The 892,925-nt window shown below is 42.0% G+C and overlaps 2 protein-coding genes and 1 pseudogene across 10 annotated transcripts; all 3 read right to left on the bottom strand.

Annotated features, from left to right (window-relative positions):
* Positions 1 to 7,467: 7,467 nt before the first annotated feature.
* On the bottom strand, positions 7,468 to 241,960 carry RIN2 (Ras and Rab interactor 2). Of its 7 annotated transcripts, none has more exons than XM_033094664.1 (13): positions 241,833 to 241,960; positions 203,199 to 203,324; positions 191,675 to 191,813; positions 128,405 to 128,497; positions 49,255 to 49,447; positions 45,891 to 46,002; positions 42,941 to 43,013; positions 36,480 to 36,571; positions 32,166 to 33,308; positions 18,210 to 18,515; positions 16,268 to 16,399; positions 12,173 to 12,336; positions 7,468 to 9,322 (listed from the first exon to the last, which is right to left on the bottom strand). In XM_033094664.1, exons 3-13 carry the CDS (start codon positions 191,692 to 191,694, stop codon positions 8,999 to 9,001), a joined length of 2,652 nt encoding a protein of 883 aa, XP_032950555.1. In that variant the 5' UTR covers positions 191,695 to 191,813; positions 203,199 to 203,324; positions 241,833 to 241,960; the 3' UTR covers positions 7,468 to 8,998. The 7 variants fall into 7 exon arrangements, with proteins under 7 accessions (XP_032950555.1, XP_032950551.1, XP_032950554.1 ...); XM_033094660.1 differs by lacking the exon at positions 191,675 to 191,813 and adding an exon at positions 69,802 to 69,902; XM_033094663.1 differs by lacking the exons at positions 203,199 to 203,324; positions 241,833 to 241,960 and adding an exon at positions 69,802 to 69,902 and having other exon boundaries at positions 191,675 to 191,794.
* A 31,645-nt stretch (positions 241,961 to 273,605) lies between these two features.
* On the bottom strand, positions 273,606 to 767,950 carry SLC24A3 (solute carrier family 24 member 3). Of its 3 annotated transcripts, none has more exons than XM_033094853.1 (17): positions 767,478 to 767,949; positions 700,869 to 700,997; positions 492,127 to 492,203; positions 418,735 to 418,809; positions 415,370 to 415,454; positions 414,976 to 415,079; positions 334,183 to 334,257; positions 323,250 to 323,275; positions 319,506 to 319,559; positions 313,171 to 313,304; positions 310,875 to 311,035; positions 309,836 to 310,106; positions 301,373 to 301,539; positions 298,410 to 298,524; positions 297,141 to 297,253; positions 279,086 to 279,155; positions 273,606 to 273,664 (listed from the first exon to the last, which is right to left on the bottom strand). In XM_033094853.1, exons 1-17 carry the CDS (start codon positions 767,926 to 767,928, stop codon positions 273,621 to 273,623), a joined length of 2,151 nt encoding a protein of 716 aa, XP_032950744.1. In that variant the 5' UTR covers positions 767,929 to 767,949; the 3' UTR covers positions 273,606 to 273,620. The 3 variants fall into 3 exon arrangements, with proteins under 3 accessions (XP_032950744.1, XP_032950743.1, XP_032950742.1); XM_033094852.1 differs by lacking the exon at positions 273,606 to 273,664 and adding an exon at positions 273,683 to 275,569 and having other exon boundaries at positions 279,090 to 279,155; positions 767,478 to 767,948; XM_033094851.1 differs by lacking the exon at positions 273,606 to 273,664 and adding an exon at positions 273,696 to 275,569 and having other exon boundaries at positions 767,478 to 767,950.
* A 67,334-nt stretch (positions 767,951 to 835,284) lies between these two features.
* LOC117015801 (mothers against decapentaplegic homolog 2-like) lies at positions 835,285 to 836,239 on the bottom strand (annotated as a pseudogene).
* Between the last annotated feature and the right edge of the window lie 56,686 nt (positions 836,240 to 892,925).

Below are 892,925 nucleotides of genomic sequence, written 5' to 3'. Positions count from 1 at the left end.
TTATTATTGGTTAAAAATGAATTCTTGGAAATTGAAAGTATGTTATTATAAATAAAAAATTCAATAATTCAAGCAATGTCCCCCAAAAGTATAAGAAATAAAGACAAAGGAACAGGAAGTAGGAATTAAAGCTCAAAAGAAAAAAAGGAGCTCAATTTAGTAGGTCCAATATTCAAATAATAGGAATTACAAAAAGAGAAAACAAAAACAACAACAAAAATAGAGTGGAAAAATTGATCATTTTGAATGGTGACCAGATTCTAAAAATTTCTGGAAAATGATGACCAAGGAGTGAATTGATTAAGACATATTTGGAAAAGTGAGCTCCTTTGGACTCACTGACTGGTGACTGTGAAGGGAAAAGATGGTGGGTATTGCAGAATACTTCCATTTCTCCAGGTGATAATCTTGACCAGTCCCGAAGCCTTCTGTGCTGCTTTTCTGCATGACTTTTGGTACATTCACAGGATTTTGCCCTATTTTTTTGGGGGGGGGGCGGTATGTTGCCTTACAGCTACCGAACCATCTGTTCCCCGCGCCTTCCCCATGACATCACAAGGAAGTGTCTCAGAAAGCTGAGACCTGATGGAATAATGTCGGTAAAGCTTCCTTGGGGGAGTGTCCCGGAAAGCTGGGAACCGAGGGAATAACGTCGGTCAGGCTCTCTTCTCTGATGGTTTCAGTACAGTGGTTCCATCCCCTGAGGTTATGCGTGTGTGTGAAGGCACAGGACGTATTGGAGCACGATGGGGGCTTTCGGAAAGAACAGCCAGTCAGGCACGTGACTTGTGGACCGTGGAAAAATCAAACTTTACTTCCTTGTATGATTACTAATAAAAGCCACGCGTTGACCCGATTCGGGGATCAGTCCTTGAGGCTTGAGTCCCTTGGCCCTGCTTGCACACTACTCTTCTCTACTGTCTTTCTTAACCTTGCGCCACCCTTCTCATTTCCCACTGCTCTTGTTGTGCTGGATGCGACAGGGGTAGAAGGGAGGCTTTATTATTTTTTTTAATAAACACAATACATAGTTTACCAAGTCAGATATCCACAGGTGTGTAATGAAGCAGCAGATTCTGCTCCTCATCCCATCCCATTTCTGATGCCTCCTTCCCTTACATATACCCTGCATAGTTGTCATAAGGGCCTTAGAAAATCATCACTTCTTGTGTACCATTGGATAGTCTCCTTCCAACTTGACTATGGGCCCAGACATGTGACTTACTTTGGTAAAAAGGACAATAGCATACATGATGCAAGTGGAGGTTTGAAAGTGCTTGTGCATTGGGCTGGCTCTCTCCTGCTGCTGATAACCCTTCCATCATCCTTGTGAAAAAATGCAAACTAGTTTCTTAGAAGGTAAGAAATTGTGTGGAGAAGTCCCAGCCATCCCAGGAAGTCTCAGGTATGTCAATGAGGCTGTCTTAGACAGTACAACTGTCATGCATCCAGCTCAGACCCGAAGAACTACCCAACCAACCAACAAATTGTTTTAAGTCACTAAGTTTGGGTGATACATAGCAAAAGCTAAATGATACATCTTCCATTTTCCAGAAACTTTTAGAATCTTCTCTTAACCCCGCTGTTTTCAGTGACGTGTCTTAATGTGGATTCTTTTTCATCAATTGTATTGAAGAGTCAGTGGTCTCTCTCACTCTGGAGACTCATATTCTTTAATTCTGCGAACATTTCTTATATTTTTTAAATGATCATTTCTTCCTCTTCATTTTGTTGTTTTCTCTTTTTGGAATTCCTATTATTTGAATATTGGACCTACTAGATTGAGCTCCTTTTCTTTTTTTTCTTTTTTTAGCTTTAATTCCTACTTCTTTTCTCTTTGTCTTTATTTCTTATACACTGGGGGCATTGCTTCAATTATTGAATTTTTATTTATAATAACATATTTGCAATTTCCAAGAATGTTTTTGTCTCTGAACACATTTTGTTCCTTTTTTTCCCCCTTTGGATGCAATATCGTCTTATCTCTCTGTGGATATTAGTTATAGTATGATTTGTTTATTTTTATTTTCTGTTTTCATTCCAGTTCTATTTTTCTGTTACATTGTTTTGATCTCTGTCTTTTGGGTTAGAGGCTCTACTCAAATGTTCAGTGACTTTTAACTATTGATAATTAAATGTAAAGCATCACAAAGCTTATTGGAAGCTGTATATATACATTTATTTAAATATATCTTCTATGTTTCTCAAAATTGATGACTAAAATGGCCCTATAATTAATATATCCTCAGGAATGAAATTTCTTTAAAAAGAAGTTGGCTCTCCTTTCAAAAAATAAAGAGGCTCATAAACTTCCTACATCACATGCAGACAATGTGACTATCCAGATTGCATGATATTCCTGCACACACACACACACACACACACACACACACACACACGTGCAAGCAGCTGGCCTAGACAGAAAGAACCTTCCTATTTAGTGTCTACTATAACAGCAGCACACCTACCTTTGTTTAATTGTATCAGCTGCACAAATGTCATTGACCCCAATATGCCTGAACTAATACTTCTCAATCACACTGTAATGTGCATGTGGATTGTCTGGGGATTTTGTTAAAATGTAGATTCTGATTCAGTAGATCCTGGTCTTGGGGGGCCTGAATACTAATCAGCCCCCAGGAGGTATGGTGCTTGGTCCATGGACTGTGTTTTCAGCAGCAAATCTACTGATAAGAAATTTGAAATTTGCTATTATTATATTTCCATGTGCTCATAAAGAACAGAAGCTACCCAATAGTTAGTTCACTTATATATTTACTTTTGATGGTTAGAGTCTTTGGTAGTTTATTGTTTTTTTGCAGTTTTTCTTTTAGTTCACAGTAGATGCCTAAGTCTGTTCTGCATGCAATCGTACATCAATAGACTGCCGAGAAAAAAAAAGAGTGCGAAAGATAATATTGAATGAAACTGCAAATTGATAAATGAGTCCACTCTCTCATAATTGTAGAATTGGCAAAAATTGGAAACAAGGACATCAGAGATAAAGAAAATCACATTGAACACCTTATTGTTTTTGGTAAAGCAAATGCTTTAAGAGTAATCCTATTAAATGGTATACATGTATGGTAAATATCTAAATCAATAAGCGAATATAATAAATAAAATAAAAAGAAGAAGAGGCATCGGAATTATCACTGACAATAGTTACACTTTTACTTAAGTGATAATTCCTTTCTGGAAAATGCTACTGTCGACTGTCTCAAAGGCAAAGATAGTTCCTCTCAGATTTCACTCTGGCCATGAAGGGAAGCAGACAAAGCTTGTCTTCGCAACCTTCCTTCCTCCCTTTCCTTTTTATGGCAAGAGTCACCACTGGCTAGGGGTCCTGATGATGCTCTTGGCCAGTAGAGAATATTGGGCAAATACTCCCAAGTTAGACACACACCACCATCATCACCACCACCATCCTCATCAACAACAACAAAGTTAATGGATAGCATTCACTTTATTTTAATCCTCCTACGCTGGCCATCCCACCCCAGTGCATTTTTCTTAAATCTCTGATACTTGTTAAACTTGCCAGCAGATAATAATATGGGTGGGGAAATAGAAATCAGCAGCAGTGGGAAAATGTGGAGAAGTTGGTTATCTAAATGATAATGGTAACTAATATTTAATGAGCTTGTGGTGTGCTAGGTAGTGTTCTAAGACTTCACACGGATTAATTCATGCTGGCTTTGTAGCACTTTGATGAGCCAAGATGCTGTCATTACCTCAGCAAGTAAGGTGTACATGTTTGACAGTGTGCATGTGTGTGTTTTTCTGGATGTAAGCTGTAGATGAGATTTTTATTTATACATATGAGGTCTGACAATTAAGTTCACAAACTTGTTGCTAACCTTTTTTGATATCAGAGGGATTATTCATTATGAATTTGTATCAACTGGACAAATAGTTAACCAAGTTTACTATTTAGAAGTGCTGAAACGCTGCGTGAAAAAGTTAGATGACCTGAATTTTTCGCCAACAATTCATGGCTCTTGCATCACGACAATGCACCAGCTCACACGGCCCTGTCTGTGAGGGAGTCTTTAGCCAGTAAACAAATAACTGTACTGGAACACCCACCCTACTCACCTGATCTGGCCTCCAATGACTTCTTTCTTTACCTAAAGATAAAAGAAATATGGAAAGGAAGACATTTTGATGACATTCAGGACATCAAGGGTAATACGATGACAGCTCTGATGGCCATTCTAGAAAAAGAGTTCCCAAATTGCTTTGAAGGGTGGACTAGGTGCTGGCATCAGTGCATATCTTCCCAAGGGGAGTACTTCAAAGGTGACCGTAGTGATATTCAGCAACGAGGGATGTAGCACTTTTTCTAGAATGAGTTTGCGCGCTTAACTGTTAGGCCTCGTATAGTTTAATATGTTTTAGTTTTTTAAATCATTCCTAGTTAATACGCTAGAACTGCACTATCCAATATGGTAGCCACTAGCTACATGTGGCTACTGAGCATTTCAGGTACGGCTTGTGTGAAATGAGATGTGCTATAAGTGCAAAATACACACAAGATTTTGAAAACAATGTAAAAAAATAAAATAATGTAAAATACCTGTTTAATATTTTAGATTATTGAAATATTATATTTGGGATATCATGAGTTAAATAAAATAGACTATTAATATATTACTAAAATAAATTATTAGTAACATAGTGAAATATTACTGTTGATTTTACCTGCTTTTCTTTTTTTTAATGTGGCTACTAGAACGTTTTATTTTACCTAGGCAGCTGGCTTCATATTTCTATAGAACAGTGCCATGCTGGAAGTACATGGGACACAGTCTGCTGCCAGCTGAATAAGATTGAGAACCTACACTTGGTTTGGTGTAGTGGCCATAGAAAGACAGGTCACACATCTCCCAGTTGTGTTTCTATCTTAAGACCTGTGTCTTCTTCTAAAATGGTGGTACTTAGCACTAATTTCGCAGTAGAAACACCTTGGACATTTTAGTAAATATGGCAGCCTGGGGCCCAGCTGCAGAGATGTTGATGGCCTGGGCAGTGTGGGTGTCAGGAGTTCTAAAAGTCCTCAGGTGATTTGAAGAAGTGGCCAACACTGAGAATGGGATCCAAATAGGAACATTGTACTCAGTCCTGGTGACGGGCGGGGTGCGTAGACAGTGTTTGCAGTGGGGTCTGGCTCAAGCTTTTGAGTCTCTGGTTGAAACTAAAGAAACAAGTTGTGAAAAGGACGTGGCAAGTCAGAGCCTGCCTTTCGGCAAGGAGCCTTGTAATAACTCATTTAAAACTACTGTGTGAGGGAAAATCTGCCTTCCAGAGTCGAGAGGGAGAAATGACAGAAAGGGAAGGAATGGAGCTAAATGAGGAGGGAAGAGAAACCCCTGCTGAAAAATGCCTATTATGTGAGGTGCTATTTCTCCCAGGATGTCAAGGGCGGTTACAGAGATACAGGCCCTCCTGTCTGCTCCACCGCTGTAGGAGCTGAGAGACGCAGACCCGGAGGAAAACCACAATCTTGAGCTGAATTTGGCCTTGGCCTCCCTGGGTCTGTGGGCTCTGGGCCACCTCCCCATTTCCAGGTTGAGCAGCAAAAGGGCTGGCTGCAGTTTCAATGTGTTTAATCAAAGGAAATATTCATATTCATTTTATATAATAATATTCTAAATGTCTACTATGTAGAGAGCCTCGGAATTCAGGCAAATTATAGTTTGGAATGTTAGAGTTTATTGGAATCAAGATAAGAAGCTGCTCCTGTTTCTCCAACTGCCTCAACTTCAATCAAAGCTTCCTCACAGAGGTTTTCCTGTGGCTCTGGGGTCTCAGGCAGAACGTGGTTACCACTTTATTAAAACTACTGGCCCAGACTTCTCTGAATAATTTTAACTTCCCATCCTTTCCTGGCAAAGTCAGTGGGAAAAGTTTGTGCCAAATGCCAACCATCCTTTGATGCTGGATAAAAATAGATCTTTCTCAAATAAGAACCTCTTCTCTGAGACAAAACACCATTTTCCTTCTCCCTCCTTCCATCTCTTCTTTTCTTATCATGTTTTTGGTTCTGCAATGTTATATGGATTTTTTCGTATATCCAACTCGTTCAGGATGAACTAAATGACCAACACTTTTGGTCTCAAATTCACCATCATTGAGAATGTTCTGAAAAATAATGATTTTTAGGATTTTACTATCAGATACTGCCAAATGATTAAAATACCTGTGTCTCATGTACTGCACCATTTCTCTCAGACTTTGAAGGAGTACACAGGCAGTGCTAGTAATAATCAAAATGCTCTCTCAGTTCAAGTCTCTTAAAGTAGCTGAAGGTAAGAGCTGCCCAATGCAGCCACATTTATGAATGAAAGTATTCATGGTTGGGCTACCCGCCTTTTGTGTTTTCTTACAGATCTCAAGTTGTAACTTTCACATGATATAAACTACTTTAACAGTTTCTATTTCTATTCTGTGTCCCTGGGGGGAATATTTGGCAGTGAGTGCACACAATACTAAAAACAAACAAAAAAAAATCCTTTCCTCTGGCTGGCATCTAACTTTTATAACATATTTTTAGATCCGGAAATACATTTTCTCCTCCCTCCATTGCATATATATTTTTACTCTCTCTTATTCCTTCCAAACTGAACCGAAATCTGTTTCCTGATAATTTGAGAACTGAGAAATGTCTGCGTAGGGGAAAAAAGTGAAGACACATGTTATGTTGTAATTTTAGCAGGGAAACATTGCCCAATGACAAAACCAGGGACTATCTTGTGATGTTTTCTTCTGCTCACACTAACTTTTCCTATTTTGATCTGACCGTCGCCTCTCTGAAGGCTGCTGAGGCTGCCTCCCATCCAGGCCCGCTGTAAATCAGCGTAGTGCTGATCTCTAAGGACAAGGAGAGCATGATGACCTTAATTTGGAGAGTGGGGAGAACAGCTATGTGGGTTGGTTGTAATTTTTAACTCACTGTAAATATAAAAAGCAGGTGGTCTGTTCAGCTGTCTTTCTGATCTTGAATATCCATCCTACTGATTAGTTAGAAAGTTCGTTCAGAAAACAGGGCTCATCAAGCATTTGCTATCTGCCAGGCACAGCTCCTACCATCAGGAATACGGGAGCAGAGAAGATCCAGCCTCTGCCTTGCTGATTTTGGAAGAGCACTGAACTCTCAGCCAGGGCAACTTCTGAAGTTGCATAAGAATGGGGCAGGTTGTCTGCAGGGCCCTTCTGACTAACTGATTTACTATACGTTCCACTGAGCCAAGTACTGTCCTAGGTAACATGGTTAAGCTTTTCAGATTAGAACACTATCTTTTCCTTCTGCTCCTTGAATTTTGCCTCATATCACTACATGAGCTGCTGAAAAAATGTAAACTTTTCTGTTTCCTCTCTACAGATTTACCACAAAATTTCAGGTTTACACCACATTGTGTGGTGCACAATTATATTCTGCTTCTCAAAGAAAAAAAGACAACTGAAGAATATTTCAAAAATTATTTTCACACATGATTATCATACAATATTACAATGCATTATGTGCAAAATTCCATTTAAAAATCATTTACAAAAGGAAGCACAACACAGTAGGTGCTGAGGGTTCTAGATGTATCACAAAAGCTAACAAAGGAAAAAGGTACAAAGCCAACCAAATTAGATGACTAGGCATCTTTACACAGTACAACATAACATATTTTAACTACCTGTGTTAAATTAACACAAGATCCTCACACTTTGTGCACTCCCCAAAAGGTTTCACAAAACATAAATTTAACTTCACCATTCTTATAATGCAGATGGCCTTTTTGGTTCAAACTTTTTTTCCAAACAGCATCTTATTTAACTCAGTGAAAGTTACATTACACATTACTTAATTTCTGCCCCAAATAATTTGATGCTGTTAGTTTTGACTTACGTGGGGAAGGAAAATAAAATTATCGTCCTTATTTTTTTTCTTTGTTGGGTTTTCAAAATTGTTTCCAAAAGCAAATAACAGGGATAGATTCTGCTAAATCTCATTGCATATTTACAGTATTCTCCGCATAGATGGTTCCTTCAATCTCCTTTTCCTTCAAGGAGTCTGAACCAGCAGACTACACTCCTCAGTCCTTTGTTAGAGTCTATATTTCTCTCTCAACCTCTCTCTACATTCATTTCTTTCCTGGTCCTCAGCATCACTTGGTTAAAACACAAAACAACATAATACCACTGAGCATCAATAAGGTGACAGTACATCAGATTTCCAAAGGCATTCTGTGGCCAGTGTCAGTAATACATCACTTTAAGAAATCCAGCAGTCTCTCAGCACAAAGTTGCTGAAACATCCAGTTACAGAAGAGAGACTTTTAAAATGCAATACTCTCAAATCCAGCAAGAGATTTCTTTTTGAATATTAAATGTTAAAATCACATGCATAATTATAGAATATTTTCAAGTTACAAAAATATTTTAAAAACCAATCCTGACAGTTTACCTGCAACTGCTATAAAAATTTCTATGAAATATATAAAAACACAAAGGCTCTTTGTAAAAAAAGAAAGAAACAAACAAACAAAGAAAGAAGGAAAGAAAGAGAAAGGAAAAAGAAAGGAATGAAAGGATGGAGCCATCCACAGAACTGAGAAGTGCCTGACGCACTGCATCGGCCAGTCTTGTGAAACGCTTGCTGTTGAATTCAATAGAAGAGCTTGAATGTTTATTCAGTACATATACATACATGTGAGCCCACCTAGAACCTGGCTGCGGAAGGTAACAAGCAATCTCAGGACACTCGAACCATCAAATGCAACTCTCCCTCTCTGAAGGAGAATCCTACTGTTTCCTGAACCTCAGCTACCTTGCTCGGGCAATGTAGCTAAAGATGCCCTTGGCCAAGTTGGCCTGTGGATGGCTTAGTCACTAAACCAAGGGGTCCCCAAGGAGGTGACGGCTTTTCAAGCACAAGCATGTAGAAGCCACAAGGCAAGTTCCTAATCCCCCTTTGAATGCACCACTTCAAAGTCCTGTGTATCTTCTACGAGGTGGTGAGATCCTCTTCCCCATTCTGGAAAATGACGCCATAAGGATCATTCTTGATGCGCTTGTAGACAAAGTGGAAGATGTGGGGTTGTGGCCGGCTGTGCAGCTCAGCTTTGATTTTTTGAGGGTAAGTGTCCTCTGCCAGCTGCTGCCACGTTTCATCAACAAAGAGGAAGAGACTGTACTCCTCAGGGTCCCCCACCTTAAACTTCTCGGCACAGAGCTGACACACATCCTCGGTGGTGACATAAGGTCTCACAAGGAGGGTCTTCCCCGTGCAGCCACTGTTGACCTCCTGGAATGCAACTCGGAGGTAATTCTGCAGGTGGAAAGAGAGATGTCGGGAACAAAGTGAGAAAAGGAAGCGAGACGGAGCATTACATGAGCAGGGTGAGATGCAAGAGAGAGGTCTCACTTGTGAGCCACTCCAAGTTCTGGTTTGTCAGGATGCCTAACGTCAGGGCACCGGGCCTCAAAGTGCAAGGAAAGAGGCCAGTAGGAATATGGACAGTAGGGAGAAGAACCACATGGATTGAGTGGCTGTATTTTAATTCATTGCAAATACAAGAAGCAGAAGTCCATTCATCCCTGTTCTGATCTTTCCGCGTCCTTCATAAACCCTGGTTAAGAAATCCTGGTGAAGAGTGTGAACAAAACCCGATGCTCAGTTTATTCTCAGCTTGGAAAACAAACCAAACAGAAGAGCCTGAAGGAAGGGTCAGCAGGAAGAGACATTTAAAATATGTAGACACAGAAGCAAACATTGTACTCACTCTGGACTACTTTTCATGAAACGTAAGAAAGGTTAATAATGTTAGGTAAGACCACAACATACTGCCAATAGTTGACCATTTTCACCAACTCTAATGGCAATTTCATTTGGTTCAACCGAATATAAGGCTGTAAGTGGCTCCGAGTGCAATGTGGAAAAAGTCGGCAGGAGGAAAATGTTGATTCTGCCAAAAGGCTTTGGAGATGGAGCTGATTAAATGCAAAGTGGTGCTGAAGGGAAATAAAAGGAGATGTCTGCAGGCTTGGCACTATGAACCACGCCAGGTATACGCCATCACGAAATACAACAAGCCTGCGATTTCACACACAAAGCCCAGAGGAGGTAAAAAGAATCCTACACCCATACTAGGCTCTCAGAGATTCTGTGACCCTGGATAACTTCTTCAGTTTTCTCTTCCTCAAGAGTGTGGTTACCAAATAAAAGAGAACACCCAGTTAAATTTTATTTTCTTACATAAAACGGATACATTCTTCTTTTCTAAATCTGGCAACTCTACTCAGGAGTGAAGAGAAGTGGTGCTCTCTATCCAGGGTCCCAAATGGCTACCATGAAAGTTTATTGGAATGATGGAAGGGAAAGCTCCATCAAAGAAAGGGGAAAACAGTGCACTCTCCACTGGTAAGATAACTCTTACATGCTTGACTCAGGATATCTTAGCAAACACATGCTCCATTTTACCAACCCCCTCCACTCCCATCCCAACCCCCAACACTTGGCCCACACAATTGGTATGCATTTACTCATTGACTCCTGAAGAGAACTTTGTGAAAGAAGCCTACATTTTTTTTTGTTTGGCATTTGAATAGTGAAGAAACTGAGGCACAGAGAGGCTAAGCAATTCACTCAAAGCCACACAGCTAGTGAGTGGCAGAGCCAGCCTTCAAGCATGTGTGTGTGATGCCTCTACAATGAGAGGAGACTTGTGTGTGCATCTGTGACCCCTGATTTAGGAGCTCCAAGTAAAATTTGTGTCTGAGTTTTTATTTTTACACCCAAACGGAGTGTTGACAATTCCCCTCTTGGCTTATATTCTAAGGTGTGTATCTCCTGGGTGAGCAAGGCCAGTGGGCAGGGATGTGAAGAAGGCAGGGGCACTGTGGCACGTGGGGATCTTTAGGCCAGAAGCTCCATATGGAGAGAGGGAACAAGAGGAAGGGGCTCGTGGCAAGAGGGGAGATGAATAAATTTTCTCACTTCCTATGTTCTTCACCTCAGAGGGTGTACAACCTTGGGAGTCCCCTCCTGGGACAGGCAATCACAGTATCCCAAGGGCCTGCATATGCAAAATTTCTTAACACATGGACAACTCTTCATCAGCCCAAGGGGGCAGGGGAGCACACAGAATGCATTCTTGCTTTTTAGGTTTAGGTACCTGGGAAGGAATTTCTGAGACTACTGCTGTCTTAGGGAAGAACTTGTTGATTTTGCCTTTCCATAAAGGACTGACTTTGAACCAAATGTACCTTTTGAGTATTTTCAGAGCACTGAGAGGCAGAAAAAGCAAGAAAGGTGTATCTGGACAAACCTGTCTTGCTTGGAAATTCACCATGTGGCACATGGAAACATAAAACAGTCTGGTTTTATAATTTGATTTAAAAATATTATTCAAAGGCATTTGCAGACTTACTCATAATTTCATAGGCTATGAGCAAATCGGGGACTGTTGTGCTGGGTAAAGATTTCCATAGCCCTAACCTGCCTCTCCTCTCAAAGAAGCAAGCTCTTTGGGAATCCCACATTCCCAGGCCCCAGCTTATGGTCATGGAAAATTCCCGACGGGGATTCAGGCAGGACTTGGCTCAGGTGCTCACTCTTAAATTCTGGCCCTGCCAGAGCTGATGTTGCTGATGAGATTCTGCGGTCTTCTGTTTTGAGAGGATGAAGAGAGAAAAGGGGAGGATGAGGAGAGAAGAGGGAAGGGGAGGAGGGAAGACATCACGCACCCCTCCCCCGTCTCAGAGACCACGTCCACTGCAATGCCTAACACTGCTGCTTCCATTCAGTCTCCTGATGAAATAAAACACCCGCCGCTTGTGCCAAGAACTTCCTCCTTGACTTCCTCTCTGCTCAGGTGCTCAGCATCCATGCTGAACATTCTGGGAGAAATCCTGCCTTAATTTGACTTTGTTTTCTTAAGGGCAGCAAAACTTGAGTCAAACCCACATATATTTTTTTAATATAAGCAGAACAGAGAAGTGAAACAACAAGGTCAGAAGGTAGTTTAAAATATCTCTTCCGCCGGATGATTCGACAAAGCGGGGACCTGGGGCGCCCTGAGCTGTGTGTGCCCTGTGAGTCAGCTCTGCCTTCCTGGAGGACAGAGGAAGCAGTGTGCCTCCCCCACGTCCCACCTCATCACCAATGCCGCCCACATACCTGAAAGTCATCCACTGAGGGGATGGACCGGTTGGTGGTTCTCCGCTTGTGCCACTGCCGCAGGGTGTCTCTGGTCTCTGAGCTGAGCAGTCTGGCAGCTTGCTCTTCTTGGAAATTCTTTATCAGAGAAAGTGCCCCATAGGCACTTGTCAAGTAATAGCCTCCTAGAAAGGACAGAAAGAGTGAGTCTCCATGAGTTTCATACTCTGGCGATGAGTTACGGGAGAGAATAAAGTTAGAAGTTATTCTTTGTATTTTCTCCATTTCCGGCACACGCATTTCCTGTGGGGCCACAAAGCACACATTTAGGAGCACATCCTTCAAGCCTCCACCTGTCCATTCATGCATTCATCCCCATGGATGTACTGGCTGTCCCTGGCCTGAGCCAGGACACCACCAGGCCTGCCTGACAATGCCCTATTTTCACTGATAGGATTCCCGTTCCAATGGGCGAGACATACAAAATCTCTAAATTATTTAAGTGCAATTGTGAAAGTGCTTTGCCAGAAAAGTTCAGGCCTTTTTGTCGACGCCTGACAGAGGTGGGGAGTCATGTGAGGGTGCTGGGGTCGGCTGTTTCGAGGCCAGAATCATGTACTTTAGCAACAGGAGTCCACATATCTCCTGGCAATATTTTCTCTGGAGCTGTTCTTTTGAAATTAATCTTTTCTAAATGCTAAGGAAAGTACATGCTTTGAAAGAACTGCACAATATACAAGTGTGTTCATGATAATATGGGTTCTTCAAAATAACTTCTCCCTTTTGGGGACTAATGTAACACCTTTAGGAAAGAAAAAATTTACAAGGAAAACAAGTAATGTCCCATTGATGGTGCATTTAGGAATGATTTCTCATGCCTGGGGGAGTGTTCAAAGACTACAACATCGTGAGATACAGAAAAACGTGTTCATAGTTTTGTCCTAAACTGACTGAAATTTTGAGCCTTCCGGGGAGTTGGCAAGCACAGTGCTAGAGAACCACTAGGAGGCGCCCCGAATGTTTATTAAAAAGTCCCTAATTGGGCACAGCATTTTAAATTAAGAGACATTCTTTGGCAAAACACCTATTGAATCTCTACTGTGAGCCCAAGACAGGTACAGAGCAGGGGCTGGGTTTGTAAGAAGTAAAATCCGAGTCCCTGCAGAAGTTTATAAATTTATTTAAAAAAACAGACACTAGTGGTTTATTCATGCAGGGACCAGAAATTAGTTGTAGTTAAATGAGTTTTGTGCAGAAGTATCACTTTCATGGCCAAAGTCTTTAGCTGCTAATGCAAGACCCTGAAGAACTCTCTCTCTGGTCAACAAGTGACAACACTCAAAATGGCAACTGGTCCACGATCTGAAAAATGAGCAGAGACCCCTGCGAATCACAGTGGACATGTAACTTAAGAAATAAACACACCTTTGTGGTTTTCAGGTCCCGGATGGAGATTTGGGGGTTATTTTTTATGGCAGCCTCATCTAGGCCACTCTGCGCAACACACTTTCCATGCACACATTCACACGCCAGGCTTTTTGATGAGAGTTATTTGAATAGTCTAACAGCCCCACAGCTGGGTGTAACTTCCCTGTGGCAGCCCCAAAAGCTAGTACAGAATTTGGAGTCGCTGATTTGTCCCTACTAAACAAATCAGTAAGTGACTGAGTGTGAAACTCAGTAGTACGTTTAAATGCTACACAGGATTTCAGGAGAAATCAATTTGGACTTAAGTATTCAAGAAAGAGGTGTCAGTATTAGAGCTGGGACTTGGACAGACTGTTACAATTGAGTTTGGGAGGGAGGGTGTTTCCTTTGGACATCAACTTTTAGACTCCATAGCTCTGATCTGTTCAGGCCACTAAGGAGAAAACTCAAAATGCTGGAAGCACAAAATTGACCACACTTTGAAAAATGTGGATGCAATTATAGGAAGGTTTAAATTTCAGCAAAACTATAACCCTACCACAAGAGCTGTGCACTTAAGAGAGGTTCTATGATGCCTTTTCCATAATGAAATTACCTGCTTAAACAGCAGAAAAGAGATGTGGGCTGCTGCCCCACAAACCAAAGAGGGCCTTGGGCAGGCCATGTAGGGCTGGGTCGGTGACATAGCTCTCTGCTCTTCTTCTTCCTCCTGCTCTGCATGGCTTCAGTTCCCTGAAGTACAGGCCTGATCTTTAACCACAGCCAACCTGACTGGGCCACCCTGCTCTCTCTCCGAAGGAAAGCGACCAAGAAGCCTGAGACACAGTTAAGTGGAAGCAGACTCTAGTTTAAGCAGGAGCTCAAAGGCTGCTCTATGTGTTCACTACCTGAGTCCATCATTCTCTCATGTGTGATTCCTGAAGGTGCGGACAGCTGCCTGCCCATCTGTCATTAATGCTGTGGCCAAGGAAGGGTCTTGCTCTGGGGAAAGCCTGGTAAAGGTGGTGGGGAGTGGCTGTCTAGATCCTCGGGCCACAAGATGTAAGCATATGTTTGTCCTAAGTACATATTGTCAGCAATGATAATATTCTGAGTGAAACTGGCATGCCCTTTCTCTAAAGCACCAAGAATTTGACATACTTATTACTAAAATTGAACATAATTGAAGCTCAAAAAAACCCAACCTAGATGCACACAAAATTATAGAAATGATGCAATATGTAATAATGCTGCAAAATATGACACTGATGGCCTGGAGACTGACGTGTGCTTCTTCTGGTCCTTGGCAAAACCACATGCCTTTCTCCTCTCCTGTCAAAGTCCAAGGGCAGAGTAGGTGAAGAAAGCTCCAGGCAGGGCCTTGGTGGCTCAGGTTGTACATAATAATAATAATAATAATAATAATAACAATGGCGATAAATGGAGCAGAGGGTAAAGGGACGAAAGAGGCGCATTCATATCTGTCTGCGGTATGGGGACAGGATGAAAAGATCTTCAGTACTAATCCTGAGTCAGCACTAACCTTAGCGGGATGGGAAGGGAGGACCTTAGGAGGACAGACCCTCTGAAAAGAAAGCCAAGTCCTCAGGACTTAGGGGATCACAGTGCACGTTCTGGAGGTGCATTTAAGTTCCCTATAGGGAAAATCCCAATATGACGCATTGTCTGGGGAATCCTAGTAGCGGACTAAAACTCGGTGGAGAAAAGAAAAAAAGTCTATGCAACAATTTAGCACTCAGGGTCTATCTGGGCTCTTATAGGAACACGTGAAAATGGATTAACAGGATTCACAAGGCACAGGCCCTGATTTGTTTGTTCTCCTTTAAAAAGACAAGCTCACGTAAGAGTCCCAGTTATTTCTGCTTTTCCAGGCTCTGCACCATAGTGACAAACATCCAAATTATTTCCATGATAAAATACCTAACTGATATGTAAAGAGAAAGAATTTCTGCTAAAGTATGTTGGAGTCAGGCAGACACAAGAAGGAAACTAAACTGCCAAGATAAATTGAAAGCAAACCGCCCAAGTTTTACTCCCCTGTGGTTTTACAATGAGCAGATCCTACTTTTTAAATAGAAAAGAACATCAATGCTGTTTTCATCTTGAAAACAAAAATTAAAAAAAAAAAATTGATGAAAACAAAAGATAGGCCTTCATCCGTTTCACTGACATAACAGAAGGGTATTCTTCTGACAGTGGAAATATTCTTGAACAAAAGTTTACAACTTCCTCTTGGAATCAAAGAAAGCATTTCTTTTTAAACATTTTTATTCTATTGAATGACATTTTTTATTGTAATTAACCAATCTCGGTGAAGTATTATTATGGCAAGGTTACATTGCTTTGTGTTTTTCTGACTTTTCCAAATATTCTAGGATGAGCATTTATTACTTTTGTAGTCAGAAAAGTCAGCACATTCTTTTAAATTAAAACTAGAATTAACCCTTAAGATTTCAAAAAAGCACACACATAACTGCTTAATGGGTATGGGGTTTTATTTTGAGGTATATTTTTGGAGCTAGACAGAGGTGGCAGATTGCACAACATTGTGAATGTACTAAATGCTACTGAATCGTTCTCTCCAAAAAGTTTGATTTTATGTTATATGACCTTCACCTCCATAACAAAAATGAAAACAAAACCCCCCAGAAGCACCCAGTTCCTCCCCCTTTCTCAAGAGCATGTTACCTTCTCCATGTAACAGCGAAGGGTCTAAGAGCTCCATCATGTACTCGATTTCTGTGTCCAGTTCCAGCATGTCACACTGAGCTATGACATAGGTCAGGACCGGTAGAAAGTCGTCAGCGCCATACATCCTCCCTGCGATTAGGAAGAAAGGCGAAGATGGGAATATTTTTACCAGCGTTTCTTTCTTTCATGTCCCCCTTCCTGCCTTTATTAGATAGCGAGGAGTCATGCTGAGGAAATGTGCTATTTATAAACATCGGTGGGTGGTTCTGGAATCCTGTGTAGCTCACGACCCTCCCTGCTGCTCATGTCTCCAAAGAGCCCTGACTTACAATTTCAGAATGAGCACCTAGGAACACAGGAAAGAGTTTCTCCCCGTTGTCGTCAGTGATATCATTATGCAATAGAATACAGTACTTTTAAATAGTTTAACTTTCAGCAAGTCATATAAAATAATTTATAAATATCTACTTATATTAACACTTTGTATTTTGTTTCCTGTTGTTTTCTGGGCAAATTAATCACAAACATAATGATAGGACCAAACTCAAACCAGGAATAAACATTATTCTCTACTCAACATGACCACACAGTTAATTTATTTAAATGTGCTAATTTAGCATGTGTTGAATCGATAACACATGATTAATATATTACAAAAAAGTTTTAGTCCTTATTGCTATTTTTCACTACAGTGGTGATTCTCAGCCAGGGGTGATTTTGCCCCCCAGGGGAATTTAGCATTATCTAGAGATATTTTTCTTTGTCAGAACTGGAGGGTGGGGGTGCAAATGGCATCTGGGATACTGATGAACTTCCTAGAGGAAGTAGACAGCCCCGCAACAAAGAATTATCCAGTGAGATGTCATTAGTGCTGAAGTGGAGAAACTGTGCTACAGAAGAACATAATCCTTGACAGACACCTTTTGGCATCTTTTATAAATTATTTCCTGAACTATGAAAATATGTTTTCTTTATGTATGTGAACTATGCTGGCAATTTTCAGAGATGTTCGTATGCTATCACTACTAGCCCCAGAGCTCACATGTTAATGTCTTCCTTTAACAATTTGCAAACGCACACACATTTCTATCTACTCTAGCAGTGGTTAACAGAGCCTCTGTTTTCTCTGTGCTACTTCTCCATGAAGCAGTTTCATTCAGAGCAAAAGCGGGTAGTGATCCACAGAATTACAACAGGCTTCCTGAAGACCTGGAACAGTGCAGGGCTCCGTCACTACCCATGAGTCACGATTAGGTTGTTATATGTAAGAAGCAAAACGAGGGAAATCTGAGGGCTTACTTCCCAACTTTGTAACTCTTTTGTGAATTCCCATTACAGTGCTTCAACTTGTAGTAGTAAAGAAGGAAAAGCCAATGAAATGGCTGTAATGAAACTGCATCATTACTGAAGTCTCCACATTTCTGACAGGCTGTAGACCATTGACACAAACCCTCCTTGGCCAAAATGTAGTAATGATTACCACTAATATTTCCACTGCACTTGGGGCTACGCATGCCTTGTCCCATCTAATACCAACCTTACGAAAGATAGGGACATATCCAACAACAGAGGCAGACATCGCATCTCAGAAGGCCAAAGTCCCAGTAAATTTAACTCATTCGCAGAGCTAGAATTTGAACTCAGACTCCAGAGACTGAATTTGTATCCACTACTCTGAACTAAATCTTTAATAAATTGGCATCATACAAAAAATCTTGTTGCCCTCATCTGCTTACTTTTTTTGGTGCTATTTATCTGTTGCATGTGACTAACTTGCCAGACACCGGAGTAACAGTTGTATTTTTGTGAGCCACTTCGTGAAATCAAGTGGTTGAATGGAAGAGAAATTGGGAATCAGAAAGCCTGATATGTCACTGACCCGGTCACTGGCCACATCACTGGCCCTGGTGGGAAGAGCCTGGACTTTGGACAGCCTCACCTGAGTTGTTCTCCATGACAGTGTAAATAAGCTTGCAGACCCTCAACAGCAGCATGACTTTTTTTTCTGGTGAATACATCTTCTGCATAGTCATGAATTTGACTTTGATTTTCTCCACATCCACAATATCAGGTGTTGGGGCGAAGACCCCCAGCTCCTGTGGATTCCTCTGCCTCACGAGCTGCAGGTTCTCCTTGAGTTGTTTCCAGGAGCCATCAGCCATGTGGAAGTCCTTCAGCATGGCCTTCACGTGCCCCTTCAGGGGCTTCAAGATACACTTGTGCATGGCTTTTTCCAACACCACATCTGCCAAAGAAAGCGCAGGTACTGTAACCATTGTCTGAAGGAAGAAGAAACGCACGTCTGCTTTCTTGGAATGGACATCTGCAACTCTACGCATTGGGTATAGAGCAGACAAGTTATAACTTCATACCCACTCACCCAACAAAACTTAGCAGACTATCACTCACACACCAACATTTTCTTCTGGAAAGCCAGGAAAAAGGAATCTTTCCTAATGTATACTTAGTTTATTTTGCATACAATCAATGCAATTAAATATATTTGTTTTAATTATTTTTATACCGGCTCCCCCATAAGCATAGGTAAATATTCTACAAGACATTCTTTTGACCTAGTTCTTCCACTGATTATCGAGTTGGCAGGTAAGTAAATGTTATTTTAAAGGAAGGATTTTCTAATAGTGAGGGTTCAAGATCCCTTAAAATATATTCAGAGGAAATGAAATTCAACTAAATACACATGTTATCTTAGATTGGATTCTGGACCAAAAATTCTTTATGTCATTTGCCATAAAGAACATTAGCAGGACATTAGATGAGACTTGAATAAAGTCCGCAGGTTAGGTAATAATAGTGTTGACACTAAATCAGTGTTAATTTTACTATAGTTTTGTAACAGACTGTCCCTGTTTTTAGGAAATACACATTGAGTAGTTAGGGGTAAAGGGACACAACTAATTCTCAAATGGTTCAAAAAGAAGAAGGTGTGTGTGTGGTGTGCGTGTGTGTAAACAGAGAGAGGAAGGAGGAGAATGAAACAAATGTGGCAAAGTGCTAACATTCAGGGAATCTAGGTATAGGGCATACACGATTTCTTTGTACTATTTTTGCAACTTTTTTTGTAAGCCTGAAATGATTTCAAAATAAAAAGTAAAATTTTTTGAAGTGAGTTTCTGTTCAGAATTAGGACACACTTTTAGGTGTGGGAGGTATTTTTTCCTTCTTCTTTCTTTGAACCGTTGCCCAATGGAGTAGCTTTCTGGGTTGACAGGAAAATGACCATGCCCATGGATCTGGAGATTCAGACTGAAGATGCTTTATATAATAATAATAAACTCTCTGCTTTATCAACATCAGCTTTCCAATCCCAAATATTTGCACATTCTCTTCAAAGATACCTGGGTAGCAACGGCACCTAATATCTGACACTTTAATGTGCTTTCATTTTGGAAGCCCATGGATCTGCTTACTTATAAGACTGGAAATAGTTATATCTCTAGTCTTTGGAATTCCTGACACTGCATCAGATCACACTGAATCCAAATTATTACTTATTATGAGAACGTCAGGGACAAAGAGAAATCTAAGCCAGATGCACAAACACCGAAAACAATTTTCCCGTAAGCCCAAGTTAAAACTGATGCCAAAAGTTAATGCTGATCCCATAATGGTCACCTTTGCCAGCCCAAGGTTTTCTCTGTTCCTCCACCTTCATAGCCTATCCAGGAGACCTCTTTGTTTAAAAATAGAGCTTTATTTAACTATAGAAATTCAGGTTGAAGCAAAAGAGGTTAAAAAGTAAGAAGAAAAACAGAACATTTTCACTTGACATCTGGCATTAAAACAAATTACTTTGGTTTCCATGGTTATGTGGTGCTAATAGTCTTGTCCAACCTCAAGGCACGTAGACTTCAGCTTTTTTCATTGCAATGAGCCGTCAATAATAGCAATTAACATTGAGCGCTCAGGTGGGCTACGCTCTAAGTGCTTTATCTCTTTACCTCACCTACTTCTTACAACATCTGTATTATTTTTGCATAATATTGATATTATGGCCATTTTATAGATGAGGAAACTGAGGCTTGGAGCTGTCTAACGGCTTGCTTGAGGCTGCACAACTATTTTAAAAAACCAATCTTACTTCTTTTCAGAGTAAATGATCTCTTAATTCTTAAGTTCAAGGTGCTTTATCAACATTCACCAGTTTATTCCTCACTATCCAAAGGTTCTGAAAGCTACATTCATGATTATAAGTGACCATTACTCTATTAGAATGAGGTCACCAAGGGTGGTGAAAGTCATGTTAATCATTAATTAGGAATGTAAAAGAATGTTAATAGCAGCATTATTCATAATAGCCCAAAACTGGAAACAGCCCAAAGGCCCATCCCAATGGAATGGATACAAGGATATATTTATACAATGGAATTCAGACAATGGAAGATTCATTCCATGAAAAAGAGCACACTGCTGCTTCAGATGCAACTGGATGAATCTCACAGCTATATTGCTGTGTGGAAGAAGCCGGACATAAAAGAGGATCTCCTTTAGCATTTCATATATACAAAGTTCAAAAGCAGGCAAAACGAATCTATGATGATAGAAGTCAGGATGGCAGTTACCCTTAGGGATAGATGGGGCTGTAGGGGGACCCTCCAGGGAGTGGAGATGTTCTGTATCTGTATCTGGGTGGTGGCTACATGTGTGTGCACACATGTGAAAATTTGTCAAGCTGAACACTTAAGATTTGCATTCTCTATGGATGTAAGTTAAACCTCAATAACCATGTATAAATCAAATAAACAGAGAATAATTGGAGACCAGCCTGGGATTTTCTCTTTAACCAAAGGGCAACTTGTAAGTTCAGAGTGAGCCTGGTCACCTCTGGCCAGAGCATTAACACAAATTGTCTCCAGAAGGTGCTGTGCTATTCCTGGAGGAAGCCTGGCAGAAAACTCATTCCTAACGGCTGAGTGGGTCCCTCGTCCCTCATGCTATAAACTCCACCCTGAGCATGAATGGGGCTGTGGGAATCTGTTAGGAGGGTTGAAAACTAGGACCCATGGCTAAATGCCCATTCTCTTGAAACCCAGAATGAAAAAAAATTGCCAGTGTTAGTTAGATTTCTTTTAGTACATTTTTAAAGGCCATGATTTAGAAATAAGAAAGACAAGTCTCTTTGCATTGTTTTTCAGGACTTTACTCCTAACCTCTCCCAACCCCCAAATCGTTAATAAACATAGAGAATATTAAAAAGAAGTCAAAAAAGTCCAAGGGATCTGGTACCTAGCTGATTTTCTTCAACAAGAAAAAACAGGGCTGTTCATGAACGAACAGGGAAAGGCGATTTGAGGAAACAAAAGGAACAGAAAATCTTTCAGAATGAGAACTAGCTCAGAAAAAAGCAAAAGAACAGATTGGTCACATTTCTTATAAATTATTATCTGTTGTTTTCAATTATTTCTGGTTATTTTAAATCCAAGAAAACAAAATAGTTTAAACTGTCAGAATAATGACATTATTCTAGGCACTTTACATGCAATGACTCTTCAAATCCTCAAACAAATCCCATGGGGGTTCACTTTTTAGATAAGGAAACTGAAACCCAAAAAGACAGATGCCACACAGCTATCAAGAGGGGGAGCCAGAATCTGAACCCAAGAAATCTGGTTATGTTAATTGTATTTATCCACAAACACAAGAAAATACTAGAGAACTGTTTGAGCTACAATATTGTGAATTTTAGATCAAAGTTAGCTGCATGACTAAAACTGGAAACAAATTTTCTGAAAATATTTATAGAGATCCTATCAACGGTCCCCAAAGCTCATACATTAAGGAGGATGTTAAAGCGCCTGGCAGTTGCTTGGATGCTTCTTGTCTTAGGGGACCTGATGTAGTTATTTGTAAAAAGCATTAAATGTATTTCCCTCCCATGCTGTGAGTGCTCACTCCCCTATTAGAAATGGAAGACAGAAGCCTTGCCCTGGTTGCTTCATTCTGACTGACAGCATAGGTTCCAGAGAAGGCCAGGGATCAGACAAGGAACCATCACAAGACTGGAACATGCTTACCCAATGCTGCCTAGGGGGAAGCAAGAGCTCGAGAGGTGAAGGTGAAGTCCAGAGAAGGCGTCTGTCTTAGAAAGAGCACTAGGAGCATGAGACCTGGCAGTTAGCCTGGTTCTATCTTTCTAAGTGACTTTGGCTAAGTCACTTCACCTCTTTCACTGTCATTGCCTTGAACTTCTGAACTGCCATTGGAATCATTGCAAATGGAAGGCAAGACAGAATTAGCAAAACAAAACGAAGTAATCATAAATATTCTCCAGGGGATTCTAACAGAACCCAGAATCTAAACAACATAATATTCAAAAGGACAGGTTGCAACCTAAAGTTACTTGACTAAGATAGAAGATTAGGTTAGGTTATATGGCATCTTGATTTATTAGAGTTCCAGCATTCTGATAATTAGAAACAAATATATATAATAGAAAAAGAAGCTCATGTTTGATGACAAGAGATGGGTCTTTTTCACAGGGAGCTCAAATTGTGAATTTAAATGGTAATAATCATTAATATTTATTGGGCATCTATTTGTGCCGTTCCTAATTCTAAGGGGGCTCTGTATATGATCTCACTATATACTAACCCTCACTCCAGCCCTCTGAAGTAGGAACTAGTACCATCTTCACTTTGCACATGGCATGAGGCTTAGAAGTCAAATGACTTCCCGGGATGGTGAAGACATGCAAGTGTGGTTGTTCCTACTGCAAACGACTCAGGAGATGGCATGACGGGCCTCCCTCTGTACAAGGAGGGCAAAATGAGTTGCTAGTTTCTTTACTCGCTAACACATTTTCCTTTGGCTGTATAATTGGATTAAGGATTAGAACTGACACTGAGTGGTGCTCAGTGAGTTTCGAGCCCTATTACATACTTTACAACCCTTCAACTGAGATGAGCCGACCCTGAGACAAGGAGTTAAATGTGAGTAGTTCATTCAGGCAGTGAGCCCAGGAAGCACTGGTAGTGAACTGGGGAAGTGAGTTAAAAGGGAAGGCAGCCACCATTGCATGCTTTTTATTAAGCCAGTTATTACTGGGGGCAGGTGGAGCTCCATCCTGCTGGGAAGTCCAAGACACAGTGTAAAGCATGCCTCAGAGTTGTCCCACCAGAGGGGAGGTAGTTGGGGCATGTATATACCTGCTCCCTTCCGTCCCTGCTTGAGGGCTGCTCCCAAATGCTGGGGAGGGCATTTCCGTCCACCTTAGACAAGGGCTCTGGTGGCATGAGAAAGTATCGGGTAAAATTTTGCAGGCACTGGCAGTTGGAAATCAAACAGGTAAGTGAGTTTCAGTGGAGCAGCACGATGGTGTCCAGCACAACATGTTACATGTGAAGAAACTGAGGCAGAGAGATGTGAAGACACATGACCAAGCACACATAGCTTATCAGCAGCAAAGCTGGGACTTCCAACCCAGCAGCCCAGCCTCAGCACTTGTTCTGAACCACCACACACTCCTGCCATTCAGCCGAGGAACTGATCCATCCCGTCTCAGCACAGCTGAGATGTGACAGCCAGGCAGCCACAACAGCACTTTGCTAACCCTCTGTACAAGCTACTCATAAAGCAGACCACCTCGTGTCCCAGGGACCCTCAGGTCAGATATGAAGTCCAAATGAGCAGTTTTCTACTCTGTGACCTTGAGGGAAGAAGATGACCTTTCTAGGCTTCAGATTCCTCACCTGTAAAATGGGATCACTCAGAGGTTCCCGATGGGATTGTTGGGAGGGTTGAGGGGAGCTTACACAACGAGCGCTTCGCATGCACCTGACACCTAGTCAGCGGGCAGAAACCATTGATTCCCTCTGTTCCTTCTGCATGTGCAGTACATGCCTTTGTAAAGGGACACCAGGTTTAATGAACGTTTCGTTTTTTGCTGTTAACTGTGGTTTGCTTTGTTTGAAATGGGAACTGAAAGTACTTTGATAAATTAATTGTAAAACCACCTAGTTTCCTGTGCATCTTTGTCTCTCTCATGTTTTCTTACTGTTCCTCAGCTCTTCCCATCCATAGGTACAAAGACAGAAGATGTGGAGTGTGGCCCTCTGGGTTTTTCTGCCCCCAAACTCCCAGTGTTTTATCACAGCCTCATTCTGTCTCTAACAGCTCAAAACCACAGCTGAGCCGATCGTCCTGGGCAGCTGTGTATCTTTCAGAGCGATGGGAATTGAGAGCTCCCAGCCCCATTTCATATGAGGAAGCATGTGGGATAAAGGGTGGGTTCAGTTCACCACTAACTGTTTTTGCTCTACTCACTGGGGAGGGCCTGAGCCCGTGCTCTATGTCTGTCCACTCCAGGCCCTTGGCATCCTGGCTTGTCACACTGGTCCACAGGTGTTTATGGCCAGTGTCTGATTTGATTGGTTGGTATCTGAGCTAGAAATATTGTTAAAAAGTTCCACTGGGGTGATCTTTCTAACATGCTGTCCACTACCTTAAAAACTCAGACATCTCCTGAGGATGCACCCTGGCCTTGCCTTCCATTCCTTCTTCCCAGCATATCCCCCACAAACAGCCCAAGTTCTTGCTGAAGCCAACAGTATTGTGGCCCTGTGTGTCTCTGCGCCTTTCCACATGCTATTCCCTGTGTCTGATGGGCTCCTTGCTTTCCCCGATGTGGATTCCCAGGAGGTCTTGCTTTCCCTCCCCCTTCACATGCCCCTCCCCTCTCCCTGTGAACTCACAGTCTTTGTTGCCTTTGCCATGGCATAGACTTCTAGCGAATTAGACCTCTCTCCGTAAAGGGAAGTCCTCCGAACACAAAACCTGGGGGTCGTGATGAAGGACCACACATAGCATGTACTCCAAAAGTGACTGTTGAATTGAACTATAAATCCTTCCTTTGGGAGGCTATATGAAAATTATGTTTCTTCTCTTTACGCCTGCAGAAAACAGAAAGTGTGACTCTGGTGATGAAGCCACTGCCCAGGTGTTGGGCACCCAGCCCAATTCCCACAGAGTCCTCTGGTGCCCTGCAGGGATGCCCTATACCTGGCTTTGCTGTAAGTAATCAGGATTGCATACCTCCGCCTATACATAACAAATGATAAAGAACACTTCATCATTAAACGAAGATCCCACAAGCCCAGCAGGGATGGCACCAAAATAAAGATAACAAGCACTGGGGTGGTGATTCATTTATATATTATTGTTCATTTTGGTGTGCTTCAAGGAAGGGCATTATGCAAAAGTATAGGTTATATTCATGTAATATTTTATGTATGGAATCTGTCAGACTGATTTCAGTGCCTCCTACTAGAAGGTCAGTAAAAATGAAGGCAGGGGAGAAGAGACCAATCCTCCTTACAGAAGAATTCCCAATAATTTATGTTGATCCCTCATCCTCAGTAGGTGGAGCTTAGCTCTACCTCCATCCTTTGAGTGTGGGCAAACATCCTTAGCTGTTTGTGTCTGAGGAATAGAATATGGGCGTGGGGGGGACATGTAATTTTACCAAGCAGAAGCCTGGCAAACTCAACCTTGGGTTGGTGAGCCAGGGTAACAACATCAACGATAAGGCATGTGGATCTCAGGCCCCTCTGTGGTGTGACTCCACCTCTTCGGTCATCCTCCCTCCTCATAAAACAGACAAGAAAGGCAGTGTAGCTGCTGTGTGAGATGTAGGAAAAGACTGCCACATGAGTCGACTTCAGTCATACTTGCATCCTGGCTTGACCTCACTAAGCTTTTGTTTCCTCATCTATAAAAGTGAGGATAATAAATGGGGCCTCCTAAGGCATTAAGGAGATTTAAGGGGATTCGATGCATAAAAGTGCTTTGTAAACTATCAAGAACCACACAGGGGTCAGGGATTATGGGGGCTTTCACTTGGTTCTATTAAAAATGCAGTATGCATGTAACATATACTCTTCTACTTAACAAGAGGCAGGTTGTGAACTCTGGCTTCTAAAACAAGCCTCTAGGCCCAGACAGTAAGCAAGAACCTCCACAGTGGGCATTGTGTCTGAGGAGAGGGTGAGGGCTGTGCTTGCACCGTGTGGTCTCTGTTGAGAGGCTGGGCCAAGTGAGGCAAGGCTGTAACTGGGACCCCTGGACGGTGAGGGCTCCTTCACTAGGTGCATGCCTCCCCATGACAGCCAATCAGAGCCATCCTTTTGGCAGTAGAGTACTGGGAAACATGTCAAAGCCTTAAAGACTCTCACACTTCCGTTTCAATCAATGTAGCATTTCAAGTGTCCCTTGGCTCATGCTCTCAATACCTACATGAATTCCTCTTTCACCTGCTGATGTATCCTGCCCAGGGAGATGCTTATCTCTCTCTAGAGATGGAAGATTCTACAGTCAGAAAACACTCTAGCACAGATATCTTATTTTGTGATGCCACCCCCAACCCCCACATTGTTAGCAAGGACTCTCTGAATTATTGGGCGAATAGTTCCCTTGTATAGAGTGTCATGGAATCAGGGACCCCTGGGCAGAGATTCTCAACTGGAGCTGTGAAACTTCTTTTAGTTGATAAAGCATAATTAACCCAAGTTTGATGCCCTAAAGTAAAAATAATACAACAAATGATGCCCCATGGGAAAGAGAGGTGTTTCTTTCTGTGGTGTCCTATCTACTTAAACTAATTTTCAAAAATAATACAGGCATTCTTTTTATATGCTGCAAGAGATCAATCCTCCTTTCTCTCTACCCCTTGTTAACTGTACAAGGACGTCCGCTTCTTCTAGATGATATGGTCATGTGTACTAGATCAGAAGTCAGATTCAAGGTTTTAATCTCCACATATTGGCACCAATATGTCTCTCTGATCACATCTCTCAGAATGGCTCTTTATCTAAAAAAGGGCAGATAAATAACTCAAGGGCTTAATCCAAACTGTGAATTAAAAATTAAAAACAAGTCACACTAGACATTGAAGTTTGAGCCAGACTTACATATTCATTTTTTAAAAAGTGATCTGAAGCAGAGTAGTTGTAATTGTTTCTCTCCTAGGGAATCAGTTCAAATCCCCTTTCTTATTCATGCCATGCTGTCTGGTGTCTAACCACATTTCAGTATTTCTCTATTGAAACAAAACACACGTATATGTAAATTGATGTTCTCTTTGAAATAAGTGGGAAATGTTGAGTTTAAGGATACTTTTTCTTCAAATAATTAAAATGCTCTTCAGAGAAAATACACAATTTATTATACAACAATTAAAGAAAGAAAAACAGTACTGTCTTGTTTTTCACTATTGACTTTTATGAATATGAATAGTTGGCTTTTTTGTATCATTGTTGATAGTCTGTAGTGGGCAGTTTGAATGAAATAGAAAATTTGGGATTATCAACATTTTTTGGAGTTGCAGAAATTTTGTTTTACTTGAACAAGACTTGAAAACAGAGGGATTTTCTCAGATTAACAACGAATCAGAAATAAAAATTATTTTGCTTGAATAAAATCAAAACACTAACTACAAAAACGCAACTAGTTCTGCAAAGTGGAGATTTCACTACCAGAAAGTTTGCACTAATTTCTCCCATTGGTTGAAAAAGACTGAAGCAAGAGTGGTATGATGTGAAAACTCACCAAAGAGAAACACATGTTGGAATAATGAGTAATGTCACACCCTGTCTATACTTTACTGGGCAGGACACAACAGTAATGAATACACCTCCCTCTGTTGATGAAGTTACTGATCCTAGGGTTTTTGAGTAGGACCCGAAACTGTACACTTCTTGATAAAGCATTTGTTTGTCCTTCCGTGTACTACTTTGGAGAAGGTGAGGTGAGAGTGGGTGGATAACTGTCCAGAAGGGAAACATAATACGTGGTCCTGGAATGATCAGAGAGCTGGCTCACGTGGGAACTCACCACCTCTTATCTTCATAGGCTTCATTCTCCAACCAGGCGAGGGATGCTGATGACAATCAACTAATATTTATTTTAAAACCTCTAATGGCAGTTTGGGAAGGAAATGCTTCAAAAAGTCGTCTAAACAGACTGAAAATTCTTCATGATAGGACACAACCATTTAGAATGGCAGTTTTTCATTTTTGAGACTATCATTTTATACTCAGCTAGAAAGTGCTGATCTAAAGGGTTGTGACAGGAGCATGTGGGTAAATTGGCAGTGGGTGAGAGCTATTGTTTTTTTCATTGGCTTTTCTCTATGCAGTTAAAGAACCACTCTCTGAAGAAGACAGATTAGCACTATCTCCATATTTTAATGCATACACACATGCATTCATATGGTCATTTTTCATATGAATGATGGCGCTAATTCTACATGGGTTAAACCAGTGAAATGCCTCCTTCAACTTCCTTAATTTCAGGATAGAGATTCTATAAATCTAGGCTTTACATTAAAATTCCCACCTCCTACTTCAGAACTATCTCCTTCAGAAGTTGTGGGAAAGGAGGACAGGAACAGATTTTTTTTTTTTAAGTAGAGAACCCCAAATGGCATTCTTGAAAAGCCTTACGAGCCTTACTAGACACCTGTTCAGAACAAATTTGAGGCTTGGGATTCTGGGGATGGCATTCAAAGTGAATCCATTCAAAGGGAATTACATCCTCCCAGGAAGTGAGATATGGTGGGAATGAGCAAACAGACACAGAGACCTGGTTTCAATCCAGGCTCCCCTGCTTATCAGTAGCATAACCCTCTGCAAGTCATTTTACACATCTTGGCCTTTATTCTTGCATTTGCAAACCATGAACAACATCTACACAAATGTGCCAACCTTGACTTGGTTACAAGGTTCACAGGAGTCACTGTATTAATAAGTCTGTAGTAAACTGGTGAGCCCTTCATTTAGAAATACGTAAAAATAGACAACTAGACTGAGTCCATTTTCTTATCTGTCCTAATCCAGTAACTTGCACATTTAAGGGGATTGATTTTCTAATAATTAGGGTCACTTCTTTTTCTTCAGTTGGGTTCATGATGAGTTTCTCAGATGAAGCTCTGCTCTGGTTCACCTTCCTTTTAATTTCAAAAACTGTATTTTCGAAATCGGATGATGGTTTAGCTGGGGAAGCAATAGATATGATGAAGTGTCCTGCCTCATCTGTGTTGCAAACATACCTGATATTGGGGCTTGTGTCACCTGTTTTCTCTCATCCTTCCTTCTTTTCCCTCTAGTTCTGTGCTGTCCAACAAGAGAGCCAACAGTCAGCCACCTGTGGCTACTGAGCACTTGAAATCCAGCTCATGCAATGGAGAAACTCAGTTTTAAATTTTACTTAATGTCTCTCAATTTAAATGTAAAAACTGATGCTCAATTCAGTTACTGAAAAACTTTTAAGTAGGTTTGGCATTTGGGTATGTGCATCTACCTTTTCAATTGTAAATTTAATGAAATCTAAATATAGATCATGTATTTCTGTGAAAGTTTTAAAAAACAAACCAAACAAACCAATAAAAAATCGTGGCAACAATTAGGTTGGCCAGGCCCACAGCTCCACAAAGAGCTTGAATCTGAGCTGTCTCAGCAAAGAGTTAGCCTACTATTCCAAGTCCCCTGAATTCCTTTCTTTTTCCTTTTTCTTTTTTTTAACTTTTATTTATTTAAGTTGTGTTTTTCCAGGACCCATCAGCTCCAAGTCAAGTAGTTGTTTCAACCTAGTTGTGGAGGGCGCAGCTCACAGTGGCCCATGTGGGGATTGAACTGGCAACCTTGTTAAGAGCACCATACTCCAACTGAGCTAGCTGGCCGCCCCCAGTTTCTTTTTTATAATTTAAATTTTTTCTTAAATTAATTTTTAATTGAGATGTAATTGTCATATAACATTACATTAGTTTTAGTGTACAACATAATTGAAAATTTTTTTCCATTCCCTTTAATTTTTGACAAGAAAATATGAACACAGGCAGCAGCAGAGGGGTGAAGTTCAAAAACCACAGGCTTTGAATCCAATGGAAGTTCAAATGCTGCACTTGCTGGTTACTAGCTGATGTAGTCTTGGGACAAATGGCTCTGCCTGGCAAAGCCCTGCCTTTTTTCCCCCCACAGGGATAATGCCCACGCCCGCTTCACAGGGGTGAGGCAGGACTCACTGAAATCACTTGTACAGGCTGCCTGACTCAAATTAGGGGCTCCATAGCTGTCAGCTTCCCTTCCCTTATTACCTTAGATTTTAAATTAAAAGCTGCATCTTTTTGGAGCAGCAAAATGTATATTTGTTTTTGGAGAAAATGAGGCCTTGTATTCCAAGAGCAAGAGCCATATCTGAACTTTACTTCAAAAGAAGCTAGCAGAAGAACTTCCCAGGACCAGCACTTTGGTTGGTGCTTCCCTCAGCAGGGAAGAAAGCAAAGTCCCCTCACCAGCCTTGTCTCTGTGGGCTGGTTGGTGATGCCCGTCACATAGCCCAGGGCTGACATCAGCGCCTGCTGCATGCTTCCCCTGGGCCCCTTCAGAGAAAGCTTCTCAGGCAGATTCGGGGATCCCTGTTAATACAGCTGAGCTTCCCTTAGAAGTGGGCTCTGGTGGGATGGGGGAAAGAGGTGCCTGTGTGGCTATTTTGATTCTCCTTGAAGCCTTTTTCAGTTCTAAGGCACATTACAAGGGCACATTCCTTAGAGACTCTCTCTTTAGCAACAGCCCAGATCTAACCACGCCTCATGGATCCAAGCTCAGACCACAGAAAAACAAACAAGGCTTTGATTCCGTTGTGAGAAAATCAAAGAACTGCTGAAACTCACTTAAAGGAGAGAGAGACGGAGAGAGAAAGAAGGAGGAGGAGGAGAAGAAAAAAGAAGAGGGGGAGGAGGAGGAGGAGGGAGTGAGGGGAAGGGAGGGCAGAAGGGGGGGGAGAGAGAGAGAGAGAAAGAGAGAAGGAGAGAGAGAGGGAGAACTCTCTACCACACACTGTTTACTACTTTCCACAAACAGACCCAATCAGAAAGAAGGAATTTGTGTTTAGCTTCACGAACTGCCTGGAAATGTTTGGTAGCTCTTTTGGCTGTTGTTGCCCAGTCAATGAGGTCTCTAAAATTATTAGCCTTTTAGAGTCAACCTTCTGAAATTAAACAAATAAATAAATCCCTTCAACACTGTCGCCCTGGAAAAAAAGACTGCTTGCCAAATTCAAATTTTCCTTGGCCAAAGTAACCACTAATTCAGCCCTTCAATGAGGTTATAAAGAAAGTATTTCCTCTTGACTTTGGAGGAAACACCTTTCATGTGACCTCCAAACTGTGTTACTTATTTTAAAGGTACACAAAATACTTATTTTTTTTTTTTTTTTGCTTGCTCCAAAACAGTGCTTCCTACTGAATTCTGTGGGATTTATTAGAAGCCAGCAGGGTGGTTACCCTTTTGGGAGAAGGGTGACAGGGTGAGGGTCCTGGGGGCAGGGGTTGGCGATCTGACGCTGGTCATGTTCTGGTTACTGAGCTGGCTCTTGTCAGTGTGGAAACTCATCCAGCTGCACATGGTCCTCTCTGCAGTCTTCAGAATACATGCTATACCTCAATAAAAAGTCCTTCCCAAGCAAAGCAGAATAAAACACTGCCTCCTGGAAGACAGAAAAATACCTTTCTGTGCATGCACAGCCTGCAGAGAGCCACTTTCAGAAAACACTCAACAGTGGTGTCACACATACAGCACAAAAGCAGGCAGAGAACCAGACCCTCAGAAAGCAAACTTGATCCCTGAACGGAACCATTCTGCAGTTCCCATCAGTCATTCCCCAAAACATTTTCCAGCCTGGCATGTAGCAGCCATGCCAGTTACAACAGTGAGGTTTACTTTAAGAAGCTACATATCCATTCAAACGCAGCGGGTGGAATGTTTTGCTGTTTTGAACTCCGAAGAAAACATCATCCAAGATAACTAACACAGAATGCACTGTCCTAGGAGGTTATCGCATCTTTTATATTTTAAAATAAAAAGAAGGCAAACTGGGTACTTACCTATTTGGTCTTCGGGTATCAGCGACTCAATGGGGGGGTCTAGTTCCGAGCTCTGAGACAAATAGTTCTTCACCTGGGTCATGAACTGCCGGATGGTCTGCAGCATGTCCGTGCTGGACACATGGCACTCCTTGTTCTCCTGCAGAAAGCTCACGTAGTCCTGCACCAGGCAGCCGAAATAGGTGCATTTGTCCCGGGACAGTTCAGCGATCCTGCGGACCATGCGCTTCTCCGGGGTCATGAAAGAGCTGAACACTCCGCTCATCTTACGGAGCTGGGACTTGACAAGCTTGGGCAGCACGAAGGAGCTGCTCCTCTTCTTTTTGGACTTGATCGGGGGCGCCATGGTCTCCTGGTCACTCTCCTCTTCATACTCCTCCAGGCTGCTGTTGGTATCGGCCTCGTAGCCAAACAGGGGCATGCTGCGGTCGAACTCCAGCGAGTCGGAGGAGGAAGTGGAAATGCTCATGTCGCTCAGCCTCTGTCTGCCTCCATGCCACGGGGGCCGTGATTCAGAGCTGGCGGGCTCGGCCCTTGTGCAATTCCCCCGGGCCTCCGCAGGCGGGGCGCCACCTGGGCTGCCAGCTGTGCCGGGCTCCTGCTCAGGCTCCCGCTCTCGGGCCCGGCAAGGCCGGCTGCCGGTCAAGGTCTTTGCGCCGCCTTCTGCCTCGAGAAAAGAAGCCTGCTTCTTCAGCCGGGGTGGAGGGATGGGGGTTGGTTTCGTTCCGAGCAGAGCTATGTTCCCATGTTTGTTATGGTTGACTGTTTCTGGCATCCTCGCCGGGGTTTCAGTCCTGGACAGCTGAGGGCTTGTGTGCAGACTATTAATAGCGGGTGGCGGGGGTCTGGGTGGGGGGGACCGAGGCCTCTCAGTGCCATTCGCGTTGGGGGTCCTTATGCAGGGCCGCTTCAGGCCTCCACTGAGGTCCTGGCTGTGCACTTTCAAGAAAAGAGGATTAATAAAACACAGGGCCCCGTTCGTCTGGCTGCACTCCAGCTCTGAAGGCGTCCTGGTTTTTATAGAATGCACTCCATTTATAAGGCAGAGCTGACGGGAGGCAGGGCAAACACCGTCTGAGGAGAGAGGCCTATGGGGAGGTGGAGGGTTGGGGGGTTTGTTGTCAGCTGGAGAGCTCCAAAAATCTGAAAGTCATTATCAGTGAACACAAGAATGTAAATACAGTACACTTGGGCCAATCCTTCACAAATTAAAAAGAAAGCACACTTGTATGACTACTCTTGTCTTTAGAGGAGGAGGTGCTTCGCTTGATGTTTTTTCTTTCTTTTTTTTTTTTTTTTTTCCTGCTTTAACTGCATTCCCTTACTGGAAAGTGTAGAAATGCTGCCAGGCCCAGCTGTGGGTTCACAGGAATGCTCCAGGGGCTTTCACCTTCAAAGCCCTTGAGAAATGGTTTGGCTAACAAACAAAGCCAGCCCAGTCTTTTCACAGGTGAGGAAAAAAGTACTAGAATTGTTACAGTATAAGCTTGGAAAAGGCCACGGGGCTCCCTGACTTTACAAAAAGCGAAGCAACACCAACCCCTTTTCCAATCTACTTCTGGAGGTGGCCTGCAGAGGGCCCGGCAGTTCCCCTTTAATGGGCAGGACCAGCAGCTGGGCCTGGGGGATGTTACACAATCTGCTTAGGGTTTCACATGTTCAGCATTAAAACCCCCAAAGGAGGAAAAATACACTCATAGGTCCCATCAGCAAAAACAAGGACAGCAAACTTATGCAAATACTAAGCCCAACTTCAACCATTTATCTTTGGGGTTTACTGCCCATCCTCCCAAATCCTACATAACCTCCTCACCGTGGCTATACATATTCAGCACTCTTTGGAACAGTACACATGGCCTATTGCAGCTATACTGCCAGTGTCCCCTTTTACAGATGGGTCTCAGTTTTCCAAGCAAATTAAGGCAGGCAATGGTGGTGATAAATTAAACGCTGTCTGTTGTAATTTCCATTTGGAAGAAATCATTCTCTCTATATAGCTTTTTCTTGCTGTGTTGGCTTAAAATGTGTTTCTTTCCTATGGGCCCAGAATGGCTGGTCAAGGGGAGTTAGAAAGAAGCTAACATTGGGAGACCTTGCCCTGCCTCATCTCTGTTGCACACATGCCTGATACTGGAGCTCGTGTCACCTGCTTTCTCTCCTCCTTCCTTCCTTTCCCTCTAGTTCTGTGCCGTCCAACACGAGAGCCAACAGTGGCTACTGAGCATTTGAAATCTAGCTAGTGCAATGGAGAAACTCAGTTTTAAATTTTATTTAATGTCTCTCAACTTAAATTTAAAAACTGATGCTTAGTTCAGTTACTGGAAAACTTTTAAGTAGGTTTGGCATTTGGGTATGCGCATCTATCTTTTCAACTGTAAATTTAATGAAATCTAAATATACCATGTTTTCCTGAAAATAAGATCTAACTGGAAAATAAGCCTTAGCATGATTTTTCAGGATAACATCCCCTGGAAATAAACCCTAATGTGTCTTTTGGAGCAAAAGTTAATATAAGACCCAGTCGTATTTTCGGGGAAACATGGTAGATCATGTATTTCTGATGAAAATTTAGTGCCTAAACAGAGATGTGCTGTAAATATAAAATACATACCGGATTTCAACATTTAGTATGAAAAAAAAGAATGTAAAATATTTCATTAATACTTTAATATCAACTATATGTTGAAATAACATTTCAGATGTTAAATAAATTATAAAAATTAATTTCATCTGGGTCTTTTTAATTTTCTTTAATGTGGCTACTAGACGATTTAAAATTATACACTGGCTCGCTTTTTATGTATTTCTACTGGCCAGTGTGGGTCTCGGTGGAACTGCTCCCACTGCCTTTGGGTCCTCCTTAGATTTCTACTGGTACCACTGAAAGACTTTATAAGGCGTAATACACTTAGCCCACGTGTGTGTTCCTCCCATATAGACTATAAACCCGAGCGGTGGGGTAGGGAGATAGACACTACGAACTGTTCAACACTTCATGTGCCACAAAGCAGGCTCCTCAGAAATATTTGATGAACGAATAAATAATTGAAATATAGAATTTTAAACTGTGCTGTCTCTTTACAAAATGGATAATGTGTGCCTTGACAATTCGAGTTGAATATATGTTAATTAACTAATGTTAACCTGATTTGCTTCTGCGTAGTGGCCACTAGAACAAGATATTTTTGCGGAAGCACTGTCCATGACACTTCAGTCCTTCAGCCCCGGCACAAAGCATACACTGCATGCTGACACCTGTACCAGGAGTTATGGGGACAGAGGTCACCAGAGAAAACCGAGACCTGGTCTAAGTCTTCAAGGGGCCTACAGTCTAGCTGATTACATCCAGGCTTCTCTATGAATTATGCAGGCTCCCTTGGCAATGGCACCTGCTTCAAAACAAGTTTATATTAAGAGAAAAATATGCCAAAGGAGGAACACATATATCTTTATTTGCTGGGTCAAGTATCATTGTTTCTTAGGGCTTAGGAATCCTGGCACTTGCACCTCAGAATCTCAAACTTCCATTCAAATACTTTGGCCTGGTTTTTTTTATCTGAAGACTGAAGCACTAAAATCTTAAGAAAATTTCCCTTTCTCATTTTGGAGAAAAAATTTTTTTGTAAAAGTTAAACCCACATGGATTCTACAGGGCAGTGGGACAAAGAAGTGAAATTGGGTGAACTGTATGTCCTGATCCATTGTCACCCACTGTCCAGCAGCATGGTGTTGGTTTACGGGCATTGGCAAAGAGGCAAGAGGGGAGCAAGTGCCCAGCTGGCCAGGGCAAGGATGAACAGCAGCGTAAGGGACATGACCCAGAATACCAGGATTGGAACTCAACAACAAGAGAGGAAGTGAGACGGATGTTATTCTAGATGCCTGCACTGTCAAATTCCTCAAAGCACAGCAGTGTCATCAGTGCCCATGTGTTCCACTAGAATAAAACCCATGCATGTGAGAAACACTGTGCTGAATTTCCCTTTCTGTCAAGTACTGCCTTTCCCCGGCAAGGTGCCACAGAAAAGAAAGAAATGACACATTACTGAGGTTAGACATTTTGGGTAGTTCACATCCGCTGGGAGGATGTGAGGGTTACCCAGGCAAACTCAGCACCTGCCTCTGAGCATTGGTTCAACATCTGACTTGCAAAAAGACTCCCAAAAGGTGTGATTCAAGGTTCTCATGGACCTGAAGTTTTGCCATGGAGATGGGGACTTTTTTTGGATGTGACAATGTATCATCAGTCAGCCCAACTTTGATCTGCTACATGGATTCATTTCAAGAGAGACCTGGGCAGGCACCCCCACTTACTTAGTCCCAGCTGGGCTAGTTCTTCAAGCTGAGCCTCCGTCTTGGCTGTTGAAATGGCGTAAGGCAACTTCAAGGTAAATGGCAGAACGTCCCTGATTTTTCAAAAAAGAGAATATTTGTAATTACATGTCATGCTTCTATCTCTTGCTTTCATTTCCATCCAAGAGACATGTTTAGCTTAAACTGTTTAAAATGTCCTAAGTCAATGTCACAGCGTGTCTCACAGAACTTTACTGGTGATAGGACCGTAGGACTACTACTCCTGCACCATATTAACGCAGGCAGAACGGGCTGAGAGACGAGACTGCATGGTTTCAGTATCTGCAGCGAGGACCAGATTTCCTTCCCGGATAGCTAAAATGTACCCAGAGTTCATACTGGAACTGCTGACTATGTTGGTGGATCTATCATAGACATAAAACATTATTATTAATTTGCTAGTTGCTCTGAAAGTTGGACTGCCCAACTCCCTGGGCAGGAATGTGTAATCCTAAACTAACGTTTATCATCCTATTGCCTTACATGTGGCAGATTCTCAATGAATATTGAGGCAAGAACTTTCTCTGGTGTTTTAAGGTATTGCACGTGAACCCCGGCCGTGATGGGGCGGGGGGGTCTTATGATGCTGCATACTCCAACTAAGGAGGTCTGCGTGAGGCCGGAGATTTGGCATTTCTGTCAAGCTCCCAGGAGATGCTGCTGCCCTGGACCACACTTCGAGTAGGAAGGCAAGTCTACAGGACCTCATGCAACAATCCTGCCCCCAAGCAGCATGGCACCATGTGTAAACCAGCAAACACACAACGCGGCATCCCAGACCAAAAGGCCCAACAGGAAGCTGCTGAGCTGGCACCAGGGTGCTTCCATGGCCAGGGCATAGCATTGCCCCAGTAAATGCATAGAGCATGGCCTCTTGCCTTCTCAGAAATGGTAAAGGCAGACTTAATAAATATTTGTTCATTTTAATACACAAGGGTTAGGACCATGCTCTCAGCATTGGTGACAGGGCTCTCAGCTCAACGTCTTGCCTGATAAAAATAGGGTAAAAGTGTGTTTCGAATAAATGGATGAATGAATATTCAATAACAATATATTTTTTTTAGTGGTGGTATTGGTCTTACAATGAATTCACTTATTCATTCAATAAATGTTTATAGTCATCTATGATGTGCTAGACACTGTTCCAGGTACTGGGAACAAAACAGACAAAAGTCTCTGCCTGTAAGAAGCTTCATTTCAGTGGACACCAACAGACAATAAACAATTGCACAATTTATAGACTATATGAGAAGGGGATGTGTGCCATGGAGAAAAATGCAGTGTGAAAGGGGAATACTAGTGTTCAAGGGTGAGAGTTGGCCAGGGATTGCCCCATGAGCAGATCGCACTTGACTAACGATCTAAAGGTGGCCATGGAGTAACACGTGAGGAAAAGGACTTTCCAGGCAGATCGAGCAGCAGGTGGAAAGGCCCTGGGTGGGAGAGGGTCTGACATGTATAAAGAACAGCAAGGAGCTGTGCGGCTGGGGTGGAATGAGGGACAAAACTTGGAGTTTCTGCTTGTGTTTTATCTATACAAGATGCACTGAAAATTTCCATTGAAGAGAATAACTACACCAAATTACTTGTTCACAGTAAGATGAGGGAACATTCTAGGCTGCATCCGATTAAATATGGATGACTGAGAATTTTGGAACCCTTGAAGCTGTTGACAATGAATAACAAATTAGAAAGAGCAAAACCTGAATAAAACGTACTAGTGTCACAGGCCTCTAATATACTGCTCACAAAAATGCCAGCAGTTGGCAGTCAGGAGGCTCCCCTTTCCTGGGGTGTCAAGACTGGGTCACTCCTGCTTCCAGGAGACCCTTTTGCCTGTCCCCCAATGTTGTGAGCACCTCCTTCTACTTGTCATCTCGCATCTGTTCTAGAGGAAGCAGGAGGAACTTCAGGGGATGCTGCCTGACCCCAGAGATGCAGTGACCCTGAGTATAGTCTTAAATGAAGATCAATAGGAACCAGAACTTTGTTAACACCAAAATATCATGCAAATAGGGCGGCCAGATGGCTCAGTTGGTTAGAGCACGAGCTCTCAACAACAAGGTTGAAAACGGGACTGGGCTTGGAGCTGAGCTGCACCCTCCACAACTAGATTGAAGGACACCGACTTGACTTGCAGCTGATGGGCCCTGGAAAAACACACTGTTCCCCAACATTCCCCAATAAAAAGTTAAAAAAAAACTCATACAAATAAATATATGTTTCTATGGCTATACCAACTTAAGTAATATCTACTTTCTTGAGACAATTTTTGGGGAAGGCCACATATAACAAATCCACCCTACATTTATTTTAAGCTTTTACCTTGCCCAGTGCAGTACCGGGAGCCTAAACATCACATGACTGGTTTTGGTTTTTCTTAATGATATATATGACAGGAAACCACACCTGTCATTTGCTAATGGGTGGGTTTAGCCTTTGATCTACTAGAAAATTAGATGTTGTGTATGAGTCCTCTCCCACTGTGCCAGCCAGGGCACACAGCACCTCCTACATGCATGCATGCATGTGCCCACACATGCACTAAAGGGGGCACTTCCTTCTCACCTACACCCTGTTAAGGAAAGGGGCCCTGATTCTAAAACTTGCGTAACAGACAAATAAAGCCACCTTAAGTATAAACATTTCACCCAAGATTTTTAGTACATGCATAATCTAGATTTTTTTTTAAACTTTGCTCTATGTCGTATTTCTAAAGGGGAGGAGACTAATTTTCATGAGCACCTACTATTGCATTGCACCAAGCACCTTAACTCATGTGGGGCCCACATATGCCCCTGGGAGGAAGCTTTGATGTCCCCTATTTCACAGATCAGGAGCATAGGGTAACACAGATGGAGAGGTCCCTGCACCCACTCACAGAGCTAATGTGGGATGAAGTGGAAACTGGAACCCAGGTATGCTGGACCTCGAGCCTGTGGAGCTGTGCTCTCTAGTAGGAAAATATGGGCTTTGGCATCAAGGCAGGTTCAAATCCAATATTGGCTACTTATTAACAGAATATGGGCAAGTCTCTCACTCTCTCCGAGCCACCGTGTCTTCATGATCCTAATTTCAGGGTTGCCATGAGGATTAGAAATAATGTATGTATGGTGCCTAGCACATATAGAGAAAGCCCCTGAAATGATAATGCCAAAAAATGTATATACATTTTAAGAAAAGAAAAATCTATTAAAATTGTAATACTCAATATACACCAAAATGAATACAAGTCACGTTTGACTTCTACAATTACAAGAGGTGCTCAAAGTGGTTACCAGCAGTGCCCAGGCACTTCTGATTACGGACAAGTACTGCTTTAGGATAGGTAATGTCTCTTAAAATGTGTATACATTTTGTTGGCACCCCCTGTATTTAATAATTAATAATGATAATAAAAATTATTATTAATAATTAATTAATTAAATAAATTAATATTAATTGTTGTTAAATAATAATTAATAATTACTTTCTCTAGCCCCTTGCTATTCACAGTGCAGTTGTAGGACCAGCAGATTGGCCTCATCACCTGAGAGCTTGTTGACAATGGAATCTCAGGTGCTGCCCCAGATCCCCTCAGTTGGAATCTGCATTCTAGCAAGATTCCAGATGATTCTAGTAAAGGACTGAAAGGCAATGCTCTACACTACACTGATTACACCAAACTGACAGAGAGCTCCAGAGCTTTGTGGCCAAGGTGTGCATCACGGTTTGTCCTCTCAGCTCTACTTTTCAATGTGCCTTCCTGATGCGATAAATCATGCTTGTTGATCCGTGAATTCTCTAGTCTAGTGCATGTCCGTTCTGTGTGACGACCAGAGCTGAGGGTCCCGTCACTTTCCCTATCTGAATATATTTATGTACTAACAACCAACTAGAACATTTCAAAAATATTTTGGTAAGATGGGGTCAAATCAATTACTGATAACTAAGAACAGAGATTTAAATAAATTAGTAACATACAGTGAAAAGGAGAAACAAAAACATCAAGAATCTTTGCATTTTGAAAAAAATAGGAAAATGAATCTCAGGTCTCCCTAACCACAGAATGTCAATGCTAGGATTTTCCTGTAAGCACCAATTTATATTGGCATCTTGCTTAGAGTTTATAAAAGGCTTTCATGTACTTTATCTCCTTTAATTACCGACCAGCCCTGGACAGCAGTCATTCCAGCCTATTATGAACACTGAGGAGAGAGATGATATCTTTTGTGCACTGCTGCCAAATGCTTTATTATAGGTGCAATGATTCTTCACAACAACAGCACAACCACCAACAAGCAAACTATGAAGAGTAAACACTGGCCGACTTCACTTCTGATCGACATGTTAGTGTTGAAATTCACTCCCAGGGCCTGGCTGGCCTCAAACCAGACCAGGTGTGGTTCCCTGGGGACAGTGGGTGCTCCTGCACTGGCCTCCAGTCTTGGGGCAGCAGATTTCCTCACACAAGCCAAGGGCTACTGCCCATACCCTGGCAGTTGGCATACCCTAGGAGGCACTCACAGGGCTCTGGCCTAATCTTAGGGAAGCCCCTCATTTCTTCCTGTTGGGAAACAGCACAGGAGTTGTAGGGACAGAGTCCCAGAGAGCAGTTTCCAGGCTCTCTACTTCACGTGGAAAGGTGCTGGCTCGGGTAGTAAATGGCCATCAGCTGTAACCAGTTATCCATTGGCCACTGATATAGCTGCCATGGCTGCGCTAGCAGGCGTGCATAGCAGGCGTGCATTGCGGCTAGCAAGTGAGGTTAGAAAGCGGATTGTGGATTGCGGATCATGTTGATCCTACTCCCTGTGTCTCGCCCGGCCGCCAGCAAGACTGGGGTGCAGGAAGACCCCTGATTGTTTGCTTTTGTGTCTTGACCAGGTGCCATTGAGAATATAGTGGTATGAACGCTCTATCCATGGCTCCATTGTTGTTCCTTTTTGGCCTCACCATATCCTGCGTTCTTGTGTGGGGAGCGGGAGCTGAGACCCTGCATTACAGAAGTCCCCTTCTGACCGTGGCTCCCCACCCATTGATTGTGTGACTTCCTTTGGCCCAGGACCTCCAGGAGTAAACTGCTTAGTGTCTTCCCCTGAAGGGCCTAATCCAACAGGTACAAGGAACATCTTACTCAGTGTCATGCAGGGTGTCATGCGGGGTCTCAGCTCCCGCTCCCCACATAAGAATGCAGGACATGGTGAGGCCAAAAAAGAACACCCACGGATCCATAGATAGGGGAGTCATACCACTATATTCTCGCTGGCGGCTGGGTTGGAGACACAGGAAGCAGGAGCCACACTATCCGCAACCTGCCGTCCACTTCTCTTCAATCTGCAACCTGCACTCCACTTCTTGCTAGCTCAGCCACCACCTTCTTGCTAGGCCCCATTTTCTGCTAGCGTAGCCTTGGCAGTTATATTAGTGGCCAATGGCTCACTGGTTACAGCTGACGGCCAACTAGCACAGCTAATGGCCATTTGATCACAGTTGATGGCCATTTACTACCTGAGCCAGCACCTTTCCATGTGAGACCAAGAGCCTGGAAACTGCACTCCTGGCTCTGTCCCCATACTGCTGCTAGGAGCCTGATGAGGGGTAGTGTCCTGCGGGGTGGCATGCGGGGTCTCAGCTCCAGCTCCCCACATAAGAACGCAGGACATGGTGAGGCCAAAAAGGAACACCCACGGAGCCATAGGTAGGGGAGTCATACCACTATAGTCTCGCTGACGGCACTATAGTCTCACTGGAGGCTGGAGCCACACGACCTGCAACCTGCTGTCTGCTTTTCTGCCTGCCAACCGACCGACTCTCCAACCAACGCAGCCGCGGCAGTTATATCAGTGGCCAATTGGCTAACCGGCCACAGCCGATGGCCGACCAGCCACAGCTGATGGCCATCTACCACCGAGCCAGCATCTCTCCACGTGAGACTGAGAGCCTGGAAACTGCTCTCTGGGGCTCTGTCCCCACAACAGTGAGGCACGCTTTGTCGGTTGGTTTAAGGAACCTACATTTCTAGTTCCACATTAAGGAGCTATAGCCCTTGGAAAGTTTTCAGAAAACTATCAGGACCTTGAAATGTGACAGGTTTGCACCATTGTCCCTTTCTGTGTGTGTGTGTGTGTGTGTGTGTGCACATGTATGTGTTTTCCTGCTTGATGGGTCTAAGTGAAAGAAGCCATGAGAGCAGCTTGAGAACATAATCATTTTAATTAAGGAGACGTTACATGTAGCAGGTCCAGGGTAATTATTTTCATCTTAAACCTGGTACAGGGGACTTGGTGACCATTTTATTTCAGTAGCCAATGCTTCCGATGACATCTAATAGGAGGTAAGCCTCCCAGATCCCCCTGCCCTGTTTTAATCAAGAAACCTCAGGGCAATTATATTGCACACCAATCAGGTGATGGAAATCACAAGAGAAGAAGAGGCCTTACCTGCTGATGCAGTAGAAAGCAATGAGTCGGAATAAATCCGCAAAGCTGATTCCTGAGCCTTCCAAGGAAAAGGCTGAAAAGAGAGATTTGGGAAACCAGCTGAGTGTCCCTGAGTGTGTTCTGGAAAAGGAAAGGCCCTCCACTATTGCCTGCTGCATGCAGAGGACCATCTCAGTGCTCTCAAACAACTACTGGGAGGCTTATCAGAACCAGCTGCGAGGAGGATATATGTCAGCCAGAAATAGGCCCGTGAAGAGGGTGGCCTAGAAACTCAGTCCCTGACTCACTCGGAGCACATGCTCTGATGCTGGGTAAACAGACCAGCACACACTCAAATTGCACAACTACTATTTTAAGTTCACAACACAAAGCTGGTCAGGGGTCACGGACCCCGTCTGGCTGGGGCGAGAGGGCATCAATCAGCACATGAGAGGGTTTGGGGAACACCAAGGCCCCACTGCCCCTGACCCTCCTGGGATGGACCTCCCAGGTCACACTCCTCTTTGCCAAACAGGCCACCTCTGATAAAGACACAAGGCAGAAGGAGTGCAGAGCTTGGGGGATAACACAGGTGCCCATAAGGCAGCTTGTGTTTAAATTCAGTATGGAAGACTATAAAACCCATTTACAAAGAAGGCTCCCGCCGCCGACCACCAAATGCACAAGCTTCCTGATGGAGAAGAAATGTTCTGGCAAGGTGGTGTGTGTGCCATTTTACATAACTTCCAAATGGTGGAACAATGCATGGTTTGACTTCAGATATGCATATATTTGCCAATCACTCCTCATATCAGCTCGGCCGAGATGCCACTTATGCAGTCACTTTTCCAAAAACATTCTAAATATCCTCAGCTTTGTGAAGATTTCCTCATTTCCTCAGTCAGATGAGTTTTTCTCCCTTTTGTAATATTCCATATCCTTACTTATTTTGCTTATTATTTGCTTATGTTGTGTTATTTTGCTCATTTAGTATTTCTGTAGCACCCCCAAACACACCTATGTCTTTATACATGTACTGGAAACCTCTACACTATTTCTGACAGAGAGACAGACAGACACACAGAGAAACAGAAACACACACATGTGCACCACAGTTTAGTGAGTTAAGTGGGAGGAAACCGTTTAGGGTAGTTTAATGTCTCTGGAGCCTTGGTTTTCTCATCTGCAAAATGGACAAAAGGAGTGCTTTCCTTGTCTCCCAGAAGGGTAGTAGTGGGAACTGAAATTTTAAAAAATGGAGTAATTTATGTGAAAGCAGTCTATGCAAATATGAGGTGGTACTTCTTATTAAGCCACGTTATCCAAATGTATCTGTTGTTATAGCAAGTCCTTCCTCTTCCAATCCACCTCAATTTGTGGAGAAGACGCCCTGGCCAGGAAGGGGCCATGATGGTGGGACCAAGGACTGTGGTAACTAGTTATGGTTCCCTTAATGCTTTGCTCATACTAGCTCTTTCAACCACTTTAAGTCCCCTGGAAAGGAATAGGGAAGTGAGAGAAGTCTTGACAAAATAGGGAGGAAAAACCCTTATCTGGGAAGGACCTAAGATGAATACCAAGAAAACTTTATAGTACCAACACTAACTGTCTTATGTTAGGAGGGGAAGAAAGGGGCTTCCAGACTAACTTATAATGGTTAACTCTGGATATTAGAACGAATGTAAAAAACAGTTAGGTCCATCACTTCTTGGCTAGCAGACTTTCAAAAGCCAACTTTTATATTTAACTCTTTTTTCATTTTTATATTTTTATATTTTATATAAATATTATTTTATATTTTTATATTTAACTCATTGTCTTTAAAGTGGTAGGTTTGAAATCTATGTTCTGATTACCTCTTAATGTAAATAAACAGTGTGAATCATTCACCAGGTTCAGAGGCTGTGTGTCTGCTTGTGGAAATTTTTCCCTGGCATCAGTCACATTGTGAGACCTGGAGGAAAATCTTTGCAGGACACAGGTGATCACATAGAGGCTGGCAGGTTTCCTTACAGCTGGATATGTCTCCTCCAGACTCAGTTAAGGGCCACTTGCCTAAGTGAGACTACGAACTCCGGGCTGAGTATAATCCCAAATCTGCCCTTAACTTGACCTCAGTACCTTCAGGTTCTTCAAACGCAGGGACTGAGGTTTGCTTAGTCCTTGGTTGAAAAAGAGTGAGACTCCTGGTCTCAGTATTGCTACTGAAACAGTCAACGGGCTTCCAAACTCACCTCTCCCGGCCTTCACACCTCAGCTGGCTACCCTGTGATTTCAAGGAAACCTTCCCCTTTGGGTTGCAGATCCATCTTCTGATCCTTCTTGGAGGCTGGATACCTCAAAACTGTGTTCCCTTTTTTATTTAAAACTTGGCCTTGAGACTTCACATTTCCAACGACCATGGAATAACAGGAAAGAAAACCAGTGCTACTGAACACCACTGTCTCCTCAAAACTTCACTTAATTTTTCCTGAGGGCTGGATCCTGCCTCTGATTAGCTGTATCACAGAAAACTGAGCAGTGATTGCCTGCAGGGAGCACATCTGCTCAAGGACTACTCGTGAAGATGTGCAGATACATGTTGCAGTATCAGATCCCATAAAAAGGCAGCCTGCCCCGCAGCTTAGTCATCAGCAAATCTGGGCACCAAATCCACGCTCTGCTTAGCTGGGAAGGGGGTGAGGAAGCCAACCCACTTCTATTAGGCTTCTGTCATGCGCCAAGCAGTAGGCTGCATACTTTGCACATAGGTTGTTTAACTGAATTGTTAACTCTCTGAGGTTACTATCACCCTATTATACAGATAAGAAAACTGAGGTTCCTAGAGTAGGTTGCCTGCCCAGTCATTCAGTAAACAAGCAACAGTGACAGGACTGAGACCCATATCTGTCTGACTCAAAGTGCAGGTTCTCTCCACTTGCTCAAGAGGCCTGAGGTCCTCACATCAATCAGGACCTAACCAACCACTTACTGTATGTGCTTTCCTTTATGGCAAATTCCTTGAGAGGGGCTCCAAATTCACAGGGCAGGCGAAGTGAAATTACTTTCTTCTGCATTTTGGTGGATTTACGAACCAGGAAGATCTAGGAGAGAAAAGAAAGTCAAGCTTAAGAAACATCTAGAAGGTTAGAACCTGGGCATATAATTTCCTGCACACTCAACATCCATGGATAGAATCCTCTTCGTTGTTGAACTGCAAGGCTCAACGCGGGACAGTCTACTCCCAGAGAAAGAGGTGATCAGCAGTGATCAGCAGTGATGCCACAGAGGTCTATCCTGAGAACTGGCTTCCATAGAATCCTATTTTCCCTTCGACAAAAGCTTTCCTGTGAGGTAAGAGCTCCCTTAGTCTGCAGAAGCATTTTCAGTTTGGTGAATTGTTTTTATGTTACACATTCTTCAGCCTGTCTTACATAGGTATCTTGGTTGATGAAATCTAGATTTTAAACAGGCAACGTGCCAAAACCATGGGTGGTGAATTAGGAGTTCACTGGCTAAAATTTGGCTCATGGGTGTATTTACAACAGAAATTTGAATTTGTTGTTAACAGTGAAAAGTCAGGAGTGTTTTGTTTCTCACATTAAAATATGAATTTCTCGCTTCTCTTGGAAAGTGGGATGATATGGCAAGACCAGGCATGACAACAATCCACTGGAGCCAAAAAATGACTGTTACATTTGAGAGATGTTCTGAAATTCATTACAGCCAACATCAAAGCTGGCAGTCCACTTATTCCTGACTCACTTCACTTTTTGACAACCCCCTCCAGGTCCTAATATTTCCTTCAGACACACAATTACACCAACCCAACTCCCAATACTGATGTCTCAGGACACCTTTCTGGCCTCAGTCACTGCAGAGGCAAGCATGCCACGTACAAGTACTGCTATGCAGGCTACGCACTGCACAATTCCAGGCAGCAGCATTTACCTAGACTACAAATCAAATGGCGCTCCCTGGAGTGTGCAGTGTGGCCGCCTGGCTGAGTCCTGGTTCTCTTCTGTAGTACATGATCCTTTTCCGAGGATCCTATCCTGTCCTCTTTCTTTAATTACTTCTCTTTCCTCTGCATTTGGACACTGCTCTCCGCTCCCCTATCATTCTTTATTTTTTCCATCTAATCTTCACTTTAGTTAGTCTATGTGTCCAGTCAATAGCTCTTAAGAAATGTTTCTTTTTGGGAGGGAAGTGGAGATTATGGGAATTTGGTGTCTGGTAAAGAGTGAGTTCTCTCTTTTTTCGTAGTATCCATGGGAAGGCAGGCATGGAATTCATCTAGCAGCCAGTTTTAGGAGTCAGTGTCTTTGGGACACTGTAAAACTGAAGCAGATATTTCCTAAATACTATCCTGATGGGTAAAAACCCAAAGCACTGCTGGAGGCAGCTGTGGGGTGGTGGAAAAGAAGCTGGTGGTGAACTCTTTGAGCCTTGGGGATCGAGGAGAGTACAACCTCTAGATCTTATTTCCTGAATGTCTACAGCCTTAGATCAGAGGTCAGTGAAGTATGGCCTGCAAACCAAATCCATCCTGCCACCTGGTTTTGTAAATGAAGTTTTACTGAAACACAGCCACGCTCATTCATGTACATATTGTGTACAGCTGTATCTGCACTGTAAGGCAAAGCTGAGTAGTTGTGGATAGAGACACACAAAGCCCAAAATATTTACACTCTGGCCCTGTACAGAAACAGCTTTCTGTCCCCCATCTTAGGTTATAAATTAATCAAGGATGTTGGCACACCAAGTACCCATGCCACCGTGGCTGGTCTTTCAAATCTCCTTTCCTCTCATACCTGCTGTTCCTTCTCTTCAGCATTCTCACTTCTTCTGGTGCAGTTGGCCTATCCTGATCCACTGCTCCTGTCCTTACCCTGCCCTCAGCCTGCCCCATCTTGTCAGGCAGGTCCTATCCAGGGATCAAGTAGGTGACTGGAGAGAACATCCCGCCTGACTTGTTCCCCACAAGGTCTCAGCAGGAATGGATGTGCTTGACACCCAGAGGGGAATTGCTGCCTAGCAACAGGGCCACCTCCCTCTTCAGCATTTTTGGCAGAAATGCAAGAGCAGACAACTCAACCTCCAAAAAGTGGGGGTCTCACAGAAGGAGGTCTTGATCATATAGACCAAAACCAGAGGCCACAACAGAGCGCGTTGGCCAAGGAATTCTCTGCAAAGATGATTACATACTGCACCAGTCACCCTGAGCATGTTCCAACAGAGTTCTTAGTCCTGTCTGTTTCTGTCAGATGAGAAACAAAGACTCACTTATAAATCAAAAAGTAGTAACAGACAGGCTCTGGCTGATAGGAAACTCAATAGCTTATTTTCGTGCCCAATTGTCACAACATTCCTCAGTGAGTTACCGATGGAACTTTCTTCTTCCCTTTCCATCCACTTCTTAATTTCTATCTCTTGCAGTGTATTGTTTCAAATCTTATTTTATCTGGGATTTATTGTAGCTATCCTTTTTTTTTTTTTGGAAGTAGACATTGTATACAAGTGCTGCCCAATAAAGCTCTCTGTGATAATAGAAATGTTCTATATTCTGCATTATCCTGTATGGTAGCCTCCAGCCATCTGTGGCTAGTGAGTACTTAAAATGTGGCCATTGGAACTGAGGAACCAAATTTTTAATTTAATTTAATTTAATTAATGTAAATTTAAATAGCCACATGGGGCAAGTGGCGACCATATTGGACAGCAAAGAATATACCAATCATTGAATAACATTTTTTTGAGGAATTTCTATAGAGTTATAGCATGGTCTTGATCAAGAAGAGACTGGACTTGGGCAGGTAGTAACTGAAGAAACTGAATTGGACTTTGATCCATGTGGACAGCCACTGAGAAAGTCCAGGAAAAATCAGCAGCAGCAATCAGGGCAGACAAGTCTATGACTATAGAACTTCTGAAGGTTGGGTCCCAAGTTGGATGGCTGGGTCCTGGCAGGGTTCCCAGGCTCAGAACGAAAGTAAAACAGCAGGGGCAACTGAAACCGCACAGCCAGGCTCATCCTCAGTGCTGCGTCTCAAAAAGTTAGGCCCAGGATCTCTGGCCAGTGTCCCTCATTACCGAGATACCCCGTTTTCCTGCTGAGTCCTACACTTCCCATATTAACTGAGCAGATGAAGACAGAAAGACAAATCATGAAGGGCTCTGGTCCTGGGAGCTGTCTCCATAGTTTCCAGAATTTCCCTGCATTGCAACCCAGGAACACTCTGGGAACCATGTTCCCTATAGGCTGGAAAGAACTTTCTAGAACTCCAAGTTTTTCTCCTTAAGGACCCAGCGGCCCTGCCTGCCTCAACCTGTTTCCCTGTGATTCTGAGTCTTACCCCTGGAGGCTGGGACTGTAGGACTTCTGCCGCCTCCTCCTCACTCAGAGTCAGCTGCAGCCATATGGGGTGGGTGTGAAGAAGCCGGTCCAAAATGCTGAGCCTGTTGGAGAGGGTGTCATAGCCAGAGTCCCGGGGACAGGTTTTCACATCCTTTTCTTCAGAATAGCCACCGTCCTTGTGTCTTACCATGCTAGGAGAAACAGAATTGGCAGGGGTCAAATGGCTGCGGCACAATTTTCCTAACACAGAGCTGTCCTACAATATCACAGACTAGCCTGTCAAAGCATATACACCATCTTGTCATCACCACCTCATTTGTCCTCCCCTTCAGACTGAAAGTTTTAAGGGGAGACACTATGTTATATTTCACTCTGTATCTCTAATATTAAACAGAGTACTCAAAAACACTCCACAGACCCAACTTTCTACTTCTAACCTGGTTTTGAAAAGGTTCTAAACATCCTAAATCCTGTTTAGTCTGTCTACTGGCATAAAACATTTCTTCCTTTGAGCACAGACCCCTAAGTGCTAAATTCATTATTGGAACCATGAGGTCCTAAAGACTATATCATAAGCATGACCATGGCATGCTCTAAAAGCAAAGACAAAACATTCACACACACACACACACACACACACACACACACACACACACACACTCCTTTTTGTGCCCAAATGAATTGGATTTCATTTCTTTTCATACATGTAGGCATTTTTATTACTAATGTTATTTATAATGAAACCTAACAGTGGTATGGTGCTATGCCATTCATAACATATTCATATTATTCATAATCACCGTAAAATGGAAATAGCCCAAATTTCTATGAACTAATGAATAGATAAATAAGATGTGGTATATCCCTACAATGGTGTTTTATTCAGTCATAATAGTCATTCATCCTTTTTATGAAAGAAGTACCGATCCATGCTACAATGTGGATGTACCTTGAAGACATCATGCTAAGTAAAAAACCCGAGACACTAAAGGACAAATAGTCTATGATTCCACGTATATGAAATACCTAGATAGACAAATATAGACAGACAGAAAGATTAGGGGTTGCCTGGGCCTGGGGAGGGATGTCGGATGGGTAGTGATTGCAAAGGAATGTGCAATTTCTGTTTGAAGTAATGAAAATGTTCTGGAATGAGATGTGCTGATGGTTGTACAACTTTTTGAATATACTGAAAATCACTGAATTGCACACATTAAATTTTGAATCGTAGTATGTTATGTGAATGAACTCTCAAAAAAATGTATCACATTGACTTCCATTGTCGCCTTTGTCTACACTAATCCTGTTATTGAGTATTTAACCATCATTTTATGAAAGAGGAAACTAAGGCCCAAGAAGTTATCGAGCCATCCAGAGTTATAAATAGGCATGAGATGGCAGAACTAGAAATTAAAGTGGCCTGATATTCACCCAACTCTGCAGGTAATGAATAAGATCATGAATACAGACTACGTTGCTTGTATCTATGTGGTGTCTACAGTCGGCCAGGCCCTTTGCAAACATTTTCTCATTTACTCCTCTCAACAAGCCCTGAAAGTAGCTACCAGGATCCCGGTTTAGAAAAGAGAGGACTGGAAGACTCAGACTTATTAAGTAGTCTTGCTCAAGGACATGTCTCTGTTAAGAGAAAGAGGGTAGAAATTCCAATCCAAGGCTGCTTCAGCTCTGGGGTCTCTTTCCCTCTACCACAATCAGAACTCTCACTTTCCCTGGCTCTCCATGAGCTGGTCATCAACACTGGTCCTGGAGCAGACAACGGGACCATCAGACCTGATCATTCATGTCCGAAGGGCCAAGTTCAGGTTGGGGTACACATGGTCTTCAATTGTCTAAACCCCCAAAACCCAAATGCGTGGCTTGGATAAAGTTTTCAACATTTAGAAAGATGGGTGATGGTTCCAAATGTAAGGTGAAAATTGGGGAAGAAGATGACTAATTTCCATGTGGACCCCTCCACGCCTGGGAAGTTGGATTGAATATAGGAGAAGCCAATCTAAGGTGATCATTTGTGGGGATGCAGACCCAATACCCACAATGACAGCCTGTGGGCTGGCCAGCGGCCCCATCCTAACTTCTCCCCCACACATTCTTGACTTTCTACATATTTAAAGAATCTTATGCTTCCATTCAAGATTTACATTTGGTTTCCTCTCAAATATGTGAATGTTTTCCTTTACCTCTGCTACAAGTTTTCAGATGGGGGAATCTGTGCCAAAAAAGGGGCAGTTTCTCATTCTGCAAATACCATTCCAGGGACTCTGGGTATTTTGAAGTGAATCTTTGAAGCTATAAGAACAAACTCTTCAAAATGAAGCTGGTGGTAAAATTCCTTTCACATAAGGTAAAAGAGGCAACTTTAGACCAGTGATTCTCAACCATGGCTGCCTATTCAAATTGCCTCGGGAGCTTAAAAATGTTTTGATGACCAGACTGTACCCAGATCAAATAAATCAGACACATGGTGTAGGATGCAGGCATCAGAATTTTTTAAATTTCCCCAGGCAATCCTGACATGCAGCCAAGTTTACAGCCACTACTTTGGATCAGCCCTTGAACCTACATGAGAATCACCTGGGGTTTGTTAGACCACAGAATCCTGGTTTCAGCCCCAGATATTCTGATTCTGCAGGTCTGGGGTAGGCCTGACTGCATTTCTAGCAAGCTCTGAGTAATGTTGCCAGTCTGAGGAGCGCTTTGAGGAGAATTTGCTTGAGACCTAAGAGTCAAATGTACACTTGAGCTCAGATCCAATTAGGAGGATTTTTTTTGGGGGGAGGGTAATGTGCCATTGAAAGAACTCAGAACCCAAATAAACATTTCATTCCTGGCGATATTTTATCAAGACCAAATTCTACAATCTCTAAAACAACAATCCTGACACTCATGTGTGCTGAGAGTAAATATGTTGACACATCTTCCTGCCTTAGAAGGGTACATCCTGTGACAGCTCAGTTGTTTTCAGAAGCTAAAATGCCTTTGTTCTGACAACTGACTTCAGCCTAGGTGTCTCAACAGGGAGACGGTGAATAAGATCTATGGGGCCTCATAAAGGAGCAACCATAAATTAGACCTTGTCTTTGCAAATGACTAAGCCAATGCTTTTATTCAGCCAGCCATTTGAGGTTTATAGCCTATTATTACGAAACAAATTGGCTTTTATCAACCAACCTGAAGGACAACCTTCAGGAAAGAACTGATGAAGAAAATGTTGAACTGGTGGTGATTGCTCTTGGTGCCCTGCCCAATCCCCCTTTATCAGATCGGGCACCCATGCCCCTGCTACCCCTCTTCCTGAACATACCTGGGAAACTATGCCTTCTCCTGGGAGCATATGCACTGCTAATGACATACTGACACCACATGTATGGGAGCGGTCGCCTGAAGGTGCAACAACTCTGGGGTGCTATTTGTGCTTCAGAGCTCCCTGTGGGATCAGGCTGAGGCTAGACTTCACCTGGCCCCATATCTTTTGCCTGGTTTCCTCCCCATCCCATCCTCTATCCCTCAGTGCTTCACAGGTTCCTCCTGAGAGCCTCTCTCAATAAATCACGGCACAAGAATCCCTGTCAGGGGCGGATGGGTGGCTTAGTTGGTTAGAGTGCGAGCTCTGGGCAACGGGGCTGCCAATTGGATTCCCACATGGGCCAGCGAGCTGGGCCCTCCGCAACTAGAATGAAGTCAAAGAGCTGCTGCTCAGCTCCCGGGTGGCCAGATGGCTCAGTTGGTTGGGGTGCATCCTCTCAACCACAAGGTTGCTGGTTCAACTCCCATAAGGGATGGTGGGCTGCACCCCCTGCAACCAACAACAGCAACTGGACCTGGACCTGGAGCTGGGTTGCGCCCTCCACAACTAAGACTGAAAGGACAACTTGACTTGGAAAAATCCTGTAAAGTACACACTGTTCCCCAATAAAGTCCTGTTCCCCTTCCCCAATAAAATCTTTAAAAAAAGAATCCCTGTCAGGCTCTGCTTTTAGGGAGTACCACCTAAAACAAAAGCTGATGTGATTAACAGAAACTGGTGATTCCTAAGATAGATATCTGCCTGCAAATATTAGGGGGACAAAAAATGAGTGGTTTATAAAAGATAAGCCACTGTGATATAATTGAGGAGACTAGAGGATGACATGGTCATAGTGGGACTGGAAGCACGAGAGACCCCCTCCTTCTTTGAGCTCCATCTTTCTAATCTGAGAGTGGTATCTTCATCATCACGTAGACTGATGCAAGCAAGAATTCATCTAATGTGATGCTCCATGGAGGTGAAACCTAACCTACACATGTAGCCTAGTAGGTAGTCTAGCATAGATTAGCTTTGTTTAAAGTTTATGACTTTGCCTTGATTAACATATAAGTTCACTTAGATCATGCTAAAATTTATACGTGTAATGCTATCTGGTAATTTGCTCAAAGTGTCACAGAAAGACCAAGACTTAGTCAGATTTTATCCAAACCTACGCAATCTCTGACAGTGATTGCCAGAACTATTTTCCAGGAGTAAGCCCAGGATGTTTTTCAGGATCAGGAGGTAAACTGGCTGAAACTGCCTGTACCAGATGGAGCATCCTAAGACAGCCTGAAGGGCCCCCCAGTGACCTCCTCATGAACCTTCCTCATTTTACTCTCATTATAATACAAAAATCTCCACCCAACAGCGGAGACTTTCCACCATTTTTGAACATGCCATGTACGTATAGCCATGTTTTCTGACTGCACGTGAGTGGGAATGTCCCCACCTACACGTGCAATGACAAAGTCTACCTCCATATTTATGCATGATTTCCCCTTGTAAAGATGCATTAGGTACTTTGTTTGGGGACACACTGCTCTGGGAACGATTCCCGGTATGCTCTTGCTTGCTGGCTGGCAATAAGTTCCTTCTCATAAAATCGTCTCAGAGTTGTCTTTTGGCTGCCAACTACTGAGCATTTGGAGCTGGTTTGGTCCAGTAACAAGTGTTATCACCTGGGTAGTCTTCCTGCCCCCAAATGTGTTTAACCTGAATCTACACGAGAGGAAACAACCAGACAAATCCAAATTCAGGGACTTTCTTCGCTGCAAAACTACTGGCCTTAAATCTTCAAAATGACAATATCATTCAATTAAAAAAAAAAAAGGCTGTGGGATTATTATAGCTAAAAGGAGAATAAAGAGACACAATTACTATATTAAGTGCATGGAATTGATTACATATGGTATCAGAATAACAACCAGCCATACAGGATAATTAGGGACATTTGAATAAGGGTGTATATTAGATAATATTATATGTTTAATCTCCTGAGTGTGGTAACTTCACTGTGGTCATGTAGGAAAATATTCTTGCTCTTAAGAGATGCATACTGAAGAATTTAGGCGCAAAGTGTGGAAATGTTGAAAAGTAAGTGTCAAACGCTCAGCCCTTCCCACCCCCCTCAAAAACAATAGAAGAAGGAAAAAGTATAGAGGTGAAGACAACATGACAGAATTTCAACAGTTGGTGAATTTAAGTGAACAGTGTTATTCTTGCAACTTTTCTGTAATGTTTGGAATTTCTCAAAATAACAGGTTGGGGAAAATATCTACCATCCCACTGGGCTTTTATGTATATAAAATTCATTTATTTTTTTCAACTATTACTACTATTTCCAAACGTCTAGGCCTGCTTTCATGGGGAGATGAAGCTCAAGTATGGATTCAGTGAGACCCACACCCACATGTGAAAATACTGGGCCAGCTATTGAATGCCCCACAAATGTAAGGTGCCTCGGGGGACAGAGAACAACAAACACTGGAAAACTCGTGTACTTCATCTGTCCCCATTCCAACCAACCTGGGCCTCATGGCTCTGAAGCATATTACACCCACTTGTGGGGCAGGGCTCCCCAGTACCAGTTACATTCTTGTCACACCCAATTTAAGGCCCTTCAGAGTGTGGGGTGAGAGTGGCTTTTCCACTTACCTGTATTCCCTTCATTCCTAGGGCCAGGTGTTAGTAGCCGAGGCATGTGTAAGAATAAGTGATTGCAGAAAGCGCATTCTAATGTAGCACAGGCAGAAAGACACTAGGCCTAGTTTTATTACATTTCACAGAATCAGATTCATCTCCAAGAAACCAATAACTTGCAGCAGAGTTTCCAAATGATGCTCTTTTTTGTCCTACTCCAGAACTCCCGAGGCGGGCACACTCTATCAGTGCAGCCTCTGGTGATCAGGGCACTCAGAAAGGCTCCCCTGTGCTCCCCAGTACATCACTCCCTCTTGCCAGGCTCCATTCCAAACAACACAGCAAAGGTATAAATTTTGGCTGTACAGTCCAGTCTTTTGTCAAACAAATCATATAACATAGACAATTAATAAAGCTATACGTAACATACATAAAACTTTGATGTGAGGTTGTTTCTGTGGAAAAAATACTGGTGAAGTAAATATAGTCAACAGCCTTCTATATATATATGAATACATGGGCTGGCCCAGTGGCTCAGGTGATTGTAGCGCAGTGCTCCTAACGCAGAGGTCGCCGGTTCAGTTCCCACGTGGGTCAGTAAGCGGCGCCCTCTACAGCTATTGTGAACAACTGTCTCTCTGTGGAGCTGAGCTGCCAAAGGCTGCCGTGGGCTCCCAGGAGAGACAGGTGGCGAGTGGACAGCAGCTTTCCAGAGCTGCTATGAGCAGCCAACCCTCCACCAACTTTCTCAGCCAGGGGAGGGGAGGGGATGGGGGAGCGCAAGGCTCCTAATACCAGCATGGATCAGGGAGCTGTGTCCTCCACAACTATACTGAGAAACAACGGCTTGAAAGGGGGGGAGGGGGGGAAGGGAGAAGGGGAGAAAAAAAAGAATATTATATATATATATATATATGAATCCTATTTTGTTGAATAGCAAAAATTAAGTTTAGTGGGACTAGATATAAGGCCAAACGCCAAGTTATTACTACCAACAAGGTAGGGCACACAACCATTTAGCTAATGACCTCAACACTAGTGCAGTGCTCTGTGTGGCTCTGTCCTCAGTTAGGACATGGGACAAAACAAGTATACACAAAAAACAAAAAGTCCCCCAAATCTTCTCTATGTGTCTTAAAAACACACCTTCATTAAGCTGAACAATTATATATTTTAAATGGACAATATGTATCAACATCTGTGATAAGATGTGCCTGATTATTTTTGAAGGACAAAATCTGTTTCAATTAAGTATCTAAAGTATACTAAGAATTTTCCTTTCTATAGCAGACTGTTAGATCATAGTACAACTGAAAACAATTGGTTTAGTCAATTAACAACTCTGAAAAGTTCTCACAGAACGGATGGCAAGTCCTCTGTGGAATTGAAGCAGGTGGGTGGTGACTCTGCTCAAGTAATATACCCCTAAACCTCACTCCATGGTTCCTGGACTCCCTTCTGTGTGTGCATGTGTGATGCAAGTGCCTTTGCACAAGCATGAACCCATCTGGACTGTGTTACATTTGCAATCTACCTTCAAGGAAAAGCCACCCTTAGTTTATCTAGGTATTCTGTTTTGATTCTACTTACAGAATTAATGGGCTCTGTAAACTAAGTCATCTGGAGAGACAGTTGGCTGACTGAGTCAGCAGGACTGTTTGGAGGACAGATTATCACAACTTCCAAAAAAATACTTGGCTTTTGGCCTTTGTCTCCTTCCTGGCTCCCTAGATCCTGGCCCCACGCACCCATGGTCTCCTATGTCAGGCTTTACAAAAGTGTGGAAGGGAATTCTCTTTTTGGGAGGGGATCCCTGCTTGCTTTGCCTGCTCCTTCCAGGCCAGTCCTGGTGTTAGATGTGGGACTGGGTAATCCACAAGGGCTGCTTTAGATTTGGAATTTTGAAGGGGTGAATGGCAGGCTCCACTCAGGTCTTACTTTCCCAGGTCCTACCTGGATTTCCAGCAATGTGCTCCCTGATAACCCTTAGAAAAGACTCGATGCTCTTCAGCCTTGAGGACTGGTTCCCTGCAGGTCCTCAGTGGACCTTCCAGACTTTTAAGAAAATCAACAGTTTTTCCTTGTTTACATGGTAGGTGCCTAATAAATAGTCATAGAGTGAATCAAGACAAATTGATGGGGCCAATTATTATCAATAGGATGCTAACTGTGTCAAGAAAACAAAACAAACCAAAAATAAACAACCAAAGCAGAGCCTAGAGTTCCAAGTTGCTTTTACCTAGGACCTAATTATGGCTTAAGATAATTAGCCATATCCCTGTGTTCCTAACACAAAGAGCTGCAGTCTTTTTACAAAGTGAGAAAAAAAAAACAACCCTCTGTTTTTTGTGTGGGATAGTGTGGATTAATTCTGATTTTTTATAACATCTCAATGGTTTATTAAAAATTGACAACATTTCTCAAAGAGTGTTGGCTATATCAAGGCAGCATATGGGGGCACCGTTTTAATTTTAATGTCTAGTACTTATTTTAATAGTTAAAATGTATTTAGTAGAGTTCCCAATTATGGGGGAGATACTAAATTTAACTTTTCCCCCAATTTTTTAATTGTGGTAAAATACACACAACATAAACTTTACCATCTTAACCATTTTATAGTTCAGAGGTATCATATTGTTGTACAACCATCACTTCTATTCACATCCAGAACTCTTTTCCTCTTGCAAAACTGAAACTCTATACCTATTAAACAATAATTCCCCTCTTCCCCATCTCTCCATTGCAGGCAACCACCATTCTACTTTCTGTCTCTATGAATTTGATTACTCTTAAGTACCTCATAGAAGTAGAATCATACAGTATTTGTTGTCTTATGACTGGCTTACTAAATTTACTTTTTAAAATAAATGTGAAAGGTGAGTTAAAGAAAAATATTAGCTAAATTAATAGTAAAGATGGTACGTGAATAAAAGAAAAATTGTAGCACAGCAGAAGAAATTTGGGATAAAATAATTTGGATTAGAACATAATATTTTTCCTGTATTAATATTTACAAATCTCACTCCTTGATTCAAGGAGGAAGATCATCCTGAAAAATGCATCTATTTGCAATCGCTCAGCCCTTTCCTTGCCTGTGTCCAAGTTGTTCTTAATTGTCCATGCATAACAGGCTCCTATCCACCTGTCAAAACTGGCCTCAGATTCTGTCTCCTCCCCCTCTCTCCTACAGCTACACAAGTAATTTTAGGCATAGGTAATTTCTTTATTCACTATGTCTATGCCTTGGGGCACTTACTGCATTTTACTCTGCATTATACTTCTCTCTCTCACAAGCCTGGCTTCACCCCTCAGACCATACTCAGGCCCAGCCCAGGGCAGGCATTGATAAAATGCCTGCTCTGGACACGTTGAGGACTGGGTAGGAGGTGATCTGCAGACAATAGGTTTATTCCTTGTGAGCGAGTAAGGGGAGAAGCTCAGTTGGCAATGGGAAACGTGGTGGACACTGGGTCTCTGCCTTAGCTTCTTTCTGGGCCCCCCCACGCATAACCTCAGATTCAGGCCTTTCTTCAACCAGGTTACAACGGAATCTGGCTGCTCAGTTCCAGGACACAAAGGGTTCTTGTCTCTGTGTTTATCAGGAAATGGGTGGCAAAAATCCCGCAGCTACCAAGAGTCCCCTGGCTTTTGGCCATCTTAAGGCCTGCGGCTAGAAAAGCAAGTAGCCTAAATTCTTCCAGAACAATAAATCCAAACTCCTTTAGCAGCTCCTTCCTCATTGCTCATAACTTTCCTTTATGGACAGCCCTCCAACCTCCTCCCATCAGCTGGTAAGGGGTGGCTTTGGGTGTAAAATCAACACTGAGTTTTAGCCTAGAATTGTCACTCTATGCCCACTAACATAGGACATTGGTGATAAGTGTTCCATTCAAGGCTCCCAAATACAGAATGTCTTACTCCAACATTGAGGATGAGATTTAGGTTCCAACAAAAGAGTTTGGTGTACACCAGCTTGATGAGCACAGGAGACGTTTAGGGGTAAACAGTATTGGCAGGAAAGCTGCCTTCGGTTAAGGCAGGTGTACCAAGTGAGGTATGGAAAAACCCAAAGTGGGAACCCCACACCCACACCAAGAGGGGCATTAGCAGTCAGCTATCAACGAGTTCTCATTTACCTGGAGGTAAAACCACCCATTTCCTGCACATCATATTGAATGCATCAATATCAAGTTGCTTACTTTTGTAAAGAATGTCATGGTTTCCATCTAGTCAACCTTGATTCTAGTCTCCCCTCAGTCTCGTAATCTTCAGTGGTTTGGTGGAAAGACTATTTGCAGTCATACTTGAATCAAAGCTAGACTTGACTCTTCCTAACTGTGAGGCCTTGGCCTGCCACTACATTTAGTCTCAGTTTCCCCATCTCTAAGGATGGAAAAAAGGAATCTGATACTAAAACAAAACCTGAAAAGAATTGATTATAAGAGTCTGGAATGCCTTCGGGACTATGTGTAAAGATTCTGTTCAGCAGTTTCCAGAATGTCTCTTTTATTGTCTCCTAATTTTTAGAAATTCAAAAAAAAGAAAACAAGGCAATGTGTTTCCATTCTATGACACAAAGACTATTCTGTAGACAAAATTCTGGAGGTTTTTTTTTGTCAGTTAAATGGGAACCTTTTGGAGAATGGCTCCTGGCTGGTCCTTGTACCTGAACCGGTCTCCATCCATCATTAGGGTCTAGTCCCCTGGACTCTGGTGCTTGCCATCCTCAACTTTTACATGAAAAACAGAAAGGATAAAAGGCTACTTCTCTTGATATTTTTGTACTGAAATTTCCATGCATTTTCTGCCTCTCTGGGGCCTCCCTTTCTAATCTGCTTATGTTAAGCACTTGCCAGCCTAACAAAGCCTTTTCATACAATGTTGTCTCAACCAGCTGCCATGGCAAGAAGGTGCAGCCCAGGACATGGCACTGTGGAGGGCTTCCAGCTACAAGAGGCCAGTGCCAGAGGTGATCTTAAGAACTAACGACCAGACAGAAGTTGGAGTCCTGTGTCCACTATAGCTTTGCTCCTGGAGCAGCAGATACTTGTCTGTGTATCAAGAGGAAAGCAAACATACCCCAAATGCTTAAGCAGTTGCCAACATGCCAGCCATGGTGGGAGATGAACCAAGGGCTTCCTGGAACTGGGGCAAGAGAAGTGATAGGTCTGTGATCAATGGTTTCTGAAAATATGTTACTAGAAGAGGCCTTTTATATGGAAAGACAGAGAAAGCAACAGCCCAAGCAACCCCAAAAGATCCATCTGATAAAAACTTCTGATAAAAACAAGGACCAATTCCAATTTTTTGTTAAACAAATAGGTACACACACAGCAAACAAAAAATTCCCAGAAAACCTCTAATTTAAAAAATACCTAGTCGTTGATATCTTTACATATTTAATCATGAAAACACTTCTTTAAAATTTACGAAGCCGAATTAAAGTCAGGAGAAGAAGGGGGGCCCAAATTCATTTTGTCTACACATGGGGCCCTGGCTAATTTCTCAGTTTATTACTGAGAAATTGCCAGGTGAGCTGAGGAAACTTCCCACCCAAGATGGAAAAAGCGATGGAAAGAGGCCTGGGGAAGGGGATAGTCTTATAAGGTCCATGGCCTGTTTATACCTGAGTTGGGAGGGATATTAGAAATCATCCTGTTTCTCTCCTTTGAGGTTAAAACACTAGAAATTCATAGAACTGAACTTGGGACCAATTCTCTGACTTGTGCAGTTTCCCTACAATACACAAGTTATTTTAATTCCTTGGGGCCTTTTTTGTCCCCTTAAACTCTGAAAGGAAAATAACTAATGTATTTTGTGTTGTGAATTTTACTTCTGTGTGGCTAAAGGCTGCTGCTTTCTGAGGGAGGAGACTTTGACTTTTTCAAAAAGATTTCTGAAAGCATGTTGCAGGAGGATTTTTGTGAAAAACCTTTACGGCCTTTGGTGGTTTTTCAGCTGTATCTACTGAGGACTAGGAGGAGAGAACAACACAGAAATGGGAACAAAAACATGTATCTGCCTCTGGGCAGGAAGCACTGCCATTTTTACAAGAGGAGAAAGATTTGGTGACTTTTTTTGCTTATGAACTGCTTCCTCTCGTGGACTCTTCAGCTACAGATGAAAAGGGCAGATACCAAGCCAATGCTGGCAGGGGCCTTCATTCATTCCTGTAAAACTAAGAAATGGAAACAAAGAACCTGTTGTCCTGGGTACCCTTGGAGCTGAAAACAGGAGGAGAAGGAGCCAGGCGGCTCTAAGTCTTGGCCCGCTGACCTTTGAGCCTGAGCAGTGGCACACACCAGGCTTTACAGAAAGGCAAGCATTTCGTGGATTTGCAGTTCTTGATCTTTAAGTGCTTTGGGTTACTCTGGTGTTATTTCATAGTTAGATTAAATCACAACGACATTCTAACCAAGCAGAGATTTCGTGGCAGAATCAACTACCAACATCACAGAGAAGCAAGGTCTGTAGAGGATAAAATACAGAGGGTGCGAAAAAAATGTGTACACATTTTAAGAAAGGAGAACTATATTAAAATTGTATATTCAATATATACTAATAAAAAAAGATGAATACAAGTCATATTTGACTTCTGCAATTACAAGAGGTGCTCAAAGTGGTTGCCATCAGTGTCCAGACAGTTCTGATTACTGCTTGAGCAACATAGAGCAAAGTGTCCACTTGTATACATAATTTTGGCACCCCGCATATAAAGAGGAAAAAACCAGAAAGCTTTAGAATATGCTATTGTGTGTGCCTAGGGAAGCCAGCCACTCAATTGGAAGGTGCTACTCCTCAATAAAACTGGAATCAATTTCTAGGACACACTGTGCATTTCTAGGATGATCAAAAACATCTTTGTAAGTCAGTGAAATCATGCATGCTCTCCCACTTAAATGCACAGAAAAACACCGGAAAGATACATACTAAAGCGAAGAAGTAAGATACGCAATAAGCAAACAATCAAAAGTGGTTCTATCTCAGGGACTGGGTTCATGGTAATATGTATTTTTTCCATTTTTTGCATTGTTAATTTCCCACCATGTACATGCTCTAAGTTCATAATAAAAAAAAGAAATCGTACATGTTCTTTTAAAAAACCTTACCCAATATAAGAGATACTGTCAAGCAAGACAGACCAAACCGCTGTTTGAGGCATTTTTGAGATTTACCTTATTCTTTAAGGCTAATGTCGAGTCTCATCTTTCCTAAAACCATCTCCTACCTGCAATTACCTGCTTTCTCCCTGAGGTCCCTAGGACATCTGGTATATTCCTCTATTATGTCCTCATTCCGTTATATGATACTTGTTTACAATTTTTTCTTCCTGAGGTCATGTATATTTTCAGACTTCACTGTCTAGGTATTTTGGCAAATAGCACCCACTCAATAAATATTTTTTTAAACCTAATTGTTGCTACATTGGTAACAGTATGAGCAAAGAGTTCGTCAATCTCACAGAATTCCTTGAAACCATATTCCAAACACTGTGGTGCCTTGAAATCAGGAAACACCTTAAGGGATTAGGGGGGAAATTGATCAACGCAGTCATAGCAAAATATCCTCGATGGCATGATAGGAAAATGTCGTCCTGCAAAACTATTTCCGCTACACGACCTCTTCTAATGATGAACAAAGCTATGCCCCCCACCCCACCCCAGCACCCTACCTGGCCTCCTTCCACTGAAGGAAAGAACAGCTGTGTTTATGATATTACTTGAGTGTTTCAGACAAATGGATTTTCAACTATCTTTCAGAACACAATTTCAACCCAAGTGAAAGAGCTTTTCTATCCTGTTTCCCATCAGATGTTCTTTGAGAAAGAATATGAACAGGCAGTACTGACAAATACCCAAGAATTAGTGGAAATGTGCATTTACAGTTCTTAGAACTAGATTATGTGTAAGAGGAAAGCTTAAACTTTGATAACACCAAATACTTTTTCCCTGGGACCTAAGATACTGCCTGATACATCTAATATTCCGTAGCAAATGATTGTGAACATCCCATGTTCTACTGAACCAGACTGGAGCTCACAGGAAAAGAAGAAAACCAACCTTTCCAACAGGTGTGTGACTGTTCTAGGAGAGTGGCCTGCTCTCAGCTGCTGTGGGATCTGAGGATCTGCTCCAAGCCCTGAACCTATGGTGTGTATGCAGGTTTCCAGATATGGCAAAAGAGAAAAATGTGTGTTTTGCTGGCTAACACTGCATGCAACACAGATACTGTGTAAGAAGACAAAATGCAAAATGATTTTTGCATCAATGACTTGAACTTGCTTCCTAATGACCTCATGACTCTTCAAAATCTTCAGAAAAGTAAAAGTGGGTATAAATCAATGAAAAATAATCACTTTGTATCTGAGGTTTCAAGAGGAAAAGATGGAAAAGAAGTGACATTAAATTCTGTGTTTGAAGTCACTGAAGTGGAGGACATACAGTTTTTAAATATGGGAAACCATATTAGATGCCGATGTATTCTGAGTTTAAAAGAATTTAAATTCCAAAAATAGCTGTATCAGATTTAGGTACATACATTTCTTAGCTATGATGTAGTTAATGGCTTTGACCACATCAACTCATAAGATGTTGAATATTTCTATATATGAGTACTGAACAAAGTAAAGCAAAAGAATCTAAGAGATGTAGAGAAATTCACTGCAAGTCTTTTTCTGCTGCGGGTTTATAATCTAAGATTCATAAGTAGAGATATAAATAATAAAAGGTACATATGTATGTATACTTTTCTCATAATTTTTGGCTTACTTTCTCTTTTCATCTCCTCCCTCCAAATAATTCTTTCCGTAACTTCACAGTTTCCATGAATATCACCCAGTGAGCCGGCTGAGAGCTCAGAATTCCCATGACTTTAGCCTTGAACGTAGACGTGTGAAAATTGTAAAATGATGCTCTGTTAAAACTGAAGCGTCCCTACTCCTGAGTCCCACAGCACTGAGATAAGTACTTGAGTCACCACATGGAGGTACCAGTCTTCATCCATCATGGTTTCAGAAACCCTAAACCACACACCCATCCAAATGGCTAAAATGAAAAAACAGCCAATACCAAGTGCAGAATGAGAACAGAGCATTCAGAACTTTCAGACAGTTGGTCGACGTGTAACTGATATAATGACTCTGGAAAACTCTGGGGCACTATTTACTAACATTGACTATATAACCATCCTACAACGCAACAATTCCACTCCTATATCCCTAGCTGAAGCGTGTCATAGTGTTCACCGAAAGACACACACAAGAATGTTCATAGCAGCACTATTCAAAATCATCAACAATAGAATGGATAAATAAATTGTGCTGTATTCACACAATGAAATACAAAACGCTGAATGAAAGAAGTCCGAGTTAAAAGAGCATAGGCTGTATGATTCCAGTTATATAAAGTTCAAAAACTGGCAAAACTAATCTAAAGCAATAGAAGTCAGAAAAGTGGTTACTCTTGGGGTTGCTGAGAATGCTGTTTCTTGATCTGGGTGCTGCTATGTGGTATATTTAATTTTGTGAACATTCATCTAGCTGCATACTTATTTGTGTGCTTTTTCTTAATAATGTTTTACTTCAGTGGAATCCTTTTACAAAGCAGCATTAGTGAGAATGGGTTTTATTCTGAAGGCCATGGAGCAACTAATATGCTCATCGTTTTCCTACTAGAGATGTACTAACGTGGAATGAGGGCAGCTCTTCCCTAGACTGTACGCCCCCATTCTTCTCTCCTAATCTTGTGTTCTAACCTCCAGTCACGTGAAGAAGTGAAGGGGTGTAGCAGGGACTGGCAGCCTGAGCTTTCTGTGGTTTTAATACTGATATTATAGTATAGCTGCTGGGAAGCTGAGAACTTCCTGGGCAACAGACCCTTCCAGAAAAAGCCCATGGTGGTGACCAATGGCTACAATGTTGCATTGGGCAGAGCTGGTCAAGGAATTTTTGAATTCTGTGTGTTTGATTGGGGGGTGGGGTGTGTCAGGACCCTGGGCATCCCCAGGATAAACTGGGCTGCAGTGTACCAGCAAGGTGACAACAGGAATCTAGGAGGTCAGGGAGAGTAAGAGGGTAAATAAAGGTAGCACAGACTTCCATGGCCTATCTGCCAGGATCCTCAGGGAGCCTGCAAACCCAGCCTGAGCCTCATTTCATGAAGCTGTTTTGTTTGACTTAGAGACTTGTTTTAGCCTATGGGTGATGGGTCCAGGTGGTGATGAGGGTGGAGTACTGGCCTACCTCTGGCCTGGGGTGCCTGCCCAAACAGAGACACTCTTCCCCCTACCAGAAATGGACTGTGAGGTCATGGGGAGGGAGGCGAGAGTGAAAAAGCCTTTATTTTCTCATACTCTAGTCTTGGGGTGGGGGTGGAATGGGGAGGAAGAGAAAATAAGAAACAGCATTTAGAGAAAGCACAAGAAATTCTTCATCCTTCTCCTGGTTTCTTAGCTTCTTTTTGGGAAACATTAGCAGAGGGCATGGGGTAGATTTTATCAGCTGCTATTCAGCCGGCAAACTTTACAACAGCCCATAACTCGGAATTGATAGAATAAGCATGGCTGGAATACAGGGAAAAGAAGTTCTGATCCCTCTTCTTTTCTAGGAAGGAAGCTTACAGCCTATCACACGTTTTCAACTTTTTATTTTTTTATGTGCTGGCTGGGGTCCCCTAACTGCTTTACAGGTGATGTCTTATTGGTGCAAGAGGCTTCAGATGCTCAAATACTTTTAGGATCTCCAAACAGCTGGCATCTTTCATTCACCCATTGAACAAATATTTGTTGAGTGGATGTTATACGATAGACACTAGTCTAGGCAATAGAAAAACAGCACTGAACACAGACCGAATCCCTGCTCTCATAGAGCTTACCTTCTAATGCTAGGATGCAGAAAATGCACAATTAAACAAGTGAATACATGTCAGATCTGTACATGTTCTATATTAAAAAAGTAAAGCCAGATAAGGTGACATATGGAAGGGAGGGTCCAAGGGTGAATGCTTCCTGGAGGAAGGACATTCTAGGCAGAGGGAATACACAGTAGGTCCAAAGGTTGGGAGGTAGGAGCCCGCTTGGCATGAAGTCAGTGGGGCTGGAGCAGACTGACAGACTGACAGAGGGGAAGAGATTATAAGATAAGAGATGGTGAAGAGTTGTGAGGAGTCAGATCCCGGGTCTTGAAGGCCATGGTGGTGAATTTGGTTATAAATGAAAAATTATTGAAGGGCTTTGAACACGAGTGACAAGACTTAGATTTAGATTAACTAAAGTCAGGTCATTTTCTGTGCTGCTTAGATAACGGCCCAGAGAATTTGGAAGGATGAAAGCAGAGGCATCAAGCAGGGGTCTACTGCAGTGGTGCTGGTGAGAAGTGGTCTCATCCTTGATCTAATTTAAAGGTAGAGCTGCCAGGATTTAGGGATGGATGGGAGGACAGTTATGAAAGGAGAGGCATCAGGCACGACTGTGAGACCCAAGCACAATCATGGTTACTGGGATGGGGAAGACCAGGAAAGAAGCAGGTTTGTGAAGGGAACCCAAGGGGTTCAGTCTTGGCTTTTTAAGTTTGAGGTACCAAAGGTCAGGCTGAGTGGACAGCTACATGCAAACCTGGATTCAAAGAGAGGACCAACCCAGGGATCTATGTCACCAATACACAAATGTTATCAAAGCCACAAGACTCGATAGGATTACCTGGGAAATTCTCCAGGGATCTTTTAGTAAACAATATCTTGTGTTTACCACGTATCAGCATTGTGTGAAGTCCTTTACAGCTATGTACTCAATCTTCCTAATAACTCTGAGGTAAAGCTCTATTTTCATCCCCATTTTACTGATGTGGACACTGAGGCACAAAGATTTTTAAGTAGCTTGCTCAATGTTAGTGAGAGAAAGAGGAGGGTGTGGGGTCTGTGAAGAGAAGAGGCTCAAGGCCTGAGCTCTGGGTTCTCTAGGGTTACAGGTCAGGGCGACAAGGAGGAACCAGCCAGGAGCCGAGAAGCAGTAGCAGGTGAGGTGAAGAAACCAGGGATCGTGGTGTCCCTGGAGCCAGGCCAAGTAAGTGTCCTAGGAAGGGAGGGTGGGTCACCCATGTCAGACGATGCTGGTGGGCGGGGAAGCGAGAACTGACTATCGGATAGAAAAAGTGACATCTGCACTTTCACTAACCTGGATTTGAAATTCACGTCCTCCTATTTTGAATGCAGGCAACAAAGCTCAGTAGTTCCCTCAGCAGCTGAGACTTTGTCACCAACCAAAACTCTAGATGTGTCCATTATTAGTACATAAGTATTGTTCATGCTTTTCTCTGCTTCCAAATGGCACCAGACGCTTCCTGTTTACTCTGGGTAGGGTGGGTGAGGCCATATCACAATTCACACTCACCAAGGATGAGGCCAGAAGGGAAGGTGACTGTGAGGCATCTGTGCAGCCACCAGAACATGGCCAGCCAAGGTCCTGAGGGGCTGACGGCTGCTTCTCTCTATCGTGGTTTCACTTGAGGCAGCTCTGCTCCTCGCATGCCTGCTCTCCTCTGCCCTCTGGGCTGCTCTGTGCCAGGCTGACCTGCTGTTTCCTTGTGGTCAAAGCTCTGCTCTGCTTTCATTGAGGAAACAAAGCAAAGTCCTCCTTACCCTACCTCTCCATAATCTGGCTCTCCTGACATCATTGAGCAAAATGGAGGAATTAAAAGCAAAGTCACCATTCCATGCTTCTAAAAATCAGGGAGGGACCTCAGCACAGAAGCCACAGACTCATTAGTCAGACTTTTCACCACATCACCTGGGTCCCACACCGGCAGAATGTAGGTCATATTGGAGCTTTACCTCATACGGTAGGGAGGAGATTCAGTAAGTTGGCAGCTGTAATGCACTTAGAACAGTTCCTGGCACATGTTAAACACTATATACACCATTGTTAAATAAAGACAATCTTGCCTTTTCTCTTTCTTTCCTATTTAAAAAAAGTGTCAAGTAAAATGCCTTTGAAATTTCATAAATTCAGTGTTAGCCAACATGGCATTCAAGAATAAGTGATATTAATCTGAAAAAAAAAAAGTTATTGTGCAATGCTGAGTCATTCTTAAATTTGACAGGAAAAAGACTGAAAGAGATGTTAAAGGTTAAATGACAGCCCAGCTCTCCCACAATACCCACTACAGTCAGAGAGCAAGACCTTAACAGTCCGTATCATGGTATCAGTTCTTCAAGCAAACCTAACATCCCCTGTGGTGTATATGCAGGGAGGGGTCGTGTCTGTCTTCTGCAGAGTTTGGGGTACACCTCACAGTGTTGTATTTCATGGATGTGGGTGAAATCAGTGCTACTAAAGTTCTCTTCTTTACTCTTTTGTCATCAACCTGAACTCCCAATTTATTTTTAGCTCAGTAATGCAAAGGGTAAAGAGAACTCCCCCGGCTAAAGTTCCACGGGGTTTGCATCTACTCTGAATGTGAAGTGGAAAGTCTCTAATAAAAAATTATTGTGCATTTGTCTAGTTTATGGGAAAAAATTAACCAATCACATCAAGGTCATAGAACACCTGGTGCTGCTACAAGTAGCTTGGGGAAGATCTGGTCTACCCCTGTCATTTTGTAGAGAAGGAAATGGAAGACACACGATTTCCACAGCTAAGGGAGAATATATTTCCTCCAGAGACATAGGAGTTAAAGCACTGTCTGAATTCCAGCTGCAAAGTGCCTCTTTAGGATTGTCTGCTTTCCCCTCAGTCTGTGGCAAGAAACAAGTCCGGCCGGTTTGAAATTTGCCTGGACAACCAAAACCAGCTGGTTCGCCTGCCTTCTCAGGACTCCTCCTGCCTGTCTCATGACTTACAAGCAAACCCCACTCCGTGAATCTTATCCTCACTCTGCACAGATAGCCTCAACCCCATTTCCTGGGAAAAGAGGCAAGATGACAAATCTGGTGTCCCAGGCACCAAGTGTCCGTGTTGTTTAGTAGTCAGTATATTCTGTTGTCTTTGCAAGTAATGAGTAACGCCATCCAAGAGCTGGATGAGGTTTTGGCAATCTCCTCCAATCTGCCACCCCACCTTGACCTCTGCACCCCAACATGTTATGTTTAACAAGCACAGCAAATTGCCTCCCCTTTTAAAATCATTTACAATCACATTAAATTTCCAATACACTGGGCTACATTTCGAGTTAATGGCTATGGTAAGTGCTGGGGGTTTTCTGACCTGAGAACGCAAAATGAGTCCATCCTCTTAGTGCTTCCCTTTAAACCTTCTGGAGACTGACACAGGCTACATACACTGAGTTCTATTTTGCACACGGAGGATCCTGCTGCGTTATTGTTTCCATCATTGTGAGTAGGTGGATATGGCAGATAGAACTTTAGGTTTCCGGGTTCTGGTGCCAGGAAGAATTGAGAGGGTGCAAAGTTCAAGTGCCTTCAAAGTGATTAAACAAGAAGACAACTGGTTTCTAGGCCACTCCCAACTCCTACAGAGAGCTTCATCTGGAGTGGCCAACACATTTCCAGTTCCCAAAGTTGAGGAGCCACCGAAATGGCAGTCCTCGCTGCTAACATGGTTCACTTAACTCCCATCTCGCACCCGGCGCCTAATCGCCTCTGTCACCTGTGGGCTTCAGTGGGTTCCAGTCCATTTTCCAGGCTGACATCTGTCTGCACCATCTCCTGTTTCAGTTCTCCGATCTCTGAGACGATTGTGTCAATGAGCTATTCAAAGACAAAAATAGTGTGACGTCAGGAAGTGGAAGAGGCGTGCCCAGAGTCTGGGGAGATCCAGCCACTATAATAGGAGCACAGAGATGACTTTTTTTTTTTTTTTTTTAAATCCTGGCTTTGTGAATTTCCTCTACTCAGAGGAAAAAAATAAAGAGGGAGGGAGCAGCTTCTTCTTAGAAAGAGGAAGAACTTAGGTTTCGGTATTGCCTTAAGAAAAATAATATGACACCCAGTTTGGGCTTTCAACATGAATACAAAAAGGAATAAACAAATCCTGGTAAAAATCAGGCCTCAACATTCATACTGTCAAAGTGAAAACGCAAAAGGAATCCTCTGGGTTTAAGTTTATACAATCATGCTGGTTACAGAAATAGCATATTTTAAAGAGATATAAAGCTTGCAAATCAATTTCCAATTATTTTCAATTTATTTCTCATCCTATTCTTTGATTATTTTTTTCTTTTTATAAGAGAAAACTTTTAGGGGAACAGGGTGTGTGGAGCCGGGAGTGAGTGAGAAGGTGGGTGAGCCATTAGGGGAAATGTGGCCTCGTCTGGGTAGGCTGCTGTGGTCTTATGTCCTCTACCCACGTGACGGGAAGGGGCTCCACTTGACCCTGAAGTTTGCTCTAAATTCTTGAGCCCACCTCGCCACTCGTTCAACAGAATCTTTGCTGGTGCTAATTAGGCACTGTGTGTAGAACAGCTGTTCTCAAAGTGTGCCACTGCTCACAAATTTTTAAAAATGTAGTTACTTTTCATACAAATGTCATTTATGTCAACATGTAATAAATTATTGTTTTAAATAAATAAATAAATACCTTAACATTTTCTTCATGAATTTTCTGATACTGACTTACTTATTTTCTGTTCAAATGATCTATCCATAGCTGTCAATGATGTATTTAGGTCCCCTACTGTGGGGACAGTCCCAGAGAGCAGTTTCCAGGCTCTCGGCCTCGCATGGGGAGATGCTAGCTCGGGTGGTGAATGACCATCAATTGTGACTGGTTGGCCATCAGCTGTAACCGGTTAGCCAATTGGCTACTGATGTAACTGCGGGGTTGATTGGTTGGTTGGTTGGCAGGCAGAGAAGTGAATGGCGGACTGCAGATCGTGTGGCTGCTACTGCGTGTGTCTCGCCTGGCTGCCAGAGAGAATATAGTGGTATGACTCCCCTACCTGTGGCTCCGTGGGTGTTCGTTCCTTTTTGGCCTAGCCATGTCCTGCGTACTTATGTGGGGAGCGGGACCAGAGGCCCCTCAGGCCGCCCCACACGACACCTACTATAATTGTGTTTTGGTCAATTTGTATTTTCTAATACAATAAATACCTGTAGACATAATCCACACGAACACAAGCTCTTTGGGGTCCTCCATATTTTTAGCAGTGTAAAGGGGTTCTGAGACTGAAAAGTTTGAGAACTGCTGTTCTAGCTAAAGACAGTGTTGTATTGCCTCAAGCAGCTCTTATCCCACTCAGACTCTGAGAGAAACTTCATTTGACTGTACAGCTGTTCTAAATTGTTGACCCCATCTATTCATTAATTAATTCAACAGAACTTTGTGGCCACCCACTTCACTCTAGACACTACAAGTTAGAGTAAGGTTGACAATTCTCCTGGAGAAGATATTCTGGTGGGGCACAGATCACAGCACTGAGCATTGAGAAGTTCCAGAATGAAAATGATACCGTAGGGAGGAACTATAGCTAGGGTGGGATGGTCAGGACGGGTCTTTAAGGAAGTGGAAAAGCCCTGAATGAAAAGATCAAAGGAAGAGCCCTCCCCACAGAGAAAGTCCCAGACTCTGCGGGTGCATGTGGAAGGAGAGGCAGGCAGGGATCAACCCTCATCGGCCTTCTAGATCACAGTAACTTTGGGTTTGAGTTTCCTAACCTAAGAACCATTGGAGGGCTTTGAGTAGGGCAATGACATTTTATTTGTTTTATGTTATAAAAAGATCACTTTGGCTGCTGGCTAAAGATGGTTTGTAAGGGCAAGATGACAAACAGCAAGACCAGTTAGGAGGCAACTGCAGTGGCCCAGGCATTAGATGATGATGGCTTGGACCAAGGTCAAAGTAGCAGCAGTGGAATTAGAAAGAAGGAAATCCAGGAATAACTTGATACAGAAATTGACAGAATTTGATGGATTGAGTGTGGGGTGGTGGGAAGGGAAAAATCAAGGACAGTGCATAAGTTTTTGTCTTGAACAATTAGATAGAATGGGGAAGGATCAGGCTTGAGGGGAAAATCTAACTGGGCATTGGCAGGTTAAGTTTAAACTGAGTTGCTTATTGGTCATCAATTAAATTGGTTAAGTGGCTTTTGACACTCAAGGTGGAGCTATTTATACATTTAGAAGTCACTGGCTTATGCGTTAGTATTCCAAAGTGCTATCCCAGGGAGAGATTTTCCCAGGGGCAAGTGAAGATGGAGAAAGGGTCCCTGCCAATTGCTTGTACAGTCCCATTACTTAGAGGTCAGAAGAACGGAGGCCTGTCAAGTCTTCCATGCTTGATCCATCCCCTATGTGTATGACTGTGTGCAGGCTAGGGTGGAACTTCTAGAAGCCTTGGGAAAGAAAATGATCAGGAGATCTCATTTTACACATAATCTTAGTGGCAAAAATTTAAAAAGTCTGACAATGCCAAATATTCGAGGACATGGGGAAACAGGAACCCCCAGATGCTGCTGGAAAAGTATTGTTCACAGAGGCACGTTGGACAGCAATTTGCAATATCTTGTAGATACTGACAATACACAGACCTTCTAGATATGCACAGTAGAAAAACTCCTGCACATTCTTTATAAGAATATTTGCTGCACCACTATTTTTAAGAAAACCAAATTATAAGCACCTAATTGTTCATCAATAGGAGAATGAATAAATTGAGGTATCAGATACTACACAGCAGTTAAAATTAATGAACCAGAGTGTTAACGAAACAAAATCCAGCCTTAAAAAAGTCTTATAGGAGTGGCTGGTTAGCTCAGTTGGTTAGAGCGCGGTGCTCCTAACACCAAGGTTGCCGGTTCAATCCCAACATGGGCCACTTTGAGCTGTGCCCTCTTTAAAAAAAAAGAAAGAAAGAAAGAAAGAAAAAAGTCTTGTAAGAGTTTATTTGACCCAAACTGATGATAATTGCTGGGAAGCAAAATTTCAATGGCTTGAGAAAGTGTTCTGGAGAATGGCAATTGCAGCTTTTTTTATATGTTAAAATCAAAGGAGGAGACATAAGGGGGTGGGGGGTTCCATGAAATTCATTGGTGGTAGATTAAGGGGGTGGGAGAAAGCAAAGCAGGGAAATCTCTGGGATTGGATAAAAAGTGAAACAGAGAGACACATGCTTGTTTTACACTGGTGAAAACAAGATAGTTAATAATTAACATTTACAGCACATAAAAATGGTATGTGGGCAACAAGATCACAATGTGGTCTCGTAGTCTAGTGCAGGTGATTGCGCAAGGGGTCTGGAAAAAAAGATTACTCTGACATTTCAAAGGTATGTTATCTTAGGTGCACAAAGACAACAGACAATTTCAAAGTTAAAGACTGACCTTTGTCAAGAAAGCTGCAGGTCTAGGAGGTGACTACCCACCATGACTGGCTTTTAATTAGGAATTTTTACATTCAAACCACCCTGTGTGGTCACTTTGACCTGTAGGTTTGTAAGGCCCACCATGAAGGCCTCCCCTGAGCTTTTCAGGTTTAGTATGTAGCCCCTTTTTCGTCCACAGCAGTTATATGCATCGAGACATATATAAACATAAAAACTCAAAAAGCTTTCATTAAAGAAAAAGACAAGTTGAAAAGGGTTGCATTCAGTGTATGAAGCTTAAAATCATGCAAAATTGTACTATTTAGTGTTTGTAGATATACCCATAAAGACTATTTCAATATGCAATGTGGGGGTTACACTCCTAATCCAAGATAGTGGTGACCTCAGGAGGAGAAATGGATGAAGGTCAAGGGGCTCATCCACCTGTGAGATTTTATTTCTTAAAATGAAATGGCAAACTGATAAGATTTGACAGAGCTAGTGATTGTTTTAATATTACGTGTGATTTTCTGTATGTTTAAAATACTTCAGTATCAAAATTATTAGGAAAGTAAGAAAAAGGGTGAATGTATGAAAGTGGAAGGAGATAGAGAGATTAAGAAAGTGGGAAGAAGTGGGGTGAACTGGGGAAGTCTGAGTGTCTGTGCCAAAACCCCAGCACTTTGGGCTGGGATCCCCTCTCCCCTCTGGGTCATGGCTGTGGTCCCGGAAAGAAGGGACCCTGTCCACCAGGGAGCAGTCTTGCCAATGGAGGGCCAGCCACAGCCTCAGGCAAACATCCACAGGAGTTAAAAGATTCCCCTCCAGCAGGAAGATGAGTCACTGTGTACATTCACCACTCCCCTGTCCGTCACCTTCACATCCACAGTATTCATTTAAACTGAAAATCCCAGTGGCCTTCCCCAGACGTAGCTGATGCCCTACAGCCAGACTGTTTGCTCCCTATACTGTTCATGCTGACATCTTTGGCTGCATGTCCAGGCCTCAAATCCCACATTGCTTCCTTCTCCTATACCTAGGCAAACACAAAGAATCTACGAATTATGGTTCTCATTCAGCAGCACCCAGTGGCAAATGACGGATAACTTATCTGTAATTCAGAAGAGAGGCACAGGGAGGCCAAGACATAAAGGTGGATGAGGACAGAGGTTGTTGCACATGGCTGGATGGCTATCGGACCCTTCCCGGCTGGATGAGGGGTCTTTCAGTTCCCTTTATCTCTCCTCCTTGCAACCCCATTCTACCCCGGCTCACCTACCTGACAGCACTTTACCTGACAAATGGACCAGAGCTTAGCGTTCCCCAGCCAGGTCTGCCTCTCCAAATGATCTGTTTATAAACCCGCCAGGCCCTTCCACCAGCAAGAGCCATACCTGAGGTCTGCTCAGGTGTCTCTGATTGGATTTGAGATGTTCCTCACATTGTCTCCAGATACACTTGTGTTTGTTTTTAATTCCTGTAAATGTTTGATCTCATCCCTTATGCTCTGTGTTCATCCAAATTTCATTCTTTGAGAGCAAATAGAGAGATAAGTTACCGTGTTTCTCCGAAAATAAGACCTAGCCGAACAATCAGCTCTAATGCATCTTTTGGAGCAAAAATTAATATAAGACCTGGTATTATATTATATTATTATATTATATTATATTATATTATATTATATTATATTATATTATATTATATTATATTATATTGTACTACACTACACTATACTATACTATATTATATTAGACCCGGTCTTATAGTAAGACTGGGTCTATGTTAATTTTTTCTCCAAAAGAAGCATTAGAGCTAATTGTCTGGTTAGGTCTTATTTTTGGGGAAACATGGTATCATCCACCAAAGGAGACCAGTTTTAACTTAAACTTTCCCATGTTAAAGCTGTCAACAGAAGGTTGTGGATGCTAATTCAGCACCAACAGGAATGGCCAATTTGGGGTGCAGTGAAGAAGGAAAACTTTATTCAGTGCAAAAAGCTCAATTGTGATATAGCAGGACTGTGCGAACAGCGCGGCTCTGAGGCAGCCCTGGGGCGAGGCCTTTCTCCAGCTAAACAGCTCTGCTCTGCCTGCTCTGCTCTGGTCCAGCGAAGACATGTTTGATGTTTCCTTTTCAGTATTTCAGCTCCAGCCAGGAAAATGAAGTTTTCAGTCTTTGGTGGGAAGGGAAAGCGCATTCTCTGAACTAGAGGGGAACTGACCTAGAGAGAGAGGTCCTGGGCCCTGGTCCTTGATTGGTCCATCCTCATGCAAATGATGACTCCAAATTTTTGAAGTTTGATTGGTCCAAAAAGCACTGTCCTGGTTGGTCAAAATGAAGCTGTTCTGATTAGTCAATGAAGATGTTAATGTGATATAGCTGTACAGCTTTGATTGGACTGAGAAGGTCTCAATCCTGTAGGTTGAAATACAATTCCAGGAACTCTTTTATAAGAGCTGGCTCAGGGGGCAGGAACACAATACAGGTAGGCAGTTGAGTGCAGGAGGCAGGTAGTTGAGTACAGGCTTCTCCCTAAAGTGTGGCTTGCATGAGCCTCAAGGCCCCTGTTTAGAAATGGCTCATAGGCTCTCCCTGCCACACCCCCACCCCCCAATTTGAGCTCAGTTAGCCACCAGAAGTCTTTCTTTGTAGGTATCTTTTTTCTCAGGGTGCACAAAATCAACAGCAGTTTCAGTGTAAGTGCTTTATCAAAGTTGGTGCTACTAACTGAAGTTTCTCCAAAGCCACGTACAAAGCCATAACCTAAGAACCCCAAAACACCCCTGTCCCTATTCAACGTTCCTACAAAAAGGGGAAGGGCTGCCTAAGTGAGTAAGCATTGCTTTTCACAACCTGTTTGTTGGCTTCTTGTCACAAGAACGTTAAAAGATAAATTAAGATCTGTTAATAATTATAGCTTATATTTTATTACAAAAGCCTATGCTTTTGAAGGTTACCAAATATTTTCCTGGATTTTCCAGTGGAAGTGCTAATTGCTTGCTTTTGGTGGTCAGTAAAAATTAAGGTTCTGAAGGTTATGGATTCTAATATGAAAAGTAATGCTAAATATGATTAAATTTAAATATCAAAAGTAAGCTAATCGAGTTGAGTGTTTTCTCTTTCTGCTAAACAGGAAAAATTTGTTAGATTATTGGTCTGCTGCTGATATTATAAGTTTTCTGCCTAAAAATCAAAGATTATATGTGTCATCAAAATAATTTCTATGTTTTATATTGTCCTAATCAGGTCCTTGGTTGCTGAAGAAAACTAAATCTTCACAATAGTAAGAACTAAGTTTTACTAATAATTAGGTAAGCTTCTGTATTCTAGGACTACTGGAATTCATGTGCACCTTATAGTAATTCTGACTCATTGTTACATCTTAATGAAAAGACACAGATCCTAGAGAAGGCCAGGGAATTTGGTACAACATCTTTTACTACTGAGACAGGGAAGATGAGACCAAAGACAGGCCAGATTTTTGGCTACAGTTAATAGACAGGCCAAGTCCAGGGCCATCTCAGGATCACCCCACCAGCCCCAGAAGAAAAAACGCCAGGTAAAGGAGCTGCTCTGGATGTGGAAGCCCAGAGCACTGGAGTAAGGAGTGTCCTAGTCCTCCAAAGCAGCTGTGCCCCCTGTACAAGCTAAAAGGGCACTGGAGGAGGGAGTGCCCCCTGTTCTGAAGAGGGTGGGGACCAACTCTCTCCCTGAAAATGGTTGTAATCACCGTTGGGCCTGAAGCTCCCACAGGCTCCCACTGTGATAAGCTGTTCTCATCACAAAGGCATAGGTGACCCTTGACATGACAGGTAAGCTTATTAATTAGCCATTTAGTTTTCTTGACCGCTCCTCTGAAACCTGCTTGTGATACAGGATAGTTAGCAAGTCCCTAGGTAGACCGCGAGGTGGAATAAACAAAAGACAGCCATATCCTAAAATTCCAGGTTTTGAAATCACTCCTTTGCTCCAGGACAAAACATAACACGGCCTTGAGGTTAATCATAAAATTCCTTTTAGCCTGACAAACAGAGCAGATCTGATAGATAAGAGTGGGTTACTTTACTAATTCCTTCAGGATGGGCAAGCAGAACAAACCTGGTAGACGAATTTCATTAGAAGGCGCCAGTTCCCTTCTTCAAACAGCTCCCCTTCCCCAAGCAGGCAAGGGAAGGTATAAAAATAGGAGCTTTTGCCTCAGTCATGGGGCACCCCCATTCAGGAAACCCTCCCGCTCGGGAGTTCTGACCCTTTGCTTTCAATAAACTCTCCTCTTTTTAAAACTCTTTGCCTCTCCTGGGTCCGTGTTTCCATTCTTCGGTCTCACGAGACACGATCCCAGCCTATACCCAGAAACTGCCAGCAGATCCAACATCATCTACATCATTTGGGTATTCACAGGAAAAATATTCCTCCATCACTTGGTTGTAAAGATAAATAGAGCCCCTTGAAAAGGACTCTGGGAAAGCTTGGTCAGGAGACCTCTAAGCCTTAGCTCTAATTACTGCCCATTGCTTTATGCTTATAGATTCTGACCATAATTCAGTTCAGCAGGCACTCAAGAAATTTAGGGACAATCACCTCCCCCAGGCCGACCCTTCTACACATTGCAGCCCTCTAAAGTCGGGACCAAGTATTGTTAGAAGCTGGTGGTGGTGGTGGGGGGTGGTCCCTGACAGCCCAGTTATCAGGCTTCAGTCAGCAGCTGGGTTTCCTTCCCTGGAATCAAACCTGTTTCATTTAAATGTCCACAGCGCTCCCCCAGAAGGAAGGCTATTGCACCTGTTCCTGAAGACCTTAAGCTCTTCTTCAAACAAGCAAGTCACTCTCCCAGGACTGATAAGTACTAATAACAAACTGCAGACTCCTGGAGCTGCTCTTTATTACTGTTCTCTTAAGAGCTCATGTTTTCCTCTTTACTTGCACCCCACCTGGGATTCCCTATTCACTCTAGTTATGGTCCTTTCTCTCACCTTTACTAGTTCCCCTCCTTATTATTCTTAGGTTACTTCTATCTAGACCATGCCTCTTTAACCTTCTGGTTGTATTTGTCTCTTTCAGAACTGAGTCCATTAAATTGCAGATGGCACTCATGCAAGGCTTCCAGCCTATCCCTGCGGATGATCCTGAAACGGCCCCCAGCCCCCGAGATCAGAGCTCCAACGCCCAGTCTGGAGCCTCCACCTCCATCCAGTTTCTAGGCAGCTGCGGGGATTCTCCGGGGCCCAGGCATTCCACCACCTTTGACCTGCAATCTGTTCATAGGGAGGGGCAGCTCTACGCCCCAGCCGTGCTCTGAAGCCCTTAAGGAGACAGACCCTCATTCCAATTTCCAAAGATTTTTCATTGCCGATCAAAGATGGGGGAATGTTGGGATGGAGGGATTGTGACGGTAGCACTAAGTTTTCTATTTTTGAGATTTGGATCTCTGGTATAATTCAAATTAATAAGTGCAATTTAGCTTGGGACTTTTTGAAAGCTTTCTTTTCTTTGTCTCTTAATGATATTGCTTCCTATACATTTACTACGCAGTTTCATTGTTTCTATTTCCTTAGGCCCAGTGCTAGCCCTGTGACTTGGGAGAGGTTTTGCATCTGTATGGCATCCACTCTCCAGGCTCTAACTTAAATCTACATAACGTATGCATAATCAGCTTTACTGCACTTTTCCCCACCCCCAACTAGAGGAAAACAAAACTGGAGACCAAACAAAGACTCGAGGCAGTAGGTTGCAGCAGACATTGCCCAGCCGACTCTCCCCTTACTGAAATAAATCTTCTATATTTCTATCTGACTCGTGAATTCTTTCATGGCCCGCAAGCGAACAGCCACAACACTGTTGTGGTGCCAAGGCTGTGTGAACACCTAGGAAGGTGGCAACAGAGACAAGCGGCTGTTATTGAGGGCAATCTGAGAGTGAGAAAGACACCAGGTTCCAGGACACTAAGTTGGTGAAGACAGTGGTTCTTGTAGCAAAACACAACATCTGTGTTCTTTCCAGAAAACTCCACAAACAGTGACTACAGCCTCAACCCGAGAGACAGCCACTGACAAGTATGGCACAACAGAGCCGCCATGATAAAGCCAGGGAATAACTGTGTTTGTTACCCACCCCAGCAGGGAAACAAAGGGGTTGTGTGTGTGTATTTGCCTTCGGAAGCAGGGAGAGAGTGCTGCTGGCAGGAAGGGAAATTCTGCAGCTGCCTTCGCCAAGGGGGAAGTGGGAGGGGGTATGGTGACTACAACTGGGCAGAGGAAGACAGGCCTGGGGTTGGGTTTCTGGGTCCTCCCTCATTCTACCCAGAAACCTAGTGCCCTAGGGCTCCCGAAGTGCTCACCTGGGTGATTTCCAAGCAAACTAGCATCCAGGCCAAGGGCAGGAGAATTCCAGAAACCCCAGGTTCTTTCCTGGCCCTTTTGAAACGGTGACCCTATAACTTCTATTTTGAGATTTAAACCTCTGGTGTAATTCGATTTGACAGTGTGGTTTGGCCTGGGACTTTTTGAAAGTTTTTCTTTTTTTTGCTTCCTTCCGCCAAACCTTGCTGACTCTGTTTACTATACATTTACTATGCATACCAGTTGCAGTGGTTCTGTTTACTTTGGGCCAAGTGCCTGCCTGGCCCAGTGGATTGGGAGAGATTTTTGCATCTGTAGGGGATCCATTCCTGTCCCTGAGGCAGGCCAGCCTCTGAGAAGCACTTTTTCAGGAGTTGCCTGACCAGCTTCTTTATTCCTTTGTTCTGCCCCTCCTTGCCTGCCTTTAAAGCCTTTTGGCGATATTAAGAGCTGGAAGGCAGTCTTTGTGACTAGGCGTCCACTGTCTTCCCTTAATGCTGGCATTTTGGAATGAACCTGCTTGTCTTTCCACCAACCTCACCGCTCAAATCTTGACTTTTGTGCTTTTGTGTGGCGAGCACAAAAAGCCGTACCTTTTGCACGGTAACACTTTGAGATCACACCCAGAGCTCAGTCTGGACAAGGCTTGGCCTGCTGCGCTTGTCTGGCACAGGAATCTACACTGATTTGTGCCATTCTGTAATTATTCTGGGTAACTTCCCAGTAGGAGGGAACCTCATCTGAGGGCCACATTTCAAGCAGCAGTCTTGGACAGTTTAGAGGCAGTCACACTTGCAGCAACTAGAAGCAACTGCTCATGCTGGCTTGGCAGCATGAGCTAGCAGTGGCGAGCATACCAGGTTTGGGCTCAAAAGGACCTGCCGTCAAATGCCCTCTGGACCCCAGTTGGGCTGACTTCGGTGGGAGGGGGTATTGGAGGATAAAAAAGGACGATGAGATTAAAACACTTTGAAACAAGCATCTAAATGCTCCCAGATCCTCTTCCTATTTATCTTCTCTCTTCATATTAATGGTGATTGTTATTATGAAGCAGAGAGCTGATAAAGCTAAAAGACATTTAAAAAGGACTCATACACCTCCCAGCCTGTAAAGAGGCAACAGACCCGGACCTACAAAAGACCAGTGTTTGTGGAGTCCAATCTTCTTTTTTGCCTGTCTGCCCAGGAGTCTCTAATCTCCAGATCTGCCCACTAGACGCCAATTTTCCCTGGCTATACTGGGGAGAGAAGTCGCTGTCTGTTGTCCCTGCTTGCATGAAAGGCTGGAGGGAAGGAAGGGGAGGGACTCCAAATTTTGTTTTCTTTCTTTCAGGATTAGATAAAAGGAGGAAAATTCTCTTCAAGGTCAAACAACAATAAGAAAGTACTTATAGAGCAAGTTCTGATACAGCGCTCTTCAAATTCTAAGTTTAACTCAGGAATGTTATCAAAGGTTTGAAAAAAGGTATGTGTTGCTAATAGAGGAAGACTTGGAACCTAGGATGTGGGAAAAGTCAAGTGCTTGGCTCTCAGCTATGGAGTTTCTACTTCCCAAGTGCTACATCAACTAGGTGTTGGGGTATGATGGGGCTTTACAGTCCGATCAGCTCTGTGGGATTATACCTATCTCTAGGTCATGAAAAACCACATGACCCAAACAATTCCCTCTCTTGTCTGGTTCTGCTGAGCTGGAGAAGTCTCATGGACTGGTGGGTATACCCCATATTGAGGTATGTCTAAAGTAGTCTGAAAAATAATGGGTTTCTTGCAAACTTTCAAATGATCTTTGCCTCCAGGAACTATCACCATGGAAACAAAAGTATGGACGTATATTTCCTTCACTGATAGGGGAGTGTCTGGGGAATGATGCTGAAGCATCTCAGAAACACGCCCTTTTGTTTTGTTTTGGTTTGAAATTGTTTCTGTTACATCATCCAAGGGTGTTTGCATTTATAATTTTGAAATTATATTTTTGAAATTTCATCAGAAACATAACACATGAGTACATTCCTACTGAATAACATAGATTACTGTAGTTAAAGCTAATCTCCCTTGACCACTGCCCATAGTCCTTTTCACCTATTCAGAGGTTTTATGTGTATCATTCTTGAATATTATCCTATGCTTTTTTTTTTTTATCAGATGGAATCTTACTGATGTATTGTCCTGTAGCTTGCTTATTACACCCAACGAAATGTTGTGGAATTTATTCACGTTGATAAAGGAAGCCCTAGTTCACTCATTTTAAACGGGAATGGTTTTGAGACAGGTTAGTTAGCACATCATTAGGTAGACAGCAAGGTCCCTGGTGGAATAAACAAAAGGCAGCCATATCCTGAAACTCCAAGTTCTGGAATGTCTCCTTCACTCCAGGACAAAGATATGAGAAGCACCTTAAGGTTAATAAATCGTCTCATAAATCCCTTTTGGCCGGACAAAGGAGCAGACCTGGTAGATAGGAGTGGGTTATTTTGTTAATCCCTTCAGGATGGGCAAACGGGACAAACCTGATAGGTGAATTCCATTAGAAGGCTCCAGCCCCCTTCCCCAAGCAGGCAAGGGAAGGTATAAAAGTAAGAACTTTTGCCTCAGTCACGGGCACCCCCATTCGGGACCCCCTCCCGCTCGGGAGCTCTGACCCTTTGCTTTCACTAAACTCTCCTCTTTCGAAAACTCTTTGCCTCTCCTGGGTCTGTGTTTCCATTCTTCGGTCTCATGAGACACAAACCCTGCACTCACTCACCTAAAAGTCCCCTACATCATTTGGGGACTCACAGAGAAATATTCCTACATTAGTTTTCCACCATAGGGGTATATCACATAGGGATATTCCATATGTCCATAATATTTTGATAAGCACGTAGGTAGTTTTCAATGTTTTGCTGTCACCGGCAGCACTGCGATGAACATCTTGTGTACTGTGTGAAACCTCAGAGAAAATGCTGGGTTCTCTGAACATAAGAGGTTATCAGGTGATATCACATTGCTCTCCAGGTGGCTGTGCTCATCTATACTGCCTCTGCCATCTTTGAAAGCATCTGCCTCACTTGTCAGTGTTTTCACATTACCACACTTAAGTTTTGGCCAATCTGATGAGTACAGTGGTTTTTATTGTCTTAATGTGCTTTGTCCATATTATAATTTTGTCTGTATTTCTTCTTCTGAGGAATTGCCTGTTTATCTGCTGACCATTTTGGAATTTCTTTTTTTAGAGATTTTATTGGGGAAGGGGAACAGGACTTTATTGGGGAACAGTGTGTATTTCCAGGACTTTATTGGGGAACAGTGTGTTTTTCTCAGGACCCATCAGCTCCAGGTCAAGTTGTCCTTTCAATCTTAGTTGTGGAAGGCGCAGCTCAGCTCCAAGTCCAGTTGCGCTTGTTCAATCTTAGTTGCAGGGGGGGTAGCCCACCATCCCATGTGGGAGTAGAACTGGCAACCTTGTGGTTGAGAGCACAAGCTCCAACCAACTGAGCCATCCGGCTGCCCAGGAGCTCAGTGACAGCTCAGTTACAGCTCAGCGGCAGCTCGTTGTCTTCATTCTAGCTGTGGAAGGCACAGCTTGCTGGCCCATGTGGGAACCAAACCGGCAATCCTGTTGCCCAGAGCTCACGCTCTAACCAACTGAGCCACCAGTCTGTCCCTATTTTGGAATTTATTGATTTTTCTTAAGTTATATAAGTTTTGAATATGAACCCATTATCTCAAATATTTAAAAGATTTTTCTCTCATACTGTTTGTGTAGAGTGCCCCTGGAAGCTGTTAGAATGAGTTTTGTGTGAGCAAGAGTGACTCCATATTGAATGAGAAAGAGTAACTCCATTTTGGACATGAGCAGAGAACTTAGCAGACATCCAGAGAGCTTCCTGGTTGCCCTGGTAATTGAGTGTAACCAGCTACACTCTGAAGGTCTGTTATTGAAGATAAGAGGACAGTCAGGGTCGCAAGCTAAGATAAATTGACATCAGAAAGGCACTCAGAACTGCATAAGAACTGAGGACTTTTACAGCTCAGAGAGCTGGTCTCACCCGAGAGTTGACCACGCTGTCACTCTGCTCCGAGAACCCTGCACTCTACTCTGCTCCACTCGGACAGAACCTCTGCTGGTCCGACCTCCCGGACCAGCCACCCTTCCTCACTCCACCAGGACTCTGATTGACTTTGGGACTGGTTCATTAGTCTATTTTACCCAATTATTGTATTACTCTGTGTGCTTTACTGTTTGGTGTATTGATGGTTGATATTTGAGAAAAGAGCATATTGAAAGGCATTTAAGATCTTGTGTGCTCCGTTCTTTGCTCATGTCACGGTTATCGCGGAGGCCACAGTCAGTGCCAGGGGTCTGAGAGTCAGATCCTGGGGTCTGAGAGACTCTCAGGGGTTAGTTCCCCTGACTTGCAGGAAGAGACTGCAGCATGGATGGTGGGCCTAGCAGTCGCTCATGACACCATTTTCTGTCTTTTAAAACTCTTAAAGCTTTTAAGGTTGATAAAATCAAAAATTCATTATGGGTCTTGAAGTGATGTCATAGGAATGGCGGCAGCGGGGCGCACTTTTTGAGTTCTCCTCCGGATCTTATCACAAACGGGACATCTATAACCCATCAAAGGACTCTCTGCTCATCACTCAGAACACCTAAGAGACTCATGCAAGGATTACGTGAAGGTGGGCAAATTGGGCGAGCAGGGGAAGAGGGAAGGGAGCGGAGTGGAGACGCGGCCTGCATCCGCAGTTACAGAGACGCAGGGGATCCCAGGACGGAACAGAGAACACAAAAGCCAGGAGGTGGGCTCTTTCCCTGTGTCCCACAGCTGATCTCTCCCGCCGAGAGGGCAGCATATCCAGCATTTGAGGCAATAACCTCAGCTGAGACCTCTAGTTGGGCCCTAGGCCAGACAAAGGACACAGACTCCATACCTGGGCCCCTCCCCCTGCTCTACCAATCCTACCCCTGCCCTTCCAGAGACTTAAACTGGCCCCTGAACTGACGAGTAGTGTCAGATTACAGGGGAGCCTTAGTGCTCAGGATCTGGGAAGACTGGCGTGCAGCTCTGACCCAGGGAAGAGGCTGGGAAGAGTGTGATTTTTGCTGGGCTAGGAGAGAAGAGACTCCTTCACCCCCAGCCACCACCTTTCCTGGCCTGCGGGAAGAGTGTGACACGGCTGGACTGGGAGAGAGAAGACCCCTCCATCCCCAGCCCCCACACTTTCTGGCCTGCCTAGGGCAGGGCAATTACAACTGCGGAGGCACTCCCAGGGATCAGCAGTAGGCAGCAGACGCAGCTCTGGGGTTTCAGCAGCTTAGAAATCTCCCGCCCGCCACACACACACACACACACACACACACACACACACACACACGGAAGAAGTGCCCTAAGACTCAGGAGAACTGGACACAGGGCGGGTGGTGCTACTCTCAGTGCGCATATGCGCAGGCAAGGGCAGAAATTGCACTGACTTTGTAGAAACTACCATCCAGATCCCTCAGCCCCAAGCATCTAAATCTGCAGTCCCAGCGTCACTCTGGGCACCAGGTGACCGGCTCTGCCTGCACAATACAAAGACTCTGGTACAGCAGAGGACAACCTGGAGATTACTTGGTGGGCTTAAGCCAAGACTGGTGCTGCTTTTTGTTTTTGTTTTGTTTTGTTTTGTTTTGTCTTTATATCTTTGATATCGTTGCCTGTGTTTAGTGTGGGTTGTCGGTTGTTTTTATATGTGAATGTATTTGATTTTTTCTTTGTTGTTGTTGATGTTGTTGTTGTGCTTGGTGATTTGCTTTGTTCTGAAACTGCCCTACACCAGGGCCCAGCTTAAGAGGCACAAGATTCAACACACCCAGAGGCCAACTCCAGACCAAACCAGAGTACTACCGGGTTTGACCTATAAGTGACACATCTAGAGGGAATTCTCTACAGGCACAAGAGCCCATAGAGGCCAAACCTCATTTAAGGGTCAACCCTCACGCAGCAGAACACCCTGCAGTGGGCAGAGCCAAGTATCATAACTAGTCAGCCTAGGAGTTAACCCCACCTACTCACAAGCGAAAAGCAATTAAAGATCTTCTTTAACAGCACAATATACACAACACAAGAGTCACCTTTGGAGCATGCGCAGAGGAGAAGAACGAAGTAGTGCAAGTCAAATATAAAGGACAAATACTACATAAGATAACCCAGCAAGAACTAAGAACTCTAGGGGATCTACCTAACACATAAAAGCAAACACAGAGAGTCAGCCAGAATGGGGAAACAAAGAAACATGTCCTAAATAATAGAACAGAAGAAAGCTCCAGAAATGGAACCAAATGAAACAGAGATAACCAACCTATCAGAGACAGAGTTCAGAACACTGATGATAAGAATGTTTAAGGAGCTTAGAGACGACATAAAGAAGGATAGAGAAATCAAAATGAACAACTAGTTAGAACTAAAGAACACAATTATCGAAATAAAGAACTCACTTGAAAGAATTAACAGCACGTTAATGAAGCAGGTTAGATGAAGCAGAGGATTGAATCAGCGATTTAGAAGACAAGTTAGCAGAGAACACCCAAACAGAACAATAAAAAGAAAAAAGAATAAAAAACCATGAAGATGGTTTAAGAGATCTCTGGGATAACATCAAGTGCAACAACATGCGCATCATAGGAATACCAGAAGGTGAAGAGAGGAAGCAAGGGATTGAGAATATATTTAAAGTAACAATGTCTGAAAACTTCCCTAACCCGATGAAGGAAACCAACATACAAGCCCAGGAAGTGCAGAGAGTTCCAACCAGGATAAATCCAAACAGGTCCACACCAAGACACATTATAGTTAAAATGGCAAAGCTTAAAGACAAAGAGAGAATCCTAAAAGCAGCAAAAGAAAGACAGAGGGTTACATACAAGGGAACTCCCATAAGACTATCAAGTGACTTTTCTACAGAAACATTGAAGGCCAGGAGGGAGTGGCAGGAGATACTCAAAGTGATGGAAAACAAAGGCCTACAACCTAGATTGCTTTATCCCGCAAGGCTATCATTTAAAGTTGATGGAGAGATAAAGAGCTTCCCAGAAAAGAATAAGCTAAAGGAATATATTACTACCAAGCCAGCATTGCAAGAAACACAAAAAGGACTTCTGTAAATAGAAGAAAGATGAAAACATTCTAACTACAAATTTAAAAATGGCAATAACTATGTATCTATCAATAATCACTTTAAATGGATTAAATGCTCCAATCAAGAGACGTAGGGTGGCTGAGTAGATAAGAAAGCAAGACCCTTGTATATGCTGTATACAAGAGACTCATCTCAGATCAAAAGACACACACAGGCTGAAAGTGAAGGGTTGGAGTAAGGTATTTCATGCAAATGGAAATGAGAAAAAAGCTGGAGTTGCAATACTTATATCTGACAAAATAAGACTTTAAAATGAAGAACATATTAAAAGACAAAGATGGGCGCTACATAATAATAAAGGGATCGATCCGACAAGAGGACATAACCCTAGTAAACATCTATGCACCCAACATAGGAGCACCTAAATATATAAAACAGACATTGACTGACATAAAAACAGAGATCAACAGTAACACTATCATAGTAGGGGACTTCAACACACCTCTGACAACAAGGGACAGGTTTTCCACACAGAAAATCAATATGGAAACATCAGCCTTGAATGACACATTGGACCACTTGGATTTAATCGATATTTTCAGAGCATTTCACCCCAAAGCTGCAGAATACACGTTCTTCTCAAGCGTACATGGAACTTTTTCCAAGATAGACCACATGTTAGGCCACAAAACAAGTCTTGATAAATTTAAGAAAATTGAAATCATACCAATTTTCTCTGACCACAGTGTTACAGGAAAAAAACTGGAAGACACACCAATTCATGGAGGCTGAATAACATGTTACTAAATAATGAATGGGTAAACCAGGTGATCAAGGAAGAAATCAAAAGATATCTCGAGACAAACGAAAATGAAAACACGACAACCCAAAATCTATGGGATGCCGCAAAAGCAGTCCTAAGAGGGAAATTCATAGCATTGCAGGCCTACCTAAAGAAACAAGAAACATCACTAATCAACAGTTTATCGTCACACTTAAGGGATCTGGAAAAAGAACAGCAAAATAAGCCCAAAGGCAGTACAAAGAAGGAGATAATAAAGATCAGAGTGGAAGTAAATGAAATAGAAACCCGAAAAAGATACAAAAGATCAATGAATCCAAGAGTTGGTTCTTAGAGAAGATAAACAAAATCGACAAACCTTTAGCCAGACTCATTAAAAAAAAGAGAGAGAGGACCCAAATTAATAAAATCAGAAATGAAAGAGGAGAAGTGACAACAGACACTGCAGAAATACATAAAATTTTAAGAAATTACTATGAGCAGCTATAAGCCAACAAATGTGATAATCTGGAAGAAATGGATAATTTTCTAGAGGCGTACAACCTTCCAAGGCTAACTCAAGAAACAGAAAACCTGAATAGAGTGATTACTACGAGGGAAACTGAATCAGTAATCAACAATCTTCCAACAAACAAAAGCCCTGGACCAGATGGCTTTAGAGGTGAATTTTACAAAACGTTCAAAAAAGAATTATCACCTATTCTCCTCAAGCTCTTCCAAAAAATCCAGAAGGAGGGAAGACTCCCAAACACTTTTTAGGAAGCCACTATCACCCTGATCCCAAAATCAGACAAAGACACCACAAAAAAAGAAAACTACAGGCCGATATCTCTAATGAATATAGATGCAAAAATCCTCAACAAAATATTAGCAAACAGAATTCAGCAATACATTAAAAAGATCATACACCATGATCCAGTGGGATTCATCCCTGGTATGCAAGGGTGGTTCAATATCTGCAAATCAATTAATGTGATTACACCACATTAACAAAATGAAAAATAAAAATCACATGATCATATCAATAGATGCAGAAAAAGCATTTGATAAAATCCAGCAGCCATTTATGATAAAAACCCTTAAGAAAGTGGGAATAGAGGGATCATATCTCAACATAATAAAGGCCATATATAATAAACCCGCAGCTAACATTATATTCAATGGGGAAAAACTAAAACCATTCCCCCTAAGATGAGGAACAAGGCAAGGTTGCCCACTTTCTCCACTTTTATTCAATATAGTGCTGGAAATTCTAGCCACAGCAATCAGACAAGAAAAAGAAATAAAAGGCATCCAAATTGGTAAGGAGGAAGTAAAATTATCATTGTATGCAGATGATATGATACTATATATAGAGAACCCTAAAGACTCCACCAAGAAGCTATTAGAGCTGATAGATGAATGTAGTAAAGTAGCAGGATACAAAATTAATATTCAGAAATCAGTTACATTTGTATATGCCAATAATAAAACATCAGAAGGATAAATTAAAAAGCAATCCCATTTACAATTGCTTCAAAGACTAGAAAATACCTGGGAATAAATTTAACCAAAGAAGTAAAAGATCTGTACTCAGAAAAAAATAAGACACTGAAGAAAGAAATGAAAGAAGATACAAATAGATGGAAACACATATCATGTTCATGGATAGGAAAAATTAATATAGTTAAAATGTCCATACTGCCTAAGGCAATATACATATTCAACGCAATTCCTATCAAACTACCAATGACGTTTCTTCCAGAAATAGAACATATAATCCTAAAGTTTGTATGGGACCATAAAAGACCCCGGATTGCCTCAGCAATCTTGAGAAATAAGAACAAACTAGGAGGTATAACAATACCGGACATCAAATTATACTACAAGTCTACAATAATCAAAACAGCATCCTACTGGCATAAAAACAGACACATAGATCAATGAAACAGAATAGAGAGTCCAGAAATAAATCCATGCCTATTTGGCCATTTAATCTACGACAATGAAGCAAGAATGTACGATGGGGTAAAGACAGTCTATTCAATAAATTGTGCTGGGAAACCTGGACAGACATATGCAAAAAAATGAAGCTGGATCACCGCCTTACACCATATACAAGAATAAATTCAAAATGGCTTAAAGACTTAAATGTAAGATCTGAAACCATAACATTCCTAGAAGAAAATATAGGAAGAAACTTCACAGACATTACCCGGAGTAAGATTTTTACTGATATATCCCCTCACGCGAGGGAAGTAAGAGAAAAAATAAACATGTGGGATTACATCAAACTAAAAATTTTTTTCACAGCAAAGGAAACCATCAATAAAACAAAAAGGGATCATACTGAATGGGAAAAGATATTTGCCAATGATATATCTGATAAGGGGTTAATATCACAAATTTATAAAAAACTCACTCAACTCAACTCCAAAAAAACAAACGACCCAATTAAAAAATGGTCAGAGGACATGAAGAGATGTTTTTCTAAAAAGGATATACAGATGGCAAACAGACATATGAAGAAATACTCAACCTCACTAACCAACAGAGAAATGCAAATAAAAACCACAATGAGATACCACCTCACCCCAGTCAAAATGGCTATCATCAATAAATCAACAAATAAGTGCTGGTGTGGATGTGGAGAAAAGGGAACGCTTGTGCACTGTTGGTGGGATTGCAGATTGGTGCAGCCACTATGGAAAACAGTATGGAGGTATCTCAAAAATCTGAAAATGGAACTACCCTATGATCCAGTAATTCCACTCCTAGGTATGTATCCGGAGAAATCCAAAACTCCAATTCAAAAATCTTTATGCACTTCTATGTTTATTGCAGCACTATACACAATAGCTAAGACATGGAAACAACCGAAATGCCCATCGGTAGATGACTGGATTTAGAAACTGTGGTACATTTATACAATGGAGTATTATGCAGCCATAAAGAAGAAAGAACTCTTACCATTTGCAACAACATGGATGGACCTAGAGAACATTATGTTAAGTGAAATAAGTCAGACAGAGAAAGACAAATACCATATGATTTCACTTATATGTGGAATGTAAAGAAAAGTATAAGTGAATGAACTAATCAGAAACAGTTTTGGAGACAGAGAGGAAAAACTGAGGGTTGCTAGATGGGCGGTGGGGTGGGTATAAGGGGGAAGGTGAGCGGATTAGAAAACAGTCGGTAACCACAAGATGGCCACGGGGTTTTGAAAATTAATTTGGGGAACGTAATCAATAATGTTGTACAGATTTTGTAGGGTATCCGATGGACACGTGTCCCATTTGGGAGACCACCTCAGGGAAGATGTAGATGCCTGATCACTGCATTGTACACCTGAAGCTGAAGCTGAACAATAATGAATGCCAACTATAATTTTATATATGTATATATATGTTTGTATATGGATGTATATACTTACAAGAAGTGGAGCACAGCATTAGGAATAGAGACAGTGGAAATGTAATGGCTGTGTGCGATGTCAGAGGGGTAGTCGATAGGGGGAGGGTGGTTCACACAGTGTGAAGGATATAAATGATAAACGTCTAAGTATTACTTTGTCTTGTGCACCTGAAACTAATAAAAAAAAATTAGACCAGAAAGAAAACCCAAATAAAAATTAAAAGATAAAAATAAAAATTCATTATGGCTCTTGCTTTGTATAGGAAGACATTCCTTATCTCGAAGTAATAAACAGTGTTTTCTATTTTTTGCTAAGACTTATATGTAGTTTTGCTTATTTACATACAATGTATTCATTTATTTGTAGGTCTTTCATCTGGAGTGTGATTTTGAGTGTGGTGTGAAGTCAGGATGAAGAGGTGAGGGATGACCACAATAGTGCTAGAGCTGGGTTCCCCAAATCTCTAAACCCTGCACTCTGGGATGGCTTTATCGGCCCTGAGATGCCTTCTGCAGGCCAAGGTGGTTGCCTTTTTCAAACTTGCCCAAAGGCTGAGTGTGGCCCAGGAGTGTAGAGAGTAAATGAGCTCAACAGTGTTTATGCAATAGTCTGTCTTAGCCCTGATGATTCAAAATGCTCCCTTGATCACAATCAGAACCTTCCTATTTACCAAAAAAACAATATTCACTATATTTTTATTCTACTTTCTCTAGTTTGGAGTTAAAAACACTTCTCTACACTTATATAGAGAAAAAGGTAATGAGCAACGCACCCCTGCACCATCCTCTGAATTAAGTGAAATGAATGGTTTGATGTGAATAACTTTGTTTTTAGCTCAAAGTAGTAAATAGTAGTACTTAGAGGAAACAAACACAAGTGAATAATTTAATATTTAAAAGCAAACTTTTGGCTAAATGCCTAGCTTGGAATTCCTTTGGCTTGCTGCTTCAAGCAGTGTGTCCTTGAGTACACAATCTGACCCCTGAAATTTCTCTGTCTGTGAAGTGAGGATATGCTGAGGCCTGCTGCTTAATAAGAGTTCACTGAGGTGACACAGGCAAAGTCCACAGCAGATGTCCACCTTTAGTATTTCAGTATTTGCTGGTGGTGAGAGAGCTCTTAGCAGTTTACACCACCACGGATGACAAAAAAGTGAGAGGTGTAGTTTAAAGGGTATAAGAAGTGTGGGGCAGGGTGCTAATTGCACCTGTTGGGGGACACAGGTATTGGTGCAATGCCCATGAGGAAGACCGTGACATGCTACGCCCCCACAGGCACTTTGATACCACAAGGCTTGTTAAGGGCTTGATAAGCAGGGATGTACATACAATAAATAGAAATATTTGAAATTAGGGAAGTCCCAGAGGATTCAGGACCTGGTGCCTCGTGTGTGTTGGTACCCCAGGGGGTACCTCAATGTATTGGTGGACCAGGTTTCCATAGCTATTAGCCTCCCGGACCTTCCTCAGATCTGAAAACTCCTGCAAACATCAGGCTGCACTGGGGCTTCCCCCGAAACCAGAGCTTCCACCAGAAGGGGCCCCTAACGCCTCCTGAGAGTGGTCATGAGAAGGCAATCCGGCCCTACACAGCCAGCACCAAGTCCCTTGTCTGAGAATGGCTTTCTGGCAGCTGGAAACAGCTTTGTCTGGTGCATAGAGACCCAGAAGGCCCCCCCCAGAGTCTGTCCTCAACCAATGACTGCTGGGCACTGGGGTATAAATACTCCAGCTCCCTCTTCTCTGGATGAGACCACTCTGAGGTGTCCCCAAGCACCGTTTAAGATGGAGCCAAAGTTGCCATCAAGGGACTGCTTGAAACTGGACCCTTATCTGACCTCCTTCTCTGTCCCACTTCACTATGGGTTTCTCTTGGGAGCATTTCCTGATAAGCCACTTTCATGAAAATCTTTAGCTCTGGGCCTGTTTCTGGGGAAGCTGACCCAAGATAACCCCCAACCTTTCTGCTTGGCCCCTCTCTTTCACCACTGGAGGTTGATGGCCCTGCCTGTGGGTTATTCCTGGAGACAGAGGCTCTCCCAAACCTCCACCTGGATGTAAATTCTGCAGAGCAGGAATGGTGTCTTTTTGCTCCCTGCTGTATCTTCTGAACTCAGAACAGGCCCTGGCATATATGAGTTACTGAATGACTGAGTGCTCTTCCCTCTTCCGCCTTCCTCTTTGTAACTTCCTTGTTTATTTCCTTCTAGACCAGGGGTAAATCAGGACACAGAGGTGTGGAGCTCCAACCAGTCCATTAGAATCTCAGCTGGACATGATGGGAGAGTCAGCTGGCATTCTGGCAGCCACTACAGAGGTACTGCTCGAGATTTTTAAATTATTCACCACCAAAAATCACCAACGTGGTTGCACATCCAGAATGTAGCCACTCTCTCCTGATCCATAGTTCTCATTGAGCAGAAGCCGATGGTTTAAACATGGTCCCCCTAATGATTAAATTGTAAACTACTTCTACCGACATGGAAGAGACCCAACTTGGCTCTCCCTTGGGCAGGCTGTGAAGTGCTGGGTAGATCATGACGACACAGGTGCTACTGATTCAGTGCAACTTCTAAAGACCAGTTTTGTTGTTGTTGTTTTTTTTTTTTTCCCTAAACTATATTTGAAGTTATCCTGTAGAGCAAACCCTCTGATATAACTTTCAATTTAGTGTCTCCTTGGAAAGAAATAAAAATAATTTTTAAAAGATACATAATAGTGTCTATAGTTCAATATATGAACTATGGAAGCAGCTTGTGTGGTATATCTTGAAACAGTCTTTCTGCTGAGGTCCTGATTTACTTTGTCAGTTGTCTGAGGCCATTATTGTGTTAGATATTTTAGTGATCTCAGAAGTCATAGATATCACCATATACTGCTCATGGCTCTGAGTTTTAAGATTAAGTAACAAGCCAAATGAGAGAAGCCCCATGAAGAATGAAGTTCTTCCTAAGAGTTGGCACTAATATTTTCTGTAGGCCAGGTTAGTTTTAGCATTTGTGTTTTAAGTTTGACTTTGCATTTTTTTCTTCATATTTTTAAGAAATGTTTATAAAGTACTTATTACACAGTAAGCTCTAGTTCTATATTGGGAGGAAAAACAAAAACAGAATGTGCTCCATCAAATTTAGGATATGATCAACTATAAGATACACTCTCATTTTATATATCATTAAGAAAAAAAGAGTGCCAATTATAATTATAACATACCACTGACTATAAAATACAAGTGATTCCAGAGATAATAAAATTAGAAAGTCAGTACCTCTAGAATTGACATGTGCTGATCTGTATGTCTTCATGGAGCTCAAATTGAAGAAGCCTTAGGTTGTGTTGGTCAATTGTAGGTGGCTTCTTTTACTGTCACATTAATGACAAACATGCTGTGTGGGGAATTGGTATCCTGGAATTTACAAAATGCGGTGACCAGCAGGCATTTCAGCCTCCTGGGCTCCACCTGGCTCCTTCTCCAGGTTGACAGGGCTTTTGGGAGGCATTCTGCCATGACGGCGGCTAGAAGCCTGGCAAGAGCAGATTCCTGCACAGTGAGCAGGCACCTCTGCCCTAGGCCCCTGGGAAACATGAATTTGGGAGCCTATTCTTATGGGAAATGAAAGCTAAAACCCGAATGTGATGCCCTTTCAATTTTCATTGAGGAACTTCAAGGCCAACACAGTGTGGGTAGGTTCACCATTGAGATCAACCTTGTCCACCCACAGATGGGTTCAGCCACAAAAGGTTCCTACAGTTACGTAAACTATGCAAATCTTGAAGCAAAGAAACGTTCACTTTCAAAGTCATGGTTGGGCACCACCTAACTAGCCTCCCTAAGGGTCACCTGGGATGTCATTTTGTTTGATCCTTCTTTTGATTAAGGCCCTGACTCTGTAAAGTCAGAGGCAGAGCTTGCGGAAGATTGATAAATTGCAAATGGTATGTTTGGTAGAAAAGATAACCCCAAAGGTTTTAGTTTTATTGCCCTGTACATCTTTTGCCAGTTTTGTATTAGGTTGAATCATATGAACTTGCAATGTTGGAAGGTCAAAAAGTTGTTGAATATTGGTAATATCAAGCCTCCAACCACCTTTGCAAAGTTAAATACACAATGCTGGTTAACAACAGATATTAAAGCTGGTTCAGGATGGGATTCTTTTGTCCTCTGGCTGTTTACCAATCTCTGCCATCTGAATTTGGCTTTAACATCCTGTTGATTTTTCTCCTTAACGGTTTAAATCAATCTTTGACATATACAGTGTATTTGTATGAGAATTACATTTTTCACTTTTTGAAAATTATCTCTGAAGTTTAAAGCTACCCATTCTAAGAGGCTTGACAACTGTGAGTCTTTGGTCTTGTGTATGTAGGAATTGGGGGTGGGTTGCTTAACCACTCTGGACTTCAGTTTCTTCAAGCATTAAATAGATTAATGGATTTCTAACACCTCCTCTAGCTCAAACTCTTGGTGATTGCAACTATCCTTCTTTGCCTTTCTGGAACACAGTGGAATGAATGTTATAGTTACATTCACTTCCCTTTACCACCTCCAGCTTCCTACTGAACAGCTGTCTGCACTGGGCTTTCTATAAGCTCTGGAGGAGAAATAATAACACCCTTTCTAGAAATCAATCCGAATGTATATATCAACTATTTAAGTATGGAAACTATTGAATTCAGCATTTCTAATTCTAGGAATTGATCCAAACAAATAATCAGATAATGTACAAAAGAATACTCTTGGCAGCATCATTTATAATAGCGAACATAAAAAAAAGGACTAAATGTTTAACAACAGTGGACTCACCAAAGTGTGGTACAGCAACATACTGGAATACTATACAGCCATCAACATGGTTTCTATTATCTACTGGGGGTGCCAAAAAAATGTACACACATGACTTGTATTCATCTTTTGTTATCAGTATATATTGAGTATTACAATTTTAATACAGTTTTTTCCTTTCTTAAAACGTGTATACATTTTTTTGGCACCCTCTGTATTTATTGATATGCGTAACATATGTCAATATATCAATATAGTGACGTATTAAGTGTTAAGTGTTGCAAGACAGTATGTATTCTCTGAGCCCATTTATGTAATGCATTTATCTATGGATTTATGTAATATTAATAGAATTACAGACAAAGCAAAATTCTGGAAGCATCAGAATTACTCACAAAATTACTCACAGGGGTTATTTCCAGGTGGAGCAGTTAGTAGTGGTACAATATAGGTGATATTCACTTTCTTCTTCACACTTTTTTATTTTTCTGCAATAAGCATATTTTAAAAAGAAAAAAATAGCTATTTTCATTTTGGGAAAAATAGAAGTAAAAGAATAATTTGATGGGTGGATTTCATATAGAGCCTGGAGTTAGCAGCAAAGCAATTAGACAAGTTTTCTTCAGAGCTCCTGGGTTTGGCAATAATACTCTGCCAATAGGGACTTAAATTTGCTAAACGGAAGTGCCAGCAATACTAGTTTTGTACAGGGCTTCATAAAACAAAGGAAACAAGATTTTCTGCCAATTATCATGGCCGACCTATTGAATTATGTTCCTCACTCACTGAGGCGAGGGCCTTGCCATTCAGAGTTGTACCTTACCTATCCAGTCCACCTTTTTGACAAATCTACTCAATTACAGGCCAGGGATTGACTCTATGGATTGAAGTCACTCCTCATTCCAAAACATCTGTTACATATAAGGAAGTTTTCTCCTGTTTTTTAGTTACAAAAAACAGAGTAGACTCTGAGCTGTAATTTCCCTGTCCCCAGATGCTTTCACTCAACCCACTCCAAATGCCTATGGATTTCTAATGCACTGAGAGAGTTGAAGTATGTGTTTCAAGTAGCATTTCTTCAAATGTTTTTCACCCAACATTAGCAGTGTAGGATGTGAACAGGCATGATTTCAATAAAAGGGTTACTGTAAGCTCCAATACCACTGGAAACATCAGATGAAACCAGGTTAAACATTTGATCAAACAAGGTCACTGTGGACTCCTAAGAACGTTTTAAGATGCTGGTGTGCAGTGTGGGTCTCCAGAAAAGAACAGAGTGTGCAGGATTCCACAAACCTTCTAACCTTAGGAGTCTTTGTTAATGACCATTCAGGGGCACAGTGTTCTGCAGAAACTCTTAAAGAAATCCTGACTTAAGGGGATGCTGACATGGCCCCTGGGGATGGTAACTACTGAATTTGTTAATTTCAGTTTTTAATTAAAAGAAAAGAAATGAATGGAGTTACGATTCAAAGGGAAAGGAATCGGAAAGGAAGCCTGAATCTACAACTTGCAACGTTAAAGTAAAAATTTTGAAATAGACCATTAAAAACTTTTTTTCTGTAAATTGAGTATGACAGTGTCCTTTGAACACATATATTTAGTTTAGGGAAGGAAGAAGGCAGAGGGATTATGAAAAGGGAATTAGAATTTTTTTTAATGTAAAGTTTGGTAATTTTCAGTCTTGTGAAGATGATTAGTAATTCTGAGGGGATGAATCACTGAGACTTTGAAACTTACTAAAATGCGGAGGGTTTGTTCCTCATAAGGAATCGGAGCTTTGATGCAGAAGTCTGCTCAGACACCCTTGTCTCAAAATTTCAGATAGGACACATGTAGCAGGTACAGCTAGTGCTCTGCCCGTAACCCTGGGAGGTCACTGCTCCTTACGCTGTGGTGGCTTTTTACTGTGAGCACCTGGAAGTCTCTGCCTAAGGCTTGTGGACACTGCTGCTGGGTGAGCTCAGAGCAGCATGGGACTTGGTGCATAAATACCTCAGTTTCCTCACCCTTGGAGGGAAAACTCTGACACCTGTTACACACTCTCCCAGAGGTCCCCCAGCAGGACTAACCCCCAGCAGCTGCCTTCCCTTCTCGGTTTCATTTCCCTACTCCGTTATCTGAGTTTTCTGTGATCACCTCCCAAATAGACTGGCATTCAAATGCTGTCTCTGAGTCTGTTTTTCTTTTTGCTATAAATACAGAGCAAGACCCCTCAGGCTACATCCTCCACTTTAGGCAGCTAGGTGCCTTCATCATCCATCAGGACCTTTACTTCTCTCTAGAGTTCCTAGGTAATGGGTATATAGGGTGCCTTTGGATTCTTCTTGAATCTCTGCTTAGGTTAAGTGCCCAGAATTGGGCACAGGGTTCTAGGTGCCAGCTTGGCCTCATCTTTGCTCCACACAAAGAACAAGTCTGATACAGAGGTTTGCAACCCTGTTTATCATTGAGATAAAACTAAGAGAATAATATCCACCAAATTAGTATTTCTTGAACTGGAATGTGCACGTGCATCACCTGGGGATCTTGTTAAAATGCAGGTCCTGATTCCTAGGTTTGGAGTAGGGCCCGAGATTCTGCATTTCTAACAAACTTCTCAGCTGACTGACAGCCCAGACATGGGGGCAAGGTTCTAGTGGCCAGATAGAGCCCTGAATACAAGACCAATTCTTTTGCATGTTGGTATATCCAGTGTCATTTCTAATTGGCCGCATGGTGGCCAATTATATTAACCAGTATAATACTTCAATTCACTAATTTAATTCAGCTGCCCAACTGCAAGTAATAGAATAGCTAGTGTTCAGTGCAAACTCGCAAAAAGTCCTTTTGATGGTGGGAGAAAGTACATATTGGGAAACCAAAGATGTCAGCGCACAACATGGGTGAACAGGCAAATTTAGAATGTGAGTCACGGTCAGCTCAAACTTATTGGAGACCTGCTCCTTTTACGGTACTGAGCTAAATGGACATCAAAAGAGGTGTAAGACAGCATTGTTCCTGTCCTGAAAAAGGCTTACAATGTGACTTAGAAGTCAGAAAAAACTAACAAAAACATGTCTGGTTAGTGGTCACAGATGGTAGTAACACTGGCAACTTTAATTTGCTTGACCTAACTCAACTTGACATCTCAATAAAGCCCTCTGGTCACTGACTAGATTGCACTGTTCCTAAAGCCGTTTGCCTTTCCCAGCCAGCAAACACAGGGAGCTGCATTTTACAAGACAGACTCAGGTTTAAGCTCAGTTCTAGCACGCACCCAATATACATTCACATGTGCCTTGTTGGTGATGCACACCTAATCAGAGAACTCTTACTATTCTTATGCAGGGCAAGAGAACTAAGAACATGTTCTTTAAAAACATCATCCAACCTACATTCATAGCAGCATTACTCACAATAGCTAAAAGGTGGAAGCAACCCAAATATCCATCAATGGATGAATGGATAAACAAAATGTAGTATGTACATACAATGGAATATTACTCAGCCTTAAAAAGAAAGGGAATTCTGACACAGGCTACAACACGGATGAACCTTGAGGACATTATGCTGAGTGAAATAAGCCAGTCACAAAAAGACAAAAACTGTATGATTCCTCTTATATGAAGTTCCTAGAATAGACAGGTTCATAGAGACAGAAAGTAGAAGAGTGGTTGCCAGGGGCTGGGAGAGGAAGGAACGGGAAGTTAGTGTTTCTTGTGTACAGAGTTTCAGTTTGAAAAGATGAAAAAGGTCTGGAGATGAAAGATGGTGATGGCTGCGAAACAAAGTAAATGTACTTAATGCCAGAGAATTGTATACTTAAAAAGGGTTAAAATGGTAAATTTTATGTTATGTATGTTTTACCACAATTAAAAACAAACCAGAATCCATAAAAGTCAGAAAACGGTATCAATTTTTTGTTTTGTTTTTTACAGATATATGCTACAGAGACCATCTCCGGAGGATACAATCTACAATGACCCAGCTCCAGCTTGTAAGCCCTGGGCTCCCCTAAGAAGATAACAGTCATCTGAAGCAAAGCTCAAAATGTGAAAGGGGATAACCTCTCAACAGCACTTTCACTGATTCCATATATATGGACTGTGGGCTGACCCTGGGCTGGCAGATTCAGATGGTGCCTGATGGGGATAAAATGCAACCCCTTCAGCCATGCCTTTCCCACATCTTAGCCTCTTCTGTTTCCTGATGACATCACTCAGGATGGAGAAGAAGGGCCTGCTGTTCACACACAAAGAGAATGCTTAGGAATGACCATCCTAGCAAGGGATGTTGGGAATTTTTCTAATGCTGGACGAGCTTCCTGGAATCTCGTGGCTGGGCTGCGATGTCCAAAAGGAAAGACCTGGTCTTACAATAGGAGCCAGAGACCTAAGGTCAGGTCCAGAGCTAGAGAGCTAGATGGAACCCACACATCTTTCTTTTGTGTCCACGAGCAATGCCTAAAATCCCCCACCCTATTTTAGGTCAGAGCACTTTGGTTCAGATGAAAAACGTGTATATAATACAGTTGATGGGAGCTTGGGGAAGACTCCTGCAGTTAAAGCTGGAGTTTCAGTATCTGCTTTTAATATTCAGCTTAATTCAATTATCAAAACACATTAAGTGTTTTTTACTCTAAAATAGAAGTAAGGGGCCACAGGAATCCATAGGGCAAGGAGGTAAAAGCTGACATTCGGTCAAAGCCACAGTCACGCCACATAGCCAGGTCCTAAGGCCATGGCACACTTATACACTGGGTTTATGTCCCAAGAATACTCTATTCTGATAACCACGGGATTGGTGTTTTGATATCATATCCAGGCACCATTTAGAACCAGTATAGCTGTGATGACTTTGTGAGCATTCATTAAGCTGGACACTGATGCAAGCAAGCTCTTTTTGTAGGTATGTTACACTTCAACAAAAAGAAAACATGTAATAAAATAAAATGAATAAAACAGTGCCATTTGGAGACTAAAGAATCATGACACATGAGTGATCCTGGGTTGGACCCAGGATGACGGGAAAAGAAATAGTGTAAGAACATAACTGGGGCAATTATTGAACACTGACCGTGGGCACAGTGTTGTGTCAATGTTTAATTTCTTGGTTTTGATCCCGTAGTGTAATTATGTAAGAGATTGTTCTTGCTCCTAGGAAATACACACCGGAGGATTTAAATGGAAGCGATGTCTCCACTGTATTCTGAAATGGTTCAGAAAATACATTACATACGTAACTAAACAGAGACAAAATCTATACACAGATGGTGCCAAAAAAATGTACACACATTTTAAGAATGGAAAAAACTGTGTTAAAATTGTAATACTCAATATATACTGATAACAAAATATGAATACAAGTCACATTCGACTTCTGCAGTTACAAAAAGTGCTCAAAGTTGTTAGGATCAGCGTAATTTTAATACAAGTTTTTCCCTTTCTTAAAATGTGTATACATTTTTTTTGGCACCCTTGGTATTTATGGGCTATTTACATATTTATACAATTTGTGTGTGTGTGTGTGTGTGTGTGTGTGTGTGTGTATGGGAGGGAGAGAAGGAGGGAGGGAGGGATAGAGAGAAAGAGAGAGAAGGCAAATGGGGCAAAATGTAAACAATTGGTGAATCTGGACCTGCGGTAATGGCATATAGGAGTCCCTTCTATTATTCGTGCAACTTTTATGGAAATTTAAAATGATATAGCACATACATACATGAAAGAATATAATACAAGGAATCCCTTGTCCTATTCTTGTAAGTCTTCTGTAAATTTGAAATTGCATCAATAACAACCACCTCCCCCAATCCCAGGGAGGAAAAACTTAAAACGATGTACACAGGAACGGAAATCAGGCTGCCAGGAACCACTTCCCTAATCCCTCCCAGCACATCTCCAAAGCGCACGCTGCAGATTCTTCTTGTTGGGAAATCCCTCCTTTGGAAAGTTTGGTCAGCTCAGTTCCTCGTCCTCAAAATCTGTGGACATGACGTTGGAACACCAGCCAGAGGAAGCGCACCCTGGGGGGCCACACCTCTTCCTGCATAAAGCTGCTGGGTTCCCTGGCCTGGCCCTGCTGTGGCCCCTGTGCACACTGACCACACCCACCTGAGCCCCTTCACCAGGGCTTCTGCTTAGTGTCCCTGGGGAAGCCAACACTCAGTGGCCACCAGGCAGGCCCGCTGAGCTTACAGATGAGCCCTTGTACCACACAGCCCAGGATGGAAGGCCAGCTTGGGCCCCTGGTACCTGCGTGTCCTGTGGGGCAAGACTAACCTCCCTGAGCTTCAATTTCCTCATGTGTAAAAGGGACAATGTAATTTGGTAGAGGGATGGAAGGAAACTAGCATAAAGAAGGTGCCTGGAACATTGTGGGGACAGAGCCCCAGAGAGCAGCTTCCAGGCTCTCGGCCTCACGTGGGAAGGTGCTGGCTCCGGCAGTAGATGGCCATCAGCTGTGACTGGTTGGCCATCAGCTGTAAACAGCCAGTTAGCCACTGATGTAACTGCCGTGACTCCGTTGGTTGGTTGGTTGGCAGGCAGAGAAGTGGACGGCGGATTGCAGATCATGTGGATCCTACTTCGTGCGTCTCGCCCGGCTGCCAGCGAGACTATAGTGGTATGACTCCCCTATCCATGGCTCCGTAGGTGTTCCTTTTTGGCCTCACCATATCCTGCGTTCTTATGTGGGGAGCGGGACCAGAGACCCCACACATGACACACATCCATGGGCATAAGAGCCCAACCAAAATCAGCCCATGCCAGTGGTGGATGGGGCTACTGAGTGTGCACTGGGGTGCCAACCCTAGGAGCGCACACATGCACAAAAATGGTCATCTTTGATGGACTCACCTAGCACTTGCCTGTCAAGTTTCCAGAAATAAAAGTTTTAATTTTATCATATAGTTAACGTTCGTGTCACTTGGGAAAAATAAAAATTTATTTATTTATTATTATTTTTAAAAAAATTTATTGGGGTGACAATTGTTACTAAAATTACATAGATTTCAGGTGTAAAACTCTGTATTACATCATCTGTAAATCCCATTGTGTGTTCACCACCCGGAGTCAGTTCTCCTTCCATCACCATATATTTGATCCCCCTTACCCTCATCTCCCACCCTCCACCCCCCTTCCCTCTGGTAACCACTAAACCATTGTCTGCGTCTATAAGTTTTTGTTTCTCATTTGTTTGTCTTATTCTTTTGTTGTTCTTGGTTTATATACCACATACCACTGAAATCATATGGTTCTCTGCTTTTTCTGTCTGATTTATTTCGCTTAGCATCATACTCTCAAGATCCATCCATGTTGTCACAAATGTTCCTATATCATCTTTTATTACTGCCAAATAGTATTCCATTGTGTATATATACCACAACTTCTTTATCCATTCATCTATGGAAGGACATTTTGGTTGTTTCCATGTCTTGGCCACCGTAAATAAAGCTGCAATGAACATTGGAGCACACGTGTCTTTATGTATAAATGTTTTCAGGTTTTTGGGTAGATACCCAGGAGAGGGATTGCTGGGACATATGGTAATTCTATTTGTAATTTTTTCAGGAACCTCCACACTGCCTTCCATAGTGGCTGCACCAATCTGCATTCCCAGCGACAGTGTATGAGGGTTCTTTTGTCTCCACAGCCTCTCCGACACTTGTTACTATTTGTCTTGTTGGTGATAGCCATTCTGACTGGGGTGAGGTGATATCTCATTGTGGTTTTTATTTGCATTTCTCTGATGATTAGTGATGTTGAACATTTTTTCATATGTCTATTTGCCTTTTGTATGTCCTCTTTGGAGAAATGTCTCTTCAGGTCCTCTGCCCATTTTTCAATTGGGTTGTTTGTTTTTTTTGGTGTTAAGTTTCATGAGTTCCTTGTATATTTTGGATATTAGCCCCTTGTCGGAGGCACTGTTTGCAAAAATCTTCTCCCATTCAGTTGGTTGCCTCTTTATTTTGTCGATGGTTTCTTTTGCTGTGCAGAAGCATTTAAGTTTCATATAGTCCCATTTGTTTATTTTCGCTTGGAGTCAAATTCATAAAATGCTCTTTGAACCCAAGGTCCATAAGTTTAGTAACTATGTTTTCTTCTGTGCAGTTTATTGTGTCAGGTCTTATGCTTAAGACTTTGATCCATTTTGAATTAATTTTGGTACATGGTGACAGATAGCAGTCCAGTTTCATTCTTTTGCACGTGGCTTTCCAATTCTCCCAGCACCATTTATTGAAGAGGCTGTCTTTTTTCCATTTTATGATCTTTGCTTTTTTGTCAAAAAGTATCTGTCCATATTTATGTGATTTTATTTCTGAGTTCTCAATTCTATTCCATTGGTCTATGTGTCTGTTTTTCTGCCAATACCATCCTGTTTTGATTATTGTTGCCCTGTAGTACAAGCTAAAGTCAGGGAGTGTGATACCTCCAGCATTGTTCTTTTTTCTTCAGATGGCTTTGGCTATTCGGGGTCTTTTGTGGTTCCAAACAAATCTGATGATTTTTTGTTCTATTTCTTTTAAAAATGCCATTGGGATTTTGATGGGGATTGCATTAAATTTGTATATTGCTTTGGGTAATACGGCCATTTTAACTATATTGATTCTTCCAATCCATGAGCACGGAATGTCTTTCCATTTCTTTGTGTCTTTTTCAATTTCTTTTAAAAATGTCTTATAGTTTTCAGCATATAGGTCTTTTACATCCTTGGTTAAGTTTATTCCTAGTTATTTTATTCTTTTTGCTGCAATTGCAAAAGGAATTGTGTTTTTTTCATTTTGTTTCTTTTTCTGAGATCTCATTGTCAGTATGTAGGAATGCAATGGACTTTTGTACATTGATTTTGTAGCTGGCAACTTTACTGTATTCGTTGATTGTTTCTAATAGCTTTTTGGTGGAGTCTTTAAGGTTTCCTATGTATAGCATCATGTCATCTGCAAAGAGTGACAATTTAACTTCTTCATTCCCAATTCGGATGCCTTTTATTTCTTTCTCTTGCCTAATTGCTCTGGCGAGGACTTCCAACACTATGTTGAAAAGCAGAGGTGATAGAGACAGCCCTGTCATGTTCCTGAACACAGAGAAAAGGGCTTCAGTTTTTTACCATTAATTATGAGATTAGCTGAGGGTTTGTCATATATAGCCTTTATTATATTAAGGTATTTTACTTCAATTCCTATTTTATTAAGGTTTAAAACATAAATGGGTGTTGTATCCTGTCAAACGCTTTTCTGCATCAGTTGATACAATCATATGATTTTGTCCTTTATTTTGTTTATGTGATATATCACATTGATGGATTTGCGGATGTTGAACCATCCTTGTGCCCCTGGGATGAACCCCACTTGGTCGTGATGAATAATCTTTTTAATGCATCGTTGTATTCGATTTGTCAGAATTTTGTTTAGGATTTTTGCATCTGTATTCATCAGAGATATTGGTCTGTAGTTTTCTTTTTTTCTGTTGTCCTTACCAGGTTTTGGTATCAGGGTAATGTTGGCCTCATAAAATGAGTTAGGGAATACTGTCTCTTCTTCGATTTTTTGATAGCGTTTGAGCAGGATTGGTATTAGATCCTCTTTGAAGGTTTGGTAGAATTCACTAGTGAGGCAATCTGGTCCTGGACTTTTGCTTTTGGGAAGGTTTTGGATGACTGATTCAATTTCATTACTGGTGATCGCTCTGTTTAGATTTTCCGGTTCTTCATGGTTCAGCCTTGTAAGGCTATATGTTTCTAAGAACTTGTCCATTTCTTCTAGGTTATTGAATTTGGTGGCATATAGTCCTTCATAGTATTCTTGGATGATCCTTTGTATTTCTGTGGTGTCCGTGATAACTTCCCCTTTTTCATTTCTGATTTTGTTAATTAGTGTCTTCTCTATTTTTATCTTAGTGAGTCTAGCCAAGGGTTTGTCAATTTTGTTAATCTTCTCAAAGAACCAGCTCTTTGTCACATTAACTTTTTCTATTGTCTTTTTGTTCTCTATTGCATTTAGTTCTGCTCTGATTTTTGTTATTTCCTTTCTTCTGCTGACTTTGTGTTTCACTTGTTCTTTTTCTAGTTCTTTAAGGTGTAACATGAGGTTATTTATTTGGGATTTTTCTTATTTCTTGAGATAGGCCTGTAATGATATAAACTTCCCTCTTAAAACTGCTTTCGCTGCATCCCAAAAATGTTGGTAGGATGTATTTTCATTGTCATTTGTTTCTATGTATCTTCTGATCTCTCCTCTAATTTCTTCTTTGACCCAGTCGTTCTTTAAAAGTATGTTGTTTAATCTCCATGTATTTGTGTTTTTTTCCTGCTTTCTTTTTGCAGTTGATATCCAATTTCAAAGCCTTGTGATCAGAGAATATGCTTGGTATGATTTCAATCTTCTTAAATTTCCTGAGGCTGATTTTATGTCCCAATATATGGTCTGTCCTTGAGAATGTTCCATGTACACTAGAAAAGAATGTATAGTCTGATATTTTAGGATGAAGTGCTTTATATATGTCAATTATGTCCATTTCATCTAATGTGTCTTTTAGGGCTGCTATTTCGTTATTTATTTTCTGTTTGGATGATCTATCCATAGCTGTCAATGATGTATTTAAGTCCCCTGGTATAATTGTGTTTCGGTCAATTTCTCCCTTTATTTCTGTTAGTAGTTGCTTGGTATATTTCGGTGCTCCCTGATTGGGGGGCATAAATATTGATGACTGTTATGTCTTCTTATTGTATAGTCCCCTTTATCATTATGAAATGTCTATCTTTGTCTCTTTTATCTTTTTCACCCTGAAGTCTATTTCATCTGATATCATTATGGCTACACCTGATTTTCTCTGGGTACCATTTGCTTGGAGTGTCAATTTCCACACTTTCACTTTGAGTCTATGCTTGTCCTTGTAGCTGAGATGTGTCTCTTGGAGACAGCATATGGTTGGGTTTAGTTTTTTGATCCAATCTGGTACTCTGTGCCTTTTTGTTGGTGAGTTCAGTCCATTTACATTTAGAGTGATTATTCATATGTGAGGATTTCCTCTCATTCTATCTTTAGTTTTCTGGTAAGGCTGTGTCTCCATTGTTTCTTTGCCTTTTGTTGTTGTCTATTATTTCTGTGTGGTGGTATTCTATGATGTTTCCCTCTGTTTCTTCTTTTATTACAGTATATATTTCAGTTCTGGATTTTTTTTGAGGGGTTACTCTTAAGTTTATGTAAAAGAAAGTTTGATATTTAGAGTATTCCATTTTCTTCAGCACGCTTACTTTCTTCATTCCCATATTCCGGTTCAGGCCTTTACTCTCCCCCTTTTTGTGTTTTGGTTGCCACAAATTGTCCCTGTTGATGGTGGTCGAATAGCCTCCTTTAGTATTTCTTGTAGTGCACGTCGTGTATTAGAAAATTCCCTCAGCTTCTGTATGTCTGGAAAGGTCTTTATTCCTCTTTCATATCTAAAGGATATCTTTGCTGGATATATTATTCTTGGCTCATAATTTCTCTCTTTCAATAGTTTGAATATTTGGTTCTACTCCCTCCTGGCTTGTAGAGTTTCTGCTGAAAAATCTGATGATAATCTAATGGCCTTTCCTTTGTAGGTTACTATCTTCTTTTCCCTGGCTGCCTTGAGGATTCTTTCTTTGTCGATTTTAGACAGCTTCAATACAATGTGCCTTGGAGAAGTCCTGTTGGGATTGAGGTAATTAGGTGTTCTATTTGCTTCTTGGATTCTAGGATCCAGTTCTGTCCACAAGTTTGGGAAGTTCTCATCAACAATTTGTTTGAATATATTCTCTGTTCCCTTCTCTCTTTCTTCTCCTTCTGGTATGATCATTATTCTTATATTGCTCTTTCTGATGGAGTCAGAAAGCTCTTGTAGAGTTCTTTCATTTCTTTTAAGTCTCAAGTCTCTTTCTTCTTCCATGTGTGTAATTTCCAGGTTTCTATCTTCGACGTCACTGATTCTTTCCTCCACCTTGTCAACTCTACTACCTAAGCTGGTTATTTCATTCTTAATTTCTTCTATTGAGTTCTTAATCTGCAGAAATTCTATTTGGTTCTTTTTCAAAATTTCAATCTCTTTCATAAAATGCTCATGTTGTTCTTTGATTGAGTTCATTAAACCATTCTGTGTTTTCTTGCATCTTCGTTGAGTTTTTTCAGAACTGCAATCTTGAATTCTCTGTCATTTAAGTCACATATTTCCATATCTTTAAATTCCTTTTCTGGAGACTTTTCACTTTCTTTCTGAGCTGTCTTGTTGACTTGGTTATTCATGGCAATTACTGATTTATTATTTCTCTTCCTAGACATCTACAGGAGTGGCTTCTGAAACCGGTTGATAGGAAGAGGTCTTTCTTTTGTTTTCCAGTACGTGTTGGTAGAATGTTTTATTTTCTCTCCAACTGCAGCCTTTTTTTTCTCTCTCACACGGTAGTGCTATGTTTTGTCTGCACTATTCCACCTTCTCACAGTATGGGGGACGGGCTTCTCCTCTGTTAATAGTTCGCCTGGGTCACAGGGCGCAGTGTCTGTATGGGTATGTGGAGAGCTTTTGAAGTTGCAAAGCTCTTCCTGCACCAGATTCAGAGCCCGTATGTTTCAGTAGTTCTGTTTACTCCTGCAGGGATCTGCCCAGATAGGTGGGGCCAGGGGCGGGGTGAGTTGTGAGAGGTGGCCCAGAGCAATGGCGGCGACTACCACCACAGCGAGTCCCGCCTCCACATCTCCTCCCCACTCCCCGACGGAACCAGCTGGGCCGCGAACCTGCGTCCACGGTCCACAGTTGTCAGAACAGCAAACACTCTGTTCCCCTGATCTGACAGTGTCACTGTTCTGCTTCTAGCACCGGGCAGGTGGGAGCAGGGCGAGCTCTGGGAGGGTCGGGACGGGGCAGCTAGTCTCAGTGCCTAAGGCTTCCGTTCTCTGCTCGGCAGTGAGGGCTTAAACTACCGTTTTCAGCCTTCTTCCCTCCATCTTTTCTCCGAGGTCTCTGCCATGAGCGTTGGATTCAGCCGTGTTATATGCTGCCCCCTCAGCCCTGTGGGCCATAAGCGGAGCCCTAGCAGTTCAAGTTCTTCCCTCTCCCGCAGCTGCGGTAGTTCCGGGATGCAGCGAGCTCGCAGCACTGAGCTAGGTCTGCGTCCTGCGCCCGCACAGCTCCGTCTCCGCACTTCTCCCTTCCCTCCTCCCCCCAGCTCGCGCGATTCGCCCACCTTTAGGTGAATTCCGTAGTGGGCCTCTTTGTCTTGCCTGTCTGCTGTGCAGGGAGTCCTTTGTGGAGTTATTGTTGTTCTATTAGTTGTAAATTCCAGGGGAGCATTACAGAGGCTCACCTCGTGCCACCATTTTGATCCCCATATAAATTTATTTTTAATTATGTACCAATGGTGGTGGTGGGTCGAAATTTTTCAGTATTTGGAAACTCAAATGGCATTTAATGTGGTCTTGGGGATAGGGCAGGAAAGGGTTCCTAGTGGTGTTCCTTTTTGGCTTCACCATATCCTGCATTCTTAAGTGGGGAGCAGGACTAGAGTCCCTGCATGACAAGCTGTCAGCCCTGGCTTCCGGTCCAGCCTTCAGGCTGAGCTCAGAGAGGAGGGGTGTGGGTTCCTGGAGAGTCCTAGAGTCTGGAAAATTCATCCTGGGACAGGCAACAGGGCCTTTCCAGAAGTGTACACATCGACCTTTCCAAATTAATACAGCCCAATATTATTTTTAATGTATCAAAGCTGTGTACCCATTGTGAGGCCAAAAAGGAACACCCCATGGAGCCATAGATAGGGGAGTCATACCACTATATTCTTACTGGCGGCTGGGTTGGAGACACAGGAAGCAGGAGCCACACTATCCACAACCTGCCATCCACTTCTGTCTGCCAACCAACCTCACTTGCTAACTGCAATCGCTCTTCATAGCTCAGCCACCATCTTCTCGCTAGTCCCCATTTACTGCTGGCATAGCCATGGCAGTTATATTAGTGGCCAATGGCTCACTGGTTACAGCTGACGGCCAACTAGCCACAGCTGATGGCCATCCAATCACAGTTGATGACCATTTACTACCCGAGCCAGCACCTTTCCATGTGAGGCCGAGAGCCTGGAAACTGCACCCCTGGCTCTGTCCCCACAGGAATCATACCATTATATTCTCCCTGGCAGCTGAGTTGGAGACACAGGGAGCAAACCTCCGCCGGTACCCCAATGAGGGGTCTTCTTGCACCCCAGTCTGGCTGACGGCTGGAGGAGACACACGAAGTAAGAGCCGCACTATCTGCAACCCGCCGTCTGCTTCTCTGCCTGCCAACCAACCAACCAACCAACCAACAGAGGCATGGCAGTTATATCAGTGGTCAATTGACTAACTGGTTACAGCTGATGGCCACCCAGCCACAGCTGATGGCCATCCACTACCCAAGCCAGCACCCTTCCACGTGAGTCCGAGAGCCAGGAAACTGCTCTCTGGGACTCTGTCCCCACAGAGCTGGTATGGAAGTTTTACTGATGAGAGACCAGGAAACTCCCAACTGGCTTATCTAGATCTGCTTTTCACCTGGTTATATACCCACCCTTCCTGAGGAAGGCTCTGACAGTCACTCCAATGTGTATATCATATATCAGAGGTCCCTGGTGGCCTCTGGACACAGTTAGCTTTTTTCCCCTGTTTTGTCCAGTTTGCCTCACATGGGCTTATCCTGTCTTTTGTTTTAAAAGTTTGAACATTTAAACATAAAGAATATTTCATTAAAATTAAAGAGATTAACATAAAAACCCAAGTTCAAGTTTAACAGTTCAAAAGTTTCTAGCTTCTTTAAAATTAGACATGCTGGGCTGTCATGGTGATGTTGCCTGCTTTAGATGGTCTGCTCTTCAGTGTGCTATAGTCCCCCCCATTCCCTATTGTATTCTAATACTTAGCCCAGTGTCAGTTGTCATTTATCAACTTTCACCTGGGTTGGCTTTACTGGTTTACAGTATCCACCTGGCCCCTGTAGGCTTCTGAGCTTGAGACCTCTGGTATATTCATTTAGGTATTTTTGACGAGCCATATAAGGCAGACACTGTGGTTCAGGAAAGAGAGTGGGCCCTGTCCCTAGAGATCAAGCTCTTAATGGATCTGGCACGTGTTCATTTATAAACTGGAGACACTGCTATTCACACTCAAGATTGTCTTTGAGAATTCAGTGAATATATGCAAGTCAGTGGGCAGCACACCTTTTCTGTAGAGGGCCCGAGAGTCAATATTTGAGGCTTTATGTGCAGTACAGTGTGGGGACAGACCCAGGAGTGCAGTTTCCAGGCTCTTGGCCTCATGTGGAAAGGTGCTGGCTCAGGTAGTAAATGGCCATCAACTGTGATTGGATGGCCATCAGCTGTGGCTAGTTGGCCATCAGCTGTAACCAGTGAGCCATTGGGCACTAATATAACTGCCGTGGCTACACTAGCAGCAAATGGGGGCTAGCAAGAAGATGGTGGCTGAGCTAGCAAGCGTGGATTGCGAGAGGCGGATGCCGCCAGCGAGAATATAGTGGTGTGACTCCCCCATCTATGGCTCCGTGGGTGTTCCTTTTTGGCCTCACCATGTCCTGCGTTCTTATGTGGGGAGCGGGACAGGAGACCCTGCGTGACTCCCTGCATGACAACAGTCTCTGTAGCAACTCAACTCCGCAGTTGTGGATTGGAAGCAGCTGTAGTCAATACATAAATAAATGGGTGTGGCTGTGCCAATCACAAAATCAGGTACCCAGACAGATTTTGGCCTGTGGGTCACAGTGTGCTGAGTGTCCTAAGTGATTGTCTCATTCCCTCAGCTCCTCCCCTCTAGTTCATTCCACATATTTCAGGTATGAGAGTTATTTCAAAAAGTATGGGGCATGCCTGAACAATAAGTAAATACAAGAGTGCAATCTTCCTGCCTTCCAAATGGGAGGTCAGCTCTGCCCTAGTGTTTGCTGTGGGGATTCTTAGGAGCAGAGAAGGAAACCATAAAGCTCAAGACTCCAGACAGGCCAGGATGATGTACACAGTGAAGATGAGAAGGTGGGGGCCGAGGCAGAGTAAACCAGAGGTGACCGAGAGACTCAGGGAGGAGAGCGTGGACAGGGACGTTTTTGGAAGGAGTTGCCAGGCTCATGGACAAGGTGCAGAGAAGGATCAGCAAGGCGACTACACATGTGCTGAGTGGGAGGCTGGCTCTGGCATCCTTTGAGAAACAACAGTGAAGATCTGAACTGCACTTTGATTTTCTTGGTTGACGGATTATAGCCACGATGCCAATGCCCAGTGAGCTTTCTGAGGGTTATACATATATTGGATTATGTCACTCTCCTCATCAAAACCTTCCTTCGCTTCCAACTGCAACGGAATCCCAACTCCTCATCCAGACAGCATGACTGCCCCTGCTTTCCTCCTACCCTTACCTCATGCCAGTCCCTGCCCCCACCATCCATTACGCTCCCCACCCTGTTCTTTCAGATTCTTAGGCACTGCGCCCCAGCTTTTGCAAGTGTCTCTCTCTTGCTGGGAATTCTGTTCTCTTGTCTCTCTCCTACATAGTTCTGCTTAAACGCCACCTCCTCAAGAAGCCCTCCTTAATCATCCAAATCAGCAGCCCAACCCCACCCCCATCCTGCAAGCTCTAATTGTTATCTGCTTCCACCATCATGGCACACTCAGTGCCCAGGACAGGCCCTGCTATTAGAGGTGCTGAGTCATTACACATTGAACAAATGAACAACATATGTATAATATACACATATATGCATTACACATTTCTTCATTCAGCATATTTATTGAACACCTGCTATTAAGGCCAGGTACCAAGCTAATCCCGTGATATACATTCAGGACAGCGGGTGCTGAGTACATGCACATACTTTTCTTGCTTTTAGTTCTACTTCTGGAAGGCCTGCACCAGAGATAATTAGAGAGACATTGGAAATGGGTCATTTCCTAACTTCCATCGCAAACCAGGAATTCTCAGCCTCAGTGTAATGGAAATTGCCAGATAATTTGTTGTGGGGGCTGTCTGTGCATTGTAGGAAGCCAGCCAGTTGTACCTCTATCTGAGTTGTGACAACCAAAATTATTTCCAGAGAACCAGAGGCCTAGACTGAATTAACTGGTTGTCCTGGACCAGAACCCCGAGGAACTCACATCTTCAAGACCTCAGCATCTTAGGAGACTGGGGAACAAGCCCCGAATCTGGAAATAGAATAAGGGAGTGAGAAAGGCTCCTGGCATGCTCCTACCCGAACATAAATAATGTGTATAGAATGAAAACACATGATTCAACAAGGCCATTTGGTCTTGGGGACCAGGTCTGAAACAAGGCAGAGCACAGGCCACTCAGACCACAAAAATGACAGAATGGCCCCCAATCTGACATACACTGAGTGTTGGCTATTTCTTTAACACTGATACCTCCAGCTCCCTTTACTCCTCCCACCTTCTAGATAAAAATCATTCAGCTACCCAGTCACAGAATTGTCCTCACTTCCTCATAACACTTAACTCCTCCATCACGGTCACCAGATAAAATACAGGATGCCCAGTTAAATATGAATTTTAGACAAACAATGAATAATTTTTTAGTATAAGTATGTCCTAAATATTGCATAGGATATACTTATGCTACACCTGAAATTAAAATTCAGAAGAGTGTCCTATATTTTTATTTGCTCAATCTGCAACTCTTCCTTCCTTAGAATTACACAGCACAAGCTCAAATCCTGTAATAAGTCCCTCCCAACTCCCTCATACTGTGAGACCCCCACCCCATGGTTCTTCTGGCATGTTCTCCCTGGCTTCAGCAAGCTAGTAAACCTAATTTTGGTGAAGTATGTATTCCTGATGGTCTTTGAGAAGAACCATCCCCACTTTTTGAGGCAGGAAACTCTGAGAAGCAGCCATCTGAAAGGCACAGTTGTGTGTGGCCAGTAGGGCACAGGTTGGGGGTAAGGAGCAGGGAAAGCAAATTAGGCTCACATCTCAATTAACAAGAGTCCAATACAGAAACCATGACATGGAAAGTGGAGGTGGTGGGGCCATATCTCATTTCAGAGTTGGCCGAGGCACAGAATCAGCATTTTAAGGCCCCAAGGGTGCTAGGTCCTATCTCTATGAAATTCCTTCCAAGCCAAAGTACAGCCACCATGGAACCAGCACAGAATTCACAAACTGTGTGACCTTGGGCAAGTTTCATAACCTGTCCATGTCTCAGTTTCCTCATCCATAAATTGGGCATAATGATAGTGTGAACGTTGAATAAGTTAGTGGGTTTATAATGCTTAGGACGATGCCTGGAATAGTGTTTGTGAAATTAAACGTAAAATTTAAAACGGAGTTGAGTAAGGAGAAAGGCTGGGCTGTGCATATGGAGTGACACCAAAATAATGGTTTTCACTGAAATGTCAAGCATTTAGCAAAGGACAGGCTGCTGCTCTTTGTTCTTCTGTTCCTTTAGCAAATGGTGCTGTATACAGACGAGAGAGTTGGAGAGTCATTTCCCCCAGACTTTCTGTGGAAAGGGGAGGAGCCTGCATTTCTGAATCTTAGCACGTGAATATCTGAGCACCTTGTGTGTGGATAAATAGCAATGTCAGGTGTTAGAGCCTCAAAGTGGTGATTTTTGCTTCCGTCTGTTACAAGTGAGTCACCCTGTCTCTGAGGATCTCCACTGGTGTGTCTGTGTGTAGACACTTTTGAGTGAGTGAATAAAACGTGGGGGGTGTAGTGGGAAAGCAGACAGAAGAATAGAACATCTTATCAGACGGTGCCAGTAACATCAAGGCTTAGAGAGAGTGAATTATTGAAATCATCAAAGCACTATGTCTGAACTAATTGGTGCTCACAACCCAGCTGGGAAGGCAGTATTACTCCATTTCCCAGACAGGGATATGAAGCCAGGTCTACAATGAAATTTCTATGCTTTTTGTATCGTCCTGTCTACTCATTCAAATATAGAGTATAGAGCAGTGATTCTTACACTTGAATCACCTGGCAGACTTGTTAAAACACAGATGGCTGGGCCCCACCCTCGCAGTATCTGATTCAGTGGTTCTGGGGTGGTTCCAAGAATCTGCATTTCTAAGAAATTTATAGGTGAAGCTGATGCTGGAAGCTGGCACCACACTTTGAGAACCACTGGTCAAGTTTGCCTTGATAACAAGCTCTGGGCAATGCTGATGCTGCCCAACGAAAGATGATTTAATTTTCTACGGGAAGGTACCTGTGTTTGACTTTGCTTTGTGCTACTCTACTAATGAAGGGCTCAGGTCACCTGTTGATTTCTGTTCAGAAAAAAGATTACCCCAAAGGCTACCATTTTATTCTAAAACTGTAACCAGTTTTTATTTTAACTCAGCAAACATTACAGAATGCATTTCTAAGTTTACTACAAATATAAAATTTGTCAAAGCGTTCTTTGAACCAGCTTTACATTAGTTTCCTAGTTGAATAAAGCTTTGACCGAAGTTTCTAATTTGTATGAGAGTTATGTTTTAACTTTTCGAAAATTACACATATGATACAGTAGTCCAAACCTATATCTCCCTCCTGGGTATCCTCCTAATTGTGAAAACTCAGATTTTCAACTAAGCCCGGAGAAATATGTGGTTGAGGGGAACCGGGGGAACCTATCTCACTCGTGATTTAAGAAAACAAAACAAAGTTTCTTGAAGTAAGTGAGAATGTGTTGAGGCCAGATAGGCAACATGTAATATCAGAAATGGATGGCCAAAAGATGCTGGAAAAACTAATAGTGACACTGTATCTTCTATTTTTGAAATTTAAACCTCTTTTGTAACTGGATTTGACATTGGTTTGGCTTGGAAATTTTTGAAAATTTTTTTCTTTCTTTGCTTGCCTTTCCTCCCACCCAAACTTCATGTCTCTGTTTACTGTACGTTTATTATGTATACCAGTTCCAATGGTTCTGTTTACTTCGGACCAGTGTGCACACATGGCCCAGTAACTTGCGAAGGTGGTTGGTTTCTTTTTTTGCATCTGTATGGGATTCACTCCTGACCCAGAGGCAGATAAGCCTCCGGAAAGCTCTTTTTCCTGAAGTTGCCTGGCCAACTTCTCCTTCCTTTGTTCTGCCCGTCCTCGAGTGTCTATAAAGCCTTTTGGTGGTATTAAGAGTGGGAAGGCAGTCTTTGTGACAGGGAATTGACTGTCTCCCCTTAACACTGGCATTTTGGAATAAAACCTGCTTTTCTTGCCACCAACTTCACCTCTGGAGTTTTGGCTTTCATGTGGCAAGAAGCCGGACTTTTGCACGGTAACGAAACTACCCTATAAAACCATGAAATCCATTACTTTTTGGAAACGTGAACAGGAACTGCCGTCCAATAAGTTCATGGCATTCCTAGAAAGTCATGCCCTGGGGGGCTGATCTGTGTCCCGGAGGTGTTTGGAGCAGATAGTGATAGACACGCATGTGTATCCAAAAAAAAAAAAAAAAAAAGCCAACTTCTCTTCCAGACAGTCACTGTCTCAGTGACTTCTCCAGACGGAGTTTCCTGGGAGATCTCACGGAAAAAGGGGGAAGGAGATCAGAGCGAAACCTTTAGAAAGCCACACCAGGTGGGGATGCCACAGGAGAAAGTCAGGCCAGGTCCGATTCCCATCCCTGCTATAAAGTAACCAGACCTGGCACTTCAGCCTCCTGGGCTTCAGTTTCCACATCTGTAAAAGGAGGAGGTTTAGACTAGATAAAACGTAAGCCTTTGCTGTCCAATACGGAGGCCACCAGCCACATATGGCTACTGAGCACTTGAAATGTGGCTAGTCTGAACTGAGATGTACTCTGTAACATACACACTGAATTTCAAAGGCGTGGTACAAAAGAAAAGGACGTAAAATATCTGGTTAATTTTTTTTTAAAACGTTTTTTTCTGCCCTTCTGCCTCCTCCTTCCCCCACTCCGGTTCAAGCCGTTGTTTCTTAGTCTAGTTGCTGAGGACATAGCTCCCTGGCCTCTGCTGGTGTTATGAGCCTTGCGCTCCCCCTGGCTGAGGCAGTCAGTCGCTGGTGGTCAGTTGGCCGCACACAGCAGCTCACAGCAGTTCTCTCCAGCTGTCAGCCACTCACGGTGGCTGCCAGCCACTCATGGCAGCACACGGTAGCCCATGGTAGCACACAACACCCACAGCAGCTCACGGCAGCTCATGCCAAGCTCCGGCTGCTCACAGTAGCTCAGCTCCAGAGAGAACCGTTGTTCACAATCTTAGCTGTAGAGGGCACAGCTCAACGGCCCATGTGGGAATCGAACCGGCGACCTTGGCATTAGGAGCACGGTGCTCCAATGACCTGAGCCATCGGGCCAGCCATGATTATTTTTATATTCATTACATGTTGACGTAGTATTTTAGATATAGGTTAAAAAAATACCTGGGTGCCAAAACTATGTATACACATTTTAAGAGAAGTTATCTATGTATTACTTTTCGAAGTTGAATTGAATTACAGTAGCAATGTGTATTGTAGTATGACATTCACTCAAAAGATGGCATTAATCAAATGAGTGCTAGCATCACCATGCAACAGGCAGTACAGTCAAAGAAAATGGTGGAAGCACAGTTCTCATTTGAGGAGCGCAAGACCATTTTGAAGTGATATTTGAAATGCATGAACGTTGTGGAAGTACAGTGACAATGGAGGCGTGTGTATGCAGCAGAACCTCCAACATGCCTAACAATTGCACGCATTCGTGATAAGTTTGAGACACATGGTGTTGTGTGTGATGTGCACAAGGGAAGATTCGGGAGGCCTCGCACAGCAAGTAATCCTGCTGCTACTGCTCTGGTATTGGAAGAAGTTTACACGCTTGCCACAGAAGTCTACCAAACAGTGTTCGCCGTAATCAGAAGGGTCTGGGCACTGATGGTAACCACTTTGAACACCTCTTGTAATTGTAAAAGTCAAATGTGACTCGTATTCATCTTTTGTCATTGGCATATATTGAGCATTACAATTTGAAAACAGATTCTTCCTTTCTTAAAATGTGTATACATTTTTTTGCATGCTCTGTATATTATTAAAATAGATTATGTATGTATATTATTAAAATTAATTAAAATCGATTTTACTTTTGTGGCTACTAGAACACATAAAATGACATCTGTGGCTTACTTCTATTATGGTACAGCACTGCTTATGCCTGTCCAGCTGTAAGTGTCTAGGAAGAACTTATTTATGGAAAACAAAAGACACGCTCAAATACTGATGTCAGGTACGCTTTACAACATTATTATGAATAATTATCAATATGTCAATAACTCTAACCAAATCTCTAATTGCTAGTTTGTTTCCACTGAAGGGTGCTTAGTACTGTCCTGGTCGTAGACTGGGACATGGTGCCTCCTGGACGCTTGGCATGGGATATGATGCCTATTCCCTGTTCAGGGGTCGTGCTGGGAAATCAAGGGAGCAACGCTCATATCTATGACTTTTAAGCATCCACAGGTCCATGTAAGGATTTGTTCAATGAAATTATTGACTAAAATGTGATTTTGGTTTTATCCATTATTTTTCAAGCTCCTGCCATCTCTATCGGCTGTCACACAACAGTGAACTGCTGTCCTGGGCTGTGCATGCAGAAAAATGTCTCTCCACACAAAGAACAGTCTGAAAACTCACATGCCAAAATCACTGAGGCCCAAGATGTGTAGTGGTGCCAGTTCTGGATGATTGGAAACTTGCTGCAGGCAGAACTTGTGAGAGCGGAGTAACTTTCAAACGCCGAGGATAAACTGGTAGTTAAAGGAAGTTAGTTGGGGTAAACTGAATCATCACCTGGTTTATCTAGTTTGTAGAGTCAGATTTTAGCAACTAGGTGTTTTCAAAGTGAGTCCTACCTCTATTCTTTATGATGCCAGAGAGCTCTATTTTGGCTTCTCTGCACCATAATCACAGGCTTTCTGTTTCTAAGGACAGACGTCATGCACCTGTTATCCATGCAAATGAACAGATGAGGATTTCTCAAAGTGAGCATCTGCTGCTGAGCTGAGCCCGGGAACACCCCAGCTGGTTGGTGAGCCCAGGCTCAGGGCATCCCCCCACAGAATGAGCAGTTTGAAGGCACAAGAGAGCAGGGGCCCTGTAGTCAAAACACACTGTCTTCCTGGTTAGTTAAGACCAACTGTTACCCTGTCCATGAGGCAAAGGAAGGCAGGAAGTAGGCACTCAGAAAGAGGAAACTGTACCAACTTGCAGGCTGGCAAGGGTAGGCTTGCCCAGGCATTACTGAGAGAAATGAGAATTATTGAGTAGACAATTGGTCCTGGTCCAACTGGTCCTTTCTGGCATTGTTCTCTGCTATGAGAAGTTGCTCCTCGGGGTCAGGAATATGGCAAGAAAAGGACAAAAACCTCCTGACAAAGCTCAAGTTATTAGTTAAAGTTTACTTCCTGGCACTACGCTGAGGCCACAGCTAGGCTTTCATACACATTTCTATCACAATTTTTTCTTCAAACAAAAGTAAAGATAGAAACCAGCTCAGCCCATAGGAGCTCTGCTGTCAGTGGATAAAGTGGGTGTACGCCAGCCTGGAAGGGTAGCTGGGGACCAGATGGGGTGAGGTGGAAGGTGAGGGAGAAGAGGAAGGATAGGCAAAGCCTGGAGTCTAGGCATTGGCAGGTTTGAGCCTCAGGAGCAGACCCACGATGACACAACGGCAGGACTAATAGAGGAAGAGTTCAGGAGAAGGTGGAAGCACAGCCTGAAAGTCCTTGAGTGTCAAAGCAAAGCGTGCAGACCTGGTGCTGGACACAGCATGGAGCCAGTGTCTGCAAGCAGGTAACATGGATGGATGGAATGGTTTGTGAGAAAATAAACAAATGGTGATGCAGATGGATGACGAGCATCATCTGTAGTGCTCACAAATGAAAGCATGAGAACCTAAGTCGGGAGGTGGATGAAACAAAGGGAAGAAGGGCGTAAGTTCTGGAGACTTGAGGGGGATTTACCAGCACTGGGTGCCTGGATGGGGTTAGGGGTGGGGTGGTTTGGAGGAAGCTGTGGAATTCAGGAAAAAAATGGATCAAAGATGACTTTGAGCTTCTCTGCCCCTGTGTAGGACCACTTAGAACTTCACCAGCCTAGACAATGTTTTTCTCACATAATCGCTTTCACATAACACTACCTTGAAATCTGATACCGCGTTTCCCCAAAAATAAGACCTAGCCGGACAATCAGCTCTATCTAATGTGTCTTTTGGAGCAAAAATTAATATAAGACCCGGTCTTATTTTACTATAAATAAGTAGTAAAATAAGACCTGGTCTTATGTAATATAGTAAAATAAGACTGGGTCTTATGTAATAATATAATATAATATAATATAATATAATATAATATAATATAATACTGGGTCTTATATTAATTTTTGCTCCAAAAGACACACTAGAGCTGATTGTCCGGCGAGGTCTTATTTTCGGGGAAACAGGCTAGCAATAGGTGTCCACAGCTGTTACTTAAGGACAAATAACTTTGGCTGCTTTGTCTCGGGTATCACAGGCTTCTCCCATGTGTTTTCACACAGACCTTGTAGCGCAGGAAGATACTATTTCTCACAGGTGGTTGAGTTAATTAACAATGGCTCTGGAAAGGACTTTGGAAAACATGTTTGTCCAGCATAGGATTTCTGTGGCCAGGATTCCAGGATGTGATCCATACGAACCATGGGGCATTCTCAATTACCCCAGAATGCTCAATCAGTGCATTATTCATGACTCTCATGTCCTGCCACTTATCTGAGTCATTTCCCTGAGCCAGAACAGATGTGAAGCCATAAATCAAGGCTTGCTACTAGTAGTTAGCAACTTTGGTTTAAATACACAAACTGGACAGGGGAAGATAACAATGAAAAAGAAGTCCAATGATCGCCTTCAATTATCTATGCTTTACACAAAAATCACATGAGCCCAAATAACCAAGAAAGGTATAATAAGTATTTGAAATTCAGCTATAAGCCAAGAATATAACCAAGAATTTTCATGCTGTATGAAATTGCCCTATCTGGTTATAAAGCACTGCTGGTGATGTGGAGAACAGCATTGTGTAAGAGTCATTCTGAAATTTAGCCTTATCTACCTCCCTAGATAATACGGAGTTAATTTCAGCTCGCAAATCAAAGGCTACTTCCTCAGGAAAGATTTCTCTGGAAACCCACGTTACATCATATATTCTCAAAGCCCCTTTTACTTCTCATGCAAAACTGTATTTTCTCTTATCATTTATTACTATGGGTTTAGTGTGTGATTATTTGATTAATGTCTTTCTTTGCTACCAGACTGAAAACTCCATGAGGTCAGGATGGCTTCTGGTTTTTCTCCCCCCGGTGCCTATTTGATTACAGGTGCTCAATATTTAGGCGCATAGGCTTATAGAAATAAAATCATAAGGAGTAAATGAAGGCCCATTGGGTCCCGGAATGTGCTGAATGACAAGCCATCTCAACAACTGCACACCAGCATTTTTAAAACAAACCTCTAGAGAGTCAGTATTAAATGTTGAGAGGGCAGTTTATGTCATTCTTACAGATACCATGTTTCCCCCAAAATAAGACCTAGCCAGACAATCAGCTTTGGAGCAAAAATTAATATAAGACCCGGTCTTTTAAAAAAATTTTCCCTCCCTTTTTCCACCTCTCCCTTCCCTCCACTCCAGTTCAAGCTGTTGTTTTCTCAGTCTAGTTATGTAGGACACAGCTCTCTGGCCCGTGCTGGTATTAAGGGCCTTGTGCTCCCCACCCTGCTGAGGCAGTCAGTCGCCAGTAGGCTGCTCACAGCAGCTCACGGCAGCTCACGCCGGCTGCCGGCCACTCACACTGGCCACCGGCCGCTCCTGGCAGCACAGCAGCCTGCCACAGCACACAGCACCCTGTGCCAGCTCATGCCAACCTCCGGCTGCTCACAGCAGCCCAGCTCCAGGGAGAGCCGTTGTCCACAATCTTAGCTGTAGAGGGCGCAGCTCACTGGCCCACGTGGGAACGCGTGACCTTGGCGTTAGGAGCACGGCGCTTCAACCACCTGAGCCACGGGGCTGGCCGAGACCCAGTCTTATTATAATATAAGACTATAATATAAGACCAGGTGTTATATTAATTTTTGCTCCAAAAGACGCATTAGAGCTGATTGTCTGGCTATGTCTTATTTTCGGAGAAACATGGTAACTACATGCCTAAATATTGAAATATTTAATAATAATATTTATTTTTTAAATTATGTTAATATTATACCATAATAATAATTATGTATTTCCATAGTAAAGATTAACAATGTCTATAAAGAAGAGGAAAGAAAGATGCACAGTTGACCCTTGACATGGGTTGGGGGCATCGACCCCCAAGCAATCAAAAATCTTTCACATACAAAACAACTATTATTGAGAACCGCCTAAAATCAAGCTGAACTGAAGCCTTTCAACTAAGGACGTGCAGTAGAAGCCACTTCCAGATTGATAGGAAGGTCAGAGACGCGGTGCGGGCTGGTCCCACACCTGGGTGTGACTATTAAAGATCAGGAGGGCTATTTCGGCTATGGAGGGACCCCCTATCCTTTAAAGGAGCAAGAGATACCAGCCCCACCCCAGCCCAGGGTTCCAGTGCTGGGGAGAGAAGTGCCCATAATTTTTGGTTGTGAAAAACAGTGGAGACTGTGACTGAGTGAGACAGTGCGGCTGCACTCACAGGCGCTCCTCTTAAAGGGACTGCACGCAGACTTTCCCACCAACAGAATCACTTGCTCTGAGCTCCAGTGACGGGGCAGCAGCTGGAAAGGAAGTAGGGGTATACGGTGGGGAACTAGGTTGTCTGGCTTGGGACGGAGGCTGGAGAGGCGGCTTCCTCCTGGACAGGGGGAGCTGGCAGAGGCCATTGTTTCTTCCTTGAGTCCTCCCCCTTCCTGGAGCATGAACACAGGCAGTTGCCATTTTTGTGTCTCCGCTGTTTGCTCGCCCTGCCCTGGTGATTTGAGACTTGGCCCCGCCCAACTTTCAGGCATAGCCAGGCTGCATCCAGTGGTTTCTTCATGCAGGCCACCTACATTGGCTCAAGCTGCACTTTCCTAGGATCTCTCAAAGACTCGCGGAACCCAGACAAGCAGCATCTGACTTGAGCGTGTCCTGTACCTCTGGCTGAGCAGCCGTAAGCCGGCACTAGTGGCAGCCAGCTTTGGTTCACATCTTGGCCTCTCAAAGGCGCTTCCAAGCACAGCACAGGCCATCTGCGGATTTCTTTCTGACTTTCCCTAGGTGGCCCCGGGTGGGGCACGGGCTGTGGCCTAAGTAGACCTACAGTGGATCCCCTCCAAGGTGGTCCTGGGACTGGTGCCCCCAGTGGTCAGCTTCAAAATGAGCTGGAGCATCAACTAGCCATCTCCAAGTATGACACACCCAGTGGGCAGATTGGGGAGGCACTAGAGTCCTGCTGAAGCTAATCCTGCTCCATAGGGTCAGCACCTGCACAACAACTCTTCCACTGTAGTCAAGGCCAGTCCTTACAACCAGTGAGCCCAAGTGGTCAGTCCCTCCCATTCATGTGCAGTTATCAACCAAGGCTAAACTACAAGAGGAGGGCACACACAACCCACACAAGGGACACACCTGGAGCATGTGGCTCAGGTGACCAGAAAGACTGTGCCACTGAACCCCACAGCACACCTACTCCATAAGCCCACTCTACTAAGACCAGAAGACATAGCAGCTTTACCTAATACATGAAAACAAACACAGGGAGGCAGCCAAAATGGGGAGACAAAGAAACATATTCCAAATGAAAGTACAGAACAAAGCTCCAAAAAAACCAAACCAAAACAAAACAAAACAACAAAAAAATAAAAAACTAAGCTAAATGGAGGTAAGCAATCTCTCAGACGCAGAGTTCCAAACACTGGCTATAAGAATGCTCAGTGATCTCAGGGAGAACTTCATCAGAGAGATCGGAAGCATAAAAATTGATATGGAAACCACAAAAAAGAACCAGTCAGAAATAAAGGATACAATAATGGAAACTAAGAATATATTATAGGGAATCAACAGTAGATTAGATGAAGCAGAGGATCCAACCAGTGATGTAGAAGATAAGGTAGCAGAAAACACCCAACCAGAATAGCAAAAAGGAAAAAGAATCCAAAAATTTGAGGAGAGTTTAAAGGGCTTCTGGGACAATATCAAGCATACCAACATTCACATTGTAGGGGTACCAGAAGGAGAAGAGAAAGAACAAGGAATTGAAAATCTATTTGAAGAAATAATGACAGAAAACTTCCCTAACCTGGTGAAGGAAATGGACATACAAGCCCAGGAAGCACAGAGAGTCCCAAACAAGATGAACCCAAAGAGGCCCATACCTAGACACATCATAATTAAAATGCCAAAGGTTAAAGACAAAGAGAATCTTAAAAGCAGCAAGAGAAAAGCAGTTAGTTACCTACAAGGGAGCCCCCACAAGACTGTCAGCTGATTTCTCAACAGAAACTTTGAAGGCAAGAAGGGAGTGGCAGGAAATATTCCAAGTGATGAAAAGCACGACATACAACCAAGATTGCTCTACCCAGTAAGGCTGTCATTTAGAATTGAAGGACAGATAAGGAGCTTCCAGACAAGAAAAAACTGAAGGAGTTCATCACCATCAAACCAGTATTACAAAGAATCTTAGAGGGCCTTCTTTAAATGGGAGGGGGGATTAAGGATGGGCAAATGGGGAAGGGATTAAGGAAAACAAATTGGTTGTTATACAGTAGTCATGGGGCTGTATAAGCAATATAGTATAAGTAACAGGGTATAGCATAATATAGTCAATAATATTGTAATAAGTAGGTATGGTGTCATATAGGTACTAGATCTATCAGGGTGATAGATGGGAATGGGGTTGGGTTCAGGGTGAAAAAGGTTAAGGCATTAAGACATATAAATTGATAGTTAATATAGTATGGGGAATATAATCAACAATGTTGTAAAGATCATGTAAGGTGTCAGACGGTTACTGGACTTATTTGGGGATCATGTCATAGACTGTGTAGTTGCCTGACCAATGCACTATACACCTGAAGAGCTGAAGTAGAATAATATTCAATGTCAACTATAACTAAATATACAGGTATATGTAATCACGGGATGTGGAGTACAACATAGGGAAGATAGTCGATGGTATTGTAACAGCTATATAAGATGTCAGAGGGGTAGGAGTTTGGGGGGTGGGTTATCACTTTATGAGGGGTTTAAATGTCTAACTATTATGTTGTTTTGTACACCTGAAACTAATTTAAAAATACATATTTCGTATAACTTTTGACTCTACAGTTGGCCCTTGGCATCCACAGATTCAGCCAACCTCAGATGGAAAACAGTATTTTCGATCCACAGTTGGAAAATCCCTGGATACAAAGGGCTGGCTATATTTAGTGAAAAAAATCCACATATAATTGGACCCATGCAGTTCAAATCATGTTACAAAAGGGTCACTGTATATGGTAACTATATCATTTACACGAACATTTAACTTAAATAAATTTAAGCTCTGTAAAATGAAAACAAGACAGACAATACCAAGTTAAATAGTTAAGGCCACTTTGCCCACATTTTCCTCAAGGGCATTTGACTCAGGAGAGATGGAAAAGTAGAATTTGCCCTCAGCAGTTTTATACAGGCTTCTAAACTCTTGCCTGATTCATTCTTTCATAGGACATAGCCTAGAAATACAAATTAACTACATTTAACCTGCTGTTCAACTGAAAATGAAAAGAAAACAATTTTTTTCCCCAGGTCTGCAGAAAAAACTGGTTCCAACAAGGCCTCTTCCTAAAGGAAATTTCAAAGGCAATTTTGACTATACTCAATGTTCTCCTGTTGCTTTGACTTTAATAGCTAGCTAGTATGTAAGATTCAACCCTGCTGCACTTCCTGAGCATAAGTGGTAATTATGGACTAGCCAGTATTTAGACTGATGTAGGCAGTGCCATGGATTAAGGAAGGGGTTGGCTTCATCCCTTCTACCAGGATGAAATAAATATCTCAGCCTAAGACAGAATCCAGGAACGAGAGATGAGTCAGAAACCTGATGGGTCTAGTGCCTGGTCTGCAGGAGACTGGAGGAGCCCCTTGTCTGCTTCATGACAGAGGATGTTATATAGGTTTGATTCAAATTGAGTAAACTGATTGAGAATTGAGACTTATGTCCACATAGCTTAACTATTAGTACTGAGAATTCAGACCATTGTGTCAACATAACTACTAGGTGTAATCAAACAATAAGGTGAATGTTTAAATAAGAAAAAATAATTTATTACAGTAAAAGACACATTGCCATTAATCTCCCTCAAAATACTCCATCTTGCTTTGAACACTCTTACCCATCGTTCTTGCCACTTTCTGAAGTCCTCTTTAGTGAGTGTTTTTAGTTGCACTGTCATGGCTTGATGTCCTGAATCATTTTGTCTTTAGGGAAGAGCCAGAAGTAGCACGGTGCCAGAACCAATGAATAAGGTGGATAAGGACACACCATAATGTTTTTATTTGACAGAAATCACCATATACCAGAAGCAATGTGTGACACGGAGCATTGTCATGATGAAGAATGATTTATGGCACACTTTAAAACATACCTTCTCTCAACTGTTGCTCACACCGAACAGACTGCATCGAACAAGTTGAAACTTGCCACTCACTGTTACTAAGGTTCAATGCGCCGCTTCCTATATTGAAGATCCCTGCCTTTCTGCTGGATGGCACTCAGCAGCAGCATTCACTGTATTTTTTTATCACAACATAAAGGTTCTATGTCACACATCACTTCTGGTATGGCAATTTCTGTCAAATGAAAACATTACGGTGTGTCCTCATCCACCTTATTCAACAGATCTGGCACGTGCGACTTCTGGCTCTTCCCTAAAGGCAAAGTGACCAGGAAAGGTAAACATTTTGAATCAATTCAGGACATCGAGGCAGCCACGACAGCACAACTAAAGACACTCACGAAAGAGGACTTCCAGAACTGCTTCAGAAAGTGGCAAGAATGATGGGATAAGTGTGTTTGAAGCAAGGGGGAGTATTTTGAGGGGGATTAATGGCAGTGTATCTTTTACCATAATAATTTTTTTTTAAATTTAAACATTCACCTTAGTTTTTGATCACACCTCATATTTCTTCCAGGATATTCTTGCCCAGAAAGTTAAGGCTGTAAACCAATAAGCAACTTGTTTGCTGCAGTTAATTCCTATACAACAATCTGTCCTAAGCGAACAGTTTGTTCACCTGGGAAAACAGGTTGCTTATCAATAATGGTTTACTCACTAAAACTCAAGAACACTTGTCTTGTTGTATCCATCAATCCTGAACTATTATGTCACAAACTTTGCTGAAATCCAATCACTTCTGTGCTTTGAAAAACACAGCTTAAAGGACTTGGACCTAGACCTCTAAACCCTACAGATACTCCTCTCAACCTCCTCTTGCTTAGATAACAACAGGACTGTGTCCTGGCAACGTCCTCACTTACCCAGTCAGCTACTGAACTTAGCTTTCCTTTACGAACAGGCTCTTCTGATGGATTTTTTGGAGTCCATAACTGACACAAAAAATCAGGTTTAGTCTTTTGGAAACAGGAAGCATTTAAATACAAGTTAATACATACTTCCAACCCACCCAGGTAGAGAAATTAGTGAAATTGTCAGTTTTCCTCCTTAATAAAGTAAAGAGGTCTCTATATCATTCCTCCTTTGAGGAATGATTTGGTGTTTGAACATCTGCCTATGACACATTTCAAATGTACACTTTACCTTCATTTTTCTACTCTTTTACATGATTCTGTATTTTCCAAATTTTCTACAATGAGTATGCATTATTTTGAGGGTGGGTGAAAGAACACAGAGCAAAAGTCATAGATGGAAATTATTCCCCAGTGTAAATTGCAAATGATCCCCAAGTCTTAATTTAAGACACACATATATACACACAGTATATAAAATGCCCATTTAGAATCTTAGCTAGTAAGGTAATTTTAGCCCATCAACATCAATATGCATATTGAAAAACTGTACAATTGTAGTGCTGCCTCGGTTCTCTCTTGCCTCATCATAAGAGACTTCTGGGGTGTTTGATAAAATATATCAGCAAATAACATTCGGTTAGTATAGGGTGAGGCCCAGGAATCTGTTTTTTGTTTTGTTTTTTAAATGAGCACTTCCTTCAGTGATTCATACAACTGAGCAAAGTGTAAAACACAGGGCCAACAGCACTGATTCACTGGAATGCAAAGTCCAACTTCCATCGTAAAACCATCCAGCTGGAAAAGGAAGGGCTGAGCCGTTGACAAATAAAGATTGCCTGAACTGTCTTAGGGTGGCATCTCTCTGTGCCTGGGTTCTGGGCCTGTCTGGAAGCACTAACTCACAAAAGCCCCAACCTACTCTCAAACCTGGTAACAGCTCACAGCTGGACTCAGGAAAGCTCCCACAGCCAGAGCTGGCTTAGAGTGCAGGCTTCCCCTGCAGCTCCGGAGCGCCTTCAGCTCCCAATGCAGCCCAGGAAAGGGCTGCCACTTAGTGATCCCAACCAAGCCTTCTTTTTACCTTAAAGAAACTTCCTCGCTTGTCCAGACTGCGTGTACCCATGGTCCAAGCTGACGTTTCCTCCAGTGAGGCTCTACTGCATGCCTGGGACTCCTGAAGGTAGAGACATTTTTAATGGTTAGCCCAGCCTGTAGGAAATTCCTTTCTAAGCCACAGAACACTCACAACAACAGTCCTGCCAAGATCTTTTTCCGTCAACAACACAGTGCCATTTATTTCCCACCAAAGCCCTTCCATCTCCTTTCAGGCTGATTTCCTGCCTCAGACAGCACAGTTCCTAGACTATGCCCCACCTCACTGTCCCACCTCCCGCTTCTCCAGCTGACACAGGTCTCTGATTGCTTTGTGTTTGCTTGACCTCACACTCAAGTCCTAAAGGGACCAATATTAGATATCACCATAATCTGCTCCAAAGGTTATTCAGTTAATGTTGCTGGTCACAGACGGACAGCGGAAGAATGAGGCGATGCATGTCCCAGGAAATCCTGCTGGAATGGGATGAGGTCATCCTTAGCTCTATTAGCCCTCTCCCCCAGGCAAGGTCAACACAAGGGCACTGGGAATTAATCCTTCTCTTTCCTTTTCAGAAATCAAAGATTGGAATGAAATCCTGTGTCGCTGTTTACAGAGGTCAGTTTGTGTAAGAAACAGATGTAAACAGTTTTATGATAACCTGGAGGGAAATTTAAAGGCATGATATGATTCTGAATCATAACCCTAGCTCTTGGAGCTTGGAATTTCCCTCATTCAAGCATCAAAATCCAATACCTTTCCCTCTTGGTCACAAAGCCTTCCATGTAAGTAAAACACATACATACCTAGGCAGCTGGCCATGCCTGGCCAGCATGCACTGAGAAGACTTGGGGAGTGTCCCCAAACCTTCCTTACCCAGTGAGGCTGGACCAGCAGTAATTATAAAACTGCCCTCCCACTCACGATCCCTTCTGCTCACCACAACACAAGATGTAGCTGGTCCTAACTCCAACGCATACAGTGGAAGGACAATAAAGGAAATATTCAATGAAAATATCTCGAGCCACATTAAGGATTATTAAAAGGGGTTCAGCTGCGTGGGTGGAGTGGGGAGACACCGAAGCTACGGAAGCCAGAGCTAGTTTGCTGAGGCTTTTTCATTATTAGCTGGGGGACAGAGCCAGCAGCACCAAAGGGATGGTTCAACAAGTGGAAAAACATAATTATTTTGTTGAGAACTACACATGCGTGAGTGAGCAACTCTTTTTCAAGAGAGACTCATTTCGACTCCAAGATTTGCCTCTCCATTCACATTCATGGTGGGCTGCACAACCTGTGGGATCCCATCTAGGAAAAAATAATAATGCAGCGAACACCTACCCCTCCTTTTGGAACCTTCACCTATTTTAGTCATTTCTCCATCACTCGGTCACTTTAAAGGTTCAGAGTTGTCTTCCCTGAGTTTCTTTCCACTTGTAATCCCTTTGGATGAAGGCCAGTTTCCAAAAACGTCCTCAGTAGACTGGTGAGCTTTGCACTGCAATTCTGCTGACTCCAGAGGTTCAGATTCTCGGGCTCAGCCACTTAATGGAGTCCCAGCTCCACAGCCTTTGAAGTTCATCACTTATTAACAAAACCCACAGATTGGAGCGACTCCAGAAAGAAAACAGTGCTGTGTTCAGAACTAAGTGTGGAATGGGAGCCACTCTGTAACCTCGGGGAGCAAGTGATTAACTGTTTCAACCCAGAAGCACACAAATAAAAAAGTACACTTCTTGAAACCAAGCCTAATGTCTGTAATTCTTTTTCTTTCAGACTTTTTCTCGGCAAGGGATTTGACATCGCACAGCAGTTAAGGAATGGCTCAGCAAGAGCCAAGACTTCATTCCTCATCCAGACCTACGACTCTGTTCTGTTCAGAAATCTGCCGTATACAAACCCTGTCTGATGGGCCACGACAGGCAAGGAATTTTGCCTATAGCAGCAGAGCAGTTAGGATTCCAGCAGTTTACTAGTTCAATTAGCTGCCTGAAAAATGCATACGTGGACCTCAACTTGAGCAGTCCTCAATGAAACATGCAGTTTGGATTCTGCATGGAGCAGACAGATCCATCACATTTCTTCAAAAAGATGCAGGTCGCATCAACTCCTTCTTTAAGAGGCTACTCCAGGATGGAGATGTGAGCAGGTGATATGAACAGGCTGCCAAGTGTCGCAGCAGGTTCTTCCCACAGAAGAAACTCCAAATAGACAGCACATCATAGATTATTCTAGTTTTTAAAACTAAAATTCTTAAGCACACCAAAGAAGTTCTGGATTAGGGTCTTTCTTGTTGTAGCAAGAGTTTCCTTTCCAAACCATAACCTCTAACACCTTGGCTCAATATGAACAGAAATTGAATAGAATTTAAAAATTACCTCTTCCCATTCACGGTTACCACCTCTCCTTCCAGGGGTTACACCAGCAGAATCATCCTAAAACCACCTCAGTAACAGGCCAGGTACCGTAGTTTGAGAGGCTATATAATTCCTCCAGAGTTAAGACGGTGGAAGCTTGCTGCTTTCTGGGTTTCCTTGAAGGGTAAAGCGGATTCTTGAAAAATCAGCCCAGCGTGTTCAGTGGATCTTTCCAGATGCTAGCTAAAAGCTAGCAAAAAAAAAAAAAAAAAAAAAAAAGTCCTAATGGGACTAAAGGACACTGCAAACATTTTGGAGCTGCCAAGCCTCTTCAATAACACCACTGAAGGAATGTAAACGAAGCTGGTTGCTCCAGTCACTGAAGGACAAAGGCAGGAAGTGATTATTCCTCACTCTCCAGAAACACCAGGCTCTGCCACTTTAGACCTAGCTGTGGCTCCCCATGTGGCCCCAAAAGCCACAGCTGGGGTGAATATCTATCCTGAAATTTCAGCACAAAGGACTCCCTGAGTCATCCGGCCAGGCTTCAGGCTGCCTTGACTGCCGTGGAAAAAGACTGTTGAAGGTTGGCTTTCCAGCCCATTCTATAGAGAGCCACTGAGGACAGGCACTGAGGCTCCACTGCCTGGACTTTGGCTGCAGGCTGGCTGACGGGGATAGGAACACCGAGTGCCCAATATCCTGTTCACCGATCAGCGGAGCTGGGTTGAGTCACTGGCGCTCTTCCAGCTTTTGCTCTACCTGGCCATAGGCCAGATCTGGGCAACACAGCGGGTCTGAGATGTGCCATCCTCCTCTCCTCTTCTCCCCGCTCTTCGTCTCCTCTCCCCTTCCTCACCCTCCCCTCTCCGTGTCCACCCTCAATTTATTTAATCAAACCATAGCTTCCTATTTTATTTGCCTGAGATCACAAGTGCAAACCTACAAGAGAAGCAGCAGTAACACTTAAACGTGGGCATCCATCACTCATAAGTGCAATTTAAAAGAAATGTAGCTTATATAAGTCATGTGTTCTCATCTCCAAGCTGCTGTGAGAATTGCTACAAACGCATTCTCATCACTACCTTTTTGTTCTTCTTTCTAGCGAGGCAAACTGAACTTCAGTTCTTAGTAAACAAGATCTCATTACTATAATTACTTTACAGTCAAAGTGACCAAAGTAGGAGAAAGTGACTCACCCCTGGGGACCTGTCAGATCAAGGCCAATCCCAAGAAAGGCACTTCACTTTCTCACCTGAGGATGGCAAGTCCTCTCGCTTTCTGGTTTTTTTTTTTTTTTTTTTTTTGTCTTTAATAAGAGAGGTAGAAGCAAGGGGGGTGGCTCTGTGTCTGGATCCAGGACAGGTCTCTTAATATTTCCGTGATTCTCTTTGTATTACCACAGCTTTTACAAGTTGTACAGAAAACCTCTATTCCAGGCTCTGGCTTGACAATTTGTTATGTGAATTTTAAAATTTTTTTCTTTCTTTAAGCATCGTGAGTCACCATCCAGCACTGATTTTCCCTCTGTCAATAGTCAAACTTTTTTTTTTTAAAGCAGACCATGAAAACTATCCATCCAAAAGAGAAAGCAATTTGTGGGAAGAAATCAGAAGCAAAGACCTGTATTCCCAGCCTCCTCACTCAGTAACTGTGTTTTTAGAAACACTGTTCAGTTTTCCCAAGAATAACCAAGGATAGTAATGATGATGATGATGATGATGATGATGATGATGATGATGATGAAGGTGCTCTGGGGTGAAACTGCATTTCTGCTGCTCACACAATTGGCCTGTAAATGGGGCTAATTCTGGTGGAGGTCCATCCCGTCCCTCTTTGTAAAACTGGTGTCTCAGAAACTCTTGCCTCGTCCACAATGCAGAAGCTCTGCAGGTGCCCACATACTGAAGTGAGGACACTTCCACCAACAGCAATGTGCACCGCCCTGGGCAACAGGTGGGCAGCTCTGCTGCCTAGAAATTCCTCCTTTTTTTTGGATGGGAAACTGCCTCTCTTCTCTTATGTCCCACCCAATTCCCTCATTTTATTCCTTGGTAAAAAGGTGGATCTCTCTTCCACATCCCTGCAGACATGTCGATTCTTCCCTTGAGAGAGAGCTTCTCTTGAAGGTGGTACTGACCTCAGGGTTGGTGCACTCTACCCACCAGGAATAGGGCTGAGAAGGGAGAGGGGGCAGCTACCCCCAAAGTAATTCCCTTTTGGCATTTCAAAAGTGTGTGTCTTTTCAAACCTCCTTTCTTGAAAGCTCCATGTGGTAAGTGGTGACACATCCTGCACACGTGTGCAGTGACTTTGTGCATACAACGAGGAAGCTTCATAAGCCATACTGGCTCTTAACCCGAAGGACGCCATGGACAGAAAGCCACACACTCCAGGTTTTTCTCAGGGTGTACTTGTCAACCTGTGAGCACTTGAGTTTAGAGCTTTCTTTTCCAAGGTATATTCTATTACCCAGTAATAGACCATTATATTTCCAATCTCAATACTCTTCATTCTTCTAATACTTTTTGTTTCGTTAAGTAACAGCTTACTCGTATGTCATAGAGGAGCAAAGAGTAAGGAATATACACGAAATCCAAATTGATGCATAAAAATGTCTTGTTCAAGAGGGAGACCTCATGTTAAGTATTCTTACCACAATAAATAAAATAAAAATGTCCCAGGTTAAAACCACCTCTATGAAGGAAAAACAGAGGGTCATCATCCCTATATAATAAACTAGCCCCTTAGGACATACATTGCCTGGAATTTCATGTACTAATTTGCTACTGTTTTCTTCATTTTGATCCTGCATATGTTTCTCTTTCCAAACTCTCCACTTCACCGTTAGGATATTTACCCTCCCCTTTAAATAATAATGTGCTGAAAAATGTTTTAACAACTGGCTTTCTGGGGAATAAAAGCCCTAATTTTTTAGCATTTGCCTATTTTTTGGTGTAAACACTCCTAATCACGGGCAATTTCAAGTTACCAAGGTGACATCAAGAGGCTTGCAAAATTCATGAAAATTTAACAGTAGGCTCTAGTGAGCAGGAAGAACTGACTCCAGTTCACTGCTGCATTTCATTCACCCATTCTAAACCACAAGGTCTCTGAAGAGCTTGCTTTTATTTGATTCTTCATACACTGAAGTAATAAAAAAATAGCAGAAGTGAGAAACTGGATCTCTAGACTGAAACCAGTTCTTTATCCATGAAACCGCATTATTTGTCCCTACTAAGACATGAAATATTTCTGGCTGTCATCATAATCAAGTTAGATGGTGCCATCAGGAAAACTTGAAGGAAGCTGCATGTTCAGCCTGTAATTTACACTTAGCAGTTCCATTTCTTCAGAAATTGAAGAGAAGATCTTCCATTAGCCAATCAGACATTGGGGATCCTATCTGCCTTATTCAGAGTAGTAGCTTGCACAATACCTTGCACATACGTGCTCAGTAAATATTGGATATGTAAGTGCATGAGATTTCACAGAGAAGTCATCTAGGTTTCAAGGGATGGTTTTTAAAGAATGGCTCCCTCAAAGCATAAGATGACAGGAAGAACCACAGATTCAAGAATGACAAGGTAAGATCAAATGCCAGGAACATACACACCGTTCTGTTGACTTACATAATGTTCTGGAAAAAAAACATTTTTTATACCATTTTGAAACACAAAGATGTTAGTTTAGGGAATCCACATATTCTGTCTGTGGTTGGATTTTTCATTTCCTACAGAGCCTGTGATCTGGAGGCCTTTCCTCTCTATATGACATACAGAGCTGCTCTGTTCTCTACAAGTCCCTAGCCAGTCATGTTTCTCATCTCTTTCATTTTTGCACAGATCAGAATTCTAGAGAGGTTACTAGGTATGTGTCCAAGCCAACACATTTTCATTAGAGATCACAAAACAAAAAAAATTCATCAGAACAGATGCAAAACTCCCAATGAAAGAAAAGTGGCCGAGTAAGTGGACTTCTCAATGTGTTTGCGCATATACTTGTATCTGTATGTTATGAGGATTAGAGACTTACAATTCCCATCCCTGCCCTTAAGAAGTGGGTTGGAAAATAGTTGGGCCCCCTCTGAAAAATGCCCTCCCCTTCTAAACCTGCAGGTTCCATGTGGGACAGTCAGTGGAAGCACATCATCCAATATCAAAACAATAAAATACCACAATACCTTCTATGCATAGTACATGCCCTGTTAACATGTATTAATACCATCTCACGCCCAGAATCCAGAAATTATTAACGGAGATGCATAAAGAAAGAAACAGTTGTTCTCCAAAATTTAATATTTTATGTGTCTACAAGAGTCATGGAAACCCACGTAGCTCAGTGAGACTCTCAGTGATATTTCTGCCATCACCCAAAAGGTGGTTTTTGTGTCCGAAGTTGTGCCTCAGAAATTCAGACATGTTTAAAAGTTTCTCTCGGCTGACCAATGGCATTCACGTCTTTTGCTGGGAGAGACAAGTACATATGATTGGGGTATTTCACAAATCCAGTTTCATATTACTGAAGTTTTGCACAGGCTACAACTACCAGTTTCTTCAAGGCTCTGCATATTCTCTTTGAAGCTTAGGGTTTTTCTCTCAGTGGTCTGCCCCCATCCTATCTTCTGGGGCAGGTGTCTGACCACACTTATGGCAGGGCAGGCAGACGAGGCAGGCATGGTTAGCATGGAGGCCAAGGGGAAGGAGGCAGCAGGATCACCCTTCTTCTATTGGGAGTATTTGAGGGTAAGTACAAACTCACATCTGAGAGAGACTGTTTCATGTCATAATGATAACCTTGAGGTCAGACTTCTGGAAAAAGAAGAGCAAAGGACAGAGGGTCAATGAGCCCATGGATGGTTGGTCTGAATAGACACCGGCTGCAGGGGGCCACTGACCTTGTCTGGGTTCTCCTGCCTCCCAAGAGGATGCTATATTTTCAGGGCCTAGAGCAAGAGAAAAAATGGAGGCTCATAGACTTTATGTCTGAATTTTTTTAAGTTATAAATCAATACTATAAACTATTGACTAAAATGTGGTCTATTCTCCTGCCATGAAAAACGTACCTTTATAAAGACTTAGAAGGCCCAATTTCAATTTAAAAATTTTAGACTCTTCATTGTTCTGTGCTGAACGTGGGGACATGGGGTGATCCTGAACCTGCCCCATGGCTTACCACCTTTCTCTTCTCTCTGACAGCTCTGTGGGCACCCCAGCCTTCCTGTCCAAGCACTATCCATCTCGTATTCCCTTCCAAACCTTCTAGCCTGTGTAGGCAGTGCAAGCAGGCCTGGACATGTGGGCAGGGAGTCCAGAGTGTGTGCATCTGGAGCAAGGGGAGGAGAGGAATGTGGGCTCCAGGTTGACCCAACTCTTGACTAAGGAGTCCTCTCCTTCTATGGGGAGGGGTGAGGCTGAAGTGGGACACAGTGCATGGCCCAAAGCAGAGGCCCCTCGTACACAGGTCTTAGGACACTACTGGGTGGGAAAGTTAGATCATCTTAGGGCCCATGAGAGAACGGACACAGCACTACTGCTTTTGTTCCTCTTCCACCCTCACCCAGTTTTGGTCTGCAGAAGTGTAAGTTTCAGTCGCAAGGGGTCCTGGTTACGCTCTTATGGCACTTGGAGAAAACAGATGGGCTTGGATTCAACAGCGCAAAGCACCCTAATTTCTTGCTAGCTCTTAATTCCAATTTAAGAGGTCATGCTGTCTCCTTAAAAGCACCCCAGCTACTGTGCTCTTTCCTCTGCCTTTCTTCCTTTGGCTATTCTAAAACGCCATATATGAGGTCTGACAATTAAGTTCATGAACTTGTTGCAACACTGTTGCTAACATTTTTTTGGTACCAGAGGGATTATTCATTATGAATTTGTACCAACTGGACAAATTCCAGTTAACCAAGTTTACTATTTGGACGTTCTGAAAAGGCTGTATGAAAAAGTTAGACAGCCTGAACTTTTCGCCAACAATTCATGGCTCTTGCATCACGACAATGCATCAGCTCACACGGCACTGTCTGTGAGGGACAGATTAACAAATAACTGTATTGGAACACCCTCTCTACTCACCTGATCTGGCCCCCAATGACTTCTTTCTTTACCTGAAAATAAAGGAAATATTGAAAGGAAGATATTTTGATGACATTCAGGACATCAAAGGTAATATAACGACAGCTCTGATGGCCATTCCAGAAAAAGAGTTCCAAAATTGCTTTGAAGGGTGGACTAGGCACTAAGCGTGGGTGCATAGCTTCCCAAGGGGTGTACTTTGAAGGTGACTGTAGTGATATTCAGCAATGAGGTATGCAGCACTTTTTCTAGGATGAGTTCATGAACTTAATTGTCCAACCTTTACTAAGGACCTACCATTTTAGACCTCCTCCTCCAATCCTGTCTTAAGCCTAAACCAGCTGCCTTTCTCTTCCCAGAATCCTCATCTTTGGAGGTCAATACACACCCAGTAAGCATTGAACAATACGTCAGCCCTGTGTCTGAGATCAAGCCCCCATATGTACATTACCTTTGGGTCTGGGGATATTTTATGACCCTCTACCATCCACTTCTATTGACCTTGAGGTACTGCAGAAAACAGAAAATGTGCCTGAGAATCACCCCAAGCTGATTACCTTGGTAATACACAGCCTCACTCACTTTGGGTGACTATAATGGGTCTCCAGCAAAGAGGAAGATTAGAGGTTAATGCTTTTATCTTCCTGAAGACCTTACCCTCTTGTTCTCCAGAAGGCTGAAAGTGCTTTTGTTAAGCCAGGAAAGATAGTTTATATCTGCTTCAATGCTGGCCTAAACCAACCTTCTCATAGTCCCCATTGGCCGAACCCAAATTTGGGGGTGGGAGGTGGAATTGGATAGAAGAGAACTAACACCCCACCACTCTGGGGACAATGAGTCAGTTGGCGTCCGGCGTATGTTTGATTTACAAAGGCCTTTTACCCATATAGCCCCATTTTGCCTGCCTGTTATGGCATCGCAGTCTATCTAGCATCTCTGTTTGTAAACAAGAGGCTCCCCCACAGCTGGAAGCTTCTGTTTTAACCAAGGTTTTCTCCACAGACTCTGTCCTCAATTAGGCCTTGGGTATTTCATTTTCCTTCCTGCTCCCTGTTTTTGATTATTTTCTATGCCTTTATTATTTAATCGATGTATACAAAGAGAGTAGACAGAAGTCAAATCATTCAGTTGGCAGGCTTGTGCATTATTTCTGGATTGCAACTATTTATTTTGTCTGGTTCCAATTAAAAAAAAACAAAACACCAGCATTTGTGGCACCCTCTTCCTCCTTTCCTGAACTCAACCTCCTTTTCTGAATTCAGAAATATCTGTCTACAAAAAAGTACAAAAAGAGGCACTCATTTTTTCATTTCTTTCTCTCCAAAATGTAGCTTTGAATGCTGACTTTCCACTTAACATTCCGTTCCTCTGAAGTCCATGCTCCCCTCTGTTAATGACAACACCAGACTTGAAAACTCACAGGGATGGACCTCAGCCCTCTGCACATCAATCACTCGGCGTCTGCATAGTCTTCTGCTCCAAATGTCTCTCATCTTCCTTCCCATTCTCCATGTCCACCCCGGCCTTGGAAGGTTGCAGCCTTAATGGTTTCAGCAGCTCCATAACGTCTGTGCGTCTCCGTGGCCTGTGTCGGCTCCATGCCATCCTGTAGGCCACTCCAAAGGAATGGTCCTTTCCCAGCATTCTGCTGCCCGACTCACAACGCATTTCTTTGAATTTAATATACATATTCTCCGGTCAGGTATTCAGGACCCCTTTAGGATCTGTTTCCAACCAATATTCCAATCTCAGCAGTGATGTGTGTGTGTGTAGGTTGGTTATGCCCCCTCCAGAAGAGAGATCCCACAAACGTGGAGATAGAGAACATTCCTGACTAACACCTACCTGTTGTTGTTGAGTATTTTCACACATGACATTTGCCTGCTGTTGCTCCCAGCCACACTGCCAAACTTAAACCAACAAGTGGTAAGTGTCCTAAGTTGGCAGTGCCATGCCGGTGAGATTCTGAAGCCACATCACGCACTGTGCACTGCTACTCAGGAGCAACAGTGACATGCCTCACCTCGACCCCAGATCGTGCAGCTCTGAGCTGTGTGTTCTTCCAGGGGTCCCCAATAAGATTAGGCTCTAGTCTCTCCAGTGAGGGCTGGCTTGATAACACACCCTTTTTGGGGTGCCTTTTCTTTCTCATTTCTACGCTTTCCTACCAGTACTCCCTTTACACCCCCCACTTCCCCCCCCCAAAAAAAAACACTATTTGCACTTGAATTCTTGCCTCAGAGTCTGTTTTTGGGGGCACTCCAACCCAGACGATCATAGCTAATCATGGACACATGCACGCGCACGCACACACACACTCACACTTGATAATGCACTTTAATTGTTGCTTCTTCTTTCCTGTCTCCAGCCCCATTTTCCTTCTGGTGTCCCCCCGAGACAATGGCCAGTAAATGACCTGGACTTGACTCCTTGTCTCAGAATCTGGTTCACTACTCCTCTTGGAATCCTACTCAACTGGTACTGAATTTATAATTAATAGAAATATTTTTGCCAATGTAAAATCCAGAAAAAAACCCCATATTTTGAATGAAATTTGTCCCTCTAAGTAACCACCATCCTTTGTGAGTATAACTAACACTATCCAGTTAAGAGTGATAAAAAAAAAAAAAAAATTGAAGACTTATGTGCAAATTGTTGCAAATAAGTTAAAAAGTTACGTTACATTATTGTAACTAAAGACAACTCTATTTTGAACAGAAGATTTAATTTTAATTAATACGAAAATCTTTTTTCTTTTTTAGCCCTTACAAGATAAATTTAAAGACTATGAACTGTCACCAAATGATCAGTCCTCTCAGGATACCCATGTACTTTGGTTCAGCTCTGCTCCCATCTGATCACAATTAAAGCTTTTGAAAAACTCCTCCTATTTTTCTCATCATAATCCCTGGCTTATTTCTCCATGGAATCAGCAATTAATCCCACAATATAAATGGGCGCTTGAATCAGTGAGGTGTTGTTATGTTGTAACAGAAAACTGAATTCAAAATGGCTTAAAAATAAAGAGTAATGTCCTTACAGACTGCTTATTAATTGCAAGAGGAATGCCAGTAACTATACAATGGAGGAACTGGACAACACCTCGACCAGGTGATGAAAACTAATATCCCCTGTGAGGGTAGATAGATGCTGTGTTCCTCCAGACATGATTCCCTGAGAATATATCAATTACAGCGTATCCCAACAGGAGGTAGAAACATCACATACACCACAATTGTGGGACATTCTATAAAAGAATTGGCCTGGATTCTACAAAAATATCTATGTCATGGAAGACAAAGAAAGGCTGAGGAATCATTCCAGATTAAAATAAATTAAAGAGAACTGACTCCCCCCCAAAAAAATATGTGATCCTGGACTGGAGAAACATGCTGTAGAGAACAGTATTAGGAAAACTGATAAAAATTGGTATCTGTGATTTGTATAAAAATACCATTATTAATTATTAAGCTCCATTCTTGCACGGTAGGACTGCGAGAATGTAAGAGAATATCCCTGTTCTTAAGCATTGCATGCAGAAGTAGTAGTAAAGGGGCTTGATGTCTGTAACCTGCTTTCAACTGTGTCAGAGAAGGATACAACAAATGGGGCAAAAAGGTTCAAATTGGTGAATCTGCATAAACGGCAAACAGGAGTTCTCTGAACTCCTCTTGCAACTTTCCTGGAAGCTTGAAATTATTTCAAGATAAAAACTTAAAAATCCCTAAGCAGTGAAAGTGACTAAGGGATGTAGTAGAGTCCAATGGTGGGCTCTGTGAGGCATGGACCAAGCCAGCTGCTCCATGGTTTCAACGAGGACCTATGTCCCTCACCTTTTTCTGTCCCTGGTTTTGCCTTCTTGGGGTCAGTGCTGCTTACCCTCAGTGTGGCCACTGGTGAAATGGCTGTGGTGGCTCCAGGCTTCACACCCCCAGGCTTCATACATATCGAGATAACAGTCAGCTCCTTCAGAAGAGGGGGGCATTCCTTCCCAGAAACACTTCCCTCAAGTTTGAGAAATCCTGCTCTAAACAACTCTAATCAAGACGTCCCTGGTACTCAGAACATGAAGTCCAGACACTTTGATGTAGCATATACTACACAGTCTTCCCCAATCTGACTCAAACCTTCATTTCCATTTCTGACTCCTCCCCTGGGCCCACCCTCACCTTTGTATCCCTGTAACAGTTTCTCTGTTAAAATGACCCCAAACTTGGTAAATACTTTCTGTCCCTCAAGACTCAGCTCAAGTATCACCTGCTCTGTGCAACCCTCACTGCCCCCGCCATTAGGTCTTCCCTTTTCATGGCCCCTTCCAACAGTCTCCCATGACATTATAATTCCACCTTTCTATTTATCGCCCACAGGCCATGTGCTTCTGCAGGGCAGGGCCCTGGGTATTGTCTAAAGTTTAGAGTGTGCCCAGAATATCTATAGAATGTGCACGAGTGCATAACATCTGCCCTGCTGACACCACATGCTTCCTGGCTCATAACAATGTGTGAAATTAATTCATGAGTAAATCTGTGATAGTACTTAAAACAGTGCTGGACACTAAATAATTCACTAAAATAAAATGTTATTCAGTAAAATACATCTTAATTAGTTTGGGTATTTTACTCTGAAGGAAAACTACTCTGTTATTCAAGCCATATGGAACCACTGAGAAACTCATAATTTAGCCAATATGTGGAAAGTGCATATGTTCTAATTTCCTGTTTTCCTCTGGGTCAGGCAATGCACGATTTGTGGCCCAGCATTTCAGCAGCCCTGGCTCAGAAGAAAGGCTGTCTTCATTTTATATGGGAAAATGGGGAAACCTCAAAAAACCCACACTGCACAAATATCGTATCACCAAAGCAGGGGACAAGCAAACTCAGCAACCGCCCCAAGGTGTCAGCTCCTGTTGTAGAATTTAGTTGAGCTCTTTGCGCACCAGAGTGCCCCACACCAGACATGTGGACACTAATGGCTTTTGCAACCCCTGCCACAGAGCAGGCTGCTGATGCTGCTCTTTCCGGGCCACAAAAATGCCTCAAAACTCAGAGAGCTGGCTGAGTCACCCAGCAAGATGACATTTTCAGAGCAGTTTTTATAGCCAGCACCAAGAAAGGTCGAAATAATCCCTCTTTGATTCATCCTTCATTTTTCATCAAATCATGTTTCTCAAAAATCTCCTACTGTGGGGTGGCCGGTTAGCTCAGTTGGTTATAGCATGGTGCTGATAACACCAAGGTCGCCGGTTCGATCCCCATATGGGCCACTGTGAGCTGCTCCCTCCAAGAAAGAAAGAAAGAAAAAGAAAGAAAAGAGAGAGAGAGAAAGAGAGAGAGAGAGAGAGAGAGAGAGAGAGAGAGAGAGAGAGAGAGAAGGAAAGAAAATGTTAAGGTGATTCTAGATGATAATTTAAGAAAAATTGTCCAAAATATCCAGACATAATCATGCAGATATAATTTACAAATTACATCTGTCCAGCAGAGAATAACTCCAAAAATTATTGCTTGATCACCCTGTAGGACAATAATCAGTTTTGTATCTAAGTTAGCGAGCATATTTCAGCAGCCCTGCTTTGAACTGATTAAATCAGTATCCTACTTTGAACTAGCTTGGTCATCCTGCTGATGTCTTCCTAATGGGGGGAATAAATCTTTTAAGCCATGCTCATTATATGTCTGTAGGAGAGCTACATTTTAAACTCTTTAACGATCATACTTTGCCAAAGGAAGTGTGGGTTGGAACTAAAGAATTTGGTCCTTTTTTCTTTTTGTTATATTCAGTACTGTCAGCCAGGAGGAGGAGAAGCTTTGGAGAAGTCAGGAAGGAGAGATTCAAAGGACACCGTGTTAGATGAACTGGTCGTCTTGTTCATCAGAGCCAAGCCTCATGGTTCTCAAAATGTAGTCAAGTCTGGTTGTAATAAGAACCAGGAAAATCTTAACCACAAACAGATGAATGTTTTGCCAAAAAGCCTGGTGCCTCGCTAGGCAAACTTAACCAAACAACTTTATGAACGTTCAACTGTTAACGCCCCACTCCAGAAAAGAGGACATGAACCCTGCAAACTAAACAGTGCCACCCAGGATAGTCCAAAGCCAGGATAATGTCAGTAGTAACTTTTCCTGCCTATTATGAACCAGGGAGGTTTTTGTTATTGTTGTTATTGTACCCCTTCCAGGAGCCTTTTAGATATTTTATTCTAACTGGCCCCCCCATTACATTTTAATACCACAGATGTACTCTGTATTTGCTTATATGTCATATGCATCTCTGTAATTTATACACAAAAAGAGTAATACTTTTCGTCCCCCTTGAAAAGCAATTTTTGGCTTCTTGGGGCCACTATGGCCTCCGTTGACAATGCATGTTATAAACTGACCATTATGAACTGGGCTCTCATGGCCTCCTGATGTCTATACAGGGATCTCACCACAGCGTGGAAGTGAGCACAGCGTGGAGAAGACTGCGCTCCCACCCACAGGCATCTTTGCTCTCTACTGATGAACAACATAATAACGGCAGAAACAACAGTCTGAGCACTTGCTAGATGCCAGGCACTGAGCCAAGCTTTTATATACTGTATTTTAGTCCATTGGAGCTACCATAGCAAAATACCGCAGCTATTACAAAGACCAAAGATGTATTGCTCACAGTTCTGGAGGCTGAAAGTCCAAGACCAGGGTGCCAGCACGGTCAGGTGAGGACCCTGTTTCTGATTGCAGGCTCCTTGCTGTGTCCTCACTTGGGGGTTTCGGGAGCTCTCTGAGGTCTGTTTTATAAGGGCACTAATTCCATTTATGAGGTCTCTACGCGCATGATACAAGCACCTCCTAAAGGACCACCTCCTAATACCATCCCCTTGGGCATTAGGATTTCAACATATGATTTTGGGGGGATCTAAACATTCAGACCACAACATACTGTCATAGTTGTAGCAAACCTCAAGACAAAGATTCCAGGGTGAGGCATTTCGAGGTAAGATGATCCCAGGAAATACTGGCAGGGAAATGTGGAATGAGGGAGGAAAGGGAAGGATGGTCTTCAAGTCAGTGGCCACAATGGACAACTGGAGTTTAATCCACAAAGAAAATCTGGCAAACAGTGTCAAACTGGACCTCAGAGCGATCCTAGCTGAATAGGTGAGGGAACAGTGGTATTTGTAAACAAACTCCCATCAGTTGTTGGTTAAGGCCTATTCCTACTCTCTTTTGGCAGAGATGAAAATGCTACGAGCCAGAAGTCAGGTTGGTATGAACTGAAATGATAGGGCCCAAGCGGACGCAGCTGGGCTACACACACAGTCTTATATAATTCTCATAACATCCATAAGAGGTGGGCATCCTAATCAGCCCGAATTGTATAGATATGGAAATGAGGTATAAAGATGTTCAATAGTGTTCCCAAAGTCAACAGTAAGAAGTGGCTTAACATGATGCTATAAATTTATACTGCCCCTCTCCTGGCACATACACGCTGCTCTTCTTGATATATGTATATATATGTTAGTTTCAGGTGTACAAATCAATGGAAGACATTTAAACCCCTCATAAAGTGATAACCCACTCCCCAAGCTACTGCCCCTCCGACATCTTATGTAACTGTTACAATACCATCGACTATCTTCCCTATGTTGTACCCCGCATCCCGTGACTACACATACCTATATATTTAATTATACTTGACAGTCAATATTCTACTTCAGACCTTCAGGTGTATAGCACATTGGTCAGGCAACTACACAGTCTATGACATGATCCCCGAATAAGTCCAGTAACCATCTGACACCTTACATGATCTTTACAACATTGTTGATTATATTCCCCATACTGCATTAATTATCAATTTATATTTCTTAGTGCTTTCACCTTTTTCACCCTGACTCCAACCCCATTCCCATCTATCACCTTGATAGATGTAGTACCTGTCTGGCACCATACCTAGTTATTACAATATTATTGACTATATTCCTTATGCTATACCCTACATCCCCATGACTACTGTACAACAACAAATTTGTTCTCCTTAATCCCTTCCCCTTTCACTCATCCTTAACCTCCCTCCCATCTTAAAGAAGGCCCTCTAAGATTCCTTGTAATACTGGTTTGGTGGTGATGACCTCCTTCAATTTTTTCTTGTCTGGAAGCTCCTTACTGTCCTTTAATTCTAAATGACAGCCTTACTGGGTAGAGCAATCTTGGTTGTACGTCCTTGCTTTAAATATTTTCTGCCAGTCCCTTCTGGCCTGCAAAGTTTCTGTTGAGAAATCAGCTGACAGTCTTATGGGGGCTCCCTTGTAAGTAACTAACTGCTTTTCTCTTGTTGCTTTTAAGATTCTCTTTGTCTTTAACGTTTGGCATTTTAATTATGATGTGTCTAGGTATGGGCCTCTTTGGGTTTATCTTGTTTGGGACTCTCTGTGCTTCATGGGCTTGTATGTCCATTTCCTTCACCAGGTTAGGGAAGTTTTCTGTCATTATTTCTTCAAATAGATTTTCAATTCCTTGTTTTCTCCCTTCTCCTTCTGGTACCCCTATAATGCATATGTTGGTACACTTGATATTGTCCCAGAGGCCCCTTAAACTCTCCTTAAATTTTTGGATTCTTTTTTCTTTTTGCTGTTCTGGTTGGGTGTTTTCTGCTACCTTATCTTCTACATCACTGGTTGGATCCTCTGCTTCATCTAATGTACTGTTGATTCCGTATAATATACTCTTAGTTTCCAATATTGTATCCCTTATTTCTGACTGGTTCTTTGTCATGGTTTCCATCTCAATTTTTATGCTTCCTATCTCTCTATTGAAGTTCTCCCTGAGATCAGTGAGCATTCTTATAACCAGTGTTTGGAACTCTGTGTCTGAGAGATTGCTTATCTCCGTTTAGCTTAGTTCTTTTTCTGGAGCTTTGTTCTGTTCTTTCATTTGGAACATGTTTCTTTGTCTCCCCATTTTGGCTGCCTCCCTGTGTTTGTTTTCATGTATTAGGTAAAGCTGCTATGTCTTCTGGTCTTAGTAGAGTGGGCTTATGGAGTAGGTGTGCTGTGGGGTTCAGTGGCACAGTCTTTCTGGTCAGCTGAGCCACATGTTCCAGGTGTGTCCCTTGTGTGGGTTGTGTGTGCCCTCCTTTTGTAGTTGAGCCTTGGTTGATAACTGCACATCAATGCAAGGGACTGACACTTGGGCTCACTGGTTGTGAGGACTGGCCTTCACTACAGTGGAAGAGCTGTTGTGCAGGGATCTGCCTCAGCAGGACTATGGTGCCTGCCCAATCTTTCCCTTGGTTGTGTTGTACTTGGAGGTGGCTGGGTGATGCTCCAGCTCATTCTGAAGCTGACCACTGGTAGGTCTACTGTAGGTCTACTTCAGCCACAGCCTGTGCCCCACCTGTGGCCACCCAGCCAGAGCCAGAATGAAATCCGCAGATGACTGCTGCCCGTGCTGTGCTTGGAAGTGTCTTGATAAGCCAAGCCATGAACCAAGGCCGGCTGCTGCTAGTGCCGGCCTAGGGCTACTCAGCCAGCAGTTCACGACATGCTCAAGCCAGATGTTGCTTGTCTGGGTTCTGCGAACTTTTGAGAGACCCTATGAAAGTCTGTAGCTTGAGTCAAGGCAGGTGGTCTGCACGAAAAAGCCAATGAAAGCAGCATGGGTGTGCCTGAAAGTTGGGTGGGGCCACGTCTCAAATTGCCAGGGAGTGGAGAACTAACAGTGGAGACTCAGAAATGCAGCCCCCTGTGTTAGCATGCTAGGAAGGGGGAGGGCTCAACAAAGAAACAATGGCCTCTGTCCAGAAGAAAGTCACCTCCCCAGCCCCTGTCCCAAGCCAGACAACTCAATTCTCTACCATTTTTCCCTGCCGACTTTCCAGCCACTGCCCCAGTGCTGGAGCTCAGAGCGAGTGATTCCATTAATGAATAAGTTGGTGTACAGTCCCTTTCAAGAGGAGCGCCTGGGAGTGTAGCCATGCTCTGTCTCACTCTGTCACAATCTCTGCTGGTTTTCACAACCAAAAATTATGGGGACTTCTTTCCCCGGCACTGAAATCCTGGGCTAGGGTTGGGCTGGGATCTCTCACTCCTTTAGGGGATGGGGGAAGACCTCCACAGCTGAAACAGCCCTCCCTATCTTTAATGGTCACACCTGGGTGTGGGACCAGCCTGTTCCGTGTCTCTGACCTTCCTACTAGTTTGGAGGTGGCTTCTTCTGCATGTCCTTAGTTGAAAGGCTCAGTTCAGCTAGATTTTAGGTGATTCTCCATAATGGTTGTTTTGTAGATTAGTTGTCATTTTGATGTGGTTGTGAGAGAAGGTAAACACAGTGTTTACCTACTGTGCCATCTTGGTTGTCTGCTTGATTTTTTCCTATTAGAGTTGATCCAACAAATTGATAAACCTCATGTAATAGTGATCATCTCACGTAAACCCACAAGTTGGCAAGGAGGGGAAGGGTTTATGGAAAAGATAATGAGTTGAATTTTGGAATTTTTGAGTTTGAATTGTCGGTAGAACATCCATGGGGAAAGTTCAGGAGGCCAATCAATGGATCTGACTCTTGAGAGGGGAAAGTGTGCTGGTGATACAGCGTGGGAGTAGTCAACATGTACATGTGTTACGGACTGACTTTTAACTCCCCAAATTTATTTGCTTAAGACTTAACCCCCAGTATCTCAGAATATGACTGGATTTGGAGATAGGGCTTTTAAAGAGGTAACTGAGTTGAAATGAGGCTGTTAGCGTGGACCTAGTCCAATCTTACCACTGTCCTTATAAGAAAAGGAGATTAGGACATACAGGGAAAGACACCAGGGCCATGAAATAGAAAGGCCATATGAAGAGGAAGCAAGAGGGTGGAAATCTGCAAACTAAGGAGAGAGGCCTCAGAAGAATCCAATCCTGCCAGTACTTTGATCTGAAACTTCCAGGTTCAGAACTGACAGAAGTAAATTCATGTTGTTTACGTCACCTAGTTTATGGTATTTTGTTATGCAGCCCTAGCAGACTAATATGACAGGGAAACTTTTGTCATGGAATAGAGGGATTTACATGAGAGCCAAGGGAAGGTTTCATTTCAAGACACTAATTATAAAACGGAGCCAGTGCTGCAAAGTAGGCAAGAAAGACAAAGACTGAAAGCTATCTGTTGGGTGTGGCAACAGAAAGGAAGAGCCAAAGAAATGAAAGGGAAATGGGAAAATTAGCATTTTATATGTACTATCCTATTTGATCCTCTTGTCAATATTAGGATCAAGGAATCATCTTGTCTAGTGTCCTACAATTAGTAAATGGTAGATCCAGGACTAGACCCATGTATGTTTGACTGCCAGGAGCCCTCTCTAGTACACCATCCTCATCTATCCCACTCCTGAGGGTGGAAATCCATGGGCATCTCTGCAGCCTCATCCAGCTCATCTTCTTGGAAATTGAGTGGCTACTCCCACCTTGTTCCTGCAAATTACTATCTCTTAGGAAATTCAGCTCCATTCCTATTGTCTCAACAAACTCTTGGAATGGCAGAGCATGGTGAAATGTTCTCACTATCTAGCTGTTCTGCCTTCCCAGGAAAGCCTCGCAGTCTCACGGCCTCCAGAGCCCATCTCCCAAGCCATGCGTCTCAATTCAGCTGCTCCTACCTAATCTTAATCCAGTTTGGGACATAGGCGTCTGTCCTCCACAGAGTTTCCAGTAGTCCTGCCTTCTTCCTGCATGTCCTGTGCCTCCTGCCAACTCCCACTTGGCTCTGTCCCCACTGTCTGGGCAGTTCCATCCAGGCCCTGCTAAGGGTCTCATTATGAAAAGCAGAGCTCAACATTTACCATGGACTGTAGGAAAACAGATGAGATCATGGCATGATTGAAATTGATCTTTTTAAGGAAAACTTATAGAGAAAGGGGGAGGAGTCAGCAAACTGGGGATGGGTAAATATTATTCCAAGTGAAAGTTTTATTTCCTGAATATGGTAATGAAAACGTTATTAAGATGATGGTTTTTGAGCATTTAGAAGAAAAATTATGGCCACTAGACATTAGCATGATGTCTGTAAAATATGAACATTGCTGACTTTTTAGTGTTTCCACACAGTAGATCAGGAGCTCTGAATATGGAAGAGTTCGATTTTATAAAGGAATTTGACAAGACTCTGAAAATATTCTAGGAGATACAGTGTGAGCTGGATAGCAATATAAGTAATTGTCCAGTCACCCAACCACAAAGCCACTAGAATACATCTTTCCTTTCAGGTCTTTGGACCAAAATCTAATAGTGTTAGGCCTCTTGTTTCAATCTGTTCTGTAAATCTGCAGATTTCACCTTTCTAACTTAACCTCTGGCACATTTCCTGCCTCACTCAGATTGAGCCTGACCTGATTTCCATTCTCTGTACTCAAGAAAACACACTGACTTTGGCATACAGTTGAATTGGCAAGAGAAACAGGTTATTAAGGAAATGAGAGGTAGGCAAAGATTTCCTAAATAGGACATAAAAAGCACAAACGGTCTCAATAAAAAAAAATTCTCAAAGAGATAAATTTGGATTTCATTAAAATTAAAAACTATGTTCAACAAAACGCATTATTAAAAAGTGAATGAACAAGCCAAAGAATGGGAGAAGATATTCTAAATACATACATCTAACAAAAAATTTATGATCACAATTTATTTTAAAAATATGCAAACCTGCTGCTATGGAAGGCAGTGTGGAGGTTCCTCAAAAAATTACGAATAGAAGTACCATATGACCCAGCAATCCCTCTCCTGGGTATCTACCAAAAAAATCTGAAAACATTTATACATAAAGATAAGTGTGCTCCAATGTTCACTGCAGCTTTATTTACGGTGGCCTAGATATGGAAACAACCAAAATGTCCTTCGATAGATCAAGGGATAAAGAAGTTGTGGTATATATACACAATGGAATACTATTCGGCAGTAAGAAAAGATGAAATAGGACCATTTGTGACAACATGGATGGATCTTGAGATTATAATGCTAAGCAAAATAAGTCAGACAGAAAAAGCAGAGAACCACATGAGTTCACTGATATGTGGTATATAAACCAAAAACAACAAAAAAACAAGACAAACAAATGAGAAACAAAAACTCATAGACACAGACAATAGTTTAGTGGTTACCAGAGGGTAAGGGGGCAGAGGGGTGGGAGATGAGGGTAAGGGGGATCAAATATATGGTGCTGGAAGGAGAACTGACTCTGGGTAGTGAACACACTATGGGATTTATAGATGATGTAATACAGAATTGTACACCTGAAATCTATGTAACTTTACTAACAATTGTCACCACAATAAACTTTGATTAAAAAAAAAAAGAACAAATGAAAAATAAAAATAAATAAAGAAAAAAATGCAAACCTGAAAGACAATAAGAACACAACAAAATAAATTTTAAAAATGAGAACTGACTTTAATGGGCCCACCACTAAAGAGAATATCCAAATGTAAAGCATGTGAAAAGGTGTTCAACATCATTACAGTACTCATCAGGAAAAATCGAATTAAAACCACAATAAGATTTACCCATGTAACCAGCTGAATGGATAAAATTTAAAAGACTGACCACATCAAGTGTTGACAAAGATGTGGAGCAACTGGAACTCTCATACACTGCTGGTGGGAGTAAAAATTGGTCCAACCATTTTGGAAAACTAGAATATCTACTAATATCTATCCATGTCAGCCCTGGAACAAGTAATTCTACTTCCAGGTATACATCCAGGATAAATGAGTGCATGTGTCTACAAAAAGACATATGTACAAGAATATTCATAGCAACCTAATTCATAATAGCTGAAACTAGAAAAAAGTTAAATACACATTAACAGGAAATGAATAAACAAATTGTGGTAAATTCATACAATGAATAAGTACCCAACAATTAAAAGGAACAAATTGTTGAGCAAAAAGAGCTAGTCATAAAAATGTACATATTTTATGCCACAGCTCAGGCAAAACCAATCTATGGTGACAGACATTAGAATGGTGGTCACCCTCGTTCGGAGGTGATATTCACAAAGTAACTATCTGAGGTGATGGAGGTGTCCCTTGATCTGAGTGGTGGCTATAGGGGTGTATGCATATAGTTTACTGAGCTGTACAGTGAACTCATTAAGATTTTACTTCTACTGTATAAAAATTATACCTCAATAAAAATAAAACTGTTTAAAATGAGGGCAGATAGAGGCTAAGATAAGATATTCCAGTATATATAAAGGCTTTAAAAAGCCACGCCAAAAAGCAGTCTCTCTTCCTTTTTCTTCATTTTAGCCACTCTGCAAGGTCTGTAATCACTCCACTCATGTTTTTAATGTTTTTAGTTCCATTTTTGATGACCACTCACTAGAATGCCCCAGTGTAGAAATACTAAATGTGACAGCATCTAAGTTACTATTGGTAATAAGAGTACGATTATTATATACACCACCTCATAGGCCAAACATTGCTAATCAAACCATGACACAATGCTTTCTTATCCCTTAGAATTAAACCTTATTGAAAGATCCTTTATAAGGCAGAGGCATATTTAGACGTATAATGCTACCATATATTACAAGGAAAATTTTTTTCACACATTACGAGGCAAATATAAGCCAAGTAAATTGATTAACATAGGCCTAAAACTCCTTCATATACAGAGTCTGACTTTTTGAGAGCATTCCTGTGCAGATCTCTTAAAAGAGTGCCCCACTACTGTCTCTGGGATTTCCTCCCCAGCCTCTGACATCACTGTGCGCTTCTGATGCTGGCATTTTCTTGATTTTACATAAGGAGTCAATGGAAGGTTTTCAGACAACAACCTAAAATCTTATTCCTTCCTCAAATAGTCCTCAAATGCTTTATTGACCTAAACACTGGGGCTACCGGTATCCATTCAGGTCCCCCCAAATAGCAAGCAAGTTCGTACACACACATATGACAACCACCTCATGACAACATGGCCAGCAGGGATTGTAAGATGCTATCAGTTGTAATACCCATTGTGATTTCAGAGCTGTTAATGAACAGGTAAAGCACCTTATCCTGAGGGATATGTAATTGGGTGGCTGGGGAGTCCTACAAATGCCTTAATTATCAATATGATGATCAGCTTATGGTCACAGAGGAATAATTTCAATATTAATTCTAAAGCTATAGTTGAATCACTTACATTGCACCTAAAGAAAGAATGTAGTTTAACAATGATCAGAGAAGAGGTTAGAATTAATTAAAAAAGTAAGTTGGCATTGTCTCCACCTAAAAAGCAGTGGCCTGCCCAGTACCCCTTTGGCAGGTATTTTCTCTTTAGTGGAAATGGAGGCCTCCGGCAAGCAGAACTGGATAACTTAAGCCACGAAGATCAATCAACCAATGCCTCTTGTTCTGTTTTCATGTTCATGAGCACAATTTGAACTATGATTTTGTGCCCTAAGTAGCTTTCGTACAAGGAAAGAATACAATGAGTGGTTGATAAAAATGATCTAGTCTACTATAAGTTTAGGTTTCTTATTGCACATCAACAAGTTGGCATCCAGGCTTATGTATTAGCTGTGTGAGTTTCGTTAGTGGGAGTCTATTCTGAGCATTGATCACAACCTGGAGATGCTGGCAAAATCAACTTGATCCTCTTACCAACCTCCAATTCTTTACCCCAATCTCTATCCACACACTTTGAGACATGACTTTGCAGTTCCCCTCAATAAAGGCAAAGCCTATTTCCCTGCTCCCTTGACGTTGGGCTTGGTTGTATGACATGATTTGGACAACAGAATAAATGGCTTTCAAAGTGCTTATGCAGTTGGGCTTGTGCTCTAGTGCCTCTGCCAGCCCCGTGAGAACACATCCCAGAGAGCTCAGGACGATAAGAGACACACAGAGCAGACATGAACCAACCCATGACCTAAGGTCCAGCCCAGCCGAGCCCCATCCAGATCACCGAACTTCCGCCAACCTGCAGATGTGAGAGCAAGAAAGAGATGCCTCAGAATTTGGGGGTGCTTTGTTAAGCCGCATACTGAGATGACAGCTAACTGATGCACCTTCCCAGCCAGTCTCTGCCTAAAAATGGGTGCCTGCCAGTGCCCACTGACAACATGCAGTCACCCCACCCTAGAACTCTTGGGAGCCCAGGGTTCTTTGTCCTTCTGGATCTCCGGCACCTGGATAGATCTCCCTGGGTAGGTCTCTGAAAGATTTCCAGATCCCCTTCACCTATACCTGGCTCCAAGCTTCACCTGTGTCTAGAGCTCCTGAAACTGCAAATCCTTCCTCCCTCTTGGATTGCATCCTCCAGCCCAATGTCACCTCCGTATCATCTGGGTCCCTTCCCCACCTTCATCTCAACTCCCTCAAGTTTTCTCTTTGTCCCCCTTGCTCTCCTCTCCCACTGTCAGCCATTTCTAACCCCAATGTGCAGCCCATTGAAACTTATTCTTATAACTGGATATACTGCATCAGGGGCCTGTGTTGGGTGATAAAGATTAGGGGGCATTTCTGCTGAATTCAAGGTTCCCCAAACCTCATTTAGTAGCCTGTGCTGTTCTTTACAGCCCCATCCTTCGTAGTGACAGCTACAAACAGAAGGTAAGATAACAGTAGTGGCCAACTGATTTGTGAGAAGTGTAGATTACATTTCCCTTGAACAGATTCCAAAGGTGCTTCTGTCCCCTGTCTAGAATCCAGTGCAAGTCCCCACTGATGTGGGGATACATAGCATTTTTCCTTACAAATGATCACTCTTATGGGAAACAACAGTCTCCACCTAGCCAGAGACTGACTGTTCAAGAAAGTGAAAAAACCTCCCCTACACCCTGCAGGGTCCTCACTCAATTACATGTTGGGCAAAAGGAGGGATGTATAGGTGGGATTAAAAATGGCAAGACCCTGCTCAGAAAAAGAAACGGGCAGTTCTCTTACTGGTAATTTATGGGGAAAGTAATTGATGATGCCGGATTAACCAAATGTTAATGGCCTTTGTCCTCAGGCACATTTTTGCAGAGCATCCAGGCTAAAAAGCTCTTTAAGCACATAGCTGTGAACACAGCACGGGCACTTCCAGAGAACGTTGAAATTCATTCTAATGAGAACAGTCACATGTATAAGACCAAAAATAGAGGTAGGAGGAGGTTCAGGGGAAAGGAACTTATTCCTTTCCGGTAAGTCACAAAGAACACAGAGGGAAAATTTCAAGCTTTAAAACTGCTTTTTCTAGCCTTATATATTAAACTTCACATTTTCTGGAGGCTGCTGTTTTGAGGCATTAAGAGACTTCTATTTTAATATAAAACCCACAAAACCCTTGCTTTTTCTGTGCTGTGCCATTATCTGACTTTTGGCAGACTTAAAATTCTTCCTTTTAAAACTATTTCCTTTTGGAGGTCAGCTGAAAGTCCAGTTCAAGCACCACATTGATAAAACTGAACACAGGACCACTCTTAAAAGCCAGGCATTATGGGTCCCAGTAGAAAAACACTCCGTGGTGCCAGGCTTCCGAGACATCATGCCTCAAACGTGGCTTTGTGTCAACGCAGCTGTATCCACACGCGAAAAGTTAAAAGACTTATTTAAAAATGTTTCCACTTCTGGAAGCCCTCTCTCTGCAACTTCCATGCAGAGCAGGAGCAAAGAGCTAGGGGTAGAAAGACGCTTTCTCAGCTCCCAGGACCTGGCTGAGTATTCAGTTCCCGTACCCAGACTTGGCCCCTGTTTTCCAGGATCTTGCTTTAGATCTAAGCAGGCACGCATATGCAAGTGCCCTGATAATCGGTCAGCATGGAGACCCAGAGGATAAGTCACAGTTTCTCACTGTCTATATTTAAATGACAAAATATTAAAACCCGTTTATTCATTCTGCAGACAGGATGAGCTCATAGGGAACCAGAATTTTTTTTTAATTGGCAAAATTTAGTGGCTTAAGCATACGCAGCTTTAATACAGCTTAAGCTTTTGCTATCCAGTGAAGTCTTTCTCCTTAGAACTCCTCAAAATAGCCAGGAGTTTGACTTTTGTCCCTGTACAATTCTCCCAAAGGTAATGACTATTGCACAAAACAAATGAACAGTAAAACAGAAGTTACAGATCCTTGGGGAAAAACCAAATTATTGTAGTCCCCCCTTATCCACAGGGGATATGTTCCAAGCCCCCAGAGGATGCTTGAAATCACAGAGTGACAAGTAGCATCCACAGCATGGATATGCTGGACAAAGGGATGATTCACATCCCGGTGGGACGGAATAGGACAGCGCAAGATTTCATCACGCTATTCAGAACAGTACTCAACTTAAAACTTATGAATTGTGCTTTTCTGGAATTTTCCATTTAATATTTTTGGACCACAGTTTACTATGGTTAACTGTAACCGTGGATGGGGTGGGGGGATACTACTGTTCTTTCCTTTAGGGGATGGCAGGGGTCTATTAGGTAGAGTACCTAACTAGTGCTGATCAGGCGATTCCTGATAGACTGCTTTAAGATTCTATTTCTGGGAGAGCTGAAACCATAATTAAATTAAGGCTTGGTTTGATATGGGGCTTAGCATAACTGATTCCATTTTGGGGCCTGCTGTCTTGTTTTTAACAGTGGGAAGAGGATTATCACTGACTGACAAGAGCAGATATACATCAGTTTTGTTTATTTTTAAGTCAGCTTTTTACAGAAGTATAATGTACATATGGAAAAACACACAAATCATGTGTAAACAGCATGGTGGATTTTCAAAAAGCTAGTACATCCAGTTACGCAGCACCTAGACTCACAAACAAAAAGCCACCAGCCCCTCAGAAGTGCCCCTGTCCCCTCTGACCACTGGCTTTTATCTTTTCATAAAGCAGGAGTCAGCAAATCTTGCCCCACCTGTTTTTACAAATAAAGTTTTATTAGAACACAAGCACGCCTGTTAATTTACATATTGTCTATGGCTTCTCCTGCACTAGAATGACAAAGTGATTGCAACAAAGACTACAGTGCCTGAGGAACCTAAAATATTTATTATACTATCTGGACCTTTACAGAAAGTTTACAGACCCCTGTTTTAGGGCAGCATTGTGCAGTAGAATATAATAAGAGTCACAGATATAATTTTAAATTTTCTAGTAGCCGGATCAAAAAGTAAAAATAAACGGGTAAAAATATGTTCAATTTTTTTACACAACATGTAAAATATCATTTCAACATATAATCAAGATAAAAGACGAGACATTTTTTCTTTTTTTCCATACTGTTTCAAAATCCAGTGCGTATTTTGCCCTTAGAGCACATCTCAATTCATGTTAGCCACACTCCAAGTGCAGAGTCCCTGTGGCCAGGGACTACTGTGTTGGCCAGCACAGTTCTCGATCACTCTCTGACTCTCGGAAGCTGGAGCTCCAGCCCCGCAGCCCCCACGGCCAGCCGGGGCTCCTCCCCTTCAACAACAGGCGCTCTTCTGCATTAATTAGCTTCCCTAATTCTTTAAAATGTGCATTGAAAAATCATATTCCAAAATCCTACAACTCTTCATTGTAACATATCTCTGGGACAAAAAGAGTGAAAGAACTGCCTGAACTCACAGCTTTACGAGAAAGGACAGGAGGAGTTGGTGGACTTGGATTTTTGTTAGAAGCCTTTGGATTTTTGTTAGGGGAAAAATAATGCTAACAAACAAGCTAAAACAAACAGACTGCAAACAAACGCTAAATGCTTTAGATAAAAGATGAAAGTAAGAGAGCAATTGAGGAGCATCTCTTAAGAATACCTTCAGCAATTCAACCATGCCATTATTCTATTTGGCAATGAAAGAATGTTTAGTCTGCCAAATGTTACAAAAGTAGAAAAAACAAACAAAAGACAAACCGAGTAGTTGTCAAAGTATAAAATTAAGACATGCCACTGAGAAATCTGAATTTCTGGCATCTTTTGAAAAACTGTAAGGACTGGGAACACAGGTCCTATATTCCCATGTGACAGCAGTCAGCTGCATGAAATGGCTGGGGCCCCTCCCCCATAGAAGGAGACCATGGTCTCTAGTTGGCCATAGTCCCCACCACTCCCAGTTGTTCCACACTAGTCATGCACCTACGGTATTTGCATGACTACCTGATGAGTTTGTGCCCCCCAGACACATAACTTTGAGACACCAAGATAACTTCTTGAAATTATGATAGTCTAATGTTGAAAGCAATACAGTCACGTGCTATTGCCAATAGGAAAAATTTCAGAAGTAAAACGTATTTATCAAGTTTATATTCTAGTGGTTTCAGTTCAACCTTGAGGGGCTTTGACCTTTTAGCTAATATCTTGGTAGAATAATTGGTCCCAGGCAAGTGATATTTTTTTATCCTTTAAATATCTGAGACGATGAAGTGTTTAACGGGCAGCTCCCAACAGCACAGGATTACAATTACAGACTGTTTCCAATCTCACCAGCCAAATGGAAAATTACTCCATTGACATGGTTTCTTGCGTTATTTTCTCTTAAATTATTATGGCATTGGAGTTTGACATACTTGAGGATTTAAATATGACTGACAATCAGGAAACTAACACTTTATTCTTTTGGCATCCCTATTTAAGCTGCTGGTACCCTGAATATTGTTAATATACCTAAATGATATTGTATTAAAAGTTATAAATAGCTCATGGGCTATGGCATTGCCTGTTTTATAGGACTATAAAATGTATTCTTTATAAAGGCAACATCTTTTATTTGAAAACTTTTTAAGGACTGAAAATTACTTTGTCGGGATAATTCTGTACTTCTAACAAGATGAGTTATTCTCAAAAGAAAGTGACTCTGTTCTTCAATGTTGCTTGACATTCTATTTTTGAACATGCTGGTAGGTGTAGTAGTATAAAGATTACTAAATCAGACATAAGAGAGGCTGTCTTTGACGAGCTGTACAACGTAGAAGCTCTGACTTTGACTAGTTGTATAATCTAAAAAGGATTATTAAAAGGAGTTGATTCACTCCTCTGAGCCTCAGTTCCCCTGTATTTAACATAGGATGAATAGACTGCATTGCTGGATTCCAACATTTTTTATTTACAGCAGAATTCCTTTCGTTAAATGAAATCCTAGCTGGATGCTCATCAGAAAAGGGCAGAGCTGCCTTTGCTCAAGGGAGTGAGTGTAAAGTCCTCAGTTGGGACACCCCCTCTGTACTCATAGGCAGCCATGACTGGTCTGAAGACAGATGGCTGAGTGACGCACTCATTACTTTTCCCGGTTGCAGAGTTTCTGAAGTGAACATTAAATTTGCTCAAGGCAGAATGGCAGACCTTCCAGGACTATATAGACTCCTGTCACCCTCCTCACAAAATTCTCCACATACATGTACCTCAGTAGCCCTGGACCATCCCTTCTTCCACTAAACCTCACCAGGCAAGAGCTTTCTCAAGCACTGCCCCTCGAAAGCTTTCTCAAATACTTTGTGCTCCTTCCGTCTTGCTTCTTCCCAATGCCCTTCTCTACCACAAAACACTTACATTTCAGGAACCTTATTACAGAATTGACAAGCATCCCTTGCAGGACCCCCATAAGAAGGAGGGACAGAGGGGGTCCTGACTAAACACCAGCTGAGCGCCATGCCTTCCATCATTGGGCCCCCGCCTTCCATGTTGAGTCCAGAACCTTTCCCTGATTTTCGACTGTGGGAGCCTCTTTTGATCTTTGAAAAGGTCACATTCATCACACGACAGTCCCCTTCACAATGAGGTCACCTAGATCATCTTCCAAAATAAATATAAACACTTACTAGTAGAGAAAGACAAGGCTCTGCCTTTATGGTTCAAATAATCATTTCAACAGTGGCCTTTTTATTCCACAATTTGGCAAAGCCTTTGAGGCTGCATTTGTTACTCCAACTGCAGGTGAAGTTATAGATTCAATTTACTTCAGTAGAACCGAAAGAACAAAACTAACTCATGTTCAAGGCAGCAATGCCAAAAAAATCATAAAAGTCCTTTTGAAAAAGTCCTTGCGTGGTATGTATGAAGGATTGAATATGGTCCATATGTTCAAGTACTCCCTAAATAACAGACATCTATTAGGGGAAGAGAGGAGACAAAGAAGAAAAAAGAAAGTGGTGCAAAAGTCCCATGTTGCAGATGATAGGAACTCTCTTGAACTTGACTTGTGTGTCAACTCTCCACAATAAAATAGCTTAACCTTAATGTTTTAAGACTTTAAAACTGTGAGTTCCTGACAAAAAAAATGACGTCTGTTGATCAGTTGTGTTGGGCAACCTCAGGCACAATGAAGCGCCCATGAGAAGACATTGTGAAACCTGCACAGAAAAGGCTCTGTCGGGCCCCAGGGAATAGAATTGTATGTGTTCGAGGCTTCATCACTCATCCCATCCTGGATGGAGACATTCTCCCAGCAATTCAGCATGTGACTGGACATATAAAGACATCTCCTTCATTATCAGAAGTATTTTTGGGTTGGACTGAGGGCATGGTGACTTGGCTCTGAAAGAAGCCTATGAATGGGCTGTCAACAGTTATAAAACATTCCTATAAACTGGGGGCTCTCTATGGAAAGAAAATGATGATGTGTATTTATATAAGAAAAACAAAACAGAGTGTCTCTTTGTTTCAGTTTGTGTCTCCCCAGACATTGCCTGTTTATTGTCACATTGGAGAAACACAGGCACTCAGGAAGGACAAATAATGAGCCTTAAGTTCCTAAATAAGCACTAAGCTTGACCACTCTCTGACCAGGGCTTGGCACCAGCAGCCATGAGACCTGGACTCGGCTAGTTCCACTGGTAATACATCGTGTGACCTTGGACCAGGCATGTTCTCACTGAGTTTTAGTAGCTTTGTTTATGAAATCTGAGGTTGAAATAGTTGGTATTGAAATATTAGCATTTATCATTTTTATTCCCTTGATTATAGAAATATACATGTTCATTGTAATAATACGTGATTCATCCACAGGACGAGCAGGAAAGGGAGGGCCCTGTCGACCACATCACAGAAGAAGTGGAGAGGGCCAAAGGGATGGGGATGCAAAGGCACAAGGAAAGGCCCCGCAGAGAAGCCAGAGGTGGGTGCTAAACTACATCCTCCAGGAGGAGGCTAGGAAGAGAAGAGAACAGGGCTTTCTGTCATCAAACAATTCTCTTCTGACACAGTAGACTCGGAGCAGGTTGAGCAGCCACTGGTAGAGGAAAAGCATTAAGTCAGGAGCCAGGAGATATGTCTGGCTTCATAGTGGAACTGGTTTTGTGAATCTGGGTGGGTGACTGAACCTCCCAAGTTTCCTTCCATTTCCTCACCTGTAAAACGCGGACAACAGTTCCTACGTCAAAGTATGGCTGGGATAGAAAAATGAATCTAACTCATGAAAGCTGTAAGCAAGCTCAAAGCATGTACATATTATTCTCACTGAGACAAAGAAAGGAGGTCTCTCCCCACGTTTGCCTTTATTTTCTTTCTTTTACAAGTATTTAGGCAATTATATGCCACCAAAAGGGACTCTGTGCACAGCAGCTTTTCTCACTGGTTATTTTGTTCCTTCTATGGAAACCACCTGGTGATTAAGCAAAGATTAAAGCAGACCAGAAGATCAGAACAAATGCCAGGGCGCAACAATGAGGCGGTGAGCATAGCCGAGTGCACAGAATTGGACTTAGGCCCTTCCCACTGAGAAAACAAGCTCACCCATCAGTTCCTGCGGGAATCCTTCTCTTAATAAACAGGTTGGCCCACTCATGTACAGACTAAAAGTGATCACAGAGGCCTCACAGGCCCACCTAGCTGACCAGCTTTTGTTGTTAGGCCACTGGATGGGGTTATAGGGACTAGAGGCGGCTTGGTAAGGTTTCTAGGGAGCCAGAGCATGGGTGGGGGTGGCAGCCCTAGCATCGGCCCTGCAGCCAGAGCCACATCCCACACTGGAGAAACAAACACTGGAGTGTGGGTATGCCAAGACCTGCAAGGTTACCCAATACCCCAGGTCACAAATAGTGCCAAACCTGTCTGCAATGGATGTATCCAGGCAATCACTTTAGATTTTACCATGTTTGAATGTCTGGGAGCATGATTTGCCCCAGCCATTGGGGAAAGAGACCTGAATGGAAGATGCCAGCTCCAGGCCCCAGGTGATGGCCAACAGAGAAGGGTGTGGCTACAACCACAGTCCTCTGCAAGTGCTGTGAAATTACCTGGCCCTTCATAACCATCCACTGTCCCAAAGACACCCCACATCTTCATCTCCTTCCAATGCTAAATTGCCCATTAGATGAATTCCTCCCCTAGTGCTTACTTATTCACTTAATAATTTTCCAAAACAGAAATCCTTTTTATCTGCTAATACACAATTGTTGCATTAAATATTTTTTTCCAAACAAGATACACATAAAATTCTCTATCCTGTTTCCCCCTATATTTCTACTTCTCTTACACCCTCACTATTGAAAGTTTAGAATGTATCTTTCCAGAGTAATCTTTCCCTTAATTTTTTGGTTGATGTGAAATATATGCACAGGCCTTAAGTTGACAGCTCTATAAAATGCATGTCTACACCTGGACCAAGATGAAAAATTTCCTGCCTCCCTGATTCCTGACAACCTCACCAAAGAGAACCATTATTCTAATATCTATCCTCATAGTTTAGTTTTACCTGTTTGAACTTTATGTAAATGGAACCATATGGTATGTATTCTTTGGTGCCAACTTTTCTTCTCCTTCCCTTCTCTTCTCTTGCTCTATTCCCCCTCCTTTTCTTTCCTCCCTCCCTCCCTTCCTTCTTAAATACGCTTATTTAAAGAAGTAGACATAACCTTTTATATTAGTTCATCCCTCTTTGCAGGATGCTTAACATATAATTATTCTTCCTCTTCCTCTCCCTCTCGCTCCCCCCGCCCCCTTTTTCTCCTTCTCTCCTCCTCCTCTTCCTCCTCCTCCTCCTCCTCATTCTTCTACTCTCTCTCTCTCTCTCTCTCTCTTTCTCATTTTATCCCTTTTAATTTCCTCCCCCCCAGTAGACCTGCAAGCCCTTCCAGGACTCAGGGCTCCTCCAGGCATCTAAAGTTTCAGAGCAGCCCCAGATTCCTGGAGTTACTATGGAGCTTGCCCCTCCTCTGTGAAAAGTAAGGAAATGGAAACTGAAATGGGCAAATAGCAAGCTCTGCTACCCACTGAATTTCATAATATGTCTTTTGGCCAGAGGTATATGATCTCATCAGAAACTATGCAGGCCAGAAGGCAATGGGATAACATACTCAAAGTGCTGAAAGAAAAAGATTGTCAAACAAAATTTTTATATCTAGCGAAATTATCCTTCAAGAATGAAGGAGAAGACATTTCCAGATAAAGAAAAGCCAAGAGAATTCATTGCTACCAGAGCTGCCCTACAAGAAATACTAAGGGAGTCTTCAGGCTGAAATGAAAGGATACTAAACAGTAACTTGAATCCACAGGAAGAAACAAAGAGCACCAGTAAAGTTAACTACATAGAAAAATATAAAGGACAGCATAAATGTATTTTTTGTTCAAAACACTTTTTTTCCCTCTTATCTGATTTGAAAGACAATTGCAAAAAACAATACAGTTGACTCTTGAGCAACGCATAAGTTAGGGCACTGAACCTCCGCACAGTTGAAATAAAAAAGTTCATTTGTCCCTCAGTATCTGTGGGGGGTTGGTTCCAGGAACAACCCCCACCTCCCAGCCCCACGGATACCAAAATCTACAGGTGCTCAAGTCCCTTGTATAAAATGGTATACAGTCAGCCCTCTGCATCTGCAGATTTTTAAATGTGGATTGAAAATATTGTTTTTGATCTACAGTTGGTTAAATCTAAAGACATAAAACCCAGAGATATAGAGGGCCGATTGTATATTTATTGAAAAAAAATTGCATATAAGTGGACCACGCAGTTCAAACCTGTGGATGTTCAAGTGCCAAATGCAATTATAAAACTCTGTTGATGGGCCGATAGTATATAAAAAATGTAATTTGTATGACAATATTAGCACAAAGGAGAGGAAACAGTTCAATATAGAGGCAAGGTTTTTATACATTATTAAAATTAAGTTGGTATCAATCCAAAGTAGATTGTTAAAAGTTGTTATTTTCATTGTAATCCCTAGGGCAACACTAAGAAAATAACTGAAAAATAGAAACTACAAGGGAATTGAAATGGTACACTAAAAAATACCTAATTAACAAAAAAGAAGGCAGCAATGGAGGAGGCAAGAAACAAAAAGGCATAAACATATAGAAAACCAATAGGAAAATGGAAGGTATAAATCCCACCTTACCAATAATTACATTAAATGTAAATGTACAAAACATACAAATAAGACAGAGACTGGCAGAAGAATTTAAAAATCCAACTATATGTTCTCTGTGATGGTTAATTTTTTATGTAAATTGATTGAGCTAAAGAATGCTCAAAGTGGCAAAACATTATTTCTGAGTGTTTCTATGAGGATGTCTACATATGAGCCAGTAGATTGAGTAAAATCTCCTTCACCAATCTGAGTGGGTATCACCCAATCCACTGAGGGCTTGGCTAGAACAAAAACATTTAAGTTCTATTTAAGTTTTTAGAACAAAAACTGGAGGGAAGGCAAATATCTAGCTACTTGAGTTGAAACATCCATCTTCTCCTGCCCTCAGATAGTGGTGTTCCTGATTCTTAGGCCTTCACACTCAGACTGGGACTTACACCATTGCACACCCTCCTGGACCCCTGATTCTCGGACCTTAGGATTTGGACTAAATTGCACCACTAGTTTTTCTGGTTCTTGAGCTTGCAAACAGCAGATTGTGGGACTTTTCAGGCTCAAAAATCACATGAGCTAATTCTTATAATAAATCCCATCTATATCTACGAGGTGTGATCGAAAAATACGGTGAATAATTAAATTTTTAAAAAATGATTACAGTAAAAGACATATTGTTGTTAATCCCCCTCAAATACTCCCCCTTTCTTTGAACACACTTATCCCATCATTTTTGCCACTTTCTGAAGCAGTTCTGGAAGTCCTCTTTCGTGTCTTTACTTGATCTTCCATCATGACAACTCTCCATGTCACACTTTGCTTCTGGCATGGCAATTTCTGTCAAATAAAAACACTACAGTGTGTTCTCATCCACCCTATTCAATGGATCTGGCACTATGCAACTTCTGACTCTTCCCCAAAGTCAGAATGATTCAGGACATTGAGGCATCCACGACAGCGCAACTAAAGACACTCACAAAAGAAGACCTCCAGAACTGCTTCAGAAAGCGGCAAGAATGATAGAATGAGTGTGTTGGAAGCGAGGGGGAGTATTTGGAGGGGGACTGATGGCAATGTGTCTTTTACTGTAACCATTTAAAAAAAATTTTAAACATTCACCGTAGTGTTTTTATCACACCTTGTATATCTATATCATCTTATCTTATTAGTTTTGTTTCTCTGGAGAACCCTGACTAATACACTCTCTAAGTAAGAGATAGCCTTTAAATTCAAAGACACAAATAGCTTGAAAGTATAAGGATGGAAAAAACTATACCATAGAAACAGTATCCATAAGAGAGCTGGAGGGCCTATACCAATATCAGATGAAGTGGACTTTAAAACAAAAATTGTTAGTAGAGACAAAGAAGAACGTTTTATAATGATAATAAGGCCAATCCAGCAAGAAGACATACAATATAAACATGCACCTAACAACAGAGACCCAAAATACCTACGTAGCAAAAACTTATAGAATTGAAGGGAGAAACAGAAATTCAACAATAAGAATGGTGGATTCCAATATCTATTTTTAATAATGGTCAGAAGAATTAGAGAGAAGATAAAAAAGGACATATAAGACTTAAAGAACACTATGAACCAACCAGACCTAACATCTGTAGGATACTCCACCAAACAATAGAAGCAGAACACACATTCTTCTTCTTCTCCTTCTCCTTCTCCTTCTCCTTCTCCTTCTCCTTCTCCTTCTCCTTCTCCTTCTCCTTCTCCTTCTCCTTCTCCTTCTCCTTCTCCTTCTTCTTTTAAAGATTTTATTGGGGAAGGGAAACAGGACTTTTATTGGGGAACAGTGTGAGGGAGTCAAACCCGCAACCTTGTGGTTGAGAGTCAGTGCTCCAACCAACTGAACCATCTGGCCACCCAGGAGCTGAGCGGCAGCTCATTGACTTCATTCACACACACACACACACACACACACACACACACACACACACACACACCCTGAAATGTTATTCAGGCATGACAGAGAAGGAAATCCTGCCATTTTCAACAACATGGAGGGACACTGGGACCATTAAGCTAAGCAAAATAAACCAGACACAGAAAGACAAATATTGCGTGATATCACTTATATGTGGAAACTGAAAAAATGGTAAAACTCATAGAAACAAAGTTAAAAAGTGCTTGCCAGGGCCCGGGGATTGGGAGAATTATGGAGAGGTTGGTAAAATGGTACGAACTTTCAGCTATAAGATGAGTAAGGTCAGAGAATCTAATGTACAACATGGTGACTATAATTCATAACCCTGAATTATATAATTGAAATTTGCCAAGAGAATAGAACTTAAATGTTCTTACCCCCCTCAAATACAAAAGATAAATATATGAGGCGGTGGATATGTTAATTAAATGTGAGGAATCCTGGCCGGCCCCGTGGCTCAGGCAGTTGGAGCTCCATGCTCCTGACTCTGAGGGCTGCCGGTTCGATTCCCACATGGGCCAGTGGGCTCTCAACCACAAGGTTGCCAGTTCAACCCCTCAAGTCCCGCAAGGGCTGGTGGGCAGCACCCCCTAAAACTAAGATTGAACATGGCACCTTGAGCTGAGCTGCTGCTGAGCTCCCGGATGGCTCAATTGGTTGGAGTGCGTCCTCTCAACCACAAAGTTGCCAGTTCAACTCCCACAAGGGATGGTGGGATGTGGTCCCTGCAAATAACAACTGGCAACTGGACCTGGAGCTGAGCTGCGCCCTCCACAGCTAGGACTGAAAGGACAACAACTTGACTTGGAAAAAATAAAAAAAAGTCCTGGAAGTACACACTGTTCCCCAATAAAATCCTGTTCCCCTTCCCCAATAAAAAATCTTAAAAAAAAAAAGTCTGAGGAATCCTTTCAGAATGTATATGCGTATCCAATCATCATGATACACACTTACTTTAAATATCTTACTATTTCATTTGTCAATTATACCTCAATGAAGTGGAAGAAAACAATCAATGTAATCATACCATATTAATAAAATAAAGGACAAAAACACACGATCATCTTAATAGATGCAGAAAAAATAATTGTTAAAATCCAATCCTTGATAAAAACACTCAACAAACTAGGAATAGAACGGAACTTCCTCAACCCGATAAACAGCATGTTAGAAAAATCTATAATGAACATCATATTTAATGGTGAAAGAAGAAAAATTTTCCCTTAACTTCAAGAACAATACTAGGGTGTACCAGGTCTGACAATTCAATTCACGAACTCATCCTAGAAAAAGTGCTACATACCTCATTGCTGAAAATCATTACGGTCATCTTTGAAGTACTCCCTTTGGGAAGCTATGCACTGATGCCAGAGCCCAGTCCATGCTTCAAAGCAATTTTGGAACTCTTTTTCTGGAATGGCCTTCAGAGCTGTCATTGTATTACCCTTCATGTCCTGAATGTCACCAAAATGTCTTCCTTTCAATATTTCCTTTATCTTCGGGTAAAGGAAGAAGTCATTGGGGGCCAGATCAGGTGAGTAGGGAGGGTGTTCCAATGCAGTTATTTGTTTACTGGCTAAAAACTCCCTCACAGACATTGCTGTGTGAGCTGGTGCATTGTCGTAATGCAAGAGCCATGAATTGTTAGTGAAGAGTTCAGGTCGTCTTTTTTACACAGCCTTTTCAGCACTTCCAAATAGTAAACTTCATTTACTGTTTGTCCAGTTGGTACAAATTCATAATGAATAATCCCTCTGATATCAAAATAGGTTAGAAACATCGTTGTAACAAGTTCACGAACATAATTGTCAGACCTCGTATGCTGTTGCAGTTTCTATTCAACATTGTACCAGAGGTTCTAGCCAGGACAATTAGGAAATAAAAAGAAAGAAAATGTGTACAGATTGGAAAAGAAGATGTTACACTATCTCTATTTACAAATGACATAATCTTGTATACAGAAAATCCTAAGGAATACACAAAACAAATAAGAACCAGTAAAGAAGTTTAGCCAGGTTGTACGATAAAAGATCAATACACAGAAATTAATTACATTTCTATACACTAGCAATTCAAATGAAGTTAAGAAAACTCCATTTACAATAGCACCCAAAAGAATAAAATTCTTAGGAGTAAACTGAAGAAAAGAAGTGTAAGACTTGTACAGTGAAAACTACAAAACATCCTTGAAAGAAATTAGGGAAGATGGAAATAAATGGGAAGACATTCCATATTCATGGATTAGAAGATGATAAAATCACCATACTCTCCAAATTGATCTACATATTCAACACAATCCCTTTCAAACCCGTTTGCAGAAATCACAAGCTGATACTAAAATGCAAGGGATGCTGAATAGCCAAAACAATCTTGAAAAAGAACAAAGTTGGAGGACTCAACTTTGAATTTGAAACTCCCTGGTGTCAAAATTTACTACAAAGCTACAATACAAATTACATATCTGATAACAGACTTGTACACAGAATTTATAAAGAGCTTGCCCAACTCTTACAACAATAAAAAGACAAATAACCCAATTTAAAAATAGGAAGGTCTGAATAACAATTTCTCCAAAGAAGATGTAGAAATGGTTAATTAGCACATGAAAAGATGTTCAATATCATCAGTCATTAGGAAAATGCAAATAAATACCACATGACATACCAGTTCATACACTTTGGGATGGCTATAATCAAAAAGAGGAATGATAACTCGGTAAGTGTAGGTGAAGATATGAAGAAATTTGACCACTTCCACATTTCTGGTGGGATTGTAGAATAGTGCAACTGCTAAACAGTTTGGCAAATCCTCAAAGTTAAATATGGAGTTACCCTATGATACATCAATTTCACTCCTAGTTATATACCCAAGAGAACTGCAAACTCATGTCCACACAAAACCTTGTACATAAATGTTTATACTAGCATTCTTCATAATAGGCAAAAGTGGAAATAACCCAAATGTCCATCATTGATGAGTGGACACACACAATGTAGTATAGACAGATAATGAAATATTATTTAACTATTAAAAAATGAAGTATTGATATATGCTACAACATGGATGAATTTTGAAAACATTATGCAAAGCAAAAGAAGACACAAAAGGTCATATCTTATGTGATCCCATTTACACAAAAATGGTAATTCCATAGAGAAAGATAGTAGATTAGTGGTTGCCAATAGCTGGGAGGAAGGAGGAATGGGGAGTCACTGCTAACGGCGATGGGTTTCTTTTTGGGATGGTGGAAATGTTGGGGTGTAAGGTAGTGGTGATGGTTATAAAAATTTGTGTATGTATATACAGAAAAGCACTGAGGAAGAAAGGGTGCTTTGAAAGGATGAATTTTACAGCATGTGAATTATATCACAATTTTAAAAAAGCAAACAAACAAACAAAAAAACAATGGCCTTATTAAAGTTAAAGTCACTATTAAACTTGATTAAGTAAATCAGTTAAGTAACCACAGCATCTATTCCTCCAGGGAATATCTCTATTCTTAATGACACAGAGCAAATGCACACTCAGCTGATGCTATATTAATCCTATGGAGTGTGATAAGACTAATCTTAGATTGACAATGCAGAATGTAAGTTAAATAAACGTTTAAATATAAGTTAAAAGGTAACAAAAATTACTTCCTATTAAAAGAACAAAATAGCCTCCCAATGAGAGACGACGTGATTTTATTACCAAACCAAAATCTCTGAAGACTTTTACACTAAAAAAACCCAAAATAGAACATTCTCAAGGATAGACCATATATTTGAATATAAAACTAGCATCAGTAAATTTAAGATTGAAATCATACCAAGCATATCCTCTGATGACAAGGCTTTGAAATTGGATATCAACTGCAAAAAGAAAGCAGGAAAAACCACAAATATGTAGAGATTAAATAACATACTTTTAAGGAACAACCAAGTCAAAGAAGAAAAAAGAGGAGAGATCAAAAGATGCATAGAAACAAATGAGAATGAAAATATATCGTACCAAAATTTTGGGGATGCAGCGAAAGCAGTTTGAAGAGGGAAATTTATATCATTACAGGCCTATCTCAAGAAACAAGAAAAATCCCAAATAAATAACCTCACATTACACCTTAAAGATCTAGAAAAAGAAGAACAAATGAAACCGAAGGTCAGCAGAAAAAAGGAAATAATAAAAATCAGAGCAGAACTAAATGAAATAGAGAATAAAAAGACAACAGAAAAAATTAATGTGACAAAGAGCTGTTTCTTTGAAAAGATGAACAAAATTGACAAATCGTTGGCTAGGCTTACTAAGATAAAAAGAGAGAAAACACTAATAAACAAAATCAGAAATGAAAAAAGGGGAAGTTATCATGGATGCCACAGAAATAAAAGGATAAATAAATAAATTTAAGTTATCATGGATCATCCAAGAATACTATAAAGGACTATATGCCACCAAATTCAATAACCTAGAAGAAATGGACAAGTTCTTAGAAACATACAGCCTTCCTACGCTGAACCATGAAGAACTGGAAAATCTAAACAGACCGAACACCAGTAAATAAATTGAATCAGTCATCCAAAACCTTCCCAAAAGCAAAAGTCCAGGACCAGATGGCTTCACTAGTGAATTCTCCCAAACCTGCAAAGAGGTTCTAATACCTGTCCTACTCAAACTCTTCCAAAAAATTGAAGAAGAGCGAGTACTCCCTAACTCATTTTATGAGGCCAACATTACCCTGATACCAAAACCTGCTAAGGATAACAAAAAAAGAAAACCACAGACCAATATCTCTGATGAATACAGATGCAAAAATCCAAAACAAAATTCTAGCAAATTGAATGCAACAATGCATTAGAAAGATTATTCATCACGACGAAGTGGGGTTCATCCCAGGGGCACAAGGATGGTTCAACATGTAAAAATCCATAATGTGATACATCACGTAAACAAAATAAAGGACAAAAATCATATGATTATATCAATTGATGCAGAAGAAGTGTTTGACAAGATACAACATCCATTTATGATTAAAACACTTAATAAAATAGGTATAGAAGGAAAATAACTTAACATAATAAAGGCCATATATGACAAACCCTTAGCTAATCTCATAATTAACGGTGAAAAACTGAAGCCCTATGCTCTACATTCAGGAACACGACAGGGCTGCCTCTGTCACCTCTGCTTTTCAACAAAGTGTTGGAAGTCCTCGCCAGAGCAATCAGGCAAGAGAAAGAAATAAAAGGCATGCGAATTGGGAATGAAGAAGTTAAATTGTCACTCTTTGCAGATGACATGATGCCATATATAGAAAACCCTAAAGACTCCATCCAAAAGCTATTAGAAACAATCAACGAATACAGTAAAGTTGCTAGCTACAAAATCAACGTAAAAAGTCCATTGCATTCCTATATACTAACAATGAAATCTCAGAAAAAGAAAAAAAAAAAAAACAATTCCTTTCGCAATTGCTGCAAAAAGAATAAAATACCTAGGAATAAACTTAACCAAGGATGTGAAAGACCTGTATGCTGAAAGCTATAAGACATTTTTAAAAGAAATTGAAGAAGACACAAAGAAATGGAAAGACATTCCGTGCTCATGGATTGGAAGAATCAACATAGTTAAAATGGTCGTATTACCTAAAGCAACACACAGATTTAATGCAATCCCCATCAAAATCCCAATGGCATTTTTTAAAGAAATAGAACAAAAAAATCATCAGATTTGTATGGAACTACAAAAGACCCTGAATAGCCAAAGTATTCCTAAGAAAAAAGAACAATGCTGGAGGTATCACATTCCCGACTTTAGTTTGTACTACAGGGCAACAATAATCAAAACAGCATTGTATTGCTGTTGGAATAGAATACATAAGCCAATGGAATAGAATTGAGAAATCAGAAATAAACCCAAATAAATGTGGACAGATAATTTCTGACAAAGAAGCAAAAAACATACAATGGAGAAAAAACAGTCTCTTCAATAAACTGTGCTGGCAGAATAGGAAAGCCTCGTGAAAAAGAATGAAACTGGACTGCTATCTGTCACCATGTACCAAAATTAATTCAAAATGAATCAAAGACCTAAGCATAAAATCTGAAACAATAAACTGCATAGAAGAAAACATAGGTACTGAACCTGTGGACCTTGGGTTCAAAGAGCATTTTATGAATTTGACTCCAAAGGCAAGGGAAGTAAAAGCTGAAATAAATGAATGGGACTATATGAAATTTAAAAGCTTCTGCTCAGAAAAAGAAACTATTGACAAAATAAAGAGGCAACGAACTGAATGGGAGAAGATTTTTGCAAACAGTGCCTCTAATAAGGGGCTAATATGCAACACATACAAGGAACTAATGCAACTCAACACCAAAAAAACAAACAACCCAATTGAAAAATGGGCAGAGGAACTGAAGAGACATTTCTCCAAAGAGGACATACAAATGGCAAATAGACATATGAAAAAATGCTCAACATCACTAATCATCAGAGAACTGCAAATAAAAACCACAATGAGATATCACCTCACCCCAGTCAGAATGGCTATCATCAACAGGAGAAATAGTAACAAGTGCTGGAGCGGCTGTGGAGAAAAAGGAACCCTCATACACTGTTGGTGGGAATGCAGACTGGTGCAGCCGTTATGGAAGGCAGTGTGGAGTTTCCTTAAAAAAAAAATGAGCTGAATTACCATATGACCCAGCAATCCCTCTCCTGGGTATCTACTCCAAAATTCTGAAAACATTTATCCACAAAGACACGTGTGCTCCAATGTTCATTGCAGCTTTATTTACGGTGGCCAAGATATGGAAACAACCAAAATGTCCTTCAATAGATGAATGGATAAAGAAGTTGTGGTATATATACACAATGGAATACTATTCGACGGTAAGAAAAGATGAAATAGGACCATTTGTGACAACATGGATGGATCTTGAGATTATAATGCTAAGCGAAACAAGTCAGACAGAAAAAGCAGAGAACCATATGATTTCACTGATATGTGGCATAAACCAAAAACAACAAAAGAAGACAAACAAATGAGAAACAAAAACTCATAGACACACAAAATAGTTTAGTGGTTACCAGAAGGTAAAGGGGGAGGAAGGTGGTAGATGAGGGTAAAAGGGATCAAATATATGGTGATGGAAGGAGAATTGCTGTGAGTGGTGAACACACAATGTGATATATAGATGATGTAATACAGAATTGTACACCTGAAATCTATGTAACTTTACTAACAATTGTCATCCCAATAAACTTTAATTTAAAAAAAAGAAAAAAAAGAAAGAAATGATCAGCTCAATAGGAAACCCACAGAAGTCAGTGAGAGACTTCAAGGAACAGGAATCATGATTAGAATAGGACGAAGGGAGGACATACTTCATATTCTGTTCAAAAGAAATGGATAGAGATTTTTTTTTTATAGCGAGGCAGTAAGCTGTGTCTGTCAGTCATGAACAAATAAATTTATGCATCTGCACACAATGACAAATAATGGAGATGAAAGGAATAAAGTGTTACTGTAACGACAGGATTACCACAGCCACTGTCAAATATGGGAAATGAGTGATTCGTTCTGGTACAGAAATCAAGAAGAAAGATAGAAAACAGAACTGATGGGGAATTCAACTGTCCACGCACATTCTCATAGTATCATTGTGATAAAAACTGTATATGACATAACCTTGATCTAACTCGCTCACAGATTCACCCGTCACAAGATTGAGAAAGCAGTGGGAGGAGCTGCTATTCTTGAATGACTTCCAATTAACAAGGAGGAACTGATGGGAGAAGTGGAAGTGATGAGCACTGTGACAGAACATGCTCATGTCATCTTTATATTCGTGACATCTGGGAATAAGAAACCTAGGCCAGCTGAGAATTTTGTGGATTATGAGCAGAGTTTCAAAAACTTTAAGGTGAGTTCGAGTCTATAAAAACTGACCTCCCTCTCATCAAATGGCATGGCAAGTTCTTCAAAATGGGTTTCTGACACCACAAACACAAGGAAGTAAATAGCTGAGAAAGAAGAATCACAAACTCATGTGTTTGCACAGATAACTTTGCAATGAACTCACATCATTTCTCTCTCAACATTAGTGTAAATCATTGAGCACCTATTGTGACTGGAGGACAACCATCATTAGCAGAGCCATTATCAGTGCTTTACATCAGTATAATACTTGTCCTGTACCATTTCTACTCTGCAAGTCTCCCAGGAAGCTCAGGCATCTGAGCTACTTTGAAATAAAACACAGTTGGGTCTATCTTAAAGGTTGGGACACAGAATGGACTTCGTGGGTGTAAAGAATCTGGAGACCATATTCCTGGGTAGTCTGAAAACATCTTTCAAATGGGAGATGTTTAGGAGAGGAATGAGCCAGTTCTAATCCTGGTTTTCACTTTTCCAGTTCTCCCCTTTCCCAACCTATGCACTAAGGATGGCTGATACTTGGCCACAATTCATTTAACCATTCTTCTATTTAATAAACATGATTGAGCATCTACAATATACCAGGAAATATGAGATAACAGACATATTAAAATACCACCCTCTCCACCCAGACACTGACAAGATGAGTGCTAAAATCGAGATTTGTGACCAGTGCAATAGGAACAGAAGATAGAAAGTGTTAAGTTCTTCTAAGGGACACCAGAAGCTTTACAAAGAAGGCATTCTGAGTTGAGCCTGGAAGGATGAATAGACAGAAGATGGGATTCCAGGCAGAGAAAGAGCATGAGAAATGCCAGACAGAATTGATGGATGAGTAAGTACCTTGGAAAAGCCACAAATCCAATATTGCTCACTCTTGCTAGAGCCCCAAGTATTCTGTGGAAGCGAAATTGAGGCTGGACAGGGGAGATCAGATCGCCTGTAGAACATGCAAACAAATTTAGATGTGACCCTATGGATGATGGCAGGCATCCCTGAACACTTCTGAGTAGGGCATTGACACTGTAGAGGAACAACAGGTGTCGAGGGGTGGGAATTATAGTACGCATCTGAGATGCATACAAAGGGTGGGGCACATATGGGAGATTTATTTAGGGGATACAGGATTTGATGTGTGTAGGAAATGGGAAGAGGAAAAGGTATTTAAGATAACATTCAGGTTTCATCCTTAGGAAACTTGGGTGGAAGATGGTACAAGTCACCAAAATATGGCATCTAGAAAGATAGCAGGTATAGTGGGAGAAACATAAAGTAGCTGAACTTTGGACCAGCTGAGTTTGAGAAGCCTGTGGGCCATCAAAGTAGAGATGACCAAGAGCGAGTTGGACATATGAGTTTGGAGCTCAGGCACACAGGCAGTTGGTGAAGACACAGAGTTAGAGTAGGCAGGATCACCAGTGGATGAGCAGAAGAAAATTCATAGCGTAAAGCCAGAGGACTCCTCTCGAACAAGCAGTATCAGTATCACCTGCAGCAATGGTCAGGTGCCAGCTCATAAGAGCCAATTGTTAAATGCTCAGGCATTTTGAAAGCTGGTTGTTAAACTCTTGGTAGCTTGGTGGGAATATTTATATCACATGGAAACCAGCAAACACTATAAATCAGGCCTGATTTCCTCAGACCCCACTCCCAGAGCTGGCTACCAGCACACATCAAACTTGAGAACTTGTTATACATGCAAATTCTCAGGCCCAACCTTAGATCTATTAAATCAGAAACCATGTGGTAGTTTTCATAAGCCCTGCAGGGGATACAGATGCTCAGGAAAGTTTGAGAATACCCACTCTAGACATATGAAACATAGGGTCCATACTGGCTGAGGAAGACCAGCCTGGCCTGGAATTCAGTGGAAATTGTGTGTGAGGCTAGGGAAAACTCTGGCCTGCTCTTGAGGTGTGTGGTTCCAGACCCAGGACCCAGAAACAGACTGTGGACCATTGGTCAGCATCTCTCTAAAACTTTGATAGGATTAATATGCCTAGTCAGCTCACCCACTCTTTTCATATCTTCAAAAAGTATTTTTCTGTGTATGCTTTGAAGGCATTTGGGGAGGAAAGTGATCATTTGAGAGTCTGTAGTGTACTCCTTTGCTTTTTGGTGCTTAGGGGGAGCAGAGTTTGCCACCCCAAAAATACGCCTTTTGGGAGATATTAATTATCTTAAGCTGGTTATTTTTAAGGAAATACTCAGGAAGAAGCTTTGACCTTTCCTCAAACTCCCTTCCTGCTCAAAGAATGAATATATCATCATAGATAACTATAGTTTAATATGAACAGTATGACAGACAGGTGAGAAACTAGTAAGGCTCTTTTTATCAAAGTCCTCTCTGTGTTTCTTTGTCTCTGCATGGCCCAGCAAACATTTATTTACCAAACATTTGCTTTCCCATCTCCATGTGAATTGCCTACCTTCTCTTTGAAGTCCGAAACCACTACCCTCTTTTTTCTTAGATCAAGATTGCATTTAGGCCTCAACGGTCCCATGTTCTTACAGAACCTTTATATGTACATATGTAATTAAATATGATTTTTTCCCCTGTTAATCTGTCTCATGTCAAATTGATTATTAAACCAGCCAGAAGAACTAAGAGAGAAAAGAGGAGAAAAATTTTCCCTCCTCTACAGGGCCAAGTTAAAATCTTACTAAGAAAGGCTGGACAAGGTCAGTTGAAACTGGCATTCGCTCATTTACCATTAAAATGAACTTACTTAGAATCAGGTTTTGTTTCCAGTTACAACTTACAAATAAATAATCATAACACTGGGAAACTGATCTTATGAATCTTTACTACTCTGTCGTAATACAAGATTAAAACCAATAAAATTAGCAGTGAAAACCAGTGTCAATGTGAAAATGGCAACAAATGGGCTGGAGAACTGAGGGCATATTTTAAGTTGTTTTGGCATTTTGAATTTAATGAGAACCATATAGTGTCACTGTTTCATCTTAAAATTTTTATATGATTAATTTGTAGCATGTTATAAGAAAAAGCACTGGATTAGAAATCTTGAATTTCCATTTGTATTTTCATTTATGTGACCTTGGGAAAGTCACAAAACTTTGACTCCATCAGAAAGAACAACATAAGAATAATGGGTATACCAGAAGGAGAAGAGAGAAGAAGAGAACAAAGAGTATATTCAAACACACAGTCAACGAGAACTTCCCAAACCTGTGGAAAGAACTGGACCTCAAATTCAAGAAGCAAACAAAACACCTAATTACCTCAATCCCAACAGATCTTCTCAAAGGCACATTGTACTGAAGCTGTCAAAAATTAATGACAAAGAAAGAATCTTCAAGAAAGCCAAAGGAAAAAAAGCAATAACTTACAAGGGAAAGCCCATTTGATTATCATCAGACTTTTCAGCAGAAATTCTACAAGCAAGGAGGGAGTGGAATAAAATATTCAAACTATTGAAAGAGAGAAATTATCATCCAAGCATCATGTATCCAGCAAAGTTATCCTTTAGATATGAAGGAGGAATAAAGACATTTCTAGACATATGGAAGCTGAGGGAATTTTCTAACACGTGACCTGCATTACAGGAAATACTGAGGGAGGCTATTTGACCTGGAACAAAAGATCAAAAGAATACAAAACCATGAGCAACACTACTAACAGACAGACAGAAGAAGACAATGGCAACCCCTACACAAAACAGGGCACTATAGACTTAAACATAATATAAAGGGTAAAGAAGATACAAACATCTTTAAAAAAAGGAAAAAGAGAAGAAAAACACAACCTGTACTGCAACTCAGAAATCAACTCACAGCATAAATATGGGTAACTTGTGACAACAGAAACATAAAAGGAAAGAAACTAAAGGTCTGAATCTGCAAAGAGGACTGGAGATAAGATGCATGCTGTAGAAAAAGGACTACTGTATATGTCAAACTTTCTTTGACATAAACTTAATGGTAACTACTCAAGAAAGAAAAATCCAGAACTGAGACATATCACATATAAAAAGAAGAAACAGAGGAAAAAAATCATAGAATACCACCACACTAAAACAACAGACAGCAACAAAAAGGCAAAGAAACAATAGAGACACTGAGCTATCAGAAAACAAAAGATAGAATGGCTATAGGAAATCCTCATATATCAATAATCACCCTAAATGTAAATGGACTGAACTCACCAATAAAAAGGCATAGAGTAGCAGATTGGATCAAAAAACCAAAACCCAACCATACACTGCCTCCAAGAGACACATCTCAGCTACAAGGACAAACATGGATTCAAAGTGAAAGGGTGGAAATCGATACTCCAAACAAATGCTATCCAGAGAAAAGTGGATATAGCCATACTTATATCAGACGAAACAGACTTCAGGATAAAAAAGGTAACAAGAGACAAAGATGGACATTTCATAATGGTAAAGGGGACAGTACAACAAGAAGACATAACACTTATCAATATATGCCCCCAATCAGGGAGCACCGAAATATACCAAGCAACTACTAACAGAACTAAAAGGGAGAAATGAACTAAAACACAATTATAGTAGGGGACCTCAATACCCCATTGACAGCTATGGATAGATCATCCAAACAGAAAATCAGTGAGGAAATATTAGCCTTAAATGACACATTAGACCAAACGGACATAATTGATATTAATGGAGCACTTCATCCTAGAACACCAGACTATACAAGCTTTTCTAGTGTCCATGGAATATTCTCAAGGATAGATCATATATCGAGACGTAAAACAAGCCTCAGCAAATTTAACAAGACTGAAATCATACCAAGCATATTCTCTGATAACAAGGCTTTGAAATTGGATGTCAACTACAAAAAGAAAGTAGGAAAAACCACAAACAGGTGGAAATTAAACAACATACTTTTAAAGAATGACCAGGTCAAAAAAGAAATAAGAGGAGAGATCAAAATATACATAGAAACAAATGACAATGAAAATACATCCCGCCAAAATTTTGGGGTGCAGCAAAAGCAGTTTTAAGAGGAAAATTTATAGCATTACAGGCCTATCTCAAGAAACAAGAAAAATCCCAGTTAAACACCTAACATTACACCTTAAAGAACTAGAAAAAGAACAAATGAAACCCAAAGTCAGCAGAAGGAAGGAAATAATAAAAATCAGAGCAGAACTAAATGAAACAGAGAACAAAAAGACAACAGAAAAAAAAAATCAATGCAACAAACAGCTTGTTCTTTGAAAAGATTAATAATATTGACAAACCCTTGGCTAGACTTACTAAGGTAAAAAAAGAAAAGATACAAACAAAATCAAAAATGAAAGAGGAGACATGACCACGGGTACCAAAGAAATACAAGGGATCATACAAGAATACTATGAGGGGAGAGTGACGTCATAGGAATGGTGGCAGTGGGGCACACTTTTTGAGTTCTCCTCCGGATCTTATCACAAACAGGACATATAACCCATCAAAGGACTCTCTGCTCATCACGCAGAACAGCTAAGTGACTTAAGCAAGTGCTCATCACGCAGAACAGCTAAGTGCAAGGATTACTATCAGGTGGGCAAATTGGGCGAGCAGGGGAAGAGGGAAGGGAGCGGAGTGGAGATGCGGCCGGCACCTGCGGCTGTGGGGACTCGGTCCGCATCTGCAGCGGTGGAAACGCAGCCCGCATCTGCGGCTGGGGAAACGCAGCCGGGAAACGCAGCCGGCATCCGCAGCTGCAGAGATGCAGGAGACACCAGGATGGAACAGAGAACACAAAAGCCAGGAGGTGGGCTCTTTCCCTGTCTCCCACAGCTGATCTCTCCAGCCAAGGGGGCAGCATATCCAGGCAATAACCTCAACTGAGACCTCCAGCTGGGCCCTAGGCCAGAAAAAGGACACAAACTCCATACCTGGACCCCTCCCTCCCGCTCTTCCAATCCTACCCTCACCCTTCCAGAGACTTAAACTGCCCCTGAACTGAGGAATAGTGTCAGATTACAGAGGAGCCTTAGTGTTCAGGCTCTAGGAAGACTGACAGGCAGCCCTGACCCAGGGAAGAGGCTGGGAAGAGTGTGATTTTTTGCTGGGCTAGGAGAGAAGAGACTCTTCTACGCCCAGCCACCACCTTTTCTGGCCTGCGTGTGACATGGCTGGGATGGGAGAGAGAAGACCCCTCCATCCCCAGCCCCCACCCTTTCTGGCCTGCCTAGGGCGGGGCAATTACAACTTTGGAGGCACTCCCAGGGATCAGCAGTAAGCAGCAGATGCATCTCCCGGCTTCAGCAGCTCAGAAATCTCCCGCCCGCCAGACACACACACACACACACACACACACACACACACACACAAACACACACACACGGAAGAAGTGCCCTGAGACTCAGGAGAACTGGACATAGGGCTGGTGGTGCTACTCTCAGTGTGCATATGTGCAGGCAAGGGCAGAAACTGCACTGACTTTGTAGAAACTACCATCCAGATCCCTCAGCCCGAAGCATCTAAATCTGCAGTCCCAACGTCACTCTGGGCACCAGGTGACCGGCTCTGTCTGCACAATACGTAGAGGACTCCTTGGTACAGCAGAGGACAACCGAGAGATTACTTGGTGGGCTTAAGCCAAGACTGGCGCTGCTTTTCTTTGGTTTTGTTTTATTTTTATATCTTCGATGCTTTTGCCTGTGTCGAGTGTGGGTTATCGGTTGTTTTTACATGTGAATGTATTTGGTGTTTTCTTTGTTATTGTTGTTGTTGTTTTGCTTGGTGAGTTGCTTTGCTCTGAAATTGCCCTACCAGGGCCCAGCTTAAGAGGCACAAGATTCAACATATCCAGATGCCAACTCCAGACCAAACCAGAGTGCTACTGGGTTTGATCTACAAGTCACACACCCAGAGGTAATTCTCTACAGGTACAAGAGCCCATAGAGGCCAAACCACATTTAAGGGGTCAACCCTTACACAGCAGAACACCCTGCGGTGGGCAGAGCCACGTCTCACAACTAGTCAGCCTAGGAGTTAACCCCACCTACTCAAAAGTGAAAAGCAATTAAAGATCTTCTTTAACAGGACAATATACACAACACAAGAGTCACCTTTGGAGCACACGCAGAGGAGAAGAGCGAAGTAGTGCAAGTCAAATATAAAGGACACATACTACATAAGATAACCCAGCAAGAACTAAGAATTCTAGAGGATCTACCTAACACATCAAAGCAAACACAGAGAGTCAGCCAGAATGGGGAAACAAAGAAACATGTCCCAAATAAAAGAAAAGAAGAAACCTCCAGAAATGGAACCAAATGAAACAGAGGTAACCAACCTATCAGAGACAGAGTTCAGAACACTGATGATAAGAATGTTTAAGGAGCTTAGAGACGACATAAAGAAGGATGTAGAAATCATAACAAACAACCAGTTAGAACTAAAGAACACAATTACCGAAATAAAGAACTTACTTGAAAGAACTAACAGCACGTTAATGAAGCAGGTTAGATGAAACAGAGGATCGAATCAGCGACTTAGAAGACAAGTTAGCAGAGATCACCCAAACAGAACAACAGAAAGGAAAAAGAATAAAAAACAATGAAGATGGTTTAAGAGACCTCTGGGATAACATCAAGTGCAAAAACATGCACATCATAGGAATACCAGAAGGTGAAGAGACGAAGCAAGGGATTGAGAACATATTTGAAGTAATAATGTCTGAAAACTTCCCCAACCTGATAAAGGAAACCAACATACAAGCCCAGGAAGTGCAGAGAGTTCCAACCAGGATAAACCCAAACAGGTCCACACCAAGACACATTATAGTTAAAATGGCAAAGCTTAAAGACAAAGAGAGAATCCTAAAAGCAGCAAGAGAAAGACAGAGGGTTACATACAAGGGAACTCCCATAAGACTATCAAATGACTTTTCTACAGAAACATTGAAGGCCAGGAGGGAGTGGCAGGAGATACTCAAAGTGATGGAAAACAAAGGCCTACAACCTAGATTGCTTTATCCAGCAAAGCTATCATTTAAAATTGATGGAGAGATACGGAGCTTCCCAGAAAAGAATAATCTAAAGGAATTTACCACCAAGCCAGCATTGCAAGAAATACTAAAAGGACTTTTGTAAATAAAAGAAAGATAAAAACAATCTAACTACAAATTTAAAAATGGCAATAACTATGTACCTATCAATAATCACTTTAAATGTAAACGGATTAAATGCTCCAATCAAGAGACATAGGGTATCTGAGTGGATGAGAAAGCAAAACCCTTGTATATGCTGTGTACAAGAGACTCACCTCAGATCAAAAGACACACACAGGCTGAAAGTGAAGGGTTGGAGTAAGATATTTCATTCAAATGGAAATGAGAAAAAAGCTCGAGTTGCAATACTTATATCTGACAAAGTAGACTTTAAAATGAAGAACATATTAAAAGACAAAGATGGGCACTATATAATAATAAAGGGATCAATCCTAGAAGAGGACATAACCCTAGAAAACATCTATGCACCCAACATAGGAGCACCTAAATATATAAAACAGATATTGACTGACATAAAGACAGAGATCAACAGTAACACTATCATAGTAGGGGACTTCAACACACCTCTGACAACAAGGGACAGGTCTTCAAGACAGAGAATTAATATGGAAACAACAGCCTTAAGTGACAAGTTGGACCACTTGGATTTAATCGATATTTTCAGAGCATTTCACCCCAAAGCTGCAGAATACACGTTCTTCTCATGCACACATGGAACATTTTCCAAGATCGACCATAGGTTAGGCCACAAAAGAAGTCTTGATAAATTTAAGAAAATTGAAATCATACCAATTGTCTTCTCTGACCACAATGCTATGAAATTAGAAATGAACTACAGGAAAAAAACTGGAAGACACACCAATTCATGGAGGCTGAATAACATGTTACTAAATAATGAATGGGTCAACCAGGTGATCAAGGAAGAAATCAAAAGATATCTCGAGACAAACGAAAATGAAAACATGATGACCCAAAATCTATGGGATGCCGCCAAAGCAGTCCTTAGAGGGAAATTCATAACATTGCAGGCCTAAAGAAACAAGAAAAATCACTAATCAACAGTTTGTCTTCCCACTTAAGGGATCTGGAAAAAGAACAGCAAAATAAGCCCAAAGGGAGTACAAGGAATGAGATAATAAAGATCAGAGCGGAAATAAATGAAATAAAAACCAGAAAAACAATACAAAAGATCAATGAATCTAAGAGTTGGTTCTTAGAGAAGATAAACAAAATTGACAAACCTTATCCAGACTCATTAAAAAAAATAGAGAGGACCCAAATTAATAAAATCAGAAATGAAAGAGAAGTGAAAACAGACAACGCAGAAATACAAAAAAATTTTAAGAAAGTACTATGAGCAACTATATGCCAACATTTGACAATCTGGAAGAAATGGACAATTTTCTAGAGGCGTACAACCTTCCAAGGCTAACTCAAGAAGAAACAGAAAACCTGAATAGACTGATTACCACCAGGGAAATTGAATCAGTAATCAACAATCCCCCAACAAGCAAAAGCCCTGGACCAGATGGCTTTACAGGTGAATTTTACAAAATGTTCAAAAAAGAATTATCACCAATTCTCCTCAAGCTCTTCCAAAAAATCCAGAAGGAGGGAAGACTCCCAAACACTTTTTACGAAGCCACTATCACCCTGATCCCAAAATCAGACAAAGACACCAAAAAAAAAAAGAGAACTACAGGCTGATATCACTAATGAACATAGATGCAAAAATCCTCAACAAAATATTAACGAAAAGAATTCAGCAATACATTAAAAAGATCATACACCATGATAAAGTGGGATTCATCCCTGGTATGCAAGGGTGGTTCAACATCCGCAAATCAATTAATGTGATACATCACATTAACAAAATGAAAAATAAAAATCACATGATCATATCAATAGATGCAAAAAAAGCATTTCACAAAATTCAGCAGTCATTTATGATAAAAACCCTTAAGAAAGTGGGAATAGAGGGATCATATCTCAACATAATAAAGGCCATATATGATAAACCCACAGCTAACATCATACTCAATGGGGAAAAGCTAAAACCATTCCCCCTAAGATCAGGAACAAGGCAAGGTTGCCCACTTTCTCCACTTCTATTCAACATAGTGCTGGAAGTTCTAGCCACAGCAACCAGACAAGAAAAAGAAATAAAAGGCATCCAAATCGGTAAGGAGGAAGTAAAATTGTCATTATATGCAGATGATATGATACTATATAGAGAGAACCCTAAAGACTCCACCAAGAAACTATTAGAGCTGATAGATGAATTTAGTAAAGTAGCAGGATACAAAATTAATATTCAGAAATCAGTTGCATTTGTATATACCAATAATAAAACATCAGAAGGAGAAATTAAAAAAAAACAACCCATTTACAATTGCTCCAAAGACTATAAAATACCCAGGAATAAATTTAACCAAAGATGTAAAAGATCTGTACTCAGAAAATTATAAGACACTGAAGAAAGAAATGAAAGAAGATACAAATAGATGGAAACACATATCATGTTCATGGATAGGAAGAATTAATATAGTTAAAATGTCCATACTGCCTAAGGCAATATACATATTCAACGCAATTCCTATCAAACTACCAACGACGTTTTTTACAGAAATAGAACATATAATCCTAAAATTTATGTGGGACCAAAGAAGACCTTGGATAGCCTCAGCAATCTTGAGATATAAGAACAAAGTGGGAGGTATACCTGACATCAAATTATACTACAACCCTACCATAATCAAAACAGCATGGTACTGGCATAAAAATAGACACATAGATCAATGGAACAGAATAGAGTCCAGAAATAAATCGATGCCTATATGGCCATTTAACCTATGACAATGGAACCAAAAATATACGGTGGTGTTAAAGACAGTTTATTCAATAAATGGTAGTGGGAAACCTGGACAGACACATGCAAAAAAATGAAGCTGGACCACCTCCTTACACCATATACAAAAATAAATTCAAAATGGCTTAAAGACTTAAATGTAAGATCTGAAACCATAAAATACCTAGTAGTAAATATAGGAAGAACCTTCACAGACATTACCCAGAGTAAGATTTTTACTGATATATCCCCTCACGCGAGGGAAGTAAGAGAAAAAATAAACATGTGGGATTACATCAAACTAAAAAGTTTTCTCACAGCAAAGGAAACCATCAATAAAACAAAAAGGGATCTTACTGAATGGGAGAAGATATTTGCCAATGATATATCTGATAAGGGGTTAATATCACAAATTTATAAAAAACTCATTCAACTCAACTCCAAAAAAACAAACAACCCAATGAAAAATGGGCAGAGGACATGAAGAGGCAGTTTTCTAAAAAGGACATACAGATGGCAAACAGACATATGAAGAAATGCTCAACCTCACTAACCATCAGAGAAATGCAAATAAAAACCACAAGGAGATACCACCTCACCCCAGTCAAAATGTCTATCATCAATAAATTCACAAACAACAAGTGCTGGCACAGATGTGGAGAAAAGGGAATGCTTGTGCACTGTTGGTGGGATTGCAGATTGGTGCAGCCACTATGAAAAACAGTATGGAGGTATCTCAAAAATCTGAAAACGGAACTACCTTATGATCCAGCAATTCCACTCTTAGGTATCTACCCGGAGAAATCCAAAACTCCAAATCAAAAATCTTTATGCTCTCCTATGTTTATTGCAGCACTATACACAATAGCCACGGCATAGAAACAACCGAAATGCCCATCGGTAGATGACTGGATTAAGAAACTGTGGTACATTTATACAATGGAGTATTACGCAGCCATAAAGAAGAAACAAATCTTACCATTTGCAACAACATGGATGGACCTAGAGAACATTATGTTAAGTGAAATAAGTCAGACAGAGAAAGACAAATACCGTATGATCTCACTTATATGCAGAATCTAAAGAAAAGAATAAGTGAATGAACTAATCAGAAACAGTTTTGGAGACATAGAGGAAAAACAGGGTTGGAGACATAGGGTTGCTAGATGGGCGGGGAGGTCGGGATAAGGGGGAAGTTGAGGGGATTAGAAAACAGTCGTAACCACAAGATGGCCACGGGGTTTTGAAAATTAATTTGGGGAACGTAATCAATAATGTCGTAAAGATTTTGTAGGGTATCCGATGGACACTTGTCTCATTAGGGAGACCACCTAAGGGATGACGTAGATGCCTGATCACTGCACTGTACACCTGAAGCTGAACAATAATGAATGCCAACTATAATTTTATATATGTATATACATGTATGTATATACTTACAAGAAGCGGAGTACAGGATTAGGAATAGAGACAGTGGAAATGTAATGGCTGTGTGCGATGTCAGAGGGATAGTGGATGGGGGAGGCGGGTTCACACAGTGTGAGGGATATAAATGATAAACGTCTAAGTATTACTTTGTCTTGTGCACCTGAAACTAATTATATATATATATATATATAAAAGAAGAATACTATGAAGGACTATATGCCACCAAATTCAATAACCTAGATGAAGTGGACAAGTTCTTAGAAACTTTTAGCCTTCCTAGACTGAACCATGAAGAACTGGAATATCTAAATGGACCAATCAACAGTAAGGAAATTGAATTAGTCATCCAAAACATTCCCAGAAGCAAAAGTCCAGGACCAGATGGCTTCACTAGTGAATTCTACCAAACTTTCACAGAGAATCTAACACCTGTCCTCCTCAAACTCTTCCAAGAAATTGAAAAATAGGTAATAGTTCCTAACTCATTTTATGAGGCCAACATTACCCTGATACCAAAACCTGGTCAGGATGACACAAAAAAAGAAAATTATACACTATTATCTCCGATGAATACAGATACGAAAATCCGAAACAAAATTCTACAAATCAAATACAACAATACATTAAAAAGTGGGGTTCATCCCAGGGTCACAAGGGTGGTTCAACATATGCAGATCAATCAATGTGATACACCACAGAAACAAAATAAAAGATACAAATCATGATTATATCAATAGATGCAGAAAAAGCATTTGATAAGATACAAAATCCATCTATAATTAAAACAGTTAACAAAATGGGTATAGAAGGAAACGACCTTAACCTAATAAAGGCCATATATGACAAACCCTCAGCTAATTTAATAATTAATGGTGAAAAAATGAAGCATTTTGCTTTATGTTCAGTAACAAGACAGGGTTGCCACCATTACCACTGTTATTCAACACAGTATTGGAAGTACTAGCTAGAGAAATCAGGCAAGAGAACGAAATAAAAGGCATCAGAATTGGGAATGAAGAAGTTAAATTGTCCCTTTTTGCAGATGATATGATTCTTTATATAGAATACTTTAAAGACTCCACCAAAAAGTGATTAGAAAAAATAAACGAATACAGCAAAGTTGCTGGCTACAAAATCATTGTACAAAAATCCATTGCATTCCTGCATTCTAACACGGAATTTCAGAAAAAGAAATAAAAAAAACAATTCCGTCTGCAATTGCAACAAAAAGAACAAAACACCAAGGAATGAACTTAAGAAAGGATGTGAAGGACCTAAATACTGAAAATTATAAGACATTTAAAAAAAAATGAAGAAGACACAAAGAAATGGAAAGACATTACATGTTCATGGATTGGAAGAATCAACATAGTCAAAACGGCCATATCCCAAAGCAATATACAGACTTAATGCAATCCCCATCAAAATCCCAATGGCATTTTTTTAAAGAAATGGAACAAAAAAACCATCAGATTTGTATGGAATCAGAAAAGACCCTGAATAACCAAAGCAATCCTAAGAAAAAAGAATAATGTTGGAGGTATCACACTCCCTAACTTCAACTTGTACTACAAAGTGACAATAATCAAAACAGCATGGCATTGCCTGAAAAACAGACATATAGACTGATGGAATGTAATTGAAAACCCAGAAATAAATCCACATATATATGGGCAGATAATTTTCGATAAAGGAGCCAAAAATATACAATGGAGAAAAGAAATCCTCTTCAATAAATGGTACTGGGAAAATTGGAAAGTCACATGCAAAAGAATAAACCTAGACTGGTATCTGTCGCCATGTACCAAAATTAACTCAAAATGAATCAAAGACCTAAACATAGGACCTGAAACAATTAAACTGCATAGAAAAAAACATAGGTACTAAACTTATGGAACTTGGGTTCAAAGAGGATTTTATGAGTTTGACCTCAAAGGCAAGGGAAGTAAAAGCTAAAATAAATTTGTGGGACTATATGAAACTGAAAATCTTCAACACAGCAAAAGAAATCATCGACAAAATAAAGAGACAACCAAGTGAATAGGAGAAGATATTCGCAAACAATGCCTCTGATAAGGGGCTAATATGCAAAATATGTAAAGAACTCATACAACTCAACAACAAAAACACAAACATCCAATTAAAAAATGGGCAGAGGACTGAACAGACATTTCTCCCAAGAAGACATACAAATGACCAACAGATATAAGAAAAAAAGCTCAACTTCACTAGCTGTTAGGGAAATGCAAATTAAAACCATAATGAGATATTACCTCACCACTGTAAGAATGGCTATCATCAACAAGACAAATAATAGCAAGTGTTTGAGAGGCTGTGGAGAAAAAGGAACTTTCATACACTGTTGTTGGGAATGTAAATTAGTATAGCTGCTATGAAAACCAGTATGGAGGTTCCTTAAAAAAAAATTAAGAATAGAATTACCATATGATCCAGCAATCCCTCTCCTGGGTATCTAACCAAAATATCTGAAAACATTTATCCATAAAGATACATGTACCCCGATGTTCACTGCACTTTATTTATGGTGGCCAAGACATAGAAGCAACCAAAGTGTCCTTTAATGAATGAGTGGAAAAAGAAGGTGTGGTGTATATATACACAACGGAATACTATTCTGCCATGAGAAAAGATGAAATACTGTCTTTACAACAACATGGATGGATCTTGAGATTATTATGCTAAGCGAAATAAGTCAGTCAGAAAAAGTTGAGAACCATATCACTTCACTCATATGTGGGATATAAAACTGAAAGCAATAAAGGAACAAGACAAACAAAGAAACAAGAACTCATAGAAACAGACACAGTTTAGTGGTTACTAGAGGCTAAGGGGGGAGGAAGGATAGTAAAAGAGGGTAAACGGGGTCAAATATATGGTGATGGAAGGAGAACTGACTGGGTAGTGAGCACACAATGTTATATATAGATGATGTATTATAGAAATGCGTGACTTGAAACCTAATTTTATTAACCATTGTCTCCCCAATAAATTTAATAACAATAAAAATGAAATTAACCTCATAGGATGGTCTGAACACAAACATTCCTAACTAAAAGCGGGTCATGGCAGGTAGTTATGCCCTAGGCCTATAGCTTACTTGGCAAAGGTCAATCTTTACCTTAAGTCAGCCTGTTTACTGTTTTTTTGCATGTAAGATAACATACCTTTGAAATGTCAGAGTCATCTTTTTTAGGCTCCTTAAGGCACAATCGCTTGCAGCAGGGACCAGAACACGAGACCATGGAACCCCTCATTGTTATCTTGTTTCCCACATACCATCTCTATGTGCTGTAAATGTGAATTATTAACTATCCTGTGCCCACCAATGTAAAAGAAGTATGTGTCTCTCCACTTTGTTTTTTATCCAATCCTAGAGATTTCCCAGCTTTGCTTTCTCCTGCCCCCTCAATCTACCACCAATGAATTTCATGTAAACCTCCATCTCTTCCTTTGATTCTAATGTATAAAATAAACTTTAAAACTGCTAACCTCTGGAGCATTTTCTCAATCCATTGAGATTTTGCTTCCTGGCAACTGTCATCAGTTTGGCTCAAATAATACACGTTTGGATGTTTCTTATGTTCACATCATCATTTCTGGCCACTTGTAGCTATATGATTTTTGCATTCAAAATGAAAATATACTTTTGATCACTAAGTAATAAATATTCTTTGTAAAAATCAAAACTATACAAAAGTATATGAACAAAAAAGTCTCTTTCTATTATAGACTGAATTTTCATTACCCCCCACCAACCTGACCTAAATTCATATGTTGAAGGCCTAACCCCCAATGTGACTGTATTTGGAGAAGGGACCTTTCGGAGGTCATTAGATTTAGATGAGGTCATGAAAGGGGGGCCCTCATGATGGGATCAGTGCCCTTATAAGAAGAGATATGAAAGAAATTGCTTTCTCTCTTTTTCCACCAGGTGAGGACACAGCTGGAAGCAGCATGTCTGCAAGCCAGGAAGAGGGCCTTCACCAGGACCCAAACATGCTGGCACCCTGATCTTGGATTTCCAGCCTCTAGAACTGTGAAAAAATAAATTTCTGTTGTTTAAGCCATCCAGTTGATATTTTAATACCACCCAGTTGGTATTTTATTATGGGAGCCCAGAGTTGAGTAAGATACCTTTTAACCGTTTCCCACCTACAAATTCCATTAACCATTAAGGATGCATCCTTCCAGAATTGTGTGTATGCCCACATGCACATGAACACACACAGTTTTACATAAATGGGTTATTTTACACATACTGTCATGTGATCTGCATTTTATATTTTATAATATAACATGGACATCTTTTCATCTTAACACAAATATATGTACCTCAACCCTTTCACATTCCTTTGAAGGGCACTCCATAATACATTTAATCAAATTGGTTACCATTTAGCTTGCTTTAGATTATTGCTATTTTTGATATTTTAAATAATGTTGCAACCTTTGTTTGAACAGTTTTTACTCTATGTTCAATTACTTCTCTAAATTAAGTTCTATAAAAAGGCTAAAAATATAATAAATGAAAGACTATAGAGAAGAAACATTATTTGAATCCCATTGAAATAAACTCCTCTTCCTCAATGTAACAACCAGGAGTTACAAGATAGTTAAAACTAATCACTCTGACGAGAATGGAAACTGAAACAAAAGACTTTATGAAAATCAGTTTATCAGAGCTTCCCTAAACCGATTATTTGTTGGAGGAGGGGACTAGTGGGATGTCCAGTACCTCTAATTGCAGAACAATCATCCATGGGAAATAGCAACTAAGACCATTCACTTTCTTTCTAATTGAAAGCTCATCAAAGGCACCTTTTGAAGAGGTAGTGTATTTTCTTTGCCCTACCAATTCCAAAGCAACAGGGACTATTCCAGTTTCCCCACCAGGCACGAGCTCCCAGGGTAGATCCACATCCTGGCACCGTGGTTTACAGAGGAGCAGCCGTGAATCCACATAGGACAAACACTCCCCTTGTGGTTGACTGAGTTTCTGGGCCTGTGAAGTTTCTTGGCAATGTTTAGGCTAACTAGTTATCCATGATATTAGCAACAAATATGACCTTCTAGACTTGTCACATATGTCACAACATCTTAGAGTGCAGTTAGCACTGGGAGGAAGCCGAGAGATCACTGAGTGTACAGATGGCAGATACCAGGTACTCCCCCTCTCCCTGACATTGCAGGCAGTGGTAATCAGTTGTGGAACTATTTCCCAATGGGGTGGCTCAAAATCCTTTTCAATACAGCACTCCAGTCCTTCAAGCAGTTGGACCTAATCTTACTTCATCAGGGAAGAAAGTGAGGCCCGAAGGCTAAATTCCCTAACCATGGTCTCGCGGGTAGCCGGAGTCCGAGCCGACTTAGAACGTGGTTCTCCGTGATTTCCCCAACAGCATGCCAACACCTACATCCTAATTCTAAGCGAGAAGGTTACTATGTTTGGTATTTCCCAGAGCTTCCAGATGATCAACAGGACAGGTAGGAGCAGAAATATCCAGATAAGAGCTCTGTTGTCTCAATGAGATAGAGCTGGCAATCCCTTTCACTGCCAAGGTTAAGGAGTTACACTTCCGATATGGTCATCTAATATTTTGTCAGTCCCTTTGTTTCTGGGACCCAGTTCTAAATAAAGGTCAATCATGTCCAACCCTTACCCAGGGTGCACTGTTTTCTGTTTGTATTTCCCCCTTTAACTCCCTATGCTAAAAGATGCATAGGAAACCTAAGGCCTAGTGAGGTAAAAACAGTTTCCCTGTGCCACCCAGGGTTCAGACAAGAACGTGATCTTCTGACACCTAGTTCAGCCAATCTAACTGGTTGACCATTTGTCCCTGCTCTTCAACTGTTCTAGTTCCTTAAACTTGAAGAGGCTTTACTCTGAATAGGAAAATTACAGTTCCCCTGATTGCAGAGGTAACAGCCTTAGCAGCCATAGGTCAGGTGATACCAAATGGAGGTAAGATCAAATCTACTGATCGGCAGCTGGGGATAGTTAGTCACAAGCTGCCAATCAGTGATGCTAAATCAATGTGAAACCTAGTGACAATAATTGATAAGATTAAGGTATGACTTTAGTAATGTCTATGAGTCTGGCCTACGGAAGAAAAAAATCCCTTGGCTTGAAATTTTCTGAAATTAGACTCAAGTGGGTTAGCGTAAAAACACGTTTGAGATACATGAATCTGTACCATGATTTTCAAAACTGGATCAATCTATGAGGATTCACCCCATCCACAATTATTATGCATGTGCCACGGGCAAGCGGCTGTGATCAACTCTTATGTCTCTTTCCTGAGGGCAGGAGTGTGCGTGACAAGCTTCTTAAGCAAATGAGACATTTGTCTTTTTTAATATCCAATTTATCTGTATATTATACTGTAAAGATGAATCATGGACTGCGACAAACCCCTAAACTGAAACCTTGATACTTCCCTAAGCAACTTTGATCTTTCTTCTAAAGACACAGTAGTTGGAGCTGACGCTTACCACGGGCACGCAAGGTGCATTGCTCAGCCATGACTAATAAATCTCCCAGAGGATTCTGTGGTGTAGCAAGCTCCAGAGGAAGTAGACGGCAATGAATCAGAGTGCTCAGGAGTGGAAAATGCAATGTGATTCACATTAACTGAAAGAAAAGATTGAGGGAGAAAATAACAACTAAAAATTAAAACCACACACACAGGCCCTCACATATCAGTAAATATCACACTAGGCATGTCACAGGAACTTGGGCTTTTGCAAAGTCCAAAGAGGAAAAAACAGGCAAAGTCTTCAAAATAAAGTCTAATGACTCGATTTATGGCAAAATTGTACTATAATGCATAATGTAGTTACATAAAAAGAAGTGAATTCTTTTTAGTGAAGTTGGTATTTGTTATAAGAAAAAAGGAGTCAATATATTATTTTTCACTCAATCTCAAATAATCCTTTAGATATCTTCTTTAATTTTTGTTGCACACTATCAAACTTCAAAACGCTAACTCTTGCTTAAAGTACAGTTTATCTTTATAGAGAAATATTTTTGCCTCATCATATGCCTTCTCTCAAGTAGCATCATTTCATTTCTCACTAATGAGTTATCTAGAAAAGCAAGGGAATGAAAGTTGGGCTCCTTAGAATTCAAACAACAAGCAAGTAAAAATTAAACAAGCAAGCAAATAAACAAACAAAAAACAAACCTCAAAACTATTGGGATCAACCATTGTAAACAATGGAAATCACTGGAAACAATGAGTAGAGACATAGAACTTAGACTTAAAGTAAGAGCCAATTAATAATCCATGTGGACACACATTTTGAATTTCTATTAAATGAATAAATATAAATTTGAATTGGTTAGTTACAAGAAAGCATGACCAAATTTACAAAACATCAAATGAAGTTAATATTTGGATAGAATTTGGTTTATTCCAGCACTCAATTGGCCAAGTGGATTTTAAAATCAGTATAGACCAGAAACTGAATGACTTGACAGCGTGGGCCATGGAGGTTTGGGGTAGATGTCTTGGGTGGGGATGTTGTGTCCACTCTAGTTGTTGTGAGCTGTTGTTATACTCAGTGGTTATGTTAGGAAATATATGTCACCTGTTTTTGGAAAGTGGCACTGATCAGTGAAAAGGCAGAGTTAGGTGCCTGGAAGCACTGAGTAGGGGCAAGAACAGAGGGAAGGAAGGTGGGAGTGGGCAATGTGATCACCACCACACATACACATACTACAGACATGTGCGTTGGTTCCAGGGAGCTGAGCCCCAAGGCAAATAGCCTGGGTCAGGCCTTACAATGTGTTATTTTTGTCTGAATTTTCCAATGTGGAGTCTTCTTGGGCCGAGCTAACCCAATGACTGAAATCTCCACTTCATGTTTTGGTATGGGAACTCCTGGACATACATTTGCACTCCCATTTGCCAGTGAGAACCAAGCAAAACAAAACAATGTCAGAAACAGCATTTTGGTCTCAAATCTTTTGGTCCCTGGATCTTGCAGTTAATGCTACCATTTTCTATTCTGACCTACTTAACAAAATTTACAGTTTACCAAGACTTGAAGAGATCAGTCATCATTTCAAATTACCCATCAGAAAGGCATTTTATAAAATTTTAAATAAGTTTTGTATAATTTATTTACCTTATATTTCCAAATATCAAAATCTCTAAAATGTGCAGAAACAAAGGATAATAATCTATTATTCTAGTAATAAACACTACGTATTATTTTCTAGTTGATTTTTGTTTTCAGTATTTTTAGTTACAAAATTATGAATGATACAAGTATATGGACATTCAAAAAGCAATAGAAGTTTGTTATAGAAATATTAGAAAATAAATTAAAATAAATAAATAAGAATTTAAAAACTATAGGTCTATTTGTTAATCCTCCGTAGTACATCCTTCCAGACTTTTTATGAATCCATCTGTCTCTACCTCCTTAATGTGTTTTATTTCATTTTGCAAAGCTTATTATTACCTGACATACATTGTGTATTTATTTTCTTATTTATTGTCTGTTTCTCCCAGTGGGATGGAAGCCTTCCACTTGGGAGAAAATGCTTTTCCACTTTGTTCATTACTAACACCCAGTCTCACACAGTGTCTGATGCATATTAGGAGCTCATAAGATTTAATGAATGGATAAAAGAATGAATAGTTGGTACTCACTAAGTATTTGAAAGATTGTAAGCAAGTACAAGCCAACCTGAGTCAGGGAGATGGCAAGTAGACTGGAACATCTTTCTTTTCCACCTCATTGTTCTTTAGCTAAATTACTCCATTTTCTGTTTAAACTCAGTAAATTTAGTGATAGGCATATATTTGTTTCACTTTCATTGTTTAACATTGTAGAAGAAGTCATGGACTTGGTGGGAAGTGAGAGGTGACTCTGCAAATGGGCCAATCGGGGTCAATGTGGAGTGGGCAAAAGTGGGAAAGGTGGAGCACACGTGTGCCCATGCTTGGGCCGCAAGAGCGGTGACTGAACAGATCTGCTCTTTCCTCTGCTCTCATGGTCTGACCCTGCACTCTCAGGAGGACACGTAGCAATTGCCTCTTGCCCGTACCCAAAGGGAAAAGGCTGAGGAAGCTGAGTAACTTCTGTAGTAAAAGGAGGAAAATATAAGTCCTTTTATGTTTTTCTTTATCCAACATATGGACATTTTTAAATCACCAATTTCCCATTCACAGAGAAAAAGTGGTCAAGGAAGTATGTTTTGATTTAATAAAGACCCATTGTAGCATTACTAGACAATGACTCTTTCTGGCAAAAGATTTAAAATCTGATCTCGCCATTCCCTTTAATTCTTTTAGTGAGGATGTCCACACTATGAAACAATTCCTGAGTGTGCCATTCTGATGGGGTGTCAGGGGAGTGATGAGGGCTAGACTTTCAAAAACTTTCTTTAGAAATAATTTTGAACTTACAGAAAAAAAAATTACTATAGTCCCTTACTAATCAATAAGAATAAGACAAGCAACCCAACACAAAAATGAGAAAAGATTTGAACAGACATTTCATCAAAGAAGACATATGAATGGCAACTAAGCACATGGATAGATGCCGGACATCATTAGTCATTAGGAAATGCTAAACCCACAATAAGATGCCACTACACTTCTATCAGAATGACTAACATCAAAAAGACTGCAGGTGAGGATATGGGGAAATCAGATCACCCGTATGTTATTGGTGTGAACACAGTAAAATGGTACAGTCTCTTTGGAAAATGGTTTGTCAGTTTCTTAAAAGAACTAAACATATACTTACCATATGACCCAGAAACTTCACTCGTAAGTACCTACCCAAGATAAATAAATATATGTCCACATATAGACTTGTAGGTGTATGTTAATAGCAGCATTATTCATAATAATAAAACTAAGAACAGTGCAAATGTCTATCAACTGTAGCATGCATAAACAAAAGGGATATATCCATACAATAAAATTACTATTCCAGTTTAAAAGGAATGAACTATTGACAAATGCTACAACATAGGTGACTTGAAAAATATTATGCTGCATGAAAGTAGTCAGATGCAAAAGATCACATATTGTATGACTCCATGTACATAAAATTTCAGAAAACAATAAATTTACGACAACACTCATATATGTACACTTAAAATGGGTGAATTTTATTAAATGTAAATTATATCCTAAAAAAAGCTGTTTTTATAAATGGGAGCATATTCTAGATATTGTTCTGTACTGTGCTTTCTTTACTCAAAATTATAACTTGAAAAGAGTTGCAGATCAGCATAGTAGCTCTTCCTCTTTGGTTAGTGGTTGTATAATGTGTCATTTTAGGTTGTACCAAAATTTAAATAAATTACATACAAAAAAATGATTTCCTTTCCCCATTTAGTCCAAGGCCTTGGAGATATTTAGCTTCTCCTGTGCTCAGATTTAAAAGTTACAAATTCCCTCCTTCTATTCCTCCAATTCTCTGGAGCACCCTGTTAGCAGATGCTAGTGGTGCCTCAGCCAGGTCCCCTCAGCACCCATCCTCCTCACACTTATCAGTGGTTTCCCACTGCAATCACCCATGGCTCTCTTTCTGAAGACTGGGATGGCAGGAGCATACTTGACTCACTCATGGGTAGACCAGAAGACCAGGGAGTTACTGCCCCTTGGAATGGTGCTCATCAATGATGGATAGGAGTTGGTGGATAAATACCCCAGCATCCTCACTCCTTGAGTGAAGCAACTCTGAGGTGAGGTCAACACCACCTTCCAGAGCTCCCCAGCAGGACTGAGCACCAGGTACCCACAGTGGTGGGCTCATTAACACAATTGCTTTCCCTACCCTGTCTCATTTCTCCACTCCCCCACCATTTTTTTCCTAGAATCACCTACCAAATAAATTACTTGCATCAAAATCCTTGTCTCAGTCTGCTTTGGGGGGGATGTCAAAATAAATTTCGACCAAGAAGTGACACTTATTGATTGGCTCACACATCTAGTACTTTATGCTCAATTCTTATGCATTTATAAAGATGGCAACAAGCCACTAAGTCCACAGGCAATTAACAGTACTCATACGGAATATGAGCTCACTAATGGGGTACTTAGAAGGCTCTACTGGGCCCAATATGGTACCATCATTAAGATGCTAGCATCAAGGTCTGCATTCACTCACTCGCTTGCTTGACCAATGCACGGACACAGTATAAATAACTTACAAGTGTTTGAAAAGATGTTTAATTATTTGAGGCTTAGGTTTCTTCTACAGACCTTCTGTATAGGGCCAAGAACACAATAGTCAGGCCATCCTTAGCATATGTTTTATGACTTATAACTCACAAAAAGTGTAAGAACGACAAGTCTTTTCCATGCTAACTTGGAAAAGTCCTATAAATTTATGGCTGCAAATTCCAACCAACATAAAAGCTTTGCCTCTTCTCCTTCCAGCTAAATTGTAATCATGCCAGATGAGAGTGCCAAGGTACTGAGAGAAGCAAAGAAATGACATTTTTACAGAATTCAAAGCCTTCTCCTAAAATGTAAGAAAAGTATACACATCAATATAATTGACAATTTATTCATCCCACTTGCTGCTCTTATTTCATTTTGATGAGCTTGAGCAATTGGTATGGGCGGATGCCAAGTGTAACCATTTTAGGCAGCTGCCAAGGTGCTAACAAGTTGTCACTATGGAAGAAACAAGCTCAACAATTCCAGACACTACGAGTCCATGGTGAACAAAGCCATGGTATACAATGAGGCGACAAGCCCGCGCTGAGGTTTGAGATAACAAAGAAGTTTTGGGAACATGAGAGTGTGCAGCTTTTAATAACCATGTCATCTCCCATTAACAATAAATCAGAATATCATTAAAAAGTTGGAACTTTGCCCAAAGTGATAACTAAAACTGACATTGGTAAAGGCTTTTAAATTTCATATTATATTTTCCAAATTTGGCAGAAAGTAGATGAAGGATGGCAGAATGCCTTTTTGATCCTAAGCCAAGGCCAATAGTAGAAACTTTCCCAGTAAAGGGAGAATATACTTCTCTGCCTCTTGGCTTGGGTTTTGCCATGTGACGTGCTTTGGTCAATGTAATAATGCAGGAGTGTCAGTTAAGAGGCTTCTTGAATTTCCACCTGCACCCCTGGGCCTCTGTCATGGTCATGAGATGAGAAGAGCTTCCCTTGGGTAGCTACTGCCCACAAGCCTGGACTTAGAATGTTCTCAGGAGGAGCAAGGCTGAACCTAGACCTCGGTGAGAAGCCAAGCCTCGCTGGACCTGTGCAGGAAGCAGTCACCCAGCTGAGCCCAGCCTGAGTCAGCCACACCCCCATGTACATTACCCAACGCAGATCAGACAAACTCCACCCAACCTTTAGTTGTGTGAACTAAACAAATGCTTATTATTAATTTTCCCAGAGTTTGGTGTGTGTTGCACAGTAAGAACTGATGCACAGAACAAAGGAAGCCAAGAGGAATAATGCACAATTGGTTTTCCTGCTTTCTTTCCCTGGATAAATAGGTGTCTAGGATTCAGCTGGGGGAGAAGGAGATGACCACACAGTTAGGGTTAAAAATTACCCACCCTGTCTTGACCATCGTAAATAAAGCTGCAATGAACATTGGAGATTTACAGATAAATGTTTTCAGATTTTTTGGGTAGATACCCAGGAGGGGGATTCCTGGGTCATACGGTAATGCTATTCTTAGTTATTTGAGGAACCTCCACACTGCCTTCCATAGCGGCTGCACCAGTCTGCATTCCCACCAACAGTGTATGAGGGTTCCTTTTTCTCCACAGCCTCTTCAACACTTGTTACTATTTGTCTTGTTGATGATAGCCATTCTAACAGGTGTGAGTTGATAGCTTATTGTGGTTTTTATTTGTATTTCTCTGATGATTAGTGATGTTGAGCATTTTTTCATATGTCTATTGGCCACCTGTATGTCCTCTTTGGAGAAGTGTCCTCCAATAGATGACTGGATAAAGAAGATGTGGTATATATATATACAATGGAATACTATTCTGCCATAAGAAAAGAGGAAATACTAGTGCCATTTGTGACAACATGGATGGATTTTGAGATTATTATGTTAAGTGAAATAAATCAGACAGAAAAAACCGAGAACCATATGATTTCACTGATATGTGGGATATAAAACTGAAAACAACGAAGGAACAAGACAAACAAAGAAACAAATAAAAACTGATAGACACAGACAATAGTTTAGTGGTTACCAGTGGGTAAGGGAGAGGGAGGCGGTGGATGAGGGTAGATGGTGATGGAAGGAGAACTGACTCTGGGTGGTGAACACACAATGTGATATATAGATGATGTAGTACAGAATTGTAGACTTCAAACCTATGTAACTTTACTAACCATTGTCACCCCAATAAACTTTAATCAAAAAAAAATTACCTGCCCTGATTATCCAGGGAAAGTTGGGGACTTCTCAAAAAGAGTTGCTTCTTACTACTAGCTGATGAATTCTCCATGGTGATATTATCCCACTGCCTTACCGTAACATAGTCCTCAGACCTCAGTCCAAACTGCAGCATTAAGGGGGAGGGATTAAAGCCCATTTGCTTTGATTACACCTGGTGGGGCAGCCATTTCTGTCCAACCCACAGGCCACAGTAGTGTGGTGGTTTTCAGCGCAGTGTACTGTGAATCAATCACACAGCCTGGTTTTAAACTCCACTTTTGCCACTGCCCAACTGTGTGATCTATGGCAACTTACTTAACCACTCTGGACTCAGTTTCCTCATCTGTAAAATGGGGATAATGGACCACCCTTGTAGGGCTATTATGATGAAACGAGGCAATGAATGCAATGGTGGTGTCAGGACGCCAAGTGTTTGGAAGTTGAAGTCTTCCTGAAAATCCATGGGAATAAAACAACACAGAAGACAGACCATTTGACATTTCCTCTCTCTTTTTGATAAGCCCTCAACTTTTCCAGCAAACAAAACCCATCAGACAAATCATGTGGAACTTGAAGCTTCAGGGGCAAGAAGTAAGTGGAACTCATGCTATTCCAGGTTTGTCAAATGTGGTGGAAGTCTGATTTAGACGTGGTGGAGGTGGCAGGTTTATGCTTATCCTCTGATCTGTCTGCCACACCCCATGACCTGCCACCCAGTTGACAACGGGAGGGAAATGACAGCAAAAGAAAACAACTCTCTCTTTACTACCCTGTGCTCTGCCACCATCTATACCACTCCCCATTGCAATCCTCCCTTTTATTACATTGGTGCGAAAGTAATTGTGGTTTAAAGATTGAAAATAATTACAAAAACCACAATTACTTTTGCACCAACCTGACACATATTTAAGCGTATGAAGAATGGGGAAAATCACCCATGACTCTTCTATTCTGTGTCCACCTCGGTCTCTGCTTGCTGTCCTCTTCTCAATCCAGTTTCTATTTGCTCATAAGTTATAAACCACACAAATAGTTTCCTTGCCACCAACCCCATTGTAATGTTAATTTCCTCAGTAAAATATTTGCATTTTACTTGGTATCGTAGGTTGCAAAGTTGGCCACAGTTCTTCACCTTCCCTGTATGGGCTGCTCTTTGCAAAATGGCACTGCAACTTCTCCCATCACAGGCTGGGGTCTAATTCTCATCTCTTGAATCTGGACTGGCTTTAAGCCAATAGAATGAGGCAGAAGTGGCATGGTGTCATTTTCAACCCTTAGCCTCAAAAAGCCATGCATGTTCACTCTCTGGGAGCCCTGACCAGCCTGCTGAAAATGAGAGACATGTAGAGAAGAGCAGAGCCATCCTGTTGAGACCATACTTAACCAGTCAACCTGGCAGCTGATTGAGGACTCGCGAGTCAGTCCAGCTAACCGAGCTAGACCAGACGAGCCCAGCCCGAATTGCCAACCTGCAGAATCATGAGCTAAATAAATGGCTATTATTTGAAGCTACAAAGTTTGGGGATGGTTTGTTAGGCAGTAAAAGCAAACTAGTAGATTAGGCAATAAAAATACAATTAAAGAATTAAACGTGACTATTATTTTGCATGCATTTATTTATCCTTCTCAATTAAAAAAAACAAAGCCCCTCGTATTCTGGTCCTGCTGCCGTGCTTGTTATTATTGGAGCTCTATAACTACTAAGTACGGGGTCAAGGATTGGACATTCTGGACAATGTAAAGGTAAGAGTTCTTCAGAGTTCTCAAGTGGCTGCCATGACAGGCACACATATAGCTGAATACAAGGTGAAAGACCCAAGTGCCACCAAGTCTATGGCAGAGGCTGACCAGAATGAATGCAGAAGTTACATAAATCATATTAATATTTCAACATTCATACCAAAGTTAATGCTCCAATTTGCACATCTGAAAATATTTTCCACTTGGATAACAACCTAGTGAGAAATAAGTGTCTCAGAGTCCTGTCAGTTCCTGTTATTGTTTAGTTTACTGTTGCATTTTATTGAAGTTATTTATTTACAAAAGTCAAGCACAAAGATGTTTTATCTCACAGGAAAGACAGAGGAAGTGAAGAAGAAACCTCTGACCTCAAAAGACAAACCTTTAGCTCCAAGATCAGACTCATGCCAGGAATTATGCACTTCCTTATTCTATCATCATCATTCTGAAGAAAATTCACATATGATGCTGTTTGATATTTACTTAACTTGCATTTAATCATTGTCTAATACAGGTTAGAGTCTGTGCTAGAAGAAAGGAGGAAGAGGAGACACAGACCAAGCCCTGGCCTCAAAGAGCTTGAAGTCAAACGAGGAGGAGAAATACTGATGACACAGAAGTATTCGATTTCACAAATGATTATTACTTTACATGATATGAAAAAGTATCTTGTGTAACCTGGGCAGAAACTATGGAATCTAAGCTCTGGGAGAGGAGGCAGACAGCTTCCTGAGAGGAACTATTTGTTTCAGCCAGGACCGCAGCATTTATCTAGGGTTCAAATTAAGAACCCTAATTTGAGGGTGTCGTGTTCAGAGTCACAACACTCTATGTGAAGCTGGTTCTCCAAAGTGATTCTCTCGTCCTCTTATGTTGTCACACAGCGACATGCCCTTCTGTCCCCTCGTACCTACCCCTAAAAAGAAAGAAGAGTCTGTGAGACTATTCCTTTCAGGGACATTGCTTCACCTTTATACCATCTCCGTGTTTGGCCCCAAAGATGGCTGGCTAGCCAAGGACGGTAAGATTCCTCAAGAAAGGAACAACCTAAGACAGGCACAGTCGTGTGGGGACCACCAGGAGAATTCACGGGGTTGATAGAGGTGGGCATAGACCCCCACCGTCCCCCGTCTAAGGAGAACTTCTGCTTCTGTGACTGTATTCCTTTCACAACCTGCTTGGGAAGTGATAACATCAGTTCTCCATCTCAGTAAGTTTCAACATAAAGGTTTTGTCCCCTGGGGAGGTACAAACAATAATTATTTATACATCATGGGACTTTTGGTACCGGCCACTTGCAGGCAAGGGTGATTGGTTTGAACCAGTTTTCTGGTATCATGTACGAGACTCACAGACCCTAGAAAAAACAATGCTACTTCCTTGTATGTGCCTCAATAAAAGCCACAAGGTGGCCCGATTCAGGGCTCTCAGTCCTTTGAGGCTGTGAGACCCTCGGCCCCTGTTTCAAAACTTTCTTGATTTCTGTTTCTTTCTTAACCCTTCGCCGCCCCTTCTCGTTCTCTCACTGCCTGTATGGCGCTGGACACAACACTCTTACTACAAATGAGTTTGCTTTCTCTGAGAGCAGTTGTGTCTGAGAGGCAAAGGCCCCAGCTCCTGGTCCAGAAAAAGCGTGCACCTGGGGCAGGGGTGGATCTCACAAGCTGGGCGTCAGGGAGCCCAGGGTTCAATTCCCAGCTTGTTGTGTGACCTTGGGTGAATCACTTCATTTCACTCCATTTCCATTCTCTTACTTGTAAGTGAGTATAAAAACATCTGCTTTAAGCATTGTTGCAGTGGGTTTAAATGGGATCACTCAAAACAAGGATACTGTTTATTTTGCTCCTGAATCTGCTGTGGGGGTGGGACGTTCATCAGCGACAGCTTGTCCCCATTCCACTCAGCATCAGTGGGGGCAGCTCCACAGTTGGGGCTGAGCCTTCGACAGTCTTATTCACAAATCCTCAAGGCCTTAGGGGGCGCTGTCGGCGGGAACACCTCCACATGGCCTTTTTATGGGACCTGGGCTTCCTCACATTATGGTGGCTGGTCTCAAAGGCAAGAGTCCCGAGAGAAAGGGAGAGCGATGTGGACACCATGTCACTTTTGCTGATGTACTTTGAATTGACTCAGTGTCACTTCTGCCATATCCTCTCTGTCAAGGCAGTCACTGAGTCTCGCCCAGATTCCACCAAGGGGAGGAAAAGTAAACTTCCCTGCTTGAGGGGGTGTGAGACGTTCCTCAAAGAGGAGTAGTATTGCTGTGGACATTTTGGAAAATAAACTCTGCCCGGTGACCTACAGTGACATCCCTTTGATGCTAATTCCCTTTCAATGTGGAGATCTATGGTACTATGGAAAAACATAGATGAAAAGTAGGGATGGAAGGAAAGGTAAGTGGGAAATGTATGAGGAAGGAAGAAAAAAGAGGAAGACTTTTATGTTGAGAAGGGGCTTCACCTTCATGACTGTCCTCTCTCAGTAATCAACCAGGTTCCTTATGACCCCTGGCGTCCCCATGTCTAAGATGGAGGCAACAGCAGTGCCAACTTCACGGTGTTGTTGTGAACATTAAACGAATTAACCCATTAAAGTGCTTAGAGCTGTGCCTGGCACATAGTTAGTGCTCCATAAATACGAGCAGTTGTATTTTGTGCTCTCGGGGCTCCTGAGCTGTCCTGATCTTGGTTTGGCCCTGCAGCCAATGCATCATAAACCGCGTCCCTCAGATACCTGGAAACAGGCAAGCACTTGTCAGAGAGAAGTCACATCCGCACCAACACCACAAAGCTAGAGCACACAATATCCCCATCCCATGGAACAACCTGGAAATGAAAAGCAGTCCATGGGGGCCGGGTACTGGGTTTTATAACGTGGTCACGTACCCTTCATGCCAGCAGCTCTTCTTGTCTCCCACTTCAGTCCAGCCCCAGCTTCCCCAGCATCATAAAGGGCTTGCACATTTTATCTTTTCCAGTAGAAGTTCAGAAGTCTGGATCTCTTGCATCCATCTACAATAGTAGAATCAAATATTTAGGGTTTCTTATGCATTTTAAAAAAATACCATGAACCCCCATACAGAGGATTTGCCTCCTCGCCTGGCTCCAGGAGGAGGAACTGATAGATGGGAGCACAGGGAATGGCCTTGCCTTCCCACTCTGACCCCTCGTCTCCACCTCTGGTCCAGGCACCTGAAGAGGGCACTTTCTTTACCAGAATGTTCTCTAAATCCCTATGCCAATGCTCAGATTTCTAAAACTCCAAATAGTCTTCCACCTAAGAAAATGGAACCAAGTCAGTAATTATGCTGTCTTTCCTATCAATTGACAATTTGATCATTCTTTTACCCCTTGTATAAAATCAGCTCTTACAAATTTAGAGTCTTGCAATTTTCTAGTCTAGGATTTAGAGATGGGACTACCCTGAATATGAAATTCCCAAATTATCCCCCTATTTTTTCTTTTCTTTTTTTAATTAAAGTTTATTGGGGTGACAGTTGTTAGTAACGTTACATAGATTTCAGGTGTACAATTCTGTATTACATCATCTATAAATCACATTTTGTGTTCACCACCCAGCCCCTATTTTTTTTCACATCAACACCCTAACCTTTTCAAAATTATCTAAGTACATGAAAGCCATTATCTTACTTGCAAACAACCAGAAAACAAAACACAAATATTAGATCAAAGCTCAAGATCCCTTTGATCATCACCACTAATACCTGTAGCCTGCATCCTTAGCAGAGGTGGACACTGTTATAATTTGGGATTCTATCTTTCCAGATCTGTGCATACAAATACTCCATTTCTCTCTCAATCTCTCTCCCTCTGTCTCTCTGTCTCTCTCTGTCTCTCTCTGTCTCTCTCTCTCTCTCACATACACTCACACACACGTGTGTGTATTTCTTTTCTAAATAAATTTTATGTCATCCTACACTTTCCGTGTTCCATTCTCAGGATGTCTTATCAGATAAACCCACATCACCATAAGAAGATGATATCAATTTTGAAAACTCTTTCATTAATATTTCAGTCCCAACAGTCCCAACTCCTCCATCAGACAGTATGATTGAATTCTGACTTCACTGGTACGCTCTTTAGCAGGTATCACACACATCCCATTCCTTCCTTCATTCCCTAGATTTGAAGTTCTGGCCTGAAATATCCTCCTTGCTCCTCTCCACATACTTGAGGAGACTCAACTCTCAGGCCTGGAGGCCACATGTTTGGTTTTGAATCGCAGATGAGTCTTTCAGACAAATTACTTAATTTTTCCTTACTTGGGTCCCTTCTGTGGTAAGTGGGCTGACTACAATAGCACCTACCTCCAAGGGTTGTTCTATGGAGCAAGTAAAGTCATCCATGGAAAGCACTGTCCCATTGCAGGGCACTTAATAAATGCCCAATAAATGTTAACTGTATTGTCACCAACATCAGTCGTCATCGTCACCTTTTCCCCCCTAATCATTTAAATGCCATTCTCTTTCTTCAGATTTTCGTCTGAACTTCTACTTCGCATGTAGATACAACTACTAAAAAATAATCCCAGTAAGTGTCAAGCTTCACTTACATTACTTCCCAGTGTCTTCTCATCTTTGCTAACAGGTGGATAAGAAGCTGGGTCACTGTGCTGGCTCACTGTCCTCTGCGTGAGCCACTCAGTCAGCACAGAGCAAAGGAAGGTGATCCTCTCAGGGGACAACAATTCAAAAGCTCCCTCCAGTCTATTGTTTATCGTACAACAGTAAATAAGTGTGTACAAATAAAATAGCTGGGTATAAACACCAATTCTCATAATTTTGTACAATTACACAACCAAGCCCAATAATAGATTACGTAAGAACTAAAATGTTAACAATACAATTAGAAGTAACAAGATTAATTTAATGTAATCAATGATGTTATGCTAAAACTAAGTTACTTCTTGAGAAATGAATATAGTGGAGTTGCATCTTCTGTGAGAATAAGGGCTAACATGAGAGAATAATGCAAGAAGTAACCTAAAGGAAATTTGCTGTATGGAGAGGTTGGCAATAGTGAGAGGCACCCAGGAACAGAAATAGTAGAGTGTGGTGTGTCACATCATCCCGACTCTGGCACATTCACTCACTGAGTGGAAAGGCAGGTGGAATTACTCACAGAATTCAGATTATTCCAATCTCTCTTCCACTCTCTGAATTCTTCCTCCACATATCTCTATGTGAAGTACTGTGAAGCTTTCATTCATTCTCCCCATTAGACTTGGCCTTCCTGGGACAAAGACATCTATGTCCTCAGCTCTCCCTGCTCCTTCCTCTTACCCTGCAACAATTCCAATTTGTGGGATGACTTAGTCTCCAGGTAAATTAAATAAACACAAATCAAAGGGGGGCACTGAAATTATATGGCAGATATTGGCTATGAGGCTCAACTCTTCAGGGGCTCTCCCCCTGCCTGCACACCTGAGAAGTTTTATATAAACCCCATGCCCAGGTCACACCCCAAATTAATTACAGCAGAATTTCTGGGGTGGGAAACACACAGCCCTATTTTTCAAAGCCCATTGGGTGATTCCAGTGTGCAGCGAAAGCTGACGAACAGTGACTTAGGGATTAATGGCTTTCAAACTCTTTTCACCTTTGCCCACAGTAATAAGTACATTTCACATCATGGCCCATAACCATACACACACATACAAAACAGAAACAAACATTTTTTAAAACACTACTTAAGTCTTACTACCAGCTGTACATTCTGATGTTTTCCATTCCACTTTTATTTAAAACAATGCTGGATGTACTCAACTTCACCCATTAATAAATCACCAGTAGGGCGGCATGACCCAAGTTTGAAAAACACTCCCTGAGATCACCCAAATATAGTTACATGAATTGTTGAATATTATCCTTGAAATAAAAAAAAATACTTCAAAAATTCCCAAAGAGAGTATGTGCACCCCTGAGAAAAAGTCCATACGTCCAGGTGCCCATTTTGGAAATCTTTATTATATCCCAAATCTTTCATTTTACAAAACAGGAAAGGTAAAACCCATGTGTACACTCCCTCTTGCGTGCACATATGCCTGTATATGTTGTGCTTTGCCCACTAACCATTATTTTGTATCTATATTATCATGCAACATTTCATCTATTTGAAAAATCCTTACACAATTACATTTTGGACCCCTAAACATAGATCTCTTAGATCTTAACTATGTTGTTTCAATGTGTTGCTCAGTAGGTGCTGGTCTTAATTTTTCCTTTATCCGAGCACCACGAGGTCACACAGTATGCCTCATGTAGTTCGCATTTGTACTAATGCCTGTTGACTAAGTTTAGCATTCTGGCATATATTTCCAATTTGGATTTAACAAAACAGTACACTAGGGAGGCTGACAAACACATCTTGTCTTATAGAGAAGGGGGTCTGCCATCACTAGCAGTCTCTCAATAGTTACCATGCTTCTAATATCAGACTATAGTTTTAGTCTGTGTCCAGAGCTATTACCACATGGGAATATCCAATATCCAATTTTCACTAATATTGCTGCAATCACATCCTTAAATGTTTTAGACAAAGTTTTTTGAGCACTACGGGGGAAAAAACACCAAGCAAAATGCTATTAGTCAACTTCCAAAGGGATTTTGACTTTGAAAAATACAACAAGCCAAACCTAAACCAATCTAAGAAGAGATGCTAAACTGAGCTTACAGTCAACATATATGAAGTTATAAAACCTTACATACAGAAACTAAAACACCAGCACCATAAATAATGTGTCTTTATATAATAAAACTATAACTGTATATTAAAAAGAGAAGCAGACTGACTGAGGCTTCTTGGGAAGCTGTCCCAACCTTGCTGTGTTGGTCTTATAGCGTGTGGACACAAAAAGCATTTCCTCAGCAAAAGGTGTCTGTTTTCAATTTGGTTACTAAATTTTATTAATAACACGGTTGTGTTCCTAAGAGAAATACAAATTCATTTCAAACATATTGGTTTATTAGCAAACTAAAATTTCTCCAGGGTATACTAAAGTGTTTCTAATGTTCATAAGTTATCATAAGTTTTCATTTAATTTCTTTATGAAGGAAAACTAATGTATGGAGGGGTGTCTTGATCACAGCTATTCATTAATTAAACGAATACTAATTGAGCATCTATTAGATGCAATGCACTGTGAGAAACACTGAGTCACTATTCTCATGGGAAGCTCTAAAGCCCCCAAAATAAAACCCTCCAGGTAAAAAGCAGATTGCAGAGAACAGGCTGCCAAACAATGTTACCGATGTTAGTAAGTGTTAAAAGAAAACATTGTTCCATAATCCTAGTACATTGGAAATTGTAGAGTTACAAGGAGTAAAATAGGTTTCCTTGTTGCAAGATTTCTAGAGTCTCTATGTGAATATGATTTAGAAGGATTAAAGTAAGTTATGTTCCATTATTTCCCCAAATTCTTTGACCAAAGTCCTTTTGTTAATGACTATCTCAGGAACAGGCCAACTTTGAAAGACACCTGGAGTATTTTTTCTCCTTCTTTTCCCTTTATTTTTTTTCCCCCTTTAAATTGATTGCATTGAAGAAAGGCATTGCCATCTATCTCTCTAAAGGAGAGGAGAGAGTTACTATTATCAGAGCAAGACAGTCTATCGCTAGAATGTCCAATAGAGCAGCCACTAGTCCTCTACGGCTCCTGATCACTTGAAATGTGGGGAGTCTGAATTCAGATGTGTTGTAAATAGAAAGAACACATCATGTTTTGAAGACTTAGTACAAAAAATGTAAAATACTTCATTAACAATTTTTGACATTGATCATGTATTGAAATGTTTTGATATATTGGATATAATAAAATCTATTATTGAAATTAATATCACCTATCTCTTTTCATTTTTTTTTTTACTGTAACTACTAGAACACTTAAAATAGAACATGTGGCTCACACTATATTTCTATTGGACAGCACTGCTCTATGGACTAGCCCTCAAAGCCTTACTGGTCACTAACACCACGTGGATATCCTCTACTCCTTGCCTGATGTACTTCCTATATTCTGAAACACACACACACACACACACACACACACACACACACACACACACACACACACACACACACCAGGTGCTAAGTCTAAAACAACTTACCCTCTGCTGCCACCTCTTGCTACAATCCTGCCCGTCCTTTAAGATCCATCTTAAACTGTCACAGGAAATTGCTGACATGTGTTAAGAATTGGCTACAGGACAGGCACTATACTAAATGCTTTTCATGTAACTCCCTTAAGGCATCATAGCAGCCTTATGAGGTGGGTGGCATTTGATCCTCATTTTATAGCAGGAAGAGGTGAGGTGACCTGCTTAGCACTGTTGACTAGCTGGTCAGTGGCAAAGCCTAGATTCATCTTTGGCTCATCAGTCACCACTGACCCCACCTTTAACCCTCGTGTGGCTCTTGCGCCACTGCCCAAGTCTGCTCTGAGCTCCCAGCTGCATGTATCTCTCGCTCCTTTGAACCTTCACTACACTTAATTAATATACCTTTACACTGCATGTATTATTGCATTATATTACCACTATTTAGATTTTGTCTGATCCACAAGATTCTCTCTGGAGACCAGGATGAATTCTGCTCTTGTTTAAATTTTCATGGAAAATCAGTCAATATTTGGTTAATGTAAAGCAACTTATAGACTTGAATCTCCTCCGATCACCACCTTTTACAGATGTAGATTTTTGCTATTGAAATTAGAATTGGGGAAATTGGTGTAGATCATGGCTGACAGGTGGCACTTAAAGTGCAATGCAAAGGAGAGTGGCTGGAACCTCATTTCCCTTCTGACAACCTACCAAGGGCAGTTCCTCTGTCTCCAAAGAATAACTTCTCTTTCTTTCACTTCACACTGTCCAGTTGACCCTGTCCACTGCTCTTGCCTTGTCCCTACCTACCTCAATCATAGAAAACTGCCTGCAAAGAACTGGACGGGGAGGAAGGGAAAGAACTATGGAATGCATTAAGGCAGAAATTATAGATAATGCCAAACAGGAATATTTCTGGTAAATTTAGAAGACTCTCCTATTAATAGTTCTAGGACACTTATTTTGAGAAATAATTCATTTTTTGGTAATAGAAATTATAGTGCCTATAAAAAAAAAAAGAACTTAAATTGTCATATTTTGGTTTCCTTTCCATTACACTTTTGTGTAATGAAGAAGATTTTGATTACTTTAGAATAATGGAATTCTTGGTTAACTTTCTTCAATCAATAATATTAATTTTTCTCTCAGAAGCCATGTTGTCATGACTTTATGACTTTTTTCTAACTTCCATGTAATATGTGAGGTGAGGGGCATACCTCCTCTCCTGGTGGATCACCTTTTACTCTGGTATTTTGCTTTCAAAGGACAAGCTAAGAATTTTGTTGAACTTCAACAATCTAAATCTTAGCACTGTATCTCCGAATTAGATTCTTTGACCTTTACTTAAATATGTAAGATTAAATAAGATTCATAGGATTGTTTTTGAAGTCATTTTTCTCTAATGTCATTTTTCTATTTTGGAAATCTCATCTTATCCTCAGAAATGACCAATATTTCTAGGAATACAAATATACCCACAGTAATTTTTCAACATTTCTATTTTGCCAGTTACAGAGAGGGACAAGTCATCCATTTGTTTATTCATTTTAACAAATATTTGCTAGATTTTGTACAAGGTCTAAGCTGGACACTGTAGCGACACAAACAGGGGCTTGTTTTTAAATGTGGGCATCTGAAAAGGATGCATAACATGAATGCAGTTTTGACTGGGGAAGCATGGGGAAAGGCATTTTAGTTTTGAGAAAACCACATGGCCAAAATCAGATGTGCCAAGGTGAAAACATTAGAATCCTGGTTGGTCCTGGGGCAACCGGGGATTAGAGTGGAAAGTTAGGCCAGGTAAGTGCCTGGACTAAGGGGAGGGCTTCCATGGGAGCAAATGAAATGTCTGGGTGGGTGCTGGAGGTCTAGGGACCACTTAGGGCAGATAATGCAGACCTCAACTAGGCAACTGTAGACTTGAACTAGTCAAGAAGGTGCCAGACACAGACCTATTATGGAAGGGGACTGCACTTGACTGTGCTATATATTAGGAAGCAACAAACATGGCCACAGAGAGGATGAGTAAGTCAGGAGAAGGAACTGTTGTGGGCGGATGGATGATTAATACATTTTTAGATAAGTTGAGTCTAATCTGAAAAGTCCAATACTGGTTGAAAAACTAAAAGGAATAAAGAGATAATTCTATATCAGGATAAAAAATCCCCTCCCCCCAAATCCACATACACAAATAGAGAATGAAGAAAGGGTGCTGATTAATAAGGCTAGGGCTTAAAGTTGCTTGTGTGGGAAGCAGGCAACCTGACCTGCTGGCCGTATGGAGACTAGAAAAGTTGCTGGTGTGAGTGGGTGTATGATTGTTTCGTTTTTGGATAAGGTGACTCTGAGGTCCCAGAGGAATTCCAGATTGAGAAATCTCACAGGCAGTTGAAACACTAACAGGGACAAACCCAGAAAACAACATTTACAATGAGGGAGGTGATGGTCTATAGAAGCCAAATCATCCTGAACTCTTCTTTATAATCCTGGGTGTCACAACACTTTGACAGGAACTTGATAAAATTGGAGTCTGTTCAGAAGTGGACAGAAATTAAGTATGTGACCACAGTTTGGGGAAAATGTTTGAACTTATCTTGAATGCTTACCTTGGAGGGGGAGGAAAGCAGGGAAGGCCTCCTCTATCCTCATGTAAAAAAGGAGTTAGACTTGATCAGTGACACAGAAGAGGCAGACCTAGAAACCAAAGGATAGAAAGAAGAGGAAGGCAAATTGCAAGTCAAAGTAGGACTCTCTGGCTAGCACTTTGGGATGGGGGCAATTTCCTCATCATCAAAGAAATTAAAATACAAAGTGGACAGCAACCCTGGAGGATGCTATCCTGGAGGGGACTGAAGCATACAATAGAGTACTAGATAATGGTTACATGTCTCTGTCAGTTCAATGACCCTATGGGAGGAGGCAGATTGGAGCAACAGATGTAACAGTCACCTACAAAAAATAGACAGGTGAGGCCAAAAGTCAGTGAGATGCCCAAGATACAGATTGTAGTGAGAGAAAATAAGTGAACTGCAGAAAGAATCTAGTACAAAATGAGAGAAAGAAGCCATTAGGAATAAAGAAGTCATAAAGGAATAGGAAGAATATTTAAAAATTGCCACAAAACAAGGAAGGGGAAATCTCACTGAGGTATAGCTTACATACAGTAAAGTGCACAAATCTTAAGGGCACAGCTCTATGATTTTTTACACTATTCCAGAAGGTTCTTTCATGCCTTCTATTCAGTACCCCCAAAGGATAATCACTGTTTTGACTTGTGTCGTGTAGATAGGATTTGCCTGCTTTTTAACTTCTCAGAAATGGAAACATGCAATGTGAACTACGTTGTGTCTGATTTCTTTAAGTCAATATTGTATCTGTGAGACTCATTCATGTTGTCATCTGTGTCAACAACTCATTCTTTTTCATCACTACTTAAATCATGGAAGTTTCCAGTCTGGGGTTATTACAAATAAAGCTGTTATAGACAGTGTTGTACTGTGGACATAAGCACCCATTTCTTTGTTTTTTCTTTTCTTAAAAAATTTAATTCTTAAGAAATCATACATTTCCCACCCTTTTTCCACCTCCCCCCCCCCCCACTCCAGTTCAAGCCGTTGTTTCTCAGTCTAATTGTGTAGGACACAGCTCCCTGGCCCATGTGACAATCGAACTGGCAACCCTGGCATTAGGAACATGGCACTCCAACCACTTGAGCCACCGGGCCGGCCCTAAGCACTCATTTCTATTGGGTACACTTCACAGTATAATCTCTGTGTCACAGGGTAAATATATATTCACCTTTAGTAAATACAAACATTTTTTCAAAAAATCTTGTGCCAGTTTATAGTCCCTCCATTAATGTAAGAGAGTTCCAGTTGCTCCATTAATACTTTATGTTAATATTAATTTTAGCCATTCTGGTGGATATGTAATGATATATTACCATGTTTCCCCCAAAATAAGACCTAGCCAGACCATCAGCTCTAATGCGTCTTTTGGAGCAAAAATTAATATAAGACGTAGTCTTATATAATATCATATAATATATGACCAGATATAATATAATATATAATATAATATAATAATGGTTCATAATATAATATAATATAATATAATATAATATAATATAATATAATATAATATAACATAACATAATACCTGGTCTTATATTAACTTTTGCTCCAAGAGACACATTAGAGCTGATGGTCTGGCTAAGTCTTATTTTTGGGGAAACACAGTACTGTGGTGTTAATTTGCATGTCTCTGGTGAGAATATCATTTGGTTAAAATGAGTCCAACTCTGGTTGAACATCATTTTTTCATGTACTTCTTGAATATTTTTATATCCTCCTTTATAAAGTATCTGTCAAGTGTTTTGCCCATTCTTAAGTTGGGTTGTGATATATATATATACACACACACACACACATATATATATATATCTCACACACACACACACACACACACACACACACACACACTTGGATGTCAGTCATTGGTTGGATGCATGTATTGCATACCTTTTCAAAGTTTGTGGCTTGCTTTTTACTCTAAGAGCATCATCTTTTGATGAACAAAAGCTCTTGAATTTAATGAAGTGTAATTTATAAATCTTTTTCTTTTATTATCAGTTATTTTTTAAAAATCTTTGCCTACTCATAGGTCATGAAGATATTCTCTTATATCTTCTTCTAGAATGTTGATAATTTTAGTTTTAACATTTCAGTCTATAATCCATCTGGAAATAATTTTTGTGTATGGTATAGGGGTCAAGCTTTATTTTACTTATGAATATACAACTGACCTAACTGCGGAAAGACTCTCATCTGTGGGAAAGACTCTCCTCTTCCCACTTAACTGCAGTGACTGCAAACAAGGCCTGACAATTAAGTTCTCGAACTTGTTGCAACAATGTTGCTAACCTTTTTTGGTATCAGAGGGATTATTCGTTATGAATTTGTACCTACTGGACAAATAGTTAACCAAGTTTACTACTTGGAAGTGCTGAAAAGGCTGCATGAGAAAGTTAAATGACCTGAACTTTTCACCAACAATTCATGGCTCTTGCATCACGGCAATGCACCAGCTCACACAGCACTATCTGTGAGGGAGTCTTCAGCCAGTAAACAAATAACTGTGTTGGAACATCCTACCTATTCATCTGATCTGGCCCCCAATGACTTCTTTCTTTACCCAAAGATAAAGGAAATATTGAAACGAAGACATTTTGATGATATTCAGGCATCAAGGCTAATATGACGACAGCTCTGATGGCCATTCCAGTAAAAGAGTTTGAAAATTGCTATGAAGGGTGGACTAGGCACTGGCATCGGTGCAGAGCTTCCCAGGAGAGTACTTCAAAGGTGACTGTAGTGATATGTAGCACTTTTTCCAGGATGAGTATGCGAACTTATAATTGTCAGACCTTATATCTGTAGGTCTGTCTCTGAACTCTCATTTCTGTTCCATTGATCTGTTAGTCTATCCTCGTTTCAATGCCACAATCTCAATAAATTAGATTTATTGTAAGTCTGGAAACTGGTGATGTAAAACCTAGAGATCTGTTGTTATTCTTAAACATCACCTGAGATATTATATTAATTACCTTTCACGGCCATCTAAATTTTATAATCAACTTGTGAATTTATATGGGGAAAAAGCCTTACTGGGGTTCTAATTAGAATTTCAATGAATCTGTAGGTTATTTAGGGAAGAACTGACATCTTTAAAATATTGAGTATTCCAATCTGTGTACATGGTACATCCTTCTGTATATTTAGGTCTTCACAAATTTCTCTCATGTTTTGTACTTTTCAATGTGGTGTTCTTTAACAGCTATTCATTTTTTCCTTGGTATTTGAACTTTTTAAGTGGCATTGTAAACCATATTTTTGTTTAATTTTTAAATTGTTGCTAATATATTAATCTCTGAATGACAGTGTTAATTATTATTTTATAATTTTAATAACTTTTATTTCTTTTTTCTTGCCTTATGCCCTGGGAAACAACCAGTACAATGTGGGGTAGAAGTGACAGGGTGACAAGTGACATAAGGTGGGAGGACTATGGGTTGGTAACAGGGCATCCTTGTCTTGCTCCTTACCCCAGTGAAAGCACTCAGGATTTCACTGTTAAATACGGCTTGTAGTTAACATTTATTAGATTAAGGGAGTTACCTTTTAATCCTGGTTTGCTGAAAGCAAACTAGGTATTTTTAATTTAAATGTTAAATTCTACAATGGAACCTTGAAAAGTTATTTGGAAATCTCAGCACGGGAACATACACTGTAAATCAAAGAACTGTCTCCCTCTATTTGGGGAAGACAATCACCTTGGATAGACTAAGCAGGTCTGGAATTGTTTTGTCTACTGCATGGGGCAGTACCATGGTAGTGAGTAAACCATTCACTTGAGTCAAGCAATTTAGTAATCTCTGGACAGTTGTTAGTTCCTGCATTTTATCCTCCGTTTACTAGATCTCGGTCTCTGGATCTGGAGCTTAAAATCCCGAGGGCACTGAGCACTCATTATATACTTGACATTATATTAAGCCATTCATAGCTATTATTTTACTCAATGTGTGTGGCAACCCTTATAACAACAGATGAGGCAACTAAGGTGCCGTGAGATGAGTTACTCAACCGTGGTCCAGCAACAGTACGCTGGAGAGCCAGGATCCAAACCCAGGCAGTCTGACTCGGTGACATAGCCACTATGCCATCAGCAATGACACCTTCTCGCTCCAGTACTCTTGAGGTGACTTCTTTTTAACATGGCCTAGAACACTGAACATGTTTGCTCACCATGTAGCCAATGTGGGAGCTACACAACCTTGAGCTTCATCTGAAAGCCTTGAGAATGGCAGCCATGTTCTTAGTTCTTGCATTTTTAAAGTTTTATGTCATTCAAGGACAAAGTAAACATTTCTCTCCAGCAGTCTGTCCTATCACTTTTGCAAAAAGCAATAGATATTCAGAGCTCTGCAACTATGAAAAGACATCACCTGAAAAAAACTCAGTTCTTTCCCAGTGGGAAGATTATAAGCTAAATCTAGAGAGAAACATAATTCTTCTCAAATGACATGTTCTGGTCTATCAACTTTCTCTTTAAAAATTATCCAAAACAAAATTACGACAAAAGGTATTAGGCATAGTTACTACTCATTCTCTGGAAATAGTCCGTATTCCGTATTCCTCGAGGCTCTGTTCATTCTAGTTATCTATTGCTACATAACAGATCACCACAAACTTAGTGACTTAATAAACAACAATCATTTTATTTCCTCTATGGTTTCTGAGGGTCTGGAATTCAGGAAGGGCTTGGCTGGGTAGTTCTGGCTGAGAGACTTGAATGTGGCTGCAGCCAGATGATAACTGCAGCTGGAACAAAGGGCAGTGGCGAGGGGAGGCACACCTGACACAGTTGGAGCCTGGCAGGGCATCTTTCCCTTACTTCCTATAGTTTTCAGATCACTATGTAGTCTCTTCCCACAGGCTAGTTTGGGCTTCCTCACAGCATGGTGGCCTTGGAATAGTATAACTTCTTATATGGCAGCTCAGAGCTCCAGCAAGAATGTTCCGGAGAGCAAAGTGGAGATTACATCTTCCAACTTATCCTCAGAAATAAGGCAGTATTAGATGGGCAAAATTCTGTTGTTACAAGTGACACACAAATGTATCCAGATACAAGGGGAAGAGATTAGACTTCATCTCTAGATGGGGAGCTGGCTAAGAGAACACCTGGGATGGGTGATGATGTGACCACCTTTAGAAAAACACAATGTGTCCCACAGTTTAAAGTTAGCCACGAACCACAAACAGCACCTCTGAGGAAGCCACTGCCATTCTCATTATTCTGATATGTAAACCAGGCAAAGCATTTCTGTGTTAAGTATGCAGCTCTAAACATAAATATAAAACCTAGCAATTACTTTGTGAACTATAAAATTGGGCATAATTTATTGTGGTCATTCATTGCAATTTGGAAACATCCCTGAGACGTTTATCTATGAAAATCTGCCTGTTACCAAGGTAGGTGAAGCTGTGTACTTAACAAACACCACTCGAATCACCCTAAAACAGTATTTCCTAGAGCCACATTCAGTAGAGAAGTTGGAAAGCAAAAACTCGCACCAAGATTAGCCTGGCCACATGTTTCCCATTATAAGGGGCAGTAGTTTGATCAAGGAGAGCTTGCCTTGGGCTGCAGCTCAAAAAAGAAAGAACTGTGGATGAGAAAGAGCAACACACAGAGGTGCCAGGTTATTGGTCAGTCACTGTCCACTGAGAGGATGGTCCCATGGACAACATTAGCATCTGCAAACTGAATATCCTCATTTCCTCTTCTGAATTCAGCCAACTCTCACTTCATATCTTCCCAGGTTTATGCATTTTAGTTTTAATTTTTGATTCAAGGTTTTAGATACAGTATATAAATGAAAATGCTTGTCTCAGGATAACTAATTAATTAATGTTGCAACACTGTATTGCCGTTGTCATGCAGGGTCTCAGCTCCTGCTCCCCGCACAAGAACGCAGGATATGGTGAGGCCGAAAAGGAACACCAACGGAGCCATGGATAGGGTAATCAAACCACTGTATTCTCGATGGCAGCTGGTCAAGACACAAAAGCAAACATCTGCCGGTACCCCAACAAGGGGTTTTCCTGTACCCCAGTCTCGCTGGCAGCCAGGCACGACACAGGAAGTAGGATCAACACGATCCTCAATGTAATCCGCTTGCTAACCACACTTACTGGCCGCAATCCGCCATCCGCTTCTCTGCCCACCAACCAACCCCCTAGCGTAGCCACCGCAGTTATATTAGTGGCTAATGGCTAACCAGTAACAGGTGATGGCCACCCAACCACAGCGGATGGCCATCTGGTTACAGCTGATGGCCATCTAATAACCGAGCCAGCACCTTTCCATGTGAGGCTGAGAGCCTGGAAAGTCCTCTGGGACTCTGTCCCCACAGCCATTTTCTTCTGCGTTTGTGTGTGTGTGTGTGTGTGTGTGTGTGTGTGTGTGTGTGTGTGTGTAGAGGGGTCAGAACACTCATCCCTTGAAATGTTTTGATTCTCACACTGTTTTCTTCTGATTGCAGCTTTGCTTGCATATTGTCTGCCGCTTTCTGCTCCTTTTATAATAGATTTTCTTCTCCAGAGCAGCAAAGAGGGCTAGGGAGGCTAACTAGGTTTCTTGATTCAATCGCGCCCTCTACTGTCGATATAGTGAAGTGCACTTTCTTTTTTGTATAGTGCCTCTTCTTGGAGAGCGGGAGGAGCATGTCTTCTGATTTTGTGATTCCTTTATCTTTGCGGGACTCTTAATTTTATCCCTCCCGCTCTTCTTCCTTCACATTGCCCAGTCTCCAAGGGGCAAGTGCCTTCCAAGGTTCCCCTTCTGTCTTGAAGCCTCGTCTTTCCCAAGACTGTTGCCCCAGGTCCCACAGGCATTCAAGCATTTCCACTCAGGATAGGACTTGTTTCTCCAGGGGTGATATCTAGGCTTGTCCCCTCAGACTCCTTGGAGTCCTGTCCTTTTCTGCACTTGTTCTCTGTGTTCTCAGCCCAACACTCCCAACACAGGTGGGCTCCGGAGCCAGCCCAGCTGGACCTGGGTGTTTATTCCAATACTTAGAAGTAACCTGAAGTTTGTGGAATTGTCTCCTACTAATACTGTAGGCATGTATAAACAGTGGTTTGAATTTGCTCTACTTTTTCATTTGGATAATTTTTTTGGGGAAGTTATGAGAAGAGATTTGAATCTAAGCAGCTACCATATTTTATTACAACTCAGAGTTCCACATGTTTAGATAATAATACCATTTACTGCAACATTTTCCCAAACCTGTTTACTCTTCACAATACAGGAAGGTCTCAGAGCAGCAGTATATAGAATTTTAAACAAGGAAATATTTGTAATAACTAACACGCATTCTTACACACACAAAACCAATTGTTTAAAATTCTGACAACTTCAAGCATAACCGAAGCTAAATTTTTAATATCATCAGCCATCACTAAAACAGCCAAACCTGCCCTGACTATCAGCAAAGGGCAGAGCACCTGACAGCATCTGCCACCCAGAATGAAATCACAGGTAAAAGATGCCTCTGATTCAAGTTGTCCCAGGATAACAGCCTCTGCCTAAATTCAGAGAATTTGCTGGGTTGGAGCAGAGCTCTCCTGGCCCCGGGGGCCTGCCCAGGTCAGACTCACCGAGCTTTTGAACATTTCTCTGACTGTCGGAGCAGGCTCTTCCCAGGAACCCAACAGGCCTGAAGTACTGAGAATTAATCCCCAGGACCTCTGGGAGCTGGCATTGGAATACCTGGCCCCCTCACCCCCATCCTTCAGGCAGGATGATTTGGCAGGTACACTGAGGCAGGATTAAGCTCTAATCCAGAGAGGTGATTTAATTGGTAACACACACTGGATCAGCTGTCTCCCTTCCCTGACTCTCTCCCCGCCAGTGTTACCTGGGATCATACACTCCCGCTCCCCAAAATGAATACTTACACTTGACTCTTTGCTCAGGATCTGCTTCTCGGGCAACACGGACTAAGACAGCCCTCCTCTAGGCTCCCAGAGCCTCCACCAGGAAGACAGCCTCAAACTGAGTCACCAATATGAACAGGGCAAAGAGGAGTGGGACTTAATGTCCACTGGTCCAAGGAGGCTCGTGAGAAGGTCCAATGGGTATGTGAGGAGCAGTGTCTGCAGTTTTCTCTGTTCCCGGGGCCTCTGGGGTGGCCATGGCCAACAATGTAAAGGGGCAGTGGTGAGGAGGACCTTCTGCCTCCATGACAAAGACCTGTGTACACAGTAACTTCTCTGCAAACACTTGTGGAATGAATGCATGAGAAGGAATTCAGTTTGAGAAAACCACATTAATGTAAACTCTGTTACACAAGAAGGGTTTTTCCAGTTAACACTCTAATAGAATAGAAATATTTGTTGTTTTATGATATGATAGAGAAAGAAGACCACCAGAATGAAATGGAGCTGAATTCTTTACAATTTCTCCCACTGCCAACTTGGTACCTCTAGAAAACCAAACACTGACCCCAGTAGCCTCTGCTGTGAATTCCTGGGTGAAGTGGCATATTGAAGGAGCAGTCATGTATAGAGACGTGGAAATGGTTGATATCACCAGTCCCTCACTTTGCCACAAGGCTATCTGGCATTCCAGGTTTTCCTCTGTTACTGGCAGGAGCTGCCATCCCAGCATCCAGGTGTGCAGTGTGGGTCCTATTAAATACTCACGGAGTGGCCATAAAATAAATAACATCTGTGCACTAGGTAGGGACTTCCTGAATGATTAAGAAAAAGACAATCAACCTGGGTTGATTTTTAGAACCCAGATTTCAAATGTTTTAGAAAAGGCCATGCAAAGCTCACGACTGCTATGAGCAAGAGAGGCACTTAGAGTGCAGGAGAAAAGGTGAACACTTACAGACAGAATCACTGTTTGTTTGTATTTTAATTCCTAGAGAAATCAGTCAAAGCAAGTTATTCTTAAACTTTGTTATTTTACAATGATGACCATTTTTAAATACATATTTTGTTGCAGGCAGCACAGGTTAGCACAGGCAGGCTCCACCTGCACCCTTCCCTCAAGGAGTTTATTGAGAGCCACGCCAATCCTCTGTGGTCAGCTCATTGAACATTTTATCTATACTTCTGTAAATATCTACTTTGATGTGGACATATGGATTCTGGCCACATACAGAGCCCAGAGAAGGAATGGCTAACCATTTAGTCATTAAAATCTCAAAGAATTAAATAGGTTTTTATAGGGCTTTATTTCAAGTATATTCTAAATTGCCCTATCTAAATCATGATACCTTAGTAACCAGCCTTAGTAACCAGTAAACAGCAAGGAGACATGTAACTTTTCTTTGATGATCTGGGTCATCAATAACCTTCAGTGCATATGTTTTGGGCTTTGCATCCTTAGCTGTGAGTTACATTTTAGTGCAAGCACGGTTTAAGGAAGATTGGCCAAGATGTATCCCTGGAAACACCTTCCCTGGAAGAAAACAAAATAAAACAGCACATCGTCTTCCTCTGTAGCCATTTGCCTCTTGTAAAAGCATGGTGAGGGGTATACAGACATAAGATTTCCAAGATGATGCAACATTGCTGCTTTTCTAAACAGATCTCCAAAACCTGGAACACAAGTTTTCCCAACCTCCAGAAAGTCGCCTATTCAAAGTCATGATCAGTGTTCTCTCTCCTGACAATAATATATTAAGTGATTTTCACATCACTACTTATAACATGCAGCCCCTGTAGCGGAGGCCACAGTTGCTCACCAAGCATCCACACACACCTTTTATTTCTGACATTCTTGCATTTGGGAGAGCCTATGTGATTGGGTTTTACCCAGCTAAATATGGGTGGAAAGTGATGTATGCCCACCTCAAACATGACATTTAAAACTATCCCAGGTGTTTCCACACCTGTCTCCCCTTCTGCAGTGAACTTGTGTGTTCCAGATGACATGCTATAAGATGGAAACAGCCTGGGTCCCTAAGTCACCACTTGGAGAAGAGCAGTCCAACACACATTTGCTAGACATCCACCTTTATGTGTTAAACTCCTGAAAGTTTGGGGTTCATTTGCTAGCTTCTCCTAACAAATGCAACCATCTGGCCAGGTTGCAACTGCTCTTCCATCTCTCTATTCCTAGGAGGTCTGCCATAAAATGAACAAAGTCTCCAGTCCCCATTCAGGACATCTGTCATTGTCTTTACTGCATGTGAAAATCACGAGAACAAATGTTGAGTGCATACTACATGCCAATCAAATTTAAGTATTACACATGTAAAACTCACCTTTGTGGCAAATGCTATTCTTATCCCCATTTTACATATGAAGAAATTGAGCCTCAGAGAGGTTAATGAATTTGCCCAGATATCCACAGCTAGTAAGTAGAGGCACCGTAGCTCTTAGTCTCTGCCTCTCCATCTGGCCTTTGGTTCCAGCACCAGCCGTTTTCTGGAGCACTGCATACTTTGACTAACACTGCATCGAGTCTCAGCCATTCACACTGGCTTTGCTCTGCTTTAAGAGAGACTTAGTACTCCCAGAGTTCAGAGGATGGCAGGGCATGTAATGTCTCAGCAGAGAATGAAACACTGTCTCCCTTTGTGACTGTATTTTTAGGGAAGCATTGCTTCTGTAAAACCCTTACACAAATGGCCATGATGGGAAACTGTCCCCACAAACAGCCGTAAGTCATGGCTGCTCCCGTGCCATTTTAATGCTTTCTTTTTAACAGAAGTCTAGGCAGATACAGCCTTAAAATTATATAGCTGCCTGCACACTGGATGACATTTCTGAAGAAATATCTTCTCCGTTAACAGCTCATGCTCCGAAACACATTATTACATTTAGACTCAAGAATTCAATCAATGAGTTTTGGTTATCTGTATTATTGTCTTTGTATTTTTCTGAATTGTTCAAATTGTGTAAGAGTGGATATTACCTTTATAATCAGAACTAAGAGCTATTATCTATTAATGAGGTGCTAGCAGGGAGGAAAAGCACTCACCTATTACAGAAGCTATAACACTACTTCTTTAGGGCAAGCATTCGGACTTCAAGAATTGGGCTGACTTTGCTATGCTTGGGCAGACTTAAAATTTGGCGTATTATTTCCCTAGAGGCACAAAATACGCTGGTACCAATAAAAACCAAATCAATTGCATTCACTCGAGCTCTGTAAGTAGTAGCTGTGATGCTTTTGGAAGTGTGGTGTGGCTGGATTGTTTCACTAGCGAAGGTCTTATTTTAGAAAATCTCTAAGTGTTCGAGTATGTAAAAATACTCATTATTTCTAACGTTTGGATCTGGGGACATGTCTTTGAGGCTCTCTGCTTGACTACAGTTGCATGGCCAAGATGAGTCTGTTTTTCATCCTGGGAGAAAACATGAGTCCTGGAATTTGGAGTCACATTCCTTTTGCAAATTCCAGCTTCCACATTTTCTAATCCTGGGATCCTGAGCAAGTTAATTATTCCTATCTGTGGTTCAGCTCTACAGCCCCAGGAACTATGAACAGTAACACCTTAACCTCAGGAGGTGTTATAAGAAGGAAATGACATGGCATCTGTGGCAAGCCCAGCCTAGGGCCTACTCCAAAGAAGCTTCCCTGTGAATTGCCCACTGATGTCCCTCCTTCCTTCCCACACTGACCAGAGGACAGGCTATGCTCAGAAGTGAGTCTCTGAAATAACAAACCGGAAGTTTCCTTAAACATTGCTCCTCAGCATTGGTTTTTGCCGATTGCTTTCTTTTTTCACATCTATCACAACCCTTCTACTTATTGGCCTGATGATTTAATAATATAATGAGAGCCCTTAGTTCTGTGACTGTTGCATGGCAGCATTCAAAAAATAGTAACTATTGTTATTATTATGAAGATTATTTTTACCTGGGTTTTGAATGCCAGGTCTCACTGACACACAGGATGCAGCATATGTTCTGAAGAATTGACTGGATTGAAGCGAGAATTGAGCCAGAAATCAGGTACCCTCTAACCCTCATTGCAAGGCCCTTCTGAGCTGACACTGCTTCTCTGGACTCAGAATTGCAAAGATTATCATCAAGCCTCTTTTCCTGACTTTGCGGTGATACAAGATGGATGGATCCTCTGAAACAGTCCCATTAACTCCCTCCCTGAATCAGACACTTGGCCCTATTTTCTATTTTAAGTTACTTTTAATTTTCTTATGGGTGTTTCTACCTTCTGCCTTCGTAGTGTTCTCCAATCCAAACTCTATTCTGTGTCAAGATCCATATTCTCCACTGCTGGTCGTTGGCTGTGAGAAAAGGAGAAGGGGAAGCCCTGGAATCATAGAAAAGTTGGGCAGACTGGGACACAATCCCAGATATTAACAAGGCAACTCCTGTGGCTTGTCAGGGCCTCAGTGTCCTTCTTTGCACCCTAAGAGGTCCTATGAGATCCCAGAAGTTTCCCAGAAATCTGAATAGATGCCTTTCCTCCAACTGTCCCCAGCCCAAACACTCCATTGTTTAGTGTGACCCAAGCACTGACAGCTGGGGTTGGGTAATTCCTTTGCCCCTGGTCCCCAAGGGGCACAGGGTTCTACCCATCCAGCATCATCTCTAAGAATCAGAGATGTGGCTTCAGGCCTTTGTATGGGATGTGTCATGGCAAGTCTGCACTGGGCTTTACAATCTGCCACTCCTGGTTTCAAATCTGGGCTCTGGCACCACTTACTAACTTTCTGACTTGTGGAAATTCACTTAACTTCTCAGAGCCTTTGTTTACCCACCTGTAAAATGAGGATCAAGGAAGTTAGTTCACGAGACTGTGTGGGGACCCTAAATAAAGTTCCCAACACAGTGGGAATTATTCTTTTTTTAATCACAGAAGTTTTATTTTATTCCCATCAAAAGAGCTCTATTCAACTTAATTAGACATGTTTTTTATAAATCATATACCAATCTTGGGCATACACATAAAAAAGAAAACTATAAGCAAAATTAATTGCTCAAGGTCTCTAAAACATCTTCATATTCAGAGTTCAATGCTTCTGGATCACACTTCTACTGAGAGTGATTTATGGCCAGGTTTTTTCCATATAACATCGTCCTCTGTGACATCAAGGCATAAAATGCTTAGATGCTGGGATTTTCTTCTTAAATTTTTACTGATTTAATTTGAAAAATTAGAAAATTATCAGTTTGAAATTAGAGCAACTAACACACTGGGGGGGGGGCAACAAACCCCCCCAAAACCCAAATGGCTAAAATGTTATAAAGTACAAGTGTAATTTACAAAATCACATATCTCAGAAAAATAAACAAAAACGCTACACGTCTTTCCTTCTAGATAAGACTGTTTTATCCCCAGAAAGAAAAAAGAAAAATAAGCAACCAATGATTTGAGATTAAAATCAAACATAACTGTTATTCACCCCGGCAACACAAAGCACACAGCTAACAGCATTAAAATGTTAAGTGTGCGAGTTACAAGAACTTGGGTACATAATTTATATTTCTAAGATTCAGTCTCTCCTGCTGTAAAATTAGCTGGTAGGGTTCAATGATTTTTTGAGTCTAATTGTTGTCTCAAGTTCTCTATGTAAACGCTCATGTAAATTTAATTCACTGTCTTGCTTGAACACTGAATACCACACCTTTTTTTTAATAACACCTGGCAGTGAAGCATGTTCATGTAGACAGATTATAAATTTATAAATTCCCAGGGGCAATACCCTTTGCATTTCTAAAGTTATCTCTACTATATCAGGAGACTATTTGTCTTTCCCAAACAAATGAAAATATATAGCTTCTGTAGCATTATTTGCCTTTCTAGGAATTTCATTAGATTTGGATGAAAATCATATCCCATGAGATGAATTGTAGTTCGTGTTGATTGTAATCATAGGTCCTGTCTCCCAACATTTAATTACATTGTTCGTTTCTAAAAGAGTGAAATTTGACTTTAAAAGAAGCAAACTGAAAACCCAGGCATGCCACAAAGCAAGGCTTCACTCCACCTGAGCACTGCATTTTGTTTGTTTTTTCACGGTATTTTTGAATTCATGTGGAATGCAAACTGAACCAGAGAAATAAAAAGTTTCATGTGAATAGGAAATCCCCCTTATTAAAAAAGGTAAATTCTCAGCTGGAAACTTATATAAAGTTAGGGGGAAATATTGGCAAATGTTTCTACTGTGAGTAAAGAAGGCCCCAGTTTACTTGAGAGTTTTGTTTTAAACGGTCATTTCCTGGAATCTCCAGGCTATGTGGGGGTCAGATCTCATCAACAATGTATAAAAGCCTGTTTAATCCCTGTGGTGCAGTTTTATGGTAACTGGGGTGTGGGATTTTAAATTCCTTGTGTTGAGGGGAAAATGCATGAAGAATGCAGACGAAGGTTCTAAAACACCTTTTTCCTATAAAGGAGACAAATAATCTCCTGATATAGTAGAGATAACTTTTAGAAATGCAAAGGGTATTGCCCCTGGGAATTTATAAATTTATAATCTGTCTACATGAACATGCTTCACTGCCAGGTGTTATAAAAAAAAAAGGTGTGGTATTCAGTGTTCAAGCAAGACAGTGAATTAAATTTGCATGAGCGTTTACATAGAGAAATTGAGACAACAATTAGACTCAAAAAATCATTGAACCCTACCAGCTAATTTTACAGCAGGAGAGACTGAATCCTAGAAAGATAAATTATGTACCCAAGTTCTTGGGTAAGTGAGACTGAGGCTGCTGACCCTGGATCTCCACTATGTGGGATACCTGCTCCCTCCTTCAGCCCCTGAGACAAAGACCCCAGGACAGGTGAGCGGGGAACCATATAAGCAGAAGGGACAAGGTTGAGTGGGGAGGGGGTCCTCCTGGCTTAGAGGGGAAGGAGTCATGTGGATGAGGCCACCAGTGGTTAGTGTAAGCCCCACTCCTGGGGACACATTTCCATCCCACGCTTATTCCCCATATCCACGCAGTTCCCCTAGTGCAGCCCCAGGGGCATCAGCTTCCTTCTCTTTCTGCCGCCTGACCACCCCCCACAGCCCATTTTCAGAAAGGACACAGCCTCTGCATTTAAAAAACAGATGAACAAACAAAAAATCCCAAATGCTGTGCCATTAATGATGGGAAAAAGAGGATAAAAAATGTTCCCTCCTGTCATTTAAAACCAGGAAAAAGACAAGGATGCCCACTTTCACCACTTGTATTCAACATTGTACCGTGTTTCCCCGAAAATAAGACCTAATTGGAAAATAAGCCCTAGCATGATTTTTCAGGATGACATCCCCTAAACATAAGCCGTAACGCGTCTTTTGGAGCAAAAATTAATATAAGACCGGTCTTATTTTTGGGGAAACACGGTACAACTGGAAGTCCTAGCCAGAGCAATTAGCCAAGGAAAAGAAATAAAAGGTATTGAAGTTGGAAAGAAGTAAAATTACCTCTGTTCACCGATGACATGACTTTATATGTTAGGTAACCCTAAAGATTCTACCAACAAACTTAGACTAATAAAAGAATTCAGCAAAGTTGCAGAATACAAAATCAACACACAATAATCAGTTGCATTTCTATACACTTACAAGAAATATGAAAAGGAAATTAAGAAAACAATTCCATTTACAATCACATCAAAAAAAAAAAAAGACAGAAAGAAAATACTCAAGAATAAACTTAACCAAAGAGTCAAAAAACTTGTACAATGAAAACTACAAAACATTGCTGAAAGAAATTAAAGACACCAATAACTGGAAAGACATCCAGCATTCATTGATTGGAAGATTTAATATTGTTAAGATGTTAACACCACCCAAAGTGATCTACAGATTTAATGCAATCCTTTTCAAAATACCAAGGACATTTTTTTCCCCAGAAATAAGAAAAATCAATCCTAAAATTCATATGGAATCTCTCTGGACCCAGAGTAGCCAAAACAATCTTAAAAGAAAAAAACGCTTTGCACTTATTACCATCCTGCTCCGTGAGTTAACCCTAGGACACCTTTTCCTTAGGGTAATTTTATCCTCCCCTGGCTCTATATATACTAAAAATGGCTAACTATGTATTTACTAGCCTCCTTGACACCTCCTCTGGGTTCTCACAGGCACTTCAAACTTAACATATACAGAATGGAACTCTTTATTGTCACTCTTTCGTTTCCTCTCAGATTTACCATCTCCTTTAGTGTCACCTCCATTAACCCAAGTGGTCACGTGGAAGCTCAAGGCCATCCTGTATGCCTCTCTCTTCAAACATGTTTGATGCCTCACATCAAACCCTCACTGAGTTCTGCTGAGTCATTCTCTAAATTTTGCCTCTAATTTTCCCTAGAGTCCAGAGCCACTTCCTGAAAGATCAGTCTTCTCCCATCCGATCTCCTTAAGGTCACTCCTGCTCCACTGAAATTCTTCCTATAACTAGCAGTCAGGGTGATCTTTTAAAGATAAAATCCTACTATACCATCCTCCTCATAAGACATGACATGATGGCTTGGATAAGGACGATGGCCATGAAGACTCTAGAAAATACAAAACTGGGTACCCCATCCGTTCAGTGCCTGACACATAGTAGGTACTCAATGGAGCTTGAATGAATGCAAGGGTTTCACTTCCTTTTGCCCTTTTTCTAGAATAGGAATAATTTTCCATAGGCATTTTCAATTCCTTCATGTGCCACTGTGGCAGAAGACAAGGGGTAATCATAGTTTTTCCTGACTAAATATTCCTCTCCCATCTTCTGCAAGCTCTTGCTCTTGATCTCCCCCACCCCTTCTCTAGTTGCAAAAATATCTCTTTTATCACATGCTGCTCCAAGGAAAATACAATGTGCCCAGTCTACATTCCTATCTGACTTTCTTTGGAAACATGAATCACAGTTGGTTCCGATGAGTGCTTTGTGTTATTCCATCCCATCCTCTTAAACAATCCCAAGGGTCTCCTTCCTGCTTCAGTGAACTGCGCTTGGCTGCTGGGGGCAGGTGGGAGAACTGATACTAGAGTCAGTTTTAGATGCATTATGTAATCTGAGTACAGGAGTGTGATCTCTGCCTTTACCAATTTTCTGTGAAGAAAAAAGAGGGAAGCCTGCAAAGACCTCCAAATTCTGCCTGTGCTTGAGAGCAGCCATTCCACGGGCCCGAATGCAAGGGTTAGACCGAATGAATGCCCAAGGAGGTCATGGAGACTGGTGCTGGTCACGGGGAAAGGAAGGGCAGGACCCTGAGTTTTATATAAAGCTAAACTTATTCCTTTAATTTGTATTATATGTATATCATATATTATGATAGTTCTATCATATTATAGAATATATTTTATTATTTTAATACTTCAGGATGTTATTTTTAATAGCAACTGCCATCAGAACTGTATTACTTGGAATTTTGAAGTTCTTACTTATCTCTCAAATATAGTCGTTTGGTCTCTAGCACAGCCTAAGCCAGCCGGAAAGAGAAGCTGTGGTTCATTAAGCGCTGACCTCTCAGGGACCCTGGCAAGATCAGTGAAACCAGTCCTGGTGGTTAAATGGCCACCACATCGCCAAACCAATGGTCAAAGCCACCCCCTTTGCTTGTCTGTCTCTTTAAGCCTTCAGCTCCCATTCTGGCTTTCCCCTACTCCTGAGAGAGTGCTGAGGACCCCTTGCCCCAGCAGAACAAGGTAGGAGAGAGGAGGAGATTCCTATCAGGCCCTCTGACCAAGAAATAACGATTTCCTACTGAGAATGTCTGCCTGGTTTATGACTGTGTGCACACTGGTCACACTTCCTAGACATTTGATCAGTCTCTCATGTTACCTTACACCCTGTTATGGGTTGAATTATGTCCCCCCAAAAAGATATGTTGGAGTCTTAATCCCCAGTACCATAAAGAATGTGCCTTTATTTGGAAATAGGGTCTATGTAGATTTAGTCAAGTTCAGATAAAGTCATTAGACGATCCCTAATCCAATATGACTGACAAGTGTCCTTATAAAAGGGGGAAATTTGGACACAGACATGCATGGAGGGAACATGATGTGAAGACATACAGGAAGAACGCCATGTCAGAATGCAGGATGTGTCCATAAGCCCAGGAACACGTGGTGCTGCCAGAGTCTAGGAGAGAGGCATTGAACAGTCCCTTCCTTAGTGCCTTCAGAGGAACCATGGCCCTGCCAATACCTCTAATTCAGGCTTGAGTCCAAGTGTGGAGCCTGAAAACATGGAAGAATGGAGCACCATTTGCTGAGATGGGGGAAATGATGAGAGGAGGAGAGGAGCAAGTCTGTGCAGGAAGGACAAGGAATTTGTTTTGGACACATTCATTTTTAGAATTCCTACAAGACCACCAAGTGGAGATACCAAAAAGGCCACTGGATTTATCTCGAACAGTGCTGCAGTTTAGGGGAGGAGCCGACTGGCAGACCATCTGCATACAGGTGGTATTTAAAGCAAGGAGACAGGATGAGATCACCTCACACAAGTATTAGTAGGGAAGAGACCAAAGGATTAAGCCCCAAGGCACTCCGATGTTTCAGGATCAAGGAAATGAGGGGGAGCTGGCAAAGGAAGCTGAGAAGGAGTCCCCAGTAAAGTAGGAAGAGCAAGAGAAAGTGTGGTCTTGAAAGCCAAATATTTTTAAGAAGGAAGGGCAGGGACCTGTGCCAGATGGTGCTTGAAGGACATGGGGACCAAAAACTGACCACTGGATTTGGCAACGTGGAGGTCATGATGACCTTGACAAGATCAATTCAGGATATACCATCTTGATGGGAGTGGAAAGAATGGAAGGAGGGGAACTGGAGACAGGGAGCACAGACACCCCTGTGAAGAGCTCTGTTGTAAATCAAAGTTGAGAAGAGGTAGGAGCTGGAGGTAGGTATGGGGTCAGGGAAGTTTCTCTAAAGATGGGTGACACGACAGTATAATTATACCTGGATGGAAATGACCCTGTAGAGAGAGGGAAAACTGGTGATCCAGGACACAGAGGGGAAACTCTGCTGGAATAATGTCCTTAAGTACGTGAGAGAAGTCAGGACTCACTGCACAAGAGGATGGGTTGACCTCACGGAAGAGCACAAGTGTCTTATCCACTGCGGCAGGAGGGGAGGCAGAGCATGTGGGTGTAGGTGCAGGTCTGCTGGTGGTTTTAAGGCGGGAGTGATGAAAGTTCTGATTAATTCTAGTTTCTCAATGAAATAAGAAGTAAGGGCATCAACTGCGAGTGAGGAGGGCGGGAGGATGTGGGAGGTTTGAGAAGGGAGGAATCAGAATGAAATAATAACCCAGGGCATCTTTTTTTCAAAACCCTTTAGTAGGTTGTGAAATCAGTTTCTAAGGTTGCCATCAGCACATTTTAAGTAAATGAAATAAGATAAGATCAGAGGCTAGAGAAAAGGAAATATCAGAGTAATCGGCGTTAGTTCCTAAAACTTTATTTCATTCCTATATGTATGAAAGTAATAATAATAAATGGCTGTCAAAGACTGACCTGAAGAGGAGAGTGGATGGACTAATAAAATAGAGGAGGACCCCTTGAGATGGCCCTGAACCCTTAAAGTGCCCGTGGTTTTCCAGCCATGTCCATCTGCCTGGTGCAAGTACAGACCGGCGACGTGTGCTTTAGCCAGGGTTGGGTTTATTCAGGGGAGATCCCTGAAAGAGACTGGCAAGAGAATTAAGGTTTATGCAAAGGAAGGGTTATAATCCCAAACCATGGAATCTGAAATGAGAAAGAGACAGGTGAGAATGTGACTTGAAAGAGGGACAGTGACCAGGTGGCAGGGTCAATGGATTATAGAGCACGGAGGTGGCTAAGCCAAAGAAACTCTACAAGAAAAACAAAATTTCACAATTCCTCCTCAAGACTGAGGTGAGGGCAAGGCAACTGTGTTCACTCGCCAAAGTTCATGCACAGAAATTTTCTGTGAAATGGTTTATTGGAAAAGTGCTTTATCAGTCAGAGGGCTTTCTCTTTGCTTCTGTACCAGGCTTTTCACGGTGTATAGAAATGGTTGAAGTCAATAGGTGTCATATGTTGGTCAATTTTCCCAGCACTAACCAAAAAGTGTTTTCCACAAAAGCAGTTTTGTTAAATTAAAAAATACTTAATCATATAGTTGTACAGTGCCTTCCATTCAGTCAACATTCCACAACTATTTTGCTATGTTTATTGATTTTTATCTTTGTTTCTGGAATGATATTTATTTTATCAAAGCATCATAATCCTTGAGAACTATGGAATCTTGGTTCTTAGGTCAGGTTCTTTTTCTGTCTGTGGAAGAATTGAGTACATTTTCCCTCAAGCCATCTGTACTTTCACTATATCATCTTCCATGGGACGTACAGAGAATCTCTCAGAACATTAAAGATCAACTAAGACCAAGAAGTTTAAATAGACTCATGGGGAAATAGTAACTATTTCCTTTCCTTTTGTGCTGTTCCTTTTCTTTTATCCTTATTGTTGATAAGTTTTTTTTCTCTTGTAATTATTCTTTTAATGGTTTCTTGATTCTGAAACTAAATGAAAAATATCTTAGAAAAAACTTAAAAAGAGATTGATTTCCACAGTATACCAGTAGTTCAATTTAAACCTTATCATGACATAGCTCTTGAGATCTTGCACCATGTTTAAAATAACATGATCCTGCCATTTTATTCTGGCTTCTCTGTGTCAACCATTATTCCAGCCACAGCACGCTCTGAACAGCAGATGCACGGAATTCTTACTGATAGTATATCACTGACGGGATCTTCATGTTAAATTGCAAGCCCCTGGTAACAATGAGCTTTACATGTGAAGCCTCCTGTGATTGGCTAGTTCGAAACAATCACATATTCCTACCATGTTATGCTTCCACCGGCAGGGCCCGTACAGCCTACCAGACACAGGGCGGGGAGGATGATGACAACTGTGGCACAGAAAGGATGGAGGTGGGAGGTGCACACACACTCAGAGGCTTACATATATTTAGGAGTAAGGCCTTGACAAATGACTGGCTTGGACAGTGAGGACGTATATTGCCATTTCCTAACATGATTAAGAAATTATCTTTCAGATCTTAATGTTCGCTAGTCTCCTAGACCCAGGGTTTTCAATGTTTTCCACTTCACACCTCCTCAGTTACTCTTCAAGAACTGGGAGCCAACAATAATAAACAAAGAGCTAACTATTTCTAAGAAGGATATTTACATATTTACAGACATCCTGTGATTACAGTGAATATTTCCAATAAGGTCTGAGGGCATAAAAATCTGCAGCAGAATTGTGGGAAATAAACTTGGCCAGGTAGCATCAAAGATGGTTTCTGGTGGGCCAGTGTGACCACTAATGGGGCCAATAAGCCGTGCGTGTTATCGCTCACGGCAGAGGGTCAGTAAGAAACCCCTGCTCCTCACACCATCATACGAGGAGGTCACAGAAATGAAGGAGAATGAATTCTTTCTAACTGTGTGATCTGCTGACTTCTGTGACATTGAGAAGCGGTGTCCCAGACCTGGCAGATATGTGATAACTCCTCAGACCCCTTTACCTTTTTCACACACAATTTCACTCCCACACCAGCACCCATGTCTCTCTGTGGGAGGACGGCCTTCAAGCGTATAGGAACTGCTCAGCCTGTATGCAGAGAGAGCTGGAAGTGCTTGGGGCAGCCCTCAGCCAAAGAAAGCCTAACTCAGAGGTATAAGTACTCCAGGAAACTGACCTCTGATCTGCCCACTCTGGTGGGTCCCATACTATCCCCAGAACTTTCCTGTGAAGACCTCCCTTATCTCCTGTTTTTATAAACATAGGAGGCTAAGATTCCACTTAAATCAAAAGTAGGGCACAATCCCCTGCAGGGCCTGAGCATCCGTGACAGGACTGCTATCCAGAGCAGATGATGGGTTTCCCTCCCAGATCTTCCCCATCTCTCCACACTGATCCTTTAGCATATGATACTGTCCTAAATTGTCCTCCACTTGTCCCAGATGTACAAGTCTTTTTTTTTTAACATTTTTTTTTATTAGTTTCAGGTGCACAAAACAATGTAACAGTTAGACATTTATCATTTATGTCCCTCACACAGTGACAACCCCCCTCCCCCATCCACTACCCCTCTGACATCACACACAGCCATTACATTTCCACTGCCTCTATTCCTAATGCTGTACTCCGCTTCTTGTAACTAACTATATATATATATATATATATATATATATATACACACACACACATATATATACACATATATATATATGTACAGATATATATAATTGTAGTTGACATTCATTATTGTTCAGCCTCAGCTTCAGGTGCCAATGTACAACTCTTGCCTCCCTCCTTGGGCTGAAAGATCTCAAAGGGTCTAGACCACATCTTCCTCTCTCTCCACACTTCGTAGAACCCAAGCAGGGAACCGCATGTTCTGCGTGAAGCTGACAGAGTAGGTAGGAAAGGACATGAGCAGAAGAAGAGGAACTAGGAGGCCCCCGCAGGTAACACGGAGCCGTCATCAGCCTCCAATTACAAACCTACTGAAGCGAACGGCCAGCACAAAGACTGGGCTCATGCCAACACACAGCGATGGAGATGTGCAGAACGAGGAGTAAAACGGGAAAAGGGGAGGAGGAGGAGAACTCAACGCACAAGGTATGAGGCCAGGGTCCCAGAGCTGCTGGACTGCGACCGCCCTCGGGTCAGCCCCGCCATGCTCGAAGCCTACTTGCTTTGTGAATAAACATTGCTGTCTGCTGCTGGTTACCTCTGTCTCTTAACTGAATTCTTTCTTTCAAGAAGACAAGAATTGAGAAAAATCATTGTTCAGGATGACAAAGCGATAATAAACAACACGTTCTTTCCTCAAATGCACCACGCTCCTCCTGATTCTCATTCTTTGCACTTGATCCTCCTCCCTGAAATCCATTTGTTGCTAGCTATCTCCAACTAATGCCCCCCCCCAACAGATTCTGCCAGAATCCTTTTCTAACACCAGGTCCGGTTAAAGTGCCCCTTCTATATGCGACCACGTCACCCTTAAACAGGAGGAGGTCACTATGCCCTCTCCTAGCACCCCCTCTTTGAAATGACTCCACCTCCAGTAGGTAGCAGAGTCCTGTGAAGACAGTTTAAGAGGGGGATCACCCAAGCCAACAGTACAATGTAGGAGGTTAGTTGTATTGTTTAGATCATATGCATAGCCTGAGGTCACCCAGTACACTGTTTAGGGAGAGACATTAAATTAAAATATTAGGCACAATTGGGATATGAGATGTGCCCAGAGGAAAATTGTTTGTAATACCCAGTACGAGTGCAGTATGTGTTAAGACAGGAATCCCAGAATACAGATAGAACGGGGGGTGCGGGGACATGGACAGATGGCCAGGAGAGGGCTTCCACCATGGGGGAGGGACACAGAACTGCTGTGTCTCACTGCCGCTTCATACATCAGACCTCACTCTACAAGGGGATAAGAAGCTTTGAAGAAAAAACCATCCTAAATGGAGCACCTTCATGAACCCAGAGGGGAGCCTTCCTGCCTGCTCACTGGTCCCTACTCACTCATTCCCTCCCACCATCCCTTCCTCTGCTGCTTTGCTCAGGAGCCATGAAAGCTTAGGGGCTGGAGGCTCCTTCCTTCACACAAGAGTGTAGCTAAGAGCCAGAGCAGCCTGTGCGGCACCTGTTCCCCTGCCGCCCAATCTCTGTGCTTATATAATAAAGAGATGAGGGATAAATACCTTTTTAAAAAAGACATAAGCCTCTGTCTTTGTTCTCCTTCAGATCCCGAAATTGCTAAGGGGAAAAAGAATTGCAAAGGAAACTAATAAAAAACTTTAATCAGGGGTTTTCAAGTTCAAACTCTGCACAAGTATGTATGTCTCCTGAGTCCAGTAGTAACCACACTGTCCGGGTCCTCGCCAGCGTTTGTAAGTATCCCCTGCTAGGCTGGAGGGCCCTTCCAGCCAGGAATTGCACATGGGCACCTGACAGATCACAAAGGAAACTTGGAGTCCCTGGGAGTCAGCCAGCATCCCACACCCTCCCAGCAGCACTGAAATCAGAAGCCACCCCTTCTCTTTAGAACCAGCCAAGTTACTTCCTGCTTTCCCCAGGGACCTGCTGACAGGTGAATAAGTGTGGTCTGAATATGCACAACCAACAGTTGCAGGCTTTCATTCAATTTGTGGTTTACTAGAAAAAGAGGATCAAAAATCATCAGATCTTCCCAAATCAATGTCTAGGCTTGATATAAGTCCAAACAAACCCCATGGAATAAAATTTCACTGGAAGAATTAATGGAGAACATTGCTAAGAAAATTTTTTTGGGGGGCGGGGAAGATAAAGGGACAGAAAGTGGAGTAGGACCTACCCTGTCAAATCCTGCATGTAGTACAGAGCTGGGAAGAGGTGGGTTTATTCACCAAATGATGCTGGGTCTGGGGGTAAGCCAGTGGGGGGGGGGAGGGAAGAATTAAATAGCATTCTTACTTCAAAAACCACTTTTCAAATGACTCCAAAAGAATTTAAACAGTAATCTGTAAAACTGAAACTATAAAAAGTAGGAGAAAATATAAATGGCTGGTGGTTTGAGGATGCAAGAAAGGCTTTCTGAGCACAGGAGACATTTTAAAAATCCAAAGGAAAAGTACAAACACTTGACTACACAAAACATTAAAGTTTCTGCATGACAAAAAGTCATGAACACTCAGCACTTGGGCAAGCAAAGTCTGGATAGTGAAATTAGGAGTGTTATTTAGATGCCATTTCACATGTTGAAGTCAGACAAACCCTAGACTGGTCTTAGGGGACATGGCTTCTGGTTTTGGGGGGCAGGGAACGTGGCTGATTTCTGGGGACTCAAAGGTTCATGTGCAATCCTACCTGTGAAGAGGCCCTTAGTTTACAATACAGGAGAGACATCTGCCTCAGTTCATTTTTAAAAGTATTCGTGTAATCAAAGCAGAGCTAAATGCAATGGGGCATTACTTATTTGGGGGAAAATAAATCTGTGGTGATTTCTTCAATTAAAAAAAAGTGCTTTATTAAGCCAATGAAGTTCACCTCGCTAACTATTTAAATTAGCTAAATATTTGGAGTTTTGTATTTTGTATGCCTGACTAAACACATAAAATCATATACATGAAAACCAAAATTTACTAGGTTAACCTATTCAATTAAAATAGACTTAATTCATTAAAAATTGTAAAGTACAAGTGTTTCCACCAAATCTGATTTTAAAAATGCTCAAGTTTTCAGAATTTCAGGAGAGAGGGGGATCACATGTTAATACCTGCATCATCTACTATCACGTGACCACACGTCATGCTCAAATAAAACTGAGATATAAGTTCACAGCCATAATTAGAATACCTCTAGAATTTGTTTCTCACTTGGACACTATGAAGCTCAGCCACATCATGTAAATCAATCTTACAGATGGTTTCAAAACACAAATCAGCACACTTTGATAACTTTTCCTACAACTTTTGTGGGTATTCCAAGTTACTGATGGAGTCCTTGCAACCAAAGTTCCTTGAGCAGCATCAAGATGGAATGCCTGTAGCCTCATACCCCACGCCCCCCAAAAATCCCACTTTATTTTCTCAGAGTCTTCTACAAAATGACTGTTTAGACTTTCACAAAACCATTAGCAAGTTTAAAAATAGTTCCTGCTACAACAATACTCTGTAATTTAATCATGCATTCATTCAACATGGGATAATGCTGTTGAGTAGGTTTGCTAGTAGCTGTATTAACTTGTGGGGTTCCATTTACGCTCGCAGCTGACATTCCACACTTCTCAGGGATGATATTAAAATTACTTCACAACCTGGGATAGCCTGGGCCCTGATCAATCATGACAGACGCTGGCCATAAACGAGCAGGCTGAAAGTTCTAGATGGTCTGGCTCATCAGTGCAGGCTCTTCCTCCCCGGCCCTGGTTTCACAATCCCCTTCCTGCCCCTGGATGTGGGCTTGCAGGTGTGACTCCTTTCTGCACTGCCTGTGGCCTCTCCCCGGGTAAGTTCATTAACTTCCCATCTTCGGTGTCCACAGAGCCCAATGACTCCCTGTGTCTCCAGCTGCTTATGGAAAATTTCTATCTGGGTAACATACAAGATTTTTAAACTCAAGTTAAAAATCACACTCGGTATTTCCTCCCCACTCTTTTCCTTGGCTACATATGCAGGAACACATGTACGTACACCACACACACACACACACACACACACACACACACACTTCTGAATACCCACCACACCCCATCTGATAGGTGCATTTTTCTCAAGACATTGCTTTATTTCACTCCTGTGACACAACCCTATTCAATACAGATCTCAGGGGCTACTTACTTTTCATTCTTTGCAAAAACCTATGAAACAAATCTTGAGATAAATTTGCTCAGCTCTGGAGATCTAGAAATATCTGCAGGTGGATAGTAAATTCACCCAGCCACACCTCCCTGATCATGGCATCACTGCCCAAAGCTCCTCTGTTACTCCACAACTCTTCTCTGAATCCTTGAAATAGGAACTCCAGCTTCCCCATTCATCTCCTCACTTCAATTCAAGAAAGCCTGAATAGCCAGGGTTACAGATCTGTTAAAAGTACCTAATAGGAGGCTGAAGGCAAAGTCTCCTTTAAAAACATCCAATTTCAAACAATGGGTGTATAAGAACTGGGGGGCTGCTCCCAGCAGCCCTTTGTTCTAGGTCAGAGGCACCCAGTGACTGTTGCTACCTTTTCATGACCACACATTCCCACCATCCACTCTGCCAGCTCCCCAGAAGAGAGGAAATGAGACAAGTGAAAACTCAGGGTGCATTTTCCCACTCAATGGAGGTGATCAAGCAAAATGTGCCGTCAGTATAAAAACCCCTAAGTTGCCACTCCACACACACTGTTGCATTTGAGGCATCCTCTGGGCAGGTTCAGTGAGATCTGCCAGCTTCTGGGCAGCACGAAGATGGCACTCTGTAGGGCCTGTTTGCATTGTTTACCAGACTCCTGGGGTCCCTCAGATCTGATCAAACCCCACAGAACTGCCTCATTTGAATCAGGCACACAGAAGCTGGCCAACCAAAAATTTACTCTAGATTTACAAGGGAGGATTACTGTGCCTTTTTAATGTTCAGAATATAGTTTTACTATCCTGAGTGCCAGTGTTCCTTAGAAACTGCCTAGATGTCAGAAGGTGAACTAAAAACTAGTTGGGTGAACTAAACATTTCCCTTGGAACACTGGATCTAGAAGATGCTTTATAAGAATGTTCTGTGGCCAAATGAAGTTGGCAAACATTGTATATTATAGTAGCATCCTAAAAAGTCCCAATGCACATTATAATGATAAAGGCACTGAAAAGTCCTGCAGAGGAAAACTAGCTTAACATTAGCATTACTCTAATATATTTCACCTCTGTAACTCTTTAGTATTCTTTAGCAAAGTTGCATCCTAAACACAACTGGGTAAATTCTCCTACTGCATGTGGTATGCCTCTGAACAACAAAATGATTACTGGACCTGGAGCCATGGTTCTAGCTTTGGTGCTTTGACCTCTCCAGGCCTCTGTTTTCTCACCTACCAAATGCAATTAATAGTATTGTTGTGAGAAACAACTGAGATATTATCTGTAAAAGCATTTTATGAAGTGCCACAAGAGTATGATTCTCTGCTAAGGATATACTTTTTCCCCTCTTTCTGCCCCGCCCTTCCCCAAGCCGTTGTTTCTCAGTCTAGTTGTGTAGGACACAGCTCCCTGGTCCATGCAGGTGTTGTGAGCCTTGCACCTCCCCCCACCCCAGGCAGTCGGTAGCCAGTCGTCAGTCGGCTGCTCACAGCAGCTCCCAGCAGCTCTCGCCTGGCTGCCAGCCGTTCACGATGGCTGCCGGCCACTCACGCTGGCCACCAGCCACTCATGGCAGCACACGGTAGCCCACAGCAGCACACAATCTTAGCTGTAGAGGGCGCAGCTCACTGGCCCACATGGGAATCCAATCCACCACCTCTGCGTTAGGAGCATGGCGCTCCAACCACCTGAGCCACCAGGCCGGCCCAGGATATACTTCTTACTGTGTAAGTCCTCAAAATGCATTTACTAAGGGATACTTTTGTTCATTCTTGCAAGACCCATTTTTTGAGTGCTAATCAATAAGAGTTATGACCTGGCTTTTGACCTGAGGAAGTTCACAGACATTGGGCAAGTGGGGTCCTCTGCATCTACTCATAAGTGATACACACACAGGAATTCTGGGGTGCTGAAGGGAGTGCCTTACCAGGAAAATGAGGAGGGAGGTCAGAGAAACCTTCCCAGCTGAAACTATGAGGAAGCTTGCAGGATTCTTAGGAGGGTTGGATGTGCAAGGGGAGTGGAACCTAATGCCAAAATGATATAATGTGGGGAGTCTGTGAAGAACGGACCCAGTTAACATTGACCTAGCAGTGTTGCATGCTTTTTTACAGAGGAGAAATGAGTTATCTGTGTCCTCCAAGCAGAGGAAGAGGATTCAGCTCAGTAAGGAGGTTGCTTCTGGAGAGCGGAACTCCTGTTTGGAGTGGGGTACTGACCCTTGAATTTGAAGAAGGGGAGGGGGGATCTTAGGTGGGGAAAAGAGGGCGGCTGGGCAGTTACTTCTAAATAAGCACATATCATTGCCCTACAGGAAGTCAAGCTCCTGCTACCTACCCCTGCCTGGGGGCACGTGTGGGCTATTTTAGGTCTCCTTCTCTGCTTAGATAATCTGTCTGCAAGAGAATGTCAGCAGACATGGAGGTCCTGGTAGCAGGTTGGTCTTCTCTCATGTCCCCAAACCCCAAAACCACTGTCAACCACCAGCCTTCTTCACCAGCCCCTCATGCAAGGGCCCTTCAGTGTCCAGCCCCCCCCAGCCCCTGGCTCTGAATATCCTCTATGGAGGTGCCAGACCACTGAGAACTCACCAGTATTTTAGAGAGATATTAGAACCTGAGGCAAAAACAAAAATGTGCTCTTCTATGTACATTTATCAAAACATTCTCCCATATTTGAACTGGGTAAAAAATTAATAAAAGTTCTACAGTCAAAAACATGACTATATATAAAACTGGCATTGTCTAATCTGTTGCATGTCATTGTTGATATACAGGACAGTTAGCATGTGCCTAGGTAGACAGGGAAGTCCCTGGTGTAATAAAGAAAAGACAGCCATATCCTAAAACTTGAGGTTTTTCGCTCCAGGACATAATGTAACAAGGCCCTGTGATTAATCATAAAATTCCTTTTGGCCTGACAAATGGAGCTGATCTGATAGGTAAGAGTCGCTTACTTTGCTAATTCCTTTAGGAAGGGCAAGCAGAACAAACCTGGTAGACGAATTTCATTAGAAGGCGCCAGTTCCCTTCTTCAAACAGCTCCCCTTCCCCAAGCAGGCAAGGGAAGGTATAAAAGTAACAGGTTTTGCCTCAGTCATGGGGCACCCTCCATTCAGGACCCCCTCCCCCTCGGGAGCTGCAACCTCTTCTCCTGCCTCTAATAAACTATCCTCTTTCTAAAACTTTTTGCCTCTCCCTGGTCCGTGTGTCCATTCTTCGGCTTCACAAGACAGGATCCTGGCCCACAGTCAGAAACTGCCGGCAGAACATCACCTACATCTTTGTCGACCCTCATAAACCCCCAAGTGGGGACCAGACATACTGAGGGTGCTTGGAAATAACTGTCCTCATTGCACAGGACGCAAGGTCATATCATAACAACAATCCATCTTTACTTAAAATGCTGGTATTTTGTTCATCATGGATTTTTTACATTAAATTAGATTTTTAAAAAATATTGCATTGAAATACTATTTATCTTAATTTCTGAGAACCTCCAAGTGTTTATTTTTCTTGCAATATTTACAAAGTCCTGTTGGTTGAAGACTGCTCTGTGGTTTCCTTGTTGATGACTGCATGTTCCTAAGAAACCCCAGTGTGCCTAAAACCCTCAGGCCTGGAAGAAAGTGTAGTTCCATTGCGTGCGGGGTCAGAGAGTGGCCTCCTCTGCTGAATTCGGAAAGCCCCAAGGATTTGAGAGCTCTAAGAAGAGAGGAGCCTCTTGCGGCCCAGGGGGCCAGTCTTGTCCTGTATTTCTTGGCAACATATTACAGACTTTAAAGCTGAATTTTGCACATCCTGCTGTCCCCGGGCGTCCAGGGGTGCCCTGTGACGGGTGGGTGGACGCTGCACTGGTGGAAGTCGAGGCCAAGGGTGGAGGCCTCAAAGTGGGAAAGTGGCCCCGTCCCTTCCCAGCAGGAACCCTGGGCTCCACCTCTGCCTGCTGTGCCGCCATCAATCACCCAGACAGCCCAGTCTCTCCCCTCACCGACCCTCCTGCTGGGGCTTCTTCCCGGGGGAGGAAATCACCGACCCGAACGTTTGCCGGGTGCACGCGCTGGGCTCGTGAGCCAGGTCTGAGCTGGGCACCCGAGCGGTGAGACGCCCCCGCCACCTCACCCCCCACCCCGCTCAGGCCCACGCGCACTTGACACCTTTCAGACATTTCCGCAGGTAGAACTCGACAAGGGTCTCTACCTCGAGCGCGCGCGCACACACACCCACCCGCACCTCGAGGTTCCGCGCCAGCACCCCCCCTCCCCCCGGGTTACCCCTCACCCCACCCTCGCAGAGGTCAGCCGAGGATACCCCATGGACCGAACTGGACCAGCGGCCGCCTCGCAGCGCCGTAATGTCACCCTGACCCTGCGATGACGTCCACACTCCCTAGTGCCCCTTCCCCCATCGATCCCCACGACTCCTGAGGACACTCGCTAGTCCTCTCCCCCAAGTCCACCCCGGAGCGGTGAAGAGTGTGAGGAGCAGCACTCCGCACCTTGAACCCCGCAGAGCCCCCACCCGCGCCCTGCTGGGTTGCGGGTACGGGGGTGGGGTCTCCGCTGCCGCCGCCCCTTACCTCGTGCAGGCCCTCCCCGCAGGTCCCCGAGGCGGGGGCGACCGGTGGCTTAGCTGACTAGCGTGGGGCTGGGTTTCCCCTCCGGGGAGGAGCTGGAGGAGGAGGAGGAGGAGGAGGAGGAGAAAGGAAGAGGGCAGTGGAGGAGGGGGGAGGGGAGGGAAGGGCTTTGTGTGGGCCTCCGGCCCTCCCTCCACTCCAGCGCTAGCCATCCCCCACCCCCAGCACTCCAACGACCGTGATCCGAGGGGGCGAGGAAGGCGCCTGCGCGACCCGGGGTCCCACCACCCCCTCCCTGGTACCTCCCACCCTTCGCTCCTCGGGATGTGCTGCCTCTGCGCTCAGCCTGGACCTGGATCCCAGGCTACGACGCGGGAGAGCTGGGACCGGAAAGTTTATCTAACTCGCAGCAAACTTGGTCGGACCGGCTCCCAACCCGCCTTGGCGCCGCCACTCGGCCCTTCTGCATTCCCCGGGGAGGACCGGAGCTTTTTGTTCTCGGAGATTCGTCCCGGCCTCCTTTCTTGCCACTCATTGCAGGGCAGCACAAACGCGCGCGCACCGGGTTCCTGGGACAAGCCCGCCGCCCAGCCGCAGACCCCGGGCTCGGTGCGCGGGCAGGAAAGCCGTGGTCGGAGGTCAGCGCTGGCTGGGCCCTTGTCCCGCCTGCGACCTGCATTAGAAGCCTTGGCGGCCGCCGCGTCCCAGCTGCGGGGTATTTTGCTTCGTCCTCGCTGAGAAGGGGGCCCAGCCCCGCCCGCGCCGGGGGGAGCGAGAGTAGCGGGGAGGCGGGATGTGGTTTGGCTCTGCGCTGGGAGACCTTTATTACCCCGAGGGAAGGCGACTGGGACGGCCGGGGAAGCTGGGAGCTGCGGCCGGCTCCCCGCCAGGCACCGTCAGGCCGGACCCTGGTGAGCTGCCTGCCGAATCCTCCCACTTCCTTTGGGGGGAAACTAACAATCAGAGTTACTGAAGTAGCCGGTGTCGCAAAAAAAAAAAAAAAAAAAAAAAAAAAGCCTCAAGGACACCTGTTTTAGATGGAAGCACTAAAAGGAAACAGAAAAAGACCTTATTTTTGTTCTTTTTCTGCTTTAGACCAATAGCAGAAAAAAACCCAAACACTTGCATTTCATTGGTGTTCTTGTAAATGCTGCCTTCTAAAATACCAAGATTTATTTGTCATTTGTAATCAGCTCAGCTGGCAGGAAACAACCCACTGCACTTATGTTTCTGTTCTACCTTATTTTTGTTCTTTTTCTGCTTTAGACCAATAGCAGAAAAAAACCCCAAACACTTGCATTTCATTGGTGTTCTTGTAAATGCTGCCTTCTAAAATACCAAGATTTATTTGTCATTTGTAATCAGCTCAGCTGGCAGGAAACAACCCACTGCACTTATGTTTCTGTTCTACACCCATTCAGTAAATAATTGAGCACCTGCTATGCGCCAGGCACTGCGCTAATGGGATACGCTGGAGAAGAGAAAGATCTCCCTGCCCTTGTGTGGCTGACTTTCTGGCGGGTTTGGGGGCAGGGGCGGGAGACAGAGGGTGAACTGTGAACATCAATAATTATTTGGGATGTTAGGTCACTGATAGGAATGCGGGTGTCCCAGGCAGCATGTAGAATTAAATAGGTGGGGTGGTCAGAGTAGCCTGTTGAGGTGGCATTTGAGCAACGTGGAAGCTTCTGAGGTTTGGATGCAGGGTGATCTGATCTATGTTGCAGAAAGGTCAGTTTGATGACTGTGGAGAGCCTACTGAGGGGCAAAGGTGGAAACAAGTTAGGAGGGCTATTGAAATAACCTAGGCTGGAAGTGAGGGTGGCGCATAGCTGTGATGGTGAAGAGAAAGAGTTGGATTCTTATGTACAGTCATGTAGTAAATAACAACGATACATTCTGATGTTAGGTGACTTCGTGTTGTGCGAACATCATAAACTGCACTTACACAAACCTAGATGGTATAGCCTACTGCACACCCAGGCTGTATGGTGTAGCTCTAGGCTACAAGCCTGTGCAGCATGTTACTATGCTGAATACTCTAGGCAATCGTAACACAACAGTATTTGTGTATCTAAACATAGAAAGGGTGCAGTAAATGCGGTATGAAAGATTAAAATAGTTCACCTGTACAGGGCACTTACCATGAATGGAGCTTGCAGGACTGGAAGTTGCTCTGGGTGAGTCAGTGAATGAGTGGCCAGTGAATGTCAAGACTTAGGATGTTACTGTACACGACTGTAGATTTAGGCTACACTAAGTTTATTTAAAAATAATTTTCTTTCTTCAATATTAAATTAATCTTAGCTTACTATAACATTTTTACTTTATAAACTTTTTAATTTTTTCAACTTTTTGACTCTTGTAATAACAGCGTAAAATACAAGCACATTGTACAGATGTACAAAAATATTTTTTCTTCATATCTTTATTCTGTAAGGTTTTTTTCTATTTTTAAAATGTTTATGTTTTTTACTTAAACTTTTTTGCTAAAAACTAAGCCACAAACACACACATTAGCCATGGCCTACACAGGGTCAGGAGCATCTGTATCACCGTCTTGTCCCACTGGAAGGTCTTCAGGGGCAGTAACGAGCATGGAGCTGTCATCTCCTATGATAACAATAGCTCCTTCTGGAATACTTCCCAAAGGACCTGCCTGAAGCTCTTCTTCAGGGGTTGTCACTCTTTTCAGAAATATGTCCATGATGGTTTGCTTGGTTTGTTTCTTTGTTCATCATAGATTTGCTTGTAAGCAGATAATGCACCATGAACATTCCTCTCTGCTAATGAAAACCTTTTGGTGTTGGGATCTGTGTTTCCAAACTTTTTAAGGGCTTGTTGAGGTCTGCAATTCTTCTGCTAAACCCTTCATTGTGAATTTTCTTGGAGGTTCTTCTTTTTCTTCTGCAGTTTCCTTTTCTCTTGCCTTCTTCAGCTATGCATTCCTGTTCCAGTTGCAGCAATTCCTCATCTGTCAAAACTTCAGGAACCACCTCTAGAAGCTCCTCACTGTCGTCCTAACCACATGCAGGTTAAAGTTGTTTGCCATCTCACCCATAGCCTTGTTGATTTTTGCAACCTTTGCGCTATGACATTTGGACAGCTATGACACCACTAGGCAATAGGAATTTTTCAGCTCCATTATAATCTTATGGGACCACTGTCATAAACATCGTTATGTGACTCATGACTATTTTGAAGGTAGAACTGACAGGAATTCCTAAGAGGTCACTATGGGGCGAAAGGGCATGATGCACAGAGGCAGACCTGGCCTCCCCTCCCTACCTCTTCTGTCCCTTCTTCAGCCCCGGAATGATTCCGTTTCACAGACAGCACCCCAGGTAATTGCTGAAGAAATATGGCCTCTGTTTCTTTCGTCCTGTTCTTTCCCCTTTCTCACTTTCCACTCACCCTCTTAAAAACTTCCTTCATCTTGTGGACATTGCCCCATAGGCTCAATCTGTTCCAGAACTTAGAGCCCATTGGTCCTCTACTTCCCCAGGAAAACATATTTTGTTGGAGAGATGGACTTATTTTGTTGGGCATTATTCATTCAAAACTATTTATTGAGTTGCTATTGTGTACCAAGCATTATTGTAGGCAGTGGGGCTGCAGCAATGAACCAAACAGACCAAATCTGCACTCTCATGGAACTCACATTCTAATGGAGAGAGAGAGGCAGTAAGCCAGACAAACAAGAAAAATAGGTGGCCTGGTTGATGTTAAGTGCTATGGAGAAAAACCCAGGACGAGAAAGAACGGATGCTGTGGAGGCCACAATTTAAAACAGGTGGTCAAAGCAAACTCCAGGGAGAAAAACACAAAAATAACAAACCCTAAACCCTCTCATGGACTTACCTCACTTTTGGCAGGTTTGACATCCCAACCCCAGGGTTCCCAGAGACTGAAGTGGCCACTCCACTTAGCTGCAGAGATCACAAGTGCTCTGGGGGCACTTTTGTCAACTGAGGACCTGCTAGCCAAGAAATGTCATTTCTAATGAAGTTATTTCCCCTCTAAAGTAAACCCAGCAGCACTGGCTCCAGAATGATTGCCCAGAGCTGGCAACTCAGCAACTTCTCTCCTCTCTTGAGGACGGCAAATACAAGTGAGTGTCCTGTGCACATAAAATGACTTGAAAAGAGCTGTTTCGTACTTCAGAGCTGTAGAATAATCATAATAATAATTAATGGAGATTCTTTACTGGTGTGCAGTTGTACTGTGACATTACCTTGCTCAATCTCCATAGCTACCTGGGAGACAGGTAGGGAATATCAGTGGATAGTTAACTAATTCCTAGTAGTAGGACTTATCTAACAGTTAGATGGTGGTTAGAAAGGCCTATCTCCTTCTCTAAAGTGTGGTTCGTGTAGAGAGAGGTGGTTCTTCACAGGACGGGGCATCTGGCATGATTACCTATTTTATTTATTTATTGTTTACTTGTATCTTTGTTTCAAAATCTAAAAGAAAGGAGTCAGTGATTATCTCTGGAGTGTGGGATTATTGGGACTTTAACTTTTCAATTTGTATGTTTATGAACAGTCTGAATATTTCAAACCGTGTATTACTTTTTTAATTAGGAAAAAGCATTAATTTTATATATAAAATTGTATACATAGAGAGAATTAAAAGTACAAGTATAAAAGAGAACTTACATGTAATTACCTAATATTTTGATTTCTTCTTTGACCTTGTTATTTAGAACATTTTAAAATTTCCAAATGTTGAGGTTTGTTGTTCTTTAAATTTTTGTCATTACATAATTTGCAGGTTTATTGCATTGTGGTCAAAGAATGTAGCTTGTATAATATCTGCTTTTTAAAAAAAATTAATTGGGCTTTCTTTGTGACCTAGTCTTTGATCCATTTTGAAAAAGAGTTCTGTATTTATTAGAAAAGATAAACACCCATGTAATTAGCATATAGTAGTTAAAAACTGTTTCTTAATGAACTTGAACACCAATTAATTAAATGTTAATTGATCTTTTATGTTTATTCTAATTCTCTGTGTTATTTATACTATTTTATCTGCCAGTCTCCTAATTTATACCCTACTGCTCTTCCTGAATAAAATGGACTTAGGGTAGATCTGTTAACATCTTCTATTTCAATTGGAGTTCTGACATTTTCCTTTGGATTTCTAACCATCCAGGTTCTAGCATTTTCATGCTGTGTTACACAGTACATAAATATTTACGTGCACTATAGTTTCACCGTGGATTGCATAGTTATCAGTATGATAAATTTTTGCCCCATTCAATGAGTTTGCCTTAATTTACTCCATGACTAAAATTCCTATCATGACCCTTGCTTTTTTTGTGTTTGCATTCATAAATTTTTGTCTATCCTCTATTTTAAACCTTTCTGTATCATTTTATTTTATATGAGTCCTCTTGAAGCAACACATACCACAATTGAATTTTGTTTTTAAACATGACTGGTAAATTTGGTTTAATTTCTGCCATCTTGTTTTATGCTTTTGAGGTTTTATAACACCCTGCCATTTCCTAAGTCCTGTGCTGTTTGGTTAAACCAACTGTACTTTATCTCTTTATATATTCTCCAGTTATTTGAAAAGTATACTTCTTGTTTAAACCATAGTGGTTCATGTATTCCTTTATTCAACACAACACTTGATTATCTGTTGGGTGTCAGGCATTTTTCTAGGCATTGCAGATATTATGATAAAAGAAAATGTTTCTCTCAAGATACTTTCCATCTAATGGCAAAACAGACAATAAACACACAAATACATAAATATGAAGATATACAGGGCATGAAGCCTGCCATGAAAACATGTCAGAATAATGTGAGAGTGGCTGGAGGGCCTACATTACTTGAGTGATTGGAGAAGACCTCCCTGACGAAGTGACATCTAAGCTGAGACAATAACAAGAAGGACCCAGTCAGGCAGATTTCTGGAGAAGAATGTTGTCGTTTAGGCAGAAGGAATAGTTAGAGCCAAGGCCCTAAGGTGGGCCTCTAGGAGTAGGGAAAACAGCACCAATACTAATCCTAAGGGCTGGGGGACAGCTAGGGAGGGTTTGAAGCAGAGAAATGGCCCAATCTGATTTCTATTTTAAAAGTAACCATAAAAGAGGCTGTGGGGAGAACGGATTGTAAGGAGGAGACAGTAGTGAATGAAAGGACACAAGCAAGGTAGTTTTGCAGTCACCAGACAAGGGATGGTGGAAGAGATGCAGATGATGGATTTAGTAAGGGCCAGAGACAGAGAGGTCAGATGGATTCAAAGCCTGCTATTGAAGGGTTTCAGAACACGCTACTCCAGAATATACCTGTTTGACATACTGACTAACTTGAGCTACAGGCCCTTGCTAAATAGGTATAAGAAGGGCATCCTGACCTCCCTGCTTCTTCCTGAAAGCAGGAGCTAAAACTCCCATGTGAAAGCTGACCTCCCTACACCATGAGGAAAAGAACATTCTTTTTTTTTTAATTAAAGTTTATCGGGATGACAATTTTTACTAAAGTTACATAGATTTCAGGTGTACCAGTCTGTATTACATCATCTATAAATCCCATTGTGTGTTCACCACCCAGAGTCAGTTCTCCTTCCATCACCATATATTTGTTCCCCCTTTACCCTCATCTCCCACCCCCCCACCCCCCTTACCCTCTGGTAACCACTAAACTATTGTCTGTGTCTATGAGTTTTTGTTTCTCATTTGTTTGTCTTGTTCTTTTGTTGTTTTTGGTTTATATACCACATATCAATGAAATCATATGGTTCTCTGCTTTTTCTGACTTGTTTAGTTTAGCATTATAATCTCAAGATCCATCCATGTTGTCACAAGTGGTCCTATTTCATCTTTTCTTACCGCCGAATAGTATTCCATTGTGTATATATACCACAACTTCTTTATCCATTCATCTATCGAAGGACATTTTGGTTGTTTCCATGTCTTGGCCACCGTAAACAAAGCTGCAATGAACATTAGAGCACACATGTCTTTATGGATAAATGTTGCTGGGTCATATGGTAATTCTATTCATAAGTTTTTGAGGAACCTCCACACTTCCTTCCATAGTGGATGCTCCAGTCTGCATTCCCACCAACAGTGTATGAGGGTTCCTTTTTCTCCACAACCTGTCCAACACTTGTTACTATTTGTCTTGTTGATGATAGCCATTCTGACTGGGGTGAGGTGGGTTTTATTTGCATTTCTCTGATGATTAGTGATGTTGAGCATTTTTTCATATGTCTATTTGCCATTTGTATGTCCTCTTTGGAGAAATGTCTCTTCAGGTCGTCTGCCCATTTTTCAATTGGGTTGTTTGTTTTTTTGTTGTTGAGTTGCACGAGTTCCTTGTATATTTTAGATATTAGCCCCTTATCAGAGGCACTTTTTGCAAAAATCTTCTCCCATTCAGTTGGTTGCCTCTTTATTTTGTCGATAGTTTCTTTTGCTGTGTAGAAGCTTTTAACTTTGATACAGTCCCAATCATTTGTTTTAGCTTTTCTTCCCTTGCCTTTGGAGTCAAATTCATAAAATGCTCTTTGAACCCAAGGTCCATAAGTTTAGTGCCTATGTTTTATTTTATGCATTTTATTGTTTCAGGTCTTATGCTTAAGTCTTTGATCCATTTTGAATTAATTTTGGTACATGGTGACAGCAGTCCAGTTTCATTCTTTTGCACGTGGCTATCCAATTCTCCCAGCACCATTTATTGAAGAGGCTGTCTTTTTTCCATTGTATGTTCTTTGCTTCTTTGTCAAAAATTATCTGTCCCTATTTATGTGGTTTTATTTCTGGGTTCTCAATTCTATTCCATAGGTCTATATGTCTGTTTTTCTGCCAATACCATGCTGTTTTGATTATTGTTGCCCTGTAGAACAAGCTAAAGTCAGGGAGTGTGATACCTCCAGCATTGTTCTTTTTTCTTAAGATTGCGTTGGCTATTCAGGGTCTTTTGTGGTTCCAAACAAATCTGATGATTTTTTGTTCTATTTCTTTAAAAAATGCCATTGGGATGTTGATGGAGATTGCATTACATCTGTATATTGCTTTGCGTAATATGGCCATTTTAACTATGTTGATTCTTCCAATCCATAAGTACGGAACGTCTTTCCATTTTTTTGTGTCTTCTTCAATTTCTTTTAAAAATGTCTTATAGTTTTCAGCATATAGGTCTTTCACATCCTTGGTTAAGTTTATTCCTAAGTATTTTATTCTTTTTGCTGCAATTGCAAAAGGAATTGTTTTTTTAATTTCTTTTTCTGATACTTCATTGTTAGTATATAGGAACATATATTCCTATATATAGTATATACGTTGTATATAGGATATGTATCCTATATATATTATATTTGTTAGTATATACGTTGATTTTTTAGCCAACAACTTTACTGTATTTGTTGATTGTTTCTAATAGCTTTTTGGTGGAGTCTTTAGGGTCTATATATATATAGCATCTATATATAGCATCATGTCATCTGCAAAGAGTGACAATTTAACTTCTTCATTCCCAATTCGGATGCCTTTTATTTCTCTCTTGCCTGATTGCTCTGGCAAGGACTTCCAACACTGTGTAGAAAAGCAGAGGTGATAGGGGACAGCCCTGTCGTGTTCCTGAATGTAAAGCAAAGGGCTTCAGTTTTTCACCATTAAATACGAGATTAGCTGAGGGTTTGTCATATGTGGAATTATTATGTTCAGGTATTTTCCTTCTATACCTATCTTATTAAGTGTTTTAATCATAAATGGATGTTGCATCTTGTCAAATGCTTTTTCTGTATCAATTGATACAATCATATGATTTTTGTCCTTTATTTTGTTTATGTGATGTATCACATTGATGGATTTGTATATGTTGAACCATCCTTGTGCCCCTGGGATGAACCCCACTTGGTCGTGATGAATAATTTTTTTAATGCATCATTGCGTTCGATTTGCTAGAATTTTGTTTAGGATTTTTGCATCTGTATTCATCAGGCATATTGGTCTGTAGTTTTCTTTTTCTGTGTTGTCCTTACCAGCTTTTGGTGTCAGGGTAATGCTGGCCTCATAAAATGAGTTAGGGAGTGCTACCTCTTCTTCAATTTTTTGGAAGATTTTGAGCAGGATTGGTATTCGATCGTCTTTGAAGGTTTGGTAGAATTCACTAGTGAAGCCATCTGGTCCCGGACTTTTGCTTTGGGGAAGGTTTTGGATGACTGATTCAATTTCATTACTGGTGATCAGTCTGTGTAGATTTTCCAATTCTTCATGGTTCAGCCTAGGAAGGCTATGTGTTTCTAAGAACTTGTCCATTTCTTCTAGATTATTGAATTTTGTCACATATAGTCCATCATAGTATTCTTGGATGATCCTTTGTATTTCTGTGGCATCTGTGATAACTTCCCCTTTTTCATATCTGATTTTGTTTATTAGTGTCTTCTCTCCTTTCATCTTAGTGAGCCTACCCAAGGGTTTGTCAATTTTGTTAATCTTTTCAAAGAACCAGTTCTTTGTCACATTAATTTTTTCTATTGTCTTTTTGTTCTCTATTTCATTTAGTTCTGCTCTGATTTTTGTTATTTCCTTTCTTCTGCTGACCTTGGGTTTCACTTGTTCCCCTTTTTCTAGTTCTTTAAGGTGTAACATGAGGTTATTTATTTGGGATTTTTCTTGTTTCTTGATACGCCTGTAATGATATAAATTTCCCTCTTCAAACTGCTTTCGCTGCATCCCAAAAATTTTGGTAGGATGTATTTTCGTTCTCATTTGTTTCGATGTATCTTTTGATCTCTCCTCTAATTTCTTCTTTGTCCCTGTCATTCTTTAGAAGTATGTTATTTAATCTCCATGTATTTGTGGTTTTTCTTGCTTTCTTTTTGCAGTTGATATCCAATCTCAAAGCCTTGTGATCAGAGAATATACTTGGTATGATTTCAATCTTCTTAAATTTGCTGAGGTTAGTTTTATGTCCCAATATATGGTCTATCCTTGAGAATGTTCCATGTACACTAGAAAAAATGTATAATCTGATGTTTTAGGATGAAGTGCTCTATAAATGTCAATTATGTCCATTTCATCTAATGTATCATTTAGGGCTGCTATTTCATTATTTATATTCTATTTGGATGATCTATCCATAGCTTTCAATGATGTATTTAGGTCCCCTAGTATAATTGTGTTTTGGTCAATTTTTCCCTTTAGTTCTGTTAGTAGTTGCTTGGTATATTTCAGTGCTCCCTGATTGGGGGCATAAATATTGATGACTGTTATGTCTTCTTGTTGTATAGTCCCTTTTACCATTATGAAATGTCCATCTTTGTTGCTTGTTACCTTTTTCACCCTGAAGTCTGTTTCATCTGATATCATTATGTCTACACCTGATTTTCTCTGGATACCATTTGCTTGGAGTGTCAATTTCCACCCTTTCACTTTGAGTCTATGCTTGTCCTTGTAGCTGAGATGTGTCTCTTGGAGACAGCATATGGTTGGGTTTAGTTTTTTGATCCAATCTGTTACTCTGTGCCTTTTTACTGGTGAGTTCAGTCCATTTACATTTAGGGTGATTATTGATATGTGAGGATTTCCTCTCATTCTATCTTTAGTTTTTTGGTAAAAGTGTGTCTCCATTGTTTCTTTGCCTTTTTGTTGTTGTCTATTATTTCTGTGTGGTGGTATTCTATGATGTTTCCCTCTGTTTATTCTTTTATTACAGTATATATATTTCAGTTCTTGGTTTTTTTTTTTTTTTGAGTGGTTACCATTAAGTTTATGTAAAAGAAAGTTTGATATTTAGAGTATTCCATTTTCTTCAGCATGCTTACTTTCTCCATTCCCATATACCAGTTCAGGCCTTTACTCTCCCCCTTTTTATGTTTTGGTTGCCACAAATTGTCCCTGTTGATGGTGGTCGAATAGCCTCCTTTAGTATTTCTTGTAGTGCAGGTCGTGTATTAGAAAATTCCCTCAGCTTCTGTATGTCTGGAAAGGTCTTTATTCCTCTTTCGTATCTAAAGGATGTCTTTGCTGGATATATTATTCTTGGCTTATAATTTCTCTCTTTCAATAGTTTGAATATTTGGTTCCACTCCCTCCTGGCTTGTAGAGTTTCTGCTGAAAAATTGGATGATAATCTAATGGGCTTTCCTTTGTAGGTTACCGTCTTCTTTTCTCTGGCTGCCTTGAGGATTCTTTCTTTGTCGTTGATTTTTGACAGCTTCAATACAATGTGCCTTGGAGAAGGCCTGTCGAGGATCCAGTTCTTTCCACAAGTTTGGGAAGTTCTCATCGACTATTTGTTTGAATATACTCTCTGTTCCCTTCTCTCTTTCTTCTCTTTCTGGTATGCCCATTATTCTTATATTGCTCTTTCTGATGGAGTCAGAAAGTTCTTGTAGAGTTCTTTCATTTCTTTTATGTCTCAAGTCTCTTTCTTCTTCCATCCGTGTCATTTCCAGGTTTCCATCTTCAATGTCACTGAGTGGAAAAGAACATTCTTATTACTAGAGATGGGAAGTTGAGGCCAAGAAGAATCTGTGCAAACATACCTTGTGAAAATAATCCTTATCTTCCTTTGCCTCCTCATATGGTTACTTTCCCACAGTTACTACTTTTTGTTCAACCTAGTATATAAGCACTTAGGCCTAGATGCTTTTTGTGTCATCATTTTCCTGTGAAGACTTCTATGTACATGTAAAAATAAAATTTGTATGCTTTTCCCCTGTTGATTTGTCTTATGTAACCTTAAATCTAGGGTCCAGTGAGAGACTAAGAGGACAGAGGAAAAATGTACCTCCTCTACACTATAAAGGTAGGACCCACTGGGTATGCTTTCTTACATGTACCTCTTATTTTACATTTGGATACAATTTAGATTACACTTTTGTTGAGTTTAGCTATTGATAATTCTTCAGTATACTCCAATCTGCTTTTCTTTGTCCACAGTGAGGCACCCTTTGTACCCATTTCATCTGTAGGCTTTCATCTTTTTTGATTGCCGGAGGAGGTGAATGGTACAGTCGGCCATGTGGGCTAGATGTTTCTCACTGCATTGGGTCATAACACATAAGACGCGCTTAATGAAATAGCCCAGGTGTGGGAACAGCAGCCCCAGTGGGAGGCGCTGGAAGCTCCGGACCGCCAGTTAGAGGAGGTCCTCACTGTGTTGTGTCATAACTCGGAGGAAGCGCTTGCTGAAATAGCCCCAGTGCATGACCAGCAGTCCTGTTGGGAGGCATTGGAAGCTCAGATCTGCCTGTTAGAGGAGGAGCCCCAGAGTGGAGACTCTGAGGCAGAGGCGGATGATGCGAGTGGAAGCGATATAGCTCCCTGACCCCCCAAGCCCGGCCCATCATGCAGCAAAAGGTAAAGCATGAGCAACTTTTGGGCTCCTGGTGGCATTGCTGCCGGCAACCCAACAGTGACTGAGTTCACAACCTACACCCCTTACACTCCCACTGAGTTGCAGGAGCTGGGGACGCGGTGCTGACACCACCCTTGAGAGACAATCTCAGCTTAGTTACTACATTTATGGGATGAGGGGGCAGACAGCATTCTCTGCTCCCCAGGCGAAATGGAAAAGCTAGCCTTCGTGACAGGGCATCCGTCCCTGTGACAAAGGTTACAGAATTGCCATAGGTTGGCCCAAGACCAGGGCAACCACATTCTAATGGAGTGGCTCACTGCTGCGGTACGCACAGTATGGGGACAGGCTGGCGAGCAATCGTGTGCTGAACTTACTCAAATCATCCGTAAAATGGGTATGAGACAAGCTATATTCAACCCTAATATGAGGGGACTGGATGACGAGTGTTTTATAACCAGCATGAGAGATCAGGTTTTGGATACTGCCCCTGCAAGTGCTTTTGGATCCTTGGTTGCCATTCTTACACCCTATGTGCGATGGCAGATCCATGCAGTTACCACAACCATGGCCACCCTCGGGGATGTTGAAAGCCGGTGACAAGGGAAGTTAAGACAGTAGGTCTGAGAAGTTAAGACCTGGAAGCCCAAGTCAAAAGTAAGGGGGCGAGGTCGCGGGCCTCAGAGAGTAACACGCACGCAGATGTGGCGTGATCTCGTGGCAGCAGGGGTTGATCAGGAAAAAATAGACCAACAACCCAACGCACTCTTGTTGGAAATATGGAAACAGCTGGTCCTGAACCGCAATTCCAGCAAAGCCCAGAGGGGAAGTCCGGGAAAATGTGACCCGTGTCCCTCTAGGACTTCATGTGGCCACTTGAGGCCGACTCCTTCCAGTTTGATTGGAGGGCAGGGGCCAAGGTACCTGGTCAGAGGGAACGAGCGGGGATAGAGGCCCCATGTGGAACTGTCCATACATTGGTCCCCTTCTAATGTGCAGAGGGTTTTGGCCCTAGCTGACACGGCGCAGACTGCAGTCTTGTTTATGGGAACCCAGAACTGTTCCCTGGACCAGCAATCTGCATTGATGGCTACGGAGGAAACATTGTGACTGTGAAAGCTGTTTCCTTGCCATTGGGTATAGGAAGGCTTCCCCCTCGTACCTACAAGGTTTATGTCTCCCCCGTTCTGGAGTATATTCTTGGGGTGGACGTGCTACATGGCCTCAGCTTACAGACGTTGGTAGGAGAGTTCTGTCTCCGGATCCAGGTGGTGAAAGCGGTGACACGCAGGCTTGCTCACCACCCTCCTCAAGTGTTGCCACAGCCCCGGTGCGTGGTTACAGTGCGACAGTACCACCTGCCAGGAGGACAGGAGGAGATTGGTCGTACAGTATTGGAATTGGAGAAGGCACATATTGTGAGGCCAACGCACAGTCCCTTTAACTCCCCAGTATGTCCTGTCAAGAAGCCAGATGGGACCTGGCGAATGACTGTGGACTATAGGGAGTTAAATAAGGTGACACCATCCTTGCACGCTGCAGTGCCTTCAATTCACGATTTGATGGATCGTTTGTCCGCCTGGGAACATGTCACTATGTAGTGGACTTGGCCAATGCTTTTTTCTCCATTGACATTGCACCTGAGTGTCAAGAGCAGTTTGCTTTTACTTGGGACGGGCGGCAGTGAACTTTTTAAGTCCTTCCACAGGGATACTTGCACAGCCCCACTATCTGCCACGGGCTCGTAGCACAGGATTTGGCACAGTGGGGTCACCCGTCCTCTGTGGCCTTGTTTCATTATGTCGATGATATTTTATTACCATCTGTTTCTCTTTCGGATTTAGAGCAAGCAGCTCCCTCTCTTCCATCACCTGAAGTCATGTGGCTGGGCGGTGAATGAGGAAAAGGTCCAAGGCCCTGGCTTATCTGTCAAGTTTTTGGGTGTTGTGTGGTCATACCTGAGGTGATTATTGATAAAATACAAACATTTCCCCAGCTGACCAAGGTCTCCCAACTGCAGACGTATTTGGGTCTGCTGGGGTATTGGCGGTTGTTTGTACCCCATTTAGGACAAATGGCAAAGTCCTTGTATAACATGATAAAAAAGGGGGCCTCATGGGATTGGACCAAGGCTATAGAGCAAGTCTTTTTTGCCACAAAACAGGCCTTGCAGCAGGCACAGGCTCTGCAAGTAGTAGACCCTGGCCGCCCATTTGAACTTGATGTTCACGTAACCCAAGAGGGGTAGGGTTGGAGCCTCTGGCAACGGCAGGGGCATCTCCGGTCGCCAGTGGGATTTTGGTCCCAATTGTGGAAAGAAGCGGAAGTCCGCTACTCTCTGATAGAGAAACAACTGGCTGCTGTGTATGCATCTTTAGTGGCCCCAGAAGCCATCACAGGAACGGCACGGGTGTTGGTTCAAACAACCTATCCCGTCCAGAGGTGGGTCTGTACGTGGACCCAAGGACCCAAAACAAGTGGCACAGACCACCACCCTCGCCAAGTGGGGTGCCTACTTGGAGCAACGGAGCACCCTTAGTTCAAGCCCTTTGAGGACAGAGCTACAACAGGTCCTGGGGCCTGTGGAGCTTGTAGCCCAGGCTGAGCCAAGCGCTCTGCCTAGAGGGGAGGACTTGGAGCCCTCACCCTACAGAGAAGGACAGTCCCCAGTACCTGAGGATGACTGGTTTACCGATGGTTCTAGCCGAGGGGCTGTAGCCATTTGGACGGCTATTGGTGTGCAGCCCAAAACAGACACCATTTGGTTTGATACTGGGGTGGGCCAGAGTAGCCAGTGGGCTGAGCTACAGGCTGTGTGGATGGTAATCAGCCACGAGCCTGGGCCCCTAGGTATTTGTACTGACAGCTGGTTGGTGCTCTGGGGCCTAAAGTTGTGGCTCCCCACATGGAAACACCAAAACTGTTGGGTAGGACACCATCTACTGTGGAGAAAAGCCATGTGGCGGGACCTCTGGGACCTAGGGCAGAGAAAGGAGGTGACCCTAATACATGTCACAGGCCACTTCCCCTTAGTGTCCCCAGGTAATGATGAAGCAGATGCCCTAGCACGGGTCCGATGGTTAGAACGGGCTCCTGCCACTGATGTGGCCCATTGGCTGCATAGGAAATTGCAGCACGCTGGAAGCCGAACCATGTGGCAGGTGAGCAGACGCTGGGGTCTGCCTTTGAAATGGCAGGAGATAGTAGATGCCTGCTATGACTGTGCCATCTGTGCCCAGGACAGCCCCCAATGGTGGAGGCTCTCCTGGGAGACACAGCAGATTACGAGAGGGAGGGTGCCCCTCACTCACTGGCAAGTGGATTACATTGGACACCTGCCTAAGGCCCACAATGCGATGTATGCATTCACAGCAGTGGACACTGCTATGCGCTTGATGTTTGCTTGGCCGTGTCCGGTTGTGGATCAGTGACATACAGTGGTCACTCCTACACGGCTGTGCACCCTCAAGTCATTGAAAGTGACAGGGGTACTCATTTTACGGGGCAAGAAGTGCAGCACTGGGCTGCCAGGATGGACGTGCAATGGTTGTTTCATACCCCGTACAATCCACAGGCAGCTGGCATGATTGAACGCTACAACGGCCTTTTGAAGCAAGGTCTCCGGGTGTCAAAACACCCTCTCGCATCTGTGGGTCTTGCATCTGTGGGACCTTTTGAGAATCCTGAATGAGAGACCACGGAAGGGAGGGCCTGCACCAGTAGAAGCTCTGCTACATCGAACGGCCGCTCCCATTCAGTTACAAGTTACCACAAGTGAGACTCTGTTAAAGCCAGGCTATGGCAGGAATGGAAACATTTTGCTACCAGCACCCACATGCTTGAAAGTAGGGGAACGGCAGCAATGGACTTGGCCCTGGCAGGTCAAAAGCTCCCACTGTCGGTGGTTGGACCTGAGAATCCCATGCGGGGCTGGTTTGATCCATGATTTGCAAGTGACACTAGGGGTGGTGGCTGAGTGGCCACCGCAGGTGACTGCGGTATACGGAGGTCCCAATGTCGGGACAATTTTGCGGGGAACCTATGTGCTCTCTGTCATGCGGGGTCTCTTGTCCCACTCCCCACATAAGAACGCAGGATATGGCGAGGCCAAAAAGGAACACCAACAGAGCCATAGATAGGGGAGTCATACCACTATATTCTCGCTGGTGGCTGGGTTGGAGACATAGGCAACAGACATCCGCCAGTACCCCAACAAAGGGTCTTCCTGCACCCCCGTCTTGCTGGCAGCTGGGCGAGACACACACAGGAAGTAGGATCCACACGATCTGCAATCCGCCGTCCACTTCTCTGCCTGTCAACAAACCAACCAACCAACCAATGCAGTCACAGCAGTTATATCGGTGGCTAATTGGCTAACTAGTTACAGCTGATGGCCAACCAATCATAGCTGATGGCCATCTACTACCTGAGCCAGCACCTTCCCACGTGAGGCTGAGAGCCTGGAAACTGCTCTCTGGGACTCTGTCCCCATATCTCGCTATGGCCTATTAAGGGGTCCCCTGTTCTGCTACATGTTGAAACTACACAAGGAACCCCAAGCACTGCTATAAAGGTCTGGTACCACAAACCAAGAAAGGTGCCAGTAGCAGTGATCCTCCTTTCCTAGGACAGAAAGCTAGCATGTATCCTCCCAGATGGAAGGGATTTGCCATTGTTGGTTCCTATGACTATTTCTTTCTGCCCGTAGGTGCCTATGGGCTAATGCGATAGTGGATTGGGCCCACACTTTTACTGGTGCGGCGAATCAGTCATCTTGTCAGATCGGCACGTTGGTACAGCTCCGCGTTGCCGTGGAAGATTCGCCACTTCGAGTGGCAAAAGCTGTATAAGTGGACAATGAGTGACACCCCCTAGGACATTACTTGAACTGGGCTGAAACTTTTTCTCGTGAGCTGGGTTCTTAGCACATGGCCCCTCGCGGAAGACGCTTGTGTAGATTGTGAGGCGAGACCCTGGAGAGGTGGAGAGTAGGGACGGAGTCCCAGAGAGCAGTTTCCAGGCTCTCGACCTCACATGGATAGGGGCTGGCTCGGTTATTAGATGGCCATCGGTTGTAATCAGATGGCCATCCACTGTGGCTGGGTGGCCATCAGCTCTTACCGGTTAGCCACTAGCCACTAATATAACTGCTATGGCTACGCTGGCAAGTTGGTTGGTTGGCAGAGAAGCAGACGTTGGGTTGTACATCATGTGGAACCTACTTCCTGTATCTCCAACCCAGCCTCCAGCGAGAATATAGTGGTGTGAACTCCCTATCCATGGCTCCGTTGGTGTTCCTTTTTGGCCTCACCATGTTCTGTGTTCTTGTGCGGGGAGCCGGACAAGAGACCCCGCATGACACCTCATATTCTCTAACACCTTCATCCAGGCTGTTGTGGCTGATTTCTGTGGGTAAGGGGCTTCTGCTGCTTCCTTTATGTGCAGGGTCTTCCAGCTCCTAGTATGGAGTCTCTCATGTATTCCTCTTTCCCTGTTAGTGCTCTGTTATACACTATGGTAGTGGCTCTCAACCTTGGCTGTATGTTACAATCACCTGGAGAGTTTTATGAAATCTTGATGCCCAAGTCACACCCCAGACCTATTAAATTAGAGTCTCTAGGGTAGGATGCAGACAAAAGCAGCTTTTATAGCTACCAGGTGATTCTAATATGTAGCCAAGGTTCTAAAAGAGTCATTGTCTGAAACTGCAGCCTTTAAATCAGTTCTTAGCTTTGCTGTATGCCAGAGTCATCTGGAAACTTAAAAAACAAACAAACAAACAAACAAAACGTTGATGCCTGGGCCCCAGCTCCAGAGATTCTGATGTAATTGGTCTGGAGGGTGGCCTGGGCATCAGGACTTTTAAAAGTTCCCCAGGTAATGCCAACACGCAGCCCAGCTGAGAACCACTGATTCTATATCTAGGTAGCAAGGTGCTACAGGGAATGGGGCTCGCTCCTTCTCTCTTCTCAGTAAGGAAAAGGGCAGGTGCCCAGTTTAAATGTGATTGATAGAAAGTGTGGCCAGAACATAAGGAAGACTCTGTGTTGCTTTTACTCTGAAACTTGAAATAATCAAGAATATTAATTCAAGGATAGATCAGATTCCCTACTTTTAGGAAAGTTTTCCAAGCCAGCAGTTAAAATTTCCCTTTGCTACCATATTTTGCATGTGTTTTGATTTTTATAAGCAGCATTAAGAGAACGTTCTTCATATCCTCCATCTGGTAAGTCAGTTTGAGTTTGTATAGAGGTTCCCAAATGTACCGTAAGATCAATTTAGGCTGAGGCTGCCAAAAGCACATGGAGTACGGAGAAGTTGAGACGTAAGCTGGAGCCTGAAGGATAAGCTCAGCTAGGCTGTGAGAATGGGAGGGAATGGCAAGGCCAATGATGTGGAGGTGGGACTTTGCAGGGTGTGAACAACTGACAACATAACTCAAAAGATACAGGAGAAGAGAGGTTGTAAAGAGGACAAGCGTTTTCTGACTGCCTCCATGACAAAACTTTTTCCTTCATCATCTTTGTCAGTTACATATTTACTTTTACATGTGAGTTCTGCTCCACAATGATAATGCAGTTTTTTTGGACCCTTTTATAGGTTGATTCTAAAGATTGAACACCAAGAACCCACATTAACTTTATTATAACCAGAGTTCACTGTACAGCCTTGTAATCGGCTAAGATTAATTTTCCTTCTCTATGAATCCAGTATCACTATTCCTGTGACATTTAGAGGAAAATGTTTCTAGAATCAATGTCAGATCAACTCTCTTCTTGCCCCACTTCCATCACTCAACATCACGATCATGCTACATTTCAACTTGCTTCATATTTGAATCTTTATTTTCTTAAACAGTCCCTTCCCTCCTAAGGTTTCTAATTGCCTGTCCCTTCCTTCCCTCCCTCCCTTCATCTCTCTTTTCTCCCTCCCTTCCTTCTTTCCTCCCCTCCTTCCTTCTCCCTGCTCCCTCCCTTCCTTCTTTCCTCCCCTCCTTCCTTTTTTTGAAAAAAATTTTCTTCTTTATGTTGTCAATGGAGGACATTTACCATCACAGATCTTCAGAAATACCTAGCCTTTCAATTACATTAACTGCTGCAGGGAGTCCACTTTCTCTCTGAAAACGTGCTTCCAGAGACTTCTGCATTTCTGCTCCAATCTCAATTGCTTATTTGCTGTATCTGCTGGGCGCTATACTCTCGAAGCTCTTTTTCTCTGTACTTCTGGGATAGATCCATTGTTTTCTAGATTTATCATCTTCTTCTTTTGTATTTTCTCTCATTTTATCTCAGAAAGGCGCCTGGAAGGCTAACTTTCAGAGTCTGTGTGTATCAGAAAACATATTTATTGCCCTCATGCTTGACTGATATTCTGACTAACAGTACACCTAAGGTTTAATACTTTCCCTCTTAATTTGAAGGCATTTCTCCATTGCACTTTATCATCCAGTGCTATTAAAAAGAGGTCTAGTTGATGTTAGCCTGTATCTCCTTTTCCTTATAATTGATTTGATTTCTTTTCCTCTGGAAAACTTTCTTTATCCTCCAAGCTGTAAAATTCACGGAAATATGTCTGGGGCTGGATCTTTCATTCATTGCTTTCTTTTATCCATCAATATCTTTTTATCTGCTTTTGTGTTCATTAAATTTATTGTAGGCTCAAATTTCTGAAGAAAATCATACACATCTTTTTGTTGTTATGGATTTAACTCCTCTTGTACCCCTTTACTTCATTGTAAGGGGATTTGGGGAGGGTAGCGGGTACATGATTAGTCTGCCATTTGGGGCTCTACTTCTACAGACATATTACTGGATTATTAATGGAAAGGGGAACCCCTGAAGACAGAGGACTTGGAGATCCTTGATTTATATCGTGGGGAAACTGTGGCTGTCATAGTGTTTGCTCACTGATGGCCCAAAGAGGTAACATCAGGTGGCCACGTGTTATGTTCTTAAGCAAAATATGACATCACTTTTCCAATGAGTGGACATGATTAGGAATGTTCCAATATCTTTTGGACTATTTCCATTCGGCCCATGTGTATTCAGAGTATTACGTGAACGATGGAAATAATAAAGGCGCCTTACTGTATGATTCCAAGTGTTTGATACTTCTGGAATGTACCTGATGCCAGTCAGTGGATACATATTACAATTCTTATATTCCAGTGCACTTTGTAGTTGGCGCATGAGATGCATCATAAATTTAAAGATGATGTTACTTATCTGAGTATGAAAGAATGAAAAATCAACATATAATGGTTTTGACCAGGAGGAATTATAAATTCCCTATTACATAGGATGAAGATCTGAGAGTAGAAGGGACTTTGCATCTCTTCTCCAGTGAAGTTGCAGACTCTGGAGTCCTCCTTCACTTGACACGATTTGAGATCTGAAGAAATAGCTACCTTGTTTCCCCGAAAATAAGACCTAGCTGGACAATCAGCTCAATGCGTCTTTTGGAGCAAAACTTAATATAAGACCCAGTCTTATTTTACTATAAGACCAGGTCTTTAATGTAATATAATTAATATAATATAATATAATACCAGGTCTTATATAAAGTTTTGCTCCAAAAGACGCATTAAAACTGATTGTCTGGCTAGGTCTTATTTTCAGGGAAACACGGTATGAGGAAATTGAGACATAAGAACGTAAGACAGCTTCATGAATTATCACACACCTCTCAGGGTGGAAGCAGGGACTTGCATGGGCCAATGAAGAAAAGCAGAAAAAGAGAGGGTGTCTCAGTAGATGCTAGAGTGCATATACAGTGCCAACCCGTGGCCAGATGTCTCCCAGGACCTACCTACAAGGCTGCGGACTGGGGCAGTGATGGGAGAGACTTGAGTTGACTAATACTTAGTTTCCTCCACTGATCTCTTATAAAGGCACGTCTGCCATGCTTGTGTTTTGGAGAATCATATCTGTTGGGCTCTTCTTTTGCTGGTCTCCAAATACAACTGAGGACGACAGTGTTCTCAAGCTAGAAGCCCCTTGGGTGGACATTTGTTACATAGCAGAGCGAGAAGGAGCCATTGTACACTCATGCCCTATATCCCTACTGGCCTTCCAAATGTTCTGTGTCCCTACTGGCCTTCTGGATGTCCAAGGTTTGGGACTGTAATTATCCCATACATCTTGAGAATGTCTGCTACTATCCCACTCTGGCCCCAGCCTCAGCCCCTTCCAAAGGAGCTTTGGCTGCTTGTTTCTGTTGGAGCTGATGCTACATAGGGAGAGCCCACCCCTACTCTTCTGCCCTCCCTCTGGCTTGGGCCCTCAGCACCCCATGTAAGAGCAAATAGGAACAGAAGTTGCAGAATTCTGGGTCTCTCTTATATGCCCCAAACTCCCAGTGTCCCCCTCATCCCTAGTTTAAACCTCATCTCACAAACCCATGGCCAACTCCCACCTCTGGCAGAACTGCAGAGGGATCTAGTCCTCCACTAGAGGACTAGCTGCCTCATGGAGGCTTCGGGGTGGGGGTGGGGTTGTGTATAGGTGCTGGGCAGTGGCTTTGTGACTCTGGTATCTCCAGGTGTTGCCTGAAATGGATCACCTATAAAAACACTGTGTCAGAGGTGGTAAACTTGGAATGTCCTGTTTGTTCTGTTTGTACCAATGCCCCACCTGGAAAGGGACACAGGGGGCTAAAGGGTGTGTGCAATTTTCTCATGTTTACCAGTAGTTACATCTCTTTCTTGTAAACAGTTAAGGTTCAATCAAAGAGATCAGGTATGGTGACAAACTTGGTATATTTCATTGTAGCTAACTGAGTCATCATTGAATTAGTTTCCTAGGGCGACCATAAATGTGGTGGCTTAAAACAACAGAAATGTATTCTCTCCCAGTTCTGAAGGCCAGAAGTCCAAAATCAGTCGTGGTTGGTTCCTTCTTGAGGGCTCAAAGAGAATCTGTTCCATGCCTCTCTCTTAGCTTCTTGGTGCTATTGGCAGTCCATGGAGTTCCTTGGCTTGTGGCAGCAGAACTCCAATCTCTGCCTCTGTGGTCATATGGCATTCTCCTTTTGTGTTGGTATCCAAATTCCCCTCCTCTTATGATACCAGTTGTTGGGTTAGAGCCCACAAAAATCCAGTATCATTTCATCTTAATTTGATTATATCTGCCAAGATTCTATTTCCAAATAAGGTTAAATTCACAGGTAGCAGGGAATAGGGCTTGAACGTATTTTTGTTTTTTTGTGAGGGAGACATTTCAATCTACAACAATTTTCAAAGTAAACTAAAAACAATTAGAAAAGTACAATGCGACAAATCTTATTATTCTTTGAATGATAGTTATGAAATTTTCCTAGGTTTACCAAGAGCCATGACTTTCTCAAATACAGAAAATCTGGTTTGTAAATACTTAGATTACTAAAAAATGAAATAATAAATGTTCTTACCTCTCTTAAACAATTAATGCATGCAAGTAGAAAAAGAGTGATAAACACAAGTAGTCCTCTACCATATATGGCAGTACAAATATAGAGAAATCATATTCACACAAGTATGAAAAACTCAATTTATCTCTTTTGAAACAATAACCAAAGTTTGTCTCTTGCTTCATCTTATTTTGAAGTGACAAATCTCATTAAGGGAAAAATAATATTTGCGAATGAACTTCTAACTTAATAATTCTTTAATTTTTTTCCTTTCTTTTTTAAACTGTAGAATTTCCCCCAAATAGAAATTAACACTGTATCACACAAGTATTTCAATTGTACACAGTTTCACGCATGTATTACATTTAGAGAGAGAAGCATCACAGAACTTTAATTCAACTGAAAAATGAAGCAAAAATTTTAATTCAACCCAGCAAAACATTCCTGCTTCATTCTGACCTGTCTGGAGCACATACTCAGCTTAATTGTCCCTGCTGTAATGTTTTGCAGCTTTGAATGAAATGTGGGTACTCTGGAGCAGGAAAAAAGGCACATTTGCAGGTGAAAGGCACCCAGCTACTTGCATTAAGTTCCGTTAAATTAATCTTATACCATATTTGGGGAAACTTCAAAAGAAGACATTTCAGGAAAGGGAAAGGCAATGCTTTTAATAAAAATTCCAGGAAACTAGAAGAATTTCAGGCCTGCTTAGCTGAGTACTTGTGAACATGCATATATAATGAATGATTTCGATTGAAACTAATAGGAGTTTCACATAATTGGAAATAAGGCCAAGAGAGAGTTAGGGTTAGGGTTAGCTTGTCATTTCAGTGTTATACTTTGACATTGTTCAATAGGTCCACTCAAGGATTATTGAGTGATCTAGGGGAATGTATCTCTGTTTGATTTACTATTATTAAGGACTCGGAACGTTAACTTGTGGGTCTTATCTGAGACTGGCAAATAATTTCCTTCAGGTAAAAAAGATGATTATAGGTTGTGGTTTGTTTGCCCCAGAGTTTGTTAACCAGTCTTATACCTAGCTCTCTTCTTTTCACAGTCCATATATACACGTATAACTATAAATTCCTAGATCCTCCAAGTGCTCTTTGAACCAGCTTTGCCATCTTACTGGTTCCCCGTTTTAGTGAGTTAATGAATCTGTATTTATTGCCTGTATTTATTGCCTTATTTTATTTTTTTCATGAGAGTCATTTTGAATATGTACTTTGATGTACTTTGGGCCTTTTTATCTGTATCCTTGTTTGGGCAGTAGAACATAGGAAGTTATTTGTCAAAGTGCCAATAGTCTGTTTTCTTGTGCCAGGTCCTTGTTTATCCTGGGAGGAGGCCATGGATTAAATCCTCTCACTGTTTTTCCTACATGTGGGTAGAATCACTTAAAATGCCAGAATAAAATACTTCATTTGTTTTCATCTTGTGCTTATTTGCAAATGAAATTCTGTAATGATTGCTTTAAAAAATAACTTCTGTATAAGAAGGGCCAAGGAAATGAGATGAATATTAATATCAAATAATTGAATTAGATTTCTAGGGTCCTTGGAATGGCCTGAACAGCTGTGAAAGAGGCATTTAAAACCAAGTCCCCAAACAAACCAATGCTTTGTTTTGTTTTATATTTGGATTGGGGGTGCTAAAAGGGGCAAGGAGTACTGGGACAGAAGTCCCTGAGAAAGGAAAAGTCAGCCCTACAGAAAGTTCAGGACTGTTGGTGCGAAGTGTCCAGAATTTGGCATGCAGAGCGCTGTGATTAAATTACTTCCATGAGCCTCAGAAGAACCGATTTTCATTTTCTCTCACACCAAGATGACTACACTGAGATGATTACACAACAGATGACTCTTGCTGCTCCCCTGGGTGAAGAAATTATCCTGCGGACCCAGTCATCTGCTACTCCAATTCCTGGCTGTGCCTGCTGCTGGCTTCTAACCTTACCACCATCCAGCTGGGTCCCAATTATCATTTCAAATATTACAGCCTAAATGTCCTCCCAATGGGACCCGTCCCCACACTTATTACAAAAATTCCTGTTATATAAACCCTTTTCCTCCTTTTTCTGTTTTCTGCCCCCTTTTGCTAAATGCAATGATTTTCTTGGTTGAGGATTTTGCTTATTTTTCGTAGCCTCGAAGGAGAAGTCTCTCATCTTGTAAGTGTAGGGACTTTAAAGGAATAGAGTAGAATTAGTTCCCACTTCCATGTGGAAAGGATGTCTCCTCTTCAGTTTATCAGTAAAATGTAGGCATTTCCAATATTAGTAAGCTATCTGGCAGCATATCTGATGTGAGACCACATCTAAAGAGTGGGTGAATTTGAAAATTAAGTGAGATACACCCTGAGTTAGATCTTAGCTTTTCATTTGAATTCGCTGTAGTTACTCCTTTACCCTCACCCAACGGAGCTTATTGGAACAAAAATATGACTTTTTTGTCCTCCAAATTCATCAATCCATCTCCAATTTCAAATGTGTTGTTCTCCATAATCTGTGCCTGGCCCTATTTGCAACTCCTGTAACATACACTGAGACCAGTGACAATAGAGTGACCTCTTAGAAAAGGGTTTAAAAATGGCTGCGTGTCCTCTGGAGAGCCGAGCAGATATCTACTTGCAGACATTTTCAAACTTGAATATTTGAACAAATCACCTGTGGACCTTGTTAAAATGCAGGTTCTGATACAGGAGGTTGGGGTGGGGCCCGAGAGCCTCCATTTCTAACCAGCCCCAGCTCATGCTGTCGCTGCTGCTGCTGGTCCGGGGAGCACACTGTGAGCACAGCTGCTCTAAGGCATACCTCCTATTTCAGGGCAGCCAGCCTCATGACCTAGGTCAAACCAGAAAGAGCATGCTTTCTACACTATGGAAGTATAATGCAGGGTCTCGGCTCCCAGCAGGTGAACACAGATATTGAGGCTGAAAAGGAACAACAGGTAGGGGGTTCATACCACTATATTCTCAATGGCGGCTGGTCTAGACACAAGAAGCAAACCTCCGCCAGTACTCCAACAAGGGGTCTTCCTGCACCAGTCTCGCTGGCGGTGGGACGAGACACGGGGAGTAGCATCCACTATTGGCAATCCGAGCGTGCTAACTGCGCCTGCTAGTGTAGCTATGGCAGTTATATACAAAACAATAGTGGCTAACGGCCAGCTGGTTACAGCTGATGGCCATTTAATAACTGAGTCAGCACCTTTCCACGTGAGGTCAAGAGTCTGGAAACTGCTCTCCTGGCCCTGTCCCTACAGGAAGAAACTCTATGATCTTTGTTAGGCTAGCTTGGCACCTTAATATTCTCTACCCAATATTATAGCCACCAATCACATGTGGCTCTTTAAATGTACATTTAAATTAATTACAGTTCAACAAGATTAAAATTTTATTCCTACTTGCTTGAGCCACTTTTCAAGTGTTTGACAGATACTAATGGCTGCTGTGTGGGACAGCACAGATGTAGGACATTTCATTGTTGCAGAAAGTTCTATCTGACAATGCTGTTCTATAGGAATTCCAAACCTCTCTTTTTCTGGTCAAAGCCATTAGCTCGAGGCCCACCTACACATCTGAGCAGCAAAGACCTACAGGGCACACAGCATTCATTTTTGGATCTGTACAATGAAATATCTCAAATGGTCTGATTATACTTCTGTGAGCCATGGTTCTGAGCCACGGATACAGGTAGAGACAGCTGGGCAGCCTGAAACATAACCAGATAATCCAAATCAGAATTATTGGGGGTGTGGCAGCATTTGAGACAGGACATCATTGCTTTCCAGAGTACTGATTCACAACTGGTAATGCTCAGAAGAAACAGATACACGGCATCGATTTCCTTGCTGCAGTGCAGAGGAAAATTTACCACTCATCCTAAAAGACTGTCTTTTTCCAGAATTCATATCTATAAATTATGAAACTTTCTCTGTAGCCAGTCAACCCATTTTAAAGTACTAGAAGGGCATAACTCCTTTCTGAAACAAATACTTAAATAGAGTCTAAAATTTGGAATTGTATTAGATTCATTTTATGAGTAATACAAACAATTCTGTTACTATGTTCATCCAAGGCACATTCAGAACCAACGCTTCCAATTAATTGATTTGTCTCACTTATAACTGATTTGCCTCATTTATAACAGATGAGTGAATTTCTTGGTATGAATCTCATATCTTGAGACTTCTTGTTTTTCTTTGTAAGACTGGTCATTAGTTAACATTTAGGCAACAGATTAAATTCTGCCTACAAGTGTAAAGACACTGCCTCCATCATGAGGAGTCTTAGAAATAGAAGGAAATACCTTGCATTCAATCGTAACATGGTACAGTGGGTCTCACGTTAGCAATGCTACCTGAGAGCATGTTTCTTGATTGGAGATACCACCTCCAGGAAGAGAGTCGTGATATGGCTTCTTATTGCATGGAGAGATTTAGGGATATAGGACATCTCATTGCCTTTGGGCTGACCACCCCTATGCTGGCGTAGGCCAAGTATAAAATGTTTTATTTCTGGAAAGGAAGACTTCCCTTCCTGCATGTCTTCTTCCCTCCCTGCTAGATTATACATACCAAATATTGAATCCCACTTCCTGACTCTAAACAACACTTTTAGTGGATATAAAAATGGGGCTTTTCCCATATTGTTTTGGAGTACATTGTGTTCCCTGAGGGTATTTTGGATAAGCTAAGAATGTAAGCTGGAGTTAGAGTCTAGCCATAGGCACAAACCATGCCCATGCCTGTCTCTCACTTGAGGGTCACAATCATTGTTTATGTGGAAGCTCACCGGGCCACCACCAGTCAATAGAGGTTTCTAAGCCCCAGGCAGAATGCATGGCTAGTGGTGTTCTGCTCTCGTTTCTTGGGCAAGACCATGATGCAGGCATGTGTGATTGTCTGAAGCACTTTGGCTATGATGCTCAACTCAGGTGCAAGCCTTTTATTTCTTTTCTGAGCCATGACATCTTTGTCAGATAGATTGGCATCAAAATAACATTTTTAGATTAGAAGTTAGCTATACATGACAGTCATGTGAAAATATAAGTAGGTATTCATGTGCAGAAAATTTCTCCTATATTCACTGTTACCTTTTCTTATTGTAGTTTAGAACAAAATCTTTTTCACCTTGAATGAAATTGGCTCCCATCTCTACCAAGCTAATATTCCATCCAGAATCTTGGCTTTCCAACATCTTCATCCTAAACCATTTACTTTCATCTGGTTTGGTTTTAATTTAAAAGTTGTTTTTGACTGGGAGCAATTTTAAGAGTTGGTTTTGACATGCAGGAGGATATAGAATGTAGGTTATGAAGAGTTGATAGCGTTTCTTTTCCGACTTTTGGACACTCATAGATCTCAGTGGAAGTAGAGAGAAAAAACAATTTTGAAAGAAATAGTACATCTCTGTGTATATGTGTTTTCCATAAGCTGTAAACCAAAGATATTGGTGGAGGCTGGCAGAGGAAAACTGTGGCTTTATGGGCAAAGAATATTATTCAAACCAGTGGTTCTCAAAGTGGGTCCCAGCCCCAGCAGTGATAGCATCTGGGAATTGGTGAGAAATGCAAATTCTGGCTTTATCCTTAGACCTAATGAGCCAGAAACTCAGGGAGGGATGGGGCCCAGATATCTGTACTTTAACACTTCTCCAGGTAATTCCAATGCATGCATAAATTTGGGAAACTCTTAGAAAATAAACTGAGTAAATCCAGGTAAATGCATTTTAAAAATATATGAATAGTGAATATAATATTTAACTTTTAAGCAACTGGAGGAAACAATTCCATCTGATGTGACAATAAATTTTTAGGTATTCTGGAACTAGTATTTCAGAGATCCGTAACCAGTAGACAAAATAAATTCTCCTAAAAAAAACGCAGTGGGCATTTGTTTCAAACCCATCGGTGGTGAGGGTAATGGTGACTGATCAGAGCACAGGATTACTACCTAGCATTTGAAGAACAAATCATCTTTAATCATGTGAGGGAGATAAGACATCTGACTTATGTATCATAAAGAAAGATATGAAACCAAGTGGACATATTTTTTTTGCGGCAAGAATTTAAAAATATTAGTTTTATGCTAAAAGTACTTTCTCACACGAGAGCATCTCTTTTTTAGCAATGATCTGTAGGCATGACTCAGAAGTATCCAAAAAACAACTGCAAGGATTCTGAGATTCCTTGTCACGTTTCATTCCAGGTTTTATATGCAATTTTCTGGACTCAAGTACTGCATTAATTGTCCCAACAAATCAAAAGATGTGACATCACCGATTTCAGCTTTTGATAAACAGGGTAAGTTGGGAGTTACGTAAAGAAAAAATGTGATTTGTGTATATATGTATGCATTTATGTAAATGAATACAATTTATACTTTTAATGGGATATATTTCGAAACTGTAATCTTAAATCTTCCCTCTCCTCTCACCTGTTGCAAAAACAAACACCAAAAACAAAATAAGTATTAATTATGACTATTCACCATATTGAAAATCTCTAAAAGTAGGGGTGTTTGCTAAATTAAGGTTCAGCAAAAACTTCTTAAGTTAATGGGACTACTGGGTCTACTTTATTAAGGGAATAAGTGTCCTGGGTTCAACAATAAGCCATCTGAAATGTTTTAGTGGCGTTTTATTACTCTGCCCTGTGTTTTGAAACTAAGCATAAAGTTCAATGTGAAATCAATTCTGGGGCATGGCATAATTTAGCTTGTGCATGTTGCTGATCTCTGCCTGTCCATAGCCTCAGTTCCTAACTTTTTCTGGATCTCTACAGACACCCACATCTCTGGGTGATGATGCAATGGACACATGGATTTTTATTTATCAGAGAAAAGTTGGTTGAATTCACCCTATTCCTGCAGATGTATCATAATAGACAGCTGGATATTTGGGAGAATTTCAAAGATCCATTGGACTGTTTTCATACAGAGTTTTGGTGTCAGACAGATGCTGTGTGTTTCTGTGTGTGTGTGTGTGTGTGTGTGTGTGTGCGCGTGTGTGTGTTGAGCAGCCAATGCAGAAAATGACAAAATAAACGAGACTCATTAATTAGTATGAGACTACTCAAAATTCAACATGGAAACGTCCCATCTACCTCAAAATAGTTGATCAAAATGAGTCAACATACTTGGATAATTATCTATTAATGGGATATTTATCCTATTTTGCAAAGGTGAAAATAAATCTCAGAAAGAGCAACATCACCATTACCAATTTCACACTTATACTTTTTCCCAAGAATCTGAATATTTTTATGAACAATTAGGTAAAGTTCTAAGGCTACATTTAATTACATTGATTGCAAGTTGAATGTTATTCCTATCTTATATGCCACAATTGAAAACTGAGCTTTACAATATTATCTCCCCCCAACCACCGTTTTTATTTTCTTTTCACATTTAGGTTTTTCTTTGAAGGCTGGGTACTTGAAATGAGTTTAGATGTGCTGTTTGGGATATACAGAATCTCAAATCCCTAGCATGTAAATTTATGACTGTAAACAATGAGTTCTAAAGCAATGGACGTAGGAAAACATAATGAGCAGCCTTCCAGGTCTTTTTGTAGGTAAATACAAAACATGCACCTATAAATGTGTACTCTCCCTAAAAAGGTAGGTCATCACTTTCCTCTGAGAGGGGGAAAAAGCCATCTGGAAAGTCCCCCTTCTCCTGGCTTCTCTGTGTACCTGAGGCCACCTGAAGGCCATGTGTGTGGACAGGGACCCTTGGCAAGCCCGGGTCAAGTTGAGAACACACTTCCCAGAAAAAGAGGACGTTCTGGTGGTACTTCCTTGTGGGGTCACCTAGGATGTGTCCAGGAGGATGTGCAAGCTCCAGTGTGTACTTCCCTTGTTTAGGGCCACAGAGATGGCCCCCTTGTGCATGAAATCACAACCTGGGGGTTCGCTGAAACCAGCACATCCCAGGAAATTGCTCAGAGCGTTTGACTGGTGATACTGCCGGGTTTGGGATATTGAAAAATAGTTCTTCCCTCAAACCCATCCCAAACCCTCCTGAGTGGAAGCGGTGAAAACAGCAACATCAGCAGGTTTGCATTGCTGGCTGGCCAGCTCACTTACAACCACATTCTCGGTTGACAATTCAAGACACAATCATGCATGGCTGAGATCTGAGTAGAAATAGGCTAAAAGGTTTCAGATAGGAAACCTTTGCAGTTCCCAGGTCGGCAGTCATTGTGCATGAAAATCGGAAACTCTACCTCGTCCCAGAATTTTCTCTCTGAGAAAATGGAACTATGGTTTCTAAAGATTCACAGCAAATGTGTTAAAAAAAAGAAAAATCAAGTTAAGGATCAAATGTCTTTGCTTTAGACTCAGAGTAAAATGAAGATGAGTATAACAAAATATTTTATGTAAAAGGATCTTATGTTTTGTAAGCACCAATTGGCATAATGAAAATTCCATTAGATGTCCAGATTTATAAAACGTACAAATATAGTAGTAAGAAAGTTTTAGATGTAAACCCTCAAAACAAAGCTAAGTACCTAGTATTTTCCCACCACCTGGGAATACATTTTGAAATGTAGTTAAATAAAAGTCGGTGTTATTAATTAGTAGCTATTTTTCTTCTCGTTCCTATAAATAAACTGAGTTTCAGGTGGAAACCTGACTTGCTCACTAATCTTGGTCTACTTTTAGATCTGGGTAATTATTTCTTGAGAGTCACGCAGGAGAAGAATATAGCTTATTGTGACGATGTGTTAACTGTCTTTTTAAAGGAATTGGATTTGGGGAAATCTTAATTTTCAAAACTGAAAACTAGTAAAATCAGACAGGATGATGCCCTTGAGCACTGCTGAAAGTCATCATCAGTACTGGCATATTCCTCTCATGTCTAGCTGAAAGAATCCTAACATAATGTCACATGTATTCTACAGGACGATAGGTCCAAAGTCCCTTCAAGATTTAGAGGGGGACCCATGATTTGCCACCTCATACTTGCAATCCACCTGACATTTACCAGCTTTCCAGATGCGTCGACCCAGAAACAGAAGGGCAAATACCTGGCCCTGTGGTGACTGTAATCTTTTCCCCTTCCATGAATACTTCTTAGTGTTAAGCAGGCAACACTCCAGAATCCAAGGAGAAAGTACCACGCGCTGCTCAAGGGAAGATACAGAACAGAGAAGTTTATTTTACACTATCTGTCCAAGAAAACAATCGCCATAAACCAGTGCAAAATGTGCAACAGAATCAGTAAGTGTGTCTTAGCTCTGAGAGCCCAAATTGGTGATTTCCTCTCCTGGTCCTCCATCAGGCAGGTGCCCCATTGGCCTTGTTTCACACCCTCAACAGAAATATTCAACCAATTTGTATCAGGTTATTTTTATAATTCATACCAGAATGTGTACAAGGAGCAGGGAAAACCGTACCGAATGAATTGTAAGTGATCAGTGCTTAAAGTAAATACAAGGGGAGCACGGGCAAGAATCCACAGTTTCAATAAATACAAGTGTAACAAGCATGGGTGGGTCTCAACTGGTGGAATTAGTCTGCATAATAATTCAGCATCATACAAAATCTAGCAGGGCTGTTGAGCAGTGATTGGCAACAACGTTCACAATAATTTATGCCCTTGAGTGAGTCTGCAATTTAACACATTCTGTGGTTTCAAAGGTGTCAGTTCCGTTTTCTCCTTCTCTTGCCATCCCTCCAGGAGGGGACGGGTGGAGCTGGGGCAGCTTGGCCTCTGCGACCTGGAGGAAGGACGCTGGCCCAAGAGCCAGCTGTCAGGGTCCAGTGTACACAATACCAAGTGGCAAATTGGGACTTTATTGACGATGTCTGTGCAAAGTGCGCTTCTCTCCATTTTCCAAGAAACCAGTGTCTGTAACTCCTGCACAAAAAGCAGTTGCGGTCTCTGGGTCACTCCCTGTCACCCCAAGTGTCAAGCATTGAGAGCACATCTCAGGGACTCACAGGTTGGGAAGCTTCTGCCGCTGACTGCGGCCACCTCATGGATGGATGTTTAACCAGGGCCCCTTGTCAAAGGCTTCAGGCAGGCTAGAACTATTGCTTGAGAAACTAGAAAGAACCTAGTGAGAAAGTGAAGGTCATAATGGACGTGTGGGAAGCTGTCTTCTTCCTCGGAAAACCTTACACACCCTAGGTAAAGCCTACAGGACTATGGGGGGCATCCTTAGGTATGAAATGCCATGCATCTGTACCTGGTGGTGAGCATTAGATCCACTCATGCTCCAATGTGCCTGGGATTTGATTCCAAGACACAGCAAGGACACCCTGTGGATCATCGACTAACCAGAGCCCAGTGAAAGAAGTTGCAAGAGAAGCTCTTGATCTCCAGAAGAAAAGGAGTAAAAGGGGGAACACCCAAAGCAAAACAACCCCCCAAACCTAGTAACCTAGGAATTACCTCAAAGCATAACAAAATCGCAAACACTTCCTATATAATCAATTACCCTCTCTTCGCTATCTCTTCGATAGTCTCAGGTCATAAATTAGATGAGTCTTCCATCCAATAACTTAAAAAAGGAGGAGGGATTGTAGTAAGTTTTGCCTGGCTTGGGCCAGTTAGCAGCCAGTTTTTCTAGAATCTCAGTCACTGTTCCAAATGGAGCTTGAAAATTCACATGGATGTTCAAAGTCTTCATACGGAGGAGGCAGGAAGGGGTGGGCAAGAGGGGCTGGGTGGCAGGTAGGACCCAAGGAGGAGGAGGAGCAAGGAAAGGGGCAGGGAGAGCCTGGGCCACCGAGGCAGGAGCAGAGGCCTGTGAACAGCGTGGGGCAGACAGATAGGATGCCCCGGCTTTGGGGTCCCGAGTGACTCGAGGTGTGGCCGGGTCTTGTATTGCACAGAAAAGAAGGAACTGAGCCTGGGCAGGCTGCCCAGTACATCAGTGCTCCCCACACATGGGCAAGTTCACGAAGGTGAACACGTTGAACTCCGTCATGATGGAGAAGCACAGGAATACGCCGTACAGGAAAAGGCATCCGCACCCGAGCTTCTTGTCGAGCTGCCACTTGTTCAGGTGAACGCCAAACACCTGAAACACACAGAGGGGGTTAGAGGGCAGCAGCCTGAGGGCCCGTGGGCAGGTCACTCATTCTCTCTGGGCCCACGAAGTCCATCTCTCACATTGCAGAAGGTATAAGAACATCAAAATCAAGAAGAATGGAGTGAGAACCTGCTGATCGTGGGAAAACAGAAACATAATGATGGTAGTAATGAACACAATCATAGCGGTCGCCGTTCTTCCCCTGGACTCCAACACTGCAGTGCTCTGTGCTGGCACCACCTCTTCTGACTCTTCACCCTCTTGCCCCAAGCAGATCCTGGCTCTCCCTGAGGATGCCATCCCCACAGCTTCCCCAGGTGGTGGCCACATCTCTACCTGCTCCTGTGCCTGGAGGCCAGGAAGTTGTTCCCCTTGATCCACACTGCTACTTCCATACCGTTTTCCTTCTCTTCTCCCCCAAAGCACTAAAGTCTCTCACTGTCACACTCTACCCTGCTTGCAGTCAACTCTGGGCACTCCTGGCATTCCTAAGAGCCCTAAGTCCCCTCTCATTGCCACTCCTGTTGTTGGCACTCCTGAAATCACTTCTTAATGAGTTTTCTATCCACCAAGAGCACCTTCCCAATATCAGTTCTCTTGAGTCTGTATCCTGTCCCATCTCAGTTCCTCACTCCATGCCACATCCTAGACCTGAGCTAGGATGCCACATGTGGCCATCCAAATTTAAATGTAAATCAAATACAATTAAAAAACTCAGTTCCTCAGTTGCAGTAGCCACATTTCAAGTGCTCGATATCTACACGTGGCCAGTGGCTACTGTCCAGAGCAGATACAGGACATTTCTGCCATTGTGGAAAGGTCTGTTGGACAGCACGGCAGCCTCGATCTTGCTATTACCAGTAACAGAAACAGCTCTGTTATCTCAGTGTCAAACATCCCACTTTCTGGCCGAAATCTCCTGTCTTTCCCGTTCACTTCATCTGGTACCCCAACTCCCAGAACTCTGCAGACCCTACAACCCAGAATTCACTGGAACCAACACCGTTTCACTGAACTTCACCCACCTTGTACTCCATTCCCTCCTCACCTCGCTTAAGTTCCACCACAATTGCTACAGTCACTCCTGGCATCCACTTCCATTTCTTGTCCTCTCTCTAGCCTTGTTGTCTTTGCCAGCTAAGCCACAGCCCTTAGGTTCAAGCCAAGCTTCCCTCTACTGCAAGCTGCTTCCACCCAGCTGACCCAGGCTGGAGGAAAATGCCCAGCCAGGCTGATGGGTCTCACTTTAATTTCAAGACCACAAACCTTCAGGGGGCCATTAATGTTTTATGGCAATCATCCCACATTTCCTAGTCCACCACCTCTCCCCTCCCTAGACGGCTATTTCACTCCACTCCTCTCTCCTCAAACCCCCGACACTCCTTTCTCTACTCTCACTCTCGGCCTGTGACCTTGTTCCCATTTCACAGAGCTCCCGTCGCCACACCTTCCTGCCCACCTTCTTTCCTGTTAGTGAGGACCCACCCTCCATGGCCCTGTCCATGGCCCACTCCTCCATGCGGGCACGAGGTCCCACCTCCCTGTACTGCTTAAGGATATGGTTCCAGCAATCACCCTCTGTCCTCTTCACCTCTCCCCACCCCGGATTATTCTAATTGGCATACACAATGCTGCTTTCTCTCATCTTAAACAACAACTATACTTTTTGTGGATTGCCATTTCTCGCCATTCTTTTCAGCAAGATAACCTGAAAGAGTTGTGAATACCAACTGCCTCCAATTTCTCTCCTTCCAACCTCTGTTAACTTATTCTACTCAACCTTCTGCCCCATCGCTCTGCAAACTACCCTTGTCAAGAGCACAGATGACTCTGCACTTTAACCCTAATAGCCAACATCAGGACTCCTCTTCCTCGACAGAGCAGATAACTCCACTTTGAAGCACCTTCTCCACGTGGCTCGCCACACTCTTCTGGTTTTCTTCTTACCTCTCCAGCTGCTCTTTCTCTGTTTCTTTTGGGTTTTATCTTCATCATCCTGACTCAAATCCTGGGTCTCTTTTCTATTCTGTCTATACTCACTCCTTTGATGAGCTCATCTAACTGCATGGCGTTAAATACCACCTATATTCTGGTGTCTCCAGCTTGGATATTTCTCCTGAACTCGGACTCATCTGTCCAATGACTATCTTGACCTCTTCCCTTAGATGTCAAATAGGCACTGCACACTTAAGATGTTTGAAATTGCTCTTCTTCCCCAGTCTATTTTTGTTCAACCTTTCAACAGTCCCATTCTGACAGCCCAGGTAGTGGTTAGGCCAATCTCCTACAGGTTGTAAAACCATAGCGCAGCATAAGTAGAAGCACTGTTACTATGAGCACGCACTTTGATGTGACACTGCTTGCTCCTCCATTCATGTGGAGTCAACTTCTATAGGCCTCAGTTGTCATCTGTATAATGGGGCTGATGTTTGTGACTACCTCATGGGGGTGTGGGGAGCTCCAAATGGCAAAATATATGCAAAGTATTAAGCATAACGTGTGGTTATTACAAGTATCATAACCCTAAGTCATACCAGGCCCAAAGAACCTCTAAGCTACAAAAGAATACATTATGTAGATTTTCACTTTTATGTAAGGCCATATTTGCTTTGGTGAAACCTTGACATTTGACTCCCATCCTGATCTAATAAATAAATTACCTCTTCTATTTCTTGCCTGCCCTTCTGAATTTCTGTTCTCTAGCATATACAGAGGGTACCAAAAATATGTATACACATTTAAGAAAGGAAAGAACTGTAATACTCAAAAATTGTAATCCTCAATATATACCAATAACAAAAGATGAATACAAGTCATCTGTATACATTTTTTTTGGCATCCCCGGTATATGTTAACATGCTAGGTGTAATTCAATGATTATTTCCATGAAAATTTCAGAAAAAAAAAACGTAGTGTGTCTCAATGTTTATTAATATGAAATTCAACATCATACTTGTATGGTAGTGGATACTTCATGTGGGTCAATCCATGTGTTGGTGCAAATTTGTTTGCACCATCCGTGTCAGTTGAGTTGGGATATTACATCACACAAAGGGATGTAATGGCCAAGACAGTGGCATGGCATAAAAGTGCACTGTCCATAAAATACATTCTTAGTCACCGAGTATTTGTGAAATCCATGGATTTATGGAGATGTTTAGTACACTGGAATGGTCAATTAATTAGAAATTAGCCTTCTGTGGGGACTCTTGCAGAAGAAGTGGGACCTCCCCTTTGTTTCTGATAAAATGATTTGTGTTTGACAGGCTTCTGGGAGAAGCCTGCCTCCTTTCAGAAAGAGAGAAGGATTTCTGGTGGGTTGCTAGGATCCACTTCTAGAAGAAACAGTTACGAAGGCAATGGGACATCTGGAGGTCGATTGTCCTGATCCACCAGGAGGCCAAGCCCATCTGGTGTCCAAACAAACTCTTTAGCCAAAGAACCCCGAGGGGGCGTGGGGGAGGGAGAACATGGGAGCTCAAGAGTAAGGAGAGAGCTGCAAACCTACTGTGACAAAGACAGAGGCCAGGAGCAGGCCCACGGAGTAGATTAGTCCCCTGCTGTTCAGCCGAATCTGTAAGAAAGGATGAAACAGAGTTAGGCTTCCAAAAAGGCATCGGATTAGTGCAGGGCACTCAAGCATCTCTGAGTAGGAGTGAGTCCAAATCTCTAGGATGGAAAACAAAAGGCAGCCTCAGCAGCCATGCTCTGCAGCTTGCAGTAGGTACATGCATTTTCCTAAAACACCCAGAGTACATCCTGGTCTGGTCCACTCGGCCCATTCCATCCTTCCCTCCAGCAGCAATGCCCATGGGACTGCCCCATGGCTACTTGAATTCTCCATGTGTGTTGCTTGATTCTTGTTGCTCACAACTCTTCCCTATAGACCTCACCTCCAGGGAGTTTAATAAATTTTATAACATGGGGGATGGGATCAATATTTTGAAAAATATTACTAAAGTTTTTATCTCTTTTGAATTGAAATGTCTGTGACCTTTTCCCCAACTTGATACGAAAAGGTGGGTGAGGGTTGCTATCCTGAGCAAGCAAAGAGGAAAGAGTTATTCTGTTTCTGATATTTGTAAGAGGATTTTGTTTGCTTTATTTTTCACAGTAATACAATAGGGCTAACAGCCAAGCTTTGAAGAGAAACAATTTTTGGAATTCTTATAGAACACTGTCCCATAGAACTTTCTGCGATAATACAAATGTCCTACATCTGTGATGTCCCATAGAGCAGCCATTTGGAACATGGGGCTGTTGAGCATTTGAAAGGGGCTGGCTCATATGAGAAACAAAATTTTTATTGTTATCTTTAATTAATTTAAATTTACATTTAAAGAGCCACATGTGATTAGTGGCTGCAGTATCGCGCAGAGCAGGTAGAGAATAAGGGACCCACCTGGTCAACAAAGATTTTAAAGTTTCTTCCATAGTGTAGAGAGGATGTCTCTTCTGCTAGGTCATGAGGCTGGCTGCCCTGAGATAGAGCAGCTGTGCTCACAGAGTGCTCCCCACCCCTGCAGACCACCAGCAGCAGTAGCAGGAGCTGGGGGTTGGTTATAAATACAGGATCTCAGGTCCCACCCTGAACTCCTGTATCAGAAACTATGGGGGTAGGGCCCATCAACCTGTGTTTTAATAAACCCTCCAGGGGTTTAAGAACCACTTACTTAGAGAAAGTATTAAGGCTAAATCCACTTCTGATCTCCAAGGGTTCTGGACATGGGTCTTTGACATTCATTTTTCACCTGTTCTTTTAGAAATTGTTATGTGCATCTAGGTTTGGGAACCACAACATCTCCGTCCCCCCCCACACACCCCGTGTACACTATCCTGCTGTGAGTCAAAGGCTCACCTGTGTTCACAGAAAGGACAGCGAGGCAGGTTGATCATATTTTATTAGAGAATGGAGTGGTGATTATTAGAAGGAGTAGTTTGGGGTCCTGTTGACAAAGTTCAAGATACCGCTTGCCATCCTTTCATCAGTTCACCCCCAAGGTGTGTATGGGAACAAGTGAGTGTCTCCATAAAGTGGGTGCTCGGTTCATCTTTTGATGACAGCATACCATATGCCCCAAACAGCCAACCCATTCTGTGTGGACCTTGGAGCATAACGTATCTCTCTAAGCAATGTCCACAAAGGGAATGGACTAGACTCTCCTCTGCCTGCGTGCATAATCTGTGTGAGGCAATCATCTGCTCGGCCCAACCACCAAATGCCTTCCTAAGAATAAAGGATTCAAATCTTATCTCTGTGACACTAGAGCAATGGGTTGACCCAGTGAATTCAGTGTGAAAAAAATAGGAATTGGCCATCTCAGTCCATCTGGTAGCTTAACTTCCTGCAGACCCTCAGCCTGGGTATGGATAGAGTTTCCTCCTTTCATCAGCTATGTTGGAATAAAGAGGCTAATATCCAGGAGTACATCACAAATGCTTGTGCTGAAAGAGTTTCTCTGCCCCCAAAGTATTCTGTCTACACTGACTCTATGACAATCCCCCATGTACCCTGGCCAGTGTGAAAGGGGGAGGGGGGCTCCTTAGAGCAAGATGGCAGCCCCCATGCAGAGTAGGGAAGAGCCTGCTGCGGCTGTCCTCAGTCACATGGTCTTGGGTTGACCCTGAAACTATGAACACACACTCAGAAACCCTTTTGAGCTCTTAATTTTCAACGCTGCATGGATGCTTTCTAAGCATAGGCCAGACTAATGCTCTCCCAGGCCAGCCCACCCTCTGAGCTCCAGGGTCAATCCTTGTCAGCCACAAGAGTTGAGTAAAGAGATTTCCCGCCCTTAAGAAACAGAACCAGTGAGAGCAAAGCTGCAAGCAGGAAAATTCTTTGGCGAAGCCTTTTTAAAATGCAACACATTCAAGCAAAGCCTTTGTACTTTACTTTTCCTACATTCACAGTGTTAAAGAATTGTGCTGCTGAAATTCTAAACATGGCTCTAAATACTAAAGACAACAAACTTTTGTGTGGTTTCTGCATATTTTTCACCTTTTCTCTGCAGCTTCCCTTGGTAATGGACTGCAACACGCTCCCAGGGGTTTATTTTTGTTTGTCATTGTTAGAGACTGGGCTCTTGAAGCCTGTATTGATTCCACACTTTCCCGGGAAGGCAATAATCAGGAATTAGGGTTCCTTCAGTTGCTTCTGGTTCAACTCGAAAGCCTCTCAGCCACTGGAAACTATGGGTGGTTTGGGGCAGGAGTTGGCAAACTATGACCTATCGGTCATATTTAGCCTAGTGCCTGTTTTCGTAAATAAAATTTTATTTGCACTTGGGTCATTCATTTATGTATTATCTACAGCAGCTTTCACACTACAATGGCAGAGTCACAGAGCTGAGTAGTTGTACAGAGACCGTTGGGCCTACAGTACTTAAAATATTTCCTCTCTGGCCCTTTCCGGAAAAAGTCTGTAGGGCATGGGATCCAGTCCCAGCTTCCTGGTTTCTGAATCCCTGCTCATTCACTAGCTGTATTGTCATGGACAAGTGAGGACTTAACTTCCCCAAGCCTCAGTTTTCTGGTGTGTAAAATGGGGATAATACCGTCCCCACCTTATGGTGTGGTTATGAGGATTAACTGAATTAATCCAGGTTAAACTCGAACAAGATCCAGTGTAGGGTTTCTAGGCTGGAATTCCCACCCATTCTCAGGAAATTTTTTTGCTTTCCCATTACTGAATTCCGACAAAAGTTGGTCGGGAAATCGGAAAAATCGGCTCCCTTGAACCCAGGTGGTTGGTAACATCAGCCATCACTTTGTGGAAACGATTCATTATGGAGAACAGAAAACAGTTTATATCTCGGGATTCCGGAACGGGAAAGTGAAAAAAAATTCCTAAGAAAGGGTGGGAATTCCCACCTGGAAACCCTAATCCAGTGTATAGGTTCTCAGTAAGTGTGGGCCCACCCATTCAGGAAGTGCCTGGGCCCACTTCCCTGTCACCCTGGGCTGCTTCTTTTATAAACTCGGCAACTCTGATCAATGCCTCCATGGATGACAAAAAATACTAGGGCGGGGACCACGTCAGACTTTATCCTTTGCCTGGCACAGGGTTGAGCATAGACCACATGATTAATACGTCATCAATGAATGGATAACGAGTACCCTGGAGGTAGCCTTTTGAATGTAGTTTACAAAAGGGCCACTGTTTTTGTGGGGCAGGGTGGACTGGTCAGAGAAAGGCTGACAGAAGACAGACCCTGGGTGCCACTCCTGGATGATGTTCCAGAAACAATGCAATCCCTGTGCAACATTCCTGTCTCCCATCCCCACTTTTTTATGAGCGTGTATAGCTTTTTTTAACCCAAGATTTTATTAAGAAAGTTTTCAAGTATTCAAAAAAGTTGGAAGACACCACCTTATTTTTTAATGAACTGCAACATAAGCTGTAGTACACTTCATCCCTAAACACTTCAGCCAGCATCTGTTAAGTGTTAAATAGAGTTCAGTTATAGTTCATGGGTCTTTTACTTTTAGATGCAATTTCCATATGGTGAAATTCATAAATTATAATTGCACCATTCAATGTGTTATAAGAAATGCATTCACCCGTGTAACCCAAACTGCATCCGTGACTTACAGCACTTCCATCCTCTCAGAAAGTTCTCTTGTGCCCTCCACCTCACCCAGGGGCAATCACTGCTCTAAGCTTCTCTTCCATATGTTGGTTTAGCCAACCCCAGAAACTTCATATAAGTGGAATCATACAGTGGGCACTCTTTTATGCAAGGATTTTCTTAAAGATTCCTTCATGTTTTTCATTGCATCAATAGCTCTTTTTTTTTTTTTTGTAACAGCATAAATATACCACAGTTTAATTATTTTCTACTGTTAGTGGACATCTGGGCTGCTTCTAGTTTTGGGGTATCAGTGTGTATGATTTTATAATTCACAAACAAAATGAAAAGAGATCTACAATGGCTGCTCCTCGCTGCCAGAACTATTAATGAAGAAAATGAAGAGAGCTAGGGCCTCTGCTGAGACCTTAGATGCCACCTGTCACATCCCAGCATCTCCTATCTACAGTCAGGCACGAGGAGCCTCCACAAACTGCAGTAGTTCACCTTTCCCACTTCAGCACACTCCTGTCTCCCTTTTGGGACTTTCTGTCTAGTCGGATGGGACACTCACCTTCCCACCTCTACTCTGCCCATTCCTGCCAAAGTCCTTTTACCTCTTTCAAGTTCACTGGGCCCTTGTTGGCCCTATCCCCCATCTGAAGCTGATCGCGGTGGCATTCTTTGCTAGGTCACTTTCTTACCTTCCCAGCTAGTCCCAGTGCAGAGGGCAGACACCTGGGTCTTAAGTTTTTCCTCCTTTCACACAGCACCTAACATCCCCCCTGGCGCCACAAACTATGTTTAAATGAGAATCTGCAGGTGATGCTGAGCAGGGGTGCGTGTGCGTGTGTGTGTGTGTGTGTGTGTGCACGCACATGCCTTGGAGGCAGTGAGATTGGATGGCAAGGCACAAGAGTGGAGAGCTGGATGGGGAGACTGACCATGGTGAGTGGTGGCTTTCAGCTGATCTTTCAAGCAATAAAGTGAGAAGGCACCAAATTTTTTTTTTAATTGAAGCATAATTTGCATATAGTAAAATGCACAGATGTACATTTTTTATCCGTCAAGTTTTGACAAATGGATGTTTTGACAAATGCATGTACCCATGTAATCCACACCTCAGTGAGAATATAAAACATTTCCATCACCCAATAACTTTCCTTGACGGCAGCAAATCTAACTCAACCCCCTCAAAAACTAGTTTCTTGGGGTGTGCTAAGTCAGACAATAGCACATTTCATCTATGGACTACCTCTGGAAAAGACTTTGAGCTCCAAATATGCACACTGTTGATCTAAACAATTGTTTCCCTGCTTCCTGCCTCACAGATGCAAAGCCCACTAAGTACAAAAGCAGAAAACCTCCATGGCATGGAGGTCATGCCAGGCGCAACTGGACTGAGAGCATGCAAGGCGCAACCAGATTGCTCAGCCCTGACATTTCATATTGTTTTTATTTCTTGCCTTCAAAAATATGCATTTCCACTCTCTAATTCTCCCTTGGCAGGTGTTGCAGAGGAAACAGAAGGCTGGTCAGTTGCAAAGTCACCAGGAATTTAGCCCACGATGTATGTATATTTTCTCGTAGAATACACACACAGAGACCCATTCATACCTAGTTACATGTGTGTATGTGATTTGTAAAACTGAATCCTACAGAGTTTGGGGATCCAAAAGATCCAACCTCAGAGATTCTGACATCCCCATATTATAGCTGAAAATCTCGTTATCGTTTGAGGTCTGCTCCACACAACCAGCAAATTCTTTCAGGAAAAATAAGAAGCCCCTGGATTTTTGCTAATTTATTTATAACTTGGAACACATGTTGCATGTCACTTTGCATTTTCAGATTTGGGTAATTTGAACATTTTTGTGGGCGTAGGTTCCAAATGGATGTGTCTAGCCTTGATTTTATGTTGTAAAATATCACTGGCTGGGACTCTCTTTCCTTGAACAATAAGTGAGGTAAGAAAGTGAACAAGCCTACAGAAAAGAAGCATTTTAATGGCAGCTGGTGCCCAAGTCTTTTCCTTTCCAGAGTGCTCTCACAAACACACAGTTGTGTGAACAAAAGGGAGCAACATAGTAGATACGACAAGCTCAGGGGGCTACGTGGCAGGCCTGACAAGCTCAGTGACCAAAAGTAACCACACAGGGTGGTCTGCTCATAAATGCCTAATGGGGCAGGTCGTGCAGGTAGTCACGTCCCAGGCCTACAGCTTCTTTAGCAAAGGACAGTCTGTACCTTAAGTGAGCCCTGCCCATTGTTCTCATGGATCTAGGATAACAAACCTTTGAAAAGTCAGAGTATATTTCTTTTCCAGACCCATTGAAAGCACAACTGCTGGCACCAGAACACAAGACCACCAGGGCATGAGACCTGGAACCCCCTCATTGTTACCTTGTTCCCCACGCACCATCTCTATGTGCTGTAAATGTTAAATGTCAGTTATCCTGTACCCACCAATGTAAAACAGGTATGTGTTTCTCCATTTTGCTTTTTATCCAAATCCTAGAGATGTCCTCATTTTGCATTTTCCTGCCTTCTTAATTTACCACCAATGAATTTCATGTAACCTTCCTTACATTTTCTCCTTTGATTCTAAATATATAAAATGAGCTGCAAAACTGCCATTCTCTGGAGCATTTTCTTATTTCGTTGAGATATTGCTTCCGGGCACATCCTCAAAATTTTGGCTCAAATAAATTCTTACAAAATTTTTCTATAGATTTGGACCTTCTTTCATCGACAGCTGCATTGAATTCTAGTAACAACTCTGTGAGCTAAGTAAGGTGGGTTTTGTTTTCCCACATGAAGATGACGCAACTGAGGCTCAGAGAGGTTAGCCACTTAGCCAAGGTAAGATTCCAGTCAATTCCAATTTGTGTGTGTGTGTGTGTGTGTGTGTGTGTGGTGGGGGGAGGAGGAGGAGAACTCCCCAAACATCCAAGCAATTCTGTGACACCAGATGGGTGTCCTACAGTTTACTCAATCCTGACACTCTTTGCCTGCTGATAGTGTCAGGTACCACAGGTTAAGGGCTCAGTTCTACAAGACTGTCCCCCACCCCTACTCCCCATTTCAGATGCCAATTGCACGTCCAGGTTGTCACCTGTGCTTCTTATCATCTGGCTTTTGATTGGTGGTTCCAATGACCCTCTCCTTTGGTTTGATTAATTTGCTAGAGTGGCTCACAGAACTCAGAGAAACATTTTACTTACTAGATTACCAGTTTATTACAAAAGAATATCACTCAGTAACAGCCAGATGGAAGAAATGCAGAGGGCAAGGTACAGGAAAGGGCACAGAGCTTCCATGTTCTCTGAGCCACCACTCTTCCTGAATGTCCACCTGTTCAGCAACCCAGAAGCTCTCTGAGCCCTGTCTTTTTGGGTTTTTATGGAGGCTTCATTATACAGGTGTTATGATAAAATCATTGGCTATTGGCAATTGATTCAACCTCCATTTTCTTCTCTCCCTTGAGGTCAGGGATGGGTGGGACTAAAAGTTCAAACCTTTTAATCATAAGATTGGTTCTCCTGACAACCATCCACCATCCTTAGGTGAGGTCTAAAAGTCACCTCATTAACATAACAAAAAACACTTTTTACAGCTCTCATCACTTAGGAAATTCCAAGTGTTTTAGGAGCTCAGTGTTACAAACTGGGATGAAGACCACGTATGTATTTCCTATTATAAATCAGAATGTCACACAAGGCCAGGAGGCTGGTAAGGGGTCAAGTCTGCACTTAGAGTTAGACCCTGGACTGTAAATTCTAGACTCTTACACCCTTCACTCCTTAAGAACCCTCAGAGGTGGCACCTGGGCCTTTCCAGACTATCGTTTCTGTAAGACTCCTCAATGAATTGCGAGAACCACACATGCTAGTGTAGCAGATACCATTGGGAACCCAACTGCACTCAACCCTCCTTACCACTTTGGTGAAGCCAGCTGCCTCCTCAAATCAGTACCGGCATCTGTGACTGAGAGCTTTTTCCTGAACCAGGTAAGTGCCAAGCTGCCCTCCCCCAATGACTCTCTGGGGTATATAAACACCTCAGCTCCCGTGCCCCTCAGGTGGGGTCATTCTGGGACAAGGGTTGCACCATTTCCCAGAACTTTCCCAGGACTCAGCTCTAGTCTCCCATCGCAGTGACAGACTTGCTAACATGCCTGCCCTTGGATGCCTTCCCTTCTTGTCTCACCGCCCCACTCTCCTCCAGGACTTTCCTGCCCCTCCCAAATAAACCCTTCATCCCCAATCCTTATTTTCAGATTGAATGGTTTCTACGGGAGCTACACTTTGACAGACAATGAGATGAATCAGCTTCAGGTAAGCCCTTCCATGGGGGGACCTGTGAAGACCCTGCCTTCCCTCAAATATCACCTCATTTTCCTGACAGAGCACCTGAAATCAAACAGGCAATATTCACTTTAAGGGGACTTGGTGGGCTGTCACTATAGCACCCAGGAGCTCTGTTAGAGCAACTTTGAGAAGAATCATTTATTCAGATGGCACCCAACTATCTCCAAGTTACACGTCTAGGTCCTGTGGGAATACTGTGTATACTGGCCTTGGCAGTGGCATTCCAGCATTCTGCTGATTTCCATGGTGTCAGTACTCCGACCACAGTCAACTGCAAGCTACCAATGTGGCTTCACTGAAGGTGGGGTTAGGAAGAACTGTGCCGTTGTCCCTGGGGGTTGGAGCAGGCATTTTCAGAGAAAAACGAAACAACTGGTCCTGGCAGTTGGAACAGTGTCCTGGTATTAGGAACCTGACTTGGGAATGCTTGCTAAAAAAGGTGAGAAGGAAAGACTTGGAAGGCATGAAGAACCAAATGGTTCATTGATTCATTCCACACAGCCCTCTCCTTGGTGCTGGGGAGCCCTAGCTGAGTAAGATCCAGTTCCTGCCCTCAGTTTGGGCAGACGCGCACGTCAGAGATGACAGTCCCATATGATTCTAGAAGTAGTAAATTTGGCTGGGGGAGGCTTCTTGGAAGAGGCGATTGTTGGTTGTCAGAGCTGGCCTCAGAAGAAGAACCTTGGAAAAAGCCCTATGTGCTTGGCTAATCTGTCGTTTTTGAAAAGTTCTCCTGGCCCCATTTTCTTCCAAATCGCCCCCTTTTTGGCTGACTGCTCCTCAATCTCCTTCACTCGATGGCTTTTTTCCCTACCTGACATCAGGATATGGTTCTTTCTTCTCTATCTACATTTACTTCCTTTATGAGCTTCATGTTTTAAAAAACACATAATGCTATTGACTTCCAAGTTCATACCTGTAGCTCAGACCTCACCTATGAACTTCAGACACATTTATTCGACTGCCTACTTGACATCTCCACCTGGATGACCCTCAGACATGCCAAACTTCATCTGTCCTAAAAGGAACCTTTGACATTTCCTCTTGCTCATAAATATGTTCCCTGCTCCTTATGCTGTCTTCCCCACCTCTATGAATGCCACCATAACACGCTTAGCTGCTCAAGCAAAAAACTAGAAGTTACCTTTGATTTTTCTCTTTATCTTTTCCCCTTCATGCATCTATCACAAAATCTTATCAATTCTTCCTGAAAAATCTTTCCCCCACCCTCAGCACTCCCACCACCTTAGCCCACATCACCAGCATCCCAGCTTGTCACCAGCTCCCAACTTGTCTCCTCTTTTCCTTGCCTCCTTCAAATGTATTTACAAATACTATCAAATATGATCTTAAAATGTAAAGTAAAGCATGCCATTACTTTGCTGAAATCCTCAATGGCAGTTCGTATACAATCCAAACTTTTCACAATGGCCAAGAAACTCTTGTCTTGTCCCAACTCACCTCCCCATTAGTAGATGTTTAGGGGCTGATGTTAAATCCATCACCGAGGTATGCTGATTCTTTTTCTGCAATTTTCTGCTTTGCCAGATTTACTGTTCTCCAGATTTACTGCTATTACCAAGGCAGAGTGAATCACTGGTCTCCGTTCCCCTACCCTGTGTTAGAGTTAGTTATATGTGCACTGCCTGGTGGGCAGCCGTATTTCCCTGCCTCCTGAGTTTTGGTTTGGCCACATACTATGCTTTGGCCAATGAAATATTAGTGGACTAACACAAACATAAGTTTGAAATGTAGTTCCATAGCTGAGGTGGCCTCTTGTGCTCCCGCCTTTCATCATGGGAAGAACATGTCTCAGGAAGTCACTGGTTTAAAGAGGCTGAGAGACCCATGGAGCAGACCCATGTGAAGCTTGGAGCCAACCCTGGATCAGCCAAACACCAGTCAACTCACAGATGCATGAAAAAGAAATATGTGGTAATTAAGATAGGTATGATAATGAGTTTTGGATGGTTTGTTACACAGTATTATGGTAGCAATAGCTAACTGATACAATTATCCTAGTCCAGGTCACTATACTGTCTCGCTCCTGCAAATGCTTCATAACTATTCATGCTGCCATCAGTCTTGTCTGGCTTCAACCCTTTCTCCATGTAGTAGTCAGAATCTTCTTTCTAAAAGGCACCAGTCCCTCTCTAATACCATTCATTCTTTCCGGTTCCATGGTTCACAGTATCCTTTACTGTATGGCATATCTCTGTCTCTAGTTTCATTCCTGTACTCCCCACTGCCCACACGTTATCCCTAGCCACAGGAGCTGGTCTCCTGTGTACACATGAAGCTTTCTTGTATCTTGGTCTTCTAAAGGCTGCTCCTTCTGCTTGGAAAAAATCCTCTCCCTCTTTTTACCTGGCCGGCTCCAATACTCTCAGATGCTCATTAGAAATGCCATTTTCTCACAAGCATTCCAGGGCCCCTAACCCCTGTCACAAAATGCCACACATTGCCACAAATTCTGCATGAGCCCTTGAGAGAGCACACATCATGCTTTGTTTTGGAGTTGCCTGTGTAACTGTCTCCTGCCAGATATTGTAGTTCTGTGAGCATAGAAAGGTGTCTGTCCCGTTCACAGCACCATCCCCAACAACTGTTACCAGCTTAGCACACAGTAAGCATTCAGTTAATGTTTGATCAGAGAAAGAATAAACTGGGCAGACGGTGTGGGGTGAGGACGTTTCTGATCACACCTTCTTTTTACCTCTGTGGTTTCTACAGTCCGGTGAGAAAAAGAAAAAAGACAGAGTCTTTCTCCCCCTGTTACTTCTCAGATTTATTTTGCATTTCTAAGCTCAGCTCAGAAATCTGAGCTCTATCCTGGCTTCCTGGGCCCTGCCTAGTGACTTTCTTAGTTCTATTGAGCATGTGGAACGGAAGCTCATTGCCAAAATGGGACAAGAAGTGCTCATTTTCCAAATTTTGACTTTTAGAAATATATATATTTATTTATTTATTGCAGGCACTTAAATAGCTAGCTGGCTTCTGAGAAGTGTTAAGAAATGTCAAAATCAGTAAATCTGCATTCATTCCTTGCCCTCAAATGCCTGAATCCAATGTCATGCATAAAACAGCTGTCTCGATGGTAATTATCCTAAATAATTATGACTTGGAAATCCCATCTAGTCAAGATGGAAAAATTGTTTCAGAATTGTTAGCAGGTCCCTGGCAAGGGCAGGAGAGGCCATTAAACCCACACAGGTCTCTCAGTTCTGATGTCAGAAATGTAGATAGATGTCAAGGGGTTACAGCCATGCCAGATGGGAGGAGGCCCCTGAACGTCCTTCTGAAAATGAAGCCTCCCTCCTGGGAAAAGCTGGATGCAGAGAAGAGGGAAGACAAAAGTGTTTGTGGCAAATAATCCCCTAAGTTTACTTTTCGATGAACCTGGAACTGTTTTTCCAAGTGACTCTGCATCTTGGCATGAGGTTATAAGTGATACGCCAAAATATGGCTGGGCCTGGGGACTGCCCATTGGAGGGCCGAATGAGAGCCAGGCAGGGACCCAGGGACTGAGTAAACAGGTAATCCTCAGTGAAGAATCCAGAATGGTTCCTCCAACCTTCAATTAGAAATTCACTGTAGACACATCACATACCACAGCCTAAGGCAGCGAGGATTTTAGCTGCCACAGTGTCTGTGGGCTTTTAAGAACAGGATTCTGGGGATCGGAGGTCTCTTCTCTTCCTGGTCCTTCTCTCTTTACATAAAGTAGGCGGCTTAATAAGCAGACCCTGTTTTCTTCTAGCAAAGATTCAAACTCGGATGGTTCCACCCCAGTGATGACCTTCACGCTCCTGGTGCCCCCGCTGTGCATGGCAGCTGCTGTGGCATGATTTCCTTTTGGCAATAGTACCCTTTCTCCCTCTTTGGTCCCTGGGCTTGAGAAGAGAAATCTTACTATCTTTTCTCTGCCTATCTGGATATGTGATTTAACTTCTCTGGGCTTTGGGTTCCTGATCTATACAAGGGGACTTAGAACAACATTGCATTTAATTTGAAAACTGTGACCCCTGCCCACCTCACCCCTACATTTCTGCCACACTGGCCTTCCTTCTATTCTCAGACACAGCCCGCCTCAGTGTCTTCGCACTTGCAGTCCCCTCTGTCTAGAATGCTTCCCCACCCTCCACACACCCAACCCTTTTTTGTCATTCGCTACTCGACACAGAACCTACCTCCTTGTCCAACAAATCTAGAGTGACACATACCCTGCACTCACTATCACATCACCTGTGTCATTGTTTTCATAGGCTTTTTTGTTCTCCTAAGTTAGTGCACTCATCTACTTGTTACTCATGGGTGTTCTGTCTCCTCCAACCTGATATACGCTCTAAGAGAGAAGGTCTAGTCCACCTTGTTCATTCTATATTCCCAGTGCCTCCCTAAGTTCCTGACACACAGTAGGTGCACAATAACCACTGGTTGAAGAAATAATCCTTGCCTTATTTAGCTGCTGTCAAGATTAGATGAGACCATGGTGCCCTTAGAGTGCCTGGCGCATAGTAGGTGCTCAGTGAATGTTAATTTGTTCTTATTGTTGTTTTGTTTGTCCCCTGCTCTTTTCTCAGGTCAGCCTATTCTTTCATTCTGCTCTGTTCACATGTCTTCCTCCCCAGGTGAGGTGATGCTGATGGAAACTTAGGATCCATCCATCCATCCATCCATCCATCCATCCATCCATCCATCCAACCAATAAATATTTGTTGAGCACATTCTAAGCACCAAGCACTGTGCTAGGCACAGAGTAAACAATAAATGCCTAAGATAGACACAGTCCTGCCCTCAGGGAGATCACCTCTCTGGAGAAGACTCAGAAAAAGGGGTAAAGGAAAGCTTTGATGGGAGCTGCTGAAAAACACAGGAGTGACACATGAGCCAAGCTAACCCCTGAAGATTGAGCTGGAGAAAGACAATGGGAGCCCTGGTAGAGGCCCCTTTACCCCCTCTGTGAGGTAGTCTGGTTCCAGAGGGCCATTTTCTGGGACCCCTGGCTTCCAGGAAAACCAAAAGATATAGGTTGGTTGGGCCAAATACTGGGCCACTGGTTTGGTCTAACATTACTAGGCAAAGAGGTAGTCTGTACAAGTAAAATTCTCAGAAGACTGAAGTCCACCTCTCTATATGCCAGCACCTTAATTGTTAGGGATGAAAATATTTCATTCTTAACTTTCTCTTGCTGACTCATAATCACCACCATGAATATAAGTTATTTAACTGGGATGAAATATGGCAAAGCTCTCAGGAGCTACTGACATACGAGGAATTGCTCACCACAATTGAGGAAATTAAATTTATTTTCTATTTAGACAAGTAAAATATCCTGCTATGTGCAAGATGACTACGGGTGCAGTGTAAATGACAAATGTGAAGTGGACGAGGCCTTATACTCAAACTCTAGTAGCAGAGAGATAATGTGGGTAAATAACTGTCGGACAAGGTATGAAGAGAACGGGCTGACAGGGATGTGGGAAAGAGATTACGTGATGAGCAGCAAGAGGGTACGTTTGGGAAAAGTTAGGCACGTGGGCAGGACTCGGGGTGTTGTTCTATTCATGGGATTTCCACCTCGCTGAATGCCCTCTTAATGAAAGACATGAAACTATCATAGTAAAATAAGCAAAAAATAGCATTTTAAAGAATGCCACTACTATCTGGGGGTGGTTTTATAACTCTGTCACCCCCGATTCAACTCACCTGTTAACTTCCCTGTTTCTTGCCTATTTATATTTTAGTTCTGACTCAGTTGGGATGAAAACTTTTCCCGATTTGAAAAGTGAAGATAACCACTATTTAGGAAATACAAGATTCTAGAATACACAACTTTAACTGAAATGTAGTCATGAGCTACCTAACAGTTCCTAAGTTGTGAATATTACTGAAAAAGAAATTAACTACAATTTTTTCCCAGAAGTTTTAAAGTTTAAAATAAACTCTCCTTTTCAACAAATGGTACTGAAACAACTGGATATCCACATACAAAAGAATGGACTCTACCTCACACCATATACAAATGAAATCTCCGTGACTTCCTTGGGCTTCATGAACTGTTTATAGATTATGTTACTGAATTTCTACTTTCAAAAAGAGAGGCCTACACTGGGTGTTTGTATCCCTGGAATAAAATGAAGTCTCTGTGGCACCAGTCACAGAAACAGCAGCATTTGGATTATAACACAATATGACGCAACTTTTTCTAGTCTTTCCAACCAAACGTATCCCCTAAAAGCACTTTCTGTGTGCCATGGCTGTTGATCAGAAACCAGAAGTGGCCTTTTCTTCTGCATTTCCCCCTTCACTTCAAGGATAAAGGCGATCTTCATCCACAGGATTAGATGTGCTCCTTGTATAATTCCAGCAGAATTACCAGAGTGACCCAATTATGTCATTTACAGATGGAAAACATGAATTTGGGCCAAACATCTAATAGGGCTTAAGTTTTTGTCTTCACGTCACCCTGTCACTCGAGTTTGGGACCTGAAAAGGGTATGTTTTCATGACGTGAGTGTTACTGATATGAGAATTTTGTTTAATTTTCTGGTCGCTGAAGAGTGTTGGGAGAAGGTTAGAGAGGAGGAAAGGAGGGTAGACCATTAGGGAATTGTTTATAGCAGACAATGTGCTTGTTCACTTTGGAATTCTAGGCCTGATATCCATGTTCAGTCAGGAAGATTTCAAAGCTGGTTAGAGAAACTGGTTTACTTCCAGGATGAGTTCTGAGTTTTGTTTTTGAAAGTTTTTGATTTTACCTTCCATGATTGCACCCTGTAATACCAGTAAGGAAAAAAAATAAACATACTGGATCTTAGGGACATTGGACGGATTTGCAGCCCCTGCTCCTGCCTGTTTATCCCTCCCTAGAAAGAGTCAGTGTGGTAAAAATCTGTTATTCATGGATTGATTTCCCAGATTATTTAGAGTGTAGTCTCTTTTCACCTTTTTGTTAACTGATTTTAGCCACTAGAAAAGATAATAAGCAGCTGAAATTCACACAGGTCTGAATTTTACTTCTTACATAACTTTGATAAAAGATGAGTGGGAAGGTGAAACAGAGAAATAAACCAGGTAGACTGCTGATGAACTCAACAGATCCATGCCCAGTGCTCTGAGCTGGGCGAAGGGGCAGAGGAGTCAGGCAGAATCTAGGATTCCAATGAAGATGGGCTATAAAGATGGATCAGGAAATGAAATGAGAGACAGAACATTGCATTTAGAAGAGGTAGAGCCCTTGGAAAGCGGGACAAGGCACCGAAGATCAAGTATGACCTCTGATGAAATCTCTTAGAGGTAACTGGGCATGAACCCAAAACATGGTCTTTCTATGCGGATTTCCATTTCATCAGGTCAGGGCCCAGGCAGGCTGCCCCAAGATATCCCACAATGGCATTATTTTGAATTAAAATTACTTAAGAATCTGCCAGTGCAAGCAGAAAACTCTGAACTCCCTGGCCCCCGAAAAGCAGAGATAAATCTCCTATGTGACAGGTGCCCTTACTGTTCCAGAGGGCTGAGAGAAAACTTTATCACAGAGTTAAAAAAAACCCAGAGTCTAAAGCTTGTCTAAACAAATGTAGCAATGCCTTTACTAATTTACTACCCAAGTCCAAACCTTGTTTAGATGCCTCACTAGCTAATACCCACACCTTGCTTAGAGTCCTTTCTTTTTCTTTTGATATTCAATATTATTTTATATTAGTTTCAGGTGTACAGAATAGCGGTTACACATTTATATAATTTATGCAGTGATCGCCACGATTAGTCTAGTACTCACCTGACACTATCCATAGTTGTTGCAACATTATTGACTATATTCTGTATGCTGTACTTTACATCCTGGTAACTATTTTGTAACTACCAATTTGTATTTCTTAATCCCTTCACCTTTTTCACGCAACTCCCCAACACCTCTCCCCTCTGGCAACCATCAGTTTTTTCTCTGTAGCTTAGATATCTTTCTAATGTGTACTGACTGTCCTTGTTCTGTCAGTTTATCACAGATTCATTGTTTCGTTGTCTAAAAAGTATAAAAAGGTGCCTAGATTGATAATTTCTTAGAGTCTCATTCTATGATCTGAGCATCATATTATGATTCTTCTGTGCACAAATATTTTCTTCTTTTTTTTTTGCTTTTGTTTTTCTTCTTTTTTTTGTTTGCTGTGCACACATATTAAATTGTTTTTTTCTCCTATTAACCTAGTCTTGTGTCAATTTTATTATTTTGTTACTAGTCCAGCCATAAAAACTGAAGAAGGATATCCCTCTTCCTCTCCAACAATTGCCACCAGCTGGATATATCTTCCCTAGCTGAAATAGCCATTTGTCTAGAAACTTTGAAGACAACTATTATTTGGTAAAATGAGCTACAATATTCTCTGTAGAATACACAATCACTTACAACATATTGTACAGATAGACTAAAGTCAGGCTCTGCAATACATTTAGAGGAGCACGCAGCACTGGGTTGGGTGTAAAAACTTCAGATGCACAATACTGTTTTCTTCCAGATACAGAAAGAAATCACTAATTGCAATGTCTTTCTCAGTCTTTGGACAATGTTTAGGGCAGAAGTTTCCACTAGCAGAAGGTAAACATTTTGGAAAGTTGGGAAAGAGTATTAAAGTCTACCTGGACCACCTGTGTCATCCACCTGCGTGTTTACCTGAAGTACAGTAGTACCTTGGTTTTCGAATGTAATCCGTTCCGGAAGACCGTTCAAGTTCTGAAATGTTCAAAAACCAAGGCACAGTTTCCCCATAGAAAGTAGTGCAAAATGGATTAATCCGTTCCAAAATGGATTAATCTGTTCCTTTAAAATCAACCCCTAAAGCTACAAATTTAGCATGAATTTTACTGTCTAATGATACCATAGATCCATAAAATTTATGGCGTTTGTAAACCGAAGTGTTCGTCAATGGAGACGTTCGAAAACCGAGGTACCACTGTAATAATCAGCTTCATCTCGAAAGACAGCACAGGAGGGTATGATAGTTGCCAGATCCCTGGCAGAAAGGACATCTTGTATTTTGTGTCCCTTCCTTTACGAATAAAAATATTCTGTATGCAAAACAAATACACTAGAGCAGGCATTGGCAAATTATGGCCCCTGGGCCAAATCTGGCCCACCACCCACTGTTGCATAGCTCATGAGTTAGAACGGTTTTTACATTTTTAAATGGTTGAAAAAAATGAAAGCATCGTAAAGTATCACAACATGTGGAAATTATATAAAAAAAGTTCAAATTTCAGTTTCTATTAATGAAGTTGTACTTAAACAGCCACACTCATTTGCTTCTGTATCGTCTATGGCAGCTCAGGTTACAACAGCAGAGCTGAGTTGGCGTGACACAGGCCGTTTGGCCCACAAAACCTGAAGTATTTACTCTCTGACCAGTTACAGAAAAAGTTTTCCAACTCTGCTCTGAAGTCCTGAATGTCCCTGCAAGCCTGACTTTAGAAGGACTTTGATGGGGAGATCCTGCTTCCCCTTCAACATTAGTATTTCCACATCTCCTTGCCTTGAGACAAAGTCACAGTGGCCAAAGCCACTACAAACAGAGTCCGTGTAGCCCTGGATTTAAAGAGAAGCCATGGAGAAAAACCACTTACGTAGGATCCATAATCCACAGCCAGGGTCTGCAGGGCCCAGGGGAGACCAAGACCGATGAGGATGTCAAACACATTGCTCCCAATGGAGTTGGACACGGCCATGTCTCCCATGCCTGCAATGACAAGGAGTCACTCGAGTGAGGGAGGTGATCCCAGGGGAACGCAGGGGCCCCATGAGTGATTCTCTCAAGCTTTTGGTCTAACAGCAGGAGACCTAGCTGGCAGGTCTGCATGCTCACGGCTTTGGTTCTCTCCCAGACCATTACAATCATTACCAATCGCAAAATACAGAGTCAATAGAATAGAATATGTATTTTCAATAGAGCAGAATAAAATATCCATTCTTTGGACTGTTGACCTTTACTTCAAATGTGATCACTGTTTTGTAAAGCAGCTCCTGATCTCACCCACCCACACATGTTAGTATCATCACCCACCTGCTCTACACTGTATTCAGTTCTTTTGAATAATTGAGCAATATTAAGAAAACTAATGTAACCAGGAGAATTATGTGCGGACTTGTAGAGGACACTGTGCTGTGTTATAGCTACACACTGTGTTTGTTGAAAACAAAGGCCCTCTAGCACAAATCAGGCATATAAATTAGAGTGCGTGCTGGGGAAGGACATGGCCATTGGGAGGCGTACATCTGGGAAGGTGAACTGTGAGCTTGGTTTTGAAGGAGAGAAGGGTCTGTCACACACTAAAGAGTGGCCTCTGGCAACTGCCACTTTGAGGAGTACAGCAGTTGGGTAAACTTTAAGTTATGGCGTCTGTCCTCTTTAAGCTTCAGTTTCCTTACCCATAAAATGAGTGTACGATTGTCCCTCACTTCAGGGACAATATGTCTCAATTCAGACAAGTATGTCAGACAAGTATGTCTTATTTAACTTAAACCACAACTGCTCATAGAGTTGTTTAAGTTAAATAAGGTAATGTGTCTAAATTGCTTCGCTCAATGTGTGGTCATCAGCAAAGGTTAGCTATCATTATATTTATTACTATTTTTAATAATAGAGGAATGGTAACATGAACTCCAAAACGGGGTGTGGGTGCTGCTTAGAAAAGGTCTCTGCCTTTCTCAAGGACCTTCTGGCTTGTTTGTTTCCCTGTTCTGATGCCAAGAAGCCTTCTGCCCAACATGGAACAGAAGTCACGCAGGACTCCTTCCAAGCCAGAATGTGATGGCCTGGGAATAGCCATATGGACCTCCTGACTCCAAAAGGAAGGCCTTCCTTCCTTGTCCCACCCATCCCCCTGGAGCCCTACCTTGTCTGGCCACTATGAGGCTGGCCATGCAGTCTGGCACGCTGGTTCCGGCTGCCAGGAAGGTGATCCCCATGATGACGTCAGGAATCCCCAGCGTGTAACCAATGATCGTGACCTGGAAGAAACAGAAAGAGGTGGTGCGCTGAGGGCTGACACAAGTCCTATGTGCCCATGGATCCTCTAAACACCAAGCAAAAAAGGCTGCAATCTGGGTGGTCTCTCCAGGAAGCAATGTCTGCTCTCTGTACCAAGACAAGAGTGCAAAGAACTTCTAGTGCAGTAGACCGGGGCTGCAGGTCAGGGGACCAGGGTGTACTTATGGAGCCCATGATTTCCCATCAAAGATTGGCCTTTTTTACTTGTTCCTTTCAGGCGAGACTGGAGGCGTGAGAGAGAAAAAACAGTTTCTGGGAAAAGGCAATTTTGGGACAGGATATTTAAACTGAAGATGGTCCTGGGAAACACAAACAAATACATGGCTACCACACTGTGCTGTGAATTTGAGCTTTGAAGATCAGAGCTGCACAATGAGAATGTACAAGGACTGGAAAGGGGCTGAATTCACACCATCCAGTCTTGTAGGAAAAGCTGTAAGTAGTTGATTCCTTTCTTCTCTCCCTTGAAGCTTGCTACCATCATCTTCGTCAACATCATCTTCTGCACCAAATCATGTATGTTTATTTAGTACGTAGGCATTGTGCTCAGTGATGTGCATGGGTTTTAACTTACTTAATTATCACAACAACCCTCTGAAACAGGGGCTATTATTATCTCCATTCTTCAGATAAGGAAACTGAGACACTGCCCAGGGCAAACGTGCTAATAATCACGGGGCACATTAGCACCAGGCAGGCAGGCTGACCTGCACACGCAGTGCCTCTGTCTACACCGGAGGGGTTTAGACAGAGGGTGGAAACATGTGATACCTGAGACATTGCTTTCATTATGTAAATAAGCCCATTCTAGACCCCTAATTTCCAGATGGGAAAACTGAGAGGAAAGCACTTGGTGAGACATCATGACGAGGAGGGGGGCAGTGGCCAAAGAGAGGTGAGGGGAAAGAGACTGATTCCCTATTTGTTGGCGTAAGAAAGGGTAACTTACAGGAGCTGAGATGACCTGGTCATTTTAGGATGCCACTTGACCGCCTCACTTTCTACAGTTACAAGAAATGCAAATCACATGTTGTAAGTAGCACAGTCTCCTGATAGTTCCTCTCAGGCCAGCAACTGAAAGGGACACCCACACAGAACACCCTGACTTCCTCCAGTTGCTCCTTCCACATCCAAAGTTTGGGGGAAGTTAGATCCATTGAGATGCCTGGCTTGTTTCCTTTCAAACCAGAGAATGCACCTTGTATCCATTCAGTGCTGAACTCAACTTGGTTGGGGTGTCCCAAGGGATCTCTGCCTTCTGCTCTCCAGGGAGGAAAGTGAGATGCAGAAACACACATTTCTATTTGAGAAATGGAGCCACAAGCATCCTGGCCAAACCTTGTTTTCCTTTCTAACCCTCAGCTGGGTCCCTGCAGGAATCCGGTTTGGCTCTTTGGGGCCTGGAAAGGAGTTGCTGTTATTACGATGCTTGCGGTTGAGTCTGGAATTTGGGGGAACCGATTCCCTAGTTGGCTGGGCCAGGTCTCATGCTCCCCTTGTTATCTCCCCACTCCTGGCCGTTTCTCAGGACTTTTTAGAACCTCTTCCAGAGCAGATGGAGGCAAACAGAAGGAGGGTGAACCTTAGATCAGTCGTATCAGTGGGTGAGTTTGCATGTTAGTGGACTTGGGAGAAAACCATTAAGCACTTGGAGGTCAGAGACACCAACACTACTAGTCTCCAACCTGAAACAGAGATGGCACCCATTAAATATGTCAAATAAAAATGTTAATGAACACAGGATGAGGGAGAAACCCATGGCTATAAGATTTGGGTTGAAAAAAGTAATTATCTATTTCTCTCTGACGTTAAAGGCAAGGGATAATTATGAGTTAATTGTGTTAAGTTTACAAATTTCTTACTACCTCCCAAGTAATCTTTTCAGAATCTTTTTCAGTTCTTGAGTTTAATTCTCCATAATCCATATATTGCATTTCTGTTTAGCATTCAAGCAAGATTAATGTAGATTTAATTTCTGCCCAACTCCAGTTATAATGAATTAGGTTTGCATCCCAGTTAAAAAGTACAGTCGCACATGGGCAATACATTCTGGATGGCTGCCTTTCCTATAATGGCTTTGGGACAGAGGCTCTTCTGGCCCCATAATCAAGGCCAATCCCTGAATCATTATTTTAGCTTCAGAAAGGAGCACTGAATGGTCACTGGTTCAATGACCTCATTGTCTGGTTGAAGAAACTGAGACTGGAATGGGGAAAGTGACTCTGATAGATGGGATTATCACTCCCCAATTCGTCACACTTTCCTCCATGCCCTTTGACTGGTGACTCTGCTGTTCTGTCCACGGGAGCAGGTGGAGTATATTGCCTCCACTGTATTGATGTCAGGCGTGGTGATGGAATGGAGGTGGAAGTCACAGCCAAGGCCCTAGGAGGCACCTTCTGTTTCCACTTGCCCTTGTGTATTCCAATGATCCACCATGAGAAGTGCATTCCCCAGGCAGCCAGTGGTCCAGGAAAATGGGCAAACACATGGGGGAGACGTAAACTTCCACCTGCTGCCTGAATCAAATGTAACCATGCTGTGGCTCTAAGCAGAGCTGATCAGCCAGAATCTGCTGAGATTAGTCCAATCACAGCCAACATGCAGAGGTGTGAGCAGCCAAATAAATGCTAGTGATTCTAAAAGACCGAGTCTAGGGGTGGTTTATTATGCATCTTATTGCTGCAATAGCCGACTGATACAGTTACTGAGCTGAAACCCCAACCCACGTTCCCCTCAGGCTGAGGGTGTTTTTCTCTCTATAGAGAACTCCCGGTAGCACTGCTCTGGGCTCCTCAATGCACTTACCATCCATACCATCATGTAGGAAAAGGCTGCGATCCACAGCGTGGAAGAAGCAAACGTCACCATGAACCACTTTTCCCAGCGGGGCTTGTTGCAATTGGGTACAGTAAAATATAAGACAAAACTCAGGGGCCAGGTGAACGCCCATTTCACTGTTTCCAGTTTGCCAGCTGGGAAAATAGAAAAGGCAAAAAAAATCAGTTAGCTTCATTTCTCTGCTCTACCAGCCCTGCGTACTTCTTTTCCCAGACATTTGCAGCCTGTGAAATAAAACTTACTATGTTGCTCTTTTCCTAAAATACTAAAGTGGCTTTCCACTACCAACAAAACCTTATGTTCAAAACCAAGCAGAATTAAAAGTTGTCCACTGCCCACCTACCAGTTAGGCCTCCAAAATGACAGAATGAGTCACTTCAGAGAAGTACAAGGCTAGGGGGACATTATGGCAGATGGGGCCAAGTGCAAAGGATGAGCAAGATTCTCAGGACACGAAAGGGTGGGGGTGAGGGGAGGAGAGGTCGGGGAGGGGAGCTAAGAAGACCACCGGTCGGCCTCTATTGTGTTCTCATGGATAAGTCACTACAGCTTTCCAGATTATCAGGCGTCAGTGGTCATAGCGCCATCTAGTGAAATTTCTCAGCATCGTCTGTCAACACACTGCTATCTTGAAAGATGATTTGAAAGCTCAAGGTTGTAATAGTACTGCTTGAATGTTTGTATCTCAGACTGATATGGATTTGCATACTAATAATTGCTTTCTGGTTCTCTAACTACCTGCTGCCATGGATAAGATAATGGATCTGTCAGTGATGACCTGACCTTACCATCTCTGCGTTACCTGATGTTATGATTCAGAGACACCCATAAATGCTTATTTTGGTGACCATATGACCACGAGTTCCTTGTAGCCTCATATTTGAAAAACATATTAGTTCTCCTTTGACCTTTATTACCATCCTGCTTAAGTGCTCACTCACCTCTGGAAAGACATACGCACACACAAAGGTACTCCCTTCTTCAATCAAGATCTCCATCTTTCAGAAAGTTCTCTGTGCCTCTTTCTAGTCACACTCCCACCTGCTACCACCATAGATGAATTTTCCTGTTCTCAAACTTCAAATAAATGAAATCACATAGTATGTTTTTGTGTCTACCTTCTTTTATTCAACATAATATTTTTTGTGTGATTCATTTGTCAGTAATTCATTCCTTTTCATTGTTGCGGAGTGCTCCATCTTGTAAATTCACTGTAGTTGATTTATCCATTCTCCTGTGGATGGGAATTTGGGTTGTTGCCAGTTTTCAGGTATTACAACTAAAGTGTCTATGGACATTCTTGTACAAGTCTTTTGTGGCATGTTTTCCTTTCTCTTGGGCAAAGACTCAGTAGTAGCATTGCTGAGTCATAGGGTGGGGGTTTACTTAACTTTATTAAGAAACTGCCAAGCAGTTTTCTAAAATGATTGTGCCAATTTATATTCCTACTGGAGTTAAAAAGATATATATATATATATATATATATATATATATATATATATATATTTTAATGATTTTATTGGGGAATGGGAACAGGACTTTATTGGGGAATAGTGTGTACTTCCAGGATTTTTTTTCTAAGTCAAGTTGTTGTCCTTCCAGTCTTAGTTGTGGAGGGCGCAACTCAGCTCCAGGTCCAGTTGCTGTTGCTAGTTGCAGGGGGCGCAGCCCACCATCCCTTGCAGGAGTCGAACCGGCAACCTTGTGGTTGAGAGGACATGCTCTAACCAACTGAGCCACCCGGGAGCTCAGTGGCAACTCAACTCATGGTGCCATGTTCAATCTTAGTTGCAGGGAGCACTGCCCACCATCCCTTGTGGGACTCAAGGAATTGAACTGGCAACCTTGTGGTTGAGAGGCCAGTGGGCCATGTGGGAATGGGACCGGCAGCCTTCGGAGTTAGGAGCACGGAGTTCCAACCCCCTGAGCCACCAGGCCGGCCCAAAAAGATATATTTAACAAAATTTATTTCACAATTGCATACCAGTATCCAGCACTTATTTCATTATATCTCTTACCAATCTCCAAATAGTTTCTTAAATCTGCAGAATAAAGTACACAACATCACTTTGGGCTCCCTGGTCTTCCTCAGATAGTAAGGTAGGGTGATCACTAGGAGAGAATGGGGCTTACTCATTAGAAAGCGCTGGGTCCAGTGCCCGCTGTTTGAGTCGAGTGGCTCAGTTACTTAAATTCCCTAAGCCTCAGTTTCCCCATCTGTAAAATGTGGACACAAAACACTGACTTCACAGAGAAGCTGGGAGAATTATATGAGATGTTAGGATGGGCCTGGGCCAATGCAAGTTTGCAAATTGGTGGAGTCAAAATCCTCAGAATCACTCTTGACTTTCCCCATTCTTTCACCCCCCACACCAACTCTGGCAACCTTCCCAGGGCACTCTCAATCCGTCTGCAGCTCACTCCACAGCCTCTCCCTGGGCCAGGTTCTCCATCCTCCATGACCTGGCTGAAGAACTGGCTTATTAAGGGGAATCTCGGCTCCTACATTTGCCCCACCTCCATCTGCTCATCACCAGTAGCCAGAGGGAGAGTCTCAAAAAGCAAGCTGTTGTAGAACCTTCTACTGGTTTCTACTGCCCTCATAATAAAATCACATCTCCCTACTATGGCTGACAAGGCCATAACTGATTTGGCTCCCGCTTGCCACTCTCCCTACTTATGTACTTCCCTGACTGAGCCTTCTTTCTGTCTCAGACACTCTAAGCCTTTTTCTGCCTCAGGGTCTTTCCACTTGTAGCTCCCTCTGCTTGGATCTTCATATGGCTGAGCATGCTCTGTCATGCAATTTAGCCACAGCTCAAGTGTCACCTGACTCCTCAGATCACCTCATCTAAATAAGACTCCCACCTACTCCACTCCTTTCTTCCCCATCACCTGCATTAATTTGCTTCATAGCACATGTTTTCTTTCTGAAATTATCAGGGTTGTTTGTTTCCTCATTAAGTTTCAGTTGCCCCCAAACTAGAATATAAATGCTATATGAATAGTGTTTTCTCTAGCTTGTTCACCACTGTTTTGAATGCCATGGACAGTGCAGGGAATATATATCACATGCTCAATATGTATTAACAATATTAACAGTAATAACACTACTACGAATAATCTAATCACACAGACCAAAGAAAAATTTCTTTCTTTTTTTTTTTTTAGAGTCTAAAGGTATCCCACTTCAGGTGCAGAATAAAGCAAAGAGAACAAATTTTTAAGAAAGGGAAAGTGTCTTTTCCTCTTAGCAGCTACACACCCTGTTAGATTTAAGATATGGAGATGGTAAACTGAATGATGAGGACACTGAGACTGTTTGGCTGGATTACAAAGCAAGAAGACAGAGTTATTTTGTGAGGAGGAAAAATGCTGCAGAATCCAGAATATGGCCAGATCTTTGGATTCCAAATGCAGCTTGGAATCCTGCACATTCCTAAATCCTGCAACGTGATAGTAAGTCACTTATCCAAGTGGGGCTCTCGGCATTCCCTTCCTGGCTGTCCAGTCTTCCAGATGTCCCCATAGGAAGAGAGAGAGAGAGAGAGAGATTTGGTTTGATTTAAGATACACACTCAATCAAAGTTACAAAGAAACACATGAATGAGAAGAGAAATGACTCCAATTTGGCCATTTGTCATTCTTCAGAAAATAAAAAAGAAGAGAAAAAAAGTCAGGATTATGATTCTGCAAGAGCTCAGAAAACACTAATTAGGTAAAGTTGCAAACAGTGTAAGTTAGCACCAAAGAGTTTCAAGTTTTTTGTCTCAGCTGAAAAACTTCTGACTTTGCACTGGGAGAACACTGTATCTTGAAAACACCCTTCATTGTCATTAAAAATGATATAGATGATTTCTTTGAGTTATAGTTCCATTGTAACATCAACAAACAAAATAGAAATTCAATGAGTATCATCTGGAATATATCTTTAAATGTAACATAACAAATATAACTCCTTGAACAAACCAAATGATGTAAAATGTGCTTTTTCAATGATTTTGAGGAGCAGGAGCAGTCAGATAAGGATCGTCTACATTTTAGCTAGTCTAAGTTTCCATTTCTGAATAAAGGAGTGAAAATCGTCTTCTTTCCTCTTTGAGTCGACAGTATGTTTGGACAGTTTTCTATCTTCTGTTCCATTGTCATATGGTCTAAACAGAGCTCCCCTGGAGATAGACTGATTCATTAATTTAACATACTCACTGAATGCCCACAATGCTCTCTGTGCCTGGCACTGTCCCAGGTGCTGAGGACACAGCAGCATGGTAAGAAAACAAAACTCCCCGCATGTGAACCTGATGTATCGGCAATTATGTGATTTCTCAAAAGTCATCCAGCAAATGGGAGCTGAGACAGGGGATGTGAGCCAGGGACTCTGAGCACTACAGTGTCCCTTTGAGTATGACCAGCTCTAAAAAGCAAAGGACTTGTTCCCAAGTTATAGTCCTTATTAAGCATTCTAGGAAGCTTGATTCTATTGGATAGAGAAAAAAATGACTGCTCAGTATTTTACACCTAGAGCTAAATATATAAATTTGTTCTAAATATATAGGCAATAATAAAGCACATTGTTTAAAAATGGAAAAGATAAAGAAAAAAAATAATTCCATCTAGGATAAACATATTTATATTTTGGTGTCTATATTTTATTTTCAGTCTTTTTTCTATGAAAATGTGTTTATCTACATACACATGTAAATGTTTTTCTTTGTCAGTCAACAGTAACACTTACTTCACACAAGAAATGAGAATATATGTACAATTTATATGTATGTATACATATATGTATACATATGTGTATACATATATATGTATAGGTGTATATTATATAACTCAGACATATATAATGTGCACATATAAACAGATATGTTAATATATGTGTGCATATTATATAACATACAGTGTATTAAATATGTATAAAGAATGTATAAATATGTATAAATATATGTATATTTATATACAAAATAATAAATGTATACAATACATATACAAACATTATATGTACACATTATATCAATCATACATGTGCACACACATATATGCACATACATCTATGTTCATGCATACACATATATACACATATCATATATATTCTTATATTTACATACTCCCACATAATTACTTAGCTGTTAATTATACCCACTATAGTCAAATCCTGGAGAGAAGAAAGCCCTGTAGCTGGATGACAGAAACACAGGGAGACCAGGCCCTTGCAAGATTACCATGAGAGGGAAAAGAGTGTCCTCATAGAGTAGACAGACCTTTTTCAGGCCAAGAGAATTTAGCGTGAGAGGGACCCAACCCAGGGCTCAAGTGACTGAGTCCTCCCTGCTCCTCGAGTGCCCTCTGCTGGCCTGAGGCACCCTCTGGCTTACTCCCCTCTCCTAGGAGGCCTGCCCAAGGGAGGGCTTGACTGGGCATTCAGTCCCCCATGGAGAAGTTCCTCAGTCCGGGAATGGGGTTTCTCAGCAGCTGGTGGAGGAGACCAGAGGGTCATAATTGGACAAGCCCATTCTCCGTTTCAGAGGTGGGACCTTGTTCTGACTTAGGATCCCCTAAGTCCCAGAAAAACCGTTAAGATTGCTGGTGTGACTGCAGGTTTCCAGCCCCTCGCCATCCCAGGTCTGGCCCACGGACCAGCAGAATTGGTGTCACCTTGTGGGATTGTGAGAAACGCAGAATCTTGGGGCCTACCTGGATGGACCTCCTGAATCAAAACCTGCATTTTATCAAGGAAGCTCAAGTGAGAAAGGCAGGCGTGGAGGAACTTGAGATTCTGTTTCCTGTCTCAGTAGCTCAGGGCCCTGGGATTAGGGTTTCCAGGTGGGAATTCCTGCCTGTTTTCAGGATTTTTTTTTTGCTTTCCCATTCCCGAATTCCAAGAAAAGTTAGTTGGGAAATCGGGAAAATCGGCTCCTTGAACCCAGGTGGTTGGTGGTATCGGCAGTCACTTTGTGGAAACGATTCATCATGAAGAACAAAAAACAGTTTATGTCTCGGGATTCAGGAACGGGAAAGCGAAAAAATTTCCTGAGAACGGTGGGAATTCCTGCCTGGAAACCCTACCTGGGATGATGCAGAGACCCAACAGGTGGTGGCAGTACTGAGCAGAGTACCACTTCTCTTGGGCCTGTGCTTCTGAAAGATGCAGGGGGCCTGAGGTGGGGTTCCTCAGCCCACACCTATAGCCAGCCAGATCTCGTGAAATATTAGGAGATAAGATGATGTGGCTAGGAGCCCTGGCGCCGCCTCATCTGCACCCTAACCCAGAGATGAGGAGATACTTCGAAAGCTCACAGTCAGGCCTGGCATTTATCTCCTCTAGGTGAAATGTGGAACAAATGACCTGAAGGAGGCCCTTTTGTGTCAATAAGTGATGAGGTCATGTGTGGGAGCCAGACAACGTGTCTTGCTTATACACGTGACTTTAGTTGTCTGCTGGAGGGGTGCACGTGGGGCTTCTGGGTTTCTGGGAGGCTAATACAGCACATTTCTGGAGCATGGTAATGGGCTGTCAGTTGTGGACTCTGAAACAAAGGCTGGGGGAAGCAGAATTCTAGACATGAGCCCCAAGATTCTGTGCCCCAATTCTCAGAACCTGTGAGGAGGGAGAGCTTTCAGTCCTGTGACTGTGCTATGCTCTGTGGCAGAGCTAACCTTCATTTGGGCAGGTAATGATCTATCACAGGAGTCCTCACAAGCAGAAGGGGCAGCCAGGGAGATTAGAAGTGTGACAAGGACCTGACACACCATTGCTGGTTTGAAGATGGAGGGGCCATGAGACGAGAAATGGGGATGGCCTCTAGGAGCAGTGAGCAACCCTTGGTCACAGACAGCAGGAAAACAGGGCTCAGCCATAAAACCACAAGAAACCGACCGCTGCAGCAACCTGAATGTGCTCGGGGATGGTTCTCCCAGGGCCTCGGGGAAGAACTAATTCTCTGCCCACACCTCCGTTATAGCCTGCTAGCCTCTGAAAACCCAGCCAGGCCGTGCCAGACTTCTGACCTACAGAACTGGGAGCTCTTCAACAGGTGTTGTTTTAAGCCACTAAATCTTGGCAATCTGTTGTGCAGAAATAGAAAATGAACACAAGAGTTTACAAGGGAGGAATGGAGTGTCTCGTCATTTAATCCTTAAAATGTTTTTGTCCTGGATGATAGGGAAGAAGGTTGCCAAGAAATACAGTGACAGTGGCAAAATGGAGAAAGAGCTGGTATACTTTTTTCTATCAAGATTACCGACTAACAAGAGATTTAACTCTGTTTGGGCAGTTCGGGAGTTTGGGGTATAGGAATCTGGGTGATGTTTTCTAGTTAGCTTTGGTAAGCACTTGACCAGGTTGAGATTGCAGGAGCTCTGATAAAGTCCAGGAGCAGTTCTGGTTTGAGTTTTACTAGCTACTTCCTGGTCACATAAAGGAGCACAGAAAGACCTTGCATCAGAAAATGAAACACGATCCTGATACTCTGCACCCATGTCCCACCATTAGATGGCTTTTCAAGAGTACCAAGCAACCCTTCCTCAGAATTTACAGTCTTCCTATAAATTCATACTTTCTGGAGAAGTCGCATATATCAATTAAGCCTCACACTTGACAGTGAATGTGAACTAAACCTGTGCACTCTTTCTTGAAACAGCCAGAACCTTCTGGAAGTTCTAGCAAATGGGAAGAATTCTTTCAGTATGGTCTACCTGCTCCACTAATGGGTTGGGGTTGGGCATGAGGTCGCTGGAAAGGACAAGTGTTTATTGGAGGTAGCAGTCAGGAGAGAAGGACACCACCCTGGTGGCTGAGGTCCTGAGAGCTCTTACAAGCCTTGCTCATCCCCTTCGAGGTACCATGGAGATTCCCTTGGCTGCCCTACTGTGTGATATTTGGCTGGGGCCAGAAGGCTTTTTGCGCAGGTCCACATCTCGTTTGGTGCCCACCTTGCAAACCGCAGGTCCTGGGAGAGCAGGGGCCTGAACGGGGATGAGGAGCAGTAAGTGAAAAGAAAAACAAAGGTCAACTGAGAGGACTGCACATGTTACCCAGAGCTGGCCTTGGCAGGACAGTACATGGCCAACTGTAATGGGATGAGTGAAGTACCTATTCCCATGGACGCCAAGCAACCTTGCTGACACGGCGCAGGTGCATTTCCTCCTTAGCACCAAAAGGTCCTGCAGAGCAGCTGACTTTCCTCCACAAAATTATACATTTGGTCAAAGAGCCCACACTTTAACCAATGAACATGTGTTGCCATCTGGGTCATTTCTGTACCCTCTACAGTCTTGCCCATGTAGATGTTAATATAAATATTTTTATGTTCATACAGAAATACTATTTCTTTCAACAGAATGCCAGAGAGATCATCATAGTCAAGGACATCTGCTCAGTGACCTCAAAATAGCTCCCAACCCCAGCCCAGACATAGGACCTCTTACAGGGGGGGTCGAATGGTGTGTACGGTCCTTCATCCTCATCCTCATCTTCCTCTTCCTCCTCGTCATTCTCGTTGTTCTCATTGTCCTCATTCTCATTTTCTGTCTCGTTGCCAACTTCGGCAGCAACATCATCCCTCCGAGTCCCGTTCACGCCCCTGTCTGGGGCACTGCTGGGCCCTGTTCCATTCTCCACGGTGTGTTTAATTGGGATTTTGATGGCCACCTCAGATTCTCCATTGGCATAAGCCCTGCTATTTATCAGTCTTTGTCTCTGGAAAGAGAAAGGCACATTCTTACTACAGTCAGAGGGACTGTAAATCCTTACACCCAGACCACCACCTGTCAGGATCTTTCTCAGGCAGCTGACAAGGAGACGCTTCTAAGAGACTCTGCTGTCACATCTTAAGGGATTCCTCAAAGTAATAACCAACTTGGACAACCTCCTTCTGGGAGAAAGGATTAATATTTTATGGCCTACTGGCACTTGCAAATCCCTTCAGAGGAAAATTCCTAAGTCACAGATGCGTACTTCTTTTCTATCAGGGTTCTCTGTGCACTGTGGTGTTATCTTTCTTCTCAAGATTGTAGGAATCCCTTGGTGCGTATATATGAGAAAGCCACACAAGTGTGTTTGGACTAGGGTATCAAGAAGGATGCCACTCCAGAGAAAGGAATACCCTGGGAAATTCAGGTCAGAGACTCAGCATTACTTTAAACTAAGATAAGCTTGATTTAGCAACTACTGTGCAAGTTCACACCAGAGGGCTTTATTCAAATGGGAGATGAAATAAACAAGGTAGGTAGAAGGGGACAGGAGAGTTTTTCTGTCTAACTGGGACCATGTCTCTCAACACGAGGAGGGAAGAGCAAGGGCCAGGATGCACAGCTGGCCCAGTGAGCAGTGATGTTGGGAAACGGCTGACGGATGCTGTGTTGAATGCTGGGTTCTATGCTTCTACTTTCGGACCAGGAAACTTTCTCCCCTTCCCGAAGTGTCCCCCCTTGTCCAGTGGCAAGTGGACTGTGCTTTCCCGGATACCTCATTGATCAGCATGCGACTGGCCATGGAGAGTCGGGTCTTGGGGGGAAAGTGGCTGGTGATCATGATTCGAAGGCCAGCCTCAGAGAAAGAAAGCTGGTGTGGGTAGGCCGACAGCAGCTCGTCTACCATGATCACGGACGCTTTGCGGTGGAAATTGGCTAGGGGAATTAAAAACAAAAAATAAAGATAACATTGAGGCTAGGAGCAAGAAAGGGATATTCATTCAGTCTTCCTATCCTTCCTTTCTCTTCTTCCCTCCCTTCCTTCTTCCTTCCTATCCTCCCTCCCTCTCCCTTCCCTCCTTCCTTCCTTCCTTCCATCCATACATCTATCCACCCATCCACCCACTCTTCAAACCATCCATCCATCCATCCATCCATCCTCTCTATTCCCTTCTTCCCTTCCTTCCTTCCTTCCTTCCTTCCTTCCTTCCTTCCTTCCTTCCTTCCTTCCTTCCTTCCTTCCGTCCCTTTTTCCTTCCTTCCCTCCGTCCCTCCGTCCCTCCCTCCCTCCCTCCCTCCCTCCTTTCCATCCTTCCATCCTTCCTCCTATCTCCTCATTTATCCATCCATCCACTCACCCCACCCATCCATTCATCCATTAATTCATCCATCCATCCTTTCATCTATCCATCCATCCATCCATCCATCCGTCCGTCCATCCATCCATCCATCTGTCCATCCATCCAGGGAGGGTCATAATGAGCAAAATTTGGGGAAGAGTGAAAAATCTGCTTTCTGTTGGACTCATCAATAGCTCTTTTGAAATGACTTGAAAAAATGTAAGCATCATTCACTGACATGGAAACAATGAGTGATAACATAAGAGAATTCCTCCTTGTCTTCAGAAGATCCTTTTCGCACCACTCAGATCTGGGGCATAGAAAGACCCCAATAAACTTTTGTAACCTTTTATGCCCTTCAAATGTCAACAATGTTCATATTGAGCAGTTAAAAGCTGCAGAATTGACTTTAGTGTCAAGAGGAGGACATAGTTGGGAAAAGCACACATTGTTGCAGCCCCACCTATGAGCAGGATGACAAGGGGCTGGGTGGGTGAGCTGGCCACACTACACAGGCCCAAGATCCAGAGGGCGCTTAGGGCAATCTTGTGTAATGATTCGCAGGCAGGCCTGAACAGAAAGTTTCACCAAAGTCCAATACCCTCTCTATGAATGTGCAACATGAGAACACAGCTCATAGGTACCTGGCCACAGGCCCTCTTAGTGCTCACTCCTGTTTTCCAAGCCACTAAACCGTGAAATGATCTCTGGAAACATTGGCTAATATTAGGTAGCTCTATTTGCTTCCCTAAGAGTATTCCTTTTATGGTTATAAACTACCCAGAAGAAAAGAAACTAAATGAAATCCTTATGTGGGATGGCACTGAACACTCTTAAGTCTTTGTTAAACACGCATATAATTAGAAAAGTATACCAAATAATTGATTTTCAAATTCTAATAATTATCCACAGATTTTAAAGTCAGACATTATTTGAAAATAACCTATACACTTTATAATTTCTTTTTTGTTTTTCCTGCAAAGCAACTATATGGGGCCAAGAAGAAATAAACCCATACATTTCAAGACGAAAGTTAAAAATATTAAATGAAAAGTGAAATACATTCTAGGCAAAAGTAAATGATAATTTTTGTGTTCCTCTAGGAAAGAATATTATTTATTAGAGAGCGCTATATTAGTTCTCTTAGTATATCAACTGTTTAATAAGAATCTACTGAATATAAAAATTACTTTGACTAAAGAAAAGATACTTTTCTATATCATTTAATAGCTTGGAAACTGAGGTAATGTAGCCTGAAAGTGAATTTGGATATAATAACATAGTAATAACAACTATCATTAATGAAGTATTTTACATACTTTATCTCCTTTAGTCATTATAAAAATTATCCCCATTTTGCAGAAGAGAAAATTGAGGCTCACAGCAGTTAAGTAATTGCTTCATTGTCACACAGCCAAAATGTGACAGAATCAATAACTCAAAACCCATGGTCTTCTCTCCTTTACTATCCTGTCCTAATTTTCCTGTAACATTCCCAGCAAATGTTTTACCCAAGAACTCGCATAGGGCTTTCTGAGTTGGCTCAACACGAGGTATGAGACTGCCTCATGGTGTAACCAAAGGGAGGGAGTGAGGACTGGAACCTTCTCTCCCTTAGAGGGGCAGCATCTTCTCCAGACCAGCTGCAGAACCCCATGGGTGGCCAGGAGCGAGGGCAGCCGGGCTGGCTTCTTAGCACTTCCTTCCTGGACACAGGCTCTCCTTGGTTACCTTTCTTGAGTAGCACCACAGTTGCGTCACAGTTGCTGCTGTCATCAATTTCAGCATTGTTGGCCAAGCCGTTGACCATGTTTCCAGCACCTTTTGTCTTCCTTTCAAAGCACTGATGTATGCAAGTGTTATATCTGAGCAAAGGAATGAATGGAGAGAGCCCGTCAGCATTTGCTGTTCCTCCATTCCCCAACTCCCACCGAATGTCCCTGCAGTTCTCTCAGTTTGTGGGGGAATCCCACGCCTCGAGTTATTGTTGTAATTTTGTCACTCCATTTCCCCGCAGCATAGATAAACTGTCCTATTTTCCCATTTAAAGGTACATGGTATGTGAAAATGAAAGCACCATTAAGTACATAGTGACACACTGCTTTGTTTACCACCTCCTCAATGTCAATGGAGGGCCCTCCAGGACGGAGCTCCCTGATCGGAGTCTGTGCATGGAAGGACAGTGGCAAGACTCCGTGGGATGGGCACGGTCTGCCATCTCCAGGGCTTTTGCTGTCAGGGACGTGCGTGGTGGGGAAGGAGAGGGTGTCTCTTCATGCTGCCAGCTGCTGCAGCATGGCCTAGGTGTTACAGGCTGGCTGCCAGTCTAGGTCTCTGTCTGTCTTTGGTTTCCTGAGGTCAGAGGTTGGAAACCTTTGCATCTGTTACTGTTACGTTATACTTCCAGGTCCAATGGGTTCTTGGCTTTGTGATAAAACTGTGGGCTATGATTCTCCAGAATGATTGAGTAAAAACATTGTACAGTGGTGCTTCTTACAAGTGTGTTGGAGAGAAGAAGCTTGCACAAGTTCCTAGGATGTTTTTGGCAGGGAAATATTATGGTACTTTCATCTTTAGTATTAGAATACTCCCATAGAGGAATCCTAGAAAATGCGAGGGCAAAGAGAGCTGGCAGGGTTTCCAGGGCATTGTAGGCCACTGCTGCTTTGCCCGCACTCAAAGATCGAAAGGCCTCAGTGACTTCCGGGCCATGGGACACCCCGCTGAGGTGTCCCACAAGCTTGATCTCTGGTCTCCCATTGGAACAGTAGCCAAACCTAGCAACTTTTAATTGCCAGCTGGCAGGCCACTCAAGCTGCGTTTCACCACATAAGTTTCTCTGCTCATTCCCTTTGTGCTATAGACAAGAGGCTCTCAGGAGTCTCTCCCCACTGTATCCTATGCCTGTTCTTCAGTCAGTGCCGCTCTGGGTGCGTAGTCCTATGGGACATGACAGCCATTTTGGTACAGATAGAGGGGCCCTCTGTGACTTGGACTTCTCTTCCACAAGCACTTCCTGTAGTCTTTGGGAGCATGCAGTTCTTCCTACATTGCATTAGGGAGAACAGAAAACTAGTCAAAAGTGATGATGGAAGCTGTGAAAGGGAAGCAGGTCGGCCAATCCTGGGGGATGCTCAGGGCTTATAAGGGGAAGGAAACAGAATTAGAACGTCACTAGTTTTTAACTCTAAATAAGTAATGGAGTCAGATTTTGAGCATCAGTGGACGCCAACATCACAAACAGAGAGACAGGAGACATGCATGTGCCTGTTGATGGCAGAGTTCACCACCACTCGGGACACAGTCTAACCTGAATCGGATCAATGGCTGACATATAGGAACCAGAGGCCACACTACACCGTGGGATGTAGTCAACAATTCCTGAACTGTGGGGAATTCTGTGGAGCAAACAATCCAACTTTGTGGAAGAATAAATTGAAAGGAAAAAAAAAAAAAAGAGGGGGAATTTATAAATTAAAAGAGATCCAAAAGAGGGCAACCAATTGTAATGAGTGAAATTTATTTGGATTCTGATTTTAAAAGTATTTATGTCATTTATGAGATTAAAATAAAACTGTAAAAAATGACATTTGTGAAACCCTTAAAAATTTGAAAATTGATTGTACATTCAATTACACTGAAGAATTAGCATTCATTTTAATGTGTGAGAAATAATGATCTGGTTATGTTAAAAATGATTCCTTTTAGAGACAAATACTGAGATTTTCATAGATGAATTGGCATGATGTTTGGGGCTTCAAATTATATGGAGGGAGGGAAACGGATAGGGGTGTGAACGCACAATCGTGGGTCGATAGTGGGGAGGGCGGTAATGAGCATGTGGGATTTATCCCACTATTCCGCTGGCTTTTGTATATATTCAACATTCCTTTTAATGAAAAGTCTCCCACTTTCTAGACTCAACAAGAATGTCTTGCCTTATTGATAGAGCTATGCAGGAGGGGCAGTGCTGCTGTCCTGCTGGACTCAGAATCTACTCTCCCCATAGAAATACTGACTTGCATGAGGGTTTGCTTTTAACGTACAACTGTGTGTGTGTTTTGTTGTTGTTGTTTTTAATAAGCTACAGTCTTTATTTGAATTTCAACAGTTTTCCCACTCACATCCCTTTTCTGTTCCAGAATCCAGTCTGGGATCCCACATGGTGTATTGTTTTTTTTCTTTTTATTGTTTTAATTAGTTTCAGGTGCACAAAACAATGTAATAGTTAAACATTTATCATTTATATCCCTCACACAGTGATAACCCCTCTCCCCCATCTACTACCCTCTGACATCGCACACAACTGTGTGTTATACCTTTATTTGGATTTGGATAAGAAGATAATAATACTATATATGGTATGATTATGAGAACTTTCTTGAAACCAGATATTGGTTAATAACTATGCTGTCACATTCTATTCTTACAAAAAACAAAACAAAACAAAAAACAAATAACAAACAAAAAATCTTTGAGGTAGGAAGTATCATTAACCCTGTCTTGTAGAAGAGGAAACTAAGATTCAAAATGACTGAGTAATTTGGCCATGGTCCCACTGCCAGTAAGTGGCGGGGTGGGATGTACAGCCAGGGCTTAATGTGAAGCCCTTGATATTAACCACCAGATCATACTACCTCATCTGGGGACCAAATCCCGAAGAAGCGACCCAGATGTACAGAAATCAGTCCTCACCAAAGCCAGGTGTGCATCATGCTCCCTTAAGGTTTCTGGCCACACTGAAATTGCTTTTTGACCTTCAAACAGAATGTTTAAAGTCATTTTAAAGTCATCTACCCAGGAGGCAGCTGATGATTGTAATGTATGCTGTTTTTAACTGCTGCTGCTCTGTTTTATATTTTTAATTGAATGTTTTAAATTTTGTGCTTGCACCCTGAAGCTATTTTATTATGAAGCATGCAATTTTATAAATCAGATTTTATAAAACCCAATGATTAAAGCCTTTGATTGCAGAGGGGGATGGCTAAAGAGCAGAGATTTCAATTTAGAACTTAGGACCGGAATTTATATAGAAAATTCCACGAGCACAGTAGCTGCCATTCCCTGTTTTATTTGTATCCTGCTGGTTTGAACAGCTGGAAGGTTGGTAAAGCTGAGGCATCAGCAGAAACATCCCTCATTAGCTTTCACACTGGGTATGATTTGGAGGAGAGGAGAGAAATTGTTCACTGTGTTATCTTAACGTTCACATGCCTGCCAATAACTTATGGGCTTTACGAAGGCTCGGTAGAGGGGTGCAGTGATCACAGGATACATACTCGCAAAATCCCTCAACCCACCTTTCCTTTAGAGCAGCTCTGGTTTTGAAGACCTCCTTATTCTGTGAAGCCCCTACTGAATTCAGTATGGGACATGCTTTCATCTAAATTTAGATTCAAAACCCAAGATCAATGCTGGGCATACATAGCAGAAACTCAGTCAGTTCTTCGGAATAATTGACTAATCCACCTTTTTAAATGGGAAGAAAAGGACCCTTGACTCTTTGGGACTCAAACTTAGAGCCTCAGAAAGTCACAAAAAAGGCGAAATAACCAAATAAAAAGCACTGAAGGAAGAAGACATGTATTGTCGAGGCCCTCCCACTGTGACACAGATTCCTATTCTAATAGTTTTGCTATTTGGGAGAAAGAGGAGCAAGATGGCTGTTCCCACCTTTAAAAGCTTTTCCTTTGTAATCTAGAAACATTGGAAAGGCTTTGGGCCAAGTGTGGTTTTTGTGGGAGCTCATTTATATTTTTTTTTAAATTTTTTTTTAATTTATTGGGGTGACAATTGTTAGTAAAATTACATAGATTTCAGGTGTACAATTCTGTATCACATCATCTATAAATCCCATTGTGTGTTCACCACCCAGAGTCAGTTCTCCTTCCATGACCATATATTTGATCCCCCTTACCCTCATCTCCCACCCCCCACCCCCCCTTACCCTCTGGTAACCACTAAACTATTGTCTGTATCTATGAGTTTTTTTGTTTGTTTGTTTGTTTTTCTTTTTCTTAGACGTTTATCATTTCTATCCCTCACACTGTGGACCCCCCGCCCCCCATCCACTATCTCTCTGACATTGCACCGAGCCATCCCATTTCCACTATCTCCACTCCCAATGCTATACTCTGCCTCTTGTAAATGTATACATACCTATATATACATATACATATATATATATAAAATATTATAGTTGGCATTCATTATTGTTTGGCTTCAGGTGTACAGTGCAGTGATCAGGCATCTACATCTTCCCTGAGGTGGTCTCCCAAATGGGACACGTGTCTATCGGATACCCTACAAAATCTTTACAACATTATTGATTACGTTCCCCAGATTAATTTTCAAAACCTCGTGGCCATCTTGTGGTTACTGATTGTTTTCATTTGTATTTTTAAATGGAAGGTGATTAGTGGTAAAAACACCTCATTTCTTCGTGTGTTCTCTCACAGTAACTCCACACCAGGATACTCTAGAAATTCCTTCTTGCAGTAACAAGACCCAGATATTGGATCCACACTGGACCACTGGAGCTCCTGAGTTGAAGGCTGTACTCCATATTGAGTGGATTGGGGGGGGCCCGCGTATAGCCCACCCTGGACATCAGCCAAGCCAGTTCCTGCCCTCAGTGTTCACGTGACCTTTGCCAAAGGCCACACTGATTTCTCTCAACCTGGCTCTCAGCCACTAGTGGCCAGAATTAATGTTTGTCAGGCCTCACAGCAAGGAAAACTTGACATGCAATTCCAGACTGCTACTTGGCATGTCTAACCTGGTCATGTCTGATAGTGTTCTACTTTCTTGCCCACTGAGATGGTAGTCACTCTTACAGTTACATGTGCTGGGGAAAGTATGGGCTAATTTAGAGTAAAAGAAACAGCTCCCATGGGGACTGACAGCTGCAGCATGAAATGTCTCTGCACTATTTATAAGCTCCTCTTCTCAATGGTACTTGGCAAGAAGATGAACCAGCAGATTCACAACCATCGTGCTTACATTTTACGTTCGAGTATGGGAAGCATCTGCAGTATAATTCTTGATACAAAGGTTGTAGTAAGCTGCCCAGACCCCAAGGGGAAAAAGAACATATGATGTGGTGGTTTTAAAATATATCCACAAATTCTTTGACACGCCTCCCTTCAAAAAATGAAGGAGACATCTTGAATGTGGGTTGGACTTAGTGACTCACTTCTAATAAACAGACGATGAAAGAAGTGACAGTGTGTGACTTGTGAGACTAGATTATAAAAGGCACCGCAGGGTCCTTCTTGCTCTGTCTTTTGTATCTCCTGCTCTGGAGGAAGCCAGCTCCCACATAGGGCGACACTCAAGGAGCCCTAAGGAGGGACCCATGTAGTGAGGAACTGAAGCCTCCAGCCAACAGTCAGCATCAACTTGCTAATCATGCAAGCGCGCCATTTTGGAGCACCAGTCAAGTACATGACGGTCACCCTGGCCACCCTGTTATCTGTACTCTCATAAAAGATCCTGAGCTAGGACCCAATAGTTAAGCTGCTTCTGGATGCCTAACTCTCAGAAACCGTATGAGATAATATATGTTTGTGGTTTTAAGTGACTAAGTTTTGGGATCATTTGTTACATAACAATAGGTAACTATATGAATAATGGAAGTCTGCAGATATTTGATCCATGATTTTAGTTATCTCTTAACTAGCTCTGGTCCCATCTTCCCCCACTCTATATAAAAGCATAAATTTTTACCTTCTTTCTTGTTATGAAAGAGAGTGAATAAATAGCCAAAAGCTAGGTTGCCAGGTCTTGAAAAGACCCTTTGCTTGAGAGATTTCTCAAATCAAACACTGAAGCTTTGGTTCAATCTTCACATTTAGGTTGGCAGGATCTTTGCTATTGCTACTAATCACAGCTGTAGTGGTTCTTACATAGCGGGTTGCTGAGGGAGCCAAATGAGTCTGTGGTGGCATGCACCGAAAGCCAGCCAGGTACATCTGCCCTCTCCCCGTTCCCCTTTCCACACGATCTCATACTGTCGAATGTAGGAAATGGTTTTCGAAAAGAAACTGAGAAGGTATTTTACTTACTTCATGATGACAATGTAGATAAGATACATCAGCACGAGGACTAAAGACTCCCACCTGTGTACAAACCAAGGAAAGGCTAGTTAAAGAAATTTGCCACAGGCAGACGTGCAACACACCAGCCTATCTTAAAAAATATATTTGATATGAACAGTATTTTAAAATGCCAACCATGGAGAAGATAAGGCAGATATACAGTCTGGTTATAAATATTTCCTGGTCTATAGACATTTTCTATGCTGCATACAGCTTTCAATGAACTTTCTCTTCCTTCTCTAATTAAAAGGAAATGTTCCTCCCTCTGTTATACATTTACCCAAAATAGTTCTTTAAATACAGCAAGCGTTCCATAACATAGCTGAATATAAGCTTATATATATGTGTGTGTATATATATATATATATATATATGTATGTATGTATGTGTATATATATATATATATATATATATATATATATATATATATATATATATTCCAGCAGCTCCCATTCTCTTGGCAATTTTCTCTAGTCTTAACTCCTACATCCACTGATCCCCTGCAAGTCTTGTCAAGAGCAACTGTGTCATCCATCTACACAATCCCAGGGATGGTTCTCTGTCATCCTATTCAATTTCTCTGCAGCATCTGAGATTGACTAGCTGCCCTCCTTCATAAAACACTCTCTTCTCCTGACTTCTGAGAAGCAACACTCCTACTTTTCCCCGTCCTCCTAACTTAGAAACAGCTGTGGAATTGGACTGACTTTGCATGCAGACTTCTGAAATCACATGGCTTTTCTCCATCTGCCTCTCCTGACCACAGCCCACCCACTATCCTCCTAGGACCCGATCTCGTGGTATGATCTGGGTTTGTTTCTTCCCTTCCTGAAAACTTCTGTATTGAACCATCTTCAGGTGGCCCAGATTCTCCTACCAAAGATTGTTCTTCTGGGCAGAGGGCTAGTCTCTATTCTTGCCTGGAGGGCACGGCTGTGCTTTCCTAACCATGGTCCAGAACAAACGTCTGCAACATGAGGCAGGTGGACAGTCTCCAGGTCATATTCCCAAGCTGTCCTTTTTCTCCCAAAGTAACAACCTGAGGCTCAAAGAAGAAATGAAAACCACACCCTGGATCCTTTAGTTTTCTTGTTAGACTCTCAGACTCACTGAAAGCATAGCCCAAATTCCTTCTGGCAACATCGTGGGCTTTGCTGAACTGTCATTATGGATTCATAGGCCTTGTGCTGCCGGCTGAATATACATCCTAATAGGTGGATCTCTGGTGCTTTCTATTTTAAACATCTTTTCGGGCAAGTACCTAACTAAAATACATCCAACAGACACTCCCCTGTCTTTTGCCTGCAAATAGAATCTCATTATGTTGAGGCAGCAAATGGGGACTCCTCAGTTGCAAGGAGGGTGGGCCCATTACCAGAATAATGATTCATCTAAAGTAGTATTTCTATTCCCCCTGGCCACTTATTGGTCAAGGCAGACCCAGCTGCGACCAAAGAGATGTAAGGTGGAAAGGTGTTGAATAAAACGACATTGCCCAATCTTCCTCCTTCTTGCCTTCAATCTAATCTTGATGGCTGGAATGGCAGCAGCTATCTTAGGACCATTAGGGAAAGACCAATAGAGAAATGCAGAGCCGTTGCACCACCTACATTTGGGGTACTTGTTATGTAACAAAAATAAACCAATATTTCTTTAATCTGCTGTAGCTGGATTTTTCTACTCCCTGCTACTAAAAGCCTTCCGACTGCCACTTGTTGGCTGAATGTGACTTACTGCAGAATGCCATGTCAGGAACAGTAAAGGAATCTAAACTGTTTGACAGAGGTAATTTGTCCTTGTGTATATGTATTTGACAGGCCCATTTTCTCATAAAGAGTACTCTAGTTTCAAAATAAACACACATGAAATTAGTTTCTTTTTGAAGATTTGGGGTAGATTGGTCACCTTCCTTGAAAACTCTAGACATGCTGGAATGTTCTACAACAAGAAATGGATTTCCCTGTTTAAGGTATTTCTGAAATATTACTGTGCTTTAATTGCACAGATTGAAGAATCTGCCTTTAAAGAGAGAAATCAGAGAAATCAATGCCTAGACATACCCTTTCAACAAAATAAATACTTGTGGTTGGCTGGGTAAAAAGGTACGAGATGTAGACAGCAAAAATATCTTAAAGTTCAATATAGTTTGCATTCAAATAAGGAGCTGAAATCCCTGGAAATCCCAAAGCAGTTATGGGCCAGTGGTGCAGACTTTAATCTCTCAGGCTCACTCATGTGAAAAATGTTCTGTCAGCCCATCCACATAATAACAATAATTACGTAACAGGCTGGCAGCTGGGAATGATGTTCGAGTGCCATGAAAGCCTCCTTCTAGTTCTTTCCTGCAGCTATGCCGGTGCATGACTTATGATTCCCACCCACCCCAGGCTGAACAAAACATACTGGGGGGTTTGCAATTTAATGTATCTGTGGCCCTCCCGTCTCCTTACTCCTGTGGGAGCTGGGGTACTCAGGCCGAGGACTCTGATGATCTCAGCGTCTGGACCCCTCTGCCAAGGATTGGGGTTCTAGCCTCTTGACATCATAGGAGGTTTGGCCTTTGGAATGAAGAAGAAATAGACTCTCCTTTTCTTGCTCTATAACATCTGAAATACCCTAAAAGTGTTATGAGGGCAGGGACTGAAATGGGCTTATCATGAACCCTGCCTTCATCTCCTCCTGCCGTGGTTTCTCTGAGCAAAACCAGGAAGACGTAGAAAAGAGAGGTCCCTCAGCCTGACAGACAGTGAACCACCCCTGGATATCCTTGTTAAAGGGTTTCCACACAGAAACAGCAGAAAAATTTCTGAGATCAACTGTAATCATAATTTGTTTGTCTTTATGGTAGTGTGGTTAACGAAGAGCAGCAATACTGAGCAACACATAAGCACCTACTGTTTGCTAAGGCAGAGCAGTGGTTGTGTTAACAGTGCCATTAGTCTGAGTTAAAGTGCTTCTGCAAGTTTTCTTGTGCTGTCCTTAAGGCCCAAGGATGTAGGGGAAATGTCACCACTCCAATGGGAGACCATGTCCAGGTGGATCCCAAGACGTTCTCCCTGACCTCTGACCTCTGATTTGAGGTGTCCTGGGCATCTGGAATTCTTTAGCCTGTTGATGAATGTTACTCAAAGAGGCTCTCCTTTTTTATTTTTTATGGGTGGTTACAGAGATTATGTGTCTTAAAGCAAATTCTCCCAGCGGTCTCCTTACCCCTCCTACACAGAGGAGAGAGAGAGTTGGCAAAAGTATCTTAATTCCCTGGTGTAGTGCATCACATTTACCCTCAATGTGGCGAAGTCCCCACCCAAGTTCTGAAAACCAGAGAGATATCCTACGACACAGAGATGTCACTCTAACAAAGGGTTAACACTGATTTTGCTGAGAGTGAAGATGGGTGGACTCTGCACTTATTATTCTACCTCACTCTTTTTTCTTTTTTTAAATTGGGGAATTTTGGGGAACAGTGTATTTCTCCAGGGCCCATCAGCTCCAAGTCATTGTCCTTCAATCTAGTTGTGGAGGACGCAGCTCAACTCCAAGTCCAGTCGCCGTTTTCAATTTTCGTTGCAGGGGGCGCAGCCCACCATCCCATGCGGGAACTGAACTGGCAACTGTGCCATGCTTTTCTTTCTTAAACTCTGACTCCGGTCTTCGATAATATTTGCTCTGCAACATAACGAGGAACATTGCAAGAGAAAGAGAGGTACTCACCAGGAAACTTGTTCATCGTAAATGAACTGTAAAAACAAAATAAAAAGGATAGATTAGACACACATACGTGCATGCATGCACAAACACACATGCTTTACGATTGCATGTTGTCTGCCCTTGTTGCTAGCTTGATGAGAATCAGGGCTGGGGCTGACCGAGAACATGAAGCACTGTGGGTAAGGTTCTCTCTGTGCTGGTTTAGTCTGTGGCTAGTGTTAGTGGAAGGCGGTGTGATTGGCAGACTGGGGTAGGCATTATATGGAGGGAAGAAGCATTGGGTCAGCCCATGCTTCCTGCAATTTCTATTCAGCAGTGGATTAAGAGGGAAACATAACCCACCTGCTATATAGAGTAAAACTTATTGTAGAATTTTAGGTCTGGAAGGGATTTAGGAGCTTGGTGGGTGCTTCCACACATTAGCCACTATGGCCACCTGTCAGATGTCTGCACGTCTCCGTGCACTGTACAGCACCTTCAAGCTTTTATGCAAGAACCTGGATTTCTCTGTACTCAACATTTTTTCTTTTAGTCAACCTATATTTTGTTTCTTTAAAAGAATTTATTTTTAAAGGAAATTTTAAATCACAATCAGAAGTGGAGAATCAGCATCAGCTGTCACCACGTATAGAGGGTGAAAAATAAATGCAGTAACAACAATTATCGAAAATCCTGGCTGCCCAGGCCCTGGGCCACAGGTCTGCCCTTTTGTTAAATAAGGAAATTAGTAAGGGTCAGAGCAGTAGAAGACACACAAGTGCCAAACAGAGATTTCTCCTGATCAGTTAGGATCCAAAGGGAATATACAACAGGACTGAATTTATGTATATCATCTAAAATCATTTCTCTTTTTTGGGGGAGAAAATTGGTATAAACCACATCCTTTGAAACAGTTGCAGAGAATATGAGAAATTTTCCTGGGATTGCTCAATTTGCTGCAGAGTTTGTTCTAAACTCAGGTCTGGTTCTTAGTGTTCTTTCCATGATATACCTATTTGCCGAGATGGCACATTGTTGAAACTAAATAGGTGCACCTGTATTTTATTCAAGCAGGAGACCAGGGCTGGTTCATAGCTTTCTTTCTACACTCACGGATATGACTGCTTGAGTATGATCATGTCTGAGCGGCTTTTCCTTCAGGGAGAATGGTCCAAATGGAGACTTTAAGGCAGAAACTTGCAGGACAATCTGGGTGTAAAGTGTCATTACTGCAAGGAGGTGACAAACTCAGATAATGGTATGGACATAATTTCAGTCCCCAGCGATTATAATAACCACCAGTGTGAGAGATGCAGAGGAAACCACAAAGACATGCAGGCATATAAAAGGACCTTCCTCCAAGGAACCTGAAGGTGCAAAGGCAGGATGAGGAGAAAGGGGGCACAATTATTTGTAACTCGATCTTCCTAATGAGACATTGACAAAGATGTTGGCTTCATTAGTTTTGTGACTGTTGTCGTTATCGGATTCAACACGTTGACATTTTCATGAAAATCTCAGTCTAGAATGGGAAGAGAATTAAGGAAACACAGCAAGCAATCGCTTAACTCAGGCTGAAAGGTATGGAATCTACTCCCTGGAAGGCATTCACATTAGCTTTAAGAAATTGTGATCACTGCACTGTACACCTGAAGCGGAAGCTGAACAATAATGAATGTCAACTACAAGTTTATATATATACGTATACACTTACAAGAAGCGGAGTACAGCATTAGGAAAGAGACAGTGGAAATGTAATGGCTGTGTGCAATGTCAGAGGGATGGTGGGTGGGGGAAGGGGGGCAGACACAGTGTGAGGAATATAAAAGATAAACGTCTAAGTATTACTTTGTTTTGTGCACCTGAAACTAATAAAAAAATTGTCAAGAAATCATGGAACAGAACAAACGAATTAAGTTGGAAAACATTTTCTATTAATTGAAGTTAATTCAATATCATTCTTGGGCAGTGGGCTGGAATGATCAATTCATAGCCACTTAGGAGAGCATGAAATACTGGTAAAGAGTTTATTAGCACACCAATTTAATTTTCGTCTATCAGGGAAGGCAGGCGATTATAATATGAAAGCAGCTTTTAGAAAGCCCTTACTCTGTGTGATCTGACTGACATGTGGGGGTACAGATCAATACATCCTTAGTTTTGATTATTTCAAAGATCATATCAATGAAAAAAAATCAGAATGGATGGAGGCATCATGAGCCTGAAGTCCAGGTGACAGCTGTGGCCATGGAGTTGGGGGTGGGAATATGGTTCAGGGAGGAGGATAAAGAGAAACGCAGATGATCTGGCTAGAGTACTAACAAACGGTGGTGATCTGGAATCCTCCAAATAACTGATGAAAATATGCCTTCCCCTTGACCACTCGGAGCTAGGAGGCTTTGGCTATCCTGTGGCTAACGAGCAAACATAGTCTGCGTTTTATCCCACTACTTCAAGAGGATTGGGTGAAAAATGAGAGGACTCAAAAAAGAACCATAAAAGGGTCCCATAAAATGTACTAGAAACCAGGACTTTAAGAAAATCTAAATGGAAATTGGCTTGTTAATGGTGAGAAAGGAAGTGGAGGGTGAGTTATGAGCTGCCTCCAAGTGTCTGTTGGTGTAACGTGGAGGAGGCAGACCAGCTGATTGTCACCCTTTCAGAAGATTGCAAATGAGGAAATCGGCACTGTTCACAGAATGTTCCTTCTGGGAATACATCACTGGATCATCCTTAGGGAGTGCTGGAATCACCCTGTTTGAAAACTCTTAAAATGACAAGGACAGAAGACTCTTTCACTTGATGTTGCTGATGGTTCAAGGGGATGGATTCGTTATTCCTTACAGATTTTATTTTATTTTTTAAAAATCTGTTACATATCTCTCTGTATTTTCATGCTCTGTCTGTGAGTAAAAGAAGACAAAACAACTTCCCCCATCCCTTATAGCAGTATTAGTAGAGTAGGAAACAACCTGAAATCATTTGTAGGCCATCTGAAACAAGAAACCGCGCCCCAGTTCCACAGGGCTACCACTAGGTGGCGCTCACGCTCTAATGCTCTGGCCTGTGTGCTCTGCCATGGCAGCAAGATTGAAATGAAATCAGTCCAAGTCCATTTTGCAGCTCCATTTAATCTTCTGAAAGGAGAGCAAGCACCGCAAGGCCGACAGCCTCCTGAAGGAGCCTCCAGCTAACCCACTGTTGTCAGAGGGCAAGGTGACGTTCTGGAGGCAGCTCCTGCCTGGTGTTCTGAGTTAGGGACAGGTGGATCCCTCACCTTATGCCAATACTCAATCCTCACCATGTGTTGCAGTCGAGGGACCTGCTGTGTGGCCTTTGGAACTGACCCACCCTTTTCCACTCGGGTTTTTGAAAACAGGCCTTGGGAAAGCAGCTCTGTTGCTCTGCTGGTTGTGCACGGGGCCTGGCACTGAGTCCGCCCCCAGTGACTACATGTGGATGGTGCTGACCGAGAGCTGGGCCTCAGATTTGCTACTCTCTGACCCACCTGTGGTTCAGCCAAAGTTACATTTGGCTTCACCAAGAGCTGTGTACGTGTTCCATAGACGTACTAAATGGAAACACACAGGAGTGAATTTGAAAAAAAACCTCTTACCCTCCAAGGCTTCAGAAAAACGGTTGGGTACCATGGAAACCAGCTTTTCATTCCCGGTGTCTGCTCTAGAATTCTTCCAATAGGGATGGGCTGACATCAGGCAGGTGGATCCATGGATGTCAGAACATACCATGGAACTGCTAAGGGAGTGGCACATTCAAGATGGAATAGCAGGGGAAAGACGAGCCAGGAATTGGCCAGGTGTGTGGGCAGGAGAGGGGAGGTGAGCTGGGCTCTGTGCAGGAAGGCAGGTGGCTATCCCTGAATTGCACGTTGGTCCCTGAGTTTGCTTACTGTAAACTGTAACCATAGAGCAGGGTGGCCGTACTGCTGAAGCTAAGATTTTGTAGCTTGTACTATGATCACTGGCACCATTAGAATTTTAAGCAGTGAAAATAATCAGAGAAAAGCAACACCATCATTCTCTTTCAAGAGACGGAAACCTTGAAAATCTTCCCTCCCTTGTTGGAAACGGAACCCATCCCCCACAGACTTTCCCTCGACAGCATAGAGACTCCCAGGAGATGTGCGCAAATGGAATCCTGACTTCCTCGGCTTCGGGGATCAGGGTGCAGGTGGTTTAGCCATGGCAATTCCATCTGAGGAGGAACCAGATGGAATACATCTGGAAAGCTGCTGTTATGCACTGATATGGTTTACACTTGAAGGTTAAACAGGAATTGTAATATTAGGATCTCTGGCAGGCCGGCTTGACGGTGGTGGGGGGCGGGCTTCAGGAGGGTAGAAAGGCGATGAGCTGGAGAGGAGTGAAGGACATGACTCTAAGATGTCTTTTCTGCCACAGAGAAGGCAAGATAAGGAGATTTCTGGATCATTTAATATTAATTGTCTTAATGAAAGAATTCCAGCAGAGGAGCGGCAGAAGCTATTCCCTTGAGTCTAAAAACATTAGTTAAGTGCAGCAGACACACCTTTCTAATGGCAGATGCGTGGTGGGTGAGGTAAAATCAAGATTACAAAGACTGAAAGAAGCAGATTTTATTAGAGGGAAAATCTGAATTCTTTGCTGAGGTGGTGTAGATGTACCATCTTAGACACCTGCTCTGGTAAACCTGAGGTATTGCAGCTCCCTGACCGTGGGCAAATCCCTGAATTTCTGGAGCCTTGGTTTTACCATCTGTAAGATGGGGCTTTTATAATAGCTAGCTTATGTAGTTGTGAGTATTGAACCAGAAAATCTTAATTGACAGACCCAACATTCAGTCCGATGTTAAGTATTGAGACTACACTTTTTAAAACTTACAGATGCTATGAGAATGTAGGTCTATTTTGTATGGAAGGATTTGCTCTCTACAACTGTGCTACCCAAACTGCACTAGTCACGCGTGGCTACGTAAATTTAAATTAATTAAAATTTTAGTCCTGTGGTCTCACTAGCTGAATTTTGACAGCTCAGAGCCACATGTGCCAAGTGGCTACTGGATTGGACAGTGCTGCCTAGGACATTTCTGGTGGCTGGATCAGCTGACTCATCCCTCTTTGTTCCCATGAAATCACCTCCAGAGGGGAGACTGTAGTGAGCCCTTCAGAGACAGAGAGGGCAGCGTCACGGTGAATGAGCCTTTCTGCTGTGCCAGTGCTCCAGGTGCCCTGAGGGTCCCCAACAGGTGTCAATGGCTCACCTAGCCTTTCTCCAGGTAGGCAGCACTCCCAAACCTGGATTTGTAGGCCAGTCTAAGTTATCCCGAACTTGTGTGAGGCCTGTCCACTTCCCTGGAGGTTTCCCTTCTCTTAAGGCTCACATCCCAATCTCAAAGCAGAGATGAAGCATAAAAATGAAGCATTCCTTTTAGGGCAGCTGTTACACTGATGATGCAATGAATCATTTGCATTTATGTAAATGACATCATTATGTAAATCACAGTAATAGTTCAATAAAGACTGTGGGGCCTGCTGGAATTTGGGGCAAGGGTAGAACTGGGAGGCCAGAGCTGTTTGTGGTGGAAGTCATTGGGAGTAGGTCATGGGTGTTGGAGAGAAGCAGCAGGAGGGTCTGTAAGGATTCGGAGACTATTTATGAGGTAGATGCACACAAACACATGCTCCAAAGTACCCAGGATGCTCCCAGGTCTAAAAAGGTGACACTTCTCTTCAAGAGAGAGACCAAAGTCATGGGGCAAGACCCCCAGCCATGTCCAGCTTCTCCAGGACGTGTGCCTTCACTACAGAAAATGTCACCAGGGCTAAAGGGGATGTTTGATGGGGGCGGGGAAAGGTGCTGAGACTCACACACTGTATGTTTGTGAAATTGTAACTGCTTTAGACAATAACGTGTTCTTCTTCTGTTTTTCTCCCTAAAAACGACAACAAACACACTAGAAAATAGCACAGAGCAAAGGCCAGACGAAACCCGAACATCTAACTGAACTGAGTCCCTCGTCTCTAAGTTAACTGTTAAACTCTGTTGGTTTCAGAATGTGCGTGCTTGTCTTACTCCTGTGGTCTTCCTTCCTGGCTCAGTCCATCTGCATCAATTTCCATTTCAGCTGTTTCAGAATCCAGGTAATAACGACTCTATTAGCACTTTCCTGGCATAGCAGCCATGAGCATCCCTGAGAAGTTGTGTTTCCTGCTCTTTGGACCACCAGGCCCCATGGATCATCCTCAGGGCTCCTCTGCTGTGTCCGAAGGGCCACTCGCCCAGGATGCATATAGAAGTGGCGTCTGGTCATACTTAGCCTGGCCTTCTCCTCAGGGTAAATGAGCTCTGTATTGTATCACCTTAGGGACTGGCAGTTCTGTCTTCTGACCCTTTCAGAACCATAAAAAGCGGGGAGAGGATTTAAAAAAAAACAACACCCTAATAGTTAAAATAAATGGTTCAGATGGTTGGTAATTATTTGTGGATAGGAGGAAAGCTTTTAAATACAGGATTTTTAAGTGCCCATTGCAGGGTCCTATAGAGAGGCCTGGTATTATAAAAGCTTCCTTTGTGATTTTGTTACCATGACATTAGGGAAAATACAGGAAGAGAATAGGAAACCTTGACAAAAAGTTACAGCATGTGTGAGCAATAGCCTAGCACTGGGGCACGGAATAGATTTGGGGACACCAAGAAAACTCCATTGCTAAGTGCTGCTAAGTGCTAAGTCTTCTGGGTATAAGAGTGTTTTACTTCTCATGCTGGTTTTAATTTTCATGTGAAAATGACCTTGAGCATGAACAGCAGTCAGAAATTCAGACAACCAAGCTACCACCATCCCTTGCTTTTAAGAGTCTTAAAATTTACTTTAGTAATGATCATTGCCATGCAACAGATGGGTAACCGGAGGAAATGGTGTCTAGTAGTATTTTGATGTTGAGTTTCTCAGAGTCTGCTGGCATGAGAATCTCCTAGGGGGTGGGGAAAGTCCAGGGTAAAGTGCAATTTCCTGGGTTCTACCCCAGAACCGACTGAGTTAAAATCTATGGATTGCGTGTTTTAAGTAAGCACCCTGGGCGTTTCCAGTGCACACGGAAGTTGGAGGAACTACAGTTAAAGTTAAAAGAAGCAAGCCCGAGCCCTGAGGACCTCAACTTTATCTTTTCCATTAATTCCTAACAGTGGAGAAATGGAGAAATGTAACTTTTCTCAAAATCACAAAACTCTAGCCTTGACATCATCTGCTCTGTAAAGACAGTCCATCTTCAGGTGTCGGCAAAGAATCACTTGCTTCTGCACTTTGTTCCCATCTGAGGAAATGCAGAGCTGTGGGCTGCCTGCTGTTCTGCCCACCTCAGCTCTGCGATGCACCCGGGCACATGGGCGCGAACCATTGCTTTGCAAGTGAGCAAGCAGCACCTGCAGCCTGAAGGAGCAAAACCACTTTACTTCTTCACACATCATTGACAACAAGTACATTTGTTTCATCTTGGACATATCCAGATGAATTTGACAGAAGACAGCTTCTTTCACACATAGACCAGGAGGTGTTTATGCTGAAAACAGAGAAAGAAGCTGACGCCAGCAAATCTGCTCTTGGGAGTGGACATTGCCATGTCCGTGCTCCTGGGTCGTCTTGTCCTGGGCTATTCTGTCTCATTACCTTGTCTTTCTGGGAGTGGTCATCTCTTCCTGGAATTCAGCAAAAGTAGAGAATTGTGTTCATTTACACCATCCCATAACCATGTCTCTTTGAAAAATAACTTTCAAAAACCATCCCAAAATACACTAAAAGGGCAAGAGCAAAGTGTATGTGATCAGTGTGCACTGTGAGCCAAAGCTTGCTGCAGAGAACGTTTGAGAGGTCCGGGCTCGGCGAACAGAAGAATCCTCTAGATTTGGGGTGACCATACCTTTTCCACAGACAATAACTGAGAACAAGAACAGAGTCAAGTGTGTCCTTAAGTCTACTAACCAGCAAAGGTAGCGCATCTGCAGGTCCAACATGGAGTCTCTGAACCCTCTGCTCCTGGGCACGGTCTCACTCTCCCAATTTTCTTTCTTTCTTTTTTTTTTTTTTCAAGCCAAACTGTATTCAGCTTTATTAAAGATACTTTTCATGGTATTTCAGGCAGGACATGGGCAGACAGTTGTTAACTTTCACACTCCCTTCTTCAATGGACTACCAAAATCAGAAAGCCACTGTAAAACTCAGTGAAGTCTTCATTTGATGCTCTGAACAGGTAAAGTTTAGAGTGAGGGTTGACATTTCGAATTAACTATGTTGTTTAACAACTTTTCACAAGCCGACACTGATTTTCAGGAAATGAAATGAAAAAGGCAGAATTATCTATCTATAGGTCCACAATCTAAAAATGGAACTGCTGCTCTTTTGTGAGATGCCATCTCAATGGTGACATTAAAAAGTCCAGATTAACTGACATACTGGTAACCAACTTTGGGAGGTCAGGTTCCAATAGGTCTCTGGGTTTAAGGGAGTCAAATCGATGCTTAAGGTGGAGAGGAGAGGGAGAAAAGGATATAAAAATGAATTTGAGTTCTTCCACACCACAAGGTGATTGTGCCAATGTGGCAAATGTGTGTCAACATCAAGGAGTCCCTCCTCTCAGGAACCAGGAGGAAGTCTCTCAAAACTAGAAGGGTAAGGTGTTTTTCCCCATGTCAATCTAGCTTTGGTACTATATGTCCTGTTAGTAGTAATACATGTCCTTCCCCAAAACACAACAATGAAGTGTTCTGTGTGCTAACAACATAGCTTAAAAAACAAAGTAAAACAAAATTCTGCATTTTTATAAAACTGGACAAAATAGTATTTAAAACTGTACAGTCACCAGAAGTACAGTTATCAAAAATAGTTTAGTGGTTACCAGAGGGTAAGGGGGGAGGGAGGTGGTAGATGAGGGTAAAGGGGATCAGATATATGGTGATGGAAGGAGAACTGACTCTGGGTGGTGAACACACAATGGGATTTATAGATGATGTAATACAGAATTGTACGCCTGAAATCCATGTAACTTTACTAACAATTGTCACCCCAATAAACTTTAATTAAAAAAAAAAACCACAAAAAAAAATGCACATACTTCCCTTGGCATCTCCAATACCTTCAGCTTTCTGTGACTGGTCTGTTTTGGCATCTCCATTTCCTGCAGGGTTACTCCCATCCTTGCCAGCATCAGCTGTCCTCCTTTTCCCTGTGGGTGCCTTCTCTTCCTTCTTTGCGAAAGCCTTTTTAGGCTTGGGCTCTGGCTTTGGAGGAGCAGGTTTAGCAGACAACTTGTGGATCTTCTCTGTGGTTTGCTTCACCTTGGCTGTACCTCCTTTAGCATCCCCTTTCTCTTGGGCATGACGGTGATGGCAGCGGGGTGTAGACGCTGGGTGTGGCGATGCAGCAACGTGTGGGCTTTAGTTGGTCTGGGGGGCCGATCTCGCCTCTTCTTCCTCATCCTCCCAATTTTCAATGGCCCAAGAATGAGGGGACTGTGGTTGTAACCCAAGATCTTCACTGTTAGGAACTGTTATTGACTGAAGTACCTATCTGGTTTCTTGTGGAAAGTCTTTTTTTTTTTAATTGGGGAATATTGGAGAACAGTGTGTTTCTCCAGGGCCCATCAGCTCCAAGTCATTTCTTTTCAGTCTAGTTGTGGAGGGCGCAGCTCAGCTCCAAGTCCAGTCACCATTTTCAATCTTAGTTGCAGGGGGAGCAGCCCACCATCCCATGTGGGAATTGAACCGGCAACCTTGTTGACAGCTCGCGCTCTAACCAACTGAACCATCCAGCCGCCCCTCCGCCAGCCCAGTGGCAGCTCGTTGTCTTCAGTCTAGTTGTGAAGGGCGCAGCTCACTGGCCCATGTGGGAATCGAACTGGTAACCCTGTTGTTCAGAGCTCATGCTCTAACCAACGGACACATCCGGCCACCCTTGAAAGTCTTATATTAAACATCACTTTCGCTTATTTGTAGAGATTTACAATTAACCTACAGATTAAGTGTTTTGTAATCAGATGAGCAAACCTTCAGTGGATCTATTCCTATTCTGCAGGTAAGAAAACTAAGACCTGGAGAGACTGATTTCTCCAAGGTCACCAGAGCTGGTAAATGGGGACCAGAATTAGAACTGTGTGGCAGTGATGCTACTCATTGCAGCATGGACCTCTGATGGGCTATGTTAGTTTAGACTGGAGATGTAAAAAGCCTCGACTAAAATGGGCTATGTAGGGGCACACTGGGGAGATTTTTGCGAGATGAAGATCCACAGGACAATTAAGTCAAATGGGTATAGTGGCAGTTGAGGAAAAGGTCAGTTTAACATCATTCCCAGGGTTGGTGGGAGGATAGGAACGGGGGCAGAAATATAAAAAAAGGACCAGCCTTGCGAAATCACCCTAAGTTTAGAGACATGTTGAGTTTGGGACATGAAAATGTCTAATAGAGAGTTGCCTGTCCATGACTAGACCTCAGGGAGATGCCACTGCTCAGAGTACAGGGTGGGGGTGTCTGCACAAAGATGGCAATAGCAATGGGTGCGTGGGAAGGGCAGGGCTGTCCTGGGAGAGCATATAGAGTGAGAGGGGGAAGGAGTAAGGTCCAGACCCAAGGACACTGATGCTGAAGGGAATTACAGAGGAGCCCACGAGGAAAGTGAGAACAAATGGTCAGGAAGCTCACAGAAAAACAGCAGGGACTCTCATGGAACCTGATAACCAGAGTGTACACTCTTGCTCTGAGCACCAAACTATCAGGCTGGGGTACTGGGTGATTCAAGTATCTGGAAGAAAGGCCACCTCCACGCATACACATCAATTTGCTCATTCATCACCAGAGACTTTGAACCTGCTCATGCGGAGGAGACTCAAATGCATAACGCTGAGCGGCGGGAAGGGTGACTGGGACTTCAATGGAAGGGAGTTCAGATGAGATGTCCATCACGCACTTACCACGATGAGTGCGACTACAGACAGCGTATAGTATATCGAATCCCTCAGCAGGCACCAGGAGGAAAGAGCCACAACCTGAAGGGAAAGGGGAAAAAACAGTAAGAAACAGGACATCTGACTGTGCGAAGGAGAAAGCATGGCTGCTGGCGGCTCCGGCCAAGGATAAACCCAACACATAACCTACTATTTGTCTCCTGTCCTGGACCAGTCAATCTGGCAGTCGATATGAATTTATTTAGGCATATTAGTCTGGACCTTCTGAAAATCAGATGCCAAGATGGGGTCTGCAATAATTTTATTAGAGGGAGAAGCCCATGAGAGTAAATGGGGAAGGAGTTGGGGAGCTAGGAGTGCCACCCAACATGACTCAGGTCAGGAGAGAGGGAAAGTTGGGTGAATGTGTCCCAAGTTGAAGGTTCAGGAAGACTGAGGGGGACCTTTGGTGCACTGTCACCCGTCACAGGAGGCGTGTCTCCCGGGAACTGGTCAGCCTTAGCAGTCCTAATATCCCATAAGGGGATGGGATGAGCAATCTTACCCTGTGTTCTTGTCAACACTCTAACGTCTGCCACAGCCCATGCTCTTGTGTGGAATGAGCACCCTTCAGAAGGGTCATTGGCAAGCCCGACTGGCAGTCATCATCTAGCCCTCTTCACTCATCTTGATTATACGCCTGGCCTAGTTTGCATTTGACCTTGGTTTGATCAGAATTTTTAAAGATAAGTTTGCATATTGATCTGGAGAAAATATTGTTTTTAGGCAGTTGGGAGGTGTCCCTTTAGAGATATGATGGCTTTGCTGAGCCTATGCTTATAGGTATGTTGCTGGAGGCTATGGCAGCCTTGGCAGCTGGGTCCAGATTTCCTGCCAAAGGAGGCCCCTGGGTGTGACAAAGGAGGGCAAAGGAGCCATGGCAAGGCATTGTGCAGAGGAGAGGATGGGGGAGGGGAGGGAGCCCTGGACGCCAGGGTTAAGACATTTATTCTGGAGGAAGAGTCATTTCTCCTTGCTAAATTCTTCAAAGTCTCATTTTGAGGAACACCTAGTATTTTTTCTCTGCTTTCAACAGTAGATGCATGTTGACAGACCCTCACAAAAAAGCAGGAGAAGTCCACAATGCCATGTCAGAGGTGCTTCCTGGGCTGTCACTCATAGCTCCCTTCTGCCTCCCTAGAAAAGTGTCAACTACTCCATGGCCACAGGACATGTCTGGCTGCTTTGTCCTTAGTCTGGTAAGTGAAAAAGGATAAAGCAAACGCCAACATTCAGGTGGGCCAATGATAGGCACATACTGCACCAAAGACTATAGGAAAAAGGGTTTCCAGGGACAAGGCAACCTTTGGTGACTTTTCTCTCCCTGACTGCTGTGTGAGTCTATAAAGCAAAGATCAGGCAAAGTCAAACCAGAGACAGCTTTCTGGATTCAAATAACATGAAAGATATGACTTAAATAGAACCATAAATGAATAATGAGTCCAGTCTCTTTTCCATTAACACATTCTTCCACTTGTTATATGGACACTTAGGTATTTTCTGTTTCTAATTTTGCCTCATTAGGTTTCATATTTGCAGATCTAAATTACAGATGATGGGGTTATCAAAAAGAAGACTGGGGCTACAAAAATCACTTTAGAACAAATTAAAGTGTTTTTTACCCTTTTACCATTCTCTCCTTTTATCGTCAACGCCTAGAACCATGGTCATCACTCACCAGTTACAGAATAGATTAAACTGGGCTAGATTGTTCATTTTCCAGCAGGTCATAAAAGGTTGTGAATATTTACTCAATTTGTTATAATTAGGTACATGGACTTAAAACACGCAGCAAATATCAATTCTGAATTTCTTTAAAAAGTCAGTTGGGCTTTCAGTTAAAGATGGCAGACTGAATATCTACCCTTACCTTTGCTCTTTTTTTGTTGTACCAAAACAAGATAATAATAAAAGTACTTAAAAAACAAACAAACAAACAAACAAACAAACAAACAAACAAACACAGGACATAAACCCACAAGAAAAAGAGAATAGAAAAGCAGATCAGAGCAACAAGATTTTGGAAGCTGGAAAGCAGAACAAATGGTTATTCAGCTGGCAGTGGGCCAACCCCTAGGAGTGGGGATGAAGGTGGGCCTAAAAACAGGAACTGAAAGACTATTCAAGAATTTAATCCTCAAGCTTTTCCCTCATTCCAAGCAGACTAATGACTGCATACTCTGCATCTTAAAAGAAAACAGGAGACCCGGCTGGCATTTGAAGAAGTTCCAGAAAACAGGGGAGTGGAAATAAACAAATAAATAATTCACGAAAAACTTCCAGATGTTAGGGACATACATTTTCAGAATGAGAGGCCCCTCTTAGTGTCCAGCTTAATGAACAACAACAAAAAAAATGTACACCAAGGCATATCATCATGAATTTTCAGAAGATGGGGACAAAGAAATGGTCCTAGAAAAACTACCAGAGAGAGAGAGAGAAATAGGATTATATACAAAGGATGAAAACCAGGATGACATTTTATTTCTCAACATAAGCACTGGAAGCTAGATGACCTTCACAATTAGAAAGGAAAATGATTTCAACCTGGAATTATATGTCCAACCAAATTATTCACTAAAAGTGAGAGGAAAAAATTAGAAGTTTAATTTTCTCAAAAAATTGACTTCCTATGTACCCCTTCTCAGAAAACTACTGGAAGATGGGCTCTACTAAGATAAGGGAGTAAACCACTTGTGGCATCAAATTATACTACAATAAACCATTACACCACACAATAAGAATCTACACTAATCAGTGAAGAAAATTTCCAGAATGGTGGTAAAGGAGGATTCTAAAACGAGAACAAAGGGAGATTCCAAATATTTGAAACTCTTGGAGCAGGCGTAGAGAACAACCTAACCAGGTTATAGCAGGTCAGAAGACTCAAAAGAAATGATGCCAAAAGGACAAAATTTATGGAATATCTGATAATTTTAAACCCACAGAAAGGAGACTAGAGAGCTCTGGGAACAGAACATGGAAAACTAACCAAACAACAAAAAAGATAATTATAAACCACAGGGAAAACACAGAGTTGTGCAGGAAAGGAAGATGAATTAATTGTTATGTTTTAATGGCTCAGCTATGAACAGGGGTCACAGGGTCATAATACACTAAACATAAACGACTGTCTAACTAAATTTATGATACAACTATTCGGGGAGAATGGAGGAATAGGCAGTACGAATGGGCGAGCTGCAAGAGACCTAAGCCCTCCTCTTCCACACTGTGAGGTCACTGGACGATGCTTGAAACTAAAAGATCAAGTAACTGCCATCTAAGCATGTTATTTAGAGATACTGAGCAAAGAGCAGGAACAACCAAACTAGTGTAAAGCAGTTGTCTCAGAAGAGTGGGAAACTGGTGCTGGTGGGACTGGAAGATGGCTGTCTTTCATAGTACACCTTCTAGAACTGGTTGACTCTTTAATATAAAAATAAAAACAAAAATAAAAAGAAAGTATAATACAAACTATCTACTTAGATTTACTGCTGCCTGAAATAGCACTTCACACTAGGCTAAGGATGTCAAATCTGGATGGATACTGATATATTTTATCTCTTTATAAATAGAATAGTTTTCAATGTCTAGACTGTCATCAAATTTCAGCTCCAGATTCAGAATCAACACTTAGCAAAACCATTATTTTTCTGTAGAAGTGATGAGCTAGAGGACAAGAAGGAGTCAAACTGGAGAATAATTTCTTTCCACAGTCTAAAGGGAATTGAAGCATCATTAATGATTCTGTGCTATCTATAAGTGAGAGCTGTGACCATGATCTCCTATCCACATCTACCTTAACTTTCTGCGACCACCATTCAACATAACAGCAGATATTTCTTGTATTTTCTTATTTCTGGTTATGTCCCTTTCTTTTCTGCATACAGAAGACCCTTTAGCATTTCTTGTAAGGCCTGTTTTGTGATTGTAAACTCCTTTAGTTTTTGCTTGTCTGGGAAACTCTTTCTCTCTCCTTCAATTCTGAATAACATGCTCAGATATAGTGTTTTAGGTTGTAAATGCCTTTCTTTCAGCGCTTTATATATTTCCTGCCATTCCATTCTGCCGTGTAAAGTTGCTTTGGAATAATCTGCTGATGGCCTTATATGTGATTCCCTTGTATGTGACTTGTTTCATTCTTGCTGCCTCAGGAATGTCTTTTTATCCTTCACTTTTGCCATCTTAACTACAATACGTCTTGGTGTGAGTCTCTTCAGGTTCATCTAGATTGGAACTCCCTGTGCTTCCTGGACCTGGATGTCTATCTCCTTTCCCAGGTTAGGAAAGTTTTCAGCCATTATTTCTTCAAATATTCTTTCTATCCCTTTCTCTTTCTCTTCTCCCTCTGGAATCCATATAATGAAAATATTAGGGTGCTTGATGATATCCCATAGATCTCTGTACTATCCTAATTTTTAAAAATTCTCTTTTCATTTTGCTTTTGTGATTGGGCGATTTACATTATTCTGTCTCAGAGGTCACTAATCTGTTCTTCTGTATTAACCAATCTGCTGTCAATTCCTTCTAATATATTCTTCATTTCATTTATTGCATTCTTCTTCTCTGATTGGTTCTTTATTACATTTGCTATCTCTTTGCTGAAGTGCTTTCTGAGACCCTCTATTCTACTCTTAAGTTTGTTGAGCATCTTTATGATGGTTTCTTTGAATTCTTTATCAGGCAAATCACTTATCTCTATTTCATTAAGGTTTTCTCTGCACCTTTTTCTTGTTCCTTCATTTGGGGCATATTCTTCTGTCTCCCCATTTTGTTTGATTTTCTGTGTTTGTTCCTGTGAGTTATATGGAATAGCTATCTCTCCCATTCTTGAAAAAGTGGTCTCTATGTAGACTGTGTGTCAGATAGTTTTGGCAGATCAGTTGTAGTGCACATGCAGTGCCTGGGGTGTCACCTGGCCTGAAGGAATGGGTTCCAGGTGTGTTAGCCTGCTGTGTGCATGCTTCCTTACCCTGCTGACATGGGTGGGGCTGCCTGGTGTGGGCAGGGCTGCTCAGTGTGTGTTGGTGTGCCCTGTTGCTTTAATTGTCTGCTGCCAGAAGAGGGTCTGAGCAGGGTTGGTCTGTGTGCTTGCATCTCTGTGCCCTACTAACTCCACCCTTCCTCCAGGTGGAGCAGCCTTGTCTGTGTGTACAGCCACACTTTTCTAGTTCTGCACCCTCTCTAAGTAGTGTAGCCCTGTACATGGAACAGGGACCCACTCACTCTGCATGGGGCAGCCCTGCATACATGCCCCGTTGCTTTAATTGTCCACAACAGCAAATATTTGTGAGACATTCCTGCAAATAAGGGGATCCAGAAGAGTTATCTCATTCAATCCTACAGCAACCTAATAAGGTGAACACTGTCACTCTCACTGGCCAGCAATATGGACTGGGCCAAGAGAGGCACCTGAGCAATTTCATACAAATGGCAGTAGGAAGGGATTGGGATCTGAACCCAGGAGCCTGAGTCTCAAGCCCCTGTCTCCACACACTGTGCTATAGTGCTTCACTGGAGACAAGGATGAAAAGCAGACACCTATTTGTGATGGCCTCCTGGAGATTTTCTTTTCTCCATGACTTTAAGCCATTAGGCAGGTATGTTAGAGATGGTAGCTACAGGAGGAAAGAGTTGAAGATGAGAGGAAAAAAAAGCAGTGATCACATCTCAATTTAAAAAATATACTGCTTTAAAGAGATTCAGGGCAAGCAATAAAAGTAGAAAGGAGTTATCAGAAGGACCACAGACGTGGATATGGATATGGTAGTGACATATTCTAGGAGACAGTCAGTTAAATGAATCTGAAGCTACTTTGTATAGGTTAGTTTTAAAAAAGAACAACCTAGCACCAATACAACTCATTATTTGGTGATTGAATGTTTTTCTTCCCCACAAACATGAATTCACTGATCCTGGGGTCTAAGTAGTTCCCTTTGCTTCTCAGTGAAAAGTCTTTCATCTTGAGATGGAGGCCAGCAACCATCTGACTCAGACCCTGAACATATATATTGGCAGAAAGGGACATGTTAGCACCCCTGCATCAAAATGGAAAGATCTTTGGCATCTGTTGGCAGGTGTTACTCAATCCAGAGCATGGGAGACATTGATGAGAAGAAGACAGTACTTCTTTAGCACTTTGCAAAATGGCTGCAAGGAAGAAAGGCAGGTCATTCTGGCAAAGAGACCAGAACAGGGATCCTGGGAGAAAACCAACAGTGAGTGATTCTGCCCTTGACCTCATTAATCAATAATACAGATGGTGCAGATTACAAGAGGCCATCTGCTGGCAAACCCTTCCATAAATTAAAGCCAGAGGCTTTATTTTCCCCCGATAGCTCTAGGAATCCCTCCCAGATGGAATTTCATCTTGATATTTCTTTCTATTTCTGGAGTGCATTTTTTCTATTGAATGTTTGGCTTCAGTTTCTGTCTTATGATTTCATTTTGTTTCAGAGTGGCATAATGCAAAAAAAAAATAAACCCCTAAACAAACAAACAAACAAACAAATCCCTACACTTTGAAAACAGAGGAAAACACATTTTCCCTTATTCAAATTTTGAGTGATAATCTTCTGGAATTCTGGCTCCTTCTAGGAGGCTAAAAGTAACTGTTTATGATAAAACTATATGTTTTCTGTACATGGGTTTGTATGGCAAATCTATATACAGCTATATATATATATATCACACATAATATACATGGGGATATATAGTGTATATATATAATACCATATAATATATGATGTTTTTTTTTTTTTTAAAGATTTTATTGGGGAAGGGGAACAGGACTTTATTGGGGAACAGTGTGTACTTCCAGGACTTTTGTTTTCTTTTTCAAGTCAAGTTGTTGTCCTTTCAATCTTAGTTGTGGAGGGTGCCGTTCAGCTTCAAGTTGTTGTCCTTTCAGTCTTACTTGTGGAGGGCGCAGCTCAGCTCCAGGTCCAGTTGCTGTTCCTAGTTGCAGGGGGCGCAGCTCACCATCCCTTGTGGGAGTTGAACCGGCAACCTTGTGGTTGAGAGGACGTGCTCCAACCAACTGAGCCATCCGGGAGCTCAGTGACAGCTCAGCTCAAGGTGCCGTGTTCAATCTTAGTTGCAGGGCCTCTGCCCACCATCCCTTGCGGGACTCGAGGAATCAAACTGGCAGCCTTGTGGTTGAGAACCCACTGGCCTATGAGGGTATCGAACCGGCAGCCTTCGGAGTTAGGAGCATGGAGCTCTAACCGCCTGAGCCACCGGGCCGACCCTATGATGATGTTTCTTGATGAAGAATGGAATTTGACATTGCAGACATACTTTAAAAAACACAAATACCCTAAACTTGTGAGCAGTTTGCCTTTTAAGAAAACTGTTAAAGCTGTAAGAACACTGTAATAGTTACATGACATAAAAGAAAACTGCTGTAGTCTCAGAGAAATGTTATTTCACACAAATTTCATGGAAAAGGGATTTGAAAAATCGTAACACAAGTTTTGCTCCAAGCTTTTGAGCTGACACAATTTCTACAGCAAATTCTATCTCAGAAAAGACAGCCACACAATGTGGAGCAGGTATGGGGTTCTGGGGTATCCTGCATACAACCTAAGACACACAGTGGCACTAGAGTTCAGAACAGTGAGGGCCTGACTTGAGTTTTCCTCCCACAGGGAAGTCTTGGAACTACTGTCTGTTCATTATTCAAGTACATTTTTCTTTTTTAAAAGTCTAATTCTTTAATTTTCTCAAAGGACCATGGTTTTGTTGTCGTGCCTAGAAACATCAGAACTAAAAGGAACACAGATTATTCCTATGTTTTTTTACAGAAAATTTTAAATTTCACATTTTATACTTTGTGATCTATTTGGTGTTCATTCGTATAGACAGTGTGAGGTATATGTCATATTTAATTTTTTTTTAAGTTTCAGATGTACAAAACAATGTAATAACTCCAATGTAATAACTCAATTGTGATAACTCCCAAAGTGATAACTCCCCCAATCCACTGCCCCTCTGACATCAAATATAGTTGTTACAATTCCATTGACTATATTCCCTATGCTGTACTCCACATCCCATGAATTTATATATATTATATACCTATCTATATATCTATATCTATATCTATATCTATATATATATTTATATATGAATTATAGTTGACATTCAATGTTATTCAACTTCAGCTTCAGGTGTACAGCACAGTGGTCAGGCATCTACACAGTCTATGAAGTGATCTCCCTAATAAGTCCAGTGCCTATCTGGCACCTTACATAGTCTTTACAACATTATTGATTATATTCCCCAAAACCGTATTTCATATCCCCATGGCTATATTGTGACCACTAATTTGTACTTTCTAATCCCTTACCTTCTCCCCCATCCTCAACCCCCTCCTGTGTAGCAACCATCGGTTTTTTCCCCCCTATATCTCTGAGTCTATTTCTGTTTAGTTTGTTCATTTATTCTGTTCTTTATATTCCATATATAAGTGAGATCATATGGTATTTGTCTTTCTCCGTCTGACTTATTTCACTCAGCATAATATTTTCCAGGTCCACCCATGTCATTGCAAATGGTAAGATTTCATTCTTCTTTATGGCCGAGTAATACACCATTGGGTAAATGTACCACAGTTCCTTTATCCAATCATCTATCGATGGGCATTTCAGTTGTTTCCATATCTTGGCTATTGTGAATAGTGTTGCAATAAACATAGGGGAGCATACATTTCTTCAAATTAATGTTTTGGATGTTTTTGGATAGATACCCAGGAGTAGAATTGCTGGATCATAAGGTAGTTCCATTTTCAATTTTCTGAAGTACCTCCATACCGTTTTCCGTAGTGGCAACACCAATCTGCAATCCCACCAACAGTGCACTTTTTAAATACTTTGGTCCTGGGAAAAATCACTGAAATACAAATAGCTCCTGCTTCCTCGAAGTCTACTGTCCAAAATGGACAGTAATAATCATGCCACATAAAAAGACAACAATATGCTTTTGCAAATACATTATACGATGAACTTCTTATTAATCGTCACAAACACGAAAATGAATTTATATTTATATATTTTTTTCTAAGAAATCTCATTTTGAGTTCTGGTTTTATGTGAGGTAAAGACATGACAAGTAAACAAGCCACTTCTTGAGAGAGAGTTAAATAAAAACAAGACCACATCAGGACAGTGCAGGCATCAGTAATCTCTTGCATGCTCTTCATTGATCATGCTGAACAATAACCAGGATGCTCGTAATGATCCGGAGTGCCCAGGACACACAGTGCCTTCTCAATCATCCAAAACATTATGTATAATTGTTTTCATGTTAAACATAAATTATTGCCTGCTAGTCTTCAAAATTCGGTAGCTCAGAGTGTTCTCACACGTCAGAATTCACACAGAGTCGGCTCTGCCTTAGGGAAGAAAACGCTAGCCTGTGGCCTGCTGTGTAGTGGAGCCCTTTGCCCACTCACTCTAGGAGTAGAGTCTGCATTCACTGTCAATCATTGTTGTGCCAGCACATAGCAACGCATTGAGCAGTCCTAGGTATGAGTTTGTTGAATAAATGCACGGCATGTCGGGTAATTTCATGTAACCAGATGTGTTAGCTTGCAGTCACTCAGAAACAGAGCCCGATGCAAGGATCCAAGTGCACATAGCTTATTTGGAAGGTGATTCTAGGAAACAGTGTCAGGAGGTGGGGAAAGTGAGGCAGGGGCTGGAAAGAAGATAATATACAAGTTATGTGTATAGAGCATATAAAAGGTATTATATATATTGGATTGAGGTTTGCAAAACAAGTTGTTTACTAGTAGGGACGTGAGCTAGGAATATGGCCATACATGTGTGAGACTGATAAGAGTGAAGTGAAAAACATGTTTTTGTGTGAAACTGAGCATAACAAAATTGAGTGATAAACATATTCACCCAAGCAACTTCTCGTTATCACCTAAGAGGTAAACAAGTCCAAGGAACAGAGGATAAAAGCAGATATCCAGAGCAATGCCATGAGTACTCTAAGTGGGCGCTCCTGCTCAGACGCTCTGCAAGGTGCAAGCACCATACTCCAGGACTCTCCGAAGTTCTCCCCTGCAAGACCAGCTCGCCTCAAACCCGTCGTGGGCCCAGTCGTCTCTCCCAGACCAGGGACCTTCCCCATCTCAATTGACTCTGGGACTTGGTTCATTATTAAATTCTATTCTGTACAACCTTCTGTGCTTACCTGAGCGTTGACCTATGGCGGGACATTGGTTCCCAATTAAAGCTGTGCTGCTCACTCTATCTGAACCTGAGTGCCGGGACTTTGTTCCCCACTCATGTCACAAGTACCACACAGGGACGTAGGGCCCTGCCGAGGGGTTAATGTCCCCTTGGCTTTCAGGAAGACATTGAAATGTTAGCAACTGCCCTTACAGGCACTTGTAACATTACGGTAGGGGCAACTGAGGTGCAATCCTGGTGGGAAGCTCTGGGAGACCATGTAAAACATAACTCTCCCTTTATCTCACCCTATGGGAGGGGAAGCTGGGCTATTTACCCACCCACTCCCATCAGGTATTGGTTGAGGGCTGCACCCAGGAGTGTAATTCCCTGGCATTTCCTGCCCAGGGGCAGTGACAAAGGAGAACCCCCCAGATAGAGAAATGCAGGTTCTGACAGTTGGAGGTCAGGCCAGTGGGAATTGACATGGCAAGGGGTCGCAGATGAGTCACCAGGGCTGTCCGCTGTACCCCAAAACATGGATTTACACAACAGTCCAATACTCAGAGTAAACACACACACACACACACACACACACACACACACACGGAGTTTTCTAAGCTTGAAAACACAACCCAATCCTACTTACATAAAGTTCAAAAGCAGAGCATACTAACTGATGCTGTTTTAAGTCTGGAATAGTGTTCTCCTTGGGCCAGGGGCAGACTGTGGGAGGGCAGAGGGGCTTCTGGAGGTCAGGACTTTTCTCTTTCTTGATCAGGGTCCTGATTTCTGGGTGTGCTCAACTGTGCAAAGCCACTCAGCTGTACTTATGATATGTATACTTTTATGAATGTATGTAGTACTTTAATAAAAATGTTATTCAAACAAAACAAAAATTCAATTACAATGTTAGGTGTTAATGTTACATACTAATTTTAATAGCAACTACTCCATCACAACTTGGAGTTGGCTTATTAGTCAAGTTGCCAGATAAAATACAAGACATGCAGTTAAATTTGAATTTCGGGTGAACAATCAGTAATTTTAAAACAAAGTATAATCTGGGGCGGATGGGTGGCTCAGTTGGTTAGAGCGCGAGCTCTGGGCAACGGGGCTGCCGGTTCGATTCCCACATGGGCCAGTGAGCTGTGCCCTCCACAACTAGAATGAAGTCAATGAGCTGCCGCTCAGCTCCCGGGTGACCAAATGGTTCAGTTGGTTGGAGAACGTCCTCTCAACCACAAGGTTGCCAGTTCGACTCCCGAAGGGATGGTGGGCTGTGCACCCTGCAACTAACAATGCAACTGGACCTGGAGCTGAGCTGCACCCTGCACAACAAAGATCGAAAGGACAGCAACTTGACTTGGAAAAGTCCTGGAAGTACACACTGTTCCCCAATAAAGTCCTGTTCCCCAATTTAAAAAAAACAAATGTATAATCTCAAATATCACCTGGGAAATATATTTGTTGCTTTTCTGAAATTCAATTTTAACTGGGTGTCCTATGTTTTTATTTGCTAAATCCGGTCACCCTACTTATTAGGTTTTGGGTTTCAGGTAACTATTTTGCCTTTCTCTGGATATGCGCAAAATAGGAAGTACAGTGATTCAGGAATAAATATTCTTTTTTTTTAAAATTAAAGTTTATTGGGGTGACAATTGTTAGTAAAGTTACATAGGTTTCAGGTGTACAACTCTGTATCACAACATCTATAAATCCCATTGTGTGTTCACCACCCAGAGTCAGTTCTCCTTCCATCACCATATATTTGATCCCCGTTACCCTCATTTCCCACCCCCCACCCACCTTACCCTCTGGTAATGACTAAACTATTGTCTGTGTCTATGAGTTTTAGTTTCTCATTTGTTTGTCTTATTCTTTTGTTGTTTTTGGTTTATATACCACATATCAGTGAAATCAAATGGTTCTCTGCTTTTTCTGTCTGACTTATTTCGCTTACCATTATACTCTCAAGATCCACCCATGTTGTCACAAATGGTCCTATTTCATCTTTTCTTACCGCCAAATAGTACTCCATTGTGTATATATACCACAACTTCTTTACAGGAATAAATATTCTTAACACAAAGGAAAAGTTGAACCTTTTTTGTATTGTACATGTATCTCATGCTAGAGATTGACCGCTGTTTTATTCTGGTTGTTTGGCCTACTCAGAGTTTCCCCCCAACCCTTTGTTTCTTGTAAACTTCAATAATTGCTAGCATATACATTACCACTTTGGGATTTCCACAACACCAAAACTTCTGGCTTCTCTTGGAAAAACCTGAAGAGCTGGCAAGCTGGGGGTATTTTTGTGTCACTGTGGAGCTGCCAGTGGTGCCCTCTTTAGATAGGACATGTATTCTTCTGCTTGCCACAGTCTCCTCCACTCTATTGCTCCCCAATTCCAAAGGGAAGAGTCATTTGTCATATACCACTTTCTTTCTGATATTTTTTCCCTTGGACCTGACCACTTCACTCATTTATTCTATATACCTGGGCCCTGCAGGAATATGCATTTGTGATCTCTGATCTAAAAGAATTATTTCAATTAGTGTTGACAATACTGAGCACACCCGCTGCCATTTCTTCATAGTCTAACGTTGTGCTTGGGGTTATTAAACATTTTGTGCTATGCACCTCTCCACATTCAACCCCTTTTCAAAATTGCATATTAAAAGGCATAAAATAACAAGGAATTCGATTTATTGAAATCCAGTTATCAAAACATTGAGAAATGCAGATATAGTAATACATGTGTTTCTTTTTTTTAAATTTATTGGGGTGACAATTATTAGTGAAATTATATAGATTTTAGGTGTACAATTCTGTATTACATCATCTATAAATCCCATTGTATGTTATGTGTTTCTTTATTACCAAGAACCAGGAAGTTTCCTTATTATAAGAAGACTTAGTTATTTCAACGTAGTGATGAATGGAGAGAAAGCTGAGATGTCTGCTGTAACTGTCATACACATATAGCACGAAAATATCTTACATTTCTACTGGAGACAAAGTCACAGGTACTGCTAATGTCACCAGGGTCTGTTGCTTCATGAATAATGAAATGAAATGGTAAACGTCAGTGGTTAGTAGAAGTAAAGATGTAATTTTTTTTCTCATCCAAGTTCACAGACCTCCTAATCTAGTTTTTGGAAATGAAAGCCTTGAGGCTCTCGTCCTTCTTAGTTCCTTGCTTTTAGTTATTTAATTAACTGTTCCTCCACCAGAAAGGTGATGGGAGGTAAGTTGGCTCTTAGTCCACCTGGCTATGCCAATAAGAACTTGGATGGAGGAGGTTGAAACTAATGGCAAAAACACTGTTGGGGGCTATCTGTAGCTTTTGATTATGTGAGCTTTCTGTTCCGTCCATTTTCATGGCAACAAACTAGGCTATATTTATACAGTTTTCCAGAAAGAATTAAAGTGGCTCATAATATTCATTCTCCTGTCTCAGCCTGCTAAGTGCAGAATGGGAGTCATTCCGCTGAGGGCTGAAAGACGCTCTCCACAGCCTGCTATTTATCCATGTGGTCCAGGACAGCCTGTTAGAAATGCAAACTCTCAGGCTCCACTCTTGACCTGCTGCATCAGTACCTGCATCTTAACAAGACTGTCCTCCCCAACCACCCCCTCCACCCCGTGACCCAGGTGCAGTATGGGAAGTGTTGGCTTAGAGGACAGAAGTCCCCATTCCAAGTCATTCCTGTGAAATTGAAATATAAAGAGCAGGAGACTGGTGAGGTGGCCTGCAGCCTTCACCCTGGGTATTGGGGTCTAGACACGACGCAGGGAGCATGGGCAGCCACTTAGGATCTTTGCAACTGGGTGTATTTAAGCTGCAGGGGCCAATTAGAAACACTGCTTGTATGGGGGTTCCTACTTCATCAACTGTTGGCACCAACTCTGCTTAAGCTGTCCAATGTATAGAACCATGCCAGAAAATCCCTGCTTTCTTCCAAGCTCTCTATTCTGTCCTCTGAAAGGACAGTATAAAGAAATGCAAACCAGAGTGGTGCTGAATTCATTTTTAAATTTATGCCACTTGGGTTAGTAGCCAGATATATGTAGAAGGCAAATATTTCCTTATTTTATCAATTGGGAAACCTAAAAGGACAATCTCAAGCTTGAGGGATCATTCCAGTGTCCTCCCTATCGGGTCTCCAAAACAGTATGGGGCTTCTTGGCATTTGAAGTGTTGACATATCATGTGAGTTCAGAAATCAGACAGCTAGACCATATATTTGAGTTTAAGCTTCTGAAAGTACCACCTGGCTAAAATCACACACATTATTACATTAGCATTTGGTGTCTATAATATTACCAGATATGGAAACTGATGTTTTCTATGCTGTCAGAAAACTGGCAATGGAATCATGGGAGACAGATGCTCCATTTCCCTCTAGTCTCTCTGAAAATTAAACTGCTGAATACAAAGGGGATAGAAAAATAGGACAACCAGCTATTTTTTCAGTCCACAAGCTTGGTTTGGATTTAGAAGTGTCTGTTTCATACCTGGAAGGATCCACATTTCTCTGGCTTGATAAAGTTAGAGAGGAAATGTCGATTGCAGACTTTTAAAATTAAGATTTCTACCTACTGTTTGATAAAAAATGGGACTTTCGCAAAATCAGGAGCTAACCTGACTTACAATGCAATATGTGTTCAAAGGAAATGTGAAAGGCCACCACCTGTGGGAGCTCTGTGGAAGGGTTGGAAACATCCATCCGCCCCCTCTCAGGTGTAGGTGCAGGGGCATGCAGTGATACTAAAAAATACCAGTTGTTATGTCTCTGTGGCTCATCCAGCCCTAGTTATTCCTTCAGGCAATCTATTTTAAGTAATTTCTGTGACTCAGGGTAGGGAGAGCAGTTCTGCAGCTAGGGCAAATTGAACACAAGCACATTTCTTTAATGTATGCTTGGAAGATATGTCCTCACCCCCACATTAAATAATTGAGAATTAAAGCATGGTAACACATCAGTAATACATCTTGGATTGATTTGTGTTAAACAATACAGCAGAGAGCTGAGGGAATTATGGGCCGAAGGCAGCCAGCAACACCATCCAGCCAACAGAAACCCTCTCCTTGAAGAGCCAAATAGTTTTTAGCCAAAAACATGGGGAGAGGTTATCTTCAAAGTTTTTATGTTATTTTTTACTTTCCAAATGACCATGTAAGCGAAGAGTGGTTAGTACCTTAGCAGTTCATGGGATCAGAAGCATGATCAGAGAGCAATGGGGAAGGTACGCTATCAGGGATACATGCTTATACTGTGCAGACAAAACTGAGAAAAGGGGTGGGAGCTGGCTGACCACCAGGATGGGCACAGGGCCTCTCCCCCTCCATTTGCACCCTCCTCCCCTTCTCTCATTCTCCCCACTTTCCAGAATGAGTGGCCTGGAGACCTGAGCTTTTCCCCAGCTTCACCCTCAGTGTGCTGTGTGATCAAGAGCATGGCCTATGCTCTTCTACATTTCAGTTTTCCACCTGGAACGAAAATATTTACCCACACCAGACCTTCAGCAATATTAAGAATCCATGCATAAATGTCTAAGAAGATCCTACGATTTTGGGGTGAAAGATATGTTGCGCATGTGCACATTTATAAATAGCGCCTTCACCTGGAGCACCTCATCTCATTCCTATGAAAGAAAAACCCTCTCTGACTAATTTGGGTCCTCCAGCCACCTGGTCATAGGCTGTTTCCCAAGAGGTAATGGCCTGTGATGGAGCCCCTCCCTATACCAGCCAATGTCTTAAAATTGGTTCTTATGTGCCAAAAATGGTGCCAAACACTTTATACACCTTTTCCCTTACAATCTTTTAATATTCCCATTTTAGAGATGAGTCACCTAAGGCTTAGTGAGATCATATAACTTGCACAAAGTTCGCAGTTTGAAAATTATTGAGCCACATCTTGAACCAGGTCTGAATATCCACAGAGTCCACCCACATGGTTAATCCCTTTCTGGAGATTAACTCAATTTACCTGATTGTAAGAATGACTTGGGTCTGTTTGATAAATACACATTCCTGGGCCCACCTAAACTCTTTGAATCAAACTCTCTCAGGGAGGCCTGGTTCTCAACCTTGGTTGTCCACTGGAATTACCTGGAAGCTTTATGAAACACTTATGCTTGAGTCCCTCCACTCCATCCTAGAGATGCTGAGTTAGCCGAGCTGGGCTGTGACTTGGTCACTGGGATTTTTCAAAGCTTCCCAGATGATTCTAAAACCCAGCAGGGGTTGAAACCACTGCCCTATCATGCTACGACCTGTTAGGCTGAGGTATATACAGATAATCAGAAACAAGAGACTACCTGGCAACCCCCAGCCCCACACAATGTATAAGGAAACCCTATCAATGTGTACAAAATAACATTAATTTTTGATGCAATTGTAAGTAGGAGTTTTCTTAATTTTTCTTTCTGATAATTCATTATTGGTGTATAGCAATGCAACTAATTTCTGAATATTAATTTTGTATCCTGCTACTTTACTGAATTCATTTATCAGTTCTAACCAGTTTTTGGTGGAATTTTTTGGGTTCTTTGTATATACTATCATGTCATCTGCAAATAATGACAGTTTTACTTCTTTCTTTCCAATTTGGATGCCTTTTTTTTTTCTTTTTCTTGTCTGATTGCTGTGGCTAGGACGTCCAATACTACGTTGAATAAAAGTGGTAAAAGTGGACAGTGGACATCTTTGTCTTGTTCCTGATCTTAAGGAGAATGCTTTCAGCTTTTCTGTTCAGTATAAGATTAGCTGTGTGTTTGTTGTATATAACCTTTATTATGTTGAGATATGTTGCCTCTATGCCCACTTTGCTGAGAGTTTTTATCATAAATGGATGCTAGATTTCATCAAATGCTTTTTCTACCTCTATTGATATAAGCACATGATTTTTATCCTTCATTTTGTTTATTATGTGGTATATCATGTTAATTGATTTGCAGATATTGAACTAATCTTGCACGCCAGAAATAAATCCCACTTGATCATGGTGTGTAATCTTTTTAATGTATTGTTGAATTCAGTTTGCTAATATTTTGTTGAGGATGTTTGCATCTCTGTTCATCAAGAATATAGGCCTATAATTTCATTTTTTTTGTAATGTCTTTAGCTGACTTTAGAATCAGGGTTATAGTGGCCTCATAAAATGAGGTTGGGAGCCTTCTATCCTCTTCAATTTTTTTGAATAGCTTGAGAAGGGTAGGTGTTAATTCTTCTTCAAATGTTTGGTAAAATTCACCTGTGAACCCATTCTGATGCAGGACTTTTGTTTGTGGGGAATTTTTCGATTACCGATTTGATTTCATTAGTAGTAATTGATCTGTTTAGATTTTCTGTTTCTTCTTGATTGACTGTTGGAAGATTGTATGTTTCTAGGAATTCATCCATTTCTTCCAGATTGTTGAATTTATTGGCATATAATTGTTCATAGTATTTCCTTATAATCCTTTGTATTTCTTTTGTGTCAGTTGTCACTTCTCTGCTTTCATTTCTGATTTTATTTATTTGGGTCCTCTCCCTTTTATTCTTAATGAGTCTGGTTAAATTTTATTTATGTTTTCAAAGAACCAGCTCTTGGTTTCATTGATCTGCTATTTTGTGGGGTTTTTTAGACGCTATTTTGTTTATTTCTGCTCTGATATTATTTTCTTCCTTCTATTCACTTTGGGCTTTGTTTGCTCTTCTTTTTCTAGTCCATTTAGGTGTAGGCTTAGATTGTTTATTTGAGATTTTTCTTGTTTTTTGAGGCAGGCTAATATTTCTATGAATTTCCCTCTCAGGATTGCTTTAACTGTGTCCCGTAGATTTCGGGTCATTGTGTTTTCATTTTCATTGAGTCAAGGTAGCTTTTGATTTCTTCCTTGGTCTCATTGTTAACTCACTTATTGTTTAGTCGTATACTATTTAGACACCATGGGGTTGTATATTTTCCATTTTTTTCTTGTTATTGATTTCTAGTTTCATACCATTGTGGTCAGAGAAGATACTTTGTATTATTTCAATCTCCTTAAATTTATTGTGGCTTGTTTTGTGGCCTAACGTGTGGTCTATCTTGGAAAATGTTCCATGTACACTTGAAAAGAATGTACATTCAGCTGCTTTGGGGTGAAATGCTCTAAAAATATCATTTAAATTCATCTGGTCTAGTGTGTCATTTAAAGCCATTGTTTCCTTGTTGATTTTTCTGTCTGGAAGATCTATCCATTGATGTCAGTGGGGTGTTCATGTCCCCTACTATGTATGAGTGTATTATTGTCAATCTCTCCCTTTATCTTGGTCAATATTTGCTTTAGGTATTTAGGTGCTCCTATGTTGGGTACATAAATGTTTACAACGATTATATCCTCTTGTTGGATTGATCCCTTTATCATTACAAAATGTTCTTCTTTGTCTCTTATTATAGTCTTTGTTTTAAAGTCTATTTTGTTTGATTGCTACTCCAGCTTTTTACCTGTTTCCATTCACAGGAGGCATCTTTTCCCACCCCTTTACATTCAGTTTGTGTGTGTCTTTAAATATGAAGTGGGTCTCTTGTAGACAGCATATGTATGGGTCTTATTTTCTTATCCATTCAGCTACACTATGTCTTTTGACTGGAGCATTTAATCCATTTACATTTAAAGTGATTATTATTATTTCTTTATTTTAAACTAATTTTTTTTAATTGGAGAATATTGGGGAACAGTGTGTTTTTCCAGGACCCATCAATCATTGTCCTTCAATCTAGTTGTGGAGGGCACAGTTCACCTCCAAGTCTAGTCATCATTTTCAATCTTACATGCAGGGGGTGCAGCCCACCATCCCATGCAGGACTTGAACCGGCAACCCTGTTGTTAAGAGCTCGCAATTGGACGTCATAGGAATGGCGGCAGCGAGCCGGACTTCTTGAGTTCTCCTCCAGAGCTTACCACAAACTGAACATCTATAACCCAAACTGAACACCTATAACCCATCTATAACCCTTCTCTGCTCATCACACAGAAGAGCTAAGAGACTTGTACGAGGATTACTTGAAGGTGGGCAAATTGGGCGAGCAGGGGAAGAGGGAATGGAGTGGAGTGGAGACACGGCCCGCATCCGGGTAGTGGAGATGCGGCCCACACCTGCAGCAGTGGAAACGCAGGGGATCCCAAGACGGAACAGAGACCACAAAAGCCAAAAGGTGGGCTCTTTCCCTGAGTTCCACAGCTGATCTCTCTCGCTGAGAGAGCAGCATATCCAGCATTTGAGACAGTAACTGCAGCTGAGACCTCCAGCTGGACCCTAGGACATAAATTCCACACCTGGGCCCCTCCCCTCACTCTCCCAATCCTATCCCCACCCTTCCAGAGACTTACGCTGGCCCCTGAATGAGGAGTAGTGTAGGATTACAGAGGAGCCGTAGTGCTCAGGATCTGGAAAGACCGGCGTGCAGCTCTGACCCAGGGAGGAGGCTGGAAAGAGTGTGACACTGCTGGGCTGGGAGAGTGAAGACCCCTCCATCCCCAGCTCCCACCCTTTCTGGCCTGCGTAGGGCAGGGCAATCACAACTGTGGAGACACTCCCAGGGATCAGCAGTAGGCGGCAGACACAGCTCTGGGCTTTCAGCAGCTCAGAAATCTCCCACCCTCCACACACACTCACACACACACACACACACACACACACACACACACGGAAGAAGTGCTATAAGTCTCAGGAGAATGGGGCACAGGGCTGGTCGTGTTACTCTCAGTGTGCATATGTGCAGGCAAGAGCAGACACTGCACTAACTTTGTAGAAACTACCATCCAGACCCCTTAGCCCCACTCATCTAAATCTGCAGTCCCAAGGTCACTCTGGGCACCAGGTGACTGGCTCTGTCTGCACAATATGCAGAGGACTCCTTGGCACAGCAGAGGACCGGTACCGGGAGATTACTTGGTGGGCTTAAGCCAAGACAGGCGCTGCTTTTGTTTTGTTTTGTTTTGTTTTGTTTTTATATCTTCAATATTTTTGCCTGTGTTGAGTGTGGGTTATCAGTTGTTTTTACATGTGAATGTATTTAGTTTTTTCCTTGTTGTTATTGTTATTGTTGTTGTGCTTGGTGAGTTGCTTTGTTCTGAAATTGCCCTACTAGGGCCCAGCTCAAGAGGCACAAGATTCAACATACCCAGAGGCCAACTCCAGACCAAACCAGAGTACTACCGGGTTTGACCTACAAGTGACACACCCAGAGGGAATTCTCTACAGGCACAAGAGCCCATAGAGGCCAAGCCTCATTTAAGCAGTCAACCCTCACGCAGCAGAACATCTTGCTGTGGGCAGAGCCAAGTCTCACAACTAGTCAGCCTAGGAGTCAATCCCACCTACTCACAAGCTAAAAGCAATTAAAGATCAACTTTAACAGGACAATATACACAAGAGTCTCCTTTGGAGCATATGCAGAGGAGAAGAAGGAAGTGGTGCAAGTCAAATATAAAGGATACATACTACATAAGATAACGCAGCAAAAACTAAGAACCCTAGGGGATCTACCTAATACATCGAAGCAAAAACAGAGAGTCAGCCAGAATGGGGAAACAAAGAAACATATCCCAAATAAAAGAACAGAAAAAACCTCCAGAACTGGAACCAAATGAAATACATGTAACCAACCTATCAGAGACAGAGTTCAGAACAGTGATGATAACAATGTGTAAGGAGCTTAGTGACGACATAAAGAAGGATAGAGAAATCATAATGGACAACCAGTTAGAACTAAAGAATACAATAACTGAAATAAAGAACATACTTGAAGGAATTACCAGCAGGTTAGATAAAGCAGAGGATCAAATCAGCAGCTTAGAAGACAAGTTAGCAGAGATCACTCAAGTGGAACAACAAAAAGAAAAAAGAATAAAAAACAATGAAGATGGTTTAAGAGACCTCTGGGATAACATCAAACGCAACAACATGCGCATCATAGGAATACCAGAAGGTGAAGAGAGGAAGCAAGGGATTGAGAACATATTTGAAGTAATAAGGTCCGAAAACTTCCCTAACCTGGTGAAGGAAACCGACATACAAGCACAGGAAGTGCAGAGAGTTCCAACCAGGATAAACCCAAACAGGTCCACACCAAAACACATTATAGTTAAAATGGCAAAGCTTAAAGACAAAGAGAGAATCCTAAAAGCAGCAAGAGGAAGACAGAGGGTTACATACAAGGGAACTCCTATAAGACTATCAAATGACTTTTCTATAGAAACATTGAAGGCCAGGAGGGAGTGGCAGGAGATACTCAAAGTGATGGAAGACAAACGCCTACAACCTAGATTGCTTTATCCAGCAAGGCTATCATTTAAAGTTGATGGAGAGATAAAGAGCTTCCCAGAAAAGAATAAGCTAAAGGAATATATTACCACCAAGCCAGCATTGCAGGAAATATTAAAAAGGCTTCTGTAAACAGAAGAAAGATGAAAACAATCTAAATACAAATTTAAAAAATGGCAATAACTATGTACGTATTAATCACTTTAAATGTAAACGGATTAAATGCTCTAATCAAAAGACATAGGGTGGCTGAGTGGATAAGGATAAGAAAGCAAGACCCTTGTATATGCTGTATACAAGAGACTCACCTCAGATCAAAAGATACACACAGGCTGAAAGTGAAGGGTTGGAGTAAGATATTTCATGCAAATGGAAATGAGAAAAAAGCTGGCATTGCAACACTTATATCTGACAAAATAGACTTTAAAATGAAGAATATATTAAAAGACAAAGATGGGCACTATATAATAATAAAGGGATCAATCTGCCAAGAGGACATATCCCTAGGAAACATCTATGCACCTAACATAGGAGCACCTAAATATATAAAACAGATATTGACTGACATAAAGACAGAAATCAACAGTAACACTATCATAGTAGGGGACTTCAACACTTCTCTGACAACAAAGGACGGGTCTTCCAGACAGAAAATCAATATAGAAACAATGGCCTTAAATGACACATTGGACCACTTGGATTTAATCGATATTTTCAGAGCATTTCACCCTAAAGCTGCAGAATTCATGTTCTCTCAAGTGGACATGGAACATTTTCCAAGGTTAGGCCACAAAACAAGTCTTGATAAATTTAAGAAAATTGAAATCATACCAATTGTCTTCTCTGACCACAGTGCCATGAAATTAGAAATGAGCTACAGGAAAAAACCTGGAAGACACACCAATTCATGGAGGCTGAATAACACTTTAGTAAATAATGAATGGGTCAACCATGAGATCAAGGAAGAAATCAAAAGATGTCTCAAGACAAATGAAAATGAAAACACGACAACCCAAAATCTATGGGATGCCGCAAAAGCAGTCCTAAGAGTGAAATTCATAGCATTGCAGGCCTACCTAAAGAAACAAGAAAAATCACTAATCAACAGTTTATCTTCACACTTAAGGGATCTGGAAAAAGAACAGCAAAATAAGCCCAAACGGAGTACAAGGAAGGAGATAATAAAGATCAGAGCGGAAATAAATGAAATAGAAATAAGAAAAACAAAAGGTCAATGAATCCAAGAGTTGGTTTTTAGAGAAGATAAACAAAATCGACAAACCTTTAGCCAGACTCATGAAAAAAAAGAGAGGACCCAAATTAATAAAATCAGAAATGAAAGAGGAGAAGTGAAAACAGACACCACAGAAATACAAAAAATTTTAAGAAATTACTGTGAGCAACTATATGCCAACAAATTTGACAATCTGGAAGAAATGGACAATTTTCTAGAAGCATACAACCTTCCAAGGCTAACTCAAGAAGAAACAGAAAACCTGAATAGACTGATTACCACCAGGGAAATTGAATCAGTAATCAACAATCTCCCAACAAACAAAAGCCCTGGACCAGACGGCTTTACAGGTGAATTTTACAAAACATTCAAAAAAGAATTAGCACCTATTCTCCTCAAGCTCTTCCAAAATATCCGGAAAGAGGGAAGGCTCCCAAACACTTTTTATGAGGCCACTATCACCGTGATCCCAAAATCAGACAAAGACAGTACAAAAACAAAATAAAAAAAAAGAGAACTACAGGCCGATATCTCTATATGAACATAGATGCAAAAATCCTCAACAAAATATTAGCGAACAGAATTCACCAATATATTAAAAAGATCATACACGATGACAAGTGGGATTCATCCCTGGTATGCAAGGGTGGTTCAACATCCGCAAATCAATTAATGTGATACACCACATTAACAAAATGAAAAATAAAAATCATATGATCATATGATCAGATGATCAGATGCAGAAAAAGCATATGACAAAATCCAGCCACAGTTATGATAAAAACCCTTAAGAAAGTGGGAATAGATGGACCATATCTCAACACAATAAAGGCCATATAAGATAAACCCATAGCTAACATCATATTCAATGGGGAAAAGCTAAAACCATTCCCCTTAAGATCAGGAACAAGGCAAGTTTGCCCACTTTCTCCACTTCTATTCAACATATTTCTGGAAGTTCTACCCACAGCAATCAGACAAGAAAAAGAAATAAAAGGCATCCAAATTGATAAGGAAGAAGTGAAATTGACATTATATGCAGATGACATGATACTACATATAGAGAACCCTAAAGACTCCACCAAGAAACTATTAGAACTGATAAATGAATTTAGTAAAGTAGCAAGATACAAAATTAATATTCAGAAATCAGTTGCATTTGTATATTCCAATAATAAAATTTCAGAAGGAGAAATTAAGAAAACAATCCCATTTACAATTGCTTCAAAAACTATAAAATACCTGGGAATAAATTTAACCAAAGAAGTAAAAGATCTGTACTCAGAAAAATCTGTACTAAGACACTGAAGAAAGAAATGAAAGAAGATACAAATAGATGGAAACACATACCATGTTCATGGATAGGAACAATTAATATAGCTAAAATGTCCATACTGCCTAAGGCAATATACACATTCAACGCAATTCCTAGCAAACTACCAAGGACGTTTTTCACAGAAATAGAACATATAATGCTAAAATTTATATCGATCCATGAAAGACTCCGGAGAGCCTCGGCAATCTTGAGAAATAAGAACAAAGTGAGAGGTATAACAATGCGTGACATCAAATTATACTACAAGTCTACAGTAATCAAAACAGCATGGTACTGGCATAAAAACAGACACACAGATCAATGGAACAGAATAGAGAGCCCAGAAATAAATCCATGCCTATATGGTCGATTAATCTATGACAATGGAAGCAAGAATTTACAGTGGGGTAAAGACAGTCTATTCAATAAATGGTGCTGGGAAACCTGGACAGACACATGCAAAAAAATGAAGCTGGATCACCTCCTTACACCATATGCAAAAATAAATTCAAAATGGCTTAAAGACTTAAATGTAAGATCTGAAACCATAAAATTCCTAGAAGAAAATATAGGAAGAAACTTTACAGACACTACCCGCAGTAAGATTTTTACTGATATATCCTCTTGGGCAAGGGAAGTAAGAATAAAAATAAACATGTGGGATTGCATCAAACTAAAAAGTTTTTTCACAGCAAAGGAAACCATCAATAATACAAAAAGGGATCCTACCAAAGGGGAAAAGATGATATATCCGATAAGGGGTTATATCCCAAATTTATAAAAAACTCACTCAACTCCAAAAAAGCAAACAACCGAATTAAAAAATGGGCAAAGAACATGAAGAGACATTTTTCTAAGAAGGACATACAGATGGCAAACAGACATGCCAAAATGCTCAACCTCACTAACCATCAGAGAAATGCAAATGAAAACCGCAATGAGATACCACCTCACCCTAGTCAAAATGGCTATCATCAATAAATGAACAAACAACAAGTGTTGGCAAGGATGTGGAGGAAAGGGAACCCTCGTGCACTGTTGGTGGGATTGCAGATTGGTGCAGCCACTATGGAAAACAGTATGGAGGTATCTCAAAAATCTGAAAATTGAACTACCTTACGATCCAGCAATTCCACTCCTAGGAATCTATCTGGAGAAATCCAAAACTCTAATTCAAAAAAATTTATGCACCCCTATGTTTATTGCAGCACTATACACAATAGCCAAGACATGGAAACAACCGAAATGCCCATCGGTAGATGACTGGATTAAGAAACTGTGGTACATTTATACAATGGAGTATTATGCAGTCATCAAAAAGAAAGAAATCTTACCATTTGCAACAACATGGATGGACCTAGAGAACATTATGTTAAGTGAAATACATCAGACAGAGAAAGACAGATACCATATGCTCTCACTTATATGTGGAATCTAAAGAAAAGAATAAATGAATGAACTAATGAGAAACAGTTCCAGAGATATAGAGGAAAAATTGAGGGTTGCTAGATAGGGCTGGGCGTGGGGATAAGGGGGAAGGTGAGGGGATTAGAAAGCACACTCAGTAACCACAAGATTGCGACCAGGTTATGAAAGTTAATTTGGGGAATGTAATCAATAGTGTTGTAAAGATTTTGTAGGGTATCCGATGGACACTTGTCTCATTAGGGAGACCACCTCAGGGAAGATGTAGATGCCTGATCACTGCACTGTACACCTGCAACTGAAGCTGAAAATAATGAATGTTAACTACAAGTTTTTATATATATATATATATGTATATATGTGTGTGTGTGTGTGTGTGTGTGTGTGTATAATGTATATAGTTACAAGAAGTGGAGTAAAGCATTAGGAATAGGGACAATGGAAATGTAATGGCTCTGTGCGATGTCAGAGGGATAGTGGATGGGGGAGGGGGTTTGACAGTGTGGGGGATATAAATGATAAATGTCTAACTATTACCTTGTTTTGTGCACCTGAAACTAATAAAAAAAAATTAAGGAATAAAAAAAAAAAAAAAAACGAGCTCGCGCTCTAACCAACTGAGCCATCTGGCTGCCCCTAAAGTGATTATTGATAGGCACACAGTAATTGCCATTTTATAATTTATATTTATGTTCTTCCCCCACCCTTTCTTAAAGAAATCACTTTAATGTTTCTTGTAATACTGGTTTAGTGTTAATGAATTCCTTTAGCTTTTTCTTGTCTGGGAAGCTCTTGATGTGTCCTTCAATTTTAAATGATAGTCTTGCTGGGTAGAGTGGTCTTGGTTATAGGTCTTTGCTTTTCATCACTTTGAATATTTCCTGCTAATCCCTTCTGGTCTGTAAAGTTTCTGTTGAAAAAAAATCAGCTGACAGTCTTATGGGAGCTCTGCTGTAGGTATCAAATTGCCTTTCTCTTGTTGCTTTTAAGATTCTCTTCTTGTCTTTAACCTTTGCCATTTTATTCTGATGTGTCTTGGTGTGGGCCTGTTTGGGTTCATTTTGTTCGGGACTCTCTGCACTTCCTGGACTTGTATGCCTATTTCCTTTGCCAGGTTAGAGAAGTTTTCAGTCATTATTTCTTCAAATAGGTTCTCCATCCCTTGCTCTCTATCTTCTTCTGGTATTCTTATGATGTGAATGTTGTTATGCTTGATGTTGTCCCAGAGGTCCCTTAAACTATCCTCATTTTTAAAAATTATATTTTTTGTTTTGCTGTTCTGATTGGATGTTTTCTGCTACCTAGTCTTCTAAATCACTGATTTGATCCTACGTTTCATCTACTCTGCTGTTGATTCCTTTTCGTGTATTCTTCATTTCAGTCATTGTATCCTTCATTTCTGACTTGTTCTTTTTTCTTGGTTTATATGTCCTTTTTTATGCTTACTATCTCTTTGTTGAAGTTCTTACTAAGTTCCTTAAACTTTTGAAGTCTGTATTGGGTAGGCTGCTTGACTCTGTTTCATTTAGTTATTTTTCTCCTGATCTTTCATTTAGGATATGGTTTCTTGTTTCCTCATTTTTGACTGCGTCTCTGTGTTTGTTTCAATGTATTAGGTAGATCTGCTATGTCTCTTAGTCTAGATAGGGTGTCTTTATGCTGTAGGTTTCCTATGGAGCCTAGTGGCAGTCTCCCTGGTCACCTGAGACAGATGTTCCAAGAGTGTCCTTTGTGTGGGTTGTGTGTGCCTGCCTGTTGTAGTTGAACCTTGATTGCTGTTGGCACATCAGTGGGTGGGACTCACACTCAGGCTTACTGGCTGTGAAGATTGGCCATGACCAGAGTGTAGGAACTGCTGTGTGGGGGTAGACCCCATGGAGCAGGATTCACCCCAAGAGGGCCTGGTGGATCCATTTTTTTGGGTGTGCTGCTTGTGGGGCTACTCGGGTGGTTTACTGTTGTGGTTTGAAGCTGGCTACCAGGTGTGCTGGTTCTAGGGCCTCTTGGGAGGGGCTCCTGTGCAGGCCAAGGTCAGCCACTGCCTGTTAACTAGTATGGGACTACCCGGTATGAGCTAGAAAGTGATCAGTCTTTGGTTGCTACCTGTGCTGGATCTGGAGGCACATGGGAGAGGCCATGCTTGGAACCAAGGATGGCCATCACCAGTATCATGCCTGGGCAGCTCAGGAAAAGGCCCATAGTAACCCAGGCATGCTGCCACCTGTCAGCTGTCCATAAAGAATCAGCTGGTGAAAGAGCTTTGGGTGGTACAGGAGTTGGGTGGGGTACGGTCTCGGGGAGTCACCAGTGTGGGGATGAGTGGTATTCTATGGGTTAATGTAGACTCAGATTTGATGCCAGCTCTGAGCCTGGATCCACTCTGCAAAAGGCTCAGAGCACAATGAGGCTAGGTGCCTCAAAATTGTCCAAGAAAGACTAGTGCAGGCCAACACTGGCTGCCCACAGGTTGTCAAAACAGCTTCTTGCAGTGTGCAAGTTGGGTGGAGTGGGTTCTCAGGAAGTCACCAGTGTGGGGGCAAATGGTGTTCAATAGATTAATCCAGATTCAGATTCGACCCAGTTCTGAACCTGGGTCCACTCTGTAAAAAGTCTCAGAGCACACTGAGGCCAGCTGTCACTTGTCTGGGGGCAACAGATCCCCCACGAGTTGTCCAAGAAAGATTGTAGAGTGGGCCAGCACTGACTGCCTGCCAGCCTTGAGAAAACCTCTGGTCTTATGCAAGTTGGGTGGGGCAGAATTTCCCGGAATCACCAGGATGGAGTGAGTAGAGCTCACCAGGCCAGTTAAAATTCAGATTTTGCCATGTGGGAGGAGAGCTCACTTCAATAAAGACATCATCCACCTGCTGGTTACATGGAAAGAGAACTCAACACATGGACAACAGCAGCTTTCCCTCAGTCTTTGCCCTGAACCACACAACTCAGTGTCTCCCTGTATGAGGTCTGACAATTAAGTAAGAGAACTTGCCACCGTGTGCTTACAATGGCAGCACTGTACAAACAGCTCGGTAAGGTTTCATAACCTTGGTATATCAATGTCTCACACCTGTGTTCATATTGATGTGTGGCAGTGTCTTTTTGAGTGGCGTTCATTATTGTTCTTGCGTGTTTTCGTGTGCCATCACAAGAACATCTGAGCTTGAATTAGAGAAATTAACAAACATTACATTTCTTGCCAAACTTGGCAAGAGTGGAAGTAAAATCAGGGACATGTTAGTCCAAGTGAAGAAAACGGCAGTGTACAAATGGATTAAACATTTTTCTGAGGGGAGAGAATGCATCACTGATGAAGAGAGGTCAGGTGGCCAGTAACGAGTAGAACTTATGAAAACATGGCAAAAATTTGTCAAATTGTGTGCCAAAATTGTCGACTGACTGTGAGAAGCATAGCAGACCAAAATTGATGTTTATTGATTTAGAAACAGTTAGGAAAATCTTAACTGAAAATCTTGGCATGAGAAAGGTGTGTGCAAAAATGGTCCTGAAGGAGCTCACCGATGAACAAAAGGAAAGGAGAGTTGAAGTTTGCCAAGACCTTTTGGAGAGGCAAGACAATGTTTTGGGCCATGTTATCACTAGTGATGAAACATGTGTGTACCAATACTACCCTGAAACAAAGTGTCAAAGTGCACAGTGGAAGTCAGCCAATTCTCCATGATCAAAAAAGTTCCGTCAGTCCAAATCAAGAGTAAAAGCAATGTTGTTAAACTTTTTTGGTATCAGACGGATTATTCATTATGAATTTGTATCAACTGGACAAACAGTTAACCAAGTTTACTTTTTGGAAGTGCTGAAATGGCTGCGTAAAAAAGTTAATGAAAACGACCTGAACTTTTTGCCAACAATTCATGGCTCTTGCATCACAACCATACACACAGCATTGTCTGTGAGGAAGTCAGTAAACAAATAACTGTATTGGAATACCCTCCCTACTCACCTGACCTGGCCTCTAATTACTTTTTCTTTACCTGAAGATAAAGGAAATATTGAAAGGAAGACATTTTGATGACATTCAGGACATCAAGGGTAATATGATGACAACTCTTATGGCCATTCCAGAAAAACAGTTCCAAAATTGCTTTGAAGGATGAACTAGTTGCTGGAGTCAGTGCATAGCTTCCCAAGGGGAGTATTTTGAAAGTGACTGTAGTAATATTTAGCAATGAGGTATGCAGCACTTTTTCTAGGATAAGTTTGCTAACTTAATGGTCAGATGACATATGTCTCTGGCACCTCCCAAGCCTCAGTCCAGACGTTGGAGCACAGGGTGCATGCCTGGGAGTGAGAGAGCCTGTATGTGGGCCCTTTAACAGGACACCTGGGTTTCCAGCTGCCTTCCATTTCACCTGGTCAGATGGAATCCCTGCTAATTCTCACATTGTGCTTCTCTTCTTGGCACTGGTGCTCTGGGCTGGGGGGCCTGGTGTGGAACTGGGACCCCTAGATCTTCATGCGGGACCTCAGCAGCTAAGATATCCCTCCAGATTCTCAAACACCATACATGGGTGTGGGGTCTAGCCTTTTCATGTCTCTGTACCTCCTACCAGTCTCGAGGTGGCTTCTTCTTTATATCCTTAGTTACAGGACTTCTGTTCAGTGAGTGTTTGGATGGTTCTCCATGTTGATTGTTCTATAATTTAGTTGCAATTTTAATGTGGTCATGGGAAGAGGAAAGCATAGTGTTCATCTACTCTGCCCTGGAATACATTCTTAAGTAGCTTTCTAAAAAGCTACTTAAGTGAAAGGTAAAAATCTAAAGCTTTTGTTTGCTGGATAAATTTTTACTTTGTGTCCTATTTGATTCTTAGTTTAGCTAACTATAGAATTGTGGGTCCAAATTCATTATGTTTCCTAACATTCGAAGTATAGTTCCATTGTCTTCTAGCATTCAGTGCTGCCAATTAAAGTCTGAAGGTTGTCCAACTATATTCCTTTGTACACGACCTGTTTCCTTTCTCAAAATTTTAGACTCTTTAGCCTTGATATTTCAGAACTTCATGCAGATGTTTCCAGTGTAGATTTATTTTCAGTCCCTGTGCCTGCCACTGTGTCAACTCTTTCAATACACAGAATCATGTTTTCCTTCTGTTTAGAGGAAATTTCCTACTATTATATATTTATTGACTTACTTTCCTCCAATTTCTGTACTCTCTTCTTCTGGAACTCCAATTAGATTTCATAGTAGGGCCCCTAGATTCCATCTTACTTTTTCCATCATATTTTCCACCACTTTTTCTTTCTGCTCTGAATGCTACTACTCTTCCTATGTCTCTCAAGTCTCTGTTTTGGTCATCACCATAACAATTTTATTGTTTCAGTTCTTTTAATGTATTTACGTTTTGGAAGTCACATTAAAACTTTTTTTAACAATTTCTTTTTAAATTTTATTTATTTATTTATTTATTTATTTATTTATTTATTTATTTATTTAATCCAGTTCTGGGTTTATGGCTTCAATATCTTTGTGAAACTCTTATGGATACTAATTTAAAATTTTTTAAATTTCATTTCTATTAACTCAATTATTTTTTGGTTACTTAGTCAGGAGCTGCTATGTTTATCCATTTTGATCCTCTCTTTGGGAAGGATACTCAAATGCTTGGTAGTCTTTGGAAGCATGCTCATACATATGAACTAGTAGCTGAGTAAGATAGATAGTAGCAAGAGTTTTCTTTGTAGGTGTACAAGACTGCTTCTCCAAATTCCTCTAAATGGTAGAGAGGATTGGTGGCTCTGTGAAGTGTGTGTAGACAGGCAAGTTTCACTTAAGGAAGTGTGGTCAGTGTTGTAGGGTCCCCAAAAGGCAAAATAAAGATGGATATAATATTTGAGTGTGTTGTACTTGACTATTTTCTGGTAGGGTCCCTCTACAATAGTTGACATTGTAAAGACCCAGAGAAAGCTCAGATTTTTCTTCTTCAACCACAGACTCATACAGCAAAAATTACAAGCCTCCCTAGACAGATCTTCACTTGCTTTAAGGACCATTTTTCTGGGTCTGCCTTAGGAAAGTCACTAGCTAGTTTATGGAGATGGAAAAGAACCAATAATTCACTAGGGTAGGGTGGTTTTCAAACATGGTCACAGATTCTTTGACATTCTCCTCATTAAGAATTGGGGATTGTCCCGGAGAAATCCAAAACTTCAATTCAAAAATCTTTATGCACTCCTATGTTTATTGCAGCACTATACACAATAGCTAAGACATGGAAACAACCAAAATGCCCATCGGTAGATGACTGGATTAAGAAACTGTGGTACATTTATACAACGGAGTATTATGCAGCCATAAAGAAGAAAGAAATCTTACCATTTGCAACAACATGGATGGATCTAGAGAACATTATGTTAAGTGAAATAAGTCAGACAGAGAAAGATAAGTACCATATGATCTCACTTATTTGAGGATTCTAAAGAAAAGAATAAGTGAATGAACTAATCAGAAACAGTTTGGGAGACAATGAGGAAAAACTGAGGGTTGCTAGATGGGCGGGAGGGGTGGGGGGTGGGAGGGAGGGCGAGGGGATTGGAAGGCAATTGGTGACCATAGGATGGCCACGGGCTTGAAAATTAATCTGGGGAACGTAATTTGGTGGTTACCAGAAGGTAAAGGGGTTGGGGGGTGGGGGATGAGGGTGAGGGGGATCAAATGTATGGTGATGGAAGGGGAGCTGACTCTGGGTGGTGAACACACAGTGTGATTTATAGATGATGTGATACAGAATTGCACACCTGAAATCTATGTAATTTTACTAACAATTGTCACCCCAATAAATTAAAAATAAACTAAAAAAAAAAAAAAAAAAGAATTGGGGATTGTCATCAAAATGGCGGTGTGAGCTGAGCCTCTGTAATTCTCTGGAATTTACAACTAATGGAACAACTATAACTCCACAAAGGACTCCCTGTCCAACAGGCAGGCAAGACGAAGAGGCCCACTACTGAATTCACCTAAAGGTGGGTGAATTGCATGAACAGGGGAGGAGGGAAAGGAGAAGTGGGGAGACAGGGCCGCGCGGGCGCAGGATGCTGTGGGAGAGGGAAAAACTCGGACTGCTAGGGCTCCGCTTATGGCCCACAGGGATGAGGGGATGTCATATAACACGGCTGAACCCAACACTCACGGCAGAGACCTCGGAGCAAAGACTGAGGGAAGAAGGCTGAAAACGCTGGTTTAAGCCCTCATTGCCACAGAGAACAGAAGTCTTAGGTACTGAGACTAGCTGCCCCCCCCATACCCTCCCAGAGCTCGCCCTGCCCCCACCTGCCCGGTGCTAGAAGCAGAACAGGAGCAGTGTCAGAACAAAAGAACAGAATATTTGCTGTTCTGAGAACTGTGGACCGCAGACACAGATTCATAGCCCAACTAGTTCCAGCAAAGGAGAGGGAGCTGTGGAAGCAGGACCGGCTGTGGTGGTGGTCGCCACCATTGCTCTGGGCCACCTCTCACAACTCACCCCGCCCCTGGCCCCATCTATCTGGGCGGATCCCTGCAGGAGTAAACAGAACTGCTGAAACTCACCGGCTCTGAATCTGGTGCAGGAAGAGCTTTGGAACTTCAAAAGCTCTCCGCATTCCACACGGACACTGCACAATAGTAACACTGTGACCCAGGCGAACTATTAACAGAGGAGAAGCCCGTCTCCCAGGGAATCCCCCCATTGTGTGAGAAGCTGGAATAGTGAAGAGAAAACATAGCACTACCATGTGAGAGAGAAAAAAAGGCTGCAGTCGGAGAGAAAATAAAACATTCTACCAACAAGTACTGGAAAATAAAAGAAAGACCTCTTCCTATTAACCTGTTGCAGAAGCCACTCTTGTAGATGTCTAGGAAGAGAAATAATAAATCAGTAATTGCCATGAATAACCAAGGCAACAAGACAGCTCAGAAAGAAAGTAAAAAGTCTCCGGAAAAGGAACTTAAAGATATGCAAATATGTGACTTAAATGACAGAGAATTCAAGATTGCAGTTCTGAAAAAAACTCAACGAGATGCAAGAAAACACAGACAGGCAGTTTAATGAACTCAGAAACACAATCAAAGAACAACATGAGCATTTTACGAAAGAGATTGAAGTTCTGAAAGAGAACCAAATAGAATTTCTGGAGATTAAGAACTCAATAGAAGAAATTAAGAATGAAATAGCCAGCTTAGGTAGTAGAGTTGACCAGATGGAGGAAAGAATTAGTGACATCGAAGATAGAAACCTGGAAATGACATGGATGGAAGAACAAAGAGACTTGAGACTTAAAAGAAATGAAAGAACTCTACAAGAACTTTCTGACTCCATCAGAAAGAGCAATATAGGAATAATGGGCATACCAGAAGGAGAAGAAAGAGAGAAGGGAACAGAGAATATATTCAAACAAATTGTCTATGAGAACTTCCCAAACTTGTGGACAGAACTGGATCCTCGCATCCAAGAAGCAAATAGAATGCCTAATTACCTCAATCCCAACAGGCCTTCTCCAAGGCACATTGTATTGAAGCTGTCTAAAATCAATGACAAAGAAAGAATCCTCAAGGCAGCCAGGGAAAAGAAGACGGTAACCTACAAAGGAAAGCCCATTAGATTATCATCAGAATTTTCAGCAGAAACTCTACAAGCCAGGAGGGAGTGGAACCAAATATTCAAACTATTGAAAGAGAGAAATTGAGCCAAGAATAATATATCCAGCAAAGATATCCTTTAGATATGAAGGAAGAATAAAGACCTTTCCAGACATACAGAAGCTGAGGGAATTTTCTAATACACGACCTGCACTACAAGAAATACTAAAGGAGGCAATTTGACCACCATCAACAGGGACAATTTGTGGCAACCAAAACATAAAAGGGGGGAAAGTAAAGGCCTGAATCGGAATATGGGAATAGAGAAAGTAAGCGTGCTGAAGAAAATGGAATACTCTAGATATCAAACTTTCTTTTACATAAAGTTAAGGGTAACCACTCAAAAAAAAATCCAGAACTGAAATATATACTGTAATAAAAGAAGAAACAGAGGGAAACATCATAGAATACCACCATACAAAAATAATAGACAACAACAAAAAGGCAAAGAAACAATAGAGATACAGCCTTACCAGAAAACTAAAGATAGAATGAGAAGAAATTCTCACATATCAATAATCACCCTAAATGTAAATGGACTGAACTTACTAATAAAAAGGCACAGAGTAGCAGATTGGATCAAAAAACTAAACCCAACCATATGCTCTCTCCAAGAGACACATCTCAGCTACAAGGACAAGCATAGACACAAAGTGAAAGGGTGGAGATTGACACTCCAAGCAAATGGTATCCGGAGAAAATCAGGTGTACCCATACTGATACAGTGGCCAAGACGTGGAAACAACCAAAATGTCCTTCGATAGATGAATGGATAAAGAAGTTGTGGTATATATACACAATGGAATACTATTCGGCGGTAAGAAAAGATGACATAGGAACATTTGTGACAACATGGATGGATCTTGAGAGTATAATGCTAAGTGAAACAAGTCAGACAGAAAAAGCAGAGAACCATATGATTTCACTGATATGTGGTATATAAACCAAAAACAACAAAAGAACAAGATAAACAAATGAGAAACAAAAACTCAGACACAGACAATAGTTTAGTGGTTACCAGAGGGTAAGGGGGTTAGGGGGTGTGAGATGAGGGTAAAGGGGATCAAATATATGGTGATGGAAGGAGAACTGACTCTGGGTGGTGAACACACAATGGGATTTATAGATGATGTAATACAGAATTGTACACCTGAAATCTATGAAATTTTACTAACGATTGTCACCCCAATAAATTAAAAAAAAAAAAAGAATTGGGGATCTATGTCTCCTCCTCTTGAACCCAGGTGGGCTTGTGGCTTTTTCACCAATAGAGTATGACAGAAGTAGTGTTATATGACTTTGAATGTTAGGTCATAAGAGGTCATGCAATGTCTGCCTTATTTTCTGGAATACTCATCTTAAGAGCCTTGAGGTACCATGAAAATAATATAATACCCTGAGGCTGCCATCATATGAAAAGGTCACACGGAGAGGCCAGAATTTCCAGTGACACTGTATTTCCTGAGTATTTCCTAATATTTCTAGTATTTCCCTAGACACTGTGGAGCATAGATAAGCCATCCCTGCTGTGCTCTGTTCAAATTCCTGGAGCACAGACTAATTAAGCAGAATTAAATGGTTGTTTTTAGACCACTAAATTTGAGGTGGCTAGTTACACAGCAATAGATTACTGAAACACAAAGATAGTCCTTTAATTAATTACCCTAATTATTCCTTTTTCACCAACCTATTCACATACCACACCTCCTGATTACATGTTTGAAGCTCTGAGAGATCCTCAAGGATCCATGACATCCCTCAAGTGGTCTGATACCTACTTTAACCCCTTACTAAATGTGCTCTGGATTGAGGCCCTCCCTGCTATGGATCAATACAATCACATATAATTTCCTGTCCTTTAGAAATTCACGAATATGTCTAGACTACTCTTGGCATGTCTTCCTGGTCTCTGGAAAATGATGACTTCATTCCTTCTGTGTGTCACAACTATTATTTCAATGAGCTTGTAGATAGACAGAGAGTAAATGTCCTTCCATGGAAAACCAACCATGGAATAGTTCAGACAAAGAGACAGATCCTTCGTTTAAATATGGGTACATTCCATAGCCATTAATGAATAAGAAACAGGCTGTGTCTATGAGACAACACATGCACAAATATGAAAAAGGTAGTCAAGTGTCTTTTTTTCCTAAATCACACAGGCTGTGAAATTGATTAGGTTATTTTTATTCTATCTTGGGTGGATGTTCTTTTGTTTACTGATTGATTTTGAATAAAAAAATCAAAGCTTAATTTACAAGCAATAAAATGCATCCATTTTAAACGTCTAGCTTAACGACATTTATACGGGCATAAATAGATTTGTATGCCCATATAACTACCACCCCAGTCAAGATGTAGAACATTTCTATCACCCACGAAAGTGTTCCTCACTCCTCTTCCAGTGGATCATGCCATCTATACCCACCCAGTCAACCACTGATTTGATATCTATCATCATAGATTAGTTTTCTAGAACTTCATTTAAGTGGACTCATACAGTATGTTTACTTTTGCGCCTGCTTTTCTTCACTCAGCATATTTTTTATCTTCATCTATGTTGTTCTGTGTATCAATAATTTGTTCTTTTTGATTGTTGAGCAGTATTCCTTTTGTTTATCCATTTGATGAATACTTGGATTTTGAGGTATTAGTAAAGTTGCTCTGACCATTTTGGTACAAGTCTTTTGATGGATATTGAATGACTATTCTAGATCCACATATTGTAAAACTGTTCCTTTCTTCCTTAGAGGGAGTACAGTCTCCTTGGCAGAGTTCCTGGTGCCAGATGGGTGACTGGGATCTGTAAATGAGAGACTCGTTTTCTCAGTTTTTCTGTGAATGATAAAACTTTGGATCCCATGAGATAGAGGAAATGAGCTAATCAAGTGGTCTGTGGAAATCAAAGGTAGCATTGCTGCACTGAAAAAATGGACTCAGGCCTGCTTTCATAATAAGCATTTCAAAGAGATAAGCAGCCTCCCTTTTAAGAGCATACAAATACCACTACCATAGAGCATAAGACCGAAAATGCATCCCCTTTGACGGGTGATGTCTCAGTATTTAGGAATGGCCATGCCTACAAAAATAAGTGCTGAGTTAGGGAACTTGAAAGGAAACGGAAAGCACAGGAGGCTTTTTCTTTATTTTAAGCATCTGAACTATTTTATAGAAGATATAGAAAGGGGTGGAAGGAGTATTAGCCAACGTCCTTTAAAAACAATAACAGCAGCAACAGTAGAATTTTATTGAATACTTATGAGTACCAGACACTCTCCTAATGACTTTTCTCTATTAATTAATTTAATTATCACACAATACTTTAAGATGGGTGGTTGTTATGGGCTGATTGTGTCCCCCACAAAATTCATATGCTGTAGTCTTAATTCCCAGAATCTCAGAATGCGACTGTATTTGGAGATGGGGTCTTTAAAGAGGTGATTATGTTAAAATGAGGTCACTAAGGTGGGATTTACATGCAATATGACTGGTGTCTCCATAGAAGAGGAGATTAGGACATAGACAACACAGAGATACCATATGAAGACACAGGGAGAAGGTGGCCATCTGCAAACCAAAGGGAGAGGCCCCAGAAGGAACCAGCCTTGTCAACACCTCAATCTCATACTTCTAGCCTCCAAAAGAGGGAGAAAATAAATTTCTATTGTTTTAGTCATCCACTCTATAATGCTTCGTTATGGCAGCCTCAGCTGATTAATATAGTCAGATATGGAAAACTCAGGATCATGGTAACTTGCTAAGCTTTGTATACCCAGTAACAAAGCCAGCTGACTGACTCAAAAGCTCATGCTTGTAGGCATTATACATACACATATATACTATTTTTTTTTTGCAAGTAATAAAAATAAAATGGACAGTGGGTCCCTATCTTATAGGAACTTATAACTCACTGCGAGGACAAACTTCTGCATGGGAAGCAAAGTCTACATGGTCCAGCCATCAAATCCACACAGCCCAAGGAGTTGCAGGACCAGGCTGAACATTTTTCAAAAAACTGTCTGGGACTGTGTACTCAGAGCCTTTGAACATGCCAAAGCTGTTGCCAGAACTGATCTAACCTACAGTACAACTGCTTTGCACTCCTTGAGCTGGGCTCAGTGGTGGCATACAGGGGCTGTTTAATGGTCTTGTGAAAAACCAACAACAAAAAAGAAGCAACCAAGGTTGCTTAGTGTGGCCCTTTGAATAACAGGCCACCAGAGCTGTCTATATCCTAATCCCACAGCTCGGCTGACACTCTAACTTTAGCTTTCTGCCTTCTAGAACTGTAAGAAAATCAATTTGTATTGTCTTAAGCCACTAGTTTGTGGTACTTTGTGATAGTAGCAATAGGAAACAAATATATCTGTGTCCTACTGTGAAACTCCATGCACCAGGTGCCAGGTGCTACCAATCCCACGCCTGGCAAGTGTTCAAATCAGAGAGTATGGTTCAAATTGTTTTCCTCAGATAAAAAAATGTCCTGCTTTCTTAGGCAAACTGGGGCCCCAACGCCCTGCACCTGAGGGGAGTGGGGTATCTTTAATGAGTCTGCCACATGCTCCAACTCTTCAAACAATCCTGTGCAGATGCACAAGTTTACTCCCATTTTACATAGAGACAAATGGAGGCTTTGAACAGTGGAGAGACTTGCCCAATGTCTCATAGATGAGAGTGATGGGGTCAGGTGCAGACTCACATTTACCAGAATCTGAAGCCCACATTGTTTTTTTTAAAACTTCGTTTTATTGTGGTAAAATAGACATACGAGTAAGAATTACCATCTTAACCATTTTTTAAGTATACACTTCAGTGGCAATAAGCACATTCACATTGTTATATAACCATCACCACCATCCATTTTCAGAACTTTTTTGTTTTCCCAAACTGAAACTTTGTACCCATGAATAAATAACTGTCCATCCCTCCCTTCCCTGGCCCCTAGCAACCACCATTCTACTTTCTGTCTCTATGAATTTGACGATTCTAGACACCTTATATAATATAGTATTTCATATAGTATTTGTCCTTTTATGTCTGGTTTACTTCACTCAGCACAATGTCTTCAAGGTTCATCCACGTTTGAAGACCACACTTTTAACCTTTGCATCATTTCCTGCTGACCCACAGGGTGTGGGATGTGTGGGTCATCTCTGTACCCACAGCCCAAATTTACAGAAGCTTGGGACTCATTCTTGGTCCCAAAAATACCGTAACACTGGATTCTGAGCCTAGATTGTAGTCAGAACAGCCCCTGCATTGCCCACAGAGAGTCTTACTAATTACAGAAGAATGAAAGATAATTGCAAAATCCTTTTTTAAGCTCATAATTTCTGCCTACCCACCCTCTACACAAATCCCACTAACACGAAAGTCATACAGAATGATGTTGCCACCACATTTATTTCTTTTGCTCTTTCTGATCATCCAAAATGTGACAGAAGGAGAAGTAAGAGGCATTAACACTCTATACTAAACAAAATAATAAAAGGGAAGAGTTGGAGTTGGTATATTTGGATTTTATGTTAACCATTCCATAATAGATATGTGCTTACATTATTTTGCAAAACAAAACAAAGTTTTGATTGATTATTCACAATATTTTTTATAATAAAATACTTAAAATCCATATTCCATTCAAATACTGACATGGTCATCATGACTACATTCTGCATAACTGCTAATGTAATTAGTTTTTACTTTTAAGCATCTAACTCATTCCATCCACACAACTAGCTCCTGGATGAATGCCTCCCTGGGGAACGCCTCCCTGGCCACCTCTATGTACAAAGTCAGTCCTTTCCCATTGTAGTCTGATTAGATACTTTAAAAATGCTTTGGGTTTAATGGAGTTTGGCTTATGTAATAGATAGGAAAATGAAGTTAAATAAGAAGATGAGGTTAAATATTGCTGCGTCAAATGGAAAAGGTTAACTGCAATCGTGATGTAGGAAAGAATACCGCAGTATCTCGGTTTTCGAATGTTATCTGTTCCGGAAGACCGTTCGAGTTCTGAAACATTTGAAAACTGAGGCACAGTTTACCCATAGAAAGTAATGCAAAACGGATTAATCCATTCCAGACCTTTAAAATCAACCCCCAAAACTGCAAAATTAGCATGAATTTTACTATCTAATGATACCATAGATCCATAAAATTTATGGCGTCTGTAAACCGAAATGTTCATCAATGGAGGCGTTCAAAAACTGAGGTATGACTGTGCCTGTTAGCTAAAGAACACTTCAGGACCGTTATATTTTGTTATTCTCCAGGGATAATGTTCTACAACCAGAATTGGGGTCATTTTCTTTCTCAAATGGTCTCCTTGATCCTAACTTGTTATGTGGTTTTTATTATCGGAAACTCTTTCAAAATAAAGCCAGAGTTACCTACTCAGCATAAGCAGCAAATGACGTGAGGATTCTGGAAACTGACTCAGCAAATTCACGTCGTATCTCATATCAGCCCAGGTCATTCAAATCAAGCATGGAGGGACCTCATAAGTACTTAGGTGGCTTCTTCTTGTCACAAAATTTACTGCTATTAATATTATTACTGAACAGATATCTTCACAGTCACATGCTATCTGCATCTTATTTGACTTTGGCTAATGCTTTAACCTCTGATTATCTTCCTCACTGCCAGCTGTACAACTTTACTCAAAATAGAACCTCTTCTGAGTATAAATCAAAGTGGCTTTCCACAGGGCCTCATGTATATTGAGATTTTGAGATTATTTCTCTTTACTCATCAATAATTTATAGTTATTTTTTTATGCCCATGGCTTTCAAATTCTATACCAGAATTAAAAGTGATTATGCACCAACTTTACAATACTATAGGATTCTACTAGTGGTGCCTAAAAAAAGTACACAAGTGAACACTTTGGTCAACCTTGCTCAAGCAGTAGTTCACCATAATCAGAAGTGTGTGGAGGCCGATGGTAACCACTTTGAGCACCTCTTGTAATTGCAGAAGTCAAACGTGACTTGTATTCATCTTCTGTTATCAGCATATATTGAGTATTACAATTTTAATAGTTTTTTTCTTTCTTAAAATGTGTATACATTTTTTGGCATGCTCTGTATATTTGTATATATATTTACCTTTATCAAAGAGGTTAATATTGTCATGTGCTTTCAAGTTACTATCTAGTATCCTTTTATTTCAACGTGAAGGACTCCCTTTAGCATTTCTTGTAGGGCAGGTTGAGTGATAATGAGCTCCTACAGCTTTTGTTTATCTGGGAGTCTTACTTTCTCTTTCATTTTTAAAAGTTTTGTTAGATTAAAGTATTCTTGGTTGGCCTTTTTTTTTCTCTTTCAGAACTTTGAATATATCATTCCACTTCCTTTAGGCCTTCAAGGTTTCTGTTGAGAAATCTGTGGATAATCTTTGGGGCTTCATTATACATAATGAGTTGCTTTTCTCTTGCAGATTTCAAGGTTGTCTTTGACTTTTGAATTTGATTATAATGTGTCTTTATAAGGTCTCTTTGGGTTAATAATGGTTGGAGTTCTTTAAGTTCTTGAATTTGTATGTCCATTTCTTCCCTCAAATTTGGGAAGTCTTCAGCCATTGTTTCTTCAAGTAGGCCTTCTGCCCCTTTCTCTCTTCTTTTTCTGAGACTTCCATAATGCTTAATATTGATCTGTTTAATGCTGTCCCATAAATCCCTTAAGCTCTCTTCACTTTTCTTAATATTTTTCTTTTATTTTCTTTCTTTTTGTCCTCTGGATCATTTCAAATGATTTGGCTTCAAGTTCACAGATTCTTCTGCTTGATAGTCTATTGTTAACCTCTTCTAGTAAATCTTTTAAATTCGGTTACTGTATTCTTCAGCTTCAGAACTTGTTTTGTTCTTTTTTTATAGGTTCTCTTTGTTTATATACTCATTTTGTTCATACATCATTTACCTGATTTCATCTAGTTGCCTTTTTTTCTTTCTTTTTAAGCTCATTGAGCATCTTTATGATAGTTACTTTGATTTCTGTGCAGATAATTCATAGATCTTCATTTCTTTAGGGTTTGTTTCTGGAGATTTCATTTGATCCTTTGATTTGGCTATGTTTTTTTTTTTTTTGTCTGCCTTTTGATTTATGTTGTTGTTGAAATTTGGGCATTTGAAAAAACCAGCCACTTCTCCCAGTCTTTACATATTATCTTTATATAGGGGGAAATCTTCATCAATCAGCCCAACTAGAGATTCTACAGGTCTCTCAAACCTCTTCTGGGCTTTATCTCTTCTAGGTTTGTACGCGTACTCTCCCAACTGAAGAAATGTGCCTGTTTCTACTCGTGAACTCTCCTTGGTGTTTGTCTATGGTACTGCAATATCTCTGGTGCTGTGACAAGTCAAAGGGCTCACCTTTGTTCTCAGTAGCCCCCAGGCATCCAAAGTATGCTACTGCCTTTTCTGTCAGTGCTCTGAGTCAGGCAAGACAGAAATCAGCCCCCTAAGAAGTACCCTGAAAAGGCAGAACACTGAACATGCATTCTGTCTTTCTTTTCCCACCCAATGGAAAGGCAGTGAGTTAGGAGTTTTCTCCCAATCATGCTGCACTGTGCTGTAAGGGGGATGGAGTATGGCAGGTAAGTGCAATGGACCTTCCTACCTGCTCCAATGCATCCTCTTTCGGCCTTGCAATAATCTGGGGGTGTTGAAACCTTTCAACTGGGTTTTGACATTCTCACAAAGGTAATTATATGGTTCATATATCTGGTCTATATTATTGTTGTTAAATTAATGTCTCCATTGGGGAAGGAGTGCCTGGGGCTTCCTATTCTACCATCATGCTCATCTCACACTAATGCTCTCTCTATTCATCAGTGACATGAACAGTCCCATTTTTGCAGGTATTTTCTTAAGGTATCTTAAGGTATCTGTTTAACTTGGCAGCTGATTAAAATTTTACTTAAAGTTAGTTAAATTTGCTTCTACCTGTGCTGATACATGTCTTCTTATGAAATCCTTGTCATTTATCATCATCCAGTGTTTATACTTGTTCAACAAATGTGACAGCTAAATATTTCGCAAATTATTTAACAGAATATTCTTCTCAAAAGAAGGCACCATAGTGTTTTTTCCTCTGCTAATATAGTGGAATAATTAAAATAATGTTGGTTAGGCATGACTTATTCTTTCCTTACTTGTCTCTTACAGTTTCTTTACCTATTTTATAATAATCCCCCAAAGAATATTTAATATTTTTCATTCTGTGCCTTTTTATCCATCCTCAACCCATCTGCTAAAAGCACAAGAGTCAGGACTCTTTTATGTCCCTAGAAGGTGTAAGTGACCTTGAGGTTTTTAAAAGTAGAATAGTCAAGAATTATGTTAGGCTTATGAATGTTGAAACTAAGTAAAGGAAGTCTCTCTTCTCCAAAAAGCCAAGTCTTGAATGGTAGGGATACTATGGTGCTAGTGAAAGAGACAGTCAAGAAAGTAGAAAATCCAACCAAAATGGAATAACAATGATAATATTTTTACACATAAAAATGGGGAGGTGGTGACTGTGAAGAATGGTTTGTGTGACACTATAATCCTTAAAAGAACACAGACATGTAACTGCATGCTGGTAGTAGACACATTCTTCTATAGAGTGATTCCCAAATGAGTGCCTTCATTTCCTTAGACCTTTCCTAAGTGTCTGTTGCACTCAGACTCTGACTCTGACATGGCTCACCCTTACCTTGAGATTACAAGAGAGTCTGAAGTGCTCTAATGAGCTCCAGTCCTTGTTGATTTGTAGATCTCTAGTAGGTCAGACCTTTCCTGGTTGTATAACCTTGTAGGACAAGTCCTCAATTAGAAGTTGTAGATACACGTTCTTGTCTATGATTTCCCCTAGTATTCAATACGATATTTCCCCAATATTCAACTGGCTTTCCATGACAGTGTATATTCGTTTTGAAAAGGGGATGGGAAAATGATCAAGTAGGCATATTGCTAGTAATTGAAACACCCCAAACCTTCTAATTACTGGGGGGTATAGGCAATTTTCCCCTCCACATCAACATCGTTTATTTTTAATGCTGATGCGTGATGGTTAGAATACTTGTGGGGTGAAGCAAGACTCCCAGAGTAATTTTATGGAAAGTGTTCAGGTTGTAGTGTATACAGAGTGCTGGCTTTGAGGAATAACAGTTTATAAGGAAGCACTAACTACTTAAGCTTAATGTCTATTTTGTTTCCTTGGGAAGACCTACTCAGAACCCAGGAGGACATGACCAAGAAATAATCACTTACTCTTGAAATAAGTTGCTTTGTTACCCTAAAGACAGATTGGATTTTACTCAATTAAACACCCATTTTTGTCACCTACAAAGTACAAAAAGATATTTTTGAGAAAAATATTATAATTTCTTTTTTTTAAATTAAAGTTTATTGGGGTGACAATTGTTAGTAAAATTACATAGATTCCAGGTGTACAAGTCTGTATTATATCATCTATAAATCACATTTTGTGCTCACCACCCAGAGTCAGTTCTCCTTCAATCACCATATATTTGATCCCCTTTACCCTCATCTACCACCCTGCTCCCTCTGACTTACTTTATATATAACTGTGTCACAGCTTTATTTTTTAAAAAGTGACATAAATAATATTTTTGCTTTCCTTCACTCTCATCCTAGAACTTAGACAAGGTGCTTCACTGTTCTGAGCCTCAGCTTTCTCAGCTGAAACACAAAAATAATAATCTACCTTTTTTTAGGACTGACAGGAAGATGAACAGGATAATATCAGGTCTTACTGTGGAGCTTTGATGTAGTTGGTACTCAATAAATGTTAACTTCCCTTTCATTCTGAATTTTGATGGATTTTTTTTTTTTTGGTCTAAGTGACTATTATTAAGATGAGATATTTTATAAATCCAAGTAATATTAAAAAATATCTGTTACTAAAACAAATTCACCAACACCTTGGAAAGCGATGGTGAAGTGGACTAAAGTGAGGGACAATGAACAAACTTTCTCATAAATAGATGGGAAGAAAAATAGAATTCAGCAGAATTGGAGAAAGGGAAATTCAAAAGAAATCTGAACCAGATGAATGGATTAAAAGTTTCTGAAGTAGAAGGGTGCTGTATTAAAACTCTTGGTGGGAGGAAGTGGAAAACTGGTACACTATGGAAAGAATATATAGTTTAAGGGATTACTACTTTCATTCACTTGTGGCCAACTGTTGTGAATAAATATACCCCTGTAGGGATAAATGACACAATATATGTTTGTAGTCACTTTGGCTCCCAGAAAGAATGAAATTGTAGAAGCTTGTGGTTTAGTGTTATTGTTACAGCTGTTGTTGACAGCTGTTATTAGCAGCTGCAATTCCATCCCTTAGAAAAGACCTGACAGGTGGCACTGGCTGAGGATAGACATCCATGGGGATTGTCTTGATAAATTCAGACCCCATGAATTGTTGTTGGTGTGATACAGGATTAATAATAACTGGCTGTTATCATAATATGTCATATAACATCAACATGCTTTTAAACGTTGTCTCATCAAGTAAGACAGTGCATGCAATGATGCCCACTGCATAGGGAGAAATTGAGGAAAGAGACACATCCTTCTCTGAACTCTACCTGCACTTATACTTTTCACTCCTCAGGTTACCTCTATATGGTAAATTTTGGATGAAAACCCAACCTTATATTTTTATTTCTAATAGTGGAATATATATTCTGGATCTATCGAAAAGATTGGAAAAATGACTTAAGATTTTTGAAATTCCTCCCATCAAGAGGTGGCAACCATTCCCTCTTACCTCTCTTAAACCTGGGTTGACTTGTTCTGATGATACAGAAGTGGTGGGGTGCCAGTTCCAAGCCTCAGTCTCTGGAGGCCTTGAGATTGACTCTTAGTGGGAACTCTTCCACCACCACGTGAATAAGCCTGCGCTAGCCTGCTGGAGAATGTAAGGTGCAACCTTCCCTGCCAGAGACATTAAACCCAGTCAAGAGGGGCCCAGATGAGAAGGATCATCTCACTGAACTGAGCTTTAATTGCTGACCGACAGAATTATCAACTATATAAAATGGTTGTTTTAATCCACTAAATTTTGGGGTAGTTTGTTACACAGCAATAGATAACTGATATTCTCCAGAACTCATTGACTGGGTCAGAAGTCAATGAATGTGAGCTGTATGACTGACTGGCTCATTTTTTCTTCCCAAGATCTGGTAAGTGGTTTAGCACAGTATCTCAGATTGAATTATCAGACCTGATTCTTCACTCTGGATCGACGCTCTTATCCACATAATTTTGCAATTCTTCCTATAGAAGGTAGAATGTACTTTTTCACAAAGCTCATGGTGACATGACTTTCTCTGGATACTGGAATGAGAGCAGAAATGATGATTCACTGGTTCTGAGCCCAGAATGAAAAGGTTGGGCATATTTTATTGCCCTATTATATTTCTGCCATCACCATAAAAGACCTTCCCTTGAGAAGCTGCTGCTGCCTCAATCTGGGCTCCAGAATGAACAGATATGTGAGAAATAAATGCTTACTGTTGTGTACAACAGATTAGGGGCTGTGTGTTACACAGCAATAGCTGACTGAAACATACAGCTTTATTTTGGCACAGCCAACACGTCTGAACCTCCTTCCCAGATAAGCGAGTGTCTCAGCGCTATTCTAGGCCTGAGTTCCAGGATTCTGGGTCCAATGCCTGCAGAGCAGGCAACTTTGGAAAAATGACCTTCAGTGACTAAGGCAATACCAAACCAAGCCGAGTCCAACCAAAGCATCAGAGAGAAGGGACTGGGCAGAAGGACAGATGCCAGGTAAAGAGGCTTCAAAACAAGAGCTCAAGGCACCTAAGCTAAACGGGTAAGTTTTTAAAGAAAAGTAATGTGAGGGGAGACTGAAAAGATTTCTTGAGGTCTTGGCTCTTTTGAGGGAGGTCTATGTCCTGAGTCCTGACAAGAGATAGAGTTGTTAGGCTAGTTCAGAAAAAGAGGCTTTTGTGGAGAACACAATATGTTCTTGAACCCCCTCTCTTCCTCTGGAACCACAGGGATGTCACTCAGCCTGCGTGCAGTGATAAAGGTGTGTTCTCTCAGAGACACAAACTTGCTCTTCTTTCCCAGATGTTCTGCTTACATCCTGGCAGGCCCACTTTTCATTCACCATTGGCTATCAAGACAATGTGTGTGCTTAGCTTCTAGAGCAGCTGTCAGACAGCTTTCTGTGATGATGGAAATGGTCTATAATCTGCACTATCCAATATGTTAACTGTTACCCACAGTGGTTATTGAGCCCTTCAAATGTAATTGGAGTGACTGAGAAACTGAATTTTAAATTTCATTTAATTTTTTTGAGGGGTGAAATGTCTAACTATTACGTTGTTTTGTACACCCAAAACTAATACAAAAATTTCATTTAATTTTAATTAATTAAAATTAATTCTAAATGTAGCCAGTGGCTACCACACTGGATAGCACAATTCTAAAGGGCAGTGTGTTGAACAAGCCCACTATATTATGAAACTTTAATAAATATTGCTCACTTAAAATGGAAGCCTATTGCAAAGCTAAGCTTCTGCAAAAATGACCACAGGCTCGCTCTCCCTCTTGCAGCTCCTGCTTCAGAGCTGAGCATGCCGAGTGCTGGCAATCAGCACACAAAGGTATAAAGCTAAATATCTAGTGCCAAAAACCACTCACTTTGAGAAAGATTTTATGACATGAGAGTTGCCACCATCAGAATAAAATGGACAATAACAAAATGAGCCTGTGGTTTTTCAAGCCTCCTGAACAAGTTCTCCAAAGTACAGAGCAGACAACAGCTGTTGATAAGAACCCCTTTTTCGCTCGATTAAAGACTCAGAATGCGAGTCATTGCGTTTGGTAACTTCTCATGTTTAAAAAACAAAACAAAACCAAAAAATCAAAGGACACTTACAATTGAACTCATCTGAACTCATCTTAATGCTCCAGGGTTGGAAAATAATCCAGCATGGCTGGAATGCGAAGTTTGCTTTTAGATACTCCATTCCCCAGTTTAACCAAAAGCGTGGTTCATTGTGAATGGCCTTCTAGAAGTCTACACAGACTTCAAGAATGAGAGTGAAAACATTTCAAACCCTGTCCCCTCAAACAGATTTTTCATTTTTCAGCTCTTTCTGATCAGAAACCCTTCTTCAAAGGGTGTGAATTGTGGCTGCTGGTTTGATAACAAACAGAAAACTATCTTTAAGCACTAGTACTGGCTCATTCAGAGACTCTCTAGACATTACCCAGCCACATTGACTCGGTTTCCCCATTTTGTGTTCTCTTAAACTGGTATTGACTTTCAGCTACCATCAGCTACCATCAGGATAACCTCTAAATGGCCCCATCTCATCCCCCTAACAAGTCTGGTCACCATCTTCCTCCTTCTTGACACATCTTCTCAGCAACCAGCCCCACATCCTGTATCAAGCCCCTCTAACTGCACCTCTCAATTTCGTGAAGGCTTGTGGCACTGGTGCGGTGTGTCCTGCACTTCAGTACTATCCCTGCTTTCTCCTCTGGTTCTATTTCTGGGCCCCTGACTTTGCAGGAGCTCCCTGAGGAGAGTTCTTTGGAACTAACACCTGCCTGCATCTTGCCTGATGTTGGCACAAGGAAGGACCTCAATGGGTGCCTGACAATGGGTGGAGGGGCTGAGGACACTGACAGGTCTGCATCTGTAATTAGGAGATTTGGCATTTCTGGGCTTTAATGACTCATGGTAAGGATCTGCCATGAGCAGAACAGCTCAGAGGAGAGTTTTTGAAGGAAAGGGGGTGGAGCAGGTGGTTCTGAGAAACATGGAAAGAACGGAAGACAGGATATGCCCTACAGCCTTGCTCTTTATTACGGTTTGGGGTATGGCAGCAGCAGCGTCACTTAGGAACTGGTTAGAAGTGCAGAATCTCAGGCCCCACCCTAGACCTTCTGATTCAGAATCTGCATTTTAACTATATCACCAGTGAGCCCCATGCACATTAAAATTTGAGAATTACTGGTCTAGACATAAACAGACATTTGGGACATACCTAAGGAATGTGAGTTTTACTAAAAAGGAACACTTCACTTCATGTTAAGAATTAGATATTATTTCTGAAGGGACCAGGACCATCACACTCTGAGAAAGAATGTCAAAATCCTATGGGGCTGAACAGTATTAACTATCCTTATTAAAAACAAACAAACGAAATGAAACCCTCTACCCATATACACTGCCTGAGGTACTTAGGTCTACGGGCTAAGGGGGCACGTGGGATAAGTATTCAAGGAGTTAAGAGACATAGGCGAAAATGAACCTATTGTGAATCTGTTGTTTTGATAATGACAATCTCTGCAAATCCACGCAAGCATCCCTGCATGACTGCTGCCAGACCATAGGAAGGCACAAGTAGGCACAGATCAATGAAGAGGGATCCTTAAGGACAGGAAGTTTGGTGGAATATCGGGGGGATTGTTAGAAATTATGTTATTTGCCTCCTTTTATTATCTCCAGATGGTGAGGATGAAAAGTTTGGAAAATGAACTAACTCTCAATTGGTCACTAAAGAAAGAGAACAGAAAACCTTAAAGGCACCTTTCAAATTAAACCCACACCAGAAAGAAACTGGTAGCTCTGAAAGTTTTACATTTCAGTGAAGAACCCTGTCAGAGTCAGTGATATTTTCACTGTGGAGGACAGTAAGGTAGGTCACTTGAGAAATGTGCTGGGGCTTTGCCAGCATTTACTCAGTAAATGAACTGAGAGCTGGAAGCCCAACATCCTCTCCCTCTTTCTTTGCAATGCAGATTCCAAAGGAGGTTGGAGCTGCATCTTCTAGCTCAACAAATACTCTTCCCTGTGATCTCTCTCCCTAGGACAAACACTCAAGTCTCATTTCTCAGGCAAGGAACAAATGAATCACCCACACAGCTGCTCTGCAAACATAAGACAGAAGGCCCAACAATGTCCCAGCAGGTGGGGTCTCATCGATTCACCCTGTCAATGTGCTGCATGCACGGTCTAGTAACATCTGATGACAGCTGGCGTGGACACTGCAGCTGCCTGCTCCTGAGATGAACCTCTGCCTTGTTGTCAAGGTTCAACATCAAACAGCTAAGGTTCTGGCATGGCAGTTCTTATTTTTCCCATCTCTTTCTCTCAAGAATGCCTTATCTCTCACCATTTATAAGGTTTCCCATTACAGAACACTACAGAATGTAATGATTTTAATGAGATTTAAACTTGAGATGCTCAAGTTCAATCATTATCTCTTGAAGCTAACGCCCCCTTTCCCCAAGAAGATTGACAGCACACACTCTTAAGAGTCCCAATTCATCACTTCTTTTACCCCAAAGGGAAAAGAATCACTATTTAATCTTATTTCAAACATGTTGGAAGCTGCCCTGAAGATAAAAAGATCACTTAACTAGTAAAGGGAACATGGTAAAGCTTTGCAGGATTATAGCCTGGATGTGCTCGGAGACCTTCAGGCTAGGAAGATTTTGATGGAATTCCCAGTTGATGAATTAACATTGGGGATTATGGAATGAGTCAGCCAAGGGAAAACTATAGTCTAATTCCTCTGAAAATTCAAAAAAGGGTTTTTGGGCGGGGGCAGGGGGCTTCTTGTGACCCTTTTGCTGGGTCCTAAGTGATTTGTTTCCTGTAGAATAAAGTGTCCTAAAATCATAGGTATTCCCCACTCTCCATCTTTTCCTTCTTGATAAACCTTCTTCTGTTAAGACTTTCCCCTTTGCCATAATTTAATTTATACCCATAACTTGCACTCTCATGAGAAGCTGTAAGGTCTTCTTTGAGAACTATCAGCTGTCACTGGCCAACAAACAAAGTTTCCTTCTGTCAGTTTTGAATAATCTAAACACGACAGAAACATTAAAAAGTTGTAGAGTTCCTTATCATAGACGTACAACTCAATGCATCAAAGGGAAGGGCTGCAGCTATAAGCAACCTACAAAGCCTGTCCCAAAGTGGTTGGATTTTACCTAAGTTTGGTGCTCCAGCTATGTCAGTTGCATAGAAGTTACCCTAAAACCTGATGACCTAAATCAACCACTCCCACGCTCACAGATCCTGTGGATTCATGGGGACAACTCCTCTCTGCTCTAGTCAAAATTGGTTGGGGTGTAACCTTATAAAGATTGCCTATTCTCATGTCTGGTTTCTGGCTGGAAACATTCAAATAGCTGGGGCAGGAAATCTGGGACTTCTCAGGCATCTCCCTTTATCTTGTGTGGTGTCTCCAGCATGGCAGCTTCAGGGCAGCTTGTCTTCTTTCAGGGGCTCAGGGCTTGAAAGGTCCATGTCCACAGGGAAGCCCTATTGTGTTTTATGACCCAGTCTGGGACGTCACAAAATGTCCCAGTATTTGCTGGAAGGGAAGTACCAGCTAGCCCATAGTCAAGGAGAAGGTAGCTAGAGTCTATATTTTGATGGAGGGAGGTTTACGGAATTTTCTGCCATGCTGTAAGCCACTGCAGTTGGAATGGGATGGAGTGTGTGGGTTCTGAGAAGCAATGAGGGGGGATGGCTGGGTGAGCTGGTCTGTTCTGGTGGTCCATGCTGCCACATTTTTACATTTTGGTTTGTGAGAATCTTAACCATTCATCAGGCTCAAACAGTAAAAATAACTAACCACAGACCTTTTCTGAATCGGAGGATAAAGCCGGGCACGCCTTGCCCTGATGTGTCACTAGGGTGAAACGGCTATGCCTCAAGAACTTGCTCTGCTTCCCTCTGAAATTATAACAATTCCCATTCTAACTGTCCTAACCCATAGTTAATTCATGAGGTATTAACCTAGTTAACACTCAGAACAATCCCATGAGCAATGTATTATTACTGTGCCCATTTTTTCAGATGAAGAAACAGAGGCACAAACGGCATAAAAAATACTTGCTTAAGATTACCTAGTAAGTACATGGTGAGTATATGGTTGTTATGGGTTGAATTGTGTCCCTTCAAAATTCATATGTTGAAGCCCTAACCCCCAATAGCTCAGAATGTGACTGTATTTAGCGATAGGACCTTTAAAGAGGCGATTAAGGTAAAATGAGGTCACACACGTGGGCCCTAATGCAGTATGACTGGTGTCCTTGTAAGAAGAGGCAACTAGGACACAGACATGCACAGAGGGAAGACTGTGTGAAGAAGCAGTGGGAAGACAGCCATCTACAAGCCACGTGGGAACCTTAGAAGAAACCAGCCCTGCTGATACCTTGTTCTCAGACCTTTAGCCTCCAGAACTGTGAGAAGAGAAGTTTCTGTTGTTTAACCCCCGCCCCCCTCATCTGTGGTCCTCGTCAGAGAATCCCTAACTCACTCATGCAGTAGTGATGTGGGCATGTGAATCGAGCCTGCCTCGGGGCTGCATTCTTACCCATTCCACTTTGGGGGCTGGAAAGTGGGAGAGCACTCTTTGGGGGTCTCCATCAGTGACCCTCTTCCCCAATTGTCCCACCACTGGTAACCAATGTATTTTAAAACAGGCTGGCACTCCTCCCTTGCGAATTTCAAAGTGATGCTCGGTGGGAATTCTAGGAGAAGCCATTCAAAGTGAGGAAGGAAAAAAACACCTGAAACGAGATCATTTAAAATAGGATGAGGGGAGTTTTAAAGCTCCCTGGGAGCTGGCTTGGAAGTGAGAGATCAGAAAGAAAAGTCCCACAGCTCTCAGAGCTTCTTTGCCTCCATTACCCTGCAGTTATGTAACACGCAGCCTCGTCTGAACCGGGGACCAAAAATTCTCACTGGGACACCACTGCTCTTTTTATGAAATGTCCGTTTTTATAGTTGTTACTGTGACCTAGGTAGAAAGTGCATGGGGCTGGGGTGGGTGCGGAGAGGATGTGATCATGTGGTGATTGGGGATGCAGCTTCCATTCCTGCTGGTTGGTGGGAAGAGGGCCTGGATGTATGTCCATGGCTACCATAGTCCTGGGGGCTTCTTGCTCAACATCTCTGGGCAACACTCAGAGGTGCTGCAGGGATGTATTTTCCTTTTAACCACCGGCAGGATGGGTGCATGGGAAGAAGAGACACAAATGCATTGGCATAGATCTTACTAGGCGTTCTCCATGACCCAGTCTAGAGTCTCACATCTCATCAGAGGCTGGAGTCTAGACGAAGTGGGCCCAAGGATCTGCTCCAGAGGAGCCCTGTGAGGTCAGTTTCATTTGGAGTTTTGTTCCGTAAGACTATAAGCTCTGGAGCCTGGGGCCATTTCCATTTGACCTGGCATGCACTCCCCAGCATGGTGTGTGGCACGCCACATGTTCCACCCAAATGTAAGGCCCGTGCGGACATGGGCTTCACATGCTTGGTTCTCCACAAGTAGGCACTCAAAAAGTATAGAAGACATGAAATAATAGGTGGTTAGTCCATAGATCTCCTGTCCAGTGGGGAACTCGAGGCATCTGCAGAGGTGATTTGCTCCTTCTTTCGTCACAGTCCTCAGAGAGGAATGCCCTGTAGGGAGTTCTGAGAGGCATGAGCGGCACCTTGGACAGAACCAGATGTTGGCTCTTGGCTGAAGTCATCTTCGGAAGGAGTGTGATTCTCGGGGTGGCGGGGGCTGACATCCTTGTGGATGTGGCTCAGCACTGACTGATCAAAATCCCTAAACTCTTTCTAGGCCTTTCAATGCCCTCTGGGTAATCACACACTTCCTGGAACCTATTTTCTCGGGGGTGATTTGAACACAGAAACTTCATTCTTAGCTCAAGTGCCTACTGTTTGGGTGGCCCCTGCATCGGTGGGCAGACCTAGGCTAGCCATCTCATAATGGACCGTGGGCCTGAGAACTTGGAGGTCATGGCACTTGCTAAAATGTTGGCAAGAATTCACCCCACCTTCCCCAACATGCTGTCCCCTGGCTGGGTGCACGTGAATGCTTGGAGGTCCTGGATGGCTCTGTCTGGAAGGTCATAAAGCACATGTGGCAGGCACAGACAGATGACCCTCAAAACCCCTTTAAGAAAGGACTTGCTGCTCCAGGAGCGTGGTCATCAGGCCTCCCGTGTCAGCTCCCCTGGGCTGAGTTTACCTCAGCTGTAGACAGCAACCTTGCTTGAGGTCATGTCCATCCTGGGTGGCACTTGTCCAGTGACTGAGGGAGGCCATGGTACAGGGGTCAGTCAGTTTTGGCCTAACATGGGCCATGTTTGTTACAGAACTATTTTCTAGGTAGACCAAGGCTTTGAAGAACCTGTACCACAGTCTGACTTTGCCGTCCTCCCCATTTCTTTTACAGGTATTGATCCCCAAAAATATCTTGTACCCAAAACTATGTATCAGTGTCTGCTTGCAGAAAACCCAACCAGTGACAGAACATAATTAATTCTCTAAAAATTTCTAGACTCTGACTTGCTCTCTCCCTGATAGATTTTTAAAAACAAGACAAAACAAACCAAACAACAACAATAACTGGAAAAGGAATTAAACCACTTGGTGGGAAAGATTCTTTATCCCAAAGGTCTGTTCAAGGATGAAGCTAAAGACGACATAGTCTGTGATGTTAAAGCTTAAAAGATTAGGCTTAAAAAGGGGGATTATGGCTTGAATGATGAGCAAATAAGAGAGGTTCACTAATCAAAACACACACACACACACACACACACACACACACACACACACACACACACAAGCAAATCTGGGTCGTGAGATGCTAACCCACTGGATCATTTGATCTGCCTTCACTCCTACTACAGCCTCGTCATTGTCAGTCTTAGCATTTGTAGCAGAGTGATCCAAGTCACAGATCTACCTGGGTCAACAGAAGCTAGGTCACAGGCAGCTGCAGAGTTGGTGGCATTTTAATCATAACCCACATGACATCCAGAGGGGCCTCGGGAGCCATAGACTGCACTATCCTGGTTCTACAATTTGTACGGGGTCTTGGGTTAATAAGAGCCTATTGTGCATTATTCGCTGGATGGGACACAGAAGTATGAGCCTAGTACTTGCTATCCCAGTGCCCAAAGACGGGGTTGGTGACATCCAAGAACATATGAAAGTGGGTAAGAAAAGCGGAATGGGATCAAAACCCAGGTTCTGTGGGAAAGACCAATGTCTTTGGCAGGAGGACAGTCTATGGGCCTGTGGCACTAAGGGACAGCTGCCAGGAGAGGAAGGGCTGGGCTGGGCCCTGAAGAAAGTGCATTCTAGGAGAAAGGTACTGCACTGGGGAAGAGTGTAATAGGTCAGCTTAACTGAATATTTACTATATACCTGGTGCTATTCTAAGTACTTCACATGTATTAATCCATGCAACTATTGCAATGACCCTATAACGTAAACAAACTATTATTATTAACTCACTTTACAGATAAGAAGACTGAGGCACAGACAATTTAAGTAATTCGATCATTGTCATACAGGTAACAAGTGGCAGACATAAGATTCAGTCCCAACAGTCTGACTCCAAATTCCAAGCTTTTAATCATTCTCTCAATCACAATCTTTTCAAGATGTTACTCCAGCCAACCCCTACAGAAATGGTAAAGAATACAAAAGCCAATTCTGCCTTACTACAGATGGAGGTTACCAGACTCAGGGAAATAGTAGACAGGTCAGGTTGTAGAAACATCTTAGGTGGCAGTCTACGTTTTAAGTCTAAGTTTAAGTTCTAAGAGAGTAAGGCTGTCAGGGGGACCTCAGTCAAAGTCCCCAGTTGGAGGAATCCCAAGTCTCCCAGGAATACTTGGTATCCTGGGAGCAGCCTGTGGGAAGCATCACCCTGGTCCAAATGCTGTGATGGATTTCAGAACACAGAAGCCAGGGCAGTCAGTTAATCACTCTTCCTGCATTCAGAAATCCCAGAGGCATATTCTCACACTGCCACCTACCCAAAGATGATCAACATTAATGGGAGGTGGCACTGGGCCACCTGCTCCTGCCTGTTTTCATCAGCACTCATATCTCCAATTTGGAGAAAAACTAATCTTCACTGGAAACCCAGCAGATGCAAATTGCCCCCGTACTCATCACACTACTGAAATGGCTTACCACATCTGTGGACATGCACAACTGGGAGACAGAAAGAAAGCACAGTTTGAGAGAATCAAGGTTTTAAAAGATGTCAGCAGCCTGTGCAAAGATAAATAAGGGTGGTGTGAGAGAGATGAATGCAAAAAACCGCACACCTAAATATAGAACAGGGTGATGTATGGGAAAAATACCTGCAGATTGGCACTGCTCAAAAGTTCCCATGAACCAAGAGTAAGAACCAATTGCTACGCAGACCAAAGCAGTCACCGGCTGCCTGAAGGGGCACTTAAAATGGTGGGCAAGAGGTAACTATCTCCTTGTGCTCGGCACTGGTCATCACATACTTACTGAACAATATCTCCAGGTCTGGACCCCACCCTGGGATGGAGACATTGAACATGCGTGAACATACTGAGGAGGGACAAGCATCTTGAAGTCAAGTTCTAGAACAGCAGTTGGGAGAACTAAGAGAGCCAGAGACAGTTCTCATCATAGGTGGAAGTGAAGCTGAGGGTTGATCTGAGATCTAGTTTTCATCACTGATTAAATAGGAAAGAGATATGTTTTGTTTTGGCAGAGAAGGCAAAATAAAACCAATTGTCACACATTCCAGGGAGGGAGATTTTAGCACATTACTATAAGGGAGAAGTCTTCCAAAAATTCCTATAAGGAGCACCTTGCAAAATGGCAAGGTTTGTATCGGTGAATGACAAAATCAGTGACAATGGATGGACACTTGATCATGATGTTTGTTCTTCTATCAATAAGTCGTCGGATGGATACCAAACACTGTTTAGGTACTTGGGAAAATAGTAGGAAGCAAAAGTGATAAACCTGCCTGCCTCCATGACACTTACATCTCATTGTAGTAATGTGTACAATAAATAAATATATAGTAAATTACATGACATGTTCTATGATGATACGTACTATGGAGGAAAATAAGGCAAAGAAAGGGGATTGATAGTTTGGGTGGAGAATGTGTGAACTTTTCAGTAGGATGACCAAGGAACATCTAATGAGAGATGACACTTCAATAATGCATGGGGGACATGAGAGAGTCCCAGAGTGCATGGATGTCTGGGACAAGAGTATTCCTGATAGAAGAAAGAGCAAGTGCAAAGGCAGGAGTATTTGGTGTGTTTGGGAAACAGCCAGGCCACGAGGCTGCAGGGGTAGAGTGAGGGGTGAGTTGTAGGAGATGAGGTCAGAGGGCCCCTGAAGCCATCGTTCGACTTTTACTCTGAGTGTGATGGGGCCCTAATGGACAGCTTAAGCAGAATGGTGATATGTTCCACCTTAGACCTTCATATGTCATGCTGGCTATTCTGGGCAGACCACATAGGGGCCCATTACAGTATCCTGAGGAAGGATGAGTACACTTGGCTAGCTGGCAGCTGTGGAGGTGTTAATGGGCTTGGAAAAAAATGGGTAGATACAAGAAATGCTGTGATGGAAGAATTGATCAGATTTGACAACAGGCTGGATGTGGAGAATCTGCCATGAAACTGAGGCTTAAAGTGGGAGTGACAGAAACCAAGGGGTGTACTCAATGTGCCTGAAGAACTCAGGTGGGATGGTGTCATAGTCAATTTTATGTGTCAACTCAACTGAGCCAGGACATGCTCAGACATTTGGTTAAACATTATTCTGGACATTTCTGTGAGAGTGTTTCTGGATGAGATTGCCCTTTCCAACGTGGTGGACCTCATCCAATTCACTGAAGGGTTGAATAGAATAAAAGCCTGAGGAAGAAAGAATTCTTTCTCTCTGCCTATATTTGGGCTAGGATATCGGTCTCCTGCCTTCAGACTCAGACTCATACTGGAACTTACACCTACAGCTCTCATGATTGTCAGGCCTTTGGACTTAGACTGGAACTGTACCATCAGCTTTCCTGGGGTCGCCAGCCTGTGGATTGACCTTGCAGATCTCAAGACTTCTCAGCCTCCATAATCATGTGAGCCAATTCCTTATAGAAAATCAATCTGTCTATCTATCTATCTATCTATCTATCTATCTATCTATCTATCTATCTATCTATCTATCTATCATCTATCTATCTCTGAGGTGTGATAAAAAATACAGTGAATGTTTAAATTAAAAAATATTATTACAGTAAGACACATTGCCATTAATCCCCCTCAAAATACTCCTCCTCACTTCAAACACACTTATCCCATCATTCTTGCCACTTTGTGAAGCAGTTCTGGAAGTTCTCTTTCATGAGTGTCTTTAGTTGCACTGTCATGGCTGCCGTGATGTCCTGGATCTTTTTGACTTTGGGGAAGAGCCAGAAGTTGCACGGTGCCAGATCTGGTGAATAAGGTGGATGAGGACACATGGTAATGTTTTTATTTGACACAAATTGCCGTATACCAGGAGCAATGTGTGACACAGAGCGTTCTCATGCTGGAGGACGATTTACAGCACACGTTATTTTTTAAATTTATTTTTAAGATTTTTATTAAAATACAGCTAACATACAACATTATGTTAGTTTCAGGTGTACATCATATTTATTCAACAGTACCCATCTAGCTCTATACAGAGTTATTACCACATTATTGATTATTTTCCCTAAAGTGATCATCACGGTAAGTCCAGCAACCATCTGACACTGTGCCATGCTATCACAATATTATTGATCCTCCCCCCTTTTCAACTTTTTCAATTAGAGTTGACATTCAATATTATTTTATATCAGTTTCAAGTGTATAGCATAGTGGTTAGACATTTATATAATTTAAGAAATGATCTCCCTGACTAGTACCACCTGGCACTATACATAGTTATTACCATATTATTGATGATATTCCCTGATCATCGCCATGACTATTTTGTAACTACCAATTTGTATTTCTTAATCCCTTCACCTTTTTCACCCTGCCCCCAACCCCTCCCATCTATTACCCTGCTAGATCTAGTACCCATCTGACACCATAGTTATTACAGTATTACTGATTATATCCCTTATGCTGCACCCTACATCCTCATGACTACTGTATGATAAGCAATTTGTACTTCTTAATCCCTTCCCCTTTTCACCCACTCCCAACCCCCCTCCCATCTGGCAACCATCAAAATGTTCTCTGTATCTATGAGTTTGTTTCTGTTTCATTTGTTTATTTTGTTCTTTATATTCCACTTATAAGTGAAATCATATGACATTTGTCTTTCACTGTCTGACTTATTACACTCAGCACAGTACCCTCAGGTCCATCCATGTTGTTGCAGATGGCAAGGTTTCATTCTTTTTTGCAGCTGAGTAATATTCCATTGTGTATATGTACCACCTCTTCTCTATTCATTCATCGATTCAGGGACACCCAAGTTGCCTTCATATCTTGACTTATGTAAACAATGCTGCAATGAACATATGGATGAGCACATTCACTTGAAATAGCATTTTGGGTTTATTCGGATAAATACCCAGGAGTGGGATTACTAGGTCCTTCTTTGTCTCTCGTTATAGTCTTTGTTTTAAAGTCTATTTTGTCTGATATAAGTATATTACTACCTCAGGTTTTGTTTGTTTCCATTTTCATGAAATATCTTTTTCCATCCATTCACTTTCAGTCTGTGTATGTCTTTCGATCTGAAGTGCATCTCTTGTAGGCAACATATGTAAAGGTCTTGTTTTCTTATCCATTCAACCCCCCACCTTTTGATGTGAACATATAATCCATTTCCATTGAAAGTAATTGTTGATAGTTACGTAGTTATTGCCATTTCATTGTTCATATTTTTAATTTTTTTTCATCTTAAAGAATGCCCTCTAAGATTGCTTGTAATACGGGTTTGGTGGTGATGAACTTTAGCTTTTTTTTGTCTGGGAAGCTCTTTACCTGTCTTTCGATTCTAAATGATAGCTTCGCTGGGTAGAGTAATCTTGGTTATAAGTCCTTGCTTTGCATCACTTTGAATATTTTCTGCCAGTCCCTTCTGGCCTGCAAAGTTTCTGTTGAGAAATCAGCTGACAGTCTTATGGGGGCTCCCTTGTATGTAACTAACTGCTTTTCTCTTGCTGCTTTTAAGATTCTCTCTTTGTCTTTAACCTTTGGCATTTTAATTATGATGTGTTTTGGTGGTGGCCTCTTTGTGTTCATCTTGTTTGGGACTCTCTGTGCTTCCTGGGCTTGTACATCTATTTCCTTCACCAGGTTAGGGAAGTTTCCTTTCGTTATTTCTTCAAATAGATTTTCAATTTCTTACTCTTCTCCTTCTGGTACCCCTATAATGCAAATGTTGGTATGCTTGATGTTGTCCCAGAGGCCCCTTAAACTCTCTTCAATTTTTTTGGATTTTTATTTTTCTTTTTGCTGTTCTGATTGGGTGTTTTCTGCTACCTTATCTTCTACATCACTGGTTTGATCCTCTGTTTCATCTAATCTACTATTGATTCCCTGTAATGTATTCTTCATTTCCATTACTGTATTCTTTATTTCTAACTGGTTCTTTTTCATATTCTCTATCTGCATTTTTATGTATCCTATCTCTTTGCTGAAGTTCTCCCTGAGATTGCTGAGCATCCTTATAACCACTATTTGGAACTCTGCATCTGGTAGATTGCTTGTCTCCATTTTGTTTAGTTCTTTTTTGGAGTTTTGTTCTGTTCTTTTATCTGTAACATGGGTTTTGTATCCCCATTTTGGGTGCCTCTCTGTGTTTGTTTTTATGTATTAGGTAGCGCTGTTATGTCCTCCTGTCTTAGTAGAGTGGCCTTATGTAGTAGGTGTGCTGTGGGGCTCAGTGGTGCAGCCTTCCTCGTCACTTGAGCCATTCACTCCAGGCGTGTCCCTTGTGTGGGTTGTGTGTGCCCTCCTCTTGAGGTTGAGCCTTGGTTGCTATTTGCACATCAGTGGGAGGGACTGACCCTTAGGCTCATTGGTTGTGAGGACTGGCTGTGACTACAGTGAAGGAGTTGTGGTGCAGGGACTGACCATACAGAGCAGGATGTGCCCCAGCAGGGCTCTGGTGCTTGCTTAATCTTCCTCTTATGTGTGTAGTTCTTGGAGTTGGCTGGGTGATTCTCCAGTTTGTTTTGAAGGTGGTCACTGGGGGTGCCAGCCCCAGGACCACTTTGGAAGGGATCTGCTGCAGGTCAAGTCCAGCTGCAGTCTGTGCCCCACCCAGGGTCACCTGGCAGAAGCCATAAAGAAATCCAAAGATGGCTGGTGCTCGTGCCTTGCTTGGAATTGCCTCAAGAGGTCAAGCTTCAAACCAAGGCTGGCTGCCACTAGTGCCAGGCTTAGGGCTGCTCAGGCAGAGGTACAGGACACACTCAAGCCAGATACTGCTTGTCTAGGTTCTGTGAACCTTTGAGAGACCCTAGGAAAGTCTGCAGCATGATCTAAGGCAGGCGATTTGTATGAAAAAGCCACTGGGAATGGCTTTGGTGTGCCCAAAAGTCGGGCAGGGTAGAGTTTTGAATCACCAGGGTGTGGCCAACACAGGGTGGAGACTCAGATATGGTGGTCACCTGCGTCTGCACAGTGGGAGTAGGGATGGCTCAACAAAGAAACAATGGCCTCTGCCAGTTCCTCTATCCAGGAGAAAGCTGCTGCTCCAGCATCTGTCCCAAGCCAGACAACTCAGTTCCCCACCATATTTCCCTGCCACCTTTCCAGCTGCTGCCCCAGCACTGGATCTCAAAGTAAGTCCTTGAGTTGTCCCTTGAAGAGAAGTGGCTGGGACTCCAGTCGCCCTCTGTCTCAGTCAGTCACAATCTCCACTGGTTTTAACAACCAGAAATGATGGGACTTCTCTCCCTGGCACTGGAACCATGGGCTGGGGTGGGGCTGGGACCTCTCGCTCTTCTGGGGGGGACCTCCACAGCTGAGATATCCCTCCTAATTTTTAGTGGTCACATGTGGGTGTGGGACCAGCCTGTTCTGCATCTCTACCCTTCCTACAATTCTTGAGGTGGCTTCTTCTGCATGTCCTTAGTTGTACGGCTTTGGTTCAGCAAGATTTTAAGTAATACTCAATGATGGCTGTCTTGCAGTTTAGTTGTAATTTTGATATGGTCCTAAGAGAAGGTGAGAACAGTATTCACCTACTACGCCATCTTGACTGGAACCATACGGCACACTTTAAAACACACCTTCTTTTGTCTGTAGCTCACACACAACTGACTTCACCAAACAAGTTGAAACTTGTCACACACTGCTACTAAGGTTTGATACACTGCCTCCTGTATTGAAGATCCCTGCCTTTCCATTGGATAGCACTTGGCAGCAGCATCCATTGCATTTTGTAATCACAACGCATAGGCTCCGTGTCACACATCACTTCTGTTATGGCAATTTCTGTCAAGTAAAAACATTACAGTGTGTCCTCATCCACCTAATTCACTGAATCTGGCACCAGGCGACTTCTGGCTCTTCCCCAAAGTCAAAATGACCATGAAAGGTAAATGTTTTGAATTGACTCAGGACATTGAGGCAGCCACTACAGCGCAACTAAAGACACTCACGAAAGAAGACTTGTAGAACTGATTCAGAAAGTGGCAAGAACAATGGGATAAGTGTGTTCGAAGCGAGGGGGAGTATTTTGAGGGAGATTAATAGCAATGTGTTTTTTACTGTAATAAATTTTTTAAAATTTAAACATTCACCGTATTTTATGATTACACCTCATATCTATCTATCTATCTATCTATCTATCTATCTATCTATACACATATATATGCTATATGCCATTGCTTCTATTCTCTAGAGAATCCAGAGAAGTAGTGACAGTGAGTCAATGAGCAGAGAGTTTAGTTCAAAGTTTAGATCTTAAATTGAAGGCCATCCCAGAAGACCCAGGTTAGAAAGTTCTGGCGGCCCATTTGCAAACTAAGTTCTGAGGATGGAAGAAAAGTCAAGGCCAGGGATGAAGAGTGGGGTGCTCAGAGGAGGAGGCTGAAGTCATGAGGTCAGATGAATGCGTCCCCTATAAGGTGGGCAAATGGGACATTCCTCCCCCCTGTGGGGGAGGAATGTCCTTATTTGGGGGTTCAAGATGAGGGGTTTCAGGAGGAATAAAGGATTTATAGAGTGGAGCAGGTGAAAAAGACGCTCAGTGGGAAAAACTGACTGGATTTGTGTCCAGGAAAAGATTTTGGAGGAGCTCCAAGAATTGGTTCCAATTGGGCAGAGGGGGCAGGAGGAAGAGGCAAGTCACCTGTTATACGTTCTAAAAGAATATCTTTGAGTTGACTCATCTTTCCTGTGGGCTTCTTTGAAGATAACCATTTGCACCCACTCAACTTGTCCATCTCTCCTTCATGGCTACATGTCTCTTACTTAGTTCATGAAGGGGCTTGAGGACCAATAGAGGGGTAGGCCTGATAGGTGAGCTAGGTATAAAGCACAGCTTGGTCATACACTGTCCACAAACATGCTGGAAATGCTGAAGGAAGGCAGGGCTCAAAGTGCAACTGTGGGATTCGGTTCATATTTGACAGTTACTAGCTGTGTGTGTATGTGTGTGCATGTGTGTGTACAAGCCATCCCTCCTGCACATGTCCACCCATCTCTCCTGGTCATTCTTCTGTGGCTTGTGACCTACCCTGGCTTTCTTCCCTCTCCATTCTCACTTCTACATTCCCCATGCCCCTTTGATCTCCCTCCTACACAAGAGGGATGCACAAATGCTTTCTATTTATATTTATGGACAGAGAGGAGATTAGTTAGCATACTTCCTTGGGCTCTAAATATTCACTCATCAAAGTCAGATGAATACCATTTGTGAAGTAGTAGTTCACATTCAAATTTAGTGAGGGTTCTTAGAGCTTTATTGGAGCTTAAAATCCCCTACAATTAATGTGTTTCTGCATTTCAGCACCAAATAATTTTTTTTTAATTTATTGGGGTGACAATTGTTAGTAAAATTACATAGATTTCAGGTGTACAATTCTGTATTACATCATCTATAAATCCCATTGTGTGTTCACCACCCAGTGTCAGTTCTCCTTCCATCACCACGTATTTGATCCCCTTTACCCACATCTACCACCCTCCTCCTCCCTTACCCTCTGGTAACCACTGAACTATTGTCTGTGTCTATGAGTTTTTGTTTCTCATTTGTTTGTCTTGTTATTTTGTTGTTTTTGGTTTATACACCACATATCAGTGAAATCATAGTTCATTGCAGCTTTATTTACGGTGGCCAAGACATGGAAACAACCAAAATGTCCTTCGATAGATGAATGGATAAAGAAGTTGTGGCATATATACACAATGGAATACTATTCGGTGGTAAGGAAAGATGATATAGGAACATTTGTGACAACCAAATAATTTTTAAACACTCTGAGCTATGGAATACAAAATAAAATCAATACCAACTGCCGTTACTTCCATGGGCCCTACCTGAACCAATCTCAGTCAGAATCATCCTTGCTGTAAGGAGCGCCATTAAGTATACGACACCCTCCCCTGTGTTGGAAGCCCTAAGCACTCAGCAAGCAGTAACTAGAGTAGGACAAGTCCACACACACTGGCCAGCAGCCGTAGCCTTCTTTTGTACTCTAGAATAATTTTCAGGGGGAGGAGTCTGTTGAGCATGGAGCTCCAGCCATGCTCCTACAGACCCGCTTTCTTTCCAGGAGAGAAAAAGTGGGAGGCTGGCTAGTTTGGCCAACTTTCCTTTGCTGGGCCTCTCACTATGGCTAAATAGGAAGTCCAGCTGGGGGCATCATGAGGCTTAACCCAAGGATGATTCCAGTCTTTAGGAATAACAACTCCCAGGCGGAATAAAGCTGGGTGTTAGAACTGGCTTCAGAAAGTAGGAATAGCTGTTCAGAGCAAGAAGAACAGGTGAGGAGCAGCCTTCCCTTCAAGTCCCACAAACCTCTTGTTGCTGCTTCCAGCTACCATTGAATGGAAGGGCTGGGAAAAAAGCAGCCTAATAGGTAAAATTTCCCTTTTCTTCCCCCCAAAGCTATTAAGTTGTACTAGGTTTTCTTCTGGTTTGGCAAGTTCAATGCAATGATTTGTGGGGAAAACTGAAACTTTAACAATTTGGTGGTTGTGACTTGTCAAGGAAGATATTGAAAAATCAGGTCAGTAAACAGAGACTCTGCAGGTAGATGTCAGAAAGCCTATGCTGTAAAGAATATCTTTTCAAAAAGAAGACAGTACACGTTATGGCTCTGGATAAGCAAATCTCTCAATAATTCGAACGGCAGGCCTGTGAGGTTGAACTTTCATCTCTTAATGGCAGTCAATATAAATTGCTATGAATCATTAGAATCAGTTGACCTCAGCTTCAAAAATTCATACATTGCTATTAAGTTCTAGCACCAAGGATACAATGTATCGAAAAGAAAGAAAGAAGAAAAAAAGAGAAAAAAGAAAAGACAAGAAAAAGGAAAGAAAAGTCTAAGTAGAAGTCCTGACTGAAAACAGACAATTTAGTGGATTTAAATGATTACTTCTATCTGAAATTACCTTGTTGATTTACTGTCTACTTGTTTACCATCCATCTTCCCACAACTAGAATATAAGCAACACGAGAGCTCAGGGGCCTGTCCTGTCCCCAAGCACTAGAGCTGTAGCTCAGAAAATACTCACTGATTGAGCAAGTGATTAGACCACATTGGTGGGGTCTGCTGCCCTTCAAGGCAGTCCTAGGCCTCCTTGGAAATCCTTACACAGACCTGAAATGATGGGGCTTGGTGCAGACCCAGAAATGATAAAGATGGAAACTTCCCTGTTCTCTTGTGCAGCAGGCTCAGTGTGAACGGGACACCAAGGATAGCTGCAGCCAGTACCCAGGAATTTGCAGTATTTTTTTTTTTATTATGTACATACATGGTTCCAAGGCTGGACACTTGGTTTCAAAATGAACGATTTAAAAAATAAAAGGGAAAATAATGTACTGAAACTCTGAAACCTCCAGGAAACCTTTATTCTGATGGAGAAAGGAGTTCCTGTTTTTAAATGATGGCTAAGTGGTTTGACAATGGCCAGCCTGCTGGGTGAACAGGTGTTCAGACCCCTCAAGGGATTTGGTCACAAATGCAAAGTCATTCTGGACTATTTAAGGAGCCCATTGATTTCATCCCTAATGGGGCCTGCTTGATATACGAACACCGAAAGCACATAAACATTCAGAAATATCCACTATGGACCCCCTTTCCACACTGCTGTCTGTTCTTTGGACAAGAAAAATTAGGGAATTCAAAGTTGTAGATGTAACAAGTCAGCATGCACCACTGTCCCCCACTAATTGGCCTGGTCCAACAGTTGGGGATATTCAGTGGGCAGATGCGGTGGTGTGGCCAGGAGAGCTCAGACCAAAACCTCACAGAATTTAAGCCCAGGACTGAGACTCAGGGAAGTTAGCCCCAACCACGGCTAAATTAGGGCTTGAAGCTTGATTATTCATTAGGATTTTTTGCTTCTAAATCACAAGTGGGTTGTCTTCTTGTGGAGCTGGCAGGGTCTGGAGGCTGGAGCTGAGGGCAAGGAGAGGCTGGGAGATGAACCAATCACTTGGGAAAAAGCAACAGATTTTCCATCCCAACTTGGTTCACAGCTTTGTGTGGAGAGCACTGAAGCTTTCTTTCAGGAAGGCTCCCCTGGGCCTTCAACCTGGTTCCTGGGCATTTACAGGCAGTACAAGCAAAAGCACACTATCAAGGGCTCCGAAACAAATGTGTTTCCAAAAAGGAAACCAACATTTCACTGGGGACACCCCTGCACTTTGCCTCCCTGGGTTACATAAGAACCCACCTGGCTGTACTCTCAAATTTTCCTCCTTATCCCTGCAACAGTGTGGACTCCCCTAAAAGAGAGAATAGAAGCCAATGGCAAAATGGGCTGGCAAATCAATCATGGGCTCAGGGGCGGCCCCAATCAATACAGAAAGGCAAGACCTATGCTGCTTTGTGCTGTAGAAGGTCATAGTGCTAGCTAGCACATCCTGGGAATAGGAAGGGCCTTAAAATCCACTTAGTCCCATACCACATTTCAATGCCCACATAGTCAGGGCGCATACATAAGGAGACATCATCTTATTTTTCACTTGGAGACAATCCCTTCAGTGGTCAGTTTCAGCACTTTCTATGAAAGGTTCTATAACAAAAGGTTCAAGGATACCCCATACATGTAGACTTCTAGACCAGAGAGAAAAACTGTGTGACAATTTAGGACGGCCTCCTCCTTTGGTTATGAGATGTGTTCTACAACCTTCCACCATAGGAGGTCCTTCTGTATTGTTTTGCTTTGCTGGCTTTTGTCCTGCAGAGATTAAGGACATAGATTCTAGGACATGACTACCTAGTTCCAAACCCCAGCTCTGCTATTCCTGATGTGTCTGGGGCAAGTCTCTCCACCTCCCTCTCGGGGCTCTATTTTCTCATCTGTAAAATGAGAAAAACAAGAGGTACAACATCAGGTTGCTACAATAATTAAATGAATTAGTGTATAGAATTTTGTAATAACTCAGCTGAGATCCCAATAAAGGTTAACCATTAATATTAAAACTGTCTTTAATTTAAAAGATAGCAACTGGGAGCAGAAAAATGTTACATGTTGTTAAAAAAAACAAAAAGGGGGAAAAAAAGCAAAGATGCTATGGGGAGCCTGGGACCCATGTTTTTAGAAGTTGCATGTTGCAGCGATCAAAGACAGAGCAAGAAAGTGGAAAAAAAAGAGTTTGCTGTATAAAGACTGAGATCAGAAAATGAGGAAAGTCAGGAGTCTAATATCGTCTAACAGCTGCACCTAGCCCTGGAGTCTCCCAGCTGCTGGCGACTGCATCGAGTACCCTAATTCTAATTTTCCATGCCCCAACGGCAGCCACAGTTGGATCTTGGGGAAAAAAATCACAAACAAATAGAGCAAACGGAGGCCATTTTCTTTCCCATCTCCCAGGGAATGGCATCGTACACGTAGCCATTACAGGGAAATGATGAGTTCCCTCCCTGCTGTGTAAAAATAAGTAGACCCTTGGTTGAGTCAGGGGAGGGAGAGCCCCAGGCCAACCTCTACTCCATCTTACTTTGCCTGTAAAAGCCAGATATTTCGTACATGAGCTCTCCTGTTGCCCTAAACGGGTCTGCACACTATCTGGAAAGATTAATGATGTTTGTTTCTTTCTCACTTGGAGATTCAGGCTCTGGTCCAGTTAGTCTTAAGGTTTCCATTTAAATGCAGAGTGATATTTCCCCTGCAGGAAAGAGCAGCTGGATCAGGAGGACATAAATGTTTTACTTCACATAAATAAAAGGAGATTGGCCAGAGTAAAAAAGAGTGGCCCAGAAAAGTGTTTTGTTATATTTAAAAAAAAATATGCCTCGGTTGCCTCCTCTGCCTCTCTATTTTAAAATTACACACTGAGTCCCTATTGCCTAATGAAAAAGCAAGTAGAGATATGCCTTGCCAGGAACTCACAGAACCTAGAATAAAGACACTCCCATGGTACTGAATCCTAGCATGATCTGATGAAACGGCCTAGTTTTATCTTGATCTAGGGTAGGCAGGGGAAACAGGATGGCGGACGGGAGATGATAGGGAATATGATGGGTCAAGTTATCATAAATGCTGTGGATTTCACCTGTTCTTATCTGGCTTCATCACATGCAAAATCATGACTACTAGTGGTCTGTGGAGCTCCGAGGTGCCCATTGTAAATTCACAAAGACTGCGGTTGATGTGAGATGATTAGCACTGCCCAGGACTCAGGTGTCACTGTATCTGAAGTCCTAGAAGGAGCTAATCGGGGCTTTCACCACAAGTAACACCAACGGAGTAGCCACTCCATAAGAGTTGAGCTGTTCAGTGAGGTTGGGTAGGGATGGTAGTGAAAAAGGCTGCCCAGCAAAGTGGCCGGTGAATAACAGATGGCTGATCCAAGTTTCAATTAAACATTGCACAATGTATTTCAGTGACCTTACCAAGTTTCTGGATCTGACACACCATGGTAGACTTCGGAGCATGTCACGGGTTGGCTATTCTCCGAAAGCAAACTCTCCTAGTTTCTCATGATCAACTTGTACTCATCTGTAGAGTCAGGACCAACTTACATTGGTCAGGACAGAAACCCCAGACTTCCACGATTTACCTCATTCTATCACCCCTATTTCCAATATCAGCAAATCGTCTTGGTGTCATCTCCAAAAATATTCTAAGTACAACAACCAGTTCTCATTATCTTTACTGCCCAGAACTCAACTCACGCCTCACCACAGACTTCCTAACTGGTTTCCCTGCCACGGTCTTATCACCATAGGGTACCTTTCTCCATAGAGTAGTTGGAGTGAATTTGCCAAAGTATAAGTCAGATGATGTTACTCTATAGCTTAGAACTCTCCAATGGCTTTCACGGCACCCGAATCCCAGCAATGGTCTGCCCCCACCAGAGCTCTCTCAACCACAATCCCCCTTCACTAGGCTCTAAACTGGCCTTTTTTCTGGCCCTCAAACATGCCATGCTTGTTCCTGTCTGAACATCACTACTCTTTCCACCTGGGACTTTCTTTCCCAGATCTTCATATGCAGTTACTGTCATGATTTGGGGTTCCATGGAGACAGTTTCTCTGACCACCCTGGCCAAAGCTACTCTTTCACCTTCCCCAGTCATCCCCCGTCCCACTGCCCAATGCATTTCCTTCAAGCACCTTCTTTTTGTATTATTATTTGATTATTTATTGGTTTCCATGCTCTTTGCTTGTGTTCCCACTGGTCTATCAGTTCTAGGAGGGCAAGAACCTTTCCTCTCTTGTTCATCTCTGTATGGCCTGTGCCTGCACGTAATAGGCAGAGAATGAAAATCCACATAATGCTGATAACTGTTTCATGACTGTGTGTCAAGTTCTGTCCAAAGAGTTTCCACTGTTTCAATCCACCTTGTCTTGGGGGTAGCTGACAAGTTGTGACACTCATCTGTGCATCCATCTAATGCCCTGGCATAATGTCAAACAGTTCCTGAGCATGTTGTGCCAGGCTATGGGGCACTGTGAATGCTATCTCTGGTCCATATACCCATCCTGCCCATGTCTAGGGCGTCATATCAGTTAGGCAGTCACTTATCAAAGATCCACTGGACACTTACCATATGCGGGTGATTCTCTTGGTACAGTGGGAAACAGGCAGAGAGGTGCTGGGCTCTCGGGGAGCCCACAGCCTAGCACCACAATTGTCTCCTGGCAGAAAAATGATTCTCTACCCTTCTGTAGCCTTCTCATGCATTTCATTGTTGCTGGGGGTGGGGGAGGTCACTGTACACACCTCTTTTCATTACCCTTGGCATTGCTGTTTTCTAATTCTAGAGTGTGAGGTTAGCTGACTAGCTTTTTACAGTGTCCCAGTGGCAACGGCTGTCTATCTGCTTGGATGGCATGTTCCCTCTGCTCAGAGAGTGACTCAAATGTTCAAGACAGAGAGTGGAAACAGAGTCTTCATTTTAGGTGGTGTCATTTTCTTCACAGAGTGGAATTTAGTAGTATTTTTCTCCCTCCATTAACCTATCAACGCTTGCTGAGGTACCTTCCCTGGAAACTCTTTATAAATCAGTATCTCTTTTCCCACACACTCTCTGTGTATAAATCAGTATCTCTTTTCCCACACACTCTCTGTGATCTTCAGCTTGCTTTATTTTTCTTCATAGCTGTGACCACCCATATATCATCTCCCTATCTCACTGTCCCACTATCTCAAACTCCCTCCCTCCTTCCCTCCATCCATCTATCTACCAATCTATCATCTTTGTTGGATATTAAATATCCCATAGCCTGCTACAACTATGTAATTTTTTCACTGGTGTCTCTCCAGTGCCTAGTACAGTGCCTGGTACATAGTAGGCACTGACAAAACATTTGTTGAATCAATGAATAAACTTACTGCCCAAAGAAGAAGTATAGTAAACATTTCCCCCCAGGACACAATCAATGGATTGTTACCCTGGCTTAAAATTCCCAGATGCCAATTGGAAGAGAGAGCCACCATTACTTAACATCATTGTACAAAGACAGGCTTGTCATTTTAAGTACTGGATAGCCTCAGGCCTCATGTGCTGGTTATGGCTCACGTCATGGACAATTTGACCATAGCTGCTTGGACCCAAAGCATGAAGTCTGTCCGGTCTGTCTGTCATAGCCCAGGCAGTGCCCTCTGAGCGTGAGGGTGACGAGAGGTAAGGCAAGTGAGGAGTCTGGTGGACACCCTGCTGATGAAAAGATGGTAGTAGCCTTCTCTGTCCTGCCACATCTACACTCTCATGACTTGCTAACATTATGTATTCTCTTTTATCACAGGAAGCTTTCCAGTGACTTTTTGCCTGGTGTGGAGTTAGAAGACCATGACTTGAATTCTTCACCTCCCCTAGTTTTATATGCAGGCTCTGCCTGTGCATAAAAGGCAAGTGTGGTGGTGCTGGGCGTGCCTGGGTCCAAGGGCAGCTTTCATGGAGCTCAGGATTGGACGTGTGGGGCCCAAGATGCCAGAGTTGAACGTAAGCTCAGCAGACGCCACACACACATTTCAGTTGGAAGTGAAGGAGGCATCTGATGGCCCACCTTTTGCCCTCCACCTGGTCACGGTCTTCCGCTTACTTGCTGAGGCGGGTTTTACGGTGATGAGAAGGTGTTGGGCTGTGAAAGAATGGGAAGGCTGGCCACGATACGGAGGGAGCTTAATGTATCAGGCCTGTGCTATAAGTCTACTCTTTGAGCTTGGCGAGAGACACTACTTACAATTTTTGTGCTCTGCTGGACCCCTGCAGCCTAAGTCTCTCAACTTGTTTGTTCTGTGACTGACATGTTACTTAGTCTCTCAGAGCCTCAGTTTCCTCTTTTGTAAAAACAGTGTGCTCCTGCGAGGATCATAGAAGTTAATGTATGTAAAGCTGTGAGAACAGTACCTGGCACAGGGTGAAGACTACAGATGGGCTTGTTGAGGAGAAACAAGAAAGGCAACAAGCATCTGCCAGCCAGACAGGCTTCTGCACTCACTATGTCACCTTTTCACCCCAGAATCACCTACTTGTGGGGAGAAGGCTGTAATAAGAGGCAACATGGGGGATGCTGTGTCCACCTGGACATGATCATAAAAAGAAACGACATTTGTGCCCAGAATATGGACTCTTTCCTTGCGGTGGTGCTCAGCTGCAATTGGTGTAAGGTTCTGGGCTCCTTGTGCACTTAAAGTCCTCGCCAGCACCAAGAACAGCTTTTCCAAGGATGTAGATGGTGACCTGAAACTTCATCCTCTTTGCTCACTTTCAAGGAGCAATGTGAGACTTAATTACATGGAAGGAATGTTCATGCCCAGCTGCCTGCTTTCTCCTCCCAGCTCTGGAATGATGTGTCTCAGATCTCAGTCACTGCCACACCCAGGTCCATGGGACAGAAGAGAAGTGACCTCTTCATTTTCTCCCACACAATGGAAGAGTGCTGTTTCTGAGAATGTCTCTTGCAAACCCAACAAAACTAGTAAGCCATTGTTGTGATCACTTTAAATCACTTCTAAGAGCCTTAGTCTTTATTGATTTGGAAATGGAATGAAATGGAATGAATTGGAATGAATTGAATTAGGAGGATAATTAGTAGTAGTATAGACAATGCCTGGAATGGAATAAGAGGACAAAAAGTCCAATTAAAAAACAGGCAAACATTTGAACAGAATCTCCACCAGAGAAGAGAGGTGAATGACAAGTAAGCACTTAAGATGCCCAACATCATGACTCATCAAGGAAGTACAAATTAAAACCACAATGAGGTGCCACTCACACTTACTAGAATGGCTGAAGTTAAAACAAAAAGAATTCAAAACAAGCTGATAATACCAAGTGCTGGTGATGATGCGGAGCAGCTGAATCATAGAAATTATTCAGCCACTTTGAAAAAATGTTGGCACATATAAGTGAAATCATACAGTATTTGTCTTTCTCTGTCTTACTTATTTCACTTAGCATAACGCCCTCTAGGTCCATCCATGTTGTCACAAATGGCAAAATTTCATTCTTTTTGTGGCTGAACAATATTCCATTGTTTAACGTCTTTATCCATTCATCTATTGTACAGAAACAGACTCACAGATACGGAGAACAAATTGATGGTGGGGGGATAGATGAAACAAGCGAAGGTGAATAAGAGGTACCAACTTCTAGTTATAAAATAAATAAGTCCTGGGGATGGGGTATATACACAGGGACAATAGTCAATAATATCATAATAATTTTGTATGGTGATAGATGGTTACTAGAATTACTGTGATGACCACATCATAAGGTATATAGATGATGACCTGCTACATTGTACACCTGGAACTAATACAATATAATATGTCAACTATACTTTCGATAAAAAAATAAAGAAAAACCGTTGGCAGTTTCTTATAAACATACTCACCATATGACCCGGCTTTCCTACTCCTGTTATTTACCCCAAAGAAAGGAAAGCATACGTCCACACAAAGACCTATGACGGATCTGTGTGCACGTTATTATTTGTGTCACACCAGCCCAGGAAAAGCAGCCATCAAGGCAGTACATGATACTGTACAGGCTTTGTCCAGTAGTCATTTATCTGCTTCATAAGATAATCAGGGATAAAAGCCATGTATTTAAGGTGGAACTGATCACATTCTTTGCTCTGGTGAGGAGAAAATGGGTGGGTGGTTCTTGATGAAGTCACTTGGGTAACTGAAGTTCCTTTGGCACAGTGATTGGTTCAGGAATGGTCAGGTGACCTAAGTTGGCCGAATCAGATTTTTTTGATGGATGATACCAGAGTGGCATGGGTGGGTGGGAAAACATTCTCTTTCTTTCCTGGTCAATGTGGAATGTGTATATGAGGCCTGAAACTGCTATAGCCTTTTTTCTTTTCTTTTTTTTGCTATGAAGGAAAACTAATTGGAGGAAGGGGTCAGTGGAGGCTAGTGACTAGAGAATCACAGCAAATGAGGCTGGAGCCCTGATTGAACCATGCCTGATGTCCACAAGTTCTTTCAGTGACACCAATAAATTCCCTTCATTTAAGAAGCTGATCAGAGTTGGGTTTTTTTTTTTGTTACCTGAAACCGAAAGCCTCTTAACTAATCTAGATTTGAGTCAAAGAATGGATCTGATTCTAGAGATCATTTCAAGGAGGTAGAACAAACCAGAAACAAGTGCTGTAAGCCAAAGTCAAAGCTAACACAGAGATCTGGGATGAGGATTCAGAGGCCATCAAGATGGAGCAGTGTAGAGCTGGCTGGGTGACCTTAATTGGACTCTGGGCTAGAAACAGTGTCAGTCAGAGGAAGGTCAGGTGTGGGGTCCTGTCAGGACCTGGCCTTGCAGGGACGGGGGAGGATGACCAGGGAAAAGAAACTGCCAGGGGACAGTGAGAGAGAGAGCCTCAGGCAGAAAGCCAGTTTTAGGACTGGGGTACCGAGGGAAGACTCGGCCTGGGCCAACTGCCCAAAGAGGGCTGCTTCTGCTCTAAGGCCAAGCACGGTCCAGGAATCCGAGCAGAACTGAGCCTACAGATGGGACTCAAGTAGGTATGGCTGCTCTTCTGATTCAGTTGGTCTGGACTGGGGTTGGGGGTCTGCCTTCTAACAAGGTCCTCCTGAGGCAGGCAGCCTGTAGATGACACCAGAAGAAACTCTGTTTTACTGGAATGTGATAGAATCCAGGACTGCTCCAGCTGCACCTGACCTTGGACTTTACTCTTGCACCACAAATTCTCTTGTCCCGCTCCTCACCGGATCAAGTATTAGAGGACCCCATTTCCTGGGTAAAGTCTTCAGCTGTACTTGATCCTGCAATTTCTTCATGGTCACTTGTTCTCTTCCTTGCACTTTCACTTCCCTCTCTAGGGTGGACAGTAGGCCTCCAGTGCCTATTTTTAGGTTTGGCAACTGCCGTGTTTCCCCGAAAATAAGACCTAGCTGGACAATCAGCTTTAATGCGTCTTTTGGAGCAAAAATTAATATAAGACCCAGTCTTATTTTACTATAATAAAAGATAGGATATAATATAATATAATATAGTTAATATAATAAAATACCAGTTCTTATATTAATTTTTGCTCCAAAAGACGCATTCGAGCTGATTGTCCAGCTAGATCTTATTTTTGGGGGAAACACAGTAGTAGTGTGGGTTTTCAGCCTTGCCTGTTCTCAGTCCCCAGCCTCTTGGGCAAACTGGATACTTATCAGAATTGGAACACAGCTGATATGTTAGGTTTTGTCTGGGGAACAATTAGGCAGGAACCAAGGTGTACAGGGTAAACCGGGGTGGTCTGTGGGTCTCTCACTGTGTTTATTAGCCTGAATCCTTCATCTGTTTGGTAGAAGTGCAAGCCCCGTGGTGGACGACACCTTCTGATTATGAGAGAAGCTTCTAGCTGAGCACTGGTTGGACTGAGTACTTCTAACATTCCTCTTGGGTCACCACCATTGTGCTGATGTGTCCATTCTTTGCATTGCCCCCAGTTGCTAGACTCAACACTTCTAAAGAACACATAAACACTAGGAATAATCATAATAATGCAATAATAACATTTGGAGATTCTTAGATCATAGGTTCCCTATGTAGAAAGAGAATGGATTTTATAGGCAGCAGATGTGGGCTCAGATCCAGGCTTAACCACGTCATGATAGCCTCCCTGTCCCCAGGTACCCATTTCCTTGTCTATAAATGAGGATAAAACTATCTTAAAATTCTGTGGGTGTATTTCTACAGATATTTATAAGTCATCTAGTGTAGTGCCTGCACGTTGGAGAAACTTAATATATGGTCGCTGTTATTATTTCTTAATATATAATTTCTATCTGATTTTTCTTAATTTTTTCAATTTCTCTGCTGAACTCACCCATCCCTTCATTTAGTCTTCCCATCTTTCCTATTAAGACAGATGTTTAAAATTTTTTTCTTGCTAATTCTGGTATCTGGATTATCTGTGATTTGCTTCTGTTGGTGTTTTTCCTGAGTTGTAAGTCCTATTCCTGTCTCTTTATAACTTATTATCGCATCCTGGAAATTATGTAGAAAAGAAGAGTGAGAGTTGAAGAATAGTAAGGTTTTTTCCCTCCAGAAATTTCAAGTTCTTCTGTCATCAGTTGGCTAAAGTGAGGAGGTGATTATTCAGATTTCAGCAAGGATTCATGTGCCTGGGAGGAGTTGCAGCTCACCTCTGGCCAGCACAAGCCCCAACCCCCACACCCCACCCCATGGCTTCCTAAGGAAGGGCTAGTCTCTCAATTCTTACCAGGATTTGATTGGGGACTCCGTGTGACCCTTTTGGATTCCTCAATTTCAGATATCGGGAGACTGTGGGAGATGGGCAGATGAATGATTTCTTTTTACTTATCAATCGTGCTTTCGCTTCATTATTCTCAGCCAATTGGGGTGGGGTGGAGAGGACTGTGGTGTTAAGCAAATTATTATTGTACTTGATAGTCTTTCAGACTCCAGTATATTCAAACCTATCTCCTCTACTGCCAGTGCCTCAGTTGGCTTTATCTCCATCCAGTAAAGTTCTGGGTCTTGAGCGGCCTTTTGCTCTCCCCGCATCCAGACCTGCCGGGTCTCACAGGCCACTAATGGAGGGCTCCTCTCTCTGGAGATCAATTCATCAAACCTTTCTAGCTTCCACTGTTCTTTGATAGTCCCATATATAAGAATTATTTTTATATTATCCAGATTTTTTTGGTGCTCCCATGAAAGCTAAGGTTTTCTGTGTCCTAATTGGAAGGAGAAAGTGCCAAGAATGGTAGCTGTTATTTCTAACATTAGAGGACATTCCCTAAATGAAAGGTATTGTGGCCCTGAATGCTTAGTAGTTAGCCTGGTACTAATGCTTGTTTCAGCCTAGGGAGTTGGAGAGAGGCTTATTTTTAAGGGTTTAGTCTTGAGTTTGTAGCAAATGCTTTATAGTCCCCACTCATATCTGCTCACCTTTACCATTTCAGGTCCTTCCGATGGCCAGCCAACTTTGTCCCTTTGCTTGGGGGTTTTCTCTGGGCACCAAAGTTCACTCTACCTGTGCCCAGTAAGCTGGAATGTCAGGAACTTAGTGTTTCTCAGGAGTAGTCCTTACACAATGATTGCTGGAGGTTGGTGGAGAAACACCCCAGCTTCCCTCCCCTCGAGGGAGATAACTTAGAGGTCCATGTTCTACACTGTCTCCCAGTTCCCCAGAAGTAAATCTCAGCTGCCCACACTGGTAGCTTGCTTGCTAACACACTTTCCTTGGCTGCTTTCTCTTCCTTGTCTCACTTCCCCATTTCCCAGAAGGTATGTCCTGGGATAACCTTTTAGATAACCTATTTGAACTTGGAATCATTGCTTAGATTCTCCTTCTGGGGGAACCCAATCGAAGGCAGGTTTCAATTCAGATATGCAATCTCTGAGTGCTGCTCGGGTTTTTGTAAAGGGGCCAGCATGGACAGAAGGGCAAGCCCAGCCAAGATTAGATGGACCGTGCCAATGAACATTTGGAGGATACCAGGAGAGCCGCTGCTGAGGCTCTTCACTACAAACTGGACCCATCTGCCGGCCTGTAATAACTGCAATAGGAGAGTCCTAATCTGGGATGCAGATGCAGTTAAACTGTTTACTCTCTGTTTGTGGTTATGTCTTTAAAGCTTAACATGCTCTGGATGGTGGATTTAAATTCATAAGTGCATTGTTTTACAAAATTAGCATAAATTGGTGTTCTCTCTTTGTTGTTACTATTTTTTTTTTTTTTTTTTTTTTTTTTTTTTAGTAAAGAAAGCTTGCAGGCCCACAGCCCTATAATATCTTGCAGGGATGCCAAGAACCACTCTATAAGCCACTTTCTAAGAAGCAATTTCCTTCTTGTCCCATAAAACTCCCCAAAGCACCTTAGGCGAACACCGAAGCACTGGGTATGCTAGCAAACTGCAAATACAGCAGATATTTAATTACATCGAATTCATCAAAACCCTAATTGAGACAGGAACCTTACGGTTTAATTACTTTAATTTCAGATGGGTAACACACTTGGTCACAAGCAGCCTTTCATGCTGGAATACATTAGAGAGAGGCCCATGGGCACTCGCTAGTAATTCTCACAGCCAAATGAAAGTACGAAGCAACATAAATAACAATGCTAAGTGAGACCCATGACTGGATTTATTAATCAGTTCAATTGCAAATATCCATCCTTTGCTGGAATGTGCTGCTGCACAAGCTCCAGTTCCTGGGAGGGTGACTTAGTATGTCAGGCAACGGGCATTACTGATTTTTCTTTACCTCCAACTTATCAGACAGTACACAGGTCAGGACCAGTCTTCTGAGGTTTTTCTTCTATCAAGATCTCCTCATTTGGATTTTCATTTAGAAGACCTTTTCCCTGACCTTGCCTTCCTTTGCCACTGGACATCCTGCTGCATTTCCACTGGTTAGTTATAAGTTCTGCCAACTAGTTGGTTAAATTACTGCAGTGACCTAGGATGGAATTTGGAAGCGAGAGCCCCAGGGATTGCTATCTGTTTGAGAGCTGATAAGGATGTCTAACTTGTGTTGAGCATTTACTGCGTGGACCTGGTGCTGTGTACTGCTAAACATGTTGTGTTTCATTACCATGGTGTTGCTACAGGGTGCATGCACTTGTGTCTATTCTATAGATGAGAGAACCAAGGCTTGAAGAGGTGAAATAACTTCTCCAAGGCCCCACAGCCAGTGAATGGCAGACTCAGTATTCAGACCCAGGCCAAACTGATTCCTGGGCCCAGGTTCTCTCCTAAACATCATTTTGCAGACTTCAAGGATTCTACAGAGTCCTGATGAAGAGAGCTGATGGCTTTGGAACTCTTCAAGTGGGCACAGGACAAGGAAAGAGAAGGAAGGGTTGGCACCCAGAATCACCTCGTGGGCTACTTCTAACATCACTGTGGTTGCTACTTCTCTCCACGATTATTGCAGGGCTGTGAGATGAGCTTGGCAAAGACCTTCCGGAAAGGTAAAGTAACGGATACCAGCACTTGCTAAGGTTCAGGAAGCAATTTGCCTTTTAAGCAGGTGTTCTAACCATGCCAGTGATTAACTGCATTGCTAATAAATTGTGAAACACAAATGTATTCAAGCCACTTCATATGTAATTAGTTGCATGGCATTTACTAGACACGTCCCAGTCATTTGTTTCATTTCCTTCCATTTTTTCTCCCTCTTTGGGCTTGCCTTGGCATCAAGCTTCAGGTACAAATGACTAATGAACTGATGACAACACTAATAACAGCCAGACTAACAATCACAAGCGAGCGGTGGCAACGCTAATTAAGAGAGTACTAACAGCAGCAGGTCCTTGTGCAGGGTGTGATGGCCCATCTCCAACTCAGACGAGAGCCAGGGGAGTGCAAATGGCAGTGAAGGCAAAGATGGAGACTTTTTTGGTACTAAAATTTATAGAAGATCAGAAAAACACCACAAAATCTAAGATGAGAGATAACTGACCAAAAATATAAAGAAAGAAAATGTTCAGTCTAGCAAATTGGGCAGAACCTCAATAACCATGTGTGGACAGAAATAACTGTCCACTTGTGGGCACTGGAGCCAACTCCTGATGACATCCAGGTGTCCCTCTGCCTGTCACCCATAAGCAACAAACCCACTAAGCTACCCAGACAAATAAATGGGCACAAAGATGGTGGCAGGAAAAAACAGGCAGTGGAGAATAGCAGTAGTGTGGTAGACTGCATCCTGCGTCAGACACTCTAGTCTGAGTTAGAGAGATGGCAGCATTGGGTGCCCCTGGCCCGCTGACTGAATGACAGAGGGGCCTAGAAAAGAGTATGGAAGAAGGTTCACAGCTTTCTTTAGCCCTTCAAACCAACCAGCCACTTCTTTCAGGTCCCTGTATCCTCCATAGCGAGGGAGCTTCTTAGGGCCACTAGAAATCTCAATACTGCAAGTGGGGCACCCTCGATGGGCTTCTAGAAGTCACTTTTCCTAGAAGATACTCAGAGTCCTGGGTATTTGGGCAGACAGCTCAAGACTGTGTTGTTTCTGAATAAAATTCCTACAAAGAAATTAGGACATGAGAGTTAGCAGGACGGCTGCAAACCCTCAGTTGCCGGGGCAACGCCATGGATGCCTGGCAGCCTCACACTTTGGAGACTTCCAGTTTTCTTCCCAAGACTTTCCAAAACACACACCAGAGTTCATAAAGCACAGAGACCCCGTGACACCCACTGGCAATGGAACAGTCGCCATAGATAAAATGCAGGTATGCAAAGCTCCTCAGAACTCCAAAAGTAAGCCAAAGTGAACATGTAAATAAAATGCTTGATCACTATAGATAAAGAAAGATGGGGTCCTAAACTATGACAACTGCAAATGGTTTTTAGCAGAAAAAAAATCTCTGTCGTTTCTTGTCTACCAGCCTAGTCTTTTAAGTTCCTCTATTTCCATTGATGCAAAAGCATACCTAAAATTGTTTTAGGTCTTCCAGTTCAGATCAGTAACATATCGCAATGAGTGTGTCACCTTCAGTTCATGGCCCACATCCTCAGGCTGGTTCGTTATTCACATGGACCTGGGCACTCTATATTCCATCAACACAGAGACCACATAATGGTGCCTGAGTGTTTCCACAGCCAGTTGGGCCAGCCTCCTGGAGCATGAGATCCCACATCATCACTGCAAGATTACTGGCCTTCACTCTGGCTGTGCTGCCAGACTGTCCCCTGCCTCATCTCCACACCGCCTCTCTCCAGGTGCCATGCTCTGATGGCACTCTTACCTGTCCAGCGAAGAGCCCGCAGACTCCGATGATGCACAGGATATTAAACACCGCTGAGCCCACGATGGTCCCAACTCCCACGTCGCCCTTGGTGATGAAGACGCCTGAAACACAAACCCAACATCAGCCTGGCTGTCGTGGCCAGTTGCATTCCAAGGTGGGAATGGGGGAGTCAGTTAGACTGTTCATAGGATGTACAGGAAACAGCCAAGGATTGGAGAGAGCTTACTAATCTGCACTGGGGACACTGTCCCGCGGCAGCATTGGCATTGGGTCTGGGACATGTCCATGCAGAGTGAAAGCATCACTTCAAAAAAATAACCATTAACAACAACCACAGAGCCCTTGTCCTTCAGAAAGGGCAGGGCGGAGATGATCCCAGGTCATCACCTACCTATGACAGATGTGAACAGCTCTGGGGCCGAACTGCCCGCTGCCATGAACGTGGCCCCAGCCACATCTTCACTGAGGTGCAGGCGCTACAGAGGAGCAAGGACAAAGCACAGGTGAGTCAAATTCCCCTGGGGACCCTGTGACTCCCAGGTCCCAAGCTTAGTCCTTCCTCCTCCTCCTCCTCCTCCTCCTCCTCTCAGAGCTTGGCCAGTGCTGCCCAAACCACCCTCCTCCCAGGGCCACAACTCCGCTCACTGTCTTCCTTGAGGAACAGGATCAAGGAGAGGGCTGCATGTCCACTTGAATTGCTCTTGACAAGATCTATGGGTCCCCAACCCAAATGCCCCCAGGGGCCATGCAGATAACAGAGAGGAGTGACGTGGGCAGTGAGGCATAGTGGGCATTTGCCTCTTTTTTAAAGTCAGCACCACTCAGTTCCCTCTGAGTCACCAAATGTTCTTATTTTTAATTAATTTTATTGGGGTGATATTGGTTAATAATAATATTTTATACATTGCAGGTGTATATCTTTATAAGATGACATCTGTGTACTCTACTGCATGCCTACCTCCCAAAATCTAGTCTCCTTCGGTCCATATATTCTTATTTTTAAGAGATAAAATCTACATATTTATGCAAGATATCCTGATTTTTTTCAATACTATGCTGATCTCAGGCCTAATTAGGCTCATGGTAACCAGGCTTGCGAGCCTTGATTCTAAGAGGTTATGGAGGCTTTGGGGTTGGAGAGGGTCACCCTCCTGAAACCTAATCCTCATCCTCAATGCAGGCTTGAGGGAGAGTGGGGGTGAGCAGAAAGTGAAAAGGCATCAGCCCTGCCAAGACATTCTGCACAACAAACTCTCCAGGTTACCCTGTTTGTTAATCCAAAGATGACTTGTAAGAAGGCAAGACAAATATAATACTTATTAGAGACTGGTTAGTGTGTTTAGCTTTTCTGCATTCACTCATGATTCAGAAAGTAAGCTGCTGGCTGTCAGTAAGGAACCAGTTCCCCCTGACGTCCCAGCAGAGAGACATGAGTCTTGAATGACACTGTCCCTCTTCCCAGTGGAACCAGCAGCTGTACTTCCTTGTTCAGCCATGGAGGGGCAGCATGACCTCGGTGTAGGCCACTGGCTCCACTCACCAACAATAGGCTACTGCAAGGGAGCATTTTGACCAGGAGTCCTGGGGTTCCTTTGCTCTCGACTACACATCTAAACTTCACACGGGGTTCTGAAGAGACCCAAGATGGCGGTGCTGATACCTCAAGTTGAAAGATGTGCTTGTGAGGGAACCTGGCATCCTGTCTCACCAGAGGCAGGAGTCTGTGGGAAGGTCACCTAAGGCGGAGCTCACACTCCTTGGGTGGTCTGCCAAGATGTGCCACTTGCCGTGAGCCGTGAGCCTCGCACTGCCATGTCCTCTCCAGCTCGGGCTCCGTGATAGGACATCAGTTGTGGAGTCCACACCTTGGGATCATCTCCAGTTTCTCTCTCGTCTTCAACTAATCAGTTTTCTTCATCCTCCATATCTCCTTACATCCCCTCCTCTTTCATCCCTAATACACTTCAGCTCTAGTAACATCTCACGGGATGCTTAGAATCACCAGAGAGGGGTCTTCCTGCATCTGGACTCCTTCCATCTACCAGATCATGGTCATCAAAACCTTCCCACCTCCCTCCTGAGCACTGAATAGTAACTCCTCATGACTCAGCCTGGCATTCTCCAGGCTCCCCACATGTCCTAGGTTACGCTGCTTGGGTCTATGGCTCAGTCTTCTGCTCAAATACCCTTTCTTGAAACGTATTGTCACTGAGACTCTCCCTCCAAGGGCCTCTCCAATCTGGCCCCTGCACTAGTCCTTCCCTGATTCCCTGGCTGATTCAATCGCTCCCTCCCCTTTTCTCTATCTGTACTTCCCAATTTCCTGGCACTTCGTCCAGCCCCCAGTGTGCATCACTCGGGAGCTGCTCTGCACCCTACAGCCTGTGGATGGCAAGGACCAAACTGTGTTTCATCTTGATGCTTCCCCAAGGGGGTGTGCTCGTAGGTTCTATGGGGTCCTCAGTTGAGTAGAACACATTGTGACAATTGTATGCACAATTCTAGAAGAGCGTCTTTGCTATTTAAAAACAAACATTGTGTGGAAAATGAGAGATTAGTTTGCTTTGCATGAAGAATAAACCACCAAGTGGAGGTATTTCAGAGATCACAAATGACCCCAATGACAGGGGCATCAGTGCTTCCTCCTCTTCCACATACGGTAGGTGACCCTGTTCTCATGTTAAATCATTTTGGATGAAGGACTTTCACATCTGCTCACTGTCCATCTCAGCTGCTACCTCACTCCTTCTTTCACTGTATAAAGGAACCCACTCTTGGGTTATTGTGGAACGATTCTCATTATTATTTTGAGTACACAAAACTAACTGTCTTCCAAGATAGAGGAAAATGCTTCAGTTGGTGGTTTTCGAAGTGTGGTTGTGGACCAGCAGCTTCAGCACCACTTGGGAACTTATTACAAAGGCAACTTCTGTCCCCTGCTGGCCCCAAGATGTAATGAATCAGACTTGGGGAGGGATGGAAGGAAAGGAGGAGGGATGATAAAGTTTCAGAACTACATAAAGAAACTTGAGTTCCAGATGGGAGTTGTATCTGGAGGAGACCCCTTCTGAAAATAGATTCTGAATTAAAAATAAAGTAAAATGGAAAGCTTCCAGATAAAGGAAACTACATTTCAAAATAGACAGGAAAGAGCAAGAGAATGAAAGAATTCTAGGTATGATGAATATTTTCTGATGATAGGGATTTAACTTGGTATTCAGCCTGGCGTCACTAAGCTGATTTCGAACAGAGTCCCTTTCCTGGTGTCTGTGGCCAGTCCTTTAATCTCCTCGCCTTTCAGGCCTCTGCTTGGAGCATTTCTGTACATATACAGAAAGGAAGGGTGATGGACCTATGTGGCTGAAGCTTTCTCACTCTACAAGGGCTCACGAATCACCAAAGGAGGGGTTACAGGAATAGAAGAAGGGAATAGAGGAGAGGAAGGTGGAGAAAGTGGTAGCAAGAAAAGAAGAGCAGAATGTAAAAGAGAAAAAGAAAACTGGAAGCAGAACACATAGCATCATGAGTTATGGCCAAATGGAGCAGGGAGAGCTGGCCTTGGGCCTGCCTCTAGATGGGTGTCCTGAAATTCTAAGCAGACTGATGGAGCTTTTGTGCTAATCTTGCTCATCAATCTGAAGCATGCTGATGCCTGGTGTTCCCATCCCAGGTTGCATGGAGGGCTCCCCAGGACCTTGAGGAGGTTGGAGCAGTACCAGTGCCCAGCTCAGACATGCTGAGAATCAAGGCACGTACCTCACAGATCTTTTCCAAGGAGGGGACGAAGAAGTCATCACAAACAATGGCAAGCGCGTAGAACATGTACATGGCCTGGAAGAGAACGAGAGGAGAAAGAATTAAATTGGAGAAGGGATTAAATTCAGAGTCTGAGCAGAGCCATGGGCTGAGGGTCTGGCCACCCTCTGTTTTGATAGCATCCTCTGTCATCATGAATTAAATATCTTACTCAGAATAAGAAGAAAGTCTTTGCAAGGCCTGCGAGGTCCTACATAACCTTACCCCTCCTCTCTGACCTTCCCACCTACTACCCTCCCTCTTGTCCACCTCCTCGTTCCCCAAACATGTCATGGATGCCTGCCCCAAAGCCTTTGCACATGCTGTTTCCTCTGCTGAGGACTCACTCTCCCCAGATCACCTTGGCTCACTCCATCAGGTCCCGGTTCAACATCAACCTAAGCAAGAGGTCTTGAACTCTCCTTCCTCCCATTTCTCCCTATCCCCTTATCCTACTTTTTTTTTTTTGATAAATTATGTGTGAAATTAATTTGTTTTCTGTCTGTCTTTCCACTAGAAGTCCATGCAGTTATAAACTATATCTCATTTATCCCCAGCACTCAGCACAGAGCCTGGCGCATAATAGATGCTCAATATATGTGCAATGAAGAAATAAATGAATATTTCCAAAAGAGCTTGTTTAGGCTCTTCTTCCCTGTAGGACAGCCTCTGTAATCTTGCTTCCACATCTTTGATCAGCTGTGACCCAGACATTCCCTGGAATTCTACCTTTTTGCCCGAAATCACCTCTTTACCTTATTCAACTCCATGTTTCCTTTCTAACTAATGACAACTGATTTGGATTCCATTGTTGGCCAACCACCCAGCCTCTATCCTCCAGTCCTTTTAATGGCACCCCAGTTTCATTCACATGTCCACCACACCCCATGTAGAAGGTGACCTCATCCTTTCCTCCAGGAGTAAATACTGATTGGCCAATCAGTATGTAGTAGTCCCCAGTGATGGTTATTTGTTCAGGGGTGGACATAAGACCTACGCTGTCCCAATCAGATGACAGGAAAGGCTTTATAGTCCTTGCCAGAGGGAGCTGTTTCTCACCCTCAAGTGTTGGCTGTGAATAAGGAGGCTGGAAGTTCTGATTGCCATTGGCAGCCATATTGAGGGAAATCTGATTAGAGATGAAGTTGACCCTCAGTCAACTTAATGACATCCCTGAGCCATTGAGCATGTGGTGCTAGAGCCCACCCTGACTCTGGACTTCATAGCATAACACACTGGCAAACAGAATAGTTTGATTTGGAGGTCCCCTGTTACTTGCATTCCAAAGCATCTAATGGATGCAGTCACTCATCCTTTAAGTTCCAGGATCCTCTTTCATTTTTCCATCTCTTTCATTTTTCACCATCCAGCACATTTTTCTTTTGAGAACTGCTTCATGGGAAGGGCCTTCAGTCACACAGTGCCCACCTCCCACACCACAGGGCATAGGCACATGGTTCAGCCTAGCCACCAGGATACCTCCTTCCCTTCACACAGTGGCAGGTGGGCAAAAGGACTGCAAGGGGCCAAGCAGGGATCAATGGCAAAGTGGGGGAAGAAGGTTTCACTCCTTATGCAATATAAATACCACCTGAGTCTGGAGCTGCTAAAGGCAGCAGTCATATGGGGAGAGCTTGCTGGAGAATGCAGCTCACACAGTAAGAAGCCAAAACCGAGATGGGACAGGCGGCGCGCGCACACACCCCTGTGCCCAATGACCCATGTGAACTCTGGACCCAGCTCAGTCTGAAGCCAAAGTATATTTTCCAATGTTATGAGCTGATAATACACCTTTTACACTTAAGTTGGTTTGAGATGAGTTTCTATAACTTACAACTGTCCTTCATGAAACCTCATGTAGCAAACCAAGCATGAAATGATACCTCTGGCTTTTGACTCTTGGCTGCAGCAATTAATTTATACACCCATCCCTCTTTATGAGCTTGTTCTCTTTTTTACATGTATATGTTTTGTCTCTTCAACCAGATTGTAAGATTCTAAAGTACATTTTAATACTTGATTCTGTGGAAATATCAGACAAGTGCATGAAAACACATGTACCAGGCATATTCTTTCCAAAATGTTGACTATAATAAATTATCAAACCTAACAAAATATATCATAGGGGATGGATTATACAAACTATAATTTATCATTCAAAGAAATACCGTTAAAAGGGATTATGTAAATCCATATTTAGTGACAAGGAAAGGTATATATACTACATTGCTAAATAAAAAGTGTTATAAAATAATGTGTCCAGTCTCTTTGTTGTTAAATTATCTATGTATAGGAATGCATACACAAACACACACTTATATAAGTGTATTTCCATATAAGAGTTTGTAAGGCCATAAATCAAAATAGTTTCTCTTTTGGTGGGTGTGATTCCATCTGTATTTTAAAATTCCTATCTATATTTTCTGATTCGCCCACCTTAAATTTGGATTTCTTGTGTGATTTTTGTAGGTGGTGGGAGATTGGAGAGGTAGCAAGTCTGTTTTACACTTTTCTACTCTCTGAGGAGCCTGGGAAGCCTGAAATGCAGAGAAGCCTTAAAAAAAACTTTATACTTATTGGTCTTTTCAAAATCTGCACGAAATTATTTGCCTGTGGGGTTTGTTTTTTTTGAAAATGTCAATTAAAAATTTAATGCTGTATTTCATAGCTTTGTGGATGAGTCAGAATATACCTTTCCAAGTTACTAGAATTTTGTTTAGGATTTTTGCATCTGTATTCATCAGAGATATTGGTCTATAGTTTTCATTTTTTGTGTTGTTCTTACCAGGTTTTGGTACCAGGGTAATGTTGGCCTCATAAAATGAGTTAGGGAGTACTGTCTCTTCTTCAATTTTTTGGAAGAGTTTGAGCAGGATTGGTATTAGATCCTCTTTGAAGGCTTGGTAGAATTCACTAGTGAAGCCATCTGGTCCTGGACTTTTGCTTTTGGGAAGGTTGTGGATGACTGATTCAATTTCATTACCGGTGATCGGTCTGTTTAGATTTTCCTGTTCTTCACGGTTCAGCCTAGGAAGGCTATATGTTTCTAAGAACTTGTCCATTTCTTCTAGGTTATTGAATTTGGTGGCATATAGTCCTTCATAGTATTCTTGGATGATCCTTTGTATTTCTCTGGTGTCCGTGATAACTTCCCCTTTTTCATTTCTGATTTTGTTAATTAGTGTCTTCTCTCTTTTTATCTTAGTGAGTCTAGCCAAGGGTTTGTCAATTTTGTTAATCTTTTCAAAGAACCAGCTCTTTGTCACATTAATTTTTTCTATTGTCCTTTTGTTCTGTATTTCATTTAGTTCTGCTCTGATTTTTGTTACTTTCTTTCTTCTGCTGACCTTGGGTTTCATTTGTTCTTCTTTTTCTAGTTCTTTAAGGTGTAACATGAGGTTATTTATTTGGGATTTTTCTTGTTTCTTGAGATAGGCCGGTAATGATATAAATTTCCCTCTTCAAACTGCTTTCACTGCATCCCAAAAATTTTGGTAGGATGTATTTTCATTGTCTTTTGTTTCTATGTATCTTTTAATCTCTCCTCTAACTTCTTCTTTGACCCAGTCGTTCTTTAAAAGTATGTTGTTTAATCTCCCTGTATTTGTGTTTTTCCCTGCTTTTTTTTGCAGTTGATATCCAATTTCAAAGCCTTGTGATCAGAGAATATGTTTGGTATGATTTCAATCTTCTTAAATTTGCTGACGCTGATTTTATGTCCCAATATATGGTCTATCCTTGAGAATGTTCCATGTACACTAGAAAAGAATGTAGAGTCTGATGTTTTAGGATGAAGTGCTCTATAAATGTCAATTATGTCCATTTCATCTAATGTATCATTTAGGGCTGCTATTTTGTTATTTATTTTCTGTTTGGATGATCTATCCATAGCTGTCAGTGATGTATTTAGGTCCCCTAGTAGAACTGTGCTTTGGTCAATTTCTCCCTTTATTTCTGTTAGTAGTTGCTTGGTATATTTCGGTGCTCCCTGATTAGGTGCATAAATTTGATGACTGTTATGTCTTCTTGTTGTATAGTCCCCTTTACCATTATGAAATGTCCATCTTTGTCGCGTGTTATCTTTTTCACCCTGAAATCTGTTTCCTCTGATATCATTATGGCTACAACTGATTTTCTCTGGGTACCATTTACTTGGAGTGTCAATTTCCACACTTTCATTTTGAGTCTATGCTTGTCCTTGTAGCTGAGATGTGTCTCTTGGAAACAGCATATGGTTGGCTGTAGTTTTTTGATCCAATCTGCTACTCTGTGCCTTTTTATTGGTGAGTTCAGTCCATTTACATTTAGGGTGATTATTGATATGTGAGGATTTCCTCTCATTCTATCTTTAGTTTTCTGGTAAAGCTGTGTCTCCATTGTTTCTTTGCCTTTTTGTTGTTGTCTATTATTTCTGCGTGGTGGTATTCTATGATGTTTCCCTCTGTTTCTTCTTTTATTACAGTATATATTTCAGTTCTTGATTTGTTTTGAGTGGTTACCCTAAAGTTTATGTAAAAAAAAGTTTGATATCTAGAGTATTCCATTTTCTTCAGCACGCTTCCTTTCTCCCTTCCCATATTCCAGTTCAGGCCTTTACTCTCCCACTTTTTATGTTTTGGTTGCCACATATTGTCCCTGTTGATGGTGGTCAAATAGCCTCCTTTAGTATTTCTTGTAGTGCAGGTTGCGTATTAGAAAATTCCCTCAGTTTCTGTATGTCTGGAAAGGTCTTTATTCCTCCTTCATATCTAAAGGATATGTTTGCTGGATATATTATTCTTGGCTCATAATTTCTGTCTTTCAATTGTTTGAATATTTGGTTCCATTCCCTCCTGGCTTGTAGAGTTTCTGCTGAAAAATCTGATGATAATCTAATGGGCTTTCCTTTGTAGGTTACCGTCTTCTTTTCCCTGGCTGCCTTGAGGATTCTTTCTTTGTCATTGATTTTAGACAGCTTCAATACAATGTGCCTTGGAGAAGGCCTGTTGGGATTGAGGTAATTAGGTGTTCTATTTGCTTTATGGATTTGAGGATCCAGTTCTGTCCACAAGTTTGGGAAGTTCTCCTCAACAATTTGTTTGAATATATTCTCTGTTCCCTTCTCTCTTTCTTCTCTTTCTGGTATGCCCATTATTCTTATATTGCTCTTTCTGATGGAATCAGAAAGTTCTTGTAGAGTTCTTTCATTTCTTTTAAGTCTCAAGACTCTTTCTTCTTCCATCCGTGTCATTTCCAGGTTTCTATCTTCAATGTCACTGATTCTTTCCTCCATCTGGTCAACTCTACTACCTAAGCTGGCTACTTCATTCTTAACTTCTTCTATTGAGTTCTGAATCTCCGGAAATTCTATTTGGTTCTTTTTTTAAATTTCAATCTCTTTCCTAAAATGCTCAAGTTGTTCTTTGATTTTGTTTCTGAGTTCATTAAATTGCCTTTCTGTGTTTTCTTGAATCTCGTTGAATTTTTTCAGAAATGCAATCTTGAATTCTCTGTCGTTTAAGTCACATATTTCCATATCTTTAAGTTCCTTTTCTGGACACTTTTCACTTTCTTTCTGAGCTGCCTTGTTGCCTTGGTTATTCATGGCAATTACTGATTTATTATTTCTCTTCCTAGACATCTACAGGAGTGGCTTCTGCAACAGGTTGAGAGGAAGAGGTCTTTCTTTTATTTTCCAGTACTTGTTGGTAGAATGTTTTATTTTCTCTCAGACTGCAGCCTTTTTTTTCTGTCTCACACGGTAGTGCTATGTTTTCTCTGCACTATTCCAGCTTCTCACACAATGGGGGGATTCCCTGAGAGACGGGCTTCTCCTCTGTTAATAGTTCGCCTGAGTCACAGGGCGCAGTGTCCATGTGGGTATGCGGAGAGCTTTTGAAGTTCCAAAGCTCTTCCTGCACCAGATTCAGTGCCCGTATGTTTCAGCAGTTCTGTTTACTCCTGCAGGGTTCCACCCAGATAGGTGGGGCCAGGGGCGGGGTGAGTTGTGAGAGGTGGCCCAGAGCAATGGCGGCGACACAGCCAGTCCTCCTTCCACAGCTCCCTCCCCTTTGCCAGAACTAGTTGGGCTGCTAATCTGTGTCTGTGGTCCACAGTTCTCAGAACAGCAAATATTCTGTTCTTTTGATCTGACACTGCTACTGTTCCGCTTCTAGAACCGGGCACGTGGGGGCGGGGCGAGCTCTGGGAGGGTAGGGAGAGGGCGGCTAGTCTCAGTGCCTAAGGCTTCCTTTCTCTGCTCGGCAGTGAGGGCTTAAACCACTGTTTTCAGCCTTCTTCCCTCAGTCTTTTCTCCGAGGTCTCTGCCGTGAGCGTTGGGTTCAGCCGTGTTATATGCTGCCCCCTCAGCCCTGTGGGCCATAAGCGGAGCTCTAGCCGTCCGAGTTCTTCCCTCTCTGGCAGCTGCGGTAGTTCCGGGATGCAGCGAGCTCTTAGCACTGAGTTAGGTCTGCATCCTGCGCCTGCACAGCTCTGTCTCCGCACTTCTCCCTTCCCTCCTCCCCCACTCGCGCGATTCGCCCACCTTCAGGTGAATCCAGTAGTGGGCCTCTTTGTCTTGTCTGTCTGCTGTGCAGGGAGTCCTTTGTGGAGTTATAGTTGTTCGATTAGTTGTAAATTCCAGGGGAGATTTACAGAGGCTCACCTCACGCCACCATTTTGATGACGTCCAACCTTTCCAAATTACAATGGACTCAAACCCTCTTTTGAGGAGTGACTTGGATGATCCAGTGATATGCAGGCTTTACAGTGATCTTGGAAAAGACAGCCAGATGCAGTTATTGGAATACAGAGGCACACTTGTGGATTAACCTAGACCTAAATAAACTGTACCTGACACATTTAACTCAGTGAAATAGCCAATGCCACTTAGAAGTCCATAAAGCAGTTTTGCAAGACTACGTTCCAATATTACATATTGATCCTTTTCAAGGCAAGAAGCTCCATCTAACACATTGCAATATCAATGCTTGGACTGGGACAAGAAATGAATACGTTTGCCAGGCTGTCTTATGCAAGAGTGATGTCTACTGAAAGCCACATTAGTTCTGTGCATAAGGCAGCATCAGTCAGGGATACCCACTGTCAATCAGACATCTTGTGGTCAGGCACTTTTGGACACCTGAGGGGCTGCCAAATGATGGGGCTCCTTCCTACCTCCTGGCATCTGAGGGCAGGTCTGTCACTTTGCTTACAAGAAATTCCACTCTAACTCTCTGCCATGCTACCCACTGGAAATAAGGTTCCCACTGGAAAACAAACAAAACAGAATAAGATATTGATTGGTGGGAGTGGGGACTGTGCCTGTGGTGGGGGGATAGAGGCGATAAGGAAACTCTGTTCTTTCTGCTCAGTTTTGCTGTGAACCTAGAACCTAGACTTCTAAAAAGAAGTCCTCTGGGGTGGCTGGTTAGCTCAGTGGGTTAGAGCATGGTGCTGATAACACCAAGGTTGCTGGTTCGATCCCCACCTGGGCCACTGTGAGCTGCGCTCTCCTTAAAAACAAATAAACAAAAAGTCAGGATTTCTAATTTACTTAAAATAAATAAACAAATAAATAAATAAAAAGAAGTCTACTACTACCAATAAAACAAAAATAATACAAAGAAGTAATACAAATGTAGAAAGTCAAACTTTAAGATGCAGAGGGGAAAAACAAGATTCAGAGAACTTACTGGTATTGATGGTACTGTCCATACAACTGGCCCAGATATTTTATAGAGTGAAGCGTTTTTGTATTAATTTGATCATTTCTATATTTCCAAAGGATAGAATATCACTGATGATGATGATAATAATCATGATACGAAGGTCTGACAATTAAGTTCACGACCTCATCCTAGAAAAAGTGCTGCACACCTCATTGCTGAATATCACTACGGTCACCTTCGAAGTACTCCCCTTGGGAAGCTATGCACTGATGGCAGCACAGCACCTAGTTCACCCTTCAAAGCAATTTTGGAACTTTTCTGGAATGGCCATCAGGACTGTTGTCATATTACCCTTGATGTCCTGAATATCATCAAACTGTCTTCCTTTCAATATTTCCTTTATCTTCAGGTAAAGAAGGAAGTCATTAGAAGCCAGGTCAGGTGAGTACGGAGGGTGTTCCAATACAGTTATTTGTTTCCTGGCTAAAAAATCCCTCACAGACAGTGCCGTATGAGCTTGTGCATTGTCCTGATGCAAGAGCCATGAATTGTTGGTGAAAAGTTCAGGTCATCTAACTTTTTAAAGCAGCCTTTTCAGCACTTCCAAAGAGTAGACTTGGTTAACTGTTTAAACAGTTGGTACAAATTCATAATGAATAATCCCTCTGATATCAAAAAAGGTTGGCAACATTTTTGCAACAAGTTCTCAAACTTCATTGTCAGACCTCGTTTGTGCCACTATTTGTTGGGCCAGGAATTCAGGCATGCTCCAGGTACTTTACAAAGACTATCGCATTTATTCTCTCAACTCCTGTGGGAGGCAAGGAGTTACTGGCCCCATATCCCAGACGACTCAGAGAATATAGTAACCTAAAAACACATGGCTACCAAATGGCAGGGTTTGGATTTGACCCCAGGACTCTCCCCGAGCCTTCCCACAGAGCCCAGATGCCTCCCTATACAGAGGTCATTTCTGATTTGCCACCCAATCACCACTTTCTATTTTCAACTCGTCTTCCCCAACCACAGTGAGGGAGAGACAGTTTCAGAATCCCAGCCATTCAATTTTGGGGGCTGCCGGTCAGAGCCACTCATGTTCATTATTATTATTATTATTATTATTAATAATATATCTTTTTTAATTTTAAGTTTTGATTGCATACTCACATACAAATATGCTATTTACATAAATGTATAAATTTGCTCAGCATGAAGCTGAGTAAACCCTAGCTACCTTTTTTATTAAATAATTTTTTCTTTTTCAATTAGAGTTGATGTACAATATTATATTAGTTTCAAGTGTGCAATATAGTGATTAGACATTTATGTAACTTACAAAGTGATTTTTATTTTCCTCTATAAGTGAATGAACCATAAATACTGCCGCACTGAAAATCTTTAAACATAACATCCTTTCCCATTTTTAGGATAAATTTTGAGATGTGAAATTGCTGGGTGATGTTCTTTTTAAACATTATCGTTTTCACAAGGTACACTATAAAATGCAAGACAGATTTGAAGTCTCAAAAATGCTCGAGTTGGCCCAATACCCCGGGATAATCCAAATGTGCTGCAACACACCCTGGAATCCAAGCCTGTGGCCCGGCTATAGCAAACAGAAGCAAATGTGGGACACGTTCTAGAAATGATGAGTGAGGGGTGTTTGGAGAAGAGGGATGGAGATCTATTCGACCTTCAGCTCAAGGCTCATGACTATAGCAGCTCCTGTTTCCTGGGAAATTATCAGGGCCCTTAGTGTGGGAATCTGTACTTTGGCATGGAACATGTGCTGTCTGGACTGTGAGCCACGTTTTATGTTCATGTACTTGGCGTCCCTTCTCTGGAAGGGCAGCAGCTGTGCTCTTCACACATTCATATCCACCTTGTCTCACAGCGAGCTTGCACAGAACAAGGGCCCCATTTATATGGATTCCAAGGAGGGTGGTGCTCAGAGTAGCTGGTGTCACCTTTGGAAGCCGTTAAGGGAAATGCCTAAGTAGCACTGACTGGCACAGCAGCTGCTGAAAGAGAAGAAGCCTGGAGCCTTGGAGGAAGCCCAAGATGGGTAAAGGACCTCACATCAAATCCTGGACTTGATACTTCCAAACTGCATCACCTTGAGCAACTCTCCTTACCTCGAAGAGCCTTCAAATTGAGACCAATCACACCATGCTCTCTAGTTAGCTTATAAGGTTGTTGTGGGGAGTAAATGGAAACCAATGAACAAAGGGTTTTGGACTTACCATGTTTCCCTGAAAGTAAGACCCAGCTGGATAATCAGCTCTAATGTGTCTTTTGGAGCAAAAATTAATATAAGACCTAGTCTTATTTTACTATAAGACTGGGTATAATATAATGTAATGTAATATAATATAATATAATATAATATAATATAATATAATATAATATAATACCAGGTCTTATATTAATTTTTGCTCCAAAAGATGCATTAGAGCTGATTGTTGGCTAGGTCTTATTTTAGGGGAAACACGGTAGCAAAGCACCTCACAAAACAACAACAATGCCATGAGAATGTGTCCCAGCTAGCCTGTTGGAGACATGTAGAGCAGAGCTGAGTCAACCCCATTGTCCTAGCTGAGGCTGTCAGGGATCAGCGACAAGCAGATAACCACTAAACATGGGTGAGTCCAGCTGAGACTGGCCAAGCTCAACCCAGTTCAGATGAACTCCAAAGACCCACAAGCTAAATAAGTGTTTATTGTTCTATGTCAATGAGGTTTTGAGGCCATTGGTTACACAGCATTATTTTGGCAATAGGTAACAGATAAAGCCAAGGTGATAAAAAGAGCAATAGTGAAAACAACAATAATGAGAAACAACTTCTATGCAAGCCAACTTTCTGTTGTCCTGGATGACAATATACTCAGCTTTTCTAGTATTTCTGGAACTTGCCATGGGCATGTAGCACAGTTTTGGCCAATCAGAATAAGGGACAGATCCAATGAAAGTCACCTTTTCTTCCTGACTTGAACTTGGATGTAATGTCTGGCACAGCAGCACCCATTGTATAACCATGAGGATATACACCAACACGCGAAGGTGGCAGAGCCCTGAGAATGCCATTCACCAGCTGCTGTAATACCAGAAACATTTCCCTCAGTACTTCTTACTATGTGAGAAAATGAACCCTCTCCTTGCCTTCTCTGTCATTAGTCAGGGTTTCTGTACTTGTAGTCATGTTCCTCCCTAACTGATACGGGGCATTAAGATTCATTCTGCTGGGCAAGGGTGGTGAAGTAAATCAGAGAAGGCTTCACAAAGGAAGTGGCTATTCAACTGGGATTTTAAGGGAGATATTACCTCATCAGGCAATTGCAAAGGTTGATTGAGACTAATAAAACCAGAGAACTTTGGTGACAGTGGTTAAACTGAAAATTACCTAAGGTAACAGAAAATTATTGTGGCTTGTGGCTTAATGGAGGTGAACAGGCTTCAGCTGAAATGTTGATATACAGAAAGGCTTCTGAGTTGTGAGGGCAAATGTACCCGAATAGCACGACATTAACTCTGCTGCTTTGTGTGGCATCGCCAGTCAGTGGTTTTCACAGACAATTTCCTTTGACTACATCATCTGCACTTGTGTCGCTCTGTCTTTAATTTCAATGAAGGTGGTGCTGGAGAAGCAATTCTGAGGGAAGATCTATAGAACTCTGGCCTTGATGGAAATTGTTCTAAATCTCCCAGGGAATATGGCTTGAACAATAAGTGAAAAGGTCTTACTTTTTCCTTCTCTTTTTCATAGTTTCGAAGTGATCATATATGACTTTAAAAAAAATTATTTCTTTTAAAATAAATTTCCCCCGTTACGGGCTCTGTATGTAATGGTTTCATGATGCCATGTTGGGGCTGAATGATGCGCCTACTCCCAGGTTCTGTAGTGATGACAGTGTTCCCCTGGAAACTCTCCCCATGTCTAGTGACTAGAGACAAACACTGAACGCCACAGCCACACGAGGGTTCTGAACATGAGGAAGTGGCTGGGGTGGGCTGCAGGGAAGAGGAATGTAACAGACGGCGATGGGCGCCCCTGGTCCTAGCATCTTCTTCAGGCCTTGTTAATTTAGAGAGCTCCACCGCCATTTGTCTGAAGGTTTTTAATTTCACCTCCCACAAAGCAGTCAAGAAGTGCTGGGGCATTATGGCCCTTGCGAGCCCTCAAGCAATGACTGATGGGAGTTGCTGTATGGGTGCTCAGCTCCTTCCCCCCATAGCTGGACAAATCTATGCTATCTCCCTGGGTCCCCACTGAGTTAAGCTTCAGGTGTCCACAGTATGCTTGATCACATGCCTTTTATTAGCAATTCTGCCCTCTCTGTCTTACTTCCTCCCCCGCAGTTGATGTTTCACTCTACCCCCAAGCGACCACTCACATTCCTGATCTCAGGGTCTCTTTTTGGGAGAGCCTAGATTAAAACAAGAGGGGAGTCAGTTAAGGAAGACTGAGGAAGAAATGCAATGCAGTTTGAAGTCAAGATGAGTCACTTGCAGAAATAACTGTCTTCCGGAAGTCTAGAGGGACTCTCTCTTAGTCCCACCTGTCAGGGTCATATTGTCAGCTGGTATTGTGAAGGTCTTTGGGAACCATTGCCAACTGAAAATGTTTCTCTGGCAGGGACTCAAATGCTAAAGGAAATGAGTATATGTTAGTGTACCTGCTCCATTAGCATAGATCCTATAATTACGTTACTTGAAACAAGTTTCATGAGGCCCATATAAGGCCCATGGCTGATCACTGTTCCTGGAGGTCACCACATTGGGGTCACTGTTATGGAGCGTTGGGAATGAGAAATTTGCCATCTCTGGAGAAATATTTCAGTGGGGGAAGAATGCTTCATTGATTGTCAGTTTATCAAGGAAATACAGGTGATAATTGCTACTTCCCTCTCAATATCCACTAAAGGAAAGTTCTGGGGACAGGTTTATATAGCTGGGATGAGGCCAAAGCACACCTCAGTGGGTGCCAGGCACACACATTCTCCATTGACCCTCACAATGGCTGTAGGAAAGGGCAGTAGGCTTAATCCAACCTCATAGGTGGGAACCAAGTCCAGTAACTCGGCTCAGGTCATAAAGCTAGTAGTGGCGGAGGCAGGATTTGAACCCAGGTGACCTGCCTCCTGAGTCCGTGCTCCTAATCAGCACGCCAGACACCATCCCAGGAAGAGGGTTGTCTGCACTCTATTTGAGGAGCATCTACTCTTCTAACCTCTGCCAGGCCCCAAATCCCCGTCTACAGAGACCTCCTGTGAATGGGGGGCTCTTGACCAGTGGTCTCTGAACCCCTGAATCCCCCAAGGAGTACTTAGAAAGACTTCAGGGGTTTGTTAATTTGCATGAGAACAAACTGCATCTTTGTTTCCACTGACCACTAAGAAGAATTCAGCATTTCCTTCCACTATGAATATACACAATAAACCACAGGAGCTGTGGCAAGACCGGGGAATCTGTGCCCAGTGGAAAGCACAGAACTTTTATATCACATCACTGGTGTTGCAGAGACCTCATGTATGTTCATCATTACTTCAAAAATAGGTGCTTATGAGACCTGACACTAGATCTTATATTTAATGTACTAAGAACAGAAATTCCCAGATACTTCCCATGCTCAGTGCAGTGACTCCAGCATCCCAGATAGTTTGAAGGTCACAGGGGTGATCCATGAGGAGAAAAGCACATGAAAGCTGTTGGACAGGCACACAAACTAGTAAGGAGGATTCAGGTTGCTGAGATGGAGCACCGACATGTCTGCTAAATATGTAGCCAAGCATTAGGTATTAAAGCTGAACATAGAGCTCTTCACTGGATTCTGTGTGAGCTTAGAGGAAGGACACCTAACCTAGGTTTTAGAGAGTGAGGGCAGGGGATAATAAGACTCTGGAGGAGCTGATGCTTATATCATGTCCAAGAAGATGAACAGGCATTAGGCAAGCAAAGTTAGGAAAGAAATGGCTAGACAAGGGAAGAGCATGAATAGAATCATAGTGTATGTCGTAAATTGAAATGGTTTGTGCTGAAAACAACAATAGTCACTACTGCTGGAGTGTAGATTGCAGGTGAAAAAGAAGAGGCAGATGAGGCTGCAGAAATATGCAAAGATCAGTTTGGGGAGGGTCTTGTATTCCAGGCTGAGATATTTGGATGCCTAAGTGCAGACTGTCTTGAACAGGAATCACCGTTGACTCCAGTAGATAAAACTTATGATGATGGTGATGATGAAAGTGGTTTTTATGATCATGATAATGGTGGTAATGGTGGTAATGATGATGGTAATGATAGTGGTTGTGATGTGATGATGATGGTGGTGATGATGGTGACTGTGGTGTGATGATGGCTGGGACCATGACGATAATGGTGATGGTGATGATGAAGAAGTGATGATGATGAGGAGGGTGATGGTGGCGGTGATGATGATTTGACGGTGTGATAATGAGGGTGGTGGTGATGACAGTGCCTGTGATGAGATAATGATGAGCCGATGATGATGATACAGATAACGACGGTGGTAATTGTGACCCCTGACATTTATTGACTATGACCATAAGCCTAAAACTGTCTCAAAGCTTTTCTGTCAACTACACCCTGAGGTAGGTACTATTGTTATCTCTGTTTTTCAGACCCCCAAAAAATGAGTCAAAGAAAATATAAGACCAAGTCACAGAGCCTATACATGATGGAAACTGGACTTCATCCCCATTTCTATGACTTCAGTCCAAGCCAGAGCTCTTGGCTCTAATCTTCACTGCTTTTCAGCAGCAAGAGAGGAAGAGTGATGTGAAGGCTCAGAATGCCCAGGGGCTTGAAGATTTCTCATGACCTCTCATGCTTCATGAAGTTATCTCTTCCCTTTCTTCTCCCACTTCTCAATGACACCCCCACCTCTCCTCTCCCTATTAAACCCTAGGCATACTCTGGGAGAATTCTCAAAATCTCCTGAAAGACTGGCTGACAACATGCTTATTTGCCAACACTGCCCTTTCCTCTACAGGCTTGTTTTAGAAAATGAGGACAATGGTTTCTATCCTAGGGATGTATGTTAAATATTAGAGAATTTAAATTTCCTGGAGGACTTTGAAATTTATTCAACTATTTGCAAGATGATAGAATTCTTCACTTCAAGGCTGGTGTGAAACCTGCTTCTTGCCTCAAAGTTTTCATTAGTAACCTGAGCTGAGCCTTTCTGAGGAAAACCACAATAGGGTAGGAATTTTCATGCCAGAGTTAAAGCTAAGCTTATTGCACAATATTGTGCCTTTGAAAGACACCAGGCTGCTGAAAGTTATCAGGATATTTGCATTCTTGACTTTCTGTCATTTTCTTGTTATTCTCTCTCCAAACACAGTCCTGAGAGCTGGTGGGCACCGCAGCTGCCACATGACATCAAACAGCAGAACTGCAAGCCAATCACCGGTGAGCAACCAGAACTTCCAAAAACAGAATCGGCCTGAGACACAGGCACTCCAGGCAGGCTCACAATCTGGTGCCTCTTCAAACCTATGTTCTTTAAATATTTATTCACCATTTATTTAGTGGAGGATGGAGGAGAAATCTAATCTTCTATTAATAAAGAATGTGTACAGAAATTAAGCCTCTTACTAATTCATCGCCACTGGTGCAACTGTAGTCAATATTCTGAAAAATATTCTGCTAAACTTTCCCCCATTCTTCTGTAATTGTTATTCTGTTTCAAGTTTCTCTTGCAGAAAGAACTCCTCTAAAGTAGGTAACTTCTTGGTGAATTCAAAGTTTTAGTATTTAATATTTAGCTAGTGAAACATTTTATTCAATGTTGGTAAATACTAAGCACTGTTCAATTTTAAAATTTCATCTGGTGGGACAATGGAAGCACTTACAAAGCACATGTGATAGAAAGAGGCTGGCAGTAACAAAAAGTAGGAAGATCCATTTTATTTCTACTTTAGGTGACTGTTTGCATCAGGTGGAGGGGAATAATTTATGTGTCTTCAGTTTTGTTGTGCGGAAACCTGACCTCAGTGGCACTATTCTTCCCATTTATTATACTGATGTTTTAGGGCTCCTGGTAGGTAGTCCTCCTGAGAATGTGCACAGATGGCCACCCCCAATCTAGCTTTAGGCATCCAGTTGAAAGCTGTATCAACATCCCCAGGTTGGGACCACTTCCTTAGCTGTATGTCTTTACTGCGTCCTATTACCAGAACTGACCAATAATATAGGATGTGCTCCTGGAGTGAAAGGCGATTTCCCATTAGTGGTGAAGGGATACACTGGGTCATCCAGGGTCCCCACCCTGATCCTGCTTGGGACTGGTGTAAAGGACTGGATGATTGTGGATAGAGGTCCATTCTGGGGCTGTGTTTATAAATGAACAAAGCCAATAGGCTTGTGTGGGGCTTAAACTCTGACCTTCATTTTATTGCTCATGATCTAGTGCAGCTAGTGAAGCCAGACCAACATTTCATATTACAGTATTTCCAACTTCACACTTCAGAGACTATCCATTTAAATAATTACCAGATGATTACTATGGACTTTTAACTAGGAGGTTCAAAACCTCTCTTGATAGACACAGGATTAGCTTAGCTGGGTCCATGGGCTCCTTCCCCTCTGGTTGACATAGGCTGGCTTGATATTGAGGGGTATCCTTTGTATCTGGACCACAGTACAAATGACTGCTGGTGTTGGGTTGGCCTTCTTACATTCTGTTCACCTGGTGTGCCCTTAGAAATCAATCAGGGCCCAAGGCAAAGATGCTCTCAGACCACTCTACTAAAAATCCTCTTCGTTTTTGAAGGAACGATGTCACTGATAATAACGAGGACAGACTTTTGCTGCAGCTTGTAGATGATGACACCAATGTTAGGAGCTGTGGCTCTAAGGCAGAGAGTTAAAATTTAATCATGCTTTCACTTACCTCCCCCAAGGCTCAGTAAAAGCAAAACACTGAGTTGCAAATAAGAACCCAAGAGATGATCTAAAGGCTTGGGGGTAAAGCATGCTGAAGCAAAAGGAAAATAAATTCCCTTGAGGTTCTAAAGGGACTGGAGAACAGAGGTATCTTTTGAGTTTCCGCAGTTCTCTTGTGCAACTCACAAAACAGGAATGGAAGACATTCACCAGCTGGTTACTTCCACTCTCCCCCAGTGTAAATAAGTTGGTGGAGGCAGACATGAACCATGGGTACTAAGCAGGACTCATACAGCCTGGGTTTTTTTACCTGTGTGGCCCAAGGTAAGTATTTTAATCTAATTAACATTTCAGTTTTCCTTGTCTGCAAAAGGGGAAAAATAATAGTTTCTATCAGATGTGATTGTTTTGAAACTAGATAATGCATACAAAATTCTTAGCATAATAGCGGACTGTTGCAAGCATTCAATAAATGCTAAATAATATTATTGTTGCTAGGATAATTATTATTTTAATCAACTTGTTAGAAAAGTGGAACCAACTGAATTGAAATAGACTTATGGAATCATTTATACTTTCTTCTCTACAAAAATACGAGAAAAGATTAGTAGGCTTATTCTTCTCTTTGATTGCATCTGTGGGGGCCTCTTACATGGAAGCAGGCACACAGGAATGGTTTGCTGATGAACCTGGTTTCCTTTTCTTCCCTTGTCTCATAAGAGCTGTTGCCCATCCAAAGAAACTCAACCCAAGTTCCACATTCCAACAAACACATGATTTAGGATTCCCCAGTGGTCAGTGAGGATGGCCAACGTAATGATAAAATCCAACCCACCTCTGGATCTGATGTTAATTACAACTGATAAACAGATGGTGTCTAAATCTAGGGCCATCTGTTCCTTGTCTGTGGGAAGTTTCCCCAGTGGCGAAGACAGAGCCATAGCCAATTTCTTTTTGCCCCAAGAAAGACTGGACTTTTGCACTTAAGAAAACATCTTATTATTTGTCATGATAAGATTTTCTCTGATCTACATAACCGCAGAAACATTAGGTCAGACATCCAACAAGGGAAGGTCAGTGGGCTGACCGCAGGAATGTTGATAGCTACTCAAGCTCAAGATGCTACCACAAGTGAGACAGTCTGAAGATAAGAAAATATTTGAATACAACTTGTCTATTGATTTATAAGACAACTCCTCCTCCCACACATATAATTTCAATTAAGTGGACTGATGAGGAAACTATTTGATTGTATTCTATTACTGATACTCATGTTACCTGTCTTTTTAAGAACTGATAAAGAAGTAATTTCCCCTTTCGCTTCTAAACAAAACATACCAATGAACAGAAGAATGAACGTTGTGGCTCATATTGGAATGCCAAGTGTCACTGGGTCTGGTCTGGTAAGGACTTTAAATCTACTGATATGAGCCAATAAAGAACGTGTTATGTAATGGGCACTGATGATACTTATTTTTGGTTATATTTTATCATCAAGTTTGCACCAGACATGGAATTGTGCCTTTGACTGTGGACCTAATGGGAAGTGCTATTGACTACTAGTAATCCCATATTTAGGAAAAGTATGTGGTATGTGGGGCAGATTCTGTTGATGCCCCTCGGCCCACTTCTGATAATGGATAACTTAAGACACATGGGCAGCTTCCTACCCCAGACAGCTTCCCACCTCACCTGCAGCTCTGCTTTTCTGCCCAAGGAAGACTCTAGTGCTGGAGAATTTTCTTCAGCCCATGTACAGAACAACCTGAATGCGCCAAGGTTTTAAGAACCCAGAAACAATCATCAACCAAAAAAAGTAGGAGTCAGTGAATCAATAACCAGCTTGTTGAGTTAGGGTTTACATGGTCCTCAATGGATTGAGTTGCGGTTGTTCACAGTGTTAACTGGCTATTTAATGCTCTCTTTGTTGGTTCCCCGCCTTTCCCTGTCTTGCTTCCTCTATTCCCTTATGTCTACTTCCTTGGCATGACCTCAAATAAACTACAAATAAACTTCCTGCACCTGGTGGTGTGCTGGTGCAGGCTTGTATTGGCTCACAAGGGCCAATTATCAAATTCTCATGAAGTTTCCAAGTGTACTGATGTATCGCTAGCTTAAGTTTTGCTATGGTGTGGATTTTTGCACCAGGGAAATCAGCAAATGCTTCACATCAAGGCTTCCTCCCTCACCCCAAGAGAGCCTGTTGTTAAATATTTAACAGCATACCACTGTCTTCACTCTAGTCTTTATCTCAAGGTTTGTTTTTGGGAGCACTCAAACTAAGAGTGTGAGTGCAGGTACCCCACAGACGCCACACATGAGCAATTATTTTTCAATAAATTTGAAAAATAATCAAATTTGCCATCATTATTATAAGCATCCCTTTACCGGCCAAAGGATTCATGATTTTTAGTGCACTTAACTGGTGGAAGAGAATTTATTTCTAAAGTTACAGTTAAAGGAGTAAGTGGAGAAACTGAAAGAAAAAAATGCTAGGCACTATTGCCACCTGAAACTCATTCCAGAAGAAAATATAGTAGAAAATCTTTGTGAGCTTGGGCTAATTAAGATTTATTAGATTGAATATTAAAAAAGGGAAAATATTGATAAAACTGAGTACATCAAAAACAAAAAAAACTTTGCTATTCAAAAGACATTAAGAAAATGAAAGGGAAGGCCACACAGACTGGAGAAAATAGTTGCAAAATATGTATCGTATAAAGTGTTTGTAATCAACATATATAAGAAAATTTACAACTCAAAATAAGAAGATAACACAATTGAAAATGAGCAAACTATTTGAGCAGACATTTCATCAAAGAAGGTAATGAGAAAGCAGCTCAAAAAGATGTTCAACATTATTGGTCATTAGCCCTCCAGAGGCTCACATTTGCAGCGCAGCACGGTTGGCTGTCCCAACATTTTCTATGACACACTATTAGTCATTAGAAAAATGGAAATAAAAACCACAATGTGATACCTCTACACACTCACTATAATGGCTGAAGTTAAAAAGACTGTCAATATCCGGTGTTGATGAGAATATGGGGCAGCTGGAACTCTCATACATTGCTGGTGGAAACATAGAAAGGTACAGCAATGCTGAAAAAAAAGTTTAACAGTTTCCTTCTTCAACATACATTTACACACCACTCCTAGGTATTTAATCAAGAGAAATGAAAACACCTGTAGATATTAACTCTTGTACGTGAATGTTCATAGCTGCTTTATTCATAATAACCCCAAACTGGAAAAAACCCAGATGTCTACCAATTGGTGAATGGGTGATATACCTGTACAATGGAATTTTACTACGTAATTAAAAGGAATAAACTCCCTGTATAGACTACACATACATACAACTACACAGGTGGATCTCAAAAGCATTATGTTAAGTGATGAAGGTTAATATCACCAGTAACAAGACATATCAACATCACACCCTTATGATATGCCTTGCTGAAAAGGGCACAAGGCCACTGTGGTATTTCCACTGAACATATATAACCTCAATCAAATCACGAGAAAACAGAACACAAACCCAAACTACCCTGGACTCTTTAAAATGGTGAACGTCATGAAAAACAAAGACCAGGTGTTGGTCTGTGACAAACAAAGGTTTGTCACGGATTGCAGTGACAAAAGAGACATACAACTAAATGCAATGTGGGATCCTGGGTTGGACTAGAAAAAGAGATTAATGGGAAAACTGGTCAAATTTGAAAAAGTTCTGTAGTTTACTTAACAGCAATGTACCAATGTTAATTTCCTGGTTTTGATAATTGTACTATAGTTATGTAAGATGTTAACATTAGGGGAAGCTCCTGTATTTCCCCGAAAATAAGACCTAGCGGGACAATCAGCTCTAATGCATCTTTTGGAGAAAAATTAATATAAGACCCAGTCTTATTTTACTATAATGTAAGACCCGGTCTATATAGTATAATATAATATAATATAATATAATATAATATAATATAATATAATATAGTATAATATAATACAATACAATATAATATGATATAATATATAATATAATATAATAATATAATACCGAATCATATTAATTTTTGCTCCAAAAGATGCATTAGAGCTGATTGTCCAGCTAGATCTTATTTTTGAGGAAACAGGGTAGGTGAAGTGTATGTGGAAATTCTATGTACTATTTTTTTGTAGCTTTTCTGTAAGAAATGTAAAATTATTTCAAAATAAAAGGTTACTTAAAATAGTGATTTTTTTGGTATGCAAATTATATCTCAATAAATGTGATTAAAAATTAAGTAGGTCCACATGTATTAAACTGTGACTAGAAAGTCTCATGTTTCTTTGAGGGGCTTGAAATAAGGAAATGGTAAGCATGGGAAGATCCAGCCTCATTTCTTTCCCCATTTCCTACCATAGGTCATGCTTTAACCAAAACAACTCCATTTTTTTTTCTGTTATGTATTCATACTCAAAAACGGGGATACTACGGCTAAGAAGTAAAAAAATTCAACAATAGTTTGAAACATTCAATTTAGGTCTAACCTTTTCTTAGAAGAAACCCATCTTTAAGAAAAATATAGATAGTGTCTGAGTCTGAGGTGGTGATGCCAACAGATGGCATCAACACACAAGTGAACTAGTAAATGTTTAATAATTGACACTCTGGACAGGGGAGGCTCTAGAATGTAGCATTTCTCAACTTCCATTGTGTAAATACTACCACCATGACCAATTTTAGGGTACCTAGTGAAGTTGGGAAAAGATGTGCACAGTTGACCCTTGTGAGCCAGAACGTGCTGTCTCCAATGCACTCCTGGACGGAAGTGGCTGAGGAAGAGGTTAGGACTCAGTATACTGATAACTCGGAGAGAGGATCCCCCAAGTGTTTGGAGATGGAAAGGCATCTTTATCTGGCTGATAAAAGCTATTGAAGAGTCAAGGTGTCACCATCACAGAGGAGCAAAGAAGAAGTGGGGAGAGAAAAACCACAGTCCTTTTCTGGTTATTAACACCATGACCAATTTTTGCCCTTTTAAAAAAGATTTTTGGACGTCATAAAAATGGCGTGAGGTGAGCCTCTTAAAATCTTCCCTGGAAGTTACAACAAAGTGAACAACTATAACTCCACAAAGGACTCCCTGCACAACAGACAGGCAAGACGAAGAGGCTCACTACTGAATTCACCTAAAGGTGGGCTAAATTGCATGAATGGGCGAGGAGGGAAGGGAGAAATGCGGAGATGGAGCCGCGCGATGCAGGACGCAGACCTAGCTCAGTGCTCCGAGCTCGCTGCATCACGGAACTACCGCAGCTGCGGAGGAGGGAAGAACTCGAACTGCTAGGGCTCCATTTATGGCCACAGGGCTGAGGGGACAGTATATAACACGGCTGAACCCAACGCTCACGGCAGAGACATCGGAGAAAAGACTGAGGGAAGAAGGCTGAAAACGGTGGTTTAAGCCCTCACTGCTGAGCAGAGAACCTAAGCCTTAGGCACTGAGACTAGCTGCCCCCTCCCTACCCTCCCAAAGATTGCCCCGCTCCCACCTGCCCAGTGCTAGAAGCGGAAGAGTAGCAGTGTCAGATCAAAAGAACAGAATATTTGCAGTTCTGAGAACTGAGGTCCACAGACACGGACTTGCAACCCAACTAGTTCTGGCAAAGGGGAGGGAGCTGTGGAAGGAGGACTGGCTGTGTTGCCGCCATTGCTCTGGGCCACCTCTCACAACTCACCCCGCCCCTGTCCCCACCTATCTGGGCAGATCCCTTCAGGAGTAAACAGAACTGCTGAAACTCATGGGCTCTGAATCTAGGGCAGGAAGAACTTTGGAACTTCAGAAGCTCTCCACATCCCCCCACAGAGGTGGTGCCGTATGACCCAGGTGAACTGTTCACAGAGGAGAAGCCCACTTCCAGGGAATCCCTCCATTGTGTGAGAAATTGGAATACTGCAGGGAAAACATAACACTACAATGTTAGAGAGAATACAAGGCTGCAGTTGGTGAGAAAATAAAACATTCTACCAACACCTACTGGAAAACAAAAGAAAGACCCTTTTCTATCAACCTGTTGCAGAACCCACTCCTGTAGATGTGTAGCGCGAGATATAATAAATCATTAATTGCCATGAATAAACAAGGCAACAAGACAGCTCAGAAAGAAAATGAAAAGTCTCCAGAAAGTGAACTTAAAGATATGGAAATATGTGACTTAAATGACAGAGAATTCAGGATGGCAGTTCTTCAAAAACTCAACGAGGTGCCAGAAAACACAGACAGGCAGTTTAATGAACTCAGAAACACAATCAAAGAACAAAATAAACATTTTACCAAAGAGATTAAAATTTTAAAAAAGAAACAAATATATTTCTGGAGATTAAGAACTCAATAAATGAAGAATGAAATAGCCAGCTTAGCTAGTAGAGTTGACCAGATGAAGGAAAAAATCAGTGATATTGAAAACAGAAATCTGGAAATGACATGGATGGAAGAAGAAAGAGACTTGAGACCTAAAAGAAATGAAAGAACTCTACAAGAACTTTCTGACTCCATCAGAAAGAGCAATATAAGAATAATGGATATACCAGAAGGAGAAGAAAGAGAGAAGGGAACAGAAAGTATATACAAACAAATAGTTGATGAGAACTTCCCAAACCTGTGGACAGAACTGGATCCTCAAACCCAAGAAGCAAACAGAACACCTAATTATCTCAACCCCAACAGGCCTTCTCCAAGGCACATTGTATTGAAGCTGTCTAAAATCAATGACAAAGAAAGAATCCTCAAGGGAGCCAGGGAAAAGAAGACGGTAACCTACAAAGGAAAGCCCATTAGATTATCATCAGGTTTTTCAGCAGAAACTCTACAAGCCAGGAGGGAGTGGAACCAAATATTCAAACTATTGAAAGAGAGAAATTATGAGCCAAGAATAATATATCCAGGAAAGATATCCTTTAGATATGAAGGAGGAATAAAGACCTTTCCAGACAAACAGAAGCTGAAGGAATTTTCTACCACATGACCTGCACTACAAGTAATACCAAAGGAGGCTATTCGACCAGCATCAATAGGGATAATTTGTGGTAATTGATACACAAAAGGGGGCAGAGTAAAGGCCTGAACCAGAATATGGGAATGGGGAAAGTAAGCTTGCTGAAGAAAATGGAATACTCTAAATATCAAACTTTCTTTTACATAAACTTAATGGTAACCACTCAAAAAAAAAAAAAATCCAGAACTGAAATATATAACGTAATAAAAGAAGAAACAGAGGGAAAAATCACAGAATACCACCACACAGAAATAACAGAAAACAAAGAAAAGGTGAAGAAACAATGGAGACACAGTATTACCAGAAAATCAAAGACAGAATGATAGGAAATCCTCACATATCAATAATCACCGTAAATGTAAATGGACTGAACTCACCAATAAAAAGGCATAGAGTAGCAGATTAGACGAAAAAACTAAACCCAACCATATGCTGTCTGCAAGAAACACATCTCAGCTACAAGGACAAGCATACACTCAAAGTGAAAGGGTGGAAATTGACACTCCAAGGAAATGGTATCCAGAGAAAACCAGGTGTAGCCATACTGATGTCAGATGAAAGAGACTTCAGGGTAAAAAAAGGTAACAAGAGACAAAGATAGACACTTCATAATGATAAAGGGGACTATACAACAAGAAGACATAACAGTCATCAATATTTACGCCCACAATCAGGGAGCCCCGACATATACCAAGCAACTACTAACAGAACTAAAGGGAGAAATTGACCAAAACACAATTATAGAAGGGGACCTAAATACATCATTTACAGCTATGGATAGATCATCCAACAGAAAATAAAGAAATAGCAACCCTAAATGACACATTAGATGAAACGGACATAAATGACATCTATAGAGCACTTCCTAAAACCATCAGACTGTACATCTTTTTCTAGTGTACATGGAACATTCTCAAGGATTCTGCCATAAAACTAGCCTCAGCAAATTTAAGAAGATTGAAGTCATACCAAGCATGTTCTCTGATCACAAGGCTTTGAAATTGGATATCAACTGCAAGAAGAAAGCAGGGAAATCCAGAAATATGTGGAGATTTAAACAACATACTTTTAAAGAATGACCAGGTCAAATAAGAAATAAGAGATCAAAAGATACATAGAAACAAATGAGAATGAAAATACACCCTACCAAAATTTTTGGATGCTGCAAAACCAGTTTTAAGAGGGAAATTTATATCATTACAGGCCTATCTCAAGAAACAAGAAAAATTCCAAATAAATAACCTCACGTTACACCTTAAAGAACTAGAAAAAGAAGAACAAATGAAACCGAAGGTCAGCAGAAGAAAGGAAATAATAAAAATCAGAGCAGAAATAAATGAAATAGAGAACAAAAAGACAACAGAAAAAATTAATGTGACAAATAGCTGGTTCTTTGAAAAGACTAATAAAATTGACAAACCCTTGGCTAGGCTCACTAAGATAAAGAGAGAAGATACTAATAAACAAACTCAGAAATGAAAAAGGGGAAGTTATAACGGATGACACAGAAATACAAAGGATCATCCAAAAATACTATAAAGGACTATATGCCACCAAATTCAAAAACCTAGAAGAAATGACAAGTTCTTAGAAACAGATAGCCTTCCAAGGCTGAACCATGAAGAACTGGAAAATCTAAACAGACCGATCACCAGTAACGAAATTGAATCAGTCATCCAAAACCTTCCCCAAAGCAAAAGCCCGGGACCAGATGGCTTCACTAGTGAATTCTACAAAACTTCGAAGAGGATTTAATACCTGTCCTACTCAAACTCTTCAAAAAAATTGAAGAAGAGGCAATATTCCCTAAGTCATTTTATGAGAGCAACATTATCCTTACACCAAAACCTGGTAAGGATAACACAAAAAAAGGAAAATTACAGACCACTATCTCTGATGAATACAGATATAAAAATTCTAAACAAAATTCTAGCAAATCGAATGCAACAATACATTAAAAAGATTATTCATCACAATCAAATGGGGTTCATCCCACAGGCACAAGAATGGCTCAACATATGCAAATTCATCAATGTGATACATCACATAAACAAAATAAAAGACAAAAATCATATGATTATATCAATCGATGCAGAAAAAGCATTTGACAAGATACAACATCCATGTATGATTAAAACACTTAATAAAATGGGTAGAGAAGAAAAATTCCTTAACATAATAAAGGCCATATATGACAAACCCTCAGCTAATATCATAATTAATGGTGAAAAACTGAAGCCCTTTGCTCTACGTTCAGGAACACAATAGGGTTGTCCCCTGTCATCTCTGCTTTTCAACATAGTGTTAGAAGTCCTCGTCAGAGCAATCAGGCAAGACAAAGAAATATAAGGCATCCAAATTGGAAATGAAGAAGTTAAATTGTCACCTTTTGCAGATGACATGATGCTATATATAGAAAACCCTAAAGACTCCACCAAAAAGCTATTTGAAACAATCAACGAATACAGTAAAGTTGCTGGCTACAAAATCAACGTACAAAAGTCCATTGCATGTCTATATACTAACAATGAAATCTCAGAAAAAGAAATTAAAAAAATAATTCCTTTTGCAATTGCAGCAAAAAGAATAAAATACCTAGGAATAAACTTAAAAAAGGATGTGAAAGACCTATGTGCTGAAAAATATAAGATATTTTTAAAAGAACTTGAAGAAGACACAATGAAATGGAAAGACATTCTGTGTTCATGGATTGAGAGAATAAACATAGTTAAAATGGCTGTATTACCCAAAGGAATATACAGATTTAAAGCAATCCCCATCAAAATCCCAATGGCATTTTTTAAAGAAATACAACAAAAAATCACCAGATTTGTATGGAACCACAAAAGACCCCGAATAGCAAAAGCAATCCTAAGAAAAAAGAACAATGCTGGAGGTACCACACTCCCTGACTTTAGTTTGTACTACAGGGCAACAATAATCAAAACAGCATGGTATTGGTATAAAAACGACACATGGACCAATGGAATAGAATTGAGAACCCAGAAATAAACCCACATAAATATGGACAGATAATTTTTGACAAAAATGCAAAAAACATACAATGGAGAAAAGACAGCCTCTTCAATAAATGTTGCTGGCAGAATTCTAAAGCCACGTGCAAAAGAATGAAAGTGGACTGCTACCTGTCACCATGTACCAAAATTCATTCAAAATGGATCAAAGACTGAAGCATAAGACCTGAAATAATAAACTGCATAGAAGAAAACATAGGTACTGAACTTATGGACCTTGGGTTCAAAGAGCATTTTATGAATTTGACTCCAAAGGCAAGGGAAGTAAAAGCTAAAATAAATGAATCGGACTATATCAAACTTAAAAGCTTCTGTGCAGCAAACGGAACCATCGACAAAATAAAGAGGCAACCAACTGAATGGGAGAAGATTTTTGCAAACAGTGCCTCCAATAAGGGGCTAATATTCATAATATACAAGGAACTCATACAGCTTAACAACAACAAAAAAACAACCCAATTGAAAAATGGGCAGAGGACCTGAAGAGACATTTCTCCAAACAGGACATACAAATGGCCAATAGACATATGAAAAAATGCTGAACATCACTAATCATCAGAGAACTGCAAATAAAAACCACAATGAGATAGCATCTCACCCCAGTTAGAATGGCTATCATCAACAAGACAATAACAAGTGTTGGACCTGGTGTGGGGCCAGTGTCCTCACTCTTTGGTGGGTAGGGGGGAGGGTCCACAGTTGAAATATCCCTCCCGATTCTCAACCACCACAGAGAGGTGCGGGCCAGTCCATTCTATGCCTCCATTCTTCCTACCAATCTCTGTGTGGCTTCTTCTTTATATCCTTAGTTATAAAACTTCTGTTCATCTAGACTTCAGATGGTTCTCCAGGCTGATTGTTCTATAAATTAGTTGTAATTTTAATGTGTTCACGGGAGGAGGCAAGCACAGCATTTATCTACTCTGCCATCTTGGATCTCTCTCCCAATTTTTGTCTTATTGAGTGTGTGATCTGCAGACTTCTGAATCATTTGGAAACCTGAGCCCCAAGTGGAAGGATGCTGTGCTAAAGGAGAGCATGCTTCCTGCAGACCCTTTGAGGGCTGGGGCTTTGGAAGAGCCCAGAGAGCCTGGGCATCTTGTTGGCAGCATGTAGCAGTGCCCCAGTGGATAGCTAGACTGTGGAGAAAGCTCCACATCTTAGGCTACCAGCAATGAAGTGAAGACATTTTTTTTTCTAAATAGGTTTTGAGAAGTGTGGGGGAATATTCAGCTCCCATAAGCTATCTGCAGACCTAATGAATGCCTGATGTTGTTTTCTAATTAGACTTCCTTTTTTTATGAGTTTTGGTTTTGAGATAAGTAAGGATGGAGGGTAGCCCTGTATGTACATTAGAAGAGAAAAGGCTACCTGGAGGAAGAATTACATGAACTTGATAGGGAGTTTTGTGCATAGGGAGTCTTGGGGAAATGTGTCCCAACCGGGTGTCACAAACTTGTGAGTTATATCTCACAAGTTTGTAGAGAAGTGAGTTACACCTGCATTGTTTGAGCTGCCAGGCTGAAACTGTCTTTTCTTATTTTTAGCACACTGGGTAATACAGCAACATTTTTACACTTCAGCTAAAAGCAATGCCTCCTTCTCAATGAAACATAATTATTTAGGGTTTGCTGGAAGAAAACCCACACTTATTAAGTGGCTTAACTCAATGGTGAAATTATTCAGCTGACTTGGAATTCTCTACGAATTTGGGTGATAGGGGCGGGGGAGTCGACAATTTAATCAGACAAACTGGTTCTTAACACCACGACCAATTTTCCCACTAGAATAGTTTGCCAGTAAGTAAGGAATTTTATTTTTGGATTTGCTTTATGCCTGAAGTGCATAGTGAAGGATATGAGTAACAGGTAACTTTTGGTGCCCATGGTATGTCTTTGTGGCTGTCAGCATTTACTCCCCTTGGAATAATGAAACCCTTGATGTGGTATGTTTGCCATACAGAGGAGAGGATTTCTTTAAAACTCAGAGCAATTCACAATCCCCTCTAGTCATTTACAGGACAACTTTTGGGGCCTTCTTTTTCCCAGGCACAAAATAAGAGAACTGGTTTGATGACTCCCTAATGATCTTTACGTGATAATGATCTTTATTTTATAAATGAGAAACTGAGGCCCATTGAAGAGGCACCGGACGCTGAGTCAGGGGGAGAATGGAGCCAGTCACTGGTGCCATTGCAGTAGGAACAGACCTTGTGAAATCCTTCTAGACCAGTGGTTTTTAGAATACTTCTGGGAGTAATTAGGTGATTATCTACCACCCTAAGTTAGCCATGCATTTAAAATTCTTTCCCATCATTGGGACTAACTAATGGAAGAAGAAATATGGCTATTCTTGAACAATGAATCTGACATATTGCAACTGGATGATGATTTCTCACCCATCAGTGTTCCTTGGCCAGAGACCTCCAAAATAATTTTAGGATCATGAAACTTTCACTGTTAGTTGGTTTTTCTTCAGCAAATGGCTTATTTATAAGTACACGCGTTCTTCTCCTTGTGAGTCTCTGGGCTGAACAATAAGCATGGGTTTTACTCTCTTTTTCAGGGATGCTAAAATCTGTTTGGAGTGTATTAATGCTGTAGGTTGCTGAGGCTGTCACTAACTCAAAGTTGGCTTTCCAAAGTTACAAAGAATTAGAAAAATCATACACCTTTACCTAGTAGGAAAAAGGGATCTTCTTAATGCAAGCATATCTGAGTGCAGCTTTTAGCCAAACTGGACAGGGCACTTCTAAGCCCCTCCTGCTAACTCTCAGGTATCTTTCTGTGTTGCGATACCACCCTCCCTTCAAATTGGGTGAATGTCTTTTTCATCATGAGCCAGATGCAGTCCTTTCTAACCTCCGTTTGGTGTTTCCACTGAACTTTCTACTCCTTTTTTCACTTGCCCAGTCTGCTGCAAACCACAGCATTCATAAAGTTGAGATACAGATTCAGAATTTGCTAAAGTTTATTTCAGCTCCAGCTTGCTGCCTCTGTAGGCCTTTGTTACTCTGGGTGAGGCAAAGTAAGGCAAGAATGGAACTTCTATTTGAGGGTCTCCTGCTACATGCAAGATATCCTGTTTGAGGCTCTACATGGTTTCCTATTTAGGTTTAGCAACAACCCCTAAAATAGATACCATCAGCAAGCACCACTTTACAGATGAGGAAATGAGACTCACTGAGATGAGGTAACTTGCCCAACATTCTACAGCCAGGAAGTGAGCTCTAAGTCCAACTTGATTTCTACTCCCACACATTCTCTCTTCTAACCTTTCTCTTCTTTCCCCAAAAACTTTGCTAGAAGCACTTATGGAGCAGGCTGTCAAAGACAAATACAATGTGAGCTACATATGCAGTTTAAAATTTCCTGCTTTCAAAGTAAGATTTTAATTCAAAAAATAAAAACAAATGGGTGAAATGAATTTTAATTGTCCTATTTAACTGAATATATCTATGTATTACCATTTCAATATGAAACCAATATAAAAATATTAACATATTTTACATTCTTCCGTTTCATCCTAAGTGTATTTGACCTGTGTGTGTTCTACACTTATAGCACATCTCAGTTTGGACTTGCCACCTTTCACACATTCCAGAGACACCTGTGGCTGGTATATATGGAATGACCAATCTTCCGTCTCTCGTTATGTCTTTTACATCACACTGTTGTGGTTGGAACCATTTTTCTTACTTTTCATTTATCATCTTAGATTCACTTTCTGACTTTCCCAAATCATTTTCCTCTTTTTCCCACACTCTGCCTACGGGCCTACACTGCCTGCCTTCTGCTATTCTCAGATCGTCCACCTGACCAGTATAAGTTCTCTACGTCACCCAAAGGTGCACTAACTTACTGGCTCTCTGACTGCTCCCTCTTTTTTGTACCCAAATATTCAATATTTCAGTGGTGTACATTACTGGCCACATTCTAAGACAGACCTGTGCATTCATGCATACACTTGTGCCCTCAACCTTGGGTGTCACCTTCAGTTTCATAACATTATTTAAAAGGCGTGGGGTTGCCACTCCAGTCAGCTGATGTGACCAGCATCACTGCACATAAATGGTCTTATCAGTATTAATTTTTGTACCCCATCAGTCATTCTGTTATTAAATACCTACTGAGTACCCACAATGTCAAAGACACATTCTTGAGGGGCTGAGGATTATTCCAATTGGAACTCCAGTCTCTTGAAGTTTACACAGCTGTATGATAGAGGCCACTCTACCCAATGATGGGCAAGATTTCACATTTTCTGAGCTGAATATATCCCTCTCACCATGAAAGTCACCTTACTTTCTTGCAATGCAGTGAGTTACATTAATTGTACAGTAATTGTACAATTGTAATCAATTACTGTAACCTTACAGTAATTGTAATCTACACAGCATCTCCATAGTTTTAAAGTGTTCTCTTAATACCAGCCACCACCTCCATTCCTCACACACACAGGCGCACACACATGAACACAGGTTGACATACACACAAGTGCACAGGCTGCCCATTTCCTGTAAATTGCTTGTGATTTGGCAGAATAACTCCCTAGACATTAAAAGGAAAGAAGAAAGAGAGGGAGGAAAGGAGGGAACAAGGGAGGTAGAAGGGGAGGGAGGAACATAAAGGCAAGCCAGTCTGGGGCCTTTGTAAGCTTCGAGAATTGCCCTCCTTGGCATCTGCCCACCACACTGCACAGGACAAATTCCTGCTAGTTGTGGATTTGTGGACCTTGGTAAGTATGTTCTCCTTTCTTTTCTCCGATGAAGTAAATGACACAGTTTTAGGCTATCACCTAATCCTGTCCATTCTTGCTCATAGAAAAAGATATTCCAAGTAGTTGGAGAAGCCTCCATGTCCGTGAGAATTACAGTCCAGGGAGAGTGGGGGCAGCAGAAAAAAATCCAAAAAGGGCATTTCAAAGAGGAAGAGAGAAAAAAACAAGATCTTTTGACATATTTAACCTCAAAGTCAAAAGTGAATGGAATCAGCTGAAATCAGATGCTGTTTCATAATGAAATTATATTGTGCCTCTTCACTGGAGCCCAGAGATCCAGCTGGTGAAGAGTGAAGGAATTATAATGGAAAGAAATGCCACAACTGGGAAAGTAGGAATACATTCTCTGTCTTCCTGAATTTCTAAGCAGTGGGCAATGGTGAGGAGCAGCTACATTCTAAAGACTTGGACAATTTGGTGTTGGAATAAAGTCCAGAATGCATCGTGGTCTCTCCCCATGCCAGGAGGCAGGTGTGTAGACAGCAACACGACAAGGGTAAGTGTCACTTCACAGGGATCAAGAGCTGAGCAGTCTGTGCAGCTTTGTGGGTGCGGGAGGAGAGCTGTTTATGTCCGTTTTCTCCTCTGCTGAAGGGAGAGGCTTAGAAGAACCTGCTCACCTTCTATTCCTGGCAGAAACCTGAGAATAGGACTGCCTCAACGGTTTTATTTATTTATTTTTAATGGGGGAAAAGACTATTCCCCAGAATGTATTAATAGAGAGAAATTCAAAGAGAAAATAAGTTTCCCTAAAGGTAGCTCTAGAAGAAAACTGAAATATTTCAGGTGAGAGGTAACTAAATTGAAACTAGTTTCTAGGCCAGTAAGAGTCAGCAGCAAAGAAATGAGTAGCTTCCTGCAGTCAGCAAAAACATTTGGGTTTTTGTTTTTATTTTATTATGTACGGGCTTTTGAGAGATTCTGAAATACTTTGAGCTTCAAGAATGGATTAGGCAGCTGAGGGAAGGAGGGAAGAAGGTAATAAAGCTACCTCTTGGAATTGCTTCCAGGACTCATTAGGAGGAAAGTTGAGAGCACGTTCCACATGGCGGTGATCAGCAGAACAGCCTTCCATTGGAGAGCTCCAATCCCCAGGAGCCAAAGGGGCAGAGCATTCCCAGGCTAAAGGTCACCTGTTCCTCCAATACAGGGCAATATGTGGTCTCTAGAGGAGGCTGGGAAGACACAGCACATGAAGGAAAAACAAGAGACTCGTGGCATGCTACAGCAACTCCACCAAGGAAAGTATTTTTCTACACTCGTCATGAGGGCAATGGAAGGTCATATGGATGTGGGATGGGGAAGTGGGAGTGACAATTAATTTTTAAATAATACCACTTCTTTTTAATTTTTGTAGATTTTATTATACATGTAGATAATCTTTTCAACACCCTGACTCTCAGTTTCTTGAATTCTTCCCCTTCAAGGGTCTTGTCTTCCATCCTACTTCATACACTCACCTCCATAATCATACAATAGTAGATCTTATCATTATTAATACCTGCAGTGTCCCTTTCCCAATCTCAAATTCATGTCTTCCACCCTCATCACTACCTCCAGCCGTCTCAGTTTCTTCCATCTAACATTCTGACTCCAACGATCCTTTCCCTAAATAGAACCTCTATTTTGAAAGCACGAAGACCAAAGAGAAGCTTTGCCAGCCAGAAGCATGGAAGGGGCATAGCACATTAAAGAAACTGCAAAGACACTGCACTAGTCCTTGAACTGACTCCTCTGAATTCTTCTTTTCCTTGAGAAAAATGGGCACCTATGAGTGTAAGCCACTATTAGTTGGGTTTTGTTTCCTGTAGGTGAACACAACTCTAATGACGCAGAGCCCATTTGATCCGTGCCTTTGTTATGTTTTCCTTCTTCTCCCTTGCCACTCTCATTTGCTCTCATATTTCACTGCCAGTTTAGGTTGAATTTACTTACTACTCTAACATTTATCCTCCTTTGCTCTTAATTACTGCCTCTTTTTAATTTTTTCATTATGGTCCCTTAGCAGACCACAGCTTTCAAGGCACTTTCTTTCTCAGTGAGACTTAGCAATTAACTTTCTACACAGGCACAACGTAAAGATCTAGCAGGCCATGGATAGAGAGCTAAGGGTTAAATCTCCTTTCGCAAAGCCAAAAGGAAAATATATTAGCCAAAAACCTAAGTTCATTTTGACATCATGCTGCTAGTCTTTAAGTTCACAATAAAAGTTAGAAATGCATTTTCCATTTTCTTTATATACGTGCACATATACACCAAACCCTATTTTTCTCTAATGGTGATTTTGTTGCTACACCTAAGTCAAGAAGGTAAAATTCTGTTTTTTTAATTTCTAGTTGTTTATTTTCCCCATTGCACGAACTGCAGTAAGTCTGAAAACCATTGCCAGCCCCTCCCTCATGGATCTCCCTTTTCCTCAGACCTCCATGAGAAGTGTCAAGTCTTATAGGTCACAAAAAAACTTAGTTCAGTAATACTATGTGTGTTGCTTGGTGTTCTGAAATGGCACATTAGAACAAATGTTTTACCCATAAAATTTTTGTTATCTGTTGCGTTTTAAAGAACTGAAAGAAATGCATAAAGTAGGAAAGTTAAAAGTGGGGGTGGGGGAGTTAAGAGTGCAATTCTTGGATTCCATCTAGAATAGCATGACAAAAGTAACTTTCAAAAATTTGTCACAGCCAAATTTAATAAATGCTATCTTGGCAATTCAAAACTGTTATTTGTATTTCTCTGAAATACATTTTTCTCTAATAAGAAGGACTGTAATGATTAGGTCAGAGTCAAAACTTAAGATTTATTTTAAAGAAAATATCTAGAACTTTCATTTATTTATTTAGTTTTTAAATTTCTGGTTTTTATTATTTAGAAAACTTTATACTTGTTCTCATTTTTATAAATACTTTATTTTAAAAATCTCATTACTTTATAGAGTTGACTTTTAAATGGAATGTTTTATATGTAATAAAATTTCAACCTCTTGAGAAAATATCCAAAGTCTCCATTTTTAAGGAAAAATATACAAAGCTTAAACTTTTATTTTTTAATGACTGTCACAATTCAAAGTAGCCACCTTGGGAGGGTATACAATTTTTCTCATGTTTTCTATTTTGCTTTTTGGCATTTTATTTTATTTATTTATTTTTTAAAGTTTATTGGGGTGACAACAATTAGTAAAGTTACATAGGTTTCAGGTGTACAATTCTGTAATACATCATCATATATTACACATAATTACATCATATATTACTTGGTGGTGTGTTCACCACCAAGAGTCAGTTCTCCTTCCATCACCATATATTTGATCCCCTTTACCCTCTTCTACCACCACCCTCCCCCTTTACCCTTTGGTAACACCTGAACTATCGTTTGTATTGATTTTTGTTTCTTCATTTGTTTGTCTTGTTTCTTTGTTGTTTTCAGTTTTATATACCACATATCAGTGAAATCATATGGTTCTCTACTTTTTCTGTCTGACTTATTTCTCTTGGCAGTATAATCTCAAGATCCATCCATGTTGTTGCAAATGGCACTATTTCATCTTTTCTTCTGGCACAATAGTATTCGTTGTGTATATAAATTACATCTTCTTTATCAAAATATATTTGAAAGTGAGATTTTGAAGTCCTGCATCATATTCTTTGGAATAAATTCGTTCATTCAACTCTTCATCAGTTAGGAGTGGATATGATTTTTCAATAGTCAAAGCTTTTGAGGTTGAATCTAGTAAATACAGTGAGCAACTAAGTTATGAGTAATATACATGTTGATGTTTTTAAAAGTGGTATCTTTCTTTTGGTGAGAACTGAGATATGTTAACTTTTAATCTTGGAGAACAGTATTTCTCAATTGTCTGGACTCATTTTGAATTGTTTCCCTAAAAATCCCTATATTGGCAGAGGCATATATAGCTATCCACCAAAAACTGGTTCTCTCCTAACCATGGTATAAATATGTCACCAGGAAGTGGCCACCCAGCTAAGGATAACATGTCCCAGCACCCATTGATTGCAGTTAGGAGCCAACATGTGACTGAATTCCAATCAATCAAATGTGAGCAGACAGAAGTGCTGGGCACCACTCTCAGGCCTGGTTCATAAAAATCTTTCATACCATACTTCTCCATGTTTTATCCTTTCTGCTGACTGCTGTACATGCTCAGGAAGATCGTGGAAGCCACATGTTGAAGATGGCAGAGCCTCCGTAAGTCTATGCCCTTGATTGACTCAATGGAAAAGAGCTAGTCCCACTGCCCTGACCTGCAAATGGAAATGTTGTGTGAGGAAAAAATAATCCTTAATTATGTTTGTCCCATGATGCATAATCCTTCATTATGTCTGTGGCAGGCAGAATTCTAAGATGGCCCTCTGTTTTATATATCCCTTCTCAAAGTTATTTGAACACTTATCTAGTTGCTAATGAGAATGGATTTTGCAAGTATAATTAATCTCTAAGTAGTTGACTTTAAGGTCTCAGGGAGATTATTTCTGGTGGGTTTAACCTAGTCAGGTGAGCGCATAAAAGAGGCTGGGCTCTTCCTGGTAAAAGATTAAAGGAAGATAGGAATGGCGGCAGCGGGGCGCACTTTCTGAGTTCTCCTCCGGATCTTATTACAAACGGGACCTATAACTCATCAAAGAACTCTTTGCTCATCACACAGAACAGCTAAGAGACTCGTGGATTACTTGAAGCTAAGGATTACTTGAAGGTGCGCTAATTGGGCGAGCAGGGGAAGGAAGGAAGGGAGGGAGCGGAGTGAAAACGTGCGGGCCCCTAGCGGGTCCCGGACAGTGGCGGCGGTGAAAACTGCGGTGGCACCCGCAGTTCCCGGGCACGCACGGGATCCCAGGGCGGAACGGAGAGCACAGAGACCAGGAGGTGGGCTCTTCCCCTGCGTCCCACGGCTGATTTCTCCCGCCGGGAGGGCGGCCAGTGGGCTCTAGGGCTGACAAAGAACACAGACTCCATACCTCCCCCCCGCCTCTTCCAATCCTACCCCCGCCCTTCCAGAGACTTAAACTGGCCCCTGAACTGAGGAGTAGTGTCAGATTACAGAGGAACTGTAGTAGTGCTCAGGCTCTGGGAAGACTGACAGGCAGCTCTGACCCAGGGAAGAGGCTGGGAAGAGTGTGATTTTGGCTGCGCTGGGAGAGAGAAGACCCCTCCATCTCCAGCCCCCACCCTTTCTGGCCTGCCTAGGGTGGGGCAATTGCAATTGCAGAGACACTCCCAGGGATCAGCAGTAAATGGCAGACGGAGCTCTGGGCTTTCAGCAGCTCAGATATCTCCCGCCCGCCACATACACACACACACTGAAGAAGTGCCCTAAGACTCAGGAGTACTGGACACGTGGCTGGTGGTGCTACTCTCAGTGTGCATATGTGCAGGCAAGGGCAGAAACTGCACTGACTTTGTAAAAACTATCATCCAGACCCCTCAGGCCCACGCATTTAAATCTACAGTCCCAAAGTCACTCTGGGCACCAGGTGACCGGCTCTGCCTGCGCAATAAGCAGGGGGCTCTTTGGTACAGCAGAGGACAACCTGGACATTACTTGGTGGGCTTAAGCCAAGACTGGCGCTACTTTTTGTTTTGCTTTGTTTTGTTTTCTTTTGCTTTGTCTTTGTATCTTTGATATCTTTTCTTGTGTCGAGTGGGGGTTATCGGGTGTTTTACGATGTGAATGTATTTGATTTTTTTCTTTGTTGTTGTTGTTGTTGTTGTTGTGCTTGGTGATTTGCTTTGTTCTGAAACTGCCCTACCAGGGCCCAGCTTAAGAGGCACAAGATTCAACATATCCAGAGGCCAACTCCAGACCAAACCAGAGTACTACTGGGTTTGACCTACAAGTCACACACCCAGAGGGAATTCTCTGCAGGCACTAGAGCCCATAGAGGCCAAACCACATTTAAGGGGTCAACCCTCACGCAGCAGAACGCCCTGCAGTGGACAGAGCCAAGTCACACAATAAGTCAGCCTAGGAGTGAACCCCACCTACTCACAAGCAAAAAGCCATTAAAGATCTTCTTGAACAGGACAATATACACAACACAAGAGTCACCTTTGGAGCACACGCAGAGGAGAAGAACGAAGTAGTGCAAGTCAAATATAAAGGACACATACTACATAAGATAACCTAGCAAGAACTAAGAACTCTAGGGGATCTACCTAACACATCAAAGCAAACACAGAGAGTCAGCCAGAATGGGGAAACAAAGATACACGTCCCAAATAAAAGAAAAGAAGAAACCTCCACAACTGGAACCAAATGAAGCAGAGGTAACCAACCTTTCAGAGACAGAGTTCAGAACACTGGTGATAAGAATGTTTAAGGAGCTTAGAGAAGACATAAAGAAGGATGTAGAAATCATAACGAACAACCAGTTAGAACTAAAGAACACAAATACCGAAATTAAGAACTCATTTGAAGGAATTACCAGCAGGATAGATGAAGCAGAGGATCGAATCAGCGACTTAGAAGACAAGGTAACAGAGATCACCCAAATGGAACAACAGAAAGAAAAAAGAATAAAAAACAATGAGGATGGCTTAAGAGACCTCTGGGATAACATCAAGCGCAACAACATGCGCATCGTAGGAATACCAGAAGGTGAAGAGAGGAAGCAAGGGATTGAGAACATATTTGAAGTAATAATGTCCGAAAACTTCCCCAACCTGATGAAGGAAACCAACATACAAGCCCAGGAAGTGCAGAGAGTTTCAACCAGGATAAACCCAAACAGGTCCACACCAAGACACATTATAGTTAAAATGGCAAAGCTTAAAGACAAAGAGAGAATCCTAAAAGCAGCAAGAGAAAGACAGAGGGTTACATACAAGGGAACTCCTATAAGACTATCAAATGACTTTTCTACAGAAACATTGCAGTCCATGAAGGAGTGGCAGGAGATACTCAAAGTGATGGAAAACAAAGGCCTACAAACTATTTTGCTTTATCCAGCAAGGCTATCATTTAAAGTTGATGGAGAGATAAAGAGCTTTCCAGAAAAAAATAAGCTAAAGGAATTTATTACCACCAAGCCAGCATTGCAAGAAATACCAAAAGGACTTCTGTAAATAGAAGAAAGATCAAAACAACCTAACCAAAAATTTAAAAATGGCAATAACTATGTACCTATCAATAATCACTTTAAATGTAAACGGATTAAATGCTCCAATCAAGAGACATACGGGGCTGACTGGATAAGAAAGCAAGACCCTTGAATATGCTGTATACAAGAGACTCACCTCAGAACAAAAGACACACACAGGCTGAAAGTGAAGGGCTAGAGTAAGCTATTTCATGCAAATGGAAATGAGAAAAAAGCTGGAGTTGCAATACTTATATCTGACAAAATAGACTTTAAAATGAAGAACATATTAAAAGATAAAGATGGGCACTATATAATAATAAAGGGATCGATCCGACAAGAGGACATAACCCTAGTAAACATCTATGCACCCAACATAGGAGCACCTAAGTATATAAAACAGGTACTGACTGACATAAAGACAGAGATCAACAGTAACACTATCATAGTAGGGGACTTCAACACACCTCTGTCAACAAGGGACAGGTCTTCCAGACAGAAAATCAATATGGAAACAACAGCCTTAAATGATACATTGGACCACTTGGATTTAATCGATATTTTCAGAACATTTCACCCCAATGCTGCAAAATACACCTTTTTCTCAAGCGCACATGGAACATTTTCCAAGATAGACCATATGTTAGGCCACAAAACAAGTCTTGATAAATTTAAGAAAATTGAAATCATACCAATTGTCTTCTCTGATCACAATGCTATGAAATTAGAAATGAACTACAGGAAAAAACTGGGAAGACACACCAATTCATGGAGGCTGAATAACTTATTACTAAATAATGAAAGGGTCAAGCAGGAGATCAAGGAAGAAATCAAAAGATATCTCGAGAGAAACGAAAATGAAAACACGACGACCCAAAATCTATGGGATGGTGCGAAAGCAGTCCTAAGAGGGAAATTCATAGCTTTGCAGGCCTACCTAAAGAAACAAGAAACATCACTAATCAACAGTTTATCTTCACACTTAAGGAATCTGGAAAAAGAACAGCAAAATAAGCCCAAAGGGAGCACAAGGAAGGAGATAATAAAGATCAGAGTGGAAATAAATGAAATAGAAACCAGAAAAACAATACAAAAAATCAATGAATCCAAGAGTTGGTTCTTAGAGAAGATAAAATTGACAAACCTTTAGCCAGACTCATTAAAAAAAAGAGAGAGAGGACCCAAATTAATAAAATCAGAAATGAAAGAGGAGAAGTGACAACGGACACAGCAGAAATGCAAAAAATTTTAAGAAGTTACTATGAGCAACTATATGCCAACAAATTTGACAATCTGGAAGAAATGGACAATTTTCTAGAGGCGTACAACCTTCCAAGGCTAACTCAAGAAGAAACAGAAAACCTGAATAGACTGATTACCACCAGGGAAATTGAATCAGTAATCAACAATCTCCCAAAAAACAAAAGCCCTGGGCCAGATGGCTTTGCAGGTGAATTTTACAAAACGTTCAAAAAAGAATTATCACCTATTCTCCTCAAGCTCTTCCAAAAAAATCCAGAAAGAGGGAAGACTCCCACTTTTTACGAAGCCTCTATCACCCTGATCCCAAAATCAGACAAAGATACCACAAAAAAAGAAAACTACAGGCCGATATCTCTAATGAACATAGATGCAAAAATCCTCAAAAAAATATTAGCGAACAGATATCAGCAATACATTGAAAAGATCATACACCATGATCAAGTGGGATTCATCCCTGGTATGCAAGGGTGGTTCAACATCTGCAAATCAATTAATGTGATACACCACATTAACAAAATGAAAAATAAAAATCACATGATCATATCAATAGATGCAGAAAAAGCATTTCATAAAATCCAGCAACCATGTATGATAAAAACCCTTAAGAAAGTGAAAATAGGGGGATCATATCTCAACATAATAAAGGCCATATATGACAAACCCACAGCTAACATCATACTCAATGGGGAAAAGCTAAAACCATTCCCCCTAAGATCAGGAACAAGGCAAGGTTGCCCACTATCTCCGCTTCTAGTCAACATAGTGCTGGAAGTTCTAGCCACAGCAATCAGACAAGAAAAAGAAATAAAAGGCATCCGAATGGGTAAGGAGGAAGTAAAATTGTCATTATATGCAGATGATATGATACTATATGTAGAGAACCCTAAAGACTCCACCAAGAAGCTATTAGAGCTGATAGATGAATTTAGTAAAGTAGCAGGATACAAAATTAATATTCAGAAATCAGTTGCATTTGTATATACCAATAATAAAACATCAGAAGGAGAAATTAAAAAAACAATCCCATTTACAATTGCTCCAAAGACTATAAAATACCTGGGAATAAATTTAACCAAAGAAGTCAAAGATCTGTACTCAGAAAATTATAAGACACTGAAGAAAGGAATGAAGGAAGATATAAATAGATGGAAACACATATCATGTTCATGGATAGGAAGAATTAATATAGTTAAAATGTCCATACTGCCTAAGGCAATATACATATTCAACGCAATTCCTATCAAGCTACCAGCGACGTTTTTCACAGAAATAGAACATATAATCCTAAAATTTATATAGGAACATAAAAGACCCCATATAGCCTCAGCAATCTTGAGAAATAAGAACAAAGCGGGAGGTATAACAATACCTGACTTCAAATTATACTACAAGGCTACAGTAATCAAAACAGCATGGTACTGACATAAAAACAGACACATAGATCAATGGAACAGAACAGAGAGTCCAGAAATAAATCCATGCCTATATGGCCATTTAATCTATGACAATGGAAGCAAGAATGTATGCTGGGGTAAAGACAGTCTATTCAATAAATGGTGCTGGGAAACCTGGACAAACACATGCAAAAAAATGAAGCTGGACCACCTCCTTACACCATATACAAAAATAAATTCAAAATGCCTTAAAGACTTAAATGTAAGATCTGAAACCATAAAATACCTAGAAGAAAATATAGGAAGAAACTTCACAGACATTACCCGGAGTAAGATTTTTACTGATATATCCCCTCGCTCGAGGGAAGTAAGAGAAAAAATAAACATGCGGGATTATATCAAACTAAAAAGTCTTTTCACAGCAAAGGAAACCATCAATAAAACAAAAAGGGATCCTACTGAATGGGAAAAGATATTTGCCAATGATATATCTGATAAGGGATTAATATCACAAATCTATAAAAAACTCACTCAATTCAACTCCAAAAAAACAAATGACCCAATTAAAAAATGGGCAGAGGACTTGAAGAGACATTTTTCTAAAAAGGACATACAGATGGCAAACAGACATATGAAGAAATGCTCAACCTCACTAACCATCAGAGAAATGCAAATAAAAACCACAATGAGATACTACCTCACCCCAGTCAAAATGGCTATTATCAACAAATCAACCAACAACAAGTGCTGGCGCGGATGTGGAGAAAAGAGAACGCTTGTGCACTGTTGGTGGGATTGCAGATTGCTGCAGCCACTATGGAAAACAGTATGGAGGTATCTCAAAAATCTGAAAATGGAACTACCCTACGATCCAGTAATTCCATTCCTAGGTATCTATCCGGAGAAATCCAAAACTCCAATTCAAAAATCTTTATGCACTCCTATGTTTATTGCAGCACTATAAACAATAGCTAAGACATGGAAACAACTGAAATGCCCATCGGTAGTTGACTGGATTAAGAAACTGTGGTACATTTATACAATGGAGTATTACGCAGCCATAAAGAAGAAAGAAATCTTACCATTTGCAACAACATGGATGGACCTAAAGAACATTATGTTAAATGAAATAAGTCAGACAGAGAAAGATAAGTACCATCTGATCTCACTTATATGTGGAATCTAAAGAAAAGAATAAGTGAATGAACTAATCAGAAACAGTTTTGGAGACAAAGAGGAACAACTGAGGATTGCTAGATGGGCAGGGGGGGTGAGGGTAAGGGGGAAGGTGAGGGGATTAGAAAACAATCAGTAACCACAAGATGGCCACGGGGTTTTGAAAATTAATCTGGGAAACGTAATTTAGTGGTTACCAGAGGGTAAGGGGGTTGGGGGTGGGAGATGAGGGTAAGGGGGATCAAATATATGGTGATGGAAGGAGAATTGACTCTGGGTGGTGAACACACAATGTAATTTACAGATGATGTGATACAGAATTGTACACCTGAAATCTATGTAATTTTACTGACAATTGTCACCCCAATAAATTAAAAAAAAAAAAAAGATTAAAGGAAGAGGCATTTGCCTTGGGGGATAGTCTCTGTTGATGGTTCACACATAGATTTTAGCCTTATGAGACAGAGGAGAGAAGCCAGCCATACAATGCTTGGACATCTGTCCTAGAAACAGTGAGAAAATAAATGGGTGTTGTTTTAAGCCTCGACGTTTGTGATAATTTATTACACAGCAATAGAAAACTAACAAGGGTCTATGTGTACTGCAATTAGCCTACCCTAACCCATACATCAAGCTATTTATTTTAAAACTAGACATCATGTAACATCTCCTTATTAAAACTTTTAAAAATTAGTGATAAAGAAAACTAATGGCAGATTTTTCTAAGGCCATTATTCACAGTGTTAGTGTATGTGAAAACAAAAAACTGACATTGGAGGCCAAGGTTTCTAATTTGTGACAAACGTGCTCCATTTAAGCAGAGGGACGATTCTAAATATGCAACACCAGGTAAGTATGAGCACCAGCAAATCAGAATAGATACTGGTCCAATCAGAGCTGAGAGGACGAAATGTCAGCCTGGCTTATAAGCCAACAGCTTTCCCGCTAGGTCCACATTCTTTCATGTATTGGGCTTGAACTAATCTTCATGGAGACTGTAAACTCAGAAAAATGCATGTAAATTCAGAGGAGAAAAGAATGCAGTCAGAAGAAGAATTCTAATATAACTAAAATTGGCTGGGCATTTTTTGATGATCTGGGGGGGACAAAAAAACAACCCCTGACTGTACGAGTTTTCAATACCTTGTTATTTTGCTAAACTCTGCAGTGATAGCTGCAAAGATGTCCTGATTTCTGGGCTGTGCCCAAAGGAGACTTGTCTAATTAGAGAGAGGATGGAGCTACAATCAGGGCCCAGGGTTATTAAAAATCATGAATCTTCTCTTGCCCTGACTCTGGGACACCATCAAAGGAACTGCCGTGTCAGCACCTGCATCTGAGCTGGGCTCAGGGCAAGGCGGGGAGGGGAGAGAGTTGTTTTTGGCCTGGTCATTCACCCAGCTGCTGCTGAGTAGGCACATCTCTTCTTTGGGAGCAGAGAGGGGAAATATGACAGCAGCCATGTCAATGGAGTCACCTGGGAGATCCTGGTTCACTCCATTTCATCTCATTCATTTATTTGAACAGCTTTATCGAGGTGTAATTTATATACCATAAAATTCGCCCATTGTAACTGTACAGTTTGATGACTTTTACAAAATTTATATGATTTCGCAGCCATCACCACAGTCCCATCTTAGAACACTTTTCTTACCCCCAAAAGTGCCCCCATGTCTGTTGGCAGCCAATCCTTATTTCTACCCCATCTGCAGGCAACCAGTGGTCTGCTTTCTGTTCCGTTAGTTGGCCTTTTCTGTAAATTTCATTTAGCTGAAAGCACACAGCATCTCATCTTTTGTACCAGGCCCCTTTCACTCAGCTGACTCCTGCTGCTTTGGTACCCTCCTCTCATCCCCAGGTGTATTCACGAGGCCACCTGCTCCACACTGGGGGGTACCGCGGTTTTCCTGCAGTGCCTATGAGGCATCCACGATGTGTCGGGCACTGAGTTTGGCCCTGGGGATGCACATCGGAGACTAGGAGAGATGTTAATCAAACAACCTCACAGGAGATGTATAAATACTCATTGTGGTAACAGCCATGACAGGAAAGGCACAGGGCGCTGCTAGCTCACACAGACCGAGGATGTCATCTGAGCTGGGTCAGAGGAGACTCAGAGGGCGGGTGACCTCTCAGCTGAGACCTTAGGGATGTGCCCAGTTCACTTTCCAAAGAGCGAGAACCGATGTCTGAAGAAATGGAAGAAAGTCAGAGTTACTGGAGTGCACCATAGGGGTGAAGTGGGTGCGGGGGATAGGATAGAATCTGGGGGCACGTCCGCCTCAGCCTGATCCCACGGAGGACTCTGACTCTGGAGTGTGAATGGCACCGGAGCGCTGTCTCACCCAGAGGCGAGGCGGCTGCAGAAGTCGAGGCAAAAACCCATGGAAAGTCAATAGAGCTGAGTGCCACTTGCTTCTCACTTTGTAATGGTGAATACCTACTTCCTGGGGGTCTTGCTAACAGTGCAGATTCTGATGCATTAGATTTCGGGGTGGTGCCACAGATTTCTGCATTCTATCCTGTGACCAGGTGATCCCCATACTGGTGGTGGTCCACGTTTTGAGGAGCCAGGACCGAGGAGACCTGGTGGATTCAGCAAGGCAGATGATCCCAGGTTCCACAATTGCAGGAAGGGAAGCTCCCATTTCAGAAAAAGGAGAGGCAGCAGAGACACCAGGTTTGGGAGGCAAGGCCTGGATTTGCTCCCATGGGCAGACGGCTTGAGAGTACTAGGTGACTCTACCCAGTGACTCAGAGAAACTCCAAGTTGGAAAAGACATTAAAAATCACTAGTCTGCCAACCCTGCAAATGAAGGCAGTGGTTTTCAAACTAGGCTCTCCAAGTCTCAGTGCTCCACGGAGCTGCCTTGTCGGGGGTGGGGGTGGGAGTGGCATGGGGCATGGAAAGTGATGGGGTGGGGAACAGGGCTTTGGTCCTTCCACAATGAATGTGAAGCAGCTCTGTTCTTTACATTGATGAGATTTGGTTTATAATCTATTGCTTAAGGGAAAAAAAAGACGGGAGGGGAAATGAAAGTGTTTGGTGGTATGTGGAGTCTTCTCTCAGCTCTGATAATCTTGGCTCTGGGTTCCTGCAGAAGCTCAGGGGTGTCGGGAGGGTGTGGGCAGATTCCTCACTAGCCATAAAAGGCTCCCCCCAGCATACCCTGGGGAAGGGAGAGGGTAAAGAAGGCTCAGCCCAGCTACCTGTTTCACGAGTTTTAAGGAACGGTATTTACTTCCAAGAAAATGAAAACACCCTACTAATCAATCAATTTGTATCAGTCAAAGTGAAAACAAAAATTGCACAGTTCTTTGTCTCTGGGAACCTGAAAAGGGACATGCTTCCCAACTGGTAATTGCATTTCATCTTGGCACTGCAGAAAAACTGTGAGAAATACTCCAGTGGGGAGCATGTGGCCTCTTGAATACACCAGGAGATGAGCGGGGAGTGGCAAAGCAACGGGGCCCAGACCCCTGCACTTCCAACCCCGTCTCAGAGGGACCTGTTAATAACATCACTCCTTTCCCAGGGCCAGGGAATGTAGCTGACCTAGATGTTTGATTCCTTTCAACTCCACATGGGAGCAAGAATCAGAAAAAAGAAGCCCTTTTATCTGGTCTTAATTAAACACAATCTGCATAGAGGGGAGCAGCTCCGTACAAGTGTGGAAGCCAGGCCAGCTGACTCCAGTGGGGATAGCTCTGATGGCGGGAGCTGAGCATTCAGACCTGCCTGTGTTCCATATGGAAACTGGGAAGTCCTTTCTTCCAGAGTTGCATTTGTCCACCTTGCTGTCTCAATTACGCAGTAACGCCTATCTGCTCTCACAGACCTCACTCATTTTATTTAATTATGTACTGTCTTCCCACCTGTATCATAAGCATCCTGAGTTAGGAGCCACTTCTGATATTTTTCATATACATTCTTACTTTTCCTTCACCACTTTGAGCCAAGTATTCAAAGCATAACAAATGAGCTGCATTATTTTCACACTCCATGTGGTCTCTCTTCCACTGAAGGCTTGTTTTGTTTTAATTATGAATATACCCACAGACTTGCCTTTCCTTACTCCTTGATCTGGTGCTAGGAGGGACATCCATACCTCCTGTCTGTGCTTCTATTCCCTGCTCATTCCCCTTATTGTCTCCTGCGAGGTTGCTCATCTGAGGTCAGTGTAAGTTACTAGAGGACACGCATCACTGGTGGCCCGCATGTGTGCCTGCTCCCTTTTTCTTCTCTCCCTTTTATCTTCTGTGGCTAATCAAGTCCACTCTGGCAACTTAAATAACGGTGGGGAGAGAAGAAAGCTTCACTTGAACCTCAGGCTTGCACATGTAAATCCAACAAACTTGATCAGGTGGTATCGCATGCCTGCCGAATCCCTAACATCACTATTGTCTTTTGCTAGGAAACGACGTACAGGAGGAGCAGGTGTTACGATTACTGACCTCCTGCCCCACACCTTTAACCTTGTGGATTTTAGCCTGGTGCAGGAATGCTACTGCTCGGCCTGACTTCCCCTTGCACATCTATGCACAGGCACTAACATTTCAGATGTTCTTTCACTACTTTTTTTTCTTTTTCTTTCAAACACCCTGTTAATGCTATTGCCGCGTCACACCTGGATGTCGGGAACCTCAGAACGAAGATAGAGTGAGAAACGTCCCCCTTCTGTGCTATTGTAGTCTCACTTCTCCTCAGGAAGTTATAGAGTCCTCTTACCTGGCTGGGTTCCCCCATGGCCAAGTGCAAACTGGCACCTCTGAATATCCCGTAAGGAAGCGTTTCTGTGATGCTGCTGCTGTCCTTTGAAAATGCCTTCAGAGCCTGTAGCTTATCCTGTCTGACAGGCAAATGGGGCAAATGAGGTCCTTAGAGTGCGCTTTTGATTTTGGGAAGTGGCCAAAAACCTTCTGGAGAGGTAAAATATGTGAGTCAAGTGTATGGCCAGGCCAGGTATTTATATTTTTGGTTAAAATAAAGTATGAATGTAACATAAGGTCTTTGACTTTCTAGTAGGACTCATAAATACCAAAGCTCTTTACCTGACAAAGAAGAGTTCCAAAACTGCTTGGGATGATGGCAATATCACTGGAATAAACATGTGGCCTCCCAGGATACTCTTCCAAAGGGGGCACAACTCTTTTCAATGAGTACATTTTGGAATGTATGTGAAGGTAAACCTCCTTATTTACAGCCATAAATTGCACCTGAGGCAAAACTGGATTTGATGCTCAGGGTTTTGCTATCCTCTTTATAAAGAATAGCACATACACTACCTTTAGGTAACTGTCCCTGGAAACCTAGTTTATTTATCAATTCAACTAACATTTATTGGTTGTCGGCTACCCGCAAAGCATGGTGATGGGTTCATCCTTGAACACAAGATGCAGCACTTTCTCTCAAGGCCAGTGACGACTTCCCATCCCACCCAGATGGGCTACTCCCTCCCTAGTGCTCCTGCAGTCAGGCCTATCACACAGCCTCCTGCGCCTGCCTTCCTTTCACTCACCTTTGCATCCCCAGCAGTTGCACCCACTTGGCACATAATAGGACCTCAGTAAACACTCACTGAGTGAAAGCTGATTGGTCGAGGCCCTTGAGAGGCTCATATTTGCAGCCCAGCATTATTGGCTGTCCCAACATTTTCTATGACACACCATTTCAAAACAGCTTGCCTTCTCTCAACAGTACCCAGTTTTTCTTCTCCTTGGCACTGGTTCCCCTCCGGGGCAGTGACGCCCACTTGGGATTAGACACTCACGGGACCACGTCTCCTTACTGTGGCTTACTAGATGCATGACCCTGAAGTTATCTCATGCAGTGAAGCTTTGCTCTTTAACCTGTTGAATGAAGAAAGATGCACCTCCCTGGCTCATTTGAAGAATAAATGAAATCATGAAAATTATAATAAACATCCCATTTACTGAGCACTTAATATGTGTCAGGCATAGTCCTAAGTGCTTTCAATACATTCCTTAACCTGATCTTTCTTTAAGGCTGTATGGCAAGTGTCATTATTCTCATTTCATAGATGAGAAAACTGAGCCTATGGGACATTAGTAATTCTCATGGGTCATTCTATAAGGAGAGGGTCAGACTTTGACCTTTAGTCTCACTCCATAGACCTTTGCTGGGATGCTGGATAAACTGCCCAATTCATTTCTGGTGTTGGGTGGTTCTTTTCTCACACAGTTATGACCTCAGGCACCTAGTATCAACTCTTCCCTCTCCTCACCACCCCCAGCCTCCCAATTAATCAATAACAGTTTCTTGAGTGCATTCTTTCTTTCATTTTCCCTCAGGCATAGGCTGAGTCAGGGCTCAACTCTTTAAAAATGACAGTGTCAAAGACTTAACGTCACCTGACATCTAGATACTGAAACATTTCTCTTACTCTCATTTTGGGATGCTGCCCTACTTCTGGGGTGGTTATCCTGGAATAAACATGAAAACTCAGATTTTACCCAAACTCTAACGTTTATCTTCCAGTCATTAAGGGATGACAACAATAAAACAGCAGGAAAAAGAAATCAAATCTTTGTAGCTTCAAAAATAAAACACGGGTGATTTCACCTGGAAACACTGGCCCTGGTTTCTGGTCAATTTATTATCCCTGATGCAGGAAACTTACCCTATGGTTTGCATTCTCAGTGAGAGAAAGTACGAAAACAGGAGGTGTATTTTGCAAAAAGATGACCAGCAGCTTATCCTGATCCGAAACAGTGATTACTCATTTACATATTTTCAGTATCTAAAAAGTATATACATGTACAGTCTCTCAACTTCACATGCTCTAGGGTTTCTGTATAGACTGGAATGCAATTTTCACTACACCTCTTTATTTAGCACCCAGCTCAGGTGTGTCTCCTCCTCTGGGTGATGCGTCTCACACTGCCCTCCACCCCCATTTTTCTGGTCTGGCTGCAGGTCCCCCCGATTGATTAATAATGCAAAACCAGGAAAACATGGGAGAGGAGGGACTCAGACAGACCAGCCACACACAGTTCGCATCCCAAAGGCTTGCTTGCTAAAGTCCCAATTGATAAGCACATCCCCAACACCGCCATTTTATTTAAATGGTGCTAAAGTTTCTTAAATCTTTGGTGATATTTTTATATTTTAGTGGAGACATTCTGGAGATAATGACTGAATTCCCTAGTTTGATAATGAACGAGACCACACATCCTAAAACTAATCCTGAGATGTAAGGAGTCTGTGATTCCAGGTGGATGGGGGGTAGGGGGTGTTCTAATCATTGGATTACACCTCCAAATCCTCTTCCTCCAGGGATAGCACAAAGTAAACAATGATACTTGTGAATAACATTTTAACTTGACTATAGAAAGGAAGTAGGGAAGGAGAAGAAAGAAGAGGGCTGGGTGATGCAAGAGGTCCATTTCCAAGGCAGCTCCAACATCTTCCAGAAACTTCTCCTCAGTGCCACCATCATCATCGGTATTACGATTATTAAGCCTTTCACACAAGCCATTGTTTTCATCTGAAACATTTCCATCATGGCTTTAGCTAAAAGGTACATTTTGTTGGAAGGTTGAAGCAAAATATATTCACTACAAAGGGAGAATAGAGTAAAAAGCTGCTTTAAAATCAGAACATGTGAGGTATATGTATGGGGGTTTCTTAAAGCAGCTGGCTTTCGAGTCTGCACCATCTCACGTTCTTACCAAGGATAGTTTTGCAGGGTTATCCCACAAGAATCAGGAGTGGGCATGGGGAGGATATTAGTACTAAATTATCTATAATTTTAAAATTACTTCAACATTTATGCATTTCAAATACATTTAAAGTGACATTGTTATTCAAATAGATTTTTTTTCATTAACATTTGGCATTGATCTTTGGTGATTGTAACAAATGTGTTTGTTAGAACTACCTATAAAGGGAAGATGGGAGATGTTTTGTGTTTCCCTCTCAAGCTTCTTTTACCATTTCTGAAAATAATTTTGGAAATAAAGCAAATCAAATGCAAACTTGCCCATTCCTGCAACACTAATGTAGAAGCAGAATGTTAGGAAATCCGCTTCTCCAGTCTTCATGCAATATTAACCATCCACATGTAACATACATGATGTTTATTCCTCACTTTGGCGCTGACTTTGTCCCTCCCATAATGTTAGGAATATGAAGTGGAGGAGTTGGTATTAGCGGCTTCTGAGAACCTTCTGGTTTCATATTTGTGTAAAGGAAGAGCTTTTGCATTTTTAAGGCATGTAAAAGAAGTAGTTTGCTTTTAAGTTGAGTGTTCAGGCCAAGACAGTTGTGTGGAGGGCCTCAGGTTTCCCCTGGGTTGTTCAGGTTGTGCTAGAGCAGTACACTCATTGGAAGTGTCAACTGAGTCCCCTGATCTCCCCTTCCTGGCAGAAGCGCTCTGCCTTTAGAAAGCAGGTTCTGGAGTCTGGGAGACCCTGATTCTAATTCTGTCTCCATGCTGAACATGTTCCCTGAGTGACCTTGGACAGGCCATCTGTCCTCTCTGAGCCTTAATTTCTTCATCTGTAAAATGGAGCAGATTCTAGGAAACACATATTGTATATGGTGCTTACTGCATCTGCGCTGTATGAGTACAGATCTCTATCAACCAGTGGAATCGCAGGCAGGTTGGCTCCCAGGTCTGGGCTAACTACTGCTCACACCATGAGGCTAACAGACATGCCCCTGGCAACTTTAATTCACAAAGGAAAGTGCTAGTAGCAGACCCAGAGAGCTCCCTGGACCTTTGGTGTGAAGAGCTCCTGCACCCAGCTGAAATCCAGCATGGGCTTTCACTTGAGGCTGCTGCCCATAGCTTGGCAGGGTAGGAAGCAGCCTCTGAGCTCCAGGGAGGCTGGAGCTGCCATTTTACCAGCGACTCAAGGATTCTGAGTTTAGGTTTCCTTTCTTATTACAATGCACATATTATAATTGAATAGCTTGATACATTTGTATGCACTGAATACACCTATGTAATCAGTAACCAGATCAAGGAATAACAGAGTATGACCAGCACCCCAGAAGCCCCATTGTGGCCTCTCACAGTCCTTAACGTCTAAGGCTAATCATTATTCTTGCTTCTATCTGTTTCTGTACTTTAATATAGATGATGGATTACAGAATTGTACACCTGAAATCAGGTAACTTTGCTAGCAATTGTCACCCCAATAAACTTTAATGAAAAAAAATATGGAATCATATATATATATATATATATATATATATATATATATATATATACACATATATATACATATATATAATCACAGAGTCCAGACTATTTTGTGTCTGGCTCAATACTGTGTTTGTGAGATTCAACCACACTGTTGTATGTAGCTGTAGGTCATTACAGATCATTACCATTGCTGTGTAGGTTCCACTGTATGATATTAGCATAATTTATTTATCCCCTCCATTATTGATGGACATTTGGGTAGTTTCCAGTGTTTGGTTGTTACAAACAGTGCTTCCACAGACATTCTAGTACCTTTGGTGCACACATAATATGCATTTCTGTTGCTACACGGGAGCGGGATTGCTGGGCCACAGAGCAACCCTATGTTGCTGTTTGGCTTCACTGACAAATAGTTCTACAGAGTGATTGCATCAACTTATACTCCCCCAGCAGCGCATGAGAGTTCCAGCTACTCCACATCCTTGCTGGCACTTGGGATTGCCAATCTTTCACTTTAGCCACGCTGCTGGATGGCAGTAGTACTGTGTTACAGTTTTAATTTGCATTTCCCTGATGACGAACTAAGTTGAGCAACTTTTCATACATTTATTGGCCATTTGTATTTCCTCTTCTATGATGTGCTTATTCAAGTCTTTAGCCCTTTTCCTCCTATGGGGTTGCCTGTATTTTTCTTATTGATTTGTAACAGATATTTTATATATTCTGGATATGCATCCTTTTTTAAGAGAGGAAAAAACTGTATTAAAATTGTAATACTCAATATATACCGATAACAAAAGACGACTACAAGTCATATGTATACATTTTTTGGCACCCTGTGTGTGTGTGTGTGTGTGTATTTATTATTATTATTATGATTTGAAAGTACCACTAGCCTTGGAAATATTCCACTGGGTAAAGATGTGTAAAAGAGAAATAAAGGGACAAGTCTGGGAAGGGACACTGCTGGGGAGGTATAGGCAATGAGGCAGGAACTGGATTCTCCGCTTAGGACCAAACCCCTGAACATGGAGGAGGCCATGAGCATGTAGAAGAGTAAGAGAAGTGACAGTTCAGGAAGTCTCTGGGACATACACAGTCGGGGAATTCAGAATTTTTTGTTCGTGGCTAATGGAATTCTTGGTATTAAAGTAGGCAAATAACAAGAACAACAACAACAAAAAAAGTTCCTTAAAAATGCCATCAAGAAGAGAAAGGATATAAAAGGAACCAAAAAGCAGAGTGAAGAGACGAAGTCAGATGAGAAATTAGAAACCTACAAAATGTGGTATAATCTATAACTATAGGTGCTTCTAACTTAGCCAAATAAGGGTAAACAATTGTGCAGAGCACATGTCACATTCCTGGGTGGCCATACCTCTCAGGTGCTGTCTGTAAGCATGTCCTGGATATATGAGTTAGGACGAGGAACAAGAAAGGAAAAACGCCCTCCTTGTATAGAAGGTCTGATTTTTATGAGAATACCACCTCATTATGGGGCTCCTGCAGGCAGCTAGCCTGTATTAACTAAAGAGAGACCCAGTTTCAAAATTTACAATGCAAATGAAAATACTGATAACTCTCACTGTTGCATTAATGGAGTGGGACATAAACACATAATCCCAAATGCATTAATGTTTGGCTCTTGAATGTGTCTTGGTATCAGCATGGTATCAAATACAGGTGTCTCTGCCTCTTAGGAAATTCAAAATGCTTAAAATGAAATGATAATCTCACCAGGTACACTTCTGATTTGCCCCAGCTCTCTGTCCCCTGCTGAGAAAGGCCAGTGTCATCTCTGTATTAGCATCCAATACTCATTTAGGACTTGGTGAATTCCAGCACCGTGCAGTGTTTTAACGCATTTTTTCATCTAATTCTCCTAGCAACCTCATAACGTAGCTACTATTATCTTCTTATCTTAGAGGAGGGAAAACTCAGCTCAGAAAGGCCACAGAGCAGAGACACAGTCACTGTGTTTGCCCACGTTGGAGGTGGAATTCCAACACAGATCTCTTGGTGCCGGAACCCACACTCCTAATGCTGTGCAGTCCTGTTTCTCAAACTGATAGAAACGAGTGGCCTAAAAGTATGGACGCTGCTGTAGTCAAATGGATGGCCCCCACTTCTCTGCTGCAAGTGCAAGGGAAATGCTCATCATTCACAGCAGTTACGTGCCATAGTGTCCCACAAACACCACCTTAATGAACACCGAGCCATTCCTCCTGGAGGAAACACAGGATTCTCCGGGGAGCCTCGAATGATCCATCAAATGATCTATACATAACCTTGTTTTATGTGTTTCTGTTTAAAGACACCTTACTTAACATACACTGTTGATGCATTAACACTGGACTCCCCGCCAACAGCACTATAACTCGGGCCTGAAGGAAGCTTATCTAACAGATGTATTTCTCTGTAAGGCACATCATGGCCTTCATATGCTTAGGAATACTAGACAGCACATCAGCATTATACTTGGAGGTGATTTTAAACAGCAAAATCATCAACGAAAAGCACAAAAATGCACAAATCTTGCCACTCAGTAGACTGGAAAAGATGTGTGTGCACAGTTTCAGAGCTGCGACAGGAAGGTAGGGTGTTGCCTTGTTGGACCTTGGCTGGGAATGTGCACGTGGAGTCACCATTCTGGGCACATCTGTGAGCAGGAATATTGATTTGGGGGTTACAAATACATTTCAGCAATTTACAAGTACAGAATCTGTGAACAAAGAGGATCAACTATGTATATTTGTTGACTAGCTGATCTCGGCTAAGGAATTGTCTTTATTTAAAGTGTTATGAACTAGAACAAACAACAATTTCATGTAAATGACTGAACTAAGCAGAGTAATGGCCACACTCTTCACTCTGCTACAGATAATGAAGAGGAACATTTCTTCCAAAGAAGGGAGAGACTGCTGGGAACAGTTGTGCAGTTTGAACACTGCATAAACCTTTCGGTTGAGAGGTGTGAGCTCCCAGCCTCTACTCTGTGGCTAAGTCCCATGCCCTGTTTGGGCTGCTCTACCCAGGAAGGGGGTGCCATTTTGCCACTGGCTTTTTGTCATTCATCTAGAGGCACTACGTGTGGTACTGGTGGCCTCTCAAAGTGCTCCCTGGATGACTTTCCACAAACTTCCCTGGAAGCCTATGTGGTTGGCTGGAGCAGGCAGCTGCATACTGGCTTTACTGTTGGCAGTCAGGTGGTTTGCCGAGGGGTATTCCAAAAGTCACTCTTCCAGTCCATGTGCTATTTTCAGGGCTGGCAAAGCAAGGGAACCTCTGGACAGTACCCACCTTTGTAGTGTTTCCCTTAGTCAATGGGAATTACCAGGGGAGGGCCAAGGTTGCCACCTGCCAGCTCAATGATTTGCCCCATTTGGGGGTTCATTCTTGAGGTTGCCATGCCTCCAAAAGGTCTGAGGAAACCCAGGGCCACCAACAGCAGATGGCTGAGGCAAGCATATGGTAGAATTTCTTACTGATTCACACCCATTCTGGCCTATGGTGAACTAAAAATCTGCCCACTGGTGACCAAATCCCAATGTTACCAACAGAACTCTGACATTTCCATAGACCAACAGATCCTGAACAACATGTCCAACAGGACACAGACAAAGCTGACTTCCAAACCCAAAATAACCACCATCTTGCTTACTGGCTGATCACTGCTGCCTCTTTTCCAGTGACAACACAGCTTTGCTGACATTACTGCTTTTTGGACAGACACTATGGAGCTATCCAGTCACCGAATTGCACACTTTTTGTCAGCATCCAATCCAGGCCTACCCCCTCTTCTACCACTCCTTCTCAGAATCATGCAGCCCAGAGTCATCCCCCTTCCGGAGATACTCCCAATGCTCCTCTGGGCACGTTCTCCCTTGCTGAAGCAGGCGAAAGAACCTAAGTGTCTGCTCTGGGTGACGGCAGGCATATTCCTGCTTGTCTCTGATTGGTGGGCTTAGGTGGCTGAGTACTATTTTACCAGGAGAGAGACGTTCGGCCTCACCTGCAGTCAGGGCATGGAGGAGTGGACTAACGGTGCTTTTAGTCTTGTGCAATCTCTGCTAGCAGTCCCTGAACTGCTCCCCCCACCAGGCACCCCAAATAAACATGCACTCTAGATCCAAAACTCTTTCACTCTGTTATATAAATACAGCTTCGACAATAACCCTAGGCTTGCTCTCCCAAACAAATCACCTCTCTGAAGACCCTAGAAACCTGGAAACCTTCTTTTCTCCTTGACTTAGGCTTCATGGGAGACGGCCTTATGAATTGCTTTGAACAACAGAATGTGGCAGATGTGATGCTGTGCCAGTGGTGACATTAGTGTAGCTTCGGACTGATCTCTTGGAACCCTGTCCGGCTGCCATGTGAGTAAACCCGGTTAGCCTACTGGGGGATGATACAGTACCCAGCCCACTTGCTTTCACTGCCCCAGCTGACAGCCAGTCAACTGCCCAAAGCCAAGCTGTCTGGCTGACAGCTAACTACAGACACATGAGGAAGCCCAGCCAAAACCAGAACCACCCAGTTGAGCCCAGCTCAAACTGATTGCTGACCCACAGAGCCATGAGCTAAATAAATAGCTGTTGCTTTAAGCTACTAAAATATAGGGTCATTTGTTATACAGCAAAAACTAACTGATACAATACCATTCATTTGATTGCTGAGCTGAGATCAATTAATGAGCCCTAAGGGTGGTTAGTCTTTGTTACTCAAAATAGTATGCATTGCAAACACCTGTAAAATGCTCTGTGAAAAGCAGAGTTCTGTGGTCAGTTTTGAAAACCCTGCTATTACACTTCCCATATGGAGAGTCATGGTCCAAATTAGCATATTTCAAGTTTGTGAGGAACCCTGAATTTAGGAAATAAACAGACAGTAATTCAGCATTTCTTAAACACTTGATTAAAGAACCCTTATTTTCCACATAATACCTACGATGATTTTCTTTCTGTAGTGTCCCGAGAAAACAGTTTGGGAAATGCAGCTCTAGATCAATAAATGAGCCTCGGTTTCCAATCTGTAGAGCACAGACCTACTGAGAAGCCTGACTTATTGTAAGGGGGTCACGTGTCTGTGCACAGATGGTGGAGGAGAGGTCAAAATACTCTGATGTCAAAAAGGAGTCCCCACACTCTGAAATAGATTGGGGATCACCACTTGTGGTTTCAGATCGCCTGGTTTTTTCATGGAATTGTACCTGTTGAGGCCATGAGATGGGCCACAGATAGAGGTGATGTGATGTGTCCCCTGGAAAGGGCTGAAACAAGACAAGTGCCTGCTCCAGAAGGCAGACAAGCTGCTTGGCAGTAATTGCCAAACTTCTATATTTACGGAAAACTGGCACTTTGTAAATACCAAGCTGTGCTATTTATGTAGCTGTTTCTCATCAATATATGTGGGAATTCTGTAATTATCATGAGTGCTATTCAAAGGCTTCTGGAATCTCAGACAAATGAGAGTAGCAAGCAGAGCTGGCTGAACCTTGCAAACACCACAGGCCCTGGGCTCCTGCTTTTTTATGCAGTCAAGCTGCTCAGATGAGAGCAAAGGGCTAGGGCATAGCCCAGGCCGGAGCCACGACCAGGGTCTGGCCTGGTGTCCCCTCTCTGTGGCGTGTGGATGAGAGAGCAGTGAAGGCAGTCCCCAGTCACTCAGGGGTCTGGACACAGAGGGATGTGAAGCCTGTCAAAAAATGCCCAGTCCACCTTGAGAGTGGACTCAAGGCTGGCTGATGGTGTCCTGAGAGCACAGCCACCGTCTCCATGTCTACTCCTTCAGGGCTTCCCTGGGTTCTCTGGCGGCTTATCAGAATCAGGAAGTTGATTCTGGAGCCGTATTTAGAATAACAGCTGAGAAAACTGATCAAAGAACATCCCCACCATTCAAGCCTGGAGGCCTTTCTGAAGTCATCAGTCAAGTTACTGTCATGGGAAGGGGGTCTCCCCACTCTGGAGGCCCACAGTCTGGGGTCAAACCGTAGCTCTGTCACTCATGAGCTGTGTGCCCAGGGCAAGTGGCTTCATTTCTCCATGTCTCACTTTTTCTCACCTATGAAATGGAGGAAATAATATCGACATCATAGGCGGCAGGTTATTTAACTTCTCAGAGCCTTAATCATCCATGTGTACTTGGAAAGCTGCTTGCACCTTTTATTATGGTATAACGTTTCCCAGTTCATGTCTTACAAGATGTCAGACTCCTAGGAGATAAGGATCATGCTATCTGACCCTCCCTGTCTCTGTTCTGCACCTCTGATCTACAAAGTTCTCAGTAAGTATTTCTTGGTTTGGCTGAATCTGATGTACTTACGCATATATTGGTCTAAACACAACATAAGCAATTTGTTCCCTTGAACTAGTTACTTCTCCAGGCCTCAGTTTACTCATTTATATAATCAGGAGGCTTATAGACATGTGGGAGGATTGCAGACCGGAGTGTATGGAAGATACCAGCACAGTTCTCCCCACATAGCAGATCCCCAGCCAATGCCATTCTTCCTCCTTTCTCTTCATGGCCTGGGGGCTAAACAACTGGACAGTTTTATTTGTACGCTACATAGCACATGGGTCATGTTTCTCTTTCTCCTCTCAACCTTGTAAGCATCTGCGCAGGACAGAAGAAATTCCTAACCGCTCGGTTGATTGTGTTTTTGAACTTTAGTTAAATCCTCTCATACACTTGGACCACTTATGGGTCCATTTGTGGCCAGAATATGAAATGGGGGCATTGGTGGACTGTTAACCTGGTGGCCAGAATTACAGAAGAGGAGCAAGAAACATCGGATGACCTCACTGCTCAGCTCTATCCTGATGGCTGTGGACGGTGCACAAGTGATGTGACTACAGTGCCCAGAGCAACTGGGCCACTGGCAAACTGAGGCATCGTCTAGACTTGCCCGTCGCCATTAATCTTATTGTTTTTCATGCAGTGGCTCCTGTTTCTCTGCAGGAGTCCTACTCCTTATTTGGAGCAGCTTCGGGCCTTTGTTCTGCCCACAGGGTCATGTGACTTGATTTGACCCCAGGGCCGTGGAGACGTGTCTGCTCACTAGTGACAAGAAGGTACAGAGCCTCCTCAAATGCCTGGTTATACCCCAGTGCCCAAGCTCTCAGGTCCTGCCAGGTGAGTTTTGTGGGCAATATCAAGACTCCTGAGCGTTTCCAGGAACTCCAGGCTCCTCAGAAGAAACTGGACAATGTCACGGCTATGCAGGGAAGGATGCTTGAAGTCATCTAGAAGCCCTTTCATATTTTATATACAAATTGTGGATCTTGGAGGTGGACCGGATCTTGAGAATATTTTTCTCATTCAAAAGTTAAGAAGCCAAGATCCCAAAGAGCAAGTGACCTACCCAAGATCAAGAGCTGATCAGTGGTGGCTCTGGGACAGAAGGACTCACCACCATTGAGCTGTCATGGAAATCACCTGGTTAAGATATTGACATACTCACCCAGCCACACTCTCTCTTCACTGCCATCCCCCATTTACCCCAAAGACAGAGACAGACCCTTGGCATTCTATTGATTTGAAGACATTCAAAGCACTATGGCTACCCTGGTGAGTACGCTTTCTTTGTATCTTGTTATTAGAAATACCACAATGGGAAACAAATGAAGTCTTTGCCACGTCTTACAGTGCTGGACACCCCCTTCCCTTCTCTTTTCATGCTGCGTCTCCATGCCAACACCACTAAATCAAGCAGATATGAATACATTCACAGAAGAGCTTTTTCCTTCCTTTCTAACAGTACTTTTTTAATGAGGGCCAGCTAATTTTATAAGGGATGACACTATAAATCATCTCTTTAGTCATGCTAAGCTTTTTCTAGTTTGAACAGATTCTTCTCTGAGCTGGGTCTTCTATTTACTATAGGAAGACAGACAAGAAGGTTCACTCTTCGCCATTTTTGGTATAGAAAAATCTGGTCCCTTTGCCAGAAGAGCAAAGAGTGAAGCAAAGCTTTCCAGTAGCAGGCTGTTAGTTAGTGTGCACACACAAATGAGAACGGATACATGTGTAACACCTGCACAAGATAGTGCAGAGGGTCAATGTGGAATTAAATAAAGGGGGTGTACCTAGTACCCAAGGTGGGACGTGTTTGAAATGTTTGAGGAACAGGATGGGGAGGAAGGTCTGTGGGGCTGAAGTGTGGTAGCGGGTGGCGGGCCGGGGAGGTTAAGTGGTGAATTTGTAGGGAAAGGTAGGGCCAGAACACACTGTCCTGATCCCGATGTATGTTTTCAAAGTATCACGGAGGATTATAGAGAATGTGGACATGAGGGGGAGATCCTGACTCAGGTGAGGGATGATGGTGACCTGGATAATGGTCATGTCAGTGGAGATGGAGAGAGTACATGGGATGGAGATACTGGTTGGAGGTGGAATGGCCAAGATTTGGGTGGGGTGGGAGGGAGAGAAATCAAGGCGGATTCCTAAGATTCCAACCTGAGCAACTCAATGGATGGTGGCCACAATTGCTGCGATGACCAAGCTAGGGGATAAATGGTTTACAGGGCAGAAAGATTGCTGTCTTTTAAAACTCGGCTCTTTTTCAAACTACATTCTGACTTCATGTCAACCCATGCTCTCTCTTCAATGGAGTGCTGAGCTGCCAAGGGAGATATTAAAAACAAACACACACACACACCTTTATTAAACGAGCATCCCACTTTAAGTAGTTATGCCTAATATTTAAAAAAATCATTTCCTATTGTCTTTTAAAAAAGGATTATAGTATTCATAGACGTGCACATGTGTGTGTAATGTGCATTCATGTTGCATGTCCATATGAACATGAGGACCTGCTCTCTACAGAGGAGCGTAATGGATCTTGCCTCAAGCCAACTTTGTGAAATGAAAAAGTGATGAAGTCAAATGACTTTGGGCCTGTGTTCAGGCAAGATTGCGAGGACCCAGCACAAGCCAAAACTGCTGGTCTTGTCACAGCCTCAGATGCTGAAAAGTATTATGCTAAATGCCAAAAATACACATCTGCCTTAATCCCCGCATCCATTGCACAGAGGAAAAGACAGTTCTAACAAGTTCAAAATGGGAAAAAACAGATCCTCAGGCTTCTATTTTGTGCATAAAACAAAAACCATTAGAGCACTGATGAAATAGGTGACAAGATAGATTCCATGCTATGTCATGAGAATTAATGAAAAGCATCCCAACCAAAGGCCCAAGAAGGAGGGCCACAATTAGACCTTATTTGTATATTTACTTTGAGATTTCTAAGTGAGAGAACATGTCACCAAGAAATCTGTTTGCTCCTAGCATTCTTGAGAGACATGCAAAGAGAACCTCAGGAAATAAGACTCTCAAAGAGAGCACCACAGGTAGTCAAGGACAGACGCTCTGAGGGTAAAGAATTGGGCAAATGGGCACCATCTTGGGCCCCAGCCTAAAGCAAGTGGGAGGGTTGATGGCTGACAGTTTATACCAAATGTCCTCTGAACCAGGTCCTTGGGAACCGGTTCCAAATACTCCAGTGAAATAGGTGGTGCAAACTGAAAGGACAAGTTATCATCAGGGATCCTTGAGGTTCCTTGAAGTGTTAGAATAAGAGCACAAGCATTGGGCACAGTTCTGGAAAATCTTCCGTAGCCTTTGAAGAGAGAAAACATCTCAGGGAAAGGAAGGGGTTCTGGTGGAGTCCTGCCTTCTGGTACACACAGACCTGTTTCCCTTCTTATAATTGGCCCCCACGTTGAGTGGGCTTAGGAAACCGAAGGTACAACCCCAAACCCACCTCTGCCCATTTTTACCTGATAATACATTTGGGTACCTTTCATGTGTGAGCACTGCTTTTGGTTGCTGAAATAATACCTTAGTAGATAGAGGCCAACTCTTTAGGGAAAGAATTTAACTTTATGGAGTTAAAGAACATTGCGATTGTCATTAACAAAGATGTTTGCTTAGATGCTGCAACTTTGTGAAAATGTTCAGAAAAGCCTCTGAGTTATTGTGAAATCGTGAAACAGACTCATCTTTGCAGGGGTGGGTCTCTGCTGTCGCTGGATCTTTGCAATGCCCAACCTACCTGGGCAGCACCAAGATCGCGGAGAGAAACAAGGTGTGTATCTGAAGTAGGCAGCCTCTGTGCACTTGCTTTAACTTGCTCTTTCCTGCATGGGATATCCTTCGAAATTAACTCAATATGCGTCTCTCGATGAAAGTCCATCTTCAAAAGGCCATCTCATTATGCTCAGGATTGATGGAACTCCCAGAGCCTTATGAAAGCATCCTACTATTTTCACTGCTTACCTCTTTCATTGTTTAACTCTTACCAGCTTGGTGGATGGAGCCTACACTCCGCAGCCAAGATATTAAGTGCACTTCATTCATTCATTTACTCACACACTACACCTTCAATGAGCAATTCCTGCATGCAAGGTGCCATGCTGGGTGTTATGGGAACATAAAGATGACTAAAGCATGATCCCAGTTCGCTAACACTAATCTGAGAAGAGAGGGAGAGGTAAGACACATGCTCTAACAGAGGGCTGCTTGCATGAAGTTCCTTGGAAGATGAATAAGGAAAGTGGGAACTTAGAGTAGGAGCAGATCTGAGCTAGTGTCAAGTCCCACTTATGGAAAGTAAGAGAAAGCTTCAAGCAGGAGATGGCATCAGGATGGACCTTGCAGGAGGAGTCTAAGGAAACCAAAGGTGATGCGGGCCTGCCCAGGAACTGGGGGCAGGAAGGTCCTGGGATTTCTTGGTGGGTGGTGAAGAATCTGTTTTGGCTGGGCTGTAATATATAGATAAAAAAGAAGAGAGAAAACAGACTGGGAAAATGGTTGGCACCTGCACAGTGAGGACACTCTGAAAGAAAATAACAACAATGACTCAGAGTTACCGATCACTTCTTAAGTGCCAGGCTGTGCTCTAAGCAATCAGTAGGATTTCCCTCCCTCCCTCCCTACCTCCCCCCCTCCCTTTTCTGTCTCTCTCTCTCTCTCTGTCTCTCTCTGTCTCTCTCTCTCTTTCTCTCTCTCTCTCCCTTCCATCTCTTTTGGATTGATTTTTTTTTAACCCCCACAAAGAGAGCTCTCTGAAGCAGATCCTATCATTATCCTCATGTTAAAGGAAAAGTGAGGCACAGAGAAGTGAAATGACTTGCCCAAGGCAATGTACTTAAAGAGCCGTGAGGCTGGCGTTTGAACCCAGGTGGTCTTACTCTGAAATGCACCCTCCCAAGCCAGGTTGGCTCTCTGGCGGCAGGGAGCATTGCTGGGGGAGGTCTGAGCAAAGCATAACCTGGATATTGCATTCAAGACATTGATCTGGTGCTATTAGCGCTTAATTTTGATTGGAAGGGAACAGACTGAAGCTAAGAAGATCATTTTGATGGCTACTGTCTGGACAAGAGTTGACCATAGATTAATTCAGGGTAGAACAATGAAAATAATGTACAGTTAACATTGTCTTGTACCTATTACGTGCTAGGCGCTGGACTGAGCATGTTACCTGCTTCATCTCATTTCATAGTAGACCTCCTATGAGGTAGGGGCAGCCTCATCTCCACACACAGATGGGGAAACTGACGCCCAGAGTATTTAAAGGCCAAGTAGGGAGTAGGCGTCAGAGTCATGGCTTACACTCTTGACCTTCACACTAGTCCTGCGAGACGGCAGCACTAATAGAACTTGTCAAGTCCAAAGTCAGGTGCAGCACTGAGAGGAACACACTGAAGGAGAAAAAGGCTTTGGGAAACAGAAGATCCTTCGTATTTCTGGCTCATGGGGTCAGAAAAGAAACGTGTGGGCTGAATAGAAGAAAAGTTGTCTGGGGAGAAGGGAGCGGGGGATGACACAGCACAGCTGAGGAGAGTGTTGACAGTTCTTCCACACGGGCACATTGGGACTGGGCAGCTGTATACTCCCCACAGTTCCCTGGATGAGAGGGATAACATTTTTTTCCACTCCTCCCACTAAGTTGGTTCAGAGAGACTGGAAAGCTACAAGAGAATCTGCCAAACAGCTAGCCTCAGGAGTTCCCAGACAGGTGAACTCACACAGGAGACACTCGGCTGGCATTTGAATCTCAACCACACACGCCAAGCCTGAGTGAGGAAGGTGGAATTGGGGAGAAGACCCCCTAGAGGAAGTCACCAGCCAGGATCTTCAGGATGAGTTCAAGGTATGGCATAGGGGCAAGTCCACTCCTATGGGGGGCAGCCCAGCTGGTACGTGTTGTGGCAGATACTGTCAGGCCTACCCTTGTCCCTGGTACTCATGTTCCTGGCACAATACCCGGCCAACTTCCATGTATGGGCTGGAGGGCTTTGGAGTCACTTGCCTCCTGTGGAAGTGCAGCCCTCGGCCTGGGCCTGACAGGAGATGGGGGATGAATGCCTCAGTGCCCTCGCATTTATCCTAGGAGGGGATCGTCAGAGGGGCGTGCTCTCCACTCTCTGCCAGTCCCTGGAGGGGTCAGCTCTAGCTGCCCTGTCCGTGGGGGTGACTAGCCCTACCACACAGCCCTCAGGGGCTGCCGTTCCTCCTCTGCCTCCCTCCCCAGCATGCGTCCTGGGATCATCCTCCAAATGAAGCGCCTGCCCTGGACTCTTTGTTTCAGGTTGGCTTCTGTGGGAGCCCAACCTGAGACATGCGTACTGGCCACGGGAGCTCTTCTGGTGCAGAACTGTGAGGAGGAAATGACTCCTTAGACTGTGGAACAGGCTGCAGACCCGGGTTGCTGCAGTGCAGAAGCTTCTGGGCTTTCGGGTCAGGTTTTTGTTAAACTTGAAACTCCTATCTGGAGTCTCTATATTATACGAGGGGAGGGGGGAAAATAAATAGAGGGAATAAAAGCCAAAGTTCTGTCTGGATAGCATTCATTCTGATGTCTTGAGGCATGATAAACAGCAGGTCTTGTACTGAGGTTCTCCAGAGAAGAGAATTGTCAGGAAACTATTGAGCAAAACCACGGCGCACCAACATTTAAAATTCATGGAGTGTTTTCTGATAAATTAGAGCACTGAATTGACTTTTTTATCCAGATTGATTTGTTGAATACTTGATAAAGACTACTTCTTTAAGCTAGGACATAGATAAATCCAAATGGCAGTACCTCACTGTTTATTCAGTTTTTAAGCTTACACTTTTCAGAGTACACAAAATTGTAAAGAGTCAATTCATAACTACTGAACACAAACTGTAACTGTGGGCAATGCCATCTCAGAGATACACATAAATAAAGTTTATTTTCTACGTAACAAAATAAATAAATAAAATACACAGAGTGGGGATGAGTGGACCGAGTAATAAATTAGATAAGTAAGACGAAGAGGAACATACAGCAGGATACAGTGTCCAGTCTCCACGTGTAAACTTCTGTCATCTAAGCAATCTGTATGTTCTCTCCCATCGCCATTTGGGGATCCTCACACCATCAGATTTGAAAACTGTCTGCTCCAAAGCTCATTCCCCAAGCTTTTCTCTATATGGCATTGGGTTCAGGACACGAATCACAAAGATAGTAGATCAACTCATGTCACACCTTGGTCTGGGGATGTCTAGAAGGCACTGGAGTCTCAGAATTCTGCATCTCCTTCAGTCTCATGGGTTTTAGAGGGGGACCAAATGGGCAGAATAATAACGGTAGGTAATATTTATTCAGCCTGGGCCTCAGGAGCAGAACTGGATCCAGGATTCCAGTGCAAGGCCTTTAATTGGGAGGGGAGATCCCAGGAAGCAGTAGATGAGCAGGAAAATGAGTCGGGGAAGATCAGGAAGCTAATCACGAGGCGTTATCAAGCAAGGTACTGGGTGGGCGCCTACAATTTATCCTGCTCAGGCAACTCTGGGAGACAAGGTGGAACACGTCATGTGTTTCATGTAGCCCACCTGAGGCACGAGAAAACTGAGGTATTTGCCCACCGACCCCTCTCTGTCCGAGGGCTACTTCTGGGCTATCCTGCATTCTGGTAGAATGGGCTCTGGGGACCAGCAAAAAGTCCAGAGTCGCACGGGCTGGAAGCTGGGAGTCAGGCGGCACACACAAGTTGCAAGAACTAAGGAAGCACAGGTGGGTACTATCTATGCAGTGCCAGACACCTCACCAAGAGCTTGGCATGCCCGCCTTAAACCAATCTGATGAGGTGGGTGCTGTATTTATCTCCAGGGACACAGGAGGAAAAAGGCTGGGCAAGGCAAAGCAAATTGCCCACGCTGTGTAAATGGACATGCCAGGGCTGAAACTCAGATGGGCTTCCTTCAAGTACAGGCTGTAACCCATGATGTTTTATCTCTCGCTCAGGGGTCTTGGGGAGTCAATATACAGCAAGCCTGTGTGCAGCCTCCAGGTACGGGCATCAGGGTCAGACCTGGGCGTTCTGAAGGAAGTCTCGGGAGCAGGAAGGGGAGAGAGTAACTTACGTTTTATTGAAATACAGTAATTTACTCTCTTTGTGCTAATCCTCTCTGGACACCAGTTTTAGCTTTGTGTTGACACTGACAAATTAAGGACACGCTCAGCACTTTTCCAAGAGTAAACAGCAAATTCCGCAGCTCTTCTAATCATTTTTCTCTTCCAGGGTGAAATCCCTTAACTAAACACGTCTGCCCACTGAGTGAGTTGTTGCTGGGACCTTGCTGACCAGACACATATGTCCCCTTAAATTTCGAAACCCCTGCAGCAGCCCCCACTCCCAGAGCCCTGGGTTTGGCAGAAATGCCAGCTGCAGACAGACCTCTGTGTCACCCCTGTCTTGTTGCTCACAAGGGCTGTCTCTGAATGGGCCTGGCTCTGCTCCCAGGAGTTTTGTGATGGGTTAAGCACAGGTGAGCTCCCTTAGAGGAGTGGGAAGTGGGGAGAAGATGAAGACCAAAAAATCCAACATTTACTGAGCACCTACTATGTGCTCCCACTTTACAGATATAAACATTGAGGTCAGGGGAAGTTCTGTGACTTGATCCAAAGCACTGAGCTTGCTGGTGCTACACAAATGTTCCTACTCCTAATCTGGGTATTCTTTGTCCGCATGGAACATCCCATCCCCCATGGCCTTGCAGTGCCTTCCCTGCACCCTGTTTGTTTGAATTGCTAAACCCAGGCCAGTCATCCCTTAGAAGGACTAAGTAGAGGAGCAGCACCTCTCTGCTGGTGACTTCTCCCTGGCCATCTCTGCTTCTTGGTTTCAAGTTGACAACATAAGCAAAGGGAGGGAAGATGCTGAATTCGAATTCATCTGTAGGCCTTCTAGGGAACCCCTTGACACATGTGGCTATTTAAATTTATATTAACATGAAATAAAATTAAAAATCAGTTCCTCAGTCACCCGTGCCACATTTCAAGTGCTCAGTGGCCACATGTGGCCAGCAGCTACCATACTGGACAACACAGATAGAGAACATTTTCATCAGCACAGAAAGTTCTGTTACATAGTGCTGGTCTATAAAAGCTGAGTCCCTGAGCCAAAAAAGCAAAAGGGTAGCCTTAGAGAGACAAAAATAACCCCTGTGGCTGAGGTGGACAGTGAGCTTTGATATGTAAAGCTGCCTCTGCAAGGGCTGGGGGAGGGGAAGTTGGAAGGGGCTGCCTCCACCTCCTGCTGGTACTCTGGCCCTTTGCCCCTAAGAACCCCTATTGCATTAAATAGTTTATTCTTTGGCTCTTAACAAAAGCAATCTGGGCCCCAGGGAGGGGAGCACGTCCAGAGTAATCATTCCTCCAGATATTAAAATTAAATAGGAGAGATAACTGTAGGGAGCTCAGGCCCCAAGGAAATGACATCCATTTGGTGAGGCTCCTTCCAGATGGCCTGCTCCCTCAGGACTGAAAGGGAACCTGGGAGCTCAGAGGAGTAAGGTAGCCCTTCCCACCCGGGACCTGGACTCTCCCCACCCCAACGCCTTTCTCCATGAACACATCCAAATTAACGTTCACTTTTCGCTCAGGCTGGAGGGGTTAGTTTGTGGTTGGGGTTGTAGAGCCTAGATTCTCCCTCAGGAGCTTCCAGGTCCCCTGTGCCTTCTGAAGGAAGCCCTGTGCTTCCATCACGCTGACTGGTTAAGACCTGACCCAGAGGTCAACCCATAGGCCGGCTGGTGACCCATGGTTAGGCAGGAAAATATGAGATTTCTGAGGCTGTAAACTAAGTAACAGTGAACAGTACAGGCAGGGAGTGAGCAAATAGAACAGGTATACAGAGGATACCAGGTAGAGTCAGGGCCCGCACAGGAGCAGACTGTGTGGAGAGGGAGTGTGGGATGGAGAGATCCAGGTCACCTAGGCACTCTGCGTGGCGGGGACACCGCATGGAGGAAACAGGGAATGGGCCCAGGAAACCCACAATTGCAGAGGGAGGATACTTGAATAACCTCCTTCCTCCCCGCCCCCCTCCCAATCACATTTCACTACCTCTACCCTAAGGGCCTTCCTCCAATGCCAACTGGTTTCCGATGCAGTTTGGGGGAGCAAGGAGGTCTCAGTGGACTCACGAAACACAAATTAGCAAATTCTTGAGTTTAAAATGCTGGTCTGGGAATAATAGAAAATTGGATGCAGGCTCACAGAGAGAGCTTCCTCAATTTCTAGACCAGATTAAAAACTCCCTGGGCTAGAGGAGGTGGAGAGAAATGTGGACAGGAGCTGAGGGTTTGGGAGAGACCACCAGCTTTGGTATCCAGCCCTGGACATCCCTGTACAGGGATCCCTCAGGGATCAACGGCAACGGTCCTTGTTGCCATTCCTGAAGAATCTCCAAGTGTGGGAGCTCTGGATTGACAACCCAGCACAAGAATCCTGCCAGATCTCTGCAAAGCCACATGCTGTGTGGAGTGTACCTCTTTTTAATACATGTGACCCCTAGAATGGGCACTGAACGCTGGGGTGCAGTGAAGGTGGAGATGTGGACAAGGGAGTCCCTCCCACAGGACAGAGCAGGCGTAAGGCAGATGGCCAGGGACCTCCTGGTGGCCCATGCATCCTTTCTGCCACCTTGGGAAGCCCAGCATAGCCCAGATAGGGGCTGCCCTAAGAGCTCTACAGAGGAAGGAGTCCCCTCTGTGCACACACAGTCAACGCCTGAGTTTCCTGTGAGGCTCCTCGGAGCATGTCTAGGTTTTAGAACATGAAAAAGGACATCAGACACATTCTCCCTGATATTTCGTTCCTGGGTTGGTCCGTGGATGGGTCTAAGTTGCTGGACCAGTTAGGAGCACATCTTCCAAACAGACTCCCTTGGCAGGAATTTGCCTTTGTAAGGGAGTCTAGTACTTTATACCACCTCACAAACAAGTATATAGAAGTATCTTCCTACCAGAAGAGAGGAATTACATTAAAAATGTGAAAAGAAGGCTCGACGCCTAGGAAGAATAACTTTCCCAAAGCTGACAAGATGCACAGAGGGTATTTATTTCTGCTGTGGAGGTTGATTTATTAAAAACAGACGCATTTTTTAGAAAGAATTTCAAATATTGATTACTTCAAGCTTCTTTTACTGGAAGAGAACATGTGTAGCTTGGCTTATAATCTCAAAGATTTAGCTATCAACATGTGGGATAATTAGCAAAATTTCACAAAATATTTATAAATCAAGAACAAATCATGCTCCTAGAAAATTATTCACAGGTTTCTTCCTTTATTTGGGGCCGGATCCACGAGTTGATAGGGTGCAAGTCTCCATATAGACAGGAAACACTGCTTTCAGTGTCTCAACGTTATAGCAGATTGGCCATAAAGCTAGTCCTAAAACAAGTGTCTTTTCTCGGGGGATATTCATTGCTGATAAACTTACACAGATGATGAGTTTCCACACTACTCGGGAGCCCATACATGAAGAACAGTCAGAAGGAATAGAAATCTTTTTTTTTAGTGCAATCCCAGGATTTAGGATTTGTGAAATTGACAAAGCGAGAAAGATCCAGGGGAAAATTAAATGTACAGTGTTTGGAAAGTTTAACCAGAAATGGCTCTTTGATTTCCACAAAGCTCACACAAAAGAGGGAAGTATTTGCATGAAGAAAAAAGAAAGAAAGAAAAAAGAAAAGAAACAGAGAAGCAAGCTTTGATTCTAAGATGGTTCTGGGAGATCCGCAGAACCATGGTATCTGAAGCCCAGCACCCGACTGAGGTTGAAGGCCACCGGCTTTATGGGGCCTCACAGCAAAAGCACACTCATGGGGCCTCAGTGGAACGCGGAAGTTTGAGTGTGGGTACAAATGCTGATTCAGCAGGTTTCGGAATGGGCTTTGAAAGGACTGGGCTCTGTGGTTGAGATCTGAAATTACAGCCAGTTATCACATGAAAGGAGAGTCCGTGGCCCTCTGCCTGAGGCAGCCTGGGATACACCTCTGGGACCCTCCCCTCACTGGAGGAGGCAGACACAGCTCTTCAGGGGCCTAGAGACAGCTAGATGACGTTCAGTCCCACAACCCCTCCTCGATGTCCTTCCCCAGGCCTGGCGTGTTCCTCAGGGTACCTGGCACTCTGGCATCCCTGCCCAAATGGCCCTGAGCCTTTATCTGTGGCCTGCCTGGGTCTTTGTCACCTGACTGGAGAGCAGACCACTTAGGTCCCCTCTGGACATGCCTGACCCTATGCCCTAGGCAAGGCGGGATGGTGAGATCTGGAATACGCTTCCCACCACTTCCAGCTCGGCAGCTGAGCCACCTCGTGGCGCCTCCCAACCCTCTCCACCTTCCCCGTTCTTAGTTTCTGTTCACTCCAGATATCCTGGACTGTCCAGTCTCTACGTCTTCGATCATGGTTTCTAGTTCCAGGCCAGAACCACTTTTCTCCCTTTCTAGGAAAACGCCTACCCACTCGTCAAGTCCAGCTCCACTGAACCTCCCAACGGTGACTGTGACATCGCTGCCCTCCCACTGCACACGGCACAGACCATGCTGGCAACTAATGGGGGCAGGAGCTGTCTACAAGCGGGCCTCCCCACAGGACAGGGGGTTCCTGCAGGTTGAAACTGGATCTCAGGCTTCTAGAAGGATCTGGCCCAGTGCTCCCATACTGCAGGGGCTCAGAGATGCTCTCTAGATGGCGGAATGCAGGAAATCTGTGTTTAGCTCCTGGCAGCTTTAAGTCATCCATTCATCTGTTTCCTGCGGGCCACCAAAATGCCACAGGTTAGCTCTGGCAGCACTTCTTCTTCCATCCAGTGATGTTCGTCTAGCAATTCCTGAGCATGCTAAATGTGTTGGACACCATAGTAGGTGAAATGGATAAAAAGAATCGCTCACTCCTGCACTGAACTTCACTGAACTGTGCAGCTTTGGTTGTTCAATGCACCAGACACTGTACAATGTAGAGAAGTACAAAGGTGCTTCTCTTATGAGGCTCACGTCCTACTAGGGGAGCTTATATTCTTGGGGAAACGATAGTGTAAGACTTGGTCCTTGACCTTGGGGACGGACTGGCAGGCCCATCCTAACATGCGACTCTGCCATAGAGAAGAAATGCCCTCCTCTTCGTCCGAGTGTAGCTCTCCCCTGCACCACGTGCATGCGTGTGGATGCCCTAGGCAAGAGGTTCAAGCTTCCCTACCTAGGTCTCTTCCCTCTAAGAGAGGGATCCAGGTAGAAGGTGTACATAGGCCTTGGCAGTAGGAATGAGCCACTCGGGTGGAGAATTCTGAAGTTCCACATGCCTGGAGCATGGTCTTGAAGGGGAGGATGCTGACCTCGACCCCTGGACTCCTTGCCTTGTGGTTTCTAGAATGCAGGGCCCAGGACAGGGGCTAACTGTGGTATTAGATCCCAATGGTGACCGAGTGCTAAGCTGTAGGCTTCTATCCACTGTTTAGGGAAGTGTCTACGGGGGGATTATCCGTTTTTGCCTTCACTTGCCCCGGGAATGCACTATCACAGACAGCAGAGGCTTTACAAGTATCCTTGGCTCATGAAGAACAAGGGAAACACACCCTACTCAGCCTTCAGCTGGAGTCAGAGGATGTGTGAGAGGAAGTGAGAGAAAGGCCTTGGCAGCTGTAGGTGACGATATGGCCGTGGGAGGAAGGAGTCCACACTGTTTGTGCTGAGAGTGGAGATCTCATCCCTCAGATGTCAGGGCATCAGGGTGCTAATGGCTACCAGGGACTTCTGGATCCGACTCAGTGCCTGGGTCTCCTCAGCCTTGCGACAGGGGAGCCTCTATGGTGCTGAAGGCGGCAGCTGGCATCTGTATTAATTGCTCTGTGCACGTGCTCTCCTGAAGAGCAGGGAGGATTGCGAAGAGTCTACTTTGTCATTTGGTAATTTTAGAGAATGTTTTTCTTAACAGGGACTTCTCATGCTTTTTTTTTTTTTTTTTTTTTCAGGGGGAGGGTCCTGGGAGGGTTGGGTAAGTGAGGAAAGACTTGGAAAAGCTGATTGCTATCACTGTGAAGGGAGTCATGCTTAGGGCAGTTTATGGCCCCAGAGAGGTGAAATATGTTGTCAGAAGCCACACACAAAGCAAGGATAGTCGAACTGGGCTCCCACCCCAGGTCAGGTCTGACTCCAGAGTCCAGGATGTGCCTGCTGACCTTCTCCAGATGTGGACTGGAGATTAAGGTCTTGTGTCCCTTCCCGTGAGTCATAGGGGGCTTGTTACTGCAATAGAGTCTGGTGGAAAAGATGTCTGTGACTTCTGAGTCCTGTGCAGTACAGGCCATGGGGCTTCCTCCTTTTTCATTGTAAGCTTCCCTCTCCAAGCTCCGGGCTGCTACATGGAGCCACGCTGGAGCGGCCACACAGAGGTGAGTTGGTTAACAGTCCTAGCCAAGTTGGTCCTTTGGCCACCCCAGCCCGGACACCAGTCATGGGTGTGGAAAGCCCCTTCAGAAGGGGTCCTCCAGCACCACTGGCTGCAGCCCCAGGCAGCAGTGTCACCGCCAGCCATCCAAAGTGACCCACCTGAGACCTGGAACCTGTGGTACAGCATTCCATCTGTGTTCCCTCTCAACCACTGATTCACAGAATCCACAAGCACCAGGAAGTGTTTATTGGGTATGTTACTAAGTTTGGAGAATTTATTTCACAGGAATATATAACCAGAAGGAATTACGAGCACTCCAGGGGAGGGTGGATACCATGGAGATGGGAGAGCACAGTGACATACCTAGTCCAGACTCTGGCCTGGGTCTTTCTGATTCTGCAGCCTGTCCTGAGATGTATCTTCACACATACACCCTCCCTAAACTCTCCAAATGGGGACAAGGGAAATCAAAAGCCTCCAATCCACTGTGTCTGCAGAGGAAGTGCTAGGGCAGTGATGGACATTCAGAGCCAGAGCAAACTTTTATTGATCACCTACTATGTGCCAGACGTTATGTCAGTTGCCATTACACTTAATCCACTAAGTTAACAAACACTTTGTCCCTGCCACAACCAGGAATAGGTTGGGGAAGTAAGCCATGTACAAAACAAAGTTCCTATTCTCCTGGGGCTTACATGTGAGTGAGGTGAGAGTGATAATAAGCAAATAATTATATAATACTATGTCAGGTAGTGATCAGAGGTATGGAGAAAAATGAAACCAGGTAAGGGAAAGACAGTGGCGTTTTAGAAAGGCTGGTTAGGAAAGGGTTCCCCAAGACATGACATTTGAACAGAGAGAGAAAGGAAGGTTAAATAGCGAAGAGAAAGTCTGTTTGACCTCGGAGACTATGCTTTAGGTACCGATATCAAGGAAAGAATACATACAGATACCTGCCAACTTACAAACCTGTGTCCTCTTAAAGAAGGTACATTTAGAGATCGCCCCCCCCCAGGGCTCAGAGGCCCCCACTGGGTGTGTGAACAGAAAGGAGGGGAGATGCCTCTGAGGGCACCTTGCTGCCCACCCACCACCAGCCGGGCCTTCCCTCTGGACCCTCCAGCAGAGCCACAAGAGAGGTACTTACACAGAGCACGTGGAGAACCACCGCTCCCTGTCTCCTGTCTTCGTTGGTGAAGATGTCATCAGGGAATTCATGCAGGGCTAAAGAATAGAGAAAGAAAACCATTTCAGTACAGATGACAGCGTTTTCCGTGCTGGGGAGTCTGGGGTGTCATTGTCAGTCCTCGTTTCATTAGGGGGTTCATGAACTAGAATGAGAAAAAAATTACATCTTTATATCTCTAATGGGAATGTAGTGTTTCCTTCAGATAAGAAGCAAGGCAACAAACTACTGTTGTGTTAGAAACACCTGGGACTCTGCCCCCAAAAGACATTTTCATGATCCATTATACATAATACTATATTTGCATCACTTCTTTATTAGGGTGGTTTTTAGATGGCCACTTGTGACTTAAAGTGTTAAGGAGAACACGTGAACTATCCAGCCCTGCGCTGACCAAGTCAAGTGAGTTCCTGGGACAGAGAAGGCCCTGGACAGTCACAGGTGCCTCAAGAAACCATCCACATGTCTGGTATGGTGATACCCAGTGTCTGCTACAGCCTGTGTACCCATCCCTGTGATCTTCCAAGTGTTGGAACTGGAAGAGAAGAGGTGCAAGGTGTCTATAAGTAGAAGCAAGAGGCCGTAACGTGCTCATGCATAACTGGTGTCAGCACACAGCAGTGGGCGGTGGGGTAGAGGGGGTACAAGGGATGCCCTGTGCCCAGGCTTACAGGGCCAGATAAACTGCGGTTGGGACTTGCATTCTGAATCTAGCTTGGCAGGGCCCGAAGTGTAAGACTTCTACCATAGTTAGCTGCCTTGTAATGTGTTCTTATACTAAGCAGAGATTCTACCACGTTAGAAACTTCTTTGGCTCATTTGCGAAGGACATTATCAGATGACCCTTGCTGCAGAGAATGTGATGGAAGAACCGCCCTCACTGGAAGCCCAGTGGGTAGCAGCTTTGCTCGGGGGAGGCCCCAAATGCTTCCCATTGAGCTTATCAGCCCCTACTTATGTCCTATACACACAGCCTATCAATACACACTGTTACTTCACAGAGTGTTGCTTTGCTGTGGTTCTAAAGCCATTGGCATGATTGTGTTCAATCTTCCTCAGGAAAGGGTCAGCCTGGGATCAAGGAAAGAGTCCTCAGTGGGGCATCTGGAAATACTCCCAGTGCATGGTCTTTGGTGGCATGTATATTCATCTCTCAGGACCTCAGTTTGCCTTTTGGCTATCTGAAAAATGGCCTGAGGTTCTTCCTCACTGCTCCCTCTAGTCTAAGCACAGAGCATGGTTAGAGCACACAGCAGACACCTACCCTATTTCCCCGAAAATAAGACCTAGCTGGACAATTAGCTCTAATGCGTCTCTTGGAGCAATAATTAATATAAGATAAAACCTGATTTTCCTATAAGATTTTACTATAAGTATAAATATAATATACTAATATAATATAATATAATATAATATAATATAATATAATAAATATAATACTGGGTCTTATACTAACTTTTGCTCCAAAAGACACATTAGAGCTGATTGTCCGGCTAGGTCTTATTTTCGGGGAAACACGGTAGTAAGCGTCAGCAGGATGAAAACGCTGAAGGGAGCAGACCCAGACACTGATCAGGGATGGAGCAGGGGAGCCTTGCCTAGGTGACTCAATGGTTCAAGCAAGCCGCTGCCAGCTGCAGCTGAGCTTGCTTCCCCGAGCTGAGCAGGCTCCCGACCTGGCCGGCTCTGACTGGGATCGCCAACATGTGGGGGAAATGGTGTTTTCAGAACAGCTGCAGCTGTACAAGAAAAGTGTATGGAGACAGGGTGGCACTCTGGACTGGAAGGCTCTGCCCAGGGCTTCTGCCCAGGGCTGCCTCAGTTTCTTTCTTTAAAGCAAGAAACAAGGTGGGGCTTCTAGTGCTTCACGCAGGCTGGTGGTGCTGATGCCATCCCCGCTGCCCTCCACGAGGGTGTGCTTCCTCACACCCAAATCCAAATGAACTGGGGGATTTCTTGGTTAAGGCGTGAGCTAGGATGTTTGCTCATCTTTGGGAAGCTAATATTTTCCTTGGGTGGTTGATTGGATTTTGCATAAGGGCCCAAGTGGGGAATCAGGCCCGGGTTCAGATGCCACCTACACCACTCATGGGTTATCCTTTTCCCTTTCAGCACTCATTTCCTTCATCTGTAGGATGGGATCCTTGCTGGGAAGAGTGCAGACAGTGTATGTGAAACACCTCCTGCCATGCTTCCTGGGTCACATATTGCTATTCTTCATAAACATAACAATGATGGGACGGGGGTCTGGCATGGGGCAAGACACAGTCCTTTCTGGTCTCAGCGTTGAAATCTACCTATCGCCAATTCCTGCCTGCCTCACATTAGAGTTCGTTTAGTCCAAGAGAGCTGGATGATGCATGTGACTCTAGGTACGTGCTTCCCATGATCGGGCTTGGGGCCACACGGCCCATGTGACATGCTGGGGACAGCTACACATCCTGCTGAGGGTTCCCCTGAACACCTTCAAAATCCTCAGTCTCTTTCTGCTCTTCTCTGTCTCCCCTGAGTTTTCCTTTCTGTACATCTTGCCAGCCCCGAGGGCCAGCAAAGGCAAGCAGTGCTGTTCCCATAGAAACCACAGAGCTTGAAATGAGTGGATTCCCCTTACCAAGGCAACAGCAATCAGCCACCCTGCTCCTCTCTCCTGGCTGCTTTCCTGCTGCCTGAGTTTGATGAGTCTAAAGGGAGGTTTGCTGGGGATGGGAGAGTTTTCCGTTTTGTTTGAGAAAAAAAAAGAGCTGCAGCATGGACATTCATGGCATCTTTAGACACAGTGATTGCATACTGATCACATGGAGCAGCCCAAGATAAAGATCAATGCATCATAAAGCCCAGATCCCTTAGCACTCTGAGCAGAAGGAATCTGAGCCTCGGCAATTGTCAGAATGCTGGTCTCTCATCCTAGGCGTCTTTCATACCGAAATACCTAGTGCACTTGATTGACTGGCCTCCTGGGCATTACGCCAAGAATCTGGGGTGCTGACACTGCCCAGCGCCCCCTCTGCCGCGATGGGTGACTCCATGGTTCTGTTTCAGACACTTTCATCTGTCCTGGTGCTCCCCCTTCTCCTATAACGCCTGCTGCTCCCTCTCCCCCTGCGTGAACGTTGGGAAAATGCTGCCAGCCAGATGTGGAACTAACCTCCCATGGAATCTTCCTGACTTTTTGTGGCCCTCTTATACTGTGCAAGTACCCAACAAATGATATTCCAACCAAACTGCAGTCATTTGCTGTGTGTGTACCTTAGACTCAACTATACTGAGAGTTCTCTGAGGACAACAATGCTGCCATTTCTCTCTAGGGCCAGTGCCCACCAGGCCAGGGTCCATGAGAGAAAACGACAAATACCAAGGGAATACAATTGTGAATGAATTCAGAGGGCCTTTCTCCCAGGAGGTGGTTTTTGTATAAACACAAGACAGAATTATTGGCTGAGAAATGGCATTGGGAGGGACGCTCTAGTAAACTCCCCAACAATTGGATTCCAACTTGGGTGGCCATTCGGGCTGTTCACAAATATCCCATTTCTCCTTGTTTTAGAGACCTGAAGGAGTACGCTTCTGAGTCCCCTGCAAGGTTAGGTGGGGCCAGGCAGTTTGCTTTGGTTAATGAAATGTGAATAAAACAACATGTGTCATATTCCCAGGCAGGCTTTAAAAGCCAGTGCCTGATCCACTCTGTGGCATTTTCTTGTCTAAGCATTCATGGAAACATATGTCGGCATGAATCTTCCATTAACCTGGATCCCTGAGTGTCTGATACAAGAATCCCACCCCCCTGATATACACATTTTGTACATGTAGTGTAAGTAAAAAAGAACATTTTTATTCTTCTTAGCCACTGAGATTTGGAGGCTCTTTGTTACCCAGCATATTTGAGCCCACCCTGAGTAACACAGTAACTAATATGGTCCTTAGATTTGTAACAGAATTTTGCATGAGACCTTGCTTTGTGGCAATTTTTGGTTCCTTCTGTCTTCTCCACAAGACTGGTGGTTAGGGTTGGAGGAAATTTATTCTCCTCTGTATCCCCAGTACTCAGCATGGAAGAGTCACTTAATAAGTATTTGTTGATCAGAGGTACACATTTATCATAACTGAAGGCCCATGAAAAAAATCATCCACAAAAAAATCTGTGTGAAAATGGATAGAGTCACAAGTTAGTTTTCTAAATGTTTAGTCTCTGGAAAAGTTTCAGAGATATTTCAGAGCCCTCCTCTTATGCTCAGTGAGGTTCAGCAGCCATAGGAACGTGAGAGGGAAAGTGTCTGGCAATGGGACGGTGCAGGGTATCCTGGGGAACTGAAGCCCTCTGGGAGGTTGTCTTGTTCTAAGGACTATGTCTTAACATTGTAAAAGTTATTAACAAGCCAGTCATGTGCAAAACAATATTACACATACTTAGTCAGCTCTTACCATGCACTGAGCACTATACTCAGCCCTACTTACGGAAAGAACAAGGATGGACAGTCGTAATCACAAGGATGTACAAGTTGAATGGATAACAGGTTAGGTTGGGGGCACGGGAACCCTCAACCCTCTTTGAGATCATCCCGATAACTTAAGCATCCTGAATTTAGGGATGGAGCTCATCTTTATCAAGTGCTGTAAATATATATTTATTGCTTTTTCATTTTTTCTTAAATTAAAGGTTATTGGGGTGACAATTGTTTATTTATCGCTTTTTCATTGCTTCTAAGGGATAGGGAGCATTATCCCCAATTCTCACATAAGTAAACCAAGGCCCAAAGAAGACAAGTAAACAGTCCAAGTTCACATAAATGTTAGTGGAGGAGCTGAGATAATACCATAACGGGTTGACTTTCTAGCATGTTGATTCCTTTGTATTAGAAAGGGCAAATTGTTTTTTTCCCTTGACTTTTAAAGGTACAAGTCCTTCCTTTTAAAAGTTCTGGATTCAAATGGATTGAAGTGTGCACGGAAACAAAGGCATGAACAGCATCTCTGTGATGGAGGATGTAACCATAGGCCACGATAACCAAGAGCCTCAAGACAGGGCTCATCAAACTATCAATCAAAAAAATATTGCCGACCAAATTTGCAGAGAAAGGTTTCTTCAGCCAAATGCTTATGCAGTGACATTTGCTTACTATAAGCAGCCAGGGTTTTATAAGAACATGAAAAACCTGGGTTTGAAGCCTTTCTTCACCACTCATGAGTTCTGTGGCCTTGGGGAAATTCCTTAACCTCTTTCAGTCTTAGTTTCTTAATGTGCAAAATGGGAGAATGAAAACAATACCAGCTTACGTGGTTATTATGAGGATTAATTTGTGATGATACTTATGAACTATGTAGTACATAGAATCAGGTAAATAATTACCAAAGCTAGTTCCTTTTACTTTACTATATAATGGAGAGGGAGAAATATGGACAAGGGTTGTGTCCCAAGACATCAATGTTTTGCCCACATTCTTGGGGTCCCATCACTTTCACGCTCAGCAACTGCGAGCACTTGTATCTCCAAAGCTGAGAAAGGGTTCTCTGTCCAGATATTCAGGCTGGATATGCTGAAGAATTAATGTAGCTCTTTCCCCCAGGAGAAGGCTTCAATCAAAGCCTAATGGAGAGTGGGTGTATAAATACCGCAGCTCCCTCCCTGTTTGGGTGAGATAACTCCTAGGAGTTCTCTGCACAGTTTACTAGAGTTCTCAGCAGGATTATGCTCTAGCTGTGACAACTAGCTCTATAAACACTCCTTTACCTGGCTGCTACCCCTTCCCTGTCTCAATGCTGGACTCCCCTATCAGGATCATGTCCCAAATAAACTCATACTTGAGTGTGTCTCAGAGCCTACTTCTGGCGAACCCATATTTAGATGAGGGGAGCTAGGAATTTTGCAATTTTGCACCCTTCCATTTCAACAAATGTTAGATTATCCAGCAAAGGTCTTATTCATATTCAGATGAATTTGCCACCCATTGCACGCCCCACCCAACCAAATAATGGCAACAATTTTCAACGGCCTAATTTCCATGCATTTATAGAGAAATGATGTACCCTGCATTGTCAATAGAAGCATAGAATCGCCTCACTCCTGAACGCAGGTTGGGTGACTGTCTACGCTCCTTTTCCGTGGTGCTAAAGTGGATCAAACACCCATAAGAAGTTCCTTCATTTCCACTTCAGAGCTCTTTTTCTCATGTCCATATTGGCAGAAGATTTTAAACAATCATCCCACAAACTTTTCTCTTGAAAGGGAACAGACATTCTTTGCAACTAAAGAACCCCAATCATTAGTTACGTAGACTTTAGGCCTGGCAGGGCAATGAAATGTAATTTGACGACCTAGAAACATATTTCTTTATCAGTGAGAAAGAGCCATGGAATCAATGCTTCTCATGGCTCCGAACCAGCAGCTACTGTAGAAAATACAGTGATCCCATGAATAACGTAGTGGTCTCAGGACAGAAACATGGCAGTAGATAGAAGGAGGCCTCTTTGCAGGGGCAAGAGCCTACAACTTGCATTTGTTGCTCATGTGGGATTACCATGGCTGTGTCAATAATTAATTCTAATTAAAGGAAATAAAATATTTATGGCAAATAGCTCTGAGGTATTCAGAACTATATGCCATTCTTGGACTGCTCTGTTCCTCAAAATGTCCCTTGGTGCCAACATCAGAGATAGAATGTTTAGATGGATGAACTAGGGTCTGACTCAGGTGCTACATCTCTAATGCTCTCAAGCCTTCTTATTGATCCAGAGAAATTCAGACCAACAAGCTGACGTCTGCAGAAACCCACTAAATAGCTCCTTAGGAAGACACTCAATGGCTAGAAGGAATGCCCATTCCTCCTCAGCACCCTTGGCGAGGACGAGGCTACATGAAAAACTTTCGTAGTAAAAATGCAATTAAAATAGTTCTTTTTGAATGCAGTAATTCCCATTAGGAGTCTATATTGAAAATGTACACTCTGTCTGCGTTTATTTTATAGGAGATGAAGTGTGCGTGATAGATGACTAGGGCTTTCAAAATTGGTGATTTTTAAAAAAATGTTAACTCATCAAATTTCAGAGCTAGAAGTAACCTTTAGGGTTGGTCTACAGCTTTCCATCTGTAATAATAGGAGGATTTGGTGAGAAGCACAGTTTAAATTTTCCTTCTGCTTCCCCTTTTAAAGTCTGCTCTTTTTCTTTCTCCATAATATTATTCCGAGCTTCGAGTTTAGGGATAGAAAATAGATTCCACTTCATATGATCATTAGTTGAGTGGTAATGACTATCAGCCTGAGTCTTGGGTGGGATTCAGTGTGGCAGGGCATTGCGATCCATTAACGATGTCTGCCACAGTGACGGCAATGGGAGTAGGGGCACGTGTGCTTCTTATTTCCCTACACTGACGCTTTGCTGACAAAGGCCTAAAGTGAAAGAATAACTGGTTCTCCTTGTGCCTGGTAACGGGGATTCCTGCCACAATTTCTTTTGATCTGTACCTCTTTTAGAGTATAATCCATGAAAGGGGGTGGTGGTGGTGGTTAAAAGTATCTCAATACGATTCCCCATATATTCACTATATCGATGGTTACCCATTGATAAAATATTAGCTTGAAATTTTGTCTATAATAATTAAGTAAATACCTGAGAAAACTCACAGCTAATTGTAGGAAGACGTACAAATAAATAACTATTGGATAATTCAGTTGACAAAACCCAACCTGTGCTTACTCCTCAATTTAGTACTTGGCAATCTCTGGCTTCTCTTTAAGGGAAAAATGAAGATGTTCCCTGTAGGGAATCATTTCCCCTTATTGATACCACATATTAGGTATCTTTTGACCATTTACCTATATAGTTTTGGGTCAAAGCACTGAAAAATCTTCTAATTACATTTGTAAACTTTAAGGGTAAATTTGAATTCAAGGCTTTTTTGTTGGGTCACTAAGTTTGTGCATTCAAAGTCTAAATTCCAAATATCATGGGTACATCTCTAGGAAAACATCTGTCACTGAATATGAACAAAAATTAAGAGAAGAGTATAATTAATCCAAAACAAAAATCAATTCTTGTATCCTTTTTTTTTTTTTGGCCCATCACTAGGCTCTAATGATGGCACATTATAGCTTTGAATGAGACAGACTAAATGTCTTTTGCCTCCTAAATGTGCTTCGGTCTGTAATTAGGTGATGGACTAAGAGCAGGAACTGATGACAAGGCAGGTATCTTCAGGAGGCCGTCATGCCATCTTGTAATCAGCAGAACAACACAGGCCACTGTTTGGAGCAGGCCAGATCAAAGCAAGGGGATTTAGAATCTACTTCATATGTGTCCAGCAATTTTTTATTGTACATTTGACTTTATGCATGATGTGCTGAAGAGACTCTGGATTCTGTTGTCAAAGAGTGTTGAGTTTCATTTAAACAGGAAGTTAAATTACTGGAGAGTCATCGCCAGTGGTGGCTTTAGGCTTTTTCTAACAAAAGTCTGTTTTGATGATGCTCTTGGTCCTGGGATGTTGTGCATGATTTCAATGTAAAGTTTGAGCTGTTTATCAAGCTCCTTTCATTTAGGGACTTGAACTCCAAACTCTCCCTACTCAGCAATTTCAGTCTCTTGGCTGTTGTTTTCCACTGCCTGCTTCAAGTTGCCCCCAAAGCATGTAGTTTCGGGGTTAGTCAAGTGTTTAAGGAAAATTTTTTTGCGTGTTTTAAGGGTTCCTCCTGTGTGACTCCTTCCTTTCTGGGATGTCCCCCAATTTCTTCCTGCTCTTTGAGTTCCAAACCCTAATTTCTGATGCCTCAGTCCAGTAAGATTCCTGATTTCTGCCTGAGCTCAGTCCTCCATGCACTGCACATACTGGAGAGTTTCATTAGGGGCAAAGCCAACTGGTATGGCTCTCACACAGTGTGGTTTCTTTATTTCAAGGTTCATATACCTCCCAGCCTCTGCTTACTTTATTCACTCTAGAACTTTTAAACAATTGTTTCTTTGGTTTATCCAGAGTCTATAATTGTTCCTACAGGGGCATTACTCCAATACAAGCTACTCTACAATGACTGGAAATGATAAGTCCCAAATATATTCTAGATCATCACCTGCCGCAGAAAATTTGTAGAAAGCTAAATTCACATTAAAGGTTGCCAAAACTTGCTACAGCCACATTAAATCCTCCATGGAACTAATGCTGCCTGAAATAACAGTGTGACCAAGGGGTAAATAACAACCTGGGGAAAGTGCAGGTCACTGGGATGTGCTGGCAAGATATGATGGAAGGGCTCGGAGGTAAATCTAATTTCATACTAACGTATATGGATAAACCAAGGATTGGAGAGAAAGAGCACTCACTACAGGAAACTATAGGAAGAGACGCTGCAGTGTCCCACAGCCCTCAACCACAACTATTTCAAGGTCAAGGCTTCCAAAGCAGCGTCTGTGGCAGTTCTGATGTCTCTGACAGGTGATGCCCAAAGGCGCAGAGGCAAGAACAGGTGTTAGGAGGCAAAATGGTATTGGAAACCAGTTATAGCCAAGGGAGTGAAATTGTGTTTCACTTTCTTTTGGAGTCTGGAGGTTGTCTTACGTGTTCCCATAAGTGTCAGATTTTGACATCCCACATGAAGTTGGCAAATTGAAATTCACAGCAATAAAGGTAGGTGTTTAATAAATGCTTTTTAAGTCCACACAAATTTGTGAAGCTTTAAAAATCGGAAAGAAAGGTAGGCAGCAAACAAAACTTTTGACTAAATCTCGTCATTATCTCAAACACATAAACGTGTTCATGTTTAGTTTTTTAAAAAAGGAAGTGAAGGAAAATTCTGCTTAGTTCCTGAATTAGTTGGGATCAAAATAATAAATACCACAACTTGTGTTCAGAGTAAAAGTAAAAGCCGACAGGGAGGAGGAGGGGAAGGTTTCACTTTGTTCTTGTGTCAGAACTCCATCATATTCCGGGCCCCTCCTGAGCACAACGGATTTTGTGTCATTTCTGGCTAGCTCGTGTCTTTCTATGTGCTTATATTTCATTGCAGGGTTCACTGGAGTTGAAAACACATTAAAAACAAGATCCTTAAAGAAATCAACATGATTTTGAGACCAAAAACAAACAAAAAAATTTGCAGAGGCCATGGCAGCAACATAAACTTTGTGAAGTAATAATTTAGGTCATCATATCACAGAGGCCAGATGCAAACGTATGCATTTACTGTCATAAACCAGGACAAATCTTGGGCTCACTTGAATAAAAGGCTGATCAAATAAAATGAAGATCTCCTTACCACCCCCACCACCCAAGGACCGGTTTAACATGTCCTTCAAGATGCTGGCATGCAGCTCAGCTGGCATGCTGGACAGTGAGTTCCTACAGTGTGCAAGGGAAAATGACTTAGCAGACTTTCAAAGGATGGAAAAGAAGTTCACAGGATTACTTCCTTTGATCTTTTCTCATATAAACATTGAATTTCAGGGCATTTCATATAGGTCTACAGAGAAAATCTATTAAAATAATTCTTTCAAAACAAGACCCTTTCGATGTTTGAGATATGTGGTATTTTGTGGGGTAGGGATACAAATAACTTTATTATTCTATGAAAGACTACAAGGTTTAAGTTTTCTTGCATAGGTCAAATAAGTAGGATCAGACTGTCAAACTTATGTGCATAAAAACTGCAATCTCTTAGGTAACACTAGGCAAAGGGGCTGCTTCTCAATCTGAAGATGGAAGCCGCAAACAACGTGGGGGTCCTGGGCTGAGGAAACAAGGTCCAGCTGAATCGCTTCCAATAGGCTAGTTGTGCCCACAGGAGGGAGGGCTGGGGAGAGCAGTGTTGTCTTTCCCTGAATCTAGGACACAGAAGCAAATCTGGTGGCTTATTCTCAGCGATACAGGCAAATGGTTCTTTCCAAGGATACAGAGTTACTCGGAGAAAGGTGCAATGACCAAAAAGACTGATTTCTTTATGATTACAGTTGCATCCTTTAATGAAAGCAAGCTTTCCAGGGACACAGATGTGCACACAGATGTGTCCCCATTAATTTAATTTAAATAAACAGCACAGGTGCTACAAGTGCCACATTGTAACTCTGGCAGAGGATAACTAGAAAGTATACAACACAGACCTGCCCTCTTGGGGTTTACAGCCCAGTTGGGGAAGCTGGATTTAAGTGCACAAACACACAGAGTGGAGTATGGTAGAAGGCAGGCGATATCCCAAGATATATATGTTACACACACACACACACACACACACACACACACACACACACGTGTATGTACATATGCGTATACTCATGTTTGTATATTATACATGTCAATTGCTGTATAACTATCCCAAAACATAGTGGTTTGAGACAACGGTAATGTTTTTTATATCTCACATTCCTGGGGCTGACTGGGCTCAGCTAGATGGTCTTTACTCGGCTGCTAACGCAATTGCAGTGACACAGTGGTTGGAACTGGAAACATGAATGCTCACTCACTCAGTGCCTTTCTGGCATCTGTGCTGGAGAGCCTCAAACACTGGGTAGGGGTTGGAACTGCTGGGGCTCCTTGGCCCCTGTCTCTGTCTCAATGTGGTTTCTCTACCTGGTCTTTTCTTGGGGTCTCTTTAGCATGGGGACTTCTCATATGGTGGCTCAGAGATACAAGGCACATTTTTCAAGACAGAAATCCAGGAAAAAGTTGTATAGCCTTTTATGACCTAGCCTGGAATTCATGCAGGGAACTCAATTCACACCATCTTCTCTGTTACTTGGGGTAGTTACAAAGGCCAATCTCAAGGGGGAGGGGAGTAGGCTCTATCTCTTGATGTTTGGTAGGGAAAAGACAGGTTCTAGAAGAGCACATTGTCCTGGAGTTATTGCTGCAGTTATTTTGTAAAATGCAATCTGCCACCACTTACCTCTACCTGAAATAATTATATTTATAACTAATCTATATCTATTAATTGGGATCAGTGAGTGGTACTTGGAGTCAGGAAGAAAAGTGTCAGGTTGAGCCAAAGCAGTGGATAAAGACAACATGGGGGAAGAGAGAGTTGAGTGGAGTCCTGAAGAAGGGAGGGCTTACATAGCTATAGAGGAGGCATTTCAGGTAGAGAGGAAGGGTAAGGGGATCAGAGGGTAAGGGGGGTGAGAGGAGCGGGACTCTAGAGCAGGGTAAACAGGGTCTAATACATGGTGATGGAAGGAGAACTGACTCTGGGTGGGGAACACACAATGTGAGATACAGATAATATATTACAGAATTGTACACCTGAAATCTATGTAACTTTACTAACAATTGTCATCCCAATAAACTTTAATTTAAAGAAGGAAAAAAAAATAAGGTGTGCAGGTGGGAAGGAATGGAGCCATTCTGTGTTCTAATGAGGTGAGTAGGTACTCTGCAGTAAGGTTCTCCTTCAACAAACAGCCGAGCTCTCCAGTGGAAACAGTCAGAGCTATTAACAGGTTTCCCTTACGTGATCTTTCTGATCATCATGGCTACCCTGACAGCTCTATGCTTTACAGAGGGTATAACTGAGGCCCAGTTCACAAAGCAAGTGCAAACCTGGGGCCAGGTCTTCTAAGTCAAGTGCCTTTTCTTTTACAGCACAGCAGCCTCTTGGGAATCAACATTAGTCAGGGCTTAGTTCACGTTTTTCCCCGGGCTCAGAGAGATTAAACATCTGCTTATGCAAACCCCAGCTTTGTTTCTTCCAAAAGAAAATACTTCACCCAGAATCTAAAAGAACATGTGGAATTGCACTGAATTTCATGGCACGTTAGTACCCAGAATGGTACCCAAGACTAAAATTGGCCAGTTTTCCTGATTAACCTCGGGCAACAGAAACATAACCCTCGAGTACGTGGAGTCTGGGATTCTGCTCTACTGCAGGAACAGTTTCCTAGCTCCTTCCACCCCAAAAGGGACTGGCTTGGAGTTCTTCCCTTATTTAAGTTCTGTGAATGTCTACTTGCATCTTGACATTTGTCATAGGCTAAGAATGAACTGGGAGTTGACTCAGATTCTCTTGATACCTGAGATACCCCTGATGGAAAGCATGTTGGCATTTGTGCAGCAATTCTGTCGGTGCTCCAGGGCCTCATTTTATCATTTGCTCATTTTATGGCCATGGGATATATCCCAATGTGTGCTTGGTGTGTTGGGACCCACAAGGGTAAGGTAGAAAGAGCTGGTATTAGGGCTCCTGAAAGATCCCAGCTTACAAGAGATCAAAGTTTAGACATCGGGCAAGTGGCCTGGTGCAGTTATCGCTCCTGTAAACTCCTCTGAAAGTTGCTGGAAGGGAAACGAGGTGGCCCTGTCCATGCTCCACCTGCCTCCCCTCAGATCCCTTTACCATCTTCCTTGGGACAATTCCAGGATGATTTCACAGCCAACAGCCAGCACCCAGGGCTCCCCTGAGCTAAAGTGCAGCTGCAAAGCTCTGCTTGAAGACTGTGCCCTGATCGTCCCTCCTCCCTTCTGTTCCACTGCTCGCTCTCCCACTAGCCTTTCCAGGGAGCACTTTCAAAATCACTTTCACACGAACGCTCATGCCAGGCTCGGCTGCTGGGAACCAGGCTAACCCAGGAACCACACAAACACTGCTTCGTCCACAAACATTCCCTTGATCATTCCAAAGGAATCCTGCCCGAAATCGCCACAGAGACTGGGATCCCGCCCACATGAGTGCAGGCTGGAGGGTGGGAGGTAGGAGCGGCTTGTTCACCGCAGCCCTGGGCATGGGTACGGCATGCCGAACTTTCCCTTCAAAAGACAGGGTCCCAAGGGAACCACACACATCACTCGGCAGTGCATCAATTCCTAAGGGGCCCGTCCGTGCTCAGTGAATGAGCACTTTTATATCAAGATTCTGGCATGCCTAGGGGTCCTTGCTGTGTGTAGATGGGCTGGCTGGTGTTTAGTATGGAATGGTGCAAGACTGGACTTGCTCTGAGGCATTGTCGGCGAGCAGGGATCCAGGATCGGGGAGAGGCAGGGAGTGGAGGAGCCACAGAAACAACTGCCCGTGGCCAAAGTTTCCATTCCCCATGCCAGCTGATGGGAGCCAGAGGTGTTCCAGGGACACGTCTGACTTGTCTGAACTGAGAGGTGGCAGGGAGATCGTCTACTTTCAGTGTTTTCACTGGTCTTGAACACATTCCAGACATTTCTATATTCTCTTGTCATATCATTTTAGAAAATCTTGTTGCTACCAGGAAGCTCTTATCCAAACAGCCAAGTAGAATAGAATCTGCGGTTATGTTTTGGTTTGTTGGAAGCAAGAACAGACTCAGGTGACAACAGAAGGCCCAGCCTCGAATCTGGGGTGTTGTGGGGGCAATGGATAACCCAATCTCATGGTGTGAAAGAAAATGACAACTTGGGTTGGGGGTGGGAAAGGTTATATTTGTGGTGACCATTTCCAAATAACAGGAAGGCAGCTGCACGCGACAAGGCAAGAAACACAGGTCATGGTCAGGTGCAAGACCGGGCGTACACCAGGGAGCCAGTCTTGAAAACACGATCTACACAACATGTATGCACCACACAGTTTGGCCAGCCTTGCCTTTCCTGGGGGGAACTACACTGCCATAAAATGCATGAAATTGGCTCCTTTTATGCCCTTATGTTAAACAAACCTGGCGAATAGCTGAGTGGCTAAGTCTGGGGCTGGAGGTGCCGTATACAGGGGGAGGCGACACTTCCTGAGCGATAGCTTATGCATCCACCTCCTCCCCACCCTCTGTAAAACATCTCTAAAATCTGCTAAGGTAGAATGGATTGGAAAGGAAAGTGAAGCTCTCACAGACAGAGGAATGGTGCTTCCTCTTAAAGGTGACAGGAACTTGTAGTTCTATCACACCCAGTCTTGTGTGAAGCCCAGAGGACAGCAGGGTGACTGTGTACCCCTGTAGTGGATGTGGTTGGTGCCTGCCCAGGTCCCCTTCGCTGGGCTAGTGCACCCACCACCCAGTGCCATGACCGTTGTCTGCAAATGGTTCAGACTGGATTCTTCCGCTGAGAACTGTCCTCAGCAGACGCACAGTATCTCACCCTAAATGCCTGGAAGATTAAGTCCTCACTCCAAGAGTGGTGTGCAGCCAGTCCCTTGGCTCAAGGTGGAACTTCATGGTGCCATTCACTCTCCACGGGGCCCATGAGATCAGACTGAGGTCAGTCTGCAGCTAAGAACACATCTTTGCTGACTCCTTCTCCTGCCTGATCCTGCTTCTCTCACTCCCCTTCTCTGAGAACTCCCTGTCAATAAATCACTTGCACAGAATCTCTTTCTCGGGGGCTCAACTTGAGCCAAGCTCTTGGGTCAGCTTTTGCTCTCAGGTTTCCACAGGAATGGGGCACCTCACTGAAACGTAAAACGCACGCTGGCTGGGAAAGGCTCTGTGCACTCAGGGACGACCAGAGCAAGCTTTTCCTCTTTTAATCCCTCCAAATGACTGTAGCCAGAGCTGGACCAGTGGTTCTAGCTCTTTCTGTTCTAAGCTAAGCCCACGGCTGTGTGCCCTGGAAAATGACTGAGAGCCAGATTCAGATTTGGTGCCAAGAAATAGTTTTGCTTCCCCCACCCACCCAAACACCCATGAAATATGTAGTTAAAACTGGGGAGGATTTCCTTCTTCCAAATCTCCTTTTGAAGTTTGAAGAGGGTTTCTGGGGAGATTTTATATTTTAATAAGAAATTTATTTCTTAGGTCATTCTGTCACTTGGAAGGTAACGAGTCTGGATGAAACCAGACATCCCTGTTGAGCTCTCCCCAAAATTTGAGTTCACAAAGCTTTCCTCGACTAATTCTGAACCTTTTGTAGACTGAGCCAGGTACTGTAGGAGTACTTCTCTACTGAAGGACTCCCCACTTGACTTCTGGAGGGAGATACTGCTTCCCTTCATGACAAGGGTTAAAATGTGCAAAAAGTGCTCCATACTTGGCTGATTTGAGTGGGTGGGACTGCAGAGGGGCAACTCCAGGATCTAAATATTCAGATAACACAGGCGGCATCTCTGCTTGCCACTAAAAGCCTGCTGGCCGAGGCTGAGGGGGCCAAACTGATGCCCAACAAAAGAAAGATCAGCCACCACTGGCCCTCTCTCCCACCACAAAGATCTACATGCACTCCAGGCCCTGGGAAAGAACATGAGCTATTTTTTAACTTGGAACACAACATGCTAGGCCAACGGAGCCACAGCCAAGAGATACAGCGCACTGCAGGCATGCTCACAAGAGCCTTTCCCCCACAAACCAGGTCTCTTCTGAGGACCCTAAGAAGCAGGCAGCACAACAGTCCCTGTAGCACGCCCTTAGAGAGTCAGCTGCATTTCAGGGTTTCAGGGTGGAAAGGGCCGACCCTTCTCTAGAGGTGGTGCGTAAGTAGGTAGTTGACATGACAGGTGTGTCCCCGACACTGGACCCCTAACTCAGACTCCTGACCACTCACAGGGTTCCTATTTTCTGATCTGTTTCCTTTTCTAAGAAACGCCCAGATTCTTCGTCTTCCCCACCCCTACACCCCCCCTCTTAACATTCCACAAGTTCTTCACATTTCCAGACTATTCTACTCTATTATCCTCAACCTGGTCCTAAGAGTGCAGCAAATGGTCAGGAAATGCTGGTTGAAGGAGTAGATGCATGACTATTATGTAGTATGGTTTTAGTACTTGGTTTATACATTCGATAAAAATCTTGGAGAACCTATTCTACACCAGGCGCGGTGGTCATCTGTAACTAGGCAACGTTAACCCTGTTTGATTATCCTTCTCACTCTTTTTTAAAAAATACATCACTCCATCCTGTGTGTCTTCCAAAGTACACACAGTAGACAGTATTCCATGGTCTTCAGTTCCTCCCAAACTGAGCTGTCAGAGATGTGATCTGGGTTGGCAACTGCTTGTATGACTCGCTCAGGGGGAGAGGAATGAGAGTCACTGAGAGGGCCAACAAGAAATACTCACACCTGTCATGCTCCCTCATCCAGCGGGTCATTTGGCCAGCTGGTGCTGTTTCCTGTCATCATGGCAAGAAGGCCAGAACCAAGTATTTAATTCTGAGAGCTACCTGCCAGCCCCACCAGCAACGTCAGTTTCCAGAAATAATTCTATGCCTAGAATTGTCAGACCCTGGTGAACTGAAATGTACAACATTATTGGACAGATTAGGAATGCCATATTCTTTGTAAAAAGTACTTTTGCTATGAGCATCCCTAAACACAGGCACCCACCCTAGCGTCCATATACTAGAGTTTCTCCTGGGGAGCACTGGAATTGACAGGCTGTAGGGCATGCACATGTTCCAGTTCACAAGGTAATTCCAAATGGTGTTCAAAGTGATTGCCCTAATTTACAAGCCCACTAACAGGATATAAAAGTTCCATTGATCCACATTCTAACATATACTTGGTGATTGCAGACTTTAAATTTTTGCCGGACTAGTTCATGTAAAATCGTATCTAATTGTGGACTGAGTTCACTTTCCTGATTATTCATAAGGTGGAGAATCTTTCTCCATGTTTATTCACAAGTTGAATTTTCTTTTCTCTGCAGCACCTATTTTTATCTTTTGGCCATTTATCAATTGGGCTGTTTGTCTTCTTAATGATTTGTAGGAGGTCTTTTTATATTCTGGATACTAGTTCTATATTAGTTATATGATTTATAGATATCTTCTCCCAGTTGGTATCTCGGTTTTAAAAAAACAAGTTTAAAATTTTAATCTAGCTACATACACCAATAGTTTTAGGAATACCTCAATCTTACCTGCTCCTCAAGCTATCAGTCCACTGCTGATTGCTGTGGTTGGACAGCACTTATAGAATGGGGAGTGCGTATGGCGGCAACGTCCAGAGCAAGCTCTGTGCTTCTGGGGATAGGTGAAAAGATGTTGGGCCATACGAGAACAAATTTTGAAAAAAATGGTTAATAACTCTATGATGCGTATTTTCATGTTATCATAAAAATATTTGTTTTCATTTAGGAAAGAAATATAAAATCTCTTTTGAAAATAAATACATATTTTTGAAAGTGAGTTTATTTTAAGTATAAAGAAATAATTGTCCAGGAAGTATGTGGTCATGGCCAACATGGAACTATGGGAGGCAGATAACTTAAGAAGGGCACCCTAGCCTCAGAATTAAAGGGTCAAAGGTCCACAGCCAGTAGGCTCCTACAGGTGCATTAACCTCTTGGATTCCTCTTCTCTCAGTCTGGGAAAGATGAGTGACAATAAGATCTCCCATGTACTGAGAGGGTGTCATTGGCTAGACCCCGGTACCAGGTCATGCAGGCACCCTGGCATATAAATGGAATTATCTTGATTGCACAGATGCAGAGATTTGATTCAGAAAGGCAAATAACTTGCCCAAGGCCACATGGCTCCTATGTGGCAAATCAGATCTAAAACGCAGTTTCTGTAGACTCCGGAGCCCATGCTTTTAAACACAATGGTGTCCTGATTACCAGAAAGCAGCATCTGGCCCAAAGAGTAAATGAAAACAGGTATGACTCTATCGAGGCCAGAAGGCTCGATTTGAAATACTCGCAAAGTTGCCCATATGCTTAGTTGACACTTTCAGATCAACAGAACTCTTATATACTATTAGTGAGACTGTAAATTAGCACAGTCACTTTCAGATCTGGTACACAGTGGACAGCAGTGGGGGGACTTGCCCAGACCTCTTGTTTTCATGTGAACCCCTCTTCACTGAGCCCCAGCTTCCCACAGCCAGCACCCGGGGGGCCCTATGGCACCTGCAAAAGAGCCCAGCTGATAATATAGATGCCACTCTCCTGGGGCTCCTTAATCAGTCTCTAACGGAGGCAGCTCCCTTGCCTGGTGTTGGGACATCTAGGGGGTGTGATTACACTTGAGGGCCCCCTGTGGGATCAGGAGAAGCCCCCGGGGCAGGACTTGTATGGACTATACACACCTACACTTGGATTTATCCTCTTACTCTTCCTGCCCCTGTCCCTTCCCAGCACGTCCTTAGTAGCAGCACACAAATCCTCAGGGCCACGTCTGGAGAGCCCATCCTCAGGCCGTGGGAGCAGAGGAGGGCAGAGGAATGCACATGCGAGCCGGACGTGCATGAGGAGTTGAGGGCGTGCCCAGGAGATGATGACAGTGCCGCCCACAGTACCACCCCAGAGTCTGGAGAGGCCAGACAGGAGGACCAGAAGCTCAGTCTGCACCAGGCTGCCTTTGTCCACAAGGCTTGCATTTCTGTCCTGAAGTGATTACAGTGCTAAGGGACATGGAAGGCAGATGACACTCCCCCTGCTCAACCAAGCAGGCATCGTGGGAAACGAGGCAGGTGGTGCTAGGGAAGGGAGCGCACTGGGGAAACACCTTTGAAGATAGACTAGATGGCTGTGAAGGAAGGGAGAATCGATGCACAGGTGAAAACAGTGACCAGAAGAAAGCAGAAAGAGAAGACGTATGTGAAGGGCAAGGAAGAGTTAACACCCTCTCCTTCCCTGGACGGCCCACCCTGCTCAGGTGAGGGCCTTGGGGAAAGAAGGTTGGTGTGCTCTCCCAGATTCAAACCTGACCCTTGCACAATGAGAAATGGCACTGCCAACTTCACGAGCTTAAATGATCATTACCATAGCGAAGTTATTAATGCATGGGAAAAGGGGAATTTTATTAAAATTCCAGTTTTAAATATGAATAAAGTACTTTCTGCTCATCGAAGAGAAACATAGAGACCGTCTGAGTTTTAAAAGTGGCAACTGCATGTTTTGTCATTAAGGAGGAGAGGGGAGAAAGACAATATTATGTAAGCTCTATAGATGCTTTTTTGTAACACCTCTGAGGGGAGGCAAGAGCAAGAAGGGAGAAGGGAAGTCCCCAAGTGCCCCCCAGGCAGATCCTGTATTGCTGTATGCAAAGAGCACGTGGAATTTCATGTCCCTCAGGCCTGGAAAGGGGGCTGCAGAACAAGCAAAGAGAAACAATGTTCATTCCTAACACTAGTGTCTTTGGTAAAATCTTCCCCCTACCCTCTTCAGTCTTAATAACAGCTTTAATTGTATCAATCACGGAGTCATCATTGCCTTTTAGCAGACCTGTAAGTCAGACTTTTCAGTGGTTCAAATATATTGTCCCTGAAGCTTTTTAAAAAGGTGCTTACTTACACAGATGACAACATGGGGGCACCTGGACATCTCTATCTCCAGAAAACTAGGTGGTTTAGTAACAAAGAAGGCCAATGGGACCCCTGGGCTCTGAACTGCCTGTCTCTTGGGCTTTGTGGATGAAGTAAGATGGAGTGAGGTTCAGGAGACATTTTTCAACTGCCAACTTTCTCATGAGTCTGAGAAGAGTTTCTGCCTTCAGGAAATAGACCAGGAGCCACTTTCTCAAAATCTCAAAGAGCTATAGGCTGTGCCCTGGAGAAGCGCTACTCTGGGCTCAAGACTGAATTCCATCTCATTAATGTCCACAGAGACAGATGGGAGGACAGCTGGCCTTTGGGTCAAGAGGACAGTTTAGGTGAACGGGCAACAGTGCATGTGGCCAATCGGGTGAGGAAGTGTTTTCCGTGATCCCTGTCCATCTTTGGAAGTTTACGAACCGAGAGAAAGTTAATCAATTCATGGTCACACACACAGAGAAGTGATGGGAACTTTCTCTATTCCCGATGACATTTTCTACTTCCTTCTACCCAAAGCCTCCAAGATCTACTGTTGGATTCAGAGAGAAAATGGGGCAACATTTAACTCCGTTATTCCATATAATAAAGGGAACGGTGCATTTCAGAGAGAGAGACACCTACTCTACTGCATGTTCACATACTGGCTGTCAATTAAAACGACCACATGCCACAAAGTACACTCAGCACAAACATTTTTCTGAACCTAATTTGATTTTCTTCCACGTTCAAAAGACAGTTCTCACAGGTCTCAGGGTCTCTAATAATTTAACAATAGTTAAAACTCCACTGATAAACACCTTGGTGCCTCCGAATAATGGATTCTGGCTGATAGAACCCTGAAACACTCTACTTTTACTTTGCTTCCAAAGGTCCTTGACCTCTTTTGAAAAAATTAATTGGGGGGAAAATCCATAAAAGAGAGAAATAGGGAAATGTTTAGAATAGTATGTACCAAATTTCAATAAATGTGTATTATGAACCAAAAACAAAGGATATGAGCTTCTGTTGGTTATATTACTATGGTGTTTACTTAATTTTTTTGAGTCATGTGCTGCTTTATTCAGCAATCGTAATTAAAATAAAATAGAATACTTGCCATTAAAACCTGGGATCTTAACTCAAGATTCTGAAACATGAAAACCCACATACACTGAGAAAAAAATAAAAACCTCACGGAGCCAAGAGGTTCCATCTCGTACCAAGTGAATCATACCGAGAAGGAGGCCTGTCCCTTTATTTCTTAGTTCCTATGACTAGGACTGAGAGTCTCGTAATTCTCCATCTCATCACGGCACGATGCCCTTTGGTCCCAAGCAATTACAGGAAGCAGGAGTTCTGAATGTAGAGATTGCAAGGCCAGGTACCTTCTGCAGGAATTCTAACAGCAGCTAACATATTCCGTTTTTCTGAGTTCAGACATAGGAGAAAAACATGTAGAAAGTACTCAGGTTTCTGCTCTGTGGTCTCAGTGAGGGCAGCTTAGTTGAAGTACTCCTGGCCATTGGTACCCAGACTGAAGGTAGTCTGGCTAATTTCCTAATGGGGCTCATCCACACGGACTTCTGAAATGAGAATCCTAGGACAAGCAGCATCTCCTGGTGGTACTAGAAAGGAGAGTCGAGGGTCCTAGGTGTTTTCTCCTCCAGGAGGTGGTTAAGTGGGTGGACCGGTGCTGCTGTTCTCACTCTCTTAGATCTTTCTCTGAGTGTGAAGAAGAGAACCCAACCCATGTTCTCTAACAAAGAATTGCCCTGTTTTTGTTTTATTTTCCAATGTAAAGAGGCCCTCCCCGTCCTTGAAGTACTCAAGTCAGGAATGAGGTGGTGCAATCAATCCTCAGAGGTGAGCGGGAAGCAGAGCTGGGATTACGGGTCCAGCTCTGTGCTCAAAAGCAGCTGCCCTCAGTCTCTGCTTGGCCCCGAGGGAACCGAGCACTGTCTGAAGTCTCATGACTGTAGCTGCAACTGCAGGACGAAAGCCAGAGTAAAGAACAATCATGTTACCCAGAACATGCTAACTGTCCTCGTGCTTGACATAACAAGGTCTCCCTTGTTGATGACTTCCCATCCTCATCAGTCTGCAGAAGGGCGTACAATGTGGCGGTTTGGGATGTGGTGACATAAACACGCAGAGAGGGGTATCGTTATGTCTCCCAATTTGGCCCAGATTTGGAGAAGGAAACATCCCACATATATAGCCTCATCAGGAAAAACAAACGAAACAGAACTCTGTAGGGAATTTGACAAAAAACTGAGACAGCAGCTAACCACAAGGAGCCATCACTCTAAGAAGGCTTGGAACAATGCTTCATGATCTCGAAGTAGCAGCAGGATCTTGGGGATCAGCAAATATTTCTAGAACTCAGTAGCCACAGCTTGTCCTCTAAATCCACTGGGCAGTCCATCTGGTGTATAGACTTTGTCTTCATTTCTCAACTCAGTGACTGGCTAGGTTTTAGGGTCTGTGGTTGACTAAAGATGGAATTTCTTGGTGTCTTCTAATACTGACGTTAAATTGTGCAACAAGCTGGATTCAGTTCTCCAGAAAGCTCTGGGTCCAACATATACGTATGTGGGGACCACAGGTGAGTTGTGTTTCCTCTGAGCCTTGGTTTCCTTATCTAGAAAATCGGGCAAAATATATTTCTGCTTTGGAAATTGTAAAGTGCTATTGTTGTTGTTATTATTAAGAAGCACTAATGCTGGTGCAAGAACAATCAATCAGATTTAGTAAAAGGGTGGTGAGGAAAAAAAAGGAATGATGAAAACGAAAACAATGAACTATGAAATGAAAAGAGAGAATGATGGTGGTGAGAAACCGGAGCCATCTTTGTGTTCCTGGGAAGAAACCAGGAAGATTCCCGATGGAATGGGACCGAGGCCTCCAGCCTCTGAAACCCTCTTGTCACCCGCAGGGCATTTAATTCAATCCATGAGGAATCTAGTTAGTATACCCTGTGTTCTGAGCACTTGGTTATGGGAGATGCCAAAGAAAGGTTTTAAGGAAATAGTTAATGTTCCACATTTACCTAATGGATCTTCCAAACTCTTCTGTGAAGAAGATATTATTATTGTCCCCACTTTATAGATAAACAAAACTGAGGTTTAGGCAATTAAAAACTGTGTTCAAGGATTTGGAGACAGAACTCAATCCCAGGTTTGACAGATCCCAGGGTCTGTACCTCCCACCATCCAAAGAGGCAGGAGTCCCTGGCAAAGACAGAACTTGACCATGGCTGTATCTGAACCCATGGGACCAGGGGTCGGATACATTTCAATTCCCAGGCTCTCGATGCAATAGCACATTCTTTATTGGTTCTGCATGTCTTACGGGGCCTGGCAGAGGATAACGGAACCCAGGTTTTCTCTTCCAATTCAACCACACAGGAGCCACGCCACATCCCCATGGTGAAGTTATTCGATCAACAAAGCATGAAAAAATAAGGAAGAAGGAGCCAAGACCTACTCAGGTGAAAGGTGGTCAGTGCTGGGGATGGAGTCAGGCTGAGATCACAAGCCAACACCACTCACATGACAACGGTGTTATTTTTCCTTACTTTATCTCACTAACAGGCAGACAGTTTCCTTTGGAAGTTTTTATTTACCTTTAAAAAATTACATTCACTAAAACTCACCACTTTTGGTGTACCATTCTAATGAGTTTTGATTCATGCAACCACCATCTCAAACACGTATGGATCACCCCCTCCCACCCCCACTCCCAAATTCCCTAGTGGTCAACTCTCAGCCTCTGGCAACCAATGATCTTATTTTTTTAAAAAAATTCTTATATTTTAGGAATATAATTATGATTGTTTTTAGTCCTTATAAATCCTGTTTCCCCAATGAGTCCCATAGCATAGTGGGAGAGCCTACTTCCTGGATCAGCGTGGCCATACTAAGTACAGGGATACATCGGGGATGATGGTGAATGACCCTAGGGCCTGGCAGTGAGTGTGAGCAACTTCCTCTACCTGGTACTGTCCACATCCAACTTCTACTGCACCCCCCCCTCACCCCCGCTCCTGCCCAATGCTCCAGCCCTGCACCTGCCTACAACAGACCCCTCACAGGTAACAAGGCTCACACAGCCCATTATCCAAAGCCCTTGATGTCTCACCCACATGGGCTAACCCCAAGTGTGAAAGGCAGCCATGCACAGGCACAAAAGAGTGAAAGGTAAAGGGTGTTTGCTCCGTCTCCTCGGACAGAGCTCTCTCTCTCTCCTGAAGGGTCCTCTGTCTCTTTACTGGAAGGAATGTTCTCTCTTCTGGAGGGCACTCTCTCTCTCCTCAAGTAGGTTTGGGGAGGTTAGTTTTAGAGAAAAGGACATAGCTGTGGCAAAGGGCCCTTCACCAGCTTGGCCTACCTGCTACCTTCTGAGGCCTCCTCTCCCTCCCTGGTGGGCACCAGGCTGCTGCCCCCTTGAAGGCCCTGAGTTCCCTCAGCATGAACCCTGTTCCATACTCCCAAGTGCCTGTGTCCTCTCCAAATGACTCCTCTCTCTTCTTTTTCTTTCTTTCACCATTGAAATTTATCTTCTATCACTATGAGAATCATCAGAGAATTTTTTAGGGGAAAGCAAACTGATTCAATAAATGAAGATGAAGTTATAAATGACAGACAGGGATATTTTTAAAAATAAAACATCCTGATCCACAATCACCACATGCATCTCCTACTGATTTCAGGCTGAGTGATTCTAGAAATGTGGGGGATATCTGGAGAAGGGGCTTTTTCTGAAAGTGAATGAACCTTGGTCATTCGGTCCTCAGAGCTGTGGACCAGAGGGGCCTGTAGGCCCGCAAAGCTCAGGCCTTAATTTTCACAGCCAACTCTGAAAACCCGTATGTATTTTTTGATGGCTGTATTATAGTAGGTCTGACAATTAAGTCTGCAAACTTGCGTGTGCTTACACTAGCAGCACTGTACAAACGGCTCAGTAAGGTGTCATAACCTCAGTGCAGCAGTGTCTCACAGCGGAGTTCATGTCGACATGTGGCGGTGTCTTGCTGAGTATACACATGTACTTGTTTAGAATAGGTAATACAAGCTTGTGAGAAGTAATCCTCAAAAACATAAGGAATGATGTCCTCCCATCACCAAATTGCAGGCCCAGTGACAGCCAGGTGCTGTCCCTCTTGGGTGCTGGCACAAATATTCTTACGAATAGATGAGCATGTAGGCATAAATCAGCTTCATTTTTCTATGAAATTGGCAGCTAATTAAACACCATGTTGCATGCTGCTATTTTCATTTAATATATCTCAGAAATCTCTTGGAATGGACACATCAATCCAGCAGCCTCAGCCACTGCTTGGTGTAAAGGAATGACCTGTCCACCCAGTGTCCCAGTGAAGGGCATCTAGAGTGCTTTCCTGTGGAGCATTCTTAGTCTCACTTCTTTGTGCACCAGGACAAGCATATTTATAGGAGAAACTCAACGAAGAGAAAATGATTGCTAAAAGCAATGTACATTTTTAAACTGTTAGAAATAAAAAGTCATCCAATTTATTGGGGTGACAATTGCTAGTAAAGTTACATAGATTTCAGGTGTACAATTCTGTATTACATCATCTGTATATCACATTGTGTGCTCAGCACCCAGAGTCAGTTCTCCTTCCATCACCACATATTTGATCCCCCTTATCCTCATCACCTTTAAGGAAAAAAAAAAAAAGTCATCCAAAGGGTTTGCACCCCTTTTTACTCCCACCAGCAACGTAGGAGAGTGCCTGATCCCCATGCCCTTGCCAACACATCGAATTATTGAACTTTCTGACTTCTGCCACTATGAAACGGGAAAAACGCTGTCCAGTGTATCATTAATTTGCACTTTTGCTTGTAACTGCTGAGACTGAGTAACTTGCACTATTTTTAAAAGGTTTGTTTTAAATTTTTTTTAATTGTGGTGAAATACACATAACATAAAACTTATCATCTTAACCATTTTAAAGTGTACAGTTCAGTAGCACAACAAATACACTGTTGTGCAATCAAGCTCCAGAACTTTCATCTTGCGAAACTGAAACTGTAACCATTAAACACAACTCCCCGTTCCGCTTTCCCCAGTTCCTGGTAACCACCATTCTACTGTCTGTCTCTAAATTGGACTACTCTAAGTACCTCATACTAGCGGAATCATACAGTATTTGTCTTCTTGTGACTGGATTACTTTGCTCAGCCTCATACCCTTGAAGGTCCATCCATGTTGTAGCATAACTCAGAATTTCCTTCCCCTTTATGGCTGGATAATTAATATTCCACTGTATGTATATACCACATTTTGTTTTTCTGTTCGTCTGTCACTGGACACTTAGATTGCTTCCACTTTTTGGCTATCGTGAATAATGCTGCTATGAACATGGGTATGAAATATCTCTTTGAGACCCTGCTTTCAATTCTTTTGGATCAATAATCAGAAGTGGAATTGCTGGGTCATATGGTAATTCTGTTCTTAATTCTTCCAGTATGTTATGTCATTTTATCTCCGGCTGACCCTTAAACATCAGCCAGAACCTCAGCCCTGGGAAGCCTCTCTCTTCAACCTTCAAGTTCATCGCTTAATTTGTCCTCAGCTCTGGGATACTCTGGGAGTTTGCTTCCCAATGTGACCCCAGAATAAAGTCAGAACCAGCCCTAGTGTAAACCCAACCTGGCCCGGCAGCCCCTTCTCAAAGCTTCCACCACAGAGGCATGTATGCTCAGGCCTCAGGGCACTTGGCCCGGCCCACTGGCCGTGTAGACCTGCTGGCTTCTCGCCGGCTCACAGCTGCAGCAACTCTGGTGCCCACACAAAGGAGGCAACTCCTTTGGGCATTTGGAATATCATTTAACCTCAGAGGCAAGAAAACCAGCTGGTAGAGCCGGTAAAAATGCCACTTACCTTTAAGATCTTGCCAAATATTCCAAACCCTAAATTTAGGTTTGGTTAAAAACACACACATACAATAACTCCACAACCCCACAAGCCACTGAAATGTGTTAGCCAAAGTCTATGTCCAGCGTCCTATGCTGGCTGCCTCTAGAATTTCTTTTCCATTTGTTTCCATTGCAAAGAACTTTTTCTTTTTTGGTCTCCTTTCCCACTACTTTGGAAAGCCAAACTCAGTCAAAAATCTGCCAAGGAGCTATTGCTTGTTAAATGTCAGCCTCTATGTGTGGGGAGGAGAAGAATTATTGGTGACTGTGTGCAGGTGCCTTCTGGAGTCCCCAGCCAAGCCACTGGAACAGTTTGATCAATGAATCAGGACTGATCACTGGCCCTGATTTGCCTGGCCTCAGTAATCATTAATTACAAGCAAACAAGCTAATCATTAGTAGATAATTCATTGCTATACAGTCTCGAGCCCTACAGAGGACACAGGTGTGCTGCCATGTGAGCCCAGCTGGAAGGCCATGCTGGCTAGCCATGCCTCAGAGAGGGAAAGACCACAGCGACACCATGGCACATTCCTGTAACTCGGCACACTTACCATCTGCTAAGCTTGTCTCCGCACTGGGCCACTCATCCTGCAGTTCAATTCAGCGCACACAGTTGCAGAGCCACATGCTTGGGGTGTCCTCAAACTCTGCCCAGGGGTCCTTCCCGAGATCCCTGAGATCCCACCAAGTCAGAGGCTAGAGGAAAAAATCTCAAATCTTCCCACTGACCAGATCATTTCAGCAAGGTATAGGTTTGTCCTCACAGAACAATTTCCAATGGGAAAGCAAGTGAGACCATCCTTCATTCAATCATTCGTTGTTGCTTCATTCCTCATTCATTCATTCGTTTGTTTGTTCATTCATCCACATAACATTTGTTGAGCACCTGTTATGTGCCTGCCGTTTGGTAGGCACTGGGGACGGAGAGATTACTGCCTAGTGATTGATGATTTAATTTCACTAAGGAATGTAAAGTTTCAACTGGGCCGAGCACCAGGAAGATGCTCCCTGGGCTCTTAGAGCCTGTGAAAGGAGGGCTATGATTCCCCTGTCTACGAAAGGAGGTAAGAAGAATAGGAATGAAACAGGGAATAAGTGGAGGAAACACTGTCTGGGAAGAGAAAGAGCCCCAAGCAGTCCAGGGGAGGGTGGCCAACATCGTGTTCATGCAAATGAATAAGGAGAGTGAGGCCGGCGGCGGAAGGCTGGGAGAACAGTACAGGAGTGTGAGGGGAGGTGAGGTGCAGAGGGAGGCCGACCACCCCGGCTGCGCGGGCCAGGTGAGCCAGATTGGACGTGTCGGCCTTTACCCCTCGAGCAATGGGAAGCACTTACGCATTTTAGTAAAGGGGGTGTGTGATCAGGTTAAATTTGTGGAAAGATCGCTCTGGAGGGGACAGAAGCGATGTGGGCTACAGTGCAGTCCAGAAGAGAGAAGTGCTTGGCACTCCTGTGGAGGAGGAGGTGTGGCCAGATTCTAGAGCCAGCATGTGCATCAGCGAATTGATATGTGGTGTAAGCGAGAAGCCGGGTCTAGGAAGATGGCCTGTTTTCTGCCTTCAGCAGTGGGTGAGGGGTTGGGCTGGACACAGAGAATGGGAACCAGGTCTGGGGGATGATAAACATGTTAGGTGGCCATGTGCAGCATGAAGATCCTATGGCTGTCCAGGGGGAGGTGTCAGGTAGATCTAGAGCTCAAAGGAGAACCCTGAGGGCGGAAGTCAAATAGGGGAGTGTGGGGACAGAGCCAGGAGTGCAGTTTCCAGGCTCTCGGCCTCACATGGAAAGGTGCTGGCTCAGGTAGTAAATGGCCATCGACTGTGATTGGATGGCCATCAGCTGTGGCTAGTTGGCCGTCAGCTGTAACCAGTGAGCCATTGGCCACTAATATAACTGCTGTGGCTACGCTAGCAGCAAATGGGGGCTAGCAAGAAAATGGGGGCTGGGCTGGCAAGCGCGGATTGCAGTTAGGACGGCGGGTTGCAGACAGTGTGGCTCCTGCTTCCTGTGTCTCCAACCCAGCTGCCAGCAAGACTATCGTGGTATGACTCCCCTACCTATGGCTCCGTGGGTGTTCCTGTTTGGCCTCACCATATCTTGTGTTCTTATATGGGGAGCGGGACAAGAGACCCCGCAGGCCACCCCGCATGACAGGGAGGCTCTAGCACCCATCCTAGAGACAAGGGGCATGAGGGAAGGTCACCCAGTGGACACTCACTGGGCTATCTCTAGGTGGAGCGAAATGTGAACATGACTTTCCTCACTTGTCCAGGGAGCCCCCTTGGACACTCTCCCCTGCTCTCCCCCCAACATTTAACTCCAGTTATCCCAACGCAGATTCACTCTGTTTTCCCCATCTCAGAGTTACCATCAGGCTCTCATTCTGCATCCTCTTTATGGACTGATAGGGCCACTATTTCCCCAGGCACCCTGGGGGTCAGCCTATATTTTCCTGACCCTTGAAGCCCCCTGCCTCAGACCCAGCCCTCTTAGGCCCTCTTCTCCAGTGTTATCAGGTTTTTCGTATATTGGCAAGATGGATTTTCAATACGTCCTGAAGCCAGGCCTCCAGGATTCTCATTCCGACTGAACCACTTAACAACTGGACAACCTTGGGCCTCAATTTCCTCATCTAAAATTGGGGCTGTTGCCTGCTATACTTCATAGAGTTATGTAAAGCTAAGCACTAATGCATGTAAAGTACTAAAACCAGTGTCATGCAGGGTCTCTGGTTCCGCTACGTGCACAAGAATGCAGGATATGGTGAGGCCAAAAAGGAACACCCACGGAGCCATGGATAGGGGGTTCATACCACTATATTCTCGCTGGCGGCTGGGTTGGAGATACAGGAAGCAGGAGCTACACGATCTGTAATCCACAATCCACTTGCTAGCCGCAATCCACACTTGTTAGCATAGCCACGGCAGTTATATTCGTGGCTAACGGCTAACCGATAACAGCTGACGGCCAACAAGCCACAGCGGATGGCCATCTCATTACAGCTGATAGCCATCTAATAACTGAGCCAGCACCTTTCCATATGAGGTCGAGAGCCGGGAAAGTGCTCTCTGAGACTCCATTCCCACAACCAGTGTCTTAGGAATTGCTCAATAAATACTAGTTGTCATTACTTTAACATTTCTTTCAACATACTTTGTGCACACTAACAGCCGACATGTAGCACTGGAGCATCTTTTCCTCAAAGCATTGCCTCAAATATGTTTCGTCTTCTGCACTGGCAACTCCTCTCAGGCAGAAGCTGTTTCTCATTTATATTTGACTCCCCAGTTTCCCTTACAATGCCCTGAACATACTCTACAAGGCATGGCTCCTTCAATGGATGTGCAGCCATAAGAAACTCTAAAAGTCCAAGTACATAATAGGCAGTGGAAGAAATGAGCATTTATAACGTTCCTGTCAGGAACCCAAAGTATTTTCACATACTTTTTATTAAAAAGGGTAGGCAATATGCATTTGTTGCATTCTATTGGATTTTTCTTACTTTACGAAACTGGGTTGTGCTGCTTCAAATACTTCCAGGAGACCACCAAAGCCCCAGTGCCAGGAAAAATAGGTCTCCCAGGACCCAAATATTCCTAAACAATTGTGGGGACAGAGCCCCAGAGAGCAGTTTCCAGGCTCTCGGCCTCACGTGGAAAGGTGCTGACTCGGGTAGCAGTTGGCCGTCAGCTGTGGCTAGCTGGCCGTCAGCTATAACCAGTTAGCCGATTTGCCCCTGATATAACTGCCACGGCTGCGTTGGTTGGTCAGTTGGTGGGTTGGCAGGCAGAGAAGTGGACGGCAGGTTTCAGGTCGTGTGGATCCAGCCTCTAGGGAGACTATAGTGGTGTGACTCCCCTATCTATGGTTCCGTGGGTGTTCCTTTTTAGCCTTGCCACATCCTGCGTTTTTATGTGGGGAGTGGGACCACAGACCCCGCAGGCCGCCCTGCATCACAAATGGCGCAGTGAGCAGGGTCTCCCACATGACAACAATAAATGCAGTTCTCAGATTAAATCCATCTACCCAGGGAGCTCAGGTGAGTCAAACATCCTTGGGAATTTTCCCTTCTCCAAGATTAGCAGCACACAGAATCTTCTCCATAGCTGACTGTGAGGATTAGAAATAAAGTGTCTATGGAATGTTCTGGAATCCTCTGTGAGCAGGATCTCAGGAGCCAAATAGGACGGTTGTTTGACAAAGACACAACGCCAAGTCTAGAACTGAGGCCCCACCACCTCTCAACCAGACAACCTGCCAGGCAATCCCTAATTAGATATTGTACCTCAAATTGGGCACTGTTATTTTTCTTTTAAAAAAGCAAAATTCCAGAATTCTGGCAGCCGTGTTTCCAATGATGTAAATGTGTCTCCAAAGGCAAGGTCATTGAGGTGTATAAAAATGGGTTTGGGAAGCAACAAGAACAATGAGGAATAATGTACTGCTTTCTAATTGTAACTGTTTCACAGAATCATCAATGACTAGAGCCTGTCCTCTAGTCCAAACTTTCCAAATGACACAACAGGTCCAGAGAGGTGAAATGGCTTTTCTTAACTCACTAAGCTTAAGGCGAGACACCCAAGCCTAATCCTAGTAACTGCAAATAATAACTGCAAAACTCCTAATAACTGCAATTTTGCTAATCACACTATATTGAACAAATTTCAGTTTAAAACAAGTGGCAAAAGACAAGTATGATAACGACACCGTTAATGGCTAAAATGTCTTTGTACTTTCTCAGCCAGGCCCCGTGCTAAGCTCTCTCCTAGTTTTGCAACCACTATATGAGTATGTACCTTAACTCTCCCTGTTCTCACAGAGTTTGGGCAGCCTGCCCCAGTCCACTGAGCGAGCAGGTATTAGAGCCAAAGCCCCTTAGAATTTTCTTTCAAGGTCCTCAAAACCTCGTGTTAGCGTCATAGCTGTGTACCCTGAGCATTCGTGGTCCTCATGCAAGTACCTGGGACTCTCTACCCCAGGGCTTTCTCTTGTCCTGCTGATGGGACAGTGGGGCAGACCAGAAGAGCCAGAGGTAAGTGACCCCCAGAAGAGCCCGTGCCAAAGACGGATGGAGCTGGAGGTTAAAAACCTCCTCCTCCTCCTCTATACCCTGTCCCAGACCTTCCCATCAGAACTGAGCCCCACCTGCCCACAAAAGCAATGTGCTTGTTAACGTGCTTTGTACTGATGTCCTTCCGCCTGTCTCACTTCCCTACTGGCCACAGATATTTCCTGGGATCAGCTCCCAGGTAAACTTCCTGCATCTTTGTTCAGGCTCTGCTTCTTGAGAAACCCAGGCTAAGACAGTGAGAAGGAAGAGCAGTCCATTCTCTCTCCATATCTGTGAGAATGGAGAGCCTAAGAGGTGTCTGAAACACATGAGAGATGTCAGGAGAACCAGCCAAGAGATGGTGCCTTCTCCCCAAAATGCAGATGTGGAGCAATTACAAAGCCAAGAAGAGCTGAGTGCAAAATGGATAAAGTGAAAGACTTTGGCAACATGTAATTAATGTGTGGACCTGCCAGCAGTTAGTGCTGCCTGACGAAGGTGCTGAAACAAATCAGATGCTGGTAGGAAAGGATGTTAACAGTGGAACACGGAGAAGACCGGTGCTATGACCCTCTGGACTCTTATCTATCCACTCGGGGAAACTGGTTAGCAAACCTGGCACGAGCCTGTTAGAAGCCTGGGAGAATTCTATACCATCCTCAGAGACTCGCGACATGCTCAACCACAGCAGAGCAGTTTTCTCGAGAAGGAAATGGAAAGTTCTGCAGCCAGCGCTTCAACAATGCTTTACTTTGTAAGGTGACTTGGTGCTGGCAACCAAGGCCACCTATTCCTTCAGGAGTTGACTGTCAGGTACTAGGTTGTGTTTGGGGACACAGATGAACTTGAGACAGCTCTTGCCCTCAAAGTACTCACAATTAGTAGTTCCTTGTCACATACTGTGAATGGCCTGGTGAGCCTGAACTTATTCACTGGATACAGAGGGGCATGGACAGAGAGTAAAAACTCTGGGGTGCTCAGTGCCTGACTGTGGCCGCGGGCCTGCAGTCCTGCTGGTGGAAATGTGCACCCTTATCCCAGAGGAGGCTGAGAAGCACTGCCGGTCACTGGGGAGCACACTCACATTTGGGGCACACTGTAGCTTCCTGAGCTGGACTTGTCACACTACAGCAGATCAAGGGCTGTGGTCCCATCATTCCCATTAAAAACATCTTCGAATTTAAAGTTCAGAAAACCTCCCGAATGAAGGGGGGGGTATACCTGAACCCCCGAGACACTCTCCATGTAAGATATTTAAAACACCACAGCATAGAGGATCATGCCGAGAACAACAGCCGCAAAACATTTTGTCAGCTGATTTACAGACCTGAATTGGGTCAGAAGGCCACTTCTGAAATAAAACGGAGCCCTAAAGATGCATCTGTTGTTATGGAAAATCGATAAGGCCCTGAGCCTGCACTTCCCTTGTCCCAGGGGGTGGGGGAGGGGTGTGCCATTTATCAGTGGCAGGAAGGCTGGGACCTGATCAGCAGCAGCCATACAAGCTCGTCCCCTCGCTGCAGATGTTCTCTGGATTCAGATCACTAAATGAAATCCCCACAGATAACCAAGATGACAGATGGCAAAATAAACAAGAATGATTGAGGATTTCTTGCTGACACTATGGAGGGATTCCTGAAGGCCTTGCAAGGTAGGGAATTAATGTCCAGGGAGCTGGGCATTTTATTTTTCTGCAAGGTTTTTAGTCCCCCTATATAGGCTGTCTCCTGTGAAAGTGACAACCACATTCTTTCATTTACTTCCAATACCCTCAAAACCCCGTGTGAGTAATTTAATTCCTTGTGGCAGCAAATCTAAACGGTTTTATACTATATAAAATATAGGTAGTCTATACAGAGTTTACACTATAGGCATGTAAAAGATTGGCAAATGGATAAAACTCTCAGAGAAGCAAGAATATAATTAAGCCATTAGCCTCGATCACGATGTCACTGACACCTGATCTTTAGACACATGGCACATGACACCCTCCTGACAGGCAAAGCCAGCACAGCTAGGAGGAGCTGGGCTGACCCCCCACCCCCCACTCAATGCCCGGCTGAAACCTCTTCCCCATCCACGGACTATGGTAACTGTGATTCTAAAGTCTGCACTAAACACTGTTCTTTCTCTGTAGAGTTTTTTTTAACACACATATGTATTGTAGAAAAGAAACTCTGTAACTCAAAAATAGTAATTCATTTATCTGCTATTAAAATCTCTCCTTTTTGTGGACTAAGCTTGACTTCAACTAAATTGAGCATCCACTCCCTGAAGGTCTCTCCAGCTGCAAACACCTGCCTCTTTCTCCTGCTTTTGTTATTTCTGTAAATGGCAGCAGCACCTACACAGGTGCAGAGAAGAAATTCTGGAACCATTTGGCTTCCCCACATTTGACCGGGCCCATGTTCAGCAGGTTTCCAAATCAGGAGGCCCATCTCCTGCCATGTTTCTTCTACCCGTCATTTCTCCTTCACCTCGTTGCCGCTGGGGGCAGGTCCTTATGAGGTCCACCTGCTTGTGCCATTCACAAGCATGTTTCTCTGGCTGTAATCTGCCCTTTTCCAATCTCTCCTGTTCATTTCTGCCCAGGTAATAACCCTGTCCCAGCTCAACTGCCACCTGAGCAATGACCACAGCCCTCACCATACTGTTCTATACACTCCATGGCTTCGGCCAGTCCATGCCCCAGTTGACACTGGGGTGTGCCCACAGGAAGGAAGATGAGTCCTTACCTTGCATTGTTATTTGCGCCTAAATCACAGCTCCTAAAAATCCGATACGATGCCCTGAAGAGTCTGGACAGGTAGAGGAAGGGAGGACTAACAAGTGTGCGCTGCTGGCATCCCACTGCCAGGGCCCGCCGTTGGGACAGGGCCCTCGTCTGCATTCCCGTAACTATGGATGACAATCTCCCACCTCCTCCGTCCTCCTTGCTATGAAGACCACATGCTCTTAACCACATCTCCCTTCTTGTCAGAGGCAACCACCTCCAACATTCACCCGATCTCCAACAATATCTTGTACAATGTTACATATTTTGGGTACTGTCCCTCATCAGCGTTGTGTTTTGCAAAGATTTTCTTCCCTGGCTTATCTTTTTTATCTTAACAGTGTCTTTCGAAGAGCTGAAGTTTTTCATTTTAATAAAGTCATACTTATTTCTTTCTTTCATGGATGATCTTTTTTTTTGGTGTTAATATCTAAAAAGTTATTGCCAAACCCAAGGCCACCTAGATTTTTCTTCTGTGTAACCTTTTATGAGGTTTATAGCTTTGCATTTTATATTTAGAGCTCTGTTTCATACTGCGAAACAGAAAAACAAAGTCATTTGCTAAGTAGTAAAAATATCAAGGCTTTCTGGATCTGTTTTTAATCAAGTCTAGGATTTGCACCTGAGGCAACTCAGACTTATTATTTAATCACTAACATTTATAGCAATTGCTCATCAAAATGAATCTCTGGGTGTGTTCACATAACCAGCTGCAAGGCCAGCAAGAAAGAGGCTGGGGGTGCAGATGACTTATACTCGGCCGTCTGCGAGTGGATTGCTTGGTTATGACAGCAGTGAGAAAGCAAGGAGGATAGTACAGCTGTCCCTCCCTTATCCACAGGGGATATGTTCCAAGACCCTCTGTGGATGCCTGAAACCCAGCATAGTACCGACCCCTATACATACTATGTTCTTTCCTGTACATACATATTTATCTTTTTTACTTAAAAGAAACACTTTACTGCTTCTCTTTGGCATATCCAAATTGCCTGCATCACTACTCTTGCACTTTGGGGCCATTAGGAGTAAAGTAAGAGTTACTTGAACACCAGCACTGTGATACTGCAATGGTCTATCTCATAACCGAGATGCCTACTAAGTAACTAACAGGCAGGGAACATATACAGTGTGGATACACGGGACAAAGGCATGATTCAAAGGGCAGGCCTGAGCGGGACAACACGCGATTTCATCATGCTACTCAGAACAGCGTGCAATTTAAAACTTACGAGTTGTTTATTTCTGGAATTTTCCAGTTAACATTTTCAGACTGCAGTTGACTGAGCAGGTAACTGAAAGCACAGAAAGTAAAACCGTGGATAAGGGAGACTACTGTATATATGGGTGAGGCGGAAATCTTCTTTGAGTCTTTCCAAGTAATTTGCCAATTTTCCCACACACTTTGCTAAAAATATTTCCTTTCTGCCAAGGCTGTTTCCTTTAGTAAAGATTAGGCTCACATCCAAATGTCACTTTTGGGTTATATACTGTGTACCACTCATGCCTGGTTTAATGCGGCAGCTTTAATAAGATGTAAGATACATTTTAGTATAGAATAGGGAAAATATTCCTTCATTGCTTTTCAAAATAATTTTTGTTCTTTAGGTAAATCCAAAAATAAATCTCACAAGTTTTAAAATTAAATTTGAAAGATAATTTTAAAAGTAAGTTTTTATCTTCCACCCAAGAACATTTATTGTTAAAGTATTTTAATACATAGTTAGATACATGTTGAAGTTTCCTTTATACAGGGCGTGCACTGTTCAAGTCAATCCTAGTTATTTTATTACTACTTTCTTTATTGTTATTATTCAAATAAAAGATTCAGTGTATCTCCTAGTTAGTCACTGTCAGTATTTGGGAAAGCTGTTGATTTCTGCATATTTATCTTGTATCTGACCATTAAAACTTTCTTACTAATTTTAAGAGATTATCAATAGATTCATATGATTTTCTCTGTATATAATTATATTATCTGCAAATAATATTTATCCTTCTATTTGTAACAGTCATTTACCAGGACCTTTGAAGCAAGTATGTTAAATTAAAAAGGCAATGACGGTCCTCCTTTGTCACGGATGTGATTATTGGGGGCGAGGGAGTTGACCGGTCACCTCTATTGTTGACTGTTGGTGTCAGAGAGCGAGGATTTTTTTTGACAGGGGGACACCTTTCTATCAACACAAAATATTTTTTATGTAGTGTTTTTCTCCATGGAAACCAATCTCTGTGATGTATGCCACTGGTGGATATTTTACTGATTAATAAATCAGTCTCCACATCACAGAGAAAAACTCTTATCTACTCATGAGAGATGCTTCTTTTAATGTACTGCCAAAATTAGTTAATATTTTCTTTAACAGTTTTGAATTTTTAATAATTTTCTTTTCAGGGTACTCTGTGTTAGATTTTAAAATCTGGTTATGATGAAGTTCTAAGCCATTGGGAAACAAATGTTGCCCTCCATCACTCTCTGGCTCCGTGGCCCAGAGGCAGTGGAAAGCCTCCTATGAACTTGGGGGCCTTCTCGATAATCTGAAATCACACTGTGTAGGCACATCATGCTATGCCTTGTTTCAGGTCAGTGCCACTGGAGACGCACCGGGAATGTTAGAAGTAGCTGATACCAAATCTGCCCTGACTTCAAAAGGACAGCTAGACTCCAGTTGCCACTGCGGCTGACAGGTTTTATGAAGCAAGCTCCCAGGCCCATGTTGAGTAAGACAAGTAGAAAATCTCCTCAGACAGTTTAATTAAGTTGAGTGATTTTCACTGTTCTGGAAAATAAACCAAACCATTTTCTCTATTAGCAAAAATGACAATTCAGCAATCAGGCAGATTGCTGAATTAATAAAAGTTCATTAAAAAAACCATCTTTAAATTAGAATTTCCTCAGACCCAACCACCAAATTAAAGACTGATCTGACTGGAAAGGCCAGGGAGAGGTCCGTGGTGCCAAAGCCCGTGCGGGCCTCATCTATCCTAGGTCACTTCTGGGGTACTTTCTGGGGCTCTTCACTGGTTAGAAAGGTCAGGGAGAGCTAGTGCAGACCCCGACTCCCCAGTTTCATGGCTGTGAGTGAGTGACTCACTGTGTGACCTTGAGATGGGAAAAGTAACAGCACTTAACCTATGTCATAGGTTGTTGCGGTACGAAGGAAAAATCGCCACAAAAAGCACTGAGCACAGTTCTAACAGGCGCTCACAGGAGGTCAGCTGTTGTTGCTATGACTATGTGGCCGCCACTACTGTTTAATGATTATTTCTCCTGAGTTAAGGAAACAGAGCTCTGACCTTAGCCAATTCCGTCAGCTCCGAGCCTCAGCGTTTTCACGTCTATACTGTAAAGAAATAACGTCTTTGATCGCGTCCTACATCATTCTAAGGAACAGTTTACAAATCCCAGAGAGTCGCACCGATGTGAGATTTCACGCCCCGCCTAACGTGTAACTACAGCAAATGTGTAAGTAAAACTCTGACCTACCATGTCTCAGGAGCAGTATCCTTGGTTTTGAGAGTGACAAAACTAGGCTTCTGGGGGTTGGAGGGGGGCGGAGGTCAGAAGTACTAACTGATCCCAGATACAGCAAGGCCCCCATGCATGGCCATTTAAATCCATGACCCCCAAAACCTATCTAGTGAACACGGGGTCTGAGTGTCCTTCGCAATGGCCTGAAGGCCTCCCTGGGGTCCTTAGCAGCAGTTCCCACCACTGCTGACACCCAGGGCCTATACCGAGGTGTGAGAACGAAGCTGACAGGGAGACCTGAGAGGCTGTGGGAAGACTGTGTGCTCCTGGGCATACTGAAGCAGGTGGTGCACCGCACCTGACCTGGCTCTGCCATTTCAGGCAACGGGAGGGGACACAGACACAACCCCCTTCCTCCAGCAGAAAAGCCTACAGTCCTTGGGAAGGCCAGGTGTAGAGGCCGCAGTTCCCCAATTAACCAAGAGACTGAGATCAACTTTTTAAGAGACCACCCCCCCCCCCCGACCATGGCAAATATTGTCATGGAGGGTGGTCTTTTACAGCCGTGGTGAAATAAACAAGCATAACTCCGAGAAACTCATAAGCAGGCAGAGTGGTCTCCTGTGTAGAAAAGGGAGGTAATGTGCTTCTGGCTTGGTTGCTGTTTCTCAGTTCTTTTCTCCACATAGGAAAAGCTGAGGTACTGTCATCCTCATCAGGGCCATCAACAAACACTTGCTGCAGACCCTTCCTAGCAAAGCCCACGTCCCACCTGCTCTCCCAGGGCAAGCCCAATTTCTCTGGTAGGTAAAAGTGACCGTTACATGAAATACATCTGTACCAGCACTAAGTGTGCCCTCAACCGAACTCGCTGTGTCACCATCCATGCATTCAGGATGTGCAGACGTAGGGCCCCATGGCAGGGGACAGAGGCCATTAACTTTTAAGTAATGGACATATTATGGAATCTGTTGAAAGCTACGCACGATTTCCACAGGAAAAGCACATGTGCACTAATTCAAAGCATTCACAAAGCCGCTAACCTCTCACCCCAGTGGATCCTTCCAGGGACTCATGGACCCCAAATTCAGAAGCATTGTTCTATAAAATAGGAATTTTTTAAAGAAATAGTTAAGCTAAAGATTTGCAAAACTGAAAAAATCTTAAAACCCTGAGATTACTTGGTATTTAAAGGACTACAAGGCAAGTTTCTTTATAAAGCAATAATCTCTCTGTCATGCAGAGATTTGCAGACTATTTATATATTTTTCATGTCAAATATTGCTCAATTTTAAAGGAACACTGAAATTTGGTTATAGGGACATAAACTGGCTACATCCACTCAGTTAAAAGGTTTTTTAATTAAAAAAAAAAATAGCAGCTGTTGATGGAAAGTGGAGTGCTGTGGGACACCCCAGGATATCAAGGGAAGGAAACGTCGCTACCTTAGCGAATGCTCTTACGTCTTCCTCCCTGGTCTTCCTTCCACCTGCTTATGGGCTGGGGCCAACGTGTATCAGTTCCTCGAGACACATGTTAAATTCAGGAGTTTTACAAGACTGCGGTTAAATCGTTATTACCCTGAGATTGGCTTCTGTGGGGTATTTATACCACAGAAATGGGCAAGGGCTACAAATGACAAGTTGGAGTTTTCTTCCCTCCCAGAGAGCCAGTTTACTGGGCCGTCCCTTCTCCATTCCCTAGTTACATACATGCAGTCAACACCTAGATATGTTCAGAGATAGCAGCTGGCTTTCTGGCTTCCAGAGCAAAACAGACATGTATTAACAATGACACTTAAAGAAGAAATTGGTGTCGCGCTTCATCTTAATGACATATTAATTAAGGTTGAAATCTGAAGCAATTTCTGTGAAAGTTTCAGGACCACATTCATTGAGCAACTGAAATAATAACTTAGAGCGAAGACTAGGCAAATCTAGGATCTCCGATCAGTGAGGAACTCAGCAATGCCACACACTGCTGACACTTTCAGCCACATTCACACGTGCAGGGTCAACACAGAGGCTCCCTTCTTACTTTGCTTCTCCCTCAAGTTCCTCAAAGACATCTTGACCCACAAGCATCACAATAAGCACAGAATTCCTGACATGCCCTCTGAGCCCGACACCCACCCTGCTGGGACCTGGCCCTTTCCCTGCCTCTGCCTACTAAAATCACAAGCATCCTTTCTCTGAAGCCTTTCCAGAATCCCCCTTCTCGGAGGAGTTCATCCGGTTTTAAACTCCCACGGTATTTTGCACATAGGTATCTTATCTCACTTACTACACTTGTATTACAGTCTTTGTGTGTGAGTGTGCGTGCGTGTGTGTGTGTGTGTTCACCTCTACTAGACTGTACTTCCCTAAATGTCTGGGACTATGTGGTTTTCACGTCACTAACATTTGAATCAGCAAAAATGAATGAACTAATGTGTGCATATGTGATCTACCTAATGCCAAGTCCTGCACTAGAAATAGGAAACAGAGAGGAGTGTGTCAGTCTAGTTTGTTTTAATTTCTGGGATTTTATTATTGTCAGCATTAGCCAAGAGTGGTGGTAGCTAGGTGTGTGCACATGTATGCACAGGTATGTGCTCGTAAGTACAGAGGAGGGGGAAGAGTTCAGTGTGCAAACTTAACCGTGTGCGTCGGAGCAGTCATCTCCCAAACTGATGTGACCCACAGTTTAAGGGTCTGAGCAACACTACTCGGGAGAAAAAGAGCTCTCTCTTGACACTAGGACAGCACAGCCTGGCCTCTCAGTTTCAGTCCACTCCCTTCTCAGAGAGGGAAGAACAGTGCTAAAATCATTGAGCTACGAGCCCTGCTCAGGGACCCACCAGGCGTCTGTCTCAGATCTGGACATTGTTACCTCCGAGCCAAATGCCAAGCCGTTCCCCTTGGGGGAGCCAGGTACATCTGATAGTTCTACAGCAGATAGGAGAGGAACGATGTTTGGATGAACCTCTACAGGCAGGACTTGGGCCCCTAGGTTGAATCCCCAGCCAGCAGACAAGACAGGTAGAGCTGGACTCTCCAAGGTACTGAGTGAGCACAAGGGTGGTGGGGCCTCTGCACACACATGCATACAGCCCTAAGACTGTGGGACAACCTGAGCTTGCAGGGTGCTCCTCAAGAAAGGGGCCCTTCCAGGCTTGAGAACACCTCTACGGTTGTAGGGAGGAGGTCAACGTGGACAGACCCTTAGCACTGGGAAACGTGTCCCTTTCACATGGGAAGAATTATAGACTCAAAGAGTTGAAGTTGGCAAGGTAACATGCTTGGATGGGCTTGTGACAACAACCATTTAATTTACCAATATTCATAAATTGATGATGTCCTTTATCAATGCAAACAAACTGAAGCTTGCTAGTTTTTCTCAAGACTTAATGGAGAGGTCAGACACAGACAAGAAAAATGGAAGCCTAGAGAAAGAATGGGTTTACATCAAGAAGATGTTTACTCTCTCATGTTATACCTGAATAAATCAAGGTTGCATCACATGCCCCAAGTCACACAGAGATGTACTGGCAGAGCTGGGCTGGTCCTCAGGTCCCTGATGTCCCAAGGTGAATCGTGCAACATGGACTTGGCTTCTCAGCAGTGGACACAGCCACGTGGAATGCTGCCTGCTCAGCAGTGTGCAGGCTGTACTTTTTCCAGCACTGCAGGTTGGTCAGGGGCAGCTGGGAGTCCTCAAAACATGTTGTTCTCCAAGAAGCTTCTATGGCACTAAGTGGCTCCAGACCCAAACAATGAGAAAACGCAAGCATCCCAGTAGTCGTAACCTCCATCAAAGCTCCCCACTGCTGCTGCCAAAGGGTATTTCCTCTTCCTTCTTCTTCAACTTCCAGCTTGGTCCCTGCTTCTTTATCTCTGCTCCTGTCATAATCATGGAGACATCCACACCCCCGGGGACGACCATGCAAAGCCCTGACCTCTCACTTTACTGATCTTATTATTTTCAATGTTCATGTTGTCTGTCCCTCCTAAGCCTTGACTCTTTTATTATGAATGATGTCACTACATCTTGTTTTCAAGCAGCCTTTCTGACCACCCCCATCCCACATGCCCAAGCCACTTACTCTAGAACCCCCACTGCTACAACCCTTGTTTCATTATCCACCACATTCCTTTCTACACTGCCCTTGTTGCCCACTAGGTCCCATTGTCTATCCTCCTCATTACTCCTTTTCAAATACCTTCATCTCCTTGCCTTTCCCATCTTACACGATACTCAAGTGGCAAAACTTCAGAGTGTGGTTAAACCCAACCATCCACCTATTCCAAGCCACACGGAAACAACTTACGTAGCCAGAAGTGACACACCTAGGTTAGCAGGCCCATCTCAAATCAAATAGGCCATTGAAACTCAAAGGGACACCCAGAGACGTGGGTGATCTGATGACATTTTCTACATAAATGTGTTCTCTGCTCTGGTTTCTCCCTGCTCTTAACCGTCAGCATCTGAGCAGTCATCTCCCAGACGGATGTGATCCATAGTTTAGGGTCCTTCTCTGTCCTCAAATGCATGCTTTCTGTCAGCTCATCACTGCTTTATATTCAGAAAAAAATAGGAGCAACCAGGCTCTCATTTTCCTCCACCAAATGCCCCCAGGCTCCCTGCATCTACACCCATATTCTCTCTCACCTGCTGTTAGAGTGGAAATGTCTCTGTTGCTTTAGAAGGAGGATCACTGGACATGTGTTCTGAGTCCCACCCCCTCCTGGATTTTGGACAGCTTTACCTCTATAGTTCTCCTTTCTACTCCTGAAACATCATATCCATTTCCAACAGAAAACAAATATGCTATAGAATCTTCACTCCTAAATATCTCTTAACCTAAAAACAAGTCTCTCCCTCGTTCAGCATCCTATACCTAGCTGTCATTCCATTTTTGAGCTCAGTTTTTAAAGAAAAACTTGCAAAAGTGTAAACTCCACTTTCTCACTTTAATCTTTGACTCCGCTACTCTTTGACTCATTAAATGCATTTCCTACCCTCTAACCTCCTTCTAAAACTGCTCATCAAAGTCACGATAGGCTCCATGATACTGGACATCTCTATGAATGATTCTCTGGCCCCATATTCACTCCCTCCTTATTGAAACATTTTCCTCTCTTGGTTTCTAGGATGCCATCCTCTTTTTTCCTTCTTTCTCAGTGGCCATTTATCTTGGTTTCCTTCACTGGTACCCTTTCTACTGGATGCTAAATGGTGAAGGATCAGAGGGCTCATTCTCTAACTGAGCCATCTTTGCAGCCATCATAACTTTAAATGTCATCTATAAGCTTATGTCTCCAAAATGGATATCTCCACGCTTGACCTCTTGCCTGAACTCCAGGCACATCTACATTTAGATGACATCCATATGTAGATCATTTAGATGACACTATACTCGATATTCCCCCACAAATCCTGTCCCTTCTATCCACATCTTCCCTGTCCTGGGAAATGTTACAACAATCCACTGCATGAGCCACATGTTAGGAGATGTTCTTGCTTCTCTTTCTGCTATTCTGTCCAAATCATAGCAAGTTCTATTTTACTCTTAAATATATTACAAATCTGTCCTCTTTTCTCCACCTCTATTACCATCACCATCTCTTCCCTGGAACACTGAAATGACCTCTTAACTGGTGTCCTGGCTTTCACTTTTGTCTCCCTGCAATCCATCTAATCCATCTTCCCCCTCATCAGCCAGAATGATCTTTCAAAATGCAAATCAGGTCATGTCACTTCTGTGCTTAAAACATGTTACACCACCCTGCTTATTGCTTTCACAGCAATGAACACAGCCTGTAATTTCCTTGATTATTTGTTTTGTGGTCTGATGTCTCCCCCGACTGAAATAGAAGCTCAGGGGATAGGGCCCTGTCCAATTCACTACTATGCCCAGCATACAGTGGACAATCATTATCACATTTTTTGGATAAATTAATAAACACTCTTTTGGGCAGAGGTCTTACAATTTAATTTCAGGCGCAGGACAGTTTCTGATGGTCAGCAGAATCTCTGCACATTAGAAAGAGGAGATGTGCTTTAAATAGCGCTGGTCTTGGCAGAAGACAGGGCACTAGGAAAACTCCATCTCTGCAGAACCTTTTATTGCCTTCAGAAACTGAAAGCCCCTAAGTATAGGCCACCCATTAAAGATTCATGATCTCCCGCCGCGTGCATCAGAGCCGTGGAAATCGGAGACTTCCATCATGCTGGACACTTTGACATTTGTTCCCAATCAGCAAATGCACATATTTTATTACCTTTTGAAGGAAGGGTGACAAGGGCAACATTCCAGACACCTCAGAGGCTTCCCCTTAGAGCAGGGATTATGCTTTGCTCTCCAATGCAAACACAGAACACTCACGCACCACTTCGGCATATCGGCTGAAAAAACAGGTGACTGACTTGACTCCCTTCCCCATGTTGCTTCAGGCATCGTAGCTGCTCACTGTCCTTTCTTTCATATATTTTACTTAATCCTTGTTTAGGAGAGGTTTGCAGCATTTTTCCTACAGCAGTGAGACTTTTCGGTCAAAAGAACTATTATAGGGAGTAGGAGTAGAGGAAATGTGTCTGAAATAATGCCATCATTTGACATTTTACAGGAATTCTGCACAGATTTATCATTTGGAATCCTATGTTAAAAAAAAGCCACACTTCTATGTATGGTGAAAATATGGTTGTGTTTTCTCTACTGAACAGGATGTAGAATTTTATTTAAGGTTTACCAGCGTACTTCTAAATGGACCTTGGGTAGCTTATTTATAAGGGAATCAAATACAAAATAAGACAGCCGGGGATACACTGACAACCTAAAGCAGGGCTGCCCCACCCTGGGGGCACAAGACACTTATATGCTCCTGCGTAGCTTTAAATGATGTCAGTTCTTAGGCTGCACCGAGAGATTCTGGCTTAATTGGCCTGGGGTGGAGCCTGGGCCTCGGTATTTTATTTTAAAGCTCTCTAGTGACACTAGTGTGCTTCCAGTGGTACAGCGTTGGCCCAGAGGAAGCAGAGTTAGATTCTATCATGTCCCACATATGAATCACTGAGTACACCGGGCAGTGACTTTGCCTGGCAATTTTCTGTCATCTGTGGCAAAAGGGAAACACACCATGCCACACCAGTTTCATTTTCTGCGAGAAGGAGACTGCAAGTTGGTCTGCAGATATAAGACTTCCTGTTTTCCTGGGAGACCCCAGACTCAAGCATGAATTTATCACATGGATTCTGTTCTATAGAGTTAGTAATATGATGGGCACAGCATGAACTCTGGTTTTAGCAGGATGTGTCTTAACTAAATATCATTGCTCATTTGCTGGATTGCACACACAAAAGTGCGTTTCAGCAAATCATACAAGTAAGACTCTCTTGCGTTTCTTTTTTTTTTTTAATTTATTGCGGTGATAATTGTTAGTAAAATTACATAGATTTCAGGTGTACAATTCTGCATTACATCATCTATAAATCCCACTGTGTGTTCACCACCCAGAGTCAGTTCTCCTTCCATCACCACATATTTGATCCCCTTTACCCTCATCTGCAACCCCCCACCCCCCTTACCCTCTGGTAACCACTAAACTATTGTGTGTGTCTATGAGTTCTTGTTTTTCATTTGTTTGTCTTGTTCTTTTGTTGGTTTTGGTTTCTATACCACATAATGGGAAATTGTTTTTCTCGAGCTCCTCCGGGGAGAATGTGTTCCAAATGGGAGGCTCCTCTTGGAGCACTGTACACACCGGACGCTCCCACAGCCATTAAGAGCCCACCCCTCAGGCACTGACAGTGCTCCATCTCCCGGCTCTCCCAACTCGCTCCCGTAACGGAGTCCCAGGAGAAAGGGTGCCAAGGAGAGCCTACTGCCCACTCCATGAAATCAGCCCTTCCAAACTGCTCTCCTTTACATGCTCCAGGCCTACGCTGTTCAATACGGCAGCCACAGTCCCCATGGGGCTATCTAAATTCAAGTAGTTAAATTTAAGTAAAATGTGAAATTCAGACCGTCGGTCACACTAGCTATATTTCAAATGCTGAACAGCCACCTGTGGTAAGGGCTGCCACACTGGACAGCAAAGGACTACAGTGGTTCTCTTACTGCAGAAAGTTCCACTGTGCAGTGCTTCTCTGGACTACAGCAGCCCCCGGAAGTCAAGGAGAAACACTGGGAGCTAGGGAAACGAAAGACGATCAGATGCTTATGTCCAATCCACGATCTTCTGGGAAAAGGGGAAATCATGGTGTGTCCATGGACCTTAGTTTCTTAATCTGTATAACGGACATGCTCTCTCCTTTTTATCTCGGCTTCGGTATATTTAAAAGCTTTGAAAAAGGGAGATTTGCATTCCTGAGACAAACGTACGATGTACAAAGAATGTGCTATTATTGTTGTTAATTTTAACAATGTTAACTACCAACAAACAGCTTCCAGAAACCAAGCCCAAGAGGAAAATTTACCGAGGGTGAGTGACAAAGCACATGAGAGTTCTGCATTTGGTGTTCTAAACCAGACAGAGCTTCACAGGGTGATTCCATCCCCAATGACTTCAGCTCTGTCTTGCCTCTCTGTGTGTGAGCATGCACTTGAATGGGCTCACATTACACACACACACACACACACACACACAGGCAGTGTGTCTGTACATGTGTATATGTGCATGCACGTGTGCATACATGCATATGAATTAAGAGCCTCAGAAGCTGGATGGTCACAGAGGAGCATGGGTAAGTCAGAGGCAAGTCACAGAACCAGCTGTGAGCGACAGGAAAGCCCGCCTCCACCAGTCGGCCAGGAGGCCAGGCAGGCCCTGACGGCCCATTGTGACGAAGGACCTTTCACAGCAGCAGCAGGTTTTTACAGGTTCTATTAACCTGTAAAAAGGTCCATAGAAAACCATTAACTTGCCTTGGTGACAGGGTGTTGCAATTGTCTTGGCATTTTGCAAGTCGGGCATGAGCGTCCAGGCATGGAGATGCCCTGTCTGAACAACCTTCGAGTTTCAACAGGGCTGTAACAGTGGGTAGAGAAAACACCAGGGCACCCCCACCCCGGCCCTGGGCTGCTTCCAGCAACCTTGGGAGAGCCCTGTGGGGGACAAGGAAAGTGCCGCCTGTGCTGAGCCCCCGCCCGACAAGACCTCCATCCAGCCAGTGACCACCACTCCGTTGACCACCACTCCGTTGACCACCACTGAAAGCCCAGGCCTGAGGCTTGGTCATTTGTCAGCTAACCCTGTCTTCTTTCCTTTTTGATAATTTGATTTTATTGGAGAGTTAGAGTCTTGCAAAAAGGAAGAAAGAAAGTAGGTAAGGGAAGTGGGGAAGGCCAGCAGCAGAAGGCTTTGCAGTCTCTCCTCACACTGCTAACTGTTGGAGAGAGAATAATTATGCACAAAACACACCCTGGAGGAAAAAACATCAACATAAAACAGCGTGCACTGAGAATGCTCCACCAGTCCCGCTTCGTTTGAGTGAGTGGTTAAGGCACAGTGAGTGAGGGGGTTGCTTGTGTTCCAGTCATGGCCCTGTAGCTGACTCCCTCATGCCCCCTCACTTGCTGCCACAGGGGCATGGCACACATCACACCACATTCAGAATAAAACACTCTGGAAGCACTCTTTCCAAAATATTGTACCACCCCAGCAGCCAAAGTATTAACAGTGCTGTGGGGAAGCCCTACCCTTACCCAGGTAGGCGGGGGTCATTAGATGGGCCTGGGTATCTCTCCAGGATCAGCTCAGGGAGCTGGAAGGACCAGAAGTCTTTGGTCAAACAGAGAGAGGTGCCCAGTGCACTGGCCTCTAGGGCAACTCAGATCAGAGCAGCACCTCCAATGCACTGGAGCAAAGGCTTCCTTCCTGGGCTGGGACCAGCATAAGGTGAGTGCGGCACTCGGGGTGCAAAATTTAAGGAAGTGCCACTCCTTGGGGTCAAAGCTACCTTGCACTTGCACCACCTAGAGTTGGAGCCACCCTGGGCATACTTAGATGACACTGAGAGCCAGCGCCTCCTGACAATGTGAGCCCTGGAGGCCTCACTGGAGCCCCGATCCTGCTCCTTTGACCCCCCAGGCTCCCAGGAGCCTTGCTTTGCAGGCTGGTGAATGACCAGGGGTGGTATCACCTAGGAGCCCGTTAGAAATGCAGACCCGCAGCTCCGCTCCAGACCTACTGAGTCAGAATCTGCATATTAACAAGATGTTAGGTGATTCAGACAAGCGAAACTAAGATTTGAGAGCTGGCAGAGCCAAAGAATGGCAGAAATTACAGGCAGAAATTACCTGGCATTTGCCATCTCTCAGCCTTAGTGGTACTAGTGGTGGGGGTGTGGGGTAACTGATATTGGTGGAAGCAAGATACTCCAAGGGGTTCCCCAAGTCTCTTCAGCCACCTGAAGGTCATAAATGTGCATTCAGCTTCCGGAGGGACACCATGTTGATTAGATTAAAATAAATAGTTGTTGGCCATTTATTAAATATTTAACAAAGCCCTGTGTTACATTGAAATGGAGGAACAACCACCCTCTAAGATCCATCCAATACTAAGAGTCTATTTAATATTGTATTATGTCAATATAATCTGTGCAATAAACATCAACAAATATTTACAAATGTATCCAGAGCTTGAAAGAACAATGTCAGGCAGCTGCCCAAGTTCCCACTCCTTCCACAACTGAGAGATGGGAACATGGTGACGGTGACGAGCAGGCTCCTAATGTGAGAAGGTCAACACGCTACAAACAATCAGCCTTTGCTCAGCCTCAGGTGGGGGTGACGTCAGGGAAGCACTAAGTGGGAAGGAGGAGCTGGGCACTACAACAAGATTGGCTGGGATGTTCAGGGTGATGGTCCATATTCTTTAAAATATCTCTGAATGTATATACTTTCCACTAAAAGCAATGTAATTCAATAAACCACGGTAACCGCCCAGTTCAAGTCCACCAAGACGGTTTTGTCACACACCATGCTTGGAGCCTTCCACAGGCTCCAAGGTGCTAGGACCCAAGTCCTCCAACATCTCAGGATACTCCAATGACCGCCAGGCTCACGGTGGAGAGGAGCAGTGAGTTCTGGGCAAACCTGACTATAACATTACTATTTTAACCACTCTAATGGGCCAAGGCAAGCGTATTAACTAGGCTCGAGTTCTCAAGTGCCTACAGGTCACAGTTCTTAAATCCATCAAGGTAAGTGACTTGACAAAGCTTATACAGTAAAAAACCAAGTGTTTTTCACTGTCCCCACATAATTAAATATAATTCTTCTTTCAAATATGGAAGACTATAGGATATATATTAACAAGAAAAAAATAGACTGCTCAATCAGCTGTGAAAAACACAGTTTGGGGTAAACAAAGGTGGTATATCTAAAATAATGCAGTATCATTCAGCCTTATAAAGGGAGAAAATTCTGACATGCTACACCATGGATGAACCTTGGGGACATTCTTCTGTGTGAAGTAAGCCAGTAACAAAAGGACAGATACTATATGATTCTACTTATATAAGTTGCCTGGTCTAGTCAAATTCCTAGAGACAGAATGTAGAATGGTGATTGCCAAGGACTTGGGAAGGGGGAAGGGAGAGTTGTTACTTAATGGGGACACAGTTTCAGTTTTGCAAGACAAAGGAGTTCTGGAGATGGATGTTGGTAATGTTTGTTCAACAATGTAAATGTAGTTAATGCTCCTGAGCTAGACACTAAAAAATGGTTAAGATGTTACTTTTATATGTATTTTACCACAATTAAAAAAAACAGGTCCGTTGTAATTAAGAAAAACACAGCCCGGACTAATGCTCCATATAAGGCTAAAATTAGTGAAAAATAATTTTTACATAGCTATTCTTAAATGCCTGGGTACGAAGCCTGCCTCTGACTTTATTCAAGTAAAACCAAGTATGGAGAGAATACAGATACACGCATACACAGGCACATGGTGTGTACATGTGTGTACATGTGTTGTGTGTGCATGTGCATGAGACAGGCTTGGAGCACCCTTTTTGTAGAATGTAGTAGCATTGGCAAATCCAAAAGCTGTGCAGACCTGTAAACCACCCTAGTTCCCACCCAGCGCTGCCAACCCAGGTGGGTAGAAGTCACGTGTGGAAGGATAATTAAGTAACTGCAGAGTGTGTACAATCTGAACTTTCTGGAGAAAAAAGCTGGGGAATAAATCCCTCGTTGCCCCCCAGATGCTCTGTGATTCCTCTGGGGACACCAAATCCCTAAGCTTTGACACCTCTGAGCTTTAGAGCTGGAATTGTCGCTCTCACACCATGGGCTGGAGGTAATTCCTGGAGAGACCACAGGGGATTCTTTCTCTGGAGACAGCTCCACTCATTCTCCCAACTGACTCCCTCGCCTTCCTCCAGATGGGACAAATAGTGGGCCAGAGTCACAGGCTCAGAGAGTGTCCGCCCTCAAAGGGAGTCTGCAGTGGGGCTTAGGTCCTATAATGAGTGATCTGCGTCTGTCAGGAGGCACGGGGTTTACGCAGCTTCACACGACAGCCCAGAGATCTCCTTCTAGGGCAGAACATTGGGAAGCTTCCACTTCTCATATATGCCCAGCTGTTAATATTTCAGAGGCTAAAAAGTAGTGTTGACTTTTTCATTGGTGTTCTTCTGTTCAGCAGAGTAGATCATCTAAATTCTAAGAATACACATTGTTTTTCATAGATTTCAATAACATATTTTTATTTTGGGTTAAAAAAACTAGGCGATAAATAGTTTTTATTTTAGTTTGAATTTGTATCATGCAAAAACAAACAAACAAACAAACAAAATTGTTACTCGAAAATGACCCAGTCTAATTCCTTCATTTGAAAGTTAAAGCTCGGGGAGGCAAATGACTTGCTCCAGGTCACACAGCAAATTAGGCAGAGTCGAAGCCAGATCTCTGTCCTCATCTATACTTTCCCACCACCACTAGAGACTAGTCAGACACGATATGTAAGACTCCAAGTAGATGTGCCATTCGGGTTTCCTTTTACATCCCAGGCCACATGTCAGTAAGAACTACAGTATTCATTTTTTTCTTGGGTTCAGACATTTTTCTGGATGCCCTTCGCAGTGTGTCTTTTTATAGTACCAGAGAACTCATGGAGGAGCCACATCTGGCACACACCTCCCCTTACATTAATCCTGAGAGAAAGCTCAGGCTCTAATATTTAAGCTTCTAAGACATTAACAGGAAGGCTCTGCACAAAATCACAGTATCATCTTTTGTCTCTGTGAACACAAAATGCCTGCCAGAGTGAGTACTGGGGAGTGCTACACATCCAGGCTGGAGGCTGGGACGGAGTTACCAGGCACAGCCATTCCCTTGCCCCTGCCAGCCTGCCTTGCCCAGTGACCAGGGCTTGGGATTCATTGGTTGACAGAGGATTTCTGAGCCACTCTTGGCTGCAGAGGGGCAATTTGGGGCAAAGTCCGGTCACTAAAATTCTGGCCATTTCAAGACAGTGTAGCAGGATTTGAAGACTGGGAGGTATGTTTGCTCCAAGAGGGAACAAACACATGCCTATCTCTTGCCACAGGCCCTCCTCCAAAGGCTACCTAATGGTGGGGCCCAAGGCAGCAGCGTCTTTCAAATTTCTTTTTATAAAGGGGCTTTCCTTGAAGGTTGAGAAAAAACTTTACAGATACAGATGGGGAAGAAGAGAACACAGGATTCACGGAGGAGACTGCACTGCCTGGCAGCCCAGAGAACTTTCCTGACCTTCCCAGGTACACTACAAACTCACAACTCACTCATTTGTGTTAACATGTCCAACACAGAATGTACTTCCTTGTACACAATAGGTGCCTAATAACTGTTTTTAATGCAGGATCTCTGTTCCCGCTCCCCGCACAAGAACGCAGGATATGGTGAGGCCAAAAAGGAACACCAACAAAGCCATGGATAGGGGGTTCATACAACTATATTCTCACTGGAGACTGGGTTGGAGATACAGGAAGCAGGCTCCACACGATGCACAATCCGCCATCTGCTTTTCTGCCAACCAACCAACCTGCCAACATAGCCACGGCGGTTATATTCGTGGCTAACGGCTAACTGGTAACAGCAGATGGCCATCTGACTACAGCTGACAGCCATCTAATAACCGAGCCAGCACCTTTCCACGTGAGGTTGAGAGCCTGGAAACTGCTCTGCGGGACTCTGTCCCACACTCCACCCCTCCAGGGTCTCGCCTCAGAATCTACACGACAAGCGTAATCCGCGAGGGGCCCTGTGTCAGGAACCTGAAGATGGATGCAATATCCTGGGCACATTCTGGGTACCGGCAGGTTTCCTGGGCACAGCCAGGAAATATGTCTCACATATTCTTGACAGTGGCCTGTGGAGACACAGGAAGTATACATCCACCTGCACCCCAACAAGGGGTATTCCTGCACCACAGTCTCACTGGCAGCCGGGCAAGACACAGGAAGCAAACATCTGCCAGTTCCACTACATGGTGGTACGTTCCCAAACAAACAGTCATGTGGTCCATCAAATCAGGGATGGAAGGCAATTCCCCATAGTCCATAGTCATTCACCAGGGCTGTGTGTTGGCCGCACAATGTGGGCCTTCTCTGTAGGGTGAGGGCTCCAAGTCCTCCCTAACCTGGGGGTGAAGGACGACCTTGATCTCACTCACATCTTCCACCAAGGACTCAGCAAGCATTTCCTCCTGAGACTACAAGTCCCACACCTGGGCAGCCTCAGCAAGCACTTCCCAGCACACAGGGCCGCAACAACCTTTGCTTTCTCCTGGTTCTCCTGTAGAATGGTCCATGTCTTCCCACCCCTCCAAGGGGGTCCAGCTCTCTGGCAGCTGCACGGCTCTTTCTATGCTGGTCAGAGAACCATCCACATCCTCTAACCCCTCCACAGGGGCACAGCTCTTGAGAACAGTGGCCACCGGGCACCACACACTGCGAGGGGGCCACATGTCCTCCTGCCCAGAGTCAGACATCATTCCTACCTGGCTGAATCCTGCTTGCCATGCCAGGTATCCGAGTGGGTGGTGGCCCCGGCACAAGATATCTACAACCCTCGGAGCCTATAGCAGCAGAGGACCACCAAAAAGCAGGTGACACCTGCTATGGCCAATAGGGTGGTGTGCCATCCGGAGGCTTGAGAGGACCACCAATTCACCGAGGAGTCACATTTCTCCTAGGCAGATCATGTTTCCTGCTCCCAGTGCAGCTCCTCATGGGCTTTCTGAGACTGAGTGTTCATACGCACAAACTGCTCCACTGCCCTTTGGGGAGCTTTGGCCGGCACCACACCCTGCTCACCGCACCATGTTTTATGCAGGGTCTCAGCTGCCGCTCTCTGCACAAGAACGCAGGATATGGTAAGGCCAAAAAGGAACACCAGTGGAACCATAGATGGGGGGTCATACCACTATATTCTCGCTGGCAGCTGGTCGAGACACAAAAGCAAACATCCACCAGTACCCCAATGAGGGGTCTTCCTGCACCCCAGTCTCACTGGCGGCCAGGTGAGACACAGGAAGTAGGATCCGCACGATCCGGAATCCTCTATCCACACTGGCAAGCGCAGATTGCGGCAAGTGAGACTGGGGTGCAGGAAGACCCCCTGTTGTTGTACTGGCGGATGTTTGCTTTTGTGTCCCGCCCAGCGGCCAGCGAGAATACACCGGTATGACTCCCCTATCCATGGCGCCGTGGGTGTTCCTTTTTGGCCTCACCATGTCTTGCGTTCTTGTGTGGGGAGCAGGAGCTGAGACCCTGCATGACACTGTTACTTAAGGAGCTGATTACGTATTATGGTGACACTTGTGATTTTAGTCTCCCAACCAACTAGTTCTAATTATTCGGCTTCTAGCTTCATTTGGTCTCCCCCAGAAGCTGACCCTGAGATAAACAGTTCATTTGGGAGTGGTCCTAGGAAGGAGCAGAAAGGGAGTGAGGAATTGAGACAGGGGAGGGAAGGGAGCCAATACAGGGTGTAGTCATGAGCTTGTGACCTCAGTGTGCAACAAGGCTTTCATCGCACCAGGGCCGCTCTGAGGGACAATGTTGAAGCACCTCCTAACTGCTCCATGAAGAGGCAGGGAAGCTGGTGAGTATCCACCAGCCTGTATACGTCATTGGCTGAAGACTGCTCCTGGGGCATTAATTCCCAGGCATCTTCAGGCTGCTGGGTGTTCAGGTTGGACATACTGCCCTGGCCAGGGAACTAACACCAAGAGGGAAAGCGATGCGAGAATCCATTAGTTAATTAATCCACACACCAATGACCAAACACTGGACCAGGCTCTACGGAGAATAAAAAGGACTAGAGAATCTTGGAGCAGCTGACAGTTTCAGCTGCCAGCCCATATCCAACTCTCCCCTTCTTCCTGTCAGCATCCCAATTTTGCTCTGCTGATAACTTCTGTCACAGACAGGTGTTTGGGAACCAATAATGGTGGGTCCAGTCTATTTGCAAACACATGGCTAGGGAATAACATCAGATAGGAGGAAGTCTTCAAGGGGAGCATTAAAATATTGCCTTGTTGATAAAAAGAGACAGGGAGAGAAAAAGAAGAGAGGATGTCTGAGAGCTACACTGTCACGTACAGTATACGAGTATTCAACCATGTCAGATCGCACTAACACTAACAAAACCATACAATGCAGCATTTTCCAGAGAAAATGCTCTTTAGCTAGAGTTCACCTTTCTGCACGTGTGTAGCTGGTTTTGGTAATGAGCATGTGGGACGTTACACTTATCCCAATTAAATTTCATCTCCTCCATCTGCAGGCTGTGGAGACAACCCAGAATCTTAATTCTTCATTACACTTTGTGGTTCCTAGGATAACCCTGAGCCTCTTGCAAACGTGTAATTATGGTTTTTATGTCTTCACTAAAACTCTTTATGGCTTGACTTTTCTAATTCATTATCATTTGTAAAACTGTTGTATTTGCTGGGGTCAAGTGCAGACATGCCCTTATAGAGGACCCTGTCCCCACTCCAGGACATTAATCACATTTTTGGAGCAATTCTTCAACCAGTTACTAACATACCAGCTGTATCCCATCCATGCCCAGTTCTCTGTCTGGCCTTCAGTGAAGTCATAACAAATGTGCAAGTCTTATGCTGAAATCAAGACCAGTTCTATCTATCTCACAGTTCTGAATCATCAGTCTGAAAATCCTATCACAAAACAGGAAATGAATGACCGGTGCAAAAGATGTCCTCAACAACCCTGAAATCCCTCATGGGGACCACACAACATTCATGTGTCTTTCCCTCACTTGCCTGATGAGAGTCGACTCCATAGATGGTCAGGAAGCAAGCAAGACTGGCTTCCCCACCCCGTGGGCCCATAAATACTCAGTCACATCAGAACCAGACCTGTCTCTGAATCCCTGGCTTAGAGCACACTTCTTAACCCCCAACGTCCCTGCCTCTTGAACTATGAGATGGTAATGCCACCAATCTGGCCAGATTTCTGCAAAGAATAATTCATTAAAATTTGGAGGCAGCAGCTTGTAAAATGGAAAATGGTCCAGTCAGCAGTGTTGTGATATTTGTCCAAATGCTTGTGATAAATAAAACCTTTGGGTATATTTTTAGTCCTTTTTAAGGCAGACAGGGCATCCTGACAACACTTCCAGCCGCTAAAAGCCCTCTCCTGGGCATCTGTTTTTTGATGCCCTCATTGTTCTACCAGTTTGCAGGGCCTGCAAATGACCAGGGAGCAGGCTCAGATGTGGGTGAGAGTGTGCAAGAGTCCTGCATAGAGGAAAGTGGGGGCTGGGACACAGGAGGGCCACAGCTTACGGCAAAGGCAATACAAGGAGACTGGGAGCATTTATAGCAAATGTTGCAAATCTGCCTCAATCAGAACCTGACCACTCACCACCTCTGTCTCCAAGTTCCTTCCCTCTACCATAAACCACACTCCCCCAACCACTCCTCATGTCTCTGTGGATACTTGACAGCTTTTCATTTGAGACCAGAAGCCAAGGACCTCCATAATTTGGTCAGACGCTCAAAGGACTCCAGGGGTTAACAGTGTGCTCCCTGTGCACCCCAATCCACTCTCTTCTCCAAAGGGTCAGATCAGAGTGTGTGATTCAACAGATCTACCCACGGTGCCTCCGTGACGTCCCGTGGAAGAGCAGAGCTCAGTGCTCTCAGCAGGACCTCTCACAGGAGGGTTGGCTGCTGCTCCCTGATTATTCCCACCCCCACCCCCCCGCACCTCCGGCTTCCCCAGGGTATCCCGTCACTGTCAGCATTCTCCCTTCCTCCCCAATGATCCTTCTCCCCCCTCCTCCCCCTCACACACACACACAAACACAAGCACACGCACTCACACCCTTCAGGCCCCTGCTTTCCATTTTTTAAACTTTGCCACTGACAAGTTCTGACAACAGCAAACACAGGACAGAAATACTGCTGGGAGCCTGTTAGCCAGCTGGTAGATTTTAATGTGAACCTTTGATAAACTGTAACCCCCTTGGAAAATTCTAACTCTGTTCTTTAAAAAGTACACCACCTCTTCCTCTTGGCATCTCAAATGTGGTCTGTGGCTGAAATAGAACCACCAGTTATGGGGTAACCCCGAGCATCTTATCTCTCACAGGCAATGCTTCCCGGAGAGCAGCTGGGTTTCTTTGAATTATGTTCTTGTGCCGTGATAAGATATGGTCTGGGCTCCTAAAAATAGCCACACAGAAAATCCTGTCTTATAACATGTGGACAGAGTGAGGCATGTCAAGAAAAGCAAATAAGGATGGAGGGAGGTTCTTGGTAAATCTTTTCTTCTGTCCGTTTATTGGAGCTGAAAAGCCTGTTCTACCACTACTAGGAAGAACAGAAAAAGAGACAAAATTTGATTTCTTTCTGATAGCCTGAGATCTGCGATTTCAGCTGCATGACAAAGACCATGTGGTTCACTCCTGAGGCAGGGAAGAGAGAAGAGGGAAAGAGCACCAGAGTCAGTAAGAAAGCAGCTAAAAGTTATTTATCAACAACTGAAAATGTAACCTCTCCTATGACCTTGAGAATCTCCCTGTCCTACATGCATTTGCAGCCATCATTGAAAATGCATCTACTACAGGGAGCTGCTGGCCAACCTTTCATTGGCTCTTGCAAAAGCAGGGGACTTGCGCAAGTGACCTCTTCACTGTGCCACACAACTGAGTTGTCATCAGCAATGAAAGAGGCAAGGAATTGGCTCTGCTCAGAGGCTCAACACAATTGATGAATAGACCAAGTGGAAACCTATTGACAAAATGACCTGGAGGACACAGTTACAGGAAGCCTGCCAGAGATGTAAGACATTAAATAAGGTCAGGGTAGCCATGTGCCATTGTGTAAGATGTACAGTGCACAAGGGTGAAGAGGCAAGAGGTGCTCTTGCCAAGCCAAGCTGGAGGAAGTGGCATTTTAAAATATATATTTTCTTTTTTTTTAAATTAAAGTTTATTGGGGCGACAATTGTTAGTAAAATTACATAGATTTCAGGTGTACAATTCTGTATCACATCATCTATAAATCCCATTGTGTGTTCACCACCCAGAGTCGTTTCCCCTTCCAGCACCATATATTTGATCCCCCTTACCCTCATCTCCCACCCCTCTGCCCCCTTACCCTCTGGTAACCACTAAGCTATTGTCTGTGTCTATGAGTTTTTGTTTCTCCATTTGTTTGTCTTGTTCTTTTGTTGTTTTTGGTTTATATATCGTATTCATTTAATTTTTTGGTAAACGTTATTCAAATATTATATACATATAAGAAAAGTACGTAAATCACAAGTTCCAGGTTTGACAAATTGCCACAGACTGAACAGACCCATGTAATTGGCACGCCAGTCAAGAAACAGAAAGCTAGCAGGACCTCATAAGTACCCCTCCAAAGGACACCCTTAAAAAATTTGAACCAAGATGCCATGTATTCACTAAGCTAGTGCCCACAAAGCTATGACCAGCATAGGGGCAAGTCTGCACAAATGCATTCTATAGGCTAGTGTTGTCTCCAAAAAGGTGGCCACTATCCCCAGGAACTTACCATATGGGAGGGGGATGGGCACATACAGAGATACAACCATATGATGCAAAATGTGACAAGTGACACTGCACAGAGGGAGGGCTTCTTGGATCCACACTCCTCCCTTCTCCCTCCCCTCCACCAGTAAATATCCACAGTAAATATCGAACACTTTCATTATCAGGGCAGGGGAGGTGGAACAAGAATGAGAATCCCATTAGCTGTGGAGGCAGAACGATGACATAACAAGTTTCAGGGAAGCAGCCCCACCCTTCTGAGGACTGTCTTGAGTTGGAATGTTGCCAGTTGGCTGCTGTCTGCATGTTAGAGGTGAGTCCTCTTCACTGCTTAGCGGAAGAGATCACCATCATGTCATCTGAAGCTTCCTCACCTAGCTTCTCATATGTGCTGTGACCACATGAATTTGTAGAAACCCAGGTCCTCTGAAGCATGGTGTTCTCACCCGGATCTGTGATTGATGCTCCACAACCTTCTGACTCTCTCCCCAGACTGTTTATGCCTTGAGGACTGGACCCCATAGTTCTGTTCCTTGGAAAAAAGTGGGGGTGCTTAAGAAAAACTGAATGAATGAATGAATGAATGAATACAAAGTTTATAAAAAGAGAAAGGTCCTTCATTTTCCTATATTTTCTACACAATGTTCCTTTCCAGTAAAGTTTCAATATAAAGAGTATCTGGAACGCCCTGCCTTCGAGGGCCAGGTTTGGATCCCTAGTCACAGAACAGTGGTAGGAAGACGGGGTTCATATCAGAGAGCCTACAACAGAAATGTGTTCCTCCTTTTTCCCCAAGCTCCAAGGTTTGCAAACGTAAAGTTCTCATTCATCTTATCTGTTCGGCACTTTTGAGTCAATAAGATGCTCAGGCTGAAAGCCAGGCAGAGACTCAACAGTGTGGGAAAGACAGGAGAATTCAGTGTAAGAGCTGCCGGCCGGGCATCCCTCTGGGCATTGTGGCTGGAAACACCTGAGATCTTCTATTTTCCTGACAGAGGCCAAGGCTTTGCCCCATTTCCCAACTCAAAACCCCAGCCTAGTCCACCACCAGAGTAATCTTCCTGGAAAGGTGTGTCTTGGGACCCCTGGAGCCTGGGCCCTGCCCCGAGGCAGGGAAGCTGCCCTACCATGGGCTCTTTATTTCAGGTGCAGCTGTGGGGCACATCCCAGGCCTCCGGGCAGAATTCCGGTGCCTGCACCAGCAGCAGCTCTCAGCCTTTCTGCCTCTGGGCTCTTCCAAAGCCTAGGAGGTTGCTCAGGCCTTGGAAGTGCAGGGAAGCTGGCCCTCAGCCACTGGGGCAGGCGCGGGTGGGGAACGCTCCCTCAGCCATCCTGCAGAAACAACTTCGAGGGGTCTTCTACCCAGTTCTAGCGCCATGGAGCCCCATTTGCCCCAAGTAGTTCCGCACTCAACACCGTCCCCCGTCCCCTTGATTTGTGCTCCCTCCTTCCTGCCTCACTCCCCTGCCCCTTCACTTTTATTTCCTGCCCTGGCTCCCCTACTACACTACTGGTCTTGGGCTCTGCTTTCAGAGGCTCCTGAACAATACGGGCAGGGTCCCTAAACGTATCCAGTCCAGGCTGTGCACAGCAGGGGCACGTGCTGCTCTGCTGCACTTCCCCTGCCCAGCAAGTGTGGTTTCCTTGCTCTAGGAGTAGAAAAATGGCCTCCAGGACATTTGTTCTTTCTCAGCACTAATCATGTATGGAACATCTGCCAGGTGGCAGAACTGTGCTAAGTTGCTTTGCACATTCCTCTCACTGAATCCTTGACAACTTCCTGTGAGGTGGCACAAGTGTCACCCATGCCATACTAACGCTTCAGAATGATACACTGCTAAGTGGTGGGGCCCAGATTTGACCCAAAGGTGGCCTGCGTCCGACCACACATCCCTAACCATGACCATGGGGCCTCATCCAATGAACCATGGGCACAAACAACGCTGGCACATGAAACCGTTAAAGGCTTCTTCTGGTGAGCGAGGACAAATAGCCTGTCTGAGGCGGTGGTTTGAGGGCTCATTGAAGTCATGTGACATCCTGCCCAAGAAACATGGCACTGAAATGAGGCAGGACTAGGCCTCCAGATCAGACACACACCTTCTCTGAAATGCAAGATTTTGTTTTCACATTGGGAAATGTGAACTATAAAGACCATTTTATAGTTGGCTATTGAAATTAAAAGAGATTACACAATGTAAGCATCTGTGACGTGTGCATAATAAGCATCGAGTCCGTGGAGCTATCAGCAGTACCGACACTGTTGTCAGCAACACTAAAATAATCTCAGAGCATTAAGTCTGATATTGTGCTTGGCACTGAGCTGGGGCCGAGGGTCTGGAGACAAGGTCCAGCCATCCTGGCATGTGCTAGATCAGTGGTGACCCTAGAGCCTGCATTTGGGAGGAGGGGGTGTCTGGTACAGTAGGCATCCCCCAAGACTCAGAACCAGGTAAGGCAGAAGGAGCAAAATGCACTAGTCAGTGCTGGAAGGAGGGGTTCATTTTGTGCACGGAAGTATGAAATCCTGGGGTTGGGAGGGAACCAAGAATTCACGTATCCCTCCCCCCTCACCCAACATTCCTTCATGCATTCATCACAGGGCTACATTAAGTCCCCACTCTGTGCGAGCCACTGAAGGTGGATTAAATCTACTGCAGAAAGTTCAATAAGGTGTCTCAGTGCAGCAACAGGGCTCTTTCAAGGGTATCATAGGAACGCAAGGGAAAAAGTGGACCATCGACCACCTGGAGTGACTTCACAGAAAAATGGTCATCACCCCCTAAAGGTGATGCAAATACGACCAGGAAATTGTGCCCAACACTGGCCCAAATACTTCTAGCGATGGCAAACCTGCCATCTTCTGGTATCTGTATATAAAAATAAAAAAGCAAAAAATGCTCTTTCTTGTGTAGAACATTAGGTTGACTCCCTGTAACTGTACTTTTTCAGACCCTGGTCCTACTCTTCTGGGCTCTGAAAACTTGTGCACTCAGTCTTCCCTTCCATGAAGTAGCTAGAGCAGCTGCCCAAAATGCCCTTTCTCCAGACCAAACAGCACCAGGCAACTACGCCATCCCCTACTCCAGGACAAGGCTTTGGCACCATACCTGCTCCTCCCCACCCGGCCTGCCACGCCCCCACAGGCCAGAGTGTGGACCCAAGAGCCTACCATGTACATGCCAAGCACATCTATCTAGCATGGAGGGGAGCAGGACTACCTCTGCTCTGGTTTGGAAATCTGTCCCTCTAGAAAAACATGAAATCTGAACAAGAACCACATGGACTTGTATCTCATTTGTCCAACAGCAGCCACGTGACCTTGGGCAAATTACTTGATGTCCTTGAGCCCTGGATTCTTGACCTGTGAAATGAGCATGCGAGAATATGACCTCAGAGGGTGGCTGTGGAGCTGAGATGATGCATACAAATGTCCAGTAGAGTGCCTGTCACATAGGAAGCACTTGACAAACATGAGCTACACCCTCAGTACGTGAAATTTAGACACAAGGAAGCTTTGGGCGACTTTTAAGTGTGATGCTCTTAAACTACATCTTCTCCATCCCATGCTTCTGCAAAACGTCTTTGCCAAGCTAAGAGCTTTATATATTTATCTCCACTGATTTTCATCTTTTAAGATATGCCCCCTTATTACAGGTGGTCAAACCTTTGTGAATCCCTCTTCTGCTTTCATATGATTAGACAGAGTTGGCTATGATTCAACCAAAACCTATGCCCTCCACGTCTGGGGTACCTACCTCACTTTCAGTATGTTGCCATGTGGCTGAGTTCTGGCCAATAACATGGGCAGAAACGAGATGCACCACGTCCTGGCATTGCCCTTTCAAATGTCCCTTGTGATCCTCCACCCTTTCTCTGTCCTAATCTTCCAGGTTGAAAGGAATGCCTGTGGTCCCAGCACATGGTAACCAGAAGGCTCCTGGTTCCCTGAATCACTCTATGAAAGGGTGACTGCTAAATAATGCATTGGACCTTGCAAGAGTGAGAAATAACCTTCTATGGTTTTAAGACACTAAAATTCAGCGTCATATCTATTTCCATAGCTAGAGCTACCTACCTTAAGTAGCTCCATAAGGTACGTTGTGCTTATCCTTCCAGCTTTATGGGATTCATAAGATGGGTGTATATGCTTTCCATCCAAGTCATAGGGGGGATGTTGAACAATGGATCCATGAAGTAAACTGCCAGGCTTGGCCTAGGAGGGACCTACTTAATGACACGAGCTGTCATGAGCTAGTGGCAGATGCTGGCTGGAGACACTGAGCATTGTGGGAACATGTGCAGGGTTTTGACACAAGCTCCACTGTTCATGTGTTCATCTATCTGCCATGTGCAGTTAACAGAGATGAACAGGCCCTAATCAAAAATCACTAAATCCAGAGAGTTCCATGTACTTGTCCAAAGTCCAATAGCTGGTCAGTGACAAAGTTGAAGTCTGTGATTTCAGTTTAGGAGTTTTCCCCATAGGCAGACATTCTAGTAGAAAGAGTAAAGGTCACATAAAGGGCATTCTCTTTTTCTGACATTGGCTGCTCAAACGGCTCATTCCAGTCACCTGAACACAGAGAACAAGTAACTCTGTCATTCCCAGAGCAATTTCCCTGGAACACTTGCCTCCAAAAAATCACCACAGAGATGTCCCTCGGCAACAGGCTTCAACCAGTGACCAAATCCAAGACCTGCCTAAACGCAAGAATTAACATCTCTGTCCTTATTGCTATGAAATGGAAATTTGGTGATTATATTACACCTAATGAGATACCTACATTTCCAGAATTTCACTTTTTTTTTAAAAAATCTATAAATATTAGCTTTCACATTGAAGCAGCTTACTTTAAATCTCCCGTGCTTTTTGATGTTTAATTTTAAGGCTTCCAGCACTCATTGTACACTGCCCTTCAACTGGCTCAGAATAAGCTTTCTTTGCCATCACAGCCTTTTCCTTCCTGAATGTTCTCAAAGGTTCCTGGAGCCACTCTCTGACAGGCAGCTTGGGAGTCCAGACAAGTGAGTCAGAGTTCTAGTGTGGACGTTGGCCACAGCTGAGTGCTGAAGCCTGGCCAGCCTTATTTTCCACATCTGGACAATGGGGATATAGGTAATAATAACTTACTCATAAAAATGGATGGAATGAGATGCCAGGACCCGGCACACAGCACGTGCTCTTACTTTTTTTTTCTTTTTACATTCTTACTAAATAAATTAAGCCTTAGAAAAGGAACTTTTTATAAACAGTTTTAGGAGATGCTGTCTGTGGGTTGCCCACATCCTCACCTTGACCAATGTCTGACTTCTGCTTGACAGCCCCTGTACTTCTCTGCCTGAGGGTTCTTTCTGGCTCTCAGAGCCAACTTTGTCCATGGCCAGAAAGGCTGGGTGCACAATGAACCCAGGTCCCCCTCTCAGCCAACAAATCACGGGCGTTCTGGATCAATACCCCATCTCCTCAGGTCTCCCATGTGCACCACATTGCCTCTTAGGTCCCAAGAGAGATCGAGCTCCAGTTGCCCACCGTTACATAACGTCCCTAATATGTACCCCTTCTCAGTGTTCTACCCTTCCTTATCTCCCTTCCTGCTACCTGACTTGCTCTGCCAGACAAATGACTTGATCTTGAATCCTTGACCCTGGGCCTGCTTCTAGGAGATGCCAAACTAAGAGAGATGCATTGTATATGAATACACAGCTGAGCATTCTGAATTAGAGAACTATGAATTCTGCTTTTGCTGTCTTCCAATGTACTGACTGCTCTCCTTTCCAGCTTCATTAAGTCCACATTGTTGATGTAGGAGGACTCGAGTTTGTCACCTAAGTCAGTAGAAGTAATTGATTTGGAAAGAAACACACCACCTCCATGACAGTGGTTGTTTCTAGGAATGGCAGGTGTGGGGTGATTAGGGCTGGTGATGAGAAGACGACATCCATATTGCACGTAGTGTTGCATTGCCATTTATTAAAAAGACACAAAGTAAATGTAATATAAGGTCATTGACACAGTCAGTTCTGGTTGGTAGTAACACAGAATATGCTAAATTATCTTTGTACTTTTCTATATTTTATAAATGTCTCAAATAAAATGAATATGAAAATACAATTTATCAGTATTTGTGGAATGTAGCAAAAGCTGTCTTTAGAAGGAAATTTATATCATTGCGTGCATATATTAGAAATAAAAACAATTCAAAATTAATAAACTAAGCTTTCACCTTAAGAAACTAGAAAAAGAAAATCAAATTAAATCCAATGTAAGCAGAAGCAATACTAAAAATTAGAGCAGATATCAGTTGCAGAAATTGAAAACCGGAAGCCGACAGGAAAAAATCAATGAAACCAAAAGCTAGTTCTTTGAAAATATCAATAAAATGGATCAACCTCTAAAGAGGTTATAAGAAAAAAAGAAAGAAAACACCAATTACTAATATCAGAACTGAAAGAAAGTTATCACTGTTGATCTCATGGACATAAAAAGAATAATAAAGAATATCATGAATAAATTCTATGTCAACAAATTGGCAGCCAAGATGAAATGGACAAATCAAGATGAAATGACAACCAAGATGAAACGGAAGGACAAGATCTACCAATACTCACTTAAAAAGAAATAGACAATCCGAATAGGACTATATCTATTAAAGAAATTGAATCAATAATTAGTAATTTTCTAAAAGAGAAAGCACCAGGCCTAACTGGGTTCACTGATAATTTTACTAAACATTTAAGGAAAGAATTACACCAATTCTCTATAATCTCTTCCAGAAATTAGAAACAGAGATAATACTTCTTAATTCACTCTATGAGGCCAGTATTACCCTAATACTAAATCAGACAAAGAAATTACCAGAAAGGAAAACTACAGAACAGCATCTCTCATGAACAAAGATGCAAAATTTCTCAACAAAATATTAGGAAGTTGAATCTAACAATATATAAAATAAATTATACATCACATTCAACTGGGGTTTAGATTTACTCCATGTATGCAAGGCAGGCTCAACATTTGAAAATCAATTAATGTAATCCATCACATCAACAGGCTAAAGAAGAAAAAACATATGATTATATCAATAGATGCAGAAAAAGCATTTGATAAAATTCAACACCCATTCATGATTAGGGAAAAAAAAACTTAGCAAGTTAGCAGTAGAGGGGAACTTCTTCAACCTGGTAAAGAACACCTACAAAAAGTCTACAGCTAATAATATAATCACTAGTGAGAAAACAGATGTTTTATTAACTCCCCAGCCTTCCTAACATTTCCTGTGTATGAGTTGGGCCGGCTCTGTGACCAGAGAAAACCCTCAAACAAGGAAGAGTGGGTGCCATGGGAATATGGGTGGAGCACCACTACTCCATATCTCATGGAAGGCTTAACAGTAAAAGTAATGGTGAGAAACTAAAAACTTTTCCCCTAAGATAAGGAATAAGGCAAGGATGTCCCCTCTCCCCATTCCTATTCAACATCATACTAGAAGTCCATGCCAATACAATAAGACAATAAAAATAAATAAAAGGCATACAGATTGGGAAGGAATAAATAAAACTGTTTTCTTCATAGATTCAATGATAGTCTATGAAGAAAATCCCAAAGAATTGACAAAAAAAAAATACTCCTGGAACTAATAAGTGATTATGGAAGGATTAAAGGTAGAAAGTTAATGTACAAAAGTCAATTTTCTCCTGTATACTAGCAATGAACAATGGGAATTTGAAATTAAAACACAATATCATTTATATTAGCAACAATAAGAAGAAATACATGGGTATAAATATAATAAAATATGCTAAAGGTCTATATGAGGAAAACTAGAAAACTGATGAAAAAAATCAAAGAACTAAATAAATGGAGAGATATTCAATGTTTGTGTTCAATATTGATAAGACGTCAGTTCTTCCCAATTTGATCTGTAGATACGATGCAATCCCAATCAAAATCCCAGTAATTTTGTGGCTATCAACAAATTAATTCCAAAATTTATATGGAGAGGCAAACAACCCAGAAGAGCCAACATAGTACTGGAGAAGAAGAACAAAGAGAGAAGTCTGAAACTATCAGACTTCAACACTTACTGTAAAGCTACAGGATTCTTTTTGTTTGTTTTCTTGTTTTTTAAGTAATTACATATATACATACATATATTGAATCATTATGCTGGACACCTGAAACTAATACAATGTTATATGTCAATCGAGCTTAAGAAAAAAGATTTTAAAAATGCTACAGAAATCAAGAAAGTGTGATACTGGTGGGAGGATATACAGAATAATGGAACAGAATAGAGAACTCAGAAACAGACCTACAGAAAAGGCTACATACTGTATGGCTCCAATTACATGACAATCTGGAAGAGTAAAACAACGGAGACAGTAAAAAGGTCAGTGATTTCCAAGGCATTGGGGGCAGGGAGAGGAAGGTCTGAATATGCAGGGCACACAGAATTTGTAAGGTAGTGAAACTATTTTGTAGGATACTGTAATGGTGCACACAGGACATTAAGCATTTGGCAAAACCCATAGATCGAACCCTAAGGCAAACTATGGACTTTGTTAATAACAATGTATCATTCTTTGTTCATCAGTTGTAACAAATGTATCCCACTAATGCAAGATGGTAACAGGGGAAACTGGGAGGTGGAACTATTCATTTTCTGTAAACCTAAAGCTGCTCTAAAATTTAAAATATGTTAAATGATTTAAAATAAACATTAAAATATATATGCTCATATACATACATTTATACATTTTTAATTTGTACATGTATTTCTATGTCCAGGGGTAGAGGAGGGACTCCAAACTGACTGAGTCCACACTAAGTTTAGCCCTAGCCGCCTTTCTCCTTTGCTTTCAGAAGCACAGGGTCCCTCACCTGGAAACAGAAGTGGTGTGTCCCGAGCAGGCCATGCAGGTCCTGTGTTTGGCTGTGAGACACCGACCGTCATTACTTCTGGCCTCCAGGTAGGGATGCTGGGGCCAAGAAAGATGAGAGAATTTAACCAAGGGCTCAGAGTTTGTCAATATAAAAGCTGGGATTAGAAATGGGCTTCTACTGTGTGAGGAAGGGACAGCCCACCCATGAGACAGCAGGAAAGATAAAAATTTTCAGCCACAATTTCACAAAAGACCCGACTCAGACATTATTCCACAGTCTTGTCTGAAACATTGCTGTATGTATGTGATGTGAAATCCCTATGACTGCAGTCTCAGAATCCAGCCTGCTTCCTGCTCAGAGTGCGAATGGTTTTGCTTTTAACTCATCCATCTAACATGCCCTGTCAGCCACATTTGAAGGAAACCCTGTCTGAGTCCAGACCAATTCTGAGGCTGCCACTAACCCAGGCCTTCACTTTCACCTTCCCTTCATCCCCCTCAGACACCTGGTGGAGCCCTGGACACTGGCCCCATTGCCGCCTTCTACCTCTTTTCACTCTGTTTCTGGAATCTAGACTTATCTCTGGTTGTTGAAATTTGGCTCATTCTTTAAAGAGTAACTCAAATAGGCCTCTCCTCCAGGAACTATTTCTAGATTTTTCCAAGTAAGTATATCTATTCTACTTAGAGTATGGAATTGGCAACTATGGCCACCATCTCTCATGGCTTAGAAGCCAAGTTTGTGGTGCTTCTCACTAAGGAACACCGTGGGGACTTATGTTGTCCTCATAGCTCTGTGGCACACAATTCTGAAGGCATGTACCACAGTCAGAGTCATAACTACTCTTTGGACTCTTATCTCCTTCTCTCTCCACTTCCCTTCCCCGCCAGCCTTCCCAGCTCCTTCCTAGATTACAGACAAGACCTTTCACCTCTGAACACCACACAGCACCTAACTGACGAACAGGTACTCACTCAACTGCTGCAGTGGGAGGTCGGACGGTCAGATGGGACTAGTATGATGAAGGTAAAATATGGGGTATGGTTTCACTCTTACATTTACATTTGGCATCTCTGAGTTTTGAAATAAGTTAAATTTATCCAGATAGGAAGACAATATGTATTCTAGAGTACGTCTGATTTCAGTGCACAAGGAGTCTCAGATCACTGTATGTCAGCAAAGACATATGTTATCGAGGTTAAATCTGATTCTTTTCCCCATATTTGAAAGAATGAAATATAATAAATCCATAGGAACAGGTACTTATGTAACCCAAGTATAAAAACATCACCACCACCCACTACCTCCCCAAAGCTGGCTAAAATGCAAAACCAATGAGGCTTCAACCTTTCTCTCCCCTTCTGAGCCCCAACAGGAGTTAGCCATGTCCACACGGAAAGACCATGTATTTTGCCAAATCAGACTCTCCGGTCAGTGAGACATTCCATTTAATAGGTTCTCATTCATTCAGAGACCTCTGAACTCGCCCACTACACAGATCAAATCCATTATGTGTTCTGACCTTATATAGACATAATTTATGGACAAACGAAAAGGAAGAACGCAGAGATTTGGAAAGCCTTAGAAGGAAATGAGTTTTGCTTTTGTTTTTTGGTGAATCCAGGCTATTAATAATATTTTTGTGATGTCCTAAGGAGACACTTACATATGCCAACAAAATTTATATACAATTATAAGTCATTTACAAGGGCTTCAAAAGAACATCTCTGAGCTGAGAAATCCAGCCAAATCTACCTGTTCTGGGGGAGCCCAGGTTACTCTCCCAGTATAAGATTTTGTGTGTTTGTTTTCTATGGAAGAAAACATAATAATAAAACCATGCAGAAACACAAAGAGGAAAATTTGGTACCATGTTCCACAAGACCTTAAAAGTAAAGGAACATTGTTTGGGGTAAGTGAGGCTTGACCCTCAGGCCTGGGATGGCCGCCAAGCGACATCACACATCTCGCTCAGTGCAGGATGGGGTCACAGACTGGCAGCAGCCACAGGGTACCAAGGGAGTGTCGGGCCTGCTGGTGACAGCGGACGCCTCGGTGGGGACATGCGCAGCAGCTGAATGGGAATGTCCGTACAGTGCGGAGCGGTGCCAACTTGGAGGCAATCAGCCTTATTTTCAAAGAAGCTGCTTTGAATTCCAGAAAACCATAACCAAAGGACATCTTCATCCTGGCTGTATACTTATCTCTGGGCATGATTCAGTGTGCTCTTGTCAGTCACAAGATAAAGGCTGCAAATTCCTCTGCAGGGGTGCGAAATGCAGAGGCCAAGGAATGGCTTGCCGTCTACACCACCTCCCAGACGGGAGGTGCAGAGACAAATCAACGGCTTGCGTCTACACTACCCATGGCCTCCTCTCTACCTCCAACAAGCGATCGGTTGGCGGAGCCCGACACTGAAGGTTTCATATCCAAGATCATCTTCCATATCACTCAGAAATTGTCACTGTGCAAACCAGCACTGCCTGAAAGGAAGGCCTCCTTTTAAAAGTTCACCTTATGCTCCTGAAAGTGGTGAAAAGCCACTTCATTCTAACTCTGCCAGAGGCGTTTTGTATACGCAAAGGCCAGCATTTTCCTTTCACAGCTGAATGCATGGTGCCCAGATGCTGAGGACTCACCAAGTTCAGTTGACTTCCTGTTCTCAACGATTATTTCATGTTTTGGAAGTACAGAACCACTGGGTTCAGTCTTGAAGCGAGTAGAGCATTTGGGGCGCCGATGCCAGAACCTTTCAGCGGAAACCACTGTATTCTCCATGAGTTCAGACCTGTGCACAGACTCATACTGTTCCGAAAATACAGCGGGCCCCTGCACTGGCCTCATTAATGAGCCTTCGCTGTTGTGTGATGAAGTGGTAGTGGGGAATTCTGGGGAATCGTGATGTGAGACAAGCGTGGCCAATGTCTGTGCCAAAGAGCAGTGGGAAGAAGGTGCAGGAGACTGGAGACTGGGAACAGAACACACATCTTACACAGCGCAGTGGCTTACTGGTGTCTCTTGGCCCTTTGAAACCCATCTTTCCTGAGACTTTCATCTTTCGATTTGCTACAGAGACCCATAGGTCAGGCTCCTGCTGTGGGAAAGCCAGACGCCCACCAGCATCACCGTCCTGGACGTCTGCACAAACCTGCCGACATTAACCCTCCCCACATACACACGAGGTGGGAAACGCAGAGTTCTTCCCACCAGTTCCTGGAAGTCTTGCGGGCGTTCTGTTGGCTGAATCACTTCTCGTTCTTTTCACTTCTACTCATTCTCAGACTCTTGTGTCTTTCCTTTTATGTATCTTCTCTCCTTCCCACATTGGCACAGCCCATTTGCTTTTGATCTCCCCAGAAAGTCATCATTCACAGAAGGATATTATTCCTCCAATATTTATCGAGTGCCTACCGATTGCCAGGCATTGGATAGGCACTGAAGATATACAGGGAAGCCAAGAGGCACAGTATACTGGAAAGACAGACAAGGAACCAATAAATAATTCAATAAGTGATCAAAATTTATTCTAAGTGCTCTCAAGGAAAGAACGTTCTTTGAAAAAGAATCAAGAAGGACCTGACTTAGGTCAGGGGCTCAGGAATGGCCTCTGAGGAGGTAAAAGGCAGCTGTGGTTAGTGTGGAAGTGGGAGCATTTTGGAAGAAGACATTATCATATGCAAATGCCCTGTGGTGAGAAGGCTCAGCTACTTTGAGGGGCAGAAGGAAGACTGGTAAAGCTGGTGTAGGAGTCAACCCCTCCTCTATGCTCCCCAATCATCCCACCACACACCCTTAAACACCTCCTCTTGATTCTGTGGCTCACCAATAGTCTAACACCAAAACTTTCCTAACTGGAGCCGAGCAAAGGGTCCCTTTCTAGAGGCTGGGATGTAGGGATGTGAGACCCGGCCAAGGACCCAGCTACCTGGGGAACATGGTAGAAAAGAACAAGATCGATAAGAAGAGAGATGCACTCATACAACCATCTAGAGTTCTTTGCTCCAGCAGTTGTCTACCCCAAACAACTCCTGACAGCATCCAGCCAGAAACTGGACAGAAGACGTCCCCTGGAGAGGCCCCTGTAAGCACCAGGGCTTCTAGATCCACGTGAGCACACTGGACCTTGTCACACGGACAGCAGGTGTTCTTTTTCACATCCATGTTATAGAGTCATTCTACATAGTGACAAGAGCATGGGCTGAAATTCTGCTTGGGTCCTTTTGTTTGGAAAGCAGAAATGATTACGCCCAATCTTTGAAGACTCAGAGGTCAACTAGGAGACCCATTAGTAGCTCAGCACAAATCCATGTCTGCTGCTTCCCTTCGCTAGTTGTGTAATTTGGGGCTAGGTGCTGAACCTCTTAGGGCCTCACTTTCATCATCTGGGCAAATATAAGAACTATTGTGTTAGTATACGGTGTCACCACAATGGTCCTCACCTCATAGTGTGAGGACTGAGGGAGCTGGGATGTGTGGAGTTCTCAGAACAATATCTGGCACATGCTAAGTACTCAAATGTTAGCTATTGTTATCTCTTTACTTGCATTTGAACTGAGGAAGACCTCAAGCCAGTCTCCTTACCAAGCCCCACTCAACATTTGTAAGAAGATGCCAACATGTCACTCAGTATGGGGAGCTGTACGTGATCAACCTGTAGACAAAACAGACAAAGAAGTGAATGTCTGGCTCATCATTCCATTCCTGCTTGGAACCAGCATGGGCGACTACTACAATGTGCAGGTTAGCAAACCAGTAGGGTAAAACTTTTCTCTCTGGTCTACATTTGTCCTATAACCACTGACTGTTCCAGCTGGAAGACACCCCAAAGATAAAGAAAGCTGTCACAGACTCTCACTCGACACATGCGAGTACTACAGTCATCTCTGTATTCTGAGCCCACATGTCAGTGCCTGCTGGTCCTGGGGACTCCGACTGGGTCACCCTGTGCCTGGGGAAACAGCTCTGTGGACTATGAGTATTTTAAGCACTCACCAACTGCCCTGAAGCACCCCCCAAAATGTCCAGTACTCAACAGTGAGTACAACATCTAGCCAAACAGATCATCTGAATTCCTACATTTTCAGTGGGCAGATGACTCTGGTCCCCAAATATTTGTCTTTGAAATAGTAATTACTGCTATAGTACAGGATATAAATGACAACAATAAATATTTTTATTAAAATACTTCTTCATGGTGTTTGGTGTAGAAGTATAAAAAATATACAAAAGATAAGTCTATCTGGCAGGGACTTTCACAAACAGTACCATCTGACCTCCCTGTGAAGCTATGAGATAGGTGCTGTTATACTCATTTCACAGAGAAGGAAATTCAGGTTCAGGGAAGTTCAGTAAATGGCTCGAATTTGTCCAGCTGGTAAGTGGCTCAGCCAGGATTTGAACCTGGGCTTGAGTGACTTGGGAGCCTGTTATCTCTCCATCACAAACTGTCCTAAAACAGAGAGAGAGGCATCTTGTAATCCTTTTGGCAAAATCCAACACCTGGAGTAACTGGGTCAGTTGATAAGAAGCACCTGTTGAAAGATATGCAGTGTACCTAGAGCTAGCAGCAACACAAAGGAAAGATGACTCTTGGTTGTTATGTTAGCTTCCAAACTAAGAAAACAAATTACTGTATGATGTTGGCAAGAAGGGAAGGGGTTCTTTCCCTTCAGATGTGCAGTCAGCATTTTCATTTCCCTGCATACATGTCTATAATTAGGCAGGACATGAGTTCCATTTTTTTCTGGGGGAGAAAAGGTGAGTTCTTCTCTGTAAGACTGTCAAATCCCTCCACCCTGTAATTAGCCAAGAACAAATAACCAGCAAAAGGCATCTGTGCAGCCCTTTAAAGGAATGCAGGAAAAAGAAGAAGAATGTAGATACTGTATAGGAATTATGGACAGCTCATCTTTCCCTCTTTCTATGCAAATGGCAAGTTCTGCAAAAAACAAGAAAGAAAAAGAAAAAAGAAAAATCATTTAGCACCAATGCTAATAGTACAGGGCCTGGGGTTCTACAAAGTTCTCCATCTTATCCAGCAACTGAAATGTTATTCCTGCAAGGTAAACCTTTTGGGCTGAAGTCACCTGAAAACTGTTTTCTAATTGGTTCCCACCAGGCATTGAACTCAGAGTTGTGCCTTCTCTTTGACACCTTGCTTAGCTGTCTGCTTCTCTCTTCAGAGCCCTCCCGAGCCTCTCTTGGCTGATGAACACCAGGTTTGTGGACTTCATGGGAGAATAAAGTTCTGTGATTTATTGGTTTTAATACCCAGTAAAATTTCCCTTATATGGGGGTTTTTGTGAACACAAATCTTTACTCATCTTGTTTGATAAACCACTGGAATTTTGGCTTGGAGATGTGAATTAATCATGTCTTTTATTTTCTGAATTCTAGTGCTCAGACATCTGGGCCCTTGCTGACTCAAGGTACTGCTTTCTCAGGGTTAGCCAATTCCTAGAGATAGTAAACAATGAGTGTCCTTTTCAAATGCAAACCAACAGAACCAGAGTCTCCACCCTAACCACCTCCTCTGTGGAGCTCTCACTCTGGGCCACTATCTACCTGCCCTAATATGGTATCGAGGGCTAGGTACTAAACAACTAGGGGCAGCCCCTACACCCCAGAGCTGCTGAAATTATTCAAACTAGCTAATCCTAAAACTGTTTACCCTGCCTCATCTGTTCCTTCCATGGAAACCACAATAAAAGCTTTGATGACAGATCCTCCCTCAGCCTTTGCCTGAGTGACCGTGGTGCTTCTCCATGTGGCCCTGTGTGGCAAGGTATGCCCCCTTCTCTTAGGAATTATGAGGAACAAACTGCGTTTTGAATGGTAGTCATCTCCTAATTGGCCTTATCATACATTAAATTTTCTGTTAATATAGCATATTTAAAAACAGGATGGGAGTCTCTACTAAGTCTCTCTCACCAAACTCCACAGCCTACCTCCCATAAGACAGCAAAAAAATTTGGGTGACTTCATCTTTACTTTGCTTTTCAAAGAGGAAAACCAATAGTTATGATTGAATAAAGAATCAAAAGAATCAAAGATATGTAGATGCAAGTTTAATACTCTCCACATTGGAAAATTTTTACCTAAAGTGACCTGAGTTTAGTCACTGCCTGATTCAAATGAAAAGTCTTGGTGCATTTTCCCTGTGGAACATTCATTAAAACTACCACAAGCATAGTTTCTGAGGATCTGGATTTTGTAACCTCATTAGGTTTTGTAAGAGCTCTCTGTGATTTGACCCAGTTTCAACTCCCAAAGTCTGAAAATAAAATATAGATGTTTTCTGTATAAGAATTTGATCATGTGTCATTAGTCTACTAACAAAACATGGAGCATTACTGCCCCACATATAACTTGAAATGCTCCAGATGATATACCATGGAGAAAGTGCATATCCCATTAAATTCCGACTGGGATAACTTCCTGGAGAAATATCTACTTGCAATGGATAAAATACAGCAAATCTTCACTTAACGTTGTCAATATGTTTTGTGACTTTAAGCAAACAATGTATAACAAAAACAATTTTACCACAGGCTAATTGATATAAACAAAAGTGCCCTTAGCATCTCATTAATGTTATAATTAAATGATAATGAACCAAATGATATTAACTGAGGAACTGCTGTGCCTATATCTTAATTGGAACTACCTGAAGAATGGAACTATATTCCTTCTAAAGTTATTTAAGATACAGACCATTTACAGCCACCACAATTCAAAGAAAGTTCATCAAAAGCACAAAACATTAACATGGATATATACGAGGTGTGATCAAAAAATATGGTGAATGTTTAAATTAAAAAAATTTATTACAGTAAAAGACACATCGCCATTAATCCCCCTCAAAAATATTCCCCTTACTTCAAACATTTATTCCATCGTCCTTGCCATTTTCTGAAGCAGTTCTGGACTCTCTTTCCTGAATATCTTTACTTCATCCTCCATCCTGACAATGTTTCTTGTCACACATTGCTTCTGGTATACGGCAATTTCTGTCAAATAAAAACATTACGGTGTGTCCTCATCCACCTTATTCACTGAGTCTGGCACAGTGCAATTTCTAGCTCTTCCCCAAAGTCAAAATGACCATGGAAGGAAAACATTTTTAATCAATTCAGGACATCGAGGCAGCCATGATAGTGCAACTAAAAACATTCATGAAAGAGGACTTCCAGAACTACTCAGAAAGTGGCAAGAACAATGGGGTGTGTTCGAAGTGAGGGGAAGTATTTTGAGGGGGATTAATGGCAATGTGTCTTTTACTTCAATACATATTTTTATTTCAACATTCACGGTATTTTGTGATCAAACGTTGTACTTCTTGCAATTTACAGCACTAATAGTGTTTTAAGATGCTACATGTGGCTACTAAAAGCTGGTACATCATCCCATTATTGGTTGAGACAGCACAGCTGAGTGGCTTTCTGCCATGTAATATTACACGCTCTTTATTCAGTCATATGAGAGACCCCAAGTTCCTTACTGAGGACTTCCTTTCATTTTTGTTGCTGATTTTTCCTTCACTTACGAACGTCTTTGGGGCTTGAGATACATGTATAGTGATGGAATCAGACTTCAACTTGGAGTTCTCTGTGGGGTCACTTGCCTCTACTTGAATTACTGTTGGCAGTGAGAGAAAACTCCATAGGCTGACTTAAAGATGGTCTTGGAGAAAGTGCAACCAGACTTTAAAAATATTCAGGCATTTTCTCTTGTCTTCTATGATTGATTGAGCTTTTTTGGTTTTTGCCTCTGAAACTTTCCATTGTTTAGCAGGATGATTATTAAGATTACACATAAACATGTTTAATTTTGTCAAAATGATGCCAGGCAACTACTACTCTGCTCAGAATATCTGCTTTGCTAGATGGCTTATGCTAAGTGTTGTGTTTATACATGGATACATTTCCTTAGCTTCAGTGCAAAGACCACTAACTCCTGTCACCCCATAAATGCCTTTCATTGAATCCAACCTGATGTTAGGAGGCATCTGGGTAGTTTGGGAAGTTAGGACCACAAAGTATCTACTCTCAGACAGGGCCACTCAACTTACCTTAAACAGACAGATTCAAACCTGATTTTTAAAGACCCTAAAACAAAATGATGCTATAAACCTGTGCAATGTTTAAAGTCTCCCACGCTATACAGAATGTCCCCCTTATTTTAAAGCCAAATGCTTTCTTTCTTTTTTTGGGGGGGAGGGGTTAATCCTATTTTACTTACATCTTTGTTTTTCGGGAAGGGCAGATTTCTGTAATTTATGAGTTTGGCCTAATCACATATTTGTTTTTCTATAAATTTCTTGCAACAAATATTAGTTACATTTCCAAAGAAGAAAAGGAAATCTGCATACATTTCACACACACACACCCACACACACACACACACACACACACACACACACACACACAAAGCCAATGCTCCCTGCCACAGCGTAAAACCCTGGCGTTTCTCAGTGCTGATAATGGTTGTGCCCGCATGTTGCTCAGATGGAGGTGAGAGAAAATCCCTTGAATTCAGACAGAGAAAACACCTTGTTAGCAAATGATTGAGTGAATTTATCTTTTTTTTTTTTTTTTTTTAAGTTAACCCATTTCTTGAGTAAATAGTTGGTGATTCTCTGCTTCTGACTTGGGGCTAAGTTTCAATTGACTTCTTTCTCTGCTCAGTGCAGTGTCAGCCTCAGGGAGTGCTCACCTTGGCCCCTCACCTGGCTGGTGACTCCTTACACACCTCGCTCACTGACCATGGGGTGATGGGACCCAGAGCCACTTTGGTGGGGACACCAGGGTAGCTTGTTTCTAAGAGATGGAGGATTCCTTTGAGCCAGCATTGGCTCAGTGATTCCCTGATGGCCCTGCAGAACCTTCCCTAGGCCGCAGGGAATCTTAGAGAACACTTCCGCTCCACCTTCCTTCCCTTCTCTCTCCTTCACTCAGGGTGGGATGGGGCAGTGATTGCCATGTCTCCCAGCCTTCCTCAGCTCCCCCACCCCTGCCCTCCTCACAGGAATTTCACTAATAAAGTCCTTGCACGTTTCATCTGTCTTGGCGTCTGCATCTTCGAAGCCCCCCATGATGACCTTGGATTGTCCAGTGGGGGTTGACTTGAGAGCACAACCCAAGCTTCACCAGACTTGTGTCGATGTTCTGTTCTCACCACTGACCAGCCAGTTAAAACCCTTACCAGTGTATGCAGGCTACCCTCCCAGGGCCCCAAAGCCTGAGGTGCTCCTTTTACTCCAGCAGATACATGACTGGCTGGATCCTGGGGGCAGACAGAAGATGAGAGGACCAGACCCTGTGGAGACCCCACCACTGGATCAGGGTCAAAGACAACCACAGAAGCCTCAAAGCAGGAAAGACGGAGCAGGGTATGATTGAGTGTGCGCGTGTGTGTGTGTATGCGTGTGTGATACTCTGTGGGTGTGCATGAGCATGTGTGTGAGTGTGCCTCTGTGTGTGTGCACATGCATGCAGGTATGTGTGTGCCTGCCTAGGTTTGCACGTGCATGTGTGTACTTGTGCATGTCTATGTACATGTGCAAGCATGTGTGTGTGGTCACAGGCTGGGGCAGGGGCATCTCACGGGAGCAGGGCTGCTACCGTGGATCAGCTGAGTTATTCTGCACTACTTTCTCCGTTAAATCTCTCCTTGAAGGCTGCAGAAATCCTATAGTACAGGTTCTGTTTTTAATTTCCACACAGATCAACTGGGAGAATGGCCTTTCCCAACTGTCTTCTTTTCCTCCCTCCCTCCCTTCTCTTTTCTCCTTCTCTCCCAATTTCTCTCCTTTCTCTATTTTCTTTCTTTTGGCATGATGCCCTCAGGCTGGTTTGAGAGGGCACCTGCCTGAGCAGGGAGCCAAAGGAGATCCCTTTTTAGATTTTCTGTCTTCTCTGCTTCGATCCTCCTTCCTCTCTTTGGTGAACCCAGAAAACAGAGCCAGGGTGTCTGCAGAACCAGTGCCAACAGATTAGAGCTCTGGGACCTGAACCAAAAATGGGCTTTACCCCAGCAAGAGCCTCATGGAATCTTAGCTCAAAGGAACCCAGTAGAATGGGGTGGGGTGATGACGAGGGGGGAAGACAAGACCAAACAGAGCCCCTGCCTCCCTCCCTGTGGCAGACCCCAGAGCAGCCCTGCAGGCTGCCTTCCAGCTGCCTTCCCATCTTCCACTCTATTTAATCACAGGCCTGGCCCCCTCCTCCCCTTTTCTCTAAGCTGTGCAGACAGGCTTTCCCCCTGCAGCTCTGGATTAAAAATGAGAGATTTATTGTAAGGAAATTCTCCCAGCTTTAGGGTGACATAACTTCAAATCAGATGATCAGCTCACAATCAGCAACACAGAGGCTGCCTTTTACGGGTCATTCAGAAATAAAGATGGAGTAACCGCACTCTGCTCTCCCGTGACAGTATATTTATAAGCTGCTAGGATGAACTGTATATGGGTTTTGCCGGCCCAGGGCATTATTTATTTAGCAGATCAGCAGTGCTTCAAAGACAGTCCTGAATAAAGCTCGCTGTCAGGTAATGGGGGCAGCATATTAAAATGACAGTAAATTCAAGTCCAATTGCTGTCATCTTCCACATGAACGTGAGTCTCTATCCTGGACTGAATTAGACTCAAGGAAGAGCAGAATTTCCTGAATCTGGGGAAAACCCTTTGCATTTGTTTACATAACACTCCCTAGGTTTATTTCCTAGATTTTTCACCATAAAAATAAGAGGTGCAATACTGCCTGAATAACCCTAAATCACAAGTGCAATTCTCTTTCCCTAGAAATTATTAGGTTAAACCACGGGAAACTGGCATTTTGTATGTTAAAAGTATTCAGATACAATCACCTTCAAGCATCAGCCCCTCGATTATTTTCTTGATCATCATAGAGGTAAAGGTGAGAACAGTGGGGGCTAGTAGAGTTGTTTGCTTTGTCCATGCAGTTCCCACCTCTTCCTACACTGAGTAATCTTCAGAGAAAGGAAATTCTGCCTGCTGATAATTGCAGCCCACCAGGGGGGACATTATTTCGTATATATTTTTAAAACAGCACCATATTTCGTTTTACAATGTCTAGGGGTAGAGGGAAGTAAAAGAAGCCCTGGAGGAGGAGGGGGAACTTAAAGATAGAAAGAAAACGTCCCATGATTGCTATAGCTGAGAAAAATCACAATTGGTATACCATAACTTGTCTTCAAACGATACATTTAAAATATCCCCAAAGTGTAGATAAGGATGTTTTGTGTTTGCAGACTGCTTGCTCACCAAAAGCCTTTCCACAGTCACCACCTGTGCAAGGCAGGTAATAGCTCCATTAGTAGAGAGGAAACACAGGCTAAGGAGCTTCCAACTTGCCCACGCCCACTTCTTGGAAGAAGTGATGGAATCTGGAGAGGATGAGTGCTCAGAATCCTAATCTATGGCCTCTTCTCTTCTGCCTCCCAGATGAGGAATAACCCTAGGCTTGGCCAGGCCATCGCTACCCAACAAAAGAGAGAATTCACACCAATGTGTAGACTGGAAGTTGATTTTTGGTCACTTGTATTAGAGGTTTTATTATTTCGAAGAAAAGGAACGTTTCTATGCAAATGCAGTGGTAAGAGTCTACTAACTAGAAGTCAGACTTTCTCCACATCCTCACTCTCAATGAGAATTTCTCAGCCCTTGCTAATGGTGCCACAAACCTTCTTCAGCCTTTATTTTGAGAACTCTGTCAGAGTCTCATGACTCATATTTAACACACAGTATTAACACTAAATAGAATGGGTCACTGTGTCCAAGCCTGCTGAACATTCAAGCCAGCAAACATAAAGGAGAGGGACTGAATTTTATTAGTTTGAAAAGAACTGCTAGAAACAAACTGGAAGAGAGCAGAGTAGCAATTGGCAGCCAATCTTCAAGAAAGTAAACAGAAACTGGAATAATCGCAACCAAATTGGGCTAATACCCATATTAATTCTACTGAGTGATTAGTAGCGTGTACTAGACATGGTGTAAGGAGTCAAGAAAGTATTTTTAAAAGATTGCGTTGAAATAAATGAAAACCGAGTTCTAGTCAAGATGGAGCATTAGGTAATGCTGTGTTTACCTTCTCTCATGACCACATCAAAATTACAACTAAACTACAAAACAACCATCATTGAGAATCACCTAAAATCTTGCTGAACTGAAGCCCTATGACTAAAGATATGCAGAAAAAGCCACCTCGAGACTGGTAGGAGGGGCAGAGACATAGAATGAACTGGTCCCAAATACATGTGTGACCATTAAAAATCAGGAGGGATATCAGCTGTGGAGTTCCCAGTCCTACCCCAGCCCAGGATTCCAGTGCCGGGGAGAGAAGTCCCCATAATTTCTGATCGTAAAAACCAGAGACTGTGGCTGAGTGAGATGGAGGCAGCTGGAGTTGCAGGCACTCCTCTTGAAGGGACTGCACACAGAGTTACCCACTGACAGAATCACTCTCTCTGAGCTCCAGAGCTGGGGCAGCAGCTGGAAAGGGGGCAGGGACATATGGAGGGGAACTGAGTTGTCTGGCTTGGGGCGGGCACTGGAGGGGCAGCTTTCTCTCAGACAGAGGAACTGGTGGAGGCCACTGTTTCTTTCTTGAGCCCTCCCTCTTCCCAGCATGCATACACAGGCAGCCGCCATGTCTGACTCTCCATCAGACAGGCTAATGCTGAATATTAACCATGTCCTGGTGATTCAAGGCCTCGCCTTGCCCAACTTTCTGGCACATGCAAGACACTTCCAGTGGCTTTTTCGTACAAACCACATGACTTAGCTCACGCTGCAGACTTTTCTAGGGTTTCTCAAAGGTTCACAGAACCCAGCCAAGCAGCATCTGGCTTGAGCGTGTCCTAAGCCAGGCACTAGTGGCAGCTGGCTTTGGTTCACAGCTTGGCCTCTTGAGGCACTTTCAAGCACAGCATCGGCAGTGGTCATCTGTGGATTTTGTGGCTCCTGCTGGGTAACCATGGGTAACCATGGGTAGGACACTGGCTATGGCTGAAATTCACAAGCAGTGATTCCCCTCCAAGGCGGTCCTGGGGCTGACACCCCCAGTGGGCAGCTTCAAAACAAGCTGGAGCATGACCCAGCCACCTCCAAGAATGACACACAGAAGGGGTGGATTAAGCAAGCACCAGAGCCCTGCTGAGGCAGATCCTGCTCTGTAAGGTCAAACCCTGCACCACAACTCCTCCACTGTAGTCACAGCCACTCTTCACAGCCAATGAACCCAAGGACCAATCCCTCCCACTGATGTGCAAATAACAACTAAGGCTCAACTACAACAGGTGGGTACACACAACCCACACAGGGGACGCAACTGGAGTGCATGGTTCAAGTGTTCAGGAAGACTGTGCCACTGAGCCCCACAGCACACCTACTACACAAGGCCACTCTACTAAAACCGGAAGACATAGCAGCTCTACCTAATACATAGAAACAAACACAGGGAGGCAGCCAAGATGGGAACACAAAAAAACATGTCCCCCAAAAAAGAACACAACAAAGCTCCAAAAAAGAGCTAAACAAAATGGAGACAAGCAATCTATCAGATGCAGAGTTCCAAACATTGGTGATAAGGATGCTCAATGATCTCAGGGAGAACTTCAACAAAGAGATAAGAAACATGAAAATGGAGGTAGAAAACATGAAAAAGAACCAGTCAGAAATAAAGACTACAACAACAGAAATGAAGAACACATTAAGGAAATCAACAGAAGATTAATGAAGCAGAGGATCAATCCGGAGATATAAAAATAAGGTAGCAGAAAACACCCAATTGGAAGAGCAAAAAGAAAAAAGAATCCAAAAAATTGAGGAGAGTTTAAGGGGCCTCTGGGACAACATCAAGCATACCAATATTCACATTGTAGGGATACCAGAAGGAGAAGAAAGAGAGCAAGGAATTGAAAACCTATTTGAAGAAGTAATGACAGAAAAGTTCCCTAACCTGGTGAAGGAAATAAGATACACAAGCCGAGCAAATGCAGTTCCAAACAAGATGAACGCAAAGAGGCCCACACCAAGACACATCATAATTAACGACAAGGAGAAAATCTTAAAAGCAGCAAGAGAAAAGCAGTTAGTTACCTACAAGGGAGCCCCCATAAGACTGTCAGCTGATTTCTCAACACAAACTTTGCAGGCCAGAAGGGACTGGCAGAAAATATTTAAAGTACAACCAAGACTACTCTACCCAGCAAAGCTATCATTTAGAATTGAAGGACAGATAAAGAGCTTCCCAGATAAGAAAAGCTAAAGATGTTTATCACCACAAAACCAGTATTACAAGGACTCTTAGAGGGACTTCTTTAAGACAAAAAAAATAAAAATAAAAATAAAAATATGGATAATAAAATGGCAATAACTACATAGCTATCAATAATTACTTGCAAAGTAAATTGATTAAATGCTCCCATCAAAAGATGGGGGCCTAAATGGATAAGAAAACAAGACCCTTGCACATACTGCCTATAAAACACACACTTTAGATCGAAAGACACAGACAGACTGAAATTAAAGGGATGGAAAAAGATGTTTCATGAAAATGGACACAAACAAAAGCTGGGGTAGAAATATTTATACCAGACAAAATAGACCTTAAAACAAAGACTATAACAAGAAACAAAGAAAGACCTAGTAATCCCTCTTCTGGGTATTTATCTGAACAAACCGAAAATGCTACTCAGAGGGGACATGTTCATGATATGTTCATTACAGCATTATTTACATAAGCCAAGATATGAAGGCAACCTGGGCGTCCCTGAATGGATGAGTGGATAAAGAAGAGATGATACATATATACAGTGGAATATTACTCCTCTGTAAAAAAGAATGAAGCCTTGTCATCTGTGACAACATGGATGGACCGAGAGGTATTTTGCTGAGTGTAGCCAGTCAGATAGTGAAAGACAAATGTTACAGGATTTCACTTAAAAGTGGAACTGAAAAAACAAAATAAACAAACAAAACAGAAGCAAACTCATAGATACAGAGAACATTTCGATGGTTGCCGGTGAGAGGGGGGTTGGGAGACAGGTGCAAGTGGAGGGGAATGACAAGTACAGAGTGGTTGTTACACAGCGGCCATGGGGATGCAGGGTCTAGCATAGGAATATAGTCGGTAATATTGTGATAACTACCTATGGTGTCAGATGGTACTCAATCTATCAGGTGATAGATGGGGGGGGTTGGGGGCAGGGTGAAAAAGTGAAGGGATTAAGAAATACAAATTGGTAGTCACAAAACAGTCATGAGGATGTAAACTATAGGGAATATCATCAATAATATGGCAATAACTATGTACAGTGCCAGTTGGTACTAGCAGGGGGATCACTTCCTAAATTACATAAATGTCTAACCACTATTCTATACATTCGAAACTAATATAAAATAATATTGAATGTCAACTCTAATTGAAAATTTTTTAAATGGGGAAAAAGATCACTAATATTGTGATAGCGCGGTACAGTGTCAGACGGTTGCTGGACTTATCATGGTGATACTTCTTTAGGACAAGGAACATAATCGATAATGTGGTAATAACTCTGTATTGTGCTACGTGGGTACTGTTGAATAACTATGATGTACACCTGAAACTAATATAATATTGTATGTTAGCTATATTTTAATAAAAATCTTAAAAAAAGAAATTAATGAAAACCAATGAGAGTTATGTTTCATTGTTGAATTGGTGCTCAAAGGAATTTTTCAATTAATTTGAGTAATTCAAATATGAGGAGCACAGCAACGCCGATCCCTGATGTTTTACTGCAAATATACTGGGTTGTTGTATGTCTGCAGAGAGTAGAATGTTTAATAAACTTAAAAATGGGGATTTATTTATCCACTGTTATTGAAGTTGTGCATGAATTCACAGGGCCACACCTTTAGCCAAATGTAAACTACCCTCTAGAAATATCTCCCCTCTAGAAATCTCCTTAGGGGTGATAAAGGGTCCCTTTCCAGTGAAATGATTCCCACTGTCTTCTGTCCTCCCAGTGTCTGGCAAGCGCCTTTTCCCAAGAGAGAGCTTTACGTCCCCAGGTCAGCCTTGGGCAGGCCTGTTAGGAGGACAAGGAGAAAGACGGGACCTTTCAGCACTGGAGTTCATGGCCAGCAACTTGACAGTCAGCAAGCCTCATATCAAGAAGGGCCAGTATGCATCCTCTGCCCTCGAAAGGGTTACTAAAGCAAAAGTTGGGGAGCATCATCAAAGCCACTTATTTTTTGACAACAGCTAGTTACATTTTTACATAATGTGTTCACTCTGTTTCTCCTCAACCTCCAGATACCCTTTTAGGCGAAGTGCCTCTAAATTTAAAGCAATGTGTCCACTCATACATCTGAGGAAAGTAAAATAAATTAACCATTTTCCTTGTATGGCCAGACTTTTAGAACACTCAGTAGTGTATATGTTGATCGCAGCCACGATCATGGCTTTTAATGTCCTCTTCATGCCAATGGTTGACAGCTCCTGGTTCCGCCCCACCTTGTGCTCCAGGCATCTGCATATCTGCTTCCCAGTCTCATTCACACACACGTGCCCACACAATACAGGTACACCCACATATAGGCACACACAGACACATATGTACACGCATGCACACATGCACACACACACACGCGCACACACACACACACACATCTTGTTTCCTCTGTTTCCTGTCTTAGCATGGACACCAAACTGCCTGCTTACCTTAGCCCAAACACCCTTTTATTCCCTGTTCTTCTGTTCTTACTCCCTTACTACCCACTTCCAATCAAGAGCTAAACCCCTCAGCCAGTCCCCAGTCTCATTGTCACAGTTCAGGCACCACAGTAACCTCCTCTGTCTGACTTCATTTTCTCTCAAATCCATTCTCTGACAGAACCTGCTGAAAACTCAAATGGTACAGCCTGTACAGAAGGGAACATGGCAACACCTCACAAAATTACATGTGAATTTGTCCTTTAATGCAGGAATCCCATTTTCAGATGTTTACCTGGAAGATACATGTCCACAAATTAAAATGATTTGCCATGGCATTATTTCTAATAGCAAAATATTGGAAACAGCCAAGTGTCAAAACCTAAGAAACTGGTTAGATAAACAATTCTATATAGTATTGATGTTTAAAATTTAAGATTTTTATTTGTTTCCAAAAATAAAACTGAAGATGAAAAAACAAACCCTAAATTGTATACAAATTAATGTACACATTTATAATATAACTAACTGGACACACAAATAACAAATCGAGGTACTCTGATTACACATCTTTAGTGGGATATATTCTAAAGAGGAACATCTTACATTTTAATTAGTTAAGTCTGCTGTCGGTGGTGTTGTTCCTCGTAATCTGGGAATGACTTTGTGGGTATTGCAGGACAGAGCAAATAAGTAAATGTGTTCCTGTATTTGGGAACCAATGTGGGGATATGGAAGTGGGGGGAAGTGAGGAAGAACTTGTGACGAATTGATGTTATTGGCATAAACTTGTAAGTCTTAAAAAATACATATTTCCTAGCATTCCCCACTCAAAGGGCCTAACTGAATGACATTTCTGTAGTGATGAAGCATGGTTGGCATCCAGACCATGGTTTCCAATGATCATTAAAAGGAACCAGGGCAGCTCAAAGCAGAGTTCCAAGGTGGGTCAAAAAAGTACCAAGTGAGGCAGAAAGCTAGAAGTGCTCCAAGTCAAACGGGGACCTATCAAGGACACACGAGCTTGTGAAGGGGCTCCCACTGGCCCAAGTGTGGGACAATGTGAGCATCAATAAGCTCAATGATATTTTGGTATTTTCTAATACACTGAATAGAAAAGTGAATTTCATGAAACTACAATGATCTTTTTTTTTTTTTAAATGGGTTGTGATGGAAACATTTCTTAAGAGAATGGCAATCTACAAACGGAGAAGAAAAGAGAGAATCCACACTCTCAGTTATAAAGGGTAAGATGTTTCTGTAAAATGGAGAGATTGTGGTGACAGCCTAGTGAAGAATTTAGCCCAGCAATATTGGGACAAACTGGCATCATGAGCCTCTTGATGTGATCGATGCAAAAGGAAGGACACACCTCTCCAATGTGGTGCTTTTGCCAAAATTGGTTAATTTTAATCTAATTATGAGTGAACAATCACAGAGATCCAGACTGAGGGACAGTCTACTAAGCAACTGGCCTGCACTCTTAACAAATGTTAAAGTCAAGAAAAACAGAACAACGAAAAGGTAGGGAACATTCTACATTAAAAGAGACAAGACCCAATGTCCACAAGGGCAACATGTCTTCCTTGATCAGACTCTAGATAAAGAAAAGCTAAAAAGTTCATTTTGGGGAAAATGGAGGAAATTTAACTACGGACAGGATGTCAGATAACACATTCAAGTAAGTTAATGTTCATATAAGGTGTGATAATGGCATTATGATTATGTAGAAAAATGAATATCCTTTCTTCCTAGAGACCCATGAGCAAGTGTTTAGTCATGACGTCTGTAATCTACTTTCAAAGATTCAGAAAAAAAAAATTGCAGCAAAAAAGGAGATAAGACCAACGTGGAAGATGTTGACAATTTGAGAATCCATCTGTAGGGTGTAGTGATTTACTGTAATATTCTTTCAACTTTTCTGTAGGTTTGAAAGTATCAAAACAAAAAGTTAGAAAGTCTTTTCCTTGCTTGGGTCACTCACACGGTAAAGCCTGGACTCTGACCCAGCAAATGGTCTCCAGTGTTTGGTCTCCATCCAATCTCCCAGCTTTCTCTTTGGTCACTCTCCCCCACTCTTACACCTTCTGTTCCAGCCACACCACTCTTCTGTTCCTCAATCACATCATGCTTTTCCTCCCTACTCTACCATGGCTTACGTCGTTCCTTCCACCATTAAAGATTCCTTCCTTCTTTTTCCCTTTAAACTCATCTCAGACAAGACTCCTTGTGGGGCAAATGCCTTTTCTGTACATCCCCTCATCCCTCCAGGCTCCAGGCCTACCTCCATTTATATCATGCACTGTGTAATACTGAGAACTGCTGAGGTGTCAGGCATCCTGCACTAAACAGTAAGCTCCCGAGAGAGCACTGGCTTCAAATTGTAATTGCACCATCTGTGCCTGGCACCCCCAAACGTCTACAGATGTAGGAACTGACCTACCATGGGCGCTGGACAGGGATATCTCTGAACATGCTGCCCTCTAGAAATAGCAGAAATCCTGCTTCCCTGGCTGCCTGTCTTTGCTCAAGCTGTGGATGACACTGTGTTATTAATAACAGCAAACGGGGTTCTGGAAGACCAATTCTGTTCTGTGCCCGTACCAAAACAGAAATGGAACCGCTGGGAGCAGAGAAAACATTTCTACAAACTCTCCTGCTGCTCAGGCCCATTAAAAGCACCTCCAGGGGGCTCCAGCTTAGCTGTTCTTTGGGAAGGAAAGAATCCTGCAAAGTTTGTAAGTGGTCAGACTACATTTTCTTCTCTCCTAATTACCAAGGCCATAGCTTTCAGACTGAGTGGAGGTCTTTTAACACACGGCATGCACCCTGCTGTTGGCTTTCCGTTTCTGTGGTTGGGGCTGAGTGGGCAGGGCAGGAAAAGCTGGAGGAACGGGGGATCTCCCTCCTGAGTTTGGCTCCTCAGTGCCTCCTTCACATGACATTGCAGAGCAGAACTAACATCCCCCGCTCTGCTAAAGCAACTTCACTGTGATCCAGAACACGGAACCACCCTTGGCCTGTCCAGCTGGACGTCGGGCAGGGGCTTCCCGTGTATGCCCTGTGCATACAGTTTATGTGAGTTTTCTCAGGCAATGCACATATCCCCATTTTAGAGATGTGGAAACTGATGCTTGGGGAGTTCAAGAGGCACAGCTGGCCAGGAGGTTACAGAGGAGCTTCCAACAGTGATCCTCTCCAAATCACTTATCAATCAATCACTAATTAATTAGATCAATGAACTATCTTATCCCATCAGAGGCCTGCAGGCAAAAAGGACTCTCTCACACATCCCTTTGGGTCTCATTGTTCCCCCAACTCAGTGGGTGGGGTTTCATAAAGAAGTGAGAAATTCCTTCCGCATTGCTAAAATAATACCCGCTTGCAATAGGGACACCCTGCTTAAGGTTTTAGGACTGTCTTATAAACTGCGGCTGCTCGTTAGCAACGCCTGGGGAGGTTTTTACAGCTCCCTGTGCCAGCGCTCACCTCAGACCAATATCTCCTGTCACTCTGGGGATGCGGCGGAGGCATCTGTCTTCTGAAAGGTCCCAGGTGATCATAAGGTGCAGCCAAGGTTGAGAAGTACTGGAAGCATTTCCACCAAAGCTGCCAGGTGAGGAGCAGAAGTACCCCGAAGGGACGGCTGCAAAAGATGCTGAACTAGGGAGGACCGCCAGTTCAGAAGCCAGGTCCTTGCCAGCACACCGCAGCAAAGTGTCCCCATTTCATTCTGGGATGGATAGTATCAGAGTCACCCATGCACAGTCCAGCCACCTAAGTGCCTGCTCCCCCAACACATAGGCAAGTCCAGCTGGTGTCTGTCTGTTCTCTCTCTCTCTCTCTCTCTCTCTCTCTCTCTCTCTCTCTCTCTCTCTCTCTCTCGTTCTGGGTCTGCACCTTATAAAAGACTCCAAGATTGATTTAGCGCAGCGGTTACAAGCACAGCGTTGGGGCCAGGAAGGTCTGGTTCTGCTGGCCTTGACTCACCCCACCCCAGAGGTCACAGTTACCCTACAGGTAGTCGGCTCCCTGAGTCTCCCTGCCTGCATAGATTCTCTGGCCAGACAGCACGTTCAGTAGGACCAGCCGGAATTGCCAGGGAGTGAGCAAGCACCCCAGCAGCAGTCCTCAGCCAACGGAGGGAAGTGATTAGTGGTTGAATACTCTCACTTCCTTGTCCCTTGATGGGACAACTTTCAGAGGCCCCCATTGGACTGGGCCCCAGCTTCCCGGAGCAGTAACTGGCTCCCTGATGCTTCCTGTATGCAGCCCTACCTCACTTTCTCCCTCCCAACCCATGCTCTCTGGAATCACCTCTGACACCCAAGCCCTCCTTCAAGGTTCGGCTGTTGGGGGAACCCAAACTAAGAGACCTTGAGTTAACGTCTCTGAGCCTGAGTTGCCTCAGACTCTGAAAGCCTGCGGAAGTGAAAGGAGACTGTACATAAGGAGCTTCAGTCTTATGTAGGAAACGTCAGCTGCTGTGACTCCCCAACCCCGAAGCTGAGCTTCCCTTTCCCAGCTCCTTCCCCTCCCTCCTGGGGGCAGAAGTGCTGGTACCCCTGATGGATGGACAGCTGGGTTAAACCTCCAACATTCCTTCTGGGCAGAGATTCAGGAACTTGCACTTGGAGGCACTGGGTAGCTCATTAAATAATTAAATCAATGACTTGCAAAAGGCTTTATACCAGATCCCCTAGTCCCTGAGCTCAGTGTAAACTAAGCTCCTGCCTAAAATATTCTCTTCTGTCTTAAGTAGCCAGGAAAATGAGAAACTGGCCTTTGACTGTCTGGTTTGTACCAACAGAGGTGGGAATTTCACAGTATCAGGGGGTGTGTACTTCTCTTGGGAGGCACAACCTGTCTGCTTGTCACTCTTCTTGTGATGTCAGTGACAACCAATGATCTTAGCCTGGATCCTTCATTTTACTTGGGAATGCAACATGAAGTTCTCATTTTTTTATTCCTTCTTTGTTTATTAGCTGAAATACTTTTATAAAGAGAAACCGTCTCTCATCAACTGGTTGCCTGCAGTACAGTTTTACAACAAAGATAAAAATAAGTGCTTGATTCTTTCTTGTTATTTACCAGGTTTCAAAATAATGAGTTGGTTACCCAGCATTTTCCAAAGGTGACCAATGAGTTCTCCTTTTTTAAAGTATCATTATGGACTTGTGGTTTGATGCATTGCAGTCATTATTTTAAATAAGGTTGAAATCATCACCTCTTTGGCCAGTGGGAACTTCTCCAAATTGGCTCCTGAGTCCTACTGACATGACCCAAAAAGATTTAGATGACTGCTTTGCTGTTTGGTTTGACACACTGTTCCATCTTGTACATTTCCTCCTCCAGATCTAGAATCAACCACTTCTTCAAGCATCTCTCGTTCTTTTAATGCGAAATGGTATTTAGAGATGAGAGTCTTCTGAAATTCACTGTGATGACCGCCCAATGGGCCCTTTCAAAATGGGCAACTCATATCTGTGAGTTGAACATTTTCTTGTATTTTTTTCCTTTGATAATTTCTTCTCCTTTTCTACTTTCTTTGTTTTTGTTTTGTTTTGTTTTGCTTCTGTAACATGTATTTATCTGGGTTTTAGATTTCATAGATCAGTCCTCTAATTTTCTTATTTTATTCCTTGTATTTATTCTAGCCCATTTTCATTTTATTCTACTTTCCGGGAGATTTCCTCAACTTTATATTACTACTCTTTTATTGAACTTTTTGCTTTTGCTATTATACATTTTATTTCTAGCAGTTCTTTTGTGTTCTCTGAAGGTACTTTTTTATAGCATGCTGCTATTGTTCCGTGGGTGCAATAACTTCTTTTACACCCAAGGCTATCTCTTATTATTTTCTGGATGTTTCACACATGTTCCACACTGTCCATGAGTCCTTCAAATTCCTTTTTGTCCTGCTTTCTCACTTTAGTTTCTGACATTCCCTTTCAAATGTCTGATGATGCTTTGTTGTTCATTCATAGTTAAGTAAGGTGCTAAAGTGCTAATGGAAAGCTCTTTTCTGCAGTGGAAGAGGCTATCCCCTAGGCTTCAGTGCAGAGTGATCAGGTAGGGATCTAGCAATTTCTCAGGGAACCTCCAATGTCAAAATTATACTGTGGGTTTTTTTTTTTTTTTTTCTTTCAGCTTACTAGTTTCCTCCCCAAAAGCCTCCTCCACCCCGCCAATTTACTGGAGAGTATAGGCCTGCCTTCCATTTCTGGGTGCCAGACAGGGATCTTGCCATTCAATACACAGATTTTCACCTCATTACAATATGGGGCTGCACCCAGCACCCTCAGCTTGGCTGACACCTGAGTCAGAAGGTCGTGGGGCCGTCTCAGAGAATGCGTCTTCAGTCCTCTGCTAGGGCTGGGGTGGGGGCCAGTTTCCTGACTGTGTCATGTGGGAAGAGAGGATTTCTACAATGTTACTTAGTTATGCTAATAAAGAATCAACTGGTTCTTCTATTTCTAGCCTTTCCCCATGTCTGTGCCTTCAGAGGTACCTAGTACCTTGATGCCTGAGTCTTCCAAGGGTTCTTCAAAGTGAATCGGCTGCTTTGTGGTTGGCTTCTTCTGCAGAAGTGGGGCATCCAGCTTTCTCTGGCTGGCCAAGTCAGGTATCCCTCATCCATCCACTCAACAGCTCATAGAACTGTGTTGACCTCTCTCATCTGCTGACTATTTTTCTTCCATTCTCTCTGAACTTGTGGATTGATGCTTTTAACTTATGTTATTATTATGTCATATACACACACACACACACACACATATATCTATCCATATTTAGCTAAATGTCATCTCCAATCATTTTTATTTATTGTAGCCAAAAGAATACTTTATAAAACGCAAATCTGATCATGTCCATTGCTTTTGGCCATTCCTTGCTGTCTTCAGGATAAATCCAATTAGTTAATATTTAAGGCCCTTCATGGGTCTGTTTTTTCTTTCTTTTTCTCCCACCTACTTGTCTAGTCTAATATATATCAAAGTACTTGCAGTTTCCCAAACACCTAACATTCTTTCCTGCCTTAGGCTTTTGTGTATGCTGTCCCTCCAATCTATGTTGTCTTACCTATCTCCTCTCATTTGTCTAATTTCTGCTCATCCCGAAAATTTAAGTTTCAATATTGCTGCTCCCAGAAATCCTCCAAGGTTACTCCTGTGGGTTCTGGGCTAACAGCCCATCCTCTGTGCTCCTACAGTACCCCATGCAGAGCTTTTCCATATCACTGGTATTTTGTTGTATCTGTATGTCTCTGCATTAGACTGGAAGCTCCTGGAAAGGCTCCTGGTGTCTGTTTCCTAAGTACTTAGCATGGAGCCCAGAAAGTCATAGACGCTCAGTGTGAAGAGAAGCACCAAGCAAAGGAGTGAGAGAACATTCTTGCTTCCAAACCTAACATTCCTAAACATTCCTATTCTCCTTTCCTCCTATTTAAGTCATAGGTTCTTGCCAATGAACTATTCAAATCCCATCTTTTCCTGAAATCTCTTTGCACCACCATTTGCTCCAATCCAGGAGGCATCGTGGCACCAAACAAAGAGGACAGATTAGGAATCAGCAGGACAGGACTCCAACTGGCAGGTGTCCTAGCCAAGCCCACTCTCCTGATCTCAGTTTCCTCATCTGTGAGGAAGAGGAATTCTTATCAGAGGCCCTCTTTATAAGACAAATAGCCTCTCTGCCTGAGTTAAGCAGGACAATGTATGGAAGGGGTACTAGGTAGTTCACAGAATTGCCAGAACAACTGGAAAATCAGACTCAGAAACAGATACAGGCACATGCAGATTCAGTGGCCAGAACCATAGTCAAAATCACACCACAGAACCTGACCAGTAGGGACCTCTTGCCACCACTACGTTTATGTCACAGCTTGCAGAGTGGACTTGGACATCTCAGTGTAACCTGCAGAGCCTGGAAACCAGGAGAAACTGCCACTAAGAACAGCCCCTCCCCGTCTCCATCCTTGCTTCAGATTCCAAGGCTGGGGCATTCCGTCTGATGGTCTGAGGTCTTGCACCACCACCCTGGGGAGCTGGGATATCAGCACTGGGAATTTTTACATTCTATGGGTGTTCATGACTAAGTCTTCCACCAGGGTTTGTGTGGCAGGAAACACCTCAAACTTATCAGACATAGATCCAGATGCTGGAGAGCAATAACAATAAAAATTGACTACAGGGCTAGAGTTGTTGTCTTCCCAAAACTAACATCCTATAACCTTGAGAACTCAAGAATGGGGATGTGTACACACACACACACACACACACACACACACACAGAGGGGTTCACAAATAACTAGAATGACAATGGGATCACATGGGAGTCTTAAGAGAGTTTCAAACCAATTGTCAAGGGTTCTAAGACAGAATCTCTTAGCTACTCTAGTTTCTGGGATTTCTACTAGAGCTAGAAGGGATCTTGGTAATCATGGAGTCCACTCTGTCCCATCATTTTACAGATAAGAATCCAAGACCCAGGGAAATGACAGAACTCGCCCAGGGACCAATGGCGTGTTAGTGGCTGAGCTGGGTCACGAAGCAAGTTCTTGACTTCTCAAGGAGTGCTTTCTCAGAATCACACAGAACCTTCCCGGAATTCCTTCTGCATTGGTGTTTATTTCTCACATTCAAACAGTTGTCTTGGTTCTGACTTGCTCTATATGCCAGTGACTCATCTCCTAAATGAATCTCATAATGGCAGAAACAAGGATTTTAATTTTTTTTAAGTCCCTCACATTTGCCCAAATAAAGCGATGGTAAATATGGTACATGATGGACACTCAATAAATACTTGAGGACACAAATTAAATTAGTGGAAGTAATTAATGGAACCACTGGTTTAGGAATCTTCCCTGAACCAAATGACCATTCTTTCCAAAACTCCAATAATACATTTTATAATTATATAAGTCTCTCTTATCCATATGAGTATAGAATGTTCTTGCAATTCTCAGCTGAGTTAACATTGGCAAATTAGTTAACTATTCTGTCTCCCAGTGTCCTCATCAGTAAAATGGGGGATAACAGATTGTTGTGGCCTCAGCTGTCAGACCCTTGCCCCCACCCTAGAATATGTTAGAAGGAGGTCTCCAGACACTCAGAGCAAAATTTCGAACATTTTCCAAAATAGACAGGCAGAATCTTTTTAGGAATTCACATCTTAATACAATTTGAACACCTTAATTTCTACAATATCCACCACTGACATTTCTAGATGGTATTTTTTATAAGAGGCTAGGCAAATTCTTTTACTACCTGCATAAGCATGAAAGGACTACTGTGGTTGCTGCTACAGAAATAGATGGAAACACCCTCTGCCAATTAGGGATGAGGCATTGTATTTGTTTCCTGGTGTTGCTGTAACAAATTACCACAAACTAGGTGGCTTAAAACAACAGAAATTTATTCTCTTACAGTTCTGGAGGCCAGAAGGCCAAAATGAAGGTGTCAGTAGGGCCACACTCCCTCCAGCGGCTCAAGGGGGTATCCTTCCTTGTCTCTTCCAGTTTCGGGCATCCCTTGGCTTGTGACTACATCATTCCAATCTCTGCCTCTGTGCTCACATGGCCTTCTCTGTGTGTCTGGTCTCCCTCTGTCTCTCTCGTATCAGGACCCTTGTGATGGTATTTAGAGCCCACCCAGATAATCTGGGATAATCTCCTCTTTTTCGGCTATTTAAACTAATTACCTTTTGCTACTCTCGCTTTTGTCATATAAAGGTAGCATTTATATGTTCTCAGGATTAGGAAATATACCTTGGGGGGCGTTTTTTTCAGCCTATCACAGGTGTGATCAAGTTTTTACAGCCCTCTGTAGAGAAATACTTAACAGAAATTTTAGATTTCCTAGAGCAGGAGTGTCCAAACTGCGGCCCGCGGGCCAACTGCGCTCCGCAATCCATTATTAATTGGCCCACAGCAAATTCCAAAAATATATTTAGTTTCCTTAAATAAACCAGGTGAGGCAATACGTACTTCACCTCGAGTGAGTGGCCCGGCTGTTTGTGTATTTTACCGCATATGGCCCTTGGTGAACAACGTTGAAAAAAGTTTGGACAGCCCTGTCCTAGAGCAACCCTTGACTGATGACCAGGACATTATTCAAGCATTTCCTTCTCTAAGTAAGACTTCCCTCAGATGTCACTGTCTGGAATGGGGATGAGAGGGAAACAGTCACTTGGCCTGCACCATCTCACCTAATCCTCAGGGGAATCCTCTGAGGTAGATGTTACAGCCAAAGCAAGGTGGTTAAGAACACAGGCTCCAGGGCCCGGCTTCCAGAATTGGAGTCTAAGCACCACCACTTACCAGCAGTGTGAACTTTAGCAAATGATTTCAGCTATTTGTAATTGGACATCCTCCTTTGCCATGGAAGTCCCGAGAATGCCCACCTCGGTGAGGTGGTGGGAGATGAGCTGAGTCAATGCGTGTAAAACACTCCGCCCAACCCTTGGCAGATAGTAAATACGCAGTACATTCACTATTGGTTTGGTTTGTTTTTACAAATGAGGAAATTGAGGCTCAGAGGAGTTAAATATCACTGCCAAACTCACAGAGCTAATAAGCAGGAAAGCCGTAACTCAAAGGGTACAAAGTTCCAGTTGCACAGGACGAATAGGTTCTAGAGATCTGAGGTACATCATTGTGACTACGGTTAATAATCCTGGATTAGATGCTGGCAATTTGCAAAGAGTAAATCTCAGGTACTCTCACCACCAACAAAAACGGTAACTATGTGAGGAGATGGATATGTAAATTAGCTTGACTGTAGTAATCATTTCATTACATATATATATATATATATATATATATATATATATATATATATATATATATCAAACATCATGCAGTATGCCTTAAATATATACAATTTTTATTTTTAAAAAACCCCACAAAGTCAGGCTTCTCTTACCCCACAAATCTGTGCTTAGCTGTCACAGGATACCACCTTTCACACAGAGAAGGAAAGGTGCAAAAGATCTAAAACACAACAGAACTTTGGAGGTTTTTCCTTTTAATTTAATACATTAATTGGAGGCTGAAATTGCATCCCCTAGGTTTGCCCTCTTGGAAATGGAATGTGAAGACGGAATTAACTTGACAGAGCAAATTCCCTGACATGCACACAGGTTTACAACACCTCACACCAAGGCAGCAGAAGTCCCTGGACAGGGCTCCAGAGTTGGTTTTGAAAGGTTGTTTCACCCTCAGCTTTGTTTTTAGTTTTTTTTTTTTTTAAATGGAATTCTGAATACTTATTTAGGTTTTATTTATTTATCTTAGGAAAACAAATAGTATGGCTGAAGCATTTGTTTCCACCTCAACTTTTTTGTAGAGTTGCATGCAACTGGGCCCCAGGGTCTATAATAAAGTTTTGCCTCACTATGAAAACAAAGAATTCCTCCAAGAATAAAGAAAAAGACTTGTTAGGTGGCTTTTGTCATTCAGACCGCTTCATCAACTAACTGCACAATCTAGGCACAGAATCTACACAGTTCTGAAGATGACATCATGGCATGAAAAGATGTGACCTGAGGCTTATATTTACATGGAACGTCGAAAGTCAACCAGCATGTGTGTGCATGTGCATACATATGTGCTCAGACACATGAGTAGGCATGTGTGTGGTCAAACATGTGTATGTGTATGTGTATGCGAGTGTATGCACTAGGATCTTTACACCGCTTCCCACAGATCCTTCCTGCTGGACAACACGTTAAAACCAAATATGTTTAGACTGTTGAGAAGTATACACACACATACACACACACACATACCCCAAATGTTTTCACTGTTTTTCATTAAGTCTAAAACCTCATAAATATGTTTGTATATATTAATAATGTAATTGCTAAGTATTTTCAAAATAAAAAGTGGTTTCTAATTAAAGATACAGACTATAAAAATAAATATAAATGATACAAAGTGATATAGAGGTGGGGAAAAACTCGACACAAAGTCAAGGCCATTATTAGCTTTTTGACAGGCAAGACAGAAAGGGCAACATGATATGATGCATTATGTAATTTACGGGTTAGTTGTCCCCAGATGGAGTACATGGTCTAAGATATTTAGGTGGGATCACTCTTATTATTCATTTTGAAAAGATGAGATACAATTGCTGGAAAACCTGGGGGAAATATTTTAAAAGAATACAATAATTTTCTTTAATTTCATTACTCTGAGATAACTGAGGTGGGGATTTGGTATTTTCTTCCAATCTCTTTCCTTTAAAAAATATAGATGAAATCATATGTAGCAATTTAAATTTTTTGTCTATTAATGTACCATCTTAAGAGTTTTTCCATACTATGAAAAACTTTTCACACACATCAATCATGTTGAATGGCTCTATATTTCATGGAACAGATAAGTCATGTTTATTGAACCATTCTCATCATTTGGGGCACTCTGGCTCTTTTATAATATGTATTTAAATAAACCAAATGTCTGTTAAGAATGTCCTTGCACTTAAATGTGTTTGTACATAAATTTCTGATGACCTCTTTAAGATACATTTCTAGAAGCAGACTTCTTGGGTCAAAGGGCATCCGCATATTTTGAAGTTCTTGCTGTGTGTGGACCAATTTTTTTCCATAAAATCTGCTTTTCCTGAGTAGCCCATGATAGTCCATCTCACTGCTACTTTTTCTGGACCATCATTTTAGAATCTTTGTTAATTTGATAGGGGAAATGATGTCCCCTTGCTATTTCAATTAGCATTTTGTTAAAAACCAGTGAGGCTGGACATTTTATTATATGTTGATTTGTCATTTGTATTTCCTCTTTGGAGATTTATTTGTCCTTTACCCAGGTATCTATTTTGGGTCTTAATGTTTTTCTTATTGATCTGTATGAATTCTTTATATATTATGAATATTAATTGTTTTGTTCTGTCCTATTTGTTTCAAACATTTCTCAGCTTGATGTTTGCCCATTAACTTTGTTAATGAGATAGCATTATGAAGAGAAATTTAAAAATATTATGAAGTCAAACCTATTGATTGCTCCCATTATGATTCCAGTGAATGTACATTAAGCAATTTCAGCAGAAAGTTTTACTAAAATATTCCTCTTCTGGAGTACTATAGTAGAATGTCACAGAGACTTGCTTTCCTTCTCTTGCTTCAGAACAGGAAGTTGAAAATCAAAATGTAATCATTAGTCCATACTGAAAAAGTGGGGTTGAGGGTAAAGGAAGAGCTGATTACTGGGTGTCAGATCCTTGACAGAAACCAAAACAAGAAACCAGAGGAGGCAATCAATGGAGCTGAAACTTGCAACTTCAGGCATCTTCCTGGACAGGACTCCTATAAGGACTGGACACACCCCTGGGCAGCTCAAAGGGCCCACCTTGGACTTGATAATCTTCTCCTTGAAGAGGAGTTGAGAAATTTTTCTAACCCTTCAGTACTTTCTTCAATTCTACACTTTTCCATTGCTATAGAGACCAGGGAATCTCAATGTCTGGTACCATTTATTTATTTATACAACGAATATTCATTGCATCTTGGCTTTGCTCAAGACACTCCATGAGGCATCATAAACCTACGTGCTGACTTTCCCATTTTCTTCCTTTGTTTTCAGAAAAGTGTCTCAACTTATCAAAACATGAGACTACATACAGGTCCAGGCCAATTCCTCCATCATTAGACTTCTGGGTTTGGCTTTCCTCAATGACTAAGTAGGAGGCCAAAAGGCAAAAGGGTTGTTATTAATTCAGGAGGTAACAGATTCTAGAAGAGTCATAGTTGAACCTCCCTAATTAGAGCATTCATTCCTAGATGGTGCATTCCCATAGCAAGTGTAAAGTTAGAACTCTTCCCTGTTTAAGCTACTATTTCCAATTTTGATTATCTTTGTTTTTATCCTGAATACATTGCAATGTGTTCAACAGAGAGATGTCAAGGAGAAAGAAGCCTACAAAATAATATGAACTGGCAAGTTAGTGGCTAGAAACTGATCAGGTAATGATTTATAAGCTGTTTGGCTGCTACTCGACATATGGGGAAGTACAAGGGATTCAGACTGAGAGCAAGCATCCCAATTCCTCCTTTCTTACAAGATATTAAGCCAAAAAGGCATGCAAAATAGCTCCCTATAACTGTGCTCTGAGAGATCTTGAAATAACTTCATCAGGGCAGGTAGCCATGCTGTTGACTTTGAGTAGTTCTCCTTCACTCACTCTCCCTCCTGAGCCCCCTCCCTCTCATCCTTTTCTTTTCCAATTTGGCATATCACCCATGAGGGAAACTCAGTGGTCACAATCTTAACTATTTTCTCACCCTGCCCTATAAGAAGATTTTCTCCATAAGCTTTCGAGCCTGCCTTGCCACCCCAACCAGGGCACTTATCTTTGTCTGGGTCATTCTCTCTGCCTGAGTAATTTTATTAGGGCTTAATTTCATTAGGCTTAAAACAATGATGCACTGGAAAAATTTGAACAAAAATAGCATGGCATAAATTTGCAGGCCAAATGCTCTAAATTCCTAGTTTCTGGGGTTTGAAATTGGCCTACTGCTGGGGGATCCAAGATGGCAGAATAGATAAATGCTGTGATTGCCTCATCCTGTGAACACATCAAAATTACACTAAATTACAGAAAAATCAACCTGGAGAACCATGTGAAGTCTAGCTGAAGAGAAGTTTTATAACTAAGGATATAAAGAAGAAGACACATCAAGACTGATAGGAGGCGCAGAGACATGAAACAGGCTGGCCCCCCGGTGGCTCAGGTGGTTGGAGCTCCATGCTCCTAACTCTGAAGGCTGCTGGTTCGATTCCCACATGGGCCAGTGGGCTCTCAACCACAAGGTTGCCAGTTCAATTCCTCGACTCCCGCAAGGGATGGTGGGCTCCGTCCCCTGCAACTAAGATTGAACACGGCACCTTGAGCTGAGCTGCCGCTGAGCTCCCGGATGGCTCAGTTGGTTGGAGTGCATCCTCTCAACCACAAGGTTGCCGGTTCAACGCCCGCAAGGGATGGTGGGTTGTGCCCCTTGCAACTAGCAACGGCAACTGGACCTGGAGCTGAGCTACGCCCGACACAACTAAGACTGAAAGGACAACAATTTGAAGCTGAACGGCACCCTCCACAACTAAGATTGAAAGAACAACAACTTGACTTGGATAGTTTAAGAGGCCTGGAAGTACACACTGTTCCCCCAATAAAGTCCTGTTCCCCTTCCCCAATAAAATCTTAAAAAAAAAAAAAAAAAAAAGCAACAGGCTGGCCCCAAACTTCTGTGTGGTGGATGTAAATTGGGAGGAATGTATTGGCCACAGAGGTTCCCCCTGGAGGAACCAGAGACCCCAGCCCTACACCAGGCTTCCCAGTTCACAGAGTACTGGTGCCAGGAAGAGGAGCCCCCACAACATGTGGATGTGAAAAACAATGGGGATTCTGACCATCTGGGTGGGATGGAAGGCTTCGGGAAACAGACATTCTCTTAAAGGGCCCATATAGACTCACTCACAGGCACTCACCCTGAGCTCCAGTGAAGGGATGGTGATTCAGGGGGCATTGGAGACATACAGGAGGCAGACTTAGGTGTGTGGCTTCAAAACGAGGGCTAGAAGATGGTCACCATTTTCGCTGTGTGGGATTCTTCTCTAGTGCAGCTGGCAGGCGGGCACCATCTTTCCTGTGTTGACCCTCCCCCATGCCCAGGGCCAAATCTGATTCTGAATTGTTCTTGTGAGCTCCACTTGCTCCACCCTGGTGACTCACTTAGACCCTGCCACACCTGACTCCATACCACAGGAGGCTTTATCAGCAGCTGATTTTATGGGAGCTGGCAACGAGCAGAAGGCCTCGGTGTGTACTGCCTTTTTTTGGAGCTACCTCAGACATGGTACTGGTAGCAGCCACCCTTGGTTCACAGTGTGGCCTCCCCACATGCCTCCAGGTCCAGAACAGGCAGCGACCAACCATGGATAGCTTTGTTGCTCCTACCAGGTAGTCCTCAACCAGTTACAGGCAGTGACTGACCTGGGCCTGCACCAGAGCCCTTCCCAAGAGGCCCCAGAACTAATATACTTGGAGGTTAGCTTCAGACCACAGCAGAGCACCTCACCATTAGCCTCACAAGTTGCACACCCAAAGGGTGGTCTCAACAGGCACCAGGGCCCACTGAGGTGAACCCTGCTCCTTGTGGTAAGCTTCCCCCCACCCCATAGCAGCCCGTAAACTGAGGACATGGCCAAATCCCACAGCCAGTCAACTTGAGGGTCAATCCCACCCACTGATGTGGTAATAGCAATAAAGGCTCAAGTGTAACAGAAAGGCACACAACCCACACAAGGGACACTCCCAGAGCACCTAGTCCAGGTAACCAGGGAGACTGTGCCACTGGGCCCCACAGGGCACCTACTACATAAGGCCACCTGGCCAAGACTGGGAGACGTAGCAGATCTACCTGATACATAGAAGCAAACACAGAGAGTCAGTCAAATGAGGAAACAAAGAAATACAACCCAAATGAAAGAACAGAGAAACCTCCAGAAAAGAACTAAATGGAATAGAGGCAAGTAACTTACCAGAGAGACAGAACTCAAAACACTGGTTATACAGATGCTCAAGCAATCTAGTGAGAAATTCAACAAAGCAATAGCAAGCATTAAAAAAGACATAGAAACCATAAAAAAGAACCAGTCATAAGTGAAAAATACAATAATTGAAATGAAGAATGCATTAGAAGGAATCATCAGCAGACTAGATGAAGCAGAGGATCAAAACAGTGATTTGGAGGACAAGGTAGCAGAAAACACCCAATAAGAATAGTGAAAAGAAAAAATAATTAAAAAAAAATGAGGATAGTTTAAGAGACCTCTGGGACAATATCAAGCATAACATTAGCATCACACGGGTACCAGAAGGATAAGAGAGAAAGCAAGTGATTGAGAACTTATTTGAAGAAATAGTGACTGAAAGAAATAATGATTGAAATTTGAAGAAATAATGACTGAAAACTTCCCCAACCTAGCAAAAGAAATAGACATACAAGCCCAGGAAGTACAAAGAATCCCAAAAATGATGACCCCAAACAGGTCCACTCCAAGACACATCATAATTAAAATGGCAAAGGTTAAAGACAAAGAGAGAATCCTAAAAGCAACAAGAGAAAGTCATCTGGTAACTTACAAAGGATCTCCCATAAGATAGTCAGCTGATTTCTCAACAGAAACTCTGAAGGCCAGAATAGATTGTCACAAAATATTTAAAGTGATGATAAGCAAAGATCAAGACAACCAAGATGACTCTACCCAGCAAGGCTATTAAAATCGAAGGACAGATAAAGAGCTTCCCAGACAAGAAAAAGCTAAAAGAGTTCATCATCACCAAACCAGTATTACAAGGAATGTTAGAGGAACTTCTTTAAGATGGAAAAAAAAAAAAAAAGAGAGAGATAAAAAATATGAATAATAAAATGTCAGTAACTACATATCTAGCAACAATTACATTCAATATAAATGGATGAAATGCTCCAATCAACTAACATAATTATGGGATTGTGAAGACTTGTGCTGGAGAAATAAAGTGGTGTCCGTGAATAGTCGTTAGTCCCCTAAAAAACACTACACTCTCTGTTGAAGAAGGAATTTGAAGAAAGACCATTTCTAAACCCATGGTGTGTGGGTCCTAGTTAACAATGTAGGGTAGTTCACCACCTAAGGAAGAAAGGAAAGACAGAGGAAAAGGAAGTGCAGGTGAGTGAGATTGGGAGTGCTTTGGGAGTACCCTCATGCAAGAATGTGCTCAGTGGGTGCCATCACTAACACTGTGACGGGCCTGGGGCCAAACAGGCTTCCTCCACAACTGCCAGTAGATGACCCAGCTTTTCTCTGTCCAGGACATTGCCCTGAACAGCAGAGAGGAAGATGTCAACTGGACTGGAACGGCAGGGATTCAGGAACCAAAGCAATAAATGTATGGCCATTCTGAGGTACCAACGATTGCTGGAAGGGACTATGTGGCTTCTTCCTAGACTTCATCTCAAAAGGGCAGAGATGTTTCCAAAAACATTGCTCATCTCAGCAACTTTTCCCAATCCAATGTGGGCACACTGATTTTGTCAAATTTGTTATGAACTTGTTTCTATTTTGAAGATGGTGCCTTGTACAGGTTCAATAAATATTTGTAGAAAAGAATGAGTAAATTCGTGAGTGAAGATGTTTATAGTGTCACCTCTTGAAGTGCCTTAAACACATGGTTCACTGGATTCTTTTATTCCTTTATTTTCAGCATTTACTAAGTACCTATTATGAGCCAGGCAATGTAGTTGGTGCTGGGGCTACCATGGAGAGCAAAGCTGGACCTGGTTCTGCCTCCTTGGAATCCACAGACCTGACAGAAACAGACTTATTTTTCAACCTTGTCCGGGATGAAGCAGTATACGAGTACCTCCTTCAGTTCCATCATTTTATCATTTCACAATCTGATACACTGTCTTCCTAGAACAATTGTGTTTCATCTTTCAAGTCCGTCTTCAGATCACTCTTTCCAAGACCCAACCCCCACAGTTCCTGGCTCACGGGAGGCACTCCAACACTTATACCGGGGGGCCACATGCACCTCACTGCCCTAACCATCTGGTGAGGGGTGGACTAACCTTCCCAGGCTTTGAAATCAGACCTGGGCAAGTAGCCTGACTGCTCTGTACCTGGGTTCACCTGTTAAAGATGGAGAGGGAGCATGTGCACCTGGTGGGGGTGTGACTGAATACTAAAATAAAACCCCTGGCTGCCTCCAATCTCACTCACCTGCATTTCCTTTTCCTCTGTCTCATCTTCCTTGCAGTGGGATGGCCAGAGTGTCATCTAAGAGCTCAGGACAAGAACAGAGTTTTCTCTTTCTCTCTAAATGTGTGCTGACGTGCACAGCGATGCAACTGCTTCCCTTTTTCCTTCCATTCTCTTATCTTTTGGGGGAGTCACAGTGGGTCACTTTCTTCACGAACGTTGTCTAACGCCTTTTTGTCAAGGTGGCAGCTTATTTTTCTCCCCTCTGGGAACCACATCCCTTTGCTTCTTTGTAAGTATTTTTTCTGGGCCTCTAACAAGGTGTTTGATAAAATCTCCCAGCTCCTTGTAAGGCACTTGCTTTGTTCACAAGCTCCTTTTAAAGGTTTTCTAACTAAGGCCCCTATTCTTACTACTGTTCCTTGTTCTGCAATTGAATATCTGCACGATGAATTTCATTTAATTCTGGCCCTGAAAAAATCTATATATTTTATTTTCTGATCAGAGATACAATGCATATATCCTTCAAAATGCGGAAGACGCAGAAAAGTATAAAGATAAAAATTAAAAAGTAATCATAATCCTACTACGCAGAGACATCCACTTTTAACATTTGAGACCATTCTATTCCATACATATTTTGTGCATGTATGTATTTTTTACATAACTGTGCTACTATAGTTTTAGATCTTTTTTAACTTAACATAGCATCATTAGCATTTTCCTATGTTATTGAAATTCTTCAAAACCATGATTTTAAACAGTGGCTTATTTTTTTACACTGTGGATCTACTATAATTTATGTCATTTCCTAGCTTGACACTTAGGTTGTTTTCCCTTTTTGCTATAGTTGTGTAAGAATTTACCTCCCTCAACCCCTTCTCCACATAGACATTTGAATTTAATTGCACTGCAGTTCTTCTGACTCAGTGGTTCACTCACAAATGTGCCCTGACCCTTTTCCAGTTTAGTGGTCAGAAGAGGCACAGAATGTTCTCCTTCTTCTTAGGTCGCATGTCCTAGCCAAAAGCTGCGTACCCTATTCTACACCTGACAGGGTACATCCTGCCTCCAGATTTCTTAGTGCTAACGTGTGCTTGTGTTCTTGTTTCCTTAACTCCACCGAGCCTGATCACAGCTGCCCCTCCAGCGCTGTCTCTGCTTTCACTCACCTTAACACAGAGGGCACAGGCAGGGCCTTTTTACCTGCTGTTCTTCTCCCAGGAAAGGTCAACCCTCAAGTCTTTACAAGAGATGTCCTTGTAATTCAGGACTTGGCCTGCAAATCACCTTCTCAGAGAGGCCTCCCTGGATCTACAATTTACAGAACCTACTGGTTCCCCTCCCCACCAGTCAATCTCAATGACATCAGCTAAGACCATTGAGTAACTCACCCAACACTCCCTGAAAATATTTGGATCTTTAATGGTGCTTCTTTTTCCTCCAGCCAAACTGTTTCTCATGTTTTTCTTGTTCATTACTATTACGCCTTTGTCCAGAATAGGGAAGGCATATAGCAGGAGCTCAATGTTTCCTGAATGAATGAATGAATGAATAATGAATGAATGAATGCATAAAAATCAATCTCATTTTCTTGGTGAATTACTCCATATAATAACTGTCACATTATACGGATGTGCTTTATACCCAGAGAATTTCTTAAATCTTAAAAATATCTATAAGTCTTTGGCCAGCATTTTGCTTCAAAAAGTCTTTCCCGAAAACATTTATACATAAAGACACGTGTGCTCCAATGTTCATTGCAGCTTTATTTATGGTGGCCAAGACATGGAAACAACCAAAATGTCCTTCGATAGATGAATGGATAAAGAAGTTGTGGTATACATACACAATGGAACTCTATTCGGCGGTAAGAAAAGATGAAATAGGACCATTTGTGACAACATGGATGGATCTTGAGATTATAATGCTAAGCGAAATAAATCAGACAGAAAAAGCAGAGAACCGTATGATTTCACTGATATGTGGTATATAAACCAAAAACAACAAAAGAACAAGACAAACAATTGAGAAACAAAAACTGATAGATACAGAAAATAGTTCAGTGGTTACCAGAGGGTAATGGGGGTGGCGGGTGGTAGATGAAGGTAAGGGGGATCAAATAGATGGTGATGGAAGGAGAACTGACTCTGGGTGGTGAACACAAAATGTGATCTATAGATCATGTAATACCGAATTGTACACCTGAAATCTATGTAACTTTACTAACAATTGTCACCCCAATAAACCTTAATTAAAAAAAAAAAAAAAGAATCTTTCCCGATGATGTCAACAGGAATGGAGACACCAATTTTGGCAAAGAATGGTCATCAGAACACTATTTATAATATCAAAAATTGAAAGGCAGTTTAATATAGAGAAAAATGGGGAAACTGTTACATGTGTTAATAGCATATAAATGGAGAAATATCATGAAGCCATTAAAAACCATATTTACAAAGAATTTTTGATGATATGAAAATGACAAAAATATACCAATGTTAATGGTATATCTGGGTGATACAATTAGGACGACACTTTTCTTTATACTATCAGTGTTTTACAAATTTTCTTCAAGAATGTGTTTCTTTTACAGATAAAGTAAAATATAAAAACTTCTTCAGTGTCTGAGATTAAAGGTATTCGTGCTCCACGTTTTTCTCCCACTTTTTTTTTTTGAGGTCTCTGCCTTCTATTCACAGAGGTGATTTGTAAACAGTAGGTATTTTGTAAGAGTTAACAGAAAGACTGTTCAAACAAGACCTAGTTTTACAGGTTTGCTCCTATAAAACCACTAGGCTCCCTTGGAACTGGCAGCTGTCCTTATCTTTGTAGTACCCACATCCCTACTAAAGTAGAAAGAAGCATAAAAACTTACTCCTATCTTACTGATACCTTCTGCCAAATTCTTTTCGGAAGATTAGGTAGTTAGGGTGTGACACCACAACAGAAACACGCCATTGCCAACATTTCCTTGCTAAACTATAGAAGATGCAGCAATCAATTTGGTGGAAAGAGGGAACATACATAATGTGGAACACAGGTTAAACTGACACATCTAAACAATTACTCTCATTATTATTGTTGTCATTGTAGATTAGTATTTTCCTGTTTTATTTTTTTCTTTCCATGTCTGAGATTAATCACCCATAACTAGACTCCTAAAATAGACACCTTTGTGATGCATTTACTCTCCTTGAAGATCTTTTTCTGCTGCATTTCTCCTGGACTTCTCTTCTAAAGCAAGGTACACTTTGTTGTTATTTCGCCCTCTCTGTTTCTGACATGAAAGGCAGCTCTGCTTTGCCAGGTGGCCTCCCTTGATGCCTGAAGCAGCTGGAGTGTGCACCATCAGAGCACAACCCGCCGCTTTCTTGACTCCCAGGAGGAAGACAGAAATTGGGACATAACATTGGGACACACAGAAACTAAAGATGACAAATAGTTTCCATCTGAAGGGTACATCCAACTATCCAAAAACCTCTCACCTTCATTTTTTTAACTGATCACCACAAAAGGCCCCATAACTACTTCTTTACCTGGGGCCTTCTTAGGCAGCGTCTCAGCATTGCTGCCCAAATCCTCTCCTAGGATAGCCAAGACCCATGAATTCACTGACAAGAACTAGCTCTGGGCTTTGAGAGCCTCCACTGTCCCTGGATCAAAAAAACCACTAAGCCCCCACCTCCCTACTTAGTTTTCAGAAACAGACCCTCTGGTAATAGTCAACAGGTACCTTCCTGGTGTCAGCCTCACTGATTGATATAAACCGCCTGGGTCACCATCTTGTCAGAGATCAACAGAAAAAAGGTGATTGGGGATGTCTACTGTGAGAGGGACCTGGGAGTACCACATGTTTGACAACTGGATCTCTTACGGGCTCCATCCCCAAGGCTTATATTTGCATCTTTGCAACCTCATACCTTGTAAGTGGGGTGGGCAGTTTCTGTCACATACTATAGAAAAAAAAAACAACTAAATAATATCATCCATGCATTGGGATGCGAAGGCCATGATACCGCCTCATTCCAGTCAGGGGAACTGAACTGGCCTCTGAGGACATGGAGAGTGCCACAGATCCCTGCTGCATCCCCAGGCCCTCAAGTTTAATCCTTTCCCCTTTTGTGCTGCCTTTCACTCTGTTTATCACACCCCTATACCTTGTCCCTACTCTTCCCACTGCACTGATTACTCTATGTTGTAATAAATTTGTCATATGTGTCTTCATCCCTCACTAGACTGTACATGAAATAAAATTCAAATTTTTTAAATACTTCAAGGGTAGGGAATTTTTGTTTTTAAAGCTGGTTGGAATCGGGGCTGATGTCAAATTTATTACTAGGAATTAGGTTATTTATATCAGGATGATTTTCGATGAAAATGTAGAGAAAACATCAACTATAGAGGTATACATAGCTGAAATTATGCCTTCACTATTGTGATGAAACCCAGCTTATCACTCTGCCTTTTATATTTCAATTGTGTTTACATACCAATGGCAGGATACCAACAGACGGCATTTTGGTAATTTACTTATGCCCTGCCTCAAAATGTGAAGGAATTTGAGGCAGCTAGGAAGCCACTGATATAAGGCTCGCCCAAATTTTGTTTGCTCAAATATGAATCTATTTTCCTAGCTGTAAGTTTTACTTTATAGAAGGAATATTAAAATGACCTTGAGACGGATGGTTTAGTGGCACTGTTGGGTCCTGCTTTCCTGAAGAGCCTGGTGGAAGAAGCACTGTGGTGGGAGTCCCAAGCACTGCAGTGGGCTCAGTGATAACCACAGCTAACCCTCGACTTGAGCCCTCCATGCTGGAAAAGATGCCAAGAGTAGGTATTCTGGGTGACAGTCACCGGAGACCGTGGAGAAATACACTAGACCCTGGAATTAAGGCTCCAGACAAGCTTGGGGGGCAAAGGCTATTCCTGACTTTCAGAGAGAGCCAGGCCCAGCATGAGACCATGCTAAAGCTAGAGGGCTGCCTGAGACACTGGCTAGTGGTCATTAAGGGAGGATGCTTTTGGGGTGTGTCATATTGTCTGCTATCTCTGTCCTAAGTACCCCAAGAGAGGAGGTGAACAGAAACTGAGTGGGATCTTAAAAAAATAAAACTATTTCATCCCTATAGATTTGAAAGAAACCAAGAATACAAGACCATCGTACTTGGAGTCATATGAGAGAACTACACCTGAGTTAGGGGAGAGCCCCTCACTTCTTTAATCATGTCAATGCTCTCGTGAGCAACAGGTGCACTGCAAGATGTCTGGCTTATACCTGCAACAGACCTCATTTGACTGATCCACGGGGGCGTCCAACCTGACTGCTGGGCCCCATCGGCGCCATGTTGTAACACACTGAAGTCTGCAAGGAACTGGATTAAAACTCATGCCCAAGTCATCACCCTAGGATGATGCAAATTAACAAATACACAAGGAGGGAAGCCAATGGAAGCTCAGGAAAAGAACCAGGGTAACACGAAACTCCCCCCCCCCCACCCAGCCCCCTTTAGGCTCTTGCATTCTGGTAATGCCTATCAAAGGTCGGCTCACTAAGTACCTTGTACTCAGTGGCTCTCGGTGATCATTTACTTTCCCACATTTATCTACATCACCATGGCAAGCGTATAAGGACATTCTTATTTGCCCACAGTGCTATGTCATAAGGACTTAAGGATTTCCACAACTAGAAAAGCCGCTGGCTTATCCAACCCAACATTTCACTGTCTGCATATAAGCTCACAAAAGTTTAGCTCCACAGAAAACCGTGGCCTGTTTTGTTAATGGACATATTCCCAGCTCCCAGGAGAGTACTTGGCACATAAAATAGAAGCTCAAAAATACTTATTGAATAGAACTGAATTCTGAAAGAGGTGCCCAGGAATCCCAGGCGGTAATGTCAGAATGTTTCCTTTGCAGTAAAACAGAAAGAACATATGGCAAGGTGCGAGTGGGAGCCAGATGACCACAGTGCTGGTTTCCCTTTGCTCTTATCAAACTATGAGACCTTCATCAAGTCACACATTTGCCTTGAGTCTCCGTTTTCTCATCTGTGAAAAGAGAGAAGTTGACTCCAGCAGTGTTTTCCAACTATGTTACATCAAGCCCCAAAGCTTAGCATACGTGCTCTTTATAGAACATGAACCACAACTGCATTCATTTGTTTTATTATGAGGGTTCTCCATAATATTTTATTGATTAAAAGTTTCCACTGCTAACAATAAAAGGTTGAAAAAAAAAACCACTTGACTCTTTTACCCCCAAAGCCTCTACCATCTGATAACATTTATAATTCCTAAATCTCGCTCCACTGGCATCTTTTGGTTCCTGAGACACCTAAAAAGTCTTCCCCTCCCCAGGGCCAGTCCACCACTGTTTCCTGTATCTGGAATGCCCTTCACTGGCCGCTGATGCCTACATCTTTACCAAACTAACTCCTCCTTAAAGGTCATTTCCTCATGAAAGCCGCCCTGCTAGTTCAGATTGATCTGATTCCCCATTATTTGTTCTTACAGTACTGTATTAATAGTACTTTTCATAATTAAAATCAAATAAATTGATGTGATTATTGGTCTCATGTCTGCTCCTCTTGCTAGATTGTCATTTCCATGAGGATAAGGACGGAGACTGGGTCTGTTTTGTTTACCACTTTGTCCCCAGAGCTGAACTCATATGTTTTATTCAACAACTAACTACTTGAATGAATGGATGAATAAATGAATGAATGACAAATTTTATAAGCATTGAGATGTGCATAAGAGCTGCATAGGATATTGCATAACAGTTAATTATAATAAAGGTACATGCCACATATGGACAAGACAGGGCCAGGTTAACACTTTCTCATGGAAAAGTAGAGAAACAACACTAGCCTTTCCCAGTCCTCTGGCTCTTTCTCTGTCTTATGTGATGTCTCAAAGTATCTGGCCAGTGGCTCCTCAGTAACAGCTCAAAAATACCTGGGGGTGCATATTCCAGACCTAGGCTGTCTAATATGAAGCCACTAGTCACATATACTTACTTAAGTTTATAGTGACTAAAATTAAATAACATGAACAACTCAGTTCCTCAGTCATACTACTCATCTATCCAGTGCTCAACAGCCATACGTAGCTCGTGACTACTGTCCTGGGTAGTACAGATACCAACCTTGTCCACCATCTCAGAAAGTTCTTTTGGGCAGCACTGTTCTAGTACCTGCTTAGCTCAACACATGACATCTCTCTGGGTCATACTGGTCCACATCATTCCCTATCTGGGTCCTGCCTTCCTTCTTAACAACATAACCAAAACAACTGGAGCTGAATGTTCGCTGCCAATATTTTCTGAAAGGACAGAAGATTTTAAAAGCTTTCATCTGTCAAAAAACTTACTTCACTGATCCTTTCCATCTGTCCAATAGATTTTAAATGTTCTTCTGTTTGTTTTTTATTATTTTCATGCCCTTTCCTGGCAACAACTTCTTTTTAAAGTTGGCCCTCTCAAGATCACCCCTGTGTTGCTGGCTGTCTCACTGTACTTTTTTGAGGAGTTGGCCTCATGCCCTAACTCTGGAGTCTGGGGTAAGTCCTCAGCTGGTTTCTCATCATTTCTGTTCTTCTGAGGCTTTGGTTCATTTGTTTCTAAAGAAAACTTTAGAGTATTGAAAAACAGCTCCAATATTTGCATTCATCTATCACTTTTCATGAAAAAAATAACTGGAGAGAAAACCTAAGCACATTTGCTTTCCTGAAATGGACTCTTCATTTTCTGGCTTATTCTTACTGAGATCATCATGGATTTGATTATTTTGTGATCATTTCCTCCAAGGCTTCTGACTAATCTTTAGATTAGAGCTTTAAAGCAGTAATTCTTTCTTTCCTCTTTCATAACATTACATTAAAAAGGGATTTCTGCCTTAATCGATTCTGCCCATTGTGATGCTTGTAAATCATCCCCATGCAGCCACCAGCCTTCATTTGGGTTCCTCCAGAAGCTGACACCAAGATAAAGATTCACGTTTCTAAGTAAATTAAATGCAAGAATATTTATAAGAATACAAAAGTATCTAGCACCTAACAAGGCAAAATTTATAACATCTGGAGAGCCACTCAAAGATTACCAGTCAAGAAGAGAACAGGAAAATAGGACCCATAATGAAGAAATATATCAATCAGTCAAAACTGATACAGATATTAGAATTGGCAGACAAGGAGATTAAATGGTTGTTATAATTGTATTCCTTAGTTCAAAACGTTATGTAGAGACACGAAAGATATTAGAAACTGAGCTTCTCTAGATGAAAACTCAATGTCTGAGATGAAAATCTACTGGATAGGATTAATGGCAGATTGAATATTTCAGAAGAAAAGTTTACTGATCTGAAACATATAGTAATAGAAACTATCCAAAAGAAAACAGAGAACAAAGGTATTTTAACATCCCTCTCTCAATATTTAATATAACAAATAGAAAGTAAGTCAGGAGATAATAGACTTAAACAATCCTATCAACCAATGTAACCTAACAGACATTTGTGGAATGCCCCACCCAACAAGAGCAGAATGTATGTTTTTGCAAGTGCACATGGACCATGTGTCAAAATAAACCATATTCTGGCCCATAAAACTAGTCTCAGTTAATTTAAAAGAAATCAAATCATACAAAGTTTGGTCCTCATCCACAACGGAATTAAATTAGAAATCAATCATTAAAAGATACCTGAAAATTTCCCAAATATTTGGAAACAAAATATTTGGTATTTTAAAAACATTTCTAAATGATCCCTAGGTCAAAAAAGAATGCAAATTGAAATTAGGAAGCATTTTGAACTGAATAAAAGTAAAACACCATACCAAACTTTCTGGATGCCACCAAGTAAGGGGAAATGTACACCACTATATACCTATGTCAAAAAAGAAGAAAAGTCTCAAATCAATGACTTCAGCTTCCACAGTAAAAAAAAATAAGGAAAAAAGAAAATAAAGAGGCAACCAACCGAATGGGAGAAGATATTTGTAAACAATGCCTCCAATAAAGGGCTAATATCCAAAATATATAAGGAACTCATACAACTCACCAACAAAACGAAACAAAACAAACAAACATCAATCCAATTAAAAAATGGGAAGAGGATCTAAACAGACATTTCTCCAAAGAGGACATACAGATGGCCAATAGACATATGAAAAGATGCTCAACATCACAAATCATCAGAGAAATGCAAATAAAAACCACAATGAGATATCTATCACCTTACACCAGTTAGAATGGCTATCATCAACAAGACAAATAATAAAAAGTGTTGGAGAGGCTGTGGAGAAAAAGGAACCCTCATACACTGTTGGTGGGAATGCAGATTGGTGCAGCTGCTATGGAAGGCAGTGTAGAAGTTCCTCAAAAAATTAAGAATAGAATTACCATATGACCCAGCAATCCCTCTCCTGGGCATCTACCCAAAAAATCTGAAAACGTTTATCCATAAAGATACATGTGCTCTTATGTTCATTGCAGCTTTATTTATTGTGGCCAAGACATGGAAACAACCAATGTATCCTTTGACAGATGACTGGATAAAGACGATATGGTATATATACACAATGGAATACTATTTTGCCATAAGGAAAGATGAAATATTGCCATTTGTGCCAATATGGATGGATCGTGAAATCATTATGCTAAGCGAAGTAAGTCAGACAGAAAAAGTCAAGAACCATATAATTTCACTGATATGTAGGATATAAAACTGAAAGCAACAAAGGAACAAGACAAACAAATGAAGAAACAAAAACTCATGGGGCATTGTCATGATGGAGGATGATTTACAGCACACTTTAAAACACACCTTCTCTCAACTATAGCTCACACCTAACTGACTGCACTGAATGTTGAAACTTGTCACAAACTGTTACTAAGGTTCAATGTGCTGCTTCCCATATTGAAGATCCCTGCCTTTCCGTTGGATGGCACTCAGCTGCAGCATTCACCGTATTCTGAGATCACACGGAAAGGCTCCATGTCACACATCGCTTCTGGTACAGCAATTATATCAAATAAAAACATTACGGTGTGTCCTCATCCACTTTATTCACCAGATCTGGCACCAGGCAACTTCTGGCTCCTTCCCGAAAGTCAAAAGGATTCAGGACATTGAGGCAGCCATGACAGTGCAACTAAAGACACTCATGAAAGAGGATTTCCAGAACTGCTTCATAATGTGGCAAGAACAATAGGATAAGTGTGTTCAAAGTGAGGAGGAGTATTTTGAGGGGAATTAATGACAATGCGTCTTTTACTGTAATAATTTTTTTTAAAATTTAAACATTCACCCTATTGTTTGATCACACTTCATGTATCCTGAAGTTGACTTAGGTTCTGTTGACTGGGATGAAAATGCAAAAGAACATCCGTATGCAAGGTTGGCAAGTTGGCAAGTGGAGGTGATACAGTCTGCATGCATATCCTTGACAAGATTTTTTCTGGCACTAATTACCATGATTTGACATGACTGCGTATTTTTTAGACACCATATGATCCTGGCAAATGAAAGTGTCAGTGAAAATTATACTCCGTCAGCTTAAACCCTCCTAAATGCCAGGGAAGTAATTTGATCTGTGCTGTGAGTAAAGTCTTTAAAAAGGATGCTGATCCTGATCATGTTTTATTCCAACGAAAGGGCTGGAGAACACATGGCTAATATTTATTTCTCTTAACCCGTTTTATGTTTTAGACCTGCTCTGTTCAATATGGTGACCACCAATGACAAGTGCCTACTGAGCACTCCAAATGTGGCCAGTCCAAACTGAAAATTGAAACATGCTGTAAGAGTGAAATACACAGCAGATTTTGAAGGCAGTATAAAAAGAGAATGTAAATATTTCATTAATAATTTTATGTTGATTGCATGTTGATATATTTTTTCAACAGGAACAAAATGGGTTAAATAAAATATATTATTAAAGTTAATTTCATGTTTCTTTTTACTTAATGTAACTATTAGAAAATTCAGAAATACATATGTCCCTTGCATTATATCTATCAGAGAGCAGTATTTTACACAGTAAAGACTACTAAATCCTCTGGACTAACTGCTTGGTCTATTTCAAAGTTCCCAGATTTGAAAAGCAACAGAAAAAGAAGACCACCCTTTGAGTCAATCCCCACACATATTAAATTTAATCCCTTGGGAGCACCAGGCTATGGGGCATCTCCTTTTTCAGAGCAGTGAATGGTCATCTTCCAGAGCTACAGTACAGCTTCTGCAGTGACAACTGAGTCCTGGTGATCATTTTAATGTTATGTTGCAGCCAAAATGTCATTCTCATTATTAAAAAACAAACACCCACTTCTCTGGCAGGAAGAGGAATACCTCCGCTGTGATAGCAGGAAGACTGAAGCCCCTCGTCTGGTCCGACCACCTTCTCCAGGCACGGGCATAGCCATTGCCTGTGCTCTCACCACATCTATAGACTTCTTCACTCTTTCCCAGAATGACGCAGCTTTTCACAACTCCATTCTTTTCCATGTGCTATCCTTCTTGCCAGAATGCTCTAATCCTCTTTCTTTGCCTGTAAAGTTCCTACTCATACTTTAAAACCCAAATCATTGAATGTAATTGCATATTTTTTTTGACACCACATGATTCTGGCAAATGGATCATTTGCAAAATCATGCTACTCTGCTCCCATAGTGCGGCGACATCCTCAACATTTAATTACTGGAGCATAACTATGTTTCACTGTAATTAATGGATATCCTCTCTGCTCTCTCCTTGCATTTGAATCCTCTCCTTGTGCTTACAACACTATCAGGCCAACACAACAAATGGTGTATTGGTGTGTGTGTGTGTGGTGTGTGTGTGGTGTGTGTGTGCATGTGTGTGTGGTGTGTGTGTGTGGTGTGCGTGTGTGTGGTGCGTGTGTGTGGTGTGTGTGTGGTGTGTGTGTGGTGTGTGTGTGCGTGTGGTATGCGTGTGTGGTGTGTGTGTGTGGTGTGTGTGTGTGTGTGTGTGTGCGTGCGCGCGCCCACATTTGTAAACACACATGCATAGGGAAAAAAATCTACAAATCTAATACAGTTATACAAGAAAATGTTAAGAGTGGTCAATTCTGGTAGCGGGATTATGATTTTTTTTAATTGTGGCAAAATGCACATACTGTAAAATGTATGATCTTAACCATTTTTAAGTGTACATACTGGTGTTCACTGGTGTCAATTTTATTCACACTGTTGTGCAACAAATCTCCAGAACTTTTTCATCTTGCAAAACAAAAACTCTGTCTACATTAAACAACATCTCCTCCCTATCCTTCCTCTAACTCGTGGCAACCAAGCAGTCTACTTTCTGTTTCTATAAGTTTGACAATTCTAGATACTTTGTATAAGTAAAATCATACAGCATTTGGCTTTTTATAACTGGCTTATTTCACTTATGTCCTCAAGGTTCATCCGTCTTGTAGCATATGTCAGAATTTCTTTCCTTTGTAAGGCTGAATATGTATACACCACATTTTGTTTATCCATTCATTCATTCATTGTTAAACATTTAGGCTGCTTCTACCTTTTGGCTATTGTGAATAATGTTACTATGAATGTGTGTGTGGTGTACAAATATCCCTTTGAGAGCCTGCTTCCAATTCTTTTGAATCCATACCCAGAATTTGAATTTCTGGATCATATGGCAATTCTATTTTTAATTTTTTGAGGAACCACTATACTATTTTCCATAGCAGCTGCACCATTTTACATTCCCACCAACCATGCACAAAGGTTCCGATTTCTCCACAGCCTCCCCAACACTTATGTCCTGGTTTTTCATAGCAGCTATCCGAATGGGTGTGAAGTGGTATCTCATTGTGCTTTTGATTTGCATTCCCCTAATTATTAGTAATCCTGAGCATCTTCTCATATGCTTGTTAGCCATTTGTGTATCTCTTTGGAGAAATGTCTATTCAAGTCCTTTGCTCATTTTTTTAAATTGGGTTGTTGGGTTTTTTTTGTAGTTGACAAGTAGGAGTTCTTTATATATTCTGGATAGCAACCTTTTATCAGATATATGTTTTGCAAATATTTTACTCTATAGTTTGCTTTTTCACTCGATTGTGTCCTTAGACGCACAGAACTTTTAAATTTTGGTGAAATCCAATGTATGTATTTTTACTCGTTACCTGTGTTTTTTGTGTCATATCTAAGACATCATTGTGAAATCTCGTGTTGTAAAGCTTTTGCCCTATGTTTTCTTTAAAAGTTTTATAGTTTTAGGCCTTGTATTTAGGTCTTTGCTCAATTTGGAGTTAATCTTTGAATATGGTATAAGGTACAGGTCCAACTTGATTCTTTTGCATGTGGATATCCAGTTTTCCCAACACCATTTGTTCAAAAGATTGTCCTTTCCCCATTATATGATCTTTGTACCCTTGTCAAAAATCCTTTAACCATATATGCAAGGGTTGATTTCTGGGCTCTCTATTCTATTCCAGTGATCTATGTCCGTCAATGAGACACTATTTTGATTACTACAGCTTTGTAATAAGTTTGAAATCAGGAAGTGTGCCCAATTTTGCTTCTCTTTTTCAAGGTTTTGTTTTTTTTGTTTTTTCAGGGTCCTTTGAGATTCCATATGAATTTTACCATTTTTGCAAAAAAAAAAAAAAAAAAAAAAACACCACAAAACAAAAACAAAAAAAAAACACTATTGGGATTTTGATAGAGAATGCATTAAATCTGTAGATTACTTTGGGTGGTATTTACATTATTAAGTCTTTTAATCCACGAATATGGCATGTCTTTCCGTTTATTTATGTCCTTTTTAAATTTCAGCAATGTTTTGTAGTTTTCATAGTAAAAGTCTTTTGCCTCCTTGGTTACATTTATTCCTAAGTATTTCATTGTTTTTGATGCTATTATAAATGGAATTGCTTTCTTAATTTCGTTTTTAGATTGCTTATGCTTAACGTATAGAAACATGACTAATTTTTGTATTGATTGTATACCCTGCAACTTTGCTGAATTTGTTTATTAATTATAATTGTGGTTGTGTGTGTTTGTGTGTGTGTGAGAGAGAGAGACACAGAGAGAGAGAGAGAGAGAGAGAGAGAGAGAGAGAGAGAGGTTGCTAAGGTTTTCTACATAAAGATCATATCATCTGCAAACAGTGAAAATTTTTACTTCTTCCTTTCCAATTTGGATGTGTTTTCTTTTTCTTGCCTAGTTGCTCTGGCTAGGACTTCCAGTACTCTGTTAAATAGAAGTATAAAAGAAGGCATCTTTGTCTTGTCCCTGATCTTTCATAGATAAAACTTTCAATCTTTCACCATTGAATGTGATGCTAGCTGTGGGTATGGGTAATTTTTATGTTTTCTATTAAATTAAGCTACCATCTTTTTCAATGAATAAAAATGTATTGGGTATCTGCTGTGTTTCAGACACCATCCTAAGCTGGAAATTCAGCATTAAACAAAACAAATCCCTACTCTCATAGAGCTTGTAGTGGGAGACAAAGAAAAACTAACAAATAAATGTGTGTCTGATATTAGAGGTGGTGATGTATCCCATGAGATAACACAAAGCAGAACTATAAAGTGTGTGTGATGGTGGGGAGTGCAGTCTTGGACAAGGCGGTTGGGAAAGCCCCTCGGTGAGGTGAACTGAGTCACTAGCCATCAGGGGGAAGCACAAAGGCTAACTTTCATGACTCTATTAAATGAGTTGTCAGAAGTGGGGGAAATACAGAGACAGATTAGGATACCATCCATCCCAAGCTCTGTGAACCTGTAGGTCTGACCAGTAGAGAAGGAAAATGAAGACAAAGCACCGAACAGTTGAGAGTGTTGAGGTCAAAAGAAATTAATAAGGAACACCTGAAGGAAGCTTTCAGCTTTAAGGTGCAAGCGGGTGGTGGGTAAAACAGGTCAAAATGTAAACAGTTTTCAAGGTTTCTAACTAGGAGTCAGCAGGGATAATGAGGAGGTCATGCAAATACAAGTTTCACCTTAATGAACCCCTAACTCAGTGAGTCAAGCAAAACAGGCAAAATGACAACTCGAGGCTCCACAGATCTGATATGCAAACACAGAACATTGGTACATGTATGTGAATTGATTATTATGTGTATGTTATGCATATCCTCATGTCATTTCACAGGGCAAATGGTCATTCATTTTTTTGTCCAAGTGAAAGAAAATAATTTCTATAGAAATATGTTAAAGGAGAGTGTGCTCCTGCTCTATCTTTTCTGACAATGTGACTACATTAAAAAAACCACCAGATTTCTCATCTTGAATACAGAGTTAAACAAAAATTCCAGACCAGTAGCTATCTGAAATGATAATATATATGGAAAATGGACTGGACTAGCCAAGCAGCATCCAGAGAAATATGTGTATCATGATTACCTTCCATTTATAGCCCAGCCTCCTGGGAGGGTGCTGATCAGGGCTGCCAAAGAAGAAAAATCAATTAATTCCAGTTGCACTTGGGGACTTTACCACTTGCACTCAGAATCAGGCTGGAAGCACTTTGAAAAGAGATCATCTCTCTTCTCTCTATTTAAACAGAAGTCTGTCAAAAATGGACAGAAAATACATTTTGGCAGCCGAGTCAGTAGTAATTGTAAGAGTTGAATGCTTGCAATTGTGCTGGCTTTGCCACAGAGACATGGGGCAGCCACTTGAGTGGACGTATTGGAGCATTCCAGCAAACTATAGCCCATCACCTCGCCTGGCTGCAGCCAAACAGCCTCCTGCTTGAATCTCTTCAGGCCGATGTGTTGTGGTTGTTCACATATTAACTTCTGTGTGGGAAAAGACAGGATAGGCAACGGAGAGAAGCTATAATTAAACCCTCTCCTTCCTCTTCCCATTTGTAGAGTTTGATTATCACGTCTTAGTGCACTGCGGAGGTTTCAGTGTTGCCTGACAAGGCCAGAGAAGGGGTGCCATGCAGAGAGACTGGGGACATTTAGGCCTTGGGTAACTCCTGGATAAGGAAGGACATGTGAGTTTACATCGTGTGGCTGTCAGCTGCCAGGCCCCCAGAGTGAAGATAATAACCGCTCCAGGTTCTCTTCTAAAAAGATAAGGAAACTGCTTAATTTTCATCACTATGACTACTAGTTGTAAAAATAAGAAAACTCACTTTATTTTCCTTTTAAACCTTTTTTAATTCTTCTCACCACACCACAGTAAATTAGACTAATCCCTATGTGGCTTTAATTAATCACGTTATCATTAACAGTAATGAAGTTACTGAAACTTTTCAAAGACTCAGATCATTTAATGTGAAATTATCGTCCTGGAAGGAACTTCTGTCTTTTGCAGTTTGGCCCACAGATAAGAAGTGGCATATTCTCCCAACATTTGCAGGCCCTGGCATACCGATCCATCATCCAAATTCACAGCATTAATTCACATGTAGTGGGTCACACAAATTGTTGACTTCTTTCCCCAGGTACTGACATGCTGAAGAGTGCTTCCTGGTCCCCAATAGAGTGGCAGACATTGCATACATGTTAGAAGAAGTGCTCATGGCAGAGAACATCTATCGAATGCAGAGCAGACATTTCAAATGTCACTTGAGTGGTTCCATATCATCCAAAGATATATTTCCTTCAGTTTCCACTTCAGCATATGAACGTCCATTGCTTATTTCTGTGTTCCATGTTTAACAGGACACCTGCCCCTCCAGTCACCATGTTGCTAAACAAATGGGGATTTTTATCAACCTTGAAAATTATCAGAAAGGAGATGCAATAATACTTGCACTTGCTAAAACTCTGAAGACATTTCTTCTGGGAACCCTCATCTAAAATATGAATGGCTACTGACCTAACCTGTGCAGAAGCAGTGGGAGGAAAGTGGATTCAACCCCCAGGAACAAAAAAAGAAAATTGAAAGTGGATGCTAATCACTTCTATTAAAGCTGTTTACCTTTTCTATCTGGAAGATGGACCCACTCCTGTTATTAAGGATTAGCGGTTATATAATTACAGAAACATGGAGTACCTAGTGGAGAGCACCCCAAGCCCTGCTAGCCTCCTTTCTCCTCAAATCCTGAAAACACTTCCTGCCCATGGGCCTTTGCACCTGCTGTTCCATCTTCCCAGTTACCGACATTGTCCACACCCTCCACTCCGATCTTGGCTCAACAGCATCTATTCAGAGAGACCTCCCTGAGTCATCACTCTCTGTCCCCTTTTCCTGCTTTATTTTTCTTCTCAGCTCTTATTCCCATTGGCCAGATAATGTATTTATTTATTTGGTTTTCATTTATTCGCCTCCCCCAATCAGAATGTAATTTTCATGGTGACTAGAATTTAGTTTTGCTCACTGTTACATCCCCAACACTTATAATAATTCCTGGTAGAGTGGGTACTTGATAAACAAATATTGAAAGGATGATTGAATGAATGAATGCATGCATGAATGAATGAATAAATAAATAAATAAATATGTAAGAGAGCAACATAGGACATTCCTGATAGTAATAGTGGTATTGCTATTAATAATAGCTGTATAATAATGGCTACCATCTATGCAGGGCACTGAGTTAAAATCTTTTATACTTATCCCCACACACATACATACCCACTTAGTCTCTTGGAGTGACCAAGAGACTAAGTGGGTATGTCTTACATATTTGTCTAAATATGTCTTACATATTTTGATCTTAGCCTGTCTCATTATTACAAAGAGTCAGAAATCATTTCCCAGTACTCTTGTCATTTAAGATTTACTGCCAAAAGTGAACCTCTTAAACTTTATTCTGGACGTCAAAGGAAAAACCAGTTTAAAATAGGAACTTAACCTTCATGGCCAAAGTCTGGTAGATGGAATCATTTCAAACATCAGTTTACCTGCTGGCACCATAATTCCCCTCTTTATCCCATTGCTGCTAGTATATGGTATTCTTACTCATTCCAGATTCCCAAGGAATACCCTTCCAGAATATTCCATTCCACCCTTCCTTTAATAATTACCCCATGACCAGTCCTTCTGCTCAGAGACTATCAGTGACTAAATCAGCCAGAGCCCCACAGTCCAAAGGAAAGGTTCACCTTTCCTTTGATCCAGAAGAAAAACAAACAACAGATAGTTGTTGTACTTATCATGGTGATCACTTCTTTAGGTATATATATGTTGAATAACTGTGGTGTATCCCTGAAACTAACATAATATTGTGTGTTAGCTATATTTTTAATAAAAAATCTTAAAAAATAAAAACAAAAACAAACAAAAAAGAAAAGAAAAACAAACACACAGAAAGTCATCACTCCAAGTTGAGTCTTCCCTACTGGTCCACATCAGAACAGCAGCCAGAGGATCTTTCCAAAATGTAAATCCACATGTACATTTTCCAAATTCAAGTGAACCTTGATTAAAGCACTGCAGCAGCTTCCCACTGTTCTTGGAATCAAATTCACCTCCTTAACAAAACCCACAAGGGCCTACATTGCGAGATCACTGCCAATGACTCCAGCCACAGTAGAGACATCTTGTAGCACTCTCTGTTTTACCTCCTCTGCAGCCTTCTTTCAATTCCTCTTACATACCCTGCTCCTCTGGATCACAGGGATATCGCACAACTTCCCCCAACCTCCACCTGGTCAACATTCTTCCTGTGGGTTCCAGCCCTGGTGTTACTTTCTTCTCTGTGAATTCTCTCCTGACCACTAGAACTGTTGTGTGATCTCATGGTACTGTATCATTTACAATATTTTCTAAATGAGGAAGCATAAATTTAAATATTATTTGATGATTACCTGTCCCCACTATGAAGCTGTGATTTCCCTGTGGGCAAGGACGGGGACTGTTTTTGCTCACTATCTACTCCCCAGGACCATGTATGGCCCTGGCATAGGCAGCATGCTCCACAAACATGCGTTAATGAATAGATGGATGAATGACTGAATGCATATTCAATATTACCCAGCAGTGTCTGTATCACAGGGTTATTGTTATTGTAATTCTATAAGAATAGAGTACTTACAAACTAAATACTTTATAAAAGCATGAAAAATAATATTCTCCCTGAATTCCAAATCCATATCTGAACTACAAGGGAAAAAAAACCCATATAGATTATGGTGTGTATGTGTTTGTGTGTGTGCATGTGTGTGCGTGTGCGTGTGTGTGTGTGTGTGTGTGTGTGTATGTGTTGCTATTGTCATTGTCAGATGCAGTGGCCTGAAGGGAGAAAGGGAGGCCTTTGTAGAGACTGCATTGTTTTTGACACTATCATGCAGTAGAAGTAGTGGCTGGCTTAACTGTGTCGAGCATCTGATAATCCTTGACCATATTCCACTTAACCAAGGAAGTGAAGGGTACGTGAGTGTGAGTACACATCCCTGTGGCCCCTCATTTCTAAGGAAGTAAAAATGACACCCCATAGTCCCTGACATATAGAAAGCTCTAAGTATGTGCGACTGACTAAATGAATGATCCCATGCAAGAGGCACGGGACACATGATCAAATCTGTACAACTCCTCTATGGAACACATTTCCACCATTCAAGATCCAGCTGCTTGTTTCTGAAATCCTCTCGGTTAGACAGTAAATTTCCAGTTCTAACAATTACACCTCACCTATTTGCAGCCACTATAACTGGGGGCCATTACGGAACAGCCTACTGTAACACTGAAATAGTGCTGTGCTACTTTAAGTCCCCAATTAGGTGGACTCTTGGGGTCTATAAATATATATATATATATATATATATATATATATATATATATATATATTTATATATATATATATACACACACACAGACACAGACACACATATACATATATGTATATATATATAGTTTTTTTGCTTGTTTGTTTTTAAGGAGAACAGATCTGCTTCTCAAGCTTAGGCGATACTGATCACAATTGGTTCATTTCATTCAAAACAAAGGACAAAACTATTGATCACTCTTCCCCAAGACCCAACTTTTTAATTTTGGTAACCGTAGAACAAGAAAACAGACAGAATATTAATTGCAAAATGAAGAAAGATTAAGCTTTGGGCCTTGATTGCCACACCAGCAAACCCTCCAGAGACTTCCTGCCTGGTCACAAGAATTAATCTTGGGGGGAAGGTAAAAGAGAAAAGGAAGTCTAAACCTCTTAAACGAAACAATAGAGTATCTTCAACAAAATGGCTCAGTTAGCCTTAAATTTTGACACCAGTTCATTTGTTCAATTTGTTCCTTCATTTAGTTAACAAACATTGCCAACCATGTTGACCACGTCTCACCAGACTACATCTACTTTTTATTAAAATCAACTAGCTGAGCTTTATTTTCCTTACAGGGATAATTTACAGTCAAAGACTTAGGGTTTAAAACAGGAGCCTTTCAATGGCCATGATAGTTTCCAGGTCTTATTTATTTCTCTTCTCTTAACAACAGCAACCCAGAAAGCAATTTTTAAAACTCTGTATAGGCCAAGCCATACTTCACTGCAGATCCATGGCACCGTGAGTACCCAGCGAACTTCAGCGGATGAAGAGCAACAGATCCAAACTGAGACAACACAGTAGCTGTACCCGACTCTCCCAGACAGCATTCTCTATCTAAAACCTCCACCACCCAGAACTGAAGTGAAAAGATCCAAAAAGAAATGATCCTTTAGATCAAGTTGCCGCAAACCTGCTCTGTAAAGGGATAGTAAATATCTTAGACTTGTGGACCAGCGGTCTCTGTGGCAGCAACTCAGCTCTGTCTCTGCCATGAAAGCAGCCACAGAGGACAAGCGAATGGGCATGGTTCTGTCCCAATACAATTGTATTTACAAAAATGAGGGTGCAGATCTGGTGCAGAGCTAGTCTGCTGTCCCTACAATAGACTCAGCTTCCTTCTAATGAAAGCCTTTTCTGAACAGCCCTGTGAACAGGGAAATTCTGGGTGGTTAGGATGGACCACAAATGTGGAATCTGAGATAGACTGATCAGGGTTCAAAATACACGTAAGGGCAAAGCATCAGAAGGTCTTTTCACATTTATTTCATTTTCATAATTCCATAATTTATATGCAATTAAATGTACAGATTTGAAATGTACACTGAATGTATTTTGAAAAATGTTTACATCTATGTAACCCTCAGCCTAAGAAAGAAATAGAACATCCCCATTGCCCTATAAAGTTCACTTGTGCAACCACAGACCTGATAGCACCACCACAGCTCACTTTAACCTGATCTAGAACTTCACAGAAATGGAATAAGGAAGAGTGGACTTTGAGGGCTGGCTTCTTTCACTCAGTATACTGTGTCTGCAGTCTAGCCATGCTGGGGGTGCAGCTGTCAGTGTCCACTCCTCTTGACTGCTGTGTTTCAGTCCACTGTAAGAATATGCCCTAATTTATCCCTTCATCTTCATGACAAGGACACATCCGCCCAGTCCCCTATAATCAAATTTATTTCAAATCAGAAAGAGAATAAATACTTCCAGAAAATGCCTAAGCTGGCAACGACATACTCAACCCATTATCCCCACTACACCAAATTTCCATGTGGGTTAGGTAAGCCTCCTCCCCACCACACACCCTAAATGCCCACTTTGGCTCAGTGTACCATAGAAAAAATATACACACTCCAACTAATAAATAACCCCTGCTTCACCAGAATCCCGAATAGGCAGCCCTGGCAAATTCTCTAGAAACCATGAATGTGTCTCTCCCAAGACTTTTAAGCCATCACGTAATGGACAGGTCCTTGGCATTTCCTCTGCTAACACTGGACTGTGAAGCCAGACTGCATAATTAACACCCATGGTTATTTTTCAAAGCCTGCACCTGGCCCTCTTAATTTAATTATCTATCCATTTTCACAACACACTGCACACTGGTGACTGCTCCACCTGGTCATCCTTGCCCTGAATCTCTACTCGCCTGCAGAACTTTTCATCCAGAAATAATTAGGAACACAGGGTCCTCTGTCTCATGGCCAATTCAGCTATGAATGCTACTGGACTAGGAGGACAGTTTTACTTCAAATGAGTGCAGTCAGCTTGCCGCAGTGGTTAAAGGGACAGAATTGACATCCAAGCATTTCTGCTGTCCTGGGAGCTACCAAAAAAAGTAGCAACGACCTTTCAGAAAACCTGGAACACTCTGGTTCTGGGAATAATCTCCATTGGTTTGCTCAGGGCTGACAGTGAAATAAAGAACTGGGAACAGCCTCCCAGCAAGGCTAGCACGACAGCCTGCCCACAGTTATCCACACTAAGGACACACAGACAGAGCAGGGTAACCAGCAACCCAGAGCTGATTCCAGCGCCTCGTTTTGTACAATTGTATCAATTGATTCTCCTGCCTGGTCTTTATATTATTATTATTCACCAGAATAATCAGCACGTAGTAGGACTGAACACAGACAGTCCTCCATTTTTCCTTTCACTTTTTGGTTTCTTGTTGAAAATGACACCTCGCACCTAAAACACTGTTCCCACACTGGCAGTTGCAATAATAAATAAAAGTGCAAACAAAATAACAAAATTATAGGAAATGTAAATTGGGGTACACAATTTCTTCCATGAGGTGTCCTTATACATCCTCTTTTCCCCAACCTCGTATGTTTTTATCCAAGGTTTGTCCTTGCACATATGCACACACACAGACGTGTAGTATTGGGTTAGAATCATCCAACTTGAATAATCAATTTTTAAAAAGAAAGCCAGGCTCTTCTTAACATCTTTGCTCTATTTAAATACACACAAGAGAAACTTCTATACAGATATATGAATTTCGGAGACTTTGCTTTATTTAAAATGCCCCTCCCCACTCATATAGCAAATTCCAGTTAACCTTCGCCAAATACAGAAAAAATTTCTCAGGACATTTTGACACGCTTTTCCCAGCTTCTCTGGTTCTCAAGGGTATTCAGAGGAGCTGCAGAATCCCACCCCTACTGACACCTCAGCGGTGCCTCTTTTCTTCCCCAAGGCACAAGCCCAGGGGAGTGAGGGTTGACAGGTGGCTTCCTTTCCGAGCCACAGCAGAAAGGCCCAGGATGTAGGACATCTGCCTGGAGTTTGATACGGCAACTCCTCTCCTTATATAACGTAAGGCCATGTGCAGAGGAAATGGGGTAACTTGCTGAACTCTATCATGTGTCGGAACCCAATCTGTCTTCCCAGGCCTGAGGCCCTGCCAGTGGGGTTTTCTCCTGGGTTTCCACCTCCCTGTTTCCATTTCAGGCAACTTCCCTTATAGAAAAGAAACAGGGCTGATCTGGGAGGTGGACAGGGGCGTGTACCAGGGTGTGCTCGTCAGTTTTCTCTCCCCTCAGAAGGAAGGAGGGAGGGAAGAAAGAAGGGAGGAAGGAAGGAAAATCCACTAACCTTACCTACTCACCGTGTACCACCATATTAAGACACTTTGTTCTTAGCCTCAGAACACAACTTGACTTCTCTCTAAGGACCTTGGTGAACCTTTATACCCAGAAGGAAATGGGGAAGCACTGCTGCCCAGATGGGAAGAAACAGAATTTGGTGCCCAAGGATCTGGGTCATAGTTTAGGTTCTCCCAGAAGCAGACTTTGCGACAAGGATTCTGGTACCAGTAGTTGATGTATGTGGTGGTGGAATGCCAGCAGGAGAGTGGGGAAGTGATACTGGGAAGGGAATCCAGGCAGTAAAGCATGTGCCAGTAAGCCCCTTATCACTGTGGGTAAATGGGGCTTAATCCCAGCCCCCGGGGAACTCTGGGAAAAATGCACAGACCACATACCTCAGTGTGATCTTGCCCAAGCGGTGAAGGAGCTGGGGCATGTATACACCCACTCCCATTTACCACAGACGACGGGCTGCTCCGGGAAGTATTCATTCCCCTGACTGCTGATCTACCACAAATGCAGACAATCAGAAAGCCTCCAGGCAAAGGACACAGGTGCCCTGATGAGTATAGGGGAAGGATACGGGCAGCGCCATGTCGGTCTCTGAATCCCGTATCCTGCTGCTGATCAGAGCTGGGACTCGAGACATAGCCCTTAACTTCTCTGACCCACACCTAAGCTCCCAGTCTGGAAAATGGTGCCATGTCACCTACCCCTATGCTTGTGGTGAGAATTAACTCAGATTTGCCCCTAGGCAAATTATAAAGCTCTGTAAAATCATTACCTCTCCCAAGCCCACAGAGATGGCTGGGAGCCTACCGTGCGCCCAGAGCTCCAGGAGAGACAGGAGAGGAGTGCAGACTTTGCTTCTCCATGTCTCACACTGAGCACTCAAGAGGAGGTGTATTTCATAGTCAGGATCCCGCCTGCCTCAATGTGTAGTGGGCAGGCACTCTGAATCCAGCCTGCTTCACCAGCATCCAGGGCAGGGAAAACGCCTCATTTTAACAAGGTTAGGGTTATGTGCAAGACCAGAAAGAAAAGGCAACTTAAGCAACAGAATGGTCAGCAGCCCACCCCAAGTGACATCTGAGTGACATCTAGGGGTCGGGTAAACGAGAGAAATGAGGGGACTTTCAATTTTTGAAGCTTGATTGGGGTCCCGTGCTTTTTTCTCCAGCCATGAGATAAACCATCACTTTACACTTCCCCAATCTGAGGCCCCATCTCAAGCAAAGACATTTTGGAATCAAAATGTCTACCCATGCTACCTTACAGAATAGTTTTATGAGAGTTGACGTCAGTAGCTAAGTGACAACTACATGGAGAAGGGAGTCTTACAATTTAATCCAAGTATTCAGCCCATTCAAGAAGAACCTGAAAGAAACTTTAATTACTCCTAACAGGGATCTAGGGACACATCACCTCAAAGAGTTTCATACTGTCTTGGCCTAAAAACAGATCATGCCCTTAGTGATGCCTCCAAATCCAAACAGATGATACCTAGCTGCAGCGAAAGCTCTTCCTTCACTCAGTTTATCCACTCACCCGTATCCCCTTGGACCAAGTCTTCTTAACTTAGGATCTGGGGTAAGAGGTCTATTGGGTGGGCTTGAAGGGGATCCCTCAGTGCCCTCAGATTCTGTGCAAAATCTAAATCAGAATTTAAAGCTGCTATAAAAGGATCTTCCATGTGCGCACTGTCTCTCAAGAATTAGGAACATTCCTCCTAGACAAAAACGACCTCTGGAGAAGGCACGGAGCTAGAGATGATCCACACTAAGTGCTCAGAAGCATGTGGGCTGTTCTGGTCATTAAGACACAGAAAAAAAGGGACCTGAGCCTTTGGCATTTGCCCTGCTCCCCCTGCTTCTCTTTGTGGGCTTTAGAGATCAAATTGCCCTCTGTTCTTGTCCTTCTAATGATGAAACAAGGTCCAGAAACTTGAAAGTAGTTTCCAAAGTTATGTGGTAAGCTGAAGACGGAGATCATGACCACAAGTCCCTACCAGGCCTTTTCCTCCCAGGGCCTGCCCCCTCCTTCTGTGAGAAGTAGGAGTCCTTTTTTTCCTCTTAGTTCCATTTCTCTCTGGTTTTCTCAACTTTGATGCCATAAACCAATATACGGTGCACTGCTCCTTCCAGACTACCAGTACCCCATCCAACGGCCCAGCCAGGTGCAAGAAAAGCTCCGTCCAGCTCAGGGCCCTGCCTTTGCAAAGGAGGTGACAATGGGGCTGATGCTGGTCAGGAAAGAGCAAAGGCCACACAAGAGGCCTCTGCCTCTGGCCTGATTTCCTTTGGGGTCTGCTGAGGGAAAAATTAGTTTGTATAAGTCAGATCTTGTCTCAGGAACCAAACACAGCAGCAAACAAAAGCCAGACCAAAAAGCATCCATTTAAATAGTCAACATGGGACAAGGGCAGGGAGCCAACCTGTAGGCCACTGACCAGAGTCAATTGTCAGGATCTCCCTTTAATGAAAAAGGACAACAAAAAGTCACAAAGCTGAAGGATTTCTTTCTTTCTTTTTTTGGTAACTAAGTCAGGCATGTGCCCTCTCTATGTAAATTCATTTCCCTTGTGGTCCCAACCAGCCCCAGGCCACCACAGGAAATGGTACAGAGGAACTTTCCATAGACAGGTCCAAATATTTGCCTTCTGATGCCCCTTGATTAAATCTAATTCTGGCCACCCCAGAGAAAAGCAGAAATTTGCTGGTTGTTTGCTCGATGGTGTTAAGTACGTGGGGTGAAAGCCTTGCATTCACTTACATTTTCCTGTTTCTCCCTCGGGACCCTTCCTTCCCGGATAAGTGTCTCTCTTAAGAACAGAGGGCCAGTGGGGCTCAGACAAAGGAATCCCAATTTCCTCACTCCAGTAGGATTCCACTGCTAGTAAACAAACAGGAAGCCTCTCTAAGGTCGTGTTCCTCCATCTGTTTGTTGATTTGTTCCTTTTTGCTTGTTTTACCGTTTTCATACTAAACATAGGAATGACATAACTGAGTCTGCTCGAAGACAGTGCTAATGAGGGCAAGGTCACACCCTTTATTTCCACATGGGCCTTTTTTGTTTGTTTTGTTTTCAGTTTTCTCTCCATCCTCTGAGAGCAGGCCTCACCCTCAGAGAGCCGACATGGCTAGTTTCGCTGTGGCACTGGATAAGAATAGCAGTAGGTCATACTGCTCCTGCCCTCTTCCTGGCCACATGAAATTTCGTCCTCCTGCAGTGCTTCCTTTCCTATTCTCTTATGTGCTCACTTCTGCCTGCCCTCACCTGCTGCCTTTTCCAGTGAGGTAGAAGACGCCAAGAAATACAACTATGAGAACTTTTAGACACAGGGAATCAGGGACTTTAGTCAATGTGATATGGCTAGGGTGTTCAAGCTGCAGGATTAGAAATGGTTCTATGGTCCCACCCCCAAGGTTAGGGAAATATATCAATAAAAGCACAGGCATCCTAAGGCTTTCCCACGCGTGGAGGTATGGGGGAATGCTGTCAGGATGCCTGCCCCATGTTCTGGGGGTAGTGGAGGTTACCACTAATGGTTGGCACTTGGAGAATCCCATCCCTCCCCACTTACAATGCTTTTCTCAGTCACCACCTAGCCACCGGTTCCCAGGACAGTGTGACCCTACTGCAAAGTCCGGTCAGAGTCCATTCCAAAATGCTCTTTTCCTGTTCAAACTTCCGCAGTCTGTTCCTCACAGTCTAGCACTTAAAAGGCAGTCTGTCAGACACTGTGGGCACCCTCCCCACACCTCCTCTTCAGTCCTGGCCACCTCAGCTTGCACCTCCCAGCACCAGCGTCCCTTTGCCCAAATGTGTGGTAGATGACATGATCCCTCAGGAATTAACATGGCCCTCCCGCTCCACCTCCAGCAGCCCTCAACCAACAACTGTGAGAGTTGGCAGATGCCTACCCTGCTTCCTGTCCCTGTGCGTGAGAAAGTCCTGAGGTACACGTTTTACAGCACTTTCCGGAGCCCCCCAGCAAGGTGAGTTACCAGTAGGGCTCCTCCCTTCCCTGGATCACCTCTAAATAGATGGCCTACACTCAAGTCCCTGCTCAGGGTCTGCTTCTGGAGGAAACCCACACTAAGACTGGCTGTGTAATATACTGGAAAGAACCTTAGAAAAAGAAAGCAAGCCCAGGTTCTAGTGATTTCAAATCTCTGAGCCTCAGTTTCATTATCTGCAGTAAGGGTCAAAATGCTGCCCAGGGAACTCAAGTGTGTAATAAAGGACAGGCCCACCATGGTGACCCATCAGGCTCCCGGATGACCTGCCAGGTTCCTGAAGGACAAGAGCTGGCTGGATGTAAGAGTCAGGTTTCTGTTTGTGAGCAGCCAGAGCCATGGTGTGGTGAGATGTTGAGAAGGTGAGATCCTCACCCTGCTTCTTCGACAAGGACTCTAGGCTCCTGCTTCAGAGCCCTCACTTCACATCCACACTCCTCATCCTCTCACTAGATAAAGCTGGCATGAAATCTTTACTCCCTCTGATTTGGAAGTGAAAGGATTACAACATCCTAACCTTCCTGGCATAGGAGGGTGATTAGCATATCAATAGTACATTTTCCAACATCTCTAAACAAGGTGGGGGAGCTGGCGGGGCCCCTTAAAAGGACACTCCAATAAGCGGTCTGGCAGGCTCCAAACCATGAGCTCCCACACTGCAGCTGGACTGTTAGGTGGTGGGAGGGTGAGAGTGCCTGGAAAGTTCTGATCTGGGGTCACTTTCTCCTCCTCCCTGGAAACACAAATGTCTTTCCTGTCTGCCAGGTCTCAAATAGGATGAATTACATTTGTTATAAAGTCCAAGACATCAATCATCAAACAATTGGCTAATATTTATTGTGTGTTATACGATGCTAAATGCTGTGACAGGAAATAATATATGACCACGAAGTAGTGAATTATTAAAAAAATAATTAATATGCTTAGATCAGGGACTACTTTGAAGTTTCAAAGTAGCCATTCTGGAAAAATTTACACCCACTTCAATGGGTTTACACATTAATCAATTTTAGAAAAGTCTTTTACAAAAAGCATTTATATTTTTTCTGGTTAATTTTTCAACAAGGCGTAACTTACATATGGGAAAATGCACACATGTTTAGTGTACAGTTCAGTTTTGATTAATGTAGACACTCTCGTAACCCATAACCCAATCAAGAGACAGAGCAGGCCATCGTCTGGCAGTTTCCTCATGCTCGTTCCAGTCAATGCAGGAACCATCCCTTACACCTAAATACATTAGTGTATTTCCTAAGAACGTTTTTTACATAAGCACTGCAAAACTGTCAAAATATGGATATCACCAATAACGATACTATTATCTAATCTACACACCTTACTCATATTGTTCATTATCTCACTAACATCTTTTATAGGACAAAAAAATTTCTGCACAGGATTCAATCAAGGCTCACGTGTTGCACTTAAGTGTCTTGTCTCCTTAGACTCCTCTAAACGAGGACAATTCCTCAGCCTTGCCTGTTTTTGTCTTTCGTGACCTTGCAGGCCAATTATTTTGTAGACTACTCCTCAGTGTGGGTTTGCCCGGTGATTCTCTTGACAGGACTACGCCAGAAGTGATGTGTCCTTCCCAGGGCATCGCATCAAGAGGCATGCAGCCAGCTGGCCCCTTCACTACACTTGGTTAGTAGAATCGGCCGGGTTCCTCCACTGTAAAGTTACTGGTGTTTCTTTTCCTTTGTAGTTAATAAGTATCCTGTAGGGATATAATGTGAGACTGTGTAACTACCTTGTTTATCAAGCATTTAGCCACTACTTATTAATATTAATTTATGATTCTTGTTTGAAACAATTATTATTATGGTTGCCTTTCTAATTCCATCATTTCTCCTACTCAAAGGAAGAGTTATCTCCATCTCATTCATTCATTCATGCATGCATTCAAATGTGGACTCACAGATTCCTATTTTATCCTATGGATTATAACCTTTTACTGTCATTATCTATTTGATGTTCAAATTGTTCTAGCTTTGACCAGTTAGAGCTCCTTCAAGCTGGCTGCTGTGTCCTCTTGATCTGTCAGGACAGAGAAATTCTCCTGGATGCTGAGAGACCATGGGGCCCATTTTTGCTTCGGAATAGATTTAATTTTTGTTAAATGCTCTTCTTTCAATAAAGCATCCTTTGGCTACACTGATGGGTACTGGGGCCAAGATAGTCATGGATGCCTGCCCCAGGGAGAGAAGTGAAGATGGGCCTGGGACTGCAGAGGGAATGGAGTGGTGCCCACGGAGCACCCAGGAAGGAGGGCCACTGCCTGCACCTTGGTTGGGTGCAGTGGCCCACTGCTGGTGGTGCTAACCAAGAGTATGGACAGAGAGTATACATCAGCTTCAAAGCCAGAGCCAAGCTGGAGAGTTCTGTTAGTGGTGACACCCAGCCAAAGGTGTGTGCCACGAAGGACTGGGCTAAGGGAACCAACATCAAGAGGAGGGACAGGCAAGTGGGGTTCCCGGGGTGGTCTTTGGACTATGGCTTACTGCTTTAATTCTATCTGCCCCATTTTCTCTCTGGCTGGACTTTTCCTGTCTTAAACTATCAGTATTCATTGTCGTTTATTGGGCTGTTCTCAGTAGAAACACCAGCCAAGATGCTTCTCAGTTTAAAAGGTACCCAATGCCTCGCTAATAATTATGTTTTTGTCACACTGCCACCGATGTGTTAGGTAAATATGTGGATGTGCACACACACACACACACACACACACACTCACACCACTGAAAAATCATTGCTTCAATAACTATCTTTTCTGCTATTTATTCTAAGAGTGCATACTTTACTTTTCCTACTCTGTAGTACTATGTGCTGTGGTAATAAATGATACACTTGAAACCTACATAATTTTACTAACTACTGTCACCCCAATACATTTAATAAAAGAAAAAAAATGACTGAACAGGGAAGAAAAAACAGACGTTTACCTAAAAATAAATAAATAAATAAAAAGCAAATGGTGACTCGTGAACTGAATCTCACAACATGAAACATGGAGCCTGGAGCCTCTTATTCAACAGACATCCAGTGATGGATGCTGGTTGATGATTACTAAAGAAGGAACATTCCCAAATAGAACTAGTTTCTTCAGACAAACACAACCAATGCACCAATGCCAAGAGTACTCGGTGCAGGGTTAGCTGGGCTCTTCCAGACTCTGGGATGTTTCATGAGCCTCCCCACCGGACCTTCTCCGGGATACGGCCAACAAGGCAAAATCAACTGGTACTCATTCCTGTCTTCTTCTGCCTTCCCAGATGAAGTGTTGCTCAGCAGATGGAAAGACAGAAGGAAGGCACACCACAGCTGGTCTGAGAACTGGGCATCGAATTAGACAACTGTTTACTCTATCCTTTTCCTAGGCAAAAAAAAGCCTTTGGGCATTCACAGAGTGTTCTGCAATGTGTCCCTGGTAAACGAAGTGGGGTTAAAAAAGAAAAAAAAAAATGTAGTCCTTTCTCTTTAGCTCTCTGCTTTCATCCCAAGCCTATTTGTTAATAATGAAGGAAGGCTCTGTTTCACCTCAGTGAAAATTTCAAGCCTCAATTATCTCAATTTCTTTGCAAAACAATGGTCTTTTCCTTTCTCAGCTTCCAGATGTAATAAATTGGGGAGGAACTCCTCTTTGGGGAGCCAGTCTGCTCCTTGGTACTACTGTCCAAAGGAATCATCCAGTGGCTGAGGAAGCGCGGGCACTGTTGGGACAAGTCTGCTTCTTTCCGTCCAGCTCTGTGCTAGCCAGCAAGGCAACCACTAACCACATGTGGCCATTTAAATGTAAATTAAATAGAATTAAATAAAATTCACAATTTAGCTCATCAGTCTATGTTAAGTGCTCCATAGACACATGTGGCAAGTGGCTTCCTTACTATACAGTGCAGAGAACATTGTCATTGCAGGGAGTTGTACTGGATAGCAAGGCTGGCCAATGGGCCCACCTATTTCAAAGGAGAGAGAGCCAGGGCTCGGAGCCACTGGGGGACTTCACATAACGCTCTCTCCATTCACAGCCATGGATGGTGATGGGGTGCAAGGTACATGTGGGGGGTGGGAGGGTGGAGAGGAGGGAACGGGAGGCATTTGACCTTTGTCTTTCTTCTACTGACCTTTTGCCTTCTAAATACTTGCCTGTCTTTATTTCTAAGCAAGTTGAAACATTCCCCTCAATATGGAGCCCGACTGTTGGTCCCTATTTTTTCCTTAACTTTTTTTTTCGTCTGATTCTTTTTCTTTTTCGTTTTTTATTTTTATTTTTTTTTAATTAAAGTTTATTGGGGTGACAACGGTTAATAAAGCTACATAGGTTTCAAGTGTACAATTGTGTAATACAGCATCTATATATCGCGTCGTGTGTTTCACCACCCAGAGTCAGTTCTCCTTCCATCACCATATATTTGATCCCCTTTACCCTCATTTCCTACCCCCTCCCCGCTTACCCTCTGGTAACCACTAACCTATTGTCTATGTCTCTGAGTTTTTGTGTCTTTGTCTGTCTTGTTCCTTTGTTGCTTTCAGTTTTATATCCCACATATCAGTGAAATCATATGGTTTTCAACTTTTTCTGTCTGACTTATTTCACTTAGCATAATACTCTGAAGATTCATCCACGTTGTCACAAATGGCACTATTTCATCTTTTCTTACGGCTGAATAGTATTCCATTGTGTATATATACCACAACTTCTTTATCCTTTATCCATTCATCTATCGAAGGACACTTTGGTTGTTTCCATGTCTTGGCCACCGTAAATGAAGCTGCAATGAACATCGAGCACATATATTCTTATGGATGTTTTCAGATTGTTTTGATAGATACCCAGGAGAGGGATTGCTGGGTCACACGGTAATTCTATTCTTAATTTTTTGAGGAAACTCCATACTGCCTTCCAACCTTAACTTTTTTAATAAAATAAATTTGATTGCACCAAAGGTCCCTGTGTGACTGAAGATTCCAGTCATTGCTCAGGGTCTCATGAAGAAAGAGGCATGATTTGGGGGTCCCTTAAGAGATGGAGACTGGGATAACTGCAGTGCTATTTGAAGGGCAGAAAAAAATCTTAGGACTCTGGTCATTAGGGATGGATGGGGAGGCAGTAGTGGAAGAGAAACTGGAACCCACAGTCACGCTCAGAAACCCATTAAAATGAAGGAACTACAGGAAAAGAAAACTCCCCGGAGGTCTCCTTTCAGTATGAAAGTAATTCACTCTGGAGATAATTATCAGCTTAAATATATACCACTGGCGTGCGGTATTTAAAAGTCACTCTTTAAAACAGTCACACTAACGTTCACTTCCCGGAGGCTGGGACAACTTTTAGGAACAATTAGATGAAGATGAACTCACTGAAGGCACGACTGTTCATGAGGGGCCATGATAACGGGCCTCTAAGGAAGTTAACCTTCCACCCTGAAAATCATGACCCTGGACACTGAAAGGGGAAAACAGGGTGCTCACCCACCCTGCCAACCCCCCCGTACACACACACTCAGAGTGACCTTCTCAATTCGTAGCTTGGAGAAGAACAGATCATGGAGTGAGTTAATCATGAGTTAATCAGGAGGGTTGGGCAGGTAGAAAGAGATGGATTTCCTGTTCAAAGGAAGCCCCTGCCAAACCTGGAAGGGGTTAGCAAAGAAAGAGTTATTTTTTAAGACTTGCAAAGTTTGAATTGGCTTAAATGTAGTCCTTGCCTGGAGGCAGGGAGCAAAACCAGACAATAAATAATACCTGAACCCACATGTCAGGGAAAAGTCAATAGAAAAAAAAAAGGGATCTTCATTTTCACAGGGCAGTTCCTGGATCATAAAACAGCCAATCTTTGCTACTGGAGGTATCCATTATGGAGCCTCAAGCTGGGGCTGGGGGCAGGGGCTCCAACACCATCCTCCATAGTCAAGGGTTACTAATACTAGCCTTTGAAATGAACCATTGATGGCTTTTCTTTCTTGTGTAAAGTGTGAACAAAAGCATCATTAGAAAAACATTACTGATTTTATTGACATATCATTTAAGTAGTAACCTTGTGCTTTTCTGTGTCGCAACTTGAAGAGAAATCCTTCAGTGCCCCATTCCAGCCAGATCGCTGCTCCAAATCTTTCTAAAGGTCCTTCTACATGAAAACCTCACTAAAGCCGATGGAGAGAATCTAAAATGTGTGTGAGACTAAAGAAATGCCCCACAATGTAATCCCCACCCCCACTCACTTTCTGTAGGAGCCATCCTGGTTCCTCTCCAACTGTGGAAAACTGATGAGCACTCACCTGCCGGGTCTCTGAAAACTCAAATTCCCAGGCCTAGTCCCAGAGTTCCTAATTCAGTAAGTCTGGGGAGAGACTGAGGAATGTGCATTCCTCACAGGCTCCCAGGGGAAACTGATGCTGCTGGTCCCACAATCACTCTCGGAGAAATGGTCCTTGCTTTCATGATTCCTGTCACTCGCAAAGTCCTCTGGAAGGAAAGTTAAGCTGAAGAGGCCAGGAGGGGAGCACCCTTCTCCTGTTTGTCACTGAGGCCAAATGCAAGGCCTTCGGGGAGAGCATCTGTCAGCCCCCAGCACAGCACCCCCATGGCTGCATGGAGAAGAGTGTGGAGGGTGCATTCTCAGTACGTATTGTACACAGCCCTGAGAGCCCCTTTCTGTGGTCTACAGGGAGGATGCCCGACACAGCCTTGGTGTACTGCAAGCTGGGCTATGTTCTTCTTTCCTTTTCTCTCCCTACACATCTGTGCCTACTCCTTGACTCGGCAGGTTCTGGGCCTGCAGATGACGTCACTGCCCAGAGAATCCTGGAGTCTGGGTGGGTTTCCCAACCCAGCCCTGGGGGTGCTGAGGCACCACCATGTGGTTTAAAAATTAACTGCTCTTGAGAAAGCCTAGAGCCATGCGTGGACACCAGGCCAGAATGCAGGACGTCAGCTCCAATAGTCCTATTCCCCATTAGGTGTCCAACACCAACTGTTCTGGAGCTTACAACCCTTCTGGTCAAGGGTAAGGTCATCAGTGCAGCCGCAGCTCCCTCTGGAGACCCGGCTGGGCCCTCACTAAAGACCAGAAACCTTCCGACATCAGCCCATCCGCCTGACCGCATCTGTCTCCTCCCTGGATATTCATTGCTTAGGAGAAAATAACATATTTGCAACTGGGCCCAACGGCCCCTCTCAAGTTGCAAACTGACCCTCGAGATGTTTTCGTTCTCCAGGAACTATTTTTTCTGGCATACATGTAAGACACACACACAAAAATCCTTTGCTTTTTTAAAACATCCAATACAAAATAAGCGATTGTTAAGGCTCCAAACAGTCTGTTGTAATTCCCTAGTATGCTCTAAAAACAATGAGCCCCATGAGGGTGTGTATTCTTTGGCCATCGCTTGTCTCCGGGGTTGGTTTGACTATACTTTGTTCTTTCCACAGTCTCTGTCATTCAGGGTGCTCTGTAGCGTGCTCTGTAGCTACAGAGCACCCTGAATGGGCACCCCCACCAGACAGACATGCCAGGCCAGGCTCCGGGGCTCTCCCTTTCAGCATGGAGCACTCAAACAGCTGACATTATTCTCAAATGGACATTTTTTTCTTCCTTTATGATGTAAACAAGGCCAGCAGCCAATTCCGGATGATGAACCTAAGAAGACAGGCAAACCTTTGTTAAAACTTAGCTCTCCGGCATAAGGCTGCCCAAGACCACCAGGTCTGAGGAAGATTTGTGTCCCAGGACAATGGAGTAACACAACTGTTCTTCAGTTGCTAAGAGTGGAAACTCCACAGCTTTGGACAAAGGAAGGAAAGAAAAGGAAAGTGTGTCTGAAAAGGACTCAGGGCCCTTGGGAAGGCTATCGCTGCCCTGTTGACTCTTCCACTGGCTGAAGGAGAAACAGCAGTGGCCTCAGAGATGTGCGTTCAAGCCCTCCATCTACTTTGGGATCCCATATGATTGGGGGGGATTAACTGAACTCCAAACACTAGTGCCCTCAACCTATGCCCCAAGCTTCATTACCATTCCTTGCTCAGGAAAGTGCAGGGTGTGGGGAAGCAGAGTGAGGGGCCCAGAGGATGGAGTGATGAGCAGCAGGATGTGCTGCCCCGGGCGCCCTCCTCGTACCTGGAGAGCTCCCAGGGATAGGAAGACATCAGTGGGTGCCAACGGTGTGACTTCAAATTGTTGGCAGTTGTAGTCCCAGTCCAAACTACCCAGGTGACACTTGTGAAGCTCAAATGTTTAAAAATTTTTAAAACGTCAGTGTAAGTCTGCTGAGTAATTTCAGCCTGTTGTTGTACCATCCCACCATGGATGGCAATAACTTTCAACAAAATTCTTTTCGATATTCAACAGCATGAGGCAAAATTATTCTTGTCCTGAGACCAAAGGAGATTCCAGTTCATTTCATCTTCATACCCCTCATTCTGCTTTTCTGAAGAGCAGCAGAAACAGCAGTGGACTCAGAGACATGGATTCGTGTTCTCCAGCTACTCTGGGATAACCACATGGTTGGAGGTCTGCAGGTAACCGAACTTCTCCAAACATTAGTATCTTCTCTGGGAAGTGCGTATGACAATACTCACCCTCCTTCACAGAAATGTCATGAAGTCATGACATTGTCATGAAGTCATGAGGACTTCATGAAAGAAACTGAGGCTGAGAACGCTACCCAGTGAAAAACCTACTATGTGTGAGGCACTTTGATGTGCCTTGCCTGCATTATTTGATTTATTTCTTATAAAAAGCCTATATTTAGATATCATATCCACACTTGTCACATAAAAGCATCAAGCTCAAACAGATCAAGAAGTGTCGCCATGGTCATACATACCCAGCAAGTGGATGAACTAGACAGAATCCAAACTAAGGTGACTATCCCAAAAGCCCTTTCCCTAAAACCCTGAAACAGTACATGTAAAAATGCCCTGAAAATGCTGAAGCCAAGTCAAAGGTAAGATGATCATCCACTAACCAGAAATGTTAATTAAAATGATATCTCATTCATCTTCCCTTGTCAGGGAAAGAGCAATTTCACTTAAGTAGGATTTTCCACGTATCTAAAGTTTGCCCCTAATTAAGAATCAATCTTGGTTTTCTTTTCTTTCTTTTTTTTTTTAATGTGGAGATTTTTAATGGAAAATTTCCAAAAGTAATTATGTTCTTTTTTGCTGTCTTAAATACACATGGAACAGAATTTTGAGATTTCTAAAAATAATCCAGGACGTTAATGAGTATCAGGCATAAAAATGAGATACAATTGAGCAATATTCTCAGAGTCTGTGATGTGGGTAAAGTGGTCCCAAATGCCTGGACTTGTTAGTTTTCTCAGCCTACTTCTTCCCAGAATATCTTATTACACAAACGTTCAAATATGCAGAGAAGTTGAAAAATATTACTACCACCTAGATTCTAATATAACATTGTAAAATACTGGTTTTATCAAATATGTATACAACTATGCATTCCTCTATCAATGTCTTTAAAAATGCATTTAAAAGCATATAGCAGATACCAGCACTCTTCTTCCTGAATACTTCAGCATGCATAACATACAAATATTTGTTTATGGTATTTTTCTATTGAGATACAACTTACATACAATGAAATGCACAAATCTTAATATTCACTCAGTTTTGACAAATGAATACACATATAAGTGAAAGCACTATCAAGATGCCGTCCATTACTACCACCCCAGAAAGCTCCCTAGCATCCATTCTAATCAATTCCACTCTCACTCCCTTGGGAGCCTACTTTCTATAGGTCTTCCTTCTCCTCCCCCTGCCATCAACTGTCACTTTAACAACTGTCGGAGATTGTGTTTCTAATCTGTACCTTGTTTTATCTACAATTATCTGGGTGAGATCATGAGAGGAATTCCAAAGCCACTTTCAGGAAAGTGCATGGGCCACGGGGTTGTCTTTCCTGCCAGGCAAAGAGGCCCCTCCCCCCACCAAGGATCTGGGAATATGTGATATTGCAGGCAGACTGACTTCCATATAAACGGAGTGCTACTGGATTGTTAACAAAGCTTGACCAGATATTTCTCTGCCTGTAAGTTCCAGCACTGATCTGTAAAAGAACAGGGTTTCTATAAGAGTTAAAATTGCTGTGTGCTAGTATTTCACTAAGGTTCTGAAGTGCTGGGTTTGGAAGGAAAATAATGGCTCACTCAACTTTTTCGAGTTGTGGCAGTGTTGTGACAGTCATGTGTTATGATGAGATAGTCACATGTTGAGATGTTGACAAATACACGTGAGATATCGAGACATGCATGTTGAAATGTGACAATCACAGATTCAGATGTTGAGACAATCATGTTAAAATTTTGAGACACTCACAGGTTCATATGTCAAGACATCTCATGTTGGTGTCTTGTCACATTTGCTTATTGAGATGTCGAGATACTATTTGCAGGTTCAGAAGTGACATCCACATGTTAAGATGTTGAGATATTCATATGTTGAAATGTTGAGACATTCAGGTTGACATATTGAAACGTTCACAGAATCAGATGTTAAGATTTTCACATGTTGATATGTAGAGACATTTAAAGGACCATTTGAGACATTCACATGTTGAGATGTTCAGACATCCACAGCTTCAGATGTTAAGACCGTCTCATTCGGATGTCTGACTTCCAATGTCAAATGTCTTCAGCGAAGTCCAAGATATAGATATTGACTGCTTCTCAGCAGTATCTGATACATTCTTCTTTCACATCCCTCTCCCTGTAGCAAACAATGTTGGCACCACCTGGAGATCTCCACAGACAATTTCTATCCATGCCTACAGCTTCCTGCATCTCTCTGCCTTAGGATGTTCTCTGGCCGCAAGTGGTGCTCGACCTCCACATGGGCAGGCACAAAACCAGGGGTTTAAAGACAAGGAGTGACCCTCAATCAATGCAAGATGAGATTTGGGGAATAAATACCACAGTTTCCTCACCCATCAGTGGCTCAACACTGTCTCTCAGAGGGTCCTTACTGGCTGAACCCCAGCTGTCCTCAGTGGCAACGTCCCCTACTAGACTTTCTTGAGAACACCTCCCAAACAATCTACTTGTGCCCAAATCCTTGTTTCTGATTTTGGTGGGAACCCAAACTCAGCCATCTACAAAGCACTTGTCTTGTACCCAAACAGATCATCAGAAAGCAAAGTCAGGATGTCCATCGTGCCAGAGACACTTCCTCCAGGTTAACATCTACTCGCTGCAAGTTTGCTAAAGCCCCTGGGATGGGGACCTGCTCCTCCAGGAATGAGGGCCACCAGGATGACAAACATCTATAGAGGCACCTCATATTCTATCACCATCCTTCCCAGTTGGACACATGCTCACCTTCGAGATCTGGAAGGGCAGCTTCTCCCCTTCCGCATCCAGATGTCCATGTAAGTCAGTGGCAACAGGAGTCGACAGTTCTCTTTTTTGGGGGGTGAGGACTGCGGGGTAGGGGGAATGCAGCTCTCAGGATGGTCCTCGGTGGGGATAGAAGGTTTTGGAACTCCATGTAAGTTTTTCATTGCAAATGTCTCCTGGAGTCTCTGGGTAGGCATAAATGAAGGATGCTTACAGAGACAGAGGAATATCAAGAACATGGGAAGTTTGAAAGAATAAGAATTTGTTTTTAATTGGGGAAATACTGTATCAAGAAAGATACAAATGGTGCAACTGCTGTGGGAAGCAATTTGGCGGTTCCTCAATAAGTTGACCATAGATATGTTCAAACAAATACTTGTACACTAATGTTCAGAGTAGCAGTATTTACAATAGGCAGAAGGCAGAAACACGCAATGTCCATCAACAGATGACAGACACACAAAATGTAACATATCCATGCAATAGAATATTATTCATTTTATCCATAAAAAGGAATGAAGTATTGACACATGATAATGTATATACATATATACTTTGTATATATGTAATATACCTTATAAACATCATGCTAAGTGAAACAAGCCAGACACAGGAGGCCACATACTGTATGATTCCATTTATATGAAATAACCAGAATAGACAAATCCATAGAGAGAGAACCCAGACTGGTGTTTGCCAGAAGCTGGGGGAAGAGGGGAGCAGCAGGTGACTGCTAACAGGTATGGAATATCTTTTGGGGATGCAAATGTTCTGAAACTAGAAAGAAGTGATGGTTGCACAACATCATGAATGGACTAAATGCCACTAAATTGTATACTCCAAAACAATTATGATAGGAAATTTTATGTTATGTGTATTTAAGCACAGTTTTTAAAGAAGGAAATAGAAGTCTGTGAAAGTGGACACCTTTGGATTTCTTAAGTGTCATCAGACACTTTTAAGAGCTGGAAGCAGCCTTAGCCATAATCGAGTCTATAATCCCATTTTGAAACTCAAGAAAGATGCAGAGCAGTTAACGACGTGGGCAAGGTTGCAAAGGGAATCCGGGGAGTCATTTCATTTGCGGGAGGTTCTACTTCTCTTTTTTTCCAAAATGAAACCAAAGTTTACATGGTGCTGTCCACAACAGGTCATCAAGCACAGAGCCTAGAGCCCAGGTGTGGTGCACAGATGAGAAGTGCCCAGATATGGTGGGCAGGTGGGCTGTACCTAGGTATTGTGGGCAGGCGGGGGTGTGCCCAGGTGTGTGTGACCAGGTGGGATGTGTGTGGCCAACATCAGATTTCAGGAGCACCGTGGCCCCACACAGCCACCCCTGAGACTGCACACCAATATCTCCCTCTTACCTCACCTGCCTAACCCTGAAGACATGCAAGTTCATGCCCCTGGTCTGGGTTATTGAAAGGAAAAAAATATGTAAAACTGTCAACACTGGAATTTTAGGCACTGTAGATGATAAACAAACAAAAATGATGCTACAGTTGGAACAGAAGGGAGAAAAGCACTGGCAACTCATAGCTGAGCTGGAGGGGCAAATTGACTTAGTTGGACATACAGTGGTGGTAATTGAAAAGTGACAAATGATAAGTAATGATTAAAAAGTACAGGAATAGATACAGTTCTGAAAGCTAAACATCAAAATAATTAGCTGAGCCATTTGGCAAAACCAAGGTTTAAAAAAGGTAGCCAACATCAGTTTCCAGGCCAATGCTCCCTAGCAGGCTTGCTGGAATGCCTGTGAGGTTTTGCCCATTCTCTGAAGAATGACATGACCCCTTCCCAGCTGGGATCTGTCACCAAAAAGGCAGGGGGTATCCATATTCCTAAATAGCAGATATTTAGGAGATATTTAGAAGATAAATAGCAGGATATGTTTATATCTGTGATCTCAGGATAGTACAGGACTTTAAACAAGACACAGCAGAAACCATAAAGAAAAAAAGATGATGCATTTGACCACACTAAGGTTTAAAACTTGTGTATATCAAAACCACCAACTAACAGAGAAAAGACAAGCTATGGACAAAATATAACACTAACAAAAAACTGATATCCAGAATATGTAAAAAGCTCTCTTCCAGTTAACAAGAAAAAAAGGGCAAAGTTTATGAATAAGCAATTTGCAGAAATGACCATACAAATGCCCAACAAACTTGTGATCAGAAGCTGAATTTGACCAGTGTATTTGTTTCCTATGGTTCTGTCACAGATTATCACAACTCAGGCTCCTTAAAACAATGGAAATTTATCCCCTTACAGTTTTGGAAGCCAGAAGTCTAAAGCCAAGGTGTCAGCAGATCCACACTTCCTCTGGAGGCTCTCACGGGAAATCGGTTTCTTGCCTTTTTCAGCTTCTGGGGGCTGCTGGCATTCCCTGGCTTCTGGCCACATCACTCCAATCTCTGTCTTCACCCTTGCACAACCTTCTTTGAGTGTGTCTAAACTCCCTCTGCCTCTCTCTTATAAGGACACTTGTGATAGCATTTAGGGCCCACCCAGATAATCCAGGGTAATCATCCCATCTCAAAATCCTTAACTTCATCACACTGCAAAAACTTTACCATAAAAGGTAATAGTCACATGTTCCAGGGGTTAGGGCCTGATATCTTTTGGAGGGCACCATTCATCTCACTCCAACTAGTAATCAGGAGAAGGCAAATTAAAACCACATTGAGATACATTATCAGACTGGCAGATATTAAAAAGTCTGATAATACCAAATATTTATACAAAGTAGAACAATAGGAACTCACATCTGCTGGTGAGAGTCTAAATCTCCCAGTATACAACCACACTGGAGAGCGCTTTGGTAGAAGTCATAAAATCTAAGGATGCATATAACCTATGATCTAGCCACTGCACTGCTAGAGAAATTCATCTTACCACAAGAGTGTTCACTGTAGCACTGCCATGTCAAAAACCAAGAAACAATCCAAATGTCCATCACCAGGAGAAGAGCTAACTAAACTGAGATATAGTCATGCAATAGGATATTATGTGGCTTTGAAAAAAAAGTGAACTAAAGCCTCATACACTGATATCCATAAATCTTACAAACATAACAGCAAAGGAGAAGAGCGTGATGCAAGAAGTTACATAGAATGCAAAATCACTTATACCAAGTTTAAGGGCATGCAGCTGATACCTTGTGTTATTTATGGATATGTACACATGTGAAAACCTAAAGATATATACAGGAATCCCGAACACCCCATCATAGACAGAGGTAGCCCCCGAGAGGCAGGGAATGGAATACAAATGTACCGTATTCTGTCGTGTATAATGCAGGCGTTTTTTACCTAAATTTGAGAGGGAAAAATTAGGATGCACATTATACATGAGTAGTGCTAATTCCATATCTATATAAATGTTTTTAATTCTTTTTCTTTAAATTATAGTTTATGGGGTGACAATTGTTAGTAAAGTTACATAGGTTTCAAGCGCACAATTCTGTAATACTTTTAGGGATCATTTCTATGGTATGTTTTTAATTCTTTTATTTCTGCTTATGAGTGAAAAGTGTAACTCTAGAAATCAATAATGATATCTGTATGCAAAATAATACCCTGGAATACGATAATCAGTTTTGTTGAATTTACAAAGAACTTGCAACAACAAAGAGTTCTTGGCCTTCTATGATGTGTCAATACCATACATTTGTTACTGGTACATAAAATTTCTTGTGCCTTGTATCTATTCTTGTGTTTTGTAATTACTTGTTACACAAAATTTCTTGTACTATAATATGTTAAAGAATAAATGCTAAAATCCCTTTATAATACAAAAAACAAGTTCCTAAATGTAAACAAATAAAAATTTGAATTAAAAAAGTAAAACGAAAGATTTCTTTTCCCCTGAAAGTTTGGGCCAAAAATGTGGGTGCACATTATACATGGCAAAATATGGTATTTGCAATACTTTATTTCTTAGATGGGTGATAGATGTATGGATGTTCATATGTTAATTCCTCTACATTTTCATATTTATTTTGTTACAATTTTTTTTTTTTTTAAATTTAAGAGATGATGTGTGCTGCTGGCAGGGGTGGTGACAGATGCTTCATCTCAGTGGGGTCTGGCAGGGGGTAGAGTTTGGTCTTAGTCCCAAGGGTTCTTTAACCAAGGTTTCTATGGATAGAATTCAGGGAACCTGTGAACTGGGATGAGGAAACCCATTTTTAAAAACTAACTTCTAACTGAAATGTAGTATTTCCTTCTAGTATGAAGGCAGCAAACCACATGGTACTAGCAATGTCCGTGACTTTATCACCAATAGTTGTCAGGTATTCCACAGTCCATTACAGTGTGGCAGGCATTTCCAAATGGCATTTACGATCATCAACAACTCAAAATGATAGTAGTTATTAGACCCACCACCAACTCTTGCTATCGAATGTGTGAAAAAAGAAGCACATAGGTTATTACTCCATCACCAAGTTGGTTATTCACTATACAAATAACAGTATTTCAATATAGAAGCAATATTTTCCCTGTGTATTTTATCCTTTGTATTTAAAAACAATATCCTTCACTTGAACCCCCAAGGGGGTTAAGCACCCCTGGAGGAGGAGAGGGCTGGCAATTCCCAAGGAACTGGGTCAGAAGTCCCTGGGGTTCCCCACGGCTCCAGGCCAGAGGTCAGAGATAAAAATCAGGTCTTGAATTAAGGAGGGAAAGAACATGCACTTGTTTATTTTAGCAGATGTAGAATGCAGAGTGCAGGAAATAAGAGGAGCTATTTTTGAATGTGCCATTCTTCATATCCCTCTTCTGTCTTATTTTATTGGGTTTTAATCAGGGGCTATCTTGTCACGTGTTCTGAACTCAGAGTAAAACGTAACACAAGAACATAACTAGTGGATCAAGTCTCGGGAGGAGGCCTCTAAACCGAACCAAAACCCAAGTGAAGGTGGAGTCTATAATTCGGTGATTGGAACCACATGCGCTTCCTGCCTTTGGGCCAGAGGGATGCCCGCGTGGAGCAGAGGCGTGGAGAGCCAGCTGATTTCCTGACTCAGCCCAGCCCACGGCGTAGCCAGGACTTGGAAGTCTGAACCCAAGTGAGGAGGATGCCAAAATGAAAATGAGAACATAATTGCTTCCGGTAGGAAGCAGCCTCGTTCACAGCCCAGAGCCCACGAAAAGAGGTGTGGGGTCAGAGTTTCTGCCCCACAGGGAAGAGCTTGGGGGAGTGTCTGTACCTCACTGCTGCCCAAGGAAGAGAAGTGACTTCTCTCACGAGTGAGGCTGGTGATCTTCTTCAAGTCCAACATTTATTGAGTATTTGCTATGTGCTAAGCATGCTGTTAGGTGCTTTTTAAAAAATCAACTTTATTGAAGTGTAATTTATGTGCGATAAACTGCAGGCATTTATATTTTATTACAATCATCAGACTCGCTAAGAGACTAGATCTTAATGATTCCCATCACAAGAAATGATAACTATGTCAGGTGATACAGGTGCTAACTATTGCTACAAGGCAATCATAATATATGAGTGTATCAAACAACATGTACACCTTAAATTTACACAATATCAAATCTATTTCAACTAAAAATAACACACAGAAAATAATGTGTACAATTCCATCACCCCCAAAAGTTTCCTTGTGCCACTTTGTGATACATCCCTCCCATACCGGGCCCCCAGATAACTACTAATCTGCTTTCTGCCTCTATAGATTAGCATGCATTTTCTAAAATTTTATACAAATTGGATCATACAGTATATATTATTTTTGTGTCTGGCTTCTTTCATTTAGCATGATGTTTTTGAGATCCACTCATGCTGTTGTGTGTTTCAGTGGTTCATTCCTTCAAATGCTAAGTTGCATGAATAGGTCCTATTTGTTTATCCATTTACCAGTTGAGGGATATCTGGGATTTTCTAGTTTGGGGATATTATGAATAACACTGCTATGAGCATTCATGCGCATGTCTTTTTTTTGTGACCATATTTTTCATTTCTTTGGAGTAAATTCCTAAGTATGCAATGGCTTGGTCATATGATAAGTGTATGTTTATTAACTTACAAGAAACTTTTAAACTGTTTTCCAAACAGACTGCACCATTTTACATTTCCATCAACCGTGTATAAAAGTTCCAGTGAATCCACATCCTTGTCAACACTTGGCATTGTCATCTTTTATGTTTGAGTCATTCTAGTATGAGTGTGCAGTAGTATCTCATTGTAGTTTTCATTTTCATTCCCCTGAAGACTAATGATGTGAAGCATTTTTTCATGAGCTTATTGAGTCATGTATTTTTATTCATCCTGTAAATGTGATAAAGGACCCTTTCAAGAAAGGCTCTTGCTGTTTGTCTCTTGCTTCCTCTTTAAGCAGTTTTTACAATGCAAAACAAACTCTTTGTGGACAAGGGCCGTATTTCAATAGTCCTTGTATCTCTAGCACAGTACCTGACACATGGTAGGTACTCAACAGAAGTCTGCTGAAAAATGAGCAAATGAATTCCAGTTAGTTCTGATATATAATATAATGACATTCTTAAAGTGTGTTACACTTTTCCTACACTGAACGGCGCAAGACTGCTTGTTAGGTTTTTTTATTGCTGTGATTAAACTGCCTCTTCCTTCCTTTAACCGACCCCTGCCTGTAGATGACCCCCCTCCCAAATTTATGTTTCAACCTACTACAGGCTTGTTTGAAAAGCAAAGCAGTTTGTTTTAACTTCTAATGCACAACCGTGTAAATAAAGCAAATAAGCCTTTAACGACTTAAACGACTTTAAAAGATGATTTTGGGAAAAATTTTCTAAGAGAATCCTATACAATGTTTTGTTTTTTTTTCCCATCAAGGACTGAGTACTAATTTGAAAAGGGGTCCCTTGTGCAGGCAGTGGTACAGCAGTGAAATTCAATGCAGAGAACTGGGGCTTTGGAGAGAGAAACCAAGAAAGGAGGATCTGGGTTCAAATCCTAACTCTTCCACTCATTATTTCTCAGGCCTTAGAAAGCTCCTGAATCCCACTGAGGGAAAACAGTGCTGTGTTCATAGGTTGTTTTCAGAATTAAATGAGGACATGGATGTGGAAGCTCTCCACATACCTACTTACAGCAGCCTTTCAATAAGTGTTAGCTTTCTTCTTCCAGAGCAAGGTTCTGGGTAGTCGCTGACTCTGGTGCCTGCCCGAATCTCCTTTAGAGGCTGGTACTGCATCCCCTAGCTGTTGGGGCTAAAGCTGGGACTCTGTCCACAGAACTCCCTCTGGAAGGCTGGTCTCTTCTCAACCCCCAGGGGTGTTCAATGACTGACTCATATAAGGACAGCCAATAGGCCCCTTGACTTAAGCAGGGACAGTCTTGGGTGTGATTTAAGCTACAGGATTTCTCCTGCACTGAATCAGGTCAAGGCTGAACCTGCCCTGACAGGGCACCCTTTTTGGTCCCTTCACCTGCTATGTCCTGCTTCTCTCCCTCTTTCACAGGTTTTTCCTGAGAGCTCTCTCTTAATAAAACACATGCTCATATATTCCTATCTCAGACTTTGCTTCTAGGATCTTAGGACCAGAAGCATGTGGGGCACCGTTTCCTGCCTGATGCATCGATGACACAAAGAATAAGATTTTTTGAAGCCACGCTCTCTGGTAAGTGGAGTGTGAAGAGTCACTGAAAAAGTGTTCCACACCTTCTGTGCTTGTTTAAACCCATGGAGTCTCTCCATACTATGGTGTTTAGCCTGCCCCAAACTAACTCACCTGGGTGGAAAATGAGCAATCAAACGAGAGGCATTTTCTGAAGCCTTTAGAGGCATACAGAAGAAAGCTGTGCAAAGTCAAACCACCACTCATAGTGTCAAAGGCATAAAGACATTAACAGATACTCACCCCAGGAGAGGACTTTCAGGGAGGCTGGGAGTGACAAATGTTACTACCCCTGTTGATGCACACATGGGGACTGCTGAGAAGCTAATCACTTAGGTTATCCAGCAAACTCTGAAGATGTTCTCCAAGTTCATTCTCAAGTTGGGACATAGGACAAATTGGAAGGAGAAGCCAGAAAAGATGGTGGTGGCCAGAAATTCAGAGGGATGAGGGTCCTGTTGAGTCACATATCCAGATTTAAATAAGGAACAAGCAGCTAAGCCGCATGTGTTGGCTTTGAAATTGCCTAATCCATGATGCAGAGATGAGATAAAGAAAAAACAGCAACAATGAGCTTCAATTCTGGAAAAGTGGGCGGGAGGGGAAATGCACCCCACAGTGTCAAGGAGTTGGCCCACACCTATGGGAGGAGTTGACAGAGCAGCAGTGGGAGATGCCCACAATGCCAAGGCCAGGTTTCTGGGGAAGACTGAATAGGAGTGAATGTGGGGAAAATGTCCCTTCTCTGCCTTCCTGAAAGACTCTATGGAGTCCAGCCCTAGGCCTTAGCCTTGAAGAGACAGACAAATATCAAAGTATTCGAGGGAGGGTGAAGTCAATGATCAAAGGACCTGGGGGCTAGTTCATGGGGAAAGTGAGTGGCATTAATAAGTATAAAATCCATGGGAGCAGTGAAAGGGCAAGAATCCCATCAGTATGTATTGTTCAAGGTCTTTACTAAACTGCCACTGGGGCTTGGACAGAGGTGAGTGGAAAACTCAGCTTGTGGTTCTTCTCTTTCTTGGAGGTCTCTCAAGCTGATAAAAAACTTAGCACAGAGCTTCACTCAAGACTGACTCACAACCCATGGAACTTAAGGACAAGTTGTTCTAGAGTTCTCCTTTCTTCCAACACTCTCCTAACAAAGGACAAGTGAAAGAAACAACCTTATCAAGTATCTGCCTAAATTGGTCCCCTCAATCTAATCATTTACATTAAATAATAAAAGTTTAGCTTTCTATGCTAGTACCAATCAATTGCAATGGCTTCCTGGAGCTCTGAGTTGAGAAGGGTGCTGTGATTGATTATTGATGTCTGGCAAAAGCAGTGGCTGGAAGAAGGTGGCACATGTGCCACAGATTTCTGTTTTGTTTAGAAATGTCAGAGTTCAAATGGTAAACAATTAAATGAAATTTGCATGTGTATTAAAAGATAAAACACCTTAACATTGTCTAAATACAATAGCACAAAAAATAGTGGCAAAAGAAAAAGCAGAGATAAAGGAAGGAAAAAAATGAAAAGAGAGAACAGGAGAGCAAAAATTAAAGAAAGAAAAGTAGGCGCAAATTCAGAAGTTAATTTATAAAATAAAATGTTCAAAGTAATTTTGATCTCTTCCACCAAACTTCTTTTAATTAAATCCTCTTTTTTTTTTTACCAACTACAGAACAAAATGAAACTTAACATTAAAAAAGCATTTCCCATTTTTCATATATAAACTCCCCAGCTATAATTCATTCTTTACAAATACAGCTGGTAACTCTCAATAATCCCCGGCTTAAAGTAGCACTACTGCAGCCAAGAATTTCTCTGCCCCTTTTTCTCCAGAACACCTGGAGACCTCCAATTGTGCTCATACTCTCAAGACATAGTCCTCATCCTGCTGGGTCTCTAACTACCAGTAAACATGTCATTTACGAGGATTAGCCCTGTGACATGAATGAGGCAATCATTCCAGCTAAGAGCTTATGGATGTATGCCTCCCACGTGGCAAACTGTGTAGACAAAACACCAACCAGAGAAAAATCTAAGGATGACAAAATCAAAGAAGCCAGAATGTCAGAAATGAAACTTACATAGCAGTCATTGAATATTAATTTTGGTTCCCCAGGAGTAGAATCTGAGTCAAAGGTTCAAGGCAGTTAGTTTACTGGGAGGTGAAGGAAACCCCAATAGTAAGGAAGTGGGACAGGGAAGGAAGGCAGCCAATAAAGGGTTAAGTTATCAAGACAATTACTCTGTGGGCAACCAAAGATCAATCCTCCTGGAAAACTCTGGGAAGCAATATATAGCATGTACCTCAGAACCACCCCACCAGATGGGTGGGGGAGCTGGTGTATTTATACACCGACTCTCATCAGTTCTTGGATGAGGACTGTTCCCGGGGATATTCATCCCCTAGAAACTGGTGGTGTGCTTTGTAGGGCAGATAGAGTGGGCTTCCCAGGCTTTGGAGAACCTCCAAACACTCTCAGGCAAATAGGTTTGGGTTCAGGCAGTGAGAAGGGTAATCCATAGTTAAATAATCGGCCTGAGAAACATAGCTGGGCATCAGCAGTATCTACTACACTATCCAGTCTCCTTAGTCAGCAGAAGGGGACACATGACCAGGGTGGCTAAATGTTGGACCAGGCACAGAGATGGGGGGGGTTTGAGGCAGAGATTCTGCATGGTTTCCCTAAATGGAGTCCGTGTAAGTGTGCTGGTGGTTCCTGTGGTTCTAGGAAACAACTTCTTGGGGAAATGACTCTGGAGATTGTTTCTTAGCAAGAAGGTCTGAGGGCTCGGCAAAGCACAGAGGAAGGAGACCGAGCATTTGTCCTTAAAAGGAACATATATATATTCCAGGAGGAACTGAGAATGGTACTGCAAATAGACAAATCTGATATGAAGCAGGATGTGCTAGGTGTCACGAGGGAGGGAAACCTCAAGTGTTAGGGAAGTCTCCTGAGGGAGACATCATTTCTGTCTGGTTGATCACAAAGGCTTTCTTTGAGGAGGTAATATCTGAGAAGGGTGCCAAATCATGGAGATTTTGACCAGGACAGAAGGAGAGATGGGAGATTATTCCAAGAGTGGAGAATGAAATGAGACCCAGAATGGTGGCATGGAGTGGACTGACGAGCTCTGCAAACAGCAAGTCACCTTGTGTGCACAGGCCATGCAGTCTGGGCCCATGCTGGGGAAGGCGGGAGATACAGTGGCATAGGTAGGCTGGGGTCCTGGTGAGGGCTTGAGTATCCAGCAGAGGACAGGAGTTTGCATTTGAAAAGCCAGAGGTACAGCATTATGCCAGTCTTGCTAAAGGACAACTCTGTCAATCTATCAGCATGTTAATAGGCATTGAGGGCCAGAACTGAGTGGTTGCCTAACAAATAACTGTGTTTCCCCGAAAGTAAGACCTAGCCGGACAATCAGCTCTAATGCATCTTTTGGAGCAAACATTAATATAAGACCCGGTCTTATCTTACTATAAGACTGGGTCTAATATAATACAATACGATACAATACAATACAATACAACATAACATAATACTGGGTCTTATAAGACCCAGTATAATATAGTATAATATAATATAATGTAATATTAATACTGGGTCTTATATTAATTTTTTGCTCCAAAAGATGCATTAGAGCTGATTGTCTGGCTAGGTCTTATTTTCGGGGAAACTGGATAGCACGGAAGAGATTTATGCACAAGAAGAGTAACTAGTGAGAAAGACAGAATGTTCCTTACCTATGCTGTTGAACAGAACTTTCTGAGATGATGGAAATATCTACATCTTCACTGTCCAACACAGGGACAGCTGACCTACCACAGACTGATGGCTCATCCAGATATGGCTATTTGCAGGTATGAGAGAGTCTATCTGAGGCACTAAAGTGAGAGTGAACAGAAACTTCCAATCAACTGGGAATTCCCAATTCTCCTTGTAGAAAGCAAAACATCCTCAGTAGGCCCATCTGAAGTGTGAAATGCTTTTGCAAGCCCATAAATAATGTTCAGAGTGCCTCAGTGTGAAACTAAAACCCCACATGGGGAGCCCTTGGCTTCCAGCAGAGCCTGAACGATGTCCTGGGGGGAGCAAGGTCAATTACCATCTTGTTGTGACCTGCCTGAGTAGCTATCTGTCATCGACTGGCAGCCTAGCCACAGAACATAAGCCAAAGATGGTGCAATCCTGGATTGAATCAAAGAAAAACATTCTGTACAGCACCCTGAGAGGTATGGAGGCGGGGCGAAAATGGGAAGGAACGGAGCTCCATTAGCTGTGCTAAGCACTTTATAGACATTACCTCCCTTCACCTTCACAACAACCCCACGAGTAGGACTTACCACCTGCACTTTGCAGATGAGAAGTCCAAAGGTGAGTCATAACTTACCTAAAGTTCAACAGCTCCTAAGACACAGGCTGCATGGGATGGGACTCAGGCATGAGTGACTCCTGAGCCCATGGACTCCCACCACACCATGTAAGTCCCCAAACACAGTGTTTTTGATCTCCATAATGTCACCCTTTCATCTTCCACACTAAAATAATTTTTATGGGCAAAATGGATTGTTCTAACTCATTTTATAAGTTAATTACTCACAAAATTATTTTAAAACTCCATCTACATAATGTTTTTTTTTTCATTTATTAACAGACTTTTTAAAGCAAGTTTTCAGGTTTACAGAAAAATGAGGCAGAATAAGCAATTGAGAGTTCCCATATGGCCCCTCAGCCCCCCTCCAGTTTCCACTATTATTAATATTTGCATTAGTGTGGTATATTTGTAACAACTGATGAACCAACACAGATGTATCTAAGGCCCTTGGTTTACATAAGGTTCACTCTTTGTGCTGTACAGTTCTACGGGTTTTGACAAATGCATGTCATGTATCCATCACCACAGTATCAGATGGAATAGTTCCACCACCCTAACAATCTTACATAGGTGGATAAATGTTCTACCTATTCTTTCCTTTCCTTCCTCCACCCCAACCACTGATATTTTACTGTGTCTATAACTTTCTTTTCTAGAATGTCATAAACTTGTGATCATACAGCACGTATGATTACAGATTACCTTCTTTCATTTAGCAATATGCTTTTAAGGTTTCCCATGTCCTTTTGTGGACTGATAGCTCATTCCTTCTTGTTGCTGACTAATATTCCATCATGTGGATGTACCATACTTTGATTATCCACTTGCCTATAGAAGGGCATCTTGTTTGCTTCCAATTTGGGGGCTCTCTATTCTGTTCATTGATCTATTTGCCTATTCTTTCACCAATATCACACTAATTAATTAATTAATAACTGACATAAAGCATTATATTAGTTTCAGGTGAATAAAACACTATACTGATTACTGTGCCTTTATAGTAAGGGTTGTAGTCATGTAGCGTCAGTCTTCCAATTTCATTCTCCTTCAAAATTGAATTGGCTATTCTTTTTGCCTCTCCATATAAACTTTAGAATCACTTTGTTGATATCCACAAAATAACTTGCTTGGATTTTGATTGGGACTGCATTGAATGTAGTCTGAGTCAAGTTGGGGAGAACTGACATAATGCTATTGAATCTTCTTATCCATAAACATGGACTCTCTCTCCATTTATTTAGCTCTTTGATTTCATTCATCAGACTTTTCTAGTTTTCCTCATATAGATTTTGTACATGTGTTATTAGATTTATAGCTCAATATTTATCTTGTTGTTAGTAAATGGTGTTGTGTTTTTAATTTTGGATTCCAATTATTTGTTTCTGATATATAGAAAAGCAACTGACTTGTTATCTTTGTATCCTGCAACTTTGCTATAATCACTTAGTTACATGAGGGTGTTGTTTTTTTCTGTTTGTTTTTTGTCACTTCTTTGGGATTTTCTACATAGGCAATCATGACATCTGCAAACAAAGACAGTTTTATTTCTTCCTTTCACATCTGTCTACCTTTTAGTTCCCTTTCTTATTGCATTGTCTAGGACTTCCAGTATGATGTTGAATTTGAGTGGTGAGAGTGGACATCCTGGCCTTTTTCCTGATCTTAGGGGAAAAGCATCTAATTCCTCATCATTACTTTTATTGTTAAGCATTTCATGTAACATGGAGTAGTCGGTGCTCCACCCATATTTCCTTGCCACCCACTTTTCCTTATCTGAGGGCTTTCTCTGGTCACAGAGCAAGCTTACTTAGCCCATTATGTGGAGAAGGCCAGGAGTGCTGGGGAATTAATTCTCCCAGGAGTAACCCTCAACCAATGGTGGGTAACAGTTAGTTGATAAATGTCCCCTGGTGTCTTGGCCCTTGAGGAAGGCAACCCTGCATGTACTCTCTGCAGATTTCCAGTGGACCCCAGTGAGGTGAACCCCTGTTGCCAAAATAAGTGACCTATTTATATCCTTTATTAAATTCCTTTCCTCATTGGTCTCACTTCCCACTGGCTACCAGCGCCTCTTTGGATCATCTCCCAAATAAACTCATTGAACACAAATCCTGCTTTCAAAATCTGATTTTTGGGAAACCCAACACAAGACCATACCATGTACATAAGCAAAGTTCTAACTGGTTTCACTCTATCTATAGGTGTAGAAATTATAATTCAGAATGGCTACAAGTTCTGCTCAGAGATAAACTGGTGGTTCTACTAGAAACCCAGCCAGGTATATATCTCAACCATATTATTGAGCTTCAGAAATAATGGGGAAGCAAAAAATTAAATTAAATTAAATTAAGAGGTAAATTTTTCAAATGACGTAGTAATACACTGGATTGTTTTATATTCGCTGCTCTCTCCATCTTTGGCCTTTATTCACTGGAACATGAGGTATCCACAGATATTCAGCTGCTTTCCTCAACTCCAAAACCAATGCTCAGAAGTGAAGTACACCCTGATTCTCTCCAGACTCAGAGATCCAGGTTTATTTTCATGATACGGCAAAATGAAGGTTCAAAATACTGGTTATACGTGAAGTCCATGAACCAAGAACTTTGGAAAACATGGCAGGGGCAAGACTCCTTATGTTCCAATATTATTACCAAGCATACAACACCTGTAAAATCAGATCAAAATCCCCTCTCCCTTTATGGATGAGAAATCTACTACCAGGCTTATAAAGTTCTCCACAATCTGGCTTCATTGAACTTATCCATCATTGCTCCCCAACACTCCCAAGTCGTTCCCTCTGTTCCAGCCAGACCTCACTGCAAACACCAACTGGTCAACCATTTGTATGTAGTTCAGCCTAAACTTCTGGCCATTTCTAAAGCAGGCCATAGGCTTTCACTCCTCTAGGCCTCCACAAATGCTAGTCCCATTCCTAAGGATGGCCCTTCTGCCTTTTCAAACTCCTACACATCCATAAAGACCCAACTCAAGTGTTACCTCTTCTGTGAAGCCACATTCATAAGACAGAATTAGCATTTCTTTGAAAAATAACAACAGATACAAAGAAAATAAAAATACCTTCTTTCTGCCTCCAGAAACCCATTTTAATATTTAGTACATGTATTTCCATATTATAACTTGCTTTTTGTACCTAAAACATTTATTATGAATGTGTTCCCATGTCACGCAATATTCAACAACGTAATTTTTAATCATTGCCCAATCAATTCCAATGTATGGTTGTTCTACAATTAAATATGATCTTAAATCTAATCATCTGATCTGTCTAAAGATTAACATTGCCAACTCAGCAGAAATTTATCATGATGGGTACATAGGGAAGAGTACAGGTGCCATGGCTCCATTCCAGTTTCCCACAGTGCTTGCACAAGATGTAAACACTGATTAATTAATGGACCTGCTCTAGCCAATGGCCTGGTTATCTTTGTCACTGCCAATATTTTCTGTTTTGAATTTTAAGCTTCAGGAGAACAGGGAGCAAATCAGCTTAATTCACTGTATAGGGCATTATATTACTAAATTATCTGAAGGCTGACACACAAAAAAACATGGAACCACAAATAGAAACTTGTACTTATCTATTCTTATAGGTACAAACCAAAGTTAATGTCCCACCTTCAATTTCCATTTCAACCTAATGAAAACCAACATTCCAATAATAATAACAATAATAACTAATAATAATAATAATAACTGATATTTTATAAAGCTTTAAAGTGCTTTTGATGCTCACTATCTTGTTTACTCTTCACAAATGCCCCAAAAGTAGATATTAGAGATGAGAAAATGGAAGCCCAGGGAGCCTAATGAGTTAATCCAACGTGATTACTGGGTGGAGCTGAGATTTAGAATTTAGGATTTCAAGCCCAAATGCTGTGCTCATTTACACAGGGAATGATGAATGACCCCAGGACAGAAGGTCCCTCATGTATGTAAGATGACATGTGCAGGTTTATAGGATGCAAAGTTAGAAGTTGCCCAGGGTGGTGTGGGCGACCTTACAGAGGAGGCCATGTGATTCATTCTACAGAACATCCTCAATGGAACCCCTGACTTCTTTTGCCCTACGCCATGCACTGTGGAGCATGCTCTTGCTCTTGTTGGGTAGACTCCCCCAGGTTCTAGCACAGGTCCTGGCCAAGAATAGCTCTGCTTGTCACCACATCATGGTGACCTGCAGTATGGGCCCAATCTGAACACAGATCTCTCACAGATGTGGCCAATGCATTGTAGCTAGATGGGCTCAGTCAGAAATACAGATACAATGAGGAAAACACCACAGTTGGCATTAGAAACCTCCAATCCTAGACATCCTTTCTTAGGGATTAGATAGGTGGCCACATACTCAGTTCCTTATTTGTAGAACAAAGAAATCAGCCAAACAACATAAAAAAAGGCTGCATTCTATGGGTTTATGGAATGGGAAAATGCATCCATTTGGCAGATTTCCACAAAACTCTGTAAAATTCCAAAGCAGGGTTCCTGGGTGGCTGGGAGTTATACCCAGTTACTGAGTGAAAGACTATTTACCCATCATTATGGCCCTCTCTAGAGTGAAACTCTAATATTTACCTTTACAATCTTCAAAATGAGCCAAGGGCCATGCTCCCTAGGTCACTAAATGGGGTGTCACAGCACAGGCTTTATGGAAGACAACAGAACCCTTCATAGCTCAGACTCCCTCTAGAACAAACTCTAGAACCCAAGCTTGTATGATCCTTGAGTGACTTTCAGACCTTTTGTAAAATACTGACTCTTGGATTGCACTCCTAGAAATTCTGATCTAGGGCCCCAGAATCTGTACTCAAGAAAAAATTTCCCAGGTGATTCTCACCGACCTCTGTGAGAACTCTCAATAAGCTAACTAAAATTTCTCAATCTAAAATACTTTGCTGGTTTACCTATTGTGGGGAATCTCAATCTGAGAGATTTGAAAACTCACCATGCCCAGGCCACCTCCCACAGCAATTAACTCAGCCCCCGGGGGTGGTCGAGGCATCAGTAGTTTCAGAACTCTCCAGGTGAGTCCAGCCAGGTAACAGTGCACTCGTCCTATAGAACAGTGGGGGAAATCACAGATCCTGCAGGAGCCCTGGACCTGAACTCTGGGCCTGTCATTCACCTTGTGCAAGTCACTAAACCCTCTGCAGCCTCAGTTCCCTCACAAAAAGGGCCCGATGAGGTATTTATTCAGTGGTGGTGAACACTAAGGGTGGCCTGCACACAAGAGACCCTGTGCAGTTGTGTCGCTCCCTCTATGAGTCACACCATACAAATCTATTTTTGTATATTCTCATTATCTTAAATAGAAAACCTAGATGACAAGAGGCAGAAATCTGGATCTCATCATGTTATTTCTCGGTGTTTATTAGAAATACATGAATCTTAGTTGCCAAGTGGTTCCCAGCCTCATTTGTGGGGACCTGGAAAGTCCCTAAGCCCTATCATGGCTCTTTTCCCACCTCACTCCTCCTATCTACACAGGCTATGGGGTAGTGTCAACAGTACAATGGGGTGGCAGGTGAGAATATCCATACCCTTTATTACGATGCCAGCTGTATTAGTTAACTAGGGCAGCCTCAAAATTCACAACAAATTGGGTGGCTTAAACAACTGAAATGTATTGTGTCTTAGTTCTAGAGGCTAGAAGTCAAAGATGGAGGTGTTGGCAGAACTGGTTCCTTCTGAGGGCTGTGAGGGAAAGATCTATTCTGTCTCTTTCTCCTAGCTTCTTATGGTTTGCTGCCAATCTTTGGCGTTCCTTGGCTTGTAGAAACATCACTCTAATCACTGCCTTCATCTTCACATGAAAAGCTCCCTGTGTGTATCTGTGTCCAAACATCTCCTTTTTAAAAGGAAACCTGTCATGTTGCATTAGGACCCAGTCCAATGACCTCATTTTAACTTTATTACCTCTACAAAGACCCTGTCTCTAAATAAGGTCACATTCTGAGGTACTGGGGGTTAGGTAGTCAACAAATCTTTTTTTTTTTCTTTTTTGCGGGGGGAGGCACAATTCAACCTATAACATCATTCCAAACCTAAGATCTGAGACCACCCGTGGGTCCTATACATGCCCCAAGTCCCAGTAACAGAGATGGGCTGCAAAAACACATGCAAGGGTGTGAGGTCCCATTGAGAATGCCACTCTATCAAACATCTCTTGCTTCACAAACTGTCACAAGAAGTCCTTTGGGGATTATTCAGAATTCACTTAATTTCTATCTGGAACTCCTCTGCCTCCCTTTACCCAATCTACTGTTGGATAAACATGACTGATAAACACTTAAAGTGTTACTAACTCAGAGTTGCATCCAAGAGATTCGGCTCATGGTCAGGACCGGGCAAAGGCTGTCTCCAGCTCAGCTGTTTCCTCACCCCATTGGTCTCTGGCCCTCAGCCTTCAGTGCTTGGCAAACTTCACAGCCATGGGTTAAGAACACAGTTCTACCCAGCAGGTAGGTCAGGGTGGGTCTCTCTGAAACACCATGTGGAAGCCAAGTGAAATGTGAATGCCAACATTTATTTAACAATTTCTGTTTCTTCTATTAATAATACTGCCATACCTTACGTTCGGTTTTCCTAACCTATTCCTTTTACTTTTCCTTATAAAATAGGAAATATAATTTTAAAACAGCTCAATAGCTAAATAACAAAATGCCATTTTGTTGTCCTATAAATTGTTATATAGTCTCAGAGATAGCTTATGAATAAATATTCTCATGGAGTCTTCATCAAGTGTATTTATTTACAAGCTCCCTTCTGCGGTGCCAACGCCCACACAGATGCTGGGCAGAGAAAAATAAAACAGGCACCTGGGGACAAAAAAAACAACTTCCCTCTAAAACTTCGCCCACCTGATAAGAAAGAGGACTGAATACAGTCATGTGAACCATAGCTACAGCCCAATGAACTCCCCATGGAAATACAACAGGGAGGGTGTAATATGAAGCTCTGGAAGCATTCAAATTCATTACAAACAGTGTCTGGTTTTTTGGGAGCTCTGAGTCCAAGAATGCCTTTCCACGATTCAGCAAGTTTATAGCTCTTTCAAATCTTGGCCAGTGTCCCTTTTCTGAGGAGAAGCTATCCCCTTCAAAATGCGGAAAGCCCCTGTACAAATCAGAAATGACATCTTCATGGCAACCTATGGATATTTCCACTAAAACTGGGTCTTCCAGACCTGACCTAAGAAAGGCGGTAGAGACCCCTTTGAAAAGGCAGAGCCAGGCATACAACTCAGACTTAACAATTGCCAAGAGGATCACTACAGTTGAGAAGGACCCATAAAAATAATTTGATAATGAGAGCTGTCATCAAGTGAGTACTTATTCCACACACTGAAATCAGATGCATCACAACCTCTAACTCATCCCATCTTCGCAGCCCCATATCATAAGCACTGTTATTACGCTCATCTTATGGAGATGAAACCTAAACCCCCTCAAGGTCAGCATCTTGCCCAAGGTCACACCTGCACATGGTTGACAGGTTTTCATGTTCTGTTCAACTGTAGAGCCCAAGCTCTTGAATGCCTCATGCTTTCAACAGTCCAACCCCAAACACCTGGCTGAAATCGAATAGCCAATGCGATCAAACCAGGTCAGCCAGGACTGCCTGATCTCAGAGGCTGAGACAGTGCACTGGCCAGCGCGATTTTTACTTCTCAAGTGACCTCGGCAGCAACGTGCAGACGCAGACTCAGGAAACTTTACAAGGCTGAGAAGTACAAAGGGCTTGAGGGCTCCTTCACAGAGGAATCGGAAGGCTGTGGTGCTTGTAAAAATGTCAGAGACAGAAATGCGATATGCAGTCAGCCAACAGGCCTTGAGGTTTGCTGACCTTATTACACGACAGACAAACTGTGGGAGGCAGGCCCCAAATTAAATCTTCTCACGTCAAAGGCTCTGCTGGCCAAAGTCTTTAGCAAGGATGGCGGGGCAAGGAAGAACTTGGGTTTGCCATGTGGATTTCCTAATTCAAAAGCTTCTTTTCATAGCTTCTTTCTATTAAAGGTAAAGATTGTATATTCATTGTCTTCTTTTTTTTTTAATTGTCTTCTTTATAAAGTTAAATAGCAGTAGCTAAAAATATTTGGATACCTGACGTCATTCATATGGATGAAAAGCATGGTGCCTGTGATTTCTTGATTTATTTTCTATCATCTCGGTGAAGAAGCCAATAGATGAATTGCAAAAATTTTTCCAGTTCTTCATTCATCCAGTTCATGCCCTTTTCAATCTGATTTTTCAGCTCCATCATGTGCTAGAGCTATCCTTTGAGTTTGGGCTGCACTTGTGACTTGATTTGGCCAAGAGAACGTGGTGGACCTGATGCTGTGTTATTTCTCAGCATAGAACACCTGAGGCCATCCTAGACCAGCCAGCCCACAGTTGACCACCAGATGATCACAGACACACGAACAAGCTCAGCTGATCTCAGCTGAGCCTGACCAGATCAGCATAACTGCCAGGCTGACCCGTGGATTCATGAGCCATAGTAAAAGCTTATTGTCTTAAACAACTGAGCTTTGGAGTAGCTTAGTACACAGCTTAGCTAATTAATACAATAGGGTTCCCAATGTATGAATGGAGAATCTTTTCCCAAGAGACTCACGTGGCAGATATGAGTTTGTTCTGAGCACACCCATTTTCCTAGTCCATCACCTATTTACTAAAACATGCTGCTTCACGAAGAGCTACCATTTATATACTTTTCATGTGTGTGAGGTACTAAGATAAGCACTTTTCATCCATTTTCTGATTTAATTCTCAATGCAATGTTATCTTAATAGCCACATACAAGAATTGTGATTTAATATACTCATATTTATAATGTGGAAACAGAGACTCAAAGAGGCCGATCGGACGAAGGCCACACACTAAGTGGCTGTCCAAAATGTGACCCCAAAGCCAAGTTATCCCAAACTCACATGCTTACAGAGTGTGTGTAAGAAATTTGGTCTCTGCAATTAATTAACTATGATGTGCTGGGGTTAAAAAATTTGCACTGTGGCCATATGAGGTTGGACAATTAAGTTTGCAAACTTGTTGCAATGATGTTGCTAACTTTTTTATATCAGAGAGATTATTCATTATGAATTTATACCAAAAGGGCAAACAGTTAACCAAGTTTACTATTTGGAAGTGCTAAAAAGGCTGCATGAAAAAGTTAGACGACATGAACTTTTCGCCAACAATTCATGGCTCTTGCATCATGACAGTGCACCAGCTCACACGGCACTGTCTGTGAGGGAGTTTTTAGCCAGTAAACAAATAACTGTATTGGAACACCCTCCCTACTCACCTGATCTGGCCCCCAATGACTTCTTTCTTTACCCGAAGATGAAGGAACTATAGAAAGGAAGACACTTTGATGACATTCCAGACATCAAGGATAATACGACAACAGCTCTGATGATGATGACCATTCCAGAAAAAGAGTTCCAAAACTGCTTTGAAGGGTGGACTAGGCACTGGCGTTGGTGCATAGCTTCCCAAGGGGAGTACTTTGAAGGTGACTATAGTGATATTCGGCAATGAGTTATGGAACACTTTTTCTAGGATGAGTTCGCGAACTTAATTGTCAGACCTCATATATCAAGTTCACATGTTTTACAGATTGGAAGTTTCCTGAGCAATAAGGCTCACCAGCTTCACCAAGTTCAGAAGAGGACAAGCACAGGCTAATTAAATCTAACTATTCCTAGTGCCAACAGGAAGGAGAGCCTGTCTTCCTATACAAAAGTCCAAAGAAGAGTCTAGGCAGGGGTCAGAAAACGTTTCTGTAATAGGAGAGCTAGTAAATATTTTAGGCTTTGTATGACATACCGTCTCAAAGGTGCTTTTATATATATAAAAAAAAAAAGACGGCATGGACACCACATAAACAAATGGGTATGGCTGTGTCCAATAACATTCTATTTACAACAACAGGCAGAGTTTGCCAAGCTCCAGCCTAAAGGATAAGACCAGGGGAGGGGAACAGATTATAATGTTAGTGCCCTCAATCTCCAGAGTGAAGAAAAAACCCGCAAAACGTCTACTGAAAGTCTCTTACTTATAAGTGATCTCTGCGTCAGCTACTCTTTTCTGACAGGTATGACAGCAATGGCTCATTGTTTCTTACTGAACATACTAATCTGGATTGACTTGCAGTATCTGCCAGGAATATTCTGTGAAGACCCACAGGCTCCATCCTGGATCAACCAGAAAGAGCACTGTGCTTGATTAGCAATGTCTGCCTTGGGCAAGGAAGGGGTGAAAGATGGCATTCGGAAAGTCAGGTGTACCACACATTTGTCATTTATGTTCTATATGGTTGCTACCTGTTTTCAATAAAAGCTAATTGTTGATAGTTCAGTCTGCTTTTCAGAAACAGATGTGAATAATCTTCTGAATGCCCTTAACCCAGTGATCTGATGGACATCTTCAATCATATCATCCCAAAAGTGAAGAGCTGGTCAATACAGTGAAGCTAAAAAGGACTAAACAAAATTGCCTAACCATTACTCTTTTCAACTATAGGTATCAAACCAAATGAATAATTCCAGTAACCCCCTTGCAACAATATTTACCTAAACTCCCTTGCCCTGGACCAAATCAAGTATTCGGGCAGTCCTCCAGGCATGGACAGCTATCAGTGAAGGCTCTTGCGTGCTGCCTTTCTCTGTTTTCAGAGCTAGGATGCAGTGTATATCAGGAGTTCCCTACAACAGTTATCGAAAAACTTGTTGAATTGCTTTAATTAGCAATTATCTTCAGCTGAGCACACCGAGTCCTACCTATTGGCTAAGAGAAGCTGGAAACCTATCCAACTAAAGCGCAAGAAACTGAAAATTCAAGGGGCAATGAAAATATATCTTTAGATACTGCTCATTGTATTCTAGTCACCTTGATACCCAACTTTGTGACTTTGAGACTATGAGACTGAGGGATTCATTTTCTAATATTTTTAAACCTTCACTGTATACGACAGTAACCACCAGCCATATGTAGTCATTTAAATTTAATTACACTTAAATATAATTAAAAATTCAGTTCTTTAGTCATATTAGTCACATTTCAAGTGTCCAGTGGCTATCTCACTATACAGCATATGTATAGAACATCATCGAAGAAAATACTATTGTACAGTGTGGAACAGACTACTGTAGCAGATGCTGTTAGTGCCCTGTGCATTTCTCCCAGGCACTCCACGGCCCCCCAGAAGAGGCTTTTTGCTAACACCTCTAACTCTGCCTGAGTGCTGTGTTCCTGGCTGGAAAGGCACACTCATCCACATACAGGGCAGGTCTGCAGTACCAACAAGTACCCCCAGAAACAGTGCTCAACAAATGACAGATGGGAATCAGCAGATGAACACCCCAACTTCCTCGTTCCCTGGCTCGGGTAACTGTGAGGCATGTTCCACAGAGGCTCCCCAACTTGCCCAGTGACACTGTACCCCAGTTGCCCACAGTGATCACCGGCAGTGAAGACTCCTTTCATTGGCTTGACTCAGGTCCACTTCCAGAGGAACCCAACTAAAACAATTAACTGCATGGGTCACTCACAAATCATAATTTAGTCTCATTTACCTTGGCATTGAATCTCGGTGTTGGAAAACTAGCTAATTGCACTGGTGAAAAAGATGATCATTTATGGAGTCAGCACATGGGATCTCCCAAAGGAAAATGTCTGTTGTCTTATGTTATACATCGTTATTATTTTTACTGTGTGGACATTTCTCAGCTTGATCATTCACTTAATCATCACACCTACTTTTGAATCATTTTAATGGTTTCCAAAACTCAAACCACTTTCCAAAGGCATTTGAACCCACTGAGATTCCTGAAGAGAATATGTTCATGGTTCCGAAAGCTATTTCCTCAGTCCATCTTAAGAATCTTTGGGGCAATAACAAATCATTAAAAAAGTGGGCCATACCCCATGGAGACAATGAGCACACATTTGTATGTTTTGTTTCCCATGTGACTTTCTAAATTTGTTTTCTTCATAGTCAAACCTGTCTGCCTGTCTATTCCTCTTTTGCTGCCGTTTTTTTCTAAGTTTCATCCAGATATAATTCACATATCCTACAACTCACCCATGTAAAATGTACAATTCAATGTTTTTTAGTATATTCACAGGGATGTGCAGCCATGTCTTCTGCTGTCCTGTTTCACCATAAATGGTAACAGGCAGTGAGATCCCATACATCACTCCCGCTTGACGACCCGTGGCCACATCTGAAAATCACAGTCATGTTCACAAGAGGATCATTACTGCCACTCAGGACATATAAAAGAATAAGCCACAGATATGCTGATGTTGCTTTCTTTCCTCACATTTTATAAATTTATCATGTTTAATTATTGATTCACCTATTGACACTGCAACAAAAATTAGCAAGACTGGACTCATCAGTAACATTCTGTTTGCTCAACAAAATGCAAATTCACACACAAAAATGTATTCTTTTTAAAAATTCCATTCCTCCCTAGTTCTGACTCTTATTGATGCCACAAACCACTTCCCTCCTCTTCCCACACTGCTCTCTTTAATAGGCCAACTTCCCCATTGCCCCTCAACACCCAACATCTATTTAGGACCATCAGAATCTGCTTCATAGACCCTATTGTGAGCATCCAGGTTGTCGTGGAGGAGTGCTTTAGAGTGGTGAACATCAAATCTAGAGGAAACATAAAATGGCACCACTCTTCGCAACCATCAATAACTGACTAGAACTGTTGGGTTTTTTTTTGAAGGAAAAACATAGGACCCACTGTTCCACTGTGTATCTGCCCACCCCCAGAGACACACACACACACACACACACACACACACACACACACACATATGGCCTGAAATTTGAAGGGTCTTATAAGAGCTGTCCACTCTTTAAAGAATTAGTCACTGCTGTAAAGGACCCTTCTCTAGTCTGCACATTTCTTTTCCCTGCTTCCTGGCAGGATGGTGCCCGAGCAAAACACCTATCTATGAGCCACAAGAACCCAGTCACTGGGCCTCTCAGCCTGCTAAAGAAAAACCTCAGTTCATCTGACATCAGGAGAATTAAAAAAAAAAAAAAAAAAAGGCTATTTAGAGTGTTCTCCCTAAATTATCCTGGTTCCCTAGACTTCAGAATTCCAAATTCTAGAAAAGAGTGGCTGGTGGCACAGGGTAAAAACAGAGGTGGGAATCCATTAACAAGCAAGAAAACTACAGCCCTAATTTCCTTTACAATACTCCTTGTAGCACCAGGTTCCACAAGACTGATGTCCCTTGTCACCCATTTTATTTTAGGGGCTCCAGAGATTCTGCAAATGCCTTTCTGGGTCCTTGTGGTGGTTTTCTCCTTGTGGAACCGGGTCTCTCTAGACATGTTCTGGGTTTCTACTTATTCTTCCCCAATACTCAGGCCTGAAAGTAGCTCAAGAGAACAAAAGAAAAAAAATGGGGAGAAATGCATTTTTGTCATTCTTGGCATGTGTCAAAGCAATGTTGGTAAAAGAAATCTGGTCAATTTTTAGAGTTGATGAGTGACTGCACTAAAGATATATTTTGGTATGAAAGATGAAAAAGAGCGTTTGTACAGTCACCCCATCATACAGACGTTCACACCCGTGGGGGCCAGGGAGGGCAGACCAAGAGGGAGATGCTGGGCTACCTCCTCTGCTGGTTCCTGGCGGAGGATGCTGGCTGCTTTTCCCCCTCAGGGTTCCCCTATAATTCATACTCCACAAGGTAACCAGAGTGATCTTTGAAAACATGAATTCATTAATGTCATTTCCATTCTCGTTGGCTCCCTCTTTAATTTAGAGTGAAACCAGAACTCCTTACTATGGCCAACAAGGCCTTAGATGATCCACTGTTGCCCAAGGTGCTGACTCCTTCTGCCCATCCCTAACCCGAGTTGTGAAGTCCTTCTCTGTTGCTCAAGCAAGCCCATCTCTGTCCTGCAGGTGGGCTTTGCAGTGGCTGGTCCCTTGGCCTGGAATGTTCTTTCCTGGTTGGATACAGGCTGACGCCTTCTCTCAATCAGGCTTCCATTCCCCCCATCTCCCCCATGGCCCGGATCTAAACAGGACCCTTCCCATCAACCCCCTTCACCACTTTAATGACCCTGTTTCCCTTCTTTGCAACACAATTACCATCTGATACTTTCTTATTGCTCTTTGTGTATCCTTTTATTCTGTCACCTCCCCCTAGAACAGAAGCTTCCTGAGAACCACAGGCTTGTCTGTGTTCCACTGCATGGAAAATGGGGCCTGACCTAGGACCCACACTCAATAAATCCTGCATGCATGAATGAATGAATCAATGAATCAATCAATCAATCAATCAACCAACAAAGGGAATTTTTTTTGTTTTTTAAGTTTTTCTCAGAAGGAATTTCAAACTTCAGGAAAATTGCAAGAATAGTACGTGGAACTCCCATAAACCCCTCACCCAAAATTCACCTGTTATCAATATGCTGCTCCATTTCCTTTATCATTCTATTTATCTATATAACTTCTATATCTATCTAAATTTTATCTATTCAGCTATATAGCTATCAATCATTATTTCTGAACTGTTCAAGAGTAATTTACACAGTCATGGCCCTGTACTCTTAAAAACTTCAGTGCTTATTTCCTAAGACTAAGGACATTCTCTCACACAACCACAAAACACTCAACTTTAGTAAGTTTATCATTGACATAACACTTTTATCTAATCTATTCAGACTTTGTCAAATGACCCAATAATGCCCATTAGACATCTTTTTCCCTTCAGTCTGCATTTAGATCTGCATATAGTTGTCAGTCTCCTCAGCCTTTCTGTCTGTCATAACATGGGCATTCTCTTTTTAAATTTTTTTTTTTAATTAAAGTTTATTGGGGTGACAACTGTTAATAAAGTTACACAGATTTCAGGTGTACAATTCTGTATTACATCATCTATAAATCCCATTGTGTGTTCACCACCCAGAGTCAGTTCTCCTTCCATCACCATATATTTGATCCTCTTTCCTCTCATGTACCATCCCCTCCCCCCTTACCCTCTGGTAACCACTAAACTATTGTCTGTGTCTATGAGTTTTTGTTTCTCATTTGTTTGTCTTGTTCTTTTGTTGTTTTGGTTTATATACCCCATGTCAGTGAAATCATATGGTTCTCTGCATTTTCTGTCTGACTTATTTCGCTTAGCATTATAATCTCAAGATCCATCCATGTTGTCACAAATGGTCCTATTTCATCTTTTCTTACTGCCGAATAGTATTCTACTGTGTATATATACCACAACTTCTTTATTCATTAATCTGTCGGACATTTTGGTTGTTTCCAACATGGGCATTTTCGAAGAACACAATTCCTTGTTTAAATGGGATGTTTGTTATTTGGAGTTTTCTGGTACTTCCTTATAGTTAGATTTGGGTTGTGCACTCCTGGCCAGAACATCATGGAGACAAAGGTGCATCCTTCTTTCTGGGACATCACCTCTGAGGGCACCATAACTACCTGGTCTCATCAGTGATGTTAACTTTGATCAAGGTAATTTCAGTCAATGTGTTGTTGGGTTTCTCCACTCATTTTTCTCTTTCTACTTCTAAGCAAGTTATGGGGAGACATTTAAAGACTATGCAAATAGACTCTTCCTCATCAAAGTTTTCCCTCACATTTTGCACCTGCTGATGACTTTTACCAATCTGACCCTTACTGTGATAACTGTAGAGTTATGATTTTCCCAATCCAGCACCTTTTCTACATTTACCAGCCAGTACTCAGCATTCTACTGCACACAATGCCCTCCCTCTTCTCCTATTTGTTTCTCTATGCTTCTCATCCCATACTTATATGAATTACATTATAATTATATAAATTATTCTATACAAATAATCTCTCTATATAAATTATTAATATATATAAATAATTACATAAATTACATGTATATAAATTATTGCATATATATGTGTGTGTATATATATATATATATATATATATATATATATATATTTCTCATAAGTATGGAATCATGGATTCTTAATTTTTCAGTTTATACTTCATTCCTGTCCTTATATTTTGCTCAAAGTGTCCCAAATTGGGCCAGTGGGATCCCCTTCAAGCTGGGTTATGTTTAAAAGGAGCTAATTTTTAAGTATATTCATAAGATACTGGTTGGTTGAATGGTGCCTTTTCCCCCTAAAGTTTGCCTTGAGGGAGAAATAAGCATTTCCCCCATGTCATAGTCAATTGGGACTGCTATAACAAAATGCCATAGACTAGGTAGCTTAACCAGCAAATATTTATTCCTCACAATTCTGGAGGCTGGAGGTCCAAGATCAAAGTGCCATCAGATTCAGTGTCTGGTGAGGACCCCTTCCTGGTTTGCCAGTTGCCGCCTTCTCACTGTGAGGAAGGGCTCTGATCTCTTCCTCAGGCACTAGTACTATCATGGGGGCTCCAATACGAAGCTAAACCTAATTAGGGTTTCAACATATGAATTTGGGGAGATACAAATATGCAATATATAGCACCCCACTTTCAGGCTCTGGACAGTTGGGAGACATCTGATTGGCCCCAGGGAGCTCTGAGAAGTCTCTGATCACCTCCTCTGGGGCAAAGCGAAACTAGCGCCACACAGTCTGAGCATGTCCAGACAAAGAGCCCAACAGACCCTCCTCAGCCAGCCCTGCCCAAGGGAAACCTTTGGCCAAGAGAAACCAGCACTTTGTCCTTGCAGAGAGCGAAGACGATTTCTCAATAAGGCATAATTATGTTTCAAAATATGAGAGTGTCATCTAGTTAGCCCAAGAATCATTCTACAATGAACAGAGTGTAAAACAGTCTATGATTTGTGTTAAGGAGACCTTTTCAATTAAAATCACGTCTAGAGACTCTAGATCATTAAAACACTGATTTCAATCAGTTCAAGAGTTGTCCAGTAACATGATGAGCCTTGAAGCTGGAACAAGCAAGACTTCACACATGTCAAATAACAAAGGGGCCCCACATGATGCCAAGGTCAAAACCTTGACCTTGAAATAGCACAGGTAAAAGGACAGCACACACTGTGTATTAAGTAGATGGGATGAATCAAATAGCAAACTCAGGACCCATAAACATTTTTTTCAGCCACAAACTAACTGACCTAGGTCACGAATCTATGAAAGGGAAGAATTATTTCTGGAATAGAATGATTCTACAACACCTCCCACCGCCCTATAAACTAAACAGTACATACAAAACAGCCTTCATAGCTATATAATGGAATACAACAATCAAATATTATAATGGCCAAAGTAATATAACAAGCTTATTTGTTGAGCACTGCCAGATGGTTTATATGTGCCCAATAAACAGATGAACTAAAACTGGAATTCAAAGACATCTTATTGTGTGTTTGCTATAGAAAAAATGATTGGATCTGCAAACGAGAGGCACCCTGTGGAATAATGCAGTGGAATAAATTTATTAAGCAAAAATGAAAAAGACTGTGTGAAATCAATTAATTCAGATGAACAAAGTCCTTCCAATTAGTATACAAAGATATTCCGTTTTCTTTAACAAGTAAAATTTCTTATTCCCACTTTTCCTATAAGACACTGGACTATTTTTCTTTACTCTTCTGCAGGAAAACTTCTTAGAAGAGTGCCCTTTATGATTGGCCTCCAATTCTTCCTCTCCCGTCCTCTTCTGAACCCATTTCAATCATGATTATGCACCACCAGCACGGAGACTGCTCTTGTCCACGTCACCAATGGCTTTAAAGCCACCTGATGTGTTGGCACTGTTCAACTTCGCCAGTTCACTCCCTCCTCCCTGAGTGCCAGCTTCCAGCACTGACTGTGTCCTCTGGTCCTCGTCCCCACCACTGGCTGTTCCTCCCTGTCTCCTTTGCTGGCTTCCTGTCCACACTCGCTCCATGAAGGGATCTCCTCCATCTCATGGCTATAAATACAAGCTTCTATACACTTGCAGAATTCCCAGTTCATAACTCCACCTTTGACCTGCCAACTGAACTCCAGGTACACTTCAGCCTCCTACTTATTATTTCTATTTGGATTCCCAGTACACATCTTAACATTAACATTTCCAAAACAGAACACCCGGTCATCTCCCCAAAGAGCCTTCTCCACCAGCTGCCTCTCCCACTCCTGTAATTGCTGAGGTCAAGAATCCTGGATTCTTCTATTTCTCTCTCATCCACATCTTTTCCTTCAGGAAAACTGTTGTTGTTGTCTTCAAATGTAGGCAAGCAGATGCCTCCTCACACCCTCCCTTGTCACCACCCTGTTCTGAGCCACAACCATTTTAACAGTTTCCTAAGTCTTCCACTTTCCACCCTTGTCCCCCACATTTTACTATCAAGCCAACATTCTGTTTGATCCTTTAACAACGTAAGCCTGGTCACATCACTTCTGAGAGCAAGAAATGGCTCTCCATTCACAGTAAAAGCTAAAGACCTCCATCGGCCTCTAAGGGCCCTACATGATCTGGTTCTGCATCCCGCCCCCAGCCCCCACTCCTCTACCTCTTCCCACTCCTCTGCTGTTCTTCGTTCCACTCCAGCCACACCGACTCTGCACCATCCAGTGGTCATACCAAGCATGTGCCCACCTCAGGGCCCCTGCCCTTCCTGTCCCCTCTGCCTGGAATGCTCATCCTCAGGTATCTCCATGGCTCCTTCTTGCACCTTCTTCAGAGATTGCACAAATATCACCTCAAAGACTTTTGCCGTGATTTAAAGTTGCAACCCACCCTGCTGCCCCGCTCTGAGCCCTCTTGCCTCAGTCATTTTGTCACCTGTCACTCATCACTCAGCACTCAGCACTCAGCACTCATCACTTTACTTAAATAAGTTTGTCTTTCCACCTATCTCCTACCCTGGATGGAAGCTCATGAGGGTACAAATTTGGGCTGTCTTGTTCCTTGTCCTTATGTTCCTTTGTTCCTTGTCCAGAACACACAATGGGCGACACAATAAGTATATATTGAAAGGATGAACATGTCTGTACTGTACACAAACTTGAAGTAAAGTGGACAGAATACAGATACACCTTTAGGCCATTAAAGCACGGTGAGCCAAGAATGCAGTAAATGGTCCTGAGGCTGGGGAGCAGACAAGTTCAAATCAATACCATCCTAATGATATTATGATGGTAACGACCATATGTAACTGGAATATACAGTCCTCAGAGCAGAACAACGCGTCCTGAAGTGAGCTCCATCTGGGGGCAAGGTGTAGAGGACTCTAGTCCGGGTTGTAGTACATATAGTTTCACACCGGGGCTCCGAGGAGCATCTGGGTGTGGCACACGCCAATGTCGCGCGTGTTTATTCTGCAGAAGTCTGCAGGGGTAACAGAACGTGTGGTGGCACAACCACATCACCTCGTACGTTCCCCCCATTGGCATCTCTATCTGGGGCACTCTCGCATGGGGAAGTGAAACAAGGTCTTTCTCTAGGTGACCATGTGCCTTGGCATTTGGGAACAAAGAAATTGTGGCTGCCGGCTGCTCCATTGCTTTCCAGCCCAGTCATGGAGTGAGGAGAGACAGGGGGTAAACAATGACCTTTTCAAAAGCTGCAGAAGCTCAAGGTATGTGCCTTAATCTGCCACTCCAACAATCACAAAAGGGAAGGGCTTTACAAATTCTCTTCCCACTGTGTGAATCATAACAGAATAAAAGGATCCAATGCTTGGTATAGTTAAATATGAATAGGATATTTTAAAAATAAAATTAAAGAAATACAGAAATGTTAATCAAAATAAATGCAGGAACAGTAAACCTTCATAAAATGTTCAGGCCAATCTCTCTCCTGGCGCAAAGTCTGGTTCTAATGAATCTCTAAACAGTACCTAATTATTGGCAGGATTTGTTTTTCCTGGCTTTCCAAAGAATCCATTTCTGTAAAACAAAGGAAACAAGCTTTGTTCTGTGTCAAAAAAAAGAAAATTGAATGTGCTGGAAATCCTTTCTCCTTCCTTTCTGACCACCAATCCACATGCTCCCCTCCCCACCCTTGTTCTGTGCCCCAGAAGGCCAGACTCGGCTTCCAGGTGGATTTGGCCAACAGCAGGAGATTAAAGAGCAGGAGGAGAAAAACCAGGGCACTTATTCTTCTAGTTGTCTCCTGGCCCATAGTTCCTGTCCAGTTCCCACTCCACAGCACACAGTGTTGGGGTGGCCCTGCCCTCCTTTGCCCCTTCAGGCACCTCACTATGTCTCTGGAGTGTCACCATCTTCTCTTGGTTCCCTCATCTTGCCCACATCTTGGTAAACAGACCCTTTGAGAACTCTCCCCCATCACCCCTTTCGAGCATACCATCATTTGCTTCCCAGACCCTGGCTGAAGGAAGAATTCACATTCCAAGAAGAACACCAGACACAGAGGAAAGTACATGCCCACAGCCCTGGCAGTGGTGCCTCCTCTCCCAAGCAGTGGTCAGGAAGCAGCACAGCTCTGGAGGAGACTGGCCATCAACTGTGAAAACAGGTGGTGGCTGTTCCCACAGGTCTGTGCACAAGGCTGCAGTACAAATTCCTTTTCTCTTTATGGGGCAACCCCACTTTAACCTAAAGGCCACCTAAGTTATTTTAGGAATGCAAGAGAATGACGAGCAGAAGTAAGAATGAGAAGGTATCATCTCAAAATAAAAGTCCCGCCTTCCATTTACCTCTGCGCACTGTCATAACAGAGAAAAGCTGTGCTTCTCGAATGTCAACTGCCAGGGTGAAGATTGAAAAGTGAACATACCAGGGGGATTAACTCACTGAACAAAAGTCTGACACATTGCCCAGGACAGCATATGTCACAATATTAATGTGAACACCAGAGTATGTTAAACTATTTGAGGAAAATAAAATAATTCTCTTTTCCCCATTTCCAGCTGCATAGTTGGCATTCTATAGACGTAAACCTAAAGATATCTCATTAATGAATCAATAACTTGATTTTCTCTGATTATATGGATGGCAAAAAATGTCATACTAGCATGGTGTGGAGTCAGACAAGGGCAATGACCAGCACAGCCATGGTCAAAGCGCATGTGCCTGGGAGGGACTGTGAACTCGCGGCTTGTGGGATTGTAACACCTCTAGGTGCGAATCCAAGACAACAGTTTTCTTAACAGCAGAACTTCCCATTCATCAATTAGAGCAGTGAAAACATCAAAGGGTTTTTAACTTAGACATAATAATATGTGTAGCCTAATCTCACTGCAGATATTATCAGTAGGCAAGAAAAATATTAAAACTAAAAATGGTCTCCAATTGATCTGAGTAGAGTGTTGGCACCAAGAAAAGCAGCATTCTGGCGAATTTCCCTGCTCTAATGAGGGAAAAGGGCAGTCAAATTTGCCCTTTGACATCCATTTGTAACTTATCATCCACCACAGCAGACAGCCAGGAGATTTCAAATGACTGAAATAAGAGGAATTATTTAGTGACTTAGGAAGAGCATTTTTCATTCTGAAGTGTTCCAAAGCCAGATCATAACAGCTACCAAATATGTTCAATAATCATAACCACTGTTTTCTGAGCTCTTCTCCTGTGCCAGGCATCAGACTAGGGGCTTTCAGTGCCTGATCTCATCTGCCTCTCAGCGACCTTGGGAGGCAAGTTTTCTAGTCTATGACATACTAGAAAGCAAATATTCTTAATTTAGTAGGCTTGTTTGAAATGCTAATGATGGTGTTGATGATAATAACATCAATTAAATGGTTTGCAGAGCTTAAAAATAATTCTTAAAACTGAGCAGAAGAAAGGAGCAATTTTCCAGCTAATACCAACTCTTCTGCCATCTTGGCAAACGAGGCACTAACTTTTAGTTTCTCTCAGGGGTAAGTGTGATTTCCAGCACCTCTTAGACAGATTGTCCCATAAAATGTGTAAATGGTAGCAAAAGTCCCCCTTAGGCCTCAATCTCCCATATTAACCTCCTGGATGTGGGATTCACAGTGAAACAGTAGACATTCTAAATGGCAAGCTGAAGACACTGCTGGCCTAGTGGTGTGTGGCTACCTGAATGTACAGATCTGGACCTACTGGTTCCATGCACTTGGCTCCATCGCTTCTTGAGGTGTACTGACCAAACAAAGTCTTAAATATAAATGAAATTATCAACTTTGCCAGAAACAACAACCCTAGGTGAAATCTCTGGGTCCTAGGAGAAGTCTAGAACATTTTCACACTGGGTCATCCAAAAGCTATGTGCCACAGACTTGCTTACACTATAACCACCAGTTTGCACATTTATAGTCAAAATTTGCTCCAGGCCGCTCTGTTTATAATACTCTTCTTAATAGTTTATAGGCTTAAAGAATAAAGAAAATTACATTTCTCCTCAGAAAAAGCCATTCGCCCAAAATAGGTTCCTTTATGCCCCAGTGTTTTGTATCTCACTGTCCTTTCATCAGCTCTAGCTGACAAGGAGAATTAATCCTGACAACCTCAGAGAAGGCTCAGTTTAGGTTTGCTGACTTCCATGAGCTCACGGCTGCTGGGCCCAGGTCTGGCATGGGGATGGCACCCCCTGTCTGTGCCGAGACACAAGGACCACCAGATTTTTAAGAACAATGCTTAGTAATCACACAAAAAAATTGTTGTAGTTGAACTGGATTTCACAGAACAGATTAATACAGGCTAGAGAGAAATTTCATGTCTTTGAAATTCTAAAATATCCCTGCAAGAAAGAAGAGAGTCTAGAAAGTCATTAACGAACATGTCAGCATGAATGGGCTCTCATGGCCAAAACTGGGACAATCTGAGCATCAAAAAAATAAATTAAATAATGATAATGAATTGAAAAAAAAATAAAAATAAAAAACAGGATAAAAAATAATCCATAGTGATACGAAAAAGGATATAGAAGTGACTGAATTTTTAAAAAATCACCATTTTGCAAACTCTGATATAATACTGTTATAGATGAGGATGAGTGATGAATGCTAAAGCAATATGGCAGAAGTTTTGGGGAAGCTGTTCTTTCATTTTGGACATGTTTCTTTGCCTCCTTATTTTGGCTGTCTCTCTGTTTCTATGCATTAGGTAGATCTGCTAAGTCTCCCAGTGTTGGCAGGGTGGCCTCATGTAGCAAATATCCTATGGAGCACAGTGGCACAGTCTCCCTGATCACCTGAGCCAGGTGCTACAGGAATGTCCCTTGTGTGGGTTGTGTGTGCCCTCCTGTTGTAGTTGAATGTTGACTGCTATTGCACTTCAGTGGGTGGAATTTACCCTCAGGCCGACTGGCTGTGAGGATTGGCCATGATCACAGCATATGAGCTTTGTGGGTGCTGATGCTGACGCCACAGGGCAGGATTCTCCCCACCAGATTCTCTCCCCCGGGGTTCTGGTGCCAGTGAAGATTATCCTTTGGGTGTGCTGCTTTGGGAGGTCATTGGGTGGTGCTCTGTTGTGATCTGAAGCCGGCCACCAGGTGTGTGGTCCAGAACCATCTGGGGCTTTTTGGGAGGAACTCCAGTACAGGCCAAGATCAGCTTCTGCCTGTGACTGACCCGGAGCTACCTGGTAGGAACTACAAATTGATCCACAGTTGGTAGCTGCCTGTGCTGGTCCAGTGTGGGCGAGGCCAAGCTGGATCTGAGGCTGACTGCCTCAAGTACCAGGGCTGGGGCAGCTCATCAAAAAGCCCAGAGCACCCTGGAGCCTGCCACTGACTGCTGGCTGCCTGTAAGGTTCAGCCGCTGAAAGAGCCTCAGGCAGCATGCAAATTAAGTGCAGTGGTGTCTCTGGGAATCACTGCAGTAGGGGAGTAGTGTGCACCAGAATAATGCAGTTTCATATTTGGTGCCAATACTGAGCCTGAAGCCATTCAATAAAGACCTAGGGCACGAGGCGAGCCATTGCCTGCCTGGAGCCTGAGCACCTTTGAGAACTTTTAAAGACAGCATGGGCCAAGACCAGCTACCTGCAGCCAACAAAAGTGAGTGGAGTAGGGTCTCAGGGAGTCATCGGGGGGAGCAAGTGGTGTTCACCAGGCTAATGCAGATTCATATTTGGTCATGTTGGGGTGTAGCCCAATAGGGACAATAGTGGCTGTCCCTCCTGCCCTCGTCTTGAAGCCACACAACTCAGTTTCTCCCTGTATGTCTCTGGCATCTCCCAAGCTCCTGTCCCTCTGCTGGAGCCCAGGGTGAGTGCCTCTAAGTACATGAGTCTGTACATGAGCCGTTTAAAAGGACACCTAGGTTTCCAGCAGCCCACCATCTCACCCAGACTGACAGAATTCCTGCTGTTTTTCACAGCCAGATGTTGTGGGGGCTCCACTTCCCGGCACTGGTACTTTGGGCACTGAAGATAGAGTCCCTCTCACTACTCAGGGGGGACCTCTGCAGCTGAGCTATCACTCCCGATTCTCAACTGCCACACATGGGTGTGGGGCCAGCCTAATTCACGTCTCCACCCTTCTTACCAGTCTCAACATGGATTCTTTTTTATATTCTTTGTTATAGGACTTCTTTTCAGCTAGACTTCAGATAGTTCTCCAGGTTAATTGTTCTATAATCTAATTGTAATTTTGATGTGGTCATAAGAAGTGAGCACAGAGTTTACCTACTCTACCATGTTGACTAGAACCCTCAGCTCTTAATTGGATCAAAAATTTATTTGTATTGTTTCAAAAGTTTCTAAGTTGATTGTTCCATTCCTTGAGTGTATTTCTTGGGTGGTATTGTGTTTATGGGTATGAATATAACGCCCTTGTTCTTAGGAGATCAGCCTCAAATATTCAGAGGCAAAAAGTCATGTCTGTCTGCAACTTATTTTCAAATGATTTTGCCATAAAAATAAAAAAGTTGCAGAAGAGGCTGAAGTCACACGGTGCCAGATCCAGTGAATAAGGTAGATGAGGACACACCATAATATTTTTATTTAACAGAAATTGCTGTCTACCAGAAATGATGTGTGACATGGAGTGCCATCATGACGGAGGATGATTTACAGCACACTTTAAAACACACCTTCTTTCAACCATAGCTCACACCCAACTTACTTCACCAAACAAGTTGAAACTTGTCATACACTGTTACTAAGGTTCAATGCGCCACTTACCACATTGAAGATCCCTTTCTGCTGGATGGCACTCAGCAGCAGCATTCACCATACTTTTTTTTTTGTTTTTATCACAACAGCTCCATGTCACACATCGCTTCTGGTAGGGCAATTTCTGTCAAGTAAAAACATTATGGTGTGTCCTCATCCACCGTATTCACTGGATTGGTACTGTGCCACTTCTGGCTCTTCCCAAAAGTCAAAATGACCATGAAAGGTAAACATTTTGAGAGGATTCAGGACATCGAGGCAGCCACAACAGCGCAACTAAAGATATTAATGAAAGAGGAATTCCAGAACTGCTTCAGAAAGTGGCAAGAACAATGGGATAAATGTGTTCAAAGTGAGGGGGAGTGTTTTGAGGGGGATTATTGGCAATGTGTCTTTTACTGTAATAAAATTTTTTAAATTCAAACTTCACAGTAATGTTTGATCATACCTCATATTATATACACGAGGTCGGACAAATAAGTTCACAAACTACTCCTAGAAAAAGTGCTACATACCTCACTGCTGAATATCACTACAGTCCCCTTTGAAGTACTCCCCTTGGGAAGTTATGCGCCGATGCCAGTGCCTATTCCATCCTTCAAAACAATTTTCGAACTCTTTCTGGAATGGCCCTCTGAGCTGTCGTTGTATTACCCTTGATGTCCTGAATGTCATCAAAATGTCTTCCTTTCAATATTTCCTTTATCTTTGGGTAAAGAAAGAAGTCATTGGGGGCAAGATCAGGTGAGTAGGGGGGGTGTTCCAATACAGTTATTTGTTTACTGGTTAAAAACTCCCTAACAGACAGTGCCGTGTGAGCTGCTTCATTGTTGTGACGCAAGAGCCATGAATTGTTGGAGAAAAGTTCATGTCGTCTCACTTTTTCATGCAGCCTTTTCAGCACTTCCAAATAGTAAACTTGGTTAATGGTTTGCCCACTTGCTACAAATTCATAATAAATCATCCCTCTGACATAAAAAAGGTTAGCAACATTGTTGCAACAAGTTCACGAACTTAATTGTCACACCATGCGTGTGCGCGCACGCGTGTGTAAAGAGAGATGAAGTAAATGTGGCACTCACTATGTAGCATGTTGGACAAAGAGCTGGAAATGCACAGCATGGATAAGATCAGCTCACTCGAGGCAGAATGACCACAGCATGAACCAAATGAGGGACAACATCCCTCCCAGAAAAATGAGCAGATGTCCAAACCCAAGAGCTCCAGAATAGCAATTCAGCAACAATCTCCTAAATGAGGTGGAAATAATCTTTTAAGTTCCACTCAGGAATCCCTCATGTTAACTTCATAACAGGACCTTTATGATGTCAGTGAATCACCATATTTTGATTGCAGCAAAACACACATACATGCACACCACGTCTTCAAATGACAAAGCTTGACCTGTTTGTGCCCTGCAGAAAAAAAAAGTCACAAAATGGCTACAGCACAGGATATAGGCATCAGTGCTTCTAGGCCCAGCTTTTATTTAAACACTATTAGCTCTAGGTGCAGCCTTGACACACAAACAGATTTAAGCAAACGTAATTACAGGTGAGCATGTTGGGTGGCCCTGGCTTTTTCAATCCATGCCTGCAGCTACCCAGGAGCAAAGCAAACCCAGGAGAACACCCCTAGTTAGTAGGAGGAAGCTCTAGTAATCCTCATCCCCATCCTTATCCCTCCCCCACCCAGTGTGAAGAGGAGCTGCTGCCTTTTGGCAATCCCAGTGCACCAATTCTTTAGATGTGAGTGACCCATGGCCCCACCGTAAAACAGGCACAGGTCAGCTGGTAGACACTGGTATGAATGGACCTATCAGTTGTTATCAAAATACTCTGCACCACCTGGTAAATAATTGCTTCCCCATACCACTCCAGTGCCTCATCCTGGGGCTCTCTGAGCCCTCCCCCAGCACCCTGGCCCCGCATCCACCCCCATCACCAGGTCCCAGTGATCCAAACTACAAGAACAACAGAGATCTTGCTCCATCCATCGCGACAGCCAGGTCTGACTTGTCAGTGCTCACACTTTGTCATTGTTGAATATTTTAAATACTCTCACATTCTAGACTGCAGTTCTCCAAGGGCAAGGAGTCTATTTCATTCATTTCCACTTCCCAGCACGTCTAACAGTGCCACGCACTTAGCGAAGTGCCAGATATACACATGGAAATGCATCCAGGGATGAACCAGAGGAGCTGGCAGTGAGGCAAGTTTGTAGTACATGAGCAAGGGTGGGCAGCTGGGCGTTGCTGGGATAGCAACCTGTACTTGAGTTTCTGGTGTGGGTCCCAGGAACAGCACTAAATCTAATGCACTGATTTCTTTGTAAGGTGGTTCTGTTGGAAAATGTTTGAGATAAATTTTAACAATCACACACACACACACACACACACACACACAAAGAACTGAGCCTATTCTGCCCCTACTAAATACTTCCCACCATTCTCATAGGACACTAGAACCCACGGTTCCTTCAGATTCATTCTGGTCTATTCCTGCTTCCCTAAAAGAAGGCGCAACTCACCCTTGAAAACTAAATGGAAAATCTAGGACAGGAAGAGCCATGCAGCGAACACATCAATAGGCAAAAAGAAGAGGATGCTCTGGAACATATGTGAGCAAACTCTGATGTCCCAGACCAGGATCCTTTTCCAGCTGCCCTGTGAGGTCTGGAAAACAATGGAAGGAGTACATGGAAGGAACACAGCTGCCTCTAAAGGAGAAATGAAACTGCTGTTGACACTGAGGTGGCCACTCAGCATGGAACTAGACGGTATCTCTCCCCTCACAGGTGGCGTTTAACCCTATGAGTGGTTCAGGCGGGGCTCTGATGGCAAACTGCCCCACCCCATCTGCCCAGACCTGAAGACTCCACAGAAGACACACTCAGGAAAAAAAAAAATTGGGGGCAAGTAATTAATGTGGGAGGTCGGGAAAAAGGAAGAAGGAATTGAGACTGGGGGAAGGCAGCCACTGTGGGCATCTCATCGCAGGGTGATGTACCAACTGCCATCCATTACTAGGAGAGGGCTGCTCCCAGGGGTCGTTGAATCCCTGACCTTCCGTCTGCCACCTGGGGAGCAAAGTGAACTGACTCCAGGGAAAGTCTTCTAGCAAAAGAATGCAGGAGCAAGGAGGTAGAATTTGGCTGGTGTACACTGAGTGGAAAAGCAAAGGAGCCATGAGCAGGCCTGGACAGCATTTGCTTCCTGAAAGACCCAGAACACAGCTATTATTGCCTTAGCTGGGGTGCCTGAGTAACCCAAACCTAAAAGGCTCTGCAGTCCTCGGAAGAGAGGTATCCTATAAACACAAGGCATGACCATTCACCCAGAAAAACAATTGGATTTTCCCTAAGAAGAAGGAAAGTGCTGTCAGGGAACATAAGAGACCCCAAAAGGTGTGTGTCCCTGTCACAACAACTCAGGGAGGAAAGGCAGTCCCCCATGGCTCTTTCTTATCCGCTGTCTACAAAGAGGTTCTCAAGGCAAGTCTGAGGAGTGGCTGAGATCTGAATCTATATTTTTTTATTAGTTTCAGGTGTACAGAACAATGTAATAGTTAGACATTTACACCCCTCACAAAGTGATAACCTCCCTCCCCCAATCTACTACCCCCTTATATTGTATACAGCTCTTACAATTCCAGTGACTCTATTCCCTATGTTGCACTCCACATCCTGTGACTACATATATATTAAATTATAGTGGACATTCATTGTTATTCAGCTTCAGTCTCAAGTGTACAGTGCAGTGTTCAGGCATCTACATCGTCCATGAAGTGGATTCCCTAATAAGACAAGTGTCCATCAGATACCCTGCAAATCTTTACAACATTATTGATTATATTCCCCAAACTGTCTTTCGTATCCCCGTGGCAATCTTGTGGTTACCGATTGTGCTTTCTAATCCCCTCACCTTCCCCCTCATCCCCTCCCCCCCTCACCTAGCAACCCTCATTTTCTCTATGTCTCTGCGACTGTTTCTGATTAGTTTGTTCATTTATTCTATTCTTTAGATTCCACATATAAGTGAGATCATATGGCATTTGTCTTTCTCCATCCAACTTATTTCACTTAGCATAACATTCTCTAGGCCCATCCATATCATTGGCAAGTGGTAAGATTTCATTCTTTATGGCCAAGTAATACTCCATTGTATAAGTGTACCACAATTTCTTAATCCAGTCATCTAGCACATTCTGCTTATAAGCCACCCTTCTGAATCTTTTACCATTTGTGGTCATAAGAGTGAGGGGAGTGGCCGCAGGACTTTGCCTGATCGCTTTGCCCTATTGTGAGTGCCCTGTTCCCTTTGGCCTCTTTTCTGTAAAAACAGCAGGTCACGGAAGACTCATGGTGGAAAGCAGAGTAGAAATGAAAGCATCACCTATTGATTGAGGAGATACAGAAACAAGATGATTCTGAGACCCATAAGTAGGGCATCGAACCAGTATCTCACTCACTTGGAAATCAAGGAGACACTGTGTTGTAAAATTTTGCTGAGAGGTGGGAACACTTAAAGAAGTCTGCCTCCTACCTAAAGACCTTGAGGTCTTGAGGTCCTTCTCACTGTCACCTCTGCAGGGCCCACCTCTGGTCAGGTGACCTCCCACCAACCCCAGGCCAACCCTCCTCCCTTCCTGTCCAAGGGAACAGAATGACAGCTTCAGGCTGATTTACAGTTACCACTGGCGTAACTTAACCCCAGAGTTTTTGAACTGCTAGACATTTTCAAGACTGGATTTTCTTATTTGACTGATTTGTGACCCACAGTTCAGATTAAACAGGGGAACACTCTCCTCTCAAATGAACCACTGCACTTGCTTAAGTGAAGGGGCAAACACTGATGTCTTACAGCTCCCCTCCAAGATGGCTGCAGGCAAACACACTTCCTTGGCTGTTTATATAAACCCTGGGGACCTGCTTATCTCCTCTAGTTGCTTCTGAGCCGTCATCTTCTCTCTCTGTCTCTCTCTGTCTCTCTCTGTCTCTCTCTCTCTCTCTCCAGTTACATAGCAATTATATAGACATAGGGCCTGGGGCCTGGTCTTTGCTAACCCCCATGACACTAGCGCTTTCCAGGTATTTATGTGCAGAAGTGCACAGGAGAACTGTGAACTCTGATTATGGCACTATAATTCTCTATCAGGGTAGTGACCCCCCTACCAGCACAGCCATCGGACCCCTACGGATCATGAAAATCACCAGCTCGTGTGTTCTTGGTAAAATCCCCAGCATGGTGCACCACCCCATGTAATCGCCCAGGCTACAGCCAGGAGGAGGCCGCCTGGTAAACGATCTGCACAGCCATTCAGTTCACTTGTCGTGAGACTATGATCCCACTTCTTTCCAGAACATTCCATTTCATACCTATTTGGAGCTGGATGTAAAATCCCTCCAATGTACTTCACACCTGAGCACAAGTCTCTTGAAGCCCAGCCCTAACAACTGGTCCTAACAGTGTCATACTCTAGAAAACCCACACTGGGGACTCTGCCAGGCTGCTGCCTGGAGCGTCCTTCCCATTTTTCATTTAAAACATTCGCAGTCTGGTAGAAAATAGGGAAAAACAGGTCTACTCAGCACAGAGGACAACAACCTTTCATGTGTGAAAGTGCTAGAAACAGATATGGGTGTCAGGGTTGAGTGAGCAATGACACAAAGGCCCTTTTCTTTGCAAAAAGACAAAAAACAGATGATCTCCTCAAGCTAGGACAGAATGTGGGTGCTCCAGAAGCAGGTGACTTGATTGCCAGCACACTGGCCCCACGACCAATAAAATCTGAACGAATTTCTCCTTCAGCACGTTTTCTGCATGGCTTTTGACCAAGCGCCAAAGCACGCAGGTGGTGTTTTGAGATGACAGGGTGACGCTGTGCTTCTGTGCGCTACAGACAGCACTTGTAAATCATCGATCTGAAACACCAGGCCTCCTGCCTGTGTCCAGACACACCGATAGGCCATGGCCTAGTTACCATCAGGGGTGTTATTACTAGCCTTTGCTGACTCTCCTCCTGGAAGATGGTGAGGGCAGGCAGCACGCCGGTGAAGCAGGAGGACAAGGCTGCCTGCACAGCCAAGAACCCTCCATAGCAACTCCCTTCAACCTGCAGACGAGGAAAACCCTCACTCTTGAGTGAGAACACTCAAGTATCCAGAACATTAGTAAAGATGGTTTATAATAGGCCCAGGTAACAGCGTCTCCTTTATTCCAACCTTTCTCTGAAAATATTGGCACTGAAAGGATGCCTGTCTGTAACTCTGCAGCACTGCAACAAAACCACAGTAAAACTTGGGGGCAGAGAATTTTCTAGTCAAAAGGTTTTCATCCATCAACAGTCCCCAGTTCTAAAAACACGAGCTGGATAAATGGACAAAATGATTGGTCTGGGATCTACGTCAGGAAATGCTCACAAACAGATTTCCTTCCTGCAACTCCAATACTTGAAATTCCACAGTACAGCTCATGTGTCCGGCATCGCCCTGTCCTTCTGTCCACCCTTCAAAACGCATAATCTCCTGGTGAGGGGTTGAGGGGCAGGTTGCACAAGTTTCTACACCCCGAAGGGATTAAACTTGTCATCAAGGCACCTCCATGTTACTAGCTTGAAAAGGGTGGAAGAAAAAGTTCAAGCATAAGAGAAACTTGACCCACGTCACGGTAATCCCCAGGACCTACTCTGAAAGTACAAGCTGTTTACGTGTCCACCTGGAATCTGCAGCCACAATAGATTTAATGCCTTAGATTCTTAATTAAATCTCAAAATCTGACTTGCCAAGTCAACTAAGAAAGGCCTCAAAGAGACAAGTTCGGGCCTTGAGTTGAAATGGGCCACGACCCAGGATGGGGCAGGGTTCCAGACTTGCTTGGGTTCCTGGGCCCACTCAGTGGCACTCAGGTGCAGAGCTCAGGGCAAACCAGGTAGAACCGGCCACCCCTGCTGACTTCGTTCCACCTTGGAGTACAGCAGCAGCATCTGAAACAGCCTCCATTTTACATTGTCTCTTCCCAGGGGCCAAAGAGAGGATAAAAAGGCAAAGAGAAATGGAGGAATAAGTGGAGATGCTGAAAAACACTGCTGCTTGCCTCAGCATGTTGGTCCTGACACTGCAAGGTGTACAAAATACTGAGGGACGCGTGCGGTAGTGTGACCAAGTGCACGCAAGCAAGAGGCAGGGGAAACCTTCATGGCCAGGCCGTGCCAGCTCCTGCAGACACTGGGCAATCACCATTGACCACCAGGACCTACCCTGCGCAGCATGAACGCAGCTGCCCCACGGAGCTCTGACACACCCCGTGATCATGAGGCAGCTCCCAAGACCATCCAGGTGCTGAAACAAAACTTGTCACAACCCCAAGGCCTTTCCCCACCACGCGTCAATATAAAGTCTAGAATAAAATGGTATGCAGAAAACAAAACAAATTTTAAAAATCAGGGGCAGCAGTTGAGCAAGTAGCAAAATTAAGTGTCAAAGGTATCCAGTTTGTGTTTTAATAGTTTCTACACGGGTACTCCTCAGTGACTAAAAAGTCATGGAAAACCGCACCCTCTCAGCCGCCCTGTTCACAGTGGCTATCTTCCTAGGCACAGAGGGAGGAGGCGAGATATGACTGAAGAAGGATTTTAACGTCCTACTCTAAAGAGTTCAGTGTACAGATTTTCGATTACCTAGACTAAGTATGTAATTTGACTCCTGTAATGTAAAAAAGTCAAAGACACGCATATAGAAGCTACATATAGTTAAGCTGTTCTAGGTTTCCATATTACTGGAGCTTTGGGCAGATTCATGGATTGTCTTCCCATGTACCTGTCCCCTTGCTGGGCAGCCTGCCAACCTCCCACACACAGTTCTTAGAATCAAGAATGGAGCCCTTTATTAAAGAGAAAATAAAGCCCAGCGTCTTGCATTGTCTTACATTCCCCCAAAACTCTTCCAGTACTGTGACCTACCTGAGGGACATCCATGACCACTTAAAGACAAAAAACCATGTCACTGTAATAAATTAATCAAATGCCATCTTGATTCACATGGCAATTTTCCTTCCAGCTACCCCTGCACTTCCTGTTCTTATAGGCCCCCTTTTATTTGCTATTTCAGTGTTTGGAACATGAATTAGAGCAGGAAATGGGTGCAAAATTATTCATCACTCATGACAGATGAAAGAGAGAGAATGCAGCCACGTTCTTAGATGGGCCAAGGATGACATCAGGCAATTATTACTGTATTCCTTTTGTGTGATCTTTTTGCAAGCTGTATTCTAAGGAACATGGGCAGCAAGTGCTGCAGAATGCTTTCTGTGCTGCCCAGAGCGGGAAGACGGAGTTCCACGCTGTGCTCATGGACAACAGGGTGCACTGTTTCATTGCCCCACCTTCGCAGGCGAGCACCATCCTCCTCCCAGGGGTGACATAATGTAATCATTTTCCTTTGGAGACACTTGTCAACTCAAACACCACCTCCTGGAAACCCTTCCTTACCTACACCCCACCCTCCATTCTGACCCTGAGGCCCCTGCCAGGCCCAACGGGCAGATCTTTAGTACAGCGTTTATCATTCTGAATGGAAGAGCTGGATTTCTTTCCCCTTACCTTCAGAGTGTGATTCCTGAGGGCTGAAACTGTCCTTTCTATGTCCATGCCTTCCTCTCCACCAGGAGAATGCCTGGACTAGCACGAACGCTCCAGGGAGGTGGGTCTGTATAAGTTATCACCTTGCCCTGATTTCCTATGTGTAGCCCTGGAGTGATTCACCACATGCTGAGGAACTACCAGTGGACCCTGCTGGCCCAAAGCTGCTCACTTCACTGCAAGTCTGGGGTTTTCTTCCAGCCCCGGACCCTTGAACATGAGCTCAAGTTCATGCTCAAATTCTTCAGTGATATAAACTCAACTCCCCATGTACATGTGAGCAACAAAACCAAGACTCCAATGGTCCTAAACTGTGTTTCTTCAGAGAGGAAGGAAAGAAGGAGAGAGGAAGGGAAGGAGGGAGGGAGGAAAGTAAAGAGAAAGGGAGGGAGATAGATTACAGAGAGCGAAAGAAAAATTAGTCCAGAGAGACTCCAGGAAAGCAAATAAACACAACTCAGAAGGAGCTCAAAAAAGGCATTTTCCCAGAAGATTTAAAGCACTCAGATCTCCCCGGAGCTTGTCTTTGACCTTTCCCCGGAAAAGCTCAATATGGCTAAAGAAACAGGTAGTGCAAGAAGCGGGGAGCATGTCGATACACAACATCTGGAAAGTATGACTCCAGAGCTCGGTTATGTAACAAGGCTGAATGCGGCATCGCCCTCTGTTTATATCGCTGCCTGGATGATTGCAACACAGAGAATGGCTGTCTCCAGTGAGGGCTTTGAGACTGCAGGCGTCCAAAAGGAAGAAAGGCGGCTGGGAGCAGTAAGGTTCCTCCCCAGGTAGCCGCAGGTCTGTCCTGGAGCAGTCCTGGCCCTCCAGAGAACTGGCATGGACTAGAGAAAAGAGAGAGTTCTCACAAAATTCCTGCCTTGAAATCTTGCTCCTCACTTCTGAAGCTCTCACACAGAGCCTTATTGGTTTTTATTTTATACACAATGTTTAACCAAGGAGAAGAGAATTAATATTTACTGAGCATACACTAGCCTAGTGCTTGTCAAACTCTACTGTGCACATGCATCACCTGGGAATATTTGAAATTCAGATTCAGTGGATCCAGATGGACCTGAGCTTCTGAGTGACTAACAAGCGAAGTCCAAGCTATGCCAATGCCTCTATCCTCACACCATATTCTGAGTAGCAAGAGTTTAGAATGTGGTAGAAAGATGTTAGAAGGGGCAGTGTGAAAGCCGGGGTCCATCTGTTCAAGAAACTGAGAAATCAGTGATTAGAGGCTAACGTGCCTAGATAACATAGCTGAGAGGTGGAACCACCTCCCCAGGAAGAAGCAGGCCAGACCCATGCCCTGGGGCTGCCTCTGCATGGAACCTGGCTCTGCTTCAGGGCCTCAGGGTCTGCTGGACTCTCCTGGCTGGGCAGGGTCAGGACTCGGGTAGGTTGGATGGTGGTAGCAGAGAGAGTGTGACGCTCTGCAGCCAATGACCTGAACCACTCCCAGGACACGTGTGTCCATGGGGCACAGGCAAGCAGCTCAGCTCTCCTGGGGGGAAAGGGAGTCCCTTGTCTCTACATCCCCCCAGACGATGACTCTGCACCCGCTTGTGTATGGCTGAGAAACGAACAAAAAAGGGCAATCTCAAATGAACCCACCTGAATGGAGAAGAACCCAGAAAAAAGTCTCAATGTATCTTCATAGGCCACATCTCATGATGCTTAGGACCCTGCACCCTTGCAGAAAGCCGAAGGCCGTGACTACCTGAAGCTGGCTTATTGCTTTCTCTCCCAAATACGAGAGAAACGGGAAGTTCCAGGACAGTGCTTCTCAAACTTTAAGGTGCGTGGGAATCACCAGGGAGCCTGTTAATAAGCAGATCCTGAGTCAGCAGGTCTGGTGGGTTGTGAGATCCTGCATTCCTCACCAGCTCCCAAAGGATGTTGAAGCTGCTGCACTGGTCCCTGGGCCTCACTTTGGATAGCAAAAGGCTAGAGAATGTGCAAGCTGCCTGGCTAGGCACTTAATTTACCTTAATTAAATTAATATCCTAGCAATGCACAGGTTAGGCACAGAGCCTCCACCTAACAGATGAAGGCCTGATAGGCCTGGGCATTAGGAACTCTGATCAAGTTCTGCAGCTAGAAAAGAAGAGAGTCAGGATTTTAAGTCTGGTCAGCATGGCACCAAAGTTAATGTTCTTTCCTCAATAAAATGATGGCCTCAGTTTCTTATGAGAAAGGCCAGTACAATACACTGCATCTCACAAGGCAAGAATGTACAGAATTTACTTTTAAAAGACACCAATCAAATGCTTACCACTTTTTTAAAAGGTCTGCATTTGAAGGGATGTTTCATTTAGTTCATTCAACCACATTCAGCAAACATTTGTTGAGTTCCTAGATGTGCAAGGACCTGTGCTATCAGCAGCAGCCACTTATGCGGAAAAGATTTCTCCATGGTGCCAGGTAAATGAGGAACTTAGGTCATAACACAGGCTCCTTAACAATGAAATAAAGCCCTTACTATAACCCAGCTTTGTATTCCTCCACCCCACATTCCAAATGATTTCAGACACTTTAATAAAAAAAAAATAGTTCAATAAAGTTTTGCGAAGTACATCAAATATAAATTGTCCTAATAAGCCCTCAGCCAATGTAGCAACGGAACAGGGGACTTGGTGAGACTTAGCTCTCCGTCTGCTTCTGGAAGATACCACAAATGTCACCTCCCCCCAGATAGTGGTCTATGAACTGCAAAGGTGAACTGGTAAGTGTGATTTCTGGACTCTCAAAATATATAAGAAAATAAAAGTGTCTTTAGTTTTGCAATTTAAAAATGAAGCCACTCCCGGCCTAAGTAGGAGCTTGCTTTTTGCAAGGGTGACTTGAGCAATACTTATAGCTGTGGAGTTGAAGAAACAAAAATCAAGAGGTTGGTAACATCAAGGTTGACCAATACTCCTCCTTAAGACTTTCTTCTTTCAAAGCAATTATTTGTTCATTAGAAAACCTCAAAGCATGGAAGTAAAATATGCTTACTATGATGCATCCTCAATTTAAACAATGGCCAGATTGAAGGGAAAAGGACTACCTCGTGGTCGTCCACCGTCACCCCCAGCCATTCCCAAGGTCCCTCTTCATACTCCTGTGGAAGGACCTCTGTGTCGTAGTTATCAGGTCAAGTATGACAAGTAAATATGATGACATTTCACTTTCAAAACTTCTTTGTTTCCATTAAAATCGGGTAATACTTATAGCTGTGAAGGTCGATTAGGCAAACCAGCGTTGGCTTGGTCACCACTGAGATGACTGGTTCAAGGGTTCCCAAGGCACTAAAGAGGCACCTTGAAAATTTTAATTGGTTGCCCAGAATAAGGCGTTTCAGAGGATCACAACTGGTTTTGAAAATAGTTGGAATTGTATGTCTTGAATAAAAAGCACAATTGCAACATAATTCATATTCACCTGGCTGGGGACAGTTCCCCAAGTGTATTTTGCCAAATCTTAGATTCCTAGGAAGTTAGCAAGAATTACCAGAAAGGGGTTCCATCACCCGATCGGCTTGGGACACATGGGCTTAAACAAATTCCAACAGGTTTCTTCCTGCAGTTCTCAATGGCTTTGATGTGAAAGTGTATTAGGTCTCTCCAAGCATATGACACCATGTTCCCTAATCTCAGTGAATCATGGAAGCCCCTCCCCCATTTTTGCTTTCAAAGTCTGGCCAGATTGTTGCAAAACAGAACGTGTTTTTAGTATGTACCATGCTGTACCTACTTTTTAGGCAAGAGTTACCATTTGTTTTATTTAAGTTAGATCAACAACTCGGAGCATAACTGACAGCTCCAGCCAATTCCTCATTGGTATATCTGCCCCTAGCTGTTTCTATTCTACCTCTGTGGACCTCTGCTGCTGCTGGGTCTCACGTCCTACAAAGACAGTCATGCTGTCCATTCTTTCATTCCCCAGAGATCTATCCAGAGCCTACTCTATGCCAGGGCTGGTTCCAGGCACTGAACCAAGACCTGCCCTCAGGGTACTTCATAAACAAGACGCCCTTTTTTTTTTTTTACAAGGGTTCAATCTTTTCTCATCTATGGAAGTTCTTCGTTTAAATGAAGATAGATTCTAAATCATCTCCTATTAACAATAAAATCATTCAATTTTAGTGCTAGGAAGAGCCTTAAAGATCATCTAGTCTTGTAGGGGGTGACCACTGATTGTGTATTTATTGTACACATAATACTATAAATATTAGACATGATTACAAATATGACCTCTTCCTAATAACCAAGTGATATAGTTCGTATCCCCATTTTGAGCTGAACAGACTGAAGTGTCCATCTAACTGATTAATGGAAAGCTATGACCAAAATCTAGTCTACAGAATACCAGTTCCATGTTTGGTGTTTCCACACAATTGTTCCCCAAAATTTGTCCCATAACCTGGAGCTCTCCCCTGACCCCCCTCCCCAACCAAAATCCTATCCAGGGCAGAGGATAGTCAGAGCCTGAACAAGCCTCAGGAGATGTCTCGTTCTTGGAAGACTCAGATCTCATCCAAAGGAAAGGTCAGTGAAGCGTCAAGGGGAAGCACCTCCATAGGCACAAATGCTGTGTGTGTCATGTGTGGTCGTTTTTAACCCCCTGAGCCACATGACAGCAAACATGCCAGGTGCGACAGCCAAGCAAGGCCAAGGACGGAGGTCCAAGCAAAAGCAGACCCCACCCAGGTCAGGGCTTGGCATCTACTCTTCGCATGGTGGGTAACTTTGGACAAATCCTTACCCTTCTGGTAGTTCAGGTGCCTCAATTACAAATACTCTGGCTACCGAGGACATGGTGAATGCTGAGAAGGAACTCAGAGAGGTGAGAACCTGGAAGATGATTCCAGAAGTGGCTTTCAGAATCACACAGAAAGAACAATCATCTTTCAAATTTCCTCATGAAAGAGACAGTGTTCGGGACTTCTGAAGAAAAAGGGGTGTACTGGGGAGGCTGAGTAACGGGTCACCAAGGAAAGTAACCCTGGAAAAAAATATTTATATATATACATATATATACGTGGGTGTGTATATATACATATATATACACACATATATATGTATATATGTATGTATGTGTATATATATAGAGAGAGATATGTATCATTACATATATCATTGTGTCATTGTAAAGAAAAGAAAGCTGACATCTATTAACCACCGGCCTGTGAGGTCATTCCTCCCCAGGCTTTATTCTCCAGGGATGTGACAGCCATGGTAGATCATCCATGGAGAGCTGCTCTGATCCCACAGGTCTTCAGGGAGCAAATATTCCAAACAGCCCAAACAGGAAGAGCTAAACTTAGAAACACAAGTGTCACATTGCATTCAAGAACGAAAGAGGAAAGTAAGTAACTCATCAAGGCTTACAATTTAGACGGAGCCAGAATATCCTGGTCCGAGTTTTCCGGGTGTGATTACTGAAGAAGCCAAGGCACGGATGACGCCCTCTCCCGCACAATCCCATCCTCTCCAAAGACACTCTTCTTGGCTTTTCTTGGTAATTAACATTCTCTCGTACGCTTTTCTATTCTTTTTTCCTGTAAAATGTTTTGCTATTGGCTTTTAGGTGAGGGGTTTTCATAGTCATTGTCTTTCTTTAAGAAGAGAAAAAAAGGACAGAAGAAGATGACACTCAACCTCATGATGCTTAGCTGAATGCTTGCTTCACCATGGAGCGTGGGGTCAACTGGACCATTCAGGGGAGTCAAATTATGGAGGAAAGAGGAGAGAAAACAGGAGGAAAAACTTTTAAGGAATTAAAGGGATTTTTGTCTATTCTGTTACAGAAAATCTGTGGCTGGCGGGGGCGGGTACCTCTGGTCCTCTTCACTGTCCCTGAAGATGAAGACTCTAAGAAACCTGAACTCTGCAGAACTTGAGAGTAGAAGAACCAGAGCTGCCACTCAGTAAGCCCACACTAGCTTCCAGGCATGGGGTTACACATATTGCACATGCTATTAATTAAACAATTATCCTAACAACAGCTAACAATCACTGAGCACTAATTATGAAACAAGCACCCTGACAACAACGTTACGTGCAAGGAGATGGATTCAAGGCTTATAAGATGGAAGCTTAAATAATTTAGGGGACCTTCCTTGTGAAAAAGCATATCAAATGTGAATTAGATGGAGGTCTTGGACGGGCCCCTGCAAGTGAGGAGCCCCGAGGCTCACACCTCCCAGTCAATTTGTTCTGGCAGTGGAGCGGGCATCAGTAATCATCTGTTTTGAAAGATGAGGAAGCTGAAAGTCACTCGGAAGTTACGCAAATTGCCCCAGGGCCTCTCCATAGCAAGTAACAAAGTCAGAAGGCTTCAAGGCCATTATGCCAGACCTTGATTAGAAAACAGAAGGTCTTTATTGTTTCTGAAACTCGACCACCTTTGGGTAAATTTGTTAAAATTGATGACTGTTTTCAAAGCCCAAATTTTCAAAGAGAAATGAGGAAAGAAATGATTAGTCTCTTTTTACGTTAACTGGTTTTAAAACCTGCTCTACAGTGACACTATATTCAGTTGGAATGAAAAAAAGGTTAACTCCCAAGACAGAAGTGTCCCATCCTCTAGGGACCCTCTAAGCTGGAAGATAAAGCCACCGCTGGCCTCCTTTGCAGGCCACCTTTGCAGTGAGTGGTTGTAACACGTATCCTGTCTTGTTTGCCCAGGAAGCCACGAGCGAGTGGTCGGCCACCCAGTAGGACGTCTCGGTGACAATGCTGTACGTATCTCATGGTGACACCAGAGACAAGACACAGTATCAGGGATAACCCTATCATGCACGGGTCTTTTCTCTTCCTTGAAACATTTGGAGGAGACCTTCTTTTGCATCAAACATTTACATTCTTCTCTAAAAAACGGTCATTTCCCTTCCTGAAGCTTTTAGAAGATAAAGGTCACCAACGTTTCCTTTAACTTATCTTCTTTCCTGAAGGGAGACAACTGCGGTGCAGTGAGAAAGACCACTGCCTGAGACGGAAGATATGGTTCATTCTCTGGATCTACTACACATGAAAACTGTGACACTTTCGATGGGTTATTTAACTGCTGGCCCTAAGTTTCCTTGCCTGAAAATGTAGGGTGGCAAGAATATGAACGACCTACAGCAGGGAACGAAAAACAACCCACATGTGTATTATGAGGGAATGGATACATAAATGGCAATGGAGTCACACATACAATGGAAAACAAGACAGCAGCTAAAATGAAGGAACAAGTAGTGCGCACTCCTCAATCTGAAATATACAAGTGGAAATCACACTGCAGAATATTAATATGGTAAAATAACACACAAATTTGATAACATGTCAAACAACATTATTTATTGCTTTTGCACACAAATACATGAGGCAAAAGATTAAATGTGAGCCAAACACCCCAAAAGGGTGATGGTTGCTTCTGAAGGTAAGAGACCTGAGGAGGCAAAAAAAAGGATGTGAACTTAATCTGCAATGTTTTACTTTTTATAAATAGAAAAAGATTAGAAGCAAATAAAAAGTTAACATTTATTAATTCTGAGAGTAAATATTACAGTGGAGTTTGTTACATTGCCCCTTGTAGTTTTCTGCATTTTTTTGTTGTTTCAAAATAAACTGCAAAAAAACAAACAAACAAAAAAAACCATCACAGACAAGTCATGAGGATTCATTCATTCAATAATTCATTGAACAAAGATTTAATATCAACAAATATTTGTGATGCAACTACCATGTTCCAAGTATTATTTCAACCCAGGGGATATAATACGTAGCAAAACAGCCCTGACACCTGCCCACACAGGGTTTATCACCTACAGGCAAAGACCAGTCCTTGTGAAATCATGCGTCAACTTCAGATTCTTGCCCCAAGTTCAGCAAGGAGGAGCGGGGCGCTGGGTAGGGGCACGTGGGTGTGGCTGGGTTTTAACTCCAGTTCTGCACCCCCCCTGGGTGCTCAAGGAATGTCTGACTCATGAGCATGTAGGAGAATTAAGGTGACACTACAGGTGGAGCACTTAGCCCAACCCTGACTCCAAGGAGACGTTTGATAAATGTCCGGTCTCTTTACATTTGTCCCTGGGGAAAAAACAAAACAAAACAAAATAACAAACCTATGGATTTAAATCCTAGCCCAGGAATGTTGGGTTTGCACATGAAAAAAATCGAACAGCTGAGCATGGATTGAATCGGGTCCCAGATTTATTGTACAGAACTCAGAATGACGAAGAGAAAAGTTACTTTGGTTCAGCACCAGGAAGGCAATTTTAATAATCCCTGTTGCCTAGGGAATAAAAGGCCTTTAGGAGGAGGCAGGAAGTGAGATCCCCATCACTGAGAATATCCAAGGGTATGAAGGAGGACCACTTCCAGGTGATACTGCAAAGGGAACTCAGGCTTTATATGGGATGCTGGGCCACGTAACTTTTACAGTCTCCGAATGTTGAGTATGTGACTCTAACTTACGGTCTTCAGAGAATATAAAACAGACACATAGTGCGGTGTACCTGCTTGATCCAGTAATTGCTTGTTAATCCCTCAATAGCACCTTCCATTTTCACAACACTTTTGCAGACTTTCAAAGTTCTCTCACTGTTCAGGGGAGAAAATGCACTCACATTTCTCCCCTGGACAGTAAAGAAATCATGGAGCCATTCTTGGCTGAAGGCGGAGAGGTGCAGGGGAGGAAGTGAGAAAGCAGATCCCATGCTGGGCACACCAGAGGACAGTAGAGTCCCATTGCGTTGAACCCTCCAACCGCCTTCTGCCCCAGGCAGAGGCCAGATTGTTGACATCATGACCAAAAAGCAAGTTAAGTGCGCAGTCAGCCACAGAAGCCAAGAACACTGGGACAATACAGAGTGTTGCTCTGTACACAGCTGCCGCCACTGCTGTAATCTCATCTGGATATAGAAATGCAGCAGCTGCTGCCCCCATTGCTCACAGCCAGACACAGAACAGGCCCTCAATCCCCAACCTGTTGAAGTTAAAACAGCTGGAAACCTCTGCTGCATTTAAGGCACCAAGTTGGCAGCAAGCCAGAGACTCCGGGAATCCGAGAAACATGCTCGCCCTTGTCTCTTCTCCCCAGACACCAATTTCCTGGGGAGTGAGAAGTGAGTCACTGCACCAGACAAAAGAAGTGAGTGATGAACAGTGGGGTTCCTTCACTGGCCCCAGAAGTTCTTTAAGCAGTATGACCATGAGTGTATGCATGTACTTGTGAGTATGGCTGCAGAACAAAGAAACCCAGACGGCAGTGAAAAGTAGCAACAATCGTTTACATGTACTGTTATTATGTCTCCTGGTTCTGGGGGTGACTGGGTGTAGTTAGGCAGTTCTCACTGGGGGTCATGTGCTTACAGTCTGATGATAGCTGGGACTAGGGACATTTAGAAGGGGTCCTCACTCACATGTCTGGTTGTCAATGCTGGCTGTCAGCCATCACCTAGGACCTCAATTAGAACACCTACAGGTGGCCTTCCATGACATCTGGGCTTCCTCCAGCATGGCAGCCGGGTTCCAAGAGCAACCATCCCGAGAGAGAGCTGGGTGGCAGCTGTGGTGCCTTTTGTGATCCTGCTGTGGAAGTCATACAACTCTGGCATGTCCAGTCTATCTGTTAGAAGTGAGTCATGAAGGACAGCAGCCATCATCAAGAGGAGGAGAATGAGAGCCCATTTCATGTTGAGAGAAAGATCTATGTGCTCGTGGGCATAGTTTAAAACACCGTAAGGTACAATGCTTCCTTGGGGGCTACGAACTGTATTCCATAGCCTTCCAGGGGCCTGGATGCCTCAAATTCCTGGTGGGCATTACCTCCCATTGTGCCCGGCTGAAGAACATCACTAGTTGGATGCATTTTTTCTGGAAGCTTTAAGAAGATCCACATTTGGGGGACTCTGGAAATAAGAAAACATGTAGGACCTAAATGTCAGAGCTGCAGGGTTCCCTAATTTAAACATATCAAGTCACTTTGAAAGATGATTTGTGTGAAATACGAATTCCATTTCACACATGATAAAGCCCAGTGAGGGAATAAATGCTTACCTGAGGATATGAACGTATCTGCTTTAGATGCTGGAGCCAGGAAAGCCAGTGTATGCCCCTAAAATAACACGTATGCCAGAAGCTAAAGGATGGGCCCAAGTCTACAGTGACACCACATTTCCCAATTTCTATTCACAGCTCAAAGTGAGCTTTCTCCCCGAGTCCCAGGACCCTGGCCACAGCGACACTTAGTCACTCTTTTACTTTAGTTGACTGCAAAATAAAAAGGATCTGCCTGGTGAGCAAAGACTCTGTTTTCTCACCAAAGAAGCTTAGGCAGGATTCTGTGTTGACAGGTTTTTTGACAGGTTCTGAGCTTCCCTGGAGTCCCCAGAAGTCTAACACATGCACGGAGGTAGTCAAAGATGAATGAGGAAGGAATGTTTCCTGGTCTTCATGAAAAGGTCTCCGTCCTAGGACCCTGGCCTGAAAGGCTTCCTTGGCCCCTTCAGCCTGAGCCCTCTACTTAATGAGCCATTGGTCCTTGTGCAAACACACATGACAGTGCAGTGAAACCAGTGGGGTGAATCTGAGTGCCTTCGCCTAGCAGTACAAACCCATGCACACAGAGGAAGTGTAAAGGCTATTATGTGGTCCTCCTGGGTTGGGATGAGCTGTCCAACATATCTGATGACACTGAAATCACTTAGCTGGAAAGGGGGAAGTAGACGTTTAATACTTGCTGCCAGTCCCCACTCCCTTCCCCTCACCCGAGCTCACTGGGGCGCTCTGGCCCGACCTCCAACTACCAGCACCCTCACTCCTTCACCTGCAGGTTGTCTCTGGTCATCGGCGCTGCTCTGCCGGCGAGAGGGGCAGGCTGGACATGCTAGGGCACCGCTGCCCCTGGGAGCAGCCCTCCCGATGACTGAAGGAAGCTGGTATATACATACCCCAGCTCCCTCACCCATGGGTGGGAGAACTACAAGGTGTCTTCAACACTCTATCCCAGAGGGCCCAGAGAGGGCAAGCACCGTTGTCTCCAGTGCTCATTCTCCAAGAAAGATCCACTGGGAGGTTTACGTGACGCTGACAGGCTGTTCACGTCACCGACACGTATGCCGTGACAATTAAGAATATTCCTACTTTCCACCTATGTATTGTAATGTCAGCACATGTCAGATTCCTTTCATTCTACTCCTATAGTAAAATCCCCATGCCCTAATCAACCCATGAATACTAATCGCAATCTGCTATGCATGACTAATTGGGGCCCTGTTTGTGAGACCCCCTCAGGATGAGCATGTACTGGGTGCTCACAAAATGGGAATCCATTCACTGGTTGAGTGTTTCCTGTGTGGTAAGTACTTACACACTTTATTCTCTTGACTCTTCATGGCAACCCTTTCTGTTTGTACCATGAATTATCCCACTTGATAGGGGAGGAAAGCCAGGCTTAAGAGGTTAAATGACTAGTCAAGGGTCCCACAACCCGTGGATGTCAAAGTCAGGACTCCTCTCCAGGTCTGTGGGACGCTGGTCCACATCCCTAACTCCACCCAGAAACACCGTACAATTATAAAATGTGGGTATCATTTATCTTCTGGTTCTTCCAATGACCCCACGGTGGGGGCTGGAAGTAGTGGGACTCTGAGCACCCATTTGGCAACTCAGGTAAGAGAGGCTAAAATAAGTCTACCCTGACTCCTTGGACCCCAATCCTTTGCTCTTTCCAGAGCGGCCTGTCCCCATGGTCTGAAGCCTGTTCTCTTCCATTTCCCGGCCCAGTATCCCTGATCCCAACAGCATGGACTCTGGATGAGCCCCGAGGTCCACTACAAGCTCAGGGCTGGGGAGCCCAGACTGGGCTCTGTGCACAAAGGACTTAGAAAGGATGGACAAGCCACTGGACTGGGCTCACATCCATCTTATTCTGAGTTGGCTTCTAAAAAAGGCTGCTAATCTTTAATTCAAAGATTCTCTTGTTCTATTATAGAAATTTCTGCCAAACTAATAGTTTAACACTATATCAGGAACCTCACTAGCACCAATATGATAATCTAGACATGTACTTATTTAAACTTACTTTCCAACATAGAATGTGAACTCTGTCATGGGCCTAGACAGAGCCTGCCCCAGGGTGTACGAACTAGAGGAGTGGCTGAGGGCCCACTGCCACGGGGAGTCCCCAGGTAGGAGAAAACAACAGGCTTGGTGACTGTTGCCCAAGTGTGTGGTCTGTGGAAAAAACACACTCAGACAAGTCCTCCCCACAGCCTTCAGCCATACTGCCCCAATTATTCCCTGAAGACTGTTTTTGTTGTTGTTGTTGTTGTTGTTTTGTTTTTTTGTTTTTTGGTTTTTTTTTTACATCTGAGACCTAGAAAGGCTGCCATGAGCCTCTGGGAAAAGAGCAAGCCCTCTTCCTACCCTAAAGCTCCCAGAGTCCACTCCAGGTCTGGCAGTTTCCTGGTCCGGACCAGAGTGCTACAGCGAGACGTGGTCAGCGCCTCAGAGCCCTGCCCTCAGGTCCATTGTCAGCACCGCACCTTGGCCAGGCTAGGCTTCTGAAAAGGAGGGAGGGGGTGGGTGGGAGAGGTGAGTGCTGGGCAACCAGCCAAGTTCTAGAAGGCAAGGTTAGCTACACTGATTGGAAGAGATACGGACATTCCCTCCTCTAACATTCTGTACATACATTTTAAAATACAGCCAACGTGAAACTCCATCCTGGTGTTTCTCAGGAGAAGAAATCTTAGAAACAAAACCCAGGGACCCTCAAGATGGAGTCTAAATATGAATGACTACTGTGTGGCTCACGAGGAATGCTGAATGAATGAGGAACCCACAGCAAGATATGTTGGTGTCTTAAATTGGCTGACCCTGTTTATTTGCTTGTTTGTTGAGTGGTGGTAGGAGGTGGGCTCTGACTGGCTTACAGGCTCTGCTGTCTTCCCCTCAGCCAGACTCCCATGGCCAGCTCTCCAGAGCTGACCAGTGCCCAGAGGTGGTCTCAGGCAGTGGTCTCGGCCCTGACATCATGAGGGAGCTTTCAAATTACTGACGCTTGGTTCCCAGTACCAGAGACTCAGGTTGTCTTGGCCTGGGATAGGGCCTGGGTTGACAATCTCCCTTGTCCACCCCAGTGAGTTAAGCCAGGGTTCCCCACACTTGAATGGACCTGCCAAGTCTCTGGAGAGCTTGTGAGAACCCAGATGGCCAGGCCCACTTCCTAGAGGTTCTGACCCAGCAGGTCTCAGGGAAGCCCAGGCATGTGCATTTCTGACAAGCTCCTAGGGCTGCTGCTGGTGGTCAGCCCCACTAGGAAAATCATTGCCTACAGCTCCTGAAAGCACTTAGATGAGGGTACAGGGTAACCTCCTGGCAAACCCGGTCTGTAGGTGTGACTTAAGGCCGACTGCACACACAAACGAAGTGAAGGGACACAGCCCAGCCTTGTGTCCAGAGGCTGGAGAGTCGGAAAATGCAAGTGCTGGTCCTCACTCTACTGCCAACCAGAGGTGCCCCAAAGGATAGACGCTCATTTATACCTCTAGACCTCAGTCCTGGTTTCGTCAGTGAAATGAGATTAGATGTGGAACTGGATAATTTCTGAACTCTCCCCAGTCACTCCATGCACACTGCTGCTCCAGAAATGACTGAGGAGTGGGAGTCCAGATGACAATGAACCCCCACAGGGCTGGAGACACGGCCAAGAACACATTTGCAACTTGGCCAGGAGGAAGGAAGCCACCATCATTGTCGCAGGCCACACAAGTGCAGCCAAGCGATGCAGGTGGGGACAGGAGGCCACCCCATTCCAATGCCCGTGGCCTCCACCATAGGTGACCTCACTGCTCACTGTTCCTGGGGGCACCTGTAGGAAGAGCCCTGGGGAAACTGTCCCCGCGTGGCGTGGGCTGTCAGTGCTGACCCGTGGCCAATCCCACATAGATACTTCACCCTCTTACCCAAGAGGGAAGCAATTCCAAGGATAAGGAGGATTGGACAGGTGATCTGGACACCCAAATGCTCTGGAACAAGGAGTTAGTCCAGACCAGCGGTTTTCGAGCATTTTTAGGAGGTGAACATCTACTTTTCTTCTTTTAAACAAACCCCTAACACATGGACAAATTTTGAAGGCTTTTGATTGTGTGTCTGTGTGTGTGTGGGGGACGGGGGGAATGGGAAGTGTGGAGTACCTGAATCGTAGACTCCAGCCCAGAGGTGATTATTTAAAATATTTAATATGGCCCTAGTTTTAATATGACCTGGACATCATCTTGGAGAAGGGTCAGGGAGAGCAGAGAGGGAGGCAAGAATATCATCCTTGTCTCAACTTCCCCTCCAAGCCACATGAGGACATGAGACACCAGTCCCCAGGGCCTCAAGCAGGGCACAGAAGCAAACATTCCTGTAAAGGGCCACGGAGAAAATATTTTAGGCTTTGCAGGCTGTGTGGTCTGTGCTGCAACTATTCAAGTCTGCCTTTGTAGAGCAAAAGCAGCCATAGACAACACATAAATGGATGTGCGTGGCTGTGTTATAATAAAACTTTATTTAAAAAACAATCCACAGGACAGATATGATCAAAGACCATAGTTTGCTGAGCCCTGATTTAGAGAAAAAGGTTTTGGAATCAATAGTCCCTATGCGTCTTTCTACATTTAGGACTATGAATTCTCAAGTCTTTAACTCAATTTGCCTTGGTCTCAGTCTCACTTATCTATCAATAATACAGTCATTCCTGACCTACAGGTATTTTTGTTTCAAGGGCGAAACGTGTTGCAATGAGCTAATGAATGTGAAAATGATTTGAAAAGTCTAAAGTTCTTTGCAAACTGGCAGGCCCACAGAAGCATCTAAGAGCTGAGCTTCTCCTCCTTTACCTACATTTCAGGAAGAGTCCAGGCACTGTCCACTGGTTTAGGCTTTTATAAAGAACAGCGTTTAAAGAATGCCTCAATAAAAAAAGTCCTACAGGGATGTTAAAACTAGAAGAAATTAATAGCGTCTGGCCCTTTTTCCCGGATCTTGAGACTTTTAAACTCTTCTTAGCGTGAAGTAGAAAATCCTGTACTCCCCATTTCACGCTGTTTGTCTGTATAATGGCCTCTTAGGCTACAAAATGGCGCTAGTCAGATGCCTCCTACATAATCCCTTGATATGTCTCCTTCACACAGCTGTAAGAATGTTGCATTCTTGCTGAACTACACTAAATAACCTATCCATCCTTAAGAGAATCTTCATAATCCCACCATGTTCTAATGTACTTCAGAGTGGTACCCTCCCTGTAAATGATTGCCACCAGTCTGCCCTCCATTATGTTTCTGGAAACAAAGATAATGTAGCTACAATTTATTAAGCACAGACTACGAATGAGGTTCCAAGCTCTTTCACAAAGCTTACTTCACCGTATGATTACCACCACTCTGTGAAGTGGCATCCTTAAGCTGCGTTTTACAGATGGTGGAAACAAGGTTCAATTTAGGAACCGTGCCTGGCATCACACAGGTGGAAAATGACGGAACTGAGATTTAGGATTTACCCTGGAACCCAAGCTCTTTCCACATTATTGCCAATAACTTCAGCTGTACTCAAACATTCGTTATTTTCCCCAGGGTTCTTACACTTACAAAGAAAAGATGCAATTTGCAAATGGGCACAACCGGGACAATTTCTACCTCACTTGTGACTCTCCCATGGTGAAAAGAGAATCAAATTGTGTCACCTTGACCAGGTGAGAATCATGAATGTTAAGCCAAGAACTAAAACAGTCTCAGAAGACCTAAGTTTGGGTTATAATTTTCTGTACAGGGAGTATACTGCTTTCCACTTGTAATAAGTACAAAGGAAAAAAAAGAAGTTTATTTTTTCAAAAAGGAACAAGTTTGAGGGAAAACAATGTAGAAGACCAGCTAGCTGTTCACCAAACTTGCTTTCTCTTCTTCCAGGGCATTCTGCTAATGGACATGTCCCAGCTTCCCGTGCAGTTAGAAGTTGTCATGTGACTGAGCCCTGGCCAATGGAATGGAGCAGGAGTGAGGGTCTAGTCCATAAGACCTAGCTGCTCAAAATCCTCCATGCTCTTTTCTCATAAAGCAGAGAAACAGAGCAACCTTGGAAGCCAGGTGTGAGGATGCGAAAGCCTCAAAATGGAAGGCTCCAGAGTCCATGGACCACTTCTTGCAACACCGCTACCCAAAGACCAGGACTTTAAATGAGAAAAAAATAAATTTTTGTGTTAATCTTCTAAATCTGAAGGATTTACCTGTTGCAGCAGCTATTATTACCCAAATTCAGTAAAGAATTTGATACAAATTAAAGAGCAGATCACAATAAGTTTCTAATTTGTTTCACTTAAGAATGTCAACAGCTACTATTTGAATCATTATGAAAATTACAGCTGCAGAGAGAAGTTAGTGAAAGTCATGTGACCTAGTACAATAAATCATGGATTTTATGACTTTTTCAAAAAAGCTTAGTTCTTTCTGAGTTCAAACCCAGGGATAAAACACTGAGGTGACTGAAATTTGTCATTCCTAATATTGTGGATATATTTGGTTAAATAAAATAGATTATTAAATTAAGTTCACCTGTTTCTTTTTACTTTTTAAATGAAGCTACTAGAAAATTTAAAATTACATTTACAGCTTGTGTTTCATCTTTATTGGACAGTGTACTCTAGATCATGTGAATGTCAGATTTTCTATTTAATTGCCAATATCATTGAGTACCTATGTGTGGTAGTTGGGGGCCCTACTGTACTTCTCACAAGCCCTGTGACTTCGGCAGGTCTTTTACGCCCTCTGGATCTCGTTCTTTTCTTCATGTAAAAGATGAGAGATTTGGTATATTCTTGCCCAGCCCTGTGATTTTAAACCAGTGGACACTGATGTTACGGTTTAAATTCAAAAACAGTAGGATCCCAACACTTATTTTGTTCACGCCTTGCACCGTGAACCAGTCTTCCATGTTTGCCAGGCTGTGCCTGGCCTCCATTTCTCATTCATGGGCTATATTCACCTTTTGGATTGCTCCACATGACTGCTCTTGTAGGGACCTCTGGCTTCCCTACTCTATTCACATTCAACAAATTATGTGGTTTCTGGCAATTCCAGAAAATAGCTGATCCGGGAAACACTCCTGGCACATCCCCTGAGGGTGAGTGCCCTGCCAGTGTCTCCATGGTCTTGCTGTACAGACCCTGCTTATCTTTGCATCTTCAGAGACCTTAGACCCAACTAAGCCAGGCAGAGAGAGGGAGCTGAGCCCTTTATCAAAAGAAACTCCAGTAATCTCAGAGTGAAGCCCATGCCAAAGGCTATCATTGTAAATAGCTTCCTTCTTCCAAAGTTTATTTGAAAGACGCACTCGGAGGAAAGGCTCGTTTCCTTAAAATATCAAAGAACTAAACACCAAAAGATGATAGATATTTCGGAAGACAGACTACAAAGTATATAAATAAAATCTGGCAAAGTATACAAATAAATATTACAAAGTATTCATTTCTGCTACAGTTGTCCACCACCCTCAATATTACATTAACTAACTTAATTTTCCACGAATCAAATTTATTCAGCCAAATTTCTCTTAATAGGTCATCTGAGTAAACAGTTTCAAGTGTCATTTACCAAAAAAGAATATGTTTTCAGGCTTCAGATGAAGTCAGCAGTATCAGGCTAAGAAAACCTTAAAAAATTCAGAGAGCTGGAAAAAATGCAGAAAAATTTGAGCACTGAGGTCAGCCTTTTTCATACAGTTCTGGAGGTAAAAATTGCAAATTTCCACCAAAACCATGTCTTTAGTGGCAGGGGAAGAATGCCATTAAAAAAAAAAAATCCAAAATGCACAAAGCCATGTGTCTTTAAAGTGGCAGTTGTCATATGAAGAGTGTGCCATCTCAGTGTTGTCATACCAACCACAGACAGCACTGCCACTTTATAAAGGGCACCCTGCATCCCGGTCATCCCCTGATCGGCTGCTCTGAGAAGCACACAGAGGCTCCTGGTTTTTAGAAAGAAGAGGGAGAGGAAAGGAGAAAGGAAGATGGAGGTGAGGAGGAAAAGGTGGAAGAGATGAGGACGAGGGAGGGAGGGTGAGGAGTAGAGGGGACAAAAGGAGGTATGACGTGGAATTTTGCAAACACAAAGAAGTTATTAAGTGGAGCAGGCATATCTTGGGGTGGAAGTTTTTGTGAATCTCTATTGTGGAATTTTTTTGGAATTACTGGATGTGTGCAATGGAAGGAATAGGAAAGATAAACTAGTTGTAGGTCTATTTCATAGGTGAGGAAAGGACATCTGGGCGCAAACCAGCCCCATACCTCCAACAGAGAATACAACCACAATAGCGGTCATTCTATCTCCAGTCTCTGAATCTACTTTACTTATTTTAATGGCATCTAAGCCAGGGGTTCGGAGCACACAGTCTGAGAAGCCCTGTGACATCACAAGCAGCACTAGGTGCACTTTATGACCAGAGCCCAATTAACACGGCCAGGCATACACCAGCACCCAAAGTGCTCAGGCCTTGTGTTAATAATCACTCCTCCGGACAGAGGGAACCCTGATCATCTTTGTAAGCATACAATGCCTCAGCTGACATCATCACAAGTAAGGAGGAGGCCAGTCTGGAAACCACAAGGGTCACTTCCTAGCCTCTACAATTAAGACATTTGAGAGCAAGCAGCACTAGATCCAACCAGTACAAGTAACAGTCATTGCGTAGAAGGCCATTTTGACCTCGTAAGGGAAACTGGGCAGCATGTTGTGAATGGACCTCCCTTGGCTCATCCCAGCTCCTCTCACCCTACAGTCAGAGAGAAGACGAACACTATTAAATTTTAATTCTCAGCCAGGATCTCACGAGTGCTCTGGCTCTCAACTTTTCTCATAAAATATCTGTTCAGTCGAGACCTAGATATAATCTTCCAACAGCATTCTGGAAAGAGCACCAAGACAACTGGCAGTCATATGAATCTGTGGCAATGCTTTGATCACATTCTTATAGAAAGAGAGGAGTCCTCAGAGGAGCTATGCTCACTACCATTGTGAGATCTTCCAAGCCTGTCAGTGTTAGAAGATGGTTCTTGACCCTCTCTGGCCGTCTAGCTGACTTCCACACCTGGGCCACCTGAGGAAGTAACCCTTTGACTGGACCAGGTGGGTTATATATCCCCATTCCCATGAGGAGGGGCTGAGAAATGTAGCTCCGTGACCTAACTGTAATGGAGGGCTGCGTGTCCCAGCAGACAGGGGGAGATTCGTGAGTGAGCTCCTACTACAGAGTTACCGTACACACAACACTAAGCTGTTCATGCTTTATTACTTCATTATCGTTTCTCACAGCAGTCGTGAAAGGTCAGAATAATTACTCACTTCCACAGAGAAGCAGACAGAGGCTTAGCGAACCTGAATATGTTGCCCAAAGCCCGCAGCTTCTAAGCTGGGATTCAAACCCAGGTGAGTGTGATCCCAAGACCTAGATGACAGATGGGGCTCTCAGAGTTACACATCTGCTCCATGTCCTTGAGAGGCTTGCAGCTGAGCTGGAAATGCAGGAGCTACGTCCACACACAAAAGAAACTTCTAGACCAGCCTGTCCAACAGACCTTTCTGAGATGATGGAAAAGCTCTATGATCTGTGCTGTTCAATATGGTAGCCACAAGGCACATGTGATTAGTGGATATATGATCGGAGGCTACTGAAATTGAGTATCTAAATTTTTAATTGTATTTAATTTGAATTAAGTTACCAGTGAATGTCCACATTAGACAGTGCAGTTCGAGACATTTTCTATCAAGAACATTCAGAAAACAGAATGGTCAAAGCCATCTGGGGTGGTTAAAGCAGCTTCATGAAGGAGAGAGGCCCCAGCCAGGCCTTAATGTGTTAGGGTTTGAACAGGGACCTTTCTGATTTCAGGCATGGTCATCTTCCCTCCAGAATGTGGTTGAGTCAAGGGCCCCAGAAACCGAGTCCAGTCCCCGTAGTCCACAGATGAGGAAATCAAGAATAGGGCTCCTGAGTCCTTGTTCTTTTTATACCAGCTCTACACAGCACGAAGAGCTTCTGTTCACTCCTCCCACGGCCTTCCTGAAGCCTTTCCTCTCCTCCCTTTCCCTGCCCCCCGCCCCACCCCTGCCAGCACCAGCAGGTACTGCGCTTGTGCTCTTCTGAGAAACCTGGACATCTTCTTTTCTACCCATGAGCTCACCCATTTCCTCTTTTGCAAAGGCTTTTAATGTGCTTTATTCCTCTATACCTGTCACTCTGAGAAAGGCGTTTCTTGATACATAAGCAATGCCACTCACAGACAGATGACATCACCTCCCTCAAACACAACTCCAACAACAGAGAACAGAAGCCCTCCGTCACTGCTGGCCCAACATCCTGGAGCTGCTCACCATATCACGTCTGCCTCCATTCCTTCCCATCCCAAAGGTGATGACTGCACTCCTTCACACTGTATTTCCCATGACTTTGACTTACCTTTTCCACAGCTCTCCTAGGGAAAGAATATACAGGTAGAAACCCACCTGAAAAGTCCCCTGGGATCTCACCTTTCAGTTTCTTAGACACCTGCCCCAAACGTCTTTAAAGCCTCTGGATTAAAACTCAAAGAAAAAACATGGCATCCAGCTCTTCCTTAGCCATAACCTGATAAAGCGGCAGTCACTGCCCAGAACGCAGCTGTCGGTTACCTGGCTCAGTGCAGTTCTTGCTGCTCTGGAGTTCGGTGTCTTCTGAAGTCAGAGTGTCGTTCACCTGCATTAACTTCCTCCCCACTCTCCACTGTCTGTCTTCTCCTATGAGGTCCATGAAGTCAAGGTCTGTGAAGAAAAAATAATAGCCACACATCACTAATAGCTGAGTTTTAGCCTCCACCAATCTGAGTGCCCAGTGTCTTAATCAGCCCTCAGGTGCTCAGCCTCACCAATACCCCCTTAGACCTCACCGCTGTATAAAACTTCACCCATCCTGCCTCTACTTGCCAGAGGGCTTCCTGTGGCTGCTGGATCCTACAGAGCCCCACCGGCCCTCAGCCAATGACTGGTAGGAAGTGGTATAAAAATACCTCACTGCTCCAATGGGATGACTTTCAGGTGTGTATTCTAAACTGGATTCCGGAGTTTTCTTGACTGGGATTACACTCCCGTTAGCTACAGTGTAGCTTACTTCATAAAACACACTTTTTGGGCTGCTATTCCCTGTCCTAATTCCCCGCTCCCAATAACATGCTGAGAAATGTTTAACAACCCACTTTAAGGGGGGGAAAGTCCTGGTTTGTAGCCATGGGCCAATTTCTGTGGTGTAAATAGTCCCCTCATGGCCTATTTCAAGCTACCAACGTGGCCTCACTCAACATGAATTTGGGAAGAGATGGGCACAATTCAGTCCTCTAAGTCACTGTGACTGGCTCCAGCGCATCAGCAGCTGTTCCCATACCAGTATTTCCTTGACCGCCTCACAAATAAACCACCTGCTATTGAACACTTGCTCAGGATCTGCTTCTGGTGGGTTACCCAAGCTAAGGCACCATTTTGACATCCAAGAACCCAGGCTAGCGAATGCCACGTAACAAGATTTCCATAAACAAGAGATGAAGGCACGAACAAGCGGTCTCTAGCTAAGATGTCTGTGGAGGTGGAAATGCCAGGAGAAAGAAAAGAGACTGAAAGGTACAAGGGAGGGGAGAATGCAGTATGTTCTCTGTTAAGGACATGTTGAGTTTGAAATGTTTGTGGAGCATCGAAAGGGAGGTAAGCTGCCTGTGTAAACGAGGGTGGAAACATCTCAGGGGACAAAGCTAAACGGAGAGCATCAGGAGAGTCATGCGCAAACAGGGAAGAGTTTGGATGGACGAGGTCTCCCAGAGAAGGAGGAGAGGGGACTAAAGAGAAGGGAATGGAATAAGAAATCATGGGAAACTCAACATTCCTACAAAGAGCAAGTGGAGTAAAAACTCAGCAAAGGATCATGAAAGGAAGGAAAAGAACAAGAAAAATGGTGTCACAGAAGGTGAGCAGACAGAGAATTCAAAACAAACAAACAAACAAAAAAGACTGGGTAATGGCCTTGACCACTATGAAAAACTCACGTAGGACAAAGGCAAAGAAACTACAGAACTGGACATCAGGGGGTCACTGGGAGGTGGAAACAGCAAGCAACGGTGGCTTGTTCTGGTGGCTTGGCACTAAAAGATATGGCATGAGGCGATGGTTCCCTCTTAAGTGTCTAGAGTTGCTGTGGTCAGAAAATGGATCTAAGTACAAGACAAGGACCTAATTCATGGGCCCAGTGGCCTCCAGAAAAGGCTGGAGGATGCATCCCATCCTGCCCCATCAATATGACGTTCTGAAATGGTCAATGAAAAGCTGGGGGTCATCATACCCATTCTGAAGGTCATCATATCCATTCCCCTATTTCCATGGTGATTTACTTTCCCAAATGATTTCACCTTCATTATTGAATCTGGACTTTATGACACCACTTGGGAGAAAGAAAGAGGGAGCACAAACATTATCTTCTTTGTCCACTGCTGTTCCTCTAACACCTAATGACGGTTGGCTCAGAGTAGATGCTCAGTAAGTATGTATCAAAATAAGTATTCCCACTTTGTGGATGAAAAAAGTGAGACCCATGGAAGTTTCTGAGAATCACTATGCTTGCGGACATCTCACCTAAGCCAACAGGACACAAATAATATCAGCTGCTGATGCATTGAGGTCTTCCTCCCTCAGTTAAACAAAACTGCTTCCAGATGTAAAATTATCGATATATTTAATTAAAACTTAGACATACTAGCCAGGACAATCCCCAGGTATTTTCTTAAAAAAAAAAAAGTGCATTATGGAGCCTAACTAGAATAAATGATAACTTTAGACTCTGAAATAGAAAACCTACACGCTAGCCACATATATCAGTTTAGCCAAAATTGTGACAATAACACCAAAGATAATTCAAGGGTAAAACACGCATTTGTGTGTAGTCTGGTTAACCTGAATGGTTAATTCTTATGATTAAGACTGGTGACAAGCAAAGAAAAAAATTTCAAAAACTTACGAAGAAACTATAAGCTCAATGGCCTTACAATCCAACAAGCAGCCCTAAAGTGTGAATATAATACCATATTATCATAAATGATCTGAAAGTGTGGGCAAAGACATCTCATTTGCCTCAGGTCGGATTTCTGCAGAAGCAGCCTGAGACAAGGAATCAAGTGCAGGTGGTTTATATGGAGGGGTGGGGGTGTGATCCCAGAAATAAGGAAATGGGAAAGGGAAAGGGAGAGAATCAATGGACGGTGCATTTCAAGCCAGTTGCCAAACTGAATAAACTAGAGCTTGACCACTCTGGGGAGCTCTGGGGCCACTATAGACATGTATCTGTCACACAAGGGGTGAGGAAACTTGGGTATTTATCCACCTACTCTTGTTCTGCCATTGGTTGAAGGCTGTTCTCAGGGGACATTAATTCCCTGGCACTTCCAACCTGCCACATGGGTGTCCAAGGGGGGGAATCTGGCTCCAGGAAAAAGGTCTTGGACAATGAGATACAGGTGCTAAAAGTTGAACAGTGCCAGTGTGCACTAAAGAGGAAAGAACAAAGTGATGTGGGCAGGGCACCAATGATATCTGCCAGCCTGCACGAGATCCAAAGGAGGAGTCGTGCTACGCACCAACAGATTGGCCATTCTGCTTTTCTCATAATCGAGGTCAAAGAAAAGGGCTTTCTGGCACTACAATGCAAAGATTTACAAACTTCCCATGATTTCCAAAGTTCTTTCCTAGGCCAAGTTTCTATGGTTCTGTAATTGTGAGAGAAAAGCTGATACCAATTAAAAGACGTAAAATAAAGCCAGCTATCGTACCAGAAAATTGAAGAATCTTTTTATACAATGATTGAATATTTTCAGGAATTACAGAGTATTAAGGCAGCGCCTCTGGATTCCAAAACCTACAAACTTTTATCTCAACAAACATATATTTGACCACTGACTGCTGAGGCAGACATCAGAGTCTGAGAAAACGAGAATGATGAAAGCAAAGCATTGCATTCACTTATTTCCCACTGAGAACCGGGTTTGACAATATTATAACCCATTTCATTTGTCCTCAGAAAACTCCTGGTGAGATAGGAAGAGACAGTTGGTTCTGGGGACAACTTAACTTTTGAGTAAATAAGTCAGAGTAGAAGTGATTTGCCTAAAATCAGAGTTAATCCATGGCCACATCAACTATCATTTACTGGTTATCATGGCTTCCATTTATTGTCTATTAATGTGCAAAGAACTTTCCATTTGTCACCAAGTTCATCTTAACAAGAGTATTATTTTGAACTATTAACTCCACTTGCAAATAAGAAAACTGAAACACAAAGACATCAGAAGACTTGACCAAGGTCACACAGCGAGCCAAGTGGGGCAGAATGGGATTTGAACCCAGGTCTGATGACTCCATAGGCCACGTTCTCAGCAGATCCCTGGAGAGGATGAAATTCATCTGGTTGCATCATTCAGCTATAGTAAGACATATCACCAATGCAGCCTGCACCTTATAATAGGTTAGGGGTGAAGGCAGTCTTACTGGACCTATTTCCAAGAAGGCTGTTTCCTCAGAAACAATTAGGAACAGCAGTGAAGCATCACCGCCATGAAAGCATCGCAAACAAAAACGAATAGTTCTAGACCACCACTAGATGCTCAACTCAGTGTGGATTTTCTAACGACTAACCCTATCCTAGTATTGATCATGACATGAAGGGTTATATTCTTAGATTTAGGGAGGAGGGGAGAGGGTGGGAAGTGGGGCAGGCAAAGCGGATTTGGAGAGTGCCCACACTTGGTGTTCTCACTGCTTTCCCGTCGTCATCTCCGGGCTTCCTTGGATTTCTCCGCTATGGCAGAGACTGCTCCACAAAGCTACACTTGAGCAATGTCAACAAAAACACTTGGCCCCTGTCCACTGCATTCTTGGCTCCTCATCTGCTAGGCCCTGGAAGTTGCATGTTGGCCTAACTAGTCAGGGGAGGAGGTGGGGGGCATGAAGAGGGAGGCAGCAGGCTCTCACATGTCACATGTCACACACTGGTGAGCAGGGCAGTGTGTACGACTGCAGGCTCCGAGAGGGGGGCGGGCAGGAGTGGGCTGTGGAGATAGCACAGGGTGCCCGCTGGAAGGGAAGAAGTTCTCAACCCGAGACTCAAGCCACATGCACTAAGGAAGGAAAGAAAGTGGAGGCCGGGTGCCAAGTTTCCATTACAGAGCTGTGTGCTCACCCTCTCCTGCTCATTCTCTCTCTCTCTCTCTCTCTCTCTCTCTCTCTCTCTCTCTCTCTCTCCCTCTCGCTCTCGCTCTCGCTCTCCCTTCAATCCCTTTCTTCCTCCCTGTGGAGAGCCCAAGGATCTCTGACACCAAGAATGGATTTCCTTGGGCACCCCAGGTCCCAGCCTTCACCTAACACTAACCCGCTTCCTCCTCTGTGCACGCTTGTCCCACAGGCCTCCCAAATACTGGTCCCAGGCCCAGGGGAGATGTGAGGCTGTCTGCTCTTTAACGAGGGAATTAACTCCTTCACACTCGCGGCCAGCCAGCCACTGGGCGGATGTGCTGCAGCGTCACCATTACCTTGCATGCCCCTTGCTTCTGTGTCAAACAGCCTTCCTGCATCTCCCACTCCATGCTCTCAAGGGAATTGCAGCCATCTGACTGCTGCTGCTGATACGGTTAAGTGGCTGAGCCGGGACTCAAGCCCAGACCTGACTCCAAAGGCCAGGTATGCTGTCCCACCTTGTCTCAGAGCTCCAGGAACCCAGGGGTAGCAGTCTCAGGGGATCAGCAGGCTCACTTTGAGAGGTCCTGTTAACCGTCCCCTGCCCGAGAACTGGAATACCGCATTTCTTCTTGAAAACTGGGAGGCAGAGTGCCACCACTCTGAAACACTCAGAGGACCAGGGCCACAGCCCTCATTTGCAGATGAGGAAACTGAGTCTTCAATACAAACACAGTTAACAGCGGAAGAGACAGAGCCAGTGGCGGCAGTGACTGACTTTTGCTCTGAGGCTGGCTCAGCGCTACTCACCAAGGCTATAAATACCAGGCCCTGCGGTTTACACAGCTGTCTCCACTCTGTGAGCCCCGGGTCTTCACCCTTGGGTCAGAGGTCAAGTTTGCATAAGCCCGCAGCCAAAGGACTGCCTTCTGCAGCCTCAGTGAACAGGGGCCAATCTGCCACCCCTACACCACTCTCCCAACAACCCCCTCGTGTGCCACCCCCACCCCGAGAGTCTCAGGAAGGGGAACGCGTGGTGGTTCTCCCCCTCGGTGGGTGAACGGTGGGAGTAAGGGAGGCGCTGGCCTTCTGCATGTGCATTTTCACATGGACTTTCCTGCTGAAACAAGAGCATCTCTCTGCATTGTTCTGGGTCCTTGAAAACCGTGGAGGCGGGGAGCTTCCCAAGCCCACTAGGAGAGGAAGAAGCCAGAGGCTAAATGGGCTGTAAACGGTTCCCATTCCCCGCCTCAAAACTCCAGAAAGACAGAGAAGGGCAGATCCAGAGGACGCGCAGCTGCAGAGAGGCCACAGATCCCATTTAATTTTCTCCTCTTTCAGAGTACCGTTTACATACCCTGTCCAGTGGGTAGGAGAATCTGAGACCCCGGTAGGCTCAGTCAAACTGTCCCTCTCATGCACTTCAAATCAGCTATGACAACCACAGTCAGAAGCTTCTCCCAGTATCAAGGTACACACTTCCACTTCAAGAGGCAAAGCCTGTTGAAAGTTGAGGTTTTTTTGGTCCCTCAGATGGACCCCCTTTAAGAGTAAGACAGACAAGTAACCCCGAGCCACCTGCTCCATTGAAGTGGGCACTTTTGTGGCTGCCCTATCCTGCTCAGTGGTCTGTGAGCAGCAGCAGGGGCATCTCCTGGGGACTAGTTAGAAATACAGGTCTCAGGTCAGGTGGAGCTGGAATCTGCACGGGGCACACTGGAGTGTCAGCTGCTGTTCGCAGGCCCCGAGGGGCAGTCCTCCTAGCAGGACACACAAAGGGAGGCTGCAGGTCCTAGGAAAATGGCCACTGTCCACTGTGCTGGTTGGAGGGCTGTGGAGAAAGCAGGGGCTCTGATGAGAAAGGGAGGATGGGGAACACACAGCAGCTGCTGGGGTTCCAGGCTCTGCTGTGGGACCTGTGGTGTCATGCATCAGGGAGACTGGCCCCAACACCAGTCCCCATGCAAACCCACCCATGGAGGGGAAAGCAAAGGTCTAACTCCCTATCCCCCCCCCCAATCCCTGCTGCTATTGCACCTTCCCTTCCCTCCTGACACTGACCCCTACAGAACCCCGAGGCTGGGTGAGCCCCTGAAAGACTTTCCTTGGGAACAAGGGACTGCCCAAAGCACACAAACCAAAAGCATGAGCCAAGAGTCTCAACTGGCCCCAAATGCAGATAGATTCTGACACGCTTGTAGGGTAAAACACGGCAGGTCTGGTTGTGAGACTGAGGCAAAGGTGGGGGGACCCAGATAGGCCCCCACTGCTTCCAGAGGGAAGCCCTTGCTCCAGGCAGCTTTCTCAGACCCTCCAGGAGCCCCTCTTCATAGGTTCCCAGAGGAGCTCCTTTTTCAGAGCACATATCACACACAGAATCACAGACTGACTGTCCTTATTCTATGGCTCCTCCCTAACCCCTACCAGGTTGTAAGCTCCAGGAGGACCCGGCCTGCTTGTGTTTTTCTCCTCACTGTGTTTCCCTGGCCTAAAACTCAGTGGATGCTCTATAGCCATGGTGTCATATTGTTTCAGTAGAGCCACGACCTGGGCAGGATGGGGAGTAATCACGGGATCCTCAGGGTAAGAGGGAAGAGTTGAAATCACTAAGTTCTCCAGGTGATTTCCTCATCCCTCAGGGATCATGTCTCTTGACTAGGGGATTAAGTTTAAATGATAGGCCTGCAATTTCAGGGGCAAATCTGAACCAGAATCCAAGTTTTTTCTGGGTTCCTGGATCAAAGTGTTTGCATTAAATCAGCCTTGCTACTCAAAGGGTCCCTGGACTGGCCACATCAGCATCACCTGGGAGCTTGTTAGAAATGCAGAATCCAGGGCCCACCTCAGACCCACCGCATGAGACTGCATTTTAACAGATGCTCAAGTGCCCACTACAGTCTGAGAAGCTCTGCTACACCATACCTAATGATGTATTCCTAATTTGTTCACAGATGTTGTGTGCTTGATCTCTCTGTCTCTGAAGTCCGAAATGCAGGGACCTTTTAAGGTCCCACATACACACATCTCAGAGATGGAGCTTCTGCACCCCCAGTGCTGCCTGGCCACCCCGAGACACTGTCCTCCCATATCTGCCTCCAAGGCTCCCTTGTCAAATTCCTTTCAAAGGCTTGAGAAGATCAAGTCCCAGCAGCCTGGTTTCACAGCTCTCTCTTCTCAAAACAGCTGCATCTTTCCTCATTGCCCTGCTAAATAAAGCAAATGGGCTTATTCCAAGGACCCCAGAAACTGAGACCAAGTAATAGTCCCTCCTCAGAGCCTGTCTTCCTCGGGATGATAGAGACACGTCAGGGCCCCAGTCAGCCCCAGGACTTGGCAGTGCTTCTCTGGCTCCCTTTCCTCCGCCCTTCGCAGCACCTGCAAGGCTCTCCTGCAACCTCTTTGCCTCTTGATGTCCTTTCCCAGATTTCACACTCTGTAGTAGCTCAGAGCTCGGGCTCTTGGACATCTCTCCTGACTGGTTTTATCTGGAGGAAAGCAACAGAACCCCTCCCCTTTCTTCTAGACTCTCTCTCCAATCAATCAATCAATTTCTCTCTCTCTCTCTCTCTCTCTCTCTCTCTCTCTCTCTCTCTCACACACACACACACACAATATCCAACATGAGATGTCTTCTCAAACTTTAATGTGCACGCCTATCATCTAGGGACCTTATTGAAATGCAGAGTCAGGCCTGTAATGGGCTGTGAGATTCAGTATTTCCAACAAGGTCCCAGTAGATGCCCCTACTGCTGCTCCAAGCAGCATTTTGAGTAACAGGCTCCATTACACATTTTTTTAACAAAGAAATGCATGAATGAAAGGTTCTGAGTCACCATATGTAAATGTGTGCCCCAATAGGTCTGTGTTTCAGAAAGGAAACTGCAAGAGTCCCAGGCAATGCCTTCTGCAGTAACTCCAAGCAATCCCAGAGCAGCCACGATGGAACACACGCCTCTGGAAGTAAAGAGGATGATGCTCTGACCAGCTGTGGGCTCCTTCTGGTGGGGAAAAGAGGATGAAGGTGAGAGAGCCTTTCTTCTCTTCATGCCATTAATTCTGTAGACCTACATTTAAACCCCATCAAAAGCAGGCGCCTGCTGGGTGGGTCTCACCGATTCAGTATTTAGCACATACTAAAATCATATGCCCATTGCACCTGACGATGGGGAGTGAAATGAACCTCATTTCTCGTCAGCAGGGGGCTTCGTATCAGCCAACACCCCACTGCTCGTATTATCCCGTATGTACAAAGACAGGAAGCCAATTAAGCTCAAAAACCTGTGTTGATGGCTGTGCAGTGGTTATTACAACAAAGACCATTTTCAAAGGGTGATAAGGGTGGACAGAAGGCAGAAGTAGAGAGGAAAAGGGGGGCAGAAGGCAATAAGTGCACCCACAATCCAACGGGTGTACGGTGGATCCCTGACTCCAAAACTGAAATTGTCTTTCAGATAGGGGCTGCTAGTTAAATGCAACTTGTCATACTCCCTGGGGCTTTTTCTTCAGCCATCTGGCCTGACATCCACCTGCCAAGGAACACTGGGAAATTAAAAAGAAACACACTCCTTCTGAGCTCATGAAATACTCCCCAAGATAACTTCCCACATTTTAAGAGGCAGAAACCCCCAAATACTACTACGTTCCACCTAGATCTGTGCCATCCAATAAACCTTTCTGCAGTGATGGGAATGTTCTAGAAGGGCTCTCCAATATGGCAGCCACCAGCCACACGTGGCTATTATTCTTTTTAAATGTGGCTAGTCCAACTGCAAAAACTAATTTCTAATTTTATTTCATTTTAAATAATGTAAATTTAAATAGCCACGTGGGACTTGTAGCTAGACCAAGCTTTATGTCATAAGTAGGATGTCCCTGTTCCAAGGTCAAGAACCGAGACAGAACCCCAATTCTCTCAGCATACTACAGGGGTAAGGGGAGACAGGGAAAAAGGCAATAGCCTTGAGAAAGAGGTAATCACACATTCTGATGAGACGAAGAAGAAGGTAGGCTTGCCTGATTTTTGTTTTCTTTTGGCTTCCTGCTTTGGGAAGAAAGAAAACACAATGGTACTAGTGGAGGAGAATAGAAAGGGTCATCAATACTATAATAAGAACCAACCCCAAGCCCACTTAGAAAAATAGGTATATCTTGCTCTGTGGCATAGAAATATCCTCCCAATCAGAATTTAAAACAAATCAAGTTAGTCAAGAAATCATGTGAGATCCACATGGGAAGGTAGCTGGACTTATAATCATAGGGAGTCACCATCTTGGCATTTGGTGACTTGGTATTCTAGTGCCAGATCTAGCTTTGGTCTGTTGGGAGTTGAACCACTTTATCTCAGATGCTGCATGTGAAAATAAAAACGCATGAATAGTCTAAAGTTCCTTGAGATTCAATTTTAAGAGTCTTTTTTTTTTTTAATCAAGAGTCATCTAACCGAAAGCTGGTGGAGTCCCATGGGGTATCCATCCACATCCTTCAAAGGATAGATGGGCTAGATAACGTATTGAAGAGTGAGAAAAAAATATTAGAACCTCCATATTTGTATCACATGCCCATTTAATAATAAGAAAAAACAAAACCTTCATATTTAAAATATGGCCTGACAGCAGCACCCACACTGAGTCCAGCATATTCCATGATTTATGTAATAGAAAGGCACCTTCATTCACAGCAGGTGAGAGGCCTGAAGGAGAGTGCAGGATGGACAGGGAGCCCTTCCTAGTAGCTTACTTGCTTTCAGAGATCGCAACAAAGTGTGCGTTACATGGGCTCAGTTAGCAGATTTGCAGATATTTGAAACAGTAAAATTTTTACACTATTTTGAAATGAGATGGGGGCATGATCATGATCTATATTTTATACCATAGATGTATATTGATTCTCTTTCGGAAAATATTTTTTTCTAAATTGTTGAACTTATAAAGATGAATCATGCATTTCTCTTTTATAAAAAGAAAATTGTTATAAATATGCTTACCTTTTCTGAGAAGACATGTGGCCACCAGCTAAGTATGCACCTATCAGATACATTCAGAAGACACACACACACACACACACACACACACACACACACACCCTCCAAGGTGACATTTTTAACAACCAGGTAAAAAAGTACTTACTTTCCTACAGAAATTTATTCTATGAAGAGAGCATTTTGAAAACAAATATCAAGAAAGTGGGGTAGGGGGGTGGGAGATGAGGGTAAGGGGGATCAAATATATGGTGATGGAAGGAGAACTGACTACGGGTGGTGAACACACAATGGGATTTATAGATGATGTAATACAGAATTGTACACCTGAAATCTATGTAATTTTGCTAACAATTGTCACCCCAATAAATTAAAAAAAGAAAAGAAAAAAAAATTGTGTTGCTCCCGCCCCAAATGATAAAAATCAGTATCAGTAATGTCTAAAGCATTCATATTTTTCACCTTAAAATTTGGAAGCAGAATTATGTGATTTGATTAAAAACATTCCAAATAAAAAGTTTCACTGAGTCTGACCTATTTTTGGAAATATACAAATACAACACCTTCTGAAAAGTTGCAAGTTTAATCAATTGAAGCCAGAAAAAAAATGGGAAGATGTCAACAAAAGTCTTTGCATAACTGGTGTATGAAATTTAAAAATTCACATCTTGGTTTAATAAATATAGCCTATAATGTTTTTCTTTCATTTGGACCTATGTATCTTGTTGAATTATCTATTTCAGATAGGACATCAATTAAACTTTAATATTAAATTGAACCTTAAATTAAAATAAACAGACTTTCAAGCTGTATCTCAAAATACAGAACTGATATTTAAAAAAAATAATTTAAGTATATTCTATCACATTGTCCTTATTAAAATAGTATTCAAATATAACAATGTTAACAATTATAATATTTTAGTAAAATTTAAATACTTTGTTCTATTAACAAACAGAATATTTTTAAATGGTTCAGTTCACTTTAATTTTTGGCTCCTAAATATAGTTTATTGGTATTTACTTACTTATTTTTGGGCAACAGAGAGGCACTGACTGCACGAGGTCCCAGTTTGCTCAGTTATCCAGTGACAGTAGATGTCACGTGAGTGTGCACTCCTGGCGTATCGGCCAGACCACACTGATTCCCCCAGCTTACTATCCCCACGAGGAATCAGAGCCGCCCTGTGTCCTCTTGAACTAGTGGGCCACCAGAGTCACCCCGGCATGCATTCACTCTGCACACAGCATTCCAGACAAGACCGCTCCATTATTACTAGTTGATACATTATACACACTGTTACTTACTAAGCTGATCTATCCTTGCTTTGGACCTTTGTGTTGCCACCGTATGTTTGAGATACCCATCCTGTTACATAAGCAGTGGAACCAGGTAAACTATTTTGGGTTATTTCTTGGTATTTAAAAATCAGGCGTGACTCCAGGTTTGGTAATGTTGGGGTCCCTCTTTTAAACAGAAAAATTTACAAACACAAAATTAGATAGAAGGCTATATTTTTGTATTCACATAGAACATATGTGTATACATAATATATATTACAGTGTTAATTATACATAATTTGTAAATAAATTTATATTTGTAAGAACAGTCTGTAGTTCACTGCTTGTTTCACTGCTTCAGATGACACGTTCCATTCCACCTACACATGTGTGTTCCTTGTTTCCTCTAGTAGACTGTAAGCTACCTGATGACAGCACTTTTTCTTAGTGGCTCCCAGTACTTGCATAGAAGAGGGATTCAGTAAATCTCCTTAGGAAATTAATTTGTTTAACTACACTGGAGTTTGGTGCCCCTTACTCTCTCCCAGAATCCCTTCTCCCTTAATTTGAATCATTCTCAGATTTTCATTTGGGGAATGACCCCTCCTCACACCCCGTCTACCTGGTCTGGGTAGAGCTCCACTCACTTACTAAATGCCTAGCCAATCAAAGCCCCACATCTTGCAGTCCATAATGATTGGTTCTGAGATGCACTCACAACTGAGCCAAGCCAATCAAAGCAGAGCTCCCATGAGAGAGACTTACCCACGCTCTACCAGTGGGCTTGAAAGTAGGACAGCATAGGGGCTTAGAGTCCAAAATTGCAGCAAGCACACAAAGGTGAGCAGAGCCAAACCAAGAGGCAGAGAGAATCCAGGTCCTCAGGATATCACATTTTAGCCCTTGAGTGCCTGAGGCCAGATAATCATGATTTTTCATTACATATTATAACCTATTCTCTTTTTAGCCCGAGCCAGATAAAGCTGGCTTTTTCTCTAAAAGGAACTGTGAGACTCCTTGCTGATACATGCTTCCACCTTTTATTCCATCCCATGGAAAATCTGGTAGAATCCAAAACAGAAGCCCAGTAAAGCTCTTCCCCAAATCTCCCTTCCTTCACCCTCACTGTGTCCATCGGGCACACTGCTGAGCAGAGCGCTCTTTTCTCTGCATAAATGTCCCCCATCCTGCCATGAACATGAGTCTCCCAAATGCCTTCTATCAATCAAAGCAATAAGCTATCATTGCACTGAGAACATTGTGTGAGAATGAAGATGGCTAGGGCATAAGGGTTTCAAGTAGAAGCTGCAAAGGGTGAAACTTGGCCCCTAATGGTGGAGATAGTCTATGTACAGCCCCCCAAATATCCTGCTACCCTGGGCCATATGACAGCCAGAGACTTGCCCAGTTACACAAATAAGAACCTCAAATGTCACTGAGAAACTGTAGTAATGCTTTAGATTACAATGCAGTGTTTGCAATGCTGGAAAGTGTCCTGGTTTGGGTTTCCCAAAAGCAGAGCCTGAGACAAAGACCTGGGTGCAAATAGTTTATTCTGAATGAGATGCCAGGAAGGAGGAGAAAGAGTAGAAAGCAAGACAGGGAATACGAAAAATTATGGAGGCTGCTGTTGGCAACTAGGGCATAATCCCACCAGAAGCACGGCGATGCATTTGGGATGCCTCCCAAAATTGTCCATCTGAAGGACGAGGGCCGTGGCTCCCGTCCCCCGCTACTGGAGGCTGCCCCTAAAACATGAGCCCCCCCAAATTCCCGGCTGCACTTTTGAGTCAGTCAAGGTAGCCCCCATCTACTGGGGGAGAACCTGAGCCTGCAAGCAGAAAGACATGGCCTCTGCTTGAGGTGGCACCATCACTGCAATAGACGTCTGCATTCACACGAAACTGTCCACTGTACTGTGGCTGGAACCTGAAGAGGGCTGACGGGCTGTCTTGAGGGACACCTAATGATGTCAGCCACCAAAGGTAACCTTGGCCTTATGTTGGAAACAATGTCTCTTGAAGTAAGGAGGAAGATGTGATTGGTGCAGAGCCATGGACACATAGATTCTCTAATGTTTTCCTTTATTCCTCTTTTCTCACCACTGAACTTGACACTACAGCTAAAATATCTTCTGGATGCTTCACAGTGAGAAGGACAGTACTGAAGAGAGGACAGCAGTGTGGTTTTCATTTAAGCACAAAGCTACTTCATTCTCCCTTTTTCCTACTCTTTGGCCCACTACTTGTACCTTTCCAAGTTGGAAACTGAAGCCAGCCATAGGAGAGTAACCAGGTTGAGTGGAAAGAAAGATAGGATCCATGCCTTCTCAGGTTTCAGTCGCAAGTCACAGATCCCCAGCAGGAAAGAGAAGACAGGGAGCGAGTACAGGAATGGCCAGCCTGGGATAGGCTGACGCATGCAGGCTTTTTCAGGCTACCACCTGCTACATGAGCAATGGCAGCTTTGCTTCTCACATTTCGTCCACAAAGCAACGACTCCCTCGATCTTATCCCCAGTGAAGCCCTCCAAGTGTATTGCTATAGATTTGGGATTTGCCTAAGGAATCAGGCTTTGTTTATTTTCTAGAGTCCTGACAAGAGCAGACTGCCAAGAACTGCCACCTTGAAAACACTCGCTGAAAACCATAATCCACACGCAGGGTTCAGGAGCTGCTGTGAGCCTCTAGCCAACGGCTCCTCAAGCCATTCTGTGCAGCTTTCTCCTCGCATGCCTATCTCCTCCCTTCCCTTCAGCCCTCACTTTCTCTCCCAAAGCCACATGAGGCCCACTGCGAACACTCAGAGAGACCCCATCCATCACAGCCACCACCAGCCAAGGTGAGTAAGTCCTTTGACAGGGAGCCAGGAAGAAAAACGTGAAAGGCCTCTTCCATTGTTTCTAACAGTGAAGGCAGTAGGAAACAAGGAAGGGGTCAAGAAAAGGACACAGACACACGCACAGGCTGAGAAGGGGTGATGGAACAAGGGATTCTCGGAACAAAGAAGCATAGCCATCTCCTCTGGAATCACATACAAGTTGCTCCATGGCAGAATGATATGTGGGCAGTGAAAGGGCAGATGGGTCACAGACACAGTGGGTGGGGTTAATAAATGTCCCTCGTGGTAGATATCATGACATTGTGATCCTTTTCTCAAGAACACTTCCACTATTGTCCACTGTGTAACAGCAGGAAGTTATGCAGGAGGGGTGGGGAGCTTGACGTCAACTGCAGAGTGGGGCACCCATAATTTTAAGATGGGAAGAAGGATTGGTTCAGAAGTAACAACTGGCCCCATCCAGGTCAATGAGATGTGAGTTGAGGATTGCTTGCACCTTCTGAGAAGGAAGGCCTCTCTCCAGAGAGCTGCTGATGTTGTATTTCTCTCTCCTACGTGAAGAGGAGATGCCTGGAACCTCTGCCACCATTATGCCACTGTGGGGGAAAGGTGGCCTTGGACTGAACTCACATAAGGGAGGAAAAAGAATGAACAAGAGTGGGTCTCTGATCACATCGCTGGCCCACTGATCACACCAGCCTGCCTGCAGAAACATCCTCCAATAAATTCCCCAGTGCCTTAGGCATTTTGACTTGTTTTCTATTTTTGACAGCATGAAGTACCATGACTGATATATCAGATTAAACCTTTTAAGAAGATAAAAGTACTGTAATGTGAAACATCAGACTTTGATTCAAATTATTGGTCTGCAACTTTCTAACCCATTGACCTTACTGCTGCATGAACCTCTTCCTAAAGCTGGCCCTACACACGTGTGAGCAGTGCCACATATTGGCCTACCCTGACCCAAACTAAGGCAGTGAAAGCTCATCACAAAGTCTCCGTACCCCTGCTCAGGGATCCGTATCAGCTCAAATCACTGTCCATCTATAGCCGGAGTGATGGCACCTGGCAAACTCTTACTCCTTCCATTGTCCCCCATCAGGGCAGCTTAATAGCCAGCTCTAGAGCCCCTCAGCTCAAAACAGCAGTAGGCAAAGAGCACAGGAAAAGATGAGGAGCCCCTGAAATAAATTCCCCTCTCTCCAAGGGGATTCCTTGCCTCTGAAAAGTTTAGTGAAGCAAGGAAAGGCACTGGGAACCGTGTCATCTGTTTTACGAGGAGCCTGGAGCATGTGATGAGCCTCGGGAGGGGTTGGAGGCTTCTGAGGTGCTATGGAAAGCCTTTCCTTGCCATCTCCTGCTTCCAGGGCCACCTTGATGTGGTTTCCAATTAGAAACACATTGCATCAGTGACTCGAGCTGATCCCATCTTCTCCAATGACAGGCATGAGCTGTCATTACTGCCAGATGATACACAGGAAGTCACTGCGTAAGAGGAGCATGTCTGTCCATGTCAGAGGCAGTCCCCTAACTCAGGAGGGCAGAGCTCCAGCGACTGTCCTGCACGACAAGTGAGCCTACGGTGGTGATGCTCCACAGGCCTTCTCCAAAGGGCTGCAGAGGACGGCACTCCCGGAGCTTCAGTCTTTAACGGGAAGCAGTAAACCAGAAAACTCTCATCTACACCAGCAAATGTAAAAGCTCTCTGCACAAATGCATGCAGAGGATGTTCAGGTTGTGAAATGAGAAATTTTATTTCTGGTTATTTTTGTTTTTGATTCAGGTCTAAACTTTACAATGACTGCTTTTGCTACTACTATTATTCCTAAATACAATACAGACATATTTTTAGCAGCATAATAGTTCGACCCTCTGTGAGCAGTATGTGCCAGGCACTGTTCAGAGGTATGTGTGTACTTGTATTCATAGTATGTGACACCCTGCACTTCATGCCAGGCATTATTTGGGGCACTTGTGTTCCATCTCAATACTTCACTTAATCTTACAACAGCCGTGTGAGGTATGTGTTATCCCAACTTCCCAAATGAAAAACCAATAGCTCAGAATCTAGGCCAGCCATTCACCAAAGGTTCCTAGCTATGTGTCTAGTTCCTGTTGGAGTAACCTGCAGGCAGAGGCCTGTCCCGGCAGAATAAAGGTGATCTCCTCAGGTACCCAGGGTTTTTAGCAGCAGAGCCTGGCCTGGCACTCCCCCTTCTAGCTCCTACTCCAGGAACCTTTCCTTTACCTTTACCTGCCTTAAACTCACCTGGATTCTCACCTCAGCTGCACGAAGATGCTGTTTTGCCTAATCTTCCCTCCATGTTTCTATCTGAGGCATGGGCAGGATAGAGCTGGTTTTTAAAAGGAAAATATGATGGGGGAATCATGAAGAGATTTTACCGTGGCAAAAAAAAAAAAAATTCTTTTTAAGCGTTGCCAGTCAAGCCAAACATTAATAGTGGAATCTACGTGGTGGGGATCTGAGTGTCCATTGTATAGTTCTTTCCGTGTTTCTACACTGTTGGGTATTTTCAGATAAAATGCTGGGGGGAAATAATGTTGCAGAAGGTCCCAGCAGTACAGGAATGTTAATAACACCCTCCTCATAGTATCTCACAGTGGCATAAAGAAAGATTATTGCAATGTGGCCAAGATCCACGTGTAAAAGGAACGCCTCCAGATGGGATGCCCCATGGCCAACGTGTGCTCAGAGCACCTCTGCTGGTTCCAGCACATGACGGGGCACTGCCACTCAGCAGTGGTCTGCTTCCAAGACCGTATCTACTATACCTGAAAGGTTAGGGACCTGCACGGTCACCACCAGAGTGGCCAGGACCCGACACAGTGGACAAGTGCATTACAAACACCCGTAGCTGAAAGGAGAATCTTTTGGCCATGTCCAACAGATGGAAACAGTTCCTTCCAGAACCAACACTCATTCACGACAGAGCCTTCACTCCTGAAACATCGTCTGTTGGACACAAGATATCCCATGGCCTCCTTGTCTCTCAAGCTGCACACTTGTTTCATTTCCTCTTCCAGAACCACAGTCTGACATATCTTCTCATAAGAGGGGTTGGAGGGCATCCCCTCAGTAGCAAAACCATATCAGCAAAATGTCCTCTCCTGGGAGACGCATGAAATCACTTAGCTCAGAGGCAAAATATCTTTGAGCAGCACTATTTCCAGTCCCTCCTTCCGGGTATCACTATTAGCGGAAAACGTACCTAACTCTAATTATGAAAGAGGCCTTATCCCTGCACTAATGTTAAAATGAGAATCTTCTGATGAAATGGCACATTTATTTGGTGACTTTATTGGCAGGACGAAACAGAACCTCAACGTGAGTGTCCCACAAGCCACTCTGATTTCTGAAGACACAGACTCTGTCGAGCGTTCCATCTGTTGTGCTTTTTCACCCCATGCAGGCTCCCTGCCAGCTTATTCTCTTCTGGAGATCTCTGGAAAGCTTGTATTGAGTAGGAAAGTGTTCACTCTTACACCTTCCTTATCATTACTATTTCTCTGTGAATACAATTATTAGTTCAAAAGAAGCCTAGGAACTAAAGACATTTGCTTTTGCCTAGTTCCCTGGAGAAATGTCAAACATGGCTTTTACAGAAAGCCTTCGCTTCTCCGTGCCCTCCCACAAACTCTGAAGTGGGTGAGAAGAGCTCCCAGTGTGGGAAGCAGCCAGTCTAGAGATGTGGGATGACAGCCGGTGGGAACAGATGGGAACGGGCATCAGCCTCCAGGAGCGTGCAGCTGGGCCTCCCAAACTGGTGAACATTTGCCCCCATTGTTGCAATGAAAACAGGTAAAACAGTTTAGGAACAACATTCCAAATAGGAACCTACCCAAGTTGAGATGCTGAAGAATGCGGAGGTTGACAAGGGCTCGTGGTCCCAGGGCTTGGAGACTCTTCCAGCAAAGGGGAAAGATCCGCCTCACAGTGGAAACGCAAGCCATCGCGAGGGGCCTTTTTATTTTTTAATGGACACTGATACTTCCCAGTTCTTACAGAAAGCAGCTCTCGCCATGAAGCCACATAACTTGGACTTCTCAACTTCCCCACAGCACCAACGAAAGGCAGGAAGCAGAATGGGTATTCAATGAATAATTCCTGGAGGTGGACTAAAGTAAACATACACTTCCCAAGGTCACCTTCAACCCAGTCCTCCTTGGAGGTGAGATCGTGGGCCAAGGTTTGTGCTTTCACATTGAGCCTTTTGGGAAATAAAAGATGCTCTCCAGGCCTCCAGCTGGGCCATAAGGATGTGAGGAATCCTGGCACACCAGCTCAGCCAGGCTCCTACTATTAAGCCCTTTTGCCAACCAGGGATTTACAGCTTGTCCCTCTGGGCAGCAGCAGTCCCCAAGTCAACCTTCCAAGAGGAGGATCGATAGAGGAAACTGTTGGTCAGGCTCAGACTGTAAATTTTTTAAAACAGACCTGTCCGTGGTTATAGATGGCTGTGGGTGGCTCATGGGGACAGGAGAAAGTACCAAACCCAGCTCTCAGTCTCACTTTATGTCACTCTGTGCCTCCTTCCAGGATTTCTCTTTAAAAACTTATTTTTGCAAATGGTTTTAAAAAAGACCCAAATGAAACTTTTTTTCAAGTTGGGTTTGAGCCATGGTACCAGATGAGTCATCAGAAGTCCAAACCTAGGAATCATTTTGTGGAAGAATATAATTTTGGAACCAGGAAGGTCCTTCAACAGTGTACAGCACAGTGCAGTCCAAAAGAAACACACTGTGAGCCACGTATGCAATTTCACATTTTCTCACAGACACATTAAAAAAGTAAAATACAACAGGTGAAATTAATTTTAACTTATTTTACTTAACCCAATATATCCAAATAGTATTATCATTTCACCATGTAATAAATATAAAAACTACTTTATCACCTGTATTGAGATATAACTTACATACTATAAAATGCACCCCTTTAAAGTGTACAATTAAATGGTTTTTAATATGTTTACAGAGTTGTGCAGCCATTGTCATAACCTAATTTTAGAATATTTTCATCATCCTGAAAGACCCCTTGGACCCATTAGCAGTTACTTTCCATTACCCTCTTGCCCAGCCCTAGGCAATCACTAATCTATTTGTTGGTCTTTATAGATCTGCCTATTCTGGACATTTCATATAAATGGAATCATATAGCATGCAGTCTTTGGTGACTGGCTTCCTGACTTAGCACATTCTCAAGGTTCATCCATGTTGTGGCACACATCAGTACTTCATTCCTTTTAATTGCGGAATAATAAATATTCCAGTGTGTGGATAAAAGTTATTAATAAACTAGTTCACATTCCTTTTTTATACTAAGTCCTCAAAAGCCACTAAATTTTACACATCTCAAATGGATGAGCCACATTTCATTGCTCAGTGGCCACATGTGGCTCATGGCTCCAACCCAATATTAGTGCAGATCTAGTCATACCCCTTCAGGAAACTAAATAAAGCCCTAGAGGGACAATTACTTGATTGTAATTGGCTAGATCTGAGCTCAAACCCAAGGGTTCCCAGGCCCATCTGATGGAACCATCTTTCATCTTATCCACACTTTGGGCCACATAGAGAGGATAAAGATGGAAAACCAGCAGGCTAAACAGACATCTATGAAGTCCACTCCTCTCTCTCACAAACACTCCAAATGTGGTCGGCCATCATTCTGTTTTTAACCAGGGGACAGACCCAGTGAGACAAGGGGTGGGGCACCCAGCCACCATCACCCTAAAGAAAGCATGGCTCCACCCTGCAGACAAGCTGACTCTCAACAGTGGCAGCTGCCGAAAGGCAACAAAGGTTAAACTGATGGGTCACCAGGAATAAGCTACTCAGTTTCAACAAGACCCCTTGACAGGGGAACAACACATACATCCCCTACTTTGTGGGCTGCTCAGTAAGAGATGCAGACACACCTGGGAAGGCGAGGCCTGGTGGGTTAACGAAAGTCAATGAGCATCCAGCCCTTGCAAATAATGTTGCCCTGTGGATCCCCACCCAGTGAATCAAAGGTATTTACTACTTATGAAAAGGGGAAGATGCATCCTTTCTTCTGTATATAGCACAGTAGTAATAATAACAACAACAACAACAACAACAATAATAATAACAGCAAACACTTCTATGGCAACTATTATGCACCAGATAGTGTTCTAAGTGGTTCACATATGGTAGCTTTAATTCTTACAACCCAGTGTCGGAGATATCATCATTATTATTATCTGCATTTAAAACTGAAGAGTTTGGCACAGAGAGGTTAATAAACTTATTCCAGGTCACAGAGCTAGGACACAGCACAGCAATCATCTGAACCCAGGCAGTCTGCTCCAGGGTCGAGGCTCCTGACCATCACACTGCCCTTGAGAAGCCTGGGTCATCCACGGAGCCCAGGTTCCTCCTTGTGGAGTCTCCTCCTCCTTGATGGACCTGAAACCTCCCAGCCCATGCAGCACAGTATCCAGAATTGCGCCTTCCAACTCCAGAGAACACTTGTGGCCGCCCCTGCCTAGAGTTCTCATGCTAGAAGCATGAGTCAGGAAGATTAAGAAAAAAAAAATGTCTTCCTTTTTCTTAAGACTTATTATTGCTTGTCATCACGCTTGTTGCACGAGCCACAAGGGTCTGGATTTATGAAATTGGAATGAAAGCTGCTGAGTTTGTTGCTGAGAAATGACAGACTCCACATCGCCTGGATCACTGCTTTTGTCCCCAAACCATGCCCCCTACCCCGACCCAGCTGCCTGAAACGCTTTCTCAGAATCCTAGCCTACGACAGCAAGCAGCCCGGTGAGTATAGAAAAGGCCGTTTCCCCATGGGTGAACTCTCTCCCCAAGCCTTTACTCACTGGAGATGAAGTGGGGTTCCTATGACCCGTTTGGGGCATCTGGGGTGACTGCCCAAAGGCAGCCCAGTGCTGGTGTCCAGTCGGGAGTGGAGACATATCAGGCTGCGGGGGCACGTCATTCTGTAAGAGGAGCACACTGGGGTAGCAAAGGCCAGAGGTCACAAGCTGGCTGGAGACTGGTATAAATATGTTTAGTTTGGTTCATATGGTGGTGTAAAAATCCCTCAATTTCATATAAAAATTCAGATTTCCAGCCTCTCTTGAAAAACCAGAAGATCTGGCAAAATGGGCTTGCGTTCCTGCAGTGTGTACACTTAGGAGAGAACCTCTTCCCCCTGGACGAGGAAAGCCCCCTTGCCCTCCCCAGCCCCCACCACTCCCTAGTCTCTCTCCCCAGGCCCTCTGCCATAGACACGGAACACACATGGACCTGGCCAGGGGGGAGGACAGTGAGGCACACTGTATCGAGCAGCACATTGTTTCCCGTGAAGCCACATTCATACCATACTTGGAGCTGTGGTCAGCCTATACCCTGCTTTCCTGGGACACCTCTCCCTACACCCGATTCCCTTTTCTTCTTGCCCTCCCACTTTTGGGCCGCCCTGCTCATATTTAATTCTGAAATGTTACATTTTGTGTTTTTCTCACATGTGAATGCCTCAGTTCTCCATCTATTCCAGAAGCTCTTTGAGGAAAGGAACATTTAATATACTTCTCTTGGCTCCTTTTCCTGTCGGACTGAGTTGGGCACACAGCAGGTACCCAAAAAAGGGCGACAGGGCATGAGGAGAAGAGACTGAGGGGAACCTGGGGAGGATGAAGGGCAGAAAGACACGACGACACAGCCCCTTGCTAATCAAACCCCCAACAAGACCTTGGAAGGCCACAGAGAATGTATCGACACAGTTCCTTCAAGTAAAGAAGCTGATGACTCCAAAAACAACCACGGAACAATCAGAGAAGTGAATGTCAGACTATGTGGCTTAAGGGTCTGGGAAGTCCAGAGGAGTCTGACTTGACTGCAGGCCCCAAGGGTGGCAGTGGGGCTGTGGCAGGGTGACATGTGGCAAGTATGTGTTGTGCATGCCACAATCAAACCCTGGAGTCCGAAACAATTTCAGGCCTCTCTTGTAGTGAAAAATGCCTTAAAAATGGCTGATTCCTAAAACCAACAGTGGCAGGTCATTTACACTCCACATGTTGGGTCACTAATTGAAATTTCCAGGACATGACCTGGGCCCTGGAACATCCAGACTGTCCCACAGGGGATGTGAAGCTTCAGGTCTGTCCCCCTCTCCACCTACTCCTATAGGAAAGGGCAGATGAGCCCATGGACCACCAGGGCAAATGCCAGGATGCCTTCTACAAATTATATCATTCTATCTCCTGCCTGGGGGCATATTAGGACTAGCACTATTGCCTAATCCCGTGGAAAGACCAAGCATCTGGGAATTAATCCAAATGTTTCCACATGACCTTGTTTCACTACAAGAGGCAAAGTACCTACTGCATAATTCTATAAATCTAAATTCACACACAGCTTCTACCATGACACTGTGAAATCAAGTACCACCTTTTCTGTGTATCTCTTTAAAATTTAACACAGAACTATTCACACATTAATGTTGAATATTTGAGCCCTCACCCATGTTGGAGGCTCCAAAGAAGCTTATCATGGGAGATTCATAAAAAAATTGTTGAATAAGAGATGTGGAGTTGTTCTCTGCCCAGTTCACATGATCCAGGGAGACAAAGACACCTACATAGCATGTACCAAGACAACTCAAGGGAAGCTGTAAAGAGGTTCTCGAAAAATGTGTCCCCCATTCTAATATTACGCTTTTTTTAAGCTAAAAAAAAAAGAGAAGTAGGAAGGGAAAAGAGAATAGTTTTGAGTATCTGCCTATTGGAAAAGATGAAACTGAACTACTCTGTCAGCTAGCTGATTTCAACAGATGACAGCAATGACTAAAATCAGCCGTCTGGGTTAATTAGCACTTATGACTGCAAATATATTGTTCCCCTGTCACCACCACTGCTTTTTCTTCTTGTTCCAAGCTTTCGTGGAAAAAGATTTTGCTATCTGCAACTTCAGGGACCTCCCAAAGCTAAGGGTCTCTTCATCGCACGGTCATCTGATTTCACCCTACCCCTTCCATTATTAAGACTGGATCCATTTCAAAGCTAGTGGTTTTGGCCTCAACACTCCTGTTTTAAATCCATGGTTGTCTGGGGTAACATTCTCTCTGACTGATGTGACCTGCTGTGTCGAGAGGAACAATACGTGCCCAAGGTGAGTGTAAAAGATAACAAGGAATTTATCAGGAGCGTTCTGTGTTGTCTCTGAAGGAATCAAACATCACCATAAATTTCAAATCCACACTGTTGGCCTGTGACCACTAACAATGTAGCTTGGTCACAGAGAAAGGCCATTTGATGTATGTTATGTCTGTATGTCCCATGGTACTAGGCATTCAAAATAGAAAGAATCTGGGTGACTTTCTAAAGTGAGGGAAGTAGATCAGCTTAACTTTCTGTCCACCATCTGAGAAAATCACCCAACAGAAGCCAGCTAGAGCAGACACTGGAGAAGCCCCATTCCAGGCCCCCGTGGTGGCCCATGTGTGGGGACACCTAGTGCAGCGTCCTGCTCACAGCTTCTCTACCCCAGGGCCTACATCTGCCAGCTTCTCCTGAGGGCTTTCTCCAGCACCAGGGGAGGCTGATCAGCACAGAAGCAACTGAGAGGTATAGAAGGTTTAATTCTGGAGGAGGGTAGGAATATGAACAGCCCTCCACCAGGAGGGGATTGGATATGGTGGATAAATACCGCAGCTTCCGGCCACTGAGGCATGTTCTACATGGTCTCTCAAAGACCTTGGGTTGGCCCCAGTTGCCATGGCAGTATTCTGCTTATACCTTTCATCAGCCCTCCCTCCCACTTTGTCTCACTCTACTCATTCCCTCTCGGAGCAAGTCCTGGTACCGTCTTGTGCCCGAGTCCTTGTCTGAGGCTCTGCTTTTCGAGAAACTCAAACCAAGACAGAGGACTTAAATTCCTAATTGTTTTTCTTCCTGTCTGTGGCATATTCCACAGGGAATACATCAGCCCTCTTCCTATCTCAACATAGAAATAGTGGGCACAGGGAAAACGCTAGAAGAAGGGAGGGACACTAACCCAACAGTAGTGAGTGGCCAAACTGGCCTGAAAGCTGCTCACCAGCAGCTGTACCAGTGCCTCCCTAGTCCACACATCCCTAAGATCTCTTTGCTTACATTACTTTTCATTTAGGGGCTGAGATGGGTTTTCCATTCTGAGTACCATTCAGCATCTTCATGGGCAGCAGCATGGCACAGGCAGGAGAACAAATGGGTTATCAATTAGTAATGTCTGTAATGAGACCAGGATTAAAAATGGTGACCTATGCATTGACAACCATTTCTGTATGGAAACGGGTAAGTATTTTGAAATCAGACAAACTCAACATTCAACTCTAACACTTAAGATCTTGGGCATCTTAATTTACCTACCAAAGCCCCAGGTTCCTCACTGTATAATTGCTGATACTGATTCCTATCCTGTACGGCTATGATGAGAATTGTCTGTGATGACACACGACAGCTCCTGGCACACTCCTAGTGCAATAAGCATTTGATTCCCTTTACCACTGGAAGAAGAGAGCTGTTTTATCAAAAGTGTTTTGGATTTCTTAAGCAAATATATTATTTGCCAGGACTACTTAATATATTTAATGGCAAAGAATCTCAAATGGATTACAAAAATTTTTAAGTTCTAAGATCATGAACCTCTCCTGTCACACCTCTCTTCTGGTTGAAGCAGTTTTTCAGTGGAATTTAACCCTCCAGGCAAAGACATTTGATCCTAAATAAACCATAACACACCCTTTAGAGTATGGTAGACATAATTCCCAGGTCAATTAAAAGCACTGAAGAAAGAAGATGCTGAGAAATGTGACTGGCTTTGATGACACATGCTTTAAATAATTAACCAGCAACTATGCAAGTTTACACTGTGTCCATTAGTTGATTGTTCTATTTAGAAAAGGGACTGTCCCATTTGGCATGCCAAGATGCAGACCATATCCCAATCTCAGGAACTTGAGCTGCCAACAGCGTGTGTATCCTGGGAATCAAGATAGTGGAAACTTGTGCAAGTGAGAAGTCACTTTAAAACCTTGTACAAATGGTATAAGTGGTGGTTTGGAAAATATGCTGGAAAGTTAGCTGCCAAAAAACAAAAATGAGAGCAATTTAAGGCACTTTCAGTTGCCAGCAAACACGCCAGAGCCTAGCACGCGCCCGGCACAGATGGATATAGAGCACATAGCTGTTGAATGATGAATGCCGGTCTCTGTGCATTTCCCCCAGCACACTTGGCATGCCCACAAATAGGAAAGGTGGCCTTTCGGATCAGACAAGGGACAAGACACAAAGAGTGAGGGGTTGTTATGTATCTCCCCTGATGAATAACCTTCTGAGCTTGCCGAGAATAGGCAGTCCTCACTTTGCACAGCCTGAGAGGCAGTAATTTCAGGTGCCAGTTTAGCTGAATAACACAGGTGCCCCAACAACATGGTTCACGTTTCTGTTACCATGATACATTAACTGTGAGGAACTGCTAAAAGTACAAACTCACTGCTAGCTCTTCAGTCCACAATCACTATGTAAATAACATGCACACCACGATCAGCAGCCAACACATCAACATTTTCAAAGTCTGTCACAACTGGGTGGTTTGGTCCACCAACAAACCGAAGTCATGTGACTGTGTTGCTCCTTGCCTCACAGTGATAAACCTAAATGACATTCTAGAGATGGATAATCAAAAGAAGGCACTGGCCAACAAGGTGAAAGTGCAGCAAAGAAATGAAAAGTGGTAACACTGGAAGGGAAATGTGAATAGAGTAAACGGAGTTACAGAATACACAGCCTGACGCTGCTGCAGTTCCTAAGACTCTAGATTTGCAGCCAGCTGAACTCAGTGAAGTCAAATTTATCAGCACAAATGAACAAAATGGTTATGATTAAAGGTTAAAGATGTCTCTAAGGAAGTGACGCTGGCAAAACAAGTCACATTAAGGAACACTTGGAGATACTTCACAACACTGAAAGCACAAAGGATAAAATGTTGGAAGCTGATCCAAACTCAGAAAGTAGTAGGACAACTTCCCAAAGCCTAGAAAAGGTGCTCAGTCCGCACTGCCGTGTTTCCCCGAAAATAAGACCTAGTTGGACCAGCAGCTCTAATGTGTCTTTTGGAGCAAAAATTAATATAAGACCCAGTCTTATTTTAATATAATATAAGACCAGGTATAATATAATATAATATAATATAATATAATATAATATAATATAATATAATATAATATAATATAATATAATATAATATAGTACAACACAATACTATACAATATAATATAATACAATAATACCAGGTCTTACATTAACCTTTGCTCCAAAAGATGCATTAGAGCTGATGGTCTGGCGAGATCTTATTTTTGGGGAAACACAATAGTTAAAAGTACTCTTGGTAAGTTGTTGTGGGTTTTTTTTTTTTTTTTGCAAAGAAATGAAACACTTTAATTCTCGATATTTCTAATGTTTTTAATTAAGTGTACTAAATAAATATTAATTTTACTATTTTTCATTCACTACACATTTATAACCAATGGTAACATTATTTTTAATGATGTGACAAAAATTTCAAAATTCACAAAACCATCACAATTTTTCTCATTGAGTATTAAGATTGCTTTGCCGTTTATCAGCTGGCATGGTCATTTTTACCGTTCTGTACAACCTTGGCAGAATTAAAATGATGCCAAACACACAGACTTCTCTCTAAACGTAGAACCCATAAGGAAGACAAATAGCAAAACTTTGCCGAGAGGTTTTTCCTGAACCCCGATTCCAAAAAATGGCCAAGATGCCAGCAATGTAGTCAATTTTCTCCAAGCCTTTTTTTTCTATTTCTGGGTCTGTGCTGTGCTCCAGAACAAAAATGAACTGACAAGCAAGAAACAAAATCATCCAGTGTAGGTATAAAGCTTCACCGTTTATCAAGTGCTCATTTGGGGAATGGGTTTCTCCATTGAATGCTCTCAAGTATCTAAGGTACACAAGACCCTTATCACCCCTACTTATAATGGAGGAAACCGAGGCTGAGAGAAAATGAAGCACTAACCCCAAACCACACAATTAGGAATTAGAAACCTTGAGCAGTGTTGAACAACAGAAATGAAATGTCTATAAATGCAAGCCATACATGTAACAAATTTTCTAGTATTCACATTCGGAAGTAAAACGGAAACGTGAAATTCATTTTAATTAACCAAATACAGCTGACCCTTGAACATGGGTTGAACATGCGCAGGTCCATTTATGCGTGGATTTTTTTTTTCAATACAGTCAGCCCTCCATATCCTTGATTTTGCATCCACAGGTATCCAACAGTATTTCAGCCCAACTATATGCATTGTTCTACACTATTTTATATAAGCAGCTTGAGCATACAAAGATACTGGTATCCACAGGGGCCTTGGAATCAATCATCCATTGATACCGAGAGTAACTGAAGTTTTGGGGAAGTCAAAAGTTAAATGCGGATTTTCAATTGCAAAGGGGGTCAGTGCCCCTAACACCTCCCACTGTTCAATAGTCAACATATAATCAACATAAAATTATTAATAAGAGATTGAAATTTGAAAAAAAAGAACCAAATAGAATTTCTGGAGATTAAGAACTCAATAGAAGAAATTAAGAATGAAATAGCCAGCTTAGGTAGTAGAGTTGACCAGATGAGGAAAGAATCAGTGACATCGAAGATAGAAACCTGGAAATGACACGGATGGAAGAAGAAAGAGACTTGAGACTTAAAAGAAATGAAAGAACTCTACAAGAACTTTCTGACTCCATCAGAAAGAGCAATGTAAGAATAATGGGCATACCACAAGGAGAAGAAAGAGAGAAGGGAAGAGAGAATATATTCAAACAAATTGTCGATGAGAACTTCCCAAACTTGTAGACAGAACTGGATCCTCGAATCCAAGAAGCAAATACAACACCTAATTACCTCAACCCAACAGGCCTTCTCCAAGGCACATTGTATTGAAGCTGTCTAAAATCAACGACAAAGAAAGAATCCTCAAGGCAGCCAGGGAAAAGAAGATGGTAACCTACAAAGGAAAGCCCATTAGATTATCACCCGATTTTTCAGCAGAAACTCTACAAGCCAGGAAGGAGAGGAACCAAATATTCAAACTATTGAAAGAGAGAAATTATTAGCCAAGGATAATATATCCAGCAAAGATATCCTTTACATATGAAGGAAGAATAAAGACCTTCCCAGACATACAGAAGCTGAGGGAATTTTCTAATAAACGACCTGCACTACAAGAAACACTAAAGGAGGCTATTCAACCACCATCAACAGGGAAAATATGTGGCAACCAAAACATAAAAAGGAGGAGAGTAAGGCCTGAACCGGAATATGGGAATGGAGAAAGTAAGCGTGCTGAAGAAAATGGAATACTCTAAATATCAAACTTTCTTTTACATAAACTTAAGGGTAACCACTCAAAAAAAATCCAGAACTGAAATGCATATTGTAATAAAAGGAGAAACAGAGGGAAACATCATAGAATACCACCACACAGAAATAACAAACAACAAAAAGGCAAAGAAACAATGGAGACAGACCCGTACCAGAAAACTAAAGATAGAATGACAGGAAATCCTCACATATCAATAATCACCTTAAATGTAACTCACCAATAAAAAGGCACAGAGTAGCAGATTGGATCAAAAAACTAAACCCAACCATATGCTGTCTCCAAGAGACACATCTCAGCTACAAGGACAAGCATAGACTCAAAGTGAAAGGGTGGAAATTGACACTCCAAGCAAATGGTACCCAGAGAAAATCAGGTGTCGCCATACTGATATCAAATGAAATAGACTTCAGGGTGAAAAAGGTAACAAGAGACAAAGATGGACATTTCATAATGGTAAAGGGGACTATATAACAAGAAGACATAACAGTCATCAATATTTATGCCCCCAATTAGGGAGCACCGAAATATACCAAGCAACTACTAACAGAACTAAAGGGAGAAATTAACCAAAATACAATTATACTAGGGGACTTAAATACATCATTGACAGCTATGGATACATCATCCATACAGAAAATAAATAACGAAATATCAGCCCTAAATGACACATTAGATGAAATGGACATAATTGACATAGATAGAGCACATCATCCTAAAACATCAGACTATACATTTTTTTCTCGTGTACATGGAACATTCTCAAGGATAGACCATACACTGGAACATAAAATCAGCCTCAGCAAATTTAAGAAGATTGAAATCATACCAAGCATATTCTCTGATCTCAAGGCTTTGAAATTGGATATCAACTGCAAAAAGAAAGCAGGAAAACACACAAATACATAGAGATTAAACAACATACTTTTAAAGAATGACCGGGTCAAAGAAGTAATTAGAGGAGAGATCAAAAGATACATAGAAACAAATGACAATGAAAATACATCCTACCAAAATTTTTGGGATGCAGCGAAAGCTGTGTCAAGAGGAAAATTTATATCATTACAGGCCTATCTCAAGAAACAAGAAAGATCCCAAATAAATAACCTCATGTTACACCTTAAAGAACTAGAAAAAGAAGAACAAATGAAACCCAAGGTCAGCAGAAGAAAGGAAGTAACAAAAATCAGAGCAGAACTAAATGAAATAGAGAACAAAAAGACAATAGAAAAAAATTAATGTGACAAAGAGCTGGTTCTTTGAAAAGATTAACAAAATTGACAAACCCTTGGCTAGACTCACTAAGATAAAAATAGAGAAGACACTAATAAACAAAACCAGAAATGAAAAAGGGGAAGTTATCACGGACCCCACAGAAATACAAAGGATCATCCAAGAATACTACGAAGGACTATATGCCACCAAATTCAATACCCTAGAAAAAATGGACAAGTTCTTAGAAACATATAGCCTTCCAAGGCTGAACCATGAAGAACTGGAAAATCTAAACAGACCGATCATCAGTAACGAAATTGAATCAGTCATCCAAAACCTTCCCAAAAGCAAAAGTCTGGGACCAGATGACTTCACTAGTGAATTCTACGAAGCCTTCAAAGAGGATCTAATACCAATCCTGCTCAAACTCTTCCAAAACATTGAAGAAGAGACAGTACTCTCTAACTCATTTTATAAGGCCAACATTACCCTGATACCAAAACTGGTAAGGACAACACAAAAAAAGAAAACTGCAGACCAATATGTCTGATGAATACAGATGCAAAAATCCTGAACAAAATTCTAGCAAATCGAATACAACAATGCATTAAAAAGATCATTCAAGCGACCACATGGGGTTCATCCCCGGGGCACAAGGATGGTTCAACATCTGCATCCATCAATGTGATATATCACATAAACAAAATAAAGGACAAAAATCATACGATTATATCACTTGATGCATAAAAAGCATTTGACAAGATACAACATCCATTTATGATTAAAACACTTAATAAAATAGGAATAGAAGGAAAATACCTTAACATAATAAAGGCCATATATGACAAGCCCTCAGCTAAGCTCATAATTAATGGTGGAAAACTGAAGCCCTTTGCTCTACGTTCAGGAATATGACAGGGCTGTCCCCTATCACCTCTGCTTTTCAACATAGTGTTGGAAGTCCTTGCCAGAGCAATCAGGAAAGAGAAAGAAATAAAAGGCATCCACATTGGGAATGAAGAAGTTAAATTATCACTCTTTGCAGATGACATGATGCTATATATAGAATACCCTAAAGACTCCACCAAAAAGCTATTAGAAACAATCAACGAATACAGTAAATTTGCTGGCTACAAAATCAACGCACAAAAGTCCATTGCATTCCTATATACTAACAATGAAATATCAGAAAAAGAAATACAAAAAACAATTCCTTTTGCAATTGCAGCAAAAAGAATAAAATACTTAGGAATAAACTTCACGAAGGATATGAAGGACCTACATGCTGAAAACTATAAGGCATTTTTGAAAGAAACTGAAGAAGACACAAAGAAATGGAAAGACATTCCGTGCTCATGGATTGGAAGAATCAACATAGTTAAAATGGCCATATTACCCAAAGCAATATACAGATTTAATGCAATCCCCATCAAAATCCCAATGGCATTTTTTAAAGAAATAGAACAAAAAATCATCAGATTTGTTTGGAACCACAAAAGACCCCGAATAGCCAAAGCAATTTTGAGAAAAAAGAACAATACTGGAGGTATCACACTCCCTGACTTTAGCTTGTACTACAGGGCTACAATAATGAAAACAGCATGGAATTGGCAGAAAAACAGACACAGAGACCAATGGAATAGAATTGAGAACCCAGAAATAAAACCACATAAATATGGACAGATATTTTTGACAAAGAAGCTAAAAACATACAATGGAGGAAAGACAGCCTCTTCAATAAATGGTGCTGGGAGAATTGGACAGCCACGTGCAAAACAATGAAAATGGACTGCTCTCTGTCACCATGTACCAAAATTAATTCAAAATGGATTAAAGACTTAAGCATAAGACCTGACACAATAAACTGCATAGAAGAAAACATAGGTACTAAACTTATGGACCTTGGGTTCAAAGAGCATTTTAAGAATTTTACTCCAAAGGCAATGGAAGTAAAAGCTAAAATAAACGAATGGGACTATATGAAACTTAAAAGCTTCTACACAGCAAAAGAAACCATCGACAAAATAAAGAGTCAACCAACTGAATGGGAGAAGATTTTTGCAAACAGTGCCTCCGATAAGGGGCTAATATCCAAAATATAAAAGGAACTCATGAAACTCAACAACAAAAAAACAAACAATCCAACTGAAAAATGGGCAGAGGACCTGAAAAGACATTTCTCCAAAGAGGACATACAAATGGCAAATAGACATATGAAAAAATGCTCAACATCACTAATCATTAGAGAAATTCAAATAAAAACCACAATGAGATATCATCTCACCCCAGTCAGAATGGCTATCATCAACAAGACAAATAGTAACAAGTGTTGGAGAGGCTGTGGAGAAAAAGGAACCCTCATACACTGTTGGTGGAAACGCAGACTGGTGCAGCCGTTATGGAAGGCAGTGTGGAGGTTCCTCAAAAAATTACGAATAGAATTACCATATGACCCAGCAATCCCTCTCCTGGGTATCTACCCAAAAAATCTGAAAACATCTACACATAAAGACACGTGTGCTCCAATGTTCATTGCAGCTTTGTTTACGGTGGCCAAGACGTGGAAACAACCAAAATGTCCTTCGATAGATGAATGGATAAAGAAGTTGTGTATATACACAATGGAATATTATTCGGCAGTAAGAAAAGATGATATAGGAACATTTGTGACAACATGGATGGATCTTGAAAGTATAATGCTAAGTGAAACAAGTCAGACAGAAAAAGCAGAGAACCATATGATTTCACTGATATGTGGTATATAAACCAAAAACAACAAAAGAACAAGACAAACAAATGAGAAACTAAACCTCATAGACACAGACAATAATTTAGTGGTTACTAGAGGGTAATGGGGTGGGGGGTGGGTGATGAGGGTAAGGGGGATCTAATATATGGTGATGGAAGGAGAACTGTGTCTGGTTGCTGAACACACAATGGGATTTATATAGATAATGTAATACAGAATTGTACACCTGAAATCTATGTAATTTTACTAACAATTGTCACCCCAATAAATTTTTAAAAAAAAAGTAAAATCACTTAAAAATATATTTTATTTAGCTAATATATCCAAAATATTACCATTTCAATATGTAACTAACATAGAATATTAAAATACTCTACATTCTTTTTCTCACAGTGAAAAAAAAAAAGTCTTTGGGCTTCAATTCTACTGAGAATTTCAGAGAAAACTGTGGTGCTTCTAGGAATCCCAGGGTATTACCAGTGTGGGAATCATTATTATGCTAATTTCTTGGCATGGGGTTCCAGAACCAGAAAAGCAGTGTAAAGAAGAATCACAAACCCACTTGGGGCAACCTGTCCACAGTAAGATAATTCTGGAGAAGACTCACCCTACCCCCAACCAGGGTCCAGGTCAAAAGAGACAAACTTCCTAGCACTTTCTTTTGCAGGAAGTAGACTCATCGTACAATCTCCCTTTCACTGATCAAAGGGTTCCTCTTTCATGTCAGAGACTCAGATGACTTTCCCAATCCACTTACACCCCTAGATTTGTCTTGTGTCCTTATGTGGTCATTAAAGTCACATCCCTTGTTTACTGAAATGGGCAAATGCCACCAGGGAAGGTGAAGTAGTCAGGACCAACATGCTTCTTGGGTATTCAGCTTTCTCTTTATTCACAGCTCCAAGAATACTTCTGACTTTCTACTAAGTTCAGCTTGGCTATGATACTGTCCAACATTTCCTGTTATTTTGGATCAGGAAGATTTTCAGGTTCTGTTGTCTTCTGGACGTCGTAGAGCAGTCACAATGGCCTTTTCAAAAGGCTTATTTGAGCATGTCATTCCCTTCCTGCTTCAGAGACTCCCCTTTGCTCTGAGGATAGACACCTGAGTTAGTTTTTTCCCAGCTGGAGATATCATTGACAGATAACATTTTATAGGCTTACGGTGTACAATGTGATGGTTTAATAAACATGCACATTGCAAAGTGTTTACAATAAGATTAATTAACATTTCCATGACCTCACATGATAACCTTTTTTGAACGTGTGTGGTGAAAACACTAAAGGAAGGTCTCCTCTCAGAGCAACTTTCAAGTATATAACACAGGATTGTTAATTATAGTCGAGAAGCTGTACATTAGACTCCAGAACTTATTCATCTTATAACTGGAAGTCTGTACGCTTTGAACATCTCTCCATTTCCCCCTCCGCCAAGCTTCATCGTACTGTTTCTACGAGTTGGACTTTTGTGGATTCCACATGTAAGTGAGATCATACAGTATTCGTCTTTCTCTGTCTGATTTATTTCACTTAGCAAAATGCCCTCAAGGTCCATCCATGTAGACATCTGAATTCTACTACAACTTGGCATCAGCCTGCCTCTCCCACCCCCAGCCTGACTCACTTCACCGTAGCACGTCGGTCTTTCACGCGCAGTCTCTCCAATGCCTCCAATCACTTCCAGAACTCGGCACACAGTAGGTTCCTCGCCTGATAAAATCGCCCTTCCACCTTGCCTTCACGTATTTACCTACTCATTCCTCAGGTGCTCTCTCAGTGATCACTTCCTGACAGAAGTCTGGTCTGCCCCTCCAGACTACTTTAGGATTTCCCATTACATGCTCTTGCAGCACCTTCCTTCTAGCACTTACCTCAGTTTATGACTATACACTTCAGAGTGTGAGTATCTAACTGGTGTCTGTCTTCTCAGTAGACTCTCAGCATCAGACCCTAACAGCTGGGTCAGGGCCTGGATCATGACGTCCACTCAAAAGGCACTAAGAGAATACTGACGGAATTAGGATTAATACAGAACTGAAGTGGAGGACTCACTGATGAAGGGATGAAAGCCTGGACTCTGGTGCAACAATGGAATGACGGGAAAGGTCAGACAGGAGAGATACTGAGGAGAAAGAATTAACGCAGTTGGTAATTGGATGGGGAAATAAGTTCCAAAAAAGAGCTGTATTTCATTAGTAGATATTTGATTATTTTCACTTTAGACGTACTGAGTACGAAGAGTAAGAATATCCAGCTGGAAGTGTCCAGTGGCAGTTGGAAATGTTGGTGGGGGGCTCCAGAGCGGAACGAAGATCACAAGCATCTGAACCCAGGTGGCAGCGGGGTCTCTGGATGAGGATGTAGTGCCCAGGGGAGGTGGCTGGAAGAAAGGAGCACCGTGCCCGGGCCAACATCCTAGGAACAAATGTTAAAACGGTAGAAAGGGGACCAGTGAAAGACACAGAGAATAGCCCCAGTGCTGAAAAACAGGGACTGTAGAGGGTCAAGGAAAGAAGGGATGAGTTTCCAACACGAGAAGGTGGGTCAATATCAAGCGCTGCAGAAGGGTTAAGGAGGAATATTTTCACAATAAACCAGACATGGTTAAGTTAAACCCTGCCACAAATTCCCTAGTCCTTCCACTGTTCATAACAACTACAAATTTTTTCAGGATAAATTTCAGAATGGCAGACAAGATGGAAACTTCTGCAAGTGCCCTTTTTCCCCACCTCCCATCTCCCACCCCACAAAAGCAGTGATTTGGAACCTTCTGTGTTGTTAGAGCCAATTCATTTCTGATTCACAGATTCACTATTCTAATGTTTTCATACACCCAAGATCTTATAAATCGTATACATAAATCCTATTAAGCCATACTTTCTGCTCATTAATATAGGTCCTGGGAAACTACACAGGGTAAGTTCAGTAATTCTCTTCCAAAATAATTCTTCAAGTTATTTGGAGAGTAAAAACCTTGCTTTAGTATCAAAAACATATATAAAGCATCCCAAAATAACATAACAAAACCCTTTGTCGTTGCTACTTATACATTAACAAGGAGAGAGAAAGGCACTTTTTGAGCAAGTTTAATGCTTAAAAAAATGGACTTTATTAAGAAGAGAATAAGGGAAATTTTTCACTTCAACAGAAAACGAAGCATTGTCTAGAAAACACATATTTCCAGGTTGTCTAATTCTAACTTTGCGTTACCCTTGAGCGGTTTTACAATTCTGTACATTGATAGTGATGCAAAATAATAATCTATATATGCAAATTTTGTTCAGTAAATTCAACTGACTTTCTCCATGACTGTGCAATAAACCTATTTTCTACTTGCACGGTATTTCTGATCTATAAATGTGTCTGCTCTTTGAATTCTCCCTTTAAAAGTTTGTAACATCTTACCAGTTTCTTCATCCACATGAGTTAAATAAAATCTTTAACATGTGTTCTTTCTATATCTGCATGGAAACTAAGGCTTACCATTTCTGAAAATTATTGCTTAACAAGGAGTAAGGGAACTTGTCCCATTATTTAGAGAGAAAATAAAAAACTGACCCACACTTTCCAAACACTGAGAAGCATGAGAAATGCCAGCTGCATTCCCAGCTGCGTACAATACGGTTCTGGGGGAAGAGTAAGGACCTGCGCCTTCCCACAGCCCAGACCGCTGTCATCCAAACCACAATCTATGTGGGACATCTCAAAACACAACAGCCACAAACCTGACCTCATCCCACACCTGTCTGTTGGCTCGATGAGTAAATGAATGAATGAATAAAACTGAAATACCTACAAAAACTGGGGTTTTTATTTACTCCCACCAGGGCCCATGCAGACTGGCTTCAGATTAAGCCATCACCCCTCCTAGTTGTAAATTAATCTTCCTCTTGGATCTGGGTGTCCAGTATACACCCATTCACAACCCCACAGGTCACTTCCCCTCCTCTACCTTTTCCAGGAAATCCTTTGAGTTATTATTCTAAAAACCTCAAACTCACTATTGAGAGGGGAGTCTATGGCGGGGATCTGATAGCATTGAGGCAGAGAGAGAGATGCTTAAGCCAATCACTTTTTCCAAAGCCCCAGTCTAGGGACCTTGACGGTATAACTGGGTTAATTAGAGGGAGCCTTTCAGACTTTGCTGCCTGGTGGGATCAAGTTCACTTATTATTCAGCATTTCTACAGCCTTTAACGTTCATTTCTCAGCACCCTTTTGCCAGAGAGACAAAGGGCAGCCATTCTGTAGTAAAATGACCCCCACTGTCCTGAGACTCTGATTCACTATTCATCACAATGGCCCTCAATGAGAGCTAAGAGGGCCAAAAGCTCTCAGTGCAGAGCTGCCCCAGAGTCTGGAAGGAGCACGTTAGCCAAGAAGACATAGAGCTGAGTATGCCACAAGCACCCCTGACAAAGACCAACTGGAAGTGCTAGTTACAAATAACTGTTACCTACTCATCAATCCGGCCCTGGGAACACCCCTGGACATGCTCTGTAAATCCACTTACCAGCACTTTTTCAATTTTTCGAATTCAGACCTGGCATGCCTGTCCCGACCCACATGAGACTGGGTAAGATTTCCCTCACCAGCAGCCCCACCTCAAGAATGAAGAGATGGAGAAATGGAGAGGCGGCCTGAGAGGGAACAGCAGTGAGGGAGAGGAGGCCAATGGCACAGAGCTGTGTTTCTGGTGGTACCTGAGGCGTCTGCACAGATCCTGGCACCTCAGAGCACATGAACTAAGCATGGCTAAGCAGAAACCCCAACCAAAAGTCATCTTTGACAGGTCATAAACAGGAACACATGCCTTTCGGAAACCCCCAAACACCATCTGATTCTCACAGCTTCATCTCTGAAGCCCAGCTTTGCCCACTTGCACGGTCATGGGTCCAGTTGGTTTGCTTTCCCCAAATCTACTGCAAGGTCCTAGCATACCTGTCCACACGTGGCATGATCCACACTGGAGCTCCAGAGGAGCCCTTTCACAGGGATAGGCCTGGGGGAGGGGGTGGATCTTCACCTGCCAGGCCCAGGAGTGGGGCAGTGCTCACTACCGGTGCCCACCCAGGTCCCCTTCAACTCGCCGGAACCACCCAGCTGCTGTGTTGGCTGCTAACGGCTCTCACCTGCCCCTTTCTTCAGAGACGCTGCTTCCCTTGGCAGGTCAACCTGCCTCTCCTGCCAGGTTGTAGCCAGTGGCCAGTGCGTGGCTGACTGGGGGTACAAAAGGCAGCCCTTTGGCCCCCAGACAGGATCAGCTGTGGGAGGTAGCTGTGCTCTGGAGCTGCCTGTGGGATCTGCTGACCCCAGCAGAGACTACACCCCAGCTTAGCTTTCATCCCCAGACTATCCTGCTTTATTTTGCCTCCCTTCCTCTAGAATTCACTTGCCCCGGAATCTGGCCCTGCCAACCAGAGACAATGTACACCCTGTACAAGGTGGTTTATGCCTCCTTATTCATTAGGCCTTCCCAAGGAGGAGGGTTGCTGCAGGCAGTGCTTAGGCTGGCTTCCCTGGTGTTCCAGAGCCTGTGTGTGCATGGGCACATGTACTTCAGCCCACCTCAAACAGAATGTTACTGTCTCTAGAGCTCCCAGCAACCTAGAACTGGGAAAGCACTAGAAAGTCTTCTTTTAAATGCAAACGCACATTTCAGAGCCACCATGAGTCTAGTGGTAGGGCAATGTGGTATTGAGGATCTGCAGCTATTTCAAAGCAACAGAACCGTCAGATCTACTCCACTTAAGGCTGCGATGATTAATGAAAATGCCACCAGCCTCTGCTGTCAGCTAAATTATATACACTCAGGTGGCATCACCAGTTCTTGCTGGGTGACTGAAAGTCCCAAACAGCAATCGTATGGGTTTTTGATGATTTTCAGGGGAAAATGAATGGATTCATGCTTTATTAATATGGCTTTATGGGTCAATAGGATCACTTAAGACATCAAATGGCTGGAAGAAAACAACAGAAGGGGGACTGGAAGCAAGCATTTTCACACCTCGTTAAACTGACTGGCATCTGTTAGGTCCTTGGGGCAGGGACAGAGAGAAGATGGATGAGATGAAGGATGGCCCCAAACCATTCTTCTCCCACACCAGGGCCTCAGTTCCAAGGCACAGGCCACAGAACTGAGGGAGCAACTTCCTAGGCCTGGGTTTAGCAGCGGTCAAGGAGAGGGCTGTGCTTGGCCGAAGGGTAGACAGGGGCAGGTGAGGAGGCCTTAAAAGCCTGCCAGGCCGACGCAGCCCTTGCCTTTGCTTTGTGTGTTCACTCCCAGCCAGGTGGGCACCTCTCCCCAGAACACCAGCGCTGTGTCCCTGGACTAGTGCCAAAGCTGCCTACAGGACCCTGGGTTGTATCCAGTCAGCTTCCCCACACATGCCCTCACTCACTGGCTCCTGGGAGGCACAGCCAGCATGACAGAGACCCTCAGGGGTCCCAGCTTGGCAGCAGGAGCCTTGGGGTCTAAATGAGAGCTTGGTCTCTGCAGAGGACCCCATAAGAGGAAACAGTAACCCGAGGCGCAGCCTTCATTCCCAGAGAAACTTCCCCAAATGGTGCCCACGGACTGCTGGGGACAGCAGCCAGATAAGCATTCGGGTCCCTGGCCCTCCACTCCAAGCAGCGGGATCCCAGCCTCAGGTGGACGCCTGTCTGAGGATCTCTGGGCTGTTTCTGCTGGTCGAGCTGCTTCATGCGGACTTGGCTTACTGCGGACACTGCCTGGGAGTATGAGTATGGGAAGGCGGTCTCTCACAGGCCTGGCTTCAGACACAGTAATTCTGGAAAGACTTGTTCTTACTGTATTTTTTTCCCTTAAATAAGCTTTTCTCTGAAGAGCTCCAGTTATTGTGATCACACTTTCTCCTATATGATTAACACTTCTCTCCACACTGTGATTGCCAATTGCATCACTACCTCAGGAGCTGGTCCTCCCACACGCAAGGGTGTGTGCGGGATACAACGGGTGCATGTGGTGGGTGTGTGGGTCTATGTGTAGTGTGTGCGTGTGCATGTGTGCGTGTGCGTGTGCGTGTGTGTGTGTGCGTGTGTGTGTGGTGTCTGCGGGGTTGTGTGTGTGGTATCGGGGGTAATGTATGGTTTCTGTAAGGGTGGTGTGGTATATGTGGGGGGGTGTCTGTGGGTGCGTTTGTGGTGTGTTTGTGAGTGTGGGTGTGGGTGTGTGTGTGTGTACGTACGTGTGGTAGGTGAGGGATGAGAATACAACTCCCATTTGGAGATGTTCTGAGGAGAGAAAAAGAGAAGTCTATGCAGAAGAGGAGGAGGAGGGAGGAGAGGAAGGAAGGAGAGCAGGAATGGAGGAAGGAAGAGGAGTAGAGAAGGATCAATAATAGTAGTAATAGTTCTTATTGTTGTTTCCGCCTGGAGAAGGCAAGGAATGTGCCTCTGCTGTGTTTCTTTTCTGGATGGCCCCTGCCTGCTGCAGGGACCTGACACCAAGCAAGGGACACCATGGTGAGGCGACTTCTCCATCCCAAAGGTTTGGACTCTCTTTTGGCTGTGGTTGGTTTGCCCACTAAGTCTTACAATCCAACAGATGTGACCACGAAGTTCAAACTCAATTATCTGCTTTGCTTTAAAATCCAAGGTAAAAAAAAAAAAAAAAAAAAGTGTGAGGGAAATAAAAATTAAAAAAAAAAAATCCAAAGTACACTTTCAATAAGCACATCCATTTTGGAAATCTGTTTATTAGGATCTTCTAAAGCCGAAGCACAGGCACATTATAAGACAACTACACTAGTGTATAGACCTAATCGAAATGCACACACGTGATCACGGAAAGGCATGCATGAGAAAGTTCTGAGCAGCACGACGCATAATAGACAAACAGTGGAAATTACTCAAATGTCCATCAATACTCACAATAAAATACCAAGCAGGAAAATAATGAATAATCAACAACCAGTCAAAATGATGTAGATGGATCTCACAAGCGTAACACTCAGTACAAGTATACACAGGTTACACTGAAACAACATACAAAAACAGGCAAAACTGACCTTTGGTGTTAGAAGTTGGGACAGTGATCACTCTTGGGTGGGGGTGACTAGAAATGACCACGAGGGGCTTCAAGTGTACAGGTGCTGCTCTGTTTCTTGATCTAGCAGCTGCTCTTTAGTTTGTGAAAATTCATCAAGTTATACATTGACAATAAATACACTTTCCTGTACATAGCTCAAACATTAAAAATCTTGTTTAAAAGTGACAAAATGAATCATATTCTCTCTGCACTAAAACCATCCTTGTCATTTCCTATGTGAACTGAAAATAGAAAAAGCAGCAGGAAAATGTGGGAGGGGCTTATGCTCTTGAACTGAAATCAACAAAAGCAAGACTCAGCCAGAGCTTAAATCAGAAGGTGAGGTAAGGTGACAGGGACAGTTGGGGAGTGGGAGGATTTGGTGAGAAGATACGAAATCGGAGTTCAAAGTGAGAGCTGTAGGATTCGTCTCTCCACTCTGCCCAAGTGTCCTCTCACCTGGGCAAATCTCAGTCCAACTAAATTCAGCCGCACACTGATGCTCATGCCATCAACATCACATATTCCAAATTCTGACGTGTGTGTATTGACGTGACAGAACCAGAGACCAGGGGACCATACAAGGGGAATTCATGAGGGATCGAACTGTACCCCAAATTCCGGCCTGGCCCTGCTGGTTTTTGGATGCCTCAGAGAGACTGGAGCCAAGCTAAGCCTGCATGTGACATGAACAGATGTTGAACCCTGGAGAGAACAGACTGCCATGACTTTAAAGAGACCTCAGGCCTGGCCTCCTCATAAGGTAATTCTCATGAAATCCCTCTTCCGGATGACTTACAGATGGCGAAGCAGATGAAGGCAGGCGGCTGAGGAGCGATCGGAGCAGATGGTGCTGCTGGTTCACCAATCCTGCAGTCCGTTCACCATCGAACCCTGACTGCACCTGCCTGGCCAGCGATGGCAGGCTCTAAAATTCCTAGTCCCACATCATCTCCTTGCACCACAGAAAGAACTTTGCTTTGGGACGGAAAGGAAAACAAATGAGCATCTCCAGCTCCTAAAACCTGGAAGGTCTCTGAACTCAAAATTTCAAGAATCTTCCCGAAAGGGGGGGCCAATGATTTGTTTATGAGGACTGAGCTCATCAAATGTTTGTGGTGTTGTGATAATTTCTCATTATCATCATGTCAGGCCTGCTACATAATACATAAACTAATATAATTAGTTGTATAACTAATATTACTTTTTAAAGTTAATTGCAGGATTTGGAAGTATCTAAAACTTGGGCAGTTCCTTGGGGAATAACAGCCTAGGGAAGAAGAGGAAAACTCAACCAGCTCAACTAGTGGGGGGAAAAAAAAAGCAAGGTTTCTAAACCTGTAGACACTGAGCTAGCTATACATGTTCACCATCCCCAAGAGACCCTCCCTCCTTTTCTTCCCCTGCATCCCTGTCTATGGGTGTTCTGTCACATCTGTTGGCCTTTCAATATGCCCCTGATGCTCATTTTAAGGTTTTGTGTTTCTTTTTTAATCTAAACCATTGTGGGGGATTACAGAAGCATACAATGAAACACAGGCCACCCCTATTGCCTCTCCAGGCAGGAGTAGAGACCCCAAGCTTCTCCAGACATGAGCTGCTTGCTCCCCCTGAATTATTTTGTGGTTTTAATCACATCGCTCACTGTCAACACCTACATCCACCCTCAGTCACAGTACTCTCCCAAATCACAGCAGACACCTGGTTTCCTAAGCCCTGTCATAAGGAAATAATGTTTTGTTTTTTTCTATAGCTACTCATTTTACACCAGCCACAACACTGCCCCTAGACATTGGGCCAGCCAGCTAGAACCTCTCTGAGCTGGGAGCAAATCTCTGGTCAGAGACCAGTGGGAACCCAGCCATTTATGAGCACTTGAAATGAGCCAGTGAATGAAGGACAGAGTCCATCTGCACAGTGTTAGGGGCTGAGTTTTGTCCCCCAAAATTCACAGGCTAAAGTTTTAAAACCTCCCCCAGTCCCACAGAATGTGGCCTTACTTGAAATAAGGTTTGTCACTGTAGATATAATTAGTTAAGATGATGTCATAGAGGAGTAGGGTAGGATTACCCCTAATCCGCTATGACTGGTAACCTTTTAAAAAGGAGAAATTTGGACCCAGAGAGAGACATGCACAGAGAAAAGACAATGTGAAGACACACTGAAAAGATGGCCATCCACAAGCCAAGGAAAGAGGCCTCAGAAGAAAATGACCCTGCCAAAACCTTGATCTCAAACTACCAGCCTCCACAACTGAGAAAATAAATATCTATTAAAAAAAAAAAAAAAAGAAAAAAAAACAAAAGCTACAGACTCTGGATCCTGCATCAACTTCTCTAGGGCAGGGGGCCCCCAAAATAACTTGTTTTCTGTTCAAGGCGAGAAGAGTATAGAACAGGGTCAAAAGGCCTGGGGGCATTTCATCTCAGGTCAACTAGGCAATGCTTTCTTCATCTGCAAATGGAAATTCATTCATTCATTCATTCATTCATTCATTCAACAACTATTTAGCAAACCTCTTTCTGCAGAGCAACACACTACACACTGCAGAAAGGTGGAGGCATCTGAGGTCCCGAATCTACCTGAAGAGATTTCAAGGTGAATAACTGACCTAGTGACCCCACTCCTTAACGTCTCATAGAGAAACTATTCCCATACACAAGCACAGGAGCTGTGTGCAAGAATGTTCAACTCCAGCACTATTTGTGATGGGAAAATCAATGCAAACAACTCAAATGTTCACCATGATAGGAAGAGCTAAAAAGCAAAATCTTATTTCTGGTATGTCCATATGAATGAGTCACAGACCGGTGAAGAAAACAAGCCACACCAGGTATTTCAAATAAAGGGGATTTAATACAGGGAATTGGCTGTACAGGTGATAGAGTAGCTTAGAAGTTAAATGGGCTGGTGGGACAACCCAGACATTGAAGCTAAATGGGCTGGTGGGACACTCCAGAAGCTGTTAGCATCCCTGGAGTGGGAAGGGCAAAGGGGAAAGGGTTGGTAGCAAGCCATGAAGAGAGGGGCTTCCAGCATGAATGGAGTCACAGCCAGGGAGGCTGTGTAAAGTGGGGTGAAAGAGGAAGTGAAAGGGAGGGGAAGGAGATGCCCTTCTTTCTCGCCCACTCCTGGACTTCCTGTTGGTTGAACATGCCTAGAAGCCAGAGGGCAGGACACCTGGGGAAAGCAGCTCTCTGTGGGAAGAGCAGAGCAGAGAATACCCTGAGGGTGTACAAGATATCCTGGGATACTCTCCTAACATTAAAAAGAAGAGGGTAGATGAATCTAGCATACACTGCTGCATGAGAATATGCAGAAGGAAATGCACAGATTGATACCACCTAAGCACAATGAAATACCACACATTTACTACGGAAAATGAAAATGCATACAGATGGAGACGTGCCCAACTGATTATGGTATGACTTCTGCACAGGACCATAGACAGCAGAGACAAACCACGGGTGCTCAAAGAGAACATCAGCGTTATTTGTGACGGCTTGAATTTCGCCAGCAAGAAGTAACCCAGGAATTACTTTAGTAAAAACAATTAATTTAAAAAGGTAAATGCATGAGCCAGTTCTGCTACGTGCTGCATCCCGAAGCTGCCAGCCGGAGCTGCTGCTCCCTTCCTGAAGACTCCCCTGGCTTTCGTAAGGGCACTTCACATGCGGCATGAGAATCTATTGTTTACACATGCCTCTCTTCCCTAATGGACTCTAGGTGCCTCCGGGGCAGGGACTGTTTCTTATTTAGCTCCATATGGTACCAACAGTCTCCCCAACAAAAATTGGTTGAATTACAGTAAATTAAGCTATGGATAAATTCAAAAACTAAAAAGTTCACCATTAGACAGAGTAAAAGGGTCAAGGATATAGAAGTTGAGTTGGGCCTTCAAAGAGGGGTGTGATTAAATTTTTGAGAGCCTGTCATAGTGTAAACACTCAACTAATGTTAAAAGAATGAGTAAAGCTGTCGCTTCACTTGGTTGGTCACCCAGCGCTCCATCCTAAGGAACCTGCTGGTTCCTTAAACTGACTTATAATCTATATGCCTCCTGGCCCCTATGGGCTATGGAATTGGCTCTCCATCTCTGAGACAGGCTAGAGCCAACATTTTTGAAGCCTGACATGAAGACTTCAGGGTTAAGTCTAACTTTATGTTCCAGACTCAATGTTTGTGTTTCCCCCCAATTCCTATGTTGAAATCCTAATCCTCAAGGCGATGGTGTTAGGAGATGGGCCTTTGGGAGGCGCTTAGGTCATGAGCGTGGAGCCTTCATGACTGGGGTTAGTGCCTCCTCAAAGAGACCCCCGAGATGAGGACACGGTGAGAAGAAAGAGGGCTCTCACCAGACACCGAACCTGCTGGTTCCTCAACCTTGGACTTCCAGCCTCCAGAACTGTGAGAAATAAATGTCTTGTTTTAGCCACCCAATGTATAGTACTTGTGTTATAGCAGCCTGAGGTGACTGAAACATTTTTTAAGTAAAGGGAAATGGGGAAATACTAATAAATGTTCAGAGGGAGATGTACCTGCCACCATCGTAGCACTGCATCAAGAAAGGTCAGCAGGAAGGGAGCTGAGGACGGGGAGGCCAGAGAGGCAAGGGGCCAGAAGGTGAAAACACAAGACGACAAGAACATGGAGGTGAGAGTAAAGACGAGGAAGACACTGTGAAGGAAGAAGTTATAGAGATCCGCTTCCTGGATGCTGGTATAGGAATGCAGGATGCTCAGATGTCACACCTGAGAGCCTAAACAGAAAAGTTTAGGAGAGAAGTCCATGATGAGTAACTTTTGTTTTAGAAACATTGACACTTGGAGATGAAGGCAGACCATCTTAGTGAAAATAAGTATTTCCCTTGCACCTCACGGGGACCCAGGTCACTGCTAGTCCATAAAACACCTCTAAACAAACTGCAGAGTAACCTGATCTCGTGGGCACACAGACAGGGAAGAAGTGCGTAACACCTTTATGCGAAGTTGCAAAATACAGCCCTTCCTCTCCACGCTGCAGCTCCACGCTAGGGTTTCCGTCTCTGTGCACCAACTGGAGACGTCCACATGTAGGGCAGGACTGGTGCAACCTCGTTACACGGTTTTTGAGGTTTAAGAGATAATCGATGTAAGAAATGAGTCATATAAGTACTTCTTGAGTAGAAAAATAGTCCAAAAAGTAAGGACATTCACTGCTCAGCAGCCTTGAACTCAGTGGGAGTGAGTTTCCAGTGAAGAAACAACTCCAGGACCTCCTCCACTGTCACACCATATTGCAGGCAAGTGACAGCTAAGACTGGATAAATAGAGAAAAACCTCACAACACCCTCTACTGGGGAGGGATGATTACAAGGTGTATGCGAGTGTGGGGGAGGGGGTTGTCACCACATAATAAATGTCTGTAATTATTTACAGCGCTGTGGTGAGCTCATCCATCACTGACTGACAACGAGAACCACTGGACCTCTCTAAGCTCAGGGCGGACTCTCCAGGAAGAGGCCCTGAGAGCACCCTACTCGCGCCTCGGCATTCTCAACGCCCACAGGCAGATCATCAAAGGCCTGGCTACCACCAGGACTGGGGGTCAAAGCCCAGGACAAACATCACAATAAATACCACGTAACAGCAGTGGTAGGTTTATCACTGATGCTGTTCCTCCCCACAATCCTTTCAGAAATAAGCCACCCACTGCGTCATTTCTTTGCAGACACCAATGCCCTCCTGGCACTCTCTACACCTGCAGCTCCTGAGATCAGCCAAGGCGCCATCCTAGGGAGACTGAGAGGAGAAGCCCAGGGTAGAAAGAAGGACGGATGCCATCCCATATGGAGGGGATGCCCACCCTCCTTTCCGCCCCAAGGAGGTCTGCATTCCCCTCTCAATATCCTTACGCCCTCCACAGAGCAGCAGTAACTTCCTGTGCACAGAAAGGTCTCTGTCTTAGTATTTCCAATGAAGCCCATCAGGTCTGTTGGAAGTAAATTCACTAAAGGGACAAACCATATACTTGGGGTTTCTTCAAGTGCAAAGGGGAAAAAAAAAATCAGAGCACCTGCTTGCTATCATGCGTATAGCAGTGCTTCTCAAACCTCTTCCACATGCAGTAAGAGACCTTGTTAGAACAAAGTTTCCTGGCTCCTATCCTCAAAGACTGTCTGAGCAGGTTGGGGTGGCCCCATGATGAGCAAACTCACAGCGGATGGCAAGTGATACTGATGTTACTGATCCAAAGATCTCGCTTTGAAAATCCCTGGCTTCCTCTACAAGCAAGAATTTATGACATGCAGAAGCAATCCATTGAGCTGTGCAATCTCAGTGGCTCTGTGAAACCAACAGAAAATCACATTTGCAAGAGTAATTCTCATGAAACAAAAATTAATAATGATTCAGGGCATGCGCTCAGGAGCAAAAAAAAAAAAAAAAAAAACCTACATTGGCCTGGCTGTAAATTAGCAGGAAGCAAATATCTACCAGGAGGCTGGTGATTTAAAATTAATGATAAAATTAGAGTTTTAGTGTTACCAATGTAAACCCAATGTAGCATAAATGTTCACATTTTACAGATGAGAAAACTGAGACCAGAAACGAACATGCAGGTTAGTAGCAGGAATGGGACTAGAACCCATCTCCAGACTCACTATCCAGCACTCCTGTTATGGACAACATGAGCCAAGTTTCCTATCCATGAATATTTTCGTAGCAAAAATTATAAAGATGCAGGACGATAGTGAAGTTTTACTGTCCTTTGTGGCGGAACAATACAGATGAGTCCTGCACAGTATCAACATAAAAGATTTCATTCCTGGTGTCTCCTAAAATAACCCCGCATTCTGTGCTGACACTCAGAATGTGCACTGGAAGAGAGCGCTCCCAGGCAAGCATACCTCTTATCTCCCCTTCCTCCTTCTTTCCCAGTGGACTCAAAACAAAAACAAAAACAAAAAACAAACAAAAAAAATGAAACACTGAAAAAACAAACACAAGTGTGAAAGAGCCATCAAGAGATACTATGGCACCCCAGAAGCCTTCAGGAGCACCCCTTTCCAGGCAGCACAAGAAGTGTCCATTTATGGTTTTCTTGGCTCGAGATTGAAAGATGATGTTCTTGCCATCTTAGGCAAAACAACTGTCTAGATCTGCCTCGGGCTGGACATCCTTCTCGTCCCCGACTTAGAGCTGTTGTTTGTAATTCACTTAACACTGCTGGCCGATACAACCAGAGGGAGCCCTGAGAGATCCCCTCCCCCACACCCAGACTTCCTATAGCTCTTGAAAAATTAAGTTAACAGTTAAAATTTTGTTTTTCCTTCTTATTCTGTTATCAGAGGAGTAGTCAGCATGTAGGAAAACTGAAGCAACTGTCAAGAAAAGATAAGAAAAACAAAACGTCTATCTGAAAAAGTGTAAGTCACCATGTGACGTATTTTAAGCAGATGCCTTCGTCTGATACTCATCACCGTCTTGATGTGTTTTCCAACTTGGTGTTTCTTCTTTGCCATCAGTGTCCATTAACACTCTGCTTTTGCCCTCCAGTTGCTGTAGAGGTTCTGGGGATTTCTGAGGAGGAGTAATTTTAGGTAAAAATGCAATCAGAGGTTAAAAAGATAAAGTAGGGACACGATGCCAGGCAAAGCAGGCCTATGAATAAGTTAAACAAAAATTAAAAGTGAACAGGGCTCTACACAGAGCCCTGTACACTCCACATACAGCAGCAGTACCAGTTAGTCTGGACCTACTGGGTCACTACAAACACAGCAACCACTAGAGTTACAGTGACTTGTAACAGATTCGTGCATAAAGTGCTTAATTAGTAGTAATCAAATATTTTAAATAACCTATAATATTTTAAGTAACCAACAATAAATTACTTATATATATATTAATGGAATATCCTATATATTCAATGGAATGCCAACCAGCCTATGAAATTATAACAAAGCTGGAAATTTATGGCAATTATTAAAAAAACTGACAGTTATATTATTTAAAATGTGTTAAGTCATAAAAATGCAACACGGAACATTATATTGGTAAGTCAAAATGCAACATACAGCATCGTATTTATTTTATGATGATCACTTTTTATGAGCATCAGACAGTGAGGAATACTTACTTTCCAAAAAATATTTATACATATGACTAAACACTACAAAGAACACTGAAAATGAATATTTGATCTTGGAGGATGGCATAATTTTAACTCAATTTCTTCCTTCTTTTCATTTCTATTATTAATATAGTTGGCAATATTCCATCGAGGATGTAAATTAGGTTCCATTTAGTTGGTACAATGTCACCTGGGCAAAAAGTAATAATCCAACAAATATTTATGGAGCTTCTCCTCCACTGGCACTGGGCAGAAGATAATAAACACAACGGATGAAGTTCGTGCTCCTGGGGAGCCGACATTTTCACTGGAACAGGGTAACAGCAACACAATAAGAAAATGTATAGAACAACAAACAATGAGACAGTTTCTGCTCATAGAAATGCCTGTGTGGTGTGCACAGAGTCAATCACCCAGGACTTTCCATTCCCGCTTTTCAGAGTCATACCTTGGCCAGTAAATGATTCGATGAGTGTATTTGTTTCCTATTGTACTGTAATAAATTCCCACAAGCTTGGTGGCTTAAAACGGCCCCAAATGTTAGTCTAGAAGTCAAAGTCCAAAAGGATTCTCACTGGGCTAAATTCAGTGTCAGCAGGGCTCTGTTCCTTCCAGAAGCCCTAAGGGAAAATCCATTTCCTTGTCTTTTCCAGCTCCTAAAGGCTGCCCACATTCCTTGGCTCATTGTCCCCTTCCATCTTCAAAGCCAGCAATCCTATCCCTCCAACCTCTACTTCTGTCATCACATCACTTTCCTTGGCTGCCGCTTCTGCCTCCTCCTTTCACTCATTCTGACCCCTGTGATTTACAAGGGGCCTACCTGGGTAACCCAAGATAATCCCATCTCAGAGTCAGCTGATTAGCAACCTTAATTGCATCTGCAACCTTGATTTCCCCTTGCCATGTAACAGAACAGATTCCCAGGTTCCCCAGATCAGGACATGGACATTAGGGGACTGGGTCATTATTCTGCAATGGGGTACCTTCTGTTGACTTCCTGGCAGGAACTGTTCAATCATCTTTTCCTCAGAGATGTTTATCACAGTGCAAGTACCACTGTCTACCTGTGAGACTCTCGACATGCCACTTTATGAGGATAATTCATAATACCTACTCCATGATTCTGTGGAAACGATTATGTGAGGTAAAATATATGAAAGAGGAGTGAACCTGGAAAACACAATGATCAGTTGGTTAATATTAGACAGATTTGGCTGTTCCTGAATCTCTATCCATGAATTAAATTTCTTCTTCTTTGTAACAAACTAAAAATGTCAAGCTAAACTCTGAGCATTCTGGGACACTATGGTAATTAACCAATGGCAGGTGATACACCCTTTCCTGCATTCCCATCGAAAGAAATATAGAAATACATAAAAAGATGAAGAGTGACAAAGCTTTCTGAAGAATGCGGGAGCAGTTTGTGTATGTGAAAGCTCAGTTTCGGGAGGCCCGTGAGGAGCTGCGCCAGGAACGGGAGGCGCGCTCTGCCTGGGAGACTCGAGCCTCCAGATAGCACACCACCCTCTTGGCCGTAGAAGGCGTCGCCTTCCTTTTGGTAATCTGCTGCTGCGTAGGCTCCGAGGGTTGAGGGCATCTGACGCCGAGCCCTCCACCCAATCAGAAGCCTGGCACGGTGAGCAGGATTCCGGCCAGGTAGAAATGGCGTCTGACTCTGGGCAGGAGGACAGGTGGCCCCCACACAGTGTGTGGTACCAGGTGGCCACTGTTCTCAGAAGTTGGAGCCCTGAGGAGAAGTGGGAGGACATGGATGGCTCTCCGGCCTGCGTGGAGAGGGCCCTGCAGGTTCTAGCTGAGCAGCTGCCGGAGGAGGTGAAGAGTATAGCCGGCCACGTGGGCTGGATGTTCTTCACCACCTTGTGTCTAACATGGAGGACGCGCTTAATGAAATAGCTCAGGTGCTGATCAGCAGCCCCGGGGGGAGGCTGCGGAGGAGATTCTCACCACAGAGCATAACTCGGAGGAAGCGCTTGCTGGAATAGCCCAGATGCGGGACCAGGCATCCCAGTGGGAGGAGTTGGAAGCTCGGATCCACCTGTTAGAGGAGGAGCCGCACAGTGGAGACTCTGAGGCAGAGGACAGGGCAAGTGGAGACAATGTAGCTCCCAACCCCCAAGCCCAGCCCATAGTGCAGCAAAAGGTAAAGCATAAGCAACCTTTGGGCCCCGGGGCGTTGCTGCCGGCAACCAGGCTGTGACTGAGTTAACAACCTATATCCCTTACACTCCCACTGAGTTGCAGGAGCTGGGGAGGTGGTGCCGACAGCGTCCTGGAGAGCCAGTCTCGGCTCGGCTACTGCGTTCTTATGGGGGGAGCGGGAGCCGAGACCCCGCATGACATCCTGCAGGACACTCCCCCACAACAGGCACATCCAGGTCCTGGATCTTCTCTTTCAAAGGTGGATAACGCAAAAACACTTTGAAAATTCTCTGCAACATAAAAATGAACAATACTGTATGTCCAAAAATAATTTATTACAGGAACTAGAAGTAAATTTTAGAAAAAATCTATTTTATAATTTCAGTGATATGCAAGAAAACATGGACTATTTGAAAGAAAAACTTTCTTAAATGAACAGGAAGACCAAGATTACAATAAGAGATAGCTAATATGGAGGATGAGATATGAAATTGTTAAAAACACAGAAATGCATGAATAACACCTAAATGGAATAAAAGGCAGTAGAGCAGACCCAAAGCACTTAAAGTCAAATCATGGAGGACAAAAAGCAAACAAACAAACAAAAAACCAATGAGAGACTCTTGTAGAATGAAGAGGGAATGACAAAAAAAGGGAAATGATGAAAGAGTAGATAGATGATAGACATGGAAGACAGACAAATGGCTGTCTAAAGTACAAACAGTTCATGTTCTAAGAAAAAAAAAAATGAAAAACCACAATCAAAAGTCGTATTCTCTGGACAAAATGGAAGAAAATTAGAAATTGGTATTTCAAAATATACACATAAAAGCATCCTGAATACTTAGAAATTAAAAGTCACTCTTCTAAATAATTACACAAAAAATAAAACTACAATTACGAGACTATTTTAAAAATACAATAATGACTATATGACATTGTGAAACTTGTAGGTGAGTCATGAGCTACCCTTAAAGACAAATGTATTATTAGCAAAAAAGAATAAAAATACATAAATAAAGCACTTAATTCAATATATTAGAAAACAAAGGAATTAAGAGAAGATTTTAAAGAACTGGTAAAGTTGTAATTAATGACTCAGAAAATAGGGGGGAAAGCAAAATTGGTAAAGATAACACAAGAAACAGATCTTGCAAAAATAATAAAATAAGCCAAATACAGTCAAATTTGATCAAGGAAATAAGAGAAATACATAAGTTAGCAATGAGAAAATGTTACATAATCACAATTACAGAACAAGTTAAAATTTTTAAATGCAATGCATAATTTTGTTCATTTTGAAAATCTCAAGGAAACTGACATTTCCCTGGGAAAACAAATTATCTACACAGAAAAGTACCAATGAAAGAAATTGAAAAGTTTTGTCCAAAATTACCTGCAAGAATACTACAGGCAAGGCAGTACTACTGTTTAAGTGTTCTTCCGAATTTTAAAGTTATAGATCATTCCCATGCTTCATAAATATTCTACAGCATAGAAGAGCATGGAAATCATCGATTTGTTTTGTAAAGTTAGTGTAATGCTAACAACAAAACCTGGTAAAACAGCTTTATGTCAATATCTGTCATGAATATAAAAGCAAAATTTCTATGGAAACTACAAACAAATCAAATCCAACATCATATTGAAAGAAAAAATATATATCATGGCTATCTAGAGATTACTTCAGGAGCAGCTTAAAACGGATATCTAGTTACATTACGTTAAACATTTCAATAAATGTTAATAAAAATTTGACTACATACAATATCTATGGCTCATTAAAAAGAAAAAAAAGTTAGAAAACTAGCAATAAAAGGAAACTTCCACAGCATATGAAAAGTAACTGACTTAACCAACAGCCAACAGTAAAAGAAACTATTCAACTACAGCATGAATTTAAAAATTCCCTAAATTAGCAAAGTATTGGAAAATATAAGGTACTGTTTTATATAAATTTGTTTTCATTATTATTTATGTAGTTTAAAACTGAAGAATAAAATATAATTAAAATTAAAAATTATAAAGAAGAAATGTTTAAGACTATATAAAGAATGAAACAATAGCAACAATAAAGAATTAGATTAATTTTTACAAACAAATAAATAAGAGACAGGGAAATAATCATGAATCCTGATTTTTTTTAAACTTTGGATCACATGAAGAAGCACACTTTGAATGAGAAGAATCAATATGGTAACATCCCGTTTTTCCAGAAATTATTTATAGATTTGTCAAAACTCACAGGCATTTGTGCAAAATTTGACAGAGATTCTAAAGTTCACCTGGAAGGATAAATGAGTAATAATAGCAAAAGATTTTTTTCTAAAACAAGAGGAGTCTTGGTCTATCAGATAATTAACAAGATAATAAACTATAAAAATTAATACGTAAGTAAAACAAAACAGACGTCATAAAAACTGCTTCTGTATGTAAGAGAATAAACATGGAATAAAGGTTCTACCACAAATGTACAGGTAAAGCAAAGATTCAATGAACAATTTAACTGTTAAACCTGTTAATCTGTTCAATTAAATCTTTATTTTAAGTTAAAATAAATTCCAAATGGGTAAAGAGTTAAATTTTTAAAAATTTAACCATAAACATGGGATTATGAGGATTTAACATATATAGGATTATGTGGAATTAACATATGATTGGGATCTTGGATCTAAGAATAAAATAATGAAAAGAATACAAGGGAAAAGAGATATAGTTTTGACCAGATAAAAATGAAAATCTTCTGTGTGCCAAAAAAATAAAATAAAATAAATTGGCAAAACTTCTGAACTAGGATAAAAGATTTATATAGAGAATGTAGCTCTTACAAATCATTAAGAAAAACACTGTCAACCCATTAAAAAAATTGGGGAACAGACATGAATAAATTTTTCTCACAAGGAAAGAAATATATATTACCAATAAACATTTTTTTAAACATTCAGCTTCACTAGTAAAGAAGAAAGGCAAACCAAAGCAATGAAATACCATCTCTCTGCAATCAAACTGAATTTAAAATATATAAAATAATCATAATTATTCAGTTTTGACAGAGAACAATGAATTGAGCATTCTCAAACACTGCTGTTTGAATCTCTAATTTGTTCAGTTTCCTGGAAAGATATGTGTTAGCCTTCACAATGGGCATGGACTTTTGACAATGAAACAGTACTTCTAGGAATCCATCCCAAAGAAATTGTCAGACATTATCAAAGACTTCAGTATAAGAACATTCATCATAGTGAGGACATAGAAAATACCTAAATATCCCAAATGGAGGCCTAAGTAAATAAATCATGATATAATCAGAGAATACAATGTAATAGTTAAGCCCATGGGATCTGGAGTCAGACAGCCCAAGTTCAAATCCTACTTGGTCCCATAGAAATTTTATAAGCTTGAGCAATTTACTTAAAGTCTTTGTGTCTTATTTTTCTTTGATTGTAAAATGGAGATAATCAGATGGTGTGGAGAATAAAGAAGTCAGTACAGGTAAAGTACTAACAGTACCTCAAGCAGGCTAAGTGTTCAACAAATGTCACATGCTATAATACTAAAAAAAAAAAAAAAAGTTATTTTAATACTATTATTGTGCAGACAGTGAATATTTTTTAAGTTTGATGACATGGAGAAATGTTTATGATAAGTTGAAAAGCACAATCCACCAATTCTACACAATCTCTTCCAGAAAATAGAAGGAAATACTTCCCAATTCATTGTATGGAGCCAGCAAAAGATAGTACAAGAAAACTCTGAACAATACCCTAGGTGATCATAGATGCAAAAGTCCTCAACAAAATATAATCAATTCAAATTCAGGAAAACATCAAATGAAAAACACACCACGATCAACAGGGACTTATCCAGATTATGCAAGGCTGATTCTATATTCAAAAATCAATCCATGTAATCCATCACATTAGCTGTCCAAAGAAGAAAAAACATGGGATTGTATAAACTGATGTTGGGAAAGCATCTGACAAACTTCAATATCCATCTGATAAAAATTCTCAGCAAATTAGGAATAGATGCAAACTTCCTCAACTTGATAAAACGATATCTATGAAAATCCTACAGCAAACATCATAATTAAAGTGAAGGACTGAAGGCTTTCCCTCTATGATCAGGGACAAGGACGGATGTCCACCCAAACTCAACACTATACTGGAAGTCTTAGCCAATGCAATAAGATAAGAAAAAGAAATTTAAAACCCTGGATGTGAATGTTTATAGCAGCTCTATTCATAATTACCCAAACTAAAAATAACCCAATGCTCTTCATTATGTAAATGGATAAGCAAGCTGTTGTACATCTATAGGAATTCTACTTAACAACAAAAAGGAATGAACTACAGATACATGCAACAACTTAGATGAATCTGAGAGGCATTATGTTAAGTGAAAAAAGCCAGTTTCAAAATATTACATACTATAAAATTCCGTTTGTATGACATTCTCAAAAAGACAAAACTATAGTGACAGAAAACAAATCAGGGGTTAGGGATGGGGGAGGGTGTGATTACAAAGGAATAGTCTGAGGGGTTTGGGGGAGCATTGATTTCTGTCCTGTATCCTGTCAGTCAATTTTACTGCATGTTAATTTTTAAAAGAGGATCCAAGACATTATATATTTATAGTCATGCCCAAGTTTATTCAAAGTAGGTGCAATGAGTTTTCTTTCTGCACATACCCCAATAGACAGCTGTGATTTCAAATGACCATACCATGAAATCCCTCTCAGAGGTCGTTACCATGAAGTTTTCAAAGCCTGGATTGTTAAGGCTCTAGGAAACTTTGCTTTCTTTGGAAGTGACGTTCGGATCACAGACTAGAATTGCAACACCAGGAATTATAAAAACTTAAATCTTGTAAATTCAAAGGTCCCTAACAAGAAAAATGAATGGGCACTCATTTTCAAAATGACTAATCATTCTCATGCTTATGTGAGGTGACTACCAAGGTAAAAACTAAGTCAATGTTAATTTTCTCCTAAGGCAAGCTAAGAGTGTCCTAAGAACCAATAATTCTGAAAAAAACAAATTTCTTATTTGCTACAAGGAGTAGCTCACCCCAAAATTCCCTAATTTTCCCAATTTAGTGACTACACTGCATGCCGAATAATTCCCATCAAGATTCCAGCACTTCAGAAACATTTCAGAATTTAAAATAATTTCATCAAAAGTCCTTAACTTTTTACTGTTTTGTGTTTTTTTTCCTTAAGTATTAAGTATTAAGTACAGAGTTAGAAAACCTGGGTTCTGGCCCCAATTCAAATTCTCTTTCACATCAGTTTCCTCAGCCATAGAATCAGATGTTAAGATACAATGGTCCCAAGATCGCCTCCATTTCTAATACTCTAGAAAATGAATCATGGTAAAAGTAATATTGCAGGGAGCATGGCTAAACTGTTTGAAAGAACAAATGACTTGAATAAACTATTTTTATGGAGCATTTATTCAGAAATATTGTGCAAATGACAGAAAAAAATATTCATTAGAGAAATTACTAACTAGCCATGCGTGACGTTTATCTCCCACTTAGCTCAGGTTACCATACCTGAAAGCAATAAAATGGCAATGATTGAGAAAACTCTCCATGTCCTAATTTCACTAATATAGATTGACCTTACACTCATTTCTCACCCCCAACTTATAAGCGGTCTTTTGTGTACAGCAACATTATTGATGGTGGAATTTTTCTTATTTCTAAAAGTTATAGTTTTTAAATTAACTTTATTTCGGAATAGGTGATAAGAGTTACTTAACTTGACCGTTCCTTTTGTACAAAAAGGTATGTGGGCTGTGTGTGTTTATAAATGGGCAATAGATATTTTTGGTGTTGGATCTGTCCAATATTTTGACTGTAGTGGTTATGGAAACCTAAACAGGTAATGAATTGTACAGAACTTAACATACACACACACACACACACACACATAAATGAAACTGGGGAAATCTGAATAAGGTTAGTGGATTGCATCAATTTCACTACCTGGTTATATACTAGACTTTGCAAAATATTACCATTGGAGGCAACTGGGTAAAACATACAAGGGATCTCTCTGCATTAGTTCTTATAACTGCATGTGAATATACAATGGCCTCAACACAAATTTCAATTGAAAACAAGGATATGGTGAAAACTATGCTTTCCCCCACCCCTGATCATTAGTTCTCCCAGCAGGCAACAACTCTTACCAGTTTCATGTGTATATGAGCTAAAAGAGAGAAAAGAGGAAGAAATGGTAGAAGGGAGGGAAGAAGACTTAAATAACTTGGGATGATCCTGGAATGCATCAAAATTAATTGTTCAGCTCTTTCAAACTCATAGTCGTCCTTGAGACAATGTCTTGAGTCTAGAAGAGTGTTTCTGCTGAGCATTGCCCCTCACCCCAGCTTCCTCTCCCACTGGATTCCCAGAACTAACCAGGTCTTTTCTCTCAGTACAGGACACTAGGTGACCTTTCTCTAGGAAATATGACCACCCTCTGATAAAGAACTAAAACTAGATATGGACCACAGCCAAATGAATGGCCCAGTCAGATCACCTTACAGACACACAATCAACAGACCCTCCTCCTTGCAGTTTCCAATCATTGTTTAAAAGGCATCACTTAAATATGAATACATACCAAGGATCACTTGACATTCGAAGAAAGCACATAATATGAAAAACAAAACAAAGCAAATAGAAAACAGCTACTTGGAGAAACAGAATCCATACAGACAAAAGAAAAATTCAAAGACACTATTAATATACTTAGGGATATAAGAGATGATGTTGCATCATTGAAGCAGAACAGGATGCTATTAAAAATAACTTCCAGAGGAAATCGGAGCTCTTGGAAATAAAAAATATGACAGCAGAAATTAAAAGCTCAGTATAAGAATTGAAAGATATAGTTAAGAAAACTACAGAAGTTAGAGCCAAAGGATGAGAAAAAAATAGGAGAGAAGAGATAAGAAAATCAGATCAACCCAGGAAGTCAAACATCCAAATAACAGACAATCCAGAAAGAGAGAAGAGAAAACTTAACACGGAAAGAATTACAAAACACAAGTTCCCAGATCTGAAGGACATAGCTTCCAGAATAAAAGAACTAGGTAAGTAGCCAGGAAAATGCATGAAAACAGAACCACATCACTAAGGTAAATGTGGTATGACTGAACGTATGGAGCAAAACAAAGAGCATATATGCCCTTAGAGGGAATAAAAACAAATTTCACACACACATACACACACACACACACACACACACACACACAAACACACACACTAGAATAGCATCAACTTCTCAGAGGCGACACTGGATGCCAGAAGACAATAGAACAATGACTTCAAATTCTGAGGGGAAAAACAAGGTGTTCTGAAATTCTTGACCCAGCCTGTCTTCTTCTAAGTGTGGGGTTAGAATGGGTATATTTTCAAACCCACAAACCTTTGTTTTGTTATTTCCACACGCCTGTCTTAAGAGGTACCTGGGGTGTGTGATCCACAAAAATGTAAACCACAAATGAAGAAATAAACCAAGAAAGGCACATACATGGGTTCCAGGAAACAGGGCTTTCAACATAGGGAGCAGAGTGCTGGGGGGAAAAAAGCATTCAGGAGGAAGCTGAAGGAAGAGCTCAAGGTGACAGCTGGGTAGCAGATTTAATAAGCAACCTCTCCAGGCTAGACCAGGCCAGAAGAATCTGGTAATGATTTCTTCATAAAGTGAACGGGATAGAATTTCTAATGACATTGTATATGTGAAGAGGAGATGAAGGCAACTACAGGAAAGTTTGGGCTTCAATTAGTGGTAAAGGCTTAGACAACTAAGCAGATCAACATTAATTCACGTTCAAGATTGAAAAATTAAGCCCACAGTATTTCACAACTCAGGTACAAAGACCACTGCACGGCATGATAAGGTAAACACTGACCGTGGATCTAACCCAGTGGTGTCCAGTCTTGGCTGCACATTGGAGCCATATGCCTCACTTTAAAAAATTCCCAATGCCCAGGCTACACTCCTGGGCATTACATCAGAATCTCTGGTGGGTAGTCCTCAGACATGAATAAGGTTTCAAGTTAACCCAGGGTGATTACAATATGCAGAGAAGCTTTAGACCCACGGAGCGAACCAAAGATATAATTTTCACCCTCCTGTATACTACTCACAGATTTTTATTATAAGCTACAACTGCTTATAATCTTGGCTTTGAACAGTTCACTATATTCCACAAAGAAGTCCTACCAGTAAAGTCAAAAGGCCAAAAATGAATGTTTCGCATTCTTGCTTAATAATGGTGCTATTAACTTCTTGGTGTCAACTTTTGGCACCCCCTTTCTCCTGGTCGCCCGTGTCCCTCCTCACCCATTTTCTTCTTTCATCAAAGTCCTACTCAAGATTCATGCTTGTTACTTCCTGTATTCCACACGTAGTGATTGGCTCACTACAGTGAAAATAAACGGCTTATTAAGGTCAAATAATGCAACAGGACAAAAGGGAAAATGAGGGGGGGAAAAAAACAAAGTTGCAAAATGTGAAATTTCCCTAAATTAAGTCACTGGTGAGCTTGCTTTATTTGTTCATCCTCTTCCAGAAATAGTGATTGACAAGCAAGGACTAATGGATAGATTTCATGTTTTAAATAAGCAACTTGTATTGGTTTGGACAGCTCCAAAAATGACAAAGACCTTTCCCCTGTTCCCTGGAACTGCCACCTAATCTCTAAATTCTAGAGTTCAAAGGGCCATGACCAACATGGCCCATGGTCACCAATGGGTCCAGGTAAACTGAGTTTCTATCCAAGTCTCAAATATCTACATATTGCCATTCTAATCCCTCCTTCTCCCTTTCTATAGATCAATCTCATTAAAAAGCCAAGGCTTCATTTCGGGTCTGTGCCTAAAACTTGATCATCTTATTGCAGTCTCCCATGGTGCTTGGCGTACCAACTCACCTGCTCATCTGCAGTATGAGAGAAGCTGTGTCCCCTGCACCTTTGCCCACACTTGATATTTTCATAGGTTTTCATTTTTGCCAATCTGATACTGAAAAGTGGTATTTCATCATTTTAAAATTTAGATTTCCCTGATTACTATTAAGGCTGAGGATGTTTAGTTATGTCTTGGCCATTTGCAACTGCTTCTTTGTGAATTGCCTCTTGTATCTTTTGCCCATTTTTCTATGAGTTTGCCTTTTTGTCCCCATGCTTTACCAACCTACATTCCTTTCATTTTTCAGGTCCCAGGACCACCAACATCTCTTCCACGCCTGTATATTTTTCATTCATGTTTCTCATAATGCTTGAAAATTAGTCATCCAATGTCTCTCTTCCCACTAAAGTCTGAGCACCACGAGGACGATATTCTGAGTATCCATCTCAGACTCTGCTATCACCCCAGCAACTAGCAAAAACCCACAGGTGTTTATGGAATGAATGAACAAAGGTCCCTGTGTCTTATACCAGTGGGGTGCAGGAAGGAACTCACTCAAAGGGTGCCACTGAAGAGAGTTTCATAAATGGGCCATTCACAAAGGTGGGGGAAGAGCTGTGGAAACTAATGGGTGATGGGGAAGCCCCCAGGACTTGCAACAATGAGGAGAAACACCACCCCAAGTCGGAAGAGGATGAGGAGAGATGGAAGGTGGACCCTGTAAGACCTGTAGCCATAGGGGAGAGTCTGGGAGTTCTCGTCCAAGTCTGAGAAACTATGACTCAGTGATTACAACCGCCTGGATGGTGCCCATCACCACTTCACTCATACAAAATCTTCCTCCACTTGAATCCTTAATACTTCAAATTCTAAATCCTACAGAATAATACCGCATTTGAAACCACTGCAAACGATAAACAAAAATCACTGCCAAACAAGTTCTACAGAAACTGAAGGCAAGAAAAGGCCAGAAAAACTCGAGTTACCTTGCTGGCAGAATCACCCATTTGTTATGTTACTTCAGGGATGTTTCTGAACTCCCATACCTCAGTTTCTCCATTATAAAAATCTGTGTATTCTTTCCCAAAAAAATTGGGAAAACTGTGTACTAATTTCCCCAAAAAATTATTTCACTCAAGGAAAAGAAATCTTCTTAAAGAAAAATAGAGTTCTCCAAATCCTGTCCTATCAGCCAACTTCCACCAGGCCTTGGAATTCTCAGCAAATGGCTGGTTTTGCAATTCTTTTGGCTTTGCCAACCCTCCAGGGTAAAAAAATCTTCCCACAAGGATTGGAGGTTTGCAAGTAGAGGAAATATCTGAGAAAAATCTGGGTTGATGAGCAGCTAAGAAAAGCCAGGAGGAAAGAGACACATCTATATATATTTAGGCAGAAAATAGAAAAGGTTGGAAAGCAATGTGTTTCTAAAATACTACTTCTATGAAAGCAACCTTCTGTTACTCCTTTACTCCCCAGTTGACTGAAAAAGGCAGTGTGATTCCCATGTACTATTCATGTCCTCCTAGGCCCAGGCTAGGGAGGACAGCAGCATGCAGCTCTGATGCAGGTAGCCTTGGGTTCAAATCCTGCCACTTAATGAAGTGACACTGGGCAAGGCACTCACCTTTCTGAAACGCAGTGTTAGCACATGAAAAATGAGTAACATTGAATTTGCTGGATTGGACTCCGAATTATAAATCATGAAAACAAAGTATGTGCCAGCCACTGGGCTTCTAACACACAGCAGTTAGTTTTTATCACAAATTCTGTACTTTGGAAATCAAAAGAGCTTCTTTACTTAACAAATGTCTTTTGAGCATCTACTATGGGCTAGGTGGCAGAGGTCACAGAGGTGAACAAAGTCCATAGGGTCCCTGATCTCCTGGAGCTTATAATCTGGTGAAGAGGAGATCTTACTCAAATCATAACGAAAGAAATACATAATTTCCAACTGTGATAAATGCCATGAGGGAAAATGGAGTCTGTTCAGATTGCAAAATGGGGAACCTCGCCTGGTCAGAAAGATCTTGGGACAGAAAGTGAAGGACAAAGGATTAATTAGCTATAATGGTGACAGTAGGACCAGCACATGCTAGAGGTCTGAGGCCAGAAGAAGTATAGCTCTTCTGAAAAGCAGAAGAAAGGGCAGATTGGTGAAGCATGGAAAGGGGAGGGAAGATAAAGTTGGAGACTCTGGCAAGGCCTCCCTGTAAACCATAAGAGGGATCGAAAGATCTTGCTCATGGTCCTCTGAGAATAAGAAACCACAAAGCTAAAGATGGGCTCTCAGATCTATAATTGACATTTACAATTCAAATCTCCACGACAGGCCCCTTTTCAAATACCACCTCTGGACACCACACCAGTTAAAATGAGTAGCAATGTTTTCATGATTGGAAGGTATTTCAAAAATTACGTATACATACCACACACGTGTATACATAAATGTACAATGTATATTATGTATAATGTGTGCATATGTATTATATATGTAATATATATATTCCACTTACCATCTTGGGAAATGTTTATAACCACTCCTAAGTTACTACCCCTTTGAAACCCTGTTTTTCCAAAGACAGCCACAGTATCTTTCATTGCACGTGCTCTCCTTACAATGCACCAACACTCCTCTAGTAAATGGTGACATCTTGTTCCCTCTCCTTCAACTTGAGCTGACATCTCTCACTGCCTTGACCAACAGAAAATGGTGAAAGTGATTCTATGTGACTTCTGAGGCTAAGACATAAAAACACCAGGCACTTCTACCTTGTTTTATAACCCAGCTGCCATGATCTGAGGAAGTTCAAACCAAGACAGGCCACATATAGGTTTTCTGGTTAACAGCCTGGCTGAGGGTCCAGCCAACCCCAGACATGAGAGTGATGCTGTCACCAGATGATTGTAGACCCAGCTGTCAAGTCACCTAGCCTTTCAACCTTGCCACTGAGGCCCCAGACATAATGGAGCAGAGACAAGCCATACCCCACTATGCTTTGTCCAAATTCCTGGCCCAAAGTATCCATGAACGAAAAATAATTGTTTTACACCACTACGTTTTAGGGTACAGCAATAATAACTGGGAAAGTATCTAAAAGTGTGTGTGCGCATGTGTGTGTGAGTAAAAGCACATAGCTATGTATGTATGTATATATGTATGTATAATTTTTCTTATTCACTATTCACCTCCCTAGGAACCTTCTAGAGGGGATGTTTACTCCTGCATCAAAACCCCTGGGCTTTATCCACACCACTTTCCTCACTTCAAATAAAAATTAAACCACTCAAAACATACAAAAGTAATCTATCCTCACTTCAAAAATTAAAATAAAATCCTCATTAGCAAATCTGACAACTTATTTTCAATTTCATTTGAAAACAGAGATAAAAAATGAGGTCTTCATCAGCAACTACTAAATAGGGCACCAAAGGCTGTTTCCTTCTCTGCTGTTGAAGGTTCAAGCATCTGCAAAGAGCATTTGCAGATAAAATAAGGCAATACCTATAAAGTGTACTTAGCACAGCGCCTACCACTTAAGAGCCCACCAAGTTCCACTTATTATTATTTTTGTTGTTGTGAGAATTAACATTTTTCTTGATTCTAGAGCTAACCCTTCCTGACCTAAATTTAACAATGCTCCTATTCCATCTCAGCAGAAAAGAATCTATACTGAGTTTGGTTAGATGTCAAGAAAAGGATCTCAGATTCCATATGACTAGAAATATTATACAACATTATGCAACATAACTGCCACACAACTCTATTTTGGTTTGGAAAACAAACAAACAAACAAACAAAACAACCTGTCCTCTTAATTAAGAAAAAAAATCAATATGTTTTAGAATAGAGGTTTCTGAGAAGTTACACTTAATCACTGTATTTCTTTCAAGGTGAATAAAAATATTACTTTTGATCATTATAAATGTATCCTCTATGTGGTTATATAAATATTACAAAGCTGCACCCACATGGTGACATGAATACTAGGGAACAGAGGTGGGATCAAAGAGCCAGGTGAACTCAAGTTGGTTTCTTCCTCTAATTCCTCAATTGCTGTGTAACCTTAGGCAAATCACTTAGCCTCCCTAAGTCACAGCATCTTTAAAACAAGGCTAAATTCCGAACTTCTTATCCATATTGAAAGGACCTTGAGTAGCCCCAAATTTCCAGGGTAAGAGTCACTATTCAAATGCATTAAGATGCTAAACAACAACCTGCACCAAGCAAAAATATCATTTGCAGATTCAAACACAGTAATATCTTTTAAATTTTCTCGAAAACCCTGTGCCTTGCTGCGAAATATTACTGTGCATCACATAATGAAATTATCAGTATCTAGTGGAAGAAACAGTGATTCGACAGAGAATTGCTACTAGCATGACATTTGGAGGAAATAAACGGAAGTTGGACACCATCCTCTTAACATCTGGCTTTTATTGTTATCTTCAGTTATTAGGGTGGGGATCGTCTTAAGTCCTACAAATTTTGGGAAAAAGAGAGGGAAAAAGAGAATATGAATGGTTGGAAGAAGAGAAATCAACAGAAGGAATGGGGGAAAGGGCTGTGCTGTGGAACTAAATCTGAGTCAGTAGCACCCGAACACAAATGTCACTGTTAAGGAAACCATTTCAAAATGACATTCTAGTCACCAGGTTTCTAGTTTGCAGAGTGTCTGACACTCCCTCCCCGCACCCCCTCCCCGTACATCCCAGCTTTCCCGCAGGCCCAGGCAGCCCCCTGACACTGATGAACTTAATTGTATGGGTCACATTCTCCATCCAGAAAAACGTCTTTTATATTCTGGAAAGTGGTGGGAACCGGTGGGAACTCTATGACTCATAGAGCCCCAACATGCAAGACAAATGGCCGGCATGTGACTTGGAATGGCCCTTTCCAAAGGTGGCATGAAGTACAGACTGGCTCACTCATAGAAATTGAGATTTAAAGGGGGTTCATGAAAACCCTCTTGGTAGAATTGGCAGGTCTGACTCTGTCTTGGGATAGAGATTCAGCTTCCCTCACCCAGGGCACAGCCCCTTTCCTGATGTCTGTCCCCATCGCCAGACGATCTGGGATTCAGGAGCAATGGTGATAGCTGTGGAGTCTGAACAGCTCCACTGAAGACCAGACCAGACTCTCATATTACCATATATGATGAAGTCTGCCAAGAGATCTGCTAAGACCTGAACCAAGATGGACCATCTGCTTTCCCCTTGAAGCATGAGAGCAATTTGGGGGAAATCCTTTTCATTGACGGCACCTTTAAAAATATTTTACCATCAGTATCAAAATGCCTCTACTCTGCACTTCATAACACCTTGTATTAGAGCTACGTCTTTCTTAACACCAAAGCATATATTTGTAACTGCTTTTTCTCACAATCATTTATATGGCTATTTTCCCAGGAACCATGCCACTTGAACGGCCGGGATATAAAACCATTTTACAACAGTTATTCTCCCAAGTCTTTTTTCTCTGTTTTTTAGACAGCTGCACCCCAGAGTCCAAATTGCTTTTAGTGGACAACTGTTCTGAGCACATTTCTCCACAAGAAAGTTCAAGAAAGGCCAAGGACAAAGATAAAACAAAAGTTGTGGGTTGTGCAGGTGGACCCACTGCAGGGCACCATTGGAGCAGAGTGTAGAGTGATTGGCAGTCCAGTCCAAAGCATTTTTTCCAGAACTTCAAGTCCACAAAAGGGATCAGTCTTCCCAGTGACTGATCAGTTTAAGAGAACAAGTCCATTCCTAAACTCTAACCACGTGGCCAACACTTTTTTCCTATCCGAAATTCCCAGCACCTGTTCTGGAAAGGCGGGTATGGAGCTTTCTACCTGGTTCATGACACCTGTTCTACATGGAGAACTATGTGTTCACCAGTCAACCAGCCCTCTTCGTGCCCTCAAGCCAAAGAGTGTACAGGTGGTTACCTGGCACAGGTACCAAATCTTACCAACACAACTTTACTACTGACCTTGATGTACTTGCTTAGGGTAACAGTCCCCACCACCACAACCACCAGTCCCTCCAGCTTGTGAGGAAAAAGGGCAGAGCCAAGAAGCACAGGTAAGGGTTCCCAGGGCTAGCCAGGTACCCCAGCATGCTAGCCACTTCTCGCTGCGCGGTCCTCGCCTTCTGGGCCCCTTCTGCCCGAGCCCCTCCGAGGGGCTGTGGGAGTCCTCGTGCCCGTCACCTCCACCTGCCGGCCCAGCCCGCTCTCCCCGTGCGCAGCCCAGGGAGCACCGAGCTACCCGAGCCGCAGCGCCCACTCGGGGCAGGCAGCGAGCACTCACCATTATGCTCTTGCATGTTCGACAGCGACCAGACTAGCAGCGCCACCAAGGCCAGGAAGCAGAGCTGGCTCAGCAGAAGGTCCCTCCGGCGACTCCGGCGACGCTCGCGGTCCTCCTCCTCGGGCGACGGCATCCTCGGGCGGCAGGGCAGCGGCCCCAGCGGGGGCCCAGGCGAGCTCTGGCCGCTCCGGTTGCGAGCCGCCGCGGCGGGTAACGCGGCGGGAGGCAGCCCTGCGCTCTGCAGCCGCGCGTCCTCGCTGCGCTCCCGCGCGGCCGCCGCCGCCGCCTCCTTTTCCTCTTCCTCCCCGCTGCCGGTCTTCTTCTCGTTTTGGTCCTCGTCGTCGCTATCGCTCAGTCCCTCCTCTCCCTCCTCCTCCTCCTCCTCCTCTTCGCCTCGGGCCCGCGCCGCCACCTCCCGGCGCTCAGGGTCCCTCTCCTCCTCGCGCGCCATGGCTCCCACGCTCGGCGTCCGCGCTCGGCCTCGGGCGGCGGCGCGGCGGGAGCGGCGGGGGCGGCCGGGAGGCGGGGGCGGCGGCGGCCGAGGAGGAGGAGGAGCAGGGACGGACCGGCGGGAGGAGGGCCCGCCGTTGGCCAACTCCGCCGGCTGGCGAGGCCACCCGGGCTGGCTCCGGCCTCGCTGGCTGCAGGAGCGCGTCGCCGGGTCGCCCGCCTACTCCATGGTCCGCGCTCGGGGAACCGGGCCCGAGCGGGGCCCGAGCGCGCTGGGAGCACGAGGCGAGGCGGGAGCACCGCGGGCGCAGCTCCCCGCAGCCTGCAGCGAGCAGCCGCTCCTGCGCGGGTGGGGGGCAGTGCGGGGACGTAGCCCAACGCTGGCCAGCACCGTGCAGAGGGGGCGCGTGGGGAGGAGACTGAGCTGGGGAGGAAGCCCCATGCGCAAGTCTTCAATCGTTTGGTGCCAGGGGGAGGGGGACGGCGCACGAGGCCCCCTCTCGGGAAACACACGCCGCCAAAAGGCGGATCTCCAGGAAGATGGATTCACCCGAAACTTTCGGAGAAACGCAGGGCCTCGTCAGCTTCCTCCCCGCCTCTGCCCAGAGAGCGGGCGCCGCGAGCTCCCTTAATTGCGAGTGCCCAGCCACCGGTCTCGCCTCCTCCTAAAGGCCTCCTGGGTTTTCCTCCGCCCCTTTGTGGGGATCCCCCTACGCGCCAGGCTAGGGACCTGGAACCAAACTCTCCAGAGGCTTTTGGCTCACTAGGGGTTTATTGGCTCCCCGCTCTGGCCCAGGCTTGCACTTTACTTCCTGATCATTCTGGACCAAGCTCGATGCTCTGGCTAAGGGAAGGGGAGCAACTGGCATTGTCCCTGGGTGAGGCGGCCTGAGAGTCCCTGACCAATCTTGGGAAAAGGCTCCTGGGCTCCAGGTCTTCAACAGGGAGCATTAGCCTGCCCCTAACTCTGAGGTCAGAGTCCTACTGTCCCCATTCTCCTGCTTCTAGTTCTGCTCCCACCTTCACCTACTGAAGGTGTTGATTGTCCTAGAGCCTGGCTGGGCCCACAGCCTTGCAGAAGGTGCACATTTAGAGATGATACCTAGTGATCTGAGGCACACCCACCCTCCCTCCTCAGGCTTCCTGGCCTCCTCCCGCTATTGGCTTGGATGGCTGGCAGATGCAGCCCTGAGAAGATGTCTTTGAGGTGAGGCTGAAAACAACACGGCTTCTTCAAAAAATGATCACCTGGAAAACAGGTGTCTGTCTGAGTGACTGTCTCCATGGAGTCCAATATATCAGAGAATCTAGCTGCAGATGTCTAGGGAGGTGAGCAGGAAGGAGTGAGCCTCTGTACAGGTTTCTTCACTTCTAGGTCTAAGAGGATCCACAGTGTCTAAGTGTATTCCCACCTGTGGGTGACCTCCTAGCCCACAGCCTCCCAGATCTCTCTCTCTCTCTCACACACACACACACACACACACACACACAGAGCATCTGGAGACAGGAAGGTCGGAGTAAAGGACAAAGCAGGCCTTCATAGGTGTGTCTTCCTTTCCACAGAGGGGCCATTTCATCCAACAAGACCGGAAGACTTTGCTTCCTGGGCATATCATTTATTTCCTTCTGTTCTCAGCTTGGCATCTTGCCAGACACACAGAGTACCTTTGCTATAATGCCCTTCCCTACAATGTCCTGTAATGTGGTTGTCCCTTTGCTTTGATTACCAGGTGCTGAGGAGGATTTACAATTATTAAAGTCCCCCCAGGCTGGAGTGGGGAGAGGGGAGATTCTCCAGTTGCGTTACCTCCATCAAACATTCAGAGATCAAGAAATGCAAGTTTAGGAGCCCAGAACACTCTTTCAACTAAGCAGGAAAGACACTCAAATAGCTTTTTCTAGTGTAAATAGGAAAAATAAAAGTGAGAGAGGGAATCTGGAACTAATTGGGTTAGAGAATGAACACTACGAGCTCAGGGAAAATTGCCACAGGCACAAGGAATTGTGTAACGGGGTATGGGAGAAGTGTCAGGAAGGGAGCAAAAGGGGGAGGGGAGAAAGCAAGAACCAACCGGCACTTCCCTGAAAGTTCTCTCAGCACCTGCAGGGAGTGAAAGGAAAAGAAAGCAAGGGAGAAACAGAGAGAGAGAGAGATTGGTCCTGTGCCACATAGAAGTGATTTTTTTTACTTACTATTCATTTTGACAAGATTCCTTTTGACTATTCCTTTGACAGAAGGACTATGTCAAAGTACAGCAAAGACAAAGACTGCCGGGGAGCCAGCCACCACCCAAGGAAGAAAACTGGAGGCTTCCGGTCCCCAACCTGACAGTACCATGGCCTGGTGGGTTCCTCACCCCACACTGTGATGGCTCCTCTGCAGGAAGGAGAGCGAAGGTGCCTTCTCTGGTCAGGACGTCCGTCTCCTCTCCTCCCTCCGACTGGCATGTTGAGGGGAGCGCAGCAGGCTTTCAAGTCCTATGTCAGCACTGCACAGGGGAGACATACCCCAGTGGGCTCCTTTTCCAAGGAAAACAGTTGTGTTCTGCTTCTGCTTCAGAAGCTCTCAGGAAACTGAGTTTTGTTAGAAGCAGGATCTGGAATAACTAATGTGCTATTTACCTTTCACCATCAGGATCTTCATCAATCCTAAGGTAACTTTTGCCTTTCATTTCTTTATCTCTTTGATTTCGCATTTTGTGCAGAGAGCCTTAGGGAGAAAATTCCAGGCCCTGATACGTTAGTCTGAGAATTTGCTTACTTGGAAAGAGCAATATCATCTCAACATGTGCTTGGGCCTCCACCCTTTCAGAAATAAGACAGGTGTGTTTACACAGCACCTCCTCACCCTGGACTGGGTGCTGGGGTCACCACCCATGCCCCCTGTTTTTATCTCCCATAAAGTTTCCAGTTTCAGTTCTGTGCAAAGACTTATGGCCTGATGTACAGGCATAGATGTGGTTCTTCTTTCTCATAGCTCCGCCTTTATAACAAAAAATAAGAAACCTCCCATCACCACATTCACTGACACTCAGCCCAGGCCAGCTCTTAATGAGCCGGTGAGGGGGCCTTTATCTGTGCCTAGACACCAGCATCTTCTGGGTCCTCCTGCATAATTTCCAGGTCTCCAGCCTCCCCTCACCCACAACACCCAGTCCTGATAGAGCAGTTTCCACAACAAAGCAAGATTGTGTCTCCATAACACCAAACAATGTCAGTTGTGTCAGATAGACCACTGGGAAGGGAGGAGAGGAAGAATCAGAGAAGCTACTTGCTTGGTGAGGTCACGGCTCAGCCTCCTCTCCATGGCTGCTCCATAACACAGGGAAATGTTGCCCAATCAAAGAGAGGAAAGACCACTAGATATTCATTTAAAAAATTTTAAAAAAGGCTTTAAACACAACAAGCCCAAGTGTTGGTGGATAGGGGAATAAAAGGGAGGAACTCCTCCATAGACTGTTCCTGGAACAGTCCTCAGATGTAGCACCCCTCTGTGCGTGCCTGAAGACTTGAACATCCAGGCCTCCCTTTACTGGTCACTGCCTAGCCTTGGGAAACAACAAATCCACCGGCTGCTCTTCACCCCCAGTGTCACCCTGTGCATGCACCCAGATCTGAACAAAACCCCAACTTCACCCAGGAAGGCCTGACAAGCTTATTTCTCCCCCTGGCCACATTCTTGTTCGCTGCCTTTATCAAAAAGCCAGTAAGACTGTTCCTTGAGCCTCTTCCTGAGCAGTCAGCATTTCGAAGAATACAAAATAATCACTCTTATGAATGTATTGATCCCTCACTCTATGTCATGAGGCATTGAGAGCACTACATCTGCAAGGTGGAGCTCATGTTAAAGTCTTCAGTTTACAACTTCAGTTAAAAGAAACTGCTTATTTTATAGTGGTTTCCAACTGTTAATTTTCTTTTGCCCAACTGTCTCCGTTTGTTTGGTGATTTTGACTCACTATATGGATATAACTATAGATTTTTTTCTAGTGGGTCATTGTCATATGCACAGTTGTCCATCATCATCATCTTTTTAAAAATGTATTGAGGTATGATATCTATGCAGGAAAGTGCATACAGCTTAAGCACTTAGCACAATGACTTTCTGTATGTGTGTACACCATACATGGGTTCCAGATCACAACTTAGAACATTTCCTGCCAACCCCCCACCAGGCAATAACCCTCCAAAGATAGCCCCCATTCCCACCTCTTTCACCAAAGGTCATTGTTGCCTGTCCTTGAGCTTCAGGTAAACAGAGGCTACTTTTGCTCAACCTTGCTTCTGTAGGGTCTGTCCACAGTGGTGTGTAGATCTGGGATTTGTTCTTTTTCATGCTGCATAAGTGTATATTATTTCTCACCTGATGCTTCAGTTCCCTTCCAGGTTTAGTATAAGCCAAGAATAACCAAATCACTGCCTCTGAATCAGAGACAAATGACCTCTTACATTAACTAGTTTTATAAGGAACTTCAACTGCAATTGCAACAGTCAGCGGCTGCTTCTCAAACTGGTTACACTGCATAAGGAGAGGCCCAAAGATAACTGCAGGACAAGAGGTCAACTGGCAGAGTTAGGGGGTCTAGCTTTTAAAGACAAACATAGAAGAATTTCTAAGGTGTGCATAAAATTTTGAGGCAGCTTCTAATGGAAAAAGTCAGTACAACCCATTTCCTGTGCATTCTTTTCATTTTCTTCTAAATGAAAAGAAAATAGAATAAGTACCATAAGGAAAGATTACCATCCAATCTATGGCAGAGCCATGGAGTATCACTTCAATCAAACACTGGTGGACATAGAAAAGTACAAGGGAGCTTGTTAGGAATGTCTGTTACCAAGCACATCCTAAAGAAACAGGATTCAGGAGGCCAGGAAGTCTGTATTCTTTACTCGCTCCCGTGGATTTTCTGTGTTAAGGTTTGAGACCTGCTGTGTTAGACAAAGGGACAGCTTTGCATGTATTTTTGGTGGTTCCTGGAGGGCAAATTTAAAAAGGAAAAATATATTACCTAACCCTTTTCTGTCAATCTTTTTTTCTTTTTCTGTCTTTCTGTCTTTCTTTCTTTAATTAAAGTTTATTGGGGTGACAATTGTTAGTAAAGTTACATAGATTTCAGGTGTACAATTCTGCATTACATCATCCATAAATCCCATTGTGTGTTCACCACCCAGAGTCAGTTCTCCTTCCATCACCATATATTTGATCCCCTTTACCTTCATCTACCACCCCCTCCCCCCTTACCCTCTGGTAACCACTAAACTATTGTCTGTGTCTATGAGTTTTGTCAATCTTTTTAATTGACATTTTTGGGTATTTGGAAGAAATAAAGAGAGTATGCAAACACCTTCTATACCTGTGGCTATATCTAGCTCCAGGTATATACAGGTACTGGTATATACATGAAAAACACATAAGTTCTATTTTAAAAAAAAAAAATACTCCTATAAAAAAATAATTCAGAGCCATGGAAATAATAGAGAGATTAAAATTTTAAATCCTCAGAGGACAAAAATTAAGTATTCACAATTTGAATAATTTGTTCATTCTGTCGGAATCATTCAGAAAGAAAATATAAGCCCCACTAATTTTGTCAATGTGAACTTAGGCAGACAGGATGCCTAGCATGGCAGGAAAACCCATGAAGGACCCTGGAGGCTTATATTTGTTAACATATAAATATTAGGCTTGGAAATACCATCTTTTTAATCAATAAAATAGACCTGTAAAATGTTTTATCTTTTTTAAATTTCAAAACCTTGTCCTAATAGACTACGGTATTCATCTTAAGTGGCAAAAACAAGCTGCACTATGAATTGCATAATGTCATTTTTATAAAGTTCAGCAAAATCATTTCTCGATATATATGTGTAAATAGATACATGTATACTTATATATAAACACTATTACATGTAATTTTTTTGGATGGTCAACAATAGTTACTTTTGAAGTTGGGATTATAGGATTTGGGGTTAGGATCAGTGAATTAAAAGAAACTTGCATTTCTTTTATACTCTTATATTTTTAGAATTACTTTTCTGACACCAGCATGTCCTACTTTTTTTAATATATGAAAAATTTTAAAAATCTGTCCATGTGTAAGTAGTTAAGACAAGTCAACTTAAATTAAAGGATTTGACGTGGTTAACTTTGATGGGATTGAGCAAAAGGGTAAGTCCAGGGAGCTTCCTATGGGAGCCATTTTGCCAAGTATTTCACTGCTGGCTGCCCTGCGCCCTGAGGCTTATATCTGAGGAGCCTCAGTATGATGGCAGAGGAGGGGCAGGCCACGTAGGTGGATGCCTTTGCTGGCTAGAGAAGGAAACTGGACTTCTGATTTTAATCTGGCCCCAGATCTAAGGTGCAGACCATTTCTTCCCTGTGTCTCAGTTTCCTCATTGTTAACTAGAAAGATGGCAACAACCTTTCCTAAGAAGGATGTTTGCAGCAATAAAACATTTTGAAAATACAAAACATTCAAAAGAAAGAGTTGCCATAGTCAGTCACTCTGCACTTTAACAACCCTGTGTTATGCATGTGAGGATAACAACAACATACCCTTCTTCCTCAACACCTATAATCTAACTTCAGATTAGAATTCACTTTAATTCAAGCCCAGCTCAGCTGCCAAGTGAAACTTCGTAAGAGTTGTAAACACATGACCCATCACCAAGTCCTGTCACCAGAGAGCCCAGGTCAGGTTCTAAAACAGTGGGATGGCCCCACATTGTTGTTCCATGCTGTTACCAGTGCCCCAAAGAGAAAGTTGACAGTCCATACCGCCAACCTTGAAAAGCTGTAGTGGCGCGCCCTCTGGTGGCAGTGGTAGACATCCTCCTGGGGGATGTCTGTCACCTGGGACAACAAGTTTTCCTTCCATTCTACCTCCCTGTGACTGGTTCAGCTTAATTTCAGATGGAATCCTCAGTCTCTTTCTCTTTTTTCTTAAGATTGTTAAGGCCTAGCTTATCTGAAAATATCCTGCAAATCCCTTTCTCTTCCTCCTCCTCCTCCTCCTCCTCCTCCTCCTCCTCCTCCTCCTCCTCCTCTTCCTCCTCCTCCTCTTTCTTCTTCTTTTTCTTTTCTTTTTCTTTTTTTTTTTTTTTAAATGTATTGGGGTCAGTCTCTTTCCTTCCACATTTTTGCTTAGGCAACATCTGACATTGAAGTGACTGGTGTGTCACACACACCACTCTTGCCTCCAGCGTTTGTTTCGTTAGAGACATTTCCTCAAATTTTAATTATCAGCTGTACTGCCTTAAATATTTCTCTTGTTTAAAATTAAATCCCTTTCTCTGAAAATTGACACCTGAGGTAGATAGGAACCATTCATAGAATTTCTTTTCCAGTCACTTAGGTCCTTGTTACTAAAAATGGGCCACAGCATGACATCTCCTGGGAGCTGCTTAAGAATGCAGGGTCTCAGGGCCCAGTGCACACCCACTGACTCAAAATCTGCATCTTAATAAAATCCGCAGAAGATTCCTATGCACATTAAATGTTGAGAAGCATGGATTTGGTTGGTACTTTTTCTTAGATAAGGTGACTAAGACTTCACAACTACCCATATTTATGGCTAACTAAAAATTATGACACTCAAGATTATGTGTACTATTTTTTTAAAAACTTTCCATGTCTCATTTTCTATTAAACACCACTTAAATATGGAAAATTAACAAAACAAAATTCCCTGTGTTTAAGCATTTATCCACAAGCAATAGATTCTGAAGTCCCAAGGAATACGAATTCCAGCTACATCATTAAACATTTAGCTGTGAATAGCAAGTCCCTCTATTCCAGATAATACTAAAAAAAAAACAATTTCTAAGTTAAATCCCATACCTATTGTAAATTATGTTAGTTCAACACCACCACCATTGTTTAATGCATTTTAAACACAAAACAGGGTATAAATTACACTTTGAAAAAAAACAGCATGAAAATTTGAGAGTACAACCCTGCCTTGGTATAATGCTTTGTATTTTCTTTCAAAGTGTTTCCACTCATAGTCTGCATTAGTCATATTCTCATTAGAGTACTTTGTCCAAAAACATCAGTTTTTGAGTAAGATAAAAAAATTATTAAAGGAATGAAAAAATAGTTCTTTAAAATTTTAAAAATTGGGTGCAACGATTTTTAAAAAAGTTTTTCATTTTGAATTAATTTTAAACTTACAGAAAGTTGCAAAAATAGTTCAAAGCATTCCTATAGACCCCTCATGAAATTTCCCTGATGTTATCACCTTGTATATCTACTGTACAATTATCAAATCTGTGAAATTAACATAAGTACAATACTAATAACTAAACTATAGACCTTACTTAAAGTTTATCACTTTTTCTTCTAATGTCCTTTCTCTGTTCCAGTATACTATCCAGGATCCCACATTGCATTCAGTTATTATTATTTCTCCTTAGTCCTCTCGGATCTTCGAAAAATTCTTCAGTCTTTCATGATTTGACACTTTTAAAAAATTACTGATGGTTCATTTTGTAGCATGTTCTTCAATTTAGTTTTGCCTAATGTTTTCTCATGATTTGTATGAGGTTATGCTTTGTTAGAAACAAAAGGAGTTTGCGATGTGAATATATCTTATTATTAGTGATGTTAACTTCAAGCACTTGGAGTTAATATTTGGAAAGATACTTTGAAACTAAGCAAATATTTTTCCCAAAATTTTCACCCATTAATTTAACATCTATTGGTAGATGTTGTCCACAACAATGATTGCTGTGGTATTCAACTGTTTTATGAAAAATTACTTGCATTTTCCTGAAGCATTGAATGACTACTAGAGGAGACTTAAGTGTGTGTGAATAGGCTGGGGATTTTAGGAGGGCAAGGAGCTGTGTTCGAACAATAAAAAGTGAGGGGTGGGGAGAGTGAAATATAAGGCCCACTACAGGTTGTATTTCCATCCTATCTTGGTATCGCAAGGAACTGTTTATGTCAGTGCACCACCCAACTTCAAGACCTCATCGATAAGATTTCACAACCTATCCATAGATATGAATCTACCATCAAGGTTATAAGACATAGAGTTGTGTCTTTAAAAGAACAAGAGTGCCACTCAGAGTGGAAAAAATCAAATAACTGTCTATATGAACCCAATCTAGTATTAATGAAGTATATAATTTGAGCTGAGTTAGTTGCTTATAATCAGATTGCATTTTTAAAAGATTTTTATTAAATATAACAAACATACAATATTATATTAGCTTCTGGTATACACTATACTTACCTAACATTTACATACCTAAAGAAGTCATCACCATGATAGCTCCAGCAACTGTCTGACACTGTACCATGCTATCATAATATTATTGACTACAGTCTGTATGTTGCTCATCACATCCCCACAACTTATTTGTTTTATACCTGGAAATTTGAACCTCTTATTCCCCATCACCTTTTTCCCCCTTTTTTAATTTTTCAATTACAGTTTGACACTCAATATTATTTTATGTTAACTTCAGGTGTGGTTAGACAGCATAGTGGTTAGACATTTATATAACTTAAGAAGTGATTCCCTCTGACTAGTCTAGTCCCCACCTTTCACTATACATAGTTATTACCATATTATTGACTATATTCCCTATGCTTACTTTACAAATCCCCATGACTGTTTTTGTAGCTAATAATTTTGTGTTCTTAATCCCTTCACCTTTTTCACCTTACCCCCAATCTCCTTCTCATCTATCACTTCCCGATAAATCTAGTACCCATCTGACACCATACATAGTTATTACAATATTACTGACTATATTCCTTAAGCTACACCCTACATCCCCTGACTACAGTGTAACAACCAATTTGTACTTCTTAACCCCTTCTCCCTTTTCACCCACCCCCAAAAAACCCCCGCACATCTGGCAAACCTTCAAAATGTCCTCTGTATCTATAGTTTGTTTCTGTTTTGTTTGTTTATTTTGTTCTTTAGTTTCTGCATATAAGTGAAATCATATGACATTTGTCTTTCTCTGTCTGACTTACTCCACTCAGAATGATATCCTCTAGGTCAATCCATGTTGTTGCAGGTGGCAAGATTTCATTCTATTTTACAGCTCAGTAATATTCTATCGTATATATGTACCACCTCTCCTTTATCCTTTTATCCATTCAGGGAAACCCTGGTTGCCTTCATATTTTGGCTAGAGTAAATAATGCTGCAAAGAACATATGCATGCACACACCCCCTCAAAGTAGCATTTTGGTTTTTTTTCAAATAAACACCCAGAGTGGGATTACTAGGTCCCTCTTTGTCTCTTATTATAGGCTTTGTTTTAAAGTCTATTTTGTTTGGTATAAATGTTGCTACTCCAGCTTTTTCTTTTTCTTTTTTTTAAATTTCCATTTTCATGAAATATCTTTTTCCATCCCTTTATGTTCAGGTTGTGTGTGTCTTTCAATCTGAAGTGAGTCTCTTGTAGCTAGCATATGAGGTTAGACAATTAAGTTCACAAATTCATCCTACAGAAAAGTGCTACATACCTCATTGCTGAATATCACTATGGTCACCTTTGAAGTACTCCCCTTGGGAAGCTGTGCACCAATGCCAGCACAGTCCACCCTTCAAAGCAATTTTGGAACTCTTTTTCTGGAATAGCCATCAGAGCTGTCATTGTATTACCCTTGATGTCCTGAATGTCATCAAAATGTCTTTCCTTTCAATATTTCCTTTATCTTCAGGTAAACAGAGAAGTCATTGGGAACCAGATCAGGAGAGTAGGGAGGATTTTCCAATACAGGTATTTGTTTACTGGTTAAAAGTCCCTCACAGACAGTGCTGTGTGAGCTGGTGCATTGTCGTAATGCAAGAGCCATGAATTGTTGGCAAAAAAGTTCAGGTCTTCTAACTTTTTCATACAGGCTTTTTAGCACTTTCAAAAGTAAAACTTGGTTAACTGTCCAGGTGGTACAAATTCATAATTAATAATCCCTCTAATATCAAAAAAAGGTTAGCAACAAGTTTGCAAACTTGTCAGGCCTCGTATGTATGGTTCTTGTTTTCTTATCCATTCACAGCCACCCTATATCTTTTATTGAAGTATTTAATCCATTTACATTTAAAGTAAATTGTTGATACATATGTAGTTATGGCCATTTTGTTATTCATATTTATTATTTCATCGTAAAGAAGTCCCTCTAATATTTCTTGTAATACTGGTTTGGTAGTGATGAACTCCTTTAGATTTTTCTTGTCTGGGAATTTTTTTATTTGTCCTTCATTCAAATGATAGCTTTGCTGGGTAGATTACTCTTGGTTGTAGGTCCTTGTTTTCATTGGTTTCACTATTTGTGCCAGTACCCCTGGCCTGCAAAATTTCTGTTGAGAAATCAGCTGACAGTCTTATGGTAGCTCCCTTGTAGGTAATTAACTGCTTTCCTCCTGCTGCTTTTAAAATTCTCTTTGTCTTTAATGTTTGACATTTTAATTATGATGTGTCTTGGTGTGGCTTCTTTGGATTCATCTTGTTTAAGGGGCCTCTCTGCACTTCCTGGTCTTGAATATCCATTTTCTTCGCCAGATTAGGGAAGTTTTCTGTCATTATTTCTCCAAATAGAATTTCAATTTCTTGCTCTCTGTCTTTTCCTTCAGGTTCCCTGTATGATGTGAATGTTGGTACACTTAATGTTGTCCCAGAGGCCCCTTAAACTGTCCTCATTTTTTTGTTTTGGATTCTTTTTTTATTCTTTTTGCTGTTTTGATTGGGTGTTTTCTGCTACTTTATCCTCTAAATCACTGATTCAATCATCTGCTTCATTTAATCTACTGTTGATTCCCTCTTATGTAATCTTCATTTCAGTTCCTGTATTATTTATTTCTGACTAGTTCTTTTTTATGTTTTCTATCTCCATTTTTATGTTTCACATTATTTTTGTTGAAGTTCTCCCTGAGATCAATGAGCATCCTTATAATAGTGTTTTGAACTCTGCGTTTGGCATATTGCTCATCTCCATTTTGTTCAACTCTTTTTCTGGGGCTTTGTTCTGTTCTTTCATTTGGGACATGTTTCTTTGTCTCACCATTTTGGCTGCCTCCCTATGTTTTTTTCTATGTATCAGGTAGGCTGTCTATGTCTCCTGGTCTTAGTAGAGTGGCCTTATGTAGTAGGTGTTCTGTGGGGCCCAGTGGCACAGTCTCCCTTGTCACCAGAGCTGAGAACTCCAGGTGAGTCCTTTGTGTGATTTATATGTGCCCTCCTTTTGTAGTTGAGCCTTGGTTGCTGTTTGCACATCAGTGGGAAGGATTGATGCTTGGACTGTTTGTTTGTGAAGACTAGGCTTGACTACAATGGATGAGCTGTTGTGTAGGGGCTGACCTTATAGAGCAGGATTCGCTTTAGCAGGGCTTTGGTGCCTGCATAGTCTGCCCTTTGGATGGATCACCCTTGGAGGGGGCAGGGTGATGCTCCAGTTCAGTCTGAAGCTGGCCACCAGGGATGCCAGCCCTGGGTCTTCATGGGAGGAGACCCACGGCAGGCCAAGTTCAGCCACAGCCTGTACCCTGCCTGGGGCCACCCTGAATGAGCCACAAAGCATTCTGCAGATGGCCACCACCTGTGCAGTGCTTGGAGGTGCCTCAAGAGGCCAAGCTGTGAACCAAGGCCAGCTGTCACTAGTGCTGGGCTTAGGGCTACTCAGCCAGATATATGGGACATGGCAAAGCCAGATGCTGCAGTTGGGGTTTTGTGAACCTTTGAGAGATTTTAGGAAAGTTTGCAGCATGAGCCAAGGAAAGCCATTTGTGCATAAAAGCCACAGGGAGCTGCTTAGGTATGCCTAAAAGTTGGGCGGGGCAGGGTCTCAGAATCACCAGGGTGAGGGTAAGGAATGGTGTTTGCCAGGTTGATGAAGACTCAGATATGGCGGCTGACTGCATGTCCATACTGGGTGTGGGGAGGGATTAACATAGAAACAGTGGCTTCTGCTAGCTCCTCTGTCCAGGAGAAAGCTGCCCCTCTAGCCCTCGTCCTAAAGCCAGACAACCCAATTCCTCCCTATATGTCCCTGGTACCTTTCAAGCTGATGTCCCAGTGCTGGAGCTCAGAGTGAGTGAGTCTCTCAGTGAGTAAATCCATGTGCAGGCCCTTTAAGAGAAGCACCTGGGACTGCAGCCACCCTCTGTCTCACTTAGACACAATCCCCACTGATTTTCACAGCCAGAAGTTATAAGTACTTCTCTCCCCAGCACTGAAACCCTGGGCTGGGGAGCCTGGTGTGGGGCTGGTACCCCTCACTCCTCCAGGAGGTACCTCCACATCTAAGATATCTCTCCTGATATTTAATGGTTACACACAGGAATGGGACCAGTCCATTCTGTGTCTCTGTCCTTCCTTCCAGTCTTGACACAGCTTCTTCCTTCTTCGGTTAACCTTCATGTAGGGCTTCAGTTCAGCTGGAGTTCAGGTGATTCTCAATGATAGTTCTGTAGTTTAGTTGTAATTTTGATGTGGTCATGAGAGAATGAAAGCATAGTGTTTGCCTACTTTACCATCTTGACCAGAAAAATCTTTTGTACGTTTTTTTACTTTAAGCCACCTGTATTTTATTAGTATTAACAGATTCTTTTGAAAGACACAATTTTTGTCCTTGATTCCTTGAAGTGGTTTTCATGAAGATATCCTTGGTCAGACCTATTGGTTATTCTGCTATTTGTGACCACCAACTTCAAATGTCCTAATATTTTCATTGGCTTTGTTTTGTTCTTAAACATGAATTCTGCTTTCTTTATATTTAAGAGAAACCTTAGAAACAGGAGCTCCTTGTTCTACGCAGCAAATCACTTTTATTCCTTCTGAGCCGACAATGTCTGCTTCCATAACTCTGAGTGAATATCCTGCCAAAACCAAGACTCACAGAAACCAGGAGCTAATCTGGTTTCCACTGATATGCAGGATTAGGAGAATCTCACCGCTTCTAGGTGCCTTAATTTCTTCATTTATAAATACCTAGTTTCTTTCTCTAATATGTGAATTATCACATCATTACTCATAGAGATATACAGTTATCAGGGAATTTCAACCTTCTGGTAGGAGGAATTGCTAATCCATCCCAGGGTGATCACAGGCATTAAGATTTGGCTTTGAAATTTATGAGTTTCTCATTATAGTAATTATCACATGTCAGGTGATTACTGAGCTGTCTTATTGGACTACAAAATCTCACATGGACAATATTTTCCTGGCTCCTTAAAGTTCCATGAGCAGAAGAATGGTAAAGTGAAAATATTCAAAAATCTTTCCTTGCAAAACAGCAGTGAAAATACTGGGGGAAATGGTTAGAATAAACTTTTTCAGGACTCTGAAAATTAATCAAAGGCTTCAAGCAATGTGTGGGGGAGGGTATTTATTCAAGAAAAAAAGATGGCCCAAGCTAAGTAACAACAACAAGCTTCATGACATTTTAACTTGCTCTATTCCCACCTATACTTCCCAGCTCCATGGTACCCTTGAAAAATCAATAGCCTACAAACAGTGAAAACAAGCAGCCTAGCAGCCACTGGAAGGGGCACAATGTCTTTATTTGATATGCCTGGTGGTTCCCTGGAAGACCTCTCTTTATTTAACCTGGCACCGAGTTCATTAAATACAAATAGCTTTTTGCCTATGGGAAATTGTTGAAAACAATCAGTGAAAATTGTTTAACATCATGGCTGCCTGAAGCACTGAATCACAGATGGGACAAACATTAGGATAATCAAAAAACTTAAAAACAAAAAACGGAGAATGAGATGTCCATAGGAGGCTTTGAAAACTCCTAATGTCTGGAAACCTAAAAAGCCACATTCATGTATAGGGCTTTGTGCATATCCAGGGCTGGGCCCATATTAAGGAAACACCTGAAAGGCCCTGACTTCTTCTGACAGACTTGATGCTCTGCACAAGTAAAAAGAGAAAACTAAGACAGACTTGTAAACTGCCTGGCTGAATACTGACGGTATGCCCCAACACACACACATACACACACACACACACACACACACACACACACGCATGCAAATATTGAGCCCCTTGTTGGTTCCAGACATTAAGGAAATCCCTATCAAACTATAGTTGACCAGTATATTAATCAAGCAGAGATTTCAGGGGTCACACAGTGACAAAGAATGCAGATTTTGCAGAATTAGTTTAGAAAAGTCACTGGAAAAAAAAACAGCAACAACAAACCCTAAGAAGAGATAATAATCTTATTTTCAGAGTTGTCACATTAATACTTAGAATGTCTGGTTTTCAACAAAAAATTAGAAGATATGCAAAGAAACAAGAAAGGATAGCTCATAGCAGGGGGGAAAAGCCGTTAATACAAACTGTCCCTGAGGAAGCACAGGCATTGGATATACTAGACAAATAGTTTAATCAACTATTTTAAATGTGTCCAAAGAACTAAAAAACGTCTAAAAATCTAAAGAAAACTATAATAATATAAGTATAGTAACTGAAATGAAAATTTCACTAGAGGGTCTCAATATAGATCTGAGCAGGCATAAAAAAGAATCAGCAACAGGAAACTTGAAGATTAAGAGTATCTAGTCTAAGAAAGAGAAGAGAATGAAGAAAAATGAACAGAGTCTCATAGACCTGTGACACGTCACCAAGTACAGCATATGCATAATGGGAATTCCAGATGGAGAATACTGAAACAAATAGAATATTTGCAGAAATAAAGGCTGAAATTTTCCTAAGTTTGTTGAAAATATTAATCTACATATTAAGAACTTCAAAAATATCTGAGTAGTATAAACACAAAAGGATCCACATCTAGACACATTATAATAAAAGTGTCGAAAGACAAACAATATTGAAAACAGCAAGAGAAGTGATTGATTACCCACAAGGGATTCTCAATAAGATCACAACTGATGTCTCATCACAAACCATGGAAGTCAGCAGGCAGTGGGATTACATACTCAAAGTGTTGAAAGAAATGTATTCTGAATGAAGAATTCTATACCAGCAGAAGTATCCTTCAAAAATAAAGCAAAGTTTTAGACATTCCCAGATTTTTTAAAAACAAAAAAATTCTTCACTAGCGAACTTACTCTATGAGAAATACTGAAGGGAGTCTTTCGGGCTGAAATAAAAGGACATTGGAGAGTACTTCAAATCTACATGAAGAAGTAAACATCACAGGTGAAGGTAACTACATAGGTATATATAAAAGACTATAAATTTATTCGTGTACACTTTTAATACTATCTAATTTGAAAGACAACTACACAAAGCTATAATCATAAATCTTCATTTAAGGTCATATAATGTATAAAGGTGTAATTTGGATGAAAATGACAGCATTAAGGCGATGGAGGAAATGGCATTATATAAAAACAAAATTTTTATATGCAATTAAATCTAAGGTGCTATTAATCTGACATATTGTTAAGACGTTAATTATAATCCCCAAAACAATCACTAAGAAAACAACTTTAGGGGCTGGTCCGGTAGCTCAGGTGGTTGGAGGCACTGTGCTCCCAATGTCGAGGGTCACCAGTTCAATTCCCATGTGGGCCAGTGAGCTGTGCCCACTACAGCTAAGATTGTGAACAACGGCTCTTCCTGGAGCTGAGCTATCATGAGCTGCCGTGAGCTGCCATGAGCGGCCAGTGTGAGCAGCAGGTAGCCAGCGTGAGTGACCAGCAGCCAGCATGAGTGGCTGGCAGCTGGCGAGAGCTGCGGTGAGCTGCTGTGAGCAGCCAACTGATGACCGGTGAGACGAGAAGACCAGTAAACAACCGCCTCAGCCAGGGGGAGTGCAAGGCTGATAATACCAGCATGGGCCAGGGAGTTGTGTCCTACAGAACTAGACTGAGAAACAACGGCTTGAACCAGAATGGGGAGGGAGGGGCAGAAGAAAGGGGGCAAAAATTTAAAGAGTAAAATAAATGACAAGAAAATTAAAATAATCATCTGGGAAATATATATTTAACACAAAATACACCGATAATGAAAAATAGAGAAACAAAACAATTAAGACATAGACAACAAATATCAAAATGGCAGATGTATTCTCTAAATTATCAATATTACATTAAATGGAAATGTATTGAATACTAACGTCCAAAAACAAAGAATGCAGAATGGATGAAAATAAAGCATTACTTAAGTATATGCTATATACAAGGAATACACTTTAGATTCAAAGAACAAATCGGTTGATATTAAAAGGATGGGAAAAATATATCATGCAAACAGTAACCAAAACAGAGCTGAGTTCCTATAATAATATCAAATGAAATAGACTATAGGACAAAAATTTGTTACTATAGACAAAAGACATTTAGTAATGGTAAAAAGTATCAATCCATCAGGAAGATATAAGAGTATAAACATCTATGCAGAACCCAAAATACATGAAGCAAAACTGATATAATGGAATGGATAAATAGATAAATAAAAAATAACAGTTGGAGAGTTATATAGCCCACTTTCAATAAAGGATAGAACAATTAGAATGAAAATCAACAAAGAAATAAAAGACTTGAACAACACTATAAACCAACTATACCTAACAGACATATATAGAACATTCCATCCAACAACAGCAAGAAATATATTCTTTGTGAGTGTACATAGAACATTCTCCAGGATAGACCATATATTATGATAAAAACAAGTCTAAACAAATTGAGAAGATTTAAATCATGCAAAGTATGTTCTCCAACCAGAATGGAATGAGGTAAGAAGTCAATAGAAGAAAAATTGGACATTTTACAAATACATGAAATGAAATGAGACACTGCTAAATAACAAATGTTTTAAAAATAGATCACGAAAATTTTTTTAAATACTTGCAGGTGAAAACAGACACACACACACACACACACACACACACACACACACACATACCAAAATTTATGAGACATGACTAAAGCGGTGGTCAGAGGGAATTTACACCTGTAAATGCTTATATTTAAAAATAAAAAAATAATAAAATAATCTCATCTATCACTTTAAGAAAATATAAAAAAGAAGAAAATCTAAACCAAAAGCTAGCATAATGAAGGAAATATAAAGATTAGACTGGAAATAAATGAAATAAAAGAAATAAAGAAAATCGATAATACCAAAATTTCATCCTTTGGAGAAATCAACACAACTGACAAACCTTTAGCTAGACTGACCCAGGAAAAAAGAGAAGACTCAAGTTATTAAAATCAGAAATGAAAGAGGTGACATTGCTACCAACACCACAGAAATAAAAATTATAAAGGAATACTATGAAAAATTGTATGCTAAGAAATTAGATAACCTAGGTAGATGAAAGGCACAAACTACTACAACTGACTGAGGAAGAAATTAAAATATTTGAATAGACCTATAACGAGATTAATTAGTAATATAAAAAAACTGTTACAAAGAAAAGCTCAGGCCATCACCATATATTTGATCCCTTTCACCCTCATCTATACCTAAAAACCTATGTAACTTTACCAACAATTGTTACCCCCAATAAACTTTAATTAAAATAAAAGAAAAGAAAACCTCAGGACCAGATGCTTTATTAATGAGTTTTATCAAATGTTTAAGGAAAAATTAAAATAAATTCTTCACAAACTCATACAAAAATTGAAGAGGAGAGAACACTTTACTACTCTTTCTAGGAATCCACTATTTTTCTGATGCCAAAAACCAAACAATGACATCGCAGAGAAAGAAAACTTATAAATACAGATTTAAAATCCTTAACAAAATATTAACAAATTGAATTCAGCAATATACAAAAAGGATTACATACCATGAACAAGTCAGAATTAGCCCAGGAATATATTTGTTTGACATACAAAAATCAACAAATAGTACAGCATTTCAGTAGATGAAAGGAGAAAAACCACATAATCATCATTATTGATGCCAAAAAGAATTTGACAGAATTAACTTTTCTTAATGATAAAAGTACTCAACAGAGCACAATAAAAGAGAACTTCCTCAAAACAATGAATGGCATCTATAAAGAACCCACAGCTAACATCATAATAGTGAAAGTTAAAAAAGAAAATGATGTCTTATACTGGAGTTTCTAGCCAGACCAATTAGGCAAGAAAAACAAAAGTCACCAGATTGATAAGGACAAAGTAAATCTATTTCTATTTGTAGGAATCCACACAAAAACTATTGGGTCTAATGGATGAGTTTAGCAAAGATGCAGGTAGAAATCAACATACAAAAATAAATTGAATTTCAATACCCCAGTAATAAATGATTTGAAAATAAAATTAAAAAACAATTCCATTTACAATGGTATCAAAAAGTATAAAATACATAAAAATAAATTTAACCCAACAAGTCTACTGAAACCTACAAAACATCATTAAAAGAAAGTAAAGAGACCCAAATAAATGGAAAGACATCCTATTTCATGGATTGGAATACTTAGTATTGTTAAGGTGGCAATATTCTTTAAATTGAGCTACAGATTTAATGTAGATTATCTATCAAATACAAGCTGTCCTATTGTAGAAATTGACAAGTAGATACTTAAATTCATATGGATGTGGACTTCCAATTTCTGATCCAGCATATAAGGAAATTGGAAGTCATCATCCTGTTCTAAAAATTTTACTAATGTCTTTTAACATAAGTAAAAAGGTGAAAAAATAAAAAACCCTGAAAATTCAACAACTCTTTTTAGATCTATAAAAAGAAGTGAGGTCACAGAGAAAATGGTTTCCCTCAGAATAGTAGAGATAGACAGGCAAATACAGAACATCCCAACTTATCAGAGTAGAAACCCCAGAGTACAGACCTCCAAGAGAACCAGTACCACTGTAGGAAAATGTAAACTATTCTTGATATATTACTGGAGGGTGAATAAGTCTGAGAGTTTAAAACCTTTAGGGAGGGAGCCAGTCATAGGAGAGACCCACAGTTCTGTGATTTTTACCATCCAGGACTCAACCAGATTTTCACAGTGCTATTGTAGAAAAATCTCCTCATGCTTCCAGCAGGGGGAGGAGTAAAGGAAAGATTTTGAAGTATGACAGAGAACAAGAGCCTAAACTTTCGGCAATTTATCAAAAACTAAACAACCTGGAAAAGGGAATTATCCAATTCCAGCCCACTCTAGCCATCCTGTCCCACCTAAGAGGTTGGGGGAGAGAGAACTGAGAAGCACTTGTGAAGTTCACAGTCCAAGACACAAGCTCACTAAAAGACTGAGACCTAATCATAGGACTATAGAATGCTTCCCTTCTCATGACACCTCACCACCGCATTACTAAAGGCCTATTTACTGCAGTTCCATTTACCCTATACATCATGTCAGACTATCAATAAAAGAATTACAAGACATATTTAAAGTAAAAAAAAAAAAGCAAAACATTCTGAAGAGACAGAAAAAGCATCAGAATCAACTCAGATATGACAGGGATGTTGGAATAATCAGACCAGGAAATTAAAACAACTATAATTACTACAGTAACGGCTCTAATGTATAAAGTAGGTACAATACAACAGCTAGGCAATGAAGCAGAGAGATGAATATTCTAAAAAACAATAAAAAGAAATGAAAGGAATTGAAAACACTATAATAAAAATGAAGAATACCTTTGACAGGATCATATTAGTACACTGGATGTAGCTGAGAAAGGAATTTCTGAATTTGAGAATATGTCAATAGAAACTTCAAAAATGGAAAAGCAGGGAGAAAGAGAGTTGGAAAAACTACAGAACCAAATATTCAAGAATTGTGCGTTACTACAAAAGGTATAACATACCCATAATGGGAATACCAGAAGAAGAATAAAGAAAGAAACAGAAACATTTGGAGTAACGTCATCAAAATGGCGACGTGAGGTGAGCCTCTGTAAAGCTCCCCTGGAATTTACAACTAATCGAACAACAATAGCTCTACAAAGGACTCCCTGCACAGCAGACAGGCAAGACGAAGAGGCCCACTACTGAATTCACTTGAAGGTGGGCGAATTGCGTGAGCGGGGGAGGAGGGAAGGGAGAAGTGTGGAGACAGAGCTGCACTGGCGGGTGCAGGACGCAGACCTAGCTCAGTGCTCCGAGCTCGCTGCATCCTGGAACTACCACAGCTGCGGGAGAGGGAAGAACTCGGACTGCTAGGGCTCCGCTTATGGCCCACAGGGCTCAGGGGGCTGCATATAACACGGCTGAATCCAACGCTCATCACAGCAGAGACCTCGGAGCAAAGACTGAGGGAAGAAGGCTGAAAATGGTGGTTTAAGCCCTCACTGCCGAGCAGAGAACGGAAGCCTTAGGCACTGAAACTAGCTGCCCGCTCCCTACCCTCCCAGAGCTCGCCCCGCCCTGACCTGGCCGGTGCTAGAAGCGGAACAGTAGCAGTGTCAGATCAAAAACAGAATATTTGCTGTTCTGAGAACTGTGGACCACAGACAGAGATTAGCAGCCCAACTAGTTCCGGCAGAGGGGAGAGAGCTGTGGAAGCAGGACCAGCTGTGGTGGTGGTCGCTGCCATTGCTCTGGGCCACCTCTCACAACTCACCCCACCCCTGGCCCCACCTATCTGGGCGGATCGCTGCTGGAGTAAACAGAACTGCTGAAACACATGGGCTCTGAATCAGGTACAGGAAGAGCTTTGGAACTTCAAAAGCTCTCCGCATACCAACACGGACACTGCGCCCTGTGACCCAAGCGAACTATTAACAGAGGAGAAGCCCGTCTCCCAGGGAATCCCCCCATGTGTGAGAAGCTGGAATAGTGAAGAGAAAACATAGCACTACCGTGTGAGAGAAAAAGAAGGCTGCAGTCGGAGAGAAAATAAAAAATTCTACCAACAAGTACTGGAAAACAAAAGAAAGACCTCTTCCTATCAACCTGTTGCAGAGGCCACTCCTGTAGATGTCTAGGAAGAGAAATAATAAATCATTAATTGCCATGAATAACCAAGGCAACAAGACAGCTCAGAAAGAAAGTGAAAAGTCTCCAGAAAAGGAACTTAAAGATATGGAAATATGTGACTTAAACGACAGAGAATTCAAGATTGCAGTTCTGAAAAAACTCAACGCGATGCAAGAAAACACACAAAGGCAGTTTAATGAACTCAGAAACTCAATCAAATAACAACATAAGCATTTTACCAAAGAGATTGAAATTTTCAGAAAGAACCAAATAGAATTTCTGGAGATTCAGAACTCAATAGAAGAAATTAAGAATGAAATAGCCAGCTTAGGTAGTAGAGTTACCAGATGGAGGAAAGAATCAGTGACATCGAAGACAGAAACTTTGAAATTACACAGAAGAAGAAAGAGACTTGAGACTTAAAAGAAATGAAAGAACTCTACAAGAACTTTCTGACTCCATCAGAAAGAGCATAATAAGAATAATGGGCATACCAGAAGGAGAAGAAAGAGAGAAGGGAACAGAGAATATAGTCAAACAAATAGTTGAGGAGAACTTCCCAAACTTGTGGACAGAACTGGATCCTTGAATGCAAGAAGCAAATAGAACACCTAATTACCTCAATCCCAAAAGACCTTCTCCAAGGCACATTGTATTGAAGCTGTCTAAAATCAACGACAAAGAAAGAATCCTCAAGGCAGCCAGGGAAAAGAAGACGGTAACCTACAAAGGAAAGCCCATTAGATTATCATCAGATTTCTCAGCAGAAACTCTACAAGCCAGGAGGGAGTGGAACCAAATATTCAAACTATTCAAAGAGAGAAATTATGAGCCAAGAATAATGTATCCAACAAAGATATCCTTTAGATATGAAGGAGGAATAAAGACCTTTCCAGACATACAGAAGCTGAGGGAATTTTCTAATACACAACTGCACTACAAGAAATACTAAAGGAGGCTATTCAACCACCATCAACAGGACAATTTTTGGCAACCAAAACATAAAAAGGGGGAGAGTAAAGGTTTGAACCGGAATATGGGAATGGAGAAAGTAAGTGTGCTAAACAAAATGGAACACTCTAAATATCAAACTTTCTTTTACTTAAACTTCAGGGTAACTACTCAAGAAAAATCCAGAACTGAAATACATACTGTAATAAAAGAAGAAACAGAGGGAAACATTATAGATTACCACCATACAGAAATAATAGACAACAACAAAAAGGCAAAGAAACAATGGAGACACAGCCTTACCAGAAAACTGAAGATAGAATGACAGGAAATCCTCACATCTCAATACTCACCTTAAATGTAAATGGACTGAACTCACCAATAAAAAGACACAGAGTAGCAGATTGGATCAAAAAACTAAACCCAACCATATTCTGTCTCCAAGAGACACATCTCAGCTACAAGGACAAGCATAGACTCAAAGTGAAATGGTGGAAATTGACCCTCTAAGCAAATGGTACCCAGAGAAAATCAGGTGTTGCCATAATGGTATCAGATGAAACAGACTTCAGGATGAAAAAGATAACAAGACACAAAGATGGACATTTCATAATGGTAAAGGGGACTATACAACAAGAAGACATAACAGTCATCAATATTTACGCCCCCAATCAGGGAGCACTGAAATATACCAAGCAACTACTAACAGAACTAAAGGGAGAAATTGACCAAAACACAATTATACTAGGGGACCTAAATACATCACTGACAGCTATGGATAGATCATCCAAAAAGAAAATAAATAACAAAATAACAGCCCTAAATGACACATTAGATGAAATGGACATAATTGACATTATATATTAGGAGCACTTCATCCTAAAACATCAGACTATACATTCTTTTCTAGTGTACATGGAACATTCTCAAAGATAGACCATATATTGGGACATAAAATCAGCCTCAGCAAATTTAAGAAGTATGAAATTATACCAAGCATATTCTCTGATCACAAGGCTTTGAAATTGGATATAAACTGCAAAAAGAAAGTAGGAAAAAACACAAATACATGGAGATTAAACAACATACTTTTAAAGAACGACAGTCAAAGAAGAAATTAGAGGAGAGATCAAAAGATACATAGAAACAAATGACAATGAAAATACAATCTACCAAAATTTTTGGGATGCAGTGAAAGCAGTTTGAAGAGGGAAATTTATATCATTACAGGCCTACCTCAAGAAACAAGAAAAAACCCAAATAAATAACCTCATATTACATCTTAAAGAACTAGAAAAAGAAGAACAAATGAAACCCAAGGTCAGCAGAAGAAAGGAAGTAACAAACATCAGAGCAGAACTAAATGAAATAGAGAACAAAAAGACAATAGAAAAAAATTAATGTGACAAAGAGCTGGTTCTTTGAAAAGATTAACAAAATTGACAAACCCTTGGCTGGACTCACTAAGATAAAAATAGAGAAGACACTAATAAACAAAACCAGAAATGAAAAAGGGGAAGTTATCACGGACCCCACAGAAATACAAAGGATCATCATAGAATACTATGAAAGACTATATACCACCAAATTCAATAACCTAGAAGAAATGGACAGGTTCTTAGAAACATATAGCCTTCCAAGGCTGAACCATGAAGAACTGGAAAATCTAAACAGACAGATCACAAGTAATGAAATTGAATCAGTCATCCAAAACTTTCCCAAATGCAAAAGCCCGGGACCAGATGGCTTCACTAGTGAATTCTACCAAATGTTCAAAGAGGATCTAATACCAATCCTAGTCAAACTCTTCCAAAAAATTGAAGAAGAGATAGTACTCCCTAACTCATTTTATGAGGCCAACATTACCCTGATACCAAAACCTGGTAAGGACAACACAAAAAAAGAAAACGACAGACCAATATCTCTGATGAATACAGATGCAAAAATCCTAAACAAAATTCTAGCAAATTGAATACAACAATGCATTAAAAAGATCATTCTTCACGACCAAGTGGGGTCCATCCCCAGGGCACAAAGATGGTTCAACATCCGCAAATCCATCAATGTGATACATCACATAAACAAAATAAAGGACAAAAATCATATGATTATATCAATTGATGCAGAAAAAGCATTTGACAGGATACAACATCCATTTATGATTAAAACACTTAATAAAATAGGTATAGAAGGAAAATACCTAAACATAATAAAGGCGATATATGACAAACACTCAGCTAATCTCATAATTAATGGTGAAAAACTGAAGCCCTTTGCTCTACGTTCAGGAACACGACAGGGCTGTCCCCATCACCTCTGCTTTTCAACATAGTGTTGGAAGTCCTTGCCAGAGCAATCAGGCAAGAGAAAGAAATAAAAGGTATCCACATTGGGAATGAAGAAGTTAAATTATCACTCTTTGCAGATGACATGATGCTATATATAGAATACCTAAAGACTCCATCAAAAAGCTATAGAAATAATCAACAAATATAGTAAAGGTGCTGGCTACAAAATCAACGTACAAAAGTCCATTGCATTCCTATATACTAATAATGAAATCTCAGAAAAAGAAATACAAAAAAAATTCCTTTTGCAATTGCAGCAAAAAGAATAAAATACCTAGGAATAAACTTAACCAAGGATGTGAAAGACCTATATGCTGAAACTATAAGACATTTTTAAAAGAAATTGAAGAAGACACAAAGAAATGGAAAGACATTCTGTGCTCATGGATTGAAAGAATTACATAGTTAAAATGGCCATATTACCTAAAGCAATATACAGTTTTAATGCAATCCCCATCAAATTCCCAATGGCAGTTTTTAAAGAAATAAAACAAAAAATCATCAGATTTGTTTGGAACCATAAAAGACCTCGGATAGCCAAAGCAATCTTAAGAAAAAAGAACAATACTGGAGGTATCACATTCCCTGCCTTTAGCTTGTACTATAAGGCTACAATAATCAAAACAGCATGGTATTGGCAGAAAAACAGACACGTAGACCAATGGAATAGAATTGAGAACCCATAAATAAAACCACATATATCTGGACAGATAATTTTTGACAAGGAACCTAAAAACATAAAATGGAGGAAAGACAGCGTCTTCAATAAATGGTGCTGGGAAAATTGGAAAGCCATGTGCAAAAGAATGAAACTGGACTGTTATCTGTCACCATGTACCAAAATTAATTCAAAATGGATCAAAGACTTAAGCATAAGACCTGACACAATAAACTGCATAGAAGAAAACATAGGTACTAAACTTATGGACTTGGGTTCAAAGAGCATTTTATGAACTTGACTCCAAAGGCAAGGGAAGTAAAAGCTAAAATAAATGAATGGGACTATATGAAACTTAATAGCTTCTACAAAGCAAAAGAAACCATCGACAAAATAAAGAGGCAACCAACTGAATGGGAGAAAATTTTTGCAAACAGTGCCTCCGACAAGGGGCTAATATCCAAAATATACAAGGAACTCATGAAACTCAACAACAAAAAAACAAACAACCCAATTGAAAAATGGGCAGAGGACCTGAAGAGACATTTCTCCAAAGAGGACATACATATGGCAAATAGACATATGAAAAACTGCTCAACATCACTAATCATCAGAGAAATACAAATAAAAACCACAATGAGATATCACCTCATCCCAGTCAAAATGGCTATCATCGACAAGACAAATAGTAACAAGTGTTGGAGAGGCTGTGGAGAAAAAGGAACACTCATACACTGTTGTGGGAATGCAGACTGGTGTAGCCGTTATGGAAGGCAGTGTGGAGGTTCCTCAAAAAATTACGAATAGAATTACCATATGACCCAGCAATCCCTCTCCTAGGTATCTACCCAAAAAATCTGAAAACATCTACATGTAAAGACACGTGTGCTCCAATGTTCATAGCAGCTTTGCTTACGGTGCCCAGACATGGAAACAACCAAAATGTCCTTCGATAGATGAATGGATAAAGAAGTTGTGGTATGTATACATAATGGAATATTATTCGGCGGTAAGAAAAGATGATATAGGAACATTTGTGACAACTTGGATGGATCTTGAGAGTATAATGCTAAGCGAAACAAGTCAGACAGAAAAAACAGAGAACCCTATGATTTCACTGATATGTGGTATATAAACCAAAAACAACAAAAGAACAAGACAAACAAATGAGAAACAAGAACTCATAGACACAGACAATAGTTTAGTGGTTACCAGAGGGTAAGGGAGGTGGGGGGTGGGAGATGAGGGTAAGGGGGATCAAATATATGGTGATGGAAGGAGAACTGACTCTGGGTGGTGAACATACAATGGGATTTATAGATGATGTAATGCAGAATTGTACACCTGAAATCTATGTAATTTTACTAACAATTGTCACCCCAATAAATTAAAAAAAAAAGAAACAGAAACCTTTGAAGCAATAATGACTGATAATTTCCTCCAAATTAACGTTAGACTTCAAACCACAGATCCAAGAAATTCAGAGAACATCAACAAGGATCAATACCAAGAAAGGACTACGTCTAAGGCATATCATACTCAAATTTCAGAAAGTCAAAGATAAAGAAAAACAAATTGATAGAAGCCAAAGGAAAAACATCTTACCTATAGATAAGAATTACATCCAACTTCTCTTCAGAAAGCATGCAAGCAAGTAGAGAGTGGTGTGATATATTTAAAGGGTTGAGAGGAAAAAAGCACCAACTTAGAACTCTATACATTACAGAATTACCCTTCAACAGTGTAGGGAAAGTATTTCTCAAACAAATAGAAATTGAGAAAGTTTCTTCCAAGTAGGCCTGTCTTGCAAGAAATATTAAAAGAAGTTCTTCAGAGAGACAGAAAATAATATAGGTTTGAAACTTGGATCTACGTAAAGAAGGGAAGAGCATTAGAGAAGGAATAAGTGAAGGTAAAATTAAAACTTCCATTTTTAAATTCTTAATTGATCTAACAAGTAACAGTTTGTTAAAATAATAGCAACAATGTATACACACACACACACATATATGTATGTATGCTTATGTATAAGAGAATGACAGCAATGAACAGAATGGATGGAAGGGAACAATTTGGATTATTTTGTTATAAGGTATTTGCACCAACTGTGAAGCAGTGTAGCATTATTTGAAAGTGAATTTGTATTAGTTGTAAATGCAAACTCTAGAGCAACCACAAAAAGAAGTATAACTAATATGCTAAGAAAGGAGAGAAAATGGAACTATATAAAATGCTAAATAAAAATCACAAATGTCAGAAACAAATTGTAGAACAAAATTAAGAACAAAAATACAAGGGCAATGAATAAAAAAACATAACAAATATGGTAGATATTAATCCAACCGTATCAATAATTACCTTAAATATCAATGGTTTCAATTCACCAATTAAAGACAGAGGCTATCGGAGTGGATCAAAAAGCAAGACTCAAATATATGTTGTCTATAAGAAACACAAATAAGATGTAAAGACACATAGCGACTAAAAATAAAGAGATGGATAAATATACACCATACTAACACAGTTAAAGGGCAAGTCAAAGTACCTATATTACTTTCAGACAGGTCAGACTTCAGAGCAAGGAAAGTTATCAGGGCTAAAGAGCAATATTACATAATAATAAAGAGGTCAATTTTTCAGAAGACATAGCCTTAATGTGTATATGCCTAATGATAGACTGTCAAAATATTTGAGGGAAAAAAAAAACCTGACAGAATTTCAAGGAGAAAGAGATGAATCCATTATTACCATTGGAAACTTCAACACCTCATCTTAGAAATAGACAGATTTAGCAGGCAGAAAATCAGTAAGGACATAGTTGAATCCAATATCATCATCAATCAACCGAATATATTTGACATCTGTTGATTATTTCATCCAACAATAGCAGAATACATATTCTTCTTGAGATTACATGGAACATTCACCAAGAAAGACTACATTCTCAGTCATAATACATAGTTTAACAAATTCAAAAGAATAGAAATCATACAAAGTGTGCTCTCAGACCACAACTTAATTAAACTGGAAATCAATAATAGAAAGACAGCTGGAAAATCCCCAATATTTGGAGATTAAACAACATACTTCCAAATAACACATTGGTCAAAGAAGCAAACTCAAGAAAAATTTTAAAAAACTATTTTGAGCTAAGTAAAAATGAAAACATAGCTATCAAAGTTTTGAAGATGCAGTGAAAGTTCAGCTTAGAATGAAATTTAGAGCATTCAATGCATATATTAGAAAAAAATCTAGAATCAATAATCTTAGCTTCCAATTTAGGAAAGTCCAAAATTAAAGAGAAATTAAATCCAAAGTAAGCAAAAGAAAACATACAATGGAGAAAAGAAAGCCTCTTCAATAAATGGTGCTTGGAAAATTGGAAAGCCACATGCAAAAGAATGAAACTGGACTGCAGTCTGTGACCATATATCAAAATTAACTCAAAATGGATCAAAGACCTAAACACAAGACCTGAAACAATAAACTGCATAGCACAAAGCATAGGTACTAAAATTATGGATCTTAGGTTCAAAGAGGATTTTATGAATTTGACCTCAAAGGCAAGGGAACTAAAAGCTAAAGTAAATGAATGGAATTATATCAAACTAAAAAGCTTCTGCACAGCAAAAGAAACCATCAACAAAACAAAGAGACAACAAACCAAATGGAAAAAGATATTTGCAAACAATGTCTCTGATAAGGGGCTAATATCAAAATATATAAGGAACTCATACAACACAACAACAAAAAGACAAACAATCCAATTAGAAAATGGGCAGAGGACATGAACAGAAACTTCTCCCAAGAAGACATACAAACTGCCCACAGATATATGAAACAATGCTCTACTTCACTAGCTATTAGGGAAATGCAAATCAAAACCACAAGGAGATATTACCTCACACCTCTTAGAATGGCTATCATCAACAAGACAAATAATAACAAGTTGTGGAGAAAAAGGAAAACCTCATACACTGTTGCTGTCAATGTAGATTGGTGCAGCTGCTATGGAAGGCAGTGTGGAAGTTCCTACAAAAATTAAGAATAGAATTACCATGTGATCCAGCAATCCCTCTCCGGGATATACACCCCCCAAAAATCTGAAAACATTTATCCATAAAGATAAATTGCATGCTCATTGCAGTTTTATTTATGGTGGCCAAGACATACATATATGTGTGTGTGTATATGTGTGTGTGTGTGTGTATATATATATACACACACACACACACATATACACACACACATATATAAATATACACATACATACGTATGTATGTATGTATGTATGTGTATATATATATATATATATACACATATATATATATGTATGTGTGTGTATATATATATATATATATATATATATATATATATATATATATGTAATGGAATACTGTTCTGCCAAGAAAAGATGAAATAGTACCATTTCCAACAACATGGGTGGATCTTGAGATTATTATGCTAAGTGAAATAAGCCAGACAGAAAAAGTTGAGAACCATATGACTTCACTGATATGTGGAATATAAAAATGAAGGCAACAAAGGAACAAGACAAATAAAGCAACAAAATCTCATAGACACAGACAACAGTTTAGTTGTTATCAGAGAGTAATGGGGAAGGGAGGATGGTAGAAGACGGTAAAGGGCGTCAAATATTTGGTGATGAAAGGAGAACTGACTCTGAGTAGTGAGCACACAATGTGATATATAGATGATGGATTATAGAATTATACACTTGAAACCTATGTAATTTTACTACCCATTGTCACCCCAATGAATTTAATTTTAAAAAAAGAAATAATAAATATGAAAGCAGAAATCAATGAAATTGAAAACAAAATCAATAGATAAAATCAACAAAATTCTAAACAAATTCCTTGAAAAGACCAATGAAATCATTAAGCCTCTAATCAAGTTGATTAAGAAAAAGGAGAGAAGACAAACTACTAATATCAGAAATGATGGTCATCAGTACTGATCCCATGGATATTACAAGCATAATAAAGAAATATTGTAAACAACTCTATGACCACAATTTTGATAACGCAGATGAAATGGACCAATATCTTCAAATATGCCAAAATCCACATGGGAAGAAATAGACACTTTGAGTAGGACTGTATCTATTAAAGAAAATTAGCCAATAATTAATAACCTTCCAAAACAAAAAGGACCAGGCCTGAATAGGTTCACTGGTGAATTCTACCAAACATTTAAGGAAGAAATTATGCCAATTCTCTACAATCTTTTCCAGAAAATAGAAACAGGGATAGTAATTTCTAACTTATTCTATGAGGTTAGAATTATTATGATAACAAACCAAATAAAGACATTACAAAAAATAAAACTAAAGGCTAATATCTCTCATGAACATAGATGTAAAAATCCTCAAAAACCATTAGCAAATCAAATCCAAGAATGTATAGAAAGAATTGTACACTGTGACAAAGTGAGATTTATTCCAGGTATGCAAGGCTGGTTCAACATTCAGAAATCAATTAATATAAACCTTGATATCAACATGCTAAAGAAAAATAATCACATGATCATATCAGTAGATGAAGAAAAAAACATTGGGTAAAATCCAACACCCAATCATGATAAAAAAAACTTTCACCAAAATGGGAATAGATGGAACTTCCTTAACTTGATAAAGAATATCCACAAAAAACCTACAGCTAACATCATACTTAATGATGAGAAACTAGAAGCTTTCTCACAACAATCAGGAAAAAGGTAAGGGTGTCCCCTCTCACCACTCATTTTCAATGTCATACAAATCCTAGCTACTGCAATAAAACAAGAAAAGTAAGTAAAGGGTAGACAGACTGGGAAGGAAGAAATAAAACTGTCTCTTTTTGCAGATGGAAAGATGGTCTATGTAGAAAATCTGAAAGAATAAATGAAAATATCTCTTGAAGCTAATAAGCAATTTGGCAAGTTTGCAGGATAAAAGGTTAATTTAATATACGAAAGTCATTTGTTTTCCTATATGGTAGAGATGAACAAATGAAATTTAAAACATGGTACCATTTAAAGCACTCAAAATTACTTAGAAATAAATCCAATAAAATATGTATGAAAACTATATGAGAAAAACTACAAAACTCTGATGAAAGATTTCAAAGAACTATATAAATATAAGGATATTCCATGTCCATGAATAGGAAGCTTAATATTGTCAAGATGTCAGTTCTCCCCAACTTGATCTCTACAGTCAATGCAATCCTAATAAAAACAATTTCAGAAAGTTATTTTGTGGATATTGAAAAACTGACTTTAAAGTTTGTATGGAGAGGCAAAAAAAACAGAATAGTCAATGCAATATTAAAAGAAATAAAACAAACTGGAATACTACTCAACTTCAAGGTTTACTATAAGGCCTACAGTAGTCAAAGACCATGTAGAATTGGCAAAGAATAGACAAATATATCAATGGAAAAAAAATGGAATTCCCAGAAGTAGACCCAAATATATATTCAACTGATCTTTGTCAAAGGAGCAAAGGCAATAAAATGAAGTAAAGATAACCATTTCAACAAATGTTGCTGGGAAAACTGGAGCTCTACCTGCAAAAAAAAAAAAAAAAAAAAAAAAAAAAAAAAAAAGTAGACAGAGCTCACACCCATCACAAAAATTACTGAAAATTACAAAAATTACACAAAATGAAAAATTATAAAATGCCTGGAAGATAATGTATGAGTAAGAGAAAAATCTAAGTGTACTTGAGTATCACTATGCCTTTATAGAGACAATATCGAAGGCACAATCCACAAAAAAAAATTTATAAGCTGGACTTCATTAAAATTAAAAACTTCTGCTCTGCAAAAGACACTATCAAGAGATGAGAAAACAGGCCACAAACTGGAAGAAAATATATGAGAAAGATACATCAGGTAAAGGATTATTACACAAAATATACATGAACTCTTAAAATGCATCAAAAAGAAAATAAATAACAATTAAAAAATGAGCAAAAGCGCTGAACAGACAACTCACCAAACATATACATATGGCAAATAAGCATATGAAAAAGATGTTCCACTTCATACATCATTAGGGAATTGCAATTTAAAACATCAGTAAGACAATTTCTAATAAGCATGTACTTATTAGAATGGCCCCAACCCAAAACACTAACAATATCAAATCCTGGCCTTGATGAGGAGCAATAGAAATTGTTGTTGTTCATTGCTGGTGGGAATACAAAATGATATAACCACTTTGGAAGGCAGTTTGGCAGTTTCTTAAAAAAAAACTAAGTACAGTCTTACCACATAATCTATCAATCAAATTCCTTGCTCTTTACCCCCCAAAATTAAATAGTATGTCCACATAAAAATCTGCACTTATGCTTAGATCAATTTTATTCCTAATTGCCAAACTTTGAAAGCAACCAAGATGTCCTCCAGCAGATGAATGGATAAACTGTGATACATTCAAACAATTGAAAGAAAGAAATGTATTATCAAGCCATAAAAAGACATGGAGGGATTGTAAATGCATATTACTAAATGAAAGAAGCCAATCTGAAAAGACTCTATACTGTGTAATTCCAACTATGGTACACTCTGGACAATACAAAACTATGGAGACACCAAAAAGTTCAGTGGTTTATAGGGGTCAGAAAGATGGGAAAGGTAAATAGACAAAGCACAGAGGATGTTTAGGGTAATTAAACTATTCTGTATGATACAAAATAGTGGTGGATACAGATAATGGTGGATGCATGTTATTATACATGTGTCAAAACTCATAGAAAGTACAACACTAAGAGTGAATCCTAATTTAAACTGTGGACTTGGTTGATAATGATGTGTCAATGTAGGTTTGTCATGTGTAAGAAATTCACTGCTCTGGTTCAGGATTTTGATAATAAGAGAGGCTGTGTGTGTTGGGAGCAGGGGACAGGTGATATATTGGAACTCCCTGATACTTTTGCTCAATTTTCCTGTGAACCCAAAACTGCTTTAAAAAAATTCTATTTTTAAAAAATTTCACATGGAAATGAAAGGGACCAAATAGCCACACAACCTTGAAAAAGAACAAAGACAGAGATCTCACACTTAGCAGTTTCAAAACTTACTACAAAACTATAGTAATTGGTGTGTGGCACTGATATAATGGTAGACATATAGATCAATGCAATGTAATTGAGAGTTTAGAAATAAACCCACACATTTATGGTGAATGAATTTTGACAAGAGTGCCAAGAAATTTCAATGGGGAAAGAACAGCCTTTGTAACAAAAGGTGCTGGGACAACTTGATATCTACATGAAAAGAATAGATTTGAACACAAACTTCACAGCGTATGTGAGAATTAATTCTAAATGAATTAAATATCTAAATGTAAGACCTAAACTGATAAAACTGTTAGAAGAAATTATACTCAGAAGTTTTTATGACCTTGTATTAGTCAATGGTCTTAGATATGATACAAAGAGCCTCCAAAATTAAAAAAAATGATTAATTGAACTTCATGAAAATGAAAAATAATTGTGCCTCGAAGGACTATAAAGAAAGTAAAAAGATGGAGGTTCCAGTCAAGATGGCAGAGTAGGTAAAAGCTGTGCTTGCCTCCTCCTGTGACTACATTAAAATTACAACTAAATTATAGAGCAGTCAACCTTGAGAACCATCTGAAGCCTAGCTGAACAGAAGACCTATAACTAAAGATATTAAGCAGAAGCCACATCGAGACTGGTAGGAGGGGCAGTGACATGAAATATGCTGGCTTCACACTTGCATGTGTTGGTTGAGAATCGAGATGGATATCTTAGCTGAAGAGGTTTTCTCTGGAGGAGTGAGGGGTCCCAGCCCCACACTGGATTCCACACCCAGAGCACCAGTGCTGGGAAGAGGAACCCCCATAACATCTGGCTGTGAAAATCAGCAGGGATCCAGTCAGTCCGTGTGAGACAGAAGGCAGCTGGAAACCAAGACATCCTTAAAGGTCCTGCACACAGACTTTCTCACTCCTAGGTTCACACCCTGGGCTCCGGTGGAGGGACCAGGACTTGGGAGGTGCCAGAGACATACAGGAAGAGACTGAGTTGTGTGGATACAGGGCTAAGGCTGGAGGGAAAGCCACCATTGTCCCTGTATTGAGCCCTCCCATGTAGCTGGTGAGTGGACACCATCTTTCCTGTGTTGGGCCATCCTCCACACAGCTAAATCTGAATCTTCATTGGCCTGGTGAGCTTCGCTCACTCCACCATGGTCATCCCCTGGGATTATGCCCCATACAACTTGCACAATACTAGAGGCTTTGGCACAGCTGGTAGGCAGCTGGTGTTGGCTCATGCTGCAGTCTTTCTTAGACAATCTGGGGGTTGGAGGGCACCAGGTGGGCAGTGGTTAGCCTCAGTGTGCTCTGAGCCTTTTTCAGATTGACCCCAGGATCAGAACTGGCATCAAATCTAAATCTACACTAAGCCACTGAACAAAACTCACCCCACACTGTTGACTCCCTGAGACTCCATCCCACCCAACTCCTGTACCACCTGAGGCTCTTTCAGCAGCTGAGCCTTATGAGCAGCAAGCAGATGGTAGCAAGCCTCAGGGTACCTGAAGCTTTTGCTGCACCAGGCATGGTACTAGTGACATCCAGCCTTGGTTTTCAGTGGGGTCTCTACCACATACCTCCAGGTCCAGCACTGGAAGTGACCAACTGTACATCATTTTGTAGCTCCTACCAGGTAGCCCTGGACAAGTCAAAGGCAGCAGCTGACCTTGGCCTGCACAGGACCTTCTCCCAAGATGCCCCAAAACTCACACTCAGTGGTCATCTTCAAACCTCAATAGAACACCACCCAATTAGTCTCACAAGTGCAAAACGCAAGGAGTGATCTCAACAGGCATCAGAGCCTACTGGGACAAATCCCACATTGTAAGGTCAGCCCCTGCACAGCAGCTTGCACACTGTGATCATGGCCAATACACACAACCAGTAAGCCTGAGGGTCAATCTAATTCACTGACATGCCAACAGCAATCAAGGCTCAACTGCAACAGGAGGGTATACACAACCCTTGCAAGGAATACTCCTGGAACACCCACCTCAGGTGACAAGAGAGACTGTGCCACTGGGCCTCACAGGACACCAACTACCTGAAGCCACCTGGCCAAGGCAGGGAGATGTAGCTGATCCTCCTAATACATAAAAACAAACACAGAGAGGAAGCTAAAATGAGAAAATAAGAGACATGTCCCAAATGAAAGAACAAGAGAAAACTCCAGACCAAGAAATAAATGAAATGGAGGCAAGAAATCTTCCAGATACAGAGTTCAAAACACTGGTTATGAGGATGCTCAATGATCTCACTGAGAACTTCAACAAAGAGATAGAAAGTATAAAAAAGGTCATAGAAAACATTTTTTAAAGTCAGAAATGAAACATAATAACTGAAATCAAGAATGCACTGGAAGGAATCAACAACAGATTATATGAAGCAGAGGATTGAATCAGCAATTTGGAAGACAAAGCAGCAGAAAACAACTGGAACAGCAAAAAGAAAAATAATTTTTTGAAAATGAGGTAGTTTAAGGGACCTTTGGGACAACATCAAGTGTAACAACATTCACTTCATGGGGTACCAAAAGGAAAAGAGAGAGAACAAGGGATTGAGAACATATTTAAAGACATAATGACCGAAAATCTGGCAAAGGAAAAGGACATACAAGTCCAGGAAGTGCAGAGAGTCTGAAACAAGATAAATCCACAAAGACCCACACAAGACACATTATAATTAAAATGCCAAAGGTTAAAGACAAAAATAGAATCCTAAAAGCAGCAAGAGGAAAGCAGTAAGGGAGCTCACATAAGACTGTTCAATGATTTCTCAACAGAGACTTTTCAGGCCAGAAAGGAGTGGCAGGAAATAGCCAAAGTGGTGAAAACGAGGAATTACAACCAAGACTGTACCCAGTAAGGCTATCATTTAAAATCAAAGGAGACATAAAGATCTTTCTAGACAAGAAAAAGCTAAAGGAAGCCATTACCACTAAACCAGTATTACAAGTAGAGTTAAAGGAATTTCATTAAGAAGTGGGGTGGTGGTGGAGGGGGAAGAACATAAGTATGAATAATAAAATGGGAATAACTACATACCTATCAATAATCACTTTAAATGTAAATGGATTAAATGCCCCAATCAAAAGATATCAGGTAGCTGAATGGATAAGAAAACAAGACCCATACTTGTGCTGTCTACAAGAGACCAATTTCAGACAGAAAGATACACACACACTAAAAGTAAAAGTATGGAAAAAGATATTTCATGGAAAGGGAAGTGAAAAAAATTCTGGGGTAGCAATATTTATATTAGACAAAATACACTTTAAAACAAAGACAATAACAAGAGACAAAGAAGGACATTTCATAATGATAAAGGGATCAATCCTACAAGAGGATATAACCCTCTTGTTATATTTATGCTCACAACATAGGAGCACCTAAATACATAAAGCAAATACTGACCAACATAAAAGGAGAGACTGACAGTAATACAGTCAATAGGGGATTTTAATACCACATCGACATAAATGGATATATTTTCCAGACAGAAAATCAACAAGGAAACAATGGCCTTCAATGACACAATGGACCAGGTGGATTTAATTGATATTTTTAGAGCATTTCACCCCAAAGTCATAGAATATACATTTTTTTTCCAAGTACACATGGAACATCTGCCAAGATACACCACATGTTAGGCCAAAACCAAGTCTCAATAAATTTAAGAAATATGAAATCATACCAAGCATCTGCTCTGACCACAATAATATAAAGCCAGAAATCAATTACAAGGGAAAAAAAAAACTGAAAAACACACAAACACATAGACACAAAAGATCAGTGAAACCGAGAGCTGAGTCTTTGTAAAGATAAATAAAATTTATAAACATTTCACCAGACCCATCATAAAAAAAAGAGAGATGACCCCAAACAATAAAATCAGAAATGAAAAAGAAGTGACAACCGACACCACAGAAATACAAAGGATTATAAGAAAATACTATGAACAATTATATGCCAACAAATTTGACAATCTGGGGAAATGGAAAAATTCCTAGTAACTTACAATCTTTCAAGACCGAATCAAGAAGAAACAGAAAATCTGAACAGAACAATTACTACTAACGAAATTGAATCAGTAATAAAAAATTAAAAAAAAAATCTCCCAACAAATGAAAGTCCTAGGTTGGATGGCTTCTTAGGTGAATTTTACCAAGCATTCAAAGAATACCTATCGTTCTCATGCTATTCCAAAAAATTCAAGGGGATGAAAAGCTCCCAGTCTCATTTTCTGAGGCTACCATTACCCTGATTCCAAAATCAGACAAAGATATTACCATATATATTATATATATAGTAATGTGTATATATATATAGTAATGTATATATATGGTAATGTATATATATATCTCGCTATCCCTGATGAACATGGATGAAAAAAATGCTCAAAAAAATATTAGCAAACTGAATTCAGCAATACACTAAAAGATCATGCGCTATGATCAAGTGGGACGTATTCCTGGTATGCAAGATTGGCTCATTATCCACAAATAAATTAACATGATGCACCATATAACCAAAGTGAAGGATAAAAATCATATGATCATATTAATAGGTTGAGAAAAAACAATTAACTAAATCCAGCATCCATTTATGATTAAAAAAACTCTCAGCAAAGTGGGAATAGAGGGAACATACCTCAACATAGTAAAGGCCATACATGACAAACCACAGCTAATACCATACTCAATGGGAAAAAGCTAAAAGCATTATTTTTAAGATCAGGAACAAGACAACGATGTCCACTTTCATCACTTTTATTCAACGTACTACTGGAAGTCATAGCCACAGCGATCAGACAAGAAAAAGAAAGAAAAGATATCCAAATTGGAAAGAAAGAAGTAGAACCCTCATTATCTGCAGATGGCCATATATCGAGAACCCCATATATCGAACCCATGATACCATATATCGAGAACCCCAAAGATTCCACCAAAAACTGTTAGAACTGATAAATAAATTCAGTAAAGTAGAAGGATACAAAATTAATATTCAGAAATCAGTTGCATTTTTATACACCAATAACAAATTTTCAGAAAGAAAAATTAAGAAAAAGATTCCGTTAACAACTGATTCAAAAAATAAAATAAAACACCAAAGAATAAATTTAACCAAAGAAGGAGAAGGCTTGTACTCGATAAATTATAAGATATTGAAGAAAGAAACTGAAGAAGGTACAAATAAATGGCAACATATACTGTGCTCTTGGATAGGAAAAATTAACATTGTTAAAATGTTTATACTACCCAAAACAGTCTATAGTTTCAATGCAATCGCTATCAAAATATCCATGGCATTTTGCACAGAACTCAAACACATAATCCTAAAATTTATATGGAACCATAAATGGATCCTGATTAAGCTTTCTCAACCACACCTCGAAAAAGAATGACAGATGTCATCAAAATGGCAGCGTGAGGTGAGCCTCTGGAAATCTCCCCTGGAATTTGCAACAAATTGAACAACTATAACACCACAAAGGATTCCCCGCACAGCAGACAAGAAGACAAAGAGGATAACTACTGAATTCACCTAAAGGTGAGCAAATTGAGCAAGCAGGGGAGGAGAGAAGGGAGAAGTGCAGAGAAAGGGCTTGCAGGCTCAGGATTCAGACCTAGCTCAGTGCTCCAAGCTCGCTGCATCCCAGAACTACTGCAGCTGTGGGAGAGGGAAGAACTCAGACTGTTAGGGCTCCATTTATGGCCCACAGGACTGAGGGGACAGCATATAACAGGCTGAACCTAATGCTCAAGGCAGAGACCTTGGAGCAAGACTGAGGGAAGAAGGCTGAAAACAGTGGTTTAAGCCATCACTGCAGAGCAGAGAACGGAAGCCTTAGGCACTGAGACTAGCTGCCCCCTCCCGCCCTCCCAGAGCTCGCCCCGCCCCCACCTGCCCAGTGCTACAATCGAAACAGTAGCAATGTCAGATAAAAGAACACAATATTTGCAGATTTGGGAACTGTGGTCCGCAGATACAGATTCGCAGCACAACTAGTTCCAGCAAAGGGGAGGGAGCTATAGAAGGAGGACAGTCTGTGGTGGTGGTCGCTGCCATTGCTCTGGGCCACCTCTCACAATTCACCCTGTCCTGCCCCACCTATCTGGGCAGATCCCTGCAGGAGTCAACAGAACTGCTGAAACATGCATGCTCTGAATCTGGTGCAGGAAGAGCTTTGGAACTTCCAAAGCTCTATGCATCCTCACAGGGACATGATGCCCTATGACCCAGATGAACTGTTAACAGAGGAGAAGCCCGCCTTTCAGGGAATCCCCCCATTGTGTGAGAAGCTGGAATAGTGCAGACAAAACACAACACTACAGTGTGAGAGAGACAACAGTGCTGCAATCGCAGAGAAAATAAAACATTCTACCAACATATACTGGAAAACAAAAGAAGTCTTCCTATCAACCTGTTGCAGAAGCCACTCCTGTAGATGTCTAGGAAGAGAAATAATAAATCATTAATTGCCATGAATAACCAAAGCAACAAGACAGCTCAAAAAGAAGTGAAAATTCTCCAGAAAAGGAACTTAAAGATATGGAAATATGTGACTTAAACGACAAAGAATTCAAGATTGCAATTCTGAAAAAACTCAACGAGATGCAAGAAAACACAGAAAGCCAGTTCAATGAAATCAGAAACACAATCAAAAAACAAAATGAACATTTTCCCAAAGAGATTGAAATTTTAAAAAAGAACCAAAAGGAATTTCTGGAGATTCAGAACTCAATAGAAGAAATAAAGGACGAAACAGCCAGCTTAGGTAGTAGAGTTGACCAGATGGAGGAAAGAATCAGTGACATCGAAGACAGAGACATGGAAATGACACAAATGGAAGAAGAAGAGACTTGAGACTTAAAAGAAATGAAAGAACACTACAGGAAATCTCTGACTCCATCAGAAAGAGCAATATAAGAATAATGGGCATACCAGAAGGAGAAGAAAGAGAGAAGGGAACAGAGAGTATATTCAAACAAATAGCTAATAAGAACTTCCCAAACTTGTGGAAAGAACTGGATCCTTGAATTCAAGAAGCAAATAGAACACCTAATTACCTCAATCCCAACAGGCCTTCTCCAAGGCACATTGTATTGAAGCTGTCAAAAATCAACGACAAAGAAAGAATCCTCAGGGCAGCCAGGGGAAAAAAGATGGTAACCTACAAAGGAAAGCCTATTAGATTATCATCAGATTTCTCAGCAGAAACTCTACAGGCCAGGAGGGAATGGAACCAAATATTCAAACTATAGAAAGAGAAAAATGATGAGCCAAGAATAATGTATCCAGCAAAGATATCCTTTAGATATGAAGGAGGAATAAAGACCTTTCCAGACATACAGAAGCTGAGGGAATATTCTAATACACGGCCAGCACTACAAGAAATACTAAAGGAGGCTATTCGACCACCATCAACAGGGACAATTTGTGGCAACCAAACATAAAAAGGGGGAGAGTAAAGGCCTGAACTGGAATATGGGAATGGAGAAAGTAAGCATGCTGAAGAAAATGGAATACTCTAGATATCAAACTTTCTTTTACATAAACTTAACGGTAACCGCTCAAAAAAAAATAAAGAAATCCAGAACTGAAATACATACCGCAATAAAAGAAGAAACGGAGGGAAACATCATGGAATACCACAACACAGAAATAAATAGACAACAACAAAAGGGCAACGAAACAATGAATGCACAGTCTTACCAGAAAACTAAAGATAGAATGATAGGAAATCCTCATATATCAATAATTACCCTAAAAGTAAATGGACTGAACTCACCAATAAAAAGGCACAGAGTAGCAAAAAGGATAAAAAAACTAAACACAACCATGTGCTGTCTCCAAGGGACACATTGCAGCTACAAGGAGAAGCATAGACTCAAAGTGAAAGGGTGGAAATTGACACTCCAAGCAAATGGTATCCAGAGAAATCAGGTGTAGCCATACTGATATCATATGAAATAGACTCAGGGTGAAAAAGGTAACAAGAGACAAAGATAGACATTTCATAATGGTAAAGGGGACTAAACAACAAGAAGACATAACAGTCAATATTTATGCCCCCAATCAGGGAGCACCGAAATATACCAAGCAACTACTAACAGAACTAAAGGGAGAAATTGACCAAAACACAGTTTTACTAGGGGACCTAAATATATCATTGACAGCTATGGATAGATCATCCAAACAGGAAATAAATAATGAAATAGCAGCCCTAAATGACACATTAGATGAAATAGACACAATTGACATTTATAGAGCACTTCATCCTAAACCATCAGACTATACATTTTTTTCTAGTGTACATGGAACATTCTCAAGGATAGAGCATATATTGGGACATAAAACTAACCTCAGCAAATTTAAGAAGATTGAAATCATACCAAGCATATTCTCTGATCACAAGGCTTTGAAATTGGATATCAACTGCAAAAAGAAAGCAGGAAAAACCACAAATACATGGAGATTAAACAACATACCTTTAAAGTACGACCAGGTCAAAGAAGAAATTAGAGGAGAGATCAAAAGATACATAGAAACAAATGGGAATAAAAATACATCCTACCAAATTTTGGGGGAGGCAGTGAAAGCAGTGGTAAGAGGGAAATTTATATCATTACAGGACTATCTCAAGAAACAAGAAAAATCCCAAATAAATAACGTCATGTTACACCGTAAAGAACTAGAAAAAGAAAAACAAATGAAACCCAAGGTCAGCAGAAGAAAGGAAATAATACAAATCAGAGCAGAACTAAATGAAATAGAGAACAAAAAGACAATAGAAAAAATTAATGTGACAAAGATATTTTTCTTTGAAAAGATTAACAAAATTGACAAATCCTTGGCTAGACTCACTAAGATAAAAAGAGAGAAGGCACTAATAAACAAAATCAGAAAAGAAAAAGGGGAAGTTATCATGGATGCCACATAAATACAAAGGGTCATCCAACAATATTATGAAGAACTATATGTCACCAAATTCAATAATCTAGAAGAAATAGACAAGTTCTTAAAAACAATGTGATTTATGGATGATGTGATACAGAATTGCACACCTGAAATCTATGTAATTTTACTAACAATTGTCACCCCAATAAATTAAAAATAAATTTAAAAAAACAAACAAACAAACAAACAAAAAAAACATATAGCCTTCCAAGGCTGAACCATGAAGAACTGGAAAATCTAAACAGACTGATCACCAGTAACGAAATTGAATCAGTCATCCAAAACCTTCCCAAAAGCAAAAATCCGGGACCAGATGGCTTCACTAGTGAATTCTACCAAACATTCAAAGAGGATCTAATACCAATCCTGCTCAACTCTTCCAAAAAATTGAAGAAGAGACAGTACTCCCTAACTCATTTTATGAGGCCAACATTACCCTGATACCAAAACCTGGTAAAGAGTACACAAAAAAGGAGAACTACAGACGAATATCTCTGATGAATACAGATGCAAAATCCTAAACAAAATTCTAGCAAATTGAATGCAACAATGCATTAAAAAGATTATTCATCATGACCAAATGGGATTCATCCCAGGGGCACAAGGATGGTTCAACATACACAAATCCATCAATGTGATACATCATGTAAACAAAATAAAGGACAAAAATCATACGATTATATTAATTGATGCAGAAAAAGCATTTGACAAGATACAACATCCATTTATGATTTAAAAACTTAATAAAATAGGTATAGAAGGAAAATACCTTAACACAATAAAGGCCATATATGACAAACCCTCAGCTAATCTCATAATTAATGGTAAAAAACTGAAGCCCTTTGCTCTACATTCAGGAACATGACAGGGCTGTCCCCTACCACCTCTGCTTTTCAACATAGTGTTGGAAGTACTCGCCAGAACAATAAGGCAAGAGAAAGAAATAAAAGGCATCCAAATTGGGAATGACGAAGTTAAATTATCACTCTTTGCAGATGACATGATGCTATATATAGAAAACCCTAAAAACTCCACCAAAAAGCTATTAGAAACAAGCAACGAATACAGTAAATTTGCCGGCTACAAAATCAACATACAAAAGTCCATAGGTGCCTGAGCTACTTCCGGCTAAGTGCAGTGCAGGCTGGGGAGACGGCTTTTTACAAGAACAGCTAAGAGACTCGTGAATTACTTGAAGCTAAGGATTACTTGAAGGTGTGCTAATTGGGCGAGCAGGGGAAGGAAGGAAGGGAGTGGAGTGAAAACGCGCGGCCGGTGGCGGTGGCGGCGGCGGCGGCGAAATCCCAGCCCACGGCGGAGTCTCAGCCGGCGGGGCGGAAACCGTGGTGGCACCCGCAGTTCCGGGCACGCACGGGATCCCAGGGCGGAACGGAGAGCACAGAGACCAGGAGGTGGGCTCTTTCCCTGTGTCCCACGACTGATTTCTCCCGCCGGGAGGGCGGCCAGTGGGCCCTGGGGGGGACAAAGAACACAGACTCCATACCTGGGCCCTTCCCCACCCCCCCCTCTTCCAATCCTACCCCCGCCCTTCCAGAGACTTAAACTGGCCCCTGAACTGAGGAGTAGTGTCAGATTACAAAGGAACCGTAGTAGTGCTCAGGCTCTGTGAAGACTGACAGGCAGCCCTGACCCAGGGAAGAGGCTGGGAAGAGTGTGACTTTGGCTGGGCTAGGAGAGAAGAGACTCCTCCACCCCCAGCCACCACCTTTTCTGGCCTGCAGGAAGAGGGTGACGCACGGCTGGGCTGGGAGAGAGAAGACCCCTCCATCCCCAGCCCCCACCCTTTCTGGCCTGCCTAGGGAGGGCCAAGTGCAACTGCAGAGACACTCCCAGGGATCAGCAGTAAGGCAGACGCAGCTCTGGGCTTTCAGCAGCTCAGAAATCTCCCGCCCGCACCCCCCCGCATACACACACACACTGAAGAAGTGCCCTAAGACTCAGGAGTAGTGGACACGGGGCTGGTGGGGCTACTCTCAGTGTGCATATGTGCAGGCAAGGGCAGAAACTGCACTGACTTTGTAAAAACTATCATCCAGACCCCTCAGGCCCACGGATTTAAATCTACAGTCCCAAAGTCACTCTGGGCACCAGGTGACCGGCTCTGCCAACGCAATAAGCAGGGGGCTCTTTGGTACAGCAGAGGACAACCTGGACATTACTTGGTGGGCTTAAGCCAAGACTGTCACTCTTTTTGTTTTGCTTTGTTTTGTTTTGTTTTGCTTTGTCTTTATATCTTTGATATCTTTGCCTGTGTCGAGTGGGGGTTATCGGGTGTTTTTACATGTGAATGTATTTGATTTTTTTCTTTGTTGTTGTTGTTGTTGTTGTGCTTGGTGATTTGCTTTGTCTTGAAACTGCCCTACCAGGGCCCAGCTTAAGAGGCACAAGATTCAACATATCCAGAGGCCAACTCCAGACCAAACCAGAGTACTACTGGGTTTGACCTACAAGTCACACACCCAGAGGGAATTCTCTGCAGGAACTAGAGCACATAGAGGCCAAACCACATTTAAGCGGTCAACCCTCACGCAGCAGAACTCCCTGTAGGGGGCAGAGCCAAGTATCACAATGAGTCAGGCCAGGAGATAACCCAACCTACTCACAAGCAAAAAGCAATTAAAGATCTTCTTTAACAGGACAATATACACAACACAAGAGTCACCTTTGGAGCACACACAGAGGAGAAGAACGATGTAGTGCAAGTCAAATATAAAGGACACATACTACATAAGATAACCCAGCAAGAACTAAGAACTCTAGGGGATCTACCTAATACATCAAAACAAACACAGAGAGTCAGCCAGAATGGGGAAACAAAGATACACGTCCCAAATAAAAGAACAGAAGAAACCTCCACAACTGGAACCAAATGAAGCAGACGTAACCAACCTTTCAGAGACAGAGTTCAGAACACTGGTGATAAGAATGTTTAAGGAGCTTAGAGAAGACATAAAGAAGGATGTAGAAATCATAATGAACAACCAGTTAGAACTAAAGAACACAATTACCGAAATTAAGAACTCACTTGAAGGAATTACCAGCAGGTTAGATGAAGCAGAGGATTGAATCAGCGACTTAGAAGACAAGGTAGCAGAGATCACCCAAACGGAACAACAGAAAGAAAAAAGAATAAAAAACAATGAGGATGGCTTAAGAGACCTCTGGGATAACATCAAGCGCAACAACATGCGCATCATAGGAATACCACAAGGTGAAGAGAGGAAGCAAGGGATTGAGAACATATTTGAAGTAATAATGTCCGAAAACTTCCCCAACCTGATGAAGGAAACCAACATACAAGCCCAGGAAGTGCAGAGAGTTCCAACCAGGATAAACCCAAACAGGTCCACACCAAGACACATTATAGTTAAGATGGCAAAGCTTAAGGACAAAGAGAGAATCCTAAAAGCAGCAAGAGAAAGACAGAGGGTTACATACAAGGGAACTCCTATAAGACTATCAAATGACTTTTCTAAAGAAACATTGAAGGCCTTGAAGGGAGTGGCAGGAGATACTCAAAGTGATGGAAAACAAAGGCCTACAACCTAGATTGCTTTATTTAAATGATATTGCAAGGCTATCATTTAAAGTTGATGGAGAGATAAAGAGCTTCCCAGAAAAAATTAAGCTAAAGGAATTTATTACCACCAAGCCAGCATTGCAAGAAATACCAAAAGGACTTCTGTAAATAGAAGAAAGATCACAACAACCTAACTGCAAATTTAAAAATGGCAATAACTATGTACCTATCAATAATCACTTTAAATGTAAATGGATTAAATGCTCCAATCAAGAGACATAGGGTGGCTGACTGGATAAGAAAGCAAGACACTTGTATATGCTGTATACAAGAGACTCACCTCAGAACAAAAGACACACACAGGCTGAAAGTGAAGGGTTGGAGTAAGATATTTCATGCAAATGGTAACAAGAAAAAAGCTGGAGTTGCAATACTTATATCTGACAAAATAGACTTTAAAATGAAGAACATATTAAAAGATAAAGGTGGGCACTATATAATAATAAAGGGATCGATCCGACAAGAGGAAATAACCCTAGTAAACATCTATGCACCCAACATAGGAGCACCTAAATATATAAAACAGGTACTGACTGACATAAAGACAGAGATCAACAGTAACACTATCATAGTAGGGGACTTCAACACACCTCGGACAACAAGGGACAGGTCTTCCAGACAGAAAATCAATATGGAAACAACAGCCTTAAATGATACATTGGACCACTTGGAGTTAATCGATATTTTCGGAACATTTCTCCACAATGCTGCAAAATACATGTTTTTCTCAAGCGCAAATGGAACATTTTCCAAGATAGACCATATGTTAGGCCACAAAACAAGTCTTGATAAATTTAAGAAAATTGAAATCATACCAATTGTCTTCTCTGATCACAATGCTATGAAATTAGAAATGAACTACAGGAAAAAAACTGGAAGACACACCAATTCATGGAGGCTGAATAACTTATTACTAAATAATGAATGGGTCAAGCAGGAGATCAAGGAAGAAATCAAAAGATATCTCGAGACAAACGAAAATGAAAACACGATGACCCAAAATCTATGGGATGCCGCGAAAGCAGTCCTAAGAGGGAAATTCATAGCATTGCAGGCCTACCTAAAGAAACAAGAAACATCACTAATCAACAGTTTATCTTCACACTTAAGGGATCTGGAGAAAGAACAGCAAAATAAGCCCAAAGGGAGCACAAAGAAGGAGATAATAAAGATCAGAGCAGAAATAAATGAAATAGAAACCAGGAAAACAATACAAAAGATCAATGAATCCAAGAGTTGGTTCTTAGAGAAGATAAACAAAATTGACAAACCTTTAGCCAGACTCATTAAAAAAAAGAGAGAGAGGACCCAAATTAATAAAATCAGAAATGAAAGAGGAGAAGTGACAACGGACACCACAGAAATACAAAAAGTTTAAAGAAGTTACTATGAGCAACTATATGCCAACAAATTTGACAATCTGGAAGAAATGGACAATTTTCTAGAGGCATACAACCTTCCAAGGCTAACTCAAGAAGAAACAGAAAACCTGAATAGACTGATTACCACCACGGAAATTGAATCAGTAATCAACAATCTCCCAACAAACAAAAGCCCTGGACCAGATGGCTTTACAGGTGAATTTTACAAAACGTTAAAAAAAGAATTGTCACCTATTCTCCTCAAGCTCTTCCAAAAAATCCAGAAGGAAGGAAGACTCCCAAACACTTTTTACGAAGCCACTATCACCCTGATCCCAAATACAGACAAAGACACCACAAAAAAAGAAAACTACAGGCCGATATCTCTAATGAACATAGATGCAAAAATCCGCAACAAAATATTAGCCAACAGAATTCAGCAATACATTAAAAAGATTATACACCATGATCAAGTGGGATTCATCCCTGGTATGCAAAAGTGGTTCAACATCCGCAAATCAATTAAGGTGATACACCACATTAACAAAATGAAAAATAAAAATCACATGATCATATCAATAGATGCAGAAAAAGCATTTGATAAAATCCAACAGCCATTTATGATAAAAACCCTTAAGAAAGTGGGAATAGAGGGATCATATCTCAACATAATAAAGGCCATATATGACAAACCCACAGCTAACATCATACTCAATGGGGAAAATCTAAAACCATTCCCCCTAAGATCAAGAACAGGGCAAGGTTGCCCACTATCTCCGCTTCTATTCAACATAGTGCTGGAAGTTCTAGCCACAGCAATCAGACAAGAAAAAGAAATAAAAGGCATCCAAATTGGTAAGGAGGAAGTAAAATTATCATTATATGCAGATGATATGATACTCTATATAGAGAACCCTAAAGACTCCACCAAGAAGCTATTAGAGCTGATAGATGAATTTAGTAAAGTAGCAGGATACAAAATTAATATTCAGAAATCAGTTGCATTTGTATATACCAATAATAAAACATCAGAAGGAGAAATTAAAAAAACAATCCCATTTAAAATTGCTCCAAAGACTATAAAATACCTGGGAATAAATTTAATCAAAGAAGTAAAAGATCTGTACTCAGAAAATTATAAGACACTGAAGAAAGGAATGAAGGAAGATATAAATAGATGGAAACACATATCATGTTCATGGATAGGAAGAATTAATATAGTTAAAATGTCCATACTGCCTAAGGCAATATACATATTCAACGCAATTCCTATCAAACTACCAACGACGTTTTTCACAGAAATAGAACATATAATCCTAAAATTTATATGGGACCATAAAAGACCCCGAATAGCCTCAGCAATCTTGAGAAATAAGAACAAAGTGGGAGGTATAACAATACCTGACTTCAAATTATACTACAAGGCTACAGTAATCAAAACAGCATGGTACTGGCATAAAAACAGACACATAGGTCAATGGAACAGAATAGAGAGTCCAGAAATAAATCCATGCCTATATGGCCATTTAATCTACGACAATGGAAGCAAGAATGTACCGTGGGGTAAAGAAAGTCTATTCAATAAATGGTGCTGGGAAACCTGGACAGACACATGCAAAAAAATGAAGCTGGACCACCTCCTTACACCATATACAAAAATACATTCAAAATGACTTAAAGACTTAAATGTAAGATCTGAAACCTTAAAATACCTAGAAGAAAATATAGGAAGAAACTTCACAGACATTATCCGGAGTAAGATTTTTACTGATATATCCCCTCGCGCGAGGGAAGTAAGAGAAAAAATAAACATGTGGGATTATATCAAACTAAAAAGTTTTTTTACAGCAAAGGAAACCATCAATAAAACAAAAAGGGATCCTACTGAATGGGAAAAGATATTTGCCAGTGATATATCTGATAAGGGATTAATATCAAAATCTATGAAAAACTCACTCAACTCAACTCCAAAAAAACAAACGACCCAATTAAAAAATGGGCAGAGGACTTGAAGAGACATTTTTCTAAGAAGGACATACAGATGGCAAACAGACATATGAAGAAATGCTCAACCTCACTAACCATCAGAGAAATGCAAATAAAAACCACAATGAGATACCACCTCACCCCAGTCAAAATGGCTATCATCAATAAATCAACAAACAACAAGTGCTGGCGCGGATGTGGAGAAAAGGGAACGCTTGTGCACTGTTGGTGGGATTGCAGATTGATGCAGCCACTATGGAAAACAGTATGGAGGTATCTCAAAAATCTGAAAATGGAACTACCTTATGATCCAGTAATTCCACTCCTAGGTATCTATCCGGAGAAATCCAAAACTCCAATTCAAAAATCTTTATGCACTCCTATGTTTATTGCAGCACTATACACAATAGCCAAGACATGGAAACAACCGAAATGCCCATCGGTAGATGACTGGATTAAGAAACTGTGGTACATTTATACAATGGAGTATTACGCAGCCATAAAGAAGAAAGAAATCTTACCATTTGCAACAACATGGATGGACCTAGAGAACATTATGTTAAGTGAAATAAGTCAGACAGAGAAAGATAAGTACCACATGATCTCACTTATATGCGAAATCTAAAGAAAAGAATAAGTGAATGAACTAATCAGAAACAGTTTTGGAGACACAGAGGGAAAACTGAGGGTTGCTAGATGGGCGGGGGGGTCGGGGTAAGGGGGAAGGTGATGGGATTAGAAAACAATCAGTAACCACAAGATGGCCACGGGGTTTTGAAAATTAATCTTGGGAAGGTAATTTAGTGGTTACCAGAGGGTAAGGGGGTTGGGGGGTGGGAGATGAGGGTAAGGGGGATCAAATATATGGTGATGGAAGGAGAACTGACTCTGGGTGGTGAACACATAATGTAATTTATAGATGATGTGATACAGAATTGTACACCTGAAATCTATGTAATTTTACTAACAATTGTCACCCCAATAATTAAAAAAAAAAAAAAGAAACTATGGCCTCAGCCACCTCCTCAGTTCAGGATAAAGCTGCCCCTCCATCCTCCCTCTCAAGCCAGACAACTGTGTTCCCCACCATATGTTCCCACCACCTTTCCAGCTTCTGCCCCAGGGATGGAGCTCAAAGCCAGTGGTGTTGTTGGTGACTAAGTCCTTGCACAGTCCCTTTAAGAGAAGCACCTGGTACTTCAGCTGCCCTCCATCTCCCTCAATCACAATCTCCACAGTTTTTCACAACCAGAAATTATGGGGACTTCTATCCCTGGCACTGTAACCCTGGGCTGGGGTTCTCGATTTTTAATGGTCACATGCAGGTATGGGACCACCCCATTCTACATCTCTGCCCCTCCTATAGTCTCGAGGTGACTTCTGCATGTCCTTAGTTGTAGGGCTTCAGTTTAGCAAGATTTTAGGCGATTCTCAATGACGATTGTTTTGTAGTTTAGTTGTAATTTTGATGTGGTCATGAAAGAAGGTAAGCACAGCATTTACCTACTTGGCCATCTTGATCAGAATCCCTCGATGAGGCCCTTTCTTTATATCCTTAGTTATAGAGGTTCTTCTGTTCAGCTAGTGTTCAGATTATTCTTGAGGTTGATTGTTCTATAATTTGTTTGTAATTTTGGTGTGTGGTCCTGGGATGCAGTAGGCATAGCATTTACCACCATCTTGGACCTCTCTATTTTTCAAATTTTTATAAACATTTGTTTGCTCAGAAAGATCAAGATAGTCATATTAAAGTTATTTAGCTAGTACTCTTTCTCAAATATTCATAATTATCAATCTCTTTCCCTGTTAAAATATTGAAAATACTAATTACTTTTATACATAAATTTAATGACTCACAATCATCATTAATTAGTACACTTTACTCTTGTAATAATAAATACACATTTATACTTTATCTGACTAATAGAATTTCAAAATCTGGAGACTTTTCACTCTAAATTGCATCTGAAATTCTTGCCTGTATTTGGAAATAAATATGCAAATATTAAAAATAAACCTAAAAGATATGTCTTATTCTGTTACTGGCATTGTTTCCAATTACATATGTGTTCCCTACGCAATCACATGATTATTGATCAAACACTGATAAGGTTGCAAAATAGAGTGGTGAAATAGGCAAATTAGGGTACTTAGACTTTCAAAGATTGAGATTGGCAGAGACAAATAGCAGAGTAGAGTACAATATTGTTGCCAAAGCTAAACTTTGTTGCGTTCATATGCTTTATGCCACCACTTCCTGTTAAACCCAAGTAAACTAAAAATTCCTAAGTGAGAACTATCAGACCAGAGACTCAAATCTTGTTTGGGAATGAAATGTTATTTTTAGAATATTTTAAATTTATGATCTGAAAAATTTTACAGATTTGTTAGGGTGTCTTTCATTAAAAAATCAAATACTATTTAAATGTTCTGTATGGAACAATTTCTATGGATGAGTTCCTTCATTCCCCAAGAGCTTATTCTCTGAAGCTTTCAAGCACAATGCACCTGCCTCATAGACCTAATGTAGCCTGTCTGAATGCCCTAGACACCTCATTGTGGAGCTCATCAATTCTGTGATTGAGCCAGATGCTTACATTGGGATTAGGTAACAGCTTCAGAAGAACCCTTATTCCTGGAAGAGCACTGGCATATCTCTGGGAAACTAACTTGATACATGTGCCAGTGCGTAGTATGTATTTTTGATAATTTTTTTCATTTAGTTCAAAATATTTTTAAATTCCTCTTGACATTTCTTCTTTGACCAATGTGTTATTTAGACATTTTTGTAGTTAAATTTCTAAGCATTTTAGAATTTTCCAGCTATCTTTATATTATTGATTTCTATTTTAATTCCATTGTGGTCTGTGAACATACTTTGTATGATTTCTATTTTTAAATTTATTACAATGTAATTTATGACACAGCATGTGGTCAATATTAGTGAAAGTACTATGTGAGCTTGAGAAGAATGTGTATTCTGCCGTTGTTGGATGGAGTATTCTATAAATGTCAAGTTGATAAATAGTGCATTTCAGATTATCCATATCCTTATTGGTTTTCTGATTGCTTCGTCCATCAATTACTGAAAGAGGGATGTTGAGGTCATCAACTATAATAATGGTTTTTCTATTTCTCCTTGAAGTTCTATTAGTTTCTTCTTCTTCTTCTTTTTGATGCTCTGTTGTTAGATTCATACACAATTAGGACTGTTATGTTTTCTTGGAGAATTAACCCTGTTATCATTCTGTAATGCCTTCTTTATCTCTGATAACTTTTCTTGTTCTGAAGGCACTTTTGTCTGACATTAATGTAGTTTCTACAGTTTTCTTTTTGCTGTTAGCATGGTATATCTTTCTCCATACTTTGAGCTTATCTGAATCTTCATATTTAAAGAGGGTTTCTGGCAGACAACTTATAATTGGGTGGTCTAGTTTTTCAATCTACTCTGACAGTCTTTGTTTTTTTTTAAATTAAAGTTTATTGGGGTGACAATTATTAGTAAAGTTACATAGATTTTTAATTGGTGTATTCCGACCATTTATATTTACTGAGTATTGATGTAATTAGATTTTTATCTACCATGTTTGTAACTGTTTTCTATTCTTTACACTTGTTCATTCTTTCACTTCTTTCTTCCCATCTTTTCCTGTCTTCTCTGGTTTTAATTGAGCATTTTATATGATTCCATTTTCTCTCCTCTTTTAGAAATCAAATTATAGTTCATTTAAAAAATTTTAGTAGTTTCCCTAAGGTTTGCAGCATACATTTATTTACAACTAATCTAAAGTGTTAGTCACCTTCAAATAACACTATATCATTTGACATGTGATGCAGCTACTTTATAATAACAGAGTATTCCCATTATTCTCATCTCTCACAACATTGCTGTCCTTCATTTCATATATCCATATGCTATAATCACCCAATACATTGTTACTATTATTACTTGAAATAGTTCTCTTTTAGATAAATTAAGAAGAATAGTGTAAATGTTTAACTATTACATTGTTTTGTACACCTGAAACTAATTTAAAAAATAATACAATATTTTATTTTACCGTTTTTTTATTCCTTCTCTGATGTTCTTCCTTTTTTTATGTAGATCTAAATTTCTGACCTATATAATTTTCCTTCTTTATGAAGAAATTTTAGATATTTCTTTCTGGACAGGTGTGCTGGGAATTAATTCCCTTAATTTTTTTTTAATTAGTTTCAGGTGCACAAGACAAAGTAATACTTAGACGTTTATCATTTATATCCCTCACACTGTGGACTCCCCTCCCCCCATACGCTATCTCTCTGACATCGCACCGAGCCGTCCCATTTCCACTGTCTCCACTCCCAATGCTGTACTCTGCCTCTTGTAAGTGTATACATACATATATATACATATATATACATATAATATTATAGTTGGCATTCATCATTGTTCAGCTTCAGGTGTACAGTGCAGTGATTAGGCATCCACATCTTCCCTGAGGTGGTCTCCCTAATGGGACACGTGTCCATCGGATACCCTACAAAAACTTTACAACATTATTGATTACGTTCCCCAGATTAATTTTCAAAACCCCGTGGCCATCTTTCGGTTACTGACTGTTTTCTAATCCCCTCACCTTCCCCTTTACCCCCACCCCCCCACCCCGCCCATCTAGCAACCCTCAGTTTTTCCTCTTTGTCTCCAAACTGTTTCTGATTAGTTCATTCACTTATTCTTTTCTTTAGATTTCGCATATAAGTGAGATCATGTGGTACTTATCTTTCTCTGTCTGACTTATTTCACTTAACATAATGTTCTCTAGGTCCATCCATGTTGTTGCAAATGGTAAGATTTCTTTCTTCTTTATGGCTGCGTAATACTCCATTGTATAAATGTACCACAGTTTCTTAATCCAGTCATCTACCGATGGGCATTTCGGTTGTTTCCATGTCTTGGCTATTGTGTATAGTGCTGCAATAAACATAGGAGTGCATAAAGATTTTTGAATTGGAGTTTTGGATTTCTCCGGATAGATACCTAGGAGTGGAATTACTGGATCATAAGGTAGTTCCATTTTCAGATTTTTGAGATACCTCCATACTGTTTTCCATAGTGGCTGCATCAATCTGCAATCCCACCAACAGTGCACAAGCGTTCCCTTTTCTCCACATCCGCGCCAGCACTTGTTGTTTGTTGATTTATTGATGATAGCCATTTTGACTGGGGTGAGGTGGTATCTCATTGTGGTTTTTATTTGCATTTCTCTGATGGTTAGTGAGGTTGAGCATTTCTTCATATGTCTGTTTGCCATCTGTATGTCCTTCTTAGAAAAATGTCTCTTCAAGTCCTCTGCCCATTTTTTAATTGGGTCGTTTGTTTTTTTGGAGTTGAGTTGAGTGAGTTTTTCATAGATTTTGATATTAATCCCTTATCAGATATATCACTGGCAAATATCTTTTCCCATTCAGTAGGATCCCTTTTTGTTTTATTGATGGTTTCCTTTGCTGTGAAAAAACTTTTTAGTTTGATATAATCCCACATGTTTATTTTTTCTCTTACTTCCCTCGCGCGAGGGGATATATCAGTAAAAATCTTACTCCGGATAATGTCTGTGAAGTTTCTTCCTATATTTTCTTCTAGGTATTTTAAGGTTTCAGATCTTACATTTAAGTCTTTAAGTCATTTTGAATGTATTTTTGTATATGGTGTAAGGAGGTGGTCCAGCTTCATTTTTTTGCATGTGTCTGTCCAGGTTTCCCAGCACCATTTATTGAATAGACTTTCTTTACCCCACGGTACATTCTTGCTTCCATTGTCGTAGATTAAATGGCCATATAGGCATGGATTTATTTCTGGACTCTCTATTCTGTTCCATTGACCTATGTGTCTGTTTTTATGCCAGTACCATGCTGTTTTGATTACTGTAGCCTTGTAGTATAATTTGAAGTCAGGTATTGTTATACCTCCCACTTTGTTCTTATTTCTCAAGATTGCTGAGGCTATTCGGGGTCTTTTATGGTCCCATATAAATTTTAGGATTATATGTTCTATTTCTGTGAAAAACGTCGTTGGTAGTTTGATAGGAATTGCGTTGAATATGTATATTGCCTTAGGCAGTATGGACATTTTAACTATATTAATTCTTCCTATCCATGAACATGATATGTGTTTCCATCTATTTATATCTTCCTTCATTCCTTTCTTCAGTGTCTTATAATTTTCTGAGTACAGATCTTTTACTTCTTTGATTAAATTTATTCCCAGGTATTTTATAGTCTTTGGAGCAATTTTAAATGGGATTGTTTTTTTAATTTCTCCTTCTGATGTTTTATTATTGGTATATACAAATGCAACTGATTTCTGAATATTAATTTTGTATCCTGCTACTTTACTAAATTCATCTATCAGCTCTAATAGCTTCTTGGTGGAGTCTTTAGGGTTCTCTATATAGAGTATCATATCATCTGCATATAATGATAATTTTACTTCCTCCTTACCAATTTGGATGCCTTTTATTTCTTTTTCTTGTCTGATTGCTGTGGCTAGAACTTCCAGCACTATGTTGAATAGAAGCGGAGATAGTGGGCAACCTTGCCCTGTTCCTGATCTTAGGGGGAATGGTTTTAGCTTTTCCCCATTGAGTATGATGTTAGCTGTGGGTTTGTCATATATGGCCTTTATTATGTTGAGATATGATCCCTCTATTCCCACTTTCTTAAGGGTTTTTATCATAAATGGCTGTTGGATTTTATCAAATGCTTTTTCTGCATCTATTGATATGATCATGTGATTTTTATTTTTCATTTTGTTAATATGGTGTATCACATTAATTGATTTGCGGATGTTGAACCACCCTTGCATACCAGGGATGAATCCCACTTGATCATGATGTATGATCTTTTTAATGTATTGCTGAATTCTGTTGGCTTATATTTTGTTGCGGATTTTTGCATCTATGTTCATTAGAGATATCGGCCTGTAGTTTTCTTTTTTTGTGGTGTCTTTGTCTGTATTTGGGATCAGGGTGATAGTGGCTTCGTAAAAAGTGTTTGGGAGCCTTCCCTCCTTCTGGATTTTTTGGAAGAGCTTGAGGAGAATAGGTGATAATTCTTTTTTGAACGTTTTGTAAAATTCACCTGTATAGCCATCTGGTCCATCTGTTTGTTGGGAGACTGTTGATTACTCATTCAATTTCCATGGTGGTAATCAGTCTATTCAGGTTTTCTGTTTCTTCTTGAGTTAGTCTTGGAAGGTTGTACGCCTCTAGAATTGTCCATTTCTTCCAGATTGTCAAATTTGTTGGCATATAGTTGCTCATAGTAACTTCTTAAAATTTTTTGCATTTCTGCTGTGTCCGTTGTCACTTCTCCTCTTTCATTTCTGATTTTATTAATTTGGGTCCTCTCTCTCTTTTTTTTAATGAGTCTGGCTAAAGGTTTGTCAATTTTGTTTATCTTCTCTAAGAACCAACTCTTGGATTCATTGATCTTTTGTATTGTTTTCCTGGTTTCTATTTCATTTATTTCTGCTCTGATCTTTATTATCTCCTTCTTTGTGCTCCCTTTGGGCTTATTTTGCTGTTCTTTCTCCAGATCCCTTAAGTGTGAAGATAAACTGTTGATTAGTGATGTTTCTTGTTTCTTTAGGTAGGCCTGCAATGCTATGAATTTCCCTCTTAGGACTGCTTTTGCTGCATCCCATAGATTTTGGGTCGTCGTGTTTTCATTTTCATTTATCTCAAGATATCTTTTGATTTCTTCCTTGATCTCCTGCTTGACCCATTCATTATTTAGTAATAAGTTATTCAGCCTCCATGAATTGGTGTATCTTCCACGTTTTTTTTCCTGTAGTTCATTTCTAATTTCATAGCACTGTGATCAGAGAAGACAATTGGTATGATTTCAATTTTCTTAAATTTATCAAGACTTGTTTTGTGGCCTAACATATGGTCTATCTTGGAAAATGTTCCATGTGCGCTTCAGAAAAACGTGTATTTTGTAGCATTGGGGTGAAATGCTCTGAAAATATTGATTAAATCCAAGTGGTCCAATGTATCATTTAAGGCTGTTGTTTCCATAATGATTTTCTGTCTGGAAGACCTGTCCCTTGTTGTCCGAGGTGTGTTGAAGTCCCCTACTATGATAGTGTTGCTGTTGATCTCTGTCTTTATGTCAGTCAGTACCTGTTTTATATATTTAGGTGCTCCTATATTGGGTGCATAGATGTTTACTAGGGCTATGTCCTCTTGATGGATTGATCCCTTTATTATCATATACTGCCCATCTTTATCTTTTAATATGTTCTTCATTTCAAAGTCTGTTTTGCCAGATATAAGCTTTGCAACTCCAGCTTTTTTCTTGTTTCCATTTGCATGAAATATCTTACTCCAACCCTTCACTTTCAGCCTGTGTGTGTCTTTTGTTCTGAGGTGAGTCTCTTGTATACAGCATGTACAAGGGTCTTGCTTACTTATCCAGTCAGCCACCCTATGTCTCTTGATTGGAGCATTTAATCCATTTACATTTAAAGTGATTATTGATAGGTACATAGTTATTGCCATGTTTAAATTTGCAGTTAGGTTGTTGTGATCTTTCTTCTATTTACAGAAGTCCTTTTGGTATTTCTTGCAATGCTGGCTTGGTGGTAATAAATTCCTTTAGCTTATTTTTTTCTGGGAAGCTCTTTATCTCTCCATCAACTTTAAATGATAGCCTTGCAATATCATTTAAATAAAGCAATCTAGGTTGTAGGCCTTTGTTTTCCATCACTTTGAGTATCTCCTGCCACTCCCTTCAAGGCCTTCAATGTTTCTTTAGAAAAGTCATTTGATAGTCTTATAGGAGTTCCCTTGTATGTAACCCTCTGTCTTTCTCTTGCTGCTTTTAGGATTCTCTCTTTGTCCTTAAGCTTTGCCATCTTAACTATAATGTGTCTTGGTGTGGACCTGTTTGGGTTTATCCTGGTTGGAACTCTCTGCACTTCCTGGGCTTGTATGTTGGTTTCCTTCATCAGGTTGGGGAAGTTTTCAGACATTATTACTTCAACTATGTTCTCGATCCCTTGCTTCCTCTCCTCACCTTCTGGTATTCCTATGATGTGCATGTTGTTGCGCTTGATGTTATCCCAGAGGTCTCTTAAGCCATCCTCATTGTTTTTTATTCTTTTTTCTTTCTGTTTTTCTGTTTGGGTGATCTCTGCTACCTTGTCTTCTAAGTCGCTGATTCGATCCTCTGCTTCATCTAACCTGCTGGTAATTCCTTCAAGTGAGTTCTTAATTTCGGTAATTGTGTTCTTTAGTTCTAACTGGTTGTTCGTTATGATTTCTACATCCTTGTTTATGTCTTCTCTAAGCTCCTTAAACATTCTTATCACCAGTGTTCTGAACTCTGTCTCTGAAAGGTTGGTTACGTCTGCTTCATTTGGTTCCAGTTGTGGAGGTTTCTTCTGTTCTTTTATTTGGAACATGTATCTTTGTTTCCCCATTCTGGCTGACTCTCTGTGTTTGCTTTGATGTGTTAGGTAGATCCCCTAGGGTTCTTAGTTCTTGCTGGGTTATCTTATGTAGTATGTGTCCTTTATAGTTGACTTGCACTACTTCATTCTTCTCCTCTGCGTTTGCTCCAAAAGTGACTCTTGTTTGGTGTATATTGTCCTGTTAAAGAAGATCTTTAATTGCTTTTCACTTGTGAGTAGGTGGGGTTAATTCCTAGGCTGACTAGTTGTGAGACTTGGCTCTGCCCACCACAGGGTGTTCTGCTGCATGAGGATTGACCACTTAAATGTGCTTTGGTCTCTATGGGCTCTTGTGCCTACAGAGGATTCCCTCTGGGTGTGTGACTTGTAGGTCAAACCCAGTAGTATTCTGGTTTGGTCTGGAGTTGGCCTCTGGATATGTTGAATCTTGTGCCTCTTAAGCTGTGCCCTCCTGGTTTTTGTGTTCTCTGTTCTGTCCTGGGATCCCGTGCTTCTTTGGAACTGCGAGATGCCACCACGGTTTTCGCCGCCGCCACGCTGAATTCCCTTAATTTTTGTTTTACTGAAAAAATATCTTTATTTCTCATTCAATTTTGAATGATAATTTTTTTTCTGGATATAGAATTCTATATTTTTTCCTTTTAACACTTTAAATATTTCACCCACTCTCTGCTTGCATGCTTTATTTCTGATGAGAAGTTTTCTGTAATTCTTATCTGTTGCCTTACAGCTGCCAAACTGTTTGTTCCCCATGCTCTTCCCAGGATTTCATAAGGGAGTGCTTCAGCAAACTGAGGCTCGATAGAATAATATTGATAAAGCTCCCTTGAGGGGATGTCTCAGCAAACTGAGACCTGATGGAATGATATCAGTCCCTCCCCTTTAATGGATTCCCTGGAGTTATGCGTGTTTAAAGGCACAGTACATACTGGAGCACAATGGGGACGTTTGGAAAGACAGCCAGCAGGCACATAATTTACAGATCTTAAGATTAACAAGCTTTACTTCCACGTTTGTTAACCAATAAAAGCTATGCATTGGCCCGATTCGGGGCTCAGTCCTTGAGGCTTGAGTCCCTTGGCCCCGCTTGCACTCTATTCTTGGCTACTGTCTTTCTTAACCCTGCACCACCCTTTTCGCTTGCCACAGCTCATGTCGTGCAGGACGCGACACTTATCCTTGTTTCTCTCTGTGTAAGGTTCCTTCCCATTTTCCTTCAAGTCTTTGTCATTGGTTTTCTGTAGTTTAAATACAAGGTAACTAGGTGTAGATTTTTTGGTATTTGTCTTGGTGTTCTCCGAGTTTCCTGAGTCTGTGGTTTTGTATCTGACATTAATTTTAGAAAATTCTTTGTCTTTACTACTTCAAATATTTATTCTTCTCCTTTGTCTTTCTTATTCTGGTATTCCAATTATGTGTATGTTATATCTTTTGAAATTTCCCCACAGTTCTATGATACTTTGTTCTGATTTATTTTATTTTATTCAGTTTGGGAACTTTCTATGGCATATCTTTAACCTTTCTGATTCTTTCCTTGGTTATGTTGAATATATTGATGAGCCCATCAAAAGCTTTCTTCATTTCTGTTACAGTGCTTTTGACTTGTTGGGTTTCCTTTTGATTATTTGTTATAGTTTCCATTTCTCTGCTTACATTAGCCGTCTGTTCTTGAGTGTTGTCTACTTTTTCCGTTACAGTCCTTAACATATCAATCAGAGTTAACTTAGTTTCCCATCTAAATCATTTCAAAATCTGTCATATCTGAGTCTGGTTCTAACACTTCCTTTTTGTCTTCAGGCTGTGTTTGGTTTTTCTTTTTTCCTTTTAGCATGCTGTGAAATATTTTATTAAAAACTGGACATGATGTATTGGCTAATGGTAACTGAGGTAAAAGCCTTAGTGTATGGTTTTATGATAATCCACCTAAGAGTTGGGTTATGTTTAATGTTTGCTGTAGCGGTAGGTGTCAGAGGCTTCAAATTCATTTAACATCTTTGTTTTTGTCTCTCCTGTTGCCTTCAGGCTCCTTAAACAGAGTCTGCACCTTGCAACTCTTAGCTGTAATCCAATGTTATTATACTGGAGCTCTATTGATGTGGTTGTAAGGTTTCTTGGGGAGGAAGCACTCCATAATCGCGTGATTGAGTCTCAGTCTTTGAGAGACCGATTTCCCTAGGCTGTGACCTTCACAAGTGTTCCTTAGATATTTTCCCCTCCCCTGAGGTTCTGGTAAAAATCATTCCCCCTGGAAGATTAATCATTTGCTATGGAGAACTCTCTGGTCATATCTTACAATATTACTTTTCCTCTTTCTGCTGCCGCAACCATGAGCAAATCTTTCTTAGCTTTTCACCACAAGAACCTGGTGGGCTTCCTAAAAGTAGATACATGTAAGTGTGGGGCCTCCCTAAGACTGAAGGCTCCAGGAGTTTATCACTCTCATGCTAGTCCATACTCAGCCTCCATCAAAATTACCACTTAAAGTTTCCTACCCATTTGTAGCCACAACAGCTTCTGCTCTAAGTAAGCAGATTCTCTGTATTCACTGTTTCTCCAGATTTAGAGGCAGTGGCTCATTAACAGATCTCAAATTTTTGATGGGTCTAAGAAATTTTGTTTATTTTCAGTTTGTTCAGCATTTTTCTTGTTTTAAGAGCAAGAGTAATACCTTCCAAGCTTTTTCCATGTTGGAACTGAAATCAAAAGTTCTGGGCATGTATTTTTGCAGCAATGGAAAATCTAAATCACAAGGGAATTTCTTTGCTCATATGACTAGGGATTTCTTTTTCTTTTCTTTCTTTCTTTTTCTTTTGGCATGGCTTAGATGAGATATTTATTTTATTTTTTATTTCTTTTTTTAATTAAAATTTATTGGGGTGACAGTTATTAGTAAAGTTATATAGATTTCAGGTACACAATTCTATAATACATCATCTATGTGTCACATTGTTTGTTCACCACCCAGAGTCAGTTCTCTTTCCATCACCATATATTTGATCCCCTTTACCCTCATCTACCACCCTCCTCCCCCCTTACCCTCTGGTAACCTCTAAACTATTGTCTGTGTCTATGAGTTTTTGTTTCTTCATTTGTTTGTCTTGTTCCTTTGTTGTTTTCAGTTTTACAAGCCACATATCAGTGAAATCATATGATTTTCATCTTTTTCTGTCATTTAGCATATAATCCATTGCAAATGGGACTATTTCATCTTTTCTTGTGGCAGAATAGTATTCCATTGTGTGCATATACCACATCTTCTTTATTCATTCATCTATCGAAGGAGACTTTGGTCGTTTCCATGTCTTGGCCACTGTAAATAAAACTGCAATGAACATCGGAGCACATATATCTTTACGAGTAAATGTTTTCAGACTTTTGGGGTAGGTACCTAGAAAATGGATTGCTGGGTCATATGGTAATTCTATTCTTATTGTTTCTGAGGAATCTCCACACTGCCTTCCATAGCGGCTGCACCAGTCTGCATTCCCACCAACAGTGTATGAGGGTTCCTTTTTCTCCACAGCCTCTTCAACAATTGTTAGTATTTGTTTTGTTGATGATAGCCATTCTGACTGGGGTGAGGTGATATCTCATTGTGGTTTTTATTTGCATTTCTCTGATGATTAGTGATGTTGAACATTTTTTCATATATCTATTGACCATTTGTATCACTTCTTTGGAGAAATGTCTCTTCAGGTCCTCTGCCCGTTTTTAAATTGAATTGTTTGGTTTTTTGTTGTTGTTGAGTTGTATGAGTTCCTTATACATTTTGGATATTAGCCCCTTATTAGAGGCGTTGTTTATAAAAATCTTCCATTCGGTTTGTTGCGTCTTTATTTTGTCGATGGTTTCTTTTGCTTTGCAGAAGCTTTTTAGTTTGATATAGTCCCATTGATTTGTTTTAGCTTTTCCTTCCCTTGCTTTTGAGATCAAATTCATAAAATGCTCTTTGAACTCAAGTTCCATAAATTTAGTACCTATGTTTTCTTCTATGCAGTTTATTGTGTCAGTTCTTATGTTTAAGTCTTTGATCCATTTCGAATTAATTTTGATACACAGTGATAGATAGCAGTCTAGTTTCATTCTTTTGCACATGGCTTTCCAGTTTTCCCAGCACTACTTATTGAAGAGGCTGTCTTTTCTCCATTATATGCTTTTGGCTTCTTTGTCATAAATTATCTGTCCATATTTAAGTGGGTTTATTTCTGGGTTCTTAATTCTATTCCATTGGTTTGTGTGTCTGTTTTTCGCCAATACCATACTGTTTTGATTATTGTTGCCCTGTAGTACAAGCTGAAGTCAGGGAGTGTGATACCTCCAACATTGTTCTTTTTTCTTAGGATTGCTTTGGCTATTCAGGGTCTTTTGTGGTTCCATGCAAATCTGATGATTTTTTTGTTCTATTTCTTTTTCATAATGCCATTGGGATTTTGATGGGGATTGCATTAAATCTGTATATTGCTTTGGGTAATAAGGCCATTTTAACTATGTTGATTCTTCCAATCAATGAATATGGAATGTCCATTTCTTTGTGTCTTCTTCAATTTCTTTTAAAAATGTCTTACAGTTTTCAGTGTATAGTTTTTTCACATCCTTGGTTAAGTTTATTCCTAGGTATTTTATTCTTTTTGTTGTAATTGCAAAAGCTATTATGTGTGTGTGTGGTTTTTTTATTTCTTTTTCTGAGATTTCATTGTTAGTATATAGGAATGCAATGGACTTTTGTGTATAACTATGGATTTCAAGGGTAGTTCAAACCTTATGTTTGGTTTGATTCCATGGCTCAACAGCACAAATAAGAACACAGATTTCTTTCGTTTCTATGTTCTGCCTCCTTAGCATCATCTACAACCTAGGCATAAGGTAGCTCTCAAACATTTCCAGGGCTATATGTTCCCTCAGAGAGAAAGAACAACTCTTTAACACTGAAAAGAAAAAAAAAATTAGGCGTCCATCTTGACTAAATGATCTCAGGTCATATATTCATTGAATAAGTGAGCTATTTCCACAAAAAGCTGTGTAACAACCGCATTCTCTTGGTACCTTTTAATAGTGTTATTGATATGTCCAAAGTTTGTCTAGAGGAAAATCTGCTTTGTTCCTGGTCTCACTCACATGTCTTCAGGTTGGCTGGGGGTGGGTTGATTTAAGCTAAGGAGGACTGGGTGGCTCTATTTCAAATGAGGAAGGCTCTCCTCTGTCTGTCTCTCATTCTCCTTGGATCTGAGACTAACTGACTAATTACCATAGAAATGACAGGGGCGCAAGGGAAGAACACAGAAAGCTTCTTAAACCTATGCTTGAAACTTTCTCAGTATTAGTTCTGCCCACATGCTACTGGTCAAAGGAAGCTACATAGACAAGACTAAAATCAAGGGGCAGGAAAGTACACTGTGCCCACAATGAAGCTATGATGAAGGCATTAATATAGGTGAAGATTAGAGTCAAACACTCAATCTATTGCCCTCACTGAAAAAGACCAGGAAAAAATCATGCCATGGAGCTGTTGATTGATTTGCACTGTGTTACTTTGTTACAGCTGCCATAACAAAGTGCTACAGACTGGGTAACTTAAACAACAAAAATTTATTTTTTTACCTTGGCCTGTAGATGGCCATCTTCTCCTCCTGGTGTCTTCACATGGTCTTTGCTTTATGCCCATCTGTGTCCTAATTTTCTCTTCTTATAAGGATTCCAGTCATATTGGATTAAGGCCCACCCTAGGAAAAGTAACCACTACATCGAAGATACTGAGGGAGTGGTGTTGTGGTTAATCACACCCCGGATTACAAACTATGCTACCCAAGAACGTGGTTGACTCAGCCTTTATCACAAGATGTGAGAGCAGTATACTTCTTCCACACCAGGGGCATGCAGAGAGCTGTGTTCTGCCATGATAGGAAGCTGCCTGAAGTACAAATAATTATTTTGCCATGCATTTATGTGAGAAGAAGAAAAAGGGCTACTTTGACTATTTCATCAAAATCAAAGAGAGTGGGGAATAATCCACCAAGGAATCTGGTGACCTCTCAGCCATTTTCTTGGACAGTCCTCCCTTCAGGCATGACTGGATTTTTTTTTCTAGATTCTAGCCTCCCATTGGCATCTCTAAAATAATACAAAGTTTTCAGGTGAGTAACTGATGTTTTTCTTGGCACACCTGAGCCATTTTTTCCCAGTGAGTGAGTGGCAGTAATGCAATATTAAATACAATCATGGGTGTACATAAGTTAGGCTCAAGTTAAAAGGTCATGAAAAGTCATGGATATGACCACTTGTGACTGTGTAGAGCAACATTCATGCACTAGTTTGTACTAGGGACCACCACGAGCTATCCCTGTGGAAAGAGCCAGTGTTGATGGACTCTCAGTATTAATTTGGCGTAGCTGCCATAACAAAGTACCATAAACCAACAGAAATTTATTGTGTCCAAAATCAAGGTATTGACAGGTTACTTCCTTAGGATGTGAAGAAGATTCTGTCCTTTGCCTCTTACCTAGCTTCTGATGGTTTACTCACAACCTTTGGTGTTCCTTGGTTTGTATCACCAAATCTCCGCTCCATGTCCACATGGCATTCCCCAGGTATGTATCTCTGTGTCCAAATTTCTCTTTTTTATAAGAACATGAGTCATATTGGATCAGAGCTTACCCTAATGACCTCATATTAATTGAACTAATTACATCTGCAACTATGTTATTGCCAAATAAGGTCACATTCTGGGTTACTGAAGATTAGGATCTCAGCATATGAATTTTGGGGAAACACAATTGAGCCAATAGCAATAAGCAAGGTACCAATTAACCACATGGATCTTATTTCTTATAACAAACGCCAATATAGATTCAAGCATTGAATTAAAGTGATATGTAGTAAAATCATCATCAGGAGGAACCAGAATGATGCTATATGCGTCTTTAGTTATGGTTTAATCCAGGAGTAAAAATTTCAAACAACTGAAGAATAAATGTCTTTTCAGTAGTCTTCACTGAATATTGCTTTTCCAAATTGAACTACTAATAATTTTGGGATTATACACTGTGGCCAGAGCCTGGACAGCAGCTTTCTCATATTTCCTGTTGAATATAGTCCCATGTGTCTGTCTTAATAGCAAAGTAGAGAGGCCACACACCTGCAGTGAAGGGCAGCCCACTTAGTCTCAGACGTAAGCTGATGGAGTATATAGAAAGGAACTAGGTTGAAATGCTTAAACAAATAAATGTGAGAATGTTTATAAAAACTCATGGATGTTTTCCAAATCTCTATGGCAAGAATGCTGCAGTCCCAGGAACAGGGGTTTGACATTTTACAGGGAACTCAAGAAGTCATCACTTTCTATTTCTTACTTGTGTTCTTCTCTGCTCTACTTCATCCTTCTTTATATTTTTCTCTTCGTCTTCCTCCTTATCCTCATGTTTTTCTTTCTCTTACTTCTCTTTCTTCTCCCACTCCTCCTTTCTATTCTCCTCCTCTTGCATTCTTTCTCTTTTTTTGCTCTTTATCCTTATTATTTGGTCTCTCTCCTAACTGTCTTTTTCTGGATTCCTGTACATATGTAGATAAGAAAAATCTTCCAGGTATGTTAAAACTAAAAATGCTGAGGAAAATATTAAAGCTTATTTTATTTTCTTGCCCCAAGAGTTTATTTTTGGTAAAAGGCAGAAAAGTTACTTTTTTTTTACAAGGGACATCTGCTTCTAAATGGTAATTTGAAAATCTTGATATATATTATATATTTTAAAAGACACACGAAAATAATGGAGAAGTTGGAATAACAGATTAGATACCATAATTTTATAAAGGCTTGCTTAAATCAAGAAGCAGCACATGCACACTTAATTTAGGCAAACTAAAAAAATATATAAACAGCAAAATACTGTGATACTTGATTATGATACATTACCTGTACAGATAACTACTACTGTTCAGACACTTAGTTTTATACCCAACAAAACATCAGTAAATCTTTAAAATCTTCTCTTCCTCCTTTATGGGAGGATATTTTTAGACACTAATTTTCCCAGCTAATATTCAAACATGGGAAACCAATTCTACAAGGTGCTTTAACTGGTGAGACCTGAAGTGCTGTTTTCTAGCTTGACTTTTTGGATAGTAAACAGTCCATGGGGACCACAAACAAATATTATGACAGAAGAGTTGTTACATAAGTCTTTTGATGTGACTTGATTGGTGATGAAGATTTGCAAAGCACTGAAGGGGATCCCATCTGAGTTAATACTTTGTCCAACCACTGTAGAGGTCCATTCAGATGAAGTCCAATTTAGCAAGGAATGCTCATTACCATCTGCTTTCAGTATTCTGCTCCCTACCCTTTCACAAAACTCATTCTTATGGTACATATTCTAGTTAGCTAATAAATGACTTCAATGACGCTAATGGGTCCTCAATTTCCTTTAGCTATGGTTTAATCCAGGAGTAAAAATTTTGCACAACTGAAGAGTAGATGTCCTTCCAGCTCTCTTCGCTGATATTGATTTTATAAATTGAGCTACTGATAATTTTGAGATTATACACTGTAGTCAGGGCCTGGAGAGCAGGTTAAACAAAACCCTGATTAACAGACTGAGCCAGAAGAGCAGCAAATTCCTGGTTGTTGAAGATCTTCAGATTACATCCTGGTGGAATTTTACACACTATTGCAGCATGCCAGCCATATTCCTGATTACAGTTGGGGCTGTGCTCAAAGATTGCACTATCACTTAGGCACTCAGCAAAAACTTCCCCACCTATGTAATATAAGCACACTCCTCTTCCTATCTGTCCTCTTGTCACTTCTACTGTAGCATTTTGTTTAGCACTGATAGTAAACTTAAGCAGAACTTCTCTGAATTTGATTTATCAGTGAAGCCATCTACAGTGTGTGAGGGCTGTGATGCATGGAAGGTCTCTCTCCATCCCTATGGTTTGATTCATAATATGCTACTGAACAACAAAATGCAGCTTCTGAGTAAGTAACTGTGAAAATCTAAATGATGATTAACAGGGGAAAGAATAGTAGGAGATAGTTCTGCTGGAAATCCTCTATCCATACCTTGGTTCTACTGTTGATCACTTGTTTTTCCATCTTCACTGATATACAATCAGAAAATTAAGATCACAAACTCATCCTAGAAAATGTGCTACATACCTCATTGCTGAATATTACTACGGTCACCTTCAAAGTACTCCCCTTGGGAAGCTATGCACAGATACCAACACCTACTCCACCCTTCAAAGCAATTTTGGAACTCTTTTTTTGGAATGGCCATCAGAGCTGTCATCATATTATCCTTGCTGTCCTGAATGTCATCAAAAGGTCATCCTTTCAATATTTCCTTTATCTTTGGGTAAAGAAAGAAGTCATTGGGGGCCACATCAGGTGAGTAGCGAGAGTGTTTCAATATAGTTATTTGTTAACTGGCTGTAAACTCCCTCATAGACAGTGCCATGTGAGCTGGTGCATTATCATGATGCAAGAGCCATGAATTGTTGACGAAAAGTTCAGGTCATCTAACTTTTCATGCAGCCTTTTCAGTACTTCCAAATCATAAAGTTGGTTAACTGTCCAGTTGATACAAATTCATAATGAGTAATCCTTCTCATATCAAAAAAAGTTAAAATAATTACAATAAGTTGGTGAATTTAATTTTCAGACCTGTATATAACTTAAGGCAGTCCTTTTCAATGAGATACCCAGACATGATTATTGAAGGACTTGGTTTGTTCAGAGAAGCTGTAAAGGTCTGTTGTATCCACTAATCTATCATATTTAGTGTACTAAGTTCCCAAATTTCAGAGCAAGTGGTTGGTATGGGGACAATTAGTATTATGATTTTGAGTAGTGATGGCTTTCTCAAGCTCATCTAATTGTCCTGTTTTCTTTAGCTTCTTCACCAAACTTTTAACTGCTTTTTCACACCATTTTTCTTCTTGTCCTTTTGGTTCTCCTCCACCTGCTCCTCCATATCCATCACCAGCTGATTTCTTCCATCATAGTAGTCTCTTCACAACTGGTGGAGGAAATGGCAAGATGGATGATATATTCTTACCAAAAGCATCAATCCACATTAAGAGAATATCCTGATGATGTCATAAAATGGAGGTGTGAGGTGAGCCTCTTGAAATCTGCTCTGGAATTTCCAAAAAATTGAACAACAATAACTCCACAAGGACTCCCTGCACAGCAGACAGGCAAGAAAAAGAGGCACACTACTGAAATCATCTAAAGGTGGGCAATTGTGCGAGCAGGGGAGGAGGGAAGGGAGAAGTGAATCAGGGTCGCAGGGGTGCAGGACACAGACCTAGCTCAGTGCTCCAACCTCGCTGCATTTCAGAACTACCGCAGCTGCAGGAGAAGGAAGAATTCGGATTGCTAGGGCTCCACTTATGGCCCACAGGGCTGAAGGGACAGCATAAAACATGGCTGAACCCAATGCTCACGGCAGAGACCTCAGAGCAAAGACTGAGGAAAGAAGGCTGAAAACAGTTGTTTAAGCCCTCACTGCCAAGCAGAGAATGGAAGCCTTAGGCACTGAGCCCATCCGCCCACTCCCTGCCCTCCCAGAGATCGCCCCACCACCATCTGCCCAGTGCTAGAAGCAGAAGAGTAGCAGAAACAGATCAAAAGAACATAATATTTGCAGTTCTGAGAACTGTGGTCCGCAGGTATGGACTCGCAGCCCAACTAGTTCTCACAAAGGGGAGACAGCCATGGAAGCAGGACTGGCTGTGGTGGTGGTCATCACCATTGCTCTGGGACAGTTCTCAAAACCCACCATGCCCCTGTTCCCACCTATCTGGACAGATCCCTGCAGGAGTAAACAGAGCTGCTGAAACACACAGGCTGTGAATCAGATGCATTAAGATCTTTGGAACTTCAAATGCTGTGCACATCCCCACATGGACACAGCGCCATAAGACGGAGGTGAACTGTTAACAGAGGAGAAGCCCGCCTTCCAGGGAATCCACCCATTGTGTGAGAAGCTGGAATAGTGCAGAGAAAACATAACACTACAGTGTGAGAAAGAAAAAAAAGGCTGCAGTCAGAGAGAAAATAAAACATTCTACCAACATGTACTGGAAAACAAAAGAAAGACCTCTTCCTATCAACATTGTGCAGAACCCACTCCTGTAGATGCCTAGGAAGAGAAATAAATCATTAACTGCCATGAATAATCAAAGCAACAAGACAGCTCAGAAAGAAAGTGAAAATTCTACAGAAAATGAACTTAAAGATATGGAAATATGTGACTTAAATGACAGAGTATTCAAGATTGCAGTTCTGAAGAAACTCAACGAGGTGCAAGAAAACACAGACAGGCAGTTTATTGAACTCAGAAACACAATCAAAGAACAACATGAACATTTTACTAAAGACATTGAAATTTTAAAAAAGAACCAAATAGAATTTCTGGAGATTAAGAACTCAATAAAAGAAATGAAGCATGAAATAGCCAGCTTAGGTAGTAGAGTTGACCAGATGGAGGAAAGAATCAGTGACATTGAAGATAGACCTGGAAATGACACGATGGAAGAAGAAAGAGACTTGACTTAAAAGAAATGAAAGAACTCTACAAAAACTTTCTGACTCCATCAGAAAGAGCACTATAAGAATAATGGGCATACCAAAAGGAGAAGAAAGAGGGAATGGAAGAGAGAGTATATTCAAAGAAGTAGTCGATGTTAACTTCCCAAACTTGTGGAAAAAACGGAATCTTCGAATTGAGGAAGCAAATAGAACACCTCATTACCTCAACCCCAACAGGCCTTCTCCAAGGCACATTGTATTGAAGCTGTCTAAAATCAATGACAAAGAAAGAATTCTCAAGGCAGCCAGGGAAAAGTAGACGGTAACCTACAAAGGAAAGCCAATTAGTATATCATGACATTTCCAGCAGAAACTCTACAAGCCAGGAGGGAGTGGACCCAAATATTCAAACTATCGAAATAGAGAAATTATGAGCCAAGAATAATATACCCAGCAAAGATATCCTTTAGGTGTGAAGAAGGAATAAAGACCTTTCCAGAAATACAGAAGCTGTGGGAATTTTCTAATACTCAACCTGCACTACAAGAAATACTTAAGGAGGCTATTCGACCACCATCAACAGGGACAATTTGTGGCAACCAAAACATAAAAAGAGGGAGAGTAAAGGCAGGAACCAGAATAGGGGAATGGAGAAAGTAAGCATGGTGAAGAAAATGGAATACTCTAAATATCAAATTTTCTTTTACATAAACTTAATGGTAACCACTCAAAAAAATCCAGAACTGAAATATATATTGTAATAAAAGAAGAAACAGAGGGAAAAATCATAGAATACCACCACACAGAAATAATAGACAACAACAAAAAGGCAAAGAAACAATGGAGACACAGCCTTACCAGAAAACTAAAGATAGAATGATAGGGAATCCTCACATATCAATAATCACCCTAAATGTAAATGGACTGAACTTACCAATAAAAAGGTACAGAGCAGAAGATTGGATCAAAAAACTAAACCCAACCATATGCTGTCTCCAAGAGACACTGTCTCCAATAGCTACAAGGAGAAGCATAGACTCAAAGTGAAAGGGTGGAAATTGACACTCCAAGAAAATGGTATCCAGAGAAAATCACTTGTAGCCATAGTGATATCAGATGAAACAGACTTCAGGGTGAAAAAGGTAACAAGAGACAAAAATGGACATTTAATAATGGTAAAGTGTTCTAAACACAAGAAGACATAACAGTCATCAATATTTATGCCCCCATTTAGAAAGCATGGAAATATACCAAGCAACTACTAACAGAACTAAAGGGTGAAATTGATCAAACACAATTAAACTAGCGGACCTAAACACATCATTGACAACTATGGATAGATCAGCCAAACAGAAAATAAGTAAAGAAATAGCAGCCTTAAATGACACATTACATGAAATGGACACAATTGACATTTATAGAGCACTTCATCCTAGAACATCAGACTATACATTGTTTTCTAGTGTACATGGAACATTCTCAAGGATAGACCATATATTATGACATTAAAGTAGCCTCAGCAAATTTAAGAAGATTTTAATCATCCAAAACATATTCTCTGATCACAAGGCTTTAAAATTAGATATCAACTAAAAAAAAAAAAAAGGCAGGAAAAAACATAAATATGTGGAGATTAAACAACATACTTTTCATGAACGACCAGGTAAAGGAAGAAATAAGAGGAGAGATCAAAATATATATAGAAACAAATGACAATGAAAATACATCCTACCAAAATTTTGAGATGCAGCGAAAGCAGTTTTAAGCGGGAAATTTATATCATTACAGGCCTATCTCAAGAAACAAGAAAAATCCCAAATAAAAAACCTCATGTTACACCTTAAAGAACTAGAAAAAAAAGAAACAAATGAAACCCAAGGTCAGCAGAAGAAAGGAAATAACAAAATTCAGAGCAGAACTAAATGAAAGAGAGAACAAAAAAACAATAGAAAAAAATAATGTGACAAAGAGCTGGTTCTTTGAAAAGATTAACAAAATTGACAAACCCTTGGCTAGACTCATTAAGATAAAAAGACAGAAGACACTAATTAACAAAATCAGAAATGAAAAAGGGGAAGGTATCACAGACGCCACAGAAATACAAAGGATCATCCAAGAATACTATGAAGGACTATATGCCACCAAATTCAATAACCTAGAAGAAATGGACAAGATCTTAGAAACATGTAGCCTTCCAAGGCTGAACCATGAAGAACTGGAAAATCTAAACAGACAGATACCAGTAACGAAATTGAATCAGTCATCCAAAACCTTCCCAAAAGCAAAAGTCCTAGACGAGATGGCTTCACTAGTGAATTCTACCAAACCTTCAAAGAGGATCTAATATCAATCCTGCTCAAACTCTTCCAAAAAATTGAAGAAGAGACAGTACTCCCTAACTCATTTTATGAGGCCAACATTACCCTGATACCAAAACCTGGTAAAGACAACACAAAAAAAGAAAGCTACAGACCAATATCTCTGATGAATACAGATGCAAAAATCCTAAACAAAATTCTAGCAAATAGAATACAAAAATGCATTAAAAAGATTATTCACCACGACCAAGTGGGGCTCATCTCCGGGGTACAAGAATGATTTAACATCCGCAAACCCATCAATGTGATACATCACATAAACAAAATAAAGGACAAAAATCATACGATTATATCAATTGATGCAGAAAAAGCGTTTGACAAGATACAACATCCATTTATGATTAAAACACTTAATAAAATAGGTATAGAAGGAAAATACCTTAACAAAATAAAGGCCAACTATGGCAAACCCTCAGCTAATCTCATAATTAATGGTGAATAACTGAAACCCTTTGCTCTACATTCAGGAACACGAAAGGGCTGTCCCCTATCACCTCTGCTTTTCAAGATAGTATTGGATGTCCTTGCCAGAGCAATCAGGTAAGAGAAAGAAATAAAAGCATCCAAATTTGGAATGAAGAAGTTAAATTGTCACACTTTGCAGATGACATGATGCTATATATAGAAAACCCTAAAGACTCTACCAAAAAGCTATTAGAAAAAATCAACGAATACAGTAAAGTTGTCAGCTACAAAATCAATGTGCAAAAGTCTATTGCATTCCTACGTACTAACAATGAAATCTCAGAAAAAGAAATACAAAAAAAAAATTCCTTTTGCAATTGCAGCAAAAAGAATAAGATACCTAGGAATAAACTTAACCAAAGATGTGAAAGACCTATGTGCTGAAAACTATAAGACATTTTAAAAAGAAATTGAAGAAGACACAAAGAAATGGAAAGACATTCCATGCTCATGGATTGGAAGAATCAACATAGTTAAAATGCCATATTACCGAAAGCAAAATACAGATTCAATGAAATCCCCATCAAAATCCCAATGGCATTTTTTAAAGAAACAAAACAAAAAATCATCAGATTTGTTTGGAACCACAAAAGACCCTGGATAGCCAAAGCAATCTTAAGAAAAAAGAACAATACTGGAGGTATCACACTCCGTGACTTTAGCTCGTACTACAGGGCTACAATAATCAAAACAGCATGGTATTGGAGGAAAAACAGACACGTAGACCAATGGAATACAATTGAGAACCCAGAAATAAAACCACATAAATATGGACAGATAATTTTTGACAAAGAAGCTAAAAACATACAACGGAAGAAAGACAGCCTCTTCAATAAATGGTGCTGGGAGAATTGGATAGCCACATGCAAAAGAATGAAACTGGACTGCTATCTATCACCATGTACCAAAATTAATTCAAAATGGATCAAAGACTTAAGCATAAGACCTGAAACAATAAACTGCATAGAAGAAAACATAGGTACTAAACTTATGGACCTTGGGTTCAAAGAGCATTTTATGAATTTTACTCCAAAGGCAATGGAAGTAAAAGCTAAAATAAACGAATGGGACTATATGAAACTTAAAAGCTTCTACACAGCAAAAAAACCATCGACAAAATAAAGAGGCAACCAACTGAATGGGAAAAGATTTTTGCAAACAGTGCCTCTGATAAGGGGTTAATATCCAAAATATACAAGGAACTCATGAAACTCAACAACAAAAAACCAAACAACCCAATTGAAAAACGAGCAGAGGATCTGAAGAGACATTTCTCCAAAGAGGACATACAAATGGCAAATAGACATATGAAAAAATGCTCAACATCACTAATCGTCAGAGAAATGCAAATAAAAACCACAATGAGATATCACCTCACCCCAGTCAGAATGGCTATCATCAACAAGACAAATAGTAACAAGTGTTGGAGAGGCTGTGGAGAAAAAGGAACCCTCATACACGGTTGGTGGGAATGCAGACTGGTGCAGCCATTATGGAAGGCAGTGTGGAGGTTTCTCAAAAAATTACAAATATAATTACTATATGACCCAGCATTCCCTCTCCTGAGTATCTACCCAAAAAATCTGAAAACATTTATATATCAAGACAAGTGTGCTCCAATGTTCATTGCAGCTTTGTTTACGGTGGCCAAGACAAGGAAACAACCAAAATGTCCTTCGATAGATGAATGGATAAAGAAGTTGTGGTATATATACACAATGGAATACTATTCAGCGGTAAGAAAAGATGATATAGAAACATTTGTGACAACATGGATGGATCTTGAGAATATAATGCTAAGCGAAATAAGTCAGACAGAAAAAGCAGAGAACCATATGATTCCACTGATATGTGGTATATAAACCAAGAACAAAAAAAGGAACAAGACAAACAAATGAGAAACAAAAACTCACAGACACAGACAATAGTTTAGTGGTTACCAGAGGGTAAGGGGGGTGGGGGGGTGGGAGATGAGGGTAAGGGGGATCAAATATATGGTGATGGAAGGAGAACTCACTCTGGGTGGTGAACACACAATGGGATTTATAGATGATGTAATACAGAATTTTACTAACAATTTTCACCTCAATAAATTAAAATATATAAATGGGAAAAAAATGTTAGCAAACTGAATTCAGCAATACATTAAAAAGATCACACACCACAATCAAGTGGGATTCATTCCTAATATGCAATGTTGGTTCAATATCTGCAAATCAATTAACATGATACACCACATAAACAAAATGAAAATCATGTGGTCGTATCAATAGACGCAGAAAAAGCATTTGACAAAATCCAGTACTGCTTTATGATAAAAACTCTCAGCAAAGTAGGAATAGAGGGAACACATCTCAACATAGTAAAGGCTATATATGACAAACCCACAGCTAATATCATACTCAATACGGGAAGCTAAAAGCTTTCCCCTTAAGATCAGATGCAAGACAAGGATACACTTTCATCATTTTTATTCAACATGGTACTTGAAGTTCTAGCCACAACAATCAGACAAGAAAAAGAAATAAAAGGCATCCAAATTGGAAAGAGGAAGTAAAATTGTCATTATTTGCAGATGACATAATACTTTATAGAGAGAACCCCAAATATTCCACCAAAAACTATTACAACTGATAAATGAATTGAGTAAGGTAGCAGGGTGCAAAATTTATATTCAGAAATCAGTTGCGTTTTATACACCAATAATGAACTATCAGAAAGACAAATTAAGAAAACAATCCCATTTACAATTGCATAAAAAAACTTAGAAATAAATTTACCAAGGAAATAAAAGACCTGTACTCAGAAAATTATAAGACATTGAAGAGAGAAATTTTAAAAGGCACGAATAAATGGAAGCATACACCATGCTCATGGATAGGAAGAATTAATATAGTTATAACGTCCATAATACGTAAAGCAACATATAGATTCAATGCAATCCCTATCTTAATACCAGTGGCATTTTTCACTGAATAAAAACAAATAATCCTAAAATTTATATGGAACCATTAAAGACCCTAAATAGCCATGGCAATCCTCATAAATATGAATAAAGCAGGAGGTATCATGTTACCTGATATTAAATTATACTACATTTTATAGTAATCAAAACAACATGGAATTGGTATGAAAACAGACACATAGATCAATGGAACAGAATAGAGAGCCCAGACAAAAATGTATACTTATATGGTCATTTAATCCATGTCAAAGGAAGCAAAGATTTACATTGGGGTAAAGACAGACTATTTAATAAATGCTGCTGGGAAAACTGGATAGATACATACAAAAAATATAAAACTTTCTTATGCCATATACAAGAATAAACTCAAAATGGATTAAAGACTTAAATGTAAGACCCCAAACCATAAAACTCCTAGAAGAAAATATAGACAGTAAACGCGCAGACATTACCCTTACAAATATTTTTACTGATATATCTCCTCAGTCAAGGGAAGCAAAAGAAAAAATAAACAAATGGGACTACGTCAAACTAAAAAGTTTTTTCATGGCAAAGGAAAACATCAATAAAATAAAAAGACAAGGTAATGAATAAGAGAAGATATTTGCCAATGACATATCTTATAAGGGGTTAATATCCAAAATTCATTAAAAAAACTCATACAACTCAACATCAAAAAAAACAAACAACCCAATTAAAAAATTGTCAGAGGATATGAAGAGACATTTCTCTAAAGAGGACATACAGGTGGCCCATTGACATATGAAAAAATGTTCAATGTCACTGAGCATCAGAGAAATGCAAATAAAAACCACAATGAGATACCACCTCACTCCTGTCAGAATAGCTATCACCAATAAATCAATGAACAAGTATTTGCATGGATGTGGAGAAAAGGGACCCCTCGTGCACTGTTGGTGGGATTGCAAATTGGTGCAGCCACTATGGAAATCAGTATGGAGGTATCTCAAAAAATAGAAAATGGAATTACCTTATGATCCAGCAATTCCACTTCTGGGTATCTATCCAAAGAAATCCAAAACACTAATTCAAAAAAATATATGCATCCCTACGTTTATTGCTGCACTATTCACAATAGCCAAGATATGGAAACAACAGAAATGCCCATTAATATTTGATTGGATAAAGAAATTATGGTACATTTATACTATGGAGTATTACCCTGCGATAGAAAAGAATGAACTCTTAGCATTTTCAACGACATGGATGGACCTAGAGAACATTATGCTGAGTGAAATAAGTTAGACTGATAAAGACAAATACTATATGATCTCATTTATATGTGGAACGTAAAGAACAGAATAAACGAGCAAACAAAACAGAAATAGACTCAGAGATACAGACAAAAAAAACTGATGGTTGCTAAATGGAAGAGGGTTGGGAGATGGGGGAGAAGGTAAAGGGATTAGAAAGTACAAATTGGTAGTCTCAAAATAGTCACAGGGATGTGAAGTACAGTATGGGGAAAATAATCAATAATGTTGAATAGATTATGTAGGGTGTCAGGTGGGTACTGGACTTATAGGGGGGATCACTTCATAGATTGTACAGATGCCTTACCACTGCACTGTACACCTGAAGCTGATGTAGAATAATACTGAATGTCAACTATAATTAAATACATGTACACGGCCATGGGATGTAAAGTATAGCATAGGGAATATAGTCAATGCTGTAGTAACAGCTATATATGATGTCAGATGGGTAGTAGACTAGGAGGGGGGTTATCACTTTGTAAGGGTGTATAAATGTCTAATCGTTATGTTGTTTTATATACCTGTAACTAATAAAGGAAGAAAGGAGGGAGGGAGGGAAGGAAAGAGGGAAAGAAGGAAGGAAGGAAGGAAGGAAGGAAGGAAGGAAGGAAGGAAGGAAGGAAGGAAGGAAGGAAGGAAGGAAGGAAGGAAGGAAGGAAGGAAGGAAGGAAGGAAAGAAGAAAGGAAGGAAATTTAAGAAGCAAGCTTTAGAATAAGGCAAGCATCACTGGGAGATTTGGGGAGCTCTTGGGACATGGATTTACCTCTGAGCCTGCATTTTCTTTCTTTTTTTTTAATTTTATTTTTAATTTATTGGGGTGACAATTGTTAGTAAAATTACATAGATTTCAGGTGTGCAATTCTGTATCACATCATCCATATCATTTGAAGTAACTCCTAGCCCCTACTGGGTGAGACGGTGTATGGAAAGGCATACACCTTTCCAGAGTTGACAGAGTTGACACATAACCCAGGTAAAGGTAGTTTTAGTAGCAGTAGGATTTACATTCTCTGTGTGTCTCTGTGCCTTTACACACAAATTTGATGCCTAGAATTTAAAGTATTATTTAAGCACAATTTCTAGCAGGGAGGAACTCAGAGTGACATTCCAGGGAAAGAACAAAGGCCAACTTTCTCTCTCCTATACTCAGAGGCTGCAGCAATGGGACTCTGTGCTCCCAACATCAGTGGCAGTGTCCATCCCTGTCCATTTCACCCTCCCATCCAGCCTAATGGTTAGCACACTGACTTCATCATTCCAAGTCTCAATAAATACTTTTAAATAAATACCATGGAAAAATAATAATTCTACCCCGCTTGTCCACAACTCTGAATCTAGAGGCATAGCAATCCTAGCTCCAGCTACCTGACTGGGGCTGATACCATGTCTATTTGTATGTAGACATCTGCATTTTGCATATGCATATAGGTGAAGGATTTTCATTAGCTGTTAATACATTGCAAAGTAGTGCATGCTGTCTATCTGTCCTCTTTAATGATGCTGCATCTCAGATTCACTGTGAGTAAATCAAGTGTGGCTCTTTTATTGTCCAGGTAAATTACTTTAAAGTGTGTCTACTTATACATAAATCTAATCCACTGTATTTTACAATGTGCAAGGAGGCGTTCAATCTCAAACTATATGTGTGTCTGTTTTAGTCCATCATACCAATGTAGAGAGAGTCTATAACAATTATTTATGCATACTCTGCAGGCTTTAACCTGAACCAAGTTGAGACCAGATAATGCACAGCTATCACGCTAATCAGTCGTCAGCTGAATACTGTGGGGTACACTTTCTGAAGCTCTCTGGAGTGTTCCCACTGAGCAGCTCTCCCATCTCTGGTACTCTGCTGTGACTACCACCTTGTCACTCCAAACTTCCAGGCCCTCTCCTCAACTCAGGAGGACCACCAGTTGCCTGTCCCCCACTCCTCCAACTGGCCTTCTCCTTTGTTTTGGTAACTTGAACCTCTTTCCAAACAAGTAAGCTGAGGGTGGGGTGTAATCGTGGATCTCACCTTGTTTTCTGTCTCTCACTATCCTTCAATTCCTGGTGTCCAATGTCTTGAGAACCCTTTTCCACATATACTGTCGTTTTTTTGGTTTTTTTTTTTCTCACTTTTTTAGTTATTTCAGGTAGAAGGGTAAATCTGGTCCCTGTTCTTCCATCTTGGCTGAAAATAAAAGCTGCTTTCATTGATTTTTGTCTAGCTCTTGCATCTGGATCCAACCTGTGTCTGCAAATGACAATTGAGTGTAGTTCTATTATGGATGCTGGTTGACATTTTTGTTCACATTAATGAGCAAGACAAAAGTGATACAAAGCTGTATGTTGGAATGCCACTTGTTCATCAGTGATATGACAGACTTCTTTCCTGAAATAAATAATAGTTTACAAATATTAGAAAAATGTCTTTACACTATGTGGATACAATAAACATAAATAATCATAAAAGCATGTATTACAGTAAAATAATCAGAAAGTGATGAGTATTTATTCTCTTTATATTTAACAGAGTATATTTAATTGTAAATTTATATAATTTAATTTTTAATAATGGCTTGCAAAATTCCGGAAGACTTATCAAATGGCTGGTGTGAGCTAGTACACCTGAGTTTGCTCATCACTGGGCATTGCCTATGAATGGGCCACAGATAGGAGTCATAGCATAGGCAGACAGAGACATACTATCCTTGGAGAGGGTGATTCTTGATCCTGCATCTTTCAGGAGATGTATTCATTTGCCAAACGGAGAAAGTGGACAGAGGCAACCGTGTAGAGAGAGCAGTACATGCAAGAGCAAGCAAGAAATAGCAGTCCCAACTTTAAACTTCCTGGATTCTGAGAGGTGTCAGGAGAAACTTATGACTTCAAGCAAGGACTCTGGGTTCAAATCTCAGTCTCTACTTAATTAGTGTAGCCCAAGGCATGCCATTCAATGATTCATGCCTCAGATTCTCCACCAGCAACTACCTCACAGAGTTTTGGTAAGGAGTAAGTGTGTTAATGCATATTAAGTACTGAGAAAAGTGCCTGGGGTGTAGACACAAGGAAAAAATCAAGTAGCCAGTATTATTATTACTTTTAAACAGCCCATCCCAGAGAAAATCCTTTCTGTCAGCACTCTAAGTTCACTCTGAATGATCCAGTGCTTTAACTTCTGAGAAAGCTTACCTAGGACACAAATGTCATCTTCTTTCCCCATAGGAACATGCAGGAAACAAATCTGCTTTTTCCAACTCAACAGCACAACGGTGCAGGCAGTGTTGGGGCAGTACAGGCTCAGACAAGCACATCTCCTCCCAAGTCTGTGTTCAGAGACATCAACACATTGGCAGCTTGAAATCAGCCATAGTATTTATACCATAGAAATTGGCAAATACTACCAAGCAGGGCTTTTTCTTCCAGAACTTTATCAGCACACCACTGCTCCTTCTTAGAGCCTTCCTGACCTAAGCAGTTAAATTTGTTTAATAGAAAGGATGCATCAGACCTCATTTCCAGAAAATCAATCTCTCTCTCTAGCAAGGCCTTAAAGGAAATAATGTAGCCTGTCCATTCCTATTATCAGAACATATTCCACCAAACAAATGAGCAAAATTAGCCTGATGAAAGTAGTTTCTCAAGGTGGTTTTGGAAACAAATACACAAATTCAAAGTAACCTCATAGCTAATACACTGCCATTAATATTGGCTTCTCTGGAACTTAGCAATTTGCAGAGTGTAACTTGGAATGACCCAGAGCCCTGCCTCATGGTAGAAGCACATCAGGAAGGTACCAGTGACAGTTTTCTGGACCCTTGTATAGACAGAAGTCTCCTACCATCCTCCCCATTTGAGGAAAGTGAGGCCCAGGGAGGAGAGAGCCATGGAAAATCACCAAGTTCATCTGAGGAGCGATCCCAAAGAGGAAGTTGAAGCCATGTCTAAGTAAGTGATTCTCATGCTAGAGTGGATTTCTAGAAGGCAGACCTAAGATGAATGAATGAGTGTAGTAGGTTGCATTATTGACTCCAATCTTTACCCCTCTCTATATTCATGTGCTTTGCTCTCTCCCCCTAAAGAGGCAGATCATTTCTCTGTCCCCTTGACTTTGGACTTGTCAGTGTGACTTGCTTTAGCCAATACAACAAGGTGGAAATGAGTGAGTTTAGGAGGCGTCACATATTTCCTCTTGCTGTGCTACAGCTCTTCTCGCACCATGAGAAGAATATGGCTGGCTCTCCCACTGGTCTAAGGAATGTGGGAGTTATATGGAACAACACCCCAGCTGTGGTAGCCTGATGCTGAGCCACCCGAGCCCTCCTGCAACAAACAGAGGCACCCAGCCAAGCCCATTCTGGATCAGACAAACTCCAGCTGACCCCAGACTTGAGAGTAAACCCATCTGGAGTCCTTAGAGTCACCCCAGCCCATTGAAGATTGCTATTGTGCGTACCAGGACTTTGTGGTTATTTTTTATGCAGCACTTGCATGGCAGTAGCAATGTGAAACAAGAAATAAGAAAAAAGTTATTTTTTCCTTATTAAAAGGAACAAGTTCTTAAAAGTTGAAGAGTTTAAACCATGAAGTCTTTGAATTTAGGCTGCCATATTCATTTTAGGCTGCCATGAAAGCCTACTTCAGTGCCTGATACACAGCTGGTGCTCAATAAATGTTTCTGTATCCCCTTTTGTGTGTCAAGGGGGTTATTCACATAAAAAAGCTGTCTTGTGTGAAATGCTTCATTAGGTAGAGAGTTTACTATCATTGGAGATAAAGCAGCATTGATTGTATTTCATTTCTAGAATACAATAAAAGGCATTTTTAATTAAGTGGATACATTAATCTAGACTTGTTCACATGGAAGTGACAAAAAAGATGACTCAAATGAGCTTGAAGGGTAGATCAGGTGTAGACTATATTGTCAGAGCTCAAACTGCTCACCCAGCTCTGAATTGTCTGTGATGTGACCTGTGGCTCCCGGGAACCCTACCCTATATTTTCTCCAGGAGCAATGGTTTAGTATTGGGTCATTCATTGTTCATGGTCACTTTATAAAACATAACAAGCCCAGATAATGAAAACCACTGTATGTGTATGTGTGTGAATGTGTGTACATACTCAATTATGGGTTTTGATCTCTTGATTTCTAAGCTATGGCAATTTTGAAGCCACAAATTAGAAGGCACCAATGAGAGCAAAAAGTGAAAAACAACTTACAACAGTACAATGAGGGAAGCTGCAAAAAACCCTATACATCATCACAAAGACCCAGAACATACAGCATTAGAAGGAACACACATCGTTGACCTCTTATTTTGTGCAAGGTCCTCAGCTAGGCTCCCTAAGTGGTGTGGAGGGAAATACAGCAAATGCCTACCCCTGAAGAGTGTATAGTCTAACAGGCAAGATAAGGTGCCTGCACCGATACCTGAAATGTTGGGAAGAGAAGTCAGCGCCATGAGAAGGACAGCAACCTCAAATTGAATACTGCCAGGGGATGGGGGTTGGGGGACCACTTTGCTATTTCACTGTGTGACCCTGGACAAGTCATATATTTCTGGACTTCATTCATTCACTCACGTATTCATTCAACAAGTATTTATTGAATACCTGTTATGTGTCACCCAGGCCATGTGCTTGGCACTGTGATTTTAAAATCTGGATTTGTGATTAAAATTTGAATTAGAGTTGCATGGCAAGTTCTCCAAGGCTCAGGTTTAGGGGCCAAGTTTGCAGACGGTGACTTGAGGTTTGAGCTCTTTAAAACTCAGGTGATTGTATAACAAAAGTGCTGTATAACACTTTTATAACAAAAAAGCGTTGCTGTATAACACAACAACTGTATTGTGCTGTATAACAAAAGTGCCTCTTATTGGGAAAGGATAGAGAGAATGGGGAGTGGTGACTGAGCTATAAATGATTTTTGCACTCTTGATAAAAATTCCCCTAGTGAAGAACACTTCTATCATCTGCCCAGTGGGATAGTTCAGAAGTTGTACTTTTGGCTCACCTGCTTCCCTTCATGCTCATGGCTGTGCTTTTTTCCCCTCCTCATGATCTGAGGGCATGCAAGTTGTCCTTGTATCCTCTGGTCTGCTTAGCTCAGGGTTTCTCAACAGCAGTACTACTGACATATGGGGCTGGATAATTCCTTGCTGTGGGTGCTTTATGTGCACTATAGGATATTTATCAGTATCCTTGGCCTCTAACCACTAGATACCAGTAACATCTCCCTAGTGTGATAACCAAAAATGTCTCCAGACATTTCCGAATGTCAACTACAGGGGGCAAAACTTTCCCCAGCTGAAAACCACTGACTTAGTGCAACACAAAGAGGCCAGATCAGAATGAAGGGTCTTCCTAAATTAGGACAAATTAAGAGCTTTCACACAACACATGGGCCCAGATGAGCGAGGAGGGCCATATGCAATGGGCACTTCTCTTGGACCTTGTCCCTTGTCTACTTAATTGTCTCCTATCATTAGGCACCTTGCAAGATTTGTCATGTGCAGCTTTCACAGCTGTTTTCATCTCTCCCATGGCCAGGGACCCTCTGAGATCTGGTTTGTAATTTGGTATGTGGCACCTTATCCCTGAGTCCTGGTTCTCTCATCTCTAGAGTGCAGATGACACAAGCTACCTTCTTTTCATGGAAGATGTCCAGAGGTCATCTCCCAAACCCAGCCTATTGGGACCTCAGTTTCTTTTTCTGTCAAGTAGACAAAATGTGAACCACTGTAAATGGTTTTAGGCAAGGACTCAGTGATATATTGTATAGAGAAGTGCTTAGCAAAAAGCTAGACACACAGATTTTAGTCTAGCAAAGGATTCCAGGAGCAAGGACGCTGGATGAGAGAGAGCCGAGTTACAATACAAACTGTGCCACTTCCTAGCTGCCCAACCTTAACCTGTAAGCCTCCACTTCCTCATCCATAAAAGAGATATAATATCACCTACCTTCTTACCTCACTGACTGTGATGATTCAAGTCAAGTGTTCAGCAACCCACCTGCCCATAGTAAAGGCTCATACCCATGGGAAAGTAGAAATGTGCTTTGAAAGTTACATGTAGTTTCACTCAATACCACCCTTCCTATCAAGCCCCACATTTCCAGATTTGTCTCGCAGCACCTTCCCTGGTCCCCACAATGCTTGTCAACCATGGGGGCTCAGGCCAAGTTCATCAAAGGATCGTGCCCAGTGTGCACTGCCACTCTGGACATTTCTGAGAGCTGTCAATGAGGGCTTTCCTTATGGTTAGAACAAGACAGAGGGTTCTGAAGTCTTAGGCTATAGACAGTATAGAATTTCTCTTCATTAGATTTTAAATTTCTCTAAAGCCAAGAGACAGCTTTAAGGGAAGCTACTGTTAATGATATCCAGGAACACATGCTCAATAGTCGTTCAATCAACATTAGTGGACAGTTACCCTGAGCTATGAATAGTGCTAGGACAGAAAGGTAAGGCATAGTGCCTGCCCTCAGTGAGCTCAAAGATCAGCTGGCAACAGGCAGAATTGCCTTCCATCTACCTTGCTTCAGCCAGCCTCAAGGGACTCTGTACATAGAAGCAATCAGCAAGAAAGCAGTGAGCACTGGCTGGTCGGAGACCCCCCTGGACCACTTTTGTGAGTTCACCATCTCATAGAACTTGAAGTGAATAACAACTTTTTCAGATCCAGACCAATGTAGAACCTTCTAAAATAGTGATTTAAAGAAATAAACAAACAGGAAGTTGAAAGCTCAAAGGAAAAAAGAGAAACAATTGCCCAAAGTCTATCACAAAAAGTCCTAAGAGGCCTCCTTTATATCTGCTTATATATTAGCACAGATAGAAGCTTCATGGGTAACATGGGCAGGTTTTTGAAATCCCTGATGTTTCATGACAGTAACACCCCAGGGCTGGTGGAGAAGGATTATTTCATGCAGCAAGATTGGAAGGCCACCAAACCTCCTCTCCTGGCCCAAAGTATCTCCTCACACCTTCTTTACCTACTACTTTCAAGCCTCAGATTCCATATTAAACAGCAGTTTATTTTTTTAAAAACTCAATTGGTGATATAGTGTGGAAATTTTGTCCATTTTAGCACTACTGACCACTCTCACTGCATTAGGGGAATTTCTTAAGAGTCCCTACCTACTAAGGAGAAGCTCAGAATCCTACTTTTCTAGCCTCCTTTGCACTAGGTACAGTCATCAGATTGGGTTCCACAGGTTAGACTTGCCCCTGGGACTCTGAATCGATATATAGTCACGAAGAGTATAAGGTTCTCTTTGGAACTCATGCTTGGAAGAGTGAAGGCAAATAAGTCCCATTTCCAGAATAATCAGCAGCAGAGGTCTATGAATGGAGTCCAGGGCCTGGCATTAGCAGGACTCAGGGGGCACCTCCACGGGAAGAGTTCTGTGCTGTCACTTGGATGTCCTTGTGGTGATGCCCTGAGCCTGCATCTTTAGTCTGTGTGTAGATATGGGAACTACCCACTTCCTCTAATGAATTCTTTTTTGCTTCAACCTGCAAGAGTGGATTTCTAAAAAAAAAAAAAAAAAAAGAGTGGATTTCTGATTTATTTGCCATCAAATACCCTCACTGACAGAACATGGATTGGATCTACCACCTTAGTGTGTGTGATCAGCTGGTTAGCTTTCCTGATTGACAAGGGAGGTGGAAAAGAATATCCACATTCATAGGGCAACGTGAACTGAAATAAAGGAGGAAATTGCAGAAGCAAAAGAGATTGGAAAGCAACGTGGAGTAAAAAAAAAAGCAGGCATTTGAGGTTGTGTCCATGTGTGTGAAGAAAGGGAACTCATGATGAATAACTGCTGAGTTTCCCTTACATCCATTTTCAGGCATTGTCCTCAGTACCCTGTGTTGGGAACTGTTTATCAGGTAGATTTTGCCAATGGAAGCCCTGGGAGAAGATCAGAAAAGAGAAGACAGGCTAGAGTGTCTCTCTCTCTCTCTCTCTCTTTCTCTCTCTGTGCCTCTAGTGTCTCTCTAACAGTACATGCATCTCCTCCACAACTCCATCTCCCACCTCCCATGGGCAGCCCCAGCATCTGGGCTCTGATCCTCTCCTCATCTTTCCTGCAGCCCATGGGTGGTGCCATCTTCCTGATGTCCTTAACCTTCCATCTCCCTCACAGCCCCTTGTTGGGTCTCTTGGTTTCGGTTACTTGTATCACTAATTTCTCTTCTTAAATGTTCTTTAATTGAAAAACCTGGAATGCTTTCTGATTTGGAGGCTAACCTCTGAGTGATATAAGAGTTTATTTTATTTTATTTTATTATTTATTTATTTATTTATTTTTAATTAAACTTTATTGGGGTGACAGTTGTTAGTAAAGTTAGATAGATTTCGGGTGTACAATTCTGCATTACATCATCTATAAATCCCATTGTGTGTTCACCTCCCAGAGTCAGTTCTCCTTCCATCACCAGATATTTGACCCCCCTTACCCTCATCTATGCCCCTCCCCTTTTACGCTCTGGTAACCACTAAACTATTGTCTGCATCTATGAGTATTTGTTTCTCATTTGTTTGTCTTGTTCTTTTGTTGTTTTTGGTTTATATACCACATATCAGTGAAATCATATGGTTCTCTGCTTTTTCTGTCTAACTTATTTCGCTTAGCATCATACTCTCAAGATCCATCCATGTTGTCACAAATGTTCCTATATCATCTTTTCTTACCGCCAAATATTATTCCATTGTGTATATATACCACAACTTCTTTATCCATTCATCTATCGAAGGGCATTTTGGTTGTTTCCATGTCTTGGCCACTGTAAATAAAGCTGCAATGAATATTGGGCACACGTGTCCTTATGTATAAATGTTTTCAGATTTTTTGGGTACATACCCAGGAGAGGAATTGCTGGGTCACATGGGAATTCTATTTGTAATTTTTTGAGGAACCTCCACACTGCCTTCCATAGCAGCTGCACCAGTCTGCATTCCCACCAACAGTGTATGAGGGTTCCTTTTTCTCCACAGCCTCTCCAACACCTGTTACTATTTCTCTTGTTGATGATAGCCATTCTAACTGGGGAGAGGTGATATCTCATTGTGGTTTTAATTTGCATTTCTCTGATGATTAGTGATGTTGAGCATTTTTTCATATGTTTGTTTGCCATTTGTATGTCCTCTTTGGAGAAATGTCTCTTCAGGTCCTCTGCCCATTTTTCAATTGGGTTTTTGGGGGTTTTTTTGTTGAGTTGCATGAGTTCCTTGTATATCTTGGATATTAGCCCCTTATCAGAGACACTGTTTGCAAAAATCTTCTCCCATTCAGTTGGTTGCCTCTTTATTTAGTCGATGGTTTCTTTTGTTGTGCTGAAGGTTTTAAGTTTGATATAGTCCCGTTCATTTATTTTAGCTTTTACTTCCCTTGCCTTTGGAGTCAAATTCATGAAATGCTCTTTGAACCCAAGGTCCATAAGTTTAGTACCTATGTTTTCTTCTATGCAGTTTATTGTGTCAGGTCTTATGCTTAAGTCTTTGATCCATTTTGAATTAATTTTGGTACATGGTGACAGATAGCAGTCCAGTTTCATTTTTTTGCACGTGGCTATCCAATTCTGCCAGCACAACTTATTGAAGAGGCTGTCTTTTCTCCATTGTATGTTTTTTGTTTCTTTGTCAAAAATTATCTGTCCATATTTATGTGGTTTTATTTCTGGGTTCTCAATTCTATTCCATTGGTCTATGTGTCTGTTTTTCTGCCAATACCATGCTGTTTTGATTATTGTAGCCCTGTAGTACAAGCTAAAGTCAGGGAGTGTGATACCTCCAGTATTGTTCTTTTTTCTTAAGATTGCTTTGGCTATTCGGGGTCTTTTGTGGTTACAAAGAAATCTGATGACTTTTTGTTCTATTTCTTTAAAAAATGCCATTGGGATTTTGATGGGGATTGCACTGAATCTGTATATTGCTTTGGGTAATATGACCATTTTAACTATGTTGATTCTTCCAATCCATGAGCACGGAATGTTTTTCCATTTCTTTGTGTCTTCTTCAATTTCTTTTAAAAATGTATTATAGTTTTCAGCATACAGGTATTTCACATCATTGGTTAAGTTTATTCCTAGGTATTTCATTCTTTTTGCTGCAATTGCAAAAGGAATTTTTTTTGTATTTCTTTTTCTGAGATTTCATTGTTAGTAGATAGGAATGCAATGGACTTTTGTACGTTGATTTTCTGGCCAACAACTTTACTGTATTCGTTGATTGTTTCTAACAGCTTTTTGGTGGAATCTTTAGGGTTTTCTATATATAGCATCATGTCATCTGCAAAGAGTGAAAATTTAACATCTTCATTCCCAATTTGGGTGCCTTTTATTTGTTTGTCTTGCCTAATTGCTCTGGCGAGTACTTCCAACACTATGTTGAAAAGCAGAGGTGATAGGGGACAGCCTTGTCGTGTTCCTGAACGTAGAGCAAAGGGCTTCAGTTTTTCACCATTAATTATGAGATTAGCTGAGGGTTTATCATAGATGTCCTTTATTTTGTTAAGGTATTTTCCTTCTATACCTATTTTATTAAGTGTTTTAATCATAAATGGATGTTGTATCTTGTCAAATGCTTTTTCTGCATCAATTAATATAATCATATAATTTTTGTCCTTTATTTTGTTTATGTGATGTATCACGTTGATGGATTTGTGTATGTTGAACCATCCTTGTGCCCCTGGGATGAACCCCACATGGTCGTGATGAATACTCTTTTTTAATGCATTGTTGCATTCGATTTGCTAGAATTTTGTTTAGGATTTTGCATCTGTATTCATCAGAGATATTGGTCTGTAGTTTCCTTTTTTGTGTTGTCCTTACCAGGTTTTGGTATCATGGTAATGTTGGCCTCATAAAATGAGTTAGGGAGTACTGTCTCTTCTTCAATTTTTTGGAAGAGTTTGAGCAGGATTGATATTAGATCCTCTTTGAAGGTTTGGTAGAATTCACTAGTGAAGCCCTCTGGTCCCAGACTTTTGCTTTGCGGAAGGTTTTGGATTATCAATTCAATTTTATTACAGGTTATCGGTCTGTCTAGATTTTCCAGTTCTTCATGGTTCAGCCTAGGAGGGCTATATGTTTCTAAAAAACTTGTCCATTTCTTCTAGGTTATTGAATTTGGTGGCATATAGTCCTTCATAGTATTCTTGGATGATCCCTTGTATTTATGTGGCATTCATGATAACTTCCCCTTTTTCTTTTCTGATTTTGTTTATTAGTGTCTTCTCTCTTTTTATCTTAGTGAGCTTAGCCAAGAGTTTGTCAATTTTGTTAATCTTTTCAAAGAACCATGTCTTTGTCACATTAATATTTTCTATTGTCTTTTTGTTCTCTATTTCATTTGGTTCTGCTCTGATTTTTTGTTTCCTTTCTTCTGCTGACCTTGGGTTTCATTTGTTCTTCTTTTTCTAGTTCTTTAAGGTGTAATGTGAGGTTACTTATTTGGGATTGTTCTTTTTCTTGAGAGAGGCCTGTAATGATATAAATTTCCCTCTTAAACCTGCTTTCGCTGCATCCCAAAAATTTTGGTAGGATGCATTTTAATCTCGTTTGTTTCTATGTATTTTTTGATCTCTCCTCTAATTTCTTGTTTGACCCGGTCTTTCTTTAAAAGTATGTTGTTTAATCTCCATGTATTTGTGTTTTTTCCTGCTTTCCTTTTGCAGTTGATATCCAATTACAAAATCCTGTGATCAGAGAATATACTTGGTATGATTTCAATCTTCTTAAATTTGCTGAGGTTAGTTTTATGCCCCAATATATGGTCTATCCTTGAAAAAGTTCCATGTACAATAGAAAAAAATGCATAGTCTGATGTTTTAGGATGAAGTGCTCTATAAATATCAATTATGTCCATTTCATCTAATGTGTCATTTAGGGCTGCTATTTCATTATTTATTTTCTGTTTGCATGATCTATCTGTAGCTGTCAATGACGTATTTAGGTCCCCTATTGTAATTGTGTTTTGGTCAATTTCTCCCTTTAGTTCTGTTAGTAGTTGCTTGATATATTTCCGTGCTCCCTGATTGGGGTCATAAATAGTGATGACTGCCATGTCTTCTTGTTGTTTAGTCACCTTTACCATTATGAAATGTCCATCTTTGTCTCTTGTTACCATTTTCACCCTGAAGTCAGTTTCATCTGACATCACTATGGATACACCTGATTTTCTCTGGAGACATTTGCTTGGAGTGTCAATTTCCACCCTTTCACTTTGAGTCTATGCTTGTCCTTGTAGCTGAGATGGGTCTCTTGGAGACAGAATATGGTTCCATTTTCTTCAGCATGCCTACTTTCTCCATTCCCATATTCCAGTTCAGACCTTAGACTCCCTCTTTTTATGTTTTGGTTGCCACAAATCGTCCCTGTTGATGGTGGTCGAATAGCCTCCTTTAGTATTTCTTGTAGTGCAGGTCGTTTATTAGAAAATTCCCTCAGCTTCTGTATGTCTGGAAAGGTCTTTATTCCTCCTTCTATCTAAAGGATATCTTTGCTGGTATATTATTCTTGGCTCATAATTTTTTCTCTTTCAATAGTTTGAATATTTTGTTCCACTCCCTCCTTGCTTGTAGAGTTTCTGCTAAAAAATCTGATGATAATCTAATGGGCTTTCCTTTATAGGTTACCGTCTTCTTTTCCCTGACTCCCTTGAGGATTCTTTCTTTGTCATTGATTTTTGACAGCTTCAATACAATGTGCCTTGGAGAAGGCCTGTTGGGGTTGAGTAATTAGGTGTTCTATTTGCTTCCTCAATTCGAAGATTCCGTTTTTTCTACAAGTTTGGGAAGTTATCATCAACTACTTGTTTGAATATACTCCCTGTTTCATTCTCTCTTTCTTCTCCTTCTGGTATGCCCATTATTCTTGTATTGCTCTTTCTGATGGAGTCAGAAAGTTTTTACAGAGTTCTTTCATTTCTTTTAAGTCAAGTGTCTTTCTTCTTTCATCGTGTCATTTCCAGGTCTATCTTCGATGTCACTGATTCTTTCCTCCATCTGGTCAACTCTGCTACCTAAGCTGGCTATTTCATGCTTCATTCTTCATTTCTTTTACTGAGTTCTTAATCTCCAGAAATTCTATTTGGTTCTTTTTTTTTAAATTTCAATCTCTTTGGTAAAATGTTCATTTTGTTCTTTGATTGTGTTTCTGAGTTCATTGAACTGCCTTTCTGTGTTTCCTTGCATCTCGTTGAGTTTTTTCAGAACTGCAATCTTGAATTCTCTGTCATTTAAGTCACATATTTCCATATCTTTAACTTCATTTTCTGGAGAATTTTCACTTTCTTTCTGAGCTGTCTTGTTGCCTTGGTTATTCATGACAATTAATGATTTATTATTTCTCTTCCTAGACATCTACAGGACTGGCTTCTGCAACAGGTTGACAGGAAGAGGTCTTTCTTTTGTTTTCCAGTACGTGTTGGTAGAATGTTTTATTTTCTTTCCGACTGCAGCCCTTTTCTCTCTCTCACACTGTAGTGTTGTGTTTTCTCTGCACTATTCAGGCTTCTCACACAATGGGGGGATTCCCTGGAAGGCTGGCTTCTCCTTTGTTAACAGTTCACCTGGGTCACAGGGCACCGTGTCCCTGTGGGGATGTGGAGAGCTTTTGAAATTCCAAAGCTCTTCCTGCACCAGATTCAGAGCCCGTATGTTTCAGCAGTTCTGTTTACTCCTACAGGGATCCGCCCAGATAGATGGGGCCAGGGGCAGGGTGAGTTGTGAGAGGTGGACAAGAGTAATGCCGGCAACCACCACCACAGCCGATCCTGCTTCCACAGCTCCCTCCCCTTTGCTGGAACTTGTTGGGCTGCGAATCTGTGTCTCTGGACCACAGTGCTCAGAACTGCAAATATTCTGTTCTTTTGATCTGACACTGCTACTGTTCTGCTTCTAGCACTGGGCAGGTGGGGGCGGGGTGAGCTCTGGGAGGGTCGGGAGGGGGCGGCTAGGCTCAGTGCCTAAGACTTCCGGTCTCTGCTAGGCAGTGAGGGCTTAAACCACCATTTTCAGCCTTCTTCCCTCAGTCTTTGCTCCGAGGTCTCTGCTATGAGCATTGGGTTCAGCCATGTTATATGCTGTTCCCTCAGCCCTGTGGGCCATAAGCGGAGCCCTAGCAGTCCGAGTTCTTCCTTCTCCCACAGCTGCGGTAGTTCCGGGATGCAGGGAGCTCAGAACACTGAGCTACCTCTGCGTCCTGCGCCCGTGCGGCTCCGTCTCCGCACTTCTCTCTTCCCTTCTCCCCGCTCACGCAATTTGCCTACCTTTAGGTGAATTCAGTAGTGAGCCTCTTCGTCTTGCCTGTCTGCTGTGCAGGGAGTCTTTTGTGGAGTTATAGTTTTTCAATTTGTTGTACATTCCAGGGGAGATTTCCGGAGGCTTACCTCTTGCCACCATTTTGATGACGTCTCGATATAAGAGTTTAAACAATTCACCAATATGGGTCTGCTTCAGGTTGGTTCTGGTTATTTAAGTGATGGTTTGATTATTACTACAGTGGTAATAACATTACATTTATTTATGTCCCAACTATATTAAAAAATAACGTGTGCAAGTTTACAACACAAAAAGACATTAACATACAAACTGCAAACCATGAAAAGAAGAATCATGAAATAAGACCATGTACGGGAACATCTATTAGGACGTTTTGCTGAGTCACTATGCCCAGAATATTCCTATCAGGCAAGTCAATTTGGATTCAGGCCTGGGCAGAACTCCTGTGAAGAAATCAACACCCTGCTTATAGCAACAGTCCTCTGAGACACACTGTTTTTCATTCGTGCTTCAAATTAAATTTTAAAATATATTAATTTAATATATTTAATGTACTTATTAAATATATAAATATGATATGATATGATGAGAAGATGAAGGCTTAGCATCTCTGAGCCTATATTTATCCATTTTCTATGTTTAATGTTGAATTCTTGTGGTAATTAGCAGACTCTTAATTTATAGAAATCTGGTGCCTCCACAGGAGATAAATAGAAAAGTCAGATATTTTTTAAGTGCTTTACAGCTGGTCACTAATAGCAACACCACGAAACTGCTAAAACAGCAAAGAATCAAATAATCATGCAGGGCTCACAAGTAGGAGAGTGGCCTCTAGTTGGAAAATAAAGGGGTAAAGTGGTAGTTATTTACACACTAGCAAAAACTTGAGCAACTAGATTTCCTCTTCGAGTGATATCTGCTATCATTGCCTTGGTTTGTAGGTCTTCTGGCTTCTGGATCTGGATCTGGCCATTGCTCTTTTGTTTTCTGCCTATAGCCATGTGGGAGGCCAAGGGAGAGACTATGCTGAAAACTGGGCTATCATGAACTTCTGTCCTTTTCTACAAATTCCTTCCTCTGTGTCGGCAGCTAGTACAGAATGGAAAATCTTAAGATTCAAGAAGTAAATTTGGTGGGTGAAGGGTGAGGAGAAGTGGTAGGTGCCCCTAGAAACTCAAGCCTAAGCCATTTCCTCCAAGACAATTTTGACCACATGTGTCTATGTTCAAGGATTACCAAGCATTTGACAGTCACTAATAAAGTGGTCATTAGATTCCTCTGTGGCTACTTCCCTTGGATATATTTTTCTCAGAAGCCTTATGGGCATACATGGGAGTCTGGTAGAAGAATCTGGTATTTCTGAGCTCTTGGTTATATCAAGTCTCAGAAACCTCAGCCTTAACTCCTGACATAAAGCATCAGGGAATTAGTGGGTCAAGTCCGAGGATGAAACACTACTGAAAAACACTGGATTCAGGCTCAGAGGTCACTCCCTTGCCTTTTGGGTAATGCCACTCTTGCTTTCTATAATAGCTAAATCTCAATCCTACTACTGGTTTCTGAGTGTGTGTAATAGAATTTGCTGGAAAACCAAAAGCTGACTGAGTAGGAAGAGAGAGAGGAAAGGAGAATAATATGAATGATGTCACCCATGGGGAGCTCTCCCTTCTCCTGACACCCCTAATAACTCCACCCAGTCCAGTGAAGTTGTTGTGGTAAGGCACATCCAAAGATGGCTCCCCAAAGACACCCATGTCCTATTATTCACAACTTTGTGTAGTCCCTACCCCTTAAATCTGAGCTGGTCCTGTGACTCACTTTTTGACTAATAGAGTGTGGTGGAAGTGACACTGAATTCCACAGCTTGTTCATAAAAATCCTTGCAACTTTCACCTGGGTTTCTTGAAACACATGCTCTGGGGAGGCCAGCCAAGACGGTAAAATTCTGGCTACTTTGACACCATCATGCTGTAAGGAAGCCCAAGCCAGCTGTGTAGAGATGCCCAGCCAGTCCCTAGTTGCTCCATGTTTCTACGTGAAGCACCAGACATAAGAATGAAGAAGGAGATTTGACTGTGGGGTTCAGGGAATGCCTCCAAAATCACTTCAGAATCAGACTCAACCACAAGGTTTCAAATCCGTCAGAAAGCTCAGGACCTGGGGACAGTGTAAGCAGGAGATCCAGCCCATAATAACTCATTCCCTTTCCTTCCGGGCCCTTGGAGGACTGGGTATCAGCAAAGGGGGCCACAGCCAGTGCCAACAGGCAAGCCCTAAAGCAACCTAGTGCTGTCTCTTCTAGGGTCTCTGGAAGGCAAGATCAACTTCCGCTGAGTTGCCACTGGCTCTGCAGCAGGACAGGCCATGGCAGTCGTGACAATCAGGGAAGCTGGGAGAAAGCAGGAATGGAATCAGGCAAGGGGCTACCACGTGGGATAGAGGAGACAACATCTGGATGTTCCCTGGTGTTTGGTACCATCGAATCAGCCATCAGCCTCCGCCAAGCTCTCTGAGGATAAAATAAAAAAGATGTTCCTAACTTTGGTGCCTGTCCTTCCTTACACATATCAGGTCTCCTTCTATTATCATTTAAAGTCTCTCCTCACCTAAAGCTAGAAGCAGCTCTCAAAGCAATGTAGCACAGTGAGTCCCACTTCTAAGTATCATCTGAGAATCTCCTTAAAAATCGTACAATTCCCAGCCCTGCCCACCCACCAGACCACTTGAATCACAATCTTGGAGGGTCAGTGTACAAACCAATGTGGGAACCATGGACTCAACCATATGAAGGCTTGTAGGAAATTCATACCCCCTCAGCCAGAAGTCTACCATTCACAGATGATCACTGAGATTTATACATAAAGATGATCATCACAGCAATATTTATACTCGTAAATAGCGGAGGCAACATAAGTGTTCAATAGGAGACTGGTTTAGTAAATTATGGTTCATCCTATTATGAAATATTACGTAGTATGTCAGTCGTATACTTGGAGAATATTTTAGGGCATGAAAAAAAGCTCATGATATATGAGCATTAATATAATTGTATAATATATAATCTTAACTTTGTAAAATAATAACTTAAGTATACAAGTTATTTAAAATGTTAACAGGAATTATCACACTATTTCTGGGTCCTAGAATTATGTGGGGAGTTTTTTTATATTCCTCTTTGTACTTGTTAAATTTTTCAAGTTCCAAAGAACATGGTCATGTTGGTCAGTGGCCGGGGTGGAGGGGCCGGGATTATGCAAAGATTTACAGGGAAGGACAAAACAATTTCAGCCTCCCCACAGCCAGGCCTCAGCAGAGTGGAAGCACACGCAGGAACAAGACCATTCAGGGTTAGACAAGCTCTAACAATATAAGGCTGTCCCATGGCCCCGTTGACCAGCAGCTCACTGGTCCATTTTGTGAGACAACTGATTTCCATTGCTGCTTCTGCTTTTCCTGGGGTTGCCAACTAATTGTGTGTCTCCAGTTTGAATTGAGCAAGAGGGTATATGACTGGGGTGACCGATGACATCAGGACAATCAGTCATTCTGTTGCCTGGCTGCTTTGAGTCAGATCCTCATCCTTGTTTCAACCATCTGTGGCCAGAGCAGTCAAGTCTCATGTTTCTGCACATGAGAATGCTTCTCAACCTATCATCAATGGTCCACGGGTTCATGTGAAAGTGACTTACTAGGAAGTGTTTCTGGAAAATCTGCTAGGGGAATGAAAGGTGGGATCAGTGTGCATCATCCAGCAAAGTCTGACTTTGGGCCACTCCCACAGGGGAGCTCAGGAGAGGCATCAGAGTCATCTGAATTGTGGGTATAAGGAGGGCACATCAGAGAGCTAGATCTTACCTCCGTACCCATTTGGTCAAGAGCTGCCACTGGAGGAGTTAAATTTCCAGGCTCTGTGGGTATCCATGTGCCCTCAACATGAGGATAGGGCAGTCTGCCATGGGAGAGGTGCAGGTGATGGTTGAGGGGGGTGAAAGCCCACGAGGATGTGATGTGTTGTGAATAGAGCACTATATCCTATGTTGAGATGGGCCCAGTCAATCCAACTGAACTTGAACTTCTCATGAAATTCACAGGATTAACCTTACTCCTTTGCCGTAGAACTCTGGATGCTCCCTGAACTTGCCTTACTGCGTCAAAGCTGTTTTATCTTGATCTTTGATAGAGGAACACTCAAGACACCCATGGTGGTTCAGGGGGGAAACAACACAATTGCTCAAAGATGTCCATCGCCCAGAGGATGGACAAGAGAGATCCTTGTGGTCCAGGCAATTCTCCTGAAGTCTGGCTCATTCTTCACCTGAGGATGTTCAATTATCACATTTCCCTCCCTCCCCACATATCTTCTTCCTCAACTTTTGTTTCTGTTGGAACAACATCATCCATCACGCCCAAGTGAGTGTTCATTGAACCTTTTCTTTCATTTTCTGTTCTAAGCACAGATAATTATGCACGTCAAGTTAGCATGCAGAGGTAAATATTGTAATTTGGCTTCACGGATATTACACATAATGTGTTTTTTGTTCCCTCTGCCTCACCAGCTAAACAGAAAGCATTGTATTTCCTCCTGGAGAGGCTTGAAATATTCTGGAGGACACGTAAACAAGGTTGTTAATTTTAAAAATCACTTCAAAGTCCTACTGGTAGCACCCCTTCTCTTTTGAATAGCAGCATTATTTGTGACATCTGGCAGAGGGCAACTCAGCCTGAGTCATGCACCAGCAAGACATATGCTCCAATGCCATTATGAAATGGCAAGCAACCTCAGGAGCGGGAACTTTGCAGATTAAACAGGAAGCTTTATCCAGAGGTTCCTAAATCAACAGGGCAAATGGTTGTTGCTGATTTGCATTCATGCTCTGAAAATGCTGAAGATCATTTATATGTGACTTCTCACCTTGCTCAGGAGGGGAGAAAACAGGTCGCAGCAGACTGACTTCTCCCTCAGCTGGAGGCCAACATTCAGAAGAGCAAACGAATGGGACTGACTAATATAACACATAACTGACTCAGACAGACAGAATTCAAATTTTTTCTGGCCCTGAGCTCCATGAATACCTCCCAAGTGGTTACCTGTATTAAGCAAGACCCAGCTTCTCTTCTAGTTCTGGAATGCAGCCAGGGCTTCTCCCCACTACTACTCTGAGAGGAACCTCAAATAGAACCCTAGAACTATAAATATTTCAAAAGTTGTCTTTCATTCCCTACAAACCTGCCAGGGAACTGGTACAAGGGTAACTGAGCAGCCTAGAGCCACGAATGATTTTACGATAAATAAATATTCATTCACGAGAGCATGTACTGAGTGCCCAGGAACTGTGCACATACATGGCTAACCCACCCTCAGGTGGCTGGGAGTGAGGAAGAGGAAGTATCCCCCTTCCTCTCTCTAATGAAGATTAGCTTTGGGGTGTGGGGAAAACAGCAGTGAGGGGATCCCAGACAGGGACCCGAGTTCAAGTGTGTCTTTACCATTACCTGACTATGTGATTTGGGCAATGACCTCTTGTTCAATGGCCAAAGTACAGCCCTTAGTCATGAAGCAGAAGGTGCCTTTCTCTAGCAGCTGGATCTATAAAGAGCAGAGAACATTTACACTGTGGTTTAAAAGATGTGATTTAAAAAGAAAAAATAGGGCACCTGGGAGGAGAAGTAAATACATTATTTTATAGTTAATTAAATACGTTTTATTTATTACCTGCCAGGTATGAAATAAATATATTGAAGGGAACATAAAGTTTAATAAATCCCTGATTTCATGGGGTTTGTGATCCCGAAGGGTAGAGAAGTTTGCGAGTAAGCTGATAAAAGGCAGAACATGGGGAGGGGGACTGAGGTGCCCAAACACGGGCTCAGATATAGAGTTATGGAGCATGGAGAAAGCAGTCCCCACTGTGGAACTGACAGGCATTCAGAAACAGGCAGCATCTGAGTGAGAGCATTCGAAGAGTAAGAACAAAGGCTCCTGCAGCACTTCCTATGTGCCCAGCGCTGTGACAGGATCTTACCTCTGCGAACTGATGAAATCTTTACATCAACGCCATAAAGAGAGTATATTATTCCCACTTCACAGATGAGTAAAGGTAGACACAGAGAGGTAAAGTAAAATACCCTCACATCCTGCCTGGTGATCACCTTTAGGATGACTTCTCGGCTTTTCTGTCCCTTCATTTCTCTTTCAGCTATCGCATTTAATATCAGGCCTGGGCTGCACTCTACAGTTCAACTGAACAAGTATATATCAGTTCAATTGTGCACGGGAGAGGACAGCATGGGGTCAGAAAGCACCAAGGCCAGCGTCCTACCATTGAGGCGCCTATAATCCAGCAGTGAACATGAATCTGGATGTAGGCTCAACTCTCACTCACAGTGGAATGCCGCATGTGCTGTGACGAGGGAAGGGCAGTTTACTGTTGAGGACAGATTCAAAATGATGACCAGAAACTGTGCTTATTTTTCCCTATATTTAAACAAATATATTTTTTTTGATCATGAAAGTTAAAACTCATTGGAAAATACAGGGAGGATAAAGAAGAAAATCAAAATGATCATAATCTCACCATCCAGAGAAAAATTTATATTGACATATTTCATTCCAACCTCTTTTATCTGCAAATTGAAAGTTTTTAGGGAAAAAAAGAACATTATACTGTTTATATAATTTTATATTAACATTATGTCATGAGGATTTTGTCACTAAAAGTTGTCACTAAAAGTTTTTTGACACATAATTTTTAAAGACTACATGACATGTTCACGCATGGACATGCCATAATTCACCCATCCACTTTACTATTATTGGATTTCTACACTTTGCCAGGTTTCGTTGTTAAAAACAATGCTGCAATACCATCTGTTGCATGTTATTTTTCTCAAAGCTTGCATGGAATCTGCCTTCTGTAAGAATGGTTAAATATTTGTAAGAAATTACAGAATTTATAATTAAACAGTATTCATTCTTGTTATTTTAACATTGTTGCTTTAGAAAAGCCAAGTGTTCTAGAGCATGGATTCACCGCCCAGTCTCAGGACTATCACCTGTGCCTGGGAGAAGCTCCCTCCTCCTCCCTCATGCCATCATGTCAGCTCCATTGACCATGTGCTGGATGCGGGGCCATCCTCGTCACACCGTCTTGGAAGTACCATCTCACCATAGAATAGCCAAGTGGCCATGAGTCGCTCCACTAATATCCCATCTACCAACAATCCAGACGAAAAATAAGCTTCCCTTCACCAATAGTCCCCAGAAGCCTTAGAAATAAGTCTGTTTGGTCCACTTTGAATCATGTGTGTATTGTTTGACCAATTAATGAAGATCAAAGAGATGCAACAAACTGGTCAGCCTGACCTGTGTCTTGACTTCTTTCCTCACTCCCTGGTTGTGTCCTGTGTACTGTTTACAAATAGGCCCAATTCAAGCTTCACTAGCTACACCACTTTTGTATTAAGGAGCAGTAAAATGGGTCAGGCTGGAGCAGATCCAACCACCAGTCTTTTGGGATAATCCTGCCGGCAGCTCAAATTTAACATGCCCCAAACCAAATCTACCTTTCCCACCAAAGCACATGCTTCCTCCCATGCCTCAAGAAGCCATTGCAATGTGTGCCAAACCCCATGGCTTAGCTCACCCAGATGCCGTTTACAACCCACTCTCATTTGCTTGCCTCTACAATGGAATCCATGAAAGCTAAAAACTCAGTCTCCTTGCCTCTCTTACTGCTAGGAGTAATCGTGCAAACACTCTGGCCAATGATATATAGGCAGGTGAAGGCCAGCTGCCACAGCCATCTGGTAACTGTGAGGACCTGAGCCACACACTAAGGAGGAAAGAGCAGAAAAAGAGAAGGACACTGGGTAAAGACACCAAGAATGATGTCTACATATGCTGACCTAGTCTGGGCAGCCCACCTGTACACTTCCTGTTACATGAGACAAACTGGCTCCTACTTTTTAAAACTACCATTATTTACAGCCAAATGTAATTCCTAACAGATGCACCATCTTCCCTGTCAACTAGAGAACCTCCAAGATTCTTCATCATTTCCCACAATGTTACTCTTCATCACTCATTGGTCACCAAGCACTACTGATTTTACTTCTCTGGGGAAAAAACTAGAAGCAACAGGAAGCCTGATTTTAGGTAGAATATAAACAGCGAAAACTGTCTAGGTGTATCAGCTATGAATAAGGTTTTCTATAATAGGTTTAAAATGTATTTGGAGGGAGGTTACAAAGCAACAAACTCACATCTTAGGAGAGTAGTTAGTTATTAAGATTGTTAGAAATTGTACAGGTCCCTTCCATTTTTTAAATGCTAAAATAATTCAACTAAAATCACCAGACATAGCTTGTAGCCCTGTAAAACAAAACAAAATATTGTTGCTAACATAGAGCTGTGAATGAAACAGACAAAGTCCCCTGCCTTCAAGGTATTTTACACTCTAATGAGTATAGGTATACAGTACAAATTAATAATAATAATAATAATAATAATAATAATGGTAATGGTAATAATAGCCAGCACTATTTATAAACCTGCTCCTCCCCAGTATGCTGGCATTCCCCCGCTCAGCCAACAGCACTCCCTCTCTTCTAGATGACAGGCCAAAGCTCTTATAGGTGGTCCATATCTCCCTCTCTCTCTCTCTCTCTCTCTCTCTCTCTCTCTCTCTCTCTCTCTCTCTCTCACACACACACACACACACACACACACACACACACACACACACACACACACACACACACACACACACACACACACACACGCATTCCAGCAGCAAATAGTTTCTGGTCTAAGCCAGAATAGTTTCTCACTTAGATTCTTAGTCAGTCTTGGGCTGTTGCTGAGACATCTCCTGCTTCTGCTCTTGTCCTCCTCAACTTGCCATACATCTTTCTTCAACACAGCAGCCAGATTGATTCTGCTAAAACACTTCAGAGCATGTCCTTTCCCTGTTCAAATCCAAGCCCCCATCTAGTTCCCATCTTCCTCAGAATAGAATTCAATATCCCCACTGTGCCAGCAAAACCTTGCCCCCTGCTCCATGACCTCATCTTCCACTTCTCTTCACTCTGACCCTGGTTCAGTCACATGGGTCCCTTTTCTGTTCCCAGGATGCTCCCTCCAGGGCTTGACAATTCTTGTGCCCTCAACCTGGGCCTCTCTATACCTGGAAATCCATGTGGTTTACATGTCACTTCAGAGAGGGCTTTCCTGATCATCTGTCAAAAATTGGACCCTTTCCCTATATCTCTCTCTGTCCTCCTTAATCTGTTTTATTAGTGTTCACAGCATTTATCACTCCTGGCACCTGATATAATTTTTTTTTTTTTTATTGTCTCTCTCTACCTCTCCTCAGAACATAAACTCCTTGAGGCCAAGAGCCTGGTTTGTTGTTCACTTCTTAGGCTTCAGTGTTGGGAGTGGTGCCTTATACATCATTGTGCTCAGTAAGTATTTGTTGATGACTCCAGAGTAGATTCAAGGGAAAGTTTAGTCCCAGGAACATGGTAACAGGAGCTCTTGGCTCCAGGTGCAGAAAGTTAAGCAGATGCATTTTAAGGAGACAATGTTAGAGCAGAAATAATGTCAACCACAAGGTCATTTCCCCTTTTTATTATTACTATGAGCCAGCCATTCTGAACAGCTTCAGTGATAAAATGGTCCTCTTCAACATTGGTCTATGTTCAAAATAATTATGGTAGTTATTGCTGAGTGTTAATAATATACATGTAAGCTTCAAATTACCATATTTTCATTAGTTCCCCTTTAATAAACATTGTAATCCACATGGACAGTAATTTGGAGAATTCCCATTATCAGAGCTGGTATCCGACACAAGCAGACTCAGGACGTGTGTTCACTTTGAGAGGATGTTCATGATTATTGCTCTTGGGACTTGGGGCTCAGTTTGTGTGTCCAGCTCCTGTGGTCCCCCATGTGCCTGCGTGTAGCCAGAAGATCTAAAAGAAATAAGGTAGCACAGTGAGAGTGAAAATCAAGACACAGAACTTGAGTCACTTCACATCTGTGACCACTTGGAGTTTTCATTTGTGACTAAAATTTAAAACAGTGAAATGGAGTGCAAAGTTCAAGACACACTAGTTTTATTTGATAAGTAAAAACTTTAGTTCATACATGAAATGTCTCACCAAATTTGACTAGTATCTTTTTATTATTATTTTAGTTTCAGGTATACAAAACAATGTAATGATTAGACGTTTACACCTCTCACAAAGTGATAACCCTCCTAACTCTACTACCCCTCTAACATTGAATATGCCTGTTACAATACCATTGACTATATTCCCTATGCTGTTTTATATCCTTTGAATATATATTATGTATATATATGAGATGTGATCAAGAAATATAGTGAATGTTTAAACTTAAAAAAATTATTAAAATAAAAGACACATTGCCATTAATCCCCCTTAAAATACTCCCCCTCTTATCCCATAGTTCTTGCCATTTTCTAAAGCAGTTCTGGAAGTCCTCTTTTGTGAGTGTCTTTAGTTGCGCTGTCATGGCTGCCTCAATGTCTTCAATCAATTCAAAACGTTTTCCTTTCATGATCATTTTGACTTTGGGAAAGAACCAGAAGTCGCATGGTGCAAGATCCAGTGAATAAAATGGATGAGGACACACCATAATGTTTTTATTTGACAGAAATTGCTGTACCAGAAGCAATGTGTGACATGGAACATTGTCATGATGGAGGATGAAGTAAACGCACTCACAAAAAAGGACTTCCAGAACTGCTTCAGAAAGTGGCAGGAATGATGGGATAAATGTGTTTGAAGTGAGGGGGAGTAATTTGAGGGAGATTAAGGGCAATGTGCCTTTTACTGTAATAATTTTTTTACTTAAATAAATATATATATATATATATATTTAAACATACATATATACATAAACATACATATATATCCCATGACTATATACAGAGGGTGCCAAAAAAATGTATACACAATTTAAGAAAGGAAAACTGTATTAAAATTGTAATACTCAATATTTACCAATAACAAAAGATAAACAAAAGTCACATTTGACTTCTGTATTTACAAGAGGTATTAAAAGTTGTTACTCTCGTGTTCAGATACTTCTGATTATGGCAAACTACTGCTTGAGCAACGTTGACCAAAGTGTCCACTTATATACATATTTTTGGCACCCCTGGTATATACATATATACATATAAAATATATATATACATATATATTTTAAAACTGAATTTCAATTCTTTTTAAATTGCTAATTGATTTAAAAACTAAAGAACAAATTAAGGAATGGATGGTTATCGTTGACCACTACACAGCTAATACTAAAAATTATTTTGTTATATAGAAGATGCAGTGTTAAAACAACCTTCTTTGGGTGTTAAATAGACAACAACACACTGCAGCTGGGAAGTAGGTATTATCATTATCAACATTTTACAGTTGAGAAAACAGGCACAGAGGGCTTAAGTAGCCTTAATTAAGTGGCAGAGCAAAAATTAGGGATACCTCTGCTTGATGTTAATGAACTTCCATTTTTACCTGCAATTGATGGAAACCTGAGACACTCATATTTTGTTTATAGCTATAACTTACTTGTGTGCCAACTTGCATGTGCTTAAGTTAACTGAATTAAAATCTTAAATCTATGGCCCAGTGATTCCACTCTTACTATGTACCTAAGAGAAAATTTGTCTATGCCCAACAAAAGTCATATACAAGAGACATCACAGAAATGGCAGTATGACGAGTGCTTCTTGAAATCTCCCCTGGAAGTTACAACAAATTGAACAGCTGTAATTCAACAAAGGATTCTCTGCTCATCACACAGGAAAAGCTAAGAGACATGCACTTCGAACTACTTGAAGGTGGGCAAATCAGTAGAGCGAGGGAAGTGCAGAGATGTGGCCCATAGGCTGCAGGGCCACAAGATGAAGATCGAAGACCACAACAGCTGTGGGAGAAGGAAGTAGCCAAGCTGTGTACTCTCTCCCTGTGCCCCATAGTCTGACCTGAGGGATCAGCATATAAGACAGGCCCACCGGGCTCAGCGTTGGAGGCAGAGGCCTCAGCTGAGAACTATGGCTTAAGTCCTTATAGCCAGACAAAATGACACAGAGCCTGCATATCTCCCCCCAACCGTCTCAGAGCTCACCCCAACCAAGCTCTCCCAGACTTAGACTACAGAACAAGCAGGAGCAGTGTCAGATTACAGCACAACAGCAGCCATTGAGAACTGGCAGGACTGTTTCTGCTGCCAGCTGCTGATCCATACTACATAAAGGAGAAGGAGTTGAGTGGGTATGGCAGTGCTAGGCTGGTTGGAGTCTCGGATGGGAAGCACCAGCCGACCTCTCGCAGCCTGCCCAGCCCACACTTTTCTGGGTGGTTCCCAGGGTGGGGCAACTACTAGAGTGGCTGAGACACAAACAGGTTTAGCATTGCATTGCAGAGGCAGCTGTGGGTTTTCAGAGGCTCAGAACACTTTGGCCCTCCACATCACCCCCACGGAAGAGGTGCACTAAGACCCAGATGACTTCCTCACAGATAAGAAACCAACCTTCCAGTGGCTGCCTGTGGTGTTCTCAGTGCCCATTTGTGCCCACGAGAGCAGAAATTGCACTGACTTTGTAGAAACCACTGACCGCACCACATAGCCTCGTCCACCTAGAACTGCATTGCTAGGGACAGTCTGGACGACTGGTGGCCAGCCCCACCTTCACGAGACACAGAGGAGATTTTTTTACAATTTGGACAACCTGGAGATAGTTGGTATTATGCCAAGATCAACACTGTTTTTTATTTTTCTATACACACACCCACATACACACACACATACACACACACACACACACACACGACGTCTGACAATTAAGTTCACAGCCTTGTTGCAATGATGTTGCTAACCTTTTTTGATGTCAGAGGCATTATTCATTATGAATTTGTACCAACTGTTTGTCCAAACAGTTAACCAAGTTTACTATTTGGAAGTGCTGAAAACGCTGAATGAAAAAGTTAGATGACCTGAACTTTTTGCCAACAACTCATGGTTCTTGCATCATGACAATGCACCAGCTCACACGGCACTGCCTGTGAGGGAGTTTTTAGCCAGTAAACAAATAACTGTATTGGAATAACCTCTCTACTCACCAGATCTGGCCCCCAATGACTTCTTACTTTACCCAAAGATAAAGGAAATATTTATAAAGGAAGACATTTTGATGACATTCAGGACATCAAGGGTAATATGATGACAGCTCTGATGGTCATTCCAGAAAAAGTTCCAAAATTGCTTTGAAGGTTAGACTAGGCACTGGCATTGGTGCGTAGCTTCCTAAGGGAGTACTTCAAAAGTGACCATTATGATAGTCAGCAATGAGGTATGTACCACTTTTTCTAGGCTGTTCATTAACTTAATTGTCCAACTTCATATTTTTTTTGTTGTGGTTGTTGGTTTGTTTTGTTCTGAAATTGCCCTGCAGGAGAGCCTTGCCAAGGGGCACCAGAAACAACACAATGAGAGGTCAGCATCAGGCCAAACCGGAGCACTACCTGATTTGACCTACAGGCAGCATACTCAAAGGGAATTTACAACAGGCACAAGAGCCTGCAGGGGCAAAGCCTCTGCTAAGGGATCAGCCCTCACATAGTGGTTCATACTCTGTGGGCATTGCCAATCCTCATAGCTAGTCAGCCTGGGAATCAATCCAACCCACTGACAAGCCGAAAGCAATCAAGGCTCAACTACAACAGGAGAACACACACAACATAAGAGCCACCTCTGGAACACACACACAGGAGAATAGGGAGACTGAGAAATTCAACTACAAAGAACACATACTATATAAGGTCACCCAGCAAAAACTGAGAGACATAGGTGATTTACCTAATACATAGAAGCAAACACAGAGCAACAGCCAGAATGAGGAAACAAAGAAACATGTCTCAAATAAAAGAACCAGAAGAAACCTCCAGAAATGGAATTAAATGAAATGGAAGCAGTTAATCTACCAGATACAGAGTTTAAAATACTGATGATAAGAATAATGAAGGAACTTAGGGAGAGTTTCAACAAAGAGATAGCAAGCATAAAGAAGGATATAGAAACCATGAAAAACAACCAGTCAGAAATAAAGAATACAATAACTGAAGTGAAGAATACACTAGAAGGAATCACCAGCAGATTAGATGAAGCAGAGAATCGAATCAGCGATTTAGAATATAAAGTAGTAGAACTCATCCAATCATAAAAACAAAAACAATAAAAAACAATGAAAATAGTTTAAGAGAGCTGTGGGATGACATCAAGTGCAACAACATTCGCATCATAGGAATACCAGGAGAAGAGAGGGAGCAAGGGATGAAGAACCTATTTGAAGAAATAATGACTGAAAACTTCCCTAACCTGGAGAAGGAAAATGACATACAAGCCCAGGAAGCTCAGAGAGTCCCAAACAAGATGAACCCAAACAGGCCCACACCAAGACACATCATAATTAAAATGGAACAGGTTAAAGACAAAGAGAGAATGCTACAAGCAACAAGAGAAAGACAGCTAGTTACAAACAATAAAATGGCAATAACTATTGTGTTTCCCCGAAAATAAGACTGTGTCTTATGTTAAGTTTTGCTCCAAAACATACATTAGGGCTTATGTTCAGGGGATGAAAAATCATACTAGAGCTTATTTTCTGATTAGGTCTTATTTTTGGGAAAACATATTATGTAGCTATCAATAACCACTTTAAATGTAAATGGCTTAAATGCTCCAATCAAAAAACATAAGGTAGCTGAGTGGATAAGAAAACAAGACCTATGCATATGCTGTTTACAAGATACCCACCTCAGATCAAAACACATACACAGACTGAAAGTAAAGGGATGGAATAAGATATTTCATGCAAAAGGAAATGAGAAAAAAGCTGAAGTAGCAATACTTATATCAGACGAAATAGACTTTAAAATGAAGACTATAATAAAAGACAAAGAAGGGCACTACATAATAACAAAGGGATCAATCCAATAAGAGGACATAATCTTAGTAAACATCTATGCACCCAACATAGGAGCACCTAAATATATAAAACAGATATTGACTGACATAAAGACAGAGATCAACAGTAACATTATCATAATAGGGGACTTTAACACCCCACTGACACCAATGGACAGATCTTCCACAGAAAATCAATATGGAAACAGTGGCCTTACATGACACATTAGACCAGTTTTATTTAATCGATATTTTTAGAACATTTCACCCCAAAGTAGTGGAATATACATTCTTCTCAAATGCACATGGAACATTTTCCAAGATAGACCACATGCTAGGCCAAAAAACAAGTCTCAATGAATTTAAGAAGATTGAAATCATATACAGCATCTTCTCTGACCACTGTGCAATGAAACAAGAAATCAATTACAAGAAGAAAACCAGAAAACACACGGAGGCTGAATAACGCATTACTAAATAATGAATGGGTCAACAATGAGATCAAGGATGAAATCAAAAGATACCTTGAGACAAACAAAAATGAAAACACATTAAGCCAAAATCTATGAGATGCAGCAAAAGCAGTCTTATGAGGGGAATTCATAGCAACGTGGGCCTACCTAAATAAACAACAAAAAAAATTCAAATCAACAGTCTATCTTTACACCTAAGGGAAATGGAGAAAGAACAGCAATCAAAGCCTAAAGTGAGTACAAGGAAGGCAATGATAAAGGTCAGAGCAGAAATTAATGAAATAGAGACAAAAAATTACAAAAGATCAATGAAACCAAGAGCTGTTGTTTTTAAAAAAGGTAAACAAAACTGACAAACCTTTAGCCAGACTCACCAAAAAACAACAAAAAGAAAGAAAGAAAGAAAGAAAGAAAGAAAGAAAGAAAGAAAGAAAGAAAGGAAGGAAGGAAGGAAGGAAGGAAGGAAGGAAGGAAGGAAGGAAGGAAGGAAGGAAGGAAGGAAGGAAGGAAGAAAGAAGGAAAAGAAAAGAAAAAGGATCCAAATAAATAAAATCAGAAATGAAAAGGGAGAAGTGGCAACCAACACCACAGAAATATAAAAATTTAAAGAAAATACTAAAGCAACTATATACCAACAAATTAGACAATCTGGAATAAACAGATAAATGCCTAGAGCATAAAATCTTCTAAGGTTGAATGAAGAAGAAACAGAAAATCTGAACAGATTGATTATTACCAACAAAATTGAATCGGTAATCAACAAGCTTCCAGCAAACAAAAGCCCTGGACCAGATGCTTTACAGCTGAATTTTACCAAACATTGAAAAAAGAATTAACACCTATTCTCCTCAAATTATTCCAAAAAATCCAGAAGGAGGGAAGGCTACAAAGCTCATTTTACGAGGCCACTATCAGCCTGACCCCCAAACCAAAAAAACATTGCAAAAATAGAAAACTTAGGCCAATATCCTTAATAAACATAGATGAAAAAATCCTCAACAAAATATTAGCAAACAAAATTCAGCAATACATTAAAAAGATCATACACCATGATCAAGTGGGATTCATTCCTGGTGTGCAAGTTTGGCTCAATATCTGCAAATCAATTAAAATGATACATCACATTAACAAAATGAAAAATAAAAAACACATTGTCATATGAATAGAAACAGAAAAAGCACTTGACAAAATCCAGCATCTCCTTATGATAAAAACTCTCAGCAAAGTTAAAATAGATGAATCATATCTCAACATAATAAAGGCCATATACCATAAACCAAATGCTAACATCATACTCAATGGGAAAAAGCCAAAAGCATTTGCCTTAAGATCAGGAGCAAGACAAGGTTGCCTACATTCACCACTTTTATTCAACATAGTTCTGGAAGTTCTAGCCACAGCAATCAGAAAGGAAAAAGAAATAAAATTCATCCAAATTGGAAAGGCAGAAGTAAAATTGTCATTATTTGCAGATGACACGATACTATATATAAAGAATCCAAAGACTCCACCAAAAAAACTATTAGAACTGATACATAATTTAGTAAAGTAGCAAGATTCAAAATTAATATTCAGAAATCAATTGTATTTGTATACACCAATAACAAACTATCAGAAGGAGAAATTAAGAAAACAATCCCATTTACAATTGCTTCAAAACCAATAAAATACCAAGGAATAAATTTAACCCAGGAACTAAAAGACCTATACTCAGAAAATTATAAGACATTGAAGAGAGAAATTAAAGAAGATACAAATTAATGGAAACATGTACCATGCTAATGGATAGGAAGAAATAATATAGTTAAAATAGCTATACTATCTAAGGTAAATATAGATTCAATGCAATCCCTATCAAATTACCAATGACATTTTTCACAGAACCAGTACATATAATCTTAAAATTTATATGGAATCATAAAAGACCATGAATAGCCACAGCAATCTTGAGACATAAGAACAAAGTGGGAGGTATCACACTATCTGACATCAAATCATACTACAAGACTATAGTAATTAAAACAGCATGATATTGCCATGAAAACAGACACATAAATCAAGGGGGGAGAATAGAGAGCCCAGAAATAAATCCATGACTATCTGGTCATTTAATCTATGACAATGGAAGCAAGAATTTACACTGGGGTAAAGACAGTCTATTTAATAAATGGTGAGATGACGTCATAAAAATGGCAGCGTGAGGTGCGCCTCTTGAAATCTCCCCTAGAATTTACAACAAACTGAAAAACTATAACTCCACAAAGGACACCCTGCACAGCAGACAGGCAAGACTAAGTGGTGCACTACTGAAATCATCTAAAGGTGGGCAAATTGGGCGAGCCAGGGAGGAGGGAAGGGAGAAGTTCGGAGACAGGGTCTCGCGGGTGCAGGACAAAGACCTAACTTCATACCCTGAGCTCGCTGCATTCCAGAATTTCTGAAGCAGCAGAAGAGGGAAGAACTCGGACTGCTAGGGCTCTGCTTATGGCCCCCAGGGCTGCAGGGAAAGCATATAACACAGCTGAACCGAACGCTCACGGCAGAGACCTCGGAGCAAAGACTGAGGGAACAAGGCTGAAAACGGTGGTTTAAGCCCTCACTGCCGAGCAGAGAATGGAAGCCTTAAGCACTGAGCCTAGCCGTCCACCCCTACCCTCCCAGAACTCACCCCGCCCCCACCTGCCCAGTGCTAGAAGCAGAACAGTAGCAGTGTCAGATCAAAAGAACAGAATATTTGCAGTTCTGAGAACTGTGATCTGCAGACATGGACTTGCAGCCCAATCAGTTCCAGCAAAGGGCAGAGAGCAGTGGAAGCAGGACTGGCTGTGGTGGTGGTGGCTGCCATTGCTCTGGGCCACCTCTCACAACCCACCCCACCCATGCCCCACCTATCTGTGAGTCTGGGAGGACCTCAGCAGGAGTAAACAGAACTGCTGAAACACAAGGGCTCTGAATCTGGTGCAAGAAGAGCTTTGCAACTACTGAAGCTCTCCACCTCCCACCACGGAGGCAGCACCCTATCATCCAGGCAAACTGTTCACAGAGAAGAAGCCCGCCTTCCAGGGAATCCCCCCATTGTATGAGAGGCCAGGATACTATAGAGAATATATAACACTACAGTGTGAGAGAGAATAAAGGCTGCAGTCGGAGAGAAAATAAAACATTCTACCAACACCTACTGGAAAAAAAAATAAGAAAGACATCTTTCTATCAACTTATTGCAGAACCCACTCCTGTAGATGTCTAGGAAGAGAAATAATAATTCATTAATTGCCATGACAAACCAAGGAAACAAGACAGCTCAGAAAGAAAATGAAAAGTCTCCAGAAAATGAACTTAAAGACGAGGAAATATGTGACTTAAATGACAAGGAATTCAAGATGTAGGTCTTAAAAAACTCAACAAAATGCAAGAAAACACAGAGAGGCAGTTTAATAAACTTAGAAACACAAACACCAAAATGAACATTTTACGAAAGAGATTCAAATTTTAAAAAAGAACCAAATATAATATCTGGAGATTAAGAACTCAATAAAAGATATGAAGTATGAACTAACCAGCTTAGGTAATTAAAGTTGACCAGATGGAAGAAAGAATCAGTGACATCGAAGATAGAAATCTGGAAATGACACAGATGGAAGAAGACAGAGACTTGAGAGTTAAAAGAAATGACAGAATTCTACAAGAACATTCTGACTCCATCAGAGAGACCAATATAAAAATAATGTGCATACCAGAAGGAAAAGAAAGAGAAGGGAACAGAGAGTATATTGAAACAAATAGTCGACGAGAACTTCCCAAACTTGTGGAAAGAACTCGATCCTCGAATCCAAGAAGCAAATAGAACACCTAATTACCTCAACCCCAACAGGCCTTCTCCAAGGCACATTGTATTGAAGCTGTCAAAAATTAACAAGAAAGAAAAAATCCTCAAGGCAGCCAGGGAAAGGAAGATAGTAACCTACAAAAGAAAGCCCATTAGATTATCATCAGATTTTTCAGCAGAAACTCTATAAGCCAGGAGGGAGTGGAATCAAATATTCAAACTATTGAAAGAGAGAAATTGTGAGCCAAGAATAATATATCCAGCGAAGATATCCTGTAGATATGAAGGAGGAATAAAGACCTTTCCAGACATACAGAAGCTGAGGGAATTTTCTAACACATGACCTACACTATAAGAAATAATGAAGGAGGCTATTCAACCAGCGTAAATAAGGACAATTTGTTACAACCAAAACATAAAAAGGGGGAGAAAAAAGGTCTGAAGTGGAATATGGGAAAGGAGAAAGAGAGCACCCTGAGGAAAATGGAATGCTCTAAATATGAAAACTTATTTTACATAAACTTAATGGTAACCCCTCAAAAAAGATCCAGAACTGAAATATATAACATAATAAAAGAAGAAACAGAGGGGAAAATCGTAGAATATCACCACACAGAAATAACAGACAACAAAAAAAAGGCAAAGAAACAATGGAGACACAGTCTTACCAGAAAACCAAAGATAGAATATGTGGAATTCCTCACATATCAATAATCACCCTAAAAGTAAATGGACTGAACTCACCAATAAAAAGGAACTGAGTAGGAGATTGGATCAAAAAACTGAACCCAACCATATGCTGCCTCCAAGAGACACATCTAGCTACAAGGACAAACATAAACTCAAACTGAAAGGATGGAAATTGACACTCCAAGCAAATGGTATCCAGAGAAAATCAGGCATAGTCATACTGATATCAGATGAAACAGACTTCAGGATAAAAAAGGTAACAAGAGACAAAGATGGACATTTCACAATGATACAGGGGACTATACAACAAGAAGACATAACAGTCATCAATATTTATGCCCACAGTCAGGGAGCACAGAAATATACCACGCAACTACTTACTAACAGAACTAAAGGAAGAAATTGACCAAAACACAATTATAGTAGGGGATCTAAACACATCATTGACAGATATGGATAGATCATCCAAACAGAAAATAAATAAAGAAATATCAGCCCTAAATGACACATTAGATGAAATGGACAAAATGACATTTATAGAGCACTTCATCCTAGAACATCAGACTATACATTTTTTTCTAGTATACATGGAACGTTCTCAAGGATAAACCATATATTGGAAGATAAAACTAGCCTCAGCAAATTTAAGAAGATTGAAATCATCCATGGCATATTCTCTGATCACAAAGCTTTGAAATTGGATATCAACTGCAAAACAAAAGCAGTAAAACCCACAAATAGGTGGAGATTAAACAACATACTTTTAATGAACAACAGGGTCAAAGAAGAAATAAGAGAAGACATCAAAAGAAACATAGAAACAAATGGGAATGAAAATATGTCCTACCAAATTTTGGAGATTCAGTGAAAGCTGTTTTAAGAGGGAAATTTATATCATTACAGGCCTATCTCAAGAAATAAGAAAAATCCCAGATAAACAACCTCACATTACACCTTAAAGAACTAGAAAAAAAAGAACAAATGAAACCCAAGGTCAGCAGAAGGAAGGAAACAATAAAAATCAGAGCAGAACTACATGAAATAGGGAACAAAAAGACGATAGAAAAAATTAATGTGACAAAGAACTGGTTCTTTAAAAAGATTAATAAAATTGACAACCCTTGGCTAGACTCACTAATATGAGAAGAGAAAAGACACTAATAAACAAAATCAGAAATGAAAGAGGGGAAGTTATCACGGATGCCACAGAAACACAAAGGATCATCCTAGAATACTATGAAGGACTATATGCCCCCAAATTCAATAACCTAGAAGAAATGAACAAGTTCTTAGAATCATAACCTTCCTAGGCTGAATCACAAAGAATTGGAAATCTAAATAGACAGATCACCGCTAAGGAAATTGAATCAGTCATCTGAAACCTTCCCAAAAGCAAAAGTCCGGGACCAAATGGCTTCATCGTGAATTCTACCAAACACTCAAAGATGATCTAATACCTGTCCTACTCAAACTCTTCAAAAAAATTGAAGAAGAGACAATACTCCCTAATTCATTTTATGAGGACAACATTATCCTGATACCAAAACCTGGCAAGGATAACACAAAAACAGAAAATTACAGACCAATATCTTTGATGAATACAGATGCAAAAATCCAAAACAAAATTCTAGCAAATCGAATGCAACCATGCATTAAAAACATTATTCATCACGACCCAGTGGGTTTCATCCCAGGGGCACAAGGATGGTTCAACATATGCAAATCCATCAATGTGATCCATCATGTAAACAAAATAAAGGACAAAAATCATATGATTATATCAATTGATGTAGAAAACGCATTTGACAAGATACAACATCCATTTATGTTTAAAACATTTAATAAAATTGGTATAGAAGGAAAATACCTGAACATAATAAGACCATATATGACAAACCCTCAGTTAATCTCATAATTAACGGTGAAAAACTGAAGCCCTTTGCTCTACGTTCAGGAACACGACAGCACTGTCTCCTGTCACCTCTGCTTTTCAACATAGTGTTGGAAATCCTTGCCAGAACAATAGGCAAGTAAAACAAATAAAAGGCATCCAAATTGGGAATGAAGAAGGTAAATTGTCCCTCTTTGCAGATGACATGATGCTATATGTAAAAAACCCTAAAGACTCCACCAAAAACTATTAGAAACAATAAACGAATATAGTAAAGTTGCCGGCTACAAAATCAACTTACAAAAGTCTATGCATGTCTATATACTAACAATGAAATCTCAGAAAAAGAAAGAAAAAAACAATTCCTTTTGCAATTGCAACAAAAGGAATAAAATATCTAGGAATAAATTTAACCAAGACGTGAAAGACCTATACGCTAAAAACTGCAAGACATTTTAAAAAGAAATTGAAGAAGACACACAGAAATGGAAAGACATTCGTGCTCATGGATTGGAAGAATCAACATAGTTAAAATGGCAGTATTACCAAAGCAATATACAGATTTAATGCAATCCCCATTAAAACCCCAATGTCATTTTTTAAAGAAACAGAACAAAAAAATCATCAGATTTATATAGAACTGCAAAAGACCCCGAATAGCCAGAATAATTGGCCTAAGAAAAAAGAACAATGCTGGAATTATCACACTCCCTGACTTTAGCTTGTACTACAGGGCAACAATAATCAAAACAGCATGATATTGGCAGAAAAACAGACACATAGACCAATGTAATAGAATTGAGAACTCAGAAATAAAACCACATATATAGAGACAGATAATTTTTGACAAAGGAGCAAAAAGCATACAATGGAGAAAAGACAACCTCTTCAATAAATGGTGCTGGGAGAATTGGAAAGCCATGTGCAAAATAATGAAACTGGACCGCTATCTGTCACCATGTACCAAAATTAATTCAAAATGGATCAAAGACTTAAGCATAAGACCTGAAACAATAAACTGCATAGAAGAAAACATAGGTACTAAACTTATGGACCTTGGGTTCAAAGAGCGTTTTATGAATTTGACTCCAAAAGCAAGGGAAGTAAAAACTAAAATAAATGAATGGGACTATATCAAACTTAAAAGCTTCTGCACAACAAAAGAAACCATCGACAAAATAAAGAGGTAACCAACGGAGTGGGAGAAGATTTTTGCAAACACTGCCTCTGATAAGGGGCTAATATCCAAAATATACAAGGAACTCATGCAACTCAACAACAAAAAAACAAACAACCCAATTGAAAAATGGGCAGAGGACCTGAAGAGCCATTTCTCCAAAGAGGACATACAAATGGCAAACAAACATATGAAAAAATGATCAACATCACTAATCATCAGACAAATGCAAATAAAAACCACAATGAGATATCACCTCACGCCAGTCAGAATGGCTACCATCAACAAGACAAATAGTAACAAGTGTTGGAGAGGCTGTGGAGAAAAAGGAACCCTCATACACTGTTGGTGGGAATGCAGACTGGTGCAGCTGCTATGGAAGGTAGTGTGGAGGTTCCTCAAAAAATTACAAATAGAATTACCGTATGACCCAGCAATCCCTCTCCTGGGTATGTACCAAAAAAAATCTGAAAACATATATCCATAAAGACACATGTGCTCCAATGTTCATTGCAGCTTTATTTACAGTGGCCAAGACATGGAAACAACTAAAATGTTCTTTGATAGATGAATGGATAAAGAAGTTGTGGTATATGTACACAATGGAATACTATTTGATGGTAGGAAAAGATGAAATAGGACCATTTGTGACAACATGGATGGAGCTTGAGATTATAATGCTAAGCGAAATGAGTCAGACAGAAAAGGCAGAGAACCATATGATTTCACTGATATGTGGTGTATAAACCAAAAATAACAAGACAAACAAATGAGAAACAAAAACTCAGACACAGACAATAGTTTAGTGGTTACCAGAGGGTAAGGGGGGGTGGGGGGTGGGAGATGAGGGTAAAGGGGATCAAATATATGGTGATGGAAGGAGAACTGACTCTGGGTGGTGAACACACAATGGGATTTATAGATGATGTAATACAGAATTGTACACCTGAAATCTATGTAACTTTACTAACAATTGTCACCCGAATAAACTTTAATTAAAAAAAAGGATCATTTCTGAAATTTCCTCCAGGTCATTAAAACTAATTGCATTATCCTGACAGTAATGAACCACATCTTGGCAGATTGATGTGGTAGGTTTCACTGGTAAAAAGCCCAGCTTTGCCTAATACCTCTGCTTTTTTGAATGTTCTGTTTCCTCTTGGCTGGCTCAGACCTTGACACCTCTTAATGAGACACATAACTATCAACTTGGCAGTTTGGCACAGTGCATGGATGATGCAGAGATGACTGATAGGTCTGGTGCGTCACAGGGCAACGCATGAAACTGAAGGAAAACTGCTGACGTCCATTGGAACTTCACTGTAATACCACCTACACTATCATTTTTAACTTCCATTTTTAACCAACCCCAGGTGGTAGTCACTCTTGTTGCTAGTTTACAGAAGAGGAAAGTTGAATCTCCCTGAGGACTTGGCACTTGCTCAAAGTTATACCCTCTAGGACTTGGCAGAGTCTGACACCGAACCCAGGATTTTCAGACTCCAGAGCCATGTTCTTCCTCCTTGTTTCATTTTATGGAAAATTTCCAAACATTGCTGCAGATCAGCTTTTCCCCAAATTTTTCCATGAGTCCCTGTGGGGTTTCCACATCCACCTGGGAGGTAAGCCAGCTACCCCAGGTATGATTCTCAAAAGTCAAGAAGTCAAATGAAATAACATTCTCTACTCCCAGGGTTCACCTTTGTGGCCACAGATGAATGAGCCATGCCTGACTCCATAGTACGTTAAACAGTAATGTTAAAATTCAAACACCCCCGGAAAGGCAAAGAGGTAACTTCCATTCCCACCAAGATGGAAAAGACCATTAGGAGGCCTCCATGTGAGAAAGGGAGAGGAGGGTGTCACAAGAACCCAGAAGTACAAAAACCATCAGAGACTTAGAAGGCCTCAGAGCAGGAGCCCTAAATTTGGGGATTTTATGACTCAGTATATAACTCCACTTGTCTCCAACTGGCTGTCCCCAGAAGGTGGCAGGTATAAACAGCATCAATGGTCTCCCTCTGGCTTTTATTTGGCTTAAGCCAATGCTAAATATGGAAGCAGTCAGCTACTTGTGGCAAGTTGACTACACTGGATCTTCCCTTCATGGTGGGAGCAGCACCTTGTCCTCATAGGGACACACACATGTTCCATACAAGGGTTTGCCTTGCTAGCCAACAATACTTCTGCCAGAACTACTGTTCTTGGATTTCATTGCCATCTTTCCCACACAGCACTGCCTCTTCTCAGCAGACCTGTTTTGCTGCAAAGGAAGTGTTGCAATGGGCAAACTCACATGGAATTCACTGGTCTTTCCATGTGTCCCCTCATTCAGAAGCACGGGCTTGATATGAACTCAGGTACAGCACAGCTAAGAGACGACACTATATAAGAATGGGGTGTTGTCCTATATGTTCTAAACCATCATCCAATACATAGTGCTCTCTCTCCCTGAGCCCGTGGCAAACATTAATCATTTTACTATCTCCATATTTTGCCTTTTCCAAAATATCATGTAATTGAAATCATATAGTATGAAGTCTTTTCAGACTGGCTTCTTTCACTTAGCAACATCTATTTAAGTTTCTTCCATGTTTTTTTCATGTCTTGAATGAATTGTATGAATGTACCACAGTTTGTTTATCAATGCACCTACTTATTGAAGGACATCTATGTTTCTTCCGATTTTTAGTGATTGTGAATAAAACTACTATAAAGCTGTATGTGTAGGTTTTTGTATGGAAATGAGTTTTCAACTCAGTTGGGTAAACATTTAGGAGCAAAATTATGTGGTCATATGGTAAGATTATGTTTAGCTTCGTAAGAAATTGCTAAACTGTCTTTAAAGTGGCTACATTCCTACCAGCAATGAATTAGAGTTCCTGTTGCTCCAGATCTTTGCTAACATTTGGTGTTGTCAGTTTTTTGGATTTTAGCCATTCTAATAGGTGTGTGATGGTATCTCGTGGTTTCAATTTGCAATTCCCTAATGATGCATGAGGTGGAACATCTTTTCATATGTTTATTTACCATTTATATATCTTCTTCTAAGGTTTCTGATTTTTTGCCCATTTTAAAATCTGGTTGTTTGTTTTCTTACTGTTTTAAGAGTTCTTTTTATATTTTGGCTACAAGTCCATTATCAGTTATTTGTTTTGAAAACATTTTCTCCCAGTCTGTGCCTTGTCTTCATTTGTTTAACAATGTCTTTTGCAGAAAAGAAGTTTTTGATTTTAATAAAATCCAACTTAATGCTTTTTATTTCATGAACCATGCTTTTGGTATTTTTATCTAAAAACTCATCACCAAACCCAAGGTCATTGAAATTTGTTTCTTATTCTTTCTTATAGAATTTTTATAGTTTTGCATTTTACATTTAGGTCTATGATCTGTTTTGAGTTGATTTTTAAGAAAGGCTTAATATCTGCATCTAGATATTTTTCTTTCTTTCTTTACTTCCTTTTTTTGTGTATATGAATATCCAATTATTGCAGCATGATTTGTTAGTAAAACTATCCTTTCATCATTGAACTGCCTTTGCTCGATTGTCAAATATCATTTGAGTATATTTGTGGGGGCTTATTTCTGGACTTTCTATTCTGTTTCATTGATCTATGTGTCTATTTTTTTCACCAGTACTACACTGCCATAATTACTGTAACTTTGTAGTAAGTCTGGAAATCGGGTTTCAGTTCTCTGACTTTGTCCTTCTCCTTTAATGTTGTGTTGGCTATTCTGAGTCTTTTGCCTCTCCATATAAACATTAGAATTTGTTGAAATCCACAAAACAGCTTGCTGAAATTTTCACTAGATTGCATTGAATCTATAGATCAACTTGAAAAAACACACATCTTAACAATATGAACTCTTATCATGCATGAACAGAATATCTTTCTATTATCAATATAGATCTTTTTTGATTTCTTTTAACAACTTTGTAGTTTTCTGTATACAGATTTTATACACATTTTGTTAGCTTTATACCTAAGTATTACTTTTATCTTTCTTTGTTTTTCTCTTTTTGGTACTAACGTAAATTGTGGTGCTTTCGTTTTCACTATAAGTGTGTGTATATGTATGTGTTTAAAGAATGACATGCTAGCTGACACCAAGAAGCAAGTAGGTCATAATGCTGCCAATTAAGTATAAACAACTTTCACAGAATATAAATAATATTTAGACAAGGACACCTGGTGACCAGGGTGAAACAAACAGAAACAAGACCCCTCTATAATCATATCTAAACTTCATTAAAGATAAGGACATTCCACAACCACAAAGTTAACTAAAATTAACTTATGTTTCTTTACCACTGAGAACCTTAACCCCTTTTTCACCTTTTTTTTTTTTTTTTTGCCTTCTAGATAACAGTTACCAAGACACTCAACAACAAGTTTGTTCACATTTCCTAAAAACCCAGCCTAGAACGTAACTCTCCTTAGAATCATCCAACAAGCCCAGGTCACGTAAGAAGCCTCTCTCAACATTCTCTTACTGAGATACCCCAATCCACACAGTGTGGGCTCTCTCCTGCTACAAAAAGTTGAATAAATTTAATCCTGTTTGAGTTTCTCTAGGTGTGTCCCTAGAGCCTTTGGCTGGTAGGGCTTTCACAACAAACACACACACACACACACACCACCACCACCACCACCATTTCAAAGGGTTAAATGATGTACTTGAAGATGAAATTCATTGTTCTCCTCAAATCCACCAACTTTGTGCAACTAATTCAGAAAATGACGAGTTGGACTACTTTTCAGATTCTGAACTCATTTAGTCATTCCATACTTGATCTGCGTAGACCCTACTCCACGCATCTTGAACTTTGAAGCCAGGACTCATGTTCCTCAAGGAGAGCCCCAGTACCTAGACTAATTTTTCAGCACCTGGCTCCAGTACAAACCTCCAGGCCTAAAATAGGTATTACAAATGTCTGAGGAGATATTGGACTTCAAGAACAAAAACACAAGCAGAGAAGGAGATGTGAATTGCAAATGTTGAAGCAAAATGGAAAACCAGAATTCCTCCTGTGACAGAGAGATAAGATCCCTAGTTGGGAGGGAGAGATTCTGAATCTAGCTCTGTCACTGTGGCCAGAGTGACCTCGGTTTTCACTCTGCCGAGACTGTGAAATGAAAAGATTAGAAAAGATACCTGGCTTTCTAATCTGAGCTCCTCAGAGCGCCCATGCTGACCTGAACACGGAGACCATGGGGAGAAACTGAGAGACCTCTGGAAAACTTCTGGTTCTGCTGCCCAACAACTTTGCTCTAATCTGTCTTAAGTGTTTATGCTTCTAATTTAGACAGTATTTGAATAAGGACTGCGGCAGATGAAAAAAAAGCAGTTTGAAAAATCAATAGACTATATAAATCTCTGATATCCACAATTTATGTCAAAAAAAATAACAGAATACAATTATTAAACAAAAGCAAAACAATATGTTCAGCCCACTCTTCAAAACTTTAAGGTCAGAGGGATGTCACAGGAATGGCGGCAGCGAGGTAGTCGCCTTGAGCTCTCCTCCAGACTTACCACAAATTGAACATCTACAACCCATCCAAGGAGCTCTGCTCATCACACAGAACAGCTAAGAGACTAATACAAGAATTACTTGAAGGTGAGCAAACTGGGTGAGCAGGGGAAGAGAGAAGGGAGCAGAGTGGAGACAAGGCCCGCATCTATGACTGTGGAGACTCAGGGGGCCCCAGGATAGAACAGAGTTCACAAGAGCCAGAAGGCGGACTCTCTCCCTGCTTCCCACAGCTGATCTTGCATGCCGAGAGAGCGCAGCATATCCAGGGTTTGAGGCAGTAACCTCAGCTGAGACTTCCAGCTGGGCCCTAGGTCTAACAAAGGAAGTAAACACCATACCTTGGCCCTTCCCTCCACTCTCCCAATCCTACCTCCACCCTTTCAGCGACTCAAGCTGGCCCCTGAACTGAGGAGTAGTGTCAGATTACAGAGGAGCTATAGTGCTTAGGATCTGGGAAGGCCTGGTTTGCAGCTGTGACCCAAAGAAGAGGCTAGGAAGAGTGTGACACTGCTGGGCTGGGAGACAGAAGACTCCTCCAACCCCAGCATACCACCTTTTCTGGTCTGCCTGCGATATGGCAATTACAACTGCGGAGACACACCTAGGGGTCAGTAGCAGGTGGCAGAGGCAGCTCTGGGCTTTTAGCAGCTCAGAAATCTCATGCCCTCCACATCCCCCCCAATTAGGGAAGAAGTGCCCTAAGATTCAGGAGACCTGGTCACAGGGCTGGCTGTGGTACTCTCAGTACGCGTATTTGCAGGCAAGAGCAAAAACTGCACTGACTTCTTAAAAACTACCATGCACATGACCATAGCCGCACTCATCTAGAACTGCAGTTCAGGGCACCAGGTGGCTGGCTCTGCCTGCACAAGATGCAGAGGACTCTTTGGTATAGCAGAGGACAACCTGGAGATTACTTGGTGGGCTTAAGCCAAGACTAGTGGTTTTTGTTTGTTTGTTTGTTTGTTTGTTTGTTTTTTATATTTTTGCCTGTGTTGAGTGTGAGTTATCAGTTGTTTTTACATGTGAGTGTATTGGTTTTTTCCTGTGTTGTTGTTGTTGTTGTTGTGCTTAGTGATTTGCTTTGTTCTGAAATTGCCCTACACTAGGGCCCAGCCCTAGAGGCACAAGATTCAACGCCCAGAGGCCATCTCCAGACCAAATCAGAGTATTACTGGATTTGACCTACAAATGACACACCAGAGGGAATTCTCTACAGGCACAAGAGCCCATAGGGGCCAAGCCTCATTTGAGCGGTCAACCCTCACGCAGCAGAACATCCTGCTGTGGGCAGAGCCAAGTCTCACAACTAGTCAGCCTAGGAGTCAATCCCACCTATTGACAAGCCAAAAGCAATTAAAGCTCAACTTTAACAGGAAAATATATACAACACAAGGGTCACCTTTGGAGCACACGCACAGGAGAATAGGGAAGTGGTGGCAAGTCAAATATAAAGGACTCCTACTACATAAGATCACCCAGCAAAACCCAAGAACCCTGATGGATCTACCTAATCCATCAAAGCAAACACAGAGAGTCAGCAAGAATGGGGAAACAAAGAAACATTTCCCAAATAAAAGAACAGAAGAAACCTCCAGAATAGGAACAAAATGAAATAGAGGTAACCAACTTATCAGAGACAGAGTTCAGAACACTGATGATGAGAATGTTTAAGGAGCTTAGTGATGACATAAAGAAGGATAGAGAAATCATAATGAACAACCAGTTAGAACTAAAGAATACAATAACTGAAATAAAGAATATGCTTGAAGGAATTACCAGTAGGTTAAATGAGGCAGAGGACGGAATCAACAACTTAGAAGACAAGTTAGCAGAGATCAGCCAAGCAGAACAACAAAAATAAAAAAGAATAATAAACAATGAAATGGTTTAAGAGACCTCTGGGATAACATCAAGCACAACAACATGTGCATCATAGGAATGCCAGAAGGTGAAGAGAGGGAACAAGGGATCAAGAACATATTTGAAGTAATAATGACCGAAAACTTCCCTAACATGGTGAAGGAAACTGACATACAGCCCAGGAAGTGCAGAGAGTTCCAAACAGTATGAACCTAAACAGGTCCACACCAAGACACATTATAGTTAAAATGGCAAAGGTGAAAGACAAAGAGAGAATCCTAAAAGTAGCAAGAGAAAGACAAATGGGTTACATACAAGAGAACTCCTACAAGACTATCAAATAACTTTTCCATAGAAACGTTGGAGGCGAGAAGGGAGTGGCAGGAGTTATTCAAACTGATGAAAAACAAAGGCCTACAACCTAGATTGCTTTATCCAGCAAAGCTATCATTTAAAATTGAAGGAGAGATAAAGAACTTCCCAGAAAAGAATAAGCTAAAGGAATTTATTACCACCAAGCCAGCATTGCAGGAAAATATTAAAAGAGCTTCTGTAAACAGAAGAAAGATGAAAACAATCTAACTACAAATAAAAAAAAAATGGCAATAATTATGTACCTATAATAATCACTTTAAATGTAAATGGATTAAATGCTCCAATCAAAAGACACGGGGTGGCTGAGTGGATAAGAACACAAGACCCTTGCATATGCTGTATACAAGAGACTCACCTCAGATCAAAAGACACAAACAGGCTGAAAGTGAAGGGTTGGAGTAAGATATTTCACGCAAATGAAAATGAGAAAAAATCTAGAGTGACAATACTTATATCTGACAAAATAGACTTTAAATGAAGAATATATTAAAAGACAAAGATGGGCACTACATAATAATAAAGGGATCAATCCGACAAGAGGACATAACCCTAGTAAACATCTATGCACCCAACATAGGAGCACCTAATAATACAAAACAGATATTGGCTGACGTAAAGACAGAGATCAACAGTAACACTATCACAGTAGAGGACTTCAACACACCTCTGACAACAAGGGACAGGTCTTCCAGATGGAAAATAAATGCGGAAACAGCGGTCTTAAATGACACATTGGACCAGTTGGATTTAACTGATATTTTCAGGGCATTTCACCCCAAATGCATAATACATAATACACCTTCTTCTCAAGCACACATGGAACATTTTCCAAGATAGACCACATGTTAGGCCACAAAACAAGTCTTGATAAATTTAAGAAAACTGAAGTCATACCAATTGTCTTCTCTGACCACAGTGCTATGAGATTAGAAATCAACTACAGGAAAAAAACTGGAAGACACACAAATACATGGAGGTTGAATCACATGTCACTAAATAATAAATGGGTCAACAATGAGATCAAAGAAAAAATCAAAAGATATCTCAAGACAAATG

Source organism: Rhinolophus ferrumequinum, chromosome 23 (assembly GCF_004115265.2).
Source record: "Rhinolophus ferrumequinum isolate MPI-CBG mRhiFer1 chromosome 23, mRhiFer1_v1.p, whole genome shotgun sequence".
NCBI lineage: Eukaryota > Metazoa > Chordata > Mammalia > Chiroptera > Rhinolophidae > Rhinolophus > Rhinolophus ferrumequinum.
The sequence above is the reverse complement of the archived record's forward strand: the minus strand, read 5'-3'. Positions and strand labels throughout refer to the sequence as shown.

Excerpts from the sequence above, each read along its gene's own strand:
- SLC24A3 (XM_033094851.1), bottom strand. The coding sequence starts at position 767,928 with ATGGCGCGCGAGGAGGAGAGGGACCCTGAGCGCCGGGAGGTGGCGGCG. Across the intron at positions 492,204-700,868 it reads CAAGAACTGCACTGAGCCAG|CCCTGCATGAATTCCCTGAT; the intron begins GTAACCGACAGC and ends TCTATTCTTTAG. Across the intron at positions 297,254-298,409 it reads CCTCATAGTGGCCAGACAAG|GCATGGGAGACATGGCCGTG; the intron begins GTAGGGCTCCAG and ends TTGTCATTGCAG.
- RIN2 (XM_033094658.1), bottom strand. The coding sequence starts at position 128,641 with ATGGAAGGGCTTTGGTGGGAAATAAATGGCACTGTGTTGTTGACGGAA. Across the intron at positions 128,498-128,569 it reads ATCTTGGCAGGACTGTTGTT|GAGTCCCAGGCATGCAGTAG; the intron begins GTGAGTGTTCTG and ends CTCTACCTTCAG. Across the intron at positions 36,572-42,940 it reads GCTTTCTACTGCATCAGCAG|GGACGTTCTGCCATTTACCT; the intron begins GTAAGGCCTCTT and ends TTGAAAAATCAG.